This window comes from Anser cygnoides, chromosome 4 (genome assembly GCF_040182565.1).
Source record: "Anser cygnoides isolate HZ-2024a breed goose chromosome 4, Taihu_goose_T2T_genome, whole genome shotgun sequence".
NCBI lineage: Eukaryota > Metazoa > Chordata > Aves > Anseriformes > Anatidae > Anser > Anser cygnoides.
In genome coordinates, this window is record NC_089876.1 from 3,856,675 (window position 1) to 5,010,107 (window position 1,153,433).

General features: G+C 36.8%; 2 protein-coding genes and 5 long non-coding RNA genes across 10 annotated transcripts; 5 read left to right on the forward strand and 2 right to left on the reverse strand.

Annotated features, from left to right (window-relative positions):
- Positions 1-29,506: 29,506 nt before the first annotated feature.
- Positions 29,507-36,407, reverse strand: LOC125182326 (uncharacterized). The gene is made up of 3 exons (XR_010830915.1): positions 36,296-36,407; positions 33,323-35,661; positions 29,507-31,156 (listed from the first exon to the last, which is right to left on the reverse strand). It is a non-coding gene; the product is annotated as an uncharacterized lncRNA (long non-coding RNA).
- Positions 36,322-514,537, forward strand: CTNNA2 (catenin alpha 2). Of its 4 annotated transcripts, none has more exons than XM_066995540.1 (19): positions 36,322-36,610; positions 92,111-92,217; positions 133,809-134,004; positions 154,962-155,128; positions 158,944-159,063; positions 161,414-161,680; positions 174,587-174,790; positions 398,001-398,081; positions 412,288-412,440; positions 448,370-448,462; positions 448,743-448,899; positions 452,222-452,422; positions 464,572-464,723; positions 472,135-472,248; positions 475,701-475,882; positions 479,042-479,147; positions 482,652-482,786; positions 496,933-497,076; positions 513,380-514,537. In XM_066995540.1, the coding sequence occupies exons 2-19, from the start codon at positions 92,116-92,118 to the stop codon at positions 513,665-513,667; spliced, it is 2,862 nt and encodes a 953-aa protein (XP_066851641.1). In that variant the 5' UTR covers positions 36,322-36,610; positions 92,111-92,115; the 3' UTR covers positions 513,668-514,537. The 4 variants fall into 4 exon arrangements, with proteins under 4 accessions (XP_066851641.1, XP_066851644.1, XP_066851642.1 ...); XM_066995543.1 differs by lacking the exon at positions 513,380-514,537 and adding an exon at positions 498,577-498,594; XM_013182313.3 differs by lacking the exon at positions 36,322-36,610 and adding an exon at positions 36,798-37,047.
- Positions 357,014-359,998, reverse strand: LRRTM1 (leucine rich repeat transmembrane neuronal 1). Its single transcript, XM_066995544.1, has one exon. It carries the CDS (start codon positions 358,895-358,897, stop codon positions 357,332-357,334), a length of 1,566 nt encoding a protein of 521 aa, XP_066851645.1. The 5' UTR covers positions 358,898-359,998; the 3' UTR covers positions 357,014-357,331.
- Positions 514,538-563,536: 48,999 nt separating the features above from the next.
- On the forward strand, positions 563,537-571,535 carry LOC125182300 (uncharacterized). The gene is made up of 3 exons (XR_007161754.2): positions 563,537-563,605; positions 568,687-569,011; positions 570,348-571,535. It is a non-coding gene; the product is annotated as an uncharacterized lncRNA (long non-coding RNA).
- A 274,991-nt stretch (positions 571,536-846,526) lies between these two features.
- Positions 846,527-869,774, forward strand: LOC125182330 (uncharacterized). Its single transcript, XR_007161821.2, has 3 exons — positions 846,527-850,393; positions 863,409-863,523; positions 868,810-869,774. It is a non-coding gene; the product is annotated as an uncharacterized lncRNA (long non-coding RNA).
- A 142,770-nt stretch (positions 869,775-1,012,544) lies between these two features.
- LOC125182309 (uncharacterized) lies at positions 1,012,545-1,014,558 on the forward strand. The gene is made up of 3 exons (XR_007161765.2): positions 1,012,545-1,012,654; positions 1,013,514-1,013,622; positions 1,013,722-1,014,558. It is a non-coding gene; the product is annotated as an uncharacterized lncRNA (long non-coding RNA).
- A 122,482-nt stretch (positions 1,014,559-1,137,040) lies between these two features.
- On the forward strand, positions 1,137,041-1,146,907 carry LOC106033883 (uncharacterized). The gene is made up of 3 exons (XR_001205629.3): positions 1,137,041-1,140,124; positions 1,141,201-1,141,338; positions 1,144,852-1,146,907. It is a non-coding gene; the product is annotated as an uncharacterized lncRNA (long non-coding RNA).
- The last annotated feature ends 6,526 nt before the right edge of the window (positions 1,146,908-1,153,433 follow it).

Consider the following 1,153,433-nt stretch of genomic DNA (forward strand, 5'->3'; position numbering starts at 1 on the left):
TTTCTTTAAAATTGTCTTAAGCCTCATAACATGCCATATGCACTAAGCAAATATAGTTTCAACAGAGCCTTTATAAGGCAACCATCCAATATCATCCTATAAGTGGATCCCTATCTAAAAAGTAAATAAAACGGCGTTAAGACTGGGAAGAAGGAAGTGGAGCTTAAGTTAAGAAGGATTTAAAAGCTGTTTCTTCTTTGAAGTGGGTTTCTTTTTTTTTTTTTCTTTTTTTTTTTTTTTTTCCAAATCATCTTAGAGTATAAAACTCAGCATTAAAACTCGTGTCTTCCCAGATCACGAGCATGGAATTCACCCACAGTTTACAGAGCCAAAAAATGTACTTTGTACATCATTTAAATATTGCCACATGAAGGGATGTTTCATAATCCATGGATGGTATCTGCTTCTCTTGGCTCTCAAGTCACGTCCAAAGATGTCGCATGTTTAATTTGGATAACCACTTGATTTGGAAATGACTCACTCCCACTTAGCACATATTAATTCATACAATGGACTGGCCTTGGAGCAGCTGCTGGACGTTATGTTTGGAGGACTAGTGCTATGCCAGCATAAAACCACCTGAAACATACACAGCCTGGACGGTGGGTGCTCAGCAACAAGTATTTTACCCTAAAGATCTGCCCTGATGGTATCACGATGCTCAGCATGCAGAGGTGGCCACTGATCATCACAGAAAGCCACAACTGTAGAAGAAATGAGGTCTTTTCATTAGCAAAGTCACCTCCAGAGGGATGGTAGCAGTGCTAGGAGCTGAATGCCCAAATCCTGAATGCCATTTCCTATTCTGAACAAATACAGTGACATCCTCACTGATTCTTCTTAAAGTGGAACGTTAATTGAATTTCTCTGCTCGTTCTTAGTGGGATCATAGTTCGCAATTGTCCTCTAGTTGCATGCCTCACTGCAATTTTACTTTATCTCACACACTGTGATTATGAAAACTGGCTGTGTGGCATATAGTGAATCACGCCGTGATTTACTTTGAAGAGGTCAACTTAAAAAATTTCCTGAGAGGAATGTTATTAGATGCAAACAGCACCACGACTGAATTAAAATGCAGCCTAAGTATCCTTATACCCACTTCATCATTACTATTGTATTTCTCCCTCTGTTTCACCATTTTAAACTGATTGGAGGTTGGTGCTTTCTTCCTTTAAGGTGGATGGGTCAAAAGAAGTTTTCTCCAAACACAAGGTCAGTTGTGTTCCACTGCAAATGATAATAAATAGCTCCAGAGCCTCAGTTACACTTTGTGATAAGTGAACGAGACAGAGAATGTAATGGAAGGGCAGATATGGCAAGTGTCATTTAGGAATCACTCAAACTAAAGCTCCCTCCCAGAGGTTTGCAAGTGTTTTTACCAACTGACATGAAAGGATGGAAACCACTATGCAATGAAACAGGCATTTCCCTCTTCTTTCAAGCCAGACATTCTTATAGCACAGGTCTGCGCACGTCTTTGCATGTGATTTGAATGTAGCAGGGGAAGTCCTCTCTCACGTCTAGAACAGCGGAGACACAAAATTATCTTTCTGTGTCAGCTAATAGATAAAGGGTAAATAAATGGTGCCAAAACCAGTGCAGCAGATAGTTTGGGTTTGTTAGTAAATTTGTTGTTCTGTACCTGGAATGGTTTGCTTTTGCCAGTCTGCATATGCTATTACCAACAGAATGTTTTAATTGCTGCTCTCAGATCCTGCACAGCTATTTAGTAACAACAGCTTGTTTGCAGTTTCTGCTGCGCTGCCATCTTTAATCATGTCACTCCAAAATGGTTTATGTAAATCAAAAAGGGACTTGAAGGAGCCATTAATCTCTACTTGTCAAGATTGAGCCGGCCGGTGGAAATGCAGTGTTTCCTGGCGTGACATAGCATCCTGGCAATCCGCCTGCAGATCTGGCAGCATGCAGATGAAGACACCTGGCAGTAGGAGAGAATGAGGAGGTATTTTTAGGATTGATGCATCTCTGCTCTGAAAGTAGCAGCGGTAATACTGTATGCACAATGAGTAAACGCCCTGTGCAAACGCGCATTTTGACATGTTCTGGTTTATACATGCTACCAACATGCGGAAAATACTTAGCTACTGAAATGGGACACATAATAATAGTTATAATAAAATGTATTTGCTGAATTCTACCTATTTCTCTTTTTTGAGTTATCCATGTTATATATTCTTTTGGAAAACATTATTTGTACAAGTAGCTGAATATTTTCTATGGCTCATTAGTCAACGTTTGATTGTAATGATTCCATATTCAAAGACTCAGCGATGCTCAACGAGATTATTATATATACTTAAAAACACTTTCTGGATGGCTGTAAATCATAGAATTAAGTTTCATGAGGCTGTTACTAATTTCTAAGTTGATTTCCAAAAATCTGCTGGTATGGTTATCTGTGAGAGTGAAAATTATCAAAAAGAAAATGCCACTGTGATTTCAAATCACTTAAAATTAAAATATTCATGCAATCTTCCCCTGGTAGTGACCAAAGTCATAATTAAGAGGTTTTTTTTTTTTTTCTTTTCCCCACAATGCCTAAGGTAGGGTATACAAGACACATGATTAAGTGATTTCAGCTTTGTTAATACCTGTACTAAACCAGAGCTTTAGGTCAGAAAGAAAGTCACAGAAATATTGTCATTTGAATCCCTCTAAAAATGTGGTTGTACATCATCTGCATATAATTAGAAGCAGGTGCACTATCAGGCAACAAAGAGGTAACACTAAACATTCAGTATAACAGAAGTCTGAGATACAAAGAACACTTAGAGAAGCAAATAAATTAATCATCTTGGGACACCGTAAAGACAAATTAAACTCGGTATCTCTTAAAAGATGTTTGGAAAGTTCCTTTTTTAATTTTTCCTGAAAGACTTAAATAAAAACTGTGAAAATGCCAAGAATGATAGATTAGATGACATGCTACATGGAGTAAACTGGATGCAGATAAGGTACAGAATTTAGCTCTGTGGATTTGTGAAGCCTCAAGGTCTTTGCTTCGTACCCTATAAAACGTTCACAGGATGCCAGTCCCCTGGCATCAGCAGCCGTTCAGAGCTGTGTTTAGCAAACTGGGGCTTATGCAAATAAAAACAAGAGCCCATCTATGGGCTGGCTTTACATGACCTAACAGTTGCCTCAGTTGCCTCCCATACTACTAATTCTGCAGTTTTGCATTTCATTATTTCCTTTCTTGACCCGAGTTCATTCATATCAAGGGGACTTCTTCCATTGACACTAAATAAGCATTGGATTGTATCCTAATTTAACCATTCCCAAGAGAGCGAGTCTAGAGCTGCTTAACTGCTGTAAAATCAGCATTCACAAAAATCCATTTAGAATATGAATGGTTGTTCAATTCAGCCATGCCTGTATCCCCTTTTATCACTAAAAACTCCACAATCAGGTATTTGCCCAATGAAGAGCTGTGCTGCACCTGTATGTTCATGTGTACGATATTATATTATTATTTGTTGTTCATCATTCATGATCCTCCAATTAGACCTTACTGATTATACTTTTACAAAACCATGATTTCTAGAAGAGTGATATTTTTCACATCGCCCAGCATTTTGCAGCATTGTTTTTGTCAATCAGAAAAAATAAAGGCACACCATTATTCCTGGCTATCGTCTTCTTCGTTTTTCATCTTTCTTTTCCCCATGGCTTTTAATAGATAATTTTGTGACTAGGGAAGGAAAATTAAAATCTGTATACATTTTGTTTGGTCAACAAACACAAGATGAGTGTGCCAAATGAATTATGATAATTTCTTTTTGAATCATCCCCACTTTAAAATTTCCAGACATCTATTCAAAGGAAGGAGACTAGCATGTCTCATTCAGAACCAGCAAAAAAAACCCTCTGAAATCTAACTAAATAGTGCATGAACACATCTTCAGATGAAATGTGTTTGCTTAAATTAGTCATTGAACAATTACAAATAAGAAATAAGTATGCAAGAAAATCAGTGTGATTTGCAAATCATTTGTGAATAGAAAAAGAGCAGCCAAATACACCGGATAACTGATTAATTGCAATTAGAATGTGGGGCCCTGATCATGCATAGCTAATTTCCCACTGATCTGATTTCAGTGAAAATAGGTTTTGATCCATGCTAATGAATTCTCTCCTCAAATCAGTGACTTCACTTCTCCTAAGGAGAATATTGGTTCACTTCTGCAATGAAAACTATTCCCATTACCTAAAGAGCTTCAGAAAAATTATAAGTTATTTGATTAACAATGTGACATATAGAAACAGTATAAATAAATAAAATATTTCTACAGGGCCGGTTGACATGCGCTTGGCAAAAGCACATGGATCCCTGTTAGCACATGGATGGGTGTGACAGCATCAAATGATCCAAAAAGTGCATATCAATGCATTTATTTTATTTAGAGAGAAGTTTTGCACACACATTCATCAGCATACTCAATGATATGTATTTATCACTCTCCTCCGTAAGTATAGCAAACTAGTAGCAGGGTTTGATTTTTGTGGAAAATCCATATTCTGTACAAAGCTTGATAGAGTCAGCATTTTGCTCAGAGTACTGGGCTCCTGGTCGTGTTCCAACTGAAGCTGTCAAGAATTTTGCTCGTGACCTGTTTGAGAGCAGGAATCGTGGGCATGCCTACCTTGCCTGCAAAGAATGGATATAAAGCAGACCAGCACCATCAGCAATTTGCACAAATGTGCTCTCAGGCAGAGGAAGGACTGGCATCTGCCTGAGAGCATCCAGGTGGGTTAGCAAACTGCCAGGGCAGATGATCTGCAGCGCAGTAAGTGCAACAAAGCAGTGATGAAGAGAAACTAACCTGAATGCACCAAAATTGCTCCAACATTCAGATGTTTCCCTCCAAACAAGCTAATCCAGTGTTATTTTCTTATATCTTTGTTCAGTCTCAAAAATCACGGGGGGGAATTTTAGCCTGTGTTCTGGGATGCACGTAAGCAAATGGGACTCACACTTGCAGAAGAGAGAAGAGGATCATTAAAAGTCATTAAGCTTACATCAAAGGTTAAAATGACTTTTGCTTCCTACCACATGCAAGCGTAAATTTAATAAGCGGAAACAAGTCAAAGGAAATGTAACAGCAGAGCAGACTCAAGCAGAAGCAGCAAGTTCTTGGTTTTCCACCTCTAAGATGAAAGATTTTGTGTAAGAACTCGAAGGCAGAATATATCCACAGTTTTGTACAGGGGAATTAACAACCTGCAGATGTATTAATCTCCTAACATGAGCGTTAAGAGAGAATTCCTGAAACATAGAAATCACACAGGCAACGATTACAGTTGGCAGAATGGAGCCTGACACCAGTTTAACCCTGAAGTAATGCTGATGATTTGCAGTGGCATGGAAGCAGAATCTGGAGATGGTCAGCCTGACAGACATATCACAAGGAACATAAAAGGGAAAACTGCATTTAAAATAAAATTACTCAAATAATTTCAGAGAGGAAAAAAATGCTCTGGAATAAAAGGGAAATTCATTGAAGAAATATCCTGCAAAGCACACAAAGCAAGAGCAACAGAGACAGTCAGACTTGTAGTAAATAAATGTTATTACACTGCCACGATTACAGCATCTTTCCTGTTTTCAGGCTGGTTGAGCCATCTGGCATGGGCATCCGGATAAAAGTTATGCAATTATTAAAACAAGCTAAATTAAATTAATTTAAATTAATCACAGCATATGAAAATAACTGGCCAGGAGCATCAAATCGTAGTTGTTTTGAACACGATGACCTATTTTTCTGGTTTTGCTGGGCTTTCTCTAATTATGGGCTAACATGCTGTCTTTGAAACCAGTGGCAAAAGTCCAGTTGAGTGAAAAGAGAGAAAGATCTGTGCAGGGTGTTGTTTCCCTGGTACACAAGCAGTGACATGCTTCATTAAACAGCGTCCACATACAGCTCCCGCTGAAGGATATCGACACTTTCTATGACTGTGTGTTGGCTAGTTAAGTAGAATGTGAAGTTCCTACTACATTATATCAAAATGTTTCCTCTGCTATTTTGAGAAGGTCTAAAAGACTTTTTTGTCCCTTTAAATGTTATGAAAAATTTGCTCTGCTAGCTATTCAAAAAATAGGTCATTTTTATCCAAGTGTTTCCAAAATCGTCTAAGGTCTTTATTTGTCACAAATGCAGGTTTTCTCTTAAGAATTCAGCCAAAGCCTCGGTGACAATGTGTTTAAAATACAGTGTAAAAAATGACTAACAGAAAATGGCTTGATTTAAAGTGCTGAAGAAAATGGGAAGGCGTTCAACTAACTAACAGCCTCGCAGAGCTGCTAGGAATACGAGCAGTTGAGAAGGAGAATCCCAAGAAGGAGAATCCTTAAGAAGTTATCTCTATATTTACCAAATCTGCTTGCCAGTATACGGAGGGAAAAGGCAGCATCTTGCCTACTGCTCGGTCAGAGGCAGCCTGGTTTAAGAAGATGCTCGTGTCCTACTGACTCACCAGGATGTGTTTTGCATATGCAAAGCTCCTGATGCACGCCTGAAACCAGGCAGTGGAGGCACTGAGGACTGAAGGCTTGTATCTTCCCCAGCTAAAGTTATGAACACCCCCAGCTTCAGTTAGAGCTCCCTAAAATGCTTTCCTGCACCCTCACGACCCATTAAAATCCACCCAGAAAGCATATACGTACACTACAGCCCAGACAAAAGCTCCCTCTGAACTCAGTTTGGCTTTTGTTTCGTTTATTCTCAAGTGTTTTTCCATTTTTTTTTTTCCTATTATGTTGGCTTTAGATAAACCCTTTTACAGAAGTTCTCCCAATCTATAACTGAATGTGTGTAAAGAGCCAGTTCAACTAGTTTAACACATTGGATCAGAGTCAGAGCGGCAGACAAAACCTGCCGTTGATTTGTTTTTATGCTCCTGATGTGATGTCTCCCACTGGGCAGAACCATGTGGCACATATTGAAGGGGATTTTGTGGAATGCAAAGGAAATCTGTACTAGATATTGACAAGCAATTTCTCAAAATGTTCAGGGAGAAAGGGGAAAACTGTTTTAAAACAAATCATTTTTCCTAAGTGAGATCCATACTTCTTTCAATAAAGCACAGGCAGGAATTTTTATCACTGGCATTTTATTTTCTTCTTCAAATAGAAAACAGTAAAAATGCATTCAGTGTAAGGTTCTATTCAAAAACCTAGCCTAGGCTTCCCATTCGTAACTTACCTAACACAATTAAAATGCGGAAGTGCTAATAGCTGTAGAGAAATCCAGGTGTGGAAGACGTCACTTGAGCCAATGTGGAATAAAATGTTAGGCAGAGGGGATTCTTTAACTGTAATTAGATTTTAACCATAAGTAGCTGCAATTTTACTACTTTCTCCCCGTTCCAAATTGTGAAGAAATTCGTTTGAGTACGGCTGATAATCTGCATACTTTCAGTATCAGGAAATTAAAATGAATAAATTATCCACCCAAAATGACACAGGCATTTACAATAGGGGTCTTATCTCTAATAGCATTGTTATTACCGTTATAATTGTTACAATAAATATTTTTGGAAAATCTCAGCCAGTTTCTCATATGCGCATTTAATTCAGAGCCCTTTTCAACTAAATATCATGCTTATTATGTCTGGGTTTCAGTAGACTTGCCTGAAATCTTTGCTTTCGTAACTTCTCACCTTCTGAGAATGTTATTGATCCCTAGATGTAACATGTTTATCTATCGGGGAGAGGGATGAGGAGTCTGGAGATGCAATCCTATTCCTGGCCCTCTCGTTTAAGACTTGTGAACTTTAGCAAAACACCTTTAAAAAAAAAATTGCCTCGATAGTGAAACTGGTTAATGCCCTAAATGTGCCTTCTCTATTTAAGACAGTGTTTTTTGCAAAAGGGATGGATTAAATGTAAGAATCGCTCATTTTTATAAATAGGGGTTTAGATCCTTGGCTGAAAGGCTCTAGAAGTGCTAATTATTTTTATTCCAGCATGTATGTATAAATGATCTTGCTGAACAATCAAATACTGCAGCCTTTTATATTTTCTTATGCGGTTAGTTCCACTAGGATTAGAGTTATTTTAAAATATACATGAAAGACAGCAGTTATTAGCAAAAACCGTAGAGATTTGTATTGACAGCAAGGACCAGAGGGTTAAAGTCAGCTATTTGGAAATCTCTGTATATAAAAATACCCACTAGACATATCAAGCATTTGGGTGTGTATACAATTGAGCATCACATCAGCTATCTGTGCTTGTAAGCTAATAAAACCCCTGCACAAAAACCTGATTTATATGCATACCTTGGGGTTTGCGCGCATTAGGAATGGCAAGGGCAAATATCTATGAAGAATTACATTTGCCTCGCTTTGAAAATCTGCCCATTAGCATCAGTCTGTATATTTAGATAAACAACCTGTCTCCCCCCTTCCTCCCGAGTGTTTATTGTTGTAATGACCACGTTAGCATGGAAGCACAGTGAAAACAGGTGAGCATTTAGAAAGGGGCAAGAGCGGGGAGTTCCCGTCATACGATTAATCAGACAAACGAGGTATTTGGAGAGAACTGTTTGCAGGCAGCTGAGTTTTCTGAAATGTTTGTTATGAAGTAATTGCATTATGAAAATAATCAGCTGCTCTGCATTCTGATCATTAGAAGCTGATGATATAATTGTGTTATAATGAAAAGCATTCTGGTGATTATTCCACAGAGAACTTCTCTGCAGATAATATTCAAATTTACTTTATTTTGGCGTTGTTTCAATGAAGCTGGAAGTACAATGCAAACAGCTGGACTGTGAGGTAATGTTGTTATAACTTCTGAAGTATGTCCCTTTTTTAAAAAACTATTATCTTGAAAAAGTTCTCTGTGTTTATCTGCATAATGCCAGCTGAACTTGTTTGTGTTTTACGGTGGCTCATTAAGTAACTTTGTTCTGTAGTTGCAATGAGAACCAGCAGTTTTATTCTTCCTTTTTCCTGAATAATTAATTAGAAAGCATCCCACAGCCATAAAGAATTGGTAATACTGTAATTATTTCCTATTCTGAATGATGTTTCATCAGATGCTCTCTTCTGCTAATGCTCTATGTTAAATCCCAACTGCTCGCGCTACCGGTGACTGAACTAATTTGAGGCACTTTGCAGGGCATAACGCTAGTCAGATCGGTTCCCATTGGGAACTTCACCGTTGATTCAAAATAGGCATATTATATTTCATAAATTCAACTAAAACAACAAAAAAAAATCTCCAAACTAGAAATCTGGTGTAACCTCTCATATATGTGAATGGAGGCTATCTCCTAAAGAATTCAATCTATTGAGCTTTGATAGAACAAATAGTTTTATTGAGGAACCTATTCTATTGAATACCTGGGATCCAGGGGCTGTAGGTAAATGAATCTCCCTGCCAAATGAGAAAACCAAGTTATTTCACTGTCTTGTTAAAAGCAGTGTATTTTTGTGCTGTTTCCCCAGTACCTGAGTGCACCTCAAGCAGTAAAACATAGTTTTATGCTCTACTGATTGTATTACTTGCAGGGAGATGTCTGGGCTACAACACGAGCTAATCTTTGACTTGTAACAAGCTCTTTGAAGAAAACCATGAGTAGAAAACACTACCCCCTCCCCAGGTAAATGTAGGTGCAGGCCTATTTGATGGGCAATAGGGGTGAGAAAACAGAGGTGAACGCTTTTTACTCAGTAAGACCCATCAGTTTCCCTTTTCCAGAAACAGGCATTTCCAATCTCTGAATTTCCCAGATGATTTAAATCCCCTCCCTATTTTTTTATCTGTGAATTTGAATCCTGTACTTGTTCCTTAGTGCAAAGAGATTAAAAATAGCCACTCAATGGGGTGTGGAGCTAGCCAAGTAGCAGCAACAGTAGCTGGGAGGAGGAAGGAAAATAGGAAATGTTGGATGGGGGATACTGAGATCGTGACCACAGACTCCTTGAGGTGGGAAGGGACCTTTGGAGATCGCTTGGTCTGACCCCTGCTCAAGAAGGGATACCCAGAACAGGATGCCTGGGCCCACGACCAGGTGGCTTCTGGAGATATTCCAGGACATCTGCACAACCTTTTATGGCAACCCGTGCCAATGCTCCATCAGTAAAGAAGTTCTTGCTGAGTCTTGACCTTGAATGTCTTGTGATATTGAAAATGTCACCCTAATAACAAAGTTGTTACCTATTATGGAAACATAAGAAGAGGATATAGGAGACCTTTAAGGGCTTTTCTTTGTAGTTACAGTCTTGCACAGCTGAGCCTGCACCTTTTGGGAGGTCAGGGAGCTCTCAGGGTTGGCATGTGCTCGTTCCACCTTTCCTTTGTATAGTCCTGTTGTACAACCAGAGTAATCAAACAGCTGCAGTATTGCTCTTAGTGCACAAGACGAACTCCCACTGCTTTCCTAATTCTCAGCTCTTCCAAAGGTGTGCTCACATCTTCACCACCCTGCACCTGTGAAGTGCTGAATCAAGTGAGAAGGCTGGAACAAAGTGCCCTGTTTCACTTGATAATGTTCTTTTTCAAGGGAAGTAAAAGCCCACACCTCTCGTTGACTCTAATGGGAACAGCACATAATTGGCAGTGCTGAAAATAAAGCCTCTAACACAGATGTTCCTTGTTGTCTTAGAAACTTAAAAGAAGCAGCACCTGAACATGAAATGAATCTGTAAGCTTCTGAAAGGTATTTAGATGCGTAATTCCAAATTGCTTTAGTAAGATTTAAGTACCTAAATACACTTAAGGAAAAAAAAAAAAAACCTGCCTATGATTTCTTAAGAAGACAATAACCAGATCTTAGACCTCAAAAGCCTCATCTCCATTTCCTGATTTAACTATCGTATACTACTTCCAGACAGAAGGAGACAGAAAATATCAATGGGATAGAAAAATGTTCTCCATTCTCTGCAGCTCAACCAACAAAGAGAACTTCGGCAGAGTCAAAGTGCATTAAAGCTGGAGTTCATGTCTCTTAGCCTACTGGTCTATGAAGCTGATGGCTGACATGCCCTTTCTTACTTTCCTACTGCAAGGGTCTCAAAATGGCATTGTAATAATGAAGAGCTGTAGTGAAAGAGCTTGCTTGTGGCTGGAGGTACAGCTTTGACTCCCTCATTACTATGCCTTTTGCAGGGAGCTGGATGTGTCATGTAACTGCGACGTAAGTTTTTGAGTAGTTGCTTTTTCAGTGCTTTTTATTTTACTGCAGTAATCAAAGAGAAAAATCATTTCTTTGACATGTTATGTGAATCCAACAGAGAAATGCTGGAGGGAGGCTTTGGGATTTGCTAGCTGCATATTCTGCTGGCGACATAAAGGAAGGATTGGGATAATTCCTGCACCTTTGATGGGTTTGTGCTATCTCCAGATATTGCTGAATCACTGAGGCTATAGAACTTCCACCTGGAACTCGTTAAAACATGGAGGGCAAGCAGTATTTGTGTCTAAAACGTACCATATCGATGCACATACTGGATTAACTTTTGTTTCCTTTTTTTAAATTCCACCACAGAGAAAGTCACTGCATGTATGTAATAAGGTCTCTTCTCGCCACCACCTCCCAGAATACCCAGAGACATAAATGGATATGTGGTCCTTCTGGGTGTGCATGGGGAAGCCTTTGGCAGCTTCTTTTTTGTAGCTTTTACTTACTAATTAAAAAAAAGTGTCAGAAGTCTTTGTTCCTCATGCTCAAGACAGCTCCCTTGCTGTCTTTACATTGAACAACTGCAGGAGTGTACATGTGAATGTCTGAGTGAGACAATAAGAGGAACCATGAACACAAACCTGGTGTGGAAAATGTTTGGGAGCCACTGTTAATGGACATGGTATGTTCATGGTATATTTTGGCCATGCCTTGAGTGCTGTGTTCAGTTTTGGGCCCCTCACTACAAGAAGGACACCAAGGCCCTGGAGCATGTCCAGAGAAGGGCTATGAAGCTGGTGAAGGGCCTGGGACACAAGTGCTGTGAGGAGGGGCTGAGGGAACTGGGGGTGTTTGGTCTGGAGAAGAGGAGGCTCAGGGCAGACCTTATTGCTCTCTACAACTACCTGAAAGGAAGCTGTGGGGAGCTGGGGGTCGGCCTCTTCTCACAGGTGACCAGTGATAGGACCAGAGGGAATGGCCTCAAGTTGGGCCGGGGGAGGTTTAGGCTGGAAATGAGGAGACATTTCTTCTCAGAAAGAGCAGTCAGGTGTGTGGACAGGGTGCCCAGGGAGGTGGTGGAGTCACTATCCTGGGGGTGTTCAGGGACAGGTTGGATGTGGTGCTTGGGGACGTGGTTCAGTGGGTAACAGTGGTGGCAGGGAGTGGTTCGACCAGATGATCTTGAAGGTCTTCTCCAACCTTAATGATTCTAGGATTCTGAGACGGACAGGTTACACCTCTGTCATCAGTGACATCTATGAACACGGTCCTTGCAGAGACATTCTGATTATAGTTTCTTTATTTTAAGACCAGACCTTTGTCTAACAGTTGCACTGATCTACAGGTATGCTTGATTATATTGTTGCATATAGTGCTGTAGCACCTAGTATTGATGATATTCAACCATCCACTTCAGCAGCACCTACAAGCACATCATCCAGGCTGCCTTCTCCTGCCTGCATGCCCATTGTGCTAAGCAAATGATAGGTATGGTTCAAACAAAATAACCATTCTTACCCCTAAGCCACGCAGTCTAAAAATTATGCATAGCAGGGTGTTAGTAACAGATGGACTGTTACAGTGTATGCCATGAATACCTCCTAAGAAATGAATATATTGTGTATCAATATTGTGGTTGGGGAAATAAAAACCCTCGCGAAGAGTCATTACTGTGAGTAAGCAGTATAGTTTGGCAGTTTTAACTGGGGTGGTGGTGGGGGAATAACAAAAGCGATCCTTCTGTATAATGGAATAACTGTCTGTAACACCTCCATTTACAACGGCAGTCAATTCTCACTCGTAAATAGCATGCAGGCTAAACTAAAAGAAATATTAATAGTTCACAGATTAAGAATTTGCAGGAGAAATTTTTAGTACATGGTGTGTTTTTGCAGCCCATCCAAAAAGCAGGCAAGAGTGTGTGTGGGGAGATGCTAATGGAAGTCTTGGAAGACTTTTAATTATAATAGTTTAAATGAAGCCTTTGCAATTCACACAAATTTCTTTGTAATAAATGCATCATAGATGTCCTCAGTATCTGCCATAATGTTATAATTTCCTCTGGTAATTATAAGTCTAACTTTTGTGTGTAGTGAGTTTACATATCTATAAAGCTTAATGTTTCACATCCTGTACCATGCTCCCCTGATAACAGCAGTTTGCTGCTACAGTTGGCTTTTTATTATATGGCCCACTATTACCGAGTATGGTTTGTAATAGCCCATTTCTTTCTTTCCTTATGCCTAGCTTAAAACCAACCATTTTTTTAACGCTTGTAATATGTATGTCAGTCAGAGCTTAAACATTTTGCTTAGGGGCAAATTCTGGTCTTCACTGACGGCAAAACTCCCATTCATGTGAACGAAGCCAAGATTTGTCTGCAGCTGTTTACAGCTCATTTCATTTGGAAAAGTGGGCTAGGCTTGTGCTTGGCTTTGGTGGTGTGTCCTTCCAAGAAGCTGACAACCTTTCTACAAACGTCCTTCCTGAAAGGAAACAATCAGTGGAATGAGAATTAAAATGAGTTGAAGCAGAGACCAAATCAACCAGGAGGCCTTAACGAATTAACTCCTCTTTAGGCAGGGACACTTCCAGCACCCTTTCAAGGACAAGGGCAAGCATGAGTGTCCCCTAATCTGGAGATCTGCCTAGCAAGAAACTAGCTCATCTGGTGAGAAAACCAAGCCCAGTCTTCTGTACCATTTGCTGAACAAATGAACACTTAATTTCTGATTAATCAGGACACTTACACAAGTGCCAAACCGACCCTTAATAGATCTAGTCTCTGACGCCTCTAAAAGCTGAGAAGCCTTAGTCCTTTCTGGCTTTTCTCATGCAGTTGTTCTCATACTGAAGTTTTATTATGCTTTCTGCATTACAATCAGCAAAGCCACCTGATTACATTATACAATAGAGTATCTGACTCACTCTTATAAATATCCCTGAGATTTTTTCAAAACTCCAGGTTGCTAATGTTTAAGTCAACAAGAAGAAAAAATTAGTTCTAGATCTCTTTTCTTAAGGAACTCAGACACTAAAAAAGAAAGTCACAGGGTAAAAATTGCTTCCTACTCTTAAATCCTGTGATGTGTCGCAAGCAAAATAATTCTAAACTTCCACCAAGGCTGTCCATTCCCAAAGGAGGTAATCTATCAACTTACTGTGCTGTTGCAGGTTAAATATTCACTAATGGTTTATTAGTGCATGTATTGTAGATGATCAACTCTATGATTAATGCACAAGTGCTACCAAGTTTCTCGTATTTAATAAATATTTTCAGTACTCTTATTGCTTTATCAACATAAATTACAATAAACGTCTAATAATTGTAAATCAATACAAACTGTGCAGTAAATCATTATGAACCACAGAGCTGTTAAAAAGAGAAAAGCCAATCCAAATCTTTTTCACTGTTTTATTGTACTTTATTTTTTTTTTTTTTAATCCCCAACAAGCATGCTGGTTGAATCCCCTCTTTGGAAACCATTTTTTCCTCGAGATGAGGTTTGAGCTCTTAGTTTTCCTATAGGCTGAAGAAGCAACTGTGATTCTTGAGGTCTTGTGGTTAACTTAATTTTAGTTTGCCTCTGGCTCTCCTTTCCTTTCTCTTCTATGTAATTATGATACTTGAAACTTGCACATGCGCTGAATACAATGTACCCTTATCGTCTCAAAGAACAAACTGAACCACACATCCTTGGTTTCAGCACAGAGTGGGCCTTAGGATGAGCCTTCTTGTCTAAATTTATGTTGGAAGATGTAGCTTTCTCATGGCTACTCTGGGCGTCCTCTACTAGCGATGTGAGAGGGAAGTCTTTAAAGAGCAAATCCCAAAGTAGCTCACTAAAGCAGGAAGGACGCATCTTCCTCCACAAGTGACAAAAAAGGGATGACTAACTTTGATTCAACACCTACCTATTGGATGGCTAAAGTTAAGGAGAATGAATCATTCTGTTAGTGTACTGGTCTCCCTCATCTTTGTAGAACAAGAATTCTGTTGTTGCTTCTGCTTTTATGTAGTCCTTGCTCCAAAGTATCTAATAGTTCAATCTTCCAAGGAAATTTTACTGAATCATATTATTGAGTTGAAGGTACATGGAGTCTCGGTACGCAGAGACCAAAGCCTGCTGAATTTAACTGCAGGAAATGCCATTTAGTGAACAGGTTTTCAATAAATTTTAGTATGGCTATTTGCACTGGATTGGCCAATCTGTTTAATGCTTCCTGTCCTTACAAAGTGGGCCATTACGTATGGGATGATTTCAGGTAGTCAGGATTGTAATGTGAGTGAAAGTACTTCTAACAATCAAGTCTTTACTGTGTTGGAGTGAGTCAGTCCCAGCCAGCAGAACTGTTCAAATTACTGCCAGTTCCTGAATTATCCATTTAAAAAATCACTTCTCACCAATTCCAATCACTAGCACTGAGGACTTCTGTCAAACCTCTGCTCAATATAGTTTATAATATATGAGTACAACTTAAGACACCCTCCACAAACACCCCTTTGACTGGATATCTACACTTGCTTTGCTGTATGTAAATAGTCTATCTTAATTTTACTTACCAAATGAAACAATTGTAAACTACTGATGAGTAGATTTCCACACATCTTTCTCTCTTAATCACCAGAAAATGTTTGCCTAAAATTCTACAGAGGGAAGATAGCTAGCAGCTGGGGAGTATTTTGCAAGGCAAGATATCATTACCAGTTTGGTGCTACTCTGCCTGTTAAACTTCAGAAAATCATAATGCAAGGAGATATAGCTGCAGGTACAGCAGGTATTTAATCAAGTTTTCCCACTTCTCCCTTTCAAGTTGTGATTAACAATTAGTAAGCCCTGTTAAACTCTTGCCTGCTGCTCAATAAACTGATCTGATTGTCAACATATTTCCTTCGTAGCGACATCCTCAAATATGCCCACACAGATTGCTCCCACTTGAGGCTAACTTTTAAAACAGCATCCACAATTTCAGATGAAGGCAATATATGCAGACATGACCCAAAACATGACAGAAAAGAAGCGTATTAGAGTATTTAGGTACCATTTGCTTTGCAGGAAGTTTTCTGTTGACTTTCTCAAAAATATCAAGGATGATCAGGGAGAGGGGGGAAAAAAAATAAGAAAAACTGACGTGCGTGGGAGACTGAAGGACAGAAGATATTAACTCTCAGAGTCGGTGAACTGTAGTGTATAAAATGAAGCCCTGGGAACATATGCCACATGTTTGTGAAGCGCTGAATGATACCAACACTCCTTTTCAGCAGGCACAAACAAGCCAGCTAGATAGGAAGATGCCGTGAAATGAAAAGGGAAAGAAAACAATAGAATTATCTGTTTTAATTTTCCCCAAAGGACAATGCAACTTATCACACCAGCTACAAAAGTGCATAAACTGTGGCCTAACATTGAAGATTTATAGATTATAAACTCAGAAGAGACAATTACATTCACCTAGTCTAACCTTTGGTACAGTTCATAATATATAAGCTTTCCCTGAGCACTTCTTGCATCAAGGCTATAACTTCTGGCAGTGTTGGGGCTCTTCTAGAAAAGCATCCCAACATTAAGACTTAAAATGATGGGGGAATCAATACCATGCTTTAGTAATTTGTTACACAGAACACCGGTGGCTTAAAAATGTGTGTTTTATTTCCAAAATGATTTAAATGGTTTTGCCCACTGGCTTCTGCTATGCTTTTGTCAGCTTGATTGAAGAGCTTTCCATTATCAGAAGTCTCCTCTCCATGTTCCTACTTTATAGATTAGAAGGTGACTTAATCATAATCTGTTCTCAGATAAACTAAATAAATCAATCCTGTTTAGGTTTTAACCATAAAGAAGGATTCCAGATCTCTATGGATCCAAGTACTCTTCTAGTCACTGCATGGTGTGGTCCCAGATCTGATATCTCTGACATATTTTCTGTCCTTCTGTGGCATTTACCTTGTTTTAGTGAACCAAGTAGCTTAAGTTGGACCATCTTGTCAACTGATTCAGACTACTCTCTGAAACCAGCCATTCACCGTGGTTATTTCTTATAACTCAAAGCTCTCACTGATAAGTAGCGTAGGGATGCCATCTGATTGCTTATCACAGTTCTATAATGCAGTACAGCTAAAATGCAGATTTCTTTTCAGAGACTTCTGATTGATTGTGTTCACATTACACTTGCAAAGATTCCTCATAGAAAAACACGAAATATCTTCCTTGTACATATTTTGATTAGTTTCTGCATTCTAGTTCAGCTTTTCACCTCTGGATGGCAGCTTCATAGCCAGCTTCTGATGACAAAGCTTGGAAAATATTATGATTTATTTGCCTTTAATTAAATGGATATAGTGGTCTTGGTACCGTTTTAGTGAGCAAATATCTGCCCCTTAAATTTACCAAAATAGCTAGTACAGTTTACATACTGATTGGTCAGAGACTGTGAATACCACAATCTACTCTCTTTACTTGCACATATGAGAAGTGCTAGCAGTATTTGTGGCAGCATATGGGCTAGTTTCACATCACTGCTAAAATATTTCCAAGCTGCATCATATGGAAGAGTAGTCAGAGAGATTTTGACTTGGTTACTCTGTCACTTATACAAGGAAAGGCTTTTGTAGCTCTAAGCCTAAAGGGGACAATTCTGGGGAAAAGGCTTACTACATTAACAACTTTTTTTTTTTAACCTTCCTTCTCATTTACATGTGTTTCAACAGTCTTACAGAAGGTGGTAGCAGCTACCCTAAAGAAAAGATTGTGCATGACTTCCTTTTACAGGAAATACAAGATTTGATCCTTTTTTTTTTTTTTTCTTCATATGGACACCACTTTGCTCTTTAATTCTCTATGGCTTTTATATAAGAAGCAGTTGAAGTAATTCTCAAAACATATGCTAAGAAATAGGAACATTTCATGTGTTGTTCATGTGTTTATGGCCAAGAAGTCAAATTTAAATCGGAATCTCAGCACCATAATCTTTTAGCAAATGTTACCAGCTGTTCAGCTCCACACTTTCTTCTAAAAGCGAGTAAGAAAACGAAAATCCATCATATCAGTCAGCTAGAGGTTCTTAGTACCCTTACCTTGACAGATGATACATCAGTGTGCCTGGAAATCTCAGTTTTAATGGGCTGGGATCCATCTTCCTGCAAATACTAAAATAAAAATATGTATCCAGTCAGTTATTGAGTGAGTCTATACATATATAGGCTCACTTTTTATATGTTCTTCTGAGAAGTAGTACTTAATTTTTCTTCTACATCTATTATGTTTGACTATATTTTTCTTCATGGAAAGGCCCAATGAAAGTAGCATGAGGACTCTAGTGCTTTGATATCCTTCCAAACTCAAAGAAGTGTGAGAATACTTGAGGGGAGGGGGTGGGGAGGGAAGGGATGCAGAGAAGTAAAATAGGTAGGAAATTTCTGACAAATTCCCCAGAAGTTTAAAGTGGAGGGGAGGGGGAGGGCGGAGGGACTTTTGAAAGTGAAATAAAAATGCTACTGTTTTTCTTCCCCCTACGTGTTACAGTCAATGGGATCTCAGGACAAAAAAAAAAATCCTTCTTTTTATGCATATATAATTTTATATTATATATATAAATATTATATATATATATATAATTTTATATTATATATATAATTCTAAATTATCTCTACATAGAATTATATATATAAATGGATATATTCTTGTATATATGATATATCACCTAAACTTTGTTCTTCTCTCATGGCTGTGCAGGGTCCTGCATGAGAGAGCACAGATGCTGAACATGCTGTTAGATGCTACTGTAGTAAAGATCAATATATAAACTTAGCGTAATAAAGATAAATAAATTATCTGGGGGTGAGCATGGTTCTTAAACACTATAACACAATAGCAAAACAATGTTTTACAGTGGACAGCTGAAATATGTGATGTAAAATCACATCTAATCTAGGCTCTGTGCCAGATAGGTGTGACCTTGGTGGTAATGGGAAATAACACAGATTACACAGTACATTTCTAGAACCATAGAAACAGTCCTGGAAATATGATCTTTTAAATTATTTTTTCTCCTTTCTGGAGGGGAAAAAAAAAAAAATAAAAAAAATAATAATAAAAAAAAAAGAAACAAACAAAACCCTACATAGAAAAGCTGGTTGCCTGTATGCCTTATACCAACCAAGCCTAACGACACTGGGGTTTATTTGACAGCAAAACTGCTGGAATAACTGAGGAAAACAAATAGTGTTTGAATCCACAACATTTAGTATTTCTTGTATGAAGGAGCTGGCTAAGTATTAGAGTAACTCAGATGCTAGCTCCACGTGCGTTTCTATATCAAATAATATCTTCTTGCCTTTAAAGGCAATCCCCTTCATTCCCCAGCTCTAGCCTGTTCGACCCATTAATCTGTTATGACACTGACCTTTGGCAATATTCTCAAACTTTGCTGTACAGCTGTCAATTTATCATCTATATAGCTCCATTCTTTCCCTTGTGCTCCTGTTTGACACTGGAAATGCTCCACACTAAAATCCAAACATCTATAACCTTATCTTTCTTCAGATCCCAACTTACAGCTCATCTTTCACAAAACCTACTCATGTCATTACAGACCAATTCTTCTCTTTGCTTCTTACCTCCAGCATTTTCCCTCGCATTAGCAACAGCAAACATGCTAGAAATACATGAAAACCTGATTTCATTCTTCTTATTGTCTGCTGACTGAAATGAAAGAAAAAAATCAATTTTTTGATCATTCATTTTACTTTCATTTCTAGTCAGGCTGGCAAAAAATGAGAAGAAAGATGAAGTTATTTAGAATTGGAAAAAAACATTTGACCCTAGATGAAGTAATTCAAATTGTTTCTTAAACTCCATTTGCATTATAGTGGAATTGATTTTTATTTTTTTTATGAAACATTTTTATTTAAAAACAATATTTTCCAGCTTCTCCATTTTTCAAATAGTAAGTGCATATTTTCATTGACATGATTCAGTTTCCTTTCATTTTCATCAAAAAGACTTGATAGGAAAAACTTCTCATACTCAGAAGCATAGGTGGAACAGACAACATTGCAATACTTCTTTGCTATGTATATTTCTGTGCAAATTCAGTCTTCACATCTTGTGCTTTAATCTGGAAAGTTTTCTGGGCAATAACATCTCCATTTAGAGTTTGTACAACACCTGTCACAAAGAAATCTGGACTTCAGTACAGCCTTTCCGGATATATTCCAAAACAAATACCAGTAATGGGCGGAAATCACCTACCTATCCTGTTCTTTCCATGTTTAAACTCAAAAGAGGTATCTCACAAGAACTACACTGAGCAGAAATACTCACATGAATAAAATAATGGTGTTTATATACCCAAGAGGAAGCACTTAAGGGTTGTTTAATGTAAAAGAACAAAACTATTAACAAGAGCATAAACATTGCCAAGAATCTTGGCAAGAGATGATATATTCCTTAAAGAATTTATCTATATCTATTATTGTAAACCTTTGGCAAGACAACAACAGAAAATTTAGCTAACGTGACAGCTTAAAGGTCTGAAAAGTGCTTGAGAAGCTTTGGATAGGAAAATTCACTATTTAGTATGCTTTAAATGGCTTTCAAAGCCAAACCCACTTGGTCACAAGTGTACTTGAGGAGTACTGAGTTGACTGCACATGGCTGCTGTTGGAAGATGTGCATAGAAGACAAAACAAAGCATCCAGTCAAGGAGCCACCCACTATCTATCCATGCATCTAGTGCAGTCATTAAAAAATGGATAGTGTATGTATGTGTGTGCATATATGCATATAGAATCATAAAGGTTGGAAAAGACCTTCAAGATTATCTGGTCCAACCATCAACCATATATTTTTATATATACATATATATAGATAGATAGATAGATAGATATGTATATAGATATATATACATATATCTCCTGGCATTTGGAGAGACAATATTCCCATTGTGTCAGGGCTTGCTACCAGAGGTCATATCTAGCCAAAGCCATTCATGCTCTGCTGTCCTTCATGGGCTGTATGTGGGAAATGATCCCTATAGAGTTATAGTAGGCTTCTAGACTGATGGGTAGCTTCTTTGGGTCATCGTAGTCAAATTAACTGTTTATGAAACAAAAGGTAATGGCATGGCATTAGACCTTCTATGTTCACCAACAAAAGTACATGATGTTCTGCTGACTCAGGACTCCCTAGCTCTATGGGAATGTCCTGTTCAGCAGCAGAAATGCTGGTGGAGAACAGCAATCTCAAACTTCTGGCCTCCTTTCCGTTAAGATATACAGTGTCCTTTCTTAATATCACAAAAAGGACATGAAGTATATGAAGGACACAGGATATCATATAGAATAACTGCAGTAATTATTCCTAGCTCAAGCACAGAATGAAGTCATCCCATTTCTTTTTCCCCCTCTCCCAGTTCCCTCTCACCTGCAGCACTTTGTAGGTTTGGGACTATAATCAGCAATTCTATGTGAAAACTTATCATCTGATTAAGCACCGTTGGTTCAAGCTGATAGGAAGAATTGCCTAAAAATAAGGAATCAATTCTGAGCCAAGTGTTGTAATTTTAAAACCACTACTTAAAAAGGTATACAGTAATGTAATTAGTCAGGGATGTAATTAGAAACTCTCTGATGATGGTGGTTTGAGTGAATGACATTTCATGCTTAGTCCTGCATTTTGGAAATTCTACAACCTGATTCAGGTTCTGAAAATAACTTTTGCCTTGAACTTCTTACACTGTAGAACTGGAAAAAATAATCAGGAATCTCTCTGAGGTGACATTTTCCCAACACTTCCCCAAAATGCCTTCTCTACAACACTGCTGTTGTACCATAGTCTTTATTCAGATGAAAAAGCAATTCCAGGTGCCCCAGCTTCATGTCAGATTGAGTAAAGACTAATCAGACTTTCAATCTTGAAGACGCTCTTTAGGGCAGCGTGTTATACAGACACATTTAATAGATGTTCTGCTGATGTACTCTAACTGTTATATTTATTAGCATTAGGCTTCTTTCTCGATTCTGCCACATAAAATCTTGGCTTGTGTAAGTATTCAATTAAAAAGTTTCCATTTCCACGGAAAATGGCATTAATTATTTATTTTCTCAGCCATCTAGAGTAGAGCTTCAGGGTGAAGTTACCAACTTCTTAGCATGTAATCATGTATGCCGGATTGATGGTTAACTGTCCCTGTATGCAGATGCAAGTTAAACTGACTTAAACCATCCAAAAATGAAAGAGAATCAAACTTGACCAGTGTTGGCTTATTTATTTAACAGGGCAAGGGCAAACACCTGAAGAAATATTACGGTGCAACTTGTAAGACTCAACTTGTAAGACTTTTACATCTGAACAGTACCTTACAGTATAGACCAAGGAATGAAATACTTGGGCTAGAACGACCATTTGGATGAGGTTCAGAGATTTGTCTGTGGAATAGCCAAAAATTCAGGATTACTGCTATTTACCTATCCTAGTGAGGGTACTCTTGCCAGATGTTTTAATCTCATTGTTTTTGTGGAAGAGTAATAAAGATATTTTTTTCTAAGGGCGTAATAATAACAAAAAAGTTAATGATCACGAACAGAGAAATTTGAAATGGATAAGAACAGAAGAGATTTCACTGAGGGTCAGTGTTATGGATGGTTCTTCATGAACTTTAGCAAGGAAAAATATATAGTTTGGGGTAGAAGTTCAGACTAAAACTGTAAAAACAGCTTCAAGTTTGGCAATATAGATCTGAAGTCCTTTGTGCATACAGTTATGAATCTGGAGTTTTATATTACATAAATTATATATATAAATTTTATTTATATATTAATATTATTTAAATATTAAGAAACCAAAAGCAATCAAACAAAAAGTTCTTCTCAGTATATTTGAAAACTGTTCATTCCAGGGGAAAGCAACTGATATATTTTTAATGGCCAGCTATTCAGAACCACCCTTATTCAGAAGCATGCCTCATTTTGCTTCTGTGTACACTGATGGAAAATTGGATATTTTCAAGGTTTATAACCTGTTCCTTTTCTTCTTCTACTACTTCTTTTTTTTCTTTTTTTTTTTTTTCTTCTGTGAAGGTTGGAAGGTTAGGTCTCTATAATTTGCAGAATCAAATGTTCTTTCACATAATCAGTGATGGATGGAACGTACAGATGTTTCATCATTTAATGCTTAGCGAAGCTCTATCCAGAGTTTCTTCAGATCTCCTTATCTGTTACATACTATCCTGTGTATAAGTATTACTGATTTTTGTTATACTAAATCCTTTCCACTGAGTGACTTTCTTTAACAGTATTTCACGATCACTAATTATTCTCCCTATGGCATTCTGGTTTTAATTTTTTATCTTTGGTCTTCTGTTTTTGTTTCTTCGTGTTCGGAGGGGACATTTGGTATGGTGAGTTATTTCAGAATCAACCTATCATTGGGAGGTAGTATCAGCTAAATAACCTCCTATTTACTGCAGACTTGGTATTTCTCATGGCTCGGCTGAGCGCAGTAAAGTGTTAAACAGCTGCCTTATGTTTGGCACAATGCAGTAAGCCCACAACTCCATGACGCTGTACTCACTGTGAGAGAGGGACAGTAGCAGCAGACTGACTGAACACCAATGCCTTGGAGAAAAGCCTTGCATTGTACCCCATGACTTGTTTTCCTTGCTTGTGACATCTTGCAGATTTTTGTTTAAAATGTGCATAATTTTGTAGATACAGCACTTACAGACTCTAATCAGCAGTTAAGATAAAACAGTATTGCTTTTGTTCCCCTGCTAAAGCTCTTTCCATGCAGTGTCACTAGTTGCTCAACAGCTGCATTTATTCTGAGCATCTTGTACAGCCCATGCAGTCCACATCAAGAACGTTCCTCACTCACTTTTCCTACAACAAACACTTGCAAAATGCTTTTTATCCCAGGTTTATGAACCAAGATTAATCCTGCGTTAATGTCTGTCCTTACTCATCCTGCAGCTGTTCATGACCCCCCAAAACGTCAGAGCACAACTCCCCCACTGTGCCATCACCCGCTCACTTTGCTGATGGCCCTGGTTTGGCTAAAAAAAGCCCAAAATGTGAACGCTGGAGGAGGAGGAGGTCAAACTGATCCCTCACAAGACAGTTCTGACAAAATCACGTAGGAGGATTTCTTTTCCTTTCAACCCTAGAGGCATGTAAGTAGACCAAACCTAACAAGTGCCAGATATAAATCTGGTACAAATTGATCTCTTTTTAGTTGAATGGAGTAATGCAGCTTTCTACCATCTGATGATTTGGCCCTTTGTTTCTCATTAGTAAGAAATAAATACATTTTTATAGATGGAGGAAAAACAAAACACGTTAGCTCTGAAGGCCGTTCGTCAGTTCTTGTGCAACATCACTTGGATTAAGTTGGGAAAACTTAATTAAAAACATGAAATTTAAATTTCTCTTGAGAAATTAAGTGCAGGTCACTTCTTTCTGTATATGTGACTGACCCCCTTATTGCTGTTTGCTTTCTGCACTACTGTAAATTATCTAAACAAAACTGGATCTGTGGATGAGAATTACACTGTGCTGTTTCCAGGAAAATAGTTTTGTGCTGCCCTTATAGCAGGGGGGCAGACGAGAGCTTGACATTTGCCTCTGCTGTTTGCCAACAGCCAGCTGGTTTGACAGCGTATGTGTATTAGCAGGAGAACTGGCACGAGCACAGCTTTAAGTAGCATGTGCTATTTCCTGCAACAAGGGGGTCAAAAACCTGGACACGGTGAAAGCTGGAGATACTGTCAGATTTTGAGAGCTATATATAGAAAATGTAGGACAGAAATCCATAGAAAGAGATGTCTTCATCACTATTTACGGAACAGCTTATTACACTTTATGCATAAAGAACTGAATATTGGGGTCCTCTTAACAAGAATTTGCCTAGAAAAGCTATATCTTGTCTATATCTTGTCTACAATCTTAGGGTCCTGTAAGTAATTTTGAGTTGATTTTTGTAAATATACAGAGGCTAAGGCTGAAAACTTTTTCCCTCCCTGTTTAAATTTGTAGAGCAAAAAATTATGTTCACCATTGAGATTAGTACTGGTTTTTGTGGGGGCAAGAGTGATTGCCCTGTAGCATTGTAGAAGAAAAAAAAAAAAAAAAAAGAAAAGGAAGGAGTATATAAGGTGTTTACTTGATTACTTGATTTATTATAAGACCCAGCTCCCACAGTGGGATATCGCTGTACCCTAATACTTTGGTGCCTAGGAAGCTCCCCCAGGGAACTCACTAAACCACCTGCATCTCTTACGCTGCACAAAGCACAAGCATCACGGTTGCATCAGAGGCTATTTGCAACCCGAGGCCACATGCAGCTCACAAGGATCCCTTCAGATCACCTGAGGAGCCTGAGCTGACAGGTACGTTCCTGCACAGGATGGGTGGCACAAAAATCACTCACAGCCCCTTTCCTCCCAGTGACGGGGCAGAGCCAAGCCGCTAAGGGCCATCAGGAAGGTCTGGGACATCCAGGCTGTCCGATGGATTTCAAACCCATGGTTCCTGCTTCAAGGAGTGGGCACAAAGCTGGAAGAGCTGCCGTAACTGTTGAACTGCCTGTCAGCCGGACCCGTGCACGTGCACACAAAACCACACGGGCTGGGGAGCTGTGGAGATGGGTTAAAAAAAAAAAAAAGAGGAACCTAATTTTGTAGCATTTGTTAGTCTTCAGGCTTGCTAAGTACACTGCAGGAGGTGAAGGGAAGAGGAGCAGTCCCCATTCCTGTTATTTGGCATGAGGAGTAAAGAAAATAGAATCCATTCGTTACCTGAGTCTACTGGTCTGTAGTCTGCTTTCCTTTAGCGCTGGAAAGACTTTATTTCTCACTCGTATTTGGCTGACACTAAGATTGTTCTAGGTTGAATGTAAAGACGGGAAGGTTCAGAAGGCACATATGAGTCAACGTGCAGGAGGTCTGCATTACAGCGAGAAACAGCATCTTCCTCTCCCGTGCTGCACTCCCAAGTCTAAGCACTCTGTTGCCGTTGCACTGCTTCAGAAGAAAGGCTTTCAGTTCTACTTTAGGTTACATTTCGGTTCCAGAGAGCTAGCATCTTATTTTTAATTTCCGCTACCCTATCGTGAGATAATTTTCCAAGTGTACATCATTAGGATCATTTACTTCAGTAATTTGGATAGACTCATTAAATTGCTTCCTTTTCGTCTCCACAAATGAACCATATTTAATGGCTGTATTACATAACGTACGCCAGCCAGAACTGCTCTGAACTTTCTTGAGGGCAGTTTAGTTCTGTTCTACCACATTTATCTAAGCATCTAACTCTCATATTTAAGATGCCAAATGTTCTTTCAATTACTATTCTGGTCACTTTTTGAGTTTCATTATAATTTATAATGATACAGTACTCAGAGAGAATCTGGAGATAAAACAGAGAGAGATTAGGCAATTTTTCAAGTGATATCTGCTGTCACCTTACAAAGAAAAGGAAAGATTGTTATAAAAACGGCATATTCGAATGTATTGGAATACCTAAACGTTCACTTACTAAGAAAATGTTCTTTCACAAACATACTGTTTGCATATAACGTTACAGAAAACTCTGGGTGGGAGAAGTGAGATGCATAATAACATGGTAGTATTAAAGCATATATGCTCTGGATGTTATAATTTCAGCTCAGATCTGACATCCATGCAGCTATAACTCAACTGCCTTGTAATTTACATCCTTATAATCCCCTGCTACTAATAAAAGGTGCGCCAATTAAGATCTTAACTGAACAAACGGAGGATCTTTTGGTAACAACCTTTGCTCATTCCTTCCCTTTTTACCACCGTTATTAGCATGAGGTGCTTCGTTATGGCCAGACCAGATCGTGCTGTTCCTTTGTTCCTGCAATATCTTGCCTTGTGGGCAGCAACCTGGCAGCCTCCCCGTCATCGGAGGCTCCCTGGCGTTCCTGTAATGTGACGGAGGGAGTTTCATACGGAGGCAGAGCAAAGAGCCAGTATACATCATCATCACACTTCAGCAGCACTGAAGACAGAAAGAGTTCAGGATATTTTGTCATTAACATAAATAAAAGTGGGTATAGTATATATTATTATACACTATAAAAGACACTCACAGTATGTTCGGCCACTCAACAAATAATGAAAGTATATATTCACTACATTAAGGCAGCATAATTAATATTCTAAATGTCTCATGGCCTGACACCCATGTTTATTTTTTTAAAATGCTCATCTTTTGTGATTGTTTGCATGCCTTTTCCTTAAAAAAATATGTAAGCTTTTAAAAACGTGTTTACAGAGTTGAATAAATCACAGATTTTAACTACATAGGCAGCTTTTTACTGTAGGTTAAGCGTATCAGTAATGAACAGCTTGAGCACCATTCATGTGATGGCCTGTACTGACCACCTACTTTTGGAGTATCAGATGCTGAATAGTAAGCTTTTTTTTTCCTTTCCACACTTACACATTTTTTTATTTGCTGTTATGATGGGTATATTTCTGACTGGGCTCCTTCATATGTGTCCATTGCTAGCGCAGCAATTACAGAAATGCTCGGTACTCACGTCCTTCCTATCACTATGTAAATTTATACCTGTGGAGTGTTCAAACAAGTTGTGGAGAAACCAGGTCAGCGTGCATAACACATCTCAGACCTGAGTGAATGAATGCAGGATGGCTCTCAGTGATAGCAGAAGGCTTCTTTGGAAATAGGAGTTCACAGAACCAATTTACCTGTATATTCCCAGGACGTGCTGCCATGTTTGAGTTAGCGAAGATAGATGTATAATAGAAAGCATCTGATGCATGCTGCTTTTTGGTGCAAAGTACAAATAGTTTAACAACAGACACACCTAAATGCATGTGCCAACAATATAGCATCCTCAAGCCAAATGTCTTTTAACAGAGCCAGAGCCCTCACATAAAGCACTTGTTTTCTCATCAGCTTTATAAAAAAAAAAAAAAAAAATCGTGACCAGGAGCACTTTCCCTTTTCCTTTCTATTACTCAGAGCTCTCCCAAAACACATGCATTTATACCTGCTGGCAGGAAAAAACACACTGAAGCTTTAAAATAAAAGCATAAAATAAATATATATTGCTCCTTACAAGTCAACTACAGAAAGTCCTATTACTGTTGTTGTGTGTGTGGGGGGGGGGAGTGGAGGTAGCTAAAGTTTGAATACTTGAATATTTTGTAATAAGAATCATTTTTCATAGCACTACGTCAGAGCTCATACACAGTTATATGGGATCATCTTCCTCTTCCATTCCCAGCTGCTTAACATCTCTGAGCCATCTCTGAGGTTTGGAGAGGAAAAGACCAAGAAAGAAGTCTGCACTGTACCCCTTCAAGCAGAATGCCTTTCAACACGTGCTGAAAAAATGCAGATAACTCCAGCTTCTGCAGTTCCTCAGCTCATCAATCTTAAATCAGCTCTTTTCTGCCTGCTTTTTCAGTATGTTACACCCTCTGACTGTGTCTCCCTTCTTCAATATGCACTCTGGTAATTTTGTTCCTTTCTTTGGGACTTCCTCTTTTCCTTGTTTGTTAGCAACTTCAGAGAACCAAAAATATGATGCTATTAATCAAACTATTTGTAATTTCTTGGCAGAATTCAAGCAAACCTTGCTGCCCTGTTGTAGTACTTGAATCACATTTTGAGTGTGTCATAAACCAACACATATGTCAGCCAGTCTTAGGAGATACAATCAACAGACATCCAAAAAAAACCCCTTTGCTTTAAAACCTAGGATTAACACATGTACACAGGACACACCTGGGTTAATTTCAGGGAGGTATATCTATAAATTTTAATTAAACACCTTTAACAGTAATTTATCTAGTTTATTGCCTCACACAAGCATACTCTATCTTTTGAAGCTCTGTCTCCAACCTGTATTTCTTATACTCTAACCTCAAAAAAACCCTAAAACCAGGAAATACCTGCTCCTTTCTATACTTTTTGAATGTGAGGACCCAATTCCCCGTTTGGTAAATCCTTTTCTGCATAGAAACTCTAGGTCAACTTCATCCTGTTGTATATGAGTGGATGCAGACAGACACATTTCCTTTACTCTTGATGTAATCTCAATCAGCTCACACTTGCAGTGACTTACTGGTACCAATATTAAACGAGTTCCTTCTTTAAGATTTCATCAATAAAATCTGTAAGATAAATCTGTGCTGTTTTTATGTCTGTACCTTAAGTAAGAGGCCACCTGTTTCTTATTTACAGAGGAGCAGATGCAATTCCCTGCTTCCATTTGGATTTCACATGGCATTGTGCTACTGGAACAAAACCTAGGACTGTTGATGTTTTCTGGCAATGATCTCTGTCTACGCCATTGACTTGAGAGACCACTAGAAACCATTTTGTTAACGTTAAATATCTTTTATTTTTCAGCCACTTGTTATACAGAGCAGTAAGGAAAGTCAGTTAAGCTAACAATACTGTATGTAATGACATCACTCGTTTATAAGACTAAAGCTATGTTTATGTGGGTTTATGATTATGCAGATGTATCTTAAAGCATTTGAAATTAGCCCTCATCTTGACTTTGATGAATATGGAAAATTAGAGCATTGAGAAAAGGCCTGGAAATTTTTCCCAAAAGGAAAGATAACTTTGTTTTGACAAGAATGACTTCATCTTGACATATTTATAATACAAAATAAAGCTAAAATAGAAATATTTGTAGGAACTGTCATAGCAACCTGTTTTGATTTAATTTGCCAAAATTCCATTATGGAAATCCACTCAGTTTTTAGAAAATGCCTCATACAATTTGCATGAAGAAATCTTTAAATGGAATGGAACCTAGTACCCTGTCATAGTAATTTCCAAAATAGGATAGCAGTAGTCTTTTTTTCCCCACCACCTACTGTTGCAAGTCCTATGATCATTATAATTTGCTAGATGTTTGTTCCATACTTTTGAACAGGTTCATTAATTTAACAAAATATCATTGTTTTCCTTCTGTTTTTAAGGGATGCTTTGTTCAACTGTCATTGAAAATGCAGAATGCTTTGAAAATGTAAATATTCCTGCAGCATCGTTCCCACTTGAGGTATGCTTTATGTAGTGCAGGTAAGGCCTTACGTAACTCTTGACCTGATCGATCAAGAGGTACAGCCATCTTGAGAAGTAATACGCTGCATAATCCAACTTGCATGTGGATAGCATTTCTGATATAGAAATCACATTTTTATTGAAATGTAGCACGCTCATTCTACACGGGGCATTCTACACACTTCTTTCGCAATTAATAGGTCCACGTGGATTTTCGGAAAGCCATCTTCCTTCTGTTTGAAACTACATCCACCTACAGACTAGAAATGAATGAGCCTGCTGACAGATAATTGCCTGTCTTCCTAAGCCTATGTGATTTATTTGCACTGGTCATGTCGAACAGGCAAACACAAAAAGGAATTCTTTATATCATTCTTTAACTGTCACTGAAAAGTGAGGACAGGGTAAAAGGGTGTGAGATACTTCAGGTTTATTTCTTATGATTTATGCATCTATTTTTAATCAGAAAAACTGAATTCCACATTGCTGTATTGCTACAGTAGATGATAATAGCTTTCCTAGCTGATCTTCGTGTACTTCATGAAAAAATACCTGAACTTTTATGAAAGTCAATTAAAAAGAAATAGACTCAGTAAATTAGGTTAAAAGATCCATTAAGATGCAAGCAAATGTAAGCTTGCAACGGATTAGTCACAACCAGTAGCAGTTCTTGTCAGTGGCTTTCTCTATTTTTTTCCTCAATTTTTCTGCTCTTTTTTACTTATAGCTGCTGGTCCTGCAGAAAAATCAACTTTCTGACATTTCCAGGTTTCATCAAGGCCTGAAGGAAAAGACTAGAATCATCCATAGCCTTTTCGTTAGTGATGCAGACCACTAGCAACCTTATTAACTTTCTTCAGGCTATGTCTTAGTTATAAGTCTCTTGTGGATTTCTGCAGGTGTAAATGGAGAGATGCATCATCTTGGGCTTCTGTCAATAGAAAAATAAATAAATTAGAAACTTTACATACTTTAGGATGCGGGACATATTTTCTGTAATCATCACTGTGTCTAAAACAAATCTTGATTCTATCTCCTCGTGGCTTTGTGCCCACAAGATCGAAAATATATAAGTAATAGCATTTCTTCTGATAAAAAGCGTTTAGCAAGTAATATATCACACGTATCTGTTTTAAATCTTAATTAAATACTGAGAATCTTCAAAGTAGTGCAAACCAGACTTTATAAGCAAACAAAGGTTAAAAACCATTTTTTTTTTTCTTGTAGAACAACAGTTCTACAGCTAGTTATCTCCAGATTACCAAGACGCGATGTTGGATATAGATATTCTTTGTCGTGTTTTGTCTACTAAAAGTCTCATAAAGACAACACGAGTTTGTATAATAAGGCCTGAGTAAGAATCAAAATTTAGCCCAATACTTTTAAAGGACATTGCAGAGAAGGGCTATGATTCAGGAGAAGAATCCCATTTTCACATGGATGAGCAAGTACCAGACAGACTTCCATCCCACCTTATATGTAGAGACAGCACAGCAGGATGCAATGATTGAAAGAGCAGAAGGTTGAGGACAGTCATTTCCCTGAAGTGAAGCAAGTCCACTGGCTGTTTTCTTAAATGGAGGAATACTTACTGAACCACATTTGGAAGCCATGGCAGCACAGAACAACCCTTCTGTTCCTCAGACTGAAAATTGTGAAGGGAGTGATTCTTCCTCTGTGGCAGTTATTAGGGTTCAGATATTAATCTTTCTCCCTAAGCTTTTCTTTGGTAAGGAAAAGAAAGGGACTGAGCAATGCCAGAGGAACTTCAGCTAGCTCTGCAGAGGAATGAGCCAAAAATACTTCCTGCAATTTTTATCTGTGCACTTTCTGCCTAGGTCCTCTAACACCTTCTGTCCCCGCTCTTAGAAGCTCAGCCCAGCTCTCTCCTTTGGTCTCTCTCGCTCGTCCTGTTGTTCTCCCACATAGGCAAGGTACCTGAACACATTCTCTGTATATATATGTGCTATGTTGTCCTATAGCTTACAACATAATTTATCTCTGGTGAGTTTCACTAATTGAAATCCCCAGCAAGAAAAAAAATATATTCTGGCACTGCATAGGATTCAGTCCTGGCCAGTTTTCCTGCTGCTTTGAAGCAGCGTGCAAACACAAGAAAATAGAGCTTATTTTGCAAGGAGCTAACAACATCAGCAGCACAAGACACGAGGTGTTTACAAACAACAGATGGGAAACAGCTAGAGGGTGGTGGTCAACGCGAAAAGCAGCGCTCTCTGCCTAAGAGCTGCTTGCTCAAGGTTTCTGTAGGAGCCAAGAGCTTCAAGGGAAGACAGGAAAAACAATTTTTCTCTTATATGTATAATTAACACATCTTACATGTAGCTTTAAGGAAGTAAAGTTGGTCATTCAAAGAGACTTGAAGACCTGAAGAGTTACGTTTTCCTGGTTCCATTTCTTTTCCTAGTTGCTACCACTGTCCAGACAGGTTACATGCATCATTTTATAAGGGAGAGATTTTATGGCATTTGAATTGTTTACAGCACATTCTCCGAACAGATGCAAGATTTCTAAATCTTTCTTTCCCTAAGCCACTTTGAAATACGAAGGGGTACTGTACCTATCACACATTGTCCTGTCGTGCAATTAAAGGATGAGAGACCTCCACAAACACAGACTCCTGCTCTGCTAACAGGTGGTATCAAATGAAGTTCAAAATAAAATATTAACAGAATTTAAAGTCTATTCCTGTGGTTTTGAGAAGTAAACATTTAAAGAAAAGGCCTTATAATAGTCTCCAATGGTGGTCATAGATCTAGCGCACATTATTCCAACAGGAGCAAAGAGCAGCTTTCTTTCTTGTATTTCTTTTGAATTTTTCAAGTCAGCTTTCTGAAAGGAGCAAAGGCAGTTGCACGATCCTCTCCAGCATAAAAAAGTGCCTAGCCATACCCCCTGTGTTTTTTTTTTTTTTCCTAAACAAACTGCACCTGCTACTTGCCTCCTGGTTACTCCAGTGGTACAAGTCAGGGTAAGTCCCTGGATGCTCTTACTGACAGATTCTTTTGAGCCAGAAAAAACAGTCAAAAGGGAAGGCAGAGGGCATGGCAGGCCAGAGACTCTTAGTGGCAGCACCCACCTTGCAGATGACTCTTCATACAGAATCCAATTTAAATGACCTGCAGGATGTGGAGGTTTTACTTCTGCTTATTGTGCAGCTCATACTAACGTGTGGCACAGCAGCATGCTGCTGCAGAGGAGAAACAAGAAATATTTGTGATCCAGTGTTCGAGCAAATGTGCCAAAAATGACATACCTACCCAAAAAGCACCTACATGTGTTCGGGGGTGGTGAATGATTTTAGTCATTCGCTCTATATTTATGTGTACTCAATCAAGTCTGAAAGGTAATGTCTCATTAATACAAGGTACTGAAATATCTCTCAGAGCTGCTGACAATCTCCCTTCAGCATAGGCAGGCGACAATCTACTTTAAAGAAACAATCTATTACTTAGTTTGTCTATAAAGATAACCGAGCCTAAAAGCAGCTTAAAGCATTCCAAGTTCCACCTGTAGCTTTCAAGTCTGCTCGAGTTGCCGAACATTGGGGCACGTTTCACTCGAGCAAAATAATCTTTTTGTCTGCCTTGCTAATCAAACTGCACAGTAATCCTGATGGTTTGATGACGTCTCTTTTCTATATGTAGCTGAGTGCTGGCAGTGGGAGATCCCATGGCAGTTGCAAGTGTTTGTTAGGAGCTGTCAGTCGGCCTCCCTTGGCTTGTAAGAGCTGCGTTCATTTACAGAGCAGCTTTGCAGCTTGCTCCAGTTTTTAGTAAACAGTGGTAACAAACTCAGTTTTCTTCCTTTTCTTAGAGGCAGTTAACAGTGATAAAAGAGGAGGGTAGTTTCAAAATGCAGTTAAGAGCCCAAAGGAAAAAAAAAATGTTTAGAAAGTGGACGTGCCTTCTTTTCAGGACCATGACAAAAAAGTTCATACGGTTCTTCCAGATCTTCAGATTTCTTTATCACATTCTGGCAGACCTCTTAGCAACAGTCCAGCAATCCATGCCTTCTGTCTTAGGTAAAAATAATCTGGGCTAGGTAAGTAATCTGATTTATTTCTTAAAATGGCACACTTCAAACTGAAACATGCACAGATAGTTGAACGAATCCTTTGGTTCAAATTTACAAGAGGTATATTTGCAGCTTAGTTACTGCTGAAGGAAAGAGGTTCTAGTATTTTTCATAACCATGCTTATTTACTATTTGTGTTTCTTACATGTATACTATAGCTCATGCTCAGTTTAGTCAAATGCCTGGAGATACATTTAGCTGACGTTCAATTAGCGATGCAAGGCACTGTGATAAAGCAGTAGATAATTTACTATATTCTATTTGGCAACCTTGCTTGTTTCCATTAATATTTACAATAGGCTAGCCACTTACTGCCCCTATCCAGGAGAATTAGCAATCTAAAAGACAGAGTACAGAAATGAAGGCAAGAAACGGAAGGTCTGCAGGTGAAGTTTTCCTAACATCACATGGCTCAATTCGGTATGATAGGAAAGACAGTAGCAGTACCTAGAAAAGTAGTTTTATGCAACCTGAAAGCCTCCTAAAGACAAAAAGGAAAGACCTAGCTTACAGCAACAATTCACACATCATCACCAAGGGCAGGCCAGCCTAGCATGATCTCTGTTTATACACTCAGAACTGGTTGTGTGTCAGTCTTAAATGATAGTGGGAGAAGGTTAAAGTAATTCAAAGTATTTCTGTATAATACCGACATACACTTGTTATATGGCTGTACCAAGTATGTAAGCCATAATGAATATGATCAGATTTAAATCCGTATTTCAATAAGTTCTTGCCTAAGATTTTTTTTTCCCTGCTGCAGACTCTCCCATGGACTCTGTTGTTGCGTCTTGATAAACGGAATAGAGGTTCCAGTTCAGCTCCCTTCCTCATTTATTGGAAAACTGAATGTACAGCCTGACAATACCTCTCTGAGCCTGGGGAGAAGGGAAGAAAACCCACTGGTGAATACCGCCTCTACCTGAGGGCAGACAGCTACCTGCAGAGGTTCGCTTATGGGCTGAGGCAGAGAAGTTATTTTGGCAAATCCCCTCCAAGCCTAAAACAGGCAAAAGGAGGAGAAATCCTGGAAGGCCTCATCTCGCTCCCTTCCTTGTTGCCTGTCGGTTCACGTAGAAGCCCAGGAGGCAGACGGACACCCCAAGAAGCTCAGAGGAGCAAGAACACGGCAGCGGGAGTCACGCTGCCTCAAAATGGCCAGGTCCCTCCAGGAACACCATCTCTGAGGGGATGCTCGCCACCAGGACTTGTAGGACGCCAGGCACAGTGACACCGGATCAGGACGGGGACAGCACATGTCCCCCATGTCCCACACGGGAGAAACTGAAGAAGGTGTTGCAGGGTGGCAAAACCAGCTTAAACTTGGTACAACTGGCAACACTAGTGAAGAAGGAAAGAGGAAGAAGAGCAATGCTTTGTGGAGGTGGACAAAACCTGGTATTTGGTGTGGTGAATGCAGGGCTGAGCGACACACGTGTAGCAAGAAGGCTGCATGAAAAGGTTTTTCTAGTTTAGGAGAAAAGGAGAGGTGAAGTTCTTGCTGTCCATCCTGGATGTACAACGACAACCATCCTCTCCCTGCCTTTCAGAGGAACCTGGAGCGGGGCAGGACCATGTTACGCCCAAACCCCCCCAGCCCCGCTTCTCCCCCGGCTCTGCCCGGCGGCTGCCCCCCTCCACAGCTCCCAACGCCCTCCCTGGGGGGCCGAGGCCGACATTCCCCCGCCCCGACCCCACAAGATGGCCAGCCGCCCGGCCTCCCCCATCCCCTCCCGCAACCCTTTAACCGGCTTCAGAGGCCGATCCTCCCCGTTATCCCTCGGCCACCCTCCCCCCCTCTGTCACCCTCCCCCCCCCGCCATCCTCCCCACCGCCCACCTGCGCCTCGCCCTCCCCCTGCCGGCCTCCCTCGGGCGCCTCCCTCCCCTCACACCCCCAGCCCCGTGCCTCCTCCTCCTCCTCCTCCTCCATCCTCCCCCCGTCCCTCCCTCCTTCCCTCACGCCGTCTCCATACCCACAGCCCCGGCGCCCCCCGAGCGGCGGAGCCCGGCGCGGCCTCCCGCCGGAGGCAGCAGCGGAGGCGCAGGCGCGCAGCCTCCACCCCGAGTGGCTGCCGCGGGGAGGCCGGCGGCGGCTCCCGGGTCCTCCCCGGAGCCGAGCGGGAGGCGGGGGCCGCGTGAGGGAGCCGAGCCGCGCACCCAGCCCGGCGGTGGCCGTCGCTGCTGGGGAGGAGGTGGAGAAGGAGGAGGTGGTGGAGGAGGAGGAGGAGGAGGAGGAGGAGGAAGAGGAGGCGGCGAGAGGTTCTCCCACCCCCACCCACCGAGCTGAGGTGAGGCCAGGGCAAAGCATCCTTTCTTCCCCTCATCCCTTCCTCCTTTTCATCCCCCCCCCCCCCCTCCCCGAGCTCCTTTCATCCTCCTTTCCTTATCCTCTTTCCCCCTTGTATCGCCTTCCCCTCACCCTTCCTGGTCCTCCTTTCCTTTCTTCTCCCCTTAGCCACCTTTCTCCACTCCTCCCCATCCCCCAGACTCCTTCTCCCCATCCCCACGTTTCACACCCACCAGAAATAATGCTTCCTTCCTTCCTTTCTTATTCTTAACGAGCATTTTTAATTTTTGGAGAGGGAAAAGAGCCGGGGAGAGCCGCTGGCAGACAGAGATAATCCCCCCTTCTTTAAAGAACGGATTCGAATTAATGCTCGTTCGGTGCTGCGCGTATGACGGGAAGAGGGGGATTATATTTAGGGAAGAAAAGAAAGGGTCAAAGGTGTGTTGCTTTGCTTCGCCATCTATTTACCTAGCGTCACTTGGAGGTGAAATCCAGCTCCGTGTTAAGAGCAATTTGTTATTATTCTCCGTTCTTCAGGCGTCAGAGATCTCCTCCTGCCTTTTACCCTGGTGCGTCCCCATCGTGCGCGGCCACCGCCGCGCTCCTCACGCCTGAGGGTCGGCGGGGAGGGGGCGGTGGTCGCCGGCCTCCGCTCCATCCCTGCCCTCTAGGCCTGCCGAAGCCCCCGCTGGCTCCGTTGGGTGACCCGGAGCTCCTGTCGGAGGAAAGTTTGCAGGGCGTAAGGGGCGGCTTTGTCCGTCCGTGGAGCGGGGCCGGGGGGGATGGAAAAAAAGCTTGGCGGATTTTGGCGACGAGGCGGCGGTCCCTCGAAGCGTTGGGAGGCTGATGGAGTGGAAGAAGTTTTGCTTGGAGGCGGCAGTGGGGAGCAGTGAGGCTCTGTCCCTGCTGACGGACCTTGTTCGTGCTGTGGCAGTGCCCGGGGAAGTAACTTCAACGTATTTCATCCCGAGGAGTGTGTAGCGTGCACCTGCTCCTCTGTGGGGTGAAGGGCTGGATGTGCTCCCTGGTGCCGGGCCGGCGGCGCGATGCCAGCTTGCTTTTGGAGGTGTCACTGGTGATTTTCGGCGTGGTTCGGTGGTTTCGTGCCTCCTCAGCTGTGCAGTGGTACATCTCTGTGGTAGTTAGCGTGTTTCAGGCAATTTCAGCCTTTTCAGGCTTCCGTTTGCTGAGCTAGAAGTTTGTGGTTCGTGGGGATAAACATTCGGAAGCCCCTGTTATTGTGGCAAACTACAGCAGCCGATTGAATAGCAAAACTGTCAGCCCTAACAATGTGAACCCCTGCATGTTCTCCTCTGCCTTGGCGTGTGTTCCCTAAGAAATGTTGATTCTGTTAACTTGTCAAGATTGCAGCGACTGCGGTGTGTACCGGAGCACAAGGTGGAGAAGTAGCATCAATAGGAGCAGCCTCAGATGCTGCTGGTGCACACAACAGAGCCGGTTGGCTTTGTGGCTCTCGCAGTGCTTCTCCTTTTCTCTTTTACCTATTGTTTCCATGATTAATATTATGTATTGTAGCAAGCTCCTTGTACTCCAGGTCAAAGAGGATTCTTTCTAGAAGAGAAAAAGTACTGCCCTGGAGGGTGAACTTTTGCACTTAACTGTGTAAAGCTTTGTTTACAGGCTGCTGCAGAAACCCCCTCAGCTGTGGGTAAGGTAGCTGTAATGCCATCAGTGGGCTCTGCTGGTGACAAAAGCCTCAACAGGAAAGCTCTCATGTCACTTGAGCCCTGCATGGAAATGCAGCCCTAATTTATGCAGATTTTTGAAAGCGCTTTTTTAATATTAATGCCAAACATGCATGCTACTACTGAAACGCCTTTGAAACTGAAAACCTGGAGTATTCGTAGACTGAGACTTTAAAGCCAAAGGAAGCAATTAGATCTTCTACTCTGACCTCTTGACTGTTATAGTCAATTGGATTTTATCCAGTTACTTCTGAGTGCAATAACTTGCATTTGGCTGAAACACATTTACCAGGAAAAAATGGAATTTTGATCGGAAGACGGTAAGAGGTGGGGAACCCGCTGCTTGTTAAGTTATTTGGCTCTGGTTCCCGGTCGCTGGTTGCTGCTGTGCCTTTCTCCTCTGTGCTAAAGAACTCAAAGTATTTTCCTACCATGGATGTGTTTATCTGCTAGAATCTTGTAATCTCTCTCTTTTCTGTTTGAAAAAAAACAGACTATTTTTTTTTTTTAATTTGTCATTACAAGCGTTTTCCTTACTAGTCAATTGCTGTGGCTTTTTTTTTTTTTTTTTTCCAAATCCACTTTTTCAACACTTTTGTGAAAATGTGAGCTGGGTGCAGCATGCCAGTGCCTTGTCTCAGGAGTGTTGTGTGAGTTTAAATATTACCTCGCTAGCATTACTCTTCTGTTTATAGATCACATTTACATATTAACCCTTTGGCTGCAGCACTGTAGTTTAGTCTCATTTTTACTGCTAACATTCACCCTCACAAACCCTTGGCAGGACTGTTTCTTTCCAGAAGAGTGTAAAGTAGAGCACGTTTCTTGGTTGTAGCTTTGTAACTTTGGATGTAGCTTTATTTAAGAGTTTTTTGCCTACCATATGTTGAGTATACCAAACACTACTGCCTGCTTTTTGCGACTGAGTTATTTCAGTTGTGTAGCATTCTATCAATCTATAACTTGTGCATTTTTTTTTTTTTTGTCCTAAGTGATCATGTCTACTTACAAGCAATTGAAAAAGTGTTTCATGGCAGTGGCTCCACGTTTGGGGAATTCCTTTGGGGAGTTATGTTGTAATGCATTCTTGAAAGCTATTTCTTTACGAGATGTCCCTTAAACAGGTTAAGAATTGGTTACTGGGTGCTGTTTTGTAATCAGACTACCACAGAATACCATACCAAGTGCCATAAAAGTTTATACATGCATACTGATGGTCATGTTTTTTATTATTTTGCTCAGGACTGCCATCATTCTAACCTGGCTATAGCTATAAACACTGTCTCACTTTTTTTTTTTTATAGAGCATGGTTGTAACATTAGCATTCTTTCATGCTTCTGGAATTTCCCCGGTATTTTCAGACCTATTAAAAATCTGTGTCGGTGGAGTAGACATCTCCTCAGACACTTCTGAGGGAACCTTTCTCCATGGTGACCCTTTTTGGTCTTGCTGACCAAAACCGTTGCAGACTGATGCTGTTTTAACATTGTTCATGTAACGGACTGAAGAAGTAATTCATCATTCCCACAAGACACAAAGAAGTCATCTCATTTCCTTCCCAATGCAGAGCTACTTACTGAATGCATCTGACCTTTCTGCACTATTAGTGTAGATTGTCTTCCCTGTTCAGTAGCACACCTTTGTCAGGGCTGAGATGCCTTTTGTTCTTACAAAGCCCCCTGCTATTTTTCCCTTCTGCCAAGAAGTGTTTTCAGCCTCAGCCATCAATTTTTACATTTACTGATTCAAGAACTATCTGTGATCTCTTAAAACTCTTCTTCTTGCTATGTATGGTTTCTTCTAATAACAGCATTTAATGAAATGTGTTTTGTTGCCAAATTAGAGCAGTTATGACAATGCCTTCTAGGTATTACATGCTGTTTTGCTGTTTGAACATGTGAGTATGGGATTTTTTTTTTCTCTGTATAATGACACAGGTATACAAGTTATTGTATTTCAGGGCAAAGTAGGCTTTTGATTTTAATACAGCATGTTTCAGGACTTGGCTAAAGGAAGCTAAGCTATTTATTTATTTCCTCCATCCTTTTTTCATAGGACATACTTTGGTATCAGATATAATAAAGTACAATAAATATGTAGTTGAAAATGTGCAGGGCATGTATGGAGGAGTAAAGAAGAGCAACGTGAACCTGAGAGTAATTACACTAGCATACTTGGCCATAACTCATTTGGGGTTCAGGTTTGTAGTAATTGTCCCCCTCAAAAAAATAATTTGGGGTAAGATGCAAGAAGAAGGTATAATAAGAACAGATTGGAGGGGACAACAGAAGTCACAAAAATGCTATATTTTAGAGGCTAGCTAAGGGCTGCTGCTTGACTAACATAAACCTGTTTGTTTATTTTGTATCAACACAGCATTTGTTATGCTTTCTTGAGGAATTCCATACACTTTAGCGTTTATCAGTTTGCCAGTAACTTTTCCAAGGGAGGGCTTCCAAAGTGTCGGGCTTCTTCAGGAAGCTGAGTTGTCGAGACTCCAGCCCCTCTGTGGGGTTCCCTTACTGATGGGTAAGAGCCACCAGCTGTATCAACTGTGCTAGGAACATGAGTGTTGTCAAACTGCTGCTGAGTCTAGAAGACCTTGAACATTGTTGGAAAATAACTGTTAATATTTTAACATAAAAGAGACAACAGTGGTTAATGCTGCAGTAACAAATTAGTTGAAGACATAGCAAAGGGCAGAAGCCAGGTTTTGGCATACTAAAAGAAGTGGTTAATAACTAAGTTAATCTTGTATTCCAGCTTATTGTCTTAGAGGAATTCAGAATTTTCAGAATCCAGAATATTTTCAGAATTACACGGAGTTGCTTGTGACTGTTTTTGGTTTCCTGGAGTTTGAAGCAGCAGTCCTGTATTTCTTTTTGTGTTATTATATGGGTATGCTTTACTGATCTGTATCGACTGTTGTTACCAAAAAGCTTATCCATTGAATGTTTTCTAAATACATCTCAGGGAGTGCTAACAGTACTTTATTGTATTGAATCTTCAGTTGGGCAGGCTCTGCACTCTACACTCCACTTTCTGGATAAAAGCAATACATTGCTTATAAATGTAAAATGCTTATAAATGGTTTCCTATAAATTGCTTATGAATGGTTTCCTCAACATCATGCATGAGCCAAAAAGAGAGTCCTAAACTATCTGCTTCCAAATGATGGTTGTATACCAGAAGGCATTCTTGAAAGTTTTTAAATGGTAGAGTAGGTTGAAGACATGTCTGAATAACAGAAGATTTCCTGCTCTTGGACATGAAATTTTTGAGACCATCATTTACCACTACAGAAAGTCAGGGTTTTTATGTTATGGAAAATTATCATGCTTTGGAATGGCGTTTTCCTTTGGGTTGGAACAAGCAGGTGAAGTTTAGAATTTCCAGCAAAATGTTTTTTTTTTCCCCCACATGGGGAAAAGCATACCTTTCTTTGAAGTATTTAACTCTGCTAAATCAGCATTTTCTGACAGCGTTTTCTCCTTTGGAATATTTTTTGGCTAGCTACACTCCTCAGTTGCATCACCCATTGCGTTAGTGTTCTAGTACTGAGAACAGTGGAGGACCATTTTCAACACTGCCCAAGTTTACAGACTTAAGTAGTTAGAATTATTTGGTTAAGGGAAGCTGAATTCTGTAACGCAGGAAGAACAGCTCAGAGTTTTCATTTGGGAGGTAAGAAAAATAGTATTTTTTGTGGTTACACAAAAGAATTTCTGTATTCATTATATTTTAAAGCTATTTTTTAAATAATCCAATCTGTTGTTATCACCGGTGTAGTAATTACTACTTAACATTTCGCTCTGCGGTGTCCTTGTCCTTTTCTTTGAAGCTATGTTATTTTCAAAACAAGACTATGTTTTGTAATGTCTAAAGGATACCAGGCAGTTAGAAGACAACTTGAACGTTAAGTGGAGTGTGGATTCTGTGTCCACTTTAATAAGCAGAAAGCAGAAGTGGTTTGTGTTGAGCTAGGCTCCCAGTTGCCCAGGTGACTTCTGCAAATGGGACTTAAGCTTTTAAGTTACTTACGGCTTCTTGTAAATGGATTAATCAGTTTGTCCTTTTTTACAACTAATCAACTTTATTTTTTAACACTATTATTTACTAACAAAACCTCCCCTCTATATCTCAGTGTGTATCGAAATGGAAAGATTTTTTCCTTAAAACCACTTTCCGCACAGCAGAGGCAGCTGAAGCTCTCAATTCGCTAAGTTTTACTCAAAAGAAATCGATCAGTGGGAAATACTTTATTCCTTATGTTTTAAATGGAGAAGCTTTGTCCACTGTGTGCATAGCTGAGGAAACTGTTTTGATCAGCACTCTAAATCTTTTCAAACTTCAAAAGAAACTCCAAAAATCTCCTAAAGATTGAACTTTCAAGTTAGATTATGGAATAAAAATACTACTGGTCTTGTTCTAAAATTTCAGTAGGTAGTGGTTTTATTTCTCTTATAGTATCATAATAATAGTAGCAATAACTGTGCTTGTTCCAATGAAACCATATTGAAAAACACGAACAAAACCTCTTGAAAAGAGGCATAAAAATTATTTGCAAATTAACTTGCTTGAATAATCTGGGGCAGTCTATTGATCTGATGAGGTTTGTTTCTGTGTTTTCTGCTCCATTGGTTTGAGAAACGTTTTCTTGTTTACTGCTTGGTAAAGTAGGATGTCCTCTTTAGTGGTGTTCTCTAGCTTTTGAGTCAACTTAGAAATTTTTGTAAATGATAATATTGAATAAATGTGTAAATTTAAGTAAATAGAGATCAGAGTTGATGTTCTGTGTCATTAAGTGTTGGCATCCCTGCCAGGTAACTGAATGGTCTCTCTCTCTGATACAAAACATGATCACCCGTGGTAAGTTGCCCATGGTCAATCCTTCGTGTGTTCATATCTATACCATCATATATCCCCCTCTGGATGCAATATCCCATCTGTAAGCAAGATGGGGCTAATGCATGTGGGTGAAATTTGTTTATGGCCCATGTTGTGTGATACAGCAGCTGATTATTTTGTTAGATTAAACCAAAGGATCTGCAGGAGATAATTCCTCTTGAGAGGACTAAACCTCATGCTTGAAGTTCTGGAAGCAAAAGCTGCAGTTGATTTAACGCATGCCACCATGTTTATTTTTACCAAAATAGAAAAGGATAGATAATAAATGTTCCAACACAATGAAAAGCATTATGTAGAAGAAACACTCATTTACACTTGATTTTGACAGAGAATTTATCAAAACTCTTCGTATATGGTTGTCTAATGGTTTTAAGAGTTGACTCTTTAAATAACAAAAGACTGTTAAGACCTTCAAGGAAAGGTATAAAATGGGCAACAACTACAGTTTTAGGTGAGAACTATCAAAAGTAGAAAGGTTGCATATTTTAAGATTCTCTTTTCTGTTTGTTTACAGATAATAATCAAAACATATCTCCATATTTTAGGGCCAGCAGTGCTTGAACATAGACAAATTGAGCTTCGGAAATGCCATTTATTTTTCCTTTTTTTGACTAAGTTTCTACTATCGCTCCTTGGCATTAGCAGTCCTGTGTGAAATAATTTAGCAGTTTAGATCTGCAAGTAGGAAGACACTTTCTCCATTTGAAAAATGTAGGAAAACTGGTGAAGTTAATTCTTGCAATTAAAATCCACAGGTGATTTTTTTAAGTGGAGATAGAGTTGCAAAGAAGCAGCTATGATTTATTATCAGTTAGAAAGAAACAAATGACATTTTTTACCCAGGTTGGTGTGTGTGTGTTGGGTTTTTTATTGTATTTTTGATTGGGGTCAAACTGAGAAATATTCATGTATTTTTATTACAGCATATGAACTCATTTCTGGTTCTCATACAAATAGTCTTGAGTGCTTACTATAATCAAGTCAGAAATGCAAATGCAGAATTACAGCTGCTTAGTCTAATTTTAAACGTATCTATTATCTCTGTAATCTACATTTCCAGTGCTTAGATGCTAGGCAGAAATACTTCTAAGAAAAATAAATTGTCAGGAAGTCCGTGAATGAAGAAGGATGAGGCTGGGGAGGGATAGAGTAGGAATAAATAGATTCAAGCCCTTGCATTCAGGCCTGAATCCTGGGAACCTTGGGTCATTGGCCGTGTAAGGCGACTGCACACGATGCTTCCTGGGTGCTGAGGAGCAGCCGGGGCCCAAGTCCCGAGCAGGAATGTCTTCTACGCATGTTGTGTTCATGTGAAAACAGCATCAAACTGTATGTAAATACTGTCATTTCCCTGCCTGCTTTCCTCATCTTCTTAAATAACCTGAGTGTGCTTCCAAAGCATCTTCTACAGCTTTACTTTTTGCCTTGCCTTGTTCTAAATCGGTATTCAGTAGCAACAATATTTTTGGTTATGAATTCAGCTAAGAATTGGAAAATGTAATGGGTATGTATGTTCCGTATTCACCTTCAGTGGCTAGGGAAGAAATAGCATTTTCTAATTTGTTATATTATCATGTAAATTTCCTTATTGTGACTAGAGAAACTATCTGCTCTCTTCTTGCAGAATCTGCTTGGAGCGCCAGCTGGAGGTATTGTGTGGTCCCAAGAGACCTCAAATACTACAGCATAACCTAACAAACATGACAGAGTAATATAGAAGCATACATTTAATGCAAACGTGGCTAAAAAGCCTTCAGAATTAATGTCTTCAAGTAGCTGAGAAAGCTGAGTGACTGTAGTAGCTTCGTAGACCTCTTTTTTTGCTTTTAAGTAGAAACCACTGATTGCTTGCCTTCATGTGCGCTTTAAGCTGGGTACGCATTCAGCAAGCTACAAATTTGGTGGCAGCAGAAGAAAATCATAGATGTGTGGACAGATTTAACACACGAAAACTGTTGTGGTTTGGATGCAAAAATAGCAGGCTTGCAAACAGAATGAGGTTGAGAGCTGTAATGATGGCATGAACGTAGTTTCTTTTTTGAGGCTCCGCACTCCATGTTCTCCTTGGTTCCTGCTAGTTTTAGGACGGCTCTGGCTTGACAGGCACCAAACTTGTTCCCTTTTCTCAGATGCTGCGAGAGACTGTCTTCGGGTTGACAGACCCTTTCTAACTTGGTTGCATCTTAAGGGTGGAGTCAGGTTAACTTTAAGTGTTTGATGGCTTTTGGGTTTGTGAAAATGATGCTGAGATGCACCAACAAACATGAGTGTGTTCGGGTCTCCTGTCAGCTTAATGAGTTTATTTTTGATGGGTGGTTGACAGCCAGCCAAAAGAAACAAACAAAAAACATCGCTTAGCCCAAGAGCAGCTTCTTGGCTGATTTTTTTTTTTTCCATAAAAAGATCAATCAGGAGGAAGGGGAAATGCTAGAGGTAACTTTCTTATTTTAATCAATTTTCCATAATGATGTAAAGATCAGGATCTCTTATTTTTGTGCTCTCTGCACTGTAAAAGTGTTGGAGACGGTGTGGGGTTCATTCTCTTGCTTTTGTGGGCTGTGATGTCCAAAGAAAGGTCTGTTGTCTCATAAGGACATTGCAGCACTTGGGATGGCTGGAGCCTTTCCTGATCAACGTTTGGGATCTAATCCACAATGGGTAAGTATTTCTTGGAACAGGATGCGAGTGAGACTGCTCCGTAAGGATTAGGATTAGCTACGCTCCCCGAAGATGTAAAATATTGGTAGTTTAACCACTTTTCTTCAGGTGTGCCTGAACTTAGTGGTCTGACTTGGGCAGTTTGAACCGGGGTGTCCGAGGTCTTGTGATATTGCCTGCTCAGCTCTTGGCTACGCTGGCTTGGGTTTTTCTCTTTTATTACTGTTCTTTGTTAAAAAGTTTTTATTTTATTTGGGATGAAATCATGATTACTTAAGCGAGGAAATTTGAAATCACTCATAATAAAATGTACTTTAGAAAGGACTAAAATCAAAAATAAGAGGAACATAACGTAAATAGAAAAAAAAATAGTCCTGAGTAGATGAACTTCTTTTGTGCATTAAAAAAAATGAACACCCATATTGTATCTCAGCGCTATGGCTACATTCATGTAATACACCTTTTGTAGTCAATGAAGTGCCCCAACTATGTTTCTGAAATACGTTTCTACGATTTGGTGAAATGTGCAAAACATGAGAGAGACTTTTCACTGAAAAAGCAGAAAGGTTTGTTTTTGCTGAGGGCCTCTTCCAGAGTTGCAGGCAGGTTGTCTTAGCTAAAGGACCCATTTGAGTTCAGATCGTGCAAGATGAAATCCTTGGTCCTTTTAATAGCAATGACATAATTTTCATTAACGTTGCAAGCATTAATGAAACCCAACGCTTCTGGTGCTGGCTTTGCCTTTGGCTGTGGAAGGTGTCTGTGTTTTCCGAGTTAAATGTAGTTCAGTCCAGTCCTGTGTTGCATTATAATGATATGTAATAAGTTGCTTAGATCTCTGGAAAATTAGAAAGCTTACCTGTGCTAACTCACAGAGCTGTTGCGAGTACGGATTGTACCTGCTACATGCTCTAGCAAGATTTATGTGAACGGGATTTTTTAACATTTCAACATTACAAAAAAAAAAAAAAAAAAAGGTAAGAGTAAGTGTCCAGTACATGAGGGCTTCTTTGCATCCGATTTGTCAGCTGCTGCAAATAGGTAATACATTCTGCTCAAACTTTCATTTTAATGAGCTATTTTGTGTTCCTGTTTTGATCTAAAGATAGCTCTTCCTCTGAAGTGAGAAACTAGTTCTGTCACGTTGGGCCAGTTGAGCAAAACATTACAGATGGACTCGGTTAGCTAACATGAGTTCGCAGCACGCCACTGTAGATACATTATGTCATCCAGCTTGCTCTTCAGATAGGTCCTGGGTCTTGTGCAGGCCCTGTACCGCGTCTGTCCTGGCTTCTTGCTTGTTGTCCAACATCCTCAGCTCATCTCAGAGTGGCCAAAAAGTGGCATTGATTTATTTCAATATATTAACGTGTTTCATTAGGTTTCTCTCAAATGGTGCTAACATGGGTGGACGAATGCCATGGGAGGAGCCACAATTCTTGGTTAGTCTTAGGGTGGCAAGGTACACTAAAAAATTGTGAAATTTGGTGAGAATACTGACATATCAGAGATCCCTTGGATAAGTGGATAAGGAAAATTAGGTATGTAGTCTTTAAATGATGTGTATTATAGGTCTGTATGGCTGGTATGCAGAATATCGTGTATGAAGTATCTAAATTCATTGTGGGCTTGTGTTTCTAAATGCAGCGAGTTCTGCTGAAAGTATTACAAGGTCAAATGCAAGATATGCCGAGGGCGATGATCATTGTCAGAAAGGTTTCATTATTTGTTTTCTCCAAGAAGCTTTAGGTGTCTGAAGACCAGCTGTTGTGTTTTCATTTTTGGACTCCGCTAAATAAAACAGATGAGTTTGGTGAAAGCGAAGAATGTAAATTTCTTGTATTGCAGTAGTGCCACAGCCGTGTTCAGTCCTTGCACATCTTTAATCACTGTTAAAGAAAGTGTTGAAAGTGGTGGTCATGGGGAGTGCACATTTTATTTCTGTTAAATAAAGTATTTGTTTATTATTAATGCTAGATGTTAGCACAGGCTTCAGTCCAAAACCTGTGTGTCTATATAATTCTAAACAGCTTAATGAAAACTGTGTTGGTAGTAGCAGGGGTTTTCTACGTTTAACATATTTGAATATGTTAAAATTGAGTTTTGCACAATACAGTGAAAAAGTGAAAAATAGACAGCCTTATTGCTTTTTATAATAAATTATGAGCACTTCAGGTGATTTCCAGATATAATAGTTGCTATAGTACTAAACAGTTCTATTGCTGAGCAGTTTTATTCTAAGCTATGTTCTTAAGCCAAAGGAAAAGACAGTTTCAGGAGCGGTGTTAGCAAATTCTTATCATTGTGTTGAGGCCTTAGTAAAGTGTGATCTATTATTCCTTGCATTTCATTTCAAGACCGCTGAATGTAAGGAGATGCTTTTTTTTTTTTTTCTCCTACAGACTTTCTCAGTGTTGATCCAATCCAGTATTTGTTGTCACTTTGCTATTTTTGTTAGTGCTTTTTTTTTTTTTTTGTGGTGAAGGCTTGTGATTTCATTAACGGCTATTTTAAAACCTGAAAAACCTGACAGGGCTAAACAGAAAAATAATTCTGTTTGCCGTGTAGATAAGCACAGAAATACATGAATAAAAATCAGGTTGGCCTCTCCTCCACGCTTCACAACTCCTCGGCTTTAGGAACCATTGGGGAATGGGCTGCGTTATCTTCAATTTTGTAAATAATTAGCAGTCTTTGTGCAGTTACTTTTATAGAAAGCATATTTCTAGATTAATTTGTGGATAATAAAGCCAGCTTGATGTACTGAAGCTACACTGCCCTCCATCATTGGCCAGTTGAGAGGCTTTTGTGTTTTGTTGTTGTTTTTGTCTGTCCAGCTCAGGAGATGGAGCTTATCCAGCGTGGGAAGCCCTGCCCTGAGAGAGGGAGCTGAACAACCTGCACAGATTGGAGCTTGTGTTACCCTGGGACAGCCCTTGAAACTAAAACACAGATGTTAACTCCACCTTTAGTATCCACAAGATGTCTTAAGAGAGTTTCCTTGTCACTCATAGCGTCAGAACGTGGGGTCGCGTTTGTCCCTTGAAGTAAGCACCAGTGGTTAAATTGCACAGGTTTCATGATCCTTGTTTTTGCTACCTACCGAATAGCGTGGTGACCTCATGCTGATGCTGAGAACGTCAGTTTTGTTCATGCCATTCCAGATCAGCCCCTGAAGTTTAAACCGGGTGGGCACCAGTTCTAAAATACCTCCTCTGTTTTGGGGATTATCCCTATCACAACCGGACCCTTGGTACCTCGTAGTGGTACTTCCTTTGTTTTCATGTGGTGTGTTTTGGTTAATATAGGAAACAAGTCCACACTACATTTATTTTTAAGTGAAGAGAAAAAATGACTTTCTCTGAAATGATGACAATGAGCTGTTTATTACCACAAGCTGTGCATTTTATTTTCTTTTAGTTAGAAAGCAGTGATTTGTCTGAATTTTTGGAGTGGTTTTTAAGTGAATAATGATATAAGAGCCTTCTTACTTGAGGCTTCTTATAAATGTCATTATTTATGTGAGAAAAACTGTTCAAGCTTGGATTATTTATGCAGGGGAGAAATACTGGCTCTGGATTGATGTAATTTTTCTTTCCCATCTTCTCTGAACTAATTTGTTTTCTCTGTGCACTGAGTGCTAAATACACTCGCAACTTTGTTTTAGACACTTAGGAGCTCCTTATAGTGTTTCCCTTGATAAAATGTTCAGATGCAGCCTCCCCTTTTGTTCTTCAAGGCAAACTTTGTTCCTCCAGGGCTTCAAGAACAACTGTTACGGCCTTTCCCCTTTCATTTTTAGCAGACCTGGCTTCATTAAAAGTAGAACTGAGATTTTGCCTGGTCCACTGGTTTTGGCATGTTCTTTTCTTCAATTCTCTGTTTTTCCCTATTGCAATGAAGGGATGGGTTACGAGATGTACTGCACCATCCTCCCTGTCTTTTGATTGTGCTTTTGATGCCAGTCTTCCCCGTGACAGTCTTGTCTGAGCTGGGCTTCAGACCCCCAGGGAACTGGGATGTGGATCCACTGTGCTTATCCAGCGGCTTGTTCCCAAATCCCTAATTCTGCTATGGGGAATGCATGCTCAGTGGTGAAAAGAGGATCTGAAGAGTGTTGTTAGCTATGACAGCAAGCAGAGGATTTTATTTCAATGAAGATATCTCCTACCTGGAACCAAGAATGACCTAATTTCTTGTAGATCCACCAGCAGGGGCTAGGAATCTGTAAAGAGATTCTTACCAACAGCTGCCTGTCCCCAAGAAAGAGCATCACCTGTCCACAGCAGGGTTTGCTTCTGCCGACCCCTGGGTTTTGTAGCCCTTCTGCCCGAATCAGCGCTCTTCACAGGAGGGATGCAGGGCACCTTCCCAGGGACCATGGTTCTCCTTTTGCTGGTAACAGCAACCTGAGGTTCGCTGAGGTGGGGTTGATACCAAATCAGTTTTTCTGTTATTGTTGGCTTCACAACAGCTTTGCTGTCGCAGTCCAGTGCTCTGAGTTATGTTGGTGCAGTTTCATAAAAATTCTGGTATGGCGAAGGGATCCCGTATTTCTGCTTCCTGCTTTGTCACCTCCCGGATTTTAATGGAACTTGTTATTTTCATTATTATTATTATTTAAGATAACATGGTTTGAAATGGTTTTGATGCAAACATTTAGATTTTTCCACAGCATGGCCAGTCTCTTTATTTGGACTTGTGCAGCATCTGTCTCTGAGTCTGAATTCAGAGGCAAAGAAAACTGGAGCCTTTTCAGATTGGATTTTTATTACCTGGAAACCTGCAAATCACATGGCTCTTTTTTGGAGAGCTATCTGCTTGAAACAGTATTGAATAATTTGCGTCTAGAGGTCAAGCAGTGGCACCTACAGGAGGAGCAAAACCAGCCTTTTCCATAACATACAGTGGTAAAGAGAAGGTGTGGGGGAGAGGGGGGAAAAAAGAGTAATCTCACTGGACATTATAAGCTCTTGTGATCAATTTTAAACAGAGATGTTATTTGAAAACAGCAATCTTTCTCCTTTAGCTAAAGATCCATATAACATGAAGTATAGAAAAACAATTTTTTTTGGTATTCTTTTTTTAAAAATTTTATTTCTTTAGTTTAATACTGTCAGTTTTTAAAAGACTGTTAACCTGGGGGCTGAGAACAGGTAATTGGTTCAGGCTATTAGAAGTTTTAATGATCGTAAATGTCAAGTTCTCTATCTTGCTGCTGATCTACCGTGTCTTGCCTTAGCTGAGGCTGCTTTTGAGATGGGGAAACACAGATCTTGTGGAAGTCAGGTTTTGCACCAAAAGGTGCTGGAATGGGGTATGATCATAAACTATTTTTAAACAAGTAGGGGAAGAGCAAGCATGAATCTGTCTCCATTGTATTCCGAGTAGCTTAGAAAAGCAGCCTTTGAGAAAATACGGTGCAGCATACATACAGAAAGTGCTCGATGTGCGAAGATGATAATTTCGTGCTCGAATTTATCAGTTGATTTTCCCAGCTCTGTGAGGAAGCAGACCAACAGGACACTTCCACTGAGATGTGGAGAAGTCATTCTCTGGAGATTGTGGAAGCGGAGGTGATTTTTCAGTTTGCTGAAGATCAGGAGAAAGAGAGTAGTCTCATCAGTTACCACAGGTTGGTAGGACTTGTGTAGGTCTGTTGTTCTTTGCACTTATTTATTTTTCATTCTCTCTTTCTCTTATCTGCTCCTGTGGGTGTTAAATATTACTTCAGTTTCAAAAAATGGTCTTACTGCCTTTGCTAATGGTCCCTGAAGAGGAGGTCTGTGGATATTGGAATCAGTTAGGTTTGAGGAATAGTTATGGCTGATAAAGTCTGTAGCCTATGGTATGATTTAAGGGAATTGTAGACTTTATTTCTGCCTCGGCAGAGGTAAAATCATAGGTCTTTGAGTGCTTTTGAGAAAAAATAGAGAAAGCGTATACAGAAATCGCAGTTAATGTGAGAAGCTGTCTTGTTTCTTAAAACTGTCTTTATTTCCCCCTCTGTGCTTGATTTGAAATTCAAAAATTTCTGTTGTGTACAGAATGAGGAATTAAAAAGTAATTGAGGTATTTTTCTGGCTTGCAGTTAAGAAATAAAAATGAGTAGAAGGAATTCTGACTTATGAAAGAGAAGTTAGATGCTATTATGTGCAACTGGGAAACACAAAGGCAGTTTAAAATACTTCTGTGTTTAAAAAAGCTAACATTAAAGTGAAAAAAAAGAACGTTGAGTAGAAAGACAGATGAAACATGAGCTTTTGAAGAACTTTCTATGAAGAGGGCAATAAAACTAAGATTTGTTATGTTTTTACTTTTTAGGAGCTGCTAGGGTGGCTTCCTGTCAAATAACATAAAAAATAGACTGTGATGAAAGACTGAGAGTAAATTCAATTTTTTACTGTTTTCAGCCTTCTCCATTACATTTTGGCCAAGAATAGTGTATTGTTTTAAAAAACGTTTTTAAAAATACATTTTTGTTGCCTTTTTTTTTTTTTTATAACATAAATGAAACAGTAATCTCAGTCAGTCACTATCAAGAATTGGTTGATACTTCCCTCTAGATTTGGGCCAAACTTTCTGGATACTTTCTCTTTCATAGCTCCTAGTTTATTAAAAAAAAAAAAAAAATCAACCAAAAACCTCCTTCCTTTTTATAAGCAAATTATTGAATGATTGTTTGAAGACTGAAAGGAACAAATATGCATGAGTCATCTGTTGAGGATAAAACCTGATACATTTGTGAATGAAATCCGGCTTTGTGAAGTAGAGCATGTAGTTTGTTGTTACTGTGTTCCGGGGGATTTTTTTTTTTGTATATTTTTGCTTTTAACATGTGTAAGCTAGGAAAGTTTTAATTAGACTTGTGAAGTGCTGTCTCTCATATTTGTCGACCTGCTAATATTAGGAGTAATTGGATTTAGTAGAACTGTGACTGGGAGTATCTGCCATAGCTGTTCGTAAACATTTTTGGAGCTGCCTCTGTTGGTGATATTTAAGGAATTTTGATTCCCAAACCTAAGGTCAAACACTAGGATGCCTGAGAAGTTTGAAAATTATCTGTGAATCCCAAAAGCTCGATGAAGATCCTTGATTACCAAGTAGCTTGTCAAAGAGTTGGAATACAGGATTTTAGCAGAAATATGAGTTCATCTGACAAAATGTGTGAAACCTCCGCAAGTCCAAATGTATGTTGTACATGTATGTTGATTTCTGCAACTCTTTTTGATAATTTTGCCTATAAACACTATGTTTAATAGCAAAATCTGGTATTATTATCGTAGTGGTGTTGGAAAACAAAGAGGATGTGTATGGGTTGATTCTTCCCTGGCTGTTCCATCCTAGCCTGTAATAGCAAGCTGCTTATGGATTTCCTCAGTCTGAGGGTAGCATCTGGACAAACGTTTTTAATTGAGGACAGCTACATTAATGTTTCATAACTTCTGTCGTTAATGTTGCTGCCTTCATCTCTGAAACATTCTACTGCAATTGGCTCTACAAATTTGCGGGAAGCACAGACAGGATTAAAAATGCAGATTTGTAACAAATTTGGGCAGTGATATGTTAGTATTGCCCCCACCCCTCTTCTATCCAGACTGAAGCTGTGCAGAACCTCTGGTTTTTAGATGGCTTCCAACTGAGACTTCAACATCAGTTGCTTACTTAATCGTTTTACATGTGAAGTAGGCTTGCTTTTCCCCATATACAATATTTTGCAGTGGTGTAAAATATAGTTTCATCTGGCAGCTTTGCCCCCAGTCCCCAAATATGGTAAGATATATACTGCAGTATTCTAAATACTGTTTTTCTATCAGCAAGTAGTGCCTTTACTGTTCACCTCCTTTCTTCTAAGTCATATATGAATATGTAAATGACTGTGGATTACAGCACAGACTCTTGGGAGACCAGGTTCACTCTTTCATTCCTTCACAGTAAGGACTGTGTGATGACTTTCCTGTAGGCGATGCAGGTGGAAGTCCTCTTGGAGTGTCCCGACAACCTCTTGGGATGACTGAGGATCAGCTTGGAGTTCAAGGTCCACATGCAGACTGATTTCAGAGGGAAGAATAAGTACTGAGGTGAAACCGAGGGCTGTGAAGTAGAAAACTGAATATTAGGATCTTTGCAGAACTGTTCTTTGAAATACTATAAGCTTGGTAATTTCATATGATGAGAAAGAAGTTGGCAGATATGAAGTGGAAAATGTCGAGAAAGAGCCCAAATAGCACGCACAGGTTTCTGTACAAATATTATTGGTCCGAAATACAAAATAACAGAACTTGAAGCTCACGTTTCATGTAAGGATGTTGATACAACCAGTGTGCTTGATGAGTGGTACCAGGAGTTCAGTCTGGGGACTAGTGATGCTCTGTGAGTTATGTAGGGATGATGTGGGGTTGTGCTTTACCTTTCCAGAAAGCTTAGAAATCCAGTGAGGTAAACAAGCTAACTCAGTTCATATATACAGTAAGTGTCCAAAGACGTTACAAAGAGGTGAGGACAAAAGCCAAATTAACCATAATAGTATTTAATTTTCAGAAGGAAATATGCATAAAGGAAGACATGCTTACAAGGAAATTAAAAGGAAAACTAAAATGTGTTGTGTGCCATGAGAACAGGCTGCCCAGGGAAGTGGTTGAGTCACCATCCCTGCAGGTTTTCAAGAAACGTATCGATGTAGAGTTTGGCAGCATGGTTTAGTGATGGACTTCAGTATTAGGTTAAAGGTTGGATGAGATGATCTCAGAGGTCTTTTCCAACCTGAATGATTCTATACTTCTGTGATTCAAGGCAGTAAGGAAAATAAATAATATTCATTAAAACAGAAAATGAAGAAAAGTCAGAATGAGAAATAAGAATAGTAGAAAATCTATTTTTAAATTAGTAGATATTTTTGAAGAGGTATCTTCCAAATAATGTTCAAGTGTTCAATGCCCAAAATATCATAATGCAAGCCAAAAATAATTCTGCAAAAATATTCAAGATGTGAAAACTTAATAACGAATCTATTTCAGATCCGTTGGAAGCAAGAAGCGTTCCAGAGGGTTGGCAGCAGGAGTATAAGCGAGGTGGGAGAGGGAGAGTCAAAGAGCAGGAGGCTCAGCAGAGAAGCCAGGGAAATTCTCTGCATCCTTGTTAACTGTGAAGCAGCTTGTGGGAGAGGTGTCTGAGGCTGAAGTGTTAGTTAAAGGTGTTTTGGAAGAAATAGATACAAAGACTTGAATCAGGTCACTATTATCGAGTGTTTTTTTTTTTTTTTTTTGTGCTAAATCACACTTAGTGTTCTCTCTTTCTCCCATGGCTGACGTAAGTGCTAGGTTTCATCCCATGGTGAGACGTAATTGGGTTCATTTTAACTTCTTTTATAATTATTCAGATGGATTGACATCTGAATTTTGCCAGTTGTTATTAAATGCTTAATGTAGTATTTTGTTTGAAAAGACATGTAAGGTGACAGTTTCACTTTTTTTTTTTCCAACTACACTTCCCGTTATATGTGAAAACTATCTGTATTCCACCAAGGTGCTTGTAGTAGCTTATTTACCTGATGACCTGAAAAGTTTCTTTTGCCATTTTCAAGTTTTTCTGTATTTCTTTGTTCTCTTAATTTTCATAGATACTATTTTTTTCAGATACATTGATCAAAAATTCACTATTAAGATGGAAACTCCATATGAAAAGTTCTTCCGTAGAAAAAGTAATCTGATGTTAGCAAAATTTTTTTTTTTTTTTTTGAAGAACTAGCACTTCATTGCCACCTGATTACTTCTTGCATTTCCTGTAGCCTGCAAAGGCTGGTTTCCCATCATGATTTGCAAGTTTTTATGGATTTATGCAAGAAGCTACCTCATGTTTTAATGCCAATAATGAAAAAAAGGCATTTCCTTCTCTCTCCTCAGCTTCAGGGGATTTTCAGGTATAGTGAGATTCTTCTTGCAGTCAGTCTGGAAGATGTAACGAAGACTGAAAAAGAAACAGGTTGACTGTGTTGGTTTCTTCTATGGTCAGGGGAAAAATGTAATGGTAATCACTTGGACAGTTTGCAAAAATAGCTAAATATAACCCTGTATCTTTTGTCCTGGCTTTGAAGGTATGGAAAATAAATTTTATGTATTAATTTATTTTTTGTATCTGACATTATTCCATTCTGTATTGCCAGATTCTTCTGAGATCCATTAGTGATGAAATTAGTTTCCTTCTGAGAATAGCACCAGAATAGCATCAGAAACAATTCTAATTCTTTACCGTATCCTCATACAGGACAGAGAGAAGCTCAGGTTTGATTTTTTTTTGTTTGTTTGTTTGTTTGTTTGAAATTGCAATTCTAAAAGAATATATATTTTTTTTGAAGTTTCATACTGATTTTGAAATGGCTCTTTACAGAACTTGGAGCTGCAGAACTGAAAGCAGCTCAGATTTCAGCAGTTTGACCACATGGATGTGGCTGTGTCTTTCCCAGATGAATGACTTTTGAGGATTCTCACTGAGATATCCAGCAATGTATCTCTCTCACTAGAACCATGCAGTCTGTATCCCTGTGTGTCTATAGCTCTCTGCTGGTTCAAAAAGTCAAGTTGTAGAGCAATGGCTATTTTAAGGAGCGAGCGCTGCTCTCCAGATCAGTTTATGTAAGAGATTTAGAAAGATCCCATGTTTAAATTCTACCTGTCTTCTGGCATATGGATTTTTCTGAATTTTCAAGAGGGTCAGCTGGCTTTTTCCTCCATGAAGCTGAGGCAAAGCCATATAACTCAACTTACTTCTGTATATTTGCCTGATAGCCCTTTGCTTTACCTTTCTCTAGAACAGAGATTTACATCTGCAAAGCTGGATATATTCCCTCTACCATTGCACAGCATGCTTTCACAAGGCAAATGCTGTCCTGCTTCTATGTACACATGGCTGCAAACAATAGATTTTCTAGTTCATGATAACTGCAAATTTCCTTGAAGTTGATGGATGTCCTGAGCATCCTCTTGCAGGCTCTGCAGAGGGGATGTTCAAACAGCTTTCCAAGTGTAGCAGGCTTGCCACCAGCTCCTATGAAGTTGCTGTACTTTTCTCATCTGTTTAAAATCCATGTGCTCCTGGCTTCTTAACTGTTTTTTTTTCCTTCTCCCTCTGCGTTCGTGATTCTTTCACCTTCAGTCAGTAATAGGAAATCCTGTGTGAATAGCAAAGCCTGTAGTACCAGGTGTCAGATGGCAGTCACTAGGCTAGAGCATTCCTTCAAGTCAGTTGTTTTCCCAGAAGAAAATTGTTCATTTTATATATATATTTAATAAAATCATGCTGTTCATTGCATTTTGTGCTGGTTTGCCTCAGGGTGTGAGTAAAAGCACGATCAACTTAAACATTGCATCAGTTCCTTCAGCATTGCTGTAAAAAGCATATTAAGCTTTTCATTATGGTTTTGCCATTTTTTAGTTTTATATCACCTAGTAATTTACTCATTATAAGAACATTACGTGGAAGGTCCATGTTGAACCAATCACACTTTACTTGCAGAAAAATGCTCTCCGGACAGCCTTTCTGCCTGTTCAGGAAGACGTGCAGTTAGCAAAAGATGTACTGAAAAATCCCAGCTCTTCTGTTCAGTAAGAAGGAAGTGTCAGGTTAGGGTTCCTCCTATGATGACAAAAGACTAGTTTATGGACTAAAAGCTATTTTTCTTCATAATTACTTTGCTTTTAATTCTATATGTATACTTCAAGAAGGCAACAATTCTAGAAGTGTTCATTCTAAAGTTCAGTATCTAATGGTACACACTCTTTCAATGACTTGTAACGTTCGATATAAGATAAATAATGTTTGATTAGCAATCTCTGAACACTTTTTAAAAATTTTTGTCATGATTTTCTGTATACTTACTTTATCTCATAGATCTGTGTCTGCATAGCAAGGACTTGATCCATAGTGGGTCACGCTATGCCAGTGTTTCCAGATTTAATTCCTGTTTTCTAAAATACGGAGAGTAGTAAGAGAACTTCACTTCGTAGTTGTTGTATGTATGGGTTAATGATGTTTTTCATGATTTTTAGGAGGGAATGGGATCCTGATTCTGGTTTATTTTATTACCTTTGATTTCGAGTCTTGGACAAAAGTTTGTGCCAAGTGCTGTATAAATACCGGACGAAAATAGATTTGGTCTCCATTTAAAATGAAAGACAACAGCTGGATTTAGGTGGAATGCCACCGCAGGCTGGGTTCGTACCGATAGCAAGGTAAGGTCTGGTGGCAGTGACCTGTCCCCACCCCACCACTGCTGATTTTTTCCTTTCCACCACTCATTAGGGGCAGGTGGAAGAAAGCATTGAGGAGAGGGATCTTTGGAGGAGTTTTCTCCCAGGTGTCAAACACAGCTTTTTGAGAAAGTGCTAAGAAGGTGTTTAACAATTCAGTCAGCTGCTTTATGGGGTGTTTGTAGCTGAAGTCAACTTCCTGATGCTGACAGCTTATTTTCAGTAATTCTTTAGCTCCAGGGCTAACTTCATCAGCTGCTGTTGGTGGTTCTCATTCTGCACCACCTCCTGAGCTCTACTAAAACTGTTTGTGCACAGCTGACCTGTGCTAAATTAACTTTCTTTTCTAAAAATGCTTTGTTTTAAACCTGGATATTTTGCTTGGTTTCATTTGGTTCATTACTCAGCTGAACAAATACCTGTGTGAACAAAACTCGGAGCACAGCTCGGAGATGGGAAGAGGTGTTGAAGAATAAGTAAAAGCTACTGAAACCAGCACTGCTGCAGAAGGAAAGGCTCATTAAACTACAGCCCAGTAGGTGTCTGTTGTAAAGTTTCAAAAAGCTTTGGAAGTGAAGTTGAGGAATATGATGCAGAAAGGTGATTTAGTTAGTGGAAGAATTTGGAGAAAGCACTGACTAAATAAAGCTAAAATATCTTTGTAATAGTTTCCTGAGTGCCTCTGATGGAATAAGATTGCTGTTAACAGAAAGTATCATCCTGCATCTCACATCCTGTACCCTCACAAAGAGGAGGGGAGGAAGCTGAGCTTCAGGTGTATCAGTGGATCAGAATGCAATAAGAGTGAAACATCCAGAAGGTTTACGTATAACTTGGATTAGATGATGTGGAAGGAAGTCCAAAAATAATACCTATATAACAGCACGGAGAGTAATTTAACTTCTGGCTGTGGATATGATTATTCAAGCCTAAGATATAGAAGCCACGTGACTTTGTTCTGTACCTCTCTAGTATCTGGTGGTTGCTCTAAAATCTAAATATCAAGACTAAATGCAGTGTAGCAGTTCTGTTGCTTTCCATAGGCCCCTTAAAACCTATTAAAAGTCATTACTTTTCACAAAATGCTCACTCTCTTCAGTGTAGCCAGTGTTTTTTTTTCTTGCTTTATACTTTTGCATTTTGTAATATTGAAACAGTTTTCTTGAATGAGACCAATTTACCAAATAACTCAGATTTTGTGGCTGAACTGTTTTTATTGTTCTGTGTTATTCTTTGTGGTGTTTGTCATTTTTATCACTTTACCTGCTTTTTCTTTATGTCACTCTTTTTTTTTTCTCTATAGAAAATATAAGGTACTTGGGAAAATATTTTATTTCAAGTAATGGATTGCCAGTCTCAAGAAGCTGACATTCTCTTCTATGCGAGAAAGAACACCAATGTCTAAATGGATTCTCTTGAGACAGGTAGATAAACTGGTGATGGCAGGCAGACATTTGCGCTGGAAAGGATTTGTAATAGGTAGCTAAAGCGTTTGATTCGATCAATGCTCATTAGTCGTAGTAAAAAGAAGGTGAAGCATCCTTTCAAGTGATTATTTATATTGGTCACCTGAACTCTGATGTAAGCCTTTGCCAGTTGCTCTACGTGAGAACTTGATGTGCAGGTGTTCTTAAATGGTACATCTGGTTTTGAATGTATTTTGTATTTTGTGTGGATCAATTATTGGATTAACATAGAGGATACACTGAAAAAGCGAAAAATTCATTGCTTGATAGTTTTCTTCAGGTTACCTGCAAAGCTAAGTATGTTTCTGCATAGATGAAAGGCTGGCAGTTGTGATTAAAGTCACAATTTGAATGGAGAGATGTATATAAACAGTAACCAGTAATTTCAGTAATGTACATCAACTGTGCTTTATTGCTGCATTCATAGTGTTAGTGAAAAACTGAGGAAACATATGACCACATCAGTGAATATCTTTTTTTTTTTTTTTTTGTCCTCAAGCACACACATGGATTAACTTTGAATTACACTTATAAATCAGTGCAGAAAACCATTAGGTAGAAAGTATTCAATTAATATTTGGTATTAACCCCACCCTGTCTCAGGAGTGTGGGATGCTCCATGTGTAATTTGTGTTAAGATTTCAAGTACAGGACACCCTTCTGAGATTTCTCAGAGACTAAAAAATTTAGAATCGTTGAAGAAACTTAAAAAAAGTTATTAGAAATGAAATGTTAGCTTAAAGGGGCTGAAAATGCCTCTGTGGTCAAAATTTGTCTTAAAAAAAAAAGGATTTTAGAACTAATACACAAATCAGCAAGCTTAAGAGAGTTACTTTTCCATTTACAAGGTAAACTATATACAGTCAAGCTCTTCCATGGTGAAAATTGTGGTATTAAAAACTGTTCTCAAATACTCTAATTTTGAAGTGAACAGAGTGTGCTTAGGACATATAAAAAGCAAGTAAACAAGCAAAACACTAGAGACGCACAGTATATAATATTCTTTTAAATCTTCCTTTATAAAAAGAAATGTTTCTTGAATTGAAGAGGACTGATTTGCCTAAATGCTGAGTTTCCCATCTGTACAGTAAACTTCCTTATGTGGCATGAAGTCTTAAGTGATTAAGGAATCTCATCTGGGACCTGGAAAGGCAAAGCTGGAACCGACAAGACAGGCAGGAGGAATTTCTTGGCTCCCTTTCTGGAGAATCGGCATTACAAGACTGGTAAAGGAAAACCCAGATCCTATTATTAGGTACAGGAAATAATTCTGTCGGGTTTATTCAGAACTGTCCTCATTTCATTTGTTTCCTTTCTGGCTATAATAAACCCTGCTAACCATTTAAGTTGTGCTGCTTTCACTACTGCTGTAGCAGTTTTGCCCGTGGTATGAAATTGCAGGCTTCGTGTTTGAAGAAGCAGTGCTGTTACAGAACACGAAGAGCAGTTCAAGGTGTCTGGTGTAGGTTTACTGAATTGTATCTACCGGAGAAGTGTTTTATCCCATTTCTGATTGCAGGCAGGAGTTCAAAACTAGCAAGTTTATTCGATCAGTTCCAGTTCAGCTGTATCTGAAATTTCCTCCCATCTCTTCCTCCACCAGTCCAGTGTTGGTCAGGTTAGTAACGGCACACACTGCAGCGTATGAAATAAAGAACAGAAATTGCTGCTGTGGGTGCTGCAGTGTGCAGTTTCACCTGGGCAGAGCTTAGTGCCTGCATGTTGCCACTGCTCTGCAGGCACTGTTTGTCCACGGTGTGTGCGGTGGGAGCAGCCCAGGACACACAGCCACCCACTCTGCCTTGGGATGGGGGTGGTGGCCTGGCTGTGGCCGGGAGGTACCAGCAGCATGCAAAGAAATCACCTTTCCATTTTCAGAAGCTTGGGATGCTCAAGGACCAAAGTTACCCCAGCATCATGGTGCATAAAGAAATGGTGGTGGGTCAGATGGTGAAAGAGCCGGGATGGGATGAAGTGTCGGGAGAGAGGAGCAGCCCAGGGGTGTTGCTCAGGCAGCAGAGCCGTGGGCTGATGGGCTGTGCTGGGTGGGTGCTTGCTGAGATGACAGCGTGTAGGGAATTTGAACTAGCAATTGGAATTAAAAAAGATATTTTGGAGCTCTTTTCAGATTTCTAAGCAGCACATCAATAGTTCCGCTTCAAGAAAAAGAAAGAGCTTCTAATGGGTTTTGGTTCGGATTAAGTTTTGGGCTATGGAAATTTTGGTGCCATTTGAGTTTGTTTTAGTAAAATACCAAATTTAATGTGACTACGAATGTGAAGCTGATGGTTTTGGAAACTGAAATCTGAAAGACAATCTTTTTTTTCTTTCTGCCTAAACCATCAAAATTTAAAAAGTATGTATTTTCACAAAGCAGCTTTTCTAAGTAATGTTCAAATCATTTTATTCCCTTTAATCTATTCCTTTTCTGTGCATAATTATGATACTATTGCCAGCATTATTTCATTTATGTAATTATCAGTATTGACACAAAACGCCTTGTTTTTCATGTAGGGCGTTTTAACCAGTTTTTCCACTGACAGCTTTTTCTTTCTCCACTTGGTTTGTTTATTGAAGAAATCAGTTTTGTAGTATGTGTAGTTTATAGATGTATAACGATTTTCATGAAGAAAAAAATAATTAGTCATCCGTCCTTCAGTTCTGATTATTCTTGTATGGGGCCCAGAGTTTCACAAATGGAAATTTTGGGATTGAATTACATTTCAGTACTGGAACTTCTCAGTGTCTGAATTTACTCTGGAACTGTTTTATAAAAGCTTAAAAAAATCCGGTGACTTAGGTCTCATAAAAAAGAAAAGTAAAAGGGAATAGCACAAACAAATCGGTTTTGGTTGTTAGGCAGGCAAGCAGTGCCAGCAATATTAAGATCCTTTGTACAGAGTTACACCTTTAGAGGTAAGAAAAAGCTGAATAGAGCAGCTGTTTAGGTTGTTAGCCTCTGCTGCGCCATCCTCTCTAGACTCTGTGGGAGGAATTTCCATGGCTTATGTCGCCGTTCGGTAAATGCTTGTTGCATGCTGGGGTTAGATGCTCGGGATCGCAGCCTGGCACTGGAGAAGAACACGGTCTAGGAATGCACGCTCTTTTTAAAACATGCATGGGTTTGCATGGGTTTCTCATTTCTGCTCTGCTGGGAACGTTACTTTGAGGCCCATCCCTATTGAGAGAATAGGGATGAGGATTTGGAAAAAGCTTATGTACCTCTGTGCTTAGTAATAAATGCCAGTGTCCTTATTCCAGTAAGTGAAAGAGCTCAAATCAATTCTCCTGGTCTCCCACTAACTCAGCCTTTCTTTTGAACCAAAGTTAGAGATTGAGCTCCACGTGAGGTGCAAATGCGGTTTTAAGATCTGAGAGTATTTATTGCGAGTACAAGGTCCTGAGAACTTGTTCTTGGACAGTATTAATTTATTTTTAACCCCCACAGACTCTCTCACACCTTAACTGAATCTACAAACCTGTGAAAAATCTTCTCAAAGGAGAGTATTTTTTGTTTTTGAGGGTGGGAAAGATCTCTTTTGGGTATATTTTTGTCTTTGAGAAGTGTGGATTTTTCTGCCTCAAGCTTTGGAGCTATTGAATCTCATATTTTTGCAAGCTGGATTCACAGATCTCCTTTTTCTTCCCCAGGGTTGTTCTTTAGGAATTCGCTGAATCATTGCTGTTAAAAATCTGTGGCTGCTTACTCTCTGAAACAACAATGCAAAACAACCAAAATCATACGAGGCAAAGAGTTAATGGCATTCCACGTGGGCAAACTCTCACATTTTTGAGGACCTGAAATCAAGGGCTGCAGTGAGATACTTTATTCCATCTTTGCATAGGACATACTATATGCGAGAAAGATGCTTAACTAAATCCCACTTAGTTGAATTTATTGATCATCTCTTGTCTCAAGTATCTTTTGTAAGAAGTTGCAGATGCCATTTTTAGTTTCAATGACTGCGTTAAAACAGCATTTACAATGTCACGAAACATTTCTTTGCTTCTGTGAAGAAAGTGAAGGTTGAAAACAGCCTAAAATACTAGTCTGGACTGTAGAATAATGCTTGGAAATAAGGAAAACAATTCATGAACACAGCACTTGTTCTTTAAAATTTCAAAGTTTCATTTAGGAGGGATATTCTTTGTTACTCAAATAAATCAGTCTTTCTCTGGAAATGGATATAGTATCATTATTATTAAACTCTATGTTTATATGTAGACATGTATTTCTTTATAATGAATGAAACATTTTCATTTCACTTTGATTACATTAATAGTATTCTTAGACTGCAGAAGAGTTGTTCTGTATTTGAATATTAATTATTAGTTTAAAAGGGTGTAAGACTACAGCAAGTGTATCTGTATAATGTAAGAACACACTGCTGGCAGACACAATTTAAATTTGAAAGGAGATCATTTCTTCTCTGGTGTTTTATTGCTGGCATTTTAGGCAGCGGAGCTCTCTCTTAAACACTTCTTCCCTGTTTAGCTGTGGGGTAATGCATAATTTGCAAGTCCTGAAGTCCTAGCAATTAGAGTGGGAAAAGACCTGTCAGCTTATACAGATCATGACAATGAAGGATTTTTTTTTTCCCCTGAAACAACATCTTAAAATTTGTGATTAGAACAGGCACACACATTCTCTTTCCAAAAGTCTATTTCATTCTCTCTAATATGGGTCACTGTTGGAAAAATGGTATATAGCTCCAGTTCTGCAGTTTCCTTGTCTTTTTTCTCATTTATGTGGAAGAATTATCATAAGGAAATTGATGTTTTTTTCCTTTTTATCCCCCCTCCAGTTACTTTTCTAAGAGGCAGATGATGATTCTTGATCAGTGACCTTTAAGACTAGTTGATTTACATTTAAATACAATCCTTCATTTAAATTCCTAATAAAAATAAACAAAACAGGAAGCTACCCAATATTCATACTTAAAATTGTAATTAAATTGCTGAAAATTGGCATTTTAATGGTTCTTATTAAAAAAAAAAAAAGCATCTGCAGGATGCATACACTGCTTTTCTTACCATTTAAATCGGTATAGGAAATGTTATCTCTAGTTAGGAACATTTTTTGTGTGTGTGTTCATCATGTCCTTTCAGGTTTTACAAATGGAGACTTCAGGCTATTGCACTAATTTATTTAGTTTTTAAATGCCCAAGGATAGAAGGAACAGAGTTTTCCTGCATTTTCAAATACCTGTTAGTTTCTGAACTTTGAATGAAAAAGATGTGGAATTGGACTAAACAAATAGACTGAAACAAAACCAGTTTTCTCTCTATACCTCCTGAGAAGGTTGCTTTCATGAGCAGAACTCTTTTTCAGCTCCATCATCTGTGAATTGCTCCCATTTAACAGTTTGGCTTTCATTAGGGTGCTTGTAGTGAATGAGTACTATTTGGGTTTATTTTTCTTTATTTTTAATTACCAATTTGTTAATGCTGTTCTGTGCAGTGTGTGCAAGTTATGTATGAAATAACTTCTGAAGTAAAACCATAAAACCAACTGTGATCTAGAGTATTTGCATAGCACTAAAAGATGCAGCTGGACTATCAGTTCTGACCTTGGTAACTCCTGCAAAGAATACAAGGCAAATTTATAATGTACCTATCTGTCTGTCTGTTTTGTTTGGAGGACAGTAAGTATAGTGATGCTTGGGTAAAATTTCATGCTTGTTTTATGGCAAAAAAAAAATAAAAATACGATTTTGCAAAGTATTCCTGGAGAAAAAAAAAAAAAAAAGGAAATATTTATTGAGAAACATTTTTCTGTAATTCTTCTGAATCTGCATTTTGTCCTTCCGTCCCTTCATTTCACTCATCTGACAGGTTTCTTTCACTTTACCAAACTGTTGATTGAATTTTTAGAACAAAGCATTCTCTTGCTTCCTCTAGGTAACTTGTACAAGGTGGTCAGTGTAAACTGTCTGAAAGAAAAATTTTAGTTACCAAGGACATGCCATTAAAAAAAAGAAGTTTTTTATCCTAAGTTTCATTATAAACTGATGAACTTGCAAATTTAAATTAGTTTTGCTCATTAGTTTTCACCTTAGTGAGCTAAAAGTTCCTTGTATTGATGAGAAGTTCTAAAAGTTACGTGATTAAAACCCGTGAACGCTATGTGACAACACTGAAATGGAGTTGATCTCTGATGCCATTTCTGTTTCAGAATACAATAGAATCTTGTTAATTTGCTCAAATGGATGAGATCTATGCGGATTTAATAATTCATGTTACAGATTATGTATGAAGGTCACTGAGTGACACAGCTTATCTTTTTCATTTTACGTTGGAGGCTCAATTTAATGTAACAGGGTAGCATGCTAACAGATACTCCTTTTTATATTATTTTAAAATTCTCTCTCAGGAACATTAAGTCAGGTTTCACTCCAGAAATTACATAAAGTGAGGTTTCAGTCCAGAACTATGTTAAGAAGCAGGGTAAGATGGAGCAAACACAGCTGCAATGTGGTACTTGCCTGGAGGCAGATGTTCTTTGTACGTGTCTGACTAGAAGTGCCATAACCACAGCAGTCACATTTCAGTTGCCTCTGGAGAAGTTCTTCTGTATTTTTCCTTACTGTAGCTGGCTTTACGACCATAGCTAGATTGTCCAATGCAGAATATTTGGGGAAAAAAATGATTTATTTCCTGCCAAAATGTGATGAATGTACTTAAAGTGGGCCTACAGGAAAGCTGGGGAGGGACTCTTTGTCGGGGGGCGGTGATAGGACAAGGGGGAATGGCTTTAAACTGAAAGAGGGCAGATTTAGGTTAGATATAAGGGAGAAATTCTTTGCTATGAGGGCAGTGAGGCCTTGGCCCAGGCTGCCCTGAGGAGCTGTGGCTGCCCCATCCCTGGCAGTGCCCAAGGCCAGGCTGGATGGGGCTGGGGGCAGCCTGGGCTGGGGGAGCTCTGAGGTCCCTTCCAACCCAAACCATTAGATGATCCCATGTAAAATCCATACATTGGGAAGCTTGATCACAAATACTGACACTGTATTTTGGTGGGGAGGGCCTAAACAAAAAGCTTCCTGCTTTTACCTGCATGTTCTCAGCTGCCTGCTGAGAAAGACCCATCTGCTCTCTTCCTTCCATTGGTGCTCACTGTAGTTGATTTTGCAGAAGAGCAAACATCTCCCCCTTGAAACGATGGGACATCAGAATAGAAGATGCAGAAGTGCATCTAAAAGTTAATAATTCAGACCATCTACAATGTGGGTTCTAAAGCAGGTGAAGCATATAAATGTCTCCAGCAGGTAAAAGTATGCATTTATTAAAGTCTTACACTGAGAAGTTGAACAACAGCAAATTTATAAGCATTTTTGGGTAAGGTTGGAAAAGTTTTTCTTTAGTCCTTGCTTCCTCCCCTCCTGACCCCATTAATGAGTTGATGCCAGTTGAAAGCTGTAATATACTTAAGGATTAAATTAAAAAAGGTAGGGAAAATCAATGACTATTTGAATTGTAGGGAAGTCTTTCGTCCATTCATGCTCTGCATAAGTTTAGGAGGGGAGTGTAGGAAATGGGATTTCATTACTTCCTTTGTCATTCAATAACTCATTTACGTTTTGTTTTATTTTAAGAGACCTCTCACTGTAGAGTAATTAACTGATTCATTGGTTGAAATGAGATGTTTTAAATAAACAAGCTTTTTGGCTTTGGTCGCATTGATTGTTGCCTTTCATGGAGGCCTCTGTTTATGCTGGTGTCCAGTTATTTCTATTTTGTGGAAGGTTTTGTTAGTAGGATTTTGTTTAATTTTGACATGAATTTATGCATTCCTGTATCTGATTGTTTTGGGGAGGTTGATGCGTTTAGGGAGATTGTAAGTTGCGCTTTCTATATTTGTCCTTTTATTGTTCTCTTTTACATTTTTCTATTTTTTGCTTTATGCCATAATTATTTATAGACTTTTTAATGGAAATAATTTACAGTTCAAAGCATTTGGACTTTAATACTTTGGGATTTATTTGGATTTTCTGGTTCTGTGTGCTTTTTTTTTTTATATCCGTGATGAAATCAGCACCACTGGAGACTGTGGAGCATCTTCTTCCTGAGTTCCCTGATTGTAAAGCTTCACTCCATAACTTATTTTTTTTTTTGACTTTGTGATCATTCTCAAATAGATATGTTGCAAACTCTCATTTTCTCATTTCTACGATCCTTTTTGTTTTCTCTTGAAGTTTATTTGAACTTCTTTTATGGGTTTAATACATTCCATTTTAATGAGGTAAAACTATTTCATAACAATTAGGCAGCGCAAAGCAGGGGTTGAGATATACGTAGTCATTTCTCTGTTCCTACTTGTGCCTCTTAAGTTAAATGCACGTATGAAATATTTATGAAACCGTAAGCACATTTGTCTGTGTGCTTTTAATCAAGCAGCTAACAGTTTCTGCGGTCATTGAGTTATAAGAACATCTCTGTCTTGGATTTGATTAAAGACTTCACTTTCAACATTAACTAATTGTTTCTTCAGTCATTGCCAGAACATCAGATGCTTAGATATCTTTGTATTTCAGTATGATCATCTGTTAATGAAGGTAATAAAAAAAAAAAAAAAATCACTACTCTTTAGTGTCTTGAAACCAGAATTTTTTTGGACTTGCCAATATGAAACATGAGGTACACAATCACATTGTTTTGTGTACCTTTAGTTGTCTTTAAAGAAAACCCTCATCTGAAAAAATAACCATATATTTCATGAAGTTTTGCTGTATTTAGCACTCCTGTAAAAGGAGAGTGGGGGAATGCTACCTCTGCAAGGACAAAAAGTCTGGGGAGGAGGTTGTGCTCTGCTACTCGGATGCTTTGCTAGCGAGCCTGGGTGAGAGAATCAAAGAATCATTAAGGCTGGAAAAACCCTCCAAGATCATCTGGTCCAACCATCCCCCTCCCACCAGTATCACCCATCACTGTTGAAACATCGTCTCGTTCCTAAGTCAGAGAAACCCCCTCGTAGGAAACCAATATTTTGTACTGCTGGATAGGAATTTTCTCCTGACAAGGAGTATACCTTTTATGTTAAAAAACCTGATATATTTTGCAATAGAGTAGAGTACAGCCAGGTGTGTCTTAAGTGAATAGTTTCATGTAAATGAGCTTATTTTGGAGTAGCAACCATTTTGTCAACTCTCCTGTTAAGAGCCTAAAAATCACCTATTTTGAGACTCAGGTTATGCTAAATGTTCTTCTAGTCACAGTACAATCGGAACCTTGATCCGTGGTGTTCAAGGTTCACAGTTTAATAATTCTTTATATTTGATTATCTGAAGGAATGATTTTATAGCATGTATTACACTGGCTGTAATGTTTTGCCAAGAGAGAGCTAAATGGCGGTGTGTAAATCACAAAAAGATATACACAAATAATCTACTGGAAGTGTTGGGGAAAAAAAATTCTAAATGGGGAAAAAAAATTAAGAAACTACATGCAATTAGTCTACATGTAGATTTTTAGCTTTTTTATCAGAAGCTTTGCTTCTGGATCTTTTGTTGCTATGGAAAATCCTTGTTTAATTAGCTAAAAATCTGTATAAATTCTTTATGTGATGTCACTATACATTTCAACTATTAAAGCAAATTCTTGCAGATCATCTGAAATGTCTTTTATAATCACAAATTTCAGACAGTCTATTTTTGAAGGTTAATATCAGTTGCTTGAGCAATCATGTGAAATTCTTTTGGAAAAAGTTTCATATTTTAATAATGTATTACTGTGAAATTGTTCACGATCAACATTAATATTTCCACTTAAGCATAGATAAAGAAATCCATCCATGTAAATGAAGACTTTGGTTAATCTACATACTTTTTTTGTTGTTGTTGCTATTATGAGTTGCTGAGCTGTATTCTTTGAAATAGTTGCTATGGAATTTTTTTTTTTCAATGCTTTTGGTATATATGCAATTAGGCATTCAAAGAACAGAAGAAAGTACAGAGCAAGTTTGAAAAGTGAAAGTAAACCTTCTGGTGGGAGTATTCAGAGTAATCATTGAATTCTAGGCTGTGTAGCACTGTCCTGTTCCATTTTTGATTCTGTTCCCAAATTGACTATATGCTTCAGTGCTACTGGTACAATCAAAGGCTTTCCAGGAAAATTTGACAAAATAGAATAAACATAGATATCTGTGGTATAGCTAGTGTTTTTGTATCTGCCTGGCCAAAGCTCGGAGGAATAAGGTTGCTGTTGACCCAACACAAGGAGTAGGCTTTGAGGTTTGGTTCTCCCCTCGAGCTCAGGAGCACAGTAGTTGCTTCCCTGGCTTTTGAAATGAATGGATGAGTGCTCTCAGTAATGGACATTTCTTTGTAAATAGTTCGTTTTCTTTCCATGTCTTGGATCTTAAAACTTTATAAGCTTTCTAGACTGAAGTTAGTAAGCACAGAACTGGTATTGCATATTAACAGTGATTATTGTTTGTGTTGGTTTGATGCTCTAAGAAGAAATTTCTTCTGATTTATTGTGGAGTGTTAAATGAGATCCATAATGTGACTCTGCTATGTGTATCACATACCATCAAACTTGTAAGATAAAAGCAGACAAACGTGTCAAAACCTCTCATCCTATTTATTTGTTCGATATATCGAGAATATATACTGAAGTTCATTGTATACTTGACTTCAAAACAGATTCAACAAGAATAATCATAAACTATGAACAGAAAGTAACTGATCTTTTAAACACCGTACAGTTGGGAAAAGGTGGTTTTAGAAATGTTTTTAAGAGAGCTACTAAGGGAGGAAAGAATTGGGAAAAATTGTCTAAAAAACAAATCTGGAAATATTCTCCAAAGGTCCTTAATAGAGGAACATGATGTGCATGCAATAGAAAGGGAATAGGTAATGTGCCCTCCCACCCCTAACAGAAAAAAGATCATTTTCAAAAGGACTAAGGAGGAAATCACAGTTCTGAATCTTCTGTGCTTCAGTCACCATGTAGTCATCATCAGTCTTACATAATAGGAACTCTCATCTATTTCCCATTGGAGCCGGTAATTGCTAATGGTTTCAATAAAACAGGACTGGAGCCTATATTGCGGTCTGTAACGGGGTGCGTGTGTATAAAATTGCTTTGTGTTTGATGTACATTTTGGCAATTTGGCAATTCAAATGAATGCTATCTTAATTTGCAGCATTCAGGGTCATAATTACACCTTAAACGTGGTGGATTGAGTTTAGCACCAGCAAGTATATCCTTTAAAAAAATAAATAAATAAATTTGATTTTGCCAAGGTATTTAATGAATCTACCGACATACTAGCAAATGGCATGGCTCAAAAGTTTAATAAACTGTATGTGCTGTTTTGGTTATTGTAAGTTGGCCATTTATTAAAAAGAAACGTGCAATACATGGAGAAGAATAAGAGTGACCCAGAAAAATAGTTTCCAAATTTCTGGTAGTTTTATATTGATTTTACTAGTGGAGTGCTGTCAGGAAAACAATTGTCACAAGATCTCATCTTTAAGAAAACAATAGCGATTATTAGAGAAGTTAAGTTATACAAAGGTTTAGGTTTTTAGAGTCTGAAATACCCTTAGAAGTTATTGTAACAGAGCCTTCCTTAGTTTCTGGATGAATGAGTTGCTTGTCCCTTCAAGCGAGTAGTAAACCCACTTTCTTCGAGTACACCAGGGTTTCATTCTAAATTTTTTATATGTTTTCTTGCATAACACAATACATGTATTGCTAGTATGATTCTGCTGTCATAACATTGGACACCTCATACTCACAAAATTATTTTTTCCGTACCTCTGTGAAGCGAAGGAGCTGTATTTGTTTATTGCTAGGAAAGAGCGTGGCACAGCTGAAGTGACATCTTGAAAGTACTAAAAAAGCCAAAAGCTGAGAAAGGATCTGAAACTAAATTCCGTGGCTTCTAATCCAGTTCTCTGTCACTTACACCCCGAAATATCTAACATATGCCCGGTTGGAAAATGGTGTGTGCGAGCTTCTGGCTGCTGCAAGGACGAGGGATGCCGGTGTGGGATGCATCTTGCTGTGGAGCACGTACTGCGCAGATAGTAACCAGAAATTATTGAATTTCTGTCCATGAGTAGCTTGGCCTCATCTTGCTTTAGTGCAGCCACCTTCTGTCAATAGGGTAAGCTACTGTTCTCCTTGGCGGAAAAGTTTGGGCATCGCTGGACTTGCCAGTCATAGAAAAGTGGAGTTATTTCCTGGGACGCAGTCGCTGCCGTCATCGCAAGATTCTGCGCTAATTAAAACAATTTAGTGAACTGCATCACAAGTATCTGAAACTGTCGCTTTCTTTAAACAACCAAGCTCATTGGTGTAATCTGTAGGACGGGTAAGTTTCCAGTGATGGCCCCAGGAGGCTTTTATAAATAACTGCCGCTGCGCTGGGAGGCGGTGTCTGTGACTGGCATTACTGGTGTAATTCAAACTTATTAGTGTGGAGGTTCTGCAGTGAAATAAATGTTCCTGAAAGGTCAAATCGAATGTATGTAGTCAGGTCTGGCCCTGTTCCCAGAGTTTATGAATGAAAACATAATATTGGGCTTGTAAAATCATATCCTTTCTCTTTTAGTGCAAAGTAACCCTTTTAGCGTACTTCCTTTAGAATTTGTAACTGCTTGCGTAATCTGGTGTGAAAAATGAGGTAGTTTGCTGTTCTGTGTTCTTGGGTACAAGATTTTCTTTTGTGTGGACCTTATTTCAGATGATAGCTGCTTTTGTGTTACATACTGAATGCCTTGTAACGTTTCAGCATGACTAAGCGTACGTGTATCCGTGATGGATACTGAGTTTCTTTCCACCTAAAACCTAGGTCGGATAACTCCTTGATACCTAAGGCTTTAGGCTTCTGTAGTTAGTGAAGGAGAGAAGTAGGGACCAAAACGGCAAGTGACGTTGGGAAAAACTGAGGCTATCTGCTGCAGTACAAGAAACTAACTCAGGAGTTTCTGTAGGAGTTACACAGCGTTAGGTAAAGCTGAAGTGTTTTGTAATGGTGGAGTCCTAGGTAAAATACATATATATTCAAATCCTGGTTTGTTCCGATTATTATTTTATGAAGCTTAGCTCTCCCTCACTCTCCAAGACCTTTCATGAAAATCTCAGAAATCACAGTGTAGCTGTTGGTGTGAGCATAGCTTTTCATTTGGCCTTTCTGAAGTTGGTTGCATATTTTAACTACTTTTCATTTGCTATTACATGTTCTGAATTAAATAGCCATTAGAGAATTTGACTCTATTTTACTTGCAATCTTTTTTTTGAGCATTTTATTATGTCCAAACTACCTGAATACCTGCAGAGTACAATACCCAGGTTATAGAACGAGTAGTTAGCATCAAGCTAGGGCACCAGTCTGAAGGCAAGCCTGTTTTCTGTGCCCAGTGGCTTCCACCATGGCTGCTGGAGTCATTCATCGAACGTAACTCCGTTTTTTTTCAAATCACAGTGAAACTGTTAAGGTAATATGTCTGTATCAGGTATGACATTTTTAGACACTCTTTGTAGGTTCTGTTTCTGCACGTTGTTGCACATTGGCTGTACTGAGCTGTGGCAGTGAGCCAGAACACATTTCCAGATGACATTCGAGGAGTAAGGTGTAATTGGCCAGCTGATGGATAGCACTGCTCGTCTTCTGGGTGGGGTGGAGTAATGCACTTTTGGCCTGAAATGGTAGAAATTGCCATAACTTGGGCCTGTGCTTGAGCAAATATGTTTATCAAACAAGCTGAACTTAATATTATCAGTATATGGCATGACTTAGCACATGGCACAGTCACGTGCTAGTGTTTCTAAACTAGTTGGGACCAAGCAAAGTTCCTGTTCTGGACTGAAATGTAAACCCTGCCATAGCTGTTATGACTTCACTGATAAGTTAATGAAACATATCATAACTGATGCTTAATACTTGCTTATGTTTATGCAAGTATTACGTTTAGGTTGCATAGTAGGAAAAACTTCTTTTCAGAAAGAGTTGTCGGGCATTGGAACGGGTTGCCCAGGGAAGTGGTGGAGTCATCGTCCCTGGGGGCGTTTGAGGAAAGGTTGGATGTGGTATTCGGGACATGATTTAGTGGGTGATATTGGTGGGGGAGGGTTAGACCAGATGATCTTGGAGGTTGTTTTCAACCTTAATGATTTCTGTGATAAAAAGGTTGGTTTCCTCCTCTGTCCTTCAACCAGGTTCTTTTCAGAAGTGTAGTTTTTGCTTTTCTGTGTTTCAGAAAAAGGGAAGAGCGAGAAGTTAAATGAGTTCAGTCAATGGTGATTTTGTTTTAAACAGTAGATTTCAGTAATTGGAGGTACAGGAACGCTATGCCTTTTACTTTATTTTAGTGAAATTGGAAATGCCATTCAGCCTTACTTGGAAATTAAACCCAGCTCACTCAGGTTTATGAGTTTTGCATTAGTATTAGTATTTGCAATTAGTATTGCATTGGGCAGAAATAATGCTATTTGTGAAACAGTGTTATGGTGCCCTTCAGTTGCTTTATTTAACCAAGGACAAATTCTGTCATTTTGAAGACCTAGTAGGTGGTGCAAATTATGACTATTTGGATCCTAGGTTAAAATCAGGAAGCCTGTATTACTTCAAAGGACTAACAAAGTCTTCCAAAACATGTGCTATTGTCTGGAGAAGGGCATGCTGACCAGAAATAATACAAATATTGGATTTAAAGGTAATTTATATAAACTGATGATCTAATACTGCTAATAATTGGAATTTATGTATGTACTAGAGTGTAGAAAAAACTGTATGCCTAATGGTTTATAATAGGAAATGGAAATGTAGAGGCAAAATGCGTGGCAGACTCATCATAGGCTTGTAAACAAGCACCACGACTCAGATTTTTTGGATTTAGGCTTCTGTGTAGCTAGATGCCACGATGTTCTGTTGGATCAGCAATGCGCAGTGTTAAGCTTTCTGTGTACTGCATGAAAAAATCCTGTGTGACAAATCCCATTTCAGCTTGAACGGTGTGGCTTGGCAAGTCTGCATCAGTCAGGTCCCTGCAAGAGGTGAGATTAGAAATGGACTCGGGGGCTATCAGCTCTGGCTGGAAAACCAGTGGACGCTGGAAAGCTGAGAGTGGATGGTGAGAAAGGCAGGTAGTGCATGGAACCTCCCCAAACAAATTCACTTTGTTAGAACTTCAGTACTTCAAATTTTCCCGACCAGCAGTCATAGGGAATTTCTGCTTTTGAACACAAAAATGAAATTGTGGATGGAAGGGTTTTAGATTTTAAAGCGTTTGTGTTTTTTTTCCCCTACATTGTAGGAGACGGAGTGTAGAAATGCTTAGTAAGTAAATCAGTGCTCCTTCCTCTTTAACAATTAAAGACACAAAAATGTTGAATCGTTTGCATTAAAGGTTGTTTTTGCAGAGTTTTGTACTCCTAATAAAGTGTATCTGTATATTATCTTCTGCAGTGAATATGGAAATTGAGAGTAACTTGACAAATTGATCTATTTAATTTCAGGAAGAGCTACATATACATTTTTTTTTTCCTAGGAGAAACTTGAATTTCTTAATTCATTTTAAATTACATCTACATTTTTCAGTACCTTATTGCGCCCTGCCCCCCAATATAAGAATAAAGAGGAAAGAATTACTAGAAGAACAGCAGTCTTTTAGTCATAGAAATACATTCATATGATCTCACAAGAAGGTAAATTAAGTATTTAATATATAACTGTAGACTTCTGTACATTTTTAGTTTTTAATTGCAGTTTGCAATAACAGTACAAAATTATACTATGGTACTTTGGGACAGTATACTTTGTGAGATGTATTTGTAGTTTGGCAGCTGCTAAAAGGGCAGGATAAGGATATTGTATGGAAAAATCATAGCCGTAAGGAATTGAAATGATAGAGGAGATGATTTATGTGATTCAAATGAGACAATGTAAAATGTTGTTTCAGATAGCAAGGTCAACTATATACATATCTCATTCTAAAAACCGTGTGTTTATATTGTTTATTTTAATGGAACTGGTAGTAGGTGGGTCCCTATAGGGTACCTCTGCTCCTTTTTGTAAAATGGAACATTATCTTAAGGAATTCTAAGAAAGGAGCTATGGATGATGGACAGATAAGTCTTAATGAAAGTAAGACACACCAATGATTAAGACATTGATTGTACCCAGAACATATAAGAAATAGTCATTTTTTTTTCCCCTTAGGCATTCGTCCTACTGACAACAGAATCAAAATGAATTCTGAAAAATAATCTCACTGATTTCCTGCTTTCTTCTCAGGCATAAGTACTGTGTTTCTAAAGGAGTGATGTAGCATCAAAGATAGTAATGGAAAGAGGTAAATGTGTGTCCCCTATTCTGAAGAGAATTGTATAGAAATTGCAAGAGATGCCCTAACTATACAACTAAAAATGGGTGCTGACTTTTTTTCTCTTTAGGTCCTCATATTCTTGGAAGCAATACTCCTTGTGTCCAGAGATGAGCACTGTATTGGGTTTGCGTGGCAAGGTTTTGGTAGCAGGGGTCTGCAGGGATGGTCTCTGTGAGGAGTCCAGATGCTGCCCTGTGTTAGATAAGGGCCAGTTTCAGGTGGCTCCAAAGGGCCCACTGCTGCCCAGAGCTGAGCCAATATGTGATGTTGTGTCATAAGTTATGCCAGCCTACCCAAATAAGTGCTTTCAAGATGTATGATAACATGAAATATTAACCATAATGGCATTACTCGATCTTGAATTCAGGCTCTGACTGTGATATTTCAGTGGCAATACAAATAAGAAGTTAAGCTTTTCCTCATGGTAATTGTTATTATTATTTTGGTAAGAAAAAAAAAATGAGTATGTTGAAATCCTTTCTAACTGAATTTAAAATTGCATGCATATACATATTTCTTTGATAGTCCAGGCAAAAGACTTTGGCGCATAAGTTTTATTTCCAGCTTTATAATTTTTAGCAAATACTTCCTTAAATTGCTGCATGCAGGTCTAAATTTCAAACCTGTGTTTCTGTAAGCAAATTTTGCTGCAGAGGTAAGCAAGATAATGGTAGCTTTCTGGGATTAATATGTTGTATAGTTCAGGAACACGCTGTATAACGTTGTTTGAATTTTGCATATGTTTATAGATCAGATTCATTTATAGATTTGATTAAATGTGCTCTTTGTTGTGATGTATTGATGCAAGATTTGCATAGCTAAGATTTAGATTCAGTTGATGTGTCAGTTTACTTTGCATACCTACTTGCAAAAAATAGTGAGATTATGCAGTGAAATTATGTAGAATGATGCAGATTATTTTTTCCCCAAATTGTACCAGTGGTTTCCAATTCTTGCTCAGAAGTTCTTATATACTGTGTCAGCCACAAGGCAATGTTCCCAAATTCATATTCACCTCTTAAACAAAAAGTAAGTTAAAAATTATGGAAGACTTAATACTGCAAAATCATGATGAACTTCTAGGGAAAGCTGAAGAAGTATTTTTAATGATATAAAAAGCAACATAAGGTTAGTAAATTTCTGATGCTACTGCACTTGAAAAGTTTCAATGTCACTAATGCTGTCTCTTGAGGTAATTTAAGGTAAATAAAAAGAAATGGAATTGTTTAGTTATAATCCTTTTGATATTTATACTTCAGTCCTTTTTACAGCAAAACTGGAGTTATCTGAGCATTGCACAAGCTATTTTTTTATTAACAATTTTACATGTAAGCAATTTAACAGAATGAAAGAAAGCTGGTGATAATTTGATAGGATTTGAAGATATGACCTCATAGGTTATTATTTTTTCCCCCTACTGGGAAAGTTTAAGAACAGGTCTTTCGTGCTGGAAAAATGAGAACAGTTGTAGTTTATTGATACCTCTTTTAAATATATTGTATTTTATATGTTGGGAATTGTTGAACATTAAATTGTAGAACAATGTCATATGATTTTGAAACCATTTAATAAACAAAATAATTAAACTAAGGGTAAAAATCAGGGCTTTGAATTGTGTAATAATTCTGTGTTTGGAGAAAAGTGATGTCTTCTACACTAACATTATAGGAGACAACAAATGAAAGACAATCCTAAGAGTCATCCAAAAATGAAGTGGATTATTTATTGTTAAGGCTTCTATTTTTATTTGTCAGATGATATTATTTTGATGTATTCTAATAGGATACTTTTTTATCCATGACACAGAAATAACATCTGTTTCAAAAGGAAAAAACTTTCTTAATAATACCTTGGTTCAGAAGAGTTTGACTATAGTACATGATTTTTTTTAATTACTGGTAGGAATGTTTGAGCTTCTGTCTGTGATCTAAAGAAGTAATTAAATGTTGTTGAGTAAAATCCTATTTCTTGAAATAAATTTGCTTTTTTTTTGAATTTTCTCATTAGCTATTGTCTTACCAGTAATTGTGCAAGAGTATTATGGATTAAAAGTGGTATAGAGGACATAAACCTACACTGCTTCTTTGGAGAATGGGTGAACTATTGAATGTCCTGTTAAAATTTGGAACTAAAGAAGAAGTGCAGAAATTAAAGCGATGTGAATATTTGACTGCATATGCCATTTGTCAAAGTAAAAAGGGCTGATAAACCTGAGATGAGCTAATGAGGTCTTACATTTTGTTGTTGACGCAAAGGGGAGAGAAGAGCACATCCATCACCTGTGCGGTCAGTGTCTTTGTCTTGAGTAATAAACGGGTCATGTAGACATCCGCACCTTGTCTCCGACGTGTCTTCAATCTCTTTGAGAACCAGTAGGCTGTGGAATTGGCGCTGCCATCTCTGGGTGCACCCTCGATATCTACTGGGTTACTTGATTCCTGATCTGCCTTGTCAGGGCAAAGTTACTGCTGCTGTAATTGCTTGGTACTGTGTGCCCTGGTTATTTTATCACATAGGAAGAGGAAAGGGCGTAGATTTATCTCACTCCAAAAAGCTGGCCCAATCTTTTATTCACTTGAGGTTTCCTTATCTTCCAGGAGGTTGTCCCCAAGTGATTTGTCTTTCTTTTTATACTAGGGTAGGCAGTAAGCCAGGGTGTGAACAGTTTTAGACTCCATTAAGCAACAAGATGAAATGCTCGATGCCTCAGAGTAAAGGTGTAGAGAAGGCACTCAACGGGACTTTCTCAGACTGACCGCCAAGGCTCTGCCTGCATGTCAGGGGCTTCAGGTCAGTGGTTTATGTTGCTCATTTTGTTTTTTGTCTTCCCTTTTCTGAATGTATCAAGTTAATTTTTGACCTGATATAAAACTTCTGGCAAACAACCCATGACAAGGAGTTCCAAAACCCTTGCTGGTAACAGCAGTTATTTTGTTGTTGTTGTTTAATATATTTTTTTAAATTTTGTGTTGGGAAAGACAAAAGCAAAAGATTGTTTCACTTCCTCCACGATACCTAAGATTTCGTCAGCTCAGTTTTGTTCCCCCCCGGTCTTCTCTTCTATACACTGAAGATTCTCAGTCTATTTACTTGTTCCTTGAAGTCCTTGATTGTCCTTGTTGCCACTCTGTATTTCTCCATTCTGTTATACTCTTTTTAGAAAAGTGATGGACAAATAGTATTGATGAGATGTAGATTTATAGTGGCATAATGGTGTTTTCTGTTTTTTTCTTTCTCTTTCAGAATAATTCCTTGCTTTATTTTGGTTGTTACTCTGTGTTAAGCTGGCACTTACATAAAGCTATAATAATTCACAGATTGTGTTCGTGCATATTAATAACCAATACAGAGTCCATCACTATGTATGTAATCAGGAATCTGGTCCTTTTTCCTGGTGTCTATCACATTACATTTACCAAAGTTAAATTTCATCTGTCGTTTTCATTATCATTTTAAGACCTTCAAAACAATTCTGTCCTGTAGTTCTTGTTTGATTGGAAGGAAGGGAAAAAGGAGAAATGACTAAATGATTGGTGGTGCAGGCTGGCATTTTGCACTTCAGTAGATGTATCCAGTCCTTAGATCAGTTATTCTCAGTACCTTGGTGTTTCTCAGAAACATAGGAGGGAGGGGGAAAGGACAAGGAAGAAAAATAAAGTATCAATGCTTGGACTATTGATAGTTTGTTTGAACTGTAAAAGTATCTTGGGTCCCACGGTCCATCAGTGTGAGTTACAGAGCTAATCTGTATCAGCATTACTGTGAATATGGGGTTTCTTAAAAAGTAAAGAGGAGACACTCAAGAAGATGTGTTATAACAGTGTTGGAAATTGAGTTTTTCCAGTGATTAAAGACTTATGAAAAGTGCTGGTAGTCAACAAGTCTTCACAAAATGCTAGACTTGAGAGCAAGACCAAAGGAGAAGATCTACCCTGGAAGGGCTCAGTGGAAAGGAGACAATACTTTTCATAAATCTCTTTCACTTTGGTTCTCTCTTTATAAATTTTCTTTGTTAAAATGGCTGTGTTCTAATAAAACCTAGTTTTACTAACTCAAAGCCCTTGTATTTTTGGTTTGCTTAATTGAAAGAAAAACTGTAAGTGGATCCTCCTCAAAGTAATGGTTGATGTAGAGCCTAATTACAGACACAGTGATGGGTCTGAGAAACTCTCTCAATCTGTTAGCAAGTGCAGATGTCATCTAGAGTGGCCACTAGTTTATTGGAACTGTCTTGTGTTCACTTGTGATAATGTCACAGATTTCAGCAGCTAATTTAAAAAAAAAGAAGAAAAGAAAGTTTTTTTTTCTAAAGATTTCTGGAACACTTACAGTAGAAGTTCTAGCTAGTGTAGATAATGTGTCAGTATGCATAAGAACTGACCGAAGAAAATGAGAAAAATTTAAGTTTGTCTCTCCTTTCCTTTCCATATCTCAGTTGTTCGTTGATAACAGAACTTTGAGGAAATTATTGATCTTATAAATCTGAGTTTTGGGCCTCTAAAAAGGACAATATTATTGAAGGGCTGTTTATGTTCTGCAGGTAATGTTGGCTTGGAATTAATGCCAAAAGGACAAAGCAATTGCATCTTGGCAAAAAAATAAGTCTTGAAATGTATGAGCAGGGAAATCACAGAAATAGTAGCCTTCCATTTGTCCTTGATTGGTTCCTTCTTCCTAGGCTCCTTCATGGAGGAAGTGGGGGGAAAAAAATCTTTAAGCTATGAGTACTACACAGAAAGCAAAGAATTATGGACTGATGATACTACATTATATCTTACAATGCAAGGTAGAGTATTAATAAAGTTGCAGTGTAGACTAGAATCAGCCATGGCTAGTCTGCTCTCTGACATTAGAAAGCTGGAGCTGCAGTGATAGGAATTGTTTCAAAATAATATTGCACAATGGAGTTACATTAAGACAAAGCGAATTTAAAAAGTAGGATGTAAACATGCAGTGAGAAATGACTGAACAAGAACCACAAAATAGCCACAAGGGACAAACTTATAGTGCTTTGTAGGTCGCAGCAGAACAAGTGATAGGTTGCTGTGGAATGTCTTGAGCATGCAGCTGAGGATTAGCAAGAGCAGGACATCACCTACTGACTAGATAATTTGAGTACAGTATGCAAAACCAAAAACCAGTTGGGCTTAAAAATTGAACATACCGTGATCAGGGGCAAGTGGTGATACGGGATGCTTTCCATGCCTCTGCAATGAAGAGAAGTGATGACAACACTTGCTGCTATTAAATTATCTTTGTTTTCTTCGGTCCTGGTGAGGAAAAAGAAATAGTAAATCTCTACAATGTTCATACATCGTTGAGATGGCCAGCAACATACACTGACATTACCATGAGCCATGGATGGGAGCCAAATAAAATAATTTTGCTCTCTTGAAAACTGGCTTTTTTTCCATCATAGCTTATCAAGGGAGGAATTTTAAAGTAGTGATATAGTCAGGAAATCAGCTACAATGATTTTTACGCTTCTACTTTTTATGCTGCTATTCTGTATGTATAATGTAAGTACCAACCGTCACTAGATTGTTACCTTTCCATCTCTCACTTCTGTAATTCCTTCAGCTAAAGCTAGAGAAGCGTTGCTTAAATCAAACAAACCTCAACGTGTTCATTCTTTATATGAAACAATTTTCTGTATTTTATGGGCACTTTTAAAGAAATACTGTATTGGACCGGTCAGTGCCTGTGGGTGTCAAACCACGCAAATTATGTCGCTATGGAGCATAAATCCCTAGATGTCAGTGGCCTGTGTGACCTATACTGGCACATTTGTAATTAGCTGGAACTCTTAAATCCACGTTCTTCTTACCTTAATGGGAAGTGGTGCAATAGATGGTACACAGTGCCCATTGCTAGAGTTCAGGGGTTGTGGAATTCAGTTCGGGGGAAAAAAAAAAAAAGCTGAATTTTGTTATCGCTGGAGCATTTGGATCTATTCTGGAGACCTGCTTATTTGTTGGGTGCCATCAAGTGGCTGTCAAAGCGTGAGCATGGTTGGATGGGATTTTCTGAAAGCAGGCCAGTCTTTTGCTTTTTCTTTTGTTGATTTTTATTTTTGTTTTCTGTCTTGTGATGCATGTAAGGTAGCACGGTTCTCCAGGTGCAATGCAGTAATAGTTTTATATTTTGATTGAACCAGGCGTCCCCTCTACAAAACTTTGGGCAATGTGTTTTCATACATTCGCTGAATGGAATGCTGGAAGGCAGAGATGCGATTAGTGTAATCGCCTGCATAACATGCACCGTATCTTTTAATGAATTAAGTCATGTTTACAGTAATCCTTACCTTTGAGGCAGTGAAGTCCTGAATTTAAAATAAGCAGTGATGGAAAATCCATCTCAAGTCCTTGTAAATCGCTCCTTGTAAATAGTTTCACTATTCAACAATATTTTAAAAGCTGTTTATTTCTATTAAGGATTTGTTTAGTTTCAGCTTTCACTCACTGGATTTTAGAATAGCTTGGCCTGGATTAAGAAGTTTGACACAATCACTTTTTTTTTTTAATGATATCTGAAGTTCTCATAATTAAAAATCTATAAAGCTATGGTAGCAGTGGAAATTTTGTAACCCTTGTGTTAATTCTTTGTTAACAGTTTCAAGTGCCTACACTTCCCATTGTTTTGTGAGAGATTGGTGGTGGATTGGTAGCCTCACTGAGGTCATTCTGTCTTCTAATTTTAAACAGTCACAAGTTTTTTTTCCTGCTTTTCTGGTGTGTCCTCCATGCTTTGAGGAAAAATAAGGACAACAAAATTAGTCAAACTGTGTAATAGATTAGGGAGAGAGAGGAAGAGAGAGTACAGGTGTTAGGAGGTCTGGCCTCTCTCTACGTTAGATTTTTTTTGTTAAAATTGTATGTAGGTTTTAGGAGAAATAGCTGCTTTTGTTGTTATTTTCGTTAAGCAGGTCGTTTACACTGTTATCGCTTTGGATGTCATCTTTCAGATGAAGAATTGCGTGTGTTCTCTGATTGTCTACATTACTCATTTCCTCTTGAATAAAGGGCTGCCCCGAATATGAAACAAACATTTATTATCCTTTAATTAAATTATTTCATTTGAAAATATATTGGAGGTGATGTGTTTCTTATGCCGTCACGTGGTATTTCAGGATTAACTAATGAAACTACAGCAAATTCTGTGAATGTACAGCTGGGGAAGAGAAAAGATTTTGGATATCATCACAGATGCCTATTTATCGTGATTCATTTAGAACATCCATCAGCATAAGAATAACATCAGGAAAATTCCAGTAATAAGAGATCAAGGAAAATTAATTAGTTTAGTTCTTGTTTCTAAAACTTACTGTTTCCAACATTGTGAAATTTTACTTTGTTCTTTTGGGGATTAGTGGAAGCATGGGAAATAATTATGGAATGATGCATATGGCTTCAGTGAGGATGACACCTATTCCTGCTAGGGAAAGAGCAACTTAACGCAAGTCTGACACGTTCAGAGGAAGAGCAGATTTAATGAACACAAGGTTAGCTGATAGATTTCTCTAAGACTGGTAGGAATTTCTCACAGAGGCAGTCGATGAACAGTTTGACAAATGCAGGTACCAGCAACAAGACAATATGAGCATCCAGGAGTCGGTGGGAGCTCTCGGAAAGGTTATTAACATCCATAAATTCTTGTAGAGGGAAATGTCAACTGTGCTCCCACGGGGCTTTGTTTGAAAACAATCCTGTTTAATGTATTGGTTATGGAGTTGGAAAGTGGAACAGCTCCTTCTCCTTGGTACTCAAGCTTGGAGACTGTACAAGGGCAAGGGGGGGACTGTTGTCACCCAGTATGTCACAGTGAAATTGGACAAGCTCTGGGCTGGTTGTATCTATAGACAGATAACTAGAAGATCCTGTTCACTGCAGGAAACTAGTGTTGCATCTACAGCAACAAAAGCGAAAAGCTCTTAATTGAAATAATTAATAGATAATTTAAAACGTAATAAAGAAGAAAGACATATAGAGATGATGCTAGCAGTATTGATATTGTGGTGAAACTAGCTGGGAAATTGTCTACTTGAAAAGATAACTAAATAATAATAAAACCTCCCCCTCCCAACTTTGACTTGGAAAAATGTATAAATTGTTTAATTTGAAGAATTAAGATTTAAGAACTTCTTTTATTGAAAGAACTGTTCAAATTTGAGAGAGAAATTCTGTGTTCAAGGGAGCAAACATGCATTAGTTTAAATCAAGAATACTTGATACTTCTATGCTTTTGTAAAATGTAAACAGGTATTACCTGTGCCAGTTTCATACACTGAATTAAGATAACAAGAGGGTAAGCAGATTTAGTGATTTTTTTTTTTTGCAGGATCTGAGATTAATACCTGAAATTAATGTCTGTGTTAAGGGTGGACAGAACTTGAAAGAAATGTTTTAAAAAGCTATGGTTTTATTAGAAAAAGAAAGAGCATTTATGTACATAGATCATATCTACAATCATCTAAATGACTTAAAGGTATTATTTTTACTGTAATTACAAATTTGATTTAATACTGGGGGGAAATGGGATGGAGTGAGAATGTGTAGCATAGGACATGCACCAAGTATCTGAAATAAAGTCTTTGTTTTTTTCTGGGCTTGCAATGTGACCCAGTGTGAACCAGCATCCCAGCAGCAGCGATCTCAGAAGCTTTGATCACATCCAGAAGTCTGAGAGAGGACTTTTATTAGGAGGCACTGAAGAGCTGTGAGAACACAGAGTGATTTGTGGGAAACGCTTTGGTTGTATGGAAGTGACTTGGCAATCTTTTGCTGGGGCTTTGGCTCCTTTCGATATAGATTCTTTAAAATCTTCTAGCATTTTTGGAAACTCCTGTATCTTCACTTTAAAAGTTTTTTGGTGGAGAAAAGCATGTTCTCGTGAGTAAAGCAAGAAAAAAAAACGAACATAGGGATTTTGTGCATGGCTGCTTAAACCAGCTTTCAAGCACGTTCATTCTGGTTAAATACTATCTTGGAATAAATTAATTTTGATATCAAGCAATTCTACTCTTAATGTTTATGACATCAGACAAATGGCAACCCTCCTTTTTTTCCATTGTTCTTACTGATAGCTCTCCCCGAATCACCAGGTTCCTTCAGAGAGAGCCAACCATTAGATTTGTAGGTGTTAAGAACTGGGAATTATATCTAACATCCTCCTAGAGTGAGGACTTTCTATGTAGAAAATTCCACCTAAGGGTTGAATTAATAGCCCAGCTTCTTGTCCCAGCGTCCACTGATTGTCCTCAGACTCATCTTATAGCTCGTCTAAACCTCTTTCTGAAATGGTTCAGGTGGGGACTGGATGCAGCTCCAGGGTTTGCTGGACCAGATGGGAGGTGCAACCCCTGCCACGGCGTGGTAGCACACTTCAGAGTGCCAGCTCCGGCAATCCTAACGTGGGAGCCCAAACTGGCAGTAAATCCAGAACCGTAGATGTTCGTAAGCCTTTAAACTAGAGTTGTTTTTCTAACCCATATAGTAGATAGAAAACGATTTGAGCATTGCGTGCAGCAAGGCTTGGCACAGGATTCTGAAATGTTGTCGCTTTTGGTTAAAGCAGAAGTGGAAGAAGTCCTGTGGGTGGGTGCAGGGGGAACCTTTCTGTTACAGTGACCCTTGCACTGAGCTTACACCTTCCCTATGAGTTCTTCGTGATCTCCTTGGTTCCTACAGGCAGTTTTCCCTCTCAACTCAGTCATGTCTCGGTGTAGGCAGTTGCCTCCAAGAACGAGCTGGTTAATGTGACTGAGAAGTGTGAATGACTCAGGCGTTGCTTTTTGATAACTTTCCTGTTCGGGTGTCAGGGGACTCCGTGGTCACCGTCCCCTTGACTTTGCTGCCAAGGTAATCCTCTCCTTCTCAAGGCCTTTCTCCTTGTTACTAAATGGCTCTCTGGGTAGAAGATGGGGTTTCCGTAGTGGGCTGCTTTCATTTAGGAACTTCGTTTCCTTGAGGGCACACCGCAATCTCAACCCAGCGTGGAGGTGGAGGGTTAGCAGAGGGGGAGAGGACTGTGAATCCGAAAGGAAGTGGAGAGCTTAGAAAAGCTCAAGCTAAAATTTTGTGCGTAGTTGGGCTTGGGCGTGAGGCCAAAAGGTTTATTTTGGCTCGTTTTTCCTGCCTAAGTTTTAGGAAAGATGAGAGAAGAATCCCATTTCTGAGACAAAATAAACAAGTATGTCAAAAACTTGTTACTTAAACATGTAGAGACAGATACTCCTCCAAACCATCTTGATTCAACTTTTTTTTTTTTCTTTTCTATTTTTTCCACCTTATTTAAGCAAGGTGACGGGAACTGCCCATGTCAACTCTTTTCATTTCAGCCAGGTCTGCTGGCGGCTGTACGGGCTGTCAGTGGCCTGATGAGAGGCGGTGGTGTCTGTACGAGGTTACGCCGCGCAGGTCAGCTCACAGCGCGTGGCTGCAGCGCTCTGTGCTGCAGACGGATGACCGGTAACAGCAGAACCTCAGCTTTATGTACCGTGAGGTATCACCGCAGCCCTCTGTCAGTCCGATTAGCCCAGAGGTGAAGTTTTTTAGGCTGCGTGCGTTGCTCATACTTCTGATGGCTGAGCTCGTTTGTCCTGTGCTCCAGCCTGCCCTGTAACCATGCTAGGTAATCAAGGGCCAGCATTGTGCATCCCTACTGTCACGCTGTTAGATTCGGTAGGCATACCCAAGGATATAACCATTCAAGTATTCAGATTTCTAGCTCCCAGTTAAGCACAAAAATGCTTGTGTGAGGTGAGACAAAATTTTTTCGCACACTGGAGCAGGCTCCCCAGGGACGTGGTCACGGCACCAAGCCTGTCAGAGTTTAAGAAGCATCTGGACTGTGCTCTTAGTCTTACGGTCTGAATTTTTGGGTTAACCAGTGTGGAGCCAGGAATTGGACTCTGATCCTTGTGGGTCCCTTCCAATTGGGGATATTCTATGATTTTCTTTATTTATTGCAATCCGCTGTGTATGGAATTACATACTCTTAACATAAGCATGCCTACATGTTGAGAAGTGTTTGTTTTGACAAAGTTCTCAATCTAAGATGCAAACCAAGAACACACAGAATGTCTGTTGTTCAGTTTTGCAGGCATCTTAAAGCAGTTTGTGTCTATGCTGCTGATGAAAAGGCAGTCCTGTCCTGCCCGTCACCTCTGCTGCTGCACTCAGCTTTTCCTGCAGCTGGTGCTGCTGCCCACGTGGCTCCGAAGTCAGGCAGTGAGCTGAAAACTCATTTTTCTTTTGCAGGATTAGTTAGTGTTCAACCGGGTTATGTTCTTAATGGAATTTATAGCGCTGTTGTAGCAAAGAATCAAGCACATGCAGAAAGAGCTGAGCTGGCCTCTCAGTCTTGAAGATTACGTTGGTTTAAAGCAATTATGGAAGTATGTTTGGGTATGTAGACTGTAAGCAGAGATCGATGTGAGAGAATTGTTTGTAAAGCATACATTTTTATTTAATAGTCCAGAGAAATCTTTTGAAGTATTAGGCCTATAGTAAATTTAATATTTCAAAACAAGGGATAAACTATGATTGGATTTTTTTTTTTTTTGGCCTTCTCTCATCTGGTTGTCTTTCTGCCTTGCTTGTCCGTCTTTCTCACCTTCCTCACCTATAAAGACCATTTTTTGCCTTGCAGTAGCGAATATAATGTTGTAATTACAGGTCTGTGCTGACAGTCTTTCCAGTCCAGTATTGCCACCAGGTTAATCCTATAGGTTTGCTAGGAATCAAGTAGAATGGGTATTTCTTTAATTCAGCATAAAATATTTGGCATTTTTCTTTTGTCTCTGCAATGTTCTGCATTGCACATGTGAACTGGACTAACAATTGGAGGTTCTAGGCTGGCAATGCTTTTTTTTTTTTTTGAAGTTGTAGTGTTAATTTTGTTCTTGTAGAGATAAAATATTTTAAATATTACATTTAAGTTGCAGCATAGAAATGAGATGTGCTCGCATTTGTAAGCAGTTTATAGCCACCACGGTGGACATTTATGTAAGTCACAAGGGAAGTGGGTCTGTTGTGGAGGAAAGCAATATGTTATAGTGTGATGGGCAAACAGGTAATTTCACATGTGAAATGCTGTGCTTTTGTAGAAGGTTCCAAACAGTAAAATAACTGCTGTTCATAACAGGTTGATGCTAAGGGTGATGGTGGGGTTAGACTTTTAGAGACTGCAATGTTAGTGCAGAATTCCACTGGCGTAGTTAGAACTTGGCTCTAGTATAGGAATCCAGTCCAATGAATTGCTGACTGAAATAAACAGTTATTTTCTTTATAGATGATACTTTGAAGACAGAGTGCCTAAACAAATTTTGTTCACATTGAAGAATTTGCTGGACTGGGTAGGGGAGAGACATTTCTCTACTGCTATATTTAGGAAAAGCTGAAAGCCAGAGATGCACGTACTTCTGCAAATATTCTGGGAGGAAAAGTACAGTTAGGCAATAGAATTCCCTAGATATATTATTGAAAAAATGTGAAGTTAGTTTCAAGAGTAAGGTTGCCAGTCATCTGTACAAAACATTTTGTTAGAGGTCTGATGGCTAAAATACAGTGCTATTAACGTACTTTCCTTATTTGATAATATTAAATTTCAAATTCATACTAAATAATCACAGCCTGCCAGTAGATAATGTATGGGAACAACAGAGAATGTTTCAGTGAAAATTTATTCTAAAAATGTCTGAACTATGCAATTATAAAAACACCATGCAAAGCTTAATTCAATGAGATTTACCATGAAGAACAATTAGTTTGTATTTCTAAGTTACAGGGGTTGGAACTCAGTTGAGAAACTTAGTTTCACATTTTGAAAAAAGAACCGATGGTTGTCTAAGTGTGTTGCTGAGCATTTTTTAAAAATGACAATAAATTGGAAACTTTAGAGAGGAGCAAAAAAAAAATTAAGTTACCTAAGAAAATAGTGGATATCATTCTAGCCCAGACGGTAACAGGGGATCTCTTTTCCGTATATCTCTTTCTGTTTTCTTTCATCTGTCATAATAAACTTTTATGTTTGTATGAAAAATGTTATGTGATGCCATTATCCTGATAACACAGGATATCTTCCTCTCAGGTACTGCAAGGTATAAGCTATGAGTGATTTATGTTTTCAGTGAAGCACTTAAAGCTAATGGTTTGGGGGATATGTGGTCAAAGTAGTAATAAGATACTGTCAGCATCCTTTCCTTTATCCAGCTGAGCAGTTCTAGTTCACCTGCTCAGTCGAGGAAGATCGTTGTAGAAATGGCGAGGAAGAAATATTTCATTTGTTCACATACATGTGCTTGGGCAGGAAACTGCTTTTCATTCTTTTGTTATTCAAAATTTTTATTGTGACAACAGTTGGAGATATGTTGGGGAAAAAGCACTAACTTGACTTTTTTATTTTACTTGTTTGCTTTGGGAGCAGATTTGAAATGAAAAAAAAAAACTTTTACAGGCTTTTAATGAGGCTTTATCTTGTATGTATCTTTTCTAGTTGAAAGCATTGCTTGCCCTTTCATAATGAGTTTTGAAAGATGTTTTTCCTATTTCTTAGTAAAGGTTGAAACTGAGGCAGTATTCCGATTGAAAAAAGTGGTCATCCAGTTTGTATCTTTTGTGTCACCTGCATGATTGCCATCCACTGAAATTAGTTTGCTTTGGTAGGCTTTGGACTATCTTACAGCTTTTAATTAGTTTTTGTGTTATAAGAAGTGTTTCAGAATCCATGTTAATAGTAAGGAAAAGCATGCTTATTAGAAAGAAATAAACTGTGTTTCACACATTTACAGGTACCATAACTGATAAATTATTGACTATAGTCATTGCCTACCTATAACTTGTTTTGTGAATACAAAGGCCAACTGGAGTAGCAACCATCCTTTTATAGAGAGACTTGCAGGTTCTGAAAGATGATTAAACATTGTCTGCTGGAAAAATGAGAATAGCTCCCACATTAACCATGTTTACAGCAACTAGAAGCTGTCTCATACTTTTATTTAATGACACACATGGGTGCTTTCAGTGCTGTAAAGCATGAAGCCTAATGATTTTTTGCTTAAGAGTGGAAGCTGAACAATAGTAATTTTAGCATACACTAGATATTATCAGATAATTCTGCTACTAAATATTTGCAAGTGAGAGGAGACTGAGGCCTGTTTTTATATGTGATGTATAAATACACTGATTAGAGAGTTCTGCTATGCCTCTCTTTTTGAGCAAGTATTGCAAGTTGTCTGCCAGTGAAAATCTTTCACAGGCTGTGAATGAATTTTGCATAGACTTACCAGTCTGTTAATTTTGAGTGGTAGTAATTAGTCAAAGACATTCTGTTTAATAAAGTAGTGGAACTTACGTTGTGTACTCTAGATGAAATTTATAAGTACTGAACATGTACCTTATTGAAATAAGCTTTATAATTTTTTATAATTGTTATTCAAGAAGTAGTAGCTGTAGTCTTGATTTTGTTCACTTAGTGTTTTTTTTTTGTTTTGTATTACTCGAATTAATTTGTCAGCTAAACATAGTAATTTTTTTTTGAAGAAAACAATATTTAACACTTGGGGTATTATATACAGATGACTTAATTTGGATCTCAATGTATAATATATTATTATTTTGTCTTTCCCTGCTAGAATTCGTATAGTATTCCAATTATATGGAACTTCTAGTTTTTGTTTTGCAATTAATTATTATATGATTAATATAAAGGAAATATTGAACCTGAGTTATTTTAAATGAACATTTATTTGATCATATTTCTCAGTGTTTTTTTTTTCAGTGTTTTTCAATAGACAAACTAGTTTGCGTGTGACATTGCTCTTCACTGCATACTTATAACTGTCAGTGCAAACTGCCAGTGCTGTGAGGTGGACGGTATGTGTCCTGCAACTTGACGGCTGGATTTTTCTGTCTGTGGAATTTAAAAATGAAGACAACTGTCTTGAAAATTTAATGAAAACCTGAAATGGCAAATAAAATGACTGCTGTCTTTGTGGTAGGCCTTGTTTAAACTTTTAAGCCTAAGGTGGTTAGAAAATCCTTTTTTTTTTTTTTTTTTTCTGAGCAAATACTGTTCCTCTTGGTGCAAAATTAAGAAATCCTAACTACTGAGGGGAATTTTTATTAAGAAAGCTGCACAGGCTCATTGAATTACTTGTATTCCGTGCGAGGAGGGTTGACCTTGGCTGGCTGTCAGACACCCGCTGCCACTCTCTCACTTGTCTCCTTAGCAGGAGAAAATAAGATGGAAAGCTCGTGGGTGGGGATAAAGCAGACATCACTAACCAGTTACCATCCCTGGCAAAACTTGACTTGGAAAAAAAAGTAATGTAGTTTATTGCTAATTTAAATAGAGTTGCATGGTGAGAAATAAAGGCAAAAACTAATTTTTTTCCCAACCCCCTTTTCCCCTGTCTCGACTTGACTCTTTCACTACTCTTTCAACTTCCCCATTTTCACTTTGAGAGGCATAGGGGGATGGGGAATAGGAGTTGTGGTCAGTCCGTAATGCTTTGTCGGAGATGTTCGTGCTTCACTTTCCTCACACTTCTCCGCAGCTCCAGTGTGGGTCTTCTTCATGGGCGCAGTCCTTTGGGGTAAACCTCCATGGGCTGCACCTGCTCTACCGTGGCTTATTCCAAAAAGTCCAGGGGCTGCAGGGGAATTTCGCCTCCTTCTCCTCTAACCTTGGGGTTCACGGGGCTGTTCGTCACACTGGTTTTGCTCACTGCGACGCAGTATTTTGGCATTTCTTAAATATGTTTTCACAGAGGCAAAACCACCAACATGGCTGCTGGGCTCGGCTGTGTCCTGAGGTGAGTCCAGCATGGAGCTGGCTGGAAGCGGCCACGTCCAGGCCATGGGCTCTTCTCAGACACCACCCCGCAGGCCCCTACTATCAAATCCATACCACGTACACCCAATACAGGATGTATACAGCATGTATATCTTTTCTTAACAGTATAGGAGAGAAGATTTTTCTGAACATAAGCTTTTAAGCACTTGGTGGATGTGGCAGTGGTGTGCTTGAGTGTTCTCAGGAGCAGAGGGGCGGTAGCAAGATTATGGAGAAGTATTATATGTACATGGGAACAACGTTGTGTGCTGCTCCCTAAAATTGTATACAATATTTGGACATTATAGTATTAATATCTGTGCGTTTTGTGTCACTTTGTCTCTTCTAGGGAGTATGACTTCTGCAACGTCACCTATCATTTTGAAATGGGACCCCAAAAGTTTGGAAATCAGGACTCTCACAGTAGAGAGGCTACTGGAGCCACTCGTTACCCAAGTAAGTAACTTCTATTTGTTTTGCTTCTTCCTTTAGTGTGATGCTATATTTACTCATTATATGTAATTATCTTAATAATTGTAGGTAGTAAAATTTTAAATAGCTTTTGTTCGTGACCTCTAGTGGAAAACTCTGTTGAAATATGTTCAGAAGTTCTTGTTCTAAATAATTAATAGCCTGAAAATATGAGTGGGAATACAGTAGCAACAACTGTTTAGTTATGCTTGTCTTTCGAAAATAGATTAGAAATTTATGAAGCAGTCGATTTAAGATAGGGATCTGACTGAGCATATGCCCTTGGTGTGTTGTGTTGGAAGACAGGTTCACATTACCAACAAAACCAACCAACCAAATTAAGGAAATGTCCAGTCATTCCTAAATGGAGTAAAAGTGGTATGATGAAAGTGATACTAGGTAATGTTTATAATGTATTTATTAGTGGTATCTATCTTTTAACCAGATAGATCAGTTTTTACATAGTCAAAGAACATCTTTGTGTATCTATGCATCTCAAATTTCCTGTGTCTGTATAGATTTAAATGTGCTCCGAATGCATAGACAGGGGCAGGAGTGATGTGGTCTGGAGAAATATGGCAGTAGACATCGAGCTTCAGTCATCAATCATCAGGGCGATTTGCTGAGACCGTGACCTGGTGCCTTTCTTCTCCTGAGGTGCTACTAGAAATAGGCAGCTAGTTACATAGCCACCCTAGTAAGCTTTAATATAGTAGCCCCTGTATTTAAAATACATAAATCATTTTCCTTATAATAATGCTAATTATATTAAAAATGAAGAATGCCAGCCAACACCATCTGCCTAACCACCTGTTACTAACAACTTTCTCGTAGACATTGTGGATCTTGAGATTGGTCTGATGGGTAGAAATTTAGGCCTTGTTTTGAGCATGAGACCAGACTTCGTGATGGTTCGTTTTCAGAATAAAACAGATATCAAATATAAAGCCCTACTTCTTTATTTCTCTAAAAATGATGTCTGTGTATGGTTCACACACTCTTGAAAAGCAGTCACTTTCCAAAGAAGTTACACCTAGTCTTCTTTCTTTGTTTTGAAAAAAATTTGATACTCTTTCTACAAATTACTCTGGGAATGTCTCTGACACTGCACAAAACTTTACAGATTCAAAGGCAAATGAATGAAATGAAATGTACATCGATCTGTTGATAAAGTGATTATTAGCTATCATTATAAACGTTTACAATTGTTGATATGGAGGACAGACTAAAATCCAGAAGACACTGCAATATGAAATGAAAATTACGTTATGAGCTCTATGTTATTCTGGTCCACCTGCTGGCAAGGGAAGTGAGGCTGCTGTGGCAACATGGTCAGTTGTGAAAAGAGTAAATTACTGAGTATTCTGTGAGTGATTTTCCCATTTTCCTTTCACTTCGTTTTATTTTTCAACAATGTGCACCGAAGAGAGAAAATAATATATCAGCTCAGAAATGAAAGCACCATCGTAATTTCATAGTTCCTGAAGTTAAGGTTTAGCTAGATTTTATTTGATGTTGCTCCTCAACAACGTAAGTACAGCAATTACAAGTTGAACAACATGATATGTATTTCTTCAATGGTGAAAACTGTTTCGAAGATCCTTACATTTATATATTTTTACATTCATGTTTATTTACTATTTCAGCAGTATGTCAAGAAGACTAGAGGAAATAATATGCAGTCCAGAGGGGCTAAAGAGATGCCTGCCTATTGTTTTATTCAAAGCTTATGAATACTTCCATTCTGACTTCTTCATTTCATAGGCCTTTATATAGTATGAACATATAAAAATAACTTTCTGAATATGTGATTTATTTCTCAATCTAGAGAAATAAGTAGTTTTACCTATTTTTCTATAGTTTGAATCTACTGAAGTATGTTGGACTAAAGCATGTTTTGTGAGCCACACAAACATAATCATGAAAATTTCGAGTGAGGTGAAATGTGCTACCTTCAGAGTATGTTCATCTGTTACATTTTTAGCTTAAGTTATTCAGCTGCTCTTTGTTTTTCTCAGATAAGTTTACAAAAGTTAACAATCATCCCAGCTTGAAAGACTTCCCCCCCCCCCCCCCCCCCCCCCTTCTTAAGGCTACGTAAATAGTCTGGTTAAGTCAAGAATAGTATCTTGTTTATCTCAGTTGGGGCTTGGATTGCAATCTGCCTATGCTGTGATAAACTCCACAAGAACTGAGCACACATTCCATGTGCAAGAGTGTTTCAATCTCCTTACAAATTTTCAAACCATTTCCCAAAGAGAACATCTACTTTGAAAGGTTCTTTTTACAAGTAAATAAATAAGTTATTTAATCTCTGTTCAATTTGAACTCAGAAGTCCAATATAGATTCATAAGAGCTGCTTAACACAGAAATCTTACAGATGTTATTTCACAGTTAATAGACACTAGGTCACTGATAGAAGAGTGGCCACACTCAATGTCCACAAACTGCAACAGAACTGCACTGCACGAGTTCCTGAGCAATCTGGTCTGACTTTGAAGGTAGCCCTACTATATGACATCCTGTTGTCCTGTACAGCCAAAATTTGTTGGATGTTGTGATTTTTAGCACCGCCGAGATAAATCCATGCTCTGTTTTGGCATCACACTTGAATATTCTAGAAGATCCTCTTGTTATCCAGGCTGTGTATGATTTTGGAGAGTGCTTGAAAAAAAAAAAAAAGGCGAAACAGATACACTAGGCTTTAGGCTCCGAAAATACTAATCAAGCCTTTTGTGTCTATCTCGTGTGTGCTTGTGTGTGTAGGATTTAGGCTCTGAACTCAGGGTATATATAGGCTCATAAGTGAGTAACGTGTATCAGAAATGAGATTTCCAGATGGTGGAGGATCCAGTGATTTCTGCTGAAATTCTGGGGAGTAATACGGAAATGTGATGTGGATTTGAAAAAGGACACCACAGTGAGTCGGGAGAATGGCACATTAAAACTTGAATTTTAGACAAGCTCATTAGTGTTCCAGATGAGAAAATATGGATAACCTATGAATTGATTTAGAAGAAATTATAAGACAGGAAGGTTGTCTGAGCTGGAGGCAAAAAAATCCATTAACTGATCATGAGAACACATTAGAAATGACAGAATTGCATTTATTCTAGGCAGCCCTGAACTAGCAAACTAATTAAAACTTTCTTTGGCTGTCAGAGGTCTAAGTGTATTGGAAGTTAGTGGAGCATCCATTTGCCCAGTGCTTGTTGTTATATTTAAAGTGTAACAGATATGTGCTCATATCTGCCATGTGTCTTTTTCACATTGCTGTTACTGAGATTTTTGTGAAAAAAAATTTTTTTCTGTGTTTATAACTGTTGATGTTATTTACTATAAATCTTACAATTTTTAATTCTATGAAAACTATAGAGTGAAACCTATAACTAAAATATATCCTGAAGGACTAGTGCCTCTTATTCTCACCTTTGTGCTAGTAATCAAAATGAATGACAATTTTATTTGTCAGACTGTGAGTGGTTTTCAGAAGAAAAAAGAATTAATTTTTCACAAAGGGATTAAGTGCCCTTACCTGATATTTTATGTGTAGCTGGAAAGTAGTGTTTGTGAGATTTTCCATAAGGACTCGGGATGGTTTTTGGTTTTGGTGATTTTGCATATTAATTAAATATAAAAGTGACTTTTAATGAAAGAGATTATATAAATCATTAACACAATTTTTTTTTTTGAAAAAGACTAGAAGTACTCACGTGCAAACATATATAAAAGGAGAAAAGAATTATGTATAATTTCTGAAGATAAGGTATGCTTATGCTCTGTTAATGAAACATCAATATTCTAGTGTCAAATTAGAACATTTTCTACTTTCTATTTGGTAGTTTGTCATAGGTATTTTAAATAGCAGTCTGGCTGTTCTACAAATGTACCTTTATTATCAGAGCCATGGAGCAGTTGTGCTTTTCAGGATATTCATTTTTGGAATATTATGCATAAGTTCAGAATTGTAAAAATAACACAAATACTAATAAGTGTTCCAACTCTGAGTCCTGTTATAGTAGCTTAGAATGAAGCAATAATATTTTGCAAGGCAGACCGATGCCATTGATTAACGGTTTTGCATTTTTTCTTGTATATAGTATCATTCAATAAAATTTAGTAACCTGTATATATAATAAACATGTAATTAGATAAAATTCCAAATAGTTTTAATTAGTGAGATTTATTTAGAAAATCGTAATAATTATTGCTGATGTTATACTTGATTTCTCCTCAAAGAGCTTGTGCCTAGTCTAATCCCTTGTGCAGTATATTTTGAAAATGAACTGATTTCTGTATTGCCTTGAGAAATATATTTATATACCCAACTTTTCCAGTTATTCAGAGATTATTTGTATTTGGTAAGCCATTATCACATTTGATCTGCAAATCTGGTGGACTAATTAATCTCCACAGGAAATTATTGATTGCTATTGTCTGGGAGCTGCATCTGAACCGCAACACTGCACATGCACACATGCAAACACAGGCTTCCTTTTGGAGGTTTTGTGAATGTGTATGCATGTTTAAAACAATTTTCAGAAAAATGGTTACAGATGATGGAGTACTGTATGTCTGATGCACACGTCCCACTTGTGTTAGTAATTGTGCAGAATTTTTGTGCAATTTCTCTATTTGATAGCTAGATTCAGCTGAAGCTGTCTTCAGGACGCGCCTAAAGGAAAATGAATTATAAAGGCTCATTTTTGATCATTTGAGCTCAATTTAGTAACATTATAAGGTACAAATTCTTATTTTCTATTTGAGCACAGCTATTTTCCCAATTGCAAAGTTATTTTTTATTTAAACATTCGGGTCTGTGGCCTTTGTGGCAGTGCGGGAGGTTGGACTGTGCATCCGTCTTGTCTGGCGGGGGCTCATTAGGCGATAGCCATTAGTGTCAGGGAGCCCAAGTTACATCCTGTCAGAAAATGAATTTGGAATTTCTCTTTTCGAACTGAAACTGAACCTTACATCTCATTTATGAAGGATTTCTTGGTTGAGAAGGCACATCATCCACCTTGCTTTCTCCAATGTTGCTCTATTTATTGCTTAAAATGCTCTCTGAACTCAAAATTAGCAGGTGCCTATCTAGCTCAGGGTGCTTTTTAATCTGTTAGATCCTTCAAGAAATGTCTGCTGCAGTCTGGCCGTGACAGTTTCTTCTTTGCCATAAGATTTACTAACATCTGTGCCCCTCTGTAAACTCTACTTGGGATCTTCTCGGTACAGAGAGTTTTTGTGCTTGCTGAGAGAGTATTTAACTCAATTTTATCATTTCTATTTTTGTTCTCCATGACTGGAAAACCGTGGACTATTTATAGTATGTGGTGTCCTGCAAGGTCAGGACCTTGTCAGTCTATGTTTGCCTTCCCGTGATTTTATTCACTGTTTAAAGGTATTTATGTACGCATCTGTACCTCTGAGCTTGTGCATATGCAGGTTAGCATTTTCTGGGCGAAGAATGGAAACTCAGGGGACTTTAGGTATTATCCACTGCGCCCATATTCCGTTTTTATGACACGATGGTGCCTAAACTGAGAGTAATAAAACACACTGGCTACTTCTCTTCTGCCACACAGACCAACGTGGAGAGATGGTGAGAAAAAAATAATGCTGGAGATGTAAGTTTTTCTGGCACTATGATAGATTTGCCCCAGATTGTGACCGGAAAACCTTAAAACTAAATGGGCCTACTGTATAGCTTTGTATTCTTAAATGTTAGCATTTTCATCCATTGAGAAATGTTTTGACCTTGGTCAACATTAGCAAATTCTTAGTGGTCAGGGTTACCAGAGGGGGGCACAAAGTGTCCTTGGCTATATGTGGTATGGATGAAACTGTTTTCATCACAGTTTAATTTAAAAAAGCATTTACTGCTTTGACTCTTCACTCTGAGATGTAACCTTCTGAAACAGGTTTGCCGTGTCCCAGAGTGGCATAGATATATCCATGTGCAGCGAATAAGTTCTGAGAAGGAATTTGCTGGATGTCTCTGCTACTACAGCGAATAAATAAATCATCTGACTTGATGCAGTAGGTCATGTCATAGCCTTATCTGTTGTATGAACAGAAGATGGGTGCTCTTTCATGCCTACAGAGTTGATCCCTTCTCACAAATTGAGACTCATTTATATTCTTAAAGTTGGACTCTTCTGGGGCCAGAGCTGTGACTAAAACCAAACAAAGAAAAGAGACACGGGAATAAACATGCATCTGCCCACAAGAATACGTGGAAACACAGCTTTATGTAGAAAAAAATACATTAATTAATGCACCCCCCACAAACCTCATTGCTTGGCTAGTAGCGATACCAGTTGTTTTTGTGAAGGATCCCACAGGGAGTACTGCATTCAGCACTGGGGCCCCCAGCACAAGAAGCAAGAAGGACGTGGACCTGTTGGAGTGAGTCCAGAGGAGGCCACGAGGATGGTCAAAGGGCTGGAGCACCTCTCCTATGAAGACAGGCGGGGGGACTTGGGGTTGTTCAGCCAGGAGAAGAGAAGGCCCCGGGGAGGCGTCCCAGCAGCCTGCCCGTACCTAAAGGGGGCAGCAGGAAAGCCGGGGAGGGGCTCTTTTGTCTTTACTGGAAAGAAATAAGAAATAGAAACAAACAATGACAACAAAACACAAGAAAAGGCATGTAGCTGAATATTAAGCCAGAATTAACACCGAGAAGTTTTGCCAGTATTACCAGTTGTTGCCGGAAAGAATGTACTGAAGTGGGCAGATGGAAGGAGAGGGAAACTTGGACAAATCTTTCCCGTAAGTGTAGGACATTGAGCAGGGAAGGGCTAGTGCAAGCAATTGCATAGCTAGAAGCTAGGACAGTCCCTGATAATGCCTTCATCTTTACTACTGAAGCAGTGCAGCTTGGAGCTCTAAAACTTGTCTAGCCTTTTTCCTAACCGTATGGTTTTCCTGCATGCCGTTTTCTTGTAAGTATTTCATGGACGAGTTTTCAGAAAGTGATGTTTCTTCCAGGAATTTCCAAATTCTAATCAAGGAGCTCAAAGTATTTTGAATAATTTTTGTGATACCTTTCTTCTACTTGTGTCCTTGAAGACATAGCAATATGCACTTTAACAGAGCTGAGCCTTTTTCTGTCCTCAAAAATCCAACTCAGCTGGTTCTTAACAATTCTGCTGATTTATGTAGGGTCATCACTATAGAAAGGGAACATCTAAAGTTTTGAGGGAAAAATGGCTTCCGTTGCATTTTTGTAGATTCTTCTTAGTTTGCAGATAATTTTTTTTCCAAAATATCGTACAAATAACATGTCACTTCCAAAAGTTTTCAAAGTATAAAAAAGGATAGTTACAAATACATTAGCAAATTATTCTCTTTCTTTCATGTCAAAAATACTAATTAAAGCAGGAGATCTAGATCCGCTTATGTTTTAAAAGATGAACACGTAGTTATAGCCATTTGAATTGTTCGATGGATATGTGGCCTTGTTACAAAACCAGTAACAGACTTTCATTTTGTCTGATAAGGAAAACCTTGTTGGTACCATAAACTTGTGCTTAATAGAAGTATTTGACATAAGAGCTTTTTCAGTGATGAAAATAAAACACCTCAAATTATTGCAGTGGATATAATTGCTGGTATAACAACTTACTGAACTATAATACTTCTAAGTTTAGCGTAGTTTAAAAATGCAACTTTGAGTGCTTTAGCAGGGGGTTAACTTGAAATAAATGTTTTTAACATCACCAAATGTGAATCAAATGCAATAGAAATAACTAGTGCCAGTCCTACAAATAACTAGTGTATTACATAGTACATACTGTATGAGCAGTGAGTTGGCATGGTTTCTTACGCAGCAGCTTCAAAGTAGCTGTTACGATATCCAACTGAATCACTGTGTGAGCTCACAGTGGCGAAAGATAATGTGATCCTTAAATGGATCAGCTGGTGGGTATGAAGTAAATTTAATGAGACAGTATTATTGTTACAGCATAGCATTAATGAGATTATTATTGGAAGGATTCCCCATTCTCAAAAGTGATGTTGACAAATTGGATGTGGATCAGGGAAGATTAGGTGAATGACTCAAGGTTTGTTTTTTAATGGCATACTAAAGACTTTGGGTGTATTTCATCCCTATGCAGGCTTATCAATAAAGACAAATTGTCTTAAATTAACTTGCAGTATAGATCTTAAGACTATTTCTTGTAGCATCTACAGAATAAATGATATTCTAGAACTAATTTAAAATAAATTCAAATATGGGATTCACACCCTGAAATTAAAATGTTCCAACATGAAAACGATATTCAGTAATAATTCTAGAGTAAGTACTTAAGTGAGTAAGCTGTTGTAAGCTAAGAGGTATTTTGATCTCAACCAGTATCTTTATGGGGAAAAAAGCAAAAAAACAAAATATTTTCTCATATTGTAACGTTTTTAATTGACAAAATGCCCTGGCTGGAAGCTGAAAGTAGAAATAAGTGTAAACTATAAATAACACCCACTGGAATATTTTTCTTAGAATGGTGGGGAACTGAGTGCTACTGGAATTATTTGATTAAAACCTGAGTATTTTATTTGAATGAAATGCTTTAAGTCTACCAGAAGTTAAAAACTGAGAAAAAAATGACTGGAAGAACAAAAAGTATGTGCAGTAATGGGCCTTCTCACTTTATGAAGCAGGGAGAAAGTAGGAGCAGGATTGCTTATTTGCTTTCATAGGTCAGCTTTGCCAAGAAAAAGAGAAAATTGATACAAAACTTATGTGATTAAATATGTATACTTCTAATGACTTCTATAGTCTTTGGAAGAGATTTGGATATTAAATTTTTGTAATCCATTTTAGCTTCGCTCTTGACAATGATGTAAAAATCTTTTTTCACTTTCTTATTTTTCAGTAACTTAATTTGCTGGATGTCATCATCAATCTATAAAAGTTAGAAAGAGTACAAAATAAGCATGACTGCAAAAAGAATATGCTAATTACAAGATTTTGCTTTGAAGTGTTAATTAACCTAATTATGTGAGATCCATGTTCTGGAAAGCAAAAAGAATTTTTTTTCCATATCCCTTCAATACATATATCTGAAGATTGACTGATACATTTGAAGTTGAAAGAATTCAGGGCATGGATACATGGATAATTTGTTTTCTTTTCTGTGTTAATTGATTTAGAATATTGATTCCATGGGGTGTGTACCTTCGTATGCATTTTTATTTATTTTTTAGCAATCTTCAATTTTTATTTTTATTTTTTTGTAAAATGTGATAGTATTAAACTAGAGAGACCAGAGCATTTGGGGTATTTTTAACAAGTCATTGCTTTTCAGTTAGAGAAATTCAGATATGAATTGCCATTTTGTTTTAATCATGTGGCCAAAATTACAGTGTGTAGTTTCCTGTTTGGTAAATTGATTTTAGCATCTCTTCTGACAACCTCATAAGTAGTTCTTGAATATTTTGTATCTGAGCATCGAACGCTTATGTTGTGGGGAAATATCCCTTTCTACTTGTGGGCAATTGTCTTTGTCAATGGGTGATTGATATTTTCCCCCTTGATGTATTGATGTTTTACTTTTATTTAGATTTTTGTGTGTTCTACTAGAGTCATTCAGTAGTCATTGATGAGACTTCTCAGTTTATTATTGTATAACAAGTTATTAAGCTTAGCTAGCATATGCTTAGCCAATTGAACACAGATGTATTCAATATTGTGGTATGATGTTTGAAGAATATAAAATAAATAATGTTCTGTGGAATAGAAATTTTCTGTAGATACGTTGTTTGTTGTTTTTTTAATCCTAAAAGACATTAGTATTAGAATTTTCATTCTCATCTAGTGTATTGGATCAATGTAAAGCAAAGGACTAGTTGCTCAAATTTTCATTACTGGCTTATAGCTCATAAATTAAAGAGTATTTAGCAAAAAATTCATAATCATAACAATTTACCTGTTTTCCTTCTTTTATGCGGATATTTTTTGTTTAGAAATTAATTTTAAAGATTAAAATAGATGGAATTGATTATACATACCCTTTTGAATCCAGACCTGTAGCTTCATTTTTAGCTTAGGAACCTGTTAGTGCGGAAGAGAGTAAGCCAGAAGTAATTCCTCCCATGCCACAAGTTACTGCAGGCATGACTTGTCTGATCGCTCTCCCAGAGTCACGGCAAGGCTGAGGCTGGAAGGCACCTCTGAAGGCCGCCTGGTCCAAGCCCCTGCACAAGGAGGGTGCCCAGCACCCATCGAGGCTGGGCCCGCGGCCTCCGGGCCTGGCCCTGGGCACCGCTGAGCAGAGCCTGGCTCTGGCCTCTCCGCACCTCCCTGCGGGGCCTGGCGGACACGGACGGGATCCCCCTGCCCTCCTCGTCCCCAGGCCGAGCAGCCCCGGCTCTCTCGGCCTCTCCTCACAGCAGAGGTGCCCCAGGCCCTGAAGTAGCTCCAGAGCTGATGTTGGTCCAGTATGTCCAGGGCTCTCTGGTACTGAGCAGCCCACAACTGGGCACAGTACTTCAGGTGTGGCCTCACCAACGCTGAGTAGAGCAGAAAAAGAAGTATAACACGAGTAAGGTATATACCAATATACAAACCTTTCAGGTTGCAAGCTAACCCTGTGTTTTGTGAACATCATTTTATTACACACACCCGCAATTTTGTTGCATTTAACTATGGGAGTAGACCTTTTACTAAGTTGCATGCTCATTTTTTGCTTTCCTTGTTCTCAAACCTTATCTGCTTGTACAAATGGTTAAACTGACAGTTTTCAAAGACGCATTTTAGGGAAATGAGATTTGCAACAGGAATTAATTTTCCTTATTCATTTCATGTTGCTCTATAGTAATGAAATTGTATTGTATCTGCTTATGCTAATGGTAACTTCTTTTATTAGAAGGTGTTCATATAGAAGCACAATGAATCTAGCATACTGAATAGTTTCTAAATGTTGAGTTGTTTCCAGGAGATACATATTAACCTATTCAATTTTTCCCAGCAAATTACACATATCTACACTTGGTAGTGGAGAACGATTAAGCTTTTATTACTTTGCTTGAAATATTTTAATTAACCATATATTATTCTGTAAGGTTATACTAATACAAGTACAAAATAGTGACAGCTAAGGTACACCTATTCATTTTTGAAGGGAAGAGATATTCAGTTACGTTTTCCTGAGCTACTGCCAGATAGTTTTTCACTTTTCTGTAAAAGGAATCAGCTCATAAAGCATTAAGCAAAATACATTCATGCGGAACAACATGCACACACACATTTTTTTTCCCTGTCTTCCACTCAGTTCACATTCTTCAAATCTGTTTTCTTCATATGTTGTATCACACGATCTTTTTGAATGCTTCCATGAACCTGTAATATTCATATTTTCATTTCTTTTTAAACTGAGAGGGTCTGTGCTTTCATGTATGTGCAATGTGATCTTGTTTGCTATTGGTCTGTGATGGATTTAAAGCTTGTGGTAGTGTTTTATTTATTTATTTATTTATTTTTAATCCTTTCTAGAAAAGGAAATGTGCCTTATTGGAGAAGTTCTTGCCTGACATAATGGAAGTACTTTTTAGAGTAACGGAAAACATGCAGCTGTATTCTTGCTGTAGTACCAATTATGATCAGTTAGTTCATTTTACAATGATCAATGCCTGGTACAATAAGTTTTTGTTTGTGAGCAACTTACGTGAAAAATAAACTCCCTCTCAAATAAATTTGGAGAGACTGAATTCAGAGTTCTAGCTTGCTTGTTCAAGATGCGTCAGGGTTATTAACCAGAAATGAATGGAAATTTATGGACATGCCATCTCATCCAGAGAATATGCTTAATAGCACTATTACTAATATCAGGAATTCAGGACTGATAATTTAATTGGGTGCACATTTGGACACTAAACAAGATATTCGAGTCTCTGACCTGCAGCTGGCTGCTTCTTCCTCATGTGGCAGACAGGTCTAGAAAGAGAACTATCTCCTTCCTTGCTAGCTTATCTTGACAGGTAAAAATGAGTTGGTAATATTACTTTCTAGGCCATCATTTATTGCTTGGTGTCTGATTACTAGAGGCTTTCAGTCTTTTTGACTGTTAGGGTCTTTCATGTGTTCCTGGCTTAGTTGCCTTTCAGGTTTCTCGTGGGTTCATTGCTTGCAGTAAAGTCAGGTAGAAAACTGCGGTGCTGTATCATGGAGGGTGAAAAGTTGACCTCCTGTTCTTAATCAAAGAAAAACTTAAGAGCCTTGGCATTTTATCTACTGTACTTTATCATCATTCCTCAGGCATCATTTTTCTGACCATTACTTGAAACCGAAAAGGCCAGACATGGCTTTTAGGTGTGTGTACCTGCTAACATGACAAGCCACGTACTTTTTGTTATTATTATACCCTATTATACAAATATTATAAATTCTTGGGACAGAATAATCAAAGTTGTACATATCGTTATTGTCTGTCAACTTTTTTGGTAGGTACATACCAGTATTACAGTATACAGAATGGACTGATGCAGCTCACAACTATTTCTTTTTCTCTCAAAGGGTATGTTGTGAATGCATTTTTAATTACATTTTAGTTTGTTTTGAACATTATGTAGAAAGTAGTGGGAGTTTGTTGTTAAAGAAGGAGGTTTTGGGGGGTTGTGTGTACACTAAAAAAAATGGCAGTTGTAGTGGTCTTTCTGGTCTTTAGTCTCCTGTGAAAAATTTCTTTCTTGCAGAAAAACTGCAAGAGGAGTGGAAATTGCTGCTGCACACCTCATTCTGGAGTTTTTGTGGGTGTTTTAATTTACTGAACAAAACTTACTAAGCACTTTGAAACTGAAGACTGAAATTTTGAGCTCAGTATAGTAGTCGTTGTATAATATTTTATACATCTTTAAAGAGAGCTTAGTACAGCACGTGTTCTTCACACTTCTCGGCCTTTTTCATTGAACTAAAATGTTCAAGAGTAAAATTGGTATAATCAAGATATACAATCATGTTCTCCATTCAAGTGATTGGCCCTGCAGTTTTCTTTTTCTACTTAAGAGTATCTTCAATTAATGGGAGGGATTTTGCTTTTTTTTTTTGATATAGTTTTTTTCTCTTTTGTTTCGTTTCTTGCTTTTGCAGCTGTTTTGTTTTTACAACCCAGCAATAGCCTTTTAGGCTGGATGAGCCAGCAAGAATGGTAAATGTCCATAGATCATTTATTTCACATCTCTCATGGAACTGAGATAGAAAGCCAGGAGTATCAGTTTGTAATAAAGCTTGTTTTGTCTATACCCAACCAGTTAGAACGGTATATTTTTATATATATTTTGCTAGTATAGAAATTCTAAAATTGTGTCAGAAACTGATAAAATAACGATTTGTGTGGTGTTTCCATATTCATTAACAGGGATCACAGAATGATTGAGGTTGGAAGGGACTTTTGGAGGTCACCAGGTCCTTTTCTCTCAGTGCAGGGTGCCCAGCCCCACGTCCCGGCGGCTGCTGAAGCTCCCCCAGGAGGAGCCCCCCAAGCTCTGGGCAGCCTGTGCCAGGGCTCCGGCACCCGCCCGGCCCAGCAGTGCTGCCTGAGGGGCAGGGGGAGCCGCCGGGGCTCCGCGCTGGGCCCGCGGCCTCCGGGCCTGGCCCTGGGCACTGCTAACAACAGCCTGGCTCTGGCCCCTCCACCAACCCCCTTCAGTTACTTTTAGAGACATTGATAAGACACACCCCGAGCCTCTTCTCTTCTCCAGGCTCTCTCAGCCCGTCCTCACAGCAGAGGTGCTCCAGTCTTTTGATCACCTGGGTGACCCTACAATGGATCTTTCCAGTATGCCCACATCTCTCTTGTACTGTGGGCCCCAGATATCCCTGATGCTGGTTGGCCTTGAAACGGGATGCATCCCAGAGCTGTTCCACCAAGTCCTCTGTGGAAGCCAGGGGAACAAGGCTGACGTTGTTCCCTCCAGGGAAGTAGATGTAAGCCCCCACAGACTGTAAAGGGAGAGCTGTGACTAGATCTGCATGTCTCTAGCTATGCTTTTGTGAGCTTGTGCCCATAGAAGTACTATTAAGTAGCCAATAATTTGGCACTTAGCTATCACAGAAATGGGATCGCTGTTATTGAGAGGAATCGAAGGGCAAGTTGCTATGCGTGGCCGTGAGTGATGGTCAAGAGGACTTCTTGGTTTTGTGTATCTAAAAATAATCACTCTAAGAAGGTACATGCTGATGCTCTCTTCACATGAACTTGTTAACCCATTACTCCGTTAACTCCTTACTCACTGCAGTCCCTCGGCTACTTGAGATTGAGGACTTCAGTGACTGCAGCACATACTTTTGTCAGGAGTGCTGTCCTCTGGTGCTGTTATCTTTTATTTTTGTACTAAAATCCTGTACGTTGTTGAGTTACTTTTTAATCGGTGCATACCACAGTCACATCCAATTGCGAAGTGTTTATTGAGTCATTAGCCAACTCTGTTACTGTGCCTGAGTTCCCAGGAAGATGCAGTGATATTAAAAAAAAAAAAAAAAAAAAGGTGTGTGTGGGGGGGGGCACTAGAATAGCCAGTGGTCATGGCTGCAGTGTGGATTTTGAAAAACCTGAGGAAAAGTTGGACAACAGTCAAAACCGTTTCATTTTTGTGTTAGTATTTTCTTCATAGATCTCAATTCTGAAGAAACGTTTGGCTCACAAAAGTGTTTCAAAAAAACGTGAAAATATTCTGATAGTATTTCTCTGTGCCAGTTTAGAACCAGGTGCAACTTCAGAGCTGCCGTGAAGGATGAAACCTTGATCTGAAATGATTATTTGCTATAGCGTCTGCAGACCTATGCCTTGTGGCTTGCAGTGGTCTTGATACCAAATGTTAATGCATCATAAGGAAGCCAATGGATCTTTAAATTAATGTAACACAGTCCTCTCATCTCCTTGTCCTTCTTGCCTCCCTTCCAATCCTTTACTTTTCGCAATTGCCTATTTTTGTGTGCCAAAATACCAATAAAACTTATGAATTGCATGTTGAGAAAATGCAATTACATACTTTTGATCTGGAAGGAAAACTACTGAAAATATACAAGCTTTCGTTCTTTATGGAGTGGAAATGTAGTGAGAAGAAGCAGTTACAGAACTTTGAAGGTGATGATTTTAGAAGTTTAATTTCAGGTTTTAGCTTCTTGTAGCAATTTTGTGCAGTATTGTCTTACTACTCCTATTTGACCAGACCATTTCTGAGCACTCCTTCAAATATGTCCTTTGGCCAAAGAATTTCTACTTATTACATCATTATCCTGTGATGATGTCCTGTGATCACATATGTCCTATGATATTTTCTTACCTTTTTTCTTCTTTACTCTCCTTCCTGGTGTAACATCTAGATTCTTCTAAAATCAGTGCATTTACAAAATTACTGCTTATTTTAACTCAGAATTTCTTGTGCCTTTTTTCGTATCAGGCTCTGTGGAGTTTTTCCCTTAGTAGGGCTGGCTTACAGTAGGTATATCAGTGGTTCCTTAAGGCTCCCGTGGTAACATCTGGTTCCGAAGTACTTTTCACTCTGACACAGCTTTTGGGCTGCTGTGTTTTTATTACAGAAAAGAGCAGGAATCAGCAAGGTTGCATGTTCTGGTTCAGAAATTCCTGTTTGAGAGAAAGTGTTTTTGGTTACCAGGCTGTTGGGTCTGAATTCATCAGCTGGTTATATATTGAGTTTTATAAGACTTCAGAGAAATCTGGTTCATTCATTGGAAAACCAGTCACGTAACAGTTTTTTTCTGTATGCCTGGCAGTCAACTTCAAATTTAATTACTTTTTTTTTTCCACTGGACTGCTGGCAAATACTTAGGTAATGTGTACTCTTTATGAGTCAACTCCGTTGCAGCAAGTCAGCTGCTCTTCGAATGTGTGTCCTTCATTGGAAGGCTAAGGATTCAAAGACTAAGAAGATATATATTTGAACATAATATATTCTTTTTTAAAAATATCCTATTTCTCCATCACACTGCCTAGTACTGTATAAAATATTATCCTCACTGATTTCCTTGTCAACAGTTGCTATAAGTTTATATGAAGCATTCTTTGAGATTATATGATCTGCTATGCACATACATGAGACTGTCACTGTTCACTAAGTATCTATATGAGATGATACTTTTATCAGCATATTATATGAATACTCTGAAAAAAGCTTATTTGGCCAGAATATGAATATGTGTAATTAGCATGTAATTTCACAAAAGTCCAACAGGGAAGCTTATGTTGGGTTTCTGTATTTCCATTTATTCAGGGTGGAACTATCAAAAATCTAATTGTGTCATTAAAATGTGCCTTATGCTGGATTCATTAAAGTTCTACTTTTGTCCACTGAGAGTGTGTGGGCCACTTGATATCCATAAAGCCTTTATTAACATTTATAATTATGCTTCATATTACTGCATAAGTCATTTTTACTTTTCATGAGATTTTTATGATGTTGCTTGTCCTTGAAATTTTATTTAGTGCCGTCATAATTTAGTAAATATCATGAGATACTGAAGAACTTCACAAAAACAAGAGTTTTTTTATTGAATTTTATTGTCATTGCTTTTTAAATAAATCTGTTTCAAACAATTCTGTGACTTTAGAAGAGATTAGGTTTTAATAGATTCTAGGTTTAATAAATATCCTATCTTGATACAAGGTGCATAAATGAAAAAAATACTAGAATTTTACATTAAATTTTTCATGTTGATCAAGTCAACATGTTTTGTTGACCATATTAATCAATTCTGATTAATCACCTTATCCCTGAATATTCAAGTTTATTATTCATTTTTATTAGTTTCATTATATTAATGAATATTAGTTTTATGGCATGAGTTCCAAATTCCTCAGTGGATTTAGAAAATATATTTTGCATATTTCTTCCACTATTAGACCTTGTATTAAATTGTGTTCCCTAGCACAGTCTATATGCTAAAGTTGGTTTTATTTAGAGATGAAATGTGTACCATAGTTCATTATTTATTAGGTATTTCTGCTTGCCATATCACATTTATTTATTTAACTTGTACTTAATTTTTACAAGTCGTTCCACACAAGGAAACATAAGCCAGTTGATGAGTTGCCATACATGTGGTCACGAAACAGTCAACTGATCTGCAGCTGCAGGGATCTGGATGTGTACTGGGAAGCAATTGGGAAAAAAATATAAATGTTGGAGAGCAAAATGATCACAGAACAGGTGCTCATAGACCAGACCTGTCTTTCTTTTCTGGGCACTGCATCCAGAACAAAGAAACAACTTTAAGACACATCCTCCCAAGGTAAATTTCTGTATGGTAACAATATTGTCCCTGAGTCTGTTATCAAACGTGTAGATTAGGATAGATCAACATAAAATTGATAGATTAGCATAATCTATCTGTAATAAAAATCGGATATGCTTTTGCCTTGCTTTCTAAATGACTGAAGGCAAAAAACATTCCTAGGTATGACAGATGAGCGGTTGTCTTCCTTTTTCAAAGCAGAAAAGAACTAACAAAAAACTCCATGTCTGGAGAACGCTATAGGCAATTCAAAATTTTTAAAGCTCAAAGGAGATGTTGCTGTTTATGTGAGGCCTTTTTTGAGGTGCTGGGGTACTGCAGTGATGATGCACCAATGCACTTTGAAATAAGTTTATTGTAAAACACTGGTGCTCTATAAGTTTTTTTCAGTGTTTTTGTTTTTCCCAGAAAAACTACTATGGAAAAGATGCTGATTTAACATATCTATTACATAAATCAATGATGTGTTGCTTATTATAGTCTGATATAAGAGAGGGAAATTTGAATATCCTTTTGATTGTCAACCAGAGACAGTCTCTCACTAGTCTAAGCAACCGTGTGCAGAAACTGTTTAAAGAGACTAGCTACTACTACATACTACCCACTGATTATTATTCTGGACGAGCCTCCTCTCTGCATATTTGCTTACCTCACCCGTGCCACCAGCTTTTTTCAGTGTGGGTGGAAAAAATAAGAAATTGGGGAAAAGTCCTGTAAGCTTTTAAAATTGTTTCTGCTTATTGCTCAGTTTGAGATTTCTGCAGTAGAGAGGTGTGATCACTTGGCATCCATGGCTTCCCTGGGCAACCATCCCCGTCTTCCTACAGAGCAGCCTCTTCTCCCTTTGCTCCTTTCATACGTTGCATGTCTGCAGTGCAAGACATGAAGACGCTTGGTCTTCTTGACGGGAGGGCTGTGAGATGTTGGCAAAATGATACATTTCGGGTAATATTGGTCTGGAAATGGTAGGCTCATTGTTGATGACCCTTTTCACAAAAACATAGCATAATGTATATATCCAGAGTGGGAAACTGAAGCAAGTGGGAAGTTGTAAGTTCATGCAAATTTATAAGTACTCAAAAAGAGGATTAGAGGTAGATCGTCTCCAGTCTAATACTCACTACCTATTTCTTTGTTTATGAGCTGATAATAAGTCAAACTGCTACTTTCCAGTTTTAACAAGTTTGTATTGTTAGAAATATTGTGGCTAAGAAGCTATATTCCTGATTTATAATGTGGCTTCTCATAATTCTGTTGCATGACTCTGGGATTTACTGCAAGCAATGTGCTAGTTCACTCTTACTCACTTGATTTATGAAAACAATTGAAACTCCTGTTAATCCTACTGTAAGTAGTTGTTTAATGATAGGCACGTACTGAAGTGCCATCCTGACTACAGGTGTTTCCTTGAGATGGCTCCCTGGTAGGAAGTGTAGCTTTACTTTCCCTGTTTCTTTTTGATTCTTGCTTGGTTATGTGCAAGTGTCAGTTTGAGGGGAGAAAAAAAAATATAAATAAAAATAAAAACAGAACAAACAACAACAAAAACAACCAACCACCACCAACAAAAACAAAAAGACAGGATTCAATTCTGAGTATCTTCTTCTTTCTCTGTGTGATGGTGGAAATCAGTTCCAGCTGTCATGAACTGATTTTGTACATGTACTAAGTAAACAGACATTTACCTTATGTGTTATAAAAGTGACATAATCTTCATTCTTCTTATAGTTGTGTGACAAGATTTGAAAATATTACGTTAATTTTGTTGTTGACATTTGACAGCAAATTGCATATAGAAAAAAAAAGACTGATAAAAGATTTAGCTTGTAGGTTCTGTAGATATCCCTAGAGTTATTTTAAATCACATATGCTTTTAGAAATTGATTCCTACAGATAAATGTAAAATTAAGTTATTCAAAGACAGAGTAAATGCGCAAGTGCTCTCTCTTGTGAAGGAACTTTATAGCTAGAAGTCTTTTTCATTTTAAATGTGTATTTTACTAGAAGAGATACTCTATTTAAAATTCAATTTGCTACATGTTAGGATAAAAATTACATGGTAGCTCCATAGCTGTGTGGAGACTGCAAAAAGGTAATTAAAAAATGCTGCTGCAGCAGAGGTGTTTGTTGCCATACACTGCCACTGCAGGTGAGTAATGCTCTACATTACTCATAGAGCCACCCGAAACCATCTTCGGATTTGTCAGTATCAAATGCAATAGTAGACCGGGACAGAATTATGACTATTTGTTAACGTATTAGTGGAGTTGTGACCCATTTGATGGGCAATTTTTAAACAGATTTTTCAGGTGGGGCTGAGTATGCGTTTTAGTATTCTGGTAGCCAAGAAATATGTTTTTCAGTGGCAAAAAATCTTCTTGGTTGTACTGAAGTTTTCTTCAAACCCTCTAACACTGAAACACACCAACGTGGGAATTACAAGTGCTGCGACATAGCTGTTGAGTCCAGGCAGCCTATTTCAGAGGCAAAGCCCTGCTAAAAACAGCAAAAAGCTTCATGGATAATTACTTTGATAAGTGCCTGGTGCTCGTAAGGACAAGTCAGTTCAAGTTCTGGTTTGCCGTGTATCCTGTCTTCAGCCGTGTCCAACAGGAGATGGCTCCAGAATGGGTTATAGGTGGTTATGGGTGACTGTAGGACTTGGTAAATGTGTAGTGATCACTGTCTTTGAACACCCCGCTGGCAGGAGCCGACGACTCCTGAGTCTCACACGGGTTCACAGGATATATCATGCGAACTAACGGGGTGTAACAGAACACAGGATATGTCATGAAGGTTTGCGTATGGGGAGGGACAGTTACTTTCTCTGTTCACTCTTCCTCTGGTTTTTGTTCCACTGTATCTTTTTTTGAGGGAGAAACTGGAATTTCTGTAGTCAAGAAAACTTGTGTTAAATCTGTACACAGGTACGAGATGTCTGAAAAATAACCCTCCTATGCTTTTTAGGGCTGGGTGTGTTGTACTGGCAAAGTAGGATGCCAGATGGTGTCCAGTTTAAGCACCACACTTGAAGAAAGATTTGAACAGGCACAAGGAGTCTAGATAAGAGCGATGACAGTGATCAGAAGTCTAGAAAATAGGACCTTCTGTGAAACACGGGACAAATTGGAGCTGTTATTCTAAGGAAAGAAGACAGAAGTGGGATGTAACAGTTCTCAAATGCATTAAGGGGGAGCAGGACAATTTATTTGCCATGCCTGTAGTGGATAGGATGGGAAATCATGGACTTAAATTGCAAAGGGGAAGATTCCAGCTAGATTTCAGAAAAAGCTTTTTTGTAGTAAGGCTAGTGAAGCATAATAATAGATTTGCCAAGGAGGTCATGCAATCCACCAGTATTCAAGGTCTTTGAAGCAATTAGGTTACGGTTCTGCCATACAGCAGAGGTAGAGCTGGTTCTGTTTGGGGTGAGATACGTTTTTTCAGGTCTGTTCCATGCATATGATGGCAGAATGACTTTATTTTTTAATTTTTTTTTTCCTGAATTTCTTTCCTGTGAAGTCTTTGCCTTGTTGACCATCAGTGAGTTGAAGCATTTGGCATGCAGAGAGACATTTCACAGCATCTCTTTGATCTCTTCTGAATAGTGATAGCTTTGTGTGTATATACTTGTTTCATCACTTAAAATATTAATTATTAATATTAATAATTATTAATATTTTCAGTATTGAAGTTTATCTACCATTTTATTACTAAAGGCAGCAAATGCCCTTAGTGCTTCTTTGTGGTCAGCTTTACTATTGATTAACTTCATTAACATAACAGTTTATGCGTAGCGTGTCATTTGTTTCTTTTTCACTTTATTCAAATATCAAACACCAGAATTGTTATTGAATTCTCTTGTATCCCTTCTCCTCTGTATTATGTATGTCCTTCTCTAAGTTTGAAGTCTGAAGGATTTCAGTTAAAAATCTGTGTCACAGGCCCAGGAGAAAGTAAGAAAACTGATGGAGACCTCTGATGATTTGGCATGTAAGCGCTTGGGTCAGGGAACTTAGCTGCTACATTTTAATTACTTTTATTATTGAATTATTTTACTCTGGGGTTTGTGGAAGATTGCAACTACAATCTGAGCAATTTACTGAAGGAAAAAAAAAAGGATGTGAACAAACTCAAGGCGTAATATTAATTCATTCGGCTTACAGAAAGCAGGAAAGGTCACAGTGCTGTTTTGACCTTTTCTCTCGCTTCAATTCTCGAGACATTTTCCTTTAAGAAGATTGCCAGATTCTACTATCCTAAGTCAGTTGTAATATTTTTATTAAGTGTTGGGATTGGGATTGTGGACTGGGTCAAGTATAAACAGCCACGAGGTTTGTCCTTACTCAGAGACGGATAATCAGAAATAACGAGCAATCAAGGCTTACTAAATGTTGGGGGAGTCTTCGTGGTGTTCTGCCTCTTCCTGTGAAAATTCCCTGTTATCTCTTTCAAGAGTGATTCTGATCTCTGTATTAAAACCAGGGAATGTGCTCTTCTTAGGTGTGTGTGTATGTGTAGGTTTTCATTTTTGTTATTGTTACCGAGGGCATAGTTTCGGGTCAGCACTGAGGCTGCTTATTCTGCTAACAACTTATTCATTTCCACTTAGTCTAGGAGAGCCTAATATACTTGGTAAGGAACTTCTGGCTTCCCCTCAGCTGGTGCTCGACTTTGAGTCTAATAAGCGACCTAATGCCTTCTTAAAAATCGGGGCATTTATCAGCCGGAGATAAATCAGCAGACGTTCTTCCTTTGGTAACAGCATTTGAAATGGGGACTTTATCTTTGAGTGCAAGCTGTGCCCCCAAGTCATAGTGAAGCGAAGTTGTGATTCATTACAAAATGCTCCGGCACTAGCACCATATGCCTAATGAATAATGGCATGTTTTTGGGCTTCGGTATCTTCTGGTGTGTGCCGCTGTGGATCAGAGCTTCGCTGTGCCATGTGCTGTACAAACTCACAACAAAGTGGCTCTTCATACTTCCAAGAGCTTTTTGCTCACATAGTCTGTGCAGTTTTGCTGTTTTGTTATTTTTTTGTACATCCATCTTTTCAACTCAGCATAGGGAGTTTTTAGAAAGCTGTTCAAGAGTGGATTGTTTGAAGCAAAGAGCAAGGTTGCTACAGAGGATACTTTTTTTTTTTTTTCAAATAAATTGAAAAAGGGGAGGGGGGAATACATCCTTCAAAACACATCCATGCTTACATAGCAAATATTTTGCTTTCAAAAGGTTAATAGGTGTGAAATCTTGCCTGTCACCTTCCTTGTGCCATCAAACATTAAAATAAATCAATTTTTCCACTCATAACTGATTGTATTAAAGAGATCATAAAAATTATATACTTTGCTGCTCGAATTCATATTCTGGCCAAAAATATTCAGCAAACGCAGAATGGATTTCTATGGTAATTTTTTCAGGTTCTCCAACTCAATATCCTTTCTGTGAGCTCGGTTTCGTGTATGAACTAAAAGTGAGTTTTAAGCCTCTTGAACCTTAGTTCCACCTGCAGTTGCCCATGTAGACAACTATCGGGCTATTTAGATTTGGGCTTAGAGGTTGGTTGTTGGTGCCAGATACTGGAAATACAAAGATCTGAGTGTGAATTCTCTTTGTAAAAGAAAATCTCTCATTTAGAGGCAAATGCTGCCTCATTTAGAGGCCAGGTTTGTGATTTGCTTCTTGTTTTCTAGTTATAATATCTATTTCAATTTGATATTTCATTTAATTGTTTTATTTATCTACTATGTAATCAATAGTATTAAAAAAAATTGAATGTACAAAACTTTCTGTGAATTCCCAAACAAGCCCCCCCCACCTGTGGTAGAGGATAAACACACCCAATGGCTTTTCTGCTACCGAGTGGCTTCTAGCTCTTCTAGATGTGATTGTATTAACAGAAAGAGCTTCTCTTTATCTAATGCTGCACGATGCCTCTGGATGTTAAGTTTGGTTGGTTTTGTTACTTAAAAACGGATCCTTTCCTGCTGACTGTATTCTGATTAATCTACTTGCACACTGTTTGTATTCACAGTCATGGGTGAAAATCTTGCAAATTATTCAAGGTTTGTTGTTGTTGTTTTTAATATGCAGAGGAATATTAGATAAGAGAGAATGACAGCCAGGAAATGTAAATCTTCATAATTATTCTTAAATGGCACACTGAACTATTTATCTTCCTGAAAAGAAATGCTTCCTGCTATTCAGTGTGTATAATCCCTTCCTTAATTTCAAATAAATACTTTTATTTGAAGCATTTGTACTCTTTAAACCCATCCTTTTCAGCTGCTGATGTTGTCAAGATGTTTGTGAGGCTTTACAGTGTTTCTTGTTAGCTCACAACTAAGCAGTCGAAGCAAAATTCTTCTACTTGTTCACAAATTCATCATTTTAAAAACTCTGTTAGTGTCTTTCTGTATAGCCACCCTATTGCAGACCTGCGTGACCATCTCCTGGGAAGCATGCAGTGAGATTGCTCTTACAAATTCTTGGAGGTGTGGATTAGCTCACCGCAGTTCAGCATAAATTGATATGCATATACATTAGTGTGGAAATACATATATGTGTATATTTTTTCTTCTGGAAGATATGTTTTTCCACTTGAGAGACAAGCTAACCAACCAGCTGGAAAAAAAAAAAAAAAGTACCTAGCAAGCTTGAAACAGTTTGTGTTGAAGTTCAAGGTCTTTCTTTCTATGTTAAAGCATAGAGATCCCAAGAAACCCATAACTTATATTTTTTCAGAGGGTTAATAGTTGTATTTGGCAGAAATATATGCACTGAGCAGTCTCTTTACTCTTCCTTTGGAGTGGTGGTTGGAGATAAGGTAAAACTGAGAGTTTAAGTGAAATGGTCTCAATATTGTCTGATGACCTAATTAAATCTAACCTACATTTAGCTTTCAAAGGAATACTGGTGACTGGCACTACGTAACGTAAAACCGATGAAACTTTTGAGAAGGATATTCCAGAGGATGTATTTGGTATTCTTCCTTCCAGTTCAGATCTTTAAAGATAAAAATAAATTGTTGGGCATGTGCTTTTGTATATCATACTCCCACGTCTACTTTTAAAACCTCTTTCTACCTTTCTGACAGTTTGTCAACAGAACAAATCACATTTATTTAGCCTAGAATTTCTTGGAAAACTAGATCACATAATAAAGGCTTTCAGGCTTTTTTTTTTTTAAAGCATTTTAATGGTAGATATTTCAAGTAATAAATGGTACCAAATAAATTGAATTTGAAAGTGTGACATTTAGTCTTCCATCCTTAATGCTAGACCTCAGGAAATACCTTCTGGTTAGTGCTCTATCATGAAAATCATTTGTATGGGAAAAGGGTTGCATAGTTTATCATTAGAAAACTTAAGGCCAAAAATAGGAAGACAAAGTAAAAAACTGAAAGTACAAACCAGCTTGCAGTCGAATGCTGCTGGAACTTCTAAATGTAGCATTATAATTGATAAAAATAGTCAATGTGTTGACCTGTACTATATATAAGAAAGTTCATTCGCTTCTCCTACTATTATTGTATTTTAAAGTTCAAGCTGACCAACGAAAATTGCCTTCAAAAAGTCAAAGATTTACATATTGAATAGAAAAAGTGCACGATCATCTTTTTTGATAACTAAAGCCTAAGTAGTATCTAAACATTAAAGTAATAGAATCCATCTTCGCATAATGGCTCTTATTTCTGCTGAGTAACATTATTCACACGTTCATTAACATTCATATATTCTGTATGTTAAGCCATTCGTAGTCAGCCAGAACTCTAAAACGAAATGTGCTTGACTTTTAAATTCGCCGTAATTGGCCATGGTGGGTTTGTACTAGTTTAACTCAACCGATTTCTGAATAAGGCCATTTGTTTCAGCGAGCCAAGTGAAAACCCGGTGTAGGTATGGTCTGCTGGTGTAGCAGCATCAGCGGCTGTGAGCCTGCCTAAACCATCCCTGCTGCGGCTGCAGAGCACAGAACAGCTCCGCTTGTGCGAGAGGAGCTTCAGCAGTCAGCAACAGTTCTGGTAGCAAATCTTTCCAGTACAGATCTGGCCTCAGGTCAAGTTTTCTACCAATCCAAAATAAACAGATTTGGTCTAAGCTAGGCTTTTATAGCTCTTTTATTCCTTCTTTTTCGAGAGCCTCTTGTAACACCGCCCAGACTACATCCTTTAGCAATAAAGAAATGTTTTTGGTTTCAGTCACAGGCAAAGCCCATCATTCTCTTATCCTTGTGGCTAATTCCCTAATTAATTAAGTAAAAATGTATTCAATTTGTGTCGATACATATATCTTAGTGAAACTGATGTTCAGTGATACGGGATTATGTTGTATAGTGATTCAATAGCAAAATCTCCTTTTGTTAGCTCCTTCATAAAAAGAAAGAAGGGCAAATCAGTTTTGTTCCTTCCATGATGTAGGTATTCATATAGTTATGACAAAAATGAGGAATTATTTAGACACAGTACAGGAGATGTATTTATTTAAATGTAACTAATCAAATAATATGATTAATGAAAAAGAGATTTATTATATTGTTTCACTGTATCTAAGATAAAAGTGCCCAACAATACCCAAGCCAGGTACAAATACACTTGTGGAAAAACAGCCGGAGAAGTACTTAGCCTAATGTACAAGCTTTCAAGTGGAAGAGTGGAAGAATTTTTGTTTAGTCTTTATTTTCTCCTGGTTCTTTTAATTCTTTGCTCTACTTCTACTCTGTTGCTTACACAGTCATTTCCATTAATGCGTACTAATCTTAGCATTTGTTATCAGTCTCTAGAGTCTTTTAGGCTCCAGATGATTTTTTTATAAGCTGTTACACATTCCTCCTTAACTGGCTGAAATCTTCCATATTGTCCATTCAGATGTATTTATTTACACATTTTTGATACTTTGCAAGTCAGTCCTTGCTTTTTTCTTGTTAGACATTTGCAAATTTAGACTGACTCATATGCACTGCTCTGAAGGTGTAGAAACTAAACTGCATCCTCAAACACTAAGTTGGGTGGCTTTTAACATCTCTACTAGTATTTGGGAAGAAGTGTGATTCTTTTCTTGAGCAATACTTAGCTGCAGAAGAAAGTTATGCTATGGACCAGTTATGTTACAGAATGTTGGCATTTTGGCAAGGCTTTTCTTTTCATAATTATAGAAAACATGGTTAAGAAGTGCTTGTTAGGAAGGTGACTGGAGAAACTCTACTTTTTATTTTTAGCAGTAATATCCTACTGAGGTAATTGGTGTAAAAATGTAATACGGAATTATATATTGTTAAGGATGACAACTTTGTTGAATAGCTTATTGTTAAAAATACAGCCTGAAGTCCACATACTTTAATGTTAAATAATATATTTGGTCTTTAATAAGAAGCTTATTTTGTGCGCCATCACTGCCTGTGCTGGTATGAGTTGAAAACCAACTTAATGTCACTTTCAGTGTTTCAACACCTTCTCTTTGGCACCCGCTGTTCTGTTCTGCCAATTGCCACTTACTGCTGGGGATATATATATCAGATACTTTTCTTTTACATCGCTAAGACTTTTATTGGCTGTTACTGCCAGTTAGGATTATTTTCCCTTGAATTTGTAATTTCGTGCTTTTTTTCTCCATATGGTTAAGTTTAAGCCAAAGTTATTGTTACTGCGCTACTGTTCAGAAAATTGATGCTGCCAGTGGTAATGGTAAGAGAGAGTGGATTAGGAAGGACTATTCCATGTGCAGCAGGAGGGGAAAACAATCTCATCTCTTTACCCGTGGGGGGAAAAACAGAAACCGAATTCAGCTGTCAGGTAGGCAGACAAATGCCTAGTGCTGTGGTGATTAGACAGGTTTAGGTACCATATGCAGCGGGATAATTAGATGGATTACTCATGCTTTTGTTGAAACAAACAAAGAAAAAAAAATGTTGATTTCTACTCAACTTGATCTGTCTGTGGAATGTGTGGGACAGAATAGCTGTTAGATCTGTGTGGGATGATGTTACTGCTCTATGTTCTTCTGATAAAAAATCAGCATCAGCAGAACGAATGAAGAAATGGTTTTTGTTCCTAGCAAATCCTGGGAGAAAGCCAAGCAGGAGATGTTAGACAGGACTTGCTTCTAGTTTGACCAACAGTGGTTTCTGGCGAGGTTCTCCTGCCTTGTCTAGAAGCCTGTCTCTAAATAGGCTATTTGAATTAGCAAGCTCAGCTGCCGTGGCAGGTCGCAAAGAATAAAATCATAAAATAAAATTAAATATGTTTAATATGTTTGTATGCCAACACAGAACAGTACCCTTTTAACACATGGAATACGCTCTCCAAAGCAGTAATACCAGCCCACAGCCCAAATGGATGAGGTTGCTGTTCTGTAATAGCAGATACAGCATGTACAGATACATACATAGATGTATATAGTAGCATGAAAAGACAGCATTGAATCTCATTTTATTTGGATTGTATTAACTGGAAAGTGGAATTGGTTTAAAAAGAAATAACAAAAGCTTCCAGCAAGCTCCTTTGAGTTTCTCAGACAATTTGTTTGCAATTACACAATTACCTTCCATTTTGTAAGATAGGTTTCTTTCCTGTATTGTTATGTAAAAAGCACACAAAAGAGAGAAATTGAGTGTTTTGTCAAGGGAAGGGCTCTTGACTGTATTTGGAATACATCTACAGAAGGCTGTAATAGCCTAACGTCATGATACAGGCTGGGGAGGGGCTGCCGAAGCACTGCTCTGTAAAAAAAAAAAAAAAGTGAGGGTCCTGTAAAAAAAAAAAAAAGTGAGGGTCCTGGTGGGCAACAGACTGAATGTGAGAGAAGTGCAAAGGAGTCCAACACGAGGAGACGCTGAGAGCCCTGACTTTGTTCAGCCTGGAGAAGAGAAGGGAGAACTTAGTGCTCTCTACAGCTACCCGATGGGAGAATGGAGAGCAGGTGGAGCCGTGAGCCATGTTCTTCTAGGAGACACACAATGAGAGGGCAAGAGGCAATGGGCACAAGTTGCAGAGAGGGAGGCTCAGTTGATGGGAGGAAAGAATTTTGCACCGTGAAGGTGGTCAAATGTTACAAAGGCTTGCGCGGAGAGGTGGTGCAATCTCCATGCTTGGATATACTCAAGGCTCAACTGGACAAGGCCTGTTGCAACCTTACCTTCCATCGAAGCTGTCTTTGCTTTGATGAGGGGCTGGATGAGAGACCTCCGGAGGTCCCTTCCAACTGAAATATGATGATATATTTATATTTATCCAAATTTTGGAATTTTAAGTTCATAGAATCATAGAATGGCTTAGGTTGGAAGGGACCTTAAAGATCAACTAGTTCCAGCCCCCAAGCTGGTGAAGGAGGCTTTATCCGGTGTGTACAATGTGTAGAATAAGCAGCCCAAGAAAATAACATTCAGAGAATATTCTCTGCTATCTTTTTGACTGAGAATTTATCAGTGCTATATATTTACAATCTCCGCAGGTGTTTTCTTCGCCGTTCATAATGTAAGCATGACTGCAATTGAATGGTGGAGGTGTGGCTATCGATGCTGGTGGGTGATTCTATAAAGATTGCATTTAAAGTTATTTCAGAAATGAAACAATTGGCAAATTAAAATGGAAAGACTGAAACAGTTATTTCCTTCTGCCTGGATACTTCCACCTATTCTGGAGGTTGTCTTCGCGTTGAAATGGGTAGCTGAACATGAAATGTACCAGCATCTGAAAACTCATCATCAGAAATTGTATTCTGTTCAAATTCAGTAATTCAAGTCATTCTTTCCCCAGACTGGATATTTGAGTGCCCACTTACTGTTTGATCAAATGCAAAAAAGAAAAACAAAAAACATTTTAGGAGAAGAAAACAAAAAAGTGTAATAGTCTAGTATGGTCTGCTGCAGATGATTATATCATTTTGTAGAGTTACGATTTCATTTTAGTAAAGTTGTTTTGGATAAGGATTGAAATAACATGGTAATAACAATTGCTTTTACCTGTCCAGATTTTACCTTAAAGAAATTTGCACAGTCTTCTTGGAAAAATGATTTTTATTCATTTTCCTGGTAGTCATTTTAAATTGTTTTCTTCAATTTCCCCAGTTGTTATTTAAAAGCAAAACAAAAAGCAAGCAAACAACAACAAACAATTTTTGACTCAAAGAATAAGTTAATTTCATTATTCTTCATAGTGTTGGAAGTAGAACTCCCAGTAAATGGAATAATATCCATTTTGGGGAGATTTTGACTTTATCTGTTGCATAAATAGAGGGGGAGATTTGTTTCTTCTGTTTTTTGCTGTTCTTTATGGGAAAGATTTTTGTTAAATGAAATTATATTGCATGTTACAGAGAAACTAGAGTACTAACTCACTGCATATGTCTGAAGTATTTCACTTCCATTACTTTCCACTAACTGAAACTGAAACTCCTGGGAATCATTTTCCTTAGGTTTTTAGTGATGTATAAGACTGCTTTGAATGCTGTTTAGGAGAGTTCACAAACAGTATGCTTATCCTAGGGGAGGTAGTCTTCGAGGCTCCCTCAGTAGCTACTGGAGAGAGGCTTTTGAAGTCACCACTAACCATGGTGGTCCAGCATCCTTCTCCTCTGCCTCCTTCAGGAGTGTCACCTTTTCTGTTTCGCCCTTCCTGGGAGAAATTTCAACATAGTTTTATGCTGAAATATATTTTTTTATATAGTTTATAGTTGCCTGGTGTCTTAGTTTGATATTCAGTTTAAGATTATTTGAATCCTCTTACGTTATTTTTTCTAATAAAATGCCTTACTCATTGGAAGACAAACAAAAACATAATATTAAATCCTGTATTTTAGATACAATGTCTGTTAAGGAATTATTTTCTTTTTCTTCAATAAAATAAGCCCAGAATTACTTAGTGAAAGCTGGAGAAGCTTAGTAAAGAAATTACCATCTCTTATGCTATTTTTTTCCCCTTAATACTTTGTCTGCTTTGCAGTTGAGTTCTTTAAAGAACTCAATCTTAGATAATGTTGTCTTAAAGATTCTAACAGTTTTTTAACCCAAAAGATGTCAACAAAATATGTGAAATATCAGCTAGCGATTTTGCTTTGTAAAATATGTGCTGTTTACTGATAAGTGTCATTCAGACCCTATAACACAGCCCCAAAGTCCTCTAAACCCAGGGATTTCACAAGTTACGTGTTCTGCTGTTCCCGCAGTGTAGCGTGCCCTCATGTGGTTAGATGCAATATCTTCCTGGAGTGAGTCAGGCACGCTCTGAACCATTCTCTATTCTGCTAAAGAACTGAGAAGAATAAAGATTAAGAGCTAACTGGGAGATAGCCTGACACTGAGATTTTAAATACTGTTTTTTCTCTAAAGCTCTCAAATGATTTGGTGCTTGGAGATCAGAAAAAAACCTGCTAACATTTGGTTCTGATTCAGCAACAGATGCGTGCGTTTTGTTTGTCTTGCCTTTTGAGGTTTGGAGGATCCACTTACCAATATTTAGGACAAAGTAGCTTCGTTTCTGATTGGTTAACACTGATTACTTTCAATATGTCAGTGGAAATTTCTTTGTTGATTTTATCTTGCTTAATACATAATACCAGCAGTCTTTTACTTTTGGTACAATTTGAGTACCACAAGGCTTAATCTTGTGCTAGTAATAAATAGCAAGCTGTTTATGCATTTCTCACATAATGCATGTTACGAGTTTGAAAGCTTGATTATTAGTTCAGTATTCAGCTTTGGAAGGAACTGGAGTTAATGAGGTGTTATTTTGGATCTTTTATTTCTCATAATTTACGTAGATTGCTAGCAGCTTGTCTTGAGGGCTTCATAGCCTTAAAGCAACTTGCATATCTTAATGACTTTTCTTGTACTTACGCAAGTAGTGTAACAAAGTCTTGCCCCAAAATAAAAATTGGTGAAATTGGAGAAAAACAGGAAAATGCGCTTACTTTATTGATGGCATTTAATATTTTAATTATCAAGGAAAAGAAATGATGTCAGTATGATGTTTGGACTAGTAATAACTTGGAATGAAGTTAAATTAAAATTATTGAATGCAAGGAGTTATTTCATCCTCAGTTATTGCTCGCTTGTTGCTAAGATGATTGCGCACTGCTGAAAGTTAATGCTTCTGCCTGCTTTGAGGTTACTGCTGCTTAGTGCGTATTTTATAATCATTTGGAGCTAACTAACTTGCCTTTACTGGTTTCAACATACGAAGTTCCCAAATGAATGCACGCCGTTGTCTCACAAGGACAATGATAAACAGTGAAGATGGTCATAAGATCATGGGCAGGAGTTAATATCTCCAAATGTTGCTCCAAATTCAGTCTATGCTATATAAAACCCATAAACGTCCTTGGTGTGGAGCTTGGGAAGACTCAAAGGTCTGGAGATGCCAAGTTCTTTCAGGCATCCTTTTTCGGGCACCCTTTCAAGCTCCTGGAGTGTAATTCATAAATCCAAATTCTATGATAATGCTTAGGCTTCCTGTTCAACACATGGAGAAGAGAGATGCTTATGGGTGAGAGTGACAAAACAGTGGGAGAAACGTTGAAGAAAGTGGGGCTTTTTGAAATGCCGTCCCTTTCTGGAGCTCATGCCTGTTAATCTGGTGATTAACAGGCCGCGAGATTGCTTGAAGTTGGTCTAAGTCCTCCTTCAGGGATGAAAAATGGCTCATTCATGGTTTTAAAAAACCCAACCACATTAGTTTGGCAGCCCACTTTCTTAGAAAATACTCTGGATGCTGAGGTACTGACCTATGAAGCAAGAAGCCTTGGTTCAGCTCTTCTGAGCCTGGGGTACTTCAGACCCACATTTCTCACCCCCAGGGCAGTGCTCTACCACCAGTTCTCAGCCAGGTGAGATAGTCCTCCTGCTAAAACGCGGCGTTAAGGCAGGAAAAAGTCACAAATCATTAAGCTAGAGAGGTGATGTGTAAATGTATGCGACTCCAGCCTCAGGGATGTTACAGGAGTTTGAGGAAAGTTTAAGGTGAGGTTTTGGGGCATGCTGCTGGGACTGGGACTGCTGCTGCTTCTTTACCCTATCACTGTTTAGTGTAAAAGGAAGACACAGTCTAGAGAGCAGAGACCAAAAAAATGTCTGTTTTAGCCTTCCCTACTTGTATGTAATTGAAAATGAACGTAACTTGAAATGGTATGACCAAAATTGCTTGAAAAAAGCTAAAAAGTACATGGTATAACTAGCACTACTTGAGTACTTCAGTGTTAAATAGCTTGAATGCTTTATACCAAGTCTGTTTGGGGCATGTGAGCAGGTTTACTGTAACTGAAGACTCTATCATAGGGAGATGCTTAAAGTTTAATAAGATGGATAGATGAAGTAACGCGTGGTTATAGCTTAAATACAGCAATGAGTCGGTAAGAGGTTAACATCATCTGATTACTTTTGTGAGATATGGCAGATTTGGTCAAAAATACCAGGAGTGTGCATTTCATCCTGCCTTTGGCAGTTGTGCTTGACTTGGAGCCGGCTGTTTCTGGGAGGGAGTTTGGGCAGTCAGGAGATGCAAAGGAACATTTTAAATTTGCCTTCTGTATTTTACGTGCATTGTAGACATCGAGCAGATTTTTTTGGGAATCAAACCAATTTTGTTGAAGACTTTTTTCTCGGAGCGATAGTAACCTGGAAGTAATTACAGATTCCTTAATTGGACCAATTAAACGCCTCCTTAAGCATTTCCAGCTTGGCACGAGCTGGAATTGCCGACGTTCCTAACAAGGTACCAGAAACCTCTATGGAGGAGGAGAATTGTTTAGCTCTTAAGAGAAGTTCTGCAATCACAGCAGCACAGGCAGAGAGGACCTTGTAATGAGTGTCAGCGCTTGTCCTGCCTCTTCCACGGGCTGGTCGTGGTCCCCGAGCAGGTCCCAGCTGATGTGTCCACACCACAGCATGGCCCCATTAACCAGTGGCGCTCACTGGCACTTTTGGTGGTGGGATTTGTACAAAAGTGGAATGAGCTACAGCAATTGAACTACATTTTTGGTGTCTTTAGGGATTTTCCTGGGGTCACAACAGAGGCGACATGGCTGGCTGGTGTGGGGGAAATACCCGGAGGGTTTGCTGTGTCTGCTGTATAAAAGATAATGTTCCATAAGATGTATAGGAGGAAAATGTGTGATATGTTTTTTGTTGTTCTTGCTGCTTTTTGTTAACAGAACAAGTAAAAGGGAATTCCGCAGAGAATTAATACTTTACAGAAGAACTTTAAAATACTTACTGAAGAACTTTAAAAGTGCCTTATACAATATTCATTCACATGGACTAGGATATAAGCCTCTTCCCGTGGTGTGAACACTGATAAGAAGAATATAAATGAACAGTGACAGAGTTGCTATCTCTAAATTACATCCTAAAGGTACATCACGTTGACAGAATAGAAACATGCAAATTTGTCCAGGAATTTGTATAAGGCAGGGGAAAAGCGAATCAGAGCAGCTAGCTGTCCTCGAGCTAGATTGGCTGAAAATATTCTGGCTCCAGTCAGTGTGCCCGGAGTTATCTATGTACTGACATCCAGAAAGTAGGTGTGTCACTGTTTTTTTTTTTTTAATTTAACATCCTGGCTAATAATGTATACATTAGAGAGAATTGTCTGCTGATTTGTTAGTTCTTCGATACAGCAGGTGTTTGCAAACATTGAAGGGGTCTGGAATGTGAACAGAAAGACTGGATTAAAGCACTGGCGTTTAGTGTGGGTGGTCACGTTAGTCGATGAAAATTCAAATATCTGTTTTTAACAGAGAAAAGAATTTCATTTTTATGAATTAGGTGGACAGCTGGTGCAGAGATAATTACAGGTGTTAATTATGTAAGCTGTTAGAAAAAAACGGTTATGATTTGTCGGCTGGGGCAGTGGCAAATTACTTAAGTTGATCAAGAACTTTGAAGATTATTATTTAAAAAAAAAAAAGAGTTACATTGAAGACTGAATCATGCTCAGCAGATAATGTGCGTTCCCAAGAGTAATAATGAAAAAAAAAAACACCACACAGCTTTTCAGGCAGTACCTGAGACTAAGCGCAGATAGGAAAAGAAACAAGTTACCTGCTCCCCTGTTTTGCACGTGAATGGCGCTGTAATTTGAAAGAATTTTTACCGCATTTTGCTCAATAAATCTCATGGTTGGATTAGGATTACCTAATGAGCTACTGCTGAGAGCCAGATCTTAAAGTTTGCAGTGTGCAGAGCTGGGAATATGTAAAGACAAAAGTCCCACGCGGTTTTTCCCTGGTTCTGGATGGTCAAAGTGGAGCTCACAAGCTCTGCGTTCAGACTGGTTCACTACTCGATTTTGATCTTCCCATAGTCATGGCAGTGCTTTAACCCATAACACGATCTGTTTTTCTCACAAAGTATTTTGAAAGGTCTCTGTTTCATCCTGCTGCCAAAGAAAACCAATTGTGAGAAAAAATCATAAACCCGAAGACAGTTTGGAAAAAATGAAATTGTTGTTTTCCAGACAGCTGTGGTGATTTTTCTCCTGGATGGAACAAAATTCTTTCAGAAACAGGAGGATTTTAAAAACGGTGCTCAGGGGGGATACCATTAGTATAACCACTGAGGATTTAAGGCTAGCCTTCCACTCGGATGGGTCTTATCTCTAGAAGCGAAAGGGTCCTTACGCTAAAATGTCAGGGCTGTCTTTTTGCAGGTCACTGAGTGTTTCCAGCAGATTGCTGATACAGAAGCGTATGAGAAGAGAGGAATGAGAGGAATAACTTGTAGCTGCTCGCATGCAAAGAAATGCCTGTGGGAAGAGCGAGTTAATATATACTTGAAAATAGGGGTGGCAGGGGCAAATAGCAGCATTTCTTGCGAACAATTAGTAATCTTTCCGAGAGGCCCTTTTACGCTGACTTCACGTGTTGCAGCCAAACCATTTATGTGAGTTGTTTTAGAATAATTCAGTCGGAAGGGACCTTCGAAGGTCACCTAGTCCTGACCTGACCTGTTTATGTAAGGTACGTTTGTATGGCCATACTTGATTTACCGTCTGTATTAAAACACACAAGCAGATGAATGCTGTCCTCCAGCTGGAAAACCCCACCAGCCCCCTATCAATATTAATATATTTATATAATTATGTATAACTACTTATACTATATATAATTATATACATGTTAATAATTTCAATATTAAGAAATGACAAGGACTGAGTACTTGGTGGGCGATCAGTGACGATCCCCAAGGAGTAGTAGTACAGTGAAAAGGTGCATATCAGTATTTTCCTCCAAAGTGTCCAGATTAGTATGTTGCGTGATGCAGTTATAGAAAATCTGTACTAACTAATCCAATCCAATTCAAGCAGATATTGGGGAAAGTGGTGTGGGGGAAATTGCAGTTCTTAAACTTCGCAGTTGTTAAACTTTCGGCCCGTGCATTTCAGAAATCTGCAGGGAGGACAGTTTAATTCACGCTGTCAGGAATGCTCTTCTTTCCATGAGCTGGAGCTGCAGACTGGGATTAATTTGATGAATGTCTGAGCCAGCTCTGGCCCCTTTCACTGCTGGCATCCCTGCCGCGACCTCTGCAGCAGGGAAATCCGTGCTAATACAATTTTCTCCTTTTATCAACGACGTCTTCACCTTTCTTTTGTGCTGATGGGGCTGTGTAAGGAAGACTTAATTCGGGGTGGGACTGAGCTATTAATTAGTGAAGTTCTGTTGTTCCAACAGAGATCTGTGCTAGAACTGCGTGAAGCTTCTTTAATAAAACAGGAGAGCAAGGTTCCCTAGTGTGATCACAAAGCCAAGATCATTATAGGATTGCCGAATGAGCTTATGGTAATTATCAAGTGATATATTTGATAATTGTACTAAATTTTTGTGAGATCTGCATTAATTAGTAACTTCAACTGATACAGACATTCCTTCCTTTGTACATGCATAGGTGGGGTAAGTTACTTAAAGTAAACCAGTTAGCTTTAAAGCCTTGGCAGAAAAGTGAGCTATGTTCTTGTCTAATTTCTTTCTTTCTTTTTTTCTTCTCCCCATGAATACAGTTAAAATATTCCGGGTAGACACTTCTCAAAAACTCAAGCACAGTGTTAATAAGAACAGGTTCTTTCTTTCTTTTTATTCTACAACTTCAGTTATAGGCTGACGTATGGCTTTGTTCGAAGGGGAAAGCAGCTAATGTATCAAGGGTTTTTCTTTTACTGATGGAAGAAATTTTCCTCTCCCAGCATGTCTGACTTCTCTGAGTGGTACTGCTGATTTTGGCAGAGACTGCTTTCTTAGCAGTTCAATGTTAATTTCATGTCATTTCCAATAAGCTGACACCAGGTATCCCAGGTGGGCAAAATTGTCAGATTCTGTTTTTTATGAGCGGTTTTGTTTTCTGTAAGAGCTGTGTGTTGTGCAGAACCCAACCTGGCTGTGCAAAGGCTGGAATCCAGAATTCCCCTATCCCAAGCAGAAGATGCCCTCAGCCCATGCTGGAGAATGGTTTCTCTCCTTGCTTTGTTGCCTTTCGGTCCTAGGAATCTTCCAGCTGTTGCTGCGTGATGGTCCAGCTTTGTTTGGAGAGAAGGGAGCCCCAGCATTGCAGTTAGTACTGCAGTTAGTTATCAGCTGCTGTACATTTATGGGAGGTGGGAGATCTCCTTTGCATCAGGAGGCTCCTGAACTTTACTCCCTTTAGCTCTTTTTACCAGGTCATTCTATTAAAGTATATAGAATCTTTTCTGGGATCTCGAATAAAATCTGCTATATAAAGGAAAATCATTGTATCTGTACAAATCATTGTACATTTTTTTTTTTCCCTTATATCCAGCCTGAAGCTCTTGTTTCAACATCTGCCTGTCTTCCTGTACTGGAGGGGCCCAGGCTGGATATTCCAGATGCAATTCAAGGAGTGCTGGGTGGAGGGGGATGATCACTTCCCTCAGTCTGGCTATGCTTCTGCTGAGGTTTAGGCATTAAGAGTATAGAGTAAGAGTACCTTTCTCTACTTAGTAAGCGTATAGTATATAGTATTCAGAGTTTATCTTAAGGTATAAGAGCGCAGGTATTGTTGGCTGCCTTTTCTGCCAGGGCAGGCTGATGGCAGCTTGCTGCCTATGAAGGTCCCTCAGGTCCCTCGAAGCAGATTTGCCCCCCAGCCTGTCAGTCCCTAAATCTTATGGCCAGGGGTTCCTCCGGTACTGGTGCATGACCAGGCACTTGTCTTCATCAACTTCTGTGTGGTTCCTGCAAGTGGCAGCCCTGCCCTGTAGTGCATCGACTGGTCTCCAAGCTGCTGTCATCTGTGACTTGATGCAAGCCAACTTCACTGCTGGCACCAGGTCTTCACCCCTAATAGAGAGAGTAAGTCATCTAGGAATAAATGCAGGGGAGTATCTCTAGCAGTCCTATGAGTCCGCACCAGTTTTCTCTGAATCAATGCAAAAGGAAGATGACCGTGAACACTCATTGAATGAGGCGCCCAGCTTTCTAGGCATGGCAGTAGCAATTACAGTAGAGATTTCTGGCTCGTGGCACAAGACTAGGAAATTTCATCACGTCCTTTGGAAAATATTTACATTTTGGAAAGAGTATATACACTGTGTCTGCTTGTCAATGCTTTCTTCTCTATATGTCTCAGGCTCTCTATAAGGCTCAGCACTCTGAGCCTTTCTCATATGCTCAAAAATTGCATTGGGAATGGAGTTTCTGGCAATTGCAGATTTTAGATGTTTTGCTATGCTCGTAAGTTCTCATTATCTAGTTTTGATATGCTGATTACTTTTTGAAACTGTACATTAGGAGCAGACCATGTTGGGCCACGTCATTCTGTACATGTTCACTCCTACACCTGCTGTGATTGATGAATTCAGAACGTGGAGGCTTTTCTGAAGGACGTGTATTTACATGTATAAATTATTACTCGTGGCAGAGATTTCAATTTTATGCTTTTGTTACAAGTAGCTGAAAGGTGTGTGTGTTAAAATAAATCAGGATGTAGTGTGCGTTTTCTTTTCTTAAGGAAACTAACCTTTGGTGTTTTCTTCTGGCGCAGTAAATGAGACTGTCTCTGAAATGAAGTATTTTTTTGATCAAATTAGTTTGGGACCTTGATTCAGCAAAGTAATTAGTTTAATCTATTAAGGTCATTTAAGTGAATGTGGTATTGAGTAATTTTCCAAGCAGATTGAAGCATCTGGAATAGAGAAGTGAAATTAAACTGGAGTTGTGCACAAGGTTGGAGACCCGACTGACCGTGCTGGGGCTGGAATCAATGCAGCCTGCCCGTCTCCCTGTCCACAGGACACGTTACAAACATATTGTTTTATGCTGTTTTGATTGCATTTCTGTAGGTGTCTGTAATTAGATATCTAAGAAAACTATTCAAATCTGAAACAAGTATCTGCTGTGAGCACGTTTTCTCTGAAAACAGACCACTCTCAGCTTTCCTCCTCTCCCTAAAGAACTGTTTCTTTATCATTTTTTTTAATGGTATGGATTTTTTTGTCCATCCCTGTTCAAAAAGTACACTATTAAAAGTTATTCTGAAAACTCCTTAGGCTTACTACAGGTGTGGAGAGAAAAAGCTCACAATATATAAGGCAAAATATATCAACATTTGTTTCTGACTTCCTGATTTATTTGAACCTGTAATGTGCACTTACAACCATCCTTTGAGCGTCTTGAATAAGGTACGAGGCTTCTAACTGTTTGTGTTTTGGGAATTCAGCAAACCAGTCTCCCTCGTCTGGGATACCGGCACCTGCAGCTCATCTGATTACGTGCAAAAATCAGAATTCAGCATTTGTCTTTCTGCCTTCTTGGAAAGAAAAAGGAACAGTAACTGATTCCCAGCCAGCTCCCATTAAGCAAAACACACACAATTAAAACTGATGTATGTTCAACCAATTACTGTTTTTCATTCTGCTTTGCATATTACGTGCTGATCTATTCAAGAGATGGATTTTTGCAGGGCTTCTCCCATACTTAAGAGTTTTAGGAGGAAAGCCTCCTAAAGGAGGAAACGACACAGTTCCTGTGAATTAAATCAGGATGTTTACTTTGCTATGTAAGTACGTTTTATTTGAAATTGCCTGTTGAGAGTTGTTATGCTCTGAGGGCTGTGTGTAAATGGCTTGTTGCTTCTACTGAGAACATTGTTGGACTAGTAAATCCAGCATGTTGAACCATTTTATTAAAGCATACATGTATATATATCTAAAATACATACTCTATGTGTACCATCAAAATGTTTTGGAGATTATGGTGGTGAAATATTTATTCAGGATTTATTTCACTTAACTGAGAAATCTTATACCTACTTGCTTGTTCTCACCCTGGTTTTCTGTGTTTCTCTCCTATTTTATGAGACACTATATATTTCTATGCACAAACTTATCTTATTCTATGACAGCTATGCTCCCCATTCCTGTTTGTTGACTGCAGCAGTTCAGTAGTTCTAGTTGGTCTTACAAGAGATGTGTAGGTAAGGTTAGATGAAAAGTATCTTGGTAGTTGAACCATTCATAGAAGGAGCAGACTTGCAGATAGCACGATCCTGTCAAATTGCGTTTTATTATTTTTAGTGGAAAACTACGTTTTTAGGGTATCAAAAGAGGTCTGTAATCTGAATAATCCCCGTGTCTTCACAGGACTTTAGCAGTTCTTCTGCCAGCTACAACTTCTTTGTGTTTGTGCTATTTGAAGAATTTGGTTATTTTTTTAAAGCTATTGACCCCTGTATCTACCATTTATTGACCAACTTTTCTTTGCTTCAGATCTTTTTCTTCCCTTTATTATCTCACTGTTCTGGCAGTATACCTCTAGTTTGTTCATTAAATTCAAACAATTACTATCAAGTTCCAGTGTTGTTCTCTTCCTTTTCAGATCACTTCTGTGAATTTCAGTAGGTGCTCAGTCAGTTTTGTTGCCTGTTGCATCTGAAAGGTTGTCTTTGTACTCCCCATGATGTACTGGATAAATCCATTCTTTTGGATAAACCTGAGTTATATTACAGAATTATCCTAGTATCTTCATAAAGCTCTAAAATTATTATATAGACAATGATCAGCCATGAGAGGATCTTCAGGAAATTGTATTGAAGAATAATTTCATGGGAAAAATAATAAAAAAGAAATATTTCTAAATATAAGTAGTGGAATAAAACAGATGATGGTAGAATATTATCCTGCTGTATCCAGGCATTTTTTCCCTGTACATCTGTGTGTATGGTGTTTTCAAGCCTTGACAGCCTTTTCTATTTTATTTTTATTAAGGTTCCTTAGTCTCCCTGTTTTCATATGTGGTTGAAAAAGCACAAAGAGTGTGATGAAAGGCTCTTTGGTGACAACTGTAACACATTGTCATGCTTCTTGTAATAGGAACGGGATGGCAGTGAGGTTTTTTTACTTCCTTTTAGGATCTTTCTTGCTTTGTATTGTCTGTCTATTGCAAAGACTTTTTTTTTAATTATTATTTTTCAGTAAATTTTTAGGTTAGCACACAGATACGCCACTTACATAGACTGCCCTGGGTTATATCCTGGCTAGGGTGAATTGGATCACTGAGCATTATGGATCCATTGCTTTTTCTCATGTATTTAGCACCTGATGATATCTGATATTTGGGCTTTACAGAAAAACATCCTGCTATAGCTGAAGCGATGTTAAATTTTTTTGGTCTATCCATCAAAAAGCTGTGATGTATGTGCTGTATTGTATATGCTGCGCTGTATTGTTAAGCTATGTGGTTCGGGTTTCTTACCTGACTCCTGAATAAGGAATTCTTGTAGGAGATTCTAAAAATATGAAAGCAGATTTCCTTTCTTTTTGAACACTGGAGAGAAAGTATGACCATTTTACTGTCTACTGTTGTCCTACACAAATGTGTTATAAATATACTGAAGCACTATTACACAGAATACTTTTAACCTGTATAATCTTTGCAGCAGGAGCTACTCATTCCTTAATGTCTAGAAGACATCCACAATGGTTTTGTCACTGCTTGAACATAAGTGGTGGTACTTATCTCTAGAGGAGATTGCTTTTCAAATAGTTACTGACCTGTATGTATGTTGGGTTTTCATTTTAATGGCTTATTCATTTTTTTAAAATGAAGACCAGTGACAAAAGTTTCTCTTCTTTCTCCCCTTCCCTGCTTGCCTGCTGATTTGCCTAGACCAGACTAAATACAAGCTAAAAGTAAAAACCTTTTTTTTGGGGCATGTGCTGCCATGCTTTGGACTTTGACCTTTAGATTTTATATATTCAGTGCATGTGACCATTGCATCATTTCAACAGAAAATACCGAGAACATTGAATTAGGTGACTATCTATTTTGCTCTTAAGAGCTGAAAAATTGTTCAGACTTATAGAAAATTCTTTTTTCTTTCCCAAAGGTAACAACGCTCGTTAACACAAGCAATAAGGGACCGTCCGGCAAGAAGAAAGGGCGCTCTAAGAAGGCTCATGTGTTGGCTGCCTCGGTAGAGCAGGCTACTCAGAACTTTTTAGAAAAAGGAGATCAAATCGCTAAAGAGAGCCAGGATCTGAAGGAGGAACTGGTTGCTGCTGTAGAGGATGTACGCAAACAAGGTATGTGGAACAAACTGCTCAGTGGTGTAACTGCCACGCTTGAGTCTCTTCAAGATTTCTTCCAAATCAAGTGTATCAGCTTCTCTGATAGTGTAAGACAAACCACTCTTATACTATGCTATAGGTATAATATTTATGTATATTTACATAGCATACAGATATTAATACACCTCTACCTTTGTCACTGGCAACGAGTACAAAGACTGTTTTAACGTTGTAAAGCAGTATGTAGAGTTTTTTTACCTTTTCCTTTTTCTACCACTAAGTAGTAAACTCAAACATTATTTACCAGCCATGCTGCCCAATGCCAAAGCTTACTGTTTAATTTTGAACTTGCTTTTTATTCTGCTATGTAACAAAATGATATAATTTGTCACTTAGCTAAACTTTGAGCAGTAGTTTAAAGTCTGTGAATGCAAATGTAGAATTAGTATTATGGTACATACTTTTCTGAACAATCTAATTGTGGTTTCAAGCATGTATTGAAATACATGCAAAGGTTATCATACTCTGAAAATATGCAGATAATACCAATATTAAAAACATTTTTGTTGAGTATTGGCGATATTAAGATAAATGTTAACATTAGTTTTCAACCTGTGTAGGTAAAATTGCAAGTTTTAAGATACGTAGCCTTACAGAAAATTGCTTAGTTGGGCATTGGAGTCAGCCATGAGATGTTTTCTTTGCTGGCAGAACTAATGCTGGTTTTGCAAAATTTAATTTTTGAAATTTATATTGGTATTATAAGAAAACTGCTTTTGAATAAGGCTTTGGAATTTCAGAAATGTCATGAATATCCATGGTTCTGTGGGTATCATCTGACAATTTTCCTTCAAAAGGTGAAATGTATGTCAGACGCTTTCAGATTTACACGTGTAGTGGGGGAAAAATATATTTTCAATACATGCCCATAAGAAAAACTTACCCTTTTTATTGACGTTGATTGTAATTATCTTTGTTACAACAGAATTAAGTGCCTTTTGGTATTTTCCATTGTAAATCCTATAATCTGAAGATACCATCTGCCTGTATCATCATTCCTAGGCTTTAGAACAAGACTGGCAGATTTCCAACTGAGATTTAGAAAAAGAATCTCAAGCACTTAAGTATAAAATACTTACTGATTTTCAGTGAGGCCCCAGGACTCATTTGATGTTTTTTTCAGTTCTTAGAAATTGGACTCAAGTGATCATACGAGTGGGCAGGGTTACAATCCTGTACACATAAATGTTGACCTGTGAATATTCCAGTCTGTTCTATATTGAGGCTGTCTTACACTATACATATATTTGATTTCACAGTTTTCCTGTTTCTGTGTTTTTTTTTTTTTAATCAATCACTAGCACATCATAATAAGTTCAGTGTTTGCTGTATTCTCTTATGTAGAACATTATGCCAGTTTTTTGTTTTTGTTTCTGTTTTCTTTTAGAATTTTGATGCTGATGCTTGGTTGTTCTGTCATGAAGTTTCATTTGCCAGCTACTTCAGTTTCCTGTTGCTTACATTACTTATTTTGTGCTATGTCACATTCTAGAAGAGCATCTTCAGTTTTCCCTCTAAATTTGTAGCTATCTTCCTTTGGGGCTGTGATGCTGACTCAATTTTGCTAGCTTGTCTCGAGGAGCTTTCTACTGTCTCAGAGTCATCAGCCCTGATCCATCAGTCATGCTCTCTGATCCAGGCTTATGCACCACATTCATTAGCACTGTGTCTGAGCTCCTTATTTAGCTTTCTTTGTCAATAGATCATTATGGTAGTTAACAATGATTTCTTTGCACATTTATGCTTTGTAAAGCTAAAGACATTTAAGAAGAATGCTGTGGAGAGTTTTGGTTTTCTTCCTGAAAATGATTTTCTGACTTCTTAATTGCCAACAAGCCTTTTATTCTTTTAAAATCCACCCCCTTTATTTTTTGTTTTGTTTTGGTATTTTTTTATGTATTTATTTTAAGGTGCAGGCAGTAGAGAGACGAATAGAGAGTTTAAGCAGTATTGTGCAGAATGATACAGACATCTTTTGTCAACACTGCAGCCTAGAAAAATGTATGTCAGAAAAGTGGAGCAGCTTTTTTGGGTCTGTACAACACGAGTCCCTAATTAAGAAAGCAGGAGATGCCAAATGCCGTTATTAGCACACGAGCCACATAAACTAGACCAGCCTTGGTGCAACGTGGAATGGTATGTTTAGCTCAGTGGCATACAGAGCTGGATTAATAAACTGGGGCTGTGTTTTTCCAGACTATTGCTTGTTGATTTTCTGGAAAAATTCCAGCTTGGATAATTACACCATCAACCTAAAAATGTCTCCTGCAGTTACAGCTGGCTCTGGTGTTCCTCATTTCCTGTCTTAAATTGCTTTATACTGTTTTGTGCTACTATATACAGTTGTAATTCATCCTGGACAGACTTGCTTTCCATTGATAGGTGTGTAACAAGTGTACTCTATCATTTGTGAAATACTTTGGAAGGAATGTGGATGAAAAGAATATACAGCTTTAAGAATATATAGCTTTAAGAAAGAATGCATAGCTTTAAGACTCCTGGAATCTTAAAGGATAAATTATACTTGGATAGCTGTAGAAAATTCTGATGATCAACAGTTTTGATTTACAAAGCTGAGTTGTAAAAAAAATAAAATCAACAGATTTTTAATCTTTTTCTTTTTGCATTTCACACAGTTTTATGAAAAAGTAAATATTTTACGTATAAAACTCTTAAGCGTGTATGTATGTGTGTGTGTGTGTGTATCCCGTAATAATTCTATTATATGTCCGGTTTGGTCCCGTAGGTCTTAAAAAAGACAAAACAGTGAAAATAAACTTCAGTTCAAAGCCATGTAAGTGAAATTATCCAGTTGCTATATGACTGAATAATTTGCGGCATGGCTGTTTATTCACATGTTGTCAGAGCTGTGTAAAATATCTCCGAGACGGGGAGCAAACGAAGCACTGATGTTTGTCATTTGTGTCTTCGTTCATTAGAGGTGAGGGAAAGCAGTCTTCTGCTTACTGAAATTTTGGGAGGAGTGAGATTTTTGTATATTTTTTTGATTCTAATAACCCTAGGCCCTGAAACTATAAAGCTTGAGAAATGCAGAGGATCAAAGAGGAACACGTAAAAAACAAGAAATACGGTCTGGGGAGAGGACAAGACTGGCATGTTTCCCTGGCGTAGATGTCTAAATGCAGTTGCTCCTTTATTGATCATTGCAATTGATCCTTTATTGATCATTAGAGAAGCAGGATGTTCCCTGTGGATGAGACATTCAGGCTCTGATTCACATGAAAGTCTACAAAGAATTGTTGGTCTGTTGAGCTCAGGTCAAATAAATTTATTAAGAAGCAGTTTAGAGTGCCAAGGGAAACAAGACAAGGAAATAGATTATGTATATTTATTGTGTCTATTAAATGACTTATGAAATGTCTGTCTTAGGAAATCAGTGCTTTTAGTATAATTTTCCTAGAAATTTTCTGGCAAATAACTTAAAACTTCATTAGAAACATGATTAGGTCCAGCAGCAGGTTGTTGCATGTTTAAAATTCAGCTTTTCAAGGAGGGTAGATGCAACTTCGCACAATAATCTGAAATTTATACTTCAATCAAGGAACAGAAAATATCAGTTGACATTTTTCATGTTTGAAGACAACATAAAACTAGAGGTAGAATTAATTTTCTGCTCATTGAGATTTATGCACATTGCATAAAGAGAATACGATCCATGTGCTGTTATGAGCGTCAGTAAACTTGAAAGTATGTATCAACAACTGACACAAAATGACTAATATTCTTAGCAACATTTTTCTTGGTGATGGAACATGCTAAAAAGTGTGTTTTTGATGCCCTTCTTAAATTCACATACACAATGCCAGCTTTTTTATAACAATATATAATAATGCTATTTTAGCTCATATGCCTCTTTTGATTTCAATAACAACAGCATAGCATAGAGAGATTATTCTTTTTTAAAACCCTTCTCCCCCTTCTTCCTCAAGTTTTGATCCTTTCTCACATTGAAATCATTGCTAGTAAGCTTTTTTTTTTTTTAATTTACATTTAAGTCCAGGGTGTGAATTTTTCTCATAGCACGTTAAACTGATGGCTTTTTATGTACTTGCTCAGGAAAGTTGGCTGCAGTAGGCTTTCTAGGAGCCCTCACTTACAACAACCTACTTTTTCCGCTGTCCTGATTTGGTTTTTGTTTGTTTGTTTTTAAATAGTTGCTCCCATTAGTATCTAAAAACATTCCTGGAACATCTTCGTTGTAGCGGTTAAATTTAAAATATTACAAACCTTAGTTGAATGAATTGCACTTTGGTTCACTTGGTCAATGAGAATTCAACGAATGGATGTAGGCTTCCTCTCTCTTTGTGAGTTCTCCAGCATTTTTCCTAATTTATAAATATAAATAAATAATGAAACACATGGAAGTAGAATTACTTCCTAAAGGCATTTCTGTAGAAGCCATTGGGTATCACAATATAACCACCATCTGACATGGAGAAGGAGATCATTTTTATAGAAAAAACAAATGAGGAAGTCTCACTTCTGCATTTGTTTTCAACTCTGTGTCCCAGGGACAGCATTCAGAATGAAGGGTTGATGTGCACTAATATTTAAAATTATCTGTTACTCTAATATCTAAGCATGGGTTGCTTGAGGGATTTTTTGACATTTTTCTTAGTCTTTCTGACTGATCATTATTCCCAAAGTCTGAGCTGAATGAAAGAATTGTTGGATATTTGGTTTGAATCTGGCAAATATGAAGAAGGAGCTGATACTAATAATTTATCACTTAGAATTTGTCTAAGTAACCTGAGCTATTCTTCCTACATGGATTAGGGGCTATTATTTAAAAAAAAAAAAAAAAAATCTTGCCTTTTCACTTAAAATTATGTTCTCCCTAAGTTTACTTGTAATCCTCTTCAGTGAAATACAAGAGAACTTTTTTTTTTTCTGCTTACAGAAGTTAGTGACCACTGTTTCTAGAGAGAGAAGTCTGTGTGTACGTTTGTATGTTTCTAGAAAGAAATAATTGAAGAGCAGGAGTTAACTTTAGACAAATGAATCTTCATCTCCATTTCTGAAAGATGAAGTTGGACTTGTGGTCAGCCCTTCTTTATGGGAGAATGAATTTTGGTCTACATTTTTGAAAGAACCTGTGTGTATAATAAGCATACTCTTTATTTTGCCAATAGTGTCTATGATGAGGTACTCTGTAACTTGCTTTTCGCCCGTCTCTCTGACGGCTCCCATTTGTGCAACAGGAAGCTTTGAGCATGGAGATTTGAAGCTGTGTATTCAACAAGTCATTGAAGCTGTAGCCTGAAAACTCTATCTCATTATTCAAAAATATTCATAATCTGTTTTGAATTGCTTGTTACATTTAGAAGTGAATCCAATGGTTATTCATGTTTGCAGTGCTCATCCTAGGAAATATAGCATGCTAAATGTCATTCTATGCAAATTCTCTAATGCTAGCTCTTTCAGTCTGTTTTCAAATCCATTAATTATTTCATCTCTCAGAGAATTTACCTTTTGAAAGACATTAATGTTCCCTTTGCAAAATGATTTAAAGCACTTCTGATGAATGAGCAGACACTGTATAGAATATCAAAGAGATTCTATACACATAAATAGTGCCAGGGGTTGCTGAATCCAGTAGTGAGGCAGCTGCATCTCCAGCTCCAAGCAGCAGTAGGGCTGAGCATATATTCACAGGAGGCACATGTACACAAATCCACGTATACAACTCACATATACCACAAGGCATAGCTAGGGAAGTACACTGACCAGTAATTTGTTTGCAAATTTGTTTCCTTTTATCCTCTTACTCCTCCATTTTCCTTTGCTTGTTCCTTCCCATGCCATCTTGATCATCCTCTTCCTCACCTATGGTTTCCCCACTAAGCATCCCATAAACCTTATACAGTCCCAATATGCTTTTCCCCTGTAATTGGTTCCATACACCTGGGAAGTAAGAAAAAAGTAACGAAGCATGCAATGAATACAGGTGATTTTCTGTATACATCCCTAATAGTTCAGGCTGTTGGGGAGGTCTTGAACCGATGAAGATATTGCTTCTTGTTAAAGCCAGCTGAGGACTAAGAGCCTGCACTTATTCTCTGCAGCATTTTCAAAAGATGCAATTCTGTTACAGCTCTGGTTAAATTTTTTCTAGTATTCATTGCACTTTTCAATATTTTGTTCTATATCATGGTAGTTTAAGTTTATGAAAGCAACTTCAAGAGCTGTTTGTTATGAAGGGTGGTTGGCATTTGATATGTTGTCCAAATATCACAGATTTTTGAGACAGATTTTACAAAAACACAGCGATATGCTTTAAAAATAATAAAAATTAATGCTGGGTGATTTTGCCTTTTTAATACTATATTTAGTTACATTGTCTTTTTAGAAGATTATATGACTATCGTAGCTTTGTAACAGGGGAAGAATGAAATTGCTTTAGAATGTCAGCTTCTGACAGTTGTCAAAATTTAAATTTTACTCCCAAATCGCAAATGATAAAAATACTGTACTTCCAGAAATATTTGAATTGAATTGTAAAATCAGATTCTGAAATCACCACTTGTTTCTTTAGAAGCAATGCTTCTATTAAGAAAGGTTGTGATTGAGAAAGAATTGTAGAAATACACTGTAATTAAAAAAAAAAAATCAAAGGATTTTAACTAAGGCAGATTTTTCAGTATATATTTTACTCCACCACCCATCACAGTGTACTACTACAGTGCATGAAATTTCTGAATTTAGGTCAAGTTTTAAAAATAGTTTCACTAGGATTTTTTAATCTGTTTTAAAGTAGGGTCTTACAAATTGGAAAAGGTGCCATAGGCAGTTACCTTGCCCTGTTCTGTCTTCCAGCAATAATTTCAAAACCGGGAAGTTTCAGCCCACAGTCAATAATCCCCAGCAGTATTAAATGTGAAGCATTTTCAATTAAGTTTTGAGATAACCATGAACAATGGGTCTGCAGGCAGATTTGACTGGCATGCATGAAATCTGTATTTAAGCCTCTGTATTAATTCAGTACAGAGATTTGAATTGAAGTCTCTGAGTCCTCAGAACAACGCCATTACCATAAAGCTGTAGAGCACCATGGGATCAGCCTCTCGGCCCCTCTGTTTGAAGTTGTTCTAATTTATGGGCTTGTGAAATATCGTCTGGATCGCAGCTGAGTGCCTGAAATCACTATTGATTCATTGGGCAGAAATTCTGAACTGAATTTCTTTTTTTTTTTTTCCTGTTTGGTTGAACAAAAGAAGTTTGATTCGCACTTTGAACTGAAAAATTGGTTGTTTTGCAGCCTCAGATTGAAAGTACGTGGAAGGAGAACCTTTTGCAGCCTGGCAATGAAGTGACCTCTGATGACTGTGTGACTGTGTGTAGGTGCCCTCTTCAACTTTCATCACCAATAATGGAAGTTTTCAACAGATCAAAAGCAATAAGAGTTTCTCCAGCTGTCTAATGAAGCAATGGATAGGGTTAGAAAAACTGAGGGGGTTGATCTGGAGATGTGCAGTGACGTTGTCTTGGAGACCCTGGAGGTCTTCAAGAAGCGTGTTGACGTAGAACTTAGTAGCATGGTTTCATGGTGGACTTCAGTACTAGGGTAAAGGTTGGATGAGATGATCTTAGAGGTCTTTTTCAACCTGAATGATTCCATTATCCTATGTTTCCTTCTGTGTTCCTTATTTTTGACTGCATTTTCCATGACATGGTCATGGCATCCAACTTTAAGAGCAGCTGTAAAGAAGCTTCACTCTCCAGTACAGGTTAGGCTTTAATTTTGGGTATGGTTTCAGAAAGTGGTAGTCAGTGAGAGAAGCAATACAAAATGACAGCATGAAAATTTGAATTACACTTCCTAATGGCTAGATCTTAAAAACTGCAGAAGATTTTAATTAATTATCTTTCCATTTACCATTTCAACACATCGTTTCTTGCAGTACATTTTTCACATACTACAAAGGCTTACTATTCTGACTAATATTCTACAGACTGAGGGAACAGAAATTGTTATAATTAAATAACGTGTTGCTCTCCTCTGATAAGTGTCAAATTACCATATTCTGATAGCCAGCTATATCATTTTATCTCAGTTGTGGCCTCTTTATCAGAGACAAACAATTTTTGAAATTTAGGTCTTCAAGACCTTATGGCTGCTGTTTCTGTAGGAAAACTGAGAAAGGAGGCAGTTCTCTCAAGTGTATGGCATTTACCATTATTTTTATATCTACTAAAAGTCTAGAATCTCTCCTGCTTATGATTTGTGATGTTTGCAAATATCATTCATCCATTATTGTTTTAAATTTGAGTTTTAGATTTAGTTTGTGTGTGTGTATGTGTGTGTGTGTCTTTTTCATTGTGGATACTTCAGTTTCTATCCTTGGGTGATTTCTGCAGTGTTTGACAAAACATATGTTGTTTTTCTTCACAAAAATATGTCACACCTTCTCATCAGTACTGCCCATGTTTCCTATCCTCCTTTCACCTGCTGCTTCTGTTTCTCAGATTTTTTAAAGTAAGAAAAAATGTTAATTTATTTTTTTAAATAAAAAAATGTTAAGAACATGATGACACAAACCTGGGAGGAGTGGCTGATACCCCAGAGGCCTGCATTGCCATTCAGTGGGATCAGTGGGAGTTGGGTGATCTGGAACCTCATGAAGCTCAACAAAGGCAAGTGCAGGGTCTTTCACCTAGGGTGGAACAACACCCCAAGCACCAGTACAGGCTGGAGACCGACCTGCTGGAGAGCAGCTCTGCAGAGAGGGACCTGGGAGTCCTGGTGGACAGCAGGCTGACCATGAGCCAGCCATGTGCCTTTGAGGCCATGAAGGCCAACGGTATCCTGGGCTGCATTCGGAAGAGTTGTTGTCAGCAAGTCAAGGGGGGTGATCCTCCCCCTGTACTCAGCCCTGGTGAGGCCACACCTGGAGTACTGCGTCCAGTTCTGGGCTCCCTGGTACAAGAGGGACGTGGAGCTACTGGAGCGAGTCCAGCAGAAGGCTACGAAGATGATCAGACGACTGGAGCACCTGTCGTACGAGGACTGGCTGAGAGAGCTGGGCCTGTTTAGCTTGGAAAAGAGAAGACTGAGGGGAGACCTCATCAATATGTATAAATATCTGAGGGGAGGGTGTCGAGAGGATGGAGCCGGTCTCTTTTTAGTTGTGCGCAGTGACAGGACAGGAGACAATGGGCACAAACCGAAGCACAGGAAGTTCCGACTAAAATGAGAAAACACTTCTTTACTGTGAGGGTGACAGTACTGGCACGGGCTGCCCAGAGAGGCCGTGGAGTCTCTTCAGGACATATTCAAAACCTGCCTGGATGTGATCCTGTGCAGTGTGCTCTAGGTGACCCTGCTTAGCAGGGAGTTGGACTGGATAATCTCCAGAGGTCCCTTCCAACCTCAATTGTTCTGTATTGTGTGATCATGTTCATAATCTGCCTTTATCCTTTATGTCATACCCATCAGAAAGCCCATGTAACTGGTGAGCTGTGGGCAGCAATAACTCCTGCTGTATTAACCCCAGGCTATACTGCACATGGAAATGTACTCTCTTCAGAGCCAGGTAGCCCCTGCTTCTGTCAAGTCATTCACAAATAGGCACTAAGTGAGTAGAAATAAGAAATGGTATAAACTAGCAGGGATACAAAGCAATGGAAAACTTACCCTTTAAAACATCTAGTGAGCTGATCAATCGCTAGATTGATCTGTGTTACCATCAGTCCTACCTACCTACTCGCTGCTTCTAGGAGATGATTTACATTGTCGGCTCGCAATGTGGAGTAACTTGCTGTTCCTTCCATTCTCAGTACTTGATGGGAATTTTTGGTAAACTTTGTTACAAAAATGTAGCCCACTAGGAAATATCAAGGCTTGAATCTGAAGCTTATCTCAGAAAAATACCAATTTAAGTAAACATTGGGCAATTTTTTCATGTGATAATACAGAATGGTGGAGCTGATTCTAATTATGATTTTGAACTTCATTGACAATGCCTACGGCATAGATATAATCTACTGACTAACTTGCTTGGCTATACAGTATTTATAAGCCTCTTCAGCTCACAGAACGAAAGTAATATCCAGAATGATGCAATATGTCTGCCTGATGGAGAACAGCACAGTAGTTCTCTTAGGCTGCTTCTTTTTCACTGACTGCTGGAATATCTGTGCATGCTTTTCAGTTGTTGTTCTTTGCTATACCTCATATGTTTCACTTGAGTATATTAATCACGTTTCTCTTTACCATTTATAAATTGTTATGAAGAAACCCATTAAATGATTAAATTCAAGTCTTTAATTGCTAGGACTTAAAGCAAAAGATTTTTCATTGTCAGTTAAATTCTTCTTAGTTCTTTTTTGCAATAATTATTTTAACAAATTTATTCATAGTTCATAAAAAAGCAGCTTTTTCAAGTAATTCCCACTGTATTTACTTAAATAGTTTGCTCTTGCTTATGTGAAGAAATATTCTGCTAATTTTGAATCTGCTTTTTGTCTCAGTTCTGTAGCTATCCAGGAAAAAAAGAAGCAAAGCTTTTTATTTTTAATATAATATCTCAAATGTTTACAATAAGCTTAGAAGTTGTGGAAAAATGTCTAGTTTAAAAAAGAAAGAACAGGTTTTCTGCAGGTATGAATCATGCACCTCAGTATCTTGCTGCACAGCAGAAATCCTTTCTGTTTCTTTCTAATCTTTGGAAGACAGTTCTGCCACTCATAGCATCTGAACTGCCTTAACAAGCACACCCAGGTTTCCTTGAAAAGGATGCTATACTATTGGGTTCACTCCTGGCTGGAGTGTGAGAGCAGGGTATCTTGTGTAAAGTGTTGGATAATCAGGTGTATCAGGAGCAAAGCAAGGAACAATTAGGCAGTACAGATGCTACTTTGAGATAAACCCAAAAGCACTGTCCTTGTCTTCAGCAGAACTTTGAAGTTCAGCTGCGTGACATTTGACATGCGCCAGGAAACAAATGAGTCCACATTAGAATTCAGTTGTTTGAATTTTAAAATTTGCTTCTGTTTTTATTCATATTTTAAGAGGCCCAATGTGTTTTTAAGTTCCCTAGCATCAACCACAATCTTCAACTTTTAAGATGTTAGTGTCAGCTGTCCAATTCCATGAAGGCTAGTCGGTTGTTTAGTCTATCCCTGAAGTATGATAGTCTGAGAAGTAGCTGAGAGCTGCAGACAAAGAGGGATTAGAAATGGTAATGTGTTCTTACATCCAAAACAATTTACTTATGAATTGAAATTTAATTAAAGCTTTATTGTACTTAAGTGTATCAGTGCTGTTTCAAATGAACTATTAATTTGACTGTTAATTAGAAAAGTTCTTTCTGAAGTGTAGCATTTGTGAAATAATTGTATTAGATTGTCATAGATCTGTGACTAAATGTCTTCAAGTTCTGTGTTCTCAGTATTTTACTGTCCCTTAGCAAAAAAGTAGTTGGGTTAATTAAAATGATACATTTTAGTGGTCTATGAAGTCAATGAGGTGGTAGTGCTATTGGATGTAAATGCGAATATTGAATCTAAAATATGTACTAGCTTTAAGGATATCCATTGTGCTGTAAAATACATAGTGATTCGTCTTCTTGTATCACTCTATCTAAATGTCAAATGTAAAGTCAGTCAAATTTAAGTCAAATAGATTGTCTGTATAATCAGTTCCAGAGGGATACAGCTCTAGTGGCTGAAATTTAATGGGAAAAGATCAAGCTAGATCATATGTGGCCTTTCCTGGCATTGAAATCTATTAATACGATGAAAAAAGTGGTCATTATTCCACAGAAAGAGAACGAAGTCCTAACTGCTAATGAAAGAGGAAATAAGTTTTAGAGGACACTGTACTAAAAATTTAAAAGAAAGGTGTTATGGCAGGAGAGATGAAAATTTAATAGCATTCATGTGAAGCTTTGGGAATTCTGATTAGCATTTAAAATGCATATTTATATTTAGGAAGAATGCAGCATTCTTCAGTATGAAAATACTCTACAACTGACTTCCCAAATGCTAACAAATGATTATACGATGTCCAAACAGAGATTACTACTGAAATGCACTCATTTCAATTACAGAGGATGGATTTTGAAATGCAATAAACAAAACATAATGTTTTAAGATAGGAAATAAATAATGAAATACGATTAATAAGGCAGGAGGAATATAGAAAGTGGAAAGACTTGTGTCTCATTGTACCTGAATCAGAAACTTGACTGCAGATAAGTATACTGGGATGATCAGCAGGGGGTCGCAGCCCGTTCGATGGGATGACTGCAAAGGGGATAAAACTGCAGATCTTTGTGTCCTGAAGGGTTGTTTTTGTTTGGTTTAATAACATAACTGCATCCACGAGGAAAAAATTTAAAACAAACAAAGAGAAAAAAAAAAAACAAGAACAACCTACTTACATTATTTAAACACAGCCTGTTAGCAATTATGGGTTGTTCAAATCTTTCATATTATCTAATATCATGAACAGTGTTCTACATGGAATCTGCAACTCAGTTTGTGTCTATACATGATTATATTGTAGAATACCTTTTTAGCAATGCTCTGTCTCCAATTAAAAAGACAGTACTCTAAAATACTTGTCAAAGAGAATAACATTTTATAACCAGGATTCCTGTTCAGTATCCATAAAAACAAAGGGGTTGTTCTGTTTTTCAAGATACAGCAAATTACATGTCAGTCCTAAAGAAGGCATAAGCAATTTGTTCTGTGTTTGCTGCTAGACTTAAACCTTATGCTGTTACATATGAAGGAAAGAGCTGATAAAATCCAGACAGTAGATCATCTTGACTTCCAGAGTTAAGAAATCACACACTTCTGGTCTTGTACCAGCACTGCTGTAGTGCAAGATCCTGAAGTTGTTCAAAATCTGGAAGAGGGAGAGATTTCACACAGTCATAGAGGCTGGAAGGGACCTCTGAAGGTGGTGTAATTCAATAGCCCTGCTTAAAGCAGAGTTAGCTAAGCAAGTTGCCCACAGCCATGTTCAGTCAGGTTTTGAGCATCTCTACTGATGGAGACTCCACAACTTGTCTGGGCATCGTTGTCCTCTCATTGTAGAAGGCTATCAGGTTGAGCGGGCATGGTTTTCACTTCATAAATGCATGCTGACTGCTCCCATCACTGTCCTCATAAATTTGGAAAGAACTTCCAGGATCATTTGCTCCATCTCCTTCCTAGAGATCGAGGTGAGATAGACTGGCCTATAGCTCTCTGAATCCAATTTCTTACCCTTCTCAAAGAAAGGAGTGATATCTGTTTTCTTCCTGTCTTCAGGAGACTTCATTCACGACGATCTTTCAAAGATAATTGCGAATGACCTCAGCCAGCTCCTCTGAGACTGTGGGTGCACTCCACTAGGGCCCGTGGATTTTGGCCTGTTCAGGCTGTTTGTATGTTACCTGACCTCATCCTCCTCCACCAAAGGGAAGCCTGCCTTCCTGTTTTCCCACTGGTCTCAGGAACTGGGGATTCCCAAAGCCAGGTAGTACCAGTAACAGCCGGTTAGTTAGCCAGGTTATTATTTTTGTAAATATATATGAGTGATCTGTTATTCCACTTAATGTGGCCACACTGATATTTTTTTTTGTAAATTCTGCAAAAGTCCACATTTGTGGTAATAGCATGGTTGCTTTTTGACAGTTGCGGTTGGAGGTTGTTTAATTTTCTAAAAAAAATCGTGTCATCATCCTTTAATTTCCCTTTGATATGTGCACGTATATTTGTGTGCGTATGTCTGTTTAAGAACAGCATAGGATGCTTGTTTATTAACACCTGTCCTGGCTACTGGTATAATAAAAATATTTTCAGTAAAAAATAGGAACCTGAATAGTTGCTAAATATACATACGCATATATGTAAAGTTTCATTGACTTCATCTGTTTTTCAGCCTCTTTTTTATTCAAGTTGATTTTCACTTTCAACGTATAGTATTCGCTTAGCACAGTCCAGTTGGCTGAAGCCTTGTTCCAATTTAAGACTTCAGTGAAGAGAAGTAGAGATTTCAGTGGGATTCAGCATGAGGCGTGCAGTGGATTGACCTTTCCTTTTGCACTTTTGACATTCCGTTCATTCCGTTTTTGGAGTGAATGAGCCAATAAGTGCTGTATCTTTCAGAGTTTTGGTGACCTTTTCAATCATCCCTTGATAGCTTTTTGCAGAAGTTAAGCTTGTGTTACTTGAATTACCCAACGGAAATTACTGTGTGACCTGTATGTGTGCATGATTCTGGATAAATACACGTAAAGACATCTTTATCTGCTCCTATATGACTCCTCAAATTTAATATTGCAAATCAAATGATATCTTATTTTGAAAATCTAAGGAAAAAAGGTGGTTTTTTTGGTCTTTTTTTTGTGTGTGTGAGAATGAGATCTAGAAGACGCAATTTCTAGATGCTGTGATTTTGTTGAGAGAAAATGACTCAATCTGACTAATTTCAAATCTAAGCATGGATAGAGTGAGTTCCCTGGTTAAGTCTCAGAGCAACCTAAGTGATTTGATAGTGGTATTAGGAGTCAGTACCTGCAGGTTTGAATCTTCTCAAGCGGATGAGATCCCGGCACCTAAATATTAACTTTGTCATTAAAAAATGCCTTCTAGTCATTACTCAGATTCAAAACAAAACAAACAGCAGCAACAACAAAAAAAAAACTCCAAAAACTGTCAGCCCCAACCAAAATGGATCCTAGCCTGTGAAACGTTGTCCATCTATGAGACCTAATTTCACAGTAGCAGCAGGGTTTGGAGTGATCATTAGTATTCAGGAATTAGGCTGGATTTCAGTATTTTTCAGTATTTTTGTTTGGTCTTTCTCTGGTTTTTATTTAGTTATTTATTAGTGGTGAGCAGTACTTATGTGGCTGATAGGGCCTTTCTCTGCTGAATGACCTAGGTTTCATAAATCGCCTACTAACCCAACTCAGACTTCTCATTTAAGAAATGTAAAATAAATTTATACTTTGTTGTTAAAGCAAGGTGCCAAAGAATCTAGTATATGGATCTTAGTCAGAAAATGGCAGACATGACGTGCCTATGAAAAAGCTCTACGTATACTTTCAGAGTATCAGGTGAAGTATTTCTAGTAGCTGAGAATGATAAGGTATCTCCCAGAAAACTGCAGTTCTTATCACATATATTCCAGAAACAGCCAGTTCATAGGGCTGCTGAAATGATTACAGGACTAGCTGTGCAAATCCATGCAAGAGAGGAGACTGAAATGTTGTCTTTAATCTGTCATGCTCATCACAAAAATGCATGAAGTGAAAAAGGGACAGTAGGAAACACAGTGGAAGAAGAATACTTATTTAAATGGAAGGACAAATGGGGCATAAGAAGAAATGGGTATAAATTAACTATAAATACAGCCAGTATGGAATTAAAGTGTCTCTAATGAGGGAAAAAAAAAAGTCAGATACTGGAGTTCATTTTGGAATGAATTTCCTACTTCCAGTAGGATTAATTGGGGTTAAATGTCTGAGCTGCTTCAAAGATAGAAGCTTGGTAAATTTATGAGTGTAGTTATTATCATATTAAGATTATTATTAATTATATTATGACATGACTGTCTGCAGTAGCAAGGAAGCAGACCTGATGACTCAAGATGTCTGTGTTTCTTGCACTGACCTAATTTGCCCTGAAAGTAATTTAATACTGACTACAGAATAACTTGAAATGAATTTGGAAAGAAACAGATAACTGAAAATAATAGGGTTGGCTTTTTTTCAGATAAAACGGTTTCTCTGAAAAGTAATTTTACTAGCTGTAGCTCCAACATTACTTTTGGCCTAAGAGTGGTTTAATACCACTGTTGTACAAGGATAAGAATATGTTAACTGGCACTGAGATAGACAACCCTTGCTCCCTAGTAACATCTAGCTTGCTAGACTATTAGATTTAAAATTGTGAAATGCTATTTCTTTATGAGGGTCAAACAACCTGCTATGAACTTTTATATTAATTCCTTTGGGTTTTGTTTAGATGGTTGAATATATTTAATACTTTCTGCTTAATTACTTAGGAGAAGATTCTTTTTACTTAACTCTAGCTTTTAAATGCTAAATATCTAATCCAAACTGTTTAAGCTGTTGTTTTGCCTCTCCATGCGTTCTCTGTCCACTACTGTTGATTCAAATATGTTTGCTAGTTATATCTGCTGGAGTAATCAAGCCTAAGAAGGTAGTTTTTCTGCTTGTTTCCTTGGTGCCACTGGCCAATTACCAACTGTCATTAACTTCTTTTATAGTTCAATGTAAATATTCATCTGAATGATGAATATTAACAGTGCTACTGACTGAAAATTTGGCAAAGATCTGTTAGGTCTTTTTAATACTGAAATGGAGTTTAAAGAACTCTTGGACATCTGGTTCCAAAATCCAAAGCTTGCTGGATATACTTAGAACCAAAGTATTTTCACATACAAAAGGTTTATAACTGGATGCTCAGCATCACTTCCATCTCATCTGAAACCAACTTTGGGCTTAAATACCAAGACTTAAAGCCTTGATATTTTCATACCCTTACACATACCCCTTGGGTTCAATCAGCTTGCTATGCTCTGGGAGTTCATATTGGTTCAAGCTCTCTACAAAAAGCTGTGATAGTTTCTTTTAATAAGTGACTGAAGGGAAGATGATGTCTTCCCAGTTGTTACACTGATTAAATTAGTCCAGTTATCTACATTCTGGCTCAAAGGTTAGGAGATTTGAATCTAACTCTTGCCCACATGTTAGATTCTCAGTTATTCTGTGGTTGCACTCAACCTCTTACTTTCCATGGAATATTTTGAGTCACTGACTCAAATGATTAGCAAAGCTTTCATCCTTATTTTTTAGCACACTCTGAGCCAAGAGCTGTTGATACCTAGAACTTTGATTATGGAGTGCTATGCAATACAACACTAAAACGTGTCTGGATATTTATTTTATTGTCTCTTTATCTGGCAATGATTGCTTGTTCCTCGTCTTTTAAGAAACATTTTTGGAATTTTGACAACCTTATGGAAATTTAAGAAAAGTATGCAGCCATAGCCATGAGCAATTAGAAGTCGTCTTCTGAAAGTGTGTGTTATTGACTTATCATCCAAGATACTGCACACAAATTACAGTAAGAATGTGTAGTCTTAATGGTAATAAAATAACGAAGAGTTCTGATGGGAATTATCCATTTGGGCTATTTCCTTTACTATTTGCATTGTCTTATGGGAAACTATGCTTTCTGGTATTTTTTTGAATGTTGCTATAATGGTCCTAAAGGGAATGTAAATAGGTGTTGATTTCATGTTAGAAATTCTTTGAGAGTTTCTATGTTGAAGAGAAACAGGAATTTTTTCAACATAGTAGCAAAGTTTGTGTTAATATCTCATTCTAAATAGCTTTGTTCCTCTTTCAACCTGATTTCCTAGGGAAATGAGGCTTATATAGTTATTGATCTTTTGTTAACTCCTAATATATTTGTTTTCCAGTTTCAACCTATACAAAAGAATATAAACATAATACCAAAACAATAAGAAATAAAAAATCGGCAACTGGAGGGAGAAGAAAAAATACAAACTCAGACTTGTGTTCACATCAAGAGCAAGGCAGGTGCAAACTGCTTTTGCCCCTTGCTAGTTGGTCAGGCAGCATGTGCTGTTCCTGCCTGGTTGAAAGTGTCACTGTCTCACAGTGGGGTGGGTTTGATGGCATTATAGTAGCAAGATAGGTGAAAACGAATATAAACCTATTAATTCAGCTTCTTGTATTATATGAATAAATAAAACTGGTTTGAAAAGAAAGTCATAAACTCAAATATAGAAACTGCTGAAAGTTTATGATTCAGAGAATGCTGGATTTTAAAAAGCAACTTGAATTTGGAGCTTTCATTTTTCAGTGGCTAACAGTATAAGGAAAGCTAAATAGATTGTCTTAAAAACTGTTTTTGTTTGGCATAGCCACATCATAATTCCAATAGATATATATCTATATATCTAACCCAGATGGGTTTGTATGCCGTAGCTGGGCTGGCTTAGTTTTGAAAGGTTTTGAGAGGTTAGTTTTGAGGTTTCTGTACTGGGTTGTTTTCCATTTTGAAGTCCCTTAAAACACACAAGTGTGTTTCTCATAGAGTGGATTAACAGTAGCATCCCCAAATTTCTACTTTGAATCCATAGTTTTTCTCCCATTTCTTAAGGAAGATGATGTATTTTCACTTTGTTATTTTTCAGCTGACAGTGTTGAGAAGTAAGATGTAATCACCCATTTCCTACAAGGATGAAGGTGACAGCAAGTGATGGTGTTTCCCCTGTTGCCTGGAATAGTGTTTTATTAGTTTATAACAATTTTTAAGAGTGTAGTCTGCTTACTTAAAAACATTCTAATAACCTTTTAGAATCAGTGGATTTTTCTGGGAGCCTCAGCATTTAATGTGAAGTTTATATTCTAGTCAGTTCATCCTTGACATTCACATCACAAATAGGAATCAGTTGGATTTCAGTTTTGATGTTACAATATTCCTTTCAGATTAGCGATTAGCATAAATTTTTAAATTTTAGTTTCAGTGTCAGGTTGAGGTTCCTGTTTCTGGAACTGTACAATTCTGCCAGTAACTGGAGAAATTTAAATGCATCATGCTGCGTTCCAGATCATTAGTGAAAAACTTACTTTTTAGGTGGTTGACATAGTTTTGGGAAATTATGGTCTGAAACATGTTCTGTATTATTTCTGCATGGTCTATGTGTTCTATTGCTTTTCTGGTAGTTACAGAAAAAACAAATGTCCTACACTAGAAGCCACTTCACTGTCCTCTGTGAGTCATATATGAAAGGAAATGATGTGTGCAATTCTTTCTCTATTACCACTGCATTAAACCATTAGTTTCTTTGACTTCCAGAGGTGTGCTGTTTATTTTTCATTCACATTTTATACATACATATATACGTATATATTTTTACATATCAGCTTTTACCTGATCTCTGTGTGATGTTAATCACATTTCCATGTAATTAATGTAATACTTCCCTTTCAGTTGAGCTTCACAATCTGTTTGCTTAAATTGGATTACCAAATCTTTGTAAGAGAGTTATGATTTTTAAACTCTTTTATGCTTAGGTATGTCACTTATTCCTTGCTGTAAATAAGGGGAAAAGAAGTTCCCAATTTGATTTCAAAGCCTTTTCCGCCGTTATCTTGCCAACTTATCTTATTTCTGTAGCTCATCCTTCTTTCTGATATTTTCCTTCAGCTTCTCCCTGTCTTCCTTTTGCTACTGTATTCCAACCTAGCCCTACTGTTACTCCTTTAAAAGCAGTATTTGCTGTATTAGCATACAATTACTAGATCTCAGCTTTATGGAAGGAGCCTAAGCTCTTTCATTGCACAAGCACTAAGAAATGTTTATTTTTTTTTTTAATACTTCTGTCTACTCAAATGGAGAAGTGAAGTTAGTCCTTAAAAATCTCAAACTGCTTACCAAGTATTGTATTGAATAACACAATTATGTTTCTTGGCGAAGAAAGGGATCTGAGGTTTTGGTTGACAGCAAGCTGAACATGAGCCAGCAGCATGTCCTGGCAGCCAGGAGGATCAACCGTACCTTGGGGTGCCTCAGGCATGGCACGGCTAGCTGGGCGATGGAAGTGATTGTCCCCCTCTGCTCTGTGCTGAGGTGGCCTGACCTCGAGTACTAGGTGAGGTTTTGGGCGCCACAATATAAGGACAGAAAACCATTAGAGAGTGTCTGAAGAAGGGCTACAAAGATAGCGAAGGGTCTACAGGGGAAGACATGAGGAGTGGCTGAGATCGCTTGTTTTTTTCAGCCCCGAGCAGAGCAGGCTGAGGGGAGGCCTCATGGCGGCCTGCAGCTCCCTCACGAGGGGAGCGGAGGGGCAGGCGCTGAGCTCTGCTCTCTGGGGGCGACAGGACCCGAGGGAACGGCATGGAGCTGGGACAGGGGAGGGTCAGGCTGGGTGTTAGGGAAAGGTTCTGCACCCAGAGGGTGGTCGGGCACTGGAGCAGGCTCCCTAGGAAAGTGGTCAAGAAGATCAAGAAGCATTTGGACAGCGCTCTCAGACACACAGTCTGATTTTTGGGTGGTCCTGTGTGGAGCCAGGAGTTGGACTCCAGGACCCTTGTGGGTCCCTTCCAACTCAGGATATGGTATGATTCATTGCTAAAATTAAACAGGAATAATGTATCCAGGCAGCGCATGTGGTATTTATTATCCCAGAGAGTGTTTTGCTTAGTCCATAGAAAGGCAACTATGGGAGCTGGGGGTAGGGGGCTGGGGGGTGGGATGTGCGTTTCAGGGCAGTTTGGGATGGAGAATACAAGGAGTGATAAGAGAAGACTGGACAGTGAAATTATGGCAGCAATGGTTACTCTGTTACTCTGTTTTTTTTTTTTTTCTTTTGAAAAATTCTCTAGTAGAAGTGATAGCTCTTCTAGGTGGAAAAACACAGAGTAAGTATGTATGTGAGCAAGAAGGCAAGGAGTTCTTGCAGGATTGAAGGAGGATGTAGCTGGAAGAAGGAGCTGTAGAGAGATGCAGTAAGGGCAATAGTGTTGATTTACTCTGTCCTCTCTGCCGACGGGGGAGTTCTGTAGTTGTGTAACACAGTGGTATCTATCTTTTGTTGAGGTGGTTTGCCCAGCAGTCTGTCTAGGTTTTTTGTTTTCCTTCTTAATTGTTACAGGTGACTGCTGTAGAACAACAACAGTGGTCTGGGAATAAAGAAAAAAGGCAGAAAAATATCGAGGCAGTTGCTGTACACGTTTTAAAAATGTATTTCCCTTGAGCAATTCAATATTGGGTACTAAGTCATTAATATTTTCCAAAGAGCACTTAAATTAGTGGATGGTTTATACTTGCTGGAAAAAAAAAAAAAAAGCACATGTAAAACTATTGTTTAATTATAATATTTTCAATTCTAGGAGAAACAATGAGAATCGCCTCTTCAGAGTTTGCTGACGACCCATGCTCCTCTGTGAAACGAGGCACCATGGTGCGGGCTGCTCGTGCCTTGCTTTCTGCTGTTACTCGCTTGCTCATCCTGGCTGATATGGCTGACGTCATGAGGCTCCTGTCACATCTGAAAATTGTATGCATTTTTAACGTTCTGCATTGTTTTTGCATTTTGTATATACAAAAATAGGGAGAAGTCAGTCGTGAATGTCAGTGCTCATATTTCTTACTCTATCTCAGTGTCTATTTTCAGTGCTGAGCAGGAATTAGGATGAAGCACACATTTCCACATTGGTCTAATTCATTTTCTAATTTTAAGGAAATGAAATTTTGGAGACTTAAAGCAAAAATTGTCAGATGTCTTCAGTGACTGGAGTAGTACTGCTGATAAGCACCCCACTGCACTGAACAGATGCATCTGCTTGACTCACTTTGCATTTTACCTGGATCGTTTACTAACTCAGTACTTGTAAAGTATTGCTACCTTGTGGCAGAGTTTAGGTACTACAGTTGTGGTACTTGAAGTCTGCACAACATCTGAAGGTGTCAGAAGATTGAATCTTTTTTTTTTTTTTCTTTCTGACAAAATAGTACAAGTGCTTAATCAGTCATCAATGAAACAGAATAAAGAGGAATTACAGATGACGAGACATCTTGGTATGGATTAGTATTCACATTTAGTCGCAACCATTCATATTTTTATGCGGGCATGTTAAAAGTCGTTGAAATAGAAACTGGGATTTTTTTTTTTTTTGCTTTTTTTAGTTTTATTTCATTTTTATTGCATAAATAAACCAAAAACTCTGAAACAAAACAAATTTCTGCAGAAGTTCGTATACAGAATATTTAAAGCCTTCAGAGTATATGTGTATGTTTGGCAGAGGAGTTGCCTTCTTTTTAATAACTGTCTACAAAGTATTTTCTTTAGTTTGTCTTTTTAACAGTGTGACTGTAAAATAAAATTATCTTTTTGGAAAACTATGGGAACCTTTCAACTGGAAAATTGTGCAGATAAGCTAAATAGTATGAAAACAGTTTTTATAATGAAAAAAGCAGATTTTTCTGCACGTATACTAGTGAGTTCTGCTCTAGTAACAGAATGATTTTCTCATAGCTGTCACGCATGGCTCTGTGATTATGTTCAGTGTAAACATCATCTCTCTTGAATATGCTTTTAATTTTTCCCCACTATAATACTCTAAACAACTATAATTCAAATAATCCTTTGCTAGTGAGACTAACACTTAATATTATGAACAACAGCTTTCTCTAAGCACTATGATTAAAATTCGAGCTTTTTCATAGGTGGTGAGAAATATTGTTCTCACATCTGAGATTTCCTCCTTCTGTTACAGCAGTGTGCTATGTTATTGAGAAAACAAATGCCTAATAGTCTTTTGGAAGTGGGTGTATTTACTGACACAGTTTGCACCCTGGATTTGCAAGGACAGTGTACGGCACTGTGGCTTGTAATGTCTGCATTTGTCAGTTATCACTGTGAATATCCTAGCCTCCTGTTCTCAATGAACCCAGATGTCTGTGGCTGTTTGTAGCAAAATTCAATTTCAGGACCATAAATTTGATTATGTTTTTCAGGTTAAAAAGTATAATTTATTTTTGAGGATTGGACAGCGTAACTATTTTATCTTACCATTTTATAATGCAAAGTAGTTTTAGATAAAAATAAATTACTAGGAAAAAAGTGTTTATATATATATATACACATACATATATATAAAACTATTACTATGGGACAGCTCTTGTGTTGACTCAGTGGTAACATTCAAAGATTAGTGTAAGTTAACCATAAAATTAATAAACTCAAATCACTCACCATGTCAAAGTTATGAAGGCTGATTGCAGGGATCCTGCAATGTACTGTAATCAGTTTTCATTGAAAGCATGTCAAAGGAGTGTGTTACGCTTCAGACTTCATCAGAAATAGTGCATTTTAATGAATGTTTCAGAGGGGATATATGTAGTTGTGATCTGGAAAGACAGTCATTTCTTTCAGTAATAATATAATATGTGATGTGATAATTTCACTAATATAATGTGATGATGGACATAAAGCATTATGAGTCTATAGTAATTAAGTATGTGCTAGTTAATCAGGGGAAGCCATCTGTATAGTTGAGTGTGGTTGTGTTTTTTTAAGGATAGTGAAGTTACTCAGAAATGAATTTTAAAAAGTAATTTTATAAAAATAAATAAATAAGGGTTTCATGCTTGCGTCCTTTCAAATACCTTCAGTAACCAGTTTATTCATTTTGAAATTTCATGGTCTGTACAGTAGATAACGCACAGTAGAGTATAATCAATGTCTTTCAAAATGTGATTATCAGAGTGGAATCTGTAACAAATCCTCTAGCAATTTTATTTAATAGAGGGCTGGCAGGGCTTACAAAAATGTACATCAGTTTGTCATGCCCATGTTTCTCATTACAAATGTTAGAGATTCAGGTGGTTTAATGTAAATGCTTCTTGATCTGAAAGAGCGATGTTCATATTTTGCAGGGAAACCTGCAGGAGCAAATTAGTTCGTGCAGTGATGCTTTTATAATTTTTATTCAACGGTTAAGGAGTCAGATAGTTCAGCTTTAAAAACTGCTGTGCTTTCTAAGAAAAAAGGAGGTAATTGGATTTGGAATGAGGCATAGCTTGCAGCTCTCTGGCCTAGAAAAATATTTTCAACAATGCTACAGATTTATGTTCTGGAATTATAGCTTTTCCTATAGAAATCTATGAGTTTGCTATTCTACTGCGTGTAATTTGTGGATAGTCTTGAATCCACAGAAGGTAGTTAAGAGATCATAATACAAATATCCTCTCTCACAGGTAGAAAAATACAGTTAGAGCCACACAAATAACTAAAAGACAAGTTCTACACATATTTGTTTCTTTTCTAAAATCATTAGACGCTATCTTCTAGCGAATTTATGGATTTCCAGTGGCATTTGAAGAATAAGCTGCGAGCATATTCTTGTATAGGAGTATGTCTCTATCAGAATTAGCTGTTTCTCTTAGAGGAGAAAATGTGTCTGTTTAAAAGCTTATACACATTCTCATGAATTGAAGCAATTGCTTTTAGAAAGAAGGATGAATAAAAGGTATTCAATTTTCAATCTTTTTGCCTGGAATTGCATTTTTATCTTGTGAGGGAGAGAAATACAAATCTGAATTCCTGCCTAGTCACAGGAGAAGTTACTTTGCTTTCTGTGTTGAAAGAACATTTTATCCCTTCATATATTTTTTTTCTTGCTATACATAAGGCAAAGTTTTATGATAGATTTAATAGATTAACTTGTTAGTGTAACCAGGGTTTTATGTTTGTCTGCTAGCTACAGGATGACTGAAGAACTGCAGCTCTGTTTTCCTTGATAGATTCTTTTTTCAGTTTTGAAGTAACTGAAAAGAATCTCCTAGTGAAGCTGAGAAAAAGGAAATAGTAACTATGTTCTGGGTTAAATCTATTGTTCCATTTGTTTAACAATGATGCAGTTTTTTAAAACATTAGGGTAAATTTAAATATTAACAGTAAGTTTTAGTTTCTTTCTTTAAAATTCTTGTCCAGAATTAACAACTTCACTGTATTTTCACATGAAGCCTATACCACACATTAAGAAAATATCCATCTCTTTCGTTGTAAAACCCACAGATATTAAACATTTCATCTGATAAATATGAATGGGGAAATGAATATAGCTATTTCTTTTACAGTGTCTTTATGTGATTCCAAAGTACAGTACATGCAGAATGGCAATCAGACAGCTCCTCTATTAAGAAACCTAATTAAAGTTAGTGGGACTATCATAAAGCCACTGTACAGTGATGGACCTCAAAGCTAAATTGGATCCATATAATAAGGAGCAATGGATAGAATAATTACAGATTTTGTCAAATAGTGCAACTGGATTAAAATGATAACAGAGCTGATGTGTCATGTTCTAGGTAGAGGAAGCACTCGAAGCAGTGAAAAATGCAACAAACGAGCAAGATTTAGCGAATCGCTTTAAAGAATTTGGGAAAGAGATGGTAAAACTGAACTATGTAGCTGCTAGACGACAACAGGTGAGTGAATTCTAAAGCAGTGGTTGAGAAAGTTAGACTTGGTTCTAAAGATTTTATGTTCAAGTTCAATGTTTTATGTTCAAGTCTAGTTTAAAATGTACAATCATTAATTGCTATGTCATGGCCTATCATTTAATCATACTGATTTTTCTGAATGTGATGAAGTTTTTGAACATGCCATTACTTCCTTTAAGAATATTGTTCAAGTGGATTCAATTAATAATGGAATAAAGGGTGAAAAGGCAAGTGATTCAGGAGGTTAAGAACAGTTTTCACTTGATGGTTATTCCTGTTTAATTCTAACCTATGCTGACTTGAGGGCACTCTGACAGCTGGAAAAGCATGCGCTCTTTAGTAGTCTAGTCTAATTCAGCTTCTGGAAGAAGTGAAATCTACTTTTTGTTTTTAAAACCAACATTGTTAGTTTTTAGATACTTAAAAAGACAATTCATTTATTACTAAGGCAGATGGAAAAATAAACCAGAAAGTCATGATTACATTTATTCAGCGCCTGTAATTACACAACTTTGTGTTAAACAGAAATTTCTCCTAAACACTGTTCTTTCAAAGAGTCTAGACAGTCTGTAATTATGGAGCTGTGTAAGGGTTCTTCAACTTGAGCTGTGTTTGAATACCGCTAATTTTTCAGGGATGTTGTCTTTGTATGGCACAGCACACCTGGTTTAGAAAGTTGGCTTTTCACGTTCTTCCTTCTATTTATTTTCTGCATTACAGTGATGCCAATTTACTTCTGTATCACATGTATATTTCTAACAAATTAAAAATGTAAAACCTAGTAACATGTAAACAATGCTATTTTGTATATTCAGACACTTCTTTTACAGAAGTGTAGTTATAATTACAGGAAAAAGTGAAAAAAGAATAGGAAAGCTAATGAAGGTATATGTCTCAAGTTCTTATTGGAGATTGTATAAGATAACAGAAAATCTTAGTATAAACCTTTCAAATTTTCCTTCTTCTTCCACATTTTTACAGTGCTACTAAAGAATTCCATATACTTATGGAAAATCTTGACAGAATTAGAAGGTAGTACTTAGATTTTCATATGCTTTCCTTTAATCTCTTCTGTTTTGTAAATGACAAAGCGTTTAGTAACTTAATTCTCTTTGAGAACTGTCTATCAGTCATGTGTTTTAAATTCATGAATGGCTAAAACCTTTTAAACCCAGAACATCTGGGTTCTTTCTTAGTTTTTGCCTTAGGTTCTATGTGTGAACATAGTAAAACTATTCAGCTTAGTAAACTATTACTATAGTAAACTATTCAGCTCTCCAAGATACTTTGTTCACCATTTTAAAACAGAAGCAATTGTGTTTTCTTACTGTTTATGAATGTTGTTAGGACAACCTTACCTAACGTTTGGAATGCTTTCATGGACAGAGGGATATTGTGTATAAATAAATTTCCTTGTGGATAAAATAACAATAACGATAACAATAACAATGTCTTCTTATTCTGGTAAGGTAAGGCACGATATCTGACGTTTGTTGTCAGAAGAAACAAAAGGAAGTATATGTCAGTAAAACAAAAAGCAAAACACGTGAGAAATAGAGCAAAATATGAAGAAAAGGCAAATGTGCCTTATATATGCAAGGAAAACCCTAGGAAAAAGCATCTAAAAGCACAGCAGTGGTAGACAGGAAAGCAAGACATATTCATGGACTTTCCGTGACAAAAAGGGGGAAAAAAAATCTTTAGGAGGAATCCAACTCATGAAATATTCATAATTCTTAAGAACCCATAAAGCATATGTTCCATGAATTAAATAACCAGAACAAAAATATAATTATGCCTATAACAAAAATAACAAGGGGCATATTTACAGGGTCTTCATGAACTAAAACCATACTCATTAATAAAATCTCTTCATTTTTTTATTTTTTTATTTTTTAAAGGTCTATTTTACAGTGATTTTGTAAAGGACATAGGTATAGTATTTAAGAAAAATATGATGTTGCAGCGATGATGCTGCAATGATATTGCTGCACTCTTGTTGCCTTTATGGAATCAGCAGGCCGAATCCAGTCAATCAGGAAGAGAAAATACAGATTTTTTAAATATTACTATTTTTTTTTTCTTAATTGTATGCTGGCCTTTGAATAAGGCATACATATGGGCTCTTTAAGAACAATTCTGCTCTTTGTGAGCAAAATGTATGAGCTGTAGCTACACAGAAAGAATGGACTTTACTGAGCAGGAGATTTTGTGGGATTTATGGTAGATTCTGTCATTCCATCTCTGCAATATCACTAGACAGTGACAGTGTAGACAATACATTCTAACACTAAAACTTCAATTCACAACCAAATATTTGCATGTCTTTCTGCAGGAACTGAAAGATCCTCACTGCAGGGATGAGATGGCTGCAGCTCGAGGTGCTCTGAAGAAGAATGCCACGATGTTGTACACTGCATCCCAAGCGTTTCTTCGTCACCCTGATGTTGCAGCCACTAGGGCCAACAGGGATTATGTCTTCAAGCAGGTACAAGAAGCAATTGCTGGTATCTCCAATGCTGCCCAGGCCACCTCACCCACTGATGAGAACAAGGGGCACACTGGCATAGGAGAGCTTGCTGCTGCACTAAATGAATTCGATGTAAGTATCAGAAGTGTGCAGAAAATGAAGTGTTTCACCATTAAATCGAGAGTGCTTTCTAACTGAGTGGGTTTTGAACAGGACTCAAATTTCTCTCTTCATTCAGGTCAATTTCCTTAGACTGCAGAGGCAAAGCGCAGATTGATTTGTGTTACTTTTAATGAGGAATAGTTGTTTGCTGCTAATGGACTTGAATTATAAGAGTTTTTGCTCATATGCTGCAGCTGTTATAAAGAAGTTGTCTTCTGTCCTAGTGTCCTTGAAAAATCTACTACATAGTTCTAAATAATGCAAAGTGTGATTAATCTGACAGTTTTACTTCTGTGACGTTTTTCATGCCTTTTGTTGAATGGTAAAATCATATTTGTCCAGCATGTCAGGGAGGAAGGTAGAACAGGAAAACAAAGATGCTGGTGGAAAATAGTGTCCTAGAAACATTAACAATGTGTTTGTTGAGTCATGAATTATGTTCATCAAATATATGAGTCAAACATCTTTTCAAACACAGTTGTTATCAGTAACTTTAGCTGCAGACAAGGTGCTGCAGTCTCAGTTACAGCAGCAGCTCCAGTTTTGCTTAAGTAACTTTCTTAACACCTAATTTCATTAACAAACCTTTTTTTCTTTATGTATATATATATATTTCCCCATTTCAGACTTGAGCGCAGTCTTTTAGAAAGTAGAAAAACTTCATTTGAAGACAGTATATGAAAATATTTTTTCCCATTAATTCTAATTTTATATAAGGGTTTGCTAAAATTGTTATTAGGTAATGGTGTATTTTTCTCTTAGACTAATGCACAAATTTGCAATGCAAGCACCTGTAAGACCTTCAGGAGCTATTAAATCCTACTGTATTTAGGACTGAAAGTGGAGGAATTTGTAGAGGATGTTCATCTCATGTCCTAGTGGATTGGGCTTCTCTTCTGCATCTCTGGTTTACTGTCATCGGGCCTGCTGTGGAGATGGTAATCGAACGAGTAAACATTACAGGAGCAATGGAAGCTCAAGAACTGAGAAAGATATTGTAAAAAAGGCAGAGAATGAGTATACAAATAATAGCAAAAGGGAAATAGGGACAGATCTGGAAACATGACAGCTGAAAATGTGCGGATAGGCACAGGAAGAGAGGTACAGGCTGGTAGCTGAGGAGCAGAAGGGTTCATGCCATTAGAAAACATACTCTGTTCATGTTGTGGTGCCTCATGTGGTGCACAGGAGAAGCCATGCTCTGGGAATGAGGCAGGGTTGCATAAGGGTGGATAATCAATTTTCTCCTTCACTGGCCAAAGAAGTTGCAAATGTAGTGAATAAAAAGGAATTGCAGAAGTTGAAACTGATAAAACCATTCAGAACTACTGCAGGACTCAAAGATGGGCTCAAGTTTCATCATGCTTTTAGATTAAAGAAGCAGTACTGCCTGCATTGACGACACAATCTTTTTTTAGTGTCTATATTTCTAGTTCTGTAGTTTCTCCTGTAATATTGTTGTGGGTCAAGATTTAAAGAATTCTGCCTGGTTTTCAGAGCCTTCTCAGCTGACAGGTCCCATACTGGTAAGGTCCTGAGAATAATATCCCTGATTGCCCTCTGGCTTTGTGTGGGACTTTGCGTGCTACGGACAGCAGAGGTTTGACAAACAGTGACAGAAAACACATGACTCTTAGCAGTTCTAAACTGATGATGCTACTGCTATCTGGAAAAGGCAGCTGGTCAATGCAAAGGGAGTCATTGTGCTTAGTGAAAGTAAATTTAGTGATTCATGGGGCTGTGGAGACTGCGAGGCATCTGATGTTGTGCCCTGCCTCTTTGTGAGATTATTTGTTCATAGTTTATCTCCGCAGGTAAAGTCTTTTACAATTTATGCAATGTTGCAGGCATCATAAATGTGTATGTGAGATGTATAGTCATGGTATCATGCTCTGTTCATAATTACATGTGGAAAAACAGGCTATTTTTGAGAATTTTTTGAATTTTAAGAAACAAAAATTTTCATCTCTTAGTAAGGATACAAAGGCTGCAAGTATTGCTTCATCTGCTTTCTAACTACATTTCCTATTTTGCCTCACCGCTTAGCCGTTGAATGAGGTTTATTTGAACCCAGTTTCGTAGCAGAGACAACATTCCCCAAACTTCAGGGAAAGCCTTAGTCGTGGGATGATTCTGAATTTACCCGTATATTTTACAAGCAAGCAAGAAAGCAAAATTACCAGTCTCGTGTAACTATGTCATGGGTACAAATATGGCATGGAAAAAAAAAAAAGTACCCTGTGGGCAAGGGAAAGGAAGGTTAGTTTTTGCAGCGAGAGTGATTTCATAGTGCATTTATCTACAGTATCAGACATGTTGACTGAGATCAATTTGATTTTGTTATAAAGTACATACTAAGCCTGGTATTGTATAACAAGATAATTCTTCCATATCAAAAAAAAAGTTTGCAAACTTTTCCATAACATTTACCAGTTTCAGTAATTTACCAGGCTTCAGTATTTCAAATTTCAGAATCAGTGCTCTGTGGTTTAACACTTCAAATAACTGCAGTGTAAATTGCCTGAATATCTTCTGAATATCTTCTCTGTCAAAATATCATCTCATGTAATGTAAATAATTATTCCACCTATTTTAAACACTTCAGCTTTTGTGTTTGATTAGGCTAATTGTTATACTGCATAGTGTAATATGCCTGAGTGACTTGTGGTATAACATCACCTGTGAGTTATTAGCAGCAAAGTCTTTGGGAAGAGTTATTGTTTACTGCCTCTCAGAGATAGTTTATGTAGAAATGAAGAGTTCACAAATCTGTTTCTTCTCAGCGTTTGCTGCTTTAAAGTACTGTTTGAAGTTGATTGATGAAAGATTCAGAAGTACATGCCTAATACCTGTTTTTTGTCCTTTAACTTAAATGTTTCTGCATTATTTTCAGATCATTTAAATGCAGATATTCTTGGATTTACTATTGACAGAATTAATTATTAAGTTTGGTATATACTTTGTGTTCATTTAATATTCTGGGTTCTTGCTGCAACTAAGAGCACAACTTTTGCTCCGCTTGTGAAACTTACCCAAATTTCTGCAAGTTACTTTGCTAAGAACTTCTTGTGAACTCTGAAAATACTCTGCTTACGCTGAGCAAACGGTAGTTTTGGTCTGGAAAGGCTGAGTAGGTCTCAGCCTCTCCATTGCCAAGGGACTGCTGTTGCCACATGCTGTCAGTGACATGAAGAAATGGTGTTTATTGGGCACTGGGCATCTCCAGAGAGCCAGAGAGTGCCTCCAGGCAGATCATGGATCAAGGCTGGGACATGGTTCAGTGGGTGACATTGGTAATAGGGTGATGGTTGGACCAGATGATCTTGGAGGGCTTTTCCAACCTTAATGATTCTGTGATTATAGGATTCCTAGTTTCTGGAAAGGCAGTTGTGGGATGTGCAAACAACACTCTGAAAGTGTAAGCACTGCTGAAATTCCCATTATCGGAGTTTAAAATATGGCACCCTAAAATACTTAATATTTTAAATATTTCTAAATATCTTGCTTACGTTTTGATAGGAACAAGTAGGGTAATCATCTTTTTTGCTGTGAGGGTAAATATTGATCCATAAAAATGAATATTTCTGTGTTTGGAGCAGGGCTTGTGTTGTCCATGATGAATTATGAGTCAAGGATAAAATATATAAAGCCTCTGACTTAGAAAAGGGGAAAAAAAAGGAAAAAAAAAAAGAGAGAGAAAAGAAAATGTTTTCCATTGATGCTAAAAGCCAATACCTGTCACCTTTTGTATTACTCCAGAAAGAAAATATGAAAACTGATGAGGCTGCTTAGCTGCCTATCTCTTTGAGTTTTGTGTGTGTGTGTACACATAATAAATTGGCAAGTATCTATCTATTCTGTATCTATCAATGGAATGAAATGAGATTGCATTTGTTAAAAATATATATATATAGTCCCAGTTTTTTAACAGATGCTAATTCAAGCAGACGCACCTTACACTTGATGTTATTTTAGTGCTCCAGTGATTTATTGTTTCTCTGTGCAGACATCCATTTGTCTTTAAAGCTGCTCACCAGCAACGTTCAGCTGTGTTACATCTTGAGCTGCTGTGCCTGTCACTCCTTTACCATCTGATTTCACAATCACATTATCTTGAATGAATATGGAAATTTCTTTTATAAAGCGATTGATCTGCTAGAAAAGTGAAAGAGGTGGTTAAAATTATTTTTGTTTTTCCTATGTAAGGTATTTCTGTATTTACGTTACTGAAAATGCACCACGTTTTGTTAGAAGGATTTGAACAGAAAGCTTCCAGGCAGGGAAAGTCAATCTTCAGTAACTTTTTAAAGAATTCAAGTCTAGCATTTGGAGATGACTGCTTGTTATGAGAAACAAAGTGGCTGATGCGCTGGTCCCTGTCCTCCAGGCTGTAAATGGAGTTCATAATTAATAAGTGGAATATCATAACATACTTTTCTGAGATATGAATAATGCCTTGAAAACATTTTTCAGGGTTACTGAATGCAGTGCTCTGTAAATGGAGCGAAATATCTAACGTGTGTAATGGAAAAAACAGGTAGAAACTGAAAAGACAGCATACCTGAGTACAACAAGGGAATAACAAAGGACATTTTTATTTTTTTTATTAATAAAATTAAGAGTAGTCCAAAGGTGATGTGAATGTAGCAGACAGAAGGGATGCAGTATCATGCAGTCATGAAATAACTACCTTTAAAATGTTGCTTTTTGGGCAAATGACTATAGCAAATGGCCAACCTGGGAATGGATCTCTCAAAATGTTTATGCAGTCTCAATTTATTTGTAAATATGTTCTTCAGAGAAGTGATTTGTGATGCTGGAAGAAAATGGACTAAATGTGACCTTCAAAAAAAGAACTGAAACGTGTTTGTTTCAGAATTGAAGTCGTAAGAAATAATTGCAAAAATGTACTGCATGTCCCCCATAAGAAATTGAAACCAGGCTTGTTTAGCTCTAGTGTCCAGGGAAGAAGAGTGAAATTGCTATTTCTGCATAGCAGCACTTATCTACTGAATTTAAATAGGGACAGCCAGGTTAGCATGGAATGGAGAGAGCGTGATGACAAATCAGATAATCTCATGTATGACTCTGAAATATACATTGTTTTTCTTTTCACTTGTGGAGCTGAAGTGGCTTTTAAGTTGCCATGGTGCTGAGCTGATCATTTCACATATGAAAGCAATCCGGCTGCATCCCTGTATGTCAGAAGCTCGTGTTTGGTGAGGCACTTTATGGCTCTTCCTGTGCTCCTCAGATCCCTTGAATGGGGAAAAATCCCAGAGTAGCCATCCTTCACACGTTAAAAAAATAGTGAATAACAACAACAACAACAACAAAAGTTGTATTTTACAGTATATTTAAACATTTTGTGTTTCCAAAAAATACCTTTGAAATACCTTTGAGGATGCTGACCTTATCTTCAGGGATGGTATAAGCAGAGTAAATTTTCAGGGTCCTGGTGGTGCCAAGGGGCTTGAAGAGCTTTTTCTTCCATATCATTGCAGCATACTATTTATTTATTTATTTTCCCCTAAGGAGTTACAAGTTAAATAGAACAGTGTATGTGGACTCAGTTGATTTGGTACCGATCAAGCTTCCACTTTTCTAATGTCATTTGGTTATTTTGGCCAACAGCTTTGCACCTGCCCTCCCATCCCTTCCTTAGCCTCTTATTCTCCATCTCCTGTTCCTTGCTCTCGCCTTCAGGACCAGAGGGATGGAGGCGTGCGGCACATGGCCTGGTGCTATAGGAAAGAGGGAAAAGGCATTGGTTTAAAATTATTCCTTCTTTCCACCATTAGTTTCTTTCTTTTACTTTCTTCAAAACCTTTGCCTTTTCTGTTAGAATAAGATTTGTATAGGAGGGAATGCCGTAATTCACAATTTTCCATGCAGGATGAGATAGTTGAGCAGCAAGAAACTCAAATTATTTTGTTTACCTGCTTTGGAAGTTCCTTCTGCTTTTAGTCTTGGTAGGTGGCTTTGTGACTTTTTTTTGTGGTTAATGTTTCATCTGTGCTTGTGTATGTATGGGAAAGTATATGTGTTATTGTGGAAACGTCAGCTCCACCGCACCAGTGGCAGCAGTGCAAACGACAGGATTTGGGTATCAAACTTGTAGCAGGAATGTGACCTCTGTAAAGGGAAACACCGCTCCCTGCCAGCAGTGAGGAGCACGTTCATTCTTTTCCCTTTTAGCACTGAGAACGCCGATGAGCCTCGGAGCGTTTATTTTCTGTTTACGAGCACCACCTAGTGGGCTTCTTGATTTCTCCTTTCTGTTTATTTGAAACGCTTTATCCCAGTTCTCCTGTGTAGTAAATTAGCCTCGTGGAAAGATTTCCCAATCAATAATGCCATTTGTAAGTTTAATGCTAATACTTCTTTTGTGTTTTCTTTTCAAATACAACGGCTTGTAATAGGCAATAATCAGGTTATTTGCAAAGCAGGCTTTGTAATGAACCCTCTTCCAAGCAAATTTGTTAGAGACAGTGGAAACAAATGAAACACAGTTTAAGAATCCAATCAACACATACATATATATGCCTATACATAACATAGATTTTCTCCAGCAATATAATTATTCCATCGTTATTCAATATATTATGGGCTTCTTACTTTGTTGTTAATAAGTGTGACTAAATGATTATATCCAAAACATATTAAAGTTTTGTCAGTAGCTCAAAATTCATACTTAGTGAAATTATCCAATTAAAGTACTCTCGTTACTATTTTGAGTGTTTATTTAGCACCTCTGAGATGCTTATTTAACTCACACATGTAATAAGGGAACATAACCAATATTTCATGGAAGTAATATCTCCATTTAGAGCAAGGAGTCGAGCAAGGCTGCTTGCTGCGTGGAGGTGGGGTTGGCGCTGCTTCCTGTGCCCCTGGCTCTGCTCATCTGCCACCTTCTTGCCCTGAGCATTTATTCATCAAACTGCTGTGAATTTATTCATCCTATCTTCCCAGAAGAGAAGATGTTCACTTATTTCTCTATTCTTTTAACAAATCAAACTAGCCGATCAAAAGGTTCAGTGCTGGAGCAGAGTGAGCAGGAGGAGGGTGTTTTGGGGAGCTAGAAAAAGGGGGACCTCCTTCGCCCTGTGCTGTTGCACTGTTCCTCTGTTGGTGTTGTATTTTCCAAATCTCAGCTGTGTGGTATCTATCTGAAACACAGCATAGTGGCAGATGAAAACATTTGATTTGTCACTAAGCAGAAATTAAATATAAATAGCCTTGTTTGCACTTTTGAGGGATATAGACGTACACACACAAAACAAACCTGTGAGCACGCTGCATTTATTTTCATGGTTGTGCAGGCACTTCTCCAAAGAAACACATTAAACACTTCTTTATACAGTGTTGGCTCCCACGTTGTTCTGAAAAACTGGGTCCCTCACTATATTATATGCTCCTTTTTATACAATGACAGTTTTTCATGCTGCCTTGTGGTAGTGACATTGTTTGTGTCTAAGATATATATCAATTTTTTTTTTTTTAAATGGCATTTGTCACTGCAGTTTTGGTTCCTTGTTCTGACATATTGTTTGTTTTGCAGTAGCATTGGCCTTGAAAAGTGTATTTTCATTGTGTTAAATCACCGAGAATCATGTTATGAAATGGTCTCTGCCCTGAAGGTTTTACATTCTAAATAGAGGAACCAATAAAGTGTGAAAAGAGAAATAGAAGAAAGAAGCTATTGTTTGTCCAGTCACACAACAGATTAATACAAGAGTCAGTAAAGGACCCTCAAAGCCCTAAATCCCAATTAAATTTCTCTTCTGCTGTGCTCTGCTGTTTATCATGGTATTTAATATATCACTTCAGTTTACTGGAATTATCTTAGATTTTCATTTTTGCAAAACAGTGTTATACACAGATTTCACACTTGAAATATATTTCTGTTCTGTCTAGGTTATTTCCTCCACCTGCAGAGCTCCAGCTATAATTGCAGTTGCTGTTTATCAGTTTCATGCTACTACATGAATATTTTTCAAAATTTAGAGTTGCTTTTTTTCTTTCTTAGCTTATCAAATTAGATTCACACACTGCTATCATTATACTCCCTGATAAAGTTGATAAAGCGTCCCTCTCCAGGGACTTAACCTTCTCTTAGTGTTTTTTTTTTTTTTTTTTTTTTTTTTTTTTTTTTTTTTTTTTCTATTTTGACATCTATTTTGAGCAGATCCAACAGAGAGACCTCAAGATGACAAGGGGGCATTAGGACATGGCACATGAGGTGCTGGCAGAGCTGGGAATTTTTCAGACTGCAGAAGAAAATTTTTTTGGGGGAGGATCTTGTTGGCATTTTTCAGTTGCCTTGTGGGATGCAGTAGAGAAGTTGGAGCCAGACTCTACTTGGAGATTCATGGTAATGGGATGAGACACAACTGACACCAGGGAAATTCTGTTTGAATATTAGGGGGGGAAAAAACAAAAACAAACAAACAAAAAACCATAAAGGTGATAAAATATTGAAAAGGGGCAGAGAGATTTAGAAAATCTCTAAGGATAGAGATTTAACAACATGACTGGATAAAGCTTTGCGTAGCCTGGCCCTATGTCAATGTTGGCTCTGCTTTAAGGAGCTGTTTAAAGCAGGTGACATCTGGAAGTGCCTTCCAATCTAAGTTATTCTAGGGTTCTGACTTTTCACTAACGTAATATCCCACTAAAATACTTAACAGACTTCTGTAGCATAGAAAATCAGAAATTTATTATAAACAAATATTTTGTGGAATATGGATGAAAAATTTATTAATGCAGTTCTTTGTCTTTTGTCCTCCGTAAGCATAAGTTTTGATGGTCATAAAGGCCTCTTCATTTAGAAAGAGTCCACAAATCTCTTAAATCTTGTCCTTTTCTTTTTTTTTTTTTTTTGGCTTGGATGAATTATGACTCTTAACAATACACACTTTATTATGTAAAGCATAAACAGTATTTGAATGTGACTTGTACAGAACTTCCTAAATTTATTCAGGCAGTGTGACATAACTGCTTGTGAAAATAGTGAGTTGGGTTTCAGTGATCAGAGATGTTGGAAATGTTTGATCTGTGGCTTGTTCACACTGTAGGACAGCAAAGGATAGAAATAATTTAGGAACATGTCCTTGGTAGGTCCTTGGCTCCCATAGAAGAATGTGGAGTTCTGGGTCTTCCAAAACCTCTAAGGAGGAAAATGGGATTTGTGACTCCCTAAGAGGTGTTTGAAAGTTGACGTGTAGGTAGGGAGCCTTATACCTATGGATGTGAGGAAGAGGAGAAGTGAAACCTTTATGGAAGAACTGTCTGCTTGGCTCTAGCTGAAACATGAAAATTACAACAGCGCTGTATGGAGGTTGCCTTGATCAACCTTATGGGTTAAGACGTTCACTACTGTGGTGGTTTTACTCGGGTGGGCGGCCGAGCTCCACCACAACTGCTCTCTCACTCCCCCTCCTCGAAGAGGAATGGGGAGAAAATACGATGAAAAGGGCTCAAGGGTTGAGAAAAGGACAGGGAGATCATGCAGTAATTATTGTGACGGGCAAAACAGTCTCAGCATAGGGAGATAGTAAGATTTATTGCTAATAACTAAGAAGCTAGAGAAGTGAGAAACAAAGGAAAGAAACTAAAAGCACCTTCCCCCCATCTGCCCTCTTCCACCTCCTCCCCCCGAGCGGCGCAGGGGAACGGGGGAATGGGGGTTATGGTCAGTCTATAGCGCTTCTTCTCTGCCGCTCCTTCTCGGTCACTCTCGTCCCCTGTGCTGTGGGGTCCCTCCCACGGGATGCAGTCCTTGCTGAACTGATCTGGCGTGGGCTGCCCACAGGCTGCAGCTGTTCAAGAACTGCTCCAGGTATGGGTATGTACCACAGGGTCCATCCCTCAGGAGCGAACTGCTCCAACCTGCGTCCCCCACGGGCAGCAGCGCCTGCCAGCTCACCTGCTGCTGCGTGGGCTCCTCTCCAGGGGCTACAGGTCCGGCCCGGAATCTGCTCCGGCAGGGGTCTTCCACAGGCCGCAGCCTCTGTCGGTGCAGGTCCACCTGCTCCACCGTGGTCTCCTCCACGGGCTGCAGCGTGGAGCCCTGCTCCACCGTGGTACTCCATGGGCTGCAGGGGGACTGCCTGCTTCACCATGGTCCTCACCACAGGCCGCAGGGGACTTCTGCTCCGGCGCCTGGAGCACCTCTCCCCCTCCTTCTTCACTGACCTTGGTGCCTGCAAGGCTGTTCCTCACGCCTCTCACTCTCCCAGCTGCTGTGTGTCGCAGCGTGTTTTTTTTTTTTTTTCTCCTCTTTCTTAAATATGCTCTCACAGAGGCGCAAAATAACATCACTTACTGGCTCAGCTCTGGTCAGCAGTGGGGCCCTTACCAAACATGGGGCAGCTTCTAGATCCTTCTCACAGAAGCCACCCCTATGGCCCCCTGCTACCAAAACCTTGTCACATAAACCCGCTACAACTACGAGTAGAACAAGTTGGCTATCAGAATTCCTCTAGTCTTTAGTAAAGAGTACTTGCTATCTTTGATCATGACAAGTTCTAGGGTAATTAAAATCACAATTTTTCATCATTAAAAAAAATATTGTATTTGAATAAGGGAACAGAAAATCTAAAAAATGCAGCTAATTATTGTTACAACTTTTTCTTGCTATTGGCACAAATTGCTAAGATAGGTCGTTTGATGCAATTTCACTCTTAATTAAATATGCTGTTGTAAAGATGAATTTCTACAGCTGATTTCTAAAAATCCCAGTGCTTACGAACATAAGTGTGACAGTGAACTCTAAGTATTAACATTTGACTGAAAAGCACAGATACATAAATATGCATAGGCCCAACTCTTAGAGAAGTCATTTCTAATTTAGATGCTTGTAAAACTGCTCTGCTTACTGCTGTGAAACACAGACCCTAGAAGATACATGCAAGATGTTATTTCACAATCTAGTTTATGCTGCGCTTGTTTCTGTGAAGTCAGCAGTTCTCGGAGCTGGAACAAAATGATATCTGGTTAGAATTCTTCCATTTTTCCTTTTTATTAAATAATGAATTTTAATAAATTTCCTGACATCCTTGCATTTGTTACCATCTAGCTGCTTTGCATTCACTTAGTTTACATGTTTCTCAGGGCTTGATCCTTGTTCTGTGCAGAGTAATGGGAGTTCTGCTTTTTGTGTGTGTGGAATAATTAATCGGAAGTTTTATTGAGAAGTAAGCAGATCTTTCAGGAAGGCCATACTTCACTAATTTAAAGAAAACATATTGACTTGGAATCAGAATTTAGCCTAGAATAACTTTATTTGAACATCTGCTGATTCATAATAACTGATAACGTTTTTGGTGTTAAAGGAAGATGTTGTGTATATATCATGTTGCTAAATCCTGATTTACATTTTAATACACTATATGGTGTGTTTTCAAATTAACTCCATCGTTTAGCTTGTGCTTGTTGATTGCTGTTGGATATTTCAGCAAATAGACTAATCAAAATGTCATCAAAATGCTGTGAAAAATCAAATGGTTCATTAACAAAAACCTTATCTGCTTTAAAGTATTTGTGATAATTTTTAGAAAACAGAATAGTTTTAACTTTTTCAGATCTCTTTTATTCCTATCATGTTTTATTTTCTTTTAAAACTCAGATAGGAATTCTACAACTTAGAGAACATTTTTAGACAATACGTGGTTATGAAACCTATTTGCATGACTGCAGCAAAAGGTTACTGAATGTCATGGTGTTGCTAAGGTGCCCAGAAGTGGGAGCAGAAGATTCTTTCTTTGTGTTTGTTACCTTGAACTACAAGGAGAGAAAAGCAAGTCAGAAGATAATCTACTGATGACTCAAGGCTCATAATGTGACATGAGATTGTACGCTGCTGGGGAAGAATCTGTGTATATTAGCCCTACTTGATATTTGGTAGCACATTTGATATTATAAAGTGTTTAGCAGTGATCATAATTTAAGAATTCAAATGCTGTAAATAGAAGATAGTCTTGGAAAAACAAACATTTTCTAGTGCAGCAAAGATATTTCGCTAACCAGTGTACTATTTGACAAATTAAAGACGTGTCTAGACTGTCTTCCTATAGTGTAGTATCAGAGTTATTCAACTAAATGATCCGGTACTTTTCCCCAATTTAATAATAATAAAAATAATAAAGGCTTACAGAAGCCTTTAGAAAAAGGGATTAAAAAGATGTTTCACGTATTGTGATTACCTAATGTGGTGTTCTTGTAGTGTTCTTTCCCTCTTTTCTGAGGGAAAATTCCCTCAGATTTTTTAATTTAATATTGTACTAACGTAGTAGCATTTTAGCAGTATAGTCTACTAATACAACTAATCAAAATGAAGGAATCAATAAACATGGAGATTATTCAACTTTCTTTTCAGTCATAAAAAACCTAGCACTTCTAAAACATTGGCTGAATATTTACACCTTTCAAAGTAATTTCCTGACCAGTGAAAAAAAAAAACTAGAAGGTTCAGAAAAGAACATTATTCATGACTTTACTGTACATCAAGATAGAATATGTACACACAATGTACACAGAGATACAAACACGTTACATACCTGCTTCTATAGTTTGTGTTATTTTGTTTTTTACTACTTATGATTCCAAAATTCTCATTTGAGCCAGTTGTGCTGCTCATGCCAGTAGTGTTTTGTAACACATATATGCTGTGAATTATTTTCATACATACATTGGCATTTCATAGTTGCCAGATATTCCTTTGATATAGATTTTTCAGGAATTTGGTAGATAATTCATCCATATGAAAGATTAAAACCCTGTGAAGCTGCTGAAAAAATATTTAAAAAAAAAAAAAGAAAAAGCAAGATTTATGTATGCTCCTAATCTTTCCACTTCTGTTTTGTTTTTCAGAACAAAATCATTTTAGACCCCATGACTTTCAGTGAGGCCCGATTCAGACCATCTCTTGAGGAGAGGCTAGAGAGCATTATCAGTGGAGCGGCGCTGATGGCAGACTCCTCGTGCACGCGAGACGACCGCCGAGAGAGGATCGTAGCAGAGTGCAACGCCGTGCGGCAGGCCCTGCAGGATCTGCTCAGCGAGTATATGAATAATGTAAGTTATACAGACTTAGTATTGGCTTCTTTTTTGTAGATGTTTAAACTTTTCCATAGATAATGTTCTGGCTTTAATTATTTAAAAAAAAATAAATGCTTCTTCATATGAAGAGTAAAGGTAACACTATTTGAATTATTTAACTTTTTAATGTGTTGCGAACTTATGACACAACTTTGGTACAATTAGAAGTTCACAGGAATGTGTTTTGGTACTTGAAGGAACTCCTTGCTCCCCATAGCTGTAGCATTGAAGTTCCTTCTTAGGTACTAAATAGCCAACAAATAATTATGTCGAGATTAAAATGAAACCTAATAGCGAGAAATGTCAGTGGGAAATGACCTAAGAAGAATTTTCCCTAATGAAAATGAATATGTTTCATTATCAAAGTGATTTCCACTGTGCGATAATGGTCGTTGCGTGTGCTTGTTAGGATGCTACCTGTAGGGGCTCTGCTGTGTGGGTTAAACCACTGAAAGTCTATGCTTGCTGTTGGAGCTATTAAATATTCAGTTACCCTGAAAGTAGTGAGTAATATTAATCAGTGTTACTACTCACACAACGAGATGTCTGAAGTGCCTTTAATACAGTATCTTTATTCCTATGAAGGGATTCAAGAGGTGTTGAATTGTTCAACATGGTGTTAACCTGCAGTGCATAACCTTTGCTCTGCCTACCTTATCCCAGAAAATTCTCTCCGCCTAACGTATTAAAACTCATAAATACAACCCCTGTTTCCTGTGGAGGACATGTGAAGTCCTAAGCAACATCGACTACCTTTTTTAAAACGGCAATTTAATTTTGAGAGAAATACAAGAAATGATTTTTTTTTCGCTTCTAAAAATGTGGTAGTTGCCATTTGAAACAAGCAGTCGTACCTATGGTTGCCCCTTTTGCGACCCTTTGGGCACTGAAATGTAAGACTAACAAAGAGTCTTAAACTCTCTTTACAAACGTACTTGATATGATCTGAAATATTTGCAAACAGGTATCTGAAAAAACATTATCAGTCTGACAATCCCATGGTTTGCTGTTTCTTGTCTATCATTGCTACCAGACTATAAGATTGCATATTTTGATCTTATTTTGCTGGAATCATTAAAACAATATTCAAGGAGGAACCTTTAACATTGATATTTACATCGGTACTCTTACGGTTACTTGGTAGACTGATACAACGTAGTATCAATCGTGCAAAATTCAGTCATATTTATATATATGGAAAATGACAGATCATTTCTGGCTTATGGTTGTTGATCAAATGTGCGTACTTATTTGGTACTTGTTATGAGGTACAAAAAAAAAGTCAAATTGAATTTTCCGTGGTCATACTTTACGGTTACAGACAATGAATTGCTGGGTATGGGCAATATTATTTACAGTCATTGCCAGATTAATCATTCTCCGGGTTAAAACTGTTTGCTTCAAGCTATCTACTTATATGATTTGGGATCAAAGTGGAGTTTCAACTGTTTGGCTGCCAAGTAGATAATCCCGTTTACCATGTTAGGCATTTCCGCTGCAAAGAGCCATATAAATTGGTTGCGGTTTATGTTCTATCTTACCTTAAATTTCCATAGATTCTAAGTAGAATATAGAGTGCAAAAGAACACACTCAGAATGGAGTTGTCATTCTTGAAGTTTCTTTCTTGATCTTTGGTTATTGCACCCGTGGATGGTATTCTAGACATGAACGGGGAGGGTTATAGGCAGCTCTATGAAATACAGGGTTGGCTGTGCAATGATGTGAGCTGGTTGTGCTGAATGCTAAAGGCAATGCAAGGAGAAAAAGGGGGCTTTACCTGATTTTGCTTGCAAGACGAGGAAATAGCATCCAGCTAAACAGCATAGGAACTTCTGCCTTTTAGGTAGCATAGGATGTATATGAAAACTTCCTTGACCTGCAGAACACCCCGTGCCCACCTCTTTCTTAGAAAGTTAGGGAGTCACGGATCTTCTGTGCTCCTGCAGGGCATTTTTAGTACGTCTGTCACCTCTCCTGATACTCGCTGCACCCATGATATGTTTTTGTCATTAGTTGCTTCACCAGCCTCTAGTAGATCAATATACTCTGCTACATAGGAAAGTAAAATATAGCACTCACAACAGTGTCGTTTCTCCTATTCATCTGCCCAGTCTTTATGGATCCATCACAGTCTAGTAAGCAGGTAACAATGTTCTTTGTTAGTTTTGTAAATGGAGTGAAATCTGTCTATTACCAAAAGTTCTACTGAAGTGAGTTAAAGTTGATTTTGCAATTCAGAAAACTTAGATAGTCAATTGCCACAGGTCATCTTATCATTTGGTGAGGGAGACACAATACTGGTGAAACAAATCTTCAAGATATGTGGCGTAGGGATAAGAGTTTTTAAAAAATATGGAAATATCTACTTTCAGAATGTTGGCAACCAAATCAAAAATATGAAAAGAAGTTTTGTGAAAGAGGAGGATAGGGCAGATTTCAACTTAGAAGAGTAAAAGTAATGTTGGTTTTGCATTTATATTATTTTCTGTTATAAAGGACTGTCACAGTGATAGAAGACTTTGAAAAGACATGTTTGGAGAGGTGTTTTGGTTCCTCCTTCCTTCTCCTGAGATAAATGTTGGTTTATTCCGTTTCCTACATATCGACTTAGATTTTTTTTCAAGCTTTTTCCTATTCACAAATACTCGATATTCTGGTCCCAATTCAGAGGTTACTTAAGCAATTACTGTTGTAGGAGGTTTTTGAATTATTGTTACAGCAAAATTAGTCCCTAGGATCTTTACCAGCTCTATGAATAATTATGTATTTGTATAATACATTGCATTGACTGGAGTCTCACAGTGCATAAGCACTCAACAAGATCTGGTATGGAGATGAGATATAAACTGTTTCATTATCGTTTGTGTATCCTCTAGTAGATATCTATTAATACATATGTTCCATTTGTCTTATCAGTAGCTATGTCAAAACATTTTCCCAGCATGGTATCTATTATTTCCATACTGAACTCAACTGAACTTTAAAATTTTTCATTTCTGGGAAGTGGGGGCAGAAGGAATCTCAGTCTGCTAGGTCATATGACGTTTTCCATCTCTCAGAACATCAGAGTTTTTTTCCTCTGCATTCTTAGGTATCATTCTTAGGTATCTGTAATAAATAAATTCTTAGGTATCTGTAATAAAAGTGATCATTTATTAAATGACATTACTAGACTTCTGTCCTACAGAGGACTAAATACAGCTCCGCAGAAGCTCTTAATACAATTGCTTTCCATTTGTCTAAATGAAAAAAAAAAAATGTTTAGCAGATGGTTAGCTCTGATTGTGGTCTATTTTTTTTTCTTCCTGATTTTCTTTTGTGGATCCTTCATCCTTTGTATTGCAGACTGACAGGGAGCAAAAATCTAAGAAAAGTGGTATTTCTAGCTCTTAGACTCCTCTATTAGAAGTACACTGCCAAACTGATGTAAATCAGCTCTGGGTACCCTTTCCAGCAAGCATGAGGGTGCTGCTGTGTTGATGTCTGGTTAGGATGAGAAGGGAAGAAAATAGTATCTTTAGAAAAATATGCTTAAAAAAGATGCTTTGAATACCTCTGACATCACTGGTTTCAGTGGCAACCAGAGGCAGACTGTGAATTTTGGGTTGCTGTGGAGTATCCAAGACAATTTCGGAAAGCAGTTGACAAGTGAGTAAGCCACAACTATTCAAGACCTCTGTAATGACTTGAATCCATGAGTACAAGTCCACATTTGAAAAGACATTTCCCGTCTGTTCAAATACCAGGTTATCTTCTCAAACCTTTGGGCTCGTTGTTAGGCCAACCTTCATTCCCATACCTTCGCTGGCCTGGGACCCCACGCTCCTGCTCTCACCCACAGCCAGCGTTTCAGAAGAGCTTGGGGTTTGCTCTAATTGGGATTGGGTTTTGGGGTGGAAAACACTTATTTGTATGCAAGCGGAATGAACAGTTCTTTCTGAAGTCCTCGTATTACTACTATTTAATGTGTAGGTGTGAGGTCCAGAGCTCTACAGGCTAGGCTTGTTTTTGTTGATATTTCACTGATATTACCATAGGAATAATGTTGCTTTGTGTTTGCTATTTTTAATCTTGTTCTCTAAAGTTACCCCCCATTTCTGACTTGTGTTCACTGTAGCTGAAGTGTTACAGGCTCTAATTCCTGTTTCCTGCAGAGAAGAAAATGTCATATCTTGAAGATGCAAAATGTAAGAAAACAGCAAGAGTAAACACAAGTGTACTGTCAGTTTTTCTTTACAAATGTATCAGTAAAAAGTTTGAGTTGCTCAAAGTAAAATTGTAATGCTGCACTACATGAAATGTCCTTAAAGGACAGCTAAAGTTATTGTGCTTGATTGGAGAATGAAAAAAAAAACATGATAGCAAAGGGAAATCTATAAACTCTCAAGATAGTGTCAGCTCCCGTATTTAACAGCTCCATCTGAATTCATATTTAAAAGAGAAAAGTAGTAACTCGTGAGTAACCTTGCATAAGGTTAGCCTGGGCAACAGTGAGCAGTAAATTACAGTTACGAGGCAGAGCAATGTCCGTAGCTGTCTGGAGATGAGCAGCCAGGGCTGAGTGACAGGAGGCTGGCTGCTGAGTCACCAGGATCGATTGGCGTGGGCATGACCAGCTCAGCACGACGGGTTTTCAATTGATACCATTGTTGAGCCCCTGGTTTTTGAAGCATTTCTATACAAGAGCGGCTTGTTTGAAGCTCCGGACTGTTTCAGGCTGGAAATAAGCTCATTTGTTATTCACTTTGCTCTTTTGGAGGTTATACGAGCAGTTTTGTCTTTCATAACTTGGAAGAAACAAGTGGAAACACAGTAGTTACGACCTGAGGAGTAGAATATGTTCCCAAATTTGCAATTATTTTACGACGTGCCACAGCATTGCTTCTCAGTCACTTTAACTTTGCATTTACGCATCCCTCCTGAGTGCCTCGACTTCTCCTGCCTGTACATAAATCACTGTCTGAGTCTGCTACCTGTAATATAACTTCAAAAGAATTCAGCCACATTTTAAGGAACCTTCTGTATCTTCTTTTTTGATGGTATCATCAAGGCCTCATAGGGATGCCTAGTATTTTTATGATGGTTTTACAGAACTGCGCACTGCTTACAATTGCACAAGTGAGGGGTTTTTTTCTTAATCTGTTCATTCCGGTATTTTCTGGTTTTGCAGGTCCATGTTCAGTGTTTTTTTTTTTTTTTTTTTTCCCTAGCAGATCCAGGGAACCACAATAATGTTTGTCATCAAAAGCAACTTCAATAGAAAAACCCTGTGAAAAAGTGGAACTTTATGGTGTGGAAATGACAAATATGCTAACAATTTCCCTTAACTTTCGGCTTTGCTGGTTGTGAAATAACAGAGCCCTGTGGTGTTTCATCTGTTTGGAACTAGTAGGTTTTCAGATCCACTTGTGGGAGGACATGCTGTTTCTGAACTACAGTACTGATAGCTTTGGCTTGGTGGTGTCCAGTGGAAAAGTTTTTATAGGTACCTACAGTACGCTCCGTGTCTGTAGAGCAAGACTGTGACGTGCCATTGGGAAAGCTTTGTGTCTTCTGTTAAAATGAAAATAAATCAAATGAGATTTTTGGAATCCGAAGCTGAATTGGAATATTAGGTTGAGTGATGTTTCTGAGTGATTAGGAGGAAATTCTCCACTCAGAGGGTGGTGAGGCATTGGCACAGGTTGCCCAGAGAAGCTGTGGATGCCCCATCGCTGGAGGTGTTCAAGACCATGTTGGATGGGGCTTTGGGCACCCTGATCTAGGGGGTGGTGTCCCTTCCGATGGCAGGGGGGTTGGAACAATATGATCTTTAAGGTCCCTTCCAACCCAAGCCATTCTATGTGATTGTATGATGTTTTTTGTTTTCCCTCTAAATTATCATGGAAATTTTCTAGATTGCCAGGAGATCCAACCAAGTGCCTGTGTGTGAGGACTTATTACCTCATTTTTTTTTTTTCTATACAATTAATAAAGTCAATTAATTGACTTGAAGGGTTGGGGGGAGGAAGAGAGTGGAAAGGTCTAAATAATATTACATTCCAGTGCCTCTGTGAATTCTCTTCCTTATTATTACTTCATTGTTATTCCATTATGATGTCAACTACATTTTTAAGGGTCTATTCACTACTATACGTGCTCGTTACTGGAAACCATGTGTTGAGTATTTCCATAACTGAGAAGGTGAACTTCACTGCAATTGCAAGGAAAGTACAGATTTCTGTTCACAGAAATAAAATTTTAAAAGTAATAGATCGATATTAAGGTATTTAACAGTCATGTTGGACGTTAGTCATTTACATGTAAAAGTTTTGACATTTCCACACTAAAAAAATCTGTAATAATGTTACAGTATTTGTATGATTGAAGTGTATGACTGCTAGAGGTTAAATTAATATTTCTCTGTACAAAGATGTAGGATTTCTTTCAGTTTAATTCCCTCCTCTTTAAAGACTCTGTGCATCTCCTTTATTCACTGCAGCACTTGTACTGGAATTAACTGGGCAAATATGGAATTGCATTGGTTTGACTATTGAACTGAAAGCTGGGAGAAAAGAATGAAGTGAGACAGAATGGCATGGGCACAAAAGCCATGGGGAAGATTATTTGGGATTTCATTTTGATGACCATTTTTTTTAAATATGTATATTTCTGATTTTGTTTTGTTTCTAACCAACCCAAACTTTCCTATAGAATGTGAATATTGATTTTCTACATGCTATGGCTTGGAGAACGTGATTTAATAAGTGTAGCCCAAATTATTAATACTTGGCCTCCAGAAAACTTTTTTTTCATTTCTTAACAAATGTGTTTATTGTTTGTCTTTGTTCTACCTCACATAAGTACACACGCATGCAAAGTATGTGGCTATACTTCTGATACCTTATCAGAGTATGTGTGTGCCCCTTTTAAATTCAGTGTATTCAAACAAAAAATGTTTTGAAAAAAAAGAGCATTACATTTTCTTCTACTGAATGTCATGTTACGACTCATTTTATTTTGCGTTAATTAGTTTTGATTTTTCTAAAGTGTGTTCTTACAGAAGTAATGACTTCTGCATCACTGCTTTTAATATGCTGGAAAGCACAGTGGTAATGTTTGTAAGACTTAGGCTATCTGAAAATAATGTTGTTAAAGCTATTTGTTCACCTGTAGAAAAGTCCTTTATCAATCTTGAGTATACAGCATGATTCATAACTTCTGTAATTTTTCTTTGCACTGAAGTTAGCATTTATGGATCGTTAGTTTGTTATTTTTCCTTGTCTGCAAGTCAGCATCAGTGAGAAAGTAGTTTTTCATGTATTTTAGACTATACCAGTAGCAATATGATTATTATCCGTATGTACATCTGATTTTTTTGTGTATGCATCTTACTTTCAATGTTTGCACAATCCATATATATATTGTTGTGCAGTGTATGCTTTTGGATGCACAGTAAAACATGCAGAATACTTTCAGTGTTATTGGAAATACACTAAAATAAGCACAGACCTAATGAAATCAGTGAGTGTTCAGAAACTCATGTCAAAAATCTGTCTCTTGAAGGCTCCATAATATCTTCTGTTCACTTAAGTGATATTATTTATTTATTTTTTTAATATTTATAATGTGTCCAAATTTTGGTAATCATGCGGGAAACCTAAAGGCATCAATGGAAACATAAACAGTAAATTAACTATGCACGTTTGTTTCTCTTTCTCTGAGATTTGATTATTCTGCAGCTGAGCAGAGGAGGGAGTAGCTGCAAAGAGGCTTTTGGGCTTCATGAGAGTGCAAGTGCACACCAGCAGTGTATTCCTGGTCAGGGCGTTTGTGTCCCAGGTTAGGAAATGGGTCTGTGTCAGTTCTCTCAAGCATTGCCAAAATCTGATGTAGTAAATGGTATTAAATCTGTGATATGCATGAAATCAGCTTTGAGCAGTGTGAGCAGTCTTTCCTCCTTCTCATTACAAGCCTGTAGAAGTCACGTGGAAATGCTGAAGGGATAGAGGATGTGAAGGGAAACTGGTCCTGTCGGGTACCTTACAACAGCGCCAAGGCAAACTTTTCCCCCAGGCAAAGGAGACAACTCGTATTAATTTACTACAGTATTTACACTTCTTCTAGCAATCAATACTACAAACCCAAGAAGATACGTTCGTGTCCACTAAGCTCTGCCGTATGCATACTGCATTGGTTTGTATTATCCATTTCTTATTTACATAAGGAATGATTTTACAGATGAGAACAATGCAGCGTAAGATAGCGATGGAAGAATCCGTATAATTTGGAGATGTCCAGAAGAGGGCACACTTGCCCTCTCCAGCTTTGTTTTCTACATAGCTGAAGATCTGCATTCTGATGTGGTATAGCTGTAATCAAAGAAAATGTAATAATATACAAAATGAAGAGGTTACTTTTTAGCAGTTAAAGGAAAAAAAATAGATTCAAATGGCTATTTGAGGAAAAAATATATATATATATACATGTATTTAAATCAAATTAATAATAAGTGCATTAATTATCCAGTAGAAATTGAGTGTTAAGTTCTACTTGCGTTTTTGAAATGCATTGATATTTTTATATTTCAGTAACAAATTTGGCAGGCAAGGTATAAGAGCCTCCCATGCCCTTTTGGCATTATTTCAGATGTATGATGCAAAGCTCAAGAACACAGGCAAAACAATAAAGGCTAATTTATGAATCACTTTCTAAAACAGTCATATATGATAAAATGTAATGAGATATATCCATGTGCACTGGGCTTTGACATTTGACTGGGTAAATTATCTTATGGCTTCTGAAATACAGTAGAGCTGCGAGGACAGATAGTGTCTCATGACCTGGTAACTTATTGCTTTTTTCAGAATTGTATGTTAGCCTGACTCTGGCAGCACATGTAGTTCATTTTTGTGTTTGGCCTTGAGAAATGGAAGAAAAAATAAGCATCTCTACTGTAATCAGCTCCCTAAAACTTCTATAGTGAAATAATAGAAAGAAAAGAGGATTCGTTCATTTCTTTAAGAGGACTGAGCTGGAGGAATAAGTACTTTCTGTGTTGGTTTGGATTATTTATTTTTTTTTCATTTTTAAATATTGATCCAATTTTCATAACATTTGGATTTTTTTTTCAGAACCTCTCCTTTTAACAGATACAACAACTAATATAAAAATATTTTAGCATACATTTGGCTTCAGCACAATGGAATGAAACATTCTGTGAAATTCATTTATTTATAATAAAGCTTTGAGCTTATGTGCTTTGTAAAGTAAGCTATGATTAAGCTTAGGGTAACATATTGACTACATATTTTCACAATGCATATGTTATGTAGGTTGTTTATGTTTGTCAGTTTAATTAACAGATATCTTGACCGATTCTTTCATTTGTTAGGCAATTGTTTTAAAAAAGAAACTGCGAGACTGAAAACCCAGATGGATGCATTGCAGTACATGACAATGTTGAAAATTGTTTCAGGCACTTGGCAAAGCTTTGAGTTAAGTCTACAAGTTATAATTTCCATTTATTTAATGGAAAGCCTTCCAATTTATGCTGAGGATTAGCTCATATCGTTACTAACATCACTTTTTTTTTTTTTATTTTTAAATTCTAATGAAACTTCAATGTAAAGTCAGAGATCCCCAAAAGACAGAAAGACAGTTCTGGAGCTTTAAGTGGACAGTGACTGAGCTCTTTCTGACAGCATCTAAAATACCTTGGGGCATGATGTGTAGTAATGTAGTTACTATAAGGCTGTCAAATTCATTGCCAAATCGTACTTGAATCCCAGGATCAGATAAATTAGATTTTAATTGGGTTTTAAGACTAAGCTGAATAAGTAGATAAGGTAGAATTAACCAGAGACATATTAATGTAATGAAATCTTTGGTTCTCTTAAAGCGTCGTGTTAAACACTGTACAGTCTCTTGCTGAAAAGAGCCAACATGGTAAAGTAGAAAGAGATTGACAAATCTTACCTTACAAAGAGGTAAGACAAATGATGGTATCTAATGTACTCAAACACATAATAATAACCACATTATTTGGAACACCAGGAATGCATGAAACTGGTTAACATTGCATTAGTTATATTTTATTGTCACATTTTAAGGGGCAGAGGGACAAATAAACATAAGTCCAAAACTGAGTGTTTCCACGCTGGTGGAAATTAACCAAGGGAATCGAATGGTGCTTCTTTGTTTCTTCTAGGGAAGAACAGAAGTTGGTGTGACGTGAAATGGTCAAAACACTTCCTTGTGTATTTCTTTTCTCTCTGAACTGTCTTATGATGTTTTTTACTCAGCAGAATTTTAATTTTGATCGAATACATGACTTTTTTTTTTTTTTTTGGTCTGGTAACTTCCTTTTGTCTTCCATATAGACACATTCAGATGACTAAAATTTTAAAAAGTTATAAATTCAAGCACTTGAACTCATTCATTATTCCATTATTTTATCTCTAAACACTTTTTTTTTCACATTTAAATCTGAACAGTATGTTTAAAGACTAACAGGCTTGCAATGCAAACTTTAAGATGAATAATAATATTGCATAAATAAAATAGTGGTCTGTGTCATGAATAAGACTTGATAATTGCAGTGAGTATCCAAAAACTCTAACTAAGTATCAATTATTTTTTTTGAATTTCTAGATAAATAAGAAGAGGGGAAAAAAGAGAAAGGAAAGAGGAAAAAAGTGAAAAAAAATAGAGTAGGAGAGGAAATTTTTTGTTGTTGATGTCAGTCATGAATATATTAATTCAATACAAAATTACGTCTTATCTTTCTGAATGGGTGGGTGAGCACAAACCCTTATGCGTACCTTTTGATTCCTGCATGTAGGACCTTAGAGCCAAATTTCACAAGTATCAGTGAAAAGTTGCTTGTCATTGTGTGAATGCATAAAGGATTCGGCTGGAAAGGTAAAATGCCTGACTTCCCGAATGTAAATGACCCCAAGAAAATCAGTAAGGGTAACTCTCTGGATTTAAGATGTGATTCTATGCTTGCATTTGGGTCTCAGGTTTTATGGGAGCTGGTTCATCCTGATGTTCTAAGACGAGGGAATGGCCTCAAGTTGTGCCAGGGAAGGTTCAGGTTGGAAATTAGGAGACATTTCTTCTCAGAAAGAGCGGTCAGACATTGGGATGGGTTTGCCAGGGAGGTGGTGGAGTCACCATCCCTGGGGGTGTTTAAGGAAAGGTTGGACGTGGTGTTTAGAAACATGGTTTAGTGGGTGATAGTGGTGGTAGGGGAATGGTTGGACCAGATGGTCTTGGAGGGCTTTTCCAACCTTAGTGATTCTAGGATTCTGCATGGAGAGCCAGCACACAGTTAATCCAAATGTTTGACTGCAAGCGTTTTGTCAGCGTGAATTTAAATTAAAAGTTATGAAATGAAATGTTTAAAAGCAAAGCATAAAGAAGTTAATGTTTTGCAATTTCACATCATGGCTTAACTGATTAAATATATTTTGAAACAGAAAAACAGAGACAGTTCGTTTATTTATTTATTTTTGCCAGAAGCTAACAAGGAACTTCATTTACAGAAGTCTGCTCAGACCTTAAATGAACAACCATTTTTATTTATTTCTTCAAGCAATTGTTTCTCCTTTCAATGTAAATAAATAAATAAGTGAATGAATAAATAAAAGGTATGCCTGATTGAGAGTGTGCAAGACTAGACTTGCAAAGTACATCCACATCCAACCATTTGTGTGTACCAAACAATAAAGCTTGAAGGCTCATTAGTCTGGAATGACCCAACTGTGTTTTATGCATAGGGGTCATTTCTTTACTAATGAGCCTCTAAGCCAGATGGCTAACCCCACAGTAGTCTAGCTGCATTAGTGTGATTTAGATTTTTAGGCAAATTGCCTTTTTTTTTTTTTTTTATTTTTTAACAAACAGGAGCTACTGGCCCTGCTGCGGGACAACTTTTGCTAGAACTGTGTAAAACACGGTGTTTTGCCTTAGAAGAGAAATGGCTAAGGTGACTCTGTACTTCTTTGCATCATTTTCTAATATATTTACTAATTTGTAGTGATCCTGGTTTGTTAGATACTACCCCTCGCTGTTCTGGTCAGGAAGTTACTTTGACTGCCTTTATCTCTACTGGATTTTGTTTCAATAAAAAATCAAATTCACTCTTTTTGCCTCGTGTCTGAGTGCATATGAAAGTGCTTATGTGTAAACCGTGGAAGAAGATTCTGCACAGGTGACAGAAGACTATTGTGACAAAGATTACTGTTGGCTTTTTAATGTCTTCCAGAATTTTTGGTTATTCTTATGAATTTAAGATGTTTCAAGTGATTAAGATGAGGATTTTTGTTTGTTTGTTTGGGCCTGGATTCATATTGCTCTAGAAACCTTCTTCAGGTATAAGGAACCTGGACATAGTGAATTTCCCTTTGGTCAGCTGAAAGAGTTTGATACGTTCAAAACATATGGTATTTTGAGTCGATCGTTTTCGAGGGATGCTTTTCTCTCAGCATGGACTAGTGTGCTCGTAACGAGTTTGAAAATAAGACATGAAAATGTACACAGAGAACAGGCCTTAAGAGAGGAGTACTTAAAAGAAGGGCAGTTTACAAATGGCAAAGTCAGCAAGGGTGTTCTGGAGATGGTTTTGGTGTCAGACGTACTGTAGAAATGAGCCCCTATGTCTTTTCAGCAATCCCATATGTGAAAGAAATTTTGATGTAGCAAATTTAGTGCCTGTTACAGTGAGTAACTTCAGATGATGATTTGCTCATACCTTGTGGGATTTGCGGTGATGTTAAATAATTGTACGTGGGTTTTCAGCACTGAAAATTGTTCGTGAAAGAAGGTGGCTACATTTGAAGGGAAGAGGATGTAAAAGGGATCAGATATACGTGGCTTACCATCTAAGCTCTGATAACGGTCACAGAAGAGTATAAGAACCTGACAAACATATTGTGATTGTGATTCTTTGCAAATTTATTCTCTCTGCCTCGAGCAATTTATGGTTCAGGGAGTTTCTGAACTAAGTAGATTTTTTTTTTTGTTGAAAAATGAATAATTGAGGATCCTTACTTAAACCGTCTGTAGAGCATTAAGATTTTTAGAGATTTACATAGGTCTCTGGAATATTTTTTTTTTTTCATTTTGTCCTTTTTGCCCCCTTTAGTTTTGCAAGTTGTGTAGTACAGAATGTATTAGGAAGGAGAGAAATACAAGTACTATTACCTTTGGTAGTTGTCTTTGTAGGTATTTTAAATTTTCATTGAATAATTTTTTTTAGACATGATCAACTTTACCTGCAGGTTATTAATTAATTAATTTATTATTTATTTATTTATTTTATTCTGAATACTGAAACAAAACAAAACTGAAGATGTAGCATTGTGTCCTGGAGATTTACTTGCTTTCTGTGTGCTACTGTTTTCCAACTTCTACCTGCCTCTTTCTAGCTCCAGTAACTTCCAAAGCAATGTGATTTCCTGAGCTGGGGAAACCTTCCTCAAATTAGCTGTGAAGATGCAGAGTGGAAGATGGTCTGGAACCCTGTGGTCTTGTTCTGTGCTTCCTAAATAAGCCATGTCCTGGTAGGAAGGGCAGCATCTTCAGCTGCTCCTGATCTCATAGCTGCATTGAGTGATCACGTAGACTTGGCCAATGCACTTTTCTTTGTCAGGAAATATTGGAAAATGTTTAATAAAGCTTTACTTTGGTAAAAGGGTTTTGCTATAAGTAGTCAGGGCCAAAAATGTGCAAGATAACAATTTTTCCCTAAAAGGAGGAAGAAAAGCAGTCAAAACATTCAAAAAATTAATTTTAGATGTGAAAGTGAAAGAAAATCTTAATACTGTTGTGATTTCCCAGTGCTCATAAATTTGTCTTTAAGAACTAGGACACAGGTCATTTTCTGATGGAGAAACTAATCACAGTGGAAGAGAAAAGGTGTTTTTTTTGTTTTATCCTGATTTGAGGTCATATTTTTGAGTTCACATTTCCTGATATATTAGGGTGTGTGTGTGCATGTGTGTTTCTCACATTTCTAGCTTCTGTCTCTCTTTAACCAAAGCCGAATGAAGTCTCTCACTGAATATTAAGTGTTGGGTAGAAAGTTGTTTTCAAATCTGTCATTACTTTTAAGATTTATTTTTTGAAGATTAAACTACTTTCTAATTGAGAATGTGAATCTGGTCTCTGAGTCATACCTTAATTTGTAGTCTGGGAAACGTAAGTGGTATTTTTTCTCTTTACTTTGTGTTGCCAGACATAATGACAATAATATAACTGTTATTTTTTTTTTTTGTCAATCCATATAGTTAAATGACTATGAAAACTAAAGAGCATTCCATTCACTGAAGAGTGGTTACACTTTTACTGCCATGTAAGCAAAATTGTAATAACAAAATGATAGAGCATCATATACTGTGTACATTTTTATTGGTTAATAACAATTTTAAAATGATAAATACTTTTCCTTCTGTAAAATTCCTACTGAATCTCTAGAGAATTCAGCAGCACTGTAAATGTAATCTGCAGTTCTTTACAATTATAGTTTAAATAGACCAAGTCTAAAGGGAGTCTGCCTATTTGATTTTCAAATTTGCATCACTTAAAATCCAATCAGACCAACTGTTCAGATTTTTATTAGATATGAAATACACGAATGGGTTCAAGGCCACGCTATGTATAGCAAATACATACCTTGTTTTACAGCATGGATTATCCAACTTGTTACTTAGCATGTGGTTCGACCTTCAGCCCACAAAGGCTGCATACTGACTCCTTGAATTGTTACTGTATTAAACCCTTCGATTTTCAGTGACTGGTGTTTTATAGGCCAGCAGATTGCGTTTGATTTTGTGAATTTGCTGTAACATATTGAGTTTAACGGATTTATGCAGGAATGTAAAACAAAAATAATACAGCAGGCACTCAGAATTTTAGAACACAAGGGCATTAGGCTTGCAGATGGCTGATATGGATAATGACATTGAATAATTTAGTATGGAAGGTAATCGGGTTTTGACAGAATGCATTAACATTTAGCCAATGCGTACAGGTGCTTGGGTAGTGATCTGCATGGTCTCATCTAAGGGAGACCGTGGTGGCTATCTGAAGTACGGCATTATATTCTCCTTGACTGCGCTTAAAGAAGGAGGATCTATTCAGAGCATGCTAAAATAGATTTTAAAGGCACTCAGTACTGCAGTCTGTAAAATCTTTTCTCAGTGTGTGGCATCCTTTGTTAATTTTGATCATGGGAGAAAAGGAGGAATGTTTGTTTAATGCTTTGATTATAGTTGTTTATTGCAGGGTGGGCCTAAGAAAAGAAGTAGGGAAAAAAAAACACAAAACCATAACCATTAAAAAAAAAGAGGTTTCTCTCCTGTGCTTGTCTATTGTGTCAAAAAATGGCCTCTACCTTTTCCATCCAAATTCATAATGATACACTCCAATTTTATGCCACAGAAACGTTTTTAAAGTACGGTAGACATGATGGTATTCTTGGTAGTTGAGAATTTGAGGGGAACAATGAGATCAGGAACAGACGACTGGTGTTCAGATCAGCTGGCAGAAGCAGTTTGAATTGTATTAGGTGGGTGGTATGTGCATCACAGGAATAAGCTGCCATATTTTTGCATTTATGATCCCATGACACATGCACACTCACACACGGACCATAGATCATACTAGTTTGTTTTACTTCAGCCTGAAGTCAGATTACCACCAGTATTATTTTTCTTAATCATATGTTTGGAAGACAGTAATCAATTTTCTCCAACTGTTCAATGAAATAAATTTCTCTAAAATCTATATTAATAATGTGCACCAATACAATACTTTAAGGAATATTCACAATGACATTGAGTAATGAGTATACGACGTGGATGATGTTTATCATTTTTATCAAATTTAAGCTTAATATTTTTTTCAGGCAAATTGTGGATATTTTTTGCCTTGGTGGAACAGTTTGAATATTTGAGAAGATAGGGAACAAAACAGTTCCACAGGATGTATGCAAATGGTAACTTTTTCAGTGGTTTTGAGTGGCCAACTGCAGTGCTTGAGCCATGCATCTCTTGCAAGCCGTGAATTTCTCCCTGGTTGTACTATGTCATCAGCAGCAGAGCTGGGCTAATCTACAATTCCACCTGTTGGCAGAAACAAGGCATGGGGAGCTTGCTGAAGGAGATGTTAGGGTTTGACTTCAAATGGGACCTTGCGTAGGCTAGATCATTTTTTGTGACCATTTAAACACTGGTTGAATCCCTGACTGTCATTATTGAACCCAAATAAGGATCCGATGAAAGAAAGGGAGGGAGCTTTGCTTTCAGTAATGCATAGTACAGGGTTTAAATTGAGTTAAACTTGCAATTTGCTGCATCTTTTTTTTTTTTCTTGCCTATTCCAAAAATCAATAAATTTTCTGAAAGAACTAAACACCAGGTAGAGCCAAATGTGGAGAATTTCAGCTGAACAGTTTTCAATATCATGGGAAATTGAAAATTAGAGAATACAAGGGGAAGAAACCTTAATACAGTTAGCACTCCCTATTTTTATAAAATAGACGATAAGTATTATGAATGCCAAGAATATCCTAACCATCATATTGATTTTCTAATGTTTTTTCCTGACTCTGGTATTGCAGTGCAGTGACATTTCATTACAACCAATGGAACTATAATAACAGAAGTGCAACACCAGCTGATGGAAATAAAATTAAATCTATCTTCAGTAATAAAGAAGTGACATCCACCAAGAATAGAATACAAACCAGTTTTCTAGTTTTATAATGTTCAATTACAACAATCTATAAATAAAAAGTAGGTATTTGTTGTAGCAATGCTTCTTGTATAGCAGCTAAGTCAGATATTGTAAATTCTCTTCGATTCTCTACAAAAAGTTCCTCAAACAAATGCATATGCATGTACATAATTTCTCCTTTAATAGAAAGCTACACGATTGTGAAATTTGCATTCTGCAAAATATTTAACAAGGTTTCTTAAATATCTTCACATTTGTGGTGACAGAAACATTAAAAACAAGCCTCTGTTGTGGAAAAGATGCTTATGCTATTATAATATATCTGGAATATTCAAGACCTCAAAGCACTAAAGGTTTAAGCAACATCAAGAATTACTTTGGATAAGAAATTCATCCTGATAATAACAACATCTGAGTGCTAATACATTTGTTTAAAAGAAATAAAAATCTGACCTAAAAATAAATAAGAAGTCTATGTATTTGCTGTAACAAGGTTGAAATATTGCTGCCTGCATGAATATTATGATACTAAGAACAACTTGGCTCTTAAAACACGTATAACTTAGTTACGCCCCAGTGCCCCAGCACTGACAGTCAGAAGTACATCTCCAAGTAATGGCAACAAGATCCTTCATCTTGTTTTGTTTAATTGTTTTGTCAAAATATAAATACTGTCCTTGTTTGGGTTCCTCATCACACTTCTTCACATTCAGCATCTGCACTTCACTAACAGCCTCATCTTCCAGGTCACCAATATGGGGAGGAGAACCCCTTGGCTTCCTTATGGGTCTTTGTTGTGAATACCAGGTGAAAGAAGTTAATTATTTGATTTTGGACATCCAAATCTTCACTTGAGAAAGCAAATATTGCTTTCATTGTTTTGCTGGATACCAAAGGCTGTAGCAAAAGTATTTATTGTGGTTCATCTGCATGCTGCTAAGGGTTGCTATAGTTGCATTTTGCGACTCCAAAGAAAGGGGTAATTTGCATCCTTTGTAGGTTAGTCATACCCTAAAATGAAAAGAACTAAAGTATTGGACTCCTAAAGGACTGGACTTTCTAACAACTATATGGATGGCTTTAGTGTCCAGCTCTTCAGTCCATGTCTTCAGCATTTTTGCAAGGCTTTCTGCAAACTGCAAGCCTTTATTAGGCAGAGGCAAGAGGCTATATATTTTTTTAATTGTTTGTGTTACCGCAAAAGAAATTATACTGCATGTGTGTTGTGCGATATATAAGGCATGATGTAAAAACTCATATTTTAGCTAATTTTGCTAGCTTAGGGAAAACAACATGCAAACATTTGTCTTTATTCAATTTTATTCAAAACTTTATTCAATTCTCTCTTGCAGAAGAAGAACGTAAATTCAGAGTTGCTAAATGACCTTTTGAAAGAGTTATTAAGAATTCAGAGCAATTCTTACCATTTTCATCTAGATCTTGATGTCTGTATTACTCTTAGTAGAGTCATTTTCATTTTTCCATTTCCTTTCAAAATTTCCTGACATATAACTGACAAGATCTACCTGGAACATAATGCATGAAGACCCCGGCTGAAAGGGAGCAGAAAGAGCCTGACACAGGGATATGAAATGCAACCTTTGCCTGTCACTTTGATATTAAAGTGTGCCTGGCACCTGTGATCATATTTCTCTGACGGGGATGGTAAAAAGTGTAGTTAAGATAAGTTATAAACTGATCTGGTTTTGCTTTATAAATATCATTTTTTCCCCATACCTGGAATTTTATATTTTGTATTTTTATATTTTATATTTTTGTAAAAACACATTTTTTTTTCCATTTGTCCTTCAAGTTCTAGAAAAAAATATGTCTTCCTATCCTGATATATTTATTTAATTAAATTAGTTAGGGGCAGAAGTGGGCCATGGATGTTGGGAAAACCTGACTTCTTCCTGTACTCTTTAAAACCTAAAAACATTTTCATTTAATTCTTTTAAAATACCATCCTGTGGGCAGAGGACATTTTTGGGAAAAGAAAAATCCCTATCTCTTTTTCAACATTATTGTTATTATATCAGGGTGGTTCAGGGACACATCTGAGTTTGGCAGTTCATAAACATTGCATGGTTTGTTGGCCTGGTAAAAGGGCTTTTGTAGCTAGGGGAGTCTTGGACTTAAGTAATGAAATTGGAGAAAGGGAAGCAGGACATTCCTGATGGAAGTCTACATCTGTGGGAAGGGTTGGTCTCCCAGTTGCTGGTTTCCTTACTGAGTCTCTAGCTAACTTCTGTAATTTCTTGTATGGAACTCAAAGTAAAGGTGACAAACTTTCCTCTGTATCTGCCTCCTTAGCTTGTGAAGGGATTTGGCATTTAACAAGTTTGCCACCAAGAGCACAGTCAGCCTTTGAAACTGGTTGCCCAGAGGTCTCCATCCATGGAGCTTTTCAAGACCAGGGTGGATGAAGTCTTGAGCAGCCCGGTCTGGCCTCATAGCTGACACTACTTGGGGCAGGAGGTTGGACCGGGTGGCTCTGAAGCCCCTTCCAACCTTTAGTATTTTATGATGCTACATTATTTAAGAGAGTTTGGACACAGCAACAGGCCATTTGACATTCAGAGTTCTTGCACGTTTCCAGCTGACAACAAGCTTCTATTTCTGGCATTTTGCAGTGTGTGCTAGAACTGGTACTCTTCTCTGCTTAAGAAGTAGCACAAAAGTAGAATATTAATTAAAAATGGATACTGATTTCTTGTAGAAGGATGGTACCCATATATACTTAATTCCCAACTGATTTTCCATATATCTCTGCCAATTTTTAAGCTAAAAGCAGATGTTGGCTACTTTCATCACATTTGCTCCTCTTTTGCTGATTAATATAATGCAGAAGTATCACAGTAGTAGTATTTTGTGTTTTTTTCCTCAAATCAGGAAAAAAAAAATCCTTACTACATAATGTAATTAACATCTCAACTTCGTGAAGTAAATTCAAGGAATCACTCAAGGAAGTGATTTGTTTCTTTTTCGTAAGTCCTGAACTCTACAAGCAAATTATGTTTCAGAATAAAATAATTAAAAAACAAACACACACACACCAAAAAAAAAACACCACAAAAACCAACACCATTCATTTGATGACTTCTACTTCAAAAGCTTGAATCAGTTTATCATACTATATGACTATATATATGTATATGCATATATATATACATATATTTCATTTTCATGCATGGTGTGCACTTTATCACAGAGAGACTTAAATTGCTTGAAATTAATCAAGAATTTACTAGCAGAGCTTGATAATATAGTTCTTGTCATTGTATTCTCTACTCCTCAAAAATTTCTTTAACTCTTTTTGAAAGATACCAGTAATTAAAATCCACTGCTGAAGAATGGATTTTTATGGTATGTTGTTCAAAGTTTAAAATGGATGGATTTGCAGAAGTATTATAGTTTTGTATTATAGATTTATTTACATAAATAGAATTTACATTGGGGCCTAATGATTATACATTCATGTACACTTGCATTCATTGGCCAACTGGGAATTTCTTTTTCTTTTCTAAACCATTTAGAGGAAAAAAAGAACACAAGTGATAAATAAGCAATAGTCGGTTATTAGAAATTATTGTATTTTGATGGCAGGCATGGGGGATTATTGTTTTACCTTAGAGATGCACTTAGTCTGTCATTGTTTTTTGATATGTTTTCCTTCTGCATATTATGACAAAAAATAAGATATGGAAGCTGGGCCCAAGAATACGTGCAAACTTTTGTTATGTTGATAATATACTTACCTTTAAAAAGTACTTAAATTTTTTTGTTCTTGCCCAGGATGTTGGAAAAGCATTTCCCTTCCTTCCCCAAAAAATATAGGATTGGATTTTTCAGATAAATTAGGTAAATTTAAAGCTCAAAAGATAGAAGTCAAATAAGTTACATGTTATTAACTTGTATTACCTATATCATTACAGCATAAGGAAACTTGCCAGATAAGTTCTTTGCTGCTTATCATTTCCAACAGAAAGAATGATTTATGAGTATTCTAGGGGAAATGACATTCTGCAAACCTCATCTTTCATGAAGCAAAAGAAGACTAATGAGGTCCATCTCTGTTTTAGAAAATAATTTCAGATTCATTGAAAATGCTTCAGATTTCCCAGTGCGTCTGTATTTGTAAAGAAAATCTGTTGAAATAGTGATTTACATTACATTGTGCTAGGTCAGACTAATTTGTAAGGAAAGTAAGTAAGTTATTATATATTATAAAGTAAGTTTCTTTTTGTAGTTTTCCAGTAATGTTCTTTGAATTCTGTGACAGTACCATGTGTTCAGTTAACCTAATTAAAGCACATTGATTGATTGTCATTTAAACTATGTTCAAACTATGAAAGTAAAACTGCTATAGGAAGCAGACTTATAAAATGTGTTTTATGAGAACATAGACTATTCTTTGCTGATGATTTTTTTTTTATGTAAGCCTTCAAAAAAGATGAAGAAAGGTAACTAAATCACCAAATTACATCATACAAAGAGAAACCAATGAAAGGAGTTTCCTGATCCCAATTTATCTTTCACCAAATGATACAGTGACTGGACAAATTCATTCTCCACTTCTTTGTTTTTTAAATGTTTGTGAATGCTAACACCGTGATGATGAGACCCCACCTGGAGCACTGTGCTCACTCAGGCCCCCAGCACAACAAGGACATGGACCTGTTGGAGTGAGTCCAGAGTAGGCCATGAGGATGATGAGAAGGCTGGAGCACCTCTTCTACGAAGACAGGCTGAGGGAGCTGAAGGCCCCAGGGAGACTTTACAGCGGCCTTCCAGTACCTAAAAGGGGCTGCAGGAAAGCTGGGGAAGGACTCTCTGTCAGGGGCGTAGTGATAGGACAAGGAGTAATGGTTTTAAACTAAAAAAGGGCAGATTCAAGATAGACGTTAAGAAGAAATTCTTCATTGCGAGGCCCTGCCCAGGCCACCCCGAGGGGCTGTGGCTTCCCCATCCCTGGCAGTGCCCCAGATCAGGCTGGATGGGGCTGGGGGCAGCCTGGGCTGGGGGCAGGGGGCTGGGGGGGCTCTGAGGTCCCTTCCAACCCAAACCGTTCAATGATTTAAAATTATGTTACTGTGGTTTTTTTAGGAAGTTAAAATTGGTGACACTCTAACTAACTGCTGATTTCACAGCAAACTATCATTAGTTTCAGTAAAATCTTTTAAATGATCCAGCGTGAACAGCTTTCTCAACCAAAAGTACATTATTTTCCGGTGACATCTAAGTCCACTTCTATTTCAGATACCTGAGTCCTTTAGAAAGTACCTTGAGAAAGACAAATGGGACAGATCTCTTTAACAGCCCATTTTTAATTTTTATGTTTTTTTAAACTTTAGTATCTTAAGCCTTAAAATTAAACCTTATTTAGAAATATGAGGCAACAAACAATGAGAACTTTTCTCATTCTGTTTTCAGAAATTCTGTTTTCAAAAGACATTTTTTTTTTTTTTTTTGCCAGTCCGGGTTCTAAAATTTGCTTTTCCTTTCCTTTTTCTTTTTTTTTTGTGAGGGTGATGATGTCACCGATATCATTTCAATGCCATTACATTGTTCCTCTCTACCTCCTCACTACTTGAACACATGCCCGGGAAGTGGAAATTTAGGTTACCTACATTCTCCTCATATGGGGGAATCTGAATCCCAGGCTCCCTACTAGTGTGCCAACCAGGAACCTGGCATGTTGAGGGTAGGGAGTGTGTGAAAATACATTTCAACATTATGTTGAAAATGATAAAGTCCAGTAGAAAAGTCGCATGTGTGTTTGGGGCAAGAGCTTGCTTCCAGTACAGTCAAATTGCTTGTTTTAGAGATTTTATTCTCTTCCTCTCTTCCGTCTCTCTTTCACTCTCTTTCTCTTTCTATTTTGGTATGGCTTTCTTAATTTTTATTTAAAAAGAAAAACATGTGGTTTTACATAATTTTAAAGGCTCAGAAGAAGAAAATGTATATTATGGTGTAGCTTCTGGAAGACTTAATCCGTATTCACAGTAGTAAGAGGAATCACAAAATCCCTGTTCACTTTTTTCTTTTTCTTTTTTCCCCTTGGGCTTTGTGATTAAAGAACACCAAGATTTCTTTATAGATCTCAACATGCTAATAATTGTTGTCTTAGAGTGAAAAGTATTGTAATCAAATCTTATAAGGTGAGCACTTCAGGTGAGTGTTTAAGGAATAACAATTATGTTCTCCAGTGAGTAAATTGAAATGTGGGGAAGGCAGAAGAGTTGTTCCTTTGTTTTCTGCCTTCACCAAGCTGAGGGTAAGTGACACTCAGCGGTACGTGACTGATCTGTTGCTTCACAGGCTCATCTTTATACTCTAAGAGCTTGGAAAAATCTGCCTGTCCATTATAAATAAATGTTAATAAGATACTGTGTATCTTTAATGAGCCACTCATTGAAATTTTTAATGTTTTACTTACTTCTCTTTTAAAAATTGTAGATCAGTGCAGAGATTAAAATAAATACAAGCATTGAAGAATTTTTCCTTCAGGGCTCTAGCCTGGATTTGTAATCACCCTGGAAGAGATCTGAGTTCTCAGAAGTAAGGTCACCTTGGCAACAAAATCTTCTATTGTCTGAAAGAAGCTAATCAGTGATTTGGCAGAGGAAGGGAATGAGAAAAGACAGCCTCTGAGCCGTTTCTTCTCTTTTTGGTCTTCTTCTGCTGTACAAGATGATGGTAAGGTGCTTGTGTCAGGAGCTGGATGAGGCTCTGCCTTTCTTGAGTGCATACAGACTCAGAGCACCAAAGGGAATTAGCAAGTCCCCAAGAGGGATAGGAAGTGTTCAGCTTTTTCGACGGATCTGTATCAGCTTGAGTTTTATTCCAAGAGTAAACACAATGATGCATTGAGGCTGATGTAAAACTTTTCTGTATATTCCCATGTGTTTGCTTGTTCTGTCTTGTTAGTCCTTGAGGATTAGACAGAGGACCAGGAGGTCCTTGGCTTTGGTGGGATTCTGAGAAATGAATCCTGGGGCACATGAGGGCTGGTGAGTCAGGCCTGGTTCCTGGGAATAGGTAGCTGGGCTATCAACTTGCAGGATGGAGTCATGTATCTCAATATCTCAATATTCAGAAATGTTAGCTTTACTGCCAGAAACCTGCTTTTTCTTAAAGCTAAAAACATTTTTCATTGCTTCCTCTAATAATAATGTACCTTTTGAACTTGACTCCTGTAATGCAAATCCCAAATCATTTATAGGGGTAAATGTTAGAGATGAAAATGTAATTGAATCTTCCCCCAGCTTAGATGGGCAGGGGAACTTGCAACGTTTGCTTTGTTTACTTTTGCCTTTCTCTGGCACCCTTTTGCTAGCACTGCTTTCACATTTCTCTCCTAATTAGTTTTCTACCATTACGGTTGCCTGTGCCTTTTTTATTTTCTTGCTGTGGTGTGTCCTGTTTCTGTTTTTGTTTGGGAGGATAAGGGACAGGGAGGATTGGAAATATTTAATCCAACTGAAGTCTTTTTATAGCATATTTGGATGAAATATTATTGTGTGAGTTACACTAGATATCACCCTAGATGATGTAGTGGTCCTCCTTGTCTTTGCTTTTTATTGACCCATGGATCAATAACAAAACAGTATGTATTTACTTGTCTGAATATTTGCCTGTTTCCTCGCCAGAAAACAAGTTCTGGTATCATCAATAAGGCTTACAGTTTACAATGAACTCTGTAACGCCAAGGTAGAAACTGTACAGGAATGACAGGCTGAGTCTTGCCATGCACTTTGCATTAGAAAAGAAATATTTGACTCAAATTGGGTAAAGAAGTTAGGGTAGAAGAATCTACTATGGGATCTCCAGAATGGAATTCAGTGCAAAAAGAGGAATTTTAGAGTACAGAACTACTGATATGGTTAGAAATATTTTGTTGGACTCCCAGCTGCTTTGGTGAAAGCATCTGTAAAAGGAAAGGGCAGTTTAAGCCTCCGTGAAGGCCCTTATCTAGAGCTCTTGCCTAACTTGGCGCTGTTATTAGAGGAAAGGACGGTGACAAATATGACCCAGCTTTAAAGAGAGACCTGAAGAGTACTGGCAGAAGCAAAAAGGCTAAATAAATATGTGTGCGCGCGCGTGTGTGTGGGGGTATATATAACTTTAGCAAAGGTAATAAAGTAATGAAGTTTGCAGGTGGTACAGCATTGTTTAAGTGGTCTGAATGGTATCATATATAGAGAGTCAACAGGAGAGAAATGGATGAAACTCAGTGGTGATGAATTCGGTGTTGCATCTCTGCAGCACGTGATTAAAGACAAAATTACTAAATATGTCTCAGCTTTACATTATCCATTATCACTTGGGCCAGAGGGTTAGGGAGGAAGGGGAAAAAGTATCATCTCATGACCTCAAAAGGCAAAAGGAGTACTAGAAAACATTTGTTAAGAAATAGACAGCTATATGGTAAATGCTTTTTTTGCCCCTGTACCAATTCATTGTATTTTGAATAAGTGTAGCTCTATTCATATATTAAGAAGAACAGAGAACATTCAAGGAAGATTGACAATAATGATTAGAAATAAAGAGCTGCCTCTGAAAAGGGGAGAGAAATTATTTTTCATCTTGCTTTAAGGAACAGTTGAAGGGAGATACTGTAGGAGATCTGATAAAGCCAAGAGTGTTACAGCAAATGTAGATTGGGAATGATTGTTCACTCTCTTGTACCATAAAGAAGTAGAGATAAGTTTAAGAAATCAGATTTAAAGCAAACAAGACATAAGTAATTTCTTTTGCATGTCATGTGTAGAATACTTAGCCTTTAGATGTTTTGAAAGCAGGAGTTTAAGTGATTTCAAAGAAGGATTATATAAATCCACAGAAAATAGAACATTGGGTGGTACCTAATCCTGATAGTCCTCTGTAATCACCTGGAGAGTTTCTAACCTACAGATTGCATGAAGGCAGACTAACAAGGAATTCTACCATTTCGCAGACAGGTCCTACATTTCTTCCACTTCTGCATGCAATTGGCACCTGCTGAATTTCATAAGCATTGCAAAGCACCTCTAAAATCAGTGCATTGTTACTGATATTGCTTGAAAATGTGTACATATAGTATATATGTTTATTGCACCATTTTTTAATGAAGTTGGTGAGGGGGGTTGCAACCTATTTTTTTCTATGTAACTCTATCTCAGCATAACTTTAAAGGATGGAAAAAAATACATAAGGAGAATGTTATTTGCATAAGTCCAGTCCCAAATAAGGGCTCTGGTTTCTACTATAAAAGTATATTTATCTTGAATGAATATTTTGATTACATATCGCTTAAAAATACATTGTGTGTGACCATCTTAACATGCAAGTTTTTTAGAATTGAGCTTACTGAAATTAGTAATAAAATGCCTCTGGAGCTCACTGACATTGATTCTTACCATGGAAAAGGCAAACACCTATTGTAATTTGGGTACTGTTACATACTGATAAGGATTTCCTACTGCTAGCCGTAGATAAAAGAAATAAATAATCAAACATGCATGTTCTTGCACAAACCAAATTAAGTAAAAGTCTCTATTTCTTTATTTTTTATTTTTATTTTATTATTTATTTATTTTTGTCACTGTAACCAGCGGTAGCTACTAAAAAGTATAACTGACATTGTAGATTGAAAGAACAGATATAAGCATGAAGTCAGCACATAACTCGTTGCCCATTTTGCTCGTTATTTGCAATTTCTTGCTGGCATAATCTTTTGCTGTCTTCAAAATGTTGCATACACATTTTCTAGGCTATCTTCTGAACTTTTTAGGTTCCTTGGTTTAGTTTTAACTCATTACTAGATTCCATAGAATGATGTGCTACATTTAGGAGGCAAGGACAGCACGATTCTGAGAGAAAAAATTGTTATTTAAAAAAGTCAAAATGAGATTATTTTTTTTTACAGCTAATTTGCAGAGGGAACACATTATTGCAATAAATCTTACAAAAGCAAGTAAACACAAAAGCAGAGTGAAACTTATTTTAGAGCACAAGGTGCAGAATGCTTATTTCATTGTACTTGGTATTAATAGAGTCTGATAGTTCATGTAAATTGTTTGTGTTCGGTGACAATTGCCACTCAATCCTGCAATTCAGTAAATGACTTTGTCATCGCTTTAAATGCCGATAATCAGATGGGCGGAGGGCATTGTTGTTACGATACACACAAGGTACTGGTTCAATAGTTATTAAATAACAAAAACCAACTTATCAGGTAAACTGCTGCTTAAACACTTAGCAGAAGAGTTATGAGTAGAAAGATTTTTGGAAAAACAAAACAAAAGGAAATCGAGAAGACAAAAGATGGAGAAAATTGAAGCTTTATGGAAGATGGAAGAAGGCATAAAACTTATTGCACAATCAGAGCAAATAGTTCAGCACTTACTTGGAAGTCTTATTTATTTTAATAATGGGCACATACTGCAACATTGTTAATGAAAAACATTTGCGGCTTAATTTTATACCTGTAATTACAAATACATGCTGTATTATTTGCTTTTTAAGTGGAAAGTTACACAGAATATCTTTCTGTTCAATCTTAACTTACTGAATTCAAGAATAAGAAAGAGAAGGCGTTCTGTTAAGGTCCTGCAGAGAAACTGGTCAGGAGACCAAGCTTGCAAATTCTTAAAATAGGCAAAGAGGCAAATAAAAGTGGTTAAAAACATTAGGGAGTGGTGTTACCACAGGTGCTCTAAGTAGAGAGCAAGGGCAGATATTTAAGTGTATCTACAGGAGATATCCTGTTGTGAGAGAGAATTTGGCCTTCTGTGGAAATTTGGTCAACTTTTCAAATGCTTTCTGCTCAAATGGCCCAAATAAATATTCTTTTACTGTTTTCTCATATATTACTTCCTGCCTTATTCTAAATAAATAACTAATCCAGAAATAAGTCACAGGATAACTGCAGAGGCACTGACTGATAGCAGTACTGCATCTTTTGGCAGACTGATGTCGTCTCTTCCTTCTGATCTACCTTATATTTCATTCTGATATAAAGTGCTGTGCCTATACAAAATAAGCCTTCATGTTTTAATGGCCTTGATATGATAAATAGGAAATCTTGTATAGATTGCAACAGCCACGCTGGTGGTTAGAGTTATTTGTGAATGTAAATCAAAACTATTACTGATTTTATCTAGCTAAAGTTTTTCCAAGGGGGTGCATCTATATATTTTTGTGTGAATTTGTGGGTTAGACTCCTTAGATATGTACTTGTTCTTTTCTGCTTATTTTCGCCTGAGTATATTTCTGTGAGTTTTGATTTATACTTATTTATTTTGATCAGTGCTGCAGTTAATGGTTTGAAATTTCAAGTGTATTGAAAGTATATTCACTTGTGTGTATTTGAAAGTTAATATACTTTTTTTTTTTCATTTCAATATTTATTTCAGATTTTCTTTCTCCTGCACTGTATTTAGAAACTTTTCTGTAGCTTTACTGGGGAATTGCAAAGTAGATGAACCTGTCTATTTAATTAAAATTGAGAGTTAAATTCCTGACACTGCCCCAGGGCTATTTTTTCTGATGTTTCAGTCCTCATATTTAACAAGAGGTCAGGCTGTCTCCTTCTTAGATGAATTCACAAATCTGAAACCTGAATCTAACTCCTGAAGTGTCTTTTCATCAACTATAGTCATTAAAACCTGCATAGGATTTGTATTTTCAGAGAAGGAGGCTGATTTTATAAGTGGTACTTGTCAAAATCTGGATAAATAGATTGTTTACGTACTATCTGCTCTAAAGCGATTCAAGGCATTTTTATTTTATTTTATTTGTTTTGTTTTTATTTTGTTTGCTTTTATTTTGTTTGTTTTGTTTTTGTTTGTTTGTATTTGTATTTGTTTGTATTTGTTTTTATTTTTTAATGGCTAATGCAAAATTAAGCACATAAAATGAAAAAAACATTGAACACTTTTCTATGCTGGTGTGAGAATCTGCTTTCTCTTCTATAAAACTAGAAGATACTTGTGGAGGGCACAGGAACAAGACAATTAATACATGATTTTATTGGGGTGTCTTAATTATATCTTGTTTAGTTTTTTAAGGTATGATAGGTTAATGTCATTGAAGTCCTTAGTAAAATTTCCAATACTGAATAGCTGAATAGATATTGTATAGAACACAAAAACTGATTAAAACTGAGTAATTTTAATATGAATACCCCAGAAATTATTCAGTTTTAATCAGTGTTAGTGTTCTAGTTTCTTGCTGGGGTCACAAGAGATCTGTGGAGATAAATATGAAGAGGATGTTTTATTTCCATACTCAGTATGGAAAAATGTATTTAATGAGAATATATAAAACTTTCTAGGACGGGGAAAAGGGGAGCCTCCCTTTCATTTGTAAAAGCCAGCAAGCATGATGAACAAGCACCACACTATTAGACATGACGCCACCTGGAAAAAAAAAAGGGGGGGGGGGGGGGGAATTTTGTCTTCAGTTGAGTCATCTACAGGTAGTGAATTCTAAACGTCTAAATTATTTTGAAAATTAAGGTGATCATCAAAAAACAGTAATAATCCCTGTAAGCCAATATTAAACCCTTATGGCACTCAGTGAGGCAGAGATTTCACCTTTTGCAACTGGTTAATATATAACATCACCCAGCAACTTCTTCATGGTGAAACTGCAGTACATTGGACACTGCGTAATGGCAGTGATAATGTGGACTTATTATAAGTAATTAGATTAAATGGTGCAACGATTGTCATTGGTACATCTTTAACATCTTTTATTGTATATTTTCTTGAAGTTTACATAATGCTTAGGGCTGTCCTGTTTCTTTTGGCCCATAAGTAGCTTGAATTACATTTTTATGGCAGTGACTATATGAACGTGGACTGGAAATGAACGTTTGCTTTTGCACGTGAATCTAAAATTTCTATGATTGTTATCAGTTTCTTCAGAATATTAAGTAATTTGCTTTCTCATAGGGATAACAATCTCTTGAAGGTGAAAAGGAAAACAAGCCCATCTCTACTTCATTATTTTTTTTTTTGTTAAAGGAAACTACTTATAACAATTTCCATTAAATATGAACTACTTTGTTGCACTCTTTGAAGACTGCAATAATGGATCAAATTGCTCAGCACAGTGTGCTAGAAAAAATGAGGTAATATTTTATGGTATTTGCATTTCTGACCTGTTGACATTATTCAGTGAAAAATCAGTACACCTCTGAAAAATACTGATAGCTTTGAGGCTTTTATTTTTTATTTTTTGGTCAGAAAAGCAAATTGCTTTCATAGTGTACATGCATTCAGCTTTCTTTTTTTTCAGAGCCTTATCTTACATAATTAACTTACTGAAAATTGATATATATATATATATATAAGGGGTTAATTTATGCCTATTTTTATAAATATTGCCAAACTGTATGATCTAATAGTTTTATATAAACAAAGGTGCTAATTGTGGCTCACTGAATCCCTAAGCCAAAATGACTTGAAGCATCTAGCAGAGGTGATGCTGGAAGATTTTTCTTGGTTACAATCTCATTTTCAGACTCGTATAACGAGAGCAAAGTAAACATCTACTGAATGCTTTACCGTACTCTTTTAGTAATAATCCACATTTGTTTTTTAGCTATGAAAGATAAACATTTTAGAGAGCTTCTTAAGAAATAGTACTGCCCAGTTAACAACAAAGTAATGTATAACTTCTAACAGAAATCCTGTATCCATGGTAATCACAGGGATGCTGATCTATGAAATTACGGAAGGGATATTCATGAAATGAAGGGAGCGAAATAGGAGGATCTGGAATGCTCATACTCCAAAACTCACACACACCCTCCCCCAGAAAAACTAAACTAATATATATATATTACAATTTATGTGAAGTGTAATGCATAGAGAAGAGTGCTATCAACATATACATAGTAGAATCATAACAAAATAATAATGTAAAATGTATATAGTAGTAGAAAACAAAATTAGTAGATGGTAGAAAAGCTTCTTAAATCACTGCCTTCCAAATTTATACTTTTACACACACTTAGGATCATAGAATACCTGAGTTGGAAGGGACCCACATGGATCGTTTATTTACTGTTTTCAGGTATGCTGTATTTAATGGGAAATGATACCTTTTCTTTTGTAAATGGGTCCCAGATAAAGCCTCCGAGAACTTACTATGTTTTTGTTAATCCTTTCCAATAATATCAAAAAATTCATTTTATTCTGTAAGGCACATTTAATGAGATACAAGCGCACCTAGAAGATTAAAGACGCAGCAATTAGATCCTAGCTCTTGTTTGTTAATGAAGAAACTGCTTCTATAAGGTAGACAACGTGTTGGGTGTGTAATAATTAACTAATGCCTTCAGTTAGCACTAAATTCTTAATTAAATATGACTGTGCTTATAGTGGCAGAAAGAGCTCTTACCATGGTTTTGTCTGATTACATCACTTGCTACATTAAGTTCATTAGAGATATTAAACAGTGAATAAAGGCCAAGGGAGATGAACCATTTTTAATGAATGATGTACGTTACTGAAACCATTTATTGAGTAAGGAGTTGTAATAGGTATGAAGAATGTTTTTTTAGTTCTTGGGTGTTCTACTGAAATATATTAATTCCTAGTGATTTGGTGTTTATTTATTTATTATAAATTATTCATTAAATATTTTAGGGAAAATAATTTTGATCAGAGCTCAACATCATCTAATATTTTAGTTTAGTTTCCTTCAGATTTTTGAAAATGCAAGAATAAATGCCTGTACAATCATTTCTGCTTGTAAATTTACTTATCTCAGCCTACACTGAATTAAGGATCTTTAGGGAATTCTTCATGAAGAGAGAGAATACAAGACTATGCAATACGCTCAGTAGTATTTAAATGAGAAATACCCTCTAAACTCATGAAGAAACTTAGGGTCCTGGAGGCTAGCTATGGATCCCAAGGACTATTCAGAAAATTCAGTGCTAGTGGCTTCCTCTCCATGCACAGAGAAGAGTGCACACATCATGAGTGACCAATAGATCCCAACAATGCTAACTCAACAGCATATCACCTAACAGTAGGAGATACGTACTATAACCTGGTTTTTAAAAATTTTTAGGCTGTATCATCATTTTCAATTCCAAACTTTTGGCATATTTCCTATATCTCCCCAAATTTTTCCTTCTAAATACATTGTTGCGTGATCCCTCTGCCCCTTATGTACAAATCATATTACTTCTTCCTGAGATTAGATTAACATCTAGAGTTTATTACTAATTTCATTTGAGATTAGATTAACATCTAAATTAACATCCTGAGATTAGGCAGATTTTATATATACTGTTTTTTTCCTGTTCTGTTTGACTCTCTCTCATATAGTTGTTTTTTTCCTGCCTTTTTACTTCATCACCATTTCAGTGCCCTACTTTTGCAATAATTTTCCTGAATATTGACAGTAATTTCGGTTGAGTTTCTGGATCTCTTTCCTTGGGCAAAATCAGGTAAGAAATGGGAGCATGTTATGCAGAAGGAATAAATCATGTTTGCAGAAGCTACTGCTAGCTCAGAGACTACAAGAGCTTTGACATTTGCTGTTACTGAGTTTTGACATTTACTATTACTGAAACAGATTTTTAACACTATTATTTAATAATGTTTTATGAAGTAGTTTCCCTCTTCTTTCTTGGTAACACAGACATACGTATAGCTGAGGGAGGGGATTGTATTTTTAAAAACTCAAAATCAAACCCAACAATTTATTTGATTGTTTCTGACACTATTTCCCTTTCCTTGTATGTTGTTTTGACTCCTGTCTCCAAGCAGAATTTTACCCGTGTAAGATTTTGTAAGAAAAAATAAAAACACAGGTTCTCCAATAATGATGCTACTGAACATCACCAGTAACTACTTAGAGGCTTTTGTAAGCAGATTTAAGGAAGTCTATGGCTCTTGTAGGGAAACTTGTCAAGACAGGGAATCAGGCTTTTTGCTTCATACATCTTGGGTACTTTCAAATGGTGCTACTTATCATTGGAAAACAGTAACAGTGTAATTCTGTATAAAATTAGGTGGTGTGAACACTGAAGCATTTAGTTAATCTTCCAACTGAATTGGTAAATAATCTTGATAACAGTTTAATTTTTTGATACTTTTTCTGTTAAGTACCCTTTTCAGCCCTGGTAGGAGAAGATACTGCTAGAATTGTATTATTATTAGAGCCATTTAAATTGAATAAATTATAATTCCTTAAATATGCAGTTAGAGGCTTTTCTAGTTATGGCAGTGCTGCATTGATTTTATAGTTAAGATTTTGTTGCGCACAATGTTCACATTGCTTGATAACAGTATACTTAATGTTTCGTCTAGTAGCTCTTCTCAGGAATTTCTCCCCAGCATTAGCACTCATCTTCAGCCAAGCTTATATAAAGAATTTTAAGTCCCAGTAGACAAAAAGTAATTGAAAAAATTCCGTTGATGTACTTCCATTTATGCACTTGATTGAGGAGAAGCTTACCCCTTAACAAATTCATGTTATTTCAGTGTTTTAGGATTTGTGTTCAGCTCATATGACTCAAGACTGGGAAATTGTGCAAGATACATCTGCATGTTTAAGAAGAAAGATTTCACTGGCTTGTTTGTTACTTATATTTTCATTTCAAAAGTAAAGGGATGGAGAATGCATAAATAAATTGTACCCATAATTATTTTGGTTTCTATAGTGATTTTATTGGCCCATGTAGGTTTATATTCATTAGATAAATAGTTTTGCAATTTTTTACTGGATTGCATGCAGAAGAAAATACTGTAGGGACCAAACAAAGTGTTAGAAAATGAGATATATGGACTTTTACAGGGATCCTGTATTTCTGCGATATCATCATCAGCATTTCTAGAACAAGCCAAGTAGGAGACCTTTCTGGTAGGACTTCTGAAGGCAAACAGCTGAATGTAGAGGTTATTTCTGAAAGCGCTCAGGAATCCCAAAGAAGTAGTAAATCTCACAATTTAAATTAAAGAAAAAATAAGAAAATTCTTTGATATTTTTCTGGTGATCTAACACCGTATTAGCAATGAAACAATTTTAGTTCTGTAAGACCTTTTCACCAATCTTAACTGATTTTAAAATCAGAACAACTCAAACAGATCTATAATACTGATTTGAACATTCAGATATTCTAATCATCTTCACATGCAGAACATTTTTGAATTTTGTTTTGTGCTCAAACTATCACAAGTTTTCATCTTGATAACTAGATCTATCAAGTGATCAAATGTTCTTTGCTTTTAGGATAAGAGATTTTTTTTTTTTAAATGCATAACAAATGTATAATTTTTCCACTCATTACAAGAAAAAAAAAAAGAGTCTTTTATTTGGGACTAGCTTGTAGTCACAGAACTAGATTCTTTGTCTGTTCTTTTTGCCTGTCAGTTCTCTGTCTCCTTGAAAGTTGCAATGCCAAAGTTATTAAAGGCAAATATATCAAATGGCTTGTCAAATCTTTCTCTAATCTCAGTGCAAGCTTTCACCTCATCAGAAGTCCAGGAACGTCGTGAAATGAAATTCAACAGTTAAAAGAAGCTTCTTCCAAATACAGTCTCTGGTTCAGAGACTGTTTTCTTCTTCTATGTATGCTTAAGGATATACCCATTATCCCAAGGGGTGTGTGTGTGTATGTTTGAATTAGAATATTCAGTGACATCAAACATTTATTTTTTTACTATCCTTTTAATACATTTTTTTCCTAAAATTAAATATAAGAGCTCCATTTGAACATATATATATATATATATCCTTTTATATATATATATGTATAAATACTTCATTCCTTCTCTAGTCTTTTTGGTTGTTTGGAGAAAAAAAGAAAATAAAGTCCAGAGACATTTCATTCTCAGGCCTTTACTAAATAATTTTGTTTTCTGGCATAAATGAAGTTTCAGGAAGATACAGACCTGCTAGTTAGAAAATTGGTTCTTTTCTTCATTTTTCTGAGCCTTTACTATACCCATTTCTTCGATTTCAGCTTAAAGCAGTAATGCAAACTAATTACAAATAAAAGGATATTACTTTAATTGCCTTCCACTATAGGTGTGAAAACAAGCAAGCAGTAATCATAGCCATTACACCAAATGGTGCAACTTTAAATTTCTGACCCTACTACTCCCAGACAGAGCTGTTCAATCACGGTAGCATCTTAGTGTGGTTGAGTAGTTCTAATTATTGCCTTCTGTGAATGCTGCATTTTGAACTTTGTGCCCTGGACCATCTTGTTCACAGCAATGAATTCTCTGACATTTTCAAATAAGTGCTAGATCCAGCTGGGGGACAGAAAATAATTGCCATTCAAATATATCATAGTTTGGAATTTCCTTCTTTCTTCACTGATCTCGTGTGCAGTGAAGTTTACTGAAGTTCCTAAACCGTAACTCAGAACAAACATTTGGGAGGAAATCAATTCTGTTTAATTAGCTCCTTTCAACAGGTAATGCCTCATTGAAACGTACCTCATGTGGATCTTGATGGAGAAATTTGCTTTCCAACAACAACTGCATTTCTCCTTATTAGAGAAAGGTCACTTCTCAAAACATACCAAACCGTGTGTGCTAGTTCCCCACAACCTTTCCACCAACACTGTGGGGAATGGGAAAATGAGGTGTTTTATACTTTGTTTTGGGTTTGTCAACCTAAAACTTTTCCAAGGACAGGTGCCCTGATGGAAATGAGAGCCTTTTGTGTAAATGCGGCCTGTGCTTTTCAAAATGAACAGGAGGGTTTCACATCGTATTTTAGTCTGTTCAACATGCAGCTCAGCAATGAGCTCAAGCTCATGAAGCCCGGCATTTCCATAGCCCCCTTCAGGTACTGGGAGGGATAGTCTGTCAGGGGGTATAGTGACAAGACAAGGGGTAACGGCTGTAAACTAAAAGAGAGCAGATTTAGGTTAGAAACGAGGAAGAAATTCTTCACTGTGAGGGCGGTGAGGCCCTGCCCAGGCCGCCCCGAGGAGCTGTGGCTGCCCCATCCCTGGCAGTGCCCAAGGCCAGGCTGGATGGGGCTGGGGGCAGCCTGGGCTGGGGGCAGGGGGCCCTGCCCACGGCAGGGGGCTGGAATTGGATGGACTTTAAGGACCCTACAAGCCCAAACCACTCTGTGATTCTCCTCGATTTAAATCGGGGGGAGAAAAAAAGGCAGGAATTCCAACTTTTCATTGCATACAAGAACATGCCGGTACAGGCTCCAAAATGCGTATTTTAGAGATGAAAATGTAACACTTCATGTCCTAGCAGTGTGGGAAATGCAGTCCTTGGGCTGCAAGAGAAAAAGTAAAATGTTCCTTCAAGTGTTAAAGAGTTCAGAGAATGAGCTTGCTAGAGAGAGGAAGGGTGTAGGAATATTGTCAGAGAAACTGTGGATTTTATTTAGATTATGTTTTTCCAGCTTCAGCAGGGCAGGATTTGCAGTGTATCTGCTGTGGTTGTTTATGTGGGAAGTAAACAACCATATTTACAGGGGCTTTATGTGTCTGGAAGGTCCAAGGACTGAATAACTTATGTTGAAGATGAAAGATTGAAGCAGTTGATTGTCATTAACAATTCTATGTGATAAAGATCCTGAGCATATCCATATCTGAGATTGTGGAATTTAAGATCTTCAGATTTTTTTTTTTATATGTGTACAAGATTTGTTTTTCCACTTCATTCTTAATGAACTGGAAAACTGACATGTTTTTCCCCTGTTCACTGAGAAATGATAATCTTTTGTCAGCTCTTTATAAGGATAGTTTAGGCGTATTGTGTCCTTTGACTTCATTATAATTCCTGTACCGTAACATAGGTTTCACCTGTATTTTAATACATTTTTTTTAGCATTCCGATGAGTAAGTGTAGTGTCAATTGCTTGTGATTCAGAAACTTCTTGCTTGATTGCATGTGTTAATTTGACTTCATTCCTCTGATATTTACTAATATGTATTTATTTGCTCATACACACACGTCTGCAAAATGGAAGCATAGACATTCTTGCAGTGTTGTTCTATCACCTGTGTCTGGGACACTCGTTATAATGTTGGTAGAGTTTTATGCACGGGAAAAATTTGGAAAGTCAATAACTACTATTAGCCCTATTCTGTAACTCATTTCATCACACTAAGCTGTAAGTTTCCCTCCCATATTAATATATTGTTATACATACCCTAACTTCCAGCTGAAGGGGGAAAGAAAGTCTTTGCTGATTGAGAATCCTGTGAAAAAGAACATTGTTGTATATATTGAGCTTGTAAGTTGTGGAAGGCAAATTATTGTGCTTGTGCTGGATATTCAGGAGTACCTAGTTAATTGCATTAATTTTTAATGTTCTTATTATACTCATTCTAATTGAAGAGTTTCTATTTTTCTATGTTTGCTATATAGTCAGTGAGAGCGTAAGTATTGATTGAAGTAGCTTTCATGCTTTTTAATTTTAAGTCAAAGGAGGAAATATTACATTCTTTCAAAAAAAAATTTACTTCTTTTTACCAGAAATCACTGCGTCATCTCTCTTGATACCATGTGGTAGGATTTACTTGATATGGGGAGACATCCCCCCCCCCCCTTTTTTTTTTTTAAACTCAGAGGCCTGTCGTCCACTCCTACTGCTAGACAGAGCTGGTCTGTGTTTCTTTGTTCCACAGGGGCTATATAGCTTGTAGAATCTAAATGAGCTTTATCAAGAGAAGTGCATTATATCCTCTTTGTTTATGCAGTATGGGCGAGCAGGAGTCAGTCAGAATGTGTATCGAGCTTTTATCAGGCCTATGCATGGCCCTGAAGAACATCCGGATAGTTGTGGTTCGTTACTATGACTCTTCTTTTTCCTTTTATTTCTTTTTCTGTTTTCATTTGAATAAACTTTCTTCCCCTCTAGATTTAGTAGAAGATGTTCTGAGGTTTTATGCTCTCTAATGATGCCCTCTTGCAAAAGGAAAAACCTTTGAAGACAATCTTTGCTAGTCATTTTGAAGGCTACAGTCTAGCTCACTACCTTTTTTTTTTGACAAAAGCAAACAAAAATATGGTATTGTGTGGTGCACTTCATTCTGGTGACTTTATTTTTAGTACCGTGGTACTGTGTGGTGCACTTCATTGTTGTAACTTTATTTTTAGTACCATGGTATTATATAAATAAATGTAGAGATGGATGTAGAAGTGAATTGAGAATATAGTTTAATGAACTTCAGGTACTTATATGCTTCATCCGTGGTTTCTTGAAGTCCTCAGTTCTGACTGGACTATTTCTGACAAATGAAGCACTGATTTTCTTGTGTGTTAAAAAGTTGTATGAGGAATTTGAGAGTTTAAAGAGGGCAAAGTTGCCAACAGCATAAATTCATACATAGAAACACACTCTTCAAGATACTCTTACATAGATAGGTGTTTTAGCCTCAGTGTTCGTGGAAGTACTGCTCTGTAATATCAGAAGGTGATACAGATGGCTGTATTAATGGAAAGATTTCTTTTATAACCCAGTATGACTTTTCCTTTTTTTTTTTTTTTTTGAGGATTGTTTCCGCATTTACGTTTTATCTATTTGACTTTGAAAGAGAATTAGCAAGGAAATCTATATTTAAGATTTTAGAATCTCTGTACATTTTAATAAGGCTTAAATATAACATTCTGCTAAATACTGTGGGGAAAAGGCCAACTGAAATCACTAATTGCCAGCCACTTTTTTTAGAATGGCAGAATTATTTTTGCCTGTAATAATCCTCAGCAGTTTGCTTTGCTATTGTTGGAACATGTTTGACTACCAGTTGTTAAATGAGCCTGTATCATTTAAGAGTGGGAGAAGAGCATTTGAAAAAGGAATTGGAGTATATTTATTTTAAATAGGCAAATTAGGCTGTCACAAATACCATTAAGAATAATTTTTAATAGACAACCTTCACATCATTCTCTAAATTAGCAACTTAAACCTTCCTGTGTGTAGTTTTCCTTTATAAATTCCTTTTGGAATGATCAGGGCTTCTCTAAATGTTGGTTTTCCTAGCTAGCTTTGTGTTTAGTTTATGGTTATATATTCCCAGCTCTGACTTTTTTATTTTATTTTTTTACCTCAATTAAATATAAGAGTATGGGAACACGCACTTCAGGACAATGTATTTGCAAAGACCCCAATATTATACACATTTTTATTATAAGAGGTTATTTCCCTGTTTGAAAAATTCTATTGGAAATCTTTCAGATGTTTTTAATATCCTGAGAATCTGATGGACCAAAATGATACCTTTTGCTCCCAGAAAGGTTCCTCTTACCAGTTTGTCAGCCTTTCTGGGTTAAAATAACCAACATGGTTATCTTACCATGTGTTACCAATATGGTAACAAATCTTCATGGACACATCCATCCTCATCACTAATCTCACGGTGGCATTATAAGGTGCTAGGTAGGAATCATATCACACGAAGCTGCTTGCTGCCTGGGGCTGAGCTATACGGTTCCAATAATAGATATATGTCCTTCCCTCACTCGTTGCTGTTCAGTTCTTGTCTTGTAGGATTGTGGGTTTCTTTGGCCTCCAGCTTATTGGCAAAATGAGCCTAGCAGCTACAACACACTGCCGGAGTCGGTATTCCCAGCCCTAAAAGACGTGTCTCTTTGGCAGTCAGGACAATGAGGTGTTGGGTGGCAGGTGAGGAACAATATTCTGTTGTGTTGTAATGTAAAATTTTAAAATAAATGTTTAAATTGAGCATAGAAGTGATGGATCTGCAAAAATGAAAGAAGGAAAGCCAGGGGAGTAGAGAGAAATGGATATCGAAAAATGTTGAGTAACCAGAAGGATGAGGGGAGAGCCTTGAGATTGTTTTGACTCCAAGGTATTTACATGGGAAGCATCAGATCTGTTGGTACAAGGTCTACGTGCCGTGCTGCCCAGAAAAGACAGAGTGATCATTAGAGGCTGTCTCTGTGCATGCGGGAACATATTTATATATTTTTTACATCAATATTTTCTCTCTGTCCATTTTGGCTGCCTGTTTATGATGAGCTAATCTGTGTTACATCAGATCAAAGAGAGTGTTAGAGGAACTGAAAAGGAAAAGTCAAGATAGTGATCTAGATAAGGAAACACTTAAACCTGAATAGCGGGGGTAATTAGTTTTAAGGAAGATGCTGATTTAGTGCACAGCAGCTTAGATGACAGCATTGGAAAAGCAGCAAGGAAAGCAATCAAAAGCCAGTGGACAGTTAAGGAATTCATCTTGCAAATAAGGGAAGGGATCTGGAGAAAGGACTCTCAACTGCCTGAGCAGGATGACGCACGAATCAATGCAAAAATAGGGAGTGGATCTGCGTAATACAGGCTCTTAGGTGCAAAAAGGAGATTCTGGAACTAAGCTGAATTATGCTTAGACAAGTTCATAAACAGCTGAGACAATGTGTCTGCACGTTAGGAAGAATGCAAGATTCATCTTCTGAAATGGTGCGTTTGCCTTGCAATTAAACTCCGTTTTATTTTTGGAAAGAATGGCTTCTGGAAAAACAGTTTTGTTTATAGGAAACTTATTCTGTCACAGGTTTCTAGAGGAAAAGAGTTCACATTTTCAGTCCAGACAACTTAATGCAACTTTTGACTGCCAAGTAAGGATGTCAGAACGGTGTAGATCCATCTAAAGAAAACTCCCAGTAGAGGGCAAGGAGGCCTGAAAGGCTGTAAAATTAAGGTTGCTCTGTAAATTGGCATGACCTGAGCAAGCACTCAAAGTGAAGAAAATAAAACAAAAAGAAACACAGATATACTTTACAATGGATTCTGATTAAGAAAAATATATGTTGTCATATGATGTACTGAAACATAATTTAGTACATGCTCATATCATCACTTTTTCCCCCATTAAAGTACTTATTGTCACTTTGCTGAGTGTTTACTGAGGGAAAACAATGAAATTTGTCACTGAAAGAGTCTATAAAGATAGATTGCTCGCATTATAGGAATTCTGGTATGAACATTAAACAGGAGGTTTGATATGCAGTGAGGAGCCAGTATGCTTATTTCTTCTGCAAACAAATGAAGTAATACATTTTATTAGCTTTTAAACTCCTTAGCACACATTCCAGTTATTAATATGGAATCTTCATGTCCACAGAGTAACTGTGTAAGCAGTTTTAAATGTGAGATGGACATCAGTCACTAGAAATGTCATCTTTTCTAACATTTATCGGTTTCTTATAATGGGCTGCTTTAAACATCCCATCAGAACTTTAAAGTTGGAACACTTGCTTTTCTGTGGTTATTTGGTGGTATAAACTCCCTGTGGACCAAAATATGGTTTAGGGCAATACAATCAGTATTGCCCATTGCATTTAAAGAACCAAATGTATACACTTATGTTGATTTGTAGGAATCTTGAAAACTTCAAAGCAAAACCAATTTGCAAGAGCCAAAAAAACAGTGTTTCTCATTGGTTAAACTGAGGTGCATATTTTAAGAAGTAGAGTCAGGGAAGAAAAAGTCTCCCAAAAGATATTTGAACCTTTCAAGTTAAGGCATATTCTACATAGGCAGAAAACAACCAATTTTCTGTATAATTTCAACCCCATCTGAGTTTTAGAAAGATTTTATATATTCTATTTACATATGGTAACTATGTGATTAAATTAAGATTAAATATAAATGCATATGTTTTCTACTATTTTAACTTGAACCACGCTGAGGGGAAACATTTCAGCTAAGTAGTGGAACTGGAATTCCCAAGGTTTACAGCCTTGGATGCTTCTATTTGGTACCTGGACACCACGAGAAATACTAATAATTTCTTCTTCTGAGAATAGGCCAATTCTCTAAGTATCAGTGTACTGACATTCCAGAGTTACCAAAGTTTGAATACTGAAGAAGTCTGTAGCAAATTCCTATGTCTAAATAAAGGGACCAAAGAACTTTAAAGTGGATATCTAGAAGAACTTGAGGGAGAGCTGGAGAGCCAAATCAGCTATTTTTAACTAAAATTAAGTACAGTGCAGTTGTGTTTTAGGGCAGCTTGGTTGTTTTTCTCCATTTTAACTCTAAAAGGTGTGTTTTACTTAGAGGTTAAGTAATCTCAGATAAATTCTCAAAAAAATAATAGTTGGAGAACCTAATTACTACTTTGAAATCTTTTCATGTAAAACGGCTCTGAAACAAAACCTTGCAACCTTTTTTTATATTCAGTTTCTTAATCTGGAAATGTTTTTTTTTTTTTTTCACAGCTCTCACTAAAAAAGCAAAACAATAAACAAAGGACACAAACAAAACAAAACAAAAAACAACTATTCATTAACTTTTTGACAACTAATTTGACAAATAGCTTGGATGTCTCCCATCTTTCCAACTTGGATAGGTTGGGAGGCAGGATGGAAGGAAAGCTTAGGTTTGCTGAGGTCTCACAGCTGTAAATGAAAAAGTATGGTAGTTTGAGTTCACAACAGTGTGCTCTTCTTAAATTACATGGGCACACACATCTGAGTGTATATGTCTTTTAAGAGTTGGATTGAATATGTATACTGCATTTTGGTTAACATAAAAGAGTTGGGAATGTCTGCTGTTGAACCATGGATGCTTCAGGAGAAGGCTTTTGAAAAATAGAATGAATTCCTACTAGTTATATTCTAAATTATTTCTATCTTCAGCAGTCCCATTTATCTTTTTAGGGCATCTGCCAGGTTCTTGAGCTGTGGCAATCGCAGCCTGGTTGCAGAATTCCTTTTCAAACTAATGAGCTGTTAAAGGAGAACTCTGTGCTTTGAGAAGGGTTAAAAAATGCAGATACTGGATAGGTTCCTCCAAGTGGATTTCCTGATTTTTAACTTCAGATGCAAAACACCATTTATTTGTAACTGTAGGACTTCCACTTCTTGCCATAATGTAAAGACTGCAATGAGAAAAATGCAGAATGCACTTTGGAGTTTATCCTGAAGGTATCTCCATGCTTAAAATAAGATCTAAGAGGTATTAGTTAAATAGTTTAACTCTCCATTTCATTGCACTTTCTTACTCTCTCTTCCTCTTTTAACATGGTATCTTTAGAACTGCTATGCTCAGTTTAAATGTTTATGAAGTTGAGCGTACAAATAGCTGTTAGATATTAAATCTACGTGATTGCATAATGAGCTATTGTCCCGACTCTTGCATCATTCTCTGAGGGATTTGTGATTTTTTTTCTTTTAAAATTTTATGTAAAAAAGCAAGAAATACACAGAGGATATTTAATCTTTTCTTTTCCTGTCATTGCCATGGAAACATTAGAATTAAAAGGAACTGTAGGAAGAAGATGAAAAGGTAGAGACAAAGAAGTAGAAGAAGTAAAGAAAAAAGGAAAGCATGCAGCAGGGCGTTAAGTTTTAAGACATTCATTATTTGGATACTGTTTTGATTCAGAAACTCTGTCCCATTTGGAAAAGCAATAGTTTTTAGACCTGAAATACAGGTCAGTTTAATCAATTCCTATAAAAATAAGAATCATTTATCCATTCAGTAGAAATACTCAAAAAACACCACCAACAAAGAAACAAAAACAAACAAATAAAAAACCTTCATTTTTTTCTGATGTTTTCATGTCTTTTCTGATGTTTTCATGGTTTTACGAGTCTGATAATGGTAGAGATTTAAAGCTGAGATGCATTACGCTAGGACGAATGCTTATGGGGTAGGATGCGCATTCTGTTTGCTCTTCTATCAATGCCTTGGACCATTGCCCAAAACCTTTGGAAACAAGATATTCCTCATAAAGTGTAGAGATGTTGCTGAAGTCTGGATCCCTAAACATGATTTGTCTGAAGGATTTATCATTGTTCTTTTCTCAGATGCGTGAATCTAATCCAATTTTATCTTGATGTCCTTGCTATAAATATCACAATTTCCCTTGTAACCAGCCACTCCCTCTTCTTTTTCTCCATCCAGCAGTCACTAATGTAGCAATCCTGCGTTAGATTTGTATTTTCTCAGACAAGATTCCAGTAGGTGGCAGCCCTGTAGCATTGTTTGTGGATTTTGTAGAATTAATAAAATTTACTGTGCCTTGCAAATGGCTTCTTTTGCAAAACTCTTTGCAATAATTCTGAAGTTCTCAACCCTTTCATGCCTATGATGTACCACATCAAGAAAATAATGTCCCCAAATCTCTGTTCTATATATATATTTTTCCTATAATGTTGTCTGCTACTATATTCTATAGCAGGTAGTGCATATAATATATATTGGTTCTTTCTTTTCGTTGCTGCCCTGTGTTCTTCAACACCTTATTGTGGGTTAACTCTAAAACCCGTGCAGCAGTTACAGTACATTAAGCTGATGAAGTCAGCCAGTGTACAAATTCTCTGATTTATTTTGAATGAGCAGGTGCTGGGTGACTTGCTGCCACCGTTTCACTTTTGGGAATTGGTATTTTAGTCCCACAGCCCCATTCTGTGGGGGAATGAAATAGGCTGTTGGGAAAAGTTAGGCTGGAATGAGCATCTCTGTATCCCTTCTCCAGTTCCTTTCTCCTAATCTGAAATAGTAACAGAAGCCCCACTGCAGCATTTTTTCCTGTTTTTTTTTTTCTTTTTTTTTTTTTCTTAGTCAAACAATCTTCATTTTACCCATTTTTAAAGACATTCTTAGATTTTATAAGCACAGGACAGGAAATCAACACCCGGTAATGTGTTAATTACGCCTACCAAAGGAGAAACAATAAGTTTAGCCATAGCCTAATTATTATATCTGTGCTCTTAAAGGATTTAAAACCAGGGGTGCCTGGTCTCCGAAACATTATTTTTCCACATACAGACCCCATAAAACTTACTTGGGTTGTGGGATAAGAACCTGCTCCTTCAAGAGAGGGAGGATACAAGGGAGAAGAGCACTGCTTTCTAGATAAAGCACCTGTATGAATGTCGTGAAGCTGTTATTTTCTGGACGTATTCACACATACGTTATTGTCACAGCCCTTTAAATAGTGTTGGTGTTGCTAAGCAGTATTGAAATCATTTAGAGATATTTTGAAAGCAGTGAATACCTGTTAGCAGGCCTTTGGGCTATGCTAGTTGATTTACTACTGAGCCGTATTCATACATTTTTCTCTGTTTTTCACTTTTTCCATGATTGTTTTCTTTTTGACTCCAAGAATTCGGCCTTTAAAAGTACAAAACCTGCAAGAATTGAAATGAGTGAGTTAGTGGGGAAGACTTGGGGAGGCATCGGGGAGGAAGGTACACAAACAGGGATGCTCTGCTCATTAATGCACATTTCATACTGCTCTGCTCCTTAAATTTGAGAAATTTAGGAAGTGGCGACAAGAATTGCCAGACAGCGTGTTGTTGCCTGGCAGCCTTTAGAAATCATACGATGCTGCATGAGTCTGCCTGACCTAAGTGAAATAGATATTTTTTGCCCCTTTTTGCTTCCTGTTAATTCTTGAAAGAGCTGTTGGGCTACTGCCTGGTTATATCACTAAAAATTTCTTCAGATAAGGAACTCTTATAGATACCGGTATATTTTTAGAGGTGATGCAATTCATATTTTAGTTAAGGTAGTATATTTTTATATTCTTAGTTGGAAATGATAAAAGATATTCTCTTAAAGAATCACTTTATTGCAGTTTGTAATGGTAGTGTAGGCTGCTAGTAATTATGAATAAAATAGGTAACCTGTGGATATTTTAGCTGTCTGATGCATAGGTTGTATGTCTTTCTGGAACTAATACTTGGGTGTTAGTATTTTTGCTTTTATTTCAAAGGCGTTGTATCCTTTTCCTTTAAATGAATTAAATTTTTGCAGTAAATCATCCTCTTTAAATCATTTTTTTTCCTTAATCTTTAATATAAAACTCGCATTAATAGCAAAACAGGTAAATTCTTACTTTGATATGCTGCATGTGAATCTCCTGCATCTCAACGCCGGTTTTTCAACCAAGATTTAAAGAGATACCGTGTCGGGTGTATAGGGGTTCCTCTTAATGTTGTCCAGTTCTATTAAGGGGAGAAAACCAGGACTGAGTGTTAAATATATAGAACTAGTTTATTAACTTAGTGAACCTCTGCCTCTTATTTTCTTCTGATTGGGTCTTGAAGAAATCATTTACTAAAGAAATGACAGTTTTAAAATGCGTTGTTTTCTGTGTGTGTTTTAAAAGGTCTACAGTGGGTCACCATTGCAGATAATAATGATGACAGCAGAGTATATTACAGAGGGAAGTAGGTAACAACAACACAGTTCAGAGCTCTGTTCTGTAGGTGCCATACATACTAATTGGCACGGTGTTTTGAGGAGGTGATTAATGAGTTTTCTGAGACAGTCTGCAAATATTAGAGCTCTTTAATATATCCAATAACAAATATATGAATTTCAGAGGAAAGAGCTTGTGAGGGAAAAATTTGAAAGTCTAAAATGTATGCTAAATACGTATCTTCTCAGCCAAAATATGTTTGGGGCGTTCCTTGTTATATTTCAATGCATTTCATCTCAAAGGGCAGTTACCTTATGCTTTCTCCTGCCAAAAGAGAAATAATATGTTGAATGATAAGCTGTTGTGTACTTCATGAGTTCTCAGATATAATCTGACTTGTTCTTCTGTGGTTTTGTAGTCAAAGCTGCTTTTATAGATCACAGGTTTGAATGGTGCTCATTTCTTCCACTGCTGATAGGGTTGGACCCTGCACCATGTGCACCATGCACCATACACCGGTAGTCTTGTGGTTGCAGAGGCTTTAATTTGTGTGAGTCTTTATTAATCTAAATTTTCACTTTCATCTTTCTCACAATATTTGTAAAAATACAGATCCTTCTGTTTTATTTATTTATTTGTTTATTTATTTTTAACTTTGCAGAGTACATGATCAGATAAGCTGGTCCTAAGCTTTTCGTTAAACGCATTTCAGCAGACAAGATTTTGAGATCCAGAATGTCACCTGGGAATTAAATAACGCCAAATGCTAAATTTAGAAATGCCAAATATCTGAATTGGACTAGCCTACCTTTTGGCTAAAATGACTAAGCTGATGATAATCCTACCTTAAGGTACTGTGTTTAAATGCACATTCTTTCATGAGCAACTGAGCTCATAAAGTTACATTTGTTGGTGATTATCTTCCATCATTGCTTTTTAAAATTTTCTAACAAGCACACGTCAGATAATATCTTCAGCACCAGTGGTAGCAATGCTTCTTCTTGGAGGTAAAAATGAAAATTCAGAATCAATATCTGATTTTTCTGAGCATACAAATCCAAGTCCAGTTGTAGAACATGGATCTGTAATGAGGTTTTGTTTGTTTTTTTTTTTAGGTCTTTGGGGAGTTTTTACTTAAGGATTTTACTACATGGACCATTCTAATCTCTAGTCCATCTTCTTGGGGGGGTTGGACCCGATGATCTCTTGGGGTCCCTTTCAACCCCTACCATTCTGTGATTTTGTGATTCTGTGATTCTTCTAGCAATATTTGCCAGTGTCCAGCTTCTAAGTAGTGAGCAGGCTTTGTTTCTGATGAGATTAGCACATAAAACCCACAAAATTTATGTGTTAGCAGGGTTTATCGTACTAACCAGTCTGCTATATATAGCATTTGCTTTTTTTTTTTTTTTCTTCCCTCAACAAAATATGCTGTTAGGTTTAATTTAGATGGGACAAGTGTTAACTGCTTAAACAACAACAACAAAAAAGATGTAGCCAGCAATGGACAGAAATTGACAGAAAATCATCTCCCTCAAGAAACGAAGACAAAACCCCAAACCCCCATGAGTCCAATGGAAAAACTGGTTCTGAATCTGAAAGAGTTACCGTACATTTCGTAGCCACATTTGAATATCTACACTTTTAAAATAGTAATTAAAAAAATTAGCTGTTTATTGAAGTCAATTCACCTCATGAATTGGGGCCATCACAGTGAAACACTGCTTTCTTTGTAATTAAGTACTGCCAAACGAAATAATTCCTTACATACAAGAGTTCGGCTGTACTAAGAGAAGTAAATGCTCCTCCTGCAACCAGTGACAGTGTTCTTTTTTTCTTTCTACTCAGGTGCAGGTATCCCAAGATTTCTTCCACTCTGCTTAAGTTCAGGTCTCTTGACCTATTCTTTGTCAAACTGTGCAACTGCAGAGCATAATGCAGTTGGGAACAGCGTCTAAAAATCTTCTTTGTCCATGAGTGAGTCTGTGTCAATGATTCAGTCTTTCATGTCAGTATTGTCAATGAATCCCATTTCTGTCTTTGAAGTGCTAAAATTACCCAACACTACATCCTGAGAGGAGATTGCTGATCTTATCCCATTAGGATCATTCTGGTGCTTGTGTCACCCATAGTTTTTGAGTTGTCCTGCCAGACACGTCTACTACTTCACGCTAGCTGAGGGGGCAGTTACCTTCACAATATTGCCAGATATTCGGAGTGTATCATAGGCGATTAGGTTCTTCCTTTTATAGCCTTGCAATAGTGCTATATTCCTGACTCCTGACACTATTTCAGAAGAAAAGAGGATGTTTTCTTTGTCCACAGAACTCGTATCTGCTTCAGTCATGCAAAAACATATTGCGGCACTTGTGACTATCAGTGACAAAGAAACTTTCTGTTTTGTGTATCTGCATCATGGATTCTAATGAACCATGTAACACTGCACATTTGTTACTAACTCCGAGGTGATTGATCATTTTCATCATGTGTGGATAATGATTTCCTGAAATAGAATTCCTAATATCATGACAACGTGCACAGCCCACTCAAACTGATTCACTCACGTAACTATGGCAGCTTCTTATTTTATTGTACTGGCAAGGATTGTCTGATTAGTAAGAAATTATGATTTATTTAAATAATCACATTCAGTGTACTTAACAAGGAAACTTAACTGTCTCTTAGAAGTTCTCACCATGAATTATCTTCTCAGTAGCATAGTAACACTAGGTGTTTTTTTTGACAATGGTAGCGCACAGAATTGAAGTTCTTGAACAGCCATTCCTACATTAATAAAATCAGTGACTAATTTTGGTCAGAAGTAACCAGTGGAAGTTATCTAGTTCAAATTTACTCCAAGCAGAGCTAACCTCAATGTTAGATCAGGTTGCTTAGAGCCTTGTCCTGTCATGCCTGAAGTGTTCGTTTTCATTAAAGATCACGTTTTCTAAAGTAGACAATTTAGAGAGAGTAATATGTTTCTGCCTACACTGAAGTAAGGTATTTTGCTGTAAGGTTGAATCAAGTCATGTATAAATGGTAGACACTACTATCGCATGCCCCCCTTCTACTCCACTCTCATGAGACCCCACCGGGAGTAATGTGTTCAGATCTGGGGTCCCCAGCACAACAAGGACGTGGACCTGTTGGAGTGAGTCCAGAGGAGGCCATGAGGATGATGAGAGGGCTGGAGCTCCTATGGAGCCAGGCTGAGGGAGTTGGGGGTGTTCGGCCTGGAGAAGAGAAGGCCTTGGGGACACCTTACAGCGGCCTTCCAGTACCTAAAGGGGGGTGAAGGAAAGCTGGGGAGGGATGGTTTGTCAGGCAGAGTAGTGAGAGGATAAGGGGTTGTGCACTAAGAGAAGGTAGTTTTAGAGTAGACATTAGGAAGAAATTCTTTGCTATGAGGGCAGTGAGGCCCTGGCCCAGGCTGCCCAGAGGAGCTGTGGCTGCCCCATCCCTGGCAGTGCCCAAGGCCAGGCTGGATGGGGCTGGGGGCAGCCTGGGCTGGGGACAGGGGGCCCTGCCCATGGCAGGGGCTGGGAGGCTCTGAGGTCCCTTCCAACCCGAACTGTTCTGTTATTCTATGCTGTACTTCAGGGTGGTTTTTGTGTACTGAATATTGGTTAGCAATAGTAAACTGATAATATATTTGATTGCCCTAATTAAAAGCATTTGATTATATCAGCTTGGAACATTTTCTATAATATGATTAAAATTGCACTGGAATTCATTCAGCGGTTTTACACTTCAATAATACACAATATGGAATGAAAACCTGGCAGCAGTCTGATGAACTCAATGTTGCATGCAGGAATACAGAGTAAGCACAATTACAGGGTTTCAGAAGTAGTGGACAAGTAATGCATTTCAACATATTTTGCTTTTGTCTTTGCTTAGTCTTCAAAATGAAGCTTTAAATTTCACAAGTGCAACTTGAAACTCTTTCACGGTTGTTTTAATAGTTCTTTTTGAAACCGTTCAAAAATGCATGCTTTATTGTTTGTATGTACTTCACATTTTGCATGAAGTGCCTGAGTTTTTTGCTTCACTGAAATATCTTGATTGGTTTACTTCCTGCTTCTTTTCTTTCCTCTCTTGTTTTTCAAACTTGATATATAATACTTTTTTTTTTTTTTCTCCCTTTTAAATCTCCCATTTTTCATCTGATCCACTGGGGATCTTTTTGTTTTTTGTTGTTGTTGCTTTTCATTTGTTTGTTTCCCTCATTTTACTTCTCCCAAGTACAGAAAAAATCCATATTGGTGTCACTAAAGGTGGATTCTTTGAAAATACCTTTCTTCCAAGTTAAGCATCTCAGGGCCACTTTCCTCACTTCAGTTATTTTCTCTCCTCTCCTTCCTTCAGTACTATTAGATTGTCTGTTTTGCTTTGTTATTTCTAAGTTTCACAAAACCAGGAGAAAGAGTCAGTGGAAAATAAAGGGAGTATCTTGGAATGAACCTTAAAGGTAACCAAGGAGTGGGAGGTCATGAAAGGGGAATGAGGGCATGGAAGAAAAACTGAGCTGTCAGTAAGCAAATGGTAGAATGGTGCAGAAATTCTATAATGGTTAAAAAAATATATTTTCCTGTACTATTACCTTATTTGTTTGCCTTAATTTCCTAATACTGTAAAATTTGTGAAGTAAAGGGTATATTTTGTTGGTAGTAAAAAGCATAAAATTCTTTCAAAATAAAATGTAATAAAGTACATTCTCTACAGTCCTATAGGCTGAGAACTGGGGTAATAATTTAGCATGATCTGGTAAAGGTAATACAAAACTGTTACTCCTATTTTTGAACTTACAATTCGTAACTACATACTTAGCATCGGCTTCTGTGTGTTAATTTACTAGTATAAATCATCTTCAACTTTATTGGGAGCATAAGGTCTCAAAGTGCTATGTTGCCAATCTCAAGATTTGCTCCAAAAATAGTCACTCATAAGATGGAATCAGAACCAAAGGATTTCATTGTGTCTTTGAAGTAACAAATTCACAGTGCCAAGCAAGCTGTGGAACAGGCTTCCCACAGCAACTACTTTCCCTTACCAAACTGACTGCAAAATAAAGTTCATGGTATTCTAGGATAAAGAAAAACTCTGGTGTCAGAGCTGAGAAAACTTAGTGGAAAGCTGTGTCATGGGAGAAGACCAACAGAAAAAGGAGCGCATCCGTAGGACAAACTAGTTGGTGCTGAGGACCCGATGTCCACATCACACCCATTTCATAAGGATTTGTGTTGATCTAGGTCTGCTCCAGACTCATGGCATGAGCACCTGGCAGTGGCTGCTGCTCCTGAATTGTACCTCCTGGTTTAGTTTTATCTGAAAGCAATCCTGTCCACATATCCTGAGGCCATATATATGAACCAAAGTGCAGTGAACAGGAGCCATCCCAGATGCACAATCCCAAAATGCAGATGCAGAGTCACTCATAGTTCCCAAATTGCTTCTTTATGGAGTTTTATCTATAAAGAGAGATCTGGGTGGATGATTCCCCCCGCTCCTGCCCCAGCTTTGGAGTCACGTATTGTAACTCTGTTCCTTTAGTTAAACATTTTTCTTTTTGCTGTCATGTTATGACTAGTAGTTTCCACTTGGTGCCCATGAACGAAATCGTTATTTTCAAAAGAATTCATAAATAACAGGCAATTCTAAGTGCCAGGTGCTGTTTCTTGTATGTTCAAATAACACGATTGCATTAAAAAGCTGTCACTACAAAACTAAAACTAAAAATGAAAATACTTTAAAAAAAAATCAGTATTATTGCTCATAATGTAACTTGCTGGATTTTACATCTCTTTTCTGGTAGGTGGAAACCTTCTCCAAAATAAAATCATTTTTTTTTTTTCTGTCGTAACCAGAGAATGTAATCTCATTGACAGAGTACTGAAATTTTATAGATTATCTTTCCTTTTTGTTTGTAGTATGCTCTTAAATAAACAAATAAATAAAAAACTAAAAAACACATAAATAGAGTTTAGGTCATATAGTAATTTAGTTAATTGAATGAATGTGTTTTTCTGAGAACTTTTATCAGCCCCACCAGCAGATATGGTCTGTATCAATTCAAACATTCATACAGAAATTTCAGTTTCACATATTATAGTCAAGACCTTGCGTGTCATTGTTCACTGCAAAGTTAAAATAAACTGGAGTGAAGTTAGGGTTCACTTATGACTATTGGCTACCAAACATTCAGTATATAAATGGAATGGAAACCACTTAGGATATAATTGCATCGTAAAAGACTGCTCTTAACCAGACATATAAGTCAGTATTACCACTTATATTCAGTATATTAGTATTCATTTCTAGACTCAAACAGTGGCAGTCATTGAATTTTGTAACCATTTTTTAATATAATTTGTTCAGCATTATATTATTACATGAACCATGCAAAAGTACTGGAAATTGTCAGAATCACTGTGAACTCAACATCATAGTTGGTAAAGTGACATAGGCTCAAAGTAGCTTTGAAGAGAAAAGGCCAATGACTTTTTTTTTTTTTTTTTTGGCTGAGATTTAGTTTTCATTTTTATTCATGGGAGAATTTTGCAAAAAGTCCATCCTGTCACCAAGAAAAAGATTGTAGTGTTGGTAACTTTATACTAGGTGTCTGTAGCTTGTACTGTTGAAACCAGGGTTCCTACTTAGGAAGAGTATAAGAGTAACATTCGGAAAATGATAACATTTGGCTACTTTCATACCAATACTATGTGAGCCAGGAGAGCCCTACAGAGGTAAGCAAACCTGTGCCTGAAAATTGAGAACAATGTCTGGAAAATACTAAAGAGTGTACCGGCATGTAAAATTAAGCAGAAAACATTTGCTCATTGGCTAACTCCATCAGACAAAAACAAAACCCACACAAGCAGGAATCATACCAAGTCATACAAGAGGTAATTGTACAAGTTACTGGTGGTGTTTCTTGACAGAAACATAGAATCATTTTGGTTGGAAAAGACCCTTAAGATTGGCAAGTCCAACCATCAACCTAACACTGCCAAGTCCACCACTAAACCGTGTCCCTTAGTGCCACGTCCACACATTTCTTAAATACCTGTGTGGCTGGGGATGCCACCGCTTCCCTGGGAAGCCCATTCCAATGCTTGACCATCCTCACCATGAAGAAATTCTTCCTGACATCCAATCTAACCCTCCTTTAGTGCAACTTGAGGCTATTTCATTGTGTCTTATCACTTGTCACCTGAGAAAAGAGAACGAGGTCTGAAAGGAAAAAGAATATACCATGGGGGAAAAATTTAAATGGAAAGAAATAGGATTTGTGGGAAAAACAAACAAACAAACAAAAAAAACAACCTGACCCCAAACCCCTGCCATGGTGGGTCAGACCTTGTAGTCCTTTAGCTTGGTGTCGTGGAGTTGATGTCTACCAGTAGCAGGTAAACACCTGCTAAACAAACACCTGCTAGCAAAGAGTACAAGGAGCAACAAAGTCATGGGGTGAGCATTCCGCTGCTAAGCCTCCACTCGGCTGTGATTTAGACACTTTCTGAGCTGAAATTAGCATCTGAATCACCATTTTAATAGCCATCAATGGACCTATAATCCACTCATTTTTCTAAAGACTTATTGAACCCACTCACATGTGTGAGCTTGCCTGCAACAGAGAATTTCTGAAATTAATTAGATATTGTATGAAATAGTAATAATTGTTGTTCATTTTAAATGCCCTACCTTATTATTCTGTATTTTCAAGACATTCTGTTTTAGATCTCCTAATTTATTGATTAATGGCCAAGTTACAAAATAATGGTCTTTGCCTTTCTCTATTTTGCAGTCTTAATGACCATTTTTTCATTGAAAGCCTAACTGCTCCATACACTAGTCTCTCAAGAGATGCTAAGCCCTTAAATACATATTTTGCTTTGTCATTTTATTCTTAAAGAGAGAATACTCTGGTCGTACAGTGTGTATATGATTATCTTTCAAAATCCCTTTTCATATAATGTTTAGTAACTTGGTGTTATTTAATAAGTTAATTTAAAAATGTGGAGGCAGTGCTCATATTCAGCTGAATAATACATTCGAAGAAAGATGCTGTGATAAGTCATGCAGTACAACTTATTAACCTTAGGTGGACAGTTAGAGAATTGCTTTGCATCTTCACAGAATCGAACAGAATGAGGTCAAATCCCAATCTATACAGGGCTGGTTTTCAGCCAAGTGGTTCGGCGAAGTTTTCTTGGAATTGGCAGTGCTGTTACTCTTCTGCACTGGAGTGGGGAGTATCCAGAGAGGGTATCTTCATCGGTATTCATGGTCGCTACCAGCAGCACGGAAATACAACATGGCAAGTTTGTGCTGATGCTACACAATTTATTATCTTTGAGTGACCTTTGGCTGACAGTTAGCTACAGCTGAATAATATTGACAAATTAGGGTGGATCAATTTAATTTGTTTTTAATACAATTTGCTAATTACTCTTGAAATTAGATTTTCAGGAGGTTTCGTTGTAATGTTGGAAAAGGATACTGGGGAAGGAATTCAAAACTTGCAGCAATAAGCACAATGCCTTAATTTTAGGCTATTTCTGTAAAACATTACTGCCATTTTAACAACAAACAAGGGATCAAAATAAGAAGTGGATGCTTGGAAAAAAAAAAGAGACAAAGTAATGAAGTTACAGCGAGCTGTTTAATGGGATGTGATGATGGGGAAAATAAGTTTGTAGATTTGACATGCGTTCTCTCAATTTTGCCTAGATTCATTTGCAGTGTTAGACATATTCCTTAAACTTCCTCTATCCATCCCTTTTTTTTTAGAGGAAAAAAAACCCCTTAATGTGGACCATCATGTGTTAATTTGTAATGTATTAAGATAATTTGCTTTTGCTAGCATTATAAAAATAATTATGGTAGTGTAAAATGAGTTGCTGGTCTTCCTAAATTAATTAAAGAATAATGAGATTAATCATGAGTAGGAGGGAGTCTAACAGAATTTTAATATGGAAGAGCAAAATTTGGAATATACCATCTTTTATCCTCTTTGTGTTAGTGTATATATATGTTTTGTCACATGAATGGCTTCTCACAGGGCGGTATGTAGGTGCTAAATAGATGAGGTCAAAGGATAAAAACCTCCTTGTAAATTACTACATGGTGTAGTGCCTTGAGTTCCATGCACCGAGAAGATACAAAATCAGTGAAAAGAATTCATATGTGATAAACACTTAATAAACACTTAAAAACACCACTGTGGTAGCGATTTTACCCAGCTATGCAGCTGAGCTCCACCACACCGCTCTCACTCCCGCTCCTCAAAGGGAAAGGGGGAGAAAATACAACGAAAAGGGCTCAAGGATTGGGATCAGGATAGGGAGATCACTCAAAAATTATCATCATGGGCAAAACAGACTTGACATAGGGAGCTTAATGAAATATATTGCCGATCACTAGCAGACTAGAGCAGTGAGAAACTAAAGGCTGGAGCGGGCTCTGCTCTGACATGGGGCAGGTGCTGGGCTCTGCTCACAGAGGCCACCTCTGCAGCCCCCTGCTACCAAACCCTTGCCGTGTAAACCCAATACAACCATGCACGTGATGCTTTTTAAACACAGGGGAGACATAGGCTCTGCTTTAAGTTTTAACATGATGGTCTTATCTCCAAGAGAGGAAGACTATGAGCAGGCAGGAGGAAAAAGAATAAGGGCTGCAGATACTCCTGGAGGCTTTCCATGTGCAAGATGCTCTTACTGGCCTTTTCTTTGAGCTGGAAGAATAAAGAGCTAAGGATAGAAATGTCTCAGGCTTTGATCTGTCCCTAATCTGCATGTGATAAGAATCTCCTTTCACCCACTGTCTTAAATAGGGTATGGACTGCTCATCAGAAGTTATCACAGGTATTTTAACTCAGGGAAGCATGTGTAGATCCATAGATTTCTCATTCTTTTTGTGCCCTGAGAAATATTCAGGTTTTCTCTACTTAGAGCAAATTAATTTGATGGAAAAGTACATGGTGGCTTAATCATTTTGGAGACTATTTTGTTTCAAATAATCAAAGAGGCTAATTAGATCACTGAATTTCACAGAAACATTTTGTCTAGTGAAGGTCTTGGACAACAGGGGATTTGCAGAAATGAGCAGATCTTTTCTCATTAGATACTGTTAAGCTATGAGGTATCACGTCATATGGTGTATTAAGACAGACACTCATCCAATCACAAAAATCATTTTGCCATTTTAAGTCATACAAGTAGAAATGTTAAAATCTAGACATTCATTAGAAAGGCAGTAGGTGAAGCAAGGTAAGTGGGAAGTTTGACTTTTAAATTAGGCAAACTTTTCTCATTAATGAGGTAAGTTTAAGCCTGGAAAAAAGCTGTCATGGGCTGTTTGTTCTGGAAGAGGGTCTGTATAGAACAGAGAGCATTCTAGGCTTTTCCTTAAACAGCTCTTTTAAAGCATTGTAATCTGCTTCTGGTACAATTTATTGATAGTTTGACAGCAGCCTGCTGTCAGTATGAAAGCCTTGAGAGTGACCCAGCACTGTTTTGTACTTTGATAAGGTTGTGCTTTGAAAAAATACAGCTTTGGACCAAAAAAAATCCTTTTTTTTTTTTTTTTTTTTTTTTTTTGTTTTAGTGGCTATCACACAAATTTCTTGGGCTTGTTTTCAAATCATCATTTCTTAAGTTGTTTTGGCTTGGAATGGTTTATCAGTTTGTGTGATGAGATGTTAAGTAGCTCAAGGAATATCATACTCATTCTGAAGTTCTTGGTTAGTGATCTGCTTTAAAATGAACTTTTGAAGCTGTGAGAAAGAAGCTAGACCCATGCAGGTGATGGGAGTTGCCAAAGGAAGCAAATTACGAATGCTTTCTTTTGGGGCTTTTCTCAGGGCTCATCAAGACCTAGTCCAGGTTGTGGTACATCAAACGGTGTTTTACAGAGGTTTGTAGGGGCATATTGCAGGCTTTTACATTTCCTTTCACAGGTATGTTTTAGCGTATTTTAAGGCAGCCTCAGAAACAAAACAGGTAGTTTCTAGATTGTCAAAGGATGTCAGAGCTCTGGAAATGTTATTGACAGTACAACTCCGCTGGCTTGTCTGTTTTCTGAGGTTATTTATGGAGAATTCCCAAGGTGGTTTGCATTTGCCAAGAATAAACTTCTTTTGCCCTAGCCATCTGCATTCTCTGTCCCCACTTATATGCCACAAAACTTCCTGTATAACCGTGTATGGGAACGATGGAAGAACTCTCAGGATGCACACCCAGTTTCCAGTATGCATGCAGCTGGGTGCCGCTGGGGCTCTCAGAAGCAGCAGCAGTACTGCCAACTGAGATGCGTTTTATGTCTCAACTGCAGAGTCTAAAAAATGACACACTGACATTTTTCCATTTTTTACGTTACTCATAAAAATGAGAGATAAGTAAACCAGCTACTTTGAATCACTGATCTTTAATGTTTGACTTACTAGAAGATACACATAAAAACCCTAGGTACACCTAGGTATTAGCTACTAGGTCAGTTAGGAGCTGCAAGTGCAGGGCTTTGTGCATGGAAATCGTTGACAAAAAAAAAAAAAAGCACAAGTCGGTCCTTGTGATTCTTTTTTCCCATAGAGTCATTTGTCAGAAACGGTTTTAAATTTGTTCTGAAAAATACTGAATATTCTCGAACCTGAGCAGGAGTGTGTGTGTGCTGTCTGGGGCTCTGTGCGTCGTGGAACAGCCGGTTACACCAACAGTGCGGTTTGTGCTTTGGTGTAATTCATTTCCTTCCTTCTCTGCTGCTGTACTACAAACAGCCCATCTGTTAAAGTGAGTAGATTGCAGACAGCGTTTTAACTTTTGGTATATGAAGTATTTTTGATGTTTTCTGTAAAAATATGAAGCCCTCATAAATCTGCTATGTACTGGTTCTCTACTGTGAAGGGTATATATTTTTTTCTACATGTGAGAGTTGAAAACATATAGATCAGTAAAAATAACGATGAAAACAATGAATAATAAAGAGAATTAACTTCTTTTTTTTTTTTTCTAAATATTGTAAAACCCATGACAAAAACTATCATAAACTATCTGTTATCACCAGGCAATTTTCATCTTTTTCAGTTTGATTTCATTTTCCTGAGGATGACAGGCAAATTGGATTTTTCTGATTAGTTGAGTGTCTCCTTTTATCTCCTTTTATGGTCTCTCCTTACATGGTCAATATTTTTATTACAGCATCACAATGAAATATTAGAATGAAAACATCGCATAAATGATGATACACATTGCATGATTCATCAACGCAGTGTTGATATATATCAGATTGGAAAATTTCAAATGGCACATGAAAATATCCAAAATATCAAATTGGACATGAATGAATTGTAACATGAGTGAATATTGTTTATGTTTTACAACTTTTAGGGATTTTTTTGGATTTAACCAGGAAAATGCTGATTCATATACAAAGTTTATGTTGAGTTCATGGCATAAAGTCTGTAGTATGACTAACTGGCAATCTATGTAGGACACTTGATGGTGAATGAGTGATGGCTTTTGCATGGGTTGTCCAATTTTTGGTGGTGTGGTTGCACATTTGCTTTGTTTCATTGGGGATCTTGGTTCTTTAGATTCCCATGAATGCAACTTCCATGATAGCACTGGTGGAAGGTTTGACACGTCCACACTGATAGGTCTGAGTCTATGTTCCTACTTAAGAACCATTTTCTTTCTTTGTTACTATTGAAATAAGGTAATATATATATACATATATATATATATAATGCATATATATATACATATTTAAGTCTTTGTGGAAAGGTAAGCTTCTGTGCTTCTTCAGATTTCTCACAAATCTCTTTTATTTTTTTTTCCTATCTAGAACACAAAATATATTTCAAATAAACAGTTCAGTGTAGGCGCTTGGTCATGGTCAGTTTGCAATCCCCAGAATGAGCGTTAGGATGAATAGTTTATGCCTTTTTTTGACACAGAAGTAAAATGGAATATCTGATACTAAGTCAATCTTCTTCATGGCTATTTTCTTTAATAAGTCTTTAATAGTGCATTTCTGAGATTCTCATTTTAGTAAGACTATCGTTTTATTGACTTTTACAAACAACTGCCACATAAGAGGGATTTTTTAGATTTTGATTATTTCACTTAGCCATCTTATTTTTTATAATGTTGTGCCACTATTCTTGTAGTTTTCTGCTATATAAACTTTTTACAAGTTCCTTGGTACTCTGTTTTGTAAAGAAAATAGTTACATTTATAGCATTAACATTTCACCATATGCAATATTCTTATTGTTAAGTCTTCCTTTAACACTGCCATATTTATTCATTGTCATTGGTGGTTCTTTCCATCCTTACTCTTATCATTTCAGTGACAACAGAACATCACGGTTATAAATTAAGCCAGATTGTAAAATACCTGGAGGGGTTACATGTCTCTTAAAACATCTGTTATATTCTTTAATTACCAAATAACATTTAGATTATGATCCTTGGAAAGCATAAGAAAACACACAGTGAAAATCTGATTTGCCATTTTGAATTTAATCAGAGGAACTCAGTGCTGACCATCGGTGGGTTTTCTTGGTATCCTGGAGGGGCTGTGTTGACTGTTGAGCTTCCCAAGTCTTTGTATGAAGGTCACAGTCATGAATTTAGTTTGTGACTAAAAATCACACCTGTCTGTTTTATTTTAAGGATGTTTCTCTTTTCAATGTGAGCAGAAGACTGAATTTTCAAGCCTCCTAACATATTGAATTTTTCTTAAGCAACTGTATGTTTTGCCATCTTGTAGAGCACTTAAACTATTGGAATACCAGTCTACGTGGTAGGATAGCAAAATATTTATTTGCCTGAAATTTAAAACAATAAGTATTTAAATACATTAAGCTGTTCCTTCTATTTTTCTCCGCTGTAATTCCTTTTGCTAGACATCTCTTTTACTTCTTTTACTTGGCAGTTGACAATTCTCTGCAAGGTTGGTTTAGCAGACTAGTAGTCCGTGATTATTATGGAGGGAAGTTAAACCTCTAGATACAACAGTACTGATTGGTATAATAAATATGAAAATTTAGAATCTACAAAATATTGAAGAATACATCTCTAATAATAATAAGGTTAGAAAAATCCAGACCAGAATAATTTCAGAAATTCTGAATAGAAGAAAGCAGGTATCTTTCTATTACTGTTATTATAGGTCAGATTGACAGCTGGACTTGATGACCTTGAAGGTCTTTTCCAACCTAGATGATTCTGTGAATATTTATTCCATTGATTGTAATTACAGGGAGCACTACAGGTGCCTTTAAAAAATCATAATTAAATCTTATTATTTTAATGACGCTGACATATGTACAAAGAAAGTTACCCCAACTGTTAATACCCTTATTTAATTATTTATTGACACCTACTTGACTGTAAATGCCCACCAGAAATTACTGCAGTTTACTACTAGCTTCTTCCTGTATTATCTCCGTGCTTATAATGCTATACACCTTATTTCATAATCTAACATATACATTTTAAAATTTATGGTACAAGTTTGCCAAGTCTTAGACAGTGAAACTCAAGTAACTCTGTCCAGAAAGCTCATCCTGCTTTCCCATACAAGAATAGAAGGGAACTAAAACAAGATAAAGAGAATACATTTGTAGACTTTAAGAAAAAATATCTAGATAAAACAATATGTTTTGAACATTATGTTTTCAGTTTAACTTGTTATTTAGCAATATAGCATTGCTAAATAAGTTGGTAAGTTGGTATCTAAAACTGGTACATTTGAGAAGCTGGCTTTGATGTAAAATGTAATGGAGATGTAGGTACCTAAAAAATAAATAGGATAATTCAGAACCCCATATAATGTAGCATTTTTTGCATTGAATATTGCAACGTTGAAAACACAGTAGCATGGAAGTGATAAAAGCAGTATATTAATATTTTAAAACTTACTGGTATCAGAGGCTTGAGAATTAGAATCTTATTAAAACCATATTCCTAATTATATGACCCACAACAAACAGACTTCAAATTACTTTTTATTTAGCAATTTGGTTTTGGCATTTGCAGCATATGCTTCCTGTTGCATTTTACTGTGTCAGTTAGTAAGGGTTGGGGAATAAATGTATCACTTTGCAGCATCTCATAAACTGCTGGCTTTTAAACATTGATTTCAGGGAATTCAAAATGCTGAAAAATTGATAAGTCATTTCCTCTTTTTTATCTCTCTTTTGGAAAGCTTTCATTGTTGTATCCTGCTATAAGATACATGGAAACAATGTAAGCATTCAAATGATAAATAAATGTGTATATATGTCTTATATACTTCTATTCTTCTAATTACTGACATCTAATTCCAAAAATAATTTACATATGTTCAAAATGGATGCTTGCACAGAATGTATGTGATAAAAGTTTAATTAAGACACAAGACATGTTCTTTTTCCCAGTAGTGTTATATAGGGACAGGTTTTTATGACTGAGATTATTTGAAAATGTCTTTTAAAAAGTACATGATTTATTGTTGGATTTTGGTCTAAAAATGTGGTTCCAGTACCAAACTTATAGGTAGAAGTATTTACTACAACACATGCTAAAATTCTTGCAAAAAGTTAAAGAAAATATTACGTTGCTCTTCTCTGAATCTTATGCAACGGCAACTGTCTATGAAAAGACCTTTACTAAATTATTTCCTCGCTCTGTCAAAGGAAACATTGCACATATTTTTCATTTTGAAAATTGTCTATAATTGCCTCTTATCCAGCTTCAGGTTACTGCCGTGTTAGCGAGTCTTTCAATTTACTTAGAAATTATCCAGTAGTTAATTTAAATAATATAATGGGAATTTCTTTTGTGATTAGGAAACCCGTAATGTTTTATCAATATCCAGTGCAAAACAGATTAAGACGTTAGATCAGCTCCTAGTGATCTGGATGTTCAAGGATAAGCTGAACACAGCGCTGGAGGTAGAGCAGGTCCAGAGGCCACAAGGATGCTCAGAGGGCTGGAGCCTTCCAGGGCCTAAAGGAGGGTTATAAAAAAGATGAAGAAAGACATTTTACCAGGACCTGTACAGACAGGATGGGGTGCAGTGTTTTAAACTGAAAGAAGTTAGATTCAAGATGGATATAAGAAAGAATTTTTAATCTTCCTCAAGAAAACCCCTTGCAAAACAAGTGGTGCGAAAGTGGTGAGCCAATCCTTAAAGTTAATGAATTTCAGGACGTGTGTAAAACAAATGGTACCTAATAACTCTTCATGAGTCTTTTTTCTGTAGGTGCAGACAAGGAAATTATTATTTTTTCCCTCCATCTCTTGAGGCAGTGTGTCTGCACTGAAGTTCTTGGGTACTGGCAAGATGGAACTAAATGCCTCAGAATTATTTGCAGTCTCTGTGATGTGCTGCTTGCAGGATAGTTCTGGGAAGCATGATTAGGAAAGCCTTGTAAATTTATAAATATCAATCGTACAAACTGAAAAATGCTCACTTTGATAGGGCTGTGTTTCACTCACTGTCACTGCTTATCTGAACTTTTAGGTAGAAGATAACAAAAGATTTTTTTTTCTTCTCCTCTAATCACTGTTTCTGACAAATTCGGAACTGATGGAATATGCCATTAAAAAGAAAGAAGAAGAAAAAGAACAAGCAGAACCTCCACTTAGTGCCATTAAGGATTTTTTCTTTAGTTGGGTGACATTTGGGGGATAGGCTGCAATTATTCATTGAATATTGTGCTTTTGAGTTGAAGGAAGAAGACATGTTCTTTTATTTCCTCTCTTTCTCCGTATGCTGCTGATAATAATCTGTACGTTTTCTTTTCTTTCCATTTTATACCTATTTATTTGTGTACCACTGCATCCCTATTAATTAGGCCCTGTATTTGCTGAGCTAAGCCATTGCTTGTCTATTTACCTTTTTTACTTTTTCTCTGGACATTTCTAACTGTCCTCACAAGCTCTTGTCTCCAGACCACATTATGCGATTTTTAGAAATATTTTAGTTCTGTTTATCCACATAAACAGCTTTATGTACCACTTTCTATTATGAAACCATGACAATTGGGCTGATACTGACCTCTGTCTTTCTATGGGATTTTATTATTATTATTATTATTATTATTATGGTTATTTGAGGCTGTAGGGTTTCTCTGCAAAGAGATAGAGATGAATAAATGTTACCCAGTTAACTTTCTCAACCTTTCAGCCAAATGCAATAAAGAGCCCGTGCTGTGAAGACAGAAATACTGTAATATATGTAATATAATATTTGACTCTAATGCATCAATTTCTGCCATAAGATAATTTTACCATTTATTGTTGCAATCTATGCTTACAGTTAATTAGGAAAGAATAGGAGATGTCCTATTCTCTCCTTCAATATATTAGTCGTCTGTGAGACGATGGGACTTTTCTAATGTCATGCATATTCCTGCTGTATTGTATTGGTGCTATGCATAATGGGAAGAGAGAGGAAAAACAAGAGATGAGTGTAGAACCATTCTTTTTCTTCACTTAGGGCCTTCTCCAGAACCAATTAAAATCCAGTTAAATCACTGAAGTACAACATGAACATTTAAAAATAGGAAAGGTGATTGGAGATCGGTGAGATCAGCAAAGCTACTTGAAACTACACTTGCATTCTTTTATCAGACCGATAAAATTTCAAGGTACTTGTGTCCATTGAAACAGCTGCTTCAATCTGCAAAGAATGTCCAAGTCAAGCTCATGACTGGGGAGTGGACTCGTAGTGCTCTGCCCTGCTTAAATCACTGAACCACATTTTTCTTTCAAGTAAGTATCAGGCCCAAGCCAAAATAGCTCCTTTCAGCACTCATTTGTCATGATCAGGACAAGTATCATGCAAATATTAAGTATCGTGCTTGAAATCCTGATATTATACAGAACAAGTGAACATAGGCTCACACAGCAAGGGAAAAAGTATATTAAAGTCCTTTAATCCTTGCTCCAGCAAATCCACACGTTACATGTGCATTTTTCTTTTATCTTTGTCCTATTTTATTCCTCTGCTTGAAATTATTTATATTATATATAATAACATTATTATTAAATTTTGTGATAAAGTTATGTATTCTAAATAGTACTCTGTGGGAACTGGTGAACTTGTAGCAATAGGGGGTTATAGAAATATTTCTGAAAAAACAAGGCAAAACTATTGTTACATTTTCTTACAATATTTAACAGGATTTTGTTGTTGTTGTTGTTGTTAGGTTTTGCTTATTTTTTTTTTCCTCCTCTTCTGCCCTTGAGCTGGGTGGTTGCAGTAGAATGGCAGAAAGATATAATTTAATCTAAAAAAGCATGCTATGTTGAAAGTAACTTCAAAGCTATCATTAAACATACTTACAATAATTAGTTTCAAAGCATTCTAATTCCTAGCAGTGTTTGAAGAATTCAGCATCTAATGAAGTAAAATAAATTACACACCACTTTGTTCATTGAATAACCAATTTTCTTCCCCTAACCACCATTTATCAACAGAGCCTTTCACTGGAAAACTTCTCAGCTCTCTAACTCAGACCCAAGCACACTCATTTCCCCTCCCACACACACATAAGGAGCTTGATTATAACACCTTTGTTGGATTATAATTTACAAAAAGTAATAGTTCACTTTGGATTAGGGTTGAATCAAGAGAAAGGAAATGCTCAGTGCAAACTCTCTAATGCTTTACTTTAAAGAACTCTTGTTAGTGGTGATGAATGAGGAAAAATTGCACATCCAAAATTCTGTATTATGATATCCTTAAATAATAAATTGAGAAGCTCTATGCGCTATGTAATTTGAACTATATTTTCTCTTGGAGGAAACATTTTAAATTGCATTTATTAACAGTGATTTGCATGAAGTCAACAGGTTATTGATTTAGTGACTTTTGATGCAAAAGAAAAAAAAAGAAAAAAGAATATTTTTATGCACACAAGTAATCCCACTGACATTAGGGAAAAACTTCGTCTCACATTTTGACCTGAGGATATGAAGTATGTGGTTTCCCTCCCAGCAACACATTTCAGCAGCAACAAGAAATAAAAAGTGAGAAATTTCCGTGTGAGAGTGAGTGGAAAAGGAAAAGGGGCTAGGTAGTGGTCATGTAGCCTGGCTTTCTTGCTTTTTATATTTTTCAAGTATAATGAGCAAGTATGTTTGCTTGAAATTACTTACGAACTAAAGGTGAACTGCAGTACAAGTCATGAGGCGGCTCTTGTACAAATTATCCCGAAATACAGAGCGAGCTGAAATTGGATTCTTCATAAAGCTAGGAGAATCCAGTATGTGTGAAATCCCTGGTACCTCTGGGACGTGGAAAAGTACCAGAGCAGGGGAAAAAAGGAATGATGTTTGTTGTTTCTAGTACATCTAAGGTTATCCATTTCCTCTATCCATTAGGAGATCATTTCTTTCCTTTTCTCAAAGGGAAAATCCCAGCTCATTTTTAATTTCTTCTCCAGTTTGACTTTTTTTTTTTTTCTTCCTGTGCAATTGGACCAAGCATTTATTATTTCATTTATTTACTCATTCTTTTATTATTATTATTTGTTTGCAAATGTTTATCTCACGTTGCACATTGCACCTGTCTAAATTTACATTTTGCATTCTGTCTGTTCACATAGTCATGACCAAAGGGGATGACCATTCCTAGGCCAATTAATAACAAAATTGGAAAGGATTTTGTGTAAGGGAGATATTGTTAGAGTGTTTACTGCGTTAGCTGTCTGCTGAGATTCTGTAATAATGTTAAAAATGACAAAACCACCAGAAGATTAATTGAATAGTAATTTTGAGAAACAATACGACTTATTTATTGCTAAGGACTGTAACATATCAAAACGAGCTTTCATGCACTTTTAAAATGTTGATCTTAAACCCCTGAGAAAATGAAGACAATTTTTAAACAAGTTTCCTCGTTATTTTTCCTTTTATGATGAATATTGTGCAGAAACATCTTAAAACCCTGGGGAATGGTTTTTCATAGATTTTTCTCTTTGTGACATTAATATTTCTTTTAGGTAATGCAATGAATAAGCAGATATTACATATACATGTATATGTATGTACATATCAAATTATAGATACAGATATCTTGCTGATGTTTTTAGGACTAGATGTAAGCAGCAAAGATAAATAGATAAATATAGGTAATACAGCAATTATTACACAAACTAATGAAACTTTGGAAATTAAAAATAAAAGGCAATGCTCTGTCCGTACTGTAGATCTCTTGGTGTCATTGTGTGTTGATCATTCAGTGTGGATTGTTTGCTGAAGGAACCCCAGTGATAAAATAACATCATTTACCCGCTCTTCACAGAGGACATGATGCATTAGAGCTCTGTTTTCTTTGAAATTGTAATGGCTGGTCATAGCAGACATAGTTGTTGATTTGCTGTCCTTGTTATAATGCCACATGGATACCAAACGTGACATTGAATGTAGAAGAAATAAAGTATTCTGTAAAAGTTGTTCTGGTTTTACTTTGAAAGTTTGGGTTTCTCTTCATTACTGTGCAGGAATTTTAGGACTATACTTGGCTATTCTGTGACCATACTGAGCAGGTTTTAGTTTTGTTTTGATTTTGGACTTCCTATATAGAAAATACATTCTGTTCTGCTTCTACTGAATTACCAGACCTAAATATATCTATTGCAGCTTTTGCACATGGAAGCTCCTGCCTCTGTATTTCCAGCTATGGAAGAAGCCTGTGGGACTAGACCCTTGCTTTTTCCTTTTTTTTTTCTTTTTTTTTTTTTTTCCTATAATTTAATATGCAGAATGAATGGCATAGCTTCTTTGGAAAACAGTTTCTAATAAAAATCCCTTCAACTTTGTGAAAAAAAAACAGAACAGCATAGGCACCAGGAGGTGCCTAGGAGAAAAATATATTAATAGAAGAAGCGCGGAGTGACGGTTCCCTGCAATGTTTTCCCAGCCTGTGCTAAATCACAGCTTGTAAAGTAAGATGAGGCTGAAAATGTAAAATGCATTTGTTAAAAAGTTAGTGGACAAGTTTTATTTCCAATAATTCCTTCTGCAGATATTATAAATATGTATCTAATAGCCACAGTTCTAAACTGTTATGGTTAACTGGTTACTGATATTCTTGTTTGTTTTTTGGCAAGAAAACACAAATTTGAATCAGGATGCATAAAACACTGTTCATTATTTTATTTCTAAGGTACTGCCATACATATATTTTCAAAATGGATGCATGTATTCAAATGGTTACTTTCTTCAAGAGCCAGTGAATTCTTTTGTTTCGTTTATTTATCAAGCAGCATCATAGACAAGTTGTAAAGAACTTTAAAAGTTAAAAGGAAAAGTGAAAGGAATAAAAAGTCTGGTATGTTTCAAAGTGCCTGCCCCTGCTTTATGTACTGCGTTGGGTGTCCCAGGTTGATTACCATACTGAACTCCCTGCTTTGCTATTGTATTTCTGCTTTCTGTTATTAAAGCTGATGTGAGCTGTGCTACTTAATGCTCCACTGGAAGGTGCTAAATTGATCTTTTGTAGTAATTAGGTTTGAATGAGGGTATGCCCAGAAAAGGAAAGAACATATTCTTTGCTGCTGAAGCTAAGCTGTTCGTGCTCACTGGTGGAGCTGAAAGATATCCGGATACTCTTTAGCAACACAGGCTTCTTGCTACGCCAGTTTTTGCTGTGGCCACAACAGAAAATGCAAGACTTCCCATCATTTTGATGATCAGTGCCAAATGTTGTGTGTTTCCCAGATTTATTTTCAAAATGTCATTTTAAGAAAGTGTTCTTAATCACCTTTGGCTTCTTGGCTCCCAGAGATGGCTTGCCAAAAAAAATCAGGGAGCATATGAATTTGACCAGTTCAACTCTGGGCTTCCTGATACCTTGTCAGATAACTTTCCTCAAAGCTCAGGGAAGACAGCAGGTTAGATGGGACCCAGTCAATGTATCAGTGGTGTTAACAGAATCACACAGGCTATATAAATCTGTATAAATTAGTACTTTCAACAGAAAACTATAATCAAGCCATAGACAAATTATTTTTTGATAGTATTAATGGACCCATATTGCATGGAGTTTATCCTTTTTTTTTTTTTTAATTTAATTTTTCCTCCTGCTGTAGATATAGAGTATGTATTTTCTTATAAATCCTTTTAGTTAGTGAGCATTCAGAGTTTGGGGCTCCTATCTCTACTATTCCCTTCTTTCCTCCAACATCATTTTTCTGACACTTTTTTCCAAGGGGTTTTGGGGCCATATGTGAGTCATGTAGCATTGACAGAAGGTTGAGAAAATTGTGGGCACATCTGCTAAAGCCCATTTAACCAGGACCTCTCTGGCCATCAGTCACCTTGAGAGCTTGAACATCCACATCTTAAACAAGGCCAGTCCTTTAGCTCAGTTGCTTCCTTCTACAGCTGTTTCAATCCCTCTGAATTCACTTTTGGGCTGTGACTGTTCCCTGTGGAGGATGGCAGATGATGGTGGTGAGGCTCAGAGTGCTCTTATTTCTTTGGGGTGGCTCTCATGCACCTGGAGAACGTTATACTTGAGTACTGAGTACCAAAAATTTAGTTTAGGGTGTGCAGCTGAAGCCACGTCAACTGACGTAAAATTGTCATCCAGAGGAAGAAGGTTCATTGGAAGACCTGGTCCAATTTTATTTACAAAACAGTGGCCAAAAGCTAATGATTTGAATGAGAGGTAACTAACTCTGTGTTCAGTGTTTTATTCACACAGTTGCTTTTCTTGTCCAAGGAAAAAAATACACCATCCTCGACTCCCATGGCATTGTTGCAAAAGAAATCATTGTTTTTGCATACATAGAAGTAAAAGACAAATATCAGCTAGGTGACTGAGGTTAGTTTTTATGGGATTTTTTTTTCCCTTTTTCTATTTCAGAGGCAAGTCCTGCTTGTCTCTCTGCTGTTGAATTTTGCAGAAAGGAAATCAGCTTTTGCAGATCACAGATTAAAATATAACAGCACTTGTGTTTTTCAAGGCAGACTTATGAAAATTAATAACCTGTGAAGGTTGCAGCCCTTCCTGTAACTGAAGACCAGGTAGTTAACCTATATTCCTGAATTTGTATCATAGATCACAGAAACGTAAATAAAATTACTTTCAGAGGTCATCTTATCCTAGAGGAAGAACAGCTGAAATAATGCATATGTATATGCTTGAAAAATACATTCTACGGAGTACAAGCTTATAGGATCTCAGACTGACTGTCTTGTGTATATGATAGCTTTGCCCCCAGGTCATTATTCATTTTAACCTTGGGTATTTGTATAATCACCACGACTCAAAGTATAGGTACTTTTGACTAATGCAGGGTCTCGTGATAACAGCAAATGTCTTTGTCTGTACCTGGAATATCATGTTCTGGCTCCTGTAACTCTTTGAACAAGTAAGGTGAAAGATGTGGGGAATCTGAAAAACAGTGGGCCATAAATGTTAGAGGGACATTAATAATTAAATGCATTGCAAGTCAAAAAAAAAAAAAATCAGTACAGCAATTCTTAATGATATCTTCCATGGGCCATATAAGTCGATGAATTTCAAGTACAACCATTTGTGCTAAACAAGGTTAAAATGGCTAAAAGACTGACTATATTTTAATGCGCTATAAAAGAATTAAAAGCCTCCAGCAGTCCATAAAATATCATCCTTCATTTCTGAATGCAATGCGCATTACCATGGAGAGATTTAGTCAATCACAGGGCAATAACTAACCCTGTAGGGCTGCTGTAATTGCTAATGTAATTGTATAACTGAGGTTTACCCAGTTTTAATTCCACTGTTGCCTTTTTCTTTATTTGGAAATAAAGTTTCTTCATTCTTTTAAAGAGGTATTGTATTTCATACTATTATATTTACTTCATTTGTTTAATATACTTCTAAATTGTCTAATTACTGGTGACATGTGGCACTCAGTATTTAGTTTATTGAAAATGAAATGCTACATTTGTTTACTTTGCTTATCTAAACATTTGCAAATAATTGACTATAAAATGCATTTACTTTTATATGTTTCATTCTAGTGTTGCAGTCAGTTAGCCCCCTTGACTCTTGGGATTTTGCTGATCCATGATGCATGGTCTTTTTGCACTGTTGCAAGGTTTCCATACTCTCATCTCACCAATATTTTTATCTGTCCTTCTGATACCGATGTAATCAGCAGCAGGATAGCCCAAATATTTGATTACCTCTGTGCTGGAAGGGGCAGTCCTGTTGAAAAAAATGTTGTATTTGAAGAGTTGCGTTGAGATGAATTAACATTTTCTGAGCAGGGCAGATTGTGATATCAAAGAGATCCATGAATTGGTGTCACAGCCATTAGATCCATCCCAGGTAGAAGTGATGACCGCCGTGCCCTATGTAGGGGCTGCACCAACACGTGTGTATCCCTCAGGGCAGGACACCTGTGTAACCGCCTGCAGGTAAAGCAATGGGCACGGGGCAATGGGCTGCTGTTCGTGGAAGCTGAGAAAGGACAAAAAGTACAGAGATAGCAGAGCAAGCGTAGAGGTGGAACTAGGTAATCTACTGTCCTTCCCCTTCCTCCCCTGTGATACAATTTTTCCCCTCTTTTCCCTTTTGCAGAACACCGTGCTCGCCTTTTAGAAAGAGGAACGCTTTTCAATTGCAATCCTTTCTAATTGTCTGTCTGCATTACATAATCAGAAGCTGTCATAGTAGACAAGCAGAAGAGCAAAGATTTGACTTGTAGGTTTGTTAGGAGCAACAGCAAGTAGGGAGGAGGCATTCTGAAAAAAAGTGAGAAAAGTTGCTTTTGTGTTTTGTTGCGTGTTTTTTTTTTTTTTTAAATTTCACTCTGTGGTTGCTTGGCATCTCATTCTGAGCAGCAGCAGAGGCACAGCAGCTGTCAGGCTGAGGAGGCAGCTATGGCATTGATATTCTTGCTTTCATGTTTCAGCAGTTACCTTCGCGACTATAAATGACAGAACCTCTTCTTAATTCATTTAAAATAAAAGCTAGACTTCTGTAGACATTGATGGGAATCATGTGGGAAGTATTCCTACCTACCATGAAAATACAGCTTCGTTAAGCTTAGGATAAGAAATGCATGAGATATTTTGGACCAAAAAAAGGGGTTTTATTTCCCTTTTTGGTACTAACTAATGCAATTTGATATATGTAAGGTCAGTTTTGGAGGGGCAGGTCCTCTGCTCCTGATATAGTAGGAGATTGAAGCACGTCCTCAAGCAGTGAACAGCACGTGCATTTTCTTACAGGATTTCTTATAAGGGTTGGAGCTGCACCTTAAAAACAGTTGAAAAAGAATAAGGAGCAATGCTTGCTGTACCCAAAAGCAGCGAGGCAGGAGTAAGAATTTTGCCAGGTGATAGTAAATGGAGAATTAATGACCATAAGGTCTTCTTAAAGGTGAAAAGAACAAAGAAGAAAAAGACAATCCATGCATTTTAGAGTCGTGGATAAATAGAAGGACTTTGTGAAAGCAGTCACCATTTATTAGTCAAGTACAAAATAATGAATGAAATGAATGTTTATTACACACAGAATATATGCTTTTATCTATTGAGAATGAAATGTGGAAGAATAAATTACAAATAAATGGAATCTAAAACAGATTTTTCCATAATGTGAAAATAAAGCTACAGTTCAGTGCATCCTCCTAAAGCGAAGAGCAGAAGGAGAGTGGGAACAGAAGAACATGATTAATCTTTAACAGTAAACTTTTTTCTTGTCACTTTGAATGTCTTGAATCAAAGGCAACCATGCGTCAGATGTTGAGTTTGAACAAAATAAATTATAAAAAGTGCCTGATTTGATGAAGTGAGTGAAAATTGCTGATTGCTGTTACCTGATCGCGGAAAAAGTCTCCCTTCGCCTGTCTTTAACATTAAAGGGCCGAAAAAAGTACCCTATTTTTTCTCCTATCTAACTTCTGTGTTTGTTTTTTTTGTTTGTTTCTTTTGTTTTTAAATTGCTTAATTTTAAAGCAAAAGAAAAGGAGGAAGAGGATATTTTGAAGTTGTTAGTTGCTTTTTAGTAGTAGGATAAATTCCATGGAGTAGCATACAGTATTGCTGTAACTCTCTTTAGGAATTTTGCAGGAGCACACCTAGAGCAGCTGTGACTTTTAATTCCCGTCTGAAAGCTGTAACATCAGTTGATAGTCACCTTTGAGCACAGGCAAAATTTTTGTTGCTATCATCAAATGAAGTACAGCAAAGGGCCACTATAGACGTGTGTCGTAGACAGAATAAGGCTTCAGTCGTACGTGTCAGTGATTTAAGAGTTGATCGGCTTTGTGTATGAATGTCTTTGCATCTCTTTGACCTACTCCAGATGGGTAAATTTTTGCAGTCTTCCCTTCTAAACAAAAGAATAATAAAAATGAGGATCATCAGGCAAGAGAAGGACCCATGCTCGTGTCTGTACCCCCAGCTTGCAGCAAGCTTTGTGTCCCTGGAGTCGCACAGCCCACGGTGCGGCGGCTCAAGTCCTTCCTTGCATCACTCAATGTGGCTGGACCAAATGCCATGAATGCCCACACCACCAGGCAAACACACCAGGAGAATACAGGGATATGTGTGCTCCTCGGTGCTCGTTCCAGGACTGAATCGCGGTACTACAATGCCAACAGGAGGGAAAGCTCGCCAAGGCAGAAACTTGCATTTCTAAAATCATACCTGAAACCTGAAGATTTTAGCTTTGCTTTTTTATATTTTGCAAGACATGTTGGCTGTTTACTGTATAACGATGTTTAGGCTTACAAACAAAAGCCAAATTATATTTTAATGCAATAATGGTTTGTCTGGGGAGAAAAAACATTCTCACTATTTCTCTGCCTTCCTGCGAGCCAGGAAAAATGAGAAGAAAAAAGGACAAAAGTTCCCACCACAAAAACCCTTTCTGCTGAGTCTGTGTGGCAAAGATGAGACAGAATTATGCGTGGGAATTGAAACAAACTGAACCTTGTACTGCATGTGAAGGGCTGAAGACCATTTCTGGTGCTAGAGTAAATTAATTCCGGCCTTGCTCTCTGCTCTTCTTTCTGCATTACTGGGCACTTCAGAGAGTCAGTGCCAAAAGCTGTGTCAGCCCAATAAAATATTTTGTATATTTACTTTGTGTACTTCAAACGCAGCGCAAAATTATGCTGCCTATTTCTTTTCTCCAAATTCATGGAGATATGCTTAGAAATACTCTTTTGCCAAGAGGTTAACTGGGTGCTGTGAGAGCATTCTTGTTGAAGTGGCCAGAGGGTAGGTCCTCTGGTTTGCTTATGAAGTGCATTGTGGAAGAAAAACTTAAGACCGTGAATACCCCATGAAGTAGAAAACAAATTTCAAGCTCTACAATAAAGGGATTGGCTGTAGCATGTACCTATTCCTAAATTATTTTTGTAGGAGTTTCCTTATTACCTTAGTAGCTCATTGTGCACAAGAAAATTACTTAATGAATAACCAACAGGGACTTGCCCTTTGGTTTTGGTCCAGCCTGAATCATATGCCACAATGCAAACAATAATTAAAACATCTCCGCTCATGTTTTCAGCATCCAGGATCCTTTATTCACACTTGCCCTCCTAGCAGTAGGGTTGTAGCAGTCTGTTCTAATGCCGCCTTTGTGATGCTGTCGTTTCACTAAACTACAGCAGTGATGGGGAGTGGGGTCAAAAATGCTATTTGTGAGATCATAGACCATAGATAATAAATAAGATCTGAATTTTAATGGATTTAAATTAATAAAAGAAGCCATCGTATCTCCTATGTAATAGGCAAATATCTTCTTCCAACCTTTGTCCTTGAAGATCTTTCAAAGAGAATATCACATCGTTCTGAGTGGCTGCTTTCAGGAAAAAGGTGGTAATTCTGTCGATACAGAAAAGAATGGATATATCTGCCAGGTCCCCTCTTAAAAATAATAGCAATAATAAAATACAAGAAAAGGACTGAGGAAAGTATGCTAACTTTGCAAATATGGTTCTGCTGAACCCCATGGGTATGGCACGTGAAGAGGAAAGGGAGCACCGTGGGTTGACTAGGAGGAGTGCAGCACGTTCTCCAGACAGCAGTTAGGATAATTCGGGGCTGCTGGTTTTGTGTCAGTACCAGCAATGAATTTGGTACCCACAGAGCTGCGGTGGCTGGCCCAACAGCCACGACATGTCCCGCAGCTCTTGGTGTGGTTGCTCTTGGGGCACAGGCTGGGATTTTGGGGCAGCCTCAGCTCCTGCTGCTTTGCTATGAGGACACATCTACTGCTGAGCTGTGGAGCTCACATCCCAGGAATGGTTGGTTTACTGCATGCAACATGCCATGACGTCTTTTTGTAGGTGCTTACTTCCAGCTCTCTATAAAATAATCATCTGGTTTTTGGTTTCTCTCATGACTTCGATAGAGTCATGTCCAATCCCCAGTTTCCTACCTGTGAAGACATATAATGGTGTCTTGCTAATTAATTGGAAGTGTTTTGTTTTGGGTTTTATGTTTTTTTTATTATTTATTTTTTATTTTTCTGTGCTTGTTTTGCATAAAATAAAGTAAGTCAAGTCCTTGCTGCTTCCTCCACACTGGAAGTTTTCCCAATTCCCTTCAAAATTGTAAGAATGGCATATAGGAGGTGGTATAGTTGTGGATGACTGGAGAAACTTAAAATGTTTTTGAGAGATGGGGAGAAATGAGGCATTTTCTCCATCATCAGTTAAATGAAAGCCATTAATGTCAAAATCTGAAGCCAGGGTATCAGTGTGGTGTCTGCCATGAGATGGCTGCAGTTTCAGCTCTTGGGAAGCTCCCATCGGGAAAGAGAAATGCTGTTCCTCGTGGACAGTTGAACTTTTTCAGGCTTTTATCATAAAGGGATGTGGGAGGTGAGCTGGTTTCCTTCACTTAGGATTTTTTTTTTTTTTTTTTTTGCCAGACTTCTCTTGCAGGTCACCATTTTTGTTGCTGTCTTAATCGGGTGATGTTTGCTGAGTCGGGTCATGGAAGGATAGATCTGGTTTTAATGTTTTTTTTCTTTGCTGTAGACCCAGACATGGAAAAAAAAATGTTTGTTAAAGTGGGAAAGAGCATTCAAAAGTGTAACACCCCACTTCAAAAAAAAATATTCTGTGGGTACAAGCACACATGCAAAGGGATGTGTGAATGTGAAGGGAAAAGTAAGATGAAAAATCTCTCCTTTTTATGCTTTAGCAGTTAATTTCGTATCTATATTTAGCACATTTATTCTGGTAACTCTTTAAGTTTCTAGTTATTAATCAGTGAATGAGGTTTTTATTCTGTCTTTTTTAAGTAGAGGTTGGGGGAGAAAAAAAAAAGAGACTCACACCCAAATACCTCCCAAGTGTTGATTTATTTGGAAATACTAGAAGGCAAAAACTATCACTGTGAACCCTGTATTTCACATGCATATTTCCACTCTTTTCATAAACAAAATAATTTTAGTATTCTCTTTATTGTCTTCAATTTTTCCCCCTACAAGGCAGAAAAAATGAACTTTTTTTTTTTCTTTCTTTTTCCATATGCTTTTCAGTACCTCTCAGCCAGCTTCTTTACACCTCCGGGTATATTTATTTCATGTACCTTCACCACCCTTGATCTTTTATAAAGCAAGGTGGTCATTAGTGATAATTGGAGGATGAACATAGCTGTGTAGTGCAAATGAGATGTTAGCTGTTGCTGCAGTCAAGTACACCAGAGAAACCGAGCCAAAGTTTTCATGTGGATTTATTCGAATATCGCATAATCCAGGAATTTGAACATGAGTCCACAAAGCTATTTAAACACTACTGCAGGTAGAAGTAGATAAGTAAATAAGAATTAGATATACTGACATTGCTTGGTGGATCTGGTCTCTCATTCAGGACACTGGACTTTTGCTAGAAGACATGAAGACTAATTGACATCAATATAATTTCATTTTCCGTTCGTATTTGCAATTGTGATTTGATCACACGCTTCTGGAGTCAGCATCTTCTGTCACATTGTGCATGCGTGTGTCTGTTTCTTGTCTTTCAGATTGTAAACGATTTAGGATAAAACTATGTTACTGCCCTTTTCAACACAGGCATTTAACATGCAATGAACATAACCCCACTGGGAGGCAATTCTGTATTTTAGGAGATATCAGTTGTCCACCCTAGGTTTTAGTGCTGTCTGTCAGAGTTGCATATTCCGGAGATTTTTACTGCTAGATAGGTACTGCTGGCCTTCAAGGCATAAGTATAGCCATGCGTTGTGATACCAAAATAAACGTGCATCTGAGAGATCCCTAAGCCCCATTTGCAATCAGTAGGAGCAAGGGCTGGAATGCGCTCAGTGCGCAGCGGGAAGCGGTGTCAAATTGTTATCAGCATCTTGCACACCGCAGCAGCAGAGCAGGTGGTTCACAGCTCAACTAAACTGGGAGAGACGGAAGAAAATGCCATTGGAAGTTGAATTTTCAGGCAGGGAGAGTCAAAGCTGTAGGTCATGGAAGGAAAGCTTGGTCTGAAAACCTGCGAACATTTAAATTCCCCTTCCTTGATATATTTGCCTACTCTATTTCAGCCAAATAGCAGAAATTCACCTTGTGGGGCCTTTTGTTTGTTTGTTTTGGCAAGTCAAGGTTTTCTGTTTTGGCGAGTCAAGGTTTTCATTTCCAACATTAACTCTTCTGAAGAAAACTCTTCAGTTCTGTGACTCACCGTGCTATTGTTCGTGGTGTAGGCATCTTCATGCAGCTTAAAAACATTTTGTTTCTATTCATTCTCGATAGTACAGTTATGTTTCTCCCTCTCGTTTTCATATTCTCTCCGTGTGATTGATAAACTCTGACCAAGAGGTTTGGCCCCACTGTCTGCACACGCACCTGCCTGCTGGGTGGAGGGGGATTGCCGCGGAAACTGAGGAAAGAAGAAGGAAAGGAGAGTGGATAAATAAAAGCAATGGAGCTGCTGCAATGGAATAAAGTAAGCTAGAAAAAGGGAAGTGAGAAGGAGATTAAATGAGGGGAGATAGGCGAGAAGAATGGCATGCACATTGTAAATCTTAAGCTCCGGCAGGTTTCTGTTTCAAGCATGAAAAAATAAATCAATACAAAGAATATTGCTCAGAACTAAGCTCATTAGCAAGTGGAGAACAACGATCCTGTTGGGTTCTGCTTTTCCACAAAAAGAATGCAGAAAGCCAGGAAAAATATTTTAGAGAGCTTTGTATAATATAACATCCATATGTACCACAAGGCTGTGTTCAGAACTGTGTAAATGAAAGCAACCCTAAAAACATTTGTATCCCAGGTAGCAAAGGTAGAGGCAAAAAGCTTCAGCACCGTGAAATATATCTGTTTGCCTTCTGAAAGAAATGCTTTTTTTGTGTATTTTGGAAGTATGCGTGCAGCAGAATTTAGGATTCTGTATTATTTTGTGTGCAAGTTCAATGGGACATCACTATGATATGGTACATCTTGTAATTATCAGACAGGTCACCGTATATTAACTCCATAATTAGGTTACCCCATTTTTGTCTGTTTCTATCTTGTGACCATGTTATCTAATACATCATCGGATATCACATCAAGTTAAAGATCACTTTACCTTTTGCAATTGCAACACTTAATGGTTTATGAACAGTTGAACTCATTTTTCCAAATGTAGGCTACTTTTACTTTAATTAGCTAAATTTATTTTTAATTAATTAGCTCTAAATAATAGTATGCATCTTAATAAAGGCATCGTAGTCTTGGTATAATATGTTTCCTTGTTCCCTTAATGAAAAAAGTGTTACTTTGCTGCCATTGCTATAGACTGAAGTGCAAAACAAGTAAAATTTGCTAAAGTTTTAATTAATTCCCATCCTCCTTCAGAAACAAATAAATAGAATTCCTGGCAACAAAACAAAACAAAATAAAACCAAACCAGACATAGATTTAGAGATGTTGTATCATTTCAATCATCTGTTTTGACCTCTGCATAACACAGAGCAATGAATTTCCCTCATTTAATTCCTATTCAAAGTAGAATACATCTTCCAGAAATAAATCCTTCCTTTCTTTTAAAGTGGCCCATTATCCAGAATCTAGCATAACCATTAGCAAACTTTTCTAATGGTTAATTAGTCTCATTGTTTAAAAAGCATACCTATTTCTTGTCTGACTGATTCGACATTCACTAGTTCACTCTCATATTTTTGTCTGCCATTTAGCCCGCATTTAGCTATTTCATTTATGGACAGAGATAGAGCAGAGGTCTGGGGAGTAAGTAGTTGGTAACTCTTTATGTCTGCAGATAATTTTGGAGCCCTTCCGAGTGTCTCTGTAGATCAGGAGAGAAACTGGAGGGCTTCCAGGCACTCCTGCTCAACTCGCAGGTTTGAGAGCTGAGTAAACAGAATCCTTTGTTTCTTTATATATATTGTTTTCCTTGTTGTTTTTAGGAGTGGAAAGAAGTATTATCTGCCAAAAGGTTTCTGTGTATCTGACAAATTTTGAACACATTGTAGTAACTAATCACTGTTTGGCCAACTTTGCTCTTCTTTGGTTCAGGTAGCTTACAGGCTGATTCCAAATTCATTATCTGGTGTGTTAGACAAGGTTACCCTGTACTTGCATTTTGTCAGAAATTATTTTGTTTGCCGGTGCTGCTGGTGTTTGCATCTCCAGCCAGGCTGTTCTCAGTGCTCTCGTAGCAGAGCAAGAATTCAAAACTGCAGAGGTCCTGGCAGTAGGAGAGCAATGGAGGGGTTAGGGAGTGCCTACTGCTTTGGCAGCAGGAAAAAGAAAGACTTGTTATGCTGAATAGGGGAAAAAAGAAAAAAAAAAAAGCTTGCTGACATATCTTCTTAGAGTAGAAATTCAAATTCCCATCACTTAATTCTGTAATTCTGTTTTATCATATCGGGCCCCTGTGCAAGAAATACTGATACAGCCCAAAGAGTCACTGAGCCATCACCAACGTGGCAGAAGTCAGGGGAATCCAAAAAAAGAAATGTGAAGGAGCAGGGTGGGCTTATGTGTGGGAAGGTTGTAGAGGTCAGGGAGAGAAAAGCAGAAGAGCTCAGTCCAGTTGCAGTTTCAAGGTAGCACAGCAGATTCCCAAAAAGCACAGGAGGTTTCCATTCCCTTGCAGAGTATGGTTGGTGCACAGACGAGTCTTGTGAGGCTGTAGAGGAGCTTCTTACACTGGCTTTTCCAAAGTGGAAGCTGACAGACTTGACCTTTTCAAAGAGCACCAGCAGAACCCAGTTGCCCGCTGAGGCCTGTCCCACTTTGTGTTTTGTTGTTTCTTTAAAAAAAAAAAAAAAAAAGGCACTAACACAATCTAGTTACTATTTTTATGTAACAAACAAACCATGAAGTAATTTTATGTTCTGCAGATTGATAATAAGGGATTTTAAGCCTAAAAAGACAACTGTCTTTCATGTTCTTGAATTGTACGCAAAGGCAAGTTGATCTGTTGGGAGACGGCTTCTGGTGGAGTGGTTATGGCTCGCTCCTTGCCCCCTGTGTCGAGGTTTTATGAGGAGCTGGACCTCGATGACCTCAAATTGCAGTTGTTCACTGATTTTGCAATTAAACAGAGAGTAAGAAAATGTGATTTGAGGCCAGTTGGTCATTACTTGTACTAATGGCTTTGACTGTAGGTCGTTATGTGGCATCTTTTCATTAGGAATATAGCTACTGCCACATTGGATTAGACTAATGGTCTTTCAGTTCCACTGGACTCTTAAAACTTGTATTATAAATAGCTTTTTTCTTAAAACAAACAAACAAAACAACAACAAAAACCTGTTTTTTTTTTTTTTTTTTTTTTTTTTTCTTCCATGATTGTTAGAAATAGCCTGTGAAAATGATGGTCACCTGAAAGTAGTGTTTCAGTACTTACTTATCCGTGATCTAAAAGAGGAATCATTTGCTAAAATCTCACTACCTTGTTATCAAGTCATGTATAGCTGAAGGTTAAAAATAATCAGATGTTGCTTCAATATATGTATGTGCTCCTGTCTAAATTGATCGGATGGCTAGACGCAAGAAACTGTAATTTATCTAATGTATTTGTCAATCTGCAAAAGCATTTCAATTCATTAAATGCAGTTGGACTTGATGATCTTTTCAGGTCTCTTCCAGCTGAACTATTCTATTCTAATTAGACCAGTGGCTTAGTAAGGGCAATGTTCCTGCATCTCCCAGAGACGTATACAAATGGACTAAGTGTTGCTGAAAGTCATCTGAAAGCAAACCCACAAAATTAAGAGCAGAAGTTCAGAAAGATGTAGGATTGATTAATTTTTTTACAGAAAATATTCCTAACTATTGCTGTTAATATCTAATTGTAGAATTAATTTTTCAGCTGGAAAAGGACACATTCAAAACTAAACAGAGGCAAATTTGTTTTCTGCCCGTGCACAGAGTCTTTAGAGTTTAACATTGTTTGTTTGGGAATCGGGGTCTTTGGCTTGTGTTTCCACCACCATTTAGAGGTTCATTTGCTTTGATAATACAGTTAATCTCACTGGGCCTTTTCCCCAATGGTAGAACAGAAATAATAAACCTTAGCGGTCTAATTATAGGTGTCTCGTTAGGCTTAATTAATTTGTTAGGAATGTTAATATGCCCATATGAAAATTGGTGTGTGGTGTGAAGTGTGTGTGTATAATTACATTTAATACACACACACTTGGAGTTCTCAAAAGAGCACTATTAGGGCTGCAAGGCCAAGCAGTCAGGAGGAAATGCGAGTTTTGCATATGGCTACTCCCTTGTGACTACTCATTATGGGAAATATTTAATTATACTCTGATATGCTGTTATCCCAGCAGAAACCCTGTCTCATTCACTTCATATCAGCTGCAAAGTTCCACCTCTGTTACCCAACACATTCCACAGGATTGCAGGATGATTTGGATTGGAAGGGACCTTAAAGATCCTCTAATTCCAATCCCCTGACATTGGCAGGGACACCTTCTACTAGAATTTACTCCTTTGGTACTGCTCAGTTTCACTTCAGTTGTGTTTCTTTCTCCTTTCTGACTCTTTCCAGCTCTCTTCCTTTTCCCCATCACCTTTATGTCCTTGGGAAGTTCCTCAGGTGTTCTTTTTTGTTGTTTTTTTTCCTTGACATCTCTCAAGAGCAGTTCCTGGAGTTCAACAGACTCGAGTGAACACAGTGGCACCATCTACCTAGTTATAATTATGTTACATGAACCAATTTCTAACTTGACTTGCAGGACTGCAGAAGGCAGAAAGGTTTGCTCAGGTTGGATCTTGTCATGTCCCAACTGAATGTTGTCATGTCCCACCAACTTTGGAAATGATCATAAATTGACCGATTTTTTGTAGCTTTTCAAAGAATAATAAGAATCACGCTTGTGACAACAGATATTAAATTTTGGACCTATGTACCAGGAATCTTCTGGAATCTTCCTGCTGGGGATTTTGACATCCAAGCTTTTTGACATCCATGTTTCATGTTCCTGGAAATGAATCTTATATACTCAATAAATTGATGAGCAAGACAGTTGTTTTCTAACACGAGGGATGAGAAAACTCATGGGAAACCACTGAGACCGGTAACATGGAACTAGAGGACATACTATTGCGGAACGTGCACTTCATTTCACCAAGCTAAGTGTGCTCACTGTCTGTTTTGGAATATTCTTTATAAAGGCCAGTTTTGTTTTAAAGAACTTTTGCTGTTGAGGAGTGCAAATGTAGCCAATCTATTATCTACTGAAGGTTACTAAAATGTATGCACTTGTACTGTTTAGATATGCTGTATGTTGTTGCAGTGGCACTACCTTATGCTGCTCGGATGTTTGAATTTATTGAGGTTCATTGAACAAAGCCTGTTTCAGTCAGCTGGGAGAAAGGGTTATGAGATTAGCAGAAGTGCCATCATTAAAACCTATTATTCTTGTACTTCAATAGAAGATAAACATGCTTATTGCTTTTCAGAAAAGTTTTTTTTTTTTTTTTTCTGGGGCAAAAATTACTACTTTATTTTCTTTCTTGTGTAAAACTATTTATTATTTGGAAAATAACAAGGAAAAAACAGTAGCTTGAAATTGGTATTTCCCATATATTCAAACGTCTCTGAAAGCCAGGATTTTTGTAAAGGAAGAGAGTCGCTACATAGGATTGAAAAATATTTTTAGTTTTACATTGTGGTGGAGACCAACTCCTATAGGCTTTTCTTTTAATCATCATTTTATTTCTTATTCAACTAGTAGCTTGTTCTGAAGATGGAGACTGAGGTTTAGCTCCCCATTCAAGGTGTACCCAAGACTGTAGTGCAGAGATAATAAACGGTAGAAAAGCCCAAGAAGACTTGTATCTCAACAGAAGTGGGCAGGAGTGTTTCCAGCCCCCAGAGCCATGTGCACGTGTACACATCATAGCTGTGCCTCAGCCGTGTGCCAGTACTAGATTCAAGCACCTTCTTCCCTAGCTTCGTGTGACCACTTGAATGAATTTAGTCCTTTGTCGTAAATCAAAGTGTAAAACCATTCTCCTAGCCCAAAGTATCTGGGTTGAGGAACATGCCATGAGCTGAGGAGAGCTGATGCTCATTTTCTGCTCCAGTTAAAAGGATGCAGTCCCATCCAGTTACAGTGGCTCAGTAGTGGCGACCAAAACAGTACAGTTTTGGTTAAATTATACACGTTCAGTAAGAAAAACATACTGATTTGGTAAGCCTAAATTCCTGGATCTGAAATTGCTGCATACAAATGTAGATACATAACTGGACTGTCATGTAGATCCCATGGGTACTAATGCTGGACTCCAGGCTTTAATTCTCACATGAAAAATGACTCTAGAATCTGTTCCTTCGCAAACTAATAAAAAACATCAGAGTAGACAGCATTTAATAAGCTAGCAGATATGTCAGCTTATTGTTTGGTTCAAAGTCAGAGATAATCATGACATCAAAAGCATTGTAGCCAAGAATATTCCTGCTAACTTTGCAATATTAATGTAAGCTGTAAAAGCATCTTTGAATGATGTCAAAAGCAAATTATGTGGCACCTACTGTCTTAAGTATTTTGACTTTTTTAACTGTGTTGCATATTTCTCTGTGCAAATAGCTCTAGGGCTAAGATTTCAAATAATTGAAAAAAAATATATAAAATGCCAAAACCATAACGATCATTTTAGAGCTGACCTTTAAAAGGTATTTCTACATAGTTTGTACCCAGATTGTTTGTGAACAATCAAACTTCTATTTTAAATTCTAAATCTGATACAATAAGAAGTCTGGCACTGTCAATATGGAGATAAACAGACACTAAAATTTTGTTATAAAAATGTAAAATACGGGAAAACCTGTAACATCTGCATGCTAACTATCTATGAGTAATTTAAAAATATAATTCTCCCAGGTACTAAACAATTGCAAAGTAATATTAATGCATTTCTCTGACTCAGCTGAGTTCCTCCCTCTCTAATGCAATGAAGTAGTTGTAGGTGCATGGGACGTGGTATGAGTGATGAGGGAAATTTGTCAGAACCACTGAGCTGGAGGCTCATCCGCTGCGAGGTCCGCTAGGGATCATGTCTAATCTTGAATGTGCAGATGGTGAGGATTAGGTGTGAAAGGATGTAAAAAACAAAAGCGCAGCTGGGGACAACGATGTTCATTATGAATCTGTTGAATATTTTTAACTGCTAGGTGACAGCTGTGTAAAATATTCTGCAAAAGATGGCATTTTATTGATTCAGTGTATGTATTATTTAAAAAAAATCTTGCTTAAAAGCAAAAAACTATTTGATAAGAATCTGAAGCATCGTAAAGCTGGAATGTATTTGTTAAAAGTTAAACAAATTGGATGTACCACGTAACCACTCCTTGAGTTTCCCAGACATTGGAGCTATATCTTAAAGGCTCAGTGAGCAGGACTACAGTGCAGCATGCTGCCAAACTTCTTTAATTCCCTCCAACTCCACCAACAAACTTAGAATGAAGAGTGTCAATAAAATAAGTCCCAAAATCAGAAGGCTTAATGATGAAAAAGAAATAGTATCTCTTTCCAGCTGTAGACTCAAATTACTTCACAAAAGATTGTATATTAATATCTCAATTTTGTATGGAAATCTGAAGAACAGAGAGGTGGCGCAACTCGTACAGCATCATTCAAAGGCGAATAGAGATGGGAACAGGGTCCCTGCACCTTGAGTTGTGCTCCTGTGGCCTTTACATGGGGTGCTCTGGTGTAACTGGTCCTCTGTGCCACTGGTGTGCCTCTTGCAGGTCAACTCAGTGCTAACTTCTCTGTTGAGGGGAAATGGTGGAGCAGGTGGATGGAGAGAAGACAACAGGGCTGGCATACAGACAGGGTAGTTGTCTGGAAAGAGGAGAAGAGACAATGTGGTGCAGTTTTTTTTTTTTTGCTAACCTGGCTTTCCTCCAGCAAAAAGATTTTGCATTGCTCTCAGACCTTAGGTTTATGGGGTCTCACATTTTCAGCATTTCAGTGACACTGCCTGACAGTGAAGAGCCATGCAGCTACTGGTCACCAAGGGAAAGACCCTGGAAACAAATACGTGAGGAAAAAATAGAAAAAAAAAAAAGAGAAGCTGTCCAAGTCTTAGGTCAAATCATATCCATGGAACAAAACAGGGAAGTCATGTAATGTTAAAACATGTTTCGTTTAGCTCCTTAAATGTGTTATTAAGGGGACAGAAGATTACTATTTGAAGATTAAAAACCTTTCGGTACCTAAGATATCCATTAAAATAAAAGATCTTTTTTTTTTTAACCTCATTTTATCATGGTATTTACTCTCTGTAATATCTGGCAGTACTGTCGAGGTGGTAAAAATCTGTTCATCTTCTCCCTAATAACTGAAAGTCTTCTTGAATACCAATGAAAAATATGCTACTCATTAGGGTGTCCTAGTACCACAACCCAAGCACACTGTGGAAGAGCAATGGACATGGTTGCTAGCAACGTGAATGTTCTCCCCTCCTTTCTTGGAGAAAACACCTAATTAGCAAAGCAGTTCTACAGCCACATGAACAAACTCATCCAGGAATCAGATACAGTCATACTTACAGTGGTGCAATTTTCATCAGTGCCATCTGCTGTCTACTGGGAGAGAAAGGACACTCCCATTATGTTCATGAAGTTACGTCTCTGCAAGCTGTTCTGCCCGAGATCCATCTCTGAGATGATTCTCATGATTCTCACCTTAGGCCCACTCTCTAGACAAAGGAGAAAATAAGTTTTTGTTTTAAGGAGGTGAACGCTTTTATTGTGTATCCTAGAGATACTTTAGAGATCCAAATGTTGTACCCTGGGAGTTTAGATTTCCTCTTACTGACTGTAAAGGGATCCTAGACAGTTAGCTCTGATGTAGACATCTTGTATCTGCATTAGAGACATGTCTACAGTTTTAGAGAAGTCCCACCCTCTATCAAGATAAGGGCGTAAAACTGAACTTGACAGAGCCATGTGATAACTGCCTGTTGTTGGGAGAAAGCATGCCAAGATACACCGTGAAGCTTTCTAATCTCCAAAATGTTTTCTTTTTCTTTTCCTTTTTAATACCAAAATACTACGCAAGAATATCATAACTCTATAAACAAGTCTCAAAAGCCATAGTACGGAATTTAATGCAGAAGCTTGGAAATTAGTCTTCTTGTTTGCTGTGTCCCTGTAGATCCCTTCCTCCAGCCCAGCATTCCTGTCCAGAAGCTTACAGTGATTTTCTGTTGAATAAACGCAATACAGCCTTTTATGTGCTCCTAGGAAAGTGGAAGGGTATGTCAAAATACATGTTTTAGAAATGTCACTGATGTCTCTTTTATCAGTACACAAGCAGTTCAGATCAGCACTATTAGTAATCCTGCTTGTTTAAATTTATCCTACAAATTTATCCTACCTCTTTAAAATAAAGCTTCTTATAAAATCTTCACAAAACAAAACTTTTTTTTTTTTCCCCTTATTAATTTGGATTGATACAGGGGTGAAAATCGGAGATGTGTTCGACTTTATTAAACCTTTAAGCACTTTTTAAGGCTTTCGAAAAATGATGCAAATACTTTATCCTTGGCCGATAAGACCTCTCTTTTTAAGCAATGCATTGGTCATTGAAGATGTCAGATTAACAGTCCTGTGAAGTAACAATCTCCATTCACAAATGGATGCGTTAGATGCAATGGATTGTGATGCTAATTTTCATACTTCCAGCTCTAAGGTCGTTCAGGGCATAGTATTTAAGCACAAAGGAGTTTTCAGACAATGCTGATGCTATGAAATTTTTATTCCTTCCCCCTTTAGCTTGGAATGGCAAGATAAAAATTGGATCCCTGACTACCTTCTCTTCGTAAATGTGTCTCTGCTGAGGGTTCATACTGTGATTCTCATACATTATCTAAAGACGTTTGTTATTCTTCTTTCCCCAGTTTTATGTATTTTTATGTATAACTATTGACTTTAATGGAGCTGCTCCCAGCCTTCCCTGCATGTCTAGCATTTTTTTTTTATTTTTTGCTTTCGCTTAGCTGGTATTGTGAATTGAGGATAAAGCCACCAGTTTGTCCTTTGGAAATATCCACCTCTATTACTATTTATTAGGGGCATTATGAAAACTATGAGCTGAAATGGAGACTGATGTGAGCAGAATTATAATTCTACAAATGCATAGAATATAGGCATTTAGGAAATGGTGCTTCTCACCCTGGGGATCAGTTTGATTGTTCTTACAGATATATATGGAAGATGATTCAATTATGCTCCTTTTAGTATGTTGATAAGGATATACAGTCATGGGTAAAACTGATTTCTTTTCTTTTAAGAACTCCAGGCTAAGTTATAAACTTCGTGTTTCTTCTTCTCTAATTCGTGAAAGAAAATCAACTTGGAGAAATTGAAGAATATGCAGTAAGACCTATTCCATATCTTACATTTTCAAAGCAGTGATTTTATCTACATAAATCCTATATCTAAAGATGTATAAAACCACATACTGTACACTGAAAATAACTGGGAAATGTCCGAATCATTTGTTACCCATAGGCACTGCACATCCTTTGTGCCAAGGGTATAAATAAGCAGTTTATATTTTGTTAGTTGATCTGTATTATAAACCATGTGGATGCTTTGTGAAACTCTGGAGTGCCAGATCCCGTTATCCTTAAGGTCAACAGTGAAACACCAGTAATTAACTTGTTGGCAGCACAACGGTGTGGTATCACTCAGACGTATCCCAGCTGCTATTTTAATTGAATGAGAACTTTAATGAGCAAAGTGAGGTTAATGTACGAGCCCAGCTTTCCAGCCGATTAGATTGACAGTGTTTCATTTTACTGTCAGAGTTATCAAAACGTGTTTTTTCTTCTCCATGATATTCCCTTATTATAAGTTTTGCAGTAGTAGGGGAATGCAATTGATACGCAGTCAAATTGTTCCTGACAGAGAAATTTTAAAAGCTTTTAGAGTGGATGTAAAGGAGGAAATTTTGTCTTCGCAGAGTCTGCTTAGCCCATCTATCTGCATTAAGCATCTAACAGTTACACTGAGCAGAAATGACATCCTACAGAAGTCTAAGTGCTGCTTAACTTTTTAATGTCATTCTTGGGAGATCTGAAGTTGATTTTTATTTTTTTTTTTATTTTTTCCTGGTTGCTATATCACTCCATCATAGCATTTTATGAAAAATAAAACAGTACCTGTGTTCTCAATAGTGGACTTCCTATTTCTCCTGTTGTGCCATGGAGATAGCAGTTTGTGTCTTGGCATATGGAGTGAAAGCCCCATACTGATGAACAATTGATGCATCCCTGTATAGTGATGTATGACAGAAGGAGTAGAAGCCAAAAAGAAAGTTCTTGCATTTCTTGTGACCAGACTCCTGCTATTGCAAACAGATCTTTTAGCCTTGCTTATGTACCTATGAAGGGTCTCACTATAATTAAGGTTTATTTTTCCCCTGCTATTTCTGAAGTGCTGTTTCAGAACCTCAGTCTTGTTATTTTCAGAAATTTTGTAGTTTTCAGATTGTATTTACTCCCAGCCCATTTGTACCCCATTAATTTTCTGCCATCATTGTCCTTCAACTTAAATACATCTTACTCTGGACAGGTGCATTTCATGGTATCTTTCAACAGAACAGTCACCTTGCAGCCTTCCTTTGGATAAAACTACACAATCCCAGCTTTGTCAGCCTTTTTCAACAACAGCATCCTAGCACATCCTCCTAACACCTTTTCCTGCTCTGCTCATGTAAATTCCTCTTTCTTGAATATAAATGACTGAGGTGCACAGTGTTCCAGATGAAAACTCACTATTGCTTTACACAATATCAATAATATTTTCTCTCTGTGCTCACTTGACAGTCCCAGTATTGCATTTCCCTTATTCACAGGCACATCATATTTATTTAGAGTAATGGGTCTTCCCTCCATTGCTATTTGCATGTAATGATTCCCTGACTTACAACAAATTCATATCAATAGTTCCTAGTTTAAGAGGTTGGGCTTCATACTCTTAATTTCTAACCCATGTCTAATATTTAACACTCATGGTTCCTCATGGTTATCCATTTCTTCACGCGTGATATTTTCATCCGATTTTGCATTGAAGATTCATTCCAGTTTTTCTGCACAATCAAAAGTCATGACTGCCTGCATGAATATCTGAGGGTACGATCTGCCCTATCTTATCTACATTAAATCAAGGTATCTTATGCTAAAAAAAAAAAAAGGGGGTGTGTGGCATGACGACTCTCCATAGTTATGTGGTTAACTGCAAATTATAAATATTATACTCCAGATCCAACCATCTTTTTATCAAAATGGTCATAGCAGCAGCCTGATTCAGATGACAGTACATGCTCTTTTTGATGGGCAAGGTGAAGACCTGCTCGTTCACAGCCTCAGTGCACAGAGCTGCACTCTGAGTGCACTGCACATTTCCACCCTCGGTATTTGGCCTGCCAGGGTACAGAGACATGGGATGAGCTTCAATAATTACTCCTCATCTCCAATAGGTGACCCTGCTTTGAGGCTGGACTGGGGACTTCCTGAGGGCTCTTCCAACCTCAGTGTTTCTGTGGTCCAGGTTCCGCTTACGTGGAAGAATCCCAAAATTTTTTTTCTTCTTCTTCTTTTGCAAAGTGTTCTAATTCAAAAAACATTTTACATCCTATTTCTGCTTGGACTTGGGATATCTGAACATGTGGGCAGCCTTCCTGAACACTTTTCTCTAATGAAATAACCCTGAAATGGAACATTTCTGAAAGTGTTTCTTTGTATTTAATATTACCTGCAAAGGCTTCATCTAAATTGACATTTCTGCCTCTCAGTTACGCTTACAAGAAGTACAGAAAAGGTCTATGATCACTTAATGTGCAATAGATATTACAGCTAAGAATAGTCCAAGGAAGTTTTACTTTGGAGAAAGATTTATTTGAGGGAAAAAGTACTTAGCTATTCACATGAGCTAGGTCATATAAGTATAAAAGTTATTTTCAACATTGTATCAAATTCAAGGTTAAAATCTCATTCAACTCTTTTTATTAAAGGTAATATTTATAGTATTGGTTACATTGGATTGTGCTGCTCGAGACATTTTAATATTAACAGTGTAAATGGTACAACAATGGTACCTCTGAGAAATATGTAATATATGTATGTGCTGCTAATACTATTCTTATTATCATTATCTACTTTATCTCATTTCCATTAAAGTGATGGATACTAAGCAATATGAAATAGAAATAGCCATTTTCTCTGTGTTCTGCTTTGCTAGCCGGCAGTATGTAAGTGATGAAAACTCTTATTTTATCAAGCACATTTTATATTCCCAAACTGGACTGTAATAAGTGAAAAGCAGAAAGCAGAAAGAATGCTAACAATGAGTTTGGTCATTAGTATAGAGACTGAGTTGTGCTAAGGGTAGTCAGTAACTTGCTTGAGAAACATGGCAATTCCCGTGGCCACCCATAATTTAAATACTTTTTGTTATGTAGTCATGCAATGAGTGTGTAGAAAATTATGGTGTATGTAACCTAGTAATGAAAGGTGATCAGCTTTTGTAGATCTTAAAAATTCAGATGAAGTTGTTCAAGGTTTTTTTTTTTTTCAGTTTCAAATTTGCCCTTTCATCTTCCTTTTAAATCATCATGAAACTGTTTGCAGTACACCTAAAGAAATCACCCTGACCCTTCTTCTCATTTAATGACGGGATAAAATAGAGCTCATCTCTAAAAGATGCTCTTTTAGCCTGGTGAAGTCCTCCAGAGCTTGGCATTACTCATGCTGTACTCGACTAATGTGTAACAATCCATCCTTTTTTTTTCTTCTTTAGAGAAAACAAATAATCTTCTCTCCTTGGGCATGTTCCCTGCATCTCTTCAAGGTGTTTGTAGTTTTGCTATGTCCATTCTCCAACAAGACTGCAGTTATCTTAAAGTACGATGCTCTAGTTGGACTCAGTGCTGTATCTGAGGATCTGTTCCCCCAGCCACTGTCACCTTTCCTTTGTCTTTCTATTTATTATTGACTCTACTAATACTGAAAAATATTTTAATTGACCTTCTCCACTCATGTAAATAGCAGGTATTTCCCTCCAGTACTGCCTTCAAGCATGTGATGCTCGGTTGTACGGATGTGGGAGTCTCTTTAAAGCAAGGAAACAATGATTCTTTTAAAATTCATAACGGCTTGTTTGCCATAGCCGCTAAAAAAAAATGCTGCAATTGATGTAATTACCATGTTGCACAGAAAACTTCCAGGAAAAAAAAAAAAAAAAAGGAAATGAATATGAACCATTAGTATGCAAAGCAGTAACTCAATACAGTAAAAAGAATTTATGGGTTTATGATTACATTCAATACAGTTAATTGACTCACACTTCTTTATTACTTATAAACTGTGAATAAAATTTGAGAAAGGCACACAAACGCACACTTATTTTATTAATCAGTAACTTTGTTTTGTATTGCAATTAAATCCTAAAATAAACAGACCTAGGAGTGAAAAAATATATCTGGTTGCTCAGCTTTCTCTTGCTATCACAGGAATAGTGAAAGCTGTGGATGGCTAGGAGCCCCAAGACCACCCTATATGTTTTGTGAAACAGATAGACAATTCTTTTTTTCATTTTCGGCTTACTTGCAAAATTCTTAACACCTTTATCTTTTTTTTCTTGAGTGAGGCCCATTTTTGATGTTTATTTGTTTGCAGATGCTGCGAAAGACTGAGGGAGTTACAGCTCAGGATGCCCAATATTGCTAATATAAAGCCTTAGGAAATACGTAATTGAAAATTGTAATTGACTTCACATAATTATATCCCTAATTTTCCAAACATTACTATGTTAATCCCCAACCAAAATTTGAAATCCACTCTTCCAGGTTGTTTACTTGTTGAAAAGACCAAATATTAAAAAAACGTTATCTTTCTCCCTTGCCTGATTGTGTAGTATGGAGATGAAATTGTACAATTATAATATGTTGGGACAATTCGGCACTGAGCACAGCAGCCACCCTGCTACATAAACGCTGGGTAGCTGCCAAGCAAACAAACAGAAAAAATCATTTCATATCACATTATTTTGAATACTTTGACAAAATACTGGAAAGCAGCAAACCTTACTAATTATCTGTCTCTGTCAAACACTGAAACTCCTAGCGAAGCATTTTAACTCTTCTTAGCAAGAATTTGCTCGGTATTAACATGGTGCCAAGATCTACGTGTACCTTGTAGGTGCTGGTCAGTGTCATCGATCTGGAAACTGTGTCAGGATCAGCAGTGACATAGAAAATCAAAATACTTATTCTTTATTAGTCCCACTGTGTTGTAGTCCTGTCACGTTCCAAGCTTTGGTAAAGACTCGTGTGGACAAGTCCAGTGAAGGCTTAACTGAGGGCTGCAAACAGAAAACAATTTACGTGGATGGATTCTTCCTCAGCTTCTCCCTTTCCCTTGTTCCCATTCAGCTCTTCTCCTAGCAACTGATTCAAAACAGGGTCCTGTACAGTATTTGCTTTATACTTCCTTTGTTATTTGTCTTGAATGCATAGAAGTGAAAGCTGCTTTTCATTATTATTATTATTATTTTAATGTGTATGTATATATATCCTAACGTCTTCCAAAGTGCAAGGTTTCCGTCTTGGCCATATCTGAAGAATTTCCTTACACTGTTTTTTAACAAAGTCTGGGCAAAAACTGGGAGACTCCAGTTCTTAGAAAAATTCATTCTGCATCTCCTCGATCAGTGAAGAAGGTTATCGCGGGAAAGCTGTCAAATCCCATGAAGTGCTTTGAATGCTACTTTGCTAAGTAGCTCCACAGGGCTTATGGCCAAGTTGTGCTTATAAGTTTCTGCAGTAAGATCACTGCTACAGGTGTGTTCCTAAAGCCAGCATGTAATTTTGTGAGAGAGCCCTTCACCTATAAAATACATCCCCACATGAGCCTGAAAGGGATGTTAGGAATTCTTAAAGGATGTTTACGCAACACGGCTCCCAGGAGGGCAGACCTGGTTTCCAAATTTACCTGCTTCCCATCCCACGTGCTGGACTCCCCTACTCTTCCAGCCAGACTGGCTGCCCGGAAGGCAGAAGCACTGCCAGCATTGCATTTTGATTTACAGATTATAAGACTATTTTAATTGTTATTATCATTAGCGTCCATTTTGCTAAACTACTTCAGTTCGATGGGACTTAAGGCAAACAAGGATGGGAAGATGTGTGTGTGAAATCCTGCATTTGCGGCTTTGTTTCAAGTGCCCTCTGCAATCCTGCCAGCATCAACTGGCATCAGGATTTCCAAGACTTTGTCACAGCCCCATTAGGGTTGCAGTAGGGTGTCAGGGAAGGGTGATGTCCCTGCTCCACCCCAGCTCAGTGCAGGGGATAGGAAATATTTGTGCTCAGGCATTAATCTCATTCCTTATACATAGCTGAGCCAGAAGGGATTGCAATTTCTAAAAAGACTGGCATTTATCTCCACTACATGGACCCAGATAGGAACCTCTTTTTGTTTTTATTTACCTTGGTCTGGTGAGCAGAGGTGGTGAAATACTGCCCTACACTGGGAGACAACCTCCATTCCCCCCCCCACTGGAGTAGGTCTTGAAAATGTAAATGTTACTGTAGTGTCCATTAAAAAAAAAAAAAAAAAAAAACTTGAAATGCTGATGGCTGAGCTGATTTTTTTTTTTCTTGTGCTTGCTTGTTACGTTTTTAGGGTAAAGGAGCTCTTGCCTCTCCTTATTCCTACATTTGCTGTATTTCAAAACGTACTTTCTGAACATGGGCTGATGGATAATCAAACCCAAATCACTTTTTTTTTTTTTTTTTTTTTCCCCACTAGGAGGGGGAAGGTAAGGAAACTACACTCAAATGCAAAGGAAACAAAGAGATGGCAACAAAACAAAAAACCCTCAGGCACTGAGTGAAAAAATCCATGTTTGTGTTAAAAATTGCAAAATAGTGACCTCTTGCTCAGGTGAACCTGAGAGAGCACTTTCTTGCTGATTGCAGCAGGGCCCAGGTTATACCTACTGTGATATGGAAATCTGTGCAGACAGCTACAGCACTGAAAATAATTGTGAAAACGTGTAGAATCCTGCTAATAATTGTATGGCTCCAGTTGTCTGCACCAACATATTGCAGCTAATTTGGCAAACACCAGAAAAAGGATTTTCAACAAAAATGTGTGGGAAGGGATTAAGAGGATGGAAACCATCCTCTTGGATACCATGCTTTTGAGAAAGAACAAAAAGTTGAGATGGATCCTTAAATGACCTTGTTTGGCTTTACGTGTATCTGCTGGCACAATAGCAGGCTTTTCCTTGTATTCTCTCTTGCATTTCACAACTAAGAGGAGGTAAAGCACTCTGGGCTTGTGTAAAGACTTCAGGATTTTTCTTTCATAGGTAACACTTCGGTCTTCTCCATTCAAAGATCCTGACACCCACTTATAAACAAGAACCAAACAAAAATCTGCAGATAAAGGTCTACTTTCACATATTGGCGGTTGAGTTACATAATATATCTTAAGATTGGCTTGTACAACCAAACTTCTATGTACTGTTTCTGATTTCTTTTTCTTTTTCTTTTTCTATACTGAAGAAAAAAAAAATCAATCTAGAGTCAATTAGTTTTGTTTGGATTTCCAAAGCAACAGCTAGACAGTACTGATGAATTTAATTAGCAGTAGTGAAGTTTCACCTGTCAGCGCATCCCACTGTCTGAAAACTAGGAGCTTAAACACTCTCATAGTCTGTCAGACTGGGGAACTGTCTGGATGATAGTAAATGGACCGCTCATCCTTGAATATCCAAAAAAAAAAAAAGAGGGACATTAAAAAAATGAGTTATTCGTATAGTGTCTTAGCGTGGTGTGTGGGAGTCTCTGAGACTGACATGCTTTTGTCTGCTTTGTCTGATAGTGATTTGCAAAACCTAAACCTTCCCCAGACTCAGCTACCTGCCGAGCAGCCAGACAGTTGCAGCGAGCACCGAGCTCTCACCGCTTCTTCCCGTATCCATTGGCCATGGGAAAGAGAGGAGTAGCTGATGAAGTAAGGGAATCCCATTCAAAACACTGAAGAGCTGCTGTGGTTTCATTTGTCCAGATCAGCTTACTACGTAGCTCTCTAATGGCTGGGGAAGACTGATAGCTGGCATGGTTGGGTCACTGAACTAGAATAGTTCAGTCAGAAGGGACTTTCAAGGATCATCGAGTCCGACTGCCTGAGCACTTCAGGCCTAATCAAAAGTTAAAGCGTGTTCATAAGGGCATCAGCCAAAGGTTGAGCACTGCCGGGCAGGGGGCATCAGCCACCTCTCCAGGAACTTGTCTCAGTGTCTGAGCCCTCCCAGCAAGGCAATTTTTCCTCATGCCCAGCCTGACCCTCCCCTGACGCAGCTCCGTGCCGTCCCCATGCGTCCTGCCATCGGCGAGCAGGGAGCGGGACCGGCGCCTCCCTCTGCGCTTCCCCTCCTCGGGGAGCTGCAGGGAGGCCTCTCGGCCTGCTCTCCTCCACACCGGGCAACCCAAGTGTCCTCAGCCTCTCCTCACAGGACGTGCCCTCCAGCCCTGTTACCAGCTTTGTTGCCCTCCTCTGGACTCATTCAAATATCTTAATGTATTTTTAATAGGATATCCTGAAAAGGAGAGAATGGGTTGAAAAGGGAGTCTTTCAAAATATCCGCAACCTCCTAAAGTCTAGAATGGTGGTTTCATTTTCTTCTTTTTTTTTTTTTTTTTTTTTTCAGTGGCTTAGAGCCACGGTTAGATATCTGGGGTCAAGCCTTGTGAGAAATTCTCTTAAACAAGGTATTAACTGAATCTGTTCTCTGTGCACAGCAGCTCATCCTGTAGCCCTTTGAGTATGATGAGATTCGGTTTACTACACGAGGATGTGTTTGAAGGATTGTGATAAGCCATGGGTAAAAACACACAGAGAAAGCCAAGCATTTAACCCTAAAATCTGCTGTCACTGTAGTCCAGATGTGGGAAACTGTCTTTTTAATTTCCATTTGAGTACAGTCCTGCTCTAGGATGAGTTTATTAATTGGAGGGAGGGGGGCACCACCTGGTCTCACTCTCTGTCAAAGCACGTATTTCCTGGATTTTAGAAGGTACTATAGTTACCCCTCAGTGTTTTCTTTCCCACCTATATTATTTATGAATTCTTCATTTTAGTCTCACTGAGGATGGGAGAGGAGGAAGAGGTCCAGAAGGGGTAACTGTGGGAACCTGCTCAAGGATTCTGCCTAATCAGTGCAGGAAAACCAGACAGAGCCTCCGAGTTTCATACCTAGCTGTGCAGAGCATCTGCTGAAAGCCTCTTGGATATTGGGACATAATTTGAAATGGGAAACAAAATCTGACATTTAAGAAAAAGAAAACTATGACATACTTAATAGAAATGATTAGAATTGTAATCTCCCTGAGACATGTTAATTAAAATAACACAACAAATGGTGCCTCAGTGCAGAGTTTGACATGCACTGTGGCTTTAAGTTGTTTTTAATAAACATAGTAGACAGTAATATCAATTTAGGAAAAAAGATAAGCAAGAATAAAATTCAAATTTAAATGCAAAGGTTAGACTAGAACAGATGACTCATGCTTTATCTATATTGAAGTAATTATACAGTGAGAACTCAGAACACTGACTTTGGACTTATAAAGAGCAAATCACCATAGTGAGATTTATCTTCTAGCTAATTTTATGGGCAATACAAAAGTTTCTAAAAACCGCTGTTTGAAGGATGGGTAGGAAAGGTCATTGCTTCTTCAGTTCCCCCTGTTCTCTGTTGAAGGACTTACAAATCATTCATGTTTACAAAATATTCCCCCCCCCCCCCCCCCGAAATTTCCTGTCGAGGCTGCTGATTGCTTTTTCTGTGCATCTCTAAACTTTTCAAATTACATTCATGTTTGTATATGATCTGCTAGAAATGCTTGTCAGTAAGCTTGTAGGATAAGAGTCTGCAGGCACAGTGATAAACAACATGTTCTCCAAAGAGATTTGCTAGATTACTGTTCTTTTTATTGTGTCTTAACTCACCTGCGAGCATCTTGAATGCTTGCTGGGAGTGGCAGCTGTGTTTTCAGAAATATTTGATCATAAAGCAGAACAAAGACATTTTAGTTATGAGGATTATACAGATCTTGACTGAAGCATTTCTAAAGTCTGATGCCAATAGATGTCAACCTGCAGTGTGTTAGAAAAGTCAGATTAGTGGGAGGCTACGAGGTGGTTTGCAGATGGCTGAAATGCTGCACCAAAACATTAGAAAAGATGATTTGTAGTGATTATTTTCCCCTCAACCTCAATTTCTCATTTGAAATGAATTTTTTTTTTCTTTTTTTTTTTCTTTTTGGTTCCCTCAAAATCAAGGTTATAAAAAAAAATAATAATTGTCTAATCTGTTTTCTGTCTGCATTCATGAAAACCAAATTATGAGATACCATAATTAAATTCTTTGCAGATCAAATTATTTCTCCTTTGACAAAAAGATGTAACGATGCATATGCTCTATAGCCCAGAGTAAGTTTTCACCATTCTAGGGAAACAGTTCAGGGGTGCAGGTGGGAAGACAAGACATGGGGACCATCCTCCTCCTTCCTTGTTACTTTCCCCTTTCTTTCTCTACACCCAGCTGCAGACCTGGATGAATTGCAGCAAAACTGCTATGCCTGTGGAGTGAACAGAGGGATTCAGTGGTGAGAGATGCAGGCTGCATTTTGCCTTGGAGATTTCCATGAGATGATCCCCCTCTTCTCCCTTAATTATAAGACCCTTTCGGACACATCTTCCCCAGCTGATTCCTCTGTTTGTGCTCATTAATAGGAATTCATTTGCAACCTGTTTGTCACACACCATTTCCATTCTTGCTTCTCTGTTCAGGTGTCCTCTCCTGTAGATGCCTACTACCTCCATATTCATGTTTCTTTAGACTACGTTAGGGCAGATTAATTGATCGATACTCCTGATAGAAGAGGACAGTTGTTGGGAGGTGGAAGTGCCCTAGAATCATAGAATCATGGAATCATAGAATGGCTCGGGTTGGAAGGGACCTTAAAGATCATCAAACTCCACCCCCTCTGCCATGGGCAGGGATGCCACCTACTAGATCAGCTTGGCCAAGGCCCCATCCAGCCTGGCCTTGGACACCTCCAGGGATGGGGCATCCACAACTTCTCTGGGCAACAGTTTTTGCAATTCTGCAGAATTTTGTTGCCTTTTGTGAGCGTGCAGATCCATCAGGCTGGCGAGGACATAAGGACTCACCGCTATTCTGGGGAATGGGGCTAGGGTTTGGTCTTTGGTGTCAGAGTGCCTATGAGCTGTAGAAAAAGTTATGATAAAAATACTTGAAGTAGTTAGTAGGCAAGTAAATGTACCTAACCAAATACCTTATGCTATATTTACTGCTTTGGAAATGATTGATTTATTCCTTTGAACAGCATTAAGAATTTATGTAGTGCTGTCCATCTTCAAACTTCTAAGAAACATCTGTCAGTCTTTCGATCCACTAACCAGACTGTTTCCTCCCTCTAGCCACTCATGAAATTGTGTCAGTTTTCTTTGTAATTTGCCTTTCATGTTAAATTTCCAGTTCACTTTTCTGTTTTATAGAGATTAACAGCACTTACTTTCCTCAGTGGTATGCTATGCACTGCAGTAGGTATTGTTCATAAACAGTTTCCATTTTCATTTTACCTAAGAGTCCACTTAGCATGCCATAGTAGAAATATGTGGGCAGTCTCCTTCTTTGTGAGTGTTGGCAATCCATCTTCAATTCTGCTTGCAACAAGGGGAGTAAAGACCAGCAAACAGAGTATGTAGGCTAGGAGAGACGTGGAACAATCTATTCACAGGACGAATCTGTAGGCATGGACATGTCTAAGAAATCCTTTGATTTCTTCACTGTTTTGTGATATAAATTCCAATTGTTCCTATCATTTCTTTTTGACAATGCCGGAGATCAAATTCGTGGCTCTGTGTGTATATATAGAGAATCATATAATGATCTAGGTTGGAAAAGACCTTCTAAATCAGCAAGTCCAAGCATTAACCTGTCCATATTACTTCTGATTATGGAGATGGGCCCTAACCAGAGGGTCCCTCCTTCAGTTGAAGGAGCAGAAGTTATCTACCCCAAGCAAACTATGCCAGCTTCTGCACTAGCTCAGACATTGTTGTACTATGCTTTTATTCAATGCAGATATGCATGCGGTATGTGATATTTTACCTTATGCTGAGATGCCATAATCAGTGAAGGAGTGCAGAGCTATTGGTTAGAGAGTTTGGCTAGAACCTTAGGCAACGTCTTTCTTGTCAAGATGATGGAGAAAAGCAGGAAAACAAAGTCTTCTGTGACTCCAAGTCTAGTGTGATCAGTGGAAAAGGCCTGGACAGAGCTATCTTTTGATTTATTGTATACCATGCAAGGAGAGAAAGGCTGGAAGTCCTTCAGATAGTACTATTTTTTTCCTGGAGTGGGGATACATAAGATAAGTTTTCTTGCCTCTTACCTTCAACATATTGCTATCTTGTATATCTTGTTCTGAAAAAAATATAAATAAATAAAGGACTTCTGCATTGTAACATAAGACTGTGTTCAGTGCTGAAAGATAAAAAAAAAGTTATAGATGCTAAGGTTCTTCTACAGAATTTCTGGGTTAGCTTTTTGACTTTTAAAGGAAGAATTACAGTAAAAGCACATTTATTAAAGTTTAATAGCTTCTGTTTTAAAAACAAATAGGTGAAAGCAGAAGTGGGATTTTATTTTCTTCTGCACAATATAGCTTTGTCAGCTAATCAGTTAAAAAAATAAACTCTAGGCAATAAATAATTCTGTAAAACCTAAAGAATAATAGCCCTCAGGCAGCAAGTGTTTTCAAGGGTACAATGTGAAATGATGCTGGAGCCCCAAAGCAATTAGATGCCCATAATTACATGAAGGTATTTTTGTAATATATGGAAAAAAAATCTAAAGGAAAAAGAGAATTTCATAGAAAATAAAAGTCCACCAACAAAAACAATGAAGTCTACTGTAGTATCAGGAGTTTTGGTAGGTAGTGGTTAACAGTATTTTTAACCATGATAGCTATTTACATTTCACAAGTGTCACCTATTTCTAGAGCTAATATAAAAATCTGTAGATATTTTAGATCTTCCGTTCCAGCTTCCCTAAGTTTGCCCAAGCAGTTTCAGTGTGTCTGTTCAGAAAATATTTTTTTTCTTTAATGATACAAGCTTCATATTCAGCCTTGTTTTCTCCGAAGAGTCACTAATGTAATTTTAGACGGAGTTGTGACAGATGGGCTCTGAGGCAGATCTGTTTTCTGGAAGTTTAGGTAGTTGCTATGACATCATGAGCCCTGAAATGGTGGTGGGAGGATGGCTTTGGAAAAAAAAGTACTTTGCATGCATAAGCGATCACCTGTACGATGCCATGAATAGTCTTGGGAGATCTGACAGCGAAATGATAGCTTTGGAGAGATACACATTCATTTCATAAAAATACCCCACCAAACATGAAAATGTTGTGAACGGCAGGAAGACGATTCTAAAATTTGAAACCAGCCAGCGTGTTTCTGGTCTCCTGTCTTGAGTGCGAAAGCGTAGAAGTGTCCAGGTACACAGAACTTCTCAAAACAAACCAGTCCTGGACTTGATGTGTTAAGTCAGTAGTCACCTTCTTCCTTGTCTGTTTTAACGATTGGTTTGGAAAGGTGCCGGCCTGCTGAGGGATGGCGTGTCCCTCACCTTCTCTTTCAGGAGAGTTCACAAAGGAATTCGATTTGGCATCTTGCAAGGGAGATCTTTTCTAAGGTTTTATTATGCTAAATGCTTCTCTTCTCTAAGTTTGTTTTATATTTTTGGAATCAAGAATTGAATCCCTCAGTTAGGATTGTTTTTTACCCGTTAACATTTTGGGGTTTGGAATTAGCTAAAATGAACTTGGCAGGTACAAGGCACAGAGTTTCCCTCAGAGCACGGAATCCAGGCAGAGCAGTGCATGTAGATAAACCTGTTGTGATATGTGAAATATGTAACAAATTACGGAGACTGAGAAATACGAGGTACTTTTCTGATGTCTGTGGAAGGACAGTTTCTAGAAGGTCCCCTGTGTGGTGTGTCAGATCTGATCAGCCAGCTTGAGCCGCTTTTATATGTGGCAGCGTCTATGCTTTGTGGTGTCCCTTGCTGGGGGTTATCACAAATCTAGTAGGTAAACAGAGAAAACGAGTGAAGATGAACTTGCATTAACACTACACAAATGTCAGCCATGGTGGCCAAGGCTTAAGCACTTTTGTCGAATTTCTAGGGGCAGTAATATTTCGCAGAGGGACAGACAGAGCGGCTGGAGATCCTCTTAAATCACTACAGCTGTTGGCGTCTGTGCAGCTCAGCCACTTCTTCAGTCAATTCCCCATTAACTTAAACTGTAACAAGGTAAATGGAAATAAAGCAAGGTTGCATTCAACTAAATCAAATCGTGATCGGTTAAATTGAAACAGCGTTCTCACGTGGATAAATCCTATTACACATGAGAAAGAATTTAAAATAGACCTAACTGCAGGAGGACTTAATTTAGGAGTCTGGATTAAGAAAAACAACAAAAATAATCTCTTCTCAAATGAGAATTTCTTATGCTGAAAGATGAAAGAGTATGACTTGGAAAACAGCTTCATCATAATTTACACAGCTACTAGGAAAAGCTGAAACGTGAGAGCAGCTCTTTGCTCCCAGTCACCAACGCCTAAGCTGCCTCCAGAAGATAAATGCTCGATCGGCAGGTTGAGTAAGCTATTTACTTCCATAAAATTATTCTGGATTCAGGTTTGGGGGTCGGTATGAAAAATAGGTTTTTGTGCCAAAGAGAGGTGGAAGAGCAGCAATCTTTTCTGACGCGCAGCTCCACTGTTGAAATTCTGGATGCAGGTTAGAAGATCGGCACAGAAAAGCAGCCCAGAGGACGATGAGAAGTGCAGATCCAGCTGGTTCCCAGCTTGGCTTACACAACAGTTCAGCTAGAGTCGCCCAGAGAGTTTTCTTCAGTAAAGTGTTTCAAAATAATAATAGTTGAAGATATGGTAGGGGAGGGGAGGTGACCGCTGGGAGATGTTAATGCTACATTCTGATTGCTGTTCCCAGATTCAGATTTTTTTTTTCTTCTCTGAATTGTGAAATGGATTTTCTTTGTCATCTAATGCACAGCATAGGCATGCATCAGGTGGCCTACAGACCATGGGAACCTGTTGGAAGAACTCTCTTTGATGCTAGGAATGTCAGTATTCAATTTGCTTATTTAGTTGGAAGATTTTTCCAACCATTTTCTTTTACTTTAATACGGCAAACAGCTGCTATGAACTATTTATTTTTCCTCCAATCCTTTTTCAGAGTAAAAATACTTTTGTCTGTAAGATAGACTTTGCATTATTAATGTTTAATATTCTTGACATTCTTCTCCAGAGATGTTTCCTTATCTCCCTATATCTGTGTTTTTATCTCAGTGTATCTACGTGTTTACATATTCCTTAGACTTCTTTATATGTCTACTGAGCATAGACATTTTTTGTTATTTTCTGTGGTTATTCTTCTCCCTATAGTTTCAAGCTAAGCGATAAAAAGCTGTGTCCTGCAGTGAAGAGTTTTACTTTCTCGAAGGAATGATGGACAACTTTGCTGTTTTCTCTGCCACCTGCATGGCTGAGAAATCAGTGCTGTCCACTGGAAACTTAATTTTATCAATTTAAGTTTAATTAGATAATTTTATTTTTTTATGGCTTTAAGATACCTGTCTTGGGGAAGATGGGGAAGAGTTGCTAACAGTTTGAGATGTTTCAGTTGGTTAGCGCGGGCACAGGGCTGGATTACACATAACATTATTTTCTTTTCATAGAATGCTTTGGTCCTAGAAAGGACCTTAAAAACCGCCTAGTTCCAACCCCCGGCCATGGGCAGGGATACCTCCCACTAGACCAGGTTGCCCAAAGCCCCATCCAACCTTTTTACCTAGAAAAGTGTTATTTTGGTAGGGGATCATTGCTTGCTCCTGGCAAAAACGTGGTCTGTACGCACTGTGGACTATTGGCCATTGTTAGATAAGGCTCACTGGGAAGTGATAAGCATTATTAATCATCAAGTAAAGCACGTGTGGTAAGGATCATCATCAGATGACTGAAGTGAACTGAGGAACGTGATTTAGTAGACCAGATGTATCTTTCAATATGAAATACTGTATTATTGCTGACTTTCATCAACAAATTTTTTTGAAGGCGTGTATTTGTAGCATTTCTAGCACGCGTATTGGGTAAGAAACGATTTGTCTCATGGAGCAAGAATAGCTTAAAAAAGAAAGTTATTGTGTTTTGTTTTTTTGTTTGTTTGTTTTCTTAACTGAATACAGTCTATGGTTGACATTTGAGAAGATTTGAGGCTGTTAATCCAAACTTCAGGTGAATTATTATTAGAATTTCCAAACAATCTCTGCAGTCATGGATGAGGTCAGTTGCTGACCCTCTTTGAATCAAGGGAAGATCAGCCTGAGGGAGAAGAGAGACTAATTAAAAAGAAGTCTCCAGGCCCGATCATCTTTCTGAGGCAGGTAGCTGCAGGATTTGAAAAATGACTTTGCTGTCCAGCCAAATTCTGATTATTTGCTTGGCTGGATGATAAAGCTATACACGACTTTAAACAATGTAGAAGGCTGCAAATCTTTTTGGTGGAGAAAAACCCAGAAGCAATAGGGGGATATTACAATTTCTGAAGTGGAGTCTCTCAGATTCGCTTTTATACCTATGTAAAAGAATTGCAAAAATATAGACTGTGTGGGAGAAAACAGGCCATTGAAATGTCCAAGACAGGCTTATATTTAAAACATACCTTTAAATAGTTTTACTTTAATAGGCTTAACATTTTTATTTTTTTAATTATTTTGATTTGTGTGAATACCTAGCTTTTTACTTTTTCAAGATGTTTGGTGGTATATTAGAAATGCAAAAATAGAAATTACAGGCAGTATTGAAAACAAGTGGGGATAATTGACTAAAATCAGATAATGTGGAGTGCCTGGCAATTAAAATATATTAATACAACTATAAAGGTGCAAAGTTCTAACTTTTTAGTAGCACTGACTGGGTTTGCTAGGACTATGATTATGTTAATTTTTCTGTTCAAACTATCTGAATGGCAGATAATAATTACCAGGGCAAGCAGTCTGAAAACCTCGGTGCTAAAATGGAGTCATGCAAATTACTGGTTATTGTGTTAGTCCACGAAATGATTCAGATGTAGGGACCAGCACTATTTTCTTCTGGGAATTGTCCTTGTTTTATGTTTTCCTGTAATGTAGCTAAATGTAGTGCAGCTGCATTTACTTTTTCTTAGACAAAGACCTCCCAGTCTCTCACTTGTTCAAGTAGATTTCTTTCTGATGTTGGTGATGATGATGAAGAACAAATATTTAATTTTTTTCTGTTTGGGTAGTCTGCCATTAGTGGCAGCAGCAGGCAGGCTGAGGAAAAGACGTAACGTGAGTCAGCAGCACATCCCTGTAGCCAAAAAGCCAGAACTGTGCCCTGGGCTGCATCAGCAAGAGGGCAGCCAGGAGATGAAGGGATGTGCTTATTGCACTGCATTCAGCACTTAGGCCATCCAAGATAACCTGCAAATTTATTTCTGCATATGTGTATAATGATAATACATTTCAGTGCATTATACAGATATAAAGTGATATCTGTGATATGGGTATATGGCATTTAATACCTGTGCTGTTTGATTTCATCATTCAGCTCTCCTCTGTATGAGTGTGTGCCCTTATGATTTATAGATTGCCAACGCTTAGGGTCAGTACCTAAAAGACAGAGTCGCCCTGAAGCTCTGAGATCGGGTTATTTACTAGTACTGGCTTGGCAGGGGTATAATTACACGTAGCAGAACGATTTTTCCAGAGCTTTCCTGACTGCTCAAAGACCCCCAGGGAAGGGAAAGGGAAGCCAGGACTATCACAGCATTGTTAGGATGCAGGCACAGGTTTTAAACTCCATCAGCAATTGCTTTAACCCCATCAGCAGTGCAACCCTAGGGAACAGTGAGAGGGGTGGGAGTGGTAGTGAGACATTGTGTGTCCTCTGCTGAGTCCTGGGGTGCTCGAACAGCCAGTGCTTACACCTCCAGTTGTCACCTGCTTGGTGCTTGCATCAGTGTCCTGACTGCATCTCAGTAAAGGCTGCAGTAGGCTCCTTCCAGCCCCAAACAGCTTCAGTTTAGCCATTGTAATTCAAGATAAACAGTATTGTTTCCTTTAGCCCTTCACCATCAGCAGGATGCTTGCCTTCGGATATACGATAGATAATGCGATCAGAATATAAATGTTGAATTACTTTTAAATCCATTACTTTTTAATACAAAAATGTCTCTATAACAGTTTAAAAAATGGTTGAGAAGAAAACAATATAAACTATTGCTGCAGAACAAATATTGGCTCTAGCCAGATTAGCAATATTAGAAAGTATTCGTTATTTTGAGTAGCTGAGTTGTTCAGCTGGAATGGGGAGACAACTCTAAGAATGGACAATTATGTTTATTTGTAAATGAGTGGGAAATTATGGCTTATTTATAAGAGAGTTTATATGCATATATGTGTGCCCAGGTTTTACATCCAGTTTGTTCACTCGAATGCTTGTTATTTTCTGTTTCTGGAAGAAGTTTGTATTATATAGTGAGGAATTTCTTTAGGTAGCTAAGCAGCTAACTATATGCACATGAATTCTTTAAGATTTTAAAGTTAAATAGAAATGCAGAGAGAAAAATGGAATGTGTGTTTTTTTTTTTTTTTAAACTGAAAAGAAATTTTAATTTTAATTTAAAACAAATTAATGGGAAATTTTAAAAACAGCTTGATTCACCCAAAAAATAATTACATCAATCTCTCTTTTGCACTTTTGTTCCTCTGATAAGGAAGAAAGGACTGACACAGATGTTCCGCAGAAGTCCCTCAAGCAGTGGCTCAATGATTATGAGCTCCTCAAGACAACTAAGAGAGTTAGTTGTGTCTTAGTTGCCAAAATCCATAGCCAAAATAAAATATTGGCAATAAGCTCTTCCAATATGCAGATCAAGATGATGCATGATAATCTCTGTTATGCTTTTATCCCCCTCCAGTTAAAAATACGATTTTGTAACACACCAGCAATAAAATCCAACTCCCCAAATCATCACATCAATGAATTGGAAAAATAAAGAAAATTCACACTCCTTATTTAATGCGTTTAGCCAAAAAATTGCATACTACAAACTTCCGCACTTTTACGGTTTACAACCCCTAAGCTTTGAGATTAATCCCCAAATTCTGACTTTTTTGTGTGGATAAGGTACTTATCAGCTAACTGCAACTGTGTAAAAATTAGGCACCTAATTTAAGATAATCATAGTCATATAGAGAGATACACAGAGGAAAAAAAGATCATAGACTTTTTAAGATACCAATTTGTGATGGGATGAATTATCCCTTGGAACTGTCAAGTATAATAATCCTTTATTCTTTCTTTTTCTAAAATAATATCACTTAGCATAATATAAAGTTTGATTTTGTAACTCTCTCCATACCTAACTACTCAAATAAAATAAAAAAAAAAAACATAGAAAGTTATGTGGATGAAGATAATTGCATTCATCACAAATAAAGAATTTAATATTACTTATCTGCCTTTATGCCTTTTATCTAGAGATGTCAAAATACATGCCAAAGGATAAGAAATATCACTACTGAATTTTGCAGATAAAGAAGCTAAGTACTGTCTGTTATTTTACTCAAAGTCACAGAAGACGACAGTAATACCCAAAGTTATTTTACCACGTCTAATGCCGTGTCCATTGGGACATGGTGTTTCCAAGAAGTTTTCAACCCAGACTGGATTTCCATTACCACTCACAACATTTGGTTGAACCACGTATAAAGTCTATAGCGCTGTTAAAATCAATCAATCAATCAATCAATCAATAAATAAATAAATAAGGTAGTACACTGTAAATGGCCATCTCAGTCATGGGGTCACATTCAAATTGTTGCTTTTCAGAATTACTGTGTCTTCCTTTTTCTTGGGAAAGAAAAGAAAGAGTCAGCTTTTAGCGTCTTGTCCTTTTGCCAAGAATGCTGGGCATGTTGCTGATTCCAGGCGAAAGGTTTATTCATATTTCTTAATAGGTTAAAATTATGCTGATATTTCATCACAACTAAGGGTGCTTTGTGCAATGTCTGTAGATTTCTTCCTCTTTTCATCTTTTCTTTAAGCAAATATTTCTTGTGCTTGATTCTTTCCCTTAACAACTCCTGTCCTTTCTTCTGTTGTGCTGGAGCTGAAAGGAAAATACTGCAATAAGCAGAACTTACTAGAAATTATTTTACCAAGGCATTTTGATATTAAAATGAGAAGGTACTTTTAAAATGAAAAGAAAACAAAAGATAAGTTCTTAATTATTTTAATAGCTAGGATTAGTTGTGGTCCTCATAACATTTTAATGTTTTGATACTTATTGCAGAAATTATCCTGCTTTTACCCCATTTTATACTTTGTTTCTTTTTCCAAATCTTCCAAGCTTACTGGTTTTGTATATCAGAATCTTTATTTTGATTACTAAAGAATCTTAAAAAAATTAGCATCAAATTTTCTGACAAGATGCCTGTATATTCATATGTATCTCCTAACAAAGCTTTGCTATGAGGTTGCAGTGTATTTTATCTTATGGAAATAATTCCTATGGATTTTACATGTTCCCCAGTGTACAGTGCCTAGTGAGTTGTTAGGAACAGTGATACAACTGTGGCACTCAAACTGTATAAATGAATTTTATATTTTTGAAATACCAATAGCAACAGTTTAGGAAAAAAAAAAAAAAAAAAAAAAAAAGTTCACCAGTTGCTTGCAAAAATAACAACTTTTACAGGCAAAAGGGGCTTTGAGGTTAGATTTCACAGCTTACCTATCTTAGTTACAGTGAGAGATGGATTGGAGCTGCATCTGAAAAGCAGCGCCTGAAACCCCTGTGGTTTTTTTCTGGAGCTTCATAAGGAGCTGCAGAGAGGGGTGGCAGGCTGTGAAAATTTGCAGCCCAGATCAAACTGGCTGAGGGACTGTGCGAAAAGGTTTCCAGACCATAAATTTACGTGGGTGGTGACTTCATGCCAAAAATTAAGATCCTTTAATACTTGAATTAAAAATGTCTTTTTTTTTTTTTTTTGAATTGTCTGTATTTTATAACCACAGAAATAAACATTTAAAAATAGGGTTGTTATGTTACAATAGATGGATATATCTAAATGTGTGTGCATATGAGGAAATTCATAGTTTATATATACATATATATATAAGAATAAATATATATAGATAGAATAGAAAAACAGAGTGGTTGGCAGTGGAGCTGAATATTTACTGCTTAAGGTACTTTTCAGCATTATCAGAAAGCAATGTAAGTTGCATCTGTTGTCGCTGGAAAATGCCAGAAAATATTTCTGATTTATTATGTGGGAGGAAGGAAGTGAAAAGAGATATGGTGCTGAAAAATTGTACACAGTAGGAGAAAGAATTGACTAAACAATAATTTGTAAAGTTTTACACTAGCTATATAAAAACACCCTCCACTGATCTGAATTTCAAGCTTGTAAATCATCTATCTCATTCTATGTGCTTCACAGAAACAGTCCGTCGGCTTTTTGTTGGGTTTTGTTACATTTTTTTTTGTTCTTTTGCTAACAGAAAGAATGCAACTGTTAAGCTGGTATAGCTTACTTCTAACATAAATCAGTGCAAAACTGAATATCCCATCTTCACTTCTTAACACTATTTTAAACGTGTTGTCTTTTCCTTTGACCTTTAATAATAATAATGTCTGTCTATTTTGTGGTTTAGGTGAGTTTACTACTTAAATGGCAGCCATCTCCATTCTCTCCTCTGTTTTACATTGGCTGCAATTGCATTTAATTTTTGATTCTTGCAAACTGCTTGGTTAAGCTTGAAGAATATGTTCTAAGGAGAATAAACCAAAAATCTTTGGTTTTCAGTAGTCAGATAGTTCTGCTTTTCTGATCCAAACTAGAACTGTACTTTTAAAATGATTATGTTGAACAGATAATATAAAGAAATTCAGTCATTATAAAATACGAGCTGGAACGACCTCAGGAGGTTCAGTAGGTCACTATCCTACCCTACCAAAGTTTAGAGACAAAGAATTGCTTGTGCAAAGTAGATGTGATGAAACTGGAAGGAAAAGTAAATAAATAAAAATTAAAAAAGGAAATTCCTGAAGTGGATGGCTGAATACAACAGGAGGGTTTAAGCTTTCAGGTTAAATGTAGTGTTGGTCAAAGTATAACATGTCTTACAATTAAACTTCAATATTTAAGCCTTTGATCATAACCACTGCTCAGTGACTTATGCTGTGAGATAAATCTGTTATATAATGAATGAGGCTGTCCGTAGCTGAAAGATGACAAAAAGAAAAAGAAAAGAAAGCTTGTGGGTAAGCTTCAGGGTCCTGCCTTTTGTTCTGATGCTAAATAAGTTGTATGATTTTTTTTTTTTTTTTTTAATGCATAGCCCTAATCAAGGTGTGCAGCCTTTTTTTGGTACCTAGACTGGGCTTCCTGATGGCTGCTTTGAAAATGATAACTCATGAGTGCAAGTTACCTCTGATACTGATGTATGGTCTGAAGGAACGTTGACTTCTGGATCTGTCTCCCCTTTGATTCCCAGAGGGGCTCAGCCCCTGAAAAGAGGATGACCTAAATTGATTGGAAATTTCCCAGTATAACATTTTCCATGGGAAAATATTAGGATCAAAAATCTTACTTTGGGGTAAATTCTGGTGATGTCAACTTCCCAAACTCCCTATTCACTTTTTCACTGCTTGCTTATGGTGAAAGCATTACAGATAGCTCTGGGAGACTGAAAGTATTTGGTAAGTGAATGGTAGCTTGAGTTTTCCTAGAAAACTGTGGCATTGCTGTTTGATGAGTAATATGGTATTTGTTCAAAAATACTGTTCTCTGCATCTCAAGAGAATTCTTTACTGAAATAAGAATTCCAATTTCCATACAACTTCTACAACATCACTCTGTTGGATGGGGCACTGCTCCATTATATTAGAAGCATAGCTCTATTTCCTGTTTGTGGAGTCTGGGGGTTTTGGTCCGTCAATAGCTATTTTGAAAAGCAAAATCTAATTAAATGAAGTTAGTAGAAGACTACAGACCTCATGATTTCCTTATTTGCAAGGTGGGTGTATCCTGTATCAGAGGATTACGGCCATGGAAGAAAGCGTAAGTTTAGTCTATGCTGTATATGTGTTGCTCTGTGGCAGATCAATAAATAATTCTGGAGACATTGTGTGATGCTCGCTGTGGTTAGAAATTGAAAGGTTTTAGCAGCATGCTTCTGGCAAGCTCTTATTCTTCACAGTAAAGAGTGAAAATAATGATTTTGTGAAACATAATTTGGCCAAGTGCAAACAGGTTAGCTTAAGGACATCTCCTTGGTAGCTGCTAACTCTTGGATAAAAGTCAAAGTAGCATTGTAAATTTAAAAGTATTAGGGTTATTAAGAAAACAGCTGGGGACGCAAATAGCATGGGACTTGTAAAATGACCCTAATAAAGGTATTGATACTGTTTTCTCTTATCTGCCGATAATTGTCAAGAGGACGTGGGAAAGAAATTAAAGTCATCATGGAAAACTGAAGTTGAAATATTAAGTTGTGAGGACATATATTCCAAAACAAGAAAAGCTTAGGATTTTAACGGTTTGGTTTGCACCAGCATACACAAATGGAAGCTAGATGGAAGGGAATCAAAAAGGGAAAAAAGAAACTGAGAAAAAGGTATTCTAGTAAAACCTGAATGAACTTTACATTGCTTTCAGAAGTGGTTTGGAGATTAACATAGTTTCCTTCCACTTTCTGCCACTTTCATGATATTTATTTCACTTAACTTTCTCTTTCTCTTTGTTATTGTCTTCCTCTCCTTTCCCCCCTATTTTTTGTGTCTTTCCCTCTCTCTTTTCTTCTTAGGTTTAAAACAGCAACAGAAGAATATCTCCATGTGCCTCCTAAGATGTACTTTTTAAAAAAATAATGATGAGTTTTATACATCCCTCTTCCCTTCAAAGCATAGAAAGCATCTCATTTGCAATATTTTTTTTAGTTATTGGTACAACACAGCTACCCTTTAAAAGGTTGTAGCAGTTTCAAAAAGATATGACAGCATTTGGAAAATATGGAAGTATTGACCAATACGAATATTGGATAAAAATTTGGTTAGGGAAAAATAATTAAACAAATCAGAGTGTTGTGAAAATAGGGATTTTTAATGGAATTACCAGAAGCATTTTGGAGGCACATTGAAGTAGACATTGCAACATCCTAAAGAAAGAATTCTGCTCTGAAGAACATTAACTAGGCAATGAATAAAGGGTATTTTATCAGTCTAACTTTAAATATGAAGAGTTAGGCTACAGGAAAGAAGACTTTCTCCTGATAGTTCCATTAAATCATTTCTTACTACACAGATAGTCCCATCAGGTAGAATAACAATGAACTTGGATAGAACCATGTCTGAAAAATCTAATGACATGTCCCAAGTCATGCAAGACGTCTATTCTTCAGCTATGTCTTAATTACAAGACCAGGATTTCTGTCTTCTTTTTCTTGCAACGCTTGCCTTCTTCATTGCCAACACTTGCCAACCTTCTTTGACATCAAGTTGATTTTATGTCATTTGATAGTAGTTTGTGTAATAGCTCACCACTGTATCAGTAAGGTGGGTGTTTGTGCCAAGCCTTTAGTTTACTGTTAGCATGAAGAGAAGCAGGTCTACTGTGATCTCAAGTCAACGCCACCAATTTCTGCAACAACCTTGATTGCTCTTGGAGGCTTCTTGTAAGTACTGACCACTGCTAGGCTACCCCATGCATGCACTAAGTACCACTGTTACCTTTGCTGCAGTCAATCACTGAAGACACAGTAGTGAATACGTTCCTTTCTATACACACAGGTATTTAAATAACATGGAGGTGCCATTCTCTGCTGAACGGGAAAGTGGGAAAGAAGAGGGTGCTAGGGAGATTTTATTTAACATTGCTGCGATAGGAGAAGTGAGCGAAGAGCTGATCTCGGGCAAAATTCCCAAGTGCTAAAGCAGTCTAAAAGATCACACAGAAGTCTGAGATAGTCTTGAAATAGTATTTTCAGCTGTGTTATGACATTTTAAGTCCTGCATTTTTGATTTTGCTTTTCCATTTTTTATTTATTCTTTAATCTGCTCCTTGCCAAGAAAGTTGGGACGCTCTCTTTCTTCATAAATATATTTTGATAAAAATCATACTAGTTTCCATAGAATAGATAGTGCATATGTTAGTAAGATAGTTACTCTCTTCTGGTAAGTCTTATAGGGAGTGGTAAATTTGCTGTTAGTAGTAGTCAAGCTGTTTTACTCCCAGCAGAAGACAGGTGAGTTTAGCATGCAGAACAGAAGAGGAATCAGAACAAATTCTCAAGATATGGACAGAATCCATGTAAGATGTATAAAAAGAAGGCCCACAGGACATTATTGCTATGGGGTTACCAAGGACATGAGAATGATAACAGGTGGAGGAAACAAGATTTCCATACAATCAAAACTTAGGGTGTAACAGGGGAAACATTACATATTTTCATGGATCATTTCACTCATATAAAGTAGGTGAGGATGAACTAGGGTAAATACGAGAGAGACAGAAATGGTAGAGGAACATTTGATCCATCTCATGTCTCTTGTCAGGACCTGTTGACTCAGAGTAACTCCAGTGGCAGGTGAGCTTTTGAAGCCACAGAAGTAGATTGTAAAATAAAATATAAAAAGGAAAGGCTGTTACATTAGTTCATGGTTAAGAAACTGAGGGAAAAAGAGTGAGCTTGGAGAGAGAGGGAAAAAAAAAAAAAAGAACAGTGGCAGAACAGTGCTAGAAACTTGATGTAAAGGGAGAGGTAAAAAAGAACCTTGCCTTGCAGCCCCAGGGACGCATGTGTTTTTATAGATGCTGTGAAGGCTGTGTGCAATGGAGGCTTTTTCCTCAGGCAAGAAAGGAAAAAAATCCATGTAATACTATTTTCAGTGTTCTTTCTTGGAGTTTGCCTTTACTGTCCAAAGAGCACCCCTTAATTTTTCGGGATCAGAGTCATATAATTCAAAGTGTCAGAGAGGATATTGCAGTAGACCAAGAGCAGATGAAGTCCTGTTTCTGTAAAGCCTAGTCTACCTCTTCTTCACTTCAAAGCTTGCTGACTTGGACACTATTAGTTCTTTGGTATTTCCATAGCACACATCCTATGTTATGATTGCATGATAGTGGATGAAATTCTATGAGTTAATAAAAGGAAAATAATCAGTTTTTAGGTGTTTATTTATTTAATTTCCTGCAACACAAGCTCCTCCTGAAAGATTCAACTATATTTTGTACTACACATCTTTTAAGACATGGTGCTTTTTGTTTCCGTACCACGACAATGTTGTTTAGCTCTTAGGACCTTCTTAAGCAAGTAGCACCTTAGCATCACAGAGAGTGGAATTCATCTCCAGACTCTAATGATCCGAAATGCAAGGGTCAAATCTAAGCTTGTTTAGGATCCCATGCATTCAGCTGAATTTTCTCCAAAAGTGGATTCTGGAGTTCACTTCTGGGAGGAATCCTGGAAAGGCCTTCCCCTTGGTTGTTTGCAAAGACAGTCAAGATAATTAGTTCAGGCTTGATACATCAATTTTGCATGGCTATGTTTAGATGAAATTAATCCAATCCTTAATCTGTCTGTGCTCTAGTCATCATATGTAAATTAACAATATTAATGGCTCTTTTTCATCTATTTCCTATAGAAAAAAATAATTAGATATGACAGAGATTATTGTTTTGGAACATACAAGCACACAGCACATCAGGAGAAGTAAAGAAGAGAAACAGGATAGGTGATTAGTGGAACAGAAGACTAATAAAGAGATATATATATATATGATCGTATTTCATATTTAAATCCTCAGAAATCATAACGACCTAAAATGTTCAATATAGCCTCCATCATTTCCTGAAAGAAAATGTTATTCAACTGTCCAGTGTTTCTATTGGAAATTATTTTTTGCAAGGAAATGGAGAGATTTTCAGATTTGTTTTTGTTTTACATCTCCTCCTCCACCCTTCTGTTTGTTAGTCTTTCTGGCAACTCCCAGCTGCCTCATATGTTAACATAACTGTGGATGTTGGTGGTACAGAAGAAGGTCAGTTTGAAAGACTAAATGTTTTGAATTAAGTTATTTATTTTGACACTTCATGCCTATTAATTAGGTGAGTCATATCCTTGATTCACTGTAAAGTATATCTTTACAAATAGTCATGAAAGAATTACTCAAGGACCACCAACCAGATCTCTAAATGGAAGCAGTCTTCTAAATATGTAATGCTATACTGATAGGTTTTTTTTTTCTTTAAAGAAGAGAGCAAAAAAGAGTAGACTATAGAAATATATAGTGAAAACTGGAAATGTGTGAGGAAAGAAAAAAATGACTACATCTACATGTAAGTTTTCCTGTATTTAATTCCACAGATGGCATGATGGTGGACCTGTTATTTAGTACGTGTACACAGATCTCCTTACCCTTATGTCAGTATTAAGCATAATTCATAATATCTATATGAATTGCTTTCAAAGAATTACAGATTTAAAACCAATAGAACAACTTTAATGCAGTCATTAAAGAAGTGGAGAATGTATAGAAAAATAAAGTCCCCAGTATTAATAATTATATAATGCTCAGCATAATATATTCAGCATAATAATTCTGCTGAATTAAGAGACTATTTGCACTTACTTAGAACATGCCATTGGATATCATAATATTAGTAGGAGAATTAAAAATAATGATTCTGCTTTATAAATGCATGTTCTGCAAGAAAAAAATGTCAAGGGAGCAAGTGTTAGTAACAGGATATTATTCTAGTAAAATATGAGTTCTGCTTGCTGTTAGCCACATGCAATTGCATCTACCCAGAGGGAACAGTTTTTTAAAGAAAGTAAATCTAGACTGCAAGTTGATTGATCCTTGTGGATAGAACCTGGATCCATCTGGGAGGGAAGACATAGACTGGATTTTATTATTACGTATAAGTTATTTTCTTGTTGTGTTTTGCTTTTGTTTTGTTTTTGTGATTGGGGAAGGGACAAGTTGATCTCAATGTTTGTGTAAGTTTGGATAAATGGATTTCATTCATATACCCTCCAAACACTTTTTCCACCAAAGGTATAGAAAACAACTGTATTTTTCACTGGAGACTTTGATTCATCCATCTTGGGACATTCTATCACAATATGAAACGTAGTTTGCATTTGCTTTTTGTGAGTTGTGAGAAAGTAAATGTTTCAGAACTGGTGTGCATGTCTTATGAGATATGGGAAATTCAAAGCCAGCACCATGGATGGATAGAACAGTAAGGCATTCTGAGCTAGGTGGAAAAAAATGTTTTATTTAATGTAATTCAGATGACAAACCAAGTCAGTTTTCTTACATCTGCTCAGCACCAACATATCTTGCAAATTCAAAAAACATGTTTGTAAGGAACATGATGTGAGAGCTGCAATTCATGAAAGTGTCTGTTTTGTCCTTGACCTTTACATTTCAGTACTTCCATAGTCTCCTGGAGTCTGTTGTTAAATGCCAGCCTGGGATTTTGAAGGCATAAAAGATTATCAGTTAGCAAAAGCATTGCTTTTCAAATGAAGATCAATACAAACCTGCATATTGAGGCACACAGAGCTACATGCGAAAGCATTCAAATGTGGAAACGCAGGGCAGTATTTGTATTCTGACAGCACTAACAATAGCGGAGTGAAAGAGGCCACCTTCTGCCGTGGCTGAGTCTGCATGACCAGCATTGCAACCTGTTGGGAGACACACGTCTCATAGGAAGCCAGACATTCACCAGAATGCTTGTAGTTTCTTGCTTTGAAAACAGGAAAGGGATAATGGGAGATGTTGATGACGTAAGACGTCTTGTGAGGATTTTATGCATCTATACCAGTGAAGTTCACGTACCAAGGGTTATTAGATGCCCGACCCCAAAGCAGCTATCGGTCTTCTGGTCTTCCAAAAAGCCTCAGCCAGCTGACCTTTGCAGAAGCAGCATGACTCATCTCATTCTGTTTTCAGCTTTCACAATGGGGAAGCCTACATCAGAACTGGCCTTAATGTTCCAGTAGTTAATGGGAAAAACAGGAATTTTTAGTGGGTGGTTCAGCCGATGTGCTTTACACATGTATTTGAAGATAACTTTATAGTGACCTCGAAGTGCCCTGTCCCTATTAACTGCAGAGGGACTTTAGAATCTATCAGAATACGGAATATATATGCTGTAAGCATATCTCTATACTTAGGTTAAAGTGCTATTGTGGTTTTAGTTACTAATTGGCCAAATTCCAACACCCTTTTGTTTTATTACAACACTCCTAGTTTATTACTCTTCAAACTGATATTTCATGTGAGCAGAATTATTGCATTAACAGACATAAAATTCAGGTGTGAATTCATTTGTGGGGAAAAGAGAGCTGAAGTGATGACCACTTAGAACTTCTAATATACCATATTTGCTCCAAGTTATGTTGTATACAAGAGTCTTTGCAGTTGAAAATCTCATTTTACACTCCAAATGGAGCTACGCTCAGCCCTGATTCAATTTACACTGGAAAGAAACGTGCTTGAGGACTTTTGAAGTACAGAAAATATACCCTAACTACTGAGAAGTAATAAATAATAATAAGTTTTACTAGATAATAGTAAATAATATTACTTCACAGTGATAAGGATATAGGAAATTTGGAAGAGAGCCTGAAGAAGGTGTGAGATATTTTCACAAAGATGTTGACTCTCTAATCTGGTTAAAATCTTCATTTTAAAACTCGAAAACAAGATTTTCATCAATTCTGAATTGTCTCATATGGCTTTGAGTTTTTTTTTTTTTTTTAATTTTGAGGCTTTGCATTGTGCCAGTCGAGATGCTCCCTCTTGCCCCGCAAGTTTCTGCAAACACTTAAATTGCAATATGTGGCAGGACATAGGAGCCTTTACTAATTTCATGTTTTCAATATATTAATTAGTTGTAGAAAGAAAACAAACAAACAAACAAACGTTTTCAGAGAAATCTCATGTATTTTGGGGACAGAAGTATATGCAAATAGGTTGGAAGCATGATTTCTGTTTGTGAATCTTCTAAGCAAGCTTGTCTACATAATCTTGTAATAAATAAAAAAAACTGACATATTAGCTGCTATTTATAATTGGTAGACTAAGTAATATTTTTAAATCATTTTCATAGAGTTTTTCTAATGCTTTTCAATGCTTACAAGAAAATTATATGATCCAGGACAGACCATCCATAATCACATCACAAGCGTGTGAAATTTCATCTTCATCTTTCATTTTAATTGCTTGATCTTCTTCTATTTTTCAAAGATATTCCATGTTGGAAAAGTCTATAAACAAACAAACAAATACGATGTGAGTATGAAAGACAGAAAAAGTTATGACAATTTAAGAAATCACCCAATTTTTCTATTCTGACCTGCAAAGTAAAGATTGTTATAAAATACGACAATAGAACAAAACACGAGGGCACTTCATTATCTTTAAAACCTACAGAAATAAAGGTTTCTATTAGATGTCTGCCTGTTTTCTCTTTTCTTTTTTCTTTTCTTTTCTTTTCTTTTCTTTTCTTTTCTTTTCTTTTCTTTTCTTTTCTTTTCTTTTCTTTTCTTTTCTTTTCTTTTCTTTTCTTTTCTTTTCTTTTCTTTTCTTTTCTTTTCTTTTCTTTTCTTTTCTTTTCTTTTCTTTTCTTTTCTTTTCTTTTCTTTTCTTTTCTTTTCTTTTCTTTTCTTTTCTTTTTTTCTTTTCTTTTCTTTTCTTTTCTTTTCTTTTCTTTTCTTTTCTTTTCTTTTCTTTTCTTTTCTTTTCTTTTCTTTTCTTTTCTTTTCTTTTCTTTTCTTTTCTTTTCTTTTCTTTTCTTTTCTTTTCTTTTCTTTTCTTTTCTTTTCTTTTCTTTTCTTTTCTTTTCTTTTCTTTTCTTTTCTTTTCTTTTCTTTTCTTCTTTTCTTTTCTTTTCTTTTCTTTTCTTTTCTTTTCTTTTCTTTTCTTTTCTTTTCTTTTCTTTTCTTTTCTTTTCTTTTCTTTTCTTTTCTTTTCTTTTCTTTTCTTTTCTTTTCTTTCTTTCTTTTTTTTTTTTTTTTAAGCACTTCAGAGAATTGCATCTGAGATGAGATAAATGCAGCTGCACATTTAAATTAAGATTATCTTTAGGCTAGTAATCTCATTTACTGTTCAGCAATTTCAATTCAAGTCAAGACAGTACAATTAGTGTCATCATCCTGCTGATATTTCTCATTGCTTTGTGGCTGTATTTACTGTTGTTAAGACAAGACAACTCATATGAAGTAGAAGTCAAGACAATAAATTATTAAAGGCGAAGTAAGTCAGCAAGTATTGCTGCTGCAGCCTGATGAGCTGGACTTTCTTTCAGACATTGATTCTGTGTTAGCTCTAAAAAGAAGGTCTCATTAAAACACTTGGCAAACTTAATAAGTTTCCATTTTAACATGGAGATAAATTTATTTCAAATGACATTCTGAAGCGTGTGTGTTTGTTGGGTGTGTTTTGTTTTTTTTACCCTCCTCTTAATTGCCTGCTTAAAATTATATTTGCTTTGAATATTTATGTTACAGGGATTAAAAACGTAAGAACCCTTTTCTGTATGATAAATATTATTCACCCTAATAAGAAGGGATTTTGCTGTTACCTATCCGGCCTTGTGTTGGGTTGCATTATGCTGCAGCTTGCTTGGATATAAAAATGTCAGCCATTTTGGGTATACAAAATGGACAGTAGTTTTGAACATACTTTGTGTTTCTAGCATAGATTTGAGGGCTTTTAATTCATAGTGTTTTTTTTTTTATTTTATTATTGCTATTATTATTATTTTCTATTTTTTTATTTTTTATTTTTCATTAGAGGGTGCCAGAGGAAACAGATTTCCATGGGTGGGTGATTTTCTTCAAGCCTGCAGCATTAATTCCATTTCTGAATTTTGAATCCTGATGGTCTAGGTTTTTGTTTGTTTGTTTGTTTTTAATAAAAGTATTATTTGTATGACAGTTTCTGTATGTTATGTGGCAAGATATGGTGCTTGTGCTTCTTTTCAGTGGCAATGTATTCCTCGAGCCCCACTAGTAATGTTTCCTTTGCAAAGAACTGTTAAGTTGCTGCGAGAAGTGCATTCCAGGACTGGTTTGTTCTGAGGTTGCCTCCCTGAATATATTGCTCTTATATTCAATAACTTTACAACAGTAAAGATGATATCTCCCCACTATATAATCTGCTAAGTCAGATAGGGTGCAAGTACGAGGGATTTTTTTACAAGGTAGAAATGGGGGGGATGGATCGAAAGCACAGGAAGGAAATATTAAACAAAAGCAAGAGATATGAGATATGAGATAGGAGATAATTTGAATTGCATATTCAATGCATTGGTTAGCATCAAACTTATAACTGCGCATGTTGTTTAAAAACACAGAGGCAGAGGCCTGTATATATTGTTGCATCATAGACAATGTGAACTTGGCCAAGAATATGTCGTGCCAGAAGCATTTTTAGTTTCTTATCACTCAGCAAGGTGTTTAATATGTGCTTGTCTTTAAACTTATGAGTAATGGGATTGATTTGAATGGGGTGTTCATGTCTACCTTACTGTTTCTAGAAACCAAAGCATATGGTGCTATTAAAACCCTGAATTGTACTCAGAGCCAAGTGATTGTGTGTGATGCTCACACATGTATGCTCATCTCTCTCTCTCTCTCCACTTCTGTCTCCCTCTGTACATCCATATATTTATGTATGTTTTCAGAATTAAGGTAAAGATTATAGAAAGAGTTCTCTGCTCTTACATAGATTGTCCTTTGTATGTATTTGTGAATCAACCCTGCATAAAGTTTGTTTTAACCTGGCTAATAAATATACTTTTGAAGAGCTGATTCTTTTCTGATTTGCGTTTTTTTGTTTTGTTTTTTCTTTTTTTTTTTTTTTTTTTGGAATATGCACTATTGGGTGTAATAGAGGCTATTTGGGGGGGAAAAGGGGGAATTGTAAAGAGAGAATGCCATGAATCATGGACAATGCCACTATGATGGAGTCACTCGTGCCTCCTTTCTTGGTAAAGTATTGATTGTGTTTTGTACCATTCACAAGATAATGCTCAGGCTTCCAGAATCTGATAATCCTGTCATGAAGTAGTGAGTAAAAATGTTGGGAAGTGGCAGTGTTTAGCAGATTGATCAGAAATTCAAGTATAACCCAGGTAATTGCTTAGCCAGGGAGTTGGATCACCTGACAGTTGTTTTTATTGTATTATAATTCATTGGTTTACTGCTCATTATCCTGTCTGTAAATCAAGCCACATTAATTTTACACTTGTTCTTTACATAACTGAATAACTTGAGCAATAACAATTTGATGATGAAAAGCACCAGCAGAATTTCAGTTCTCCTGAGACTGAGTCAAAATGTGCCCAAAAAGCTTTGGACCAGCAGAAGTCACCTGAGAAAATGGATCCCAAATAAACTAAGGAATTAATTTAGGAATCTCCTCTTAGCATAAAAAAAAAATAAATCATCAGATAAGAGCAATAATTGCCAGAGCCATTCAGAGCTATGAGCGGGATCAAGTTCAGACTAGACCAGCAAAATTGAATGTAGCAGAGGGAAAAACAAAACAAAGGAAACAAATAAACCTACAAAAGAAACTTATGTATTTAAAATTTCATTCTTTCAGTAGTATTACAGTATTTAAACACTGTTTCTGCTATCTGTGGTGACACAGGAAAAGACAAAATTGAGTTAATGAAAAATTTGGTGGCTAGCATAGAGCCAAGGAAGTGAGTTTTGATTTTCCATATGGGAATCTAAATTGCAAAATTTCAGTTGACTTTAATGGGATTTGGACTAAGCCCAGTACTACAAGCACAGTTTTCGAGGTGAGTGTCAGCATCGTTGGACTGAAAAAAATTCATCCCCAAATGGCAAATTCATTAGCTAAATTGAACTTAAAAGACTTTTGCCATCTTAAGTAAACTAGAACTTAGGTATTCTACCCTTAAATCTAGCCTCTAGCAAAGGAAGAAGAAATTCTTCTGTGCATAGCAGCACTACTGAAGTTGTCTCATAAGAGTGTGGACCTCATGGTTGGGTTCTCTGGTTGGGTTCTCTGGGTGAAGGTTGTTTATAGCTTTTTTATAAGGGGCAGAACCAATAGGATGTCTCTTCTACTTCCCTGAATTTTCAGAAGTCTGGTGTCTAAAGAGCTGCTCCCACCCACCTGTGCGGTAATACTACATAGAGAGATGGGTTCATAGTTTCTCTCTAGAGATGAGTAGATAATTTTTAGGTTAGTGTACATGCATGGAAGCCTGCAAATGGGTTCACAATGACACGTGAGTGCACAAACCTTGCAGGCTACAAAAAGCATAGGATTCATATTCAGCAAATACAGACCTACCATGTTAAGTTTGCATGCCCCGTGTTTCAAATTTTAAATGGTTAATAAATATTTAGTTGAGATAAACAAGTTGATTAAAAGTATTCAGATTTACTGGAAAAGACTGTTTTGTTTGGCTATATATGTTTATCAAGCAGATTTGGTTCCTATGATGGTAAATGCTCTATACTCAAAGAAAATTACATTTCCTGCCCTAAAGCAATAGCTTCATTTATGTATCTTCCTAAACACAATATTGGATGCAATTTACCACTGCTACATTTTTGACTTTGTAATCAAATTTTGGTATTTATTCCACGGTTATTTATTCAGTGGAATTATTTGGATTATGGAAAGTTACCATAAGACAGTGAAGATTGTGGCTACAGGTTTCTTTCATTGTTGAAGTAACTGCCTCTGTAGGCAATGAGAAGTTCTGTATTCGTACCACCTGTATATTTACTGTTCCTGTGGCAGGCAGTACCTATAAAAATGCTAACACCAATTGTAGGTCCAGGTAGTCCCATGTCAGCCCTTCTCAGAACATGTTTGTATCCCATTGCTCGTGTTAGTGGAACTGATTGATATGGTAGGAAAAAGAGGGATAAAAGATGAATAAAATCAGTTTATTTTTTCTCTCCTGTTTGTTGCCATTTTGTAGGAGATCTGGGAGGTTTCAATTAGCTGTATTACCTGAAAGGAAAGCAAATGGAGGCATTAGCAGGTAGAAAGTCTGGGTCCACCCTATGTGTTAGCACTGCAGAGTTCACTAACTGATACCTTATTAGTCTTTCAGGAGCAATGTATTTTATCTTCAGACTGGCCTAGGATGTGGTTTGCAGATAGTCCAATATGCATAAGTCCACAATTAAGAAAATATAAGTTAATAAATGACAGGAAAAATATAAATTGATATTTGAAACATCCCCTGAGTCATCTTGAAAATAGCTCTGTAGATTCTTAAAGTGTACAAGTTAGTGGCTTTATACACTGATGACCAGAGAGTCTCCACTTGCAATGTAAAAGTAATAAATCTAGAGTCTGTGATGCTGTGGGTATGAATTGAAAGGGAACTGATATGTTCAGCTTGAAGGAGTTGTTCTCATCTGCAATTACTTCAATTTTTGATCTTTGCTGTCCCTGCAGATTTTTTTTCAAGGGTTTTCCAAGTATCTATGAATGAGTTGCAGCCAGTAATATGCAGTTCTGTTAATCTGTTAAACTATTGGCAAGGACTAGTTTAAAAACTGGTCTTTATTTTAAAACAGTGGTACATTATTTTTTTCACTGGTACATTGGTCTGTTTTTCACAAGCCTGGTCTAGAATGAAAAGCATTAAATAGCTAAAAATGTATTCATTAATTCATGCCATGCACACAGTGAAGTTCATCGAGATCACATAACCTATGTTAATTTATTTTTTTTTAGCAGACTGAATCAAGCACAAGCAGTGCTAAGTGACCATTTCACAGCATTTTCATCATTCAGTAGTATGACTCTAGACCAGCTTTCAAAGCTTGACAGTTGAGTTCACAGCATAGTAAGAAAAAGCTATACTTGTTTTCTGTTATGCATGAACAAAAGAATGACAACTGCATATGTTTGAGGCAAACTCCGGTATTTCACCCTGAAAAAGGAGCAGCCTGTAATTGTGTTATTTCAGGAGTGAAGCAGGGATGAAATTTATATGTGTTTCTCTTTGGATGCTCAAGGAAAAATAACCAAAATCCAGTTCATAGACTATTCTTCTTAATTTTCAGCCAGTGCCGATTCAGCTGCGCTGGGCTGTTCCAGGTACACAGCCAGGGCTCTGCCCTCTCTGCACTTCATCTCTCTTTAGAGGATTAAAATTAAGCATGTGCATGTCTTGTATATTGTCAGCAATGGGAGGCAAGAGGGTGATTTTATTGACTAAGATGCCTGTCTTAGGGTGGGTAGCATAAAGCTCTGGATATGCATTTCTCTTTCCACTCTAATGCAGTTTATAGGCAGAATTTTATGGTGGTTCACATCAGGTAGGATAAATTGTGTGCTCCTTCCCTTTCTCTACCTTCATGTTAGTACTGGATGTTCAGCTTTTGGTGCTCTTCTGTGGGAACACCCATCCCACGTTGACGTGAGGACTCCTTATTCACTCTTACTTTCTTACAGAGAATTATTTCCGATTTGGCCAATAATTTTACTACATCTCTTGACTTTTTTTGCTTGATGAATGAAATGCCATTTTAGGTCATTCATTCCATTTTCCTACAAAATGAGGGTCCTTCTTGTACTGTCGTGTTTTAAAATTTGATAATTAAACATTTTCTGCCTCTCACCCTTGGAGAGTATACTCCAAACATACTTACCTTGGTTTGGAAAGTTTTAGGTTGCTCCTTGAATGGATTTCAACCAATATTATAGTTATAACTGGTGTTACAGTATTATAGTTTCCAGTAAAGCACTCTTAAATGTCTATTATGGGAGGCAACATGCTCATTGATGTTCAGGTTTTACCACTATCTTTAATATGGTCACAGTTTTTTTTGTGCATAGCGTAAGTGTACTTGTGGTGCTGGTTCCCACATTCCATCCTGTGGTCTGACTGCACGTGATGTTGTAATTTTATTTGTGAGTTATACAATTTAGTTATATAAAATATGCCCAGAAGTCTCGTCTTACAAGTAGTAAAATTAAAACCAGTGAATTATTTTATTTACGTCCCGGATGTGCAAGCTGTATTAATGTTGCTGTACAAAATAGTTGTAGCTAGTATTTATGCATTATTATTTATACATAAATGTTATTTGCAATGGAAGTTTGCTTAAAAATACTCCATTGTGGTATACAACTGGCTTCTGTAGGACGTGTAATTAGCCTCACATACTGGCTTCTGGTCTTTTTTTCCCTACCATTGATGCCCACTTCATTAGACACTATGCTCTTTGTGATAGAGCTTTGCTTAAGTGAAATTTCTTTTAGACTGTTACATCTTCCAGAAATCAATGTGCTAAATACTGCCAATATTGGAAGTGGAAAGAGCCTGGCTTTGCAAGTGATCTTCTTTTAAACTACTACAGATCTTACTCAATATTTACACTGTGATAATGTCAGGATGATTTTTATTTTTATAACTTTATCAATTTTCCAGTCACCCCTCTTTTCAACCCATAAGTAAGTAAAGAAATAACTGAAATAAGGTCATCCATGGAATTACTTGATAATTTGCACTTAGGTATTTTAAAAGGGGAATAAGTTTCACATAAGTTGCATTATAATTCCATCACTAGGTTAAACACCCCTGTATTTTTATGCCTGCCACCTCAGGATTAATTAAAGCATCATGCTAAGCTCAACGACAGAAAAAGCGAATGGGTTTGGCACCTGAGGCAGGCATGACTGTCTGAAAAAAACCATAAACCTCCATGTGGGTGGAGAAGCAGTAGCACTGCTTTTAAGATTGCTTCCAGCACTCACGTTGTCACAGCTGGGGACCAATGACAGTCTTCAAAAAAAGTTTAAACACACCACAAACTCACGGTGCCTCAAAAAGCTGCAGTATGGGTTACTTCATGGATTTTATTTTTTTTTCCATCTGATAGAATGAGGTTCTCTGCCAAAACCCGTGAGGCTTCAGGTTCCTTTTCTGCTGGATTTGACAGGATGGTTATCGGTTTCAATTGCAACTGTACTCTCAGAGATCTATTATTCAGGTTTCTCCTCTCAAGAAGTGGGTGTAGCTTGGCCGCTGGAGTGATGTGCACAGTCTCTGAGAGGTGCCATAATCCTGGGCTGTTCCAAATAACTTTAAGGGAAATACTTTGATATCTCCTGTGCAACCCAGTGGTGACTGTAGCAAAGTCACTTTTTAACAATAATGACCGTCATTTCTTCCATTAATATTTCTGGGAGTTTGGTTCTGATGTGATAGAGCAGTTAAAATTTTCTTCTTACCTAAAATGTGCAGATGGGCCTTGTGTACGTACACAATGAAGTGCTTTGTTAGATCTGGGCTAAAATGCATGCCTTGATAAGAACCTGATTGCGTCTGCTTTCTGTAGTGATTTACAGCGTTTCTTATTTGTGTTGTGCCTTATTTTCTGTGAATTACATTATCGGTATTTATTGCAGTTTTGGATTAGTTCTGCTATCAGTGACATCAGATCAGCAAAGGGCATTAATATTCATTACAAAAAACCTCTGCAAGATAAATTATAGGTGGAAGAAGAGGCATTTCATATGATTTTATTGAGAAGCCATAAATTAAAGTACAGTACAGTATTGACATTTAGGTATGCACCCCTTTATTTGATTTGTTCAGTAGTAAAATCAGGATTTTTTTTTTTGAACTTGGAATATAGTAGCTTTGATCGATTTTTTTTTAAAAAGAGACAAAACTCAAAAAAAAAAAAGAAAGGAAAAGAAAAGAAAAGCAGCAAAAATTCTGATGCTTAAGTTCTTCCTTACAAATCCTTTTCCTCTGAAATACTTCTACTACTTCTGTGCCTAGCAGTTAAGTATGGCGAAATTTGGTGTGCCAGCATGACAGATCAAGTCCCGAATTGTTCTCAAACAAAGACAATGCCGTTACCCACCAAGCCTGTCCACAGGGCTCAGATTTTGCTGTGTTCACCAGCAGAGACACAGCTGAAGAAACGTAATCCTAGGAGGGATTAGTAGACTGAGGGTAAGGTGAAAAATTATTCTATTTAAGCCCACACAGGAAGAAAAACTAGGTGGGTTGCGGAAAGGCATGTGCATCAGATGTCCTTCAGCCTGCTGACCCCCCCCAGTTTTTTTATCTTTTATTTTCTGTGAGCCCACATTCTGCAGGGGATCCATCACTGAGGGGATTCCCTTGGGCTATTGCAGTTTTCCATGTATTTTATTCTGGAAGGAGGGAGCATTCTGTCTAGGAGACAGGGAAATGAAGCGAATCTCATTTAGAGAAGCTGTGCTGGTGCCTAATTTCTGTATTGTTAAAGCACAAAATTAAATTCTTGGTAGCTGTGCAGTTTTATGTAATTACCACCATTTTTCACTGAGCAAGGGGAAAAAAAAAAGTGCTGTTTACATTAAGGACCATACAGTGACTCTACAGGAGAATCTGGCCAAGGTTCAGATCCTCTAGAAGTGAAAATATTGATGAGTTCACACCCTCTTGCCCTTAAACTTTTATTCCTGCAGTCTTTCATCTCCCAGACAACCTTCCACTCTGAAATTCATGATGTCCAGCACTGGGTCTCAAAACAACTACTGCATCCCAATCCAGCAGATGCATCAGACATCCTGTAAAGAAAAAAAAAAAAGAAGGTTTTTGATGCTAGCTGACATGGCATTTGTGTGAATGAGATTTTGCCATCATTTCGGCTCTGATGAAAAAAATTCCTAATTTTCTATCACAACGTTTCTATAGCTGTAATCAAGTATTGTGAACTGGCTCTTCCCTGGCATGTTTTAAAAGTGCAGAATATAAAATTAGTGATTACCCCTAGAGGAACGTACATCATTTTGGATTAGTTTTTAATCTGCTGGTGCTTCATGTTGTAAGTAAAAGGTTCCCACCTTAAACCACAACCAAGTTTATCAAAAGTTCTTTGTTAACTGCAGGAAGAAACTTCCTCAAAGAACTTCAGTACCATTGATTTGGATCCCCCCCAGTCTGATTTAAGCAATGACATATGAAAAATCTGATTGATGACATATGAAAAATCTGATTGATCCCCTGAAGAAAATAGCACACGTTCCCACATATACTCTATTGAGAAGCCGAGAGCTCCATTGATAGATTATTTCTCAAACCACCACAAGAAATAAACAGCCTTGCAAATTGAATCAAACAGGAATCAGCAGCAGTATGAAGCTCTTTAAATGTTTAGAGCTAGAGAAAGGGGATATGGGAGTTAAATAAGGAGGAGGAGAGGTGGCGAAATTGTTACTTAACTACCAGTTTCGGAAGGAAAATATGTTTTGGGAGTGCATTTTATCTTGTATGTATTGAAAAGGAGACAGCATTATGAGAAAATTTTTACCCCTACTGGGACTTTTATTTTGTTGTAGACAGGGCTAGAAGAGCAGAATTGATGTTCTGCATGTTGGAAGCACATCGGTTTCAAAATTTCCATGGATATAGCAGCGTAACCTATTCTTTCACCTTTAACATTTGAAAACTTCGTTTTTGTTGGAACTAATTGCAATGCTGGTATAAAAATAAATTAGGCAATAATACAAACCTTGGGCTTGGTCCAGGTATGATGGTGTCAGTAGGAGTCTTCCTACTGACTTTGGATGAGACTCGTGATCCTTCTCCCAGCAATTATTTATGCGCTTGGGGAACAGAAGCATTTTTAACAGAAAAGTCTAACCCATCTACAGGCTTGTTGTGGCATTCTCAAGGTTTTTTTAAGCCTTTCTAAGATAAGATACAACAGTACAGAAACCATTGACTCTCAGTGTCCTATTTTTTTAAAGCTGACAGAAAGGAAATCATTTTCTATTATATCCATTTTTAGACATCTGAATAAATTGCCTGATTGTTAAGGATACTAAGCATTCACACTTCAGAAGAGCATTTTGTGTTAGTAAATGACGCAGGATGTTTTTCCCCCCAAATGGAGCACTGAAAAGAAAAGGAAATGTTCTGAAAATCAGTCAGTGTAACCTCTTCTGCATGGAAACAACCTATACATGCTTTTTTTTTTTTTTTTTCCTTTTTTTTCTTTATATCATTATATACGTATATTTTTCCTTTTTTTTTTTCTTCCATAGTTAAGTCAATTTTTGATAACAGGTTTCTGCCTGAGGGTTTTTGTTTGGTTTTGATCTTTTTCGTAGCGAGTGCAATGGCTTTACTTCTCCAGGGACAGCAAAGCTTGTAGGAGAACTGAACATCAAAAAGTAGCCAAGAGAGAATGGCTGTTGGTGCATGATTTGGGGCCTCAGCAAACCAAGTAGAAGGAGCCATAAGAGCCAGGAAGGGCTCTTTGAGTTAAGGGACGTGAGGCAGGAGCTTGCAAAGCTCTTTGTGGAGAGCAGTTTTGAGATGTTGGGGCATGCTGTGGACACAAAGCGCTATTTCGGATTTCGGAGCGCTAAGAATTTGGGGTGTTTCCGATGGGTTAAGAACTTAGTTACATCAGTGGTGACCAAAGATCTGCCTAAGCCAAAACCTTTTTCTCAGGAGCTTAAATACAGACTGTAGCAGGACAAGTGATAAATGATCCTTCTCTTTTGGACTCGAGGAATTTTTGAGATAGAAGTTGCATCTGGGACATCTTGTATAATAATTCTTGAATTTGTTTTACTGCTTTTTCAGTTCTTTTATATATGACTCCAAGATATATATATGACAAATGTTTGTATGAGAGTAAGTATTTATTTTCTTCTGTCTAATCCTTCAGTGCACTTGTCCCCAAGGCCTTGTATAATGAGAACAGTGAATAATTGCCCTCTATTCACCTTTTCCATGAGGTTTATAAATGCATAGGTCTGCTTATTTTTTTCTTCAGAAAGCTCATTTTGAATGAATATATATATATATATATACACAACTATATTACTCTTTTCTGCTACTTCTTTATCCTTGTTTGTTGGTTCACTTGTGGCATTGCAGGTACAGGTGCATCCAACATCTGTACAGTTTCGTGATGAAACTGTGTCTTGTTCCCCAGCCCTTTCAAAATAGTTCTGTTGGTTTATCTTCTTTATCATCCAAGAATATTATAGTTGTGATTCTAGAGAACAACCCAAACTGACACAAAATTTCTTTCCTGAGTGAATGGCTAAAATATTGTTTATTTATTTATTTATTTTTAAATATACTGTTGTGTTGCTACAAGCATTTTAATTCTGAATTTCAGCTGATTTTTTTTTCGCTGTTGTTTTGTTTGTTTCTCAGCTCCTTGCAACCATTCACAGTGTCATTAGATTTTACTGTGCTGGACATTTTGGAATCATAAGTAGTTTTCACTAGCTCACCAGCCCTAGATCAATTACGGATATACAGATGAGCCAAGACCCATAGCAGATCTCAGTGGGATTCTGTTCATAACTTCCCCTCATTGGAAAATTAATCGTCTTCGATATTTTAACAGGATACACATCTGTTAAAAAAAAAAGTCCATTGTAAAATCATACTGATATGGTGGTGCTGCCGTTCAAGTGCCTTAAAAAGCTTAATTACATCTTGTTCATTTACCCTTGCCTGGTGCTGCGTTTGTATGCAGTTGATGTATCTTAAAATCTCTAACTTGATACATCAAATATGGAGAGGAACAGCCTGAAAATCTTAATTTGTGCAATTGAGTAAGAATATTTTGATAGTAAATGATAGAGAAACAGGAGCAAAATCCAAGCAGATTTGGAATTACTATAAAGTGCTTTTTTTTTTTACTTATTTTCCTAGTAATGATTATGATAATGTCTTGTTTCCAGAGAACGTTTCTCTTGAAAAGCCAAGCTCTTGATATATCTAATATTTGAAATGTTTTTATGTTATATTTATCTCATAATCCAAGGCTTTCAGTATTATTAAGACTTCACTCCTCTGCATTCATTAGTTTCAGCATTTCTCTGACTCTTTTTGCCTTCCTCTAAGCAATTGGAGACTCGTCTCACCTAGACATGGTGCTCCTACTGACATTAATTTCTTCTGCTTAAGAATGTTAAAGTCACCAAATTTGGGGTCAGCAGGAATTTTTTCTCTGTTACAACAAATTAACAAGAATTTTTGGGAGCAAGTTACCTGGTCTATATTTTGGAGCTACCTCATTCAATGAAGCCCATGTGGTTAAAGGGAGCAGGACAATAATGATGGTTGTAAACTGACATGATCTCTTCTTGCTGTCAGATTTACTTGTAGCTTTTACACACAGAAATTAGGCTTTAATTGTAATTTTTTTGAAGTGTTTTATGATCCCTGAGAAAACTTTTGCAGGCTGTCTAGAGGTCCTGTTCAATTTTACGTTTCAAAGTTCTTCTCATACTACAAATTGTTTTTATAATAATTTCTTAGTAGTCTTCAGAAAAGTAAATTAAGGAGAGAGAAATTGAGAATTGAAATTATATTAACAATGCTTCAGAGAAAATTGTAGCTATGAGATCTGGTTTCTCCTATCCACAGAACATCTGTACCCTTCACAGCTAGGCTAAATAATCATTTCTCTTGTGGTTTATTATTTTGTTTCTGTTATGTCAGTGTATTAATAAAAATGTCAGTATATTAATAAAGTACATCATTCTGTTTTGTCAATGGAGAACTCTAGCCATTTTTAAAAAGTAGTCTTTTATTGTTCTGTTTAATCATATTTAAACAAGCATCACAAAGATAAAAAATAAGAAAGGTTTATGGTACATGTTTTAAGAAAAATATGTTTGCTGATTTTGCTGTTATATTCTGGTCTTACCAGTAAACTCCAGTCCTTTATACTGTTATATCTCATTCCTGCCCATCTGGGTGCATACATCTGGTAAATCCAAGTGAAAATATCCAAACTGAATAGGGTAAAATATTAGAACCTCGTCAGAAAATCTTTATTTAAAAAGGACATAAATCTGAGGTTATTCAGCTTCCCCCTACCCCACCCCCAGCTCAGTTATGTTTATTAAAGTGCTTGTTTGCATTATTTCCAGACACAAGTCGAAAAACAATATTCCGTACAGATAAAATATATTTATTTGTTGGTAAATGGAAGAATTTTATATCATCTGTCTTTTGAGACAGTATTAATATTTATTGGGTTAAAAAAAAGGGGGCATTTTTAAAGTTGTCAGCAAGTATGGGACAGCTTAGGATAAATTTCTCTGAGGTACAGGACCATGTTCTCAGCTTTATGTACCTGATAAATGTTGTTCAGCTTCTGTCAATGTCATTGGAGCCATTAGCAGATCGCTTCAAAAAGTTCAGTCATTTAAAAATGAACTGAGCTGTTCTTTATGGACATCCATTATTAAAAAGAAATATAACAGAGTTGTCATGAATGACTTTCATCTCACATCAGTTCCCCATCCCTGTAACTACATTGCCTTCAAAGGAGGTGTTCCTAATCTAAAACCATTATAGATTTTAAAGTCAAAAGGGCCATTTTGATTATGTGTAATCTGACCTTTGGCATAACATATGACATAAAATTCCACCTGCATTAGGCCTGATGATTAAGCCTCTGCTTCTTTGAAAGGTGATGAATAATGTATCCCACCTAACTTCGTCTCTCTAGAAAATAGTCGTATATTCTCAGCTTTCTTAAGTAAATGGAAAAAAAAAAAAAAAAAAAAAGCACCTTTTAAGGAAGATTCGTCCCACATGCTTCAGTTACTTAAAACATAAGTTGAGCTGCCTGCTGGGGGTCCTGTCTGTCTCCAGTGCCTGTACTGTTTTAGACTAGCCTTGTAATTTAAATACTTGAAACTAGTTGATACGAACCCTTCCTATACGGCTTCGATCTTAACATTTCACGAAGTCTTGATCAGTTTTCCCTTGGGTTTATTATTGCAGCTTAAGAGTGTATTTGTATTCTGAGTTTGCTGAGCTGCGATAGCCAAGTATTGAATCTGGTAACTAGATCTCTGTCAACCATCACACACCATCAGACTCTTTCCCTCCTATAGACGGCAGTAAAACTGGAGGTGAAACTGGATCAGAAGACAGACACGCTATTTGCATTTCATCTGAAGTTTGCAAGACGTCGGGGATGAGTCTATCCATCTGAAGGCTTTTGCTTTTTTGTCAATCAAAATAAATATCCAAAATATTCCATCTGAAGATTGTAAAACGTCTCAGGAAAAGCACCTGGGTTATCAGTGCTTCGATTCTACTTAAGCTGTTCAGTGGAGCTGTTTTTCGGTCTGTATATGGATGTATGAACCCTGTTAATATTAACCTGCCTCCCTCCAGAGATAATTCACCAAGTGTCATTAGGACAAAACTGAGAAAAATGTTACAGTGTTATCGTTCTCTCTCTTCTTGGGGGTTACATTTGGAATTGGTGTTTGCAAAATCATGTTGCATTGATGTTAACAGGAGCAGGACCGCAGCTTTTGGCAGCGAGCGCTTTGTAACTGCAGGTGTCCTACACAAGGGACATGCCGAAAATGCTTTCAGGGCAGCTGTTGTGGCTAGGAATAAGACTAGTCATACGTTCTTAGGTAGTGAGTGATGCTGTTGTAGTGTTCTCCTTTGGAATGAATCTTTCTATATCGAGATATCTCTGATCAATAAATCTGGGAAATTTGCAGGGCAATGAAGTAGGGAGGAAGTTTACAAGACCAGACAGAACAGCAATCCCCTTGATATATAGGATTTCACCATGTCTGTGGTCCATCAGATGATTATTGAAATGAAGAAACAAACAGAAAAACCCTTAGCAAGGACAATCTCACCATGTCTTAATTGGAGAGCTGTTAAAATATAGCCCTGGACGAAAAGAGGTTCAGAAGTATTACAACTTGTTTATTTCATTGATTATATAAGTGCTTTTACTTATTAACCAGGAGTGAAATTCTGCTGTTAACTGAGCATATATAATTTCTGTGACTGCAAGAGTTTTGGGCAGAGGGCAAATTACACCTTGGATTGCTTTTATTATTTGCAGCATTTGAAGTCAAGAGAAAGCTTTCCTTTTCCAAACGCTGCCAAAAATGATGTTGCAGCCTTTTTTCTTTTTCTTTTTCTTTTCTTTTTTTTTTTTTGTTATACAAATTAGTAAGATAGTCATGAATCAGGCTCCTGATATGTTTCTGAAAAGCATTCAGAAATAAATAGAGTACAAATCCCATCACCTATGGAATGAGAATTACTGAGCAGCCGTCAAGGTACGATACATTTCCAAGAAAGAGTTCCATAAAGTGCCTGATTAACAGATAGCAGCCCTGGAAAGTCCAACAGAATCACGATGTGGTACAATTTAATCAGGTACTTGAATACATTACAGGATTTTCCAGCCGTTGTTTTGTTCCCTACTGTAAAAGCTAAAACTGGGAATGTAAGCCTAAGCCAAAATGTTTTAAAATCTGCCTAGCGGTAGGCAATTTGTCTTACATTTTGGCCTTTCCAGTGCTGCCACCGAGTGTCTCTGAGCCTGTTCTCAGCTTGGCCACCTCTCGTGGCACACACAGAGCAGGCTCTTGCCGTAGCCATCGGGGCTGCAGCCAGCTGCCAGCCCTCTTGCGCATCCTTTCTGCCGCCCCACTTTGGCCAGCATGAGCTTACCTCGTTAACAGGGCTGGGCAAGTAAAGCTGACCTTATTACGGGATATTCATGCAGTACAATGTCCTTGTTAAATGCCGCTGGTAGACGGCGATGGAGCTCTCGAGGGACTGGATCCCAGCTTTGTTAATGCCCTTCCGTGTAGTCCATCGCTGCACGTGAGCGCTGTGTTGTGCAAGCAGGGTGTTTTACCGAGAACAGCTCGTACCGTGCAGTATTGGTAAAGGAACAAAGACTTTTGTGAAGGTAGAAAGGGAGCAGGATGTCCTCAGTTGTTCAGTGCTCTATGAGGCCATTTAATATAACAGCGGTCTAATAGTGCTTTGTGTGTTTTCATAAACCGCAGCGAGGCACCCCTGCCTACGGGTCATTTGTTAATTTAAGTTTCAAAGCATTCAGCTAATACATTCTTTCTGACAGTGGGTATTTATCGGGAATAATGCATTTTATTCGGGCAAAGTGAGTGAGTCTGCAGAGTCACGTGGAAATAATGCTGCTGCTCCCCTACGCAGTGAGCCACAGCCTGTGAGGAGAAAGGAAACCACAAGGGAAACTTTGTTAGGGCTTGTTTGAACTTCAGGGAGAAATGTCTGTGTGCTCAAAAGCCAGTCCTGGCTGCTGCGTGTCTCCTAATGAAGAATTATATTTAATCAACATAGCCTCTGACTTCGTATCTGAGAGGTCGCACGCAAGGCTTTCACTTCTCGAGGAGGTGTTAGTCCTTTTCATACTGAACAAGAAGGGACTCCTAATGACACCAATTAAGAGATGTGAAGGCCTCGTTCCACTCTTTATGGCATGATAGGTCAGTTAAAATGAGACAACAAAACACGCGGCGCAGACGGGAGCAATTTGAGCTATTTGTGGAAAGATGGATGTCCGTGGCTTAACTAGCAGAAGACAGAATGAGCTTGCACAGCCCACCCAATTACAGCCTCTCCATCACAAGAAAACGAAATAATTTGGAAACTTCGCAAATGTTGCCCTGTGTTTATTTGCAGAAAAAATGGTCTTTTTTTTTTTTTTTGTGAGCTTGTTCCTGGGCCAAACCTGTCATTATCTAGGTATCGTTGTAAAGACGAAGCCCCATAAGTAATGAGTGCTTGAACTATTTAGCGACTGGAGCTGGCAGGATTTGGGGGATGAGGCTGGTTATAGTGCTGGCAGAGTGGGCTGTTCAACACGAGACACATTTCATAATTTTGCCCCTGCCACTGGATGTGGAAAGCGTTAATGAAAAATCAGAAACTCTATTAATTCCCACTGTAATTACGCAGCTGGGCTTTAACCTTTCAAAGACTCACGTTTTTAATTACAAAAACAATTATTAGTCTTCTTTGTCTCTTGTTGTGAGCCTGTTGGTCTAGGTATCTGCTCTACTCTTGCCCTTATCGATGAAGGATCTGGGCTGAAGAGGAAAGGGGTGTAAATAATTGTTACAGCTTGACAACTACATGGGTAGGCAGTGCACAATGTGTCTGAAACGCCAACTACAAGCACATCTTCACCATCCAGGATTAATGTCTCACGTTGATACAATATTCTCGCCTTGTAAAGCTCCATCTTTTATTCCAGCTTGTGGCCTCGGTGTTGCTTGTTAAAATAGCACAGGATCTGGTTGACACGAGGTTTTGTGGAGACATTTCTTCATTAAAACCATTGCTCAAATTGCACTTTCTCCTCCATTTTACAACCAATCCATTATACTCTGCACTAGAGGTTTGTTGTTTTTTTTTTTTTTGGACAAACAACTTTGTCCCAAAAATACATGGCCTCTGGTGTGAGTCTGTCTGTACTTGTGGGGCAGTGCTTGAAAAGCAAAGCTGCAGTATAATAAATCTTTCCTTCTGCTTTCATCTGGGAGCATTAAATTTATCTCATAATTTGAATTTCACCAGTTCGCTCGAATTCACTGCAGACTCTTTGTCTCTTTGGAGACCGCCTGTGGTCTGCAGACCCCAAATTTCCAGCCGTCTCGAAGATCAGAGGGAAGCAAGATCAGAGGGAAGCACCGTATTTTGTGGTTTTGCCTGGGAACTGGCCAGATATTTAGGATGTTGTGAGTGTTTCTGGTTAATGCTAATAGTGAGCTGATTGAGTGGGAGAAGGGGGAACTGTACAAGACCAGCTGTTACGTAGGATGTGGGTTTCCCATCCTGAGTGGTTTGTGCGGGACTACTGTGGGAAACCAAATGTGGCTTTTAGGGCTGACCTAGCTACTCCTACCAAAATGATGAGTAACAATGCTACTTTGTTCAATGGCAAGTGCTTTTCAGCAGCCATATCTTTTGCAAAGCACTACTTGTACGGAAATAATACAAATAACTGTACATGGGAGGTGAGGGGGAAAAGCTTTCCATAATACTAGGAATTTAAGCTGATTCAGATACTTAAAAATCTGTGGGCTATATAAAGCTTTTCACTAAGGGACTATTGAGAGAAGCCATTTGAAAACTCATTTGCAAATTTAGCATATGAAACTTGAAGTACAAATATATGGTGTGACACTGTTATTTGTTCAGTACACCAACATTTTATGGGCATTCTTAATACTAAGACTGAAATGGAGGAAATTGTTACTACATAAAGGTAAAGGGAAACTATAGGAATAGAGATACAATAGAGACTCATTTAGAAGGTGTCCCCAGCTGCCCCATCTTTGTTAATAATAAAGGAAATGTTTTCCAGTGAGTTAAATACTGTTTGATTACATGGATGAAGTTACAAAAAAAAAATAAGGAATGAATTCTGTACAGGTACAGCTTCCTTGTGTCCCCCCCCCACCCCGTTACTTTGAGTTACTTCTCTAAATGTAATTCCCAGAAGTCACCTTGAAGTTGGAAACTTTGGAATAGTTTCCATTTTGGCTTTTTTTTTTTTTTTTTGGTGTGTGTGTGTGTGTTTGAAATGGCACAGGGAAATATAGCTGCAGATTACATGGTGGCAATAAACTGATCCATGAGTGTGACAGCAGCTGTGCTTGTGTATCGGCAGCGGAGAGGGGTCCTCCTATGCCCTGCCATACCCACCGATGGGACCTGGTGAGGGCCATATGCCTTGAGGCACCCAGTCAGTGTTTGGCGTTAAGCCTTCTCCCATCCACATGGCTGGTCCATCTCATCCAGACGCAGGGAAAATTCTGCTTAACTTTGTGGAATATTTTCCATCTTTGTTATCTGTTCCTTCTTGTTCATTATTACTGATGCTTGCATTTCAACCTGAGGATTTCGAGTTTGCTTTTTGCCCACTTTTTTTTTTTTTGTATTTTATTTACTTTTTTTTTTCTTATTTTAAGCGCCTACCACTTGTACAAAGCACTATTCAAGATACCTCCTAATTTAATCATACAATATGTGCCAAGAATTGAGTCAGTGTCTAAGTTAGAGGAGTAAGTTAATCACAGAAGAGTGATACTGACATAAATGCCCTACAAATTCAGTGTCCAGTCGGTAGCATGAACCATGAAGGGCAGAATGAACTCTGTGCAAAAGAAGGTAACTGTGAATCTTGTAGAATTTTAAATCCACATTTTAAAATCTGTAGCTTCTGGGCCTAATACAAGTACATAATATCGCAATGGCGTATAGTTAGTAGCATAGTATCCTTCAATATAAATTACAATACAGTATTATATGTGCAAGTATAAAGAAATACATAAAAAAGTATTAAAGCCCCACTGGTATTAGAGTATAAAAATGTATTAGAGCTCACATTTCAGTTCCTAAAAAATAATGCAATAAGAAGGAATGAAAATTATTCTTGACTAGGACCATCTGGTTCCTTATCACAGATAAATGATTACTACATAATAGTACGTTGTTTCATTGAGGTAGAAAATACATGAAATCTTTGAGATAGTAAAATGTTTAAGCATAATAAACTAAACAAAAGTAAAATTAATTTGCAGCATGCATTTATTTTCATGGTTTATGTCAACAATGCGAATAAAAAGTTAATATTAGCTCAGTTTCTTCAGAAAACAATTGATTTTTTTCTTTTACCTCCTCCGACAGGAATCATGTTGTATAACTGATATACTGAGAGATGTCTACCTTATAAGCAGTTGGCCGGCTATTACTCCCAACTGAGAAATTATTTCAAAACTATTAGCTTTTTAATGGTTATTTATCTTTTCTAAATTAACCCTAATGAATTGATTATTAGGGAAGGCGTCTACTTGTTTTGGGGCCAGAATTGCGCTGCAGCTTCAGTCTTCGCAGCTCCTTGATGTTTCTCCTAGAGGTAGTGGCTGTTAATAGGATTATGTCCTTCCGCTTTTATTTGCTCTTCTAAACACAGAAGTTTCCTGGGGGCCCCATTTCTTGCATAGACAGCCCTGTCCTTCTGAGCGCTCTGACAGCAATTTTCTTTCAGTACTTATACGTGGGGTTTATAGATCTTAAACAGAAGTGATTGAATTTTTTAGCACGTTTCAGTATCAATGCCTTCCACAGCAGTAATGATAACTATCTTTACTGGCTGCTACACAAACTCCATCGTATATCTGAAAAGCATATTTACCTTGCTGTTTGTTGCTTTCAAATCTCACCCGAACATCTTATTTGCTTTAATAATGACCAGAGGTAGAAATAAATTACATAGAGGGGTTTTAAAGCTTGTCTTAAGGTACCTTTCAGAAGTCAAAATGCTAGAAGCAAATGGTTCGGTGTTTCTGGACTGCTGTTATTTATTTTTTTCCCAGCCACTTGCTCCACCTACTTATGCAATGAATATAAACCTCTCAGCACCACTGTTCTGATGATACTGTCAGTACATGTAGAAATATGCATCGTTTTTAAGCCCTCATCACTACCTCAGGGGTAGCATTATAACGAGAATGCAATAATTTCTATCTGTTTCTCAAAAACGGTGCATTTGTCTAGAAATAGCACAGTTTGGGCATAAGGAATGTTGCAGAAAAAGGCATGGAACAGGTTTTGTTTTCCTTTGGAGCTAGTCTGGATGTGGATGTAGAAATATGTTTTTTTTTTCTGAGAACGTTGACAGCCTTCAATACTTTCAAGAAAGTACATTTTTCTTACAGAATAATCTTAATTAAGAGTAGCAACAATGGTTGTAATAACATATGGGCATAAGGAATATATAGAATGGAAATTTATAGGTACCTTCTGAGAACTTAACGCAAGGGGTAATATACACAGAAATATTAATGCAAGACATTTTAGGAGACAGCACTTTCCTAGTCCCCGTAGAAATGTAGTGGTAGATGACACCTAGTGGACTTCAGCTTTAACTACAGCAATGTGCCCACGAAACTCTTGGAGTTGAAAGGAAAAAAAATATTCCTGGAGCAGTTGAAGCCGACCATTCTGCTTGCTCTATTTACAGACATGAAAATTTTGTACCATACCAGGATTCTTTTTTTCTGTTAAAAATGCTAATAATGATGGGACTCTAACGAGAGGGAGCAAAAAGCTTTTTTCAGCCTCTTCATCTTTCCAATGGGTATTTCTTTTATGCTTCTTGAGGATGCAAGATTTAGAATTGTAAATACACTATTTTTGGATATTTTTTTTATGCTAAAAAAAAATAGGTTTACCTTTATGTGAGAATTATTGTACCAAACTTATGTTCATGGAAAAAAAAAAAAAAAGAAAAAAAAAAAAGAACATTTTCTGACAAAGAACAGATTATCTCTTGCAGTGGGCTGTTATAATGGTCTTTCTCAAGGCATGGTGTCATTACTCAAATTAATTGTACTGGGCTTCATCTCACCAAACAACTCAGATATTTTTCTGATGAGGTATTTTGGGGGTTCTCTTGAGTCTTACATTTATTGGGAACCCGGTGCATGCAAACACCAGGAAATAAAACTATGAAATATGCATTCCTTCTTTTTGTAGTTAGAGCAGGGATAAAGAAACACATACAGTCAAATTTTGTTCCCTAATAAAAATATGTTTCAGTTCTTAATCTTATTAACAAAAATTAAAATAATAAATTACTAGAAAGACCATTTGCAGCATCAGATGCTTACCAGCATGCATGTACTTGTCCAACAGTTTAGTGCATACAAAATCATTTGTGTTCATGTTGGAAATTTTACCCTTTTGGGTTATTTTTCCAAATTCTATTTAGTGTAGGTCTAACTCAGGACACTTCTATACATTTCCGTATGGATGACAGTGAAGAATTTGTCAAAAGTGTTTTGGGTCTGATCTTAAAGTAAGCAAGTGTTGTGCCAGTAAGTTTGTGCTTGACTTAGTGATGTCTCAGCTTCTTAACGGGATAGTCATGAGAGCACAGTCACCTCAGTGAGCACAGAGTTATAATACATCCAAGGGTATTTGTAGGGAGGATGGATCAGGAAGATTTGTCCTAGTGAGAGGCAGCTGAGGCACTGCCGTGCCTTTCTTACCCTTTATACCTCTGGAGAAACTTCATTTAATAACTAGACTCCCCTGAAAGCACCGGTGCTTGATGTTCCTCCATGGCAGATGTGCTAAATTGGCCAGATTCCATTTTAATCTCTCGTTTACTGGTTCTCATAATGAAGTCTTGACCTCCCAGCAGATGGGGTTTCCAAAGCAGTTCTGCTTACCACTAGGAGGATCTATGGGCCAACGTGTGCCTGAGTGTATGGCTTTTACATCCTATGGAGTGGCGTAATGGGTCAGGGGCTGAAGGGTGCTGGAGTCGGAATTACTCTTGGAGTTATTAAACAAGCACATATGCATGCATCACAGCAAGAAGATGCCTGCACTCTTTTCTTTGCTATGATCTTACCATGTATCCTTCTAGATATTCCATGCAATTCAGGCTTGATTTTCCAAAACTGCTTAAAACCTTTCAAATCTGTTGGTAACTCAAGAAAACAGAATTGCTATGCTTAATTTTCTGACTGTGGAGTTTTTGTAGGTGTGCTTCAGCTCGGATAGAATGAGTTTTAGCAAGTGTATTGGATCACTTTGCAGATGGTAAATGTGGCAGGTGGAAGGTAGTGTTGTTTGCACATCTGTATCTTATACTCGGGTTTCTTGAAATGGTTGATTTAAAATAGCTGCTCAGAATATAATTGAAAAACAAAGTAATTCTTCCACAGTAAAAGGGAGAGAATTTAATATATACATTGATTTGCATTCATTATATTGTGCTTAATTTACTCTATAGAAATCTCTTTTATTTTAATCAAAGATCAAACCACAAATTGTTACATACCCATGAGTAAGCCCCATTGAACATACCGGAGGGGTGCGTCTTGAGGCAGCTTTAGTGATGAGAGCCTTCATCCCTACGGCACTGCTCGTGGCACACCGCCTGTTCCCGTGCCATATGCGATGTCCATCCCCAAGGATCCCGTGCTGGTACACCACAGAACGAGGTCTGTACTCAGTTTAGCTCAGTGACACACAGCCACATCACAGATGTAATTTGTTCGGCTTCCAAATCAGCACAGCGCCGGGTGTGAATGCGGAGCAGATGGGCTGCTTTGGTATAATAATACCCTTGGACACTCACGGAGGCTGCTTATTTTACATTTGGAGGCACAGAAGGTGCATTGCACAAAAGCATTCATGGAGAGCACCAAAGGGTAGAAATTTGAGAACACCTGGGGCAGACAATTTCTGCTCTGAATGGCCTGATAGCACCTACCTTTATCCATAAGAGGAGCCCAAGATGAGTTATAAACTAGCAGCTCATTGTCAAATACCCTTTTATATGTTCCATGTGAGGGTTTGGTGATACCAAACAGACATAGAATGGCTTGGGTTGGAAGGGACCTTTAAAAATCATCCAGTCCAACCATTCCCACCAGCCCAGGCTGCCCAAAGCCCCATCCAGCCTGGGCCAGGGCCTCACCACCCTCATCATAAAAAAATTCTTCCATATCTTTGATAAACAGTGATAGCACTTTCAAGATACTGGTGTTGCACAGTTTCTGGAACTGTGTTTCCTTACCCTGTTGCTCCTGAGAAAGAGGCAGCCATGGACACTATCTTCATTTGGACATGGCTGCCTGACATTGCCCCATACTTAAAGCAGTCACATATATACTGCATTGGCATACAGACTGCTTCATTTCTGTGTCATTTTGTGTTAGGGTGATTGAATGTATGTGTTCCACACACCCAACTAAAAGAGGAGCAAGTTTGGTGTTGGATATTAGATGGAGGAGCGAGTTTGGTGTTGGTTATCAGATGGAGGACGTGGCCCCTTATCTAAAGTTGGGGGGTTGCAGTCAGTCCTCACAAGCCTTCCCAACTTCAGTACCACCAGGTTCATGTTCTTTTTGAGGTTTTTATGTGGTCTCGGTGTCACATTACCATGCATGAGACACTATTAGAGCTTCCAGGGCAAACCCACCAGGTCACTCCGCCAGCCCTAAGGCCTAAACATCTTAAATTCCCGTCTCTCCCAACACGCTGACTCAGCTGTCGCTGCTGCAAGTAAATCTGAGCCCAACGTTGAGATCTGTGTTTATTTAGTGCGTGCTAAGGACAGACATTCGCCAAGTCAGCATTTCAGGGCTCAATGCATAGTGAATTTATGTAAAAGCAGAAGTTATAGGCATGAGGTCTGCCTTGTCCACCAGGCCGCAAAAGCCTCAATATTAAAAGAATAACTGGAGAACAAGATTCCTGTGCTTCTGCTAGCTCTGACGCCTAGAGTGAAAATAAATTAAAGACCTTGTTACACTGTAAAAGACTTTCAAAAATTAATCTTACAACAGCCTGCATAGCACTGAGGGATTAAATGCATTATTGACCAAACTGGTGTTCATGGTCTGTTGTGAAAACTAGGAAGAGCTTGCATCAGTTTATCTTTCCCATGTAATATCCTTTCAGTCATAAATCCTTAGGCTGGGTGGCTCTTTGAGCAGTAAGATTAGGCTGACGATCTGCGTTTACTTTTGTTTGATGCAAATACGATGAAAAACAGGTTGGGATGTTCTGGAAAATCCGTAGGTATTCAGAAGCTGTGCAACTCAGGTAATACGAGGAACAATGTTGGCACGTGATCCACATTCTGTAAAATAAACCATGGACTTCAGTTAAATCTAGCCATATAATAAGCTGCAGTCTTTGGACCACGCTGGCCGTCATTTTCTGTTCTCTTCATCTATTTTCCAGTGTGACCCAGGGTGCTGGAGCACGTGCTGCAGTAATCCCAGTAGACGGAGCAGGGTGGCAACTGTGCTGTGTAGGTTGGGCCATGATTACTTGCCAGGGAGAAGAAAAGACAGAGAGAAAAGGGAATATGTGAAGAAGCAAAGAACAGACTCGAGAAAGACAATTTAAAAATAAAAATAAAAAAAAAAAATAAAAAAGGAGGAAACCCACTTGGGAGATGTGTAATAGTAATGCAGAAAAAAGTATGAAAACAGATGTTGGAATTTGGTTTTAAGCCCCAAGTACGTTTAAATTTTTCTTTAATCTTCATTTATCTGTATTTACCTACAATTTGGCACCCTCCATCTTTCATCATAATTGGTAATAAAAAAAAAAAGAGATATTTTATATATATATATATAAAGTTATATTTGTGTCTTGAGAATCTTACTTAAAGTCGAAGTATCCTCAGTAATGCATTTAAGTCAGAAATGTACTGCAGTCGCAGTTTTCATTGTTTAATTTCAGTAGAAGAAATTTTACTTTACTTGACTACTCCAGAAATACTCATCTTAAATTACCTTATGAGGCTGAGCTCTACTTTTATTGCTCTTTTCTGTTATTTTGTTTTATTTTCTTGTTGATGAAAGAAAAACTAAGCTGTTCAGTGGTGATTGTTCCACTGCTGCTGCTAAATATTGTTGAAAAGTAATATTATTTCACTCCCTACTTGTGAAATGAACCCTAACTATAAAACCGCAATGTGATAGTCAGATAGTGAAAGTAGTAAACTCCATTACAGAGTTTGTCTCCTTGATCATTTGGGGATATTAGGAAAATGACTATATACATATATATGTATATATATATATATCTGTTACAGTAAATCATGTTTACTGTTGAATGATCTATATGAAATTAAAGTGGGATAAATAGCAGAAAGTTGTAATTGAATTTTTTTATTTAATTTTTAATGGAAGTACTCAAGACATACATTTAACTTAGAAATTGCAGAACAACGTAGTGTATCTTCCTCCAGCAAAGTAACTATTATTACAGTAAGAAATACATCAAGTCCTGTAAAAATAAGTAAGGTCCTTTCAGATATAGGTAAGATTTTGATTATATCTTACAGTTCTTATCTTGTGCCCTTTAAAGCATTACATCAATTTCAGGAATGTTCTGGGTAACTCTGATTTCTGCCACTGCAGATACATGTGTTAATAAAAGAGCAGCTGTGGCCATGCTGGTAATCCACTCTGGTTTACATAAGAATTTTGTTTAGAGGAGAGTTCCTCATTACTCTGGAATATGATGATAATGTGATTCCAGAATTTCAGCTATCCTCAGTTGTTGATTTTCACCCTCATGCCATGAGAAGCTGCCCTCCCTTTGCACTTCTCAGTGAAATCATTTATCAGGCTGTGGTAAAAAATCCATCAGTGAAGATAGTCCAATTGAAAAAAAAAAAAAAAAAAAAAAAAAAAACTTCCCAAATGAGAGGGATTTTTTTTCTTAATCCAAATATTCTGAAGCTAAATGTATTTGTGAATCTCTGCTCCCCAACATGTCCTGTCTGAGCTTTTTACATCTCTTAAGTTATACATATAAAAGTGTTCTTTCTTAAAACCAAAGACGATATCAGGTGTAGGAAATAAATATTTGGAGGAGGCAAAGGAAGAGGCAGTCTGTCGAGTTTTGACAGGGAGCTTCAGTTGCAGCATCTCTGCCAGTGCCCCCCTACAAAGCAAGTGTATCACGGTGTGGCATGGAGGCCCTTAAATACCATTACCTGAAACCAGGTAAGAGAAGACGAGTGATCATAGTCTGTCTGGTGGATCCCAAACCGAGGAAGAAAATGTGATTTACACATAAACAGTCTACCAGTATTGCTACCGGGGTCACTGGGCATGCCATCAACATGAAAGCACCGAGTGTGTAGAGGCAACAAAAATGATAAGTTCACAATTATGAATTTTCTACCCTATATTGGGAAAGGAAGGAATAGGATGAGAAATTAGGGAGGCACTAATGTAAGGAATTGCATATGTTTTGATGATTCTTGTCCTCAGTGGGGTAGGATCATGGTTTATGAGCTCCATAAACTTTCTCTTGCATGGAATAAAAAGCAAAAGAGTAGACGCTGCTATGTTAGAATTGTGATATCTGGGAATAGCCTTGAAAATGTTAACAAATCTCTAATTAGAAGCAGGACTGTTCATGGGAAATGTGAATCATTTGCTGAGAAAAGCAGATCTGAGCAAATGAAATGCCTCCAAATAGCAAAGACGGGGAGCTATACATGGAACTTGAGTACAGGATGACTTCATCTCAATATCCACGATGCAACAAAAGTCGTAGGTGGCAAAGTTAAAAAAAAAATAGGCGAGACTTCAATATGAAAGCAAGTCAAGGAAATACAGAGCAAAGTTGGGTGCCACTCTGCCCATTTCAGGGATAACCCAGCACGGAGACATGGACAACCCAGATTCTGCTTCCATTTAATCACCCCTGGCAGCATTATGAAAGTCACAGACTAGTTAGGTTGGAAGGGACCCGTGAAGGTCTCGGATCTGACCCTGTGTCGTCTTGGACCAGGTTGCTCAAAGTCTTATCTGGGCAAGCTTTGAATGTCCCAGGGGATGGAAATTCCAGAAGAACAGAGGAAGAGCTATACCAAAATAGCAGAAATATATGAAATAGAGGTAATAAAAAGGAAACAGAACTAGCTAAGATATAATGAGGCTGTGCTGGCAGCCTCATGCAGCAAAGACAAGAAACTGAGATAGAGTTGATGGTCCAGCCCTCAAAAAGTCACACACATTGGGAAAGACAGCAGCTGAGGCTGTGATGAGCCAGAAACCATATGCAGCAACTATACACCTCGGATACCACGGCAGATAAGCCAAAGTATAGCAGAAAAATGCAGAAGCATGGTAGTATGGTAGTAAAATCAGAGCCAAGGCTAAAGCCAGGCATGTATAGAAAAGCTTGGTGCAAGAAAGTCAAATAAAGGTAGAACAATTCAAAGACCTGCTAGGCTGCTACCTGGTGGAGAAAAACCATCAACGTGAAGTCAAGTCTCTTCCAACCATTAAAAAATAAACCGGAATTAATTCTTATTTGAGAACCACTCGAGTGCACTTGAAAGCCAATAAATTAAAGTGCAATGGCAGTCAATACCACGTCTTTGTGCTGAACTCTGTACTGATAACCCTGTGCCCTCACAGGTCAGGAAATGCTTACAGGGAAGGAATATTAAGAGTGCAAACTGATAAAATCAGGTGCAGCAACATGTGTAGAGCTACAAGGAAGGAACATGGGTTTCAAGATGTGAAGAACAGATTAAAAAAAAAGGCAACATTGGGATGTATATATAATTGCAATTTAGCTGATTTAGCTGTAGATACAGCATTTCATACTGCATTATGTACGTACAGCATTTACGCAAGTATTGATGTTGACAACGAAGCAGTCTAGTTGCACAACCACAAAATTACCCAGTGCAAGGTGCACAGTGCTTAAATGAACAATAATGCATGTTTTAGAGTAAAGTTCAAAAGAGGGAATTTGCCGTTTATTGCTGTAAAATATCATTTTTGCTTCTGTCCAGTGAAGCTGACAGTTGCTTTTCTGTGAAATGGCAAAGCTGGCTACAGTACAGAAGCAGCCTGGGGTTCATAGCCAGCATTTTCAGTAGGAGATGTTTTCAGTTCTCTCCTCCTTTCCCTTTCCCTTTCCCTTTTCCCTTTTCCCTTTTCCCTTTCCCTTTCCCTTCCCCTTCCCCTTCCCCTTCCCCTTCCCCTTCCCCTTCCCCTTCCCCTTCCCCTTCCCCTTCCCCTTCCCCTTCCCCTTCCCCTTCCCCTTCCCCTTCCCCTTCCCCTTTCCCTTTTTCTCTTTTTTGAATTTCCATTTTCAGACAGCTTCAGTCGAGTCATTTGGGACCATTGAGGTGCTCTGCATTTCCAGAAATCAGAGGCAGCTTGTCTTAAACTTTACAATCAAGCATTTGAAGCATTTTGATATTCATATATTCCTTTGGGCCTGTGTGAGTTTGGGCAAAGGCACGGGAAGGTGGCAGTGGGATGTGGCATTTCTGCCTGTCATTTTGATCCTCTAGGACTTTACCTAAAGGAGAATTATGTCAATGCAAGCAGTTTCACTGAATCCTACAATTTAGGTATATGACAATTCAAGCGCACTCCAGCTCCAGTGAAAATACATGAGAAACACAGAATAAGAAAGAAGCCAGATTACTATCACCATTGCATACCCAATCTATTTTCTATTTGGCATACATCTGGGTATATTACAAGGTTTTTTTGTTTGCTTTGCTTTGTTTTGTTTTTAGTAGGCCTACAAAAAATAGAAAATTAAAATCTGAACAAGAGATTTTCTACACCACTGATGGCTGAAAAATATTTTATTCCTAACTTCCCATTGTGAATTCATTATCTGAGAAGATTGTTTGGGTTTCGAAAACTGTCGTGCTTGAAATAAACAGAGAATAGCTTTTGCCACCTCCTTCCTTTAACTTAGTGGGAATGTTATGCAGAAGATAGCTGACATAGAGTTATGATATCAGCATCATTTAACTTCTTGCACTTAATTTACCTTATTAACATTTTTATTGCTTTTTGGTGCTATTGCATATATAGAAAAATCATAGTGGTGGAGTCAACTAGTTCAAGCTAAGCATCTGTATATGGCCCAGGGATGTCAACATGCTCACATTGTAACATTAAAATGGATTAAATAGTTAAACTTGCTGGCTATTCTAGTATCTCTCCAGCTGGCAAAGGTGTGGAATAATCTACGACTCAGAATTTTCCCATTTTTAAGATCGCATTTCTACAGTCTGACCAAATAATACGCTAGAAAGAAAAATGGTGTGTTGACCACAGGACTGGTATTTGATTTCAAGCCTTGATGCACCAATACTTCAGTAGGAAATGATCTCGATAGGATGACATTTTGCAATTTATCCTCAGACAGCATGAAGGCTGTAAATTATCATACCTGGTGTTTACCATTGTTTCCCACCTATAATAGTTGGGAAGTTCTTGAGTGCATTTATGATATGCTATTGATAGAATTACTGAAGGTCACAGATAGCAACAGGCTGTTTTTCTACAATTATGTTACAGATTTTAATGAATACTTTAAAAGAGTATTGGCATTATATATATGATTTTTATAAGCGTGCTATATTATCATCCAAATTTTTAGTGTTCCATAAAATATGGGTATGAAATTCTTCTGATTCCTTGTAAATGATTTCAGTAAGTATGTATTTCATAAACTCAATGGTGTCTGGGTATCAGGAGCATGTAATTTCACTTCAGCTTCTGTTAAGTGGTTAAGACCTGAAGGTCATTGGCGTGAAAATCTCTTAAGTTTCAGAATGGTCTTTGTAGCTTGGGGACTCAATGTCATGGCTTTTTAATGATGATAGGAATTTTATAAGATAACTGAAAGTATATATTTTTTCACAGAGCTGCAAACAGTCTGAATCTTTATAGGAGGAAGTTTATTTTAACTTTTAAAACTGAATTTATTTGAAATAACTGGGCAAACCAGTTTCTTAGATTATTTAATATATAAAGGCACTATATCCTCTAAATAAAAAAATAAAAATAAATCACATTCACTTTGTTTACCAAAGCACTATTAAAAGACATTGTAGAATATAATTTTGTTGTTAGGCTTCTGATGGGAAAGGGTGTATTAGACTTCTTAAAGAAACCTTTAAACCCTTGCAGCGAGTTTTGCTACTGACTTTTCTTTTTGATTCCTCCAACTATTTGACTCTCTTTTTAATTCAATTACATCCTTCTCCATTTGGTCAATGCTAATTGATTAATTTCTTTTCACATATTAATATAACTTAGTTGCTAGTAAAGCAAAGCCACCAGAAGACTTCGAGCCGAAGTTGTATTTTGCAGCAAGCTACAGGCAGGGTCAGAGTGTGCCACGAAGCGTTTAACAACTACACGAAGTAAGCCAGGGTGGGAAAAAATGCCTCCCTTGCAAACAAAGTCACTACAATTAGTGCTTAGAGCTGTTAGCTTGCTTGATTTTTCCTTATTTCTTTTTCACACATTTGAAGCAGCTTCTGGGAAATATTTATGTGGAATTAAGGGGTGAGAAAAGAGCCACTAAAGATGCAGGGGTAGTGAGAATGGAAAAGAAAACCTGAGCGTAGGCAGAGTGAGGATGAGAATAAGTAACTGTGCATCTGGTTCAGCAACACTCAATCTTTATCAGCCCCTTAAGTGATGGTCTCTGCAGTAGGCACCAGTAAACCACAGGTCCTGTGGTAGCCAGGCCATAGACTTAATATTGAATTTTCTCTTCCACTGATTGTTTATTGTGCTGTTTAGCATAAACATGGCTACTAGTGTCTCTGCTTTATTAGGGCTTAGTTAAACAGTTTGGAAAGCTTCTGAGTATGAACAGAGGACTTGTCTCTGTAGTCCTCAATACAATCCTTAGATTTTTATAATTGCTTTTAAGAATGACATTGGTATCATTGATGTATCACTTCCTTGGCTGGGCATCTTTCAGAGCAGCCTTCAGAATCAGCTTCCAGGTTTAATTTCCCCTAAATCACTGTTTATTCATACAGAGAATATGTATTTCTCTGAGGATTGCCTTCACATCTGGTTATCACTGCTATGCTTAAAATTAGACATTTGCTCATCCTAAATCAATTATTTCTGGCAGGTGCAAACCCAGAATCCCTTTGGTACCTGGCACCAAATAGAGTTAAATGGAAAAGAGATGTGTAGGTTGGAGGACTGTTAAGAGCATTTTAAATCAGTTAAATCAGATTCTGTTCTGGTTACACATAATAATCTCAGTTCAGTTACCATCTGAAAGCTTTCCTCTTGTTTTTAATATTGAAATGTCTAGATTCTGAAATGTATACACTGCTAAAAAAGGTTTAAAAAGAATTTGAATTTATTATCATCAGCAGTTGGTCCTTACCATGTGCACTACTACACTCAGGTTTGGCTGAACTCAGTGACATGCACTCAGCACTCAATGGTAGAAAGTTTCAAAGCACGGGAAATCCTTGTCTTCCTCTGTCTACACTGTTCTTCTGCTTTTCCCAGAATTTCCTCCCACTGGGGTCTTCTCCCTAACTCTCCAAAATGCCCGGTTTAGGCCTTGAAGAAAGCAAATAGGAGATGAAAAGCTCAGCTCGCTGCATGATTTACTGTCCCGACATCTCAGCCATGAGAGCTTTCAGCCTTGATGATATGGAATCGTTTTGAAGATATCTAAGGAGAGCTCGCTGCCTGATTAATCTAATACTAAAGAACTGCAGTTATTTAGGCTAACATTAATATTAATGGAGTGTTGTTTCTAATAATGGAAATAATATTTTTTAATCAAATCATAATTTAATACATTGCTCTGTGGTATTCAGTTGTGCCTTTTATTTGCACGCTGCCTTTCTTATTCCATCTACATATATATGTTTGTGTGTCTGTTTAGTTGGGGGAAAAAAAATGAATGAATTGCTAGAAATGGAGAGTAAAAAGGCTTTTCTTAAGTAAAGAAGCTTTCTCGTGGAAAGCAAAAAATATTTTGAAGCACAGACCCCTCCTACTCTTTTAACACATAATAACTGTGGGACGTGGGAAATCCAGTTTGCTGTACCTGAGCTGGTACAGGAGTTTGAACCTGGCAATCAAAACGATCGCCATGTCCATAAGAGTGTGGAATTAGTATCTCCCATTGCAGCTTTTGGTTTGTATACAGAATTATTCATTGGTCTACATAGAGAACTATTTATTCAGACCTTTGTCTGTCTGAATGATTTTGTGTCTGTCTTCTTCTTTCCAGAGACTGCACTCAGCAGAGTGAAGAAAATTCTTGGCAAAGATGTCAAAGGCTGATGAATCAGGATTCTCTAATAAAACATATAATAATAATAATAGTAATATCTAGTAATATAATAGTAATATCTACTGTATTTTCTGTTTGCAAATCATTTACAGAGACAGATAATTTTCTTTTTCTGTTATGGAAAACTGTAGCATCTTTTAAGATAACATTAGAAAAATATGCAGGTGGAGAAGTTATTGAGTTCTGTGATTTATGTGGGAGTTCTTGGCATTGTTTATGTGTCTTTTTTGAGGGAGATTAGCATGGAAAAAGCATGCATCTGTAGATCAATTTGTCTTCCTAGAAGAGATCTATTGTCACCTGCTAGCTTGAGAGACGGAGTACCATGGATGGGTCTAGAAAAAGTAAATAATATTGCTAGTAAGTAAGCTAAGAATAATGGTTTTATGCCATAACAATTTTGCCCATTTTAATGAGTGAAGTAAAATAATTCCCTTCGTGTGGCTTTTGCGGTGTAACTCTGAAATTAGCTCAGGAAAGGTTTGAACCTATGGAATACTTAATAGTACTGAAAAAATAAAATAAAATTAAGGAGCCAGGTCTTTATCCTCATATTCATGATTTCAGTTTATCTCCAGAGCTAAGGGTGTTATATTCAGACAATTTTCCATCATGTCCCCTTCTAGTTTTCACATCTAGGTTGATTTCAGCTGTAAATGCTGAGCTGCCTTAGGTTTATTTTCTGGTTTTGCTTTTATTTTATTTTGTTTCTATTTTCTGCGTTTGGATTGGAACTATTTATTACATACAAAGAAAAGGAAATATCTTCTTGACAAAAACAATATCAGGAGTGTGAATGTTTGCAGAAATTACGAGCAGAGTGAAATAGGACTGTAGCAGATACTGTTCTGCAGTCTGAAGTATAGCATTTGCTGCTGAGCATCCACTTCTACAATACTGGTAAGCATATTATATTATGCTGGTATAAAACATTCCTCTTGGACCCATTATAAAACCCCAGGAGTAGAAAATGTGGGGCAGGAAAGGGCTCCTTGAATTACAAAAAGCAGTCCCTTTTAAACATCATCTACCAGCTTACAACAATCTTTTCTAAATAGACCAAATTTTCCCTCAAAAATCATATATTCCAATTTATATTAGGTATTGATATGTTTTAATTTATTTTGTCCTTGTCTTGTGGCATGGAAGACAGGTAGAAATGCAGTGGTTTTGAAAGATGGAGATGACTTCATAATTCAGGGGTGATCAGACCACAGCTTAGGTATCTGTAAATTTGGCAGTCATTAGTTGATAATATTTTTGATTAATGCTGTCTCTAACTACACTAAAATTGGCCAAAGTTGTCTGGATGAATTGCCAGAGAAGGACCAAGCAGTGAAATTCCATGCTGTTCCTTTTGCACTGATCTTTATGTAGGTGTTTTGACGACAAAGATCCACAGGCACAAAAAAACTTCAGGCTTTTGATTATCAACACTGGCATTTTGATCTTGTGCTGACCCTCAGAACTGAAAACAAATTTCCCTTTGCAGAATGTGAAAAGATACATGTAAGGCTGCTGAAAGGCTGTGGTAATAAGTGCCATTATGTAGAAATCCCACTTACAGCCAAAGGGAAGATCTGAGAAGAGTTAACTGTAGTCTGCTGTACAATAATGCTTTATGTCTGCTATATTTTGTTAGATTTGAATAGGTTTTGTCACTTTGATATGCTTTTCCAAAAAAAAAAAAAAAAGAAAAAAAAAGTGGAGTATATGACTAACTAGCATGAGACTTCTGTATGAAAATCATCAAAGTCTGGCTCTGGTAGGTCATTTAGGACCCCAAATATTCCTTCTTTACTTCTCTTTAAGATCAGTTTTTCCTGATTCCTTAAAAAAAAAAAAAAAAAAAAAAAAAAAAAAAAAAAAAAAACTATTTCTTTTGGCTGAGTTCTAAATTATCCACGGGAAGAGAATTCATAGGCCACCTACTCAAAGTACTCTTGAACACCCTCTAAGAAATTTCCGTTTGGTAAGGAAATACCAAAGGCTACGAGTACACTTTTTAAAATGCTGTTAAAAATTGGTCCTGGGTCCTTGCAATAAGGAAATGTTAGTTAAGTACAGCTCCCAGCCATCTGATCCATATCGAAGTGAGGGATTATAAAGCAACCTGGCACAACTGTTTCTTCTGGGTAGTGGCCAGCTATTTCTGCCATGCTGTTTCCATCTGAATGAAAAATCAGCTGTGATACAGACCCTTATTGTTCTCCACGCCTATTGCTGTAGTAGATGCAGGGATGTTTGTTACGGTTTTGAAGGTTTCAGCACAAAACGGAAGATAAAATAGCATTCATAAAATAAAATTGAATTGTTAGTCTGCATAAATAGAGTAAGTACTTATCAAGCTGCTGCAAAAAAAGTTGACAATGACTGTGATTTTTCTCCAAAATGGTGGTATTTTGGCTGGGATTGGATTATCCTCGCAGTGACATGAGATCATGGGTCATCAGCTCTATCACTAGCAAAATCATTAGGAAAATGTTGTCCTGCCAAGATGAGAAAAATCCTGGTTGACTGCCTATACATCTCTTCTCTGCACCACTTTTATTTGGGCATCTTTTGCTGTTTGCAGAGAGACTCTGCAAGCACACAGTGTAAGAGCACAGAGCAAATATTTATTGGCTACTACACGCAGCAGATTTCTGAGCTAAATACTACTCAGCTAAGCATTAATATGTTTGCTACCCAGTGCTGGCTTGGGGCTGCTCAGCCAGGTATGGTAGGGTTCTCTCCTTCATTGCTCCTTGGGACAGGTTTCCAATCCTCTCCTCTCCTCTCCTCTCCTCTCCTCTCCTCTCCTCTCCTCTCCTCTCCTCTCCTCTCCTCTCCTCTCCTCTCCTCTCCTCTCCTCTCCTCTCCTCTCCTCTCCTCTCCTCTCCTCTCCTCTCCTCTCCTCTCCTCTCCTCTCCTCTCCTCTCCTCTCCTCTCCTCTCCTCTCCTCTCCTCTCCTCTCCTCTCCTCTCCTCTCCTCTCCTCTCCTCTCCTCTCCTCTCCCTCTCCCTCCCCTCCCCTCCCCTCCCCTCCCCTCCCCTCTCCTCTCCCCCTCCCCTCCCCTCCCCTCCCCTCCCCTCCCCTCCCCTCCCCTCCCCTCCCCTCCCCTCTCCTCTCCTCTCCTCTCCTCTCCTCTCCTCTCCTCCTCTCCTATTTTAGTTACTTTTTCATAGCAGTATTTTTCTGCCTGAATTTTGAACTGTATCTTTGACTCCAGGAGAAGAGACGCTGGGTAAAGGAATTTGTGTTGAGAAGAGTGATCAGGAGATGAGCAGGAGGGGAGGTTGGAGAGCAGAATGGATAAAGAAGATTTCAGCGGGAGAAAGGATGGATGTGGGCTTGACAGCAGCAGAAATGGAAGCTGAAAGATGAGAATAGTTAACATAGAGCTAAGTGTTTGGAAGCTAGATGTTTCAGATGTTTGAAACCTAATGAAATGGGCAAAAAAAGCAAGGCTTTTTACAGCAGTGCCTTTTTTCCCCAGTAAATTGGAGAGTGAGCACAACAATTAATTATTACACATGCCATCAGGGTGCAGATCAAAGCAGAACCGAGATCAAAAACCCAACTATATTATTTTTATAACGCATTGTTTTTTGGTTGTTGTTTTTTTGGCCGTTAACGGTTTTTAGTTATGCATTGGGTTTCTCTATTACTGTAATGGAAATTAGCATGGCTCTTCAGAAGTTAATGGCATTCAGCAGCTCACTTTACGTGTGAATTTGGCCCTCTAGATCTGATCTGCGTATGCCTTGTTGACACCAACACACTTCTTTGGACTTCAGTGATGTTAATCCTACCAGAGGCTTGTAAGGACTTTGCTGCTTAATTTATATATATATAAAATTTATATATATAATTTATATATATATATATATAAATTAGGACAGTGAATGACCATCCAGAGTTACAAACTGAGTTAAAGTCCTTCATATATATTTCTGAAGGACTTTAACTCAGTTTGTAACTCTGGATGGTCATTCACTGTCCTAATTTTGCTAATTGCTTAAATTGCTTCCTAAAATTGTCTGATTTTAAAACTGGCAACTTTCTGTAATAACAGTACATACACGTCTCTTCATTACTGCGCAGAACTAACAATGTCAGTGGATCAGGAAGATGGGAAATTGGATAATTTTTGGCTCTTTAGTGTTTTTAAACTGCTGGTTCATCCTCTGCAGCTGCCTTGCATTTTATAGGTGCACTAAATTTGATGACCGTGAAGGGTTGTTAAACAATATACTGTGATAAAAATAGTTCCCTGTGCTGACATTATGTGTTTTTTTCTAAACTAGCTCCATAAATTACATCAACAAAAGCTATTTGCACTTTTTTTTTTTTTTTTTTTCCCCCAGAATTTGAGACAGGTAAACTAAATTGTCTCTGTAGGATTGAGAGTAAAAAGAAGCACATACATATGATGGACCTGCCCCCCCCCCCCCCCCCCCCAAGTAGCTATTCCCTTAAAATCGCCTTGTTCTTCCAAGTACTGCTATTTAAAGACACTGGACTTCTCCATGCCTCTGTTGCTGGACCAGGTACCTGAGACAGTGTGGCATGATAACCTTATTACAAGGTTTTTGTAGAGCTTGAGATCTGAATACAATTAATTAATTCCTGTACTTATTTCAGGCTAAATGAAGTAATGTGATGCTTGACAAGTGCATTGAAAGAATTAGGTGACTGACCCTGGTATTTCTAAAGAAATTTCATATACTGACAGGGTTATAGAAGCTTGCTTATATTATATGTCGTATGAAATAAGACTGATATTAAAATGGGACTTTAAATAGTATCATTTAAATAACAGATAAGCATTCAATTACTTTTATCTAATAGGTCAAGGAGTTGAATGATAGTACTGTGGGAGATGCTGACAATTTCAACAGAAGAAGAAGTAAAGGAGAAAATATATTCTCCTGAGTCAAGAAAGAATTACAATAGAGAGAACAGTATTTAGAGGACAAGCAATGGAGGGAAACTGATAATAAGCTATACCATAACAGGAAAGGTCATTTGAAGAAACAACAGCTTGATTATACAGCTAATCAAAAGAATCAGGAAGGCACTTTTACCTGCTATTGTTTCCCAATTTCATACAAGGACATATACTATCTGCTAATGAAAGCATCATAATTACATGTCTATACTCTGTCTTCCAGGTGTTATCCTTCATATTGAAGGTGTGAGGTCAAAAAGAATGCATACATTGTAGGAGATAATGAAAGGACAGATAAAAACTGGGCGATGAATATTGGTTTGAGTATTTGGAGAGGTTCAAGGCTGGCATTTTGAAACACCGGGAAAGAAGTTAAGACAGTCAATGACATTCAGTTGCCTAAAAAGTAAGGTTTTAGAAATTCCAGCCCGAATATAACCTTATGTTAACTTTTGAAGTTCCTTTGAGCTTTAGAAGGGCCATTCTCTTTGTACCTATTTCCTTTATGTCCCCACTGACCATCTAGCTCGTTCAAGACTGTACACAAATCAGTTAAACATGCTGATTTAAAGTCTCTGACTTCAATTGCTGTTTAACATCTTCCTTTTTACTGTGGAATGTGAAATATTTCATTATCAGATGACATTTATAAATACAGAAGATACTTATTGAACATTTATTTTCTTTGGATTGATATGATAATCTAAGAGACGAATTACTGCTCATTTTATTACACATATGCTCAGTAGTGATGTGTTAATTAATGATCCAACCCCTCATTTGCTTTTTAAAAGTCATTTTATTAAAATATAAGAAGAATAAATTACCAGATTCCATCAGAAAAAAATAAAAAATAAAAATACTACATACCGTGAAAGACTGGATTTTTAGATTCACATATACTTTTCATACCTGTAGTGATCTACTGGGTCCTAATGAACAGTCCTAATGAAGTTCCTCATGATAGAAGGCACTGTAGTTTTTGGAGTGAGAAAAAGGAAAAAAAGGGAAAGACATTTGAGACATTTGTACTCTTATCCTATGGTGCTGTTAGTTCTGCTTTCTGATTATCTCCTAAAATTTTAGTACTTAAGCTATAGAATCCAGACAAAGGTTAATTTCAAAAGCCCGTTATGGGTTTACACAATTTGATAGTGTTTCTTGAAATATTGCCATTTGTTCTGAGAGAAAAAAAACATCGTCAACTTGTGTAAATAATGTGGGAAGGGGGAAAAAAGTTCACAAGATGCGTTCATAAATCAATGATGATGACGAGGAATCTGTCATCAGCTCAGCTGAATTGCAAGTTGAAAATAGTAGCATCACTGTTGTCGAAAAAAAAGATAATTATGCCAGGTTTACACTTTTGTGGCCTGCCTTCCTTTGTTTTGTTGTTGTTGATCTTTTTTTTTAAAAAAAAATATATTATTTTCTTAAGGATTATATATGAGACCAGTTTGGTGATAAATTGCATCAATTTTAAACATAAATGCATTTTATTTTTACAAGTTTGTTTTCCTGTTCCCGTAATAGCATACATTTATGATTCATACGCCTTACCAGTAGTTGTTAAAAAAGATCTAATTCCAAATTTAAAGAAAATTTTAAGTATCATTTTTATTTTTCAAGAGCCCATGAAAAGTTCTCGTGAGCTGCATCATCCTATCATTTCCATTAGGTTTGTGAAGGAAAGGGAAAGTAGGCCATACATATTTGTCAAGAGCTTCTTTGCTGTGCCTTGGCCTCATAGTCTTTTCTGCTGCAATGAAGAATATAGAAAATAATTTTTATAATCCCTTACTTGCACCCCTCAGAACAAAGGAGCAGAAGCAAACCTCACAGGAGAAAGAGGTCAAAAGGCTATTCTCAGAAATTTAAGCAAGTGCAGCTGAATCAAGCCCTCCTTACAATCAGTTCTCAACAGTTTGCTATGTAATGGTTGGGAAGATGCTTGAATATTACACTTGGCAATCCCTGACTCTTTTTGAGGCACAATAATATTTGACATTGACATCCTGTCATGAAGAATTAGTTAAAACATTGAATCTAGAGCAACTAAGGGGGATGTGATATGTATGTAGGTGTTTGAAAAGCTTGGATATGAAAAAAAAAGGAGGTAAATTGTTGAAGCTGATTATGTAACTGCTAGTTCCAGTGATGAGAAATGAGATGAATCAAGGCAGGGTTAGGGCTGAAGATCAGCAATGTCTTGACTAAGAAGGTCAAGACAAATACGGGATGACTGAAGGCTCAGTAAAGGCGATGAGTAGAATTCCCATGACCGTCTTAGTTATAGGTAAACATAATTTCCTGGTAATGGAATTAATAAACCGTATGCTGAAATCAATAGGAGCATATTGTTGCCTTCTCTGGGAGTTGTATAAGGGCTAGATGACTTTGCAGATATCTTCTGGTTCATTTTTTATGCATCTATGAAAATTAACTCCCTCACAGAATGACATCTCTTGCTAAGTTAGTCCTTGACAAGACTTCTCTGCATTTCTTTGAATGTAAAACTTGTAACTGAAGCAAACTCTGTTTAAAAGTTTGGGATTCTGAAGCAAATAGTCCTCCAGCTGGCATAGGGTAAGGAAAAAATGGGGAAAGGGCAAGGGAGACACTAAATGGCCTCCAAAAGTCTTGTCTAGACCTATTCTCTTTGACTCTGTTATTGCATCAGCACATTAATGTCACTTAAAATCTGTGGAGGTACGTAGTTTTTCCAAACTCTAATTTCTCTCTCTCAAAGTTAAAAACATAGGTAATTTGTCTGTCCTACTGAATTAGGGAAACAGCATCTCAGAAATTTAGGACAATCTCACCACTGTAGATCAGATTTTTATTACAGTCTGCATATTTCTCCTTCCTTCCCCAAAAGCAATCAAACGAAAAGACAAAACCACTCCAGAGGAATGAGATTCATTTCCAGACATTGCTGTTGCATCATCACTTTCCTTGAAAGGTAATGTGTCTTTGTCTGATCTTTCAGACATAAAAGTGAAAGCTGTCCTAAAGAAAGAGTCAGGATCCCTTTCCGGAGGGTTAAGTATATCATTTGTCACTGAAGTCTTGTTAGTTTGGCTGCTGACATGTCAAAAAGAAAAATGTTTGAGTAAAGCTGTACAAAGATCCCGGTAAAGGAGCGTGAGCTTGTTTGTATCAGCAGAATTATTATCTAATAGGATGGCAAATCTGTTTGTGATCTTGGCCACATTTTGCCTTAAGGTGTTATATATAACCATTCAATAGGGTTATATATTTGTATAGGCAGAACAATAGTATCAGCTAAATAAAAATAGAGAAGTAATGAGGAATTAAAGGAAGTCTGGTCTCTTCCCTTACCACAGAGACTTTTTCTCCTGAAGACTTGCTCTCTGCACTGCATCAGTATTTTTAGCGTGATGGGCAGACTCGTAGCTTCACCGGTAAAATTAATTCTAAGAACTCCAAAGAATGCTGATAAATATTAACTCCTTGATAATATTAAATTGTTGTAAACACAATGCAAATCATTTGAAATTCTCTTCAAGATTATCATGACTAATAGAGAACATTATATCTGGAATATAAATATCTATCAGCAGGAATATATATAGCCTGTTTTTCTCCCTCTTTCTGTATATGCTTTTATATATACATATATATATACACAGACAAATATATATATGGGGGAAAGAGAGATGGAAGGGAGGGATTATATATAATACCTACCCTGTCTGTGCTAAACCAAATATTAGCGTATCAAGGCCAGGCTGTGAATTCATTAATTCAGCTGGTGATTGCATTGGAGCTAAGAGATGAACTGCTGCTTTTAACAGTCTTGGAGTGTCTGTGTGAAATATAAGCATGGTTTATACAAATTACTCATCTGATCCCCCCAAATAAATTGATTGAATTGAAACTCTTGGCAGTCCTTGCTCTGAAGTCTTAAAATGAGGTAGTTAAAAAATAATGTTCATAAAAATATATTTAATCATGAATATACAAAATAAAATTTCTAATGTGCGGTAATCAGCATTTCTGTCTGCTTCCACACAGTAATCATTTTTAGGAGTGACTGTAATGAAAAAGCAGTAAAAGTCAAAAAGTATCAGGCTGTGGTTACTCATACATGCACATACAAAAATGAACTTCCAATCAGATTTTACCATTAAATTATATATATATATACATATACGTGTATATATAAATATATACGTATTCTCATTCATAATATGTCTCTAGATTACTTCTCTAGATTCATTTACATAATGGAAAACTTCCAGTGTTCACAGATTTAGGTCTTACATCAGTGTTAGTTCAGTGAGGGATTTCGTTAGATCCAGTGAAATTTTGCTTGAATTAGGAATAAAAAGAAACCTTCTAAAGACTGAAATTTTCCAGATACTGTTCAGGACAAAATAAATAAATAAATAAATAAAAATTTCTTATTGAAGATTATAACAGAATTCAAATGAAGACACAAAGAATGTCCCAAAGAGATTTAAGTCCCAAAATGGTATTAAATGCCTAAAAGACTGATATCACTGCTATACTTAGAAAGTCAATATTTTTGGAAGTTATTCTAATTTAATCTACACATTGAGTAACAGGGAGCCTTAAGGATGCAATGCACTTGCAGGAAATGTGTGCATCACATTAGCAAAAGAAATGAAAGAGGAAGAGTTATAGCAGAGAACAATGAAGAAAAAATACAAGGATGAAAAAAAAAAAGAAAGTCTTAAAATCAAGTCTGCAGTCAAGGGAGATAGTGAAGGATCCTTTCTTGAGGGCTCATGTGAAGATGACTTTGCTGATAATAATGGGGAAGGGGAAAGTGTTGAAATTAAGCAAGAGCTGCGCAAGAGTTGTGGTTGCCAGGTGGGAAAATAAAGCAAGAAGCGGTGAAAAAATTTTCAGCCAAGGGAAATGTGGTGTAAAGAAAGGAAAAGCACTTCCTTACAAACTAGACGTGAGGTAGAAGAGTGCATGATAATGATGAAGAGCCCAAAGTCATTAGACTGGAGACAGAGAAAAGGGTTATTTAAAAAATAAAATAAAATAAAATAAAGTAAAATAAAATAAAATAAAATAAAATAAAATAAAATAAAATAAAATAAAGTAAAATAAAATAAAGTAAAGTAAAGTAAAATAAGAGAGAGAAACATAGAGTCTTAGTGACAAAAACATAAGTTTAAAAGTGAGATACCTTTTTGAGTATTCACCTTTGAGACTGATCCTAGGCTTAGTAATATGTGAAGTCTTTCCGTTCCTTTCAGTGGGCATTGAATCATGACATGAAAACTCTTGAGCATGCTCTCCATCTCCCCCTCAGAATATTCAAATTCACGTGAAAGCAGTACTTCTTATCTGTGTTTTAATTTGTTTAATTGAAACGGACATATAACAAAGATTGGTGGTTGCAATAATATTTGGGGCATAATTTAACCCCATGTTTTACACAGCACTGAATTACATGATTTTGTTTGGCATATTCAGAAGACAGTTTTGACTTTTCATAGTAATTAATATAGCTTCTCTCAGCTCTGTAATGTCTCTCAAATGTCAGCGTGCTTGGGTCCCATCCAGACGAAGCACTGCAGTGCTGTCAGCAGAGCTGCCATTCTCCAGAAGAGATATTAAAATTAAACTCCTGTCTTCATATGGAAGAAAAAAAAAATCTCAATATGGTTTTAAAACCAATATTGTTTAGTATTGTCTTGTCCAATATATCTTCATTCTGATGACTAAATTATTTTCTGAAACAAAATTGTCATAAAATAATTTTAGAAAGTGCTTTCCAACGCAATATACTTCCAGACTGTATTTTATGAGAGGAAGGATTTATTATTTCATATTGGCTGACTGGCTTGTTTCTGGTCACTCTAAAGTATATCTCCAGTTAAGAATATGGTTAAGTGCCTGGCTGAAATAGGCAGATAAATTAACAACCCTGCTTGTGCAAATGTATTTTTGTGTGGTCAATCCAGGCAAATGAGTTACTTCATTAAAAGAAAAGTGTCTCCTTAGAAGAAGGGAGTTTGGTGTATATAAAGTACTGAGAGAACTGAACTTGATGAATGCAACTGAGCTATTAATGAAACAACACTATGCTGAAAAAAAAATATTTTTGCAATTATTTGTAAACGCATATATGCACAGTTTCAATATTTATACATAAGATAGCAAAACCTAAATGTTTCTTTAATCTACTTATCATCCCTAAGTATCTTTACATGAGAAAATGTAAATGTAGAAATAGGATGTAGGTGCATCCTATTATTGTACATCATGACGTGTATAGGTCAGCAGTGTATCAGCAGGACATATTTGTAAAACCTACACATATTTGTAAGAGCTGTGCGGAAGTACTCTGTCAATGTGGGGTACAGGCTGCAAGAAGGATGAAGACTGATTGAAGAGGAAGGTGAAATAATGATCAAAACCCTAGAAAAATATGACTGATGAAAGAAGATTGAGGGAACTAGTGTTGTTTAGTCTGGAAAAGTGAAAATTGCTACCATTTTTCCTCTAGGCCCTGAACTATGTAAAGGGCTGCTGCAAAGAGGAATGGAATAAAGGGGTTTTACTTTCCTGGTGGACAAGAAAAATAGTTCTGGAATAGCACTGCAGCAGAGAAGATCCAGATTAGAATTAAAGGAAACATTATCAGAAGAGTGTTAGCACTGAAGATGCCTGAGGACACTGAAAAATCCTCATATATCCTTATATTATCCTTCTGATAATAGATTAGACAAACATTGTCAGGAACGATCCAAATGATTTTGCCTTGTAGAAAAATGTGCTAAATAGCTTCTTAAATTGCTTTCAGATATTTTCTTGTATAACTTTTTTTTTTGCAGCTAAATAAAAATATTAAACTTGTATATAATAATTTAGAAATCAAAAGTATAAAGACATCTCCGAATTAAACTACACCATATCACAGTTGAGGAACCCATCTGGAAGTATTAAGGCTTTAGTCTTGTTCTTAACATGAAAGATCGAAGTTAGTGATACCCACTCTTTCTCCTGAAAGTCTTTATTCTTTGAACTACTGCAGCACAACAGAAAGTCTTGGAATGCAAAGTGAATGGAAAATGCAGAGATCAACACCGGCCCAATTTTAGTAGGTGAATGAAATAAAACCAGGGACTTGCACCTCTGTCCTACTCTGTGTTACATTTCATTACGTCAGTTTATATGCTATCAAGAACTTAAGAACATACATACGTGCACATATATATTTCACTGATCTGTATATATCATTAGTTATTTTTAAGCTTAAATCAAGTAAATTGTTGAGCTGACAGTAAGTGAAAAAGGTCTTAGTTTTGCAGCATAAAATACAGTGTTGTTGTTGTTCCTAAAAAGCAATATAATATGGACAGCTATTTGGAAGAGTCCTAATATGGTTCAATTGCAATAATGGATTAAAAAGCAAAAATTTTTGGCACAAATAAATTTCATTTCAACTTCTGTACTGAACTGTATTTAGAGCTAGAAAATGCTTCCTAATATATAATCCAAATCTCTCTTGCTGCAAACTGAGTTGACTACTTCTTGTCTTACCCTTCGTAGATATAGAGAACGATTGAATGCAGTTTCCATTGCAACAGATTTGAAAAGCTCATGTCTTTTTCAGTACTGCTTTTGTCTAGAATAGAGTTTCTTATCCTGTGATTATCATCTGATGCTATTCTACTGGCTGCTTAGACTAGTTGAAATTGGAAGTATTCAGTTAGCTTTAAGTCAGCCATTTGATATGCTGATGGCAGTAGCTTATTACAAGGCATTTTTATATCTTTCTTGCAATTAAGCTGATCTATATTTTCAGAAGACATTGCTTACCTACATGAAGAAATTACTCTTAAGTAGGGTGTGATTTTAGACTGCAACAGCTCCTGAGCCCTGATGTGGAAACTTGTATTACACAGTCAGCCAGAGGTAAAGGACCTTGCTGGAGGTGATTTCAGTTATTTGAATGGAATTTGTTCCTGAAATTATGGCTGCTTCTGGAAATAGCTCTTCAAAGTCATTTTCAGCAAGCTGCTGTCCTCTCTGGTGCGATGTATGCATCTTTAGGTTGCTTGCAGACTGTTCATCCTCAGCCTGGAAATAGGAGTCCATACATTTTGTGTGTGTGAGGAAATAAGTTGTCCATAGCCCTGGCCTCACACTACTAAGAATTCAGCAGATCTCTGTGAGGAGTTGATACACCCTTACCATTCTAGAGAAACCTCAGTCATCTTTTAAAAATCTGAAGCCAGCCAACTGAATACACAAATCAGCAGAAACTTCCAGCAGAATGAAGTCTGTAACACCACTAGAGAAGTGGAACCTTCTCAATTTACTTGACTACCTTTGATCTGAGAATGAATTTTTTTTTAGCTACCATGGTAGAAGTAAAACAGGAAAAAAACTTTATTGTTGCTTGATCATGCTGATGTGTTTATTTAAAAGCTCTTTATGCTACAACCAACCTTTTTCACAGATTTCCAGAAGAGTGGTATAATCCTTTATCTTTTATTAGCTGTCAACCACTGTCTAACATGGGTGGCCACTAAGGGTGAAACTAGACAACAGCTAGGTTATTTTTGAATCTCCAAACTTCAAACTTGCTAAAACTGCAAACTTAATAACTGAGAATTAAAGGTTGGTATGAGATCTTACCACGTCCTCGATGGAGTGATGTGCCTTAAGAAAACAAATTGTTCTCCTGATCCATGCTCTAGTTTAATCAGCATCATCAACACAAAGCTCTCATCTGTATATATGAAGCACACTCCCAGGAGAGAGGAGAAGGGAAAAAGGTTCGTAACTCATAAGGTTCTGGTTTCTCCATATCACTGGTGTAATTCTCAATTTTTAAAATTCCTCTGGTAAAATCAGACTTTGAAATTAACTTGGTTGAGCTACCAACTTCTCTGGACAGGTCTAGACACAACCATTTTGCTTTGAAAACCTGAATAAAATAGGAAGATTTGTAACTGAGCTCCTGTTATGCACAATTAGCTTTGCTTCCTCCAAGGGCCGTGCGGTGAGGAGTTTAATCAGCTCACCTACAGGCATCGTGATTTCAGAGGTTAATGGCACAACATAACTAGGTCAACTTCCATTCCCTGCGAAAACACTGCACTTGATGCATACGTGGATAGGAAGGTGTCCTGCTGTTCACGTTGGATGGAAACAGCACTGCTAATGGCAGATTCTCGCTGATGATCCTAGGTTTGTGTTATACCAAAAAATCCTGTCTGAGATAATGGTGACAGAATCAGTCCAGCGATATCATCTGCTAGACAGAATCAGTCCAGCCATATAATATACCAATTTTTGAAAATACATACAAGCTTTGAATATTTGTGTTAAATTCCGGGATAGACAGCTAGCGCTTTATTAACCACCAGTACTGTATTTTTAAAACTGGTGTCTAAAAATGGGATCTTTGCCTGTGGATACTCCTACTTCTTGGCAAAGCTAGAGAGTCTGCGTATCTGGGTGTAGGTTTGTGGCAAATGGCAAATGCGTTCCTGATTTTGTCATGTCAACTGCCATCCTGCCTGAACTATTGAGGAAATGAGGCAGATTGGGATCGCAAAATACTGAAGTATTATTTCAGTTATTATATCAGGTATGATCTCATAAGATAAAGGTTAAGGTAAGACTAGTAGAAATATGAAGAAATTCAGGAGACTAGTATTTGTTTTGAAGAAAACATATCTTTTTATACACATTTGTTTGCTCATTTGTATTAAAATGGGTTCAGAAAAAGGCACTGAACTTGTGCATAAACCTGAATTACAGAAGATAGGATCTTCCCTTTACCATTACCTTGCTTATTCATTCATTCAGTCTTGCAGTGAATTGAGCACTAGAAATTTGATGACATTTTCACTAACTGTCCACATGGTCTGAAAGTTTTCTGTAAAATTATCTATTTTACCACTGGTATTTTTACTAGCTTTCTGATGGTCTTTCTGTCTTTTGCTGGGCCTGCTTAAAGTGCCTGCTTATACGATGGTTTCATAGTTCTTTTCAGGGATGACAGACTTGACCAAGGCACACTTTCTTGTCCCAATTTCCTAGGAGGCATCATTTAATTGTTAGCTGTGTTATCATGTCAACAAGAACACAAATGTCAGTAGCTGTTTTGTATGAAAATTAAATAGTTTAGGTCTTGTAATATGCAGTTTCTGTAGTTTTGTGTTTTTCTTTGACATATCACTTCAGGCTTAACTATAAATAATAAACTACTTAGATCATACATATCAATAACAAAGTCTGTTAGAAGTGAGAGATTGCTTGCTTAATACCAACAAGTACTTCGGAGAACATCAAATCTCCTGACAGATGAGTGTTGCCACAAGGATTTATTTTGTACGGGCTTTAACTAAAATAGCTTCAGTTGCATTTTACTATTTAAGGATATTGAAGTAGAAGGTTATAGCGAAATGATTTATAGATAGTAATTGCATTCCCCAGCGTACCTATTTCCATAAATGAAATCACAGATTCAATTTGTACTTGATCTTGAGCACAACAATGTCAATATTTGTATATTCATCAGTTTAACTAGAAATTCATTTTCCTTTGTTCCTCCCCAAAATATTTAGAAGTTATAGAGCACATGCTAGCATTGATTTTCTCTTCCTCATCATAAGATACACAGAAATGTGTTTTTATATTTGGAGCATTTTGATTGTTAATTAAAAGACGAATCTGATTTTTTAAGTGGTGAGGGAAACAAAGAAAGGTAAGTGTTTTTATACCATATTTTGACCATATCATCAGCATCCTGCAACAGGAGAATCAGAAAAAATACTGAATCCTGCCTTGTATCTGGAAGTTGAATCTTAATAAACTTATCTTTAGTTTCAGAGATAACTTGCAACCAAAACTGCTATTTGACCAAATTGATTACACAAAACCATGTTGGACTGAAGGAATGAAAACCATCATATTTTGACCACTCGCTATAGAATAAATGTCTATATTGAGTCTCACACCAGCACTCTGGTGTGAGATAAGCAACTTAGTCCATTCTCTGATAGTGAAATGAAGAGCAAAATGAAGTGCTTTAGGTGAAATCATATAGCTCCAATCCAGGACAGGAAGATTGTCAGGCAACTTGTAAAGCTGAACATGACTTTAGCACTTGTATCGATCTAAGCAAGTTTCCGGTCCTGTGCTATAATAGATGAGTGTATGTTCCTTATGTTGTGGTTTAACCCGGCTGGCAGCTAAACACCACACAGCCGTTCGCTCACCCTCCCCCCTCCCTCTCTGGGATGGGGGAGAGAAACGGGAAAGTGAAGCCGGTGAGTTGAGATAAAGACAGTTTATTAAGACAGGAAAATAATAATAACAATAATAATAATAATAGTGATAATGGTAATAGTATTAACAATAATAATGTGTAAGAAAACAAGTGATGCACAACGCAATTGCTCACCACCCGCTGACCGATGCCCAGCCTATCCCCGAGCAGCCGGCCCCCCCACCCCGGCCAGCCACCCCTATATATTGTTTAGCATGACGTCAGATGGTATGGAATACCCCTTTGGCCACTTTGGGTCAGCTGTCCTGGGTCTGTCCCCTCCCAGCTCCTGCTGCACCCCCAGCCTGCTCGCTGGCAGGACAGAGCAAGAAGCCGAAAAGTCCTTGGCCTGGTGTAAACACTGCTCTGCAACAATTAAAACATCAGCATGTTATCAGCGCTCTTCTCATCCTAATCCAAAACATAGCACCCTACCAGCTACTATGAGCTACTTAACTCTGTCCTAACTGGAACCAGGACACCTTAAAATGATCGACTTGGTTACTCTAAATAAAATGTTTCTTATGCAGACTGCAGCAAAGAAAAGAGTTAGGGTGGGAGTGTTATTTCCTAATAGGAGGCTCAAACCCCTCTGCATTATTCTCCAGTGTTATCCTTGCTAATGTCACTAATAAAAGAGTGCTTTCCTTAATATCTGTCCCTCCCATCGCTTCAGCACTCTTTTTTTGCTGGCTAAATTGTTCTTTTGTTGGCTCCCTAAGTTGTCCATACTTGAAGTTGCAAGCAGATCAACAGGCCAGTCTGAAAACTGTTGCTTCATATGTTTGGTGTCACAGCTATTTAGGCACTTGAAATATCTTGCAATTATGCAATCTTGTTGGGATCTGCTACTGTGGTCCGCTAGCCAAAACAAGGAGTTTACTAAAAAAATAATAAATTACTGGCTAATATTATTTGCATGGTAATTGCTTTGCAGTGCTTATTAAATCAATGTTTCTGGCACAGCTTTGTGATAGCAGAAGTAGGGTTATTAATATACTATGACAAAATGCTTTTCTCATTTTATTTTTTTTCCCTAAATTAATTACTATTTTCCCATAGCGGGGAGGGGGAATGCATCCATTGTTATCCTCAGCTTCATGGGATTTTGATGAGGGTCATTGCACAGGCTGGAAAATCAGTGTTGCATGTAGGGAAATACTGGGACAGGGTCAGCAGCACTGTAGACTTCTTCTGCCTTTGTGTTTCCAGCATGAAAATGACTGATGACACGTTTCGTTCCTCAGTCTGAGATGCACTCTCAGCGCAGTTTGTCTGCATATATGCTGGAAGTCTAGCACCTTCAGACTGCTGGATTTCCTGTTGCTGCCTTCATTACCAGCTGACAATCATTTTGACACATCCAGATGAAACGGACTCACTGCCCACGCGCTGGATAACAAAGCTAGCCAGTTGTCCATCTGGGACTTGCTGGTGAGAAATACATCAGCCTTAGATGACGCCTAATTCAGGATGCATAAAGCAGTGGTTGTCTCTTGGTTTGATCTCCGTTCGATTTCTCTCTCCAGAGCATTAATGACAATTATTTAGTTCATATGTTGTCTGGGAAGAGTCTTCTGAACCCAAGCCTGACTACATTTGCTAGGTCTGGTCATAAAGGGTTGTGGTAAATGGGGCCATATCTGGCTGGCGGCTGGTCACTAGTGGGGTCCCTCAAGGCTCCATTTTAGGGCCAGTCCTCTTCAATAAATGATTTGGATGTAGGACTAGAAAGTGTTTTGAGCAAATTTGCCAACGACACCAAACTTGGAGGAGCTGTGGACTTGGATGAGGGTGGAAAGGCCTTGCAGAGAGATCTGGACAGATTGGAGAGCTGGGCGATCACCAACAACATGAAGTTTAACAAAAGCAAGTGCCGGGTCCTGCACCTGGGACGGGGCAACCCTGGCTATACGTACAGACTGGGCGACGAGACGCTGGAGAGCAGCCCCGCAGAGAGGGATCTGGGGGTTGTGGTTGACAGCAAGTTGAATATGAGCCAGCAGTGTGCCCTGGCAGCCAGGAGGGCCAACCGTGTCCTGGGGTGCATCAAGCACGGCATTGCTAGTCCACCAAGGGAAGTGACTGTCCCGCTCTACTCTGCGCTGGTGCGGCCTCACCTCGAGCACTGTGTGCAGTTCTGGGCACCACAGTACAAAAAGGACATTAAACTGTTGGAGAGTGTCCAGAGGAGGGCGACGAAGATGGTGAAGGGCCTAGAGGGGAAGACATACGAGGAGCGGCTGAGGTCACTGGGCCAGTTCAGCCTGGAGAAGAGGAGGCTGAGGGGGGACCTCATCGCAGTCTACAACTTCCTCGTGAGGGGGAGTGGAGAGGCAGGAGACCTATTCTCCATTATCACCAGTGACAGGACCCACGGGAACGGTGTTAAGCTGAAGCAGGGGAAGTTTAGGCTGGACATCAGGAAGAGGTTCTTCACCGAGAGGGTGGTTGCACACTGGAACAGGATCCCCAGTGAAGCAGTCACTGCACCGAGCCTGTCTGAATTTAAGAAGAGATTGGACTGTGCACTTAGTCACATGGTCTGAACTTTTGGGCAGACCTGTGCGGTGCCAGGAGTTGGACTTGATGATCCTTATGGGTCCCTTCCACCTTGGGATATTCTATGATTCTATGAATCTATAACTACTAGTTGATCTTAGTAAGCATTTGGTGAAATTTGGTATTTGGTAAAACAGAATCATAGGAACAATTGAAAATGTTCCTGCTTTAAGCTTTTCCAAGACACTTCGTACAAAAGCTCTGTTGTCTGCATTTCATTATTTTTAGTTGCTGTGATTTAAAAATGTTAATGTTAAGACACCATCATACATTTTCTTTATTCTTAAATGCAGTTGAGACTCACTGCAATTTGTAGTTATTTTAATTAATTATTAGGCATATGTAACTGTCAATCAATAATTTAGATACTTCTGGCTTACAATTTTTGGAATGGAACTTGGTTTATGAAGAGTGAACAAATATACCATTCCATCTGTTAGCCAAAGCCACCTGGCACAAAATCATTTTGGGCATAATTATGTAGTTGGCAAGAATTTCAAAAAAATGTGATTTCTACAGTTTTAATCCCAATTGTTGCTTTACTTTGTAGTGATGGAAACCTTACTAATACATCAAGGAGCGGTTCTTTTTTTTTCACAGCTCTGAATAAAATAACTTATGTTCACCTTGCAAAAAAAAAAGTGTAGCATCAACGAATATAGGAATCAAGAGACAGGCGTGAAATAATCCTGAGAGCATTATCAAATGAACGGAATTGAAGCTGGAGTGTTTTTATAGGCAGTTGAAAGGACTCATGTAGGAGATGCATCACTGTTCGTTTAATCTCTGTAGGAAGAGACTTGGGACAATTTGGGAAATGATTTTTTTTTTCTTGATGGTAGTGTGTTTTTTTTTTTTTTCCAGAACTCTGAGTTTTACAAGGTTGCTACATCTGCAAATCTATTTTCCTATTCTTTCAGTGGTTAAATTTCTTCTTTATTCCTCTGGAAGCACAGAATACCGGCATAAGAGACTTAGCAAATTATGTCTGAAATACAAAGAAACTTTCTCCTTTTAACTCCTGGAAAGGGAAAACAAACTCGTATATGGTTAGCTCTAGTTTAAATAAAACTTCTGAAGTCAGAAAAAATGGAGCATTTAAAAAGAAAATGAAATTGCTCGAACTAAGTGTTTACTGCTGGTTGGAAACAGTTTTTAAGTATAGAGTTGAACATCATACAGAAGCTGCACAAAAAGCATGTATGCATTATATATTGTAAAGCTTCAGCTGGGGCAAGGCTGATTTAATGATGTAAACAGAGTAGTGTTTGTAAGGCACACCTGAAGCAGATAGTTCACGTAAAACGTAGTCCTTCTTTTACTAAAGTCAGTGAGAATATATATTAAAAAAATCATCTGGACCTTGTTTTGACATTTTGCTGTTGTTCAGAGCATGTGGTCTGACTGAAGAATGTGTTGTAAATGCATGTGACATGCAGACAAAGGTAAAAACTTGTGAGTGAAAAAAGAAAAAGAAAAAAGAAATGACGTTACAGGGAGGTTATTTATGGATAAGAAATACCTGCTCAGAATAGTTTGCTTTGTGAAGGATTGCCTCTTCGTGGCAAAACATTGTTGTGCCATATTTTAGTATCTGGGGAGAGAGCATCCTTCGTTTGAATTCTTTGGATGGTTAAAGTCATTCAGTTATCATTCAGTTTAATTAAATGGCTTTTAAGATTTAATTTTAGTGAAGGGAAAAATGATCTACCATCGCAATTATGATTTATTTATTTATTTATATTACTGTGGCAGACAGAGGCACAGGAAAGAGCCTTAGAGATAAGTTTTGTAATGAAACTGCTTCTGGTTGTCTGTAAAATGTGTTATCTGTAATGCAGAAAGAATTGTTGATATTGTTAATTAATAAGCAGTGAATCTGGCACTTAATTTACCCCAGTAATGTCCTTCAAGGGAAAGCACAGTATACACCAGGCTGTCATTCTGAAGAAGCCCCCATTCTTAAATTTGTAGAGACTTATGGCTCATCAGCTAAAAATTGTCTCTTTTGTCTACTGTGAGAAGAAATCTAGGAAAAAATATTTATGAATAGGCATATTATTGCACTCAAAAATGATTTAAAAATTCCCACTCAATATGTTGTGCTCTAGCAAATGCTCCAAGCCACTCATACGCCATCACTTAAAAGTGCCAGAAATATATATATGCCTCTCTGTAAGTGTTGGTGGAAAAAGAGATGTCCTTAGTGGATCAGCGTGGAAGTCTTCTTTTGAGATTCAGCAGCGTGTCAGCTGTCTTTAGGTTTCTCTGTAGGATTTTCCTTCTTATCTTGTGCCCATCCTAACAGTACTCAACTGCATTTTGTTTGTCTATTGTCTGTACAGTTCCTTATATTCTTACTCTTGAAACTGTCTTGACAGTGAATATTAGGAATATAATTGTCTGTAGGTGCATCAGTAGAGGATAGACTATAACTATCAAATTTGCTCTGACTGTGGATAGTAATGAATTCATTTTATGCTGGAAGAGCAAATTGCTCACATTATTATGTACAAATCATTTGAATAATCTGTTTTCTAAATATTTTTAATTAGGTAAAATTATTAAGACGCATTGGAAATAGGTTCTTTTTTTTTTTTTTAATTTAAGACATGCGAAGTCAAACTGTGCCTTGTTTATTGTGTTATTCTTTAGTTTCAGCTGAACAAATTAATAACAACATATTCGAATTAATATAGAAATGCCAGCTGTGAGTTCCATCTAAACTAATATTCAGTCTTCACCAAAAGCCACCATAAGATACAGCAAGGCATAATCTATGGTGGTTCATTGGTAATTTCTGAATAACCTATAGAAGAGCAGTGCAGCACCATATATCGTTGCTTTATTTATTAGAAATAATACAGGTGAATTACAAAAATAACGGTGTGTTATAAGCTTTAATCAGAAACATGTTCATGGGCAATTCCTTAGCAAACCATTAGCAGAAAGGGTTACGTAATTCATCTGTTTGTCCTATACATGAATTAACCTGTAATGGAAAAAAAAAAAAACTTGTAAGGTTTGAAGCATTGGTTGAGAAACGTAACTGATGGAAAGATTTTACAAGAGAAAAACATAATCCCTTTCCACTTCTTGTCTTCCCTGTGAACCACAACCTTTATACAGAGCCTATTATCTTGAGTATGTAGTAGGTCCCTGACAGAGCAACCAGAGGATGTTCATTTCTGCGCCAAGCCACTGTTTTTTTTTTTTTATTATTTTTTTTTTATTGTTGCTTGTTTGTTGTGAAGAACAGAAAATTAGACAAAAAAATATACTCCTAATGAGCAATTTGTCATTATCTCAATCAGAAACAGAGCTCTGCCCCTTTTCAGTCCTCATCAGCGCCTCTTTCTGCATCCAGTTTAGCATCTCAGACTCCTCCGGTCCACAAAAGGTGCTAGATTGCTAAGAGATGGAAACGAAAAGTGGTCTGTTACATTGCATTGTGCAGAGAAATTGGTAAAAGTAGGGGAGGGGTTATGATTTTTGCAACTGTCCTAGAGAAAATAGAGGAAGCAGTGACAGACCAAGGAGAACCTGTATGTGTTGGGAACACAGGGTTGGGAAGGGCTCCTCCAGCCTCAGTTTCCCCAGGTGCCTGTGGTCATGCAGGCTGATTGGGAAATAAAAAGGACCAAGCCCACTCCATGTTGTGCCTTGTCCCAGCCGCTGGTCCTAAAAAAAAAATCACTTTTTTTTAATCCAAAAGATTTTGGGGGTATATGTACTCAATTAGTTCACTGTTCCCATTTCTATACAACTATCTATTTTATTTTTTGCATTAGTGACGTGTTCTACGAGTTCCAAAGTTGCTTGGGTTTTTGTGTTGGTTTTGTTTTGTTTTGTTTTTTTGTTTGCTTTGTTTTTACTTTATGATTATTTCTGTTGCTAAACTGTGCAGTGGCCTCTGTCACACTCCATATCTTCCTCCTGCAGGTAGGTACAAGCATATCACAAAAAATTACCGCGGCTGTAAAACAGCTCCAGCTCCGACTAATGACAAGCAACGACGAAGGAGTACGGCAGGCAGTTTGACGAGGAATAGTACAATAACAATAATATAATTTGAAATCATATAAAAATTGTGAGTGGAATGAAAAAGAGGGGGTGCGTGCGCGCGTATGGTTTAAAATCAATTGGCGGTGTTTTGCCTCTCGCTTTTGGGACTGAGCGAGTGATTCATTAATTTCTGCAGTAACCCTGTGCGGACTGGCCGCTAGAGGGGGAATGGGTACGCGTTTTGCTGTTTGCTGCAGCTGGAGGTCCCGGCTCTTTGCATCTCTCCTTACGCACAAACTTTCCCAAATCTTTCCTCCTTTCACTTGTTAGCAGCTTATCTTTATCATGCAGTTATGTTATTTCGTAATTTATGCTTAGCAGAACTAGGGACAGTTTCCTAACTGAAGGCATAGCAATATCAGTCTTTAATTTCTAAGTGCTCTTTAGTTGTATATACATTTTAGAAGTTATTTCACTTTTCTTTTTCCTTCCTTTCCCCCTCCACACACTGAGCAGAAATTTTCAATACACTATCTGAAATGACAGTTGTCCAATTATTGCATATAACTCCCATCTCCAAGGCATGGATGAACAGCTTCCCTTAAATTTTGTCTTTTGCTTTGTATTTCACAATTCCGAATTTCATCCCATGCAATCTTCAGCTTTTGGAAGTCCCTTTGCACGTCCTCCTGATTTTCATTACTTTTTGCAGCGTAAATAATCTGTCATTTGAAACGCGTTGTCAAACATTTCCTGATTGTTGCTAGGATGATTCAGCAGCCCCGGCCTTGGGAGGATGCTGCGCTCACGTTTCTGCTGCACTGAGTAAAAGGCCACTGTATTTTTGGTCACCTAGCTAATTTTCTATGTCCGTGGAGCTTAGCTTATTTATGGGAGCCTGAACGTCTTTTACAGGTGTTCTGTAAAAACCTCTTTGGAAGACCAGATAGAAAATTGCCGGGTTTTGGATGTCGCTTAGGTAGCCCCAAAGCAGGGGTTATAATGGATTAGAGCAGCATGCTGTTGCTCCACAGACTAGCCAATTTCTCCCTATTGCATGATATTACAGACCTTAATAGATCTAACTTAACAGCTACTGAGATAAGATTTATCAGTCCGTTACGGTCATCTCTATTCAGATGTAAGGTAGGGGAAGTGCAATGCATTTCAGTCATCCCATTTTTGATGCAACAGCTACATTTACTAGAAATCTGCATTTTTTACTAGCTCCTCTGCTTCGTTCATACATTTATTTATTTTATTTTTTAGTTTCTTGATAAACACCATTTGGACCTAATGAGCTACGGTTTTAAATGCACTACTTTGCTTTAAATGCTCTAAGTTTTATTTCCCACTTACTGACAACTCACTTACCTGGAAACAAAAGATTTGAGGTAGATTTAAGTGTTTGTTTCAAGTTTCATTTTCCAGGACTTATTCATCAAATCCTCATTAGGAGTTGTCATTAACAACCATAGCTTGACTCCTTTGCTAATGAAAAATGACAGATTGGGGCTAGGTTATTCTACATAATAGGAAAACATAACCAGGGAAAAAAATAGAAAACTTTTCAACTCCCTTTTTAAAGAAAGACATGGAATGTAACATCATAAAACTTCTTAGGGGAACATTTTGGGGAAGACCTTTGTTCCTCCAACTAGAATAACATTGTGTAATGCCTAACAGGCATTGGAATGAGTGAAATACATGCACAAAAACAACACAATTGGGTTTACTTGAGCCTGGACATGCCACTCACCAAAAAAAAACCCACCAACACTTGGTTCAGCATATTCGACGTTTTGTGCATTACGGATAGAATTAAAATAGTTTAGATGTTTAAAAAATATACAAAAAACAAAAACCAACAACAAAAAACCCAAAACAATTCACATTCCAAGGGAAGAGCTCTGGGTTCAGCTTCGCTGGACTTCATGGACTGCTGTTTTCCCCACTGCAAACCCGTGTTTGTCTGTACTCATTATGTCATGAAATATCGCCACAGTGCTTTGTCATCCCCTGACGAGTGTCTCCTATGTCGGTTATCACCTAATTCTCTTCCTGATTAATCTGCTATGGGCACCGTCCCCTTTTCTTTTAGCAGTGATTTTCTCCATTCTGTACAACACCTTTTTGCCCTCACCTTCTGCAACTTTAAGCCTCATCCTACGCAATGTCTTTTGTTTTGTGGGTTCCCTCTTGCCCCGAGTGTATTTCGGATGCATTTCTTCCATTCATTTACTGACTCCATCATTTTTTTGCATGTTTAGGGCCATAGGATTCACATTCAATTTATTAGATTACAGCAATTAGATGATAAATTCATTGCATCTAACTTTTGTTTGGGAATTTGATCTGACAGCAGCAATGAGTGCTGGGCTGCTGTGAGGGTACATATGGGGCAAAGGGAAGGTTCATGAAGATGGAGGCAGCTGCATATGCCAGCAGAGAAATATAGAATGTCCAATATGGAGTGACATTTACATGAAATTAAGGTAAACATTTGACATGCGGTGGCCTCTTTAGCACCGGGATTGCAAACCTTTTAGCAGCAGCCATAAATTTCTGTTTGCAATTGGAAAATTGCTTTGGGAAATAATCTGGATCGGAGAAGTAAATTTTCTGTCAAGATAAACTTCAGAATGGAGCCAAGTTTATAAAAAGGGGGCAAAAAATCCCCAGGTGGGTTATCTCATTATTATTAACATTCTTTAATATTTACCAGGCTCCCTTAGCAAGCCAGACTGTCAGCAGAGGCACTGAATAGAGACAGGTTCAGGTTTATTCCTAGGAGCTTTCTTTAGCTCTCGACTTGCAAACAGGGCTGATTGCAGGTGTGTTTCAAACGGCTGGCAGCTGGTAAAAGAGCCCAAACCTCTGGAATTCAGCAGCTGTGGGCTGTCCTTGCCATTTAGTTTGGGATTTTCAAGGTTTTCTTCCACCAACCTTCGATTCACTCTGCCTGTGAGGTTTGGGGAATGGAAGATGGGTGAGAGTGTAAAGTGAGATTAAAAATAGAGGGAAAGTGTGTATTTTAAAGGATATTCAGAAACCTGTTTTCAAGCTGAGGCCCCAGCTATCAGGATGCTTGCTCATACCTTTTTGTAACCACTAGGGTACAGAGGTGTGCTGCTTTAGTGAGATTTGCTATATATAAACTGAATTGCCTTTATTGGATAAACCTTTTTAATCAGATTGATATGTCTATGCATTATTATTATGTTTAGTCTCAGATTTTACTGAAAATACAGTTTTAGGACCTCTCTCCGGTGTCATGCTCTCGTTTGCTGTTAGGACAAGGATGTGTCTCAAAAAAAAAAAAAAAAAAGGCCAGAACGAAGTTTGCAATGAATGAGCTTAGTTTCTACCCATGTCAGTCAGATGAATCTGCTGTGCTAAAAATGGCAATTCCGTGATGAAGCCGATTTTTGTACTTACCTATTACCTTTGAAATCTCAGATTTAGGCTCTCTTAGCTCAGACGTGGAACCGAATCGGTCAGGTTCCCATAGCACCCGTGCTGAAAGACATCCCTGGCACTAGTTACGGCGTCTGGTGAGGATGTGAAGAACATGAGAGCAGCGAAATGGTTTAAAATAAAAAGTGCCTGAGCACAGTAGTATGTGCTGCTTGCCAAGTGCAGGCACTCACAATGTTATTCTTTAGCCACTGCCAATTATCTCTTGATTTCTATAAGCGATGTGCATATGTGGATTTTCTGGGATGAGGAAAAGTGAAGTAAAAGGTGAAAAGCTGGTGTTTATCTTAAACTGAATTTCTTCTCTTGTAATGCAAATCTGGGTCCTTTGAACTCGAGTTCCTTTCACTGCAGCCTGTTACATTTGACCAGCTCGCCCAACTATCACACCAGCAAAGGCGAATAGAGCAGTAATTGGTTTAAAGGCTGAATAATTGTGTCTGAATGCCAACAAGTGACGTTATCTTTGTAACAAAAACAATTGCCATGTTCTCGTGGAAATACAGATTTCATTGCAAATGTGTTCGCTTTAAAGCAGCCACAGTGCAATAAAATTACAGTGCTTTGCAGCATTCAGCTCGGCTCTTCGCAGCCACCCACCCGATTACAGGCTCTGTCATGCCAGCAGAAGATTGTTGCTTGGATTCTGTATTATTTTTGTAGCCTTGCTTCCCTCTACATAACTTTAGAGGTAGATCGCACTTACTTCTTTCCTTTCACCAGCCTTGTCTGGAAAAAAAAAAAAAGAAAAAGAAAAAAAAAAGGAAAGAAAGAAATCACTTGAGAATATGGAAAGTCTTTTGCATGGCTCCATGGCTCTAAATGTGCTTTGTTGGTTTTCTTTCGCATAGAGTATGCTCTGAATAGTTGCTCCTAATACCATAATAGCTCTGGTTTATGTCAGTAATTCTATGAAAGGTTAATCTTTAAATCACCAGCATTTCCTAAATTCCTAATCAACATCATGCTTGGAAAGGAGCTCGTGTAAATGTTCAATTTGTTAATATTAGACTGGGTTGAGCAGGTCAAGGAAAAGCATAACCTTGGTGCATAATGATAAACTGAACCCAGCAAAAATACCTCAGATATGTTTGTCGTAATAGCTGTGCATACAGAAGTCGAATATGAGGGAAAATGAGCGTGGATATAATTAGCAGGAAAATCTGCTGTAGCACACGATTCCCCCTCTCTCTAAATGGAGGTTTCTTAGAGGACAGAAAAAATGAGATATGTGGCTTATAAAAGTCTGATTTTCTAGGAAGTGTGTGGTGAGCCATGACTGGGATAGGTAGGAAGTCCAGCCAGCAAAGTGAGTGGAAGAAGCAGTGGAAGAGTGAACAACCTGATGGACGAGGGGATGTTGAGCTGCCCGGGAAGAAGTTCATGGCAGAGGCAATGATGGGGCTGCCCGCGGGTGTCTGAGAAAGCGTGTCCGTGTGCTCCTCTGCAAATGCGTGTGTGTGTTTGAGAAGACAGAAAGAGATGCTGGGTATCTTGCTTAAATCACTGCTGTTTGTCCTCACCACGGCTTCAACGTGGGAGGCGAAGGCACCGAAAAATCTCATTTACCTCGCGTGCGCGGTGGTCACCTCGCCTTCTCACCGGCTCTCGTCTTTCCTTTCATCTCTGCCCTCGCCCTTTCCTTTTCTCTTTCGTGCTCTGTGGAAGTGTTTGGTGCGGTGCCCTCCTTTCCAGAAGCTGTTTCATCCCCGCTTGCACAGTTTTAAAAACTGCTTTCTCCACCCACCACCAGTCTTGGTTTTCATCTGTGCTGGGCCTTTAGATTTGCCATGTTTAAAAAAGAAAAGGCAGAGGAAGCCAGCCATAACCTCATTTACTTGTTGTTTCTCCAGTCTTTTCTCTCATCTTTTGTCTCCTCTTCATTTCTTTTATTATTATTTTTGTTATTATTATTATCACACTAGCAATAAGCTTCCTAATCAAATACTTCTTATTTGCCATTCCCAATGCCACTGGAGAAGCCGGAGGGAAGGGGAGGGGTGTGCAGAGCATCCTTTTGCTATCAGTGCAGAACCAGACACGTACAAGAAACAAATTTAGTCCATCTCAAAAGCGAATGAGGGGCTTTTTACCAGAGCCAAAGAAAATGATCAAATAGATACACTTCAAGTACTCCTCGATGCCTTTGCTATAAAAGCACAGAGCATCTAATAAAACGTACAGAAATATCCTTAGGTATCAATAATGGTCTTTCTCTGCACACGTGTGCAAGGCAGTTGCCACCCAGGCATGGGACTGCATCTTCAGCCTGCTGCAGAGCATCTCAGTACGACTGTGACACGGAGAAGCAGCTCATCCCCCTGGTCGAGCTCCCTGCAGTACTGTAACAGCATGGTAAAGGAGGGAAGTTGCAGCTTTAACACAGAGTTTCTTTGTATTTTATATATTCAGGCCAGAAACAGAATGTGGTACATTAGCATCGATTCTGTGGTTTCATATCACTTTTTTTTTTCTTTTCTTTTTTTTTTTTCTTTTTTTTTAGTACAGAATGAAAGGAAAAAAGACAGAAAGGAGAATAAATCATCCCTTATATACATTCAAAGCATACACAGCAACAGTTCCTTCATCACTGGTTGCACTATGAGTGTGTATTGATGCTAGCAGCAAGAGATTGCATATTAGAGATCTATAACACTGAGAGTGTTAACCAGCCTCAAAAAGGTAGTTCTGTAGCTTGCCTTTCACCCTGTCTGACATATTAAAAACATTTCCAAAAAAAAATGTTAATTACCTAATGACAAAAGGAAAATTAGCCTTATTAAGTGGAACAATAAAAAGGGGAATATTTAAAATATTTTAATTCCTTTGATTTTCCCCAAGTATCTCCTGAAGAAGAAACTGTCACAATTAACCCCAAAAGCATTTTTTTTTTTAAGCCGTATAGTAAGCCAGGATAAGGGGATCAAAAGAGGGAATGACATATGTTTGGACAGTTGGTAAACATGAAATTTGAAAGGAGGAGTGAGGGAAAATCACTGCAGTTGCCATAAATACATTATAAATATAAGAATTCTCTTATATACCAATGCAAGCAGCCTGGAGCAGGATGAATAACTGGGTTTGTAATAGCTGGATTGAAATGAAATATTGCACATTTATTTTTTATTGTCCTTGTAGCTCTCATGTAAACTTTCAGAATAGATGTGGGCAGCCAGGAGCACAACTCTGTGCCATGTAACAAGTGACACCCAGGGACCCCCCTCTTTCCACCAGCAGAGGGGTTGGCAGATCTTCAGACAGTTTCTGGAGATCATCAGGAGGTTGTCTCCAGAGGACATTACCCTTCAAAAAGATGTTTTTCATGAAGGTTGTGAAACACCTCATTTTCCGCCATTTAGTGAGCGCTGTCCTCTCCACGGAGGATCCATCCATCATCCTGCTGGAGGTGGCAAGTCATCGGTGGTCATTACCTCTTCTTTGGGAGAAATAGCAACAGGCAGTACCGAAATTAAGCCCTCCCTTCTGAAATCGCTGCACCTTTAAAGCAAAATGTTCTGTTCGGTTTACTCGAGCTGCTGATGCAAGACGCGTGAAGCACAGAGATGAATAAATTGCAAAGGCGGAATTGCTCACGTCTTGCAAATGTTGCTCGACGTTGTTAACACCAATAAACAGCGGGAATAATTCCAGAGGGGTGCAAACACTGGCGTGTTTAAGATCCAACCCACAAATATGCTAAAAATACATAGAAATACAACCACAGGACGATTGTTTGTCAGGATCAGTTTTGTATCAGATTTACAGGGCCAAAAACATGACAGCACTACTACGTTTCCTTGTAGCAACAGGGGGTCACTACAGAAAGAAAGCTTTTGTTTCTTTTTTTTTACCATACGTAGCCAATATTTTAGCAGTCATGGTTGGTTTTGGAGGCTTGCTGGCAGCTAGCTGTAATCAGTCCTTCTGATTGCAGTGCTGGGTGGTGATTTGAGGAGCATACAACACAGCCCAAAGTTAGCCTTGTTTTTTTAGTCTTTCGGTTAAAATCCCTATTGGTTTCAGAGGGAGGGTACAGAGGGAAATACACGTTTTGGCCCTCAGTTAGCATGGCACAAGGTATTTTCTCTCCTTACCTACTCTACCTTTGCTCTTAGGTTCCCATGTGGGCGCCCTGCCTTGCAGGTCCCTTGAGAGTTTCAGGGTGGATCAGGCCCTCGTGGGTTTGAGGCACAGAAACAGAAATGTGCAGGTGTTTGAACAGAGAAAGGCCTCGCTTTGACAGAGACTGCTTGTTTCAAAGCTGTGGGTAAATTTTCAGTGACTTTAATTTAAATATATATATAAATAAATAATAAAATAAAAAAGTTTATTTCCCATAAAGAATCCTCTACCAATACATATACTCTCATTGGTCTCGTTGATAATGTTATAGTCTCATTAAATAAAAAATGTTAAGAGGCTATTTCATATTTAATATTAAACAGGGCGAGGGATGTACCAAATAGAGGAAAAAAGTTTGGAACCCTCCAAAATAGTGTCAGTTAGATAAAAATATATAAAATTCACTCTTTACAGTTAAAATTAGCAGCTAAACAACTGGAGAAACAGTTGCTTTGCAGGAGAAACAAGAAAAAAAATAAGATCTGTGCCTAATCTTATAAGTCTGTTGTAGGCTTTTGAGTATAGGTGGCACTTGGAGGCTATAAAAAAACCAAACCCATGTTAAATTAAAACGGATGTTAGATTTCTCATCTTTTCCTCCATTGCTGGCAACTTAAAAATAGAGAAATATGTACAAAGCATAGCAATGTTACCCAGTTCTTGATTTTACTTTACGTTTTGCTAGCATGTTATGCTATATGAAGAAAAATTCAGGGTGCTCTGCCTGCTGTTATAAAACTGCCCTGTCTTCATTAGTATGAGAGGAGTTGTTCCAAAGATCAAGCAGTAGGTTGTTCACATACCGGAATGAAAAACCCGAAATACGAGGAAAGGAAGCCTTTATTTAAGGGCAATCAGAATAAAACAGCCGTGTGATTCTACATTACCAAATGACTGCTCGTAACCATGAATTCCGTCTTTTCGGTCATTAGGAGGGAGGGTGCCTACGCTCTCAGCCTCTGCAGAGGTTTCGGGGTGGTTTTATTAGTGGAGGCTGGTGATGGCAGTGAGGGGCACGGGGTGGCTTTGCTCAAGAGCCCAGAAGTGTGCCCGGATGGCTCCGTCCCCCTCGCAGCGTGGCAGCCGAGGTTTTGCACGCCCGGCACACACAGGTTGCACCACTGAGAACTGAGCCCCTTCTGCTCTCCTCCTCTCATCGTGGCTCTACAGTGCACGAAGCAAGGGTTTCTCTGCTCTTGGCATGTCTCAGAACAAGCATAAAAGTGGGAAATGCTAGTAAAAGCCCTTCAATTTAGGTTTTTCCATATTTTTTTTTTTTGGTCTTAAAGAAAATGATGACTAGTACTTTTTCGGCAGTGTTTCAGTTTGGGTTTTGTCATTATTATATTTTTTTTTTCAAAGAGACTTTGCAATATGATCAGTTGTGATACAAAATACTTTTAGGGGTTACAATGCAGGTTTTTAGGGATCTTACAGCAACTTACAAGTGAGCTGTGCTTAAAAAGCCTCAGAAATCCTGTCCCGGGGACACAGGCAAAACTTGAGCCTTTCTGAGGTGCACCAGCTCCTTGCTGTGCTGACATCCAGTTACAGGTAGCACATTAACAAAAATAGAGTTCCAGTGTCATGCTTCATACCGCCAGTAACATCATGTACGTGAATGTGTAATAATTACAATGGGAAGCCATCGGGTTAATTTTCATCTGTCTATTTTTAACGTGGCTTCGTTGCTTCTAGACTTTCATTTCAACACTCAGAATGAAGAGAAAAGAGGTTAAACTGTTGCATTTTGTATACAGGGAACAATTTATGTAATATACACCAGTCTGTAAAAACTGTAAATGCTATTTTTTTTTATTTTAAACATTTTCCTTAGTTTACAAAAGATCAATAATCGGTACCTTTTTACACTCTCAGTTTCCTGAATATTGACAGATCTTCAAAGGGAGTATTAGCATAGGAAATCTTAAGATTGGCTGTCCTGAAGATTTTAAGACACGATAAAGCTAAAATATCAAGTCCTGCCGGCAGCTCCTCCTGCGATTTCGGCAGAGGAGTGCCTGTGAAATCCTCAGCAAAGCCCAGCAAACCCCCCGCTCCGCTCTCTGCCTGCACGCCGCTATTTGGTTGCACACTGTTTAAATCCCCAAGGCAAATCACACCTCGCACTCCCTCGCTGGCTGCTGGTGACAGGAGCAAGATCCGTACTCGTTAATGATCACCAGGGCTCCCTCGATGTGGTTGGGTTTGTAATCAACGTAATACTCCTGGGCTGACATGGCAGCCATTTGATGCATGGTCTGTTTCTGCTTCTGCTTCCTGCGCTGTGTCACAAAGCACTGTCTTAGCTGCCTGATGCTGGCAGGAAAGCACTTCCAGGAGACGTACAACACTAAAACCACAATGAGGAAGCTGAAAATCAGCGCCATGGTCCCCGTCACCACCTTGTGAATCTGCACGGCGTTCTCGGCGCTCTCGCCGGGCAGCGTCACGGTGATGGCGTACGTCGTCGGCTCCTCGTCGGCATCCGGCACGTTGGACGTGGCGGTGGCCAAGCCGTAGCCGAACATTTGGTCGCTGTTGTTGGTCACGGGGGAGAGGGTGTTGACGCTCGTGGGGTCCGCCGCGTCCTCGCATAAGTGGAAAGCGTACACGGCGTCCAGCACGTCCTCGCCCTGCGCGTACTCGGGGGTGGCACAGAGCAGGTTGCTGTCGTAGCGGCCCTTGAAGTTGCTCAGCCAGGAGGCCAGGGCGCAGACGTTGCGGCCGCAGTCCCAGGTGTTGGCGGAGAGGCTGATGCTAGTGAGGGACTTCCAGGAGTCCAGGATGCGGGAGTCGATGTAGGTCAGCCGGTTGGAGTCCAGCTGCAGGGACTTGAGGTGAGGCACGCTTTCGAAGACGTGAGGTTCGATGTACTCGATTTCGTTGCCAGAGAGATCCAGCTTTTCCAGTTGCCATATCCAGTCCAAAGTGTTGACGACGATGGTAACTTTATTCCGCCGCAAGCAGAGCGAGTGCAGGGAGATGAGCCTGGGAAAGTGGGCTAAATTCACCTTCACCAAGTCATTGTGCTCGAGGTGCAGCTCGGTGAGCTTGAACAAGCCTGCAAAAGAGTTTCGAGCCAGGCTCTTTAACTGATTGTATCCTATGTCTAGAAACTTCAGGCTGCGACAGTCCTGAAAAATTCTCACCGGCACGAACTTGATGGCGTTCGACCGCATGTGCAACGTCGTGAGTTTTCTCAGCCCGTGAAACAGGTCGGGCTCCAGCGCCTGGATGTTGTTGTACGATAAATCCACACTGCGCAAGTTTGGCATGGGTCGGAACGTGGTGTTGGGCAGTTGGGTTATTTTGTTGGAACTCAGGGTGAGCTCTTTCACTCGCCGCAATTTTTGAAAGGCATTCCCCTCCACTGAGCAAATGTGATTGTGATCCAGATAGAGCCACGTGAGCTGCATTAACCCTGTGAACTGTCCGTCATGCAGCTCTGAAAGGCTGTTGTACCGCAGAGACAAGCCCATCATGCCCGACAGGTTGCGAGGCATCTCTGTGAGATTCAGTGATTCACAGTACAAAAGCCTGCCCTCACACCGACATAGCTGTGGACACCCACTATTCACGGCTGGAAGCATTTTAGAAAAGATACCCAGCGTACACAATATCAACCCCGGGGGCTTCCTCAGCAGCCAGTTTAAACAGAGACCGATAAGAAGGAAATCCATTAGCAAGAATATTTCCAAATATGCTCGAGAATGTCCATTGAATCTTTTCAAATTCTACATCATATTTTATTTAAGGGAAAATAAAAAAAATAAAAAATAAACAACCAAAAAAGCCAAAACCAAAGCAGAACAGCAAACAACAAACACAGAGCCAAATATTTCACTTTACAGCATGCAGGAGCTGTGCAGCATTAAAGTTCACAGACATTCAAAGGTAAAATGATAGTGATTTTGTTCATGTTAAAGGCTGCAGCAAAGAAAAAAATCTTTCTTCATGAAAGAATTTAATTAAAAAGTGTCTTACCCACCCTTTTCCAGAGAGTGACAACCTCCATTCAGTTGCTTCCTTTGTGTTTGGACTAATTATATGCAGAGCTAAAAAAGACCCCTCTGTGCTACAAATTCAGTCCCTTTCAGTGCTGTGCAAGGCTGGCAAGCTCACAATGTCTCACTTCGCTTCTGCTCAAAGAGCTCAAGGCTTGTCCAGCTAGCTTTTTAGCTGACTCCTAGGACCTGCAAGTTTCAGAACTATGTGCATGAGCTTGATCTTCTCCTTCTCCCTCTGTCCTTTTCTCTGCAGTTAACACTGTGGCGTGAAAAAAACTCCAAACTCTTTACTAACGACTCCACAGGATTTGGCAATCTGTTTAATGTCCATCATTTGCAACGACCATTGACCGGCACAACCTTTACTCCATAGAGAGATTACCATGCATTCACTGACCGGCTAAGGGTAGCTTTATTTCCCATTCTTTGTTCGCTTTGCTTGTTAGGTGATGCTTAGAGCAGAGAGACAGCAAGAATCCCTTCCCTTCAGCCGAGCAGTATGTTGGTAGAGCATGCAGAGGCACCTAGTGTTCACTGAGTGTCGTAAGCTGCTCATGATTGTACGCCTGCACTGTGCATCTCAGACATGGGCAGATGGAAAAGGGGTGGGCATAAAACCAAACGCCGGAGCGAACCGGGAAAGTAATATATGCTCTTTGATGAAATGGAAAATACTTTAAGCCTATCTCTCCATTTCTCAAACACGCACGCACACACAGCCGCACAAATCATCAACAGCAAGGCAGTGCTAAGTAGGAAGCTTGAGAATTAGGTTTCTTTCCTTTTTTCTTTTTTTTTTCCTTTTTTTTTTTTTGCTTTTGTTTAAAGTCTGAATTTATAAAGCCATTAGCCGGGAGAGGGAGATACTTGATTTCTTGGTTGGGAAGGAATATGTAAACCAGTATCTTTGGATTGCTTTTTCTCTCTAATTCTGTTGATGAGATTTGCCTTTCAGAGACTTCGGGGTGGGGGGGGTGGGGGGAAATGTGTTTTTATTCTGACATTGTCTAAATAGAGCATGATTTGAAATTCTGTGCATTCTTTCTCATAGAAATGCAGCCAGAGCTCTGCAAATAGGAATGTCTGCTTTCATATAAGCTTTAATTACATTTGGTCGTTTTCCATCCTGCATATTTTGTGTGTGTTCAGCACATGCCTTTCCTAAAGGCTTTTTTTTTTTTTTTTTTCTTGCAGTGTACGTTATGGCACACAAAACTATTATTCTTGCAGCATAAAGAATACTGTGCTTTTGGAATAAGATCAGCATATAGGTTGCTCTGGCTGTGTCGGCAGCATGCAAAGAAGGGGTGGAAAACCCAATCAGTTAATAAGTTCTGCAGATTGTGCTGCTTTTTGTTCCATGTACCAAAAAAAAAAAAAAAAATCCTTGCCTGGTAATTTGCAGTCCTCATTATCTATGGGAAATGCATCGACAATGAGCTCTCTCTCTAATTTTTACCGACTGAAAAACATACAATACTTCTGTCAGGAAAACGCTGGCCATCTTTTCGTATTATGAAATAGAGTCTAAAGCCTGTGTGCTGGTGAATGCGATCAGAGCTGACAGCTCACGATTCTGCATGAATCCTCTATGAAGAAGTTTCACATGGAAATACAAGTATTGCAGAAGATTGTGCTAATTTTCTCTTTAAGTCAAGATCAGTTGCGAAGTACCGGAGGCAGGGCAAAACTGTTTCATTTCCTTGCTTTTTCACAGCCATGCTAATTTTAAAAATCTTCTTTTTGAAGTATTTGTTGCAGAGGTATGAAATGCTGGAGCTGTTCGTCGTGTGTGAGTGTGGCTGGCTGCTGTGTGTGTGTTCGTATAGATCAAGGAATGCAGTGATTTGATGCAGTAAAAGTTCTTTTGCAGAAGTCGTGGAAAACTTAGACTCTTGTTCATAAAAGTGCATGAAAGAGATTCATTAGAAATGTATTTGCTGAAACCATTCTTAAATAAATTACAAATATAAACCACTTTGAGTGCAGTCTCAGAACCTGGGAATCAATGTGCTTTAATGTTCCCAATCCAGTCTATTCATGTTCTTCTGCTATTCACAGCCCTTGCATTTCAGGGGTCTCAAAGCAAAAAATGTGATGCTTTAACACCATATGAACCTCTTGTATGTTTTAGTGTTTGGGCAGGAAAGCTGAATGTGTTCCTCCTCTCCCAAGTTCGTGCTGTCTTGTTCAAAGCAGGCTGTTTATGCAAGTGTCCACTGGTTGCAGTACACCTTAATTCTGTTTCTCAGTACACAAAATCAGGAGGGAAAGCAACGACAGAAGCAGGATAAAGAGCAGAGAAGCAGGAGAAATGACTAAAAAAGCTCTTGTGCAAGAATGCATTCCAGACTGCAATCCCAAATATTTTGATGCAGTTAGCAAAAATAAAATAAAATAAAAGATGATTTGAACTTTACAGATACTGATCAAAGGTTCAAAATGATGAGGCTGTTTCACTTGAAAGACTGCAACCCTGCAAGTCTTGATGAGGTAGGTCTCAATTCCCTCTCCCATATAACAATTTGGAGACAGATCTGCAAAAGTAGCCCTAAAAATTTCATCTCTGTCTGGAAGGAAAGCTGACATTTTCTGCAAATCAGATGACGATAATGATCACTTAGTTACCATCTAAATGCTATGTATAAAGTGAAGAATTCCTCTGGTAGAGATAAAACTCCATGATACATCAATGTGAAGGGCTGAATACTTTTTTCTGTGATGCTTCTTCTTGCTATCACCTGGGATACAGCTTGGATCCTAACCAATCTGCCTATTCCCACACTGGCATATAATCTATTATCATTTGGTTGCCAGAGGTAGAAATTAGAGCAGACAGTAGAAAACCTATATAGCATCAGCTGGAAGGCTGACAACTAGAATTAGGGACCCAGAATTAATGGCCCTAAGCAGAATCTCACAGCTCTGTCAGAGCTCTATTGCACAAGAGACTCTGCTCTTATTTGTCCAAAAATGTGTTTGTAGAAAACAATCCAGGTAGTCTTAAAATGAGAGACCTCAGTGTACATTTGGGACTGTGATGCTGAGGCAGAGTGGTAACCAAGTGTGAGAAATGGGGCATGGGGATCTGAAAAGACAAACCTCGGTGAATACATGGCTTAGCTCTGAATTACCTTTTGTAAATTTGTTTTTCTCTGTTTTTAAACTTTTTTGCGATGTACTTCTTCCAATAAAACTAGGAATCCACTTTGAGCATGACTGCAATGCAAAGGGCTTAATTTCTACTGTCTGAGCTGTTATCACAGCCAAACTGTTAAGTTTACACATTTTCTGGTGTTTCAAAGCCTCTGGCAAATCTCTATAAATTAGTGGATTTAAATTAGCTTTATTAAATGCGCTATTATAGATCATTTTAAGAAGCACAGACTAAGTTTATATGTATTTAAGGGAGATTGATTAAATCAACGTAAAGTAGGTTACAGAAGAACAACTCAAGTAAAGTTTTAGCAAGTTTAGGTGGAAAGCTATTAACTGGAGTCATCACAAGCGAATGGGGTTGGGACAGAGCAAGCAAAATCAGAATCTGGTCCCTAATGTCTAAAATGCATATATACATGTTTGAAAGTATTAACCACCACCAGCAAATAGTCATGTTTATCATGTATATGAAGTACTGAGTATAGTTCTTCCTTCTGGCATTTTCTGAGTGGTTTCTATCAGTAAAATAAAAAGTGAGGCTTTTAGTAGTAATTTTAGTTTCCTTTCATGAGTGGACAGACTCAAACCTTGATCTTACACAGTAGTCTTTAATTTTCAGGTGCGCTGAACCATGGCGTTTCATATAAAAGAAACATTTAAAAACAGAAGAGGGAAGGAAAAGATTTGACTGAGTAAGGCAAATTAAATCTGTTATTTCTCTGATATTTATATCTTCTACATTCCTGACATTTGGTTAGCTGTCCCTTCCATATAGAATTTAGGGTTTCAGGTAATAAGAAGTCCATCACCTGTATAACTTGTCTTTTTTAGCAAATGTAAAAATGAACTGTATTACACAAGCTTTTGACCAAAATAGCCCTGGCTACTCAAGATGCTAAAGTAATAGTGATAATTGCCATTCATTTCTTGCAGTGCAGAACAGATACACTGAGTTTGTAACTACCTTTAAACAATAGATATTCTAATGTAAATCATCTTATTGTTTTTGACAATGTGGTAAACACTTTATCTCTCAGTACAGCCACTCCATTGTCATCATCAGCCATGTTCAATAGCAGATATTCATGTATAGCTCTATAAAGCCACTCATGGAAGAGACCTATGTGCAGAATTGTCAATGCAGTGTGAAAATGTCAATTAAAAAAAATATGTATTAGTGATAAGATGAAGTGGCTCTCTCATCTGTTCATTACTAGTAGAATACTTGAATAAGCTAGAGAGTTACTGATTCTCTTAGGTATCTGTGAAATTGCATATGGATTTCTGAATGTGCTGTCAACGCTCTAGGCGGTGTTATTGGTTGTGAATGTCTAGGTATAATGGAAAGATGAGTTGTGTTACAAAATTTAAAATATCTCCTTTTGTCATTAATCAACACATTGGTGAAGATCTTTTAGCATCTTGGTCAAGCTAAGACTGTTGTGTTACAGTCAGGTTGCCAGCTTGTTGGAACTCCTGGTTTATAGGAAAAGTGAAAAATTTTACCTTGGTTTTCAATTAACTTTTGCTAATTTATATGTCTAAAAATGTCTTGGGAAGTCTTGGAGGAAGCATTTGTAGAGAGCAATGATTAGCATTTGTGATGGTTTTGGTTAGTCATATTTAATTAGAAATCTGTTAGTTAGACCTTCAGAAAAGGTTTGTTTGTTTCAAGACCTTCCCAAGCATTTCTGGAGGTGCCAGAGAATTGAAAGTAGTTGATTTCCAATTAGTTTAAGAGCAAAGGGGGCCACAGCCTATCCATACACCAGAATGCATCTGTTTTGCCCTCTTCTACCTTCTCTAGTTCATCCATAAGGATTATTTTTTAATAAAATACAATGCTAAATGCTTGTTTATTTGCATTTCAGGACTTATTTTCACTGAAATTATTCTGTTTTCTAACTTGGATGTAGCTAACCCAAGATGGCTGCTAACACCACTACGTCTCGTTTTGTTCGGTTGGTCGGTTATTTTATCATTGCTCTATTTACTCAGATTCATCAAACTTGAGAAAGCTCAAATGGTGGAACCATGAATACACAGCAGAGTGGCAGAATAGAAGAATTGCTTAGGATATTTAAAAGTCACCTGTAGCCAAATCAGCTGTGGCCCTAAACCTATCATGTGCCCATGACTTAGACAGGTGCTACGTGCCCTTCCCCAGGAATGACTTGTGTTGCTCAGAAAGTTGGCAAGTCTCATCTGCGGACACAAATATAACCATGCCAACAAACTTCTCCTGTAGTGAAGTCACTCATATTACGTTGGGATTGCCTTCCTGATGCAAAACTGTTACGTTTTTTTATTGAGGACATAATTTTGGTGGCAGTAAACACTTTACAGACTCTTAAGTTGCAGGAAATAGGGAGAATTGAGAGGAATTTATGAAATCAATTATTAAAAGCTAGGATGAACAAATTAAAAGCTGTTCCTGGCAGTATCCTAGAAGGTCTTTTTACAAATGGATGAATTGCTCTTGGAAAATTTTCCCAGAGCAGAAAATCTGTTCTTCTCAGTATTAGACAAACAGTTCTTAATCTTTTTGTTGCTGTTGTTGTTGTTGTTGCTCCTTTCCAAATGTATTTTAATGTACAATCAGAAAAGATAACTAGCCTTATGCTGGCTTCTGTAGATACCTAACTACAACAAACACAGGATGATGCTAAAGTCGCTGTGAAACAAGGATTTTGGAATCAAATAAAGACTTTTATTGAGTTTTCTTCCATCAGAGAGGGTACCATTTCAATTGACTCCAAAGGCTTTATGGGGAAGAAAACTATGGTTTTGGATACTGCTACCTGGAAGTTACAGAAATGTTCCTAGATCTGACTTCTGGAATTACTTAAGGCCAGAACAATATGAACTAGATTATGGAGTCATGGAAAGAGATGTTGGACTGTAGCAGAATGCCTGTAGCAAACAGGCAATCGGCTCTTTGGCAGACTACATTATTCTCAGTTATTCTCAATGTGTTTCTTGGTATATCTTGGCACTTAGAAAAGACAGTGTTTTTATGTTTCTCTCCTTCTGCTCTGATGATAGCCATAATCTGAAGGGAAAACTCAGGGTAAAAATTGTTGAAATCATGCTTGTTTCTCTATTGCGTTTCATTGGGATATTAGAAGGAATCTGAATCATTACAGAGAAGTCATAATGTGCATAAAGCAGATTGCAGCCTCACATTTCAGACAGAAGTCATTGTGATTTTTGCAAACTTAAGACACTTTGTTGACTACCTGAAATATTTATGGCTTAATTACGTATTATTTGCAACTGATGTAATGTCTAAGAGCAATAATCATGGGTCAGGAGTCTCAGAAGGACATATTTAAAGGCATAACAAAAGATGGTCACGACTTCTAAAAAAAGAGAATAATTTGACCTTTTTTTTTTAAAGCTTAAAAATACTGAAGCAATATCAAGCAGTTTCATAAGGTGGGGGTTGTGTGTGGTGTATACGTAATCTTAGAAACCCAGCTTTACTCAACAGCTAATTTAGTTTTGTGAGAATCAATGGTAGGCTTTGAAATGTGCCTTCCTGCCTCTTGTTTAGTTTTATTTCAACGTGTTTGTGTGTCTACACTAAAGTTTTATGTCTCATAAGGAAGAAATGTACAATGTAATCAAAGGTTTGTGGTGCTCCTTTACTCTCAATAAATGTGTAGAAAGGTATACTCAACCCTGTAAACATACCCGAAGATCCCAAAGATCCTGAATTTACCTAAAAAGCTAGAAGAGGCATATGTAAACCATGTTAGGAACACATACGCAATAAAAAAAATGTAAGTTACCTACACATTATATACGTTTTTAGAGGTGAAACAGCAGATTTGAGGGCAAATAGTAATAAAACCACAGGGGTTGCTTCAGATATGTTTAAATTGCATCATATTTCCTCTTCTACTGCTGTAATTTTAATTCTTCAATATTTATGTAATGTGTAGACTTTATAAGTTTTATAACTTTTACTCAGTTTATATTTTAAGTGAATGGAAAAATGCATAATCAACTCAAAAAAACTGGAAAGGCTCATCCTGTTTTTCAAGATATACGATTTTACTTTGTTTGGAATTCTAGAGACCATTTTTAAAGAACACTTGGCTTACTTCTGCTCTTTTTTTTGTAGTGCAAATTAATTATAATTTGACAAGAGAGTGCTTGATTTTCTTCTTCAGAGTTGGTGTAGTGCCAAGCTTTATTAGTTAGAGCCTCTAAATCAAAATCAAAGGTCAGTATCCGTGAAATGCCTGTGGCTCAAGATATATTGTAGATCTTTCCCCATTATTTAGAGATTTTTGTCTTTGAAAATGTGTGTATATATTTAAATGGATACTACTGTATGTTCATGCATGGCTGTGGAAGAATAACCATTTCTCATGATTACATTGGTAATATTCCAAAGAGCAATCCTAAAGATGTGAGAAATTATTGGTGTGAAACTCTTGAATTATGTACCTCTGTGGCATAATCTGTAAACGCAGGCTGAAGGTTCGTGTCCCACAGCATGTTGTACCCAGTGATTCCACTTCTTCTCCCAGCCATGGGGGTGATGGGCAGAAATCCTTCTCCCAGGTCTCCCGCAGCATCATCCTCCATCCACCTGTAGCCTGTACTGGCATCTATGTACACGTTGCTCAAGTGGGGCCACTTGGGGAACAAGGTAGTAGAGGACTAAAGCTGACTAAGTGAGCTACAATAGGGATTGCTGAATATGCCAGAATCAAGTTTTACTCCTTTTTCTAAGACCTTAGTCTTCCTACATCTAGTGATCTAGTGGTTTCATGTTTTTTTGTTGTTGTTGTTGTTTTCTGTTCATGTTTTTTCATGTTGTTTTCTGTTTCCAACCTTTGATTTCAAGGATTGTGTCTTCCTGTATAACACTCAGCATGGCAGGAATCTCTTTTTGCTACGTCCTAATGAATATGGTAATAATCAACACAGCTTGGATGCTCACGGCAATAAATGCTGGAAGAGCATAGTTGAATTACAATTGTACCAGAAAAGTAATCAGTACAATTGAGGTTTGGTCACATTGGCTTCCTATAGCCTGTTAGGTGAGCTTGGACCATGCACTGACGTTAGGTCAGTAGAAGTCCCTTCTAGCTGTTTTCTTGGCCATGAGGACCATGAAGGCAATGAGCTTCAGAAGATATTGAAAATGTAATGGGAAGAAGCTTTCCTAATGATAGAGATAGCAAATGAGGTTGGGAGGTATTTGCTGCTTTATCTTCTGACCAAAGAAAATAGTACTGACAGCAGTTTAAAAAGCAGTTATCCTCCCCCACCTCCATCCCCCAAAAATAAAAAGGGGGAGAAAAAGAAATAAAACAACACTTTTGGTAGGTGCTGTTTTTCCACGGTCCTCAGTCTGCTGGACTGTGGAGCCCACTGGATGCTTTTGCAGCACTGCAAAGTAATGCTGACCTTGGGATAGTTCCCTGAAACACATTCAGCTGAGTCTTTTGAGATATGTTCTCTGACTTTCTGGATTTTCTGGCACCGTTGTGTCCATTAAATACTGATTAGATTTCAGAAATCCAAGAGACCAAATAATGCTATTATCTGTTCTCTACTTATCTTAATAATATTGCCAGTAATATTCCAATATATCAATTCTAGGATATTCTAGACCTAATCTGATGCATGAAAAATATGGACACTATGCTTTTTTGTTTCAGAGGCAGAACAGAACCAGTTTATTTATGGATTGAATTTTGCTATATTGCCTAGAGATGATGGTAAAAAGTGAATTAGCTGCTTTCAAGGACTGTTAGAGAAATACATCGTTTTTCATAATGTTTGATGAATTGCTTACAGTACTTGTTTTACTTAAAACTGCAATTAAAGATCGCCCTCTAGTCAAAAGAAAAATGTGATAAAAATGTGACTTGAAACTGGGCAGAAAATTTTCTAAAGCCCTTTGGGATTAATTCCAGTAATTATTCAATCTGACGTTTTCCAGAGAAATGACCCTTTATGTATGAACTCCATTAATCATAATAATACAGTTCACATGTCAGAGACTTCTGTCCCATCACTTCATATATAAGATTTAATAATAGACTAATAAACATCCTTACTAAATATAAGAAAATAGTAAACTGGTTTCAAAACATCTCAATGCATCTGAATTGGTTTTATCTAGGTTTTGGCCTTGTGAGGTGGGACACGTTGTGCTTTGTGTGCACACAAATGGGCTGAATTTCTAGGCTGTAGCTGTCATTGACATCATGTCTCCTGCTAATTTTGTGCAATTTAATTCATAGCATTTTAAGGACTTTTTGCTTTCTTTTCTCCTCTGACCTGTCCTGCAGAGGTTTGGTTTGTCTATCTATCTGCCTGGTTGTAAACATTTGTTTTATGAATTTGCTTGTGTAAATAATTGGGCTATTATCTTTTGCATGACTTGTATGTAGGAAATAAAAAATCTACTTTACATTGTCTACAAACAGAAGAGTATTATTTTTCTTGCATGTGAACTTCTTGCATATTATTGGAACTGCACAGTGAATATTGAGTATCTGTCTGTGATGATAAGCAACTCTTAAGAAGATTGCTGTTATGTCTGTCATCGTTTCATCAGCTGAGGATATTCCATAATATTTTCTTGCATTAAGAAGTGGTGATTTAAAAATGTAGCTGTGATTAGATGGTCCTATTTGAAGAATTTACCGTTCTCTTTTCAGATTTTGACACTCTTTTGTGTTTTTTTTTTTTTTTTTTTTGGAACTGGGAAGTGGAATTATCTATGCTTTGATGAGAAGTGATAAATATAATCTTTGCTGAATGTGGATAAAAGACTTAGACAAATGAGATTGTTTTAACACAGCCTCCTTGTGCATCTTCTGACTTATTCAAAATCTAAAATTGGAGAATAATTCTTCGTCTTTGTGGGGTTTCCTTTACATATATATATATATATATTTCATTATGAAGCAATATACAGTGTACCTAAACCATTACATTGACTAATGCTTTCAGTTCAGGGTTTTTACATGTCAGTTGTCATTCTTTGCACATTCCAGTAGATGGCAACTCCGGTCTTCTTGACATTTCATCTCCATTCAAACTAGAAATATCTTCTGTGCCCTCCCCCCCACCCACCCCCCTCCCTGCTGCATCTCATCTGTATAAATGGCTAAAAGTTTCACAGAAACGTGTTTCAATTTTACTTTTATTGAAATCACTACATAGTATCTGATTTGAACTCAAATAGTACCAAAAAGAAAGAAAAAAAAAGCCCATAAGCACGAATTCTCCTGGATCATAAAGCACACACTGAATCCCCCATAACTTTTAAAAACATTTTAGGAGTTTTCATAAAAAGGATGAGTACCCAATTTTATTTTTATTTTTAATGTGAAACAAATGAATGGATCGTCAGAAAATACAATGTGCTAGCTTTAAATTTGATAGCCTGACTAAACAATCTAATCCATATCTCTTCATCCTTAATGTCAAATTATTTGTTATCCCTGTCCACAGTAAATACTTGATTAAACTTTTAAAAAGTTGCAAATGATATTTTTTTATGAATATGGTGATGATGAGGATTGTCTTGGGTGAGGGGAAGTGTAGGACCCAGGGTTTACAGCGTCATATTAGAGATGAGGATTTTCTCAGATTCCCCTCTGTTCTTTTATTCTGTCCCATCGACTGTATTATTAAAGCATCAGTGTAGAGGAGTCTATTTCTCCATTTTCCTCTGCTGACTTTCACAACTTAAATACTTGCATGTAGCATTTCAAGACGTAAAACAAAGCATCTCTCTCTGTGAATGAATGCCAGACATCAACAGGCACAAAAGGTTGTGATTGCTCTGCCTGGGTTGGAGACTAATGATCATAACACTCATACAAAGGATCCTTTCTCTAACTCTCTGTATCAAGGCTGCAGTTTAATTTTCAAATTACTTCCACTACCTAGCAAGGTTTTATTTTGCAGTTGATGGTCAAAAAGGGACAGAAGGGGGAACAGTATATATAGATAGATAGATATAGATATAGATACATAAATGAAAAGCAGGTCTAACTTCAAAAGAATACACGCTAATTAGCAGATTTGTTGTTGCTGTTGTTTTTGTTTACCTATTTCATCCACAGAGCATTTTCAGTAATTGTGCAGGAAACTCAAACCACCAAAGTCTGGTGCATCAGTGATGCTATTTGATGCTCCGTCTTACGGTCAGAGACAGATACAAACGTTTATTGTTTAAAATCAACTGCAAAAAGTTCTAAGGCACAGCAATGTTTAAGGCCAGATTTAGATGTTCATGCTTTTATTGGTTTAGTAAAATCCTTAGTTTTCAACCCAGACTTTATTACTCTGTGGACATTTTTACTTCACAGAAACAGTATTAAAATAAATTATGCTCATATAGGACAAGCAGAATATTGGTCTATTTAAGCCTGACTGATTTTTATGTAACAAATTAGAGAGCAAGGTAATTAAATCTCTTTTGAATGTCTGTTTCATCTCTGGAAAGAATCCCAAGAACCTTAGAAAACCGACTTTCGGGTTATATACAGGTCCTGGGTCTATTGCAGCCAAGTGGCTTGTTGCTCATTATCGCATTTAGTGCTACAGAAACTACTCCACCAGACTCTTTATTAAAACTTGCTTAAGGCTAGCATTTTCCCTTGGGTCAATAATGACTTTAGAGGAATGGATGTAGAAGCTAGATTTGTTCTAGCTACTGGAATGAATTATGTCTCACTGGGGCCCCCAGGCTAGTATTTCAAATTCGCCACCAGGCGCTTCATCAAAAATTCCATTCCAGTATTGAAAAGACCTTGTGCACCTATTAGTAAAAGCAGAGCACGCATCTGAAGATCTTCCCCCTGCCCAAACGATGCAAGCGGATATTTTTCTCCATTGACCCCACTGAGTTGCTGTGCACACCAGTGAAAAATCAGGTTTAGGAATGTCTCCTGAAGATTTCATGCATCAGGGAGATTGTTGCTAGTGATTTCCGATTAAAATACGGAGCACAAACAAAGCATCAAGCTAACTTTCTACTGCAGTGCTCCTACAGCTAATAGCCATTAAAATCCAGCAGCTCATTTTGGTGGTGTGAGCACGGTATTTATGAGGGGGGTACCATATGCAAATACCTTTTCCTGCTGCGAGCCCTTGCTCAGAAGTAATCCAGTCAAAGTCTATGCCTATATCTTACTCATATGAGCAAATATTTCCGAAATATGCAGCTTCCTCAATAAGTAAAAACAACTTTTTTTTTTCGTAAGTTTGGAAACTCTTCTCATGTTGATGGTAAGATAAGATACGAATGTAGATAAGGTTTTGGATTTATGATCCCGAAACAAATTGCTAGCTTTCCCGTTTCTGGTCTAGTTTTTAAAAACAATCGTGTGAAGTTTACAAAATGTAATGGCATCGTATATGGGCATTTGTTCTCTTTCCGTGTCTTTACAGACTCAAATATCTGTTGAAATGCAGCAGCGTTTGATATTAAAAAGAGAGAGGTAACGGGTAATAGGCAGACAGGTGTTTGGCTTTTCTTTGTGCTTGTCAAGGACAAAGTCTTTCAGCGCGTTACTTGGATGGCTCACAAGCACATTCGCATTCACATCTTATTTTTTCTTGCTGACTGGCTTTTCCCTGACTGCTATGTTCAGAGATTTCAAATGCAACATTACCGTGGAGGTGCCATTAAAATCTGAATCAAATGGTGAATGTTACGATAGATATTGCACTTCAACTGCCACAACTGTAGCCCAATATTAAATATATATAATTATTTTCATATCTACAGTGACATTTTCCCTATAACCATTTTCATGGTCTATTTCTAAACTACCAACTGAAGAAATTGTAAAACATTCTTCTGCCTTTGGTATCCATCATATACCACACTCCTTACTTTTCATCCTAAAACAGATTTTCCAGATGTTTCTCTACAGAACATGGAATAAACCAGTTGAACATCCACAGTAGACAGTATAATTGTATCTGCCTTCTTGTAATATGTTTATTTATTCTGTATTGGGATTTTAGAGAATAGCATTTTAACAACATCATGGCAAGGGTAATTGAGTAAATATTGTGAACAGGTAAGTTTTTCTTCACAGTTTGTAAGGCTGAGGCACTACTTCAAATAGGAGAAAAAAACATGACATTTGTAATCCAGGCAGCTCAAATCAAAATATAAAGAAAAAGAAAAAAAAATATGTATATCTTTTGTGTGTATACACAGTATATATGATCCATTTCTCTTAGGTTCTATTTAATCCCTAGAAAGAAAATGCAGATTTTTGATCAAGATATGAGACGTCAATTCTTCAGCATGAACTTTTCCTGTTCAGTTTCTACTTTAAACAGCAGTGATCTAATACAATAGTGGACCCTATCTTAGCTGCTCAGCTTTATTGTTCTTTAGACATCTTTTAAATTGTTTGTTTCTTTTTACTTTAAATAAGTTAGACTTCAGTGATGTTTTTTTAGAGCATGGAGGATAATCAGGATTTAAAAACATGTTCTGATCTTTTACAGATACTCAGGGGCTGAAATGGATTTTCAGCAAAATCATGAGATTTGAGTTTCTCAAGTACCTTTAAAGTTTTGAGTCTCAGACCCTGACAGTATTTTGGAGCTTTCTCACCAATAACATTTTTTCTTTTTTTCCTGGGAGGTTCCCATCTAACCCAGTCTTCTTCAAAAATATAAACCACTTTTATAGCTGGAGTTAGAAGAAAACCCTATGCTTTTTTTTTTTTAAGGTGATTCTTTCAGTTGGTTATTGGTGGGCAAGTCATTGCAAAACAAACCTTTGTAGTTCATAGAAGTGCAATGGATTTAAGAAGTCACCTATTCCATTTTTCTGGTGTAAAGCATATCAGTTTTGCGGTTCCTGTCTCATTGGCTTCTCCTGTAAGCCTCCAGGATTGAAGATTTCTCAAGGAAATCTATTTCACTACTTTGTTTTCCAAATGCTGAAAGTTTAGCAAACACAGTGTGTTCAAGCTTTTGCTGTTGATGGGTCGGGTTGAGATAGTGCCAAAAAGACCATGGTATTCGATCTGAGACGTTGGTAGCTCTGAACACAGCATCTCCCTGGCTGCAGCGAGGTTTCTGACTCTGAGGACAGTGCTTGCTTTTTCTGCAGCTGGGTAACACTGATGACTCATGTTCCATTTGTGATTCACTAACGCCCCTGGAACCTTTTTTTTTTGCAGATTTTCTACTACTCATTCTGTTTTATAGCTGGTTATTCTTGACTGAGTGAATATGTTGCACATGACCCTGTTGGATAGCACCTCTCTCTTTTTTTTTTTTTCTTTTTTTTTTTTTTTTTTTTTTTTATTTTTTTTTTCTTTTTCTTTTTGAGGACATAAGTGTAATTTGTCAGGTTCATTTTGAATTTTTATTGTACCCTCCAGAGTACTTTTCAGTGCTTCTCAGCTTGGTGTCACCTCCAAATTTAATAATTGTAGTTCGTGTTCTATCACCTAGGTCATTAATGACAATATGAAACATTGATGGACCCAGAAAAGACCTTTCTGTGTCACTTCTGAGTCAAAGAATTGCTTTTAGGTAGCAAGCTCATTATATGGCATGGATAATTAGATTATATTAATAAAACTAACAGAAGGAAGTGTCCACATTTCCTTTTCTTCTCTTAATTTTCGCATGCCCAGATAGAGTGTAGGGTACAAATAAACTTTGTAATTTAAATAACAAAAACCTGCAAGGACTTACAATGAAACTTTTCCTCCTTTCTTAAAATTGCTTTGATCCCATGGATGCTTACACAAACACAGCCCCAGTCTGTGCCATTTGAGCTGTGTAACAGCCTTTCCCATAGATTTCAATGATGCCAAGCACTCACTTATATGCACAAATTGCTTTGTGCTGAGTTACATATTTTCTTAACTTTCATTTTAATGACAAATAACATTCTAAAAAATATTTTTGATGTTTTGGAAATAGACACATCTCGTTTATAGCTGTAAGGACTGTAAGGCATACTACATTCACATATTGTATCTCTATGAGCTCAACATAATGAATTACTGATTACCTGCATTACATGTAAAAATTAGTGTAGCAGGACAGCTATGTCCCTAAGGAGTCTCGAAAGCATTAATTAGTCAAGTCCTGGAATATATTAAATCCATTAAGTTGCATCTATATTTTCCTGCCTCAAACGGTAACAACACAATGTCATACCAGTTATTCAGTGACCATCATACATGCAGAATATATTCGACTAGGACACTCTCTTTTATGGCTTTGGTTTGCTGTGTTGAAACAAAGTTATTTATTCAGTAGTATTTTAGTATATTCCAGGAATATAGTAAAAGAGTTTGGTTTTGGTTTGTTGGGATGGTTATTTACAAGCCCCACCACACGCTATAAATGACAAGCTAATACGATTTTTTGTTATCTTAACAATATTTCCATGGAACTTGGCCTCATGTGGAATAATCTATTATATTATTACTTTCAATTTATTTGACACCTGTCCAATACTCTAGACACTTCTTTCTGTCTAAAGTACTTAGCTTCCAGTACAATGATGGTTTTGAAACTCCAATATTTTTCTTTATGTCACTTATCTTCAAAATATCTGTGTGAAATATTCCTCCTTATAAACAGATAGAGAGGGTAAAAAGAGACTAAGCTAAAATGACAAATACCACACAGGAATCCTATGCTGAGGCAGAGAATTTGTGCTTCGGAAGTCATAAGCTAGCACCCCAGGCATTCAACACTTTCTTTTTTCTCTAGCTTGTTGGATAAAACACATCATTCTCAGCTCATCCCCACATAGTGATTTGGTTTTCATGCCTACAAGATGGTAATACCATAATGAGGTATTTAAACAAAACAGCTTGTCCAGACCTGGCTTACTGTTCTGTGCTTTTTCTTTTTTTCTTTTTCTTTTTCTTTTTCTTTTTCTTTTTCTTTTTCTTTTTCTTTTTCTTTTTCTTTTTCTTTTTCTTTTTCTTTTTCTTTTTCTTTTTCTTTTTCTTTTTCTTTTTCTTTTTCTTTTTCTTTTTCTTTTTTTTTCTTTTTTTCTTTTTCTTTTTCTTTTTCTTTTTCTTTTTCTTTTTCTTTTTCTTTTTCTTTTTTCTTTTTCTTTTTCTTTTTCTTTTTCTTTTTCTTTTTCTTTTTCTTTTTCTTTTTCTTTTTCTTTTTTTTTCCTTTTCTTTTTTTTCTTTTTTTTCTTTTTTTTCTTTTTCTTTTTTTTCCTTTTCCTTTTCCTTTTCCTTTCTTTTTTTCTTTTTTTTTTTTTTCTTTTCCTTTTTTTTTTTTTTTCTTTTTTTCTTTTCCTCCTGGAAGAGGTTTGCTGTCACACATGTGCTGTTTCTCTGGCTGTCCCAGCATGCAGGCACTCGCATGCCCCATCTCTTCAGCCCTTGGCAGACCAGATAGGTCATGCTGTCTTCAGCTTCCACCATGGGGTCTGCCAAGGGCTGGCAGCAGGTGGACTCAGAGCTTTCCTGCTCAATCCTTTTGATATCAGAGGCTTAACAGCTCTACAGAAGTATTTTGCTGAATCATGTGCAGTTTTGAAATGCACAGTGTAAAGTAAAATTTCCCCCAGTGCAGCCTCAAATCCCACGTCTCTTATTAAATGCATAAGGGATTTTTTTTTTTTCCCATGTGGTAAAATCTATCATCTCTATTACTAACTATGACTTTCTTCTCATTTAATTGCTCCTCTTTCCTGTAGAACATGAGCCAGTCCCAGTCCTACTGCTTTGTTCTGGGGGGTTGCAGGAGGAGATGGGTGCCCACCAGCACAGATTCGAGGTGCTGTTTTTTCTGTGCTCCAGCATCACCTGTGCAGAACCACTTGCAGGAGCTCCCGATGGCCATCCCATTGCCTTTGGTGACAATGTATTTTGTAAATCCACTGAAATAGGTACTGCAGAGTGTGTCTCATGTTGCACCATGTGTCTTGCTTGACTGGCATAGGAAAGGGAGGTAAACGGGGCACCCACACCATTCCTGGGTGGAGATGAATATTTTCAGACACATCGTGACTTCTTGTATTCACTCACAGTCATGGGTTACAGGTCAAGGAGCAAATCTCAGCACCATCTTTGGCTTGCTTGGGCTTATCTGTGCCACAAACATGGGGAAGGCTTTGCCGACAGGAGTTTTGCCCCTGCAGCTTCCAAAAGGTCCAGTTTCCCTTGCAGGTGAATGTGTATATTTGCGCATGAACTTCCTCCCTTATGGGTTACAAGCGTGTCATCACCTCAACCTCCCCTCTAGTACTTTCTCTAAGCTCCCTTTTCTGTGCCCTGTATTTTTGTTCTCGTCGAGCAGCCACAGAGATGCTGCTGTTCCTATCAGCCCAAAATGAAATCCCAGAGCTGGAACTTGACAAAACACCTGTAAATTGGCAGTTTGAAGGCAGCCACTGCTGACAACGCTTGTAACCCTTTTGCCTCTCCTGCAAATCTCAGATATTTGTGTGGCCAGAATAAACCCGAGCTGGTCAAAGCTCCCTGGCTGTCTGTAAGAAGCTGGGTTAGAGCACGGCTTATGCATCAAGAGTCAGAAATTACAGCCGACTGTGAAAGCCAGTAAAATAGAGACTGACAATTTGTGAGGTCGAGATTGGGAGTAATGAGAAAAAGAGAGAAGAATTGATTCAGAAGGATTTAAAGTGGAAGATTATTGATATGGAGAAATACAATATTAGGCAAAGGCAGAAAAAAATACACATAAATTTACAGATACTGATATTATGATAAAGTTGCAGGAATTTGATAGGGCTGGTAGAAACAGTCTCCTTTTGGAGACAAAATTTGTAAAAATACACATCTAGAGGACCACTTTTTTAATCTTAGGAGAAAAATGCAGCAAATATGACTTATGGACAAAGTGGTACTAGTAGCTCAGGATCTGCTGAAGCAATTCTGCAGTCTGTTATAAAGATCTAAAGACCATATGCACTGAGCTTATTCACAGTAGAGAAGAATATAGCATGTGGGTGATATAGTTTGACCTGCTTAGCATGTATAGAAAATGGTATAATGCCAATTTGCTGCTACCTTGGTATGTTGTCTAATAATTTAGAACAGTTAAGTATATAATTTAAATTAAAATTTATGAACATAAAGATACTCAGTTGCTTTGGGGAAAGAAAAAAAAAAGAGAGCGTAGTAATAGTGAGGAAGTCAAATAGTGGAAATGTAAGATGACATTTAAATTAAAATCTTGCCTCTATTTGTAAATGTGGCAGTGTTTAATGTGGTTTTGATCAGTGCAATATGCTATCCTTATATCGGCATAGAAACGAGATTTGTTCACAGTGTCAGGTTGCCGTGGGTGGTGGGGGATGTCCCTTCATAACAAGCACTTGATTTAAGTGGGACAAATGAGTTAAATATGGGTCTGTGTCTGCAGATACAGAAAGCCAAGCTAAATGTCCACGTCTGTTCCTAGTGGAAAAGCTTCACAGAGTTGATATAGTGATTCTCTGCAAGCATCATTGACCCTAGGAGAAAGTCATACAAGCAGACAAGGTCATATAATGCCCCAAAGAAATTGCTCTAAACAGTGTAATCTACAAGGGGAATGAGGGAGTACAGATTTTTTATTTGGGTAAGGTTTCTCCCTCCAGAAATTCACCCTATTTTTCTGCTTTGAACAGATGTCTCCTAAAACAGTGTGTGGGTAATTTCCAGGAAAGTCCATGCACTTATATTTTATTATCCTTCTCAAGTATGATAACCATTCCAGATATGACTGATTATATTATTTTGTGTAGTTTGCAACATTTTGTGTTTCAATTCATTTTATTATTTTTGTATAAGTATAAATAGCACTCATACTAATTATCTGAATCCCTGAAAAAATACATAGAATTTCAAAAATCTTAAATAATATCTTTCTAAGCTTGTGAAATTATTTCTACATATTTTTTTTGCTTCCTTCCCAGATTTAATTGATATTCACATCTGTCTGTGAAGGCAGTCATACCAGTCATTGAATGAAGCCTGCCATTCAAAATAAAGCTTTGTCTTTATCCTGTACTGCAACAGAGACTGAAGGCTGAATGGTCAACTAAAAATGTCCGTGTAGGTGGACATTGGTTGCCTTAAAATGCTGAATGGTCCAAAAACTGGGGGCATCACTAAAGTACGGAAGTGCAGAGGACAGGTTTTAACTGAGATATTTAGAGGGACTGCATTTTCAGTAAGTGGCTCAGAGAACGAGGAGGTGTCTCCATGGAAGCCTCATGAGCTCCTTAGGTGTTTGTCACAACTCCACAAACTGTTCCATGGGTGAAGTAGAATGACTTGGATGAGCAAGGAGGCGTGAGGAGGCATGCTGAACCATGGTAGCAACTCCACCCAGATCAGCACAAATGCTTTTAAATTTGTGTGAAAATAGAGCAAATTCTTAAGCACGTGTAGATGTTCTGCAGAACACAGAATGTGCAACAGACACAAAACAGCTTACTTCACGCATATATGGAAAGCAGGAAATGAACTCATTAAAAGGACCATGAGGAAAATTTTGATTCTGTTTTGATTCTGAAAATTACTCATAACAATATCTAGATGGTCAATTCGAGACTGTTTCTATGGAAAGAGAAAGCAAACAAACAATTAAAATGCCACTAACAGTAGCAAGGCTTGAATCATACTTTTGATGTGGGCAAGGAAAAGTAGAAGAGATGTAAGAATCAGGGTTTGAGGAGGCAGATGACTAAACCGTCAAGCTATTTTGCATGTAGCTAGCCTGTATGACAATATTATTATTATTAATCTGCCTTTACTACATCCTTTCCTACTCTCTGTAGTACACATTTTGATTAGACTGTAGGATCTTTGGGATGGGCACTACCTGGCTTTTGTACAAGTCCAAGGAGACTGACCTTGATAGAGGCGACTGATTTTATTTTGGAGGTATGTCTATGTGCTTATACATATGGATAAGCATTTGCATATGTTTGTGTAACACAAAATAAATGTTACATAGCATTTGCAGGCTTCAGCGAAATGATTTAGAGGGAGTAGGTGGTTACTGCCCTAGAACACGGAAAGGGTTTGATGATATAAGAGAGTAGGAGGATAATTAAGATTGCAAATATTTTTTTGTTTTGTACCTACTGTAGCTAACTCTTCTGTTTCTGTATCTCCAAATATTTAAGTTTTCTCTGAATTCCCATATCTTTATTTCATGCAAAATGTTTTTAGTTTTATTAATAAATGAAATTTCTAGCTGATGGGCATGCACAGAAACGTTTGAAACACAGTTGCTTAAGACATAAAGCCAGAAGGCAAATTAGCAGAACACGAAACAAAACTATTAGTTTCTAAAAAAGCCTGTGTATTTTAGGCGGCATTCTTTTGCTTTCATAGTGTGTGTGACTTTAAATTCTTGAGACTTCCGTTATAATGTTTAGGGATCAGACCTTTATTATGTTCAGGACAGTATGCTAATGCTATCTGCAGGGGATATAAAGATGGGAGTCATTCCACAAGGTGCTTAGAAAAGAATTTTGAAAATATATTATATGTCAAAATTGGTTACAAATTTCCTACTGAATGTATTCTAACAGCCAGTAGGGAAGTTTGTTGCCCTTCCCCTGGTTTGCTGATTCAACACAGAGCCTACAAATGGATCAAATGGCAAACTAATAGGCATAGTTTGCCTACTTAAAGGCATAGAACATTGAACGTGGCAAACTGGTTAAAGCAACATTTAGCTCTGTGATTGCTCTCTGATGCTATAGTAATTGACATTTAAAAAGACTTGGGTAGAAGAGTGTTTAGGTTATAGGCTTTTTAAAATAAATATTTGCAGATCATATTTACAAAACAGACTCTTTCACCCTCTGTTTCTGAAGCAGTAAACAGATCTGTTCATTTTCAGTGCACTCTTTAACAAAGATTATTGTATCTAAATACTGATTTTCCAGTTTTCAATTAGTTGCAATGCATTATTTCAAAAAATAATATTTTTTACAGTGCGTATCTGCACAAGAAACCACAAAGTAGCTTTTCTTTTTATTTACAGTTTAGGTGGACACAGGCCTCTTGTTTAGTGGTGAGAGATACTATGTGTGCAAATTCTCTTTCCAGTTTGCTGGAAAAGTTAATCCTACGACTGCTGTGCACTTTTTCACAGCAGAGCACAGCTGGGCTCTCACAGCTAGTACTCAAATATACCACATAGCATGTGAGAATGCATAGAAGAAACTCATCGAAATATTTTCATAAATATAAATTTCGTTCCTTAGACTAGTGGATTAATTCTCAATCTGGTTATACAGGAGGCAGAAATAAGTTAATGTCAATGATTCTGGTTAGAAAAAGAAAATAATGAATAAAAAAATACATACCAAAATCCCAATGAACTTTGAAATTCCTAAAACACTTTAAAAAAAATCTCTAATTGCTCTAACTTTCATATTTATTTTATTGTGTCATCTGGGGAATGATATAGCCTATAAAACTCGTCTTGTATAGAGCAACACAAATGGCAATAGGAACATTTGTCTGTTATCCTTACTGAGGCTGTTTTTATTTTCTTTTCTTTTATATACTAGCTAATAACTGTGCTGTATAAAATAGTTTGTGATCTCCTTCACTGACCTCTAAAGTCAGTGAGCCTTTCCACTGACCATCATAAACATACCATTGGACACAGGAGATTAGAGATGACCATTCTAGTCCAAGTAACAGAAAATTGGTCTGTATTCATGTATATGCTATATAATAAGCTGATATAAATCCAGTTGGATTATTAGGATTTATTTCCTAAGGGAAGAATCATGGCCACACTTACTTAATGTGCTAGATTCAAGGTTTACAGAAATAACCAATTATAATAATACTTTTCTTATGAGAAAAAATATGAGAAATGATAGCAAAACCTGTTAATTCAAAATTCAACATAAACCACAAGTTGCAAGGATGACAAATCAAAACCTTTTGTGATATTCTGTATTCAGGAGAAAATACTGTTCCACACCAGGTTTTGATGTGCTACAGCTTTTCACTCTGTAAAATATAGTGAATTTATTTCATTAAACAACTTTTCCATACTTTCCTGGTGCCGTTCACTCTAGTATCACTACAGTTCCACTCTCTGCCCATCACTTCTGGGGAGTTTCCTTTTGTTCTAAAGTGTAAACAGGGCTGACCAGTGGTCCTAACTGAACATCCCCAGGATACTTCACATTACTCTGTAAACCTCATATTCCTGCCAACTCAAATATCATTTTGCTTGTAGAAACATTCTAATATTTCAGAAAAAAAAAAAAAAAAGTTTTTCTGCTCTGCCATACCCACAATCTTAAATACTGTTCACTCACAGATAAATTGTGGGTATTGTTTATATGAAACTAAATATATTGAAATATTCAGTGATATTTTTAGACTAATATATAAATCTCTATGTTAATTTTGCAAACAACATATTTTAGCTATATAGGCAGCTGAGCAACAAATGAGGCTCATCTATCCTGTGCACGTTAACAGAATTACCATGGAAGAATTAAGATCTGATCATATGATTGAAGATTGTACAATAACATGTGGATAAAAGCAGGGGAAATTCTAGCTGAGCAGACAGCTGTAATGCTAATATTTTATTTTCAAGTGTGTGGTTCTGCACTTTCAACAGTCTTGGCATATGAATCCCAGTGGCAGAAAAATAAGATATTTAAAATACTGTCTAATATTGGGTATCGACCTTCTTAGCTCTGAAAATATTAAATAAGCCAGTCAAGAAATCGTGGTTATTTATTTATTTATTTATTTATTTTGATTGTATAAAGATAGGATATAGTGGATTTGAATAATAAAAGCACCACATAGACACACACAAAGGCATAAATATATGCTATCCATCTTTCTTTTTTGTCTTGATAAAATTTGAAGTCATTTGGAATACTGGAAATAGCTTTCTGAGGCAAGAACTTGTTCTTCTGCATCTTGCTGTAGTTTGTTTCTTACACCAAATAAATAATTAAATAAATAAATAAAAATGTTTTGGAGAACAGAATGATAATGGACATAGAGAATTTTACTAGGAGAGACTATTTGTCATAGAAAACTGGTCTGAAATTCATCAGTCAAAAGGAATGCTGGCATAGACAGTCATTCTGTTAGCTCTTTTTTTTTTTTTTAATAAACACTCAAAATGTTCTATTCTTTATCTATATCAGGTGATGGATAGACATCTTTTATGTTGATTTAGAAAATTACAAAATGAAATTTCATCTCTGAGGTTGCAAATGCCCATTATTATGTGCACACAGTTATGTATTTGTCAGATTAAATAAATAAAATAAATACACAGAAAGAATCACAGAATCACAGAATTGAAGGGGTTGGAAGGGACCTCGACAGATCACCGGGTCCAACCCCCCAAAGAAGCCCATGAAATATTAATTTGGTAAATACAGTTCCTTTTTTTTTTTTTTTTTTCAGCTGTGTGATACGAGTGAAAGAGGCTCACCAGAAATGTTTCTAAGTACATTGCATGTTTGCGATGGACTTGAGGTTGTCCACTTCCAGTCTTGTCCATGCAGATCACGGGTACAACCATCATTGAATGTACATGTTGACCAAAATGATCATCCTGATGTAGTACCGTTGCCTTTGCCTATTTTTTCTACTTTATGGAGAAGTTTCCATAATAACTTGGCATTGACCATTGCTAAATTCAAAGGACAGAGTAACCCCACCTTATAATTACCTTTTTGAAAGTATGGTTGTATTGAAGCCCTGCAATGAAATTATTGTTTAGTATCCGCTCCCCTCCTTGATGTGTAACACTTCCTGATCCCAGAGAATGAGCTATTAATATATAGATATTTCAGCAGAGAAGAGCTCACTTGATATATTTAGAGGCTTGCTCTGCATCATTACAGAGTGCTTTGCAACACTGACTTGTTAAACATTTTCCTGTAGCCAACCCTAGTCAACCCATCTGTGTTATGTGAAATTCTTCTGAAGGTCAAACCTCAAAGATGGTTTCAGGACTGAGGCAAAAATGAGTTTACACTTTGTAGATACTCTTTTTCTTTTTTTTTTTTCCTCTCTCTTATGAGCAGGTCACTAAATGGTTGTGTGTGTTTAGAGGTCATGCCCTCACAAAGTATTATTCTATATCCATATGATATTTAATCTGAGAAAATACCCCTTTCTGATCTCTTTGTACTGAAGCTCTTACGTATATGAACAAAAACAAGCGCCTATATTGTGTGTTGTTGAAAGGGATTATCAAACAGAATATCCTGAATTGGAAGGGACCCACCAGGATCATCGAGCCCAACTCCTGGCTCCCCGCAAGACCACCCAAAAATCAGACCATGTGTCTGAGAGCGTTGTCCAAATGCTTCTTGAACTCCAGCAGCTCAGTGCTGTGACCACTGCCCTGGGGAGCCTGTCCCAGTGCCCGACCACCTCTGGGTGCAGAACCTTTTCCCAACACCCAGCCTGACCCTCCCCTGTCCCAGCTCCATGCCGTTCCCTCGGGTCCTGTCCCTGTCCCCAGAGAGCAGAGCTCAGCGCCTGCCCCTCCGCTCCCCTCGTGAGGGAGCTGCAGGCCGCCATGAGGCCTCCCCTCGGCCTGCTCTGCTCTGGGCCGAACAAACCCAGGGACCTTGCGCACAGTGCTCGAGGTGAAGTCACACCAACACAAAGTAGAACAGGAATGATGAATGAAAAACAAGAAATAATGAAAACTATTTTCTCCAAATTGTGCTTGTCAGCTGTTAAATACAAACTAGTGCCCTCTTAATCACTCTCTGCTACCTCTTGTTTTTGATCTGGGGCTGAATTTCACATGTACTCTGCATAAAAGTTTTGATGTAGATATAGTTATCCTTTAAAAGGACAGCAGTACTTTAGCCACTTAGTATACAACTAATTACAACCAATTTGTGTCACCTTTTAGTTGCTGTTGTTGTTGCTGGTGTTTTTTTTCTATTCTTATAGGGTTTTCTGCTTTCTTCTCCTCAGTCCGTGCAATTTTTAAAATGTTATGAGGAAAAAAAAAAAAAAAAGGCAGGGAAAAAAGATTTTTTTTTTCCTTGTTGTTGAAATAGCCTCTAGTTATGCATCTAGGTATTAGTTAGTTGCAAGAATCCCCTCTGTTCTCTTAGAATCATCATAATCATAATTTCCTAGCTGATACTTTGATCATAACTTTTCTGTTAAAATGGCCTCCTTTTTCCTCTAGCTTTCAAGGCTAAGCAATGGGTATGCAGTGTGACATGCCTGCAAGACATACGTAAAAGTGAGCCATGTTCTGCATTGTTTAAAAAAAAAAAATCCTAACTGTGGTGCATCCCTTAACGCTCCCAGAAGTCCTCATCTCCAAGATCATGTCTGCATCATACATACCTTAAATTGGGAGTGTCATACACACCTTAAATAGGGAGTGTCAACTGAATATGCTTAGAATATATAGAATGAGCATCTCCTGAGGTTTCTTGACTCTCCAGAAAATTCTTCCATAAACATTAAATGCAGTACAAATAGTGGAGTACAGCATAGGTTCACAAGTTGAGTCTTTACACTTCACTCCTACATAAAAGATCATTAGTAAAACAAAGTTTTCATTCCAGTGCTTGCTTCTGCATGATAAAGGAAAAAAAAAAAAAAAAAGACTGTTCATTATATACTAGAGAGGTAATATGCATCATGGCACTACTTTAAGATGAGATACTTCCTACCCATTTCACACTTTAGAAATAATTACTTAACACAGTGCAGCCCATTTTATTCACAGTAACTTTTTCTCAGTAATTTACTTAGTAGTTTTGAAGTAAAAAGCATCATGCAGCGTGGAAAGCCACAGAGCTTCTCCTGCCGGGCTTTAGTTTATTTTCTAAAATTTCTTCAGGCATTTGATCATCATGGAATTGACTCACCCTTAACGCTAATTGCCATACTAAAGAAAATTTCACTAAAATATAATCTATTAGAAACAGAGTTAGACTGTGAAACTGAGCTAAAGTCTAGTTCCCAATGACTGGATTCAGTTGCTTTCTTCTTGGGGTACATCATAAGCATTTGTAACATGCAGAATCACTGTAATTGTTCTTGTTTTCTCGAAATCATAGATTTTAAAGAAAATGTTTATTCAACTATAATGTTGTAAGAAATGCCAATGGAATTATAAGGTATTTCACAAAGAATAGAGAAATAAATAGGGAGTGTGGAATGCTTTGTTGTATTACAAATGAAATTGCAAAGCTGAAATAGGAAATGATTAAAATACTACTATTTAAAATAGTTGATATCCTTATACATTAAAAAGAGGTTTAATTTTGAACATCACAGCTATTTAGGAGATAAAGAAGAAAAAAAAACAGAGGTAAAGGTCAGTTGTCACTTCTATCACTTGCAATTAGTTCCTAAATGCATCTGTCATTAAGAGGTACTCTAATCAGCTGTAGATGTCTGTAGATAACTTTTGAGAGCATTTGCAAGTCTTGGTGCAAGTCATGCACTGTTCCCCAGTAAAAAACCTCCTGCAATGAATAACTCCAGATCAGTAGCTCACCTCAAAAACCATTGCTAATTGATAATGCAGGCAGATCCATGACAATTTACAAATTTAAATTCTACAGACTTTCAACCCGTTTGAAAATGTACACATCTGTCTCATTGGATGGATTTGCAAAGGCATCTAAATAACTTAGAAAGGTATAAATAACTTTGGGGCTGGTAACCTAAATCCGAGTGCATTTTAATGTTCTTTGGACAGCTAGTTTCCCTTTGGCACCTTCGAAGGCTCATTCAGTTTCATTTATGAACATCAGAATGGAGGTGATGCCAGTTAGCATCTATTTCAACGTTATTTCAGGTCTTGCACTAGAACCACAGGTTTCAGTCTGTTGCAATTTCATTTAACATTCTTTAAAATTTTTTACACTTCATTTCCTACAAGAAGACTTTGTGGCAACCTACCAAAGGAACTATCTTGCTTTTAACCCCTTCTGTTATATTTTGGGTATTTTAGCTGTTCCATAAAATGAAGAGGTATCAAGCAATTTTTAAAAATAGGATTAACTTTATTTTTTAATTATTATTATTTTCAGATGCTAGACAGGGTGTAAATTGTACAGTGGTTTTGCATTTTGCATATTCCTATACACTCTACCATTTCCATTAGCTATAAGATGGGCTGCAATGCCACTTAGCTTAGAAGTTTCAATGTCATCGTTATCAACACTGCAGAGTGAACTTGTCCTATTGCACATTCACAGAAATAACTCTTTCTGGAGGCATGAGGACGTGAAGAGCTAGTCATTCAATTACCCTATAGGCCAGGCAGGGATGGTCAAATTAATTACTGTCTCATGAACATAAAAGATAAGGGCCAAATCCAAAGAAAGGCCTCAGAGTGTATGAGCTGGGAATTACAACATGACCATTTTAAGTGTTTTTTAACACACTCACCAGGACCTGGGGTGTATTTTCCAACTGTTGAAAAAACTAAATTTGTTTCAATCCAGAAGATTGGAAGGACAAGTCTTTTTCTGACACAGGGCTTGTGCTCGTGCTTTATCCTGAAGACATGTATGGATAGTTATTATTTTGAAAAGACTAAGTGAGGTTCGTGTGTATCCAAATCACATAGTCATCATTCTGCCTCTTATATTTTATTTAATAGTGAAGTATCACTATCAATATCAGGAAATTAGAGGATTAGGCCTGATTCCCTGTTTGGGGGATTCACAAATCCTTTTGCAATTCTGGGCAAGGTGTATATTTTCACCTGTGCTGCTGAAACTAAGATATGTTGCCGCTTAGTGTAGAAGGGTCGGAGGGACTCCAAGAACCAGAGGCCATTCCGGCATTGCTGAGGACTTAAGACAAAGCTTCAGGGGCAGGCTTGTTTTGTTCATTCTTGTGCACCCACCGGTCTTGCATCCCCACCTTTGGGGAAGAACAGGATGAGTCCCTTCTCTTTCCTGCATCCATTTCATCCATTTAATCTAAGTCACCCATCTGATAATTCCAAAAGTGCAGTTTACATTCAGAGGAAATTTGGAGTAGTTATGAATAGTGAATGTTTCAATCTTTTAATGGAAATAATGTATAAATTCCTGCTGACTTGAGAGGGAGCACAGAGAGGCTTTGGAGAGGCTTTGTAAATGCACCAGTTACCATTTCAGTAAAAGTCTTTACATTTATGCATTTATTTATTTTTTTCTAAGAACAAAACAAGTGCTGAAAAAAATCTGAAATCTAAAAGGAGAAATAAGGACTCTAACAACTTGAGAGATTTAAAACATTATTATATAAGTAACTAGTTTGTAGTAGCATTTACAATAGTGTTGTTTGGTGTTTTTTTTTTCTTTTTCTGTAAAAAAAAGTTTAAGAAAGAGTGTTGATGAAAATGTTACAGGGTTATTTTCGGCAGTCTTTTGCTTCAGATATCCCACATGGACGTTTTGTTATTTTGTGCTGGCTTTTACACTAATGCCCTGTAATTGTGTTTCACTTCCTCTGATTAAGCTGACAAGTAATTTGAATGGATATCACTTAGCACATTGATCTGAGGAGGTGACAGGAATAGACCACAGTTTTGCACTGTAAAAATAGAAGGAGCTGGTCCATTGTTCTTGCTTGCTTTTGAATGTCTCTGTTTGGAGTTTAAACAGATCCCATTTATCTATTTATTTATGTTGTATGTTTTATTTCATCACCAGCGTCTGATGCTTGTGGTGTCCTAGAAAGGAACATGTGGGCACAAAGAAGCCAGTACTCAAGTTGACGAAATAATTGCTGTAATGAGAACTGAGTTATTTTCTTTCCCAGGCTTTCCTCTATCTCCATTCATTCAAAACAATAGCTGAAGTTACAGTATGTGTCCAATTAAATCTCCTGCTCACTGTTTCCTTGCAGGTGAGGTTTTGCTGGAGGTGTGCCTGGTGAAAAGCCTTGCTGCCAGACACACAAGCCACTGCCATCAGATGTCTGACACACGCAATAACCTGGTATTGTGCAGGCTGCGTGGTACCCTGCCAAGCAGGGTGTCCGAGCAGGAAAGAAGCAGTGGTTACAATGGCTGCGAGAAACATCAGCCCAAATCATTTCAAATATTGTTTTGGTGGAGACTGTCATTGAAAGCATTCAGAACTGGTTGGCAGATAAAGAGGAAAAAAAGCTGAGTGGTCTGAAAGGAACTCAATGATAAGGGAAAAGAAAGTAGTAATGAATTCAAAAAAAAAAAAGCATTTAAATCTCTTATATGTACAAATATTGAGTTTTTTCTCACTTAGCATTGACTTTCAGCTGCGTACATTGATGAACACACTTTCGATAGGATATAATCAAGACCTCATTTCCTTGTGGATCACCCAAGGAATGCAAGCATGATGCAATTATGAAGAAGGAAATGCAGACATGATATCAAATACACATCTATTAGATAGTGACAGACACAACCAAGTAGATGAAATCCTATATTTCTGTGATAATTGAAGCTCAAAGAGTGGTAGGTAAAGTCAGGACAATTCTGTGCCTCATACAGACAGGTCAGATTTGGGGGTTTTGAACTCTAAGGCTATGTAATACCTAGTTATATGCCATTAGCAAAAGGTATGGATCTAAATATAAAAACATAGTCGAAACTTCAGTATGTTCATTAAAAAAATGATTCATTAAAAAAATGATGTTCATTAAAAAAAAAAGGCAACATTTCTGAACACCTCTAAACTCTTTGACGTATTTCCAACAGTCACTTAATTTCTCAGAGATGTCTAAAATGTTTCTCTGCTGAAAAAATGCATCTGTGCACACTACATAAGCCAATGTTATGGTAAAATATTGTCATCAAATGAAAATTTTTCTTTTAATGCTCAAAGAAACAAAAAAGTTTCTGTGAACTGGAGAAATTAAATTATGTGGTTGTCAGCATAAGAGGGAGACCTGGAAAATACTACAAAATTTTCAAGGAATGCTTAGGTGTCTCAGGAAGTCCTACATTTAATTCAGTGAATAACACTCGTCCCTGTGATGCACAATATATCCTTTAATTTAAAACAAGCTAGGAAGGGAGTGATTTCTACTGAATGAGACATAAAACTGAGACCAGTGGTGATAACAAACATAAGTATCACTTCTATTAAGAGTGCTAACAAGTATTTCCACTAATCCGTAACAGAAATGCGACAAAGATTTTTTCAGTAAATTTTCTGAGTTTAGGTGCATGTAGTATTGTTCATTACGTGTTGTAAGATATCCTGAAGATTTCTACTGCTTATCTTTTCTTAGTTGCCGTGCATTACTTAAACTTTTAAACAGATAAATTTTTAATGGAAAATAAGGTAGAAAACTTCATTAATAGTTGTTTTGTTGTTGTTGTGGTGGTGGTGGTGGGTTTTTTTTTAATGACTTAGTGACATTAACTAGGATGCTTATAATAACAGACTTTTCTCAGAGCTTGTAAAGTTGGTAAATTTTGTCACTTACATATTTACATATTTCTTCGTTATGAACTTCCATATCTGAAGGGAAAGAAAAAATGCGTACTACCACCTTCTCCTCCAGTTATTTTAGATTAAGAGAAGCCGTCCAGAAGTAATTTAAAAGCAGATTGCAATTTACAGCTGGAAAGCAGTTGGTAGTTAAATGAGGAGTTTGTAGTGGACCCTTTGCAAGTGGATGTCTGTGAAGAAATTAGAATAATTTGGAATTCTGGAGTAAACAGTTCTGACCTTCTAAATGGAAGCATCTGCAAGATTACATTTTAACTGACGGCTGGGGAGATTCTCAGCTGGTGTAAATTAGTGTGATTCCATTGGAGCTGATCGTTTTATAACAGTTTACACCAACCAAATTTCTGTCCTCAGAAATTCTATTTTTCTATATGCATTTATCTGTAACGGCATCAATTTGTGTACAGACATCTTACGAATGGAAATATGCAGTTTATTCTATGACAAACCTAATGTTTTCCTCTTTGAGTCCTCTGAGTAAGCATTGCGAAGGAAAAGATGCTCTTTAACTAAAAGAAATGTGCTGCAGATCAGTATTCGGATGCATAATGTTATAAAGTCAACTCCCTCCCAAACAGGAAGGAATGAGAGGAAGTTCTCAGGGACATTAGGACAGAAACCTGGATCAGATTTTCTAATTTCACATTTTCTGGAGAAATCAGCCACAGGTGCTCTTTGAAAGGAACCAGATCATGTTTATATGCCTGCCATCTTTGGCTGGGCTATTAGGGGAAGAGGCTAGTGTCTGTGTTGTGGTGAGTGGTGCTGTGGGGCAAAGCAGTGGAACATAGGGCAGGTGATGCTGTAGCCCTTTAGAGCACTTCTAGTACAACTGGACAAGATAGAGGGATGGTTTTGGTTACCTCTGTTTTAAACTTAGAGTTCAAAATTCCTGTTTAACTTCCACAGCGTTTTTTTCCCATCATCAAATCAATATTTTTTTTTAATGCACCTGAAATCAATGTGATTTGTATGTGCCTTATAATTTAGAAATATCCCACTGGTTGCCTTTTCTGCATTTTTTGGATACCACAGTATGCTATAAAATCCTCTTTTGGCTAGTAGCTAGAAGAAAAGGGACTCTATGCTCACCACAGTTATCTTGGAAACTCTAGTTCAGAAATGCACAGAAATAGAAAAACATTCAATGTATATCTAAAAATGAAAAAGAAGCCTTGCTGCCTTCACTCTTAAGAATGGCAAAGGTTGCATTTTAGGCAAACTCTGGTATCATTATAAATATAAATTCTTTAAGCAGTTCTTTTTTAAGGAAGCTTAATTTCCAGTATATGGTTAGGGGTAAATATCAATTAATGATAACAGCTGTTACTTGAAAACTAGTATGATCAAGCCCTAATCCTAACTGGTCTTTTAAATCAAACTGCTGTCGTTGATAATCTTTCTAAAAATCCTTGGCTGTTGCTGTAAAGCAAGAAATAGTTACAATGGTGAATGGTACAAAAAAAAAAACAATAGCCACAAAGCAAACACATTAAAAGAATGCAAGTTCTCCCTCTCGTGAGAGGATAAAAGAGCAAACCACGCACGGCTGATATTAACCACACCGCTTAATTCACCAGCTCCTCCCTCAAGGGCATTCGGCTGTTGTGGTGATGTGGACTGCATTAAAATGTGGATAAAATAGAGAGTTTTCTTCACCCTTTTCCATAGTCAGTTCTCATTATTTCTTTAGTTTGTTGCATGTTCAGTTCTAATTGTGTGCAAATCTAGATAAAACTTGTTTGGGTCCAGGCCAAGGACAAGATTTGCGCACCTGAGATACCGCGATGGTACCCAGCTCATGGTTCATTTATGTTCTGTTGCCTTTATTTACTGCCTGGGACTGCAAGGATGCAGCTTGCCCGGTTTTCTGCATAGTTGTGATTATTTATGCTACGCTGGAACCAATTACACTCACTGTGATCTAGTCACAATTTTACAAGGTAATTAAAAACTGCTGAAAGCAATTGTTTCATTTAGGAAGAACTTCTTGTCCGTAACTTACATTTATGAGCAGGTTATTTAATGAGTGTCATTCTAGAACTGAGTAGTACTATGGAAGTGCCCTGAAGAAAGTGTGTAATTCAGTTTTTTATTGCAGACTGGCAAGATAATATACGTAGTGGGATCTTTTTGTCTTGTCCTTTCTCTGTGGTGTCCAAACCTTTCTCCTTTGCAACTGCTGCTGCATAAACAATAGTCAAAAGACCTGAGTTGAAGGATTTCTAAGCAACCTTTTCTGCCCTCACTTATGCAGAATTCTCCTTTGTTTCCTCAAGGAAAAAAAAAAAATGATTAAGAAGAAGAGGAAACAAACAAAATCATTCCATGTGAGGTGATTCTTTAGCAAAAACTGAATATAGAAAGCAGATGATTGCAGAAGGTACAATCTTGTTACTTCGAATAAATTCTAAAGAGAAAAAAACATCATTTACAGGTATAAACATAAAGAATGGATGAAATTACTGAGCCGAGCAGAACAGTAATTGACATTCACACCATGTTCCTAAGAGCTTTGCTCACCTTACCAATGTGAAATATATATATATATATATATATATTCTAAGATGTCTTGTTCAGCTCATCCATAGGGGGACCACACAACTTTTCTAAAATATGTTTTCCTGACCCATCTCCCTAGCTAATAGCTAAGGTTTTCAGCTTCCAGTGAAATTTAGCCTCTACTCAATTCTACTAGGATATATGGGTTAGCCTTTTCCTGACCTGGAATTAGTCTTCTTAACCTGTCAGAAGGAGACTATGTATTGGTGTGTTTAAACCCAGCTTTCTGCTTAAAAGCACTGAGGCAGCTTACGTCTGATGTTCAAAATGTTTTTCCTCTTAGTAGTAAGCTTCTCTTCATCACTTTTAAAAGGGCTATTGAACATGAGCATAGTTTTTAAAGAGTGATGTTGTTCAACATTTAAAATAAAATATTAGGACAGATATACTTTTGAGCAGCAGTTTACACCTTAATAAAACATTGTGATATTGAAGTTTTGAATAAACTGTAAATAATGGAACCATCTACCTAGGGGATGATGAAAATATAAGAGTATATCAAGGTTTGGTAGCTTTTGGATCAATAGATAATCTTTCCAGCTGTCTCCTAGAGGCTAAATTGCTCGATAAATGGCAATGAGGGTGTCTTGGATATGCAACATGCAATATGTTAGGAGACCGAGTTCTCCCAGGTGTTTGGGCTTACATCTAAAGCAGCAGAGAAGACAGGGGAATGTGTGAAAACAGTAGTCCTAAAACTTCTTACACCACTTTAGGCTTCTATTATTAATAATATTTGTGATAAATAGAAACACTGAGCTTCTAGACTAGGCACTTTAAAGGAATAATTTCTTTGGTAGCTCTCTCTAATGTACCTTACTTGGTAGTCATGCACATTGTTTTTGTATCTGTGATATTACATTGTAGGCTTGCAATCGCTGCACTTTTTGTGTATTTGGTAGTACTCCATCCCCATCTTTAATAGGTTACTATTGCCAGCCATGTTCATCTGTCATTGATTGTAAAAACAAAAATCATAATGTGCTCAAAGTAATGGGCTTGCATCTCACATGAGCGCGTGCATCATGTGTGATGATGCAGACTTTGTCTGCATGTAAGCATATTTATTGCCATAATATTTACGCCTTCTTTATAATAGTAACGGTAGCAGCAATCTTATCTGGTTCACATGCTGAAATGACAGCTTTATAATTTCCCTTTTGGGGTTATTTGGAATTAGTCAAAGCTGACAACACAGTTCCAGTCTAAAACATCCTCTTCCAAGGTTGTCTGTGTGTCATCCAAAATGCACTATGGCTCTAGGCTGGTTGGCCTCACTGTCTGTGTCTTGATTCTGTGATACTCTCTAGGTCTGGAAAACAGCATCCGTCGAAGTACCTCATGCTGATCAAAAGAGTTCTGTAATGAGCAAGTCTTGGGAAATAAATGGCCTTAATAGTTGTGAAAATATTTTGGGAGATTTTTATTTTATTCCAACAGTGTAAACTGTGAAAAGCTTATGAAAAGAAGAAAATGAGGGAGGTAAAAAAGCTCTTTTTCAAAACAAAAACTGTGCTATATCCTAAGAGAGATCTTTCTAGCAGATGCTGAAAATTCTTTCTGTAATTAAGGTGTTTTTTTTTTATTATTATTAATATTTTGTTATTTCCCTTTCTAACTTAATGGCGTTGGAGTTCCCTATCTAAATAAGCACTCGCCATAATACTATGAAGTTTTAACTGTAGGGCTTTTTAATCTTTGTTTAATATACGGAAAATAATGAATTTACTCTATGTTTGTTTTATTGTTCAAGAAATATATTCGACAGTGGTTGTGACTGTAGGCATTTACTAAAGCAAAATGACAATAACTAGATTTCTCCAGGTAGTGGAGAAAGTTGGAGGTGTTCGAAATGTTGAAAATGGGGAAAAATTATTCAGCATCTTAAGGCTAGCTTAAAATGCTTGAAAAATATATTCAGGGGGATGAATCTTATATTGTCTGATCTGGGAAAGGGACTGCGGGAGAACTGCAATGCAATGTCCATTTGTGTCCTGGCACAGCCCCTGGTCAGAAGCCCGTGGAAGTCAGCTCCTCCTGAGAAACTGGACACGAATCAAGCAGGCAGGGAAAAGCTGTAAGGATGGGAGTGACACGGATTGAAAGAATCATTTGAAAACCTCTTAAGTAGAAACAGTATCTGAATACTGCTAATGGTCACTAGATATCAGGGACTTTTATTAATATATGCTCCTATAACAAAGTTATTATTTCATCATGAATAGAGGTAATTCTGTCCACAGGAACTCTGAATACTGATGTTTTGGCATTCCAAGGATTCTAGGCATTTCTCTTCATTCTCCTTTTAACCCAACGCCAGGAGCAGTTTTTACATCCTTTTTATCCCATTTCCAAAGTGTCTTTCTTCCCTTCGCAGAAAAAGATTAATAGAGAAATGCTATAAGGCTCAATACCAAGCTTTACATGTTTTTTTCAGAAACACAGGAAACTGCTCAGTTCCTTTCTATCCCTTCTAGGAATGGAGGCCAAAAATTTATCAGAGAGCAACATTAATATAACAGTATTTAAGGACTTAGATAAATAAACTTTAATAAACTTATATTTTCAGCACAGAGCAGATGGTGTTTGACAGACCCGCCTGAAGCTATGTAACATCACATGCCATGCTATTTATTTTACAATAATGTGATTTACTAAACAAATTTTTCCTCCTTTGAAATTGTACTGTGAAGAAGGGCTTTTCTACCCAAATTTAAAGGCAGCAGCCATTTCTTAAGTAACAGGTGAAGAGCACTTAAAATTCCTGGATAGGGAAAAACTGTCCTCTTATATGTGAACAAAATATTGCGATGGAGAGAGCTAAACTGGATCTCTGTCCACACGGTTTGGTGGCCTGTTTTCCAGCACAGCTTGGTTCATGCCGTTTAGCATTTCAGACAGCGTGTAGGCATGATTCGGGCAATTGCACAGAGCAAGGACGTTTTCAGTGAGCAATAGAGATGAGGCTTTTCTCTGTTTTGAAGGGAGAAGGGGCTGGCCAGATGGATATTGCCAGTTTGTGTTGTGTGGCCTACGGGTCACAGAAGGGCTCCCAGTTGTCTTGTATATCTCAATAGGATGTACCTTAAGGGCCACTGTTTATTTAATTTAAAACTAGAGTAAAAAGTTACAAGATAAATTTGAAACAAGGTTCAGGAGAGGTGTTAGGTGTAGACTACCATGGGCCTACCCTCACGGGTTAGTCCATGTGAATTGGTAGAAAGAGCAATACGAAATACCCAAGTTAGGAGCATAAATCCCAAACTTTTAGGTCAATCAGAAAAATTCTGCTTTCCTCCAGTGACCGTTTAGGGAATGTCAGGAGCCCTTGCTCCTAAACCGTGCAGTTTATCAGGTGCCTAATTTATTCCGTGTCACTGTATCCCCTAGCTGACTACCCTGCAACAAGTCCCAAGCTCCTTTTCAGGACAGTTTTATGACCCCTTAAATTAGTGCCAAGCATTAAGTGCTTGATTTCACATGTCAGTGGTGAATGCAGGATACATCTGTCCTGCACGAGATCACTGAAGAAGAATTGCTAACTTGTTTGAGAGCTGTAAAATACCATCCCAATGTAGCCTTAAGTGTTATGGTGTTTGCTTTTTCATTATTCCCATTGCATTAATACTCACTGCAGTTTGCACCATTTTTCAAATTATTCTTGGATTTCTTAAAAGAAGAAGAAAAAAAAAAAAAAGGAAGAAGGATATCATTACCACAGCAAAAAATATATATTAAAGCATTTTGTGTGGCTACATATCCTTCAAAGTCAATGGTACAAATCTTAAACAATGAGAAGGAATAGAAGAATTTAAATGATACTGAAGGAATTTAATTATTTGAGTAGGAAAATAATGCATCCCAAAACACTGATGTCACCAAGGACACTTGGTGCAGCTAGTAGATAGCACACGGATGGAGTAATTGACAATTTTCTTGGAATGTATCTTTGTAGTCTAATAGACCAGCAACCTGGCTGAGACCAGCTCATCTCGCAGTCCCTGTTGTGCCATTGCAGAAGTTAGGAGAGGCTTCCTACACCAAACTTATCTGAGCACGTGTGCCTCATTTTTACTGTGAAATTCAGCTTTAAAAACTATACGTTGTGAGCACTTCTGACAGTTGCCATCTTGGATAAAATATCTGGGGTTGAATTCAGGACATCTGGAACTAAAAGCATGTTCCATGATGGCTTAGGCTATGGAGCCATAGTTCTTTAGCCAGAGACTAGCAGAACTCAAAGGATGAACGCAAGAAAAGTGGGATAAAAATATCAGCAGGTTACACAGATGCCTCCTCTTGTATGATAGCAAATGCTCTCCCTGTCTGTTTTCTACTGTTCGTGTGATTAGCTCCAGAATTTGTAATGGGTTCGTTTTAGAAACCTATGAGGTAAATTTATATTTTGTATGAAATTCTGGTGGCACTTGAGATTGTTATGTTTGAATTTCTAAATGAAACGAGGAGACGGGTTTTACAGATTTCTAAATGATCATAAAGGCATTGGCCCCGTATCATAATTAGAATTACAGACAATAATAGAAAGCAGGCGTTCCCTCAAATGAATGCTTAAAGCAGAAGACTGGAGCACAGGCCACTTGCCAATGTGGCCATGGAGAGCTGATAACACAGAGCTTTACATTTGAGAGATCATTATTGAAAGGGTATGTTTAATCCCCATCCCACCCCAAAAGTGACTTCTCAATAGGTCCCAGAAACATATGCTATTAGGCTCAGTTGGAAATAGAAAATCGCTCTTAATCATATGCAAGGAACAATTCTAAATAGGAGAATTTGAAAACAGCATTGGGAATGAAAGAGTCCAGCCAGAAAGAATGGAAGATCATTTTGATTCTTGATGAAAAGCTATCAGAGGTCAATGTGGTAAGGGATGTGACAAATCTTTAGAGAGGCAGTCTTCTCTTGAAAGGTAATGCAGCTGACAAAGTCACTTAATGCTTTTTGTACCACGGAACCTAAAAGAATGTATTTTTTTTCAGTGGTTATGAGCCACAGAAAGCTTCCCCCTCCCACCCTCCCCCTCCCCCTTTTTAATCTTTGTGAGGATTTTTGCTTTGAGACTTCCTGCAGGAAAGTGTTTTAAGTGGAAGTCTTCTTTATACTGCACCTAATGTCTGCCAGTATGATTCCTGTTACAGGCGTAAGGACCATTTTCCTTCTGTCCTCAAGCTGTGTTGCTGCTTATTATCATGTTTAACATTCCCAGTGCCTGGCAGGATAGAGATTAGAAGCTCTTAATATTCGCTTTATAGTGAAAGGTCTTGCCAGATTTTTGGAGCATGGGCTATAATATATGCACATAATTTATTGTTGGAAAAGTTCTGAACTCTCCAGTGAGTCACCTTAATCTTTCTTCTTATCATTTTAGGTTTGTTTTAAAAAAATCTGCCATGCTCCCCCCTACACACACACACGCATAAACATATTAAAAATATTGCATTGGAAATAACAACTTGATGGAAGCAAACAAAAAGGCATGCATAGATTTCCTTTGACAAATTTGAACTGTTTAAAGATTAAAAAAATATATTTGTGGACTGCTTTTCTCTAACTCCAATATTTCATTCTTAACAGACTGGACGGAAGGAGAAGGGGGACCCACTCAACATTGCTATTGACAAGATGACCAAGAAAACACGAGATCTTCGAAGACAGGTAATTTATAATTTTCGTAATGCTTCTTGAATTTCCAAGGAATTCATTGCTTTTCAACTTCAGGCTGATTTTGCCACTTGGAGAAGCGTAAAGAATTTGTGGCCTTATTTAGATATGTCGCTACATTGCACTTGACATTAAACAAAGTACTAGTATTTCCTTAGCCAAAAAAAAAAGGGAGACTGGAACGTATTCCAAATTTAACACCCAATGGTCTTAATATGTGGGAGGGTAGGCAGATTGGCCAGACCTTCACTGCCTTTGCAGCCCAGAATCCCCAGTCATAAAAACAGTGGCATATGTACTTATTTGTATTTATATGAATACTCTCAATGAAATAACAAGAATAATTAGCGGAATATGAAAATGCTTGTAAGAACAAAATATTTTCAAAAACTTCCAAACTACCACATTAAATGAAGATCTTATGAAGACAGGGAGAAGGCTGATACATAACTGTTATGCATAGTTTACAATTTTCTTATAGTACTTTTAGCTTTAAAGTTGGTAATAAGACTGGAAGATTTGTCTTGAGACAAGTCTTGAGGTGGAGAAGAAGGGAGACTGGAAAACCAAAAAAAAAAAAAAAAAAGAAACACTCTATGAGTTTCTCTTTACATTTTCAAATTGAAAAGTTGGGAGGGACTGCATCTTTTTACCTCTTTTTTCTACTTTTGAAAAGATCCCAACTCTGCATTTTCTGTTAAAAAATTACTACCTGACCAATCAAACCTTGACCCTATATAAATGATCTAAAATCTACAACTCTGCAAGACAAGTAAGGACTTAAATGTACCTTCAGATACCTATTTGCAACCCAATAGTTCCAGAAAGACACATTTTAAAAACAATGCTCTTCTTTTTTCAACTCTTCCTGAAGTATCAGCAAATGTGTTTTGAGGATAGTATTCTCAGAGCTTATTTCTCTAAATAATAAAAATTTTGCAATGGACTTACAGACAATATGAATCATCTACTCCCTTCTATAAAGCCTAGCATCACATCTGTTGTTCAGCTAATGACAGAAGAAAGATCTCCACTGTTCTGACCTCCAAATTTGTGTGATCCTAGGTTCTGCAGTGGAGTTTGTACCATGTGTTGCCTCCCACCTCTGTTCTTATTGCTTAAAGGAAGTAGCAGACTAACACGAGTTACTGTTCTGTGTGAGGTTCTCAGCAGTTGCCTGAATTACTCATCTCTAAAGCCAAATTTACTCTGAAACGTGATTAAAAAATGGCACCTTTCTCAATAAACTCTCTGTTTCTCATGTATATTCAGCCCTATGGGTGTTGAATTCAATCACAAAAAAGTTGAAACTCTGTATGTGGGTAAAGTGAAGCACATACATAAATAGATTCCTGCATAGATATGAAGCTTTTAATATAGTTTCTGGTATTTATGACTGTTAATCACATAGGTATAATGTTTATTAAATTGTGGCAATTGCTAGTAAAGATCAGATCCTAACTGCGCTACGTGTTACTTAAGCATGCAGGAAGACGAAGTCTCTGCTTTCAACAATGTATATTCAGACTATGAATCAGTGTACTTTAGAATCATAATCTAGATTCTGCTTCATCCTATGCATAATCAAGAGGATGAAATGTGCGTATGTCTACCCAGACCTGCCTATACATCCCCTGCTAAATTTCACAATATGTGGCTGTCACTGAGGGCTTAGTTTAATGGCTGGGGAGAAAGGATCAAAGATTATGAAGAAATGAACCACAGCTGAGATTGCAGTGTTACACTCTTTCAGTCTTTCAATTTTGGGCTTAATCATGGAAGAGACAACCAACTTTGAATACTCAGGGGCGACCTTATCGCTCTCTACAGTTACCTTAAAGGAGGCTGTAGGGAGGTGGGGGTTGGTCTGTTCTCCTACGTGCCTGGTGACAGGACGAGGGGGAATGGGCGAAAGTTGCGACAGGGGAGTTTTAGGTTGGATGTTAGGAAGAACTTCTTTACCGAAAGGGTTATTAAGCATTTGAATGGGCTGCCCAGGGAGGTGGTGGAGTCACCATCCCTGGAGGTCTTTAAAAGACGTTTAGATGTAGAGCTTAGCGATATGGTTTAGTGGAGTACTTAGTGTTAGGTCGGAGGTTGGACTCGATGATCTTGAGGTCTCTTCCAACCTAGAAATCTGTGATACTGTGATACTGTGATACTATAAAGTCTTTTGTTTTTAATTAATACATTTTAAAGCAGCCTTGTTGATCAGATTTATGAAACTTACCACCATAAAATTGGACAATCTACAAAATATGTTTTGGTAGTGATGAAGGTATATATATTTCATTTGGTATTGAGGTTCCCTTGCTAGGCTTCAGTAGTCAACTATCCAAGACTGATTTTTCTTTCTCTCCCCATGTTACTTAGCTCTTTATTTCTGAGATTTTATTTCATTATCTACATAAAATGCAGCTATATGAAATTATTGTGATTGGGACACATAGCGCTAAAATTCCATCTCACAATTTACAGACATATCAATATTTCCCATTCTGATGGAATTACAACTTTATCTCATCATTTAAACTTGCCTGGACAATGGAAAAATATTATGGAGATCTAATTATATGTCTTAATATAAACTGCCAGTAAGAACATCAACCTAAGTCAGACTGAGCAAGTTCTTGGAAGCAGACAAGTCTCACCAGGCCATAGCTTACTGCTGCCATTGCCTACTTTATTTTGAACAATTTGGAAAAAGCACAGAGTTCTGTGTATGATAACAAGTTGTGCCAGTTGGCAGGATTTTAGATCTTTTTTTTCTTTTTTTTTTTTCCCGGTACACTAGTCTGTTGTAAAAAAAAACTAATGCAAAACCTAAAAGTTGAACAAAAACATCCTGCACTGTGTGGTACAGCAAGCTAGACTGGTGACAGCAGCAGGGTACTTGTTGATGTCAGTTATTTTGTGTGTTTATTTTATCCCCTTATGGAAAAAAAATACTGACTCCATACTAATATTAATACTAACCCCTTAAATACTACAGTTAATTGTAAAGCAGCATGCACACTCTTTTTCAAGCACTGCAGCACTGCGGTGACATTGAAGCAGAGATAAGCAGGAAGGACACACCAAAGAATTTGGCTAAGACACAAACCGGATGCATAGCGAGGACCAACATGGTCTATAGATCATCTGGAGATGTATGAGCAAGGCGCCAGCTGTTCTGCTGTCACCACCACTGGTGTCCCACCTGTTAGTGCTGCTGCCTCCTGCCCTGCTGCTGTCATCTCTTTCTACGTGCCCTGTTGCAGTTCATCAGCTGAGCTTGTTCAATCTGTGTTTGCCAGTCAGTTTCCCCACAAGGTATAATAACCAAAACCATTAGTTTTCTCTTAAAGAGCAGATATCCGTACTGCTGTTAATTCTAACAGTGCAGCCTGTCTACAGTATTCTATACAATAGATTGAAATCAAATAATTCCTCGTTTTTGTCCATTCAAGCCAGACTAATACTTCATCTGCCTCCAAGAGGAGGGAATTGTAGAGAGAAGGGAAGAGTTTTTACCAGCAATTCTCAGCTTAACTGGAAGTGTTGCTCTCATGCAGCTGTTAAGGGCAATTCATCAATTTCCTGTAGCCTTAGTTTTATATTATTACTAAAGTTAGTTACAAATACTTTATGAAATAAATATTCAACAGAAAAAAATATCTTTCTTTAAAGCTCATATGATTTTATGAGTTGAAAATACTGTTGAAAAAACACATTTGGATTTCTTCCAATAGTTTCAAATTTTCATTTTGGAAGGTAGTAGATTACTTTAGCTTTTCATTAAAAATATGAATATATAAAAAATATCGAAAGTAAAATTGTAAACAAGATTTAAAAAATTTCAAGAAAGTTTTCAATTGTTTTAAGTTTTTTTGATCATTTAGCATTTTGAAATTTCCAGGTTTCATTCCAAAGTAGAACAAAGAAAAAAATAGTGTTAGAGTAGGACTTCTGGTTCCTGTTGCAGTTTTAGGCAACAAACTTTTATAATAAAACATATGAATAAGAATTTTGAAGCGGAAAGTTCAGAAATGACTACATTTTGATGAATTCATTTGGTACTTTGAATATTTAGACTGATGTCCTGTGCTTTTGTTTTAATGTAGTAGATATCTAAAAGAAATTAATACTATTGTTTAATACCTGTGTGAGCAGTATCAAAAGGTAGATGTTACCACCCGATAAGTGATATAAGGATATGCATTCTTGGGAGCAGTCCTGTTCCTGTTGGGCTATCGTACCGCACAGCACCACAAAAACAAATAAATAAACAAAAATTGAGTAATATCAACATCCTATTAGTAGTTGCATACAAGTAGTAACTAGAACAGTGATTTTATATATGAAAAGATTTCATTATTTCTTGAAATACCCATGCTTGTTTTCATGGTTGTGTGAATTCTTGGAAGCAGACAAGTCTCACCAGCACATAGCTTACTGCTGCTGTTCTTCACACTCCTCTCTGAAGCAAAACATTCCAATTTAGCATTTCTTTTTAGCAAAAATTTCTTCTTCTCAGATTGTCTTTTCCAGACAACATCCTGCAAGCCTCTGAGGAATACATATTTTGTAGACACAGGACTGAAAACAAAATTGAGAACAACTGAATTAATGAAGACTTGTTTTCTGTACAATTGTGTTGTCAGTATTGGTCTTCCTGCAAATAGAATCTCAGGTCTTCCCTTATGATCTCTGATTTTCGTATTTTTTTTTATCTTCTCATATCCATCCCTCTCCTCTCTGCTGCTGTCTCTTCTACAGTAGCTCCATTGTTACTCTGGGCTGGCAGGTAAAATGCAGGAAGGACTGATGCTGATCCTGGCACCCGCTGTGCCGACAGGCCAGCTGGTACCTGTGGGGTGGCTGACCAGCTGGCATCTGTTTTGGTACACTGGCCAGCCAGCTACCGACTTCACATTACAAATTTCCCTACACAATTGGTCATTTAGATTAATTGGGCTATGCTGTGCTCTTATGTACACCGTTGTAAGATACTTGGTGGACTACAGACACAGTATTCATTAGGTATCAGTCATAGTCTCCAGTATACTTCCCTTCAACTGCACAACTACAGTTAATATACTCCTTAACTTTTAGTCCTTGACAGCGTTGTTTCAGTAGCTATACTAGGCTACAAGTCAAACTTTTAAAAGAGTGAAGGAAGATGAGGAAAACACCTCCTGTAATTTATTCATGCAAACTTGGTAAAAGGTCTTGAAGAGAACTTCTTGATCATACTCAGTTTTTATTCACTTTGTAGGTCTCTGAAAGTACTCAGAGTTTTGTGTACTTTCTTCAATATGAGTTACAACAATTTGAATTAGATAACAGGCTTCATAATGTGCTTAGCAGTATTTGTCATATCTTTTTTTTTTCTTCTAGCTCTTGAGAGGCAGCCTGTCTCCATTTGCTGTTTATGTTGGTCTTTTCCACTTAAATTCAGTTGTATCACTACTGTTTATGAATGCTATTAGTGGTTAAAAAAATAAAATTGTTTAGTACTTTGGAACCTGCCAAAAATTGATGTAGACTCCAGAGAGGCTCTCAGAATAAAAAACATGAGTATTAGCTCATGCAATTAGACTAAAGGGACACCTAAAACTGAAAAACCATGTTCTGTTGGAACAGGTTTTATCGCATCTAACCCATACAATGTCGTGAATAGACACTTATATAATGTTTTCAGTCTGTGGACTTAAATTTCTCTCTATCTTCAAGTACTTGCTTCTTTACAGTGAGTAAAAACTATGAAGAAAACACAGGACCCCCTCCAAAAGTGGAAATTGTATCATCATCATTTTACTGACAAGCTGCTGTCTCACAAACTGGATGACTTGTCACGTGCTGAAGGGAGGGCCAGCTGCACCTAAAAATGAAATCTTGCTGTCCTGAATCATGATTTACTGATTTAAGTTATTTATCTATCCTCTCCCCCTTCTAAAATGCTCTACGAAGACAAGCAAGAGTTACTGTCCAATCTTCAGAAGAATAATGTGAAACACAGAAAAGTTAAGATGCTTCCGAAGGTGAAGCTGCCTCAATTTAGATATTCTATTGTATCAGCTTTAAAGGCAGACAGCGTCTATACATTAAGATAAAGCCCAAGGGAAGTGTGAGTGCTTAGGAAGCAAAACAAAACTAGGAGCTTCAGAAGAACAGTGAACCCAGTTCTGATCAAATTTATTAGATAACCAATTCCTTTCAGCTTGTTTCAGGAGCTAAGCAGCACACACAAATAAATAAAAATTCGAATTGGGAGAAAAAAAAAAGCAACCTGAAACCCCTGAGGGTTCATAGCAACTGGTGTCAAGTATGGGAACTGGGTGATCATACAAGCAAGATGGCTTTCCTTAAGTCTTTTATACAATCAACTGGGAGAATTCACCTTCAGAGAGTGGTTTGGAGGGCTTTAAGGATGTACTTTGGAAAAGCTCGTTTTTTTTTCATATACAGGGAGTTGTGAGAAAACTGCTTCCTAATTTACACACCCCAAAGACAGGAGCCTAAAGGTAGGTTGTGTAGGTAATCCTTTGACTTCCACGCTGTAGAGCCAGTCAACACTGCAGCAATAGGCTTGTATCTGGGAGGGCTGGAGAGGTGAGTTCTCTTATTACCATAAAAGTAGGTTTTGTGTGTCCTTTGTTGCAGACAAGAGGGCACCGTTTAAGGTTATAAATCCTGAAGGTGGCTCTATTAATTCATATAATTTAAGGAGAGTTAAAAACAGAGAGAGAGGGTCATGGACCTTACCTAGCTCATGTAGCACAGTGAGAATTTTTTAAGAGAGTTTATACAGAGTTATGAAGATGCAAAACGTCATGCAAGTGTGAAGTAGCAGCAGAATATCCAAGAGGGTTGTAACTTCAAATTTAGTCTCACATGAATATTTACTAAAGATTTATTTTGTGAAGACAAAGTTGAAGCAAGGTCATACTTAAATAGACGATCCACAGGAGTCTTGCTAAGTTTGTGCTATATTACCAAAGATGAGGTATGGGTTGTTCCCAAGGGAATGTGGAGCGTGATTGGTGATATTGCCTCATTCTGTCGCATGAAAATGCTCCTTGACAAAATGTTGGCATTTTTTTAAGGTGAGCCAGCCATAAGTCAGTCTGAATGTCTTTGAACCTAAGGCCACCTGCAACATCAGCCCTTGCTCATTAGAAACTCATCACCTGTTCCTTGTTGCTTAATAGGTTATGTTTTCACCTGCAGTGACTTTAGTGCTCTTGATTATGGAAATCTGGAAGCTGTCTTTCTGAAAGCCGTCTATCAAATGCTAATACAGATTTATTTCTGTGCCAGCGCTACGTTTAGTGCTTGTATTCATTTAATGTGGGTGCGCTGCATTGCGTGTATGTCAGTACATTTTTACTGTGTTTCCCTGTCAGCTTGTACAAAGGTATTAGACAGCAATCTTGTGTAATGCTGTGTTGTACAGCAGAGATAGTAATGCTCCATTTGATAAAGTCCTCTGCTCTTTCAGCTTCCACTGAATTTATAGCCAATCCTTAAAGCAATAGAAATAGTCAAAACCTCTGAATTTCACCAGCTTGGACTGAAAGCCCACTGGCATGCTGTTAAATACTGCATCCTTGGTTTGTCTGCTCCTATGTGATAGACTCACTGGTGTATTTACTTTCAGAAAGGACTTTTAGGAAAAAAAATCTGATATAAAAAATTATAGGCAATGAACTATCAATCACGATTTTTGACTTGAACTTATTTGAATGTACGCATTTTTGTCTCCCTCAAAATCTATTTCTTCTAGATGTTTATCCCTGTGACATTGAGGTTTTTATGGTGCTCTGAAGTGCTTCAGAGGAAATGGAGGGTGTTTTAATACTGCTGATTTACTCTTTCAGGTCTGCAGTAATTTCCTTACAGCCTAATTGTAAGGCTGAGTTTAATTTACTCTACACATAATGTTTACTGATGCACATATGGTGCCATATTTCAGGAAACTATACCCATATCAGGTAGTTTTGTGCAAGGCTACAGTGTGTAATATTTCCATCAAATGAAGAAAACTTTCATCTACAACATAATACTTGTGATGGATTATTTTTGTCTGGCAAAATCCAAAGAATGTGGTACCTATAGCTGTTCTTGCTTTCTGTAATAGGGTCTGATTTATTTTTTTCCCCTCTAACTGAGTGATGTTGCCAGTACAAAGAGTTGTCTTTCAAAGTGGCTGATAAAGAATTACGAGCCAAAATTCAGTGACAAAATATATTGTGTATGAGTAGATCACGGCACATAGTTCATCTATTATTCCATAAATAATGAGTCTTCCTAAAAACTCACATACTTCAAGAGATCTTTGTAGTCAGTCCAGGAACTTTAGAAGCTACCTACCCCAGTAATCACTGCAGAGAAACAAGTACGGCGTATTTCATTAAAAGAAGTTTTAAAAACACTTATAAATGTGAGAGATGCTCAACAGAAGTGTATAATGTTGCTTCATCCCCCCCCCCCCCCAAAAAAAAAAAAATCAGAGAAGATTGTATTGATGATAGTTTTATATAAAAGCTTAAACTGTTTTGCGATGTCAGCCAGAGAATGACCTGTAGTCACATCAGCTAACAAAACTCAGAGAAGCTTGTGTTCATAAAGATAGCTTCAAATTTTGATGTCCATTATCAGTAATGCAGTAGCAGGAGGAAGGGAGTGGTATAAATGGAGTGAAAAACATAGTCCCTTTCCAAAGACTTTTAAAACTCTGTCCTTTTAATGGATTTATGAGCAATGGTAAGGAGTATGTGGAATTTAATTTCCAAATGGGATTACGATGTTTCAGTTGCTTCTTAATTGACATTTTGTTCAGTAACATCATTTCTTAAGCATTTTAAAGCGTCTTTAGTGTTGCTTGCTACTATACAAATAGAAATACTAGAAGCTGTGTTTTCAGTTTCTGCTTTGTAGAAATTACCACAAGGAAATTACAGAAACAAACCAAAACAAGCAAACAGGAAAAACAAAACAAAACAAAAAAAAACAGGCTGTGATCCCCTGCAATAAGAGCTTTTTTAGAAAGGGCTGGATGGTAATTGGCAGTATCAAATGTCAATCATCTCTGCCCATAAGGTGGGATCAGTTTGTGAATTTGAGTGACTCTTGGGAAGGATGATGGGAAATCCATTTTTCAGAACAGTCAATCTTTTTTCAGCCATTACCTGCAGCTCCAGTAGACAGGTCTAGCAAAGTCAGTGGTCATAATCTCTCACTAGCTAAATTTCTAGTTCTTATTGAAGCTAGTGATATATAATGTTTAGTATGGCACCCTGTTTGTTCACCAGCAGTAGACTACAGGAATGCAAGTGTGACACATGTAATGCTTACTTTTTGCCCTTTAAAGCTTGTTAGATTTGACTGCTTCTGAGTGAAGTTACTACGTATGCTTATCATGGCAAGGATTAACTTCACAAAGAGTTTTTGTAGACAAATCCCTTCCCATTTGTGACTAAATAGCTATTTCACTCCCCTGGATTATTTTGATTTCACTGATGTACATGCACACACAAAATAAGTAAATAAATAAAGCTGTGAAATCAATGGGGAATAAGTATTGAAGTACTTCGTAATTGAGTTCCGTTGTTCTGGCCATGTGCTATACTAAGAATTCCTTTGTAGTGACCAATGACTAGGAGGAACTTTTTCTTTTCTGTCCTGCTCTTTCAAATTTCTGCTCAAAGCTAGTCATTTGAAGTTGCTTTCCATTAGTAAATTCATCCCCGGTCTTTTTGTGACTATGGAAGCTTCTCTTTAGAAAGAAGAAACAACACACACAGAAAAACACGTAGAGGAGTACAAACAGACTTTATATTTCTTCTTCTTAACTTTTTCTTGTAGACTAAAATCTTAAAATATTTTTATGTAGTATATTCCAGAAATCTGTAACCTAGGTGTCCATGCAGGATATATGCTTTAAATGTTAACCTTTTTGCCGTTTAGTCTATGAAGACAAAATTAACAATATTAGCGTCCACATCTCCCCAAAGTTGCTATTTTTTGTTCATGTGTTCATAGGCAGTAGTGTGCAGAACTGACTGAGATTTTATTTTTAGCATTATATTGCAGCAGTTTCTAATGGCCACTGTCTCATTCTGCTGTTCTCAGTTTCACAAAATGTTGGAGAAGACACACTGGAGAAGGTTTTATTTTCATATCTTTCAATTTAATTAATACCTGTATGGCAGTGCTTTGCAGCTACATATTGTTCGGAGCTGGATTCGGGCTGTAATGCGCATTAAACAGAAAATGGTGAATAAGGTGCTCCTTGGTAAACTTTTGTTACAGATAGCTTTATACTGCCAGTCTTTATAAAGTTTAACAATCTGTTAGAGTCATTAATCTCCTGCTGTGACATTACCTTCCTGTGTCAGGATTAGACATTTAATTCTCTACCAGACCGTAAGTAGCACTGAGACATTTTGGTTCTAAAATAGTTATATAGCCATGGAGAACATCATTTCAGTGGGCAGGTTAACCTCTTTGAGCTCAATTATAGCTGTGAATTGACAATGATAAAACAGCCCTAAATAGTGCTTAGAACAGTAGAACACGGTGCTATCAAAAACAGCAACTGACTCTGTGCACCATAAACTGACTAAATTGACTGAACTGGAAAGACATAAAAGCTGCCTTCACCATTCATACTTTTAAAAGTATTTCCAGGTCTTGATGTTTCCCTTTTATATCTTTGTGCTCATCTGGCCAATTTATTATTCTTTTAGCTGCATGTTAATTAAGTTTTCTCCATGACAAAAAGAATTAAGCAGACCTTTATTTGTTTTCTCTAACAGCTGGAATTTCATCTAGTAGAAACCATCTACACTTTGAAGCTACCTCCAATGTAAAATTCAGTAGGGAAAAAAATTAAACCATTGCCTTGTGAGTAATAGTATTTGTCATAATATTTACATCGGAATACAGGATAAATTAAGGAATTGCAAAGACATTTGTTAATATACACATTTGCAAAAGATCTCATGCTGTTTTTAGAGTAAAACTTGACCTTTTTTGCTGAATGTTTTATGACCATTTAAATTCAGGTCACAGACTTCTCCCATTCCCTTCTGAGCTGATGTCAGTTGTATGAAACCATAAAATCTCTGGATGCATAAGCCATCGCTTTGGCTGGACTTTGTTGCAGTATACTAAAGAACATACAAGATTAGTTTTCCAGTAGTTATTTACTTTGATGAATAGCCCTAATTGGATCAAATAGACTGGTAATGCTTAGTTAATACCTTTAAATGTCTCGTCTTGTGCAATTAATATTACCTTGTCATGTATCCATTTGAGCTATTGGATGAATGTCTTGTGTTCACACTCCTGTCACATCTAATAAATGATTTTGTCAAGTCATTCTTTATAGTCTGTGGTGATGGATAGCAAAATTTGTGGTCTCCTGCGTATATAAAAAGCATTAAGTATACCTTTCAACTTCAATGCGAGGGTGTCCTAAAACTCAGATAACCAATTGCTAAAGAAATGATAATGCCTGTTTACAGGAGGGGCCAGGAATGTGCTGCTGAAATCTATGAATAACACACTGTGTGAGAATAGGATTTGTTAATTTTTTATTTTTCAAACCTCTGACAGTCAGAATTCAGGATTTTTTTTTCAACTGCTGAGACTATGAACTGCAGAAAGCAATATACAGTTGCCATTACAAATAGGATATTCATTTTGATTCAGATACAACTCTGCTGCATATTTACAATGGTAAGCCCCAAATTGCTGCTTAGCTGATGCTCGATCTGTCCTTTTTATTGACTTCTAATGTGCGGTTCTAATACCAATGAACATAAGCTATGTGTTTAAACATCCTGAGACTTTTCTTAGGGTTTCATTGGGCACATTCTTATAATCAGATCTATAATAGCACATTAACCTTGATTAAAAATTGAATTGCTTCTTCATTTAACTCAACCCTTTGAAACATCATCCCATAAAGAGTAAACAGAAAAAATGTTAATGTTCATTTAAGATTTAAAATAGTTTTTCAGACAGTGAAATTAACAGTAGTTTTTATTGACACTCATATTGAACTGCAGCAAATAGATTTATTTTACAGTTTTTTTCCTGAAAATGAGACAGCATATGGGATTTTTTAAAACCACTGTGTGTTCATTTGGAAATACTAAAATTTGGTCTATTTCAATATGCTGGACTTCAAAAAGTCTAACTGTACATACTAAACTGAGGCATTCCACTTAGGAGCAGAGTTTCTCAGTAAGAGATGGGAGATAAGTATCTACAGAAGGTGATTAAGCAAACTTGAGACAAACCCTTTCTGGCAGCATTTACATTGGCTATATATGATGCCCTTATTTTAGCAGGGAAGGACAGATATATGTAGCGATTAGAAATCTGGCCATATTGCAGCTTAGGTTTCACAGCGTTATGCTGTTTGCAGTGTTTTCTGAAGCTTGACATCTTCAGTGTGCATACGTATGTATCTATATAAATATATACATTTTTGGCAATGCTGTGATATGTTTGGAATAATATTAGTATCAATGTATGTATTGGTACCTATGAAAGCTATTAATGATTTGGGATCTCATTGTGTTAGATGCTGTACAAATGGACCCAAAGGACAGTCTGAAATATTTCAAAATAAGCATAAAAGAAGAGTTAGCAAGTGAATATTAATGGATTTAGAGGAAAAGAGAGTACAAGGTGACAATGTGATAGGTTGTAGCTACAATACACCAGCTTCCAGCTCTTGGCAGATCTCTCTGATGCATTCATCCTTTTTTTCTTTTCCTTTCATTACTCTTTATATGTATTACTGTGTTAGCTATTCTGAGTACCTTTAATCATTTTGGAAGTAGAAAAATATTTTTCCAGAATTAACTTTTAACGGGAATTAAGGATTGCTGTTCTTAATACATCAGTTGCTTTAACTGTAATTTAAGTAAAAGGAATACCTCATGCAAACATAGATATGTTTAAAACTCTTTTGTTTTGCTGCTTGTTTTTAGTGTACTACTAAGGGGTTGAATGGAAATATTCAAAGTAAGCTTTTTCTTTATTGAAATAGAGTTGACAAGTGATGCTGTCAAACTCAAATGCATCTTCTATCATGTATTTATATAATGCCTAACAACGTAACAGTTTTCAATATGATTGGCTGTTCAGGTGGCACCTTGTCTAGATAAAGCCGTCTAGTCTGGACTACAAAATTACCTTGCCTGATGTTTCATCTAACTAAAAATGCATGATTTGGAGACTTGTGGCTAACCAGACCCTTATGGTAAACAGCTCCCAGCTTGTTGTGTCTAAGTCCACTTTTTTTTTTTTTTTTCCAGTCTTAGCAACCCAAAAGCAGAAGAAAACATGCTAAAACATTTCTGATCCATACTCCTATAGAGCAATTAAGTTTCCAGGAAGAATTATTTAAGATTTTAGTCATCTTTCTGGATGTCTTTCAAATTTTAGTCAAGTTTGACATTAATTAGTAGTTATTAGTAACGAAGAAGTCAGTGACATCATTCTTACAGTAATATAGTTTCAAGCATTTTTTATTTTTTTTAATGAAATAACAGGTGTTAAATCTTCAATAACTTATTTAAAAAAAAAAAAAAAGGCACCACCGTATAAATTGTAGTATGTTTGCAAATCCTACCTGGAAAGTGCTTAGAAAGGTTTTCTGTTTACACCTGCTGGAGGTATTTGAAAGAGTATGAAGTACGAGGCATGTACTAAATGTGCTAAACTCATTACTGTGCAGAATACTATTCAGTACAGGAATTAGCAGAGGCTTAGATATATTCAGGCTAATATTTTTAATGGTTGCTTGAAGTTAAGCTCCTTAATCCATATTTGGCTTTTAAGTGAGCTGAACTGTTTTTTAAAGTAGTGTGCAGCTTTCAATTCTCATCAATTTGCAATGTATTATGTGGGTAATCGTCATTGTCCTGGATAGGTCCACTCAGTCCTGTGGGATGAGATGTGCAAGTCAGCATGAACCTCAGGAGGGTTTTGCAGATCTAGGCCCTTAACAGCTGGGTATTGGTATGCTTGCTGCAAGTGGATAGCTTGGAGTAATGAAGGATAAAAAAGTCCAAACTCCCTTCCAATACTGTGAGATGTGACACATCAATGCTCAGTTATAATAATCAGTGAATACTGTGGGACTGTATATTGATAATTTTCCTTTAATTTACTGGTCTGCTTTCTTTTGTCACAGCTACGGAAGGCAGTAATGGATCATATATCGGATTCTTTCCTGGAGACCAATGTGCCATTGCTCGTTCTCATCGAGGCCGCAAAAAGTGGTAATGAGAAAGAAGTGAAGGAGTATGCGCAGGTCTTCCGTGAGCACGCCAACAAGTTAGTTGAGGTAAGTGATGCTACTGATGCAGCTAGATTTCTGTATCCTCTCTCTAGGAGAAGTGAGAAAAGTGAGCGATTAGCTGAAGAGTTAGAGGCAACAGTTCTGTCCTACAGGCTTCATGAGTTTGGGTTGACTCCATGCTGGTGATTGCATAGCAAATGTCTGGATGCATGGCAGAGAAGAGCATGTGCTGTATTTTTGGTAGATCATTAGAGCAATCAATTGTGTTTAAAATGTATTTCTGGTATTTTGTTAAAAGTTGTGAGCAAGAAGTAAATTTCAGTTCAGCTTTACTAATAGCACGATAGATTTTCATCTCTAAGTATAAATCCAAATGGGTGCTTCAGAATACTGTATCAGCTACTGGCCAAAGGCAGCTCTGAGCTTAAGACCTGGTTGTGCCAAACCAAAATAGGAAAAGGACATATAGAGAAGGTATAGTCTTAAGACCATGCTTACTTCTGCAAGATATGTATTCTGTGTATGTATTTAGTATCATGTCTTTCTGAAGAGACCTATTGTGTAAAGTCTACAAACAGTAACGTCAAGGCTTCACGAATGGTACTGAAATAGCTCAACTCTACCACTGGGACAATAAAATATAATGATTGAAAGCTGGTTGCTCATTGAATGGCCTTTTAACAAAATGATAATGTTTGCTGCAGTTTGCGCTCTGACAGTTTAAGAACTATGAAAAATGCCTGTATTTTTTGAAGACAAGTACAGCTCAGTGTTTGGTATTATGAGGCACTATTAACTTCTCTGTACTAGCATTATTTTGAAGAATCTATAGCCAGTTTGTAGTATTCTTTCTCTTTAGCCATACTAATGGTACTTTAGCTGGTTGGGAGGGAAGGATATTAAGGATATTACTGATTTGACAGGCATTGAGCTATACTTTTTAAAGACTTCTATTCTTAAAACAGACACTGTCCTAAATCTCTAGTACTGGAGCTCAAGAGAAGAGTAAGGATTTCTTAGCAGTTGTAGACTAAAATGTAGATGATGTCAACATTAGATGTCTTGACCTGAAAACCTAATATTTTTCATCCATTTACATTGTTCCAGACTACTAGAAGCAGATCATTAATTGTCTTGTATGTCTCTGACATATGATGCTAGACTGTTGTCCATATTCTTTTCCAAGGATATATTCTTCTGGATAGGGCTTAGTCTTTTGTTTGTAAGGATCTGTAGTATTATTATTATTATTATTATTATTGTCATTATGTCGAATGAAGTATCTTGAAAGAATAAGTTTCTTATGGAAATGGAATTTTGAAACCTGAGTTTTAGGTGCACAAGAAAATAAATGTTTGGAATACATTTATGGCCCCTGTACGCACAATTTTGCACTTAAAATAGTTTCATCATTTTTACTTAATGATGCACAATGGTATCTGAGCAGATGGGCTTCTGTGGTTTTGTGGGTCAAGTATTTTGCAGATCGTAAAATGTGGTTTAAAGATGAGACATAATCAAGTGAATGTGGAACGAAAGATCCTTTCCCAGGCACAGGGCCAGAATTGCATGCTAATATATGCAAACACAATTCCACTGAAGTGCATGGAGTTGCACTTGCTTATGTTAGAGGAATTTGGCACTGCAAATCCAATACTCTGAAAGCTCTATAATATTAATCATTCATTTTAAAATCAGAATCTGAATTTTTTGGATGTCTTACCAAGTTCAATTGAAATTCTGTCAAAAGGTCAGGAAAAATAACCTAAGTTTTAATACTTCTGCTTGTAAGAGCTGCATTTTTACTATTCTGAGAAAAAAAAAAATCTTAATATTTGATGAATACAGGAGAGATTTTTTTTTTTTTTGTATGGTCAATACATTGTCAAAAATATATGGTGTTAAAATGAGGCTTGTGGAAGTTAACTTCCTTATGCAGTCCATATTACAGAATACTTAAATCTCCCTTTAAGAGTTCCTTTCATTATTTCTTTGTCTTCTCTTTCCCACTTCTTATCATAACAGTTTGTCTTTTGCTTTTCACTTGGCTTGCTATGATATGCCTCATATCATTTGAGAATAATATTCTCATTTGAGAATAATAACTACAAAGAAGAATTCTCATTTTTCTAGAACCAGATTCCTCTACAGGCTATGTCAGAAGTTCAAGGTATGTCATGAAACCTGGGGAACTTCATCTGTGGTACCAGTGTTCAAAAACTTTCTTGTCTCAGTCTCCCTCCAGAGTCCAAGAAGGCAGAGAACTTCAAGACTGAGACCCAGCCTATCAGTGATGTGAATCATCCAAAACGGCTCAGATTGTACCAATAAATAAATAAATATAAAGAAATTAGATGGTACTATTTCAGTCTTGGATGGCTAACCCCCCTTCTTCAAATCATATTTCAGCAGCCATCTCTTAACTTATGTTCTGAAACTGAATTTAGAGAAATGATGGTGCCTTTCCACATCATGACCTTTATCTTATGAATCCCTTCAATGTTTTTAAAACTTTTATCTCTAATGACTGAAAATCAGTAAACGCCTGAGTTGTATTGCCAGCTTCAAATGTGACCTTGGGAATTCATTTAACTTCTGTATCCAGGCATCTTCATTCGTAGCATAAGGTTAATGACAGATAATTCTAATACCTACCACACAATATACTTAGCTGATAAATCATCTCAGATTTATTCAATGCATCTATCACAGCACTATATGGCAGCTAATTAATTAATTTTTATTATTCTGTTTAGTAAGACTTCTTAGGTTTAACTGTTAGTCTGCTGGACTTCTAGTTGTTGTTGTTTAACTGGTTGTTTGCCTTTTTTTTTTTTTTCCCCAACATGACTCATTAAATCATTAGATTCAATCAGTTTTTCTGGGAGATAAAATTCGTCAGAAGTAGACTGTTTAAGAGCCATCATAGCAACCTGTTTACTTGCTTTCGATAGGAGACATCAGCACGTTTGACTTTGAACTAATAACTGTGAAAATTAAAATTATAAACCCTTCTAACTGAAATAGTGGGTTGGATAAGGCTTTTCATCCTCACAACAAAGATTGGAGAAAGGTCCAATATATTCTACTAATGATTTAAATGCGTTTTTCTTTTAAAAAATATTCTTATACAAGAACAGCAAGGACTTCACCATTCGGTGATCAGTGAAGATATGGGAGTTAGTCAGTTGTGTTTTTCTTGCTTGAAACACTTCCAACAATTTTAATGTTATCATCAAGGGGATTTTTGTTCTTTTGGTGTGGAATTACTTCCTGCTAGTTTGAAATTGCTAAAAACAGTCTTTTGAAAAGACAGTATCCTACCAATTTTGCATGAATTGTTTTTACGAAGAATTTTATAGACCCTTTTATATATCTATCAGTTTTGTGTCATATAAGCTTAAAGGTTTCCAGGGATGCCCAAAATAATCCAAGTTATATACTAAGAACATGTGGTAGTGGAAGAACTGTGTTAGGAAATGGTTTATGATGATTAAAATTTGATATAGTGCAAGCAAATCAATAAGATCACAAGGCTGGATAATAATTTGTAGCAGGTGAAACCTAACAGCAGCATTTCAGTTCCTGTTTGCTTTATAGTATCTTTGCCAGTTCAGCTTACAGGAATCTTTGTTAACTTTCTCCTGACCATGCAGCTGTCATTTTGAAAAGGATACTGGGATTACTTTGGGGAGTTTAGAGTTGTATTTTTTCTTTTAACAATGTCAAGGAAAAACAAAAGTTAGTGTTTGAACTCTTTGGTAAGGCACAATGCAAGCTACTCTTCATTTTCCAAGAACTGCATTTGTTTGTCCCCAGTTCAGACTGGTCGTATGTTTTTCTCATGATAAATATGGAACCAGGCTTGCACACTCAAGACAGGAGGGAAAAATAATTGCTAGCATGCACAGCACACAAAATGAGCATTTGGACCTGCTCTGTGACCTCTGCTTTCTTGATTTAGGAAGCGGGGTTGGGAAGAGCGTAAAAGAAAATTTTACTATGTTGGACAACAGTGAATGTAGACCTGATTTACATTAGGAGTAACAGAACTAAATTTAACCCAGTTAACGCAGTCGTTTGTTTTTTTTTTTGTTTGTTTTGTTCTGTTTTGTTTTGTTTGTTACTGCTGGTGGTGTTTTTTGTGTGTTTTTTTTTTTTTGTGTGTGTGTGTGTGTTTTTTTGGTCATAGACTTGCAGGTTCAATTTTCAGGTTCTAGACTTCAGGATTTTTGCATAGATTTTCAGGCTCCAGACTTGCAGGGCGAGGTTATTTGGCGTGAATCTGCAATGCACATGAGATCAGTGTAGCTCTGACGGTTTACAGTGTGGCACTGTAGCTCACTTCCAGGCGCTATGAGTGATCTTCATAAGCCAATCAAGAACAAAAACAAGAACAAAAACTTTATTATAACTTCATGAACTGAATTGGATTTTCATTTGGGACAGACAAAACCTAGAGCAACAGGCTTAAGAAGAAAAAAATTGGCTCATTTCTGAAACATTTTTCAAAGAATCACAGAATCATCTAGGTTGGAAGAGACCTCCAAGATCACCTAGTCCAACTTCTGACCTAACGCTAACAAGTCCTCCATTAAACCATATCACTAAGCTCTGAATGTAAACGTCTTTTAAAGACCTCCAGGGCTGGTGACTGAACCACTTCCCTGGGCAGCCTATTCCAATGCCTAACAACCCTTTCAGTTTTGTTGTTCAACAAAGATTGTTTCTACATGATATACCTCATAAAAACTGCCTATACTTGAAATGTTCTATTCTTTTTATATATATATATATATATGTATATATATAATTAAGTGCACATCACTGTGTGTACGACTAGCTTTTTGCTTCTGGTAATGAAGAAAAAGTGTCAATATTCTTTCATAGCTTCTATATCCAACTTCCATCAAGAAAAATGTACACTCCCTGGAATTCGTGTTGGAGACTGATTAGCTTTTATTCTGTTATTTTACTTGACATTAACTAAGCTAGATAAATAATATTGAGAAGATAGTAATCCTTGGTTCTAATCAAGGAATGTTAAGAAGGTCACAGATTAGTTTAATTCAAGCCCTTCGAGTTGAGAGGTTTTCTTTGAAATTAAAGCTGTGGACTATCTCTGTGTCCTAGTGTTTTCATCTGCTCATTTTAGTTTGAATTTCCATCTCAGGCCTTTCTTCCCTGCATGGGCAACAGATGCTCGTTATTCCTAGTAAACATCATGAATATATTGAGGATTGTTAAAACCACAAATCCAGTTATCTGAAATGAGAGTATGAAAAGCTTGAACTCTTTGTAGTTACATCTTCTGGGTCCCTATTGCAGCTAGATCTAGGTAGTCCATCTCTTCATCTCTTCAGCTTGGAGGTATATGTCTTTAAGGAAAATGAACTAGAAGTCTTCCAGAATGCCAGAAAGCTATGCCAATAGTAAACACCTTTTTTTTTTTTTTTTTTTTTTTTTTTACTTACAGTAGCCAGGTAAACTATATTGGTAGCCCACTGGGATCTGTACCTGTTTCCTCTTCTGGTTTCTAGATTAACACCGAGATGAAGTCACCTTATGGAAAAGGTGAGGCTAGAAATAACTGCTGATCTGTGCCTTTCCAAGGCTCTTGTGTACCCATCCCTGAAGAAGATAAGTTATTAAAGGAGTTAAATAATCAATGTCTAAGCTTTCGAGATTGTTTTCATACCAGAGTCATCACTACCTTCAGGCAATATGGGTACAGCTCTGAAGTTTATAAAGTCTCTTATAGGAGACTGTAGAACCTTCCTGTAATATACAGGCTGCATTGTTAACACAGAAACGTGGGTAAAATTCAGCAGTTTGGGAATAGAGAAGTTGGCTACAGCAGATGATGAAGGCTGTCCCTCAGCACCTGCCCTGAGAAGTTTCTGATAAAAAACAGGAATACAGGATGGTCAAAAGGGTCATAAATTCCTTATCTGAGGGCTTCTTGGTTCTGTTTCTAAAATTTGTTCTCTCTAATAAACTAACAAAGACACTACAATCTATCATATTATTCATGTTATCTTGAGCAATCATTTTCTATTCATTCGTCCCTTTCCTTTATTCTTAGATTGCTAAGCTTCTACGTCTTATAGCAACACCAAAAGGGTTGAAGGATAATTTTATTTGTTCGTGCTTCTTTCTGTGATGCACATAATAAACACGTGCTACATAAAGTTAGCAGCCTGTGAGCAATGATGTGTGGTTGTCTGCTCTTTTTTGGTTGCGTGATTTTGTTTTTTTCTCTTCCCTTCTGTCTCCAGAAAGAATAGAAGATTTAAAATAAAAATTAAAAAAAAAAAAAAAAGGAAAGAAAGGGAGAGGTAAATTGCTTTGGAATCTCCATGTCAATTTGAATGCATTTCTGGCTTTGTGCAGACATAAAGCTACTATTGGTTTTCTGTTATCTGATTTCCTGTAGGTCACCATTCACAAGCAAATGACTAAACAATTTCATTATGTGCTTTTTCTTCTTGGGAAAAATATATATTTCTGGAGAACTTCCTATAAATTAAAATGTACTTTGACCACTTCTTCAATTTTTTTTAATATAGCTTTTCTTTACATACTCTTAAAAAGAGTTATTTTCATGAGAAATGTTTTCTTCTCCTTGCAGAAAAAAAATTATTCCCAGTAATTTCCCAATATTTTCCAGTTAGCTGATTTTGAAAGATGTTTAACTTCTAACCATGTTTATTTACTGCCTGCGTAAAAGAGATGAAGTCCAATTACTCCCTTTTTAATCACTGAGTAATTTTTAAAAAATATTTTCCAGTGAATAACACCTGCTTAGCTAGAGGCTTGCTTCTTCAGTCTGATCACGCTGCTGTGCTGTGTGATTCATGTGGTACAGTTTCCCAAAATAAAATGACTTCCACAAGTTCTAGTACCTATTTATGTCTGCTATCTCATACAATCCAATCACATAGCAGTCTATATGATTGAAATTTGATAATAATACAATCAAGAGTTCTTGGTATCATTTTAATTAATTGATCATGTGTATTATGGGATTGATGACAGTTCCTAACTAGTTGTTTCAATTTATGACCTTAATATACTATGTCATACAACATCTAGTGTGGGAGTTTCACTGTAAGAAAGAAGAGTTCAGTCAAAGAACACCTCTCTTAGATTATGAAAATTCAAACAGAAATAAGGGGATCAGTGAAGGGAAGGTTCAAATATGAGAAGGTAGAATTTCTATCCTGCACATGGGAAATGTGCAGGATAGAAATAGAGGGGCTAATGCTGTTTAGGAAGCCAAAAAGTTCAGTAAAACAGTATGTACTTCTGAGGAGAATGAAAAGATCATTTGCAAGAAAATACATCAGAAATAAAGGAGGGCATTCAGACATGCTCAAAAATCACAGAAGCTGAACAAGGAGAAGCCATGTCAAAGACTTGAGGATAGAATGGCATGGTTAACAATGGAGCTTTGAACTGATATAGAAAAAGAAATTATAATCAAGAAATCTCATGATTTTGAACAAAAGCCATAGCAGCTTTGATTTAAAAACAAATAAAAATGCAATCTACATATATAAGGCAAAATTTCAAATATGGGCCCTTGAGTAATTAAGTTTATTCATCCAGAACAAAATATGCAAATATGAAAGGCATCATCTGCAAATCCTAGTGTCATATGTACACTAGAGTTGTACGGGACTGCCTGTGTTGCTTTAGCTTATGCAGCATACAGGTCAGTGTACTCTGCCCTGCCGTATTCCATTACCTAGGCTCTAACAAGCAAAGTGATTATGATAATGCACACATCATACCTCATATGCCTCATACCTGTACTTGTTCTTTTGTGCCAAGACAGCAGCTGTTTAGTTGGTACTGCACGAATGTCAAAACTATTCTCATTGCCCAAATGTTCCTAATCAGTGATGTTGCGTTGGCTTTTCCATATTCCTGTGGTAGGGGAGTATACTGAGAAATCTGCAACAAACGGTGTTTAAATGTTCGTAGTAGCACCCAGATTTATTTACCTTGAATATATTAACAATACCTGGTATTTTCCATATTTAGGAAGACCAAAACTATGAATCAAAACATCATCATCCCAAGTTTTTTATTAGAAATCTTTCACTAATACATAATCTTTAATCAGTTATGCCAGGTAAGTTCACCAGTGAATTCCCCTCAGTACTAAAGCTAACTACTCCAGCTGTAATTTAAATATGGATATTTCATATTTTTTATCACTTACAGTTTTATCCACAATTTATCTGTGCAATTGAGGATGTTTGTTATAATAACTCTGTTCTCCATGTAGGTACTTATATATATTCACCAAATAACTCCTAAACTTCATGCTGTTAAAGTAGGTCCTTTTGATCTCTTCCCATAAGCTGATTTTTCCAAAAGTTTAATTACCTGTGTGACTTGTTTCTATACCATCTGTTTTTTTCAGCAATTTCACAAATATGTCTACCTAAAAATATAAAATCTCTTGCTTTTTCTTACCATCGAGTAGATGGAAGTAATACCTGTAAGCATAGTGTTTTGTGGCTTTAGTTGAATGAAAAGGTCATGTCATGTCAATGCTCTTTGTGCCTTTTCCTGGGATTTCAGGTGTTTTGAGTAATGAAATGAACCTTTTGCCAGTTTGGATAAGTTCAATAACTGTAGTTATTGTGGAACACTTGGTGTGGAAGTGTCTAAGCCTTGGATAGCCTGTGCTACTTTAAAATACTTTCGTGTGAAAATAGATCCTCAGATAACCAGCAGTCAGATGAAACATGCCTTTGTTTCCCCTGGGATAGTTGTTGTTTGGACAAACTGTATGTCTCTTGCTGGAAGTTTTTTTTTGCTACAGAATTGCATGAGGGAAATGATAACAGAAATTGAGGTTGCTTGCAATACTGCTGCTGAATCTCGAGTATGTATGGGACTAGATTTTTTTCTGCATTTACTCTTTATTATTATTATTATTGTTTATTGACAACCCATAGATTATAAATGTGAAAATCCAGCATTTCATGTAGATATGGATCCAGAAAATTATTGTTCATAAACTTGAAAATTGGAGCTCAGTGATGAAGGAAAAAACACATTGGAGAACCTACAGTGCTGTAACCCTGGTATACTTCATTAGATAAATAAAACAATACTAAACTCATTCAGAAAATATCTAGATGTTACTGAGTAAAATGCTATAGCCCTAATAAGCTTCCTCAATGTTTGAAAATGCTTTATATAAGTTAATTTGGAGACAGATTTCTGAACCCCAAAAAATCCTGCCTCACTACTTTCTTAGAATAACAGTATAACAAATATGTGGATCACACTTCAATAGAAAATGTTCTCAGATACTTATGATAGTAAAAAGGATTGACTTCATGGCTTAGCATGAGAAGTGTTTGGTTTTGTTGCTTTATTTTAAAGTTCAGAGTTCCGAAAATCAAATAAAATAGTTAAGTGTATTTTCTTCGAAGCTCCAGAAAGTTTTTCCTATGGCCTGAGAGCAAGCATAAGGAATGTCAGCCTGAGGACAACTTCTTGAGAAACTTATAAGCAGCTGAGAAAAGGATTTTAGAGTAAAAGTGTCATCTCAATAGTAAGTTTAGTGTCACAGTAGAAAAGTTATAAAACTCCAGGTAAAATTGTATTTTGATGATCCTGAAGTGGTTCCAAGACTTCAAAAGCTCAGGAGAAGAGGTTCTGCAAGTCTTAATCTCCTTACAATACCTTATGCTTGAAAGCACAAGATAGAGAAGGGAGGAAAAGTCACGATTTATCAATGCCTATACTCCTTGCACTCAAAAGGGTTGTAGGATATAGGTCCTACTTCTAAAAGATGAGTGACTTACAGGCTAGTGATATCACCCAAACATCTTTGCCATTAAACCTAGTTGAGAAAGTCAAGTCATTGCTTTATAATAGAACCTTTTATCATAGAGACATAGTTGAATTAGAAGTTGCCATATGACGTTAAGTGTTATGTGTCTCCTTGAAGCATATGATTCTGCAGTTGTGCTCTTTGAAGTACCAAAGAAATGCGTTTTTTTTCTTATAATCAAAATAAGAAAAGTACAATTCTTAACCACATGCAGAATGTGTAGCAGATCAGCTGTTACCATGCTAAGACACAAAGCACAGTGCTCCATATTTTAAAGGGATTTTTGAATTTTACCATGCCCAAGGAAACAGTTAAGAGCCACTAACAGATCTTAAACAGTGTTTGTGACATGAGTGAAAAGTCCCATGGACAGGTTTTTGTTGCAAAAATGCTGTTGGCATAATGTCAGAAGGAAGATGAAAGAACTCAGCAATGTATATTAAGAAAAGAATGAGGAAATTAACGTATGGAAATTTTTAGATACGTAAGGAGAAAATGCGACAGCAGCAGTAATGATACCTCATTTGACATGGAGTATAAATTCTTCAGTCGGATAATTATTCCTACTGGGATGCCAGCATAGCTGAGTAGAGTTTACGCAGGAAAGGAAAAGAGCTGAGACTTTGTGTTATCCCTGTCAGACAATAACAAAACTAAAGGACATCCCTTTTATAAAAGAATGTTTGGTAATTTTATTCGTTTACATCCTGAAAACTGATGCATACACCAGAAATGGTAGCAGTAGCTGCTGCTGACAGCCATTACCAGTGTGTAACATTAAGTCGTATGTAGTATGGGAACTAAACACTGTATTATCTTGACATCCACTGCTTAAAAGATAAAATAAAACAATTAAATAACAAAAGTAGGAAACTGTAATATTTCATATAGTAAAAATCTAAGTAAAGGAAATCAAAAGGAGATCAAATTCTGTACCTCAAATTTCAATATCTCATTATTATGGTAATCCTTGGCCATTTCATTGAATAATAGGAAGTCTAAATAGCATGAACAGATCATTGGCAACCTTATATAAAATATTCTACATAAACATAAAATATTAATTATACTGATTTTGGACGAGTCATTTTTAAAAACCCTGATATATAAAAGCATTATCATCATAAATCATTAACTTCATCTCATTATTTTCAGTCAGTCTTTTATTTACTGTCTGTTCAATTAAAAACCGAGGTTAATGAATCTTTCAAATGTACTGTATAACATTCTAGAACTCCTTATTTTCCCCCCAGCTGAAAATTCAGGAAATGGGAAGGTTTTTCTCCTCTCCGTTCATTTTAGGATTAGGGAGGAACTTTCGAGTCACAAGATATATTTTCATTTGCGAAAGTCCCTGATAGCAGTTTTCTCATCTGAAAAGACGTACAGAGAATGAGATGGAAAAAGCCAGAAAAGCTCCAGTAGGAGCCCTGGAGTGCAATATGCAAGTACAGTGTTACCTTAAGTCTTTCCTCACATCCTTCTATCTTCCCCATTTTCTGCAGAAGTTACCTTCTTTCACATCCATATCATGGCCAAAAATAAACTTTTACTTTATTTGTATTTTTAATACAACTCAGAGTTCTGCTGAGAAACTTGCATCTTTCCCCATTTTGATTTTACTGATTTGCAAGTGAATGAGATGTTATCTAATTACACCTGAATTTGATAGCAATCATTAGAATGATTCATCATTTGTATGCATTCAAGTCAGAATACAAAAAAACTTCTCGATATTTTTGCTGAATAGGATCCCATGCTTTGTCTTTACCTGCCTCAGCCTTCATAAATACTTTCTTTCTCTTCTACAGAAAAATTGTTTCCCATGTCCTCAAAATAGGAGAATAGCACTTTGACTTCTCATTTTATGATATGTTCAACCCCCCAAAATTTTTGACATTTTGCAAATCATAAGTAATCATGAAAAAGTAGATGCTCAGTTGGTATAAAATGAAAAGACTTTCTTCATCTTCACAGGAGCTGTGGCAGTCTCCATCAAATGGGTGTCAATCCATGACTTCAATCTTGACTGAATTTAGTAGAACTACATCAGCTCAGGTTATCTAAGGATTTGGGTGATGCTTCTTGCCTCAAGCACTGCTTAGTGCACATGTACCAAAAATCTTTCTTACACGAGATTTGTTGTTTTTGTTGAACTTACTGGAAATGCTTTTTAAATTTAACCATTAACATTATATTCAGTTTGTAGGCAATATCCTAGAGGGTGAAATGATTTGCCCAGAGAGTATTTAGTAGACCTATGGCAGGTCTAGAAAAAAAGAGTCTAATCATAATGATTCCTATCAGTGATTTATCTGTGAGGCTTTCACACTCCTTGTTCTAGTTTCTAGATTTAAACCATACTATCTTTTGGATTATTGTTGACTTGTTATTTACATATCACTTAAAATAGTAAGCTAGATACAAGTGAGCAAAAAGCTTCAAGCATTTAGACGCCATTAGATACAGCCTACGCTTTGCTATATATAAACCAGAGAATGTAAACATAGTAAACTTCCAGGATTAATTTTGAATTGCTGGAACCTTTCTAATGTACAAGATGAGATTCATTGCCTCTGACTTTGACCTTTTATCCTTTAGATATCCTTTTGTCATTTATCCTTTTAGATGGCTACTGTCTACATCCCTTAGTTTTCTTGCTGGAGATAGAGGTACCTCTAGAAGGTTTCTCATCATCCCAAAGTGGGGGCTCATAGCTAAAATAGGTGGGATGTATTACCACTGAATAATTTTTTGATATGACTTTGTAGAGATCCTAGTCAATTAGGTGGAAATAAATACATTTCAGACAGCTAATACTGAGTTACATACGGTGAACTTCCATCTGTAATGACAGAAGTCATGTCTATCGTAAAAGATTTCTCCCACAGAAGTTGCTGCTATTAACTATGGTGTGGTTTCCAGGTTTTGTTTTTTTCTAATTTTGTCTTCATTTTCTTGCAGTGAGGATGTTATGTTCTTGTAATTGCCTTCTTGTGAAAGCCCAGAATGCTTCATTTGCATCAAATTCTTTCCTTGTAATAACACCATAATATGAAGTCTCTTTGAAAGTGAGACAACCAACAGTCCATGTGTCTAAGGAGAACATCATTTCCCACCTCATACAGGCTATGTTTCTCTAATATCTTCTTTTAAGCTGCAGCAAAGGAATAATACCCTGTTGTCACTGCCTGGGGTTGGTTGAATTTTAACGTGTTTGACTGAGCTCTCTGAGATTATTTTAGTCCACAGTGTCTGTCAAAGATGCTCCTTATTCCATCTTATGTGCATTGAAAGCTATCTTGGCGTGTAATTTTAACACGACAGATGGGACTCAGTGCAACTTGGCTGACCTCTACTTTAAGCATTTAAATAGCTAAACTGATTTTATTATCATAAAATAAACTTCCAAGAACTTCTTACCCTTTAGACCAAGCTGAATAGCTAACAAGTGCCAGTTGCAATCCTGTAATTGCTGTAGATGAAGAGGTCAGTATTCATGACAGTTTCATGAGAATGAAAGATACTTCCGTTGACTTTAATGAGAACCATAGGGATGAAATACCTAGAAAACTAATGTTTTCCCCTCACTAAGAAGAGAAAAGCAAAATAACACTGGTGGTAGTAGTGCACACAGACTTCATTAGTGTGTATTTCCAAAATCATATTCTTATTTTTCAGCATTATTGAAAGAGACTGAGGACAAACTTGGCAGCACTGAGAATAGAAAAAAAATGTGCTAAATACAATAAACACACTTTATCTCAAGACTGGCACCTCTTGAGAAGTTTTTCTCTTTAGCATCATTTCTCTGTTGTTTTCAGTTCCTGATGCCCACTTTTCTCCTGTCATTTATCCTCCTTTTATGCTGGATTGTAGCATCATTCATGACTGCTCTAAATCTTGAGCAGGCCAGATTTTGTTGTCTGTCAGCCTTCCCTGGAGGCACTCAAGAATCACCTCAAGAAAACTGAACACTGTAAGTTTATGCTTTATCTATTACAACATGAAAATCAGAAGGAAGTGGTTTAAAAACAATTAGAAAGGACGCTCACCCCATACACTTCAGTATCTGAAAGAGGGATAATGATTTCATGAAAAATTTTTGCCCTTTCTCAACCCTTTTTTACCTTTACAGTTGGTATTATAACACCTTCTCACATCTGTGGTTCATTTTTCCCCCATGAATTTAGGCCTCTATCCGTCTAGCTCCTCTCCAGTTGTTGGGCTGAAGCATGAATGCCTTTGAATCAACTTACACTTTGGCAAACTCTGATCAGGTGTCCACAATTACATAAAATTGCATACTCAAAGTGATGGGCATAAATTCCAAAACATTTTTACACGTTCTTTACAAATTAGCAATATTTATGAGTATTTGTTCTTAAAAAAATCTGACATAACACAGTAATGCATTTGAACATATGCTTGGGTTGCTGTGAATATGTTATATGATTTTTAGAAGGGTCTTTGTGTCTGATTGTTCAATTACACCAACCACAAAGTTGTGTTAAACCACATAGTTATGGTTATATCTGTGACTGCACTATGATCTAACAATATGGTAAAACTGATCTTTCTTTAACAAATGTGCAGTTAAGCTGTTCAAGTCTAGTTCTAGATAGCTTTTTTTTCTTGTCAATGTTTGCAAAGAAAAAGAAAAAAACAATTTTATGCAATTAACTAATAAAGGTAAATTTCATAGCAGCTATTACTGTACAGATGCAGAAATCTATATTTTTACTTACAGACCCTGTTCTCCACAGCTTTTTCTGCTTATGTTTTTCTTTGTACTTTGCATTCTTTCTGCTTGCCTTTTTCTTTTGTGGTATAATAAATAAAACCAAGGTCTTGTTTGTTCTTCCTCATATTATGTACTGTAATTATGGCATTTTTGTTGTTGTAACATTGATTTGTTAAAAAGCCCATCTGTATTTTTGTGTATAAAGTAATGAAAATCTGAATCTTACGACAGGAAGTTATTTAATCTTTATTGAGATGATTTGTAGAAGGCTTGCAGGAGAGAGAGATAACGGAAGAAAAGAGTTTAGTGATCTGAAAATCTACTTTCATCTCTGTAAGAAACTTTATGATAAAGTTAAGAATGTATATATAATATAAATAATCATCTTCATGGAGATTTTTGTGATCAAATTAAGTTTCATGTTTGTACCTCATTCTGCAACTCTGCCATACTTACGTGATAATTATCATTATTATTTTTTCATTTTGATGTCTGTTCAAGAGAGCCTTTCAATATATTAGAAGACATTTAGAAAAGAATTTTCTTCTTAGGTTCCTCTTGTAGAATGAAACTTTGCATACAGGCTCAATACGAATCCTGCACCTAACAGGAAAGAAGAGTATTTTAGTCAGTGCTTGCCATGAAGGTGCAGGGGGCTGGCTGTAAAGAAAAGAGAGGGGGGAAACAAAACAAAACAAAACAAAAACTTAATAGGTGGCATTGAGAACCATGCAAATATGTTCAATGTTATAGAAATGCAAGAAACTGACAAGAATGGTAGTTCACCAAATTTCATAATGTAACTTCTAGTTTCAAGATAATTTCTTATCTGTACATTGCAGAAAGTTTCAAGCCCTATTTCAGAGATTCCTGCTTCACAGTACCTATTTGGAAATCAGTTCCAGAATTTCACTCCCATAATGATCATAAATCTTTCAAATTTCATTTTGAAGCTATTTATATGCAATTAAAATCTTACCAGAACGTGAAGTGCTAGTTATTTTGCCTCCTTTGTACTCATCTCAAATGCATTTGTAACACATTATTGTAACTTCCCCTAATGTCTTGTTTCCCCAGCTTCCCTCTTTGTACTTGGTGTGGTTCATAGTGCTCTTTTTGAGTATATGACTGTATTCTAAGTGAGGTTTTGCAATGATTTGTGCTAACAATTGAACATATTTTCTTAAATTACCACTATCGACTTCTCTTCAACCCTGTTAGTATTTGCTTTGGTGTCTTGGATGCTTCCTCTCTGATCTGGTCTGTTTAGTCTTTAAAATTGATTGCACAAGTATGGTTCTTATGACAAATGATCATCTGTACTTGTAATCTGTCAGAGCCATTATAATGCCTTATGACTGATCAGGCAATATAATTTCTATTTCTGCTTAATCTTTTCCGTACTCTGCTGTTTCCTTTTCTGATGGACATTGAGGTAATCCATGTTCCTTTGGCAGTCCCTCCAAGAGCAAGTCCACTTTTGGCCTAGAGGGTACAACTACATTTCTAAGTAAAAGAAAATCAGAGAGCTGGAACTGTTTGTTGGCTTTCTCTTAATTAAGACAGACATAACTTCTCTTTCTTAAAGCTCCCATTTACATCCCTTGTTACATGAGATACTTGTATTTTACAACAAGAAAGATCTATTGGGAACATATGTAGACCTAAAGGGATGGGGAGACAACGTTCAGTCACTTGTGGAAATCACTCTGTGCCCAGAGACACTTTTGAGACCATCCTTCTTTAAAACAAAGGCTCCTTCCCAGAATACTAGTTGTTGATGTCTGAAGAGCCAGAATGACAATGATATTGGAATGATAATGATATAGCAACAAGTGTTACTTAGTCTGGGATTTATTTATTTTTTTCACTTCCTTTTTTTTTGGCTTTGCAGTTTCAATTTCTTTACAATGTACTGACGTGTATTTTGTCATGTCAGTACCCTGAAAAACCTCAGGAATTCATAAAATGTCTATGAAGCTCAAAGTCTCAGGTAATTGATGATAATTATTTGATAAATATACTCACATCTACAGTATGTGACTGTATAAGGCTGAAAAATGGCAGGATGGTGCAGTGAAATGTCAAGTTGCATGAAAAATCAGTTTAAATTTTCAATGAAAAGGGCTCTCCATTTAGAAATAAGACAGCTCATTAAATTGTGTTGGCGACATCAGACACTCATCTAAACATAAAGAGAATAGCCTTGATAGTAGATGGTAAGGCTTGTAGGCGGCAGATAAAAGTAGCCGTTTTCCTTGCACGGCAACATGCAAAGCCATTCTGATGTCGGAGCTGATGAAATGATTGATGGAGCTGAACGTGGTTTTCAGAGCCCTCCAAACAAGTACATGTGGTGGATGTTAAATACAGAAATGCATTTCTGTGTAATTACAGGTTTGAGTTATTCTAGGAAAACCTGCTGGAGAGAAGCTGTGTGAAATTTCTCCTATGAATGTTTCCCAGTAAGAAATGCAGTTTTAGGTCAATATTAATTATTTATGAATGTTTACTGAATTTGTCCGATAGAAGTGGCCTAGAAATGAATAGGAAAGGTTGGAAGGTCGCAATGATTCAATTTAAAATTGCAGAGAGGGAAGAATGTATTGAAGAGGATATAAAATGTATTTGGTGTCAACCTGAGGCAATTTTTTGTGATTATTTTTCATTGCAGCCACTGAACAGAAAAAAAGATAATATAAAATGTAAATAATAACAGCTCTATTTTTGGCACTCATTTCATATACAGATAGTCTGTCTGGCACAGTTTCTGTATTTTTATTCTCTTATTATGAAGTTTTCCTGAATCTGTCATATATGTTTATAATAGAGCTCAACTCTCACCCATGTATATATTCTGCTTAGCTTACGATAATGATCTGGAGTAAAGATGCAAGGATAAATTAATGTATTAATAATATTTTAAATTGTGTGGGAATTCTGGCATATTTTATAAACTTTATCATGTTTCCTGCGGTAGTGTGTAATATCAAACATAATGCCATGACTATTATTGGACTATTTTGCTCAATCCCCCTCATTTTGTTGATACATTCTTTATTTCCTTCCTTAAGTTGAAGTGTGAAAGTGCCAGAAAAAGAAAGCTGTGACTGTGGTGAAAAATATCATATTACATATTAAAGAAAGTTAGATCAATCTTCACGATGTATTTAATGTTTATATTAGGAGAAAGAATTACTACAACAGGATGACATCATCTTGATTATTTCTTGATCAAAAATCTTGATTTTTTTAAGGTGTTCAGGGAGCCACAGTTGGCCAGGAGCAAAGAAATCATTACAAATTATAATGTTTCATTTCCTATGTTTGTCTCTATTTTTACTTGTCCTATAAGTTAAGTTCTTTAATAGAAAATCCTTCCCTATAAAATCCTACAAAAATGTATTGAAGGGATTGTTTTTACTTTGAAAATATAAGCTGATGATCAGAAAAAAATATATGTTAGTATTTCTAAACTCTCTTGCTGTTTAATGTGGGTTCATCCACTCTAGACATAAAGTATTAAGCGTAATTATTGTCTTTAGTTCAACTGACTGTCACTAACTGTTGGAGAAATACACTAATAAACAAATGCTGATATTTTTCCTTTATGAAGCATAAATGGGTAGGATTGCTTCGATTTTCCAGAACTAGAATTGCCTCATATTAGTATGTTTAACTTCTTCAGCCTGAGCCTGACCAAAGGATGACTGTTTTATTTTAACCTCCATTTGAAGGAGTTTCTGAATTGCATGTAATTGACTGCATTTGGTTTCAGAACAAAGCCCTCTTTGTTCTTATAGTTTTTTCTGCATAATGGTAAAACTATGCACTAGGAAGGTGGCAAGTATTAATACTTTGTAGCTTTGTCTAGAGAGGTTAAAAGTGTGGGCTTGAGAACCTTCAGGCAAAGAATGGAAACAGTCTTATCTAGCAAAGCTGTTTTGTAAAGATGAGGAATGTATTAACTCTTCTTTCCAATGTATTTTTAAGTCAAGGAGACACAACTGCTGTTGGGAAAGAGGAATGGAAATGAGAGAGGTCATAACATTTTCCAGAAGGTGACTACGTATCAGCTGTGGGGCTTCGATGACAGACATTTTTGCCTCTGTTCATTCATTTGTGCTATGAAAGCAAAACCAGTCTGAGATTTTCTAAAGTTGTTTTATTACACATTTCTCTAAGATCTTGAAGCCAGTTTTCACTGCTATAATGTTGAATTAAAATCTGAAGCATGCAAAGTGTTGCTTTGACTAGGCAAAACAGTGGTAGCCTAGCTGAAATGTGAGAACCTAAAGTCAGAACAGTTTTCTAAATTTTGTTAAATATATTGATAAAGCCAGAGAAAAATCAATACATTTGGGGTATGCAAGCTTTTACTCAGCTAAAACATCTGAGTTTCAAATTTGTAATATTATGGACAGAAATTGAACCCTCCTTGCTCTTCCCTTTGGAGCTTGTTTAGCCCTTCATAACCGCCCTGTCATGTTGAACTGACTTGGGAAAAATTAATATTGCTGCAAAAAATTATGATATTTCTTGTCTCTGGTTTATCTTTGTCAGTACATTAAAAAAAAAAAAAGTATTACAGACAAAAGATAAAACCTCTTTAAATCAGAGCTGAGACATCACTGGTAAGTTAAAATGCTCTCCAAATATATGCCAGTTAATTATACATTATCTACCTTTTTACAGTGGACTTGAGGTTTTAGCTTGTTAAAGAAGAGAATTTGCTGCTTGATAGCAGCAGCTGTGCTATCTGTGAATATTAAGGAAGATGATTATCTTAGTTAATTTGAAAATAGCCTGTGTGCCAGCAATCTAGCAAAGAAAACTCTAGTTCCACAAATCTTCACAAATTGTTCACAAGTCTGATAGAATAATTATTATTTGTGTTGGGTAGGAATTCTTCTTTAATTGACTTATACACAATGTAAAAATAAGAGTTTCCTTCAGAATTAGGATGGGGAAATTAAGGAGTTTGTGTAGCTATTTAATAAATAGCTTAAATTTCAATTCTGACTAGTAAATACTAGACAACTTAAAAAGATGGGTCCTCAGGGGTCTGCTTTAAGCTTGTGAAATTTGTATCTGTTCTGTCTTTACCCATGTTTGGGGAGCCTTTTGGAAGCCCACAGTCTGAGATACTGGCTTTTTTGTCTGGAAAGCAAGCTCATCACTCTGTGTAGGTTCATTAGATTGGTTTTGAGGGTAGTTAGCTTTGCCTTTCTCCACTTTGATACTGGCATGGCAGTAACAAACTGCTTCTTCTCACTGCCTGACTCAGACATCCAAGGAACCATAAGGACCTGGTGGAGTGGGGAAGACACTGTGTAAGGATGTGTAAGGATGGTCAGCTTTTACCATTATATGGCCACCTTACATGTATTGGGGTGAATATACAGAGAACTGGAAAGCACAGACTTACATTCCTTGAATAACAGAGCCATTTATTAACCAAAAAAAGTAAAGCAGCACTTCCCTGCTGGCCATTTGGGAATGGAAGAGTGCAGTTCAAATTTGAAGAACAGCTTGCTGAAGGCCAGTAAGTGATTTTGAAAATGCATAAAAATGCTTCAAAATACTTTGAAATCTTTCATAATAATAATGCAAGCTTTCATGGGCATATTTGGGTATCTTTTCTTAATTCCAATTTGAACCATGTTTCTTAGGAGAAAGAACTGTCACTTGAGCACTCTCAATGGCATATTTGGCATTTTTCTATAGGGTAGGCTTCAATTACACTCTGTAAATCCAGAGGAATAAGATGAATTCTGTCCAGTACATCTAATTATACCAGTATAGAAGAATGCGGTATCTGTCCTATTTTAGATTTAGTATTTTTGAAAAGAAGATTTATTCTTAGCTGGAATGTGAGTTTGAATGTCAGTGTTGAATGTCAGCTGGAGTGTTAAATGTTAGTTTGAGTGTTTGTTTGAATTTGGGTTCCTTTAGTCCAAGCAGATGAAACTAGCTTTTCTCAGCCTGTTGAAACAGTATAGATTCTTTTTCCCTCCTATAAATCATGTGAATTCAAGTAGAACATTAAGACTTTCAACTTGACTGTGTCTTCTTTCAAGCCATTCTCTTGAAACGAGATCAAGATATTCAATGTAAATCACTTCTGTGCTCCCTTCTCAAATTGAGTGCTTGCTTAAACTAGGAATAGCACAACATGAAAATCAGCTGTTCTAAAATGAGTAAAGCTGATCTTAAGTACACCAGTGTCTTCTCAACATATTTTCTGTTCAAATATTCTCATTGAAAGTCCATTTACTGTTATATATAATATTTTTTGACTTCTGAGAAGAATTTAGGAATTTTGGCTCTGAGGGACAACCTGAAAAAACAGTCTTCCACCAAATTTTTGTCATAATCAAAGAATCCTGAACAGTTGTGTAAGAGTATCTTTCTGTGTGTCTGTGTGAATATTTTTATGATGCTATATTTTCTCATTTTAACCAAACAGGTAAACAAGCACTTCGGCAATGTATTTTCAACCTGATTCTAATGACAGTCTGTGTTACTATACAATTCTGTATGATTTTACATTGTTTCTTGATGTTTATTATGACTACAACATAAAATTAGTATAATAGATAGCAGGTAATAGCTTGCAGACTATTGACTGTCATCCTCTTAGAAAAGGTAGTTTCTCAGACTGGAACAGCCAAGGGTAGGTTATGTTTCCATTGATTCAAAAATGAAATTGGTTTCCTTGTGTTTATGCAAATAAACATCTTTCTTTCAACATCTGTTATCCTCAGACTATGGCGCTCATGTCTGCCATTCACGCTGACGTAAATCAAGATCAATTCTACTGAAGCTGATGACAAAATAATGCTAAATGTATGGGGAAAGTGATAATCATTGATTTGATAACAAACACTAATTTTTGAAGAAAGAATACAAAGTATGTTAAAGCTTCTAGCAATGAAAATCGAAGTTACAGCACATTGTGTTGCCATTTAGGAATTGCCGTCCCTGGGACAAAACCCCATTTTATGCTTGGTTCTGCCACACACAGTCAGAGCACTTGTGCCATTCCTTCCCCTGCCCTTTTAGCTGGCAGTAAGCTGTCATCATGGCAGCTGCCAAGGGGTTTAGAGAGCTAAAAAAGAGTATATATATATTGCAATGGAAAGAAAGCAAGGATTTAAAATATACGTATTTTAAAAAGCATCATTTCCCTGACAGTGGAAAAAAAAATACATGAGCATAACACCTGGAGGAAGAAATATTCACCTGACTCTTTGGCTTATTGTTATTCTCACTTCATTCTTATGCAGTTTCTTCCTGTTCAATATCAGTTTATAAAAACATGTTATATGTTCACTGACCCCTGATAACTGAACAAATCCCAGTGTGCAGCTAGATGAATAAATCCCAGTTTGTAGTAGTGCTAATATATGCTGATGATGGTTCAGTGAATTCATAACAAATTAACCATTAAAAAGATGCAGGTTAGAAGAACAAGCTATAGGGTTTGTGATACATTATTCATTTCTGGTAGCAGTGTTCTATACATATAATATATATTTACAGACTATAACACATTCTTCAGTCAACAGTCTGTCTTTTTCTTGCCAATGGAAGAAAGGATTTCATAATCAATTGCCACATTTAGAAAATCCTATTTTACTTACCCCTTTCTATACATGACCTGGCACTAGAGAGATACTACTATATAGAGTCCCATAAACATTTCTGGGAGGCCGTTATACATACGGAGGAGTGAAAACCGAGCAACATTTACTACCATTTATGTGTCGTTGGTGGATTGATTGTGGAATTCATTTCTACCTTGGTTTGTCAAAGATACAATTTATTGTCCAAAGAGTGTGTTCCATGAGCCAAGGCTGGTGTAAATCACTGAAGCTTTGCTAAAGTGGAACAAAGCTGCTGTACATCAGCTGGGGATCTTCAGCTTTGTCTCATTGGATGGATTGAATGAAGAGTTTCGGTCATTTTATGTCAGAGTCGGTGAGTGTTATATTTCTACTTTAGAATTATCATCCAGTTAAATGTTGAATGTGATCTGCAGTTCTTTAATGTGCAACTGCTTAAATGTTTTTGTTTATAGTTGCACTTGAACCCCCTCTGTCTCTCTCTCACATATGTAATTTAATGAATATATATTTAAAAATTCCTAACACATTTTAATCAGTTCAAAGTTGCTGTTGGCATTTCTCACTGTTAGAACAGGAAATGGTTTTCAAATAAGCAGAATTGTTGAGCTCACCATGATGAATTTTAAATAACATGACATAAGTAGTGTTCAACATTTTTATCGTTATGTTTGTGTTATTTGGGGCGTCTAAGATACTACAGTCATCTGAGACAGCAATAGCAATACATTAAACAGATCAGAAAAAACAACATGCTACCTGCTCTGAAGATAACTTGTCAGAAAAAGAACAATCCTTCAAAGATATGTTTTAATATTTTTTCTTTGGTCTTCCAAGTACACGAAGATATTTCAGGATCCTGGGTAACATGTGGAAATTTAATTTACAAGATGAAACTGCTTAGACTCAAACACTGATCCATTGTCGTATGGTTTCAAGTGTAGAAAAGACATTATAAAGAGATGTCAAATTTTCTTTTAGATAAAAATGTCATTTACACTGACATATGAAACTTCAGAGTAGATCACATTTTAAGGGAGGGTTGTTTGTCTTTGTTAAAGTACTACAATTTGGTGAAATTATTATATAAAGATAGTCCTAATGGATGCAAATAGCCTTACTGCTGTGCAGTAGATGTGTTTTTCACTTGTTCTATTCACTCACAAAATCTAATAGCTCAGATCCAGATTTTAGCTAACAATAAGTTTTTAAAGGATAAATATATGGAAGAAAGAAAAATGTTTTTTTTTTCTTCTTGTGGTCATTACTCAATCTCTTAATATCACATATGTGAATGGGCCCTAAGTTTAGGTTAGCTCATGCTCATAGTAGTTGGTCTAGTACATCTGACCTCACTACACACTTGTAGTGTGTGTAGTACTGGTTTTCCCCAGTTACAACTTTCATGTACAGGAGTTAGAAATTCATATGGCTGGTATCAATGCAGATTTGTGAGACTAGGTTAAACAAACATCTGCCAGGAGTAGTTTAGGTAGAGCTCGTCCTGCCTTCAGACAGGGGCATCATCTGTCAAGTTTGCTTTCAGTTCTAATTTCCACAACTTCTATTAATAGTGTGTTAATTATTATGCAGTGGAACGGACACTCCTGTGGAATCTAATCTCTTGATGAAAGTAATCAGACTATGCCAGAATGTTCCCAAAATTAAAAGAAATTTGATTTACCTACTCTTATTGAAGGACATGGTGAGGTGTTACTCCCCACATGCTCCACAGACAAGCAGTCCATGGGCTAAAGGAAAATACTGGTAGCATCCATCAGTTCCTTTGGACGTATTCATGGGTGCAATTACTGCTTTCACGACTGCATTTAATAGGACTGACAGGAGACTCGGTAATGCTCCGTTTTATTGGATGCAGGCTTGTATTTCCTATAGCTTTCATTTTTTTGCTGTTCTGGGATATCTCAGGAAGCCTTCATTTAGAGACAAATCTTGGAAAACTGAATGATGACCTCTAATTTGATAAACCTTCCTAATAAACACATGGAAGAAATACAGCCTTCTGCTCCCATAATTCACTCATTCACACATGGCAGACTTTAAAGGTGATTTACTGAAAAAGGACTTGCAGAAGCCAGAAACAAAGTGCTGGAACAACTCCTTGACCCAACCAAGTATTTCACATGTCCAGAGTGGTATTAAAGGTGTTGGTTTCAGCATGTCACAAGTGCCCATAAAAGCATGCTAAAACATCCTGTTACTACAAATCTGTCTTCTCATAAACACCATATAGCCCCACAGGGAAACAGTAAATATCCTATTTCCTAGTTGAAGGTTTTTTCCAATGTGCAACTGTTGCTGGAGTTTGTAGGAAGAAGTAAAACCTTTTATTAGACAAGCAGTCCTGTAAATACCAGACGTTATGACTACTAGTTTCCTAGAGATTTGTATTTTGTGGTCAAGTATCAGGTTGAGCTAAGCTTTTCCCACAGAATTTATGAAGCCTCTCACCTGCTCAGATTCCTCAGTGTGTGCTATCAGGTAAACTCATTCTTCAGTGACGCAGTGAGGAGCTAATGAGGCATATGTCCTTATACCACTTGCCTATTTTCATTGAAACTTTAAGAGTATAATTATCACTGAGGTTTTCCTCTGTTAATTTAAATTACGGTAATCAGAAGTTTTAACAATGATTCAGGTAGAGTGGTGGAGAGACTGCAGTTTTGTCATGGACTCACTGGCCTTTTGAACTAGCATTTCTTAAAGGATCCCAAAAGCATACTGACACTCTTATTAAGTCTAATAGCAGAGAGAATGGACTTATTATATTGGTCTCTGCACACCAAAAGGACCATAAATCACAGTGAATTAAAGATCTGTCTGCAGTCCCATCTAGAATTTTGATGTCAGTTTTGATTTCTTAGATATACGTTTGTTCTCATTTTATGGTTAATGTTAAAAGTCACACAAAAAGCTATTGATATAAAACTCATTATTAAAAACTATTTGTGTGACCTGCATTCATATGACAAGTGTGGTGTGTTTTTTTTGGATAAGTCAAAGAAAAAGCCTGTAACAGCACTTTGTAACACACAGGAAATAATCCTGTTTTTGTTCAAATGGTTTTAGGTTTTTATGAGCTAATGATGATCCTTTCAAAAGGTAATCAGCTTTCATGCACAGAACTGCAAATGTATGAGAACTAGGATAAAATATATGACTGAGTCAGAAATATCTCTGTAAAAATTTTTAATCAAATAAAAAATAAACCATATGGTTGAGTTTAACAACTAAGATGAAAATTGTTATAGTACTGACAAAAAAGTGGAAAAAGTAAATTTCTTTCTCTAAGAAAAAAATGCAGTCTTAAATTACATATAATTTAAGGATATGAATTCCAGCACGTGGAATAACTTTTGTTGTTGTTGTTGAATGTGATCCCCTTTCAGCAGAGGAAAGAGAACTAAATTTCAGGGCAGTTTTTCTCATCTCATTGTCTTTTACTTACTTATGAGAGCAAATCAAAAGAAACTATGTGTTATATGGAGGAGTGCTAGGTAGTTTAAGTTAAAACGATTCTAAGGATTTTGCTTATAGCTGAAAAAGCTGGATTAGCATGTAGCAGTGTTCAGGCCCATGCCTTTTCTCTGGTTAGCTTACTGGTATAAATGCAGTTGCTATCTACTAATCAGCTGAAAGTCATTTCTCTGTCTCTGATTATACATACAGTGACAGAACAAGAAGGGAGGAATATTTTACTTTTTTTTTTTTAATACACAAGTGGGAAAATACTGCTAATTTCCACATAGTACTTTTCCACAAAATTATTTGGGTCTTTGTTTCTTGGTATCAGATGCTCATATTTTAAAAGTCATAAATATATCTTTTCTAAGAAAAAAAAAATATCACTGTGCTAGCAGGAAAAAGAGCCACTATGGAGATGAATAAAATAAGCAGGATTTGGAGCTAATATGAGTTATCTCCATGCCAGGATTACATATTGGCAGGATGAATAGAAGAGGGAGCATCTAATACTGTTGCCTGGTCCACACGTTTTGGCTTTGGGTGGGTGAAAAGACTTTGCATTAACGTGGAACAATTACTAAGTTATTGTAAAACTATTTTATAGAATACCATTGCACAAAAATCAGATACATGTAAAATCCATCTTGCTCTGAATGTGTCTTTGAAAGCCTTTAAGATATTACTGTAAATAAAAATACCAGCTCTGTGAAGACAATCATAATCTTTTACAAGCTTTTCTCTGTGAGCAGGGAACCAATCAATCTTGATTTCTTAAAACAATTTGCATTTTACATACCCTCTACCATGATAATCTGAGATTTCTTTCACACTGGCAATCTTTCTTCTCATGCAACATCTCCAGTTTTTCATCCAGTACTCATGATGGCTATAGTTGCTATTGTTGTATGCTTATATATAAAGAAGTCTCCACCTGTGCTATCAATTGCAAGCACCTGTAATAGAATGTTTCTTTCTCTATATACTCAACTTCAACAATTCTTTCTTTGTATGCTCAACTTCAGTCCTAAATTTGGTTCTGTCTAGATCAAAAATTGTGTTCCTTTAGGGATCAGTAATTGCAATGTGTGATTATACCCGGAGGTCTCTGATATCACACTGTGTTCATATCTTCAAAGCTTCTGTTGCTATCTTGGACTTTTTTGAGTTCCTACTACAGTCCCCTTCTTTTCTTCAACAACATTCAAAGTATAGCTTCCTAATAATACAACTAATGCTTAATTATCACAGCCTAGTCAAGCATGCATCCCTGTTCCAGGGTTACAGAATGGTTTGCCAAAATAGTGGACAGTTATTAGATAGATAGATTGCTTTGGTAACTACTTGCTATTAATATCTATTAATTATAGCAGTGCCAGTGGTAAGTTATCAAAACAGCTTTATGGGATCAACTCGTACACATTGCAGTCTTGTAAATCTTGTTTCTATAGGACACCAACTGCCCCCTCATCCCTTGAGTATTTCAGTATACAGTGTTCATGATTCATTATGGGTTTTAATAGCAGTGGCCTTGATAGCAGATTGGACAGAAAGGATTTATACACAAACACCCTGAATATCTTCCTTTTTTTTTTGGAACGCTACTGGCCTTCTTGCATACTTTGGAGCATAAAAGTTACTGTTGATTAAGGTTTCTGTTGTCTTATATTGCAGAAATGTTGGTATAGGTTTTGGTATTCCTCTGTGTTCTTTGCCAGTATGAATACCAAGTTATGGATGAAAAAAAAAAAAAAAAAAGCTTTACCTACTGTCAAATGAAATAGAAAAATAACCTGATCATGCTAACAGAGGCAAGTGAACGTCAAGATGGGTTGTCGGTCTCTGACTTTCCATGAAAGGAATTCTTGGATGTTTATATTCTCTTTTTGTGAAAGGAAGAAAATAAATGTGTATCATAGCAAGGCAAAATGCATTTATACCTGTAACTCAAAAAAATCACTAAATCAAACTAATCAATTGAAGGCATAATACCAAAACTGAGCAGTTGTGTTAGCTTTGTGGCTTAGACAAGGATATCTGTTTCATGTCCCACATGAATAGATAGACAACAGATTTCTTACAGCTCTGTCAGCTGCTTTTTTGTAGGAGAAGGACTGCATTTCATCAGCGCAGTGCTTTGTTGCTAAAGTAGACCAGTTAAAATAAAGCAGTAATCTGGTCTTAACAGTATTTTTGAGACTAAGACCTGCTCTTATTCTTCATGGGTTGCCACAGCTGTTTGTAACTTTAGCAACAGATGCTCAGAGGCAGTGTAAGAATATGCAAAAATAATTCAGAAATAGCATCAATGTAGCAAACAAACCTTTGAAGGGAGAGAACCATATCCGCATCACCTGAAGCTGAGCACTTCCTAGCCCTGTAGCAAACAGTCACTGGAGAGAAGCCCTTTTCTACTGTCTTCATCTCCTGCCATGCTGGCCAGGTGGCAGGTATTTGGGTTCCCCATTAAAACTGACTACCAATTAGTTGCATTCCAGCTGAATGCCTCAGAAGCACACTCTTGAGAAAAAGACTGAGGATCTTATGTAATTCCTAAGGGAGTTTGCTGTCAAAGAATGAAGTATTTCTATTAATTTCAGCTCTGAGTAATAATATCCCCACCCACTTTTCTAAATTCCTCAAATTCTGGTCTATTTAAAGAGATAGTTGAACACAGAACACCTAACAAAGGTGTGCCCAGACTTTTAATTGTGGGAATGGGTCTTCATTTATGGTAACTGGAACAGCTGTTTGCTCCAGCTGAGGATGCGGGTTGATAGTTCTGGCAGTGCTCCAAGTGCCCAACAGCATTGCTTAAATAATTTTATAAATTAACCTCAAGAGCTTTCCAGTGTTTTTTTTTTTTCGAGTTCAAATTGGAAAAATGCTCTGAAACAATCACCTGTCTTTTCTATAATAAGTTTGTTTTTCCCTGTTGTCCATAGAGAATGCTTGGGTTGACCCTGCCGAGAAGTAGCCATGACCTAGAAAATCAGTCTAAAATCACACATACACATTAGCATCACACTCCAAACACATCTAGTGATTATCCCTCTTGTTTTAGGAGGCATTTGAACCAGTCAGGTGTATTTATCACAGTTGGGGCTCATCAATGCTGTGTAGAAACTTGATCTATTTTACACTTGTATGGTCAAATTCTACTTTAGAAAGAGAAAGAAAAAAAGAAGGGTCAATACTGAACTGTTGTTGAATGCTTTTTCAAATTCGTACTTAAAATCATTATTATTGTGTAACTTTAAAGTAAAGGATCTGATATAATACAATATCTATTTCCAGTATTCTTTGTTGGCAATTCTATAATTGAATATTTTTCTTTCAGTTATGAAAACTGTAAAGCAGAAGGATTTTTCAAGGTGCTTCATAATTGATCTCCTTTCTGTTTCATCCTGTAGAAAATAGGCATGGCATGTACCAAACTTGTCTTAGAAAATGGAAGGTACTCAGATGAGAATAATAACATTTCACTGAAATTGTCTGAAGCTGGGATTTTTGCATTTTGAATTGAGCCTTCAGTACACATTAGGAATCTAACTAGCATTTGTAAGTTTCTTTGAAAAATCTCTCTCCAAGACGCACTGAATTTCTCCAAGTCAGAGTTGTTTTGAACTTTACCAAAAGCAGAATTCTCCTAAGGCTTTTTCAACTAAGCCTGATGTGGAGAAAGTCTCAAGAGAGTTTGTACATGTGGTAAGGCCTTATTCCTGTAATAAGTACAAGTGAATATGCCATTGACCTTTTGAGAAGTGAAAGGAGTTTTTCATAGGTTCCATGGGCAGCAGATTTGATATGAAATAAAACATTCAGCTGTTGTGCTTTAAATTCTCTGTAGCTTTCTAACATCCTGCTGTTATCAGCCTGTTGAGATATGAACAGAACATTGTAAATGTGTGAATAGTTTATATTGAATATGTTGAGGTTTAGGTATTAAAAAATTTTCAGAACAAGCATCAAACTCAGTTAATTAGATCATTAGTAATTTGCAAAAGAAATTCCATTTTTATGGCTGTGCATACACTTAGATTTGTAAATACTTGTGAATTAAAAATATATCTCGTATTTGGGTAAAACTATGTGACTGATTAATACAAGTGAGTGGCAACTGGCAATACTATCCAGTATGGGGTTCCCCCATACCAGTGGAATAGGTCCTGGGGAAGAGACCACAGTGTAGTATTTTCAGCGTAGTACAAATTGCCACTGCAGTCCATGAGGAGGAAGAAGAAACTGCTGCAGTATGTACTCTGTGACATTTTGACTGTTGGCACTTGTTTGTGTATGTGCAAAAACATCCTGTCTAGTGATGAATACAGTTTTGCTTATAATATAATGCTTGAGCGAATACAGCAAAGATAAGTAATTTGGAAGTCTTAGATAGCTTAGCTCTAACTCTGTGGTCTTGTTTAGCAAATGTTAGTTGTGGCTCCAAGAATATCACTGGGCTGCCTCCAGCAGTACCACCAACATTAATATATGTCAAAATTTTGAAGGATTCAGAGATTGTAACAATATCTGGATAAACTACTAAGATGGATAAATAATGGAAGATAGTCAAGATAGCATGGTTCAGCAAGTTACCACTCCTCAGGTGAAACACGGTAGCTGATTTATTTTCTTGGCTTTAGTTCACTGTGAATATTAAAGTCTTACTTAAACAACTTTCAACTCAAGCTAAATAGCCTGGACAATTTCAGTTCCTCAAGTACGTGGTGTAGACAGATAAGTTTGATTGTGTCTTGGGCTTAAGTAATCCTATTTTAGGGAAAGAGAATAATTTGCTGTAAATTTTCTTCTGTTATTTCTATCAGTTAACTACAATGGAAAACGAAATGACTTAATTAAAAAGATGTGTATTACAAAAGTAATATATATATATTTATAAATAATGTACAGAATTAAGATGTAAATAGATTGCATTCTTTCATTCCTTGCCTTGGGATGGTTAAATGGTTGAGGAAGGTGGATAGAGCTTTTTTTTGTCTTGTTCTTTCTAATCAAACTGTTGCAAAAAAGAATAAAAGAAATTGAAAACTTGACTACATACATTAGCTGCAATATTCTGCAGCATTTGTGTCGATATTGCTGCTTTTCTGTAGTGTATACTTTTTTTTCTTTTTTTTTTCTTTTTTACTCTAAGCGATGGATTTCATTTTTGGACCTTTTCACTTGCATTGAATTCACAATGACCATGTTAAATCTTTGAATTTATGATCTTTTGATTTATTGAATAAGAGGACTGTATGTATTGATCATCATAATTACATTTAATAGTACAAAAAGCTCATGTCAAAATTGGAAGTAGCATAGTTTAAAAACACAACTAAAGATAGCTACACCTAATTCTCATCAGTATAAAAATAACATAAATTGGTATAAAATATCCTTGATTACTTTTATAATTTAGAGGGCAATTTTATAGCAGAAATTTTCCTGTCCTAGGTGTAGTACAAGTGGCAAAGGCAATGAAAAGTCATTATTCCAAACTTCAACTGAGTGCATGGAGCCATGAGAAATAGCAGTCTACACTGACGTTTGTGCTATCTTGACTGTAGTTATTACCCATGCCAGCTACAGAAAGAATATTGTAGGCATTGCCTACCCATGCAGTAGTTACACTTCAGCTGCCATGTAAGTCTACCTTTAGAATAAATCCTGTCCTTGGTGTGTCCTTTTAACAACAGTAGTAAAAATTCGCATTAGAAGTGAAGTCCTTCCCCACCCCACCTTTATCTGCTGTATTTCACTTAATGCAGAAAACTGCTTGAGGCTGAAATACAATCAAATACATTCAAATATATTTCATTGGGACTGATCCTGCATATATTTTGAATAATTGAAACTAATTTGAGTGATTAAATATAGATACCTAGCAAGCTGCAGGCTTGCATCTTGGGCTATCAGTGCTAGTGATAGGAAATTAGTATGAAGGAGTTAGTATGCACTTTTCCACCTCCCCAGTTCTAGGATTGGTTCAGTGGCCTTGGTGATTGCAGAAAAATGCAATATAATTAAAGCTGTAGTGTTTATTTTCCTGTTCACTACTTTTCCATGCTCTTGTAGGACAGGTTTAAGGTGTTTAGCAATTGTTTTGATGGGGTAAAAGTAGCTTAGCAGACCTGAAATTCTGGACAATAGTGCTTTTCTACACAGCAATCTCACTGTTATTAAGTTCCCCCACGCGTTTCAAGGATGATTCATAGTTCATTGATATTGGTATTTAAGATGTGTTCATTCATGTACACACTCTTCAGACATTCCACAATGATCTTAATACAAACTTAAGTTCTCTTCAGGCAATCAGTGAATTCAGTATGCTTAAGGAACTTAGTAAACAGCAATAAACAAACAAACAAAAATAAATAAAAAACCACCTTGTTACTTCCACAGCCTCTTATAAAATCTCTTCTTCAGTGCTTCAGTGGAAACTGAGTACTTGAAGCATAAAGGTAAAGGCTGTCAAATCAAGGTTTTGGCAAATTGGCAGCTATGACAACATACACCCTTATTAATTTCCTTTCCAAGTTATCTGCTCATTCCAACACTAGATCTTTGGAGTAGCATATTAAATGAATTCCCAACCTTGAAGAGTCTGAATTCTTCACAATACGTGCTGTGTTAAATGCCCAGATGCAAAACAAGTTATAGTGCACTATTAAAAAGTCTTTTATTTCAGTAATACCACTTTCAGCAATCCCCAAGGCTAGTTAACTATTATTAAACAATAAACTGGACACATCTAGAGGATGAGGTAGTCTACCAAAGACTTGAAACAATATCTGGAAGTGCCTTTCTCTTTTCGTCATTATTCAGAGATCAGTCTAGCTCCTGATAGCTCAGCTCAGTGTGTTGGAATTGGGTCCTGGTGTGCATTAAAAGGAGCATGGCCAGCAGGTCAAGGGAGGTGATCCTCCCCCTCTACTCTGCCCTGGTCAGGCCTCACCTGGAGTACTGTGTCTAGTTCTGGGCTCCCCAGTGCAAAAAAGACAGGGGTCTTCTGGAAAGAGTCTAGCAGAGGGCCACAAAGATGATTCGGGGCCTGGAGCATCTTCCCTATGAGGAAGGGCTGAGAGACCTGGGTCTGTTCAGCCTGGAGAAGAGAAGACTGAGAGGGGATCTTATCAATGTGTATAAATACCTGAGGTGTGGGAGACAGAGGGATTTGGCCAACCTCTTCCCAGTGGTTTGTGGGGATAGGACAAGGGGCAATGGCCACAAGACAGAGTACAGGAAGTTCCACACCAACATGCGAAAGAACTTCTTCACGGTGAGGGGAGCACTGGGACAGGCTGCCCAGGGAGGCTGTGGGGTCTCCTTCTCTGGAGATATTCAAGGCCCGTCTGGACGCCTACCTGGGCAGCCTGCTCTAGGGAACTGCTTTGGCAGGGGGGTTGGACCCGATGATCTCTTGAGGTCCCTTCCAACCCCTACAATTCTGTGATTCTGTGATTCTAAGTTTTGGGTCATAGGCAGGAACAATATCTGGAGCTGTTGAATTTATGGTAGACTAAAGCTGTTGAATTACCTCATGGTCTCTATGGACTCAGCATGCATATGGGCCTTGCCTTGACAAAAATCTTAATTGATGGTGACTTGATTATATACATTATAACAAAGGCAATAAAAATAATTAAATAATGTAATATTTTGTGATTGTGAGCACTTAAAACTTGTATAGCTTCACGGTTCTAGGCTTAAATGATGGCACTAAAATGTTAGCTTTAGCAAGTAGTATCTATTTCTTGCCATGTTTCAAAAATAAGTTTTGGGTAAAGTCATAGTAGTTCTGATTTGCAGTGCTAAATTCAATTTTATCTAGATTGCATCTACCTTTGTAGGATTTGCTTATCTCTATGCTTATTTGACATAATCAGATCTTCCCATGGTACAGGCTGGTATACTCCCAGCTGAATTGTGAAAGTAGTATTGCTTTCTGACTGTTGATGATAAAGGACTATATTTAAACAAGACTTAAAATAAGCCACAGAATCTATTTAGATTAGGATTATACATGATACCTATCAATATATTCTTTTTGAAGTAGATAACTGTAATGCTCTTTTGGTGCATAATTAATGTCGCCATAGATTATATTTGTACTCCTTCTGTACTGATAACAGCAACCAAAATACTATTTTGAACTCTATTTTTTTTTTTTTTTTTCAGAAAGGGAGAAAAACTTTTCTCATGTTATCTCTGTATTCTTCCTTGGAAAACCAGAACACTTTACAATATCCAAATGTTACCTTACCAGATTCTGTTGAAAGAATAATTATCAGAGACAGAGAAGAAATAAGTTTTATTTTTTTTCACTGACTTTGTTCTGCAAAGTTTTCCTTCAAGAGACCTCAAAGAAAAAGAGCTGCTTAATAGTTTGATTGCCATTTCATGATACCCAGCCTCTTTCAGTCTCATATCTCACTGCTATCTGAGAAAAAGTAAGACATATCGTGCATCTGGAGCCTTAGGACAGATTTTCGTCATGGTAATCACAAAATGAAAGGGCAATCTAAAAAGCACTTATTTTAAATACAGGAAGATAGCTTTTGCTGAACTTAATGCCATTTGCTAGTTTTCAAGGTCTGTAATTTCCACTCGTGTTACTTCATTCTAATTATTATCCTGCTTAGCTTTTGTTTCTCATGAAGTTGAAGTGGTCTGTTTGATGTGCGCAAAGAAGGGACTACAGAAAATGGTAAATTAATTGGAAGATGTCAGCTTTGGAGAATGTTTTTGACATGAGCGCTGTAAGGCTGTTAACAAACAGACTAACTCATTTGTCTCACCATGAAATGAAAATAAAAATCACAACATTTTGATAAAAACTTGACTAGGAAATGCCTGCAAGATTCTTTGAAGCCTTAGGTTCTTTTCTTCCCTGAGCTTTGGCACTGTGATATATGCAAACCACGTTCCACATAACTGTGAAGTGAAATAGGTTCTATGAAGAACAGATGGACCAGGGCTAATGTGGCGATGTGCACTGGAGACGAGAACAGATTAATACCACGAGGGGAGACTGGAGGAAAATTGGAAAGATGGGGGTATTTGAACTAATTCATGAATCATTTCCAACTGATAGTTATGCCTTCAGGCACAGTGAATAATATCAAGGAAGCATATTTAAAATTTTATAAGTTTGTTTTAATGTAGATGAGAATTAAGAGCCATACTTTCAGATGATTAAAAGAAAAATATGTATTCCCCCTCCCAGAATGTACCTTTGTGATTTAAACCTCACTGATGAGCATAATTATGTGCACTGTGAAATGAATTGCTGTTTTGAAAACCCATGGCAGATTCGTGGACTTGGCACACAGCTTTAGGGGATGGGGTTTTTTTGAAAGAAGTACTGTAGGGGTTGTGAGGACATATTCTGCAGCTTGTATCCAAGCTGCAAAGATTCAGCTCTGTGGTGTCTGGAGGCATGTGCTGATTGCTAGATCTCACTTAGGTGTCCCTCTAAGCCTCTCCTGCCTTCATCTCCAAACAGCCTTCAGTCTTATGAGGTTCAGACTTCCCAAAACTGTGCCAGAACACATGTAGATTCCTACATTTTTAACGGAGATCTTTAAGCATACTTTACACAATGAGGCTTTCAAAAGACATTTTAACTGGCCAAGTTATGATACTTGCTGATGGACATTTTACTCTAGGGTAGATAGTCACATACAAACAAATAGGTCCACCTGAGAATTCAGGTAATTTTGACATTCTTAATACCGTAGGGATCTGAAATAATTGGATACGCAACATAAATGTCATTTCACAGTATCAGTAAAAATGTCAGAGTTTTGTTTATGTGTCTCAAAGCATGCCATGTGTTAGGACATCAAAATTTTTTAGTTTTGCAAAACTGAAGAGTGTGTGGATACGTCTGTTTACCATTGTTTGTAATGGACACAGTTAATAAAAGGAAAACTTATAGATAATTGTTTAGATGCTGCTCTACATTCTCCATATGACTTCTCAGAAGATTATTCTCAGGCTTTAGAGGAGGAAGCAAAGCACTTGACAGCAGGGGAAGATTTGGGGAAAAATCTAATGAAGAAGATGACTAGCTCAGTTTTGCTAGTTAGGAAATAATCTATGTCAGTTTTTCTTCATCAGTACAGAAAATCCTGCATCGTGCCTCTTGTATACAATTCTTTCATTCTAGCCAAGGCTCAATAAGTAGAGAAAAAGGTATAAAATGGCTCATTTGCCTCACACTTGATTCTCATTCTGCTTATTTCATTGTAGGTTGCAAATCTGGCCTGTTCAATCTCAAACAATGAAGAAGGTGTGAAGTTAGTGCGTATGGCAGCAACACAGATTGATAGTCTGTGCCCGCAGGTAAGTAAGATTCGTGCTAAAAAGTACTCAAAAACTCTTTCAGCATTAAAAAGCATCAGGTAGCTGAGACAGGAGAAACATCCCACTCGAAGATTACAGCTTTGCCTTTGTCATTAAACTGTTGCCTGCTTTGTACAAACTGGGAAAAATTTCATATCTTGAGACATAGGTGTTGAATGGGGTGTAATGCTGTATTTTTAAGTGTCTTTAATCTAAGTGTCTATTCTCTACCTTGTGAAAATTGTTGCCACCCTTTGTAACACCTGATTTTGAATAACAGGTAATAAATGCTGCACTCACATTGGCCGCCAGACCCCAGAGCAAAGTAGCACAGGACAACATGGACGTCTTTAAAGATCAGTGGGAGAAACAAGTGCGAGTTCTCACCGAAGCCGTTGATGACATCACTTCAGTGGATGATTTTCTCTCTGTTTCAGGTACTGGGATCAAGGGAGTCTTCTAAAAATTCATTGCTAAATTAAAGTAATGGGTCAGAGGAGAGAAAAGCTATAATTACTAAAGGATCATTATTGTATTATTCCATCCTTACTGGAATGCTGATCTTCTGCACCCGATGGGAGCAACCAAGCTATGCCAATTAGTCCCTGGTAGCAATGGTTGGCTTTTTGTCTCCCAGAAAATAGCATCCTATATGTGCCTCTATTTCTGCAGAGAATTTTAGTTTCAGCTCCGGCACAAAGTAAAATTTTGGCCACCTTTTGAAAATGTATTACTGACTTGTGAAAAGCGGGACAGTATTTGTAAAAACTGTCAGAGTCCTCATGCAGTTGTATTCAAGAGGAGGAAAGATGAACTTTCCTTACTTTATTTTGTAGCCTTGCTCAGATAAGTTGTCTAAGCAGTGTGACAGATGTACCACACAATCCTGACCCCCTGAACTTCCATACCAAATCACCAGGCTCTGAACATGGATAGGAAGAAAGGAAATAAGCAGATGCTGTGTATGAGGCTCATCTAGGCACATTGTGATGACGACTGTGAACATTTCCAGAGAGTTAGAAAGCATTTCTGGGTCCCACTGCTGTTGGTGCAGCCATGCATCCAGGTGGAAAAATAGCAGTAGAAATAGCAAATCTGTGCAGCTGTCTAAGCTCTCTTGGAAGGACTATAATGTGAAACAAAAACAAAGTATTTTAGTCCTTATGTAGAGAAAGGGTGGACAAGGGAGGGACATTGACTCTGATCTTGGAGGTCTTTTCAACCTTAGTGATTCTGTGATTCTTTGAGTCACTCACTTTTCTCCATCCTCCTTGTAAAGTGCTGCAACTTGTAGCAGAGTATATTGTTATGGTAGAGTCATGTACGCTGAATACTATAGTTAGAAGTGCTGCATGTCCTGGACTAAGTATCTGCTGCAGAAAAATCATTTTCCTATGTCATTTGAAAGAGTTTGGTTTATTTTTTGTGAATACGGTTGTGGAGTGCCAAGGTGAGTTTGCAGCAAGCTAACCTCACAGAAGAGCCAAAATTCAGAAGATATTTTAATTTTGTTTCACTCTATGTTGTTTTCCTTGACATTTCCTTAATTTCCAAATAAAAGTTAAATATCTTGGACAAAAATATATATATATTTATATACTTTTTCAGAGGATAAGATTCTTTTTCACTTTGCTCTTCATTTTGTTTGGTTGTATCCCACTATTATCAGTAACAAGGAAGTGATTTGGTTAAGTATGACTACACTCCACTGTTCAAGACCACTGCTAGAGTGTTTACTGTAAGCCATGACAAGAAAATGAACTCTCAGAATAAAAGGGTACTTCAGAATGGTAGGTTTTTATTTGAGGATACAAACACTTTTCAGCAGACCTAGTTCTGCAAGGAAAGGGCAGAGCAAGATGTAAACTGCAGACCCAGTCCACACGCTGAAGAGATGAATAGCCATTTCACGCTCTGAATAGCCATTTCATTATTTGTTTGGGGACTGTTATTCACTCCAAACACTTGTATTTATAAAATCAGAAGTTATTTAAATAGATGACATTTTTATTTTTTGTTTTTCTCAGGTCATATTTTCTCATAACACATATGTTGTGGTAGCCTTGACTTGGAATAACTGGCTTTAGATGCAAACTTCCCAAGGCAGCTGGGAAGTTAGTATATTTATTGAGTATATTTATTGTTTTTAGATTTCTTTCTAATACTGTCCACAGACATATATTTGTATTAAAAATAAGAAAACATCTAATGCATCCAGAAAGCCTGTCACTGCTAGCTTGGAAGCCTTAGATTACGCAGAGTAGTTTTATTTTCAGTTGTTAAACCAGTGAAGCATCAAAAATGGCCTGGTGTCTGATTAAACGTATCTCATGAAATGACACTTCCTCCCCTTCATATTGAGCGTCACAGTTGATGGCATGTTTTATTAATACGGTGGCTATCAAAAGAAGGATGGGAAGGATGACCGTAATTTTAATAAATTACTTTGTATTCCAAGCACAGTGCCTGTTCATGTTCAGAAAGTATTTCTTGTGGGACAAAATTTGGCCATGACACTGTAAAGCAAATAGCAATGGTTAGGAGGAAGTAGCAAATAAATATTTCAAGAAGACATTTCTTTTTTTAAATGTTGATGGAGAGTTTTGCCTTTCAAATTACTCTGATTGGCAGCACAGAGGACTTCCAGTTTTCATTCAGAGTTGTTACAGTTTAAAATTCAACATTAGGTAAAACATTTCTGGAACCCTCAAATGGTCCAACATTGGGATTTTTAACAGTGGATCTTAGTGTGTCACTCTATTTTTGTGGCAAAGGATAATTAAAAAAAAAAAAAAAGTAGTTGATGAACTGATTGATTTTATTTTAAAAGAACAGCATTTAATTTTCAGTTTCCTGGTGGCTGTGGCAGAAAAGTATGGTGCTGTTTAGAGTTGCTGAGTTTCTCAGAGTGAGTTAGCTCAAACAAGAAATTCAGTCATGGTTTTATTATTGAAATCATTTTTAACTGTACTGGCTGGAGGGAAACGATGTCTGAGCTAGTCAGAATCAGCTTCATCCTTTCATGTTATCTGTGAGAATATCACACAAACTACAATGCTGCAGCATGTGAGAGTAGATGGCCCGATTCTGAGCCAAGAAAAACCAGTGCAGCTCCCAAGATTTCCATAAGCCCAGTTGATATTCCATCATCTGAGCAGACTCACTGTACTCAACTGTTATTTCAGAATATGCACAGTCACATATGATTATACTATGTGTCATGAAAAATCCACACTTTAATCTCAGTGCAGATGGCATGGATCAGCAGAGATGAACTGCTCGTGCACAGACTCCCTGCTATTTGCTGGGAGGCTATCGCAAGAGCAAAAGGCTATTTGCTATTGCCTTTTCAAAACGGTTCATTTTGTTTTCTAACTTATTTAGGCACAAATGAAGCATACATATTAAATGTTTATAGAAATGGGTAAATTCATCTTCAGAAAATTGCCCGTTTATTAGAGTATCTGCATAATATCTGATCGTGTTCCTTTTTGCACTGATTTTTATTACGTTGTCATTATCATAGATGCAATGTTTGAAATTAATATGACAACTTTTCAAATAATTATAGGTTGGTACTCTCAGCATAGGTAAAGGGACATAGCCCACTACCTTTTAAAGATAGATGTTGCATAAGATAAATATCAATTTTTTAATGTACTGCTGTTTGTCATTTACCCAAATCAGTAAGCTTTGCTATGGCAGAGAATGAAATGAAATGAGGCTTATATTTGTTTTATCTTTTTTCCTACATTCCAGAAAATCATATTCTAGAGGATGTGAATAAGTGTGTGATTGCTCTGCAAGAGGGAGATGTTGATACCCTAGACAGAACTGCTGGGGCCATCCGGGGCCGTGCAGCCAGAGTTATTCACATCATTAATGCAGAGATGGAAAACTATGAAACAGGAGTTTATACTGAGAAGGTACTGGAAGCTACCAAACTGCTTTCTGAAACTGGTAAGTATATTTGAAATATTGTTCAATATTAAGTCACTTAAAACCTTCAGTTAATTTTCTGAAATCTGTAACTCAGAGGGGAATCTGTGCTTGAAAATGAGATGTAAACAAACAAATTAATGACTATGAGTGCTTTTGTTATTCTCTACTCCGTGCTACTGCGGCAGTCGTATTGACAAGAACTGTATAAGAGAAGAGATTCAGTGACCCATCAAAGATAGCCTACTTTATCAAAGTTGCAGTGTATTTCAGTAAATAATACACAGCCTTTTCTTCAAGAACTGAGTCTGCTGATTATGTTTTGTGTGTCTCTAGAAAATCATTACAAACATTACTCTGTGGTCTGCGCAGGTGAATGTACTTGCTGGTGACTGAAGTGTTTCTAAACAAAACAATTTTTCATTGAAAATACATTTGAGCAAGTGAAAATATATTATCTGATTGAAAAAAAAATATAAAAGTCTGCTAGATTACATGGATAGATAGATTGGGGGAAAAAAAAGATTGTTTGTAACCTCTTTTTGCCTTCACAAACCAGAGATTGGATTCATCTAAGTGATTACATCTAGTTTGATTACATCTATGCTGGTCATTTTAGACTCCTTCATACTCAATATTATCTGTTGCTATGTGCAGCTGAATTGTTCAGTTCAGGCAGTACTATCAAGAGCTCTCATCTGAAAGCAAAGGACTACATTTGTTCAGATGGATCATACTTCGTATTTCATTGACTTTATGGACTAGATCTCCACTCATGGTACAAGGGACCAGCTATTATAAAGATGCATGTAGCGTAGATGCCTGAAAATGGCTGAACAGATCTTCCCCTATCTGGCTGCCCTAGGCTTTAAAATACTCAAGATTGTTTTAGAAGGACCAAGTGAGAATGCACCAGTTCAAGACATGGCAAATGTAATGTCAGACAAAACAAACACCTCCCTGTGAGATAAAAAAGCAAAAACTATTGTAGCACTGCCTGCCTCTGGGTTAGCTTTTAGAACAGAAGTCAGCAAAATGAGATAAAAGAATGATTTAATATTGGTTGTTGTATTATTGTTGTCCCCACCTAATTGTCTTTTAGCTCAAGGACTAACCCCAAGCCCTATTTCCACAGGTAAATTGCGACAAGAATCATGTGTTCTTTCTTTTTCTGGCTTTTCTTTGTGATTTACTGTACATTATATCTGAAACATGGATTCCTACAATTGTGCCTGTGACCAGAAAGCTTTGCCTTGAACACACACACAGTAGGTTCACACCAGTGATTCAACACTTGTAGAAATTAACTTTCATAGACTCTGCTGTGAGATGCACAGACACATTTCTGGGAAGAGTCTGGAAATCATAACTGTAATCTCCAGCCTATGGTACATGCTCCATTTATCTTTACACAGCTATTTCCTATGCAACAATCATGTTCACATCACTTCTGGCTGAACTTAGAGGGTCAATTTTTTTTTCTGTACAGCTTGAAGATAATGCAATAAAGCTTGCCTCTTTTCTTCCTCAAAGTTTAATGATGCTATTTAAGAGTCTCAGAGGTTTTTCATGTGGAAGAAGTGAAAGGGGATCAGAAAATGGTTGTCATTAGTCCCCCTATTTTTTTATGTAATCAATGAGAGATCAATGAAATGAGTACTGGGAATTTAACTTAGCTGTGAAAGTTTATGAACTGGTATTATGAGGTAACTGAAAGAAAGTAATCTGTTTGGTTTGTTACAGTAAAATATTTTGTTGCACTCTGTGGTAACCTCTCCTTTTGATAGGAAGAATTCTTCAAAATCTCGCTTTTAACAGTAACATTTATTTATAAAGTAAAAAAAAAATACATCTTTTCAGACTTTTTACTCAGCTAATATTTCTGACCTAATGTTATGGAAAAAACTTTTACTATTATTTTTTCAAAGGAGTAGCTGTCAGTTACAACACAATTAAGTAAACCAACAATAGGCACAGGGAAAGCTTACATTTTGTATTTAACGTTGTTTGATATAATTTGATTTATAACTAAGTTTTAGAAGCTCTGAACTAAGTGCATCTTGACAACATCAATTTATTAATGCCGGACTCAATGTGTAAAACTAAGTAACTGTTTCTCTAAGTCAAAGTTATTACTTATTTTGTACTTAGTAAAATGTAAGTAAACTTGTGAGTAATAAACTAAAAAGAGAAAAAGCCAAGCTACGCTACACAATACAGTACTATTTCTATCTGCAGCTTTTTAGACCTTTTACAAAGGGATTAATTATTATTTCTCTGTGATTGATAATTTAAAAAGGTAAACTTTATTAACTCATTTTGTGACCCTAGGATAAAGTGCTGAAAATGGTATTTAGACCATCCTATGCCATTCTCTGTCTCTTCCATTTATATTCCTGTCCTCTCCCCCCAAACTGGTTTCAGTCTACACATGCATCTGTACAGCTATGTATATGGGTATCTATGAATGCATACTTATATTTATATATTTATTCTAGTCATTAGCTTGAGATCCAGTGCAGATTTATCAAACAGTCACAAATGATGAATGATTTATTTAGTCATGCTCCACCTACCAAAATCTCAGTAAGAAACCCAATTATAAACATCTTATCCTTTTTTTTTCCCTCTTTATTTTTAATTGAACATTATTTTTAAATGAAGTGCTTTGGAAAGCTGGAGAAAATTTAGTTGAATGACAATGGAAGGGAAATAAGCAGAACATATTTCTTTTATAATTATTATTTACTTTTAACTATCAGTTCAGGAAAGGAACACTTCTCTTAACTTGTAAACCTCCCTTTCAAGGGGTTTCATAGTTAAGTGAGTAGTGGGTTTGATCCACAGATAGTAAAGAAATACAGACACACTTTTTTTGAAAGAGAAACACGTTGCTACTGTTTTTTGGGGGGAAGAAAGTTCATCTTTATGTAAGTGATGTTAATAGGTTTTGAGAAAATGCAACCATGCAAATCTTCGTTTAATAACTGGTTTCACCTTGAAGTTTTATTTGTCTGTTGTTTTAATTTACAACCTACACCTCCTTTAAAATATACTGCTGTTTTTTCCAGTGTTTCAGTGCTTTCTTGGCTGTGCTTGACTAACCCACTGACTTTATAGCCAGCTACTTGTTAGAGGCTAGATTATTGTCTCTGAGAGTAGTATTACATAGTGAGGTATTGGTTAATGTCTTTTTTAAATTGGGTACTTTTATTTTCCTTTAAAAACAAAATAAAAGCTTGACTCTCATTTGCTGACATTCTTATAAATCCAAGATGAAAACTATAAAACCACTGAGTCAACAGGGCTTGCTTGGAACAAAGACAAAACACAGATTTCAGTGGATGTTAATTGTCTGCAGGAGTAAACCAAAGCTTCAGGGTTTCATTTTTATTTGTTTGTTTTTGTTTTGTTTGGGGCACAGTGAAGTTTTCCTAATATCTTTAGCTTGGTTTCCTAAAGAGCAAGAGCCAGTGGTTTCCTCGAGCAGCTCCAGCTCTGGGCATCACTGTGGGGACAGGGATGGGCTGGGGCCAGGCTGGGATGTCAGCCTACAGCTGGAGGTCAGGATTAGACCCAGTGAGGGAAACCAGGGCCAGACACAGCCCAAGGATTGGCAGGCAGGGATGTGCTGATGGCTCCTGTTGAATTTTTCCTTGCTATTTACCATCAGCATTTATTTAGCATTTGCAGATAAATGTGAAGTTAAAGAATTCGGGAAAATACATAAAATATAATTCTGCTACATATGGTCGAAGAAAGTATGAAGGAGAGAAGGGTGGAAAGGAAAAGGAAGGAGAAAGGGAAGGTGAAAGGAAGGAGAGGCAAAAAGCAGCACAAAGGAGTAAAAGAAGACAAAACATGATTTCTGTTTAAATATTAAGATCTTTCATACTGATGAGCACCCTGTCCCAGCAGTGACCAAAGCCTACTAAAAGTATTCCGTTGCCTTTAATACAGAGGAGATCAAGGTCTACTCAGCAATTGCTTGACAGGATGTAACAACTGAAGGGAAGAAGCATGAGTTTCCAAACAAGTGGAGCCAGAACTGTCTGGAAAGGGCTGTGGAAAACTTTCCAATACTTTTTTTTTTTCTTTTCTGTTTGCATTGGGATGTCTGGAAAGCACGTGGGAAGATGCAGTATTTGGGTTATGCAGTATTTAGTATTTGGGTTAAAAGCTCCTGTGAATGCTGTGAATGACAGTGGAAATTTTGAAATCATCTACCATCTGATTTAGACCAGAAATGCGATTTTCATCTTTTAGCTTGTTTTCGAAATATCCTAGTAACCTGCTAGCTGTCAGGTCTTTTTTAAGTAGGTCACTCTCCAACTTCTATTTTAACTCAAATTCTTTATTTTGTCTTTATCAGAATGGACTAAACTTTAAAATCAGCTCTCCTGGCAATTCAGCAATAAGCCTGTGAGAGTTTTATCAGTGTGAATAGGACAAACTTTAAAGATATTTATCACTAGGCAAAAGCAGCTCAATGATGTTATCAAAGCTAATACTAAAACGTGGTAAAGATGGATTTTTCAGCAGTGATATGAAATCAAACAAAATGTAGAAGCAAGAAGATGAATTTAAGCATAGCCGTAATCCAAAAAAAAAAAAAAAAACGATTGAGAGAGAGCTAAAAATTCTAAAATGGAGACTATTTTAAAAATAAATGATGTTAAATTCATGTTTTATGTGAGTTTCAGGTGGTTATAGTACAACTTATGGATGCCATCATCCTGACAACATGAGATCATTTATCCAAGGACTCTTATGAAATTATGGCTTTTATTCTGCAAAGCACTGCAGCATTTTCTTTAAAATTTTGCTGAACTGAAATCCAGAGATCAAGGTATCACCAACAAAAACCATTTAATGCATTATTTAAAGATAATGTATTTTACAAAAGGACCAGTGAATACCCGACATTACATTCATATTTCAAGGAAGTGCTTGGTTTGATTCAAAGAATTTTTAACCAGAGAGTCCATCTTCAATATGTGAAGAAATACAGTGAGAAATCATGCAGGATATATTATAAAACAATTAAGTGAGACACATAAGAGATGATTAAATCACCACGGTATCTAAAGCTTTCAATATTGTTTCTTTTTCTCTGCACTTTTAGAGTTTAAAAATGGAGTATAATACTAAAGGAGAATATAATGTAAGTGATTTGAATTTTTAAAGGCTTTTCATAAAGTTGTTCATACACAGCTGTTTGGAAAATGGGTAACCATGGAGTATATGTTAAGGTCTTTGATGGATTAAGAACTGGTTTACAAGGCAGAAGCAAAGCATAAATGACTGTTTCTCAGCAGGCAAAAAAATAAATCCTGTAATGCTTCAGGGGTCAGCACTGTGGTTGATTTTGTATAATATATTGTTTAACAAGTGAATAGACAGAAGCAAAATTTGCCAAAAGGAAAAAGCTGGTTTGTCAGGTGAGAGTAGGGGAGTTTCTGTATCAGAAAGATGACAATAAAATATAATTTTATGTAATTTCTCTAGGTAAAAGGAACAATTTAAACTACATTATCTGCACTGACAGGAAGACTCTGAGCTAATTCATCCTCTCAGAAAAAAATGTTTCATTAGTATGGACAGCTGGGCACAGATACCTTTTCTGTGCACAATATCACTGAAATCAGTGTTTAAGACATTAGCCTGTATGTTAAGGAGGATATTCACTTAATGCCCCAAATAGTTGTTTCAGCTTTGATCTCCACAACGTAAACATCTTCCAGAAGTGGAAGAAGTTCAAGACAAGGATGACAAAATTAATGAAATTAATTAACCAACCTTATCTCCTATGACCAGCTAACCTGCCTGGTGGATGAGGGAAAGGCTGTTGATGTAGTCTACGTAGACTTCAGCATGGCCTTTGACATGGTCTCCCACAGTATTTTCCTGGAAAAGCTGGCAGCCCATGGTTTGGACAGGTACATGCTTTGCTGGGTTGAAAACTGGCTGGATGGCTGGGCCCAGGGAGTGGTGCTGAACAGAGTGAAATCCACCTGGCGACTGATCACTGGTAGTGTTCCCCAGGGAACAGTGTTCAGCGTAGCAACCCAGCAGCAGTTCAATCTAGATTTTGTTGGCAATGATCTTACATTCGGTGCCATTGAAAACTCACATACAGAAAAGCTTTAAAATTTTTATTTGTTAGAATGATAAGGCCGTCAGTAAATTAGAAATGTTGCTATTAACTTGGGACCTGATTCTGTCAACATTATGCAGGTGCCTGATTTAATTCATGTAGTTAGACCAAGAGATGTTAATGGATCACATTTTTCAGTCTTAGTGTATGTATAACTGTTGTCAAGACCACAGCTCAAACTAAGAAACTAGTATTTAATTTTTCCCCCAAAGTATTGATTTACTTCTGAATTTAAAATTGATAGCCAATGTCTCTCAGCGTAATAAATGAACCATCACCTGTCTGATGCATTTACAAGCGTCAACTCCAGATTTGGTGTCTGTCTGAATTCTGCTTGTAGCTCCTCTACTGTCAGCCTAACAATATCCCTCTTTGTCCAGTAAATGACAGATAAAAAAGACTGGAGGTTTTGTGGGTACAACTGAGTTAGGTATTCCCCATACATTGCTGTCATGGGTCTCCTCAAATGTGGACCGATAACCTTTGCTGGAGAATAACACAGATCTTAACTCAATTTCCAAAAAATTTACTGCATCAAATGACAATTTAGAGAAACTTTAAGAAATAGCATCTTATTAGTTTAAGATGTTTTTTCATGCTTATCTAATCAGAAGTAAGCACTGATGTAAAAATATGATTGGCAAGGAAATGGTTCATAATGTAGTTTAATAGCTATTTCCATTTTTAAAAGGCAGATAATGTTCACAGGTAATAATATAAATTAAGGAGTAAACTGTAGCCAGATCTGCAAGGTCAAAATTGGTGCAAGAATCTTTCACATGCAGTCAGCAGTCACCATAGTAATAATCCATGTGGTCAAGAATGAGTATGTAGTCACCAAAATGAACAAATTGTAATTCTCCATCTCCTCTCCCAGGACCTGATGTTTACGAATCTACTATTGCTGCTTCGTGAAATAATCAATGGAGTCATTTCTGCATATTTCAGTGACATAGTAAGAAAAATGATCTGTAGAGCTTCAGCCCAGGACCTTATAGGTGTAAGGCTTCACTGACTGAGCTGAAGGACTTTGACAGTTAGCTAGGAGGGGATAAAATCCTATATAGAGAGAATGTGGAAAAAAATGGAAGATCCTATTATCCTTTGACAATTGGGTTCTGCTTTGACCTGTCCCTATTCATTCCTCTTGTGTATCCATTTCAAGAAAAGTGTTGTAATAAGTCCAATAGCATTGTACTAGTAAAGTAATATATGAGTTTAAAATGTCTTTCAGAAATTAAATGTTTATTTCTGGTAAGGAGTGTTTCTTCCTACAGCATATTTTGCTGGATGTGGTGCTGAACAAAGACACTATAGCTGCCTATTAAATATTTGAGTGCCTATTTCCATGATACTGGGAGGCGTTCTGATTTAGCAAGTAAATAATCACTTAAAATGTTTCACTTCCTCATTTTCCTTGAAGATTTCTGTGCCTAAGGCTATGATTTTAGAGGGTCTGCTTTTGACCAGTCCAGCACAACAGATAGAGAATGTGTCTTGTCATGCTTTTTCCACGTGTGCTTTCATATTCATAGGTCAAGTAAAAGAAAAAAAAAATAAAAGGAAAACAATTGTAGCCCAAATAAAATGTCGTATAAATTACAATATACATAGCAAGCACAGACATCAATTACAATGGTGAACAAAAAATAATCATCTTTATCTTATCTTTTATTTTCTTCAGGAGTATGTGGAAATTGACACACTAGAGGCCTGTGTGGCCATTCAGAGGGACCTGGATAGGCTGGAGAGTTGGGCAGTGAGGAACCTGATGAGGTTCAACAAGGGCAGGTGCAGGGTCCTTCACCTAAGGAGGAACAACCCCAAGCACCAGTACAGGTTGGGGGCTGACCTGCTGGAGAGCAGCTCTGCAGAGGGGGACATGGGGGTTTTGGTGGACAACAAGTTAACCATGAGCCAGCAATGTGCTCTTGTGGCCAAGAAGGCTAACGGGATCCTAGCCGGCATCAGGAGGAGTGTGGACAGCAGGTCGAGGGAGGTGATCCTCCCCTCTGCTCTGCCCTAGTGAGGCCACACCTGGAGTATTGTGTGCAGTTCTGGGCTTCCCAGTACGAGAGGGTTGCAGAACTTCTAGAGAGGGTCTAGCGTAGAGCCATAAAGATAGTTAAGGGATTGGAGTACAAACTGAACAACAGGAAGTTTCATCACCATATGAGGAAGAACATCTTTACGGTTTGAGTGACAGAGCACTGGAACAGGCTGCTCAGAGAAGTTGTGGAGTCTCCTTCTTTGGAGATATTCAGAGCCCGCCTGGATGCAATCCTGTGTAACGTGCTCTAGGTGACTATGCTTGAGCAGGGGGGTTGGACTAGATGATCTCTGGAGGTCCCTTCCAACCTCAACCATTCTGTGATTCTGTGATTCAGAAATAGCTTTCAGATAAAGAGTATAGGAGCATTCTGTATTATTTGGAATAAATTATGTTACATAAACATAGAAATATCAGTCTGGATGCAACAAAAAATGATTTTCTTAAAACCATCTTCTCACCTTTCTTGTACAAACTGTAGAAAAATCTCAAAGATGGGTTCTAAGAAAAAATGGACGTAGTACTCCAACTGGAGCCATACTGACATAGATCATGACTTCACAATATCTCTTCTCAAGCCTCTTCTTTATATATTGTAATAATTACAGTTTGACATTTGCCATTTTCTTTTACAATCACATCACACTGTTAGACATATTGCAAGAATGCACTTGACATATCTTCCTGGTTTGACAGCATATCAGAGGTAATTGTTCTTTGAGTTCTTTGAGATTCTTTTTCTCATGATTTCCATGTCCACCATGTAGTAATTTAATTTATATTTCGCTTGTTTTGTTTCTAAGAGTGTCTTGTGTGAGCATGTCAAAAATTTTACCAATGTCAAGCTGTATCGTATCTACTGCTTCTCCCTACCCTCTATTTAGCTGCCCTGTCAAAAAAAAGATGTTGTAATGTTTTGATGCAACCTATTTCTGACAAATCTGTTGCCTGTCCAACATCTGCTCCTTAATTACAAGATAATTAAACATTACTGCTTTACAACATTTCATTTCTTTCTGAGTACTGAAATAGGCTGAATATCCTATAATTCTTCCTTCCTTCTTTACCTTTCTAAAAATAGATGCTTCTTTTTCTTAATCCCCAGAACATTCACTGTTATTGTTATTCTTGAATTCTCAAAGATGATTCAGAAATTGCTTTGATTATTTTCTTAAGAACTGCAGGGTAAATTTGACTATGTTCTGTTTACTTTAAGGTACTTTGATAAATATAAATGTTTATGTAGATAAACTATCCTTTCCTAATTCAGGTCTGTTGCACTTGGAACAGTTAGTTAATAGTTGGGTTAAATACCTGATCACATCTGCTTTTGAGGAAATTCTAGACAGAAATTGAAGGACCCTAAATATTGCAGCTCTATGCCTTTTCTTTTGCTGCCATTTTTGTATCTCTATGTTTGCTTGTTTTATCCCTGTGACCCTAAATAATTTCTTTTATTCTTAATGTTTACTAGTTTTCATTATATTTTTAATGATTGCTTTTTGATTTTCAGGTTGGACTTCTTTATACAATCACATCAGTCTCTTACTACACTTTGGAATGTTCCATAAATTAAGATAATTTTAAATATGCACTTCTTAATACTCCATTCAGAACTTCGAATTTTCTGACTCCCTTTCTACTTAAAATATTTCCCCTCGGCTTAGCAATGTTTTGTTGATGCTTAATTTTTGAAGTCTATTGTCACTATCACTTTTCCCTATTTCCCCAATACATCCCAAACACTTGCTCCACTTACTGAACATTATTTGCATGAAAGATGCAATTCAGTTCTTTCATCTGTGTACATGAACAAACATACATAAAGATGGCATAAACAAGATTTGAATAGATTAATCTGTTTAAAAGGCTCCTCTTTAAGAAACAACATTTAGTGAGATACTGAAATGCCAGAAACAGAAAGGTTGAGCTTGTAGTGGCTGCCAGTTCTTCGAAATGTAAACCAGTCTTGAATCATAGTGTGTGTGTTTTTTGTTTGTTTTTGGTTTTGTTTTTGTTTTTTCTGTTTTTACTTTAAAACAGATGTTAAGTGAGATGCATAAAACACGCTGTTTTCATTATGAGTAAAATAAATTTAAGGGCATTCATTCAAGAAGAAAATGTGGTTTCCTGACACAATGAAAGTTTACTTCCAAGGAAAGATTGTCACTGCTGCTGATAAAAATAACACTGGAAATTCCCACTTTGTACCATTATTCAGCATCAAGCTACCAAAAAGTTTATTAAAACAGAGTATAAGGAAAAGATGGTAAAGAAAGACAATATAACAACAACAACAAAGTTGACTGTTTGAATTAGAAATCTTTTCCCGTTCTTTCAATTATAGTGCCAAAAAATAAACCAATTGATACATGAATTGGACACCTATATGCTCAAAGAAGGCAAATAGCAAAAAATCACATGAATATGAGGAAACACACAGCCGTTCGCTCACCCTCCCCCCTCCCTCTCTGGGATGGGGGGAGAGAAACGGGAAAGTGAAGCCTGTGAGTTGAGATAAAGACAGTTTATTAAGACAGGACAATAATAATAACAATAATAATAATAATAGTGATAATGGTAATAGTATTAACAATAATAATGTGTAAGAAAACAAGTGATGCCAAATGCAATTGCTCACCACCCGCTGACCGATGCCCAGCCTATTCCCGAGCAGCCGGCCCCCCACCCCGGCCAGCCACCCCTATATATTGTTTAGCATGACGTCAGATGGTATGGAATACCCCTTTGGCCAGTTTGGGTCAGCTGTCCTGGGTCTGTCCCCTCCCAGCTCCTGCTGCACCCTCAGCCTGCTCGCTGGCAGGACAGAGCGAGAAGCCGAAAAGTCCTTGGCCTGGTGTAAACACTGCTCTGCAACAATTAAAACATCAGCATGTTATCAGCGCTCTTCTCATCCTAATCCAAAACATAGCACCCTACCAGCTACTATGAGGGAACATTAACTCTGTCCTAACTGGAACCAGGACAGATAGCTATCTATAAACCTTAAGCTTGAACCACATTCTTTGACATTTGTAAAAATTAACCTTAAAGGATTCTGGATCCAGGTCCTGACTCGAGCCCTGAAATATTAATGTAAAACCATTGGAATGCCTAAGTATAACGTAAGTGCATTATAATTAGTGAGACTTGCTGTTTATGTTCCTGTGGTAGGATTTGTGTTTAAGCTGTTAGAGTACTGATATGGGAAATGTTTCTCTTTCTGCATAATGCCAGTGATTATATGTACAAAAGAATCCTGTATAAAATTTGAGGAAAAGCTTCTGCTATTATAGTTACTTCAAGGAAAGCATTTAAAGTATTTATATAAGATAAATAATTGCTTTAAGATACATATTCATAAAGCATCAAACCATATAATACCATTACCTTAAATCTGTGGCTATTTTTTGCAATACATACAAGATAATAATGAAGAAACCAAATGTCATTTTACAGACCTTCAGAAAAGTAATTTGCTAGCTTTTCCATGCTAAAAGTGTTTTGTCCCTTATGCGGTTTTTATTATACAATGTGAGCTAGAATACAGTTAGCTGGTCTAAATTGGTAGGTGTATTGGCTACATTTTGCTTTGATCATTTGGTATAAATACTGTACTGTGTTCATTCTAAGTTTAAACGTTTAAAAGAATTTAAAGGTTTTAAAAATATTCTCCTGATAGCTCAGATAACTCGCTGTCTTTTAAAAGGAAGTTTTACATTCTTCATCATGCACTTGGAGGCAAGTATGTGAAGATGGCTGGTTTCTTGCTGTCAGAAAATGTGCCAGAGCTCTGTACATATAGAGTCAGTACAAACCCACTCTGTGAGGCTTCCTGTGTCTTGAAGTTGTGACAACAAGATGTACCATGCCTACTGGAAAGTATTTATGCCCAAGGGCAAAGGCAGAATGTTCACAGAAGGAGGTGTCTAATCTTGCTGCCTTTCATTTTGTTTAATCTAGTTATGCCACGTTTTGCTGAACAAGTTGAGGTTGCCATTGAAGCGTTGAGTGCGAATGTCCCACAGCCATTTGAAGAGAATGAGTTCATAGATGCCTCCCGCTTGGTTTATGATGGAGTTCGTGACATCAGGAAAGCTGTTCTGATGATAAGGGTATGTAAGGCACCCGGGAAATAAAAGTTGGAACTTAAAGGAAAGTATCACACTGGATGGGAGGAATATAAAAGCTGCATGGACTCAACCCTGCTTCTTAATAAGCCAGAAAAGCTTGACACTTAAACAAGCATAAAATAAAAGTATGTTCATTGGAAAAGTATTTTTAAGCAAAGAGATCAGGGTATTTTAGGGGACGAACAAAAATTATTTTGTTAATCACCTGAGAGATGATTTTATCACAGCTGCCTGTAGATGCAAACTGTAGAACTCTTTCCGTAGTAGTACCATTATTTTGCCAAGATTTTCAAAGTTTGTGTAGAATGTTTTTGTTTTCTTAATGTATGTGTGCTGCCTAGGATATGAGGTAAGTCTGGTTAAAATCTAAATGAGTAAATAAATTATCTTGATGCTCCAGTGAGCATCTGCAAGGATGGTTTTGAATGTTTACTGAACTAAAGAATGTGTCATTTCAGTGTTGACTAACCAGTTGATTCAATTTGCTTAAGCATCTTAAAAAAAAAAAAAAAAAGCAAAACAGCATAATAATTGTGAGAGTAGATGTGTGTCTTGCTTTTCAATGTAGTCCATAATCAGATTTCAAAAAAATAAAATAAAATAAAAAATAGATAGATAGATACTAGATATATATGGTTTGGATGGTTTGGACATCCCAATTTAGATTTTTAGATGAAACCCAAATTTCCTTGCATCTGTCCTGATGAAAGCAAACGTACAAATGAAGTTATTGTGAAAATCACAGAGAAAACTGCCTCTTATGAAGCAACTGACAGTGCTAAAGCAACAACTCATCCCCTTAAGCAAACAGCATACACTTCAGGTTGTAAGTGTAGTATGGTACTGACGAAAGACTTCAGGCAATTACAGCACTCCAAAATATAGCTTCATTTTAGTCACCTGTCACTATATATTAACATTTACACAAAAAGCTTTTGACAGATTTAATTTTATAACTGCAAAACAAATCCCATTCCCATACCCAGTGCTAATCTGAGGTAGCTTGAATTATAGGCGTGGTTGATGACGGGGGCAAACATACCCTGTTGTGAGACATTTGGGGTATTTTCCAGATCAGGATGGAAATAGAATATCTGCATAGTAAAAGATCTCTGTTTTTCCTTCAACTGTCCAGTTCCTTAGTCTGTAACGGTTGTTTCTAAACTTAGGACAAGAGCCACTTCTAAGTACACATCAGTCTTTTAATCCAATCAGACATTTAAACTGCTTCATAACATGCAGTCATGAGCTGGGTTCTTCTGCAGACCCATTTTCTACTGTCCGCTGCCCAGAGTTCTGGCTTCCAGGACCCCCTTCCTGGGCAAAAGTGGGACATCAGATCTGTCCCACTGAGGTTGCTATGAGGTTTTCCGTACTGAATGAGATTTTTGGCTAAGCAGAAATCACCATTTTAAATTCACTTCTTTCAGTGCCATCTTACTGTTATGTTAAGCACTAGCTTGGAAAGCTGATCAGCATTCAGGCTTCACAGTCTCCTTAGAAACATCCAGGTTACTTTCGCAGTTGTATCACTACCACTTTCCACTCCATGTATGATATGAGCTAATGAATTCTGCTTATCCAGATTAGGAAAATGTATTTTTTGCATTCAGACAATTAACTTATTTATGGAGCTAAATGTAGTGCTCCTTACCCAGGCAGAGAACTAAAGCACATAAATGGATTCATTATCCTTATGAGTTAACTGGGAAAATTCACATTGATAAATTTACATAAACCAGAGTTTGCTGAGTCAGAACCTTATTGTCTATAAAAACCAATATTATTTTCAGTTTGAAACACTTCTTAGCATTCCTATCCAGATACCTAATGTTGAAATGGAATATACAATGAAAGGGTAGACACTAAGCTACAAAAGACAATCTTTATAATATTTTTATCTAATAATTTCTTAATTATCACATATCCCTTTAATTCAGGCTGTAAAACTTATTGAAGAATTATTTAAAAAACAAACAAACAAAAAAAAACTTGCAAACCTTTTAGAGCTTCTGACACAAACAATTATTTTCAGGCAGTAATTGTTCATGTGCATGCCATGAAAGATTGAATTTATCTGAGATGATTCTCTTATTTCATAAAGCCACTTTTAAAATTAATTTTTGTTGGTATTATTACATTTAGTAAGCTAAAGGAAAGGGGGGAATCTCTCTTCTTTGGAAAGGGGAGATTTTATTGATTGTCTGAAAGAGAAAGGAGACTCATTTTACATTGAGGTCTATTACTATGATCTATACAGAAGTAAAAATCTATTTCACAACAGAAGTAGTACAAATAAATTTAGGAGTGTAATTATGGAACCTAAAAATAAGATAGGAAATATTAACTTAGTTCCAACATCTTTTAAATTACTGCATAGGGATCAAATTGCACTTTGTTTTTTTCATAACTACTTGTAAAATTCCTTCAGTAATTAGATGGAAACCTTCTTTACAGTTAGAAACAATCACAATGGCATTTTTTTTCATTCTTATGTGTCTACGAGGCCAGTCTTTTTTCACACGTCCTTTGCTATTGGCAGCCTCGCCAACAGCAGGTTAGTTGCAACTGCATTAACGTGTTACATTTGTTTGGATCAGGAGTACACTTTCGGAGCCAAACTCCAGTTGCTCCCACTTGCCATGTGTTGGTTCACATAATTCAGTAGTTCTAGAACATATGAACTTGATCCTTCTGGGTGATCCTGTAAGATGTGCTCTATCTAGAGGCATGTTAAATGTACTCTTAACATTATGGGAATTTCATTCCATGGCTGCAAAGCACACCTACACTGAATAAAAATCAAATTACGGTAGTGCAAATGTGGGGTCCTCAGCACCAACTGTTTGGAGGTAATGAATCCATACTTCTTAAAACAGGATTAGCCTTGATCACCCATAGGGTGGCCACTGGAATGAAATCCAAGGTGTTAACTACATCTCAGACCCTCTGGAAAATGAGATGATGCAGAATCACATCATCTTTTCAAATAGCCTGTCTCTGAAGGGCACTAAAGCAGAGTCCGTTGTCTATATTGAGAGCTTTACAGGTTGAATTCGAAGTATAAGTTATTACTGTAAATAATTAAACAGCTCAAGACCTGTTCTGTGAGAGGTTCTTTGTCTTCACTGCTCAGTTGGCGCTTACAGCACCTGAGTCACTCAGGCTGCAACTGCCTTTGTACAGAAACAAATGCCTAGAATAGCATGGAGTTGAATAAAAAAGCATATTGTACAGGGTTTTTTCTCTTAGCTTTTAGAAGTAGAAGGTATTTTAGTGGTAGAAAATAGGGAAATGTCTCTCTTTCTTCTCATTACAATGTTGGCTTCACTTGGTGTTTACAGTGCTGAATTTCTTATAATTGCATCTTAAAATTTTTAAGCATGTAGGGAACTATACTGTAGTGAGTCTTTTTGAATTGGTGAAATATTAAACAAACAACATTTGTAATTTTACATATCTATGCCATTTTACATCTAATACTTGCAAAATTTACATTTTCATAAAAGGAGTTACAAAGGGTAGAAGAAAATTATAGTGATGGAAGATATTTTGTTCACAGCAAGTTCTTCAGTCTGGCAGCCATAGAAATATTAAAAATAAAAAAGTAAAAAATGCAATGACTGGAAGATGAGTTTCACCAAATTCATAGTAGAAGTAAAGCATGCATTCTAAAAGTAAAAGAATATAATTACTAGGTAATTTATCTTGGATTGTGCAAGTCTCTCCACTGGGAGAATTCATCAGAATTAGATGAATGCAGTGAAGAATATACTCTACATGTAGTAGAGACACATCATTTGAAAGAAAAATAATCATTGTAAGTCTTATGGCCTGTGCTATACAGCAGTTAAGTCTGAAAATTATGAAAATGGTCATTTTTTGTTCATTAATATCAGTGAGTTTTTAAAATCTGTTAGTTTTGAAAATGATTCTAGCTCCCTCTTCCACAGGTGTTCATCAGAGTTTTGTTTAGAAGCTGTCTCTAAGCTGAAATCCAAGTTTCCTTATTTTGTATGACCATAGATTCATATTTCTGAAGGACTGGATCTGTCCTATCTTCCAACTCAGATAAATTAAGTTTCAGACTTTGTTGTCTTGGAAACTAGGTTTTAAATACCGTCGTTGAATTAGTTGTACACAAAAATTACAGTTCTTATGATATATTTAGAAGTCTCTGCTAAGGAGTTAAAAAGCTTAATTCCAGTTACCTCTATATGTAATTTCTCTTTTTTTCCCCTTTGTCTCTAAACAAACCGGAGACCTTATTATATAGGCTGCATCTCCAAAGGATCAGATAGAACAAAGCAGCAGTGAAACTGTGAAAAACATGAAGCATGTTTGAAATGGCAGCCTACAGATAAGAGTTCACTAGTATTCTTAATTTTAATGAAAAATGTATCTGTTCTTGGAACAAAATGAGGTTGAAGAATTCTCCACACTTGAAAACCTTAAGCAAGTGAATCTGAAAGATAATTCTGGATTAGATCTCACTTGTACATGGAGTAACTACTGGGATTTCTTGTATTCGTAGTATATTATAACAATTCCATTACCTTGTCCTTTTGTTTTGCACTGCCTTTTCTCCAAGTTCAAAATCTATACCCATTAAGTTCCTGTCTTTTAAAGACCACAAATTTTATTTAAGATTGTGAATGCCAGGCAGTAAGAAGCAGCAGTGCATTTTTCTGAATGCTTAAGAATGAATCACTGAAATACAGAAGTTTCAGAATGTTTTGACTCTTTGAGAGCCTGTGCTTACATGTTACACTGTTGGGATCTAATATTTTGAATATTACACCTGGCTGATCTCTCCAGCTTAGGCTATCACAGCCTTTACCCTGCTTCAGCTCTGATTGCAAGAAGCTGTGAAAGGGCTACTTATTACCTTTTGTAGTCTTATGTCTACAAAATTGTGCAGACAGAAGAAACAAAGAAGAGTATACCTGGGGAAGGGTGTTGGTTTTGCAATGCCCAGTGCAACTGGCTAGTTGAATGGACTTGGAAGATGGGGAAGAGTCAGATGGTTTGCGAAGAAGGGGCAGAAGCTTTCCTGCCTATTCCAACTCTTTGCTGTAAAGGCTGGGCAGATGAAAATCTGAGCCCTATGACAGGAAATACTCTGTCTTGCTTAGGGAGTTATGTGCTTCTGTTAGTAGCTGGTTTGCTTACGACAGAATTTAAAGTCACATCCTGCCTTCAGGCAGCTGAGCAGAGAGAATAAAGTGATTAAAGATGTTTGGGCAGCAAGACCATTGGACAGTAGTACAATGATGGATACCAATCTTTCATTTCCTTTGTATGGCAGAAGGGAGAAGACAAATTCATTTTTTTCACCTAGACTCCATCTCCTGTCTAACCTGTTAGATGCACTATTTGTACATGCATCTCGTCAGAGATGCTGCCTGAGTTTTATTACCATACTGTCATACTTGGTTATTTCTTCCTTCAGTGCTCAAAACACATATTTAATTCATACTCTTTAAGCCAAATGAAGATGGCTGTGTTTTTTTTTTCTCCCCATCATGTGCACTTCACCATGTAGCTAGCAAAGCAGATGATTTTCTGTTACAAACAGTGATGTGCACTTCATGTTGGAAACCAGGCTGTAATATAAATATCTCCAAAAGACTTCTCAACATTATGTTAGAGGGTTTGGACCAGTTCCTAGTGACTGAGCATCTTCAAGACAGAGCTGTAATGACAACTGGCAGTGATTAGCACCTCTGCTAGGAAACTTGACGGTGCCTCCAAGCAAGAAATGCCAGCATGAATGATTTCTTCTATGACGGTAGCCCCTCAGGTGGGTACCCAGTAGGGTGAGGATCTCTCTGTAGTTACTGTGATCTTTTTCTATTACTACTATCATTTATTGTACCTACAGATGTTACTTGTGGACAGACTGTTGTACTAGATGCTATTAAAGTGCAAAATGGAATATAGTCTTCCATTCTGAGGCTATTTCTTTTCTTGGACCTTCTATATCAAATATAATACTAAATATTGTTTTAAAGTAGGCTGTTTCTCTCTTTCTTTCTGCTCTGGTTTTGACTGGAATAGCTAATTTTCTTGCTAGTGCTGTGTTTTAGATTTAGGATGAAAATAATGCTGATAACGCACTAGTGTTTTAGATATTACTGAGCAGTGCTTACACAGAGCCAAGGACTTTTCAGCTCCTTATGCTGCCCTGCCAGCAAGGAGACTGGGGGTGCACAAGAAGCTGGGAGGGGACAGAACCAAGACAGCTGACCCAGATTGGCCAAAGGAATATCCCATACCATGTGGCATCATGTGAAACAATAAATATAGGGTGGCTGGCCAGTAGGTCGTGAGCAATTGCATTGTGCATCACTTTGTATACTCTGTGTTCATTATTATTATTATTATCCTTCCTGCCTTTCCTGTGCTATTAAGCTGTCTTTATCTCAACCCATGAGTTAGTTTTTAACCTCTTTTTTTTTTTTTTTTTTCCAGTTCTCTCTCTGATCTCACTGTGGTTGTGAGGGGAGGTATGAGCAAACAGCTGTGTAGTGCTTAGCTGCCTGTGGGGTTAAACCACAATGCTCTCCTATATATTTAAGGGAGATTTTTTTCCTCCTATCCTGTGCTAGAAGGTGAAAATACCAAACAAACAGACAAACAGATCCATCATTTATCTTTTTTTTTCTCCCTCCAACATTTTAAAGAACCTGAAAACAAGTCGTACGTAACTAGGTTTGGTCAGTATTTTCAGATACCCTCACATCGTTTATATAGAACCAGCAATGGAGATAATGTAGTTTCAGTATAGGGGGTGAAGCAAATTCCAAAGGCCTGGGTCTGAAAAGAATTGTTGATACTAACAAGACAAAGCAGATTATGAATTTTACATTTGTTTCAAAAAAAACGGTTGACATAATTCACATTTTCTTTCAAGAGGAAATCTCTTATTCACTTTGATAACTTTTTCTGCCAGGATGTGAGTTACCTCTTCCCAGGTATTTACTTTCTCTTTTGAAGATTATGCTGAGATTCCAGGAATATAATAGTAGTAGTGTCCATTTATAAATTAAATAATATTGTTTTGAAATACTACATTCCGGTTGCTAATGTTTCCAAAGGATGTTTGTTTCTGGAACTGCATTCATCATGTTAACAGAGTTTTAAAAAGTTGAAGCAAGGTAATGATATCTGCCATTTGTAAAGGAAACTAAAGTTGAAACAACTTAATTTTTAAGCCAATTCAATTTCAGTTCTTGACTGCTTGGGCAGACAAGTTAAATTAAAGGAAAGAGAAACAAAGTTTCCTGGGCAGATAGTTGATGAAATAAGAACTTACTGTACATAGGACCTTTGTATCCTTTATAAGCTTGTCATCCCCTCTCATGCTTTCTCTCCCTTTCTCTCTTTCTAGACCCCTGAAGAGCTAGAGGATGATTCAGACTTTGAGCAGGAAGATTATGACGTTCGCAGCCGAACAAGTGTTCAAACTGAAGATGACCAACTTATTGCTGGCCAGAGTGCAAGGGTGAGTATAAAACCCATGTTCTAAGCTGTTTGTATAGCTACAAATGAAAAGCTATGCCTCAGAAAGCACATGCAAATTTCAGATCTTCAGGGTCACTTAAGAAATAGCAGGAGTAATTTAACCTAGGTGTTTAAAGTTTTTCATGTCTTGCCTATCTGAAAAGTGCTGAGTTTATTGAATGATTTTCCTTAGGCTTAGGTTATATCCTGTTATCACCTATTTGCTCTGGTTAGTGCTGTAGGAGGAGGCCTTGCAAGTTTGGAATGTGCTGTAACTGTGGCAGTATTCAGCAAATTAAAAACTGAAATTAAAAAAAAAAAAAAAAATCCCATCAGGGCACCATGTACTGTATCCAGAAAAATCTTATTTTTGTCATGTTTCCCAGTGTGCAAACTTGTCAAAGAGAGCTGTTTAGGCTCTGGAGTAGTCCCTGTAATTTAATTGTAATTGAAGACATTTGTTACTGAGTCAATGTAATTTTACCAGGGTAATTATATCATGATGAACTGTACTCATTGTGATTTGTGACCTTAGTTTGTGCATAGGGAATGCAAATTAAGATGATGAGTGCTTCAGGGGTCACAGGTGCCAGAGAAGTGAAGTTTGTTGACACAGGATTATGCCAGGATAGACACATGGATTCTATGATTCTTTGCCACTCTGATGAATGTTTACCTTTCACTAAACACACTGTTCATCTCAGATTAAAATAATAATAATAATAACAGAAGTATCATTTGGGGGATAAACGACATCGTGAAATTATGTTTGTCTGGAAAGAGAGTTAAACAACAACAACAAAGGCCTTAGAATTTCTCAGCAGAGAATCACTGGAGAACTGGGAACTACCTGGATTATTTCCATGGCTGATTTGCACATTTCTGCTGGTTTCTTCTGGTAATAGAAATTGCTGAAAGTGAAATAATGAACTAAATGAGAAGCATACACATTCACAGACACACACACACACAGACTCTCTCTCCCTCTCTCTCAAACAAAAGCTAGTAGCTGGGAAGGTAACTTCTTACCTTGAATTCTGGAAGAGGATTTGCAAGGCTGAGAACCTCGAAGGCCAAAAGGCAATGATGGTTTGAAAGATTAGTTCAAAGGACGTGGAAGGAGTTATCAGCTGTTGTAGGAAGACACACGGTATGTTAGGACTTGAAGTAAACATTTTAGACACTGCAAAGGAAAGGTAATGCAAACCTAAATGAAGTTTACTTGGAGGTATTGAAGGAATGCAAGACAGATACAATGAAATGTGTGGAAGTTTCTTTTTTAAATTAATTTCGCTGAATATTGAATACAGATAGTAAAAATTCCATACCAGGTACCAGAAGAGCTGGTTCTCTGTCACTGTATCCCAAGAACAAAAATGCACTGTCTGTTATTGGGTCTCCTGGATATGATGACTAGTAACCTCACCACCTGGATGAAGACCAGCGTGATTGCAGGTCCCATCCCAGTGAGCTGGGTGACCAGGAACTGGCACTGAAAAGCATGAAGTTGGGAGAGTTGCAGAAAGACATCTGGATACCTATATCTTACTCTGAGAACTATAATGAGTATTCTGGATGCACATGAATATCTATGGGGTATTTTTATATTTTAAAGAGCATAAAGTTCTGTTGATTGATTACTAAAGTAAGTCTGAAATATAAAAGTACTGAAGTGTAATATTGGTATTTAGTAGTCATTGTTTTTTAGGTTGCATCTAAGATTGGTTATCATGTCATCTTTTTTGATCTAAAAAACAAATACAGACTGCAGTAATACTTTTGCAAAGAATCTAGTTCACCTAGGGACTTAGGAGTCTTAAATTGTATTACCTTTATTGCAGTTATTATCACTGCTGCACTTAAAACCTTCTGCTTTGATCAGCTGCACACTGTATAAGCATAATATATTATAAAGACAGTCCCATTACTGGGTAACTTATAATGCAGTATGTCACAAGAAGCAACAAGTGGATGAAAACATAAAACGAAAACATGCTAAGAAGAAGCGACACCATCCACAATCTTAAGTCTTGAGTGACTCATTGAAATGAGTCTGCTAAGCACAGTAGTATCTTATTTGAACCTTTTCCTTAGAAAACCTAGATTTTAAGTTGTGGATTGTAATGGATTTGTTTAATATTCTTACTGTATAAAGCTATTAGCATTTCAGTGGGAAAGCTTGTGTTGATCTTCAGTAGGAATAAAACCTGAATATATGATCTGCGTTTGCTGCAGGATATAGCTTCTTTGAAAATGTATCAGCAGCTGGAATAGAAATGTTAAGACATTGCACACCAATTTAAAGGCTGTGCAGATGAAGCTGCCCACTGAGAGAAACCACATGCACGACATACAGACCAGCTTTCCAAATTCTACTGCTCCCATCATATTCTTTTAATTTCAGTTAATTCAACTGTTTTAGTGTTTTATATGTAAGCTTATTTATTTATTTATTAGCTTGACTTGCACTGCATTTTTCTATGGAAAGACTAATATGCTAACATTTTAAACTGCTGAGTTACATTGATAAGGCCTAATTAAAAGTCATGTGTTGAATTTTAATTTGATTAACTTGCAAATTTCTCATTTTCTGATCTACTGTTTATAACCTTTCTTAATTTCAGTTTTGGAAAAGGTCAATTATGAATTTTTAAAAGCCAAGAGTGTTTTAAGAATATGTAGAGAAAGACTTCAGCTGATTGAAAGTGACATAAACAAGAAAAAATGTAACGATACTTAAATATATGTCACACCCCATTAAATGTGGTCTTGAGAGCCCTAAAGCCAAATCGTAGCTCAGCTTGGAAATCATTATTGGAAGTGTCCATTTGATCTTCAGAAATAATTATTATAATTTTGTAGGCTTTTCTTTTCAAGTGGGTGGGGGAATTTTCTGCTTTGTTGATAATATCGAGACAAATTAGTATCAACTCGTTTAGTGTCTTTTTGCGTATCTTCCAAGATACAGTTAGACTACTAAATGTTATTGAAAGGTACATTCATTACAGCTCACTTCAAATGTATTATCTTGCATGTCATAGCCTATTTTAGTGTTGGGTTAAGCAGAAAACTGCTGTATTCCTGACAGAGATTGAGACTGGGGGAGTTGCTGGCAATTCAGTCTGCCGTTTCCAATAGATTTCATTCATTTTCTTGCTCCTAAAGGTTAAAGATAATTGCTGTTAAATCTTAATCTTCTTCTATAGAGTGGTGGAGAATCTGTATATCGTGGCATTACATCCTTTTTAAATTTTTGAAGGTAAAAGAAGACCTACAAACATCCTGTGAATTTGTTTGTGCCTGTACTAACAAAAACTAAATGTCTACTGGACTTTGCTTAACGTCTTCCACTGCCATAAAAAGAAGCTAGAAGTTGGGCATGCAGTTTGAGTCAATAAATATATTTCTAGCATCCTTTTTTCATGCCCAGCTTCTCCCATTTTTCTTCTCCAGGCTATCATGGCTCAGCTTCCCCAGGAGGAAAAGGCTAAAATTGCTGAGCAGGTAGAGATATTCCACCAAGAAAAGAGCAAGCTGGATGCGGAGGTAGCCAAGTGGGATGACAGTGGTAATGACATCATTGTGTTGGCAAAGCAGATGTGCATGATTATGATGGAAATGACAGACTTTACTAGGTAAGGACAAAATAATCTTACGCTAAGGAGTTCTTCAGACATCCTTCTTCTTTCCTTTTTGTTGCAGTTTATAGCCTATTGAGATGATGCACTGTGTTTTGGGGGATGCAAAGCCTGATAACATAGGTCATACATAATGCGATGGGTTCTATGGTTCTCTGTGCATGATTGCTCTAGATATTTCACCAAATGGGATTGAATACTTGAAGTTTTTGCCTTATTTGCAAATTTGTTTTATTTGCAGATCGTCTTGAATTTCAGCAGCAAAGATAATCTGTGACCTTACAGACACTCAACTGACATTTTGTTTAGTACCCATCTAAATGCATGTGCCTCTCTGAACTTTCAACATTTCAACACAATTTGTGTCAATCAAAAATAATGGCAAAACTATTTATATAATTTTGAAGGCTGAACTTCTTTCTAAAAAAATATCAAATTAAATGAAACTGTTTTGATCTAATACTTCATTGTAGTCTGTCAGTAACGATTTTTTTTTGCTTTCATTTCTTTTTTCTATTGATGTCTTATTCTTTTCTAATTGCAAAGAATCAAAAGGCAATTCAGTAGTGATATCATGTAAACAGAATTATTTTGTTTAAATACGGTCATATTATTAATCACACCAGGGATAACTTTTTACAAGATGCTTTGGATTACAGGTCACCATAATAAATAACAGCTTTTTTGATATTTATTCTGAATGGGAGTTCAAAATTATAAATGGCATTTATCAAAATCCGATTAAATAAAACTAGACAAAAATCTTTTTTTATTTTATTTGTCTTTCACTATGATTAAAACACCTTGTGTCTGGAGCATTCAGCCCATTTCAGAGAAAACAGTCTCTGCAGTGACAATACAGTGTTTGCACATACCTTATACATATATTTGTATGTAAATAATATTAATTTACATGGGTAGTTAATTGGTATACGTATCAGCAAATATTTTTATGCATTTTAAATTTAAATATATATATAGAAAGTTTGCCTACACTTGAATAGATGACTGCTGTATTTCTTTCTGAATAATTATTCACTCAGTTTACTCATTTTTCTCCCAGCTTGTGCTTTCACAACTATTCTTTTGGCAGCTGACTCACAATTTCTGTATACCAAATGAGAGTGCAGAACCTCCTGTGAAGGGTGATGTTTTCAAGAAGTCTTAGTTACCTTTTGTATTATTCTTGTCTTTGGCTCTCTGATCCTTCTGTCAAAAAACAGAGTGAAAAACTGCCCAAGCAGTGCCATCATTTCACATAATGAAGAAATAATGTTCTAAAGCAACAGTCCAGAATATCAATGCTTTCTGCAACCTTCTGGACAATCTTTGATCCATTAAGCTTCAAATTGAAAGTTTTGTAATTGCATTTTCTACCATCAAAAGAACAGAACTAATATGAGAATGAGAGAAAAACCACTGGCATATTTGAAGTAAATTAAAAAAAAAAAAAAAAAAAACAAAAAAACACACAGTGCAGCCCTGTCTACATCAGATTTAATAAAAACTTGTTTAATATATTCCATTAAAACAGAACAAAGCCTTTTATACATGTTGGTTGACTGTAACCTCAGCAGTGTTAAAATAGAATTATTTTTTTCAAGTGTATGGAATTTCTGACAGTCAAATCGGCTGCTGTAATTAATGTAAAAGCATATGAGGTCACTATGAAGGATTTCTGTTACAGTTTAAGTTCAATGGAAGTTAGATACTTGTGTTTCAAGATCTATTAGAAGTGGAAATGAAAGTATGGAAAGAACCTTAATGATTCGATGATTCTAAGATAAAAATGGAAATATGTTTCAACATGCGTAGTTCCACCCTGACTGGCAGCTGAACCCCACCGCACCACTGTCTCACTCCCTCGCCTCAAAGGGAGAGGGGGAGAAAATACAATGGGAAAGGGCTCTAGGGTTGAGAATAAGGACAGAGAGATCACTCAACAGTTACTGTCCATGGGCAAAAAAAGACTCAGATTAGGGAGATTAATATAATTTATTGCCTACGCCTACTACTAACAGACTAGAGCAGTGAGAAACTAAAAGCAAGCCAGAAAGACTTTCCCCCCCGTTCACACTCTTCTACCCCCTCCCCCTGATGGGGAATGGGGAATGAGGGTTGCCGTCAGTCCATAACACTTCATCTCTACCAGGCCTTCATTTTCACTCTCTGTCTCTGCTCCACGTGGGGTCCCTCCACAGGTCCCTTTTGGAGCCGGCTGGAGGTGGGCTTCAGCTGACATGGGGCAGCTTCGAGGCACTTCTCACAGAGGCCACCCCTGCTGCCCCCTGCTACCAAACCCGTGACACATAAACCCCATAATAAGCCCCAAATGTGTTATTCTTGACATCACAGATGAAAAAGATGTGAAAGGAATAGTATGTTGTCCTTAGAAAAAACACCTTCAGTTTTATGTTAAAATATCCGAAGTCTGATCTTATGATTTTCCATCAGCCTTGTCCAAAGCTGTATCTCTCCACATAGTATCAAAATTAAGTAATTAAATAAGGAAAATCAGCTTCTTTCCAACTGAGACATTCTCAGGGGCCGTAGCAAAAGTTATTATAAGCAGGATTAAAGTTTTGTGTCTGAAACAAACCGCAGTGCAAGTCTGCAGCGACTTTTTATTTTTTTCAAATATATGTTGGTAACTCTAATGATTAAAATTAGATGTTTGTACATCATCTTAAAAGTATAGTATCAATCTTAAAACAAATTATACGTTTTAAATTTAACAATTATGCTTCAAGAATCTTTGATTTATGACACATTTAAAAAAAAAAAGGTTTTCTAAACTGTGCCATTCTGTTCTAGACTTGACAAGCTTAACATCAACCACTGGCTTGAGAATAACATACTTTTTAATAGTTGTGTACTCAAGAAAGAATGTCAGCTTAACGGGCACTTAAAAATGCATATACATTTAGTGTAGCTCATGTGCTTAAGGCACCATCAAACTAAATTGCTAGTGCGGCATTTTGTAAGAGAGGAAATATAGCAGACCAATATCTTAATCAATCTGTACTATACAAACTAGTTAAAAGGTGTCTTTGTAATAAGTTAAGAAGTCACTCATGTTTCTGTTTTAAAATCAAATACCAAACAGGATCACTAAAACTGCTTCCTTGCATGACTGTTCATAATTGTATTTCACAGAGGTAAAGGCCCACTGAAGAATACATCAGATGTGATTAATGCAGCCAAGAAGATTGCAGAGGCAGGATCAAGGATGGACAAATTGGCACGGGCGGTAGCTGATCAGGTAATAACAAAAACAAGCATGAATATAATTTCTGTCAATGAGTTGCATTTTTCAGGATAGGGGTGTCTTTTCTTCTGTAGCAATTAACTTGATTTTTGCAGTTCAGAAAAGTCATAAAGAAGTCTTAAAACCTCAGAAATTCCTGAATTGTTCCACAATCTCACTTTCTGGACTGGGGAGACTATTATCATTAGATTAATATATTTGCTGGCATGAAAGCGGTAGACTTAGACGCTCTGTTACCCTTGCCATACGCCTAGGACTTCTTATATTGTTTCAGCTCTTTCTTCCAGCAGTTCCTTGATATTGCACTTTTCTTTCTCAGGATATGCTGACTCCATTGCATGCCCTTTGCAGAGTGTTGTGTTCTTCATCTTACAGAGCCCTGCTCTGTGCTCTAGGGTCTGTGTCCACAGTCCCATTACCAAATTCATTTCACAACTATACAAATAAATTTGCTATATTCAGACCTTTTCTTTCAGATTGGATTATCTATTATTATCTATTATCTATTATTGGATTATCTATTTCTATTATCTATCGGATAGCAAGCGAAAGCATTGTATTAAAAGTCAAGAGCCAAATTTCAAATTCGGGTGTTTGGTTCTAGGTACCTAATTTTAGATTTATGCAAATTAAAGTTGACAATTTGTTCCCTTTGAAAAAATAAAAAATAAATCTTTTTTCTCTAACAATCCCCTGGAATACTCTGTAGAAAGCATGAGAGAGTATAGGGAAATGAAGTAAATTAAAAATTGGGGTTTATTTGGGTTAAGAACTTTTATTTGTTCAACTAATTCTGATTTCCTTCATCTTTCATTTTGCATGTTCACCTAATGCTAATTTAAATGTCCGATTTGCTGGCATACATTGAGCAAATGAGCCTTGGGCAACAAAATCTGTAACCCTTGTGCATCTAGTGATCTAGAACAAACAAGAAGGTGATTCGGTGATGATAACATTGTAAAAACTCATGTGAAAACCTCGTAGTACCACCTAATTATGAGTATGGGTGCCTCACTTCAGATACTCCTTGTAGAAATATTTCTATAAATACTTTTTATGCAGCTTTTGAAGGAGTGAGATTTTCTGTCACCAATAGTAAAATGTTTTACAATACTTTCTTTGTAGAGTTTTTCCCTTATATATTTATTGGCATTATTTGTCATCTTCCCACAGTTTCTTTTTTTTCCCTGGTATCAGCAGAAACCTTGCTGGAAGTGGGAACTATAACTTCCTTGCCTCTAGTCTTTCTCTTCAAAATAAGTATTTATTTTTTGTCATCAAGGGGGCATGGAATAGCATGTAACACATCCTGCTAGGAAACATGATCCAGAGTGGCAAGAAAGAAACCTGAATCTGCACGTTTTTCCATAATCTCAGAAAGCTTGTGTTTGGGGTTTTCATCCCATTCCCATCCTTCAAATGTAGCAACTGTGTATTTTAGTGTAAGAATGAGAAATCTATCTGTCAGCTGATGAAATCCCTAATCTACAATATCTGCAAAGGTGGAATATTTTCAAGAAACCTGAGGTGAAAAAAAAAACATGCTGTGCTTAGAGTGCATGGGCTTGAGTCACATTTTAAATTTCAGATGATTGTAACATACACACTTTAATAATAAACAGTAAAATCACCATGAGAATGAAGTGTTTGTTTTAATGCTTGCAGTTTAATGATATTTTCCAGAACTTTGGAGATGCTCATGCAATATAAGCTTTTTATGGACAGTTGCATTTTTAATTACTGTTCCAGTGAGAGAGATCTTACAGTTTCATTTGCTCCGAGGTACTTGTATTTAAAGCCTTGTCAGCTCTCTAGAGGTATTACTTTAAAGTTCATTTCTTTCAGTTCATAGACTTCAAGAGTAGGGTAAATATTTCTTTATTAAATTGCTGCCAGTAGGGAGAAGAGGTCTCTCAGGGATTCATGCCTTAAAGATATGGCAACTGTATGAGAAAGAGAGGCATTATAGCATTGTCGCAAGTATGGAACAGATTCAATCTAACTGCCACAGTGAACCTCCAGCTTTGTATATTGTTAGTTTTAAAGGGAGATGAAAAAGCAAGTGACTGCTTTCAGGACTGTAATGATACTATATGTAACTATTTCAACTATTTCACCTCAAACTCGTTCCGTGCTGGCATTAGGTATTGGGGATAGAACAGTCATCTCAAGTCAAGACTTGTGATGCTTTTGACCCATGTGTGTTTAATTCTATCAAGTTTTGTTGAAGTGCTCTGATAATATTTCACCCTACACATGAAAAACTGAGTGTAAACTTTTTAACACGCTAAAAAATGAATTTGGAAGTCCCTAAATCTTTGATTTCCAAGCAATACATTCAAAGATCATTGTCAGTCAGACTTTATTAGATAGCCCTGATAAGTATACTGGAGACATGCTGTTAGCAGTGGGCCCTTTTAGCTCTTTTTAATCAGAGTGAATTACTGGGGCCTGTTCTCTAGGGCACGACCAAGAATATTAATTATAAGAGTGTTGTTTATTATACTGTTGATATTGTGGGGGATGATGCCGTTTCTGTTAAGTGTCCCAAAGACCATGAATAAATTACACTTGAGCCTTTTCTAGTTGTATTTGTTATGAAACCTTCATTAAGTCTGCTGTGTTTGACCTAATGTAATTTGTATTAACACATGATTGATAGCACAAGGTGTTCAAAATGGTACAGGACTGTAGATAGCTTTCCACCTAGTATGAAAAGCTATCCCTTAGACATGCAGAGAGACCAGTTTAGCTCATTGTATTCTTAAGAAGGGCTGCAAGACTGATGTTATCTCCAGAGACACTGTGTAATATCTCATTTATAGTTTGGTAAATTGTTTCCCTCTGGCACAGACTAAGGTATTTAGGCATTAACAATAAGCTTGCCAAATTTGCCGATATTTAAACCACGCAGACTCGCATCTACCTCTTGAGTACTTAATATGTCAGTAAGGGCCCTGGCTTCTGCAAAGTCTGAAGCAGAGCTGTGTCCCCTGAAAGTCTGCACAAATGCCAGGCAAGCTGGCATGACAGTCAGCAGTTGGCAGTAGAGTGGATGTAATCAATTGGAAATGGTCCCTATTGCATCTTAACCATGGTACCTAGCAGGCACCCTGATACCTGGAGTTTCAGATCAAATATGGTCTTTTGCCTACTCAACAGATTCCTCTGCTCTGTACAAACTGATATCCTCAAAACTAAACCTCTCCACAAAACATAGCAATCATGTTATTTCCTTTGTCTTTCATTAGTGGCTGATTGAGAGGTTTTCCTTTTTACAAAAAACTTAAGGAGCATCTTCAGGTTACGATTCATAAGGTTGACTTCAATGAAAGGTAGTTTAATTTTTGTGTTTCAGCAAGTTATCTTAGAGAAGGACAAAGAGAAATGGGCCACCTAATATCATACACGTATTGCCGCTATCTCCTTTGATTACCTCTCTCTGTAATAAGCATATAAACTCAGCTATATTTAATCAAATATTTCTTCTGTCTGCAGTGCCCTGACTCAGCCTGCAAACAGGATCTGCTAGCCTACCTACAGCGCATTGCCCTCTACTGCCACCAACTTAATATCTGCAGCAAAGTGAAGGCAGAAGTTCAAAACCTGGGAGGAGAACTTATTGTATCAGGGGTAAGCTGGTATTTGTATTTAGCCATTTATGCTTCCCATTGCAGTACTTAAAATGGAGCATTTTTGATGACAGTAATGTATAAAACAAAAATACAGTGATTCATGAACAGCCGTTTTAAAATTTTATCACCGTTTCCAGACCTTACAATAACTTGCGTAAAGCAATTGATTTTTCCAATTACCCTTTGTTTATAGAAACCTTGTAAAATCTTCATTCTTCCAAAAGAAAAGTAATTTCATAGCCTAGTAAGTCATTGCCAAGCTGTGAATATTATAATTATTTGGAGCTTTTGTATATTTGCTCATTATAAATCTTCTTTCCTTTGTTACTACTGGTAATTTCCTTCCTCTGTGCAGAAGCTAGCTTTGTATGAAGTGCATATTGTTAAGATGGTGATGACTAATGGGATTTCATTCACTCAGGTTCCAATGCACACTAGGTTTAGCAAAAACTCTTGGAAGGCCAGCAAAATATTTTAATTTTTGATGCACGTGCTGTTTTCAAATACAATTGCCCAGCCCAATGATTATATACCTTTTCCCATTCTGTTATTTATTTCCAATGAATACTAGAAACATTTTACTTACAATCATTTTTAGAAATAAAGTCAGTAAGGTGCAGCAGAGCTCATATAAATAATGAGTTTTCTGTGTTTTTTAAACTATTTTTTCTTTCCTTCTCCTAACGCTGTACTCTGTACTTCTGAGATATTACTAGAACCAAGTAGTAGTGATTAATGCTCTTCAAAAAAGATTTAAAAAAATAATTATTGGTTTGTTCTTTTAACTAATCACCCTAGTATTAGCCCCATGATACCTTTGCTATCTTCAAGCTCAAATACAGACCATATGTATGTAAATGCATAAATGTTTTTAAAATGGTGGTGGTTTGTGATACCCAACATACTCAAAACAAGTTTGTTTTCAAAAGCTGTTTTGAAAAAGCACCCTTTAATTGTTTAAGCCCAATTAAGTACGAAGATTGTTAGGACGACCTGTGCCCATCATTTCATCCATAAGATTCCCCAGTGAAATCACTGGCCTTCCTCAAACATATCAGAAGTCAGAACAAATGTTCTCAACTATATAACATTATGATTTTTTGCTAAGCACTGTGGAAGGTCTTAAACATTTGCCAGGCTTTCTTGGATCCACCATTCTGAAATCCTAAAAGGAGCTGCTTAAATGTTCCTGTGTCTGTCCTGCAATTGGTCTTCACTTCTTGACGTACGTACTTATGTAATTTTAACACCTCAATCTTCCCACAGCAATGGAAAATCCTCTTCCATTTTCCTGGAATTAATGGAGTGATCTGTCCTTATATCACTGACAGCTATGCTACATAGTAAACGCTATGATCTTTTCTTACCTACTGCCATCTGGGTCGAGCTTTTCATACCCATTAAATTTTCATATTCATCTATCTATTACAGTTATCTGAATCAGTGCTTCTACCAGCTTGGCTTTTGTGGTTGTGTGTGTTTCTTTTTTGAGTCTCTTTATTCAGTGTATGTGGATGCTGAATAAGCCATTGTGAATCTCTAGCATCTATTCGTTATTGGAACATCACCATCCGTTGTGAAATTTAAGTGGCCGAACTGCTTGACTTCATTTCCAGTCTGGCATTGTTAGCATCTGCTGCTTACCAGGCTTCATCACCATTGTGTTTCTGTTTGGTTGGGTTTTTACACTCAGTTGCAGACAAGGCAAAACTAGCTTCAACCACAAATTATTTGAGTCTCTTCCAAAGACTCAGTAATGTTGACATACAGAAATGTTTAAGATGGCCCGGTTTGCTTCTTCTCCTGTTGCTCTGAACAGGAGACGATGTAGAGAGTTTGATGCTGTGCATCCCTTTTTGATAATGTTATCTCGTTATCTGCAATAACACCGTTAGTACAGTGCTTTCCTAAGAGTGTTTTCCAAGCTGTTTATCTTCAAGGTGCTGGCTACTGTATGCTCCTTTGCTATCCAGATATCTGGTATCCAAGTGCACATCTACATCTGCTTGTCTACTTGCCGCTTCTGCTTCCATCTTCTTCTTCATTTTCTCTTGGATAGCCAATTACAAATAAACAGTATTTTATTTGCATTTAAATGAAATACCATTATTTGGCAACTTGCATACAGTACAGTGCTAGAAGTACAATAGAAATCCAGAGTTAAAGCTTCCTTTAAAACTATGACTATCGAAGTAAGTTTATGTGAATGCACTATATTTAAAAGTATTTTGATGTAAATACCAAGAACCAGGGTGATTATTACCATACAGTAATTTACTACTGCATTTACAAAGAATCACAATAAAATTCAGATTGATCCTAAAGATGAGTTGTGATTCAGAACAATTATGAAGACTATAATCTCTGCTTGAATTTTTGCATTATTATGAGTATTAATCAGTATTTATAAATGAAAATAATGCATTCGTATGTATGTATGGGCACATGTATATTTATGTAAAAAGGAAAAAGGTATAAAACCAATTAAAACCTAAATGACAGGTGTAAGACACCACACAGCTATTACAGTTTTAATCTGTCAGGGGAAAACGTGTTGCAACAACTTCAAACATGCCATGTTTATAATATATAATGTGCTATGTATCTTTTGGTGACACCTCCTCTCCTCTCCTCTCCTCTCCTCTCCTCTCCTCTCCTCTCCTCTCCTCTCCTCTCCTCTCCTCTCCTCTCCTCTCCTCTCCTCTCCTCTCCTCTCCTCTCCTCTCCTCTCCTCTCCTCTCCTCTCCTCTCCTCTCCTCCCTCTCCTCTCCTCTCCTCTCCTCTCCTCTCCTCTCCTCTCCTCTCCTCTCCTCTCCTCTCCTCTCCTCTCCTCTCCTCTCCTCTCCTCTCCTCTCCTCTCCTCTCCTCTCCTCTCCTCTCCTCTCCTCTCCTCTCCTCTCCTCTCCTCTCCTCTCCTCTCCTCTCCTCTCCTCTCCTCTCCTCTCCTCTCCTCTCCTCTCCTCTCCTCTCCTCTCCTCTCCTCTCCTCTCCTCTCCTCTCCTCTCCTCTCCTCTCCTCTCCTCTCCTCTCCTCTCCTCTCCTCTCCTCTCCTCTCCTCTCCTCTCCTCTCCTCTCCTCTCCTCTCCTCTCCTCTCCTCTCCTCTCCTCTCCTCTCCTCTCCTCTCCTCTCCTCTCCTCTCCTCTCCTCTCCTCTCCTCTCCTCTCCTCTCCTCTCCTCTCCTCTCCTCTCCTCTCCTCTCCTCTCCTCTCCTCTCCCCTCCCCTCCCCTCCCCTCCCCTCCCCTCCCCTCCCCTCCCCTCCCCTCCCCTCCCCTCCCCTCCCCTCCCCTCCCCTCCCCCCCTCTCCCCTCTCCCCCCTCTCCCCTCTCCCCTCTCCCCTCTCCCCTTCTCTCCTTCTCTCCTTCTCTCCTTCTTCTCTCCTTCCCTCCTTCTCTCCTTCTCTCCTTCTCTCCTTCTTCCCTCCTTCTCTTCTCTCCTTCTCTCCTTCTCTCTTCTCTTCTCTCTTTTTCCAAGTCAGTAGTTCTGTATGGTTTATCTCTGGTAATAATCATACAGCTGATCTGCTTTGCTTTTTCCTCTGTAGACTGTTATGAGGCTAGCATAGCATATACAGCATATGAAAGGGCTCATCATAGACTTTGCTGCAAATAGAAGAACAGGTCAAAAAGTAAGCAAACGTCAAACTTCTGAAGTGGAAATTACTTCAGTAAAGGAAATAACCCACTGTTGCTTTTTCCACTTTCTTTCTCCCGTTCCTTTTCTCACAGTTCTTTCTGTCCTTTGATCTTTCCCTTCAAATTCCCTTCATGCACTTAGCAAACGTATTTTCCCCAGATAACTTATATGTAGCAATGGAGAGTTAGCATAAATCAGCTTAATCTCATTAATGTTAACAGAGGAAAGTCAATTTATACTATGTGTTGATTAGGCCCTTTATGTTGGAAGGTGAAAATCTTAAGTATTGATTCCAATTGAGTATTGAAAAATAACATAAAATAAAATGAAATAAAATGAAATGAAATGAAATAAATAAAATAAAATAAAATAAAATAAAATAAAATAAAATAAAATATGTAATATCTGTTCTTCAGTGAGGAACCTTGTAAACTGTAAGACTATGGGGAATAAAGTAAAGAAAATGGAGAAGCAGAAGCTTGATAAACATAAAAAGAAATTAATATTTTAAAAATGAAAAAGATTTAAAAAAATGTCTTCAGGCGTTATCTTTGTTCCTGGTAAAAGTCTCTGTGGCCTCGGTCCATAAACAGATACATGTTTCTGTAATTTTATATTTGAATATTCAATTTCTAATTCCCCTCTAAAAATAAACCACCTCTGTTAATATAATCACAGACTAAAATCACATCAAAGTTTTTTGGTTTTTTGTTTGCTTTTTGCCTCAGTTTATTTAATGCAGTGTATACTTGCTTTATAATCAGTTGCACCATTGTATTGGAATGATTTCTCTGAGGTGCTGAGCATATGCTGCTCTCAATGAAGTAAATGTTATTTACATATCCTTAGCTTATGCTAATAGATAGGCTTTTGTGGTAGTTACTTTTGTTGAATAGAGTCCGTCTGAACCGTGATGTTTGCATTTGGATGAAGATTCAGATTTCTAACTCTAAGGCTGCTTTATGTTTAGTATTCCTGTCTGACACTCATTAACTAGACCATTACAATAAAATATCTATATATTCATTTTTTACCCTAGAATAAATATCCACTTATCTCTTTACTGCTGCTCTGAAGCTGATCAGTTCATTTACCTACTATCCATTTACACTAAGAGCTTGCATTTTTTTTTTAATTCTTATTTATGTTAGTAGCTTTGCTTCTAACAGGATTCTTCTGAACAAAATCTAAGAAAATCACCTATCTAACACAACCTCCTATAATTTTCAGTTTTGATTTAGAACTCTACAGACATAATCAGCCCTGTTATTGGAAAATTTGCCTGTAGAATCCTAAACTCCTAAGCCAGATAGAAATGCAGTGTCATACAGAGTAACAGCCATGTACCTTTGAATACTGTCCAAAAATACTGAATCAATAGCCGTGGCACACTTTAAACTCATACTTTAGTTGTGTCCAATTTCCAATTATTTTCAAGAGCCAATTAATATTAGCATAACAGGCTCAGCTATGAGGCTAAGAGAAGGATTCTTAAAAGATTTGAAGATACAAGACAGGTCTACTAAGGTTATGACTTCCTCTAGGAGTTCTGGCTGGTGACCTAAGTGAGGACTTTGGGGTAATAAAAAAGGTAAAAATGCTGGAGCTACCACAATAACTTTGTCTTAGGTGGCACAAGTTGGTGTATGAGGATGGGACAGTGTGAAAATTTTCATAACACTTGATTTCGGAAGGGTGAATACATGAAAATATTAACACAGATAATGCTAAATAATTGTCTTTAGGTTTATTCTTGATTGGTGATGAAAGCGAGGTAACTGGAAATAGGTAGTTCTCATCAAATTAAAAAACCAAAAAAAAAAAAGACTTGTTATTTATCACAGAATAACAGTGTGCATCCGGTAATTACTTCAGATGAGCTGGTGGATAGCTTGCTTATCAGTTCTGCCTATCGCTCCTAAATCTAGTAATACAAAATCGCTTAAATGGCATCCCTTTCTTTCATTTAAGTCTGAATTTCCCTCAACTACCCTGTGCTGTTGTTATGCAGATGGACTGTGAAGTATCAAGTTGCTACTTATGAACTGTATAGACTCATAGAAAAGTCAGGCAACTCGAATTCACCTATTAAAAGCAAATAACGCCATCCCTCATTGAATTTGGAGTAAGAGCCTGTGCATAAGTAGTTACTTAAGAGCCACTGACATGGTATTTCATTTCATTGCATTAGAAGGCCTTTCTGGTTTTATTTTTATTATTTTATTTTATTTTATTTTATTTATCTTTGTTTTCAAGTAATTAATCAGAGAGAATCTTTGCATTTAAAATTTGCAAGACTATAGAAAAAATGTGGTTTTCAAGTTTGGTAAATAAAGTAATTTAATTCTTCCTGAATCAGGTAAGAATTGAGCTTTTATGTAAAAGAAAGTTTGCTGAAGGGTGAGTTGGTAAATTGCCAAAAATGTGAGGTTCCTTTTATTTGAGATTCTCAGGAACACAAAAAAGTTATTTCTGTTATTTAGCTTGCAACAGAATAGGTCTTACTATTGAGTTGCAACAGAATGCTACATGAAGTAAAATCACAGACACAACCTGACAGACAGGAGTGTTTATATGTTTCTGGGCTGGGCTGCTTGCACTGGCAGACTGTCAGTGTTTTCAATAGAAAACACGTAAGCTAAGGCATATAGTTTTTCAAAAAAAAATGTGTGTTGAAAGGGAATACATATATAACCGACTTTTTAAACTATACTTTTCCTAGCAGCAGTTAAAGATTAATAGATGTCACTATAGAATTTTTCTCCTCTCCTCTCCTCTCCTCTCCTCTCCTCTCCTCTCCTCTCCTCTCCTCTCCTCTCCTCTCCTCTCCTCTCCTCTCCTCTCCTCTCCTCTCCTCTCCTCTCCTCTCCTCTCCTCTCCTCTCCTCTCCTCTCCTCTCCTCTCCTCTCCTCTCCTCTCCTCTCCTCTCCTCTCCTCTCCTCTCCTCTCCTCTCCTCTCCTCTCCTCTCCTCTCCTCTCCTCTCCTCTCCTCTCCTCTCCTCTCCTCTCCTCTCCTCTCCTCTCCTCTCCTCTCCTCTCCTCTCCTCTCCTCTCCTCTCCTCTCCTCTCCTCTCCTCTCCTCTCCTCTCCTCTCCTCTCCTCTCCTCTCCTCTCCTCTCCTCTCCTCTCCTCTCTCGCTTTTCACTTTTATGCATTGCTTCATCCACAAGATTGTAGTAAGAAGTTAGAATGACAAAAAAGTGAATTAGCAAACATGAATGGTGTTACCTGCAGCAGTGGTTTCCTATAAACTCACAAAAATTTTTAATTTTACTCTCAGTATTCTAGTTGGAGATTATTTAACATGGAAGCACATCAGAAACTACTTGTGTGTATATATACATACAATCACATAAAAATAAGTGTACACTCTTGCTGTGAAAAGAAAATGTTACATGATATGCAATTGATGGGAAGAGATTTGTTCAGGAGGCGTTGGTGGAAAGGAGTTCTGTATTGAGTTCTGGAATGGGAACATTGGGAAAAGGAAATAACTTAGAGATAATACGGAAATAAGCCAGGAAACCTGAACTAGGTGATACAAAAGGATCAAGGCAAGAAAACAACGAGTAAATAGGAATATGAAATCAAGGAGTTGCAGTGGAGGGAAAGGACTGATGTAAAGTCAGGACAAGAAAGCTGACTGGGCTCTACAGTAATCTCTACTCTCCTATTACTCCCAGTAGAACAAGCAAGGACAGAAAATAAAATTCTAGCATCCGTATTCCGTCTCTGAGGGTACCACTGTAAAAGGATAGCTTCCAGGACAGGAATGCTCAGGCTAGATGGGGAAAATGAAGGACCTTGATTTACGTTGTGTTTTTGGCTGTAGCTCATGTCATCTTCTTTGGAAGAAATGAAAGTGAAAAATACAGGGAGATGTGTCAGCTGTACCTTTTGGGATAAATTACATATATTTAAGTAACCTCTGCATTTGTGTTTGAATGTTCGCAGATTTACTAATGTATGAGAAGGTAAAATAAAACCATAGGAAGTGTACTGTGTTCCAAAATACTTTGCTGTATGAAACACATTTCAGCAATATGAAGGCTTTGTTTAACCGTTATTTGGAACATTTTTTTTTAGTTTTTCTATTTGTGACTGATACAGGAGTCTCCAACTCATGCTGGCAACAGGCTGTATCCCTCTATGCACTGTCCAAGAAAGGGACTACACAATGATTTGGTAACATAAAAAAATTTATCATCCTGACACTGAGTCAATTTACTACCCCTAAAGGACAAAGACATCAGTGAGTTATGCTGGTTAATCAAAATGAGTGCTGATAAAATACCTCATGGTCATATATTCACTATATATGATGTATTTTATGGAAACACTGTCTTAGGGCTTTCTGAAAGTTGAAACAGTGAAAAAGTTTTAATTACTCTCTGCAGCTCAAAGGTGAATAGGAAAAAGAAAATCATAAATAGATTTATATAGTGGCTTTAAATCCAGCTAACAATACCTCTTCCAAATAGGTAACAACAGCAAAGGTTTAGTTCCTTAGATGAAGCTTACCTATTGCTTCTTAGTAAAAGTAGCATTGAAGGGATGCACGACACAGACTCCCGATGGCTCTTGAACAGGAGACCTTTATTGCCCTTTTTCACTACTACATATACTTTCCCCCACGCACTGTCCACGCGCCCGAATCTGACTTACAATTGGTTAGAGACCCTCAGACACGCGCCTTGAGCCAGCCAGCAATTGGCCACTGCCCAAAGCTCATCTTTAACACTGTAGCCAATTTACTTTATCTCGACCTTGCTCAAGTTTTTGGTTCTACTGCTGTTTTCCTCATTATCTCTAACTCAGGGACGTGTGAAACAGCACAAAGCTCCCTGTGCATTCCTTTCCCACATAGCATGGCCCAGAGAATTTGTGCAAATGCTGTCTTTGGAGGTTTTCAATCCCCAGGTAGACTATGCAGCAGCTGAGATGATCTCATGCTGGCAATCAACTCATTTCAAGTGGGAAGTTGTGCAAGAGATCTCCAGAGGTCTCCATCAAGTGAAACTTGTATGGTGTTGGGATTCAGCTAAGAGGGAGATCCCATAGGATCTTATTTATGTCTTTGAGCTTACATGGTTTTGCCTTTATAACTGCTGCTGGATTGTAGAGTTGGATAAACCCTGAATTTTCGGCATCTGGTGGATCATAGGTATGATCCACATACATAATAGCAGAAAAGACTTTTGAAAGACAGATTTTCTTATTTCATATGAATATTGTCATTATTTCTTCAAAGCAGCTGAGTAAAGGTGGCTTGGTGGTGGGCAGAGTGTATGGAAAGGAAAGGTATAATGTAAGAAAAAGTAGATGAATGCAGGTTAACACATCTGAAAAAATGAACAAGAAAATATATTTATGTAACAATCTCAGTTCTTTTGAAGATACATTTTTTTAAAACAAGAATTTGCAGCAACATATGCACTAAGAGAAAATATCTGATTGTATATAAATGCACATATATACACACATACACATAAATATGAAGCACTATATCCTGCATAAACAGAAAGATGTTATCTACAAGTTCATTTGTGAAGCAAAATCACACTCCACTTATTTTTATTAGAATATATTCAAGGAAACAAGAAATATACACACCCTTTATATGTCTACATTTAGTAGGTTAAAATTTTGACAGGTCAGACTTTTATCCTTATTAAGAAGCATTTTAGCTACAGGTAACATGTTCTTGTGCTTTATCAGGTAACAAATATTCATGAATTTCTGAAGATTACATTTACTGAAATTCCTCATTAGAAGAGTTCTCTGTAAAGAAAAGCATTTCTAATACCAAATAATGTTAAGCCATTTAATTCCATGAGAACAAAGCAAAGTATTAAAAATTCAAGATTAAGGCTTGAAACAAATTTGATTATAGAAAGAGATTTTAGATTTCACAGAAATACTAATGTATATACTTCATTACATACTGTATTTATTTTAAAAATACTAACCACTCTAAAATCCAAAGCTCATCTGCTACTGCAACATCTATGGCTTCAGTCCAACTAGTTTCTCTATTCCAGGTCATGTTAAATGATAAGGGAAGTAACTGGGAATATGAGGAAATTGGCTTTCTGATACAAACTGCACCAGCCCTGAAATAATTAACAAGGCCTAGAGACCACTGTAACATTCCCTAAGGTATGGTCCTGAAGGACTATGCCTATAAAAATTGCTATAAGGAAAGAGAAGACTTCTTTGGTATCTCACATTCCTTTCCTATTCTGTCTTACTTCCTTTAAAGGAGGTGGTTTCCAACAAGTTTCACCATTTTGTATTAAATAAGAATCATTTCTCCCTTGGCATTTGCAGTTGACTTCCTTAGTTCACAGCACAGATTTGCTAATAAGTATACCCTGTGGCTTTAAATAAAAATCAGTTTTTTTTTATATCTAAATATATTTATTATTTTTTTTTCTCACATGGGAATTTGGAGAAATGAATTTAGATATCGACAAATTTAACACAAAATAGGAAATTTTGGACCCTGTTTCTTTTGCAGAAGTACATTTTTTAGCTCTCACAATTATTTCACTTCCTCGTTTGAATAGTGGTGGGACTTAATCTCACTTCTAAAGTACTATCAGATGATGCTTTTGCAGATATTAAAAGAACAACAACTTCAGTTCAGACCCATCAGTTTCTTTCACTTTAATTATAGTTCTTGACAACCTGAGTTGCAAATGAGTAACACACACATAGAAACACTCTCAGACAAGAAGACGTACCCTCAAGGGAAAACATCAACAGGTTTTCCCAGCCTGAGTGGAATTACTTTCAAATACTGAACAAAACAGCTTACAACAAAGGACTTAATAAAACTCATGATAGGAACATATTTCCATTAAATGCAGGAGGCCATAGTAACCTTTAAGAAGGGATCAGACTGAGATAGGAAGGCTAACAGTTGCCTTGTATCTTTTACCTCTGAAATGCTTCCTCCAGACTTTGAACATACTATTTTTGCTGTTATTATTACCATTATTATTTATGAACCTTATAGAAGAAAAGGAAAAAATGTCTGTTCTCACATCACATCATTAATCTTAATTAACTGATAAGCAGCTTCATCAACAAAGAAGTTTTATTTTTTATAATGTGTTCAAAACATTGATATGGAGTCAAAGTGAAAAACTAACTAGTATTTTTTTCTAGTTTTTTTTTTTTCTGACTTTACCCAATACATCATCAAAAAAACCTTATGAACTAGGCTACTAGATAACTAGTAGTATCATCAGAAAATGAGGCAAAGCATACAGGCTTTTTGTCCTAAATCCCATCAAAGACCAAATTAGAATTCTATAAAACTGAGTTAGAGCGTCAGTTTCTGATCCAAAATTCTGCAGAAACATTATCATCCTTTTTCATATCTGCATTGCCCGTGTCAAAACACCAGTTAAGTTACAGTTTTATTGAGTCAGATGGGATGTTATACATTTCACCATTCCTTGGCGATGACAGGTAACGAGCAAGTAAGGTTTAGCTATTGACCCATCAAAATGATCCACTACAACAAGAGGATGTCTTCGGGTCAGATGCGTGTCTGTGTTAGGGTCTCAAACTTTTATGGTATGTGTCAGCTGGCATTTTGGTATGCCCTTTTAAAGTTGTTTCTTAAGATACATCCATTTTTACCTTCTGTAGGTAAAATGTCTTTACCTTAGGTCTTTACCCATAGAACATGGAATGCATTTGAGCATTTGGTAATCTTCTCAGTTTTTCACAAACTTGCTGTATTCAAACTTCATACATGGCAGCCACTGGTGCCTTGACAGTTCCTGTCCGTTCCTAATCATCTGTTCATCTTTTTAAGCAAGAAATAAAGTGCTTTGGCTTTTTGTCCAACAAATCTTTGATGTCAAACTGAGCGTGGACCCATTTTTTTCTCCTTGATTGCTAGTGCCTGGGTGCAAGTGATTTTACATAGCTTTCTTATGCAGTTGGGCTTCTCTTAACAAAAAAATATCAAAGTCTTCATTTACTGTCTCTTTGCGTTCATTTAATTAATCTTAGTATATTCCTTGGAAGACTTGGAAGATTGCCTTCCTTCCTTGCATGTAGATATATTTTTAAAATGTTTTCAGTTAGGTATATGCTTTCTCTGCTTTTGTTCACTGTTTAGGCAAGCAATGCATCCTATTGTATGTTCACAAATCAGTCTTATCTTTTTTGCTCTTCCCTTAATTTTCTTGTTATCAACTACAGTTATACTAAGTAGGCCAAAACAAAATTTCAGATGTAAGCAGTGCTAGCCCAAAATACCATCTTGGATATTATCTGCTACCTAGTCTATTGAACTGTTTTCTCATTATCATGATCAAATCTACCACATTTCTTGTGTTGCTACTGGAAATTATCCTTGTCCATCCTCAGTCTTCCAGAAGTTAATTGTGTTACATTCATGTGTTTCTATTCCAATAAAAGACAACTTATTTCTCTTTGGGAGCTCTCAGAACTGCTACTACAAATGTAATATTTTTCATATTTAAGGACATAGCCTGTGAACATCTTTCTCTTAATCAAAATGACCAAGCTTGCTTAGAGGCTTCTTAAGGCCTGGTAGTCACAGGAGTTCAAAATATATTCCTACTTTATTTGGCAAAAACAACTGTGGTGCAATAGTCAGGTCATAGGATACCAAAACTGTGAGTTAACTAAATTCTACATAGTACATATTACCATAAGAAGCTTTAAAAGTTCAAATCTTCTTTTCTCTTTGGCAGACTAGTAGAAATACATGTTGGAAATTGGAAAGTAGACCATATAGTAGAAAGCCTTTTGTCATGCTGTTTAGAATGGCATATCATAATCTATTCCTATATAAAAAGGGCATCAGAGGTGTCCCCTCTATCTTCATAGACAAATGGCTTGAAATCAAGACCATGTAACAAGAAATCAGTTAAACATATGTTTAATTCAATTCTGAACTGATTTTCACAGCACTATCATCACTTTGCATTACTCAGCTACAGCTTAGTTTTGCATTGTGTTTCTGAGGTTATAAATCATCTCTAACAATCACAATAACTCTTCATTTAGTCAACTGGACTAGCCAATTGAGTTTTTAAATTCACAAATACACTGCTTTAAAGAAGCATCTGCAGATACTGCAGGACTAGATTGTGATAAAAGCTTTGAAGGTCAAGAAAAAAGAAAACACCTGACCTCTGTTAGGGGAAGTGACTAGTACCAAACATTAGTCACACACTTTCTTTTTTTGATAGCAGAAACGGAGAGCACACAAATAAAGCAAGGAGTACACATTAATCATTACTAAGACTGAAAAAATAATCATGATTAGATTACAGTTTACGTGATCCTTGTAGCAACAAAAAGCCTACGGGAAAAGGTCAATGTTAACCCTGTGTGCTTTTAATACATACTCTTTGAGAGAGATTTAAGGAGCATTCATTTTTCATCTTCCAAAAGATAGAATCTTACGCTAGCACTCTTTACTGGTACATGAATAGTTGCACATTTTCCAAGCAGTTTTATTTAATGGAGTTAAACCTAGCAGCATAACTTCTTTTTTTTTCTTCTATTTTTTTTTTCCAGTACACATCTAGGTTATTAAGAACATCCCAATGGATAATACAAGCAATTATGTTTACTCTCAAACCTGCTTTTCCAGAATTTGGATGATAAAAATTCCATTTACAATAAATTATAATGAATATCCCAGTTTAAGCCCTTCAGTTTCAAACAAAAAACTTCTTGGAAAGTTGTTTGAGAACATATGCTTCAGCTTGTAAGGATTTCATTGTCTAAAAATGTACAGTCTTTTAAAGCATCACCTCTTTGCAATGTTATTGGTATTTTCTGGAACTTTAAAGTGTGCTCTGTAAATAAATCTATGCCCAGAATTTTTATACTTCCCTCACTTGTTCTTTCAGCACAGTTTGTCAGCCCTCAATTTCAGTGTGAAAAAAGCAGTTCTTTCCTGACCTCCTTCAAATACTGCTGAAGGTGGCCTCCCCTCTGGCTGACCCTATTCAAGGGTGAGTCCAGAGGGCTGGATTGTGTAAAGCTTATGGAGCAAATTCAGCACCGGCGGACAAGTGTAATTCCAGTTGTAGTCATTGGAATTTCTCCTGCTTGCTTCAGTGCTTTTGTTTTTAGGTGCTGTTCCAAAGAGTAAAATAATACTACTCTGAAGTCTATCAACCAAATACATGCCCAATCTGACATCAATCAGCTTTTAATGGGGATAAAGCTTTCTAGCCTGTCTGGTTTTCACCAAAAGGTGCCAAAACTCATCCCCTTTCCCGGTCAGCAAACTCTTTATGGCTTACATGCCTAACCTGTGCTATGGGAGCAAGTGAGAGGAACCACCAGACAGCGGGGTTACTCATCGTGGAAGAGTCCCTGTTTCCTTGACCAAGCATAGCTCCTTCAGCACACGCTTTCCTCTCTCTTCACCTCTACGCTACGGCGCAGTATTTCTCTTGCTCTCTCTCTCACTATCTCTTTTCTGTATCTCTCGGAAATCAGACTGGAGTTCAGAGCACTTTCACTACCTTTTATGAGGTAGAGTGCGATGTCATAGATGGGGGCAGGGCTAGTCAACTTTCTACCCACCCACCCACCTGTGCTGAGGGAGCTACGCTTGAGACCGGAAGCGGTGACTCCTCAACGGTGAGTAACCTCCTCTCATCTCTAATTCTCTCTAAAGGTCTGTGGGTGGAGGGAAAAGATGTGAGAATGGTTTTGTTGGTTGTTTTTTATTATTAGTTTTTATATTTCTGTTAACCAGTGTGCTCACAGAATGAATTGCATGCATTGTTTTAGTCAACTTTGAAGAATGGTTTCCTTCCCGTTCTGAATTCCCAGAGATAATGGCATCTGTAAAACAAGGATCACATTTCTCTGTGGAGGTGATCTATATATTTACTGGTGGTTAAAACAAACCTTCTATGTTGTTTATCTTGCATTTTGAAAAGGCATTCTCTGATCCCCTTAAACTCAGTTACTACATTTCTATTAATTTAATTGCAATAGTGCTCGGTCATAATTTTTCTAAAGTACTTAGTGATTAAAGATAGATGCTGGTGTTTATATATTTATCATCATTAACTGTGGATAATGCTAGTTTCTACAGGACAGGATTTTTATTTTCCATGTTTTCTGTTACTGCTTGTATTTGCTTAATCCAGAATGTTTATGAAGCTATATATTGACAATAGGCCAATTATAAGGCATGTCTTGTATATTAAATACAATTCAGAGGTAATTTGTAAGCAGGAAATGAAAGCCCAAGAGATGTAATTGAGACTTAACCTTGGAAATTATAAATCAAAGCTTTTGATTTTTTTGTGTTACGAAATTGATATGGACAGGGTAATTGCTATCTGGATTTCTTGATGTTTTTCTTGTGTCACTATCTATACACTACTATTTTGCTTTTAAAGTCCTGTCTTGTTACCTGTTTCTCTTTGCCCAAAGTATTTCTGCTTCGCTGTTTTAATATCCCTCAGCATTTAAAAAAGACAAGATGGACTACGAAGATCTTCCTTTCTTGTTCTGCCTCTTGGGTATCTATTAAAGTTGTCGAGATGTCAGAGCTCAAATACTAAAGGGCAGAAGAAGGGTCATATGAAGATTTTGGCCCCTAGGGATACCACAAATCTCGCTGTTCTTGTTCATTTAATGCTCTTTACTAGCTCCATGTGGGGCCTTGTCATATCACAGTGAAAGGCACTAAAAGACAGTAATGCATACTCTATAAATCAAAGGGAGTGCAATCACAGGCTTTTCAGCAGAGGTAGTCTTATAGCGTGATTGATGAAATACTTTATTTTCAGGTGACTAGGTGGCTTTGAGGAATTGGGTATAGGATGCAGAGCCTTCCATCTTCTAGTCACTGGCATGTATTGGGAATTTGTCAGTAGTGATGGGTAGATATTCCCTCCAATGACTCAGCAATGCTCTTTATGAAAGCACAGGAGATCTGAATGAAATTCTGGGAAAGTTTTGTTTACAAAACTAACAGAACTTTCACTAATGATTGCTTCGCTTCCTGTTAGAGAGAAAAATAACGACCAAGAGGATAAAAATTGGCTCCCCAACAGGTGGTAGCTTTTCTGGCTTTGAATAACATGTTCAAGGAGTGTTATTGTTACTGCTTATTCCTTTTAGTGAACCAAGCATTGAAGTCTCCAAATCTTCCTTTGCAAAGTCAAGAACTTGTCTAGCAAATGTAGCTTCCCTGGCAAACTTTGATCTTTTAAGTAGAAAAGGAAAAGCAGGTTAGTCAATTTAATGTTTCATTGGGAAATCTTTATAGGAAGTGTTGTTGTTAAAGAGGTTTTGAAGTTTATTTTCTCATAGGCAAATGCTTTGAGGTAAAATTTAATTTAGATCCTAAGCACGTCCTTTGCTGATGAGTTGACAAAATTGTTTTTTCATGTAATTATTCTTGCATAATGCAAGAGACTTTAATTTTTGCACAGAATTGACAAAGCATAAGGACCAACTGAACAGTGCCCCTAATCTCACTGATATGAAAGCATATTGGTAGCAGAGAGAGATAAATTCTTTTTAAAAGTGATATAAGGATTGGGAACAGGAAATCAGAATTGGTATCATTCAGTAATTAAGGTGAATTAGAGATACTGATCATCACTGGGGGGATATAATGAAACAGAGATGTCAGTGGATTACTTTAAATCCAGAGAAAATTGTTCTCTAAATTTATCTTGTAAGATGAGCAAATCATCAGTTAGTTGACTTATGTATGGGGGGAGTTTGTAGACGGAATGATACGCAAAATGACATAAAGTGTTGTGATAATTAACCTGGAATCTGCCTGTGCAAAATCTAATACCAATTTTTTGTCATGCAACCCCAGGATATGGGTTTGCCTGAGTAACCAGACACTGTGAGAATAAATAGCCTAATTTTACATTTACTGAGCTAATTCCCCTCTCAAATTATTTTACTGGCAGATATCATATTAAAAAAATAAAATAATTAAAATGTCTAGAATACACAGGTTCCTGCATTTTCAGCGTTGTCTTAAAGATGTATTTTGTCACCTGCAATGTTTCTTTTAACTTTGTATTATTTACAAATATATACATACATTAAAATAAAATATAATCAAGCCTAATTTTCAGGTGATTTAACTTAGTGTATAATATGAAAACTTTTGTAAACAAATATCTGAGCAACTTGTTCCAATATATTCTAATTTAAATTTGTTAGATCTTAAGTGTTATGTAAACTTAAATCTATTTTACAGCACTATTTATTTATAAAAATAAAGATGTCTTTAAAATTGCCTCAGTTTAGGTAGCTAACAATATGATCTGTTAGTGGCTTAAATAAAAAACAGTAATTAGTAAATTTATACATTTATATTTTAGCAGGTCAGTATTGAAATTACAGGCTTGTTCCTCAGTCATATTGGCAAAGGTGTGAACAATATCTTAATAATGTAGATCATATATAGGATCAAACATTTTCTCAGTATGATTAAGATAGCTAAGTGTAATTCCCAAATTTTCTGTATTTTACAGGCTGATTTCTCTCACAAGCTGAATTAAAACTTTGTGGGTTGGTTCTTACCTTCTTCTATATGAGAAGTGAGGGAGAGCTGTGAAATGCACCATCTGTTCACAAATGGTGTCAGCTGGCAGATAGATGCTCATCACCCTGCCCTCTCTTACTGCAGTTTTAGGCTGGTTTGACTCAAAATGAATTACTTTTGGTTTAATCTTGTTTAAGCAAAAGAAGTCACAATGATAGTGCATGAGCATTCTAGAGGACTCTTCATGTTGATTTAAACTCCAGTCCTCTTAAACTTCGACCTCAGCTCATTTTAATTGTCAACAAAAATGCTCAACAGCACTTTGAGTATAGGGTTTCAGATGAAACTAGGACTGCCTTAACACCCAAGACTTTTTGTTCCTGGGACAGTCCCATCTCAAAGACATTAAACATGATTCTGTTCAATCATAATCCTTTGAATTTTTATCCATCCCATCTGAGTGTCTCAAAGCAAACACAATAGTGTATCCTTGATCTATAGAATCACAATGAGTTTGAAACACTATATTATCCTCCAAGACTCGGGCAATTTTCAAGACCAGCATTTCTCTGTCTTCCATTCTACATCTTCCATATGTTACAGGAGTAATAGTGTAATGAAAATTGAGTATTTTAGTATTTTAAAAAAATATTCTGCTTGAATTATGAAAAGTTTTTGACTATTCTCTCTATTGTTTTGTGGAGAGTAATTCATCTAGCCAAGTGTAAACAACTGTATCTGAGTTCCTTACTCCAGACTTCCTTTATAATTGATGGAGATCAATAGGATTTTCTAGAGAGCATATAGGCTGATCTTAGGGTAGATGCTAAACTAATTTGATTAGTAACTTCTTAAAAAATGACAGAGGCATAGGCAAGTGAACTGAACTACGCAGAGAAGCACAGAGTCAAGACGTTGATGTTTATTGTTGGGATCATTTGAGGGTATGCATTCATATGTAAGTGATGTCAACTTTCTATGAACTCAGCTGCTGCAGAAAGAAACCTATTATTTTTTTTTCTGGACAGAAATATTTAAATTGTTTGGTAAGGAATGTTTACCTAAATAAAGTAGCTTTTTTTCAGGCTCCAAGTTCATTAGTTTTTTAGAATGGGAAGTTGACTATGTGATTTCCCCCGTTTGATGCTTTTGGGCATCAAAAGGGAAAAATTAAGAAAAACAATCACAGAAGTATTCATTAAGTATGTTTAAATTCTTGGGTACTAAGCAAAAAAATAAACACAGCTTTTCAGACATGTTCAGCATCTAGGCCTGGATTAATTATGTTGTCTTTACAATTCAAGTTCCATTTAAGATCTTTTAAATATAATTAGGGAGGAGAGGTATTCTGACCCTTCTCCATAGAAAATGAACCCATGAAACATCTCAGGTGCTCTGTGGTTCCTTGTGGTCTTCTCTATCAAGCATGGCTGGAATGCTTTGATCCAACACCTGGAACTACATAGTATGAGCACAGGATAAGAATTAATTTATAGAAATGCAAACTCTTTAAACCTTGCCTAGGTCATTGTACACATTATCTCAATAATTTTTATAAGCAGCCCCATTTTTCATGCTTGCATTATTAGAGAAACTGGTCAATTACAGACATCTGAAAAAATGTTTCTGGGTATTCTAGTGCTAGCCTAATTCTTCGATCCTGACTAATATTAGAAGACTTTCAGTGATAATTTTTGATGACAAATAGGTACGGACAACTCTATAATCATGACTAATGTTCAATATTTGTTAGGCAAGAACCATGTAAGAAAAGAGGCAGTGTGCAAATGCATTTTCATTTCACCATTCTTCTGAATCATTGCTGAAATTATAACTTCATCTTCTCTGCATAAGATCTGTATTAGAGGGAAGATTTTCAAGACAGGGCTGAACTTGTTTGTTTTTGTGTAGCAATGATTGTCCTCGGGTGAAAAGCACATAAACTGTTTGGGGTATGTGAATCACTGATGTTGTAAGTACTTCTGCATTTCTTGTTCAGGCACAATGCTATCTAAAGCACTGAATCTCAAAAGAAAACTTAGACCGAGTAAATTAGGATTCCTAAAATAACATGAATATTTTCTGAAGAAATTGGTATTGTTCTTAAGCAACTTGAGTGACCTATTAAATATTTCTCAGTAATTATTGGTGATAATTTTTTATGCTTCTTTTTACAGTTACTCTGTTTTTTTCCTTTGGATGAAGCACTTGCTCTTATAAAAGTGAAACTGAGGTCACCAGAATCATCTAAATTTCTGTAGCAGATAGGCAAAGGCCATATATTGTTATCTACAGCTACCTAGCAGGAGGATGTAGAAGAGCCAGATTTCTCAAAGGTGGATGGTGACAGGACAAGACACAACAGACAGAAGTCTGAACATGGGAGATTCTAGTTAGATATAAGGAAAAACAGTTAACTCTGAGGGCAGTTAAACTCAAGCACAGGGTGTAGATTTCAGTCTAGAGAGGCAGGAGTCTATCCATCTTTGGAGGTACTCAGAATTTGAGCAAAGTACTGAAAAATCTCATCTAATTCAATTTGCTTTGTACAGGGTATTGGGCTAGATAACCCCAAAAAGTTCTTTTCATCATGAAGTGTTCTATGATTATATGAATATTTGCATAGTTGTATGTGAGTAATAAAAATGAGCCTTTACAACTCAGAGCAAAATTCTACTCATTTTGATTTATTATTTGCTGTCATCTTTGCTTGTTCTTTCCTTGTGCACTGCAGCATCATTTACGATTTGTCTCTGTTTTATTCTGGTTTCATTTGTTTGCAGTCTCCAACAATTCTTTCCTGTTCCTTGATGATTATTATTATTTTGTTTTTCAATAATATTTAGTGTTAGCTAAAGCTAAGCACACAATGAACAAATATATTCACAAGTGATGTATGCACTGTTTTACCAGGGGAAAAAAAATTGTAATGAACACTTATTTGTTCATGTTGTTTAACCATTGATTAAATTGCTCAGACAAATAGAACAGTTAATTCAAATACATTATTCACAATTAAAATGTCAGAATTTCCTCTACAAATAATTTGCCATATATAATTAAGTCCATTCTTTCAGTGCTATGGCTTTTCCTAAAAGCTGAAATGTGTCTCTTTCTTGAAAAATACTTCAAATTTGTTTCTTATTTTGTTGCATACTGTTGTTAAAGTTGTAAAAAGTGCTCAGGGAATCAAAGAAAGGAATGTTTCCATTCAATGAGTTGAGCCACATTTCCTCAACTCCAAGGAAGTAAAAGCCTTTTAGCACCTCAGAGATGATCAATATCTTGAATGAGCAAGCCTTTTATATGTTTCTGTGAGATGTAAAATATGCATGAAGAGCAGCAGGTACAGATTAGGAAGCAATGAACAACGTCCTGGTAGTATCTTCCCACAGAAAGATTTTGTTTTATTCATTTTGACTCTGTTTGATGCATGCTTTCTAAGCCCTTTCCCAAAAAACAGCTTGCTACGCCTGTAGAGCAGCTATCTTCAAAGTCCCTCTGTGCTGAGACAGGCAAACATAACTTTAAAGATGCTAACTTAGCTGAAGGAGGAAGATTGTCTCAAAATGTGACATCCTCACAGTAGAAGACGCACAGATAACACATACAGCTACCGTTCTGACATTCTTACAAATTAAAAAATAAGTTGGAAAAATATCACATTTTTCAGCTTTGCAATCTGAAATCCTATATTATCCTGCTTCCTTTTAGTTTTCATTGTGACAAAATCAGAAGAAAGAGTAGTAGATAACACATTCCCATGTAAAGAATATAGTTCTTCTATGCTTTATTATTTTTTTATTACTTTTTTGTTAAATTCTCCTGCATTTTATCATTGAGAGTACAATTTCCAGCTCACTGGGCATGTTTTGGACTTCCTTGAGGTAAGACTATAAGAAAGACATACTTTTGTTGTTATTATGCCTGTTCTCTAGATAAACAACAAAACGTTTGCTCCCAAAATTCAGTTTGAAGGATCATTAGATTATGTGGGGCTTTTAAGAATAATAACTATCTTTAAATTGCATACAGGTCAGAAGTCAGTAGCACAGACTAGTTAGATATCCCATATTTCCCATTTTGGATTTAACTGCAATTGTATGTGAAAGAAGAAATTTGTATAGATGCGTTTGATGGAGTCATGACTGCACATTTCAATCTGTGACATCACGTTCAGATTATATTTTGTGTAGGCTTCTGGTATGTGAATCCCAGTGTAAAATGGTGTCCTGCTAGTGTAAAAATCCCAGTGTAAAATAGTCCTGTTAGTACACTGACCACTTACCCAAAGTTTTGCACTTTTTTATTGTGTCTGATAATGAGTTCCAGCAGACTTCTTATTCTAGTCTTCTTTAGTAAGCCTCCTGTCAATATCACAAAACCTTTGACAGGATAGGCTAACTGAAACCACATCTAGTATAGTTTTTACTTCAATTTTGTTGCATATTTTTTTTGTTCTCCTTGAAGATTAAGTAGGATCCTGTCTTCAAATCATTCACGCCAACATCTGTTTCCTGTTAACCATCCCGGAATTCACACCCAACCATTACATGGGACAGAATGATTTTAAAGATGTAAATGTGGTTACACTAATTTTGCTAGAATTAGTAACACATCTTTGAAGACCATTAAAGAATCATATTTTTTGGTCACGATTATTCTTAGGGCATTTCTGTTATAGGCATCATAACAATAAATAGTTCTACACAGAATGAAACAGAAGATTTAGGAGAAGGAAATGTTAAGCCCTCATGACAGAAGACTCCTTACCATTTTTGTCAATTATAGGTTGATGGTAGAAAGCATTTCTTCTTCTGTCTTCAACCGTAGCAAAGAAAAAAGTGTAGCATACATAATCATAGTGCTGGAAAAGTCCTTGGGTGAAATCCTGTTGTCATCTACAAAACTCCTTTGATTTCATGAACAGGATTTCTTACTTGGTCTGTGGAGTTGTTCCAGATGTTTGGGCATTCAGACTGTCTAATATCCTAATGCAGTAACAGAATCTGAAAGTTCTGAGGCAGTGTTATGGCATGAAAATGGCTGATAAAGCAAGCTAATTTAAAAAATTCAACCCCAGATATGATTGCTTGTCCTTACAGCGTTTCTGGTATATGATATGAACTGTACAATTTTAGCATCTTTTCCCTGCTGCGCAGTGACAGATAATGAGCAGAAGAAAAAATTGATGGGTCTGAGAAATTTTTCTGTTTTGACAAACATACACACTAATGTGTTAGAATTGTTCTTGGTAGCCCACCATAGTCAGGAAAAAAACAAAACAAAAAAAAAAAAAACACTGTGGCAGCATTTACAATTGGGTTACTACAGTCTTCCTTATTTGCACTAGGTTACTGGATACACCCAGTAAGCAGTTAAAGTGCATACATAACTTCTTATAGCTGGCTGGACAGCAGAGTTGGAGATGGCTAATATCTCTAGTGCTATACTACTTTCTTGGGCCAAAGACAACCAGATTCAGCACACTTTTTTGCTTGCAACTCCCAGACCTGAGGATACTTACAGGATTACCAGACTGTAACTTGTGAGACTTCCATTGGTAAGGGGAGAAAAGAGAGCAGAGCAGAGCAAAGTAAGCATACAATGCATGCTTGTAAATAATCGTGATTTTGATGCCCATGTTTCAGTCTCTCAACTGGGAAGGCAATTTTATTTTTCCTCCAAAAAAGATTTTTTTCTGTGCTCTCTGGTAGTCACTATGAAATTTAAGCCCTGTCTCTGCTAGCTGAGTGTTTTGAGTTGGTACATGCTGCACTACTTTGGGTGCTTACTGTGAAACAAAGTGTGCAGGTCTCCTATTGTTTCAGCAAAGTAGCCTTTATGTCTAGGATAATAAAAAAGAAAATTTTTTTAAGACTGCTAGATGTATTTGAGGACATGAAGGTTGTATTTCTTAGCTTTACAGAGTTACTATTCTTATTTTATCATAAACTTTGAATACTGTCAGTTAATTTTACAAAACTCTTCACTTAGGGAATGAAGTATGACCCACAATTGTAGTGATATCGAGTGCTGAATTATCTTTAATGATTATAGGCATATCTACATATTATTCTTTTTTTTTTTTAATTTCATATTAAGCCTTCTCATCAAAGCAAATTAATTTGCTTAATATCATTTTGTCTTATACCCTTTTCCTTTTAAAATAGGCTAGAATAATTAAATCAACAGTGTAAATGCATCTCTGCAAATTGTCTAAATTATATTTGCATGTGTTCTATCCTTTATTCTGAATTTATTCTTTATTATTGGGAGTATTTTTTTATATGTATAGGCTTTTTAAACTTGTATAATGGAGTTGACCTTGTAAAGTAAATATGTGTTTTCAAAGGGCAATGGTTCATAAAAGACAGAAAATATCTATAGTTCTAAACATACGTTTGTGCTTTCTGTTGTGTTAACAGTCAGCCTCTGTTAAATACAACAAAATGGACTTGGGAGTCCTTACGGTTTACTTACCTGTAATTGAAAAAATGTAGATGAGGACAGCTATTCAGTGGATGGGACAGTTATAAAACACAGTTACCCCATGAATGAATTAAATAATCAGCATGTCTGAAGGAGTAAGTTAATCGCAATCAAATGTGAAAATTAATAGCTAGGAAAAGATGAGCATAACACCATTTTCTTTGTGTACCCACTTATCCCTTTTTAGCCCCATTGTGACCACTTTGCATCCCAAATTATGACTTTTCGCTTGTTGTAGAATTTCAAATGCATATGATAGTTTTCTCACAACAGACTCACATCTAGTAAAATCTTTATGCACATCTTCAAGTGACTGACTGAAATATGGCTTCAGGCATTGGGTAGCAGTGCTGATAAATAGCAGATGTCTCCCACCATAGGGATGAGTGCATCTGAATAGCGAATAGGCCACTCTTGCATTGGCTATCACTAATAGTATCATGTTTTATGCATGCACTGTGCTACAGAAGTGTAAGATGAGTACTATGAATAAGAGCTTTTTCTTTTATTTTTATATATATCTTACATACATATGTAGGACTAGATTTATTATTAAGCACAGCTGAGAGGAAAATGTTCTATTGTGTAAGAGTGTCATCTGGAAAAATGTTTTTTCTGATTCACCCTCCAGATTCATAATTGTTTCATGTAACCTTATTTGCTCTAGAGGCCATTAACTGACTTTTGGATTGTAGTAACAGAACCTATACCTGTCCACAAAACTTGCTCCAAAAAGGAGGAGAAGCAGGGAATGCACCTAGAATTCTCAGATAGCCTTAATGGCTTGACAATGCCGAAAAGATCTGCTAAAGGCATAAAATCAAGTCTTAGCCAAAAGTATTCAAAGGGTTGTGTGATTCTCCAATGTAGAATCATAGAACGATCTAGGTTGGAAAGACCTTTAAGATCGTTAAGTCCAACCATCAACCTGACCTACTGAGTCCTGTCACTAAACCATGTCCCCTAGTGTCACATCTACAACATCTCTTAAATCCCTCCAGTGATGGGGAACCCACCAATTCCTTAAGCAGCCTGTTCCAATGCTTAATTACCCTCTCACTGAAGAAATTCTTCCTCAAGTCCATTCTAAACCTCCTCTGGCACAACATATTGAATAGACAATTCCTCCTCCCAATCTGTACCAAGTAAAACAGACTAAATTCTATCAATCAGTAATTTTTGACACTAATTTTTTGCATTCATACATTTAAAGGTCAATGTGGGCCATTGTTATCATTTAAGCTACCAGCCTGCATAAATGATGGGTAGGCTCCCTGAAATAATATGCTTTGAAAATCTCTGATAGTTATGCTAGAGTATACATATTAAGCAAAAACATCCAATATTGATTTCACAATTTCCAGATATAGAATCACTATCCTTCACAAGTTCTTGTAATTAATTACTATCACTACTAAAACTTTTCATCTAATTAATAACTAAAATTACATGCTTTACCTTCTAGCCATTATATTCTGTTATATCTTTGTCTTATCTGTTAAACCTGAAATATTATCACATTTCTGTTACCATGTACTTGCTGATTTTGATCAACTCATTTTTTAATCATTTGCTTTATTAGTGGAAAACACAGAGCTGTCTGAATCTTTCCCATAAAACGTCTGTTTTTCTTGAGGTTCTTTATGTTCTCTCCGCTTCTTCAGTGTTGTTCCTGCATTGAGAACGCCACCGCTGGGTACACATGATATATTGAATATGATTTTTTAACCTTTTTCATCAGTCTCCTCCTTTTTATGTACTCAAGGTTCATATTATTCCTTTCCCACAATTTTGCTGTATCTGATCTAATTATCTGTACTGATTCAATGAGATGTTGACTCACTCCTGCCTATGATAAAGTTCCTTATCCTGTAAATAGGTATCATCTGCTATAAAGCTGTCCAAAGTAAAGTCTACATTTCTGACTTTTATCAGCTTATTAGATATCAGTCACTCATCCTCTTTATGATATACCAGCTTCCCAAATGTTATCTGCAAATTTAATCAGTTAACAGCATGTTAACAAAAATAACATAAAGCTGACAACAGGTTTCTTCAAGAGACCACTGCAAAAGTCACGGTGTAGCAATGATTTCACTGCCTGTACATGATTTTGGAAACTTAGTTACTTCAATTTACAATCATTCTGTAAGTGCCATGTTAATTTTGTATCAGCTGAGTTTTAGTAAAACTGTTATGTAGTACCAAGGAAAACACCTTTAAAAAAGCCAGTTGTACCAACAGCATTGTTATAAGCAACACAAAATTTAATCACATCAAAATATGATGCAGATTACTTTGAAAATAAAATGGTTTTACCCACAAAACCATTCAGTTACCATTAACTGCAATCCGTTCCCCCCTTTATTTACTGAGTGTGTTATAGGCTTTGCATTATTTTGTTCGGAAGTGCTCTCAGCTGAGCTGGCCTATAATTTCACAGGTCATTCTACTTGCCTGGCTTAAATATTCCCTGACTAGCAACTCTGTACAGTTCTCTTCCACTTCGTCAGGTATTTTGGTATTGCAGTTGCTGGTTATTTCATTTTATGTATAGGTATATGTAAAAGAGGCATTAAATCCTTATTGTCACAAGATTCTGGAAAATTCTTCAGATAGTGGAGGAAAAATGCACCACAATTTATAAGCAGATCAAAAACTCCTCAAAGCATTATGGATTTGGAGAACGCAAAAAAAATAATAAAAAAATCTTGGCAGATAATAAGCTCTGCTGCTTCTAGCCTTGCATTCATTAATTGCAAAGTTAGCTAATAGCAAAATCTTTTTTTCTTTCTTTCTTTTTTTTTTTTTTTGATTTTTTTTTCTGAATGATTTATGCCTTCCCTGAGTAGATGGCAGTTTTAGCTTGGATAACTGACCAGCTCCAGTGCAGTGATTCCCAAGTTCTTCAGTGATTCTGAATCTTCCCCATTCTTTTTTCTTGAAGTTTTATGGCCCAATAACCTAGATTTATTTCTGGTGTTTGAAAGGGATGTTTTTCCTAAATGGATTTGTAAACAGATCTAAGTAACAGAACACTCTTACTTTGTGTAGCTAGTCAAAGACTGTTAGTTGTTTGTACAGAAAGCTTTTATTATATTCATAATTTCCTAACAATTGGAAGGGAGTGAATTTTGCGTCCTGTACTGTGCAATAACTTCCTAGTGGTACTTTTATATGAAATGTTAATTCCCGCTTGCTCCCCTGCCCCACCACCTCTCGCTTTATTATTATTATTATTGTTAATATTATTATTAACAACATTAACTGTTTGGAAAAATGCATGTCTCTACACACAGATTTTGTAAGGAATTAACGTGCTGCTGCCTCGTTTTAGCTTTATGACACTGTAGCTCTGCCAATGCGAAGCAAAGCTTAAAATTGATGTAACACAGTGGTGTATTAAGATCTAAATGTTAATTGGAGTGATGTTCATTCAGTTTAATTCTTCTTTACCTGAGCCAGAATACAAGCAAGGAGCTCGAGGCAATAAGAAAATCACTGGAAGTGCTTAGGTAGCCAAATTAGATACATGGGGTGGTTACCAGCAGATTTTGGAGAACACTCATATCCTAATACTATTACGGGATTTTTATGTCTCTTTTCTGATTCCAAGACTTGAAAGCATATTACAATATGAATGGTTATTGAGGAAAAGGACTAAGTACCTGCACGTTAAAATTAGATTAATAATGGTGAAGATAGGGAGCTCTTATCTGCTATAACAGCAGATTGGAACTGGAGGTAATTAAAATAGCATCAGAATGTGTAACATAGTTTTCTAAAAGACATCAATACAATTCTCATCTGATCTTGCAGAATTACACATGCTTCTGCACACCCTTATCAATAAACACCATAGAATTATTACTGTGTTTAAAGATGTAGATTGCACCCTTTGTATGGATTTAAGTATCTAATTTATGTGCCTCCTCATTTCAGCATGCATTCTTTAATCATTCAGTTCCTTAGAATATGCCCCGTTTAAAATAGCTACCAGACCTCTTTTCACAAAGAAATGCTGGAAAATGTGAGACTATTAGAAGTCTTCAACAAACGGAATTCATGGGAATGTACAATATAGGCATGATCCAGTCAGTTTATCCACATAGATTACAAAGTAAATGCTATTTGGCGGTATCACTTTATATTCAGAATCAATCCACTGGTGTTTCAGAAAGAATTATTTAACAATGAATAATGTGTGATTGTAGATCTCAACAGTAAATTACAATATCCTAATTTAATAGAGTATGATCTGTTATTTGCCAACAAACATACAGATTGCCTTATAAATCATGCAGTAGTGCGGTTATAGAATTCACTATACTGAATTATATTTCATTACTGCCTATTGAACAGCCATGTTTTTGCTATATAATATAATTTTCCATCTTTTAACTTAGTTTCTTTTACTAACAGAAAATGCAAATTAGTCCCGAGGAAAAATATTTACTGGGGACAGGCAATTAACTATGCATTTCAGGGAATGGCACCAACTACGTGAAAATCATCAAAACGCTTTTCTGTATTGGACCTCTCTGTATGTAACTGTTTATGTATTTAATGAATTATATTGAATATAAGACCACAGCTGAGGAAGTCAAAATAATAGGTAAGTCTATAGATGAATGTACTTCCAGGTACAGGATTTCTGTAATGTCTATTTTTGTTTCACGTTGGTCACTGACACTTTTCAGAATGAGGTTTCTCCTGCAGTTATAATCTGAACTCTCTTATTCAGTTAATGATTCAAAGTATTTGAGGTGAATTATAATTTTTTATTATTATTATTGCCTTGTGGGTATTTGTCCCAGTTACCTTACTTAAAATTCATGTTAAGGAATTGTATACTCCCAAAAGATAAAGAAGGAAAGGTTTGTAGGGAGACAAGCCTTTTGTTCCAGTTAAAAATAGCTAAGAACTTATTGAGAAAGTGGGGTGGAATTAAAGAGCTGAAATTACAGAATCAGGGAACAGCTGAGGTTGGAAGGGACCTCTGGAGATCATCTAGTCCAACCTCCCTGCTCAAGCAGGGTCACCTAGAGCACATTACACAGGATGATGTCCAGACAGGTTTTGAATATCTCCAGAGAAGGCGATTCTACAACCTCTCTGGTCAGCCTGTTCAAGTGCCCTGTCACCCTCATAGTGAAGATTTTTTTTCCCCACATTCAGGCTGAGCTTCCTGTGTTTGTGCCTGTTGTTTCGCATACTATCACTGGGAACCACTGAAAAGAGTCTGGCCCTATTGTCTTAACACCCTCCCTTAAGACACTGATATACATTGGTAAGATCCTCTCTCAGCCTTCTCTTCTCCAGGCTAAACAGGCCCAGCTCTCTCAGCCTTTCTTCATAAGGGAGGTGCTCCAGGCCCCTAATCATGTTTGTAGCCCTCCTCTGGACTCGCTCCAGTAGTTCCGTGTCCCTCTTGTACTGGGCAGCTCAATACTGGGCACGATACTCCAGGTGTGGTCTCACTAGGGCTGAGTAGAGGGGGAGGATCACCTCTGTAAACTTGCTGGCAACACTCTCCCTAATGCGCCCCAGGATACCACTGGCCTTCTTGGCCACAAAGGCCCATGGCTGGCTCACCGTTAACCTGCTTCCCACCAGGACTCCCAGGTCCTTCTCCAGAGAGCTGCTTTCCAACAGGTCGGCCCCCAGCCTGTACTGGTGCTTGGGGTTATTCTTCCCTAGGTGAAGGACCTTGCACTTGCCTTTGTTTAACTTCATGAGGTTCCTCACTGCCCAACTCTCCAGCCTGGCCAGGTCCCTCTGAATGGCAGTGCAGCCAGTCCTCCCAGGTTTGTGTCATGATGAATCCATGCTGACTAAAATAACATTGCATCCAAAATAGTTCCTTCAAACTAGAAAAGAATTCTAAAAACTTAAGCAAGCTTCCATGGTAGAACTTAAAGGCTTTATCACAAACAGTATATACCAATTTTTCAACATTTTAGGAACATCTAATAGTAAACTAGATATTTACAGTACTTAAGACCATATTTTTTAATACCTATTGATTTGAGGTTGTCTAGCTGGATTTGGCAAGTGCCTAGTTTGTATTTTGGAACATTGAAATATTGCTTTGGAAGTCCCGTTATCTGCTTTAATATTTTTTTAAATATTTGGGCAGGGACATGTACTTGATTTCAGTATATGATGGAAGCCTGTTGACTGGAAGTCCAAATGGTTTGAAGTTCAACAAGTTCTTGAGGCCTCTTCCACAGGACCTAGGCACCTAAGGCAGTCTTACGCACAGGAGAAACACAAGGGTATATGTACAAAAAGCCTGCTATGCATAAAGTAAGATTACTTGTGAACATGAGTAGCTCAAATATTATAGTAACTACAAAAACCTGCAATTAACTGTTTCATCTTTTTTGTTCTTTAGGGGTTTCAAAATCTCCTTTTGTCTTTTCAGATGGTATTCCCTAACAAGCTTTACACTAGCCTCACACTGCTCCTTTAGACATCACTGGGGGTGTTATCCTGGTCTTCATAGGAATAGTTAGAAAAAACACTTGGGCACTTGGGAAATCTCTGCTGAGCTATTTTGCTGTTTCTGACATTTAGAAGTAAATTTGTAAAGGGTCAAGTGAGAAGTAACTTTTTTTTTTTTTTCTTGAGAAAAATGAGGAAACTCGATCTTCACCCATAGGAAAAGAATCATCAACAAAAAACAGCCAACGCAAACTTTTCCTCTAAATTATTAAAATAGTTTATGTGAAGTACCATAGTCTTCTTACATGGTGCGTGTTGCTGGTGCTTGTTACTACAAGCATCTTGATTAATCCTCAGTGTTCATTTCCTCTTTAATGAGATCTGAGAGCACGCAGACTTCAGTCAGGAAGTGGTCCAGTGACACACTCATGGAGTAACCCTGCTGTATTTCATGTTGTTTTCTCTTCCTAGCTGGACAGTGCCACTTCTCTCATCCAGGCAGCTAAAAATCTGATGAACGCTGTGGTCCTTACAGTGAAGGCATCGTATGTAGCTTCTACTAAGTATCAGAAGGTCTATGGTACTGCTGCAGTGAACTCACCAGTTGTATCTTGGAAGATGAAGGCCCCTGAGAAGAAGCCTCTAGTAAAGAGAGAAAAACCAGAAGAATATCAGACAAGAGTGAGAAGAGGGTCCCAGAAGAAACACATTTCCCCTGTACAGGCCTTAAGTGAATTTAAAGCTATGGATTCATTCTAAAACACTAAGCTTTACCAGGAGGGTTTTATATTCTTTTTGTATGCATACCTGCCGACTTGTATGCGTCTGGCATGGGGTGGGGGAAAACTGTCAATCTGCATGCAACCTGAGACTCTACTGAAGTAACTAACTTTCTGCAACGCCAAAATTTATGGTGTTCTCTTCTAATGTTCAGTGGACTTATTCCAAGCTTACTTTTTAATCTAAACTATAGCATTAATTTGGCCAAAGAATTTGCATCACAGGGGTATGTGTGAATTAAATAGTAAATTCAAGTCTAAACCCAGAAATTTTTATGCATGCAAGAAACATTAGGTTGGCAGGTATATTAAGTGGGAAAAAAATGGAATTGTAATGGTAGACCATAAAGCTTGTATTGCTTCTGTTCCAGTGCAAAAATGTACTAGCCAATATGCTTAAATGTGTGGCCCAATAATTAAATGATATATCTTTTAAGTCATCTTCATCATAGTATGTGAATTTTTAAAATAAATGCAAACTAATTCATCTTTAAAACGCTTCTTTTAAACCATATTTTGTTCTTTATATTCTAGTCGTGTTATGATTGCTCACATTTCAATTAATCCCATTAATATGAACAGAGGTTTACTTTTGCCAATTGAATTCCTTATGGTGGAGTATGAAGCACAATATGGTGATTGACATTGCCTTTTATATTATGATTATGATTATTATTATTATTATTATTATATTAGTAATAGAAGACCTGGTGGTGGAATGTTTAGAGACACGGAAACTGACAATGTGAGAATTTAGAGGCAAATATGTAGGTGTAGCTTGGATTACAGGTATCTGACATACCGTTGTAACCACTAACTCAATAAACTCATTTAACCTTGGAATCCTCAATATGGCTTGTCTCTTTTAATGAACAACTATCTTCTGCATCATAGTTGAGGTAGACAGATTAATTTTCCTCATGTTTCCTTTTATTTAGTTATTTAGTCAAGGTAAACCAACATTACACTCATTTTCTCAGTTTTTTGTTTTTTTTTTTTTTTTTATAATCAGGATAGCCAAATATGAGCAATGGGTAAAAACCATAGTTTAAATCTTTATGTGAGACATACATGCCAAGAAGGTTGATGACATTTTTTGTTCAAATACACCGCCTCAGAAACACCATGAGGATAGTTCATTTTAATAAGTTCGTAAGCTTGACATCTAAGAAACTTGGAAATCGTCATCATGCCACACTGTATAGATATATATAAAGGCCACTGCACAAAGAAATGCAGTACCTGCTTTTATTCCGTTTTGACCCCAACAGTTTTCTCAACTACAGAGGTTGCGTTATAATTGTGAAAAGGTCGTGGTATATTTGAAAACAAAGCAATAAGCGTGCATTTATTTTTCTTGTAATTATATAATAACAACATAAGATAACTTTTGTGATATCATAAGGGATCTGAAACACTGTGAGAAAGTGAGATATACCATAAGTGACACGGCTATTCCTTACAGTGTTTTTGAGAGGTGTTTGGATGCTTATGTCAGATTTATTATTCCTCAGAATAGCAATGTACCTAATTTTGTTCTATTGCCCTCCTACACAGTCTAAAGAAAGAAATATATTCTCCAAGGCTTTCTAGGAAGTTATGATTTTTGCTTTGTTTAGTTCTGTATAATAAAAAGGTCTGACATAGAGTGTAGGAATAAACTAATGGATGAGGATTTGGGAAATGTTCAGTACAGCCAGTCCTCCACTAGCAAAAGGGAACTCATCACCAATGTAGTGTTATGAAGAGCTATGCTGGACCATGGATCAGAAAGCTGTGTCTGTTTCTTTGCAACTATCATCTTGGTTCACAAACCAAACGGACGGGTACCATACATATTCTTGAATACATACAACCTTGAAAATTTTATCTTCAAATTTTATTGACAATGCATAAGAAGCAATTATATTGCTACATCTAGAAAGTACAACTGTAAGAAAGTAACTGTAAGTTAACTGTAAGTTAACTGTAATCACAGAATTCAGTTGTTTTTAAGTAATGAGTTGTTTCTAGCAGATGAATGTGCAGAAAATGACTGGTTTGAAGATCAGTGTGGATGTCAGGCAGGCATCCCTGAACAAGAGGCAGTTTTTATTCTAGCCTTGTCTTCCATGCTGTGGTCACTCTTCACATTATTCACATGCCAGCAACTGTTTGTTCTCTGTGAGAAACTAGAAACCCAAATTACAAGAGTGACTTATATGCTTCTCCCAGGAATGGCTGTATCTTTTGATCTGCAGCCGTGAGGAGAAGGCTAGAGAAAGGGCTTTGGCTTACTTCCCACCTTAAAAAGCTGTGGAAAAAGGGCTAGCAGAATATTTCAGTTTTGTAACTTCTTTACTTCTGAATTAAGAAGTTCAGCAAGAATAACTACAGACTTTAAAAATGAGAAGAGTTAAAATGGTTAAATAGCTTTACATCAATTTGCTACTGAACAAAGTGTAGTAATACAAAGTAGTAGAGGTTTTGGATAGGACAAAGAAATGAAACCTGAGTGTGGTAAAGTAACTCAGTGCATTACTCATAGGTAGCATTTCTTATCCTTAATTCCCAGTGATGTCAATTACATCACTAACCATATACATGAATTTAATTGCTTGGCTGCATATAAATGGCAGTATTCATATGCTTAAAGTTGAACAAATGCTTTGATAATAAGGAAGTAGGGGATAAAGCTCAACACAGATTCACTTTGATCCCATATTTTCTTGCTACTGTGTTATTAGAGTGTGAAATACTGATCAATAGTCCAGCTCTTTTGCATTTTAAAAAGAGGTGGAGCAAGGTGTGGAAATGCAGTACAGGAAACAATCCATGAACAAAATACTGGGTAGATATTTTATATGTGTGTGTGTGTGTGTGTGTGTGTGCGCGTGTGTGTGTGTGTGTGTAGAATTATTTTACGTGTCCACATGAAAGCTGGCCAAAACAAGTTTCCTCTGTCTTTATGAAATACATTTAATAAAGAAGATGTATATTTATAGGCTCCAAATGAGCCTGTGTATGAAAATGTATATTTCAATGGGATTGTCAAGCAAAAACCAGAATTGCATTGTTTGTTTGTTTTTTTTTTTAAACCAGCTCTCCAACATCAATCTAAACCAATGGCTTTTAACTGAAATAAGGCAATGTAATGTATCTCATTTCACTCAATATGCCTTCAGAAAATCTTTCACATCAGACTCTGTTGTTCAATTATTTTTGCAAGGCAGAGAAAAAATACTTGTGAAGTCAGGAGACTGGAACAGAGCATGTTTTAAACTTCATCAGTAGTTTGTCTGGAAGAGGAGCGTCACAGCTGAAGCTGTTTCCAAGGATGGACAGTTCATCCTATTGCATCTTAGTGATGATAGCAATGAACTTAAGCATTTATTTGGAACATATTGACCTTGCTGTTGAATTGCACCTGCAGAGATCAGGAATAGTCTCAAGGATTTTTCTGGTTTCTCACTGAATGACCAAGTGCAACCTCAGGCAAGGGTTCACACATTTCTCCTGCTTTAGATATTTTTCTCTTTATGACTCAGTTAACACCAAGCTACGGAGAACATGACAGCTTGATAAAAGCTGTGGGAGGTAGAAATGTTGTATTTTCCTGCTCTAGTTATAGTTTTAAAGGAATAAATATTTAATTACTTATGCAATGTTTCTTTCTTTTATTTATGTCAGGTGGGGTGACATAGGTGAGAAGTCGCTACCTAATATTAGCTTCTCTTGGTAAACTTTCAGAGGTCCAGTATGGTTTAGTAATTCCTGTGTAGTATTAGACTTGAAGCAGAATGTGAAATTTTTGTACTTACCTGCATTGTCCATGCTTGCTAAAATTAAATACAAGGAAGAAAGAGAAACAAAGTGATATTTCCAAAACCTCCTGTAATATTCAAAGGTAATTACTTTGCTAGAAGGATGTATTCAATCCATTTTTTTTTCTTTCTTTCTTCAGAAACTTCTCATGCAGAAATTATTAAAGAAGGGGTTCTTTGGCCTGCATTTCCAGGAGATCATATTAAATTGCCTTAATGGCTCCATCTCCCCACTGAACCATAGATTTGGCTGCTAGAAGGAGGATAGATTAAAAACAAATAAACAAAAACAAACAAACAATCTTTTCTCTTATCATATTTGGTTATTTTTCTTTACCTTTCTGTGTTTATGTGTACTTTGTGTGAGTCTATGCATGCACACAGGAGCATTCCCAAGATACATGTACATTTATGTGGCCAAAAATCTAGCAAGTAGCAATCTACTCCTCAAGAAACAGTTGCTGCCTTTATTTAGCTTGAATATCTTTAGGGTTTCACAAGGCCTTCTGTGTGGTCTGTACTGAGTCTTTAAGATCCTAATGACCCACTTTTCACCTCCAATACATATATATGTGTATGTATATAAGAATCAGAAGAGCCCAGGTTGGATGTGACCTTGGAAGATCATCAGTTCCAACCTTTAGTGGGAAATGGGGGCCTAGATGAGATTACCTAGCACCCAGTCCAATCACATCGGGTATTTATATGTGTGTATATATATAAATATATATTTGGCTATACGGAAGTCACGCCTGGTTCAGACGAACCACAGGCTCCTCATTTTCATTAACCTGCTGCCCAGCATTAGTCACTGTTATGCAGCCAAGTGCAGGGAACCTGCAGGAGCTAAGAGACCCTGTTGTCATATACAAGTTTTATTATCAGTTAGACCCTGGTCTACAACTGAGACCTTAAGGAAGATACATTATTTGAGCCATAATTGTGGAGTAAATTAAGATCACAGGGCTATGTGAAAGACTGTGTAACTTGTTTCATTTGCTCCTGAAGCCAGGGTTTTAAATCTGCAGTATGCACAGCTAGCAGGTCACAGAAGGTCTAGGGTATTTCAGTGAGCCATTTGCTTGCTCTGGGAAGAAAAGCTCTGCAATATTCCCTAGTGCCATGATATAAGGTGATTTGTACACTTGTGTCATTGTGTAGTGTGTCTGTGTGTGTTGGGAGGAGGGGGGGGGGCGGGGGGGGGATCATAATCTCTTTTCCCTTTACAGACAGTGACTACTAGAAATCACGTTACCTTGATCTCAGACGCTACAGAAGACTCCTTTCACTGGAAGCAGTTTAAAATACAGATTTATATTAGCGTGGCTTGGTGGAAACATTCCCTGCATGAGACCATGGGGAGCGCTACATGTATCTTACACGTCAGCTATATTGCATATTGAGTGGTCAACAGAACTCCATAGGAAGAAAATTTAGCTTTTCCCATTATGAACCTTCAGATGCTTCTGTTGTTCACAGAACTCATCTTTATTTTTCTTTTAGATACAACAGCGACTTGTTAAATGATTAAGTGAAAATAAAAAAATCACAACTTACATCCTAGCACCTATTCTGCATGCACACGCTATGAAAGAAGTACCTATGGGAAGGGGTGATAGAAGCTCACAAATCATAGGCATTTTCTTGACTGACAAAAATTGTATTAGGTAAGACCTTGTTGGCAGCTTTTTCTCTTTCTTTCTTTATAGCTTTCTTCCCTGCTTTGATTGATCCATCTTAGCTGTTCTTTCTCTTTTACAGGTACTACCCATTTTTAGATAGAAAGCTTTTATTTCAGCATGAAAAAGCTGTAGTGTAAGTGTTATGGACAGGAGAGCTCATCTCAAAGGCTGAAACAGTGGAAAGTCTCATGATTGAAGTGGACTTGTGTAACTGTTTCACCTGGTAACATTTTAGGGCTGATATTTGAGTTTTAGACAATTGAAGCAAACATTTTCCTCACTATTTTACTTCTAAAAATGCCATGAGAAGAGTTTGTATTCCGTTTCTGAAAAATAGTGTTTGTGCAAAAGACATGCTATTTTGTACTTTAATAATGCTTAAGTGAGTAACTTTGGGAGGAGAGTACACAACACTACATTTCAGTATCCCTGGTAATATGGTCTGGAATGAAAACTGAACCACATGACAAAATGGCACATTTATTAATGTGGTACAGTCATCTCAAAGCCATCACAGGATCTCGTCAACAATGACTATTGTCTTGAAAATCAGTGAAGAAAAAAAGGTTGAAATAACAAAAATAAGTGTTTATTTTGATGTAGCTTACTTGAGGTTAAATTTTGAAAAGAAGTAAAGGTATATGGACATCAGCTGGGCACATCATGCTTTCCCTGGCTGATGCAGTATTTCCCATTTCACTTTGTGCTAATACCACGGGTCTACAGAACGGTGTTTGGACAGGTCCAGGCATCACTGCTGCAAGAGCAAATGTCACCTATAGCATTTTAGATCTGTGCCAGCCTTGTTCAAGGTAAACATCTACCTTCTGGCTCCTATAGCTAGAGTGTGGCTGTGCAGGACAGGACACGGTAGGCAGAGGTCAGAGACCCCTGCGGAGACCTGGGCTGCATCATGCTGCTCAGTCTGTGGTCCATCGCTGGTCCACAAGGCAGCAGACAGAGCAAATGTGGCTTGCTATGCAATCAAGAAAACAGATGAGAAGAAAATACATAAGTAAATAAACAATAGAATAAAGCCTGCTAAGCTTTCTCATAAATTCTCAGATGAAAAAAAGTCTTGATCCACTAAAATTGCTGAAGTAATGGAGGCTCCTGTTTAAACACCGTCATCCAATGCACGGCATGAAAAACAGTGCTGAATGTCAAGTATTAATCCAAGTCTACACACACATACACACGCACAAATACTATCTTAGTTTGTTATTGTACTGTTGTGGGCTGCCTTTTCAGACACACATTTTTATTACATTTTAACCATCATTTTCATCACCCAAATTTTATTTAATCATTGGGATTTATAAGAATCTTAAATAAATAAATAAATAAATAAATTCCCACCGTCACCACCACCCTGAGAGATACTTAGGTGTCTCTTAATTCTTCTAGATGTCAAACCTGCCAATGTTACATACACCTCAAACAAACACATTACACCTGCAAATCATCTCCTCAAAATCCTGCACTATGTGAGCACTAGCTTTCAAATTCAAAACATCTTATATTTCTCCACCTAAGAATTTTGTGGATTAAAGGAATTTTTCAAGTCTAGGTCTGTGACCTGATCTACTACTTTTTAATAAATAAATAAATAAATAAATAAATAAATAAAACTTCTCAAATGCTTTTCAGACATTAAAAAATAAATAAATAAATAAAATGCTAGGGCAGTTCCAAAGCCTGTTAATTTATGCTGTTCTTACTAACAAAAATGTCTGGCAGAATACGGTTTGTTAACTGACCTTATAATTGACCTGTAGAGCATCATGTGTTAGGCATACTAAGTTGTCTCATGATAATGCCTTCCCCATCAAGGCTTATTGCTTTAGTACAGCTCATTAGGAAATGAGGACATAAATTAAACTTGAAAAAGAGAAATGGAAATGTTGATGTGGGAACGTCTCGGAGTATCTTGTGTGTTGCGGAGGGTATGTAGGCCTTTTCTTCCTGATGCTTTGGCTAAGGAATGCATTTATTTAGGAGTTACACTTCCCATTAAATTTAATTGCTTCCCCTGAGGCTCCTGTGGTAGAAGCCTAATTCATTCCATGAAAGGTGGCTCTTATCTGAAAGTATGTGGTAAAGGTAGGGCTAATGCAAGGGAGAATTCACGTAAACATCCTATCTTATGTGGGCTTCCATAATGTAAAGGTGATGGTGGGGGTTTCAAAGGCTCATGCTCAGATTGTCAGACATAGCTGAGCAGCATAGCAGAGTACATCTTTTATGGTATTACAAAGGTTATGCATGGTAGGTAACCTATATTCACAACGCTTCTACAGGAAGCATTGAGCTAACCTGCGTGAACTAATTCAAAAATGGATTTCATTCATTATTGATGAGCTATTTTAGATTGCAGAGAAGTTTTTATTTTTCCTTTCAGAACTGGTGTTTCTTATTCAGGAGTTCTTTTCTACATTATTAATTCAATCATGCAGAGCACCTTGCTGCTTAATTTATTGCTTTCAGATTCTTCTCAGTCAAAGCCATGGGACTTTAGGCTTGCAGCAAAGCTACTGAAAGCTCTATTCTTACTAAAATAAATACTTTATTATTGCTGATTTTATGGCTTTAAGGCTCTAGCATCATGCCTCAAGTACTGCTGCTTTCACCATTTTTTTTATTGTTTTGTTTGTTTTTGTTTGCTTGTTTGGTGGTGGGTTGTTGGTTTTTTTTGGTGTTTTGTTTTGTTTTCCTTCCAAGCACTTTGTGTTCGGGAGGCATCATTATTTATGATACCCTAATTGTGTGGACATCTTATGATACCTCACCATAATAGCATTGGGAAGACTTCCCTGTAGCCTACAATTCAAGAAAGATCATCTCCTAACATCTCTATCCTTTATCACACATTTCTGCAAGAGGAAGCTTTGACCAAGTGCCTCTATAGCATAGAGGTTTTGATGATAGAATATTTTCATAGCTCTTTCTCTTCCGCCATTCGTATGGGTCCAGACTCCAACATAATTTCTTACTGTATATGTTATTTTCTGAGACTGTATCAGTCTTGTGCCACAGAGCATGACCTGAAGATATCCAGAATGATCATGCCTAAGTTGCATGTGAAACTAGAAGCTGCATAACTGCATCACGGCTGTATTCTGTACAGGTAGAGCCCTGGTGAGTACCATTATTGTATGGGTTGAAAAAGTTCAAGTTATTCAGAGTTTCAACACAAAAATGCCGTATCTTTTCTCTATAGTAATCTTTCCACGGGAGACCAAAATAACTGTAAAAGTCAAGATTTGTTAGGATATATGCAATAGTATTTTTCAATGTAAATAAGATAAAGAGGTGTCTTGAGTAAACAGAATAGTAATTAAAAAAAAAAAAAGGCAACATAAGCAACTTTCCACTTGTCTACTGCATTATTGCAGCTGGTTCCTTATGTTCAGGCTTGGTTTCCACCAATTATTGGCTTCCTGATTGGCAGCAAACATAACCCTCAAATAATCCTTCTTTCCATCTCCTGCAATTCTTGGACTGTTCATCTATTACTTGTGTTGTGCAGATATCCTTCTCTGAGCTCCCTGCTCCCCTATTTTTCTCCTGTCTTCTCCTGGCCCCATTCTGGACCCTGATTTCCCCTCTCTCCAGTGGAATCTGCTTCTTCCGACCACTTCCCAGCATTTCTCAGTCCACTCAGCTGAGATTCTCAGATGACAGGCTCAAGATTCTCTGCCCTGTTTGCTGAATCATGGCTGTCCAAAGCAGTGCTAACCCAAGCCACCTTCAAAGTATTGTTTGTCAGAAGCAAACTGTTCCCTCTGGGTTATATACTTTGTGCTGACTGCAATGAGAGGAGGGATAATAGCTTTCTCTGTATTATCTTGTTTCAATGCACTCAGCAGTGACCCTAGATTAATCTCTGCTGTCACCTCATTCAGTTTGTTCCTCAGGCACCTGAGAACAGCTTGGTTGGGATTCCCCAGGAAAACACCTAACGGGTTCTCTGCTGTGGGTCAGCAGCATAAATGCTGACACAGCCAGAGGAGAGGAGCCTACTATCTGTCTGAAGCAGTTCCATATACTTCTGGGACACCCTTAATTTCCCAGCTGGTTCAGGCTTGAAACCAGGCTGTTTTCCAACTTCGTAGGTTTTTTTGTTGTTGTTGTTTTTGTTTTATATGGTTGATTTCCTGCCAAGATGCAGTTCCTCCATGTGGACACTGAAGAGAGAGATTAGTTTCTGTCTTCTGTGACAGGTTTGTGAGTGTGTCCTACTAAACTGGAATTTTCCTTTGCACGGCAGGACTCTGATTGTGTGCACTGTCTATTCAGCATTGGCCCTATTAGCAGGATCTTTTGCCTTTAAACTTCTTTTTTTAGGCTTTTAATCTACCAAAAGTGCAGGTGGACCCTGAAGTGCTTGTATATTCATTGTGGTTGGCTCTCTTTCTGGGGAAAAGGCCTTAATTTGTGACACTCACAAAAATTGTTGGCAGTCTGCAGTATAGAAAAGAGCAATGAATAACAACTTTTTTTTTTTTTTTTTTCGTAAGTAAGGCATAAAAGAGTATTGGGGCTCTAAAACGATTATTGGTTTGGGTTGGACTTGGAGGTTCAGCTAAGATTTATTAGGCGCCCTCCTAAATGTCAGATTTGTTTTTAAGAGATTTTTAAAAAGAGTAGAAATCTGGAAGACCTGGGAACTAGTATTGGTGGGAGGTAAAACCAGACACCCCTGAAAGGTAGGTGAGGGAGTTTTTCTGGTCTCTTCAAAATAATCAAGTTTCTAAACTAAGGGAGCTTTGGGTTGCCTTTTTTGATCAAGGTGGGGTTGAAGTTGGTCTTGCTGACTGGTCTCTGTGTTCAGAATAAAACCATGACTGCACAGACTGTTAGGGCTGGTTGAAGAGTTACCAGAAGCAGCCTGTGTACAATAGCATGAATCTTGATAAGGGTTTGTTTAAACCATTTGCTTTGCTTTTATTCTCACTTCTGTCTGCCTGGTCTCATTAACCTGCATGATCTTACTGGATGTTTGCATGAGGCTCAAGCTCTGAAGCTCTCTGCCCGAGGACGCTTCAGAAATCAATTTCAATTTGACAATAAGTGATCAAGAAATTGCTGAAGACCTAGCTTTGAAGTGATACAAATATATCAAGGTAAAATAATAACAAAATAAATAGGAACTTAAGTAATATGCTATGTAAAATCTATCCACAATTAATTCTATATAAAAATCCATACATTGGCAGATTAGCTCCCAGTAAAGAATAGCTAATATTAAAGCAATAACTCATATCACCAATGCTGCAGCTCCTTATGAAGAATTTTATCAGGAAATCATATTAATCCTATTTGAAATTGTCACAAACATCCTTTATTCTAGTTATCTTTGCCTGAGGTTCTCTTAAGAAACCATGTACTATTTTGTAATATAAATGCTTCACAACTGGGTTCTTGTCCTGTGCAGTAACATTAAAGTGACTTTTTCTCACTTATGTATAAAAATTAAACAGAAGAAAATTCAAAATATGCTCTTTTTAGCATAAAATGCTTATTATTTTGTCACAATAACCCTTCAGTCATGTTAGCTTATAATACACTCATACTGAATAAAGATCTGGTTCTTATAAATCACTACTGGTAAAGAAAATAGATATGACTCAGATTTAAATTTTCATTATCAAGGATACCTTTTCCATGAGCATTTATTTTTAAGAAAAAATAAAGAAGTATTTCTTTTATTATTTTAATCAATTTAATATCAGTGAATTGCAGCTCACTACCTTTTTTCAATCTTGTTGCAGTTTTAGTGGGTTTTTGGGGTGAAATTTAAAATACTCACCCAGATTTTCCTTTAGTACCCCTAACACACAGCCTCAGGAATGCCTGACCACTGGGACTTGGCTGCTTGGCCTTACAGGGATGAGAACTAATTGAAGTAACCTGTGACTAATCCATATTATGGAAGAAGCCAAGGAGGCACCAGAGAAAGTAGGTGGGAAGTTGCTGGGTAGTACCCAAAGGACTGTTTTGCCTTTTTTGAACTCAGCAAAGGTAAAACAACTTGAGAAGTGATTTATCCTGTTGTTGAGCCCCTCTCCTTTACCAGAGAAAGAGGCTAATTACTGATATTTAGCTAGACTAATGCAGGGTCTTCTATACAGTATAGATTCATCTATACAGGTTTGTGCTTCTGTGTACAACTCTTAAATCTGTGTATCTCGAAAATTTGTGAGATTCCCTTGATGAAAGCAAGCGCAGAGGGTGGTCCTAAGTAGATTTAGAGAGCTTTGGCTTAACCAGCAGGCTGTTTGAATTAGTGCGTTCAGGTGAGCTGAAAACAACTACCTAAATTTTCCAGTGAACTTCTAAGGTATTCAGAATGCAGAAAACAGTATTTATTTGATGAAGTCTCACCAAGAATTCTAAATAATAGGTTCCTATCAAATAACCGTACTCAAGCACAAGAAGAACATTGCATCAGGTGCATGACGGCTGAAGGTTCATTGCTGACTACAGCTGTCCTCATGCATGTACCTTTTTATTATTGCACTGTAACTCCACAACAATTTCTGTTTTTATTCAGAGGTCTTTCTGAAGGCGTTTAAACCTACTCACACAAGCATACCACGACTACAAGGCACAGCACCATTTCAGTTTGATCATAAAACTAAAAACAAAATCAGAAAACCTTGTTACTAATGAGTATGTGTCTGTATTAAAGTTGGGGTATTTAAGATTACCTCCTGAAACACAGAGCACCTTGACACCAAGAGACTTAAATGTCAAGTAGGAGAAACATACAGATGGGTAAGAAAATGACCTTGAAGTTTGGAAACAATAGGGTTTCAGAATTTTATGTTTCAGAGCAAAGTGAAGAGCCTTTTGCTATGCTTTGTGACCCCAGGACAGTCAGTGAACCCTTGTGATGCTCCACGTGAGAAACTGTCATTGGCAGCTCTTTACTCTAATGAACTGGCCTGTACTGAGCAGTCTGGCTATTCATTTTCCTGGAGGAGGACAAAAAATAAGACATTAATCAAATGATGGGTGGTATCAATAGCTCTGCCATGGAAAGGAAGTATAATTTTGCAGTAAATTTAAAAGAGGTCGATGAAGATTTAAACTTATCAAATACATCCAAAGCTTGGAAGATTTCTGTGCTCCACATCTACCTAGTAGGACATTAGCCAATGCTATAACCAATAGAAAAGCTCTATTTTGTTACTGTATCCTTAAGCAAAATCCTCCTTCCCTCTTGTCAGTTCTTCCTTAAAATAAGTATAGGAAGACTTTAGATATAACAGACCTGGCTAGGAAACTGTCAATATTTACTTAGAGGGGGGGAAAATATTTATTACATTATTTCATTAATATTTTCTGAGCATTTCATTTAGGGAAAAACAAATCCAATAACTATTGTTTCCCAAAACACCAAATGTATTTCCATTCTCAGTAAGAAAAATCTATACTGAGGCACTGAAGGATTACAGTGAGCAACTGATCTTCCTGCTGTCATTTTTTTTTTATCCATAAAAAGGTTTCTTTGATTTAAAACTTTTTTTTTTTTCCTGTTGAAGAAAAATTTAGGAATATATTTCCAACTAGTTCTGTTTTGAAGTGAATTGGAGTCCTTCCGACAAAGCGGAGTCTGATCCGATTTAAGCCAGAATGGTCACGCTGATATCAGAAGTTAATTTCTTTAAGCTGTTGTAAGTTACTAACAACATGATGGTTTACTGCTTTCTTCACCTGAAATACAGGCAGGATTCATCAGTGTCTGCCTACTGGAACAGTTACCCACTACATCCCTTTAAGAGACCCACTTTTTGAATGCTGTACATTTTGTCAAGCTATAGTCTTTAGGACTGACATTTTCTACACAGTGTGTTTACAAACAGTCTGAAAAAAAAATCATCTGGACCATTTCCATCCCTTATGAGAACGGGGAGGCGGTGTGTGTGTGTTGGGGAGAAATACTCTGCTTTGTTCTGAGTGAACAATCAATATTGGTTTTGCTGGAGAGCGGGTTTTCTCTCCGTTGTCTGCAGCTGAGCAACCATCCTTGGTCCTGCTTTGCCTGAGACCAGCAGGTATTTCTGAGGACCACTGTCCATCACATCTCTTAAACATATCAATGGAACATTGCAATATGTCATTGGTGTCATTAACTCAAATGGCTTCTAGGGTAAACTTGCATAGCACAAATCAGCTTTCATAGAGATGTACACAATGACTTTGAAGAAACAAGAATGGTTAATAGAAATAAGAGATGTTTTTAATCCATCTTTATACATGGTACATCGTCTCAGAACTGATTCTTCATCTACAGTTGCATTTCAGTAGAGAGGTAATCTGTTGGCTAGATAGTTGTCAACATGTTAAATATTCCTCCTGAGAGTTAAGTATTTTAATTTTTAAACCAAATGGTGTATGATCCCATGAAATAATGCCTTGTACAAATCTTGAGTATTTAAACCTGACACTATAAACTTTTGCAATCAACCAAATGTGTAATTGCATGAAAGAATGTATCAAATTAGTTTGATAGGATTCGCTTTCAGAAGAAAATGTGAATTATATTACCTTCCTTTAGGTCTTTATCTGTTATATCCTGTGTCAACCATTATTCTACTCAGAACCACTGTCAGGCTGATGTGCCTGTAATTACTTTGTTTATCTAAATACTAACACAATCTCCAGCTGAAGAATGTGGATGCAGGGCATATGGGATTGCTGTGTTTTCAGATTTATATTTTCAAAGATTGGAAATTGCAGACATTCATCAGACATAATGTGGATGCATAAATCTTCCAGTCAAAGATGACACTGCTAGGTACAGCTGAGCTCCAGTTCATTACATCCTAGCATCCTAACCATGAAAAACGTGAGATTAACTGAGCCCTCCAGAAATGCTTATTTCCCACTATTGGTTATGAAGGGAGTTTAGGATGATGTGGTGGTTTTATCCAGCTGGGCAGCTGAACTCCACCACAGCCACTCTCTCACTCTGCCTCCTCAAAGGGAAAGGGGGAGAAAATACAATGAAAAGCGCCCAAGGGTTGAGATAAATACAGGGAGATCACTCAAAAATTACCATCATTGTCAAAACAGACTCAGCATAGGGAGATTAATGTAATTCATTACCTATTACTAACAAGCTAGAGGAGCGAGAAACTAAAAGCAAGCTAAAAACACCTTACCCCCACCCACCCTCTTCCACCTCGTCCCTCTGAGCGGTGCAGGGGAACAGGGAATGGGGGCTGCGGTCAGTCCATGACACTTTGTCTCCGCTGCTCCTTCACGGTCACTCTCTGCCCCTGCTTCTGCATGGGGTCTCTCTTATGGGCAGCAGCTCTTCAAGAACTGCCCCCACATGGGTCTGTACCGCGGGGTCCATCCCCCAGGAGCAAACTGCTCCAGCACGGGTCCCCCACGGGCGGCAGCTCCCCCCAGGCCCCCTGCTGCTGCGTGGGCTCCTCTCCACGGGCTGCAGCTCCGGCCCGGGGCCTGCTCCTGCGGGGGCTCTCCATGGGCCGCAGCCTCCTCCAGGCCACATCCACCTGCTCCACCGGGGGCTCCTCCACGGGCTGCAGCGTGGAGATCTGCTCCGTGTGGGACCCGTGGGCTGCAGGGGGACAGCCTGCTCCACCAGGGGCCTCTCCACAGGCTGCAGGGGAACTGCTGCTGCGTGCCTGGAGCCCCTCCTGCCCTCCTGCTGCACTGGCCTTGGGGGCTGCAGAGCTGCTTCTCACTTCTTGCACTCCCAGCTGCTGTTGCTCAGGAGTTTTTTTCCCCTTTCTTAAATAAGTTCTGACAGAAGTGCAAACAATGTTGCTCACCGACTCAGCTCTGACCAGCAGGGGGTCCCTTTTGGAGCTGGCTCTGGTCTGACGTGGGGCAGCTGCTGGATTCTTGTCACAGAGGCCACCGCTGCAGCCCCCTGCTATCAAAACCTTGCCACATAAACCCAATACAGATGATTTGCTTATAGGTATCCACACAGCCCACTTCTCAAATTAAACATTGTTCAAAGGAAGTAAATAGGACAATGGAAGGAAACCAAAGCCTGTCAGTTGAGCAATGTTTTTTACAGAAGTAGAATGTGATTAGTGATTGCCAAGGTGGAAATAGCTGTGTTTAGTATACATACATCTATGCATTGATAAGAGCACACCCTTAACATTGTGAAATTTGATACTAAGAGTTAGGAAGTCTCGTTGCCTTCTACCTGCATCTCTCTGTTTTTATTCCATGTTGCATCTACACTATGATCCAGTCTTTAATTACATAAATACACATTTATCTATTTATTTATTTTTTTCACAAGATGCTCCTCTCTTATTCCACATGTATGATGGACTTTTGGGGATATATCCTGACTGCGTAGGAGAGGAGCCTGTAGTCTCTGACAAACTTCAGTCTCACTTACTGTCAGAAACTGTACTGACAGAGCCAAAGGATTGCAAAAAGAGGAGATAACCTCATGGTAAGGTAGCTGCATGCTGCTCTAGGAAGTTAATTATATTTTAGCCCCTGTCTTCGACATGTGTGATACCCAGAAAGTCACTTAAACCAAACTTTGCACAAATGGTCATTAGTTGAGTGTCCCGCACTTCCTGGTCTCTTACCCTGAGACCCTGTGTGATGACTGGATGCAGTCTGACCTCCTGTAGTAGCAGCCAAATCACTGGGTACTGTGCTTGCACAAAGTTTGATATACAGGGATAAGTACCCTGAAAAAGTTACGTTCCAGGTGTTTCAGTCTGGACGTTCCCAATTAGTGTATATATGTGTTTTTAATCTCTTTGTGCTTCTGCTCCCTGTTGGTAGAATGGAGATATTGTTTCCTCCCAACAAGGGTATCTTAATTAATATTTATGAAGTACTTGGTTTCTATAGTGATGAGCATCCTAGAAGGTTCAGGAAGAACTGAATAATTATGTTTTTGAAGCTAGAGTTTACTAGGGCAGCGTAGCTAAAATAAGGGCCAATAAACTAAGAGATGAGAGTATCAAGTGGCTGCTGATTAAGTGGGCATTGTCCTTTTTTGCTGAATGAGCTCTGAAACAAAAAAAATTAGCTTTCTGTCTGTCATGAGCAATGAGTTATTAGATAAGTGCAAAATTGGGTGGCTTTTGCTATACAGCAAAAGCATCATTAAAAAAAAAAAAAAAAGCTTTATCAAGAAAGCTTTTTAGAACACTTGCTACCCTGTGGAAATAGCTTTTTTCCCATATTAAAATCGTTAGAAAATCATTCAGAATTGCCATCATTCAACTGAAAAAGCATTTAACTCAAGAAACAGGTTTCAAACTTTTGAGACAATGATCAAATTCCAAGTCTTTCTATTTTTTATTGTGTAGACTTCCATGATGTCTCAAAGCAGAAGATACACATAACTATGCATTAAGAGTGTACACGTAAAGCAGACCACCTAATTTTCTGTCCCTAAGAAACACAAGTTTCTTTGTCACCTCATTGTTATGATGTGGGAAGAAAACATGTCAATACAAGCAAGATTCACTTGTTCAGTCAGTGGTTAAATGAAAGCTAGATGTAGAACTACTGGAACTTATGTTGGGGGATATTATGAAAGAAGAAGTACTTCAGATGCCTGACATTTCATGCATTCATTGTGCATGTGAAAATAATCCTGCCCTGCAATAACTGCAAATAATCATTGAGAATGCCTTTTTTTAATCAAGATGCAATTGTACTGAAAGTGTCTCAGGGGTACATGCAACCTCTGGTTACTCTGCAGCCACACTTGTAAATTCATTCAGCAGCTGCATTTGAGATCTGTATTGGTGGAAAACAGCAGAGAGAACAAATGAATAAAATCTTTGATTCTCATATGACACATCTCATCAGTAGAGTTTTATTAAAAGAAAAAGAAAGAAAGAGAGCGAGCGGAAAAAAAAAAGGAAGAAGAGGAAGGGAAAAAGAAATCAAGGGGGGGGAGAAGCACAACCCTGTTTTACATGCAGAGAGATTGAGGTCAGCTACATTACAGGCAACAGAAAGTGAAGTATCATAAAATGCCATTTCCACAGTATTGTATATCCTAAAGGTAGAATAAAAAGATGTTCATTGCTGTATTAAATAAACAAAGAATTGTTATAATATACAGCAGATCAGACAATCTTCTTGTGATAGATAAGTCATCATCCTTCAGTGCATTACCTATCTGCAAATGAAAAGACTGAATAGCACTCTGCTATCATATCTAATAGAGCAGTTTGAAAATGTTCTATTGAACATTTTTTTTAAAGTTAGTTTTCAGCAATCTGAAAAAAAGTCTAAGACTTTTTTAAAGTGAGAATTATCAAGTTTTTTTCAGTTTTCAGATGAAAATCTGCATATGGGAACAATCACATCTAAACTAGTTAAAGAAGAAAAGTAATAATTTATCCCTGTTTCCCTGAAAAAAGCCTTTTTTTTTTTTTTTTTTTTTAAATCCTGGAATCCTGGATATAAATACAAATGTTTGCTTTGTCTATTAAAATTTAGATCCAGATATAATTTTCCAATTGACTATGGAGAGCATCATGTGCAAGAGTCATCTTTTTTTTTTTTTTTGATTGATCCTAAGACTAAATGAATGACTTGTGTACTGCAAAATGTTGAGGGCAGATTTTACAATCTTTACCCTGAGAAACATGAGGCATTTTCTGAAGGGGTAAAAACGTTTCTTGGTAGGAGCAAAGGTGGAAGAATCTGCTCACTAGCAGAGATACCCATGAAATGTCATGACTAATTGGAAAAGCTACTCTGAAATTAGCATTTGCTGAATGGTTTAATAAAATCAGCGTGGTATGAAAAAAATAACAGCAATTACTGTGTTACATAACTCCCAGGAAACATCTATCAGACATCACAGACTAGCTGAAGATGTATAATTTAGCATTCCCCTTCCTCAGAACTGCTTGTTCTTGCTCAAGATGGTCTCTTTCCACCCTATCCCCCATCTGCTCCACCTCCGCTTCCTATCCTGTCTGATCGCTTGTACTTTTTTTTTTTTTTTTTCCTTTTTAATTATTATTACTGGTCTTCATTTCAAGGAATCAATATCAGTTCTGCGGTTGAATCTTCAAACTGCTGAAGGCCTCTGCCAGTTAAAAAGTGATTCCAACTCTCATTAGCTTCAATGCACTGGTTTCAATTTACTCTACCGATTTATCTATCTGGGTTCTGATATTGCTGTCTACAAGTGCTAGTGGTGTTCTGGTTGCAATTGTGTGTTGACAAGAAAATTTCACAGAGGAATCTCTTCTCAGCAGTGCTGCTTTAAATTTCCTGTGTGTGAGTTCATAGGAGTTCAGAAACACTGAAGAATGTCTGGGAGACACCAGTGCGCTCTCAGGTTAGATTTACCCCAATGCAGATTAATTCTTATATCTTTTTATTTTTATTTTCATATATATATGATATAACTATCTGAATGTGTTTGGTACAACCTGAAGAGAACTTATGAAAACTTAACTGAGGCTTCAACGCACTGGGTCATAACTCCTTACCAGTGTTTAGGAGGGCGTTGAAGACCATTCTGAGACGCGGTTTTTACAGATGGCATTTTTGTCAGGATAAAGAATATAAAACTTCCTGACTCAACATTGTCACAGATTTGTGTGGGCAGGTGATGTGAAAAGATGGATACAATGGTCAAATCCCTGGTTCCCAACAGTGTGCCCCTTATCATCAGTAGCCCAAATTGCTCTGAGTCCCCTTCCATACTGTTCTTCATTGCACAACTCCTGGCTCTACCTCTGCTTTTTGCAGATCATCTGACTATGCAAACTACCTGAAGGCTTAATTTCAATGAATGGTGCTTATAAAGATGTGTAAATCACCTAAGATAGGACAAAAGTTTAGTAATAGCTTTGCTGGCTTGAAGATCAAATGTTTTTTGTTGAAGAAATTTTGATGGTATAATCTGATGAATTTACATACTTTTAAATGTATTCAGATGTTTTTCTAATGGCAACTGATGATCTGTGAACACAGAAAAAGAAAGAAAACCCTCCTTGCATAACCTCAGAGGTCTGCTATCAATGTTTCCAATTTGAAAACATCTCTCCCAGACCACACAGCCTCCTCTTTAAATGTCGGCAACATACGAGTTTCCAGCTCTTACAGAGAACACCTTTTACTGTGCATAGATTCAGCAAGTGATAAAACAGACAGAGGCTTAAAAATGCCTGTTTTTATTTTTATTGACTTTTGATGTGTAAAATTACTGTAATATAAGGGGAGTTAACAATAGTCTGTAGTTGAGAGTGCTAAAACTGTGTCTGAAAATGAATGGCTCTTTAATAATCACAGGCAATTAAATAAAAAGTAAAAGGGTAAGAATCTTGCTTACCTAATAAATAGGTCACTAGAGAAAAAGTGATAAGAGGAAAAAAAATCAATGATTCTGACATGAGTGGAAAAGTAAAAGCCACTGAAGACTGAATTTTCAGACCTACTCTGACAACATCATTTCCCATGATGATGTCATAATTGTGCAATTTTGTGTGACAACAAAATTCTAGTTATGCTGTAAGAAATTTTATGGCATGCTATTACAGCTTTAAGTTTCCATTAAATGGTCACTCCATGAATTCTGCTGCAATTTGTAACTTAAAATTTTGACTGCAGAAAAGACTTTTTCTTGTTTTCTCATCTTTTTCTACCCACTCATGAAAATTTACACTTGTCAATAGCAATGAAACAGGATTCAACCTTGAAGACAAGTGATTGTTCTGCTCAGCTTTTCACTGGATACAAGGAGTACCTAGAAAAACTCAAATTGTCCAGGAAAATCATAGAATAGAATCATAAAATATCTTGAGTTGGGAGAGAAACACAAAGATCATCGAGTTCAACTCTTGGCTCCACACAGAACCACCCAACAATCAGCCCATGTGTCTGAGAGCGTTGGTCCAAATGCTTCTTGAACTCTGGCAGCTCGGTGCCATGACCACTGTCCTGGGGAGCCTGTTGCAGTGCCTGACCACCCTCTCAGTGCAGAACCTTACCCTAACACCCAGCCTGACCCTCCCCTGTCCCAGCTCCATGCCGTTCCCTCGGGTCCTGTCGCTGTCCCCAGAGAGCAGAGCTCAGCACCTGCCCCTCCGCTCCCCTCGTGAGGGACCTGCAGGCTGCCATGAGGCCTCCCCTCATCCTTGAGAGAAATTTAAAGAAAAACCCTTACTCTTACAGATGGGTTTTTAGACGAGCCAAGTGAGCACTTGTTTTTGTGGAAGGAAATTAAAAGAGATTACATGTTTATGTAAAACGTTTTGGTGAATCTACATCCTATCACAAAGTTGTTATGCAATGAGTTGCAGCAAATATCATACTGGAAAAAAAAAAAAAAAGAGGCTCTAAAAAAAATAGCCTCACTATGCTCTTTTAATAGGCAGCACTATAAAAAAGCTTTTGATTTGTCCTCTTGTGAAAAGTCTTGGCTACTGTTGTGTACTGTGTGAACACAGTGGGTGCTGTTATCTCAGGTTCCTTGTGGTGATAAATAATTATTGTCATCACTTGGAATAATTCTACAGAGAGCTTATGTCCTTTCACATAATAAGTCATATAGTATTACCTGGGCATTTCTCTACAATTACCTTAAAGGAGGCTGTAGTGAGGTGGGGATTGGTCTCTTCTTCCAAGCACCAAGTGATAAGACAAGGAAATGGCCGTAAGTTGCACTGGAGAGGTTTAAGTTGGATACTAGGAAAAATTTCTTCACTGAAAGGGTTGTGAAGTATTGGAACAGCCCACCCAGAGAAGTAACTGAGTCACCATCCCTGGAGGTTTTCCAAAAACATGTAGATGTGGAGTTTAGTGACATGGTTTAATGGTGGAATTGGCAGTGCTAGGTTAAAGGTTGGACCAGGTGATCTTAGAGGTCTTTTCCAGCCTAAATGATTCTATGATTCTATGGTTCCATTTCAGCAAAAACAATTGAAATTATAAAGATTCTGGTATAAAAATTATTGTACAGTATAGATATGTCTGATTTGTGTCTAACAGAGTAAGACGATGTTCCTAGAGGAAGCCTAAATGATCAGAGATTAGATGTTCAGAGTTTCACTGGCTAAAATTGCATTGTATGAATCTAATATCAATGGTAAGATTTTTCTGAACAAAGATTCTACAGTGCAGCTATTCAAGTTATGGCTATTCACTAAAGACCTTTTATAATAAAAGAACACAAGCAAGAAATGGTAGGGCTTTGTTAATTGCTTGTTAAAGTACATATCTACCTTTGGTCAAACAAATCACACTCTGAGATATTTTTTTTTTTCCTTTGACTGAAAGAGAACCTGAGATGACTTGATTAAGTGTGGAGGTATCAAAAGTCAATTTATATCCATGGTAAGGCTTTGTTAATTGCTTGTTAAAGTACATATCTACCTTTGGTCAAACAAATCACACTCTGAGATATTTTTTTTTTCCTTTGACTAAAAGAGAACCTGAGATGACTTGATTAAGTGTGGAGGTATCAAAAGTCAATTTATATCCTCTAGAAGAGACAGCATTAGTGAATGTATTGGCAGGTGGGGGACTTGTATTATTTTGTTAATAAAAATGAAGAAAAAATCAAAATGCCTTATCTTAAATAAAAACTATAAAAAATCAAAAATTACTTTATTGTGATTCTTACTGACTGTCAAGTTTGCTTTGAGATGGAAGTGAATTTTATCCTTCAGTTGGAGAGTTGACAAATTAAGCATGATGAGGGCATAGATCGGTACAATATGTGCCATCTCGTGAGAAGAGTTTAGTTCTTTCAAGCCTTTCCACAGCTAAGGATTAACACAACTACTATGTTTTTTAAGGATGTTCAGCATTTCCTAATGTAACATTTTCTAAATTAAAAAGAAGAGTGCTCTGTGACAGCATTTAGAGGGCTGCTTATTTTACCCCTTGGAAGCAAGGTATGGTTCCTAGCATGTTGCTATTTTTTATACGACAAATATGTCTCAGTGTGTAGTCTAAGATTATAATAGTTTTTCTCTTCCTGATGGTATCTATTCTTCTTTAAACGTTAGGAAGATCAAAGATTTCATGTCATATGTAACAAATATATAAAAAATATTTTCCTGTTCATGACATTATTCATAAGAAGGGTTAGTTGGAAGTCAGATAATACTCAGATGGATGTCTTGTGAAGATGGGTTGTTACAGTTGTTGTTACTGGAATATTATTGTGATCATGTGGAAGAGAAGCAGGTGGTGTGCTAACAAATTATCCTGTGTTGGAATATAGAGAGGAAGATATTCTAAATGAGAGATAACAGGAGGTACAGAGTTTTGTTTTATTGATATAATATATTGAAGTTTGAAGTTCCACAAGTCACACACACATACACCAAAAAAAAAAAAAAAAAAAAAAAGAGAGAGAGAGAAATTATGTGAAGACAAACTAGATATATACATTTTTCTTTTATTCTTATTATATACTGTATTTTTCATAAGGAGGTGGTGGAGGAATAGTTAACTGGTAATGGTATTAATGTCAGTTTAGAAAGAAGGGCTCAAATTTGCCAAACACTTCCTATGTAGCCTTAGGCAAGATCCATCTACCAGTGTTCAATCTGTAAAGGATTCCAGGGCTTTACTATCTGCCACCTAACATCTAACTATCCAAGCCCTTGCAGAAGACACAAATTCCTTCTCCCACATTGTATGAAGGCCCTGATGAAGTCATCCTGTAATTAGCTCTCTTAATATCTCAAGGTCTAACCAAGTTGCAGTAACCACAATTGTTTTCACTGGAGCAGAGAGGATGAGGTGAAATCCTTGCACTTAACTTGGAAGAAGAAAGGGTGTTACCTCCCTTCTGTTCATTTTCATTAATCCATGACCTAAGCATAAGGTTAAAGGCTTATTGAACCTCTTCCATATGTTATAGAAAAAACAATGATTTTTTTGAAGTATAGAGGGCAAAAGAAAGAGGGGAAAAAAAATGTGGATTAGACTATTGTTTATAACTTAGTTTCCTGTTCTTGTCAGTACTGAAACACCAAAGACTGCTTATATTTTCTCAATGAAACAGTTACTGGATAAAATACTGTAAAAGTTCTTGGGGCAGAAAGCACATACCAGAACTTCACCTGATGAAAACATCAACCAGTAGGATAGAGATTTAAACTCTCTCTCCCTGTCTAAACTAATGAATCTTTAATTGTATTATATGAAATGAATCAGACTCTAAAGAATCATAGAATCATAGAATATCCCGAGTTGGAAGGGACCCATAAGGATCATCTAGTCCAACTCTTGGCACCGCACAGGTCTGCCCAAAGTTTAGACCATGTGTAGACCATGTGACTAAGAGCACAGTTCAATCACTTTTTAAATTCAGACAGGCTTGGTGCAGTGACTATGTCCCTGGAGAGCCTGTTCCAGTGTGCGACCACCCTCTTGGTGAAGACCCTCTTCCTGATGTCCAGCCTAAACTTCCCCCGCGTCAGCTTAACACCATTCCCATGGGTCCTATCACTGGTGTTTACAGTGAATAGGTCACCTGCCTCTCCAAAAGCAGAGGAAAAAAAAGGATAGAGGTCAAGAATTTCCTTCCCTCTTTTCACCCTAGAATAGTTGTTGTCTAGTGGTTAGTGCATTCTCCTGAAAGAAAAAAAAAAAAAAGAGTTAAAGAGTTGTTTTGAATTCTCTCAGGGAAAGAGTAAATCAGGCATGTGTTCCAAATCCTGGATGAGTGCACTAACTTCTGAGCTGCTGAGGAAAATGGAGACAACTATCTTTTTTTGGGGTAAGCACAAGAGCTGAAGAATAAACCAGAATTCATTTGAGTCATGCAGGCTAGAAGGGACCTCTGGAGGTCAGTGAGACTTTCCTTCTGCTTAGACCAGGCCATTGAAGTTGGATCTAACAGTTAAGTTAGAACAACTGCTCAGGACATCGTCCTGGGATTTCTTCAGGGGCAGAGATTCCACAACTTCTCTGAGCAACTTGTTTCAGTGTTTGAATAGCCTTGTGGGGATTTTTATTATTATTATTTATTATTATTGAACTAAATTTCTCTTGCCGTAATTTATGATCATCACCCTATAGTCTGTAGTTTTGAATATGCTTGTACTGATACACAGGATAATTTCTAATTTGCAGGTTTAGAAACAAAATCAGATTCAAGCTTCCCAATCTATTCTCCAAACAAGTCTCCTGGAGGTTGTGAGCTGATGAGGAGATATCCAATTTGTTCCTAAGGAAAAATAAGCAATCATTACCTGAAAATGTCATGTAATGAAGGTGTGCTTACCTACAGACTCTTTCTTGTTCAAGAATACAAGGCGTGCTTGGTTGAACACAGTCTGGATCCACAGTGCCTGTGATTCTTACTTTCATGAATTCAGATACCTTTTAATGTTATCTGTATATCTACCTCCTGGAGAGTCACAGAATTTTTCAGTATTTCCTGATTCTGGTCAGTACTATCATAATGCCAGATTAGAACTGAACATAATATAAACTTGGTTTACACATAATGCACCCTTTATTTTGGGGAGAATCTGGATTCAGAGGAGACCCTTACAAAGAAAAACAAACAAACAAACAAACAAAAAACAAAAAAAATCATAAAACAGAATAGAACAGACTCACCACAAGCCACCTCCTTTGAACATAGTAGAGGTTGAAGACTTCCCTTGAAGTATAAAGTTGTATGAAAGAGCCAGGTAAGACTTCATTTAATTGGATAAGATTAAATAAATGTCCAGGATTTTGAACTTCACCTGTACTATATATAGTCATAAAAACTGGTATAAATTGATACGTTGTTTACCTTTAATCTCACTTGATGAATTCTGAAGAGTCATTATTATTCATACTATCCCCCCGGGATCCACTTTTTTAAAAACAACATTGTTGAGATTGCTTCAGAAATTCAACCTTCCAGTGACTTAATCATCAGTGTATTTTTCAGGTCATGCATTATCATAATATCCAGCATGTCTCTTTTCTAGAACATATTGTAAATACTTTAAGTTTTAGTACATAAAAGAGGAGAGGCAAAAAAACAAACTAAAACCAACCCTTGAACAATGTACCTCAGTACACAGGAAAACAAATGAATAAAACTGTATTTTCTGTTGACCGTGCATGATACTGATATAAGAGCTAGATCCAATTATATTTGCTCTTTGACATGGTTCACTTATTCATTTTCTCATTCACTTTCTCTCCTGCACTAGAGTTCTGTCCTCACAAGATAACGAAAGTACTTTGAAATCTGAAGAAACACTGAATATGTGAACATAACATCTAACACATTTAATATTCTTCTATTCTGAAAAAATAATCTGTGAAGAAAACTTTCAAAATCGTGTTTGTGATTTAAATGCTTTGGACTAGTTTTATAAAGTTAGTTAGAAGAAAGGAGTAAATATTTTCTTACGATATTAAGTCGCCCTAGTTATTGAACTTTATAAGTAATGATTTATATTCCTGTGATGACTTCTAAGCATTCAAAACTAGGTTTTACCATCACCAATACAATCTCGGTCTGTAGAAGACAGTTGCAAATCTGCACATATCCAATAGTATAGAAGAAGATATAAACTGAACATGGGCAGGAAATTCAGAAGAGCTAGGACATGTTCTTAGAGCTGATGTATAATTGTAAGAAATGTATTTTGTCCCTCTGCTCCACCTTCTATGCCTTTGTTTATGTATTTAGAAAGCTGTTTGAATAGTAATGGTCTTCACAATCTGTGCAGTACCTGTCATCACTGCGTCTCTGGTATTGACTGAGGACTCCAGATGTGACTACAACATAACTAATAACATAAAAACAACATAAGAAGGTGGGACAAGAACAGAAACTGATTTTATATTGTCCCCAAGGGCCATGTTTCAGAGTGAAATGGAAGCAAAAAATAAAAGAAAAAAAAGAAAAAGATGCAGCAAAAATGCTTCTTGGGAAGAAATACAATAATCTTGTTTAATCCTGAATCACTGTTGCAATCAATTCAATTTTGTAGGTAGGCTCCCATGACACATCTATTCCAAGAGTTAACAAGAAACAGAACTGAAATACCAACAACTCCAACAGGAGACCAAATTTTCTCTTATGATGAAAATATCTGCTTGGAGAGGTTTCAGATCTGCATGATCAGTGTGAAATTGAAATTACTCCAAGTGATTTTGATGAGTGACTGTCTTCACAGATGAACTGTTTGATGTTAATGCAAGAAAGAAAACAGAGTGATATGAGAGTAAATGAAAGCTTTGGGGGAAAAAAAGCAAGAAAAAGCCTTTTTTTTTTTGTTGTTTGTCTAATCATAAATATGTTTGATGGAGTAAAAAAATATTGAAATAGGACTAGAAAGGTGAGCAGGGTTAGACAGATATGTGGGCTTTATTCTATACACAACAAAAGAAGAAATGAACAACAGCAAAAGATAATGTTCAACAGCACATAAATAGCTGAAATATGCACATATCAACTGTATACCTCATGTTGAATTAAAGGAGAATTATGTTAAAATAAAAGGGTTCTCATGCAATTTGTGTAACTTATAATAAAGATTCTGCCTTTAGCAGCAATAAGACCTTTTGATCTTAAGAGGCATTCATAATGACAAATAAGCTCAACTTGTTCACCTCATTTGTGTTACCAGCAGCTCTGACAGAAATTGGGCCATTCTGAATTCAGAAGCTGGTGCTGTGCAAGGTGACATGTACTACTACTTTCCTTTCACTGTGGATAACACTTATTACTCTGCAATTAACTCTTCAGTCTCTTCCATAAATAACCTGACCTCTCACTAGGGAGACTGATATTTCAGCATAAAACCCGATACGTTTGATGTGTAAGGAGACTTTAGTCTCAGTCTCTGAATGTAGGTGCAAGTATATACCAGGTAGTTTTTTAGGGATCAGTCTTGAGCTTCCCCAGAACTGAAGCATTTCAGTTTTCAAAACTATTGTTTATCAACATAGCACATTGTATTGTCTCTAGCCTTTACAATGTAAGGTCACAAAGTATTGGAAATGTGCAATAAATCTCCTGGTGTTTATGTGTCTTTTTCATTTCGATTTGACAATATAATATATATCCTTTCCCTGTGACAGAATTGCCTGCTGTGTTGTAAAAGTACAAAATACCTTTAAATACTGCTAATCAAATTCTGGGGGCAGCTAATGGAAGTAATCTTAGCCCTTACTAAGGGGCTATGAAAAGATTTGCTGTCTTCCATACAGAGCTGCATCCAAATTGTGAACTTCAGGAGTTCGAAAACTTGGTCCTTGCTTAATCCTTACTCTGGAAGACAGGAAACTATTCCAACTCTCTATTTGGCGTGGCTTAGTTCCTCTTACATGCTCACTCAGGTTGGCTCAGCTCCACTAGCCAATGTATCGGCAAGATGGAACCAACACTTAGTGATTTTTTTTTTTATTTGTTTTTTTGTTGTCCATCCTCTGTAAAAGCTATCCTTCCTTAAGCAGAGAATGCTAACATAGATAAAAGCAGTACAAGGCTACCTAATGTCTTTTTTCCTTTACTATGTGCAAGTGACTCAGAAAAAAAAAAAAAAAAAAAAAAGTTTTGTATTCTTATGGGGCCAACAAGATTTAAAATCTTATTTTATTTTTAATTTTTGAAAATGGATGGCCAGGACAAATCTGAAAAAAAAAAAAAAAAAAAAAAAAGATATAGTCTTGTTTGCAGGAAAATCTCTAGGTCTAATTCTTAATGTCATGGGTCTTGACTGACTTGTTCAAAAAAAATTTAATTCTTCAACATTGTTTGCATTTATAATGACATATTATACAATTATTAAAAATGATTTCTTTTTCTCCTTTGAAGAGATTTTTCTCTTCTCTTTAGACCAGAAGGCTATGTAATTGTCAGTTCTACATCCCAGATTAAGCATGACTGTTTATGTCATGCAATTCATGCCCTGCTTGGTCTGGTTGAACTGAAAATCAAACTGAATAGAAATTAGGTCTGTAGACAATATTGCTATAGTTTCAACATGCAGTGATATCATCTATCATATTATTTTCTAGTTGCAATAGCAAAAGACCTGAATTTTCAGCATGCTTGGGTGCTCAAAGATGCCAATAAAGATCTAGAAAGATCTTGTTAGTCAAATACTTCCACGTCTTTCCTTCATTCAAGTCATACAGAAAGATGGAGGTGAAATATCTCTTTAGGTATGTTTGCATCTCATTAGAAAGTTGCTTTTAAAAATCTGGTAAAAGCTCACAATAGTGAGCTTCATGCCTCTCAAAGGTAAAGAAATAAAGAACGAAGGGAATCTTATGAAACTGGTGGTATGGAACAAGTATAAACTGATGAAGAGCTCTGTGAAGTACATTGCAATAGGATTAATTTTCAGGTGTGCTCAGCACGCACAGCTCTTCTCCAGCCTGAAGATGCTGTTGTTCCTCTTTGCTTTGTGATGTCCTTACAATATTTGTTTGTGTTAAGGCCACAACAGACTGATATTGTTCTCTTCCAGTAAGGCATGTTAGGGACTATAAACATTTTCTGGAGTTCTCTCTAGTACCAGGTTATCTACCAAGTAGATTTTGGATATTGAAGGAATTTAGAAGAGAGCAAACCAAAGGAACAGATGTGTGAAAAGGATGAGTATTGGCACTCTAGACCCTCTGTGTCCTGTGGCTGAATACTGAATAATCCAAGTTTGACTAATCTTATTATTTATATTTTTTTTAGGGAAAAAAAAAGAAAAAAATAGCAGTTTTCTTTAAAAAGAAGTTAAGCTTTCCTTCTTTCCTTTCCTTTCCTTTCCTTTCCTTTCCTTTCCTTTCCTTTCCTTTCCTTTCCTTTCCTTTCCTTTCCTTTCCTTTCCTTTCCTTTCCTTTCCTTTCCTTTCCTTTCCTTTCCTTTCCTTTCCTTTCCTTTCCTTTCCTTTCCTTTCCTTTCCTTTCCTTTCCTTTCCTTTCCTTTCCTTTCCTTTCCTTTCCTTTCCTTTCCTTTCCTTTCCTTTCCTTTCCTTTCCTTTCCTTTCCTTTCCTTTCCTTTCCTTTCCTTTCCTTTCCTTTCCTTTCCTTTCCTTTCCTTTCCTTTCCTTTCCTTTCCTTTCCTTTCCTTTCCTTTCCTTTCCTTTCCTTTCCTTTCCTTTCCTTTCCTTTCCTTTCCTTTCCTTTCCTTTCCTTTCCTTTCCTTTCCTTTCCTTTCCTTTCCTTTCCTTTCCTTTCCTTTCCTTTCCTTTCCTTTCCTTTCCTTTCCTTTCCTTTCCTTTCCTTTCCTTTCCTTTCCTTTCCTTTCCTTTTTCCTTTCCTTTCCTTTCCTTTCCTTTCCTTTCCTTTCCTTTCCTTTCCTTTCCTTTCCTTTCCTTTCCTTTCCTTTCCTTTCCTTTCTTTTTTTTTTTTTTTTTTTAATTCTAATGGATGACAAATTGTTTACCAAATCATCTATGTACAGAAATTATTTACATAAGATTGACACAAAGCATCCAAATGTTAAGATTGCCCCATCCCTGGAAGTGTTTAAGGCCAGCCTGTATGGGGCTTTGAGCAACCTGGTTTAGTGGAAGATGTCTCTGCCCATGGCAGGGGGTTGGAGTTAGATGGTCTTTAAGGTCTCTTCCAACCCAAGCCTTTCTATGAGTCTATGAAGATTGGAAACCATCCTGCAGATAAATAGGAAACTGAATAAGTTTGTTTCTTTTACTACATATGTAAAGAATATCAGCAGTCATTTGATCTTCCTAAAATAAGTTGTGTAAACCAGGAAAAATTTGAATAGGTAAATCTATCTTGAAATATTGCCATTGAATCAAGACTTGTTCAATGTGGAGGAACTTTCAGGGGCGTGTTATCTCCCGGATAGTACCCATAATTACTGGTAGATTTTAGAGGAAAGATGAATGACACATTCTGAATGAACATGTTTAATGAATCCCTGGTTTCTACTTAGTGGCCTCTGTAGTGGCAGTGGAATCAAGAGGTTATTGAAATAAATTACTGAATCAGTACACAATGAATCAGTGGCTGGCTTTTTTTACCCAGGGTAATAACCTTTCTGTCTGCTGCAGGGATCACAGCACTTGGAAAAAAATGTCACATTATTCTTTTCTTTCAGTTAGGTGTACTTACAGGGCCACCTAGCTAAAACTGTGAATGTCAGTGACAGTCTGGGACAGTTTGGCTGTATGCATCTCACCAGCCTCTGTTGGACAATTAGTTTCATCAGAAGACAGTTCTGTTGCTAAAAGCACAATCCAGACCTCTTTGAAATAACTGGAAAAGCTGCCATAGGTTTTGGATCAGACCCCCTAATGCAAGCTGGATGCAAGAAAAGCTGCTAAATTCAGCTGGTATTCTTTTCATCCAGATAAAAGATAAGCTCTTACTCAAGCTGTGAGCTCCCAGGGGGAGAAAAATGAATAGAAGAGTTGTTCAAACACAACAGGCTTGATTGTGCCTGACCCTGTGTGGGTGTGAGGGAAATGGAAGCCAAGTGCAAATAAGCTTTTCCATCTCCCTCCTGAGAGTCTACCCCAGGCTAGACATTGTTGTGCTCCCTGAGATCAGGGAGCCTGGGGGCTAGCACAGAAAACGATGCCTGTAGCAGGGAAGAAGAAAGGGATGTCAGAAAGTGGAACCATTTTGCACCATTGGCACATTGTGGATCCTTTAAAGTGGGGCAGCTGCCTCTGCACAGAGGGAGGCACCAGCATCAATAAATCTTTTCAAATAGGCATGTGCTTGGAGTTGTGCATAAACTAATCTGCTTAAGGAGATTTGTTTCTGTGCTCCCAGAAAAACTTGCTGGGATGTTATAACTGTGCTTTCTGCACAAGGTTAGCACAGCAAAGAGATCTATATGTATATATACTGCTGCTATGTGTGCTGTTGCTCTTTGAGGATGCACCTGGTTCTTCAGTAAAAGACAAAGAGGCTCAAAATACTAAGAAGCGCAGTGTGCAGTTCATATTTACCATAGCAGCAGTTCCCAGCTTGTCGTCCCAGGTAATGGCACACACCAGGACCAACGGGTAAGAGTGGAGATGCAGATGGCAAATCCAGGCAGGAGATGGACACAGGGTGTGAGGACTAAGCATCAGCAACAGACATCTGAACTGGAAATGTGGTGGTTGAAGTGGTGGACAAAATCATGGGATGTGTGCAGCTCCGAGGCTGCTTCAAATGCCTGGATGCCAGTGACTGCTCAGCATCCTCCCAGCTGCAGTGCTGTAGAAAAAACCATGATCTGTCCCGAAAGTATTCCCTGTTTCTCTTCTAAAGAGGACGATCATTTATGCAAGAAACATGAGACCATCACAGCTGTTCAGAAAGGATTTGGGGAAAATACATGCACACAGTGATACTTTGGACTGTGCTTTCTGCTGCTGCATTTCTGTACTGATGTATGGAAACAAGTTCTGAATGTTTTCCTGATCCAACAGATCAGATTAAGGCTCTCAAATTTGGAATCACACTTATAGCAAAAGAGGAGTCAGCATCACTATTGTTACTGTTATGGGGTAAATAAAGCCAAAGAGAAGGTAGCTAGTGACCCTTGCTAAGAATTGATGTAAACTAAAGCAAAGTATTTGGTGTCAGTGGTGGTTCATGGCTCTTTAGCAAAATTTTTGTTTTGCTTTGTTTTGTTACGTTTTCTGTATTTTTTGACCTTTATAGTCAACAGGAAAAGGTTGTCAATACTGTCTCCTACTGAAAGAACATTTCCCTTTGTCACTGAAAGAGAGAAGTCAATGGGGCATTTTTTCTGAGCTGTCACAGCTCCACTGACCAATGTTTTTCCAGCAAATTCAGGACCAGTGATGACAGACTCACCCATTTAATGACGGAACAGACAAGCACACAGAGGTGATGGCAGTAAAATCTTATGTGTTCTTCAGGATTGGACCATGATAAAAAGGTTGTTATTTCATTCTCCATTTTAATTCCTTTCTTCCACTGAGTTTTCCACTCAGTGCCAGCTGAATGTGCAACTCATCTAGAGCTGTGAAAAAAAAAAAGAAAAAAAAAAAGTTTCAGATAAAAAATATCTGGTTGGATGTCACCTTTTTAAACTGTTTTATGATGATTGTGGGTATATTGAAAAGGAGTGTTGTTTCAACAAGCAACATTGAGTAAGTTTGCTTTGACTACATCAAACCAAAATAGTTTGGCCTTCCTGAAATAATTTACCTTATCTTTTTTTTTTTTTTTTTTCCTGTTGAAATCATTTGAGAAAAGTGATAACTTTTCAAACCTTTGGAGTGCAACAAAACCAGCATGTTTTGAATGTCAATACCATTTGACTTTAAAACTTATTTAAGATAAAGCATTGAAAAATTCACTGAACTTACATGAGTTTACACCTATATCTTAATAAGTAGATGAATATTGTTAGCAATTGACACACTGCCTAATACACCATGTTATGAAGTAGTTGCCAATGCAATCAGGTCCTGAACAGGTACTGACATGTTAATCTGGGAATAGTGATATGAAACCTTTATTAGCCCTTTTATCATTTTTTCAGTCTCCTTTTCTCTGCCCTTGTACCTCCCTTTTTCCATAACCTCAAGCCAGGGCTTAGTCAGCAGCGTTAGTCATTTGCCTTCAGTCCTAACATTCAAATACAAGGAAGAAATCTTGGCTCTGTTTAAATACACTGCAAAAGTCCTTCTAACTTCAGCATGGCCAGAGTTTCACTCTGAAGTGTTGGATCTTTATAAAAGCAGAAGAGTCAGTGACATTTTGCTGCGTCACTAAATCCATGCAAGCAGAAGTTACTTTTGCCAAAGTGAAAAATATGCACAGTTAAGCTTTAAGGGTTATGCCAGAACAATTCCTTGAGTCTTTTTAAATCCAGCTGAAGGTGCCATCAGATTTATTTTCGTAAGTCTTATGCAGGAGAATGAGACTGACATATCAAATCTGTCCCTGAACCAAGTCTCTATTTTGTAACCTATACTTTGGCTATTTATTCAAGGTGTTTATATATATATATGTCAATATATATCAATATATATCACTTAATTGAAGTTCGTGGGAGTTTTGTGATTTATTTCATTGTGTATAGATGCGTTATGTGTCACAGATTATTGAATACATTGTTCAGCATACATATTTCATTTCTTATATTAGAATACATAAGCATACATAAAGATTAGGTGTTTGAATGAATTATTGTATCTTCAGTGGTCACATCTTGACTAATTTAGGCTACAGTGCTATAATTTAATAACAGGAAAACTGTGTTTGCTGCTGTTAATTGCCTATTCTTACAGATAAATACTCCTTTAAAGGTGGTTGGTTTTGTTTTCTTTTTTTTCATCCCCCTTTGGAACATTCTTCCAAAGGAGCTTTTAAGCTATTTGAGGTACTCTGGTTGTGTGCTTTATGCCCAATATTTTTACATAAATAGCAAGAGAAATTTGTATTAACTGTATTTCAAAATTTCCACCCGTAGCTCTAGTTTTCTGAGTTATTGCACTGTTTGTGTAATCTTTAGAAAACACTTACATGTTTACTTATGCTTAGCTCTCAGTATGCCTTCATTATGTTCACAGTGAATATCATTTTTCTGTGTGGGAATGACATGAAATAGAAGTAGAACAAGTTAACTGAAGCCGTTGCAGAGGAACACAGTCCACTGGGTATTTCTTGTGCTGCACCAGTTGTCTCTCTCACACCTTCCTGTTCTTCCCATCCCCTTGAAGCCGAGTCCTATAGATAGTTGCTTGTACTCAGGGTCCTCTGGAAGTGTGCACTCCTCACCTACAAGCCTCCAAGGAATAGTGGCTTTTCATGCATACTGTAAAAAACCTTTCTGTTCTTTGGCACTGCATAAAACTCAGGAGGTTTTCAATGGTGCCAGATACTAAAATGACCTATCAGCACTGCTAAGTACTTAAACAGAGATTCTTTTCAACCCCTCAAAAATGATAGCCTGAATGTGTATTCATATGTTGATAGTGGAGTTATAAAATAACATCTGAGAGGAACAGTTTTCCCCTTCTATTTTCCATTTTCCATGAGGTTTAGCTCTAACTGGGTACTCTGAAGACATCCTTGGCTGATGTAACCACATGGTGAGGGAATTCACTGTCTACGTCAGCTACAATTTGTGCTGTGATTTGTCTTTAGGAGGTACCTACCTCTTCTTGTAGACTGCAGAGAGAGATAACACACCACATTTAATTTAGAAAATCCCCAATTTTTTTATTATTATTTTTTTTTTTCATGAGTATTGCTGACAAGTATTAAGAAACTGAAATATTTTTGAGTCCAGGCTGAAACTGAGTACTTTAAAGCAGAATAAGTTTATAAAAAAGAACTGTAAAAATCCCCAGCTACTGGGTTGGTATATGCATTAAAATAAATTGGTAGCAATAAATAATGCTTAATTTTAAGTGGAAGTTTAAAATAAGGTAAGAGGGAGAATTTAATAATTACTAGCTACATGACCACAAGACAATCCTGTCCTATTCACTCCCAAGTGGTTTAGGCACACTACTAGAGAACTGTTTACCTAGGTCAGTTTAGGTGTCTTTATTTGTTGCATTCCCTTTTCATTCATAATTGATAGCTGTAGTTCTGAGATCTTAAATTTCACTCCATCTTTGCACAATATCTTAATATCAGTTAAGTATTTTTATAGTAGGTAGTTTCCAATTTTGATTAAATTGACATGATTACCATAACTTAATTTGGCAAATTTTTTTTGCCATACAAGATTTGAAAGCTTTTGTTTAGTTCAGGTGGTAGGGGATTCTGGCTGATGTTGTGAAGATGCCAATGCCATTTTGACTAATTTGTAGTAAATTACTGAGAAGCATGAGGAGTGGTAATATTTAATGAAAAAAAAAATACTGGGAAGATCTCTGAGTCTTTATTGTTCATACATTACTGCTTACTGGTGATTTTGATCTCCCTTCATCAGATGATGTCAAATGGCTACACAATCTGGTATGCCATTTTCATCATGGAGGAACAGGTTCTGCCTGGTTATACCTCTGGATCTCTAAGCTTCTAGTGCTTTAGCAGGGCTGGAAATCTAATTCCATAGTTTAATCTCTCACAGAAGTTGTGTGTGTGTTACATGCGACCAAGTAATTAAAAATTGTCACATTTGCTCAGTGGTTTGAAATAGACATTTTCATAAAGTTTACACTTGGGATTGTTTTGCTGGGTTTGACTTATCAATTCCTGATTCAGACTTCTAAATAAATAAAACATGGACTGGTATTACTTAATATCATTTTATACAATTGGTGAAAACTAATTTGATGATCTTGTACAGGGATTTCTTATTTCCCAGAAGAGCCAATAGATGACATCTACCTAATATGCCAGTTAAAATTCGTACATGTAGCTTATATGAGAAAATTGATTGGAACTCATTTGACTATTGAAGATTCACATCAGTAAATATAGGGACTGCATTAGTATTAGCTAACCTTCCGAACCACAAAATACATTTTGTCTCATTTAATTTGTAGAAGAAAGGCACAATTATTTTGTGAATATTTTACTTCTTAATCTCCTCATAATTACATCCTGTTATAATAATTAAAATCACACCCTTTGATTTAGATTATTTGAATGGAATAGTGATTTATAAGCTTAAGGTTTAACTAGATCTATTTTTCTCTCCCAGTCTTCAAAAAACAAGATTATGTAAGATCACCTGTTGGTTGCACAATTCTGTTCAGTCTTCATCTGATTTGACCCACAGTACCAAAATACAGATACTTGAGTACCTGTAATTGAAAGTCAAGAACTGTATTATTTTGGTTGCTTTTGGTGGAGGAGAAATTTTCGTAAGGTTTCCTCCTCATAGGAATATAATTGCCATCAAGCTATGACTGAACTTTAATTTACTTCAGCATCTTGTGCTTTTTGGTGTCTGTCAGGTAGCGCAAAATACTGTACAGTATGCAGCTATTTTATGCATGGCATCAAGGAAAGCTTCTTAGAAAATGTGGAGGGTTTATGTATATTCCCTAATCCTTATCTGTATTCACTATTTAAAACTCTTAAGTCTGAAGACTTAAATATATTCTTTCTGTTTTTAAATGCACTTTGATCCACTTATGAATTTAGATACCTAACTGCTGTGTTGGTCCTACATCCTACGTTTCAGTAGCAAATGAGGTCTGAGGAATATTTGCTCAGCTGCAGACTTAAGGAAAGATCCTTTCCCTGTGTCCCTAGCCTGAAGGAGGATGGTTTTCCAGGTAATCCCTTTGCTTGATCCACATTTCAGCACCCAAGCAGAGCAAAAGACAGAAACAACATACGCCTTCTCTCTTTCAGTTTTGGTGATTTTCTTCATGAATTGTTTTGCTCTCTGGTAAGCGTCAGAACTGATATTTCACCTAATTATGTTCAAACAAAGAGCAGGCTCCCTGCCAAGCCCAGTCCCTCATAATGCTTTAACAGATCTGACACAGGTGTTGATAGACTTTCTGATGTTTTCTGCCATCACTTTTCACAACAGCAGCAAAACAAAATGATTGCTTCAAACTTCCCAGTGTCAGCTTGCACAACTGTTCAAGCAATTACCTACCCCAAAGTAATGTAATGGGTAAACTGATGTTATACAAAGATTTGTTTGGGAATGTTAATGTTTAAGTATATATGAATTAATTTAAAGGGCACATACGAGGTCAGCACCCAACCAAGTCACCTGAATAGTCTCCTATTTGCTTTGGGCATAGCTCTGGCTACTGCACAAAGTCCCACATGGGCATAGTCTTACATTACTTGTAACACAGATATGCAGACACTTTGTAAAAGAACAAAATATCACTTCAGAAGGGATGAATGCCTACTATTTGGTGAAAGACATATAATGGATTATTTAAACATAAATAGAACTACCTTAAGAATGTTCTGCTTTCTGCATCAGTAATCTCAGTGCCTGTCTAAACACAATCCACAGCTTAGTAATCAAAAAGCTGCAGGGTACGTTAGCATTCTATGATACTTCAGAGCTCCTTTTTTACATTCATATATATTATATTTCTGCATATATGTTTGCACAATTTAAATTATGAGGGCATATTAGGAGAGAAAGAAAATTAGTTATCGTTATCCTAAGCTTTACCAAATGAAACTGTGAGAAGATATAGTAGGTAAGACATTCAATATTCTGAGTTTCTGTATGTCTGGTCATCCATTTTATGAAAGATTTGAAATCTAGCATGTAAAGAATCTAAACATCTATACTACATTAAAAGTAGCACCCAGCAGTACTGCATAATCAATTAGTACTTCATGAAAATGCCTATTGTCTAGCAATTTGTATTCGAAGCAAAGCCTTGTGGTTTGAACAGTACTATAGTTTTAATTTTTGACCGTGCTTCAAGTTCCGAGTATGATGATCGGCTCAACCCTATCTACTTAATGGGAATAATAATATAAGTCTGTCTCAAAATGGGGTTTTAAAATGAGGTTATAGAATATACATATAACATCAACACATTTTAAACAATGTCTAACCAGTGCATTAGCATACATTCAGCTTCCAAGTCATCTCAAAAACTTCCTGTCCTTTTAGAGAAGCTTAGAGTCTCAAGGATGCAAAACCTCAAGACTTTGCAGTATTGTTACATATGGAATTCCAGGAAAGCAAACAGGTTTATCTAGACCCTAACTTTCCACAGTAAAAGAACTAGTATTTTTATATGATCATGACTAGTACAAAAAAATAAAAATAGTATAGGGTTTTACTTCACACATTTATTGTTGCCACAGATTACATGCTTAATTTCTTTTCAAGAACTAGAAAATCTGAAGGCTTTTCTTCTAGGCCTTTTCTTATTTTCAGTCCTGAAGTAATCTTTTTATGGTTTGCACATTTTGTTATGTTGTGTCATACTTACAACTGCAATTAAATATATAGCAACCAGTGCTAAATTTTATGCAAACCCAGAGACATTGACTAAACAAGTACTGAAGAGTTAGCACCCTCATAAACAAGATAGGCAGAGAATATGGGACCTAGCACTTTAATGAACAGAGAGAATAGTAAGAGGTAAATCAAAGTTCTGGCCATGGTAAACAGTAAAGGCATAACCTGCAAGAACAATGTTTATGCAAGGGAAATAACTAAGAAAAAGGAAACAACATGGAGTGAACAGGATCCCATGAGGTCTGTAAGGAAGACAGGTATGGAGTGACCTTGATGCCAATGTACTGTAAGGCAGTGTAGACAGTCAATTGGTATGAGAGACAGAAAATTCAGTCAAGACTGTAGGTAGAATTCTGCAAAAGAATAAAATTTTGCCTGCTTTTAGCTACTTTTATGCTGATTTTCCTACCAGGTGCAAGCTCTTTTAAGTCCTCTTCATTTTTTCCCCAGGTGACAATGCAGGAAGAAAAGATGCCATAGATGCTCTGCTGTCAATAACACGTGTGTGCCAAGCAGTATAAGGGCCCAGAAGCAGATTTTACTTTATATTTCTCTCCTCCCACTGCGACAATATCTATTTTACTTTGTCCTGCTTCTTAGGCTCTCATCAGAATTTAATTCATCTGCTGGTATTATGACTCAAAACTGTGAGCTTTCTGTCAGCACTTTGAGAAAATATTGATGATCTCATCAGTTTTGAATGCTGTTTCTGCTTCAGTTGCTGAACACTACCAGGTTGTTTGCACAGACATTGCCCATCTGACCTAACTATATGCTTTATGTGAGGTGTTAAATTTGGTAAAATTGCTCCTCATGTCTCAGTGTGTGGAGAGTTTTGGAAGAGTAATATGGAAGAAAGAGAGTGGTGTTTTTTGTTGTTGTTCATTTCTTTATGTGTTGATTTTGAACTAGATGGCTTCCCTAAATTAAACTTGTTTCTTGAGATGACAGAGAAATAGAGAGTAGATGTATCCCTGCTTGTGAAGAGAAATTCCACACAGGAAAGTCTCCTGATCTCTTGATGCTGAAGCATCATGTGGGAGATGGTGGTGGTTTCTTCATCTTCTTCAGAAGAAATCAGAAAACTGAAAACTGAACTTGCTGAGAAAGTTAAGAAAGATGTTTGTGAAGTTGATATATGGGAGAGAGCATGTGGTAGGGAATAGGAGTTTCCATTGTGAATATGGGCTTGCTGGGAGATGATGTGGTGACCAGTTTCTGCACCACAGTGGGGCATTGAATAGCACCTAGGAAGCTACTGGAAAGATCTGGAAAGAAAAAGAAAAGAAAATTAATCAGGGAAAAAAAATAGCTTTGTCTTTTTGTTATAACTGCATATTCAATCTCTCACCAGCATAATTTTGAAAAAAATGATACAAATGTGGATTTTAGAAGGTAGGCTCCCGAGAACATGATTATTTGGCTATTGCTGTTGCTATAAATAACAAAATTGGAAGTTTGTGATAGTTAATCTCGTGCTGTTTCTGAGGGTTTCCTCAATGATTTGGACTCAGTGGGGCTGATTTGATGAATTAGTTTGCTGCCTGCCAAACGGCTGGAGTTGAGTGGCACTAGGATCCAGCTACCTGCAGAGCATTTGCTAGCTAGAAGGAGCCAGCACAGGATCTTGTTTTATGCAGGGGCTGCTGGATTTGTAACTTTGACTCTAGGCTGAAAGCCTGGCTCTGACAGGGGTCTATTAAAGTCCCTGAATGTCTTGGTGTAATCCTGACAGTTTTTATTTCATCTGCGATGTCAGGCAAGACAAAGTTCCTTAGCCACTAAAATTCCACCTCGAGAATCCAAACTTTAGGCAAAAGCTCATACCCCAAAGCTTCTTTTTTAGCTTTGAGGCTCAGCTGGTACAAAATCCCATCCTAATTTAGAATAGTTGTAAACTAACTGAAGAGCAGATTGCTATGCTATTGCTGTAGCCAAATGCCTGTGAATGAAACTTCTGTCTGTACTGGACCCTAATTTATAGATTCTATATTATAGAGTTTTTTCCTCTTTTTAAAGCTCTTGTGTGTCTTTGGTCTTTTTCTCCTTCACGGTAGCTGAGCGTATGACCTCCACTTCAAATGTGATAGATTGCAATGACAGGTTGAGATTCTGGTGCTTGTATAGTTTGGAAGTAATTGCCACATTTCTTCACCTGGGATCCAAAAATCTGGGGGGTGGATAGGAGGAGCACAGAAACCTTGTTTTTCTGCAGAACGTATGGTTTTAGCACTGGGTTCCTGTGCTGCAGGCTGAACAAGAAATTTACTTCAATATATAAAGCAAAGACAGAACAGGATAAAAATTGGCTTAGCGAGATGAGTGCATTATAAAACCCTCTTCAAATAAGGTAAGTGCATTGTTTGCACCTAAATATGTAACCCACTTACTAATCAAGAAATACAGTTAATAAAAGTAGTATTGAAATGGTTCAATAGTATTGTTTCTTGACTCTTCCTGTCCCAAGGCTGCATTTTCAGCTGTTAACAACTCTACAAGATTTATCCTTTCTTGGTGACTGCTCTGTGCTGAATATTTTAAGGTAGGATTTTGTGAAGAAAGGACATGTTCAGAAGTCTCAGCCTTTTTTTTTTTTTTTTTTTCCCTACAGAAAATAGAAAGTGTAGGGATGCTAATTTAGAGCAGGGAAAAAACTCTCTGATAAAAGCAACTTAAGGTTATAGCCTGAGGTGTAGGATCAGTAAATGAGGAACAGAATATTGGGAAACAGGAGAGCTGGCAAGAAAAGTAAAAGATCTGGAACTGAACAGATTTAGGATTGGGGATGAACTACCTGGACTAAGAATGGATATCTGCTGAAGAGTTAAAGCTCTTGGAATCAAGAGTTGGCTGGAGAAAGAGAAGATAACCAGTCAAGGAAGATGAAAACAAAAATGAAAATGGGGAAAATGGGAATGGATGGTCTCACTACTGAATACAGAGTTAAGAAACATGATGGGTCGATACTAAAATTCAATAAAAGAGAGATCACAGAAGAAAAACTCAAATCTGGGAATAAAAGTGTGTGTACCCAGGGGCCTCTAGGGCTTGGTTTCAGGTTTCATATGGGAGAAGAGTTCAATGATCAGTAAATATCTAAGAAATGCACTACTTCCTATTCTGCTCTTCTATTTATTCCTGTGAAGGATGATTACCCACTAGGGTTATCAGAAACTTTGTTAGTTTACTTAGCAGAGAACCGTGTGATGGAAATGAGTCACTAAGCCCACTCATGAACCATGTGGTTGTCAGTATATTTTCTTATACTCGGATTGGATGGATTTTTTGTTTACAGTTAGCTGGTCTGAAAAAAACACAACACACACACACACATAAAGCTAGAAAAACATAAAAAGTATTTATTATTTTAAATTATATAGCTTGTGCTTGAATTGTGTCTTAATTCAAACACTAAACATTGAGAAACTGTCAGAACAGAGGTTGCTTCTGCAACTTTCATTTAGTTTCTGTGCATAATTTACCACCGTTAAGAGTAAGATATGGTGCACTTCCCTCTCCGCCTTCTTGGGATTATGATTTTGTTCACTGACTACATAAAAATATCTTACCTGGAGATGTAAAATTAACCTAAATCTGTTGCTGGACAGATTTACGAAATGAAAAATAGGGCTGACTGTATTGTTTCGTGATTGAAAAAGGTTAGGAACTCCTTGGAGGTGGGTTCTTCCTTAGACAATCTTAAGGACTCCTCATGTAAGTTTAGGAAAGTTTACTAGCTGCTGCCACCTCTGTGAGTGCTGGCTTAGCTGTGAGACCCTCAGTTCTTCAGTACTCAAGGAAAAACTGTGTGCCATCTGCAGACATACTGAACTAAAGATGGTGAGAGCTGTTCTTTAAAGAGAAAAATGCAAATATGCCTAAAATGTTATATTGAGATGTTTTGAAGGGTTGATCCAAAAAGAGTGGTCTTAATCTTCCTCTACCTCAATTCCCTTGTAGCAAAATGAAGGCAATAGTATTTTTCATGCCAGAGAGATGTCTTGAAAATTAATTAATGTTTATAGAGCATTTGGTTACTATAGTAATGAGCATCACTGAAGAACTCAGGAGGAAATTGAGCACTATGTACTCTGTGTAACAGTAACAAAAAACAGAATTAGCATGAGCTCATGTAATTAGAAAGTATATTAAAATGCACACTGGAGTGCATTGGCTGACTTTTGTAGTTTTGATTGTGTAACCTTACTAACCTTCTGGTCTGTTATTTATTTATATAATTATCTGTTTGTTTGTTTGTTTATTGTATTATAAATGCTATAGTGGTGGTCTGGCCAGCTATTCCTGACTGTAAAATATTTCACTTATTATGTTGGTGCTTAAGGTACCTTCTATTAAGGCTTTGTGAGAATTCTTAGAGTGCCTATGCATAAATAGCAGACATTGATATACTGCTTTCCCTGACATCTAATTTGTTATGTGTGTAGCATAAGTATCGGTCAAGTGAATCGATAAACACAGAATACATTAGCTCTTGTATGAAGAAAATGATTCTAGTAACTATTCAAGCCATATTACTTGTGATTTCAGTCACTTTGACTGATTCCCTTTCTCTTTTGTTTGGCTGTATATTCCCATGACAACAGATGAACTTTGTCCAGGAGATGTGATAGGAAAGTGTTTAAGACCAAAATATACATTGTACCCCACTTTTCTTCAGTTTTCATAGCTTCACGTCAGTCAGTGCAAAAAATTATTCTCTGCTATTTTAGCCAGAATCTGTGAATAAACATAAGGAAAATAATAACACTTCCTAATCCCCCTTTGTGTTAAAATGAGGACATTAAAACTTGACTTTCTTGCACCTTGTACATTCATACATTGTTCTTGTTTGCTGCTTCTACCCATATATTCTGGATTTTCAGGTGTGGATTTTTACATCCTCACCTCCACTCTATCCCTTTAGGAAACAGATTAGAATTTTGCTTTCTGACCCTGAACTGAATCCTTTCTCAGGTCTAATGGTTCCCTACCTCTAAAAGAGTGTTTTGTCCTTTCTATCTTGCATTAGACATATATTGGCTTTAGTAGGTCATATTGGTAGACTAGCTTTTGCATTTTGAAATGTAATGAAAGAGTTAAAACAAGTAGGACCATATCCATATCCATTTTTTAACAAGTTTGTTCCACTTCACTATATTTTCAGTAGTCTTTGCTGGAATAGCTTGATGGATCAGGAAAGTGGTATAGAAGAAAGATTTTTTTTAATTTTTTTTTATTTTTTTTTTTTTTGTGGCTCATGGGGAACTGAGTGGCAAAGTGGCAATTGCTGGTATGAGAGGAATGACACTTTAATATGTAGGTGACACACTTGATTCCTGTGTGGGAATTTTAAATTTTTTATAGATCAAGAGTATCACTAGATTGCACTTGATGTTGTGACCCCTGTCATTACATCAGGGCAGTGTATTAAGAGGATACATTTTCGTCCCTTTTAACTAACAGTGTAATGGTAACTAATAGGGTAATGGTCAGTGCAGGTAGATGGTCACTTAAAGGGAATCCCAATTGAGGCAGAAAATTGAAGGTGTTTGGGTTAATTTACAGTATTTTTCTGGGCACTGAGGCACTCAAAATAGCAGTTGCAGAAACTCAAGGTCACATTTTCTTCATGCAGCTCTACACGCTTTAAGGACCAGAATAATAAATCTCTGTGATATTCTGAAAACTCTGGCTTTAGCTTCCACTCAGCAGCCATCCATCTAGGAGACATACAACTCACATCACCACAATATCTGAATGCCTTGCATCTTTAATGTATTGATCCACACAGAATTCCTGAGAGGCAGAAAAATGCTATTATCCCTATTTTAGAAATGCAGAACTGAGGTATAAGGAGAGATAAGGACTTACACAAAGTCATAGAACAAGTCTGTTATAAGTTGTGATGTGATGCCCCAACCATCCTTCACCCATCTTAAATGAGCTTACAACCTCTAGTATAGAAAAGTCTCTGCTGTGCTTTTTAATACTCCCTATTCTTCATGAAGATTTTGGGTCAGAAAAAAATGAGAATTTAACTTCTAAATCTTTACAACTTTTCCTAGTACCTGTATAAAGATATACTTCTTTTCCCTGCTGCAAAAACAAATCTGAAAATCTTGCATATTCCTTTTCAGGCTTTTGATTTTTGCTTGCATATATTACTTCAGAGCTACTTCACAAATTAATTTTCACTGATACAGTTTAACAGTTCACCATTTTCAAAGCAGACAAGATCTCGATAACACAGAATGCAATCAAAAGTTTTTTAATATTAATTTGGTAATCTGCGTTGAGACTGTATTCATTCAAAGCCGTATGTAAGAGTTTTTACATTGTTCTTATCTCCCCTTCATTATGCCCCATTATTTGGACACCTACATAAATTACTGTCAAATTATTATAGTCTTAGTGTTTAGATTAGCAGTCAGTCAACTGGGTTTATCTTAGAAGGCTTACGATGCAATTCTTCATGTGACTTGATTGTATGGACTTGCTACGAGTCTTGTTTTATAAGACGGGCCAACCACCCTGTAGAAGGGAGATCCTGTCTGTGGTGATTCTAGTCTGATAATGGTTGACAGTTAATTTGGGGATAAAATTTGATGAATTTTAGAAGAAACACTATTATATAATAACTAATTTATCTAATAACTAATTAAAACTTGGATTTTTCTTGGGTTATTAGCTTTGTTCTGGATGGCTCAATGCATTTTTTCCAGTGAACTAGTTGAGGTGTTTTATATTTGAACTACTGTAAGTGAGAGCTGGATGTAATCTTTTGAAATGAAATATAGAATATACTCTAGACTGTGTAGCCTAGTTTTACTTTTAATGCATAAAAGTTTGTTATAGCTCCAGTGCTTCAATCTGCAGTTTCTAACAGCAATCCAAGTTAACAGCTTTGCATCATTATCTTATCTATAAGCTGTTTATTTCTCTGCCTTTTATGTTATGCCTTTTTTTTTTTTTTTTGGTAGTCAGATCTGTTCTCAGATATTTGGTGGTAACATTTTTCCTTTTGGGGTTACATCTAATTCAGGCTTTCTTGGAGGAAGGAAGGAAAGAATTCCCTAAACATTAGGTCCAGCTCTAGTTGTGATCATATATGAATACACTTTACAGAGATGAGAACAGAACTTTATTCTCATCAGCATTTTCTGGTAGTCCACCTCTCATCTAGCCAATACATTCATGTCTACACAACACTTAAAGCTTTGAGTTGTGATTTAAGATGGCCAGCAGCTGAGAACCACATAGCCATTCTCTCACTTCCCCAGCAAGTGGGGGAGAATGGGGGAGAGAAACAGAAAAATGTAGAACTCATGGGTTGAGATAAGGATGAAAATTTCTGTTTAATAGGACAGAGAAGAAAGGGAAAAATATAATAATAAAAACAACAACTTTATATATATAATATATATATACAACTATATATATAGTTGTTTTTATTATTTTATATATATATATATATATAAAGAACGTATAAAGCAAGTGATGCACAATGCAATTGCTCACCACTCACCAACAGATGTCCATCCCAGCCCTGAACAGTGGTTGCCCCTCCCTGGCCAGCTCCCCCTAGTTTTATTGTTCAGCATGACACCATATGGTATGGGACATCCATTTGGCCAGTTTGGGCCAGCTGTCCTGGCTCTGTCTCCTCCCAGCTTCTCAGTTTCTTGTGCACCCCCAGCCTCCTCACTGGCAGGGCAGCATAAACTGAAAAATCCTTGGCTCTGTGTAAGCACTGCTCTGCAACAACTAAAACATCAGTGTGTTATCAGCATTATTTTTTTTTCTTAAATCTAAAACATGGCTTCATACCAGCCATTATGAAGAAAATTAACTCTTTTGAAACAAAATAGGTAACTGGCCTTGTTGCAGTTGAGATAAAGTGTTCAGGACAGTAATTTTCCATTTTTTATCAGTATTCCTGTGGGCATTTGTACACTGTTCAGTGGAACTCTTCAAGGAATCTTGGGGGAAAAAAAAAAAGACTTCAAGACCAGATGAAATCTGTTTTTTGGATGCCCTGAGTTCTGCTGTATGTCAATAAGATCTTTCAAGACCTGCACTGCTGTATCTACATGACAGAATACTGCTTGGGATTAAGTTAGTTTGTGTGGTTTTGCATCATCCAGGATTAAGATGCCTCAGGGATATCCCATGAGGGCCATCAGCCTCCTTGGCCAAGGATGACACTCATCATGTTGAGTCTAATGGGAGAGGCTCTCCAGATCCCCTTACATACCCAGACGAGTTACTTCCTATGGGACAAATTATGAGACAGTTTTTATAACTGATGTTCCTAATTAAGAATCTTTATCTTTGACATTGGTTGAGAATTTGGCCATTTTATATAATGGTTCTCTGTTCCTAAGTCCTCTGTAACAGGCACATCAACAAGGTTATTCATGTCAGCTCTTTCTCTCTCTCACCCTCTCTCTTATTCCTGAACCATAGGTTACTAAATCATAAACATATGGTTCTATAATAGGTTAGGTGGGAAGCAGTCAGGCTAAATAGCTTTATATTCTGATCCTTACTCAAAAAGCATTGCTATTCTGGAAAATACTTGGGGCTGGTTAACTTCAGCGGGACTGGCACCAGATAAAAAGCAAACAAATAATGTGCCTTATTGAGTTAGGACCATTATCTGGTTTTCCACTAATGCAATTCCACTGAGTTAAACTGATTTCTGACAAATGAAGGGAGAAGAAAATCAGTGTCAAGGTCCCACACTGCTCTCCACAGCTGGTAATTTATGGGGGAATGTGAGTACTGACATGAAATCTCCGGACACCATTAAGTTCTTTTGAAATCATGTTCTAAAAGTGAAATGGGACTTCCCATGAGTGACTGATGCGTGTAGTTTATGGAATTAAATCTGGTGATGGTGTTAAACTCTGTTCATGAGCAGAAGCTTTTGTTATTTGTTGATTGTCTTTTTAAGATGATTTTTGAAAATGACCTAAGAGCTTAAGCAGCAGTTGTTCCAAAAATAGAGTGAATACAACCTTTTGTTTTTGTAGGAAAGAGGCTAAACCTTTGAGTTCTTTCTATCCTACATCTGTGGGGAAAATGCTGTGAAAGGAGTCCCACAAGGCAAGAAAGAAACCACTAGGCAAGAGAACAGGTGCCTGTCAGCATATAGAAGGGAGAGCTGGAAGAATTAAGGAGATTTTCTGAAATAAGCTTACACTTATTAAAGGGAAATGATTGGAAAGTAATGAACTTTTAGGCAAAGTTTGAACCAACATATGTGCATATGTGGGTAGCCTGAAGATAATAAGACAGTGACATAATGAAGACTCACAAGTGACAATATACTTCCCTGAATATACATATAAAACCTTTGATTTAATTGATTCAGATAAAGAAAAGGTGTTTTGAGGAAGAGGAATGGCTAAAGCCCAACAATTTCTCCTCAGTCTTGAAGTGGTTTCTTTTCGCTTCCTTTTCCTTAATCAAGTTGAGGAGACTGAACATTTAATGCAATTGGATGGGTTCTGTCCTGGAATTGTTAAAAGGGTCAGCTAAATTTTTTTGAGATTAAAGCAAAGACTGTAACAAGAGGAGTAAAATAGAAGCTGAGATCTCAACTGCTATTCATGACACTTCAATTTGAAAATGGCTAATGCCATCACACTGGTCATGATATAAATTACTTTAAAGTTTTTTGAAAAAATATCCTCTTCAGCTGTAATACATCCTAAAAATAAAAACAAATTTTAGGATTTAAGCATTTCTCAAACGTGCTAAAATTGTTTTGTATGTTCTTGCCTTGCTGGGTGTTTTCAGCCCTTCTAAATTTGATATATTTCAACTGTATTAAAAAAAAACATGCTTTCTTTTTTATTTTTTTTTTCTTACTTCGAGATAAAGGAAAAAGAGGGAGAAAATCACACCTATTTTAAAAATGTTTGCTTAGCCTCTCCCCTTCTGAAATGTGAAAACTTTCTGAGCTCTGTAAGTAGCTAAAAGAAAGAAAATTTTACAAAAATATCATCAAATTCCTTCTTGCCTATTGAAAAGACTGATTTTCACAGTGAGGTTTCATTAGTACTTGAAAATCTTAAGTAGCTCTAAGATTCAGGCTAACCCAGGTTGTTAGAGTATTATGTTGGAGGCTAGTGATTCATTCCTATTTATCATACTCTTCTTATTCTTCCTTTTTTTGTCAGCTTACATAGCATGGATATATATGCTAGTATGTAGGTTGTAAACATGAGGTATTAGAACAGACTTTATTTTTGATAAGTCTGATGAGGATGGAAGGTACAAAATACAAAAATATGAATCTGCCACTGCATGTTCATTCTGGGATCATAACTTACCCTTTATTCATTTTTTTTTTTTATAAATTAAATGTTTCACTAATGATCATTTAGAAAAAATATAAATAAATTACTCTGAGAGAAGGGAGACTGTTATTATCATTTGTGGCACAGAAGGAGACCAATTGTAGACTTCACTGTGCTAAGTCCTGTGCAAAACCAAAGCAAAAAGATGTTACTTTTTCTGAAATTAAGAGTTAAGTGTAGGAGTCTATAAAATAAACTCAGTGTTACCAAGTGTTTGAACCCCACTAATTTTGAATGAGAAGACAGCAGTTTCAAGGTAGCTTTTGACAATCAGCCAAGAGCTCTCAAATTTTATTTTTGTTTTTCTTATGTCCTTCTTCAAGAAGCATTTAGAGTAAATTTGTTCTCTGGAGTCTGGTCATTTGTACTGTCTTTGTTACAATGGCTACAATGTGTCACACTGAAGGTAGGTATTGATGGGAATATAATAAGTTTTTTAAAAGAACTGTCATAGACGTTAAAGAGGGAGAGCCTCGAGACAAATGAGATAAGGAAAAAAAGTCACTGCAGAGACTTCATAGGAAAGGAAAAAGAATCCTAAAGTGTTCTGGATAGATTTGCCTTGCCGTAGAAATGGAGAGAAGTAGGTTAAGGATGAGTGTTTGAAGGGGCCTTTTTGCAGACACAGATGTAAGCAAATCAAACTCTATTAGAAGGAGATAGGGAGTGAAGTTACCCCTAACACAGGAAACCGGGAGGAAGCTTAGCTTAGCCCTTGGTGAAACACACACTCTCATCTCTGATTAAAAAACTCTTGGGTTCAGGTTGGAAAATGCTTTATTAAAGTAGTAATTTAAAGATCATTGCCATCAGGGAAAGCTCATTTTGTGCCCCTTGCTTTAGGGCAGCAAAATGGTTGTATTACCAGTACACAGCCATTGAAGAATTTCTGACTCAGTATTCCTGAGGACCCGACATCTTTTGGTGTTTTCATTTTTGTTGCCTCTTTTATGAACCTATTGCCCTATAGACAGGAGGCAGAAGAAATTGTGTGAATTTGCCAAAAGGATGGAAATCTGGCTAGGATGTTACAGCAGGTGTGATATATTGCTCATAACTGCAGTATGTAACACCCACTTTGTAGCCAGGAGAAAATAATTACTCAAGCAATCAACATGGACAGAGCTGTAAATAGCCCATTCTGTCTCTTAGTAAAAGGAAGGGGGATGATAAGAAAAATTGGTGGGTGTTATGCTGAGAAAGGCCTATGCAAGGAAAGACAGGAGAGAGGTAGGTTATGTTATTCAACTGTTAAATCAAAGATCTAGACAATTAAGCTTTAATAGTTTTGTTGTTCATTGAACTGCTTGTTGAAATGATGTTCCATGTTTATAGTTAAACTGTAAAATTCACTCCTGTAACCAAGGCTAGAGATGAAACGTTGTATCTCTTAATTTTGAAAAGATGTTTACAGCTTTATTGTCAAAAATAAAATCCCGTGTGGTGAGAGGAAGGTCTATTTTCAGAGAAGTCTGAGTTCTTCTTTCCCTTATGTGTCCTTGCATATGGTCAAGTTATTTCTGCTAACTTATTGGATGTGTGCGTTCCTCTGTGGTTGACTCTTTGCGCAGGTGCTTCTGTATGCAAAGAACATATAATATCAAGTATTCTGATTAAAGTCAAATGTCAGATTGGAAAGCTATTTGTGTGACATTGACTTGAAGCAGGGTATGTGGTTTCTGAAGTGATAGTTATTAGAGAATTTTTTTATCTCAGTGCTGCTCAGTTTGATAGCTCACACTGACACTGCCATGAACACTTCACTTCTCTGTAATTAGTGTTTCCTGCCTTCGAAGAGCACAAAGGGGTATGCGCTGACTGTGCTCCTCTAGCTCTTGTTGACCCAGTGCAGGTGGAAAATATGTAACTTAAATGTATTCTATGAAAGCAAGTGCTTACAAAGTCCTGAAGGTGTTGCTCCCATCAAGACACCACTTATGCTATGTGTTTTCGATGTGCGCTTTGGCCCTAAAATCCAAGTGGAGACTAGTAGCTGAATTTCCTAATTTGAACATTCAGAGTTAAACCTCCCCTAAAGTAAAGGCAAAGGGGACATCCCAATGACCAAGGAATAGTTTAGAAAAGCGTGGGCTTGAATTTGTATCAAGAGTCATGTCAGATCTGGAGAGGGGAGTTGGTGGGATGGATGAGAAAGATGCAGCATTAATATATCACTGTACTTCTTGTGATAGAGCCCCATTTCAAAGGCAGTAAGGAAAGCAATATATCATGAGCTGACTCTTGATTTTTTTCTGTGTCTCTTGTGTTATATTGCCTGACCCCCAAAACTGCTGATGTATGCTCTCCTGTGATGCTGCTTTCTTCCCCAGTTGCCCTGCTTTCCACTGGCAGTTTAAAAGTTGAGGAACAGTTCAGCTTTAATCAGAGTTTGAAATTTAAGCACAGAGAGTTTGAGAGGCCTTTGTTAACAGTACTATGGTTTATTCACATTAAGTTTTTTTTTCTGAAGGTTGTTGGGGTACTGATGGTGACAAAGAAAAAAGTCATAAAAGCCAATTCGAATAGACTTGCATTTCAGTCTTAATGCTGCTGCTACAGGTTACAGTTTCCTACTCATTAAGTAAAGCTAAATATAACAATAAATACCGCTATTATTATCTAATTATTAATATATATATATATATCTCCAACGGATTCAAATCCAAAGATGTAATCTTCGAGGGGGGCATTTAAATAAAGAGAATGTAATCATTGTAGTGACACCAAAAGGTAAAAAGAAAATACCAGAAATTAATGGGTAATTTCTAGCAGCAGGACCTGAAATGTTAATGAATACACCCTTGTATACTAGCCCTTGGAATTTTTGCCATCACCAAATTAAGAGTAGAGAAAGTGAGAGACAGAGACACGGGTCCTGTAACTTTATGCATCTAATATAAACCGGTCATCTAGCTTCTGTCTCTATAGTTCCTGGAGACAGAGCAGTGCTTGCAGTGAGCAATTCAATTTCTTTTAGTTGGCTTTCTGAAGACATTGACAGCTTGACTATAAGTTAGGTTTCGATGAATCTTACTTTAAGTGATGCTTTCAAGGACATGTAAATCTCCTATGGCCATCTGGGGAATTGAATGCAAATCTTTCTTATGCAACTCAGGAAAGCATATTATTTTTGATAACACTACCACAGATATTAAAAAGGACTAGCACCAACTTCTGAGAGCCACCGAGAGCTTTGATGGAAATGAGGTGGAGAGAAACAAAGTGTGTGAGTGTCTTTACAGTTTACAGAGGCTCACAAATGCTAGCAGTTGAGTACGGAGACTGAAGCTATGTCCACATGGTGAATCAATTTTCCAAAATTGGAAGTAAAAAAAAAAGCAATTTTTTTCATCTCAGTGGGGGAGAAGAGTTCCACCTCTGCATTAAGGAAACATATTTAATCTGCTTTATTTTTACTCCAGGGACCAAAACAAAAATCTATTATTTAATTTCTTTAGTTCAGTTCCATCAATTTAAAATATAATTTTTTTAAAAATTGCTACTCTTCTAAAATCATGGGCCTGTTTGATCAGAATTAATATTCCTTAGCTTCTACAATCCTGTTAGTGACAGCCTTGTCTCTGGTTTATTGTAGGACTTAAAATGCTGCAAACACTAAACTAAACTACTCACAATCAGTAGCTGTTATTTGACATAGTCATATCTCTGCTTGAAACCTTTGCTCTGTATAGTAGTTAATCAAAGCTTTCAAAAGTCTAAGTAATTAAGAGCAAGACAGTTCTAATAGAAGAATTGTAAGCTGTCTGTAATACATCTAAATAAGGCAAGCCGTTACTGTAATTATTTCCTTGGCACAACATACAGCATCTGACCCTTTCCTTCTCCACCTTGTCTCTAAATTTCGTGTGTGTCCACTTTTTAAATGTTTAGAGAGAAAACGAAATACCAAAGTGCTGAATTGCTGGAGGAAATGACTTTGCTGGAAAGATGAAATCTGAAAACTAACCACCTTGCCACTTGTGAGTGTAGAAAATAAAACCTGTTATTTGCGAACCTCTCAGGATAAGAAGTACTTCAGCAGGAATGGCTTTAGCAGGCTGCAGTGTTTCTTAAGAAGAAAGGAGAAATCTCTGTTCTGCTCTGATCATTTGTTTCTGTGCTGCAGTAGTGCATTCAGCTCAGTGGTCGATCATGCATTAATAAACTTAATGCAAGTGAACTTCTGTGAAGCGTTCTTAAAAGCATGCAAATCCTGTCTGAGGATCAGCAACATGTAGCTGACATAGCTTCCTCTACCTGAAAGCACATCAGTCGTTAACCACTTGGTTATCTCTCTTGCTGAATTTGGGGACTGAAGTGAGGAAAAATGAGATATGGAAAAAGAAACCTAATTGAGTGAAAGCTAGTAATTAACCTTCATTGAATTTGGCAGGAAAGCTAGTTAATATGTATGCTTCAAGATGTTTCAATTTCAGTTCTTGATGGTATTTTTGTAATTGGTTTAAATTTCCTTGAGCGTGCTTTAGGTGATCTGCTATACCTTTGATCACTGTCACCTCCGATAAATACCCAGATCCAATTGGGTCTACTTTACCGCAGCACAGCACCTATGCACCTGACAACAAGCTCTGTGTTTAAAGGCATGATCCAAAGTTGTTAGTCACAGGTAGGATGTGTGATTTTCGTAGGATTCCCCCTATGGTCCTTGACAATCAGATTAGGTGAGTGCTACAGGGATGCTGTCCAATTTACAGCACTGCACGTATTCCATGGCAGGGGGCTCTAGTCAAAGCCAGGTTAGATAGAGATGATTCAGCCCAGGGAAATGATGGTGGACTGGGTGGTATTTCATACCACTCTGAAACCTTATTATTTTTTATATTTCTTTAAATCTGAGTTCTCACAGCAAAGTTAAGCAAAAGAGATCATTCCGAATTGTTCTCAAGTCCAAATGGATTTGGAATCACTTTAAATCAGATCTGTATCTTTTCTGTACTGGAGTTAATGCAATAATCTTCCCATAAGACCTTCATAAACTGATTTTTCTTTTTTTGGATGCTTTAGTCCTGCTTCTGATTTTGATCTTTTCAACTTGCATAGCTGCACATACTGAAAAGCTGTTCAGTTATATCTTATGTTTCACTATCTTATCAACGCACTCATGCATGCAGATGGAAAATAATAAAAAAAAAATCTGAAGTACAAAGTTATATTCTATGCTATAATGTGATCATAGAGATAGGTTTTCAAAGAACAGTACTGGACTATATTTTTAATGCCTTTGGCATTTATTTCCATTATGTTCTATGGTGCAATTCTGATTCAAAACTTCATCAGACATATTCAGGCTTCAAGATATTGCTGTGAAATGTTGGTCTCACTCTGAAATCCAAATGAATCCCACAGTTCTTATACTTGTTCTGTATTGACAATAATAATTAGTAGTAAATATTACTGTGAATGCAGAAGTGTGGGAAACCACTAGATACATATCAGTGACAGCTTTATGCTCTCTAAAGTTCCAGAACATGACAATTGTCAGCTGTATATACAGAAATAATTGCAGAGAGATCAGCCTTGATGTGGGTAAAACTTGTATGTTTTTTGGTAGATGAAGATAAATTGCTACCATTTATGTAGCAGTTTTAAAATAAATCTCTTAAGGAGCATGTGACCAACCTGAAACAGGAATAGGATACATTACATCATGCTCTAGTTCAATATTTAATTACTGAATGTTGGAATAACCATGCTGCTTTTTTTTTTCCAATTTTCTTTAAAAATAAACCCAGTAATTATTTATTCATTTAAAATTAAGTGGTTTGGATGCAGAATTTGTTGCCTGGGGTTTACTGACGGGTGACATGTAGGGCCAGTTATACAATTCTTTTCCCAAACACTACTTGTTCTCCTTTTCCCCACTCTACACTCTCCCCAGCCCCCAGAGCAACCCATGACAGTCTCCATATGCATGTTGCATGATCCAAAAGATATTAAGCAAAGTTGCTGCTTTTTTAACGATGAAAGTAAAAAAAAAAAAAAAAAAAAAAAAAAAGAAAAAGTCTTAGGCTCTTGGGAAATAAATAAGCAGTGAATGTGGAAGCACAAAAAAAATGTGATATTATGGAATCTGTTCTCTTTCTAGCTAAACACTAAAAATAAAGCTTTGATAATAACTATGAATTCCACTTTCTCGGTACAAAGAGACTATTCTAATACCATTGCGGTTATCAGAGAAAAAATTAAAAACTTAAATTTAAAAAGCCAGACCAGAGACCAGTTCTTTTATTCATTAGTACAAGCTCATTAGGTACAGTTCACGTTTCTCTCTGTTTTCTCTACCTTTCCAGACAATCAGCAGTGACGCTCCAATGTCTGAAAGAGAGTATACCTACATGATTAATACTACTGCTGTGCAAACTCTTCACACAACCACACTAGTGATAATTCCTGGTGTCTACCTGCAGTCACCAAAATATTTCTACTTTTCCCAAGGTAGCTGCAATGGAAGCAGAGGGATTTGCAAACAGCAGTGTGTGAGATGAGGAGGCTGTGCTGACAGCTACGGGTGAGGTTCTGCTCTTTCTGTGTGATCCGAAGGTGCTTATCTGTCAGGGTGGCCATGGATACTGTCAACTGCAAGGTGTGAAACTTCTACAGTCTATAGCTGCAGTGGTAAGTAGATCACAGCATGGAATAATGAGCAATGTGTTGCAAAAGAGGTGTGAAAGTGATCCTGGGAGAAAACTAGGGGGTTCAGAGTAGTACAGGTATATTCTCCAGTAGAGTTCAGTTAGAGAGGGAGCTAGCAGAGAGTTCAGCTAGTGGAGTTCAGCTCTTGAAGAGGGAGAGGTGATTTAAATGGGGAGCAATAATTATTATGGACCCTCTTCTCCATGTAAATTACATAGTCTGCAAGCACGAAGTGTTTGAGGTTATCAGTGAGCACACAGTCAAGATTTCATTTCCATGCAATCTAATTCTGTGTTCCCTAGCTGGAAGAATATTACTTCCAACAATATTGGAATAACATTGGTGATCTTAATTCCACATTAATGAAGAAGTTTTGTTTGTGTTTTTCCCAAGTTGTTGTTTTTCGTAATGGAGAGAGAGGGTGTCTGCTCTGCAAGATAAGGGTCAGTTAAACAGCAGTCATTGCCTGGCTACATGGCTGCTAAAGTTAAAGAATATCTCATCTCGTACAACACTTGTTAGAAGCAGATCATTTTCCTTTGTAAAGGTGGAGAAGAGAAGGAGTGGGAGGTTGGGAAAGAGGTAAAGTACTTGTCCAAGGCCACTCTGCAGAGCTAAAAAAATAAAACTTGAGGCTTTTGAGTTGCAACTCAGCAGGCTATTTACTGGCAAAACAGCTATTTTGTGATTGCAGAGTATTATCTTCTTTACCTCTACTGGTCTTATTCAATTACTTATGGCAGAGTGTAATCAAAATTTCCACTTTGAAATGTTTGCAGCCTTATTTGACTGCTGGAAGAGACTGAACTTTCAGGAATAGGATAGAGTTCAGTTTGCCTAGATTTAGCCACATATATAGCCAGAAAAATAAATGGAGAAAGTATTATGTCATGGGCACAATAATAATAAGTGCAAGAAAGAAGGCATAGTCCCTTTGATATACACACTGGGCTGAGAATCTCCCCAGCAGCAACCACTTTTGCAATACTCCTGAGTGCTTTCCCTGTCCTCAGACTGCTTTTTTTTTTTCTCCTCTCTTCAGTATTTAAATTGCATTGTAGGTTTTAAAATAAAACATTGGTAGCAAATAATTCTCAGAATGTCTGTAAGTCCAAAGCCTACCTTTGGCAGTGTGTCTGACAGATATAATGATTTAAATTTTAAGATTTAATGATTAAAAGCATGCTCCCTTGACACATAGGTCACTGTCCTGGTTAGTCATCTTGATATCTTGATGTGCAATCTGCACTATGCTACCTATATACCAGTCCCTCTTTTTTTTTTTAAAGAGTCTTGTTTCAATATTATTTCTTCATAGAAGCACTGGACATCATATACCAGATGAATACTGAGCCACCATAATTTGGAGCATGACCAGTGTCATTATTATATCCTGTAGTGTGAAGGGGAGAAGAAAAAGTAGATCCTCTGTGCAAACTCATTGAAATAAAGCTTTTGGTTAGGAGCATGCTAGGATGACGTGTAGGAACTAGCTTTTTCCAAATCAAGTTGTCAAGGCTGAGCAAGCGGGGACTACATGGTGCTGTCGCTTAACCTGATATAACATGACTGCAGTACTGACAAATTCACTGTTGTATGGACTTTCTCTTGGTTTTGGCTGCTTAGTTTTCACTGTACAGCCTACTCATTTGTACAAAGGCATTTTGCTTCAGGCATAAATCTGAAGCTTTGTGACTCTGTTCAGATCTTGTAGTAACACTGGTTGTTCTTTAAAAGATCATCTGGATTATTTAGGATCATTTGAGGAAAAAGTTCTGTCACTTCCAGAAGACATGGCTCACAGGAAATCAATTCAGGCAGTCATTTAGATCTTCGCATGTTTACGGAAGACAACTAAACTGAGATGCTCCTAAACTTTCTGTGGCAGAACTGTTGCTTCTCTCAGTGCTGTTTGCCAGGTGTCAGATATCAGATATTTTTTTAACGTTTGTTCACAGACCATGAGAGAGGTTTTACATTGTTTCTTGATGCTGTGATGTGGTTAGTTGATTCCTGAGATATAAAATGTTATGCACTAGTTTGTTCTCTTTTAGTAAATGTTGGTGTATCAGTTCACGTGATAACATAGCTGAATGTAAATCACTAATCCGTTGTTGATCATCTAGTTCAAATAATCTGAACTTCATCTCTTTTTGTCATGAGAGTTAGTGTCTTGGAATTTTAAATACTAAGTGGTATAGTTTAAAAAATTGAGCACATCAATTGCCACTAAAATAACCTGACTTCATATGTTAAAGCTTGGAGAAAAAAAAAAAAAAGAAAAGGAGTAAGACTAATATTAAAGAAATTGAGTAAGGTAATCAATATTCCTCTTGAATTCTTTGAAATTTTAAATAAAGAAAACTTAAGAGTTTGGGTGTCATTTTCTCCTCCATCTCAACACACACGGAGCATTTTAAGATTTTTTTAATCTGTTGTAACAGCAAAGAAAAAAGTCTCTTGTGTTCAGTCAGTTTTTGAGCCTACAGTCCTTTCTCACTGCAACACAGCTTATAGCTTGCACTCAAATAATCTTTTTTTTTTTTCTCCTCCCTTCTCCTTTTTCTTGCTCCAAAGTGTAAATTGTTTCCTGCCACTCTATAGAATTTTTCTCCCTTAATGATATGGAAGGAGATAACTACTCACGGTGCTGACAGAGGTAAGAGTACCAGAACAAGTAATGCTTCAGACACAGGATGATATACTGCTACTGGGAGTAAACTCAACAAAGATTCATATCCCAAAACACTAGTTAGTCTATCAGCACTTCTGCCATTATCTCTTAGACCACAAATCTGAGAGAAAGTTTCAAGGTCAGTTGTAACTATATTGAAAATCTGCAGATCTAAGAAAAGTCCAGTGAATTAGCAACCTCTTCCTTCTTGAATTGTATTTCTAAAGTGAGGACTTGGATGTCTCTATTTGACTGGATGGGTGTAATAGGATAAGGGTAAATATAAAAGCCTGTGCACATAAAAGATATGCTTGGGGAGGGGAAGAAGTAGCATTTGACAGATGCATTGGGTATTTTAGCCCACAGAAATTATGAGGTTAGAAAGAGTTTTATGATAAGGTTTAGGTAATTACCTGTGTAAATAAACTTCCGCTAATACCATCGATGGCAGTATGCTAACTTGTCCATCATAACAACGAGGTGAATTGGATGTTTTAAAACTGTCTTTAATTGTTTCAATGACTCTTTAAAAACAAAAATAACAAAAGCCTAAAGTGCAAGTTAAAGTTGCAACTTGTGAGCCACTGACCTCTAAAGGATATTTAGGGTTTTTTGGTTCCTATAAGGATTAATCTGATTTTTTAACTGGAAAAACTGTGTTCTATAGTGTTCAGTTTTGGTACATTAATACACTTTTTCACTGACTGATGTGGAAAAAAAAATCATTCTAATCCTCAGTGGAAGTCTTTTCCACCTTTCACCTTCAGTTTATGGCATTGGGCATATTACAAACATAAGTATACGCTGCCAAAACAGAGGAAGGACAGATAGCATAGTAGAGATGAACTTAAACACAAAAAGCTAAGGAAGAGCTCATATGCATTTTTAGGAGGGAAAAAATTAAAAAAAGTGGAAGCTAGTCTTGATTATTCAGGACTGATCATAAGAGTGAATATAGAAAAGTCCAAGACAAAATGAGAGATATCATTTGGTCTTTGGGAATGCTTCCAAGATGATCTTCAGTTTATTACTAGGAAAAGAAAATAAAGTGAAGGTGCTGGTCCACAACATGAAGAAGAGTAAATGTTTTCTACAGACAGGAGACAGGGAGGAAGGAGAAAGGCTTAAAGTTATAACACTTTTTGCATTAGCTATTCTGGGAAGGAAAACTGTACTTAGATCCATTAATATCTGTCACAGACAGTAAGTTCTCTTCCTGCGAGAAGGACATGAAGCAAAAAGTGAAACACATATTTGGATCTGCTGGGGTTGATGAACTTAGGCTGCTGAATAACTGTATGTTTCATTGTCAGATATTATTTTCTCTTTTAAAGGAGGTATCAGGAAGAAAAAGAAGCAATATTTCATATAAAAAATTTCCAAAAACAAGTATGATTCAGGTCACTAGCAGAATTGGTGCCAGCCACCACCATTCTTTCTAATGGTACCATTCTCCTCTACTCATATTTGTACCTGGGGGAAATAATAATAATAAAACACCTTGTGAATCCCTGATGAGTATAAAATTATGATTGAGGAGAGCAAAAGATCTGCTTTGGAGAGTATTTAAAATGAGTCACAGACAGAAAAGTAAGCATGAATCAAAGGAGGCTCTTCAGGGACATATCCTAATGTGGTGCTATTAAATATTTTCATTAAGATCCAGATGATGGAATAGAAACTTTACTTATTGAATTTCAGGCTGCACCAAGCTGGGAGAAACTGCAAGTACATGGGAGGACAGGGTGAGAATTCAGAATGATCTTGACAAATTGGAAATATGGCCTCAAAACTGGGTTGAGATTCATCAGGGATAAGTTCAAAATTCTATACTTAGATAGAAATAATCAACTGTAATGTAGACCAACTGAGGACAAAAACAGGAAGAGTGATAAGGAGTCTAGAAATGTTGCCTCTGAGGAAAAATAGAGGAATTTGGGTTATCACTTTTAGAAAAGAAGAGACAGCATACAATAAAAGTGCTATTACAAAAAAGACAAGGAAAAAAGGGAAGGGACTGGAGGGGAGAAGTAAAAGCTTAAACTTCTCCAGCAAAGAACTGGGTTAGACACTGGAAGTCGCAAGTCAGGATATAACAGTTTATTTTCTGAGCTTGTGTTGTACCTAACTTTTAAGTATTGATTACAGAATTATGGTATGTGATACAAGTAAGCCAAGTCATATGGAAGCTAATGGCAAATGCAAGGTCACAGCAACTTTGGCCAACTATTCATTGTGAGCTTGCTCTTGGACAATCTTGCAAAGTTAAGGCTTTCACTGCATAGTGTAGACCTGTCTAAAATGAACTACTCACTGGTATCAAACTTTGAGTCTTTCAGGAAAACAGAACATCTTTTGCTGTAGTTTGCTATCCTTTATTTTCCTGGAATCTATTAGCATGAGGTTGGAACAAATATTTTTTTTTTCTACACATGAAATCAGGAACAGTAAAGCTATTGTAGGAGTATTGTAGGAGTTATCTGTTCTCTTCTGTTGTCTGCTTGAAAGAAGAAATATTTGTATCCATCAATGAATTTGAAACTGAAGTGTACATGCTTATAGAAAGCTTTAACCTTCATCTTAACTTTTTGAGTAGCTTTTTACATTAACATTCTGTAGCTCTCTCATAGCCTAATATTGCTATCTGAATTTAAGACTGAAAGTACATCTAACTTCAGCAATTGCTTGTCACTCACCTGTTGAAATCTGCATTTATATTGCTAATTACAGTGAGCAATTTCTTTTCCCTAGCACTATGCCCACTAGACTACCTGCCACTTACCTGAATTTTCAGAAACCATTTTCCATAATAGGTCAAGAGAACTCCAGAATAATATCCACGCTGCTAATGCAAAAAGTATTTTCTTCTTTAAAAGCACAATAGTTTCAGCACTTTCTCCTTTGTATTTGTTCATGCTCCCTGGAGCTTAGTTTTAAATGAAACAGAAGCGTGTTGGATGAATGCCTTCCTTCTCATGACCTGAAATTGGCTTTAAACAGCCATTTAGGAGCAATTCTTGCTCATCCTTACGAAACTTTAAAGACTGTATGTGATTATGTGGTTGTGTAGCTTCTCAGACTAATCATTTATACCATGTCTTATCCCTTTCCAAAGTGGCTCTTTGAACGCAAAATCTTAAACAGCGCTCGTGATGCTATGTTTTCTTAAAGATAATCTGTCAGGTATCTTACAACTGTGATGAAAACAGTATGTTGTCTTTGAAATTAAATAAATGTTGTCCCTGTTCATGGGATGCTGCTAGGGGAATGTTAAATAGACTTTTAAGCCTTGGTATCGTAAGGGGTGCGTTAAAGCTACCTTGCTGTGTGAACTATATTATAGGAATATTTTGGCAAGGAATACCTAAACATAGCATTAAGTTAGGGTAATTATAAATCCAAAAAAAACCAAAAAACAAATAACAAACAAAAAATCCACAAACTACTAAGATTTTATTTTATTTTACTTTTAAGTAGTCAAAGAACAACTAGAAAAACTAGGAATGGAGTGGGTTGTCTGTATATTCAATGGGGAAGGATATTGGAACAGTCATAGGATGACTGATCTCAACTTAATTTGGGATTTCAAATACAGGGTCTGAATTATCATCCAGAAGATTACTTCTCTTACAAATATTCCCATTGTGGCACTCAGTATAAGGGTGGATATATATATATATATATTTATTTATTTATTTCCTGTTTTTAACTTTAACACTGCAATTGACAATATACAAGAGCCACATATCTCTTCAAAGAGACTGTTATATTTAGCATTTACATGAAATGGGAGAATCTTGTTCCTAATTTGAATTATTTTAGATGAGTTTTGAATGACTGTAGCAATGCTTGTGAAGGTATGGGAGTGCTGTTGTCTGCAGGGCTGAGGCTGCAGCCTTACAGTGCTCTGACAATCATTGGAAGCAGTAGAGTGATCTGAGAATTGTGGGTAGAGCTGGACATCATTTAGTTCAATTTGCAAAATCTGGTGTTTTCTCCCTGCACATAAATATCAGAGGCTAGAAAAACAATCATTTTAATTTTCTTTCCTTGTAACTCCAAGTAGCGCATTTTGATAGCAGCTAACATATGGAAAGCTGAAAAAAAAAAAGCTCTTTGAAATGTAAGTCATGCTTGTCAGAAATAGAAACCATGTAATGATCTGACAATAACTAAAACAGTTTGCGTGGCCCCTTAACTATATTATTTGTTTTGATTTGACTGCAGTAGAAAGCACCCATGCACGTACTCTGCCTCGCTTGTCAGTTATTTAAAATCACAAGCCCTAAATCAATGCCATCAGATCCTTCTTTCTGCTAAATAACAGCACAATCAAATACTACCACCTGCAGACCCTGGTCTGCATCTCTGTCTACCTTCTTACAGAAGCCAGTGAACAACAGTATACAGAGTTAACTAAAGGTCTAAAGAATCTCTTCTATACAGTTGTGAGTTTAATTTGCACTTGCTTAGTCCTGCCTTTAGTTGGCACTCTCAGGTAGTCTGTGTCCTGCGATCATAAAAAATTAGGTTGGGAGGAGTTTTTGGAGATCTGCAGTCCAACCTCCTCAAAGGAGGACTAACTTCAAAGTCAGAGACTTTAACCATCTGAGTCTTCGCAATTCCCAGATATAAAGATTCAAGCCACTCCTTTAGACCACTATTCTTAACAAGTCCATGGTGAACCCCCTCCCTCCCTTTACAAAAAGCAAAGCTAAGCAGGGCGAAACAAGCCCTGTTTCCTCACCATTCTGTGTACAGCCCTCGTTTCTTAATCAGTGTTGTACTGGGGTGGGGGCACAAAACTGCACGTTAATGCAGGTATGGTCTCACAAACGCTGGGAAGAAGACATAATTTCCCCATGATTGACTGGTTGTACTCTTTCAAATGCAGTCAACTATGCAGTTTAACATCACTGTTGTTAACACACACGATAACTTACATTCAAAATCTCCACCGTGATACCCATGTCCTTTTGGACTCTCTGGCTAGCTAGCGCACAGCCTGTGCTGTTTGCTTTGTCCAAAGCTTACATCATCTGTCTTTTGTCTGTGTTGCTGTTCCTGTCAATGTATTTCTTGGATTTGTTAACCTGCCATCTAGCTAATCATCTCTTCCCTAATTTTGATTCAACTCAGAACTTGATGAGAGTTCCTACAATCACTAGGAACATGAGATGAAGCTTCTTCCCTGATCCTCCATCCCTGGGAGAGATGGGAAAGATCTTGAGTGAAAGAATCTAACAAATTTCAATACCCGCAATGCCAACTGGAAGGCATATGCTGGGGATTTGGGGTGCAAGTAGAACAAGTTTTGCATTTAAACATCATATCAGTACCAGACTGTTAATGATTGCCACATCAAGGGAAAGGTAGCATTCAAATATATTCCACAGATAACTATGCAGTTGAAAAACTGTCCAGAGGTGATGCCAGTGGAAAAGATAAAAAGAACAGCTGTAAAGGAAAAGGAACTAATTTGGAATGGAAGCTGTACTCAAAATCACCATGTCCCAGTAAGGCTGATCGTGATTCTTTCTGCTTCAGATCTGAGGTTCTACATCTGAGCTACAGCAGAAGCTGCATTCACCACGGAGAGAGGAAACATATGTAGAAAAAGCAAATATGTTTAATGAGATATATATTTGGAACGAATTTCTCTGTGAAGCTGGGAAGGAAATAGCTTTGCCTGATAGCTCCTCCCGAAGGGATTGTGGCTCAGAGCAGTATCATACTTGCCTTCATCTTTATAGTGAAGCAATCCTGGAAGCAGATAAAGTGGGCTGAATGAACACATAGAAGAAAGGTGTAAGTTTGCCAGTGAAAAACGGCACTCATTCAAAGCCAGAGAGAGTTGTTTCAGTGGGGTTCCTTTGCTTTATTTTGTTAAACTTCAGTCTGATTGCAGCTCAAGCTCAACAGCATTTTAAAAGCTATGACAGCACAAAAACAACCATCCTATTGTCCACCCTATGTCATCTTATTTTGGTACAATACAAATGTGTATATGCTGTTGTATGCTCAGTGCTGTTGTATGCAGTATGTGGATTTAGTTTAGTGCTTAGCCTTCCTTTAGAATTCCCAAACTAAAGATGTTAAAGAAAACCATCAAAAAAAGAAGTAAAAAAAGCAACAACACCTTTTCATTTGCTCTGTGAATCCACGTGGATTCATGTGCTTATGATGGTATATTTTGATTTCTCTAGGAAAACATCTCCCTCTTGGATTGATCAGGCAGTGGCAATAAGGCATAGATTTTATTTTTAGATACAAAACAAGGGGCTCACAGACATCTTGTTTAATGAGTTTCTGTTATATACTGCAACAGGGGCAAAACCTCAAGTGCAGAACTGTAAATAAAGAGCTCTCCCAGCTGAGGAAGTAACATTGCCACTGCAGTCCTCATGTAGGTTAATTCCTTAACCCAAATCACTGAGGCGTCTTCAAAAGTGACATATCCTCAGCAGGGCAGGCTTTAGAAAGGTGCTTAAGTATTGGAAGCTGCAAGTAACTCCCTCTTCTCTTTCCAGCATGCTAAAGCAGGTTTTCTAATGACTGTAGATATCACTAGCCATCACCTTCCTCCCCTTTGCTACCTCCAGGACCCAGAACATAGGTTACATCCACATGGTGGATTGAACTTGGACCCTAACACACTAATGAGCTTCTTGTGAAGAAATTCAGAGCATGATTTAGGAGTCAGGACACTGCTGAGGTCATTCCCAACAGTCTACAATCAGCTTTTTTTTTTTTTTTTTTTTTTTTTTCAGACCCTGGAGCTGCATATTCTTTCCCCTGTAGTTAGCTTTGGAGGCTGTGTTAGCAGAAATACTGAATCTAGTATGTAGCTATAACCAACACCTCTTTGACTAGGTGGTTCAGGAGTAAGGTCACTAGAAGTCCATAATTATTACTCATAGTCTGAATCCTGGTCAATAAGACTACCTCAATAGGTTTCAGCAAATTTCAGCTTGCTGTACATTTGGCAGCTCAGCCTCTTAAAACATTGGTACATCAGATGGATGATTGTGAAGTCTAAGAAATATGATAGTACCTGGTTGTTTGAAGTCACAGAGTAATGAAGAGACTTCTGAAAGAAACAGAAGGTCAGAAAACGCTCACTGAAATCTGGTGTTTTATACATGCAAAACTGTTGGCATAACAGAATTAATTTCTCTGGGCAAAAATGTAAGGAAAGAAAAAGAGCAAGAAAAAGAGCAACTTAAAGGAGTGAAGGATGTTTTGAATCAATAAAGCTTCTTTTTTTTTTTTTTAAGGCAATGAGGCAAGTGTAGTGGGATCGCCATTAAAACTGACGATTTAAAAAATGTATTTAAAAAAATACACACAATAGAGAGGTTTTTAAGACAGTCCATACTGCTATGGGTATAAGAATTCTAAAATGTATTTCTGTTTAAAGACTGACTTTGCAGGGCTAAAATCCAGCAATTTTTCAAAAAATGATGCATTTCATTTAGTTGGGCTCTGGAAATTACACAGGCAATGGTCAACAAAAAGTTACATGAATGGTTACCTGAAGAAACTTAATCTCTCCTCCTGCACATGCCTTGTAATGGAAACTTAACTGACATTTCCTGGTGATCCCTGGTTATACGAATATTTCTTACTTTTTATGGAATAAGAAAGAGCAGCATTTTCAGTAGGGAGCAGAAGACTATATATGAATCCTGTATAATGTTCTCCACTATTTGACTGAACCTTAAATTCCATAGGTACTAAATCAAAGGAAGAAAATAAAGACTGTGCATTCCTGGCTGTTTGAATCCATGATCACTGGGATATCTCATACCAAATTCAGCAGCACACTGTTAATCAGGGTCAGAGATTTTTTTTTTCTTATTATTTTTTTTTTTACGGATTAAGGCTTATCTCAGAGAATACATATTTCCTTGATTGTTTTTTATTCATATCTGATAGGGATTGAGATGCCTCATGACCAGATAAGTGCCTGAGGCAATTTGAATGGATACTGTGACTTCAGCAATGGAGTCCAACTTTTGCTGCACTTACTTATTGTATGGGATATTCTGTGAGAAACACTGTAGCTGTAAGGATTGGACATTGCCAATGGGCACATTATCTTGATTTAGAGTCGCAGAATGGTTTCAGTTGGAAGAGACCTTAAAAATCTTCTAGTTGCAACACCCCTGCCATGGGTAGGGCCCCCTGACCCGGCCTAGGCTGCCCCCAGCCCCATCCAGCCTGGGCTTGGGCACTGCCAGGGATGGAGCAGCCTCAACTTCTATGGGCAACCTATGGAAGTGCCTCACGACCTCATTTTAATTTCTTCCTCATATCTAATCTAAATCTACCCTTTTTTAGTTTAAAGCCATTACCCCTTTCCTGCAGCCCCCTTTACATACAAGCAGGCCGCTGTAAGGTCTCCCTGGAGCCTTCTCTTCTCCAGGCTGAACAACCCCAACTGCCTCAGCCTGTCTTCATAGGAGAGGAGTTCCAGCCCTCTGACCATCCTCGTGGCCCTCCTATGGATTCACTCTAATATGTCTGTGTCTTTCATGATGAGAGACCTGATGCTAAACACAGTGCTTCAGGTGGGGTTGTTGTCTCTTTCGATCTTCTCTGTCTGAAATACGTCAAAGTCACTTTGAGGGCAAGAAACATTCACAGTTTTCCAGGTGCTCTTCCCTCTACTTGGACTTTAAGGAAGGTCTCTGTTAAAAGATGGGGTTGGTAATTATATGTAAGAAGCATATCATTCAAACCTTACAGCTTATTGGCAGTAGCATAGCAATGTATGGTAGTATATTTTAACGGCTACCTTAGAAAATGGAAAACCTTAGAGAGTCTCCCCACTCTGAGAAACTGGACAAGTCTAGCGGAGAGGATTTGGGGTTGGAGCACAGGACATACATGGGATGATGATACTGTATAGGATGGGTTGAGAGAGCTGAGAGAAGGGAAGGTGCAAAGGGAATTATAGCAGCCTTCCACTACCTATGGGGGATACAAAGAAGACAGCAGCAGACTCTTATGAATGTTGCACAATAAAAAGTCAAGAGACAAAGGCCCCAGGTTTCAGCAATTGAAACTCTAATCTGATATTAGGAATTCCTTATTCCCCCCTAGCAGTGTTTACAAATAGAGGTAGAGGTGCAGCAAGGTGATGGAACCTTGGTCCCTTGTGGTTTTTCCAATCTCAGCTGAACTATTTCCTAGGGAACCTGATTTATTCTTGAGGTTTCTCCTGCTCTGAGCAAGAGTTTGTGGAACAAACCTCTGGAGGTCCCTTACGAAAAAAAAAACTGTTGCCTTATTCTGTGCTTCTAATAGTACGTAATCGCTCTTGGGGAAAACGAGACCCCCTCTGCAATAAACACTGGAGAAGCAGTGATTGCAATGCTTTTTAATTACGAGCATGAGCTCAAAGGGGTTATGTCAGCTCAGTTCAGAGCAGCTATATATGGCATAGTACAAAAGTCAAGAAAACCAAAGTTGCAGGGATCTATAAATACTTCAGAGATCTCAAAGGGCTGTCCAAATTGTGTATATCTTCTGTTAATAAACCAGGCATTTCTAATTAGTGTAAGTGACTGCAAAACTCAAACCAAAGAGCACAAATTAGAGAGAGCATAGCCTAATTTAATGACTCTAGAAGTTATTACCTGTCTACATGAAGTCTGACATAAGGCAAGTATTGACTGAATTATGTGGATTGGATGAGAATTCTGGTGGTTTTATTCCAAGAGGAAGCAGGGAGGGGGTGAGGGGTGGAAGAGAGGGGAAGTTTTGGCTTCTGATAGAGAAGCTCATTTACCCCAGATATGAAATCCATATGCTTGTTAACTAGGAACTGGCTACATCCCAACACGAAAAATGAAGTTTACATTGTGTGTGCGAACCAGCAATTTGCATTGATTTGCACATGATTTGTGTCTAATTTGCTAATCGTTAAACTCCATGTGATATGTAAATAGGTAGGAAGTTAAAACTGAGGTTTAAAATTCATTCACTTTGACAATTTAATCTTGTTGGCAAGAACTGCCTTCTCTCACACAAACTGACTCCGCTGAAGTTCACCCTATGCAAAAGGCAGGCAAAAAGATCTTTCACTCATACTGTTTCCTTTCATTGTTACTGTCCAAAGGTTGATTAAACTTTTTTTTTAGCAGTGACCATTTGTTTAAGATTTTTGAGATATTTGAATTATTCCACAGCTATTTATATGCCTTGTGGTCCATCTACAGGTGAGTCTGACCAGCACAGCTAATTATCATTTTCAGATACCTGAAATATAGATGGAATGTAAGGCAGAAAATGTAGAAGGGGCAGAAGTGAAAATAACTGCCTGCAAGATGCTGAAAGGCTGGTTTTAATGAGAACAGGATCACACCCCAAATTTGCAAACAGATATTTTATGTCAGATAAATATATTATTTTATTTTTAAATGAATATAAATGCAAAAAGACCACCACTGCAACATGTGAAAAAATAATAATAATAAAATAATAACTTGTTCTTTTTTGATTGAAATAGTAATTAGGTGGCTAAAACAGGATGTCTGATACTATCAGTGCCTCAGTTGTCTTGAGTGGTTTCAGGCTCATAAGAGAAGTATAATTAACAAAGCTGTAACAAATGAAATGAAAATAAATGTGCCAAAGACCAAGTATCTTCTTTTTTTTTTTTTTTTTTTTTTTTTCTAAAACATTGCTTTAATAAGACAGAAGGATTTTAGTCTGCTTACCACCAATGGGGTACCTTCTTCTCCCAGACATGATCATCACAAATGTAATTGCAGAATGATTATTACTGGTAAAAAGATTTGTCCAGACCAGTAGGAAAGATAAGATCCAATAATGAAAAAATAAAAAAGGAACAAAACAAAACAAATAAACAAAACCCAACAGTTATCATTACCATCATTTTTCCTGGCTATAACAACAAATCATCAATTTAACTTCACACTTCAGTTGTTACCCAAGAGCATTTCTTTACCCAGGTAAAGAGATGTGAATAACGAACATTGCCTTGGTTGCTAAGTTGTTTTTTTTTTTATTATTATTTTATTATTATTATTGAAATCCAAATGTATTATGAGCTAAACCTTAACTTGTGTAAATATACTCTAATATTATTTCAAATATTTTTCCAATCTATGTATTTGGACCACCTAAAATAAGCAGTGCTGAGGTCATCTGAAATGCAGACTCAGTAGTATCTGTTTGTATGTGAACAGAAGGAAAATGGGCCTTCTGGTTCAATGGTCTGTACATAGGAAAAAAAAAAATGTGTTTTCTTCAAAGACAAAGGGAAAATAGTTACCTATTTGTATATATGTTGGTGCCGTGTGACATGGAAACTTCTGGACGAGGATGGAAAAGACAGAACTACCCACAGCGTGTTGTTTTGAACAATTTTCAGGGTAGAGGATCTGGCAGCTGATTTGAAGAGGTGAAAAAAAAACACAGTACAAACAACACCCCCCACAGCACCCCCCAACAATTCTAGGTCAGATTGGTGGTACACGGATTTTGTTCAACTGGCTGGAACTTTAGTACAAAATTTGTCTTTGGGGTGCCAAACTCTACAGCTAGAGTGGGTTTAGGATTTGTTTTAAAAGGAGTGAACACATCTTACATTGACCTATTTATAAACGCTATTGCACCATGAACAGCAAGGGTTGAAAAACTGATGTTTAGAAGTACATAACAGATGAACATCAGACAATAGGTAACGTCAGTGGACCTAATCCTGCACCAGTAAAGTCAGTGGAAGCATTTGTCTTTACGAGGGTACAACACCAGACTTTTGAGTTTGAGGTCAGCCTGGATCATTCCAGCAATCCCTTACGAGTCCTATGACTGCCCTTCCATTTCACTGTCTTATGCCTTGCAGCCATTAAATATTGGAGTATTCAATTGATTTAACACTATTTTGATAGTCTTACAATGCTAATGTTGACCTTGATAAGGGAAATCTTTTACTTTTTGACCTTTTTTTTTTTTGCAGTTGTCAGCATAGCAATTAATACATACTTAATAGAATCCAAAATTAGTCTCTCCTGAAAGTAATTATGTGTTAATTATGCAATTATTTTATTTTATATAGGCAGAAAAAAAAAGTACTTCAATTATAGTTTTTTGATATGAAAAATCAAGTCAACTACTACTTGACTTATATATTCATTTATGAAATAATTTGTCACTTGACATTTTAATTCTTCAGGTATTTTTACAGCACTGTTATTGTGTATATAACAAAACTACTTTATCTGAGACTTTTTTCCAGTGTTAGAAATTTGACACAGATTTATCTTCTATATCTGCTTGAAATTATGACTCTGGGCAGTTTGGGCTGAGTTTGAAATTACTCTTTTAAAATTAAACTTGAGGTGGGGAGTGGGATTGGATTAATTTCTTGTGTAAACAAGACTGCTCAGTTCAAAGTCTTTGTATATCTCTTGCTTTATTTCCTTTTTATACTTTTAAAATCTGTTGGCCATTGTTGCTACATTTGTCAGAAGTGGCATCATCTCGAGATGAAAAAATTCTATTTTGAGAAAATTCAGTGAGTACCCAAATTAATGCTTACAATCAGAGAGAACAATATAGGCTCAGTCTGTTCTATTTGGCCAGCCAGCTTGTCAATCAGCATATACTGATGCTGATCAGCCTTCTGATCATGAAATTTCTAATTTTATAGGTAGACTGAAACCAGTTTCAGAGTGAGCAGCTCCCTGGGGAATAGCCCAGATTCATGACGAGGCAGATGGAGAATTGCAGTGGCTTGCCCTGGACAGAGCATTGCAAAGAAGAAAAGATTTTGGAAAGAGATGATGAGGGAAAGCAGAAAGAGATAAGACTCAAATCCACAGGAAAGCAAGCTGCTTTGGTTCAGATGCCTATGAGTTATTTTAATTCTCCTCTAAAGGATGTCTCTACAGTGCTTTATCTCCATAACAATATTGTTCAAGACAGTATCTGCTGTGCTTAGAGGGAAACTCTCATTTGTGTACAGGAAACAAATGGCGTCAATCAAATAACACTTATGACCCTTTCTGCATAATACTACAATAATATGGTTCTGATTTACGATTACTCTGACTACACTGGTAATTAGGAACTCAAATGAATTTGAAGCCTTATTATTGTAAACAATATAGGAAGACATTCATAGAAGATTTACAAAATAATATTATGCTGTTTGATAGTTGGGAGTCTAAGGAGGAGAAAGGTAAATTATAAACCTGAGATTAAGTCCTTACCGACTCTAGTACTTAATAAGTCTTTGTTGATACTAAGTGAACTTTATCAAAAATCAAGCAATTTTAAGGAGTTCACATTTACTAACAAAGATTTTGGCAAAACATTTGTAGGTCCTGTATAGAAAAGCAGGATTAATTCTGCAACCCATTTTTCCAAGAATGCTGGCTGTCCTTTGATGCATGGGTATTTTTACCATCCTACTGGCATGCAGCTAGTCACAGTCTGCTGTTTCCTCTAGATGTGGCCATACTGTTGTTTTTTCAGAAATTTTAGCATGGAAAGGATAATGCCAATTTTATATTTAAGTATATCGCTGGGATGAAAAGGGAGGTTTTCCAGGATTCCCTGATCCTCCCACCCAGCAAAATACACCTAGATAGTTTTCCCTGAGGGTCTGTCTCCTATAACCCAACAACACTTCTTGCTCTTTCCTAAAGGAGGGAGATTGTGGGGTGTCTCATCTGAGCTTTGTGTTGAAATAAATAAGCTGTATGGATTGGGTCTTTATCAGCTGCTGCATAAGGAATCACATTGTAGGGAGTCTGATGATACTGCTAAATACAGAAATATTCTCTGCCATCTATCTTTTCCTTCAGTGCATTCTGTAATCAGCTCCCTTATTCTGTTTTTACCTCAGTAACTCATACTGCTGTGATTGACTGGCAGATAGAGACCACAGTGTTGCCAATTTGCATTTGCAATCAATAGAGCACTTAGATTTCCAACGACATTATTAACATACATTTAATAAACAACAAAGTTAACTTTCAGCTGACATTTATGACTATGTATTGAAACAGAAACACTTAACGCAGAACTCTTCATGCATTCAACTGCCACACATACCTCTACCTTCCATTTTCCTTCTCACACACCACTCAGAGAACTCCTGCTGAAAAGCTACAAAATATTTTGCCTTCTGGCATCAGCAAATAAATGTACACCATTTTTATTGAGAGCTAGGTAACAAAGAAACACAGATACACAGACTTCAGACTATGGCACAATTTCCTTATTTTGTATTTTCTGGGAGCTTTACAACATTTATTTTATTCTAGGCTGTGTTTGCTTTGCAAAGTCACTTTAAGTAATCACGGCCCAGATTTGAGCAGGAAGGTTAAGCTAGCCCACCACAAAGCACCCACACTGTGAAGTTGACTTGCTGGGTTACATGTAAGGAATTTGCCCTTCTTGTATTAAGCTGTAATGACAGGGTAAGCTTTCTTCAATTTTTTGGGTCAAAGAGAAGCTATTACACAAATCTATGTTAAGACAGCGCATCATTTTCTGTGACTCCTTGGGGTGTATCGCTGTGATGGATCAGGAGACAATGCGTCTGGTCTTGAGCGCACATGGGTGAAATGGAAGGAAAACTGGAGAGCTGTCAGTGCAAGGGCCTTATTTCCCCTCATTTTCAGAGTAGGTATTTTATTACTTTGAACTTTAGCAAGCTGTCCCAAATCCAAGCCTCTAGCTAGGCCAAGTCTATGAAACCATAAATGCAGGATGAAGGCTGTGCTTGATCAAGGGAGGCGAAGACTTGGGAATGGGTGATAGCAAGACTCAAAGTACACACAGGAAATGCTCCAGGAAACTGCAGTGAGAATATAACTTTACTTTAACATTGGGGGAATGGATGTTGGGAAAGAACAAAAGAAAAGCCAACAGTCAAAAGATCAGAGGATGAATGTCTCCTTTGTTATAAGGTGCAGCAGCTCTGAGAAACAACTCGACTGTGCAGTCAACTTAGGAGTTTGCTGAAGTCTAGCAGTAAATTGGATAGTAGCTATTGTGGTTTTGTAGCTGTGCACACCTCTTTCATCTTCAGGCTCATAATCTACCACTATACTGCTTGTGCTAGAAAGTCAGTAGAAATGTCATTTAAGTAGCTGAAAGCTAAGTGGATATACACAAGTTGAATTGGCACTAAGTTGAATTGGCGCTAAGTTGAATTGGCCTTGCTTTGTTTATATATATATATATATATATATATATATGTATATTTTTTGATGAGGAAGCAAGAGTTCCCAGCAACATTACTTTAAAAAGGTAAAACCTTTCAGGAAAGGAATTCATTCAATGCTTCCCATTGGCAGGCAGATGTTCAGCCACTTCCAGGAAAGTCAGGCTTATTATGCATAATGCTTTTTTGGCCATCACACCCAATGTCCTCTCCTTCCTCCTCCTTTAACTCAGCTTCTTTTTTTTTTTTTTTTTTTTTTTTTTTCTGAGCATGACGCCACATGGTATGGGATATCCCTTTGGCCAGTCTGGGTCAGCCATCCTGGTTCTGTCCCCTCCCAGCTCCTTGTGCACCCCCAGACTCCTTGCTGGCAGGGCAGCAGGAGGAGCTGAAAAGTCCTTGGCTCTGTGTGAGCACTGCTCTGCAACAACTAAAAACATTGGTGTGTTATTACCACTATTTTCATCAAAAATCCAAAACACAGCATCATACCAGCCTCTATGAAGATAATTATCTCAGCCAAAGCCATGACATACCCTGGCCTCTTCTCCATTCACTGATGACCACTGAGAAGCATTTGGCTCTCTTCTCTTCTTTGTCTCCATCAGGTGATTATACATGTTAAGAGCCTTTTCTTCTCCAGGCTGAAAAATTCCAGCTGTCTGTCTCTTCTTGTATGAGAGATGCTCTAATCCCTTAATCATCTTTGTGGTCCTTTGCTGGATTTACTCCAGACTATCCACGGGTCTCACCAGTGCTGAGAGGAGGGGAAGGGTAATATGTCTGATCGTTGCCGTCTACCAGCTGTGTTTCCAGGCTTTTTGCAGTTTTAGGAAAACAACTTTCCTCTAGTTATCTTTTATTTCATGTTTTGTAGTTTTTCTTTTTCTTTTGAAAGCATAAAGTAAAAATAGTCTATATGTAAGCGGCAGTGGAAGGAAGGATGTGGTGGGAGAAGAAGCTTCACCCTAGTATAACAGATTTAAATCCTGGTCCTGGGGAGGAAAAATAATCTTTTTTGTTTTATTTATTTATTTATTTATTTTGTAACAGAAGATGGATGTTAAGGATGTCAAGTTTGGGGAGCTCTTCTTGTGAGTTTAAATATTTAAACTTATTCTAAAGGTAAAGAAAAGCACAGTGAATAAAAAAAATAAAAAAAATAAAGAATGTGAAACTTTTTTTTAACAGAAAATGCCAGGAGAAGAAGTTTTAAATCAGAAAATAAAATCTAGAGGACAAGAAAAACAAGATATTTTAGTGGCATATGTTTAAAAATGACTGTTTCTTTTTACAGCTGTAAACATATAGAGCTGGATTAAGTATCTGAGTTTATTTTGAAGTTTGTTATTCTGGGGTTCTCAGTTACTCCCTGCCAAATAAGGACTCAAAAAATTATAGATGTAGGTTGAAAATGTTGAAAAAATGTTCTATACTAAGCACGCTTTAATGAAGAGAAAAATAGATATGTATGTGAATCTTTGATGGTGTTGTTTTGCCTGTGTAAAATTTAAAATATGGGCTATACCAACATTTGAATGACTGTGTCACAGCAGAAATAAGTAACTATGTTGTCCACTAAAATAGATTTATTTTACTTGCTGGTACTAATCATTCAGACATGAAATCAAACATGCCACCTGCAATTCCTATTAAGATATTTGATCTTTCTCTACTCTTAGGCTTTTCTATAAATACATCCCTAAAATCCTTTGGGTCTTCTGTCTTCTTATCTTAATACTAGTAATTAGAAGATTAAGGAAGTGCATTCCTAGGTTTCACAGATAGAAAACAAAAATATGAATTGATTTTGTTAACATATAACAAAGAAAAGGGAAAGGAAGAAAAAATTATGAGTTGACAAAGTAAGAGCCTAAAATTAAGTTTACTGATAGAGAAATCGGAGAATACCACTGCAATTCATGTTGGTTTGCGTTAAGTATATGCTCATTTTTGTCAAATGAGTTTCAGGTAGTTCCAAAGAGTTGGCCATCTGACTAGGAATGATGCACATCAGTACTATTGCCATTTTGCAGATGGGAATGGAGTCACAGAGTAATTAGATTGGCCTACAATCTCTGACAAACTTGCTAAAATCTCACCTTTACTGAATGTTCATCGAATTCCCCAGCTGCAAGTCACTTTCATCTCAAGAATAAATAGTGAATAGTGAATAAATTCTCCAGAAAGAGAAAAAAAAGTCATATTCAAATGTGTGAGGAAAAAGAAGATCCTTTATTTCTACAAAAAATGGTTTTCTTTTCATGGTCAGCTGATCAACTGATCTCCGAACCCTGTCTTCCCCTTCTCTTTTTTTTTTAAATCTGATGTATTTTTTAAGTTAAAATGTGGGAGATTTAAAATTTATTGTAATATATGGGCTTGTATCTCCAATAAAAGAGAAGAGTAGACAGGGTCTGGTCCTTAGAAACTGCTGTACCCCAAGAGCTAAAATGACCTCATGCTTTCATGATGAATGGTGATCCTTGAGGTATATGCCTGTTCTGTTGAGTGACTTCTGATTTCTTTAGTTTGGTCTCTTAATCTGTTTTTTACTTAATATTGATTTCAGTTCACTGCTTTTCTGGAAGTACAGTACCTAAGATTATATTTCAATAGTCTCCAAGCATGAGTGGCTTAATAGAAGTCTCTCATCTTATTAGAGGTTTATATTCTTACAGCAGGCTCTCTTTCTCTTCTAACATATAGGCTGGTATTGCAGACAGGTATATCTACAAAGACATTCTTAACTCTTTATGTAACTGTTTGCAATGACAATGAGTCTGGGCATGGATAATTTCTTCATGTCCATATTTTGCTTCAAATTTTTTATGCAATTTCTTTGTAATCATTTCTCTCAGAATAGTTTTGGAAGAGATTTTATGCAATTCCTGTTTGAAATCTACTGGGAAGATTTTTCAGAATAAAGCAGGGGCAGTGGACAGTGGAAAATTAATTAAGTGGATTCAATTAACTAATCAGGCAGACTGATGTGTGATTAAATAGATAGTATCCAGGAAAGTATTTTATTAACAAGGTATTTCTTAAATCCCAGATAAATCTAATTAATTTTAGTTTATTTCAGTCTCTGATGTTATATTTCAGATTTGTGTTCGAGTGACGGCATGATGAAAAGTCCTAGACTGGGACTTTACTCAACATCTCCAAATGAAATGATCAGAGATAAGGTGCAAGGGATAAAATCCACAAGAGCCCCAAGCTGCTTAATGTGGATTTTCCTGCTCAAGTCCAGTCACTATCTTCAAAACTCATAACTAATTTACTAGGGTTTGTCTACATGGCAGAATGCAGTACAGCAGAGAGATGCCCGAGCTATTTGAGAATGAATTAATGCCAGGACTAGAAGCAATCATGTGCAGCTTGTCTATAGTCCCTTGTCTATTGGAGAGTAGACTTAAATAACTTGGGTCAGTTTGCACAGCTTTGCATTATGCCATGTTCACAGCTGTCTAGCACTGTTCTTTTTTTTGTGCCTTGTAGTGGTCCCTCTTGGTATGGCAAACAATCTTAGAGTGCTTGAGCCTCTGTGAGTCTGCTGTGGGGTCTGGCCTTCTCCCTCTGGGCCTATCTAATGCACTGCTATCTAATGCACATACACTGCCCACCACAACCCTAGCCTCATTCAAATTAAAAAGACAGCAAAGGTAAAAAATTCATCCAATCTAAGCAGAGTTGGGTGGTTTCACTGTAAAAAAGAGATGTTAAGTTTTTTTTGGAAGAATTGAAACACAGGCTTGTTTCCTTGGGATGGGGGGAACCTGAATTCAAGCTCTTTCTTCTAGGAATGTTTTCACTGTGTTTATAGAAAAAATCGTCACTGGGTTTCCTGTAACACAACTTAATGCAAAGATACTTCTCTCTGTCTCTTAAGTGATTTTGGAAATTCTGTAGCTTACCTTTACAAACGTGAAGGCTGGGATCTGTGAGCTGCAATCTTTCCATTTCTGAAGTCTCAAGACTGCAGAAAACAGAGAGGACATCCTTGTAGGACAGCTTTTCTGAGAATATTACCCAGATTGTAGGTCTCCAAGTCTGCCACACAGACATTTGAATCACAGAGACAGGCAGGATTAGACATATGAATTGTAGTATCTGTCTCTCTACTCTACCTGGAAGCTATCAAAAATCGCATAGAGGCAAATTATAGTCAGGAGACAGTGGGAGTGTGATAAAGCATCCTCACTAATATTAGTCTGAGTAAGCAGTCTGCATGTCTGGATGTGCATTTAGCCTTTACATTACTCTTATTTCCACTTAGAAAATTTTGTTAGAGCATATTTGAGGATTTCTTGCCCTGCTTTGAAATATATGGAAATCTGATAGTCTTAACAGAGCAAGCATTGCAGCAACCAGACAGTTGTGTATGGAGAAACTTCAGAACATTGATTGTCAGTATTAGTGAGTCCAACAGGGAAGAGAAAAGAAGCTGTGCACTTATGACGAACGTTGGACATACATGTTAAAGAAGGCATCTGCACACCTGCTGTACAATGTCTACGTCTAGTGGCTGTTTTGCTATGATTTACATCTGCAGAAGCCAAAAAGATCCCAAATGCTTGTGCAGTGATATCTGTGCTGAAAGACCTTGGAAGTTGTTAAGTTATATTAAATTTTATTCAGTTTCTCCTATAGACCTCTTTTGTCAGAGACTGAATTCTGGTAACAACTGCAACTGTAGAGCAGTAAGTCCCTGCCAAAATGCAACTGTCTTGAAAGCCTTTTGGGAATGGCTTATTAAGAAGTAAGAATATGATTTTCTTGAGAATTAATAAAATACAGTTTACTTACTTGAAAATTCAGCTCCTAAAAAAAATAAAAAATAAAAAATAGAACACCTAAGGGTTTATTCAGAATTCGTGCAGAATTCTGAATTGATTTGATCAAAGTAATAACAGCTACTGTTCCTTCTCACAGACCTCCTCCCCCATAAAATGACTACAAACAGTGAAGAGGAAAATCCTCATCTCTAATTTGAACGTTATGAAGACCTGACAGATCCATCTGCTTCATTCTTTGTAGGAGAAAATACATGCTAATGATTCTGACTTCATTAATCATTAAAAAACAAATGATCTGAATTCTATAACATATAATAAAATACACAAAACAATTCCACTTATATTGTCCTTCCTGCCCTTAGTTAATGTTTCTGTCTTTTGTGGAATTACACCAATCATGATTTTTTTTCCCTTTCTTTGCCAGATGTGATTCCATTTCTTCACTTATTGTTTCTTTGCCATATTGGAGTTCATTTTCTTTAGCTTGTTGAGTTGTGGGTTTTGTTTGTTTTTGTTTTTACACTTCCAACACAAACTTTGACTGCTTTTTAACAGTCAGCTTTTAATAAGGCTCTTTCTATTAAAATCAGACTAAGGTTACCACGATGAAGTATGACCATTGTATGAAATGGGATTTTATATGAATACATGAATTTCCATTTGAAAGGGAATAATTCTAGTTTCAATGTTTCAGATTTATTCATAGTGGCATTGGCCATTTCAGTTAAACCATCATATGCATCAGAAAGCAATCTTTCCCAGCATCAGATAAATATTTGTCATTTAAGATTAAAATACTTTAAAAAAGATATTTCATAATTTTTTTCTCAATTCAGGACTTTTCTGTCCATTCTTGTTTAGACAGTTGCAAAAATTCACCTAGAATGGTCAACCTTGGCTCTTAAATGCCAAAAGTATTTCAAATAAAATAAAGTAAAGATCAAAAGCCTGGGTTTGATACAACTTTCTGAAAGATCGTTGGTTGTTAGTAGTAAGTATAACACAAGTTGTGAGGTAGGAGTCTATCTGACATAGTGATTTAGAATGTAACTACTTTGGATTAAACGGAGGGTCTCACTCTGCTCAGATTTGGAAACACTGTGATAGGAAAGTAAACAGATGCATGTTGTTCTCATTTCAGATTTGGTAACTTCTCACTTTGAGTAAAGTAGCTGGATTTGTCTTTTTGTTGTTTGTTTGTTTGTTTCTGCTGATAGCTTTCTGACAGGAAAAAGGACATTACGGTAGGGAAATAAAGCAAATGATTTTTTATATTCCACTCCCTAGTTTTATCTCAATATATACTAAAGAAAAAAAATACAGTCTTACCATATAAGAGAAAAGAGAAAGTGCTTGCAAATTTCATGGCTTATGTTCTCCATGCAGATCACAGAATTTGTGCTAGAGCTGTTTGAAAACCGCAAGCAGTATTCACAAAGCTCATTATCTGGAATCTTTATTACTACAACCTCCTCTTCTTGTGCCCTTGACAACTGCTGTCTTGCCCCTCAATTTATTTGAAAGGCTCCTCTAAGATGTTCTTTCTAGCTCAATGCTCTGATCATATTATCCATTTTTCCCAGATGACAATGACTCCTCCTTTTTCATATCTAACATAATCTATTTGTTTATTTTAAGGTCCTTCCTGATTTAGTTTCCATTGAACTGTGGCTTTTTTTTTTTAATGGTGCCAAGTGATAATTCTAGTATAACTCAGTTTTCTAGCTCCTTTTTAGCTCTTACACACAGACAATTTGCAAATAGAAAGGCAAATGATCAGAGGAAATTTACTCTAGGCTGCTCACTCAGCTCTAAATCATCTCCAGGCTAATTCACATACGGTGGATTCATGTTCATACCTGTTCATTTTTTGCCAACTAAGTTTTCTTTAGTGAACATAATGTTTTAAATGTTCAATATTTTAAAGAAGTTCACATATTTTATATTCTTGATTGTGTTCCATATTCCTGATCCTCTGGATTGCTCATAAATGTAGGCTGGTGGATTGCCATTTTCTCTGTGTTTCACTCCAGTACTTCCTGTAGCCTTTGTGGAATAAAACTGGATAGTTCATCACATTTCCAGTCCATTTGAATGTAACATCTGTCACACAACATAAAACTGTTTACTGTCCTCAGCTGAATAAGACATTCATAATGGGGGGAGAAAAAAGTTTTCTTGAGGCTGAAGGAGCTTTTTTTTTTTTTTATTTTTTTTTTTAAATTAATCACATTAATCATAAGCTTGGTTTCGATTTCCTGATGGACTGAGACTGCCTTGGCAGTAATAGCAGCAGCTATTTCCCCTGTACTTCTGCTCTTTGGAGGGAGAAAGCGGGGGGGAAATAACATCATTAAGTCATACCTGTCTCTAGCAATAGTCTGAGTATGGGAAAAAGAACTGTCGAATGAAAATGCTTTACTGCCCTCAATAAAGAGAACAGGGCTTTTACTGAAACACAATTCCAGCTCTTTGCCATGCTGTCCAGTTGTACATGGGGATATACGTGTTGCATCCAAGAAAAGATAGTTAATTGTTTTCAGCATCCATAGCTTTTGAGGATCTGTTAACCAACGGCTTTCTTCATTTGCTATGTCTGTGGGATATAGAGCAGGTGGAGATTTCCTGAATCCTTGCACCAGCCCCCGTTCTTTCACAGACAAACATAAAATCAGCATGCTCTGTTTTGAAAGTGGTGAAATACATTATCCATGCCACATCAAATTATACAAATGCTTCCCCTCCATGTTCCAATATATTATCTGTCAGGTTTCACTTCAACATAGTTTTTATGCCACATATTAAAAGTATTATGTATTAAAAGTATATATGTATATATATATTATACCAGAATATAGTCATGCATTCCTCTACTATAGCTATAGCAGAATTAAAAGAAAGTTGTTATAACTACCTAGGTCGTCATAACTGATGTTTAAAATTTGTTTTAAATATTTTCATTTCTAAACCACTTACTTAAAATGATGTCAAAATTGTGTTTGAAGAAGCCACTTATTTGTATGTCAGGGAAATGACATTATGGCCTTCTAATGTTGTCATTTTCATATCACAGGCCATGTGCTGACACATCATAACAGCTATATCACACTGTGAGAGTAGCAGGAGGGATTATCATTCTTAGCACCTGAGTCTGTCCTTTCTTCTGACACAGCTGTCCATTGTGTGTAAGGTGTACTAATCTGGTTTACATACTCAATAAATAGTCCTTTGTTTTCTTCTCAAGTACCTTTGCTTGATGAGTTTTCTGGTAGATGATGTTGCCGAGATATCACCATCATTTTGAATTGCAGTCTAATTGGATATTTTGAGGCAAAAATAGCCTTTAACGAATTTCCAGGAGGTATTATTATTATTATTGTTATTGCTATTATTATTGTTGTTATTATATTTTATTTTATAACAAGGCCTGTTCCTCCCTCTGCTGCCTTAATAAAAAAAATATTTTTATTTTTTTCATGCTTGGTTTTCAGATACAGAGTGATAGTTATCTTCTCTCCCCTAGCCATCACTCAACCATGCTGTACATACATAGCTCTTTTAATCTTTGCTAATAATATTTCATTTGATTAAAAGCTAGTAAGACATTTATTATAAAGTGCACTTTCATTTTAAGTCAGCAAAGCTAAGTCATGTCCTAGAAAAGCACATGCGAGGTTTAATAAGAGCAAGTGTAGAGTCCTGCACTTGGGAAGGAACAACCGGATGTATCAGTACAGGCTGGGGGACAACCTGATGGAGAGGGGCTTTGAGGAGAAGGACCTTGGGGTTCTGGTGGACAACAGGTTGACCGTGAGCCAGCAGTGTGCCCTCGTGGCCAAGAGGGCCAATGGGATCCTGGCGTGCATTAAAAGAAGCGTGGCCAGCAGGTCAAGGGAGGTGATCCTCCCCCTCTACTCTGCCCTGGTCAGGCCTCACCTGGAGTACTGTGTCCAGTTCTGGGCTCCCCGGTACAAAAAAGACAGGGAACTGCTGGAAAGAGTCCAGCGGAGGGCCACAAAGATGATGTGGGGCCTGGAGCATCTTCCCTATGAGGAAAGGCTGAGAGACCTGGGTCTGTTCAGTCTGGAGAAGAGAAGACTGAGAGGGGATCTCATCAATGTTTATAAATACCTGAGGTGTGGGAGACAGAGGGATTTGGCCAACCTCTTCTCAGTGGTTTGTGGGGATAGGACAAGGGGCAATGGCCACAAGATAGAGCCCAGGAAGTTCCGCACCAACATGCGAAAGAACTTCTTCACGGTGAGGGTGACGGAGCCCTAGAACAGGCTGCCCAGGGAGGTTGTGGAGTCTCCTTCTCTGGAGATATTCAAGGCCCGCCTGGATGCCTACCTGGGCAGCCTGCACTAAGGAGCCTGCTTTGGCAGGGGGGTTGGACCCGATGATCTTTCGAGGTCCCTTCCAACCCCTTCGATTCTGTGATTTTGTGATTCTGTGATGTCAGAGCAGCCTCAGTTCTCTCCTTGCCAATTTTTAAATGGGCAGTAGGGCTTGCAGGTAATAGAAGATATTGGGTATAATTTAAGATGGAATCACTGTTTTCCTTCAGTTTAGATGTCCTGCCTGCTTTTTCCTGTAGCTGAATAGAGAATATAGACAAAGAAAATGAATATTAATAAGGTACTTAGTCATCTTTTTTGTTCAGACAAAATTATTTATGTGAGAAGATTTGGTGGTATATTGTGATACGAAGAACATTACAAACTTTCAGGAGATGTGCTTGAACAAAGTCCTTGTGGTGGTCCCTGTTTGGCCATGCACATACACGGACAAGCTCTCTTTGAAGAATACATCTCAGCTGGCTTAGAGGCACATTTAAGAGTGGCTATTTAAGAAATATTTAAGAAAGGCTATTTTTTTATGTCTGTCTAGCCTTTTCTTCATGTCTCCTGACAGAAGTGCATACTATACAAGTAACATTGCATGTTTTTTTTGTTTTTTTTTTTAAGACTTTTTAATGTGCAACTGCAAGACACGTTGTAGTCTTTACATGAACACTTTATGTATATACAACAAACATGTTTACTGTATTTGGAGTTCATTGCACCTATACGCAGGAAAACATTAGGAAATATCACAGAGAGAGGCAGATTAATTGTTAGATAGAGCCAGTTACCTTTATAGAAGGATAAAAAGATAATTCTCAAAATACATATCTGTGTTCCTAACTTAGTTCTCATTTTCTTAGTTCAAGATCAAGATTTAAACCACCTCTGGGACTCTTTAAAATCACTGAGGAAAAAAATATGACAAGATGCAATGTGTTTGTACAATTTGTTTTCCTGAAGCATGCACTTTTCCTTATTGTTGAGATTTTGGTTTAGTGGATAGCCTTTCAATGGTGTATACACTTTAAGGTCAAGACTGTTATATGGTAAATATTCTCTGACCTCCCAAACATAGAAACATACCTTTTCTTTTCTTTTCTTTTCTTTTCTTTTCTTTTCTTTTCTTTTCTTTTCTTTTCTTTTCTTTTCTTTTCTTTTCTTTTCTTTTCTTTTCTTTTCTTTTCTTTTCTTTTCTTTTCTTTTCTTTTTCTTTTCTTTTCTTTTCTTTTCTTTTCTTTTCTCTTTCTCTTCTCTTCTCTTCTCTTCTCTTCTCTTCTCTTCTCTTCTCTTCTCTTCTCTTCTCTTCTCTTCTCTTCTCTTCTCTTCTCTTCTCTTCTCTTCTCTTCTCTTCTCTTCTCTTCTCTTCTCTTCTCTTCTCTTCTCTTCTCTTCTCTTCTCTTTTCTTTTCTTTTCTTTTTCAAGAGATCTAACAGTGTCGTAGTCATTCCTTCTGATGCTCTAGCTTTTACATCTGTAAGCAATGTTGTTCTAAACATCAGTGATACTTGCTTCTTGGGGACTTTGCATTATTTTAATGTGAATTTTTCCAGATTCTATTTCAAATGTTCCTCACTATAAGCTATCTTCTGTTTCTTTGGTCATTTTTATTTATTTTTTTTTCTTTTTTTCTTTAATATAGACACACACAAATGGATAACCTGTCCTTTTATTTCTCTAATAAGATGATTTTTCTTAGCTTTGTATTAATAACAGTTCTTACAGAACATGTGGCATTGTTGTTTCCTTCTTTGATTTTTCTTTGCTTGTATTTTTATTTCTTTCTCATACTTGGGCGGTGGAGCTGAACATGATATTGCTGTGGCAGTCTTGCAAAAGAAGGAAAAGACCTTTCAGTTCTAGTAATGCTCCCTCTACTAAATGTCCTAGAATTTTATCAATCTTCTTGTTGCAGTGCTGTACTGAATACTGCACTGTATAGTGCATGTTGAGGTGATTATCATGATAACCCCTGATTTATTCTCTGATTCACTGTTTTCTGAGCCAATGTTTTCATACTTTCAAGAACTACCTGAGTATTTGTTTCCCAACTGTCTTATTCAGCCTCACCTTGCACTGATACACATTTCATGGGTTTGCAACTGACTAATTAAGTTAGATGCCTTGTTACCTCTTTCAGTATAAATCTGAATTTGAGTTGAAGATCTATCAGCAGCGATTTTTCTAACATTTACATCTAACACTGTGAAAATACTGCCAGCAGTAGACCAGGAACAGATTATGGGGAAACACTCTTCAAACTGGTATATCAGCAACACTGCTTTGATATCCAAGAGCGATACAGATTGTAAATAATTTTATATGGAGTAAAATGTTTTCAAATGTGTGTCCCTTGGTACCTGCTCAGACATACCTGTCTTAGTTAACAAAGTAGTAATCTTGTCAAAAAACAGTGATCTTAGCATTTATGTTGACACTTTCCAGAGAAATGGTGGCTTTCACTGACTGTATTTCCTTTGCTTTCTTTTTGAGGGTGTAAAATGAATGTCTGCTTCTTAGCCCAGTCACATTAGTTTTTAATGTGAGAATCGGGTGTTACAAAGCTAGTAGATGTATTTATGTATAAGATTTTTAAGTTTTTTTTTTTTTTTTTTTTTTTCCTTCAGCATTATTAATCCATATTTTTCTTGGTTAGTGTGTTTTGGTATTTAAAAAAGAAAGCTTGTGTGTTGGAATCCGTGAACTTCTTTGTCCTCAGGGAATCCAGTTTCTGTGTTTTTCTAGCCTGCTTTTAAGTAGAAGATTATAAAGTCCCTGCAAATTTTGCCTTGTTCATTATTCATTATCCTTTGCACAGCTGATGGTGACAAATGTCATTATTTTAATGACCATCGTTATCCATTGTCATAATTACAGGAGATCATTTAATGAAATTGAATATAACATTGCTTAATGTAACAGATTAAGAGAAGATGTCATGACTAGATACACAACATCACCCATCATTTTTACAGATGAATCGATAAATTAAACAATTCCTCCTTATTAGTTTGACAACATGGTCTTGCTAAAGATTCACAAGGGCAATGACAAAGGATTCCAGATGGTCCTTTTCCCTTATTTCCTCCCAGTTTGGTGATGACACGGGAAGCTGGATTCTTCTGCCACTTTCTGGGGCTTAACCAAGAATATTTTGTGATTGCCATAATTATGCCTGGCTTGTGTATGGCTGCACCTCTTTGAATAGTCCATTAGGCATGTCAGCTTCAAGTAGCTGCAGCTTAATATTGCTATAGCCAAGAAATGTCTCCTTAATTTAAGAGACAAGCATCTGTGTCTCTGCAACAGATGGCCATGAGCTCTGTACCATGGATTACTGTGGGTGGTCTGGCATATGTTTCAGAGGGCTGAAGCAGTCTCACCACCACTCTTTTCTGCAGAAGTCATGTTATATGAAGTGCCAATGCTCTGTAATAGATATGGCGATAGTCCTGGATAACAAGGGAAATTTATTGAATCATGGCAGCTTCCACTTCAGCCAGTGAAGTCCACTGCTGAGAAAGCTATTTCACCTTTGTAGGGTAGATGTACCTTTCAAGAAAGATCAGTACAAGTGAGACACAGTTGACTGTTACGAAGTGAATCTTGTAAAGCAAATTTAATAGGTTGGAATGTGGACAATGAATCCACATGGAATGTGGAATGGAGCGGGCTTCTGACAGCTTCTTTGGCTCTGAGTGACTTCAGAATAACACAATGCTTATGTCTATATCTGATGGTCAGAAGATTATGACATGGGTCAAAAACTTATTTTATGCTTTTACTGAACCAGAATGTGCTACTCCCTAATGTAACGGTCTCTTCAGACACCTGTGTACATGAAGGCATTTTATTATGTAGGTGGATTTCAACTGTATTTTGTGTATTTTTGTTAAGCTAACAGAGAAGTGAAATGGCAATGTGATATGTATCAGAGGTGTTAACTAGTCCATGATTAAAACTTCATGCTCCTGGTGTGTAGTAATGGGAAAGCCGATGCCAGTGAATACAGATTGAATTCTTTTGTTTCCTAGGGATAGAACAGTAGTCATACTTTTGTAGTATGCCTGTAAGCAATTTAAAAAATCAGTAATGATTCCTTGCACATTTAATTAGTGATATTTAATCAATTAATGGTGTTGGATTTTACAGTCCTATTAGTATATCTCCTTGTATAAAAATGTTTGATTTGATAACACAGACAAATTTTACCTCCTGTTGTGGTGGTTTTCACAAGTAGTTACTATCCAGATGCATAGGAAATTCTTACTGCTGTGAACCTATTACATAAAAATTTTGTCTTTTTCTTCAGGACACTAATTTGGGTGGGTGCTAATGGTCTAGTCATCTTTGAGATCCTGTAGGCCATCTGTGCTGACATAGCAAAGAACGTGTGCTGATCATGGGAGTTTGGATTTTGGTTTGATAGTAAGATCAGGAAGAACAGAGCATATGGTAAGTGGGCACAGAGGAAGAGAAATTTAAAGGAAAAAAAAATCGGGGGGGGGGGGGAAAGGAAGAGATCAAGAGGGGAGGACTGAAAAAATCCATGCAGCATGGGTCAACAAGTGAGGAAAAGCATCTGGCAGGCATGTGGGAGGGGGATTTAGTCATGGATGATTCTGGCTTTGGAGCACGTTAAGGAGATCTAGAGTCATTTCTATGGTCTACATTTTGTCTGCATGATCGAGGGATAGTGACAGAATCACAGAATGGTGAGGTTGGAAGGGACCTCCGGAGATCATCTAGTCCAACCCCCCTGCTCAAGCACAGTCACCTGGAGCATGTTACACAGGATGGCATCCAGGTGGGTTTTGAATATCTCCAAAGAAGGAGACTCCACAACCTCTCTGAGCAGCCTGTTCCAGTGTTCCAGTCATCTCAACTTCTTGCAGAAAGACGAGAATTGCCTCCTCAAAGGGCACGAGGTTCAGCCAGCAATGAATATGTGATATTTAGATATTGTTATCATAGACTGAGAAACAGCAGGAGAGGAATGGATGGTAGGGAGCAATTAAGAAGATGATATATTCTGTTACAGCTCTTGCTAAAGGAATCCCTAACCTCAGAACTAAAATAACTATTAAAACTACAGTGATGTAGGAAACTCATGCAGATGTGTATATGTTAATAATTTGGAAGGCGTCTGTCTAATTTTTAGCAGGCACTGACATTGTTTGTCTTGTGAATCCAACAAAATCAGCCTAGTAGCAGAGCTATGAACTAATTAGCTGCCTTGCAATTATATTTTCTAATACAAAGGAAAATATCCTCTGGTTTGCAGTTCTGATTTAAGAATGAGCCTTAGATCTGACAACAAGGAGTACACCAGAGTTTAAAAGATTAAAAATTGTGCCCTTCAGAAGTTTTTTTTTTTTTTTTTTTCTTCTCAGAACACACAGTCATTTCTTAAAAATATCAAGAGTTGTCAGTAAATCAATGGACATTTAGCCCCACTGATTGGGATTGATAAACTGCAAAAAGCATTGCACTCCTCGAGGAGAGTTTTTTTTTTTGTTTTTTTTTTTTTTTTCCCTCTTAACAGGAACAACTCTGAGAATGTTTTCAGCCTCAAGGACAGAATGCATAATTGTGTTCATGAGGTACATCTATCACAATAGAGAAGGAATTCCCATGTGAGTATTAAATGTGAGATATAGTGAAATAAATACTAAAAAAAAAAAGAAAAAAAAAAGAAAAAAAAAGAAGATTAAAACCCATTCTACCTTCCCTTCACAACCTTTAGATCTCAGCTTTCACTATAACTTAACTACAGCAGAAAGCTGCATAATGGGTAATCTGTTTCCAGCCATTTTACACATCTCACTGATTCCTGGCTTATCCTAAAGCACGACAAAGTATGTGTATTTCTAGTAGCCAATGAGAAAGTATAGATCTCATTAAAAAAAAAAAAAAAGGAAAGAAAAAGAAAAAAATAATAAAAAAGACAAAACAAAAAGCACCCAAAAGGTATTGACTTCTCAGGAAACCCACCCTTCATTTTCACTCCCATCTTTCTGAAGCTTAAAGAACAAAAATATAATTTACAGTTAGCCTTAGCTGTATTTTGATTTATGCACTGTTTATACCTAAAATATCACAAGAGAACCATAAACACTAGATCAATCCTATTTAAAGAAAAATTCCACTGATGCTGTCTACAATTTTTCCTTCTTGGTTTTCACTTTTCAGTACCTCAATGTTAATGTAAGGTATTCAGTCAAATTTTGTTCCATTACACTGAGATAATACAAAGTAACTTCACTCAAATCAGTGGAGATATTGAGAACTTACCCCATTTTCATTACATTTCAGTAAACTTAATCATTTCATTTATTCGTTTTGTTCTGGAGACTCTTTGATGTTAAAAAAAAGTACCATCCCATGGCACTGAATGTTCAGTTAACCTCTGCACCAAAATGAGAGTTAAAATCAATTGGGTTTGCAAGTGCAGATCTGCAGAAAAATTGGGCTGTAAGTGGTTCTGAATAGTTGTTTTTCAGTAAATTCACAGGATTATCTGAATGTTACTTCACAGCACACTTTTATAATTTCTGTGAATCTGTATTGAAAAATCCTAAGTTCATGTTTGATAGAATAGGAAATGCACCTGTTCATTTCTGAGAAAAAAAAAAAAACTTAACTGATTGCTTAGAATAGGGAAGGGAAGAAGGAAAATCAGTTAATGCAAACCACCTCTTTACCATCTCTTTTTTAATTTAACAGACAACATAAATGTGTTTCCTCAGAACTTCCATGGTGCTTCTGAATACTCAGTGTTACATGTAACTTAGAACAGTTTTATTCAGAACTGAAAGGAAGGTGTTGGATGTGTGAACTTTTTTTCCTAGCTCTACCACTGAATTGGCTTTTAATTTCAGTGTACCACTCTTTAAAGTGACAACTCATGATAATTGGCCTCTCAGGAGAATGGTAAGATTTCATAAATATTTTTAAGAGTTTTAGATCCTTGGATAAAGTCCAAGGAAGATCCTTGAAAACAGCAACAACAAAAAGTGTACAGAGTTCATGTGAGATTCTTTGATTATTATTATTTATTTATTTATTTATTTTCCTGCTGTTTATCTTCACTTATCCAGTATTCTGGCTGGCCTGTGTACTTGAACCTACACCAACTCTGTGCTTACATTTCCAAATTAATGTAGACTGCATATAGAAATAATATTTTCTTGTTTATGGGCAGAATCTTTCTACTACTAAGGAAAAGAGTGAGCCATGTGAACAATTGTGAACTGAATGTTTGTAATAAGTAAAAGTGCAAAGACTTTTATCACCTATGAATAGCTTTAGACTAGAAGAAAAGTTCAGATGTCCAAGTTTTACATTCTACCTAAATATTGTTTTCATGATGTAGCAGTGATCTTGTGGACATCAGGCTGCTGCTGCAAAACAGAAAAGTTCTCTGACTTTCTTGGTTCTATCAGAGAAGCTGTGGGAAAGAGTTAATTAATCAACTCAGCAGGAAAAAAATTATCTACTAAACTGTAATATTTCTTTTTCTCCTGAGGTATGTTCCAAATTTTATGTATACATGTGTTTGTATTGTGCTTCACACCAGTTTAATTTTTAATGCCAGAAGGTTCAGATTTATTGTCTCAATTTGTCCGCTTAGGTATTTACAGTCATGTGAGTGTCAAGAAGCTCCCCAGGAAGGTAGCCCTGATGTTTGTATCTTGTTACAGCTTCCTGCAGATTTGTGGGTGTTCTGATTTGGAGTTTTTACATATAGCCTTTTTTTTTTTCTTCCCTGCTTGAATAATTTACTTAGATGCCAACTTTGTGAGATAATTCATCCTGAGCTCCAGAGATTTTTTTTCTTAAGTGCTGAGTGTGATCTTTGAGCACGCTGAATGACAGACTTGAGAAATGCAGCTAGAGTGGTTCTGTCACTAAACATGAAATTGTGAATAAGAGGTTGCTCTTACCGCATAAAAGCAAGATACATATCCAATGATATTTGTGCTCAAAGTGTGACTATGAACTGATAATTAGAAAACTGGTTTCCTCTCAAAGGAGGCACTTCATGATGACATTTATGTCTTGATATTCTCCTTCTAAGAGTTTTAAATTTCAAGAGTGATGAGCTGCATTAGATGAAATATATTTTGGAGGCTATGAGCATTGTTGTGATCCTAGCCCTATAAAATATTCTGCAGTTCCCTTCTCATACACAGTTATTTAGTTCTTTCTCAGAAAATAGAACAATTAAAAAAAAAATAAGTCAGCGGTACTTCAGACAATTCATTTCAGTGTTGTGTAGCATGGGTTAAAATTTGGCTTAACACCACATCTCAAAAATTAAGTTTAAAGAAAATGATATTACTGTATATTAGTGATGGTCTGTCAATTGCAGTCCTTCAGTGACTAGTTTTATATACAGTTTTATATTCAGACTAGCTTTATATCCATTTCTATCCATGGCTTTACTCATAATGTAGCCTGATTTTGTAAATTTTGTGGTATCCATACATAACATAAGTATAGGCTTGGAGATCTCCTGAAAGAGATACAGGAATTGCTCAAAAGCTTGGATAGTTTTATAAAGAATGGTATAGTTAGCTTCATAATACATAGCAGAAATGAGAAAATATCTGATGCTGGAGGGGTCTTTGAACTAGACACAGAAGCATCTTAATATCCAATAGTTCAAAGGCAGAAGATGGCCAAGCTACAGGAAGTTTAAAATGTGGCTTTTGAACTGTTGGAGGAAAAATAATGTAATATCAGTACATGTTCATTTTGAATCAAGAAGAGGTGACTTTCTTAAAAGAGATTCCTTCATTCATCTCTAATTTATTGAGGTTGGTGCTGAAACTGGATGGACCCTGAAGCCTATACTACATAGAGTTATTAACTGTTGGCAGTCTAGTAGGAAATCCTGCATAAAAAACAAACAAACAAACAACAAAAAAACACAAATAGTTTATCTAGTGTGTTCATAAAATGCACCAATAAGATTTTTAGTAGGTTTATATCAGCATATCTTCTTCGGAGTCGAAGATTATATGGATTTGGCGCTCTTCAAAATTTAAATAACTGCTTTTCTTATTTTAACCAATTTCATAAAAATACTTGCCACTAGAAGGATCCTATAATGTCCTGGTTGATGTCCAATTATTAGTCCAAAGGGATACGAGTCTTTTCTAAATCCTGAACAACATATGCCATCCCCACCACACAGTTAAGTTTTGGTCACAGTAGACTGTGACCGTAATCTTAATGCTTAATTTCCTTAATTCAGTGTTTATTTCTAACTTCGTATTCTTCTATAGGATGGAGCTTTGAAATTCAGAAAGTATATTTCAAATTGTGATCTGATACAGGAAATAAAGATTCCTTATTTTTTTTTTTTTTTTTTTTCCTGGGTTCAAGGAAAAAGGCATATTCTTACAAAATGAGAAGAAAATAGAAGTAGTAAGGTTTAGAGGATGTCATCCTTAAAGTGACAGTTACAATACTGCATGCAAAATCAATGCAACACTGACTAGCAATACAAAAGTATTATTGCTAATAGTTAAAGAATTAAAGTATGAACATTGCAGAATTCAAAATGTTCAGAAAAAGAAAGATTACACTTGTTCTGGAAAATCTGCCTAACTATAATAAATGAATAAATAAACAGATAAAGCATTCCAATATTTAACTTAGCAAATTACGGTCAGGAGAGTATCTACTGACGTTCTATGTAAATTCATCCAAATGAAGAGCAAATTTCTGAAAGTAAAGGGCACTTTAGTCCATTGGGGGAAAAAAATAACATAAGAAGCTGTAAAATGCACAATTTTATCAATTAATATCATTAGCCATTGCAACAACAACTCTATCACTTATCTTCTTTGAATTGAAAATTAATTACTTTCTAAAAGATGTTCCAGGTCAAGTACAAGTTTTTAATTTTGATGTAGGAATAGCTTGGAGAAATTTTCTAGTGAAATATTCAAAACATTCAGTTAATGAAGTAGCTAAACAGTGACAATTTACTGATGAAAGGGTAAGAAAAAATATTCTTATTGTCTAATAGATGATCTCTTCTGCCAGGATCAACATCTGGCAGAAATACACAGATTCTGTATTTTGAAGAACTAGATAAGACTTGACTTATTGTTGAAATTTATCCTTTCCTTTTTCTTTCTTTCTTTTTTTTTTTTTTTTGGGGGGGGGGGAGTTTTTTTTATTATTTGTATAGTGAAAATGTCTATCTTCTACATAGAACTGAATTAGTTTGGAAAAGTAGTCTAAATGTTAGAATAGCCATTTGATATTTCAGTTCAAAATCAAGGAGGACAAAAATATGCAGTAGCTTACCTGCATATTAGTCCTGGAATTAAACTTATAGTTTATAATTATACATATTTCTGTGTTTGAAATAAAATTTTGGACTAAAAGCAAGAGAGGAAGAGACTAACTATTACATAGTATTTTTGCTATTTACGTATGCATATGTACATTGACTACCAATGTATTACTTTGGTTATTAACAATTATAACTGCTAATTTACTCTTTTAGCTTAGTGTTTCTTACAGTCAATTTGAATTTTAAGAAACTTCAAGACTGTTTGTAAGACTTGTGGTCAAGGTCAGTCGCCTTGGAGCCAGCGCAGCTGTAGCTGCAGCACCCGACCATGCGTTAAGGGGGGATCTCGGGCCTATGCTTTGCCAGGGGAGACCCAGGACAGCAGCGTGACCAGGCCGTACCCACCAGGGCAACAGCGACTGCGCCCAGGCACTTTGCCTAGAAACATCCTCCAGGAGGGCAGCATAGCATCGGGGAGGGGTGCCCAGCACGTTATAACCACCTGCAGCGTGCTGCAGTTGTGGGTGTGGGAGCTCGTGTGGTGGGGCACAGGGATTCTCTCCCTTCTCCCTTTCGAGTCCATCCTATCTAGTGGCAGTCTCTGTGACCACAGTTTTTGCCAGGGTTTCCACCAGGCAAAGAGCTTGCCCCAAAAAGACTGTGGTGACCCAAACGAAGGGCCTGTCCAGAACTGTGGCTATACAGGTCTCTGGCTGCAGGGAGTGCCAGAGTCTGCTGCTGCCGGGGGAAGGCGGCAGTGTGAGATGCAAGCAGGTGGAAGATCTGGTCAGCATGGTGGCAGAGCTGAAAGAGGAGGTTGAGAGACTGAGGGCCATCAGGGACTATGAGCAGGAGATCGACTGGTGGAGTAGCTCCCTGGCATGCCAGAGGGAAAGGTGCTAAGGAGGTACCCCGCAATTGGTGGTGAACCTCCTGCCCTGTCCCTGTTGGACAGAGAAGGGGGACCTGAGGGATGGGGAAGGTTGGAAGAGGGTCCCTGCTTGGCATCGTAGGTGAACCCACTCTCTGCTTCCCTTGTATCCCCAGGTCCCCCTAAGCAATAGGTTTGTAGCATTGGACATTGAAGGGGAGGTAAGTGGGTGGGCACGGGAGAGTTCCCCAAAGAGGTTACCAAGGAAGAGGCAGTCAACTCCACGCATTCAGACTGCCTCTGCCAAGAAAGGAGGAAGGGTGGTTGTGGTAGGTGACTCCCTTCTCAGAGGAACGGAGGGCCTCATTTACAGACCAGACCCAAGCCGTAGGGAAGTGTGCTGCCTACCTGGGGCCTGGGTCAGGGACATAACTAGAAAACTCCCAGAACTGGTTGACCCCACTGATTGCTACCCATTACTCATAGTTCAGGCGGGCAGTGATGAGATCACTCAGAGAAGCCTGCGAACTATGAAGAGTTTTCAGGGGTTTAGGGCAAATAGTTCAAGGAGCGGGAGTGCAAGTCGTGTTTTGTTCTATTCCTTCTGGGGAGGTGAAGGACACGGAGCAGGCTATGAAAACACAAGTAATGAAAAATTGGCTGAGAGGCTGGTGTCAGGACAGGAACTTTGGGTTCTTTGACAATGGGGCAGTTTACTCGACCCCTGGCCTGTTCTCGATGGACGGAACTCACCTGTTTCAAAGGGGGAAACAAATACTAGCGCAGGAGCTAGCAGGACTCATTGAGAGAGCTTTAAACTTGCTATGATGGGGGAAGGAGGTAAAACAGGGCTCATCAGAGAAGTGCCTAGGGGAATAATGCTGAAGCTGGGGGTGAGGCAGATGTCTCATCTGAAGTGCATCTACACCAGTGCATGCAGCATGGGCAACAAACAGGAGGAGCTAGAAGCAGTTGTGCATCAGGCTAACTGTACTGGGGCCTATCTTGTTTAATATCTTTATTGATGACCTAGATGAGGGGATTGAGTGTACCCTCAGTAAGTTTGCAGACGACACCAAGTTGGGAGGTAGTGTCGATCTTCCTGAGGGTAGGGTGGCCCTTCAGAGGGATCTGGATAGGCTGGACTGCTGGGCTGAGTCCAATGGGATGAGGCTTAACAAGGCCAAGTGCCGGGTCCTGCACTTTGGCCACAATAACCCCATGCAACGCTATAGGCTTGGGGCAGAGTGGCTAGAAGACTGTGAAGAGGAAAGGGACCTGGGAGTGTTGATTGATGTTCAGCTGAACATGAGCCAGCAGTGTGCCCAGGTGGCCAAGAAGGCCAATGGCATCCTGGCCTGTACTAGAAATAGTGTAGCCAGCAGGAGCAGGGAGGTGATCATCCCCCTGTACTCAGCTTTGGTGAGGCCGCACCTTGAGTACTGTGTTCAGTTTTGGGCCCCTCACTACAAGAAAGACATCGAGGCCTTGGAGTGTGTCCAGAGAAGGGCAAAAAAACTGGTAAAGGGCCTGGAACACAAGTCTTATGAGGAGTGCCTGAGGGAGCTGGGATTGTTTATTCTGGAGAAGAGGAGGCTCAGGGGAGGCCTCGTTGCACTCTACAACTTCCTGAAGGGAGGTTGTGATGAGGAGGAGGTCAGCCTCTTCTCTCAGATAACTAATGATAGGACTCAAGGAAATGGCCACAAATTGCGCCTGGGGAGATTTAGATTAGATATCAGGAAAAGCTTTTTCTCTCAAAGAGTGGTCAGGCACTGGAATGGCCTGCCCAGGGAGGTGGTGGAGTCACCGTCCCTCATGGTGTTCAAGAATTGCCTGGATGAGGTGCTATGAGATATGATTTAGTCACTTGGTGGGTAGTATTGGTGATAGCAGGACGGTTGGACTAGATGATCTTGTAGGTCCTTTCCAACCTTGTGTTTCTATGATTCTATGATTCTATAAACTGTAAGACTGGCACCAAATTTGTATGTACTGGAATATTATTCTTTATCAATATTCCACTACACTGTAATTTAGTGTAGGAAAAATGCAAAAAGAATTAAATAATGAACTTTGAGCGTCCATTTTTTAGTTTCCATGCACAATAAATCATATACAGTGAAGCCTCTTACTTAAGAGATAATTAAATTTGGGATTAAGAAGTATGAGGTGCCATGTTGGAGACAAAATGAGAATAGTTGGAAAAAAATAATGATTCGTTAGTGTGATCCATAAGGGAAAGGGAAAAAAGGGGAAACAATCTCTCAACACCCTCTTCTGATATCAGAATTATAAGAAAGCTACCTACTGATGATGGTTTGTGGGACAGATGGATGGAATCTACTTTTTATTTGTTGTAGGTTTTAAACATCACATGCATATATAAAGACTGTATATTTAGTTTTGCTCTTACCATCTTCCCTTTATTTATAAGCTCCAGCCCACCATCAGTTTTGGAAATCTGAAACTGGAACTACAATCCTTGAAACTCCTCCATTCAGCTGCTACTTTACTCCAGATACTCTTAAAGTGTAGTGTTCAATGTTAATTTCCAAAGCACATGAAGTTCCGATTCTTGTCGTGACCACACTCTGAAAGCCCTCATGTCATTATCAACCTAGACGCACACTCTCTGTGATATTGTTCCCATTCCCCTTCAGAAAATACTACTGCTGGCATTTTTTTCCCTTTTTTGTTTGAATGTGCCTTAGAGAAACACTAGGTGAGTGGCCATGAGCCCTTTTCAATACTGGCTGCAGAGAATATAGCCGCTTTTTTTTTTTTAATTTCAAAAAAAATATATCTGATACTATCTTCCTTACCATTGTTTGTTTTCGTTAAGTCTCCCACTCAAATGATGTATCTAAGCCTTATCAGGAGCTACAAATTAGATGTTTGTTCATGTCAACACAAGCGTTATGCTGGCTGAGTCAATGGTTGACAGAAGAAGTACACATTCATCACACGATGATAGCTTCTTCTCTAGAGCAAAGGCTAGAGGTTTTTATCTTAAACCCACACAGGTGAATATCTTAACAGTAGCTTGAAGAAGAAAGTTGCTATTCACTCAGACATTTCTCTGTTGGGTGGAATAGCTTCAATAAGAGGGGTGGAAGCCACCCCACTCCCCCCACCGTTTCCCCATCCCCTATACAACTGTTGCAAGCTACTCACCAGACCTTTATTTAAATACTTTTTTTTTTCTTCAGCATTTCCTTCTATTTTTTTCTTTAAAAAAACGGCATGTCTTCTGCTGTGTTATTGGATCAAAGATCACAAAGGCCTAGCTTTAGAAAAAGCTTGTGTTTTTGGTGCCCAGTGATAAAAAAAATTTGAATGTTCAAGTTCTGGAGAATAGTTAGATTTAAAAGGCACCTTATTTCCAGTGGAGGACCTAAAGTAACCCACTCATAGAACTACTCGGCAAAGAACATAAGAAAAGCTTACACTGTAATAAAGAGCAATTTGTATTCAGTCTGGCTGTTTTTACATATACTTTTTGGAAACTAAAAAACCAACCAACCAACAAACAAACAAACAAAAAAAACCCACAAAAACACTCAGAAATCAAATAAAGAAAAAGGAGCAGGTGATATGACAGTCAAAACCACAAGAAGTGACAAATAAATGTTGAAAATGGTAAAGCTGAAATCTTCTCTATTCCAACAGAGAAATTTGTTCCACAGTAACAACTAGGGATCCATAACTGATAATTAGAGAATAAAATGAAGAAGGAAGTAGGTTCTGACCTAATAACAGCAAGAAATAACACAAGGACCCACAGTATCCTGTGTTGATGCATAACACTTGAAGTATATCAATTATAGCTCTGCTAATTTGTAGTACTTGCTAAATAAATGTACTCTATCCTGTAGTCTTTGATAACAGAATACTGGTGACATGACATGCTACTCTATTTGTGCTTTGGAGTCTCACAGTAAGCTAGAGCCAGTATTTACTCATGTTGATGAGAATGCCCTGTTTGTTTTTCTTTATTTTCTCCTTGGTGAACATATCAAACGTGTTCCCCTAATCAGCAGCCTAAATAAGTTCCTTATGTGGGTAATAGACATGAAGACAATTAAAATTAACTGTTCTAATATTGAGTAAGATGGTACATATATCTTTGTCTGTATTTGAGATTTAAGATACTCCCAGATCAAAAATGTCTAGCAGTAGCTGTGTATTAATTTTAGAGTCACTTTGGATACACCCTGAATACTTGATAGCAGAATTTGATTTCCATTAGTATAGGCTTAATTGTAGAAATTATAAATGTGAAAGTGCTCTTAGTTCATGGAGCAAAATTGTTCCCACTGGTGTCTCCTCATTTAAAACCATTTTTCTTTTAAGATGAAAATATGCCTCATTGTTCTTCAGATAGTCTCAAGAGGGTCTGGCAGCTGGACTAAGCAAAAATTCATCCTGATGATAACACAGTGATTGAGACACTCTGAAATAGTTGCATACTTACCCAACTTATTTCTATAAAGCATTCTGCATGTATTTTATAACCAGAATAAATGTGCTGGCAATTGAAAACTGGAAGCCTGTTGCTAGAAATTATTTTTGCAAACTGTACTTATCCAATGGCAATAACACATTTTAACATCTGCTGTTACCTTGCTGAGTGTATGGATTTAGCTATTACTAGGAATTTAATAAGCCCAGTGCCTTCATCAACTGCTTTCCAAATTGCAGTATCATATGAAGAATTCTTCAGAGAATCAAAGTCATGGTATGTCATAATGCATTTAGTGAATGACGAATGCAAACACTTTGAAATATACATACAAGTAAGGGGAAAATACATCTCCTGGGTTGGAAGCGTATTGAATTGTGAAAGCAGTCTAAAAATCAAATGAAGACCTAGAAAGTATATGATATAAAATATCTCTATAAAAACAGAAGGACTAGATGATGGTTATAAAATATCTACAGAAATGGGCTAGGTTCATCAATATACTCCAGCTGTTTTACAATGATGGTAAAAAGCAGCAATAACTGTTAAATTGGGCTTATGGCTGATTTGCATTGTTCGACTGAGTCAAAGCATCTGAAGCAGAATAGTCTTCCTAAAAGTTTGTGTCCTTGCAAATACTGTCATGCTCCTTGCATTGTATGGTCCATCATAAAAGTTGTATAACTGCTCTTTTGTATATTATGCTCGGTACTAGAGACCAAAGACAAACATTTTCTACTTATTCTTAGGCTGATAGTTGCAGGTTTTATATAAATTGAGACCTAAATTATTTTCTTAGCTTCTGGACTTGGGTGGGCCTTGTTGGTGCTCTTGTGCCACATTAAGATTAGTCTTAGAAGCTTTTCATGCCAGGGAAAGAAGACACCTCATCTAAAGACTTTCATTTTCCAGCAATAGTCTGTGCAAATCCTTCCTTATCGCTGACTTTGTTTCAGATGTCCTGTTGGCCGTTGCTGCTCACCAGTCAAAACAGTTTAGATAATATTGTCAACTTACACACCGCTTGGTTCTTAAAGAAGATGGGCAAGGGATTCCCCAACAGCTACTCTGTCTTCCTGTGACACTTCAAGAGCAAGTAGAGTGGCACTATTTCAGCAGTCACTTCATGTGTGGTAGCTATGGGATTCATTATATAAATTCTACTCTTACTACAAAAGAGCAAAGCTATAGTAGAGCAAGACTGTTTTGTCGTTAGGAGTTTTGGTTCTCACATCCAAGTGTTGCTGCTTGATAGTGTGCTGTTTCTTATGGTTTTTTTGTTTGTTTGTTTGTTTTTGTTTTGTTTTGTTTTTTAGGTCAAAACTAACTTTCCTTTGTTTTCATCTCTCTTATGCCTCATTACTCATTTTTAATAGATGAATTAATAAAAAACAGGACTAGTTTTGTCCAGGGACAAAATCACATCTTCTATGAAGAATTCACCTTTGTTTTATTTTTTCTTCCACTTGCTGCACACTTCAATACAGCTATCACTGAGATATATAAATGTAGTTAACATTGTTCATTACAAAGTAATTTTCTCCTTGTGTCCTTGCTCACAGCACTCTGTCTGGACCCTTTTGGGGCCTGAAAACTATCTGATAACAAAGGTTCCTCCCACTGATTATATAAAAACAATTTGCAATGCTTTTGAGGAATTTTATCTACAACAGCTTTTGCAAATAATTCATAGGTATTGCAGATTGTTTGTGTTCACTCCTTTTCTGTCTTCCTTTGCCTGCCTGTCTTGTATTAACTTGAAACTACAGAACTTGAAACTAAAGCTTAGAAATCTTGAAGCTGTAGATGTTTAAGGTAAGGTCTTTTTAGGAGAGCTTTTAGGGCAGAGAATCTTCTCTCTTTTCTGAATGAAAAGCCTTGAATATACTTTATATCAGAACTGTATTATCTCAGCATTTCTCTGCTCATGCCAGCAGTTCTGATATCCTGCAGTTACAGTGAAACTGTAGCTTTGGAGGCTTTTCCAAGAAAGAAGGAAGGAGCATTGTCCTCTAAACCTTGAGTAGTTCAGTTATTTCTTTTATGACCAGTCCTGGTGGTTTGGAAGGAAGTCTTCAAAGGAATAAAAAGTCCAAAGGGGAGAAATGATTGGCTCCATCCTACTCAGTTTTTTCAGTCTGTTTGGGCTGGATTCTCTTGGATAGGCATCTTCTGAACCATACTGGGAGAATCAATGACTGTGTTGAAATATATATTAACCAGGGCAGTACAAATGGGTTTCACTATAGAAACTCCTAAAAAGTAACAGGATAAAGGTTTGCATAGGAACTACAAAACAACGACATGTATAATAATAAAAGTTTACTATTGCAAGTGTGAAATACTTGCTGCAGCATATTAGGCACACACTAATAGAAGAATGTGTCTGTGAGTCTAAATAAAATGTGAAGCTTTCAAATATTTACAAGTGCTGTCTATGGTAGTGACCTGTAAAAAGAGAATTTTGTTGTTCTCCTAAATAAAGCATACAATTGATTATCTTCGTCTGAATTTCAGTTTCCTGAAGAGACACAGTTTCTGCTGATTTAAGAAGATGGATCTGATTTCCTTTGTATACATATTTAACAACCCTTTTCTAGATTAGAAACTGAATTTATACTTCTGACACTTTATAAACATTCTCTTTTTTTCCTTGAAGGCTACCAACGTGGTGTAACTGTTTGAGACCTAGGACACATAGCAGAAATAAGTCAAATGTTTTAAGAGGCAGATACAATGCAAAGCTCTCTGTACAATGTGTCAAACACTCTAATGAACTTGAATCTCCATTCATCTTTGCTAGCTTTTAAGTTGAAATAGGCAAATGAATGTGAAATCACCTGAAATTAATGCCTTTTTGAATATTCCTTTTTCACCACTGTAATTTTTGGAGGTCATAGGCTTTAGCAAAGGAAATTGAATGCTATAAAGCATTAAAAATGAGATAAAGAGAGGGTGGAATTTTAATGAAACTAGACTTCTAAAAAGTTGTGATTACCATCAGATCACAAGCAGTTTTACTTATCAGCCCTCAGAGATAGCAGGAAGGTAAAATTTTGACAAATAAAGACACAATCTTGTTGATAGAGTGATAGATTTAATTTCTTTATACATGGACATTTACATTTTGGCAATGGGAATTGACAGAGTGCAAAGAACCGTGGTGAGGAATGGTACTTTACATGAATGAGTAGCTGGAGGCCAACCCATAATCTGTGCGTTGTACAGAAAAGGAGTTTGGTGACGAACTTTTTTTCTCTTTCTTTTTTTTTTTTTTTTCTCAAAAGAAGTTCCAGGAAGGTGAAGCTTTGAAAATATGCAGAAAGTACTTGCCTTCATACTGCTTCGTGGGGGGCAATTTTATCATGGCTGACACAGATAACTTGCTACTGAAATCAGCCCAGGTATAAATGGAAATCTCCTCCTTTCCTGTTTCCTACTGCTAAATGTATAAGGTTACCACATTTTCAGAAATCTCTGCAAGATTACACAGCAATTGCTGCAAGATGAACATGCTACTCCCCTCTCTCTTCTGTCAACTGACATTAACCTATTAGAGAACATCAGTGTTCAGGAATTTGAAGCCTACATACTCATGAACCTGACCACCATTACCGTCCTGAAGGCTGTACTCTGTGGTATCATCACCTCAGGCACTGATGGAATACACGTCTGTTTCATGATTAATCATTTCACAATTTCTGGATGTTTGCATCTGGGCTTGCGTGTTTACTTGATACAGATCATCAGTTCCTAAACCATCAGGGTTAAATTTTACTATATGACAACATAAGCTATATTTTGTGAAGCAGAAATATCCATTTTTGAATGTTCTTGCAAACAAAAAGAGCACAGAACTGTCTCACATTGCCACGCTTTCAAGACAATGCTCACTCCAAACCTCAGTATCACTCACATCTGTATTCGTGTACAAGTGTACATTTTGCTGTCTGCTCTTACTGCAGGGAGACTTAGACCTTTGCATATATCAGGGAGAGACATAATTAATGAACTCCAAGTGAATCAGTGTTACAGATTTACCCAGCTGATATAAAATATGTTGTGATCCTTTGTCATATATCATGAATCTACTAGAAATATTATATGCCTTCAGGTATGCTCAACTCAAAGTGAGAGGTGGCTACTGTGAAGAGAACAGTGCGGTATTTTCTTGAGCAACTCTTTATCTAATAATACCTAGATTAGGTTAGAAATATAAGTAATTTGTGATTTAGTTTGTTCATTCTCTGAAAGAACAGACTTTTGAAGAGAAGGTTAAAATCAAACTGGAAGGTAAAAGACATGTTATCTCAAATAGCAATAAATACTGGTCTCAATAAATGGATATGAAGCAAACTACACTTTCACATTTTTAAAAAACATTTATGTGATTTAGGGATCAAAATATTTAGCTCTGAAGATACCAAAACTCTGAATTAATTTAAGTGGTTTGATAATTTGAACACACAGTTTTGCATGTTGGTTCTGTTGGGCCAGTACAAGTTTTATCAAGTTAAAAGGCAGTACAAATTAATGTCCAAGGAAGATCTTTTGACCAGCTCATGAATTTAATTACTGTGAAATATCAGAGTCCTGGAAATAAACTGTTTTTTGGATCTATTTATGGATGTTATCCATGCCTGGGAAGAGTCAAAAAGAGCTACATTATACAGAATTACACGGCAATGAATATTACAAAAAGCTAAAGACAAGATGGTTGCATATACTTTCACAGAAATATACTTACCAGAAACTTTTAATTAAACATATGATAAATTCATAACGTACATAGAAAGTCAATTCCAGTCACTCAGCATTCATTTCCCCTGTTCTTGACTTTCTGTGCTTAACTTCATGAATATAATAATGTTTTTTGATGTAAATATACATCAATGATGACTATAATTAGGAAGATCATAGTGAAGATTTTTATCAATGATTTTATTTAATGAATGCACAAGTGTATCCAAATGATAGTTAGTGAATAGTGTTCCATTAATCTCCACATTAAACTCCATTACAGAATCAGTGTAGATGGGCTCTTTCCTACCTAAACATCTTGAGCAAAATCCTTCTGACAATGTGTCTAACAAAAAGTAAATTTCCCTGAAAAAATTTCCACTATTTCAACTTGATGGAAATAATACATTAAATATAACTCTGTATTTCTTACAGTTTTTTTTTTTTTCTAATATTGAAAATCTCCTCCTTCATACATAAGCTTGATTATCAGTATTGTATCAATGCCTCTTGTAACTTTAGGATTAGAATGGCTATGTGTATACACATTTTACATTCGATGTGCAAATAATTATGCCCTATGCTTGTTTACTTATACAATTCAAATAACAGCCAGAACATATTGCCTATACTCTCCATTTTTTCTTGAGATTTTAACATGGATTTTGCCTGGTTTCTTCTGTCTGTGCATGGCATGCTTCATCCTTTAAAATGGGAAGTGTGTGACTTGCTTGCCTTCACTCTTTTTATGCCTTGCTTATTTGAAATGTGATGTGTTATTATTACTTATCACAATGAAACTCCAGTCTTATTTTCTGTTGTAAGGTAAATGACAAATACTGCTTATTTGGTGTGGTAAATATGGTGTAAAATAATGAATTAGGTACACTTTCAAACCATTGTATTGTAGCTACAACTATATTCTATTTCACCCTTTTTCCCTCTTGCAAATGTTTAAGAAGGTTTACCTTGGGAACTGGTAGAATGAATAATATGAAGAATGGACTATTAAACAAAGCTTCAAATTAGGGATAGCACTGAGCATGTTGAAGTCTTTTCTTTCATAAGAGCATATTAGTAAAGAGTCAATTATGAACTCTGTTACTTGATTTATTCCAACATTTTGAATGTATTAGATGTCAATGCATTTAAGGGTGGGTTTTTTAATTATTATTTCAAATGGAAATTAGGTTTTCAGAGGGTAAGTAGATTATAATAGATCTCAACTCCTGGGCCCATGCACTGGTATGTCAGTAGGATTTATTATAACTTGCAGAAGTATTACATGTAATTTTCACTTTTAGTTAATGAGATTATATGTGGTTCAATAGGTATCTTCAATGTGATTTGATGGGGAATTCTTACTGAGAGATCCAGTTCTTAGCTTTATCTGTATGACGTCTTAATTTCTGATCACTTATTTTTAAACCTCTCTAATTTAAAGTCACATTCACAGTTAAAATATGCAAATTTATCACCAGGTTCATCCATACTGCATCATTTATACATCATTCATACATACTGCATCATTTATCATTTATATTAATTTGTGCAGGTCCAGCAAAAGCTCTTTGAATATGAAGACAGAGAGTTTGCAAAATCTGAGTTTTATTTAAGAGTCAAACAGATGAATGATAAGAAAGGAGGAGGATGAAAGGCTACTATTGTACTGCTGGGACAGGAGCTCAAAGTGTAAATGATTCTGAGAAGGTCTAGAACATACACTGTCCTTAAAGGATTTTTAATCTTCTGATTTCATTAAAGTGTTATGAAGAAGAAAGATAAGTAATTTGATTTATTGACTGATTTCGTATTTAATTCCAAACTGAACTGATCTACTTATTTATTGAAATATTTTTGGGGGTGGATAGTTCTTCCTTAATTTAAGCAAACACAAACCAAAGGAGTTGCAGAATCTATTGTAGTTACTGTCAGAAAATGATGTGACTTTTTAGGCACAAGAAGGGATCAGGTTGTTCCAGTGGCTTGTCTGGGCATCAAGTGGGGAAAATGCAACAACAAAGAAAAATTATAGTTAAAGATTTTCACTTCTGTAAGTTGGTAAACAATGTAACTTTTTCTTTCCCGCAAGTCTGAAATGAATATTGTTCTAACTGTTATTGAAGTCCCCCAAAAAGCTGCTCTCTAACATAGGTACAAATTTTTTTTTTTTTGATTGATAATATCCCTCCGAATGCAAGTAGTAAATCTCATTCTGTTTCACTGGAGTAGGGAACACAGGGAGTTAAAAACTTCTGATATGAAAAGGCCTGTTCTTCAAGATAATGTGAATCAGAAATTCTGATTTGTCTGGGACTGTTTTTTGTTTGTTATTCTTTGTTTTTGTTGTTTTTGTTTGGAAGAGGCTGGTCTTGAGGTTATGAATAAGAGATATAATTAGTGTCTTAATTTTTATGTATTTACTTATTTTCTGGCTGAGGAGTTCCTATACAGAATATGGTATTGTGACTTTTATAATCTCTAAACTACTCTTCCAGGATGACAGTTCATCTTCTGCTTCCAGAACATTTGTTTAAAATTATTATTTTTAATATTTGTTTCTTACTTTCAATGAGAGATTTTTTCCTGACAGTTTTTCTAGATACATATATACATTATCAGAAATATACTCTATATATTTTTGCGGAAGCATGTATGACAGAAGAGAGTAAGAACTAGACATGCTTTCCTTTTGGGTTTTGACCTAATACTTATTTGATCAGTGACTAACAACCTTAGTGGTCCAAGAAACCACAGTATTAGATGTTTTCAAAATTTTCTATCTACTGATGTATTGTAATTTATAAAGGAGTAACTGATTTTTTTATATATATATATATATTTTTTTTTCACAATTAGAAATGACTTTCAGGACATTGAAAAAGCTGTTTCAAGGATGTTTCAAGGATCAGTACATTATTAGAAATATTCTTATGATCCAGGTGTGACTTTCTGAAGCAAATATATATTGGTCTTCTGGATTCACATTTGTTGTTTTTGATTGAGACAAAAATTCTGGCATTAAATTAGATCTTTTGGAATTTCTGGTTATATATTCATAATTTCACTCTGCCCTTACAATCGAATTACATGAAATATAGGAATCTCAAAAGTCTACTTTCCTTATGAGGTTAAATAATCATTATCCTACAGCTGCTTGAATTAGTGCACTTTTCTGTACCAAACACTCCCTGAAGGTAAGAACAAAATGTATTGATACTGACACAATAAGTAGGTTTCTTATTATGATGTGTTTGAGTCCTGTTAAAAGTGTAGGCTAGATCCTCATCTTATGCAATCTACTATTAACTTCAAAGGAGAAAGAAATCTTAAATTGCAGCAGGTAAGGATTTCAGGATAACAGTAGTATCTCATATGCATCCAAGAAATCAATGTAAATATCGTAATGCATAGCAAAGGGAAATTTCATCATGTAAGTGGGATCTGAAAAGGAAAATGAAAGTTGCTAGTTGACAATATTACAAATAATTTAGATAATTATTTATTGCTGGAGAACTTAATGTCAAGATTGTTTGGTGAATTAAGTGGTTTCTCATGTTGTTAGCAGCTTGTGTCACAGAATTGTCATCTCAAGTGCTAGTGTAATGGTGGTGTTCTTATTATCAATACTTACTACTTATTGAGATTGTCACCGCAAGTGGTGCATAAGTACAAGGTCAAGGCAGTTTTTCCCTGGTGAGACTTGGATGAAGTCATTAGACAAATCCTGCCTGAGCAAGAAATTCAAAAGATAGGGGAGACATAGTCTATAATGCGGTTTATTCAGTTTAGATATCATACACATGCAGATGAAGAAGTTATATCTGGGCATGAACTGGGGTTGATATCACATGCGATGAAATGGAGAGATGTGGGAACAAAGAAGATAAACTGGGGTAGGAATGCTTCTTCACTATGTTCTGAATTGGCTGATATGTTCCAACATGATTTCCTAAGTTAGCTGGAAATAAAATAAAATGTTGCTTCTATTTATTGGAATGGTCTGATAGATAGAAGAAAGAGTTAGACGCATAATTCATCTGCATATTGCTGGTGATTTAGGTTTTATAGCATTATTTCCTAGAAATAAGACTGACTCTTGGATACATCAGCTGAGAGCTTTTGGGAACTAACTTTTGCAAAAGCATTGTTTGGGGCAGTAATCAAAGAATATTACCAGAACCCTTCCATAATGGTTTACTGTTCCTCATATAATTTTAAGTTGATTTTTGTGCAGAAATTATTCTTGAAAAAGGCTGTGAAAGGAAAATCTTATTATTCTGAAATAATTTCATAACAATGGCGACTTTACTAAATAATTTAGTTCAAATTAAATGCAAACAAGTATTTTTGAACTTGTATGACTATGTTATGTATATACAAATCTCAACTTTGCTTATTGTATTATTTGCGAAGATAAAACCTATGTTCAGCAGTGAGGCAGGCCATCAGAACCACTGTAATTATTAGCAGGTTGCGTTCTTTATTCATTATCTGGAAAAAAAAAAATCAGAGTAGGATTACTTCTAAATGCTTACTAGTCTGAAGATTTTGACTTCACTTCCTCCACAGGGGTGGGTAGCTGATGACAGAATTCATGGTCTTTATAGAAAGCAGATTTTTTAAGGAATGACTGCCACAGCATATTTGAGGGCAATTGTAAGTTTCTTTTCATAAGACCCCAGGGAAGCTAGCAAAGGACTTTAAATAATTCACATGGCAAAATGCATCCAAAGAACTTAAAGTCAATAAAGCCTCTAGCTATAGTACTTTATGACTGAGTCTTAGTATATTAATTCAAAGCTCTCAGAGGCAAAGACACCATATACTCAATCTGCTTGGGTGCAAATGTGAGATACCATATGGGACTTAGCCCCAAGAGGGAGGACACAATAAACCCACAGTCAGAAAGCTTAAATAAGAAGTGGGATTTTTTTCTTTAGCATAAATAACACTTTTTCTACCCTGTATTTCATGAGCCTACATTTCTGATGTGAATAATTTTGAGTTGAAAAAGTGTGATAGAGTAGAAGTCTGTGTGGGATGGAAGATAAATTTAGGTCTGTAATGAGGGACAGTTTGAATTATGTGCCCACTGTATTGGTTGTTAAATACATTTTTCTTTGCTGCTAAAAATGCAGAAGTTTCAAAATGTTTTCCACCCAACACTATTTATTTCACTTCCTATGGATGTTGTGGGTTTTTAGAAAAGAAAAAAATTTTCAAATGATGCAAAAAGATTTCAGCAGAACCCAGGACTCCTTTTCTGCAGCCTATACTCAAAGGAAATGAAATCCAACTATAATCAGATGGTTATTTTATATAAAATAATGTAACACTTCAGGGAGGTACCAAGAGGGCACAAGACAGATTTCTAAGAGTCACTGAAAGCAATTACTTTTGTTTGGGTTAAAATTAATATCCAATTTTATTAATTTGAACATGTTTTGCAAATTCACTAGGAAAAGATACACCATTCTAATTAATCTTAAAGGTAGTCAGAAGATATGAAACCTGGTTATTCATGGATTACACCCTTATACCCATTCAATCTAGCTAAATTAGAAACACTGGATCTCTGAACAGAGCCATAAGGTTTTTGTGCTATCTCTGCTGATGTCAGTCGTTCAGTTCCCACCAAATTTTAGGAGGAAAGAGCCAACTCTAAGACAACACCAAGAGTTAGGCTGTGGAAAATGTGATTGTTTGCTATTTAGGTGGCTACTATTCGTCAGAGAATTTCTTTGGGGACTGTGATTGTTTGAACGTAAGAGTGACTATCCCATGCTCGTGAGATTCATGTGAAGATGCAAGAAAAACGGTGGCATGGTGAAACTAATGAAGATCTTCAAGAAAGCAGTGTGGAAAAAATTATATGCAGTTTTGGGAAAATAACTGTTCTTCTCAGCCTCAGTCTCCAAGTCTATAAAAACAAGTAATAATTATTCTAATTACTGGGATGACCGGCTCCGGTTAACTGAAATTTTCAGGAATGCAAAAGTCTTCACTGATTTCTGTACAACTCTTGCTGTTAAAGTCCCATACGTGGTGGAATGATCTCAGTTGTCTAGACAAATCTACATTTGCAAGTATGGTTGTTAATAATCTTTCAGAACTTATTAGCACTAACTACTATAGGTCTACATATTTTTGATGGTAATGCCAATGCCCAGTCTTTCTTTACATTTATTAAACTTTGTGACCTGGAAGTGTTTGGTTTATTTTTGTTTGTTTACTAGTTTGTTTGGCTGTCTGTCACTCATGTTGTGATATTTGATGCTCTGTGTTGATTACTACTCATATGCAAGACTCTTGTGCTTGCAGAAAGTGCCACACATGGTCTTTCAAGTGACTGTTATGCACCACCCTTTGCATAATCCTTTTTACTGACTGACTCTTTTAATTATAGGAAAACCTCGTACACTTTGCAACAGGTTCCTCTATCCTTGTGTCCACCATGACCATTCACACTAATATGGCAGGATAGGTAAGAAAAAGTCTTAGGACAAGTAGTGTTATTTCTTTTAACTTTTGATTTTCACTTGGAAAGTTCTGGGAAGTTGTTAAAAGCAAAATAATTATGAATGCCAGAAACCCCACAATCCTGTTCTTCATCTGTTTTAAACTTCAGTGTAAATGTAACATATTGATGGGTCAGGTCCTCAGCTCAGATGCCAACAGAGGGTATGAAAGCTGGGAGTTGGCATGTTCAGAAGTTGTCACCGGAACAAAAAGACTCCTCTGTTTTTTTGGCAGGTGAATTCTGAAAGCTCTATCTGTCCATTCACGCACCCACTTATAAAACCATTCAGATCTCGTTCTGGTGTCAGCAGATGCGGAAGTGAGTCATAGACTGTTTCACCCTCTAAAGGCACATTTATGTTAATGAAGAATACGCAGAGAGATCTTTAATGATTGAAGTAGACAAAACTGCCCAGCTCAAAACAAAATGAAATGTGGATTTGACTAAGAGAGTATCTGCAACTGGCAACTATAATGAAGGAGACAATGCTAGAGGAATGGCCAGAGCTTGGATGTCAAGTTGGGATGATATTAAATCAGTTTGTTCCTCTTTGGGAATGAAGACAAATACTGTGACTCAGGGATCAGCAAAACTATAGAAGGAATAGAAAACTGAGGTTGTCTTTGGCTCCATCCATTTTGGACTCAGTGACACAGAATCTGAAACTGTTTCTCAGAGTCTGGAAAGCTTGAATGATCTGGGTAGAAAGCTGCAAGTTAAAAATACCCAGGCTATCCATTAATTTCCCAGAAAACCTACTGTCTTGCTGTACAGGGAAGAAAGGAGGCAGGTGACACCAAAATGAAGTGTTTAAATGGCACCAAACTGATAATTTTGACTGAGTAATATTGGGTCAAGTATAGGGAGAGTAGGTTTTAAGAGTGTTGTGGCCTTCATCTAAATCTTTTCATAGTTGAGGTACCTTTAAACAAATAAGAGGAGGCTAAAAATGGACTCATCATGTATGAGTAGTCAGGCATGAAAGCTGAGCTGGAAATCCTTTACATTTGACAAACTCAAACCTCAGCTTGCCTATTGAGAAAAATATGCATGTACTGTTGCCAACATTGTACTCAGAAAGTAAATGCGGTGAGGCTTGTGATTCAGAAGAAACAGAACAAAAGGGGAATTCCTGGAGTCACTATCTGATACTCTTATTCAGAGACTACTGAGAATTACAGGACTCTAAATACTAATTCATCAAATTTATGTGTAATGAAATTGCTGGTCAGGAGTTTATTATAGAAAGCCTAATATGGCTAAAGATACCTAAGCTACATCAAAAATTGTGTTGTAACAAGCAATTTTAGCTGAGGAATACTAATCCCCATTAAAACAAAAACCTCTTAATTCTCAAAATGACAGAAATACTGCAAAGTCTTGTAGCAAGGGATAGTTTTGATATTCTTGGCAAAAAGTTAATCACTATCATAAAATACAACAACTCTGCAACTAACCAGTGATTATGGCTGGGTCGTCTGTGCTTTGTGCAAAGCATTTGTGGCCAACAACAAACAGTAAGTAAGTTGCAAATGAAACAAAAGGAAGCAGTGAACTTCAATAGGCAATATGAACCAGGACATCTTAAGAACATATATGCCTTCTCCCATGTGTGAGGATAATAAGAAGGTAAGGAGTATTTGTGCTTGTGTAGAAAAAAGGGGACAACTGCTTGTTCAGAAGGTGAAGGCAGTAGCTTATGTCAAATGTAAATAGGCTGCAGATGATGATGGCAAGTACAAAGACAAACTGTTGTTCTCTCTTTGGGAAAGGATAATCTGCTTCTCCAAGCAGAGTTTGAAAGGTGCAAGTAGGAAAACAGATATCATCTATTATGTAGGTAGAATGGATAGTTGTCATTAATTACAGAGGCATATGTTGATACCACCTTAAATAGTGAGAGGAAGAAAAATAGGCTCCTGTCTCCTTGACTTGTGTCAACTGCAGAACTTGGATCTCTCTGTCCCTGCTGAAAAAAGATGATCAAGCACACTCAGTGATGTTGTAGATGGAATATAAAGCTTTCAAAGCCTAACGAACTGGCAAATCAAGGTAAGTATTAAAATAGATGGCCAAGGGACTCTCTGAATCATGAATGTTTGTTAGTGACCAAGTATGAATTCCTAAGTTTGGAAGATAGATATTAATTCCAATACTGAAACTGGCTAAAACAAATGAGGCAGGGAAATATATTGCATCAACCAGTCAATTTTTTCTAGATAGAGTAACATAACCAGTAAAAAAATGGAAGCACGCTCCAGTAGCAAAGGGCTAGAAGGTAAAAACACAAGATTGATGTCAGTCAGCATAACTTCAAAGAAAGAAGTTTGTGTAAAAAAAGCACATGATTTATTTGACAGAATTTCAGGTCTAGCTGAAAAGGTCTGTTTGTGACAGAGAAAATTTTATTTTCGCTAATGCATTTGATTTACTACTGTCTGACATTCGAATAAAAGAAATTTTCCATACATAGAATGAACAAAGAACATTAAGTGGATTAACAACTTTACAGCAGAGAGATCTCAAAATAAGTATGTAATGGAGAGATGTCATTAAAGAAATTGTTTCTCATGATTTCTGGTCCTATATACAATTACCCCTAAGGTGTCAAATCCTGTGTTTGGCAGACATTGCTAACCCAATAAATAATGTTGCCATAATCTGAGATACAGGAAGAAATGGTTACAATTCACCAAAATATGTTGTGATACATATGGAAATAAAAAACTCAGTTTTTCGTGCAGAATAGGGGAATCTCTTGAAGAGCAGGAGCCTAGAGAAGGCTTAGAAGTTATTCCAAATAATCACCTCAATTTTCATTCACTGATTTTAGACAACAGACTGCAAGAATTCTTATCTATCTATCTATCTATCTATCTATCTATCTATCTAATTATTTATCTATTTAGAGACCTTTGGGTGTATATTTAATTATACAGTCAACATTTTAAACAGGTTTTATGCATTGGATCTCTACAGTGTTTCAGCATTGATAAGTTTTTGAAAGAAACATCATTCCAAAAGGAGTCCATCCATCGGACCCCCACCATTCTATTCTGTTGTGTTCTGTTATTTATTTGTGTGTAAGAGAGAGATTGTGTGTAAGGATATTTGCGTGGAACAGGGAGGAGATTGGCTTGAAAATATTTTATACCTAAAGCTTAGCCACACCAAATTGTCTTTCTGTGCTACTCTTTATGCAAAATGGAGCTAATGGAGGAACAGCAATTTGGCTGCCCTGTTATAAGAGTCTATATGAACCACATTGAAATAATGACTAGTCAAATTGCATGAATTGTGCTTTTCTTCCTACAGACAGGTGACTGCATTACTCCCTACCATGCATAAATAATAGCCTACATATTCATTTAAGAAAAGAAAGAAAAGAAAAAAAAAGAACAGAAAAAAAAAAGGAAAGGAGAAAATTAGAAGAGAAGAGAAGAGAAGAGAAGAGAAGAGAAGAGAAGAGAAGAGAAGAGAAGAGAAGAGAAGAGAGAGAAGAGAAGAGAAGAGAAGAGAAGAGAAGAGAAGAGAAGAGAAGAGAAAGAAAAAGAAAGAGAAAAAGAGAAAGAGAAAGAGAAAGAGAAAGAGAAAGAGAAAGAGAAGAGAAAGAGAAAGAGAAAGAGAAAGAGAAAGAGAAAGAGAAAGAGAAAGAGAAAGAGAAAGAGAGAGAAAGAGAAAGAGAAAGAGAAAGAGAAAGAGAAAGAGAAAGAGAAAGAGAAAGAAAGAGAAAGAGAAAGAGAAAGAGAAAGAGAAAGTGAAAGAGAAAGAGAAAGAGAAAGAGAAAGAGAAAAGAAAGAGAAGAGAAAAGGAAAAAGAAAAGGAAAAAGAAAAGGAAAAAGAAAAGAAAAGGAAAAAGAAAAGGAAAAAGAAAAGGAAAAAAGAAAAGGGAAAAAGGAAAAGGAAAAAGGAAAAGGAAAAAAAAGGAAAAGGAAAAGGAAAAGGAAAAGGAAAAGGAAAAGGAAAAGGAAAAGGAAAAGGAAAAGGAAAAGGAAAAGGAAAAGGAAAAAAAAGAAAAAGGAAAAAGGAAAAGGAAAAGAAAAAAAGAAAAAGAAAAAGAAGAAAAGAAAAAGAAAAAGAAAAAGAAAAAGAAAAAGAAAAAGAAAAAGAAAAGAAAAAGAAAAAGAAAAAGAAAAAGAAAAAGAAAAAAGAAAAAGAAAAAGAAAAAGAAAAGAAAAAGAAAAGAAAAAGAAAAAGAAAAAGAAAAAGAAAAGAAAAAGAAAGAAAAAGAAAAAGAAAAAGAAAAAGAAAAAGAAAAAGAAAAAAAAGAAAAAGAAAAAGAAAAAGAAAAAGAAAAAGAAAAAGAAAAAGAAAAAGAAAAAGAAAAAGAAAAAGAAAAAGAAAAAGAAAAAGAAAAAGAAAAAGAAAAAGAAAAAGAAAAAGAAAAGAAAAAGAAAAGAAAAAGAAAAGGAAAGAAAAAGGGGAAAGGAAAGGGAAAGGGAAAGGGAAGGGAAAGGGAAAGGGAAAAAGGAAAGGGAAAGGGAAAGGGAAGGAAAGGGAAAGGGAAAGGGAAGGGAAAGGGAAAGGGAAAGGGAAAGGGAAGGGAAAGGGAAAGGGAAGGGAGGGAAGGGAAAGGGAAAGGGAAAGGGAAAGGAAAGGGAAAGGGAAAGGGAAAGGGAAAGGAAAGGGAAAGGGAAGGGAAGGGAAGGGAGGGAAGGGAAGGGAAGGGAAGGGAAGGGAAGGGAAGGGAAGGGAAGGGAAGGGAAGGGAAGGGAAGGGAAAGGGAAGGAAGGGAAGGGAAGGGAAGGGAAGGGAACGGGAAGGGAAGGGAAGGGAATGGAAGGGAAGGGAAGGGAAGGGAGGGAAGGGAAGGAAAGGGAAAGGAAAGGAAAGGGAAAGGAAAGGGAAGGAAAGGAAAGGAAAGGAAAAGGAAAGGAAAGGAAAGGAAAGGAAAGGAAAGGAAAGGAAAGGAAAGGAAAGGAAAGGAAAGGAAAGGAAAGGAAAGGAAAGGAAAGGAAAGGGAAAGGAAAGGAAAGGAAAGAAAGGAAAGGGAAAGGAAAGGAAAGGAAAGGAAAGGAAAGGAAAGGAAAAGGAAAGAAAGGAAGGAAAGGAAAGGAAAGGAAAAGGAAAGGAAAGGAAAGGAAAAGGAAAAGGAAAAGGAAAGGAAAAGGAAAGGAAGAAGGAAAAAAAACTTGTATGGCATGAAAGAAGAAACAATACCTGACTGTCAGAAAAATCAAAGAGAAGATACCCCAACCCATAGCTAAATCCTAAGTAGATTTAGGAGCATTTTGGCTGGCAGGTGAGCTTGACTCATATCTACTTCGTAGTAGACCTGGATTTATACTCCATCAGTCCCTTCAGGTGTTCTGGTAGACTATTCCAATTATTCTATCATTATAATAAATTTGGTACAATCCTATTGTGTCCTATCTTTCTTGCTGAGAGATGCAGAATGGAATAGTTATTGCTGATTGGTGAGCTACCAACTGGATCTCTATTATAGTTAAAAGGAATATTTTTTATTCTGTCTTCCTACATTTGTCTACTAAGGCTGAGACATTCAAAGGAATATGACAGGTATTCAGCTTGCAAAGCTGTGGGAGTGAAATGGGATCGTTTATGCTTTTAAAGATTTTTCTTTTTAAGATGTCTAAATGGATACCCCAATGGGAACATTATTACTAAGATTTCCTAAAAAGACAACTACCTCCAAAGGTGTTTTATAGTTATAACCTGCCAGCACCACTTTTAATTGCTTCTAGTGTAAGATCTGTTCAGATCTGTAAGATCTTATACTGAAGTTCATCCAGTAAAACCCCATCAAACCTCTGAATTCTTCAAGCCTATGCATATGCTCAAAGCATCTAATAAAGCAATGCTGCTCTCATGCGGGCATGAATTTGAACCACCTCTATTGCTTGCAAGTGCTCCAAATTACCAGAACAATCCAGCCCAGATTCTTATCCCATTAGAAATTTTCTGTTTTGAGGGATTTTTTTTATTTTTTTTTTTCCTGGTGGATTTCAGTGTTAGAGATTTGCCTTGTAAAGCAGGTAACAGGTATTGATACTAGAGCAGAACCAATAAAAGTCAGTGGAGCTTTGATTTTCAAACCAGCATCAGGCAGATACAGTCAGGTCTGCTTACACAGAACCTATAACATTATAAAAATTAAGCAAGCACACTTTAAAAAAAGTTGAACATTTGTTGATGTCTATGAAAGAAACTGAGGAGATTCAATACTGTGTACAGTTTCACCTGATTTTGCCAATATCTTGAGCTTAATTCAGCATGCAACTCTATTTCTTTGACAGTGCAATTCTGAAGAAAATAATAGGATTGCAGCAGGTAGAAGTGGAGGCATAGAGCAATCACTTTTATCCTCTCCCTGTCCTTCAAAATGACCACTGTCAACTAATTGCAAATGTGTTTGTTACTCAAAGCCAAACTGTTAATTGAGAGTACTGACTTATCTTATCTTTTTCTTTTTTTTTTTTTTTTTTAATTGAAATGTTCAAAACAGTGTTAATTAGTCTGGCTCCATACAACAACAGTCCCCAACTGGTTTAGAGTTCCATTTATTCTCTGTACACAGATCTCCTCTTTGTCTTCTTTTTAGTGTGTGTACATGAGTATATATGTACTTTTTGCTTCCATGTAACTGGGCTAGTGGCAATTAGAACAATTTCCTTTCCTTTCCTTTCCTTTCCTTTCCTTTCCTTTCCTTTCCTTTCCTTTCCTTTCCTTTCCTTTCCTTTTCCTTTCCTTTCCTTTTCCTTTCCTTTCCTTTCCTTTCCTTTCCTTTCCTTTCCTTTTTCCTTTCCTTTCCTTTCCTTTCCTTTCCTTTTCCTTTCCTTTCCTTTCCTTTCCTTTCCTTTCCTTTCCTTTCCTTTCCTTTCCTTTCCTTTCCTTTCCTTTCCTTTCCTTTCCTTTCCTTTCCTTTCCTTTCCTTTCCTTTCCTTTCCTTTCCTTTCCTTTCCTTTCCTTTCCTTTCCTTTCCTTTCCTTTCCTTTCCTTTCCTTTCCTTTCCTTTCCTTTCCTTTCCTTTCCTTTCCTTTCCTTTCCTTTCCTTTCCTTTCCTTTCCTTTCCTTTCCTTTCCTTTCCTTTCCTTTCCTTTCCTTTCCTTTCCTTTCCTTTCCTTTCCTTTCCTTTCCTTTCCTTTCCTCTCCTAAGATCTCTGTTGCCTTCCACATTGCCAACTAAGAAGCAGCAGGGATTCAGCTTTTCTCTCCCTGAAAGAAGAAAAGTAAAGGGAATGTGCAGCAGCCCTGAGGGGCATGGTAGGGTCAGATGAAAGCCTACCCAGATTGTACGGCATTTCCATCTGGGGTTGCCCAAAAGCTAGATTGGCTTTTGAGGATCAGTATCCTTTAAGGACAGGCAAAGAGAGGTGGCAAAGTGGCTGTAGAGAGTGATGCTCCCCACACCATACCACATGAGAAACATTATTGCAAGCACTTAAAATTTTAAGGTTATTTTAATGGAGGTTTGGCAGTCAGTATTTGGTAATCTGCAAGCCTTTCATTGCTAACTGTTCTTTTATTCTCTTGGGTATGTTTTTAAGTGTCAGATGTGAGATTTCTGCATCTTTTCCTCCTGCTTTATAGGTTTATTGCCTGAGCTCAACATTTTGTTTTGAAGCTTGTTTCCTCGTGTGTTTTTGCTCTGATTCTCTCTACAAATAATGCAGTTCAGAGCACTTTTAATATTATCCTTCAGTGTATGCAAGCTGCTATACTAATTCCAGCTTCTGGTGCCACCCTGCTTTTGCAGAGGTCTTTTCGTCACCTAACACTGCAGTTTAATTGGTTTCTAGCTCGCTACACATCTCTGCCTGACTCACACACACACAGGCTCCAACCCGCCCCTCCTCTCCCTCCAACTTCCCTTCCTGCTCAGGATGCAGCCTAAACATAAGAAGGCAAAACCAGGAACAAGGCTGAGCCTGTTTGAACCAGTGGGTGCAGTACTGATGGGTATATTGATTTTCTACAACTTCCAGGGAGGTAACAACAAACATTTTATCATCGACCGTACTGCATGTTCTTCTTAAGTCACTCCTGCATGCTGTAGCCCAGATAGGCTCTTTGCTCAGCATGGTACTGCATACTGTGTTTTCATTTTTGAAATTCAGTATCTTACCTGAGTCTGAAGAATAATGCCTGCTTCTGCTGGAAATACAATGGAAAATCTCAAAAATACATTATTTTCACCATGCTTACTTGGAACCCACCACTGTATTACATATTTTTCTTTATAATATTTATTGTAGTTATCCTCATAATTTATGTGACATAGAACATTTCTTTTATTCTCCTTTTTCCCGTTAAAAAACAAAAGCCTAAATCTTCACACACAAGCCTCCAATTCCACTGGGAATCAGTGGGGCTAAATGGGCTTTAAGAAGTGGGATTAAAAAATATATTAAAGGGCAAAATGGCAGCCTGTACCTATAAGCTTAAATCTACAGCTAACAAGTCCTGTTCCGAGTTTTGTGCCTTGTCAGTGTCTTAAAGCTGCATATCTATAGAACTGATAATTTCTGAAAATTTATACTTTAAAACCATTTATATCATTACAATCCTAAATTTCCTGCTGATGTTGTGTCCCCACCCTGTTACTGTTGAAACACTTTTTAACATTAAAAGTAAGGAATCTTGGGAACAGAAGCTATGGGAAGACTGCTTTGATCTTTTGCAGCACTATCATTTTGCCTAAATCCCCGCAGTGGCTGCCTTTCTCATTTTTCTCCTGTGTGTAATTACCTCTGGAGTTCACACCGCTTGGCACTTACCACTCTTGTTGCTCATTTTATCTTATACTTATTAGCCCCAAGGCTCATACTGTGACTAATAATTCCACAGTGAGATTTTTGTATTATTCTGCAGGCCCTGGGTGCTAGTCTATCATACCTTCAGACATGCTGTGCCATAGCTGGAGAGATTCACAGGCTACTATCCTGCTCTGGTTTGAGCACTTTATAAGCTACAGGTGTCTCCTTCCACTTGCACTCACTCCTTTCTTTCAAGGGTATGACTTTTTCCTTTCTACACCAGTAAATTACACCTAAAGCATTTTTGTTTTGCCCTGTACTATTCCTCTGTCATCTTGGCTCCCAAACTGGCTTTGATTTAGTGGAAGTGCAAGTCATGTTTTATGATCCTGGGAGTTATGCTAGTCATAGCTTCACTGGCGGCACATCTCCTAGCCCGGACAGCTTGATGGCTGGGGTTTGGCATAGGGAGCAATGCACCTCTTCTCCAGACTGAGCATGAGCTGAGTGCCTTTATTCTCTTGAAGAAGGTGCAACCTACATCTGTTAAAATCTCTATGGTGAAAACCTCAGTATTGTTTGAAAGTCAGGGCTGAAAAACACTGTCAATGCCCTTACTCACTTATTTTGCGTGGTTTTGAATCCTGTTCCTGCTCTACCTCAAAATGGTGTTAAAGCGTCTTGTATCAGGTACTTCTTTTTACATTCTTGCAAAATAGCAGACTATAGGGGTTTGTTTTGTTGTTATATTTTCTGTGGATGTCACCCTGGTTATTAATTGGGAAGATGAGCTAAATTAATTCAATGTTGCAGGACAGATAGGTTTTTTCTTCTTGTACGTCTCTGACACAGATGTAAAGAATTTCTGTTTGCTGCTTTCAAGTATGGCTTAGTGAATATTTAGCCATAATCCCTAACTTTCTCAGTTGTTGAGATGGGTGGGTCAGCACTCGTAATCATTTTTAATGGGGCAACTGATGTTTTGGGTACTGGACTCTACCTGCAATGAAAACCAAGAAGCAGGGGAAAAAAAGGAACCAATTTTTCTTGTTTATGTCTGGATTTCTTTCTGCTGGAGGATAATACCTTTCTATTGATGTATGTAAATGTGAAGGTGGCATAATACATATAACAAATCATTCAGGTTTTCCCTTTGGAGAGTTGTTAGAGACAAAGACAGCTGGAAGTCAGTAGCTCAGAAGTTTGGAGACTTTAGCCTTCCAAATTTGTATTGCTTAAGCATGCAGGCACTCTTTTTTCTTTGCATGCAGGGGCAGTCACAAGATGGCTGATTCAGGAACAGGACTGTCAAAGGATGTGTGGGTTAAAAGAGGACAGTTGTTTCTGCCAGACTGTCAAAGGATGTGTGGGTTAAAAGAGGACAGTTGTTTCTGCCAAGTACTTGGTCAGGAAACAGTAACAATTAGAAATGAATGCTTTACTTTTACAAGCCAAATATTAGCACATTTATTACTTTCCAAAATTATTACAAAAAGGCTGCAATAATTGTTATTAATCAATCCATTAAAAGTAATGGGGCATGATACCTATTACCTAAATAATGAATTCTAGTGTCAGAGAGTCCATCCATATTGCTTTTATGCGCTGAAGTCCACATCCTTGTTTAGTGATATTCTAGACTAGAAGTGAAATCCTTTGCCAGGAGATGAATTCTCTCTGAGAGTGGGCTGCATTAGCCCAGATTTATTTGAATAAACACATGGAACAATAGGTGAGAACAAAACTACAAAATTTTTTTTTTTAACTTTTTTTTTTTTGAAAGCAAATGTAATTACCCAGCAGAGCTTGTCACAGAAAGTAGTTGCCTTCATTTATGGCAAAGTAAAAACACCAAGGAAATTTTCATGATGGATTTTTTAATGGTCAGAGTGACTGTTGTTCCAGCAAAGTGTGTAAATACAGAGAAGCAAGAAGAGGAGAGATGTCCAAAGCATTGTAATAGTGCTCAAGGCCACCCAAATCCTTTTTCTCTGCTGTGGGCTAGGGGTGTTCCTTGTTTTCTCCATGGCTCATTCATTTCTTCATCTGTAAAGCTGGGGATTTTGGACATTGCTGTATCATTGGCATGACACCTATGATTAGATCTCAGACACTGGTGTGAAACAAGGAGCCTTCAATAGTTTGGACTGTTCTGCAGAGTTATTTTTCAAGTGTAACATTTCCTCTGCCAGCATTTCCTTTCCCCTTACATATTTTCAGGGTAATAAAACCAGAAAGTCAGTTGTCATCAACTGTGATGCAACTGAAGTTTTCTGAGCATTCTTCAGGGTTATGTAAGGAGTATTTCTGGGTTTAAAAGCATTATTAAACAGATGTTTAACCTTCCACCGAGTGATACTCAGGAGACATTCTTTCATTACATGGGACGTGCAAAATCTGCTTGGGTTACAGGTGGCTCATAAACTCTTTTAGGATAATGGTATCTTGTGTGTTGTAACTTCAGCAGAGCCTGATAAGAAGACACCTCAGATTGCTAAAATGAATGTTGCAGTTCAATGTCGGGTTGCCATAAGTCCTGAAGTCCTGAAGTAAAGAACTGAGAGACCTGGTTTTTTGTTTTGTTTTGTTTTGTTTTTTTTTTCTTTAAGCAAATTGTTTAGTCAAATTTACAAAGACCTATTTTTATCTTTGCTTCTTTCTCTACCAAGACCCACTAATGAGCTACTAGCACCAATTCCATTGTATATGATTAGAAGTTTACAAATTAATATGAAATATAAGGTTCAGTACGTAGAAAAAGCTTCACAAAGAGATTTACTCATTGTCTATCCAAGTCGGGGAGAGCTGTTAATATTTTTCTAATGTCTACTCAAGTGCAATAGCTAGTACCTATTTTTCTGAAGGGCCATTATCATTTCCAAGGCAGTAAGGGCAGCCAATACCTGGAAGAAGGAGTGCTGAAACTGCCTCCTAAATAAATTAAGGATCAATAATATTTGGTGGGAGGAAGGAGGATTTTAATCTAAATGGAGCCCCAGGGAGATTTAGGAAAAGGATTGAACATAAAAACTAGCACGCTTTACCAAGGAAAGCCTTCTTCCTGTTACAGCAACCCAAGAACACAATGAGCAAGTCACTGGCCATGGGGATAAAGCAAAGAACAATATGTCAGGTCAAACCCAAAGAAGGAAAGAAAGAGCTTTTGGATTTGATCTTAATATACTTGGATTATGCTTTAGTCATTGTCTTGATTTCCTCCTGTCCCCTCTGCACCGTATCTCCTTCATTACCCTTTGTTCCTGCGTTATTGGTTTGATGCTAGAAATAAACTTTAGTTCCTTTCATCAAAATTGGCTTCATAAAGGTCAGTCAAGTGGAGATATGTATGGTCGGGAAAGAGTCTGTGCTCTCACACAAAGCACCCTGGCCCTGTTTTAGATGTTGCACTGTGTACATCCACCTAACCCATACTAGCTACAAAGAGGTGATTAGTGTAGGAGCTGAAGGTGGACATGTATTTCCTATGATCAGCAATATACTCAAAAAAATCTTTCTTGCTTTGACAACACAGTTGAGAGTGTAGATTTGAACTGAGTTTGTGACATTGCATGGAAAAACTGAGATGCACAGAATATGAATATATATGCTCACACATCTCTGCAGAGTGAAAGGTCTTGAAATGAAAGACTGTTTTTTTATTCTCCATGTGGATAAAGTGGTCAAAATGAGCAGGAATATCGCTGAGGTGGATGTAATCACAGCAGGTAAAAACAAGTCACTAGAGCAAAAACTTCATATATTTTGCTGCCCACTCTGAATTGTGAATGCTGAAATCTACCTGCTGTCCCAAGAAGCTGTTGGATTAGTAAAAGGATTGACAGAAATCCTTGAATAAATATAATCTAATTTAAAATTTGGGAATAAATTTTACCATACCAGCAGCTGAACTGAACTTGAACGTGTACATGTTTTAATGAACTTGAATGATGCATACACACTTTCTTGAATTTGACATTTTAAACTGAGTCTATTAAAATGAAAATCTAAGACAGTCTTTTTTGTACCTAAAGTCACAATCGCTTTCCTTGCAAGGTTTCTGTCAAATCATTTAATCTTTACATATTTTAACGTGTCTAAATTAAGAAAATAGTATCTTGATCTTTCAGTATTTTTTTTTTCCTGCAAAAAAATGTTTCATTTGGAAGCTGTTTTGTTCTTAACTAGCTGATGGTTAAAAGACACTTATTGGATACCAACTGGAACTATGCTGATAACAGATTTTTCAAATGTTAATTTAGTTGACAAATCAGTAATTAAATATATATATATATATTTTGGAATAACCTATTTAATCAGAATATTAAATGAACATTTTAGTAGGTCATTTGAAAAATTCATTTTACTTATTTCAACCAAAAATGTGTTTTGTACTCAGATAAAAGATGAGACGAATGTAGATGAAGACAGAAATTGAAATATTTGGTTAATATTCAGGATTAAACCTTTGAAAGGTGATAAGAAGATGATATTGGCTAAAATAGTTCTTCAGTAACTCACTTTTCAGCTAATCCGAACTTCACTTTTCCCATGAAAAACATTTCCAGAAAGTTATACCCATCTTTATTAGACATTTCTCTTCATTTTTTATCCCATATTTTGATTGATCTAGAGAGAGCATTAAGCATCCAGTGTGAAACCAATTTCATTGTAAAGAAAGAACCAGAATCCAAACCTCTGATGATAAACACCATTATCAAACATCTATTATTCTGTAGTATAGATTTATCCTGAGATTATGCCATCTGTGCTCATGTAAGTCAGTCAGTGGTGAAAATATTGCTATATATATTGTAGATTTATATTTACTTCTAAGATTTTTAGGTCTGCTTGTGGAAGAATTACCCACAAAGATGCATTCCAATCCATATGAAAATGACAAGTCATGGACGCTCTTGTTTTCTAACTACTTGTAATATATTTAGTCTTTTTGTACATTTGACTTTAGGATGCCCCCAACAATGAGAACTTCCTAGTGTAAGGTAGGAGAAAGATAATGTCTGCCCTAACTATTGAAATATGATTTAGGAAACATGATCTTGTGAATCGTCTACGTGACTTAAATAATGTTAGAACTAAAAATTAATTGATTTTGAAATGAGGTGTCAAATACAAGAGAACTTCTAATGACACATCTAATGACACATCATTTCCCCTCAGAAATAGCCTATAAGAAATAAGGTAAACTAGGAGTAATCACTTCATTAATATTAAGCCATCACAATAATTATAATCAACACAGCTTTGAAATCAAAGGTGGTTAATAAAAGAGTTATTTAGAATAAAATAGAGGTCATTACTGAGTGGTCATCTTTCAATTATCCATGGTGAGGAAAGGATTATGCTTCATAATATCATGGTCCAGTTTTCCAATGAGGATTGTCTACTCTGTCAGCTGCTATTTGAAAAACACAACCTATTGAAGAAGAAATAATGACCAATACAAGCAATGCATCTTCTAACTCAGAATGAAAATATGGTATTGAACAAACATTGGTCTGAGAAGTATAAGGCATTTCAAACAGATATTAGCTATTTTTACTTGGAATTTAATAATTCTAATTCATATCCATTTTCAGTCAGTAATAAGACAAAAAATTCTGATTTCTCTGTAGCTTTTCATACAGAAGTTCAGAATTTAATACAAGTTCTAGTAAAGAATTCTCTGTACATCAAAGCAGCACAATTAATGTTGGCATTCATTTCTATCACAAGCCTTTTTCCTAGTCTATGTCTGTTTCTTGAAGGTGGAAACAGAATGAGGCAGCAGCACAAAATTTTCCTATATTACTTCATCATATTCCCTCCCATCCATCATAAACGTTACTAAGATGAAAAAAAAAATGTATGTGTATATATAATGGTTACATAATGATTTCTTTTTCTGAAGCACTAAATTCTTTTTAAAAATATCAAAATTAATATCATCCTCTAAACCCAGATCAGTTCGTTTTCCAAGTCTGTCCTGAGGTGACAAACAAAGGAGTTCCAGCTTATAGAAAAGATAAAGATGTTGGTTCCTGTGATCCTAAATGAAAGAAAAGTGGTGGAAATATGTATATAATGTGTATAATGTGAACTGAGAAGTAGGAAGGATAAATAGTTGTTTTTTTTTGTTTGTTTGTTTGTTTTTTCCCCTAAATATTGACCAATAAAATAAACATTATTCTAATTCTTTAAGGGATCCTGCTTTCATTTTAGAGTTATCACATCCAAAAAGAATGTGATGAAATCTTGATAAACACCAACCCAACATTTACAACCCTCAAGGTGAATCCTAATGCCTACAGTTAGTGTCCACCTACCCCAGGATCTGGCAAAAAAAATGTAATTTGTTACAGATATACTTCACTTCTAATAGTTTGTGCATATAGAGACCAATTATACATGAAACTCCCCTATTATCAGTGTGAAGTATTTTTGTGAAACACTTAGGTGTTTTTGTACTTGACATTTTTACAGTTGTCAACCTAATAACTTCAACAGAGCTCAGTAATCCCAGTAGAGCAAGATGTCTCCATGAAAATTTACTGCTCCTCATTTACACCTGTCCAAGAGAGATCATATAAACTGATTGACTAGTTTTGTTCCTTAATTCTTCTGGTCATTGTCACATCTCATTCTTTCCATTTCATAATGGAAAATGAGCTGTCCTGATAGTATAACCTGCCCAGTTTGCTCTAATGATTAGTTGAGACTTTCAATACCCTTCATTCTGGTCAAAACCTGAATGAAAACTGCACTGTGGTTCTAGCCCTATAAATCTTTACTATGTCATTAGCAAGTAAAGTATTAAAGTATATGCTTGAATAGGAACCAGATGCATAAGAAATCTCAATTGTCATGATAAAGATTTGCAGATTCAGGTTCACTGTCATTATCATCATGTTAAGTTGGTATTGATTTCCTTCAAAAGTCTACTTTGGTTTGCAGCTAGTAAGAGTTCTGATTAGTTGGTGTATTTCTTACATCCCTCTTCAGCCGATCATCGATGGTTTACACATCGATGGTGTGTAAAACATTGTTCAGATGACATAAATACATGGAATAATTTGTATTTTGAATCATATGACCGTAGTTTGGAACAGTCCATTTCAGTTAACAAACTCTCTTACTTACTGTGCTGATGTATTGAGCTTAATTTAATTGAAGAGGAGACAATTTGTATCTTTAGGTTTTTGAAATTTCTGTGGAAGTATTAGCTTTGGTAATACAGTGCACTTCAGTGTTCAAGCATTAAAACAAGATTGAAACAAACAAACAAACAAACAAAACAAAACCCCTCAAAACAAGTTATGCTTCTGTCCTTGTCAATGATTTACAAAACAAGCTAATTTTGATTACACTTTGACAACATACATTTCTTTCAGTGTGTTCATTAACACAAAAAAGCAGGAACAGCATTACTGGAATCCAGGAACAATTCATTATTTTGAGTTATATTGCTTCTCATGTTCAATTGTTTACAGAGTTTTAAGAAATCAAAATTTTTCTTTCTGTTTAATTATTAAGTGATGTATTTTTTATTCCAAGTACAGCTATTAGGTTTAGATTTTTTTTCCCGTCAACTTGATAAACTGCTTTTCTGCACTGAACCAGCAAAATCACAGCAGTAATTAAATAGAATTGTTTTGATTCATCCCCACCCATTAAACAAAAGAAATACAAAGTATTTTTTGTAACTAACGATGATGTCTAAATAACATTGTCTTCTTTAAATTCAGAACAAGAAAAAAAAAATAAAAAATGGGCATTTTATCTTCAATTCACCCTGTAATTGCCTAAACTCTATAGAGGAAGCTGGAGGATGAAGAGATGTTGGTCTATCACTTAGAATAGGTGGTGTGATTTGGCAATCACAGCTTCTATTCCTGTTTCTGCCAGAACCTGCCCTGTGACCTTGTACAAACAATTCATTTCTGTATTTTCGTTTCCTGATCTGTAAAGCTGAAATCTCCCACATAGCAGGAACGAAAAGAAATCAGCTAGGACTTAGGGTGTCATTGCATTGACTTGAAATTGGATTTCCTGAGGTTCCTGTCAATGGAAACAAGGCTCAGTGGTCTATCCATCCCAAATTCAGGTGTTGTTTCTCCATCTTTATTAGTAGACTTTCTTAACAGAAAGAGCACGCTTCCTAAGAAATGAAATAACATGTATTCTCCCTAAGGGCATGTTAGCTGCCTTTTACTGGATATCACTTTTTTTATGGTAGAAATCAAGGTATTTAGAGGAGTGTGATCGTGGTCTATGACTAGGATTTCCAGGCACTGTAATAGCCACAAATATTAACGGTAATAACAATAGCACATTATGCAGAATGTAGGTTTTTATGTCCAGTGTCCTTCCAGGTTATCATTTGTTTCTTTTTGCTGTCCTTACACCTTGGCATTCAGCCAGATTCAGAATCAGCACTACTAGAAAGCAACTAGGATTAAGTGCTAAATTGTCTCACAGCCAGGTGAAATGGAGCCAAGCTCTTCAGCTTCAAACACAGTAAAGGACCTGCACTGGCAGGCTGTAGAGCTGCATTCATGTAATTCTTTGTGGCCCTAGATGAATCCTTTAGGTTCTTTGGGGAAAAAAACACACTGTAAATTGTTGTTTTCCTACAGTCTTTCCTGACCCTGCATACCATTTGGGGACTGGAAGAACTCTGTAGTATATGACAAGATCATATTCCTCGTCACTTTGCTGTTGCTTTCATTACTTTATCTCCATCTTCTTCAGGCCGGGACAAGGAACCCTTTTTTTCTAAGCTGCAGTGTCCAAAGGGGATCAGTTTATATATGGGGACCAAATCACAAAAGCTTATTAGGGCCACGTGGGAAATTATTTCCTACTGGGAGTGAGTTTAGCATAAAAGTTTTACTTGTTTTTGGCATCTGCTTTCAAGTAATGGAATTTTCACTTTTGCGATACTGGTCCAGAATTTCATAAGCAAACAGAATAATTTGCCCTGCTTGCAACCATCAGAAATAGTTTCTGCAATGACATACACCTTTCTTCTCAGACACTGTAGTTTCATTTCTATTGCTGAATATAAGGCGAATTTGAATGAATATTCAAAGCAGACTGTGGCTGTCCACGCTGCTGAATTAACAGCTCACTTCCTAGTTCTCTGTTTTGGACTACTGCAGGTAGCTCTTTTGAAGACCAATCTGTTACAGACTGGGATAGCTCTAAGAAGGGTAAAAAACTCTGCAGCACATGGTTCCAAGGTGTAGCTCAGTCCTTTCCTTTCTTTATCATTGCAAACTTTGTGTAATCCCACAACATCTTGTCGTTCTTTTCCACAGTACAAGGGCAGCTTCCCCTTGCACTTGTCCTGAGCAACTCTGCGGGTACTACAGGATACAGAGGAGACCTGGGTTTTATTCAGTATACAGAATAATGTCAGACCTTATAGAAAAGGAAGCTTTTCATGAAATCCATAGAAGTTACAGACTGATAAGTTAAATGAGCATTCTTTTGTAGCACTGAAGATTTTTTTAGAAGTTGGCATTAACTTGAGACCAACTAAAGAGATATAGACCTCCATTGGTATGTCAAGAATACTACTATACTTCTCACAATGAAAGATTTCATATTGTTAATATATGTAGACAATATGATACTTAGGGGAAATTACTATCTTGCAGAAACCTTTGATAAATTTAACTTGGTGCCCTAAGTCTCAAGCTCAGACATATTAGAATTTCCCTGTGACTGCAGAAGAATATTTAAATATTTGCAGCACTCCAATGACCTGGTTATTGTTTTTACAATTCATGCATACCATCCCAATATGTTGGTCTATTATGTTGTTTCTCATCTTGCTGATCCAGTATTTTGTAATAAATTGTGCACCTATGTGATCAGGTTTACCATCCCACAGGTCTACATAGTAAACCTGCATAGTGTATTGCTGAAAAACTTATTTGCCAAAAAGAAAAAAAGAAATTCAGTTTCAGTTTCAGAGTAAGTGAAACTAATCACAGATTCCCAGTGAATTAATCTAATTGTTTCATTTTAGGAGCAGGAGAAGGGGTGGAGATAAGGAAATCAAGGGGTTTTATGTCACAATTTTTTGAAATTAAAAGTTTTGAAACACAATGCTTGTGTTTGGAATTTTATCTGCATTTAATTAAGAGACTATACAAATATGCATGGAAAATAGGAAAAATGCTAATTTCTTTCTGTGCCCCTCCTGGCCTTCTCTTCTGGTACTTGAGCTAAAATCATTTCTTTGAATAACCCTAATCCAAAGTGAATGCTGCACACAGCTACAGGTCTCATGCAGACCTGTGGAGTGAAATCAGCCCCAGGTTCACATCCCAGCCTGGGCAGTGACTCACAGCATCTCTGCGGGCAGGTTTCTTCCCAGTACCACACCAGTGGGGGCTCCCAGTAAAGAGGGATGCCTGCTTGGCTTCTGCTGCCAGTTACAAGTGCCTTCCATCATACCTAGAGGATTTCACTACATGATGGGAATGAAACCACAAGTTCAATGTGATGGTACCTTCTTACAAGCAACACACAATAATAGAGCTATGGAATATTTTTCTCTCATCTTAATGTTTCTGCCAAATGTCTCCTGTAAAAATCAAGATAACAGTGTGCTTCCATTGATCAATTCAATGCATATCTTGCCTTGCCCAAGGCTACAAAGGTTAAATTTTTTACTCAGTCTAATTGTCTGTGTGAACTAATCCTGCTTAGCTGGTGAGATCTAATCTAACATCTACTTGAATTGCTACTGCTCATTTTGTTTTGTTGTTTGTTTTTCTTTTTTTTATTTTTTAATGTGTGGGTTTGTTTTTGTTTTGTTGGTTTGTGCTTTTGTTTGTTTGTTTGTTTTTGTTTGTTTGTTTGTTGTTTTTTTTATTTTATTTTATTTTACTTTGAGATATACACCCTTATTTTTGTCTGGGGAAAGTCCTTGAATAAGGATTTCATTTTCCAGCCTTGTGCTTCCCTTCAGTAACTATTGCATATATATAGCATTTCTGGACTTGACTGCTGTTAAAAATTCTCAAGAGGAAGTTGTCCTCTCTTTACTTTTATGAGTAGCTGCTATAACAGGTCAAAAATGTGAGATATGAGGAACAAAGAAGAAAATGAACTTGAATTTCTGATTATTCTGATTCCCTCTTTATACAATAAGTTAGTGAACATTGATAAATAAGGGATTTTTATGTGGTTGTTTTGTTTTGTTTTGTTTATTTTTTGGTACAAAGAATATGATTCCCTATATACTGTAGCTACTGTTTTCTTCCACTTAAAATTATCAAAAAAAAGGGGTGTCCAGACCTTTTCTCTGTCTAAAGTAAAATAATCCTTCAGTAAATCTTTGTTAAAACTATTTCTAAACTAAACTAAAAATAATTTCTCGTGGTTTCTATATGTGAGCGTATTGGTATGAGGCCAATAATTATTTATGAGGTAGAGTACTCTGTGATGTTAGCAAGCTTTTCAGAAGCTGTTTTTCTCTGGAAGTCACACTCCTGTCACTGAGCAGTCACATAAAAGACAATCTGTATTTGGCAGAAATTTAAAAATCTATGGAAGTAGAAAGCAGAGAGAATTGAATAAGTGAATGATTACACTTTAATTGAGTAATGGTCCATCCAGGAACCTCTTAAACAGGACTTGCTATTAAGAAATTGTCCTGCTGGCCTTGTCCAATGAAAAATGTTTGCTGCAAGTAAGCAGATAGGAAGAAGTTCAACAACAAGCTATTTAGTTGGCAGTGTGATATGGTTAATTAACTCAGTTTCAAACAGTGCACTTCTAAAGTGGTTCAGATCCACTGCAATATACATAATGGTAGTCTTCTACCACTGGAAGACTGCAGAGGTACATTTTCAAAGAAACAACAGAGAATTGGGTGCCCAACACAGTTTGTGAGCTTTTAGGGTCTTTTGTGGCCTTGATAATCTTCCCAGTAAGTATAAAAACACCAAATGCATGTTCTGATTATCAAAACCCAGATAATGGAATGTAACATCATGGATTCTGATCCTGGCTTAACTCTTTATGCATTATTTGATTTTGCATAAATGATTCACTGTCTGTATGCCATTTTCTCTGTCTGTAAAATGAGAAACATGATACTGCAAGCTCTACAGAAAAATATTATTTAAAGAACACAATTACTTTCACTTGGTGCTACAGATTTAATGGAATACCTACGTACGCTTGAGCCATCTGGTGGTATCTTGTCTTGTAATAATTTATGAGCATAAACATTAGAGGTCTTAGTCACAATTTCTGGGGAGAAGACAGAAGGAGTCTTTACTACCAGACGGCTACTGCCATATCACTAGATCATCAGCATATTGAGTGCACCATATAGATCTGGACACATTTTCCTACAATCCTCCTTTAAGAGGGGCAGACTGTATTTGGAAAAAAAAAAAAGAAAAAAAGAAAAAAAGTGAAAGAGAAAGAGAAAGAGAAAGAGAAAGAGAAAGAGAAAGAGAAAGAGAAAGAGAAAGAGAAAGAGAAAGAGAAAGAGAAAGAGAAAGAGAAAGAGAAAGAGAAAGAGAAAGAGAAAAAAAAGAAAAAGAAAAAGAAAAAGAAAAAGAAAAAGAAAAAGAAAAAGAAAAAGAGAAAAAGAGAAAAAGAAAAAGAAAAAGAAAAAGAAAAAGAAAAAGAAAAAGAAAAAGAAAAAGAAAAAGAAAAAGAAAAAGAAAAAGAAAAAGAAAAAGAAAAAGAAAAAGAGAAAAAGAAAAAGAGAAAAAGAGAGAAAAAAGAGAAAGAAACAGAGAAAGAGAAAGAAAAAGAGAAAGAGAAAGAGAAAGAGCGAGAGAGAAAGAGAAAAGAAAGAGAAAGAGAAAGAGAAAGAGAAAAAGAAGAAAAGAAGAAAGAAAAGAAAAAGAAAAAGAAAAAGAAAAAGAAAAAGAAAAAGAAAAAGAAAAAGAAAAAGAAAAAGAAAAAAAAAGAAAAAGAAAAAGAAAAAGAAAAAGAAAAAGAAAAAGAAAAAGAAAAAGAAAAAGAAAAAGAAAAAGAAAAAGAAAAAGAAAAAGAAAAAGAAAAAGAAAAAGAAAAAGAAAAAGAAAAAGAAAAAAAAAAGAAAAAGAGTTAAGGGGCAAAACATACATAGGGAGATTCCTGTGAATTAAAACCATTTAAAGGAGAATGTTTTAAAATGGATGTTTTCCTTTTTGTAGATTTACTTGTAGCAAACAGAAGCACGGGAAATAAAACATGTTCAGCTTCTTTAAAGCTATAAGTGTTGTCGTCCAGGCAGAAGAGAATGGCTTTACCTGCAGGCATTTGAGTGAGAAAAAAGAAAAAAAATAAAAAAGCTAATTTGTGGATTTTTTTTCTTGGTTTATTATTCTAATAACCTTGCTGCTTAGCATTAGGAAAAATTTACTTTTTCTCTTATCATATGACACATGGCACCTGATTCATATGGGAAAAACTTAGGGTTATTCAGTGCTTCGTCAATGGGCTTGTGCTGATTTGGTACTCAAATTTCTTTTGAACCAAGTGATACCTTTCCATTAGTATTTATGGGATTTCTCTCATAGCACCAGGAATGAAACTGAGAAATAATTTTAGCAAAGTAAATGTAGAGCACTAAATGTCCAAAACTAACTCTTCTTGTTTGCCTGCTTTCCTTCAATTCCCACCCTATCATCTACATTTCTCTCCACATTTGCAGGTAGGGTAAAAGTTACACTCCCTCACATTTGATTTTTTACTACTGAATGCTTTGTCTCATGTCTCATCAAATGGTATGTAGCCGTACAAAGTCTTATATGTAACATTACTCAAAAAACATGAAAATCTAAGCAGGTAACAGTGGTATTTCTGTCTCATATTCCTTCTTTTTTTTTCATCTTACTAATCATGGTTGAAATAATATAACTGCAAACAAAGGGTTGCTTTCTCTGCATGTGTTTCACTGTTGGGTGGGATTTGTGGTGTGCTGTCATTTCTCATTCACAAGGCTTTTTCAGAAGTAGCATGTAAGGCTGTGATTTGTTCTTGCATGCAGGTTTGTGTTTACAACCCAAATGGTAGCAACTGGAAAATCTGACCTCACTAAGTGTATTTCACTGTGTCTATTCAAAAAAGAGAAGGAAAACAAAAACAAAAAAAAAAAAAAGAGAGAGAGAGAAGTGAGGCCAAGCTAATTAAAGTGTGCAATACATGGTGGATGCAGAGCAGTCAAAGTTACTCTTGCTGAGATGTTTGTGCTTATACAGAGCAAGATGGTAGTAAAGAGGGTTCATTCAAACTCCATTGAGAGGAACTAATCAGTTGCATGTTGTCTAAATGCACTTTGTCTTCTCGGTGAAAATGGAAGGGATTCAATTAAGCTGAGCTTTCTTTAATAACTTTATAGTAGAAGGAAGGAACATATGGGGTTAGACTCTATTGCCAAAGAAGAAAAATCTGATGTCTCTAAGCTCTTAGAAAATCTACTAAAATCTAGCTTTCAGGAACTCATTTTGTGGTTTAAGAAACACAAGCACAGAATCTTGCCTTGGGACAGACAGAGGGATTAACTGATCACCTGAGGTTCAGTTCAGCCTTATTTTTTTGCTAGTGACAAGTCTTCAAGTCATTGGTGATTAGCTGTATAGATGCCATTCAAAGAAATAAATGCTCCATTACCTCCACAATGCTTGGGTGACTGCATCAAATTGTATCATGCTTCTGGGTGAGAGTAAAATAAAATGCCTTGTTTTACTCCATTATAGTGAGGTGTCAGTGACTCAGAAGCTTCAAAAGATGCTTTCATGGGCAGAAGGCCTCCAGCTTTAGAGGGAAGTTTCAAAGATTTGCCTAGAAAGGGCTATTTGGATACAGGCTTCATTGTCAAAAGATAAGAATGAGTTAAAACTGAAACAATAATGTGGATCATCTCCCTGCCCCTAGGCAGGACAACCTATAATCAAGTAGGGATGCATTAGCAAGAGCCATGGAAGGAGCGGAAAATGGTAAAAGAGTAATTTTATTATCATCAATTATTGGTATTAAATATTTGCATTGTCCCTTTCATCTCTCATATATCACAGACTGGAGTCCAGAGCTGGCTATGTCTGCTGCATAGGGAGGGGCAGACCATACAATCTCTCCCTCAGATTTTCTTTCTGTAAGGTAGGGAAGAAATTACTTTCTTAAGCATCTTTTTCTCAGAAAATTAACTTTTAAATGTGTTGTTAAAAAACATAACAAAACAAACAGCTTACCAATAACCTTAAGCTGCACAGATTTATTATGTCTAAAGAATTTGATGGGTGAAACTGAAAAAAAAAATATAAAAAACACTAACAAAAATAATGTTATTAATGGGGCTTCTCAAAGTATATTTTCTTGGCAATATAGGTAAGCCAATAAAGTTTAATTAAAATAGCAGGTAATCGTGATCAGATTCAGTGGGGTGTATACTAATCTCATGCACTTGCATGAGAACCTAAAAAGCATATGACTGGAGGATGACAACTGAAAGCAGGGTATTTTTAACTAGAATCAATAGATCTTTCTTCCACTCAATTAATTTCTGCATAATATGATGAAACATTTGCTTTTCTTCCCATCATCTCAGTAGCAGGAATGAGGCATGATAACAATTTTTGGCACAAAAATATGTGTATGAATGTTTGAGAGTTTTTCAGGAAAGACAAATGCACCTGTGAGAAATACAGGAAAGTGTTAGTCATTTTTATCATTTTCTTTCAATTTTTCCTTTTGCAGGACATAATATATGTTTATATAAATATATTTGTGTGTGTGTGTGTGTGCATATGTGTGTATGGACAGACATCCTTGTAGTCCTTTTCCAGAAGGAAGAAAAACTTATGAGAAAGAATATTGCAAGAGTGTTACAACAGCCAGTGTCATGCCTTATTCTGGTCTTTTGCACAATGATAAAAATAAGACTACATTTGCTGTTTAAATCTTACTGAATATTACAAGAAATTATGCAATGATGTGTAAGTTTATACATCAAATAATCTTGTGTCATGGAGACCATCTGTAACATGCACATTCTTCTTAGGTGGAATGAAATCTGCCTTATCAAGCACAGACCTGACTGTACAAAACTAGCTCTTTATAACAATATACATTACATTTTTGATTATACCATTAGATGGCTGAACATGACTTCTAGAAGCAGAAGGAATAAAATGATATCCTTCTCCCTTTGAAGTCAGCGATAGTTTAACCTAGCTTCTTAGAGCATCACTCTAAGACGTCTGGATGTGCTTACACATTTGAGGGTGCAAAGATACCTATGGCATCTTTTAGTTCACAAGTTCTGATGAAACTTTAGTAGTCTGCAAGTGCTCAGACTCTAAGGAGAGCAAAGAAATTTGCAGAATAAAGTTCTAGATAGGCAGATTGGTAGCTAATAAACTGTGAAATGCTAGTCCTTGTTTTATTAAATACTTATTAAAAAAAAAAAAAAAAAAGTCTTACTGACCTCATCCTTAATACAGACTCTAATAATAGTTCTAGAGAAGGAAAAAGGGAGTATAATTTTTCTTATCAGATGATTTTGCTCTTCGAAGCGCCTGTCTGTGATAATCCGCTGAGAGTGCTACATGGTTGTTAAGGATGTGAAATTATAACTTTTAACATTTGAAGTTCAAAACATTACAACTTTAAGAATAAGGACCCAAAACTACGACATTTTTTCAGACAGGTTCTGGCAGGAGTGCTTCCTATTCCAAGTTCCTTGTTCATAAATGACCAGCTAGGATCTGATTCACCATACAGTGGCCCTGTTTTTTCTGGTTTCTTATAGATATTTTGTACAAGTAGTTTCCTCAACAGATCTATTCCCTTCAAGAAGAATAGTTTCTACAGATACCCTGGGCAAAAATTATTTTACTTCTGTTTTGAAACTAACATTTTTCAAGGAGATGGCTGATACAATTACATGTACATGTGCATTTAGGTGAAATAAATCTGTACGTTGTGAATTTGTGTTGTCTTTTTTTTTTTTTTTTTCCTGGTAGTCTAAGCTAGGCAGCTACATCTCTCTAAGGGTCTACATCAACAAAGACACTCCATCTCCCCCTATTGGCAGGGAAGAGCTGTGTCTGAATGGTGTAAAATGAAGGGAAATGATTGAGATGAAAAAAACATAGCTTTTTCAATTTTCCTCTCAGCATAATAGTTTTCATGAACTAGGTACTGATACAACGAAACACCTGGGAAGGGTCTGAAGAAGAGCAAATGCAAATGAAGTGACATAAAAACTGTGGTTTGCTCACATTAAGCTAAAGCATTCTAAAGACGTGGTTTTATTTAATGTAAAAAAAATGTTTTAAAAAAATGTATAGACTTCTTTACAACCATACTCCAGTATCCCTAAGGGCCATAAAGTAAAACATAAACAGAAAATACAAAATGAATAAAATATATCTTAGCTTCATTTGTGTCAAAATCACAATAAAGTGGGGAAATATAATCAGCTTAGATGCTGTTTTGTTTTTATTTATAAAGGTTACTGTTCCAGTCTGTGTTAATTATCATCATAGTGGTTGGTAAACATGGAAACACAGGGAAGTCTCTGTCTTGACAGACAGATTACTATCTAGTTCTAAATGGAGAAACTTAGTTTAAAACTAGTTTTATAAATCATTCCCCAAGTCTATGTTTTTTCTCGTCTCACTCCATCATTATTTTTTTAACAAGTGCATTTTCTTTTAATTTCACACTTCTTAGTGGATAATTCTTTGTAGTTGGATGAAAGGAACTGAAAATTTAATGTATAATGCTGTATAAGCCTAGCCAGTTGTGCTTCTCTATGAATGGTATACAGAACTGTGTCTTCCCTAGGGCAGAACAAAACATGTTAAACCAGATTCAATTGTTTGTTAAAAAACAGTAAAATTTGTTTTGTCAACAAAATTGGTGCAGAATAAGAAAATAGAGTGACAATACCAGAAAACACCCCAAACAACGTTGACATTTTCATTTTATCACGGCAGCCCATCTAAGATGGCTATTTTTTTTATTATTTATTTATTTATGTATTTATTTTTTAATCAGAGAAAAAATAAACCAAAGTATTTTTATATTGGAATTGCTCTTTCTGTAACTCTCTTAAGGACCATACAAATCTTGTTACAATGTTGATTGAATGACCTTAGTTTGGTGCTTTGTAATCTGCTCAGAGTTTTACATTATGTGGTTTATTGTTGCTTGCTGTGTTTCTGTGAAGCAATGTCCAACAAGCAAAAATACATTGCATCTTAATAAGTTATCTCTGAAGAAAGTAAATAACATACTGAGACTTCTACTTCTACATGATGGAAAACATTTTGTAAACAGGGTCACAGCTGCAGCTTCTCAGAGAAAGTATTAAAAAACCCTACAACACTAAATTTAGAAAAAGCACTTCTGTGATTTTAATTAACAAAACTACCCTTGCGATATGTAGGAATGGTGGCAGAAGAAGCTCTATCATTTTTTAGACTGGATTAATTATGTATACATTAATGATAGATATTATCATCATTCATTACTTATTGATTTTTATCTTTCATGGCATAAAGCAATTGAGTTTACCTAACCTGTGGTTTTGGTTGATTGGTTGTTCTTTTTGTTTTCGTTTGTTTGTTTGTTTTCTTTCTTTGTTTTTTAATTATTGCAAGCAAAGTGAATTCTTCCTCCTGGCACCAAACTCAACTATGTTATCTTCCTTTAAAAATGTTAACTACTGTAAGGGGGTTTATTATGGACAATGTTATTTCAAAAGCATAGACAAATTCTGTCATAACATTATCTTATTCAAGGAAGCCTTATTCACAAAAGTCTGTTGTGTTATAAGTGCAATAAACATTTGTTAACTAAATGCTGTTTACATCAAGCTTGTGAAATATTAAGGGACTACCCTTATTTTACAGATCATTATATGTAAAAAAAGAAAAGGGAAATGATCCCAGATAATTCAGCTAGACAGAGTGATAGCCTACAGAAATCAGGGAAAATACCTCTCATTAGAGTTCATCTGCTTGTTTTGGAATTGCTGGGATAAGATGGTGAAAGTGGAAACAGTACAGATCTCTCCTGTGTTCCATGCACAGAAGACAATGTACGCTCTGCAATGCAACAATGACAAAATTCAGTACAAAAGAGCTGGGGAAAGCAGAGTGTATGCCCCCAAAAGAAGGATGCCTGACTTTTCTGTAAAGAAAGACATAATGGAAAATTGCAAATACAGAATAAGCTGTTGGTCATCAACCTCTAGGATCAGACCATTTCCAAAGAAGTAGGATTTTTTAAGCAAGTATTAGAATATTTGTTATTAAAAGGTTTGAGTGTATGTGTTCCTCTATCCTGTCATCTTCCTGGAAAAGCATTAATTGGCAGAAAAGAAGAGAGACTACAGGACCATGTATTTCCTGAACTTCATTTTCTACATTAACAACTGAAGACACAGAACAGATTTGTGATGCTGCCAGTTCACGCTAGTTTATGTTTCTAGGCCCAAAATCTAAATGTTCAAATGCTACTTCTTATATCCGGAAGTATCTAAAGACTGTAGGCACCTGTGTTTCCTAAATTAAATTTGTCTGTGTGCCTACAGATCTGGATATCGATCTCCTAGTAAGTGCATCAGTCTTTGTTGGAAAGAAGGTTGTGTTAAAGCTTTGCCAGGGCTAACAAGCAATGTGATCCTTCTGTCTCAACTAAAGGACTTAATTTAATAGGTATTCTCAAATCCACTTGCCAGATAGCGCACCTATAAAATCAAAGCTGGCAGGAACACTGTCCTAACATATCAGAAAATTAAATTATTTACCTCAGAAATACAATATAAAAGAGTGGCAATAACCAAAGTTTATTTGAGTGCCAAGTGCTCTCAACACTAAGACATAGATTGCTTTACTAGTGACATTCCCTGATGCCCTTACTGAGGTGGTTTAATTTGTATTGATTAATTAGACATTGTTTGTCTAGAATAGGTCATAATGGCTATTATGGCCTATGTATTGATACATATAATCTATTGCACTCTCTCTCTCGAATCTAATTGATTCTCAGTAACCATTTCTCAGTAGCATTCTTCCATGACTCTAGCTTTCGTCTCAAATCAGAATGGCTCCATGTTTTACGAAGTGTTGAAAGAGACTCAGAGACTTCAAATAAACACCCTGAGAAATTTAGAGTTTGAAGGCTTAGAGAATTCATCTGCTTTTGGATAAGCACCTGAATACAGAATATTTAAAGGTATATTCAATCCACAAGTCTTTCCTATCATTAATTTCATCTTTACACAGTGTTAAAGGGAGTGTGTTTTCCCATCTTTATTTTTAAAATGGGGAAAACAAAGGATCAGTATCCTCAAGTATCCTCAACTCCCACTGATTTCAAGGGGGAAGGATGAAGATGAGTTTTTTTTTTTTTTTTTCTTGCAAAATTAGATTTTTTGGTTGACCCTCGAAAAATACCTATGGAGAGGTGATCAAAGAATAACACTAAGAAGAACACTATAGTTGTTTGTTTGTTTGTTTTAATTTCATGTCTGCATGCTGATTCCAAAACAATATGAAAATATGTATCAACATAATGGGAGAAATTTTTTGTTTGTTCGATGGTATAAATAAGTAGCATAAAATGGATGGAAATGGATGGAGAAGATACTTATTCATCAAAAGGCTGATGAGAAAAAAATTGTTTCCATTGGGGACTTCATTTCTAAAATTGAAAAGTAAGGAGAGAAACTGTTTTTGATGAAGATTGTATTTCTCTGTTTAATTGATTTAATGTTCTTAGTGGTTTTGCAGATATGAATTTTACTAGCCCAAAGAGACACTGGAAGCTCAAATTAGTTCTGTAATACTTAAATATAGCTCTTGCATGTATGTAATGTTCAAATGAAGGCTTCAGATTGTCAGTACTTTATGCTTCACTATTCTACAGTATGATGGGACAGTTAGAGCAAATACCTCTGAACTCTTCCTCAAATCACCCATGTATTTTTATGAGCTGACCTCATAATTCTGCAGTTTTGACTTTCTTCATGTCTTCTCCAATCTGGGATTACATTGCCCAAGATGATGGTTTAGGTTTAAGAATTTACAACATATTATGATGCTACGAAGAAGCCCTGCTGGGTTAAGGTCCCCCTGAGAGTATGATTTGTATGCAATGTCATGTTCCTTGCTCTACTGAGCTTCTAAGACAAGGTGCTAGGTTTGCTCACTTGGAGACCTCTTTGAGTGTGTAGCTTAACTGACAGTTAATGGATCCTAATAAGAAATCAAAGCCTAGGAAAATTTAGTTTGTAGTGATTTGTTTAGTTTACTACCATTGCAGTACCTTGGCATTTTTGCACACTGCTGTACTTTCTTTAAAAGTGAAGATTCACCTTGGTAGCAAGTCTAATCTCTGGCACTGCAGGAATTTCTTATAGGGAAAAAGTCCTGGAATGTTTTTGCCTATTTTCCAGTTATATCAGAAAATTTTTCACTGAATTTTAGATTAACCCCAAATTATAGATTTATTATTTTCTTTATCTTGTTCAATTTAGAAAGTTATTGATTTTTATTACTAGTTAAATGCTTTCATTGGTTTGTTTTTCCTCACCTATTTCACACAGAGAGAAATGATGAAGTATATTTACTGTCAAAATGGTAAGTACCTTAAGTAATGCACCTCACTATGACTGAAACTGGAAAATAAAAATGCTAAATAGCAAGGTGTGAGTAATGGGTATGAATGCAGGAGGAAAGGGTCAGTTTGACATGCTGTCCACTAACACAGCACTGAACATCAGCATATTACTCAATAGTAGATTTAGGAATTTTTTTTCCTTTCCCATGAAAATTAGTGATCTCTTAAAAACAAAATCCTTCAAGCATTGAAATAAAAATTAATAATAATGAAAATAATAATGAAACAATAATAATGAAATAATAATAATAATGTTCTAATATGAAATAAGAAAAATGTATAGTATTCCAGATTAATTTACCCCTATCCTGTATATCTGTCCTGGAATAGATTGCTCTGATTTAGAAAAAGTTTTGAAATTCAGTTTTCATAATCCATTATGCAGGTATGCAAAAAAACTAAACTAGTGGATAGTTGGGTTTCTTTTTCTTTTTTGTATTTGTGGTTCTAAATGTAGCACATTTAGAACTATGTACATAGATAAGAAATAAATACAGTGTCATGTGTATAATATATATTTATATGCATAAATATATTCATATAAGCAATGAACACTTTGACAAGAAAATGGATCTCAGCCTGAGATACTTTCCTTAAATAAGATTTGAGCTGCCATTTTCATGTGAAAGGTTTATTTCTCTTAAAAGAAGAAATGCAAATCATCATAAATGAGTTTTTTACCAACCTTATCAGAAAGATATGACCTAAATTCATAAAAATGAGAAATATACATAGAGAGGAGACATAAACATATGAGAAATAGAAGAGAGCTTTACCTTGTCTACACAGAACTATTAATGAGCAATGAGCAATTAGGAAGCAAAAAAATCTAGTTGGAAACATTACATGGGCTAAATTGCTATGCCTTCCAACTGCAATTGTAATCTGTTCTTATGCAAATAATTTAGAGACACATCATCTGCTGAGTGAGGACATGCCATAATGGAAGAGATCTCAATATGTGAGATCTTAAAGCCAAATGAAATATGAAGAGTACTCACTACCAAGAAGCTTGTAGCTGCAGTGATCTCATGCCATGGAATTGAAAAGCACATGACTTTCCTGGAAAAAAAGATTTGTAATATTTATATTAAAACCTCGTAATATTTATAACTGACTTAATGGTAGCCTTATGGTGTTGCAGAAAAAAAGGAAGTTAATTTGAGGCTAATCGAGAATAAAATGCCAGTGATCTGACATATCTGCCACTGAAAGTATATACCATAAATGGAATTGGCAGACAATGATATGTTCAAGTGTGACATTCATTTTTTTTGTATTTTAAAACATATTTACAGTCTGTGATGCATAAAACTTTGTGTGCTCACTGAAAAGGGTTGGTACTCTTCTGGTCTGGGCAGGTTTTGTTTGTTTGTTTGTTTGTTTGTTTGTCTTTCAGCTTGGAACTAAATTTTCTTTAAGGTCTCTTTTAACTCAAGCCATTCTATGGTCTTATGTGCTGTTGTAAATTGTGTCTTTTAATTTGTGTAGTCTGTTCTTTCTCCTGAAACCATTTTCTTGCTACCAGGACTCACATTCTGTCTGCATTTTGTCTGTGCTGTTGTCAGTCCAGGCACAGATAAGAGATCTATGGAATTGCTCTTTTTAGGCTGTGTGTGGGGTTAAAAACATTTGTTTATTCAAATATGTGAAACATATCAAATCCAGTTATGCATTTTGTATGATAGAAGAGGTGATCACCTCATCTTTTGTTAATTCAGCTCCAATATATGAAACTTTCCTAGCAATGTGTAGGTTTATCAGTAATTGGACTATAACTGCAAAATAAGTATCAGAAATCTGTGTTTTTGTTTTGATCAACCACTTTTTTCCTTAATCTTATTTCTATTTTTTTATGCGGTAATATAGATATAACACACCCATCCAAATTCTTCTTCTTAGTGATAAGAAGCTCTTAATTCTGATTTTGTCTGGCACTACAGAACTCTAACAAGACTTAAACTGCTGGGACCTGAACTCCTGGGACATACTTGTGACTGGTGAAAGCATATGCATTGTTAGCAGATCAGTTCTCATCTTGTGCATATACTCAAAATAACTTTGATAAGGATTTGTTTTTCTTTTTCTTTTGGAATTTAAGTTTAAAAGTTCCTGACTACAAACACTTGCTCTGTATGCAGAGAATTCAGATGGAGGCATGACTCATTCTAAATATTTCTTTTGAGGTTATTGCAAGTGAGTTGCTTTTCAGGTAGACTTCATCATGTCCCTGAAACATGGTCTTGTCCATGAATTCCTGCTACATTGTACTGATCTTCATCAAAATGTTAAAGTCCTGATTTGCATTTGCATCAGTGATTAAACACTTGTTTGCATGTGTAATGGTTGTTTTTTATATTCCTTTTTTTTCACTGTAGCTCTTTGTTCATGTTTCTTTTAGAGCCACGTGCTTACTTTTCAAATCTTTTTACATATATCTTCCTAACTTATTTTTTCTATTGTCACTGTTAATTGTGATTAAAATGTTGGTTTTATTTTTTCCTTCTTGTTTTAAAATCATCTTACAGAGAAAAAATTAAATTTGTGTTCATGTAGAAAATTATTCCATGCAGTAGCTATGTCAAACTAGGTGGTTGTTTTTTTTTAATGTGTGTGTGCGTGCGTGTGTGTGTGTTTGAAGGGGGGGGCGGGAGAAGGAGATGACACACAAAGAAACCCACATTTCTATCAATCATCATCTAAACAGAATTTGTAGAGATGCCATTATACTGATTTGTGTGGGATATTTCAGAAAAAAAGGGTCAGTGAAATTATTTTAATAGATGCTATTTAGAAATAACTCATAATTTTATAAAGTATTTCTTATTTCTATTTTTCTATATAAAGTGAAGATTTTGCTGTACTGACTTGTTGAAATAAGTGACTAGAAGGTTTAAGGGTGGAGTGGGAGAAGGTACTTAGGTCCTTTCACCCACATAAATATATGCATATGTTTCATGGAGGAAGAAAGAAATTATTTATTTATTTATTTTCAAAGCAGTAGTATAATCACCATCCCAAGCTCAGATATCTGAAGTAAAACATCACTAGGCTACTTGCCAATGTGATCTGATGTATTTTTATTCTTGGAGATGTTAAGTACTGACTGGTCTTACCAATAATTCCCCTCTGAAAAGTAGGCCATGTATGTAAGTGCTTAACGTAAATAGAATTACACATTTTGATGACCCCTTATAATAAACACTGGGGATTTATGAAAAGTTCTCCATACCAACTACCCAACTTGAACATAAGTGACAAATTAGGGGCCTCACTATTCTAGGCTGTCTCTACAAACACTGAACTCAAAAACTGTCAGTAAAACAGTCTCATAAGTGATCTGAATTGTACCATGAAGCCATCCAACGTCTACAAATAGCCTTGGACGACTAAGATCCTAGCATAGTCTTTACACTTGGAGGGGAATTCAGGACCATGGGAGTCATGCTGACTTCATATGAGAAATCCCTGGAAATTGGAATCATTTTGCAGAGATGATCAAGGTGGTTTATTCTGATTTAGACCTGGTCTGGAAGCAATATTGCTATCTTCAGGTGATGTTGTGCCAGATAAATATAGAATCATAGAACGGCTTGGGTCGGAAAGGACCTTAAAGATCATCTTTTACTAACCACCCAGCCACGGGCAGTAATGCTGCCTGCGAGATCATGTTGCCCATGGCCCCATCCAACCTGGCCTTGAACACGTCCAGTGATAGGGAACCCACAACCCCTTTGGGCCACCAGTTCCAGTGCCTCACCATCCTCTGAGTGAAGAATTTCTTCCTAATATCCAATCTAAATCTACCCTCTTTTAGTTTAAAATGATTCCCCTTTTCCCTATCATTTTCTGCCTGAGCAAAAAGTTGTTCTCCATCTTTTTTATAAGCCCCCTTTAAGTACTGAAAAGTTACTGTATGGTCTCCCTGGACCCTTCTCTTCTTTAGGCTAAACATGGCTCTCTTTTGTCTCTTATTAGCATTGGCTCTTAATAACATCTGCAATTCATCATTAAATTAATTCCAAATAAAAAAATCACTACTGAAACTACAATGGTCCCAAAATCTCTGTATCTTATTTGTTGCTTCTTAGTTTGATCTTAACTTTCTCTATGCTTACTTTCGTTTAGTGAGACTGCAAAGCAAGAGAGAAGATAAATGATCTTTAATGGATTATATATCTAAGATACAAGGCCTTGTATAAAAATTATGGGGGGTGTACACTAGACTGATTAGAGCATGTTGTTTGTATTTTATTTGGAAATGAAAATGTAGGAAGGAGGGAATTTCAATAGCAAGTGGAAATGGTTGTCATCAGGATTAATGTTAAATGATCACTCATGTCTGCATTATCTCACACTAAGTTTTCTTTAGTGGAACTTTAATAATGTAGATTTTATTGTGTATTATGGTGATAAGATCCTGCTAATGTTTACTTGAGCTGGTTAATTTACAGGAGCTAATTTAGAAGGTAGCTATAGTATTAGGGAATCTGTCCTGCTAGATCAATAGACCAGCTTTTAAGATTATATTTCCTCAGGAAACTGACCTTCATCTTTTCTTCTCATCTATGACCTTGCTCCCCAGTTTCCATCTATTCAAGTACAAAGGGAATTTCCTTCATTTGTAGGCACAAGCATCTTCACCACACAAATTATAAGGTCATCTGTAAAGCAAATGAGTTATTTTGGCTTATAAATTTCTCCTTAGAACTTTATAATATGGGTTTAAACCCAGCAGGCAGCTGAGCACCACATTGCCTCTCAGCAGAGTACTCTGCCCAGGTGGGATAGGGGAGAGAATCAGAAAGGTAAATGCGTGAGAACTCCTGGGTTGAGACAAAGACAGTTCACTAGGTAAAGCAAAAGCTGTGTCTGCAAACAAAGCAAAACAAGGAATTCATTCAGTACCTCCAATTGGTAGGCAGGTGTTCAGAGACTTCCAGGAAAGCAGGGCTCACCATGCATAATTGTTTCTTGGGAAGACAAATGCCATCACTTGTATGTCCCTCCTTCCTCCTTCTTTACACCAGCTTTTATTGTTCCGTATGATGCCACATGGTACGGGACATCCCTTTGGCCAGTTTGTGTCAGCTGTACTGGCTCTGTCATCTCCCAGCTTCTTGTGCACCCCCAGTTTCATCACTGGAAGGGCAACACAAAGAGCTGAAGAGTGCTCGGCTCTGTGTAAGCCCTGCTCTGCAACAACTAAAACATATCAACTCTGTTCTCATCAAAAATCCAAAAGATGGCATTACAATCTTCTATGAAGAAAATTAACTCTATCCCAGCCAAAACCATGACAAATTTGCATATAAGGATAGATAGAAACTCTACCTGATATAACCATGTCTTGGAAGAAAAAAAAAATCTGCTGCAAACATTTGCTGTATTTATTCACAAGTTTTACCATCAAATATAGTCTTTCAGCATACAACTCATGTATTCTTATAACATTTCACAAACACTTTCTTCACCACTGGAATCGAACCACTGAAGCAGATTGTTGCAGCTATTTCACAATTCTTGTCTGTGCAATGTGAGTATTTAAACTGGAAATAGCCTTACTACTTTCCCAGCTTTAATGCATATTCAAACATTTTCAGTCAGCTGTCACTTAAATTCATAAAGTCTTTTAATTGGTGTGAGGCATTGACTGCCATCTCTGTTGTCAATCTGAACTGAGCTCTGGTATTCTCTTGAAAAGGTTTGTTCTACACTGGTCTTCATACAGTTTTTAGAACTTTAGTATTCAGAGAAATTTCAAATAATTCTTTAGAAAAAGTTACTGACTACTTAGAACTAAATTTTCTAGCTTTTGTTCCTGCAGCCAACTGTCATCTGTTCATCAGCCATAGTGAAAAATTTAAAAAGCATTTAGCAGTAAAAAGGTTCATATTCTCATGATTTTTTCATACTTGCTTTCTGCACACATTTAGACAATAAAGTTTTACTGATACAAATGTTCACAATGAATGAAACTTAAAGACTCATACAAGCATCTGCAGAAGGTGAGATTTAAATCTGAACAGGAAGGCATCTGGTGGGAAGTCTTTCTGTATTCATCCATTCAATGAACAAGAAGATGGGAAACATGGCATATTTTCTAATCGAAAGTGATGAGCAACACATGTTGAATCTCAAGTATTCACACTCAGTCCCCAGGGTAAAATACTGGAAGAAAACAATAGTGAAAAAAAAATACACACAACATACAATCTAATACTCATAAAAATAAATTAAAAGACAGTTTGAAATTAGACTAGGTCTATAGGTCCCTTACCTAGTAAGGTACTCAAGCATATGAGAAGTCTCATTGTCTAAGGAAACTAAACATATATTTAAAGTTATGCACATGTTTAAATGCCAATTTGCTTTAGGGACAGAATAAATTCAATCAAGGAAATTAACTCACCCTCAGGGTGTGTGTGTGTGTAAATTTGCTTAAAACATTTAAAATCATATATTCAAAACATACTTCAGTCTAGCATTCTATTCAAAGAAAGATTTCTACACAGTTTATGCTAGCAGAATATAATAGTTAATCTTTTTGAAGTGGAAGAATAGTGATGTCATCGGCTAATTTCTCCAAATCCTTTGTTTGTTTATTTATTTATTTATTTATTTATTTATTTTGTTAGACAATGAACTTGACATAAGGTTTGGGCAAAGACAATGAACTTTCTTAATACTAGAATGTTAACTTGAAGTTCTAGTTTTCTTTGATTGCAAATCATTACTTACTTTAATATTTAATACTTTAACGCCTATTTACATGAAATGTGCTAGCTTCCAAGGAGTTCATCAAACAAATCATTTTTAGTCTCAGAAATATGTAAAGTGCATTATTTGAATGTTTCATTTCACTTTGTTATATTATATGTCATGGAATGAAAGAAATTCAATTTCAGATTGTATTTTAAAGCAAAACTTATTGATACTTTATCTGCTGTTGTCATGTCAGCTAAAGATCTTTCCATATTTCAATTCTGAAATTAAAAAAATTAAAAAAAAAATAAAAAAAAGCACAAATCCTGAACAAATTTGAAAAATAAAATCACAAATCTAAGCTCATTAATTATTTAACATACTTACCATGTAACATCACTTTGTGGATGTGTATATCCAAGAAATCAAATTCTCATAATCAAAAAATTCCAAAAAATCAAATTTCCACATCCATAAATCAAATTTCATAAACATGCATTTACACTGACAAAAATGGCATTAAACTAGTGTAAAATTCCAGTGATGAAACAGGTTCTGATCCTACTTATTTTCTTCTCCTGGGAAATAAGAAAGGAAGACAAAGACAAGTAAAACATCAAGAAGAAGATCAAATGTAAGACAATATAAATGGTCTGAAATTGATTCCTTTTACTTTGGTGACATTTCATTAACTTCATTGAAGTGTTGGAGGATTTTTATGGAAAGACAAGTGAGAAGAGAATAGGGAGAAAGGAAAGAAAGACTTTTCTTGCAGATTCCAATACCCTGATTTTATAAAGGGAAGAGCAGTACTCTACTTGCAGCTCTCCAAGATAACCTTGTCCCTCATATTCATTCACATATGACTTTACAGGTCATTTGTATCAAGAATATCTGGGAAAGATCCTAGCCATGCAGTAGTCCAGAAGAAAAGGCTCATGAATAATACTGTTAATCATGACTGGTATTTTTAAAATTAACTTTGTCTTAAGCCTTCTTTCTAGTCACAGCTGCAACTACCTGATTATTAAGAAATGTTCCAGGAAGATGTTTCATCCAAAGAAACCAGATATATTGTATTTCTTATCTATTGGGGATTTTTTTTTTTAAGTTGCTTCATCAAGAACAAAATGTGCAGACACATAGCCACAGTGAAGTGGAGCTTCTTAATTAAGATTAAGTAACAAAGAGCAGTCCCTATTTGGAATGGTCCCTGTTACAAGTACTCGGCAAGTAAAAATGAATACTAAGCATTTCCTGACTTCAAAATCAGTCTGAAATCAGAATTAGGCCAAAAGTTCCTGTTATTTTTAGCACTGCACATTTTTGTACTTTGGTGTAGGAGAAACATAAAAATTTGGGGTGGGAGTCAGCTTGCAGATTCTGATACATCTAAATGTAGATGCCTATATGTGAGAGCGCTGACTTGAGTCAGTTGTTGAAAACCATCCATATGGTGCCACTTGAAACATTGTAGTAGATCTGAGGCATTTCCCCAAGTTTGGAAGTTGTAATGCATGAGCAGTGAAAAACACACATCCTCTGGACTGGCAGTTGCAGGCCATCTGGGATGTTCTAGTCTGTCTCAAATAACCTTAAATGCTTCTAGCAAATGAATAGAACCCTAAGATCCCATGGCATCCATTGGAGCTCACATTGATAAAGAACTGTTCAGTAGATATTTTCACCAAATAGCTCTTAAGATTCTGTTAAGTTCACAGATAAGACAGATCCAATCACCACTATAATTACCTGTATTTAAATTAAGGTCTCCCAGTCTGAACTGGACCCTACTTTTACTGGACAAACTAGTGTCTTGGCAGCCAAGAGAACAAAAACTCTGCCATAGTAAACTTAGATTTGCTCTGTGACTGTAGAACAGTTGATAACCAACATGAATACATCACTTTGTCTTGAAAACAAACCAATAAAATACCTTGCAACTCAGGCTTTGTAATGTATACTGCATTTAAAAACTTGTCTGTTATTAATACTTACATGCAGCTGGTGTTCCTGTTCTTTAAAGTCTGTCAGTTTAATTTTCTTTTGAAAATAGATTAAATAACTCCTTCATGACACCTAGTCAGTCAGCATTAATCTGAAATCAAGGTTTGTGACCCACTAAAAGCCACAAAAATATGTATTTATTTTATAAACATGGATTCAGCTGCTGGTGCAAACAGCAGTGTCCTAAAGTATGCCTATATTGTTTCGTGAATGATGCATGCAGTGAAGGATGGTTGAACACAAAGCTGCCAGATGTTCTCTGTGACTTGCATATTTGTAGGTCATTTGCGCATTATGATGTTTGGAGGTGTAAATAACAAAAATCTGTAACAGGCCTTAAATTTGCTTCATGACTGCAATGATACAACATTAGATCAAATTTTAATGTAACTGAATTTAATTCAGAAGAAATGGACTTGTGTCATGATTCCACCTGTTGTCAGCTGCTGATAATGCAACTTTCTGTCCTAGGTTTTCAAAGGTTGCAATAGTAAAGCAAATGTACTTATCTGTAAGTATTGATCTTGTGTAACTTCCAGCTTTGTTCATCCAGGACAGATCTTGATTGTTTTGATTTGTGAGATGCATAGTGTGTGGAAAGGACTAAATTCTTCTTAGTCTTTATAAAAATGCAAATTTAAGTTATCAGTCATTATGGTGTCATCTAGAGATCTCAACAAATATTTAGTTGTGCTTTGCTCTTGTCAGAGTAAAGAGGAACTCCTGAAGGTCTTCTAGGTTAAATTCACGGTCACAAAGGTGAAAGGAAACATTGAGATGGAGATTTTTACATCGACGATATGATATGTTGATTAGTCGTAAATCCTCCTAACAGGATTTAGAGACGACCCAAAGATTTGCTTTTGATTAAAGAAAAAAGGGGTTGCACCAATCACATGAATTTTTACTTCAGGACTTTGGACCTCCCAAACATAGTGTCAGGACAGCTCAGTAAAACATTAGAGATCATGGAACAATGAATGCCAGTCATGCAGAATGTGAGACTGCATGCTGGAAATACATGATTTATAGGGATTTAAATTATAGCAGTCAAAAAATGAAGACTTTTGTGCAATGGCATGACTGTGATTTTAGAAGTGTAAAGCAGGGAGTTGTTAGATGAAGATGGAAATTAATAGTATCTTTGAATAGTAGCTTTATATGTGGCATCTTTGAGCCCAGTAATGGAATACTGTGTGCTCAGTGAATGCTTGGTGATTTTAGTAGGATATTAAAAAAGTGATAAATGTGCAGACAAGAGCCGCAAATAAAGACAATCAAAGACTAGAGAAATGCTATAGGATGACAAGGAAATTGGAAGGTGACTTCACTGGTGCACATAGACACTGTCACTGAAGAAAATACCAAGTATTAAAGGACCTTTAATCAGGTATAAAGGTTGGAATTTAGAAATAGATGAATACAAAGTCAAAACAAAGAACAAATCCTTAACATGGAAAATAATTGTCACATACTACAAAAACAATGATAACTTCTCAGTCTCCTGATATCCTCAAAACTGGACACGTTTATGGAAGTGACTGCTGTCAGTCATAGGATAATTCAACAACTTTAAATGGTCTGTGGTATATAGGAATCTGACTGGGTAATCTTTACGTTTTTACAGCTATGGAAAATGTTTGGAAAGGTTCTGGGATACTACAAAGTAGAGTCAGGAAGTCTGAGCAATGGGGCACATTATAATGAGAAATATGGAAGATGTCAGGGTGAACAGCAGAGAAAACTGGTAGCAAAACAAAAGTCTTGAGTCAGGTTGAAACAACTATGTAGGAAATAAAGATGGGATGAGACTCTAGCAGAAAGTGTAGTTATCAGTCAAGGAGTAAAAGTGGAGAGAAGAGAAAGATATTAGAAAGAAATTCTACACTGTGAGTGTGGTAAGGCACTGGAAAAGGTTGCTCAGAGAAAGTGTGGATGCCCTATCCCTGGAAGTGTTCAAGGCCTGGTTGGACGGAGCTTTGAGCAACCTGGTCTAGTGGTAGGTGTCCCTGTCCATGGAAGGGATTGGAACTGAATGGTCTTTAAGGTCCTTCCAACTCAAATCAATCTATGATTCCATGATCCCTAAAAATGCAAAAGCAGCTTTGAACTTGATCCCAAAGCCAAACTGCTGTAATATGTAGAAGAAAGTTTTGCTGAATACTCATACACGTTTATGTCTAAGACTGCCGACCCTACCAGTTTCTTTGCTTTCTATGTACATATCACTTGTGGCAGTCTTAATTTTACTTTCATTCAGGAGATAACATAGGCCCAAGAAACCAGAGTAGAAGGTCCTCTGAGACCGAGATGACATTTATAGATCTTTATATTATGCATCTGTAATAAAAAGGGGGAGGAAGAAAGTTTCCATGTCCAAATAATGTCTGATAGTATATATCAGGGACAAAAACAAAACAAAACAAAATCTACCACAACAACAACAACAACAACCACAACAAAAACCCACAACATTTTCTAGGGGTACTAAGTTCAAAGAAAAAATAAATGAAAAATGTTTTGAATATTAAGCATGAAAATGTTATTAAATAGGGCATGACAAAATATATTAGCAACTGAATCTGAAACTCTCATTGGATAGCTTGTTTATAATGTTTCCAACCCAATTTATGGATCAGATAGTTATGGATAAGCTCAATTAGGCTCAAATGTTTTTGCATGGTTACATCTGTAAACCTTCAAGCCTCAGAGTCACTTATAACATTAATCATACTTAGGGATAGGCAAACATGAAAAGCTACAGCCCACTCATTCTGTCTAAGTGTATTCAGATATGCATCCAGATTAATTCTTGGTTAATTTATCCCCATTTCTATAGCTTGTAATTACTTATTTATGAATTCCAAAAGATAACACAGAGAAGAGATTCTATGAAGTTCAAAGAAAAGACACCATTTAGGCAAATATATGGCAAGAGCTACGTAATATTTTATGCATTCAATTAGCTTTTGAGGTCATTTTCCATATCGATGGAAGTCTTATTTGACAAATCATCCAGTGCAGTCATGCCTTTTTAATTTTATTTATAGACTGTAAAACCAAAATGTTCTGACCGTAACATTTTATCCAGTGATTCCTGTATTATTTCCCCAAAAACTTATGGTTAAACTACCTAACAACACTTAAAAAGCCTTTTAATGTGGTAGAACTGATCATGTTCTTAGATAAACTTTTGAAATGGTTAATGAACATTTTTAGAATGTGCACCTCTTTTCTTATGTGCATATGTCTGTCTTAGTGCCCCAGAAAAATTTACTTTTTTTGTTTGTTTGTTCAGTGGTTTCTGTTAATGTATACATTTCCCTTTCAACCTATGGTGTATATCCATGAAATATGAGCAGACTGAGATCATTCAGTCCATCCCTGTAAGATATTTATGTGTAGATGATAACCCTGTATATGTTGTGGGAATTGTAAGGCTAGGTTCTTATCTTTAGGGCTATTTATTTATTTATTTATTTATTTATTTATCGCATTGTGGCTTCCACAGTGCTGCTGTTCACTATGGTAGCTGGTACAATAATGGTTGCTGATGAAAATTTTGCTTTAAATCTCTTGCTTCATAAGCTTTTCTGAAAAGTTGATGGCATTTCTTGTCAATCAAAAAGACAAAAACACAAAAATTTCAACTATCAGACTCTAGCCATTCCTTTCACTTGTCATTACATTTGAGAGTAAAGTGATGTGAAATCAATATTGCCTTAAGTATAATATCATATACCAATGCCCCCAAACTTTCTAATTAGCCCAGGCTATATTCTATACACAGATCCACCACAAAATCTATTAATTTCATCTCTCCAGTTAATAAATTATTGCAATTTTTTGAATGCTCTTTGGGTACAAAAAGCTGAGGTCTAACTTTCTTAATGTAACTAATATTTTCTGTTCTTGTTAAGCAAGTTCTTAATTGCTAGGTAAAATGCTTGAAGTTAGTGGTAGTCTAAGTTTTATCTGCTTTAAACACTCTAATTTCAGTGAGATATTTTGGTTAAGCATGTGTGATGGGAGGAGAACATTTCATTCTGTCCTTCCTGAAGGTAAAGTAATAGTCTTGACTTGGCATTTATAGCAATGTGGTTAAAGGACTATGAATAAATACACTTCTGAACTTGTGAATGTTATATATGCGTGTTTGTATCTTCATAGAATCATAGAATGGTTTGGGTTGAAAGTGACCTTAAAGATCATCTAATTCCAACACCCCTGCCATGGGCAGGGACACCTGCCACCAGCCTAGGCTACCCAAAGCCCCATCCAGCCTGGCTTGAAAACTTCTGGGGATGGGGCATCCACAGCTTCTCTGGGCAACCTGTTCAATGCCTCGCAACCCCCAGAGCAAACAATTTCTTCCTAATATCCCATCTAAATCTACCCTCTTTTAGTATAAAACCATTACTCCTATATTGACCTATAACTACACCCCCCTGACAAACAGTCCCTCCCCAGCTTTTCTCTAGCCCCCTTTAGGTACTGGAAGGTCTCTGTGAGGTCTCCCCGGGGTCTTCTCTTCTCCAGTCTTCACCTCTTTCAACCTGCTGGCCACACTTTTTTTGATGCAGCCCAGGAGACAACTAGCTCTCTGGGCTGCAAGAACACATCTTAAAACATACTTCACAATTCCATCTCCTCCTGTTATTGAAAAATTCTTATTTATTTATTTATTTATTTATTTATTTAGATCCAATAAATGCCTCCACTTGCAGAATGGAGAGCAATTGTCATAGGCCCCTGCATGGTTAGCAGGGTGATAGAAGTTATAGAAGGGTGAAGGGTATCATACTTTTCCTGTGTAGACCTTTAGGTTTCTTCCTTCTGGTTATTTTGACTTGAAGTAGTTAATACTTAATACAGTACCTGTTTACAAAAGAAATGTATTTCCTGCAGCTCCTAACTTGCAAGATATATTTAATTCTAGGATTAAAAATCATGTTGTTGATTATGTAAATGTAGAATTAATTTGCATTTTAAATTGTTTCCCTTTCCTACCAAAACAGAAAGGCATAAACCAGAACCAATAAACATGAACAGTAGCTTATAATTCCATTAACAGATATTTACAAACTGCTGCATTATGCCATATCTCACCAAAAGATTATTGTTCTTTTTGTAATTCAAATAACAGTAAAGAAGCCATTCATTTTAAGCTTTATAAAATAAGTAATGTTAACATGAATTTTGGTTCTGGTCTTTTGTTGCACAATTTTTTGCATATGCTTATTTTATCCTTGTAGAACTACTTTTCTTTCACGTAGCCACTTCCTTACTTTCCTGTTTGTAATAACTGTAAATTATCTATGTTTGTTATCTGAGGGAAGGTAAGAGGAAGTCTAAAGAAAAATATTTTTTTAAATCTCAGTTTATACTGTATGTCAGTTCATCTGCTGCCAGGGTCAAAGGGGTAAAAGCAGAAAGCTGTGGACAGGAGAAATAGGAAAACATCTACTGTACAGGTTGAATATCAGAATCTGTCAGGGTCAGTGTTCTAGAAAAAACAGTAGCAAATATACTGTTGAAGACAATCCAGTTCCTTGGAGCTAGGGGCAAGATCTTAGCATTATGTGTTTCTTCAGCTTCTCTATTTTATGATTTTGGCAATAGAATAATCAACTGTACAGAGCTGTGGTCCAGGAGATCTAAGGCAAGGAATATATATTTGTAAGTCTAATATAAGAAATTATTTTTCTGTCCATTGCTGATTGAAATATTTCCAATATGTATACTCAGGGTGTTAATACTAACGTGGTTTAAATCACACTGAAAGAGACCAGTGTGCCAGAAAAACAAAAGGTTTTATCTCTCCTCACCTCTGAGAGCATCTTAGTTTGGCATGCAAAGTCACGGTCACTCCCAAGATACTTGTGAAAATCTAATTACTATTATCAAAACTATATTTTACTACTTTTTTCATGAATTTCAAATATTATTTGTTTATTAAGGCATTAATTGATTGATAATTTCTATCACCAGTCAGAATGCACAGAATTTCTCTTAGTTCTACTCTTGTAGACCTCATTTGTTCAGTGTCTTCTTGCAAATCTTCAGATTATTTCTACCAATCCTTTGATTTCTCCTCTTCCATTGTCTTTGGAATGAAAAATATGAATAATACTATTCCCAAAAAAGTATTTATATGAATTTCTATCATGATGGATGATGTGAAAATACAAAAATATTCCAGCAAGACTAAATGATATTTTTCAGGGAATTTTATAAAATGCACTTGTAGTATTTTTGCACCTTCATAGATTTTCATAGACTTTCAGATTTCATAGTGGCAAATTTTGCCTTGAACATAATAACACTCAGATTTTTGTACATTTAGTGAAATAATTTCCCAGAGTTTCAAACTGTAAGAATACAGTTAGTTTCATGTGATTAGTAGCATCACTTTACTACTCCCATGTTTTTCATAGACAGAAAGTTTTTTTAGTGGTGGGATATTTTTGGTGATGTTTGTTTCCTTGAATGAGGCATTTTAAAATTACTATGGTGAAATATTAAAAGCTGAGGTGTAGATTCATTTGAAATGATTTACATAAGCCTGGTAAGAAAAAAAATAATAAAGTCAAGACTTTTTCTAACATAATCCCCACACATCTTAATCACACTGAGAAGCTATTCTCCAGGTCTCTTCCTAAATAAGTAATATGGTGTTATTTAATAGTAGTTACCATCACCTTTTTCTTATTTCTCTGTACAAAAGTTTAGCATTCCCCAAGAGATAAAAATCTATACAGTAGGACGCAAATAACCATCACCAATTACAACCTGAAGGTGACATTTGGTGAAATGACTTGATCATTCCAGATCAATGTCTGAGAGATCAAAATCATCAACAGAAAGACTGAATGCAAATAGATCTACCTGCATACTTTGCTCTTTCTAGACCAGATATAATGCCCCATGATGGAGAAGAACTTGCACTTCTCTAGTTTAGCACCCTTTTCAGAGACAACTTCTTCAGAACTGTCAGTTTAATAGCTCTACCCAGAATTTAGCTTGCTTAGAAGAAATACATACTGTTCATTTTTAATTTATTATCCTACATTTCAACTATGAGCTTTTAGGCTGCTTCACTGTAGTTGGATTACTTCTTTTTCTTTCTAATATCTTGCTTCACCAGCTATTCACCAACTGCCAGTTTCATTTCTTTATAATGCCATAGGTGAGCTGTTTTCATCTATAGTGTTCTTAAGAACATTAGTTTGCAAAAGGCTTATTGCAAGACAGAATTATGCAGACAAAAAAGAAGTCAGAAGCACTTACAGGAAGAAGAGATTACACTAGATGTCTTCATCCTGACACTTAAATGGAGTGTGACATTCTTAAAATGTTAGTAGAGCATGGGACGTCAAGAAAATAGTAAAATATTTGTGTTCTATTAACGCAAAAAAAGAGGTGTAGATGCATAAAGGAAGTTTCAAAAGCAGAAATGACAAGATGGGTAAGGAAAAAATCTAGTAAGGCAGTAATCCTATCATGTCAAGTAAACAGTATTGTACATTATAACAGATGAAAGCTTCTGTCTTTTGTATGAAAGAGATAAAATAGAAAAGCAATAAGTACTGCATAATCTGAACTCATTGTTCAAGTCATATTCTGCTCATTCTCTGGCAGAAATCCAAGGATAAATATCAGTGGTATATATGTAAAGGCTTCTTTTATAAATATATATAAATATAAATCTATACTGATTCAGAGTAGTAAATAATACTTTTAAAAATTATTTTTTATTAAAATAAATTGAATATGTGAATTAAGGTCACATCTTATCAGAAAGAATAGAGGCATCAGTCTAATCCTGCTCAACTGGGACTGGCAGACTAAGTTTTATCCCATTCCAAGAAACATTAAATGAAATATTTAAAGAGAAAACAGTTTAAGCTTGTAGTTCTCTGATGAGGTCTTCTGGTTCAATAACATTTTACAGTGGCAGCTAAGAAACAAACCAAACTACAACAACAAAATCCCTTCCCAAATAAAGCAGTTATACATTTGGACCTAATCTGTTTTTGTCTTATCTGGGGAACACTGAAAACTTGGATTTCTCTGTGACGCAAGAAGCTCTTATCAGACATGTAACTAAATAAAGCATAATGTATTGTTTGTCTGTTGTGGTATGCAGAATGAATTTAGCCATTTTTAATGTTATTTTAATGTATATGGACTTGTAGACAGGGAAGCCTACAACAGGTAGGGTTAAGTGGTCCTTTATCTGTTTGAAACTCTGTGGGGTTTCTTTAGCATTGGCTAGTATCTCAGTGCAAAAGCAGAGAGAATGTAAGAAAGAATAAACATCAAAATAAATATTTTATTTGTTTCATATTAATCTTCTTTTGTGCATAACTTCACAGACTTGCAAATGAAAATGCTGCATGTTGAGATTATTCAAATGTGCCACTGGAAGATGAGAAGAGGCCTTCTGAGGAAGAGAATTTCACCAGTTAACTGTTCTTTGACTAGAGAATCCAAGTTTTCAAAGTGCTTCTGCTGGAATGATATCCATACATTTACGATATTCACTAATGTCCCTACCTCTGAAACCTGTCCTATAAGCTAGTTAGCCTCTCCTACAGGCAAAAATTAACTCGTCTCAGGTTTGTGCATCATCATCATCAGTATAAAATGTAAGTTGCTATTTCTGTTGTCACTGCACGTTGTTCCTACAGGCAAGTGTATCTATTACCACAACTCCTTCATTTAACTGTTGATGATGAAACATCTCAAATAGAATTAATCCTGCCTCTGTTGCTCTATTAACAACAGAGAACAAGTGCAATGCAAAATGTGCGGTTATTCTCATCGCTATAATAAGCAGAATATACGAGGAAAGATAAAAGCATTTAGTAAGTGATGATAATCTATGAACATATCTCTAAAAGACTGTTGTGGTTTAACCCCAGCAGACAGCTCAGCACTCCTCAGCTGCTCACTTACTCTCCTTCAGTGGGATGGGGGAGAGAATCAGAAAGGTAAAAGTGCGAGAAATCATGGGTTGACACAAAGACAGCTCACTAGGTAAATAAAAAGCCACGCGTGCAGGCAAAGAAAAACAAGGAATTAATTCCCATTGGCAAGCAGATGTTCAGCTACTTCCAGAAAAGCAGGGCTCATCATGTGTAAAGTTTTTTTGGGGAAGACAAACACCATCACTCCCAACATCCCCTCCTTCCTTCTCATTTATCCCACCTTTATCCCGCCTTGAGTATGATACCACAAGATATGGGCTACCCCTTTGGCCAGCTGGGGTCAGCTCCTGGCTATATCCTCTCTCAGATCCTTGTGCACCCCCAGCCCGCTCACTGGTAGGGCAGCACGAGAAGATGAAAAGCGCTTGGCTCTGTGTAGCACCGCTCTGCAGCAGCTAAAAACATCAGTATGTTGTCGGCACTATTTTCATCAAAAATCCAAAGCACAGAACTTTGTGTGCCTCTACAAAGAAAATTAACTTTACCCCAGACAAGATCACTTCAACAGACACTCCACGTCTGACCATTTTTTTCCTCCCCACCAGGATGATTCTTGTGTCAGGCTCATAGCAACCTGTAAGTGTGTTAATGTGTTTCTTTTAGAAAATGACCAATTCCAAAATGTCAAGTGATGAAAAATCCACTGTGCTAGTAAGTCTAATGTCCCAATGGTTAATTAAAAATATTTCCCTTATTTCTGTTCTGAACATGTCTGCCTTCAGCTTCCAGCCATAACACCTCATTACAGCTTTGTCTGCTAGATCAAAGAGGTCTCTTCTCTCAGAAATCTTCTTTTGCTCTTAATACTGATCATCCATAATTCTATAAGTCAAATTTTAATGTTATTGACGTTGATTTGATTTTTCAAAACTTTTTTGACTCTTGCACTAAGTGAATGGAAAGTTGAAATGCCTGATATATTTCATATTATTTTAGTCTTTGCATTGTTTTGGCAATCTGAAAGACTTCTGAAAATTTTAGGTGTTGTGAGTCTGCTTGTCAGAAGAGTTGTTTTTCTAAAATGTTTTCCAAAATCTGCAAGACCTTGAAGACTTTATTGCCATAACCAATGATCTTGTCATGGGATAATGTTTAAAATCATCCTTTTTCTGCCTGAAGTGGTATTACAATTTGAGAAATACTTTTGAGAAAGATGCACTTTGGAGGAAAGAAAAAAAAAAGTCAATCCTTGAGACCTGGTATGTAACAGGATATGGAAAATATCTTAAAGTTAAATCATATTATATACAAGTAGTGATTTAACTAGTCAGGATCATTTTAATTTTAAAGTATTTCTTTAAAGTAACCTCACACTGACCTACTTTTTTTGTTGTCATTTCTTCAACAACAATTGATAACACATTTTTGTCCTTGCAGAATTGCTGTATTGACAGAGAAATATAACTCTGTGCACGATTAATGACCTGAGTAGTGCTCTAAGAAATATGCAACATGCACTAAAATAGTTGATGCATCTGACTGCCCAAGAATGATTGTTCTCTGGAGAAATGGAAAGCAGACCATGACAAAATTACTATTGGGGTGCACCCTGCCACATCAATAAAATGGCAAAGCACAACAAATTGGAATCTTGACCTCATGTCTTAGAATGGACCAGATCATTTGTATTAACAAGTTATTTAGATGCTTAGATTATTTCCTGTATTCTGTTTTTGATTGAGGCCTTTTACTCAGCAGACATCAGAGAGCAGTTGAGAAGGGAAAGAAATAAAACCTTGGAGATGAAACAACACACTGGAAATTTGGGTTCTGCACAGAGATTTTCTACAGATCTTCAGTTTCAAATAGGGCAAATGACATATTTACTAAGACTTAAACTGAACAAAGTATTGTGCATGAGTTTGACATTAGGTACTGTGTATAAACGTAGAAATACCCACAAATGCCAAGTCCATTTTTATGGCAGACTTTTTGTATGTGTTATCATGAGAACTCTGCCAAGCAAGACATCATCTAAATGTTCCAAAGGACACATTTATTACCTAAATACAAATATCTGTTCATCTAGTAGACTATTACATACCTTTCTTCAGACTTCAGCTAATTCACTTTTTTTTTTTTTTTTCTGCATCTTATTTTGGACCTTGAAAGTAAGGTCTTGAACAACTTCAGTCAGGGCCACAAAGCTTATCCGGGACATTATGCTGTGTATATACATCAGAAAATGATGATTTTATATAAAGGTAAAGTTTTATTGAAATATTGATTTAAACTCATGTTTTCCAAAATAGCAAGTTTTCTCTACTCAACTGCTTAAATTGTAAGGACTGAATTTTCAAAGGTCATTCCAGGTATGCAAATATTTTAATCTGTCATTGGTTTCTGATCTATAGTACGGGGAAATGATATGGCAGTCCGATTTCTAGGCTATTTCCATTTTTTCGGGGACAATCTCTAACTCTAGAGGACACTGCATAAGTTAGTTATAGAATCTTTATGCATCAGACAGCCAGCTACTTTTTCCTTTCCACAACAAACAAACAATTACACAATCCAAACAATAACACTGAACTGATTTCACTTTACCAAACTATTTTTGAAAATTTGAAAATTTTGAGTATGTTTCAACTTAGAAATAAACCTATATATATTTTTGATGTTTTCTACATAAAAAGAACATTAATGAGGTAAATAGAACTTTTTATTCACCTTACAGTCTTTAGCTTTGTCTTTTCTTTAGTTTTTGATTGCAGAAAGTCTGGTTAATTTTCTTTGTCTTCCTCATTGTTTCCTGTCACCATTCAAAGTCAGAAGAGGACATTGCTAAACAAAACAGTAAAATCTGTGCTGAACTTCAGTGTCAGTTACAGAGAGACAGATCTTAGAAATCTGTCAGGAGTATCTATTCTTGTCGATAAAAAAAATTTGGATAGTTTACCTAGGAAATTTAAGGCATATTGGTAATATTATAAATCCACATCTCTTAACAGAGCTGTAAAAACAAGTAGACTGTGTTCTGCAGTTATATAGTAAATATTATTTTACCTATTTTCATGTCTTTTATTATTTTATTTTATTTTATTTTATTTTATTTTATTTATTTTAATTTATTTTATTATTTTATTTTATTTTATTTTATTATTTTATTTTTTTATATTTTATTTTACTTTATTTTATTCTTGGTGTATTAACAATTAAGGTAAAACAAGAGTGAAAAAAATTGCCTTTTTGCTCTCCTCACTATTACTGGAGTGTATGTGCAGTACTTTTCTGCCACTTGGCACACCTGGACTTTAATATTCTCATCCGATAGTTTACTTTTTTTTTCCATGTGCTATGCAATGTGTTAAACATATCCCATAGGAAAAAAAAATCTCACTTCAGTCTCACTTTCATATATAATTTTTGAGGAAACATCTCACTCTATAGAAGCCTTGTGATTAAAAAAAGTAATAATAATAAAAATGAAATGAAATAATCTAAACAAAAATCTTCAGTGATTCACAGCTATGCAGGAGGTAACAAAAAACCAACCAAACAAAATCTGTTCTTGGCTGAAAGGAAAAAATATAAACAAGGAAAAAAATTCTAGGAGAGGCTGTCTATTTAGTTGTCTAGTTCTCTCAATTAAAGTCTGTCCATATTTCTTTTCTGGGATAAAATAAAATTCGTTTTCCTCCAAAAAATATATATCTCCCATCTTACAACTAATGAGATCACAGGAATACCACCAAATTTGGTGCTTGTCAGAGTTGTGGAAAACATAAATATCACCTTTTGAAACCCCTTTGCTCCATCTCTAAGAACTGGAGAAATGGGGGAAGAGAAGTACAGCTCTGTATTAAACTATTTGAGACTTATATATTGATCTTTACACAACCATGAATGGCTCTATTTAATCGAGGAATAAATTCATCTGTTTAGTACAGTTCTTTCTCTTTCCTAAAGTCACAGTTCCTCACTACTTGCAGTTAAATCCTGATAGAATTTAATATTATGACAGATAGAATTTAATATGATGGATATTAATCTGCATAGTCAATATTCTTTGTACTATTGGAATCATGGGTCGGTACTGAGGTCTTATGCAGCTTTAGCACAGAATAGGTGTTGCTTTCTTGAAATTGCCTTTGTTCTTCTTTATAATCTTCTCATCAAGAAACTCTTGCATTTTCTATGTTCTTGGTGATGTAGGCAGAGAGGAACTCAGAAGAAAATCTAGATGAAAACACAGCTTGACTTTGAAGTTAAAAATATGACTGGAACTGAAACCAGAGGCCTGTATTCATTTGATTCTATAATCTTAGTTCTGTGTTTAGTAGTTTTTCCTATTACAGCATGAGTGAATGTGTTAATGCAGTTGCTACAGGGAGCAGAAAATACCTGTCAGCACAGATGAGTTACTGCACTACCCACTAACTAAGAATGCATAAAATAATATTTCTGATACAGTCCTGTAATCTTTGTTGACAAGTGCTTTCTCTTTTGTGGTGAATATAGTAATGCCTCCCTTGAAAAAGGAGTACCTGTCTAAATAGAGATGCAGTAAACATAATCTCACTATCTGGATTTAGTTTAATAAGATTAAATAAGACTGATTCACTAAGACTTCAGATAAATGAAAGAGAGCTATCAATACTACACTAAAGGAACTGGAATCTAAAGTATAGTTTTCTCATTTTCACAGCCACAGAGAGCTGTTATTGTATAGTACAATCATAAAGATTTGTTGGTGATATCTTGTGTTTTGGTAAAGAAAAAGTTTCATCTGCACGGGAATTACTTGCATAGCGAAATATATATATATATATACGTACATGATTCGTTTATGTTTTTCTGTTGGAGAAAAACTTAGCAGTCATTCAAAATCTTGTGGTTGAATTTCAGTATGTATTGGGCTGCCAGGTATCCTAGTGGTTTGCTGCTAAATTCGTATTGTGGTGTTTAGAAAAGCTTCTTGGTTAAATCATTCCTAAGGTTGGGGTGAAATGTCATTTCTATGCTGTGATACATACATGGCTCATGTCTTTTGCCCTAGGGAGCCTGCAGTTTTTTCTTTGCATTGGAGGAATGACTGATACATGTTCTAGTGTGACGTGTCATAACCATGTCATCCTAAACCCTGGAATTCAAGTGATAAAACTTGTTTCTCCATCCTGACCCTGCATTTGTGACAATTTCCTCTTGCTGAACTTTCATTTCTCCCAGAGATGAGGACATGCAGTGTTTTTGCAAGGTCATGACCACCAAGCACAATGATTGTTTTTTCTCTCTGGCCTGTTTCTGTAGTTTACTCATTCAATTTCATTAACCAGGTAATGAGAGGAAGATGGCAGGTTTTATTATATACCCGCAAGTTTCAGGCTAAGGCAGGAAATTCTATTTCTAAATCATCCCTATATGTAACATTGTGCATGACAGAGTTCATTTGACTTCAGTTACATGGAGGAATTTGTTGTTTCACAAAAAATTCTGCACAGCGCTGTAGATGAGGAGTTGAAAAGGTAAATGAGGAGTTGAAAAGGAAAATAAATAAATAATAATATATATATAAATACAACATAAGAACTGGAACAAAACTGGAAAATTCATTCAGCGAACATTTTCAGCTCTACTTGCTTTTACAGATACTGTAAGTAAACAACTCTTTATCTGAAAAAAAAATATTGGAAAAGCTAAACATTAGAATGAATGTACAAATTGGCATTTTTTTTGTTCTGTATTCACATAGAAAGTGTTGCAGACACTTTGAATGCTCACAGCACTTTGGGAACTAGAAGCAGCAGGGCAGAAGAGATTTGGCATATGATGAGGAGAAAGAAAAATTAAAGTAAACTCAGATGGAGAAATAAAGTGAGGATTATAGCAATTTAAAACCCAAGTGAACAGACAGCTAAGAATCACACAACATGTTTTCTTTCTTTCCACGTTGACTAAGAGGCTTATTTTACAGTGGCAATTTTGACATCTATATGCTGGAAATGTCATTAAGAGTATTCTTCAAATATGCAGAAAATAAAGAGAATTAGCCTGGTCTTTGGTCTGTCTGGAGCCACATTTAAGATTTTTGCAGTACTTATTCATCGACCAGTGTTGCTTATAGACCACCGCCATCCTAGAGACCCCTGAGGTTAATTCAGCAAAGAGAAAAAAAAAAAATCTCTTTTCTGTCTCCTTGAAAGGAAGGACAAGAGTAGTATGTTTAAATTAACAGGAAACTTGCATAATTTTTAGCCCTTCCAGCCACATGGCTGTGTGTTTCTGGGTGATCTGTGACAAAATAGGAAACCATCTGAGAAACAAACAAACAAACAAAAAACAAAAACAAAAACAAAACAACAACAAAAAAGACAAAAAAAAAAAACAGAAAAGCAGTATAATTTATTCTCAAATACTTTCCTTCCCTGTGTGTTGTATTTATCCTCTGCTGCCAGCCAAAGTCCTTCATAGTTCAGGATGATCTCTATCTCCTCTATCTCCTTGAAGAGCCCCTCTGCCTCATTGCCTGCTGAGAAGGGAAACACTAAAAAAGATCTGTCCTTAACTTTTCACGGCTTCCTACAAAACAAACACACAATCCATACAACTACAAGGCTTCTGGCATCCTCCTGCCCTCATGGCTTTTTGCCAATTCTCTTTTTCTTAGTGTAGAGGTACATCTTTTATTTCTTCCTATTCAGTTTGAAAGATATAGTCCCTATATCAAGAGTTCATTTAATAACCATTTTGCTTTAGCATTATGTCTTCATTTTTGCGCATGTGAGAATAGATTTCTTTTTCCAAGATAGTTTTGCATCTTGGTCATTCTACTCTTTCACATTAGCAAATCTTATGTGCTCTGTATTGCAGTATTCACCTTATGGCTTCTTTTTCTTGAATAACTTTAGGGAATGTAGGAGTTCAATTTTGTTACTTATCAGGGTATTTAAATCCATGATATATAGTATACAGTGTGATCACTAGTTTGGGTAAATTATATCAGAGAATTAGTACCATCAATAAATAAATAAATATTTATAAGAGTTATATTTATAAGACTTTTAGCTATTGATTAAACCACCACTATAAAAGCAAAATACTTTAAAATAACTGTTGTTCATGCATTTCTACATTTGCCAGCTCAATATACTTATGCACCCCAGAACACTACTTCTTTAATATTATTATCTTCCAAAGGAAGATACCTCCATGAGTAAAAATTTCTTGTATGAGCAAGTTCTGTATCTGAGATAATATTCAGACGTACCAACAGCCTTCACATCTTTCAAATTATTCTCTTGGTGGTATTGCTGGTCTAAACTATTTGGATTGCATTGCACTGGTTTTCAAAGACGAAAAAACTAGGGTTGTGTTTTGGCAGTTTTGGATTCTCAAACCATCTCTGCCCCACTCTTTTTCAATGGCTTCAGGGAAGATTTGTTCCTTAGTTTCTGCCTTTAACCAACAGTGACAGCAGTATTGATGTGAAACAGGCCTATGGTAAAAATACACCTATAAAATATTTCCCAGTCCCAGCAGATAATAGATGAAGTCTAACTTACTAATTAAAGGTAAACTGGAAGGTGAAGATTAATTTCATGTAAGTTGTTTTTCTAATTGAAAATCACTCTGTGCATTGGGTGTGTGAAGAGAGAAGTTTCCACCTAGAAATGTAAAAAATAAAAAAGGAGTTTGTTTGTTTGTTTGTTTGTTTTCCCCCAAAGACATTGAGGGTTTCTACTTTTATTGATCCAGATTTACTACAATGGTTAGGAGTAGTTCACAAAGTTTAAAACACACTTAGTGTTCACAAATTGGTTGAGTGTATGGTATATCATGCCAACACTTCCACCCTTTTACTGCACCTCTTTAAGGCCAGGACCTAGCAATATGTCAGACGCATTAAAAGAAAGGCTCGTACTTCCATCACTCTCCGAGTAATACAGTATTATTGCTATACTCATAGGGGGAATATTGACTCAGTACTTAATGGTGTTCAGCCCTTAAATCACTACCTGTATGACTGATAAGGGAACAATACCTGTGGGCTGTATTGCAAAGACATGGCACGCTTGACAGCACATCACTGAATGTATGAATTCAATGCATAGAGTCTGGAGATTTTACAGCTAATTCAGAATGATAACAGTCTACAGAAGGAGTCCAGGCTTGAAGGTGGGCAGCTGCCTGATCAATTTATAAAATCTCAGATAGGTGAAGAGAATATTTTTGTTTGTTTTGAGGGTATTTTGTTTGCATTTGTTTTCTTTTTACTTGTTTTTAATGCCAGCAAATCTGTTCTGATCACATTCTTTCCGTGAGGATGTTCTTCCCTGCAAATGCTCTCTGTCTGACTAAGAGACTTTTGCAAACAATTTGTCAAGGAAAAAATGTCAAATTAATGTGACTTTGTGACTGAAGCTGTGTGAAAGTCAGCAGGTTTTGTTAAATGGGATGTGTGCATATACCATATTTTGGTTTTGGTTTGTATGGATTCAAGCTTACTGAGCTACAGGTTCAGACAATCATCACAACCCACTCCAGATCTCCCCATTTATTCTGGCTTCATGCTGAAACCACAGAAAACACTCAGCTCTTATATTTGAGAATAAAAAGGCATGACTCACCCCCTACTTTCTTCAGGCTTTATGCCATTTCTAACTCCACTGATTTCAGTGTTGGCTTGAGTTCAGAGAAGTTAGAAACTGACATAAACTTAAAATGATACAACATTGAATCAGGTCCCTCAGGCTCAAAAGGCATGTATTGCAATGCTATCTGTTCGCTGACCTTTGTAAAATGAATATGGAGATTTCAGTTCAGTTCCTATTTGAAGTGCAGAGTCAGCACTGAAACCACCAACATTAATACCTCTCCTCTCTGCAATGTAAGAGCTCTGCGGAAATAAAGTCCTTTACTCCGTTAGGACAAGTATAAGGGACACTCTCATATATCTTAGGTTAAGAGGTCGTTTCTGGGAATCATCAAACTCTGCATACTGCATCCATATCACACACACACAAATCTTTTATGCATTGAAAATCCTTCTCTTAAAGACTTTTTTTTTTTTTTTTTTTGTCTCATTGCTTGATAATAATCCTCTTCAGCTATCAGACTGTCCAGTGAAAAGCTTCTGCCAGGAGCTTATTGAATGGCTTGTTTTTGTCTTTTTGTCTTTTCACCTTTTGGCTTTCTGACATGTAATATTATAATATTCCAGCGTTAAATAAGGAAACAGTATTTCACAAATTGCAGGGTAACCCTTCCTCTAGGTCTGTCCATGCACTGGAAGATACATGAACATCTAAGGACTGAGGTAATTTTAAAATTTATTTCATTCCCCTCTTTTTCGTGAGACCTGATAGTGACATTTCTTTATCCTCTCTAAGCAGTTTTGTGATCTGGGCATGCCCCTTTATCTTTGCCTACATTAAACACTGTTAACAGCAGTCAGAGAATACTTCTAAATGTAAACTGCAACTATATAATTAATTGTATTGATTTGTATTGCTTATATTGCTTATAATTGATTATATTGATTACTTCAAAAATGCCTGGTGATAGGATGAGGGGGAATTGGTTAAAGTTGCCTCAGGAGAGGTTTAGGTTGGATATTAGGAAAAACTTCTTTACTGAAGGGGTTGCTAGTCCTTGGAACAGGCTGCCCAGGGAACTGGTTGAGTCACCATCCCTGGAGGTATTTAGAAGATGTTTAGATGTAGTGATATGTGATTACTGATATGGTTTAGTGGAGGACTTGTTAGTGTTAGGTCAGAGGTTGGACTAGGTGATCTTGGAGGTCTCTTCCAACCTAGGTGATTCTGTGATTCTGTGATTCAAAAGCAGATTATTTCCATGTAATCTTGTTGAAAGAATGGCAATTTTAATTACAAATACCTTCTCAAACAGTTTTTCCAGCAGCTGAAATGGCTGTGCCAACACAAAACACTGAAACATATAAAACTCAGGTGTGGTTTTCACTTCCTATGAGAAACCTACCTGATCTCTGGGAAACACAGTGGAAATCAAATTGCTTTTTTTCTCCTTCTTACGTGAAACCAGATGAAAACATATTTTAGCTGGATTTTTTCCAAACCTTTTTAAAAGTTTACCTACTTTGAAAAATTATTCGAAGTTTACTGATGAAAAGCCACTAGGTAGTAGCTGAGTATTATTATAAACACACCAGAAAAGAGATCTGAAAAACTTTTATTATTATTTCTTGACTTATCATTATGGTGAAGAACACCACAGATTTCTATTTTCATTTATTTTCTATTGCTTGAAAATGTCAAAACACAGTTAATAGTGACAATGTTCAGTTTAGTAGTTTTCTTATCTATGTATTTATCTTGGCAAACAATAAAGAACTATGATTACTTTCACTGTCACTAGCCCATGAAAAGTCACCTTTTTTCCTTAATTTACACATTAGACTCTAAACATAAATCATCTTTAAAAGAAAATTTGTGAGTCTGACTGCCAGAACTTTCAGAAAGACCTTGTCATAACTCAATAGCATTCTAAAAGTCATTTCCAAAAATCTAATTTTGTTGGCCTTAAAGACATTTGTACTTTAAAATGTAAATATTAATTCCAAATCTGTGTTGTCAATGGGAAAAAGAAAGCATAGTATATATTTTCTGTAAAAAACTTACTTCTTCAAAAAAGAAAATATAAACACAGATGCTTTCTTAATGTGCAAATTCTAATGAAAAAGTACCTAAATGAAATTTACTTGGGTAATTTGGTATTATCTACTGAAAATGAGATTGTGGGTAGTAAATGCTGTTATATGTTTCTTATCTAAGATCTTACTATCAATAAATAATAAAAATCACCTATATTATACATCTATATATATAATATACACACAATCACACACACATATATGTGTACATATGTGTATATATACATATATATTAAATGTGTATTTAGATACAGCTGTGCTGTTCTACAAAATTAGTGTCTGTCTTGACAGGTATTAGATTAATATACAAGAAGATTAATTCTTCTATGACAGTTTTGAAGAATCCATAACATGCCATCATAATGCCGGTAAAGCGTTTTTCAGCTTCACATAGTTTATTACAAAACAATTTGGTCTCTCTGGAATGGATTCATTCATTGGGCAAGGAGCTGAGTTTTCAGATTATTTTTTTTTGTTGTTGAGAAACTATATATCCCCAAAGTCCAAATTTTATTCACAAATATGTTCCCACTTGTACTGCTATTACTTTCTCACCCTTCTGAGTGACTTTTCATCCAAAATACTTGTAGACATACCCAGGACTCAGTTTTATCTCAGCCATTTTTGAAACAAATACAAGAGTTATCAGACTGTCAGTGAAGAAACATTCTTAGTTTTGCCATTAATGCCCGAGAGTTTTTTGTTTGTTTGTTTGTTTGTTTGTTTCCACACAGGAGATTTCTCTGTTCACAATGCTCACAAATTTTATTGAAATTCTACAGATACTAAAGTTTCTTTGATATTAATAAAAACTGTATAGCCTATGTATTTCTGCCTTTGCCGTAGCTAATGAGTTTTCAGTCTTCACTAGAACAATGAATTGATATAATGATCGCTACTTTAATGCTGTAAATAAATACTGAGATGAAATAAACCAGCATTTTAGGAAATGCTAGCGTTATGCCACTTGGTAATTTTAAAGGGACCTAAATCTTCCCCTCCAGTTTAAAGCATTAGAAGTGGTAAGAGAAATTAAATATTGACCAAGGATAAGACAGTAAGGTGTATTTTCAGTCATAAAACATGTATTATTGAAGTAAGTGCTTTCCTCAGGGCCACTGCATAAAGAGTGTGAGACAGCATAAACAAACGGGATAGGATCTTCCCAAATTCCTAAAATGAGCCAGATGTCTTAAGTGCTGGACAGCATTTGCTCATGTAAATTTAATATAAAGACTGGATAGTAGGGCATGAGACTAACAAAATTATTTCTTTTGGAATGGATGCTTCAACTGCCTAGACATGGCTTCCAAGAGTTTTTATTCCAGAAGCTTTACAAACGTCTGGCTTTCTTGGCTGGCATGTAGTGAATCAATCAAATATCTTGCAAAATTTAAAATTTAAATTTCTTAAGACTGAGGTTTGTAACCGAAAACTTTTGCAGACTTTCGTCACTGGATGGTGAAAGTCTGGGAGAATATATCTGATTAATCCTGACTGGTGGATTATGCAAAACTGTGAAGTCAATGGAACTTCCATCTACTTACACCATCACACAAATTAATATTTTTGAACCATGGTGTCAGTGCATGATGTGTATATATACACAGTTAGTCTGCCTAAATGGCGCAATTTCAGTTTGTGATTCAGTTTCAGTGTCCCTATTCAGTTTCAGATATTAAGCAGGAATTTAAAATATCTAGAAAGAAGTCTAAGAGTTTTAGTGGAAATTTTCAATACACCCACGTCTATCTACCTATCACACACATCTAGCATAGGTGCATGTCCTGGGGGTCACCTGTTTCCTGTGATTTTCCACAGTGAGCTGTGAGTATTACCTCAGGTTACACTTTTGACATTTGGGAAAAATGAAGCTGGGTTTGGGAAAAATGAAGCTGCGTGTAAGTGTCCTCAGTTTTAAAGACTTTGTCAATAACTCTATGCTTCTGAAAAATGTTTTAATGTAATCTTATTTGGAAATCCCAAAGTCATTCAGTGTTTTATGGATGAGCTTTTAACTGAGCTTTAGAAAGCTGTGTTCTGCTACAGATTCATTGTGTTCTGCCGCAGATTCGTTGAGTGACAATACAAATTGCAATTAATTTGTATTATTGAGAGGAATAAAACCCCTACATTATCCTTGGTTGTACTGTATCTTTTTAGAATATATGAGTGGAATTGTGTTTGTTCAAAATTTAAGACAGTGGATTTTGACATTCATCACAAACTTAAAGCCTTACTGTGGCATTACCAATTAACAGTGTGTTCAAGTTTACTCTTTGGTGTCACAAGCTGTCTCATCTGTTATCTCTGTTCTTTCCCTCTTACCATCTTTGAGACCTTCCTGGAGATATCCTTCCCCAGTGTAGTTTTACTTTGTCAGTTTTCTTGGAGATAAATCCTACAGTCTGCCCAAATATCCAAACTCAGGATACTAAACTACAAATTTCTACAAATAACAATAATTTTCCTTTTTCAGTCTGACTAGAGATCACTTAACTAGTTTTCGGACGAACCTGTCAGGAGATCTAGGGAACAACCAGCTCTAACAAGAGACTTGGGCAATGACATGTTGAAAACAAAAACATTTTGCAAAAGGTGTATCAGAAAGAAATGCATCTGGAAGGAGCACATATGACTGTTGGCAAAATGCTACATATGTCATACAGTGCTCTCAAATGTTAAGTCATCACCACAATTTCCCTATCTTGGATTAATGTTTTACTCAGCCTCAGGTCAGGACTGGCATTTGAAATAATTACAAAATTATTGTCTTTTAATTTTCTTCACCAGACGAACGAGAGGTACAGTCACTAACCAGATCACAAAAACACATATCCCATTTAGAACGTCAGTACAGTAATCTCTGAAGACAGCAGCATTTCATATACTTTGTCACATGAATTCTAAGTCTTTGCAGATTTCTTACACTTTCAGTTGTTCTAATTAATAAACCTTCCTTTCAAAAAAAAAAAAATCCATTCACTATAAGTGGGCTCAGTGCTATTGTGCTATTTATCTAAAAGCCTCTGGCAGTTAAAGTCTGGATTAATCTTCCAGTCCAAATTAAATCATGTCAATTCTAATCAGTTTCCTTGTATAATCTGATTTCTGAGGGAAAGTCAGCTTCTCTCCCTTTATGCGACCTATGATAACAATGTGAAGAAGGAAACCTGGTATCTCTTTGAGGCAGATCGTCAGATGGTGGAAATCAGTACAGATTTCTTCCTTTTCTGAAAACGTTATCAGTTTAAATCACCTGTAAACATGGCCAAACTCTTTAATCCATTTCATAGATCACAGATTTGGAAAGTAGCAAGTTAAAAAACCCCTTACCTGCCTGTTTTATTGCATTTTCTTGTGGTAAAGTTTGTGTGTGTTTACTCAAAGATCTTAGCTACCCTGCATGATATTAAGAATGGCAACATAAATCCTTGTATTTTTTCTCCATATGTATATTCTTACATTTAGCTTCTATGCTGTTTTATAGCATTTATTTTACAAATTTTAAGCATATGAAAACTTATGCAAATCTCCATTTAAAATTCAAAAGTCAGTAAGAGGCCTGTGGAAATTACAGTAAAAAACAATTTTTCCTGCAAATGGGTATTGACTTTACAGTGTGATTAAATTATATCTATCTTCTCTCCTTCTTTCTCTCATGTTTTTGAATTAGACTTCAGTCACTTCGGTTTAAATTCCCATTTCTAGAGTAATGCTTTTTAGCAGTGACAATTGGCAATGATATTTTTATGTGTAAGCAGATTAATGTATTTTTCTTAAGCAAGCTGCCAAGTATGGTACTTCCAATGACAATTTACATTCTGATTCTAGTTTGGCTTCTGTGGTATAAAAGTCTGTTCTTACCATTAATAATTCTGTTATTCTGAACATGGAGTTGCTGATCCAATCTCCACTGACTCAAGATCACTGATACTGGAATATCATTGGAGAAAATTGCAGCCACAAAAAAAAGAGTGTGTGACAAAACACCAGTCTAATAAAGATGTCCAAACACAGGACTGGAGGGTAGGAGAATCACAGATAAGGGATTGGCTTGGGCAGCAATTCATTCATGTACTGTTTTCTTTCTTTTTTTTTTTTTTTAAATCTGAAATTCAGTGTAAATACTAAATTAAATTAATTATAAATTCTAAATTAAAACTAAAACAGTAACAAACTAGCTATAAGTTGCTTCACTCAGCATAAATTTTGTGTCATATGTTATGGCCTTTCTGGCAGGAAGCTAAATTGGCTATTTCATTCTAAGTGAACATATTTTTTTTTTTAATGTATTCAGTATCTTTGACAAGGAGAGATAGTCCAGTCAGTAGATTACTACATGCATGCTTTGTCAAAATCACTGCTTTGCAACACGATTCCTGTGAGCAGAACAGCTTAATCATAAAAGGGAGTTATTTAGGGTTGAATCCATAAAGGAAATTAAAGTGTCAAGTCTGACTACAGCATTCGACTCATAAAGCTAAAACTGAGTTATCCACTCCTCCCTATGACATTCCTCTCCTGTGTTTCCTAAACTGATGATCTGCAGGTAATGTAGCCTGTATGCAGAGGTTCTCCAGGAGTCCAAGGTGCACTTTGGAGTACTTCCAAAATCTTATTCTTGATAAAACTGATATTTTGCATCTGTCATGTGCCTAAGCCCTCTCAGAATCTTAAACTGAGATTTGTTATGCCTCTGTCATTAGTGTCAAGAGTTATGGGAATGAAATTTCACTCAGGATGTGGATTTATTGATTTTTGACTGCCTAGGAGCTTCAGTGCCCTAACTCCTACGACCTTCAGGTTTCTACCATCATAAAGTATTCCCATGTGTAAGGAGGTAGATACATTTTTATTTCCTTTAATGAAATCTTTTGACTTTGTACAGAATAATTGAAGTTTCTTTAAGTTATCAAGGAAATAATATTAGCACGATGGTGTAGCCTAATGATTGAGGCATCTAGCTTGGAAAGGAAGATGAAGGGATGCACCATGTTCCAGTATCTGATAAATTGTTTTATCTAATATATGTGGTAAGACTTGCTCTAAATAGACTTTTCAAAGCTTTCAGCGTGATTAAGATAACAGTTAAGGACTAATATAATATTCTTACTGCAAAGAATCTATTGACTGAGTTATTATCTATGTCGATAGATAGAACAGATGGATAGGAAAGAGAAAGAAAGAAAACCTTTTCAGTTTTGCAGAGATGGGCTTTTAAACATCAAAAATAAAGAATATGTGGCAGCGATACTGTTCTTCAACACTTTCCTCTGTCCTCCAGAATGCTAAACTCTTTTTTAAACTTATGCGTACATTTAAAAATACATTTATATATTTATTCTAAGATATTAAATCCCAGATATTACAGCATCTAATTCTTTAGATTACCATAAAACAGGTGAGCTGGCAGAGGTGGAAATTACATTAACATAAGCCACAGAAATCCCACTGTAAGCATCTAAACTTTTCCATTATGGCTCACTTGTCCTCTGGGAAATTTTAGCTGGAGCTGTGAATCTATGAAAATAATGTCTCCACCTCAGAGAACAGTCTGTACATACTCAGTTTAGCCATTAGTTTCCCTGGAAACTTAGCAGAGACACCAGAGCAAAGTGCTTTCGCTACGAAGTACTGCTCAGGAGCTAAAATCCTGCTGTCTGCATAGTGCTTACCATCTGTAGGTTAGTACTAGGTTTTCTTTGGAAGCTCCATCTGCTTTCACTGCTTTTGATGACTCATATCTATGCAATACTCTATATTTCTAAGAGTAAGGTTTCCAGCTGGAGATCACTGACTTAAAAAAAAAAAAAAGTGATAGCATACGTGGCTGTATGCTGTGTATGGCACATATTTTACTAAATGGTATGAACAGCCATTGCAAAGGAAGTGATGAACTACCTGGAGAACAAGAGCAACTACTATGTTGCTCAGATGCTATTGTTCTGCCATCATTTCCAGTTTATCTACCTGCTTACCACATTGTTAAATCTCCTTCTCTTTCTTTCTGGAAAAAAAAAAAAAAAAAAAAAAAAAGATATCTACTTTCCCCTTTCCTGCAGGACTTCTGACTTTGAGTTTCATATTTCTTCTACTGTGTTATTTTATACAACAGACTTACAGTGTTACTCTTAGTGCCATCTTGTACAATGAACTTTTTTCATTATTTCTGTTGTTCTTTTCCTAGTCTTTGATTTGTTAACCTATCCAGACTTAATTTTGATCTTACTGACGTACAATCTGTTATCAATATCAGGAAAATTACTGTGTAACACTGAGATCAGGGCAAGAAGAGTAAAAAAGCGGATCCAAAATGAAGGTACCAAGACTACTCCTGTTCCAATTTTCACTTTAAAAAATACCTATAAACTTACAAGGGAATAGGATCCAAAGTCATGTAACCCACAGTTCCTTAAGAAATCCTGGAATGTTAGCTTAGATTTTTTTCTTGTAAAATAGAGAATAGTTCCCATTTAGTGTCTACAGTGAATGTATCTGTATTTAATAATAATGACAATATATTTTTTTTTAAAATCAAGAAAGTCAGAAAATAATAATTGCTTAAACTTTTCCAGACTTCTACTTCAGCTATGTTTATTTCTATTTTATGTATAGACAGAAGAAATTTGATTCTCCTCCTATTAATGTTGATAATTATTCACCTCTTCAAACCTGGTGGAGTATCTGATGAAGCAGCACACATTCTATACAAATGTGAAGTGACCAGCATGAAGAGGTCTGGCTGGAACCTGATGAGAAATGTAATCCCAGAAAAGCCCACCAATCTATATAAATTAACGCAATTAAGGCTCATTGAACACTCCTCAGGGCCTACTGTCAAAGCAGATAAACAACCTTCCAGCAGTGTGTGAATGTGTAATCAAATAGAGTCTGGAATTCACTGAGAGATGCGGTTATTCTTTGGACACAATGTCAAAATCATTATTTTGCCTTAGACTCTTTTGTTTCTTATACCTCTGCCTCCAGCTCAATAATTTATCCATCACACATTTACAAGAACACAAAATAAACAGTAAAAGCTAGCACACAGAAACTAGCACTGCTTTACACAGTGGGAATTTAAACACCAAAATAAAATGTATTGTATTTAAAAGCTGGTGAGAAATATAACTGTGATTCAGTTGGACAGATATTATTAACTTAATGGAATATTAATAGGATATTCCATTTATATCTTCTGTTCTGTCCCAAAGGCTCTTGAGATGTTTTCCAGAGTTATTTAATGAGAACATAAAATGCAGCTATTACTTGTATAAACATCCATCAGAAATTAGTAACAAATCCTTCAGGTAGAAGTTTGATAAGAAGAATTTGCAACCTAACACCATAAACTGGAATACAGCAAGAACACCAGGGATGTTTCTAAACCTTTCCCTTGTAATCATTGTGATCTACCAAAAAATGCGCACAATATGATAAAAGGTTATATTATTATTTCATCATCTTCTCACTGTTTTTCTTTTTCTGATACTGACTTAGACAAAGAGCAAAAAGTCTTATAGTTTCAACAAGGAAGACTTCCCCCCTCACCTGATCACATGTAAATTTTCTGTTATGTTTTCTTTCACTAATCTACTATTTTTTTTCCTGAGCCCAATAAAGATATCTGCAGGAGGAAGCATGGTAGTAGAACCTGAAGTATTAAGGGAGTTAAATAGACTTTTCAGATAAAAGGTTTGTTTGCCTTTTGCATCCATCCATTTGAACATACTTTTATCCTACCTTAATAGTTTGGAAATACCAGAGAAAGCCTCTTTTTTTTTTTTTTTTTTTTCCTTAGGGGTTAAAATGACAGGCTTCAGGGACTTCAAGTTGAACTGTTGAATATACCTTTATAAGACGTAAATTTAAACTTGTTCTTGCTCTTTTAAGGGATGCAGATATGAAAATATTCAATGTAGTATATTATGTTCTTGCATTTGGCTGGTAAACACAATGTGTCTTCTAAGGATCTAAATCTCTTTTTAAACATTTCAGTAAAAGAGATTTATATTTCATTTTGGTCTAAATCAGGGAAGAGTTATTTTTTCAATTGAAATACTGGGGCTTTCTATTCCTTTCCTTCTATCCCTTCTACTCTACAAACCTTCAAAGAATTTTAAACTATATAAAACAAATCCATGAAGCAAGGAGAGAAGAGACTTGTGTTTTGTTGTTGTATCTTTGCAATAACAATAAATATTATTTTTAACTGCTTAAGTGTACTAAACGTGACAAAGCCTTTCACCATCTTGGACTTACTAGAACAGTACACATAACCTCATTCAAGGGTATCAGTTGTTATAATGATATGCACTGAAGTAACCATAAAAATCAATAAATACTAGAGTTTGTTTGTGAAATGCAACTCACTTTATACTCAGAAGAGGTGACAGCTCTTTTTAAATTGGTGGAGGCAATGGATGCAAGGATTTGAATTGTGTTGCAGGAGGAGCAGTGTGGCTAAGAGAGAATGCACTTGTTAATTATGAAGATGTTAATGGCAAAGAAAGGAAGTAAAGAAACTAATTACATTCTTTTAGATATCTGCAAGTAGTGAGTGCTATAGAGCTTTAGAAGAAAAGACTAAAAACCACATGCAAAAGGAAAACTTTCAAAAAATATTAATATAATTTCTCTCAGTGTCCCTAACCCTGCCTTTATCTTTAAAACTTCATCTTTAAAAGTAATGTTTTAGTCCTGCAAGGGTGGTGGATTGACAATCCTGGATAGTAAAGTCCTTGTTTAGCCTGTAATATAGGTAGAAAATAAGGCAAATCAGCAAAACCAGTGCTACTTATTCTGTAAAAGCCTTCTGAAAGAATTAGGAACCTGTATCAAGTAAATGATGTATCAGTTGGCTTTGCCAACAGGCTAAAGATAATGTTGGTGTGATAGTTTTCTTCTGTAAAATCTTCCACATTAAAATCCTTGGATTCTGTGAGCTATCTTACACATACCAAAATGTTTCTTTAGGTCTTTTCTCATGTGGTGAAAATGTTATTATTTTCTGTTTGAGTATTTTTAATCAGGCTCTGCACATTTGTGAATGACATGTTAATTCACAGTAAAAACAAGATATGAAAGCAAAATATTAGATATGTTTAAATTTTATATCAAGCTCAATTCATTTTCCCTTCCCACTCCCTAATCTAAGAATATATTGCAAATTATTTCTGATTAATAACTTCTGTGCTCACAAAATTTTGCCCCCACACTGCAGCTAGAGAAATGGTTGTCTGCCACTTTTGTCACTGCCTTGAAAGATGTATCATGTTTTCATTATACAACTAGAAGTGACCTGCTTTTTTAGTAGGAAACATACATGACATCTAAAACAAAGCAAGAGTGAGCTGAACCAAGGGGATCACAGTGCAACAGATAACATTGACTTTCTCCTGATACAGAAGACAGGTGAGAGGATCTGATTGCTATCAGGTGATTACTGTGGTAGTACTGTGTTTTTTGTGGCATTTTTCTTCCATTTTTAATTATGCCCTCATGTTTTTCTTGGTATTGAACTACTTCCAGTCAATTGAATTACATCCTCTTTTAAGTGAGGCCCTAAAATGCCACTCTTCTGTATAAGATGTCATCTTCTATATAAGAGATGTAATGACTAATGTAGTGACTAAGGTAATGACAGTAGCAATAAACAAGGTCTATCTAGAACCATTTTTATTTTATTTTATTATTTTTTGTGTGTGTATGTTAAAGATAAGTACTTTCCTATTCAGAGTCACTTGTCTTGTTCATTATAAAAAATTAATTCCATACTATTAATGCACAAGTAATAAGACTACTGTCCTTACATTGACATACTATGATAGCTAAAGGCCACCAAAGAGCACACAAAAGGTACTCAGTCTCCTGCACAAGTTGCATTTTGGTTCGTTGCATTTTGGTTCATTGCATTTTATGTAGGTAAGTTCTGTATATGTAGTAGAACATATATTCATGCACACACCTTTCCCAGATGAAAATGCAAAAGGTTCTACAAAAGCACAATTAATATCAAAGCTAAATTTCACAGAGAAATTCTCACTACTTTCTTCCCAAAGAGATTTGAGATTTATTGTTGTTGAAGGTTTTTTTTTTTTTTTTTTTTTTTTTTTTTTTAATGTATATCTGGTAAAGAAACTCACCAAAACCCACTCCATTTGTGAAGTTCTGAGTGGAAACCTTTTGACTCTGGGTTTCCAAAAAAATTCCCTTCAAGTAGTTTTGAAAAGTTGGTGCAAAAGAGTAAAGTTTTACAAAGTTATGGTTAAGTAACAGGAGAAACTCTAATTTAAATTACTATTAATATCATTATTGTAGTTAATTTATTAAGATATGTAATGGATGCTTCATCTATCTTACTGTTCCACACAATCTAGAAACACATAAAAGAAGGCCAGTATGGATCCAAAGTATTATGATTTAAGCACCAGAACAAATTTACCTCAAATTTTGGAACTGATATTTACATTATATGACATATCTATTTGCACTTCAGTAGCCAAATAATATGTCACTGAGTAGAGGTGTTTTACTTAGCTCTTCTGTGTTTTATTTTAACAAATCTGCTTGTTTTTTATTTTATTTTGCTGTTGTTGTTTGTTTGGTTTGGTTTGGTTTTTTTCCACTCTAAAGGGCACTCTTAGCTGTATAGTCTGAAGAGTGCAGACTCCTTTTATATAATACTGCACCTTAAAAAATTAATTTCTATTTATAATGCATTTGTAGAACACTGAATAGCAATACATAATTAACTGAGGGTGTTTCAACTATCTCAGAGCTGATGATAGAGAGCTATGAAAATTAGGAATTACAACTAAATTTGATCCAGATGTTGGACTGTCTGATGTTACTCTTAATTAAAACATTTATTACAAAGATAGCAAAGATGATGATGACATATTATCTTAAAGCTGGCTCTGTAGTGACTTTAGCCTTCCTGGCTATGTGTCATATGATTTTAAAGGGTGACACATGAATAATGTAAACTGTAAAACAGAGTTATTTTTATAACAGATACCATTTCTCAGAGTTATCACTTGACCACTGAGAATTAGTACCATAATAACAATAATCATCCAGTCCTGCAGAAGAATTAAATTTCGCATTTTTATTTCGTACTTTTAAACTAAATTTCCATATTTAAAATGAAAATGCCTCTTTTTTTTAGATGATTGGATAACTCCATAGTGGAAAAAGAAAGTCATGTATGATAGTGAATAGGATGTGTAAGAGGCTAGTTACAAGGAAAAGGGATATGTGTTGTTTGCCCAGATGTTGTGTGTCTTTGTATGTATGATTACTCTGGGTTTCCTTCCCTATTGGCAATGCGAACAAAACAAAACAAAAAAAGGAAAAAAAATCTAAGTAGGTATTTGCATCCAACATTAACAATTTTACTACAGAAAAAAAAATCATACTTGTTTCTTCAAGCGCTGTAGGATTAGACAATCAGATATGTAAGGAAAAGATAGAAATTATTATTTATTCATTCCCCTGGCCCCTGAAAAGTTGCTTCCTAAGTGCTTTCCTGACCACTTTCAGAAATACATCTTTAAATTTCCATATAGTATTCCATGCCTTACTGTGATTTCTCCTGGCAGACTGCATTATCCCTGTCACTGTACAAAGTTATTGCAGCACTCAGTGTCATGCAATGAAGCTTGGCTCTTAGCAGTTCCGTTTGGCACAAATAATACAGCTTGTACTGAATCTGTGCAACTGACCCACCAAGTGCCTTAATTCTGCTTTTAGTGAGATTCCTGTAGAAATCTGTAAATAGGACAGGGGCACCAGATAGTAAGTGGTCACAGTTCTGAAAGACATCTAATGTTTACTGGTCACAATTTTGCAATGAGTGACTTCAGAGAGTTTTTATGAAGAAACTTAATTTTTCAGAAGCTTTGTCTTTTTTCTTATTATTATTTATTTTTTTGTTAGAGATGTATAAGCTTTTGAACTTATGTACCCCAAAATCATGCATCATTTGAAAAACTTGGCTAAGATTTATGAGATCTGCCTGTCTCACATGTCCAGCAAACGGTTAATGTATAATATATTAATTGCATTCAAAAGCTTGAAGTTAGGAAAGGAATAACTATAGAAATAAAATATATTGGCCATTATTTAAACAGTCACTAGGAAGCATAACTCTGCATCATAACAGAACCTTGCATTTTGGCTGTGATCAAAATGATCTCTTCTTGGACTGAATTCAGAAATCCTAATGGTAAACAAAAGCACCAAAATTTTAACCAAGCAACACCAGAAATTGAAAGCTCTAGGAGGTTAAAATGTAAATTTATGTTACCTTTAAAAAGTCTCTAATATTCAATAATCTTTTTGAAATGTATATTCAGATATCACTTATTTTGATGTCAAGGAGTAAATGAAATCTGTGATGAACAGATTTCTTCAAATAAGACTGTATCCTTACGAATAATATTGTGTTAGACTGAGATTTCATATTAATTGCTGTTGAATGCTATCTAGTGAACTGCTAATCTTATCTCATTTAGAACATAAATATTAATTGGATTAAGACTATTTTGGCATTTGAGGCTTGGTGAGATCAAGTCAGGAAGAGAACCCTGAAGGTGAACAACTTACTATATTCCAGAGATTTGCAATTTCACTGTCTCCACATAATAAATCTGGAAACTTTCTGTAATTCAATGGAGATGAGGAGGTCAACTTTTAAAATAGAGACACCATCCTATTATATCTTCCTGGGATTTCATGATCCATTCATTTGAATACACAGTGCTTCTTTAAATAAACAAAACCAGAAAAATATCTCCAGAAAATATAAAACTAACAGAACCTAATCTTTCCAGTATTTAGATATTTTAATGGTGTCAAGGGAAGTGTGTGTGTTCAGCTTTGCTGAGAAGAAGAAATTAGAAGAAATGCTGAGAAGAGATGAGACATATTAAATAGATGCTCAGTGCTGCTTGCAGGGAGGATTGGATAGTGAATGGTAATGCTGGAATTCACAGTACTGAATTTACACCAGTAGAAGTAAAAAGATAAAACTTGGGTAACTAATTTAAAACTATTAAACCGAGTCATAAAATAATGTTATCATTTGGGAAATTGATTCTGAAATTTGCACAGCTGTGCAGCAGGTTAAGGATGCTCGGATCTCAAAATTAAAAAGTTAAAAGTCTAGAATCTCAAGGTATCTGTGAAAACTCAGTCTGCATGTATCAAAAAGGGACAGTTCACTTAAACAGTGATGGCATTTTTTGTATCCAGGATTAGTCTTTTGCATTCCTACCTAGTTCTTCCTTGAAAATCTTCCCTGGGACTTTACGGGCATGTCCAAGCCTGATGGGTTTGCTTCCCACTGTCTACCTCTCACCACAAAGACAGATCATGCCTGCCAGTATCTCTGTCTTTCTTTTCATGCTTTCCAGTAGCCACAGGCAAATTGATTCTTCCACTTTAATGAGAAAAATACTTCTATTCTTAAGATATGAAAGCGAATTGGAGAGTGATTGTCTGCAGTGCTGTCTTATTTGAACTTTTTGCCTTCACAAAAGTGCTGTACTGTGTGTGAAAAGCGCCTGACTTCACTTTAAATGTTATGTAAGCTTCAAGTACTAAGTGAATGGGTTAAAAAAAAATATTGTGTGTATACTGATATGGAAGCATGCTTATAACTGTGATTTTATTTTATTTATTTATTATTTATTTATTTATTTTTGATGCCTAGCAGCAAGTTAAAGCTCCTGATCAGTAGGGCTTTACTACCAAACAGAAAGCACAGTGTCTTTATTTTCAATCTCTGAATTTCCATCTCTGGGTTTTGTTTTGTATTTGTACTGTTATCTTGGCTGCTGTTGAATGTAAATTAAATTTCAGAGCATGTCTCTCATTTTTCTATTAGTACTAGGAACCTTTCTTATTGTGATCTTGTTGTTGTTATTGTGTAATATCTAACAGAACAGTAAGTGAAAACTCTAAATCTTATTTGGGAAAGAATCTTTTATAGAAATAGAGATTTCAAAGCAGTTACTCTTGTACATTTAATTTCATTTTTCTCTGAAAACAGGAAGTTGACTTGTACTTTTACTGCTTTTAATGCAGCATAAGCTAATTTATCTAGAGAGGGCACTTCTTTACTCTGAGGGTGATGGAGCACTGGAACAGGTTGCCCAGAGAGGTTGTGGAGTCTCTTTCTCTGAAGATATTCAAAACCCGCCTGAATTCCATCCTTCACAACATGCTCTAGGTGAACCTGCTTGGCAGGGCTGTTGGACTAAATGATCTTCACAAGTCCCTTTCAACCTCAGCCATTCCGGGATTCTGTGTAGAGAAGTCAGTTTTGCACACTATACTTGGTAATAATTTTTGGTGTCATGCGACAGCTTGTCTTTTGCTATAACAGAACTTTACGTTGGATTATATATGCCACTTATCCACATGCTATCCATTTACAACATTATATTCATTCAGAGAGTAGAACCGAGGCCAGCTCTTCCCAGAATAGACAAATACCCTCTGTTAGGTATATATTAGGTATATATATATCATTGTAGCTCCTGTCATACAGTCATGTATACACCTGAACACTACACACTACAGAGAAGCCTTCAGGCTGTTGTAACTGATGCTTATGAGCAGATGGATGCTGGGATGGGACCAGAATTAAATTAGTTAACTACAGGTGGTAATAGAACTAATTATACTTAGTGATATTAGTGCAGAAATCTAGAGAGCACTGAAGGAGATTATGACAGTCCATGTTTCAAGCAATGTTATGTGTAGTTAACTCACAGATTGCTAAATACAATGATTAAATGTTGAATTTGAAATATTTTTTCACCAGATTTTCATGAACACATCATTTCAGTCTTTGAACTGCAGTTATCTACTCAGCCATATTTTTAGAGGAACTTGTAAATCTCACTCATGATCATCCTGGCCTGTACTTTTCCAGTTTCCTCTTTCATGGCTGTGGTGGTTTTACCATGCTAGGCAGGTGAACACCACAACCGCTATCTCACTCCCCCTCCTTAGATGAGGAGGGGAAGAAGTAAAGGAAAGAACAACTCACGGGTTGAGATAAGGTTGATTTAATTAAAGGGAAGGAAAAAAAAATAATTATTAAGGAAAGATTATTATTAATTAAACAATTTAACTAAACAATTTAACTAAACAATTAACAATTTAACTAAAGGGGAAAAAAAGGAAAGGGGAAAAGGGAGGGGGAAAGGGAAAACTAAACAAAACAAGTCAAGGCTATGTGGAAGTGCAGAGGAAAGAAATTACTCTCTACTTCCCACAAAATGAGCAATGCTAAACCACGTCCTTGAAGCAGGGCCTCAACGCACGTAGCCGGTGTTCGGGAGGAGGACAGACGTTTTCACAACGAGAGCCCACCCCTCCCATCTTCCTTCTTTTTCCACCTTTTATTGTGTTACCTTATGTGTGACATCATATGGTATGGAATATCCCTTTGGTTGGTTTAGGTCAGCTGTCCTGGTGATGTTTCTTTTCTCACATCTTTGCCCACCCCTAGGGGGGTTAGAGAGAGTCCTGATGCTGTGCCAACACTGCTCAGCAGCAGACACAACACCATTGCTGTTTTAGCTACGAGTGCAGAGCACAGCACTCTATGGGCTGCTGCAGGGAAAGTTAACATCCCAGTCTGACCCAGTACAATGGCAGGGACAAAATTGCCATGAGTGACAGCCAAAGGAGGAGTTTCAGAGAGTGATGCTGGTGCCTAAACCTAGGGGTCTGGTGCCATTTTAGATGTCTTTGTGGACAAAAAATTAGCATGGAGCTGGTCATATGACACAGCACCTGTGCTTAGAATCAAGATACCTGATTTTGACCTCCACACTGATGTACAGTCATGTCCACATGGAGGTTATACACTGACATTCACAATAAATGTCTCAGAGACATCCAGGGAATCTGGAGAAAAGATGGGGACTCTCATTGGGAAGCTGATGGACAAATGGAAAGAAATACATTGGGACTATCTGCCTGGACATATTTCTCTGAGGGGAGCAGACAGCAGGATTTGTTTGAGGGATTGTACTTGTGAAGTTGCTGGGGCTAAGACATCAAAACTAAATTCCCATTATTTTTCCCTCAGGGAATCTTTTCTTTATGATAAAGCTAGGTCAAATTTTCATTTTTCATTAGTTCATTGTCAGGTAGCACCATGGACCTAGGAATGACCTTCAAATATAATATTCTGTATCCAAGTAATTTCACTAAGATAAAAAATACTGCAGGCAAAAAGCCTGAGTAGTATAAATTTTGGATACTGTGTTTTTTCTATCTTAAGAATAATTTTACTGTGCCTGCTTTTGAATGTTCTGTCCTAATAGAAGGAAAGCCCACATGATGTCGGGAACTCTGATGAACATATTTGCCTTCCTTTACATGGGTCCTCCCTGCAAAGGTTTCAGATACATTTCTTGAAGACCAATTATTTAGGTCAATTTCTTTAATTAAAATTAGTAGAACGTATCTGCAAGAGAATCAGAAAGAGAGACTTCTGTGTCTGCAACCATTGAGATCGTACAGACAAGGAGTCAGATACCTGGTGAAAAAGTTTGAGGTCGCCATCTTACTCCAAGGTTAGCCTTTTTTTGTGCTGTTTTTATTGTTTCGTTGCTAATGAAATTACCTGTATTCTGAAGAGAGAAATCCTTTATTAGCATATGATGTTACCTGTATGAAGGACATATCTTTTAATATATATTTGGGGGGAGCAAAAGGGCAGGCAAATGGATAAGTCTCAGAATCATTAATTTGACTAGGGGATCATTTTAAGCTCCATGTTTCTGTAGTGTAGAGATCTCCAATTGTGAAAAACAGACTTAAAAAGAGATCATGTAAATTTATGAAAATAGTGAAGAAATATATTACAAGTTGAATTCCAGGTCAATTGTTTTTCTTCACTCCCCCCCCTCCCCACTCATTACATTTAAAAATCATTTCTATAAAAGCCTTTTAGACGGGAAATAAAATGTGTAGTAAACACCTCTTCATATTATTACTTATAAACTCTTCCTGATAAACAACATTTGTGTTGCCATATTTCAATATCAAAATAGCTTCATATGAAACACTGTCAGTATCAGAATTCTTTTACCATCTAAATAATTTGATTACACCTCATACAGAAAATCTTTTAGGCTTGCTATTTTAAATACTCTCTACCTATGTTTTTGTCCTATGTTATTTTTAACTTTAAAGGCTTTATGGTGTTTTAAATGCAACCTTTTCATTGAAATTTTTCTAATGGCTTCTGATGAAGAGTGGGGCAATCTACACATTAGGCAGATGTGAGCTTACGTTTCCTTCAGTGGAGACTCTTACTATTCTGAGGGAAAGATTACTACTTCAAGTTCAGTGCTTATGCTGACTACAACTAACCTCAATGGGATATAGGTCAAGTCCTAAAAGAAAATCAGGGTACAGAGACTTTAGTGAGTCATTATAATACTACTAAAATGAAGGCATTTAACTTAGTTATCCTATACATGCCATCTTCCTCCTCACTGGGCTTCTAGATTTTTCATGTCATAGATGACTTGGTACAGTGAAAATCTCATGGAAATATTAATACTAAAATTTGTTATTTTTCAGAACGTTTAGGTCAGCAGGCTACAAGGCAAAAGCACAGAACTGCTCTGTGTAAAGTCAAAGAAGGAGCATGGTACTGCAAAAGGTCCCCCAGGTTATTAATTTTAAATAAAATAAATTTAATATTTTTTTAAATATTAATCCTTTCCTATCATATTCAATTAACCATGTCTCTAAGATACTGCATTCAAAGTACAGGACAAGGGAAAAAAAAAAAAAAAAAGGCAAGTCAGAAAGATGGAGAGTATAAATAAACAGAGGATGCTCATCAGGGTATGCAACTGCTAGGTCAGCACAGAGTCGCCATACTCACCGTCTTTATTTGGTAGTTATGACAGCAAAATATTTCTCATGCTCCATCCATGGAGGAATAAACTATTTTACCGTTACCTGTGATGTGATTGGGCTGGTATTACATCACTGTTAACACTGGTTTTTGTATTCTTTTTAGCTTTCACGCATTGGCAGCTGATAACATGTTATTGTAGTGGGTCCACTAATCTGACCTGGAACAGCATGCTATGTTCTCTTCAAAACAAATGAGGCCAAAAAGATCCTGAGTGTATTAGGAACAAAACCACTACCAAAAATCCCATGCACATCATTACAAAATCATCCTTCAAGCTGCCTCATTAAACTTTTAATAAAGAGAACAGAGCCTAGCAATTAATGTCACTCTCTGTTATTTCCTTTATAAATGAAGTGCCATATTTTTTTGTGTGTGTATTTTTTGTTGTTGTTGTTGTTTTGTTTTGTTTTCTTCAGATAGTTCCTGCTTTACATTAAACTATTTCAGTAATATCTAAACCCCTTTCTTCTGGGAGGATGTTCAACTCAATTCCTCTAAGTGTTAAGAAACATGAATCTGTCCCTCATCTCTTAAGAAAGCACACCAATATGTTTTCATCACCATGTCACCTAAAGATAGAGCCCTGCACTTAAATTAAGCTGGTAGCCCTAAAAAAACATGAGTTGCTCTGACAGGTATCGTAATCTTCTGACAAATTTAATTGTCTGAAGGGTAGTCTAATTTCTTTGTCTAAGCTGCATCCACTATCAATGGGCACCTCCACAGGCAAAGAGCTTTTTTTTTTTTTTTCCCTTTGCCTGACAAAACAAATAGAAACATTGTCAATCAATTCAATCATTTGAATGTGATTTTAAGCTGCTTATGGCATACCTTGCTATGTGTAGAAGGGGTATAGCTCAGCTAAGTCATCAGTACTAATGTATGATGCCCCATCCCTGAGGTGTTCAAGACCAGGTTGGACGACACCCTGGGCAACCTAATCTAGTGGGTGGCATCCCTGCCCATGGCAGGGGGTTTGAACTAGGTAATCTTTAAGGTCCCTTACAACCCAAGCCATTCTATGACTCTTTGATTGTATGAGTCTACTGCACTCAATGAGACAGTTGCAGATTTAAAAATATTTAAACTTAGCTCTTAACAATTTATTCTCTCCTTGCTTGTTCTTTATCCTTCAAAAAGAAGGTGTTTTCTAATGACTGTCTGATAATATCATTATAGCAAAAATCATTTCCAACGTTTAGTATGAGCAGTAAAAAATATTAACTAAATATTGTTTGTTCACTCTATGAGATTTCTGCCTTGGTAATTTAACTAAGAATTATTCTCATTTTAAATTTTGTCTTTTTAATAAATTCATCAGTCTCTGAGCTATAAGATATCACTGCAATAAGTTTTTTATATTACAAAAGTATTTATATATATTGAACATGGCATAGACCCCTGTTGTCTTTGTGTAAATTCACACAACAAAATGTTTCCATCCTGGAAGAGAGGCCTGCAGGTGCAGAAAATTAATGAAGTTTGTTGTTCAGCAAGAGTGAGGGCACCCTCTCTCCATCCCTGTTGTCTCACAGCAATTACAATCTTAGTGTTATATGCTTTCTGGGCCTGATGCTCCTTCTGGTTGCGTTTGAATAAACACCGGATGAGTGGAGACGTACATGGTAATATATGTTTACATCACCAAATGCAGTATTTACTCAAAATGAAATGGATGGTTTATTTAAAATGAAAAATATTTCTAACAGTAATGGAATGCACTTTTATGTGCTAAGCAAGATATAGATAGTTTATTATTATTATAACTATTACTAACATTATTATTTTATTCATTTATTATTTGATTAAGATGAAAAAAAATCTGCCATATTTCTTGCAGGAGGAAAAGCAACTATATATAACTTGATGCATGCTCTGCGTTCTTGAAAGTAACCATAATAAAACCACTCTCCTGTGTTTTCTTTTTCTTTCAGTAAGGAAATAAAGTAGCCTTGCTAAAGTAGCAAACTTTTCATGACTTACTTTTAGACACAAAACTTACAAGTATACAAAGTCTCAAAATATGGAGAGGTATGGATGAAAATCCAAGTTATCTAGTTCTGAGAGACACTATTTTCATGATCTTTCCTTACCCCTTGCAGGGCTGAGTTTCAAATCTCAGGCTCATCCACTTTTCTTTATGGAAGTGCAAGTGTGCTGCAGAAGATATCTCTCTCAGGAAACTGTGGCTGTGTTGGAATAGAGGTAATCTGCAATACAGCACCCTCCTTGAGGACCAAGAATGGTTGACAAGAGAGGATTTATCTAGTACAATGGGGCTGGATGTTCTTTGCCAATATGCTGCTGAACTTGCTAAGCAAAGATTTAGCCTCAACAGTGAGGTAGCTGTGGCTGTGGTGGAAAGCAGAGGATTCAGGGGGGTTGGAAAAAAAACATACCTCAGGAATGACAAAGTAGGACATAAAGAGGTCTGCCCAAGTACACAAGGGTACACAACCACTAGAACAAAGATCTATAGCTCCACATGTGGTCTCTGAGATACGATATTATTCAAGTAACTGAGATATGGCGGGATGTCTTGTACAAATATTTGACGGAAGAATACAAGCTCTTCAAGAAAGACAACATAAGGAAGGTTTTAGATCAGAGATCCTGGTTCTCATGGGAGACTTTAACTTCCCTGACTTCTGCTGGAAGTACAAAGCAGGACAAAAAAGACAAAAAAAAAAAAAAAAAGAAAAAAAAAAGGCAAAAGCAGTCAAGATTTCTGGGGGGAGTTAGGGATAACTTCCTGACACAATTACTGAATGGGCTAGCCAGGCATGAGGCACAGCTGAGACTGCTATTCACTAAGAACTGTCTGAGGATGTGGTAGCTTTGGTAGCTATCAGTTTGGAAGATTTGGCAGCAATAAGCCTTATGAAAACAGTCGGAGAACTTGCTCTGTTAATCTAAAGACAACAGATATAACATGAAACAAGAAAGAATCAAACTGGGATAGGAGGTTGGACTAAAGACTTTCTGAGTGTTTTTTTTTTCCAAGCCAAATGATCTTGTAGTGAAGGACAAGGAGTAAGAGATTGTTGAATGCCAAGATTAAGATGCAGATTTTGTTTTCAATGAAATGACATGTCAGTGTTCCAACACATGTCAGTTCATTGCTGTATTTATTCTGCAACTGAATTCAAATGTTCTCAATGCTATCCAAAGAGACTTGTAAATTAGGCAGTCTTCACAGGTGCTAGATTTTCATTTAGATAAGTGAGTTTTGAGGAACATACATGACTTCAGACATAGCCAGCTACCTCTGTATTAGATCTGTCCTCTGGATATGTTGAATTCCTGATTAAGATGATATGTAAGTCTATGAATGGATAACTTTAAATCATGGTGATTAAGCTCTAGAATTAAATGTAAACCTTATCTATGGCTATTTCATCTCAGTATGTGGTGAAGACTGAAGCTGTATGGCAGCTAAAACTTTAGAGAGACAAAGTGGAAATAATGCAAGCAAATCAGAAGGAATGAAAAAGACAAAGTGAGGATTGAATCTATTTCTGAATAAAAGTAGGAATAAGCATTATCTCCTGCATGCACTGAAATTCCATCTGTGTTAGATGTTCATCTAGTAACTGGGAGGGCCAATCCATTTTTTATTTTTAAACTGGCAGATTGTAACAATGTCCTTGTACTTGAAAGATACGCTACTGTAGTGTGTTCCACATACAATGGATCAGACCTCAAATCATTTTAAAAACTGAAACTACAGCAGACTGCATGTCAGCTTTCTTCCTAAATGTCTCATAGGGTCTGCCTATTTCAGAAACTCCTTCTCTCTCTGTTATTGTACAAATAGCAAAGCAGCTCATTAAGAAATCTCTCATAGTTATGAATAAAAGGAGCAAATGGTGAGATGTTTTGTATATCTCTGTTGCAATCCAATACCTCTTATTTCATCATATCGTTACTCAGATTTTTGGCCAAGAAATGTGATTGGCTGGGGTTTTGAAGGCTGTATGTATGTATGTATGTATGGTTTTGATAGAATGTATCGTCTCAGTATTCTGTCAGGACATTCTTTTATTACTGACTTTCTGCATCAATTACCTTGACTTTATATATATATATTCACACATATATATATGTGTGTATATATATATATAACTAATGTACTGAAAGCCTCTGGCAGACATTTTATTAGTATTCTATTGATTTTTAAGACCAGGAGGGTCCATGATGGTTATCTAATCTGACATTCTTTGTAGCACTGTTTCTTTCACACAATTATTCTAGTTTTAAGACTATATATAGAAACACTTGAGAATTTAAGTAAACTATGATTAGGTATAGAATATACTTGTTTCAGAGTTGTGTTGATAAATTCTCCTGATTTTGGGCTGCACTTCTGCGAGACCACCATCATCTATTACAGATCTAGTGTTATGTGTACAGAAATGTAAAAAAAAAAAAAAAAAAAAAAAAAAAAACTTTTTCCATGTACTGGGAAATAACATAGCTGAGTAAAAAGTTTGGAGATAGCAAGACTGATTCATGGACTGGATTCAACACACGACTTTGAATATGGCCTGTCCCACACAGACCCTGAAGTTATGTTCATTCTCTGTTGCATGCTGATTGCATGACCTGAACCATGCATGTGTTGTCCAGTCCCATGGCAATAACTGAAATGTTTCTCTTTACCTTAATTATTGTTATTGCAGGTTACATTCTCAAGGTGTCCTCAGGCTGGGAAAATTAAAATGGTAATTCAATTCTTCTTCTTGCCCCACTACAGGCACCTGTATGAGATTGTTACCCAACCTGCATGCTACCCAACTTGTTTTTATCCTAGCAAGCTCCTTATTTTGCAAACACTGTGGAATGCATATGCAAGTTAAGTTACTGTTATTCTGCTGTGCAGGCTGCTCTAATCTGCTACTGTGAAAATGGAAGCTAGGAAGAGAGGGCACGGCTAGAACAATCAAGGCATCACATCATAAATACATGGCAAATCAGTCATTAAACACCTCTTCACACATATTTCTCCCAACCTCCAAGCACAGAGTCAGCACCAGCTGTAACCCAATTAAACTCAACAGTCCACAGGTGTTTAGTGGAATGATTGTAACACAGAAATAGTGTTCTCTTTAAGCTTCCTTAATATTTCACTGCTATTTAAATTTCATGCATGGAATAAATAAATAAATAAATAAATAGATAGATAAATAGATAAATAAATAAATAAAATCTCAGTGACTAAAGCCCAGAGTTTTATAAAAGAAGGAAGTGTTTCCAGATACAGTTTGGGGGTAACTAAAAAAATTCTGTAGACTGCACCATACCTCCTGCTGCCCTACCCCATGACTCTTCATTTAAGAAGACTGACTACATACTGCCTGTTTGAAAGCAGAGCATGTATTTAACAAAAGAGTCATGGCATTTGATCAAACAAGAACTTCAAAAGATTCTCCTCTCAAATGATAGCTCTCTCCTTCTAATAGCCAGTCTGTACCAGAAAAATTGCAAATGCATGAATCCCTTTCTTGCTACTCCACTCTTACAGCTATTTGAGCAACTCCCAGTTGTTCTGTGGGTACTTCTTTACTTGTAGCTTTTATTGTTTAGCTGGCTTTATGTTTGCATGTATTTGTTAGAAAGGTACTTAATTACAGATTTTAAATCTCATATATTGAATATATTCACAGAATCACAGAATGGTTAAAGTTGGAAGGGACCTCTGGAGGTCATTTCATCAAGAAGAGCCACCTAGAGCAGGTTGCCCAGGACCATGTCCAGGCAGCTCTTGAAGATCTCCAAGGAGGGAGACTCCATGACCTCTCTGGGCAAACTGTGCCAGGGCTTCTCTGTCTGTGAAGCAGTAGCTTGACTTTTCTATCTGTGTGTTTGGCCACTCATTGAGAATGTACCAACTGCATCCTGGTATGCCACCTTGCAAAGTTTAAAGTAGTATATGAGAGTGCAGGAAAGAAAATCTGTGTTTCCGTTCCAACTTTGATAAAGATTCTGCCTTCTGTCTTCAGAACATATTTAAATGAGAAAAGATGGGAGAACCTTTCTAGCTTGTCTTAGGAGCCAAATTATCCTTGGGAATTCGTCATCAGGCAGTGGAGGGGGATAAACAATTACTTTGCCATGGATACAGAGGACAAGAACCTAAAACCCCACATTTGGAGGAATGCATTTAACCTAATTTTAGACTTCTAAAATTTATTTATCTAGAAAAACATATACCTCTGGGATGACTTGTTCCATCCAGCCTAGGCAACGATTTTCAAATGACTGAAATTCATTGATTTTAAGAGGAAGCCCATATTTGTGTAGCTTAGTCTAGGTATTTTTTAAATCATCTTAGGTTTGAATCCAGAACTTAAGAGGTTTGAACTCCAGAACTTAAGAGAGAATTTCTGTGGCATGGACTTTTTTTTTTTTTTTTTTGAGATTTGTCATTTAGCCTGAAGCCTTTGGAATAAGTACAGGAATGATTCAGCCAGCATCAAAAGGTTAGTTTACAGGCTCATGATTTTAGCTTTAAATCTAACAAAGATTTGTAAGTATCTGTCCTTTGTCTCAAAACAGCAGCTAAGGCACTAAAAGACATCACAGTAAAGAGAATATATGGACTTTATCATTTATTTTGCTTACACTAAGATTATAAATATTCAACAGATACTACAAGAACTGAGCTAATAAATACAAACTACATTTGGAAAATATTGAAGCCTTCAAATAAATTGGAAATGAACAGGATCTATGTCATATAGGAGCACAGAGTGCACCTCTTTCATCTTACATTTGTGCTGCACCTTGCACAATGAGAATCCTGGATGGCACCAGAACACACAAGTGAGTACAGATAATAACATATGGACAGTACCAATTCTTCAACCTTTTGTCTTCATCAGCATTCATTTCAAATCAGATATTTTTTGTTGTTGTTATTCTTGCTGGTGTGCTTCTAGGTAATGATGCAGAACCATTTATAAAAACAATATGCAATATAAGAATAATACAAAACCTTATCAAAAAGTGATAAAATCACTTTAGACAACTCTGCCAACAAGTGGAGGATCCTTAGTAGTAGAAAGTAAGTGATCTTAGTAGAAGAAAGTAAGTAACCCTTACATTCTACTAAGCCCTGGTGAGATCCATCTGGAGAGCTGTATTTTTTGTTGGGCTCCCCATTAAAAGAGATACATGGGCATACTGAAGTGAGTCCGGTAAAGGGCCACAGAGATGATTAAAGGATGGTTAGTCTCACCACTCTGGAAAATCTACCAGAAAATGCAATTCAGAGGTGAGTAATCTGAAAGATTGTCTGAAGAATTTTTGGCCATTTAAAACATTTTTTTTCATATTTATTTGTAATAATGAGTAAATGTTCTACAGTGCAGCATTACAGTGCAGTGCAGCTGGGTCTGGTTTTGTTCAACATCTTCATCGACGACCTTGATGAGGGAATAGTGTCTGCCCTCAGCAAGTACGCCGATGACACGAAGCTGGGAGGAGTGGCTGATACGCCAGAAGGTTGTGCTGCCACTCAGCGAGACCTGGACCGGCTGGAGAGATGGGCAGGAATAAACTAAATGAGGTTTAATAAGAGCAAGTGTAGAGTCCTGCACTTGGGAAGGAACAACCAGATGTATCAGTACAGGCTGGGGGACGACCTGCTGGAGAGGAGCTCTGAGGAGAAGGACCTGGGGGTCCTGGTGGACGACAGGTTGACCATGAGCCGGCAGTGTGCCCTCGTGGCCAAGAGGGCCAGTGGGATCCTGGCGTGCATTAAAAGAAGCGTGGCCAGCAGGTCAAGGGAGGTGATCCTCCCCCTCTACTCCGCCCTGGTCAGGCCTCACCTGGAGTACTGTGTCCAGTTCTGGGCTCCCTGGTACAAAACAGACAGGGAACTCCTGGAAAGAGTCCAGCGGAGGGCCACAAAGATGATACTGGGCCTGGAGCATCTTCCCTATGAGGAAAGGCTGAAAGACCTGGGTCTGTTCAGTCTGGAGAAGAGAAGACTGAGAGGGGATCTTATCAATGTGTATAAATACCTGAGGTGTGGGAGACAGAGGGATTTGGCCAACCTCTTCTCAGTGGTTTGTGGGGATAGGACAAGGGGCAATGGCCACAAGATAGAGCACAGGAAGTTCCGCACCAACATGCGAAAGAACTTCTTCACGGTGAGGGTGATGGAGCCCTAGAACAGGCTGCCCAGGGAGGTTGTGGAGTCTCCCTCTCTGGAGATATTCAAGGCCCGTCTGAACGCCTACCTGAGCAGCCTGCTCTAAGGAGCCTGCTTTGGCAGGGGGGTTGGACCCGATGATCTTTTGAGGTCCCTTCCAACCCCTTCGATTCTGTGATTCTGTGATTATTTCGAAAAAAACTTAGTCTTTCTTCAGTTAAATAACTACAACTTTTATTTGGAATGAAAACAGAACAAAACCAAACATTTTTTTGTACCTAGTATATTCAGTCTTCTGCAATTTTACTTTACTTCCTTTGTAAGGAATGAAAGCAACTCTTTTTAGGAGCTGAAGGCATGGCTAGCAGGCATCACTGTTTAAATTACTGTAGTCTTGAGCCTGGTTTTGTATCAGCTAAGCAATTACCCTTTCTTTTGCTTTCCCTAGGTTCAGAGAATTCTAAATAGTGATGTGCAGAGATTTTTCGCAAGGTGATCTGTTTGTTATAACATTGAATGCTGTGTAGGAGAGACATTGCAGGTCTACAAACTCCATAAAGACCAGGTGTTGGATTTATAGCTTTTGTTGCAATACTTAAAATCTGGTTTTCTCCAGGTGAAAATAAAACAGCAGCAAATCATGTAGTGTGATGTAGAAATTACCACTGATGATAGCAGTTTAACAACCACAAAAATAAGCCTTTTCTCTCTTTTGTTTTCTGTTTATGCTTGGCTCACTACTGAACAATAAGCAATGCTTTCTCAGAGCCAAGACGTCTATTTTGAATGTTAATAAACTTTATCAATTCTGTAATTTGGTCTCGCCCTCCCTACATTTTTTTCATTTATCAACATCTAATTTCATTTTCTATTTTATTATCAAGTTATTTAGTATCATGACCTCTTTCTGTCTTTCTTAGTCATCTTTCCCTTTTTACTACTTTGGTTAAAGTTAAGTCAGAATCATCAGTAACTTTTGTCAGCTCACTATCACTTTTTCTAGATTACCTGTGAACACAAGGAAAGGCACAGGCTTTATCACAAATCCTTCGGGATTCTGTTGGTTAACTTCCTTTCCTTCTGAAAACTGTTATTACTTCCTACCTTTTGTTTCTAGTCATTAACCATTAGTTAATCCATGTGAGTACTTTTCTTTTGATCTCTTAACAACTTAGTTTTCTTTGAAGCGAAGCATTTTCAAAAGCTCTTTGAAAATCCAAATATACTATTTACATGTGAGTTTAAGAAGTGTGCTCTTAAAGGACATTTTTAATATGTGGAAAAAGTGACTTTCAAGTCTGACTTTTTTGTGTCTGTGATTACTTCTTTATGCTTTGTTTGACATTTTGCTAATATTCCTATGAAACTTCATGAATATTATGCTTGAGGAATACAATTTTATTAATATTCTATGCAATATAATAAAATAGTTCATTATATATTTTGGGATAATTTCATAGGGACCTTTTTGTGATCTTAATCTAATCTTTTATTAAACTTATAGTTGTAATATTTTCTTTAATCTGATCTTTATGTAATATTCCATAAAAATTTTCTGAGCATTTCATCAGCTGTTTCATAATTATTTCTATTATTATTTTTCTCTAAGGAACTCCACTTTTATGTTTGGAAATATGCCTGTATGAGACATTTCATCTGAAGCATTCATAAAAACATAGATGATCACATTTCAGCATAACCACTATTTATTTTTAAGTGAAAATTTACAAATATTTAATGCAAATTACTTTCTAGTTTCAAATTACTTTCTATCTTTATCTCTAACTGATTTATCTTCCAATTAAAAACAGAAGTTTTAATGTATATAGCAGCTAAGCAAAGAATTCAACAAAATTTCAAGCACACTTCTATTTTCATTTGTGCAGCTCTAGCCTTCCAGCAGTTTATATTCTAGCAGACTGGTGAAACACTGTGGTAGAAGGTCACCACTTAAACCTGAGGACTTGAGTATGATTTCTAAACTTGCTTAAATGTTTATGTTGCTGGCCTGGGCTGTGTCCAGGGATAAAGATTAGAGAGCCAAGGTTAGACTTCTGGGTCTTCCTGTTGGGTAATTTCTCAGCAGTTCTGGTACCAGACACTGACTAAAGATGTTGTGCTTCAGAAAGAAGGCAATGATTATCTAGAAAATCAGAAAGTAAAAATGTCTTCATTTTTCTGCATCAGTTTTCAGATGCCATTTTTACTGCTATTTTTAACCAGGAATTGGGCATAATGGGGGCATGAAGCTGCTTTACCTACTGTGAGCTATATTGTCGTTCTGGAAGATATGACAGCTGGCACTTGCAGGGAAAAGTAAAACTTTGATGGCAGAGCAAATCCCTGATCAATGGGATCAAAAACAGGTTTTAGTTGTAGTTATTGGTTTTTTTAATGGAAGCTGGGGAGATGAAAAAAAGTTAGTTGGGTTGCCAGTAACTAAAATGGTCCCTTATGGGATACTCCCATGTTGAAAGCATATAGCTGGTCTATGCTGCCAAGACACTTGTGCTTTGTAATGGAACACCCACTGTAAATAACTGTTTTTATCATACTTCATATTTTCTGACAGTCTGAAATACATTTTGTCAGAAGCAGAGGGCTTAGCAGATTTCTTCCTCATTTGTGATCTACATTTCTTTACTTTCACTTGTGTTCAAGTTTACACTCTGAAATATTTCCCCTGAAGGGTTCACCTGCTGTTAAAAAGCTACACTTTGTGCTGCATGAAATGTCTACATACATATGTTGAATACTATGATAAAATGTTATAAAATATACCTCACACATGCAATAGTCTGAAATATGCCTTATCACACACAGATAAAATATTGTGGGATACATCTTACACAGTTCTGTGACATGGTGCTTTGAACAGCAACTCAAAAAGATATTCTGTGAAACTTGTTACCTCAAGCAAATCACTGATCAAATGATAAAGAAAAATAATTTGAACGGTGTCTAGGTTTTTTTTTTCAGTAGTTGGTAAATGTGTTAAGTTTTTATCACTGAAATCTGAAATGTTTCAAGGATGGTAGAGAACTGGGCAGTAGTAAACCTAAATTTGGATGTATGTGCAACAGAGTGGCTTAACAGGAAGAAGGACTCAGAAGAGTTTAATGTCATCTGTATCTCTATTTTTTTTTTTTTTTTTAAAATAAAATAAAATAAAATAAAATAAAATAAAATAAAATAAAATAAAATATTCTAATGGCCACATGAGAAAGGATTTAATTTTTAACTGCCCTCCACAAGACTTGCAGGGTGGGTATCAAACTAGTCCCTTCAATTTGGTGTCCTCAGCCGTTTGCCCCCTCTTTTGTGTTTAAAAGAGACCACACCAAGAGATACATCCTCTTCTGCGTAAGAATCATAGAAAACTCAGATTTTCATTGCCTTTGGCATTATCTTTGGTGAAACGCAGCTAGAATTTGGCATCTCAAACAGATTCTTGTCAAAATATTTATTATAAGGATATTTGGCAGAGGCAATGTGTTTTTTTTTTTCCCCCTTTGATCATTAACTTTCCCATAATCCATTTTCAGCTCCTTGACCTACAAGTTCTTTGTTCTCCAGTCCTGTCATCTCAGCTACTCTGTTAGTAATGGATTTATATATCGTTATATTCCAATGGTTCTTTCCAAGAGTTTCTCATACCTTTCACTTCTCGGGGAGCAAGGATCTCTTCACATTTTTAGTTCAGTTCATAAAGCATAGAATAATACCACTGGACTGCAGGCAAGCCTTCAAACACTGATTTAAGGGTAATATAAGGCAGAGTAGTGGATAGACTGGTTAGTGACACACAGGTATGTCTCTATTGAGTCAGATAAAGGAAAATCAACTTTGTAAAGAAAAGTTGCATCTACACAAACCTTAACCTGTTTAACTCAATGAGAAGTCTACTTAATGCACTCAGGTAAAGTCATGGCTAACTATGGTTGGGGCGATGAATTCAACCAAGTATATCATGTCATATCAATGTTTTAGATAGTGATAAATAAGGTCACTATGAATGAATGAGAGGGATTCAAACAGTGCTGTATAAATGAGAACTTTGAAGTCTCTGTTTACAGAATCACAGAATAGTTGAATTTAGATAATTTTGAGAAGCAGCGTCCTGTATCCAACAGTGGCTAGTACTTACAGCCTCAATAAGAGTTGAAACTATAGAATAATTAGTCCTCAGGAAGAATCCCTTATATTTCTCTGTTTGAAGAAGGCTGCACCAAGCCTGTAGCAGAGAGATAAGTACCATTAACAAACTGTTGCTTTTTTGGTGTTCATACCTTTTCTCATGTCATCTTAGCACTGTATCCAGGTGTTACTGGTATACAAAGCATAGTCCTAAATATTCTTAATATTAGTTTGTACTTTAGTCTCCTTAAGTTCCTCTGAACTTCACATTTTATGAGGTGGAAAAAGAGAGAATATCTCGGTTTTGTAGGTTTACTTGGTATAAGACAAATTCTTAGCTGAAATCAGCAAAGTTAAATTCTGGTCCCATCAGCTTTGATAACCATTATCTCCACTTTTAGCGGTTTTATGGATGAAGGCAAAATGTAGAAATATGAATTCCATTTTTCTAGGAAATCCTACCTGACTGTAGAAGTTGATTTAGCAATGTTATGAAGCCCCAGGTCAGTTTACCCACTGACATGTAGGGAAAAGCTCATCTGACTCAATGAACATGAGTTTACTTCAGGGTGAGCTGAATAGCTTTCTAACTCCTTCTGAGTGAACTACCAAGGTCCACTGTACACAGCAATCACTCAACCCATGTGTTGCACCCAAATGTAGATTCCCATATTTGCCATTTAAAACAACAAGCTGAATCCCAGCACTAACTTTTATACAGCTGTCATGCAACTCAGCTGCCTAAACAAATGTTCCATTTAAGTTACCTTATGACCATCTATGTAGAGTTGAACAACATGACATAGGCATTTCAAGGGACTTTTCTGAGCAACTGTTTTAAGTTTCTAAAGTTACTAGAAATCTTTGGGTTAAATTCAGTTGCCTGGTAGGCAACTGAAATACATTTATTCCCTGGTAGGCTCACTGAAGGCTCATCTGAGACTTCCATGTGGGGCTCATTGGTATGAGCTGACATGATTCCTTTGTCTTTCTGGTATAGCAGCTGGAGATGAGATAGGGTACTTCAGTTCATCAATTCAATTTTAAAAAATGGAAAATGTTTCTGAATGGGTATGTCAAGCATCCAACAAAGTCAAAGACAGCTCCTGGGGAGGTTTCCATAAATAAATATAGCAAATGGCTCCCAAATCCTATTTCTGCAAATTTCAACCTCATCCTGGGAAAACAAGGTATTGACAGTGCATGCAGAGCAACAAGAAAAATATTGCCATGCACCTTTATAGTATCTGTATTCCTTCCAGACAATATTGGTAAGACAGAAGTTGGCTGTGTGAGCTGTGTTACTGCACAGCTGGACTCAAGGCTGTTTCCACTTTACGCTTCAGGTGAAATCAAAGATGCTCAACGGGGTGCTAAGGTCATCAAGGAAATATGCTGCAGGACAGGAAATGCTGGTGAAGCTCCACATACCCAGACCCTCCTCTGTTCTTCTTTCCAATCAACACCCAGAAAGCCTGGGAGCACCAACAGTCATGCACTAATGTACCAAAACTTATCTTTATCTTTTTGTTATTATCCTGTAGAGGAGTGATGAGTTATCTTTTTGGCAGCAATGTGCATGCTGCTTGCATATGGCATTGCATTTGCTACTAATCAATAGTAATATAATAGTAATTTCTGTGGAAAAACTATCATCTGTGAGAATACTTGTAAAAATAAATCTGTGGATGCATAAAATTTGCAAGCCACCCAGAATACATACAACAGGCTAAACATTTTAATTATTTCAATTATTGAAGTAGTCACAGTTCAAATCTGCCTATAGCTGTTGTTATCTGAATGAATCAATCATTTCTTGAGGTAAATAAGAAAAGTATTTTTGTCTTCCCCTCAAGTTACTCACAACAGACACGTCTGAAAATAAAAAATCCACACCTCCTCAGATCTAGACAGTAGGAGTTTATAAATCATGAATGTGCCATCCAGCATGAGGATGAGAGAGGTGCATTTAATCCTGGGACTGATTATTAACTCAGTATCTGTCTTTTTCACTTGCCAGACTGAATCAAAAATAGCACCCACAACCCTATTCATGCAGTGACAGCTAATACCACTGTATTTTCGTACGTTAGAGTGATTTTTGACATAAAAGATTCCTAAGATGTGTTTAAGGTGAAGCACTTCAGTTTTAAATTTCTATGTCAGAATGGCATGATGGTATTGACTGCTCAGGTCTGTTTCTGAGTGAAGAGGTGGGGAGATTTCATTATCCAGTACCTTGGACTCCATTCTTTAATACAAGCAGAATGCTTTAATTTTGAAACAGGCTCATGAGACAGAAATATTCCAGTGTTTTCAGGATACATATTTATAGTCTTCCAACCAACTATTTTCTAAGTCAGTCCTGCAAAACAGAAATCTTTCTTTGGATTTTTTTTCCCTTAACATTCCCTTAACACATAGACAGAATGCTAGAAAAGAATAAGAAGAAAAAAGGCCACTGAGGGACATTATACTATGGTGTTGTTTGCAGGACATTTTTTTTTTTTTTTTGCAAAATATCAGTTTCCATGTTTCCATGGGCCCAAGGATGTTGGGCAGACGGGGTTCCTGGAGGCTCAGGAAACTTCACTAGTTTCATGGAAGTGTCTATATTAGAAAGGGGCTTAATGGGTTTCAAAGACAATTCAACCTGACTGTTTAAAACTCATCAGAAAGGTCCCGTTCCACCTTGCTTCTCTGGCATTTGCTTGAGGACTCTTCACACTGTGATGCTCTCAGTAGCCTTTTTTTTTTTTTTTTTTTTTCTGTCATGGAAAGTTGATTTTACTCCTGTTACTTATAAAAATCTACACCCTGCCTCCTCTCATAGGAAGAGTTAGGAAACATTGGGATGCTGGCAGTTATGTTATAATAGCAGGAGGTTTCAAACCAGAAAAGGCAGCACTGCCTATTTATGTACCAAAGTATTTCCACAGAGACTGATTGGGGATTAGAAAGAAACACCAGCCGAGATGAACTATGTCCCGTACTTGGGGGAAAAGCTTCCTACATCTCCCTGGGTGTCTGCCACTTAATCATATAACTGATTTCATCCTCTGTGAACTTTCCCAGCTTAATGTTGAGTTTTGTTCTAAATACTTCTGAAGAAGGCAATTTCACAAACACTTCTGGCAGCTAATTTCACTGTCTAAGCAGAAATAAGATGATGAACTTTAAGAGAAAGCTTTCTTCAGCTTCCAGATGAAAATCTGTCTTCTAAACTGAAATCATCATATCACCTAAAAGGAGATGAAGCAGCCAGGACTACAGCGTGAAATGTAATACAAAACAAGAACACAACAAAATGCATTCCTCTCAACTAAGATCTTCTGTCATGTATTATATTTTCTGTGCGCAGAAAATGTACATACATGAGTAAAGCACTAAAACATTCAAAGACTGTATTCCTTTTGTACCAGTCTGCAAAAAAATATATAGCTATTAAAAAATAATAACAAAAGTAATGCCTGGAAAGAAATAAAGATGTTAAGAGAGCATGTTACATATTTGCCAGCTAGACAGTTGCAGCGCAGCAGTTAATGAACAGGGAACAAAAGCAATATTCTTATTTTTTTTTCTTTCATAACTATGGACAAGAAAATATGCAAATGTAAATTGAATTGAATAAGCTCTTGCTTAATTTATTGGATTAATTTTAAAACACACCTCATAATGACTTTATCCTCTGAAAAGTTTCAGGAGCTTTTAATGCTTAAAAGGCCAGATGCTGTACCATGGCTCATATTTTCAGGCATAGCAGGTCTTACCAGATGAAGAAATAACATCCTTAAAAGGTTTTTGTGCCTCAGAAATGCACACACGGGTAATTTGCCTGACATTTTAAAAATTTAATTTAGGGTTCTTAGGAAAGAGACATAATCATCAAATAACAGCTCACTTTCCATCCATAGAAGTTCCTTAATGGTTCTAAATATGATGCATACCCTGAAAAATTACTTGACTCACAAGCGTGAACTTTTAACACAATTAATTTAATTTGTAAATTGAACAATATGCATCATTAATGACTCACAATTTCCAATTTGCAGAACAGTTTCTGCATCATGTCTCAGTCATTTTAGCCAAGCCATTTTCTGCAACTTTATGTTTCCTTTAGGTTTTGTGCAAATTTTCCACCTTAACTCCATAATGTCCAGTTTGCACTTCACTGCTAGCTACTATCAATGAAGACAGCAGTCTCATTCAATAGCTGGTCAAAAAGATAATACAGCCGAGACCAATATTCTTCTCTCTCTCCTTCTAGGTGAGGTGTGGGTTACAGTCTTAACAGGTAAGTTGTATTGGGGCTGCAAAAACTGGCTGTGTAAACACATTTCCAAACGAGATGATAACAATAGAAAGTACACTGAGACTAATCAAAATTTTCATATTTGTGCAATATGGAGATTGGTGACCTGCTCCTGGATTATCATTATATCTGGGATTTGTGTTTAAAGGTTGCCTCAGAGCAGGAAGTACAACAGACTTGGTAATATTCTGAATAGCTTTCTGTGAGTCCAAATAGTCTATGAAATAAAGGAGTCAAGACAAGTTTCTTTAATTCCTAAGGCATTAGTCAAAATTACCTAAAACTACCATACATCTCAGTCAGCTAAAAAAACTGTGGAGTTTGTGGTGTGATCATGATGCAAGAGCTGCTGAATAAGTCCAGCAAATATAATTGCTCTGCATGCCAGGGGTGGTTACTTCTGTGCTCCAAGAAGGTAATCAGTGACGCCTATGCTGTTATGTTTGGGTCGTGATTAGAGGCTAGAGGACCCAGCTGCTCTTGAAAAGAGGAAAGCAGTGGCTCCACAAGGCTTGAATAAAAAAGGAAGGCTATTACAAATGTCTTCAGGGGCTTTACTCTTAAATGGTTTTGCCAAGCCATGAGAATAATAAAACCGTGTTTTGTGAAAATGAAGCAGCAAAGTGACAATAAATTCTGGCCACCTTTAAGAATGACATACCACAAAGCTGTGCAACATTTTGAAGGTTTGAATGGGTGCTTGTGTTCTTTGAATATACAATGGTATAGGATGCTTCAGTAAGATGAAGCAGATGGTGTGACATGCCTGAGAGATTTTGATAACTGAGTTTCCTTATTTATGAGGCAGCTTCTGACAAAAACCTTGTGCCCATTCTCAGGCTCAGGAGAAGATGAACAGAAAAGGTTTCCATTCAACACCGATGAGAGTGATACTGAATCAAATAGTTCAGCTTTCCTGCATTTCAGGGTGATAGAACTGCAGGATCATTCCTGAAGTTTTTTGTTTTGTTTCGTTTTGTTTTGTTTTGTTTAATTTTAATTTTAATTTTTTCCCCCCAGAGGTTTCTAAACTAAATATAAATATCTATCAGTAGGATGGGGCTTATTTTTACATTCATATATCTGTAATGTGATAAGGCACAGCCCAACACTAAGAAATTTCTGTCTCAAGTCAGCAAATCTAAAATGTGAATTAAGTTCTTTGTAGGATGGAAGTACATGGAGGTATATGGTGACATCAGAGCTATGTACTTAGCCATTGTAATACAGCCATTATAATCTTTGTCTTTTGTATTTTATACAAGGGAAAACATGAAGACATTCATTAGACTGAGGACTGAAAAGAGGGTAGGACTTGCTGCAGATTATGCACATATGAAGACAATTACCTGCAACTATGACTTGAATGAACTGATCTTCTCATAAAGAGTCCACATTTAAAAGTGGACAGCATAGGACTGTAATATGTATGCAAGTTTATGTCATTGTCAACATGTATGACAGTTTATGTCATTGAGGTAGTTAGTCCCAGAGTTAAATGCCAGCTAATAGGACCAGCTCAAAATCTGGGAATGAAAATAACCTTTATTTGGTCATATTTTTGTTTCACTAAAATTATTACAGATTTTAAAATTACAAACCAAACAATTATTAGGATATTTAATCTAGTGGGAAATTTAATTTGAATAATATATAAACACATAATTCAAATAATAATAATTTGAAAAAAAATGTGAAAAAGCCTTTGAAACTAGGCAAAAAGAAATCACACTGCAAATACATATATATTTATATAATAATCTTACATGCTGTAACTGTTAATGACCATCATAGCTTTCTTTGCTAATGACAATCCAGTGTTGCTGTGTGCTGTTTAATTTTTTGAAGTAATGATTTATCAACACAGCACTTCACAATGAAGGACTGTAGAGAAATTAATTGGGGCACTGCTGAAGTAATTAATGTTATTAGTAGATCAGGCAGATTTTTCTGAGTTACAGTTAGGTTTAATTTACAGATAAGATAAGATTTATTTTAAAATATAAGCTAGGGCTTGTATATGAATTGTATAAGGAGAGTTATTTTGAGAAAAAGTTAATTGAGGATACACTGATATTGAAATAATGTACACTTGATGGAGTCTACATAGAAATAATTACAATAAACTTTCTGAAATGTATGCTGACTGGACAAAAGAGCATGGAGCACTTAGTATTACATCAGAAAAAAAGGACTGTGAAGTGAAAAGGTCGGAAAGAAATCCACTTCTTGTTTCAAACCTCTGTTTGCATATAGCTCCCAGTGGTATAAGTGGGAATGTTAACACTGCTTTGATATCAAGTTGCTTTAGATAAGTTTAACCATTGTAAAGTTCACCACTGCGCTTATTTGCACTAGACACCCTCACACATGAAAAACAAGGACACAACAGGAGGCAGAGTGTATTTCATTCAACTTCTGTGCAATTTTATAGTAGATAGAACTCTGCCTCAGTCCTTCACAATACAAAATCCTTCAGGTTGCAAGTTTAACAAAAATGAATGTAAAGATTAATTTCACTGAAGTTTTTACTGCCAAATTTTGGGGAAGTATTTTTTTTCCCCATGTTTTGTTGTTGTTGTTGTTGGTTGTTTTGTTTTTGTTTTTGTTGTTGTTGCAGATGCATCACATATACACAGCACTTCTATCTGTGTAGAGGAAGTCATTGGTTTGCAAACAGATAGGAAGATAATACATGACAGAACTAAAAACTTTACCATTTAACAGAACAAATCCCTAAGTACTTGTCCCAACTCCCTCATGGCTGTATAGTGATTCAGACCCATTGAAACTAATTGCCTAGTTTCTTTCTTGGGAAAACATGTCTGCTTGTTGTGTTTGGGTCTTCGCTCAGGGCATGATACTTCTTTGTCACTGTCACTGCAGGGCTAACCACAGCTCTCTTGTTTCGGCTTTGGAAATGAAGAAAGTGATAACATGCAGCTGAAGTTAAGGAGCTGAATTTAAATTCATTTAAGACTGTTCTTGTTTGTATAAAACCAACTCATTTTGTAGTTAACCTGCCCCAATGTGTCAAAATGATAATGTCACTAAATACTAGTGAAAAGGTCAGAGGAAATAAATAATTACAACAGCTATTACATTTGGCATTAGAAGAGAAAACACTGTCTTTTAATTTAAATTAAAAACATGAATATAATATTTTCTTTGATTTCCTATTAAGAGAATTCTGCATTTTGGTTTTCTAATTGTTTAATCTGTGGTCCATCATTTGTCTCTTTGTATTTTTTTTTTCTAAGAAAACCTTTCAGAATTTTACAGCAGAACTATACATTAGCATATTCTATAGAGTGGTTAGGGTATGAAAAATAATCAGTTGTACTACATTCAGTTGTATATAGACACCGTACATATGTATGCATATATATAAATTTATATAGAGAGAGTTTTATGGGTGTGTATGCATGTGTATATGTTAGGCCAAATTTTCAGTAACTTCAGCATCTAACATTTCTGCATGGATCACAGATATTTCACTTCGTTTCGATACAGCTTTGAAACCCTCCTTGTTTATGAATTCTGTATGTACTGCACTGCTGAAAGCTTATTCAGTCCAGAATACTTCTGTTAAGTTTTGAATACCTTATACAACAGTAAGGCAAAGCTGATTGTGATATTTTTACTACTTATTGTCATTTCAGCCTATTAAACATATATTTTAGTCCTATAGGAAACAGGAGTTCTACTGAAACACTATTTATTTAAAAACACACCAATAGATACTAAAATTTTAATGTACATTCACATTAATTATAAAAGAGAGCTTGGTAAATAGAAGTAGCCCATCTGGGTTCCCCTTAAATGATTAGCACAATTGGCATATCAGTTTTAAGATCTGTATCAATTCAGAAATGGCTAACACATCTGCACCAGACCTTGTACAGAGAAAGCCTTCACCTCATGTATGTATGAGGATTTATATTGAACAGACTGTGCTAAAATTCAATCAGTGAGAGAAAAGAAAAGGCGTGGAGTCACACTGAAACCTATGATGTTGCACCTGACTAATAATACAGCAAAGAATCATTCCTAGACTGTGTTATCATAAAAGTTTTATCCTCTTCACATGACTTTTTAATGCTCTTTACCAAACCTGGTCTAAATTTCATCTGACTAGATACATTTACTGTAATTTCTGCTTCATGTTGAAAGCTTCCACATTTCAATATAGAAAGATGAAAAATAGATCTTACTTTCACTACCTGCAAAAAGAAGACAACCAGTTTTGAGTTAAATTGCTGTCTAGGCGCGGTTTAAATTCTGGAGGCACCTACTGGCCATATTTAAGGAAGAAACATTGCCCGTCTTTTAGTCAGTAATCCAGTGTTTCAGGAACTCAACCAAGAGTTACGGCAGGTAATTCAATTTTCTTCTCTACCTTTGGAGATTCAGTCACATATCTCTCATTACTCACAGGTGTATCCCAGTTAACTTGCAAGATACTGTTACGCTGTGCCTTTCTTTGAAGTTATCCAAATGATGGTGATCCACTTCCTTTCATGGTGTGTACATATTCATTGAAATTAGGATTTAAATCCTGGTATTCTAGATTAGTTCCTAATCCCTAATTTATGGAGTTATTTTTCCCTTCTTCTCTCACATTGGCTTAATAATCACCACTGGCTGGAAAGACTGCAAGTGCCCTAGTAAAATATGCTTCACTGTATGAACAAAACACTCTCAGCAAGATGAGAATATTAAACCTTGATTTCCCATTCCCAGGTGAGTACCTGAATGATGGGGCTATGCAGTAAAGAGTATTTGGACAGTATTACTACATTTTCCATTTTGGAACAAGTGCCTACAACAAACCCTTAATTGTTTTGCTAGAGATCTACTGACATTCAAGCATGAAACAACCCTCTACATTCTTATTGTGAAAATAATTAATCACTGGAAGAATTTATGCAGGGTATGGTTAATTATCTATCATGAGCAGTTTTTAAATAATGCCTGGATAGCCTTTGAAGAGATATGTCTTATTTGAAGCACTAGCTGTTGGCTGTGTGCAAGAGTCAGTAGCTGAAATCTGCTGTCCTCTTAAACTGAGATGATGATATGGGTCCGTTTGGTGCCTAAAATATTTGAATCTATTAAAAATACTTCCTTGTGGTTATTGTATGTGGTTGTTTATTGTACACTTTTTTTTTCCTTGCTTCATAATTCTGAGGAAAAAAACCTACATTTTTATTCAGTAAAATGTATATTTAAGGTCTGTGTCATGTAATGTATTTCTCTAATTAACATTTCAATGTTTGTTAACACAGAAGTACATGCACTATTGGAAAATGCAAACTATTAATCTTTAGAATTATACAAGCTTCTGTATTTGATTAAAACATTCTGTAAACTGCTTTGGCACAACATTAAACAAGAGAATTAAAAGTTCAAAAAAAAAAAACCATACACAACGATAACAAAAAAAACACACAACAACCGATTTTACTGATTGGTGCATTGGAAAGCCAGTTCAATAAGTTAAAATTTGGAGTCTTTCAACAAAGTGTGTTGGAGGGGAACTAAAATTATATAAAACTATTTTGCTATCAATAGATTAGTACAGGTTAACTAAATCCTAAGTATTAATGAGCATTACAAATAGATTACCTTTTATGTTTAGATTTCTAGCTAATATGCAGCCTGAAGTATGTTTATACCACTTTATGTGGTGGTCTGTTGAAGGCTAGGTAGGCATGAACTGGGACCTATGACTAGCTCATCTGTAGTTAAAGAAAACAGAAGTGCCTCATGCTGCAAAATGAATTCAGAAAAAAATTATTATGGAATCAAAATTTAGATTAGAAGGAATCAGTGAAGATGTTTGACTCAGTGCCCTTGAAAGCAGGTCCAACGACTTCTCACAACCTTGTCCAGTCAAATTTTGAATATTCTATAGGATGGAGATTTGACAGGCTGACAAGAAAAAACTTGTCCTTATATTTTGTTGGAATTTCCTAGGTTTTAATTTGTATGTGCCCATCGAAGAACAGTCTGGCATTTTCCCTGTGTTCTGAAGAGTCTGGGTCCATCACCTCTCTATACTCTCCCATCAGATGGTTGAAGACACCAGTATGATCTCTTGCAAGGTAGTCTTGTATTCTTAAGGCAAAGCAGACACAGTTCCCTAAGCCTGTTCTAGTATGTCCTCCAAAGGAAAGCATAGGATGTATTTTTTTAAGTGGATGTAAAACTTATGTCTCCAATATATTGCAGATATAAAGCTGGGATGGGATTTGAAAGAGAATTGGAATAACTGTTTTCCTGGAAAAATCTTGGATATATTCACTGAACTGTGTCATACAACAGGGGAGAAAATTCCCATTTCTTTGCCCTCCCACCTCCCCTCCATGATGAACTGAGGGTTCTGACAGCACATTAATGAATTTTGGTCAGTCTTCTGATTTTGTTAATACAGGCCTATTATAATCTTGGATACATCTATGCAAGTATGTGCCAAATACTGCTGATAATGGCTGTGCTACATTATTGGCAAAGTAGCAGCAATAGCCGGTCACTAAATCTTACCTGGTCATTTACTGCGGCTGTAACAATCTAGGAATACTAAATATTTCTTATCTGCCTGAAAATAAGGGACTTGAGACCCAGATGTGCTGCAAGTAGGACAGAGGGACTGAGGTGATAAGTGAAGATTTTAAGGGTTCAAAGAAGGATATAAAAAAGAAAATATTTAAAAGGCACCCCAGGGAGATCTAGACAGAAGGTGGAAAGACAAAGAGTCTTCTGTAGTGAGAAAGACTGCTGTAGTGGCAGGACCATCCAAGGTTAGTGGAAGTACAGCAGAAAAATTCCTTGGTAAAAAAAAAGAAACAATGACCTTGGAGCATCTCATAACTTTATAGCACACAGGCTAAAAGGAGTTTATATCACAAGCTGCAGATTAGGGCCCCACACTACCTTATATGAAGTACCTGACAGAAGCAACTTAACTAGATCTGTTACAACATATCCTCCCACTACCAATGAGCAATAATCAATGCCTGTAAAGTAGGGGAATTGAAACTAATGCATTGGTTCACGTGTCTGTTTTTACACTGCTCTTTAATCCTCTAGATAAAGGGATCTCAGGATTCAGTGGATGCAAAACTGAAGCTAGCCGAATTCAAGCAAAAGCATGTATTTTAACAATACAAGTAACTAACCACCGGAACCGTTTATTAAGGTAGGTAGATTCTTTGTCACTTGAAGTCTTCACATCAAGACTGGACATCTTTATGAAGTATTTCCTTTAATTTTGTGCAAAATCACTGGCTAAAATTACATGGTATATTTGAGGTCAGATTAGATTGGGGAAATGGGTATCTAGTCTGAATTATGGTATCTGAAATTCTCTTTTGGTTTAAATTAAACTGAGTTTTCCTTTGACTTCTCTTAAGCCAGGATTTCACCAGGTATCTGCAAAACTTTATTCCTGAAAATGCTAGGCTAATTTTCATCACAAGCAGAAACTGATGATGAAATGAAAGGAAAACATGTCCTCACCAGTGAAAATGACTTTATTTTTGAATGTTTATTCAGAAGAACCTTGTAGCAAACAGGACTTAGTATGGCAGAGATTGTAAGGAAATTTACAGAGTAGGAAATAAGAACTATTCTGGTAAATGTGCCAGCAGAAAGCCACATAAATCTGAACAACTAAGAAAGGTGTTTATTCCGCTAACAGATCTTACATAGCTATTAAATAAAACCTTGCAGTTTTAATAATAAAAAGGCTACTTGAATGAGTCTATCATACTTTAGCTCATGTTTCCTGCAAAGTCACATAATCTTTATAAATATTTAGTGATTTGAGGTGATAGTTTATTAAATTAAATACAAAAAAAAAAAGTTTAAATTGTTTTAAAGTAGAACATTTATTATAAAACTCAGTCTGTTAATTTGCCTCAAATAGAAGTCCATTAAGTTATGTAAATCTAATGCCAGAACACAATGTTTTTTAAACATATGGAGGAAATAACTTTTTCTAGGACATAATCTTCTTTTTCTGTGTATGTAGGTACGTACATATCTCGAATGAACGTACGAGTAGGAATTCAAAAAGTATGGTTTAACACTTCACTGCAGATGCTAAATTTCACCATCCATTTGAGAAGCCCTGAGCTGTCTTGAAATCAAAGATTAATTTACTGGTTCAGAAGAAACACTCCCTAAGTACGGGTCATTTCATAACAGGACATCACAGGGCTTTAATTGTTGTCAAATTATGTTGCCACTGTATTCTGTGTTTCCAGACCAGAAAGTATAAATGATTCATAACAGTATAATCTGAACTTCTGGTTTATCACATGTTGCAAAATGTGACTGTTACAGAGAAAAAATAAAAAAAAAAAAAAAAAAGTAATACCTATATAAAAACAATTCCTCATTCTTATATCATTGGATGTAAAATACTCTAGAAATCAAAAACAAAACAAAACAAAAAACTTCTACTTATGACTGGGAGTGTCGTTACAGACAAATAACAAGACATATACTTACTGACAATCTGAAAGGACACAAGAAATCCAAATTTGGCACCTTACATGACAAACTTAAAAGTGGCTATATTTTTTACTTATTTAATCATGGCTTCAGTGATATCCAACAGATAAAAATCAGGACCATAACCAATTTTTAACACTGAATCTAATGTGCTTTATTAGGCTGCATATCACACTTTGAATGAAAGCTGCAGCAGGAGTCCCACTTCTGTACAGTGTTAAAAATTAATGAGCAATTTCTTAGTGTCAGAAGCACAACAGTCTTTAGAAAATAATGTCAACCATCAGTGCATTGCATTTGCCATGTTTCCAACTCTATGACAATTATCATACATAAAATAGTATTAAAAAGTTGTGGGTTTTTTTTTGAGTCCCTTTTTTTTTTTTTTTTTTTTTTTTTTCTGTTATGAAGCATGTACCAGAATGTGGATGGCTGACAGATTCCTGCATAAAATAAACTAGTCCATTGGCCAGTCTGATCTATGAGCTGGAAATGGTAAGGTTTACTTTCTCAAAGTACAAAATAACTTTTGAGATATAGTTGAAAAAATATGCCCTTTAGTGTATTCATTATCTCTCTAGCCTTCTGCATTCTTTCAGCCTTTAGCATATATATTCATTTCCCTAGGGTTAAGCTAATGTGTTTCTCAATTCCTAGATTGCTTTAACAACAAGAATCGAAGGAGATAACAAAATGAATCCCCAGATCCCCTCTGAAGCACATGGGTTTTGAATTTTAAGTAATTTGTTGTTTCAGGGTAAGAACTATAAAGAATATCTACCGGACCAAATAGAAATGCTTTGTCTTGTGTCATGTTCTCTTCTCTCCAACAAGTCAAATTAAATGATTTTACGCTTGTGCCATAAAGTGCAAGTCAATGATGCTACCTTTCAGAAAATGAATTAAAAGCTAAGAAGTCTGAAAGATGAACAAGCTATTTTATTTGGGCGCAATATTAAGAAGTTCTAAATTTTAAGATGTGAAAAAGTCTTTAAAGAATACCAGTGAGAATATGTATTAATGTTTCCTGCTGTCAAATATTTTGAATTCCTTTCAAGTCTTTGTGTGATAATTTAAAAACACAGAAAATAGAAAACAAATAGCAAATGGCTGACTCATTTGCCATATTAATGATACTAAGGCTTGGTGTCTTGGTAATATAGATGGTATTATAGTTATTCATATTTTGAACTCTCAAATATTTCCAAAGAAGATGCAGTTATTTTTGTATGAGTTTACAGACATGAGGCTTGATTTTCTTCATAACCTGTCACAAACTCTGAAAAAGCTCCAATGTTTCATGGGAACAAAGTGAAAAATGCTGATTTGCTCTAAAACCTGAATGTGTTGAGGTGACTGGTTTGTCTTGGGTGACCTCTGGAATTCCTCCGACCTAAAGTCAGTGGACAAGTTTTAGAAACTATTATAAGTTAGTTATCTAGGATTCTTCTAGTGTCAAGAAACAGATATCATAAGATATGTGGTATGAGTGAAGATATGTGGAATGAAACTGTTCTTCAGGTTCCTTATTTAGCTATTTCAAAACTTATAGATTAAGTTGTGTTAAAACATCAACGTATTTAGATGGCTAAAGCAGGTGATGCAAATCTCATTGTTTAAGTACCTACACGAAACAGCTCAAGATGTACAAAAAGCTTTAAACTTGCAATATTCTATGATTCTATAGTTCAAAAGCTTTGTGTATGAATAAAAACCTTGAGCTGCTTCAAATTCAAGGGCTTTAGAAAAACAGAAATTGCTCAGGTCCTGCTTTATCTATTTGTAGAGTGTTCATTGTTTTGGAAAAAAACTCTTAAAGCACACAGCTTTTGGGAGCTGAAAGAGGCACTCAGATTTTTGGTAGGTGCAACAAAGTTTGTGAAATGACTAGAGAAGACCCCGGCTTGTACTTCAAACTAAGCCATGCACTTTTCCTGTGAGATAATGTAAATAGGCTCAACTATTTGCACATGTAATAGATTACTGTACTCTTTAAAGACTTTCTTACACAGGATAAACAAGACTTTGTTGAATAATATCACATGATACAAAACAGTACCAAACTCTTACAGCTGGAGAGTCATTGTGCTTGTTGTAGACAGGCTGCCTTTTAGAGAGAACATGCAAAAATGGACTCATATGCACCTATTCTGCCAGCAACACTGAGCTGTTCTTCAAGAGTAAAAACAATATGTTAGGCAGAAAAATAATTTCCTGATAAAGGTACCGTACTGGGTCTGCCTGGAATGGAGTTGACATTCCCTGCAGCAGCCCATATAGTGCAGTAAGATAAAAAACAGGATTCCATTCCCATGTCATATCTACTTTTTCAGTCAATTCCAAAATGATTTTGAAGACACCACCACGCAATACAATGAGAAGGAAAATATTACTGCGGAGATACATTCTAGAACACCTTGGTTAACTGCTGGAAATCACATTGGAATTTTTAAGCTTACATTATAGAAATCAAAAATCAGAGTTAAAGAGGTTTATCTGTCAGCACAGGAAAAAAGTATGCAGTACAAAAAGAGATCCCCAGCTTCATTAAGTCTAGCACTTTACTGTTTTTATCAGAGGGAATTATGCTATGCAATTTCTATCCTAAATTTACCAAATTTTATGTTAAAATGTGCTATGGTACTTGCTTTGTGAAAGCTAGAGACTCAGTCTGTTGATAAAAGCATTCCTACTTTTAGTTGTTGATAGAAGCAGTCCTACTTGTAGTAGTTTATGTTGTGCCAATACTGCTTGATTGCTCATAGGTCTGTACATCCTGCTCAATGATTTTGTCTCTGAGATGGACCTGCAGGTTGGGTTTCTTCAGGACAAAGCTCTACTTCCTGATCTGATGGAGTTAGAAATAGAAACAGTATCTTTTAGTAAGGTCAGGGATCAGGGATTTTGGAAGGTTAGCTATGCCATTTTATATTTTAATTATTTTTTATAAAGAATCAGTTGCTAAAGAAACATAATTATCATAGTATGATCTATTGTCAGTACACAAGATTGACTTTTTTTTTTTTTCCTCTTTGCTTAGATTCATTTATTTGGAACAGCTAAAATATGCAGTAAAAGCTTCATAATAGACAGATATGTTGCTAAGAGTGTTAGAATGTTATTATTGAATGAAGCAGACTTCGGTCAAACCTCTGGGCATGCAGGTCATTTTCAAACAGCTGTGCTACTGAGATCACATTAACAAGCTAGTAAAGACCTTAGGTTTTTTTTTTTTTTCCTCATGTTTTTATAGACAGTACATATGCTCATCTTTTATATGGAACTACTCCTGCTTAATTAGAGCAATCCTTGCCAGCAGACTTTCATTTTCATTTTCTTTACTTTTTTTTTTTTTTTTTGCTAAGATGCAGGTTATCATGTTTCTTCATTTAAGAACATTAAACACTTTCGGTTGATAGGATATAAAAATCTATTATTCTGCAGAGTGTAACTCCCTCTCATTTTCATTGCATCTATCCCTTAACAAGGTAATAAATGTCAGTTTGCCACACCGAGAGAGGCCAGGTATAGAAGACAATCCGAGTTTCACTGTCCAAAGGGAAGGCAGGTGACTCAAAAGCAGACAGGGTCAAATTCATGTACGTCTGCTCAGGGCTGCCTGTTTGATCTCCCTGATGAGTGACTTGGGCTCTGCATTTGCTTTGGATTCACTTGTCAGCAGAGAATCAAAAATGTTACAGCAGCAACAGCAGGGAGATGGAGAGCAAAAATGAGACATAGAATGTCTAGATAAGAGAAGAACTGCCAGAACTAGTTGTTTTTTGTTGTTGTTTGTTTGTTTTTTAACATAAAAAATAGATTTGTCAGAAAACCTGTACAAACCAACAGCTAACCTAGTGATACCTTTTGCTTTTACAGAAAGTTTGTGTTATTTTAATTTTTAAAATCTTGTCAAGGTAATTAATGGTCTTCATAAAACAATCTGACAGCTGAGAACTTACAATTTGGTAAATCTTTTGTTAGAAAAACAGCTATAAGAGTTTATGGAATTTAGAGAAGAGGGCAACATTTGCAGAGAGATCTTTTGTCCCTTAACTTGTTCTTCATCATAGCCTGAAATATGTGGGGAGATGGACAGGTGCTCTAAAAAAGCCTGAATTCTCCTTCCTAAATGAATTATGAGCCATCATCAACAGAGCAGAGAGTCTAAACCACTAGCAGTGTATTAGCTTATATGACCTTCAGGAGCCACTCTGATAATGTATTTTTATTTTTTTAAATATATACAATAAACTAGCAAAGGCTCTTTGTTCAGCTAACATCACTTTTGTGACTTAGAGTGACTGATGAGGTCACAGTAACTCAACCACTTGCAATTATTTCTCCTTATCCATATTGAATGATGTGTAAGAGATTTGAAGAAGAGAGGGCAAAGGAAAATGAAAGGAAAGAGTGGTGTCAAATAAACTGAATCAGTCTTAATGAGAATGAATACCTTAACGATGATTGTTGGTTACATAGTGTTTTTGTTGACGTTCTTGAAGTAAGCTCTTAAGTACCACACAGTACATGATGAGTTAAAAAATATGAAATAACAGTTCAAAAAATATTTTCTTCCAGTTTTTGAGCTAATGGAAGCAAATGTTTTGTGGGAAAAATGTCATGGAATTTAGCTGGGAGACTACCATAATGTGAGTACTCCAACAGGCTAGACGCAAAGGCAGCTGTCAGTTTTGGCATTCAGTAAGCTTTGATTGCCTGGATTTGCAGCCTTAGAGAGTATCTTGTAGAACAGTTTTTCATCATGAAATATCTGAAGGTTTTTTTTTTTTTGTGTGTGTGTGTGTTATTGCATCACATGGTTCCAATTTGGGTCACTGGACAGATTGGAGACCTCAGATCCACAGAACAAACATCTGTCACTTCAACTGCCTCAGTGACAGACAGCTGTGGGAGGTCATTTTCCATCACATGGCCAATGAATAGGAAAAGAAGAAAAATATAGCTTGGTGGTGGGATTTACTGATGCAGGCTGACAAAAACAAATAAATAAATAAATCTGGGAAAAACAAATCTGGGGCTTCTCCCAACGCATCTTTTCTATCACTGTCTGAGTTTATGCTTTTTCCTGGTCCTGATAACATGTCTCTTCTTCCATTCTGATCTTTTTAGTTACTTTAGTTGCAACAAGCAATCCTTGCACTAACAGAGCCTCTCAACTCTGTAGTAAGGTAGCAAATACAATGAATTGTGGCTCATCATTATCTAGAAGATGTAAGACACTATTCGGAGTAGAAATAATGTTTTTTATGTATATTACCAAACTCCCCAAAGCTTCCTCTGAACATGCACAAACATTAATTTTTAAATGTGGTTATATAGATATATATACTTACAAAATTGTGCAGATATTTACCACTGCCCTTTAAAACAGGGCACATTTCAAATTCCTTCACCTATTTATTTTATTTTATATTTTTTAAATTTTATTTTATTTTATTTTTTATTTTTTATTTTTTTTTTTAAGTATGGAAGCATACTTTAGGAGGTGGGTTTGAGGGAAAAAAAAAAATCCACAGAAACCCATTATCTATCCTGAAGCAGGAATTTAAGGAATTTATATGTTACAAAGGAGTGTGTAATATTCCCCTTTGAAAATTAATTAGGAGGTCCTCCATCATTCTGCTTAGCCTTGTTAACCGTACATGATAAAAGTTCCTGGATTAACAATGTGATGTCAAGAGGTGTGATACAATGAAAAATTGTGAAAAAACAGCCTCTGCTTAGCTTGGTTCAGAGTGGATGTACTAATTTGTTTCTGATATTTATATTGTATTGGCTTAGTAATATCTCTTTATTTCTGTTGCAGATATATCTACAAGTCTAGCTATAAACCTGGGCTGTGTTATATACAAACAGAAAGAGAAAAAAAAGTGATTTTCCTTCATCTATTTTGCTTTGGATCCACTAGGTTTCACACCATGATATAGTGCTTAATTAATGTTAAACAGAAATTAAATTCAGTTGAAAGCTGCATGTTCTTTTTTTTTTTTTTATCCCCACTTAGCAAAAAAAAAAAAAAAAGTAATATAAATCTTTAAATTGCCCAGCATTCTTCCAAAAATAAATTACAATATTTATTGAATGCTGTTGCTAATTTCTGAATTAGTCCAAATATATGTTCTCCAAATTTTGTTCCATCTGATGTTACTATGATTCAAAAGTGTGATGCACACAATGTAGCAAGAAGCTGTGACTCACATTTTTCATTAATATAAGTGTAAATGGCAAAATTAAAAGTTATTATAAGTGAAAAGGTATATATTGGCTGTTCTATAACTTTTTCATCCCCAAATAGAATCAGAACAGTTTTTTGCTCAGTAAAAGATTTTAAAAACCAAACTCTACTAAGTTCTAAACAGAATTTTGACCTTTTCAAGGGACATGATCGATTGGCCATTGCAAATTGTTGAAACCCATCTGATTATGCATGTAGATAATCAATTGCACAATGATTGGCAGCAAATGATGAGGAACCAATAAAATGCATATGCTTAGAAACAAACGACTTGTAAAGACTCTAACTCATACATGTCAGGCAATTTAATCATAAGGAGTGCAAGCTGTGACCTCTGAGTAGGATGTGGTAATCTGGCAATCAAGAAGGTAGCAGAGGATGATGCATTGGTCTTTAAGATTTCGGCAAACCTCTCTATTGCCTGCTTATCGTTCTAAGAAATTTGTGGAATCCGTAAATCTACATGCCATGCTGTAGCACAAAGCCTGGACAGTTTTCTCTTAGTCACTCTTTCTTTTCCTCACACTTGTTTTCAAAAGATGTGCCTGAACCTTTCCCAGCAATTAAGCACCATTTCTATTCTCGGAATGGAATCTGAATGAAGTTAAACAGTCTGTAAGGCTGGTGGATCTCAAGACTGGGAAGAACTTCACCTTTTACATGCCAAGCTAAAAATAATTTTCTTTTCAATAACCATTAAAAGCAACAGAAGATAGATTGTTTCATTTCATTTTCTGTATTCACACTGTTTTTCTTCTCAAAAAGCTTTCCAGAAATAATTGAAAACATTTCTGAAACAAAAAGTGCCAAACACTTTCATTTCAACTCAGCAAAGGAGCAATCAAATCATTTTTTCACCATAAAAAATCTGTTGACATTGGACACTTCTGTTGAGGTGCCTATGCACCTATGCACGTGGCAGGCTGAGGCTACACCTGTGGTGTTGGCATTCACATCACTTTCTATATGCTTCCAACAAAAATTCTTTAATAACCATAAAGTTTGAAGCCAAATAGGCAAAAATGCAGTCTCCCACCAAAGACTGCCAGACCTTGGCTTCATGAATACTCTGTGAAGAGAAGTACCCAAGATAACTGATCTGGTGGCTGCTGTAGGTAATCTACCAATTTACTCATTGCAGGATTTTTTTTCCATATAGACAGGCAGCATGCAGTCCTTCTGGATCATAAATGGTTTGAAATGTTCCTTGTTCTCTCACCATTAAAACCTACAGAAGATCTGATGACTGAGTTGTGGGTGAATGTTGCCCAACAGGTCTCTTTTATGACAGATGCAGGAGCCAGGTTTTGGGTGAAGACTGTGACTGTTGGGCTCAAACATCCAAGAAATCCTGACAAGATTTTGGAAGGAAATAAAAAGATTTTTTTTTGGCAACGAATTTGCTGAAGTGACAGATTTGGAGATTTCCAAGTGAGAAAAATTTGTGACACTTGTATATGTATATATGTATATGTGTAAAATAGAGACTTTATAGCTTACAGATATAGACAGGTAAAGATTTATACTGGCTACTCATTCTCTCATTTCTCGTTGGTAGCTGTTAGAAATTCCTACTAAAACTAACCAATACAATGACAGCAAGTGAAGATAATATTAGTGTCACCCATTGACCCTTACTTTTTTGGCCATTATTTTTTTTATGATAGGATTTCATAATCATAAAATTTAACACTGTTTTCCATTACAGATTTCTTCTGCCTGACTTGTCAGCTACAATAAATAAGACTTTGGTGGATTAATATCAGTATGTTCTTGCGCAGCAACCACATCAAGTCATGTCTGAGCCCAAATTATCTCTACTTTCACTAGAAAAGTGAAATCTAAGCACTATGAAGAGACTTATTAAGAAAAGCAATCAAATAAAATGTATGACTAATGGTATCATATCCTTATAGTGAGCATCTTTGCTCTAATCATTTGGAAATTAGAAATTGTTCATATTTTTCTGAAATAAAAACATTTTCTTCCTCTTTTATACAGCCATGGGTTAGTTATTGCATTCAGCTAGAGTCTAATAGCAGTGTAGTATTGAGCAGAATCAATGTCTTGCTGTATATAGTGATTGCACAAGTTAATTGCTCTTTTTAAATGAAATATATTTCTTTACAGTAAATACACTGGGTAGCAAAGATGATTAAATAGCGACTTTTATAAACATGACTGTGGTGTCTACTGATTACTTCACATCACCAGTGTACTTTAAATAAATAAAAATACTTTTCATTCTCTATTTTTTAGGGAAAAAAAGTAACATAAAAAGTGAGATAAGACTATAACTGAGTTTACAGCAATACATATCATGTATTAAATGTCAGCTACATTTTAGGAAGCCATTACTACTCTGTCATTTGGCAATACCCTGTATTCATTTGTTCCTGGAGGACCCTATGATTCTCTGATTCTATGACCCGCAAGTAAAGTTTGAGCAATGCATTTTCTTTTGCATGAAAAGGCACCAAATGAAAAGTTTACCAGGCCAGTTAGTTGCAACTCACATAAGAGGCTGATAACTTAGCTAAAAATTGTTGAAAACGTGTCTGAATACTATGGGCTATTAGAATAAGCCCATGAATGTTATGTTGGAAACAGAAGACTTAATCATTTTTTTTTTCCAGACTCTAGTGGTTAAAAGTAATTTTATCTAGCTTTCAAACAGCATATCTCATATATTGAGACCTGTATGGTCATATCCATATAGAGACCAGTCATGCTCTTTAAGGCTTAGTCCAGGAGAAAGGGCTTATAATACCTATCGTGCATGCTTAGGTCTTAAATCCTAACAAAATAGACAGCCCAGGTTTACAGTGTTTTGCATATGGGAAATGAAGCAAAGCAAATGAAGTGACTTGCCCCAGGCTAGGTAAAAGTCAGGAATGGAACACAACAGTCCTGCCTTTAGGCAGTGTTTCTGCCTGCCTTCATAAGGTTATGTTTGATTTATAGCAACTGGACCTTTGTCTATTTTCATGTCTCTGTGTTGAGGTTTCTTTGTTTTGTTTTGTTAGGTTTTGTTTGTTTGTGTTTTATTTTATTTTTATTTTTGAAGCGGTGGCTATTTGCACTCTTTTGGTTATGAAAAGTGAATTACATTTTTACTGTAGTTATTGATTGCTTTATGTTAATTGTCTTTTTGCAGAGCAACCAGAATATAATGAATTTGTTCCTAAGTACTTGCACCAGCATGTAATAAATATTAGCATAGAAAAAGTTAATTTAGACCATAATACTGATGCTGATTATTCTCAAACTTGGAGCTGTGTATATAGTTGAACTTCAAGACTACAGATTCACATCTAAAAAGTACTACTATACATCACTGGAAAACTATGTATTCATAACTAAATTTAACAGTCAGTATTTTTATTTTATCTACTTTAAGCTACTATTGAAAGTTAATGTAGCTGCCTTTCAGAAGACCCAAGTTCCTTGAATAGTTAATGGAAAGAGATAAGCTTAAAGCCACCTAAAACAGCTTTTCATGAATAATTCTCCCTGACATCAACCCATTGGGGATATAAACATGAGCATACACAGAATAATATTTGCATGCGGAACTGGTTTGTCCATGAAAATGGATAGCTGTGTCTGTATGCATGAATGCTGTGAGTAAAGTCACTCTTTGCTGAGTTGTAAAGGGCAATGTCTGCAACTTTAAAGGAGATATTTTGAATAATTGATCATCTTAATTATAAGAGGTTGTGAAGTTTAAAATAAGCTACTAATTTTCACAAGGTGTGAGCTTGTGATATGCAACTTAAATTTTCTGTCCCTTAGCTCATGCTGCCTTGTTGGCTTCACATATCATTGCAAGCTATATTAAGTTTCAGAATACATTATAAAGACAGATACTGGACCTTTCAGTGTGTGGCATACTCACTTAGTGGATAAATCCTGGAAATCTTTTATTAAACTTTCTAAACTTTTGACGTATAGGAAAATTAATGAAGTCTTTCCTGTCTCCATTATCTGCATTTTGACAGCTTATAAGCATAAAACAAAACAGAGTCATTACAGACATATCCATGAAATCTGGCTGCAGGAGTTACAAGATTCTGTGTTTCAGACTGAGTTGCACATCAGATGAAACTAGTTGTAATATAATAAGATAATTATCGCTGTTATTTAATATGTATATATATAATAGGCAAAGTACAGTAGGAGTTGAATAAGTGCTGATTAACACTGAAAGAGCAATAGTGGCCTGCAGCAAGAATCAAAGTAATAACATCTATCACAGGAAGTAGTGAGCAACTGTTAGATTTAGATGGAAGGAACTGTAACCAGTTCACTTTGCCTGTATGTCTGCAAGAGATATGCTTTCTTGTAAGGTGCTTTAGTTTGGTCTGGCCACTGCCAACCACAATGTTTCCTCCTAAGCCCCAAATAACACCACTTTTAGGTAGCCAGGGTTCAAACAGTGGTTTTATCGCCCATACAGCAAGCGAAGCACAAATAGGTGCTAGGCACTGAATGCAGCGTATCCATCTCCATACATTATCTAAACCCTGTAGAACAGCGCAAATGTTAGCACATTGTGCATGTCTGTGTGTTTTGGGGCTGGGGGGCTTCACTACCTCTGTACTGCCAAGGCTTTACTGCTTATGTATAAAGGCATCAATATAAAACTAATTAGCAAATCAGGAATTCCATTCAGCTCTTTGCAGCCCAGATGCAATCTGTTCAATACTCTTACTAATATTTTGTGCCGTCTCAGCTAAAGTGCCTTAGCTGAATGGGAGTGCTATGCGTGATGTGAGTGTGAGAATTAAACAGGCACCCGCAGGAGTAGGGAAGAGAGCAGAATGTGTCTGCAGAAAACATCAGTTAGCCATTCCTGGAACACCACGCCCAGTTCTGGTGTCTAACCTTTTAAAAAATTGTAGACATTTCTGAGAAGTTGTATAAAGCTGTCGTGTATTCTTGAACATATGCCTCACAGACAGAGATCACGTGAGCTCAGTCTACTTAATCTGCTTCAGAAAAAGACAAGAAGACAATTTACAATTATCTGTAAGTACATATGCAGGGAAAGACCTCTTTTACTCAATGTTTCCACAATATGAAAATCATAGGCATAACAAAAACTCAGCAGTTGAAAACTAGAATTGGACTAACTCAATCTAAGACTTGGGACTGGGAGGCATAGTAGGGGGCTTCCTGAAGAGGCAGCTGGTGCCTCTGCACCTGCCAAAACCTGGCATCTACTATATAAATAAAGCTAATTTGCATATGTTGAGCAGGCTCATACAGGCATTTCACCACAGCCAGTATAACTACGTGGAAAAAAAAAAAAAAAAAAAAAAAGTTTTAATGTCTAAGCAAAAAACAGGAAGCAAATCAACCTCTCAAAACCAGAGGGTTCATTTGTCCTTGTGGGAGTCATCAATGGGATTCGTTGTCCCTTATCTCATATGTTTCTACCATGCTCTTGGAGGTACCTCAGTGGCTCAAACAGCATTATATCTTCCACGTGGATGTGATAAGATTTAGCTCACTAAGTTTTTTAAAGACCTTGTGAAGCCTAATTTTTGCTGCTATAGGCTTCGATTCTGGCTTTCCAGTTCTCCAAAGGTCTATAACAGCACAAGTCACTGCCTTCCTTTGGGCATCCCTGCATGACCGCCTTTGTTTAAGGCAATCCTGTCCCTGAGGGAACTAGTGTCAAAAGAACGAGGAGAAGGATTTCTCTTTGACGAGTTCTTCCAGATGTGCTAGAAAAAAAATCTACTGAATAGACTTGGGACAAAAATAGTGAAACAACCTGTTGTGGATGTGTTAGAAATGATTTAGAAATTTCCATGGCTTTATTAACAGGACTGGAGAAAACTCATAGCTCCTATAAAACCAGTCTAAAATTCTGATCTTTTCTCCTACCCTTTGTGCCCTTCACCAATAGAGAGAGGTTGTCAACTTCCAGCTGGGAATACTGGTAAAAATGGGATTATCAGAGTAATAAGAAAATAATGGCATGAATGTGCAGCAGGTGTTGTAGAGTCACTGAGGGAACCATAGCCTGTGGCATAATTTAGACCTCATCCAATGGCTGCAATAATCATTTCCTCAGTTCCAGAGGTTGGTCAAAACAATTTTTAAAATGAATGATTTATTGCTGGCTTGTTGTCAGCCTTGTCTCTCTCTACCTATAAGAATACAGAAAGAAATCTGGCCAAAAAAAACCCACACCCCAGTTAGATAGTACAACCACATCTTGGAAGATTGTGATTGTTTCAGAGAAATGATGAACTAAGAATTTTCTTAGGGAATATAACTTTAAGGAGGAAGGGAGTTGTCATAGCAAAATATATATCACTGTATTTTTTTCCAGTAAATACATATTATAATGGAGTTATTAAAAAAAAAAAAAAAGAAAAAAAAAAGGCTAAAGAGTTAAAATATTATACTTTGTTTGTTTGTTTGTTTGTTTCTTTGTTTGTTTCCAGTGAAGGTGGCATGAACTCTAGATGAAGTCTAGGTGGAGAAGAAGCTATTGCCCAAAGTACTACATACATTACATTAATTAAATATCTGTAATTTTGTATATGGAGTTAGCAGCACGTTTAGATATGACTTTTAAAAATACCAACTATTTGAACAAACCTCTGTGAGAAATAATAATAATGATAATTTAAAAAGCTCCAAGGAGTACAATATCGCAGAATCAGAATCGCACAATCACAGAATGGTTGAGGTTAGCGAGGACATCTGGAGGCAATCTGGTCTAGTGCCCCCTGCTCAATCAGGAACACCCAGAGCAAGGTGGCTAAGACCATGTCCAGGTGACTTGTGAAGATCTCCAAGGAGAGAGACTGTACAACCACTCTGGGCAACCTGTGTCAGTGCTCCATCACCCACATAGCACAGAAGTGCTTCCTGATGGTCAACCAGACCCTTCAGTTTGTGCCTGTTGCCTCTTGTCCTGGATCTGGGCACCACTGAAAATAACATGGCTCCATCTTCATTTCATCCTTCCTTCAGGTATTTACAGACATTGATAAGATTCCCTCTGAGCCTCCTCTTCTCCAGGCTGAGCAGTCCCAGCTCCCTCAGCCTCTCCTCACAGTCCCATTATCATCTGTTGAAGTCCTCTGTTGGACTCTTTCTAATATGTCCCATGTCTATTTCGTACTGGGGGACCGAAACCAGACACAGTGTTCCAGGTGCAGCTTCACCAGTGCTGAGGCCACATACCATTACTTGGAGTATGAGCAAAATGATTGGCTTAAGAATATTTTGTTCCTCAGTATTAAATAGGGGTTGGAATTAGATTTAAGTTTTCTTTCAACACAAACCATTCTATGATTCTATGAAATATTTGCTTTTATTTTGAAGAAGTAGGTATCATATCAGAAAATTACTCATTAGTGGTATAAACTTTTATGTGTCTATTACACTTTTGTCATGAGGTGTATCTAGGTTTTCCTAAAAGACAGAATTACAGCTGCCATACATGTCATTAATTTTATGGTCAATGTATTTCTTGTTTTTGAATGGCCTTATATGCATTTATCTCATGGAGGCATGGTGCAAATAAGGGACCTTTACTAAAGAAGACTTTTCCCATAGAGGACCCACACTCATTTGCTTGACAAGCAGAGACTTGTCTCTTGTACTTGAGACAACCTAAAGGTGATCCCTCAGTTAAGTACCTTCTTTCTCACTGAGGATTTGTACAGAATGCAAGATTTTCAGTATCTTTTAAATCTACTGAGGTTTATTTATTTGGAACTATACATTTTTCATTGTGCGATATTTTTTTTTTCTTTTAGATCTTCTGCAAAGTAGAGACCACAACTCATCTTCTAAAAATACCACACAGTTTCTTTGTATTTAACCTTTTAATATATATAAATGTATGTCTGTTTGTGGTTTTCTTTTTTCTTCAAGAATGACCTTCTTTAAAAAACACTTATTGATATATATATGCATATATATATATGTATACATAAATAAAGTAGGTAGAAAAATGTGATGTGTATTTCTTTCCAGTGGAGGTTGCTGGAAGTTCTAGAATAAGACAAATGTACAGGAAAATAATTCAAGTAAAACACTTAACATACCACTGCATAAAAATAAATGAAAAAAAAAAGCCATTAAGTCTTAAACTTATGCAACCACCTGCATGATGGGATTTTAAAACCTTTTTTGCCATCAGTAACATCATTTTAGTTACATGTTGAAATAATTCTAGTCAGACATTATAAATACTGTTTATAGGTTAACATGAGTCTGAAATGAGTCACTTACATTGTAATTTTGATAGGTAAAATCTATTTGCCCATGAAAAACAAGGCGATTGTGCTTCTAACATTGGGCCAAGGACAAGGAAGCAGAAAGGTTACAGTATAGCTGCTGCTAGGTACATGCTATCATTATGAAAGGAGCACCAAATTCAGCTGATTCACAGATGGTATGTGGGCGCTTACAAGGATGAGAGCTTTAATAACTGGGCAAGAATATGTAATAAGAACGTGATCACAGAATGCAAGTAAATGGCAGATACATGATAACTACTTGATAAATAAATAAATTGTAGGATAACGATTATAGGAAATGGACAAATAGGTAGCTATAGGAAGAACCACATTTCACTCTGGATTTCAGCTCCCAAACAGACTTCATTATGCTTCTTGATCAATCATACATTGTTTTATACTTGTTACTGGAGGAGTGAATGTTTCTGAGTAATGAAGCCAACACAGAGTGAAGCTCTATGTCTCAACAAGACCAAGTAAATAAACACCTAGAAGAGATGAAGTCAGAAACCGTGCATAGAGCATATAATTATGAATAATGGAGAAACAGAACTGGAGCAAATTCCTGAAATGGCTCCTGTAACTATTCGGGGAGGAAGATGCTGGGGAACAAAAGACAATCCTGTTTTTTTTTTTGCGTGTGTGTATGTGTTATTCTTTGCTTGTGGTGGTGGCTGATTGGCATAAAGAGAAATGTGAAACCATGGAATACCAAGTGTACATAATTTAAACTGAACTACAAAATTGTGACATTTCATGAGAGAAGGGTATCATCTGTAAGGAGGGCACTGGGACAGAAAAGTTAAATGATTCCGTATGACCAGAACAGTTTCCATAGTCAGGCTTTTCTTACAGAACCTATCATTTCATTATTTTTTAATTAGTCTGTTTTAACTTATTCATGATTGTTATTAAATTTACAATACTTTTTAGTTCTTAAATAATTCCTGTATTTTATCCCGAGGCAAAATCTCTTTAGCCTCTGGCACTTAAGCTCAAAGACTTCTCGCTCATCTGCAATAACTACACTATCTGACTTGAAACAAAAGAATGAATATATGGAACCACACAGGGCAGGAATTCAACAGTGTCATAACTTAACATGTTAGCCATTCACCTCAGGAAAATTAGATAGCAGTTTGTGTCGTTCATCAGTGAGGAAGTTTTACTTCATGCTGAACACATCACTGAGGCATCTCCATATGATCCAGTGACATTTAACTTAGATACTCATGTCTGGGGACCAATTTTCTGTATTTCTGTCCACCGGGGTAGACTCTTTAACAGGGTAGTTCAAAATAAAAATCTGCTGTAATTGCTTGCAATCGTGCACCTAAAAAGCCTTTCTCTGTTCTTTGGTTAGACAGGAAGCCTTAAAGGGTGTAGAAAGTAATTCAATAGAAGTGAGTCTACTTAAATGGGGTGATTAACTTTCCTCACCAATCTCTTCCATTTTTTCTGCTTTCTACAGTAGTGTCTGTCTGCATAAACTCTTGGATTAAAACTCAAGTGTTAGCAACATGAATAAAGCACATCATTTTTAGTTCATTTTTATTCTCCTCCTCAGGAAAAACTGTACATGTATCATGGAATGTTTTGTTTCCTAAGGTTTTAAGATATTTCTTTCCATTTACTTTTTTTCTTTTTTTTTTTTTTTCTAGAAGATATTTAATTTGCTGTGTTGGTGAAAGCAGACAGAGGTGTGATATAAAGCACAAGGTGATAATGACTTTGATGGCCCTTAATTTGCAGAGAAAGCTCTGTCTCCTGCCTAAATAAAGGTTATTGATGTGAGAGAAAACTTCTTTTCATTATAAGAGCAGAGTTATAGATCACAGCTCTCCTTCTATAGCTTTAGGTGTTAATTTTGTTATTGTAGATCCAACCCACTCATACCACAATAATATTTCTCAATTTTTCATTGTAAGCCAGCAAAGAACAGAAAAGGAAGCTGATTTTCTCACTATGAGAATTTAAATGTTTCAGGGGAAAAAAAAGGACAATTACAGCCTGGAGCTGTTCAAAATGTTTATGACAGAACTTCTTCATGAACAGTGGCCATGGAGCAGTGGTAAAGGCATATATATACCCAAGAAATATGCAGGGCCTCCTGTTAAGAGGTACTGAGGTCTAAAGCTCTGCAGAGGAGAGTGCCTGGGTGGAATTCAGCTCCAAATTAATGATGCCAAAATTTAAATACCTGCATGCAAATGTCTGCAGGCATTCTAGCTCTCTAAGCTCTTCCTTATAGTCCAGGGAGAGCCAATCAATAGAGTCAGTAGCTTATTGAATGTTATTCAGCTTATCCGAAGCAAGTTATCAGAATTCAGGCAGTTGAATTACCTTCCTTATATCGCTCACAATATTGCCTAGATCTCATTCAACTTTGGCCCCTAAACTGTTTCTGCTAAAACAGGGTTGTCATTTTTCCAGTTCACATAACTGAAATAATGTGAAGGCTGCGGCACAATCTGCCAAATTGTGGATGCCCAACTTTTTAGGATAGTATTGTAATTTTTTTTTTCAGTTCAGTATAGCTCCTGAGTACTCTGCCTAAGAACTGCACCCAGCTTTCAGCTCATAAGAAACTATTTGGCTCATTCCAAAAGAAATTCCAGTAAGAAAATAAAATACATTTTTTGTGGACAGTCAGGGGATTTGGCAGTAACCTAGTCATTTATGTTACTTGACTATGATAGGATAGAGGCACACAATGGCTTTTCAGGAAAACAAACAAAGGGAAAATTATTATTCATATTTCCATGAATGTTAAATTATTTTGCTTTATCTCCTGTCTTCTGTCTTTCTTCATCTGTATCTACAAGTTTACTTTTTCCCACACTGTGTTCAAGAATACATAATTTGTACAGCAATCTTTTATCTCTAAGGACAGAATCAAAAAAGGCTTTTTGCCATTGTTGCATTTATTACAAAATGTACACTGAATTCCTGAATATGGCCTTTCTGAAAAGTATCATGCCTTCATAAACAATGAGAATAGAAGGAACAGTCCGTTTTTTCATCTTTGGCAGTTACCGTTTCCTCTGGCACTCTCTATTGAAAGCAAAAGCAGCTTTCTGTACAATTTTGTGGGTTTTTTTTTTTGTTTTTTTTGTTTGTTTTTGGTTTTGACAATTTTTTCTCATGGAAAACAATTCAGTAAAAGTTGCAGCCAGAGTTGCTTGATGCAGCTTTAGGATGAATGCCTATTTTCTCCGCACCACATACAAGCAGAAGACAACAGTTCAGTTGCTGTCAGAAGCTTGGGTTCAATCTCCCTATTTAGCAAGGTTTCTTGATTGAGCTGAATTAATAAACCAGAAACAGAAGACGTTTGCTCACACTCTTCTCCATCTGCAGAGTTTTTTAATTTTCAACTTCCAGTCTCCACATAAGCACTCTTGTGGAAAGACTTGTGCCATTTTCATAGTTCACTTTGAACTAAAAGGAAAGAATTTGGAAATTCCCTCTCTTGGGAAATTTCATTAAAAATAAACAAAAACAAAACCAAACAACATATGAATTAAAAATATTAATAAATTATATTTCCATTTTGTAATGTAAAACTATTTCCAAACTGTTCTACTGACAACTGTGTTAGCTGAATGCTTCATGATCTTTAACAAATTTTATCCTCACACTTATCTTTTTGAAGTGAAATACTCAAAACTAATTTTTCTGTTGGACCACTGCATGAGATAGACCAAATGTTTTACTTGACATCACACAAACTGTGAACTAAAAGTGATCCAGTTCTTGTGAGTCCTTGAATGTCACTGTCCAATTGTGGATCCTTCCCCTTTATATGTTCCTATATTCTCAACACTCAGACAGAATCAAGAAATGAGAGAAGAGATGAACTGGTTTCAAGAAGGTCAAGCTAGGTTAAATGCTAGGTCTACATGCTTTGATTGAGTTCCTTTAAATGTGCTGTTGGAAGCAGTGTGGTAACATCAATGTAGCTTTTTGTTTACTTTCCAAGGACTCTCTATTAGTCATTTGTCAATCACCTTTTAATCTTTTTCAAATGTTTTTTTTTCTTCTTATTTCTCTATTTTTTTCTCTTTTTCTTTCTCTCCTCTCTCTTTCTCTTTTGTCTCTCCTTTTTCTTCTCATTTCCAGTCTTGCAGAAGCACTTGTTAGGAAACAGAGAGATAAAGATCCACCAGTAGAAAAGAAGCAGTTTTCTGTGGACAAAGTCACTACTAATATGAGATGTCGAAAAGCAGATATTGGTTGCTTCAGGCTGCCTAATGATATTCTTTTAATCTTTGACAATGCATGATCATACTGGGTAAACTGTATCCATGCAGATACATTTCATGAAGACTTGAAGTTGGTAACAATATCATTGCAAAATTCATGCTTTCCTGAATAAACTGCACTATAATAGTCTTACCCTATGCGCAAGACTTTCAACAGGGCTTCAGTCATCTAATTCAGAGCTGATGAAGCCTAAAGAAGCATAAATATTGTAAAATGGCTTAAAAAAGACCATGCATGATTGCATACTTCATAACTGTCCTTTGTTTGTATGTAGACTTAGCAGTGCAAACACAAGTGTTGTACCATTAGCACTACTAGTATACATTTATAAACATACCTTAGGAAACACTGTAGGAAAACAGACATTTGATCATTAGTGCCTGATTTAGACCCAGAAAGGACTGTCAGAAAGCTACCTGAGTGTTTGGCAACCTAAAAGCTTCATTATCTGTACTAAAGTAATTATTTACAAAAAAACAAACAGAAAAAAACTACACAACCTAACAAATAAGATGTTTAAAAGGAGTAAGTAAAAAAAACATGTGCTGCACATATGCAATGCATAAGAGGCTGTACTGCAGCGAGGGTTGCCATGGAGACTGATGGATAGCAGTAAAATTGCAGGAGGTTGTGAAGGCGAGGTGCTGAGAGCATCCCATACGAACCCTCAGCTCCCACTGAAGTTGAGGCAAGTCAGGATCTGTCCCTGTTTATTGCCAAAGCAGCCTAGCACCTGGCAAGAAGAGACTTAGATGGGCAGCAGGAGTTAGTGGTATAGGAGCTACCAGGAGCTGTTACCTTCATAGGAACTATTCCCCAAGAAGCTACCAACCCTGGAAGGAAAGGATTTAATTACCTTAGCAAGAATGCTGCCTGTGCAACAGCTCTCCTTTTTCAGAGTGAGAAGTAAACTACTTAGTCTTTTTAAAAAATATCTTAGCTGAGCTGGCTGGTGAATCACTAGGCCTACCTCCTCCTATTCCCAACTTTCATAAAACCTTCCCTTTCCACAGTGAAGAGTATTAAATGAGTAGCTGCTTCCTTTCTTATAGTTACTCCTTACTCCAGTTACAGCTAATAAAAAGGGGAGGCTTATTCTTCTGTGAGTTGAGTACAGATATGACAGACCCATCCTGTGTTCCACACAGCAATCCTAAAAAACACACGGGTGCTCTCACGTTACAAGTGCTTATAGGTTGTCACAGTGGGTTTAACCATCCATCTCAAAGCACACAGCTGAAATCCTGAATCTCATGAAATGACTTGGGAACCTTTCACAGAGTGCTGTAGGCCCAGGTTGCTTTCATAAAATATGAACTATAATAGGAGGAGATATTCTCTGCATGGTTGTCGGTCCTCACTGAAACTTTTAGGACAGAAGCTGCTCAACCTCATCCTTTCTTTCCTGATGTGCATTCATTTCCAACCTGACTCACCATCACTCACCCACCCTGGACCCATGCAAGAAGCCCACTGACCAAACAGTAGCCTTGAAGGGCCGGATTGCAGGAATCAGATATCTGTGAGGATTTCTCCTTCCTAAGTCAAATGCCTCTCCTCTGCTTAGGTCAATGGGAAGGAGGCTTTTTTCTTTCTTTTTTTTTTTTTTTTCCTTTTGCCTTTTTTATATATATTTTTTAAAGGTAATCAAATATAATGGATCTTTGTGCATAAATCAATTATCCCAGTCATGCAGTGCTCTGTATTTCCTGGCATAGATGGTCTTCCTTTTTGACCTCAGATCACCTAACCATTACACAATTATTGCCATGCATAGATGTTGTGAAAATCAAGAGCTTTGAATCTTAAATTCTGCAAAACTAGCTAGACTCAGAATCTTGACAGTACACTGTGAAGAAACACATATTTTTAAATAAGTGAATAATTTAGGATTTGGAAAATTCACACATTTCCTATTCATCAGCTTGTCATTCCTGTGTCAGCCTTTGACAAATTTTGCTTGCATCTGACTACTGTATCATCACTGAGAGTTAAAAATAAGTACACAAGAAGTGTGATCACTTCTTCACCTTGATACTAACCAACTGCCCCACCCACTGGGGATCTCAATCCATGCAGACATCACTATTCAAATTTTTGGATTTGGTACCTTGCTTTGATTGTTTCACTTCCTCCATCATGCGTGGCTTGACCCTTAGCATATTTGAAGCAAACTTTCTGTGCTAGCCTTTAAAAAGTCATTTATTTTACCTTATTTCTGTAAGGTTTGTGATTTCAACAAGCTAGCAGCCCTCGATTTTGCACTCTTATTGATCATCTGCTTTACCTTCAACAATTCCACACTTTCTGAATATCTTTACATTCTCTGCTGAAAAAGTCAGTCTGAATGTTTGAGAAGCAATTATATCAACAGTTTTAAATCTTTCCTTAAAAACTGCCTTATATCAGACTGCTCGTCCCTACAGGTTTATACTGGCTACAGGAAAAGATTTTTTACTCTACTTCCTCAATTTCTTTCTAAATCCAGCATCTCCTGTGTCTTTGTGGTGGATAGCTCACCAGATAATCCTTGTTGATCTAAAAACTATGAACACTGAAGACACAGAATATGTGTTTTTCTCCCTTGTAAATTCATTGTGACCATTGTTTACAACTCTTAAGGCTACATGAGCAATCAAGGCTTGCACAATGCAATTAAAACTGATATCAATAACAACACTGATATAGTGATTCTCTAACAGAAATCCCCAGTTGCTTTGGTAGAGGACCTGTTAGATATTTAAATCTCAGCTGCTTCAAGTAGTAGAACAGCTACACCAGGGAATAATGTGTTTGCTGATGAATAGACGAAGTCACTTGCTAGATATACTTTTATTCCTTTCTATGATCTATGAAACTGTAGTACCACTCCTTACAGCTCCACAACCATTTTAATATAAAGCCTGAGTAGCAGTATGAGTATTAGCATCTGTCCTCTGGGGGGCCCAGCAACACAGGTGTGTAAGTGATTGCCTTGCTGCAAGAGAGACTGTGCTCTTGAGTTTCAGTCTAGCAACCTCTACCTGAGTAGCCGCACTGCTAGGAATCGTCATGGGAACCTGTGATGTGATCAGCAGGGTATGACAGAAAATGGCAACTTGAAGAAGAAAAGAAGAAATGGACTAAAGCAAGCTGGGAACTGTCATATCGAGAGCATCCTGGCAGTAATGGAATCCATCATAGAATCCCCTAGTGAAGCGGCAGGACATAATACAGACAGGTTTTGGTTATTTGCTTGAGACAATAAATAAAGAAAAAGATTGGTACATAAGTAAAAGCACTGGGGAAGCTTTCTAAAGATGTGTGGATCAAAAATCACTTCAGAAACAGAGTCACATTCAGATCCATGGGACATGTTTGTCAAAGAACAAAAGATTGCTGTTCATTTCATGTGAGAAAATAAGTGTTTCCTTCTGTAAGTTAAGCAAATGCAAAACGATTGTAGCTTCCAGAAAGCTGAAGCCAGATCAGTGACAGCAGCCAGATGGTCACTTGGGATGCAGGCGAATACCTTGGGCAAAAACCTCAGGCAAATACCTCGAGTAAATACCTTGTGTTACATGTCAGTTATTAGTGTTGGAGCACATATATGTGGTTATGCACATTAAGTTTTCTTTAATTTTTCTATAGGAAAATAACATATTTTTATATTATTTTTGTTTTATTTTTCTTTTTGAGGTGGAAGAAAACTGAGACAGGAACATATATAAAGCTCTTTAGACATCAAAAAGATTAAAAAGTGTCTGTTCAATACAGGCATGAGCATGAGTTAGCACAACATGGTACTCACTTTCTTAGGCTTATCTTCAGCTGCTCCAGGGCACTGCCAGCCTGCCTGCTGAAATTCAAAAGTGCAGCATACAGAAAACAGAATCACAAGATTTCCCCTCCAACTTTCATCCCCTACATGCTCCACAGAGTTCAAATAGAAAAAGAGACAGGAGTGGCATATCACAGAAGTAAGAGAATTCCCAAAGTAATGGTATGATATGGAAATCGCTAGAATGATTCTGGTAGCTCACATGCAGAACTTGCTGTCTGAACTATTAAGGATATGTCTAAAACACAATGCTGCATCTTCAGTAGAATATACGCGTACCTGAGTTAGCTTTAAATTGATATTGATCACAAGTTAACTGTGACAGCAAGGAGATCATGGAGCTACAAAGCTCCCTGAAAAATAAAGCAAGCTATCACATTCTATACTCCTACAGCTTTATGAATATGAACATCTGAAATGTATATGCATACCTCATAAGTGTTTGTCTTCCACAAAAATACTATGTGTGCACTCAAGGCATGCATTACAAATAGTGAAACAACTTTGTCATAAAATAATCAGATTACAACACAAATTAATTTAGAATAATACAATCTTCCTTCTCCCTCCTCCCACCCAGATAAAAAGACATAATGTTTTCCCCATTACTTTCACACATAACATAAGATACTCCATATCTTTCTTCACTGAGGGAAAACTACAGAGAAAATAGCACTTGTAGCCCAGCAGAGAAAAGAGGGTGGTAACAGCCAAAGTTGAGACCCCTGACTGTTCATAGAACTACCTGCATTTTTAGACATTTTCTGTGTCTTGTGCTGAACAGCTGTTTTTACTGATCCTTCCTCCTTTGTTCCTCCCATTATTTTTACCTTGGGATCGTTCCTTTCAAGCATTCCATGTCCTACCTTTGTGCCCTTCATATTATTTCTACTTTGTATTCTATTTTCATCCTCTCCCCATTTTCTCCTGCCACCAAACAGGATGTTAGTTGTCACCAGACAGTGACAGTTAACCAACAGTTAACTTTACTTGCTTTATCACCCCATGCTTGCCTTGCCTCAGTCTGTAAGTTCTCTTGGGAAGAGACTATTTTACTTTGCAATGCAAAGCATAGGCCCATTCTGCCCCTTCCGCATGATGCTAATAAAGAAGATTTATAAGACAGAGAATTAATCTCAGTATGTATTACTAATATGAATTAACATTAGTTGTAATAAAAATTTTGAAATCGGAAAACTACGAATTACTAGTGCTGTTGGTTATAGATCTCAAATAGTATTGGAACAAGAAGTTCCAGTGTGTCATGCTGTCTTGTACTAGCACATTTCTGCTATTGGCAGCCTCCAGCATACAGTAAATCAATATCTCCTATTGACTGTACAATACATTTATGCCCACAGCAGACATTGCTCCCTTGGTCACTTTGTCACTCTCCTCCTCACTCTTGACCCCATTGCTCCTCTGACCTGTTCTTACCCGTCCAACTCTTTTGCAGATTCCTTTTCCTGAGTGAGGTAGGTTATATGTCTATTCTGCATCTAAACGCATTTGTTTCAGAAACTAATTGTATTTATTGATTTATTCCATCTTCCCTTCCTTCCCAGCCCTTTAACCTAAATGCTAAGCAGAGTAGAAGTTAGAACATCTGGTTCTGTGTCCTTTTGGTTAGCAGAGACATGAGCTTTGCAACATGATCCTCTTCATACATTGAATCTATTGATGTACCAATTATATAGAACACAAGTCCTTTATAATCCCAATAAAAAAACTCTACCCACAGTAAATCATATATATATATATATACATATAATTTTTTAATTTATTTTTTCATTCAGAATATACCTAGTTATATTCTCATTTTGTCAGTCAAGGTGGCAGCTCATGTATCATAGGAGTCAGCTGGACTTTGGCCTGAATACAGCTTTGGTGTATGAATTGAAATTCCTTTTTAACAAGAAGCAGATAATCCTCCGCTGACTGTAGATGGTACATTCTTGAACAGGGAAAAGGTTTTGTTTACAACTAGAATATGAGTTTTTCAATTTCACCTCATCTCAATAATTTTCTGTTTTGGCTCAAAATTTGTTAATGAATTTTTGGAAACAAATTAACAAATTACTACAAATTCTCTCCCTCTCCCTCTCTTTTTTTTTTTCTCCTCAGCTGTTAAGTTAAAATGCATAGGTGTGAAGGCAGAATGATAATGGTGCCAATTATTTTTAAACTGTTGTTCTTTATATAGTGAGTCAGCAGTGTCCACTGCATTCAGTGGTACGATACCCAGACCAAAGGAAGTACTAATCCAACAGTCAAAGGGATTTCTTGAGGTAGGTTAATAGAAGTGGAGAAGGTATAAATATAAAGGCAAAGGGCCAGAACAACTTTTTGCTGTGAGACATAGAGCATAGTCAAAGCATAAGCTGTTTTGATACTGTTTATATTAGCTGTTTAGATTCCCAAACTGATTTAATTTTAATTTAATTTATAATATTTAAGCTTTGTGCTTTTGGTCCTTGGAATTATGATGTGCAAAATTTTCACTTGGAGATTTTTCTGTAGGTGGACATTAGAGTGAAGTAAGGATATCCCAGGTTTAGCAATAGGAGCATATAAAACTGACCACTAAGCCACTGTTGATCCCTCCATGGCCTTCTGCCATGTACATCTCAGTTTAACTGCAGAACAAAGACCCACTATTTTGTCTTTTGGGTTAATATTACCCAAGAAGAAGGCTTGCCAAATATGCCTCACAGACAGGTATTTTCTGAAAGTTTTTCATTAAAAGATAATGGGAAAAAATCTCTCTTTCTGTCATATTAAGGTACAAACAGCCACATACCTCATATATATGTTAAAAAAACAGAGCAAACTTGGCCCATTATCTTTAGGATTAATGCCTGAATGACATGCCTACAACAGATCTGACAGCTTTCCCTGCTAATGTAATTGTATTGCGTTGTATTACGAATATTATTAATTAACACTCCATTTTCAGGTGATCTAATCAGTTAAATCACGCCTTTGAAAAATGTAATATCACCCTACTTCAAATGAGATATTTAAGCTAACTTGAGAAATCTATTTCTGTTCTTTTTCACTCCAATATTCCTATTTCTAACTTTGTTGCTTCAACATTTGGCAGGGAACACTTACAACTGCATGAGGCATCCCGTGATCAGTATCCATGAGCTAAAAATGCTGGTAGAAACCAGTGTGAAAACTGCAGGGTTTCCTCTGAAAGTACTTGCTCTCTGTTTTATCTCCCTCTAAAGCAACATCTCTGACAAGCAGAAAAAAAAAAAAATCAACAAATTAACAGTTTCACTAAAATGCATTCATGTCAGCATTAAGTGAGTTCTCATAAATTTTGATGGGACACGTATGTAGATGTGAATCAGGAAATAAAATGAATGGAAAGTGCAACATAATCCATTTAGGAGAAGTTCTTCATTTATGCAAGAATAATAAAGAGTTTCAAATTCATGATTAACCATAAAAAGTATGAGAGACCTTTCCTCCTCCTTTGCCAGTATTTCCCCACTTCTTGCTTTGTGTTAAGCTATAATTTGTTGATTAAATTAACATTTTCTCTAGGCATGTTCATGGAATGAACAGCAAGGGTTATTATGGTCTTAAAGCAGTTTCCTTGGCATTTTACAAGGCAAGCATAAATTGCGTTTCGTATTTCAGAGTTTCCACTTCCCTTGAGGGCCTTCAATGAGAAAAGTGCTAACTTAAGCAAAAGAAAATGAAATGCCTGCATTTCTGGTGCATTTTTGCAAGAAGAAAGTAACTATGGGTGGAAGGAATATTTGGAAAAATCAGCATGGACACTTTCACCCCAGTTATTTGTCCTAGGGCTTTGTAGTTTCTGTGATAAGTATAGAAACTTTGCAATTGTATTTATTGATTTACTAAGTTATTTGTCTGGATGCCATACTCATTTAAAAAGTGGAAGCTGAATCAAGTAAGATTAAGGTTAAAGAAAAGAATAAAAAAATTATCCATCTAGGGTTGGAATCTATCAGCCCAGATATTTTCACACAGTTGGAACTAATCAACAGCACATTAGATTATCAGCTAAGTATTACAATGTCATTCCTAGATAATTATCTATGTAAATATTCATATACAGAAAGCAAAGCTGCATAATCCAAATTGTTTGCTTACCAGAAAAATAGGGAGAAGGCATGATCAATGAAAAAGGAGAGTCATAATTATGCATAGGATATGTAAATGCTGATCAGAAACTTTGCATTTTAGATGCAGACATCTTAATGGCTTAATCACTTAATAGTTAAAATATATTTTATACTTCCATCATGGAGAAAGCAGTGTGTATATGAGGACACAACTATAGGCATTTGAATGTTTCCTGTTACGAACACGCAGGGCATGCTTATGCTACACAATAAATTGAAAGTTAAGGACCCTGAAGCTACAGATGAAGTTTGGCTGACAATGTACAATACAATATCACAAGGAGATACCTATCAATATCCCAAAGCACTTAATGCCAACCTGTGTTTGAGGTAACAAGTGCCGTTTCTCAGTATCTATTAAAATAATGGCAACAGCATGAAGATGCAGCTGTATTTCTACATCAACCCATAAGCATTTTCTTGGCTATCTCTGCCTCATTTTCTATAGTATGTGGTAGATACAGCTATAACTGCTTGTCTTACTTGGTATCACATATTTGTTTGTCAGTCGCAACCTAATTTATTATGCTTCTTGAGTGTATCTGTCCTCCATGTGGAGCACATCTGAGATCATCTTTAAGAGCTGGATTTGCCATGCATGCAGACAGATGATCTGCAGCAGCAAAACTAGATTTGGAAGAGGGCCCTGATGATTTATCCATAAAGCTATGTAAGATTGCAAGCTTAAATCCGCTGCAACAGCTTGCTTGTTTCCACTGTGGGATAAACATCAGCACAGCAGAAAAATGAAGTACTCCCAGACCAAGCTGGTCTCATCTCAGAACAGTCGGTCCTGGTTATTATTACACTTCTAGAACATGATACCTTCCAGAATGCAAGTGGCATTTATAGGCACTTTGAGTATCTTCTTGCAAAAAGAGAGGGAGATGTGTCTAGTGGGGCAAAGATTTGCCTTGCATAACCTAGTGAATTTTCAAGTCTACTATAACAACTAAGATACACTGTTTACACAATGCTGTCAGGCTGATGAGAGTCAGAACTGTTCTCTAAAACAAAACGAAAATCAAAACTATGCTGTAAGAGAAGGGAAGGTAGACTTTGTCCCCAAAGGGACAAATCTTATGTTAGCAGTCTACCTAAAGGTTAAGAATACAATATCAGATATATACACAGCTAGTTCTGATGCAATAGGTTTTTCCTTTCAGACTTCTGATGTATTCTTAGGCTGAAGAAAACAAGGAAACCTTGAAGAAAACAAGGAGACCGGCAACCTTAAACAAGCAGAAGCAAGGGAGGTAAGGGATGAAAGCTAAAATAAATAAATAAATAAATAAATAAATAAATAAAAGGGAAGATTCTAGACTGACCTACGGTAACCTTTTGCTCATTAGGAGTCATCAACATATTAAAAACAACACCCATAAAATGTTAATGCATGCAAATTGGGAATTTGGTACACTCCCCCCCCCCCCCACACACACACCCCCCCCTCTGTAATGCACTGACTCGTTAGGGATAATTTAGGCAAGGTAAAACAACAAATCATCTAGCCAGAGGAATAGTTTCACAAGTTAGCTGTGTATAAATAATGGTGGTTCCAGTCAGAGGTGTGCTTGCTTTGCAAAAGATTGCTAAGCACCTGACTCTGAAGAGTTTTGGTTAATCAGTTGATTAAAAGACCTTTTGTGTGTATCCTGGTTCTGTGCACTTATTGGTGAGATATACCAGACACAAACCTATGGATAATAGTGGCATGTTTCTTGCTAACTTAGTTTTTCTTCATTTCTTTTAGCTTCAGCAGAACAAATTCCAATTACCTGTAGAGGGAAGGCGGGACGGTAGGCTAAGAGCATTTACAGCAAAAGACCTTACATCTTTCTGGTCCTAACATCTGCACAAGTTCAATTCCTACAAAATATTACTACTGATGCTTTCTCTTTTAAGGTAAACAAATTTGTCATGCAACGACTTGGATTAGCGGTGACAAATTCTTAATGCTTACGAATGCCATGTTACTATACCAAGTGGATGTAACTGGGGAGCTTCAGCTTGATCTTTTTTTAGAGATAAAGGATACTTTCATTATGTCAATTTTGATCTTGTCTAAGAGAATTAGTTGTAAATCTAGGAAAAAAAAAAAAAAGTTGCTTTGCCTGGCATTCATTTCTTCATTACCAGAATAGATTGGGAGTACTTAAAAAAAAAAAAAAAGCTTTCACTTAGTGACTGCTTGAATGAGTGAAATAAAAAAAATAGCAATAGCAACTATTAAAATAAATAAATAAAAAAATGAGAAATTTTATATGTCTCACTAAGTTGATGACAAAAGCTCACTCCCCCTCATCAACATCCAAATCCTTAATCTCAAAATGGAACAGGACATTAAAAAAAATAAATAAATTCATTAGATAATACGCTACCAACCTGTTTCTTCCAAGCCTCTCCAGCAGAAAGGCCCAACTACCACAGAATTATCAGGCCTCATTATTTATTCACTAGGAGTTACAACCGATTTATATCAATGCATATGTAAGAAACATCAAAACTGTCAGATGAACTTTCCCATTATATTAGCAACAAACAATCCTTTGTGTAATGTTCTCCACTTTTCAACTTCAGTAGCTATTTCAAATAGTATAATTTTGATAAGTGGTGACTAAGAGAACATCACAGTCTGCAAAGGGCGTTAGGACAGAGGTGCACCCCTTTCATAACTAAAAGTAAGAGAATTAAATTAAAACTAGAAATATCAGTGGCCTGATCCTTTAAACAACCACCAGCTGATCTCACACTTCCTATTTTGAGAGCCCCTAATTAGTTCCTATCTTTGTTTTTTGATAACACTCAGTTATTTATAGAGTACCATCTCTTCCTTGCTCACTGCTAAGCAAAGCAATGTTAATGGACTAGTTTCAATAGCAAAAGTGACTCAGTACTACGTGTTTACAGAAGTAAGTTATTAGGCTATTTAACAGCTTAATAGGAACTGACTTTGAAATGTGTCATTTTGCATATTAATCTTCCAAGAGAAGTACGAAAGCCCTAGAACTGAGGCTTTTTGAAAGGACTTGCAGTGGAAAAAGCTTGGTGCAGTTGTTTTAAAAAGCCTTTAATTTGAATACTTTTCTGTACATCCCCCAGGCCATTTGCAGACTGCCAGGACCAATCATCCAATTTCCAGTGCATTATTATAGGCTTTTTCCTGAGTGCAACTTGGGAACAGGCAGCTGATTACATGAATTTTTCAGGCATTGGCAACAGACCATTTTGTACCACCAGCTTTCTGAGCTGCCCCACAAGGTGATAGATACTTATGTGGAAATGACCCAGTGGAAATGACTAAAGGCTTCCTTCAGGTCCCTGAAAAAGATGGCATTTAAGCATACATGGTCAGCTCTACTGGTTATGGGCAGTAGAAACTTTTTTGTGGGTTGCAGTGGCATCTTCTTAAACCATTAGGAGGTATAAGACCTTCTTTGCCAGATGTAGGGAAAACATTGTTCAGACAGAAGCCCATCAGCTTTTGCCAAATAATGTCTTATCATCTCCATTTTACTGTGAAAACAGCAGATCAGAAAATTAATACAAGTTACACAAATTGGAGACTGGATATTAAAAAAAGTCTCTGTCTTCTAATGAAACCTCAGGTCTTTGATTTAAATCCTTCTCAAAACAGAATCTTTTTTTTTTTTCTTTATCTGAATGATTTCAGCTAAAAATAGAGTGAGATAGGTATACAGTTCTCAGCTGCAGAAAACTGAGGACTACTCACTTTCTTTTGGGATACGTTTAGTTTCTTTTTTCAGTTGTACTTTGTCTGTCTTTTTCCTCTTTACATGTATTGGCTCCTACCTAAATCCTTCACACTGCATTTAGAACCAAATAAAGCATTAATATGTTCATCTGTGTGAAATGTTCTCTTAACTGTTACCTCTGGCAGTCATTTAGTTGAATCTGATAGGGGAAAGCATTGACATTGTTAAGGTTAATGACCCAATGATTAACAATACACATTTTGCAGCTCAGTGCTTCCAGTCATTGTTTCAAAGAGTAATGTGAACAACTACATGTATATTATGCTACAATATCTGGAATGAAGTCTTTCTTTCTACATAATAGGTGATATAAAAGAAATCACCCCATGCTCAAATTAGTGCTTCTAAAAGATGGACAAAGTTTTATACTTATCAAAAACATGAGGAACTTCACCGAGCTCATAGATGATACTATATTAATCCTGATTAGCTCATAAAGTCAGTCAGTTTATAATTTGTATCCCACTGCATTTAGCTAAATCATCCACAATTTAAAAAAGATACTTTTTATACTCGTAATTACATCTAAGTAAAGCTGTAGTGCTATATTGGATCATCTACCACAGAGATCTGATCTGAACTGATGATCAACATGATTGCATTTCTATCCAGAATACAGTATGACTTTTATGCTGCATTTATGCTGACCATGGGAAGACACATACTTCTCATAAAGTTAGACCAGTAGGGAAGAGAAGTTAGTCTCGCATGAAGTCATCTTATTAAAATATACCTTTTCAAAAATTTTGACCAAAAAAAAAAAAAAAGAACTAGCAATGTGAGTTTGTTATATTTTAGTTTGTGGTTGTGACGGTTTAGACTGGTACTATATATATATGTACTATCCTCTGGAAGTGGGATCCAGCTTTGAGTACAGCATCTGCAATAGGGTTTCTTCTCAAATATCATACTATGTGGATATTTTTGACAGCCAACGCTTGTGTAGTTCACAAGAGTAATTTCATACAGCTGCCATAAAAAAATAGAATTTCCTCTCTTAGGAAACAATGGCTTTGAGAGCACTGATATCTGAAAATAGAGTAACTGCAAAAAATAAATAAATTATATTGTTTCATCAATGCCGTCCCCATTTAAGTTTTCCAAAATAATTCATAAATATTTCACATCATTCCATTTTTGTTATTATTAGCATTATACAATTTGTACAATGCTAATTTGATTATTAGCATTGTATATTTTAAAGTATTTTACAGGACTTGCTTATATTAAATTATATTCAGGTTAATATTATGCGTAACATAATGAACTAAGAGAGTAAATAGGACAGCAGTGAGTTTTACTATGGAAGAACAGAAACAAAATCATATAGTTAGTCATATCTGTCATGAAGATATCACAACAGATTAGTGACTACATTTATTTTTACTTATTTATTATCCATTAAGATGTTAGTTGAGAAATAACTGGGGTGCATCAAGCCTGGCATTGCTAGCCAGCTGAAGGAAGAGATTGTCCCGCTCTACTCTGTGCTGGTGCAGCCTCACCTTGAGTGCTGTGTGGAGTTTTGGGAATCGCAATATAAGAAGGACATAGAACTATTAGAGAGCATCCAAAGGAGGGCTACTAAGATAGTGAAGGGTCTAGAGGGAAAGACATATGAAGAGCAGCTGTGGTCCCTTGGTTTGTTCAGCCCAGAGCAGAGCAGGCCGAGGGGAGGCCTCATGGCGGCCTGCAGCTCCCTCACGAGGGGAGCAGAGGGGCAGGCGCTGAGCTCTGCTCTCTGGGGACAGCGACAGGACCCGAGGGAACGGCATGGAGCTGGGACAGGGGAGGGTCAGGCTGGGTGTCAGGAAAAGGTTCTGCACCCAGAGGGTGGTTGGGCACTGGGACAGGCTCCCCAGGGCAATGGTCATGGCACCCAGCCTGCCAGAGATAAGGAGTGTTTGGACAACGCTCTCAGACATAGGGTCTGATTTTGGGGTGGTTCTGTGTGGAGCCAGGAGCTGGACTTGATGGTCTTCGTGGGTGTCTTCCAACTCAGGGTATTCTATGATTCCATGAACTTTTAACACATCAGTCATATTTGGTTTCTAACTGTAGGCAATCATGTGAGTGTTCAGACTTTCAGAAGAACTGTGCAGAAATGTGTTCTGTTTAATTAGTGGAAGAGGGAATTGTTCACTGTCTTTGAAACTTTAACAGTTATTTAGGTGATTAAGCACAGACTGAAACAACCTTCTTAATAATTAAGTTAAAAAAATATAAACTATGGCCCAAATCCTCATTCTCATTTACTAATTAGACCCCTGAAGCAAAATACATAAACTATACATTACACACCAGTTCAAATGGGTTAAATGGTTAGTCCTGGAGAATCGTTTTCAAGGAGAGGAGTTCATCTCAGAAGGGTACCACATGGAAAAAGGTGTGTCTGTTTTCTTAACCATATACATGAGCATTTGTCATGTAACGCTCACCTTTCACTCACATTGGCTCATACAGTACAGGCTTTTAGAGGTCTAAGAGCAGATTTGTGAACTGAGACTTCAGCAACTACCATATTCCTAGATCCTTTTTAAGTACGGCTCTTAAGTAATACCTGGGCAATATACTGAAGCATTCAAAACCATCAACAGCAGAATGCATTACAGTACTGCTAAAGGTCACTTGCTCAACATTAGCTGCCGAGAGTATATGCTAATCCATGCCAGTCTCTCATAACAAGAGGAGAGAATTTCATGAAGAGTTATAGCTCTCTTTCATACGAAACACAGAATAAAAAGCTGCAACTTGAAGGCATGGATCAAAAAAGAAGAGGTGGGAGGGAAATCCTCTCTTCCATGCTTGACAGAAACAGCCGATGCAGCCAAGATAATGGCATTAAAACATATCAAAGACATATAGCTGTTAAGCACTATTGCCTTTTGTTTAATTCCCATGATTTCTACTGAGGTTTGGAACAGGACATTTAAAGCTCTGTGAGCCAAGTAATTTCTTATCTTTAAAACGTTCACAGAAAATTTATACTGCCTATAGAAAAAAATAATAGATTTGGTCCTAACAACCAGTTCTCTGAAAACAGAGTCAAGAATGACTTCTACCAATTTATTTGTATGGCAGGGTTTAACAGACAGTATGATTTAAAGATAAGAAAAATAAAAGCAGCAATTAACTGTGAGTATTTGATTAGTAGAGGAAGGAAGGAAGGAAAGTTAAAATAATTTTGAATACAAAAAAAAATGCATAAAAGTTATGAAAACTAAAACTGTAAAATATTCTGTGGAAAGCTAACAAATTTCATCTATTAGATTTGGTTTCTCTGGAAGGGTATAGAAGTAGCTTTTTGGAAACTTTCAGTCTTTTTTCAGGTCTCCACAGGCAACCGAAATAGGCTATGAACAATTATGTAATTTATTCTGAGGATTAATGAATTCTTCGTGGTATATGGTGGATTATTTATACAGTTTAAAAATTGTCAGATAGGAACAACCCTAAGTCACAAGATTTTATTTTATTTTTTTTGAATAAATTATTTTTAAAATATTAGTATTGGCATTTCAGTCTATACAAAAAATCTTAATCTGAATTATTTTCCTGTTTGTCAAAGTTGGTATTTCCTCTCCATTTAATTGGCTATATAATTGTATAATTAGATGTTTCATAGGAGATTTTGCTAGAACATTAAATTACAACAAGAGCAGCAGTTTTCCAGGTTTAATCTATTAGGCAGTGTTTTACAACTTTTTTTTTACTAATACATATTTGAGTTAATGATGTCATCAGTTGAACTGGAAGGATTTTGAGGGAAGTTTTTTTTTTTTTTTTCTCTTGATGCTGCATAACAGCTTTTTATTCTTTGTGCCTTTTCTCTGGTATCTTTTAACTGCTATATTTGCAGAATTGAACGCAAAAAGTGCAATATGTTAAGGATTGCAGAATACAAAAAGGGTGGTTTCATTATTTATTTTTTATTTCTATAAACGTAAGACAAATCCACAAAAGTCATTCTTGGCTGTTTTTAAAATGATTTGTTAACATCTTTTTACTGGCTCTGTATCTTCTCAGCATTTGTAACATTTTCTGCTCATGAATATGTAACTTGTTCAATGCATATGCAAATTGCCCCTGTTCTCAGGGCAGGAAATTTTGAGTGCATTTTTAAAGGTTGTATTTTAAGGAAGCTATGAATAGAAGAAATCTCTTGGGTCATCAGGTTCTTTCTAATGTGGACAATGTCATCACCAAGTGCTTTAAACAGATCTATGGCTTTCTTAAAGTAATTAAACTAATTAAACTTTTGTATTTCTACTCCTCTTGTTGGAGAGATGTTCCAGATTCTTACCACCCCAGTGAACAAAAACAGTTCTCTTCTGTTTTGTTTTCCGGTATCAGCCTTGTCTTTTGTCTTAAGTAGTTTTTTCCTATTCAGAGGCATTTATGCCACCGCTATTTCTAGACATATCATCATCGATCAACTTACTTGTGTGGGGAAAGCTTTCCTCTAGTAAACTGTCCTTTACATTCCCATGAGAGGCTCAGTGGCTGGTCTCTGGATCACTTTGAGATTGAATTCTTCCAGGCTAGGGACAAGACAGTACTCTAAATGAAGCCTTACTGGTCCTTTGTGTGATGTCACTAATACCTGCTTCTAGCAGATATCTTCATTTCCACAAGGGTCAGGCAGTTTGTAGGACTGACTTATCTGACCTATTTTATCAGTCTTCCTGAGAATGGTGCAGATGCATTAGGGATGGGATTCAGATGTCTTTTAACAAACTGGTCATTACATCACAGTACACAGATCTGAATCCTGTCCCTTGCTTCTAGATGACAAGAGTTATATAAGATTTACTCTGTCCCAAAAGCAAGACATCGTACTTCTTTTTAATTTTATATCACTTATTGCTCACCTGTTCTATTGTCCTATCCTTCCAGGTCTTTTAATTTTGATACATATATCTGGGGTGTAGGCCTATTGCCTTTTTGTATCAAGGCAATAACCTGTATCAAGATTAATAACTAAATCAAATCAGTTCCAAGGTGTTCCTCTGGAAACTCTGCCACTCTTCTAGGCTGTAATGGACTCTTTCAAATTCTTCTTGCATTCATTCCAATAGATAAAATGTACTCCTGTTTTCATCAGTGAGTTGAAATCATTTTCAACTAATTATAAACAAACTTTCTTTTTCATAAAAAACAAACAAACAAACCTTTGCCTTTCAAATATTTTCCCCAATACTTATTTATTAAAGTAAATCTTTAAATTAAGGAGAAAACAACAACAACAACAAACACTTACCTTTAAATCAAGGTTGATATATCTAAATGATACACCATAAGCAAAAGTCTTTTCTAGGCTCCAAGTGCAGAATTTATTCTGTTTGGGAGAGTTCTAGTGGGCAGGTCTTGCAATTTTAAGGGTAGAAATATTCAAGTCCCAGTGTTCAGAAATATTATCTGTCACCATCTAGTTTACTACTATGGGGGCTGCCTCCAAGTCTGATGAAGTCATTGATAAAATGTTGCCAGACACATTTCTTCAATTAATAGGCATACCTTAAACAGTAGAGAGCTTTTAATGTTATGTTATTGTTCAAGTGACCTTCTTGGACAGGGCATAAGTGAGGTTACTTTTCACATAAGAAAGTATTAGGTAGACATTATATAATTAGTTTGTATAATGATATATGTATGTAAATGCAATTAAACTTTATATTTAAAAAATGTAATCTCAAATGTTCAAGAAACAGACACTGTACACTACTGAGATAATTATTCCTTCATGTACACTTACATTATCAGACAGGGAAATATGTATTATATCAAACATGATGGTAGGGTGCAATACTTGGACTGTAAAGGAAAGTGCTTTTGATAATAATGTCCAATAATAATAATGTCCAATAATAATAATGTCAAAAAACTTTTGATGGAGCTTATGATAGAATTTTTTTTTGGTAAAAATTCGATAAAGCCCTGCCTATTACTTAGCAGGTTTAATAGTAACCTCTTCACGTCTCATTATCATATTTAATATTTCATTTAATATTTTAGTTATTTTGAAATAATATAAACATCCAATGACTCATAATATTCACACCAAATCAGTGTTTCATAGAAGAAATATTCATAGATAACACAGTTTTGCTGCTTATTTAATTATTTGACTATTGCCTCATATTGGTCTACATGTGGAGTCCCATTCTTGAAGTATCTTTTGAAGTTACAGAAATCTGCAATGATCTGAAAAGGTGACATGCTTTTCTCAAGATGTATAATTGAGATATATTCACTTTTATTTAAAGGCTTTTCTGTGTAGTGTTTTTGTTATCTCCTTAAACTTATTAAAATAATAATAACAAAAAAGAAAATCCTGGCAATTTTTTTTTTCCAGTTTTGCATTTATTTTTCTACCTGTAATTTGATTCTTTCTGTTAGAAATTTTACATATCAACAAAACAAATTATAAACTAGAAGTTCTTCCCTAATGCAGGGTTGAAATAATTCACAGAAAAGGCACCATCACAATTCTACAACTTCATAAGTAGTGCAACTTTGCATTGTCAGACACAGCTTGTCTTGTACCAGAATTGTTGCTCCTCTAATGTATGTAAGCCAGGTTCTCCCCTATAGTCTGACAGTTTGCAAAGCACTTTTGGCAGTCTTGCTATTAAAATTGCTCTTAGAATATTCAGTTATTAACAAGGAACATTTTAATTTTTAGCAGGTCAGATTTTAAAAGAAGTGGTATCAGTGATTTTTTTGCTCATGATCTTTCCTTCTTCATTCAACAGTATAAATGTGTAGCTGGGATATAGGCCAAGTTTAACTTCTTTTTTAATATGTTTTTATATCAAAGTAACATTTTTACATCAAAAGAACATATTCTTTTATGTACTGAGGAATTTTCTTTGTAAAAGAAAAATATATAGCCATTTAAACTGAATTTTATGATTCTGTATAATGCGTGACTAAGTATAAAGACTTAAACTTTTGTAGGACTGGAGACTAGCTAAGGCTTTATCTTACGTGGTCTTTGCAGAATGTGCAAAGAACAAGAGGGGTATTTTAGGACAAGAGGGAATGGCCTCAAGTTGCACCAGGGGAGGTTCAGGTTGGAAATTAGGGAGAAATTTCTTCTCAGAAAGAGTGGTTATGCATTGGAACGGGTTGCCCAGGGAGGTGGTGGAGGCACTGTCCCTGGGGATGTTTAAGGAAAGGTTGGATGTGTTACTTAGCGACGTGGGTTAGTGGGTAATGCTGGTGGTTGGGGGATGGTTGGACCAGTTGATCTTGGAAGTCTTTTCCAACCTTACTGATTCTGTGATTCTAAAAGTGGGAATTATATATAGCAATATATTCATCAGACGTGGCTGGAGGCAGCTATTTAAACAAGAAGTTAGTCTTCTATCACATAAGACACAGCATGGTAGACTTCACTGTGCTCATATAAGACATTTCACTCTAAAAAAAAATATGTCCTGTATATCTAAAAAATGCAGTCTGTAGTCATGCCACCACCCAACAGGAGCAACTGGCAATTATAATTTAGGGCAGAGCCTGGATTTTCATTGTCTTTTTTCTTATCCAAAGAGGTAAGGACATGCTTTCAAGGTACAAGGTACATTTGATAGCCAATTGAATTTTGGTTAAAGATCTCATTGGGCTGCAGAAAATATAGTGTAAACTAAAGATCACAGTTATGCAATCTCCATAGAGTCACACTGTTAGGTCATAGACTGCTAATCAATTTAATCAAAGATCTGACCAGAACTAAAGTGTTTTGCTGAGCTATCATGATTAGTTTCCCAGAATCCTTGCCAGGATCCATTTGTATCTAGAAGAAGTGAAACGAACCTTAAACCTCTGCTCTAAGACACCTAAGATACTCCAATATTAAATCCTTTCCCCAAGGGCTGAGCTCTTCCAGTAAAGGTTTTGCTCTCAACAAATAAAACAAAGAAGGGATATCAAAGGGTACAAGAGAGAGGTGACTTGTCCTTTAAGACACCGTGGAAGTACAGCGAGGAGAAATCTTCACCAGCATTATCCATAACATTCCCATGGCCCATGATGGCTGCTCCTCATTTTGAAAGGAAAGTGACTATCATATTAGCCCCACCAATTACTGAAACAAAAATGAAACAAACAGAACCCTCAAAGCAGAAAATCAAGGACTCAATATTTGGAAGCATTGTCATGTTAGTAGAAAGGGCCTTTTATTCTTAATTAAGTTTTAAAATGATCCTCCATAACAGGAAGAAAAAAAAAAGCTGAACACAAGCAAATATCTCTAAGAAGCAGAAATACTAATCATAAAGAAAATAATTCTGTCTTCATTACAGCAAGTAAATGCACTTTTACTTTAACAAGACCACACAAATTAATTCCAATTCAAACAGCATTGTCCTAGCAGTTCTCTCCTAGGGTTCCGTTCTACCTTCTGCTGCCTTTGTTACTCTGATTGGCAATTTCCTTTCAGAAGGGAAGGGAAGATTTCCACCGTGTGGAAACACCATACAGTAAAACATATATATGTATAAGAGAGTTGAAAAATCAGTCTGAATGCACCTTTTTCAACTTCAGAGAATAAATAGACACACAGGTTTGGCACCTATTTACCCCAGCCTTTTACTAGAAGAAGCCATTCAAAAGAAAGCAAAATGGACATTTTTGAAGAGTGAATTAGATCTTGAGGTATATCTACTGAGTACAGAATAGGCCTGGGATTGCAAGGTACTTCCTTGTGAAGGCCTGGAGTTAAATGGGGTGAAGCTAGGCCCTTCTGCATTTGAAGCACAGCCCTAAAGTGTGGTGAATGAGATAGAAAGGGAATGTGCCATAGATCAACACCAAGAGCTGAGAGATACTTTGCACCACCAAAGTGGGAAAATGAGTGAGGCACAATGATCCTTATTTTACTATTATTTTCTATATTATCATTATAGCAACAGGCCATGAGACCTCACTGGGATACCGAGCCTGAGTTTCCTAAGCAGTTTTTAGAGTCTAATCTGACAAGGCAGAAAACAGAGGCTTTATCCCACTTTTAGAGGAGTGAAATTGGCACAGAGAGATTAACCACTTCACCTTAGGTGGCCCAGAAAACCAATTGGTAAGCAGGGACTACCTGACAGACCTTCCAGATCCCAGTCAGACACCTCAGCCACATAATCACATCTTTCTGAAATGTTCAGCTGTCTGGCCATGAACTACAACCTGGAGGTGATTCAACAAGTGGGAAAAAAAGGAGTGGAGGGCAAAGGAAAAAATTTCCTCAATTTTTGCCTCTTACCTTCACATGACAAAGGAAAAAGGAAAAGCTTTTTCTACATTTGATTTTCAAATTGTAGTCTGTGTCTTCCTTCTTTTTTGTTTGAACTTTTTTTTTTACCTCCTCCTTGCTTTCATCTTTCTCCTCTCCTTTTCTCTATGTGGTTCATTGGTTCATTCATAGTTGCGTAGCAACAGCATGCTTCTCAAAAAAAAAAAAGACTTGCTGGATATAAAAGACTGAATGAAAAATGCAAATTTTACAGGGTCTTAATGTGACCATAAAACAACTATATTTTCTGACTGTTTCTTTCTAAAGGAGAAACTTTCCAAAGGAGAGTATGTGTGTGGGCTGAGGGGAGGTAGGAGTCAAAAAGAATCAGCATTTTTGACACTCATTTCCATCTTTCCTTTTCTAGGCAGGGTCCTCTGTATCCTTCTTTGGAAATACCAAAGAAAAGCATATGATAAAAGAAGTAATGAGAGTATAAGGCCCAAACAAATAAGAAACCAATATGATCATGTTCTTGAAGCAAGGAAGTAAACCTGGTATTTTTTGCTCACAGGCACACTTAACTCCTGCAAAAACCCTAACTATACTGCTAGTTCTGTAACTTTGAAGGATTATTCCCCAAAGAATGTGAGGAAAACCAAGTCTTAAATTCAAAAGTTATTGATTCTTTTCAACATATAAAATAGTCATTGGAGATCCCACTGTCATACCTTACTTACTATTGAAGTTTAACTGTATTTTTCATAGACAAGACTGAGAGTCAAGCAGGATACTCCAACAAAGGCCAGGCTTCAGAAAGTCATGCAACTTACACAGATAAAATGGAAGACAGACATTTGATAGGATGCTGTCATAGCACAGTAGAGGAAAATCAATATTATACAGAAGGTTATTGGTGAGGATCAAAAGAGTCTTCTCCAAACTTAAAATATATTTTTTTGTAAATTGAAACCTGGTGTCATAGACTCATAGAATATCTTGAGTTGGAAGGGATCCTCAAGTATCATTGAGTTCAACTGATGGCGTGGCATGTCAAATTGGTGCAAATAACAGAAGCCTATCATACAAAAGTTGATGTTATTTCAATCTATAAGCAATTCCTTGTTTGCGACTAAAAGCATGTGAAATGCTTTAATGCTTTTTCTTCCATTTAAATCCATCACTTCTTTCACTCACTTAGCCTGGAAGAAAAGAAGGTGCAGTAAGAGTCAGAGAAAGCCCAGATTTCTGAGTGGGATGATACTTTGGATAGTTCTGACTCTTCTATGAGGTGATCATGTGTCAATATAGCCAGTATCCATGACCTTGATCTACTCAGCCTAGATTAGGCTAGGTATCCATGATAGGATAACAAAACAAAACAAACAAAAAAAACAGAAACTGGAAATCTTGGTCAATCTGATTTTTCATCTTGATCTTATCTTGATCTATTGATTTAACTTCTGTTTTCCTGTAAAGCAAACATAGTCTAGTTCTATTTCAGGAAATTTTTATGATGCACATTTATATAAGCCTACCAGGGTAAAAGCAAGATTCAAATACTTAAATGAATAGGATGTGTTAAATGAATAGAATGATTTGAGATAAAGTCTAGGGAGAGATCCATGTCCCATCCTTCTCTTCTACTATTGGGAAGTTTGTCCATATCTTCACTGTCATTTGCAATGACCAGCAGTGCAATATTAGAGTTGAGATATAGGCTACCAATTGTTTTTCTTTAAAATTTTCTGAAAGAGGAAGGGTTTGATTCTTTTCTATCTTTTATAGAAGAAAAATGAGATAATTGAATATTTAAAGAATGAAAATATTTTAATTGCATATCAGAAACTCCAGAGAAGATGGGACTTGGAGTCAGAATGGGATGAAATGGGTAAAGCACAGGACAAAGAGCTTTGCTGGAAGGGATGAAGAACCCAAATATCAATGGTCCATAGTAAAGCTTTTGGTACACAATCATAGAATCATAGAAAAGCTTGGGTTGGAAAGGACCTCACAGATCATCTAGTTCCAACCCCCCTGCCATAGGGATAGCAGGGATGCCACATACTAGATCAGGTTGCTCAGGGCCTCATCTAGCCTGGTCTTGAACACCTCCAGGGATGGGGCATCCACAACCTCTCTGGGCAACCTGTTCCAGTGCCTCACACCCACTGAGTGAAAAATTTCCTCCTAACCTCTAATCTAAATCTCTCCCTTTTTAGTTTAAAACCATTCCTCCTTGTCCTCTCATTATCTGATTGCGCAAAAAGTCACTCTCCATCTTTTTTATACGTCCCCTTTAAGTACTGAAAGGTTGCAATGAGGTCACCCCAGATCCATATCAGTGATTTAACATGACCCCAGATAGTTAGAAAAGAATTCAGAAGAAGGAGCACTAGGATTATTTCATGGACATACTGATATAAACGAGACAGGTGCAAGGGAGTTGACCAGAATTCACTAGGAAAAATAGTTGTTTGCAGCATTATGGAGTCAGGTAAAGTGAAAAAAGAATTCAAGTGTAGGACACTGACTGTACCTAATGGTGTCTGCTTCTGAAAATAGAGTCTATGTCACATCCAGTGTTTGTCTAGGAAAACACCTGCCAATCCCTTCTGCAGACATGGCAAAAAAGAACCATAGTTGAAAATTAACCTCTGAAACCACATCAGTATTAAGTCCAGTGACTTTCCTGATTTGATATACAAAAAAGAGTGAAAATTGTAAAAAAGACTGGGATTTAGTAAGGAAGTTGTTATTCCCTCATAGCCAAAGGAATTATAGATATTTGATGTAGGTTAGAACATAAATGTACTGATAAGGAGGCTTGATGCCAAATTCAAGTGTGGTAAATTTGAGTAGACTGAGACTGCAATAACTGGAGTTCTCTTTTGGATGTAGATGAAAATTTCGTTCAGGGTGTTATTAGACATGAAGACTCCCAGACAGCAGCAGGGGAATCCACTTTGAAACATCTAAACATATCTGAAAGATTCTGAACATTTAAAGCTAAGATAAAACAGTAAAGGCAATAAAATCTCAATTAAAGATGCCTATAAGCAGGCTAAATTACATCTTGACATGACTGATGATGACATTATGATGCAGAAAATGTAGATACTTTACTGCAACTCCCACCTAAATATCATCAACTCCTTCACCTCCTATCTGAAAATAATATCCTAGATGGACTTTGTTAATTGAATCCAGACAAGTACAGTATTTTTAAAGTACACATTTTTCTCTGAAACACGTTCAGTCATTAGATATCCATGTGTACTTTTATATCTAATAACCATTGCCATTTGTCTGCTTCCAGTAACTACTCTGTTAAATCAAGTCTTTCAAATACTGTGTATTTGTGGGTAAATGTGATGCTGGTGCAAGGTGGGGAAATTACAACACTAATAAATTAATTTCTCTATCTAACATGGACATTGATTAACCTACCTACACTTCCCTGTCAAGAACTGTGTCTAGGACTACAGCTCTCCTTTAAGAGCAAGAAGAACTAATCTTTCCTGATCTATATCTAGCAGCAGTGAAATATTTCATTCGTTCACTTTAGCCTGTCTTTTCATCTAATCTAAGGCTGTCGGCAAATGCTATGTCGGTTTGTGAATACAGAATATGCATGAGCTCATATTGAAGCCACTAAATTCATATCAGTTGACTACTGAATACTGTAAGATAGGAAAACTAATTTTAGGGTGGCATTCACCTCCTAGGACAAATTCATTCATTCTCAATATCTATGATGGGTGAAATGAATTATTCTCTGGAGGTGACTTGTGCTCCTCATTGACTGCATAGAAAGTCTGTAAAACTAAAAACTATATACTGAAGCTGTAGTTGGCTTAAGTACAACCTTAATGACTTCCTGTTCAACCTGTGATTTCACAGTGATTACGTCTTCATTCCATCACCAACTCTGTGAGCAATCTTATCTTTTCATGTTACATTTTTTTGCATGAATTATTTGCCACATCCAGTAAGAAACTCAAAAAAAATATAAAAAAATCTAACATCTCCAATCTGTAAGTACAGCACTGAACATTGATAGCTCATGAATAACTAGCAATAAAGTACATTTTTAATAAATTCAGTGTCATTTCTGTTTTCTCTATATCCTGGTATTTAAGAAAGGAACTTTACTATAACGGATCATTTCATAACTTTTACTCTAGTGTTTGATTTAATGAATCATGTTTATTGTCAGCCATAAGCTCTGTAGATGAGCTCTGGAGAACTTTCTGTTGCAGTTTAACACCTTAAAGCCCTCAGCTCTGAACACCATCCATCTGCTGGAGATTATCACACCCTTAACATAATCTAAGAGAACACATCCCATTGTATGTGCTGCTGCATTAATTGCTCAGTAATTCAGATTAAAATCAGTGAAAATGAGTTTGCATTGATGTGCTGTTCTATGAACTGGAGCAAACTGTTGGACGACCATATAAAAAAAAAAAAGGTATTTTGAACAGATAACCACCACATAGACCAATAAAGATGGGAGGATCTATTCCATTCTTTCTCATTATTTCAAATGGTTGATTTAGAGCCATGAGGATGTGGGGAAACAAGTGGAACAGCTATCACAGGGCAGAGAAATGATATCTAGGTGAAAAACTTCAGGGTATACAGGACAATATAACATGACAGCTAATATCCATCACTAGTTATGCAAAGGATTTTAGTTAAGAGAATGAGCAAATTAACATAGCCAAAAGAATTTCAAAATATAACATGTAAAAGCATTAGCGGTACACACAATGTGTGTACATGGGGTTTAATTAGTGGTTGTCTGTAGGCCTGAAAGGGAGAATAAACCTGTCAACTACCTGCTGGTCAGACCGCTACAGCTATGGTTCCCAATGCTGGAGAGGCAGATTGGAGGGGGCAAGTTCCTGCTTTCTTCCAGGTAGGCTGCAAAAGTAACTAGTTGTGTTTTCAATGTGCCTAGCCAGTTTTTGTCTTTCCATCATCAGTAAAATCATTGCAGCATGTGTGAGAGCATTTGCTTTCTCTGTAAGTGTTGCCAGTAGCAATGTAATTTCTTTCAAGATCATCTTGTGTTCTGGATAGTGGCTGGGGCACACAATCAGATCTAGACAGTAGTATTCTGTTGCAATTGGATTGTTACTTTTAGCTGGGATGGAGGTAGTTCATGAACACACATATATTAAATTGTACACATAGTCTCAGCTGATACTGAATGGGAAAGAATTCAGATCTATTTGAGGGCATACAAATCACAAGGTCAAAAGGAGGAGTAGAGACTAGATTATAACTCAAAGAATGAAAAACACAAGATGCTCTCTATACAGGGCTTTTCATGGATGTAGCAGCAGTCTAATCTGTGAGAATCCTCATATGAAGTGAAATCAATTCACTCTGACACCTGATTCATTTAGAATAATCGTAAGAATAACAAGCGAGAGGCTAGAATGGAATAGAACCAAGGAGTCATTTCTGTTTCAAGCAACTGCCAAAATACCTATTTACCACTGAGACCAGAACAACTCTGAAGCAGCTGTTGTGCTCTTCTGGGTAAATAATATGTGTTAAAAAATGTATAAACATTTATACATGTTTACCTATGAGACACCAGCTTCTCTGAAGCAGACATTTCCCTTGCTGCATACATAATACATGCTTTGTTTGAAAAACTGCCTCAATTCATAAAGGGAGAAAAACCTGTAGGGCACTATATATGTATAGTGCTGTTATCTCTTGCAAATGCAGAGGTAGTAGAGGCTTCACATATAATACAGCCTTATATTTTGCCTTCAAAGTCTTCTGCAAGATGCAGAAGCTTGGCAAATACTGTACTGTTACCTGTCCATTTCTAGGAAAGGCCAGGGTTCTGAGAAACATTCACCAAATTGCCAGCCTTTGTTCTCATAAGTCCAGTGTGAGCCATAGCAAAGAAAAAGCTAAAACCTCCTTGAGCAGCGGTGCTCCAAATGCATTTTATCTCTTTTCCCATCACCATTAGCATTAGGTGTACAGTCTCAGCTAGATGTTGAGGGTCCCTCCACAGTTCATGAAGAGTGAGAGATATACATTGTGGAAAGTACATCTAGAAATAATCATAGAATCATTAAGGTTGGAAAAGACCTCCAAGATCATGTGGTCCAAACATCCCCCTACCACCAATATTGCCCACTAAACCATGTCCCTAAGTACCACAGCCATCCTTTTCTTAAAATCCCTCAAGGACTGTGACTCCACCACCTCCCTGTGCAACCTGTTCCAATGCCTGACTGCACTTTCTGAGAAGATATGTCTCCTAATTTACCACCTGAACCTCCCCTGGGGCAACTTGAGGCCATTCCCTCTAGTCCCATCAGTAGTTACCTGTTAGAAAAGGCCAACCCCCAGCTCCCAACATCTTCTTTTCAGGCAGTTGCAGAGAGCAATAAGGTCTCCCCTGAGCCTCCTCTTCTCCAGACTACACAACCCCAGTTCCCTCAGCTGCTTCTTGTAGGACTTGTTTTCCAGATCCTTCACCAGCTTCATAGCCCTGGAAGTAGTAGTCTCTGGACATGCTCCAGGGCCTCGATGTCCTTCTTATAGTGAGGGGCCCAAAGCTGAACACAGCACTCATGGTACAGCCCCACCAAAGCTGAGTACAGTGGGATGAGCACCTCCCTGCTCCACCTGGCTACACTATTTCTAATACAGGCCACGATGCCATTGGCCATCTTGGCCACCTGGGCACACTGCTGGCTCACGTTCAGGTGAGAATTGATTAACATGCCCAGATCCACCTGTCTGTCTATCTAATCTAATCAAATCTAATCTGATCTGATCTGATCTGATCTGATCTACCTGCATTTTTTCTTATATCTGGTAATAACAATTTTATATTCTCGAATTTTATATTTAAAGATAACTCTTTTACTGTTTAATCAAAATAAATTATCATGATTGTCCACACTAAAAACCTCCCGGTCTTCAATTGCCATTTCATATGCAAATCTGCAGTAAGAGCTTTTTGTAAATATTCAGTCCACAGTAGCAAGGGATTTAAAAGGTGTAGCAAAGGAAAAAAAAAATCAAGTGCCTTTTTTAATCAGAAACCTCCTTATTGAGGAAGAGCTAAAACCATATCTATTTTACTATTATCAGCTAAAGGCACAAAAGGAAACCTCCTTATTGACGAAGAGCTAAAACCATATCTATTTTACTATTATCAGCTGAAGGCACAAAAGCTAGGTGATAATTGACCAGATGAGTCTCTTGAAATTATCTTGAATCATGTCTTCTGCTTTTCATCCACTTTAATAATTTCAACAATTTGATCAAACATTATTCCCCATCTAGCATTCCTCACATTGTCAATGTATTATTACACTCTTCATACAGACTTAATTGAGTCCTGGTTATTAATTAATAAAGTTTTAATTATTAATTGCTATCTTATTGATAAAATCATTATGAGAGGGCATGGCCTTTTCACCACTAATAGGAGAAAATACAATGGTAGATTTTTATACATTTCTTCACTATCTTGGTGGCCATTTTCTTCTGTATATAATGCATTCATTAAAAGATAGTCATATCAATTTAGTATTATTCCAACAGCATGACAACACTACAATAATACAAAATTGTTGATGTATCCATCAGTGTAAGGGTATATAGGTAAAAATTAAAAAGGTTTCTTATATCTTAATGATGTCAACATCAAATTTATTTGGTACTTTCTGTGTGAATAGGTGTTATCTAATTTTATATAAAAACTTTTTAATAAAATCTATCTATCACTTTTCACAGACCTTTCACAATTTCTTTGTTCATGGAAATTTTCTTCTGGAGGGGAGTAATAAAATCTCATTTCCACAACAGCAGAACACCTGCCCGTCCCACTGGAAATCGGCTGAAACTACACATTCCTATCACCTCCACAAATTACTGAGCGAGTCCTTGTTTGCTTGTTACAATTTCAGGTTCTGCAAAAGTGTTGTCATCAGAGAGGAAGCTCAGAAGAGCTGAGCTCCATAGTGGAATCAGTGAATATAGCTCTGTTTTCTATTACTGAAAGGCCATTCTGGATGATCTAATGGCCTTCTCTGGCCTTAGTTCTCTGGCCTTCTACAACAGGCTTTCACAGAAGGCAGATATGTGGCAGAATTTTATAAGCCAGACATTCAAAAATACTAAGAATCCATGAAAATTGTAGGATATAGTTGTGTCTGACCAGATATGACAGCTTGGAAAGCAGTGCACCAGAGTAGTTACAGTAAGTCCTCGTGATCTTATTAATTTGGTGCAAAATATATCAAAGGGAAGCCAAGAGTTTTTAGGAAAGGGCTATAGAGCAACTTTGTTTACCAGTTGTTTTGCCTATGTATTTATCACTACAACAGCTCAATGTGCATACACCTTTCACTGTGCACTAATTATGACAGCAGAAAAATACAACAGGCCAACTTGTTGGCTCTTGACAGCAGTGATGTTCAGAAGACAAATAAATTTGAATATGACATATCAACCAAAAATAAGAAGGTGGAAACAATTTTTTTTAAAGAAAACTTTATCATTGTTCCAAAAACTACATTTCTTTAAAAAATAAATAAATACATTGATAATAGACCAATTCTGAAATCTTTAAGTGAAAGATTAATTTAAATGATCATACGAGAATAGAAGTGATGTAGAAGGTCAAGAAAATGAAATTAAAATCTAAGGCAGCTGCCAAATTATTAATTTAGCTTTATCTCTACACAAAGCAGCAAAAGAAAAAAATATGAGCAACTTTCTTATTGAAGAAGATGTAGTCAACTCATTTTCTAGGGAGATAATAAGAAAAAAAAGAATACTGAAATGGATTCATTGATAACATGCATTTAATGACTAAGATATTTATTTCTGATGTTGATGTAAAAATTTCTTATTACAACAGATATACCAGTCTAATCTCTGAAGAAATGAAAATTCTGAGATCTTTTTGCAGCTGATGTCATTTTTGTTAGTTTTGCATGTATTGAACAATTTCTTTTATCTTTCATGTGCATTACTTGAAGTTTTTCTTCAGTGTCATGGGAGACCAAGCAGTCTGTATGGGCAGCAGGCTTATCCTGACTCTATTCAGATCAGTAATGGGAAACCTCTATGATGTTGAGATGATGGCTAAAAATTTTCATTTAGCAGCCATTGTTTCCAGTTGTCAAACTGTACATGGGGTGGGAGATGAAGGAAATGATTCACCCTGGAATTATGGAAAGGAAGACCTTCTTGGTGATAAATATTGACAGCTTAATTTCTCATTCTATCGAAGACTTTTTTTTCCTCAGTGTTCTTTGCTATTAATCCTTCCTTAAATCTCCCTCTCTCATGTTCAGGAACAGAAATATGACTGTTTTCTCATGGTAGCTCATCTCTGATATTGCACAGAACCAACAGAGATGCGTTTAAATTTAAGCTTGGAATTGTGTTTGAGAGACAAAATATTAATAGGATACTCAGGCCAAAGGGAATGCAAACAACTATTCCCATCAAGTATTCCTTTATTGTAGTCACATCTAATATTTCCCTAGAGCCAAAGCCAAGCCCATGAGAGCAAGGTTAGGACAAGAGAAGATAAGGCAGGGGGAACCGACAATTAGCCAGGTACCATGCTAAATTGTCTGGAGAAACTGGGGAATATACAAACTTGTATTTTCTTGCGGCAGCTATGTGTGCACTCTCTTTACATTTCAGAAATTTGCCTTGCACCTCCAGGATAAAGATATGTCTTAAGGGATTCTACCCCGAAGACAAAACCCTCTCCTTCATACTAATGTAGCATGATTACATTGACCTATGTCACAGACTGTTAAGTTTACTGAGAACATCTGCTAAACATGCTAAGAAGTAGTCACAAACATTGAATGAGTTATTGTATGGTCTTTGCAAGAAGTGGCATACTGTCTGAATAAAATCTGTAGACATCTTTCATAAGTAGTACATAATCTTTTAATCTACTTACATATAGTAGTACATCTTTATTAGGGACAAGAATTTGATTGGATATAGATCATTTAGCTGGAGGCAGTAAGGACTCTTTCACAGGAAGCAAATATTTGTTCTTTTCCAGTCTTATTCTGTGGGTCTTTAGCACTGGAATTGCACTCTTGTATTAATTTAGGAGATAACTGAAAGTGTGATTAATAAGATTCATTACCCTTAAGCACTAGATTAGTTGTTATCACTAATAAATAATCTAAAAAGAAAAAAAAAAATCAAAAAATTTGTCCAGTTCTATATCCATCCTCTTTCCTTAAATGAAAATTTTATTAGTGTAATTGAAGATAGCATACAGCACATGATAAAAGACAGTTCTAAATATACAAATTTGGTCATTTTACAAGCTTGGTTTGACTTTAAAATGCCCACCAGAACATTGCAATTGCAAGCACAAATTGCAGCCCTTATAATTTAAAATATGAATCACACTGATGGAGCTGAGTAACTCAGCAGTGCAGGCTGAGTGTATTTGAGCTTTTGGGAGCAGTTACATTATGGCTGGAGTCATGATATTGCTTCTTCCCCACCCTTTTGGAGAGTAGGAGTGAAAAAGATGTCTGTAATATATCAGGTGCTATTTTCATACCTATTATTTTAGGTAAAAAATACTCTCAGCATCTGATGATGAGACATTCTCTGGCTTCCAAAAACATGAGAAGCATCCATCTATGACAAACCTAAAAGAGGCAACAAATCTCTGTAGCATATGCCACTAGAAGGGTTTTTTTTTTTTTTTTTTGGTAAAAGTTTAATTTGCTCATGGAAAAAGAAATGGAGCTGTCCTTCTCTTCCACCAGAGAACGCTTCGATTCTCTGCTCACCAGAAAGATAAACACTCTCAATTTTATTGCTTTGTGTATGGAATCATGTTATTCCTTAATTGCCATATTTCTTTCTTTCTTTCTTTTTTTTTTTTCCATCATTTCTATGCTAATCATCCCTCTCCATATCTCTTCATAGCCTTTTGTTTTCTAATTAGTTTCTTCTTTATATAATGCATCAACATCAATCTCTTTTCTTCCCTCAGTGACCTGTTCCCAGAGGGTCGTTCAGCAGGAATAATAAACTCAGGTCAGTTTGCATTAAGAGGCCCCAAAACTTTTGCTCAGGATGGCTCAGCCGGCAAGGAAAACACAGCGTTAGTATTCTGCATGGACAAGCACTTGAGAGACCTTTTTGACAAATCATTACAGAAGCAGCACAGGTAACGGCAAAGCAAAACAAAGTAAATAAGTAGGAAAAAGAATAATTAAAAGGTATTTGCCAGAAAGACTGAGATGTCCAATGGCTCCATTTTCTCTTAAGAATTATTTGTAATAGAGACTTGTACTCAGATGTCTCCTCTAATTCACGCATGCCTTCACCATAAACTTTGGAGGATCTGAGTTTTGTTTTCTCCTACCATAAATTAGAACAATAAATTGGGGCTATTAGTACTATACTGTTTTTCAGGAAATGACGAGGATAACTGCTTTAAAAATCATTATGTGTTCCACATCTACAACAGCAGAAACCTAATAAGTTCTGAAAAGAAAATGAAGCCCAAAGCTGTGGATTCTGCCCAGAAAACCTAAGTTTATGAAGATAAAGTTTGGAAATCTTTGGAAATCCAAGAACTGAGTCATAAACTGTTCCTTTAAGACACAGAAAATGTATATGCGTATGTATTTTTAAAGGAATGATGAGTTCCCCAATTTTATCAGTTACAGTGTCCTCATTTATAATGGCAACTAATATATGTGGCAGCCTATGTTTAACAGGAAGGTTTCAGGTGAAAAACAGGTTTCATATGTGATAAAATTGTACAGCTGTTGATGTATTATTGTTGGCACTGGTTTCTGATACAGGCACCTAAGGTGAAAAATGAAATGCAGTTTCAAAGACGTGAATAAATTCTAGTTGTGAATTATTCCATTTAGCTGCACAGAGGAAATAGCCATGTAAAGAGGGTGTTTTTTGAAACTCCTTCTCACTGGTTTTGTTGCAATAAATAAACAAACAAATAAATAAATAAATGCATATTTGTCATATGAACAAGTTCTGCAAATGTTCCATGCCTCCACTTTTAATTAAACAATTCTCCAATTAAATTTTGATTGGATTTCTTCAGGTAAAATAAAAGAAAAAATGTTGAGCTCCAAAACGTGATTTATTTGAGACTTTTTTTTATCTTTTTGCAGTTACGGACACTGTTCAGAGGAATTATTCATCTGGTCTTCTGGTTATAAATCTTTTAAACTAGCAAGGTCAAGCAAAAAAATCCTTCCCTTTCTGTATTAGAAAATAACTCACACTTTTTCCTCCCTGACACCACTCAATGTGACACCAAATTTTTAAAGCATAAAGAACATATTTGCACAAATAACTAAACACAGAAACTAAGTTATAGAAAAATAGAGGAGCTTTAAGAAGTAAGAGATTTTTATTCTCCAGCAATTCTGGCATTTGCAGTTTGGGCTAGTAGCTGTTCAGTTTCTATTAGTCTAATGCTACTTCAGAGAGAAAAACTGCAAGACCTGATACTGTGAGCCCCTAAGTACCCAGAAGTGATACCAGCAGGAATATAATGCATTCAGCAGTGGAGGACGCTCAACTTGTCGAAAGTTCAGGACAGCAGTACTTTAGCCTACGGCTTTATAAAAGGAGAGAGAAATAACAGAAGTGTAAAAAATCAAATTAAACAAAGAGTAACCCTTGGCTGAGTGCTTGCAAATGCATGAGTATGAAAAGTAAGTAGGATGCAATGAGTACACACATACACACACACCACACACACACAAAATTGACCAAAAGACATGAGAAGCACTGAGGTGTGTACAGATGAACTCAGGGGTGTACTGGTGGACAGCCACACAACCCATGCCTGGCTTTTCACAGAAATGCATCAGCTATACTCAGTGAAGGGGTATGAGCCACTCTTCTCTTTGTCCTGTGCTGGATTAGCCTAATTTTACTCAGATCTTTATTGTATGAATTACCTGTCATAGCTAGATTTTGTGCATTTGATGTCTGGAGCTGCAATCTGAGCCCACCTGAGAATAAATCTGACTCTTTGCACAGATTAAATGTGGATGACTAACAACTGGGAGCTCGGTGTCTCTCTGTGCAGTGAAGAGCAGGATCCAAAGTCTGTTGTCTGAGCTGCATGGAAGTAACACAGGATGGATAGATCTATAGAGCTAAATAGTCTTATAATAGGGTGGTTTCAGGGATAGAGCTACTAGGTGCCAAGGTATTAAAGCCACGAGAGGGCACTTGCTGGTAAAAAGCTGGTTGGCAAGGGTTAAATTTGCCATGGAGCTTGACAACTAAATGCACTTCACACAGATTCCTGGAAAGACAGCAAAAAGGATCTTCTGCAGTGCAAAATACAGCTGGCTCTTGTTTCATGGATGGGACTTGTAGGAGCCAGTGGAATACAAGGAAAAAATGAGGAGATATGTGTCTTTTTAACAAACATGCAAGTGGTTTAGCAAACCAATCTTTCCATATGTCAAACACTATAATAAAACTTTATTCTCTGGAAGAAATCTTTAGCCTCTTCTTCTTCCCAGAGAGACAAAACCAACAGTTACAAAATTTACAAAAGGAAATACACTTCAATTCCCTGGAGCAGTGCAAAGTTACACCTACACACTCTAAAAACTCAAGGAAAGGATATAAAATAAAATTTCTTTTATGAAAAGGAATAGAAATGAACATATTCAGAGAGCAGGTATATTCAGTATCAGTCTTTGTAGGAAATTTCCAAGAAACAGAGCAGTGATATTAATAAACCAATGCAGAACCAAACATTTGAATACATAAGAATGAACATGATACTTCAACAAAATATAGAGACAAAGATGAAACACAATATTTAGTCACAAAAATCTTATTGTATAACTATATATGGGGTAAGATTTATACCATCCATAGGCTCATAACTGTTTCTTTTCATTCATAAAATTTAGAATGCAATGTATCTCCAATTTCAATTATTGGCATTTTCTATGCTGCGCTAAATTGAAATGCAAACTGTTCTATTTATTTCCAAATATCATTTTTTTTTGTGAAAACTTATTTCACATTACTTATCACTAAAAATAAAAACCCTAAGTAATTTAATTTATACAGGAATTAATGGCTGGAGCAACTCACTGATAATATTAACTGACACACCCATGAAGTAAATTGAGAATTTTCTTACCCTATCATGCTATAAAATATGTTCTGTCACTTTACATTGAGAATTTGAAACATTTTCAAATGTCTCAAAGCTGTCCTCACTGATATATCTTCTCAAAGAATTAAATCTGAATTGAATTCTGAACTTGGATTAGGTTGGATCAGTTCTCTTGATGCTTTTATGTACAGCTCCTTGAGAGCAGCAGGAGGATGGGGGGGATGGGACACATCCCTCTTTTAACTCATGTTGCCACTGTAAATTACCAATTTTCTCTTTACTGCAGTAACAAATATTAGTGATAGTGCTTCATTCCTTTGAAGAAATACCTTTGCACTCAGCACAAGTAGGGCTTCTGACAAAAAACACCTGAAGATTTTTAAGGCAAAAAAATGATCCTTTTGTTCTGTCCCCCTTTTTTTTTGCACACTGGATTATTACTGTTGCCAAGTTTTTGTCTACCAGTTCCTTCTGATTGGGCTTCTGAGGTTTAAGAGTAATGAATTGTCCAGGTAAAGTCATTCTTAATATATTTTCATCAACATTTCTGCTGGAGATAATCCAGATACAAGTGATCAATATGTCAGAATTGTTGTACACATCTTATGATTTTCATATTATTTTTTTTAATTTTATTTTGATTTTTTTAAGCTTTCACCACTCTCTCTACCTCCTCTTTGCTAAGGAGGTAGCATGGTATGACTGTTAAAAAAATAAATCAAGATTTTCAGCAAATAGTACACATGCATAAGAGGTGATAATATAAGGCCCACAGCCTTCTGTGAAGAATTTAGGAATGTCACATCCTGCAAGTATTGACTTTAGCTTTTGGAAAACATGTGAATCTGACAACAGTGAAAGTACAGCCAGGTCAGTATATACTGAGAAATTATCAGCTACAGTATCGTATGTGTGTACTTTCTGGAAAAAGAAAGCTGTTGCTGTCTGCCACCAAGGTCTGTCAGGTAGTTTTGTAGAGATTAATGATATTAGCAACCGTATCTGGAGGGTGGCAGGTGGGGGAGTTGTTTTTTCTTGTTTGCTTGTTTTCCCTCCCATTTCCTTCACAAATGTTTATTTAGGCTTGTACCATCCTACTCAAACCCTACAAACTGCTGTACTTGTGCTGTGCCCTTGTTTGTACTCTTGCCTCTCTTCAGGATTTTGGAGAGCAGCTATTCTGAAGGCACAGAGGATTAAAAATACTTTCATTCCATAATCCCAATGTCAGATATCTGAAAGTTAGTTTGTGTTTACTAGCGTGGCAATCAGTCTGTTGGAATTTCATCCCCTTGACTCTTTCCTCTCTGACAGCAATGAATAAGTTTGATTGAAGTTGATTGACAGAGTACGATTATTGTCAGGTCAATACCAACATATATCTGCTTGGGCATCTTCCTCAGAAGTCTGTTCTTTTACCTGAATTTCTGCATAACAAAGACGTTCCATAAAAATGTTTGCTGTGACATTCAAAGTTGTAAAGAAAGCACCATTTATGTTTGAAGTCTTTGAATTTAAAATGAAAGGTCATTTGCTGAATTTGAATCCAATACTGGACGAAAATGCTGCAATCTGTTCTGGTGTTATAAAACAACCCAAGTACACAAAGACTAGGCCTTCTGCAAGTCCCTGTGGCTTTCTGAGCAGCCTATCCACTGGAACATATGACTTTTTCACTTCCCTGTAACATTGATACGAATACAACAGGGTATGTTTTGTTTTGTTTTGTTTTCTCCAAACAGATTTTCCTTGATTGGCAGGTATATATGCCAAACGATTATGAATCACTTGAACCTCTGGATGACAGGTACAACGTATATAATGCTGAAGAAGTAGAGATATCAGTAGTTTTTATGTTATGTTGAATGCTTTTTTGTTACTTGCTTTCTGAGGTCTGGTCTTTGTGTCCATTGTCCTTGTGTACGGCATTGCTGCAGTCACAACTTTTGCTAGGTATTTTCTTCAATTGTAGAATCATGGTGGTTCACCAGAACTTCCTGTTTCCTAATACTAAACAGCACAGATTTTATCTATTCCTTTTCACAGTTACCCTCATTCAGAGCAAGCCCAGCTTGTTGAAAGTATCTCAGAATTCATCATGCTCATTTTTATTTCTGTCATAAACCAACACATCTTCTGCATGGCAAAGGATGCCAAGCAACCCTGGCACCATCTGAGATTTCTTTTTCAGAATTTTTCTGTTGCTAGAGTGATGCTGACAGGGAGCCAGCTGAAACATTACCTTCCAAATATAATGATGAATACAGTTAATGCTTAGATTCTTTCATGAAAGAGCCAGAGAGGAGAAAGGCCAAGAGGACTTTCAAAGTATATAAATTTGAGAATATTTGGCTTATGGTAGACAAGCTAATACAAGAAGCTTGGTTGTGCTTTTTATTGTTGTTTTTCTTTTGTTTTGTTTTGTGTGTTTTTGTTTTTGATTTCGTTTCTCTCCTCTGTATATGTGTGTAAATTTTCCACTGAGTTTTGGGATATTCATTGCTTGTGAGGCCTTAAGTATTTTTAGATAATCTGGCAAATACCTCTCATACCTTCCATTCTCTTTACTTCTTTTTACCTTCTCTAGCAAGAGAATTCACAGGTTGTAGACTGCTGTAAGAACTGCTGATGTCACAAGTTGGTACTCTCTTGGCAACTCTTCTATTCCTGTTAAGACAAGTGGCTACATCTCTTCAGTAATTTGTCTTTTTGCTAGTGATGCATCCTCAGCCTTGTTTCGATGACCACCCAGTGTGAAGCATCAGTCTTTGTATTGTATTTTTCCAAGGACTGTATTTTTCTCCATTTCATCTGTAGACTTCACACATTCCATGTTACATCTCATGTAGCTACTCATTTACCGTTACAAATATCCATTATCAGACTGAATAGAACTTATTAGTGAAGTTATAATGACCATTTTTAGTTAAGAATTTCATCATTTGAGGTTCATGCTGGTTCTTTCTGTTGTAGTAAGAATAAGGAATCACTTTTCTAACGCGAATACATTTTTTTTTTTTTTAATTCCGAGAGACTGGCTTGTTGCTGAACAATGTTCTGTCTTTTGATATAAACTGTATCCTCTTCTGCTAAATAAAGTTGTCAGTTGTAATTCCAGTTTTACTACATCTTCCACAGATTTTCCATCTCCCTGCCCTAATGAAATTTTTTTGGTCTTTCAATTCTCAGTGTTGTAAATTCAACAGTACTATTTCCTTATTTGTGTCTTCATTCTTTATTCAATTAATATTGTCTGTGATTATCTCCCTTCTACAAATAAAGAAGTCATATAATTACTTTTTTTTAATTATTATTATTATTTTTTTTGTGCTGGAGCTTTGACAAGAGTGAGATCTATATGTAATTGTAACTGCAGTAATCACTGTGTTCCGTTTTGGGCCCCTCTCTACAAGAAGGACATTGAGTTGTTCAATATAGTGAAAAGCAGCAAAGCTGGCAAAGAGCATACAAAATAAGACACGTGAGGAGTGGCTGAGGGAACTGGGGTTGATTGGTCTGCAGAAAAGGAGGCTGAGGGGAGTCCTCTTTGCTGTCTACAGCTATCTGAAAGGAGGTTCTAGCAAGGTGGGTATGGGTCTCTTTTTTCAGGTGACAAGTGATAGGACACAAGAAAATGGTCTCAAATTGTGCCAGAGCAGGTTTAGATTGGATGTTAGGAAGAATTTCTTCACAGAGAGGGTGGTCAAGCATTGGAATGGACTACCCAAGGAAGTGGTGGCATTGCCATCTCCAGAGGTATTTAAGAGATGTGTTGATGTTGTGCTTGGGTACATGGTTTAGTGATGGGACTTGGTATGTCAAGTTGGTGTTAGATTTGGTGGTCTTAAGGGTCTTTTCCAACCTACGTAATTCTGTGATTATCATTACAAGAACCAATCTTGGCAAACAGCAGAATCTACTATTGTTGGACTGATCACTCCCAAAGCAGAAACCTTCCTCTATCAGACATGTCTGGATCCAGCAAGATCCCATGTCTGAAATATTACAATTAAAATTCTCCAGCAGCCATTTCTGATCTCTGTTCCATTACTGAAATAACCTTTTTCTCAATCCTATTTTTTGTTTCTCTTGCTTTATATTCTCATGTTTCTGGTTGCTCTTAAGAGTCTTTTTTTTTTTTTTTTTTTTTTTTTCCCTCCAATATTTCTTTTCCTCCTTATTTTTTTTCATGGTAGGAAAATATCAGTAAATTTCCAAAAATTATCTTGAGATTAAAAGTAACCAATTCTTTCTGGTACTCTTCATACTACATACTCTTACAGGAACCAGTGATTTAATTGATTGTAAAGATATTAGGCCATTAGGTAGCACAGGGAACACCCTGGAAACCTATAGAAGCACATATGTCACTTGAGTAACTATAAAGACAAAACCTGCCACTGATTTCAGATGACTGGTTTCCTTCCTGTGTCCTCCACTAATATTTAACCACATCCATATCTACCTTAGTTTCCTAAATTACCCTGCATCACAGCCTTTGTTTGTTTATTTATACATTTACTGTCTGCAAAGGATATAATTTCATGAAGTACCTAAATGATTCCTTTTCCTCTACTGGTGGCTTCACTCAGTGACAACTAAAGAGAAAAACTGGCAGAAATTCAGGGAGAAACACAAACACTTTGGATGGTTTTGGCTGGAGAGCTGAAAATGCTGAAATCAAACCTAAAGTTACAGTCTAACTAAAAGTCTACTCTGACCTCTAAGTTTATCGTATAATTTTAGATTATTTATATAATTCATATCAGATAATTTTCTATTTTAAAATTTAAAAAGCATGGTTCAGTCAATATATCAAATAAGTATTATGAATCTATAGAAATATATTTAACATAATCTCAAGACAGATTTACTTATTTTTCTTCTTATAATCAGACATATACTTCTTTATATCCTATGTAATATGTGATATGTCAGTAAAAATAAAGATATGTCCAAGATATACTGCCTTCTGCCTTAATATTAATAATACTGCCTTAATATTAATATGTAACATATTGTTACATACTGTATTTTATTAATGTGAGGTTTCATAGTTTTTATCGCATGCTTGCAGAAGCGAGAAAGTTTTCTTTTTTTTTCTTCTCCTTAAGTCCTTTCCCTTCCCTTCCCTTCCCTTCCCTTCCCTTCCCTTCCCTTCCCTTCCCTTCCCTTCCCTTCCCTTCCCTTCCCTTCCCTTCCCTTCCCTTCCCTTCCCTTCCCTTCCCTTCCCTTCCCTTCCCTTCCCTTCCCTTCCCTTCCCTTCCCTTCCCTTCCCTTCCCTTCCCTTCCCTTCCCTTCCCTTCCCCCTTCCCTTCCCTTCCCTTCCCTTCCCTTCCCTTCCCTTCCCTTCCCTTCCCTTCCCTTCCCTTCCCTTCCCTTCTTCCTATTCACTTCCTATTCCCTTTCCACCTTCAGATTATTAATTTTTTTTTTAGTTCTTGATCTTGAGTATCTCAGTATTAATGTGGAAAATCACCCCTTTTTCTTCCAAATGCTTTTGAGTATTCCTGTCCTTTTACACAATGTGGCAAGTTCCCCATCGGCAAATATACCCAATAATGGCCACCTGCATAGGGAGTTGTTACTTTCTCTTTTTCTTCTATTTTATTCTTTTCCCCCCAGTTTTCCATGTATTCATTCTCTACATGTAAAGCCCAAATGCTCTGTATGCAGAACACAGCGTGTTAGGTTCACAGTCATGTACTACACCAAAAATATTTGGATTGAATCCCCATTTTGCTGCCTGTAATTTAGGGGTTTCCTAACAGGATCTCACTTCAACACTCTAATTAGAAATGGCCTGGAAAAATAAAGCTCTCCAGGGCTAATCGTAAGATAGCTTGTTCTGCTGCTGATAATGCTATAATTCACCTACCCCTTTGATGCTTGTAAAATGTTAACCTGTCACGCTTGTTAATTTTTTTTTTAATTATTTTTAATGTACTATAAAATTATATCTTCCTCAATATTTTATGCTTTTATTTATATTTTATGGCAGCAAATAATGCTTTTAAAGCATTACAGGAAGCAGATTTCTATTTACCTGGCAGGGAAGTGTGCTGCACGTGCTGTAACAACCACAAAGTGTTTCAGAGAAAAGAGGTGCAAAGTTTGTTAAGTTCAAAGATGGCATAGGTAGCATCCAGGACCTGATTCATCAGCTCTTTTTACTCTTGGTGCTGACGTCTCAGATTGTGTAAGACTAGCATAAAAGCTCATCATGGCTTGTTAACAGAAATGTGCAGCCTTATTTTATTCACCTCCCCCCAGCTCTCATCTATGTGTCTAACACTCAGAACAGGCTCTGGAAGTGGGAGCCTAAATATCATTACAAAACTGACTCCCAGATGCTGCTGTAAAGACTGTGATGAAAAACTGTACTGAATAGAAACAAAGGGTCCAAGCTGGAGTTATCAAGCTCATTAATTATATATTATTTTTTTCTGAAATCAGTTTAAGCATTATTCAGCTTTGACTTGATATCCCTATGCACTGTGCTTTTACAGTGCATTATGTGACCATCGCCTGATTTTCTTTTGGGCTTCAGGCTCTGACAGTATAATTTTAATTGTGGGATAATCAGTGTTGACTTGAGATAATTATGCCTTACTTGAAAACCTGTAAAAGAGGAAAAGTAATAATTTGTATTTTATCTGTTTACTTTATGAAGTTCCAAGTGGAATAATGTCACAGTTATATACTGATACTTCGGTATTTTTCCCATCTATCTATTTTTGTCATCAACAAATGGCCAAAAATGAATAGTTTTCACCCTTTTCTAATTTTGAGGAAAAAGAATTGTTGTTTGAAATGCATTTTTTCACTTAAAAAAAAAAAGTGAAATTTGAAATCAAAATTTTAACAGAAAAATAAGCATTGTTTCCTATAATGATTCAGACATCCCATTGCTTATTATAATGCTTTAAACATCTCACCAAGGTGATCAGCATCAGTGCGGGTGCATTCTGCAGTGGGGTGGGGGATTCTGGGCAGCAAGCTGGCTGTACTTACTAGCAGAACTCGTTTAGCTAGCTGTTTAATGCTAACATAAAACAGAGCTAGTTTAGAGCTGTTTAATGTCTTTATCAAGGACATAGACAGTGGGACTGAGTGCCCCCTCAGCAATTTTGCAGAAGACGCAAAGCTGGGTGGTGTGGCTGATGCACCAGAAGGAAGGGATGCCATCCAAAGGAACCTGGACAAGCTTAAGAAGTGGGCCTATGTGAACCAAATGAGGTTCAACAAGTCCGAGTGCAAGGTGCTGCACCTGGGTCAGGAAAATCCCAAATATGAATACAGACTGGGTGGAGAACTCATTGAGAGCAGCCCTGAGGAGAAGGACTTGGGGATTCTGGTGGACAAAAAGCTTGAAAGGAGCCAGCAGTGTGTAGTTGCAGCCCAGAAGACCAACTGCATCCTGGGCTGCATCAACAGAGACCAGCAGGAGAGGGAAGTGATTGTCCCCCTCTGCTCTGCCCTTGTGAGGCCCCACCTGGAGATCTGCATCCAGGTCTAGGGCACCAGCACAAGAAAGACATGGACCTGTTAGAGTGAGTCCAGAGGAGGGCCACAAACATGCTCAGAGGGCTGGAGCACCCTTCCTATGAAGAAAGGCTGAGAGAGCTGGGGATGCCTGGAAAAGGGAAGGCTCTGGGAAAAGAGAAGCCTTTTTGTGGCCTTTCAGTACTTAAAGGGGACTTATAAAAAAGATAGAGAACAACTTTTTACATGGGCAGATAGGACAAGGGAAAACAGTTTTAAACTAAAAGTGAAGAGTTTTAGATTAGGTGTTAGGAGGAAATTCTTTACTATGATGGTGGCGAGGCACTGAACAGGTTGCCCAGAGAAGCTGTGGATGCCTCATCCCTGGAGGTGTTCAAGATCGGGTTGGATGGGGCTTTGAGGAACCTGATGCAGTGAGTAGTATCCCTGCTCATGGCAGGGGGTTGGAACTAGATGATCTTTAAGGTCCCTTCCAACCCTAGCCATTCTATGATTCTATAATTCATAAAAAATTTAAACTGACAAGTTTGTGAATAATTGGAATACAAAACCAAACTCCAAAGCAACATAAGACATTTCTCAGACTGAATCAGACTTCTTTGTAAAAGATCTTGTGTAAATACTTTTATTCTCCTCAATGACATTGACAAAACGATGTTTGAAATCAAAAGGAAGGTTTACAAATCAGGGCGAGGCACTATTTTTATCACCTCATTTACACTAAGGATTGTATATAGTGTGTATCTGTTTTGAAACTGCAACCATAAACTAATGCAATGATTGCCTCTCATATCGTATCATCCCAGCAGACACTTACAACAGTTTGCAAAATCTAAGCAACACATGGTTTAGAACCACCTTTTAATAGAATTTGGATGATTTACTTCCATTCATCTGTATCTGGACTTAAAGGATCCAGCATACAGTATGGTAGAAAATTATTTAAAACAAAAAAGCATTCATTGGGGATAAAATGGTATCACACAATGGCAAGACTAGATATTGAATTAATTTAAAAATTCAGGATACTATAAATCAGACTCTAGATGTAAGCATTTTTCTTTCATAAATACCATGCACAGAGAAAGGAAAAGTTCATGCTTAAACACAGTTGTACTGCTGCAGGAGCTGGCAAAACCGATGAGTTAAATCCTGCAAGTTACATGAGGACACTGAATTTGCCACTGTAAGAGCTGGCTAACTTTAGGAACAGAGCTGTTGCCATTAGCAACAGGCCAGTCATTTATAGAGGGAGTGATGTTTATCACTCAGCGTTGCTCTGAATTTTTGGTGCTTTGCTCAGAGAAAAGAAAAAAAAAAAAAAAAAGATGCTGCTATGTTTATTTTGTATTAGCTCTGCTCTTGCACTGGTTGGGAACTAATTTACTGTCTAGTGCAAAGTACAGTTTGCATAGAGCCCCACAGCTGTATTTGCTAGTGAAAGTATTTACTTTGCTAGTGTTCTACTTCAGAGCTTGCGGAGAAGGAGGGGGGAAGTTTACTTTGATACTGCACTGCTATGCACAGACTTTTATACTCTTTTATTCCCATAAAGTCTCAGAAAGCCATTTCTCAAGCTCTAAAAAATGGAAAATTTTAAGTGAATTATATTACATTTTCCTTTCTCTGATTTACTCTGACAATATATACTCTTTTTCCTGCTTCTTTCATTGTGTTGTGATGTTTGCCCTAGTTCCCTCAGCATAGCTCTCTTCTCTCAGTACACCATCCATTTCATTTTTCACCTGCCTCTAGCATTTGAAGGATTCTGGCTACATCCCCATCTGTTTCATCCTGGACACTGACTTTCTGGATTTGCTAGAGCAAGTGTAACATTATCTTATCTCTCCCACCATTGTATCATCCCCCCTGTATAATCAAAATCATCTTGATCTTTGGGCCTGTACTGTGGGCATTATTATCCCCATATTATCTCCACATAAAATTTTTGATGGTTCTCAACCAGTTTCTCAGCAGTTCCTGTCTTGATTATTACAGTATTTTCTCTCATAGATTACCTTCTAACATAGATCTGTCCACTGAGACAACTGGAACAGCTAAGATAATGAAATTGAATCTGAGATGGAGATACAAACAGAATTTGTTGTGTTTACTTTAGTAAAATAGAAGTGTTTTTTTTTTTCTGTAAATCTTGTTTTACAGATTCTCAAACTGTAAAAAATGCACAATGAAGTTAAATGACAATGTGTGAACAGAAAGGAATAAAACTATCCATAACTGCATTCAGTTTGAAACAAAAAGGCTTCTAGTCACTGAAGCTATTAGGTTCCAGAAAATTCCCACAGCAGAATTACTTGATTTTAAAATGTAAATATTTTAAAGGGAAGGTTCATGTACTTAATAACAAGATTATGTAAAAATATTATTGGTGATTGGGCACACAGACACAGAAAGTTTGTTTCAGGATATTCACTGCAGAATGATTTCTCTCCAGTAATGTCTGTAGGATATTCTCATGCTTGAAGATTAATCTGAGTATGAGCCTCTTGTACATTGCTTAGCAGAAAAGGACCTGGGGGTGCTGGTTGACAGTTGGCTGAATATGAGCCAGCGGTGTGCCCAGGAGGCCAAGAAGGCCAACAACATCGTAGCCTGCATCATAAATAGTGTGGCCAGCAGGACCAGAGAAGTGATTGGCCCCTCATACATGGCACAGGTGTGATTACACCTTGAATACTGTGTTCAATTTTGGGCCCCTCTCTACAAGAAGGACATTGAGTTGCTTGAGTGTGTGAAGAAAACAGCAACAAAGATGGTGAAGGAACTAGAAAACAAGACGTGAGGAACAGCTGAGGGAATTGGAGTTGTGTATTCTGGAGGAGAGGAGGCTGAGAGGAGACCTCATCACTCTCTACAATAACCTGAAAGGAAGTTCTAGCAAGGTGGGCATTGGCCTCTTTTCTCAGGTGGCAAGTGATAGGACACTAGGAAATGGTCTCAAGTTGCGCCAGAAGAGGTTTAGATTGGACATTAGGAAGAATTTCTTCACAGAGAGAGTGGTCGAGTACTGGAATGGGCTTCCCAGGGAAGTGGTGGCATTGCCATCCCCAGAGGTATTTAAGAGATGTGTGGATGTTGTGCTTGGGTACATGGTTTAGTGATAGGACTCAGTATGTCAGGCTCGTGGTTAGATTTGGTGATCTTGACCCTTTTTTTCCACCCTAAATGACTCTAAAAAAACCAACATGACTCTACATTGCTCCCTTGCCATGTCCTACAACTCAGTCCTACAAAAAAAGTCAAGTGCATATCTACTCATACAAGAAAATTTAAACACAATTCTTTGTATAACTGGGATGTGAAATTCCTCAGTGTATATAGTCCATAAGAAATGGATGATAGTAATAGCACTGGTAAGCCTTTAGGGAAGTAGAAGAGATAGTGGGCAGTGTTAATGCAGACAGAACATGTAAGATCTGGAATGTAACAATTATAAAACATCGCTCTCAGCTTTTTTGGTTATTTTTACATGGTATATTGCCCAAACAGGAAGAAAACTCCACTCAGGGATGCACAGTACAAAAGTAGAGTAAGAATAACCCCAATTTTCATTTTCTTTGAAAGTGGGGAAGGAAAATGGGAAAGGAACACAGCAGACAGAAATACCATTATAATAGTATATCATAACAGATCATAACAGATGTGAAGGCTAATTGTCATAGCTGTGCAACAAAAATAATGAGCTTACCACTGTAACTGAGAAATGCCTGCATATTAGACCAACAAGGACAGTGACTGTAGTGCATCAAAGAACTTCTGAAGGTCTTCATAAGATTTACGGAATACTGTATAAGAAAAAAACATGATATTCAGTAGGAAAGGACACACAAACTAGAAAATGCTCAGATATGTCATTAAAAAAAAAAAAAAAGTACGAAGCAGGAACTATACAGATGAGGATACTATATTCTAGAATGTGCATGCATGTTGATTGTGCAGGTAGAATAATTAGCCACTTATAAACTGTGTGATAGCAGATGAAAATCATTAGAAGAGGCATGATACATTGCATAATGGAGTGATTATATACATATAAAAACAAGAGTCATGGCTTGGATTATTTAGCTTCAAGCTGATAGATAGTTTATCCTATTCTATTCTGTTTGACCAGTGATGCACAATGGCTACATTTGTAACAGAAAATTAAACATCCTTGGATCTGTTCTCTGTTTATTCTGACCACTAGTCACCATACGCCCCATGTCTATGGTAGTGAACCCTTTGGATTTCAAAACAAGGTGGCTGTATCCCAAGTGCCTGTCAAAAGTGATCTCTGGCCCTTTCTAATGCCCAAACTGTGCTGGAAATCATTTAGAAGAATACTCACTGGCCAGTATCATACTGGTGCTAGGACAACAGCTGACACCATTTTGCGGAGGATGACATCTTCTAGAGGAAGACATCTTTGTCACTTCATGAGGTCATGTGTAAATATGTGCAGAAAAGTGTTTGGGAGAGATGATGATCAGTGGAAGGCTGCTGTAGTCAGGTCCATCTGGTTCCCTCAGCCTGAGAAGCAAAAAAGAGAGCCACTAAGAGAGGGTTGAGTAATCTGCTCTGCTAGCAACAGTCTCCCTTGCTTGTTATCATTCCTGGAAACCTTTTAGCCAGGCAGGGCTGTGGATAGACTGACCATGCATGTGATCAGACAGTCTAAGCATGTACAAGTAATCTGAGTCTCTGCATCTTCTGTAGATGAGAAGATGGGTACTGCCATGCTTTGATATCTGATAAGAGTGTATGGTTCTTCCCAGTCACTGGGAGAAGGCTCGGGGACTGCTTGGACAAGAAGAGTGGGATAAAATTGGTTCTTTGTAGAATGTACTTTTTGTAAGTTTGTAGAAGGATTTGTAGAATCCTTTCCAAATTGATATTTCTTGCAGTGCTGAAGATGACAGTCTACATGGTGATAACCAAATCAAAAGTTGTACCAGTACCTCTAGAACTGAAAGTGTATAAGACTAACAGTCTGAACTGAGTTTTGGTCCATCAAATCCAATGAAAATTTCAGAAAAAAAAATCAGTAGTTAATATTAATTATTATGGTGTACATGTATAAAGACACAACTCCTCTTCCTCCTAACTCTTGGTGGTCAATTTACACCAGAATGAATAGGAATTTTACACTCTAGAAATATTTTTCTGCTGTCAAATACAATGGTTCCTTACTTCTGTAGGACACTGCTAATCTTACAGTATAGCTTGGAATTTTGTTCTCCAGAAATTTATTTTTTGGTGATTTTGTGTTTATTTATTCATTACTCCTATTTTAAGGAGGAAATGAAGAATCAACACTGGAAAAGATTTACAAGTGTTTCTCTCTTCTTCTTAACCTATTCAGCTATAGAGATTATTCACTTTCTCCTCTGCTTTTGACTGACAGACTGAAAATGATTTTTAAAGCATAATGCAACATCACACACACTTAAGGTCAACTGTTTAATTTATATTTCACAGAAATCTATTTATCCCATCAGCTTGGGTTGAGAACAACTCCTGTATGTCTATATCTAGTAATATTTTCATATAGAGGCTAAACAATTCCCATGTGTTTTCAGTATGTGTAAAAATGAAGAGTACCTTGAATGTGTTAACCATGTACTTTACCTCTCTGAAATAAACTCACGTTATAAAGTATATTCATATTGATTCACTTTATATCATCAAGGGTTTAAAATTTTGATCAAAAACTTTCAAAAGTGTTTTCTAGATTAACTTAATTATAAAACAAAGACAAAAGCAACAAACTTTTTTTTTTTTTTTTTTGGACTTCAGGCTTATCAGCATGGTGCAGCTGGGAAACAGGCAGACTTCTGACATACAGATGAGCTCCACGATAGATAATGCACATGTTCATGGATAGTGGTGATCTGCCTCTTTTTCTGCAGTTGCTTTGGATACTGTTCATTCTCAGAACAAGCACATATTGTAGCTCTAATGACTTAGGTATGTATCATTGCTCATTGCATATTTAATACATAGAATATAAGAGGTCTATAGTAAATTGTTTGTTTTCTCCAATACCATAGAAATTCAGACCTTAGATGAAGGGTACACCTAGTGTGAATGATCCTGGGGAGAAGGGATAGAAAAGATCAGGTCTAACATTTATCAATAACAGCTATAACTGAACAGGTCATGGACTTTTATACATGTTCTCTGGCCTTAACAGAGAGACTCAGTATTCACATAGTTGGACACTCTTCCTGCAGCTACAGTGACTACTTGAGAGTAGGTCTGTGCTACACACCAGACTATGAAAACGTGCAATTTGGGAGACTGAGAATGAGCCAAAACTATGCCAGGAAAAGTGTTAATTTGTACAGTGTGTTCAAGACCACATACTAGATCAGTTTAGACACCAGTATAGACAGAGCCTTTCAATACTCGATATATTTTTCATCTATTTGAAACTCAATTGCATATGCTCAGGAGCCCTTTATAAAATAATGGATGTGGAATGTATTGAGAACTGTGTTTCTTAACAAATAGCCTGATATTTAGAAGTGCTTATCATCCATTCAACACAATACATGTTTTCTGCAAATTTGAAATGAGGAATCTAAGTCTCTGTATGCTCTGTGATATTGTTTAAAGATTAAACCATCTCCAATTAGGCATTTGCATATAAGTATCTATGTGTGAAATACTTTTCTGTGCTCTGATTAAAGTCAAAGGAGATCTAATCAAAGGACTTGAAGGATCTAGTGACTTAACTCCATCGCACTGTAATGGGAGCTATGTCTAACTCACGCACAAACATCTACATACAGACACCTAAATGTATGTATCTTAATCTACAGACTGAATCCAGCCCAAGATGATCCTCCTGGGCATGACTTGACCAAATCCTAGAAAAAAAAGCAATTAGAAAGGCTAATTTTAACTTAAGATTTTCCAGTACATGTCTCCTGTTACTTCCAAAAATAGCTGTTCATAGGAACTGGGAAAATTTTCAATGAGATCTGACAAAGTTCTTGTGTCTATAGCACACCTGTGCATCATCTCTAACCACCACTCACAGCAGGTGATACATACAGAAAGTGTAGGACTTTTGTACATGTATGATAGTAAATATGTTCACGTGCTTCTGTCCATGCCATATCATTGGTCTACTGGCCATCTAGGCCTGAATTACTCTTGCAAGTGAAGCAATCTTTTCTGACATACGTATGAATAGTTCTTTTTCTATATACAGATGTATTGGCTGCTTAACATGGCAGCTTAATATGACCTAGCCACAGTTTGACAGTGCATTTGTATTCATATTAAAAGTACCTCTAATTACAATGAACACTCTCAAAAAAATATTATTTGATACGGTTTCTTCATTCAGAGAAGAAAAGTTCTTTGCTGTACTCTCTTTGGATCCCATAGGCTGTGCTAGGAAGATGTATGTGCTATGATCACATACCAAAAGTCAATATCAAGGTTGTAAATGGTTTGTGTTTATTTATATTTTGAGGCTTTGACTGAGGAAAAAAAAAATGAGTTCAGAGTACAGGAGTTGCTAATATCCATATCTCAGATGGTGAACTGTCTTTGACTGACAGCTGGCAGTGACAGAATAGGAATTATTAGATTTATATTTTGACACTTCCACTAGATTCCATACATTTTACACTAGAATATTTTTATACAAAGATTCATACTTAGAAACCTAAAAGAGTCCAGATTCTCATAAATTTGACCGTGTATGAAGGGCTTAAATATCTACTGAGAAGAGTGGTGGTTGAAAAATGTGCCATACTAAGAAGCAAAGACTGGATTTTCTTTATTCTGTTTTAAATCTCTGCTAAACAAGCCTTTCATTGGATTAGCAAAGCCTGATTTTGTCCACACAGTGTTAATTATGATTTGTTCCAATGCAGGATGGTAATTTTGTTGCTTTTTTCCTTTTTTTTTTTTTTCAAAGAGAAATGAAAACGATCTATTTAGTAAAATATGACTTTTAAAAAAATGAATAGAGAATAAATGCCATGCATAACATTTTTTCTCAGCCACCCACTAGAAAAAATTAAAATACGTTTTTTAATTACTAACCTACTTACCAAATCGAGGAAGGCAGCATAAGAGATAAGGTTTGCAATTTTAAAAGATGCAGAAAGTAAATTGAGACTTCCAGTAAGCATAGGTGTTTGATTAGTTTTTATAAGGACCGTTTTCATTGCCATTTTGCTTGAATTCCAGGTGTAGTCTGGTTCTCAGCATTTAACTTTTGTTCTTTTCTGTTTTCATTCTCTTAATCTATAATTGAAATTTCTCGTGAAAGCATACTGTGCCTGTCTGGAAAACCCATCCTGCACAACAGGAGATTTTTCTATATTGGGAGATTTTCTTACTAGTAATGTGTTTGAAAATTACTCTGTTCTGCTCCAAAGTAGAGAACGTCTGACTTACCAGAGGCGGAAAGGAGTCTAAGACCTATTCTGCAATAATCAGCTTTACCAGTAATAGCTACAGAAAATGATCACAGAATGTATCAGCATTGGTGTATATTGATAACAGGGACTGGATCTCCAATCAACTTAGTTTTAAAGCTGGAAGAAGTAATTTAGTGTGGGTCTTTGCAGAGATCTTTTATCCCTACTCAGTCCTGCACTTCCATGTAGGGATCCTAAATAACCTGGAACTAAGACAGAGGCTCTCCACAAGCTCTCCCTTGCCCACTGCAGGCAACATAATCTTGCTCTCATGGGCTAAGTGGCTGTGGTGGTTTTACCCAGCTGGACAGCTGAATTCCACCACACCTCTCTCTCACTCCCCCTCCTCAGAGAAAGAGAGGGAGAAAATATGATAAAAAGGGCTCAAGGGTTAAGATAAGGACAGGGAGGTCACTCACAAGTTACCATCACAGGCAAAACAGACTCAGCATAAGAGAGATGAATATAATTTATTGCCTATCACTAGCAGACTAGAGCACCGTGAAACTAAAAGCAAACTAAAAACACCTCCCCCCTCATCTACCCTCTTCCACCTCCTTCCCCCAGGCAGTGCAGCGGAACGAGGAATGGGGGCTGTGGTCAGTCCCTAACGCTCCGTCTCCGCCGCTCCTTCACAGTCACTCTCTGCCCCTGCTCCACGCGGGGTCCCTCCCACGGGATGCCGTCCTTCCCGAACTGAGCCTGCGGGGCTGCCCACAGGCAGCAGCTCTTCAAGACCTGCTCCCACACGGCTCCGTACCACGGCGTCCATCCCCCAGGAGCAAACTGCTCCAGCACGGGTCCCCCACGGGCGGCAGCTCCCCCCAGACCCCCTGCTCCTGCGTGGGCTCCTCTCCACGGGCTGCAGCTCCGGCCCGGGGCCTGCTCCTGCGGGGGCTCTCCATGGGCCGCAGCCTCCTCCAGGCCACATCCACCTGCTCCACCGGGGGCTCCTCCACGGGCTGCAGCGTGGAGATCTGCTCCGTGTGGGACCCGTGGGCTGCAGGGGGACAGCCTGCTCCACCAGGGGCCTCTCCACAGCCCGCAGGGGAACTGCTGCTGCCTGCCTGGAGCCCCTCCTGCCCTCCTGCTGCACTCACCTTGGGGGCTGCAGGGCTGGTGCTCTCACATTTTCCTCACTCCTCACCCTCTCACAGCTGCAGTGCTTATTTTATTTTATTTTATTTATTTTATTTTATTTTATTTTATTTTATTTTATTTTATTTTATTTTATTTTATTTTATTTTATTTTATTTTATTTTATTTTATTTTATTTTATTTTATTTTATTTATTTTATTTTTTAGTCCTTTCTTAAATATGTTATTGCAGAGGTACCACTGATGAGCTTGGCTCTGGCCAGTGCTGGATCGGGCTGGAGCATGGTCTCTGATCTGACACGATCTGCTGGGCTCTGATCACACAGGCCACCCCTGAAGCACCCCTGCTACCCCTTGCCATGTAAATCCAATAACGGGATTTTTCATCGCTTTGGCTTCTTCCCAGTCTTCATAAATAGTGTAGTTCAGGATTATAAGGCTATGTCAACAGTTCATTTTGGATCTCCTTTCTGTGAAAGCACAGAGGTCTGGGCACAACAGTCCATATATTTTTGTGGGATTCTTTTTTTTTTTTTTTAATATAGTAGTAGAGGAAGTATGAGGTACATTGACAAAGTTAGTTACTCTTACCCTAACTATTCAACAATTAGGAACACATCTTTTACAGAATCACAGAATCGTCTAGGTTGGAAGAGACCTCCAAGATCACCCAGTCCAACCTCTGACCTAACACTAACAAGTCCTCCACTAAACCATATCACTAAGCTCTACATCTAAACGTCTTTTAAAGACCTCCAGGGATGGTGACTGAACCACTTCCCTGGGCAGCCCATTCCAATGCCTAACAACCCTTTCAGTAAAGAAGTTCTTCCTAATATCTAACCTAAACCTCCTCTGGCGCAACTTTAGCCCATTCCCCCTTGTCCTGTCACCAGGCACGTGGGAGAATAGACCAACCCCCACCTCTCTACAGCCTTCTTTAAGGTACCTATAGAGAGCGATAAGGTCGCCCCTGAGCCTTCTCTTCTCCAGGCTGAACAATCCCAGCTCCCTCAGCCACTCCTCATAAGACTTGTTCTCCAGACCCCTCACCAGCTTCGTTGCCCTTCTCTGGACTCTCTCGAGCACCTCCATGTCCTTCTTGTAGCGAGGGGCCCAAAACTGAACACAGTACTTGAAGTGCGGCCTCACCAGAGCCGAGTACAGGGGGACAATCGCTTCCCTAGACCTGCTGGCCACACTGCTTCTTATACAAGCCAGGATGCTGTTGGCCTTCTTGGCCACCTGAGCACACTGCTGGCTCATATTCAGCTGACTATCAACCAATACTCCCAGGTCCTTCTCTGCCAGGCAGCTTTACAACCACTCATCTCCCAGCCTGTAGCTCTGCTTGGGGTTGTTGCGCCCCAGGTGCAGGACCCGGCACTTGGCCTTGTTGAACTTCATACAGTTGGCCTCAGCCCATCGGTCCAGCCTATCGAGGTCCTCCTGCAGAGCCTTCCTACCCTCGAGCAGATCAACACATGCACCTAACTTGGTGTCATCTGCAAACTTACTGAGGGTGCACTCGATACCCTCATCCAGATCATCGATAAAGATATGAAAGAGGACTGGCCCCAGTACTGAGCCCTGGGGGACTCCACTAGTGACCGGCCTCCAACTGGATTTGACTCCATTCACCACAACTCTTTGGGCCCGGCTACCCAGCCAGTTTTTAACCCAATGAAGTGTACACCAGTCCAAGCCATGAACAGCCAGTTTCTTGAGGAGAATGTTGTGGGAAACGGTGTCAAAAGCCTTACTGAAGTCAAGGTAGACCACATCCACAGTCTTTCCCTCAACCACTAAGCGTGTCACTTTGTCATAGGAGGAGATCAGGTTTGTCAAGCAGGACCTGCCTTTCGTAAACCCATGCTGACTGGGCCTGATCACCTGGTTGCCCTGTAAGTGCCGCGTGATGACCCTCAAGATAATCTGCTCCATGAGCTTCCCTGGCACTGAGGTCAAACTAACAGGCCTATAGTTCCCCGGGTCTACCCTCTGGCCCTTCTTGTAGATGGGCGTCACATTTGCTAGCCGCCAGTCAACTGGGACCTCCCCTGATAGCCAGGACTGCCAATAAATTATGGAAAGAGGCTTTTACATACCAACCTGTTGACTGTGGAAATTACTGCGGGTTTTATTTATTTATTTATTTGTTTATTTATTGATTTATTTATTTTATGTATTTTACTATACCTCCAACATGAACATAATATAATTCAGTGGGTGCTTAAATTTTTATCTGTAGTCCCAGACTCCACAGTATATTTGATCCCACTGTCTAATTTGTAGTCAAAATATAACTATAATCAGTGCGAATTAACTTAGCAAAAATCATCCAACATTCAAAGAGAGAGAGAGAGAGAGAGAGAGAGAGAGAGAAAGAAAGAAAGAAAGAAAGAAAGAAAGAAAGAAAAAAAGAAAGAGAAAACTCCACTATGTAACAAATTGATTACATTCCGTTTTTCATCAGCATACATACACGTGATATTGACAGTATTATTTTAGCATGTGCACTCCATCTACGCTTTACATTTATGCAATGCAATTTCATGTGTGGATGGGAGCAGGAGTGTTAATTACATACTGCGTATGCCTATTTCTGTCCATCACCTCTAGAAGGAGCTAACAGTAAATTGTACAAATGAGTCATGAGGTCAGACTGTCTGACTCTTGACTTCATATTTAAACTATAAACTAAGTGATCATCTTTTTGTCTTGTGTGTGTGTGTGTATCCAATACCTAATACATGAAACTCACAAGTAATATGAACTCCATACATAAGCAATGTATTTTAAATTGATACAGTGAAAACATTTTTTTTTTTTTTCTTCATATTTAGAGCTTATTTTATCATCTCAGAAATCTTCAGGTCTCTTTTATTATTCATTAGAACTGCTCAGGAAAATAACACAAAAACTAACAATACACTGGATACTACAGAACTTTCTACAATGAGCTCTCCACTGATAGAGCTAATTGTCGTCCTTGTTGCTTAGTACTGAAATTCTTTTAACCTTATATCTACAAAGTCCATTACGTGAAGAATTAGTTAATCCCCCAGACATCAGCTTTACCTGCATTATTTTAAGTACCCTAGCTATTGCACAACGCATACAGCCTTCTTAGATATGGAAAAGTCTAGGCAGAGAGGTAAACATATGCATATGAAGAGATACTATTTTGGGACAGAACTTAAAGTATGCTGTGCACTTACTGAAACAGAGGAAGACAAAACTCTTTCCTGAAATCTGTGCAATCTGTCAGACAGAAAGATGAATTGATCTTACAAGATATCACTCATATAGTATTGGCAACATATCACGTCCAATTGATAACTAAAATATTATCTGAACAGCTGAAGGAAATGGTGTCTTGTTCTAAAATTTGTACTACAGCTATTAACAGGTGAAGCTTGAAGACAACGGCCCCAATTGTGTCTCAGGGAATGAGGGTGTTTGGTGCTGAAAGGGGGATGTAATACTCGAGAAAAACATGCTGATGTTAAAGTGCCCTCTTACATTTAGGATGTTGGTGCTGTGGTACAGCAGATCTTCAGGGACAGGAAGTAGCAGGAAGATGAGATTCAGTTATAAGATACAGGGACAGCTGTGTTTGTGACGTAAGAAGACCACATGGTCCTCTCTTACTATGGAACTTACTTTCTATTGGGCGGAAAAGGAGGAATCTTAGACCTCAGAAGGTAAATTGTACAGATATCCAACACAGGATCCAGCGTTTTAGGTCCATTGGTATCAATAGCTGAAAAGCAGTTCTGGTAGCTGTATTCAAGGTGCTACTACCTCCGTCCTAGCATTCTCCACAGAACTGTTAAACATGAATCCTCAAAGGCACATGGAGATCTAGAGTCTCGTTAGGGATGAGGTGGTGGCCTTGGGAAGAGGGACTTAAAGATGCTTAAAAATCTAGGGAACTTTCTGGGATTTGAAGAACCTGTACAGGAAACATGGGTTATGTTTAATCCAAATGGACTCATGTGAGGGCATAAGGAAATACTTAAACTAGGAAATGGGGGAAGCCAAGAGACACAGAAGGCATCAACCTCTTAAAAGTGAGTGAATGATGGAAAAAAGTAGGAGAAAGACTTCTGTAGAGTTAGAAGCAAAGTAATGCATCTCCAGAACAATAATGAAAACTACTGCTATTTGATGCCAAACTCTGAAGTTTTCTGAAACAGGTGAATCAGTTTGCAAAGACAGCTAAAGAAAGACAATGAAATGTGTTGAATTGTCAAGAAGAGTATTAAAAACTAGACAGACATATATATATATATATATATATTTCAAGGATCAAAAAGACCAAATTTTATTCCCTTTTCCTGTTTTGAAATAGTTACCTATAAGTTTATAAACTTTGTCTCCTTTTGCAATAAAGAGTAAGTAAAGTAACCACGATTCTCCCATATAATTTAACTGGATTGACTGTAGCCTGTGTGAATATATGAAGATGGAGATAAAAGCAGTTCAAAATGTGTATACTGAAAGATGCGCCCTGCTTCCCCTAATGAAAACACTCCTCCCTAGTTTACAAGCTATTCTTTTTTGTTACTATAGCTCTGCTGCCAGATTCCTCAAGGAATGACAACATAAGAAGAAAGTGAATACGTCCATCAACTTGCAGAAGCAGCCTGCTTAAAAGCTTTTCTGAACATCATTAGTTTAAGAATGTTGCTTAAATAATACAAGAGGAGGACCAAGAAGTTTGGAAATGTTAATCAAACAACCCTTTTGTGCCTGCCTGGGAGCTGAGCCCTGCATGGATTTGTTCCAGAAGGGCTGAAAGCTATCAGTTCAGTTTACTGAAATAAAACATTACAGACTATTTTATCTAAATAATGAATGAATGGATAGAACTATGATGTGAGTTTGAAGCCTTATCTTAGAATTTCCTGGGTTGGACTCCAGTACCCACATATAGCCTAGTTAGTGTCACAGTTTGCCTGGCATTGACACTGAGATTGAAGTTGACAGTTAAAAATATAATATGCTGTAGAGAACAGTTCTCTGTTGATGGTGGGGTGCAAAGCAAATTATGTAATTATTTCCAACTCTAGCTATTAAATTTAAGCATTCTTTCTAGAGCTTACCCCTTAAAAAGATAAAAAAGAAAATTCATCTGTCTTTTAAGAGTATCAGAGCTAAATACCTAGCTCGAAGGATGAGTTCAAGGTTCCTGGATGGGTTATGCAATGCAAAGTGTTTGAAAGTTAAGCATTTGTTTAAGAACAGAATTGATAATCTTAAGTAAGACACCAAAAGCAAAATGCAATTTAAATTCTAAGTTTTTCCTTGAATTTTGGCCTAACATTTCAATGGAGCTATGCATAATATGTTCAGAGAAACCACTGCAGTGAAAAGCAGAAATAACCAATCCAGGTTCTAACAAGTAGCTCACACCTAAGTACAAATATGGGTGTTATTCAGTGATCAGCCTCTACGGGACACCCTGGACTTCAGAAGTGTTTTGTAAGCTGAACTGAAGCCTGTGCTACAGAAACTAGACTGATAAATTTGATCTACCCAGGTGGCGTTTTGCTCAGCTGTTTCACTACTCCATGGCCAACACTTCCATGGGTTGTAGCTAGTGCTTGCATTTTTTTTGGTTGAAGTAGTTATCAACACTATCACACTATCAACACTATCCAAAGGAGAGAGTCTGTTCTACCTAGAGAAAGCATGCTATAAACCACAACTTACGGCTTGATTAATGTCTACTGCAAGTGGACGGCATTAAGAATGTCATTCCATGCAAAACAGTGAGCCAATGTAGTAACTCTCATCGCCACAATTGGAAATTCCTTCTTATTCATCCATCTCTCCATTATCTCCTGCTCCAAGCAGGTATTCATGCACATTGAACCCTTATCTGAGCTGCTTTATGACACTAATATAGCAAAAATCAAATCTGGGAAAAAAAAATAAAAAATAGCTGGATTGTTTTGTCACATGCCACTGACTTCATGCAGTGTTCCAATGAGCACTGGAGTTGGAGCAAGGCAGGAGATAGGTTTGGGAGATCAGCAGAGAGTTAGAGAGAGGCAGAAGAAAGGAAGGTCAAGGCAATGGGAGATATTCCCCTCTTCTGGTGGAAGCACTCAGAAAGATGAAGCTACCTCTGAAATTGTAACTCAGTACTCTAAATTATAGAAACCACGGTGACCCAAGAATTGCTATGCCTTCATTTCAAATGTTCGTGCTTCAGACATGATCCTTCATTATAGCTGCTGAGATCAGTAGCTGTCTACCTGTGAACACAGAAAATCGGCCTGGTAGTGTGCATCAGAGCACTGTTGCAGCACTGCAGATGTTTGCTCCAAATTGTCCTTTGAAATCTTGTCAGACAATTAGTACTCACAACTCTGCATGAAACAGGCATCACTATATTCAAGGGATGGAACTATATCTAGACACAGTGGGTAACATTAGAGAAATCTAAGTTGCTGTAATTTGCACTGCCTCGAAGGGCTCGTTAAAACAGAAGTTATAACAACTTATGCTCCCTGAGGCTACTCATGAAAACAAGATCTCTCTGTATGTGTCTCTATCAATCTGCCAACACTATTTTCAATATATAGCTCTGCTTCTTCTCAGATGTTCTGTAAGCCTGAACTTTTCAAGGTTGCATGAAGACTAACTGATAAGGTTTGTTAAATCAGGATGATCCTCTCAATCACAAAGAAAATATTAAACCTGAGCATAGAATCTTCAACCAAGGGCCTGGTACACAGTTAGGAAGAATGGTTTGTCAAAACAGGGCTTATCCCAACTACAAACTAATTTACTAAGTATCACTGATACTCTTAGGGTCCTGAATTAAACTTAATTCCCATGTTTTTCATCACTCACCCTTTTCAGCTCAAATCAATTAATTTGATGGGAACCTGACTGCCTTTAACAAATTTTGGCAGGGATCACAGAAGTGTTCACCAAAGAGCCAAAAACATTGTCCTCATTTTTAAAAAACACTTTTTCGTGTGCTGTAGGAGAAAAGACCGGGTTTCATTCTTGTGTGCCACAGTTTTTGTCAACTGTATGTAATCCTCCCAGCAAACATGCCCTGGGAGAGTTAAACTATAGCAGAAGTCAGAAGCTGCTCAAGTAGCTGGAGTTCAGGGGTTAAGAACTGCAGCTGCTTAAGAGATGACCCAGTTGAACTGTGAATTCTCAGGTCACAGATAGTGGTGACTAAGAAAATATAACAAAAATGACTGTAAAGTGTGATTGGTACCTGGTGCAGCCAGGCTGAGGGCCTGTGACATTCACAAGTTGGGCTCAACTGGTGATGGGAGAACATTTAGTCCACTTAACTAGCTGCTCCTCAAAGGACGTGGGCAGGGGAATCTCTTTTATATGGACTGTTACAGATTACCGTACCGCACCACTTCAAAGTGCACAAATATTGTGATACATTGTGTCATCTAAGGTGTGACATTATTAATAAAGCTTATGGGTTATGTTAAATTAGCTCTACATCTTTTACAAATGAGCTAGGTTACAGTTTTAATCAATTAAAATTAATTTATTTTTTTACAGAGAGTTTTAATCAATCTTATGCATCTTCATATGAGAGTTTGAGATCTGGTGGTTCTTGGTTACTTGTACTCTCCCTACTGATGTTAAGCGGAAAATTATTTTTCAGTCTTTTCCTTTCTTGCTCTCCAGCCCAAGAATCACCTTTCATAAGCCCCTTTATGTTAGGCAAAAATATTTTCTTCTGCCTTTTCAGAGACTTCAACATATTTGCCAGAAAAAGACTATGTTCTCTATTTGCTGCAGTCTTTAGACATTTTCATATTAGTTTGTGCTATTAGCATATCAGCTTCAAACATGTTTTTTGTTACAGTCAGCTATTCATTAATTCCTTTCTTGTCATTGAACCTGACCAAATTTGGGGGGGAGGCCTTGACTACCCTCTGAACAGCAATACTTCCTATCAGTTCTGTCTAGGTACTTTTAATGTAGGATCCACTATCAATACTAGTATAGACACTATTCTAGTGTCTATATGTACACCTAGACTGAAGAGATTAAAAAACATTAAGACCTGTAAATCAGGACTCAACATTCATGCTGAGCAACATCATTGATCCTCTCAAACCAAAAAAAAACACAAGGAAAATACATGAAGAAGAAAATTATTAGCAACCAGTTATGAAAAATATATTTGCTATGTATTTGATTTTGTTATGGCTTTTCTGTTTTGATTGATCATCTTTTATAGCATTTATATTAATTGACTTTTTTTATTTTTAATGCTCTATTTCTTTGCTTGATTTGGAAATGAGGAGAGATGAAATCTAAAACATGAACTCATAAACAGTTACAAGCAAAACAGGTGCAGCAGTAATAATAATAAAAACCACAAATCACCAGAATATATTTTTTAAAACACAGCAATTAATTTATTCTGAATGCACGGTTTCTCTGAAATAAATTTTTAGTCCTTTGATGCTTCTATTTTCTCTAAGTTTCTGACAAAACGTGATTGTTTCTTGCTATCTCCCATAGGATGGAAAGGAAGAACTGACATTATTAATGGATTCTTAAAGTACAGCCAGTGGGAAGACAAAAAGTACAATGGAAGAAAAACAAAAAACAAAAAAACAAACAAAAAAACAAACAAATAAAAAAAAACACTTAAGACTTTAAATCTAACAACTTTAATTTAAAGGTCTTGTGCAAGACTTTACACTGATAAGATTTAAACCTAGTTGAAGCTGAAATAGCATTAACATTTTAATTTACATTTAGGTATTAAAAGAAGACCAAACCACTTATTTCTCATCTGATTTCCACCGCGCCTCAAGTTAAGGTCTATAGTGAAATTAATATTTGATCTACAAAATATATATATATATTTTTCCTTTTAAACTTTAGAATCGACATAACATTCAAGTTCAAAAGCTATGTCATAAATCTTACACTAGCCACATTTTTTTTTGCTGAAGTGGTTCCTCAGGTATTAGCCACTAAATGCCTGAAAGCAAAAGATTTATAGTTTTCTAAGATAATGTAACCTTCTTTGAAGACCAGTTAAACACATAGTCTAGCTGGATGTCTTGGCACCCTGAGTGAGTGGAGTGAGAAATAGGCCCAATTTAAGATGTTATTCAACACAGATAAGACATATTGCTTTCTGGAGTTGTTTATCTGTTTCCATTCCCTTGACAGAACATCTAGACAGTTATTTCAGATGAGACACCTAAATTTCAGATAGCTGAATTTTAAGAATAATGAATCACTCCCTTAGTCTGCATCCTTAACTACTGTTACACTAAGCTATGAAAAAATAGTCTCCGAGTCCTTCCTTCTTTGAATATGGAGGAATAAGGGTTGTAATTTTTTCTGACTAACTTAGAAAATGAAAGTTTTTCATGAGAATAATTTGTAGTGTGGACTTCCTGTCACTTCAGAGTTGCAAATTAAGGCAAAAAACAAAACAAAACAAAACAAACAAAAAAAAATGCATGTTTGATCAGCTGTTATATTGTTAATGAAGGTAACTGCATGCTCATTCTCTTAAAGGAAAAGAGACTGGAATGGGTACATGAAAAATAATCAGGTCATTTATAGCTTTCTTACAAAGCAGAACAAAATTTGTTTAAGATTTAAAAGTAAAAAACAAAACAAAACAACACTCTAAATCTCAGACAGCAGCAGAGAAAAATAACACCCAGCCCTATGTAATGTTATATTCTTCAGAAAAAAATAAAAACATTAATTTTTTATCATAAAGCAAAATAAAAATAAACAATAACTGGGGTAAGAATCTATCATCAAGTAGGAGAATTCTTCTCACCTTATCTATTTTAATCTAGAAAAATGATGAGACGGACTGTAAGACACAAGTACATAACTATACATTCTTAAAATCAACATGCTCTTCTGCATTTAGCTAGTGGGTTTGGGTGAACATTTGTAATAGCTGAAATGTACAATGAATCAAGCTGTATAATGTGACTCCTCTACTTTTGGAAGTCACTTAAAACTGGTCACAAATATATTCATAGAATATTTTTACTGTTGCATCAACTAAAAGCAGAGTACCAAGCACACAGTGGAACACAAAAGTTTGAGCCATAAATCAAGTGCCAGATTGAAAGGATCTTGTCCATCTTACACCAAGACTTTACCATCTCAATACCCACTCATAAGAAACTTGTATGGATGCCACTTAATAGCTATTTTTACCTGCTTGTATCTCTGGAAGGTTGGTCCAGTGTACATTTTTTGGGTGGTATCTTACTCTATTACTAGAGCACGTTATATTTAGAAAGTTGTGGAGATTCTCCTTTTATGAAGAATCTAAACAATGCTCTTAAAGTAGATTTTTAAACTAGATATGAAGACTCCCACCCTCATTGCCTCAAGTGCCCTGTTGCTTTGCACTGGGAGAAGCAATCTACTTTGTTCAGACTTTTTGTGCTCTCAATGTGTTGTAGAGAACAGAAAAAAGGTGGACGATGTCCCATCCATTACATGTGTAGTTGCCCCATTACTTTACAGCATAATGTGGTTCAGTTTCAGTTCATAAAAAATCACTCCTTTGCCATAAAGAACTCGATGTATTATAGCTCGTATAAAAAGAGTATTTTGAAGTGAGCATCTGATTTATTCACCATAAAATACTAAATAACTTGATGACCTCTAACTGATCTATGGTGCACCAATCATTCCTGAGGAATTTCAATTTTCCTTCAATCCATATGAAATACATTCAGGTACATATTGCAAGAAGACTAATGCAAACTGCCCAGTTTTGCAAATAGTGTATGCAAGATGCCAATGGCATATATTATTTACACCAAGGATTCCATGATTTCACTTAGCATAATCCCACTTAGCTGGAAAAAGACATTCAAGTTTTCCCTGACAGTTTAAAATAGTAATTGCAAGGAAAAAGGAAGAATTAGATATGGTTTGCAAGACAAAGAAGGAAGAAATATTAATATATTGATTAAAGATCAGAGTAAAACATATTGCTAAGTAAAAATATATTTTTCCCCTTCTTTTGTGTGCAAAGCAATTCTTCTATTCAGTGTGAATGCAGAAATGTCCTTGCGTGTTCAGCAAATAAATACAGATACCCAAAGTCTGGTCCTTGTAATGACACACAGAGCAGAATGACTGAAATCATTGTAATTGAAATTACTAATTTTCAGTCATGATTTAAATGAACAAGTAGGATATAAATCCAAATGAGAAACTGAGGATGGCTTACTGGGTCAAAATAAATGTCCATTTCCCTCATATCCAGTGAGAAGTGCATGTTGAACTGAAGTAGATGTCTGAGGACAGAGTATAAAATAGGACACATGCAGAAATACATCCTTTGAGAATCCTCCCAGATTTTGCTTGAATCTAAGGTTTTAATAACAAGATTTAATTTTGCTTTGCGCTTTGTACTACTCATCTATCATTCTAAAGAGAGATTATCTACCATCAGTTACTTCAGTTTGAGACATCTTTTTTTTTTTTTTTTACTTAGTTGGATGAGTTTTGAGACTATATACATAGATACAAATATAGATGTGTGTAAATACATACATTATAGGGTTTGCAGGACATTTTTATGGACAATTATTTTCATTTATATGATGTTAGAAAAAGATGAATGATAAATTTTCTTATTTACATAGTGTCTATTTTTAACTTATTATTTCTGGCAAGCTGTATTTGATAGGAAAGCTCAATTCAATTTATGAATGTACAGGTCACCGATGTAGTTTTTTGTTATTAACTAGAGAAAAAAAAAAAAAAAACAAATTTAAATATGCCAAGTATATAAGAAAAAAAAGTACATTTATAAAAATATTCTTTATATTTAAAGCTAATTTATTAAGGAAAGGAAATCATTCTTCATTAAAAAATTGCAAGTATTTATGTGTGACTATCATGTCCATGCCAGAAGGCTGGAATCAAGAACTCAGTGTCACTCAAGCAATCACAGGGGTTTCAGGGTTCCCTGCTCTGGACAGATTTAAAAGTAGATTGAGAAATACTTTGAGAAACTAATAGGGTTTAGATCCAATTGGATTTATACCCAATTTGCCAAAGCCAAGATACGTTTTGATTAAAACATATAAATTGAATGAAACAGCAGGTTTTGAAAAAAGTTTAGTTTATGTCAAAGCAATTTCCAGTTAGGTTTACAGACTAATGATGGGAGGACAAAGCTGTAGGGTGGAAGAAATTTATCCTGTGAACGGCAAAGTATTCAACACTCAACACTCAACAGAAATTTAGAATTGAATGGGGTGATAACATTTCAATAGGAAATGAGAATGTATATAGTCTATATTATATGGAACTAGTCAGTTGGTTTTTTGTTTGTTTTTCTGGTGTACTATAGAGAAGTAAATGAAAAACAACAGCAAATATAAGTCCATCTGGAGCATCTTCTCCACTGGGGAATACTGTGACTGCTAACATATAAGAAAAGTGTTTTTCCCAGTTGTCAAAATAGTCAGAGAGTGAGAGCTACAAAATAGTCATAGGATTTGTGTGGTTCTCTGAACTCTAATTTACTCTTACATAATGGAAAAAAAAAAAGAAGAATATAAACTAAGTCTGTTGTTGTTCGGCAAGACCAAAAGAAAGTTTGTGATCTAGTTATACTCTGGAATAGGCTATGGACTAAAATCCTTAATTGGAAGTGGAAGTCTAAAGAGACTGAAATAACAGAACTGTAGGGGTTGGAAGGGACCTTGAGAGATCATCGGATCCAACCCTCCGAAATAGGTCATTGGATTTAAAACAAACAAAAGTGCAATAATACAACAAAAAGCATGTTCTGTGGAAATGCATTCAAATTATCTTTTTTTTTTTTTTTTTTTTTTTCATTATTAATTCCAATTTCAGCTGGAATGTATACCTTTGTGCAAAGTGGCCTTACCACCTCATTTTGGCAGCCCATAGGACTTTCAGTGATGTTCAAAATCTTGCACAAGGTGAGCAGAACTCAAGGTATTTCAAGTGATTACTGTGACAGAGTCATGTCCTTGATAGATCAGGCACAGAAAAGACTACCAAGCATCCATTTTGTAGTCATCATGCAAGTTGATACTGACATTTAGAGTTCAAGCCTTACAACGAACAAACAAAGAAAAGTGTTCTGCTCTCAACATTGCCATGTCTTGATCTTTCTTTGATTCTGGGCATGCATGGCTTCTATGACCTCTGTGCCATGACATACAGGATTCAGTGAAACCACAGCCTCCTTACATAGATTTATATTGCTTTTAGTTTCCTTCTCGTGTTGATCCAGATCTCTGAAGGTCAGAAAATAAGCTGCCTGACTTCATACCACAATGCATCAAACAAAGCAAACTGCCTCAACTTTCTACTAAAGGGCTGGTGGGGCATTTTACAACAAACAAGTATCTCTACAGCTGGCTGCACCTCACTGTCCTTTACTTGCTTGTGAAAGGATGTTTTCTCATGGCAGATGCAAGAAGGCTTTTATAATTCTGTAGGTTCCTCAAATGCAAAGAGAAACTGGATCCCTCTTTCTCACCTCCAGGCAGACATGCAGCGTGGACAAATGCATTCAGGTTACTGCTGAAACAGTGAATAGCTAATTTTTACTTACTGTGCATTCAGTGTAGCTACCAGTGTCACTGCGAGGTGACTGAGGCTGATGTAGATGTCAAAGCTTATCAGATCTGAATGGCAGTGCCAGCCTTCTTCATATACCACTTTCTTTTCCACATGTGCACAAGCTTCATCAGTAAGGACCATCAGCTTGCCTTTATTACGGCTCCTTAGAACCTTTCCCCTGGTTGTTAGGTGCTCTTTCTTTTCCTCCCAAGTCTTTGTGTTTCTATCCATGTTTAAATTGTACGGTGAAACGCTCACTTCAGGGGGTAGCAATTAATTATTATTTCGCTGCAAATGTTTGGGATTCCTCTGTGTGCTGCAAAAATGGAATTGGGACTAATGTAAACCTGTCAAATTGCTTCATAAAAGAAGGCTGCTATCAGTCAGGTAGCCATTGTTGCTCAGACCAAGGGACTACTTAAAAGCCAGTGCAGCTCTGAGAAACTTCCTAATGATGGGTCTTTCAGAAAAAGAAAAGTCATATTTCAAAGGCTGTAGCAGCTAGGAATTATGCAGCTAGGGATTAGGGAAAGGGCTGTAGTATTCTGAAGAGCTAGCTCCGCTGAGAAGAGTTAGCTCTCTCCAGCCGTATTAATGTGCCCACATGGGGTGGGAGGTGGGGAGGAAGTTTTGGTAGAAAATTTTCTGATTGGAGAAGGAAAAAAAGAACATTTTCTTCTCAGTATAACAGAACAGTTATCTTTGTATTGTTCAACCTATACATGCCAAAACCTAGGAAAAGTACACTTGTGTCTTCTGCTTCATTTCATGCTATTCTGTCCACTATATAGTGTACCCAAACAGCATTACGCTGTTGCATGTTATAGAGTTGCACCTGCTTTACGGGCTATCAGCCATAGCTTGGAGTGAGTCACTTCTGTGACCTCAACTGCTGGTGTGAGGGCAGAACAAAATATAGCCAAGGTAAGGCAATTCACAACATTTTAACCATGCTGAAGAATTGCCCCTACTGAGGAAATCACAGCTACAAAGCAAAGGGGGAAAAGGGAAAGAAAGAAAGAAAAAAAAAAAAAAAGAACATAGAGAAGAAAGTGATAGGGCTTGGGGGCAAGGCTGCTCTTTTACAGGGCTTTCCCATTGTTCATCTCCTTTCAACAGAAAGCCGCAGTTAACAATGGGGCTCTGTTGTCAGATTGATTGTGCTTTATTGCTCTGAAGCATACAACTGATTGCCGGTCTTGCCTTCATCACATAAGTGCTCTCTGTATTCACATCCCTCACTCTATTAGCTGCAGCTGCAAGTCATCTCTGCTGCTGGAATCGGATTTTTCCACTGCCAATTCACGGATGTGTTATAATTGAGTGCACTTGAAGTATCTACCGTATGCACCATTGATATTTAGAACTTCACAAAAGTCTTTTGTTGTTTTTTGGATTCTTTTAAAATTCCTGCACTCTCAGATTTTATCTTGTAGCTTCTGCGGCTTCTCACAGGCTTCTTCTGGTTAGGACTGGATAAGTCAATTTGCTGTCCTCTCTAGGGGATAGAAGTAGAACACTGCACTCAATATTTATTGAGACTGCATTTTCTAGCAACAGAAGTTCTTGATATCCATCGGGTTTGTCCCCAAGAAAAGCAGACCGTTGCACATGTTGCTTTTAACCCGATGAAATTGTGAGTCTTCATCCAGTTACAGCATTTTAGTCCTGTTGGCCTGACTTTCTCTCTGAATACAATGGAGGCGGTCCCCTGGCACTATCAGGATTAGGGCGAGAGGGTTTGGGCATTTGAAGGGAAGAAGGTATCCAACACTCATGGTGTTAAGCAATTGTATCCCAGTCAAATTGGCCAAATGGTTAATGTGGTGCAACAAACACAGCTGAGCTCACTGCAACCAGGCAGTCAGTCATAGCTCCAAGTATGAACTCTGATGGTTAGGGTGAGCAAAGTCCTAAAAGGTCCATTAGAACAAAATCCCCAGCTGGTCTGACTTGGCCTGGCTCCAGCAGAGCTCCAGGGCTTGCAGAGAACAATGCTAAAAGGCTTTACATAAGCAGTGTGTGTTAAAGAGAGCAGGGTGAGAAGGAGGAGAAGACATTAAGCACAGAGAGGTGGGAATGGGGAGACCCAGGGGGCCTGACAGCAAAAATGGATTAATATTTTAAATAGTAAAACTACTAACGTCTAAGTTTTGTGCATGATCCCAGGGATATATCATCAGGTTATTTCAGCACGCATTTGGAATTTGACTGTCTATTGAATTGTATCTTTAATGTCATTTTTAAAAAATTATTACAAGTTACTCCTGCTTAATTTCTTTTCATCTTGCACACATGAAAAATGCTACAAAAGACAATAAAAAGACAAATCGGGCTTTTTACAAGCAACACAGAAAGAATACCTTCTGTCTTTCCAGTGTTTCAATTTTCCACAAACTAAGTTACTCAATTTCTAATAGTGAGTCTGACATAAAATTCAGATCAGGTTGATGTACAGGGCTTGATAATCAGGAAGTTATATTGATTGCAGCAGCCATTTGAATAGCAAATTTATCCCACTTTAAATATTGAGTATATATTACTTTTGTCCATAAACAAGTCGACTTCACTCTGAGATTATTTAAAGAAGAGGAAAATGTGATTATGTATCTCGGAATATTTCTCCCTCAGAAAGATTATATAACTTTTTTTTTTATTTATTTATTGTAGGTTTGTTTAATGTCAACAGAGAAACAAAAGGTGAAGACAATATAACTTGATTCTTAGCCACTGCAAAATAAACCAGGATTCAACAATGAAGAAAATGCCTTGATAACTGTTTTATGGTCTTATTAACAAAGGAGATTTTCTTTTGAAGTAAGGTCATACAGAGTAAGTATACTACATGTAGCAAAAAACTCTCCAGAAGACATTCATTAGTCAGAACTTTGAATAAAAAAAAAAAAAAAAGTAACATTTATCTGATGCCACAAGACAATAGTGGCTCTTGACCTCAGCCATAATGGAGTTGTCCATCACAGAAAATGAATTTTGTTTTCTGAAGGAACAGTTTTGCAGGAATACTTGACTTTTTAAATGAAAGGTTACAGCATCTACAATCTGCATTAAACTTTACTTTTTTTTCCCCCCATTCTTATGAAGGACAAGGCCTCTTTGCACCTGTGATTTAAAATAGCATCTCAGATGAAAAAGTACCAACTGACTGCGATATAACTACTCCTCTTGCTTTGGGAAGGAAAAAAAAAATCAACTCTACATTTGTTGGTTAAAGGTTTGGGGACTAACGGAGTTTCAGTGCCCTGATAGTCCACACTGGGAGGATACAGAAATTCCTTTCTTGACCTTATAACAGCATTTCCTTCAAAATAAAGCAGCCTGGTAAAATGGTAGATAATCTGATTCTGCCACTGTATGAGAACAGATAAAAGTATGCCCTCAAGGACCAGGACTGAAGGACACAACCCAGAACATACTTCCACTGTTCCTTAATAGTAAACAACGAAAGTGGCAAGACAAATTATTCATTACACCTCCCTGAAATCAAGATGACAAAATGGCAATTGATAATGGACACAGTTCTTAGGCTAGTTTATGTTTGATTTCATTTGCATTTCAGCCACCAGTGTGTTTGCAGCTCAGTGAGCCTTTGGGATGATTTAGTCTGATAGACCTAACCTTGTTTTTAAGCAGGAACAAGTTCCACTGAGACAGAATTTGATTTTGCTTGTTTACGTGGGTGCTTTGCACTAATACAAACATGCCAGTGGCTGAAACCAGGGGTTTATTCTCATTCTCATGTTGACAGTTAAAGGGAATAGAATGAAAAAAAAAAAAAAAAAAGGCAATTTAATAGACAAATGCATCACTATTTTTTTAGAATAGAAAATGACTATCACAGCAAATCCTAAATATGGCTCAATGAAAGAAAAGGTTTCCTGAAATTTATGTGGAAAGATGTTTTTGCTTTTGCTCTAGAAAGGTGTTTAGCATAGTAATCTGCTTGCTTAACTCTCACTGAAGTAAACATCAGAACAGGGTAACTGGGTCTCATGCACTGAAGTCTTTATCACAGTCCTAGAATCAGAAAACTGAAGACAACAGTATTATGCTAATGGAACATAATGGAGTGGTGGGAGCAATCTGAGTGTGTAGATTTGGTACATCAGCAAGACTATGAGAACTAAAGAGTGCGAAAGTGATGAAAAGTAAAATGTTTGAGGTCTTTTCCCATCTCTACAAACCAGTGTAGTGTGCACTTCATGCACAAATGCACTTTAGAAGCCCCATGTGTGTTTTTGCTCTGTTTACTGCCTGTGAATGCAGGACAATGGAATGAAGGAGGGGAAGCTGATGTTTTGTAGGCATAGCAATCAAGAGTGTGGAAATACATATACATACAGTACTCAAAAGTTAAATTTTAATCATTCATTTCTGTGCCATCAGAGATTAATACTATGTATTGGAGAAAGATGATGATCTTGAAGGTCTTTTCCAACCTAGGTGATTCAATGAAAGGGAAACCACTTGCCAACTTGAGCCCATGCAAGAAGGAAAGGACTTAATAGTTATTGTGTCCAACCAATGATCTGCTTAGCTCAGCAACCTGTCTTTGTCAGTCTCCAAAAAAAGAACGCCTAATAAGAACCACTGCAAGAAAACACACCAATGTGCAATGTGCTGTCAGATGCCAACTGCTTCCAGCTCAGAAACTTCCTGAGTCAGATGTGGTTTCTACTCATTAGTAATCCATCTGTCTAATCTAATATTCTAAACCAGCTTTATAACCATGGTACAGAAAGACAGACATATCCACAGAATATTCATCGACTCTTGAAGGTGGCTACCCAAGATGGCTAAGATGAATTGTCCTTGGATCCTACTCTTCCTGCTTTCAAATTTTGTTACTTAAAGATCACTTTTGGTGTCATATTATATCTTAAAGGGCAGTAATTTCATTGATGATAGCAGGAAAATCAAATGGAGAAGTGAATTTGACAATATAAGCAGACACAAAATCTAGTAATAACGTCATCACAGTTTGCCATTTTAATCAATACATTTCATTTGAAAACTATGCACATTATTGGGTCATTTGGGTCAACATGTCCATGTGAAACAAATATACTTAACCGCCCTTTATAGATGGGGAAACTGACTCACAGAGGAGGTCAGGTGAATTGTGAAAGTCACCAGGTGAAGTTTACACCAAGAATTAGGACCCCAGTTTTCTACACCATCCAGTACTCTGAAAATTCAAATATACCTGCTCCCATCCTCCAAATCATATCTTAGATTTTGAGAGCTTGTACATGCAAAGAGATATGGAAAGAAAAACTGGGAAACCTGAATGCTTACCATTCAGCTGTCAGGTAAGGAGCAAGTAGAAACAAATATGTTATATACATTTGTTTTGATTAAACATATTATGTAAATATAATATGCAAATTCTGAGCATCCCTTAGGCTCTTGTCAAGCCCTCAGTATGGTGAAGTTTGGGCTTCCCCACTGTTGATTAAGAAGTTTCCTTGATAGATCTATAAATATGGAACATTAATCTGATGAATGTGATAATTTGCTATTGCAGAAGAGTGTATAAATGCAAATTGATACCATTATTGTTATGCCTGACACGGTGTGAGCCGAAGAGAAAAAAAAAAAAAAAAAAAGAAATAAATATTGTCTTTCCCTGTGTAAAGAGCATTTGATTATTGTGTCCGTCCTAGCTATGAACAAAAGAGAGAAAGTCTGGATTCAGGCAGGGAAGCTAGTTCTAGTTGCCCTTTTAATGTAGCACAAAGCCATCACTGCTTCCTTGCAGACTCACTGACCTTGCAAATCTTCATCTATTACTCATGCAGTGTTGAGGAGATTGTATTGGAAACAGAGCACAGAAAAATACATTTGTTTGTCCTCTGCAGGACTGGCATGCAAATGCTGTTTTTGCTGGGCGTTGCAGGGAGATCAGTGACATAGAAGTGTTACGTCAGCTCAAAATAAGCACATATGTTCAAGAAATTTCATTTATGTGAAGAGAATGACCCATCTATGAAGAATAATTGTATTGACACTAACTGAATTGATATCAAATTCAGTACACAACATCTGTTTTGGTAAGATGCATTGATACGGGGAGAGTTTCACAGGAAAAAAACAGTGACTTAGGGCAATGGTAATATATCCTTTTTTTTTTTCTTTTTTTTCTTTTTGTAAACAGAGAGGTCTCATGGTTGAAATGGTGATTGGCAGCTGTCTTGGCCACAGTGACCATGAAGTAGTTGAGTTGAAAATCTTTGGTGATAGGAGAAAAACTACCAGCAAAACTTTAACCTTGAATATGGGGAGGGCAGACTTAATCAGTAAAGTCTCCTGGGAATCTGCCTTTCAAGGTATTGAGGTCCATCTGTGCTGGTCACTTTTTAAGAGACATCTCTTAAGAACACAGGAGCAGGTGATTCTTACGTGCTGGAAGTCAAGCTGGGGGGGGGGTGTGTGTGTGTGAAGAAAGCCAGCTAGGCTGAGCACCGCTCTTTTTCTAGAGCTTAGCTGGAAAAGGAATGTGTATGGACACTGGAAGCAAGGTCAGGAGACACAGGAGGACTTCTGAGATGCTGTTTGACAGAAAAAAAATCTCTGTGGCCACAGCTCAGTTACAGTTGAAGTTGGTCAGTACTGTGGGGGACAACAAAAAGGGCTTCCTTAAGTTAACAGCAAAAAGAGGACTAGGGATCTTTGAGCAGGACAACCAGTAGGGAACAATGAAGCACAGAGCTCCAGACACAGAAATTTAGTCTAGAACCATCTTTGGGGAACACAGAGAAAATGTGAACAGGCTATGGGACATTTTGGGCTGGCAATTAAATCCCCTAACTGCATGTCTCTACCTTCTCAGCAAATGGCAGACATCTTATAATGGATCCCATATAAATTTTGGAAGTAGGCAAAAGGAATGAAGATGTTTTTCTACCTGGGGAAAAAAAAAAAAATATATCCACAGAGGATTGCAGTTGATGAGACTTTTCTGGTGGGCATCATATATGCTGTTTTCTGGCCCTTAAACTGTTCTTGCTCAGTGATAAAGCACCTGAGACAAAGGGGACAAAGTAATTTCCTTCCCAAAAGAATTTATAATCCACTGGTTAGAAAAGTGTGCTGGGAGAGGGGAGAGAAGGGAAGAAGGTCTAAGGGCTATGAATCCTGAAGAAGGAGGAAAAAGTAAAATAAATTAATAATAATAAAACAACACACAAACAAAATACAAAGGAAAGACCTCAGGACATTCTGCTCTTTCTTTGCTGTTCCCTTTATTAGACAACAGCAGTTTCAAGATGATTGGCATGGAACCAAACAATTGCCTAGTTCTTGCTGGTACCTCGATTCCAACCTGATCATTTGTTCTTTAACTGCAAGTAAATTATCACATGTGCATATAATTTTAATCACTTAATCACCCATACAAAATCTACCAGAATAAATGCTGAGGTCTTTGGAAAACAAATACATAAAAAAAACTACTACTTTAGTGTGGAGAACTTTTTTAAAAAATAACCCAGCAGTAAAGGAATTAATGTCTGTGAAATACTTTGAATGAAATGATGTTATGATGTGTTTGTGCTGTTTTATTAGTGCTAGTTACAGCTGAATGACTCTATTTGTAAATACTGATGGGAAAAAAAGTGGAAAACATTGTGATTTATTCTGGACCCACTCCAAAAAATAACACAGAATATAAAAGTACTGCAACAAAGCAATTTATTTTTTTCAGTGTTTTCACTTTATCCTTCTCTGGGGATCTTCTTAGGAACTTTGTCTCTGCAAACTGTCCCAGATGAAAGTGTACTTATGTATTCTCACACGAGTATGATGCAGCCTGCTGTGTCAGTAGCAGTAATATATTGCATGCAGCTTTGACAACATTTTAGAAAAAAATCAAATCAAATCAGGTGTTCTAAAGATCAAGGAAGAATTTGCAATAACTCAAGAGAAAAGTAATGAATGCTCACTGGCAGTCTAACTAGCAAGTATATTCCTCACATTTTAATTAGAATGGGTACAAATGCACTTACATTGGTATCTGCAAAGGAATAGAAGATAGAAAAGAGTACTTAATGAATTGGGAATTGTAGTAGATTATAAAATGAATACAAATCAACAGCGTCAGTCTGCTGCTAGAAAGAAAAAAGCATTGTCTTAGGCCCTATGATCATGAGTATCATTTGTATGAAAGGTGAATAACCCTTCTGGCCTTCCAGCACTAAAATCTCACTTTGAGTAAGATGAATTTCAGTTCTGGTTACTGACTTACAGAATGATGAGCTTCAGCAAACCTCAAAAAGACTAACTGAAGAACAAAAAAACACCACCAACAACAAAAAAAATAAAGCTTTTATGGAATCCCTAAAGATGAGAAAGAGAAGAATTTCAGGACACATGGAGTTATTTATATATGTACCTTGTACATGCAAAGAAGAGCTGTAAAGGTGAAAGGAATAATATTAGTTTCTATATCCACTATTGATAAAGCAAAATGTCATAGACTTTTCTTTGTACTTTTTTTTTTTTATTTATTTACCTATTTCTTTTTGTCCCCTGATAAGGACAGTAAAACACAGGTCTGATAGACTTAGAAGGGCATAGAATCTCAGTCTTTTGACCTTTACAAGATTTAGACATTTACCAGAGATAATGTATTTATGGAACCCGTCTTGGCTAGGTTAGTTAGATGTTTGTGCAAGTTCTTTTCGAGCCCAATTTTCTACTATTTTTGGAGAATATCCATTACTCAGTGGGTAATATGAAGATATAGAGGTTCTTAACAGACAGCATCCAACAAGCCTTCAGGATGCTTGTTGCTAAATATTATGTCCGTATAGCAGCTTAATATTAAAACAGAAAAAAATTATATCCATTAATTTTTTTTCCACAAAATTATTTCCAAGTGATTAAATGATCTGCAACTTGGGGCACCTATTCTGCATTTTCAGAATACAGAATTTTTGTGCTATGACACAATATGTACAATAAAATTTTTTCATCCTCTAGGACTAGGACGGCCTCTTTTCTGAATAGGGTTAAAAATGGAGAAAATACAAACAGCCAAACAGGTTGGCCATTTTTTTCTTTGTTTCTTTTCTGTTTGTTTTTGTTCTTGTTTTTGTTTTGAGAAGGAGTGGGGGGGAGGAGGGGGGAGAGAGAGAGAGAGAGAGAAGAGAGAATAAAGAAATAAGGAAACACAAAAATCCTTCCCTGTTCTTTTCCGTGGTGACTTTTAAATATCAAGACTTCCACAGATATTGTAAACATACAGACAGGAAGAGAAGGGGCATGATTCTTCCTTCTTTTATCCTAGCGTAAATAAGAATAACCCCACTGACATCAGTGGAATCGTGATGATGTAAAACCGGTGTAAACGAGGGGAAAAAAAAAGCCATTCATAGGAGTATACTTCATTGGTTTCAATAAACTCTCTCCCTTTTAAACACCAGCTGTATAAAAACCTCCAATAAAATTTTATGTGCTAGGTCTGGTACTGAAATGACCAGACTCCACATACAGACTTTTCAATAACATAAAATTGCAGTAAGCAATTAGAATGTTTCTGCTTAAATATGTTCCAATTTGTTTTGTATCTCATCCTGGAGTAATTCTCCCACATTCTCCAATACCTCCAGTATTATTAGCATAACTTTCTCCAAGATACAGAGGAAAATTATATTGAATCTTGCATTTATATATACTTATTCCTAAATACATGTTTTCTCCAGATGTTATATTCCAAAGTGTTTCTCCTGAAGCTTTGCTGTTGCCTTGTTAGCAATTATATTCAAAATGCTTATGTTTTGTAGTACTTTATTCCCACCATGAGAGTACCAAACCATCCCCAGCACAGATAGCATGCAATCATGGAGAGTTACAGATTTAAATATTATAGTGGATGTTATTTAGTATTACAGTCTTGTATGAACTCACTTAGGTTTTAATTTACCATTGTATTTTTCATTTGAGTAGAAGCATATGAAATTTTTAGTATGAAAGAACAGACTTCCAAAGTGATTTGGCCAGGATTTATATGAAGTTGGGAAAGTGTTTCACTATATGCTAGTAATATTAGATCCCCACATTTTCCCCCTAAGTAAAGGAATACATATATTTTAGTGAAATTCTGTAAATGTGAAATCTATGGTCACCCACTTACAGGTTGTCCTATTACTTCTGTTACTGTGGGTAATCTATTGAAAATCAGGACTGACTTTCTTCATACAACTACCGTGGCTATTATATTGAGTAGAAACAAGTATTTGAAATGGTTCACTATTGATCAGTGCAGGCAGCTAGTTCAAGTTCTACAACATGAGCCAAGATTTTAAATGCCTGTGACATGTAAACCTGTAAACCTGTAACAATTGCTATGAGGTGGTAATCTAGTTAGAACACAGCAGAGAGGTAAACATGCCATGGATAAACTGTAGAAATAGGCCTTGCATGGTAAGAAGATCAGATGAGAGAGCATGGGTGGAGCACATTTTTCAGTTTGCTGAAAAAAATTTGTTTTAAAAAATATCGTTGAACTAAAACATTATTCATATACTTAGGTTAATCCAAATTCTTATATGTATCAAACAGGACTTTTTTAGCTCCTTCCATCACATGCACACTCTTAAACAATGTCTGCTTTTCCCCACCCTTTAAAATATAAGTATATCCTAAAACAAAATCCATCTTTTAAAACAGAATCAGAAAACTTCATTGAGAAGAATGTCACATCATCACTGTCCATACTGTTTTTCTGAATGAGCTTGAGTATCCCCATGTAGTCTTAGCTACAAAGACATTTTGGCGCAGTAGACTGTGAATGTCCAAGACCTCTGATCCTGATTAGTCGTTCACTAGCTCTCTCTTCTCTGCACAGTCTTACGTCCATGGAAATGTCAACTTACTTTAAGAACTGAGAAACAGAGAATTTTCATGAATTAGAATGAGTATATTTTAGACTCAAGTAGAGCACTAGTTCACAATGAAGTGGAATAGTGTTGAAGAAGGAATGTCCAAATTTGAATACAAAAATTGTAAACTGAATTTCTGGGGCGCTTTTCCACTGCTAGTACTCCAGGCAAATAATTTTTTCCTCCTTGTCAAACAGTAATTAACCTGCTCTGGTAAGTGTGTTGCACCATTCTGGAACATCCAGCATGTTGCAACAATACACAACAACACTAATTCCAAAAGTGAACAATCTGTGATTTGCACATGTCTGCATATGCACATATGTATATTCTATTTATGTTTTTATAAATTACATGCACACAGTATAAATCATGTGCATTTTATAGAGGGATATTTAGGCACAGAATAGTTAAACTGAGGAAACTGAAGTCTATATGAGAAATATAAACTGAACTAAGAATTCCCGAGCCCTTATTCAAACTATTGCTACCTTCTGCCAAATGAAGAACTTGGTTTCTAGCAAAAATTCACTGGGCATAACAACCTCAAAACACCTTCCCCTTTATTTTTGTTTCAACTCAAGTTAAAAAGCATCTCTTTAAAATTGTCTCTCCGAATCCTAAAGGTTTCAAAGGAAATATGAATACATAGGTGTCTCTAAAAACATCAACTGGTGTTGTCCAAATCCTCTTCCCGACTGAGTGTTAAAATACAAATAAAAATGGTACATAATGTGTGGAGTGGATTAGTTGCAATTACGGGAGACTTTGTAGTTATAGCACCAAAATATTTCAGTGTTTCTAAAGACAGACACCAAAGAGCAAGATACAAATAATTGCAATAAGCCTGATTTTAAACAGCGTATAACTTCACATTTCACATGTGTTCATGGTGCGCCTCCAGATACCCTTTAATCTAGGAAAGATTAGAGTCCTGGTATATCATTTTTTTTTGTACTCTATATTTCTTCTCAATCTTGTGGGTGTTCAATTATCATCGAGGTACCTGACTGATTTCTGTGTCTTAACACTGTGGTTAGAATAAATCCTGTGTTGCTCAGACATGGCACTGAATATTTTACAGTGATCTTCCCAAGGAGGGAAAGAGGAGAGGAGAGGGCTGAAATAGGAGACAAAGAAGTCAGTTATCAGGCACTAGGAAAGATATTCTGAGGGTGGTATAGCCACTCTGGTGCTTTTGCTTATCACAGCTACTGGAACAGGACTGGAGGCCTCCCTATGGGTTCAAACCTCCTCAAAACTGCTGTAGGAGGAGCACTGTGCTAGACACATACACAGAGATTTGTAGGTAATTAGCTAAGTACTTTAAATTAAAACAATGGAGGAAGAGAAGATATTCTGCATATAAATATTTCATATGGCTACAGAGATATCAGTTGTATTCTGTGTATCTTTGTGACAGTGAAGTTAATGAGGGCCTCTTATAGGAGAAACAGAAAGTAACAAGGCTTGTAATAATTTTTAAACTATAGCATCAAATTCTATTCCTTTTGACTTACAGTCAAATAGATTTTGTTAGAGATCATGTTCTCTGAGCTAACTCTTAACCCCATATTAAAGAGGGTGACTACTAATTTCTGTTTTTTTCTTTTGTTCACGCAGAAGGAGAAGTAATAGGCAGTTCTTTTTAAATAACTCCATCACGGAGGCACTTGGAGTTACAACACTTAGAGAAAAGGAATATTCCACCTATTTTATGCATTTGTCTAAATGGCTTCGTTTGATCACATGTTGTAGGAGTTAATTCTTGAGAGACTACTGTCCACAGAAGCACTGTTCATCTGCTTCCCCATACAAGTATCATATTTCTAATTCTTACTGTTTTCAAATCCATATTTATATAACAGTAAATATCAAAGCTCACATTCATATGTGCATTTCCACCAAGAGAATTTCCAAATCACAGCTGGTTAATTCAGTTAGTCAGTCAAAACTTCAGTTAGTCACTCAATTTTAATTTCAGTTTCTCAAATACTAGCTAAATGTAAATTAGAGCAAAGCAATATGCTTCTGATCTGAACTACCAAAGAAGACATTTTAGACTGGAGAATTTCTGACAAACAAACAAACAAACCACAAATTATAATCTGTTAGATATGAAATATGTGGCAAAATCTAAAATATTAACATATATTTATGCTTTATGAATACAAGCTGGAGTTGCTGTGGCACAGTAACATTTTTCAGACACAGATTGTATAGCATACGTCAGATCAAAATTTGTAAATGTAGACGAATGACAAGGATGAACCCATCCAGTTTAAAAATATGAAAAGACTGTAAAAGGTATGAAAAGAAACTGGTCAGTCAAGCAGATCCTTTGAAAATGTAATCAATCTTGGTTAAATAGAAGGCAGAAACTGTATAAACAAGCTATTACTGATCACAGAAATTACCTTGAATTTATGAGTAAGCAGTGAAAAAAAAAATCTTATGCTTTGATGCACAACACTTATATGGTAGCATACTCTGAGGAAGATGGAAAGATTTCATGGATGATTAATGCCTATACAGCAAAAAAGGTGAGAGCATGACTTCATTTAATGTAAACATGATTATGATCCTGATTCTGCATGAAATTCAAGTTCATGCTCATTTATTTCTGGTCTCTTTGAGAACTTAAAGTTCAACACGTTCTGAAGTACATTGCTGAACTGTGGAAAAGTGTCACTATGTGTGATGAATACCAATAGGAGTGTGCGACTAAATAAATAATAAAATACATTTAAAATATCTCATGTATCAGAATTAAGTTTTCAAGGTGTAGTTTGTTACAAAAGGAAGCTCTGTGGAAAATGACAAGGAATCAGAGCATGAAGTTGAATTATGCAAAAGAGGTCAACAAGAAACCAGAATGTTTTATTTAGCAATTTATAACCACAAACAGATAGAATTTATTCTCATGAAAGTATTGGGGTAGATACTGATAGCAGTTCTTGTGCTTCCAGGGATACACAGGCCACAGGAAATCATTTGATCATTTATTTTGATTACTTATATGTTACAAACACTTCTGCTTCACCCTTGTGCCTGTACTGAACTTAGTGAAGAAGCATTGCTTGTATGTGTCTAAAATGTATCCCTGAATACAATGAAATCTTCATATAAAGACAATCAGGACACAGAGAAACTGCTGTTTAAATTGGTAGTTTGTTCCAAGGATTAAATGTCTTCATTTTTAAACTGAATATATTTCCGATTTAAAACTTTCATTCTAACTATCATTAAAGATAACTAACTAGTCACTGAGGACTTTTTTTCACTCATTGTTTTGGCCATAAGTCTTCGTGCTTAGAAAATTGACTTATTTCAAGGCATTGCTTCTTCTGGTATTTCTATAAAATCATTGTCTTTCCTGTCTCTGGGACTATATAAGGAAAACTGTGGGCTTTTTTTCTGGTACTTTTTGTCATCATTACACATTTGCAGCAGTTATTCTGACAAGTACTAGTAAAGAAGAAAAGCTTTCTGACACTGAGTGTCTTGATCCAAAAGGTAAAGGGTGGCAGTTATTTGATCATGCTCATTACACGGGCACTTGAGCACTCTTTTACATTTGCTAGGCGATGGCATTTCAAATCTTCTGGCAGTTTTCAGCTTCCAGCGCCATAGCAAATCTGTTATCAGAGAACATACCTTCAGTGCTCTGATAAACAGTATTGACAGCTATTGAAACTATTGACATTTTGTTGGTAGTTACAGTTCCTTTTATCATTAACACTATCTTTTCGTATTGCTGAGAGAAGTAAACATGAAATATGGGGTTTTCTGCCTTTTTTTTTTTTTTCTTCCTCCTTTCGTCTGTTAGAATCTGTACAAATAGGTTGCTGCTGATGCACTGTCAGGTTTTGTCACTACCCTGCACACCAAATCAACCATAAAGAGACTGTGAGGACACTGAGTGTTGACCAGTTTTCACCATCCACAGTTATATCTAGAGAGCAAGAATATACCATGAAAAATGGAAATGGTCCCAAGGATCTCCCCCGAAGCACTGCTTCATTTTACAAGAGGCTTTGGACTTAGTACTGATAAAGGAATACATGTTCAGGCATATTTCTCTGAGTGGACTTCAGTCCCACAGTACACTACAACTTGGTGACAGCACTTTGCATTGTTGTTTTCAACTAGTTGAAAATCCTTGTTTGTCAGGATGCTTCACTCAATATTTATCAGCAAATCTGCAGATGTGAATAGAACAGCAGTAGAGATGACTATTTCAACAATTAACAATTTAACTTCAGATATTAGTGATATCATTGTGAATCCTTTGCTCTTATGGTTGCAACTAGAAACACAACAACAAAAGGTACCACAATATATAAGAACAAACAAACAAACAAACAAACAAAAACACAGTACTCTATTTCAGCATCACTGACATCCTTCCATCATTCACCAGGTAAACACAAAGAATATTTCAATCTATTTATGCTCAATGAGTTGTTATTCACTTGTTACTTGGGATCTCCAGGCACTCTGCAGAACCAAAAAGATTACTCAAAAAGCAGATACTGTGGTGCCATGTACAGTAACGTTACATATAAGAAGGGAGAGGAATTGGAATGGGGCTAAAATATTGGTAAAGAAGGTTTTGGCAAAGGAACTGAAGAAGCACATTCATTCCTCCATCCAACAGACACTCTAAACAGGACTGCTTTGGACCTGTATTATAAATTAATATGTAAGTTAAATCTTCTTGAGCCAAAAAAATTCTCTTACAAAACCATTACCTTACACACCTGTTAGAGTGGCACTTCCTGGAAGAAGGCAGTTTCTAAAGGAACCCTCATGCATTCAGAAGATGCACTATTCATGTTAAGTGAAATGCTAAGTATCGAAAGGTATTTCTACGTTGTGCAATAGAGAAATTCCCAAGCTTCCAAATGCTCAAACCAGTGCTTTCACAAAGCACATAGCTGTAACATGCAATTTATGTCTGGCATCTAGAAGCCACATTAACAGGATACTGTACCTGGCACTTAGTCTGGTGAATCTGGTGTGACATTGCAAATATAGGGATATCACAGAAGCTTAGGTATATTCACATTGTGGCTGCTGATACCACCTAGTCTAGGGTTAGCATATGAGTAGGGATTTCAGTTTCTCTGCTCCCATTGTGTGGAGTAAGGTTTCTCAATTTAGCTGCAATAATCATTCAACAAAGAACTAGTTTTAAGAATGAAGAACCTGGGAAATTGACTCCAGGCCACAGAGAAGTCCATTCTTGGCCATATTCCACAGTACACAAATCATCTGGTATGTAAGTAGAAAGAGAAGAGCCCTATATTCTATGCTTTTTTATCACTTCATGGCTTTGTTTGAGTTGGAAACAATCATACAGGTTTAAGCAGATAGCCAGAGCTAGTTAACCTACACCAAGCACTACTGTTGTAACTGGGGACAAACAAAACTCAAGAGATGTGTTCATGTAAGATGACACTTTCATTTTCCTCTTTCCCGCAATATACTGCTTGTTGTTATTTTATCTCTGTGAACAGCCTGCAAAAGATAAAGCCAACAAAAATGGGGACTGTTTGCCTGTGATGCATCATCTGCCTGGGAACAACATTATTGCCCCGAACATTTTGGCTAGGAATGTTTTCACAGACTCAGAAGGCAGCTGCCATGTTGTCACTGTGACCTAGAATTCCCCAAAGAAACTCTGACAACTCAGAAACAGAAGGTGAAGAGGGCTCTGACAAGGCAAACTTTGAAGAACAACATGCAGATTGAACCCTGGGGAATACCTCACAAACTGTTTCTGCTCAGTCGAGCATAGGAGAGAGAATCAAACCCAACAGCTGTAATAAAGAACAGACAGGTAACAGGGAAGCAAAGAAAAACAGAAACCAAAAAAAAAGAAGACATTTGTGAACTAGTAAGTGATGTTAGCAAGGCAGGTGGAGACATGGCATCTCTGATCAGATATCCCCAGTCAGAAGACATAAACAACACTGAGTATTCCAGGATCTTTTTATGGAAGAGGATTATGAAAGACCTGCGGTGGGAGGATTAGGGCAGGCAGTTTTCATGGATTCCCCGGGTATTAATTTGGGTAGTAATAAGGTTGTATTGAGGGAGATTTTTTCATTATAGAGGAAGTGATGTGGGAGGTGATCTCTGTTATATAGCTGAAAGAAAAGCAGGAAAACCCTTGCTTTGATATGTGCTTAGCTTGTCTCCTGCCATAGCTGCAAAAAGAGACTGTACGTTAAATTGAATTCACAACAGATCTGCTCTTAGCCAGTCCCCACCTTTTCTGCAGAAAGAGCAAGGATTTCTCTTCAGCACTTCCAGTTTAGTTAACTTTTGATAGAGAATTCTTGAAGGTTCTATCCTTCTCTTGGGCTAACTAGTACACACGTAGCAGTTATTTGGGGGATTTCCTGGGCTCCTGTAGTCTCATCACATTATCTTATATGATTGTCCAGAAATTCGTGAAAATGTACAAGATCCATAAATTCTACCTTGAACAAAACTGTGGAGGAAAAACAGAATGTATTCTACTTTCTGAATATTAAATATGAGTGCAAGTGAGATAAGACCTGTCTCTAAAGATTACTATGACCCTCAGGAAGCAATGAACCATGTAAAGAGAGTGAAAAAAATATATATATATTTCACACCAGAGTCTTCCTTTTCACACTAGACATTCAGGGTAGTCTTCATCTGTGACCATTTTAAGTATTTGTTTTTATCTGTGTTCTCAGGCTTCTTCTACAATCCAGGGAAAAATATATATGCTCCTCCAGAGAGAAATTCACACCACTTTAACATGAGGATGAGATTCTTCTCAACAGACTTTTACCTTCTAAAAGGTGTGTTATCTATGCTATTTATCATGTCCATACGATTGTGATTATAATATGAAAGTCAACATATAGAATTATTTGGATCAAGCTTCAGGCACCAAATTATCCAGCTACCTACTTTATACATCTGTTTTACGATGGAATTAATTCATCCTTCATATCAATTCAAGTAATCCCACTTTTGGAAATAGATATGAGAAGAGCCTAGATTGCCTTCTTGCAAGTTAGATATCTAATTCGTACATGGAAAAGTTGCGTAAAATGAATGATGTTATGATGATATAACACGTTATAGAAGATTGTGATGAGAAAGGAAACAGAAGAACAAAACCCAGTATTTTATCGTGTCTTAATATAATGTGCCGATACTATAGTGTGTCAATACAATAATATAACCCATTAGACAACTTCCACAAATACATTTCTAATGAATGAATGGGGGTGTATGTTCAGATAAGCAGAGAATAAAAATGTTTATTAATGCATATGGCTCTAGTGCATAAATATAGTACACTGTAAAATATAGCATGTTTTAAAATAATTACTGGATATGCAATGCTTCCCACTGAGAAGGGATTAGGGTTCAGGAGAAATGAGATGTTTTTATTTTTTTACTATGAACAAGTACTGTCAGACTTTGGGCACCTCAATTTCATCAGCTATAAATTAAAGATTATGATACTTATTTCTTATGCAAACTACTGTGAGGTCTCTTAAGGAAATTATTATGTAAATACAAAATGTCACTGTATCAAAATAGGCCAGTTTCTCTACTGATGCCAATGAAATGCTATCTATTTTCTTTGCCAGATATATAGGAATTTTGAATATATTCTGTAGCAAAGACATATTGATAGCTTTTAAAATAGAAAAAGCAGTAAGGAAGGAAACAAGCCAACAGATGTAGAAACTTACAACATGGTCACACTAAGAACTGATTAAATTTTGCACTTCACCATGGTCCCACAGGCTACACTGACTACAGTCACACCTGTGGGTAATTCCCCCAATAAAAACATGGTCAAGGGTGAAACTGTAAAAAATGTTAAGCCATAATTCTTAACACACACTGAGCAGAATCACTACCCATAGCACTAACTTAGCAACCGATTTAACTCGGTAAGAAGCCGCAGCAACATGTAACTCAGTTTTGCATGGACATCCAGATTTGCATCTTCTTTTGGTCATGCTTTTGGATTTTATCCTGTAGTACTGTGACAACAATGACGCATTCTGCCTTTAAAGGATTTGACAAGAACATGGCTTAGGGGACACAACTGAGAGCACTTATCTCTGCTGTAATAAAGGGTCCAGCAGATGAATGCTATCTACCTCCCTGTTCGAATTCCTTTTTGATAAATTTCAAGTGGAATTTCATGATGCTTTTTGCCCAGAGAAACTAATTCTGAACTTACTCTGTATTAACTAATGTGTTTTGGTGATTTGCTGGTCTCAGGAAAAAATCTGGAGCCAAATGTTTCATACTAGCTATGTTTTCCAGGTACAACAGAAAAATGAGGCAAGGTTCAAATCTGTCCTCCCCTTGAGGATGCTCTCACAGCTATGTGTACACTATCAATGGAAAATTGAATCTCAGTTTAATTTATGAGTTCTGGTCTCATCACCTGAGTGGCCTATGTGCTAATTTTCTTGGGAAACTAGCTGTTTTTCTCCAAGAGTAAACATAGAGCAGACACAATGGTTTACTTTATGTTTTGTTCCAGGCAGAGAGTATGGTTATGGACTATACCATGTTTTGTTACCTCCAGTATGTATCCAACTACCCCTGTGCTCTAAAATGCCCTCATGCTACATGAAAGCTTCCAGGTCACACACACAAGCATGGGGCTGCTTAACTGCAACACAGACTTTGTATTATCTTGGACACTTTGACTTAAAAATTCTCATGGAAACAATCATGATATCTTAGGATTCTTGGAGCACCATGTGAAACTCAGGCCAGTGCAGTGCAGTAAAGGATGTAAAGAGTCAGTGCTCTCTACAGAGGCTGACCCTGAGCACTGGGAATACAAACCACTCTCCTCCACTTGGCTTGAAGGCCAATTATTATTTCTAGGGGCAGATGGCACTTGACAGGTTAAATGAGCCCATGTTATAGTGAGCAGCTGCCATTGTACTCATCAGCTATTGATCCTGTCTAGTGCATATGTACTGTCAGTGCTGCCATCCTAAAAACCTCAGTGCCAATGCAGGCAGTATCCAGAGATGCCAATTCCAATCATACGACACAAAACATTGCCATTGGTTTACTTTGGTGGTATAAATTCAACCTGTTTCTTCCTAAGGCATGGCACTGACATGCTGATATGTACAAAATGTTCATATACCTCCATACACATGTAAGAAGTCTTTGACACAAAACTATGTCTACTAGGTCAACTTAGGATACACAAAATTTCTGACTTCACTTATATACAGTGATGAGTACGATTCTATATTAATATTACACTGTAATTGGGCTGGGATGTTCACAAAAATCTATCTCATAGCGTAGGAGTACCTGATATCCCATAAATATAACTCTCATTCTCTACCTGTACCTCTGCTACTTCTTTCCTTGCTTCATTAATATACTCATCTTAACCACCTCAACTGTTGGTCACTACTTCCACGGAGCATACGTTGATTAAGCTTTAGCAAAGGCTTTACAGAAGTAAACATACTAATCAAAACTCTAGCCAGGCCTAAGGCAACAACAACAAAAAATAAATCTACCAAGGCGAATAAGCCTTCAAAGTTAACCTATATAAAACCGTTATGACATCTCGTTTTCAGCATGTGTCTCCATGGTCATCTAAGCTATACACGACTACAAATATATAGTGTTAAAAAATATGCACACACATGAATATAAATATATTATATCCTTAAATTGCTATATAATGTGTAAAATAGCATTTATCTATATAAAATAAATATAAATAACATATAAACTCAAACATATATAACATAAATATCTAAATATCATTATGTATTATTGCAAACATTATTAAAAATAATAGGTCACCGTCATATTGCCTGTTCATTGTCAATTAAAGCTTTACATTCAGTTACAGAAGATTTTTGACAAAGCCAATTTAAACTACTTCTACATCAGTATCTTTTTCTTCATATGTTCCATATGATCAAATAGCTGGCTGGGGAAGTTGGCACAGAATTACTTGAAATCACTGTAGGTATCTTGACTGACATCCACATGGATTTATACCATTTGTTTTCAAAGATGTCAGAGCTTGACTTTGAAAAAAAATCATTGATGTTTGACTGGTGGAAGCGTGCCTTTGATGTTAAAATCCTTATTTATTTCACAGGATTACATCTATCCAGACTCAGTGTTAAAGTCAATTCAAGTCTATCTTTCCTATTCCACTTTGTCAATAAAATAATTAATAGGAGGAACAAATAGGAAGTTATCTTACTAAGATTTCAGCCATTACACATATGAAATACATTCAATAATATATTAGTAAAAAGTTACTATAAAGTCCCCTTTTCAGAGGAAATGAACACCACATGATCACCATGATATAAAATAGGATTTACATTATTATTAATAGAAAAGCAGCCATACTTGTCTTTGCTGACAATTTTCCAATTTCATGATGCTATAGCTGTGCTCAAATTATTATCAAGGTGTCTATCTGAAGTCAACAGTCATGAACAGCAACACAGGAAATTCCACTCAGATACAAAGGAAAACTTTGTCCCCATCAGGGTTGTCAAACATTGACAGAAGGGCTCAGAGAGCTTATGCGATCTCCATACTTGGAATAATTCAAAGCCCAGCTGGACACAGCCATGAGCAAACTGATCTAGCTGGATCTGCTCTGAGCTGAAGACTAGGCTTCTGGAGGTCTCTTACCAATTGAATTATTATTGAATTATTATATCATCATTAATAGAATTAATAATAGCTAATAATAATAATAAAAATGATTCAATGATACTAAATCTTCATGTGGAAAATTGTTTTAGTTACTGTCAGGCTGCCATACCTAGAAACCTTTTATTTTTATTTTTACTTCAAAACTAGTTTAAGGTTTTCTCTTCCTTTTCACCAGCTGTCATTCCCACTCTTGATCCCTGGTACAAAGATCTCTCATTAGCATTTCATCTGTGGGGTAGACCTGTTAAATTAATTTAAAGGGAAAAGGTTGTATAAAACCAGAAGTCCGAATGTGATAGAGTACTGTGAAGTACCTCCATAGTTGCACGTTTTTATAATGTTAAAATAACACTGATAGGAAGAGACCTCTGGCGATCTCTAGCCTAACCTCCTGCTTGAAGTGAGATTGCTGCCAACACTTGTTATGGTTTTGTCTAGCCATGTCTTCAAAAATTCCAAAGGCAGAGATTCTACAATCTCGTTGGGGAAACCTTTCTAGTGCTGTAATACCCATTAGAGATTTTTTTTTTTTTTTAATGACTAGCATGAATCTGCCAAATCTAAATTAGTGGCTATAAGGAGTTTGTCTTCTCTCTCTAATTCTCCATTCTTCTTTTGTTAGCTGCCATTTGATTTCCCCTTAGCCATGAAGTTTCTCACGAGGCTTCTGTTGGCCCAGTGACTAAGTTTATTCACGTCACTCTGAACTGAAGCTCTGCCATTTTCCGAATCATCAGAAAATGTCCTGAACCATCTGAAAGTTGCTGAAAGTACTCTGTCTCATCATCCAGGTTCTTGACAATGATGCTGAGCAATATGGGCCTCAGGACTGATCTCTTTGGTACTCTGCTTATCAGATGTTAACTGCCAACCTGATGTTGAGCATTACCATCTGAGCCAGTGCTGCAATTATCAGTCCATTTTTCCAGCACATACTTCCTCATATTTCTAATGAGAATGCTGTGGAAGATGTTGTCCAAAGACTTACTTCAGTTAGGATACAGCCACCACTCTGTCTTTGTCCATATTGCCAGACATTTCATCATAGAAGGACATGTTGGCCTGAGCTGTCTTTGGAAAATGTGTCATTTCCAATTACCTTCTTTTTTTTTTTTTTTTTCATGTTTCTTTCACAACATTTTTGTAATTAAAAGTGCAGCATCAATCTTTTCTCTTTCCCTGATTACTGTTTTTTTTTTCATAAATGAAGGACAACTTTCTCCCAGTCACATTTGACCATCTCTTCCAGCACCCTCTGGAGACGAGCATGGTCAGCTTCACTTTTTATTCCCTAATCTGTTATTCTCTTACCGCTAGCTGTCCCTTTTCTTTTCCAAATCTCTTTGGTTCACAGAGAGATCTTGGAGAAAGCTTTGCCAGCAAGGGGTATGCTCCCCAAAAAGCACTTAATTTATGGCTTTTCCACATCGTGAATCACAGGATTGTCTCTCTCATCCACCAAGGAAACCAAAGTCTCCCTGAGCTGTTGCTGTCCCTGAACCACTACTGTAAGTCTTCATCTCACCAACCTGCAGACTCAGAAATAAAACTCAGCAAGGGAGACAAAATTTCCTCTTAAGTGAAAGCAGAGGAGGAACATTCCCTGGGCAGTCCACATTCCTATTCTTGTCCTGTTTGAAATGGTAGAGTTGCCTGTTAACTCCTCCAGAGTCTGAAATATTAATTCCTGATCAATGTCTACCACCAGAGAGACTCAGGCAGTGTTGTCCTATCTAATATAGTATTAGAGCAGCTGTCCTACAGTGGTAGAAAGAGAGCTTCCCTACTGTGCAGAAAGTGGAATTTCTCTTCTGTGTACATGAAATCAATTGTTTCCTGCAGAAGGGAGACATAGTTTACTTAAGAAGAGGAAATTCTGGCACAGTGGAGAAGAAGATAACAACTGAATAGACACAGTTTAAAGGTGAAAAGGCAAAGGGGAAGATGAGGAAATATGGAGAAAAAGACAGTATCTGAGACGATGATGAGGTAAAAAGGAAAAAAACAAGCAGTGCACCCAAAGAACAAACAATCAGAAAGCAGAGAAATGAGAGGCTGAAGACAAAACAGATTAAGGTCTCTAACAAAATCTCATTGTGCCAAGCAGGGAAAAACACTGACTCACAAAACTCATTTAGTGGAAGAACACAATAAGGTAAGGAGAAAGCATGAACCATAAAACAAAACAAAGGTGAGTCTATCAATCCAAATTAGATTTTGGACGTGGATTTTGTGATTTTCATAGATGTCTCCTAAATTGCCATGACTCTGTCTCTTCCAGTCAATGACCACGTAGTTTTTAAAGAAAAATAGCTGTGACTTGCATAGCAGAGAGGAAAAAACAATGTGTTCCATAAGCTGAAGATGGAGATGATAATGTAGAAAATGCTACATGACTCCATTTTCTGCACTTTCTGGACTCTGCAATGATCTGAGCTGCCCAGGCTGAGTCAGTGTTCTCTCAAAACCTTAGTTTGTTCCAAGACTTTTGAATGCATTCACCGTGTTCTGAGTAAGAAGGCATATCTGTTCTTTACCTCAGAAGCTCTTCTGTGTTTCCCAAGTTTGCTTAATGTAGAGAAAAAAAAAATCGTAAAACTAGCAACAGTAACTGTTAGCATCATCCCATCAGATTTAGAGGGGACTTTTTCTAAGAATGAAGCTCTCCTAGAGAGTTCCTTACAGAGGACTGTATATTAATAGAAAGTAGCTGCACGTTATTGTTGACTCCTGAGCATAGGTTATAGCACTACCATGTAGAGTACTAATAGGACCTTTTCACAATGTAAAAAGAGATTTCTAACTCTATATGTACAAAACGTAATAATTTATTTAAAAAATAATAATTTTGCTGAGCATAAGAAATTAATTTAATCTGCTTTTCGAATGTGCATTCTGAAAACTATAATGCTTCCATTTGCAGGTAGTGTACTTCACTCTATTTCAATTGCTCATACTTAAATTGACATCAGAGACCATCTTTCATTCAGAGAACAAGAAGGAAAAGAACATTTTTATAAGTGCCATTTATGAACACAAATTCCTTCCTTCTAATCAACCTGGTAATTAAACTCTCAAGAAAAAGTGGTACCAAATAAGGAGAAAAAAAAAAAAAAAGTATCCTGCTAAAGTCCTTTTCTTGTCACACTTTTCTTTTCACTCCATTTTTCTAAGTAAAGCTGCCTTCATCTAACACCACTTATGGTTTTCAATGCCTTCTTCTAAAGTGTCTCTATTTTCTTTCTCTTTTCCTGTTCTTATGGCTTGATTGTAGTTACACCAATGAAAAATACCAAGATTTCTGAAAAATGTTGTAATTAAGATCACTTCCAGAAAATTGTGGTGGATGTGTTTGTTAATTTATACTTGCATTACAGAATTGCTTGAAGGACTCGCTGTGATAGCTGAGGTACAAACACTTCTGCAACAAAGTCCTGCTCTGATGGTTTTTTTTAATATGAAAAGAAAAGGAAGAAGGATTGGATTGATGTGAGGATTATTATTTCCATTTGCAAATGGATGCCTGAAGCATAGGTAAATGAAGTGTCATTCTGAGAGTCATGAAGGAGAGCTGTGCCTGAATTAGGCATGTATCGGGTTTCCTGAGTACCCACCCCGGATTTCACCCATGAAACAATTTGCACCTTTCCATATCCTTTCACCCTTCACTGTCTTCCAAGGGGTTTACACTTTGACAACATCTGAAAGCTAGGACAACGTAAAGCAAAGTTCTCAATAATATCCCAAACTGCTGGAATACATTACGGGTAATAATAATGTTACAGGAGTAACTTTATCAAGCTGACAGGCCATCTGCCAGAATTTACCATGCAAATAAAACTAAATCTCATAAAAAAATGACTGGCTTAATCCTATCAGCAGTTTTCTGTATTGAACACTAAATGTTTTCTTTATACAGCTTGTTCCACGTAGCTGTGTTGCTCCCATCAATACCAATAGTGGGTATTCCTTGCAGAGCCAAAGGAGTCAAAGGCTGACCCCAAAACATGTTATTAGTTTCCTAGAAAATTAACTGAACTGATTTTTCTGTTTAAATCCTTCTAAAAGGCTTGAGGTACTTCCTGAAAGAAGCATATTACATTCTTGGCCAGTTTTAGTGTGTTTTTTTTTTTTTTTTTTTCTTTCTTTTCTTTTCTACATGAACAAATAGTGATAACAGTGCTTCCTCACTCCAAGAAATCAATGCCCAGCTCTAATAAAATCTTAAGGGTCTTCTAAAGGTCATTACACATATTTTAGCTTAGGGTAAACTGAGGTAAAATGACACAGACTTCTCCCAAAGATTCCTGGCATGCAGCAGTGACATAAGAATCCAAGTCTCCTATGCATTACTCTTTCACCTATCCACTCTACTCTTACCATTATTCTATAAAATCAGCTTTGTTTTAATCTGTTAGGGCACATAAAGAGTTTTGTATGCATTCTGTGGATATTAGGACTGTGAGACAGCTAGCCTGTTCTTTACATAAACTGGGGTGTTTCTTGTGAGATTTATGCATTACCCTTATATTGACCTTATGAGGTGGTCCTTCATATGTTTCAGATCTCAGCTCAACAATGGTTATCAGTAAGTAATGACCATTATCAGGAGAGAACCCAATCCTTTACTGTATGCACAGGTTGTACATGGCCATGCAGGTGCCATGGAAAATAAGAGATATACAGTATTTTAGGTTAATTCAACCAGTTTTAATGTCAGGTTGGGATCCCAATTTATTTCATAAATAAAAATTTAGAAGCTGTCTGTTCTAAATTTATCAAGTTTCCAAATAATATTTTTAAAACCAGCTTTTAACAGTAATACTAATAATATGCATTATCAATACTAAATCTGGTTTAATCAAGGTTTTTTCTTTGTTTGTTTGTTTGGGAACCCTTCCAAAGCTTATAACAAGTTGATTTTGCTTGGGCTGACAGTGAGATTTGAGTCTGTACAGTCTGGGGTAAACAATATTATAAAAATGAAATATTACTGCTTGAGCTAAATGTCTAAGAGCTCAGAGTGGGAGCTGCAGGAGACTCATCAATTTCTCACTAGCCACTAAACAAGCAAGAGGAAGACCAACCTTTTCTATCATAACCTTTGAAGCTGAAAAATTATGCCTAAACTGTTAAATTCACTATGGGAGTGTTCATATAAGGGATTTGATACCTTTCATTGAATTTAAAGCTAGAAGAGACTATTAGATAAACGGATGTAGTTTTCTGTGCAATAAAGATGAAATATTTCTATCTGATTACCCTTGCAAAGATCCTAATAACTTGTATTTATCTACCTTTACGGAAGCTGTCTTGACACGAATGCAGGAGCGTGAACTCGAAAGGAGCTTTAGAGTTGTTTCACTGGAAGTCATCTATCACTGCAGAGATTGCAGGAGATGTCACAACTGAAAACTTCACTATAGATGACCAGATGAAAAAAACACAGCATACTTATTTGAAGAGATCTGTTTCATGTACAGTAAGTTATGTTGTCTTCTTGTATAACTATAGACCATTTTGAGAACTTTGGCATCAGCTATTTGCTTATTATTAAAGAGGAAGAGCATAATAATAATTTCTTATAATAATTTGAATTAAAGACTGAAAAAAAAACAAACAACAAAACACCACTGCCATAATAATAGAAAAAACATCAGAACAGTCATTTAAGAATATATTTCTCCACCGTTTGGAAAGAATAGAAGAAATGTAGGAAAATATAAAATGAGGAAACAACACTGATATAGGAACTAGACGATGATAAGATATAGGGGAAGAGAGTAAGGAAGTTAAATTTATGGAGTCTGGAGGAGCAAAAGCTCAGGGGCAACATGATCTCAGACTATAAATATCTTGAAGGTATGGAAATAAATGAAAGGAGGGAATTATTCAGCCTCAAACTCTGAGCACTGGAAGAAAAGGCCTTGAGCTAAGAAGGGAGAAGTTTAGGTAAAAGTTTTTAGCTGTAAAAGGAGATGAAACAGTGAGTAAACTTAGAAAGTGACATTTGAGGTACTGCCCCTGAAATGGGTTCTTCACACCAATAGATCTGTTCCGGTTGTGCATTTTTATCTAACACATTTTCTGATTCTACACAAAGTGAGCTGCCCTGGATTTCTCTTGATCTCACAGACAACATTTAAGTTTCTGACATTTTAGAATACTGGGATACTGGTTTTAAGTTCGTTGTAGGTTATCAGGGAAGGGAAAGATATTTGATGGCTTCACATGAACATATCTGAATCAGGTAGAATGGTGAAGGTAGAAGAAACATTTTTATAGCTCCTTCCAGAGGTGTTACACAGATACTATCTCCTGTGGATGATGCAAGTGCTCTTTTCCACAGCAACTTCTAAATATCACATCTATCCTTGTTCTTGTTGCAGACACTTCATATAACAGATGCTCCATTTTCCTTTCTAAGCTTATCTTGCTTCATTCAAATACCTCCTTAAAAATACTCCTACATTATTTAAATGGCTTCAGACACCCTCTTTTACTGCCATTCCTGCTCCCTCTGTGGTCCTAGACTCCATCTAAGCTTTGATCATGGCCATAATTTTGCAATAACATCTGAACACACCTTCACAAATTTTGAGTGCTGTAAAGCAGCAACTTCCAAAGCTTTCACTCTCCTTCCTTCATTTCTTACAGCATTATTTAAAGTATCAGATAAAGTGTATGTCACCTTGGAAGTATTCATCTCCAAAGATGCCTGTCCTCTACCAGGTAATATATGATCGTAAAGGGAAAATGTAGCATGTCTTGGGAATTACTACATTCAAACGATAAAAATATTAAGGGCTGGAAGGTCGGCCTGTTTAATAACCTTACCAGAAATTTATGGCATTTCTAAGCCGCTATAAGCTTCAGCCACTAAGGTAGCTGCATATTGCTTTAGTTAAGAATGTAGTACTTGTTTCCAAAAAGTAGATATTAACTTGGTTTAACTTTTGCTTCTTCTGTAGGGGAAGAAGCAAGTTTGAGACCGTAAAATCATGAAAAAAGTAGTTCCCTGAGAACTTGGTTCTTATTTCTTTCCATGATTGCCATGAGACAAAATGGTAAAGTACATCCCCCTTGTCGGGGAATAAAACTGAATCTAGGTCTTTCAAAACTATATTTTACATGCATCCAATGAACACAAAGTATAAAAAGAGTGAGAATGAGAGCCATATTCAATTGTAGATAATATTATCAAGTTTGCTGGCTATAACTGCCATTGGAAATATGGACAGATTTCAAAGAAGACCAGAATCATGATTAAGGAATTAAAAATTTGCTAAAAAGTTTATAGCATGGGGAATTTAGCACATAACAGCTGAGTATTTCAGGGGGAAGAGTAGGTGCATAGTCTTCAACTACATGAGGATGAGGGAAGAAAAAAAGAACCAATCTGTTTTCCTTCTTCACAATGGATAGAACAAGTAATAAGAGGCTTATATTTCTGCAACAGAGATTTAAACTGGTCTTCAGGAAAAAGTTTTTTAAATAAGTATAGTTAAGTGCTGGAATAGATTTACTGGGGAGATTATGAAATCTGCATCATTTGAGTATTTTAAGAACCATTTAGACAAACTACAGTTAAGAATGGTTTAGACAGAGTCGATCCTGACCTGAGGCAAAGGAATATTATTTTTAATTCTGCCAAGAAACAGTAGGACGGACCAAGTAATCTTTTGAAACAACTTCCGAGTCACACCCTATGATAAGGTCTAATGAATGAATGTCATAGCATTTTCTTAATTTACTTTTATTTACTTGTTTGTTTGCTGTTCCATTGGTCATGCTCATTTATCTAACTGCTTCCTGGCTCTTGGTCTCTCAAATCATCTAAAATGCTTAAAAAAATCTGAAGAGATAGCAACTTAACACATAAACCCTTTAAAATTATTAATGCTTCTACACTTAGTGGTTTACTCCCTGTGGGTGAGGGAAACAATCCCCTTTTAATGATTGTAGATAGTAGGATAAAAATTCCACAAATGTGTTTGAGGTAAACATCCTTATAATAGTTAAGTTAATGAGGATGTGATTAATGGATGTACAGATGAAATGCATTCTCTAACTCAATGGAAACATCCTTAATTGTGATAGATTTAAGTGCTAGGCATTAGACTGCAAATGGAAGCAAGAACAATGAAAGTACTCAGAACAGTGTGCCTCTTTTCATGCAGCTTTTTGACATATTTAAAGAATTGCTTGATTTGTTCTCTAGATTACAGATATGGGGCTACATGACTGAACTAAACAAGAAACCATGCATTAGACAAACAGTTGTATTCATTCCCCTCTACCATCTCCCTCCCTAAGAGACAGAAGTGTTTATAGCACAGAAGGAAGGCCAATTTGCCTTGATTAGTTTAAGTGCATTTTAGGGGCAGCTGGTCTATACAAAAGTAGAAGAGAGGAAAGAGATAAAGTTCAGCTCAGAAGGAATTTGAGTCACTGTTTATATTTCTGAAACCTATTCCAGTTTTCACTGAAAAAAAAAAATAATAAAATAAATCTGAGTAAATTCTGAGAGAAAAAAGAAAAAAAAGAGGTTAAGTGAGTGAATTGATATTTTCACTTGAAATGTTTGAATAGCTATATGGAAATGAGACTCAAGATTTGGGCTCCTGAGACCTGTTCAGTGGACTTCTTTATCTCACAAAGTTTCATTTCATTACTCTAAAGACCTCATATATGTCTATCTCATTTCTCTGGGAGAAAGTGGGAGAAAGAAGTCCCGCTTTTTCCTTATGCCTCCTGCCTGCAATCTATGAAGACAGTAAAGGTGAAAAACAGAAGGGATAAAAAGGACCCCAGCTGGCATGTCACAGGATTGCTGTGTACTTGTTTACCCACAGTGGTTACACAGGACAACAATTACATCCATCTCTGTGCTAGGGGCTAAAAGAAGAGTAAGAAGTTCTTTTAGCCCATCTCTGGTCTTCTTCTGAGGGTTTTAGCCAGGCCAGATCCACTCTGCCATTTCTCTGCAGAGTGACTTTCATCCTAAGCAAGATGAATAATGTACAGCAGACATCCATTTCCTATGCACCGTGAGGAACAAATTTAATAAGATCTCAGCATTACTTTTTAGGGCAGATTTAATTCAAGATGCAAACAAAAGCAAAGGTGTTATTATTGAGTTAACAGACTCAGTCTCACCTGCAGTGGCTGTTAAAGGGGTGGCTTAGAGACAATGTGAAAAAGGGGCAAAAAGCTCGCTGTCAATTTTGATACTGACTATTCATATCACAAGAGCTAGCAAACTAAAGATGAATATTTGAACTGCTTGCAAACACAAATCATGTTGAACAGAGTAAGTGCATCTGCATTTATTATGCAGGGAGCTTAGGCAGAATATATTTATTGTTAATAGAATATTCACCTCAAGCTATACCAATATGGCTTTTGTTTTGATAAAACATGTCCTTGGGGAGCCAAGCAGAAACTTTTGAGCTTCTGCAAGGAATGATATACGTTTTCTGTTTAACTCAGTATGGGTCTGAGTTGTCAGATGACTTTTATTCTTAAGGTGATTCTACACCTTTACAGAGGAAGGAGAAAACACAAAAGCGCAGAACTGAAAGCTTCTATCTTATTTTGGCACCCCTATAAATGATGCATGGAAGTGCAAGATACCATAAACTTACACACAGTGCTCCTTTCTGCCCTTCCTGCAGGAGAAAATGACTTTTAAATTAAAAATAAATTTAATCACAAGAAATCCAAACAAATGCAAGTACTGGCAAGCAATGAGTTGCATTGGCCAGTAAAATTAGAAATAAATTTCATCATAAAAAATCTAAATGAATGCAAGAACTTGCAAGCACTTGCAAGCAATGATTCAAATTGGTCAGCTTTTATACAGTACTACACTTTTTACTCCATGTTTGAAGCCTGTGATTTTTTTATTATTTTTTCCAATTTTGTCATTGCGAAGAAAAAAAAAAAGAAAAAAAAAAGCTAAATCACGAGATAAACAACTGATAGGTCCAAACCATGCAGTTGAGAGCTAAATTGTGAAATTACCCTGATTCCAGAGTAATGAGGATTAGTGCTTTTGACTCTAGAAAGCAAAGTTCTGTTCTGGCTGAAATCCAGATGTATTGGAACACAATCAGATAAGTCCACTTAGTTCATTCAAATAAATATATTTAAACACACAGACACATACCTTTGTTTCTCTTCTCACATGAAGAATTATATGCTTATAAACTGGGAGAACTGCAGGTAGTCTCGATGGAAGAGGAGGATAAAGGTCTAAAATTTACCATTAATTTTACTGAATAACACAAAATAATTATCAGAGCTAAGATGAAAAATACAAAGTATTTGCAACATTCCAGTGGTTACAGGGAATTCTAAGGGATATATCAAGGACACACAAATTAAAGCATACATGATTATGCAGGAATATGCTTGAAGCCATTTTAATAATTCTGGCAAAATTGTTTGAGGAGGAAGAACTGTCATTCTGAAGCAATGTGAATGGATGAACAAACAAAATGACCATCTAGAAATGTCTTAAATAGCCTTTGTTACTGTGATAGCAGCAATAGTACTATTAAATAAATACAGAGTCTTCTATGGATACTCATATTTAAAAGAGCCAATGCCCAGTACTTTTTAGCTTGCTTCATATCCTTTTATTGCTGTGCTAGAAGGAAGGAAAAAGAAACATTAAAAATTGACCCATATTCGGTTGACCATTTTCTGATAGTTATGAGCGACACAGATGAGAAGGCCATGACTAGGGAACAACTTTGCAGGAAAGGAGAAAATAAAATTTTATTTTATTAAGCTCACTGGTCCAGATCACTGGTCCTCTTAAACAAGTGATAAATTTACTTTTTTTTTTTTTTTTTAAACCGGGAATATAAAATGAAGCCCCTAGATAAGATTTCATAAAACACAAAATGGACATCTGTATTTATTACAAACACAGAATGGATATTTTTATGTATTTAAATCTTGTATGCAGAGGAACAATGTGAAATAAACAAAGAAATACACTCTGAAAAATGGTAAGTAATGCACAAAAGTGCAATATGTTTTTATCCTCTCTAGAGAGGAAAGTAGGAGGGTAGCAGCAGAAATAGGAGGTTTCAAAAACAGATGTAGTCCTATCCAGATCCACTTAAACTCCACATGCTTCAGTGGACAGAAACAAAAAAAGCTTTAGGATGACTGTGCAAACCATCATGTTATTTTCAAGTTAGACCATTTATGCCATTAAGGTTTTGCTAAGCTTGCTAACAGTTCTGTGTTCTGGAGCGACTGGGTGGTGAATCACTACAATGCCTTCTGCGTTTCTGAAGGCAGTAGCCCCATATTATCAGGATACTATATACTTCAGGTAAAATGAACTACAAAATCAAAATACAAAATTAATTGACAGCCAATAACCTTTCATTAGTATGCATCTACATACAAAACCTTCCAGATTATGCAAGTGGCTTCTCCTTAGCATGACAGAAGGCTAGCAAATGAGCTAAAAGCAACCAAAAATCCTCCAAACAATCTTCTTGGAAGATACTCTGGCTGCAAAATTGGAAGAAATACTCTATAAAACATTACTTTTCCTAGAAATATATCATCAACTGAACACGTTTTTTAAAAAAAAGCAGTTTTGTAAAACAAGATTATTTCCATTGTATATATACAAATTTTCCACCCACAAAGCATGGGAACATTAGCCCCTGAAAAGGTAAGTTCAAGTCACAAAAGTTACATCTTTGCCTGGATACAAACTGCCTGGAATCCTAAAAGTTTGAGAAGGTGGTAAGAAGAAGAAGGATTGCTGTTCTTGTGGGCTCAATTCTTAGTCACAAACCCAGACTAGATCCGTCCTAGATTTTTGCCTTTCTATGCTGATTTATTTTTTTTTTAAAGCTAGAGAGAAATAATCTGTTAAGAGGATGGAGCTGAAAGGTGACATATTCCTGTAATTCATTAGTAGGAACTGTTAACAACATGCACAAAATTATTTAGGAGTGACTTTAAGGTCCCTCTGAGTAAGTTGGAATCTGCAAGGCATTCATCGTCTTTTATATTTTGCTTTACAGCACTTGATAGAGCAAGCAATGTAAATTGCTTCTTTGTGATGAAGAATCTTTGAAAGAAGTGGTCTGCAAGTGATTTCTTTGTAGGCTTCTCTGTAGCTGTAAGCAGTCCAGAAAATGAAAAGCAGGCTGAAGGACCAGCAGCAGGGACTGGCGCCAGCAGATTTTCTTTACTTCAGGACTTGATAACTCGAGCAAAACTAGCAGACTTCAAGTCCCAAGTCTGGAATTTTTGCTGAAGGACTTACCAGCTACATGGAATCAGTGACACGGGGATATGTTCTTTTCCTTTTCCTTTCCTCCTTTTCCTTCATTTCCTTTCTTTTCTGCCTAGTACAAAACTGAGTTCAATAGTTCTTGATCTGCCTTGGGCTTCTCTTTGCTAATATTGTATTATTAATACTTCCCCATTTAGACAAGATAATATAGTGACATATCTGCAAAAATGCTGGGTGGATATTTTTATCTCTTTTCTTCTTGTTTATTCCATTACATATAGCCCTGTTCTGCAGAGTAGAAATCCAGCATTCAAGTCTGAGTTAAATCTTCATCTAGATGGATTTAAATTAGAGAAAATAAAGTATTATTTCATAGAAAAGACATTTTCTTTTCCTCATCCCAAACATTGTATTTTCATCCCAGGATGTAACTTTTGAGAGCTAAGAAGAAATAAGTAAGAAATGGAAGAAAGAGACACAAAAGAGAACTAACTGTATACTGAAAGTGCATAAAAGCTTCAGGCTGAAGCAGAATCTAAGGAATAACAAAATATAATAAATGAGAAAAGGTAAGGAAAAGAAAACTAACCATGCTTCAGTTATGGAAAAAGATACAGGGCACATGGGGAGAATACAGGGACACTTTCAGAGTATGCAGAGACGTGACAAAGAGGGCCAAGGCACATTTGGAATTAAATCTGGCAAGGGATGTCAAGGACAACAACAAGGTGATCAGGAGTAGTCAGCATGGATTTACCTAGGGGAAATCATGCTTAACCAATGTAATAGCCTTCTATGATGGGATGATTGGCTGGGCAGATAATGTTTAATCATGATAAATCAGAACTAAACTCAAACCTGAAGAAGGTGCTTGCAATACAGAATGATCTGCTTTAAGTATATGAATTTAACTATATGCTTTAAGTATATGAAGTATAACAAAAACACCGAAGATATATTTCAAATTAAAAGTATTTAATACAAACATTTATTGTTTGTTTTGTGATATACCCTGAATATATACATATTTAAAAGACCTCGTGATTGTCAGTAAGTCATGGTAAGGATCCACGTTCTACAGGATATCCAACTACATGATCATTATGGGCAGGTAGATTCCAGTGTATAGCCTTTGAAGTGTTCACGGTTTTCAAGGTCTCATATCTGCCCAAGTAATTTTGAAAGAAGCAAAGAAGAATTGTGCTGTGAACAATGTGATTTTCACTTTTTAGTCACTTACAACAGAGATAATTGTTGTTGCCAAATGAACAAGCGTGTACAGAAGAGGTACTTGTCAGAATTGCTGAAATTCAAAATCATGGTTTTCTTCTTGGAAGAGCACGTGTGGACTCATTCTGTTCACAGCTGAGGACTGAACAAGTTTTAGGTTTGCCATTTACAAATCAGCATTTTCAGAAAAATCTGAGTTATGAAGCAATGCCACTGAAAAGGGTTAAGCCACAGAATGTAGCCACCAAGGCTGATAATAAGCTACAGAATCAAAAAAAAAAAAAAAAGGCACTACAGCTCAAAAGAAGAAAATAGGTAAAACCCAGCTTAAATCTGAAGAAAGGCAGTGAAAGCTTGGCCTCAGAACAAAGTCAAACAGAAGAGGTTTCATAACTGTAAAGATTCAGCAAACCAAAAGAGCCTGATTTGATACTTTAAGATGGAACAGGCAAACCCTCCAGCAGTTCATAATAGAGCATTTGATTCTGCTATGAATCTGATCTTTGCCTGAAGTATGGGACAGATTGTGAAAACCAGAAAAAAAATACCACCACCACCACCAGCAAAACTATAAAAAGACAGAAGAATTAATACTGCAAGTTTCAGTATATTTCAAAGCAGTGTTGATCATTTCCTTACCATGAAGTAGTTTTGTCAGTACCCTTTATTTCTGTGATAAGTACCCCCCACTGTAGTCCAAACCACAGCATAATCTACACTTTTCCATATATTCATACATATTTTATAGTTTTATGTAATTAATATGGGGTTAATTGGAGAATAGCCTCCTCTCATAAATTAGATCCATTAATTGCTATGGAGCACAATCCAGAGTGCATGCCTCTTCCTGCTGAGATTGTAATCATTCATTTAGCAAAGTTTTCTAATCTATTCATTATGCATTAACTGTTTAGAAACTCTGTATAAAATGTTATCAAGCATTAGGTAAAATAAGCAATAGAAATACAGCACTTATTTGTAGCTATTTCAGAATCTTAAATAAAACAAACCTCTGAGAATAGGTGGGAAAGTGTGCAGTGGGAGGCACCACTTGGGCAGGGCAGGATGGATTCAAACAGTGCCAAATCTGAAGGATTCCTGGCAGCACTAGGTTCTACAAGCTCCATCTTCCAAGATTCTCCTTGTTCCCTTCTCCAGTCCTCCATCTACAATTTCACTCCCCTTCTCCTTTCCCACAGAAATAGGAAAAATTGCTACTCTACCGGAGATCTTGTGTTGTGCTTGGCAATTTTATTATGAATGACTCAAAAATCAAATTCCTCTCTGTCTAGTCTGAAAAGACTGTTTCTCTCTAAAACAAAACAAAGCACATAGCCTTACACACAAACGTGCTCACACACACACATAAAAACAAAACAAAACTTCTTGAAATATTTGCCCATTCTCTGGAGAATTCTGAAAGTTAACAAATTGTACGGCACAAATATCTTTTCTTCAAGCAAGATTTCCAGATGTGTTTATCAATAAAATGAATATAGGAATTTTCTAGTCAGAAAAATAATATGGAAATGGTCAAACTAAGCATTTGAAATTGCAATGAATACTGGCAAATTACACATTTGAAAAGCATATCCACTAACTGATATATGTTTTCTCTTTTCTCTTTTCTCTTTTCTTTTCTTTTCTTTTCTTTTCTTTTCTTTTCTTTTCTTTTCTTTTCTTTTCTTTTCTTTTCTTTTCTTTTCTTTTCTTTTCTTTTCTTTTCTTTTCTTTTCTTTTCTTTTCTTTTCTTTTCTTTTCTTTTCTTTTCTTTTCTTTTCTTTTCTTTTCTTTTCTTTTCTTTTCTTTTCTTTTCTTTTCTTTTCTTTTCTTTTCTTTTTTCTTTTCTTTTCTTTTCTTTTCTTTTCTTTTCTTGCATTATGACATTAAAGTAAAGTAATTCACATGACTGAAAAAGCATAAAATCTATTAAGACATGAATACTAATATAGATATGAACAATACTTTGTCACTGTTTCTTGTAATCCAGAGTAGCACTTCTTTCAGAAGAAAATGTAAAGATATAAAGCACAATTTCTGACAAACACAATGATCTGGAGGTAGTTTCAGATTAGTTTGCAGAGATATGGCACACAGCTTTGAATTATACAGATGGCAATTTAGTGCTTCAATTTAGTTGTGCTTTATAGTACAGTAATTCTATAGTATTTTTTTTTTTAAAGGAAACTTTTTATTATTGAAGAAAGTGCCAGTGTGAACTCAATATCAGCTCAAGGTAATATGTCAACTAATTATAAATCACAAGCAGGGACAGAAGGAGAACTTAAGGTGCAGACACAGAATTCTCTCAAGATTCCTTCATTTTTGTAGAGAAGTGATTCGACTTGCTTTGATAAATTCCTAATGTAGTGTGGAAATGGGCTTACTAGACATACAGTGTATCATCTGGTTACCTGCCAAGGAATGTGAAACTCACTAGGAATCCTATTTGATGTCAATTTTGAAGTCCCAGTGAAACTAAACACCTGTTAGCTTAAAGGGTCAAATAAGTGAGCAGTGTCAACAGGATTTCTCTTATTTTCATCACCGTATGCACTAACTATTAAATTATTTCTGTTCTGTGTGTGTGCACGTGGGCCTGAACACAAACACAAATATTGGTCAATCCTTGCCGACTGTATTACAACCAACAATGCTAATGGAGGGGGTTGCTAGTAGGATAAGAAACCTTTAGCCTCTAGTTTTCAGTTCAAAGGCTGTCTGAGTCATTAGTGGTCAGAAGGCCTTTATCACTTGATGACTACTAGATGATTGTGAACGAAACAACAGTTAGTGAATCCTCTTTCTAAAACACAAATCAAGCTTATCAGTGAAGAGTAAAGAGGTTTCCTTTAAGGATCTATATAGAGCCAACATCCCAGAGTGAAGGGGTACTTGGAAAACTTGCAGGGAGCAAAACATGCTTGCAGCTGCTGTACTTCTGTGAAACACAGCTATGCTCTCTAAATCTATTCACATCCTCTGCTGTGCTGCTCTTCATGGTTAGGTGAAGGGGCGTTAATTTGATATAGGGCATTGAAGGCACATCTTGATCCCTTGAAGTAAGTGTGTTCTGAAGCCTCCCTGGTACAGAGACGAGATGAAAAAAGACAGACAGGGAGGAGTGAGTAAAGCTCACCTAGTTCCTTTGCCACAGATTTCTTGTGTAGACCATGGGGTTAGACCATTGGGTTAGATTCAGTTTAGCTCTGTTATATGTATTAACATCACATGCATCACTGCATATTACATTTCAAATAACCAAACAAATAGACTTCAGGGCCACGATTCCCTAAAAATTGTGTCAGAAGACTTGGTCCCTTCAGATGTAAGAAAAAAAATATTCTACCAGCTGGAAGACGTCTGCTAGAAGTAACCAACAGAAAACACTGAGCACAGTGGGACCCTCTTCTGCTTTTACATGGCTCTGTGACAGCTGGGAGGACAGGTCTCTGTTTTATAAAAGGGCTTGTCCTGAGCAAGTGCAAAGTTGTGATGATACCTCTCAGGGCTTAGGTGTCATCTTAGGTATCTAGCAAGAGTTGTCAGCTTACTGCTTAGTTTGGGAAACAGAGACCTTTATTTGTTATTTGAATTTTCAGGCCTAGTAAATGGTGAATGTGCTTGAAGCTAAGCAGCTAACACAGACAGCTTGCAGATCCTTGGGACTACAGGCTGAGTGACCAGCTGTGTCACTGTCCTGCCTGTGTGTCTCTGTAAATAGTGCTCATCTTTGCTACCGTTCAGACCTGCAAAGAGGAAAGTGGCAGTCGTGCCTCCCAGCCTGGGAAGAGACCCAGGGTCCCAGACACCAGGCTGGGCCCCAGCGGCTGGGCAGGAGGTGACAGTGCTCTTTACATCAGTTAACGCCTGGACTTTCTATAAGAGCACTTCCAAGTTCAGCCCTACCTGTACCACATCGCAGCTTTCTGTAGAAAAGGGATAAGAATACTTCTCTTCCTCCCCGGGATGCTGTGTGCAGTACTGTTGTGCAAAGCTCTAAATAGGAGGTTTTACATGGCATATAAGAACACAATTTACATATATTTACAGTTTTGCTATATAGACTTTTCAAATAGAGCCGCTGCTTTCTGCACTGATTTAGTCCATGAAAAAAATGTGAGAGTGAATTGGTATGATTTTACGCACGTGTTGGACCATTACACAATGTTATACTTCAAAATCTTAGTTTGTAAGATGGATTCATGCATACTTAGCTTGCAATTTTTTTTAATGAGTACCCTTTTCTAAGATTTGTGGTTGTTCATACATTTTCTCTTGACCTCTACATACCAGTATAAACTGAATTTAAAACCCCTGGAAAAATCAGATGCTTAGATATTATAACAACCCACTTTTGTTTTTAACTGTTTTTGCCTCTCTAAGGCTAAAGGCAAAACTTCCCTGAGCTTCCACTGGAGCAGAGTTGATATTCAGAAGAGCAAATGGAAAAAAATCCATTCCAGTTGAACATTGCTCTACAATATTTTTGTCACATACCAAATGAATTTATCTTGTGTATAGAATGCATTATATAGCCTTCATGTACAACAGGTCAGCCAATGATAAAACCTGGAAGAAAAGAGACCTAGAAAATTCAGTGGAAAAAGCAGGAAAAAGACATCAAACCAGTACAAAGGCTTGTGTTGCAATATCATTTTGAGAAGCCTTTTGGATAGTGGTAAATCATCTTCATCTGATGTGTTTGGTAGCAAATAATTTCATCGAATCTGCTTTTGATACAGGCATTCATAGGACACAAAACTGTACATTTGCCTCTGTGTCTGAGAACATTACTGCGAATTATCCCATAGCCTGTGAATTATCCCATAGGTTCTTTCAGGTAAGAAGTCGCCTTTATTACAGCTAACTGTATCAAAAAGAAAAGTTTCTCCTTTGAGCAGTTTCCAAGGAGTTCCATCTGATCCTTTATATATTTGAGATGGTGATCAGAAGTAAACCTGTCATTCACACATTTGATGTTCAAATATTTAAAGTGACTTGAAATTCTTTAATGCTGCAATTCTTTATACGTGGCATTTTTTGAAGGAAATATATGCATGTGCTGGGAGAAACAAGAGAGATCAAAATATATTTGATTTTCTATTTTGATTTATGAACCTTTGTCTACTATAGCAATCTCACTGGCACTTATCCATGGATAATGTGAAAAATCAAATAATTTGTACACACGAGTGAGATGGGAATTTATGGTGATTTTCAGCTGTACGCAAATATGCACTTCATTAGATCCTCTCTGCATTTATTTCAGGGCGGGGAAGGAAAACCCAATTCATGCAAAGCACCTCTCTTCTGCAGCTTCCACTTTTATTTTCAGAAAGCTTGTGGCTGATGGGAAAATCACACATTTATATGAAAGAAAAAGAAAACTATAATATGATTCCCAAAAATGTAGCAGGTATCCTCTTTTAAAATTTCTCTGCAGAGGGAAGGCAATGAGAAACTGACTGCAGGTCTAGACTAGATTTTAAGTTTTGCAGTTAACTTCCTGACTGAATAGACTGTAGAGCTGCTACTCATAACTAGATGGATAAAGGAAGGAATACCATGTGTTTCTACTGCCATACAGTATGATGACTATGTGACTGGGCTGCAGATATTTGGACACTTTGGGGGGGGGGAGGGGGGAGAAGTCAGTAAAGTTTTGGCATAGCACCATATCCCTTTCCTGACATCTCTCATGCAAAAAGCAGCCATTATGACATAGACAGTGGGATCAAGCACACCATCAGCAGGTTTGCAGATGACACGAAACAGTAGTGTGGTTGATGCACCAGAAGGAAGGGATGCCATCCAAAGGGAACTGGACAAGCTTAAGAGGTGGGCCCATGTTCAACAAGTCCAAGTGCAAGGTGCTGCACCTGGGTCAGGAAAATCCCAAATATGAATGCAGACTGGGTGGAGAACTCATTGAGAGCAGCCCTGAGGAGAAGGATTTGGATGTTCTGGTGGACAGAAAAATCAACATGAGCCAGCAGCATGCTCTTGCAGCCCAGAAGGCCAACTGCATCCTGGGCTGCATCAACAAAGAAGTGGCCAGCAGGTCGAGGAAGGTGTCTCTCTTTACTCTGCCCTCCTGAGGCCCCACTTGGAGACCTGCATGCAGATCTGGGGCCCCCAGCACAAGAAGGATGTTGATCTGTTAGAGCGGGTCCAGAGAAGGGCCATGAAGATGATCAGAGGGCTGGAGCACCTCTCCTGTGAAGAAAAGCTGAGAGAGTGGGAGATGTTCAGCCTGGCTCCAGGGAGACCTTATTGTGGCCTTTCAGTACTTAAAAGGGGGCTTTTAAAAAAGACGGAGAACAACTTTTTGCTTAGGCAGAAAATGATAGCAAAAGGGGGAATCATTTTAAACCAAAAGAGCGTAGATTTAAATTAGATAAGAGGAAGAAATTATTTACTGTGAGGATGGTGAGGCCCTGGAACAGAGTGCCTAGAGATGCTGTGGATGCCCCATCCCTGGAGGTGTTCAAGGCCAGGTTGGATGGGACTCTGGGCAACCTGGTCTAGTGGGAGGTGTCCCTGTCCATGGCAGGGGAACTGGAACTACATGATCTTTAAGGTCCCTTCCAGCCCAAGCCATTCTGTGATTATCTGAAGAGGTTTGCTTTTATCCTTCCTTCTGACAACATATTCACAAAGTCACTTGCAATGGTTTTAAAATGATCTCAGTCACAACGAAAGTAATAAGCATACACCAATATGATGCATCTGTTTCCTTCAGATGAAGGTATTGGGTACTTGGATAGTAAAAATACTGGCAATTTCAAGTTTAATTTATCTCCTTTTTTCCCTGAAGTAATAGCTGCTATAATAAGAGTCTAACTTGGAACTGGTATAGGCTTGAGGTTAGACTGGTCTCTAACCTCTGTCACTTGTGCCTGAGAGTAGTAGCCTTTGGGTTACTTCTGTAAGACTGCCAACAGAGTGCTTATAAGCACAAAGTCAATGCAATATTTAAAGAATTTTGAAAGATTCTGATTCCCGTCTCCCAGTGTCAATATGCTTTTCTATTGCCACTGTATTATGCAGTCACTTTGCGTGAACTTCCTTATTGACATCAGAGCAATAGTCTCATAACCTGTTCTTCCCTTCTGCTGGACTAAGCCATCTACAACCTCTTCTCCTAATCATCATAATCAGAGAATTAAATATCCCTCTGTTAGACCACTGCAACATATTCTAGGTGATTAGTGATGAGGATAGAAAACCCCTTGTGTTGCCTGTCTGATAAGAAGAGAAAATGAATAAACTAATTACTATTAAACTTATCCTCCACCTTCTTGCTCCCTCTCAGCCAGCTTCTGGATAAGCCACAGTACAGAATACAGGTCACTATAAAAATATCTGTACTCATATAGTCCAGCCATAACTATACAGGATTTAGTCTCGTATATGTTTTGCAGCAAAAGAACTTCCCATCTATTAAGATTGTACTTTGTGAGGGGAATGAGACATGTTCAAAAATTTGTGGCTGGATTGTTTTTTGTATGCATAGAGTCATAAATTTGAAATGGGAAGGAATTATCCTCAGTGTTGGGCCATTCAGTCAACACCTTTTCCACTGCAGGGCTTTGTTTTCCTGCAGAACTTATTTATTTCTTCAGCAAAATTCTGAATAGCCTCAGATATGTCCTTTATATAATCACTGTTGTTTACCAAATCCAGGAGGTTGATCAAACACAGGAAAACTCTCAAAAAATAAAGAATCAAAATAAATTTTAGGGTAACTATCCAAATATAAGATCCCACCACTTCAGAAGTCTGTGTTGATTATTAGATTCTTGCATTATCCATAACTGACGTAAGTTGGACTACTTCAGTAATCTTTTAAAATAGGAGGAAAACTAAAGCCACAGAGTGTGATTCTATTGGTTTTAAGCTAAAAGATGAAAATATTTTTTTAGATTAGACATAAGGAAGAAATTCTTTGCTATGAGGGCAGTGAGGCAAAGGAACAGGATGCCCAATCCCTGGGAGTGCTCAAGGCCAGGTTGGCTGGGGCTTTGGGCAATGTGTGCTGGTGGGAGGTGTCCCTGCCCACGGCCGGGGGCTGGAATTAAGTTATCTTTAAGGTCTCTTGCAATCCAAACCATTCTATACCTTTATCCATTCCTGAGATTGCTCCTTATAGTGCTACAACCCATGAAGTATGTCACTTCCACTGATTTGCTTATCCAAACATCTTTAATTTATCTTCTTTTCCATTTTCTCTGTCATCATATTACATTGTTTATGATATTCTATTATATGTCCATAGCTGTTCGCATTTTGCAGTTGGAACTTTGTAAGGAAGATCAGATTTATGGATAGCTGAAAAGTTACCTTATCAAAATCCCTGTGAGACTGAGGAAGTTTTAAGTAGGACCAGGGAAAGTATCTTTATGAAAAGGATTCATATATAAAAGCCTACAAATCTTCCAGTCACCAAAAGCCATACTGCTAATGAAAAGATCTTTAAGATGAAAAAATAAAATAAAATAATAAAACAACAAAAAATAAAATAAAATAAAATAATAAAACAACAAAAAACACCCCAACAACCCTCCTTTTTTTTTTTTTTTTTTTTTTTTAAGTTCATTATTTACCATGAACAATCATAAAAGTGGAAGGCAGCTTTAGGAGATACAAGTTTAAGTAACTTGAAGCCAATGAGCTGAAAATGTTTTAAGCAGTGGCCGCAAAAATATCAACTCAGGCATATAAATTGTCTAAAATACATTAAACAAGTGCTCTAAGTAGCCATATCCAAAGCGAGAACTGCAAGTTGGCTGAATTCAGGCAGAATGTGTAAGATTATGGATGAAGCACTTTGTAAAGTGTAAGAATCAATGAGTTAAGCAGTTAATGTACTGTTTGACTCATGAATACAAAGTCTGGTCTGAAGAGGAGTTTGAGGAGGGGGTAGATTAAATAAGCTTGATCAAGAAAGAAATTCACTAGGAATTATATACTCTGATATATTGAAACGTGGAAATCAATAACGTACTATCCTGGCAATGAAGGCATCTGATAGAGTACTAGCAAAAACCTGGTCTAATTGAGTAAGCATTAAAACAAGGCTTGTTGGAGAGAAATGGATGGCAAGAGGTAATAAGCAGCACAGAAATAAAAAGCTGAGGGAATACTAAGGAAGTATGAAGCATTTTCTGGGCTGGTTGTGAAACATGGCTGAGTGATAAAAGGGTCATCTGGCATGCTGAGAAGGCAAAAAGTGATCTGAGAACAGGAAGCTAATGAGTACCGTAGATCACACATGATAAGAAGATAAATGGAGGGGTGATAATACAGGCAGCTAGGGAAAGCATTAGCATAAAGAGGTGATAATAGTATGCAATTGGGGAAGGAGACTGTAAAAATCTGAAGATAAATCTGATAATAAACAAGTACCAATATACTTGACTGGAAAGAAAAAGAAGGAAAAACCCTTACATGTGCACAGACTTCAGAGAATTCAAGTATCTTGTGAAGAGCACAATGGTTCAACCCGGCAGGGCGAGGGAGGGGATTATCCCCATCTGCTCTGCTCTTGTGAGACCCCACTTGGAGTTCTACATCCAGCTCTGGGGCCTCCAGCACAAGAAGGACACGGACCTGTTAGAGCAGATCCAGAGGAGGGCCATGAGGCTGATTGGAAGGCTGGAGCACCTCTCCTATGAAGAAAGGCTGAGAGAGCTGGGCCTGTTCAGCCTGGAGAAGAGAAGGCCCCAGGGAGACCTTACAGTGGCCTTCCAGTACCTAAAGGGGGCTGCAAGAAGGCTGGGGAGGGACTTTTTATCAGGGGGTGTAGTGACGGAACAAGGGGGAATGGTTTTAAACTAAAAGAGGGCAGATTTAGGTTAGACATTAGGAAGAAATCACTTCCTTTACTGTGGGCAGTGAGGCCCTGGCCCAGGCTGCCCTGAGGAGCTGAGGCTGCCCAATCCCTGGCAGTGCCCAAGGCCAGGCTGGATGGGGCTGGGGGCAGCCTGGGCTGGGGACAGGGGGCCCTGCCCATGGCAGGGGGCTGGAATTGGATGGACTTTAAGGTCCCTTCCAACCCCAGCCATTCTATGAGTCTATGAATACGGCAAACAGTTAAGTCAGGTCTTGCTTTAAGCACAAACAGGACCCGCTATGAGCGGTATGTCTGTGACAAGCCATGATGTCCATAATGTCAGAAAGAAGCCACAGCTGGTTGACAGCTGGGAATATTAAGACTCATTTGCAAATTGGGATAGGTGTGATCTCAGCCACCCCAGATATAACCTTGTTTATGCTGCTTTGACCATGGTAGCTGAACACAAAATTGCATGCAAAAGACCAGTTGGTTAAAATTGTTATAAGTCCTTGCTATATTTTCAATGTTAAGTCACTACAGTAAATTTGCTGTGCAATTTTTTTGTTCATACATTACAAGCAACAAGCCTTACAGAAGAAATCCAAACAAATAAAAAATCACCACAACCCAACCATCAGGGATAGGACAAAGGGTAATGGCCACAAAATGGAGCCCAGGAATTTCCGCACCAACATACGAAAGAACTTCTTCACGGTGAGGGTGACGGAGCACTGGAACAGGCTGCCCAGGGAGGTTGTGGAGTCTCCTTCTCTGGAGATATTCAAGGCCAGTCTGGATGCCTACCTGGGCAGCCTGCTCTAAGGAACCTGATTTGGCAGGGGGGTTGGACCCAATGATCTCTCGAGGTCCCATCCAACCCCTACAATTCTGTGATTCTGCGATCTTTACATTCCAACAAACAAATGTTGAATCCCACTCATAAGAGGAATGAATGAGTCATTAAAAAAATAGAACTATTGGAAACAATCACTTAAGTCTGAATCAAACTTAAGACTGAAGTTTAATAAACTACCCTGTAAAGTCAAATTTTATTTTTTCACATTCATGTGACAGCTGAGATTGAGATTCAAGGATAAAATAAATAAAGCCCTCAACTGCCACCCTAGTCACTGTCCCCCAAAATCTGCAATGAATAAACCTCCTGAAAACTTATTCTTGCAAGCCAAGCAATGCCTCTGGATGTACTAGCATTATTGTTTGTTGTTGTTGTTTTTATTAGATTAGGGTAACCTACACACAGCTAGAGGTAAAATTATCCTTTTTGCAGTGGTACTATTATTCATAGAGTTGTGAGGAGAGCAGTGATCGAAATTCAAGCACACTTCCTAACGCTAGCTCCATTCCAGATGATTAAATTCCCAAAGGCTCATAGTGAAAGATAAACTAACTTGGCTGGAGAAGAGACTATAACCTTTTATTCTGTGGCAAACCATGTATTTCTTTACTCTGGCCCTGATACACAAAGCAGAATGACTGCTGACATACATGACTATGTCAGAAAAAATTCATCTGCCCCACAGCTCATGACTTGATCAGACCCAGAGGTGCTCAGAGAGGTAGAGATGAAACGCACATAGGTGTCAGCAATTGCTCTGGACCATAACTTCCATACATTGGCCAATATGGACTATGACTACAACATGCTCACATGAAAATCTGGCTACATACAAATGCACATTAAGTCATGAGTCGAGCAACTTCAAGTTATCAGCACTGCTCTGATTTCCCCTTCATTTACAAAAGATGTAACAATTTTACCATTGAAATAATGGCAAAATTCTAAATAATGTTGATGGAAAAAAGGTTCGTCGAAAATTCTTTGAAAATATCCCTACTAAAAATATTTGATTTTTTTATTATTATTATTATTTTTAATCATAACCTGTTGTAATTTCCCAAAAGAACCTGATCACCTGTAACCAGTGATCTGAAGAATAAATGGAGGAGAATTACAACAATTCTATTTCTGACAGAATATTTAAGTATGTCTCCCACACACTCTGGTACCATTTGTTATTCACCAGTTACTTATCTTTTATAACAGTTGCAATTCATTCCAAGGATTATGCTTTCTTGCATGTGAAACAAATGTACAGATGAGTGAACATGGGTGTAGATAAGCACTAACTCTTGAGACAAATTTAAAGATGAGCTTCTGTTGTAATTTGTATTACAGTAGTCTCTAAGTATCCCAAAAGATAACGCAATCCCATTGCTACAAGCCTTTTGGAAGAAAGAGTACCTCCTCTGCCCCGAATGAGCTTCAATTCTAAATAGACACAAGTCAAAGGTGGAAGAGAAAACAAGTGGAGATTTGCAAAATGCCAGTGAGAGCAGATAAGCAGGACTTCTTCACTTTCACTTTAGTACCTAAAAAACACAGTTTAAATTCAAAGCTACTATATCCTTTACAATCAATAGGCAGAGAGGAACAAATCACATCCAAAGTAGATGACAAGTAAAATGAACAGTTCCTTTGAAGTATTCAGGGCTGTTAGTTCAGAGACATCTAATGTATAGATTCCTGTCTGTAAAAGATGAATTCAACCCCAGTGTCCCAGTGTCCTAATCCAGTGCCCTATTAGTTGGATAATTCAGTTTCCCCTCATGATGTTTCTTTGGTTTTAGAGAGTTGGGATAAGATAGTAAGCTTTCCGTGAGAGTGAGTTCCCTCAGGGTGCTCCTTTAGCTGCAAGCAAACTGGTTGTATTTTATCCAACTACAATTAGCTGGTGCCACGGCATGGAGAATCTGCACAAGCTATGCCAGTTCTTGACTGATTACCTTGCTAGATGGACAGAGGATATTTCTCACCCCCTAGATAGACCAATTTCACTGAACATGCTCAAGTAATTTTCTGCAGAAACAGAGCTCGTATATGAGGATGTTGGTATACTTATTTTTCTTTCCTTTATTAAACCCATATTTAATGCTAGAAAATTCCAGCTGCTAGTGTGTGCCAGCTAATGCACAGGATCATTTCTATGTGAGTGTTCAATCAGATTTGCCCACCAAAGCTATTACAATATCATTGATATCACTATAATTAGCATTCAGGGTTAGCAATGAGTCTAAGACAGGTGAACAATTAGAGCGTAAGGAAAATATGCCTCCCTTAATTTCAAATTATGTTTTGGGGGTTATTCGGGTGAAAGATGTAGAATCAGACCAATTCTCACCATCACATCTATACAAATCTGATGAACAAGCAACATTTTATGGAAAAAAAAAGGGGAATGGAAGGCTTTAAGAATAGCTCTATGGGTCACTGACATGAAAACTAAAGGCTGCAAGAGCACTGTGCTGATGGATATTTTCCCATTTTCTGGCTAGACACATTGTATTGCTTTGTTTTTTAATTGGAAATTGGGTATATCTGTCTACTCTTACAGTATATACCGGTATGTGTCAGACAAGGCAGAAGAGGTAAAATGATAATGACCTTGAAGGCAGAATTTCAATTTAGAGGTAGCTCTTTTCCACTTTAATGACTTCTACAGAAAGTGCAGACAATAGGATTTAATCATTCAGCACTGCTACCCATATAAAAGTGATGGCGACTTCTAAAGCAGTTCACTTCATAATGAAGCATCAGGAAAAAGTATTTGTATGCAAGAGAAGAAAGAGCAGCTGATGTAGCGCTGCAAAGTCAGAAGTCTTTTACTCTCCAGAGGTAAATTCATAAAGATTGCCCTTCAGTAAACAGAGTGGTAAAGTGCTCTAACTCTGCCAACTTTTCACATTTGTGCTGTGAGTGACAGAAACTGATGAGATGTATTTGGTAATTAGGGATGCCAATTTAAATTTTAGTAAGTTTATGAGCATTTGATGTTAAATGCCCTAAACACTGGCAATACCCTGTCACTTCCATGTGATTATGTCTTGAGTTTGATGGCATCTAAATCACCAACTATTCATGTATCACCTGGCCATATTTTACAGGTTTTCTCCACTAGTGAAAGCAACATACAAGAGCCTAGCGAGTGCAAAAATATTCTAGTCTTCCAGTCACTGTAGTTACTGAGGTGCTTATTTAAGCTATAGTCAGGGCTAGTCTGTTCATGCCGTGCACTTAGACTTCTGATTTCGACAGAAAGAGAAAAAACAAAAAAGGATTTGCAAACACGCTAAGTGAGGTGCCAACCTTGCCAGCATTGAGTTTTTCATATTCAGTGCCTCTAGCTGTTGTAAGAGGATTTTTAAGTTCAGACAGATATAAGGAGAAAGCTGTTTCAGGCAAACAGAGGTGAGCACAAAGAATGTATTCAAATCCACATATTCCATTTGTAAGTGATAGGAAAAGGACCTGGCTGTTCTGCCCTTCCAACCACTAGTGCTTCTCAACTTGTAGCTGTGGAATTGCACTTAAGTTGACATATATAGGTAATTGCATTAAAGCACAAAAGTTATAATTACTTATGGGAGCCCTCATTTAGAAAATCTTTAAGTGGCATTCACGTTCTTAATTTGATTTGCTATCCAGTGTTAGTCAATTCCTATTTTTTACTGGTGGGTGAAAACCCAGCTGAAGCCAGTACGATCCTCAGATTTGCGGACAGTATGACTTCCCTCATACACTGCCAGGGAGCACTGAATCCAAACCTTCTGGCAGCCATCTAACCAAGCTAAATGAGAAATTCTCATAGCTGATAATACACATACATTGAAGAAAATTCCACCTGTAGATACGAAGCACAAGAATCCAGTCTCCAGCTTAGAAATCCCTACCTTCACCACTGCTAAAAGGCATTTTGTGGTTATACTATGCATGTCCTTTTTTCTCATGTTCCTTCCCTGAGCAAGAATGTTGACCATTGTAAGAAACATGAGACAACATCACTGTTAAGGCTGCTGGAAACTCTGATCTGATGAAGACTTTTCCTCCTGCAAACAGCATGTTCTTGTTTTTCTATTCAAATTGTGTCTTTTTATGTGGAATTCAATTTGCATTTTTTAAAATGTTCACAACAGGTGAACAGACAGTAAAATGGCAAAATATTCTGTTGCAGCTGTTGGCTCAATGTCAGGTCAGCTATTAAACTATGAGGAGCCAATCGATACAGCTCTAGTGTTACAATGAAAAAGGTGATATCTGCTATGAATTTGCATTTCTATGATCCCAGTGAGATGGAGAAAATTTAACTAAGGTTTAATCTTGATGCTTTCATCCCCTTCCAACATTTTAATTGATCTGAAATATGAAACTATTAGTCTTATTCAAGTTGGAGGCCAGAGACTACTCCCAGGAGTTGACCTCTATTTGAGTGTCATTTCATGTAACTTTGCAACACTCCAATTATTACATCATCATCTTGTCAGTTCCTTTTCCACATGTACTTGATATCCTATTACATCATGATTGGAAGACATCTGTAATGTGATTATTCTAATTAAGTCTACAGATTTTCCCTGTGAGATGGATCAGTTCTGCAGCTCAACTGTGCTACCGCCAGTTGCCACGTAATGATAACCTCCCAGAAAACACTGTAACCTGCTAGCTTCTGATTTTCTGCAGAAAATTTATTTTAAAGCATCCAATATGCAAGATTGCACTTTTCAGACATCCAACAGCAACCTCTGCCTTTTTAGTTTGACTTCTTGGTCCTGATGTCTTTTCTGAGGTGAGTCCAGGCAACAAGACATCAGTCTGAAACTATTATTCTAAGTTTGGAAGACAGAGGTGAGAAAGAAAGTAATGCTAGTAAATATAATTGAAAGGAACTTTGGTAGTTTCGTCGAATTTATTGTATTCTTAATTTATTTTGCAACAAAGAAATAGGAAGGACTGGGACACAGCCTGTGTATTCAGATATTTAACACCTCTTTTAAAATAGGAAGAGGACCAGATACTGACAACCTCAGCAAATCCAGCCTATCATTTAGAGTAGGATTGCCAAACACCACATAAGAAATAAATAGCTATATAAACACAAAAGATCGTTTTTAAAGAATGTTAAGAATGGAACCTATTCTGAGTTCCTTCAGGTGACCAGCAAACTTATTGGGAGTAACAAAAAAGTCAGTCTGATATCACTGTGCATGCTGTATATCATGACATGTAGACTAAGTAGGACACCTCACAAAATAACTGAGGTAACAGTCTAGCTAGATGCCATCTTCTCTAACATAATGCAATCCAGTGAAACCTTAATCACATTTTGACTTAACAGGATTTGACATTGTCTCACGCCTGCTTCAGCACTTCTCAATCTAGTGTCATATAACACAAGAGACTGTCGTTGCACTGCCCAGAGTTTTGAGTTGGGTTGTCATAATCATGGGGCTAATTCTCTGCTGCTGAGCTCAAAAGATAATTTTAATGTTAAGCTGGACTTCACAGTGGTGATAAGGGCCAATTTATCTGTCCTAAACACTTATACAGCTAGGAATGCAAAAGTAAAAGATTGGCCTTAGGATTTGGACTTGTGGGTCTTCAGTGCTTTCTGCCTACACCCCATTAACTCCCAAACGAGACACTCATAAGAAACATAGCTTAGCTTTGTGGGTAGTAGAACTAAGTTTCAATCCTTTGAAATAGAGCAATACCAATAACCTGAGACAATCGTCTCATAACATCGATCCTTGCCTGATTTAAGCCAGCGTTATGGTGAAGAGCCCAGGTTCGCTTGCTATGTCATCCAGAAGATTCTTCCCCTCTTTCATTTTGATACATGACATTTATAGATAATATGCCTTTCAGGCCTGAATCCTGCTAGCTCTTTCTGTGACAAAAGAGAGAGAAGCATTAAATCCACAGTTTAAAGGATTTTTCATAGCCTTTACGAGGGAAGGATGCCATTCATCAGAAAATGCTGAACTCAACAAGTCAAGAGGAAGCTCAAGCTATATTCATTCATCTATCAAAAACAAAAGACAGGGGATAAGTTTTGGCTACCAATCCCCTCTGGAAGCTGTGCTGACAACGGGCTTGTGCTTCTGCATGTTGAGAGGAAACAAGAACGTTGCCAGCAAACTGCTGACAGCTCCTCTGCAGGGAACAGTCCTGCAGCGTGGGAAGAAGCACGCTCTTATATCTGTAGGCATTTGTATTCTCCATTTCTAATGTTTATGACTCTCCCCCCCACCGTGCATGGCTCCAGTCATTTATAAATGGTTTCACAAGAGAAAATCGTACATATATATATATGAATATATGCACTTAAAAATGTGTTTTATAGCGTGTGTGAAAGCATTACAGAAGAAATTTCTCTTCTTGCAGAGATGAAAATGACAGGTCACATCTACACTTCAGTTCCCCTTACCCCATTCATATATTAATACTAATTTCCAGTAATGAAGAAGGATATAATAAACCAGTTCGATGTGCATTATATTCCATGCATTAACTTATGCTTTTTTATTCAGAGACTTATTGGAACAAGGCAAAACCTTTCTTATTCTTTGCTGCTGTGATAAGAGATGCTTACTAGCTCAGAGCCAAGCTTCCTCTCATGAAATACATTGTTTGTCTACCTGACTACTTTACTAGGGTGGGTTTTCTGCTTCATATGCCCTTGCACAAAGTAGCCTGCCCCACTTCTCTATGTGCATTTTTCAGTTCCCACTGCAAAGGGTCACTTCACTGTATTACATGAGAGGGTTATAGTGAGGGAATGTCATGTAACAGAAGAATAAGGTCAGACAGAGCAAAAAAAGCATTAAAAAAAAAAAGCACACAGATGAGGCAGGGACAAATTTCCTGTCATTTATACTAGTAGAAATAAATTCTATCTCACCTCCCAACTCTTCAGCATAACACTCCATTTGAGTCTCCTGGGACTTGAATTTTACACAGGATGAAAGGAAATGCCATCAGGGCATTGGATAATTTTTACCTTTTACAGGTTTTTGTTTATTCACCTAGCCACATGGTCCTTCAGTCACACTCTCTTCTTTTCCATGAGCTTTCTCCTTAGCTTTTGACGCACTCCACACCGTCCCTCTGGAAAAGGCAGCATAACTGGCAGCATCAGCTGTCAAGTGGATGCAAGGCCTTAGCCTTTTTCCCATGTTATAAACCACGGATAAAATTCACTTCAGTCATCTACATTGCAGCGTCAAACCAGACGCTATCATCAGAGATTTTGTGAGCAGGATTACTGCAGTTTAGAGAGCTACTCAGTCATCTGTGGGTTGATTTATCACTTCAGGGTTTGTACTCTCTGAACTCTCTATATTGATGTTGTTGACTTGATCTCCAGTGGCTATAATGTAAGACTTGATATTGCATTGTATATGTTCATGATGATTAGACACCAATCTGCAAAACAAATTCAGATCTATACCTCAGTTCCAATTCATATGCATCATTCATATGCATACAGCATCATAACTTTGGGCCTTTATCCTATTGCTATGCAGTACATTGCACCAGTAGTTATGATTAGTGGTATTTTCCTCTGAAGCCATGCTAAAAAACAGAAAGCTGTGTAACATTGCATTTTCAGTGTTTTTTTTTCTTTTCCTTCATAGAAAAGATTTTTTTTTTTTTTTTTTTTTTTTTTTTTTTTTTTTGCAACGAGGGGTTTATGAAATACAGGCCTAATAAGAGAAATGAGAGAAAAAAAAAAGAAAAATGCATTGAATATATTTCATGCCTTTTCCATTACTAATAAAAATAAAAATATTATAAGTAAAAGTAAAATAAAGCACAAAAAAAACATGTATGTGTACCCAATGACTAGAATGAGACTGGTGCCTAAAATGGGACAGTATGCAAAGTACAATGCATTGTAAATGCACAGCCTGGTGTTGGAAATATTGAAGAATCCATCTGAATAATAACATAAGAACAGAAGCTTAGTTCTCAGTTGATGTCATACATACTGCCATTGTTCAAATCAAAATGTGAAATGTGGAACAAACACAGGAGGTACAAAAAGATCATGAATCAACATGAAATTCCTGATTATCTGTTGTCCATGCTGGTGCAAAAATGTTATTACATGTAAAGGAAAGACCGTCTCTTAGAGAAATGTTAATGATTTTTTTCAGTTACACACACAGAGATAATATGATGCAGTCTAACATCCACAGTTTAATGGTACAATGGCAGTGGGAATCATTTTGCTTACCAGAGGATTCCAGATGAAATAAGGATTCGAGACAGGTATTTGCCTACTATTCATGAATAACTCATTTTGACAGTACTTGCTGAGGTATCGGTTCAAGCATACCATGCCAACTCATCACTATGCACAATCAATGGGTTAGCAGGACAAACAACCCTCCTTTAATAATTTACAACACTGCATGTTTTGATTCTGGATTCCCTAGCTACTAGTATGTTTCTCACAGTGGGGCAGAATGGATGCTCTCAGTTTGCTGAACTGTAAACTCAAATAGATTATATGTATGTATGAAAAATTAGAGATATCCAAATTTTGATTTGTGTGCAATGCAGAATCTCATTACACCTTAGTAGACTTAAATAATACATTATTATGTATAAATACTAAGGTTTTTGATGACTTTTCTGAATGCTGCAAAATTTTGTTTTTTTTTTTTTTAACCACAATTTTTTATTTTTTGGAAAAGGCACTTTGCAGCAGCGTAGGATATTGTGAATTGCCAGTATTATGGTAGGAGAAAAGGGGGTGATGCACAAAAGATCCCTTAATGCCTCTCCTGATAAGAGTCTCAACTCTTTTCAACTCTTTTTTTTTTTTTTTTTAACTCTTTTCAACAGCATATACTCAACATTTATGTTGAGTAGTTAAAAAAATTGCTATTTCCATAAAACTTCATCATCTAAGCAGAACTATAATTTTATTGTCAAAGGAGATGAAGAGTACATGGTACACCGAGAATAAAACATAATGTTAAAGACAATATTTCCTTAGGCTGTTAAAAAGCAGAGAAAATGGATTAGGTGCCGCAGCCACAGCTAATCCTACAAGGTAAAAGGAGGACACGTGACCAAGGTGTCTTCTCTCATCCTTATTTTATGCTTTTAGCAGATCAGGACCTTCTTCAAATACTGTTTTTGGCTGTGGTCAGGATTTCATTAAGGTCACAGATTAGTTTATCTAAACCATCATCAGACATCTCCAGGAAAGCTCTGTGTCCCATAAAACAAATGTTAGATTGCAATGCTAACAGAAAACTGTTATAATACAACTGAATATTCACAAAGTAGTCAGATCACCAGTTTCCCCCTCTCCATGTGTTAAGACTATATTTTTCATGTTACTTTAAATAGTTCTATTGTGGTGTTTTCATCTATTATTTACACATTTTATATACCATTAGGGGAAAATATATACGTATGTTCTCAAATATAAACCTATAGTCTTACTTTTCTGTAGATATTTTAGTAAGAACAGAACATGAATAATTTCTTTGGATACCAGAGAGTTTGGTTTATTCCCAGAACTAAGATTACCCTAACAGCAAAAGAGATTTGAAATCACTTTGTGCTATGGAATAATACTGGAGAAACCTGGAACCGGTGGACAGTATTTACATATGTCGTGACTCCAAGTTATCTTAAAATGGTGAAATTACTTATACATTTTTATATTTTAATGAAAGCATAGGAGAATAAAGACTACTCAGTCTGACATAAGAAATTGCCACAACTCGTGTCTGAGCTACCCCGCTGACACAAACAATTAATACAAAAAAAATCATTGTTAGTAGTGTGCAATATAAAAACCTACATCCAGTAAGAAGCAAATGGAGACCAACAAAAGATTTTACGTAGCTCACAGAGGACCATAACTTATAGTCACAGTTGATCTTTGGTAGTGTTTTGTACTTCCATCACCTGTATGCTCTAACCCCTCCAGTCCTCTAAATGGCACTAAATATAGCGTCTCATAATGGGTCTGAAAAATCTCCCTTGAATATAGTGAAAATAGAACCAAGTTCACCCTCCTTGGAGGATGGGGAAAAAAAATCAACATGAAGAGTTTTATGCAAAAAGAGGTGTTTGTATACCACTCCTCAGTGAATACAAAAAGGACTGTAAAGCGATATAAACTAGATCAGTGAAAATTTTCACAAAAGCTCACTGGTTATCTCCCTCTACAACCTCATGCCCCTGATGCAAAAGAAGCTGTAAAGTTATTTAGGAATATCAAGAAACAGAGCTGTGGAAGAAAACCTTAAAAACCTCTATGATTTGAAATGTATTGTTTCTTTACAGAGATGTTTAATGGTATAGATAAATCAGTAATAGCTCCAGTACAATAATAGATGTGGTACTTCTGTCATTGGCAGAATCACAGAGATATGTTTCTGCACGGAGGTCAATGTATTATTCATAGTGATGCTGTGCAAGCATGTATATAAACATACAGTCTAAGTTTTGTTAGCATACTTCGTAAGCAGCTATCTTGTATAAGCAGACAAGATATTCTTTTTATTTTCTATTATTGGTGCATGATCATCTGCATCAGGGATGTGTAACCTGGCAGTCAGGTACCAGTATGCATCCAGACAGTGGTATAAGCTGTGAAGCATCAAACAATTTTTTCCCCCTGAAGCTTTCAGGGAAGCTAAGACCAAGAGAAAGATTGAAGTGGTGAAAATAATAGCAACAAAGAAAGTTTATCAGCAACGTCTCAAAATAATGACTTTTCCTACTTCCTGGTCTACTAGTCTAAGTGATCCTATTGCTTTCCCGTCTCTCTGCTTGATAGTCAGCATAATTCTCTTTGCCATACCACTGTGTCTGACCAATACCCAAAAAAAGAGACTGATAAAAGTCATCCAGCTTTTGATTATTGATTTGCTTTCTTCTGCAGTTTGCATAGTTTAAAGACGCTGCCCTTGAGGAAGATAGCAGCTGCTGAGAGATACAGATATTGGGAACTGGCTGAACTTCAGCTTAGATGAAGGCTTCAGTCTCTGCAAAGCGTACTGCCTTAAAAGATACTTTCCAAGAATATTTTGAGAAAATCCCCAATAGCAGCCTGTAGATTTATACAGATTAAGAAATGTAAAATTTGTGCCATGGACTTGTGGGAACTCCTGCTGCGGCTTACAGATGGCCCATTGAAATACTGCAGTGTTGAGATTACACAGTGTGCACTTGTGAAATGCTAACTCCTGTCACATTCATTTAAAAAACCTCAACGACCAGTGTGCTGCGTTTTGATAATCACATCTGAAATGTCACAGTGTGGGCAACTGCCCTGTAATACATCACTTTTCTGTTTAGTCAGAAAGTGATAAAAAGGGCACAGGAAAATAATAGATTATATGCTTCATTTTTAACACTTCCTTATGGAGAAAAAGAAGCTGTAAGGCCCTCCAAGCCATCTGTTATCTGTACATGTCAGATTGTTACAGATGAGCGACAGTTTACTTTTTAATACCAGAAGAAGTTTATAGGAATTCTGAACAAAGTTCAGTTCAAAACATATGGTAGTTTCCATAATGCACCTGTTTTAATGTTCAGTACTCATTACTTTGTGGATTTAATAGTTTGCTCATTATTAGTCTTTTTAGCCTCAAGCATAAGCATCAGATGTGTTTTAACTAAAGCTGTGCAAGTCAAAATGATTCAATTTTGAATGAAAACAAATTACACATTTTACTTAACAAATAAATGAAAATTTAATATGCTAGGCTTTTAGATAATAGTTTCTAATAGTACAATTTTCTTCAAGTGGAATACCATTCATATTGAAAAGGAAAATACTTTTCTATATGTAAATAATACAGCTATATTATCTATTCAGCAAGGCTAATACATTCAGCTTTTCTAATCCATTAGCAAAAAACAACGTTATTGCATACTTGCACCCAGAGTAGAACACAACGATGTTTGGAAACTATAAAACTTAAATTTAAGAAATACCGTCAAGTTGAAATTCACTTTTTTTTTTTTTTTGTAATTAATACGTTATTTGCCAAGTTTGGTTTCATTTAGTTTCTATTCACTAACCTGTCATTTTTATTTTTCTTGCTTCCAAGGGAGAAGGTATAAATGTCACTGCAGAGTTTTTATGTACAACCAAAATGCTCATGAACCTATCGGTCTTTATTAGAGAAATACAAAGATGCAAATGCACACGCAAAATACACATGGCCAACCACACAGATTAGCAGCGACTAAGTGCCAGCAAAGGCACAAACTAACATTATCATCAAGTATGGCCACGTACACATGAGGACTGGAGCTTACTGGCAGAACATAGACCTAACCTACATTTGCCTGACATACACACTGACATTCTTGGATGCCTGACGGACATGCCTGTAGCACAGACTTGATGTCTATGCAAGATCCCATGAACCTGGAGGGCATGGTCCCTGACCATCTCAGACCTAGGTCTTTCCAGATGCAGGTCTCGCTGGCTAATGCATCTTGAAGTTTGCTACAAGAACACACACAGCCACTCACACAACTCAGGGGTCTTTAGCTGCCCGTCTCAGCTGTGACCCATACAGTAGTACTCAGACCTTGTTACACCCAGTTGCTGGCATCCAGATCTTTCATCCTACTCCCTGGTTAATCTGACTTGAAGTTGACTAGTACATCAGACACATAAAACACATACACTCTCACATCAAAAATACTTAGGATTAACCAATTACTACTTCAGTAAGCAGATAGGAAAAACTGTGGTGATAAGGTGCAGGTCTCAGCCAGAAAAGCACAGTGAGCAGCAGGTAGCTTGCATGAAACCAACACTTTTATCCTGCTTTCGCTCCATTTTCTCATGCCTGTACTTCTCCCAGCCAGCCTTCTCTGCCACTCTGTCCTCCCAAATAAAAAAAACCTCCTATAACTACTTTTTTCCTATTGGTCCTAGTTTTGCTATATGTGTACCCAAATGTTATTGTTACCTAATTAATCTTAACACCAAATTGTATTAAAGAGATGGTTATCTTGGTACTGGTCCTTTACAATTCCCGCTTAATTGTCTGAAGTTTGGCCATTTCTCTCAAACCACTCTCTTAACTACCTAAGAGATCTGTCCATTTCTTATGGTATTATCTGTAATTTGTATCAGCTTCTCACAATTTACCACAACTTCTATTCTCATAAGAGTTGAGGTTCAACCCTTCCAATCTTAACCATTCTGGGATTCTGTTATTTTACATCATGTAGTACTGTACCTGTATTTTTCATTTCTTTACAATATTAACTGACCAAGAGAGAAACCAAGAAATATTAGATTTCCTCATCGATTAGAATTCTTTTAAAGGTTTCCAGCTTTAAATGTGTCATTAAATTACAAGTTATTTCTACAACTTAAATTAATGGGATTCTTAAATGCATTAAAACTGAAATCAGGTTAACATAAAATGTTTTAAATGAAATGCAACACTTGGCATGGATATTACTGTTAAGAAAAAAGTCTGTAATTGAAAATACTACTGTGATGCTAACAAATCTTATTATCACTAATTATCTCAATTTATTCTCTTTTTAATACAGGGTAAATTATCCCCAGAAAGTTTTCTGTCCACTGATTGAAGAGGAAGTCCAGAAAGCTTGGTGTTTTAACTTATAGGCAGTTGCTGCTCTAATGTGTGGTGAGATTATGTCCAACCTTAAAATAGAAAGTGGCTTTGTACCTACACATTATCTATTCATACCCTCCACCTCTTCAAACATTTTCCTTCCCCTCATCTCTAATTATTTTGTATTCGAGTATCTTTCTGACAGGAATTGCTATCAAACTTGTTTCTCACCAGTGAACCCCTCCACATTCTCTCACGTAAGGTATTGTAGGTGTTATCACCTTCTGTAAATTCTTTCAGCATAAAAATCAACTGCTCTTTACTTGTAAAATCTCTATGTATTTCATGCATATACACATGCTTAGAAATCATAAGATCTTTAAAGTATTAATAAAATAGTCATTTGTTGGGGACAAAATGCCTTAAAAAGAGTTTGTACCTCCATTTGCTATCTGCAAATGTTTATATAGTGCCCACACCTGTACATGCAAGCTACTGTAAGATAACTACATTTGATATACAGCTTTTAGATTGTTGGCCAAATACCTCAGAGAATGAAACTAATAATTAGGTATTTGGCTCAGACTGTCATGGCTGTAGCATACAAACATTTTTTGAATGCTGTCAGAAAGCCCAAGTTAATTATATTATAATTAATAATTGGTATTAATATAGTAGATATAGCATAGTATAGTAGATAGTAAAATAGTAGATAAGTGCCACGAGCACCTGATGCTGAAACATAGAAATTCTTCTAAATTTTCTCAGCACCATTCATTGTACAGCTACATACACTGGAGGTCATGACAGTCCAAAGATATAGAACTAGAGGCAGTGCCTCAATTAAATATAGAATTAGATGCACAAATGCATTTTTATCAGACAAATATGGTAGGATTAATTTGACCAAAGTAGTTGGTTTAAATTTCAGCTAATCTTTCTTGCATCTCCATTTATTCAAGGGAGGGAGAGGTACTTTAAGGGTACAAATCACTTTGTCTTACAGCAGTGTAGGAATGCCTGTTCCTGTCATTTAATGTAAATGGCACTTGGAGGGACTATTCAAATACAGATTTCTACACATTGAGTCTCTGATGCTAGCTGAGACTTGTACCCACCTCCAGTTTAGTGAATAAGGAGAAAGCAGTGAAACAGAAGTGTCAGAATCAAGTCCTCACTTAGATCTTTAGTTTAGTTTAAAAGAAAAAAAAAAGAACAAAAACAAATAAACACCTTACCTCTGAATGTCAGGAAGCTCTAAGTTTGATACTCATACTTCCCAGATTAATGGGGTAGCATTTCACAAGGAGCTCCTGCAGGAGCTGAACCTCAGTATAATGTGAACCTAAAACCTAAAAGCTTTTGCAAAAGGTGTTTCAGTAGTGGGAATGGTTGGTGCATTTCTGCTGCTGGGATCTTTCACTAACTTGAAAGATCATTCTAACCTCTCATAGGGACAGTTTCTCATAACAGATTTGAGATGAGCTCATGCCTTTCTGAAACACAAAAACTTACAAAATATCATACTGAGAGGTACAGCAGCCATCTACTTTCTGAAGTGTTGCAGCACCTTGTATTCCTGTCGTATAATATCACAAATTACATCTGTATTTCGAATTCAACACCAAAGTGTCTTCTGCTGAGCTTGCTCTGGGATAACATGCTTCCTTGAGACATTAGTCTTTACAGTGCTCACAATTAAGTGGTCAGTCCTAGTTATTCTGGCAGCAGTGAGGGACTGCAGTTGGTAATCATCCCTATGCAGTACAGAGCTGTGATGGCCAACTTCAGTCCTAAAAGGAACAGCTTTACTGCACTGTGGTACGAAACACAGTGCAGTCTGTCAGAAATTAAGGCAGTGATCATACCATGTAGTGCAACTCCTACCTAAGCTATGACTATGATGTAGTATTGAGTAACCTTTCGGTTAAATATACCATTTCATTAAGATAGAATATTTTAATAATGAAGTCAGCATACTCTCCAAATATCAAACTAATCAAAGTCATTACTTTTATCTGTTGGATTCCCTAACATGCAGTAGCAGGAAGAGAAGGATATACTGTGTGAAGAGAGTTATTCCAAATATGTGTGCACATATGTGGATCAAGCATGAGGCATCTAAAGGACCAAGTAGTAGAGAGATGGACCTAAGTCTTTGTTTTTAATTTAAGATCACAGATCCAGCAGTAAATATCTCACAAAAAATGAGCAACCCTGGTATTCGTCTTGTCTGTGCTGCTACTAGCAGTAGTAGAAAAGATTCACCTTCACATAATTTTAAATAAATTCAAGCAAATGATGAAGCAAATTTCAGATAGATGTAAAAAAGGACATGAAAAAATGGAGGTAGCTAAATGGGTAACTATCGATACAGCCATACTCGACAGAACAAGTAGGAATCCAACAGGGAGGCATTCTCCTGAAGTGCATCTTTATGATGGGCTCCCCTACCAAACCATAGGAGTCCCACTGTAATTGACTAAGAAAATTACTGAACTGTAAGTACAAAGCCAACTTTTAGCATAGACAACATAAGCTTTTGTCTTGGCTTTCATGAGAATCAGAGCAGGCCCTAGGTGAATATTTCTATGTTTATTTCCTCTACAGGTTTTATAATAAAATCCCTGCCTTCCAAAATGCAAAAATATTATTTAATCTTTTGAGGGTATTAAAATTCAAAGCAAACACCACATTCACATTTGCACGATAAAGAATCTAAAGAACTAATCTGAAGTATTCTCCTGCTGATGCTCCTATGCTGAGATTCTATAATGTACCAAAGTGGATATTTTTGTACTCTAATCGTCAACACAGGTGTGCACCACTGACATCAGTCTTCTTCAGCCTTACTTACTGTTTCCCTTTGGTTCAGCTGAAATATAAGTAGAGCCAGAAAAAATACTCAGGAATTATTTATTTATTTATTTTTTAATGAGAAGCACGTTTTGAAACAAAATGGGAATTTATGAACAGAGTCTTTCTTACTACCTGTATTACTCTAATATAAGAGAGAGATAAAGCAGAACTTTAAAACAAAAACACACAAAAAAAAACAAAAAACCAACAAACGTTTCAGGGAGAACAGAAAGCTATTATAGGTCAGATAGTTGTAATACTTCACACCTGACTGTAAAATTGCTTAGCCCCAAACACTTCTCATCCTGAAACTGAGAATATCAGAGCTTGATATCAAACAATTCCACATTTCTAAAAAATCCAGCTATCCATTTTGGTGTCAAAAAGGGAAACCGAGCTCTTTGGCAATACCATTATCAACTGGAATGCTGGCCAGAGACATTTCACATGAGTTATCACTAAGTTATCACCTCACTTAAAATCCCCTGAATTTTGAGGTTTTGATTACACTGAGAACAAGAGGCAGAGATGTATCACAGATTGATGGGATTGAAGGGATTCAAGAGATTTTGTTATTTATCCTCCTGCAGAGCAGAATCAGTTAAACCTGCATTTTTGACAGATATTTGTCTAACCTATACTCAAAAGAATCCAAAGTTGGAGAAGTGTTTCCTGGCTAGGCTGCATATTTCCTAGCATTTCATTATACTAGTTCTTCATTTTCAGTGCTTCCTCCTGACCCTGAAATTACCTGCTGAGCTTGCCTTGCCACTATATTAAGTCACTGCCTTGAAGTCAGTGCCTGATGAGCAGGGAAAACATCCTTCTACATCGTCACATATAGAAGATACTATACTTCACCCTACCCTACCCTACTAATTCTCTTCTTACAGCACAGAAACATCTACATGACCAGACTGCATCAGACCAAAGAGCCGCCTACCACGTTTTCTTTCCAAAACAACAGTCCTGGGATTAGAGGAAAATAAACCTTGGTAAAACAGGATACAAAGACAGAGACTTCCCTTATGATATTCACCAGATGTCCAGCAACCTGTAGTCTGAAGCTTCCTGATATTAGCTTCAAATTTTTTCTTTAAAACAGTTTTTTTTTTTTTTTAAACCTGATCATGGTCTTGGCTTTCCTAACATCATGTGAAAGAGCTCTGCAGTTCAGCTTTTCCAAGCCAGAATGTTTTGGATTGCAGGAAACACATGATAAGTCTAAACAGTTTGCAGTGTTCTCCCTTCCCATATTTTTGTGTCTAATTATTTGTGTGTCAAAGTAAAACTGTGCATCTCTATCTGTAGCGAATGGTACAGCGAATGGTCCTTAAATGTTTTCAGATTGTATTTTAGAACTGTCAAAACTCATTTGGATTTACACTATTTCTTCCAATATATCTGCAGCCATGAAAATATAATGACCATAGGTTATGATCTATCTTTAAAAAACACCACCACCACCACAACAACAACAAACACAACACACACAGCCTGACTACATTATTAACTAGTATAAAATCCAAGAATTCCAGGAAACTACTCTTAATATATCCTTCCATTTTGGCAGTGAATTTCTGTAACTACACTCACTGTGTTTTTTCAAGACAGGTTTGTATCCATCTTAGCTTATTTCAGATGATATTTAAGGTATGGATCCCTAGGCTACTTATGAGAATGTTTGGTGAAAATATTTTCTAAATCATTATCTTTACTTACTAAAAGGTGGAAATCACTGCTCATATTGTAACTGGCATTTCAGACTCTCCTTTCTCTACAGCATTTGTGAGTGTGTTGTAGAAGAAAACTGCATCAATTGACCTAAATCCATAACTTCTGTTTTCTTGCTAGTGATATGAATAGATTATTTGTGTGTATACATATATATATATATTAATAAATAATGTATTTGGCCAATCTGCCTCTCCCAAGACCCCCACCCTGTTCTAAATACCGACCCCAACTTCTCTCTTTACCAATCCCCTAGAGTACCTGAACTATTCCCCCAAACCTCACACAAGCAGTTCAGAGATCATTGTCACCTCTTAAGTACCTAGAATGAAGTTTATTGGGCACAGATGTTTAAAAGCCTCTAAATTCCAATTAGAAAGTGTTAATGTATTCTGTGCTGAGGGTTTGTGTGTTTCTCAGTGGCTGGCTGTGTATAATAGTCCAATGATGATTTTCCTCCCTTCCCCCTGCCAGAATTAAGATAGATGAGGAAAAAAGGGGAAAACACTTCAGCCATATCATCATATCCATCTGCTATTTTCCTGTCTTCTGACTATTAGCTAGACACTTGACTGTTTTTTCCAACAGTACCAATCTACTTGCTAGTCTTCACGTCCCCTGGTGACTACATCTCATTTTGCGCTTTGGCTTTTCTCACTGGTTATTGATGAAATTTTTATGTTTTCTCCCATCACTTGTCCAAAATGACTGTGCATGTGGACATGCAATGTACTGGAATACTTGTTACAGATTTCTTTGTTCTCAGTTCGACAGAGGATAGCAGAGCTGGCCAAAAACTGTTCTGTAATTAAAAAAAAATAAATAAAAAATTGGACATTTCACCTTTAGAATAAAACCTAAAATATAATTTTTATTCTGATACCTCTGAGGAAAAAATTATCTTTTCAGTCTTTGCTGTTTAAATCCCTTTTAATTCTATTCCTAGCTATCTCCTACAGAATGAGTTATAACTTCACAATTTAGTATGAGAAGCTTAACCATAACATTTTAATGTCATCAGAACAAGAGCTGCATTTATTTTTTTAACCCAAAACCACTTAAAATTTATACTTTCCACAAATAAAAAATAACAAGTTATAACTTTTCTCTGACATTAAAATGACTGGTTGCAATTGCTGAATACAGGTGTAAGCACTTGGCAATAATGCAACTTTGAAAGACAAAAACATTCCTCCCTGCTTTCTCCCTCCCATAGCTTCAAACAGCATTGAGGGGGAAAAAAAAAAAACACTTTAGAGAAAATCCAAATTAGGTTTGATACAAAAATATTTTTTTAGATGAATAATTAATTCTTAGATTAAAGCTTATAGTGTTGTTAGTGCACACAAAGACGAACAGAATCATAAGAAAAGGATGAAGGAAGAACATTAAGCCACTGTGCAAGCCAGAGCTTACTTTTATCTCAAAAACTACATGGCACTGGTCTGCCATTCCAGGAGTGATACCAAATGACTGGGTAAGGGGTAAAGAATAATAATGAGGATGTATCAGAAGCCTAGTGTCATTATTAGACCGTCTTGTAATGACAAAAAGATAACCAAGGCAGTAAATGGTAAGGGTATAAAATTATGAGTGACAAGGAGAAGATGAATAAGGAAAGACTTATCAGTTCTTCCATGCAAGAGCTAAAGACCATGTATTAACCAAGGTTAGCAGGAGGGAGAAAAACAAAAGAGGAAAAGGTGGGGCTATATGCTGGTGGGGTTATCTGAGCTGTAAAATGCCTTCCAAAGAAGGCTGTAGAAGTTAGAAGTTTACAAAGACCCCCACAGAGACTGGACAAGGTTATGAATAAAAACCTTGGTGAGGATTACTACAGAGATAAAAATCACTTTCTCAAGAAGAACATGACTTAAAAAATGGCTACAAGCAGAGAACATTTGGGAGCACCATATGATAGCTTGGTTCTTATGCTTTTCCTGAAAATTTTGGCTGAAACATACTGCTGAAGTAAGTAGAAACTATCCTTTTAAACAGATACCCAAAGTGATGCATTTCCCCCAAGATAAGCTATTATATGATTTCAAACCTCTTTACATTCTGTACTTAGGTTTACTACTAGTACTTGTTATTGCATTATATTTATGCATTTCTGAAACACAAATACCCTTCATATTTCAAGTTTCTTTTTTCCTCTGAAAATACAGCTTTGCTAAGCACCTATACCATGACATTTGATCTCTTACATATTACTTCTTGACTCCATGTGCTAAGTACCCTTATAAGCCACCAACAAAGACAATTTCCAGTGGTTTTCCCATTCTTTCAAATCCATTAATGGTCAAGGAGTAGTTCTGTGAAGCTTGTTTTCCTAGTTTCATATTTCAGTTTTGGATTTTCTTATGATTAATAACAACCTGTAAGATCTAATTTAAGCTTTAGTCATGACTGGGACAGTAATAACACCTTTTTCCCTGCATATTTCCTGACTTCTAATAAGGTGATTAGATAATCATATGACCTTTCTTGTAGCGCAGACATGAGGACGGTCTCTGGCCGCTACATGGTTGCTTAGTTACACAAAGCCTGTAGGAACATCTTGCCTTTAACACCTCTACTAAATTTCGTTCAAATAGGAAAAATCCAAAAGTTATTAATTCAAAGCAAGCACACAGGCATGTCTTGTACCTTTAGAAAATCAACCCCAAGCCCACATGAATTAGTAATTGCTGTAGTACACTGCAAAGATTTATCTTCAGTGCTGGAAAGTGGTTAAATATAAGGTAGAAAGAACGTATGCTTAACATTTCATAAAAACACCCAACTGTGCCTTGTGTGCTAAGAACAGCTTTTACTATGGAATTATTTTATTTACTATTTAATAAGTAGAACCTCTAATTATTAATATATATATATATACTTTTGTGTCAATAAGCTAGTAGTTCATGCATAACTTTTTCTCCAAATGCCTCTTCTTTTCCTGATAAAACAAGAGAACCAAAACCAATAAAACCAATTTTATTCCCATGCCTCCAGTACTTTCCGGAGCTTTACATCTTGAGTTGGACTGATGCAAAGAGAAAATTCACTGCACTACTAAAACACACTGCAAATGCAAATTTTCCATCCACAGCCTTCTCTAACTTTTACAGGAAGATGTTTATGATAAGAATAAATTAAACTTATTCCATTCACTTTTTGTGTCCACTCGTACCAACAAAGAGAACAAAAACAAATAGTTCTTCTAAACAGTCCCCCGCAAAAACCAACCAAACAACCACCACACCCCCGTTAATTTACTGCAGTGCAAAGGTGCTGCAAATAAATACCTAAAGTGGTGGGGTACTGTTTGTTTGTTTTCCTGGTGACTGCTGCAGAACAGTTTATTATGAATGGGTCTTCAAAATACACATCAGATGGCACAGCTCTGCTTGCACAGCAAGAGAGCCACAGGCCCATATTAAACAGCGGGGCTTTATTCTACCCCATATTGCCACAACCTTAAATTTTTGTTTTAGCAATCTTAATAGATAATTTCATCCAATGCTTAGGTAAATAGTAACTAGTAAGGAAGAACTGAATGTTTTCTTTAAAAAGAGAAAATCCTTTTTCTTCCTACTACCCATCTTCCTATGTCATCTTCCCAGTTATTGCTCATTAAGAATTAGATTTTATGCCACATGCGCCAGCTATGTTACAATGCAACTTTACAATGACACGCATGAAAATCATTAGGAAAACACATGATTAATTACTGGCCAGAATATATAAAAGTGGCAGGTAGGTCCCAAATGAACAATAGAAAAATATCTTAAGGCATGTATTATAGCACTGCTTGAACTGAACCCCAGAAGAAACCCTTTGTAGAAACTCCAACTCTCATATGACTGGGATTAGTCTAAATAGGGACACAGAGCACAGAAACAAGGTGGGAAGATACCTTTCCAAACATGTAACCCTTCCAACTCACCAGAGCAGAAAAATTCACAAGCAGAGAACAGGACATCTTTCTTCTTTGTCCTGTGAACATATCATTGGCAACTTATCCCTTCGCGAGACCTGATGGCATGTCCACGTGCTGTTACTGCGTGCACGATATCTTCCCTTTCCTCACTCCCACTTCCCCACTCTAGGTTCTTTACTAACACAAAGGGAAAAGTGGCATGCGCTGCAACACAGGTGATAGGTGATCCCCACTATTTATTCAGCAGTATTTTATTTCAGAAGATTTGTCAAGTCTTTAATTCTCACTCTCTCAGCACTGGCAGAAATAAGCCAACAAACTCAAAAGATATGGGCAAGGGGACAAAAGCTGCGTACGCAGGCAGACTACAACATACAAAAGCAATACAAATTATCTAATGTAATCTAATGTAAAATGCAAGCCAACATCTCTGACACATGTCAGGATATTAGTTCACTGTCTAAAAAGCTTTTAATGGTTTAAAACAGTAAACTAGAACATAACATATCTGCACTCACTTAGCAAGACATCAATATTTTTTTTCCTCTTTTTTCCCCTGCTAATCCAGTCATACTTAATTTGACTTTGATTGATTTTAAAAAGCAGCTTTGACTTAGCTGTCTTCTGATCTTCTATTTTTAAATGCTTTATCTGGAAAAAATTATATTAATATTTACTTCTTACCATGTCACTAATAGCCTGATTTTGTTGGATTTCAGTGGAATAACATGACAAGTATGAAAGCACTTTTAATTTAGGTCCCCGCTGGTTTCAGCTTATATTTGTTCTATGCTATGAAGAATAGTATTTTTACTTTCTAATTTACCTGGTTAATAAAACAGTTTCCATTCCACATCTCCTGTCAGTAATTCAAATTATTCACTTTATTTCTTCAGCCGGAACATGGTTAACTCCCTCTCCTGCTTCCACTCCCCTCCCAAAGTTCCAGGAAATCGTTTTGATGGTGATACACACAAAGCACATTTATAAAAGAAGCCTTTCAGCTCCTATTCTGAATATGTTTTATGTATTAAAATGTGTCATCTTGAAGTAGAATTCTGGAATCTAATCTCCTCTTTCTTTTGGTTGCCATCTGGACACCTCAATTTAAAGAATATAGATATAACAGTGTACAGAGAGTCTTCTAAGGATTTCAGATCTTCTTAAACATATTATACAGTTGCTTCTGATTTTTGGTGCTTAAGATGCTCAGTTTTAAATTTCTGTAGCTGAACATCTACCAAGAGATTAGTGGGATTGTGCTGAATATCAGTCACCCTTATTCCTGAAATAAAAGTTATGTAAAAGGAAAGCTTTTATTTTCCTGGTTGTATATAAAACTGAGAAGCCTGCAATACATCAGTTGATCATACAGGATAGGAAAAAATTGAGCTTCTCTCAAACTAAAGTTTATTATGACAAATTATTTGATTAGGACATGAGAGCCAACACTGTGATAAATGCTAGTTCATTCTCTGCCCATTCCCCTGAGCTACTCAGCAGAAATTATTGGATACTGTCTGCATCAATGAATTTAAAAAATATAATGAAGTCTCAAACTTGCTGAATATTTTCCATTTCAGTTATTTCCAAATAGGGATGAAAAGTCTTCTCAGCTTGTAGTAAATTTTTGTTTTGAAATAATTAAGAAAATGAGATCAATACTGAAGCTTTTTGAAACTTTTTATAGGGAAGATTAACCTGAATACCTCTCCTTCGGTTTTCTTACTTTCAAAGGTGTGATCCATGGATTTTTTTATTTTTATTTATTTTTTCCCTCTGAGGAATGCACTAAACAAACAAGCATGGGATGGGAGCAGTGGTTCAAATTACTGTTAGCAAACTACTGGGCCAAGGGTGATCCTGCTACCGTGTTGGCACTTTCACATAGTTTGATTAGCATCAGTGCTACTCTTCTTGCATATGGAAGAAATAATTTAATCCCTGACTCATTTCCCATGTGTAAAATGAAAACAAATTTGTTTGCAAAATGTACATTTTCAACTTTGTTAATATTATTTTTGGCACAAGAAATATTCTCATTATGCCTTGAACAATCCAACTTTGGCTATTACACAGTACTATAGCATATAAATATTTAAAGAAATTTGTCTATTTCAACATACATAATCCTGATAGTTTGCAAATTCAGTCAGATTCTTAAAGGTACTTATATAGCCTAAAACATGACTATATATAGCTATATCTGCATAGCTGCTTTGGACTCTAATTCCCTCTGATTCATTTAGTTTAGACAGGTTTATAATCTTTGGAAATTATCTATCCTTGTGCTTAACCCTTGGCAAATCTGCCGAATACCTGGAGAGTGTCCTAACAACCAGGAAGTGGCTTATTCTAGTACAGATTTGAAGTGAGAGATCCTCCAGGGAGGCTTCCGTCAAAACAGGCACGTATCTTTGGAAAACTCCAACTATCCTGTACCGCAAGCTGTTTAGCAACATGAATTATCGTCAGAAAACGCCACACAACCCTAGTGAATTCTCCTTAGAAACTAGGGAAATATTTCTTCCTTCTCCTAATTAATTGTCTCATTGCATACTTGTAATTAGAAGAATTTCAGCATCCTTGCTAGTGTGTTAAACAAATCTGATTCTCCCTTTAAGGGGGGGGGGGGGGGGGGGGGGAACTATCATCATTCTGACATTTTACAAAGGGTGTAAGCTCTGCCATTACAGACAGACATTGAAAAAGATTTGTTTACTAAAATGAAACTTAATACAGAATACTTCATTCTGTCCTGGCTTATTTCTTTGCTAGATAATCTAAGGGCTGGATATCATTTACAAGGAAAAGAAACCCTGATGCAAGATTACCAAACATGGAGAAGAAAATGTTGTTGAGATAAATGGAGAGAATGTTGGAGAAGAAAAGTTGTCATTGTGCTGTTCTTCCCCCAAAAACAGAAATGCAAGAACTGAAAGGACTAGAAAGAACTGCTCACTCAATTACTGATTCAGTTCTATTTGGCATTGTTTCATATCTGCACAGTTATCTGGTAGAAACTGGAAGGTGCCAAAAGCTGGAGAAATACAAATACTGATATCGAACATGCTCAGAAGAGGTTTTCAGTCCAACTATGAAAACACAGTACTACAGTGCAGTAATGGAACTTCATACCTAAATATTTTCTATTCCCCACTCCCCTGACATGATGCTGTGCCTTCTGTGCTCATCGAATATAATCAAAGCATTTTCTAAGTTTCACTACTTCACATGGCAAGAGCCTACCTTACCTGATTACATTTTTGGTAGGATATGTTGCATCTCAAACTCCACCTGCAGCAGAGTATGGCTGCTGATAGAGGAGGTTCTCCATACAGCACCAGGCTGTGGTGCTTTAAAATCTCTATCTCTAGCCAACAAGGTCATGCCCTCATTACCTTGACCTCAGGTTAGGGGAAGATTGAGCCTTCCCATCTACATTTCAGTTGAATCTTCTTGGCACAACAGAAGAAGGAACAAGGAAGAATCAACACTCCTCCATTTTTTCTTAAGCAACATAAAAATGTCAGTAGGAGCGAGCATGCTTGGTTTCTCTACTGTAACATGCATTACCAGGAGCTTTGAGCTATGACAGTTTTCACTTCTAGTTTCTTTCTTGACCTCCCCTTCTTCTAATGAGACCATTTAACACCAGTTAATGGAAACTGGAGAAAGCCTGCCACTTGACATATTTAACACTAAAGAAAAAAATGAATTCTGCAGTAGTGGCTTAAAGAGCTGACTTGCTACTTGTTTGTCATCCTGCCATCTGAAAATCATTTCCTGTTTTCATCCTACTTCTGGAAAATTTCTCTTACAAAAGGAAACGAATTCAACACTAAGTAATTGTTATTTCTAGCAAAAGAGCTTACTACCTTGCAGTTTTGTGCTCAGGGTTCAATTATGAGAGGCAAGATGGCACCTGTGGCACCACCACACTCAGCTGAATCAATTCTATTAACTCAGTCAATGCAGAAGGGGCAGGGTTAGCTGGACTCCTGCCAGAAAAGGAGTAGTAAGTTCCTAAACTGAAAGCTTAAGGCATTTAGATTAGCCTTGCTAACTATGCCTGGAGTCTCCTACCCACAGCAGATATTCAGGTCATGTATTCTTTGAGTCAGAAGGGAGACACAGAAAGTTCAAATGTCAAGTCAGGTGAGGAACGATTCTCCTAGGCTGTGAACATTTTCTTAGTCTACACACAGATTAATTTAAGGTCTTACAAGGTCAAAAAAAATGCCTATTTCAGAAGAGGCACAAAGCATTTACCACAATGTGGGGCACACATTAAAGCCCATTCTCTGCCCTATTTACTGCCAGAGGCTTGAAAGTCTTTTCTGTCTCATGCGAGAGCTGTAACCACTGGAACACCAGCAAGTCTTTCATGGCATATACTGAATATCCTTAATTGCTGAGGCAGGGAGTATTTGAGACTGAAATTTCTAGTCAAAACAGGAAGGAAGGCATTCTGTTCAGCTATTTATCCAAAGCTGTCTGAAGGAACATTCACACTTGTATATTTCAGGGCACTCAGTAGGTTAGGGGATAAGGACACACACTGGATTTTCAAAATTGCAAATACAGTCCTTGGGTCCAAATCAGGTACAGAACAGACTTCAGACTAGCTCTTCCCAGCCTAAGCAGATCTGCATTTCAAACCAACTATACAGGACCCTTCCAACTATTCTATGATTTCTATAACTTGTTATTCCAGTTCTGAATATCCCTCTTTTCCTTCATCTGAATGATCTTGCAGTTTGCTCCTCTTTTCCACTCCCCACCCCTAGCCCCAATAGTATTCTAAAGAAAAAAATATGAAAGGATTAATAAACATTAGGGGGAAAAAATGCAATTCACAAGAAGATTTACTGCTCCTTATCATAGAATGGCTCTGGTTGGAAGGGACCTTAAAGGTCACCTAGTTCCAACACCCCTGCCATAGGCAGGGTATGCAGATACATAAAGTTAAATACAGATACAATGCCCATAGCTGAGCATATGGCAGCCTCTTTTAACTATCTGATGAGTAGAGAAGTGTGCTTCTCCACTCTGAAGAGAGCACTGGTGTATTTCTTTGATTTCCAGAGATAAAATATGTTCCTCTGCCTCTTGCTGTTCGCCAAACCAGCTTGACAGTGTGTATAAATAACTCATATCTATAATACTTACTTTATACAACAACTCCATATTTTCTTGCTCAGAACTGTGCTCACAAGAAGAGCATACACCAGCTAGTAGTGTTTGAACTGCCAGGAACTACACAGTAGTGAGATATCCAGGAATCTACCTCATGATATCTTTAGGCTAGGATTTGGAAAAACCCTGTAAGGTAATATTAGGCAAGAGAGATTGAAGACTCAATGTCTCATCACTCACTTGTTTCAGCATTATGACAAAAGAAAGATCTGTCGTTTCATTTTCCAAGGAAGAAAAAGTTCGTAGTTAATTCAAGCATATTGTCATAACTTCAGGTGAAAGACTTATAGCATGTTGAAGAAAAGGAGATAATTCTATTTTTTTTTTTTTTTTAACTGAGCACAACCAGTATAGAATTTCTGTTGTGCCTGAGCTCTGTTCCTTCTCTTTCATGGGAGATACTGTAAATCCAGATTTTTCTGGTATATAAGGTGTTATTTCATCTGCTTATTTACTCTCATCTACAGTATAATTTCAATTTGTTCTTTGTTCTCAATAATCTAAAAAATCCCATCCTTATAATATGACAAAGGCATTTGGCATTTTGGTTTACAATGTAACTACCTTAAGTCTTCAGGAATCAAAAAATTTCTACTGGACATTTGACTATCATTGCATGAACATTTACAAGTTAAAATTCACTTTTCTTTTCCCTGCCATCATCTCTTTTTTGACCGTTGCCCCTTTTCAAATACCTTTTTATTTCTTCCTTTCGTCTTCTCGGTCTTCCTTTTGTCCATTCCCATAGGCAGCCTCTTCTGTTGTTTACCACTATTCACTTTTTACCCATAGAAAGATTCTCCTCCTTCTCCAGAGGAATCCAAAAGAATGTTTGAGATTTAAACATGTTAATAACATGTGCATTCAGGCTCAGAACCACAACCTCTAAAAATGCCTCAGAGTTCTCTAAAGTGTGGACAAAGTATACCATCAAGTGTTACAACTAGAAGAGATTAATATCTTAGAATAAGCAAGCCCTGTATTATTTCTGGGACAAGCTAGCAGAAGGAGTAGTGCTTGAATAGTTCTAATGCTCAGCACTGGATACTGCTCCATTTGTTTCATGGGATGAATGCTGATTGAAATTGATAGGAGTCTTCATTCATGCAGATTAATTTGTAGCTATTCCACCCTTCTGTTCAGCTCAAAGAATTTGGCAAACTAATTATATGGCAACACTGGAATGCACCCACCTCTGCAACAGAAATGAGAGAGAAGGTAGGAGTCTCAAGAAATCAAGTATTTTGAGGCAACACTCATTTTTATATAAAAAAAGGATCACTGAGATACTGTTATCTGGATGGAGAAGGAACTTTGTTTCTCTTATTTGACTTTTCCCAAAAATTCCACAGCAGTCAGTGCTTTGGTGATTGACTCATTCCCAGCATAAGGAAGAAAAAACTTCTACCCAAATCTGAGTATTTTGGAATCTAATTTAAGAAATTTAATTCTGAGGTTAGTACAGTATGCAGTTCTGAAACAGTAATCCACACTAACAGGATATCTACTCATCAGAAAAAAAAGTCTATATTGGATTTAACAGGGATCAGAAGTTATTAAAGAAAAGTGAGTAGAACAATTTTTAGCATTTAATATCAATGTTAACTGTTGGATTTCTGTTTCAGGTACCAAGTAGGTTGAGCAGTTACCTGAAGAAAGTAGAGGCCAAGAAATACATAACTTCTTCATCCAGTCCTAAGAACCGTGCTATTAGTTCTTTGAACTACATTAATTATTGTAAAAGAAAAACTCCATTCTTTCATGGTCACCAGCAGCTTTCTGAATCCATTGACGTGTAAGTATCATAATTAGTAGCATATCATCAGACTAAGCTACACAACAGTAAGCTGAACTCTCTTAGACTCACCCTGGTAGCATCCAACACCCAAAGGAAGTCTAGATAATTAAAAGAGAAAGAAAACAAAAGAATTACTAAAGCAAACATGTCCTTTCCAAATCAAGTCAGATTATTAATGACTTTATTCCTATTTCAATAACAGCAAACAGTGGAACACTCATCTGCACAGACACACAGGTAAATGAACAGCAAAGAAATAGTAAAAGTGAAGACTGTATTTTAACAAATGTGCAGACTACAAGGCAGTGCTTTTAAGTGGTCAGATCTTGGAGTCAAGAGCCAAAAAGCATTTCTTGCAGCTGGTGATGATAGAAAGGAAACATAAGGAGCAAGAGAGGGGGAAAATGCAGGTGGAATGAAGAACATTTGGAAAGCTAAATCGTATCACAAGAAGTAATTTATCAAATTTTCAATCAGTGTGCCCTTCCTGCAATGACTTGTGGATGTGAATCTTGAAAACTTGTTAGAAAAGGGGCAACAACAACAAGAAAAGAGAAGTTACTTGGAACTGAGAAGAAAACAGGCATATTAATTTCTGTCCAACCCAGGAGTAAGTTGTTATCTTTCTGACCATCGTAAATTTTTAAAACTTAAAAGGCAAAAGGCACAATCCTTTGCTTCTGCTGAGAAAGACTGGACAAAGCCACAACCCTTTATTAGTGAGCCTATGACACACACACACACACACTTCACATCACCATTCAAAAGAGAAATGTTATATAGTAAAAACAATCTAGATATGCCTATAACTGATTTTACAACAAAATTAAATGAATGTTATGTCCTAATTTTAAACCAGATGCAGCAAGTAGACTATCTTTCAGGAACAAATAAATAAAAAAAAAAGTCAATACAAAAGGGCAAAACTAATTCATCAGGGCTGATACATTTAGAGAAAGTATCAAGCATGAAGCACATAGATCATACACAGAGACAGAACAGTTCAGAGTTTAATCACTTTTGCTAGTATTCAGGAAGAATTTGGGCTCTGCCAGAGAGACTCCCCAAGCTTCTTGTCCCTATCAAGTTTAAAGCAAGGTCAGCACTCTGTATTATAGCACTCCAAGGAAGATTAAGTGGAAGGTCCTAAATTATACACAGCAGGTAAGAATATGAAAGCATCAGTTACCACAAATCAGCCAATGTAAGATAATTTGCTGGTGAAGAGAGCTGCTTCTGACAGGACCACCAGGAATAACAGGACCACAACAATCACTTTGCTTGCCTGGCTACATTTCTTTTCAAATCTGGTTGGTCCTAGAACTTTGAGGACTTGGCCAGATGACTAACGTGAATTTGAAACGAGCTAAGCACTCACTGTTCACAAACATCTCTGGGAGAGCTACTGGAATGAAATCCAATTCACTGCTGGCTACAGAGGGAGGCTAAGTAACCAATGTGGAAATTAACACTTATCTTCTAGATGGGCTGCCATATGAGATGCAGTCCACCACTCATGCCCATCAGCCTTCTGTAAAGTGACAGTAAATTTAGATGCAAAACTGTGGGATACTCTGCAGCAGGTCTATATAGACAGGAGTAGTGGAGAGGCAGGAGAAACCACCTTAAGTTTGTAATAGGACTTGCATTTTGAATAACTGTCCTAAGAACCAGAAGCCAAGAAGTCAGTGTTTTTGCTACTACATTGAGCATCTTTGTAATTAGATCTGAATGCTTTATGCGAATGACACAATCTTTTTGAAAATCTTTTCCAGACAGAGTTAAAAGTTTTAGATGTGCATCTGCCAAAGACCAAGAAAACAACTTTATGTGGTATGGTGATAAAGAATCTGTAATTTACCCCTTCTATCAGTCACGGCAATTCATGAATCACCATGGCAGGTAGCAAAACACTGACTGCAAAGAAAGGAACATCTCAGGTCCCCAGCATTTTCTAAGCCATCTGAAGTTTGTTGTTGCTAAATTTCTATAGACTGAGAATCCTGGTTTCAAAACAAAACAAAAAGAGTGTATATACACAAAAAAGGTATATATACACAAAAAGCATATATACACATTAATATTGTAAGTATTAATCATTTTAAGAGTAACGTTTCACTGTTATGTCACTGGAATAATTCAGAAATTGGGAGAAAAAAAGACTTATCAGCTCCAGAATTTAATAATAACCTAGCAACTGAATTAACCCGTTTAAGCAACGAGAAAAATTACAAGCTATATTTACTGATATGTGATTTAATACCTTACAGATTATCTAAAACTTTCAGGGCAAAATGTCTGAAGAAAAGATGGTGATATTTCTATTGTGGTGATATTTCTATTGGAATTTTCATAATGAAGTATACATGTCCATATGGCATAGGAATGCCTAGAGTCCAATAACTCTTGGAAGAAATGATAACTGCTCTGAAGGGCATCATTAACAATCATATTTCCTTAACCTTAGAGCTATGCATTTCTGTTTGCAGAATGTATATAGACATTTACAGATCTATTGGGAAACTCCAGGATATTATAGATTCAAATGCAGCACCAGATAGATGGTAGCTGGATTTGAAGAAGGCAAAGATTTGCTCTTTATAGCTTGCTAATTCCTTTTAGTTCTGCAGATGTGGAATATCCATGAGAAGTTAGCATTTCACAGTCATGCTTTCATGCTTAGAAATTGATCAGTAAAAATTATCTTCCTCCTCCACCAAAAAATACATATTTAGAAGGCAATAAAAGTATAAAAACAGGACTCAAGGTATTCATTACAAATATGACTATATTAAGCACAGCAAATTGTTAGCTACCAGCATAAAAATCAATTTGTTTGTTATGAGACAAATCCATAAAATTAGTGTGAAAAGCTTTCATGCAACTTTAAACATTTATTGGCTAGGATAACTTCAAGATAAAAATTTTCTCGGGGTGGGGGGTGTGTGTGGAATTGACTCCATTACTTTGTTATACATCAGCATAATCTGCTTGTTCATTATATCCTGATCATTATAGCAAAGAGTACTCAGAGTTAGCACTGTAGGAACACAGGTGCAACAAACTTGCATAATTTTTCTCCTCCCATTCCCCTTCTTTCATCAAGTTGTGCTTAGGGAGTTTACAGTTAGAGGAAACTAACAGAAGACATCCCAAAAGGGAACATGATCTGAGAATGCAGGTAATGGAAAAAAATAACAGTAGTAGTTGGGTTAATTGAAAGAAGAATCAGAGGCAGTTCTCAGAAGTGTACCTTGGCATCTGCTCATTTTAATTCAATCATTAATTTTGATTAATAGCTAGGGAACGTTCTTTCTGTAACAGAAGTGACAAATTTGAATTTTTAAGTAGAAAATGGCCTTTTTTTCCTAAACATGTTTACTGGCTAATGGTATTCAGACAGTGAAATATACAAAAGAGAAGACAGCAACTTGTATAAAAAGTTATAGGCCAAGTTCTGCTTGCTTCATTTATGGGTAGTCACATTAAACCTCCTGTATCTGTTTACATGAGTAAAGTGGAAAATATTGGGCTCTGAATCAGTGCAAAACACACAATTGCTTAATCCCACCCTGTAGGATCATGCAAGGCAACGACGGAGTGACTCTTGTGAAATACCAGAGAATATCTTTGCTACTTCAAAAGAACTAAAATGCTGAATCATAATCTACACTTATAGAAGATTTATTAGGAATGTGAACTAAAAAGTAAAGCCTTTTAGTGATCCCCATTTTCTGGTTGGCAAATCTAATGACAAGATAGCTTCCAAAGGCAATAATATTGATCTAAGCAATGCAGCATCAGTAAATTAAAATCAGCTTTTAAAAATTTTCTTCATGCCAAATATTTGAGATATATGCAACAAAAGATCACAGACCAGATATTCAAAAGGAAATTTAGAAATTAGTGCTGTAGAGAAAATGTGCAATGGACTATGGCAAAGATTCAAAAAGCTTAGAGATGTGACTTGTTTTAAAAGAAATCATGTCTCAAAGTTCAAGATCAGGCATTCTAGTCTTGTATTTTTCACTAGACACTTAAAAATGATTAGGGGTTTTTGCTGGTCAACACCACTAACTAAATGTGGGCTATAAGGTTTTACTGCAGAAGAAGCTGGCAAACAAGTTTTTTTTTTTTTTTTAATTAATTTATTTTTTCCCCCTCCATTCATAGCAGATTTGGATCTCATAGTGTTACCCTTTCTAAGAAATAAGTTTTTAGTCACCATTAATTCTGTCTCCTTATTGAATTCTTATCTTGTTGCATTTCTCAGAAGGGTTAATTCTCAAAAAAAAAAAAGGTAATATAAGTTTCTTGAAAAGATGTTAAAAGCAAGAGACCTTATTAGTGCGCTGATAGAAACGTAAGTATGAGCTCATGCCGTACAGAACACAAAAACAGTCTTAACAACTGTATATGAAATGGGTTCCCTTCATCTCACTCTCGTAGGAGGCAATGGGTGTTGACCTTAAAATGGGTTCTATTAACTGGACATTAAAATACAAGTAGACATTGAAAGTAGCCCGAAGGATACTTAGAGTTGACCCTGGAAATCAATAAGCAACTTTAACACTAACCTTGAGTTCTGAAAATGCCTGGATAATGGCAGAACCCTTGGCACTTTTTAATATTAAATAAGTGCATTTTGTCATAAACAGCAATTAAATACAATCAAATAAGTAACTTCCAGAATTTAGGGGTACCAATTTAAGATTCTTTCCACCTCTTCCCCTCATAACTGAATTTACCTTACTATTCAATTTGTTTACCAGGATCACGTTGTATTTTATGTTACAGCGTTAAGTAAACATGTCTTAGAAGGTCTTATGGACCTGCTACAGCAGAGAAGGTTGCTACTCTGCTCTTTCCTAACCCAAATTTCTTCATTAAGCACACAGATAACAAGAGAATGGGGAGAACACATGATTAACAGAACTATATTATTTTTATTTTGGTTTTTGATTCTTTCAAAGGGCATAACACACATACGCAAAAGAAAAACTAAGTGATCATCAACAGATCCATAAAATGGAGTGGTTTGAATATTTTAGGAAAACAATATGTGCCCCAGAGAAGGGAAAATTCTGAGAAAGCAGATGTGAAAATGCTTCACCCATACGAGCAGTATGGTTCAATCCTCTTGGAGAAAAAGAGTTAATCAGTGACAGGATGGAAGTGGTAGAATTAATATCTAGTTTGCCAAAGGAAAACAGAAGTAAAATAAAAGGGTAGCCCTAGGAAAGATGAAAGTAATCAGTACAGAGCGATCAATGTACAAGCTGTAGGAATACATGAACACTGAACAGATGTGAAGTTACAGGGAATTAGACACATGGCTCTTCCCAGCCTGGGAAACAGTGACATGTTTGTACAAAGAGCATCAGGCATGAAGGATTGGAAGTCTTAAGCGCTTGGCTGTTAATGTCATTTGTTCAAAATTCACACAGGGACATTCTCTCATAATTCCCAATTTCTGTGTAAGTGGTTGTAGTCTGTACAGTTTTTTCCCCTCTCTCCCCATCTATTTTGCATTACTTAAAGGAAATCACTCACACTGCTGTAACCATTTTGATAACAGATTTATATTTGTCAGTTTTAGTCATTGTTTCACCAATTTTCCAGGGCGAAAGCAGCTTAACAGTATTTAATAATGCTCATAGGACATCTCCCAAGTCACCTTAAAATAACAGAACATCCTGAGTTATCCTAAACCTGCCTGTAGACAGTCAATAATCACTCAATACCCACTACCTTCTGCTCAAGGTACAAAATGTTTATCATTAAAATTGCATACTCAAAACTATACAAAACCATGATACTCCATTTGAAGCATTTTTCTCAATAAAAGAAGAGGAAACAATAGATACACAGCCAACGTTAATTATGTTGCTTAAACTATGAGAAGGCACTTGGATACAAGAGCTATCAGCACAGTCAGGGAACTTCCACAGGAAAAACAAAAAGTTTCCAACTCATAATTTATACCTACAACAGTTACTCATGCAGCAGAAAATGCCTTCAAAGTTTCTATTATTCTCTCATATATGAGGAACTGAGTGGTGCAGTCGATAACAAAGAAGGAAGGGATGCCATCCAAAGGGACCTGGACAAGCTTAAGAAGTGGGCCCATGTGAACCTGATGAGATTGAACAAGTCCAAGTGCAAGGTACTGCTCCTGGGTCAGGGTAACTCCAGACAGGAGTACAGACTGGGAGAAGAACTCACTGAGAGCAGACCTGCGGAGAAGGACTTGGGGGTTCTGATAGATGAAAAGCTCAGAATGAGACAACAGTGTGTGCTTGCAGCCCAGAAGGCCAATTGCATCCTGAGCTGCATCAACAGAGGAGTGGCCAGGAGGTCAAGGGAGGTGATTGTGTCCCTCTGCTCTGCTCTTATGAGACCCTACCTAGAGACCTGCATCCAAGTCTGGGGCCCCCAGCACAAGAAGTATGTGGAGCTGTTAGAGGGAGTCTAGAGGAGGGCTACAAAGATAATTAGAGGGCTGGAGCACATCTTCTATGAAGAAAGGCTGAGAGAGCTGGGGCTGTTCAGCATGGAGAAGAGAAGGCGCCAGAAGACCTCATTGTGGCCTTTCAGTACTTAAAGGGGACTTACAAAAAGAATGAAGATGGACTTTTTACTTGGTTAGATAATGATAGGACAAGGGGGAATGGTCTTAAACTAAAAGAGTATAGATGTAGATTAGACTTCAGGAGGAAATTCTTCGCTGTAAGGGTAGTGAGGCACTGGAACAGGTTGCCCAGAGAAGATGGGGCCTTGGCCAACCTGATCTAGCAGGGGTTAAATGATGCAAGGAGCCATCTAATGATGATCTTTAAGTTCCGTTCCAACCTGAGTCATTCTGTGATTCTATGAACTAGACTTTATGCAATCATCTAGTAACTATGGAATGACTTAATTTCAAATAGGAATGGCATTATAGCATACATGTATATGTATTTTATATATTACCTGCACACCACTCTTTCTCCAGGCCAGGCCTCTTTATATAGGATTGTCTTGGTAAGGAACTCAACTAAACAAACTCCATTTACTTCACATTTAAGGAAGATATTCTATGAATATTAGCTAAAAATTATTTTAAGAGTCAATCAAAATGAGGACTCTGAGAAGCGTGGATATAGAGAACTACAGGTTGATGCTTAGCTTAACATTTGAAAATAAAGTATTTGTGTTTAAACACAAGTATGAAATGATGTAGTGACAGCAAGAAGGTACTGCTGCCAGTATATCCTCACCAAAATATTATCTGAAGACAGAGTTCATTTTGACAATACTGTAGTAAGTTATTAATGTAACTAATCTTGAGGCAGGCCTAACACTGACCTAAGGAAAACACAAGCACTCCTATCTATGCCACAGTGGTCTTTGGTCTGACAACACTCACACTGCAGAATTATGCTCAATGCTAACAAAACAGGACACACTACTTCTAGTGTCCTCAGTCCATTCTGCAGCCCTATAAAAAAACAACAGAATAGCATAGTTTTCCTGAAAGATTTCTGACACTATTGAAATGAATACCTTATTTTATAACCTTTAGCTAGAGTTTAGAACATTAACTGTGGTTACCTATTGCTTTTGCAGAGCAGAGATGAGAGCATTACAAGATAACCTGAGAAACAAGACAGGTGTACAAAGACAAAATAAGATGTTTCTTCTGTTTGACCTTTCCTTTTCATACCATGAAATGGGCAGATGCCTTTTCTGCTTTTGCTCTCACCTATTCATGAGTTCCCTTCCAGATTTTTTTCCCCCTTTTTAGAATATTTTTCTTGGTGATGAATGAGCTAGGAAAGACTGAAATCATCAGATGAAATAAGTATTCAGAAAGACCAAATGTTTATGCAAAAAAAAAAAGAGACAGCCATAGTGTTCCAGATGTTGATTCCAAACTACTTGCTCATTTTTTTTCTGATGTCAGGCTTTGCTCCAGGTTCATATTTAATCCAAACATTTTGGAGGGGGGTGAGAAAAAGAAAAAAAGGAAAAACCCTCTGTTATGGGCAATTTAAAAATTAAAAGTGAATAGTTTATAATACAATGCTCAGTTTTGGAACTCTTTACCACAGGATATTGTTAGGTTTAACTGGATTAAAAAATGATTGGGCATTTAAATGGATAACAGGAATATTCAGAGTTATAAATATTAAAAAGAGATGGCAGGAGCTCTGAGAAGATTATAAACTGACATGCTTTTGGGTCTAAGCTAATTCTAATGGGGATTAAGCAAAAACCACCTCTGAATGAACAGGTCATTTCACTAAACCTTTCTAAAGGTTTTCTTACGTCTTCTTGCAAAAGCAGCTTAGAGTCAATCATATCAGGGAATGCTATTACATAGGACTTGTTGATTTCACTACCAAATGGCAAGTTTTGTGTGCCAAAATGAAAAATGCCTGTGGCTATATCAAGAATCACTTAATAGCAGACCATAAACAGGGGAGGCGTATACAGACAGAAAATGAAGATCCTGGGTAATATCCACTTAGGAGTTTCTGCACTTGTAGAGGTTGTTAGAAAATACCTGCATAAACCAACATGGGAGAAATAGCTTTGGTTGTGAAAGTTTCAGTTAGCAATAGGGTCTGTAACATATCTTAAGCTGACAGTGAGATGCTGCGGTCTGTTAACAAGCTGGGAGACAATGAAAGGATGAGGCCTGAGTCACAAGAATTCATCAGGAAATTAAGGTAGTCTAGACAGGGTAAATGAACTAATTCCATTCTTACAGGAATTCTGATAATTGCAGCTTCTGGCTTATCCATAAATAGCTAAAACAGGATTTTACTGCATGGATGGATGCAAAAGAAATGAATGCAAGTCAGAAGGGAAGTCCAGGTTAGCTGTACATTTTTATTTCTACCTCAGTCCTGCTGATTTTGATTCTGCTGCTTCATTCCCACTCCTTCAGATGGGAATGCATCCCAGCAGGCAGTCTGACAGTAACAGCATTTCAGAGGCCCAGCCGTACATCTCAAAACTCTCTTTCTTAGTTAGCTCATTTCCCCACCTCTCCTACATCAGGCAAGCACATCGGCAATTGTGAGGAAGCCAAGTCAGCCACCAGTGGCGATAACAAGATCAGCTCAGAGGAAGGATGACAGCTGAAACAATAGATGAGCATGAAAAACAGCAAACGGAAAGTTTCTAAGGAGCCAGAAGAGGCAGCTGTCAGTCTGAGTCAGGCTCCTTGCATTCTGGCTACATTATCAGGTAGACCAGTTTCCCAGGGAAATTTCCTGGTCATTTATGTGTTCTTGTTTCAACTTGTATTGGGGTTTCCATTCAAATATAAGCTACAGCCCTGATTCTTTAACAACAAGAAATTCACCAGCTATACCCTACACCACATAGGCTCTCATTACAGTTAAAGCACATTGAAAGTTGTGCTTCAGTCACGACCAAGAAATACTAAAATACTAAAAGCTAGCTTTCAAATTGCTGCAGAAGACTGTAGCAGTCTAGATGCAGAAACTGACAACTTACCACAGGTCACAAAAGCTACGACAGGACAGTGTGTGAGAACAACACTGCAGGGGCAGGACTAAATCAATAAGTTTATCAATATCACATCTCTAATATTTTCCCATGACACTAATCCTTGTTACTGATATTAGAGAGAGTGAGTTTAGATACAAAGCTCATTGTGTGACTGCAGGACAGTAAAGATGTATAAAACATACAGCAGACATGAAAACGTCCTTTGAAATCAACAGGCACAAAAATCACTTTACATTTGTGTTTCAGGTTTTTTTCCTGTGAAATATAAGGCCTTTGCACAACCTACGGAAGAAAACCCCCTTCTTTATTTCAGCTATCTGTATGTCAAAATGAGGTCTATCATGAGGCACTTGAACTAAGACCCCTTATACAACTCTGGCACCAAGGGTAAGCACCAGCTATTTACTCAGAACGACCACAGTCATTTGGTGAAGTATGTAATACACATACAGAAACATAGATTTTACTTTCCCTTTAGTTGCATTTAATCATCTTACCTTCCAAGTCACATTCCCCATCCCTAGCCTCATTCCTTCCATATTTTCACTCTATTCCCAAGAAAACAATCACTATTTTTGAAGTCCTGAATTACTCTTTATAGTTATTACGGATTGCCCCAGCTTTCTAAGGTTTAACTGGCTGTAATCTTATTAAATACCTATAATATATTTAAAGAAGCATTTTTGCACATAACATCTAAATGTCCCTACTATCTAAAATTATTACTCATGAGAGATCAATGTTCAGTGAAGGCCAAAACCTTTTTTTATTTTTAAGTGCCATTACAGACCTATACATCATCCTACTGAAGAACACTGTTAGACTGTCAAATCTTTGGTGCAACAAGCTCTTCTCTCTTTTTTTTTTTTTTTTTCCTGTGATTGAATTACATCTAATGTAACAGAGTTCAGATCCATGACTGGAGACTAACAGACACTGCCACAATATTGACCAGTGATACTCACCAATTCTTCAAATATAATTTAGTGCATATAAGATAGATCATTCATGATCAAAGTAAACAATGGTTCATTGCAAAAATAACAGATTTTTCATTGTGACCATATTTACTCAAAGTTTGAGGACCAAAGGAGAGGCTTTATAGATCATTAAAAATTTAAGATTAAAAAAAATAAGCTTCCTGTTTAGAGACTGGAATTGCAAAATTAAATTAGATACTTCAATCTATCTCAGATTTTCGTAAGGTCATATCTTCTAATTGAAATTACTTGTCAGCACTGACATAGAAGTTATTTCTTCATCAATTTGAATTTGCAGTTTTCTGCACAGCGTTTTTGGCTGAAAAGTTCAGCCTAGATGTAACAATTGATTAATTTAGCAATGAGAAAATCCTGACTCATATCTTGACTAACCGTTCAGTTTGCATTAGTCAACGTAATGAGTAGACAATCTTACTGATATATCCACAGCACAGTTGGTACAGGGCTGCTTCCACTCTGCGTATACCACAATGTGCAACAGGAAGGAAGAGACATTTCTGAGTGCTGTCACACGGAAACTTTCTTGCTGCTAATGCAGAATACAGATTCTGTATGTATCACTGGAAGACTTGGTTGAGAATTCAAACATGAGGAATTTGGATTTTTTATTTATTTATTTTACTGTGAGTGAAAATTGGAACAGGTTTGTCCAGAGATGTTGTACAGCCCAACTCCCCTACTCAGTGGAGGGTCACCTGGAGCAAGTTGCTCTGGGCTATGTCAAACTGAGCTTTGAGTATCGCAGAGGACGGAGATTCCACAATCTCCAAGGGTGTCTTCCAACCTCAGCTGTTCTGTGATTTTCTTTGGTACATAGATTTGCCTTAGAAGAAGAAAAATGCAAGAGGTCACAAATCTCATGTCCTCTCCCAGGGAGTTTAACAGTTCATGTTGGACAGCCTTTAGATTACAATGGGAATTGACGGTAGATAGTGCACTGTCGCCCTCATAAGTGAACAGTTGAATTCCTGTTCTACAGAATCATTATCCTGGGTACTTCTGTGGCACCACAATCCTGTCACTGTTGGCTACACAGTGATCTAGTTGTATTAAGAAGTGCAGAGAGTATTTCCAACCAATTTTTCTATTTTGTTTTTTCAAATTTCAATATTTTTTTTTTTCATCCACTTCCCTGTCAACTGTTTAGCTAGCCAACCGACGTTCAAGAGATGAGCAAGACAGCTACCGTTTTCCGCTCAGATATGCATCTTTACAGAGAAGCCTACCAGTTTGCTGGAACCAAGAGAGTTATTTAGTTTTCTAGCTTGAGGAAGCACCTAAGTCAGAGAAGAAAATATTTACTTTTCTTAAACACATGCATCTCATGCAATTTCATACTTACACATTTTTCATCTGTAACACTGGCTTCTCTTTCTCACTGAATAAAACACACTGTTCTCTCTCATCATTTCTACTTAATTTGCTGTGATGTTGTAGAGCTCACTTTAGGTGTACAAGTATTTCTGACTCAACTGAATAGGGATTTATATGCATCACAAATCTCATTTTAGAAACAGGTGCATAAAAGTTAGGTATAGCTACGTTGCATATTGCTCCTCTTAAGTACTTTACTGGGTGTTGCCTTTTTAGTACTTTGGCCCAGTGGTGAAAAGAGCTGAAACAGATGAAACTGTTTCAACTGAAACTGAAAGGCAACCCCCCACTTCAGAAGTCTAAAACACTTCTTTTTTTTCAACCCCACTCATGACTTGGCCAGAAGAGAGGGCTTAATTGATTCCTGCCACTGTCAGTGTGAAATCTGCAAGGTAATGCTAAGATAAATTGAAATGAAGGTTACTTTCTGCCAGATACTAAGATGTATTTGTACTCCATTAATTAAAATGAAAGGGTTTCTTTATTATTCTATAATGTATTAAGACAAAGAGTCATTTCCAGCATTCATTATCAATGGTGGGTAAGATACTGTTTAAATGTGTTCATTTTGTAAACAGTAGCATTCATATCTGTAGTTTGTTTCTGGGTTCCAATTCTTCATGAATAAATCTAACTGAAACAGGAGCTAAAATAAATGTAAGTGCTGTATCACCAAATACAAAATAAACTACATGTTTTACCTGACTACCTTTTTAACTAATTAAACTCCTTACCCATTTCCCTTGAAAGCTTACTTTCTAACAAGTCCAACACATCTACAGCTACCAACTGTGAAGTGATTTACTGGAATAGTGGTACATCTCTCAACAAGTGCATCATAAAATAATAATAAAAAGACAATTAAGTCAAGTAGGGCATTAATTTGTTACCTTAATAAGCCACTCTGCTACACACACCATAGGTTATAATAGTCTCTCATAAACCAGGGACATCTATTGCTGAGAGTTAGTTAAGACACTTTATTATGCTTAGCCCTTGGTCAACTTTGCTTCTTCAAAAGGCCAAAAGTAACATGATTTCCCCTCCACTCCCCTCTAATACAAGGACATATTTAATATTTACTATAATTATTATCTGAGCTGGTTACATGTAAATACCATCATTAAGAATGTAAGTCCATTTCGTAAAGCTCAAACTGCCATTTAAATAATTTTACATATGGTACTTTGTCCCAGCTGTGGCTCCAAATAATTTTACATATGGTACTTTGCCCCAGCTGTGGCTCCTTTTCTTTTGTGACAAAGTCAGAAGTCATCTCAATCTTCAATTCAAGACCCTTTTTTAAAAACAAACAAACACTAAAACAAAATTGAAAGAACAACATCAGGGATTGAAGGCTCTAGACTGATGAGGCTTTAATGGATTTTTCTCTCTGTTCTGATCTCCCTCTATTGCAAAAAACAAACAAACAAAAATCTATTTCCCCAGACATTATTTATGAGCAAGGTTCCCAAGTCAGTGGTTGTGACTATTCTAGTACCAGACTAATCATTTTGCCATGCTCATGGTTTTTACATTCTCAGTACAAAGAAAAAGATACAGTACCCCAGAAAAAGGTTACAGTTTAAATATCCAAATTAAGTCTAACACAGCAGCAAAGCATCAGCCAAATAAGCAATGAGCAATCAATTTGTAAGCCCTGCTTGGCCCATCAAAAGATTAACCAAAGACAGAAAGCAATGCCAAAGTTTTTCTGCTCATTCCTACTGTGCATCAGATGAACTCTTCAGAAATGAGTTGTTATGTTAAACAACTAAAAGAGCAAAGCTAAGGCTAGGAGCTGTGGCTGAACCTCAAGCACCCAGACAAGCCACAGGTAGACAGGCAGTACAAAACACCACTCACTGCTCTGATTTGTCTTTGATTCCACCTACCAGTTGTGGTTTAACTCTGTCACAGACTAGTTAAAAATGCATTTTATCAGAAGAAAGAATATTAAGGGAAGTTATTTAACTGCAAAATGGGTCCCTTTAAGAATGGGAATTTATTCTCAAACTCAGTTAAGGACTTTAAATATCTTGAATGTATTCTAGGGAATTCATGCATGCCTATCCATTCCTATAATTTAAGCATGTAAACCAGGTTAGTGTAACCCCTTTAAGGCCTTTGTCATTGATATTCTGTCCAAAATCTTTAAGACGTCTGAACTCGTAGCAACTCCATGAACTGCAGTGACATACGCGCCCTGAATTTTCCACAAGCTATTATGTCAGGTCAAGGTCTCTCTCACCCTATTGCACCTCTCTCTGTCCCTTAGCTCATCTTTCTCTAATTTGGACAGAAATGCCTCATTTGTAACACTAAGCTTAGTGCCTTTCAGTCTCATTCCCAGCCAGTTCCTACATCTGGATATTATTCCTCTCTGGGTACAGCAAAGACAATTGTAGCTACTTTCCAATCCTTCGACTAGCTACACTTTATTATCTAGACAAAAATCTGTGTCCTTAAGATCTGTGTGTCCCTTTCCAGCAAGTAACATCTTGTCAGTGGAAAACAGGGATGACAAGAGGTGTGTGACACTGTTCTGTGGCAGTTTCTTTATTGAACATACAGCCTTGGACAGAATCCTGTTTTAGCTTTCAGAACTTTTAAATGAAACAAATTTGCCTACTGTGGGGGCCCAGAGAAGGCATCCTGGATGACCCGCTTCCGCCGTATCCTTTTTTTCTGTGTCCTTCCTTGTTAGTGTGATAACACTCTTCTGTAGGTGTTTGAGACATCAAACAGATGGCAGGTCATGGTGGTGGAAGTGAGACCTTGTACAGGAAATGGATCAAAATAAAACTTCCAAGTCAGAAGGAATAAAAGCAACCTCTCAGCTCACAGCATTAAGAGCCAAATTAAAAGCCTGACCAAGATTTCCTGAAAGGTCAGCAGCTCTCTCAAATCCTATCATTTAGAGAGAGAGACAATCTCCCAGCCTGCTTCTTTGGATACAATGGCTGGGCATTGTTTATTTAATGGACCAGGCTCAGACAGTCTAGAAACAAGGGCGTGAAGGTGGATAAATTGTTTGAGAGCCTGTCAGCCCTAATCCATCAGCCATGACACAGCTATTGCTCAAAAAATAAATAATCACGGCACACACTGGTAAGGTGAAGCCGTTGGCTTTTCCCTCTCCTTCCCAGAGCTCAGCATCAGCTTTGATGTACTTGTTTGCACTCTAGTGGACTGCAGGTATCTTGGGGCTAGGCACTTCAGTAGGCCAGAATTACAGCTAGCTTTCCAACAACACTACTATAGAAAAATGGTTCTTGCACCTCTAGATCACTGGAAATGGTTGCTAATCATCCTCACAGCACCAGGGTAAGTTAACTATATGCTACATACAGGAGAACCAGAGGTCTGAGTATCCAGGGTTGATTTAAACCTTTAAACTCACCCACAAGTTAAATCCCCTGGTTATAGATCTGCTGATGCTCTTGCTGCTCCAGTCAGCAATCTTGGACACCCAGTTCTCATTCCAACAAGAACTTCCTATTTACAATTCCTTGAAGAGTAAACTAGTAGCTCTATTGAAACTCCTAGGAATCAACAATTATTTCAGAAGACAGGAAGTTGTGACTCAAAAAACACAAGATAACATCAAGCATTTCAGCCCACTACTTGAAAGCTTCTAGAGTGCCCAGCCTATCCATGCACCTTTTAAAACACCAGAATAACTCTAAGGCTTTTACTGCAAGAAAGCTTGGAAATGGCTTTCACTGAAACCTGCCCAACACAATAGCAAGGCTCTTCAGTGTTGGAGCATACCCAGCCAACAACAGTAGTGTAAAATCCCATTACAAATTGCATGGTACATTAATATTTTTCATAAACAATCATCCAAGAAGTAAAACGTGCTAATGCAGAACAAGATCTTATATCCATACCTTCCAAAACAGATGGAAAGAATCCTAAAAACAATTCTGAAAAAAATAAAATAAAATCCAAGGCCTTTGTGAGAAGCACATTCCTTCTAAAAGACCCAGGGGATTAACTGGAATCCAAAATTTCATCTGAGATTTTAGCTGTTTGTTAGATAAATCAATTGCAAACATTAAAAAAAAAAAAAAAGACATTTTCTACTCTGATACTCTGATAAACCTACCAAAAAGGTGGAAGACAAAGGAGTTTTTGCCCAAGGCCAAAAAAAAAAAAAAAGGTTCACGAGATAGTCCCCTGTACCTCAGTGATGAATAGATACAAGCCCTGAGGCTTATGAGTGCTGCAATTTATTACTAAACAACAGTACAATTTAAGATTCCCTTCTTATATTTATACTTTAGAGGGAGAACATACACGTGCATTTTTTGCTTTGTCACTTCTAAAAAGACCAAAATATCGTCAGAGAAAACATATTCTGTCTTGCTGAAAAGCTTCAGTAACAACTTGGCTCAAGCTGCTTCTTCTGTCTCCACCCCCACCTGCCCTGTACAAACAAGATGATGTCTTGCATTTGGGGAAAAAATAAAATGAGAAATAAAGTAAAATAAATAAAAATACTATAAGATGTTCAGAGGAAAGTAATGCTGAGCTGCTCTTTGCTAGGAAGGCATGCATTTCTAGGCTTCCTGACCCTGGCATTGTAGCAACTGTAGAAAGGAAAAAATCTGAAATCTGTACAGAAATGCAGTCTTCTGCATGATTAAATAAATCAGCAAATCAGTGAAATGGCTCACTCAATTTTTTATTTTAAGAAACTGCCTGGGAACTGCTTTCCACCAGACCAAATTGCAAGTTCTCTCTGCTAAACAGGAACTTGTCCGATAACACACTGATGTGTAACATCAACATTAAATGCCATGAGCTTTCACAGGCAAGTGAATACATCAATAATTCCATATCCACTGATGAAGATGGTATCTGACCATTAACTTCAATGGATATTGGATTAAAGTTTTACTGCATTTAGGTTTCCTCACTATTTTTTTTCCCTTTTTTTTTTTTTATCCATGAGAAGTTTAGTGGACAAATTATGAACCCCTTCATATACACATTTTGAACATATACAATTCAACAATCCTGCATTATCTTGTATAAAAGCCTAAAGCAGAAAATTTAGCTCATGAAGCATGTAGCTGAATCTGAACCTCAAACATCCGACTCATAACTGCTGGTCTTCAAGTTTATGTTAATGCTTTTTCCAGTTAACACTCAATTAAGTTTCATGCCTGTAGAAACGTCATTCATATCATTGTGTTGTAGCTTTCAGTCACTTTAGTAACTATGTTGACAATATCTCATGTCTGAGGGCAAAGAATACCTCAAACAATAACACACTCGCTTTGGAAATGGGATCTGAAAATCCAAATATATGACACATTTTGACTGCCTATGAAATGCAGCAGTTTTGAAGTAACAAGGTTGTATCTTAAAAGAAATAAAATAGCACCCTAACAAAATGACAGATGAATCAGAACTACCCAGCTCCTCAACACCAACAGAAGTAGGCAATTGAACAGAGCAAGCTGTGAAATGGCCACAAAGAAGTCATCCTCATGTTGGCTCACAATTAAGGCTTAAAAATTTTCAGCTTGCAACTAACTCCCTATTAATTAATCCAAGAGTATTAATGAATCTTAATGTTCCTATATTTTGCGAGTATTCACAAAAACAGCACAGGACCAAAAAGAGACCCTCAGACTTCCGCTTGCTCCTTCATATAGGTACACCTGCATGTTAACTCTGATGCTGGGGCATGCATTAGATTAGATAACAGGGCAGGACCTCAGAATTACCTAAGATCTTTTAGGTTCTTGTGACCTCCTATCCCTTATTCTTCTGCCACAACAGCAACATCACTTGCATTTCTACTACAGGACTTAAGCCAGCAACCTGAATCTTAAAGTGTTTGCTTGAATTTTCAGAGACAGACTCCACAATGTCCTGAATATATTCAGGATTTTTTTTTTTAAACTAAGTCCACAAGAATTTCTAAATGGATACAGAACAAATAACACACAAAACTGTACAGCAGTTTCACAAAATTCAGGGAAGAGATATGTAGCAGTATTTAATCTTCTAAAATAAAAAGGTTTGTTGGATACACACTGCACATTACTTTCAGTGATGAGGCAGACATTTACACAGAGTGTATGCAAAGACATCACTGTATTATCTACGATAAAACATCAGGTTCCAGTCAACCTAAAAACAGTGGCTGTAGAAATCGGAGGTCTCTGCAATTTTTTTCACCATAAAAGTAGTAACATAGAATGTGTGGATGACGTACAGTTACAAAGAACATTGGTGATTACAAACGGATAGCATATATTTATAGTATAGTATATACTTTATTTATCTATTTAATTTTAAAATAACAAAAATGTTTAGGATGCTTAAAATACCTAACTGGAGAAAAATATGTATCCTTCCTTTACCGTAGATTTCCATGTGCAAAGGATTCTTTACCCTAAATAACATCATGTTTTTATAAGCAATAACAAAGAAAATGGAAGGCTCATCCTTATTTTTAACTACAATATCAGAATATCTGACACTTGAGCATTAACTTTGAAAACCTCTGGAGAGCGAAGAAACTTATTCTGTCCTTAATCTGTCCTTTGTTTCCTCAAAATTCAGGTTACTGGTTACATGGTCATCGTTTATTTTTTTCCTTACAAACCTTTCATTGATTTTGAAGGCATAAAATTAATAGCTGCTTTACAAGGAACAAAAAGGGTTTGGTTCTGTTTTCTACTGTTTAGATGCCTTGGTAGGACATGAACCTAAGAAGGTTTAAAAGGATTCTGAACTTTTCATGTGAAGTGTCCTTTCCGGGTATTCTCTCCCTGTCCCAAGCTGAAGATGAAAGTGTTACAAAATTATTTTTGTAAAAGTATATAACTACTTGCAGTCTTGATCTGTTCCAGAATCCAGAACTCAAAAGTAAGGTATTTTCTAATGACTCAACAGAGTTTTGAGACCAAAGACTACCAGCCTGCCTTACTTCAATGAAACCAAATTGCAACAAAATCCTTAAATTGTTTTTCATGTAAAATGTCAAGCTTTTCTTACTTTCATTTGAGTCAGATATACAAGTTGGAGTAAGGTTTTTTTTTTCTCTCTCTCTATATATATATATTTCTCCTCTCCTAACTCAGTTCCATAGCCTTCAAAAAAAATTAAGAATGACTTCCAGTATATGCATATATATGAAACTGAAACATATTTTTCCCTTGCCACCATCTTATTTCATTACATTTTTGGTAGAAAATGGCTTTCTTATAACGAGAAATAGATAACACTGTACAAAGTTTTGCAAATGCACAAATTGTTACATGACCCAGCACAGAAATACTTTGTACATATGGGACCTCAAGGGCCAAATTGTTCCGGGTAGCACACAGTAGGGAAAAAGGTTCAGCATGACATATAGCAAGTTGCACTGTATTACTACTAACCTCTCTGAACTTCCTCTATCTAGCGTAAATTATAAATTACTTTTGCACTGATCAGAATGACAATCTGGGAGCTCTATTATCCCCACACAGACTTTCGTTTCCCATCTGGAAAACAATTCACTCAATAAGTTTTGAAAGGACTTGAAAGACAAAGCAGTAATTTTATTAGCGATGTCCCTACGAAGAAAGCTTTAAATATAAAGCTTTCACTATGTTAAATTTGACAGTCTAGCAATATATCTCTCCAGTTTCAAAAATCCAACACTAGTTCTGTGTTTTGTATCAAATGACCATGTAAGACTATAATCAAATCATGTTAATACAGTATCACATCACAAGTGGCCATGTCAGAATTTGTAACAAAGTAAGAGAATTTTTCCCCTCTTCTGTGGAACAGCAAAGACTCTAAATAAAAAGAGATCATGCAGGTCACCTGGCATGACATACACCAATTTGTCAGGTTTCATTAATCAGTCCAAATTATTTAATCTGAGCTACTGCTAAAGAGGCATGGGGACAACAAGTCAACCATGCACTTCTAAAACAGCCCACTCCCAAAAGGTCAGCTGCAGCAACTATGCCAACTGTTTTTGTTGTTTTAAAAACAAATAACAACAAACAAAAAACAAACTCATGGAAACATCTCAGGATTTGGAGTTTACAGTCAGCTTAGCTTATGGTATGTCAAAATAATTCCACATCTGATGGAAAAGGTTCATCTTGCTGTGTTTTAGCACAGCAAGATGAGGAGTGTTGGAAGCACTGTGACTGCCACAGGGCAGTTCATGATCTCCACTCCTACCTCCTCCTTCTATTGAAACCCTCCAATTTATTTCTATCCATTCCACCCCTTGCCTCTGTGAAATGCATTTAACACTGTTTGAATACGTAACTGTCATACACTTTTCTTTCAATACCATCAGAGCCTTAACATAAAGGCAGGAAAACTGTTTCTCACCTGTTTACACACTGTTTGCACCTAGTAAACCAACAATTACTCTAACTCCAGGGCATATCTTCTCCAGGTGTTACCCATATCGTTCATCAGTGGGCAACAGTCTCAACTCAGGCATTTCACTTAACTTACTACTAATTAGTAAACTTCTAATTACTTTGCTGAGTATGGAGGGTTAATAATAATAATAAAGAAAAACAACTAAACAACGCTTCAGGAAATGCACTTTCTCCCCCTTTTCCCAGCTTATCCCCAGTCCAACACCCTTCTTCCCCTCCTCTTGCCTTGTTTTCAGCAGGAGCTCAGTTCTTCCCACTCCCTTCCGGGAGGCGATGAGCAGCACAGGAGCCTGGGGACAGAAAGTAACTTTGTGTCTGTACCTCCTTGCTGCCACTGCTCTTTGCTTCTTCCTGCCCCTCTGCTCTAGCATAGGCCACAGTGCCTCAAGGTTTTCCTGGTCCAGCTTGGGTCAATCCCCTGCAGGCCCTAGTCCCTCAGGGATGTCCCTGGCAGGGATCCCCAACAGCCAGAACCCCTCAGGGTGTTCTTGTTCTGAGTTAAGTGGCCCGCAGGCCTCAGACCCCTCAGAACCAGGCCCTTCCACTACTGCACAGCACCTCCCCACAACAAGACTCTTTTTCTCCTCTATTTCTCCCCCTTCCCATGAGACATTCTGTATATCATCCCTTAGCAGTTACTGCCTTTTTCAAATGCAATCAGAATCCTCTGAAGTTTGGTGTTGGATGAGGTGTTCCCAGCCATTTCAGAGCTAACTAACCCAGCATGGGGTTGTTTGTGGCCTCCCCCCACAAAAGGCACCCATGCAGCTTCCTTATACAAAACACTGCCATTTATGCCCAACACACCTTCATACAACCCCGTGCAATACTTTCACTTGTAACATAATATTCTTTGGGACACTACCAAAAAAATAAAAATCTTTACTTATTAGGCAGGGAACAAGAAATGGAGGATATAGTAGGTAGCTCTGAAATGGCTTCTCTAGAGCTGCCAGTCTCTTATGCTCTTCTAATTAATTAACTAATTAATAAATATGACACTGGGCTAGGTCACAGCTGTTGTATGGTCCTTTATCAGGGAGTAAGGAGAACCAGCATCCCCCAAGCTGGAGGCGTTCAGTTTGCCATGGTAGCGATGATGGTATGGGAAGGGAAACAAGTGTCTGGTCATGTTCCCTCTGGGATTACCTTACTGAGGTAGGTATAACAAGCTGCATAAACATTGAGTCCTCAGAGGGCTGGGTATATATTCAGAGTGGCCCTGGGAAGGTTTTAGCATCCAAGAAGTCTCTACAAGAAGAGGCCATGTCTGGCCCCTGCCCTGTACCAGACACAACTGGTTTCAAGTGGTGTAAACCAGTTGCAGATGGTTCTACTACAGCCAAGTGCAGCAGTGAAGTTGGTAGAGCCTGTAGGAAAATGTATTTAAGAAAGGGCAGGAAATACCAACAGATTTAGGGGGGAAAGAAAAGAGTGAGAAGCAACAGAGAGAGCAGCAAAGTCAGAGAAGGAGGAAGAAGTGTGTTGTGGTTGAGCAGATAGTCCTTTGCAGCCTATGGAGGAACCCATACCAGAGCAGATGGCAATTTCCTGAAAAAGCTGTAGCCTGTAAAGAATCCAAATTAGAGTAGATTTTCTTCTGAAAGACTGTGACCTGGGGAGAACCCACACTGGAGTAACAGAAAAGTATGAGAGGAAAGGAGCAGCAGAGAGGTGTTGTGGACTGACCATTCCCCCTTGGCTACCTGAAGGTGAGTAGAGGAGTCTGGAGTGAAGCTGAGTATAGGAAATTAGGTAGGAAAGTTGTTGTTTTTATTTCTGTTTCTCACTACTCAAATCTATTTTAATTGGCAGTAAATTAAATTCACTTTCCTCAAGTTGAGGAAACTCTTGCCCATTACAGTAATTGGTAAGTAGTCTCAATACCTTTATTCTGACTCTATTAACTCTCCCATACTGCTGAGGGAAGGAGTCTGGGTGTCTGGCCTGTAGCCAAGCTTAACACCCCACAAGAGGACTTGCGATGCCTGTAATCAGAGATATTTACAACACAAGGATTTGTTACACACACCAAATATAACAATTTAAAAACAAAATGTGTACTAGGCTGATGACTGATTGTCCAGTAAACAGAGAATATTTTCTTGCATGAGAAAATATTCCTTGCATGAATGAGGTAGCAATTTGCGTTGAAATCTATAAAGCACATCTACTTTATGAAATACTAAGTATAACAAAATATTACAGCTAATCTGTTCAATTTATAACCTGTAGATAGCTTTTCTTGCTTCTGTTGTCTGGACTATTAAAGCATATACCTATAATAAAATAATATCTATGGGGGCTAATATTCACAACATAAGCACCATTGCATCACAACTGAAGAGCAGAAAACATTGACATTACATGATATTTAAATGCCAACACCTCAAACTAAATTTGTTTTTATTAATAAATATGAGGGGCAAAATCAAACAGTATGAAAATGTTTGCTTAGGCTTCTCTGCAGGGAGCAGATGTATAATGGAGAGAAAATATGATCTAGTGGATGGGACAAATTCTGGGCTTGGAAAATTTGAGTTTAAGTATGCTGTGAGCACTTTCCATGATTATTATTATAATAATTATTATTTTTTTTTAATTCCTGTATGTCTGATTAATCTTTCTGGTGATCATAATGAAGGGACCTAGCCAGTCAGGGGTACCTTTGCTGTCAGCAGATACAGACACGCACCTCACCTTTCTGCAGGTGGTATGTCATTGTCATGAGCACAAGTGACAAGGTTAATGTTGCGGGAGCTGCAGTGGTGCTCTGTGTAGTAGGAAGCCACGAACAGCCATGTGCCAGTCACAACCAGTTGTAGCCTGCTCAGAAACTGGAATCAACATCAGCAGGAAAAACAGAAACATGCAACACTTGGCTCAAAGCTTTTTAAGAAAGACACTTCAGGAACTTCAGTTCATTTTTTCAGAAAAACTGTTCAGGAAAGGAGGCATTAATAGAGGGCCATCCACGATGGAGGGCACAGGGACACCCCTGAGGAACTGCTGTCTGTGGAGGAGCCAGGCAGGGATATCCTAAAGGAACTGTGCAGGAACATTCCTGATGTAGCTGTGGGTGGTCCATGCTGGGGCAGGGACACTATGGTGCGCAGGGAGAAGGGACATTCTTGAGGAACTGTGGATATGGGTGTCCCACACTGGGACATGGACACTAAGGAACAGTGCAACTGGAAAAGCAACAGCTGGCAAAGAACTGCTCAAAGAAAAAGTCATAATTGTCCTTCACGTCCAGTGTCAACAAATCTAACTGGAGGAACTTGAGTGAATTGAGTGTAAACTGAAGAAAACTAAAGAAGTCTGGATGTTGCAAGGATAGATGTCCACGTTAGTTTTTGTTAAAATATATGTTATCCTTTTTCCCAGTACCCAAACTTGTGATCAGATGTTTGTGTTCATTAGCAATGAATTAAATTAAATTCCATTACTTGAGGCCATTCTCCTCAGGAACAGATGACTTCCATGTCATATCAGCAGTGTCTGTACTTTGTTGCCCATCTAAGCAAGGTCAATGAGAACCGAATCCCACTTGCTCAGTCTCTACTCCATAGAACAGAACAAAGAAATTTAATGTCTTTAATCATTTCCCTAGAAAATAACTAGATCCAGGTATTTTTGTCCTGTACTGAACACATAAATCTTCCCCAAACCATCAGCATTTCCTAGCATCCAGAACTGTGAGCTTCCCTCATCTTGTTTGGGATGGGGGAAGAGAAGAGTATGGAACCCAGGACACAACACAAGTCAGGACACAGGATGGAAATCATCATGTGGCAGGGACTCATCTTCTAGCAGGGAGCCCTGAAGTTTTATTAACATAAAGAAAAATACTGTTTTACAGTCCTTTCCCACAAACCTTACAGGCGAAGAAAAAGCCTGTCTCAGTCCACCTGTAAAGAAGAACGTGCTGTTCTCAGCAGTCTGTGGTCATGTAAAAGTCTTCACAGAAAGGACTCTGATTACTCTGCTGCTTTGTAGAATGTAGGCTCCTGATATCCTGAGACAAATCACTGTCTGAAAGACTGGCAATGCTTGAAAGATTTTTTTTTTTCCTTCCAAATTGTTGTGTCCCTGTCAAAATTTGTCCTTAGCCAAGGAAGAGTCTCTGTCCAATTTTGGTGTTGCTTAGGAGTGAGGGCTGTCTGCCCAAGAACTGAGGCAGCTGGCCTGGTGGGAGCAATAAAGGGTGCTGACCATGAGCTTGCCCCTCAGCTATTTGTCCCTGGACCCTGTGCTTTTCTAATTGTGTCCAAGCCACAAGCTCAGGGCTCTGTCAGACCTTGATCTCTGCTGGAGCTGGCTTTGGAGAATGTCCAAAGTTGTTTTGGAAAAGTCTTTCTCAGACATAGGCCTGTACTGAATACATAAATCATGCCAAAATACTGCATCTCTCTGAACTTCTTTGTTTCCAGACAGGAAGGATGGAACCCTGATTCTTCTGAGACTAGAACAGAGTAGTTCAGTTGGAAGGGACCTTCAAAGATCATCAAGTCCAGCTGCCTGACGTCTTTGGGACTAAACAAAAGTTAAAGCATATTAATGAGGGCATTGTCCAAAGGCCTGTTGAGCACTGCTGGGCAGGGGGCATCAGCCACCTCTCCAGGAAGCCTGTCCCAGTGTCTGCACCCTCACAGCAAGGCAATTTTTCCTGATGCCCAGTCCGACCCTCCCCTGGCGCAGCTCCATGCCATCCCTGTGCATTCTGCCATCGGTGAGCAGGGAGCAGAGACTGGCACCTCCCTCTGCACTTCCCCTCCTCAGGGAGCTGTAGGCTGCAATGAAGTCACCCCTCAGCCTCCTGTTCTCCAGACCAGGCAAACCAAGTGTCCTCAGCCTCTCCTCATAGGGCTTGCCCTCCATCCATCTTACCAGCCTTGTTTCCCTCTTCTGGATACTTTCAAGTACCTTAATATTTAAATATTTATGGTAAATATTTACGCTCATATTTTGACAAAATGTATACATAGAAGAGTTCTTAATGACTGGGCATTGATGTTGATGACAACAGAGATAAAATATTTAGCTACTATCTGATTAAAGACACTGAACTCAGAGCTTTGTAACTTCTTGGTACAGGAATGTTTTCCTTCATTCCTTGGTACAGGAATGTAGTCTGTTACAGAGTTTAATATAGACTTTTTAAATTGCTACTTGTTATTCTGAGCCCTGTGTTCCTTATTTGAAATGAATTATCTTTTTTCCTTGTGTTTCTCATTTGTATTTACTTTTTTTATCTGCTTCTCATCATCTTAAATTGTAACTTAGTTGAAGCAGAAACTTCCAGGCCTGAAATAAGATTGTGGGGCATGGCAGGAAAACTTGTTTGTGATTGAACTACAAATGAAACTGAGTAGTACTAACAAAAATAGATTAACCCCATTAACCTAATGTCTTTCCTTCACTGTGATTTTCCTAGATTCTTCCCAGGTCATACAGTTCCAGTATTAGTAGTCTTTACAATTTTATTTTACATTTTTCTCTCATCGTGTATTATGTGACATTTTTCTTTCCTTGGAGAATGGCAAAATTGCTGAGGCTATCGGCTATTTAGTTGAATTGCTCTAGGTAGTATGGCAGACAGTCAGAATTTTGTTAAACATTGACAATTTTTGAGACAACAAAAAATGAAACTTTGTGAGGAATACGAATCCAATAAATAGAACTGAAGTCAATTAAAATTTCATTAGTCTATTCAGCCATGCACTTCGCACTCCATTCCTTCCCTTCTTGGGCTAAATCAGATGTTAATGCACATATATTTTTGACAGAGTTTGATAACTTTGCTGCTTTTTAGAGATTAAATATGACAAGCCAGCAGACCCATTCTATGGCTGGGAATATGGAGATGGCAATAACAGAAATTATTTTAGGCAGGGAAAGCTGCATTAATAATGAAGAGCAGTTTTCAAATAAAGCAGAGATTAGTGAACTGCATTAAGAAATTCTTTAAAGTCTCAAAACATTGCCTCTTTTCCATTTCAATTAAATCATAATAAATTTCTATGAAGAGCTTAATGACGGAACCATTTGCTGTTGCAGTAGAAGTAAAAAAAAAAAAAAAGAGACTTAAGGAACATGAAGACAAAACAAAAAATTGCAACATATAACTGTTAAATTAAAAGTCTGTTTTTCCCAGACCAGGAAACATAAATTTTGTTTACTAACATTAGAATTTATAAACTCTTACACAACCCTATTACAAATAAATAATTATATCGATGAACAATTCCATTAATTTCCTGAAATAATGTTACAAAACTGAGCACATGGAAGCTAAAGAATGTTAAAATTACACAGTCTCAACTTTTGTTTCTATAATTTCCCTAAAGCTTCTTTCCCTTAAGTAAATAGAAAAGAAAAATTACATTGTGTGGAGAAACACTAATGCCCTTATGTATGGTCAGTAGGAGTTAAAGCTTTGCCTCCACTTTGTAGACCCAAGTGCCTGGAACCATCTCTGAGCCTTAAAGCAGTGTCCTGCAAAGCATGCTGCATCCTTACTCAAGCCTCACTTGAGGCTCATTCTTGACACAATATTGTCTCTTTCTCATGAGCAACTACTCATGTTATGCTCCCTCTTTATATCTGAATAACCAACTGTTTGCTATTCTTTTGGCCACTTACTAAAAAGTCTTAGTTTCTCCTTTCCTTCAGATTCTCTACCCAGGGCTCCAAACACTGTCTCTAAATATATTAAATTGCTTTTTCCTTCACATGTTTTCATGATCTAATTTCCAGTCACTTCACTCAATTGGCTTCATTGCTTCTTCTGACTCTCTTCCTTACCTTATTCTTAAATTGCTCATCCTTCGTATAGCCAGAGTTCTTTACTAGTGTCTACTGTTTCTTTCTGTTCATCAAGTCCTAGGTACTGTTTTTGCCTAGTGCTTGTCTCAAACTCCTCCCTCTTCCCACTGTCAACTTCTTTTGAGGGGGGAGATAATGTTTGGTCTTCCCACTCTCAAACCATTTAACTCACTGACTTCCCTTCTTCCTGCATGACTAGAATATGAAAATCCAAGACTATCTTTCTCAAATAATCAGTTTTGTTTTCTTATTTACTCTAAGCCCTTCTATTCTCCGACAGATTTTCTGAATGTTCAACAATTCTTAAACTCAACATGAGATTCATCTTACCTGGCTGGAGCTATATTAAATGTAAGAGCCTTTTCTAAAGTGGCCTGTTGGTCTCCATCTACTGTAAGTTTCCAGAGCACTAGTTATTCCCCCTATCCTGACAACTTCAAGATGAAAAAAGCTTTGGAAGCATTTCTCTTCGTTGAGCTAAGAAACCTTAAAGTTAGACCAGATAGTTAGCTTTCAAATTATTAATAGTAAAATTAGATCATTTCTTATTTTTCCTGCACCCCAGTTCTGTCTTATAATTTTCCTCTTTTACCATTCTGTTTCCTAAGCAGGATTTGAAGGAAATCCCTAGCCGTGATTTAAAATTCCCCAAGTATGATTCCTTTCTTAACAAAGGTAACATATTTTTTTTCCCTCTGTGTTGTCTTTAGAATCACAGGGCCATTTTGGCTGAATTCTTCCAAAATGTTCGGCCCAATGTAGACCTTCATGCAAAAATGTAATTTTGAACATTTTAGGTTTGTCAAACAAAGTTCTATGTGGCCAAATCTCAGGTCTTATTTTTAGAAGATATCATCAATGATATCTAGTTATGATATAGTTAGTTATATAGATAGTTATGATAGCTGGGGACAAGTCAGATAGCAGAAATTAAGAGAGGACCTGGAGAAACCTCATTTCCCTGCCCAGTGTTCAGCAGTCATTAAAATTGCACCCCTTTGTAACATTCATATATTAATGGTAAAAATAATTTATTGCTTGCTAAGAGCTCTTCCATACACTTTTAGAAGATCTAATTGAAAGTACATCAAATTTAACAGAAAAGCTTGAAATTACTTTGTTGTACATATCTAGGGAAAGAAAGGAGACATGTCTTTGTACAGCCTGGAGAGAACATGGAATTCCCTAGCATAGATCAGCAATTAGGGGAAAAATGACTTTGAATTTCTGGTAAAATACCTCCTCCTGACCAATCCCATTTAGTCATATACCCATTTAGCAAGTGAAACTGGCTGTTTCCTCAAGGATATCAGTTACCTGAATTGCAGTTTTCTAAAATCCCACATTTGAATCTACACTTGAGACCCAAACCCACAGCCGTAGACCATTGCTGAAGGTTTATTTTCCTTTTCTGTCTCATTTCTGTTTGTCGATAGTGCACTGGTGTATGCCATAGAGGGTATGTGCAAAATTACTTTGTCTCTGTCTGTGCATGCATATTATTTAAGGAAAGGTAATAGTTCTTGAGGATCAGATTCTGTGCTTTATTTGTGGCAACTTTGCTGTCCTTGCTCCATTTTGGGAGGTTTATTTCTCAATTTGTTTTTTCACAGCTGGCCTGTATTTTAACCTCGATAAACTGGTCCCCTACAAAGACAGCATCTAGAGGTAGCAAAATTTTCTGCTGACTCTTGCCCCAGATGTTCAGCTTCCAGCTGCTTGTGATTGCTGAATAGGTTTTGATTCAGAAACAGTCAGTATTGACAGTAATCCCTCAGAGAAAAATTACTTCATATCAGACATTTGCAGCACATAAATCCTATTCTCCAAGGAAAATACATTATGTTTTCCACTTAATATACTCAGAAACACGGCATCCAATATATAATATCATTCCCTCATAAAAATTTAATAAAACAAGAGCATGAAGCCATAACCTGCTTCCATCAATGTGTGCAAATACATCTACCTTGTATATCACTGGGGATATGGACGGATAGAATAAGCTCTTGCAATAATGGCAAAAAAGGCACCAAGTTATCCCCTTCCTGAATGAATGGATTTCAGTACTTTTTCTGCAGATTTCATGTGATGAGCATTGTCTGTGCAGGAAGTTAGCTGGTTTTCAGTAGAAATTTAATATACAGTTTATTAAGCCACTTCTGTAAATTCTTCTGGCTACTTAGTGGATAGCTTTTGCCTCCTTTGTAAATCAAGACATTGAGCTCACTGAGACTTCTCTGATGTCTTGACCAGACATGTACATAAAGAGAAATTGCACAGTGAGTCGAGGATTAGAATAGGAAAAAGAAGTATCGTTGATCAAATTAGCAGTTCAAATTTAAAGATGATCAATGAACTGAAGACAAATGGATGTTTTTTGTATTACAATGATGTATTAATTTCAGATTTTTGCTATACAGATTAAAATAAAACGTAACTGGCAGGAATTATTAAATGAACAGTGTCTTTACAGATACTGTGCATAAAACAAATGACTAGCACTTGCATTAGTATATATTCATAAAAACAGGACCATAGTTAATGTTTTGAAATAAAATAAAGTTTTGCCACTTGCTAATCTCAGGTGATGAGTATGTGTTTTGTCTGTGTGGAGAATAAACAAAGGAAACAAGAAACGATGGAACTTGGAGTTTTAAATAAAGTAAGTATACATTACCACTAGATACAAAGTCAAGAAGCTAATCCATTTTTCATGGTCTAAATTATTTTCATCCTCCTTTTTAAGATGGCAGGGTTTTATTCCTTCATAAAGACTGGGAGTAAGCCTGTAGGAGTCAAAAGAGAAGATTTTGATTGGCTTCAGCTAACTTTCAAAATGGTTCACATCTAAAATGATTTTTTACTGTTTGCCATATATAAAGGGGGAAGGAAACCTAAAATGCATGGAACAAAAATACCTTACGCTTTGTCTAGTACTCTACCAGTCACTACTAATGTTATAAGACAATCAATTTTAAGCAGGAATGTGTCTTCAAACACTAGTGGCTCAGACCACAGGATCATAAAAACACTAGAGAGAGACAAGTCCATTGCAGGGATTTGCAGACAATCCTTTACATCAAGGAACAGCTTAGTGAAATAAGCATGTCTGTTGCCAGCAAGGGTGGTGTTTCCAACTAATAAGCCTGTTGTGAATCTTTCTCTTATCCATCACTTGGAGACTTCCAGAAATCTTACATGATAGAGCACATATATGCAAGCCAATTTACCACAACTTTTAGCTGTGTTAAAGAGAAATAGATTGTGAGATTCAGCTATACAGGCAGTTGAGCAGTATCCATGAGACTGATTTAGCAGTTAATCTGATGCTGTGGCATGCACTCTTGGAGTGACTGGCTGGTAAGACTTGCATTAAAGATCAGAAGGATTTACAAAACAGAAGCTCAGAGGACAAATCTGAAGACATAATGTGTCTTAATGAAGGACTCAATTACGTAGTTGGGGCTCCAATTAAAACACAGTTTCAAGAGATTTTGTGGGAGCTCTTTTGGCAAAGAAATCTGATACACCCTATCCCCACAGGCAGAAAAGGAGAAATCTCATCTGCTCCTGGTAGTGCTTATATTGTCTTTATTGTCTTTGATTTTGCCAGTCATCCTTCCTGTATATTAGGCAGGATGTCTTGGCCATATGCAGTAGCTTGTTTTTATATTCTGTGCTTTGTTTGTTTTCATTTGGCACCTTTTTATCATTTGGGTGTCTCCAATTTTTCACCCTTTAGTTATCACATTGTTCTGATGTTATCACAATGTTACAAAATATTTATGTGTTGGTTGTTACTATTTTAGTGTGCATATACTATTGCAGTATGCGTATATTCGGTTTCAATGAAACCGAACATAATTTGTATCCTGATTAGTGCAGTTTTAAATTGCGTCACAATTTTTGGCTTTCACTACACTGGTCTTCCCTGTTTACAGTAAGTAAAACATATTCTAGATAACATGAGAGATCTGAAGGCATACCTCCTCAAGGGAAACATTCTCCAGATTCTTCCAGCTGAAGTTTGGACATCCTCGTTTTTGCGGAGGGGTATTTACTGGGCCAGATTCACTTAAAAATGGCTTCTATAACTCCGCATATTAGCCTGGATCTGTATTTGTGGTGTGGTTGCCCGTACTCTATCTAATACCTGCTATCACATTTTCTTAATCTCTTGAGAGTCTTTAGATTAACAAACATCATACCTGTGTCTGTAATGGCTCTAGTGGTCAGTATACAGAACAGCATTCCCACTAAGGAAAGCTGAACAGAAAAATAGCATGCTCCAATCACAAGTTCATTAGCATAACATCCAGGAGACCTGTATTTTATTTCTGGCTCTATCACTAACAGTTTGTATGGCTGAGCAAATCGTTCTGTTTTCTGCCCAATCTGTTTTCTTACCTACAGAGCAGGGGGAACAAAACCCAAAAAATTATTCAAAGATGAAATGATTTGTTTCAGTAACATCTGTGAAATTAATGCATTGAAAATAATGTGTTAAGGCTAAATATGGCCAACAGTTCTATTTTTCTATAGTTTGGAAGAGGTGAAAATAAGCTCTTTTGTGCACTGTAATTTTTCACTTAAACCTAATTCCTAAATTAGTCTACAATGGCCTGAAATTTTGGACCAAAAGTGTCCTTCAATTGCCTTTTTAGTAAGAGATAAAATAAATAAATAAATAAAACATGCAAATGTATTTAGCGGACAAATTCAAACTAGAACTACCATTTATTTATTTATTTAAGGAGTTTACTTGACAAGAAAACTAAGGGCTATGTTATAATTTTACCTAACTTTGTTTAATTTGGCTAGCTTCCTAAATGATGCCCTTAATTTCAAAAAAAAAAGTTCTTGTGGTTGATTTAGGAATTCTATGGCTGATAGATATTTTCTATTGATCTGATACATTTTTTCTTTGAGTAGTAACTATTGTCAGGTATATGAATTGCAGGAATGGAGGTATTCCAAAGTCTGGAATTGTCACACTTCTAACAGAGGCTTAGAGGTGAGGACTTCTGGGTCTAAACTTGAAAAGCAGTAAGAGAAAGAAATCTCCTAAGAAAGGGAAGATGAAGTTTGGGGCAGGGAGACAGAAAGAAATGGCTATTTCTATTATTTAGGGATAAGAATTTCACTTTTGAGTTTGAAAAAGAAAAAAAAGAGAAGGAGCTGCAAGTCAAGAAAAGCAGGCCTCTGGGACAGGGAACTACAGTGGTGAGAAGTGAAAAAACAGGTAGATTCTGACAGGAAGCATGAGAACTGAGTATGATCCTAACCTCTCTATGACCAAAAGAGACCGATTTGTCTCTTGTGAAGTCCTAATTCTGCGAGATACTTTTGTACTCAAAATAAATCAGAATTAAAAGCATGTCTCTCTGATGAATGTCCAGGTAGCAAAGAGATCTTCAGAGGAAAACAGTGATGTCTCCATAGATAAATCATTTTTTTACTGTCTCTCACAAGAGTAGAGAGAGCTCACATCTATGTTATATATAGCAAAAATTAGAAGTAGTAACAAAATGCAAGTGAAAGTGGAAGAGCTCAATGACATGGACCATATTTTAAGGAACACCAAAAGATGTAATGAGTGGCATGCCTGGATTGCTTGCACAAATACGCAATGATTCTCATTAAAACCACAGGACCTAATGAAGTTTGAAAAATGTACCAATATATGGAGCCTCCATACTCTATTTTTCTCTTGGAACCTCCATACCCTATTTTTCTCTTGGAACCTCTATGGGAGGAGGTTGTTACTACCTGAGGCACAATTTCTCTGTTGTGTTCCCATGTTAGCTTTTAGTTGTGATGTAAATGCTTCAGCGTAGCCTGTACTGTTTCTAGTGTACTTTTGAAAATGTCAAATATTGTGTACTATCTAAATTGACTAGCTATAGTAGCTTTCTATATTTAGATCACAGAATGTAACTAAGACTCATTGAATACAACTAATTAGATTAGGTTGTCAGTGAAAGTAGACCTCTCAGGTAGATGTTGGAAATGGAACCAGTTCTTGGCTTTTTGCAGTTCACAAAAATTTGAGCTTGTACACTGACTGGCTTGCCTGATGATCTTGAACTGATTTGCCACTGTATTACAGTCTTCCATATCCCAATACTTTTTCTACCTGAGTTTCAATATTTTCTTATTCATACCGAAATTGGTTCATTCTGACCATTTGAAATAGATTTCTTATATTATTTTCAGCTTTTCTGAAAACAATATAGTCTTTGTGATTATATTATATAAAGCAAATAAAATACAGTTCTCTCTTCAGCTCCAAAGGCAATGCAATAAAATGGATATTGTCATTAGGTACACAGGACCAAAATTAATTCAACATCTTACCTATCAAAACCTCGCATGACAGCAGATGAAAGCTTTGGGAATGGAATTGCTTGTATAACTATTTTCAAAACAGATCAGTATTTTGGAACTATAGTTTACTCTTTTCTTGTTTGGTGCTTGTGTATTTCTTGGATCAAATTGTGGTGAATTCTTGGTCAGTCTTCACCAGAGTTACATTCCTCTGCCAGCTGAGGACATGCTTCCTTTTCCTCAAAGCCATTCAAGAATGGCTTTGGAACACTTACAGGTCTTCTAAACTGCTGATTTTCTAACAGTAAAGGAATAGTAATGGAAATTAAATAATATTATTAGGTGATTTACATTCCACATGTGTCTGGCTCCTGAGTCAATATTTCGTCAGGTCTACAATAAATAATTACCTTATCTTAGTTAGAAAATACTGTTAAGATTAGAATATGCCCGCACTTTCTTTTTTGCTTCAAAGCATTTCTAGAAGTTCATCTTCCTGATTTGATATATTATTACCAGGTCAGATGTACTTAGCTGTGCAACATCAAAATTGTACATTTTCCTTTCCCTTTTTCTTTTTGTTAACCCTATCATAAAGGAGAAATCAGAGTTTCTGTATGCTACACATCATGCCAGGCTACTCTTAGGACAATGTCATTGCACATTCAATGCCAGGAATTACTGCTGCATGCCTTTACATGTATGTAAACCAGTGACATCTTTTTTTTTTTTTCTTTTGAATTTACAAGATTTTGACTCTTCTTGAAAGGAAAATAATTGTTCTTACTTCAGCAAAAGGCCTCTGACATGAAAAAAATGGTAATTTAAAAATAAGGTACTATGGCAAAAAATAACATTAAGTTCTCTGCTTTTCCTGTGGAGGCTGTTGGCAGATGGGCAGGAAGTCTCAGCATTCAGTGAAGATGCTGAAATGAAAGTGATTTCTGTGGAACGCTTGGATGCTGGGCTCTCAATAAGAAATTTTCATCTGGGATTTGGCTCATACACAACAGCCCAGAAGATGTTCCACATTCTCAAAACTGTATTTATGAACTATATCCAACCTTTTCTTTAGTTTTCCTTACATTGGTATGATAGAACTCATCTGAGCAACCCTCAGTATGAAATCACAGTTACAGAATATGTCCAATTGCTGAGCAATTCAGTGTCTGTTTATGTGTTTGTCTGCACAGTTCTGCCCTTTGCTCCAGATTTCTGCCATCAGATCAGAATTCCCTTGGCATGCTGTAGAGCTTTTTGCTTGAAAACTTACTCTATAAAGAGCTTAAAAACATCCCAGAGCAATGTTACACACTTTGCAAAAATTAACACTTTATCTCCATCTCATGTAAAAATTTATTGCATCCTTGAAGTAACTCAGTGCAATCAAATGGTGTTTGGAAGCTATCTTTGAAGAAACACACATTCCTCTGTAAGGATCATCAAATATGGATATAATAACTTTTCTTCCTCTTAGTTTCTGTGATGCTTGTAGTGTGTAACTAGGGGTGCTATCAAACAGAACAGTATCAAAATATGGATGGCTCACGTGCCCCAGTTCCTCAATCATGTGTTCTACCCATTCCATTTTTACATGAAAATTCTCATTTTCACATGAAAATTCTTGAATAGTGGAAATTTGACAGTGAGTCTGTGGTGCATAAACATATCTGTCCTGGCTTAACCGAAACAGTACAACTGAAGTACAGGGCAGAGGCTTTTTATCACCATAATTAATAAAGGTAGTGACCACCTGGAAAACTCATTATACAGTCTGAATTTGCACTGGTGGAAAATCTTAACCTGTCTGCTAGATATTCCTTACCTCAGATGAGCATGAGATGGACTCAAATACATAAATTTTTCTAGATTCATGTTATTCATAGCAGTCACTGTAACAATTTGTTAGGAAATATTTGAACACTGTGATTTTATTTACCTCTGAAAAGCCAGAGTATATTCACAAAGTGCTTTCTTCAAGATGGACTCTGACATAAATCAGAATTTTGCATACTGTAGTTAGTTGTTGATGAACAGTAACTTGATGACAATTTTCTTACTGACAATGGTATCAGCTTTACAGACCTTGATTCAGGAACTCATTCAAATGCTTTATTAACCAAGTTTTCCAATACCTTTTCTGACTGTATTTTAAACTTTGGGGAAAAGTGGTTACATCCAAAGAATAGAATAACTGTCACGTTTCTGAATTTACAGAAATGATGTTGGGCTGTGTAAGGAAAAAACTTTAAAGAGCATAGAGAAAAAGAAGGGAAATCATAGCTGTTACTATCACAAATTGTCACTTATGCTACAAATAACTCGGTATTAATTTCATATTCATGCATGATGAAAGTCTCAGTAACATCAGTATGCAGCAGATGCTGTCCCTCTGATAAAAAGTACTAGGGAAAGGTGTCCCCACATAGGTTCATTGAACCATAATTAATTTCCTGATTGAAGCCTTTTAATGGCAAACGTACATGCCACCTCATCAAGCCTCACCATCCATTTCTTTCTTTCTGACCTTCAGATATTTTGTGCTGTATACTGAACAATAGTTCTCATGATGGCCAGCCATAATGGATTTATATCAGTTAAAGAGAAGAAAATTTGTGAAGAAAAAAACCTTTATTTTCACTTTCAGCATTTCTATGTCCTATTGTAATATTGAACCCAGCTATCTACAGCTTCTCTTTGTAGAGTCACTACTATTCCTGTAGAGATTACATGTTCTGTTGTTGCTTCCAATCAACCATTACACAACAAAGATTCCTGAAATTTAGTCACAACTCATTATGGCTTGAACAAATAGCTTCAATAAAGATGTGATGGATTAGACCTATATTATATAACATAGCTTATTTTATGAGGAATGATTTTAAAATTATGATGTTAAACAATCATTTTTTTGGTGTTGAATTGATTACAAACTTGATTAGAAAACTGCACACTACTTACTGAGTAGAGAAGCATTATAACACTTGTGTAACATGGCTCCTAAAAATGATCCATTAATGTGCATAAACCTTGCATGTATGTATGTTTGGCAGTATAGGCCAAAGCTGTTCTGTTTAGGGCTTTGTTGTGGTTTAAGCCAGCAGGCAGCTGAGCACCACACAGCCGTTCGCTCACTTCCCCTGCAAATGGGATGTGGGAGAGAATCGTGAAAAGGTAAAACTCATAGGTTGAAATATTGACAGCTTAATAGGACAGAAAAGGGAGGAATAATAATAACAATAATATATACATATATATATATATATACAGAAAGCAAGTGATGCACAATGCAGTTGCTCATCATGCACTAACTGATGCCCAGCCTGTCCCCAGGCAGTGGCCACCCCAGCCTGTCTGACTCCCCCATTTTTATTGTTCCACATAACACCACATGGTATGGGACATCCCTTTGGTCAGTCCAGGTCAGCTGTCCTGGTTGTATCCCCTCCCAGTTTGTTGTGCACCACAGCCTCCTCACTGGCAGGGCAGCACAAGGTAAAAAATCCTTGGCTCTGTAAGCACTACTCAGCAACAACTAAAACATCAGTGTGTTATCAACATTATTTTTCTCCTAAATCCAAAACAGCAACATATCAGCCACTATGAAGAAAATTAACTCTATCTCATCCAAAACCAGGACAGTCTTTACCAACCTGGATTTTCACAAAACTTTAGGAATTATCTCAGAGGCTCTGAAATCCCTTTTCAGCTGGATTGGATCTTGGGAGTGTTCCCTTCTCTTCAGATGAGTTGGGATGTACTATTTATCTCAGGTAATCACTTGCAAAAATGTTTCCTACTTCTGTTGCAACATAGGCGCCACTAGCATTGACTAATTCTTATTTTATTGTGAAATATTCCTGTTGTGGACTGTCGTGACAGCCACAGCAAGTGATGCAGAACTGTTTTGTTGTTTGGTTTGTTGGTTTTGTTGTTGTTGTTCTTTGTGAGGCTCAAGAAAGGCTTTATCATGATCAAGAATCAGAACCAAACTTGGGAATTCAAGGACAGGCAGCTGAGAAATACTCAAAAATCATTTATTGATGAGTGTATTCTGTATCACTGAATGAAAATGTGGAGGTTGTTCATTTGTTCAGGTGTAATGCATGCTTTTGTATTAGCTTTGAATTAATTTACTTTGAATAGGATCTGTCCATTATATAGAGATGATACTCTGGAAGTCAATGACTAGTTAAATCACCTCCCGTGTTATTAGTCTTATAATTAAGAAAGTCAATGCTATTCATCCATCCATCTCTTCCCATTTTCTTTAAATACTTTACATAACATTAATGCCATGCCCTGCAGCCCAAAAAGCTTAAAAAAGAGAAAGGAATAAAACAAAAATCCCATTGTTCAAATCCTTGCTCAACAGGGTACTGCAAAAAGCTTGGACTAGAGAACACTGCTGCCAGTTTGCTTAGGAAGTACTGAAGGTGAATGTATACCTAGTAAACCTGAAATAATCCAAAGAGTCTACATAAAGACTAGTAATCACTCAATTCAAGACAAATTCTTGGCACTCTAATTAGCAAATATTTATTCTGATCCTTTTCTGCAAGGTTATGATGCAGTTATGGAGGATAACCTAATGACAAAAGACAGTGACAAATCTGATCAAGGATCATTAGGTGAAAAAAATTCATAATAGCTAAAAATAGAATGAATTAATTTTCCATGGAAGAGCAGTGCCACTAGTAATTTCTCACTGACATTGGCAGAGGTGGTGTGGTCAGGTGTTAGCTCTACTTACTATTTTTCGATATTTTAAAGAGCCACTTTATTCATAGAGGAATAATTGCTTTGTGCCCCATTGTCAAGAACAATAGTTTTCTTCAAGACAGCAGTGAGAAGACTGTCACGAGTGTTATGAATTGCACCTCTAAGTTCATCTAAGCCTGAATGGAAAGGCCATTGATATTACTGTCAACTTTACCCCTTCTTTGATAAAATAAGTCTCACAGTTCCAGGACAAACTCATTCATTTCCTCTATTATCTCTGCCTTTCTGTCATCACTTCTCCCTGAGTCCAAGGGAAAAGGTTTTAACTGGCAGGTTAGAGCATGTTATTTAAACTCATCTCTGGATGTCATAGCTGCTGTTCAAGGATCTTCCTACAGCAGCTGTGGATACTTACTTTTTTTCCTTAGCACCCATTATTACACCCAGAGACTCAAGTCATTCTATAACTTGTGTCACCTATGTGCACCATGTTATTTTCTCACATAAGTTTTTTATCACTGTCCTGACTTCTGAGTCTTCCCCTGACATTACAGACAAGTAGGTACCTTTATTCAACTTGTCCTGAATTTCCTGGGAGTGCTGCCAGCATCTTGGTGTCACTTCTGAGTTTTCTGCATCTATGAGCTGGCTAGGCAGTTAAAGACATTTCTGCATTGTTTTAAATCAGATTGTCTGAGTTTATCTCAAACAAAGCAGAGTCTAACAGTTATGTGGTCTTGTACCCTATTGTGTGGTTATTGGGAATTTTAGCTGAAGTAGCTTCTGAATTCTAGAATGGAGTCTTGGAGGGAAGAGTATGAAAATGTTTCTGTTTGAAGCTTGGTCTGTTTCTGCTTATTACCTACTAAAATTTATAACTACTCCAGACAACAACTGAATAACCATGGCCTATACAATAGATAGATAAGGCATTTTGTCTTTTGCTTTTTCTTTTTACAGATAGAAGATAGTCCCTCAGTTTGTCATGAACTCTCAGTCTTTTGCACTTTCATGTTTGAACTCAATTTACATGCTAGCTATGTGGAAGGTCAACATACGAAGACAGTGCAACACTGCCTTTGGATTAACTGTTACCATGACACATCTGTTTTCCTTTGCCTCACTTTGACTTATAAGCATCCTTGTTTCAGCAACCACATTATATCCCCATATCCTGCCTGTTCATCTGCTTGTGGCTATTCGCTATATAGGACTGATCTAGAAGGAAGAAAGGCAGCCCTTTTTCCATGTGCTATCTGGGATCACGATACACTTTAGTAAAGGAGTTTGCAATATGAGGAAGCAGAAAATCTAGTACTTGGTTAGCATGTCAGAATTCTTACAATCAGCAAGATATCTCATCAGAACTAGCTTCAACTGCAAAGAAAATACTTAAAAATCCTACACAGGTTGTTCTTACATATGGAAGAAAAATAATCAAAGCACTGAAGTCAGTTTGGTGAAACCCACGTCTTTCAAACTGCAAAGAAAATGAATCCTATGAACATTCTTTTAGTAGTAGCCACATTTTGGAAAGGGTGGGTAATAGTTAAGCAGATTACAGTTTTGCTTACAGAACACATGCTGCTGTTTGTTGTCATAACGGACAGACATTCCAAAATATCACATACTTTTTAACCTACGCCATAACCTCTCTACCCTATCTAGATAGAACAATAATTCTTCATGGGTCACATATAATATCTAGTATCAAATATTAGCAAAATATTATTCCGCCGTTCCTAACTAGTGGCAATGCATACTGCAAACTGAAGTATGTTGGCTAATTATATCAGGTAGGGTTGTATGACTGGATGTCTTATACATACCTGCCAAGGGATACATATCTATCACAGTATCCCAAGCTCTTTTACATGGCCTCCACTATCCTCACTTGGAAAATGAATCAAGCTAATATTGCAGCATTGTCACAATTTCACACATCAGGTTGAACATAAGACTAGTGCTTATTCTCGGAACTAACTGAGAGAGCACTCCTATTTGAAAATATCTGCTATGGTATTGGTCAAGCAACAGTTACAACTACGCCTTTTTCACCGCTGTGACTGCTGTCATACAGCCCTTCCTCTCTTACTGCCCTTCACAGCAGTCATTGAGACATGCTACAGAATTACAAAATGGACGAGGTTGGAAGGGACCTCTGAAGATCATCTAGTCCAACCCCCCTGCTGAGCAGAATCATCTAGAGCATATTGCACAGGATGGCATCCAGGCAGGTTTTGATTATCTCCAGAGAAGGAGACCCCACAAACTCTCTGGGCAACCTGCTCCAGCGCTCTGTCACCCTCACAGTAAAGTGCCCCCTCATATTCAGACAGAACCTCCTGTGCTTCAGTTTGTGCCCATTGTCTCCCGTCCTGTCACTGGGCACAACTGAAAAGAGACCAGCTCCATCCTCTCAACACCCTCCCCTTAGATATTTATACATATTGATGAGGTCTCCCCTCAGTCTTCTCTTTTCCAGACTAAACAGGCCCCAGCTCTTTCAGCCTATCCTCGTACAACAGGTGTTCCAGTCATCTAATCATCTTAGTAGCCCTCCTCTGGACTCGCTCCAATACCTCGACATCCCTCTTGTACTGGGGAGCCCAGAACCGCACACAGTACTCCAGGTGTGGCCTCACCAGGGCTGAGTAGAGGGGGAGGATCACCCCCCTTGACCTGCTGGCAACACTCTTCTGAATGCACCCCAGGATACCATTGGCCTTCATGGCCACAAGGGCACATTGCTGACTCATGGTCAGCCTGCTGTCCACCAGGACTCCAAGGTCCCTCTCTGCAGAGCTGCTCTCCAGCAGGTCAGCCCCCAGCCTGTACTGGTGCTTGGGGCTATTCCTCCCCAGGTGCAGGACCCTGCACTTGCCCTTGTTGAACTTCATGAAGTTCCTCTTGGCCCATCTCTCCAGCCTATCAAGGTCCCTCTGAATGGCTACACAGCCCTCTGGGGTATCAGCCACTCCAAGCTTTGTCATCAGCAAACTTGCTGTTCTGTTGTCCAGGTCATTGATGAATAAGTTGAAAAACACTGGACAAAGTTCTACACTAGACACGATAAAAAAGAAATAGGTGCTTGAGTTGGACATTTACAAATGATTTAGTGTCCATACTCACATGCTGTACCCTTGGAGATACAGTCATTATATGACTGAGATAGTGCTGTTAACTCACTACAGTGAGCACTTATGTTTGGTCAGCTCAATAGGCCTCTGAGCTACAGGTCTCTAGACTCCATTGACTTTATTAATTTGGAGCCAAGTTGCCCACAGTTTCTGTAATAAAAGTGGAAATATGTGAGATAAGCAAGTGGAAATAGGATAGTTGGCTGGCAGCCAGCTTAATCAAAGCATGGTTGCACCGACATGTGCCCTTTAATTTAAATATATATATGTATATATATCTGTATCCTTATCAAACTGAAGATATTTTTGGACAATTACATTTTACCTCTGTTACATTTTAGTAACTTCTTACAGAATGTAATTTACTTATTCGTTTTCTGCTAATGAAATAATGGAAAGGAAAAGTCAAATGAGTTTAAAAGAGGGGGAAGGACAATTAAAGTTTACTGGCACCTACACAAACTTGCTTAAAATTTATAGACACTTCTAAATAGGGTGCAAATGAAAGATGAACCAGGGTCAAAAAGTGAAACACAGAATTGGTGAAGAGCAACATCTTTGTATGACCCCATTTACCAAGGTGATTCCATGTCAGACAAAATTTTTCAGGAGAAAAAAGTCAGGAGATTTACTTCTTAGCCAAGAGAGTTCTTAGCCAAGACAAAGATGATAGTCTATAATTCTCTACTAAGAACAAGCAAACAAAAAAGCTCTATGAAGTTTAACAGGACTTGCAGATATATTACTTTTGTGTAAATTAGGGAAGCAGCATAAATTTTGTTTATACTTGTACAATGTTAAATAAGGAAATGAATAATTACCTTTTGTGTGTTTTCTACTTTGTTTAATGCAGTTTGATTGATTTTGCTTATAGTTACTCATTTTGCAGATATATGTCATAAATCAGCAAGTAAATGACATATTACTTGAGATAAAAGTTCAAGATGGATATGCTTCTAAAAGCACATGAAACCTACTAAACAATGAGAAGATTACCACTTTAAAAAGAAAAGGACTGTAGACAGGGAAATTAGATTTGTATGAACTGCTACAAAGAATGAGTACAAAACAAAACCCATTATCACAAAAAATGCCCAAATAAATTAACGTTCTTACTAAAGGTGCTGTTAATGATGGAAGATGATCACATAGGTTGCTGCCAAATGTCAGGCTTGTTTTCTTAAACATATTCTTTGCCTTGACAGCTGTAAGAATTTAGAGGCGGCACAGACATGATCAAAAGGTTCTTTTCTATCTTACTGCACTCAGATTAGATACTAGTTTATTTAGTTTATTGCTTTTTTTAGGGGGTGAATATAGACCTGAAAGCCACATAAGGTGTTCAATGTAGAGGAGCACCGATAGTGATTTTCTTGACTGTCAGATTGTTTGACAAGTTCTAACTGAATACTTGTTACTTCCATTAGGTCTGTTGCTAGCCAATCAGTCCATAACTGTGACACCATAGACCATCATTTCCTTATCACTAAAAGGAAATATCTTTTTTCAAAATCAGTATATATATATTATTTTTTTTTACATCTTTGACTGTATTAATATGTTGAGCTTACTTTCTTGACAAACGCAATGTTGTTAAGCACAATTTAAAAAAAATAAAAATAAACAAACAACAACAACCTCTTAAAAGTATGATTTTGAAATCTGAAAGCCTCATTTTTCCCTCAGTCAGTTTGCACAGTTAGAAGACTGGTCTTTTTCTTCCAGTTCTTCAATTTTACAGTTAAAGTTTATCAAAATATTTTCTGAACTTTCAGCTCAGCTTCCATTTGTATTTTGAGTTTATAATCTTAGGTGCAAAGTTAAAAATATATGCAAAGCTCTTTTGGCTAGAAGAGAGCCTCAGTCTCAAATTTGGAATACTTTTTTTGATAAAAGTGCTGTCAGGTAGTAGTGGATAGATACTAGCATTCTAACACAGCAGAGAATGAGACCAGCCAACTTCAGATTCACATTAAAGTCTAATAAAAAATGCAAAATACATTTTTTCTAGGTCCCAAAAGGAACTGTGAACAATTTGTTGCCCCCATCCCCCTAACTATACCCCATTGCCAAAGCAAGCTACTGGACAGAGTAAGCCTGGAGGGAAAAGACACAACACTGTTATTTGGTGAATTTTCTATCATTTGCTTTTATCTAGCAGATGCTTTTGTGGTTCAAAATATGCTTTTTGTCTAGATTGTAATGAAATATAACTCCAATGAGTAGTGCTCTTTTGGTATGTTTGAATTAAAGACGTGTTCAACTATGTTTACCTCTTAAATTTGACTTGTTTAATGTAACTATAGATTATGGAACTGTAAATTGTTTCAGCACTGCACTGCCTCACTCTTCAGGCACATGATTCATTTTTCAAATATGTATTAAAGGAGATGTATTTAACTTCTATTTAAGCATCTGTATTTTAAATTGCAGTAAACCAACCTAGAACATACAGCCCTAATGGCACTTAAAGCTCTATTAAGAGCTAAGGAAGAAAGGTCACAGGATCTTGACCACCTCCATTTAGGAAGAGGTATAGGAAATCAATTATAACATAGAAGATTTGATTATGAAGAAGATTATGATAGATATATTAGATATAGAAGATTATGATTAGAGAGATGGAGATTATCTCCCCCAAACTCCGTGTAGCCGTCACAAAAAATGAGCCAAATATAGTCAAAAGTAGAAGCCCCCCGCCCTCCCCCCCCCCCCCCTTTTTAATCCAATAGCCCTTGCAGGAGTTTAGCAAGATGAAAAAGGCTTCACAGTACACCTCATCACAGCTCTGCAACAACACTGTGTAAGAGATGTATAGCATAGCAGAGAATTTGGAACATCTGAAACAACAAGGTAGAGATACCTTCAAAGTTCTATCTGCTGTGCACACCTATCCTATCTGTAAACAAATTTATACTTGTGTGCCTGAACAAAAGGAGCAGATCTAGGGATAACAGGGCTTGCAACCAATAATATTCATCAAGCAAGTCTACAGTTATAAAGCATATCTGAGATCAAATTAGGAAAGCAAGCTGGCAGGTTTAGATCTGCACAGAATCAACCCCAGGACAAATACGGTACAGCTCAGCTGCAAATCACAAGCGACTGAGCGTGCATGCCACACACCTGAGCCAAAGGGAATTTGTGAGTGTGTGGAGGTCCTAGGTGAGACTTAGGGCAATTAAAGCCTGCTGGTGTACTCAGAGCCATGGCAACACTATTTAAAGATATCAGTAGTACAAATTTGTTTTTCAGGAAGGAAAGGATGTAGTAGCATAGTTTTTCCTGGTTCAGTTTTACTTGAGTGCTGAAACAGTTTTAGAGTAATATAGGAAGCAATGATGATAGGTTTTTGCAGTGATCATGCATTTTTTTAATGGAAGCAGAGTTCAGAAAATAGTTTTTGTTCTTTTTTTTTTTTAAGTAACCATTCTTTTCTTCTAACATACTATACTCTTGAGTGTATTTGAGCTTTTAACTCAAAGCCTAGTTTTCTGGGAAAAGTGTGAAGTATGATCTATAATCGTCAAAAGATGGTTCTAAACTGAGGTAAAGATATGAGTCTTACTGGGAAAGCTTTGCTGTCTGTAGCTACTATATGGATTACTATGGTATGTGATAAGCAGAAACAGATCCCTGCTGTGTGCAAGTTTGTTTTGGGACATCACAGAAGGATAAAGAGGACAGCAGAAGAGACTTGGAAAAAGATGGTTGCAGACAGGTGGTAGTAGTGAAAAGGCTATTCTGTCTTTCTTTCATGTTTGGGGACAAAGGTGCTATTTCTAGAATATTTTACTTGTGGTGGAAATGTCTCTATCAAGATCTGTATCTGAAGATACTTGTCTAAGTAGTGTACGCATCTCCATTGGCATAATTTCCTTGGGTTATATATTTAAATCAGATTTAGTTATATACAATTTCATGTGAAGTTCTATCTTTCTGATTTTGATTAGATTTCTGATTTTGAGAGTATGGACGTATGTTCTGATGGTTTTAGCTGATATGAATGCCTTATCTGAAATGTTAGGAATATGATTCTCAAAACTTCTTCTAGGACCTTGAGCATTTGAAGTCACAGAGGATCCTGTATTCCTTAGCAAGAAATTAAGGTATGAGCTTTGCTTTGTGATTTTATTATTTAAAAAAAAAAAAAAAAAAAAAGGACTAATTGATCTAGATGATCATTGCTGTATCTTTCTCCATTCTTTCCCCTATTATTCCGTTTTTCTATTCATTCTCCTAAATAAATACAGCATTAAATACATTTTTTCTTTTAAATAGATTCTCAGGGCAAATTCCTATCCATTGTAACAGTGCAAATTCTTGTCAGAAGCAGGGTAAGCCTCAGGCTTTCACAGTTGAAATCCCTTTGAAACAAGAAGCTTTACAGTAGTACTCTAAGGGATAAGGGACTTTCAGGAGTTCTCCATGCAGACATATACTCTCTAAGTGTGTTGGGGAAAAGTGTAGTGTAATAAAACTCCGATTTTATTTTTATTTTTTTCCTAGAATATCCATGACAGATTGTACATCTCTTTGACTTGTTCACAGTTACTATTTTATAAATTGTGCTCTGTTAAATGGGTATGTATGAGTGCCAGGGTGGTGTTTGGCCATTTGCATTGTGCTTGTTAGCATGCTTCCCAGTGGCAGAACCCTCCAGAGAAAGGCTGAGACTGCCCCTTCCCAGAAACCATCTGCCTACACTTGGAGGAGGAGATTTGTGGGGTGTAGAGTCAGGCATACAGACAGCAAGAGATGCAGATCTAACCTCTAGCACAGCAGAGATCAGAAAATGCTGAGAAGGTTGAAACTGACAAGAACCCAGGCCTTGTGTAATAGAAAATATTTTTTCACAGTGACCAGAGGTGACTTTTATTGCAATTCAAAAAGCCTTTAAAAAGAGTTTGGACTGAGACCAAGCTTAAATGAAAAACATTGCATCTGCAAGGACATGGGGGAATTCTTGTTTTTTATTTCTTTTCTGCCTTCTCTTGTTTTTTTTTTTTTTTTTTTTTCCACTTCAGAAAGTATTATTCTTGTTTATGCTCTCAAATTCTGTTCTTTAATTAATAAATTAAATATTTTTTTGGTTTCCTCTTGGTGGTTTTGATATACCTTTTAAGAAGAAATTTTCTAATCAGTCTTGCATCCAGGTCTTGGCAGTTTTGTGATTTAGTGACCATGTAAGTTCCATTCTGGACTTGTAGATTCATTGTAACTGATAAGCATCTTTATTTTGCTAGAAAATGTTGGAAATATCACAGTTGTGCAGGATCAATTTGACTTGGAACTCAATCAGGTAAAATAAATCTCCGTTTCATAATATCTGTTCAGTTACTATTCTTCACAGGGACAAACATTCCCAACTTCTTAGGTACACAGTCTTTCTTTTCTTACCTTGGGATATTGATTAGCTTGACTTGGTAATGCCTCTTGCCCTAACTTTATGAATGTTCTGGAATCATATTGAATACTGCAGAAATAAGAATTTGAATACTTCCTTCTGGGCTAGCTGGTGTCACACAATGGGGATTTACTACAGGGCATCTGTATGCAAAAATAATAATAATAGTAAAAAACCAAACCAAAACAAAAAAACATATTTGACTGTTTGGGATTTTTTGGATACAGGAATTCCATATTTACAAAAACAGATCTTACTTACGTTAGCATCTGAAGGTATCCCTTGAAATTGCCGGGAGTCATAGATTGAAGACATGACTTGAAGGAAAAAAATATATACATATTTTAAACACCAACTTGAAATAAAAATAAAAAATAAAAAATTAAACATTGGAAATGAAACAGGTTTATAGAGGTAGGCTATCAGAAGCAGAACAGCTTCTTATTTTACTCTTCTTTATTCTTTCTTTTCCTTTCTATTTCCTTAGCAGACTGTATGCATTTTTACTCAGCACCTCATTTTTTTTGACAATATTCTACAATTTCCTGTTTATGGATTGCATGGGAATTATGCAAAGTTCTCTTTTTCTGTTCAAGATAAGTTGTATCACAGGTGCTGTGCTTGCAGAACTTCCAATATCATCCGTTCACAATGTAGACTGTCTTACTGTCTAGAAAAACAGAAATATGTATTCTGCATTTTCATTTGTTTCATGCTTAGAGGGGATGCTAACCAATTGTAGTCATACAATAAAGCGTAAAGTAATGCCCATAGATGCACGCTAAATTATGTGTCTTGTTTCTTTCACCAAATGATAATTGAAAATGTAAAAATGAAACTCTTGTTCAAATTATGGTGGGTTTATCATATCCTTTTTCTTACCCTGATGTTTTATCAGAATACCTTTGCTTAATCCAAATAAAAGTGCCAGAATTAATGTTACTGTTATGAAATGTGGTGTGGGAGGACTTATTTAAAAACCTAGCAGTTCCCTAACTCTTATAGATGAGGTAAGAAAAATTGAAATTAGAAAAAAAAAAAAAAAAAAAAGAAAAGAAAGAAAATTAGAAAAATTAGAAAAAAAGAAATTAGAATTTCCATTCTTGGAAACTTTTTTGTTGCCTGACTTTTAGACACTGGACCTCTCCTCAGTAGCAGGTCTTCATCATATTTGTCCTGTGCTACTTCCAGTCATAATGTCTGTCAACAGCATAGGCCTCATTTCAAGAGGTGTCCTGGCTTCTAATTTGGTGCAGTCAAAGCATTAATCTATTTCCCTCTGGCCCTTTGGGAATTTGATAGCTTTTATTTTTCCACTAGTGGGAACTGTGAAGTTCTCTCTCTTTGTCCACATTTTTCCAAGTGGATATCCAGTGGTATGAGAACTAACCCTGACGTACAAAAAATGCACTTAAAATGCATTGTCTATACTGTGTTGGAGTGTAAAATAATGTTAGTATTAGTATAGTTCCACTTTTATGTTTCAGATTATTGTTTTGAAGACTTCTGTTTAAACCTGTATCAGTTACAAAGTTGACATAGCAACTAACTCAAAGGAAGAATGGCAAAGAATCTGATTGCATTGTTTAGTTACGCTTCAGCAATAAAATGAGTATAGGGTAAGCTGGAATATCCTTTATTATTACTATTTTGGTCTGAACCATGAACACTTTCTTGGAAATCCAACCAATTATCCCCCCCCCCCCCCCCCCCCCCCCCTTCATTTTGTTTCTAACCAATCTAAATTATAAGATAAATATTTAAATGGAGAGAAATTAATTCTAAGTCAAGTAATACAAGGGTACTTGTGCTTATAAGTTTCACTGTGCTGTTTTGTTTTTTGTCTTTCAGGTTTGATTCAATAATAGCTGTCAAGTGTGCAGGCTGTAATTGTACTACTGCTCACAGGCAAGAGTTCTGAAGCCAGATGACAAAAAAGGTTTGTGAATGTTGGGCGTGAAATTTCAGTCAATGCATAAGATCCCTTTTCAATGCTGATAGTCCACTGAACTGGTAATTTAATACTCTCTTATTATTAGCAAAATTGCTGATCTTACAAACAGTCCTCAGATTTGCTGAATATTATATTCAGAGCTTTACCTATATCTTTTGTTTTCTTGTTTCATTAACTGACCTTTATCTCTGATCACTCGAGATGAGTTTTCAGGTCTTTATCCATGACAGGGGCATTTCTGTGATGACCTTAATGAAAATGTACTCTATTATCTAGGGTGACTAAAGTGGTTGTTTACTTTTGTATTTAAAATCTTCCTGTAGTTACTCTGTGTAGGAATCTTAGTTTTCTGCTGACATCAGATCAAAACTCTCAAAGTTGTGTATTTGTTTGTTATTATTCTCATGGCTGGAATCATGAGAAAAGGATCACTTACCAAGCATGACAATTACTGAAACTGTTCAGTTTTAGACAATTTATCAAATCTTTGTTTTACAGAACCTGGAAAAAATATTGTAAGTCTGAAGAATACTCACATGGACAAATATTTGTCCTACATATAGGATATGGAAGTTGTGTGAAGTTAAAATATTTATATTCTATGCCATCCATTTTCTCAAATTGTGTTGTTGCTGTTTGACTGCTTCCATACTTCCCTTATTTTTCCACTCTTATTATTTTAATCTACTAATCTGAATAAAATAAAGTGAAATAAATATTACATACTTGATTATAATGCAGTTGTGATGAGCTGGCCCTCACACTCAAATGGTACTAAAAGTTTACAAATGACATTTCCTGATAGAAATGAGCACCAGCTGTATAGTTTGGACATGGATTTCAAGGCACAAAGATGTTCAAATCTGTGGGTTTAGTTTTCTTGTCTATCATCACTCTATATTTAGAGATGTATTTTAGAGACGCCTCTCTAAAGCATGTTTTCCCTTTCGTAAATTGCATCCTATTTCTGTCCCCCTATATCCCCCTCATTCTGTACAATTAACTGTATTTTAATCTAGCTGTATGATGCATTCTGTTCTGAACAGGGACCATCATTTATTACAGTCATTTTCTGCAGTGTCTGTAAATTAGATAATTATTCTTACTAATCTTTCCAAAGGAAAGAGTCAAGTCAGGTTTTGCTCAGCAATGTACGCATTGCAAGTAATTCAACAGTGTCCAAATAATTATCTCTCTTTAGTGTTCTGAGGCAGTAGAACAATAGCTAAAAGCAACACTGAACTTCTTTTTCCAGAAAAGGCACTACACAGAGATGCAGTCTAAAATCTTGTGCTGTTCTCCTGCTAGGTTTTACAAGATAAGTAGGCTCTGGGTGCAATGGAAAGGAGGGACATTGCTAACCCAGGGTCCCAACTCTGTGAAAAGCTTTGGAGTCATGAATTGAGAGCTGACATTGAGTCAAACTATTAGAAATCAGAAAACTAGTTTATGCTCTTTCAACTGAATTGTTGCTGGAAATCCCACACTCTAGATGAGAAGACATCATTCACAACCAGCAGTTATTTCTAAATCTGATGTTAATCTTTATTTCAGGGTAAATCATCCCTGTTTCCTAACTTAACTGTTTTCTGTGTCAGTATCTCCATGCATGAATAGTTCTAGTTTTTCTTCTCTTCTTTTCTTCTAGTTTTTCTTCTCTTTAGGTGACTCCCTCATGGGGGAAAAGTATATATATATTTACTTATAATATATATATAAATATATTGTTTATATGTATTTATAAGTATATATATATACTTATACTACTTCTGTAAGGGAAAAAATAATAATTTCCAGGTGCTTTTCTTTTTTTTAAATTATTTTTATTTCTATCTCCTTTTTTTTTTCTTTTTTTCCCAATGGCACTATTACCATTGCACTAACTTTCATTTGGGATATGGAATCTGTGGCTCTCAAATTAAACGTAACTTCAGATTTCACTTCCCAATGCCCATGGCTACAAAAGGCCTACTGCAAAGTAGTCCATGTCTTTCTAACATCTCACTAAATTATTTAAGTATATCAGGGTCTGCTTAGGACTGTGAAAGTGTATTATATGATATAAATTTAGAATGGCTGTTTAGAGATAGAGCTACTTTCTGGAAGTATCCAGCTATTCATCGTTTCTAAGCACCCCTTGTCTCCTCCCAGAAACTTTTCACCATGGTGGTCTCAGATGAGAAATGAAGCCTTGGCAAGAAATCTGACTTCATTGCGGTCCCATCAAGCTATGTCCAAAAACAAGACAGCAGTTTAGAGATAAATGCTATTAATTCTGATGTAAAATTCTTAGTCTTTTGGAAAATCAAAACAGTACTTTCTGACTCTGCTACTTGATATCTCGGGAAACAACCTCAGGGCTGCAGGACGATAGGTAAAACCTGGCATACTTACATTTCTGAAACCACCTATGTCGTTTAAAAAAAAAGACAGTGGTGGGGATAAGCCAAGTAAGACAGCCAAGTTCCAAACTGACAGAAATTTCTGTATGTTAATGAAAATAACAATGAACTTTTCTATCACCTTGCTATTATGTAGTTCCAAGCTGAGGTAAACAAAAAAGCACCTCAGATGATAAGAGACAGACATCACCAAGCTTTTGCATAGTGATATTTTTTCTGCAAATATTAGAGAACAGATATCAGAATAATGCATCAATAGTGCATTCAATATGCTTTTGGTAAAGGCTGTAATAAAAAGCTCTCTTAGGTACAACATGGCAGCATGGAATTTTTACTGGGTCTCTGAGCTCTGATTGGTTGGCTCCAGGATGAGAAGAAGGTATATTCTCAGAAAATGTAGATTTTCTTATGACATTCAGTGAAAAGAAGGAAGAAGTATAAAGCGGAAAGAAGAAGAAATGTACACTGCTTGTGTAAGTCCATATGCTGCCCTGCAAACAGAAGGTGATGTAACACGATCTCGGAAGTACTTGACTACTGTGGGGGGATCAGAGCTTGGTTTGACTCCCAGTTTACTTTTAGTATTGGTATGAAATTATGTATGAAATTATGTAAGTATGAAAACTAGTATGGATTGCATGATTACAGTTGTCTTTTCTGGCCCTGATCTTTTACGAAAATATGAGAGTGCAGCAAACTTTAACAACTCTTGATCTTGCTTCTAAATTACTTTTCCCTCTTGTATGAAATGCCATCTATGGTTTGCTAATTCAGGTGATTTAAACAAACATGATTTAGAAGATTTTATACTTAAGATTTTACAAAGTCTCTTTTTGGCCTGGGAGGATGTTATGCTATTTATGAGTCACAGTAGGCTACATTTAATTGTCACTGAGTCTGTGATTTATTTGGCAGGATTACTGGATTTTACTGATTTATCTGTTTATTTTGTTGCTGTCATACAGTGCCCTTTACTTAGTGATGGACTAATACATTTGGTTTTGTTTGCTTGTTTTTTCCTCATTAGTAAACAGCTCCAGATTCTCTTAATTTGCTTAAGCCATATGCTTTCCAGAGGTTTTGGCCATTCATCTAAGAAGATGAGAGGCATAATGCACAATGTGCTATGCAGAGCTTACTTTGTGCTGTCCCAGGTGTATCAAGTATACCAGAGACCTTTTCTTTTTTCTTCTTACTTTATAACTAGTACTATTAATTTTTGTTTATACATTGTTGCTACAAGTCTATCAACAGCTAAATCAGAAGTTGCTTAGGAGAAATGTAGGAGTGAGGAAGCCTATGAATTATTTTAACTCCTCATTGATCACTGCAAAATTTATGATACCAGATATTTCATTTTTTTAAAAAAATAAAATAAAAAATATCTCCAGCTCTTCCAAGATTAAATGCATTCAAAATATAGATCCTTCTGGAAAAGCCTTGTCTATTTAGTAAGAGTAAAACAATAAAGTTTTACAGATATGTAGAGCAACATAAATTATAAAAATGGAAATACCAAGTTCCATAGAAATGACTCTAAAAAAAAAAACCCACTATAGAATTTAATAGACAGTGGGAGTCTTTCTAAAATTGCTTTTTTAACCATCCTATAAATTGTTAAAATGAGGATCTGATTCTCCACTGAATTCCTTAAGGAGGCTCTGAGAATCTCTAATTCTCTATTCAGTTTCAAAGGGGAGATCCAATTCTGCAGTCTTTCTCACATGATTAGATTCATTGACATCAGTGGGTTTGTTCAAAAAACGTGCTGTACATCATGCCACATTATAGGAAATTTGTGCGATATAAGACATTCTTTTAAATTTATAGTGCCAACCATTCACACTGCAGGTTTTGATATTGCTAGCGCAAAATCTATAGTTTGTTTCTGGTGGATGGATAACACACTAGCCTGTACAGCTGAGTTTGCGTACAGTATGGAGGATATAGCTGTAGAGCTGACCAAATTACTTCACCAGTGAAACAAAAAGGAGTCTCAGGAAGCAGTAAGTCACCCTCCACCTCTCCAGTTACTCACTAAACTGATGGATATATTTACACCTGTAAACATCAAAATGCTAAATATGCCTCCTTGCTCATATCCTCTGTGATAAAGAGTGGGTGAAGAGATGAGGAGAGAGCTCCCTGTGATGGTTTGTGATATGTTTTATTCTTCCTGGAAGTAGGTGTCTAAACTTTTGAACTTTTTTTTTTTTCGAGAGAAGCTGATTCATCTTACTCATCTTCCTTTCTGTGACAGCAAGCCTGTTTTGAGCACAGTTACCTATATGTTATGGAAAGATGCTAAAATTGTTGTAGAGGCATTCATGTCCAGACAGTCATGTCTGAGAGTTTATCAAGCAAAATCAGGGCACGCAGTAGAAGAGGTAATTCTCCATACAGGAGGAGTAACCTTATCTCATCCTGTAGAAGTGAGAATGATTGTTAGACTGGGGTTCTGCCTCAAGACAACAGGTAAGGCCATGCACAGCTATAATCATTCCTGTTCATAATGATGGGACAAAAAGACTAGATAGTCCTAACTATTCAGGATTTCCAATTAAAAAAAAAATAGGCAAAAGGAAAAATAGAGATATTTTGCTTTTTCCTAAAAAAACAAAACAACAACAAAAAAGTCCTAGCCAGTTGCCTTCCTTGCTAGTTACTTCCTTGTGAAGTTTGCTATTGGGACTTTACATTCGGGTCGTTAGGGAATAACTAAATGTAAGCCTTTGTTTTTTCATTTTGAACTATGCTCCGTTTTGAATCTGTGTGATATAAAATTGTGATCTCATTTCCTTAGGCCATGACAGGTCCCTAAAATGCATTTCCTGAGATCAAGGTCTTCCTGCCTTCTTGTTTGAATCTTGTTTGTGAAGATACTTCCCCCCCCCCCCCCCCCCCCCCCCCCCCCCCAATTCTGCCCCAAATCCTTTATGCATCAGGACTGCATTGCAGTTAAGCTTCCCTTCAAAATAAGAAGTAAAGTTAACACAGAGACAATACTTGTGTTCTCTTTCCAGTTGGATAACTCTCTTCTTCATCTAAGCTGTAATACAGTTTCACACACTACACATGAGATTTTAAAGCACTTGTGGAGTCTCTTGCTTTCTTTTTCGTCTCTGTCAAAATAGTGCTCCTGAAAGCCATATGTTTTACAGAAGGTGAAAGAAAGAAAACAAGGATAACCAGCAATCTGTGTGTTCCAACAAAAAGAATAGAAATTACTTTGAGATTACATTGTAATTTCAGGCTCAGAAAATGAAATCAGTTTCATCCAGGAGTAAAGGCGGAAGAAAATGGGAAAGGAAAAACTGCTATTAAAAAATGTTTTCTTTCTGTCTCTTCTGACTTTAGTTACTTCTCCTTGCTTGGGCCTGACTGCTTGTTAAAGTGAAGTATATGTTTAATACTGAAATGGTAAAAGCACAAGTTGTTTACCTGAAATAAGTTGTATTTAAAAGGCAGCTGTCATCTTTCCTCCCCCTTGTCTTCATGGCTTTTGTGAGCCCCAGGATAAATCAGATGGAAGAAATTATATGCTAGGAACAGATTTTCATTAATGCTGATACTAATGGTGGTAACTGGCATCAGACAATGGTATTTTGAAAGATTGCCAAGGAATGGGCACACTTTCAAAAGCAATCAAGTTGTTACTTTGCCCACTGTTACTGATCCTGTGTATGCTCTTAGACTGCCCCAATTATGAAGTAAAACAACATTAACCTAAGCCACTTTAGTGAACAGATCCTGACTTTTTTTTTCCTTCTCCGTAGGGGGCAGTATTCATTAAGCTACATTAAGAACTGATGGAGGAATGTCATGATTCCTAGCAAGAATCACTATGAAATGGCATTGTGCCTGGCCATCGGATCAAACATGCATCACAGCAGTCTGTGCACTGTCATCTGTGGGCCGTGCAATGAAACTGTCCCCCCTCAGCAGTTATGGTATCATAGAACCATAGAATTGCTAAGGTTGGAAAAGACGTCCAAGATCATCTGGTCCAACCATCCCCCTACCACCACTATCACCCACTAAACCATGTCCCCAGGCACCAGGTCCAACCTTTTGTTGAACACCCCCAGGGACGGTGATGCCACCACCTCCCTAGGCAACTCATCCTTATACCTGACTGCTCTTTCTGAGAAGAAATGTCTCCTCATTTCCAACCTAAGCCTCCCCTGGCACAACTTGAGACCATTCCCTCTAGTCCTATCACTGGTTAACTGTGAGAAGAGGCTGACCCCCAGCTCTCCACAACTTCCTTTCAGGTATGTTCGAGAATCACCAGGCAATCTACTGCTGATTCTTTTTCTTCCCACTTCATGTAGATATTAGGGGTCTGATATCTAAAAATTTGAAAATTATGGTATCCCTACTGAGCAACTGTTTCAAAGAATTTTCAATGTGCAGCAGCCAAAATGAAAAACAAAAATCACAAAAACAACCAACCAATCAAACGAACAACAACAAACAACAAACAAACAAACAAGACAACAACAAAAAAGTTTAACAAATTTATCACATGCATGTGAAAGATGATACCAGAGACAGAAAATTGTTTCAAATAGTTCTTTATTGTTGTCCCATGTATTTTTGTTTTTATCTTGCTTTAACTGAAGGAAAACAAAATATAACTTTGCTATGAAAAACAGTTTTATAAACCTTCTAAACTGACTTTTTATTCTTTCAAATAAGAACAGGTAAAGCATTTGAAGACCATCAAGTCAGCATTAATAAAATCTGTTCAGCTGAGAGGAAAACAAAATAGAATTGTTGAAAGCCTCACTACTTAAAGGCAGTGAAAGCATTTAAATTATATTTTCCTAATTTTCATGTTTTCAGCAAAGTAAAAATATCTCAAATTGTAGTTAACAAAAAAGTTTCCACTCACAAAGTGGCAAATGATCAAATAAAGACATGGTAGCAATATTAAAATATATAGAAGTGTTGCTGCAGGCCAGGAAATGAACTCTTCTGTATGACCGTAGAATTCAAGCATTTTTTAATCTGTCTGTGAAGATTTGTACTGAACTGTAGAAAATCTCTTCTAGTGGCTCGTGGTAAGGATCATGAAATAGTTAATAGCTCCCCTGAAACAACTACATAGTTTCTGTCACTGTAAATGTTTAGGGCCAGGGTACATAGATATTGGTCAAAAATGGTAAAGTTTTAGTTTATTTGGGTTTAGCCAAAGACATAGTAGATAACCACTTGATGCTGCTTTCAATTTTTTTTTTTAACTGAACTGTTCTATTCTGTTCTATTCCATTCTGTTCTGTTCTATTCTACAGGTAACTATGTATTTCATCAATAAATTAGCTTTTTTTTGGGTCTGGTATACCACCTTATAAACAGCTTGTCTGTTTCAGAAGGGGACAAAAGTACTCTGTTTTATTTTAATGAAGACATATAAGTGCCTGACTTATTTCCTTAAGTATGTCAGATGAAGTGAGGTCTCAGAGTACTTATTTTTTCCCCCTGGCAGTGGAAAGATCCCAGGTGACTAGCTCAGGGGTAGACACTGATGCTGTCAATGTCTAAACTTAGCTGAAATGCATCTCTGTCCATCCTGCTTAAATCCCTGAGGCCTCACGTCAATAAGCATGCTCAGACTTTATCTAACACACTCTTTCCAATATGAAGTACTGGACATTCTCTTTTCAAATAACATAACATGAATGGTGTTTCTATGTGTAAAAATGAATAGAAAGTTTGGTTGGATTCTCACCTTTTTCTAGCAGAGGTTCAAACATAGATTGATCTTTTCTCAGAACTCTGCTCACTAGAAAGCAGAGTAAACTACCTCCACAGCAAAAATTTCAAGATTTATGAAGTCTGTACATAACAGCAATGAAGCCTGACTCCATTCTTTGGAAAATGCATAGAGGAGAAAATTTCAGGATGGCAGTCTTGAGGGGACAGAAGTAATTGCTGACAACCCCGATTTTCACACAATGTTCTTTGGTGCATGTTGCAGAAAGCCCAGTTGCCTATACCCATGAATAAGTTTCAGGTATATAAGTATTTTATGAGGTTTTGATGAGTCAGTAATTTTCTGAAAACCCTGTCCCATGTCTTCTAAGGTTAAAACCAACCAAACAAAAAACACTTTAAAAAAATAAAATTTAAACAAATCACCAATATTATTAAAAATATCTTTAAAATTCCCGAAAAAGCACTAAGACAAAAAACTTGTTTTGCTCTACTGTTTGCTTTTAATAATGCCACATTTGTTTATTTTTAGTCTAATTGGGGGGGTTAGAGTTTTTTCCCTAATTAGCTAATAACATGCATTCATAACAATTTGTGTGATTATAATTTGACTTTACTTGTTTGTATAGTGTCCTGAGTCACTTGGCAAAAAGGAGGCTTATAAATATAACTCATTATATTATTGACATGCTTTTGTAATTTTCCATTTTCCTTTTAGAAATGCAATTTAAAAATATTTGAAGCAATGAGTTGTGAGGAGAAAGGGGGATGCATCTATTTAATTAGCTTCCCAGAAAGAGAGAATTTTGGCCACCTTTGTTTTTTACGATCTCGAGAGAATTCAGTAGGTGTTTATCAGAGGTTGTAATAACATTTACCACCACATAGTTGTCTTTTAAAACCACCGTATCACTTTGCTATGCAGAGAAGTCCTCAAACATCTGCTGCAGTGATTACGTAGAATCTGTCCTGATTTCATTGTTTGTCACTAATAAGGATAGTTTGATTGTTTTCTTGTGCTGCTTTTCTGTGTTGCATTCAGTTCTGTCTTAGGTTACATCTGTTCTGCATCTGCAGCCACTTAAACAAGCTCATCTGAATGAGTGTAATAGTGTAGGTAACAGATGAGTGTAGATAAGGTAAAATAACCTTCTGTGTGTTTACTGAGTTTCCTGTGTGTGTTTTGAAGTCAAAACTGAATCACATACAGGTCATGATAGGCTTATACTGGTACCCAAGCTAGCCAGTTTTCAGGCTTAGAAGGCATTGCTCTGACTCCATTCCAGGCAATGACATTTGGTTTGTATCTTCAGGTAAAGAGAACTGTTATGTTTATTGACAGTAATAATAAGTTGGAAATAAAATTAATACCTCCAAGCAACATCAGAATGCAAATGTGAATGCAGTTTGTAAACCTAAAGGCTTAACTAATCTAAAGTGATGTAAGTGAACATAGTTATTATGTTTCCTCTGTATTATACCTAATTCAGGTTGCTTTTTCTGAACTAATTTTGTGCCTTCCATAAAAGCAGTACAAAAGTGGGACACTGCAATAGGCAGACAAATTTATGAACCAGCTGAGTTTTGCTTTGCACTTCTACATTTGGTTAAACCCAGTCTTTGGTATCAAAACAAAGAGAAATGTTGGATATAGACACCTTCAGACAAAGAATATATTGAGAAAGTCCTTATTTGCAAAGTTCTAGGACATCCTGCAGTTAGTGAACAAGATATACATAGTAATGCTTTGGGTATGTTGAATATTAAACTCCAGGTTCGACTTCTAAAATGCATCACATTAATGGAGCACCCTTTTGTCTCGATCAGCATAAACCACTGATGTTTCCTGAGTCTGGATGTCACAAAAACATAAGAATGGCTTTTGGCCCAGACAGAAAGCCTATGTAAACCAGACTCTTGTTTTCAGTGGTGGATAAAAGAAGATGCCTTGAAAAGAGCAATAGAACATGGCAAGTACATACTAAGTGTTCTATGAGTGTCTTTTGAGCCTCTGATATTGCATAGAAATCCCATCTGGCTATGCATTAGCAATTGTCAGAACATTTCTTGTCCATGAACTGGTAGAGATTCCCCCTGAGCTCACATAAATCTTTATGATCCACAGACCACCCCTCTACCCCCAAAAGAAGACATTCTGAAGTTATTTGTGATTGCTTTCTACCACAAAACAGATTTTGTTGCAAGTGTGGGAAAAAAAAAAAAACAAACACTTTTTAAATAAAATTATTCATTTTGGAAAAAAAGGCCTCTAAAAACATGAAAAGCTTTAAAAAGAAAAAAAAAAAAGGTTAGGTCTCTGGTTTGCATGTTTCATGTCTTCTGCATGTGGAGCTATTTCTATGTTTTTTCTTGCTTTTTCACTGACTGCTGTAAGGATCAGCAGCTGTAATTGTTCTTTAGGTACCATGAAAAGTGAGCACATAGACATATGTCTATTTTAATGCAAACATAACAACATGACACTGGCAACAGATAAGCTACCAAATTATAAAATATAATGAGTAAATACTAATACAAGTAAATGCTTTTAACATGTCTGTTATTTACATTACTTATCTGTTGAGTATTCAAGAGAAACACTTGTATTTCATCAAAAATGTCCTTTCCCTAGTAAAAATAGCCTCCACCATTTTCTTCACTGCTGCAGAAACTACATGTGATTCAGCAGATTTGGAGCCTGGTTACATCATTTAGCATCTGTGTCTCTATCTAGCTGGCAAGGTCAATTTGTTTCTGCAAATAGATTTCCTTTTACTGCAAGGGGCAATCAGTTCATGAATTCCCGGAGGTTCGGTTCTTCTTGCTCTCCCTTCTTTCTGACACAATTCCAATTGGCGATGCTATTAAGCATTATAAAGTTAACCTGGTGTGCACTTGTAGCAGTACTCAATTTTTATCATCTTTTAGGCCCTTTGGAGCTGAAGTCTTTGTTATATCAGATTATCTACCTGGTATTGAGCCCTTGAGTTAAAATCTTTATTACTTCTGAGCATTAATGAATGAAAGGCTGAATGATGTTTAAAACAGCTTGAGAATATTCATGTTACAGCTGTGAGATAGTTATCTTCATTAAAGTTCAGTTTTGCTTTCCTTTTTCTTTTGGAGGAGCCCAAAATTGATAGCCTCCTCTCTGTACTGCTGCTTGCTTCTTTTCTGTCCTAAGTTCAGCCTGAAGCAGACATCACTCCTGTACTCATTAAGATGGTGCCATCTCAGAATTACCTGTTTTTTGTCTTCTCTAATTGTTGTAACTGTAGGCTGACTGCTTGAACTTGTGTTATATGAAGCACAGATGTGTTCTGACTATCAGCTTAAGAACCATGGTACTTCACATTGGTTATTTCATAAATTCACCTTGCTGCACCAAATGGGAACTTGTCAGTAGTCTGTATTAGAAGGAAACTGTCACACATTGCTTCCTTTGTCTCAGTTCTGTGTTCACAAATAATGTAACTTTGAGAAATGACAGCATTGAAAGATGAGCCTACCTTTGGGTTTATATACACAGTGCAACAAAATGGAAGGCAAATGTCTCCAAGCTAATTCCAAAAGCCTGATTCATTCATTCCTTCTTTCCTTGCACTGTTCTCACCTAATGCTTTGGGGATAACAAAATAATTGCTTATTTCTTTGTATGTTACACCCCACTATTGTGTGTAGAATATGTTAGTCTCTTGTGCAGCTGATGGGTTGGGCTTTTGGAGACCTCAAAGAATCAGATGTTTCAAACATAAAATTCTTTCTATTGTTTTCCATTTACACTGACTATTTTTTAACATATTTTTTTCTTGACTTAATGTTAAAGGAGAATTGTCAGATTGCATTCTTCAGTATATTTCTTTTCTGCAACTAACAGTAGTAGTTACAAAAGGAATTTTAAAAGACTGTTTTAGTTTATTGGTTCAATGTTTGCTCATTTTTCTGTAAGGTGAAGTGTTTAATGGATGAAAAACATTTTAGCAAAAAAAGTATTATTTCAGAATCACAGCTTTCAAAAAGCAGCATAGGACAGGTGTTTTATGCCAATATAATAGATGGATTATTTTCTTGGAAAATGAACAGTGTGTGTAAGTCAATACCATACAAAATTAAAAATATTTTGTTTAGCAGGAACATTTCATTAAAACAGACATGTGAGTTTTAAAAGACTTAAGTGAGAAAAAAACATGTAACATTAATTGAATTCAGTGCCATTTCTTTTATCCTTTATTAAAATTTATTCATAATAAAATTGTATAAAATAAGTGATTTCATATATATTATTGGAATTGCTCTTTTTTTTTTTTTTTTTTTTTCCCCAAGGAAATGTTTGGAATATGTCTTCTTAGAAAAACAAATGAAAAAATAGCTTTTAAGATGTTAACATAAGATCAAGAATAATATGAAATAAGTTATTGGCGTTTAATCTTCTCCCTTGTAACCTGCTTTCCTGACACAACTCCACTGACTTCAGTGAAACTACATCAAATTTCAACAGTTGGCTCCAGGCAAGTGAATATAAAGTCCTCTCACAGTGGGACAATGGAAGTCCTCCCTTTCCAAAACATCTAATAAAACACAAGGAATAAATCTCCCACTGCTTGAGTCCCATAACTCATAGTGACAGCTCAGGTCAAGAAACAGCTCAGTCGCATTAATGCAACAGTAATAAATCTTTTGAGAATGAAGAGCTGGGGTATTCAGTCTAAAGGTAAAATTCTCACGGATTTGTGCAAAGCCATCCCAGGTCTGCCGGGGTCAGCATTAGATGGGGTTAACAAATCCCTTCTATTCCTAAAAACGTGGTACAGAGAAATTCAAGTTCGGTCTGGAAACAGTAAGGCTATGTCTACAACTGAGCTAATAAACTTTGCCAGACTTCAGATGGTTTCCCTGTGTTTGCAGCATTTTGTTAGTGCCAGCCAGATAAGCCACCCGTGGCTAACAGAAAGTTGACTGCACTTGCTTCTACTCAGGGCGTACTTTAACCTTCTTCTCTCTTGGCAATGTTCAAAACAAATGTAATAAAACAAAACTAAGAACATATGGATAGAAGGTAATGCATTTAATTGGGAGCTTGCATATGGCTCAAATAAAAAAAAAATAATGCTAATTCTGTAATAAAAATCCCTGCTATAAGGTAAAACATTGAGATGAGCGTATAGGAAGGTTAAGGTAGGACGATTACAGAAGTGCTTCTGTAGTTTTCCCCTTTAGGAAATGGGCTTCTTTTTCTTGATTATCTCTTGAGTAATTTCTGTGAAAACTCTTGGGTACCTGTCTGAGCACAAGAGTAAATATTTTTATTTGTTCACACATCTCAACTGCAAAATGAGTCTTTCTTTTTAGCATCCATGGAAGGTGGATGGTGCTGTCTATACACTCCTACAAAACGAGGAAGGCAGGGAACAAGAATTAAGATACTACTCCTGTAATGTTGTGGTACTATTTGTATGTTTGTTCAACTAATCATGCAAAAAGCCTTGGGACAACTTTGCACACAGTGAAAACTTCCCTTCAAAGTCATTTTGCCAAATGGCTCTTCTTCTGAAAAGTCACAATCTTCCATAATTGGTGAATTTCCAGAAAATTCCAAGAAAATAATATTTGTTAGGCAGTGTTGCCAAAGGGGAACATAGAAGTTAGATTTATAACAAAGTAAGTCTTCTGGGTAAATCTACTATGTAAAGCTTCTGGCCTTTTCCCATAAGGAGGGTGTGTTGGCTACTTCTGTTTATTCCTCAGGGCTCAAAAATGTCTCCCAGGTTAAAAGAAAATTTTCAAACATTTCAAAAATTAAATTTTGTTAACAGGTTTACAAACACAAATCCTCTTCAGATTTGGCATGCTAGATCTATGGATTAGGAGCAACATAAAAAATGAGAACAAACCTTATTAAAGTGTTACAGTTTTTTTTTGTTTCGCCCTTGATCCTTCTTTCAGTCATGTTCCCTGAAGTGGGTAGAGTATGGTCAGGGAAGCTCTGAGAGATCTGCTTGGCGCCTCTGAAGACACTGCCTTCCCCAGCTGTCTGCTCCTCAACTCTGCCGCGTGTTGCTGCATCCCCTGCAGAGATGGCAGAACAGCCTATGTGTGTGACTCAGAGCAAAGTCAAGCAGTTTAGCTTAAACTCACCTTCACTGGTCATTTAAACTGAGTCATCAGTCTTCACTAAAACAGATGCCAAATGCACACATTTTTGTTAAAGGAGCTTTTTGGTAATGGCTGAAACACCAGGTGGAATAACAAAAAAACTGGAGGGGTAAGAGAGTTCAGTAATGTTTGAAAGTCTGACAACTCTTTCTGCTTTCGTGTATTCCCATGACTTAAGACTCCTCTTTGCACATCCCTTGTTCCATCTCACTAAGATTTCATAGCATATTCAGTCCCCTACCTCTCCAAGAAGAGAGAGATGTTAATTCCTCCTTCTTTTCCTCATATTCAGGGTCTTTTTTGTCCCCATTGTTCCTGAGCAGCCCAGTCTTAGCTTGAAGGTTTTGTTTATGGAAAACTACCACCTGCTGTGGAGCTTGACTGATAAAAATCATGAATTGGCCTCTTCTGATGATATAATAAGGTGCAAAATCATGTGTAATCATTTGTAAAAATTTCTTCATATATAATTTGTTTTGTACAAATAGAAAATACACAAAACGCTTGTACATAAAATAATGCAAACTCTAAATATGATATACTTCTGCTGTCCTGCTTTCTGTATGAATTGATTGCAAGGATTGGACACAGCAGAAGTGAGCACTTCTTTCTTCCCTGTGGGGTTACTTGTGTTCCTGAGTAGAAGGAGAAAGGTCTAGGCTTAGGTTTAGAATGAGGCCTTTGCAGATGCAGAGACCCTCCCAGTTAGCAGAGTTTTAGGGGAGAAACCCTTACCATGAGGTGAAGCAGCAGAGTGGACATGATGGGAAGGCAGGCAGAAGTTCTTCTAGAATTGTAGTGTGCATCACTACATGTGTAGTGTGTAGGTGTGCATCAGGTTTTGAAGCCCTTTTACCACAAAACTCTCCGTAATGATGAAGTATGCACTTTGTAGCCTTCCGTGCTCATGAAAGGTTTAGTATCAGTAAGGCCACAGATTTCTATCTGTCAGTGAAGGGGTGACAGCTTATTGACTACTGTTTGTCTTTCTGCCACTTTATTTATTTTCCTTCTGTATTCACAGAATCAACGAAGTCACAGGACAGACACGCTGGTTAAAGAGGATATCCTGCTGGAAGTGAGACCATCTGTGGCTTTGTTTTCTTGTGAAGCCTTCAAAGATGCAGGTTCCGTTGCCTGTCTGGGCAACTTGTCCCAGTGCTGCACTACTCTTTTAATTAAGATTTTTTTTTTCCTCATAATGTCCAGCTTGAATCTCCTACACAACAATTTGTTGCTATTACCACTTGTTATACCATCTACCTCCCTGGGAATAGTTTGGCTTTCCAATTGTCTTTCAAGCAGTTGTAAACTACCATTAGATTCCTACCCACCCCCCAGCTAATTTACTTTGTCGTAATAAATTAGCCCAGCTGCCTCAGCTTCTTTCTCTAGGCTAAATGCTGTAGGAGCCATGTTGATATCTAACTTACATGTTCTGAACCACCCAATGCAGGAGCCTGTTTCTGTCCACAGAGAAGCTTACACTCTTTTCTTAATGTGCTTTTAAAGTGTTCCAACACTGAAAGTGCATCTGACTCTCTGCCCACTTCATATGACTAACAGGGAGATGTTTTGATGTGGCATGGATGTATCAACATATGTGATTGGCACATATGTGATCTGGGTGTACATTTTATAATGTGGAGTGAATTCACAAAGCTCTTTATACATGTTACAAAGCAAGAACTAGAGGTGAAGACAGTGCTGGTCCTTAAGGGGAAAGATATAAGATAGTATCCTAATAATTTCTTACAAAAGAACGTGATTTTTTACACAAGGTATATGTAAACTTGGAACCACAGTAGCTTCTTATTTCTTCTTGAAGACCACCAGCCCGTCAGGTTTTGGAAATAGGAGGCTAGCCAAAATTTCGTGAGAACAGAAGATCCCAAGTGAACAAAAAATGTACTGGTGCTGTTTATAATTGTATTCTGGCTTTCATTTCAATTATGAGTGGTATTTCATTTTTTACAGTTAAACTACACATTTGATAACAAAGTTCATTGATTTTTTTCTGCATAACGAAGAGATATTGTTAATGGTAAGATATATGAGAGATTTCACAGCATTTTCTCCCTGTAAATATTCCACACTTGGCTAAGATCCAAGGGCCGTGCATCCAGTTCCTAACAGAAATTTTCTGAATAACACAAAATAAATCATTTTGCCCTTTTGTGCCTCAGTTTCCTCCATCTGTCAGGAAACTGTTCTGACAGGGTGAGAAGACATAGCATGGTTTTTTAATGGAGGTACAGGCAGCTGAAAGCAGACCTCAGACCTGTTAATGTCAGGGTGTGTCAGAGCAGTATTTAACAGAATTTTATGTACATTGATATGCGTTATAGTGGTATCACAGCTGTTTAAAATTAAAAAAAAAAAAAAAGGCAGATTGGAAAGAAGTAGCTGGACTGTCTACCTGTCTAAAGTTATGCCCTTATAAGTATGGTCTTAAGCCCCACATCATGATGAAGACTTCCAGATCACATCTTCAGAACTTTCTGCTGTGTCATCTTGAGTGCAAATTGTTCTTGACTAAGTGAAAGACAGGATCAAAGATCTCTTTAGTATGTGTCACAACCGTCCGTCATTTCAAAAACTGGAAAATACAAAAGTCATAAGGAGATAAAATACAGATGAAATATAGAGATGAAACAAATAATGAATATAAGGCACTGAAAATATCCATAACATCCCTTATGGATAGAGGAAAATCTGATTTAAAATTAACTTCTGGTTGCATTAAAATATTGGCTAAAAACATTGCATTTTCTTAGTGTGAATGCTGCACTTCTCATTATTATATTTCCACAAATATGTAATACCCCTGAAATTATCTCTTATCTGTCCATTTATCCTGCTTTGGAGTTCATTTGTATTTTCTTCCATTACTGACCCTGTCACTTTGCTTTCAGTCCAGACTCCCATTGTTCTGCTGAAACTATTTATATTCTAGTCCTTGATTTCACTTCAGTCCATGACTTATTTCTGAATTAGTTACAATTCCAGACACATTATTCAATCTACTTTCTTTTCTCACCATCTTATCTCTCTATCAGAATTCATCCTCCCACTTAGTTTTTCAAGAGCCATGTAGGTCAGGGATGGCTGATCTTTATTCACAATCCACAACCTAAAAATGGGAAATAACACTTTTTAACCTTTGTCCTCAGATATTATTTGTTTAAATGTTTAACAAATGTTTTGTCCCCAGTTATCTTTCTTAATAAGACACTATAAGTGTGTTCACAAAATACTCTATAGATAGTTACGAGACTAGGCAGGAAATACTCCTACCAGTCAGCTATACCTTCAACAGTTCTGCTTGCAGCTAATCCAAAAATGTTCAGAGATGTGTTTCAAAGATGTCTGTTTGGTATTTACTCCATTGGTTTTGCACCTCACAAACAGATACTGGTTACTATACTTATATACTCAGATTCTGATAAATTTGGGCAAAAGATTTTATTCCATCTGTTTTCTCTATGTTGAATAATAAGAATAGGGAATAAACTTTATTGAGGTAGTGCTAATGGATGTAAGTAGCAGGTGAAAATAATGCATTTTTCAGATTTTCTAGAAAGTACATTCTTGGAATGAGTCTTGAAAGATTATTGCAAGATCAGATCCGGCATCTGATCTTCAGTAAAGCTGGGAGAACTAAACATGACGCACTAAGATTAATAAACTTTGGAACAGTCCTTAAGAAGATGAAAGTAGGAATGATATTAATACTGCTCTTTGCAACCTGCATGTAATCAGATTTTGTTCTGTATGTTTTCCTTTAACTGACCTCTGTGACTCTTTTTTCAGGACATTGTTTACACTGTCTTCATTACGCTGTCTGGCTTTATAAATGGATCTGTTGTGTGGTAAGGTATCAGGTTGGTTTTTTTCTTTTTTTTTTTTTTTCTTTTCTGAAATCTAGACAAATTATACTCAATGCTTTCACCTTCAATGGCTTCAACGAAATCAATTCAGTTATATTGGTAATGTACTTTCCAACACTCAGCAGCCATCTAGGCCTGAATTTTAATGAAACCAACACACTCTGCACAGGCTGCTGCACGAGTACTAATAATACTTTGCACTTATACAATAATAATTCTATTTACTAGGCAAGATACAAACAAAACACCCAGAATGTAATACAAAAAATAAATAAATTAGAAGTCAAGATATTTTTTCAAGCACCATTACACCTAAAAATACAATGAGCTGTAATGCTTTGTTTTTCTTCTCTCCCTCCCTGAGCTCTTTTAAGTAGGGAGCTACAATAAGTTAACTACTCAGTACTGGTGCGAACTGCTGGAATGAAAACATGATGACATATAGCCAAGACAATCTCTAGGTACACTCAGCACTGCTGTGTGCTTCTTGAATATGGAAGAAAGTAAAACTAGAATTTTCATCCAGCTAGCAATAAAACATCTAAATCTAGGCCCTTTTTCTATCATCTATGCTAATACAGAACAGCTAATTCCTGTATGACAGTCTGGTCCCTTACGCGTATGACTGCATTACCTCCTGTTGTCTGTATTCTGACCCCCAAAATCCTGCAATTATACAGGGTTCATCCAACGTTAACAAGTCTCATAGCAGATTCTTCAGGTACAAAATCTGAACACCTGATGAATAGGAAGTATTTTCCCCCAAATCAAACAACACTGCTGTTGGATGTCTGGACAAGGTGGAGAAAACCTCCTTTTGTGCTAAAGCTGTATTTTACTGCTAAAAACAGTAATTTACCATCAAAATTAGAAGAATTGGCAGGAATGTTTTATCATCTCTCTGTCAATGAAAATGTGTGCTAGGTTAAATGAAATGGTTCTGTGAAAGGATATTTATACAGCTAGCCTCATTCGCTAGTCTTAGTTTGTGTTTTATTTCATATGGGTTCACTGGATTTTAAAATCATAGAATTGTAGAATGATTAAGGTTGGAAAAGACCTTTAAGATCATCTAGTCCAACTGCCCCCTACCAATATTACCCACTAAACAATGTCCCTAAGTACAACGTCCAACCTTTCCTTAAACACCACCAGGGATGGTGACCCTACCACCTCCCTGGGCAATCTTTCCAATGCCTAACCACCCTTTCTGAGAATAAATTTTTCCTAATTTCCAACCTGAACACCCCCCCCCGGCACAACTGAAGGCCATTCTCTCTAGTCCTATCACTAGCTACCTGTGAGAAGAGGCTGACCCCCAGCTCCCCACAACTTCCTTTCAGGTAGTTGTACTCGAGGTGCGGCCTCACCAGAGCAGAATACAAGGGGATGATCACCTCCCTGGTCCTACTGGCTACACTGTTCCTGATACAAGCCAGGATGCCATTGGCCTTCTTTGCCCCATGGGCACACTGCCAGCTCATGTTCAGGCGAGCATCAATCAGCACCCCCAAATCCTTTTCCTCTGCACAGCTTTCCAGCCATTCTGCCCCAAGCCTGTAGTGCTGCATGGGGTGAAGACATTGTGCACCCCATAATCAGGACAATACTCATTTTCTTTGTCTCTACCAAAGCTTTATGAACCACAGCCTCTTCCCCCTTTAGTGTTCAAATTAACAACATTCTGTACTATCATTTTAGGTAGGGGTCAGTGCTATGTGAGTTACACACCATAGTGTGGTGTTACACTGCTTTGAAATACCTTGACATGAAATGTCGTAGTAAAGGATACATTATTAGAACTGAATCTCAAGAAATAACATAAAATAAACAGAATTCCTGTAGAATATTTCATCCAAATTTCCTAATTTAAGCAGATATCCACACACTAACTTTTCCCATGATATGAAAGTCTAAGTAAGTTTTACAGTTTTAATTAATATATCTTGAAAATAACCACCATATTTGCAATGTGTGTATTGTTTTCCCTCTGATGGTGTTCTTAGAGCTCTGATTCTGTTCCAGTTCTTCTTTCACTAGTGTGAACACTGCACAGAGGCAACTTGTATGAATTGTCATAGTTTCAGTTGAATGAAGTTACAATATTTTCTTCTTCTTATTATTATTATTATTTTTCCTTTCTGGAGATTTTGTTTGTAGGGCCCTACTAACACTGTGTGAAAGCATCAAAAACAAATTGAAGATGAATATTCAATGACTCTTTGTAAAGGTCTTCCATCAGCACTACTTTCTTGTTTATTAGTACTGTAAATGCTCTAAGTGGAAAAATCTCTGTGCATTGCTTCACAGGAGCTTAGTTGAAACTATATTATGAAATATGCAAATAATTTCTCACTCAAAATAGGACAAAAATACACCTTGTAACTCTTTAAGTTCATTTTATGGGCACACAATTCAGGATTCTTGGAGCCTGAATTCAAGGAACCTGAAGGCTCACAGATTCATTGGTAGTTGTAGTTGGATTGTGCCCAGGAAACATAGGTTTACGAATTTTAACAATTACATATCCAAAGACAGGATACTGCAATGATACAATAGCTAAATTATGCAAATTATATCCAGAGCTTGGGACTAATAAAGCCTGTTTTCATATTTTCTTTGTATCTTTACTGCCCAGCAAGCTTCAAATTCTAGCTAAAGCTTCCTTTCATCAAGTGTAACGTCTCCCATGAAAGTACATTGAAAGTACTCTGTTGTCTGTCAAGGGTTGAGTTCAACTTCATCCTTGCTGGAGTAGGGTTGTTCTTCTCTAACTTCCTGTTTTGAGGTGGAAGAAAAAGAGAACAGATGTAATAGATTTTTGTTCATCATATTGTGTTATTGTATTTGCATACTACACCACTTTTATTAAATCTGTCTGAAACTGGTAAAGGGGTTCAAAAGTTATTGTAGAAATAAACCATCCAGACAGGTATGCATGTCTGCAAGGCAGTGTGTTTCATTGCTTACAAAACCACACTAAAAACTTGGAATTGCTTCATCAGCCACTATAAATCAATGTTCTTTCTGTGAAGTTATGCTCATTTTTGCCAGTTAAGATCTGATATCTTGAATAATTTCTGTTAGAAATACCGGTTTTGTTGGATATGTTGTACCTTAATCAACATCCAGTTTTCCTTACGTTCTCTTGGGCAACAAGGAAAAGGAAAAGAGGAAGGTAAATGAAGCATAGTTTCTGCAGCTCTGTGAGAGAATTTTAAGACAGGGTTTGGATTGATTTATTGGTTATTGAGTAATATTACAGAAAATATTCATCATCCTTCAATCCAAGGTGGCAAGGTATTCTCAAAAATCTGAAATCAGTAATATTTGAGGGCTTAAATTTATTGTGAATGAATTGCTACATCCAAGGACCAAGGGATAAAGGGGGAAAAACACTATATTCAAGACATACCAAAAAGTGGGTAAAATCTGTAATACCAGATGAACAGGCTCTGATAAGGGAAATTACTTTAAAAGACTATATAAAATTATTTATTATTGAATACAGTTTCGAATTTCTGTTGTTGGATAACATTTTGTTTAGAAACTCAAGTCAATCAAACTTTTGAGCAGTCATATTTAATACCATTAACCACATAGTAAGTGAGATAAACAAGAAGTGCTTAATAGAATGAGCTAATGTTGACGAAATTAACTAAACATTTAGGAGGTGGCAGAGCAAGCTTGAAAGGAAGATATGCTGTTATGCAAAATCAAGCATTAAATTCCAGTATGGCTGACTGATATGTCTTTTAAATTAAAAGCAAAACAGAGCTTTAAAAATTATAGGAAAGAAAAGATCTGTTGTATTGTTAGAATTTTATGTGAGAAAACAGACGGACTATAAAGAGGACTGAAAGCACAAATGGGAATAATGAAACACTACTGCTGAAGAATATTAAGATAAAGTTAAAAGACATTAAAGAAGTTCTTTAATATGTTAGAAGACAAAAGTATGAAAAAAAATATTAAGAAATTAAAAGAAAAAAACTGTTCTTGTCAGTGTGAGTAACTGAAAATGAGTAGGCAGGTGTAACATATCTTTATTAGGAGATGATCAACTGAACTGTGGGGGCATTGGATTTCCACCTGCTTTTGGAAATCAGCTGAAATAATTATAACAGTGGAATAACAAAAAAAAAGGAGACACCTCCCACGTCCCTCCCTGAAGATCCTGTCTGCAAATGATTGCATCAAAGATGAAGAGAATATTGTTTGGAGGTTTTTTAGATTAAGTCAGTAAGGACTTTGAAGGGTTATTATCTTTGAAAATCATCACTTCTTGATTTCACAGATGTGGAAAGAGTTGCTAAAGGAAGGACAACAAAAACAGGATGGAAAAAACATGAAGTTTATAGCTTTTGGGGTTAGTTGGATGTGGTCTAATTGAAATCTGAGTCTTTCTTACCAGCACCAAGGAAGATACTTTGCTTGATTCAGACTCTTAAACATATATTTCCTGTGTCTCTTTTTGAAGCAGGCAATATAGACTACTGGTCAATATTCATCCTGTACTAGTTTAATAATATATTTTTTTTCTTGAATCTTACCAGAACTAAAATCAGACCTTAACGCTCAAGAGACAAAAATGCTTTTACTGCAGACAGGACTTGTAAAAATTTCTGTTCTCTGATTCTGTGTGTCTAATCAGCAAGACACAGGACATTGCTTCTTTTCTTAATGTGCTGATTTTTCTGGGTGGTAGCAGGGGGAGGAGGCATGACATTTGCAGTTTATAATTATGCATACCTGAGTATTTTCATTCTCATAATATTGAGTGATAAAGCCCAAGCACATTCTTTTCTCTTGGTGCTTATTTTGTACATAATGCATCTGTATTATGTGATAATCAACACATCTCCTACTTCATTATAATATATATAGCTAGGAGTTGCAGGAGTCACATACTCTATTATATTCAATGTATCATCTCGTGGAGCCCTCAAAAGCGTTGTGGAGTTTGGCTACTAGCAATCTTTGGAGTGTATATTACCATGAGATGGAGATATGCTGACTAATCAGGAAAGAAGCAAAATGTATTTAAAGGAAGCAAATATTGCAGAAATCTGCAAAGAAATAAGCTTTTGATTAGGAGACTCTAAAGCCAAAGAACTTCTGAAAAAACAGCAAGGGCAGCTAATAACCCTTATTCAGTACTATCCTGGCAAAGGTTAGCAATATACTTGATACTAAGGGAAATATGGTAGAAGGTTGCAGAGTGTGCAGGCGTACTAACAGAGGTACATAAACTATATTAACCGATGGGATTGTGGAGTGTAAGCCTGGCAAAGTTTTATACGTACCAACTCTATTAATTGCAAGTTGTAATGAACACCCAACAAACACCCCTTTTTTTCTTAGCTTTAGTGGAGGATGTATCTTAGGTTTTGGTGTTACACCAGGACAGAGATCAAAAAGAAGTTTGAAAGTTGTTTTGAACTGTTCCCAGAGAAATTAAGGTCTTTATTTTTGCAATTCTGGAAGTTAAAAAAAAAAAAAAAAAAGAGCTTAGGATAATTAAACATTTCAGGGGGCAGAGGTCTCTCAGAAAAGGCAATAGGGTGCAGTGCAGCAGCAATCAAGAAAAGGAAATCTAGATTTTATTTTTGTCTCTGCCACTAATCTTGTGTGTCCCTATTGGCACGTCACTTTGACTGCTCTCCCAAAAATGTATTCAAGGATGGACTGGTTCTTATTATATAGTTGTGGTGTACTGGATGTTGCCTGTGATTTCACTTCTTCTGAAACATTAAGAAACTGCATAAGACCAACCAATCGTTATAATACCAGTATTATTGTTATGGTAGCTATTGATATAATGTTGTTATTCATAATAATAATGATCATACTAGAATATACTGTGATAAATGATGCTGATAACTTATTTTGAGTGATTCTTTACACTGCAAGTGGTCCCATTGACATAGTAAATCAACACAGCAAATTGCTTACCATGAATAAAGTTATCAATATCTGACCAACTATGTGCCTATAATAAGAATAAATGTCTTGAACTCCCAGCTTAATTATGTATCTCATAAGTCAACATTACCCTTCCAAAATGGCACGTAAGTTACATGACATAAATTAAAGAAAAAAGAAATACGATTCACATGTCAACAAACATGGTGGCTAAGACTTTTTAGCCTTAAAATAAATACTTTATCACAAAGGCAGTATAAAACCAAGAAAGAGGATCTTTCTCAGAGGGTCTTACTTGTTTAACAATAATAAGCCTGTGTGTCTGTAGTGGTTTTGCACCAGTAGGTAGCTAAACACCACCATGCTGCTCTCTCTCTCCCCCTCCACTGAAGGATGGGGTGACCACAGATCCTCCACTAGGTCTTGCCTCTCTGTTCACCATCACAGAGGGGCTGCCTGGGCTACAGTGAGTCAAGAAGACAAAAATATCCCCTCCACTTCTAAAACTCTAAAGCTGTAAATACTGTGCTTGGTACAGTTAATTTCAAAACTGCCCAAAGTTTGGAGGGGGAATCCAGAACTGCCTTTTAATCTGCTTTCTCTATTCTGTCCTAACATGATAAGCTTGCTGTTAGCTAACAGCAGATATGATCAAGAGAAGCTCCTCTCACCCTTCTTTGGTACTTTTATATTTCACAGAATGGTCGAGGTTGGCAGGGACCTCTGGAGGCCATCTGGCCCAACCCCTCTGCTTGAGCAGGGACACCTGGAGCAAGTTGCCCAGGCCCATGTCCAGGTGTTTTTTGAATATATCCAAGGAGGCAGACTCCATAACCTCTCTGGGTAATCTGTTCCATTGCTCAGTGAAATCAATCCATTTTGCTCTGAGAAAAGGGGATTTTCTTTTCACTGAACACTAAGTTCAGATAAGGACAGCACTATGTATGTATGTCATACTACATACTTGTGTCCCATCTGTAAAATAAGGACGTGTGCTGCAGAGCATGGAAGGAAACCTAATTGTTCTTGGTTAATTGTCCTATTGATACCTCTGGCATCAGGTTTATCAGTAAAAACCGGTGGCAAAGTGCAGAGCTCCCAGCAGCAACTGATCAAGGTTACGAAGATATCATCAGTACCATAAAAAAATTCTGTGCCTGTTCATGCTCACAATTAAATCTTGCAGCTTCAGTTTAGTGCAAATGCAATAGCTGTGCTATAAAGCCTACCTTTGATAAAGCTGCTTTATAGTCATGCTAATAGCATCCATAGCTGGGGTTAAATATCACTCCCAAACCATTTCAGATCATTTCCTTCTTAGTATGCAATAATGTTTCTTCGAATGTCTGAGATCCTATCTAAAATTAAATGTTGGATATTCTCTACCAGCCTTGTGGGAGATTTTTTTTTTCCCCAGAAAATCTGTGCTTATCAGTCACAGACATATTTCATCCTTTACATGTGGTGTCACTGGATACATCCCAAAATTATAGTAAGAAACATAAAATGTATTTATTTAATGCAATGATGCAAGAAAGCTCAGACCAACTAAGGTGTAAAGCTTCGAAAAACAGCAATTCAAGAAGGAAGATCCAACTTCATGGGGACAGAGAAATCTTAAGCTACATGTTGCTAATCACAAAGCAAAAGGAAGAAAAAAAAAAAAGGTGATGAGCTGACTCATTCTGGACATAGATATTGCAAACTGTAGGGAATTTAATTGCCTTGCAATTAAAGGCTGAAGAAACAGATAGGGTGATAGCTTCTATTAGGCAGGACAACAGCTACACTACCAAAGATTCACGCCTAAAATACAAAGACTTCTGAAGTACTGTGATCATTTGTACATGTCTGCAGCAGAATTAATATATGAAAATAGGAAAATTCATGGAGGCTATAACAATGACAAAATTCCCTCAAAGGCTGGCTTGAATGTCTACTGTACCATGTGAATCTGATAAGGTCTTAATAAAAATACCTCTCAATTCATTGAATTCCAAAGTATGGTTGATTTTGCCATTGTAGTACTATAAATGACACTTAGAAATATACTAAATTAGCTTTTTATTCTTCACTTTTTGGCAAAATAGAGAATTCTCCACTGAGAAAACTTACAGAAAACATTGCTAAGTGAGATGTGATACATTTGAGACCATTTCCCTGGGAAATAACTAAGGAAGATATCCAAACAGGATCAATGAGTAGTTACAGATACATCATACACTTAAAAAAATAAGAGTTATAATATCTTTTTGTTGTTGTTGTTGATAGAGTGAAGAAGGAAATCAGAAGCTGGGGGATGGGTGGTGGTAGGGAGAGAGTTACTAGTTATAAGAAAAGAAAAGAAAAAAAAAGCCTACTTGCAATTCACAGAAGGCTAAGTTTCCCATATGATACAGAGTAGTGCTATGGGAAAAAATCCCACTGAAACCCCTTTTATGAAATCTTACATTGTCCCAATATCCTGTTATAACAGATTAATAGACAGGCTGTCTAATATCATGTTCTTTTCTATTGTCTTTGATTATCCAGCCATATTTAGTGTCACCCAGGTGGCTCCATGATAGTTGGGATTCTGCTGTACCAGCATCTGAACTTTATTGTCATATATTAGTAAATTGTACCACTTGCCAGCATCCCTTAATGCATCCGCAAATAAAAAGATAATTTATAGATCAACAAAAGAAGGCTTGTACTCATCCTCCTCAAAATTTACATTTCTGCTGCTGAAAAATCCACCATATAGCAAAGTATCAGTGTCTGATTGTCAAGGAGTGGGGGTGAATGTGGGTGTTTGAGTGAAATGTAATGATTCTCTCACTCTGTCACCCTAAGGGTTGTCTCCCCTCTTATACTTTTTAGTGTGTTGTTATTGTGTTTATGAAATAATATGGGCTCCCTCTGGTGACTAATTGAACACCTGCAAATGCCGAAACCAGTTAATCAGTCTGAAGCCTGAAGGATCAACGTATCTGCATGTGTACAGGGGATGCCGCATTCTTATACATTTCTGTGTATATATAAATTCCCTAAAAACCTGTGTAAGAGCCAGATCCGAGAGAAAGACACCTATTTTAATCGACTCCAGGCATGCACTTTCTATTCTAATCTTCTGTAACCATTAAAGTCTAGCCACTGTAGCAAAGCAATGCTGGAATTACAGACTTCACATCAAGGCAATGATTTCTGCAAGCCCATCTTCTATTGCACTGAGTCAGGGATGGACGAGGAAGTTGTCGCTGTCATACAAAAACATGCAATAGTTTTTTACAATATTTCAATGTAGTCTATTTCAGAGGCAAAACAACGCCCATTTTTAAAGATAGACATTTTAAAGGAAGCAAGGTTAGACTGAAGTTTTACAGACTTAGAAATGATTTGTCATTTGCAGCAGGATGGAAGAGGTCACAGAACTCACCATCAATGTTGACCTTGTTCCTTATTTTGGGCTGAAGACCATTTTCAATAGGCAGTTTGGATGGAGCACTTCAATTTGCATTGACAGTGTAAATTTAGAATGCTCCTTGTCAAACGGCCTTACTGTCTGAAAGCCATCATAATGATGATTTTATTTATAAATATAGAAATAGTAATTCATGAGTTTTTGCGTATTGAGTTTAAGTAGCCTTACAGAAAAGAAACTAACAAGCAAACAAACAAACAAAACCAACCAACCAACCAAAACACTGAATCAAAGAAAAACAACAAAACGACAATAAAACTATGTTAATTTAGAGGAATAGAAAACTGATTTTGTTTAATATAATGTCATTTTGGTGATATAGCTGTCTCTATTTTAGGCCAGCCTGAAGGTTTAACTGATTTTTCCATGTTGCAGAAGAACAGAGCTGGCAGAGATGAAGTCAGAGACCGTTCTTTAGAATATGTTAAGTCTTGTAAGGAGGAGCATCCCAACCTCTGAGATCACTTGCAGTTCTGTGTGTCTTTTGGATGGATGAGAAGGCAACAATAGATAGAAAAAAGGGTAACATCTTGTCTTGAGAGTCATTTCAGAGACTTATAATTTTTCTTACTGTATCAGCATTGTTATAATCTTTAATGCATTTTTTAAATGGTAATGGTTATCCACTGTAATACATTTCATTACACTTCTTCTAAGAAATGGCATAAAATCTTTTAAAGGTACAGTGAGTTAACTTTATTTTGGGTTTCAGCCTAAGAACTATCAGTATGTAGCATTATTCTGCATTTTTTTAAATAGCATAAACTTATCTTTTATAGTTTTGTGTTAGAGATTACAGTGATGCAGCAAAGTCTAAAAGTATTAAGTCTTTCACACTAGCAGTCTATATTCAAGCATTTGGTCTAGTTAGACTTCTCAATATATTCATCATTTACTGTAAAGGCAATATACTTTCCTTGAAAGTGGTGACTCAGTTTAATATAATTTGTAAACAGAAATGAAAAGTCACATACTTGAGAGTAAGTGTGCTGAAGTCCCTTCCTAGTTTCTTCTAATATAATGTGAAATTATTCTAATATTTAGATTATATTACTAAGTTTCAGTATAACGTGAAAGAAATACAATACAAATCTCTCCCTGTTGATTTTTTGTTAGCGTTAAAGAACATGGGCATAGTACTTGATGTACAAAATAATTTTTAATACCCAAATAGTCATGTTCCTTAATGTTTATCTTGTCAAAATAGGCAGTTTGTAAGGGCATACCTCAATGTTTGTATGTTTGTGACATTCAAGGCTTATGAATTTTGATACTATTTTAGCAAATACAAAAATGAAGAAAATCTTTATATTACCTTCAAGAAGATGGTACTGATACTGTTTTTGTTTTTTTTTTTAGTTATTAGTTTTTTATTATTATTATTGGCTATAAGTTTTTTCTTTATAATATTTTATTAGCTATGAATGTTGATACGTTGCTGTCAGTTGTCTTTTTTTTTTTTCTTCTGAAAGTTAAAAATTTCCTTATTTGAGTTCACTGCTCTCTTAAAGATAATGAAGCAGAAAAAGAGTTATTTCCATCTTCAATGTGTAGAAGTGAAAAACAATTGGAAATATTTTGATATTTCTGTAATTTGAGACATTGGTGGCCATAAGAGCCTTTCCTTTATCTCTAAAGAAAAAAAGTTCAGTATTTTCTCAGATGAAAGAAGAAGAAATATATAGCAACTATACCAAGATTTTTTTTTCTTCCTTACAAAATGTACCATTTTAATAATGAGTACATCTTGGAATATAACACTACATAATGTTTTTTTGTAATAATCAAGTGATGTACAAGCACGACTATGGCGTGTACAAGCACAATGGTATGTTCTTATTGCTTCTGCAGCAGCCACCTTTATCTTTAATTTGCTTAGCAACAGAAATAAAGAATTCTGTCCTTAGAACTACTAGAATCATTTTATGATCTGTTACATTTGCATGCTTTCTTACATCTGACAGTCCATCTTGAGCAAATGAAAAAAAATGTGTGTGCATAAAATACAGGAAGTTTTACAGAAGTAATTGCTATATTTGCTATTTCAAGAAAAAAAACTGTCTCATTCTGAAAGATACAACAGCTCATCTTTTTGGAGAGAACAGATTGAACTGCTATAGGACTGTTTCCACTGTAGTCACTATAACTGCACGAAAAAGTGTCACTCAGTCATTTAAAAGCACATGAAATGGTAGACTTAGTAACGGACTATGAACTCTCTTTCTTTTCTACACCTTTCTTCTGGTGGTACAATAGATCCCAAGCATTTTATTACATGTAAACACTCCTCAATTAAATGTGTTTAAAGTTAAAATTATTTGTGAATTAAGAATTATTTTACGAATTAATAGTTATTATTAGATACCAAGAAAATGAGAATACTGGAAAGGATCATCTGCAGTAAGATTTTGTTTTAGATAGATTAAAGGTTTTGCTTGTTGTTTTCAGAAACATGTTTCAAACGTGGTGTTTTGCATTTCAAAAGGGATTGATGTCATTTCTATATAAAGTTTGTAAGAAAAAAATCAGGTTCCTTAAAAATCAAAAATACTGTGGAGCTGCAGCAAACTGTAATTTAACATCAGCTATGTGTGGCTTCATTTTACAATAACAACTTGACAGGGTTACTTGGACAAAACTCCATCTAAAAGGGTGCAGAAAAACCTACAAGGCATATTTCTAGTATTTCTTTTTATATTTCCACTTCAGCTATATTTTTCAGATTTGAAAGCTAGTGGCAGCATAAAATCTCAGAGGTTTTGTACACTGTTTTTAGGGAGAGCACTCAAGCTAAGTTTTTCTCTGACAGCCTTCTCGACTTCAGCACAAGCCCACTTTGCTTTACAGCCCCAATGCATGAGGGTAAGCCTTCGTCCCTCCAGTATCTTCAGCATCTCTAAACTCAGCAGCAGTGCACTATAATGATGACCTGTGCGAGCTCCTTTGTTTCTTAACAAAACACGGAGCCTGGGAGAAAAATCCAAATGTAATTGGTAAGGCCAATATTTAATAACTATTAGACTTCAGAAGAACTAGCTTGATCCTTACATCAAAGTGTATTATTCATATGATACACAGGGCAAGGACTATTCCGTCCTTAACTAGTCCATTAACTCGTCTTCACAGATTTGTTTCAGTTTTACATTCCATTTTTCACTAGGTTTACAAGAGCAGAAACATAGTTTTTGAATAATTTCATGCATTTTACAGGCAAAATCCCTAATATTATCATTACTTCTGATATGCAGTTTAGTGCAGTTTTAAGACAATAACAGTTTTGTTGGACTTTTGTGGTTAATTTGCATTGCCAATTACTTTGAGCTGTGAAAGCAGAGTCATTTCTGCAATGATGTGGTTTACTGATCCAGACTTGATGTAACAAATGATGGAACTAAAAGACAGAATGACACTTTAAAGGCCAGATCAAAGAAAACATGGATGCTACCTTGAAATCAAGAAAGATACGGGCCTTTTTCTGAGGCAACCGTATGATTGCAGAACATGAAAGAAGTGTTTGATATTGCCTGTTCTTTCAATATGGGTTCTCCACCCTACATTAAACAGAAGTATAATTACCAGGAAGTAGTGCAATCAGAACACTGCTAAATTCTTGTCTTATTACCTTGTCTTATTAAGAGGAAAAAAAAAAAAAAAGTAAAAGGAAACTTAATATGAATACAGTTTGCATCAGTTGCCATATTTTCATGTCCTTCTCTCTCAAACACACACTCTTCATATTTAGTTCCATACTAGTTTGAATACTCTTTTCTAATTAAAGCTGAAGGTATTATATTCAAAATGAATAAATTTCAGGCCATCACAGATAATTGATACTGCATACATTTCTGGAAATTATTCTTTTTAATGGCTGGATACATTCCTTTTTTTTTTTTTTTTTTTTAATCAGAAGTAATATAAACAGTTAAAAATGTGGGGGAGGGTCTATGAGTATTTAAATAAGCATCAAAGAAAGTGCCTAAATTATTTGCTAGGCAGAAACCTTGCAAAGTATTTTATGAATCTAAACATTTCTCATTATACTACAGTTAATATATATATATTTTTTTTCTGTGAGAATATATATTCTTAAACATTTTGGTATTTAACGAGAGAAATTCTTCCTGTCTAGGAGAAGAAATATGATTTCAAGATCCCATTAAAATCAAACAAAATTGAATTAATTTGGGAAGCTTTGAGGGGAGGGAGAAAAAAAAATCCTCATACCTTTGCCTGTCCTGTCTTTGATACTGCAGTTTTACTGATGACAAAAATTTGGGAAAAAAAATGGGACTCTGCTCTGTGGCTGTTTCTTTTTGGTACCACTTTGAGGATCCTTCATTTTTTGTATCCTGGTCACTGCTTCCTTCCTTAAAAGAACTGAATGGATGAATATAGTAGGAAATGATGAGAGTAGTACTGAAGTTTGGAGATGGAACTTTCCTTTAGAGTCTGTAGAGAAGAAAAAAATATTACCTGCTTTCATCTTTTCCTTGGCACAACTCCTTTATGGACTATGTTAGTAGCCTCATTAGCTTAAGAAATTTGTTAATAAAGATGCCACTGTGTGGTAGTCAACTTTATTCTTGTGAAAGAAAATCTTAAAAAAATCTTTAAAATTCAGAGTTCTTACTTTTTCTTATTCTATGAACACATTCTGTGATTTCTTCAAGTATAACAAAAGGGCTGTGATTTCTTCAAGTACAACAAAAGGGGCAGGAATTAAGATAGTTTCATAGCTGTCTATGTCTAAAGGCAATGCTTGCCTTTTTACATATACATTTTAATTCTAGAATAAGCTTTTTAAGCATAACTGCAAGTAGATCAGATTGTTTTTAAAGCATTGACCTTCTTGCTTACCATTTCTTGAAGAGATCATTGGTGTCTTTGCAGTTCCTTGTTAAGTTTTATGATCAGCTCCCTACAAGTAATTCCATTTATAAGTATATTCACATGGCTGAATATTTTTGTTATGATTGCAACCTTACTGCATTGTGCCTAAACAAACTGCTGTTTAGATAACTGTGCTCTAAAGAATAATTTTTATATACATTTTCTTGAAATTCACATTTAAATTTTAAGCTTTATAGGAAAGGGTTTTGCTGCTGATAGCATTCTTAAGTTCTTAATATTAGCTTCAAACTGAAAGAGATTTTCCCCCTTATTTGAGAAGAAAAATAGAGAGGAAATTTCTGTTTCAGTAGAGAGGTGGCTGGCTTGGATAGGCTAGTTAATGCACAATTTCTGCACCTTATTTTTCATTGAGAGCATGGAAAATAATATTTTCATACTCTTTATCAAGGGGGATATCATGTTTTTTGAAGAAGAAGACATAACTTTTTGGATTTTGCCCTTAAAGCAAAGCCCAGTTCTCTGATGAAAGTGATCTGCAGGAGCTCTGTGCATGGGTTATATGAGTAGCCACCTCTTCTGAGCGCTCCACATAACATCAAAATCATCACAGCCTTGGTCTAAACAAGGAGGCTGCATGCCCATGTGACCATGAATGCATGAGCTCACAACTGGAGGCTAATTCTCTTTCACATCCTTTTTTCCCCAGATGGTAAATACAGATCCTTGTGCAATCAAAAGGCTTTATTTTGTAAGTTTGTGCCCATCATTTACAAAGGGAAAGCAGAGATCTCCTTGGAGCAAGTTTAATTAAACTGAGTACTTTAGTTTTTAAAACGAGCAGTAAGAACAAATATAATTTTTATGCCAAACATCATATATATATGTGTTCAAGATTTCGTCTTCCTTTGAGTTTTTTTCAGGATCAGCTATGCTTATAGCAGTCCTGCAGAATAAGTACACTTTTTTTCCCATGTCTGTTCATTTTTGCATTAATATTTTGCTTTAAACTCAACATCGTTTGAACTAGAGTACATATTAGAGCTGATATGGGTATACAAGGAAAAGGATTTAAAATGATGTTTGGGAAGCAGCACAGGAATTTCTGTAGCCTTCAGGCTTGTTTTTTTTGACTGTGGAAATTAATAGAGTTACTCTTGGGTACTACAAACAGGTAATCTGGACAGATTGGAGAGCTGGGCGATCACCAACCACAAGAGGTTTAACAAAAGCAAGTGCCAGGTCCTGCACCTGGGACGGGGCAACCCTGGCTATACGTACAGACTGGGCGACGAGACGCTGGAGAGCAGCCCCGCAGAGAGGGATCTGGGGGTTGTGGTTGACAGCAAGTTGAATATGAGCCAGCAGTGTGCCCTGGCAGCCAGGAGAGCCAACCGTATCCTGGGATGCATCAAGCACGGCATTGCTAGTCCACCAAGGGAAGTGATTGTCCCGCTCTACTCTGCGCTGGTGCGGCCTCACCTCGAGTACTGTGTGCAGTTCTGGGCACCACAGTACAAAAAGGACATTAAACTGTTGGAGAGTGTCCAGAGGAGGGCGACGAAGATGGTGAAGGGCCTAGAGGGGAAGACATATGAGGAGCAGCTGAGGTCACTGGGCCTGTTCAGCCTGGAGAAGAGGAGGCTGAGGGGGGACCTCATTGCAGTCTACAACTTCCTCGTGAGGGGAGTGGAGGGGCAGGGGACCTATTCTCCATAAACACCAGTGATAACACCCGCGGGAACGGTGTTAAGCTGAGGCAGGGGAAGTTTAGGCTGGACATCAGGAAGAGGTTCTTCACCGAGAGGGTGGCTGCACACTGGAACAGGCTCCCCAGTGAAGTAGTCACTGTACCAAGCCTGTCTGAATTTAAGAAGCGATTGGACTGTGCACTTAGTCACACGGTCTAAACTTTTGGGTAGACCTGTGCGGTGCCAGGAGTTGGACTTGATGATCCTTATGGGTCCCTTCCAACTCGGGATATTCTATGAGTCTATGATTCTAAGTGTTTCAATGCGTGCTGCATTCCGTATCAGGTTTTAAACTGTATCATGGTTAAGATTCATGACCAGGGACCTGAACAGATACACGAGAAGCAAACTGATAAAACAGAAACAGAAGAACCCTCACCTCATTCTTATGCTTTATTTTTGGCTGTGTATGGCTGAAATCTCATTATGTGAGGTTTTAGAAACTGTACCCATGCAAAGCAATTAGACCTAGTTTCCTGGTATCATACTGTGAACTTGGTTCATATATTTCAGATCTAAGTAAACTTAGAGAGCTGTGGGATATCTTCCAGGAAAACATAATGAAAGTCAGCAACATAAATAAATATAATAAGACTCACTCACTAATCACTAGCTGAGCAGTCATGTAAGGCATTGTTTCTTTCATTTCTGCTTTTATTTCATTTGTGTGTGTTTACTTGGTTTGTTTTCCTGAATACCCTAGCTACACTCTCCACTTTCTTTCTTATTATGGAACTGCCTCTTGATAATATGTATTCATTTTCATTTGCTTTGGTGTGGCATATGTGCTATAAATTCACATGTAGACTGGAACATGTAGTAAGGAAGAGCACTGAATAGAGTAACTACTTTGGATGCCATTGCATATCCTTTTGTGTGGCAAAAGAAAAGAAACAACATTGTGTCCTTGGAAACAGGAGCTTATAAAGAAGAACTAAACTCACTGAGGTGTTAATTTGTGAGTTCTTTTGTACTTCTTATCTTAATCAAAGATTTTTTTTTCCTTTCTTCCAAATCCATCTTGACATTTTAGAGGTGAGTTTACTTCTTTCTTATTTCAGCAACATGAGAGATTTATAAGGGGAAATGAATCAGAATTGCTTTCTTTTAGAATTCTGCTTCTTTTCTTCCAGCAGAAATAAGGTGGGATATTGACTCTGTAATTTCAGTCATCTAACACCTAACGCTAAATTAGAAATTAGGAACTTACAGCCCAGTCTTTCAGTGGTCAGTAAAGAATTATTAGTATTTAATTTAAGTGTGCCCAGTTTTTTTTTCTGTATGTCCCAATGATGATATGGAAAGTCTACTTTTTCAATTAAGTATTCAGGCAAGTCAGGTGATCTGCATTTCTGCTGCTACGGCTTAACAGTTTACACTGATGTTGATGTTTGTGAGAATGCTTAGCACTCTTTACATAGCTTTGGAAAAAGCCTGGAAGGACAGAGCTTAATATTTCTCTTCTGCTTTTTCAGGACAAATGCAGATTTTGATATTTTTGTATTTTGACACAGTTACTGTATAGGAAAACCTCTCTTTCCTGTCTCATAGTCACCTGAAATACAGCAGGAAAAACAGTAACCTTTAGTAAGAGGGCAATTTGAGACACAGGCTATCAGGCAGGCTTCAGGATTAAGAATCATTTCACATAGTTTTATTCTGCTATAAAGTAAATGTCAATAAATGAGTGACCTTGACTCTTTGAAGGTATTTAGGAGAAGTAGGCACTTCTGACCTATTTTAAATGTCTGCATTAGGGCAACATGATACGAAATGTGTGGTTTCTCCATTGTAGAATAAAAGGGCATTCTTTTGAGACCTCAGTAATGCCACTTCCCTTTCCACATCCTTTTCCATATCTCGGTTTAATATAGTTATATTATCCCTCCCCCACCTTTTTTTTTTTTTTTTTTAATCTCGTGCATATATAGATTGCAGATTTTTTGTTTGTTTGTTTGTTGATGCATTATTTTTTTCTGTGCTTAAAACAGTGTCTCTCTGTAATATAAACAATGGAAATTAAGGACATTCCTTTTCGCTGGAAGGTTAAAATAGTTTTGAACATCATAAACCTCTGTTGTTGATGGCACAGAAGAATTACACAGTCCTTTGTTTCTTTTTTTTTTTTTTCTTCAAATATATTTTCCATTTATGAAGATGCCTCACAATCTGACTTCAAAATGGAAGCTATCGAAGGAAAAATCATAGAATCATAAAATATCCTGAGTTGGAAGGGATCCACAAAGATCATCAAAGATCATCAAGTCCAACTCCTGGCTCCACATAGAGTCCCACCCCCAACCTTGCCTGCCCTGCCTGTCCCTTCTGAAGAGCCTGTAACCGTCCATCTCCACACACCAGTCACAGGTCTCTTCCCACCAGGTTTTGCTTTTGTCAAAGGTGTTGCAGCTCTGGGACCAGGCCAAGGCTTCTAGCACCTCTTGTTTGTTTCTCACGCTGTGTGTGTTTGTGTAGAAACATTTCAGATGTGCTTCATTGAACCCAGCCCCTCATGGGGCAGACTGAAGGGTCTTGCTAGCACGCAGTCCCTCAATTTTTTACATGCAGTCCTATAGCTTATCACTGGCAGGCCTGTTTTTGTCCCTTTCCCCCTTTGAATCTAGTTTAAAGACCTATCAATCAGCCCTGTTAACTCTTGGGAAAAAATCCTTTTCCCCCTGAAGAAAGGTGTTTCCCATCAGAAGCCAGTAGGCCTGGTATCATGTAGAACTTCCCATGATCAAGAAACACAAAATTACATTAGTGGCACCAGTCTCAGAGCCAGGTATTGATCTGCTGGGTCTGCCTGTTCCTTTCAGTATTGTTCCCCCCCCTACTGGAAAGATGGAGAAAAATACCACCTGTTGATCTCCTCTGAGTCCCTGATGCTCCTCAGCCTGCCCACGTCCTCTAGAAGCTCTGCCACCAGGCGAAGCAGTTCTTCAGCATGGGCATATCTCCCACAGGTGTGCTCACTTCTGCTGTCCTTTGCTCCCTTGGCTGCCTTGATGGGCCTCAGTGTAGGGAACCCCCTTTACATCACCATCCCCTGCTCCATGGCAGAACGCATGTGCCCCGGTGTCTATCGCTCAGGGTATGAGAAAAAAAAATGCATAATAGAAGAGTTTCTATCTTTAAAAAGGGCTGTAGGTATACCCAGATGCATACAAATGTCAAGTGCTGTGTTCCTGTGCTGAATATATTTAAATATGTGGTTATAATTATGATTTTGAAGTGATGCCTTTAGTTAGTACAATGCTCAGTTGGAATTTTGTTCTCCTCGACAAGACCTTTATTCAATATCCATCATTCAAAGAAGATTTAAGTAAAGCAGATTTGTCTGTCATCTGCTCTCTTTTATAAGTGGGAATGAAAAGATACTTTTCTAAGTTGTTCCACAAAAGCAAGCTAATTAGAGGGTGGAGGTACCTATGGTAGTTCTACCTAAGTAGAATTATGCTATTCAAAGGATTTTTTTGTTTTTGTTTTTCAGAGGTGGAATAACCACCTTTGATAAAGTGATTTTTCAGTCTGTGATCTTAAAGTCCAGGGGCTGGGCTAGGAACACAATTTGTGTTTTCTAGTGAAGCTGCACTGTGTTCTACAAAACAGTTTTCAGGAGACAAGAAAGAGACATAAAGAAACAATACGAACATGACTTTACAGCCTCACGCGCAGGCACTCTGCCTGGACAAGGAGGCTTTGGATGAAGTCTCTCCATAGTACTCCCTCCCTTCAACATAAAATAAACATTGGCCTATTGAATCTAAATGAAAAAATAGTAATTATATGATACTTACCTCAGTTGAAACTATTAAGCAAAAAAGTAAGTCTTTCATCCTCTCATTGTGGCTGCTAGCCTGATATTTATAGTACTTTCCTGGCAATTCCCTGACGCTGAGGAAGCATGAGTTCAACATGCTGGATGAACTTTCTGTCCCATAACAGTTAGATAGTGATGCTATGTCCAATATCACAGATCTGCTAAGATTGTCAAACAGAACAAGTGGTTTTAAACATATCCTCAGAGGGGATTTCTGGCTTTGCAGGAGTGAGGCATCCCCCTTGAGGCCCAGCTGGTGCCTAAGACATGTTTTCCCAAGGAGACCTTCATTTAGCATTTGTACTATAAAGATTTTTTTGTATGTGTCTCCACAGAGAGGATGTATGCTTAGACAGTCCTTCAGGGATTTGGAATCTGTGCCAGGTACCTAAAAGGTGCAATTGCACACTTCAGGCACCAAGCCTTTTTGTATATGTGACTCCTAAGTCATGGCTGGGCTGGATGAGACCTTGAGCTGCCTGAGCTGGTAGGAGGCATCCCTGCCCATAGCGATGGGTTGGAATTAGATGATCTTTAAGGTCCCTTCCAACCCAAAGCATTCTATGATTTTGTGAGTCTTAGACTAACGACCCTTTTAAAAAAATATTATCTGAAGGGGAGAAGCTAAGGTCATTGTTCAAAGATGCACAGCATGTTTCTGAAGAGCCTGGGAAAGAATCATGTCCTAGATTCCAGCCACCAGCTTTTACATTGTATTCCCTGCCTTTTTATTGAAAATGAAATAATAGCTGCTTGCCAGAAGAAGGCCGGCTGATAAGCTAAACATATTAAAAGAAATCCAGCATACCCAAAAGAAAACAATGTGCTTGGGAGATTTGGAGCTCTCACTTAAAAGGAGAGCTGATAGGAGAATGATGGGGGTGGCGCAGCCTCCTCAAACCTGCAGGTTCCTGAAGCTTTTAGTTATGCAGCTGTACAATTCCTCCTATTGGTTCTCCATCAGTTTTAAACCTCATAATCTGTGTCTCTGCTCCCCAAGTGTTTCTTCTTTACTTTATGGTCCATAAAACTGCTTCCTCACGTTGCCAAGGAACTGAAGAGGGAAGTTGGTTTGTTTTCTGTGGAAGACAGGAAGGATCAAAGTGCTTGCATGAAAGAATCATGAGTTAGAATTTAACTGTGTATATTTAAAGCAAAAAGAGCTACCAAAAGTGAATGCTAAGAAGGAGAATGAAACATGTGCAAGTAACTGACCTTAAGAAATATAGTGCGAAAGAACTCCTTTTGCTTTCCCCTTCTAACTTGTAACTCTTTTGTCTAATCAGAGATCAGTTATGTTCTTAAATGTATCTTTATGCATAGTTCCAGCAAAATCAATGCCTTTGGCATTTGTGTGCATAGTTTGTGGTGGTGTGATCTACCTGAACTTTGTTGAGGAGTAAGAGCAACATCTTCCATATCACAGGAAATAACAAGGGGAAATGGTTGAATCTACCAAGAGTTCTATCTTTACTTAAGGTCATCCACCTGATTTCAGCATTGTCTTCTGTCTTTACATCTGAAATCCAGACATGTGATGATATTTTCCACTTTAGTATGTCTTTGATATAAAAGAATAACTCTATTAGCATAAGTGAATTGTAATTGAATGCTCTTCTGTTCCTTTTTCTTGTAGTCTCTTCTGCATGGAATATCTGGAATTACTTTCAGTTAATTTGAAAATAACAAAATACCGGAATTCATTACATATATACACATATACACATTTAACATACAATTTCTCATTAATGACTAAAGGCATTATTAGGCTTATGCAAGAAACAATAGCAACCAACTATACAGCCATAGCTCCTTTCTCAGGAAGCTCTTCTGTGTGGGGCCTGTCATTTCAATGACTGCTGCTTTTTGTTGACTTCCCTGTTGCAGAGCCTAGGGAAATGTGTGATGTGCAGTGGAGAAACCGAATCCAATACAATACTGCCATTTAGAGGCATTCTGTACCCTAGGGTACACTTTCTCATATTTGCAAACTTCACAGCAACTAGAGCTGTAAACTGAAGCCCTTATCCAGTGCGACTGACATTGGCAGACCATGCTTCCTGCTGTACCTTCCCTTGGCAATAAAAGAGCACTAAGGCACCCACTGTAGCTAATAGGTAGGTAACGTCCACACACACACACAGAGAAACAGAAACAGAGACATATATAAGAGCCTAAAGGTAAGGAATATTCCCTTAGGCCAAAGTATATCATATATCACAGGCTAGATTTTGCCTTCAGTACCTTTACAAATGAGACCTGAGATTCTCCTGAGTATACGTATTGTTTTTATAAAAAAGCCCAAGACTCAGTCAGAAATGTGACAGAACAATTGTTGAAAAAAGCTGCCTTTTTTTTTTTTTTTTTTTCCTCTACAGAAAGATCCTTAGGAAAAAGGTTGGGCCAAATTTCTTGCTAGTCCTTTATTGTTGCATCTTTCTCATTGGTTTGGCTCACATGCTTCCTTCCTGGGGATTTGGAGGACCTCAGTGCAGCCCATGCCTCATGGGAATGTTTAGCTACAAAGCTAAAGTGTGCTCCCCTATGGGCAACCCTATCTCTTCTGTCTAGCCACTTGACCTCATGAAAATGCCATGAGGTAAATAACACTGTATTTCTTTAATATTTCTTTAAGAACTGCAAAGATCAGTAAGGACACGGGGCATGAGGAGGGGCTGAGAGGTCTAGGACTGTTCAGTGTGGCAAAGATTGCTCAGGGGGATCCCAAAAGTGTATATAAATCCCTGATGGGGGGAATAAATAATACAGAGGCAGACTCTTCTCAGTGGTGTCCAGAGTGAAGTACAGAAGCAGTGGGCTCAAACGAAAATGTAGGACATTCCATTTAAATGAAAGAAAAATCTTTTTTACTGTGAGGGTGTCATGTTTGAGATTTAAACAGTTGAGGTTTTAAAGAATCACCACCAAAGGTAGTAGTGAAAATGATTTATTGAAGGAAAATATTGTAAAGGTGAAGCTTAACAAAGTTTGATGGCGAGGTTCAACTTATTACTTACTACAGAGACGATATAATAATGATTCAAAGTTACTGATACAAGAACTTGATGCCCTGTGGTACAAGTTATGCATGATATCAATCACTTACCAAAGATCTGCAGTTCGTTAAGGGGTCTCTCAACCTCGAGGAGTATCCTTGAGAGTCATCCCATCTCAAGGGGACATTGCCGTGCAGCCAGCTGCTTAGTAAGGAGAGCTCCAAAATAACTTATTCAGGCTGTCATATTGATGAAGTAGTAGTTTGTAGTCAGATTATGTAAAAAGGAAACTGTAAGCATATGTCTTTGTACACATGACTTCTTTCCTTGATAATTTAGTCTAGGAAGAAAATCCTGCTACTCAGGTGTTAATTGTATGGCCTCCAGGCTTATGAATATTAAAGCACACCATGTAATCTGGTCCTGTGTGAGTTTCAGAGAATAGTTTGTAATTAGAGAAGTTCATGGCCTAATCAAGGTATAGGCCTTTACTTCCTTCAGAGGCTGAACCAAATTACTGCTAGTTTGGTCAAAGAGTTGAGTGCATCCGTCGCAGAGGGTCATCAAATTCGGTAACAGGTTGCTTAGAGAGGTTGTGGAGTCTCTGTTCCTAGAGATACTCAAAATGTGACTGGACATGCCCTGAGCAATGAATTCTGGCTGTCCCTGCTCGGAGAAGGGGTACTTAGACTACACAACCCCCAGAAGTCCCTGAGAAGTGATGACCAGGTTAACACTGTCCTTTTTAAATCATTCTTTTCTCATTCTTATAAAACATTAAAATTACAAGCTGTGTGGACGGTATATCTCTCCTTGTACAGCTGAGATTTCACACTGAGTCTGAGAATCACATTGAAATTCACACCAGTCAGTGGGGTTCTCTAAGAATAGGATGCCCATGTTATTAACTAAAATACACTAGGGTCAGAGGGTGAGGTGTAATATGGCTAAACTGTCAGCTACCAAGAGAAGGTGACCTTGCCCACTCCTCCTGTTTAGAGCAGTCCTTGAATGATTCTTCCTTTCATATGAACCACATGCAAGGAGAGGCACAATTTCCAGATGAAAATTCTTACCAGGAGCATGGTGAGAGTTCAAGATGTCTGGATACTCATGGGCCTGATGCTCTAGCCTGTGTTTTAGTGCTGCTTAGTTTACTAAGACAGACCTGAAGAGAGTCTACATCATTCACATCTGATTTCAAGATGAAAGCCAAAGAAGACGCATTCTCTATAATGTTTAATTTTCAATTCTTTATTTATTTATTTTGACTGTTATTTATCAGTAAGGGGGAAAAAAAAAAAGAGCGCTATCATAAAAACAAGCAAAAATGAACAGACGAGCAAACAAAACGAAAAAAAAAAAACACAAAACAAACAAACAAAAAAGAAAACAACCACAACAACAACAGAACCCCACAACATTCATGGATTAGAAAATTTTCTTGCAAAACATCATCATGACCTGTATTTTCTATGTTCTGGGTTTATTCTGGAATGTTAGTAGAACCTGGGAGAACTCTATCAAGGTCAATGTATTGGCATCAGTTTAAACCAGATGAGAATCTGTTCGTTTCTACTTGTATGAATGTAAAATGACCATTACAGAGAGGGTTACAAGCAAAGGGCTTTTTTTGTAAGGAAGAATTTGAAAAGAAGGTTTTCTTGGGGTTTAGGGTGCTTTGGAGAAAATTTCTATTTTTGGTTTGCCTGTCCCACAAGTTTTCCTTGTTCATTTCTAGAGCTTAGGCACTTTTATCAAACACTTACTTTGTACTACATTTATTTATAATTCTTTTACATTTACTGTAATTAAGTCTTTATTGATTTGACATAAACCAACAGCTGCATTTCACTATGGAAGTCAACTGAAAAATACATGCCATCTACTAAGCATGGACAATACACTTGAGACTGCAGATGACATGTATTAAACTCTCATCATTTTCGTATCTCTTCAAGCACAGTATCAATTATATATATATACTTGCAGCAAGAGCTTCTAGTTGATAGGCTGCCTATAAAGACTTTGCAGTATAATAAACTACAAACAACCTGCTACACTTAGATCTGTTTTAAATAGGGTTTTGTATTAAGAGAAATGTTTGATGTGGAAATTATTTTTCATTTGATATTCATCCTCTTAACATGATTGGCTTGGCTTTTGGAAGCAATATTTTTGTACTTTTTTTAGCGAATAAATTCACTGGAATTCATAAACAGCAAAGTAACTACTTCTGAACAGAACTATGTTTTATTGACATTGGGGCCTATACATATCAGAGCTGCAGAGGGCCCAGGAACCTGGCTGTGCTATCTTCTCCTCCCGGATTTTGAAGGCAGGGCTGAACACAGACCTCTTTTAGAAAGGGAACAGTACATAATAGGACAGCTGTTATCACAGAATCACAGAATGGTTGAGGTTTGGAGGGACCTCTGGAGGCCATCTGGTCTAATCCTTGCTCCAGCAGGGCCTCCCAAGCAGGTTGCAGAGGAAGCTTTTGAAGGTCTACAGGGAGGGAGACTCCACAACCTCTCTGGGCACCAAAACCTCTCTGGACAAATCAAGTTATCAGAGTGACCTGGGAAGGAGTCCTTGCGACACAAGGATTTTATGGCATTCTGTGTATAAGTGAGTAGTTCCTCATAAGTGTGTGAGGAAATGCTTTATACATGGGTAAACCCTCTTCACAGGAGCAGGGACAGAAACATTTGGTCCCTGTGGCTGGAGTTCCAGAGAGTACTTGTCAAATGACTATTTTATTTATCAAATAAGTCACGCATTTATCAGATGGCTAGAAGAGTTATCGGGAAGTCTTATGATAGATGATGCTTGAAAAATGTGAAAGTTCAGCCTTAAACTGTATGTTTTAAGGAAAAGATAGTAAGAAATCTTGATGTACCTAACAGAAATAGTGAGCACTGCCTTTGACCCACATCCCTCAGAAAATCTGACACCATAAAATTATCCATTTTTCTTCCCGAATTTGCGAGTTTGTCCACTGACTAACAAGGCCATAGATCAAGCCCTGATTAGACTGTAGTTACCACAATCATGTGTAAACACATTTTTTGGTGTAAATTTTGGACACTAGAATATATGGCACATATCTGGGAACATGAACAGCACACAATCATTACATCACTTAACATCTTCCTAAACCCTAGCACTCTGCAAAGGTGTGAAACCTCATTCATTTACTTCGTACAGAATTTTTGATGGTGTGTTTTTGTTTTTAAACTTGCCAAAATTTAATTGAATATATTCATATTTTTTCCCCAGTACTTTATTTGCAAATGCTCCCTTTCTTTTCCAATTACATTTATTCTTTCTAACAGCAAACCCAGCAACATTTCAGGGCAAGCTAGAGAGGACTCCTGCACAGTGCAACAAAAGGCAAATAACGAGGGAAGTTGCTTTCCTTGTGGAAGGAGATACATTATTAAACCAAACATCACTTATCACTGTGGAAACAGTGAAAGAAATATTTCTCCCTCCTCCATACTCTTGTCCCACCCTCATTCACAGAATGAATCTTCTGATTCATGCCCTGTACCTGAATGCTCCTGCTAATAGAATAATTAGTTTCATAGGCATTGCTGATTAAGTTAAACACATAAATGTTTATAACACTTTGCATAATATCCAGACATAAAAAAGAGAAACTTAAGGGTGAACTCCTTCCTATAAGTTCAGTTGTTTTACATGTTCCACCTAGTAATAAGAAGACTTAAATGCAGTTGCCATAGTAACAGAGCAACATAACTTTTATGAAATGCAATTAACATATTATAATGATGGAACAATTTTCATGGCCTTTGATTTTTCTTTTTCAGGTTGTTTTTGCACTAAATTTCATGCTGGCAAGATGCAAGGTGGTGTGTGTGTGTGTGTGCGCGTGCGTGTGTATATTAGATAGACAGATTCAGAACATTTAATTCAGACACCCAAAATAGCATCTCCACAATGAAGCTTCCCACTTGAATAGTGTGTATGTCACCAGCGTACCGGGGCTCTCTATATAATCCATGCTCAGTACCTCTCAAGGGTGATGCTTTGCCTCTGTTGCTGAGTTGAGAGCCACCTGCACAGTGGCAAATGCCAATCAGAAGCAAGTGTTTGAGCTCTCACCCCTCTTGAGGACTCATATCCATACATACAAAGATGCATTCATCCCTGCAAACTTCAGGTATTTCACAGAAGGAACAACGTTAAAAGCTAAGACAATCCAGGCTCCTTGAAGAGTCAAGAAAGTACTTACAAGTAATTCATTCTGTGTCTATGCTGAGTCACCCATAGATCTGCTGTTTCTCATCAGTGCTTATACAGAGCTCTTGGGAGATCTTGACTCCTAACCTGGGCATTTCAGGTAAGTGTCTGGTTGGGGCGAGAACTCCAGAGCACATCAGCTTCCCCTGAGAACAGCTGCCTAAATCAGAAAAGATAACCTTTTCAGGCTTGTTTGCTGGTTGGTTATTTTAATCACAATAATTCTGGGGGAGGCATATCTTCTAGTAAGAGCAATAGAGATAGGAGAAGAAGGCAGACTCCATAAATGAGTGGTATGAGAATTCAGCTAGGAGCAAAAGTTCTATATCCTGCTTCCTTGGAGTATCTCTGGCTATCAGACATAAGACAAAGAAATAGTCATAGCTGCAGATCTGCTCCCTTTTAGATGTGTGTCCTAAGCAGCATGTGACATTCAGGTTTGCTGTTGCCTGCTGCCCTTGTAACTGCATAACAATAACATGCCTTGCAGCAGTTTGCAGTGTCACTCAGCTGTTACCTTTCCATCCTGAACCTTTGGCTTCAGTCCGACAGCTGTCCTAGTGTGGATAAGGAGAGGGGCTGAGAGATTTTCCTTAAGAAAATTTTAGCTTTTTCCATTAAAAGGAGTGAAATGTTGGGACTCTAAACTCCAAGTTGGGTAGAACTTGCACAGTATTTCAGGCTCTGTGTGCAAATCAGAAGAATTTAGGGGAGAAGGGGAAGCCCAAGGTCTGAATCATGTATGAAATACTAAAACATCAGATAGGGAAAGGAGTATAGCCTGTGGGCAGTGTCTGGCTATTGTACTGTGCAGCCATCTGTGCAAGGGCATCCTTCCATACTCTCCTCCACCTTCAGCTGTGTCTTTAGTTGTCACAGGCAAACTAGATAAGAACATATCATAGACTTGTAGAATGGTTTGGGTTGGAAGAGACCTTAAAGATCAATTAATTCCAACACCTCTGCCATGGGCAGGGACACCACCTACCAGACCAGGTTGCTCAAAGCCCTGGCCTTAAATACCTCCAGAGATGGGGCATCCACAGCTTCTCTGGGCAGCCTGTTCCAGTGCCTCATGCATGTTACTGCAAAATTTCTAAGCCTTGATTCTCTATTTGTTACATAAACCAAAGGAGCTACTGTAGGTCTGTTTGGAAGTGATAGTTTAACTAGTCAAGATTATCAAGTCATATAGCTGGGTGGCCTGAACCAGATCATTGAACCAGCCCTGGAAGAGGACCAGCCTTTTGCTGGGATTTATTTTCCACCGAGGTCATACACACACTGAGATAAGCACAGTCAGGTGGTATTTCAGTTTTCTTCTGATTGTCACATATGAAGTTACCTTGCTGAGGACAGAAGAAAAAAGAATGAGAATTGAAAAGAAACAACAAATTTCAAGACATGTCAACAGGATTAAAGTGTTTTATGAAAAGTTTGGAAAAAAAAAAAAAAGATTATTCTGAATTTGTTATAGGTAAGGTATTTTGTAGAGTGTGTATATCTGTATATGAAAATATATATACAAATAAACGTGTAAGTGACATCATCAATCATCACCCAGTAACGTTTATTTTGTCTGTAGTATATTTCTGGTATGGGCATGAACACTTTTTTTCAATAACAAGACATGTCCATGAAGAATTATGTCTAAGTGAATTTACACCTATGTGTGCCAGAGCTTCCCTATCTGACATTATATATAAACATATACATAAACAACAGTTTATGGTCAAAAAGCCATAAAAAATGCTAAACAAAGCAAATAAACTACACTAAACATGAGATTGCTCTTTAAGTCTTATGTTATATCTGAAAATAAGTGATTTCCTCCTTCTCCATAACATTCGTAGCCTGTCCATGAGTTAAATATTGTTATTCTGGTGTACTTGGGTTCTTACTTCTAGACCCCTATAAATGTTCCCAGTTCCCAGACTCTGCTCCTTATAACATCTGGGACACAGAAGCATCACAGGGGTACATAGCAGCTCTTCAACAAGAAGAGTATATGCAAACTGTTAAATAAAAAGAATTAAAAAAATATTTAATATATAATTAATACATAATATAATTATAATATATTAATATATTAATATATATTTTATATAATATATATTATATAATACAATAATATATTATATTATATATATATATATAATATATAATAATATATATATATATAATTAATAATATAATTAAAATAATATAAAAATAATATATATATATATAAAACAGTTATTCTGGACTAATAAGATTACAGAAAACTACTATATCACACATATAATTATAGACAGTATCTAAGGTTATGATTGCTTTTGATATTAAAATAAAATTACTCTGCATTAATAAGATCCCTTTGGACTTAGCTTCTCTGACAGAGCCTTTGTAAAAATGCAATTCCAAAGAATTTAGATCAGGAGAGAGTGCCAGTCAGTAGGCAGTCAGTAGGGAAGGCAACCAATAAAAAGTCTTTTTTTTTTTTTTCTAATTGTTTGTCCATAGTTAATATACCTAGATGTCCTTTTCATTTCTTAGTATCCTGTTTTCATCTACTATGCAACAGAAAGGAAAACACTTTTAAAGTTATCCGTTGTCCTTCCTCACACACAAGCACTGAGTGAAATAGTCAATAAGTATAAAGGTAAAGAAATCAACACATCCAACACACATCACCAGTACTAAACAGGGGCTAGCTACAAACCTGGAAACTCCTGAGGTACACTTTGGAGCACCACAACTATATCCTGCATGTAGTAGTACTTCTGCGGAGAATAGTGCGCCGCTCCTGAATGAGCCAAGGCATCCAAATGTGCTGCTGATGGCAAGAAGCCATACAGGAAGCTAGTTGAAAAGAAGCAAAAATTGGTTTCACGGCAACTACTAAGTCCAATTATTCCCTGCTGAATAAAGAATGGGATGTAATGAAATGTAGGCAGAATGGGGATGGCGATTACTGCAGCACTTCTATTGGTTGCAGAAACAAGGTGCCTGATAAGAGCGCTGGTGGGGAGTGCAGTCATGCACACGCGCATTTATGCACACATAGCCCGCGTGGCAGCATTTGGGCACCACAGAGCTGTAACTCCTGAGCTATTCAGCTCAGTACATTGCACTGATCAGGACAAGTCTGTGCATTCATTTAACTGTAAACACAGCTCAGCTTTCCTGGAAGGTCATAGTGGAGCCATAATTATCCCATTAAGCAAATTGTTCCACTATCTGATCAAGCTTTGAGTTCAATGTTTCCATTACCTCCTTTAAAATTTAAATGGAAGGGGAAAAATTATCAGCTGGTATCAGTCAAGAACATGCTACTGCAGTCAACAGAACTACAAAGATTTAAAAATAAATTAGGGTCTGACCTATTAACTGTATTCTTTTTTATATTGTTGCCCTCCTTTTTGTGTGTATTTTATTAAAAATCTTTATGATTTGTTCTATTATGCAGGAAAGAAATTAAAGTGATCTATATTCATTCTGTGGTTAAATAAAATACATTTTACTAGGATGGGAAAGAAGCATGGTTAGAAGAGGAGAAAACATCTAGGAACAAAATAAGGATGAGAAAATCTAGATTTATGTGTTGGTTTCTATTATATGCCAGGATACAAGGCTTTGATTTCCAAACCTACTTCATTCCACTCAGTAAGTGGAATGTTACTTGATTCAACTTTGTGACTCAAAACCATTCTTTTTTTTTTTCTCTTTTTTTCTTTTTTTTCTTTCTTTTTTTTTTTTTCTCAATCATCAGATAATAAGTTAGAGCTTGTTTTAGAGATAAATTAAAGACTTTCTCTGATTTTGAGGAATGCCAGTGCCTTCAGAGGATTTATGCTGCAGCTGGTGTTCACTGATTTCCTAGTTGGTTAGGTAGCATGCCAGGAAATGTGGGTACATGGATACTCATAGGACAGATGATGCCAGCAAAGTGTTCTTGTGAAACTCCCATGTGCTAAATGATCCTCCTGTGACAAGTTATTCTGAATTTAGGGCCAATTTATGAAGTGCATGTGACAGAAGGAACAAGCAACAAGAAAGAAAATGCCTCATAATACAATTGGACAAAAACAAACAAACAAACAAAAAAAAAAACAAGGGGCAGCCTTTAAAAACATGTTCCCCTTGTGTTTGCTCGCATAATAAACAGTAGCAGTATAGATACTGACACCCTACTGAGATTTTAAGACACATCTCCACCACAGTTGCTTTGTGTTCCCATATCACTAGTCATTTGCACAGAGCCAAGTGTTTGACTCCAACCTTCCTGGCAAAGAGGGGAATTCAACATCTCAACTACTAGATGAGCATATTATATGGGGTATATTGCTCATAACCATGACTGGGGTGACGTCTACTAGGGTCTTTAGGTGGTTCACTCTTGCTGTTGTGAATACCTAACTACTTGTACGGATCTGGGCCTTATTATAGGATCTTTACTGTAGATTTGGGCCCAAAGAGCATAATACACAAAGCCCAGGACAATTACTTTATTATTCATTTTATTGTTTTGAAGTGGAGTCAGAGGAAAACACAGGAATGGTTAATGAAACTAAAAGTTTATTCATTCCACTATCTTGTTTTTCACAAGGGCCAGTAAAAATAATTCAAGACTTAATTATATGTTTAAACACAAGGAGACTATATCCATAGGTCATAGACAACCTGCATGGGACTGGCAGACATGACACAGGACCTATTGGAGACCCACTTGCTCCAGAAGGAACAGCCAGAAAGCAGCCTATACTCACAGGACCTCTAAGACACCACTAACCTGTGCTTAGATAACTGAATTGCACCCTCCAGAGTTTACAGAGTTACTTAGCACATCCAGTGAAAGTGTCTGTGATGTGGGAGCTGAATCCCTCTCCACATTTCAGTCATTGTTTTGACTGCATCTACACTGGATATAATGGAAGTGCAGACATGCATGTCAACACTTTCGCTTTACTTACTTTGAAAGTCCAGTCCCATTCTGAAAAATGTTTAGGAAGGAGTTTAAAAAAAAATATATATATATATATATACACATCCAGGAATATTCTTTACTCATTACACCCCCTCAGTAATGAATATAAATTTAGTCTGTGTGTAAATCAGTTTTTTTTCTGAGACAGATGTTGAATCCAAAGATTCTGTTTAATAGGCCTTGAAATACCTTCCTTTTTGGTATTTTGCTATTCTCTTTTAAAAATCCATCTCTATTTTCAGCCTCTTTTCCATTCTGTGGCAATCATTTCTGCAGTTCATTAATTTTAGTTTATTTAACATGTGCTGCCTGTTAATGTCTTTGGGCCCTCCTTGTCTGTGTAAATGAATAAACTTTTCCCTATTTACTTTCCTTCATGTTGTTCATAGTTTTCTAAATTTCTCCTTTAAGTGTTTTTTTCCAGGCTGAGGAATTCTAGTGTATTTAATTTTCCATCTTGGGAAGCAATTATATACCTCCATCCATCTTATTTCCTTCCTCTGTATCTCATATAAACCACAGAGGTAAACAAATAATTTGGTCAAGGTGGATATGTATGATATGCAAGTCATGCATATGCCCCCCAAAAAACTTCTGAGAGGGCTAACTCTCTGGTTGTGTTCCATATGTTTGCCAGCTCGCTGAAGATTTTGAATAGAATAGGGTAAAACAGAAAGAACAGAACAGAACAGAACAGAATAGAATAGTTCAGTTGGAAGGGACCTTCCAAGACCATCATGTGGTCTGAACACCTAGTGTTCAAAGATGCATTTGGGGCTAGATGCCTGCAAGTCCATCACAGTAGTTGAGTCCCTTTGTGTTCCTGGCCCTAAATGACTGATTTAGATCATGCAGGAAGTGGAGAAAAGATCCTTTAAGTCCTCACTGCCTCCCTGATTACATGACTATATACACTCCTTCCCTGCTTATAGTATTTTAAAACAATAAAAACCAAAAAAGCAGGTTCTAAATGGTGCACAGGCTTCTGGAAAGGCCATTCAAAACAATTAAAAAAAAGAGTTAAGGGAAATGTCACACTGGCGCTGTCAGCCAGGAGAACTGCTTAGCAAGCCAGAGAATCTCAGGGCACGTGTACCCATGGCACGAAAGCAAGAAGCATTAATCAATCACGTGCTTTATCAGCACAGTATTCAATTAAATTTCAATTAAAAAGGAAAATAATGCAGCAGTCCTTACTTAGGCTGTGGCCAGGTCCTTACAGGAAATGTCAAGATACCCTTGTCAATCTGGAAACAGTTTAGATAAGGATGAAATTCTCCAGCCTGCACACTCTTCAGGAAGGCCCTGCAGACATTCATAATGGACTCTCTGTCCTAGCCCTGGAAAACCTTCTGATTTCCCATTTTCCCAAGTTAATTCCTCTCTTTTGAAAGATAATTCAACATAGCGTTTTTGAATGGAAAAACAAAAAGAAAAGAAAAAAGAGAAAAAAGGAGAAAAAGAAGAGAAGAGAAGAGAAGAGAAGAGAAGAGAATAGAAGAGAAGAGAAGAGAAGAGAAGAGAAGAGAAGAGAAGAGAAGAGAAGAGAAGAGAAGAGAAGAGAAGAGAAGAGAAGAAAAAAAGAAAAGAAAAGAAAAGAAAAGAAAAGAAAAGAAAAGAAAAGAAAAGAAAAGAAAAGAAAAGAAAAGAAAAGAAAAGAAAAGAAAAGAAAAGAAAAGAAAAGAAAAGAAAAGAAAAGAAAAGAAAAGAAAAGAAAAGAAAAGAAAAGAAAAGAAAAGAAAAGAAAAGAAAAGAAAAGAAAAGAAAAGAAAAGAGAAAGAGAAAAGAAAAGAAAAGAAAAGAAAAGAAAAGAAAAGAAAAGAAAAGAAAAGAAAAGAAAAGAAAAGAAAAGAAAAGAAAAGAAAAGAAAAGAAAAGAAAAGAAAAGAAAAGAAAAGAAAAGAAAAGAAAAGAAAAGAAAAGAAAAAAGAAAAATGAGACATTATCAAGAATATGTGATTGCGAAACAAGAAAAACAAGCAGAATTCTGTCTTTATCATGCTAATTATTTCTCCACAGGAATTATTTTGAAGACAACAGTAAGAACTATGGGTCCAATGCTCACAGTTTATTTACAAGCTCTAAATAACAAATTTTTCTCTGGTGATTTGCCTGCCTTTTACACACGAGGTAGAAGAAGCAGCCAATCAATGTTGTTATTTTTTTTGATTTAGGATTAGAATTTAGAGTTCCTGAATTCCAGGTTTGCATAACTGACCTGTAACTGTCATGGTAGAGTATCATTCCATGTGATGACCATTTTGCCTCATCTCTTTCTTGGTGATAGTGGTAGTCCCACAAGATCAATACAAATTGAAAACTGTTTTCAGTGCATGACAAACAATGCGTAGAGACATGGAGATACTACATGGTATATCATGTGTGAAAAACAAAACAGATAAAAGATATTCCAATTGCTGGAGACATATGAAATATAGTAAAGCAACAACAACAACAACGAGCAACAAGAACAACAAAAACAGATTTTTAGCTCAGTTCCTTAGATAGGCTCTGGATTTCCATCAGCTAACACAGCTTCTGGCCTTTGGCAGATTTTGATCCCTCAAATTCCTATGTTTGAAACACCACAGCTGGTGGCAGTTCTTGGGGTGCCACAGATGTCACTTTGAATCACCTATATGCTTCTCTCTCAGTTCTGGTGTAGTTTAAAATTTATTTCACTTTACTTTCTTGAACTCATCTTATACAATAAAAAAAGTTAGAAAGCAAAGCTGAGTCAAATATGCTTTTTGCATGAATAGCTGCATGCTGTTATTCCTGTATTTACAACCATGGCAATACAAAAAAAAATATAAAAAAAATTGCTCAAAGTAACGTGTGTTTTTCTTTACTATGATGCTTTCTGAATTGTTCTCCTGCTGAGAGCTGGAAGGTTGCCATATTTACTTGGATTTTTGTGTTAGTTTTTTTCTTGCATATCCTTTTGTACTCTTACCAGATATGATTTTCTCTGTCTTTTTCTTGTTCTAACTTTTCATGGCTGTCACTACCTTTTTGCTTGCAAAGGGACATGTCCTCAGCTGTTTTCTCTTCTTTCATCACTTTCCTTCTGTGATTACAATCCACCAATGCCTTTGGCATACTGTTTTGTGTGTCAGCAGACTAGGACATATTAGAGGTTGTTGAATGTTCAGAATTTAAACACAACATTACTGAACGTTGTGATATGTGCCATTCCTCTGTTCCAAGTGCCACAGGGATGGTGGACGAATATTATTGACTTCTGGTTTTTATTGACTAGACAAATCAAGTCCTGTATTTAAAAAGTTGCAGGTATCCCGTTACAGGCTACCTACTGATTTTTACTATAATAGACAGATTCACATGGTTTCAGATATAGAGACTTCCGTGACTGTGGGGAGCACCATTATTTCAAAACTAGCACAGAGGCCAGGGCAGTGTTTTTGCATCATATCAACAAGGCAACAGGCCAGCAATGTGGTTGAGCAGGATCACCACCTGATGAAGGGAGATTTTTTCCTACACAATATAAAACTCACTGCTAATAGTTTAGGAAGACTCCTTGGAGGGCTGCCTTTACACCCTACTACAGCTGTGGACATTTTTGTTTTTATTATTATTTTGCCTTAGCTTCGTCACACTGAAAAATGCAGATTGGAGCTGACTAATGCCACCTGGGTGGTAAATCAAGTGAAAGAATAGAATGTAATAACAATAAAACCTACCAATTCAAACCTATATATCAGAACAAAATTTGGGGCACAATTCTCTAGCTCAGACGACATTTTATTCCAGAATTTATTCTTTAGAAGTAAATGAAATAGAATCATAGAATGGTTTGGATTGGAAGGGACCTTAAAGATCATCTAATTTCAACTCCCCTGCCATGGGCAGGGAGAACTCCCACCAGACTAGGTTGCTCAAAGTCCCATCCAACCCTGCCTTGAACACCTCCAGGGATGGGGTGTTCAGAGGGGGATAGTCACCTCCCTTGCCCTGCTTGCCCTGCTGGCCATGCTTCTTTTGATGCAGCCCAGGATACAGTTGGCTTTCTGGGCTGCAAGCACACATTACTGGCTCATGTTGATCTTGTCATCTACCAACACCCCCAGGTACTTCTCATCAGGGCTTCTTTCAATCAAAAACTCCAGCTCTGAACACCTCTGAACTTTGTTTTGCTGGATTGTCAAATGCATGTGAATTCAACCATGATTGTTCAGGCTCCCTTCTGTTATTATTCTCAACAATACTTGGCAGTAAGATTATAGTGTTCATCCAAGGATCCTGATGTTCTTTTCTAATGCCAATTATTCTAGACATTACCCCTGCAGGGCAGGTGTGGCAACACCTAATTTATAATCAGGCAGTTAATTGTGACTTGCTTGACTTTGCTCAGCAAACCAAGATGGGAGCTGAGAATAGGTCCTGTAAGCCTTGTTCATTGGTGCTGTTTAGGCATGCAGCTTCTTGTGGCTGTTACAGTGAAGAAGCAGTAGCACAAGAAAGTTGGAAGTGGAGGTATAAACATAATCTTTTACCTTAGAAAGCAATAAAGGAACTTCAGGATATTTCAGTACCTCTCACAACCGTACAGTGACTCTGCCAGAGCCCCACTGACCTTATTGTTTTCTTGGGTCTGGCCCCACATGTTGAAAATTACTTTTTCTTCTTGAAAAATATAGACTTTTTTTCTTATTTAACTCAAGGTCTTTTCTGTGCACTAACATAAATTATGCACAAGTGGGAGAGGGCACAAGAGCTGGGTTTTTTCTTGTGGCAATAATTAGCCACTGAGCAGAACTGCCTGGGTGCTCTCTGTACCTAATGGTCACTAGTGAAAGTACGCAATAAGATGTGGCTGTCGCAGGCCTAAGGCAAACATCTGAAACTAGAAAACAAACTGCTGAGACCATCTGGAATTTTAGTCTGCAAACTGCTATTTATTCTTTTTTTTTTTTTTCCTTTTTTTTTTTTTTTTCTGCTAGGGCAGAGCGGATTAGTTTTAATTGACTTGATAACTACTGCAGAGAAAGAATTATCCCAGTATCTGATCCTGAAAACATTTTTCAAGAATAACTTTCAGGAGCATACGTTGGAAACTGGGAAGTATTCTGAAGGAAGTAAGTGAGAAAATAAGAGTTCAGAAAACAGAAATAGGTCATGGTACTTCTGTGATAGCACACTTCAGTTTTCATTCTTTCATTTACATGAGATTTATCTTAATGCTAAAATATTCCAAAGGGAAAAAAAAAAAAGTAATGAGTACTATTAATAGCTGCTGTGTCCTGTGTATTTCTGAATGTCAGGTGGTCATTTAGTTATTTAAATATAATATCAGAGATACAAATAAGTGAGGTACAAATCTGATGCAGGATCTTATGTTTTGTTGTTAGCCTTTGTAAGGACATAAAACTATTAAAGAGCATCCAAAGGAGGGCTACTAAGATGGTGAAGGGTCTGGAGGGCAAGACATATGAGGACCAGTCGAGGTCCCATGGTTTGTTCAGCCCAGAGCAGAGCAGGCCGAGGGGAGGCCTCATGGCGGCCTGCAGCTCCCTCACGGGGGGAGCGGAGGGGCAGGCGCTGAGCTCTGCTCTCTGGGGACAGCAACAGGACCCGAGGGAACGGCATGGAGCTGGGACAGGGGAGGGTCTGGCTGGGTGTTAGAAAAAGGTTCTGCACCCAGAGGGTTGTTGGGCACTGGGACAGGCTGCCCAGGGTCCTAGTCATGGCACTGAGCCTGCTGGAGTTCAAGAAGTGTTTGGACAACGCTCTCAGACACATGGTCTGATTGTTGGGTGGTCCTGTGTGGAACCAGGAGCTGGACTTGATGATCTTTGTGGATCCCTTCGAATTCAGGATATTCTATGAGTCTAAGAACTTACAAACAAAGTTATTCTGCATTTTCTACCATCTGATGGTTGTCTCCATGTTCTTCTTTAACCATTTTTAAACTGATGTGTGGGATCTTCTGTATGTTTTATTTCCAAAGAGGGAAGGAGTAAATCCCAAACCGTCCTGTGTTTTCTTCCCTAACACACACCATTAGTTTTATACAGCTCAACTGCTCTGGTTATATGCATTTGATGACTGAAGGGAAAACTTCCTTCTTAGAAAACAGGATGGAATAGGCAGCCGTATCTAGCTTCCTACCATCATTAGAATCTGTGTAATAGATGAAAGTTTCCCAAACTGTGGTACACATAAGAGTTTATGTTATGTGAACCTCTTGAAATTGAAGGACTTTGGAAACGAGGCCCAGGGAGTGTTTCTTAAAATCCAGAGATTCAGCAGAAACATTCCCCACACCATTTCTCTTTCTTTTCCTCCTGCTGCCACACAGATTGATCATTACCTGTTTCTTCTGGCAGTATAACAAGCTAAATGCCTTGAGGACAAAAGTCTTCAAACCTCAAAGCCTACAATTTGCCTGAGGAAGACAGCATGAACAGAAAAGGTCAAATATACCACTAATCTCTTGGTCTTGATGTCCCTTCAGCTTTAGCGAGCTTCCATCCACTTGTAATTCATTACCAAGCAGAAAGGTGTTTAGGACCCAGTCCTCACAGAGTTTGTGCTTTGGGCATAGCCTTTCCTTTTCTATTGCTCTGAAAGGTGAGCAATACAGCTCAGGCCAGATACAAGAAATCATGCTGCAGAAATACATCCCACCTGGATAAATCATTCTTTTCCCCTGTGTGACTTTTAAAAAAATGTTTTGCAATGAAGCAGCCTCTCGGCATTTTTCCCATCTGTGCTATGGAAATTTCTTTTGACCTTGCTGAAGAGCCCAGCTATCCATCATGTCAGAACTGAGCTAGCTGTGAGCTGAGCACTGGGGACTGTCACCTCACCTGGCTGCCCCAGTGACTGCAAAACACAGCAGAAAACCAACCCCGGCTATCTCTGTGACAGATATGTTCCCTTTTCTGCTAGTCCTTAGACTTCTCCCTTCAGTTTTTTTCCTGTTGTTGTTGCCTCATGGTTCAGTGGAAAAAGGAAAGCGAGCACACACACAAGGTCTTATTTACCTTTAGGTGAATCTCTGTAGCATTAATCTTGATAGTAAAGAAAATTGCAATTCCATCACTTCTGTCTTTTCCCTGTTCTATTACAACATATATTTTTTGTTTCAGACCTAGAGAGGTTGATTTGCTCTTTCCTACAAGCTTTGCCTCACTAGGATATTTCACATCAACTTTAACTGTCAAGCAACTAAAAGGAACGGGTACAAGATGATGACTTAATCCAGCATCTATTGAAGTCTACGGCCACCTTTCCTTTAGATCACAACCTAAATCCCTATTCCTAAATGTGGCCTCAACACCTAATCCTTGGAGGAAAGAAAAGGAGGGTGAGTCAAGTGCAATAAAATTCTGGCATTTATTTATTTGAAGGTCACGTCAACCTGACAGCAAAAGCTTTGCTGGCTTGTGCAATGGCTTTCCAAAGAGGTGGTTATAGCAGTGCTAAAGCAAGTAATAGGAGTCCCATCATGTCAGAGAGTTAAACTGAGCCTGGACAAAGGTGGAAAATGTATCAAATTTCAGGAGAAATATAGCAATGGTGAAGGGATTAGTTCCCTTTCCTCTGACATACTCACAATAGCTCTAATGTTTTTCTGCTGCTGTGAGAGTTGGACTTGATGCTGTGGACAACTGTTGTGGCAGTTGGACTTGATGACCTTTGTAGGTCTCTCCCAACTGAACTATCATAAAATATAAAAGGCTTTTTATTTTGTTACAAGGGCAGCACTTTAGCCTACCTGTTTCAGGTAACTCAGTTATGTCCATTACTTACACGAAACTGGAAATCTGGTTTGTAGCTGCAGATGGTCAGATGGTTTCACAGAAGTGTTTGGTGCAGGAGGTTCTCAATGGAAAAAAAAAAAAAAAGTTATAACAATGATCATATGCAGTAAGAAACATCTTTACAGTTTTTTGCTAGGACAGGAGTGTTGTCTACCCATCTCACCTGCAAGGTCAATCCCTTTGTGCTGGCTGAGAGAGACCGAGTTTAGAAGAAATTTTGCACAGATGCAGATATCTACAAAAGTGATGGTGTTGACACGATCAGAGCCTTTTGAATAATTCTGAAATAGATAATAGGGCTGGAGTGAATAGCTTGAGCATACTTTGTGTCTACGGACAGGTCATTATTGATTTAAAGAACTTCTTCACAGTAAGGGTGACGGAGCACTGGAACAGGCTGCCCAGGGAGGTTGTGGAGTCTCCTTCTCTGGAGATGTTCAAGGCCCATTTGGACACCTACCTGGGAAACCTGATCTAGGGAACCTGCTTTGGCAGGGGGGTAGGACACAACGATCTCTTGAGGTCCCTTCCAACCCCTACAATTCTGTGATTCTGTGATTCTGTGTTTTTGTTTTAAAACAGAACATCGAAATGTCTGAGGACGTTCTCCACATCCCTGTCACTGTATACTGCAGTTATCCTTGCTCAAAAACCAGTAGAAATTTCCTTGTACTTTTCCTTAAAACCTTACATTTTAGAGTCATGTTAATATAAAATATTCTCTGCCTTTTAGATTTTAAAGCTTCCAGGAAAAAACTAAAACATGAACACTAAATCTTGAAAGCCACAGAAAATATAAGAATATTTCCCAGTTTCCACAAACTACCTCAGTATATGTGCATGTTTTTTACTGTTTCTTTTTTAGCATTGCAATATTTCAGCTAAGCTGATAACCTTAACACAGCTGGGGTCAGCGATATTAGAACTGGCCTCACCTATTGTGAAAGTTCACCAGTTTCCCCAGGCTGTCAGTTGGAGTAGAAGTCATCTCATTTAATAAAATTTATACAAAAGTAAGATGTCCAAATTAAGAGAGTCATCTAAGTCCTCATCCCAGCTATTTTAGGCTTGCAGCTCAGCTAGGATGAATTGCCTACTGAAAATGTGTGTTGCTGTCCTTTGACTACAGACAGTGTTTAAACAAGCTGCTTACACTAGACATTCACATTTGCATGGATGGATGATTTCCATGCTCAGAGTATGACTGCACTGGAGAGTAATGTAAAAGTAATAAGCTAGCTTTGAACAAATGGCATTTATCAGTAGCTTTTTAGCTGATTGCATTTACCAGAGAGGCAGTATAAATTAGCCTGTGCTTTACTAGGCACGTCTTTGATCCTGATATCCTATCCAACGCAGATCCTTCTGCAGGGCACTTACAAGAGTAAGAAGACCTGGAAATGCTTTGTGATCACTTCACCCTTGTCCCTGCTGTTTCTTTAGAGAGTAGGCATAACAATTGTACTTCCCAGATCCATGGAGAAGAGAGAGCTAGGGGTACCTGCCCCAGTGAATCTGCACCAATCTGCGTACAGGCTGGGCAGAACCTGTGACCTGCGAGTTGACTATTCATCCCAGTTCCCTAGAGATCATGAATGTCTGCAATGTTGCTGCCACCAATTCCAGGTAGCATGAGAGTAACAATATATAGTCAGGTCGTACATCTCCCTATATGTTGTAATTTAACATGGTTCATGGAAATGAGACACCGCTTGAATAGTTAAATATGTAGGTTTTCTTGCCACCTCTGGTGCTGGATTCGTGAAATCAGGGAGGTCATTTCTCTCTATGCCTTAGTTTTGCTTTGTTTTTACCATTCACTTCTGTAGGAAAAAGATTTTAGGTCTCCATTACAAAATGTGATATAAAACTGATCCAGATAAAATTTGTAAGAAGCAGCTGAATAATCAGAGTTTTTTAAGTGTGTCTTCCTACAGTATTACTGTGGACTTTTCTGACAATTAAAACATGACCTGTTGTCAAATGCCAGAAGCCTCTTTTTTGTTTGTCCATTCTCAGAAGTGAATCATCCTCTTAGCTTAGCCAAGGAGTGAGTGCTAAAATGCAACTCCTCCATTATTCAGATGAAGTTAATTGAGGGCTTTCTGCTTTGCTAACAAAGGAGGTGATAAATGTCTCTCCCTTTTCCTTTACAATCTTCACCTCCTACAGTTGCTTCAGTATGTTTGAGTAGATATAATAAGCAGATTGCAGAAATTAATTAATTATGTGTTTTAACTTTTCACTTTTACCCTTCATTGAACCTTTTTGTTCCTTGGCCTTCCCTTTTGTAAAATTGAAGTTGTCTCCCAGGGTGTATAGCTTTTAATTTGACTGTATACTGTATTTAGCTGCTACAGTGCATCAAGCATGTGGAACATTTTAACAAGGAGTTTTTAATGAATCCCTGGGAAGAAAATACCCTCAAAAACAATACTTCAGTACATAAGTACTCATATACTCTGCAGCAATAAAAACACAACAAATGGCAAAGATTTTCTCACCTATGTTTTAAATAAACTATAACCACAAACAAGGTCATAGCCATTCTCTGAGAAGTACATTTGATTAAAGGTTTCTTTCTCCAAGGCTGCGAGTAAATTATTTCAGCCTGTTTGATGATTTGCTAGAAAGATGTGTTAAATTGCTGGTAATTCGAACACCAGCAAGCAGTTTGCATACTCTTTGCATGTTTCCAATAAATGCCATCACCTTTTCTGTATTGCCCTTGGCTTCTCACACTTGTGTCAGAAGGAAATGAGAAATTTTAACACAGCCAACAAGTTCAGTACAAAGTGGAGAGGGGCAGAATTTCCCTCAGGTCTACATCCCAGTAAAGGTTCAGGGCAATGTGCAGTTATAATCAGTCACTTGTCTTTCTGAATTACTCTATTCAAATACATGGGCAGCTCTGTAACACATCTTCTTTTTCTACCATCAAATGAATTTCATGTGGCAAGAAAAGAAAAAATAATGGGCAAAAAGGAAAATCAGGACATAAGGCTAAGACAGAGTTTCAGTTTGTTGGTCTTACTGCTGAATTTATGTAGTCAAATATTTAAGTTACTAGCACTACTTCTCTAAAGCCTTTGCTGGAGCGTTGTAAGAATTAGATGACTTGATGTTTGTAAAGCAGTTTTCTTATGAAAATACAAAACAAAACAAAACAAACAAACAAACACATTACAATTATATCTATTTATAATTATTTAAGACTGCAGGTGAATTCCTGCTCTAAACTGAGTATTCCTTCCCACCCCTCCCTCTAAATCATGGAGTTCAGTAGCTATGCATCAGATGGCAAAACCACCCCTACCCTGGGTGATGCACCGTCTCCCTCTCGTGGTAGATTGCTCACAGAGAGCAGTTGAAGAAGATTCTATAGCTTTAGATAACAGATTTCAAGCTTTGAAGACAGAGTGAAGACTCATGGTGTCAGACACAGTGGTCAAAATACATTTTCTGCTGCTAATGATCTATCTGGGAGAGAGACAGTTAATGTTTACATTTCAGATTTTTTCCACAATATTTAAGGTGAATTGGAAAGCCCTAAACTAAGAATAATTATAATTGCCAAAGCCAGAAAAAAAACTTTTAACATTTTGGTAGGTTCATCAGTTTGCCTCTCTTGCTGACAGTAGCCAGAATCAGATGAAGTGGGGAAGAATAGATGGTTAACAAATTGCTTTGCTTATTCCGTAGCCTTAACCTTGACTGTTTCTGTAGAGTAGCTTTTGTTACTACTAAAGGCACAGACACTTGGATTTGTTTCTACCACTGGGTTCCCTTTAAGTGCAGCAGCTATACAATGTTCAGTACAGCTGCCACCTCAATCTCATTTCTCAGAAAAGTCTTTTCAAATGGGATCAAAGAAATCCGCTGACTGACACTTGATGGTTCGAGATGATATTGAATATTTCCTTACACTGTATTGTAGAATAGAATATTGATGCCCACTGTATTCACCAAAAATGGCACAGCTGCAAGTGGTATAAAGGAGAATCAGCTTGAGGTGCTCTATACCAGCTTGAAACGCAAAGGGTTTGATAGTAAATAGGGGATTAAGTAAGGAACACTGTGTCTTCTTTTATGTGAAAAGGTTATATGGAGAAAACAGGAGAAAGAAGAGGAGAATTCATCTGATCATGTGGAGATACTTGCAATTGTTTATTGTCTTTATAATCCATAGAGAGAAAGAGGCAATGATATAGTGTCATTCATCTGATCTGGTTTAGCTGACTCTTTCAGTCTGAGAGGAAGTGTTTATTTCTCTCCAGGATTTGTAAAAAAGGTATGCAGTGATTAGCTTAGGTACAGATGTACAAACCTACAATTCATAGATACGTATTTGTCAAAGGTATTTGTTCAAAATAATCCTGGCACTGGTGTTTTCCAAGGACCACTCCTAGTCTGTATGCCATGTAGGGCTTAGATTTCTAAATGAGCACTCTCTACTGCTCTTTTGATGTTCCTTTGTGACTCCATTGATTCCCTAGGAACAATTCAAGGCTCCTCGTAAAGTAGTGTAAATATCTACCTGCAGTGTCTTTAGCTGTAAGTCAATTTTGTTTTCCAGTTCCATCAGCCATTGTAGGATGTGATCCAGAAGAACACCAATCACTCCCCAAAGATCAGCGTGTCTTATTGTAGAAGTCTGTTACCACCATTCGCTACATTTTTATTTCATGTGTATGTGCTTTGTCCTATCTTTCCGTTAAGTATAGCAACTGTTCATGAGACATAGCACAGCTTTGGTGTCTTGGATGTTGAAGAGTATAACACAGCAAGACCAACTTCCAAGTGAACCAAAACTAGTTACAATGGGCTCAGTTCTGGAGTATGATTTTTCTTGAAAACTTTAAAGATGTTTCTGACATTTTCAGAACATCACAATTTAACGAAGTTATCTTTACTGGTAGAACAAAATCAAAGTGCTCGGAGAACTGACACATGATTTAACATTAGGTGGCCTTGAGCAGGCAGGGGAGATAGGGGTGGAAGACTACTGCAGAATTTACTATAGGTAGTAAAGCCAACAGAAAAAATGGAATTTCTTCTGTAGGAAGTTCTATTACTTTGATAGTTTTTATCTTAAAACTTTTTCTTTTCAGAGAATAAGGTAAAAATTGTTTGGCTATATCCCAGGGTTTAACAATGTCATAAAAAGGAGAAACAGCAGTTTATCAGGAAAAATGTGCAGTAGGGGAACAGAAGGCCAAGAACTGAAATTGAGAATGAAAAATCTAGAATTATAATTTTCACAAAATGTAGCAAAACTCAAGTAGAAGATTAAATATTGATTAAAATTAAATATTGGGTTTAGATTTTAGATTTTCATTTGAACATTTCCGTAATGCCTTATTTTTCCAACAGAGAAAATACTTCAGATTATATTGTTTGACCAATCTACTGGGTTAGAGAAGCAATTTTAATGATGCTAACAATTTCTAGATGTCTCATGTGAGTATTGATGTATATTTGGTAATGTAGGAAGTGATATAGTAAGGTACTGCAATCTACTGCTGACCAAACTTGTACATTAAATTTGTCATAGAAGCACATGATATTGGTGAGCCTGAATATAAGACATAGTCTAACTACTTCATTACATTTTTGTGAATTGGTTGAACACTATGCTATCATCATTGCTCCCAAGATATTAAAAAAAAAGGTTGAAGGGTTAGTTGGTGTAGCTCAGTTAAAAATTCTTTTGAGAAACAGGAGCTAATTATATGATTTTCTTTTTTTAATAATGTCTGTTGTTGAAAGAATGGGTGGCAAGGCTGAATAGAGGCAGAGGGGAAACCAGCCCTGCTTTTGCATAAAAATGAAATATTCCTTTTCCAAGGAGAAAGCCAGAGAACATGTCATACGGACAGGGCCCCTGCATTTTTCCCATGGCGCTTCCTTCTATTCTATCATTTTAGGTAGAAATCAGGTTCCAGTGGGATATGTGCAGAATCTTCATTTGTCAGAAGTCATAGAGAAGAAGGCTGAGCTTATTTATTTGAGTTCTGTAAGTCTTTTTCATAATAAAGTTATAAATAATAAAATAATGTTTTGTCAGCACACAAAAAAAAACCCTTCTTATGCAGAAAGCAACCCTCCTATCCCCTTTGTACTTATGGGAAATGGCTTCTATCACTGAATCTGCCACAAATGCTGCTGCAATGGCATTTGTCTGTCAGTTAAGTAGAGAATATAGCTTTGTAACCATGCATTTAAATGTCTACAGTGTAAATGCTTTTCTCAAAATAAATCAAATATTTTTCGTCTTTTCCATTATTATGTTTTCTCTCTCCTTGAAAATGATTTGAGTTTAGGAGGTTGTTTAACACTTAAGCACTGCCATGGAAAGAACATTTTTTTCATTCTGAGTTTACAAAGACATCATCATGAGCAGGAATTTTCTGTCTTCAAAATGTTAATTAAGGAAAGCAATGGATAAATGCAAAAAGCATTAAATAAAAAAGCAATTAAATAAAAAATAAATTATAAATTAATATATAAATTAAATAAATAAAGCAATAAATAAATGCATCTACAAGTTCCTGGCCTCAGGGAAGTGTCACCACAATATTTATTGTTTGCATGAATGAGTTTCTCACATAAACACTTTTCCCTATTAAAAGATACAAAGCTTATATTTCAAATCATAATAGTTATGAGGGGGAGAAATGATGGGAGAGAAAAAAATATGTTTTTCAGATTAGGTTTGAAAATAGATAGAGGGTCAATGAAATGGAAATAGACAAGAAGACAGATATCTGAGGAATATTTAGAATGGAAGGTATCTTTTGGTTAGAATTAGGAAAACCAAAAAGTCTGATTGAGAGGTTGCTTCCACAACCATGTCTCCATGAGTATTTTTTCATCTTTGCATTGCTACCAGTGCAGTTGCAGCCAAAGGTGAGATCAGCTAGTTGCAGGAAGAACTTCCTAAAGGAATCTAGAAATGGTCCGTATTATCTTATAATTCTGAAAAAAAAATTTCTCTGAAAGATAACCTCATGTTTTCTAATGTGTTATCTTTTCATTTGACAACAGGCTCATGATCTTTTTTCATGGACTACTTGTCGACTGGTAGCCAATCAACAGCACAACTGCTTTCCTGCTTTCTGCTTTCCTTTGTCATACCTGGAAAACAAACAGACAAACAAACAAACAAACAAAACACATAACTAAAGCCAGAGACAAAAAAAACCCACCTCCTATATACCAGTCTTGAATCAAGGCTGGAGCAGAAGGTACCGAATGAAGTCAGTTGTTTGGATCATGAAGTAAGTAGGCATTGGACCTGCTTGTATTAACATGAGCTAATAAGCAAAGACACAAGCCTGTGAAAATTGGGTTGGGTCCCTGACTGGAACTAGAGACAGACATGGAAGCAAAAAGAACCAACACAGTCAAATTAAGAAAAGGGAATGAAAGGCAGGCAAAATCAATGCTCCTGCCATTCCTATTCCACCTCATTAAAACAGAGAGAATTTCGCAGGAAGGATATGGGATTTACCTGAAAGAAGGAATTTCTAAAATTTTCCTTAAATAAAACTACTGTTTAAAGTTGATTTTGATTTTAAAATTTTTAACATTTATTATAAAACAGAATAGAAGGAAGTTTTGCAAGAAGAAATGGAACATTCAAAATATTAAATTTTGAAAAAGTAAGAGTCTAATATTTTAAGGTCTTCAGAAATTGTTTATCTTTTATTTTCTTGAGCAGAAATGAAAAAATAGAGATTCATTTCTAAAAGTTTGGGGTGATTTTTGCTCAAAATTTATTGCTAAAAATGCTCTAATAAGAAAACTCACCCAGATCATCTAGAAGTCTTCTCTTTCTGTGAGTATGAATAGTATGAGTTCAGCATGAGGCTTTCTAGCCAAATTTGTCTTAGTGCATTATAATCTCAAACAGATAACATCATTAGTAAAGTACTGATACTAACCATTGGAAGAAAGTATATAGACATCATTTAACACTGAATCTGTCTGCTCAACTTATAGTTACTTTTACTGATCTTTGATGTCGCTGACCAGCCATCCAAAATGTAAGCATACGAAGATATGAAAAAAAAATGTAAATATTTGAATATCTCTTCTTGTAGTGGATGTTTATTATTAAAATATATTTTCCTTCCAAAATGAAAAGCAAGTAAAGCGAAAACAGAAGGTGAAATAGAACAAAAGGATACTCATAAGTGAAATAGAGAAGAAGAGGGATGAAAGGTAAATTGAAGAGAAGATGGAAGAAAAGACTAACAACGGTATTTAAAAGATTGGGATAAAAAATTTTGAGATGAAAAGCAAGGAAATATGCTGCTTAGGTCCTTTTCAGGGTGGCTAGGAAGGTAATAGCAGTAGCATCTATGTTAGGATGATCTGAACATTTCTCAAAACTCCAAGAACTATCAAAAGTCCACTAACTTCATAAGTTTTTTCTAGGAGATAATACATCTTGCTCCCATGTCTCAGAGCTCTCAGACTTCTTCAGCAGGCTCTACTGGCAGTATCTTTCCAACTGGCCAAACACTTCAAGGATCTCTGTATTGTTCCCAACAACAGGTACTGGTGTAGAGTTACTATAACACTGTAAAGAACCACCTGAGTGAATCATCCTATGTTGTCATGGACACAGAAATTCCTTTAAAAAGATAAAATGCCATCTTAAAATGAGCTGCTACTGTCTTTGCTCTTAAAATAGCAAGCATACTCAGCTGTATTTAGATATTTTCTGTATATCTTTCATTAGTGTTTGCATAGCTTTATATATTTTGTACTAACAGAAAAAAAAATAAACTTTTCTTTATATCATTTTTATCTAGCTATATCTATATCTGTAAGTAGAGAACAGCAGCCTTTAAGAGATATAGGAAAACACTTTTGTTTTGTTTTGTTTTAATTATGAAAATCTGTACTGACTCCCATTCTGATCCTTAATTATCATGTCTTGGTAGGACTATACACTCTACTGTACTCAATTATAGCCATAAATGTCTATTTACCGCCATTTGTACATTATTTCTAAGAACAGGAAGAAATTTTATGGTCAGCACAGTCTTGAAGGCCCAAACTGTTCTTGGACTTTTCTGATGGCTCAAAAACTAAGGAGGGAAAAGGAAGGAAAAGTATATTGGTGTGCCTCAGTGTGACAAAGAACAGATCTTTTAAAATTTGTAGAGCAATGCTATTACTGCTCTGGTAATAAATTGCCATGATTTGAACTTACCAGAATAAGAATCTCCAAGTGATAATGGAGATTGCATGTGGTTGAAACAGAACTCATGTGAAGGGCTGTGACTTTCCAACCTCACTTGCTGCAATAGCAGTGTTTTTTGATAATACCTTGAATGGTTAAGATGTACTCTTCTCCTTCTCTTGCTCCCTGCCACATTGGGATTCCAGAGATGGTGACCGTCACTGAAGGTTTAGATCCCGGCAGCAAGCTGAGAAACAAACAGCAGTGTGAAAAAGACTTTTAAAACCTGCTTTAAAATCTTTCTGTGGATGGAAAAAAAGTATTGGCTTGGTAACACGAAAGGGATTTTTTTCACTCTGTAGCGCTAGATGAGATCTAACACATCAGCAGTGACTACAGGTCACTAATGACAGATGGCTGCTCGGTGACCTATGAGAAATATCTATTGGTATCAGTCCAGAGTGTAGTGAACAGGTATCTGTATTACAGCTGGTGCTAACTGGCAACTTTGTTCACAGTCTCAGCAGAGAAACCAAGGACCAAATCGCCTGCAGAGACTGAGCTGTCCTCTCACCCTGACACAACAAGGATGAAACATATTGGCAAGAAAATCTTCCCTTATGCTACCTAAATTTGAATGTCCTTTGTATTTCCAGTGTCTTTCCTGGGTAGAAAACACTTCAGAAAATATTGTGGATTTTATATTTTTGCAAATATTTAGGCAATGTGTACACACATATTTATTAAAGAAGCAGCCATAAGAGAACCATAGTTAGCAATTGTTTGAATTTCAAAATTAGCTCTCAATTCCACTTTTTTATGTATGAAAAAGAAAACCTAGCATATCCTTCTCATTGTATTGACATGGTAGGAAAAAATAATAATTTTATATTGAGAACTTAGAATGAAATTTACCTTAATTCATCTGATTATGAAAGAAAGAGGATTAATGATAAAATTTCACATTAAATGTCAGTCTTTTTTTTTTGATGCAATCAAAATCAATACTGAAATAACACGGATTGTTCTCTCTGCTCCTGTAACAGAGAGATGAGTAGGAGACATGTAGCAGCCAACATAGATTTGTCAGAAATGTATTGTGTCAAATCAATGTAAACTCCCTCTGTGACAGGGTAACAGACCTTGTGGGTAGGTAGAAGCAGTGGATGTAATGCATCTTGGCTTTAGAAAGGCCTTTGGCATGGTCTCAGATGGCATTCTCATAAGCATACTAGATCTAGATAAAACTTAGACCAGGTATAAGAAAAATACACCCGAGGGTTATATTCTAATGGAGAGTCACTGAATGAGGATCAGGAAGATTCTATTATACGTCAGGTCATTTCAATGTCTTTGTTAAATCTACCAATGATACAGACATGGGAAATATATTTGGGACGACATGCTTAGATTTCAAATTCATTTTTACAGATCTAACAAACAGGAAAAAAAATGGAATTCAGTGAATTTAATTGGGACAATTGCAAGGCTTTTCATGTAGGTGGGAGTAATCAGTTCCACAGACAGAAACCTTGGAACAATCAATTAGATAACAGTTCTTCCCAAGAAGACCTTGGGGTTATGGTTGATCACCAGAGCGAAATAAAACAATGTTTGTATAGCTTTGGCCAGAGTATAGCTTAGAAGAGAAGAGAAGTATCTTTCCTTCTACTCAACAACACTCACAGGGCTTTAGGTGAGATCATCTTTGTACACTATACTCCTAGAGAAAAGAGGAACATTTAGAAAGAATCTACAGAAAATTGGTACACCATGTGAGCCAGGAAGAAAGCTGATAGAAAATGGATTAACCTTTTTAACATTAAGAAGAGAGAACTGAGAGAGGAAACAGAACAGCTTTTAATTGTGCAAGAGGTTTGCTGTTTAATGAATTCTCCATGGTATGAACTAGATAAATGGATTCAAAGCAGATACAATAAATGCATTTCTAACAATACAGACAGGCATCATACTTTTACTGATTTTCCTCTGGATGTTGTTAATATTTTGGTCATCCTTTTGCACATTGTCTTTGGTTGGCTTTCAGCCCTTAAATGTTTCATCAACATCAGGTTGAGAATTAATCTAGAGAACCTGTTAAAGTATTTTACAACTCTGTTTTTCTGTAAGTCTGTAGCTGAACCAGTTTTACTCGTAGACAGCATTTCTGCAGTGGAGTTCATATACCTTGAAGATCTCCTGTAACACAGAACATCACTGAAGTCAGGATGGTCATACTCATGTATTTCAGACTTCATCCAGGTATTTCAGGACTGCAGTCCTTCCTTTTATTGTTGAAATAATACTTATTAATACTATTCATACTGTGGGGACATAAAACAGGCACTACTCACACATACATTGTGCATAAAGAGCACAAGTTGAAAAGGGAGCTACAGCACAGGGACAGCAAAGATATACTCAAATGAAAAAATTCAAATGAAAAAAATTTTTTTTTTGAAATATTGAAGCAAGTGGAGATATTAACACAAAAGGGTTTCAGTTGGCTGTAACTTTAAGAAGGGTGTACAAAAATATGCATATCTACTAAAAAATTAGACAGCAACAACCTACAAACAAACACAGAACCCAGTTTGGGCTAATCTTATTTCCACCTCTTGTTTGCCACACTCATGTATTCCACCCTACCTTAAAACAGGTTAAAGCTACATGATGAGCTCCTAAACAGGTCTCCCAAGGGGTCAACCAGTTTTGAGAAGGTGCTGAACTCCTGCAGCAAATGCATTGTATGAGCACATTCTTGGACTGAAACCTCTTCAAAGGTGAGATCACTCCATCTTATAATACCTTTGGATAGTGCTTAGGATGTGTAGAGAAAAGAAAGGGTCTGCTTCCAATGAAGTACAAACAGCAAAAATCAAAGACTGAAGTACAGTGGTAGAAGTGTGGTTTAAAACATTCAAAGTGTCAGTGAGATGTACTACTCTTAGATGTTACTGAAAGTGTGAGAAATACTGGTAGCATAGTTATGGCAGGTCAAATCAACTGTTTTTATGTTATTTGCTTTCAATTAAAAAAGCAAAAAATCACGAACGATATGAAGCTGTTGTTGATTTTTCTGACTGCCAGCAACAATCAAACAAAGCTTCATGTTTCAACTAACCAAGTCAAAATGGGTAAGCAAAACCAGAGAGGGAGGAGGCAAAAATGTTAAACAATTGCTCGACTAAAGGAGCTCTTAGACCACTTTTCAGACTTATGGCACTTAATTGAGATGCTTCCACTATGAGTGTAATTACTGTAGTTTACAAAACTAGGTGCCATAGACTGTAACTATAGTCAGTGAGATATTGGTATATCCAGAAGCTCTTTGTAAGGAGTCTTCTAGAGTTAGTAGTGTATCCTCTGACATGATATTTCCTTTCTGAAATTTTCTTTCCAAATTTTCAATGGAAAATCTGATCCAAAACTTTTATTTGTAGAAGGTGGTCAGTTATTTTAAGTTACAAAGGGATTTTATACTTTCTTAAATATCGTTTCCCACGAGCTGTGAATTCATGAGAGCTACATTCTGTCAATGACCAAGGCCCTAGTACTGGACAAAACTGCACTTTGAAGGCACATTGACAATATCTAAACATTTCACATTGTAATCAGACTACTAATGTAAAGTCTTCTGGAATTCATCATGGGACATACTCCTTCAGTAGAACAGCTAATATTGTCACTATTGATTTTAACCTAATTTCTGTTTACATGAGTTGCTTTAGATTCCCAATGCCTGAAATACTTTTTCCCTCAAAGGCTGAAAACTAAAGTTTGACTCTTTTTCTACCCCCTTTCTTCTATTGAAAGGAAGAGGACAAAAGCTTCATAGTGACCTTGATTATAACTAAACAGCCATTGAATTTTTGTAGTTGAATTAAAAATTATATTAATATTTTTCTGTCTTACCTATCCTTCTCCCCCCTTAAACACAACTTTAAAGAAAAAAAGGTAAGTTTATATGTATATGAATTTATATATATATATATATTTAGAATGTAATTGTAAAAAAAAAAAAAAAACATTTACTGTTTGAATCTCTATGGTTTATTCATATGCCTTTTAGCACAGTGGGGAAAGATTTGTTTTCCTATTAATTCTGCACTATGAATGCTGCAACTATTGGTAAATTCCAGAACAACTGCTGAGGGCTTTACAGTCCTGTGCAATTTGCTATATATTGCTAGAGCACTTAGCACTTTCTAAGGTCTAAAATATCTCCAAAGTTACAAATGTTTCTTATTTATGAGCTCCTGGTATGAACTGAAGACAGGTCTAAAACATTTATTTTTAGCCTCCTGGTATTTGTATTTATTTTTTAAGTGTGAGTCCCTTTATACCTTGCCTGTTTGAAATACAATGTTTATTCTTTAAATGATCACTTTGACCACAATGATGGTCGATTGTGTGGAGTTAGAAATGCTGTGACATTCTCGGTTTTGGCTTTTTTTCCAACATTTTTGGTGGGAAAGAGCAGAAAATCAATGTAAGACAGATATGGTGCAAAGCCCACTGTGCATTCTCACTATAAGTCTGTACCCACTGAGATTTAGGAAATATTACTGAAAGAACAGCCAGAAAGAAAATTGGTGGGAAAGTTGTTATTTTTCATCTGGTTTTAAACTCTTTGCCTGCTTAGAAGTAAGTAGCTCAGCATCAGAATAAAAGTGACTTTTATTAAAAAAAAAAAAAAAGTAAAAAAAAAATTGTTTTTCATTCTTAATGTGTAATGGAGAGAAACAGCACATAAAAATGTTTTTTTAATAAGTGCTGTTTAGACTGGATACTCTTAAAGTAGTCATGGAGGTCTATCACCACTGTTATTTTGGCTTTGGGAAGAAAAGTTTTGTTTCAGTGTGCTTACATTAGCTAAAAATCCCTTATAAACAAACAAACAAAATGCCTGTATATACTAAATGACACCTAAGGAAAGCAGGAAAACAGGTACCCAGAACTCTGTTTTAATTTCTAAGGGAAAAACTGAATATTTTGTTAGAAATAAATGCAGATTCAATGTTCTGGTCAGATATTAGCTGTTATTTCATGAATTGTTTTACAAATTAAGCATTACATTGCTGATAACTTGACCATTTCCACTAGTTTTGTGTTTGTCGGAAACTGCTTACTGCAGTAGCTTGACACTCATGTTTGTCCATGAAAGAGCAAAATGTAATATAAGATGAAAAATAACGTACTAAACTAAACTAAACTAAATAAAATAAAGAAAAAAATAGTATAGAACACAAAATATGTAACATAGCAAACTGAAGGGATTGCTGAAATTGCTACATTTTTGTATCGGCCTCGCGCAAGAAGATTCATCTCTAGCCACAAAATCAAAGCTGAAGAACGAATGCGGTGCCCAAAGTAGAACGTAAACAATTAAATTAGCTGAGTTTGTAAAAAAGCAAAACTGCTGAAGTGGTAAACAATGACAAAGCATGCACAAAAATGGAAAAGAGAAAAGTACAAGGTGAAGACTACAAGCCTTCATCAGAAAGTCCCCAAAGTACAACCACCAGAGGGTACTGCAAAGTAGGAGGGACAATATGGTAATTAGTTCTGAGAAAGCATTAACATAAATCTTGCCCTTTCTTGGAAATTGCATGAATATGTAAGTCACCGTACCATAAATAAGTACTCATTGTCTTGCTTAGGAGTACAAGTTCGGTGGAATTATCCCCCACGTACCCGCTGCTGTTAATAAAGAATACCTACTTTCTAATTCTCCCAAAAGAGTCTTGGAAAGTTACATCACTTTCTTCATTTCAATAAAATAAAATAAAATCTTGTTTGGGGTTGGGGCTGTGCATAAAGCTGTCTTGCTGACAAAAGGACTGCTCTGAGAGCTCCCTGAAGGCTACAGGCTGAGCATTTCTCTCTGCCTTTGCTAGGTCTGCTGACCTAACCCCTAAAATGGGATATGGTTTGTTCCTCTTCCCTCCTTCTTTTAGTTAGTGGGAATTCCTCTAACAGTTATGTACTCTCAGGAAGGTCAAAGTTCTGCAGCTGCATCAGGATCTGGAACTGGGAATGATTTCTTGCACATTTTGTCTTTCTTGTTCTGGAACAGCCATGGCATGGCTTTAAAGAAGTGTAACAACCAGGAGAGCCTGGGAGAGCTGCGTGCAGAAGTGGCCAGTCTACAGGGAATACAATATGGGCTATTTACCCAATTAATTATAGAAAATGGCCAGACAGACATTTAATGAGCATGGTCCCACTGTGACACACACTGACATATGTGTGTGTAGCTGATCTGTTTCCTGGCAGCTCCACCGTTAAGATGACTTGCTGTTTACAGCCATATAAATAGTTGTAATTTATAGCTCTATCTATTATAGCAAGTAGCATATTGCTCTCACTATTGGCATGGAAATATGATTTTTTGATTTTTTTTACCAGCTGGAGATATTCATACCCCTTATCTTTAGGACCTAACTTAAGCCCAAAATGCTCATTCCCTTAATCATCTTAAACATTAAGGTTCTGAGAAATGTCCTTTTAACCTGAAGCTTCGTATTCACACAGCTGTACTCTTGGTTCATTCATTTTACCTAATTTTATCTTCTCTTTCATTTATTCCCTATGAAGGGAGGCAGTCCTTCAGTATATTGGCTAACATGGAACCTATCCTGTTTTCCAGTTCTCTCCTTTGAAAACCTGGTCTCATGGATCTTTTCTTTTATTATGAACATTACCCCCACCCCCTTCTGCAACTGCCTGGTTGGAGCCAGCTATCATGCACATAGATGTGAAGACAAACCTGTCCAAAGGATTCCGGTCTGAATAGAGGTAATATAAGGTCTATTTTACAGGTTTGTTTTCATTTTTCAAGACTTCACAGTTTTGATCACATAGATTTCAAATGGATAGCTGTAAGAGGCTGAATCTGCCGCAATCATAGCAAAACTTCCCAGATATTCAAAGATTTTTAATCTGGTATTTATCTTTCTGTTTTCCCCATCCCCTATGAAAGAAACGAGCAAGCCTAGTTTCAAAACAGCCATTCAAAGATGTTTGGATGTGAGTTTCTGCACTGACCTCTTTTATATACAAGAGAAGCAGGAGCCAGCCTTCTACACGGCTGCTCACAGAGAACAGGAGAAATCTGTACGGTCTCTTTCAGTTCTTTTCCAGGCTGGTGGTACAGAGGATGTTAGGGATCTGCTGCAAACAGATGGAAATTCAGTACTGATATGAAAACACAAAATAAACCCTGTTAAACAAAGATTTACAGTTAAGTACATTTTAAAACGTGTGTATACTACACAAATACATATAATATTTTTATTCAGTAAGATAAAATAAATCTGAGCTAATCAAAGACTCTCCAGAATCAATTGCCCTGCTACCACTAAAACAACTTTCAGTCCTCATGAAAGCAGGTAAGAGAAGGTGCTCCAAGCAAAGCTTAAAAGGGTTTCCTTGGTAAGAACATCAAAGTCTGTCTGGTAGCTCAATGTACCTATATTTTAAAATCATTTTGCAGAAATGATGGATGGAGATATTAAAAAAATACATAGTTTTAAGAAACTAGCATAATCATGAACATTTATTTGCATTCTGGTGACTCAGTTGAACAGCCTCTCTATAAGTTCCAGTTTGGTTTTCCCTTTTAAAACCTCACAGTGCCTGTAAACCTTATCTGTGACATTTTTGTAAGGTAAACAAATCAACAAAGTGGATCAAAAAACAGGGCAGATCCTAGATTGACAGGAAGATTCTGTTTTTTTGTTTTTTTTTTTTTTCTCTTTTTTTTTCTGTTCCACAGAAAAGGACTCTCCATTTGTGATATAAAAGCAATGGGGAAATAATAGGAGAAGTAGAAGTAGAATCTTGGTCAGGTACGTATAACAACTCCTTGGGCCTAAATATATGTTTTGCTCAGCCCTGTATTAGTCAACCCTAAGAAGTGAGACCTGTTGTCCTTTCTTGTTGTTAGACCAAAGCAGACACTCTAGCTTACAGTGGAGGTGAGCAGGTCCTGACATGCAATGCTCTCTCATTTCTCTCACAGTGATGCTTCCAATAAAACTGAGGCAGCCTGTTTGCTCTCCAGCTCATAAGACACCAAATTTGATAAGGCATGTGAAAAGTCTACACAGTCACTTCTTTTTTTTTTTTTTTTTTTGAGATCTATAGTTATTCATTAGCTCAGCTATAGGTATAGAGAAGCAGAATTAAAGCCCCATCTTCTGTGGAGGATTAAAGTCATTAAAGTCAAAAGAAATTCTTCATTTTGGGGAAACAGCTGAGCCTTTGTTCTCTTGTAAAATAGAAGAAGGTTACTTTTCCTGGTCACAACCTGGGTTTCACGTAGCAGAAACCTAATCTGCAGAACTACTGTCTCATTTTACATACTATTACATTTTTTACAAAAATAAAAAAAATTATGTTATTTTTACTATGTCCACAAAAACCTACCCCACTGAATATCATGGGTCAGTATGAGAAAGAAACTGAACTGAACTGAAAATACTTCATATCTGATAGCTGCTTGGGGCTGTTTTTTTGTTTTGTTTTGTTTTGTTTGTTTTTTATTTTGTTTGTTTTTAAATAATAAATAAGTAAATAAAACAGAGCCAACTTACATCACCTAAAGAAAACATAACATCTCTGAATTCTAAATATAATTTCTAATTAGAGCCCATGGAAAATAAATAAGGTTTGGGCATTCCTTACGTGGTCAAAAAGTGTCCTTTTCAATGTGTTAAATTCAGCTAATAAGTTTTTCTTAAAAACAAACAAAAAACGACAAACCAACCAAACAAACAAAATCAACTTCAAAAAAAACAACCACACAAAAACACTCTTATGCTGCCCTGTCACTTTAGATTATTAGCAACACACTAAGTGGCTGGATGGGTGCTGGAAAGTCTTGAACAAAGCTTGTGGATAGGGCAATCATGAGAAATTGCTCTGACAGCAGAGCGAAATTGAAAGGAGTGTTTATTACATTTCTGTGTCACGATGCTAACCAGTTTATTTTTATTATGCCCCAAAGGTCTTCCTTTTGCTACCAAATTGGGATTTAAGCAGAGCAGGGAAAACATGTAGATGGCTGAGGACTATCCTTAGAAGTAACCCATATAGCCATTGTTGGCAGATGCAGTTCATGTTCTTTCATTCTCACTTTGACTAGGTCTACGCTGAACCATTAACCTGTATGAATAATATCCTCTCTGGAACATAAGCCAGTGTCTGTGGAGTCCTGTCCCCTGACTGCTGGTGCCACAATGCTGTGGTTTTCTCTCCAATCAATGGTCTGAATAATGGGAGAAATCAGTTGTCTTCCTTGGGGAGTTACAGGAGAATACTACTCAAAAAAACAGCTGTTAGAATAAAGTAGCTCCCATTGTCACTGTGAAATGACAAAGATCCTAGGACAGCAAGAATTGAATACCGGAATCTGATAAGAATCTTCATGTTAGGAAGATAGGAGCAGGGAATAGGAAGGGTGGCTGAAATAAAACTAGCATCACAGCCTGGGTTACCTGATGGGTCACCAGCAGATTATGATTCCTTCTTCCCTCAGTACTAAGTATGCTGAGAAGGGAGCATCTCCTTCACCCACCCACATGGAGTGAAAGGAAGCCCATCAAAAACCTCCACTCTAAGCCACACACAGCACACACACGAGGGAACACTGAATCCCTTTCAAGGGCAAGGAACCTCAACAAACCAAGAACCATTGAGCAGAGCAGCCTGGCCCCACTTACTACCAAGGCATGTCCATACATTATAGCAGTGGTGATATTTTTCTTCTCTCCCCATACTTCTGTAATCTAACATGACAGTACAAATGGCCTTTAAATGGTCTAAGGCATAAGTATGCATGGGGCAAAAAAAAGAGGGGGGGGAGGGGGTGGAAGTAGGTACTATGCCTGGGTTATCCTTCTTTGTAACTGCAGGAGCCAAGAACAGCAAAACAGATTTTTCTTGATTGGGGATGAAATTAAACTGCATTCAACCGTTAATAATTGAGGAAGGATTATACAAGCATAAACAAATATTTCTGCCTGCATGAGTTACCTTTCAATAAAAAGTAACAGTTGAAAACTAATTCTGTTCACTAGACATAGACCTCAGATGGCTGGAGAGTTTTAGATGATCCTCGGTTGTATTAAATAGGACCTTGCCCCTTTCTCTGCTGAAGGTTGATATTCTACTGAGTGCTTGTGATTTCTGAACATTCACAGCATTCATGAAAAGGAAACCATTCTTTCAGGGTTTCTCTGCGTCGGTTTTTCCTCTGGCAATAGAGCAGCTGTTCTGTGGGTGAAGTGTTCTGGTAAATGCTTGTGAGCGTGAGATTTAGTGAAGCACAAGAGAAAGCTCAAGTAGAACACTTTTTTTTTTTTTTTTTTCGAGTGGGGGTATGACACTTTTTTTTGGGGGGGGGGGGAGGGGTATGACAACACCACTGAGGGAGATACAGGACTGGAAGGAAATGATTATACCATCAAGTCATATAATGTTTCATCAAGTTAGTGAGGCTTTTTACTCCCCCCGTCCCAAATTCAAACTCCTTACTCCACTTACATCCATAAAATGTTTCTAGTTTACAGCCTTTCCCTTATGACCATTTAATATCCACTAGTCCATATTCTAACACTGTCCTTTCTGTCCTTTCATTTAAGTAGTTTTTGCACTCCTGGTTCTTTATGCCTTTCTTCCATTAATATATAGAAATCAGTTTTCTCACTTTCTTTTTTTTTCCTTTTTTCTTTTTCTCTTTTTTCTCTCTTTCTCTCTTTCTCTCTTTCTCTTTTTCTCTTTTTCCTTTTTTTTTTTTTTTTTTTTTTCGCCGTTAAACTAAACAAACCAAATCTTGTAATACCTTATGGAATTAAATTCTATATCTCTGATTATCCTAGTCTCTCCTTTTCCAGTTTGATCTTTTGATCTTTTTGGATGTGTGACCATAAGCCTATGCAGTGCACTGATGATTTGTAGGTTCACATTGCCATTGCTTTGTCTCAAATGAAACTATTTTATCTTCTAGACATAGAGAATATCCACTGTATCTCTTCTTCTGTGTCACTTCTGTCACTACTAGCACTCTCCTGATCAATTATTTCTTTTTCTGTTGCTTACAAATGCTAAGATCCCAGTTTATCTGACATGATTTTCTAAGTTCATGAGAGCCTACCATTTAGTGGCATAAAACTTTTTCTCATAACAGGTCATATTGTTTTCAATGTTATCCTAATATTCCCACATGCTATTATGACTGTTATTTCTGCTTTAATGAGCCTTTGAAGTTTGTACAGAAATAATTTCACTTCACTTTTCATATCTTAAAGGCAACTAGTAAGTTCAGTCAGTGGAATATCACAGATACCCAAAGAGTGTAAATTCAGTGTATTTTCACATAAGGATCTGAGACAGATGAAAGAAATAGACCGTTATATTTATTGTAGAGAGAGCATAGAAGACGATTAGTTTAGACATAATACCCAATTTTTAGGTGTCTGGACTTGAGATGAGACCACCTCTCATTTCAGTAAGGAAAAATGGGGGTAAAAAAATGAAGGGATTTATCTTAATTTGAAAGCATTCATTGTAAGAATAATAAAATAATTTATGTCAGAAGGGACCTCTAGAGTAACCCCCACGCCCCAGACTCAGTCTAATGGAGCGTATTATTCTTGCATGTATTTTCTCCTGCAGAGTTCTATGAGCTCAGTTATTGCTGATGAGAATTCTACCCAGCAAAACATTCAACCTTCAATATTCACTAAATTCACTAAAGTTGATTTCAGATAACATCATGGAAAATAAGTAATTCCTCCTGTGTTGGTTTGTTATATAAATCAAACCGCTAAGGAACAGATACAATACTGCATGTAAACATATCTCACCAAAAAGAGGAAACTGACAAATATCTGCTATGAACTATTTGGAACGCATCTGCAAACCAAAAATTATTCACTGAAGACATTTGTGAATAATTTCACATAATGAATAAATGTTCACAGAACACCAATGGGAACAGAAAAATTCATCAAATGAAATTATTTGTTGCAAATCACTCAGAACTCCTGTGTTTATCTAAAACTTCAAAAGCAGTTGCTCTACTGTACATTATTCAAGAAGTTTTGAATGGCTGTTGAGTACATTCTAGTTGAGGTTTCTTTAAATTTGGAGTGTCTCTTGGAAAATTCTATGCAAAATGATGCTATATTAAATTAAATCTCTGTTCTAAATTAATGTCTCCTTTAGTTTACATTATTGTCCAGAGTTATCACAATACACAAATGTTTTAAGAATGTTGTGGCTTTATTTTGATAGGATCAAAGTCATGAAAAGCTGAATATTGAAGACGAAATGAAAGGCCAGGAACTCCTTGTGGAGAATGAAGGGAACAACAAGGCCTAAGATGATCATATGTAAGCTAAGGTACTTAACCAAGAGCATTTTCCTCTTGTCCTTCTCTCATAAGTGCAGAGAGGGAGAGAAATCACTGGAGGTTGAATCAGGTACAGTTTGCTGTGCTCTGTTCTTTATCTCATTTCACTAAATATAGACAAGAGTATAGACAAGATGATTGGCCTTTTAACTAAAACTGGGTGCCTGCCTATGGAGACATGAAGCTCATGGAGGATTTGGAGCAAGGTAAATATTCAGACAGGATTTCCTAATAAATCAATAAAGCTATTTTCTCATTACAGAGTATTTCAGAGTCTGTGCAGATAGAGGTTGGAAGGGATCATGAGACAATACTTCATCTATTCAAGATGATGTCTGAGACATGATACCAAAAGTCTTCTGCTTTGGTCTTGCTTGTAGCCAAACTATACTAGCCATCCAGAGTATTGACCATGTAGGTTACATCAAAGCAAGCTTGAAGACTTTTGTATAGCCCACTTACACAAATTAAGGATTTTTTATTATTATTTTTTTCCAAGAACACAGGCACCACATAAATCCTTGACATATGGCCTCCGCAGCAGTGCCAAGGTTTTGCTAGTTCTCCACAGTAGACATAAGTTTTTCCCTACCAGGAGTTTGAAGCATTTTCATTCCTGTTACCCTATCAATGCTACGCCAGGGCTAAAAATCTTCCTGGTAAATGGTAAAGACCATAATTATATATCTTATTTGAACACAAGGCTAAAAAACCCTGCCTTGTATCAGAAGGATGTCAAAGGATGCAAATTCGGTTAAAAATTACTATAGTTCCATAAGTTTTGATGAAAGTAAGCCAATATACATATGTTAAGGTATTCTGATAGAGTTTGCCTGTATTTCTTTTTAGAGTGCTGTTAAGATATATTGATGGGGTTAAATGAGGAAACCCACAGAAATTTAAGTTATGGAGAGCTTTCTTTGGAAACAGTCTGAACACAACCTTTAATTCAGTGAAGGTAAGCTGAGAGTGTGTGTCAAGAAAGGTATTTATATTCTACTCTTTTTGTAAAACTATTCTTGCTGTATTTTCACTCCTAATTTGTGCATTTTCACAGTGAAGTCTCCAAGCAAAATAACTGCTCACAGTGTACTTCACATTAAAAGAAATAAAGTGGAGAAGAAAAAAGAAATAGCTCAAGAGGAGGTAACAGGGACGGGGAAAACATAGATGAAAAAAGGAAAGTAAGAAAATGAAAAAGGTAAAAAATGATACAATAAAATAAAAAAATCTGGTAGAGGAGTTCTTGGAAAAGGACAGAAGATCAAATGAGAAAACTGTTTGCGAGTTGTATGTATCATGAAGAGGAAGAACACTGACAGCATGTAATTCGGTCATTAGCTCAAATGTGTTGCTTGCTTGACTACAACCTTCATTTGACAGGTCGTGCTTGAGCCACAAGCCAAGAATTTGTTCTTGAGTAACTAGATGGAAAACTTTTACCTGTACATATGTTTGCATGGATATACAAGTACAGGGACCCACACATGTATATACATATTGATGTGTTCCAAGTTCTAATTTCTTAATTAATTTTCAGCCATTTTAATGACTTTGATGTAACTATTACCAAAGTCAACGGAACTGCTAGACTGCATTTCTTCTGATTTACTGTTGTTGTTGACAAAAATCTATACAAGAAGAGTTATTTTTGAAATTCACAATGAAAATTGTATCTATTTCTGATTAAGGGTTAAATATTTTTAGATGGAAAACTAAATAATTTTAAAAAGTATGATTTACGAAACTACTGAAATGCAATCAGCTATGTGTTGTGGAACCATAGGAAAATGAACAAATAAAACATAGATTTTTCATAAAACAGTATGAAAAAGTGGTGGCAATCTTATTTTCCTAATGTGCTTCAGTCAGTATTTTCTATATGATACCTTCTATTCAGAATCTCAATTAGAGACTTTTAACTCTCCAGTATTCTGGAAATTGAAATTCTGGAGAAGGTTCAGCTCTGGATTAACAGTACCATTTTAGTCCATCACTATATCATATCTGCTTGAGGGTGGGAAGGCTCTGCAGGGGGATCTGGCTAGGCTAGATCAATGGGCCAAGTCCAATCACAAGACATTCAACAAGGTTAAATGCCAGGTGCTGCACTTGGTTTATAACAACCTTATGTGGTACAGTCTTGGGGAAGAGTGACTGAAAAGTTGCCTGGCAGAAAAGAATGTGGGTTGTGCTGGCTGACAGACAGCTGAACATGAGCCAGCAGCATATCCAGGAGGCCAAGAAGGTCAAAGGCATACTGACCTGCATCAGAAATCAGGTGGCCAGAAGGACTAAGGAAGTGATTTCCTCTTGTAAACAACACTGGTGAGACCACACCTTGAATATTGTGCTTAGTTTTGGGCCCCTCACTACAAGAAGGATATTGAGTTGCTTAAGTGTGTGGAGAGAAGAGCAATGAAGCTGGTGAAGGGACTAGAAAACAAGACGTGAGGAGTGGCTGGGGGAACTGGGATTATTGTTCTGGAGAAGAGGAGGCTGAGAAGACACTACATCACACTCTAAAACTACCTGAAAGGAGGTTTTAGGGAGAAGGGCATAAGTCTCTTTTCTCAGTTGACAAGTGATAAGTTGCAAGGAAAAGGTCTCAAGTTGTGCCAGAGGAGGTATAGATTGGATATCGAGAAGAATTTCTTCACAGAAAGGGTGGTTAAGGTGGAACAGGCTCCCCAGGGAGGTGGTGGAGTCTCTATCCCTAGAGGTATTTAAGAGGAGTATGGACATGGCAGTAAGGGACACGGTTTAGTGATGGGACTCATTAGGTTAATTTGATGGTTGGACTTTTTGACCTTGAAGTTCTTTTCCAACACGGTTGATTCTATGATTCTAACCATATTATAACATTTAAAGCCTAACCATGTGGACTCTTGGTAGCAATGAATACTAAGATTTGATTTTTAAACAAAGAGGATCCTTTACATGAAGATTATGAAACTTCAGTTACATCATGGCTAGGCCACAGATGATAAGGAATAAGGATGGTTAAGGGTACTGACTCATCGCTTCGTATGAGCAGTCAATACTCTTAGTTCTGGCAGTTGTATGCCTAGACTTGGTTCTTGCAAGACTATTAGATTGTTTCTGAGTGACAGGAAAGCTAGAGACATATTTTCTGTCCTTATCTGAAAAACAGACATTGGAATAAGCAATAAGGCTTTGAAGAAAATAAAACAGAGGTAACTGAAGTTTGAAATATGGAGCATCATCTGAATGCAAGCCAGATCTGAAGTGATGGGTATTTAACACCCTCCAAAGCAGTCTATATGCATTGAAGTATTTCATAGAAAGGTTATACTAAAGTATAATGATTAAATGAGTATTTTTGAATCATGGCATCTTTATAGCTCAGCTTCCTTCCCATCCCATGCCATTCCTCACTGCCACATGGCACAGCCTAACACTGTGTGACCTACTCCCTTTTGCTTTTAGCCTTGCTAGAACTCAAATTGACATACTCCTCACAGATAGGCTGTGAGTTGCCTTATTTTTTTCCGATAAATAGCTCTTGGCTCACAACTATCTTATAGCTAGATGGGATATTTAATACTGAAATCATGTTTCATAATGAAATTTTATATCAGCCTTAGTTTCCCCACAGTCTCAACTGTAATAGTGTTTCCACATCACTTATGTGATTGGTTTCTTCCTTCCCACACCCCCTAAACAATGTGCAATTCTTGTAATATTATTTTTTCTATTACTTTGATTCCCCTAAGGTTCCAAAACTATTTCCACATTTACTGTTCCAGTATCTTCATCTTCTTGCTTTATAGCCTTGCAAGCGTATTTCAGAATCTCATTCCTGTGTTGTCTTGGTTTGACACAAGTGAAGGTCCACACACATAGGGTAAACAATACAGTCTATTATTATTATTATTTTTATTATCATTACTACTGCAGTTGTTTTTTTTTTTTTTTAACTTTCATCTTCTTTTCACAGTACCCACTGTATTAAGCATGCAGAGAAAAGTCCACAAGCAATGCCAAAATGGTTTTCCATCTTTGCTTAACCTACCTCTCATCTCCCTCCACCAGCTCAAAATATTGCTGCTGAAGCATGGGCAATGCCTCCTACCCCTCTCCAATTTCCTCACTCATCTGTAGCACAGTGTTCAAGGAAAAAAAGGTCAGCAGAGCTGATTAGGTGGTGAGCCACTCCAGGTTTTCCCCACAGTTTTAGCACAATTCACCACAGTATTGGCACAATTCATAGTTCACAGCTCACCACTTGTAGGACATGCCTGAACATCTCTTTCAAGGCATCTCCCAACAAGACAGTGCCTGTCTAAAATAGTACAGTAAACCAAAGGAGTTTGGAGATACTTTTATTAATGTTTCCCACTTACTAACCGCATTAGGATATATAATAGCCATTCCACTAGGAATGTACATCTTTACCCATAAGTGGAATAATATGTTTCCTGCAGGTAAAATGGTAAGGTCTGCCAGTGATTGCAGGTGTTATTATTTTTTTTTATTATTACTATATATATTTTTTAACTCAACTGTCTTTTGTCTCACTCCTCAGTGGGTGATATGGAAAGCCTTGTGGGATCTCAGCAGCAATGTTCCTCATCTGTGGTTTCAGTACTTAACACGTATTTCCACAATCAGATTTGATACCATTTATTGTGGTAGTCCTCAATTCCCCACCATTCACTTAAATCCCTGTCTCCTTTCCCCCTATTTTGCATCAGACCTGTCTTATTCCTCCTTTTTATTTGCAGTTTCAGGATGCCAGGAACAGCTTGACACGCTATTATAATAGAGTAGTGTGTGAAAAGTTTTATTACTTTGGCATTTTTTGTCATAACAAATATATATTTTTTTTCCTAACAACCTATTTTCTTGGGAGACTGGTGTTTTTAACATCTTTATTGTTTTCACTTCACAGAGTGCAGCTTAATGCCCTCCTTCTCTAAAGCAGTAGCCACATAACTCACTTTCACTTTACTGATGCTGCCAATGATGGTGTTATGCTGCAAGCAAAAATTTTCCCATATCGTCTCTTTGGATTGTAGTCTGCTTATACCTCAGTAACAATTTTGAATTATCTATGTAATTCTTCTGCATACAGACTCTTACACAGCCTTAAGCACTACTGTTTTTATTATTCTGCATTACTGCCTAGAAAGGAGGTTGCATTGTACCTGCTAAACTCATATCCATAAAGGCATCTGTGAGATGCTTACAGTGCTTTCTGTGCTACTTGTATGGTGCTTGATTTTCTTTTGAGCTCATCAAGTGTGTCTTCTTCCATTGCATTGATCAACCCTCCTGGCTTTATGAAATGCAATCCATAATCTTAGGACTGAGACCCACAAGGCTTGGAGAGCTAATGGGAAGGGGATCACTGAAACTAATCCACAGGTGGCTCACAACAAGACCTTTCTGACCAGGCTGATCTGAATATGCAGCAAAATTTGAAGGTGATGCAATTATATCAGCCTCAGTAGTTCCTGAGGTTTTACTTCATCTGAGTATCTGCACTATCATGCAGTGGTTCTCCTCATACCAGCTGTGTCCCACAAAGGTCATTGCATAGCTGGAACATGGCAGATGTACTTGAACTGCCCTGATAATGATGTGGTTCAAAGAAAGCAAGTTACCCATCCCTCCTTCAGCATATTATCCCACCTGTAAGAACATAGGGCTGCGTAACAGCATTTATTCTCTCATCTGTAGGCCCTGGATTTACCTCACTGAATGAACACTGTTCTCCTCCTTATGTCAGCTCTTTGGGCTGCCTCAGATCTTGCACAACTCAGCTCCATTAACTCTTTCCACTTGGCCTTGTTCTATGCAATGCGTATACTTGTAAAGCCTGACAGTGGCATATCTTTTGATGATCTTTCATGAAGGTCATATTTTGCTTTTACTTCGGCTACCATATGTTTTCTTAAACGAGACTGTTCACAGAATAAAAGATCCAAATAGATTTGGCCTGTCATATTTCCATCAGGTTTTTACTAGTCTTGCACTGTAAAATTGATCTATGTATGTTCAGAGTCTCTGATATCTGCAGCTCAGCTGGGTCTGTTTGCCCACGTGACATGCCAGATGCCTGGAAATCCCAGAAAACCAGCCAAAATACATTTCTAGGGAGAACAAGAAGACATGTACAGATCTTGCTGGACATATGGTAGCCCTACATGGGGTTGGATACACAGCTTTGCTATTAATAAGGCATTATTAACAAGACTGATGTCTTCTCATACATTTTGGTCAACCCAAACACCTACAGACAGAAACAGTTTCTACATACTCTCTCTGTTTCTTAAAGGGACTGTGTACTTGCTGCAGGAATATGATGGATTCCTTGCATGTTTCACATTTTAACCACCATATATTTTACCTTCTTCTACTGACCTTTTTTCATTTGCCACTGGTTTTCTTGACGTCAAATGCGCTGATTGTATATTGCCTATATTTTTGCTAATACCCTTTTCTAAAACAAGCAACCAGGTTCAGTAAACATGGAAACTTAAGTACAGGGATTTACTTAAAGAAAATACTGTATTGATGTCCACCTTTAAAACTCATGCCTGTCACAGAATTTTAGCTGCTTGTATGAAATGTAATTGACGTCCCCAAGCAACAATGAAGAAGTGAAAGAGGGGGGTTCTCCAGCAGTCTTTGGGAGGGTGAGGACAGATCTCTCTCAGAATGGTCTCTCCTGGGTTCAGCTCTCCGTGCTTGCAGTTGCTCAGGCCAACAGGAAAATTAAAGTATTATCTCTTTCGTTTCAAATTCACATGCTGTAACATTTTTGTCAGAGTTTCCATGGTTACTTTGAGTAACACAGTTTATTTTCTAATGCAAACACATATTTTGGTACAGAGTATACAGGAGGAACTGCAATATTCTTTGAGGTACACAAGTGTAGCTGAGAAATCTCATCTCCAATGCATTCATGACCATGCCAAGGTCCTACCCCTTAGTAGGTGTTAGCTGGCTTTAGAATTGCTAGATAAGGTCACAACCTCTTTCTTTCCCCCAACTATCAGTCACATTACAACCCTGTAAGGTTCTCCTGAACTTTAACACAGGGATGCACGCAGTATCTCCTTCTTATTATAAAGGGGAGAGAAAGAAAGCTGTGAAAACATAGGGCAGGTTTGGGAAGAAGAAAGGAAAGGTCATGGTGTTCTCAAAGCAGCAACACAATCTGGTTCACAGAGTTCTGCAAAACTAGTTGTCAATGTTCTGCACCATTCTGAGGAATACTTTCTACTTCCACAGAAAAAGGATGTAAAAAATAATAATGGAGGTTGTAAAGTGAAGCTTTTAGTATTTTGAAAATGGGAACATTAGTTTCTTATACATTCCTAATTGCAGCTCTCTTGCATGGTTTTAGGAACCTTTTTATTTTTTATATAGTCACCTTCTGTTTCTTAAATTATATTGTATATAATATCAGAGTTAAGCTATTTTTATATCACCTCAAAGACAAATATCTACTTTATACATATCACAAAAAAATTAATTGGGATTACAAAAGCTAAAGAAAAATTATTTCTTGTGCTTAACAATCAGGTTTTATTTTTGCATTTAAGTGCTTTAAAGAATGTGTACCATTATTATTATGATTATTATTTTTTACTCATTAAAAACATAGAGTACAATTCAGCCAAGCCCCATGAACATTTAATTGTGGATGTTATGTATAGCTTTAGCAATGATGACGCCACCAATGAAGCAGAATGAAGGAAAAGTGAGCAACTTGCAGGCACTTTGTGATTGGTCACAGGGCAAAGAAATGGTCCTGAGGTAGCAGAATCAGAAAGAACAATCAGAGACAGGAAAGAAAAAAAAAAAGATAAAAAGAAAAAGAAAAAATAGAAAAAGAAAAAAAGTAAAAAGAAAAAAAGAAAAACAAAAAGCGATAAAGAAAAAAAGAAAAAGAAAAAGAAAAAAAAAGAAAAAGAAAAAGAAAAAGAAAAAGAAAAAGAAAAAGAAAAAGAAAAAGAAAAAGAAAAAGAAAAAGAAAAAGAAAAAGAAAAGGAAAAGGAAAAGGAAAAGGAAAAGGAAAAGGAAAAGGAAAAGGAAAAGGAAAAAAAAGGAAAAGGAAAAAAAGGAAAAGGAAAAGGAAAAGGAAAAAGAAAGAAATACTTTATCGTAGCAGGAAGCATATGGGAATTTTTCTGCCCAGGAGATCCTATAGCTTCAGAACATATAGGACACGTGTTGAAAATGTTCCCCCTCCATTAAAAAAAAAGAAAATAAAAAATATGTATGTATATGTAGATATAAACTTTAAGAGGAGGAAGAACAGCAGCACAAGTTTAGAAAACAGCTTTCACTACAATCACGAGTTTGGAGACTTATAGGTACTACTTTGCATTCTGCCTGGGCCAGGTGACTCCCTTTTGGGTTACTCTCTCTGAAGACATCTCTGGGGACTTAAAGCTTTTAAATATTCTTCATTAAAAGTGAATTTTCAAAGCACCCCTGGAGAAGCCCTCATTTCCTTTTGTAATTTAGGGAACATTTTTGTTCCATCCTGTGAGAATCCAAGTGAAGCACCCTTAACCTTAAGACATAACTCCCCTTTGATTGGATAAAAGATTGTGTTTGTCACCAATGATGACTTTTCAGCTGTAACAACTTTTTTTGTTTGTTTGTTTTTACTCAGAAACTCAATCAAACTTTAACTATATACTCACTCTCCAGTATGTTGCCAATCACATTGCATATAGCAGAAAGGCCTCTTTAGGAAATATTAATAGAGACAAGTGCACATTGGAATGTTGAATGGATAAACTTAGACATTCCTTTAGCATAAGGAAAAAAATGATAGTTTTTAAATGTGTAAGCTTCACATTTATTGACAAAATACAGTATTCTTATGCCAGTTTCTTCCCTTTTCTTGATTAAAAAGAAAAAATACATAGTGTATCTTAACATATATTTGTCTGTCTTGTTTCTGTCACAATTTGTTTTAAGCAGATATTTATTAGTGTTGCATAAATGATAGTAAACGTAACTAGACTCCTGAACTGCTAAAAAAAACCACCTCTCCCCCTAACCACTTACACAAGTACTAGTAAAAATGAAGGTACTCTAAACAGCTTGGTGAATCCAAAATGTCTACTATGTTTTTATTGAAAACTAACTTTTCTTGATAACATATGTTTAAGAGTTGGCTTTGACTTTGACAAATGCTGGTCTACATTAATTTTGTTAAATTCTCCTTTGTAATGAGAGAAATACTGTGAGTCTTCCAGTGGGAAATAAATAGTGAGCTCTATGAAATATAAGTCAAATCAGAATTTTGATAAAATTACAACTCCAAATTAGAAATTGAAAAATTAGGGGTAATAATTTTGATACACTTTTTCATGTTTTGATCACCTCTAAAAATGATTGATATTCTGCAAGGCATATAATTATATATATATATATATATATTTAGTGATAGCTAAGATATCACATATAGCTAAAGCTATCAGTGAAGGCCATAAAAATGTTTGCCAAAAATTCCTTAGAAAAAGACATGCTAACAAAAATCCAGCTACAGTTCTTAGAATACATTTGAAAAAAAAAAAAAAAGCAGAGCAAAAAGGTTGAATGAAATAGACTACAAAGCCATAACAAAATAAAAGTGTAGGAAATGGAAAATGAACACGATCAATAATGTGAATTTTAGTGATTGTTTTGGATCAAAAGAGAAATGGTGTCCTGTAACTTGGTGAAAATGAAATGTGAGCATAATAATACTTCGTAAATCAATTGGAGGTGGACATGGCTTGGATCTACATGCTATTGGGAAGGAAAAAATATATAAGAATAACTCAGTGAGAGGGCTGAGTGAGTGAAGGATTGAGATTTTTTCTAGGTTACCAGCAACAGAATTGATTTAAGGATTATCAGAGGCAATGGAAAGAAGCTGATGGGGGAAAAATGTGATGAGTTTGAATGCTTGGTTTTATTAAAGCAAACAGGACTTGCAAGCAGTGTACGAAAGAAATGTCAATGAGAATACGTCCAGGACCAAGTAGGTGTAACACAGTGTGCATGTGTGTGTATCTTACCCCATGATTCTTAACAGGAGCATATACAGCCTATTAATTCATATGGCAAGATTAATTTTTTCTTTCACTTGTTTCATTCCACATATCAAATTCTTTCCAAAGCTCACATCTCTTACACTAAATAGCTCCAAGATCCCATCAGAGTTTAAATAAATTCACTGATCACCCAGTGAAAGTCTAGTTTCTAATGGACTGACTCTGCCAGTAACTAATCAGTGAACGAAATGTGTGGATCTCAGGAGAGAATCTGAAATTTATGTTTATCTGTACGGATGTACTCAGGAGGGCATTTTAAAATTACTAGAGGAAGGAGTTAATAAAGTATTGAAACCTTCATGATATTTGTAAGCCTGTTTCCTCCTCTATGAAGCAAAATAAAAATCATGCCTAAGTTAGTGCTTCTAAAGTCAAGCAATGAAGGTAAATCCCACAAGTCCTGATTCAGTGGAATATAAAATCCTGTTGCTGTGGTAAGAACCTTCAGAATCCTACACAGAGAAAAATAAAGTATTGCTAAATTATTTGCTTTATAAATATTAAACATAAACCTAACCCACTTTGTTGGCTTTATATCTCAAGAGGCCTAATAATCCCTCCTGGTTATCATTACAGTTTCTTCTTGAGGTCATAAGAGAATTGTGCAATGAATACATAGAAAAAAACATTGGTTCTGCCTGTAGAGAACTAATCGGTGCAGTCTAATTTTGACGTGCTAACAGATGTCTGGGCAAATAGGTTCATTTTCTGGGGAATAGATACAAGGCCATATAAACTATTCTTGAAAGTTTGTCTCTAATGAAGATACCAAAGCTAAGAGTCAGAGAATGATCACTCCTATTGCCAGTTTCTTTCAATTGTATGAGAAAACTGAATACCTTCTATAAATAAAGATTTAACAAAGATTTCTTCCATGGTTATCATGGGAGTTAAAAGGAACGTAAACATTGTGTGTGCATATGTAACAAGGGAGGAAGATTCAATTTATTGTTTATATGGTTTTCCTGGTGAATAACTTAAAGATTATACGTTAGTATTGTGATTGAAAAGGCAAATAACACCAAATTAAATCAAAAACTGTTTCCAATGCCAGAATTGGTAATCACTGAACATGGTATGCATGACAGAAGTTTGGTACCTTGTTTTCTATCACTTTATATGGTCTAGACAAGCCCTGCTCTTCTTGTCTTTTCTCTTTGCTTCTCTCTCCCATTTTTTCTTGTCCTCTCTCTAAGATCTGCAAAGTGGAAAAAAGTTATGTTTCTTATCTTCCTTCCTCTCAGTGGTAAAATTATTTTCTACAACATGAGAGTGATGGCATAGTTATGCAGAGATTGTGGGACCACAAGAGATGTCTAAGTGAGGGGAAAGGTGAGGCTGGAGTACGATTGTCTATCACTCAAAGGGTATGAAAAAAAAAGAAAGTACCATGCTGTTTCTACTGCTTCCACCGGTAGTTATGCCATGCAAAAACAGTATCTAACTCCAGCACTCCAGCAATATCAGAATAGCTGGAAAGCAATATTTTGGAAATGCAAAGAATTCATAGCCCCTTAAAAACTCTTTTTTATTAAAAAATAATAATAAAAAAAAGTGATATTTTGCCAGTATTTTCATGAGGAGAGAAAAAAATGAGACTGTATGCCATATAAGTAATGAGAACAGACACATTGCACATCCAGCACATAATTGTTCCGTGCAAGCACAGCAAATATGCTCTTTGGACTTGTGATACAATTGCCTCAAGACAGCATTAGTTTCTTCCCAACACTCACAATTCATTTACATCCTGAAAAAAATAAAAAGAAGATTATGAAAATCAGATATAAAAGAATGACATTGGCAAAAGGGGGAGAAACTTAAAGCTGAGATTCCCACACAATTGCTCAGGAAACTATTGCTGAGGCTTTAAGAAACTCATCAGATATCTTGAGATTTGTGATAAAGTTGTTAGTTGACATGGTGAAGTGACAAATTCATAACAAATAATGTTTTAAATGTCTTTAGTTGCAAGATTATGTCCTTCAGAGAAGAAAAAATAAAATATGTTCTATAAATCTTTAGATACCATCAAAATTTGGCTATTATTTAGTGTGGTTTCTTCTGCACATATTGGCTTAGATTTTACTTGCCTGTGAATCTAATCTCTAAAGCCTCTGTTAGCTTCTAATCACAGTCATAAACAATGTAAAAAGATTAGTAAGTATTCCTTCTTACCTTCTAATTTCACAACATCTCTGTGTCTCAGAACCATGCTTCTTGAGGGTTTTGATTTCATCAAATCCTAAGCAAAAGTCCATCTGGGCTAGTTTTGTAGTTTCATAAAAAGAGGAAACCTCTGAGCCTATTAACAGTTTATTATGCGTTGGTCTACCCTCTGTATCACTACTACACTACTGAGCCTGGTAGTATGGAATAATGCTTCTTGGACAACAAGCAAAATTATATTTCTAATCACTCATGGTTATCAAAGGACACATAGTATGTTTTGCAAAAGGAAGATGCAAACAAAGGTAGCTTTGTTGACCTGGCTAGATTTCAGTTTGAAAAACTCTGTTCATCTTCGTACAAATCTGTCAGGTAGTTTCAAGTATAGCTCCTTCTCCTCCTAAATGTCATGCAGGGCAGCACCAACAGCTGTTGAACAGCTGCCATATTCATCCTTGGGGATGGTTGTTGAAGAATAGAAAGCATCATTTAAAAACTTTGGGGGATTAAAAAAAAAAGAAAAAAGTATTAAGCTGTTTATATTTTTAGGTGGTAGGGAGAAGGGTGGAGAGGGAAAGATTTCTGATTATGGCAGAAAGGAGTGATACAACAAGCAGGGAATAAAAGCAACTAAAGAAATATCCTAAGGAGTAATGTTTACTGCAGCAATTGGGTACAACTGATTCCTCAAAATGTGTTTATTGTTTGTTTCTTTGTTTCTTTGTTTTTAATTAGATTGTAAAGTATCCAGAAGTCATCCATAAACACTATCTTCATCTGACTCACAGTTTTATTAAGATTTTAAACTCATGTCTTGAAAGGGAAAAAATATATATATATTTTTCTTTTAGCACAGAGTTTGTGCTTATTGTAGACAAAATTTAGGTCATAAAAGGCATGCCTTCAAAAGGGTTAATAAAACTTGGGAAAGATCCACAGTCCCAGAAAGAGAATGAAAATTTGTTGATGATGAACAGTTACATGTAAAAAGCACTGCTTGAAGACAGGATTTGTCCAAGATGGGTGGATAGAATAAGCTGCTTTGATTCTGCAAACCAGGTTCCCCTATCAGTGTTCATAACTGTCTCCAGATGTGCCATTTCATATATCACAGATAGCACTGAAGTTATCTTCCCAACCTCAGGTTTCTCTGAGGAGATGCAAGGCATCATCCCAGTCCTTAGAGATGTTATAAAAAATGGTTAGGACCAAAGTATAGACACAGAAAATCATGCCACTTGCAGAACTGTGAAGAGGTGAGACAGATTATGCCGAATAACTAACTGTCTAGTTGCTAAGGAGAGTAATTTACATGGATCATCTGTAAACATATGATCACAGTTTTGTAGGAGCGTAAAAAACAAGATAAGAATGTAAATGGCTAAGAAATGAGTCTGTGAACTTCTATGTTCTTTTCTCTTTATGGATGAATTTAAAAATTAAGGAAATATCGTCAGTCTGAGATATATTTATTTGTATTTATATTTATTTATTTTTCCCATGGAATTTATTTCCTCTGTGTAAACATCAGTTATTTTTGATTTTGCACCAAGTGGAAGGGCATGAAGAAATTCACTTTATGCTTTCAATCCAAGCACAAGAATCCTTCACAAGTAAAAGATTTTAACAGATGTGATATACATTATAACAGGCTTTGATTATTCAGGTTTGATAACAAGCTTCATTGTTTGAACCAGATAAGATTTTCTAGAATTGAAAATACAGAATATTCAGAAGGTTGATCTGTTTAAAGAAGAACAACAAAGAAAATAAAAAGAACCCCACACTCAATTAATATCTAAGGCTCAATACAAGAAAAAGAAAGCCAGAAGAAATGTTGCTGTTGTCAAGGGACAGATTTCTTACCAACGAGCAAAATTCCTGTTTGTGTCTTGACAGCCTGCTCTGATGAATGCACAACATAATTCTCCTGAATATATTTTGGTGAAAAATCACAACTCTTCAATGCCTTTTTTACCCCTGCATTTCAATTATAAGGAAAATTTAGATCTAGAACTTCCTTATGCCCTTCCTTCAAACAATATCAGTGGTAAATACCTTCTTCTCTTTTGGGCACCATTTTTGCTCAGTTTGTTACACAAGGATTCCCTGTAGTCTTTGTGTATGTTTATGTGTATGTAAATCATGTCATGATTACCTTCACATTGAAACAGGAGTGCATTAGGTGCAGAATCCCTCTGAAATCACTGGAACAAAATAAAACCCCTTGAATGAAAGTAATTCCAAAATTCTCAACAAAGGAAATTGGTGCAATTAATGAAATACCAGACCACTGGCAACAACTGTGTGTATTCAGTCAATGAACATTCAGTCAGTAAAAAGAGTGCAACATGGGAGCTTTTTGTTAGGAGAACAATTTTTGTTAGGAGAACAAGTTCAAAATAATTAAAGCTTTATTTCTGAAAAGTGGATTGTTCATGAAACTTTTTTTTTTTTTTTTAACCATTCTCCCTTGTCCCTCCTAGTGTCTACTGTATTCATCTCACAGTGTCAATGTCTGAAGAATATTTGTTTGGATTCCCAATGTAAAATTGCAGTCTCCTTGGTGACAAAAAACGTTTTTGCTTATTTAGATTTCTTTCAGAAAGACTTGTCTTCTAAGAGAAGTGCCAGAGTTACAAAATGGTGACCTCTTGGAGTGAGATGGTTTTGGAACATTGAAAAATAAATATAACGAACACACCTCAGCAGAGTGCCAGTATACTAAATGGCCTTTTACTGCAGGTGTGTGTAAAGGTTAACATTTCTAGTTGCAGTATATATAGTGTGTATTTGTATGTATGTATATATATGTGCCGCCACACAGAATACTAGCATATAAGAAACATGAAAGTTTACAGAGCTGTTAATATTATATCTCTAGGTAGATAACTCAAGGAGTGCAAATAGATGTAAAATCAGTTATGCATGCTGTTTTGTTGTTTTTGTTGTTTTGTTTTCTGAACAAGCTATGTCAAAAGCCAGCACTTTTTCCAAGGACTGGAGGGCATGATATGGTGCGTACAACTAGAGTAGTATCTCCATTAATGGTACTAAATTAAATCCTTTCTTGTTTAGTGTCAGAGAATGCATGCAGAAATCACATCATGAACTTAGCTCCCAAATTCTTAATATGTCAATGTCTTGACTTGCTAGAATAAAACACAGTTTGTGGAAATTCAGCTTATTAATGCTTATTAATTAATATATTTCATTTCCAGGCAGACAAATCAGCTAAAATTTTGGTTGAAGAATACAGTGATTTAATATAAGAATTACATTAATAACTGGACTAATTGAGGAAAACTGGAGGAAATAGAATAAACTATGAAAAAGCATTGCTGCAAATTTCGTATTAAATTCCACCCTATAGCTTATTATTCCTAGCTGCCCTCTAGCCCTGTCTCCTCTGTCACATTCTCTTTTTGATATATGTATAAAAATCACTTTCACAAACAGTTCTTTATCTTGTTACTGAAAGTAAGTAAAATTGTTAGAAAAGGAACTTTATAGCAACTTTATAGCTTCAATTACATGGATCATATCTGAGTGACAGACGATAAGCTCCCTGCCCAATTTGTATGAACAATTAGCTTGGTCAAATAAAGTCCATGCTAATGCTAGTTCTGACAGAACAATATATTTCTTTCACCTCTGTGCAATCATCGTGATTGTAAAGGCAATTGTGGCAATTGTTTTAAGGCAAGGACTACTTGCTATTCTAGATTTGTACTCTTCCTAAAACCACAGAACCTTTTTTTTTTTTTTTTTCCCCACAGTCGTGATTTACATGATTAGAAAGAATAATTTCATAGTAGTTTACTTAACAGAGATAAACTATTGGTGCTTATGCAATTCTAACTTGCAATGATACGTGATAGGCCCCCTTCCTCCCCACAAAAAACCAAAACCAAAAACAAAAACAAAAAAAACCCAGAACTATTAGTTAAATCTATTGGAGTTGTATTACTAAAAGAATGTACATTATTGAAAATGGTACAGAAAACTTTTTTATTTTTATTTTTATTTTTTATTGTAAGGTAGGTGTATATAAGGCAGAGAGGGAATGATTACATATTCTTCTAAATCTTGACATTTGACTGTTTCTTTTGAAATGGAAATATAATACTAGCAAAAGTTTTGTGGTTGGCTGGAAAACTCCCCAATTTGTTATGCATTTTGCTTCACAGAATGTATCTAGCAGAAGCAGTACTATAATCATTACATTGTAATAGCTACTCTTTGCAAGTCTTACTTGCAAATATGAAAAGGTTCTCCTTTTTTAATGTCTGTCTTTGACCTCTCTTCTGTGTAGGTAGTTATTCCTAGAACTGGTTTTCAGCTAAGACAAAAAATTTCCATAAAAGAAAACTCTTTCTTCTCTGATGCCGAGCAATCTGGGATGATACATTTTGCTCTGGCCCAGGATGAGCAGATTCAAATTCAAATTCAATTTGAATTTCCTACATAATATGGAGTTCTCATCCACTTATTGTCCACCTCAAAAGCACATGTTCCCTTCTGAATCAAAGTGCTCATATTTTCCACTGGAAAATAACTATTCCCTCTGTGTGAAATCATTAAAAATGCTTGGCGTTTGGCTTGAGGGCAACTCAAAAGCAAACTTGTAAATCTTGAAAGTTCCTGTGAAAAAGAATTTTCATCCCTTGGTAAATGGGCCCTTCCAGTGTGTAGCCTGTAGCCATCTAAAAGGTAGCTGGGAGCTGTTGTCAATCACCTAAGCTTCTTCTGTCATCACTCCGGTGAAATAGGTAACTCTATATAGCGATTCATCCAATTCTGAGATAGCTATCTAAGATGGATGAAATACATTGGGCTCTGGAACTATTTTGCTAGGTTGCAGAAGACGCCTGGACAATTAGCTTTGTTATTTGAAGTTAGGTGGAACGGATCACGCTCTCATCCATTTGAATCACTTTGTGTTTTTACAGACAGGGGTTTGAATAAGCAGACAGGAAACTCAGGTTTTATATTCCCATCAATCTTCTACATAGTCGTGGGTAAACTTGTTCCAACACATGTACCAGTATTTCATTCCTATTTTTCTTTGCTTAGTTTGTCCTACAAATGTTTTGGGGCAGGGGAGGGGGAGGGAAGGAGTCTTAAATATAGTCAGGACTTGGTCTTCACAGTCATGGATTTTTAAGTGGAAAGGGTAAGACAATACGTTATGTGGGACCCATATAAAAGTTTAACAGCCATTTACAGTAACTACCTAAGACCTTTCTATTATTCACAGAGAGAGAGATGCAGTTTATGAAGGCAATGCATACTATCTATTGTATTTACAACAAAAGCTAGGTGAAATGAATCTAACCTTAAAAGATAAAATGTTAAATTTACAGATTTTTGGTTTTAACACATTATTGTTTTCAATGCCATCATTCATTTGAACTTGTGTGGCTTTAGTTTTAATTTACTCGTTCTCCAATAGATTGAAGTTACCCTTAGGAATCCAGGAGATTAAAAATAATTATGAAATTACAAGAAATTGAAGGTCTTTCATTTAGGATACAAAAGGTAACAAAATTAAAGTACCTTTTGCCTACTGAGCAAGAACTTGTCTTCATTAAGTGAATAGAAGCTCTGAAGATGCATGCAAGATGGACCATACCCCTTGGGTCTGATGAAAGTAGAAGAACAATTAAGATTGATGTGACTAATATGAATACACCAGTAAGAGCAAGCAATCTGCTGCTGTCTCTGACACAAGTGTGAAAAGTTCCCCCATCAATAAAATGCAGGCTCCGCTATGCTATATATATATATATATATATTCCTTAAATATATATAAGGAATTTGTGTCCTTTGTTATGTCAGAGACTCCCAAGTGCACACAGCAGAGAAGTTCATCTGAGCACACTTGTGCTCAGATGTGTGCCCAGAGAGAGGAAAAGTAACATATTCAGAGCACAAAGATGGCCCAGTGAGCTGACAGGAAGAATAAAATTATTTCCCACTGGAACTGAAAATGAACACAAACTTCATCACTATCTGGTCCAAATGCAAAAGTCATTCTTTCCTCCTTGTATTCCTGTATAATAGGGATATATTAAAAGCCACGCTCATAAAACTGCAGAAAACTACGGAGAATGAAAGAGTCTTTATATACCTGAAAACAGTAATGCTGGGGAAAAGGCAGAAGGCAATGCTACTGAAGTGGGATAAGATAGTCTGACAAGATTTAAGACATACAAATGAATTTGGTAGGACGAAGTAAAAAATTTAACTTGTAGAAAGTATGAACTTGCACACAAAGATGCAAGCAAGGCTGTCCTTTATATAGGATGATGGTAACATGCACAAGATTTGTTTCCATAAATAAATAAATAAATAAAACAACTAACCAAACAAACAAAAATAACAACCACAACAACAACGACAACAACAAAACGGCAAAGATAAGCTTCAGTGCTAAGAAAAAAACAAACATCTCTACTGTTATTTTCACATTTGCTATGCAGCATATTTTAATTTGGGTGACTAATAATGATTTGTTTAGAAGAGCAGTTTTTCTGTAGACATGATGGTCAAAGGTTAAAAATTATCAAGACAGGCACTGTCTCTTGGGGAAAGCTTTTACAACTCTAGACATTTTTTAGGTCTCCCAGAGAAGGTTTTATATAAATATGTTTGCATGGTGGCTGGCTGTTCTCCCTCTCTCCTACCCCCCTTCTAGCTCTCTACGTAGAAATACCGCTTCTCCTTACATATTGTGACTCACACTTTGAAAAGGTTACTTTTATGCCCCTTTAGTCATTATCTTGGTCACTGAAAGAGAAATACTTACAGAAAGAAAATTAAATGAGAGCTGTTTTGGCCCAGCTGGTTAGCAGAAAAACGCCTCTCAGGGAGAAATGGCATGGTCTGCATCTATAGTAGCAAAGCTGAGCATGCCTGAGCAGGTTCTCTGGCACTGGAGCATGATAATTTATGCTAGTAAAGCATTAGATGTTTTTCTGACATGATTTTGGTCACTTCCAACAAGTTCTTTCCCTGGTCATTTTCTGGACCTGGTTTGGCAGCTGGAGCAGCCCAGGAGCCTTTCCAGCAGGCAGTTCACACGCAGACCTGTTGTGGGGGTTGAAATGGTTTGTTAGAAAAGAAAGAGACATTCTGTACAAGTAGGTCTCATTGCCTGGAGATATGTCTGGATACACTTAATTTGCTGGTGTACATGTGAGATGTGTTCCCATATGTGAGCACAGGAACAACCTAAAATCTTCACTAGAAAAAAATTCCTCAGAGGTAGAAAGGCTCACAGTTATGTTCCACTTAAGATGATTTCATTAAATTGCTTATTTTTAAACCTCAAAGTCTGATCAGGTATTATAGAAAGAAAACCATTTTGTTCTCAGGGGATGGGGTTTTGTCAGTGTTTCTTATGATGGAAACTCATTTCTGGAAGATATCATGATTTGGAAGATACCATGGTAAACACAGCTTTTACTTCCTTAGAGTTAAAGGCATCTTTTTGCCTAATTTATCACACCAATACAATAAAACAAACTAAAGATCATACTGAATAACTGAAGGTGGTCAGAAATATAAATGCTGTATATGCGGTTCCCTTAGGCTAGTGAGGTGAATGTAACAGCCTAGAAAGACGGAAAGACAAAGCAGATAAAAATAATAGACCATATTCAGCACTCCTGAGAAAAGTCAGACAGTTTCCCGAAACAAATAACTACTTCTGCATGTCAAGATTCCATAAGAATAATTACTGCAGCTGACTTGTATTCTATAAAAAACTTTTACATCAAAATTATGTCAGTGACTTTAGAGATTGTACCAGACAACAGGAACTCCAACAGCCGTCATAATTTGAAAGTCTCAGTTTATATCATATAAAATTGATGGTACCTCCTGCTAGCCTTCAATATTGGCCACAGAGTGTTTTTTATGAAGTGAATTAAAATAATAGAGAAATGCAGATTATTGAGGACAAAATTTCTCAAGGGAAACTAAACTGCCAGTTGATATATTTTTAAAAATACTTGAAACATCAGGATGAGCTAATGTAGTCAAAGATCTGGATGTATTCTGTGACATGTATTAGAGGATAATAATTTTCAGAAGAAAAGAGGCTTCAGGTATTATCCTATTTCTGGTCATCGTGGTATTAAAAAGATAATATAGCGCTTAAAAAATGTGTGGTGAAGGCAACAAAACCTTCAGCTTTTGTAGAAAGAGAGTAAGGAGGGCCTTATTAAATTTATTTCCACTGGAGTTATTTAAGAAGGAAAAAAAAAAAAAAAAAGGAAATAAACATAAGATTCAACTGCTTTCTGGAGCATATACTTACCATGACATTGGCATCAGTCATACTGTCCAGATAATACCAGACAGGAAAAAACAGGGCAAAGAACTTTATCAAACAATACATTTAAAGCTGTTAGAAAACAGTTATTTGGGTAATAACCAGTATTTGTAATCAAAAAAAATAATGTACAATTTTTGCAGAGGAGGGACAATCAGGTCTAAGATGAAAGACAAGCCTTTTGGTAGCCAATAGTTAGAGATTATCTATCACTGCAAATAACTTAGCATTGACTCATATAAACACAGCTCCTTCAACTCTATCCTCAATCTTCCTCTCAATATTGTGTATTTTAATCTTTGGGCAAAACTGAAAACCTTTCCTAATATGCTAGCAAGTGACTAAAGGAGAGAGAAAATTTTTTCTTTTTTCCTGTCTGTCCTCTGGGTATTTATTTCTCTTCAAACTTATATGGACTAAAATGGGATGGAACAAAAACATAAATGAGAAATAATATCTAGATTATTTTAAAAAGAAAAAAAAAAAGAAGAAAAAATGAAAAAGACAAAAAAAAAATCTCATATCCTGGTGATCTCTCAATTTTTTATTATTATTTTTTTATCAGGCAGATGGAAAAAATATTTTGGCATCTTTCATTCTTCATATGCAATGAGCTTACTAAAGAACAAATTTCAAAAGAAACAGTAAGGATTGATTTATTTGAAGTGTCAATGGCAGAGAAGCTGTAGTATTTAAGTAAGCTTATGAAAAAGTGAGTTGGTTAAAATCAAGAATAGATCTGTAGGTGCAGAAACTTTGCTAAAAGGAGTAACTGTATCAGCTCTTACATTAATTTCATATCATCTGGAGAGTGGGGTCTGAAGAACTCATATGCCAAGACACCAGTTATCTGTACCTGAATGGAAACTGAGGTTCATGAAATGGAACCTCAGTGAAAATCAGAGGTTCAGGACATAAAATCAAATTGAGGACATGATCTAGACTTTGACTGTATCAATGTGTGCATTTACATTAACCTGTTTCATAGAAATCTCAAAAATAAAACCCTCAAAGAAGCCTCTGTGTTCCCAGAGTATATTTTCCGTACAATTTCTTGATATTGTATGATCCATATCTATTTCTGGATACAGACCTGGTAATGACAGAAATGTTTTGTAATAAGTAGTCTGTAGACACTTAATATCAGCTGAGCTAGAGCTTGGTGGAGTGTTAGCTAAAGATGGATTCATTGCACAGTCCACAGTAACTAGTGACAAGAAACTTGGAGATACTATTCCTTAAAATTCCTGAAAAGGTATTGGTGAAACTATAGGCACTCTCGATTGTTAGCCTCTGTGAACACTGTGGAAATGTTTGAGGATTAAATGGACTGGCTTTTGTCCACTGCCAATCTGAATTCACAATGAGTTTATTACCAGAGGGATGAACTTTGAAAATATCTTTGAGAGACAAACAAAACAAAACAAAACAAAACAACAAACAAACAAACAACAACAAATAAATACAAACCTAGGCAGAGCAACAGCTTTGCCTAATGTACCTGGCCATTTTGTTAGGCAAAAGTGTATTCATTTTATGTAAGAAATACTAAACACTTTAATCTGTTCCCCAGATCAGCAGATAACTGGCAATGACCTTTATTTATTCATATCTACTCCTTAATGTTGTTGCCATAATTCCTCCCTTGTGAACCCTCCAAAAATAATAAAAAATAATAAATAGGACAAATCCTGCTATTATTTTTTGTTGTTCTTCTTCTTAATAATGTTTTGATCTATAGAGCTCTTGACATTACTCTTGGGATACCATGATTAAAGAAAATATTTCAAATTATTTTTTTAGGAAAAATTTGAGGAATAGAACAATTAAGAAATAACAACCTAGAGACTTTTATGTTCTCTCCATGGAAATCTTTCAGTTGGTGTTACTCCTTTGAAACATTGTCTTTTGTTGGTGCCCTTTTCTCAACCACAAATTACAGTAGAACATTTTATTTTTATTTATTTATTTATTCACAGCAGTAAAGAGTAGTGAGAATATCATGATATCCTTGACAACTGAGTGTATTACACAATTACACCTTTCTTAGATGGCAAATAGATTTTCTCTTTCCCTTTTGATTATACCTACATTGCTCACTTTCTGCACAAGCTTAATTATACTGGCAATCAGTGTGTGTAGTTATAATAAAACCCATCAGATTTAGTCCATGGTCTGTTGCCATTTTAATGTCCAATATCCAAAGAACCCTGTTCTGTAACAGTGAGGTCCTTTTCTATTCCTTAAGTGGGTGTGTGAGAGACACCAGTGACCTTCAATCTCGAATAGCTGACGAGTGGGATTAGATGTGGAGACAGGTACTAAGCAGACGACAGGTATGGGGGCCAGACTTCTAAGAACAGGGACTCAGCAGCTACTGGAAGGAAGTGTGTGCACTCCACTTGTGTGTTTGTGCGTGTGCTTTTATTGGGAATACATGTCCAGGATCTCTTCTAGTTGGACAAAGGGTGGGGGACTGCAGCAGCCTGACTATTGGGTGAGGATGTAAGGACTACCCTGGGTCAGAAAGTCAAATGGATTTTGTCTCTAGTGAATTGGGAAAGAAAACCTCCCTGGATCCTGAAGCATTCCAGAGTTGGAGTGCCTTAAAACACAGAAGTATAAAGTCACTCCAGAATTTCTTAGAGAAAAACTCAGGTTTTGTATGTTCTACAATTCAGTTTAACAAAATGGCACTTGCCTATAGTTCCTTAAAGCCAAGATGTTTTCTCAGCACTTTCAACCCTTACAACAACACTTTCTTCTTGGTTTGCAGTGATAGCCACTGTTTATGTTTATGTTTTACAAGCATTTTTCGTGAAACAATAAAAGCAAATTGATCTCATCTTTCTCACTTTTCAATCTGAATTCCTATGTTTTGCAGTTAAACAATATGATTTATATATATTTATTGATACAACACAGAGTTTCAGTTAAATGTCAGAACTGCAACTTTTTTAAATGTTTTAACCATTTTGGATTGTCTTCTGTCATTTCATAATTTAAATATAATTCACGTAAAAATTACTATATAAAGAATATACCCTAATAGGTGAAGATCTTGCTTAAAAATGTAGTTTATAATAATTACTGACAACTTCTGCATCTCCTTCACCAAAACAAAACTCCACAGAACATTGCCACCTTTAACATCTAATACAACTACCTAATAACCGCCTCATAACCAGTGAGGTCTAACACTATATATCTATTATTGTCTAATATTGCACCTCTGAAAATGTCAGTGCCCAAGTGATCATTCTTTGGTAACTTGCTATTTAGTAGCTCTGTGCCATGGCAACTGCCTAGAGTAAATCTAGACTTTCAACTTTGCCCTGTCTCACAAACTCATAAAGCCAACAAAACTGAAACCCTGCTGAAAAAGTTAGTTCTTACTTTCAGTGATTTCTGAGATGAAGACATCAAGAAGAGAAACTTCAGTATGTTGCTTGTCACTCTTCACATTTTTTATATTCCAGTGCATTTCAGTATAAGGGTGTAACAGTGATTCTGTAGTCATTATCTGTATAAAGGAGTGACAAAACAAAATATGTCAGAGGCTTTTATAGCCCATGAGCAGTCACAGCTACTGGTTATCCAGCACCACAGTTGACAGTTTACACTTATTTAGTACTATGTAGATATTAAGTTAAGATAGGGCTGTCTACCATCTAAGACTGTTCAAGAGTTATGATAATAATAAGGAATTAATTTAGTTCATAGTTCAGCTGTTACTCCCCACCCCCCACCTTGAGTATCACTGCATCTCTGACCAGATTGCCTATCACCTCCATCAATTTAACCAACTCAACCAACACAATGATTTTATCAGCAGAACTGAGACTTTAGAGAAAGATGATATTAAATTCAGATAGTCTGACAGTCAGTCCCCTTTACATCTTACCTGTCACCCCAATCAATGCTGATGTTAAACAAAAACAATGACAGTATGAAGTCCTTGTCCACCTCAGAGGTCTGTACTTTTATATTTGGCAAATTTCTTTTCCATTACAGAGATTTTCTAGAAATAAAATTGCTTTCCAGGGATTTCTGAGATGTTTCATCAGATTGCACAATGTTGCACTAGGCCAAAGATATCAAGTGCACCAAACTGGTTCATTTAATATAGGCATCTTATAAAAAAATAAAAATAATAAAAAAACAGTCTTTAAGATGAAGACCTGGTCAATAGTTAATTAAGCAGATGGAAACTCACATTTTGGGCTCAGAGTATAAATTGCTAATTTGAGATTCTATCAAAGAATTAAAAAATTTTCCTTTTTTTTTTTTTTAAAAAAAAAGACATCATAATAGGAATTTAATTTACTATATTTGCTCTTGAATACGAGAAGATTAGCATTGTTTCTGTCAGTCAGAAGGTTATATATTAGTGCGCTAGATGCTTTGGAAGATTCATTCCAAAGAAAGATATTATTATGCTTTCAGTACCTCAAAAGATACTGTAAACCGCTAATTTCTCTCCATAAATCAATTCATCAGCATTTCCTAAGCCATCAATAGGAGAAAATAATGACATGCTGTGATTTACAAAGGAATCAAGTAAGCTGTACAAAATTTCTCAGAGAATTGTTTTTGCCTTCCTTTCCTGTTACTTTCTTTTAACTGGAAGTCCTTCAGACAGAAAGTATAACACTATAGTATAAAAACAAAACATTAAATACATAGATAAATATGGCTAGTATCTGAATGGCTTAGAAAGTAACATGGGTGGAAATTTCCATGTGAGGACAGAAATGTCACTAAGAGCTGTTTGAAGATGGAACACTGAGACACAGAGACAAAGGAATTAAATGGCAAAAAAACACCACTACAAATAAAATTTAGACACTGAGAATTAATCTAAAATGTGGCATGAAGGGTTTTTCTGCAGTGAGGGGAATGAATCTTCCCTAAACTTACTTCTTGTCCTTGTAAGGTGCTCTGCTGAGAAACAAAGGCAGATGGTAGGAAATGGTGTGGAAGGGGTTGTATTATGCTGGTCTGCACAAGTTTCATAGTCACGGAGTTTCTCCTGTAGATAGATATCTACAGGTATCTAACTTTCTACTTCCGAATACTGAGGTAATTTCTTTATCTTCAGTGAAGTTTTAAGAGGAATAGAGAGATTTGCCTTATTACTTACTGTCTATTATCCAATAAATGTAAGCTAGAGGGTGTGCTTTAGCAAAATATTTAATTGTAAAATGGCATTTTCTATTATCCTGGTGAAATGAGAGGAAAAGAAAGGAGACTAATAAATTAATTAATTAATTAATTAATGCTCTCTAGTGCAGTACTTAGCATATTTTTCTTGGAGTTTATTTGGTAACTATACTGCAACTCTGAGGCTTAAACCTGAGACACTAATTCACTGATGTTCTTTCAAATATTTTATCATGAATATATCTGAAACATTTGGGTACAAATCATCCCACATATTTCAGGTATTCATAGTTGGTTTGGTATATAAATTTCATTGTTAGAACACCAAATCTGATTTGGTTCAGAGTTTGGTCTTGTTTTAGAATTCATTGTCTCCTTTTACAAATGCTGAGACACATTGGTTGGGAGAGACCTATGCACCACTTTGACTCCATAACTTAAACTCTATGAACTGAAAAATGTCTAAAAGAACCAACCAGAAATAAATTACATGAAAAATGTAAAATTAGGCAGAACAAACATCTAAATTTTCTCCAAGACAAATGAAACATTTGCAGTATTATTCTTGTGACCGATCTTGGTTGCTTCAACAACTCCTGGTATCTGCTTCTGTGATACAGTCCTAAAAAGTTGTAGGATTTGAAGAGATGCTGGAAATGCATTAGCAAATAACAAGTAGTGAAACTTGTTTCATGGTGTGCTACTCATTTCTCACTTTCCTTCCACTTCATTTACCACAGTTCCAAATAAAGAAAATATAAATCAAGAGGAGAGAAACCCAGCTATCAAGAGACCACAAAGTCTTCTGTAAAGAAGCAAGCTGAATTATCATGCATAAATTGATAAAAATAAGACAAGATAATAACAAGTGCAAAGATACCTGACAGCCTAATTTGCACTTATATGGAAGATCCCAATGCCCAGACTTGATGTACAACATATGCAAATCAATTAGTCTTCCTCTTAAAAGTTTGATGTTAAAATGGATTTGCAGTAGGTTAGTATTTTATGTAAATAAATACTAGGGTTTAGTTCAGCAGAGAAGCGTAAGCACTATATTACCAATCAGCTACTTTTTGGCCACAGCAAAACAACCGGTAAGAACTAAGGATTTTCTTGTCTATGTAGTGTGCAGATATAAACAAACAAACAAAAATCCACCATTCTACAGGTACCTTAAAGGAGGCTGTAGCGAGGTGGGGCTTGGTCTATTCTCCCACGTGCCTGGTGACAGGACGAAGGGAAATGGACTAAAGTTGCACCAGGGGAGGTTTAGGTTAGCGATTAGGAAGAACTTATTTACTGAAGGGGTTGCTAGTCATTGGAATAGGCTGCCCAGGGAAGTGGTTGAGTCACCATCCCTGGAGGTCTTTAAAAGACGTTTAGATATAGAGCTTAGTGATATGGTTTAGTGAAGGACTTGTTAGTGTTAGGTCAGAGGTTGGACTAGGTGATCTTGGAGGTCTCTTCCAACCTAGATGATTCTGTGATTCTGCACCTAAGTATCACTGAAATCACCTAAGTCCAAAATTCAGATCCCAAATGCGCCTTTTTAGCTGTCACATAACTTATGAGCACTGATATGGCTTCAGATCAAGGTTGGCTCTACCCTATTTTTCTTTCTCCACTAATGTTTGTAAAGTGGTAGAATGTCTACACATCAGAAGAGAGTGAGCAACAAAGGTTGTCTGTTAACTTTGCAGCTGGTTTAGAACTTCTGTAAGGACTTTAACATGATCCCACATGACATCCTGATCTCCAAATTGGAGAGAGATGGATTTGAAGGGTGGACCATTCAGTGGATAAGGAATTGGCTTGAAGACCACATCCAGAGAGTGGTGGTCAATGGCTCTATGTCCAAGTGGAGACCAGTGACAAGTGGTGTCCCTCACTGGTGTCTGTCTTGGGACCAATGCTGTTTAATATCTTTATCAACAACATAGACATTGGGATCCAGCACACCCTCAGCAAGCTTGCGGATGATATCAAGCTGAGTGGTACAGTGGATACAATAGAAGGAAGAGATGCCATCCAAAGGACACTGGACAAGCTAGAAAAGTAGGCTCACATGAACTTAATGAGGTTCAACAAGTCCAAGTGCAAGGTGCTGTTTTTTTTTTTTTTTCTTTTCCTCAAGAATGTCTTCTTAGGTTCCAGGAGTACTTTTTCTCTTGAGAGCTCTTTTATACCTTTCTCTTTCGAGTAGTCACCTAGTCCACTAGTCCAGTACCTGTAGGTCAACGTCCTTCATGAGGAGGTAGTCTGATGATAGGATCCATTATTTTTTTCTTGTCTCTCTAGTCAGATTATGACTGAATGCTGTCCAAAGGCACCTTGGAAATGTCCAGAACGGAAGGGAGTATTAGTGAAGAATGTTCTTCCCAGTGCTTCCCTCTTTTTGTCTTCAGATACCATGAAGTTTTGTTTATATGCTAATATATATATAGTAATGCAGTTATTTCATCTCCAAGTTTCCATAGAACTCTAAAGGTAATACCATATGGTTCTGGTAATTTGTTAGTGTTCATTGTGTCTATTTGTATGATAATTTCTTCCATAGTTACTTTCACAGCTAATCGATTCTACACTAATTGGAACACTTCCAACATAGTCTGGAAATCCCATGTTGAAGTCTGGTCCAGAAACATATCCCCTGCCTATCTGGACAAAATGTAGGAGATTTTTCTCTATCCACCTTCATGGTTAGACACAAATACCATCGAGGATAGAGAAAGTGGTTATTCCTTTAATCCAGTATATTCATGGTGTCCCTGATTTTGGGCTTTCATTCCATCCTTTGGTGGTCAGGGTTAAAACCGAGATAGAGAATATTTCAAAAACTATGTTTAGGTATTCAAGAAAAGAGTCTCCTAAGCCTCCTGCTGAAACTGCTAGCCTTTATAGAACAACTAAATATTCATTGGACAAAAGACTCTATGATAATAGTGATTAGAGTATTTGTGTGGCAGGGGAGACATGAGTTCCTGACATATCCTAATGAATATTTACATAATTTCATACAAAGTATTCACTGGAGCAGAAACACCAAGTTGCCTAATCACTTACCTATAGAATCATAATTTTCTTGCCTTTCAGCTCAATTAATTTCTAATCACACCTCACAAAGGGGAACAGCCTCAAGAGTAGGTACTATCTTCAAAGAATGTCTTAACATTTTGAGCATTTACCTGATGTCAGTGTCCAAAGTCACTCAAAAACTGAAGGTATTGCTTCACACTTCTTCAGGATCCTGTACAAAAAAGGAATACGATCTCTTTTTTCTCTGGTCCCAATTTTTGGAAAAAGTTGTACTTTGTTAACATTTTTTTTTGTGAGAATTTTCAGCATTTTGAATCACAAATCAAAGAGGCCATTAAAATCTCTGAGATCACTGTGGATTGGACTAAGGCATTTTAGAATATTTAGGAAACTGGGGAAATGGGAGCATCTCAAGACTTTTAAGTGACAGCACTGCTCTGGATGGAACAAGGCAAATGCTTCTCTGTGTTTTGATCTGTTTCATTCTGACAGCACTGCTTGCCATTATGAGGTAACTTGTAGCAACTGGAAGCAAAGGCAATGAAAATCTTCACACTAAAATAAATTCATAAATGAACCTTAGAGGCTTTGGAGTAGGGATATAATCAAATATGTTTCCTTCAGAAAACATCAGCATGTTAACCCTCATCTGCAAAATTAAACATTTCAACCAAATGCACAGAAAAGGAAAGGGGTGGAGAAGGAAAGAGAGAGGTTTCAACCTTTCAGCTTATTGTAGGCTAGGTCAAAGTTTAGAGACACCATTTTTCCCTTCACAGATCATCTGCCCCAGATTACCAGCCTAATATATTCATGGCAAAGGAGACAAAAAATTAAGTGGAAGCTACTCTGTGGCTTTTAGGTCTGAAATTTTATAGTTCAGTCCTGCTGCTATCCATACTGCCTACTTTGAATCCAAAACTTTGACTTGGTCCTATTTTGTTTTTATTTTTTATCACAAGATAGTGTGCTCCTTTTCATGGAGTAGGCTTTTTCACACTGGTGGTTCACCAGTGATTCCAAAACCAGAGTCCTGCTATGCTGTAAAAGGAACTAGAAACTTCACTGTGATTTGAGGTACTAGAATGAGCTGAATTGAAGAAGTAGAGGAAATTTGGAAACTGTCTGACTACAGAGAGCCTGTTCACGTTACTGTTGAAGTATTTGTACTCAAATAATTTTTGCCTTGTCTGATAAATTCTGTTCTATTTTACTTTATTAGTCTATTTACTCTGTAAGTCTGTTTTGTCTATTTCTTACTTCTCAGGGTAAAACACCAATGCAAGTGATTATTTTCTGATGAGAAAAGGAGGGAAAAATGCTTAAAAAAATGCTAAAAAAAAAATCAACCCAAACCAAAAAAATATATTGCCAGTCTTCTGCTCTCATAGTTTCAATAAGTGGTTAGTTATCTTCTGTAATGTTAAACACAAGACATAGTGGAAGGATTAAAAAAAATAAAAGAGAGAGAGATTGCATCTCAGACTGTGGAGAGAAAAGTTTAGTAGCTAGAATTCAAGCACATTTTGCATTTTTAGTTTAACTTTTCCATTTGTTCACTTACCTCTGAAAGCTGTGAGGAGCCCAGCATCTGATCTTTGCTGAAGCCTATGCAGGGTTTGCACAGGAGGCTTTCTTCTCCCTGTGTTGCCTGAGGAGCTCCATGTTGCAAGTTTTCTTAACCCATCTACAAAGTGAGCTTACTGGTTCCTCAGTGCTCCAGAAAATATAGCAGTAGCTGATCTTTCAAGGCAAAGCCACTCAAAAGAATAATGGGAACGATTTCACACAGCACACTAACAGCCAGCAGAACTCTGGAAGATCTGTGTTCAGTTTGCTCCTCTGCTTTACAGGACTTGACTCCCCACATCTTGGGTTTTTGCAATCTGCTTAGCCACCAGACTCGAGGCTGCTTGGAAGGAGGGCAGAATGCTTGAACAATGCCAGCTGAAAAGTCTTGAAGTGTGCAGAAAAAGAATCCAGACTTCACTGGGCTGGAAAAAGAAGATGAAAACTGGGGCAGATCTGGCAGGAAGGCTGGGGACCTCCTCTGGGAGTTCTTGGCTCCAGCTTCAAGGGTTGTTTATATGTTTTTCCCAATTGTGATTTCATGTAAAATCCATAATGTCTGAGCAGCAGCAGTCAGGACCTCAGTCTGTTTCTGCCCACAGCCACTGATGAGTGCTATAAGCACCAGACTGCTATATGGAGCAGGAATTAAAACATCCCTTGGGGCAGCTAGAGCGATCCTCCCTCTTTAAAGTTATATTAGGCTCACTAATGTCTTCACTTAATGAATAAAGACCATCAGCAAAAGTTATGTCCTCTACCTTTGCTGTCCCCCTCCAAACATATTCCCTTTAACCAAGTCTTGGCAACTACATCCATATCTATCATCCCCAGGCTTTCTTTTTTGCAAGTCTCTCTAGCAGGATCTACAGAAGGTTCACTGAGAACATACAGCTGGTATCTCAGCTGCCTGATTCCTAAATGGACTGAGCCAAAGACAGAACAACCTGCCAGCTCTCTGTAGCCAGCACTGCCTTGCTGTTCACAATCAGATTTTTGCAAATATCCTGTCACTGGCCTAAAAATACTTAGATTTACTCAAGAGAGGCAGGGAGGGACAAAGGACTCATACCCTGCTCTCCCATCTCATTATAGTCCCCTGCATCATATGCTATAGCTGGAGTTGCTTAGTTAACTCCTGGACACAGACTTGTTTTCTGTAGGGGGAGAATTTTCTCTCTTTGTTGGTTGCTCACAAGCATACTCTGAGCTGTCAGTTGAGAGGGATCAATGAACTGATACAGAGTAGGAAACATACTGTGCTTGTTTCCTGAGAGATAATCAATACTGCCAGGGAGAAACACGGAGAGATGCATAGAAGCTGAGCTGCGTCTCCTAGGAGATGAATGTTTCACTATATCTCTGGCCAGTTATAGATAATTTTATTAAATAGACTGATAAGTAGACTTAAATTATTAATTTTTGAGGGGCAGAAGGGATCAGACTGAAATATCGTTGTCTTTTTTTGATATTTTTTGTTAATTGTCTGGGGATAAACATGAAAACTGTTCCACAGTATGACACATGGGGCCTATGTTGATCATTATATAAGCTGTATGTTACCTGCTGACTTGGGCTATGTGCTTTTCATGTAGTAGTTCAACTATAAGTTATTGATCTTCTGCTGAATTTACAAGAAGGAAATTCTAAGACTTGCATAAAGTAATAATGTTTGTAAAGTTAAACAAAAGTTATAATCTTTCTTTTCAGCCAAAGAAATTAAATTATGTTTAGCTTTCTTTATCTCCATTAGTTAGTAAACAGGTTGTAGTCTTGGATATTAGGAGAAAAATTAAGAGAAGATTATTTTCTGCTCACCAATATCTAGAAAAGACAATTAAGAATGAATAACAGCATCTGCATCTCTCTGTTGATGACCAAATTGATTATAAGTGAAGTGCACACTTCACTTATATGGGTAACAATATCGACAGTTCCCCCAAAAGTCTTATGCACTGACAATACAACTCAGAAACTTATTTCCAATCTAGAGATCAAGGAAAAATCTCTGAGTAAATGTTACAAGCTACGGTCATTTACAGTTCCACAGGTGAAATTATTTAGTCACACAAAGGTACATTTAAAAGTCATTATCTGGGACTCATGGTATCTAAATTCACTACAGGTGCCAATCTCTTGTCATTCAAAACACTTAAAAATCAAAGAATTCTTCATAAAGCACAATGACTAGACTAATTTTAGGAGGTTGTGGAGGGCATTGTCTTTTATTGAGCATATAACTAGTCATTAGATCTGAAACTTATACTGAAGACTCACTCATCCAAACCTTATGTCCTTATTTCTTGGATGTAAAGGCACATAGTTCAATGATCAGCCAGAACGTTAATTATTACTCTATGGCAGGTATGGGAGGAGCTGTGACCAGAAAAGCGTTTCTGAACTTCATTGTCTCTAAAAGCAGCCGTTCAGGCAGTAAAATTCAAGGGTTGCCACAAGTCTCTCTTCAGAGCTTCAGCTCTATCAGGTATCCCATCAAAGTGAAGGGAAAAACCTTACTTCTCACAGATTGCATCTTCCTGATTTTCACTGCTATCATGACAGTGTGGTAAGGGAGTTCACAAAGTCCAGTTTACAGGCCAAACGTCAGGTTTGCCTTTTCTGGACCTAACAGCTATTTACAATGCAACTTTTAATAAACGAACAAGTTAAAGGGGCACCTCTTTTCATCTGGACTCATCTGAAAACCTTTGCTCTTATCCTGAATGCAGTTTTCTGTACCTCCACCAAAACAATATAATTTTTGTACCACACGTTTTGGTCACTGCCCTGCAACAATAGGTGGGCCTACTGAGGCAGTATGCATAATCATGTGGGTTTCCTTGGCTAGATACAACATAGGAACCAGCAGACATTTCTGTAAGACATACTGAAGACATTCCTGCTGCTCCATCGAGTAGTTTATTATTGCTAGAGCACCATAAGTGAACAGAAAGCCTTGCAAACACATACAGAGACATGGTGCCTGCTGAGAGAAATTTACAGTGTAGACAACCAAGTGATAAGAGATCAGGTATAAGAACTCACACTGCATACATCGGGCAAAACTCAACACCTTTTTTTTTTTTTTTTTTTTCCCTTTCCTTTTCTCTTTCTCTCTCTTTCTCTTTCTTTACATGGAACATTACAGCCCATATTTTTATTTGCTTACTTTTTGCTGCTTTTTTTTTTTCCTTTAAAAAGATGATGAAATTTGATGAGAAAGAGAGAGCCATGTATTCACATAGTGAAATAAAATCCACATCCCATTTCCTTCCATGTTGTAGATTCCATGATCTCTTCAGAGAAGAGGACTATTAAAAGATATTTTGAAATGTTTTCTCCTTATTCCCATGCACCAGAATTCCTGAAGGTCTAATTTTGAAAGCTTTACAGCATCATGTCCAGCACATCCCACATCATCTGTTGCATATACAAACTCCTCAGATCCATGAGAAGATTAACAATATTTAAGAGGGTATTAGAGCAATCTCCTAGGTATTGGGAGAGAAATGTATGACTGCACTTCTGATTAGAGAGGTTTGCTGTTTAGTATCTGTGTTAGATTGGCTCTGTTCTCAGCATATGCTTTAGCTTTAAGGAGAATCAAGCATTCCAGCTAAGCAATATAGCCTGGGACTCTAACTCCACAGAAAAACTCTGGTTGCCTTTTTCAAGTATGGAATAAAATCTATATTTGTACAACCTACAGACATTGAGAGTTAAACATCTGAAAGAGCAGACCTTAGTGGGTATCTGCAGGATTTCAAGCTTGGCATTTGAAGCCCCAAGTTCATATCCCAAATTCACATTTTTATTAGCCTATAACTTCAATTCCCTGACCTTTGAGACAAATCCTAGAGCACCATCCTTCTAAAATTCGTATGAGACTGAGCAAGGTCTGATGATAGGCACTGCAATGTCAGCAGTACATCCTCTCTAGTAGACCCAAACCATCTAAGCCCAGGCATTTATGTGTACTTCAGGCCCAGTGTTTATACCAATTGGCAGGGGGTAGTACTGAGCTGCCTCAGATCACCCAGGGTGAATTCCCTCTTAAAGTGGAAGTTCTAAAAGAAGTTGAAAGGCAAAGCAAATGAGCTTGGGCCCAGTAAAGCACTATACATTTCAGATACAATCTGTTTTGTACATAGACTCTGTACTCTCCTGCACAGCCCCATTGACTCATGGAGTCATTTAGGGCTGACAAGAGATGTCAGCAGGATGATGGCAGTACAGTCTGCTCCAGTGGGAAGCTCTTCTAAAAGTCCTTTTGACTGTCCATATGTACCATTATTTATGGGAAACTCTAAATCTACATTATTTATGGGAAACTCTAAACCTACAATTCACCTTTGCTATTTGAGGCACTGTGGTATGCACAGTGCAAGGCTTATGCTTTCAAGGAGAGATCAGGTTTTCTTTTCACAACTATTTTTCACATGTGTAATTATAGTTATTTCCTAGAATAGGAGTAGTTCCTGGCTGATTTCTGTGTAGGCAAAAGAGAGAAGCATCCTAGCCAAATGACAAGAACAATGAAAATTTGCAGAAAGTGGATTGTATTGCCTGATCAAGCAGACTGCTGAGTACCCTCTCATAAGTATTACCTTATTTCAAATTTAAAGAAAAGGATATCACATCTCTTTGTAATGTGCTTAGAGATGTACTGATGAAAACAGCTCTTTAGGGGCTAAGTGCCATTGCTATGATATTACAAGTGGACCACATGCAGCAACAAATCCTATTCTCCTGAATTTAAAGGCTGTATTCAATCACTTTGTTTTCCTGTCCTATTGTTCTATGTACATTGTAAGGTTAGCTTATTACAACGATAGAGCCATGCTGAGATTGTTTCCTGCAGAAATCCTCACTTGCTCAAAATACATTTGTGATATTTAAAAATATTCAAGTAAGCATCTACTTGTCTGTCTGTTGTATAGGGATAGCTTGTGGTAACTGAAATCTCACCATTCATGTTGTATATTGCTGCTTGTATCTGACTTCCTCCTTTCAATGAAGAACTGAAGCCCTAAAATACCTTAAACAGGCTGTTCTCGTGGTTATCATAGAGGAAACAGAAAATGAACTTAAATCAGAAACCAGCTTTTTGGGTTAACAGATCAGCTTTTCCCTTGGGGAAAATAAATAACAAATAAATAAAACTATATAACAATAAAAATAAATAAAATAAATAAAAATAAATAAAATAAATAAATAAATAAATAAAATAATAAATAAATAAAATTCCTGCCCCCCCAATTTCCTCTTTCTTTCTCAGTTGCTGTGGGATAACATTGGAAATGGAAAGATTTTATTCAAGGGCTGGATTAATGGCCATGTGTAGAAAGAGGAGAAACAAAGCCTTCTGCCTAAATAAACAGGAAGATATAAAACCATCTGCACATCCAAATCCCATGGAAGCACAACAGTAACAAATAAAGGCTAATCTAATAAGAACAATATTGATTCTTGGATATTATATCTATTATTATTTAATTAAAATTTGGGAAGAACTCCTCTCTTAACATTTCCCTGAAGTACTAAAAAAAATGATCACATTACACTGGAACGCAAGCTTTAAAGAATTTGAAATTCAGCTAGAGTTCTTCCAGTGAGAGTATAAAAATCCATTTACTTCACATCCTCTTAAATCCTCTTAGTGCCTTAACAGATTAGTATGAAAAGGGGGAAGGAACCGTTTTTTTTTATTTTAATTGAACTGGATGTTAGTTTTCTCAGCTAGGTTTGATGAAGGGGTGAGTTATCAGGATGGAGTGGTGAGGGATTTCATTCAATTGTAACCACTCCTCTTAATGGGTTGGCAAGTACAGGGAAGGACACTTTAGTTTTATGAATGTTGCATTTAGCTACTCTCCAAAACATAGCTTGGGGAGTTGTACTCATGTTGGCCTTGTCATAGTCATTGTTTTGATTGGTGAGATTTTCTGTATGGATTAACAGAGTGGCTCAGTTTGAGGACATTTTGTCTATAGGCCCTGTAGTCCCACAAGCATGGGAAAACAGAGAACCAGAAAAATGTAGATGGATTCCCTGGAAGTGCTTATAAACCAGAGTGTGACTATCTGTCTTCTGTCTTCCTTCGTGGGTCAAACTTAAAACTCCATGAGTCTGAGCTTAGTGTTAACTGATAGATGTGGTCACGCACTAGAATTTTATACTTCATTAAAGGTTCACACAGGACACAAGGTTCAGTGCTCAGCTTTTGGCAATAGTAAAATATGTTTTGGTTCACATTGTTCACCTCCATCTGTACAGAGCCCCACATACTTTGTTTTCTGTAATGGCCAGACTGTTTCTTCTTTCCTATATAAATAAAAATGACAAATATTTAGGAGAATATTTTCCAAAGAAATACAAATCACTCCCTATTTCAATTTCAATGACCAATATTCTATAGGTGATTATAGTTGCACAACAACGTTTCATATCATTTTCTTGGGATCTATGAAGCCAGTATTCAAATATACTTGCACACTTGGTTTATTGTATGTGTCATGTCTACTTTCAGTAATGTAAAATGTAGGTGTTCAGATAAAACAATTCAATATAATTCTTTGTATACTCTGTGGCCAGAGGTAGATACCATACTTCTTAGGGTGATTTAGAAAGAAAACATGACTTGGGTCAAGCTGCGTGGAAAATTACCCCCATCTCCACCTCTTAGTAAAGTCATTTTATTTCTTTGGATTCCCATCTGGAAGAAATGCAAAATACTGGTTAACCTGCTTTGCTGAATAATCTGAGAACCATGAAAACCAGAACAGTGATGTCCACCAGTGTTTCATTTAGACTCTGTGTCTGCTATCTGCATCACCTTGTCAAGAAATACACAAGTGTCTCATCTTATCAAGATGTGTCAGAAAGAGAAATTTAAATCAATGTTGCTGTTTAGGACTTTTGAGAATGAAAGATAAAGTACATCTGCATATAGATAAGAACATTCAAATGTAGCCTTTGTGCTCCTACTGAAAGGGAAGAACAAATACAATATAGAAGAAGGGTGCGTCTTGATTTTAGAAAGCCAATAAAAACGGAAAGTAGCACAGGCAGAAAAGTAAGACCTCCTAACAGTTTAGGGAAGCCACAGAAAAGTGTGTGCCCCCAGAAACCAATTAATTGAAAAGTGAGTGACCTTTAGGTTCCCTGCAGAATGTTAAGAGGGTCTGGCTTACTGCCATGTTTGTGAGTCACTCCAGTCCTACTGGTATAATTACTGCTACCACCAGGCAAATCATCCGAAACCTTTTACTGATCTCTTGCCTGAAACAATAGCCCTCCAGCCATCTACCAACAGCAGATTTTGAGAAGTGTATCACCAGACTCCCGCTTTTGTCTGAACTGAATCTGTAGTTTGACATCTAACTGCGACGTTCTCACATCACCTAGAAAACTCAACTCAAACCCAAGCAAATAAATTGCACCAGATGAAGGACTAGCAAAATCGCCCTCATGGGGGCACTGTGCATGCCCACCATTTGCCAGCCATCCCTGCCTACAGGCAGAGATGTATGCTGTAGCTGGGTCCACAGCTGGACAAGATGTATAAGATATATTGATGCTACAGCTGGAACATTTATACCTGCTTTAGGTCTGAACTACTGCCAGTCCTATCCACTGGTGAAAGGGAAGCATAATGATCAGAAACAGCCTGTGTGTTAGGATGTAAGCCTGTGTATATCTTATGCAGAAAAAAGGGACTCTTCCCATCCTTATAGCATTCTATATCATTCTATTCCTATAGCTATATCCTATAGCATTCTTCTTTCCATCCTATATCATCAATGGGGTTTCTGAGATTTCACTTTCAGCCTGCTTCTAGACCTTGCAGACTAAGTACATAGATGGTTTCTAATTTGCAGCTTAAAATGTAATAATTTAAAAATAACAATATTCTTTTGCTCCGTAAAGAATTTTTCACAAGGGGAAGAAAAACATTATTTATTAGAGACTTGGAGATAAATCTTAGTCCCAAACAGTGTATCATTAACCCAGGTTCTGGTTAATAAATCACACAGCCAGCAAAACCTGACTATTTAGATTAATGAGAATGATTTCATTTTATTATTTTCAAAGAGAAGGGGACAAAATAAGAAAAAAAAAAAAAAACAATTTTTTTTGTTTGTTTCTTTTGGGTTTGTTTAAAGACTCTTGAATTCAGAAACAAACAAACCCAAAGCTCTCAAGGCTGAGGCATGTGCAATTTACTCTGCTTCTTCAACCACAAAGGGATCCTTTTCTGCCTTCCGGCTTGAAAACCTTCTGGTCATAAGTCTCAGCACATCTTCTTCTTCAGTCTTGACATTTTCTGTTTTTGCCTGAGGACTTAAAGCAGGGTGAAGTCGTTTAGGGTTTGCACTAAAGAACCAGGTAAATGGGTATTTTCATTTGTTTTCCTCTAAACTGACAGGGACTTCAGGCACTTTAAAGCAGACAGCACTCCTGCCCAATAGTCACTTCTGATATTCTGGTTTTACCTGCATATTATTTATTTCTTTTCCTCCAGCAATGTCACTTACTTTATGTTGTACATCTAATTCAGACTTGTTCATTTTTTTTTTTTTCTAAGAAAGAACCTGTAGCTGCTTTTTCTTGGAGGGTGGTGGTGGAGAGGGGAAGGAATCATGCCCTGTGCATGGGATTCTCTTACCAATATATGCACACACACACATCCACATACACCCACGTGTGCATAGCCACATTTAATTTAAAATAAGTACTGGAAGTATAAATTGCTAATCTTAACATAATTTAACACTAGACCACCTAATTATCCATGGAAAGCATTGTCTGGAAATCACAAATGGAATAAAGCATGTGTCTAAAATGAGATCTCTTTATATATTAATTTTTACATTTATTCGGAAGAAACAAAAGAAAAAGCAATATATCATATAGTGCAATGTATGTGAAACATGAATAAAATTATCAGAGAACTTGACTTTCTGTATCCAGTTATTCACTGTTAGTCACAATTAATTTCACCAAAATAGAGTTTCTTCTCATTTGTCAGGGCCCAGGTGTATAAGCAATATAAAACCAACATGCAAAGTGAGCTTTTAGCACATACAGCATCTATTTTGCGCTTGGATTTTTTCTTTTAATGTCAACAATGCCATCTGCAAATACTGCTAACTACCATTTCTTTCCATAGCATGCACCGGGTGAGCCACTTAAGCAAATGGTTTATATGGGATTAGTGGGGGAATTCGCAGACTCCCCCACTATCTGATGTGGTCTGCATAACAAAAGGTGGTGAGACAGGAATGTGTATGTACAGGACACTCAAAGCTATTTTAAAAGGGTTTTTACTCCCCAATAGCTAACCCTGAAAGGGAAGAGAACTATCAAGCAGATTAAACAGAAAATAAGAGAAATTTTTGAAAAAAAAAGAGTCAGATTAAAAGGAGGAATTAAAGATAGAGCAACCTGTCCCAGCTTGCGGGATGCAGTCTGTAGGGACACCACTTCTTAATGCAAATGTGACCCTACAGGGGCTTGTTCACTGTTTACAAATTTATAGATATTCTTAATATTTTGTAAGTGTCTAGCTTTGTGGTTTATTTGCTGTACTGCTGATATTGATGCCAGATAAATAGTTCACTGATAGGCTTTTAATGATACTTTGTTTATTAGTCAGTAAACTACTTCAATTCCAATTAGATTGAAATCATATGAGTGAGCAGTTTTTCCTTGTGACACTGATCTACAAAAAGAGGAATCATTCCATCTAAGTTTTAGTATTTAGCTGCAAATCTAACTGAGGAGATTAGTCGCTCTTGGGCGCTCTCCCAGTACCTTATGGGAGGGACATTGTGTTTCCAGTTGGAGATGTAAGTACCATGCAAGCTGTACAACTCCTGTAACTATGAAAAGAGCCTACAGGAGGCAAGCCTTTAGCTAAGTTCCTAAAATCAGGTGGTTTTATCAGTGCTGGAGTGTTTGTTTTAGGTTGGCCTTTTTCTGGGATGGTGGAAGGTGTTACTCTCTTGTTGGGATCCACACCATTTAGTTTAGAAAGTCTTCGTCCTCTATCTGAATGCAGCTGCATGCAGACTTCATTTGCTGAATAGCTCAGTAGTCAGAGGCTTTTATTAAAAGCTGAGAATAGTTGGATCCCAAAACTACTTAAGAGGACTTGAACATATTCTTTAATGCAAATTGCTTGATTACCAAAACTCTGGAGTCTTCTATGGCTGGTAGACACTTTATTAACACCTATACTAATGAATTAAACAGTGTTTGGAAATCTTCAAGACATTGGAAACTGCCTGTACGTAAGCTTAAATTACACATCTCTGGTGTTGTTTTAGCCCATAGGGAGTTTGCATGGAGACGTGCAGTTTTGGAGGAGTAACAGAATTTATGAGCAGGACTCATTGTGAGAGAATAATCCCAGGTACATTTAATTTGCTCTCATGGCATGCTTATAACCTGTCTGCCCAATCTGGGCTCATTTGCAAGGAATGATCAATTATTTATTGGACTACTCTAAGGGAAAGTCAAGCATTGTTTTTTATTGTGGAATACTATCAACCTACAGAAGTTATGGTTACACTGATCAGTATAATATAGCATCTATTCAGTGTCCCATGCTCTGCAGGTACATATTTCATTACATCAGATCACCTTCTTAAGCAAGCTAATACTTGTTTAAAAAAAGAAAAAAAATATCAGTAGTCTGTACAGAGGTAAAAAGGTGAATGAGGTGTGATCAGTGCTGTCAAAGCACCCAATACATACATCTTTTGCTGACACTTAGCAACACAAATCCAGCATTATGACAGTACAACGTAGTTAAACAGGGGCTCAGGGGCTAACACTTATTGATAATTCTTGTCTGGTAGAGGCAATTTGTGTCCATGAGTGATGAAGAAGATTTGTGTATTTTTTGCTTAAAGGAGATCCTAAAATATATTTAGCTCTTTGCAGACACAGAGGTGGAGACTTTCCTGCCCTGGAGGTTTCCCAAGAGACAAAAATGTAAAGGAGCTAGGAGAAGACTGCAAATCAACCAGATACAAATTACTGAGATGATAGCCTGTTAACAGCAGAGCAGCAGTGGGGCTTTTGAACTGAGAATTAAACCTAAGGATACACACACCCCCAAAAAAGTCACCAGCATGTTTAATGCTAACTGGCAATCCCACTGACATTTTACTGACCCCCCTGTTGAGACCACAGATGACGAGAACTAAACGTGCACAGTGACTGAGCAATCTTTTTTCTTCTGGCAAGTCAGCAGGGGACAGAAAAGGAAATTTGCCTACTGCTTGCTATTCTCTGTGGTTAAATCTAGGGTTTCTCATGCTGTCTCCCACTGTGAACATAAATTCATCTGAAAAACAAACAAAATAGAGGAGGGAAAAATAGGTTCTTAATGCAAATGGCCTAGTACTATGCAAATAAAAAGCTAATAATAAGTGATAGCAATATAGACTCATGCCTTTATTAAGAGAAACAAGAGAGTCTCCTTTGATATCATTTATAGTTGCAAATTGAAGATATAGGCATTTCTTTCTCTTTCGTGTGACTGCAGTTTATTAATCGTCACCCTTTTATGTTCATTTTCAGGTCAGCAATTTCTTTCATCTTCTTAGGATTTCGTATAAGGTCACCTACTGACTCAGAGCTTTTTTAAATGTCTTCTCTCCATCTTTCTTCCTTCCCTCCAACTATGGTTCTTCTCCCAGTCTCTAGAGCTTAGGCCAAGAATTAATGATTTAGGGAAAATTTCCTTTCAGTATAAGGAAGTAAAAATACCAGTGAGGTTTCTGGGAGGTTCATCATTGAAACAGAACCTGTAATATAGATCCAGATGAATACCTGAGAGTTTCTATGCTGGTGAACAGATATGCTATTAATTGCAGGACACAAAATGCTTTTGTCTCACAAACATGAAAATGAGATAAAAAGTAGACTTATAGTGATGACCAAATTACAGCTAGTTACTAAGTTACCATTCATCAGCCTAGCTATGGTAAATGACTGTGTGTACATGTATTTTTAGGCCGTGGCAAATGTGAGATAATATATATTATTTCAGGTTTTAGGACAAGAGAGTACCTTCAGAGTGGGTTACCATAGCTCAGCTGAGGTATGATAACCCACTGAGGAGAAGTAATTAATGGTTACTACTAGTCTGGTCTACACAGCTAAGAAACTACAAAGACTTACCTTGCAGAACATGGGGATCTATATGAAAGTTGTTGGAAGCCTTACAAGGATGTTTCTTAGAACTGTTCTGTGTTAGACATTGCGACAAGTATCATGTAATCCCAATATTTTAACACATTGAATCTATATGTTTCTTGTCTTAGGTACAGAACATTTATATGTTAACTGGATACTTTATAATGCCATGAACAATAAGTAATGCCGAAAAGTACTGGTTGAAAGTAATAAACCATTCCAGATTTTCCTGTGCAATGCTATATAAGTTAATGTACGGGACTTGATTTTGCTCAGGTCAGATACATTACTGAGAGGTATAGAGATAGAGGTAGGAGTGAGTAAAACGTTTTACTCTTTTGAAATCTGTTTTGAGAAAACAGCAATTTCTTTACAGACATTAATAATTTCCTCTTGTTTGTATATGAATAGGTACATTAGAGTCTAATTGTCCAGATTATCTGTTGGCCCCATTCCACATTTGTGAGAGAAAATATATTTCTGGCTGATGAAGTAATGTTCACTCTATTTTGTCAGTGTTTTACTCAACAAGCCAGAGGGCTAATCCAGAGAATATTTCCTTTTTCAAATGTACCTCAATTTAATACCTTATCTGAGTGTAAACAAGTCAGAATTACATAGGAAAGAGTGATCTATTCCTGCTGCAAATCTGTTAAAAATTAAAAGCATAGAAGGAAATATCTGATTCCCATCAGTAAGACCACTTGCAGCAGACGTCTTATAATGTCCTGAAATTCTGTGGCCAAACAAGCTAGTTTGGAAGCACATATTGATTGAAGGTTTATTTTCAGGTCCTGAATAGTCAGACATTTGTACAAATCTAATATTTAGATAGACATCACCTTGGCAAAAACAACCAGGAACTCAAAGGAAGTACAAAATCACATTTGCCATACTATTCCAGAGAACAAAATATGTTTCTCGTCATGGATATTTGAAGATACTAAATGGACAACCAGTTTTTAGTAACAATCCTAAGATGATTTCTTGATGAGTAGAGGCACCTCACAACTATTCATATCTTCAGATTTTGGCCCATCCCAAAAAGCATTCTTGGAAATGTTTGGGATAGAGGTCTGAAATAATTCCTAGGTGCAGTCTGGACATGTCATCCTGAAGGTTTCTTGATTTTAGATAGGGAAACCATGGTTTAGATAGGGAAACCATGGTTTCTCAGTTTTAGGTATGGAAAGGGAGTTTAGCCAAATGGGATTATCTGTGCTTCCTGTCCTCAGAATGAGAGAACATAAAATCACAGAATCATAGAATCATGAAGGTTTGAAAAGACCTCCAAGATCACCTGGTCCAACTGCCCCCCTTCCACCAATGTCACCCACTAAGCCATGCTCCTAAGTACCACAACCAACCTTTCCTTAAACACCCCCAGGGACAGTGACTCCACCTATCTAATTCCTTATCAAATAGCAAAGACACAGATATAAAATACATTTAAAACTGCAGAAAATTCTGAGACTGCTCAAAGGTCTTACCTTTAATTACCTGCCCCGCCGCCCCCCCCCCCCCCCCCCCCCCCCCCCCCGCCCCAGTCTAGAATCTGTAAGATATTTTTTTCTCCACAAGTTTTCCCTCAGGCTCTGTGATCTGACAAGAGACACCATGAGGAGGACAGTAAGAATCTAAGTCTTCATCTAATTCTTGGCTACACTGATTACTGCAACTAATATGCAGTCTGAAATCAGATAAAATGGATTTAAAGAAACAGAGAGACTGGAAACTTAGGTAATACAAGTTTTGAAGTGAAGGAGCTCTTACCCTGAGGTGTGGCTGCTAATATCATTCATATCTAAAGCAGTGGCAAGTGATGGATCCCTCAGTAGGGAAGAGAATGCCTCCTTGAACGCAACTGGCACATCACCCACTCAGCACAGGGAACGCTCACTGTCTCCATTGAGAGTAGCTGACTACACAAAATGATACTCTTCTCAGCATTGAAAGGGAGAAAATAAGTCAGAGGTAGCCTGAGCGGAGAGCTGCCTTTCAGTGAAGAGGAGCTATTTCTGAAAGATTATTCTGTCAGTACTTTCTCAAGGTCCTGTTGACTTTGCATTTCTTTTCACAGACATTCTTATTCCTACATGTACAAATAAGATATAGTCAAGTCCTTATGTCTGTCACAAATGAAGCTTTAGAAGTATGTTAGCAATTCGCTCTATTAAAATTTGTTTTTCTATTGTGCAGTCTGTGCTTTATAATTAAAATCTTTGTGTCTTGTAGACTAATCTCTTAAAGGAAATAAAAACTGTTTTGACCATAATGACCTACTATTTGCAATATTCACCTTTGAAATTCAAAGCTTGCTTTCCTTCCTTTAACAAAAACACTGATGATGTATTTGAAGATACCTCTAGATTAAATTTAAATAATGAAGAATTTATTCATAGTCCAATTGCCTTAATAACAAGAGGAAGAAAGAGTGTTATATCTTTCATTAATTTCCAACTTACTGGATTAAAAAAAAAAAATGTAAATTTTATAAGTTTAAGTCTCAAATAAAACAAGCAGATTTTGATGAGGCATCTCCTTCAGTAACACCAATGCATTCAAAATATATTAAAGAAAGAAGTAGTTATGTAACAAAATTAATTTCCTTTTACAAAATAAATGAAGTGAAGGATACCTTTCTCCTGTAGTCTACTGGAACTTCAGGAAACTGACATTCCCTAAGTGATGTCATTGCCAACATCTTTTGAATGTTGAATTATTCATACAACATTTGAACAATGAACAAAACATCAGATTTTAATCATATAATCATAGAATGTCTTGGGTTGGAAGGGACCTTAAATATCATCTGGTTTGACCCCCTCTGCCATGGACAGGGATGCCAATATATACATAATTAATACATATAAATATATATACGTATCTAATTTTGCTTTCACTAAAGTCAGTGGCAACTCCTGAAGCATATTATTCCTGGCTGGTATTTGCCAAACTCATAGATAAGGATCTTCTGTAATGCAAATTTTTCTGCATTCAATAAGGATCGCCTGTAATGCAGATTTTGCAGCATTCTCGTACAACCTACTCTTGTCCTTCATTATCCACTACAGGTACGGAGAACACATAATTTTCTTTATTTATTATTTTCTGACCCCTTTATACATTTGTATAGTTGTCTTGTTTTGTATTATCTCTCCTCAAGTTTCAACAACTGCATTTTTTTTCTGTCTTTCTTGGGGTGATATTTCTTTCTATAATTGTTTTTGCTTTTATTCTCTGGACTCCTTCCAACTGTTCACAACTATTTCAAAGTCTGTTGTGCAACACTGAGGAAAGTGTTTCAGCTAAAGCCTCTGAGTAGATTAGAAGGATTACTAAAATTACTCCATATGTCTTGCAAGATACATTTTTTCCTTCCTGTCTGAGCTAAATTTCTTTGGTTCTCATCCTTTAATTTTCATTTTACAGATAGAAAACTCAGATACAGGTAGACTAAGTGAATCACCCAGTTCTACGTATGAAATTTTGAGATGTGGTAATTGAGAGCACATCTGCTAAGTCTGGAATTCAGCTCAGAAAGAAATTTCATATTTTATAACACATTTTTGCAGTTTTGCACAGTATTGTTTCTCCCTAGTTGTCTTTGTCTTTCAATAGTGTCACTGCTCTTTCCAGCCTTTTCACCACTGTCAAGTATTTTCTCCTTGTCTTGGCTTCAGCTACAAAATTTCCTTTCCTCCAGTAATAAAATTTTAAGAAGGATCCATTTCTCTTCCTGGTTTCAATGACATCATGCAAAATGACCTCACACATTACCTCTTTCATCTCCTTCTTTAGTTTTTGCCTATTTTGTGTTATTCTGAAAAGAGATTCTCCTTTTGGACATTTGAGAAGTGCCTTCCAGACTAATGGAACATATGTAATGTACTGAACATTACTGCAAAGAGCATAAGACACCTTTCCCATTCATTCCCACTCTCTGCTAATGTACAGACACTGGCTCCACTGGAGATATTTTTGCTTGACATCAGTGCAAGAAAGTTTAGGAAAGTTTATTGATGGCTATCAAATAAAAGGGAGAATCTAGTAAACAATTTGCAATACAAAGTAGGCATGAAAGACTGTGGTAGCAATTGCTATTAATCTATTTACTCCACCTACAAAAACAAACAAACAACTGAGCTAAAATTGGGGTACTTTTTTCAGCTTCAAAAATGCTTTCAGAACATTAACCAGTGATGAGATTTCACAGCAAATAGATGTCTCAGTAAATCATAAGGAAAATATATTTTGGAAACATGAAAATGTTGATAATAAGTCTTGGCCATAATAAAAGTCCTTCAACACAATACTGGTCTAGAATGAGAGAAACAAGAAGTTTGGTGCAATACAGGGATATCTTACCTGTTGCTTCTGCTACATAGGCCATAACTGCATATCTTTTTTTTTTCTTTTTTTTTTTCTTTTCTTTTTTTTAATATATATATATATATAAAACAGGGGCCTGTCAGTGTGTTTAACAAGTCAGTGATCTGAAGCAGTTGAGGAGAAGAAAAGGTCCTTCCACCTGCTCTGTAGTCTTATCCTTTTACATGCAGGCAACTCTATTCCTAATTCAATTTTTAAATTGTGGAGTAACTTCAAACCTACTAGTCTCATTTAATTTCCTCCTGATTATTCTTATTCTAAGTATGTAAAGTTGTTCTCTACAGAGTGTTTGGTTCCTTGCAAGACAGTTGATTAACTGACCAGGTGGTTCTGACCTAACTGGGATTTTCAGAGAAGATACTGGAAGGGAAACAATATGAAATATTTCAAATACTTATGTTTTTATTTTTTTCTGTTTTGGCAAATACTCACAAAACAAAATGAAGTGACAGCATTTTTCAAAAATTAAATCTACTTGTCATTTTCAAACTAATCATGATAATTGGAGGTTACCCTTCTCTCCTTAAGTATTTTCCTAGGCTGCAGTCCAATTTATGATTCTGGTATGGCACACGAAATGGATCATCTACAGTAGAATGGAGGCTGTGGAGATGAAGTGCCTCCAATTTTCCCTGTAATGTTCTCATAGAAGACTGATGAATAAGATCCTCAGAAACAATTACGATGAGGGATATCCATCAACAGTCAAGACTGACTTTTCTTTTTCTCTTTCTTTCTCTTTCCCTTTTTTCTCTTTTCTTTTTTTATTTTTATTTTTATTTCTTTTCTTTCCTCCCCCTTCTCCCCTGGAAGTCTTTTTCTAGGTCAGTTTGACTTAGTTTCTAGAGTTTTAAGTATCTTTTCTTAGGGAAACCAAAAACTATCTCCAATGAGACCAAATGATTCAAGACAGACAATTCTGAAGGTAGCATTTGACGTGGCTTATAAAGTGTCAAATTTTATTTGATAATTCCTTACACTAGTCTTCCCTTGATTGCTAAAATGGGCAAATCCCATTTTAACATTTTTTTCATAACATAAGTGCAGTGTTATGATAATTATTATCAAATCTCTGAATTTCTTAGATTTTTCAGAGGAATGTAAAAGAAACGAAACATTTTCATCAGGTAGAAGTTGCTCAGATTCTACTTAAGCATGGAAGACGGATGGAAGGTGAACATAATTCATAGAAATTCAATGGAATGATGTAAGTAAGTAAGTCACCACAGACTACTTTTCCTTTTCTTCATCTCTGTAATGAATCATTTAATCAATTGTTATGTTCTGGCATTTGTAAGCCAGACTCTTTGCAAGGAGGGGAAAGTTTCTCTTGTGGAGTACAATCCTTAGACATTACTTGCAGTAAGTGAACCCTTTTACTTTCCATTAACACAGATGGTGACTTGACCCCTTGTACAGGATGAAAAAAGTACTTTCTCAAACACTTAGCTGCAGTCTGCTTAGCAGCTTGACTTTTGCTGGGAGTTTTCTCTAGCTTTTGTGGAGTCCTGTGGAGAATGCAAGGTGATCTCCTTGGTAGTTTGACAGAATTGAGTAGCTTCTGTGCAGATTTATGAGGTGTTTTTCTAGGAGTCTGACACACAGTCAGCTCCTCTAAGTTTAAAGAATCTTGTCTTGTTCTCCTCCTTCCAGATGAACGCTTCTCTGCAGGGCTACACATGCCAATAACTGCACCAAAAGAAAATAATCTCTTGGGAGTCTGGACAGTGGGGCTCTTGGAGTGCAGTTTAATGCCTGCTACATCCTGCTGAGTGCAGCTCTCCTCTTCTCATCCTTAGTGGTGGCGCTGCCAGACACGAACTGCTGCAGCTCCTGGCTGGATTGGGGACAGGGCAAGAAGAGGAACACAGTGGTGGTGAAACCCTCTGGGACAGCCCGGCTCATGGGGGCCTGGCCTCCCACCGGCCTGGGCCAGCCGGTCCTGCGGCTGCCGCAGAGGGGCTTGCCGCCACCCCGCGAGGCCCCTCCACAGCCGCTGAGAGAGTTGAGGAAGCGGATGTCCGAGTGCAGGCGGGGCAGGCCGAAGCGGCAGCCCAGGTGGTTGAGGAGGCGCAGGGCGCCCAGCCACAGCCGTGCCTGCTGGCCCAGGCTGGTAGCGTCGAGCACGAACATGGCGCTGGGTGAGCACAACATGGTGGCAGCCCCTCATGGCACGGTGGCCCCTCATGGCACAGCCACCATTACGCGCTCGGCCGCCAAGAAGAATGGAGGGATGAGCTCAGCTCACATAAAATAACTGGGGAATTGAGCAAACAGCTATTTGTGGCTCCTTTACAGTGAGCCTATCTCTTTATTTGAGATAGTGATCTTTCATCCAAGCATGGATGTTATTCAGTCATGGTTGGTTAATTCTGTAATTGGCAAAATCCTCCGCTAAAAGCAATCTCTTATCTGTTCTTGTACTCCTTCATTTGTTTTGATAGATATATAGACAGATTTTCATCTGTGTTCATTTACCTTTTATTTGTATACTGTGGTCTTCTTGGACTCGTAATGATTCAGTTTAACTGCTATTTTAATATAATTAACCTATAATTTCAAAATGTCTGACTTTTCAAATCAGACCATATTTTGTGGGTACTTAGTACATGTGCTTGCATTTCTTACTTTTCCAATTGTTAATTTTCACACCTACTCAAGTACGTACAGTGGCAGTGATGCTTCTAAGCTTCTTTTTTTTTTTTTTTACCAAATCAAATTGCCATATTTTAAACTGCTTTTAATTTGAATTAATTAAATTGGTCTTGCCTTAAAGATTTCTACAAATGTCATTAATATGACAAGTGAATTATATCCTCTGAAATACTGTAATTCTTTTGTGAATTCTTTTCAATAAATAACTTTTATTGTTGTTGTTGTTGTTTAAGCTGCATTATTTGTAAATCACGCAGGAGAGTTGAACTGTTTCCTAGGCAAAGCAAACTTGCTTCATGATTCTTATGGGCATGGGTGAAAGAGAAACAGAAGTGAGAAACAACTGTTGCAAAAATTCCAGAGCAGATCTTCCCAGATTTTTCAGAGTGACCACTGCCTTTTGGAAATGATGAAAAAGTACTTTCAGCTTTCTTACGTTTATTCCAAAAAAGTCAAAGAACAGACTCAGTACTAAGCATATTTGTTTTATTTGTTTCTTTCAAGAGACTGGTGGGTAGTGGTTTATCTTGAGAGAAATTAATCAGCCTAGAATATATTTAGGCTGGGTCTTACCAAAAAAAAAAAAAAATCCTGAATATTACAGTTATTCCAAAGGAGATTCCTGAAGTGCTTGTCTGGATCCTCAATATTACAGTTCACACTATAGACGCACTCTTTCTGGGCTACATTGTTTTCTTAAACAATTACATACAACACAGGTAGAGATATGATCAGGCTGCACAGGGACAGATGTTCATCAAGAGCCATGTACTTCCAATGACATCAATATCTATGCAGAAAAGCTGAATTTCCGAGGCATAAATGGACCAGAGAATATTATCCCTACCTTAGAAGTATAACTGGATTCACAAAAGCATAACTTGTAATATTTTTCAGTCTCCCAAGTGGATAAAATTAGATTTCAATGAAGGCGAATCTTTCCTTCTGTGTACTTAATTGCAAAGTGTATAAATTCTTTGCAGCATAAATTAAATGCCCTTCTTAATATACTGTTACCCATATATTCCAGTATAATACTTTGTGGGTATTCACATATTGGCATAACTCAACTTCCAGGCAGATCCTTCCAAATCCTAATATTTCTAAGCACAGTTTTTTTCCTAAACAAGTCAGTCCATGTTCACAAAATTACTAAGGCGCAGACACATGCACTGCTGCAGTTCAGCTCTCAGACTGTGCTTTATACTGCTGAGCTAGTGCCTAGGTTATTCACACACTGCTTAAGGAGAATAAGGGCTTTCAGGAGTGTTTACATCATTGACACACAGAGCAAGAAGCTGTCTATGGGAAACAGTCAGGAAGAGGGTATGTTTTGTATCTTGTCTCTGTTACAGATATGGTTGTTGACCTGCAAATAGAGTAAGATATCTGTGTGAAAACAGGATTCACAGATTTAATAGTTCATCTTTCTCAAACACGTAGCACAATATTTGTTGTTGTTGTTGTTGTTGTTTGTTTGTTTGTTTGTTTGTTTTTTTGAGTGAGTGAGTGAGACAATACATCTGCTTATAAAGTGGGTGGAGGAGGATGTGGTAAAAGTGTCATTCACTTTTTGTGTACCAGCCCAAGGCTGGAGGAACTTGCCTAGGAGACCAAGATGTCAGGTGGCAAAAGAATTAAAAGCAACAGGAATTATAAAACTAATGACCCAGTTCCCAGGAACTGTCTGGACTCTGGAAAAATGTCCTGTTTCAGGAGAGTAGAGACACAGAAATTATAATTTGATGTGATATCCCCTTGGGAATTATATACTCCTGGAATAAGGAAGTAGCAGATCTCAGACGTTTCCCAACACTGTTTCTAAACTGGTCTTCATTTCTTTACGCATGACCCAATGAATCTTGCAGAACTTAGTATTTATTCTGTTACTACCTCCTCCTACAAGTAAAAAACAGATCTTTAAATACAATTTGTCATCTGGGTCTGGCCAGTTAGATCTAAGGAGATTCACCAGACATTTTGATGTGAGAAAAGAAAAACAGGAAGCAGAGTAATAAGCCAAAACCAAAACCAAAATCCTACCAGATGTCAGCAATTTTCTACTTTAAAAATAAATATTTCTCTGTAGTTAACTGTTTGCTGTAAAAATGTGTTTATTTTTGTAGCTTCTCCCGTTAATAATTGCTTTGGTGTATTTCTGAAGTGAAAACAGCACAGGCTTCATGGAAAGAACAATTGCTCTTTGTAGATGAAGGTTAAACTACCAGTGTAGAATTGTTTCTTACACAATGGGAGAGGTGAAAGACTATAAAATATGCTTCCTGTCAACAAGACAGCTTTAAAGCTTCTTGACTCTATACGAATCCCTTGAATTGATAGTTTGGGAGCATGGCTTATGCATCATAGGACTCAGTGCAGTTATAAAACAAGCAGATCCTTCTTATTTATGCAGAAAATCTGGAGAACGCAATTTTTCAAAGTATTTCTGAATAAACGATGCCACAGTTGTGATGCACTGAAGCTTGATTTTCACATGGTAGTAAATAGCCATCCCAAAAGAGCATCCTTTTGAGGGGTTTGTTTATATCTTAGAGAATGTGGAAGGAGGAAAATCAGGAGGGAAAAAAAAAAAACAAACAAAAAAAAAAAAAACCACCAGATCTTAGAACATACAAACCAAAATGTTTCCAGCATGAATAGAAAAGTTAAGGACTTGTAGATATCTGACTGCTATTATCTACAACAAATAGGCTGATTTCTGCTACATACAAGCAATTTTAATGATGTTATTGGAGTTTCTTCTCATTTACACTGATTCTACATCTTTGGTAGTTAGAAAATAGAAAAGAAACAAGCAAAATAAAATTGTATTTCATAAAGAAATTTTAAACGTAATCTGTTGCTCATAATTTGAAATGAAGCCGTTTCTTCAAGAAATATAAATATTTTTAAATGAGACCTTTAATGGAAACAGTCTGATGCCATTCTCAAACATTTTTTTAAAATTATTGTTTATTGTCAGCTTGCTTTAATCTAGGGAAATTTGAGTCTACAGATCCAGCAATGTAGCCCAGCACCAGAGTATCTAATCCTTCAATTTTTATAGACTGTCACAGAATTATGAAAACTAAATATAGGACCTGTACTTACAGCTTGATCTGAAAACCACTGAAATCCACTAGAAATGCTCCTAATATCGATTATGTAGTTAGTGCATTCTAAGGTCCTCATTTTCTGTCACTTCCTGCATTGATGTAAACTTATAAAACTATATTATAAAACTATATTATTATTGTTGTTGTTTTGATTATGGTACAAATGCTGCTGAGTAGGTACAATTTTAACTGAGTAACCGCTCTTATGGGCGTATACATTGGCATGGATTAGTGATGGGTCTCTAGGTCAGGTTGGTGGTTGGTCATGGTGATCTTGAAGGTCTTTTCCAACCTAGATGATTCTGTGATTCTGTGATTGTAAAAGACTGTGCTTTCCCTGAAGATTTTACTATATAGGCAGAAGAAATCAGCAGAGCAAGTAATACATACGTTATTGAGCTCATTTACAGAAGACTGTGAAATGCACTTTATTGATGCAAATGGCATGTTTCCCTTAAGGTAAGCCATGGGGAGAAATTGTAATATTTGAATGACAGACAAAATAATCATTTATTAAACCAATCCCCCTATCAGTTTAGAGAAATCGCTGTCACTGCTTCACGCTTTCTGAGGTTGGGGATGTCTAAATGAAGCCTCCCTTTGGGACTGGTATGTCTTTGCAAGGACTGTGACTCAGAGAGCAGATTGTCATTTTATTCTCCCTGTGTATGCTGTGCTAAACATAATGAGGCTAAAGCTGCTAAGTCACATTGCATAAGTCATAGATAATATGAATAATCAGGAGTGGTTGCAAACTTAGTCTTTACAGAAGTGAGGGCTTCATCTTACTAGTCCCAGCACTAAAAAACAAGCTGAAGTCCTACCCTCTCTAAGATTCTTTTCTCCCAAATCCCAGGATGCTCAATGTAATGGAAATTCTGCAGATCCTTAAACCAGACTGAAACTGAGAAGAAAGCCTCATTCAAATAAAACGTGGTTCATAAAACAGAATAATCAGACAGCTGAGAAAACAACCTGCAATATGAGTTCATAGTGTTCTAGGATTATATGCTATAAAAAGATTTGTATCAGTGAATTCCTACTGCCAGATAATTGGGTGGTGGTGGTGGAATAGGACATAATACTGAATTACACTCCAAAATGGACTTAACATATGGTATTGCACTAGATTGCACTACTTTCTTTTTTTTTTTTTCTTTGAAAGAACAGTTCTTGCTTGTTTACCCCTAGATAATTTTTATTTTCCCTTTTGAGTTTATCATTATGTATTCTGTTGGACATATGTTTGAGTTTGAAAGTTTTCTAGTTGCTCAGTACTTATTACACAAATTTCTGTTCAAAATATATCCCACTGCCCTTACTGGTATTTTAAAGCGTTTGTTAGTAAAGGCATAAAAAAAGACCTTGATTTGATTCTGATATTAAATTATTAGATTATGTCTACAGACTTCAATAAAGCCCCTTCTGGTCTATGTCAGGGAAGAAGTGTTGAAATCAAGCCTGATGTATTTAATAGTCAATGCATAGCCTTTATTCATAGCAGAATATGAAAAGAAGTCAAAACAAGTTCTGACAGAGAGAGTATGATGAAAGCAGTGCTGTGTACAGACATTTGCTGCCTTTAGCTATCACAGTGATTCCTTTCTTCTAGACTGGATTGAAAACACACATGTTTGGCAGGCTTATTCTGACTTTTTTTTTTTCCATGAGTCCCAGCTGTGATTTCACTTTGGGTAATTGAATATAAAAAATATAGATAAAGATATTAGATAAGGAGCATTTGCCAATAGATGAAACAAGGAAAGGGAATTTGGAAGCATGGCCCATATGTTGCTGCAGCCTTTGGTTTCCATGAGGCAGTAAATGAATTTATTTACATCTGCATCTGCACATCTACTCCTGCACAAGGCCATGAGCTCAGACTCAAGTTCAAACTTCAAAACAGGCACGGTTTTGAAACTCAGAAAATTCAAGTCTTGAAACCTAGCAGAAGCCTGCTGTAATTTATTATTAATAATTATTATTATTATTAATAATAATAATAATAATAATTTTATGTCTGTTTGTTTGTCAAAGGAGGACCATAACCTTCCTTGAAGGAAGGATATGAGAGTATTGTCTGTTGAAAGTGTGGATGGGACGTGAAAGAAGTTCTGCTTGGGCTGCCTGTAAGACAGCATGGACCCTGTATATAACCTGTAGAGAATAAACATGAATGTATGGAACTAGCTCAGAGAATATGTGGAGCTTCCTGACTTACTTCCATAAAGCTAGTTGGTCAAAAATGGTGATTCTCCCACTATATTTAGCATTAGTGTGACCTCACCTTGAACATTGCATGCAGTCCTGGGCTCCACAAAATAAACAGAATGTAAAAGTACTTGAAAGCATCTAGAGGAGGGCAACAAACCTGGTAAAAGGGCTGGGAGGTATGTCCTATAAGGAGAGACTGAGGTCCTTGGATTTTTCTAGTTCAAAAAAAAAAGGAGGCTGAGGGGTGACTTCATTGCTCTCTGCAACTCCCTAAGGGATGCGCAGAGGGAAGTGCTAGTCTCTGCTCCCTGCTTACCGATGGCAGGATGCGCGGGGGTGGCATAGAGCTGCACCAGTGGAATGTCAGGCTGAGCATCAGGAAAAATTGCTTTGCTGTGAGGGCTCAGACACTGGGACAGGTTCCTGGAGAGGTGGCTTGAGCCTGGCAGTGCTCAAGAGGCATTTGGATGATGCCCTCACTAATATGCTTTAACTTTTGGTTAGCCCTGAAGTGGTTGGACAGTTGGACTCGATGATCTTTAAAGGCTCTTTCTAACAGTTTTCTTTTTTTTTTTTTTTTTCGTTCAGTTCAGTTCAGTTCAGTTATTCTATTCTATTCTATCCTATCTATTCTATTCTATTCTATTCTATTCTATTCTATTCTATTCTATTCTATTCTATTCTATTCTATTCTATTCTATTCTATTCTATTCTATTCTATTCTATTCTATTCTAAATTTCAAACAAGTCACAGAGATTGCTTCTGTTCCCCCTTTAATCTGTTTCCCCTAATGTGCCTTCTACATCTTATTTATGCACTGTCTGGCAGAGTCAGGTTTTAATTGTAATTCTGAGCTTTGTCTCTCTGAATGATAACTATTAAAGCTTCTTGGGCACAGAGGTTGCTTGAATTCCTTGTATATCTTTTCAGGTAAAGAACAAAAAGTTTTGGAAGCCTCTAGTTGGAAATTGTTTTGTACTGGTTTACAGAGGAGTGGAATTGTCTGCAGGGAACATAGGATTTATTCACTAACCTTTCGTCTCTCTTTCCCTCATATTTCCCAGCAATTAAAGAATCAAATTGTTTAGGAGTACCCATAATATCACTAAAAAAGATGTCCACAAGCTGGTTAAGCTTTGAATTATCCTTTAGATGTGATTTTTTTTCTCTCTCTCTTTTCAATAGCAATAGAAAAGACAAATGGAAACAACGAACAGATATGAAAGAACATCTAAGCAAATGAATGAATTTTACTAATGCAGAATTCAAAGCAAACTGCAAAGATAGCTCCATGGTGAGCTCATGACAAAGTGGTGATCAAAAGGATTTGGGAAAGCTTTTCTTTGCCTTAATGCATTAAAGTAAACGATAATAGCAATTAGGCTTTAGTTACAGTAAGAACGGTGACTTTTATGATATCCAGTGTCAACATTACAGTCTTCTTATATAGAAGATATAGTTTAGCATCACCTGTAGTTTTTTATAACCGTCTTCATTCAATGTTTACTTAAGTATTTGACAGAACTTGTGTACTATGGGAATTCATACAGTAAATGTGTCATCAATAAAGAGCACACTCTCACAACTATTGTCTGGAGGAGTGGATGAATTCATAAAATTGTTCTGTATCTTTTTTTTCTTTTTTTTTTTGTTTTTAAATTTAATTCTTTAATTGTACTGGGGCCCCCAATACAAGAGAAACCTAGATATACTGGAATGAGTCTAATGGAGGGCTACCAAGATGGTCAAAGGACTGGAGCACCTCTCCCATGAGGAGAGTCTGAGAGAGTTGAGATTGCTTAGCCTAGAGAAGAGGAGGCTCAGGGGAAATCTCATCCATGTCACACCTGAAGAGAGGGTGCAAAGAAGATGGAGCCAGCCTTTTGTCAGCAGTGTTTTGTGCCAGGCCAAGAAACACTGGGCACAAACTGGAGCACAGGAAGTTCCTGTTAACCGTCAGGAATCATTTCTGTGCTGTGCAGGTGACAGAACTCTGGCACAGGTTGCCCAGAGAGGTTGTGAAGTCTCCCTCCTTGGAGATCTTCAAAAATCTGCCTGGACATGGTCCTGGGCACCCTGCTCTCGGTCTTCTCGCTAGAGCAGAAGGTGAGAGCAGATGACTTCCAGAGGTCCCTTCCAACCTCAACCATTCTGTGATTCTGTGATTCTGTGAAACTGTATAACATAATGGTAATTAAAAACGTAATGACAACAGCAACCCAAAAGGACAAGAATCTTCAGGGTTTATTTTTTTCCTAGTCCAAATACAACATCTTTGTATTAAGTTGATGGGTTTTTCAAAATTGACGGTTGAGGACTTACACCCTTATATTTTGGGAAAGGTAAAAAATTGAAAACGGAAACATGGTAATAACTGTTAACTCAGCTTTCAAGCACAGACCAACAATTTCCAAATTAGTTACTTCTTCTGACCTGAAATTAGCAACCAACAGCACAGCTTCTTTTATCCTTGTGTTACTCTGCAAATAAACTATTGTTTTGTGGACAGTGGTGCTAAGGCTCAGTATGATCCATTCCTAGAGATACTGAAGTGCTGGCACTGTGAGGTTTTGTACCCACATGCAATCTAAGAAAACCATGTGATATAAAAATGTTACCTAATCCTTAGTGCTCTCCCGTAAGGTCGGCGAGAATTTTCATCCCAGCTGACAGAGTAACAAATATAGAAGAAAAGTGTTATTCACAGGATCTCTAACCTAGTCTTGGACAGTTTCTACTCAAACTAACCCAGGCTGCTTCAAGCTATAAAATCAATTCACAAGGCAATACTGACTGAACTAACAACTCATTCATTCTGCACCATACTACTGCCACAAGTTTGACAATAGTTCTGTATTGTTACTTTTGATACAGTAATTTTTGGATATCTCTGTGTTTTTTTATAGATTTTTTAGTCATTATAAAGAAAAATGATCCTTTCTTCTTTATATCAGGTGGATTAGCAGACATTGAGGATAACAAGGTTGCTAAGGTTAATTACATAATATTTATTTATTTATTTGTTTTATTTCTTTACTGAAGGTCATTTAATTTGATGTTACTTAGAGGAAAGAAGAAAGGACAACAATCAGTCATGCATCATAGCTAAGATTATTAAGCTTTTTATTCTGCATATTGAAATTCAGTTTGTCTGTGAGAAATCATCTTTTTGTCTGACCCGAAGGAGATCATAAAGAAAACTATCAGGTTAGCTCTTACTGTCCCAAGAATAAATGAGGAGAGAATCCAGGATAGCAAGATTTTTCACTGTATTACATTTTCTGATGTTGATTTTGTCCAGATACATTCAATATGTATAAATATTTAAATATGATATACAAAGGGATGGAGGAGAGAAGAAGAGAGGGGACAAGAGGAGAAGAGAGGAGGGGAAAGCAGATGCAGGAGACATAGTTTATTTAAAGCAGCTGAGGAAACAATTTTCTTTAACTTTAAATAATTGAACAATATATTTTACCACAAGTGAAAACAGAGCAAGGATGCACACAGATGCCTTATTCTGTATAAAGGAGTTAACTTTGTCAAAGTTAATTTTATGCTTCTGAGATTGCAGGGATGTAAGCCAGAGCTGGGAAGGACAGATAATTTTTATGCCAAATTAAAGATGACTCTGAAACCTAGTGACCTTTAAATGGGATGTGAAAATCAAGGATAATTGAGTGGCATGTCTGCTAATTATTTAAAGGAATTAATAATTCAGAAATAGAGAACTATCTCTGACCTAGTCTACAACTTGAGAGGCATATATCCAATTTTCAGAATCCATCATCTGCCTTGTGACCTCTACTTGAGGTTTTCTAAGTTCAATTTAAGATATATGGGATAAATTAGAGTGCTGGAAAATATGGCAAAGGTCAACTTGTAATTGTTGTTCCTGTAAGACAGAGAAGCTCAGAGCTGTGTCACAGCATCAGCAGACATCAAATAACTGCAGATAGGGAAGATACTGATTCAGCTGTGCATTGAAACTACCCTCACCACCAAATGATGGGACAGGTAAGATATCTCTGGGGGCATCTGCTGAGTGGTTGTTCATTGTTACTGTTAACTTATTAACTCCCAGCTAGATTTTTGCCTATGGGTAGGTATAAAATAGGAGAAGAAGGAGACTGAGTTATATCAATGGGTTGAGATTCATCTAAGCAGACATCTTGATTGTATATACATATATCTGAATTTGACACCCATGGCTCCTTTTAGAGTCTATAAAGGAAAATGGTCATTTCTGTTCACAATTACTCTAAATCTTCATGAAAATTCAGGAGTTGTTCTGATTATTAATCCAAAACAATACAAATTTATTTCTATAAAAAAAAAAAAAAAAGGTATTTGGGGCAACCAGTGCTTTGAAGATATTTAACCGTGGGTTGGAATAATCTTATACCAGCTTCAGAGACCTTGTTAATATGTGTAGAGATTTGTCTGAGGCATCTAGGACTACAAAAAAAAAAATAAAAATCTAAAACTTCCCTGAATTTTCTCAAACATGCACTATTTTGCTTTTCTTCTATGTGTTAGTGTGGGGATTGATTGAATAAAATGGTTTGGGAATTTCAGTGTCCTGTTTTTGGCTGAGATAGAGTTAATTTTCTTCTTTGTGGTTGGTATGTTGCTTTATTGTGGATTTAGGAGAAAAAAACTATGCTGATAACACACCGATGTTTTAGTTGTTACTGAGCTGTGCTTACACAGACCCAAGGGCTTTTCAGCTCCTCATGACGCCAGTGAGGAGACTAGGGCATGCACAGGAAGCTGGGAGGAGACAGAGCTAGGACAGATGACCCAGACTGGCCAAAGGGACATTCCATACCATGTGACATCATGCTGAACAATAAAAAATTAGGGGGAGTTTGTCCAGGGGGTGGGTTGGGGTGGTGGCAGCAGCTGCTTGGAGGCTGACTGGGCATCAGTTAGTGGGTGGTGAGCAATTGCATTGTGCATAATTTCTTTTGAATATTCTTTTATCATCATTATTATTAAATTACCTTCCTTTTCTGTCCTGTTAAACCATATTTATCTCAATCCATGAATTTTACTTGTTTTCTGATTTTCTCCCCCATCCCACTATGGTGGTGGTAGGAACAAGCAGCTGTGTGGTATTTAGCTGGATTCTGGGGTTAAACCACAGCACAAAGCAATTTCATTTATTTATTTATGTATTCTTAACTAATCTTCTTGAATAAAGTATTATGCCTGGTTCTGTTTTAGTCCTACCCATGATCTAACTATCCTTGGGAAAAGTCAGCCAAGATGTTACACACATGAATAATACTAAGCATGAGCTTGAAAACTTTTTATACAAATGAAATTTGATATGTCTTAAAACCTAAGATTTTATTATTGATTATTATTATTATTATTATTATTATTATTATTACTCATTGAATAAATTGATTTTTTTTTTCCAGCTGTAGCAATAAAGAGATATAACTAACTTTATGATCCACCTGGGCTGATGTTTCTGCACAGCTCTGCCCTGTGCCATATACATATCCATTCAACTCAAAGAAAGGCAGAAAGTTTCTAAATGTAGGTCTATATGGAGCTGTCTGTGTATGAATGATGTACCTATACTGTCATTATGGTTGGTGAAGACCATCACAATACATTGTAATTTAGGGAAGTATTTTAGGCAATGTGGAATATTCTGTTTGATTAGCTGAACAGTTCTGTAGATTCATACCTCTTTACTATCTATGTGGGCATAGACTGTGAAGAGAGTTTTAGTCACTTATATAACATGCATATGCAGACATATGGATCTGGGCACCTACATTTAGATGATTTAATCTGCAAGTTGAAATCCATCCATGATGTGTCTGTGCCTTAATTCACTCGTCTGGAAAAGTAATCAACATAATTGCTCATTCTTACAAAACACATGAAAGGGGTGAACAGGCATGCTTATATTCTCTAAGAAGAAGATCTATGATCTATGCAACAGTGATGTTCATAAACACACATAAAATCTCACAGTATAGAATCATACATAGAATGATTTGTGTTGGAAGGGACCTTAAAGATCATCTAGTTCTAACCCCCGTGCCATGAGTAAGGACACCTCTCACCAGCCCAGACTGCCCAAAGCCCCATCCAGCCTGGTCTTGAACACTTCCAGGGATGCGGCATCCACAGCTTCTCTGAGCAGCCTGTTCCAGTGCCTCACCACCTTCATAGTGAAGAATTTCTTCCTTACTTGTAATCTAAATCTACCCTCTTTTAGTTTAAAACCATTACATTACTCCTTGTCTGGTCACTACATCCCCTGACAAAGAGTCTCTCCCCAGCTTTCCTGTAGGTCCCCTTCAAATACTGGAACACCACAATAAGGTCTTCCCACAGCCTTCTCTTTAGGCTAAATAACCCCAACTTTCTCATCCGTTCTTTACAGGACGGGTATATTTATTTACATTGCAAAAACCTCTACCAGTCTAAAATTATCCACAGAATACACATGTTGCACAAAAACTAAAGAATACTCTGCTTGTGTGTTCCAACAGAATTTTTCATTCCTGTTAACATGGTGTGTCCTGCTGGGCTCAATGTGAAGCTACTTATATACTCCAGGAAGGTGATAGGTTGCAGAGAAGCAACACGGCATGAAGTGGTGTGCAAAACTCAATATTGTGATTTGATCCCTGCACCCAAAACACCAAGAATCAATATGCACTCTGTATAGAAAAGTTACCAGTCTCTTTCATCTGATGCTAGTAAACCTTTCTCTATATGAAAGCAAAAGAACACACAACACCAGAGAGCTTTAATGCATATCTATAGAGTGTGGATTTGTCTTTTGTTATCAGCTACTGTCACAGAGGACTGTAATTTTTTTCCCTCTCCAAGGCCCAGAAGTTATATTTCAGTTTTGAGTTTCTTTTATCTTTAAGCTTCCAAGTAGATATATTTGATTCATAAATTCATTCAGAAAATACTTTTGTTGGCTCAGTCTTCAGTAGCAGTATGTGTTATTCGTTCAGTAGGAACAAATAGTTCTTGTAGACTCAGATTCAGTAACTCTCCATAAGGACTTTACAGGAAAATATTGAAGATAGATTGAGGAATTGCTGGACCTGAGGTGGGATTAGTCTGCCCCCTGTGCATATACAGCATTTTGTTGCTCTAAACACTACATGCATGCAGTAGATGTGAAACAGGCAAAAGTAAAATAAAGAAAATAGATGTGGCAGAAATAAATCTGTTGTAATGAGATTCACAACTGTTGTATGGCTATGCCACCGCGGATGTATTGCTGTGTTATTGCTGTCCTCTATCCTCTCTCTAATTTTGAACAGGAGAGATCAGCTTTGTTGTAAATGGTAAGTTAGATTTCACTGAAAACCTCTCTACTTTTGCCTTCTGAACTAGTTTCAAAGACATTTTAATTAGTGGATTAAAACTGGTTAATGGCTAATGTAGGAAGACATGAGCATTAGGAACAGGACAAACAAGGATTTGTCTTTTATGTGATGCAGTAAACCCGTATCATGGTCAGGTCAGATAAAGGCTTTTCAATGTCTTGTTCTTTGTCCTGCTTGAAGACACCCCTAAAATTCCCTCCCTCCCTCAAAATTTTGCTTACCTCCTGGAATAGACAGTTCAAGTACATGTTGAGCTGTTACTGTTTTGTTACATACAGCCCATCTGGAATAACTGAAGCACATGGCCTTGGGAAAAAATAAGACAGATAGTTATTTCAGTTAGTAGAATATGCTTTCTGTGAAAAGTATGCTAACTTCACCACTAAAGAGGTGTGGTTATGTAGTGGAAGAACCTCTCTTCTAAACTGAAATATCCCATTTGACAAATTTTGTTTTATCCTGAGTGAACACGGAACTATTTACACCATTGACCACGTAAAAATAATTATCAAGAACAACCAAATTGCACACTTTGGCTTCACCTGGTCACTCGCTCTCAAATTCCCTTTTTTTCCCCATCCTACATACCTCTTTTTTTTTTTTTTTTTTTTTCTTTTTCTTTTTAATTACATTGATTATTTTGTGAGATTTTCACACGGGCAATGAAGAAGAAAATATTCCCTCTGTTCCTCTGGTCTCTCCCAGATAGTTGCAAAACATGGAACATCACTGGACTCAAAAATTATACTGTGGAATTTGGTCTTTTTCCACCATCAGGAAAGATAAAACAAAACACTACAGAGACAAAATATGTGTTTTTAAAGGCTTTAGTTGTATGTCTTCCCTTTGAATTCTATCTGGTCCTCCATTCACGCCCAGAGAGAATTACAGCACATATTGCAACATAATGATGATGGACCGTCTTTCTAATGAAATATATATATTTCTCAATGTACCATTATTATTGAAGTGCCAAGCAGACCATATGAGGTGGAACTTAAAGGTTCTGCAAATCAAGGAAACTCTTGTTGCATTGGTTATACTTGCTTCCCTGTCCAAATGTTCATAGCAGCACTAATTACATTGTTTCTGCCATCATTAAAGGTTGTAGAAACCATCAGAAAAAGAAAAAAAATACACCAATAACGATGATAATTTGCATTCAAGTGGCACATAGGTGTACAGGACTTTTTTATTATTATTATTTTAATATGTGAGAAAAATAAATAAAAAAAGATGTCATTCTTTGCTTTAAATAGAAACTGATATTTAAGACAACTGAGACATCTGTCCAAACTACCAACACGAATGTTTTTACCTATGGAATATATCTTTAAACAGCTGTCTCTAATGTTGGGAGCAAAAAAAATGGTTTATGTATTGGCAATTCTTAACAGAAAAAAACATTGCTATATTGCAGTGAATTCACTGAATGAGAACAACAGTCTCTCTAACTCTAGGGTACTTATATAAGGCTTTGGAAAACAACTATTGATTAGTTTATTGCAGAAGAGTTACAGCAAAGTTATGTTTTATTTACTACCTTGAATTTTTAGTATCAGTGAACAGAAAACGTGTTTGTTTTTTTTTTTTTTCTCCAAGCTATTTTTAATGTGGTTGCTTTTGAGAAGCCTCTGGAGAAGTAAGAGCTGAAGAAGGCAATCTTATAAGGACTTTGTTTTGGAGGTAATAAAATGTGTTCCAATATTAAAATTGTCACCATGATAAGTAACAAAGGGAAAAAAATTAATACCTGTGCTACAAAACTCTGCTGCAACAAGACAGATATTGCTGATACTGTCAAGCATTTGTTTTATGATAATGATCTGTGTGTCTTCTTTCACTAGCAAAAAATACTGGCTTAAAATGCCAGATGCTTTTCCAAAGTGTTTCATATAAGACAGCATTAAGCTAAAAGAAATAAATTCATTTTTCATCTAATTTCTTTAAGCAGACAGAAAAAAAGGGGGGACTGGTGTAGTTAAAGCCCAGGGACAAATTCTTAGAGGCTGTGAAGTCTGTGGCTCTTGCACAGATTGTTCATGTAACACTGGTAATTCTTTTCCTTTTGACATTTCTTTTCTTTCTGTATTGAACTATTATGTGAAAAGAATATATATATTTTTTTTCCATACTGCTTGCCCATGTGGCCTTCAAATAGATTGAAGCTGAGATGTCTCTCACAATATAATGTTAATGTTTAAGATAAGAGTGTTAATAACTACGTTTATGTGCACACATTCAAGTTTGTAACAGGAATATCTTTCAGGTTATGAGTATCAGAATTCAAAATTAAGGCTTGCCAGAATCATGTTGTTCTTCATGTATGTATGTATATGTTTTGTCTTTGCCACGTGATCACTCTTGCATGGAAATCATCTTCAAATGATCTGAATCTTCAATTTAGTCATGGGAAAAAAGTATTGCAAGAAAGTACATTTAATAACAGTTCTGTTGTCTTGGGCCTGGAGAACTAGGCGATCTTGTAATAAGAGTGGACTGAGTACATTTTATCTGACCATATTAGACATGGGTCTAAATGAGTACATCCTATGCTATACTTAGAATAAGTAAAGAGTAGTTCTTATGGTTCAAATCATCCGTCCTAAAAAGAGATGTTATTAATAGCACTCCAAAATAACCTATATCTCTCTTCTTAAATAAAAATAAAATAATAAAATAAAATAAAATAAAATAAATAAAATAAAATAAAATAAAATAAAATAAAATAAAATAAAATAAAATAAAATAAAATAAATAAAAAATAAAAAACATGCGCACACACACAAAACCCTTGAGCAAGGAGTTAAAATATTGATGTGTGAATTATATGGTTTTTTGTCACGTGAGTGCTATCCAAAATGGCAACTGCAGGCCTGTGTCAGTGGACAAGGTAAAAAATGTTCTGAATTCTGGAGTCCTCCTCAGCCCTCCCAGGTCAACAGCATAAAAGAAGAATACAAGGAGCCTTTCACTCTAACCGTCTTTCTTTAGAGAGAGTCAAATGTAGTCTTGATCTGACTCTGATCCTTATATTATTAAGACAACATAATACAGCTTTTAAATGTAAAGCCTATGAAAAACATATAAGGGCTGTGCAGCTAAGCAGCTTGCTGAAATCTAAAGATGTAATCTTTGGCAGAGGAATAAAAAAATACAGATTATATTGCAAATTATTCACTCACACACACAAAAGAATCTGGTGTTATTTTATGACATAAGTAGATTTTAATAATAATGTACCTTCTAGAGTTGAAATTTCACCATGTGTATTGAAAGAGATTTTTTATCTTTTTTGGAAAAACTGAAAACATTGCTGTAGTTCAACAAAAATAATTGTAAGCCTGAATTAAACTGCAGAGCTAGAAACAGTCATAAACAATTGCATTTAATAGTAAATTTCAATTAATTTAGATCATAATGTGTTCGGATAAAAAAAAAAAATGTTACTAAAAAAAGACACGGTACATGTATCTAACGTAAAATGACCTACAGTAGCAGACTAGAGATCATGATCTGGAGGGAAAAATGAGAGGGATATCATCTGAGTCATAATATTAATCTAGATAATGGAGATTTTTAAAAGTTAAAAGAGGAACCCTGAATGTGCTCTATACTTAATTCAAAACCATTGAAGTAAGTGAAGTGCATGGGTAATGTAGCAGTAATGATGTCTGGAATGTGCAAAGACACTAATTGAAGTATTCTTTGCTAATTAAAGAACCTATAATTATAGGACAAGGATGTTGAAAACTATCTTGTTATAGCACTGAGACAATGTCATGTAAATTACTTCTTCCGTGCACACAAAGGTGGGGTTTCACTTCCGCGTGCACAAATAGTTGGTGTCAGGCCCTTTACTAATTAAATAAGCAGACATATAAACTGGTGATCAAACGAATTTATATAGAGGAAGACAGGTACAGATTTTTTTACTTTTTCATTCCCTGGTGATGACTATGCTTTTTGAGATAGAAGAACAATCCTACTGGCCCAGACCCACAGACACATGCCTGAAGTTTTTGCTGTTGTTGCTGTTTCCCCCTTCTGTGTATAGCATACATTTATATCTAAATTGCATAGAAAAAGGGTCAGAAAGTTTTATGAGACCTCACAAATTTTTGCATTTTTCCTCATTTTTTCTTCTTCGAGTCCTGTTCCAATACAAGTCCTGTTTCGTCATGTCCTGATTTCAGAGATCCCAGCAGATCCAGCTGCCTCCTCCGATGTTGCTGGAAAGAAATTAACATAATATGCCTTCAAAAATCATTGTTGGTATCAGCAGAATCATCTAAAAAAAGTTAAGTTTGGGGGAAAAAAGTTTTCATTCTTACTTTCACATGAGGCTGTGTGCTTAGATCAGTGTATTGAATCTATGTGACTGACAAAGGATATTCTCAGAATCCTTTTTAATTAGTTGATGGAGGCCAGGTGACATAAAGGTCACTTGTGGGATCTAGCATTAATGTCATTCTCTTCCTTGGACTGAGTGACAAACAATTATCTCCATGCTAGGATTTAATTGGATTGATATCTAGTGTTCTAACACTGACAGCTGCCCCTGGGAAGAATATTTTTTGATATATGCAATTACGTGCTATCATAAGATTGTTGGTGATTAACGTCAGCCCTTCAGAGCTATCACCCAGAAAAGGAAATAAAGGTAGAGACTAGTTTTCAGGCCTGAAAAGATAATGATGACCCTGGAGCCTCCATTGTGGCTCTTTGATAAAAGCATAGATTCCCGAACTACCTCAGGGCAACAGTGCTGGAGGTTTAAAGGAAGCCTGTTATTCAGAGTTTGATCAGGTCTCCATTTATTATATTAGTAATCTCAGTAGGAAACACCTAACTTCTTTTGAAAAAGGTGTCAGAGGAGCTAAAAAGAAGTAAATGAGATCTTAATTGGACACATGAGAATCACATATAAGCTTAGCAATGAAAGAAAGATAAGCATATCCAGCAACAGAAATGCCTCATGTCTCCAGAGTTTGCGTGAAATAGACTGTAGCAATGGTGGGTATTATTAACTAATGATGTGCAACTACATTGCTGTGAGCAACTGATTACATTGGTCAGAAACATAATCTGTGTCACAGATCAATTTCAATCTTTTAAAGAAATCAATCTGGAGACTATTTTAGAAATATCTGACTGGTGGCCTTGGATGTGTTATCTTGGGAAACTTTTTGTCTATGTGATGCTTAAAGATCAGATTGGGTTAGATTTTTTGCTTGTTCTGGCCTGAGAAGAATGTAGCTTGATTTTGCTTTGGTATCTGGCACTTACTGAGTGCAAGATCCCACGTGGGGAAGAGAGGATATGTCCCAGTAAATTGATGTGTGTGTTTCATTTCTGGGAGATGTCTTCTCATGCCATACTACCCTCTCTCTCCTCTTCTCTGGGAGACAACCACAACAGCATATCCTTGCCAGATTTTCTGCAGATTCAGGAAAACTTTATTAGCTGTATGAGTTGCATTTACTGCTGACATTGCTATTTTCTTCTCCTCCTGAGAAGAGGCAGAAGTATCCCAAGAATTAGATTTGGATTTCTAGTTACCAAATAGACATAGAGTATTAAAACTGTTTATAATCAAGTTCCAAATTTACACTTCAGTTCTTAAAGACTGCATTCATGCAACTCTTCATTCTTTATTTTCATAGTAAGATAAATATATGGAACTACTTGAGTTCTTCATTCTATTCTTTTACCCTTCCATTTATTCCCTGGTCTGTCTGTTTTTCAGCAGTTTTTCAGCTGTTGATTGAAGAATGGAAACTAGAATTCTAGAAACTTTGTTATTAAAGGAAGTAGGGTGTAATATCATGTCTCTTACTTCTTAATAAGCCCTTTTGTGAATCCAAAGTTTATATTAAACTGTTTGATTACTAGTGCACTGTAAATTCATGCTTACCTGAAGATTTACAGTGATCCGTAATTCTTTTTTCAAAATTAATTTTCTCAAGGATAAATTTACTTATTGTGTAGCAATGGCTAACAGCATAACACAAATTACTTTACACTTTACTTGGCTATCTTGAAATGTGCTTGCTTACTTATGCAACTATCTCTGTAGAAGTGACCTGTCTCTGTTATTTATCATTTCAAAAAAAGGATCTTCCATCAGAGTTCAAAATTTACTATTAATGATCATAGAATCATAAATTTAGATCACTGGTCTGGGTCACTTATAATGGTAATATATACAGGCAGTAGCTGGTATGTTTGGGACCAAAAGAATGCACCCACTCTGAATGAGTTCTCTTTCACATTTATTCTATTAAAGTTTAGGCCTAGGAAACTTTCTAATATTCTATCATTTTTTATTTTATTTTAACTGTATATTACAAAGTTAAATGTCTAACAGTAGTCTAGTAGAGTGCTGCCATTGCTATCACCAGCCAAACTTTTTCTTCTTGTTAGTCAAGATATGAATTTTGACAAGATATTTTTCTCAGTGTTGATTGACAGTAATTATTCTACCCTCCTTTAATTTTTCATTAATCGAATCTCTTGTCAGCTGTTTTATTACTTTACCCAACATCTATTGATCGGGCTGGCAAGAATATAATTACCTGTGTATTTCCATTATCATTTTTTTAGAAATGTTGATGCCTTCATCTATTTTTCTAGTATACAGATTAATTCCCATTTTAAGAACTATCTCCTAGTAACATTCCTTCATGTCACTACTTCATATATCATGTAAGAGAGACACTTGGGTAGGTTACAAAGTTATGTGTGAAAAAACAAAACAAAACAAAACCTAACTAATCTTTGATAAAAGTGAAACAAAGCAAACTATATTTTTTCCATGGTACTTGTTTCTGTTACATCAAGCGGGATCATGAAGAAGAGAATTTTTATACTCATTCAAAAAGTTTCAAGATGTGTTTTATACTCAAATGTCCAATGAATCATTGCACAACACAAACTATGAACAACAAACAGAAAACAAATTATGTGAAGAAAACCACTCAGAAACAATTAGACTGAATTATGATCCAATTAAATGCTAGAGCTCTTTCAAATCACAAATACATATAAAAAGAGACAAATGCCATTTGTGTACCATTTCCAAATTAAAAAGCAAAATAAAATATTTTAAAGTTTATAATGAGCAGTTTGCTCAACAGTAATCAAAGTCCCCATGAGTTTGATAAACTCTCATTTATGATTTTCAGTAAACACACACTCTGAGCCAAGAAACTTGATAGAAATATGCCTCATTGATTGTCTATATTCTAATTAATTGTCATCGTGTGACATAATCCTATTGGCATAACATGACATCTGGTGCTATCCATCTTTTTCTTGAGCTTCTTGAAGGTACCAGATTTCACTGGAATGACTTGAGTAAGTTTGGGCTCCTTCTAGGACTGGAGGTGGACAACTATTAGTATTAATGTTATTTAAATTTCTGAACTACATGAAGTATCTCAGGCTGATGATGGTATATTGAGCTTATAACCTGATATGTTGTAGAGAGAATGTTGCTTTCAGTACTATACTACTTACTTTTTTTCTTTACATATAAACCAGGGATAGTCACATTTTTGAGGTGTTTAAAATATTTACTGTACAATATAAGTCCTAGGAATTTGCATACCTAAATCATGTTGCAGATGTCCTGGAAAGTTCTCAGATGTCATTTAATTTTTAGCACATCTATTTAGCATTCTGTTGTCCAGGGTAGTATAGCAGGAGATCTAATAATATACTTTGATAAAAACAGACAAAACACAAAAGATAAACTGTTCTACTGCCATTCAAAACCACAGTGCAGCTCAGATTCTTATTTCTAAATAAAACATAGCCATTCAAATTTAAAATGTCAGCATTTTTATTTTAATTATTTGTTGTTACCTTTTTGATTTGCTTTTTAAAATGAGATAGACAAAATTAAAAAGAGTAGGAATGATAGTCTGCAGTTAACAATCTAATTATTTATTAATTATATCTGTAAAGGTATTCAGCATAATACATACATAATAGGACAAGCAATTTGACTGCACAATCATTTATTTATGGAGTCAGTTATACTGCCCCATAATTATGCAGTATAATGGTTCCTCTTCTTAATACCATGTTCCTTGGAATATATATCACTATATAAACAACTTCATATGTAATTTGTTTGAGTGCTATCCACAGATTTTCTACTGTATGTCTTTATCAGAGCCACAGACTCACTGCAGATTAAGAAGAGAAGTGTGAGGACAAAAATGCAATGTAGAGACATCGTCTTCATCTCTTCTGCCAAAAAATACTCATGGCAGGAAACATGCTGTGCTGTGCTTGGCTGTATAGAGGAGAAGCATTCAATACTTCAGGCACAGAACGAAAGATAGCAAGGCAGTTTTCTTGCTGTCTATTTTGGACTATATGCATACATATGAGTGAAGGTGGGTCAGAATTTCTCATCTGTGGTGGATCTCGTTAGCCCACAATGGGAAAGGTAACAGGGGTCTACCCCAGATGGTATAACTCCTCCACCAAGAAGTGGCAGGAGTGAAAGGAAAATGAACAGAAGTCTGGGGAGGCAGTTTTGTAGCAGCTACTCATGCTAAAAGGATGTAATCAGTAACCTGTCCCTCAGCTCACTATGGCAATGCTTAGAATCTGGATGTTTAAGGATTTTGGTTTTCATTTCAACTTGCTGTTAATTTTAATATGTAACCAAATTATTTATTTTCCTTTCAGATTTGCCTCAACATATATGTTACTGCTGCTGAGGAAATCATTGGGAGTAGTACTGTTATAGTGGCAGAAAAGGCAGAAGACTTTTATAAATTACTTGTAGTTGAAGAAGTTTCAAGGTTTCTTAGATTGTTTCTCAAATATGCATATGTACAGCTTAGGACCCAACAGTTATTTACATTAAGGTTTTGTGTTTATGTGATGAGGACAAGAAGGAAAACAGAGAATCATTTTACTTTCCAGAAAACAGATCTTCCTAGTCTGCACAATCAAAGAATTCAGTGTACTAGTAATGATATCCATGTGCATAAAGTACCTGGTTTGCTTTGAATATTTATAGTGAGACAAGATGTTCTCATCCATTTTTAGATATTGGAAAAAAAGTAAATCCCTCAAAGGAAAAAGAAAGAAATCTGAGCTCAAGTTGTGTAATTATACATAATCACTATCCTAGATAGGTACGTTGATTCACATCATATCAGGACCTATCCACAAATTTTTATGCTAACTTGTCTAACATAGACACAAAGACTTTTTGGTAGCCTTTGCCAGTATATCAAACTGTTTGCATGAATATTAATGCTTACTAAAATAAGATATTGATAAAATAGCTAGACCTGGATACACTGTGCGAGGCACCTCTGATACTTTTCATTCACAATTCTTCTAATGCACATCAGTCACTTGAAGAAAGAAGTTACTGCTTCTTTGTCAATATTTTACATATTCTTGACAAAAGAATGACTTTTGTTGTTGTTGTTATTGACAACGCATATGCAAGGCTTTCTGTTATCTTCAGATTGCATGCTTTCCAGTCACTTATTTCTCATAACTTGCTTTCAAAGCGTGTATGCAAGAGGGAAATATGTATGCTTCACAGTAATAAAACACACATAACTTTAGTCACCAGTGCAAAGTATGATATTAAAAATAAAACCTTGTATACTAGCAGACTAACTTGAAGCCTTGTGAACATTTTTTCTTACATTTATTCTTGATATTCCCTGCAGTAATTTCTTTCCTTCTGTTCCTCCTTGTTCACTTGTTGGTTCCACATTTTCCCATCACCAGGAATGGAACAACATCCTGTTGCTTGGGTCTTTTCTCTTCAAAGCAACACCAGATGAAAAACTAATCTTAGATCACCTAACGAAATAATTTGAATTAAATAATAGTTCATCATGAAATATCTTCCTTTTTTTTTTTTCCCTGGGGGAAGAAAAAATAAAATAAAAAAACAGATTTTAAATCTCCTATATATCTGTAACACAGGTAAATAGCATGAACGATGACCTGAAAGTCATAAAATGGAAGAAACTCTGTTTCCTAAATTAACAATGCTCGACTGCCTTCTTCTTATATAGGAGACTAAGCTTCAATAACCTGTTCTCAGGGACTTAGATGTGCCTGACATGTCTGTGCCTAACGGGAAGGTTGGTATTACTGTTTTTTTTGTTGTTGTTGTTGTTGTTTTTTTCCTTCTTGTGTCATATAACTCTGTAAGTTTACATCTACTGACAGTGAAAATGTTTGATCAATGGCAACAGGTAATATGAGGCACACTGAAACAACAGGCTCAGCCTACACACCATGTTCCTGAGATGTCAAAACAGGAAAAAGAAAAAAAAAAAAACAAGTGGCAGGTGGCAGTGGAAGAACCATGAATTCTGTAGCCAAGTCTAAACAAGGGAATCTCAAATGTCCAAAAACAGTGCAGCAATTTGTATTGGGTGTACATGGCAAGGTTTTGGTATAAGGCTGGTACCTCTGAGAACTCAGGGGATCATTACTGCTAGACATGATCCTTGAAATGGTCCACAGCTACAAGGGAAATAAATCAGTCAAGACTGGTGAATTAAAAGGTATCTGCTTCTTTTCAGTTGTCACTGTGGACAGAAGAAAACTGCTTGATTCAGAAAGTGGTTTTACTTAAAAATCATCTAATTCTGCATGACAATTTATATGTGCATATGTGCAGTTTCATTACCCTTTGCCTCTTTGGTTGCCTGTGAGTATCTGTCTTGAAGAGTATACTTTAAAAAGACTTCATCATGTACATAGATATCTTTGGTAGTTGGATGATGTATGTTATATCTGTACCTATCTTCAATAGTGAGACCTTCTTTGCTGGGAGTGTCTCTTCTGTGGACTATGTAAAGTTAAAAGTTTTCTTTCCCTAAAAGCAATTGAATGAGAAATAAAAATAAATAGCAGAAAATAAATGAAGTAAAATGCACAAATCTTGTGTAACCAACTGCACTTTCAAAACAATATTTCCCAGTACATCTATCTAGAAAGAGAGCATTGAGCTCTGTGCTGTCCAAGTGCCTGGTGAAACTGAATTAATGACTAAGGCACTCAAACATCAAAATTAAAGGTGATATCAAAATATAGATTGTTCTTCTAACAAGATCATTATCATCTCCTTCTGTTGTTTACAGTGAAGTATTGAAAAAGTAAAATTTTGTTTGATTGTTCCCCAGCTTTACTTAGTCTGTAAATTATGTGCCTGAAGATGTATTACTTACTAGATTAACTTGATTGTGTATAAGAAAAAAGTTGTTTTGTCTTTGGCAAAATAAATTAAACTTTAAAAAGATTATGCAGCTGCAAGGTGCAGTGTATTTTGTATTTTGTCAAAAACTGTGAAGAAATTCATGACTATCTCTCATAAAGCATTCCAGAAGAATTAACTTGTAGCTTGTGATCGCAAATCCACAGGAAAGTAGGAAATAAAAATAGCACTGGCATTTCAAGCATGAGTTCTACTTCAGAGAGGACTGGGAAGAAAAAAAAATAAAAAGGAAGTAGAAGGTAGGATTTGTATATATTTATTTGCAGCTAATATGATTTTATAATAAAAATATGACAGTTATGATTATATTTAGTTCCTATAGGATGAGAACTAGCTTTTGTCTGAGCTATTGTATAGGTAGAGTGAGTCTTTGAAAGAGGCAGAGTTTGTTAATAATGGGTTAAAAGCTGGATGACATCCCAGAGGAACTGAAAATCCATGTTAATTTTCAATTTCAAAGGTAAGCTGCAATATTTCAGTTTTAGTATTCCTAAAGAGAAAAAAAAACAAACAAACAACAACAACAAGAAACACCACCACCAGCAACAACAAACACAGTCTGTGTATAACTAAAAGCAGAAAGTGCTTATCTGAATTTTATCTGGAAAGAGAATAATTGAAGAATAAAAATAAATCAATAAAATATTAAAAAACTCCTTGTGACATGTAATGAAGACATTTAATGTATTTATCTTAATTTCATGTAAAACTGATTAATTAGAATAAAACAACATGTTAAATCATTTATTGTTTTAATCTGACATTGGACTAAATTTGAATATTCTTCTTCAGTAGATTTTTGTTACCGTACAAAAAAGGTGAATTAAATTTTATATAGATATATATTTATTTATTTTTATTTGCCTCTATTATCCACATCCAAAACCACAGCCACTTGGCTTACGTAGCAGTCTATGTCTTGAAGCCAGGCTACTGATGAATTCAAACAGTTTTTCCTTTGTTTATTGCACCACCTGCTATTCACAGCATCATGCAAGACTGAGCTGGTAACTACCTCTATCATCCAGTCCATCTGGAAGTGCTTCAGGATTCTTACAAGATGATTGCATCTTCATACATTTTTGGTACATTAGGGTCTATCCTGGGCAAATTTTCCCATCAAGACTGCTAGGAAAGCCAAAAAATTGTACAAAGATTTTGAATGAAATAAATATATAATAGTAAAAACTTATAACGTGCTTCACAATGAAGTCTTCATCCAAGGGCCAGAACACAACAGTAGTAGAACTATAGCATAAAGTACAGATAAAATGATGAACAACTCAAATAACAATTACTAGCCTTTCTTCACCAATAATAATGAAATGCATGTGTGCTGTTTCTCTTTATATTTCATATTTACTAGGTCAGACTGCTAAAAGTATGTAGATTGAAATAGTAGTGGAAAGTGAGGTTTCCATGTTAAATGTGAATTGAGAACTTATCTTACAGAAACCTTATTCCTAGACATTTATTAATCAAAATAGAAAGTACTAAAATCTGTTACTATCTGACTCCATTAAGCTCACTAGTGTAGCTGAAATTGAATGTCAGTAGTTTCAAATTTAAATCCTTTAGTCTTCTTGTAGGCACAGAAATGAAAATGTATTCTGCCTCCTTATTTCAATGTACAGAATGCTGACCAGCTAAAGAAGATAAAACTATCGCCCAGGTATCTTACCAACTGGTGAACCAAGAAAGCCAAGTCATAAATCTAAAACCTGTAAAATAGCTTAAAGCTTTGAGATATTCAATATAATATGATTGTGGTTTTTACTTTGGGGATTTAATTTTGGAAGGTTTTGTTTCATTTTTCTCTTTTATGGCTATACATTTTTATTTTTTCCCCCTCCACAATAGTAAAAGTTGAAAAAGATCTGCAATTAAAAGTATATGAATTCAAGACTCTTGAGTTTGTATTCCTCTGTATACTATCACAGGCTTTAACAACAATACTTATAAAACATAAGGAGCATTTCTAATATTCTGAGTCTCATGATAAAATGGTAAGATCTGAACTACAGTTACGGGAATGATTTAATGGTGAAAAAGTACCAAGGGGAAAGGAAATGGTAGCTCTTAAATATCAAAAATGCTCCTCTTTTTGAAAGGTGGTTGAGTGAACATAAAGATATGTTGAACAGCACAGCCTGATGCGGGAACACTTAGTTAACTCTGAGCAATCCAGCTCTGCACCAAGGAGTAATATGTATGTATTAGTCTGGTGCCAAAGACAAATTAATTATCCCTGCTGAAAGGGAAGATTTATTAGCTCAAGCAGAGCAATGTTGGTGTGATTACACCGTTTTAAGGACATGAGAACATAACAATGTATTGATAACAATGTATTTGGCCATAGCAAAAGCACAGTTAGCTCAGTAACCTGTCTATGGTAGAGACTGGTTGTGGATGTCCAGAGAAGATATAAGAACAGGAAAACATGTAGTGTTCCTAGAATATGGTCCTAAACAGCAGCTACCTGTGGCTCACTGTTTTTTTGAGCTGTGGGTTATAGCTTCATGTTTCATATCTCAAGCTGTACCTAGCCATGAAGACAGCAAAACAACTGTCAGTAACCTGAAGATCTCACCAAAGCAAGTGCATGACACACATACTATACTCGAATACAAAACACCAAGCCTATTTAAAATGCTTACTAACTTCACAAATTATAATAGCTACATTTTGCTAAATGTAAATAGTGCTCAAAAATGATCCTTAATTAAAATGTCCATGTAAAACGTGGCTTGACTTTACAAGAAAGTGTTTAGATTAATAAACTATATTGACAAAGCTTGCTCATGTTTCTAATTGCATAATATATATTAATCAGAGGTGACTGTTTTCTGAATTACCACGAGCAGAATTCCATGCAAATTAGTGTAATTAGAGTGAATTAATCAGCCTGTTGTTGCCCCCCCCCCGCTTCCTCACCCTTTAGGTTTTTTTTTTCTTTTTTTTTTTTTTCCAAGAGCATTTTAGTTAATTGACAAATTATAGACAAAGTTAGACACTAACCTCCTTACTTGGAGTCAAAATGGATTAGTGGCACTATCATGAATCTTTCTGACACTGAAATGAAAGCATGGATCTGTCTGTCTTTGGCCTTTGTGATAACTTGAGTAGCAAACAGGAAGAAACCTTATCAACAGAGGATGATAAAGCAAATTAGCTGTTAGCTGTAAATTTTGTACTAACCAACAAAAAGTGGAGTTGAATCCTAGATGACAATATTTTTAAATATACATCAGGACCACTAGGATAGCTACCCATAAATGTTATCTCAAGGACACAGTGTTCATCATCCTATAGCTACGCTGGCCAAGCTATTTGACAAAGTACATCTACTAGAGATATAGTTACAAAAGATAACTATACTAATAAATAAAGTAGATTTAAAGAATGGGCTCAAACAGTGATCCATAGTTGTTAAGAGAGTCCAATTCTCTGATTACCTCTTATTTATGGACAGTAACATCAAGCAGGCAATATTTGCAAATGGTGTGAGTGGAAGAAGATATTAAAAATTGTGCTTAATCTGCAATTTGGATATGGTCATTTCATTCTGAGAGGAGGAGGGCTGATTAAAGAGTGTGAATGTGAATTATTCCATGCATTTTGGCCCCTGGATTAAAAAAAAAAAAATAAAATAAAAATAAAAAAGAAACAGGGCCCAACCTGTTGCAGAAGGTTCTGGGATTTTTGCTTGCTTGCCTTTTTTTTGTCTGTTTTCTGCAAAGTTCTTATATCTCTTGTTCAAATTAACCAAGCTAATTTGATACAATTTCTCCTCTGTCAGCACAACTGTGCCTACAATAGGTCTTTCTGGCACAAAAGTCAACTGGTGATGTGACTTTGTCACAATCTGAAGTGACAAAGCTTTGTTAGCAGAACTTTTCAATATAGATGTAGCAATTAGTGTTCTTATTATGCACTAACAGCTTCCAATATACAGAATACAGTAAGCACTTCTAAAGAATTTGCAGACTAGTTAAAAAAGCTATTGTGGTTTTGTTGTACACAGCAATTAGACTACCAAAACCTGACATCATTCTCTAGGTACACAATTTAAAAGTGTTGTAGTTTATTGTGTGCTCATAAGAAGTTAACAGCTGTAGAATCATAATTAAATTTGGCTTTTGATTCTACAGAATCAAAAAATCTCTGGAAAAAAAGAAAAAAAAAAAGATTGTGGAATTTTATTGCAAGACAATCTCTGGTGCTGGAAAATGTAAAGATCATTACTGAATTGCTGTTCCATGCTCTTTTCTTGGACAGGGTATATCCAGAACAAAATTTGACCATTTCAGATGTTTTGCTGTTTCCATCAGAGGCTTGCTTATTTATTTATTTAGTTATTTAGTTAGTTAGTTAGTTATTTTAAGAAAGCAAAACAAAATTCCACAGATATGTAGCTGAGAATATAACCGATGGGCTGACCACTTCTGCATCCCAAGCATCTTATTCGTGATTAAATTCTGTACAAGTTTTTTTTCCATAGAATTTAAATACTTTGTATTGATTAAAGTCAGGACTCAGTCACATTGTCATAAATCTGGAAAAGCAAAATTAACATGTACAAAGTTGTTGGAAAATAGTAAAGTTGAGGCTATATTTAATATATTAATATATTAATAATATATATTCTTTTATATAAGAAATTTGATTCTTTCTAGTAATTAGCTAGTAATTATATGAGGCACAAAATGTAAAAAGCATGTCATTTTAGTCCACTTGTAAAAGGAATGCCTTTATTTTGCTAGAGATTTGTACTGATTTTGGTTTTGCAATATAGTTCCTATGAAAAAAAGTTCACATGTATCTGTGTGGATGAACTCAGGTGAGCATCTGAATCAGTGATTATATGATCCATGGCTCATCTGTCTTCTGACAAAATTGTTGCCTCTTGAACAGACTGCAGATTACCTATTTGAGTTTGTCTGGCAAGTCCTAAATCATTTAGCAGCTTGCTAAGGCATCAGGGGTGCTGAGATGCACACAGATTTAAGTGTCAAACAGACAGATCTAACCACATATTTCCAGTCTTACTGTCTGCGTGAGTAGCATGAGCAGTCTTGAGGAGGTCACCGTGGTGGGTCTCAAGGTGCAGTGTAGAGATATGGGTTGATGATCTCTATAATGGTTGCTCTGCTCTGCTCTACCAAAGATAAGCTATCATTATTCTAAATTAACTCTCGAATGAAGATAAAGAGATTCACAGATTTCTAGGGTACAATGTGAGTAAGAGATACGCTTAAAAAAAGACCATAGAAATAAAACTACAGGATGAAGGCTGCTGTGTAAGTTTGACCAAAGAAGGAAAGAACAGTGGCAACTGAATTCTGTTAGGATAGACATGGTCTAACATAATTTCTGAACAATCAGAGAGAAAATTAATCTTGTATTCTCTTATTCCTGGTCATGGACATTTATTTAATACAGTTAATAATTTAATCCCATTTTGTACAGTACTCTGAACCAGACCAAGCTATTTAAACTATTTTATCCTATTTTTCCAATGTATTATAGTCATACACGATTTTTGATTTTCTAATATAGTATAGGAAAGAGAATCATAATTTGCTCTCAAGAGGTCTACCAAAGAGGCGAACTGAACTTGTTTTTTTCCATATCCAGTGTAGGTTCTTTCAGTATGGCCATGGATATTTCCAAAGAAATTACATAGCTGAAGTATAACTTCTTTTCACATGACAAAAATTCATCCTATACTTCCTGGCTTCTTTGCATGGGTTTTATCAGTGCACAGGAGGAAACTTTTTCCAGTATTTTCTATATAAAATATGACAAGTGTTAATAAGCTTGTCTATTCACAACATTTTAGATTACTTGGAAGTAGATTTTCTTTAGAGAATACACCAAGCCGACACTTTGCTGGGAAAGCGATTTGTACTAACAGATGGTGGGATGGTTTTTGCTGCTTTCCCCCTTCCTTTCAGCATCTGTATTGAGCATGACAGGTATTTCAAGGCCAAAACCCCAAAGGTTTCACAAGCCTACATGAAATAATGGCATGAAATGGAATTAAGTAGGAACCAGATCAAACTCGACCCAAATCTGCTGTCACTGCCCTAACTCTCCTTGACTTCAACAGAGCCCTGGTCTGGAAGGTGGCCAGTGAAACCTTAGCAGTATCAATAAGTTCCTGTATCAAACAAGGCTGGTTTTCTGTGACCATCTTTTGTAGTTTTCAGAGCAGATTTGGGAAGGTGTTTGCTTCCCCATTAACTTCTGGGCTGAAATCCACAGTATAATAAATACGGGAGTAATTTCCTCCCTCCCCATGCTTCTGCTGCATTTGGCCTAATACCCTCCATGGGAATTGCACCTGCTTAGACCAGATTTCAATCTGGCCATTGTCTTGCTGTGAGTTTTGTACCATCTGCATCTGCACAGACTCCTATTAACATCAACATGGCTGTATCAAGGCTGCCTGCAGCCATAGAGCTGAAATGCCTTTCTGAGCCCTGGGGAACACCACTGGAATTAAGAGTTTATACCAGGGATAGATTTGCTTGCCTCCTCTCCCTTCCACTGAAAAGCACTGAATAATGATGTCAGAAAAAGGCTGGTTTCCATTTAGCTACTATATATTTGTGTTTTCTGCCAGTGCTATACAGTATTTCCTTTCCATATTTAAAGATTTAATCTGTTTCATTTTCTAAATCTCTCCTTGTGTACAGTGCATAACAATAAATAAACTATTTGGTTTTACTTAATCTGAATCAGATCTGTCACATTTGGAGAACCACAGTTTACTGTGTTTTTAAAGGGCACATTTTTATCTTTGGAGATGGATAAAGCAATGGAAAAATGGTTGAGAATGGTGAATGGCAAAGTGCCTGGTCTGATTAAGACAGACCAACTGCATAGAAATTGCCCTGGTAAAACACAGCCAAGGGGTTCACAATTCAGTGAAGCTAGGGACTGTAAAAGCTGTTAACACTCTATAATGCAGTGGGAAGCAATCACTCTTTGTCAACATAGAAATGATTTTTTAACCCACCAGAATATTCAAAGGCAGGAGTTTCTTTTCTCTCTCTCTCTCTCTTTTCCCTTTAAAGAAGGAATATTATTTAATAATATTAAAATGATAATTCTAGAAGAAGAATGAGGAAACATGCAACAGAAAAATAAAATGAAAACAAAACAAACAAACAAGCAAAAAATGGATCAGGAAATAGATCAGGAAATATGTATGAAAGATGCTATAGAAACAGAGTGTGGACAGTTCTTTGAGAGAAAGTGTTTCCTTTGAATCTGTTTCATTTCTCCTTTATGCATGTCTGTCCTGTGATGACTTTTATTTTCCATCTTGCCATTCTGTCTTCCAGAAATTGTGCCTTTAAATTTGTAAAGATCAGACAACTATGGCTTAAAACTAGCTATTTTAAAATAATTGTATGCTTTATTTTTCTGACTGGTAAATTTTCTTCTGTAATTTCAATTCCCATGTTGTTTGGTTGCTTTCTTAGGTCTGATTTTTTTAATTTATCTTTTTATTTTTTTGCCTTTTGTGTTTGAAAATTCATGCTGGTTACTGCTTGCTCTAATCTCAGTAGTCTATAGAGCTTTCCAGCAAGATTTTTTTGATAGATCTCAATTAGTTTTAGATCATGTCCCAAGTCCATGCAATATTTTCCAAAATCATGAGTACAGGTAGATGTAAACAAGTAAGTTTATGGCATAAGTAAGTTATGGCAAGTAACTTCATATGCCCTGAGTGATAGAATCAAAATAAAAGAAAAAAATATATATAATATTCCTCCTATGTAATAGTAATAATTATTTTCAGCCCTTTTGGTCTTCAGAATGCTATGTGCATATTGGCTGATATTTTATAAAACAACCACATGAGAGAGCAAAAGATTGCCCTTGTGTTTCAGAGGTATGAGTGACTGATAGGGGAAATGAATCCCAATGAGTCAGTGGCAAAGCAAAGATAAACTCCAAATCCCTAACTTCCCTGGTTTCATGCAACCATACCACTTCAGCAAGTTATTTTTAGCATTCAAACTGAATTACAAAGGAAACACTTTAGGCACAAAACAGTAATTTAACAGAGTGAAATAACAGGTTGCCTGCATTCAAGAGAGATTGTGCACTATACAGAGCAGACAATGGGGAGGTTATGTTAATTTGCCTATTAGAGCTAATGATTTCACTATGTGTAAAAATAAAAATTCTAAGACCTAAAGGGACAAACAAACAAACAAAAAACAATAGATTATTGTGAAGAAAAAATTTTGTGAAGCAGCAGGCTTATATTTTCTTCCACCAATTCTAGAGACCAATGTACCAACTTGATCTGTGAAGCCTTGTTGTGTTCCAAGGCTTGAGTATGCATTCTGCCTATGCAAACTTTTCTAGAAAAGGTATACATGGTTAGGTGTTATTATCTCATTGACGAAAGCCCACTATTTATTTTATTTCAAGTTCCTGGATTTTGCAAATGGGGCTGATCAGATTTATAACCGCCCATTTACCATTTGACAAATTATTTCCTAGTCTGCTTTTGAAGGACAAATAGTCGGTAGTCATGGCAAAAGTCTTCAAAGCAGCAAGTGGAAGAACTGCTCTAAATTTTAAAGGGGGACTGTCTTATTACATCCATCAGAAAATTAGAACAATCTGGAAAAAAAATCAAAAAAAACAAAAAAATCAGTCTTTAAGATATGTTTGGGAACTCTTGAAAGAAGGACTAAACTGCATGCTGTGTTTGAGTTCAAGGCTATGTTTGTAGATCTGAGTTCATGAAGCCAATTGCATCACTGCTTCCTACATCACACAGCCCTTCTCCTCCATTGTTTGCCTGCCTGACATCCCAATTGTCTTTAAGCTAGTAGAGCCAGTTAGGAGACCACAAACAAGAAGTGTGAATACAAGGAATTAAAGTTAGATATGTCCAAAGAGTATCTGTATTGACTGTGGACCTGAACATGGAAAGATAAATATATTAATGCTGTGAATGTGCATAATACCATAATACTGTCTATTTATAAGGTCCCACCATTTGATGCAGACAATGCTGTTCCATAGAAAATTTTAGAGATCTAAGCAAGACACTCTTTTCTCTATTGAATTTATAAAGTGTCTTAGATCAGAGAGATGGTTTTATGGTCATGTTGTGAGTGAGATTACAAACTGACCTGTTGTAAAGTAACCCCATCCATCATAACCCTATAATAATTAATTTTCAGGATCTAGCTTCAGCCTTGCCTCATGTAGTGCAGTATTTCTTATTGAATCACAAGTAGGCTGGAGTGACATGAAAGAGCATCTAATAAGTGAGGATGTTGGACGCTATCCTTTCAACACCTCCAGGTTCACAGACAAGTTTAAAGTGATTGTGGAAACACAGTTTTGGACTCTCCATATTTTTTGTAAATGTATATTGTGCTGTTTCCAGGACCACTGTCAAGAATCAGTGTCATATGTAGTGGTATCTTTAAAAAAACATAGAATGTGTACGTGTTTCACACCTCTGAAAGCCTGCAGTGCAAACTTTGGGAAAAACTTTTAGTGAAGAACAAAGAAATCTAAATACTACAAAGGCAAACACTAAGTGATGATGCTTTTATTCAGTTTGAAAAGAAAAATGAAAAAGTTTTTTCACAAAATTAAAAACCTACAAGGTCTGGTTCATCATTTTACTGCAAAGTTGGCTTTCAGAAAATTAAAAATATCTAGTGAATTCACTAGTTAATTTTGTTTGCATTTTGATAATGTTGGCTTTAAAACCAGCAGCAAAATAAAACATCTGTGAAAAGTGAGGAATTTCTGTGAAAGATTGTTATATACATTTGTCCTGTACGTTTTAACTAATCAGTTAATAAAACTAAACAGTAAATAACCATATGATAACAAATTTAACTGAATGAAGTGAGCACTAATACATACATATTTACCAAGAAACTAGAAGAAAACTCTTATGTTTCAGACAAACTAAAAGATAATACTGAATTCTGTCTACAACTTTTTCTACTGGTAACCATTTGCAGGTAATTTTTTCAGGATCACAATGTTACTTCTAAAACTGAATTTCTGTTAAAAATCTTATCATATTTAGAGATGCCAAAGCAGTACTTCCTGTAGTTAAGCCTTGCTCAGGAAACTATTGAAACAGAAAGGATATTTTGATCCTGATTTAGAAGGTACTGAGCTTTGGGACACAGTAGAGCTGAGAGAATGGATCACGAGAGGCATAGGAAAAATTATTCAGACTCCCATCTCTCTAACCCAGCATCCACTTTCTAACAGTACTAAAACCTGGATTTTTTCTGAAAAACGTGTAAGAAATTCTTAGACTGACAGAGAGGGAATAAGACATTGATTGGGATAGTCTTACCTTAGTTATTCTCAGTAGTGGAATCCTGCTATGAAACATAATGTATAATCGCATTCAGCATTTTTTTGTTTGTTTGTTTTTTGTTGTTGTTCTGTTTTTCAAACTCAGTACAACAACATCTACTGTGATTTCAGATAGTCTCATTGAATATTAGTGGTGCCCAGGCCCCTCAAGATGGAGTTTAGTTATTAAAAATATGATTATTCCCTAAAAAATGTAAAGAACTGCTGGCACAAGCAATAAAATAACTGCAGAACTATCAGTTTTTTTGCTCTCATGGTCAGCTTGAAAAACTATTTTAATAATCTCTCTGTAGCTATTTAGCTACAGACATAGAATATAAAAGTAGCATTAATGGCGTTAACATTTTTTTTTTTTTTTAATCTCAAGGAAAAAAGGAAAGATTATGGCCCACGTTATGTTAAATCATTTTATATTAATTTGAATGTAAGGATCTTTTCCATGTTTCTTAGCAATGCAGTGCAGGAATTCCAGTCTTATAACGTATGGTGTTTTTTGTTGTTGGTGGTGGTTTTTTGTTGTTGTGGCTGTTTTTCAGTTATAAAGATCTATGTAATAGCATAATTGTCAGAAAGCTGGCATAACTTAAATTTTTAATAGGTTATAAATGAATTGATATAGGAAAAAGTGGCAGAGGTAGAGGAGGAAAGGGAAAGAAAAAGCATGAAGGTATCTCAGGAAAGAACTAAGCAATGAGTTATTGAATTTCTGTTTTCTAGAATCCTTAGGCCTCTGTTGCCCCACAAGTACCTTTGAGAAATATTGGTCTGAATTGTCACTTATCCACCCTCCTTCTACTATTAGCTTTGATATCTCCCTTAAGAAATACTAGATGAAGAAGAGGTATGGTACGTATTAGAGTTTATGAACATAAAATTACCTTTCCATGACCAGACCCAGTTTACAGTGCCAAGTTTGTATGATGTCTGTAAGAAGTGCCCATTGGCTGACTGAAATATGTATTTTATATCCAAATAAATTACAGCAAAAGCTATTCATAAAAATGAAGCACATTTTTATTATTGATCTGTTTCTCAGAGGGATCACAAAAATGGTGCTGCATACTATTTGTTTCTGCTGTTTGCTACATGATATAAAATGTTATTTTTGCTTCTTTCTTTATTTTTTATTTTAACCTGCAGAGCTTTAAATCATGTGAACTATAAATAACACTTTGATGTAACATGGAGGACTGCAAGACTAAAAAACTCTACCCTTCTTTTTTCTTCTAACTTGACAAATTTTATGTAGAAAACCTGTTCTGAAGAGAAAGGCCAGACAAGATAGGAACTCCTAAAAATTATTCTGCAGTTCATCATTATTAGGGTGCTGTGTTCTCAGAGATTTTAGTGATGCTATGGTGAAATTCAGTGTTCATTTGATGACTGATGAGTAGGAGTTTCTAGCGGTGGGGAACACAAAGGATGTTGATTGGAAGGTTCTAAGCATGCTGCTGTTTTCTGGCAGCTAAAAATGAGGAAAAGTATGTAAATAGGGAAAATAATCTGTTGAAAACAGAGAATTACCCCTAAATGGTTCCTTTAAAAAGAATACCATTGACAACACTGATTGATAGCTGTCTGCCATAAAATATTTCATCTGAAATCCCAGAAACTGGTGCATGGTCACAATATTGTGTGCAGAAGTGCACAAAAACATATTTTGTGTGTTCACTTCAAACATATTTTGGGTAGGGGAGATGAGGGATTCCTTCTCTGCTTCTGCACCAACGGGGAAAGGAAGGCTTCTGTTTCCAAATTATTCTTACTACTGGGCTAGAATAGTTATGATGCTTTCTGTACCTAATATAACTCAAGCTCCCTTGGACTATGGTGTTCACAAAGAAATCTGTTTACAGAATCAAGAGCTTAGTTCTGTGAAGCACATCCTGGTATTATTGCCAAGCACTCTCAGCTTTTATTATCTGAGTGGCAAAATATAACATTCAGTATTTGGATGAACCTCTCTGTACTTGGAAAGGCTGAGTGCTGATTCAGTTTTGCTATAACAATAGATTTGTACTCTAAAGAACTTAAAATGTTTTATAGTTTAATTGGAAATACTGATTCAACGTGCACTGATATTAATGAATAGACTTTGCACTGATATCACTGGCCATTGGATCGGTCTTTTTGAGTTAGGACAGGTGAGTCCAAAACATTTTCCTGTAATCACTTGGAAATATTACTGATTTGACAGATCTCCAGGGAAGGAAGCACAGTGGGCAATCAGCAGAGTTTCGCATGAAACCTGGATTGCAGAAAACACTGCTGTTTTCCTTTGATTATTGAATTTACTGTTCCAACATGTGTGTTTATTTGTGTCTGTATAGCAAATCAACTGTTGATAAAATAACTACTAAAGCTAGAGAAATGAGAATAAAATAAGCTCCCCACAGAAAATGCACATAAGATTCTTAGAAAGCACTGTGGGCTAAGAATAAAATTTCAGATGAATGATAAGTATTTATCATATCAAAAAAAAAAAAAACAACAGATGGAACAAGAGAGAATGCATGCAAATTCCTTTATGAAATTCACATAATTGTTGAAATATAGTTCATAGCACCACATACCCCAAATATGAACAGTTTTCCTAAAAGTTTACTTTGACATTAGGATGAATAACAAGACACTAAAACCTACAGATGATAAAACAAATAAACAAACACCAAAACCAACCAAACAAACAAAAACTTCTCATGGTAATTAAATCTAGAAATCCAGAGGGAACCAATAAGAAATCTTGAAATATCTTCTCCAATCTCTAATTCTCAGCATTAACTGACGTCCAATGTTAATAAACCTGTAAGTAACAAGGAATGAGTGGTAAGGAGGGGATAGTGACAGAGGAATTCATGAAGTTAATGGTGTTCATGGTGCTATTTATTTTGCTTTTACAACCAACATTTTAAAACAGTCTGTGCCATCCTATGGACTCCTAGTTGTTAGATTCTTGCAGTCTTCTATTTTTTCCTACATATTGAACTTTTACTAATTTTAACATCCATATATTCATGATTCGCATGATTTGCATGAATATATGCTGAATATAGTGAAGATTCCTCTCAAGAGGAATCTACATACACTGCAATTTGCCAGTGACATTGTTGTTGTTTGTTTGTTTGTTTTTTCTTAATGTGGTGAACAGTCACCCTTGGAAAGAACAGATTAAAAAAAAGAAAAAAAAAAAAACCAGAAAAGTAGTAACCACAGTTACTAATGTTCAATAATATTAATTTGGTAACCTTTAGAAATTCACAACATTTTCCAGAAGTATAAAAATATCAGCCACCTTGCACACTTCAGCAGGAAAAATATTTCCTGTAGAAAAATACTGATTTCAATCTTCTTGCCAGGAAGCATACAGTTCCAATAAACAATGTACTTCTAAATTCATCAGGAAACTTTTTTTTTTTCTTTTCTCATGGTATTTTGCAATATATATCCAGAAAGAAAGAAGAATTATGACCCATATAAACATTATCTAATATGTGTTGTTTGTATTTGAGAAGAAATCAGTGTGCCTAATACAATCACTAGAATTATGCCTAAAAGTATAGTAAAAAGTATATAAGGACAACTGTCTTGTGTTTGCTCTGTTACTTCTGTTTACTTTGGGGAGATGAATTAACCCTGTCAGGAAGCTCTCCAGTTTTATCACGACCTCACATTAAGTAACATATCTTGCTGGAAAGAATGGAATCCCAGGAAGAAACCTAGCTCTGCAATAAAGTGTTAATACAGTTCATAGCTACGGCTGATTTGAGTCTGTTCAAGAGAGGGAGGACTTGTAAATATTTACACACATCTATTTAAACACATTTTAAAAAAAACACAAATGGTAAGAAAGAAAGAAATATATATATATATGAAGAAAGAAGAGATTATCAGCAAAATCCAGCTGTCAGAGTAACCCACGGAATAGCCTTTTGAGGGCTTGGTACTGCTGTCAAAGTACAGCACATGACTTGAGGCACTTTAACTGTCTGTGCATGTTTTTAGCTTGTAGCTAATCTGAGATAACTGGACTAAAGTTAAATTCAATTAGCTTGTGATAGTCTGTGACTAATAGGACACACATGGGCAGTCACTGTGGCTCACCTTGCCTGGAAACTGGTTAAGTTGAGATAATTTGCTCATCTTTGTGAGCCCTGGGAAGAAAGCATCAACCTTGGTGACCCTTCAAACTAGACAAGATTTAAATGTATTCTATGAGCAATCCTGCACTTTCGGATTAATGGACTGGATGATTCAATTTGACTTTTTAGTTTCTTAGGACTGTTATGATTTTCTGAGAATAGCTTCCCTCTAGCCACCTTCCTAAATCAGTGTGAGAGTACAGTCCTAGAAAATATCTCAGAAGGATTTTCCAACCAACACTCAAGCAATTGAGCATGTACCTTTTCTGTCATAATAGTCAACTACTGTGGCATCCAATTGTTTTTCATGCCTCACTGGCAGATCTGATAAACAGACAGAGGGTTACTCAAAAGAAAAGAGACAGATTGGAAGCCAGAGGCTTTTGTGTATTACTTAGCAATACAGCTTACATCTGTGATCAGCCTGTGTTGAACCACTTGTTGTGATCAGAAAGTGCTGATATGCCTACTTATTTAGGACACGTATCCCTTTTTAAGAAAAGAAAATGCTTATCACTGGAAAAAAACTTTGAAGCCTGCCAGAGATCCTATGGCTCCCAGATTTACAGGTGTTCAGTGACATGCACACTGATAGGAAGTTTTCTGAGAAGTCTCTCAGAGGCTGGAAGAGTGCATAGGAGACTGTTACTGTCACCCAATGGAACATCAGAGCAGAAACATTTCCTAGACTGAAAGATAAAATTGCCTGTTATGTCAGGAAATCATGTTGCATGGCCATCACATATCCAAATTTAAATTTAAAAATAGATTAGACCTTTTTTCCCCACTGTTCTGATTCAATGTCTCTAGATTCCTTCTACTAATGATTGGATGTCATCTTTTCAGTTATAACTTCTACTTTATTGATTACTCTTATTCTTTTCCTAGCACTGTTTTTTGATATTCCAATGGACCACTTTGTAGCATGCATCTGAGGATAGATGTGCTTTTAAACATCCTGTTTGATAGGGTATTAAAACAGTTATGGGATTAAGAGACCCAGAGGGTTTGCTTTGATACCGAGGAGACGAAATAAATGTTAGTACTGTGTACAAAATTCTTTTCTCTAATCTTGTTTTTCTTCTAATGGCCAGTAATTGTTCTAGAGTTGTAGACCCCAAAATAATGAAATGTTTTTAAATGACTTCGAAAGAGCAAATTAGAGTGTAATTATTCATTAATAGAGGAGCTTGTTTCTGAAAATCCCCTGTAATAAAATTAGAATAAGGTTGGGCTAAATGTGTTAAATGATATAAGTTAAAACAAAGATAACTTAGGAAACACCTTTTAATGTGTTGCTGTACAACCCAAAGTTACTGTACATTCATCATTAAACTTCTATTGCTTCCTTATTTCAACTTCTGTAAATCAGCTTTAGGATGTGGATGTTACAGCAGCAATGTACTGCTACAAATGTTTCTAAATACTACTGGTTTTTGAAATATCAAACAGATGAAAAGTAACCTGGTATCTAAGAAGTTATTTTTATTTGTGTTTTCTTCAAAGATACAGAGCAATGCAATACAAATATACAAAGTCATAATTTACCTTATAATCAAACACTTAGGATGGAAAAATTTTTCAAATTCATTATGAAGAAGTTGTCACAGTACTTCCCTATTACAACCTGAACACCTTTAGAGTCAGTTTCTGGATAAGCAAGCCAATTTGCCTGAATGCAGTTTTCTCCCATGTCTGGCTGCTTTATTCAACAAAATTTCCTTGGAGCTCTTGCCAGAGGTGCATATCATACTTAAGAATGCAACCACTACATATGTTACAAGGTTATTCCTTTAAATCCTTTTCCACACTATATTTTCTACAATTCCCATTTGGTGCTAAATATTAAAGCATACCTTGCAGGAAGTTCATGTCTCTTTTTCCTCTGTTGGTGAGCATTGCTTAGATCAATTGCTGCTCAGCCTTACTATAAATATATTCCCTTATTTTCTGTGGCCAGTTCTTTGCTGTTATCCTTCACTCACAGTAAAACCTTTGATTTTTTGTCTTAATTGGTGCTTTCCATAGGACTTCAATCTAATAGCTAGGGAAGCTAGACATTTTTTTTTTGCTCATGAACTGGCTGTGCATCTGTCTACCCATGGGAGGTGATAAATGATTGCCTTTGCATCACTTGTTTTGTTTTCCATTTCTTCTTCACTTACTAAATATTTTTTATTGCAACCCACAAGTTTTCTTTAGTCTCATTTTTCAGTTTTCTTTACTCTTTATTTATTTATTTTTTGCCTCCTATTTCCCAGTCTCCTGTCCCACTATGGAGGGTGGAAAGGAAATAAGTGAGTGGTTGTGTGGTGCCTACCCAGGTTAACCCACAACACTATGCTATGCTATTAAGACTAATTTTACAAAATACACATATTAATAGACCTTCTACAGTCTTATAGTACCTGGTATAACATTTATAAATAGAATCAAATGTTTAACAATAAATGAACCTAGAACACTGACCATTGAGAAAAGAACTAAGGTAATCAAAATATCAGATATATAATGAAGGTTGTGTAGATAAAATGCTGTGAAAAGAATAGAGTAAGAGCAATGCTGATTCATTTTTATACTAAGATAGTGCTGAAATCTAAGGATTATTGCTTCCAAATCACTGGAAAATGTGGCATCTAAGAGACTATCTTCCCTAAAACATCACCTTATGTTACAGAGCTCTGAAAATTTTCCCAGGTCATTAACCGAATTTAAATTAAAGGGCAAAGCAAATGCTGGTGAGCATTTCTTCCCTGCTGCTGATTTAAAGTCTTTTCATCCCCAAAGCTCCTCATGGATCTCAGGGGAGATGGCTGTCACTGAGCAACGACATAGGTAACATACTGATCCTCTGATACCAATGGGACTTTTTTCAAGTAATTCACCTCATGAGCTTAGCATCCTTTCCCTCTCCTCTTTGCTGAGTTATTAAATGATAAAGAAGAGCAGCTGCTGCAGTAGTCATAAAAATTGACAAACTTACAATAGGTGATGCCACCTGTGCCTGCCTAATTTAATCACAGCCCAAACAATCTGCTGTCCATTTACAGAGGAGATAATATTCAGGTGCATCTGAAAGTGACTCAGAAGCAGGAGGACAAGGAGAGAGAAACCAGTATGGGAGTAATTTACTCAAACACCCTCTTGGTTACAAAGAACATTTATAGATTATTGCTAGTGGACATGAAAAACTCCTTCTCTGCTTTTATATAAAGAGGGAAGAAAATCTGGTAAGCAGCTAACACCATTTCAAATGCTTACATGCCAGATGGATTCAGCTGTATGGTATTATATCAGCTATTGCTGATCCATCTGTGGTGAATGCTCCTAGCCAGTTGCTTGGCTTAGAGATTGTTTAGGAGGACATGCCAAGGGAGGAAGATGTCTGTTTATTGTACTGGCATAATTGCCTTTTCTGCTGGATGACCTTATGATCTACTTGTCTACAATGGTCTCTTCTTTTCTTCTTTTATGTAATTATATTAGTATAACTCTGGATGTTACAGCAGTGAATCACTGGGATTCTGTATTAAAACTGGGCTTCCATAGTCCAAATACTTATTTCACAATCTCTTAAGTTTATAAGTAATTGGTATGCTGGGTCTTATTCTTAGGTAAGGCTGCCTGCTATCTGATGTGTCTCCAAAAGAAGTGAGTAGGCTCATACAGTCCTGAGTTCAACGAGTAGAAATATATGTGGCTATCTTCTGAAAAATTTAGGTCAGTGCTGAGTGTGTTGATAAATGCGTTAGCAGACACATACACAGACAAAAAAAAAAAAAAGCCTCGTGACAATGATGTCTAACTTTTTATGAAAACTTCTCTTACCTAACAGAGCATCTATTACATCTTCATTCGTAATAGAACACCAAAGCTTTTTTTTTTTTTCCCTGTGTTTTTATGACACTGTATTAGGGCTATATAGCTGATTTTCACACCATGCAGAAATATTCAGAACTTGCGTCTCCAATACTACTAGAGTCAGTGGATCTTTAGAACTCAAAATAAATAGGATTTAAAATGTCAATAAAAGCACAAGATTTTTAAGTCTTCTTCTCCCTATTTACCATAAACATGTATATTTTTGTCCTGATTTTCCTCTGAGCTCTTCTCTCTTAGTCTGTTACTCTTTTCTCCATGCCAGTATTACAACTCACACCTGCCAGTAAGAGTTTTCACCACCGACATATATATATATATATATATATATATATATATATATATATAAAAAAATCTTTCTCTTTGCTTAAAGAGAAAGATACTTCATAAGACAGGTAAACAAGTAAAAGTATATCTGAATGACTGATGTATTTTCCCTCAAACATTTTTAGTATCTTAGGTTTTCAATTAAACATCTTTAATGTAAAAATATGTATTTATTTTACCACAAATATGTTATAAGAGCAATCAATATTTGATCAATCAAATAAAATACTTTGAAAATTATCTACAGTTGATAAATTTATTTACTTAATCACTGTTTCAAGTAAGCAGTAGGAAACCAGAAAACAGTTCAGCATAGATAACTATAATATAATAAATAATAATATATCACAATAGCTCTTCTCTTCAGACATTGCAGAATCCTGTGAAATCAGTGATAGATTTTTCACTGATTTAAGTGAAACTGCATCTGATCCAAAGAAAAAATTATCAATATGTTTTTATTGATATTTTAAAACTAGCCACACATGAAAGCTAAAACTCATAAAAATATTTTTTGATAAGATAAAAAGATTAATCTATTGTATTTATCTATAAATAATATTATACTTTTCTGCATTATTTCAAATATCCCTTTGGTAATCTGTCTATAAAACATCATGCAATTCATACAATTATTCTATCATATGGGGTTTATTACAAAAGAAACCTTCCTCTTTGAAACTCTTTTTTCAGTGTTTCAGCTACTCATGCTGGCCCAGAAGTGTATTCCTAATGAATGAATAAACTAATTGAAGCAAGATCCTAATTCATTCCCTACTGTCATTCTTTAGGGGATATGATTGTAAATGAACAGAACTAACTTTAAGAAAAAGAAAGAATCTCTAAAGTTAGACTTCAAAGGCCATTTACATACCCCTGTGTATTTTTATGCTAATATTTCTTTTCTTCCCCTTTTTCTGTTTCCACTGAAAGATTAAAAGCAAAACAAAACAAAAAACTATACAGTAAACCTTTAAAAAATCTTAACAGGGGAAATATGTTAAAAGATCAAAACACTTTGAAAAGGTTTTTGAAATATGAAAAAAAAAAGCTCGAAAAAAATCTAAATAAAAAATAAAAAAGCTTAATTTTCTTTGAAATGTCACAATACCATGTAGTGATACTAGCAGTTGTATGTTCAGAGAGGCTGATGCATGTGTTCTTTTTATATATGTGTGTATATGTATATATTTGTATAATACAGGATATTAAATTCACCAAACATCCTGCATTATCAACACAAACTAGCAAGACTTAAAGAATCAGTTGAAGAAATAGACAGGACCTATGTGTAATATCAGATATTAAAAGAGATGTTCTACAGTTTTTAATTTGTTCATGATGATGATAGCTTGAAGCTTAATGAGGCATCTTGTACACTTTATTCTGCAAATGTGAAGTTCTGGAAGGGGACATCCAAAACAACCTCTAGGTCAATATCCAGTAAAGAGACTTGTTTTAAGGAATGTGGAAGGAAATAAACAAGGGAATATTTTGATTTTTTTTTTTCAAGCTAAAGAAACTGTCTTTCTTTTCACTGTGAATATTTGTAGGCAAAAATTGATTAAACATATTATATCCTGAAAAAAGTAAAAAATACTTGGGGGGGAGGGGGGAGCACTACACTTGCAAAAAATTTAGATTTTTCTGGTGTGCTTTTATCAATTAAAAATTAATTTTTGTAATCCTAGTTTGATTTAATCTGAAATCTCTTTTTTATTATTTTTCACTGCCAAATCAAATTAAAAACTGTACCAACATATTACTTTGTTTTTTATTCCCTTTGGTCATGAGTAAGTCACAGCCTTGGGTGTCCAGTCATTAGCTTCATGAACTGGATTTTTGTTGAGATTTGATTTTTATTTTCTAAATTGCTATAGAGTGAAAGATGGGAGAGAGGTTTGGGGTTATAACCCCTGGTACACTGGTTTTCCCTCACCTCTGCAACCACCCACACAGTGAAGTTGTATTCTGAAAAGCTTTTCACAGAGCTACAACCCTGTAGTTCAAAGTCATCCTTGTTTTTTGAGTGTATGTTATTTAAAATACATACCTCTGGTATGTGGAATTCAGCTATGTGGTATAAGGAGAATAAAGCTTCAAAGTTATTCAAACATGTGGCAGTTTTGTGCTGCTGGGCAGCTCTACTCCACTGCAACTGCTGTCTCACTTCCCCTCAGAAGAAGAAGAGGGGGAGAAAAAATAAGGAAAAAAAAAAAGGGAAAAAAAAAAAAAGGAAAAAAAAAGGCTCATAAGTTGAGATAAAGATAATTTGGTTAAAGGGAAAAGGAAGAGAGGAAAAAAAAAAAAAAGGCCACACAGAGGCACACTGAGAGGAAAACAAAAGTAGTTCTCTACTTCCCATCAATGAACGATGTTCGGCCACATCCCAGGAAGCAGAGCCTCAATACACATAGCGATTGTTTAGGAGGACTGATGTCTTCATAACAGGAGCTCCCCCTCTCATTCCCCTTTTCCTCCTTTCATTGCTGAATGTGACCTCATATGGTATGGAATAATTGGTTTAGGTCAGCTGCCTTGGTGATGTCCCCTCCCCACCTCTTGCTCACCCTCAGCCTGATGGCTCTGGGGAGGCTTGCAGAGAGTCTTGGTTCTGTGCCAGCACTGCTCAGCAATAGAAAAAGCACTGGTGTGATACCAGTGCTGTTCTAGCTACAAGTGCAGAGCACAGCACTGTATGGGCTGCTGCAGGGAAAGTTAACTCCAGCCCAGCCAGACCCAGTACAAAACCTCACAAACTCACTGTTCTTTCAGGGTGTGATACCTCTGTTCTTGCCTTCCAAGTTGGTCACAGATGTTACTTCAGGGTAGGAGCAAGGGAAAATGTCAAATTCTTCCTAAGCATATCTATCATTAATTTAGTTTGGGAGGATCCAGTACACATGAAGAAATGGACTAAAAGGGGAGAGATTGATTTTAATTTCAGTTATAGTTGAGGATGCACTGAAATTTTTATTTATTCATTTTTATATCCTTTAAGTAACATCCATGATGTGCAGCTATCCTGATTAAGTGTAGCAAGAAGCTACAAACCTAAATTCTTCTTTGTACAATCCAGCTTCTAGCATATTGTGCAGGCTAATGAGAAAAATAACAGAAACTTCACACTGATTTTCTTCCTGTCTCAGATGCTGGCTGGAAGTAGAGTTAATTGATATTCTTTCTCTAGGGTAACTGTCAGGCCTTTACCCGGTGCTGTAGTTGCTGTTCCCCAAGATAATGGAAACAAACAAGTATTAGAGTATATAGAAATTCATATTTGTCAAGTATTCATAGGCATTTTGGTTAGTGTCTGCTGGGGACAGAAAGATGGGGGAAGAGGCTGTTATGTTAACCTCATTTTCTCTGCCGATGGATTGTAAACATGTTTTAAAAATAAAGAGCTGTCAAGCTTTCAGGACTCGTACATCTATAATATAGCTGCCGTGAGGCCTTTCTATTCTTGTATGTATTTTACTACCTACTGTCAGTTTATCCCATTAACCTGGGCAGAGCCCTCTGGTCTAGGCTGTGCAGGATGTCAGATCAGAGAGGCCTTAAAATTCAAGAATCTGTCCAACCATTCTTGCAGGTCTATTTAGTCCTTTAGGAGAAAACAGTTGAAGTTTTCCAAGCTGTGATCTGGATTAATCTCACCTAACGTGAGGCTTGTAACCTAGTCACTCTTAGTTTATTTGTAGGCAATGAAAGAGCAAAAAAAGCTCCACAGGAAAAAAATATTAACTGCTTTATGTCTCTCTCCATCTCTCCTGTAGCAAAGTTTCTCCTCGCATTAGCAGTTAAATCACTATTACAGAGAGGCTAGGACACTGAATTTTCTCCAGTTAATTATCTTTGCAGTTCTGTTCTTAACCTCTAAAAAGGCATGATCTCTGTTTCCAGTCTATTAAAAAACTCTCACTTTGAAGAATCTGAACTACCTACTGACCTCATGTACACAAATAACCACAATACATGCATGCATACATAACCATACAATTTTCTTATCAGCTACTCATAATGGGTTTCATTTGGTCATCAACATTTGACCTGAAAAGCAATAGTAACATTTGAACTTGCGGTGTATTTTCTTATTTTTTTTTAAAAACAGATTGTATTTTTTCCAATAACTTCAGTGATAGCTTCCTAGCTGTGTCTATTTGAATATATACTGGAAGGATCTTAGGGGTTAGAAAACAGTTTCTAAGCTCAAATTTATAATTTGCAATAAGTAGAAAACATTAAAATAAACATTATGTGCAAGTAAGTTCCCCCAAACTGACTTTTAGTGTTTGTTCCTGATTCTCCTTGTAATTCACATTCCTACTATACTTCTCTCTTGAGCTGTTTGTTGCTTTTTTTTTTTATGATAAATTCTCCAGATGTTTCAATAATCCTTAAGGATACTTTCTTATTTCATGAGGGGTATGACTACATTCTTTTCACTGGCTTTATTTCCACCAGTATAATATTTTTCTTTACCTTTTTACTCCTATTTTTTTCATTAATTTTCCACTATTATTTTACCTATGTAAACAGATATTCTAACACTTAAAAAGATTTCCCTTTTGTAGCTGATTTTTTTCACTAGTTTAGAACACTTAATGATAGCTATGGTAATTGTAATTTGTAAATTTGTGGCATGCCTTTAGCTGGAGATCTTGAAGTGTTTTATGGGTATGATGGAAGAACATGGAGAGACCTTGTCCTTCTCCATGGGCTCAAAGGTGAGGCTAGAGGACTAGCATTAACCAAATTACTTATTTATGGATGGCTAATGTTAGGTGTGAGGAATCCCAGTGTTAGTGATCAGAAATTAGGTACAATATGACTCTATAGACTGGATCACAATTCATGGTTTATTAACTGTTCTTTTTCTTATTAGTCTTTTCATTCTATTTATCATTCTACCTAAATATATATATATATATATATTTTAACACTGAAAAATAAAATTTACTAGAGAAGAACTGAGGATTCCATCTTCTTATTAGTATTTTAGAGCCAAGTTTATCTTTAATCATCTTTTTAATCTGGAAGAATTGTACTCCCTTCCCTAGTTGCGAGTGACTTGCTTTCATCTTAACTATCCTAAACTGATTTATAATTAAATTCCTGGTTTTGGAAGAACACTAGATTGGGTTCCTGTTCTATACAAAAGCCACAAATAAGAGTTATCTACAAATTTACAAGGTCTGCTTACAGCTGTACTGTCATGTCCTGGATAGTGTAAGTGTCTTCTGAAAAAACAGCAAAGAAACTAACATAGTGGCCTTAATCTTTGTAATTTATGTCAACTAAAATATAATTATCCCTGAGAAATGGCTGATTACTGTTTATAGTTTTTCACCTGACATTTTCCTATCTGAATGACATGATTTGCTGTTAATGAAGTGGAAATTATTCCTTTTTTTGTTTGCTTGTTTACAGATTTCTTCTACCTATAACAGGCTGTGCTGACATGTCAGAGACCATTGCATTTTGTCAGGTGTCCAATTTACATGATTCTTTTGTGGATATACAGCATGTCAGAAAATGCTACTTCCTCTGCATAAACACGGGAATTGCTTCAGGTGTAAGCTTTCAAATTTTTATGTGTATGACAGAGAAACAGGAGATAAATTTATGGTGGTTCAGAGGGTGAGGGAGTGGATGTTCTGGAGCTGGTCTCCTGGTTTGAGGTCAATGATATTACTTCACTAGTTATATGTGCTTGGTCAACACTTGAAGTTGACTGAGATACATAGATTAAGGACCAAGTAGGAAGGAAAGCTGCAACTGTCAGTATAAAGTGCATCAGAAGTACCAGTAAGAATAGTGTCTCATTTCTATATATAATTTCTTTATAATTCGTAAGTCAGACAACAAACTCACACAAGCAATAAGTCCTATAACATGCTCTTATCCCATGATAAATGCATGACAGACATTTTTACATTAGCCTCTGTAAACTTACCCTTGCAACTTTAATGTAAGTCAGCGTTATCTTGCACAGCTAATTTATACAAATTATTAACATTAAACAGACTGTTTTGCATAAGCCAATATACAAACTAGAGACAGAACCTCTTATGTTTCAGTTTGTGTCTCTCGCCCCTTATTCTGGACACCACTGAATCCTGGCAACATCCTCTTTGCACTTTCCCTTTAGGTATTTATATACATTGATGCGAGCTTTCCCTCTAGCCTGAACAGCTCCAGCTCTCGCACCCTTTCCTCACAGGAGAGGTGCTCCAGTCCCTTCATCTTTGTGGCCCTAGTACCACAACTCTACTATGTCAATACTAGATATCTTTCCCTGTGGCAATATGCTGGTACATCAGTTTATGACACAAGGCCCCGTTATTTCCCTGGATTGTTTAGTTTCCATGGCCATGGAAAAGTCAATTAATGTGAAGAATAATAGGGTTTAGCCAGTTCCAGACAACTGAGTCAGGCAGATTTCCATTTTTGCTGGGCACTATATGTGCAATGTTCTCTACCATCCACTGCATATTGTTTATAAGACCATTGTGTCACAAATATATATATACATATACGTATTGTCTGAAGATAATCTGCCTTCCTTACTTAACAAGCAGCCTTACACCAGTTATGAAAGAAAACAAATGTTATTAGTTAGGGGTGTTCTGTATATGATCCATGAACTTTAAATTTTAATTGGCTTATATTGTCTTGTGTTGCTAAGAGTTTTCTCCATATAAAAGGATCAATGTATGTATTTTTTGTAGCCTTCAAATGTAAAAGTATTATTTCAGTGTAGTGTATAGAATCCAGAACACAAACAAATAAAATGCTACCATAAAACTTTAAAAGATCCACATCTGCACATATCTGTTTATTATTAGAAAGTTCTTTTTGTTATTTCTTTTAATTACATGGTTCCTCAAATATGCCAAGGAAAACAGGAGGGTGAAAAGGTATAAGATAATGATGAAAAAGATAATGATAAATGATATGATAAAATCAAATAAATGATTTTGCAATTAAATACAATGATTACAAATAAATAAATCATGACAAGGATAAAATACAACCTTTTTTTTTTTTTCCCCTCTAATTACTGTATAAAGAAAAATTAGTGGATTTCCATAAGAAGATGCACATATTAACATTTCCAAAGGGAAAATGTTTTAAAGGATTAGATATTCATACTCACATGTGGATTAACTGTTGGGAATATAAAATGTCAACTCTGTTTAAAGTCTGTAATACCAAGAACATTGAAGAATACATATTCTCCCTTAACACAGAAAGTTACAAGAAAGCATCAACTTTATCAAGAACTTAAGCAGCAAACACATCTCAGAGAGTAATTAATTATAGAAAGAGGACCTCCCTCTGTAAGTCTTTAAGGGAAATATGAAAGAATATTTTCCATACATTATGTTCAATGCAAAAAACAACCTCTCAGGGAAACAGGGATGTCAATTAGCAGTCTATACAGGCAAAAGTATATGGGAATAATATTCCAGCCATGGAATATTCCAGCCATTTTAGTTGTATTTTGACCATTAATGTATATGGTATACTCTTTGTATAATATATATGGTATACTCTTTGTATAATTGTCAGAATACCAATAACAATGACAAAACATAACAACCTTAAAAATAAGTTCACTTTCCCTCCACAAACTACTGTGGTGCAGCGGAGGTTGGAAGGGAAGAAATATTCATTTTGCATAAATGACAGTTCAACAAGTTGTGAAAATAAACTGAAGCTGGTGGGGAATGCATGAAATGAACAATTCCAGAAAAGGAAACATAAAGAGAAGGTTTGTGTTATAGTAATTGCTGTACATCACAGATTATAACAGACAGCAATCTGATTATGTCAGGCAGTCAAGGTGACAAAAGTGGTAATAATGTCTCTCATGATAAATTAGCAACTGGAGTACAATATTGGCTGGACTGCAATACACAGGTTGCAGAAGTTAAAGTACAAATATATGCAAGTGTATTAGATGTACCATTAGTGTTGCTTTCACTCACATCCCTATCTGAAATGCAGTAGTCTCTCTGACACTACTGTATTCTGTCCAGTTGAATATACAAACAGAAAAACAATGAGTGAAATAGATTCCTGAAATCCCATTTTACTGCTTAATTGCACCAATTTCCTTTGATTCACTGTGAGGAAAGTCAGTTAAGATTTCTGGACTGAACAGAGTAAGTATGCAGTGAAGAGTTAGAGATGTGTAGTGTCTGTGGACTAGTATGCCCTCACTTGCATTTCATGAGACAAGCTGGTCCACTGTGAGGTACAGGCTCTAAGTGTTTGTCCAAATGTTTCATTACATTAGCAAATAATGTAGCTTCCTGGTATGTTTCCAGGTTCTAAGTCCTTGACCTTTCATTTACTGAATGTTACTTCATCTAATTCTGAACAAACCAATTAGTTTCCCCTGGTACTAAGCATGTGTGCTCTTGACAGTAGCTTTAATTGCAAAATTTGAGTTATAGTAAGGATCTCAGGAGTTCATTAATCGAAACTGCTGCTAAGAAGGACTGACTCCAGGTTGGATAATTTACCCAGGGCCTTGCCTAGTAGAATTCTGAAAATCTCCCTGGATGGAAATTTCACATCCCTTTAGGCAACTTGCTCCCATTCTTAGCTCGGAGAATTTGCTCCTAAATCCAGTAAGATGTGCTTTATTGCAGCTTGTGACTGTTGCATCTTGTTTCTCTTGTCTGCTGAGGGGAGTCTGGATCTGCCTCTCCTAGGCACCCTCAATATTGGGAGACATCAGTCAGTTTTTCTTCACTCTTTTCTTTCCAAGCTGAAACCCAAGTCTCTCAGAGGCCACTTGTATTCTACATGCTCCACCCCTCTGCTCATCCTAGTGACAATCTGCTGGATTTACTCCAGTTTGCCACTTTCAGTCCTACAGCTGGACACAGTACACCGGTCTCACACTCACACAAGTGCAACTATATCTCTCTAAATGCTGGCTGTGCTTTTGCTAACATAGCTCACTGTATGGTTAGCCTTAAAGACTGCAGGGGCATTTGTGCTAACATGGCCAATTTGTCCATCAGGACCATCTAGACTTCTGCAAAGTTGTTCCCCAGTTATTTTCCAATCTGCGAAACTGCAGTAGATGATGTCAGTCCAATATTTTGCATTTTGTTAATGAACTTAATGATGTTCCTGGATGCCTGTTCCTCAAGCTTGATGATGTTCTTCTGATAGGCAGGACTACCCTTTGGTGTGTCATCTAGCCTCCACAGTTTCTTGACTGAAAACTTTATGAGGCTACACTTGACCCTGTCGTCCTGTCTGTTCATAAAAATGTATAAAATTTGAACTGTATAAACATATAGTCATAACAATGCTTTTGAGTTACAGAATCATCACATATGGCTTAGCTGATGTTCACGCCAAGACAAGGCCAGGCTACTGTACAGTGGCTAGCAATAAGCCCTGCAGAAAAGATCTGTTGGGATCTACTTGAATATTAGATGGGTAGATATAGTGCTGTGTAGTTCTAGCACAGTGTAAATCTCGGGCATCTGCAACTCCTCACACTGCAACTGCACATGCTGATTTCCTGACAAATGTTACCTTGACAATTCTGGAGGACGTGGGAGGTGCCAGTATCTCTCTTTCCAAGAATTACATTCTCAAGAGGAAGAAAATGAAGTAAGTTCGTGTCCAGGTAGGATGGTAAGTCAAGAAAGGAGATGAAACCAGCCAAGATAGACTTATTTTTTTACCTTGACTCAGTATACCAGTAAAGTTCATGACCAAGAGGACCGCAAAAAAAGAGAAAGACCATTCTGAAATCCTGTCCTGCCTTAACTATGTTGGAATTGCAAGGAAGAATAAGGCTGTGCTTTTCTTAGACATTTCCTCATCTGCTTTGCATTCTTGATTTTCATGACAGCTTCTTGAAAATGAGAGGGAAGGAAACAAATGTGTTGTCTCTTTCATATTCTCTGACATATGAAGGAAACTAAAGATCTTGAAAAAAGGTAAGAAAAAAATGCTGTCAGGATGCATTGAGGTCTGGTGGTTCCCAGGGGGCAGTGTGTTGAGAGCATCAGGGAATCCTCAGGCTGTTAGGGCAGGGACTCATCAGCCCTTGGTCCATTCCACTGCCCCTAGGCATGTAACAAAGAAGAGTATCCATTTTTGTACTAATTCCAAAATCTCTCTGCTGGAAATTTTGCCTAAGATATGATGGGACCAAGCCCTGTACACTCTGTCTATATAAGATTCATTATTATTCCAAAGGACAACGAGTAATTACTATTGTTGTTTTGTCATATAATGACCAGCCCACTCTAAGTGAGATGATAGACACAGTGATATTAAATTTACCATAGAACATAACACACTCAGGTCCAGATTGTCATTGATAAATACCAGCTTTTTAATTAAAATGAGTAAAAGCCCAACCCCACCTGTGTAAAGATGTGGTTTAGGTGGCTGATTTTTGAACCATTATGGTGGAATGGAAAGAGGAACAAAACACTTCTCATCATTTGTCATCAGCAGCCAGAAAGTAATAATCAGAACTCTGCTACAGAATATATCCTACAGTGGTTGCAATTCTGATGGTAGGACTTATTAGCTGCAAAAATTAAAAAGTAAAAATCGTTGCCCTTAAAGTCAGCTAATCAAAATTGTAACATTAACAAACGTAGTGGTCCTAATGTTAATTTATCACCAGCTTATGGTTATAAAGAATATTTTGCAGTTAATGGATGATGCTATCTGGGACAAGGAAAGTAAAGAGAGGTACTACATTTCAGAAAGCAAACTCCAGAAGTCATGCTGTTTCTGTTCATGTTGCTTTTACGAATTAGTAGTGATGTTAGTTGCTGTGAAGTCACATAGATGATCAGCAGGTATTTAGAAAGCCAATCTAGGAAGATTCAAGCATCCATTAATTCCAGCTAAATATTATTTCAGTAATTGCCAGTTGTTAAAAATATAAACTAATGTCTCTTTTTTTTTTTTTTTTTTTTCTTTACTCAGGATCAGCTTAGAGAAATATGATAGATTACACAAGTTATGGGAAAAAAATCTTGTTTTGGCTTCAGTATTATAGTGGTTCAACTGGCAAGCTAGCATGTGTATTTTTCCTTATGGAGTTTGAAGGCACATAAATATTAAAATGCAATTTGAAAGTTTTGGCCAGGTCCCAGAACAATATTGTTTATGCAGTGTTTGACAGTGCTATTCAAATAAATCAAGTAACAAATGTGTCATGATTACTGTTAAAGTGGAAACTGCAGCACTAACAACTATTAAGATAAATGATACCATGGATGGAAAATATGAAAATATTTTATGGGTGCTCTGTCTGAGTGTGTATGGGTGTGCACGCATGCACAATCAGCTGTCTCTTAGGAAAATTAAAACTGCATCCAGGGATGAATACTGCAAACATCCAGCTCTGTAAACAACCAACACTGACAGCATATTCACTTGATGTGCATGGGATAAAATGGACTTCTGCGCTGATTTTTCATTACATCTTTGCTAGGTTTTGGTTAAGCTTGTTCTTTTTTATTTTTTTTTTTCTTTACAGAATGAAAGATTTTTGGCAGCAATCAAAGAAATACAAGAACTTACTTGTTTCCCTATAGTCAGCCATCTGTTTCTTTTTGTAGCTGCGTGTTATTGACAGATATTAAATTATAATCAAAAGCAGAGTATAAGCCCAAGCAAAATGAAAGGTACAATTAGAGGTTTAGTGAGGGACCTGTCTTGTCACATTTTAGTCTCCATCTCCATGTTGTGGACATCTACAGTTGAGTTATTCAGTTCTCTATATTGTAATGAGAAAGGAACGGACATTTTTAAAGGAGTCATCTGACCTATTTAAGATGTTTCAATTTAGTCAGTCTCAATGTGGCATATACACTGAGCATCACAGAACCTCTGAAGGCAAAGTTTGCAGCAATATCACATATTTCTCCATGCAATGTCCAGACCATTGTGCATTGTTCTGTTGTGTGTGGCTATATGAAGCCAACAGGATTCAGGAATATATTTATCTCATTAGTTGTATGGAGAGAACAGAAAAGTCTGGTTAGTTATCCACATTTTATGGTGTCAGAAATGTGTTTAGACCCCAAGCTGTAAATTAACGTAGATGTTAATTTGTGGACATCTCTAAAAGAGAGGAGGGAAGTATATGATGACTTGGTATATGTCTGATGTGAAGAAAAAGAAAAATTTGAAGTAGATCACAGACAGTAAACATGTTTTCTTTTTTTTTCCATTACTGGTGAAAGACTGCTGCCTTTGTATTGATCTGGCAGTGCAAGGTCTCAGGACTTGTCTGAGTTTATCTTGGTTTACTCTGAATTGGGGTTCTTTCTCTGTTGTAACAACTGTTTAGCCAAAGGGCGATGACTAATAAATTGTGATTTTATTCGCTGTAATTTATAATAATAAAAAGTAGAAGTTACATTAGAAAACTGAGCACAGCCTCAGGAAAGGAAAGGAAAGGAAAGGAAAGGAAAGGAAAGGAAAGGAAAGGAAAGGAAAGGAAAGGAAAGGAAAGGAAAGGAAAGGAAAGGAAAGGAAAGGAAAGGAAAGGAAAGGAAAGGAAAGGAAAGGAAAGGAAAGGAAAGGAAAGGAAAGGAAAGGAAAGGAAAGGAAAGGAAAGGAAAGGAAAAAGGAAAGGAAAGGAAAGGAAAGGAAAGGAAAGGAAAGGAAAGGAAAGGAAAGGAAAGGAAAGGAAAGGAAAGGAAAGGAAAGGAAAGGAAAGGAAAGGAAAGGAAAGGAAAGGAAAGGAAAGGAAAGGAAAGGAAAGGAAAGGAAAGGAAAGGAAAGGAAAGGAAAGGAAAGGAAAGGAAAGGAAAGGAAAGGAAAGGAAAGGAAAGGAAAGGAAAGGAAAGGAAAAGGGTTGTATAGATGAAGGTCTTTGTATAAAAATTTTAACTATTATTAATTAAACTTTCCTGTAATTTTCTATGTAATTAAAGGATTTGGATTAGAAAGACTGTTAAAACTTTAATCGCACTAACAATAAATTTGTAGTTCCTTATATATGGTGTACTCTGTTTTGCCCATAACAAGACTTTTAGTATAACAGGATACTAATGAGCTTGAATAATTAGGTATCAGGAACAGGAAAACCGGAGCAATTGCAACTTAGTTTGGTCTATCTCTACTTTCAGTGTGTAAAGAATAATTAGAAGAACATCCTCATCAGAAAATTGATTAGAATATATGAAGTACATTGGCAAATTCTATCATTAGGACATCTATGATGCAGAACATTGATTAAAGAATGTTCTGTGATCTTTTCACTAGTGTAGTCCTAGTAAATTTTCAAGTTTCTTTGGCCAAAAAGGCATTCTATGCTGCTTGCTTTTGCCTTTAAATAAAAATAAAAAAAAATAAAAATAAAATAAAAAAGCAGAAAAGGAAGAAAGAGAATTATGATATTATTATTATTATTATTGTTATTGTTATTGTTATTGTTATTATTATTATTATTAATCTAAGAGATGAAGACCATGGCTGGTGGGAAGAAGACATTGTCATCAGAGCCAACAGAAGACCTTAGATGGCATTCTGGATATGCTGTGGGAATAACACAATCCTCATACCTCTAGAAGAGGTTTTGGTTAAAGGAATGTTTTGCTAAAAGAAGACAGTACAACCAAATGCATAGATCTTCCTCACTGTCTCAATCCACTGCAATGGATATACCCATACAGAAAAAATACCTCATTGCTGTCCTTAGTGGAATTGCCACACACTCCATCAGCTGAGCACAAACAAACTGATGCAGTATGTTAAAAAAAAAAAAAAGAAAAAAGAAAAAAAAAAAAGAGAGAAAACTCATATAACCTTTCTGAACAGTTTGCATACTACTGTACTGTAGTATAACTTTACAGCTATTACTAATTTAATTGAAGTTGATGGAGCATGTACACAAAAAGTGAAAGAAAATTAAGACTGCAAGTATTCAAAAATTTAAGTAGGTGTTTGAGACCAGGTGGAAATCCGGAGCCAATAATCCCGAGAGTACAAATGAAATAGGTGAAAACTGATATTTGGCCTACTGAGTCATTCCCCAGTGCATGATTACTGTATTGGTGGGAAACTGAATCCAGTTGTACCTTAAGTTGCCACAGGCCTGAGCATGCATTTCCTCTGCACTGTGCACTGGGTAAGTCTAGAAGTGCTGCTTGTGATCTTTGTTCATTTTAGCTAATTAGATATTATATTCAATTTTAGACATGTAACCCACTTCATCCTGAAATGTTTTCATGATGTTTGTTCATGACAGAAAAGATGTAATTTCAAATTTCCATCCTATTAAGAATCATTATTTCAATACCTTTTTTTTTTCTTTTTTTTTTTTTCCTGCATGCATGCTTGAGGAGATATATAATATGATATATATAGAATTTATATAAAAGTATAGACACACACACACATATATAAATATTTTCTACCAGTTATTTATTTTAAAACGCCAGTGATTCATTAAGTAATTTGGAATAAGTGGCTCCTTGGCATGCGTTTGAGGAAAAATCAGTGAATTTTATGAAAAAAGTACCTTTTAATGATACTTAAAAACAGGCTTAAAGCTAAGTGCATATGTTAATGATATGATGGAAACAAATCTGGTACAACTCAAATAGAAATCTTGTACAATGAAGATTGTTTAATATTTACATTTCATTCCAGACTCACCCATAATCCCCAAAAAGAAGAAAAGAGTAAGTTTAAAAATATTTATATAATTTTTGGTCTCTGGAATCAGTTCGTCAGGCAAATTCATTCAGAATACTTTAAAAGATAGGTGGGTAATTCAATGTTTATAGGCAACGTAGTTCTTTGTCCACAATGTGCAGCTCCCAGTAGTCTTGATTGTTCATTGTACTTGACTATTGGAAATTGGTTTTGCTATAAGTTTTCAATTACTTAATCAGCACAGATATTTAGGAATCAAGGAAATCCATACACACGCTATACTTCATTATGAAATGAAAAATAATTTTCCTCTTGGCTGATTGCTAATTTTATATGTATGCTTACACAAAACAGAAAATGAGACATAACATTTTGTCATCTTCTCTGTTCCTCAACTTACTGTGAACATTTTCATTTTTATGCTATAGCATAATTAAAATCAGTGTAATATTTTCTTTATGCCTGTTCAATTTCAATTTTCTACTCCTATAAATCACTTTTATTCCTCACATTCATGATTCAACATAGCAGAATTATTTGCAATTCTTATCCAACTTTCTTTTTCCCATTACCCCACCCCAAATGTTTGCATCAGTTTATTATAACCTCTTGTCTTCCACGTTTGCTGTTTTTGACATGATAGAATTTAAATATGCACTTTTTTTTTTTTTTTTTTTTTTTTTTTTTTTTTTTTTTACCAACAGATGTCATTAGACCAAAGAGATCATTTCATTTTGGGTCTGAGTATTTTCATGAGAAGCCCTTTTTTATTTTTATTTTTATTTTTATTTTTATTTTTATTTTTATTTTTATTTTTATTTTTATTTTTATTTTCATTTTTATTTTCATTTTCATTTTTATTTTCATTTTTATTTTTATTTTTATTTATCTCTTTTTGCCTATTTGTTTGTCTTGTTTTAAATAGATAGGCTGTTATGTGTCCACTTGTCTATAAGGAGAAAGCTATTCTGTCTTCTGCTTTTGCTAACGGATATATGTGAAATACTATAGCCCTAAATATCTCTAAAGAAGAAGTTATTTTCAGTTCACTTACAGCCTGGAGACAAACAGAATTTTCTCATTTATGAAAAAAATGTAGTAGTTTATGTACCCTCTTATAATGCCTGCTGTCACAGAACCAGAAATTTGTGCACTAAAACTTTTTGAGCACAGATTTAAAATGTGGTTTCCTGAATTATTTATACATATATCCATGAACTGCTGTGGTTAGAACATGCAAGTATTCACGGAGAGCCACAGCAAAAGGGGTGTGATGAAAAAAAGTGAGATTACAGAACGGTGCTTAACTGAACAGCAGTAAGTACCCACTGAAAATATATCAGACCTACTGCACTAATATGCCAGTAATAAACTTCTCTTACAAATCTCTTTCTCTGCCTTCATTTTTTGAAAAATAGTTTCACCTGTAAGTTACTGAAAACAATCCTTCTTTCTTATTGTGCACTCCTAATATCAGCCCAAATAGAAAAATTCTCAATATCACATATTTTAATCCCCAACACAGAAGTATAATTCAGATCAGTCATCCTGTGCTGACCACATTCATGTAGGTAAAGATTAGTTATCCAATTAACTCAGAGGACCATATGTAGATTAATAATTTTTATTTGCATCCAACGACCATAGAGGAAGTCTAGTGTGATCAGCTCACACATATGTACTTGATCAGAAGAATCCCTCCAAGAACCTAAATCCTGAACTACAATTCCTACTTTCCCTTCTCAGTAGGTCCCACAATTTTGTGTTTTCACCTGTGAAGCTACTGGCATACTCAAAACCTCCTTATGAAGCTCTGAAAAATATTTACCTAGACTGGTCATACTTACTCTAATCATAATTACAAAAACAATCTTCATTCATGAGCACTGATTAGAAATTATCAACACACTAATGAAACGCAGAGAGGGAGTTGCTGCTCTGTCTCAGAAATACAGCTGGAGGAGATGCTTCTGTTTCTGGTGGGTGTCTTCAATTGCTTTCTGGTAAGCAGGAAACTGGTTTCAAACCCACCTTCATCCAAATTGAGTGAATAATACCAATTTCTTTATTTCAGAAAGTTTGATAGAACTTAGTTGTTGGATTTTCAGAGATAGAGAAGGTTTTTTGTGTTTGTCCTCCATCCTTAGGATCACAGACAGCTAATACTTTCCTCTTAGAAGGATTAGGTCTTGGATTTTTCCAAGGACTCTTAAGTAGTGCTTATACTGAGAGTCAATGTACTGTAGTGTTGTCTGCTTATCCTGGTCTACCAGTTAGATAGCTGAAGGTCCATTGATGCATACAGCACCTTTCCTCTGCATGAAGCTCAAATATGCATGCAGGGCCGATGCAAAGGTTCAAGTCTTCATTTCCAATGGTGTTAAAATTTTGCCTATGCTTTGGATTTAATGTAGACATAGTATGGGAAACAAACAATTGGATTTGCCCAACTACTTGAGTAGGTAAAGTTAAGTTCAGTTGCAACTTCAATATATACAGCTTAACTGTGTTTAAAGATTGATGGTTTCTGCAACGCAAATTTAAGGATGGTGTTGGCTTTCTTCAGTTTCTCAGTCTGAAAAATAAGTGGTCACAGGGGCTGTAGGAAAGACAAATCCTCAGCTCAACACTTTAGATCACAGAATAAGGCATTACAAAATAAGCATCACATCTACGCAAAGAAAAGTCTTTGCTTAACCCTTTTGATAACTTTCAATAACCTCACAAAAAGTTCATTATAATCTATAAATTCTTCAGTCTAGTAGTAAATAAAATGATTTTGCTATGGAAAATCAGAACACTTTTTTTGGCAGAATAAACAATTTAGGGATATATGTCTTGTGGCAGCATATGTATTAGCAGCATATGTGCTCCTTATTTTACATAGGTAGCTTTATTCAGTTTATTTTATTTTATTCAGTTTATTCAACAAAGAACAAGTTGATACATTGAAGATGACAAACAATCATTACATGAAATGTTACTAACAGGAAAAAGCTAAAGACAATATAATAACTTGCCAATATTACAAAGTTAGGGAGACTATAGTCTAAAAACCTTGTGTTGAAGGTTAATGAATTTTTTTTGAAGTTTATGACTGAAAAATCCAGTTGGTAAAGCAACAACTCAGGTGAAAGAATGTGCCAACGTCATATCCTATAATAAGCCTGGTGTATAATTTAAAATGGCACACAAATGGGTTTACATTTTGAGCTTCCTCATAATTCTACATAATTAAAGGTTTGATAATGTATAAAAAACTATTAAATGAAATGCTGAAATCCTCAGAGAGACATCTTTATACTGTGATATTTGAACGTAATCTGTGGTATACTATGTGTGGTTTTGTAAATGATATACATTTTTCATAGCTGCTTTCATTAGCAATTTTCTTCTTCTAATGGCTGTATAATTAAACCATAATGGGATATTTAGGCTTATGTATATTCATGGGGAAGTAGTTATAACAAAACAAACTATAATTAACTATGACCCCCCAAAAAAAATCTTTTTTTTTTTTTTTTTTCCTTCATAGCATAATGTTGACAAGTACTGAGTATGGACTTTAAAACCCTCATGAGGTCCTTGTGGCTTCAGGTTTGTTTTAAACATGGTTTTCTTGTACTCTGGCTAGAGTAGGATCATGGAATTTTACACTATTTCAATAAACTAAGTACATATTATTGTCTAGTTCAAATATATTCACTGGAAAAACTCACTTCATTTACTTAGCCTATGGTGTAAAATTAGCTTATTCGTTATCTTTTCTAGCATACTGAATTTAAAATTCTATCCACTCAAATTTTACACCAGTCTCTCCTCACAATATTTTGTGGTCTACCATCTCTTGTAATCTCCCGATCAGTGGGAAATGGGACACTTCATGTTTCTATGAAGAGAGCTCTGCATATAAATGGAATTCCTGAGCTCCTGACTTTTGTGCATGTAAAATGTTGAATTCATTAAAGTCAGGAGAACTTTGGCAATTGGCTTCAGAACTCTTTTTGACTTCTGTGGTGCCAGGATTTAATCCTGTCTCTGTTTTATTGAATATTTCCTGTACGTCTGCATCCAAAATTTTGGATGCAACCTTTAATTTCAAATTCATTCTTATATCCAGTCAGTAGTCAGGGACATTTTCAATATTAGCACACAAACTAACAATCTCACTAATTTAATTTATTCATCCATTAGCGATTGTCTTTTTCGTTATTATTTTTATTTTGAAGTAACAGTTTCAGGATTTTGCTTTTATGGATTATTTTCTATTGTTCAATAAAGCAGTAATAATAATAGTTTTCAGAATAATAATTAGTAATAATTATTCCTTCTCTTTGATAGTTCATAGAATATATGAATTTCCTAAATAGAGTGTGCAGTCAGACATGCAAGTGGTATAAAAGGACTTGTATGCCCTGAAGAGGCATCCATCCAGCCAAGCACTTGCACGGAAATGGTTGAATCATGTGACTAACCCCATCTGAGAAACTAAAAAGTAAACAAAATGAGTGATCATGACTCTGTGTTGAATTTATAAGTAGTACCACAGATAATTTTCAAATTATGTCCCCTGTTTTGTGTGATAGAGTTTCTCCAATTAATGCAGGAATCCAGGTTAGCACTAACTTTATTTGGGTGGGGAGGAAGTTTTGACCCAGATAAATTTTTTGGCCAGAGGAACTTTAATACTTCTTCCAACCCGACGTGAATAATACACTCAGCCAGCAGAAACCGGGACAGACCAAGGTTTCACACATTTTAGTCTAAATTGCCTATGTCCTGAAACTTCATATAAGGAATATTACTCTATTTGTAGCAGAAAATCTCTTCTCTGTAGCCCTTTCAGAGTTATGTAATGAATTTATATTTCACTTCAGCATAGAATAGTGGGATATATGGTTGGAGAGCAACTCTGCTCAATCAGATAATGGAGAAGGTGGAATCGTTTTAAACTAAAAGAGGAGAGATTTAAATTAGAGGTTAAGAGGAAATTCTTCACTCAGTGGGTGGTGAGGCACTGGAATGGGTTGCCCAGAGAGGTTGTGGATGCCCCATGCCTGGAGGTGTTCAAGACCATGTTGGATGAGGCCCCGGGCAACCTGATCTAGTGGGTGGCATCCCTGCCTATGGCAGGGGGGTTGGAACTAGATGATCTTTGAGGTCCTTTCTAACCCAAGCCATTCTATGATTCTATGATTTTGTGGAGTTTTGCCTGTTCTTATATTCTAAGTTGTTTGTAAAACCTACACCCATGCTAAGAAGGTAGCTGAGGATCACAAGATTTTGTTTTGGCTCATTACTCTTTTCTGACATATGTCTAGGTTGTGATTTTCAGAAATAAAGGATGAATGGAACTCCAGATGAATTCAAAGAGTTCTAAAAATATTCTTCTTGGTTGAAAATGAGGTTTTATGCTGCAAAATTAAGTATGGAGGTTGGAGGATTTTTTTTTTTTTTTTGATTTATGGTTAGTTTGGATTTTTTTTTATATTTTTTTTTTCATAATGCTAAGGAGGTTGATCAACAACTTTTAATCAAATCTGTTTAAACAACACTGGTTAAAAAAATGGTGTTTCCAGGTGTTCATGTATCTAATACTTTTTAAAAGTGAGACTGGAAATTCATTTCTTTAAACACAGTGAAAACTAGAGTATTTTAATCCTCAAATTCCTCTCCCATATCCCACAGGACTTGTAGGGAGCCTGAGCTGTGAACTTCTGCTTTTAGAGTCAAGGGCCCTCAGGCTGACTTCTGTTATGATGCATAATAGAACTCTGGCTGTCATGATAAATCATTTCCTTGAACTTAGAGGTGAGGCTATGGTGAACTTCGGAATACATAGTTCAATGAAAGTCTGGTTTAGAAGAGATTAGGTTATGAAGTATCTGCATAACAAGTCCTCTAGGTTAGCTCAGTGGCTTCTGAACACAAATAGTTGGATCTCAGCTGAGATTTTCCCAAAGATTTATATTTCCTTTGGATGCTTTTCATTAGAACTTTTTTTTTTTTTCCTTCTTCATAGTATTCAGAAAAAAAAAAAGAAAAAAAAAAGAAAAAAAAGAAGAAAGTAAATTCTAACAAGGTCAAGGTAATCTTTAGATCACATGTAGTCTTGCTTCTGAATTTATCAATCTGTCCTTTAAAAGTAGAGATTCCATGTACATATCATTATTCCCTAAAGCACTAAGCATAATCACAATATCATGTCCTATTGCATTTAATCCAGTAGATAAAGTAGAGCTGAGAGACAAAAGTTATTACCGGCTCTTTAGCCAACCTTCTGCTATTGTGAGCTGATTCTTATTTTCCTCTTTATTGCTCCTAAAAAGTATACCATAAGAATCGGAGGCTTTTTTAGAAGAAAGCAATATCACGAGCCTGCAAAACCAAAACAACATGTGAAATCAAATGTGATCTATTACAATGAAAAGTATATGTTAATAGTCTCCAACTCAGGACAGCTCTTAGTAAAGACAATGCAAAGTTCTATCTATTGTACAAACCTGGAAAACTAAAAGAAAGGATCACATCTGAAAAAGTATGTTCATAAAACAGTTCAGTTGAGTTAATTTGGAATTAACAGTTAAATGACCACGATTAAGTGTACTAAGGCATATACACATTTTAAGTAGCTATATTAAATACAGAAATATGCATGAAGGTATTTTTCATATGTAATTATGTTTTTGTGGTTGGCAGTGTGGTTATTTTTTCTTTTGAAAGAGTTCCTCTTAGCAGAACTCTTTATAAGCAAATGCTTCATTAGTCAAATATTAATAACTTACATGAATCAATAGCAAGTAAGGCACCAGTTTTCACAGAGACAAGATTCACAGTCTTTGTCTCTAGATATAATTTAAACTGACTGCTTTCTGTGGATGAAATGACATGTTTATTTACAGAGAAATTACTCTTGACCTCAGAAACTTGGTGGTAAAAATTGCATTTTAAATTTATGGCACATTTTCTCAGCATTTTTATCAGGGCATTGATGATATCCTAAGTACTGGAATTCAGGAGACAAGATTTGGTATGGATCCATTAGAAAGAATAATTCTTGATTTAGGAGAAGAATCCTTTAGCAAACTGAGTTTTATTATTTCCACAGAATGTTTAAATAAATGTTAGCCATCTGGCAGTTCACATCTTTCCAGGAACATCAGAATATTTATTGATATAAATAGACGTTAGTGCAATAAAACAATTTTCCTCTTAACTTCAGCGGGAAGCAGAATAGCAGTTAGCTAGCAGAATAGCCTAATTCAGCAGTTATGAACCTTTGAGGATGCACCTGGAGTAAATAATTATAATAAATAATTGTCATGTTTTAAACTCTCCCACAATGGAATGAGTCTGGTGGAGGGCTGCTAAGATATTTAGTGGACTAAGCACATGATGTGTTAAGGGGAAAACAAGCATTACCTTTTTTCTTTTCTTGTGGAAGGGAAAAGAAGGCTAAGAGAAAGATCTAATTCTTGTGTTCCTGTGTTCCTATTGAATCTGAAAAGGGACAGATTATTGAGAAAAGTGGTTGAATCGTCATCTGTACCAATTTTCAGAACTTGATTGGTCAAGGCCCTAAGCAACTTTATGTAACTTTGAGATTACAGTTTCTCTGATCAGAGATTGAACTCTTGGAAGGATATTCATCCTTCCAAGCCAGATTATACTATGATTCCGAGTAGAATGCCATGTACCTCCTTAATTTTTAGTCCAATCAAATAGTTCGTATTCCCTTCAATAAGACATATCTATCACCGGACATGTGAAAACAAAAATAAAAAATCTTTCCAAGCACATTTTGGGTTTGCATTTCACTGCAAACTTAACTTTATTTTAGAATCTGTAAACATCTTTCTACAAAGACATCAAAAAGCTTTTCTAAAACATGACCACAGGGACTGTAAACACTGGAGCAGGAATAAAGACATTTTCTTGTTTTCATTTTCTTGTCTTCATTTCCTTTTCTTCATGAAAGATCAGTCTTCAAAAACACATAATCTATGCTGTTTTACACTTGTTTCGCATCTTGGAAACAAATGTCTGTATTGGAGTGCTTGGAAAGGACATTTCAATAATCATCTTATCTTGGCCAGGCCTTTGGGAACACTTCAGTTTTAAAACCTGCTCAGAGGCTTTGCATACAGGGGGAGAATGGTGCAACTTAATGAATAATGATTTGCTGGTTCTTTGTTTTGCTCTGTAGGAAACTTAAAGTGCGGGTATTTTGGATTCTCACTTTGTGAGTGTTGAATAACTGTGTCAACTTGACCTAAGAGGAGACTTATAAACAAGACTTTGTCAATGAGGTGCCCTCTGCTAATATATGCACATATACTTATATGCTTCATTTTCAAACAGGCCAATGTGTGTTAAATAGGTTGAAATGAAAGACTTTGCTCAGCATTATCTTTTACATTCTGTCTTTATCAGAAAAGAGGAGACAAAAAATATTTTCACCAATCATCTTAGTCATATCCAAAAGAACTGTCTGTTCTTCTAGGAAGCAAAAGTAGAAGAACTAAGAGGTGTTAGATTCCTTTTAAATTAAGAATGATGTTATGAAGAGGGTTTTTGGAAGCAACTCTACAAACAACATCTGCTACAACTGCTAAGAATGGTGATTACTGTCACATCTGAATCTTTAATAGTGGGGAAATGGTGAACAAGAGTGAGGAGATACTTGATTCTTCAGGTAAGAGGGGTGCAGATTACTGAGAGCTCTAAAAGCACTCCCTTTTTTCTTAGTACTAAGTAGCCACCATACCCAAGAGCAATAGAGTCCTGCAATTTTGCGATTGTTCTCATTATAAACAACTTATTTCTCCCCTATAAACTAAATCCAGCCACTTCTGTTCTGAAATGCAGAGACTGTTCAAAATGATCTATTCATTCAGTGCCAGAAGTTGCCATAAAATGGATAGTAATGATTATTCTAAGAATTTTCATGGAATTTTGATAACTATCTGACCAGTTTTGATTCTGGTTAGAAAGGTAATGTTGCACCAACCACCTTCGCTTTTTAACTACATGTTGAATAAGCATTTTTTCAATGAAGCTAAGCCATTTTCTTTCTGAAATTACAATAATGTAAATGGCTGAGGGAGAAAAATGGCTTCAGAGACTTACAGTCAGAATAGTAATATGTACAGGTGTTTGCCCATCAAAATCATTTGCTGTTTGAGAGCTATTGAAGATTTCTGCTATTGATATAAATTGCCAGTGGAACAAGTTAATATCAAAACTATTATTATGAGGAACAAGAAATTGGAATTATTGCAGCCCTGATAAAGATAGAAGAAAAAAAAAAAAAAGGTGTTATGCAGAAAACCAGTTTGTCCTTAAAGGAGTAATAACGTACATGGTGCCACTGATTTTGTTCTCTCAACTTTGTTGTGAACTTTTCTCTGTGTGTAACAGCATAAAGCTATATGCAAATATGACTGAGAACATAGATAAACAATAGATAAACAGATCTACAGACATATACATTTATACACTAACACATACATAGTATGTGTTCTTTTCTTAATTCCTTCTACGATACCTTCTTTTCTCACTTTCCTATCTGTATATTGCTTGGCAGACACTTTTTTATTTTTCTCCTTTGAGTTATTCCTATTGGAGACTCAGATTTTTCTGAAATTTTTCCAGGAAAAAATGAAAAGGACCCATAAACCCTATACTATATGAAATAATCACATTTTGATAGTGCCTGAGATCATTTCAGAGGATAAATTAAGCACTGTGTGGAACTGCTGCTATGGAAACATGGACGAGATAATTTCATACTTTTTTTTTGGGGGGGTTATCTTTTCTTCTATCGGACCCATCCCTAATGCTCCACATTAAATCATGAGAGGTCAACAACCTACAAGGCTTATCATATATACTCATGATAAAGGTGAGTTTACTTAGGAGGAAGATGATAGTTATGATTGTGGTTGTTATTTTAGCTTTTTCCTCTCTCTCTCTCTTTTTGTTTTTTTTTCAGTATGATACTTTACCATATATCTATATACATTAATCAATTCACCATAATTCAGCAATGTACATAAAACTTAAGGACTCCTTGGAGAAGCAGAGTAACCTTTAGTGTAGGAGTCTTAGAGGAGTGACATTATCATACAAATTTAGATATCCGATATCAGTTTTATTTTTAAGAAGGGCATTAGGTTCCCATAATTGAAAGGCTAAGATCTAGTTCTTGAGAAATTTGTCAATGAACTACTACTGAAAATATAGATCAACTGGCTTAATACTACTTTCATGGAGAGGAGATACACACCAAATTGTGCATGGAGCTATAAAACCATCATACTGCATCAAACCATAGTTACCAATGTCATGTAGATAAGAACATCATAAATCTCAGTTTGAAAGGTAACGAAATGGCATGAGTGATATATTGCTTAAACTGTTTCAGCACTGTGAAGAAAATGAAAAAATGACTGGTAGAAGAACTGAAGGTTAGATAATACACTCAAATGAGCAACTAGAGTTGCAGTGAACTGTTCACAGTAGTGAAGAAGGGTGGTGCTGAAGAAAACCAACCGACTGAAGCCAGATAAGACCTTAGAGATTCATAGCTCTCTTCTTGGCTCAGCCACTGCCTGTGGTGGGACCAGGGACAAATAACTTCTCTAGTGTCATTTCATCTGTAGCATGGAGCTATTCAAATTTCTTTCCTCCGAGAGATCATTGGAGAAATGTCAACAGAGAAATGTTAAATTACTTTAGGATTAATACCATTTCTATCTACATTATTTTTCATAAATGAAAATTTCTTATGAAAAAAATTATGTCTGTGCTATGGTGATACAAGAATACAGATACACAAGTAGGATTTTGAATTTCTAGAAAGTCACTTAATTTGACAACGTGTATGAATTAACACTTCTTTTCAGAACCAGCATTTTTACCATTGCATGGTGACTTTGTGCTTCACTGTATTTTCTTCTCAGAACAGTGGGACTCTAAAATAGGTTCATTGTTCAGTGTGCCTATTTGCTTTAAATAAATAAATAAATAATATTTTTACTTTTTTTTTTTTTAAACTTTATATGAAATTATTAAGCATGCAGTAGTTCACAGTAGAATTCTTTCACGAACTGGGACAAATACAACTTGGGCCACACATCAGAATTGAGTTAATTTACAAACTGCATTCCCAGAGAGTTTATAGCCCAGAAGAGATGTGTGATATCACAATTTGCAAAAGAAGATCAATGTTCTATTTTAATTTCATACTAATATTTAGGGAGTATTTCAAGTCAGAATCCTGAGTGCTCCTGGAAATAGATATCTGATTGTCTTCCAAATTCATTAAGAAACTCTTTATGTGTTGTTTTATTGGTCCTGGGAATACTGCTACATCTAGATTAGGAGAATTATTATCTTTCCAGTGAAAAGAAAAAAAGAAGCAACTTCTAAAGCCTACTCAGAGACAAACTTTTAAATTACTATTGAACACATCATGATGTTTTCTTTCCCAGTTGTAGGCTCACAGTTCCCTCTGATATTATTGAATGCTGGAGATGGACTGAGAGCAAGCATAGAGTCTATCTAGCAGTAATCTGAAGGAGTGTTAGAACCAAGATTCATCTAAGGTAAAGCTGTGCTAAGAGATTCACAGTCAATTATTTCAACATCAACCAGAAGACAGTCAAGTACCTGAAAACCTGAAGATAAGTAGGGTCTGAAGCTCATGATATTTCTATCTAAATGTCACGCAATCCCAACTCTGAGTGCTCATGGGACAAAGATGTGCATCATATTCATATACTGCAGATGTGAAATATTCTATTTGAGTAAGAGAAAGAATGTGACTGCAACATAATGAAAATAATGACCTTCGAAAGACAGCTAATCTGTTCCGCTGCTCTTCTAAGATTGCCCTTTAAACTGTACATTCTCTAGACTTATCCTCTCATTAAAGATGAGGTGACTGTTTCTTCAGTCAGAGGAGCTGAGAAATTCAAGAAAATCCATGAGAAATCCATGTTAAATTGCCATGAAAATTTAAAAGTAATTCCTAAACAAGTCATGTTGCCACTCAATGATATATCTATACCTTTGTGCTCTCTCTCATTTTCCACCCCCGCATTCTGACTTATATGGGTAGATTCTCACTCTAGCATCTCAGTTTCCCTATCCAAAACATGGGCATTTTGTACAAGCCAGCTACTTTTTTTTTTTTTTTCAGTATATATACATATATATAAAGATCATCTCTACATTTCCAGTGTCTGAAAGTTTCGGCTCTAATTTTGTAAGGACAAAGTTCGTAAGAAAATTTTGAAGAACTAGGTAAAAAGGTGTACTTTACACTCCTTAAGGAGGGGAAATCTAGAAAACTTATGCCTAACAGCTCAAGGCTTTTGTGGTAGGGATTATCTTGTCTTATTTTAGAAGCCTACGGTATAGAGGCCTCTATATGAGCAAGCCATCTACATCCTTGTTATAGTCAACACATCTGAGCAAATCCAGTTAGTTAAGGTTATGTGAAATGAATCCCACTCTTAACTTAGCTAGTTTTACATTTTTAATACAACCCTGGAGCTGTTTTTACATATGGAAAATGAGAGGGCTATTGACTCACACAGGTGATTCAGAGAGGAGCCAAAAGTCTGGCCGTGACCGTGCTGGAAGCCTTTCTCCACCATGCTTGCCCCTAGACTACCATAAGCCATGTCACAGGACCATATGGAATATGTTTCACCCTTCAAAATTATATAGAAAAATCTCATTTTCTCTTCCAGCAAACTAAGATTTGCTATACTATAGGTTCTTCCTAATCCAATGTACTGACAGCACACTGCAGGAGGTACTTGAAATATAAGCAATAAGGGTATACAAAGTGATTGACTCAAACTGACATGCCTTTGCCTTCCTTAGAAAATAACAACAACAACAGCAACAACAACAACAACAATAATAATAATAAAATAAAAATCTTATTGTTTCAGTTTGGGACAGAATAACTTTGAAATCTCAAAAGTACCCACAAGACACGAAGTCCAATGGCATATTCCTATCCGAATTCTACTAGTGCCTCTTGAAAATAACTGCTTAATTGACTCTTTTTTTTTTTTTTCAATGAAGTAAATCATTTTAAATTACCATACTACTCTCATGTTGTTCATCAAACAGGCTATGTGATGATAAGGTAGACACATCTAATTGGTAATAGATATATTATTTATGGCTTAAAAATATGAATGACCTGTAAGTTAGCATTGTTGAGTAATTAATTTTTAATTGGATTTGGTCTTACTGCTCTTTGTATTTCACCTGAAAATTTTAAATAGACATTTCTTAGTTCAAAGATCTGAAACTTCATGTGTCAGAAGTAGAAAACCAGGGCAAAATAAGGGTACACTCCTACAAACTGTCTGTGCTGTGATCACTGGAATCTGTTGAAGTTCTGCAATAAATAATTTGCAGAATGAAATCCAAAAGCACCAAATCAGCAAATAACTTAATCACATGCTCAGTCTTAAGTTTGGAATAGATTTACAAAGTCAGTAAAATGCTGAGGTACTTAAATTCTCTTTTCTCTCAATTAATAGCCAAAGAGTTGACATACTGAGTCAGACTAAAGGTTGTTCCTAATCTTACATATTGGCAGTTGACAATAGGAGATACTCAGATAGTAAGAAAAGAAAATATACAGTCTGATTCTTCTCTGGGGAGAATCTCTTCTCAATCAGCATTTGAAGAACTTTCTGAGATATGGGTTTATGCATGCGATTGTGTTTAACAATCAGATGAAGCATCAATCTTGTACGAATTTGCAGAATCCCTTTTTGAATCTCTTTATACATTTATGGGAACTTCTTGGCAATTTGGTACTTCTATATATGCTCATTTTTCTGCAATTTAATCTAAAAATCTACTGACCATTAGCTAAATAGTATATACAGCTTATTCTCCATAAAATATGGAGATATCCCTTGATTCCTTGAGTAGTGACTAATAATGTCTAATGACCAATAATGTATTATATTTCCTGCTGTCACCTTAAAGACTTTTTCTTTCCTTTGCATTTTCAGCAGCTGTGTTCAAAATTATAATATATTAGGAAGAATACTAAACGTTTGCAATATCCACTTCAATATTTTATAACTTATTCGAACAACTTCTACATATAGGCACTTGCACACAAACACACATATATAATTATTTGTATTAGTTCTGCTTACCAAACTCCGTATTTTTACCTGCTTTTTGGTTGGTTGGTTGGTTGTTTTTTTTTTTTTCCTCCCCCAGCAAGGTCACAAATTAATACCAAATATCAGGAAATCAATTTCACTAAGTATCTTTGAGCATGCTCAGTCACTCATACTTTCTGCGGGATGTGATAACATTGCCATGAGTTTTAAATGTACTTTTAAATCAGTACCTAAAAGTGCTGTATAGTAAATACAATGTGAGAATCATGCATTTCCTCAATAACTGCAATGTCTTGATTAAATCAGTTCTGCATCAAAAATGAAGAGCACATTGTAAATATGTTTACTTTTCATTTGAATTAAGTTACTATTCCTATTAATATTTTAGACATGTCATAAATATTTTAGGAAGCAAGATTTTCTTTATGTTTACAGATGATGACAGCTGATGTAAAATTTAAGGGAAAAGAAAAATCTATGTAAATATGCAGGTATTTATTAGGTGTAGATAGTCTTCACTGTAGAATATGTCCATTTGAATAAATATTTTTCTGTGAAGTTTATTCTATCTGAAGTTTATCTTTTCTCCTTTACTCCTTTACCTCATATGATTTAATAACTTAAGTTGATGGAAAAAATCTTTTGCAAATCTGAGCTTTGAAATATTTATTAGAAGGAAGAAAAAATCACGAGAAGAAAATTAAGTGAAATTGAGAGACAGCTTAGAGTCCTGTTTGTACAATTCCTGAAGGAATAATGAATCTTTCCTCCTTAAATTTGGGCTTTTGCTAGAACCAATTATTTTTCTTATAGAAACCTTCTTATATTACACCTTTCTGTTTGTTTGTTTTGTTTTCTTCCCTTCTTCTTAACACAACTAATGCAATAGTTAAAACACAGGCAGAAATTTTGCTTGTTTCAAAAACCAAGTCTGAAATAGCTTTCTAAGCTATGACTTTGACTGCCAGATCTTCAAATAGCCTATAAAATGCTTTGTGTGCTGCTTTTCTTTTTTTCTTTTATTTCCAAATATTTCAGAAATTAATTGTCAAAGACTTCTGTCATTTAATACCTTTTCTAAACAAAGTGGTTGTGATTTCCTTCTAAAATCTGTAGTTAACTGCACAAAAAGTGTACTTAGGTATACAGTAAATTCTAAGTGAATGGTTGAGTACATCTGAATGCCTGCTACATATTAAAGCACATTCGTGGGAAATATAAAATTCCCATTTTTAAAAGTGGATATTGGGGTCACATAGCAAGGTTTTTTGTAGCAGGGAAGCTTCAGTGTTGTACTCTGTGAGCAGAGCCCAGCGGCTGCCCCATGTCAGATCAGAGCCAGCTCCAGCCAGCTCCAAAAGGGACCTGCTGCTGGCCAGAGCTGAGTCACGAGCAATGCTGGCTGGGCCTCTGGGAGAGCAGATTGAAGAAAGGGGGGGGGGGGGGGGGGGGGACAAACTGTTATGCTACAGAAGCTGGGAGAGAGGGATGAGAAAATGTGAGAGAAGCAGCCCTGCAGCCCCCAGGGTCAGTGCAGCAGGACGGCAAGGAGGGGCTCCAGGCACGCAGCAGCAGTTCCCCTGCGGCCTGTGGAGAGGCCCCTGGTGGAGCAGGCTGTCCCCCTGCAGCCCACGGGTCCCACACGGAGCAGATCTCCACGCTGCAGCCCGTGGAGGAGCCCCCGGTGGAGCAGGTGGATGTGGCCTGGAGGAGGCTGCGGCCCATGGAGAGCCCCCGCAGGAGCAGGCCCCGGGCCGGAGCTGCAGCCCGTGGAGAGGAGCCCACGCAGGAGCAGGGGGCCTGGGGGGAGCTGCCGCCCGTGGGGGACCCGTGCTGGAGCAGTTTGCTCCTGGGGGATGGACCCCATGGTACAGAGCCATGTGGGAGCAGTTCTTGAAGAGCTGCTGCCTGTGTGCAGCCCCCGCAGGCTCAGTTCGGGAAGGACGGCATCCCGTGGGAGGGACCCCGCGTGGAGCAGGGCCAGGGAGTGACCGTGAAGGAGCGGCGGAGATGAAGCATCAGGGACTGACTGCAACCCCCATTTCCCGTTCCCAATTACCCATTCCCTGCGCTGCTCAGGGAGAGGAGGGATAAGAAGGTGGGTTGGGGGGGTGGGGGGTGGGGTTTAGTTTACTTTTAGTTTCTCACAGCTCTTTTAGTAATAGGCAATATATTAATTTCCTGTATGCATATTTTTAGCCTGTGATGGGAAATGGTGAGTGATCTCCCTGTCCTTATCTCAAACTTTGAGCCCTTTTCCATTATGTTTTCACCCTCTTTTCCTTTGAGGAGGTGAAGTGAGAGAGCAGTGTGGTGGAGTTCAGCTGCCCAGTAAGGTGAAGCCATTACTGTGGGAGCTTGTTGCAGATAGCAGCTCACCATTTAAGAACACCCTAGGGTAGAGCTCAGTCATCAAAATCCAGTAGGATAACATTTTTCCCTAAGATTATATGCTAGCCTCAGTGATTTGAAGTGGGAAGTACACAACTTATAAAAATATTTTGTCAGAATAGCTTTAGACTTTACATAGGGAAAGTAGAAAAACCTGGGTAAAACAAAAGAGAAAACAAGGTACCCACAACTGTAGAAAAGATTAAGCCTTGTCAATACCATTTCCTTAAAATGGTATGATACTGTCTTTGGAAAAGGAAATAATGCACCTTTATTTCATATTATTTTGAACCCATGTTAAAAGACTATTGCTTTTTAAATCACTTGAAATTTTATTTCCATTAAACAGAATGCCACATTTTTATGTGGCACTACATTGTACATGCACTGAGATCAGTTTGACTTTGTCCTAAATGCTACAAGCTGGTGACAGACTACGTTTCCTATAATGCAGTGCACTAGTCCTTTAAAGAAATACGATGCATCACACTTTCAGACCTAGTATGTGAAATACATTTTGATACTCAGAATTGTGGGATGAGAACCAAAACTAAAAACAATTGAACCCCAAGCCTCCTTATATTACCCTCCCTGTAATACCATATTATCACACAAGGCTAACGCTCTTTGGAAAAAAAAAAAAAATCAGTCCAGTAAGCAAACAATTTTTTTCTTCTGATGTTTTATTTTATTTACTGCTATTTTATTTACTGTTTGATATTTAACTTCATGCTGTAAAGAATGCCAAAATATGTCCTTCAATTCTGTTAAACAGATATTCATGTATTCATGATTTTTTAAAGTATTGAAATATGTTGATTTCTTGTAGACAGAAAATTAATCTTTTTACTCATTTCTAAATCACACTTTCTGTAAAATATATGAAGTTAGTTAAATGACTCTGTTTATCTGATAAAGTTGTGTTGCTACAAATGGTATGTCACATAAAATCAAAACAAAAATATGTAGAAGGTAAGACTGCCCATGCATAGAGAAATCAATGCTTTCTTCTGACAGAATTCTGTGTATTTTAGAATGACTGCCTTTGGACATAAGTTAACTTACCCAAGTTATTGCAGTAGATTTTCAGTGTAATTTTCTTTCTATGGTTCCTTTATACCATACTTATGTCTTATCATCAGCTAAAAATAAAAATAAAAAAATAAAAAAGGGTGTAAGATCTCTTTATTCTCCCATTGTTCCATTTCATTGTCTTTAAAAAAAAAAAAAAAAAAAGAGGAAAATTAATCTCTGGCCATGCAAAGTGAATCTGGTCATTTTCTGAACTGATTCTTCACTGCCCTTTACCGTCAGGGTTAATTACAGAAGAGCAAAATGTGGCTAAATGTGCTGGAGTTGCAGGAAAGTCTTAAATAATGATTTTTAGCTCACTACTTTTCTACTACTACAATTGCAATGCTAGAAATATATATATATTTTTTTCCTATAATGAGTTTTGATTTCAGTTGTGTATCAGCTGTGCAAATCCTAACACTTGATTGTAACATCTTATTTCATTCTCTCGCAATGAGAAGTTTAATCATCTGCTTGAATGAAACATTTCTCCTTGTACACTGTGCTTTTTTCAAAAGCACTAAGCTCTTTTTCTGTACAAAGTTATTTTTCTATGTTTCCAGTAAGTAGCTAAATTCCTGTGTGTCTTTTTTCCTTCTATCATACCCTTCAGACAGACAGAACTTGAAAAAAACTTGTCAACTTCCTATGGAAGATTTTTTTTTTTTTTTTTAACATCATAAATATTTAGGATGAACTTCTGGAAAGACTCTTTTGGAAGAAAGAAAAGGTGTTGTCTTTCCTTGATGATGGCTGCTGAATTTTCAAGAAGAAATTTCACTGCAGCTTGGCAGGATCTGTCACTCAATGGACTGTATTTGTCTGTAGTGAAAGAAAAGTCTTTGTGAAGGGAAAGGAACTGAACGCACTCTTTGATGCGATCAATACTGAGATACGAGGCAGGAAGTATAATTGACCATTGACCATGTATTTTGTTGACTGCACACAAAGCATTCAATATCATCTGACATAACTATCTTTGGAGGATACTATTAAAAGTATGTTAGTGAATTTATCACAGGTTATCTGTTGTTATAAAGGAAAAAAAAAGGAGATTATAGAAAGATATCAGCACACAACAGCAGTTTGTCACATCTGAAGAGCGTTTCTAAACAGAAAGATCTGAGAGTCTATTTGTGAGGACCTTTTAAATTGAGGAGGACATATAAATGCACCCTGATGGAAACAAATATACATACTATAATTGCCATTGGCAAAATCAAACTGCCCTGTAGATGGAAATTTAAGGACTTTTTTTCACTTCAGTCTCAAAGAAAAATATCATGAGAGACACAGAAAGTATAGTAATGAGTGATGGTACTGGACTTTAGGCAACCTGATCTAGTGGTAGGTGTTCCTGCCTATGGCAATGGGGTTGGAACTGTATGGTCTTTAAGGTCCTTTCCAACCCAAACTGTTCTATGATTCTAAGCTGAGGATAAATACATGAAGTACGTACATACTGGACTTTATTTCTCCCAGTGCAATGGATGGAAAAACAGAAGCCATTTAGTCCCAGAAGCAGTACTTCTGCTGTCTTTATCACTTTGGCCTTCTATTTGCCTTCCTCCTTTTAGAATTTTTATATTTATAGCATTTCATCTTCATCTACACAAAACCAAACCAAAACCATTATGGAAAAAGGCCATCTGAGTGGAATCTCATAAGGAGATTAGCATTAAATATTCTGAGCCATATTGGAATTTCTTTCTGGAAGAGGTAGGGAGAGAGTAACAAGGCAAGTAAAGATCTAATAGATTTCAAGTTTTGGAGGATGTCAGGAACATGACAATGAAGCAAGTACAGAGAAATGAGGTTTGTTTTGTTTACATATATTCAGAAACATGGTGAGACAGCCACAAAAACAGTTAACATAGTGGCCAGCCTTTTTATCCCTGCAGACATCTGCAAATCCACAGAGGACCAAACAGTTTCCGAGCTTTAGCCTCATCTTTTGTGAATGTTTGTCCACATCAGAAAAAAAAAAAAAAAAGATAAAAAAATTGGTTCAATTGAGTGGAAAGGCAGAACCTTGGCTCGTTTCTCAGGGAGCAAGACATCAGAAGCCTCAGATAAAGTACGTTGGCAGCAGTATCTGGGAAACATGCAAGACATCTGCACCATCCTTTAGCAAGCCTTTATTGTCAGCCTTTCAGTCTCTTTAAATCTAAAGCCTCACCAAATCAACAACTGAAACAATTTTCCAATTTAGGAAAAATAAAAAGAAAATGAAAAAGAAAAGCAAAAGAAAAACACTGCCTATAACAATACTTCCTAAACAGCAAAGAATGACTAGGAAAAAAAAGGCAAGAAGAAAAAGCTACTCTTAAAATTATATACTTCAAATACACATGGAGAATGGGGTTGGGAAGGGGGAAAGGAGTGCTAAAGAAATGCTGAATACACTCTCTCAAGAAAAACATCCAGACCATGTTAGCTTGTGGGAATTTTTATTAGTTCTGAAATTAGAAGCAGGGCATTGGGGTTGGGGAGAGGGGAGTGTCTCAAACCAGCTGCAGCTCATTTTAATTAAGGGCTAATTAGCAAGTAAGGCTTGTGGAAGTGGGAGAAGTCTATGTCCCTATATAATACAGAGCAGCTCACTAGAACACTTTTGGAGAGCTTGGGGTGAGTGGTACTGGTAGGGGAGAGAAGAAAAATGATTAAATTTAGAAGTACTTGAGAACTTCCATAAGTATTTTCTTTAAAAAAAAAAAAATCAATTTGTCTAGGATTTCCTTGGGTGTAAAGCTCTGATAGGAGAAAAATGTTAAACGTGGAGATCAATAGATATCAGGTACAGAAACTTAGCCTTCTAAATCTATTGTTTCCTGAAGGATATTTTTTTTTCTTGGTCTTTTCTTTTTATTTCCCATGTCAGTTATTCAGATAGTTCTACATTGTGTTACCATGTAACGTATCTTTTTGTGCAATAACTAAAAATCATACCAGCTTTCTACTAGTGCTGAGATATTCCTGAATTGTCTGGCTATCTATGGTCTGTATCTCCTCCCAGAACAGAGTAGTTTTGTGTTTACAAGATCTGTCTTAACCTTAGTTTATTTAAATCTAATCTTTTCTTGCATGTGGGACCTTAATAGGTGCATGGCTTGTATTTCCCACTGCTCTAAATTCTACTTAATGGAGGTATGGAAAGGGATAAAAATCTATCTAGGAAAAAACACCTGCTGGATTAGTCTTCTGAGGTTCAACAGATAATAATCAATTACCCTTGCTGAAAAATAATAACAGAGGTATTCTGTATGTGGAAATGACAATATGGTACTTATGTCTTGAGTTCTGTGTGTGTATTTAGAAAAAAATATACTAACTTGGCTCTAGATGTTCTTTATTGCTCCCTAAATTCTACGAATCTGAGGCTGCTGTGTAACAGAAAAGGTTGCATTATTAAACAGCATGAGAAGGTGAATGAGAAATTTTGACCTTCACTATAATGTTATCTGGCCTATCTGTAGGCCAGCTGTGTGGGCGACATCTCCTACCAAGGAATCTCTTGAAAGGGAAGATAACTGTGTGTAAAATTTCAACCCCTCGGGGCTGTGCTATGTATGTGTTTCCAACTATTCAATAATATTGGAATGCAATTGGTTGAACTGGGGAGATGTCAAGGTTTTTCTAATGATTGGAAAATGGCAGATTCTGTGCACACCTTGTTAGGGCATGAGGAGATGTCAAGAAAGAGCATGAAGGGAAATAAATGTCTCTAAACTTCAGTTCCTGGGAAAATAATGTAGTAAGTATTCTTGGGAGACATTTTCAGACCTCACATGTCAGGACAGGATGTTGACTGCCAATGGGCAACATGGATTTATGAAGGGTGACTTGTAATTGACCAAGCTTTTTGTTTTCTAGGGTGAAATTATTGGCTCTCTTGGCAATGCAAAAGCAGTGGATGACATTTACCTTGACTTCAGCAAGCTTTCAGCATGGTCTTCCGTAGCACCCTTTTTGTCAAGATGGAGATGTGTGGACAGGTGCGAGGAATACAAGGTGGGTAGAAAATTTTTGAAAATTGAAATGCAAATGACCAACTTATTGAATTTTAACTGGTGGGTGATTGAGTGGTCTTTTCTGAGGGTCAGTACTGGGACTGCTGTTTTGCATCTTTACTTGTGACATGGATAAATGTCTTGTAGCAGTGCTGGCGCCTACTGTGACCCTACCTCAGGAGCTCTGTGGGCAAGACTCCTGATGCAGTAGGTGTGGTTGCTTTAGGTATAGCATAGATAGTGTCTAGTAGCTCTCTGCTATTTTGCTGACTTGTGAGGTCGGTTTCCAGTGACTTCTGTGCTCTTTTGGTACCTTCTTCCATGCTGGCTACTATATTAACTGTTCAGTCACAGTTTGTGTGTCTCGTTGGACTTCTGTTCTCTGGTGATTCTTTGGTTTTGCTTAAGTAAAACCTGGATATGTCTACTCTTCCCACCAGCACCACCAAGAAGGCATTCCCATCCCAGAAGAAAATTTCTTAGTGTCTTTTAGCTCCTATTCACCTTATGAATGCAATGTTTGTTGCACTTCTCTTTGCTGTGTTTCGAACAGGAGATGGTTAAGCAACAGATTTTTCCTTCCCTGTTTATTTCCTTAAGGTCCAACTTGAGACTCAAAATTTAAGGTATAGACAAATTTTGATTGCTAATATTTTCACTGATTCCACTCTTGCCACAACATGTAATGAAAGTATGTTGGCCTAGTTGAGATAACATGCATTATTTAGGCTGAATGCAACTGTCAATGCAAATTTGTCTAGTGAATTTATGAAATATATTTTTCTTGTGGCCAATTGAGTTTCATGTGCTTCTCTGGTGAGCTAGCCATCCAATAACACATTGTATATCTTGTGGCTGTTAAATCATGTGGATGGTCTAGAGGCATGTTCACACTGATATACTGCCTGACATAAAATACAGAATTCCTTTTAGTTCTGAGTGGGTCCAAGATACTTTGATACTGCTGAAAATGCATTTAGTACTGTGTAAGTGAATTATGTGTTTTCTTAGGTTTTTTGCTTGATATCAGTGGTATGTTTTTTAGGACAGTTGATAGCAGGGAGGAGCAAATACTGTCCCTTTCATCAGTAACTGAGTTTGGAGTACAAAAAAAAGGACATGGCCTGACACAAAGATATCTTCGTTTGACCATTTGGTCAAATCATCAAACAATCTATTATAAGTCTTCAGTGTGTAGTCATAGAACTTTTTTGATTTTTCCTTTTTTTAAAAAAAAGTACTGTTTAGTACCAAAGAGTGTATTCAGCTGAATTCCCAATCTCTTGGTTTCATTGAAAGAGGCATCATGCTTTACCATCAGCAATGAGATTGAATACAGTAAATGAAACTAAGCAAAATGGCAAATGTGAAAGTGGCCTATACTGAAAGATCTTTCATCAGGAAAGAAAGCTAGAAGAAGAATCTGTCTGTAACCTTAAAAAAAAAAATAATTTAAATTTAATAAAAATTTCCATATTTAATAAGGACCACAACATCATAGCTAAATGTGGAAACTCTTAATAAGAGAGCAAGAATTCATATCAACCCCTATTCTTGAAGTTATGCCATTTAGACAGCCGTTATAGGGTGAGGGTAGAGAGGTTCATTGCTGTGAAGATGTGGCAAGTAATAATATTCCAAAAGTTACTAGTAGTATGTAAACTTGAAAGTAGTATCCAAAGGAGGAAAAACAACTAAGTCATGTGGCAATTAACATTGGAATAGCATGGCTCTGAATGTGATGCCTACAAGCAAAATAAATCTGAAATTTTAGTCTAATGCTACTGAAGTGATCTGGTAGTCCTGTGGGGAAAGCAGAGTAATCCAAATATAGTTGTTGTATGTAGGTCTTGGCAGGTCCTCCGAACTTGGAAAATAACTTTTGTTGTTTGCTTGCCTAGAAGGAAAAACATTCTTATTTTTAAAAGCTGTGAAACTGTTTCAGATGTCTTCTCATCAACATAAGATTTCTGCTGTGCTCTAATGAAGCATTGGCTTCTGGCTATGTTAAACTTGATTATAATTATTTTCCTCCTAACACCTTTGTATCTTATGATTCTTGCCTCATCAAGTCTGATAGCAGATGCAGAATTAAAAGAAAGTGCAAATGTTTAATTCATGGTAATTTGTTCAAATTTTTATGATCTGAATAAAATAGCCTGTATGATATATTTGATTCATCTTCTTGTGCTGTTTTAATAAATTGTTTTTGTAATTATTTGATGTTTTATAAAAAAAATATAGATACAGCTTAATGCCATCAATAACTTTTAAATTGAGGTGTTAGTTTAGGCAACTGAAACAAAAACAAACCACTAAGATTTCATGCAACAGTCAAATATGTGGAACCTCCTAGTTTTTCTATATAAATATTTGACAATACCTCTCCCAATGCTCTACTATAATGAAGAACTTAAAAGAATGCTAAGTTCTAGAAGCATCTTTGCAGAACATTAATATGTTAATGTTAAAGTAATTGGTAATCAACCTTACATGACCTTTTTAATTGTGGCCTAACATTAAGGACAGTGCTATTATCTCCTTGAAAATCTTACTTAAATTTGTATGATTATCAGCATTCATAAATGTTTGAATCACCAGCTGAAGGATCATGTGGTAAGGATTTAAAGAAGCCCAAAATCTCTTCCAGAACCCAATCTGGAGTGCTAAAGTAGAGTTCAAAAACAAAGCAATGTTAACATTTCAAAAATCCAAATTTGTCTTCTGGCTCACAGCAATTTTGTTTGCTTTAGCCCAATTTGGGCATAAACAAAACTACAGAAATGAGAAAACCCAGCTTCCCTGCCATCTTAATTGCCAGTGTATTGAGGGGAGGACCTCAGTTGCTGCATTTCCTTGCTGGTTTACCACATCTTCAGCAGGGGTAGGTGAACTCTTCTTGCTTATAGCAGCAAGGACAATGGATCACAGCTTAAGTTAGTAGAAGATACTCCTATCTTTTCTAGGAAAGTATCCAGGAAAGCAAAGGGAGGTAGTGGGTTTCTTTGAATGTATGATATATATATATGATATGTGGTACATTAAAATGCTGTACTAAATATATTGATGTTTGTTTACACCTGCTTCTATGCTATTATAGGATTTCAGTTCTTCACAATTTAGGAAATAATTTCCTAATTTCTCTCCAAGCTATTATGCCAGCACATCATGCAAACAATTTTATTACAAAGTATTAAAATTAATATTTGAACAAACACTGCACAACTCTCAGGTGTCTGTCAACCAATATTAGTTGGAAGTTATAACATGTAAAATTGCTGAAATGTTCATCCCATGTTTAACAGTCTTCATAGTGTTCTTTGTTAGGAATGGATATTGTTCTCCTGATGGACTGAAGGACAGAAGTCAGATTCCATCTTGGAAAGCACCCAAACAGCACTAATTTAACTCATTATTATGCTAATCAGTCATTTTTAGTAAGATATTTTTTGGTAAGCCACACTTACTGTGTGTGCTGTGTCCTGCTATTGAGTTGGGTTTTTTTCTCTTTTAGTTTAGAAGACTTCTCAACTCCTTCAGATCAGTGTAACTGAAAATGGCTGCAACTGCACATCTTGTCTACAGGGACAGTACAGAAGAATTCCTCCTCTGCGTCCCGTCCCCCCCCCCCAGGTTATTTTTGGCCTTCCTCAAACTGAGAAAAATACTGGGGTATAGAAGTCTTATCAGAGTACATCAAGACGACAATCACCTGTCCTGTTTAGTCTGTGAACAGTTAAGATCCTAAACTTTGACTTAATACTGTCAAAACTACCAAAGCAAGGAGACTTTGAATGTGCAGCTGTTAAACATAGTAATGGACAACCTCATTGAGTGTCTTTTCCATTTCAAGATTTCTAAGGTTTATTAAGCTAGTGTCTTAAATTGAATCATTTCTTGCTGTTTGGAATGATCATAATATAATACTCAGTCTAAGTTATGGCCCCAGCTCAAGTAGTCTGTCTTCACTTGTAAAGTGGCTTGCAAATCTAATTAGTTCTGAATGCAAATTTCCGATGAGAATTACATTGACCAACAAAATCCTTTAAGCAGCTGTAGAATACAGTTTTGCTTTTATTAAGTCAGTACATGTGATACTTAAGGAAAGGGTGGAATTGCAGTGACACCAGGACTTCAGGCTAGAGTTCTCTATTTCTTACACTCTACCTAGAAGTCCTAACAGTTTGTGCGTAACCTCTGCACACACTTTGAGCTTCTTAAGCTTCAACGTTGCTTTGGCTCTGTTTGTGCCCACATCTTACCACATATTTCTCTTGGGTTATTTCCCTTGCCTTTATCCATTAAGTATTTTTGTGACCTGTTCGGTACTTCAGAAGTCCATTGAAATTTGATTAATATGGAAGAGAACAGTGATCAGAAAAAGGAAAAAAGCTATTACATTTTTCAAGGTACTATAAGAAGTATGCCTTGCTCTCCCAGTGTAATATAGATATATTGATCTACTTGGAGTAGGTGACATTTTTTAACAAACTCTACCAGAATTAATAGTACAGCCAGATTCACATTCTCAGGCATACTTCTAGTGTATCTGATGAAGTCAAGTAACTGCAGGCAAGCTTTGAAATTTACAAAAAAAAAAAACCTATATAGTAGTTTTACTACTATATAGAGTAGTATAATATACATTTGAGATTATAAAATTAGGTATAAATTGGGATTTTGTACGGATATGTGACTATGAGAAGAACTTGTTCACAACTATATTTAAAACAAGTTTAGAGCAGTGTAGGGTTTTGTTTAAAAAATATGAAAAAAAAAGGCTTGCCTCTAGGTTTAATCAATTTGAAAATGTTTCAATGAGAGGCCAGGCAGAGCATTTTAGGTAAGATTAATGCATGCTGTTGGGGGTTTTTATATTAGTTCATTTTTCTTTCCTGTCTGCTGTGATGTCAGTGGCTCATGTTTTCAACCAGTAAAACACAACCTAAAATTATAGGTTGCTAAATACAGATAACTTGGCACATCACTTAGTTTGACAGTTTATTTGTAATGAAGACCCCAAAGCAAAATCTAAAATGTTAATTGAGGCAGAAATAAAACCTTGCTATCATTTTTAGTTGTTGCAGCTTAAATTAATGGACAGAAAATATGATAAAGCTCAACAATAAATGAATACAGAGGTGGCTGACTCAGAACAGGGTTTCTCTCACTAGATTCCATTTAAGAGGCAAGGGTCATAATTTTAAGGTTAAACTTTCTGCAGCACAAGGACTTGTTAACAAAAGGTAAATAAAACTGATTCCCCCTTTATAAATGGATTAAATCAGGCTTAGTAACCAAATAGGAAATAAGTTATTCATGTTTTATAACTCTAGGTTGACTTCAGCTGCATTGAAATAGAGGTTATTTGAGAAGGGAAATTAATTCTGTAGGAGTTAAAGCCAATTCCTATGTAGAATTGTATTCTTGTGTATTTCACTAGCACGAGTCCACAGGAATGGAGATTTGCTATTTGTCAATTAAAAATAAGTTGGAGTATATTGAATGGGAATGAAGTTTTTTCATGTTGCATTGATCTTGAGGATAAACTTGGTTGTGTGCATACAAAATTGGGGGTTGCAGTTTTCTAAAGAAATATTGCAGAAAACTTCAATTCCATTTGAATACCTTAGAGTCAAATGCCTATAACTTAGTTGTTAGGACAGTAGCTAAAACTTTCTTCAGCCTTTATTCCAAGAGTTTCCTGTGAACATCTGTTATGTGAACAAATCATTAAGTAAAACTTCACTTGTGAAGTGACAGCTTCCCAGGCTCTTCCCTCCAACTGAGTAATTTATCCTTGAGAACGTACAGTCGTGCTTTTTTTAAATAACCGATATCCAATCTTACTCCTTCAGAGGATAAATAAGGTTTAAAAAATTAACTCATCAATGATGGAAGGTAAATTATCACAGTATTCCTAAAAGAATTTTTTTCAACAGAGGGAATAAAGGTGAAACAGAAGCTTCCTATGTGAAATGTTTTTGATACACTGATTAAAGGAAATATTCAAGTAAGGAAAACTAAGACTGACTTAAGGATAGAAAAATCTCATTGGCCAGTTGATATAACCACCCTGATATCTGTTAGAGCATAAGCAGATGTAGCCATATTTGATGAACTTGATAAGCTTCTATGGTGAAATGACCAGCCTGATGGATAAGGAGAGAGCAATGAACATCATCTACTGGAACTTCAGTAGGGTCTTTGACGTTGTGCCCTGTAAGATCCTTGTAGATGAACTGTTGACATATGGCCTGGATGAGCAGACAGTGAAGTGGTTTGAAAAGTGGCTGAACAGCCAGGTGATCAGTCATGCAAAGGTTTTGAAGTCCACTTCTAGAAGCAATAAAAGCAAAGAATGGGGAACAGGTGAGATTCTTCACTGAGTTCAAAATCTCAATGTATTATCAAAATAATACGATAATAAAAGCACATCGTTATTAATGATGTAGTTAGAAACTTAAAAAATGACTTTAGAGACTACTCAAAAAGCTTAACATACTCTTACTTGATCCATCTAGCATTCACTTTGTAATAAGCAAAGTTAAATGCATAATTTTCCTATTAATTGATGTTTTAGACCCTGAAGTAGTTACAAGTGTAAGCAATTGCATTGCAGATAGGTCTTTATATAAACATTATTGCATTGCCACCATACTTCACCTTAATCCCCAAGTGTCTGTTATGATTGCCAAGGGTGTTATTTGTCACTTCACATTTGAAGTTAGATATTTGTCCACTAAGAATTGAGCTGAGATTGATTTTTATTTTTTTCATGTTGTATGAATACAGCAGATTGAGGTTTTATCAAGGGACCACACTAATTTGAAGTTTGGTATTTGGTTGTTTGTTTTTGTTAGGGAACACAGAGCTACTGTATGATTTTTTTCTGCATTTATATGCAGAAACTTAAACTCTGAATAGGGCTCTCATCCCTCCACAGCTATCAAATAAAGATCCATTAAATTAACAAGGAGCAAAATTGCAGGGAACATGATAGAAGAGAAAGAGATGAATCACTGTTCCAAAGCCTCTGAAAGCACTGGTCTTCCTAACAGGAACATAGAAAAGTTAGTTTCTAGTAGTTATTTTCATTAATGCAATGTTGAAAAATGGCATATGTACCTCTACAATGCAGGGTATTCGGGAGAATAAATTCCTTCCTTATCAAGATTCTCTGAAATGTTTTTAAGTCAGACATATGCAAACACAGTAACATTTTTTTGCAGAGCAGTCTTATCATTTCCAATATTTCCACTTTGTGAGCATAAAGAGCTAAGCTTTGAGGTGATAGCTGGACAGTTCATAAATTCAAAGTTGTTCTTTGAACTAAAGGATAGCTCATGATGATTTATCCACCTGTGCAGCTTGGTTCCTGTAATTTCATCTAATGTTTCTTTATTAGGTACAATAATTTTGTCACTTACTAGTGCATATTCTGAGTATGTGATCTTGAAAATACCTAAGATGCACATTCACAGCAATTTGTATTACTTGCTTAAGGCAGACACTTGAACAACTAGATGGAGATAAGTAAATTTATTTCCTGTCTCAGCTGGTGAAGTTTTCCTTTGATATCAATAATAAAATGACATACTAAATATCTTCATCAATGACAGTGGGATTGAGTACACCCTCAGCAAGTCTGAGGGTGACACCAAGCTCAGTGGTGCAGCTGGTAAGCTAGAGGGACCTTGTTGGGCTTGAGGAGTGGACCTATGTGTGAAATTCATGAAGTTTAGCAAGGCCAAGTGCATGGTACTGCACCTGGACTGGAGCAATCCACAATATCAATACAGATGGGATGATGAATTGATTGAAAGCAACCCTGCAGAGAACAGCTTGGGGGATGGATGAAAAACTGAACATAAACCAGCAATGTGCACTTACAGTCCCAGAAGCCTAACATACCCTGGACTGCATCAAAAATGTATTCAGTAGGTGATTCTCCCCTTCTGCTCTACTCTCATGAGACCCCACCTGGAGCAGTATTCAGGTCTAGAGTCCCCAGCGCAAGAAAGATGTGGACAACTTAGAGCGGGTCAAGAGGAGGGCCATGAAGATGAGAGGGCTGGAGCACCTCTGCTATGAAGAAAGGCTGAGAGAGTTGGGGTTGGTTAGCATAGAGAAGAGAGATCTTACAGTGGCCTTTCAGTACCTAAAGGGGGTTTATAAGGAAGAGAGACATTTTACTGGGGTCTGTAGTGATGGGACAAGCAATAACGTTTTTAAAACAAAAAGAGGATAGATCTAGATTGGATGTGAAGAAGACATTTGTTTTGAGGGTGATGAGATGCTGGAACATATTGTCCAGAAAAGTTGTGGATGCCCATCGTTGGAAGTGTTCAAAGTACATTGGATGGAGCTCTAATCTAGTGAAAGATGATCCTGCCCAAGGCAGGATGGTTGGAACCAGATCATCTTTAAGGTCCCTTCCAACCCAAACCATTCTGTGATGACATCAGCACTGCTGAATTCTCTGGGCAATATCAGGATAATTCAGCCAAAATTGCCTGGGTTTCCAGGGTCCAAGTCCCAGCACCATCACTAAAGAAGGATCAGTCTAGTCTGAGTACAGTGTTACAGAGTTTTTAAAGTTGTAAGGTGTATTACAATTGTAACCCAGCTTCCTATACAACAAAGTGAGAATAGTTCTGCCAGTTATTTGTTTTGAATCCTGAAGAACCTAATTTGACTGAAGTTTATCCACATGAAAGACATCCAGTCTCATCACTGAACAGCAGATGTTCCAGCACAGTGTGTGCTATGTATGTTATGGGTAATGGTTATTAACTTGTACGAACAGGAAGAAATGTATCGCTGTGCAATGATTGTACCTCCAATTTAGCCATTATTTGAACTCCACCTACGCTGTAGGCAACAAAACACAGCAAGTCAGTTGCTGGGACAGGATATCTGAAGAAAAACTGATTCAGTAATAAATAACACTGACTTGTATGCAATCTAGCCCAATATTAACATACTGTAGAGTTAGTCACTTAGACAACTGTGAAAATAGAACAAACAAAAGTGGGAGAAAGGAGTAGGTATTGTGGTTGTGTACTTGTCACTTCATGTAATTTTGGCAATGCTGAGGTAGATCTGGCCTTTCCAGATTAGAGAGAAATTTGGTTTTATAAGTCTATAAAAGAATAATACAGATTTTGGGTTCTTTTCAGTAATGCATAAGATCTGATTGCTCTCAATTAACTGTAACTTTGTCAGTAAATTCTAAGTAACTTTAGTATATTCTCATGTTTTTGATATACTGAAGTAACCAGGGATTTTGTTTCATTCTGTACTTTCTATTCTTATGATAAAGCAGAATACCTATTCAGTCTTACTGTTGAATTTCATTTGCAAATTGCTTTTGAAGCAGAATGGATGATAGGGCCGGAAGTATTCCGTCAGTCTGCTGCTCTGGTTGCTGAGTGGTAGCAGCCCTCAACTAACATATGGCAACAAACTTGTTGAATGCTATTGTAACAGCTAGTGGATCCCTTTTCAGGTGGTCTCCTGTATGATGATGTATGTCAGGAAATGAATTTGTTCTTATCAATGTGTATGCTTCAGTACTGTTCTAGACTCCAAGTCAGGTTGCAAAGCATTCAGAAAAGTGTATTCCTGACATGAAAATATGGTTATATTTCCCTATATTTTCCAGACAGAACATGGCATTTTTGCACACAGCTTTGCACCATAGGAATGGCTGTGGTACATCAGGTGAAGTGTGCATCTAGATGTATATGCTGTCACACACCATGACCTGTATTTGATGAAAGGATAAAGGTACAAGAGCAGGAGAAGCTGTGATTATTTTCCAGAGTATATCTTCCCCACTTGAGGAAATTACTGTTCAGAGTCCTGCAAACCAGAGAAAATGCATTTACTTAATAGTCCATGGTTAATTTACTTTATAAATGTCCTCAACTTCTTCAGTTGTTTTTTAAATGCATCTAAAAGTTTAGATGCAGAAATGCCTGTGGCAAGAAGCACTATGGTTTAGCTACACACTGAAAATGCAAACTTACTGTGGATCTGCCTGCTTTGTATTTCATTTTATTGAAAGAGACAATGAATGACTTGCTATCTTTTTACCTTTTATGTGCCACTCACAGCATCTGTCATGTACATCTCCACTAATCTTTTTTTCCAGGCTGAAAAGTACTATTCTATTTTACACTCATCATGCTAATGCAGTCCTGTATCTTTGATCATCCTTCTTGTAATTCTGCAAGAACAAGAAAAGGTACTGCAAAGCTAAATGAGATTGTAGGGCAATCCAATAATAAGTGGATCTACAGTCCTCTCAAAGGTTTTGCTTTAAGGTATATTATCACCTCTGAAACTGTGCATCATACCCCAACCCAAATCTCCACCAGCTGGGGGAGACCATAGCATGTTTTCTCTTGCAGATGATTCTTGGTACTGCATTCGCCTCCTGCAGTGAAGCCAGTCAGGTACAGAAGGAGAAGAGGGGTGCTAAAGAGTGGGATTATATCCATATTACTGGGGAACATTAAGATAATAAAGGCAAAACTTATTTCAGTGTCTGTGATAATGAAAAGAGTGAGACAGCCTTTCCATATGAGCTGTATATCTTATGCTTAATACCTCTAATATTTCAAGGAGCAGTAGTAGGATATTTTCATTTTATAAGTATAAAAAACACTCAGACAATAAAATGCTTTGAAATTGTTTATTTGGATTTCATAAAACAACTTTGTATTAAAAATGACAAGCTTTTCTGCTTCTTTGCCTTTTATTCATCATGTAATTTCTTTAAATCCAACCTATAAACTATGTGGCAGGTTTTTTTAAGCATTGCTTTTGTAAACTTTGCCTTGCAGACAGTAACCCTTCAGAAAAAGGTGAATAGAACTGTCTATGCAGAAAAGGCTTTCAAAATGATTTATTTTTCAAAAATTTATTTTTCTCAACTGAAGAGGTGCTTTGGAAATGGGCAGAATTCAGAGTGTTCATGGTGTATCCTTGCTCTGTGCATGGTTTTGAAACACTGTCCACTCAGGAGTGTTTTTATATGCAATTCACTCTGCCTGAGACCAAGTTGTCCATAAATAGCATGTTTTTGTGACAGGAAAATTTGTGGGCTTTTGAGGAAGGAGTCATCTATCTACCAGTCCCTGTGCCATGTGGAGATGCATGTGGTCCTGGTAACACTCTACAATATATGCTACATGTAAAATTTTCATTTAAAAATGTCATGAGGTCTACTCTAGAACAAACTGGAATGTCTTTACAGGCAAGTTGTGAAGGTTGGGTCGTTAAACTGTCTTAAACTGCCACGTCTCTCACACCCAACACCACCATGAAAGTAGATGTAGTTCTCCCACCCATGTAGGGACAATTTTCACAGCCTATGAAGGTCAGCTTCCCACACTGAAATGCAAGAAAACCTTCCTTTTTTGTAGGAAAAATGCCTGCCCTTGGCATTTACTGGCAGGAGTTACAGTGCTAGGCTATTGCTCATTTGTTGACAAGTCAATGTTCTTGGAGCCATTATCTGAATTCAGATGACACTTCTGAAAAGGAGAGGAAAGAGCTGAGGTAAAAGAGCTGGGTCTTTAGCTTACAAAGATGTCAAACTTCACTACAGTAGTAGCCTCAGTTTAGACCTTCTTTAGGGGAAGTTATATTGGCTTCATGTGATGTTTCATGACCTGAAGGTCCTCATCTTACTCTTGTATTACACAAATTCTCAATAGTAGTATATTAAAGAAGTATGATGATAAAATACTGTGTTTTACAACATGCTGAGAGCAGATGTCCTGCTGTTTGAACTATTTAAGCACAGATGCATTGACTCTGGGAACAAAGATGCCTTAGGAAAAAGGAAGTCACATTATCAAGATGTGGATGTATGTCATAATGTGCTATCACTGACATCCAGATGTGATAGTTAAAATTGTCAAAGCTTGTGTGAAGTAATGTCACATCTGTGACTTGATATCAAGATCTAATAGTGTGTTTCTTCAAGGCAAAAGTATTACCAAATCTGTGTTGGGCTAAGACACGTTCTAGCCAATGTGTAGGCTTTAAGATCCTAAATAAAAAGGAGATATTTGGGAATGA

What these genes read in the sequence shown, in the direction of transcription:
- CTNNA2 (XM_066995540.1), top strand. Translation starts at nt 92,116, where the DNA reads ATGACTTCTGCAACGTCACCTATCATTTTGAAATGGGACCCCAAAAGT. An exon ending in TTGCTGGCCAGAGTGCAAGG is followed by an intron (nt 472,249 to 475,700) that starts GTGAGTATAAAA and finishes TTTCTTCTCCAG; the next exon opens with GCTATCATGGCTCAGCTTCC. An exon ending in CACGGGCGGTAGCTGATCAG is followed by an intron (nt 479,148 to 482,651) that starts GTAATAACAAAA and finishes TTCTGTCTGCAG; the next exon opens with TGCCCTGACTCAGCCTGCAA.
- LRRTM1 (XM_066995544.1), bottom strand. Translation starts at nt 358,897, where the DNA reads ATGGATTTCCTTCTTATCGGTCTCTGTTTAAACTGGCTGCTGAGGAAG.